The following is a 975175-nucleotide window of genomic DNA, read 5'->3' as shown; positions in this document are numbered from 1 at the left end:
TGCGCGGTGTAGGCCATCGAATCGGTGCCTGCTCTCAAGGAGATGAAAGTGTGTGATTGTTGGCTGGCTCCTTACCTACTGTACGTGTGTAACTTAATGACATGACGCGTCAGAGGTGAATTATGTTGTATTTTGTGTCTATTACTGCTGCGAGGAAAGGCGCATGTTCGGAGTGTCAGTTACTGTTACTTGGCAAGCGGGTAAAAATAGCTCCAGCCGGGCTCAGCCGAGGGGTTCGTGCTGCTGTCTGCTTGCTCGCTTTCCATAAGCCCCTGGGTGAATTAAGGTATGTGTGCCGTCAAGCTTTCATAGCCGGACGTATCAAAGTAATATTCCGTAGCCTTTGCGGTTTGTTGTTGCTGGCAGGGGACGGGGGCGGTGGGCTTCCTAGCAGGGAGGGCCGTGTCAAGTGCCACGCGAGGGCTCTCCGAAGTCTGTCTTCATGGCACTGCTCCGCCTTTGACGGTTGCACGGCGTCCTGCTGCGGCGTGACTAAAGATTAGATTAGTCGAGGATATATGCAAACAGGTGTTTCATTCTGGTTATGGTAACTGCTCTGACAGAAGTTAAATGGACGTCAAAGTGTTGCTGTGTGGAGGTTCTGGTGTGTTTTAAGAAGCTCCTGTTTGGTATAAACCATTGAGTTGGAATGAATTAATGTAACTACTTTGTATGATGGTCATTATAACGGTGTGTTCCTTATTAAATATCCTGACCAGCAAATGTAGGAAATAATGGAAATGGACCTGGGGTGGGGGCGGGGGGCGGAGCGGGAAAGCCAGTCCTGAAAGGTGGAGGCAGTGACAGCCTGTGGTGTGCCAGGGCACATGGATTATTTTTCTCACAAACTCTGCCCACAAGTCAATTCACAAGGAGTAATGCTAGCGGTAAAGCCGTAAAGGCTTTCATGATTAGCTCTAATGGTCGCAAACAGACCGCATGATCGGATGTCATGGAGGATCGAAGCACCTGGTCTGTATCTATGTGTTTGCAGTAAGTTTCAGTCTATAATAGGATAGATCACATGGTTAATGCACTCCTTGTGGCGATCGCTGTGCTAACTGCTCGCCCTGAATTAGAACCGATATAAATAGCTCAGAGAGTTTATATACCTACCTCGTACACCCTGCAGGACACGTTCAGATCCTAGTAATGTAGCTCAGTGGGTTAATCCATTGTTTGCGGGTGCCAAACAGGCAAGCGGCGGGTTAGAATCCAGGTGAAAACACTCGGCGTAAACAATCATTTCTTCTTCTTGAACGCTGATTCAAAGTATACCTGTTATTGATTGCAAGTCCAACTAATGTTATGGCATGCTTTATATATGATTGTGTTAGGGTAATATCACACATGGCCTGCATGCTCTATGTGCGTACTGGAGCACACATGTACTTCACATACTTAACGTACGCAGAGCCTGCTTTTCAAGTGGCACGCGGACGGTGCACCTGTGTACCGTCTGACGGGCTGCTGAGGATGGAGGAAAGGTGTGGCAGTGCGTGCTTTGAACCCTAACCCCTGCTTCCTGCCAGGTCACTCTGACAAAAGGCATGTTCGCTCTCCAAGATGCGATGCCTTTGCGTGGGAAGCAATGTGTCCTCTGCAGTCTCTGCAGGATGCAGCACATCACGCCATGAACTGAATTCTTACTGGCTGCTTGTTGCTAGGTGCCCTGGCATGGGCACACTGGCAGGGTTCCCCAGGACCGAGGCTGGAACGGGTTTTAGCCAAAGAATAGCTGCTGGATCCTGACTTCAAATGATTCCTACTCTGTGCCATCACACAAATTATCTTTTCATTGTTAACTACAGGCCACAACCAATCCCTTGTCATGGAACAATGGTTGAATCAGCTGACTGCTCCTAACTGTAGACCGCACCTCGTGGACTCAGCATCTTCTCTGGGTATCATTCTTGACAAAAGCCTGAACATGCAGAAGCACATCAGCTCCCTCACCAAAGGAGCGAACTTCCAACTCAGCCTACTTAGGAAACTCAAACCCTTTCTCCCTGCTCATGACCTAAAGGTTGCAGTACAAGCGTTAGTGATCTCAAAGCTGGAATATGAAAGCACAACACTTTGCGGCCTGCCTAGAGGGAGGACGGCTCCTCTTAGGGCTACCCTCAATTCCGCTGCTAGGCTCTTAATTGGCACAAAAAAATACCACCACATCTCTCCGGACTTGCGGGACCTGAATTGGCTTCCATATGAAGCTCGGCTACAGTTAAAAATTGCATGCATGGGCACCAAGTATGGGGAGTTGTGGAAACCCTTTCTGGCGCTTTTGTCCTCCGAATTTCGAGAGGTTACTTGCCCTCGCTATTTGCGCTTTCTGCGCTTATCAGATGAGCAGGGGGAAGAGTAGGGATCAAGACTTGAAGAGACAGTTGGCGGGCTGGGTTGATGGACATGGAAGAGGGGGTGGGTAGGGGCTGGGGAGGGAGGAAGGGGGGTGTTTTTGAGTCTTTCGTTTGATGGTATCCTAGCTGGGACTCTGTGTGGTCTTCTCAGTTAGGGCAGAGGCCCAGTACTCATCCCATATCTCCATGGTAAATGGCCCTGTCACTCATTCTAAGTCCACAGGGTGCTGATAATTCCATCTGTCAGTGTTTCTATGTGTCTTTTGAAATGTCAATAAAAAGATTTAAACCATAAAAATTGCATGCATGGCTCAAAAAGCCATCCACTTCAAGACCCGCTGTACCTCGCGTGGAAACTGGAGCTCTCCTGTGGTTCTAGAGCCTCCAGAAGCACCAGCACCCTTTTGCTAAAACCACAAAAATTCAAGAAAAAAAGACCTATAACCGAGCCTTCTCAGGGATGGCTCAGAGGATCTGGAACTCCCTTCCCCCCGAAGTCAGGGTGAACCCTTCCACTGTCTTCTTCAAAAAAGAAGTCAAAGATTTCTGATGAAGAATTTTCTGCCTTAGCCTGGCTCCTTCATCTGGTTCTGGGTCCATACCTGTTGACTCAGGCCCAGCCACCTGGTTCACGGATATCTCGGACAATTCTAGACTGTGATCTTGTCGCGCTGTCGATTCTGTTGTGTCTGTTTTTCCCTCATGAGAATGATGAACAATTTTAGACTTTGAATTTGTTGCTTTGTTTATTCTGTTTTGTTTGCTTATGCCCTTCATGATGCAAAATCTGTAAAGCGCTCTAAAACCCTCGGTGGTCATGTTTGCGCTATATAAAACTTTCAAAATAAAATAAATAAAATAAGGATGTGGGTCAGTGCTTTACACGGATAGGTCATCTCTGACAGAATATTTCAGTGAGGGGATATCTACATTTATCAGCAGGGCCGTTATACTTTGTAGTTGTAAATTGTATTTATATAGCTTTTACTAGCCCTGATGAGGTGTCGAAGTGCTTTGAGATGAGTAGCACATTACTTGTCAACCCAAACTGGAGTAGTGGTGAGTGAGAATAGGGAAATATGAAATTAATTTGAGCGGTGGACATATGAGTCTGTTATTTCGGTTGAAAAGGATAGTGGCGGGATAGGGAGGGGCTCGCATTTTTATAGCGCTTGGTACCCCTGATGAGGCATCAAAGCACTTTTCAATGAGTAGCACGCTACTCCAGAACCCAAACAGGATTAGAGGTGAATTTATATAGGGAAATATTAAATTAATTTGAGCAGTGGACATGTGAGTCTGTTAGTTGAATTGAAGAGGATAGTGGAGGGATAGGGAAGGAAGAGGTATAGAAAGTGTTTATTTGGAGATCATAGCATGAGAAGGAGGTTTGGGATGAAAAGAGGGGAGAGTCAGAGGGAATGGTTTAGAGAGGCTTATTTGGGAGATCTGAATAGTAAAAGAGGTTTGAGATCATGCAAGGGAGGGGTAGAGGAGGGAAGAATCTGGAAAGGGTTATTTTGGGGATCATAGTAAGGGTAGAGTAGGGGAAAATCTACAAAGGATTATTTTGGGGATCATAGTAGCAAGAGAGCGGAGGTACGGGATATAATGAGAGAAGTATAGGGTGAGAAATAGGGTAGTGCATTGGAGAGAGCAGTAGATTGAGGTTTGGCATGAGTAAGAGATTTGAAGAAGTACGAGTGTTGACAGGTGAAGATTTAAAGTTTCGCTCTATTCTCCCTTATTTGGCGGAAGTAATTCTCTAAAGTTGCACCAGTTGCAGCTTTTCAGGTGTTCTAATGAGTGTGTCATGATTTGCAGGCCTGTCTACAGACACCTTTAGCTGGTTGCAAGATGTCATGTTATCAGCTCTTCAAAAAATCTACAAGAAGTATGGAGAGAGAGTGTTTTGGTTAGCCCCCTTCAGCCATTAGCTTTCATGTATTTTGCATGGTTTGTCATTGTGTCAATATGCTATCCATCAAGGGTATTACACTTATTGGATGATTTTCCAGTGTATTCCTATTAGGGTCGGTGATGGGGCACGATTTAGTAATTTTGTTAGATTAAAGATTCCCCGATATATTTAACTTGTAAATGAAAGCCTATTTGTGTTCTTTCTTGTATTTACTTTGCTGACACATCACCGTTTTAATTATTGATTTACGGCTAAAATGCTTAGAAAATGGTGCAGCTTTCATGCCTTTTTATAATAATGGCAAAGTCCCATTCATTAATCACCAATACGTGTTCATTTGTTTTACTTTGCTGTCATGATAATTAAATGCACTTTTTTTGTTGACAAAGTAAATAGGTAAGTGCAAATAGGCTTTCCCAAAGAAGTAACATACTCTGAAAATATACTGCAAAACAAAAGAGGGGTTACTTTACTTATTGTATGGGGTTTTCACAGCATGCTTCTTTAATAAAAAACTGCAGTATTCCATTATTACCATGCCCATCATTGCCTCTAATGGAAGAGTGGTATGGACACACGTTTTTATTTCCTGTTTGAATTTTTTTATTGTTGTGATAAACTTACAATATAATAATACATTATTAACAATACTTATTACAATTTTATAGTTTTGTTACAACTCTATATTTGACCTACATTATACCTAGGGCGCCCGGTCTTACGGTATTTGACTTTTAACATTTCTACCATTATTTATCCATGTTTATTTTTTACTCACTTTATGTATATTTAGCGATATATATTTTGTACTTAGTGTAAAAAAAGCTACAATGGGTATGTTCCCACTTTTATTCAACCAAAAAATTTATATTTACATTTTAATGACCAGTGGGTTTTAGTCCTTTTCTACAATGCTATCCTCTGAAAACATCAACATTTTAGAACAGTTTAAAAAGCTGGACATATGCAGTTATTTAAACACCATTAGGAAATCTGTTCTCTTTTTAACTCCCCTACCTGCCAATTTGCACAGCTACTGAACTATCCCCACATTGACACTAGTGGTAATCATCTAAAAGACATATTTCCTTATTTAAAAATAAACATAGACAGGAAAATCTAAAGTATTCTGTCTGTATTTATCTGTCAGCAATTAATAAAAACAGAAAACTGTGAGCGTTAATTATACATACCATACCTACCTATCAAATGTACTTACTGTACCAGACCTACATTCCTAACATATCATATCTAACTTACATATCTAGCTACAGTGCCATTCCTATGTACCATATCTGGCATAGCTCCATATCAAATCTGCCTACCATATCTAACTTACCATACCTACCAATGTTGTGCTTACCTACCTTATCTACCACACCTAACCCACAATACGATCATGATCACTGTACCATAACTACCATACTTACCAACTTACATACCTAACCTCCAATATCTAATGACAATATTTTACATAATATAAACGCATCTATCTCACCTACTATTCACAGCACACCTAACATTTTTAATCAAGTACACAATAAAAAACAATAAATAGAAAACAATGATCAAGGAACACTACTTATTATACCATAATAGTGTTACCAATCTATATTTGATCTACATTATACCTATCATACCTACCTTCCATATGTACCTACCATACCATACCCACACACCTAATGTATTCCATCTAACCTACATACTTAGCTACTATACCATTCCTACGTACCATATTTGCCATTACTCCATATCAAACCTACGTTCCTACTGTACCTAACCTACCATACATAACCTACCATACTGTGCTTACCTACCATCCCTACGACACCTAACCCACAATACTAGCATACTTACTATATGATAACTACTGTACTTACTGTCCTGCATACTTAACATACCATATTTGCCTACCATATTTTCCATAACATAAACTTACCTATCACACATATAATACACACCTCACCTACCTAACATTCCTAATTTAGCATGCCATACCCAATTTACTTACTATACCTACTGTTAGACCCGGCACCCTTGGTATGGCTTTCCCCCTAACCTTTTGCCTTCAATCTTCCTGTTTCTCTGACATCGTTTTTGCTGGCTTTAAGACTCGGCATACTTTATTCAATTAATCAATCAGTATACTTATAAAGCGCACTACTCACCCGTAGAGTCTCGAGGCGCTGGGGAGAGGGGATGCTACTGGTCGAAAAGCCATGTTTTGAGGCGTTTCCTGAAAGTTAGGAGGTCCTGGGTCTGGCATAGCTGGAGTGGTAGAGAGTTTCAGGTTTTGGTGGCGAGCAAACAGTGCAAAAGTGCTGATGCTCTCTCCTTAAAACATGGTAGAATTGACACATACCCAATTGGCATCTTTAATATACTTCTAAGTTCCTAGTAACATGACACTACCTTGGCAACGGGCCTGAAAATTAAATGCCACTAGTGGGCCTGCAGGACTGATTGTGCCACTCACTTAAGTAGCAGCATAAACATGTCTCAGTTCTGCCATTGCAGTCTGTGTGTGCAGTTTTAAACTGCTAGCTCAACCCAGCAAAACAAACCTTTTGCCAGGCCCAAACCTTCCTTTTTAATACATATACATCACCATAAGGAAGACCCTGGACATCTCAGAGAGCAGGATGCAATGTATTAAAAAAGTTGGACATGTACATTTTTTGTTTACATGCCCTGCTAGTGAAAATCTCTTAAATTCATTGTTCACTACTGCAAGGCCTACCTCTCCCATCAGATAACATTGGAGTTACCTTATTACATTTAATAATTGATCATTTCTAAATGGGAACAGGTACCAGTTCATGTTTGGGTCCTTGGAATGGTAATGAAAAATCCTCTCTCATGGTGAAGTCGGATTTTAAATTACAATTTTATAAATGCCACTTTTAAAATGTTGACATTTCCCTAACTGAGCCATTTAGTGCCTGCATTTTGTCTCTGTGTCACATGACTGGGTGTTGCTGACAGTTGGGTTTTGTGTATTCATCCTAGACAATCACACACAATAGATAGCTTTGGTGTGCCTGGATGGGCCATCACTGGCAGGACGGGAGGCGGGAGCTGGGTATTGCCCTACTTACACTTGAATAAGCTGTGTCCTGCCTCCACACAAAGGGTTGCAAACCCCTAAAGTTAGTCTGGGGCCAGGGCAGGGAAGGCAGGATGCCTGTTCACTTCAAGGGTAAACCTCTAGAAGCTTATCCCACTTCAAAGGAAGACACAGGTATAAATATTGGACCCCAGACACCAACTTCTGGATGTGTGGAGACTCTGTCAGGAAGAAGTATTACTGTGCTGCTGAAAGGTCTGCAACTCTGCTGGACTGTGCGGGACTGCTGCTCTGAAGGACTGCTGCCCTGCTGTGCTGGTCTGCTGGCTGTTGCCCTCTTATCTGGGTGAGAAGGGCTGAACCTTTATCTGTTGAATCTACGACTACCGAGTGAATCCAAGGGCTAGTTATCTGGCCTCAGGGATTGAAGGCTCCAACAAACTTGTACCCAGCACCTGGACTGTGCCATCTGTGAGTCCTACCCTACCAAGTGGTGCTACCCTAGTCCTGGACCCTTGAAAGTGGGCCTAAAGGTGATCGGCCTGCCTATCTGTGGATCTAACAGAACTGGAATCTCCTATGGTGTGTGGCATAACCCCTAGCAGATCCCACGCAGTACCTCTGCTGAGAGTATTCTCGCAGCGCAAGGACTCTGCATTGACCTCGCAGCCTGCATCGGAACTGCCACTGCATGACACCTCCCAAACGGAGGCCCTGGCATCGCAAGTCTCTCTTCAACAGCAGCTTCGATGATGACACAGGTTCTCGTATCGCAGCTTTGCAGCACCTCAGAACCAACGCGTCGCCTCAACTGCGCAAAGCATCCTCGACATGGGACCTAGCGATGCTCCACAACCAGGAGGTAAGGTACTCATGTTTATCTGGCATAACCGGGTCCCTATAGCTGGCCCGCACTCCATCACAGTAGGTCTAAACTTGTGACTTTGTCCCTGTCTGGCGCGAAAGATTACCATTGTTGGTGCCTTTTGGCGCTATTTTCACTGAAATCTTGAAACCTGCATATATCCGGCTCTACTGATAGGATTTTTTGTTGTTTTGATCTTGATTTATTTATGAAAATGTCCTCTTTTTTTTTTATTGGTGTGGGATTTTTCTTGTGTTGTGGTTTCACTTTAATATTGTTTGAAGTGCTGCATAAATCATTTACACCTTTCCTGTCAGTTAAGCCTGACTACTGTGTGCTAAACTGCCAGAGGGTTGAGCACAGATTAATTTAGGGATGCTTGTGCCTCATCCTGACAAGGATTATGGTTGCTGCTCGAGTAGGTACTCACTCCCCTCAACCAGTAACCCAATTTCGTACATTGGTGATCAGCTTTGAGGATTAGGACTTGTGTTTTTGCAGTCCCATCTAGCAATTTTGTGTTACACTGAAAATCCCAGATAAATAATCTGAGGCCGATGTGAGTTTAAAAATTTTCCTGATTGGGCTTTTTTCTAAATTCACCCTTATCCTATTTGACTGTTTGTTTCTAGGACTTCACATGCAAAGATGGAATTTGAGCTTCTCAATCTGGAGAGCTACACTGTGGCTATGTTCAAGGAATGTTGCAAGGAAAGGGGGCTGCCTAACAAAAGGAGCACCAGGAAGGCTCAATGCCTAGTAATACTTAGAAATAGAGGCACTGTAGCAACTTCAATGGGCAGAAGCTAGAGGCTCAGAGAGACACTAGAGCCAGCATGACCTCAGAGGAGGTCGTCCATTATGCATTCCACCAGGTTATTGCAGATGACAACCATGAGAGTCACTATCTGGTGGCACTAGTTCCCTTTGAGTGGGGGGGGTGGGGTCTCAGGTTCCTTGAAGGTAGATGTCCATGCCTGTGGATTGCCGGCTTGGCAATGACCTAGAATACACCATCTGGAAAGTGGTGGAGCTCAGGTCACACCTGGAGATGTTAGAGTTGCCTGAGTGGGTGTGCCTTGCCACACGGCCCATGACCAACCGAGAAAGCAGTCAGGAGGAACTGGAAGAATTGCCGTGCTTGCCAAAAAGGGGAATGGCAATGGGAACAGGAAACCCACTCCTTAAATTACAATGGCCCGGGAGGAGGCTGAGCCTGAAACTAACCAACTGGCAGAAGGAAGGGAGGAGTTCTGCAAGGCACAAATGGAGTTCCCTACTTTGAATGGCCTACAGAGGTAGACAGAGTCCCAGGTAGCTGGTGACGCCTCTGCTGATCACCTGATCTATTGGGGAAATGGTCTCCTATATAGAGAGCCTAAGGTTACTGAGCCTGGTGTAACCTGTGTATTGGTGGACTGCCAGTGGTACAGGGCCGTCTTACTGGAGATGGCTCATGATGTTTCCCTGACAAGTCATTTAGGGCAGGACACGACCTTTGAAAGGCTAGTCAACCACATGTATTGGCCCCAAATGAGGATGGCCTCAGATGCGTTCTGCAGGTAATGCGCTACCTGCCAGTGGCAAGTCAGGAGGCAAGCGCAAGTCTACAGTGCAACCATTCCCTGTCATTGGTACTCCTTTGAACAGGTGGGCATCAACAGTGTTGTTCCTCTTAACCCCAAGACAACCCTTGGCAACAGGTTCATCCTGGGCTTTGTAGACCATGCCACCCCATATCTGGAGGCTAGACCTCTGAGGACGGTGACTGCACCCGCAGTGGCCAGGGCCCTGATTGGGATATTTACCCCCCCCCCCCGAGAATTAGCATCTGATCATGGTAGCTACTTCATGTCTGCATACATGAAGTCCATGTGGAAAGTAGGAGGGATAACCTATGAGTTCTGCACACCATACCCCACCATTCCGAGACCAATGGGCTCATTGAGAAGTTCACAACAAATCTGTAAATGTCAGATCCCAAAAAACCTAACCAAGGGAATGGGGATTCCGCTGAATGCGAGAAAAAAACAAGACCCCTGTCCAAAGAAAAGAAAATTCTTTTCTTTTCTTGAGTCCCCTCACTCACCCAGGGTTGCCCCTAGGTGACATGCTTCATCATTGGGGCCATCCCAAACAGCTGCTGCTTGGGGCATGCTGTGACTTGCGGAACTACGTAGGAGCACTTTTTTGTGAAGAAATGTGTAGTGCAGTGTTTGTGGAGTGGTGAAAGTGATGTTAAAAATACCTAGCTAGTGAGCTAATGTTTTATTCTCGACTCCTAGTTGGTACAGGGAAAAGATATAACTATTATGTGTATACAGTCCCTAATATTTGGCCATCCCAAGCAGCAGCTGTTTGGGAGGGCCCCAATGATGAAGCATGCCACCTAGGGGCAACCCTGGGTGAGTGAGGGGACTCAAGAAAATAATTTTCTTTTCTTTGGACAGGTTTTTTGTTTTTTTCGCGCATTCAGTGGAATCCCCATTCCCTTGGTTAGGTTTTTTTGGATCTGACATTTACATTTTTTTTGTGAACTACATGTACATTGGAGGGTGAACCTAACCAGTACCTCCATCTCCCCCCTTTTTTGATTGTCATTGAGAAGTTCAACAAGACCCTAAAATGCATCATCATCGGCCTATGGGAGCCCTCGAGGTGGAAGTGGGACTTCCTCTTGCCATGCCTGTTGTTTGCATACAGGGAGGTACTGCAGAAGGGGGTTGGATTCTGTCCCTTTGAACTTCTATACAGGCACTCTGTCAGAGGACCTCTCAGCCAGGTAAAGGAGGTGTGGGAGCAAGAAGGCCCCCCAGGATGTACATGCTGGCACTTCGTACCCTGATAAAGTGATTCTGGAAGAAGGCCAACGAGAATCTAGAAGCCAGCCAGGAGGTTATGAAACAGTAGTATGACCAGAAAGCCACTCTGGTCAAGTTTTAGACAGGCCAAAAAGGGTGGGCGATGGAACCTGTGGAGGGCAGGGCCCTGCAAGACAGCTGGGCTGGGCCCCATGAGGTGGAGGAGCACAGGAGTGAGGTCTCCTACCTGGGAGACCTCAAGACTCCCAGGAACCCTTTAAGGGTTTTCCACATCAATCACCTCAAACCATGCCTCTGGACACGGATGATGGAGTGTAGTAGAAGAACATACCCCTCCCCATTCTTCCAAGGAGTAGGATGGGTCTGCGGAGGAATTCAACCCCTTCCCTTCCTTGACCCTAGAACAACAGAGGGACTGCCGTCAGTTGTTGGAGCAGTTTTCCTCTCTTTTCTCCTTACCCCAGGACTCACTACATGATACACCCATGATATTGATACTGGGGACAGTATGCTTGTGAAAAGTAACATCTACTGACTTTCTAACAAGATGAGAGCCAGCATTGGGGAGGAAGTCTTCAAAATTCTGGAGATAGGGATCGTTGAACTCTCAAACAGTCCTTGGTTCAGCCCAGTGGTGTTGATCCCCAAGGCTGCTGCTCCAGGTACCATCCCAAACTTAAGTTCTGCATGGATTATCGGGGGCTCAATGCCATCACCAAGACTGGCGCACACCCCATCCCCCAAGCTGAAAGCTTGGTTGGGAGCTGCCAAATTCCTCAGCACGTTTGATTTAAAGCTTGAGTACTGGCAGATTGCCTTGACCGCGGTAGCCAAAGAGAGGTCCGCCTTCTCTACCCCAGAAGGACACTTTTAGTTTGGGGTTATGCCCTTTGGGTTGAATAAAGACCTTGCCATCTTCCAGAGGCTGCCCCAACAGGTGCCGGCTGGTTTGGAAAACTTCAGTGCTGTCTATCTAGACAACATAGTGGTCTACAGTTCTATCTGGGCGGGCCACCTGCGCCACCTCAGTGAAGTTCATCGGGCTCTGCAGAGGACTGGCCTGACTATCAAGGCCAGTAAGTGCCAGATGCAACAAGGTTCAGTGGTCTACTTGCAACAGCAAGTGGTAGGTGGCAAGGTGCAGCCCCTCCAGGCTAAGATTGATACAATTCTGTCTTGGAAACTCCCATAGACCCAGAAAGAGGTGAGAGCCTTCCTAGGCTTCACCGATACTACATGAGATTGGTCAAGGGATATGGCACCATTGTTGCCCCTTTGGTAGAATTGACTTCTAAGAAGCAGCCCAGACGTGTGATCTGGACAGAGGCGTGCCAGAACTCTTTTGATACCACAAAAAAGGCCATGTGCACAGCACCCGTTCTCAAGACCCCTAATTTCTCTGGAGAATTAATTGTGCAGACAGATAAATCCAAGCATGGGAAAGGGCCCTGCTCTCAAAGCTAAACAAAGAGGGTCTGGATCAAACTGTTGCCTTCATCAATAGGAGGTTACCTCCCAGAGAACAGAGGTGAAGTGCAATAGAAAGGAAAGCCTTTGCAGTGGTCTGGGCACTGAAGAAGTTGAGAACATATGTTTGGTGCACATTTCCGGACTCAGACCACAGACCACCCAGATGGCTAATGCAGATGAGGGGTGAGAATCCCAAACTGTTGAGGTGGTCGATCTTTTAACAGGCAATGGACTTTACACTGAACAATGGACTTTACACTGGAACACCATCCTTGAACTGACCACACCAATGCTGTCGGCCTCTCCAGGTTTTTCTGCCTTAGTGATGAAAATGCCAAGGGTTTGGGTAATTCTCCCGACTTTCAGCTGGGGAGGACACATGTTAGACCTGGAATCCTTGGCGTGGTTTTCCCCATAACATTTTGCCGTGAATCCTCCTGTTTTCCTTACTTCTTTTTACCTGGCTTTAGGACTCTGCAAACATTATCAATGTTAAAGTGCTTGTGCCCTCTCCTTAAAGCATGGTAGAATTTGCTTATACCCAATTGGCATATTTAATTCAATTGCAGGTCCCTAGTAATGAGCCCTGTAAATTAAATGCTACGAGTGGGACTGCAGCACGGATTATGCCACTCACTTAAGAAGCAGTTTAAACATGTCTCAGGTCTGCCATTGAGTCTCAGTGTGCAGTTTCAAACTTCTAGTTCGACGTGGCAAAACAAGTCCAAACCTTCGTTTTTAATATATATTTCACCTCTAGGGTAGGCCATAGACAGCCCAAAAGGCAGGGTGCAGAGTACTTAAAAGGTTGGACATGCACCATTTAGTTTTAAATGTCCTGGTAGTGAAAAACTCTTAAATTCGTTTTTCACTACTGCAAGCCCTTCCACTCCCATAGGATAACACTGGAGTTACCTTAGCACATTTAATAATTGATAAATACCAAATGGTAGCAGGTAAACAGTTCATATTTGTTGGCTTTGGAATTGTAATGAAAAATCATTTCTTATGGTAAAGTTGAATTTTAAATTACAATTTTGAAAATGTCACTGGTGGAATTTCAACTGGTACAACGTAAGCATAATGAATCAATTAATGCTAATGAGCGAGTGAAACAAGTGAGCCTGACGGAAAAAAGGGGGTTAGTGGAGACTTAAATTGGTGTATTTTGGTGCACTTTTCAACACTACCTCTGTGATAAATGGACTAAAAATACAGTTCTCATAGGCATTCATAAAGAAAAACACATAAAATATACAATAGATTTTCTGGGTTGACAAGGAAGTCTGACTAGCGAAGGGGGCTAGGGCAGTTACTAGGCAAGACTGCTTTGGCTCTACCCTTTCCAATATGAAACACATAACATAGATGCATAGGCGTCCACAAAGAAACACAATTGTAATTTTGTTCCTACCGGAAATGCAGGCTAGCCCCTTTTTTTCTGCATCAGCTATTCAACGTTGATTGCCCATTTGATTGCTGCATGGCATATTAAATAGCTACAAGTATAGGAAATATCTATTCAAAACAAACATTTAATTTTTAGGAAGTCAGCAAAAGCTTTGCCTTTCTGGGCAGGTCAAGTGTGCAAAAAAAAAAGAAAATGAAGTAAATATTGTACTTAAAATAGTTCATATATGGCTCTGAAACTCTTGGGTCCGTCAGTACCTTAGAAAACCACTAAATAATGAAATAAGACTAATATTCAAATGGGGTTTACAGGAATCATGTTTTGTTAATTTTTTCTGCTTGATGCTTCAGGTCAGTGACTCCTGTTTTGCTCCAGGTAGCTTCACATCCAAAGAGTAAGCAAGGGAAACAGAATTTAGCATTTTTAGAAGCGCTACCAGTAAGCTATTCCATCCTATCATACCATGTTCTGGTAAACTTACGTGTGTAACCCTTTCGCCTATCTTTTGCAGACTGCTCAATTTTTATTTCAGGTTTATCAGCTCCTAACGTTTTCACTTGCAGTTTACCTGCATGTGTCAAGCCCAAAAATGGGTTTATGAGTAAACTATCAAATGTATTCATTGTGTCCAGCAATAGATCAGACTAGAAATAGAAAACCTAGCCTATTTTTTAAATATTCCCGCGTTTGAAAACACAAAAACTATATTATACAAAATACTAAATAAACACTAATATGAATTATCATGCACACACAAGTAACAGCAAATCTTTTAATAATTATAATATGGTGTAAGCTTTGAGACTAGGTGCCCTTGCATGCACAACACCAGTGGCTATTGAAAAGCTTTAGCATGTCAATTCAGTTATCTGCCTAAAACTTAAAGGGTGTATTCAAATTATGGGGTCCTTGACTTACTATTGTAAGGCTAAAATAACTATATGTTAGGAGTCAACCTAAAATGAAGTACTTCTAAATTTGGACTTGCCTTTAGATGGCAAATAATACAAAACGTATTGAAAATGTTCTTAAAAAGCATAAGACTCTCATTGAGCAATACCCTTTAAAAGAGTTCTAGGCAGACTGTAGTGTAGTTTCTATTTCCCTTATAGGCTCTGCGCATTAGATGGCTCCTATTGAGTACATTAAACTTAATTACTTGTGTGTGCCAGCTAACTCAGAGGTCACTAGAAACTTCTCGAATGAACAAGAAGGGATTCGTTTCTGACAACCGCATAAACATGACAACTTTGTTTCCCTTAGAATCGGAACACGTATCAGAATCGAGGAAACAATAGATAACAGTTTCACTTAGTCAATCGTGCATGCTTAGTTTCTTCAAGTTACACAGAAATAGATAGACGGACGTTTCAATAAAAGGGTTTATTGAACAGTCTTCTTTCTCGTGTAAGAGATGTGAACTGTTACAATCATTAGACAGTAAGCAAGATATAATACGCACAGCGTAAGCAGTAAGAATAAATAATACTGCACTAGCATTGTCTTTTAGTTATGACATATATTCATATATGCACCTAGTGTCAAAAGATAAAAATGAAATAAATACAAATTAAATTACTTGCCTTGCTGCGCTGTGGAATCCCTCTGTGCTGTGGATACTCTGGTGGGGGACACTGCCAAGTTGTTACGAAGATATTCATATATACATACATAAATAACACAGGCTAAAAAGTGAATACTCGTCTGATGCTTCTAAATAGTTCTACCCCACTGTACCTAACCTAAGTGTAGTACAAGGTAAGAGTAGGTGCTGTTTTCTATAGTATGATATATACTAAGTTTGTATGCCAAGAGTCCCTCTAGGTTCTTGTCAACTCCATACCTTAGAATGAGAGAGGTGGGAATCTCTTTCCGGGTCTCAAACTCTAACACCCCGCGAAAGGAGTCAGAACACTGGAAGCTGGATTCTCTGCGAGCAGGGATGACAGCGTCTGGTCAGTGCGGCCGTCAGGCTGATATATGGTCTCTTCCGAACTTGCCGTGGCGAACCGTGCAGTCAAGTCGTGCCGAGCCGTGCCGCCGTTCATTGACGTAAAGTCGGGCAGAGGAAGACGTCATGGATGAACACCTAAGGAATAGCAGTTCTTACATAATAGATGAGTTCTTGGAGAAATCAATAATCCTAGCTAGGGAAAGTCCAGATGGCTTAAGGGTCTGGTTTCAAAGAACTCGTTGTGACGTGGGATGGACGGATGTAGGTGACCATGCCTGTATTTGGATAGCATAGCAAATGCCTAAATAAGGACTGGGATTCTATGCCTAAATAAGGGCACTGCAAATTGTGCCTATGTAAGGACATGATTCAGGGAAACCTATGTACGGGTATCTAAATTGAAACACAACAAGACCTCTGATATATCCAGTATCCATCTGCAGCATGCACAGCAAAATAAATGTATATTTTTCCAATTAAGAGTGTAACATTGCAGTTAGACCATTTCAAAATTCTACAACTTTTTGAACTGAGCTATTTTACACACAAGACAGACAATAATTACAGCCTATAGACAGTGCTAGTCCTATCAGTGATCCTATTACTAAATGGTCAGTAGTCTCACTGTCAAAACACATTAGATAGATTTTATATATCCAACTCACTGTACATAAGCTGTGTGCAGTAAACATATTGTGGAGAAAAAAGTTGACTGAAAAACATTGGTGTCAAAAATATTGTCGACTGAAAAATAGAATGAAAATAACTAGTGGCTTAGAACATGGTAAAATGTCATGCCTTATAAAGGAAACATAAGTGCTGGGAGAAGGGTAAGGGGCATCCTCCTAAAGTAAACAGGAGCATTTAAAAAGAGGTGGTGGAAGGGGCAGGAGACTAGCAATGCTTTTTCATAATTCAGATAAAGTTAGCGTTAATGGATAGTTAGGGGATTTTAGGGTAGCAATAAGGAGTAGTAGAGGGCTATTATGAATCAGGGTAGCATGAAAGAGTAGTAAAAACTTTTAAGCATCAAGAAAAGATAGAATTTATGGGCAGTTTGGGGTTTTAAGGCTTTGGGGATGGGGAGCATTAAAGGATAGTAAGGGATTATTAGACTACTGTGAGATAAATGAAAGAGTGCATACAATAATAAAAGATTTAAAAATCAACATTTTTTGAATTTTCATAGTTGATAATGAAAAACACAAAATTATTCCCCTGTAATTTGAACTCGTCACAACCTCATACTCTCTGCACTTTTCTGCTAGGATAAATCAACAGGCCTCTACACCTAAAGACCACGCAGTTGGCACCCATAAACAGCTGACTGTGGACCTTTGAGGTAAATAGAGATGCATGTCCTACCTTGTGGCCTGAGGTCAAGGACCAGGAGGCTGAGTTTCGATCAAGGTCTGTCGCAGCAGGGCCGGAACCACCATGTGTCCTCTTTTGATATCTCTCAGTACTGATCTTGAATGTGATTATATTACGACCATTCTTAACTACAATTTCTCATGTGCTAAAATAATTAAAACAAGAAATATTAACAGCAATTACATTGCAGTTGTATAATATTTCTAGCAAATGTGCTTCCTGTACAATACTGTTTTACACAAAACACATAAACACAAACATTTAGAATAATAAATTCCGGTGGTTTTTTATCGCCCCATTCACAAGCTGGTGTTAACAGCACCAGTTTACCCGCGATAGCAGCCGCAAAAAACATCGCCACAGAGGCCCCCCACAACTATCGCTAATGAGATGCAGAGTGAGCGTTCCCGTGCCAAAAGCCGCGACAACATCACACCTCAACATTCTCAACAACCAGACAGAACTGCGATAAAAACACAAAACAGGCGATAAGGCGCGTTAGCATCAGGAAATCTACACCTGCTCTGACCTGGTGTAAACTCGGACGGCAGCCTGCACAACAAAAGGGAGCACAGCCCAGGGCCACATCGGAAGGGCAACAGATGCCATGGAGCCACCCATCATGCGGACCGGACACCCAAGAGGGCCACAACACCCACCGACACCATCCCAGCACCACAACCCACACCCGGAACACCCTCCCGGACCACCACAGATGCAGCGCGGACAAAGACAGCGGACCCCCAGGAAGTGTACCAGCCGCACAGACCCAACCTCTGACAATGTCACCGTCCACCACAGGCTGAAAGGGACAACCATCCCACGCATCCCATCCATCATCGCCCAACAGGCCTACGGCACCAACACAGCGGACAACCAACATCCCACCCCACACCAAGCTGCTGGCTTGGCTGCACCTGTTGGCCCCTGGCACCCCCCCCAATCAACACCCACCAGAGTCGGAGGAGTCTCACTGCCAGCCACATTCAAGTCCCTCACACCTGTCCTGGACATCACCATCACCCTGGTACCCCAGTCCCCCTACATCCAACACAATGTGCAGGTCACGCTGGAGACCAAGCAAGGACCATTCGCCACAGCAGGATGCACGCACGTGTTGGAGGCAATCCACAGCACACATGTCCCACCTGTGCCATCTGGTGACACAGCACACAATCACCGCAACAGAAAGCACACGTCCCACCCGAATGTGCAGGCAATAACAGAACACCGTGGAACCTCCAACAATGTCGCCTTCAAATACACAGCCATTGTGCATGATTCCTTCATCCTCCGACCATCCTTCATCAACCAGCGTACCCAGGATGTCAACAAGGGAAATGCACAGCCCCTTGGCAAGTTCCAAATGAACACCCCATTCACCTCAACTCCACAACCATGCAAATCACAACTCTAGCAATGCACACGTCACAAAATTACAACCAACATGCAGAACAACATGCCCACCCACCAGACACGACAGGACAACTCACAATGGTTACCTGGCCAAGCCGTGATCATGAGCCATCAATGGCATGGCACCTCAGCCACACAACAGCCGAATGTGGGTAGAGGTGGCAAACAGGCATGTGTGAAGGATGCAGCAGTACCATGGTTGGGAAAGTACACAATGCCAAGCATGGCGGAGATGTGCCGGACAGACCGCAGTATGCAGCACACACCCATATCCATGGTGACATACACCTCTGGTGAATGGAGTGTAGTGGACAGTGGACGCAACCATGTCAACACAGCCAGTGGGGGACCTCGCGGAAATCTTGGCTGTTACGCTCCCCCCTAAGCGTGAGCGGAGTGGGATGGCCTGGCGTACACCATGCCAGCGTAGGGGTGTGAATAAGAAACATGTAGGCAGGGGTGTGGTCCTCTTCCGGAAAGCCCAACGTCTCTGCAAGGGGCGGCACCTCTCACCCCGCCACGAGGCCGATGCCGTCCTCTTGAGCGGAGTTGCCTGGGACTCTGTGCGCCTGCCGGACCCCAGCATACTGGACCACGAACCCGTCAGGCCCGCCCCTGTGCAGCCAAGCCTCACTGATCACCTTCCGACACAGGCGTGTGTTAAGGAGGACCCACCACATTCCGGCGCAAGCTCCAGGCCCGAGTCCCGTGACATTGGCAGCCTCCTCAGACCATCACGGCCTCCACGACACAGACCCGCTTTACTCCTTTTTCGTTGACGTACTCTACTGCCGCCTCAGGCCTACTCCTCTGCCCAGTAGGTCCCATATGTGAAACTGTGTCCTGAGTCATGATTGCCAGTGACCCCAAATCCGGGCCAGCGGCAACACCACCAGGCCCCACCCGATCAGTGAGGCATAGTTCCATATGGGCTTTTTGCGACACGTGGTGCCACTAACCCTGTTCAACGCAAGCCGGCGACACGTGGTGCCACTAACCCTGTTCAACGCCATCCGGCGAAACATGGTGCCACTAACCCTGTTCAACACCAGCCGGTGAAACGTGGATGAGGGACCAGGACTACCCTGTGGACCAGTAGGTCCCACATCCCGCACCGGAGTGCATATCACAAATGACCACACCAGTGGTTGCACGGAGAGGAGTAAGAGGAAGATGCGACTCAGTCCGGACGAAACCCGGGTCACATACACAGAGGTGTCTGAACACGTGGTGCCACTGAACCTGAACTACGCAGGCTGGTGGGGCCATTCAACCTATGCCGGCGACACTCAGTGAATGGGCCTTGCTGACTGCTGCCTCAGGCCTACACCACGGTCAGGTAAGTCACACATTTGGAACTGAGTCTTGATTACACCATGGCAGTGAACACCATTTAAGGCATAGGAAAAGTCACTATACCCCCTTCGATGTGGTGCCAAACAAGTCTGTGCATGGCATCACAACCACACGTGTCTATGGGCCTACGCAGACTACTGCCCTCGGCCTATTCTGCGCACGAGGGGGTCACAAATATGGAACTGAACATCGGTTATTCAAAAGGCAGAATACATGTCAACGCACGCACGGAGAGGCGTACGAGGATGACGCGTTGCAGTCTGGAGGGAACAGGATCATCATCACAGAGGTGATCGAACACTACCGACAACTGCCCTTGTGTCAATCAATCAATCAATCAATCAATCAGAACATTTGTAAAGCGCACTACTCACCCGTGAGGGTCTCAAGGTGCTGGGGGGAGGAGTGCTGCTACTGCTCGAATAGCCAGGTCTTGAGAAGCCTCGTGAAGGTTAGTAGGTCCTGGGTCTGCTGTAGGAGGCAGGGGAGGGTGTTCCAGGTCTTGGCAGCGAGGTGGGAGAACAATCTGTTGCCTGCAGTCGTTCTTCGGATGCGGGGGACGGTGGCGAGGGTGAGGTCGCCGGAGCGGAGCTGGCGGTTCGGGTGTAGAACGTGAGTCATCTGTTGAGGTATGCCGGTCCGGTGTTGTGGAGTGCTTTGTGTGTGTGGGTGAGGAGCTTGAAGGTGATCCTCTTGTTGACAGGAAGCCAGTGCAGGGCTCTCAGGCGTGGTGTGATGTGGCTGCAGCGAGGGATGTCAAGGATCAAGCGTGCAGAGGCGTTCTGTATGCGTTGGAGTTGTCTCAGGAGTTTGGCCGATGTTCCTGCGTAGAGGGCATTTCTGTAGTCTAGCCTGCTGCTGACGAGGGCCTGGGTAACCGTTCTTCTTGTTTCGATGGTGATCCACCTGTAGATCTTGCGGAGCATGCGAAGGGTGTTGAAGCAGTAGGATGAGACGGCGTTGACTTGCTTGGTCATGGCATGTGTTTTCTGTTTCTGTTGCACTGGTATCCAATGTTCAAGTTGTTGCCAGCACCAAGCAGCGGACTGGCTTACACTCACCCCATACACATCCAGCACAGGTGTCACTGTACATGTGGCCCTGCCAATAAAGGGGCCGGGCGCACGTGCCCGTAACTAGTTCGATATGATATCTATGTGTGTCCCTGTGGTCTTGTTGTATGCATGAGGGCCCTGGGCCCTAGGACATTACAGTGTGCTGAGTACATTGGATGCTGACATGTCACAGCAGGCAGTGGGTTGGAGCTTGGACATGTAGCTTTGTCCTCACCCACTCAATTCATAAGGAGACTGGCCAGGGCCGTCGTACACCACGCCGACGTGGGTGTGTGACTGCTATTTGCACGCCCCTGGGCGTGGTTGTATACTGTGGATATGCATCTGCATGTGTCTCTATGGCAGTGTGGGTCTCCTTTGTGGGGTGTGGCTGGTCCCTGAGGGTGATAGACACCAACGTATGTGTCCTAGCTTTCCTCCCATGAGTTCGGCACCCACCCCCACCTGTTGGGCCACCTCCTTTTGGTGTGATGACACATGGCATTGGGGTGCCATGTGTGGGTGAGTGAAGTGTCATGGGCCAGCTGTGCTTTCGTGTGCTTCCTGCTGTGTGGTCTGTTGCAAGGGCTGTGTTCTCCTCTGAGTAGCTTGTCTGCCCTGGTCCTGGTGGTGGTTTGCATGGGATATCCATGGGCAGTTGTAGGGCGTCGGTGTCGAAGGTGTGGTGGTCCTATCCGGCATCACAGATGTGTTGTCTTCTGTGATCTGCTGGAGGAGTTGTGTGCCCCCCTGCAATGTGAAGGGTAGATGCATGTTGACATTGTGTTGACATGTATGTTGGCGCATTGTTCTGGTTTAAATGCAGACTGTTTGGCAATGTACATTGTGACTATTTGTGAGGTGCTGGGTTCTTCTGCGGGACAGTGTGGATTTGGACTACATGACGGATGAGAGGTCGTACGCGTACATTTCCATTTCACATTGTCCTGCTCTGTCAGATGTGGTAGGCATGTTTCTGTGCATGTGCGGAGCCAGTTGTGTCCTTTGTTCTGCAGTGTCGGCTCTGCGCATTGTACCACGTTGTCGTCGATGTGGGTGTGCTGTTCTTGCTATGTGTGTGTGCTGCAGTGTGCCATGGGAATGTGGGACATGATCCTGGGTAATTGTGGGTGTGCAGTGTGCTACGCCTCGTTGTGCATGTGTGTCATTGTGCCCATCTCCCCCCGGCCACCCTGTCCCTGTCCATTACTTTCCCTGTTGATGTTGTCAGGTCCTCTGGAGCTGTGTCCATACTCCCTACTCCTTGCACCGTCTCCACACTGATGACTGTGGCCTGGGTTTCCTCCAGCTCCTCCTGTGGTGCTGGACTGCCACCTCCTGCTGCCGTTGCTGCCTTCCTGTTGGCAGGGTGTTTGTACCTGTTTTAGGTTGTCACGTCCTGCCGGCGCGTCATGGCCTCCTCCGTTGGCCTCCTCGACACTCCGGCTGCATTCAAGGTAGTCTGCTTGTGGCTCAGTTGCTGGTAGTGTTCTGTCACCTCAGTGACGCTGGTTTTGTTTTCCTGCAGTCTGCACCCCGTCTTCCTCTCCCTTTTCTCCTTGGCCTTCCCCGTGCCCGTTGTTCCTTGCTGGTGATCTGTGGGGGTTGTGGGGTTCATGTTGTCCTCTGCGCTGAGCAGGGTGCCCCATGTTGCTCCATTCTTATGCTTGTTTCTGGTGTGTTGTTTCTGTGGTTTTTATAGTGCATTTTCCCGCAAGACGCGTGGAATGTGCAGGCCTGTGGCTGGTTTTCGCTACTTTTTGTGCCGCGATTGGCCTTATCGCATGATTTTACGCGTTTCGCATTTTTGCGACGTGGTTTTGATTTTGACGCTGTCATTTGATGCGTTATCTGGTGTCTATCGCATGGTACCACCTTGTTGTGAATTCCACGTTGACACAGGGTTATTTTCCCATGATGGGCTGCGATATTGAAACTTGCGTTACGCTACTCTTGCGGTAGTTATTACACATTCTTGTGAATATACCCCTAAGTGGTCAGCAGCGGCAATGGTTTGGGAAGTTGGGTTGATTACTTATTTTGCAATTCTGACCAAAACTTAAAGCATGCATAACAAATTATGAACTGAGTGCGTAAAAACATTTAAGCTGCATGTCCGATATAGTTTATTTGAAAAATGCAGTGAGTAGTAATTGAGAAAGGAAGCAAACAGGAAAAACTATTCTATTACAAATCAAGGATAAGACAGAGATAAAGCAGATGCAAGCCCCTTCTGTGGTACTACAAACGACGTGATGGATCTGAACTAATCTAATCTAATTACATTTGTGCAACAAGTACAGCAAGGTGTGGTTTGGGTGCATGAAAGCATAGGTTTGCCAAAAAAACATGCAAAATCTGCAGTTTTGTAAAAATCCTGCAATATTTACAAAAGTCCCTGCAAAAAAGGACGTTTAAAGAAATAAATATTGACCATTCATTTACTGGCTTTGCCCGGCTGCTTGGCTAATAAAAGTCGGGTGAGTTTGAGGCCACCGGGTAGTAGAGATGTTAACTTCCCCTGCAACATGCCTTGTAGAACTACTTTGCAATACACATGGCCTCCTCCTGTGTAAACAGCACTGAAGTGACTCGCAGAGACAGGGGTTTGCAGGAACGTGCATAATCTAGTCTCTTTGTGCCTGATTTGATGTACCCCGCTCTTGCAGCAGCCTCCCTCTCATGGACCCTGCTACACTCTTGGACCCCTGCTGCCTCAGTGCACCTGACTACCTTCCCTCCATGTCCTTGGTTCTCCCATGCCCTCTCCGCGTCCTTCCATTTGTCTCTTGTGTCACCCTATCCCTTGTCTCCTCTTTACTCGGCGACACTCACCACTGACACTTCTGCCATTTGCACCACTGGTAAAGTTGGGAAAAGAAGGTTGCCTAGTGCCAGAGAGCAGTTTTCAAACTGACATCTGTTCACTGAGGCGCCAGGAGCTATATAATACATTGTGCCCTGGGGGCGCAACAGGTGTGTGCACCCGCTTTGTGTGCCCCTGGGGCATCTTTGAGGCCGACTCTGCTTAACATCTATATGACTCCTCTAGCCCTGATTGATCAATCCTGTGGCTTTGATGTAGTTTCATATGCGGGGATTCCCAGCAGATCATTTCGCTGGGGAAGGACATTCATAAGGCAAAACATCACTTTCAAGATGTCTGAGGGAAATTGTGGCCTGGATGACTACCAACTGTCTCCAGTTGAACAGTGAAAAAAGTTGAAATCCTACTGTTGAGAAAAGCTCAGATCCTTGGGACTTCTGACTGATGGCCTGTGGAGCTGGGGCAGCTCCTAAGCCTTGGCACACTATAAACAATCTGGGCGTAAAACTGGACCAAGAACTTTCCATGAAGACTCACATTGTTGCTACCTGTGGCTCTTGTTTTGCGATGATGAGGCTTCTAAGGAAGGTTTTCCCTTGGCTACATTCTTCTGCCAGAAAAACACTGGTTCGGACCTTGGTTATAAGCCACTTGGATTACAGCAATGCACTGTTTATGGCAGGCTAATGACACCCTACTGTCTAAACTCCAGGTGGTGCAAATATGGCTGCCTGCCTGGTTTGTAACCTCCCGCCAGCTCTCCCTCAGCCCCTGTTCTGAGAGATCTTCACTGGCTTCCTGTCCGAAAGCATATCTTGTTTAAGATCTATTGTCTCACCCACAATTCCTTGATGGATAATGCCCCTTGCTATCTAGAGGGTAAACTGCACTGCTACCGGCCTTCCTATATTTTAAGATCTAGAGATCAGAGGTTCCTAACTGTTCCCCGAGTTTGCACTGTGAGATACAGCGGGTGGAGCATTCACCTTCACCGCCTCTGCTGCCTGGAACCAACTGCCTCTCCATCTTCGATGCTGTGCTGATTTCACCAAGTTCAGAAAAATGTTGAAAACATGGCTGTTCAAGTCTCTGGTTCTGTGCTGGCTGAGCGCCGAGCTGTACCTCTGGGTGTGATTTTGTTGTGCTTTATCAAGTTTCATTAACATTAACATGGTATTACAGATGTGGCTGAAGACGCTTGTGCTTTCCCTTCTGCAATACTGAGAGCATTGGAGCACATGTAGCGCCAGTGCTATCATGAGAGGGCTTTCCCTCATTTGCCCGGGGGCGTTGCCCTATGCAAATTAAGGAATCACTTTGTCTCTGCACTGGAGCTGTATTAATGGACATGGGTGCAGAGGCATACATGCCCTTGGGAGGTGCACTAAAAGTGTGCCAAAAGAAGGTAGCAACACTTTCAGTGCACCTCCTAAGGCAGCCTTCTACAAGGGAGAAAGGGGTTCCTATAAACCCCCCAGTGATCCCCTGCAGGCAGTTGCGCTCACTCACTGCACCCACCTGTAAGGGGATCTCTCTCTCCTCTTCAAAGTGCAGGAGGCATGCCGCCTGCACTATGAAACATGAAGTGGCTTTAAACAGCCGCTCTGTATTTCGCTTGTATGCACTTGCCCAGATGGAAGCGCAAGTTCATAGCTGCCCTGGGGGCAGCGCATTCTTTTGAATACAATGCACTTTCCCAGTTTGCCCCCAGGCATATTTTTTGAAAGGTGTGCCATGGCCCAAACAGGGAAGTGCTCCGTATACATATTACAGCCCCTGAGGTTTTCCCGTTCCGACTCATGGTGGTGCTGGACACTTTGTCAGGTCACAGATTGCAGGTGAGAAGTATATTTGTGACGAGCCAATTTTCCTACCTACTGCAAATAGCCCACAAATTTTGAGCTTGTGCGCCACATATTTTGCTTTTATTTGCTGCAGCGTTTGCCCACCCAGGCAGCATAATCCTGGTGGACTGAATGCCAGTCAAACACTATGCATTCTCACAAGTCAGATGAAATGTACGACCATCCAAAGTAAAAGTGTACACCACAGTCTGTGTTGGGAAATGTGTATGGTGGCAGCACACTGGTCCATATTACATAACGGTACTGCTGCTCGAGGAGCAAGCAACTCTGTGAGTGTATGTTTTCCAACCACCCTAGTACAGATATGCTGCATATGTTAAATACATGTTACCTGAACATGTATACTGTACATGAATTTGAATGTTTTTCCTGACTAAAGACTTCACAGAGGTGCCTTCCCAAACCAAAGAATGAAAAAAACAGCTGACCACCGTAGGTGACGTCAGCCATCTACTGCCCAAATAAATAACTAAGCAGATGTCACAATGAGGGACCGGCCAGGCTCCTAAGGGTTGTCCTTTGGGTTGATCTAAAACTCAGCTGACACTTTCACAGAACGATGGCTGAAGTGGGAAGACTCATTTCACCCCTCTAGAAATGATGCCTGTGGGTTGGTCCAGAATGTGAATGACATTCCCGAATGAAACAATGGTTGAAGGGGGCTTAACCAAAGTTCCTCTGTGTATTATTCGCAAAATCTCTGGAAAAGAGGAGAGATAAAGCTTTCCCCAGCCCACATGTAAAACAAGCATCTGCAATGCAATAGGTCTCGCATTTACGCAAGTTTGAGCTATTGGTATTTTTAAATGACAACGCCTTTTATTTATGTTTTGGTTTTTTAAAAACATAATAAAAAGGCATTGTCATTTACAATGCCAATAGCTTAAACTCTCGCAAATGTGAGACCTTTTGCATCCAAATGCTCGAAGGCATCACTGAGTTACCCCCTTCTGTCTTCCATTGCCCCGAAGAGCTCCCCGTTTGCTATGAGTTAAATAAACAAGCTGGTGGTCACAGCTGCGCATGAGAGACCCTCCTGCCTCCTGCAGTAAGAGAAACTCATAAAGAAAATAGTGATTACAGACTAAAGAAGACGTACCTTGTAACACCCGAAGTTAAAGGGTCAGTCCTCATGGGAGGTTACAATTAAAGACAAGGCGGTACTAAGGAGGGAGTAACAAGCCTAATAATGAATCAGAAGCCTGCATTTACGAAGGACAATGACACAAGCCAATGACAAATATGGGCGGAGTGTGGGCGGGGCTTCAAGTACATACTCCAATACGGCATGGCTCGCAGAGTAGCGCATGCGCTGCCCAGGCTCGACCTAAAAACTACAAATGTACTAAATAAACAGTGTAAAGAAACTGATATAGACAGCACTGTTTGTTTGTTTTAATTTCATCTTATTTGACTGTAATAAATTATAAACTGGGCAATGCTTTAAAAAACCCAACAACCACAGTCGAAAGCTCTATTTTAATGACAAGCTACTGTTAAGGTCTTACCTACTAAATAGTGAATGCGCTGTATGTTGCAAGACCTGTTGTTAGCTTACAGTAGACTTAGAGCCTGCAGTTGCTTACCATTGTTTGACTTCATTGTCACTCTCATTTCCTTGCTTATTTGTTAGCTCATGTTGCCTTACTTCCTGTTCGTGCCTTTGTCCCTCTCCTGAAGCATTGGATGCATTACTAGTGTCCTTCCACTGCTCACTTTTCAGGTGCTACGTTTTTCTTTTATTTAAGTACTCCATTAGAGTTTATGTGTTTTTCAGCTATCTCCCTCGTGTACTTCCCCCCTCCGCCACACATGCATTGCTTTTTCTCTGTCCATCTGCTTCTCCCGCCTCCTCTCCGTGATGCATTCATCAACATCTGCTAGTCATCCATGTTTCTTTTTCATACTTGCACCTCTCCCCAGACTCAGATCATTACACAAGAAGAAAAAATAGCACTTGCGTCATTTTGTAGTCGTATGCATCCGTGGTGCGTGTGCCTACAAATGGCGCAGCTGACCGCATTATAGGCTATGTTTTATTTATTTATTTGAAGAGTTTTATATAGCGCTGGCTAGACCCGGAGGTATCAGAGCGCTTTACATGAGGAGCAGTGAGTTACAAGTGCAAATTACATCCGTTACAAGAGTATGTATTCTATGTTTTAGCCATGCTCCACATCATTGAGATGCTGTACAACATAGCTAAAACATTGGCAAAGCCAATAGGTTAATATGTCTCAAAATAAAGACCTATTGGTCTTGCCAATACTAGTTTTAAATTGTAGGACAGTGGATGCTCGCGTTAAGGCTTTTTTCCGGGAGGGTCAAACTAAACTATAGATTATGTCATGAAGGTTATAGGCACTGTGTTAAAGATTATTACAGGAAAACAAAGGAATTATGGCCTGCATGCTAATTTAAAAGTTGCATATTTATTATTTTTATGTTGTTGTTTTTGTGATATATGATGTTTGGCTTATTCTTTTAGTTTAATGAGTTGTTTTTGTTTTTTAAAGTAAAGTACAATAAATTCTTCTAACTATCTAAAAATATTGAGTGGTAGGATATATAACAGATCATTGGATGCAATTAAATCGTCATTAGGTTATGGACCACAATTTGCATCAATACCTACTCTGGAATTAGATTGTTTGGCATTTTCTACATTGCTACTGTTCTTCATTTAGCACATCTGCACAGAGAGAAATTGTATCTTGTGTGTTACATAATCAGTCAATACTAATTATTTTTGACCTTTTCCAGACATCGTTTGATATTTGTGCACTTGGAGAATGTAATAACATAATTTTGATACAGATGCTTGTTAAAAGGGCTATTTTTGTTTTTAACAACTTGCTTAAAATTCCACGTAAATGGTAGAATAAAAAAAGCAGTCGTTGTTAATGATTTGTTGATCTGTGTTTCAGTTTCAGGTGCTATGACAAGATGACAGACTCCACTGAACGTTTGAGGTTAGCGCCTCGTTTCATCCACAATCTGCATTCCCAGTCAGTGAGAAAGAACGAGGATGTCAGCCTCTGCTGCAGAATATCAGGTATGTCACTGAGATGTCTCTGAACAGAGAGATCAGAGTGTGTTGAAGTTTGAATTTTTCAGTGCTTGTTAATTGCAAAGTATGCAGCCAGGCGACTGCTGCATTGAGCCTGGGGGAGTTGGGGGCATGAGATACAGCTGATGAGGAATCAGTGGAGACACAAAACTTGTGGGACCTCCCTGCAAAGTACATGGAGGGGCTCCCCACCAGACTCAGTCAGGAGCTCCCTGTGCTGAGGGGGGCCCCTGGGGCTCGGGGACCCCTCGCACCGCAGGGGCTCTGGGGTCTAATGCTACACCACTATTGGGTATCCTTTCACAGCGTGGCACTCATTTCTCACTCTGAGGTCGATTGTTGAATATGCAGTCTTTACAAATTATAGTCAGGCAGTGGGTGTTTGCTTGCTATTCATTGGCTCCCGCAAGCCGCAAAGGTGGATCAGTGTAAGCCTCCTGAGGCAAGTAAGCTAAGTTGGACTGGGAACCAAAAGCAGCCCTGGCAAAGATGCACAAACCAGTCCCTCTGTCTCCTTGTGTAGTCTTTCTCTTTCAATCGCTCCGTTTTCTCTCTTCTTTTCTATCTCTCTCCTTCTCTGATTGTTTTCTCTATATTTTTCCCCTCCATCCATCTCTTTCTGTCTCCCTTGAAGCCTCCCCATGCCTTCTGCAATTAAGCTCAGGAAGCATCCATCACTTTTATATATACTTCAGGGTGATGCCCTCAGAAGTGAGTCCCATATTAATTGTGCCACTGCACCTAGCTGCATCTGCATAACGAGATCGAATCAGGGTGAAGCCGGTCTTGGGTTGCTTATGTTCCAGTTTAGGGATGGCCTGGCCTGGTAGTTTAGGCTGGACTGTTCCTATTGGAGCAGGGTCAAGGCAGATTTGCATATTGCTGGTGATAAGGCCGGATTCTTGCCTACCTGGTTATCTCCAAGAATCCTCACCGGTCGCCAGGATCTTTTTATTTGCCAGATAGCGTGGAGGGGATGAACACAATTATCAAAATATATTTGCCAAAATTAGACTTCATTTGGAAAGTTCCACTGACTCCGGATCTAAAATTTGTAAGATTTTATTACAACCAAAAACAACTGAACGTACAAACACCTCAAAACAAGGTGCAAAAGGTAAATGGGCACTAATACAAAAGCCAGCCTACGTAAGATTCTCATTCGACTCAAAACAAAAAGAATTACAGATTCCAAAATCATCAAAAAGGGTGTTCTGGGGTCTAATGCTACACCACTATTGGGTATCCTTTCACAGCGTGGCACTCATTTCTCACTCTGAGGTCGATTGTTCAATATGCAGTCTGTACAAATTATAGTCAGGCAGTGGGCGTTTGCTTGCTATTCATTGGCTCCCACAAGCCGCAACGGTGGATCAGTGTAAGCCTCCTGAGGCAAGTAAGCTAAGTTGGACTGGGAACCAAAAGCAGCCCTGGCAAAGATGCACAAACCAGCCCCGCTCCCTCTGTCTCCTTGTGTAGTCTCTTTCTTTCAATTGCTCCGTTTTCACTCTTCTTTTCTATCTCTCTCCTTCTCTGATTGTTTTCTCTGTACTTTCCCCTCCATCCCTCTCTTTCTGTCTCTCTTGAAGCCTTCCCATGCCTTCTACAATTAAGCTCAGGAAGCATCCATCACTTTTATATATACTTCAGGGTGATGCCCTCAGAAGTGAGTCCCATATTCATTGTGCCACTGCACCTAGCTGCATCCGACTAACGAGATCGAATCAGAGTGAAGCCGGTCTTGGGCTGCTTATGTTCCAGTTTAGGGGTGGCCTGGCCTGGCAGTTCAGGCTGGACTGTTCCTATTGGAGCAGGGTCAAGGCAGATTTGCATATTGCTGGGTCCAAATTGAGGTGGCGTGGCATGCAAAATAACGATGGACTAGGATGCGGCCCCACGTAATTACCAGTGGCTTAGACTAATTGAAGCATTCCAGTCATAACTTTTTTGTTTACTTCAAAGGAAAAGTGACAGAGGCACCTGGAGCTGCCCTGAGCTTTCAAAACTGGCCTCCAAGGGACCCAGTGCAACAGGGAAATGCCTAGTGGCATGTAAGACCTGTTCGGCCCACATGCATGTCAAGCCTACCCCTCCCTTCTCCTGCATGGGTCACAGTCAGAGCACATTCCTGCGCTACCTTAACAGTGCTATTGTAAAGGCTAGAGTTGAACACCTTAGTTCAGTTCCTGGGGCTGAAATAATGAGAAAAGAAGATTGTAGTTTTACGAAGGTAAACACATTTTTCCTCTGCTAGAATAAACTGAAATATTGCATCATGGTTTAGTGTGATCTGTCTCTCAGGTATTGCCCAGATTATGATCTGGCCAATAACTGTGTAGTAATCAGGATACCAGACATTTTTTCCACCCTGCACCATTTCAAAACACTCTCTGGTATTACAGGAAGATGCTGTGTTTATCCTGAAAGCTAGCCCTGTAATGCTGCACATATCATAGTAATTCTCAAATATGTTCCCAGTACTTTTTTGCCACAATAATGACAGTAATCGTGGTCCAGATTTACTAAAATAATCATGAAACGCAGCGGAGAAAGTGAAGTTTCTGGACTGCATTTTGTGAACGGGAGACAGCAGCACTACGTCATATCTACTAGGATGTGGCACTGTTTTGCTCTCTCCCTGCACTGTTGCACTTTTGGCTGCCATGTGCAATGGTGCAAGGGTGTCTACTTTGTGGTAAGCATAGTCTTTGTAGAGGAAGTGCTCCCTTCCAGTATAAACAAGCATTTGCAATGCAATAGGGCTCGCATTTGCAAGAGTTTGCGTTCTTGGCTTTGTAAATGACAATGCCTTTTCTTTATGTATTTTGAAAACCTGCCAGGGGTGCGTAAACGCGCATTTTTACTTATAGTCCTTGCTTATGAGAAGCAAGGCTGGCAGTAAAAGAGGCGCAGTTACTGCCAGCCTTGCTTGTCATAAGCAACTACTATAAGTACAAAGTGCGTGTTTATGCACTGCTTGCACGTTGTCAAAACACACAAACAAAAGTCTTTTTTTTTTTAAATTCTTTTTATTGAATAGAGCAGAGCATAAACATAACATCCATATATAATATACAATTTATGTTGACATAAAATTACAAAAAAAATATATATATATTAAATAGCCTTTTCCCCCACCTTCCCTTCTATGTTCCTTCTTTCCTTCCTTCATCTTACTAAATATTATAATAATCAATGATTTCAACCATATTTAAGAAGGGACATAATGTGCAAAACAACTACAATAAAGTGCTATCGCAAAAGATATAATATCTATAATAGTGTGCAGCAATTGCAAAAAAGAATGTGCTAGTGCTTCTCAAGTATAGTCACTTGAGAAAAGTGCTGGTGCGTCTATTTGCAAAAACTGCTACAATTTTCAACGAGATATGATTCAATTTCCTATACTTTACCATAAAATGCCACAGTAATACATATAGTATCTTTTAATAATGTGCAAAAATCGCAAAAAAACTCAACAAAAGTGTTGATATTTCGCAAATATGATCCCAGAAAAAGTGCTAGTGCTCTTAATTGTAGAAGCTACTACAATTTCAACAACACCACCAAAGAATTGTTCAATTCCCTTTTGCTTTTTCCAAATCTCTAAAATACTTCCAATTTTTTTCAAATTTCTTAATGGCCTCCGCCCGGCTTGCATATGCTTTTTCAAAATTACAAGTTCTTCTCATTTTCCTCCACCACTTCAAATATGAGGGAGCATCAGTAGACTTCCAATTCTGTAGGATTAAGGAGCGGGCAACCGTACAAGAGATAAATACAAAGGTCTCTTCGGCCTTCCTCAATATTGTTCTATTTTTAGAGATGCCGAACAAAGACGATTCGGCCTCGGGCTGAATATTCTTGCCCATTGCCCTTCCTAGGTCCGCAAAAATTGCTTTCCAGAATGATTCTAGTTTCGGGCAAGAAAAGAAAATATGATGCCAACCACCATGACCATTAGCAAGACATCTAAAACAGTTATTTTCAACTTCCGGGAATCTTTTCCCCAGGGCCTCCGGAGTTAAATAGGCCAACCAGCGTGATAAAAAAGCCATCCTTTTGAAGTTACCCGCACGTAATGATTTATTACCTAGATGACAAATTGTTTCCCAGTCTTTGCATGAAAAGCTGCATTGTGTCACGTGGTCTATTTTTCTTAGGTGGCTTTCAACCAGTGGCATTTGTTTATGTCGGTGTAGCAACCTATACCAATTCCCTATGCCCTTCGTTTTGACCCCATAAAGGGCTACCGCTAGTTCAGACGGAGAATTAAAAAGGCCATGAATATTCCTTATGAAATATACGATTTGTATATATTCAAAAAATGTAGGTCTGTTCGGTCTATTTGCCCTGATCATCACCTCTTGCCACGAGATCATTCTATTCAGAATAAAAAAGTGTCGTAATTCTTTTAGCCCATATTTTTCCCACTTAATTAGATGGTTTTTATTCAATTGGAGACCGAGATCAAAGCATTCCCTCAAGCTCAGATATTGCATGCCGGAGGAGTCTGTTTTTTTTTAAAAAACTGAAGTCTAAAAGAATATTCCCTTAAAGTCTTATATCGGGTTTTTTTGGGATATTTGGAAGTTTTTAAAAACACTTGTAGTTGGGAGCCATTTTCCTGTAACATTTTATCTAAAAAAAAGCTATCTCGCTTATATGTCGAACCCATCAGACCCGCCACTATGTCTAAAAAGGCGGCCTCATAATATATTTTCACATCTGGTAGGGCTAAACCTCCCTGTGCAGTACATAATTGCACTATTGGAAGTTTAACCCTAGACAGTTTTCTCCCCCAAACAAAACTTCTAAACATCGTCTCCATTTCTTTAAAAAAGGAGAGATTAATTTTTATAGGAATATTGCTAAACAGAAATATGAGCAACGGTAGTATCAACATTTTAATTAAAGATACCCTGCCCACTATTGAAAGGGGTAATAAGAGCCATTGATCAAAAAGTTTCTTAATTTTATCTTTCATTCTGGTATAATTTAGTTCATACAACTGGTGGTATTGAGAGTTGATGTAAATTTGTAGATACCTAATCGGATCTTTGGTGGCTGCTTGTGTCCTCAAACCAGATGGAAGACAATTTAAATCGATATTCAATGCCAGTATTTCTGTTTTATTAGAATTTATTTTGTAGCCACCGATTTGCTCAAATTCTCTAAATTCTCTCAACACACTCTCTATATTTTCTTTATTAGGCATCAAATATAAAATAATGTCATCTGCAAACAATTTTAGTTTGGACATTCGGGGGACAGGGGATCGAATAGCAGCATTGTTTCTTATCTTAATTACTAAAGGTTCAATAAAAAAGGTAAAAAGCAACGGCGAAAGAGGACATCCCTGCCTAGTCCCTCTATTTATTTTTATTGAACCAGCTGTTTTCGTGTTAATAAAAACCTGGGCCGAGGCCCCTTGATAAATGTTGCGTAACATATCAACAATCTGGGCAGGGAATCCAAATTTTCCTAAAGTAAAAAACAGGGTATTCCAATTAACTAAGTCAAAAGCTTTTTCGGCATCTACCATAACAATACATGCCGGAGTTAAGTTTATATTAAAATAATCTAAAGCTTGTATTAAAAACTCGGTGTTTGCTGCCATAGATCTTCCGGCTATGAATCCAGTCTGGTCAGTATGAATCACCTCTTGAGCCGCGAATGTAAAACGTTTGGCCCATATTTTCATTAAAATCTTGTAGTCTGAGTTTAAAAGACTTATGGGCCGGGAGGAATTAATATCTTCGGGATTTTTATCTTTCTTTACGAATGACACAATTATCGCCTCTTTAAAAGCTTCCGGTATAAAACCTCCCTCTTGAATGTGATTAAATAGTTGTTTCAAAGGTGTCAGCAATTCATTTAAAAATAATTTATAAAATTCGATGGGAAATCCATCTTGCCCGCATGCTTTCCCCCCATCTGTTTCTTTTACAGAAGTTGATGTTTCTACTGTTTCTATCTCTAATTCTAATTGGGAGGTCCGACTCTCTGAAAGTTTTGGCATAACCACATTAGAGAAATAGTGAAGAATCATATCGTCCCTTGTTGAGTATTCTGTTGAATAGATGCAGTGATAATGTTCAACAAAAATCTGTGAGATCCTTTCCCTATCGACTTCATTTCGGCCAGACTGAGGGTCTTATATCTTTAAAATAAAAGCTGACCCCTGTTTTTTCCTTGTTATATTTGCCAGCAATTTGCCTATTAACTGATTTTCTTCGTAAACCTTTTGCTGGTACATTTTGGAGCTACAAATTTCTTCTAAGACGAAAAAGTCCCGCAAGGCAGTTTTTGCCTGTTCAAATTCATTGGGACATTGCCGGTCCTGAAGAACATATTCTTTTTCGACTGCAGCATGAAGTTGAGTTATTTTCAGCGATCTTGCTCTTGCCTGGGCCGCCGTATAGGCGATAATGTGGCCACGGGCTGCCGCTTTAAACCCACCCCATACCGAAAACACATCAGCGGTGTTTTCATTTATCTTAAAAAATTCTGAGATCCATTCCCTAAAATCCTTTACCCAGTCCTGATTTTGGAGAAGAGTGCGGTCAAGCTGCCACCTCGGCCGCTCCCCTTTCCCGCCATCTAATGCAATCTTAAGTTCAATTCTGGCGTGATCAGAAAAAGGATTACACCCACAATCAATTTTTAGAATTCGGAAAGATCTTGATATAAGATAGAAATCAATTCGAGATGCCGTTGAAAAACGATATGAATAAACTTAGGTTCTTCGGGATTTCTAAGTCGCCAAGGATCTACCAGTTGGTATTCTTTTTTGAGGGCCTCCACAATTTTTTGAGTATTTGGTTTTAGTTGTTTTTTATTTTTATTCGATGTGTCTTTCTTCAGATCTTGTATAAAATTAAAATCCCCTCCTACTATAATCTGTCCTGGTACTCCCCTCAAAAGCTCGCTAATTTTAACCAGGCTTTCAATCTCGTCCGTAACCGGACCATAATAATTGACCAAGTTTATAATTTTCCCCTGCAACTTAGCCATTACCCATATCCATCTCCCCTGTGCGTCTCTCTGCACTTGTAGGATTTCCCAAGGTATTTTTCTGGAAAGATAAATTGCGACTCCCCTCTGAGCCAAACCAGCTGATGCAAAAAATGTGTGGGAGAAGAATCTAGGTCAAAATAGTTTGGGAGAATTTGATTTCAGGTGTGTCTCTTGAAAATATACCATTTGGGGTCAGATGATATTAACCATTTTATGAGAGCGCCATACTTTTGCTTATTTAACATACCATTGGCATTGACAGATAGGATTTTGCAATTGCTAAAATTCATCAAAATTTCTAATTACAGATAACCTTAAGTTTCTAATAATGTAATTTCTATATCGTTTACTCTTGCTCCTTTTCTGTTTTGCCCCGATTTTCCCTACCCCCCTCCCTCCCTTCCTCCCCTTTAAATGTGGAAACACCCTCCCCAACCACGCCAGCCACATTTCCCCCCTCCCTTCTATGTTCATGGGTGTCATGGTACTACACCTTGAGTGACCCTGCTGCCCCTGTGACCCCCCATAAGCCCCAAGACCAGAGAGGAAACAAAACAAAAAAAAGAGAGAGAAACAAAATTCAAAAATCAAAATTAGAAGATACCATTGTGCTTTTCTTTTCTCCCTCTTTCCTCACCTTCCCCTCCCCATTTCTACCCCTTCCCTACTTCTCTCTTTTCCTTCTTAAAGGGAGGTTTCTCTTCAAATTATTAACCCTGTGAAATCTCTTTTAATAATGCCTGAGCCTCCTCCAGATCTGAGAACATAAAGAACTTGCCCTTTACTAGCACTCTTAATTTTGACTGCTGTGCTATAGAGGCTTGGGCACCATGGGATTTAAATAGCTGGAGAAGTTTTACAAATTCTTTCCTTCTTCGTGCAGCAGAGGCAGTCATGTCTGCAAATATACGACACTTAGAAGTTGCGTTAACAGAAAACTGTCCCTGCTGGATAGCTTTCTTCAATATACTCTAATTTTTCTCCCTGATTCGGAAATCAGCAAAATTCAGCAGGATTGTCCGCGGTATTGTAGAGTTCGAGAAGGGATGTGCAGGGACCCGATGGGCCCTGGTGATTGTGAGATCCCCTTCGAATTCTGGAAGCACTGCCCTTTTGATGAATGAGTTTACCCATTGTAGCGTCTGCGAATCTTCAATGCCTTCCGGAACCCCCACTATTCTTAGATTTGACCTCCGTGAGTGTCCCTCGATGTCTTCAAGTCTATTTTCCAGATATTTCCTTTTTTTTGTCGCTTCCTTCACCTCACACATAACCATGTTGACTTGGTCCTCCAGCACTAAAATCCTAGCTTCTGCCTCCTGAAGTTTAACAGGGAATCCAGACATTACCTCCTCGATTCTCCCCAAGCGTGCATGTAAGGCCGCGATTTCCATTTTCTGAGTCCTTTTTATTTCGCGAACTTCATCCAATATTAAATTCAACATGTCCCTAACGTCCAATTGATGTGTGCTTGCTGTATCAATAATCAGATCAGAATGGCTCTGCATTTCGACTGTAGCAATAGTTATTTCTCCATTTGAAGCTTCTCCCTGAGTAGGCTGACGCTTAAGCGAGATTTCATTCTGTAATTCTAGCTCTGAGGAATTTGCAGATGCCAGTGAAGTGTTAGGCTCTTGGCTTTGATGGCTAGCCTGGCTTTGATCTTGATCCTTATCTGCTTCTGGGGTGACTTGATGGATAATGTCCTTGTCAAGTTGAATTCTTTCTGCATTTAGGGAGACTGGAGCTGCCGAGGAGGGCGCTGGTTCGACTGGCCAAGTTTTATCTAAAATTGACTCTAGCAAGGGCGATGGAGGGATAACCTTTTTGAGGAATAATGGGAACTGTTTAGTCCCGTTAGAGTTGCTCCTTGGGCCGTCTAAAACCACATCGTCTGGATCAGTCCCTATCCCCTCGGTTTTGAAAAATACAGTAGAGGATTGTTCTTCTTCTGAGCTCTCCAAAGTGCTGTCAAGCCCTTGAGGGTTGGTAATGTTTTCTCTGATTCCTTTTGTGGCTAAGCGTGAAATTTCTTTTGACTGGGCTCGGCGAGTTTTAGTCTTTAACCGTGCCGTGTCAAATTTCGCAGCCGTGCCTCCTTGTTTTAACGGTTTTCCCATATTTTAAACTCCCCTCCTTTTGTCTTACTATCAATTTTCCTCTACTCTTCTCTTTCCTCTGTTCTTCTTCACCTTTCTTCTTTCCCTACTATTCCTGCTTTTAACTTCGAAAAGAAAGAGAAAAAAAAAAAAGGAAAGAAAAAAAATTATCCGTTTTTCTTCCAGAAGGTGTCTTTTCACAGAGCTAGTGTTGAAAGTCTCTCCCCCCTGTGCTCCTTCGTATCTTTAAACGGGGGACATCATCGCGTTAGCAATTCAAGTTTTGACAGGCACTGAGGGTAAAGACGGGAGCTGAGGTACAAAAGTTTCTCTGTATCCTTCCCCTTATACAGTGAACCAGTAAGCGGGAGCGGCGCCTTTCAACTCGATTCACCAGCTTACCGGCACGCCAAGCTCCTCCACGTCAGGCCGTTTCTTCTCTCTCCAGTCTCCTTTCCTTCCCTGGAGCCCAGTCTATACAGCCGTATTGCCGGATTCTTCGCCTTCTAGCAACCCTCAAAAAGGATCAAGGCTATAAATCAGCAAATGTTCATTTTGCACGACCAGAGTTAAACATGCCGATAACACGCGCAGGAGGAATCCACCGGGTCCTTCACGCGCTCGAAAGTCCCGAACGGCAGAACGCCAGCCTCTCCATTACCATGGGCGGGTCAGCGGAGCAGCGATCACCTGTGGCTACACGGAGGCGTGGCCCTCCGTAGCCATCCTCCAACTCTCCAGCACAGAATCATCAACACAAACAAAAGTCATTGTCATTTAAGATGCCATATCGTTTTTTTTGGCCTTAACGTAGCTTGGCAAAACATCTGACCATTTAAAAATCACAACAAATGGCTTTATTAAAGAATACAGGGGGAGGACCAGGTGTTTAGCCTGATATTGTCCAAGGCTCTGGGCTCGATTGCGGTGCCTAGCTGTCACGTGACCCCTTGAGCCTGTCTCTGCGGGGTTTTTAACAAATAAACATTTCGCATTTTAAGACTTGTAAGCCTATGCCGCTTAGTGTAAAGAAAAATTGCCAGTCTTAGTATAGAAAAAGCGGTTGTCTTAATTTAAAAATGTAAATAAATAAATAATGTGCAGCTGAAAGAGTCATTTGACAAGGAGAGCCGAGAGGCGTGATGCATCTGTCCTGCTTTACCATCTGTTGCCAATGCATTACATTTGCATAATGAACAGAGCATTCCTTACTTTGTGCAGGGAGACCTAAAACTACCTTTCTCTCAAGTACACACAAAACCCGTTCAGAAATCTCTAGAGGAGTTTAAGTGATTTGCCCAGTGTTAGATCTGGGGGTCTCTAGTTGGCAGGGTAGGTACCACTGTCCAAGTAGGGACCCTTACTTCTAGTCAGGGAAAGGGGGATACACTGTTAAGATAACCCCTGCTCACCCTCTAGGTAGCTTGGCCTGAGCAGTCTAGGCTATCAAAGGCAATGTGTAAAGTATTTGTACCAACACTCACAGTAACACAGTGAAAACACCACAGATTTACTCCACACCAGTTTTAGAAAAATAAGGTATCTTTACTAAAAACTTCACAAGACCAAATACTACAGACAAACCAACATATAATTCAAAAGGTTACTTTAAAGATAGTTCAGAGTTTACAGAAAGTACTCCAGGATGTAAAAGTCAGTGTCCTGAACAATGCGACTCTCAACGCACAAAATGCGACACTTTCGTGCCCAACAGTACCTGTAGTTGCGATAAGGTTCCCAAAAGCTATAACAAGGAAGCTTGCAAAGGCGATGCGATACTCCTGAGATCCTGGGGAGGCTTTGCAGCAGCCCTGCTTCACGCAGCAGAGGTGGATGCGCCGGCTCCGATCTGTAAGGGGAGGATGCGATGACTTTGGCCTTTGTTGCGTAGGTTTCTTAGGGGAAAGCTTCACGCACAGGTTCGATGCGACACTCTTCGATGTGGTGCGATGCGTGGCGCAGCGTTGCCTTCCGGCGCCGCAACTCTCGATGCGCCACGGAACGGGACTCTGCGTCGACGCACGCAGCGACTGGAGACTTTCACGCACCGGCAGTGGTGCGGCTCGCAAACTGGTTCTGCGACGACCCTCGCAATGTCAGGAATCTTCACGCTTCGGGACGATGCTCGACGCACTCGGCGATGCGGGGACCCTGCGTGTTGCGATGGTGCCGCGATGAAATTTTCCACGCACTCTCGTTCTTGCGACACGCAATCGGATGATGCGTTGGGTACCAGTTGTTTCTTTTTCACGCTTCTGCTTCCCAGCTCCCAGACACAGCAAAACGACCTCCTGAGGCCCCAAGACTGGGCAAACACTCCAAGGCAGGTCAGAACTCTCTCAGCAGAGTTCCAGGGGAGCTGGTGGTGAAGTCCTTTTGTTCCTGGGACTTCTTAACAGGGAGCCAGCTCTTCTCAGGCCCTTGGAGATCAGAATCAAAAGAAGGGGACACAGCAAAGTCCTTCCCCTCTCCTTGGCAGCAAAGCAAAACAGCAAGCAGGCAGTCTTCTCCTCTTCAGTCCTTTTCAGCTTTCTCCTTGGCAGAGGTTTCTTCTTAGTTCCAAAGTGATCTAAAGTTTAGGTGTCTGGGGTCCTCTTCTTATACCCCTCCAAGCCTTTGTCTCTCTTTGTTCCAGTGGAGGGATTCCCCTGCTCAAACCGGTTCCTGGGTGTGCTCTGCTCTGGAGCACCTGGTTCCTTTCAGAGTGAGGGGCAGGGTCGTTAGACGCTCAGCAGAGTCCTCAGCCTGGCCAGCAGGGGGTGGAGCCAGCTTTGTGTTGGCAGGGGCAGCCCTATTCAAACCCAGGGACTACTCCTCCCACCCATCTAAGGCAGATCTCCCTATTCACCCTGCTGCTGACTCATCCAGGCTCCTGGAGCCACCTAGCCCATCACATGACACCCTTCAGCCAACCAGCACACAGGCACACAGGAAGGTTAAACAGGAGAATAGCTACTTTCTAAAAAGTGCTATTCTCACACAGTGAATTTAAAAACCATCTTGCTAAAAAGATGTATAATTAAATTCTGAACACAGAGATACCAAACTTGGATTTTCTATCTTGCCCTTATGGGAAGATAGGCATGTAAACAGCCTTCCCCATTCTATCCTATGGGCAAGATAGCCTCTCAGCAGTGAAAAACGAAAATGGCTGTCAGTCACTACCAGGGCATGTTACACCCCTCAGTACATGCCCTACCCTTCAGATACACTGCACCCAGCCCAGGGGGATACCTAGGGCCACCATTGGGATGCCTGACATGTACAGAAAGGGAAGGATAAGGCCTGGTCAGTGGGTGCACTGGCCAGGTCGACATGGCAGTCCTGGACTGCACATAGGCACTGCAAGCAGGCCTAAGACATCATTTCAGCGCTACTCCTGTGGGTGGCACAATCAGTGCTGCAGCCCACTAGTAGCATTTGAATCACCAGCCCTGGCACACTCAGTGCACTTTACTAGGGGCTAACAGGTGAAACAAATATACCAATCATGGATAACCAATCAATATAACAATTTATACAGAGAGCATATGCACTTTAGCACTGATCAGCAGTGGTAAAGGGCCCAGAGTCCTATTGCCAACAACCACAGGTCAGAAAAAATAAAGGAGGAAGAAGCAAAAAGTTTGGGGATAACCCTGCAAAAAGGGCCGTTTCCAACACAACCCCCTTCCAGCCTAAAGCCAGGGTAGACCAAGCGATACCTCGATGGGATTCCCTGCTTAGGGCGATAGAACACGGAAACTGGCCCAAACAGCAGAGCACTATTCCTGTTCTACGCCTTCCTGAACCCGGTTGGATCTCTCCATTCATACTCTCAGGGTCCACCAAGCCAACCCATGTGGAACCCTTCTCTTCACCTGTGGACACCACCTGTGCAGCACCTAGCCTTAACTTGCTCACAGGTGTGTCCCAACAGACAGACAGCAAGCCGCAGTGACCAGTGACAGTGGTCAGGGATGAGACGCAGGCCTTATGCCTCTCAGGGCTCTCAAACCCCTGTTGCGTCAGAGGGTGGGGGGCGGTAGCCCCAGGTGCTTGGCACCCTTTGTCCACTCCCTTCCCTGTCAGGTCGGGTCTGACAACCTGGCACTGACCGACCAGCCCCGGGCCTGTATCCGGTGGCTGGACAGGAGGCTGGGGTAGGCTTTTCCATACCCAGTCCTCCTCTTCCTTGGGGCTCTGTATCCTCCCACCTGGAGCGGTACCCCCTCCTAGAACAGTCAGGGCACCTGTGGCAGGTGTCCTGCACCATTCACCCACCAGTTCAGGGGTTCTATCCTGCAACTGGGATCCCAGGTCAGGGGGGACACCCCGGACCTGGCCCTCCAACCTAGGGTCTACACCCTTCAGGTGAACCGGGGTCAGAGGCGAGGACTCCCTCCCTCTGCACCCCCTTCCAGAATTCTGCACCCTCCTACTCAGAGTGGTACACCTCAAAGACAAACTGGTAGAGACACTGCTTACAGATGTCCCTCCCTCCAGTTCAGGACCTCTCTCCAGCAACTGGTCTCCTAACCTAGGGTCTAAACCCTCAGGTTGCACCGGGGTCAGAGGCGAGGACTCTCTCCCTCTGCACCCCCTTCCAGAGAGCTGCACCCTCCCCACTGGAGTGGTACCCCTGGAAGCCAAACCGGTCAGGACACAGCTTACAGATGTCCTTCCCCCCAGGTCAGGCAGATCCTGAACCTGGCCTCCCAACCCAGGGACTAAACCCTGCGGTTGCACACCTGCCTGGCATGCCAGGACTTCTGGGGACTCACACAGTATCTCCCCGAGGGTGACACATGACTCATGTGTCTCGTGACAGTCTGCCTGGCGCACATCTCCCGGCCCCTGTCCACCTGACAGTGCGTGAAGATCCCCAGGACAGAAGTGGTGTCACCATGGTCACTCCTAGGGGACTCAGCCCTTCTGGCTGGCCCCTGACCCACTGGTTCTCCCACTGGGGAACACATCCCCCTCTCACCCCTCAGTCTGGACTTCTGCACCCTCCCAACTGGAGCGGTACCGCCAGACACCAGAACCACTGGAGCTCTGTTTACAGAGGCTCCAGGTTCTCCTGACACTAGGAGATCCTCCTCAAATGGCCTACTAGCACTGTCTAGGCCCCCAACCTGGTGTTCCATTAAGGAACCCACCAGGTCCTGAGACTGGGTTTCAGGCACCTTGGGACCCACAGTCCCACACTCACCCCTTCTCCACTGAGACAGGACGTGAGCCCCTACACCCTTCCCACTACACTGGGACCTAACTGGGCTACACTGAACCTCTTCCACCACACATGTCTGGAAGATATCCGGGCCACTCCTTTTGGGATCACTCCCCAATGCCTCTCCAGACCTTTTGACATCCAACCAAAGGTCTGCCTCCAACGCAAGCTCTCTGGAACCAGAGAACTCACACTCCACCGGGTGTTGGCATAGCTCTGGAAAACATGGACTTAAAATATGCTCTCACACAAATGAATCACACAGCCCCCCACAGTTGTTAACCAAGCTACCGTTTGCCTCACCCTCCAGTGCCTCACACAAGTACCCCACACCACTCTCCTGAGATTGGCAAGACAGTATCTGACTGTCTCTGTCACACCACTCACACTCTTCTGGGCGGTCTCCACACTCACACACCAAGGTTTCTACCATGGGGGAACCCCTCTCCCCGTACCTCTCATCTAGGGTCAGTAGAGTGTCCCTCCCACCACTAGGAATATGGTCCCCTGTGTCAGTTCCCCAATCTACTTCAGGGACACTGCACTCCACTGGAACTACATCATAAACCTGAACCCCCTGGTGTATGTCAACCCCCTCCCTCAAGTTAGGTGCCACATCTCTGGGTGTTTGTACCTTTCCCTCAGCACTGGATATTACAATCTTGCTGCCACCATCTGAGCTGGACTCCACCTCCAACTCAGCAAAGCTCACTTCTTGAGCTAACCATTCTTCTTCAGCTGAGACACTCATGGCCTCAAGCCTCTCGAGCTCCAAATCAAGCTCCCTCATTCTTAATTCATGTGCCAAGGTCAATTTCAATTCTTCCAAGGCATACATCTTCTTGCTCTCCTCCGCCGCCTTTTCCATTTTCATTTTTTCCATTTCATGGTCTCTCACCCTTTGATTCTCCTCCAACTCCTCTGGAGTGAGCCCCCTATTGGAATGGGAGCTGCCAGCCCTTGAGACTGCTCTGCCCACGGGCAGATCTTGGGGAACAAAACCATCCTCTTCATCTGCATCGTCTTCCTCTTGGGCCTCCCAACAGGCCTGCAAGAATCTTTGTAGCACATCCTTTCTAGATCCGCTTTTCACAGGGCAACCAAGGTCTTTGCAGAATTGCTTGAGCTCCTCAACTTCGTACGAATACAGATCCTCAATGGAAAACTCCAATTCTGCCCTCTCACTTGTTGCCACCTGAGACATGATGCTCTTGAAGAGTTACTCAAAAATAGAAAAATACAGTATGTGGTTGTCTATTGGTCTGCACTTAAACTAGTGATGTACACCAATTACTGTGGGTCAAGTACAAATACAAGTTCAATCCTCACCGCTGACCACCAATGTTAGATCTGGGGGTCTCTAGTTGGCAGGGTAGGTACCACTGTCCAAGTAGGGACCCTTGCTTCTAGTCAGGGAAAGGGGGATACACTGTTAAGATAACCCCTGCTCACCCTCTAGGTAGCTTGGCCTGAGCAGTCTAGGCTATCAAAGGCAATGTGTAAAGTATTTGTACCAACACTCACAGTAACACAGTGAAAACACCACAGATATACTCCACACCAGTTTTAGAAAAATAAGGTATCTTTACTAAAAACTTCACAAGACCAAATACTACAGACAAACCAACATATAATTCAAAAGGTTACTTTAAAGATAGTTCAGAGTTTGCAGAAAGTACTCCAGGATGTAAAAGTCAGTGTCCTGCACAATGCGACTCTCAACGCACAAAATGCGACACTTTCGTGCCCAACAGTACCTGTAGTTGCGATAAGGTTCCCAAAAGCTATAACAAGGAAGCTTGCAAAGGCGATGTGATACTCCTGAGATCCTGGGGAGGCTTTGCAGCAGCCCTGCTTCACGCAGCAGAGGTGGATGCGCCGGCTCCGATCTGTAAGGGGAGGATGCGATGACTTTGGCCTTCGTTGTGTAGGTTTCTTTTTCTTTTTTTTTTTAAACCTTTATTTACACATCGAATAGTCACAGTCATGGGCCTACAACCGCTTGGGCCGGCCGCTAACGTAAAGAAAAGGGAGAAAAACAGTAGTACAACATCACAGGAGCCGGAGCGAGCCGCACGCATAACGGCTGCAGCCGCCCACAACTGAACACAGCACTACAGAAAGGTTTCTTATTAACTCTTTGAGAAATAAAAACAACAAAAAGAAACTTATACCAGGCAAAAGAACTCCCTTAACAGAGATGCTCTCTCATGAGCGGGGGACAACAGCGACAACGCAGCCAATTACACAGTTATTCACGTGAAAAAGGGGCAGGGGGGGCAGGGAGAGGATCGGCCATCAATCCTGCAAAGCGACCAGGAACATCAAAGTCAAGAGGACATCGTTACGTCTGGTGCGACCACCAAGGGGGGGGCGCAGATATCCCCCCGATAGGAATTCCAGAGACCCACATCTTACTCCATGCCCTAGGTTTGCCTCTGGCCACGTAAACCGTCTTTTCTCGGAACATGCACCAATCCATGTTTTCTTTCCATTTCGTAACTGTGGGGGGCCTACCAGACCCCCAGAGCTGCGCAATGTCCCTTTTAGCGATCATGTTGCCCAAAGTCACCCAGCGTTCTCGAGCCACATCGCAGTCAGTCGGTTCCCACACATTCAACACACATCGCCGAGCCTCAGGGAGCAGCGCCACACCCGTAACCTCCTCCATCACTGCATGCACACCAGTCCAGAAACGTAGCACCTTTGGGCACTCCCACAGAATATGAAGAAAAGTACCAAGCAAGCCACAACCACGCCGACATAAACCATCACTTGCGTAACCCATGTGAAGCAAGCGGGGACCGGTGACATAGACCCTATGCAGTATCTTCAACTGCACAAATCGAAGGCGCGCCGGTATAGCAACCTCCCTCGGTGAGGCCACGGCCGCGACCCAGTCCTCATCATCCAACTCTAGGCCATCAGCGACCCAGACCTCTCGCAAGTGTGTAAGAAGGCCACCAGGGGCTCCAACGCGAGAGCAAAAAGAAGCGGGGACAGGGGACAACCCTGCCGCGTGCCCCTACCAAGCAAAAAGGGGGCCGAAACTCTACCATTCACCACCACCTGCGCCAGTGGTTCCACGTATAACAACTTCACCCATCCAATGAACCCAGGTCCAAAACCAAACCTAGCCAGCGCCGCCCAGAGATACGACCATTCCACCGTATCAAACGCCATCGTGGCGTCAAGGGACGCCAAAATGGCAGGCTCCCGAATTGAGTCAACTCTCACGAGGACTCCATGGAGGCGCCGCAGGTTCAGCGCAGTGTTGCGGTGCGGAATAAAACTAGACTGGTCCGGATGTACCAGGTCACCGATGACTTTAATCAGACGATTAGCGAGCACTTTAGCAAGAATCTTAGGTTCAGCGTTTAGGAGTGAGATGGGCCTATAAGACGCACAGCAATCACGCGGCTTGCCCTCTTTATGGAGCACCACAATGGTCGCTAGACGTTGATCATGCGGAAGGGCGCCGGCCTCTCGGGATATAAGAAACATCTCACGGAGATGAGGAGCCAACCTATCTGGACGAAGCTTGTAAAGCTCGATCGGAAGGCCGTTAGGGCCGAGAGCCTTTCCTGAACGGACCGAGCGAATCGCCGATGCTATCTCATCGTTTGTCAGAGCCGCATCCAGCAGTTCTTTATCATCGACCGAAAGGCACGGCAATGCAATATCTCGCAGCAATTGACGAGAGTCGTCTTCTGACCTCTCCGAGACCGGAGAGTAGACGTCCCGCAAATGGTCCGCAAAGCAGCTCACAATCTCCCCCGGGTCCGTAACACTCACACCATCAGCACGCACAATCACCGGGACCACACGACTCGCTCGCTCTCTCCTCTCCAGCTATGCAATCAACTTTCCAGCCTTGTCACCAACATCATACAAGCGCCCCTGTTGTTCCCTACTAGCGAGCTTGGCCGCATCCGTAACCAATGCCCTGTAATCCGATTGTTTCAGGCAAAGGGCATGGAGTTTGTCCCGTGTGACCCCCCGCCCGAGATCTTCTTCCAAGTCAGTTATGGCAGACTCCAGACGTACCACCTCCTCAGTTTTACACCTCTTAGCATGGGAAATCAAGGATAGGGCCTGCCCACGGATGACCACCTTGAAAGCCTCCCACAACGTTACGGCCGATGAGACTGAACCCTGATTTTCCTCAAAATAACGGTCAAGATACTTAACCAAAAGGGCACGAGTTGTGGGGTCATGTAAATACCAGGGATTAATCGGGGCCACCCTCCCCTCTGCCCCCATGGCCACATCTAAGTTTAGCAGGACCGGGGAATGATCAGAGATGCCACGAGCCAGATGTCTGACCTCCCCGATCATTTGGGCTTGGGCGGCCGGCATCAGCACATAGTCCAATCTAGATAAGGAGCCGTGGACGCCAGAGTGAAATGTAAATTGGGCAAGCCCCGGATGTATTGATCTCCAACAGTCCACAAGCCCCATAGTGTCGATAAAGCCACCCAGCCAGGAGTGCGCCCCGGGGAGGTCTCTGGGAGGGTGCCGATCCTCTCTACCCGATACCACAGAATTAAAGTCACCACCCACCAGCAAGAGGCCCTCCGGGAGCCCAAGCAGCAACCCTCCCAAGTCCGCAAAGGTAGTGGTTTGCAACCCCGGGGGGACATAAACTGAAACCAAACACAAAGTCCGTCCTTCCCACCGGCCCACCAACACCACGTAGCGCCCCAGGTCGTCGTGCATCACCTCATCAATTTCCAGCGGGAGAGAGGATCGAACCAAAATGCCCACCCCTCTGGAGCCGGTAGTGAAACCAGAGTGGGCCACCAAACGGTAGCCCCTTCTATTCATAGCATGGCATGAGTGTCCCACCAAGTGCGTCTCCCGCAACAGAACCACATCAGGAGAGAGACGTTTCAGATATTGTAGCACCACTCCTCGCTTCAATCGGTCCCCCAAACCATTGACATTCCATGTTAAAATGCGCAATCCCCTACCACCCATTTCCACAGTAACGGACACCCCACCCACGTTGAGAGCAAAAAACAGCCCACTGATTGCCTGGTACAAAACAAACACCACACAAAAACAACTCCCCTACCACCACCCCCCCAACTCCCGCTATACACCCCCCCACCCTGCACCCCTGCACAAGACCATTAAGCCACCCCAACTCGCAGTGGGCCTGTCGCCCCAACATGAACCTACTCTACGGAAAGAAAGAAAAAGATCCCCCGAGGAGGAAGAATCTCACCAGATACCCCGCGGCCACCCAATGATGAAGGAAGGGTAATACAGTCCCAGAAAAGAAAGACCAGTACATCAAACCCAAGTCGGAGGTGAACACAAAATTGTCAAGGAACCACAAGTCATTCGTTCACCCTTGGTCCGCTGATCCACCACCCTCGTCCTCAGCTCGGTCCTCCCCGCCGTGCCGACGGTGCAAAGTGTCAAGCCAGTCCTCAACCGCCTCGGGCCGGTCGAAAAAATTAGTCCGTTCCTCCCGTTCAATACGCAGCTTGGCCGGGAAAAGCATAGAGTACTTCAAGCCCATGTCCCTCAGCCGCCGCTTGACAGTCATAAAGCCCATTCGCTGTTTTTGCACCGATTGTGTAAAGTCAGGATAGAAACTGATGTCCGCATTGTCATATTTCGTCGGGCCATGCACACGGGAGGCCTGCAGGATTGCGTCCCGGTCCCTGAAGTTGAATATCCTGGCAATGAGAGGTGGCGGAGGGGCCCCAGGTCTTGGCCGGCCCCCCAGAACTCTGTGTGCCCGCTCCACCGTAAAGAATTTGCTGAGGCCTTTCGGCGCTAGTTTGGTCAGGATCAGATCTTCCACAAAGAGATCGACCGGCCCATCCTCCGACCTCTCCGGCACACCGATGATGCGTACGTTATTCCGCCGGGCCCTGCTTTCAAAATCCTCCAGTCTTTTGGCAGAGAGGTCGCTGAGGGCCCGCAAACTACGGATCTCCGTCTGCAGTTCAGAGACCTTCGTCTTGAGGCCGTGAGATTGAGTGATTTGACCTTCTCACTGGTTTTCGACAGATCTGCCTTAATTAAGTTGACATCGATCAATACGGTGTCCAGCTTATGGGCCAACGAGTCAAATTGCTGGCCGACCGAAGCCTTCATGGCGTCGATGGCGCCCATGACATCCTGTAGTGTCAATTCCGTCGAGGGTGACGGGCCCTCCTTGGCCGCATCTGAAAGCCCACTCGAACCGGGAGATCCCTTCTGCTGGGCATAGCGGTCCATGTTGTTCGCTTGCACGTAGCTACCCCTCCGGGGAGCTCTAGACTTGTGCTTGTCACCGTCCAGCCGGGTCGTCATCACTCAGCAGGGAGAGCAGATCCAGTATACCTGTTAGGCACAGCAATCACTCTGGGGAGTCTACCTGACTGATGGACAGCCCCCTTTGTCAGTGCCACTCGACCGCTACAGATCGGTCCCTACGCAGAGCGACTGCGAGCGCCCGCCACCACACTCGTAGAGGAGAGTCAAAAACGAAAGTGAAACCAGGGGGGGACGGGTCCGCCCAAGCCCCTAGAGCCGTTGTTGTTCGATTGGAGCTCGGGGACAGTGCCAACCCGAGTCCGGGGTGGCGCCACGGAGCAGGCCTCTTTCTGGAGTACAGGATAAGTCAGGTTCCCAAAGTCCGATTTAAGTTCCGAAAACGGGAATCACCTCCGCTTCGGTTCACCAGTAATATTCCTTCAGAATAACAGGATTATAGCCAGGATAGACGTGGGAGGCCACGAGGGTCCCGGGAGCCCTGTGCCTACGCGTCCATCTTAGTTGCGTGCTAGGCTCCTCCCCCGCGTAGGTTTCTTAGGGGGAAGCTTCACGCACAGGTTCGATGCGACACTCTTCGATGTGGTGCGATGCGTGGCGCAGCGTTGCCTTCCGGCGCCGCAACTCTCAATGCGCCACGGAACGGGACTCTGCGTCGACGCACGCAGCGACTGGAGACTTTCACGCACCGGCAGTGGTGCGGCTCGCAAACTGGTTCTGCGACGACCCTCGCAATGTCAGGAATCTTCACGCTTCGGGACGATGCTCGACGCACTTGGCGATGCGGGGACCCTGCGTGTTGCGATGGTGCCGCAATGAAATTTTCCACGCACTCTCGTTCTTGCGACACGCAATCGGATGATGCGTTGGGTACCAGTTGTTTCTTTTTCACGCTTCTGCTTCCCAGCTCCCAGACACAGCAAAACGACCTCCTGAGGCCCCAAGACTGGGCAAACACTCCAAGGCAGGTCAGAACTCTCTCAGCAGAGTTCCAGGGCAGCTGGTGGTGAAGTCCTTTTGTTCCTGGGACTTCTTAACAGGGAGCCAGCTCTTCTCAGGCCCTTGGAGATCAGAATCAAAAGAAGGGGACACAGCAAAGTCCTTCCCCTCTCCTTGGCAGCAAAGCAAAACAGCAAGCAGGCAGTCTTCTCCTCTTCAGTCCTTTTCAGCTTTCTCCTTGGCAGAGGTTTCTTCTTAGTTCCAAAGTGATCTAAAGTTTAGGTGTCTGGGGTCCTCTTCTTATACCCCTCCAAGCCTTTGTCTCTCTTTGTTCCAGTGGGGGGATTCCCCTGCTCAAACCGGTTCATGGGTGTGCTCTGCTCTGGAGCACCTGGTTCCTTTCAGAGTGAGGGGCAGGGTCATTAGACGCTCAGCAGGAGGTGGAGCCTTCTTTGTGCCAGCAGAGGCAGAGTCCTCAGCCTGGCCAGCAGGGGGTGGAGCCAGCTTTGTGTTGGCAGGGGCAGTCCTATTCAAACCCAGGGACTACTCCTCCCACCCATCTAAGGCAGATCTCCCTATTCACCCTGCTGCTGACTCATCCAGGCTCCTGGAGCCACCTAGCCCATCACATGACACCCTTCAGCCAACCAGCACACAGGCACTCAGGAAGGTTAAACAGGAGAATAGCTACTTTCTAAAAAGTGCTATTCTCACACAGTGAATTTAAAAAACATCTTGCTAAAAAGATGTATAATTAAATTCTGAACACAGAGATACCAAACTTGGATTTTCTATCTTGCCCTTATGGGAAGATAGGCATGTAAACAGCCTTCCCCATTCTATCCTATGGGCAAGATAGCCTCTCAGCAGTGAAAAACGAAAATGGCTGTCAGTCACTACCAGGGCATGTTACACACCTCAGTACATGCCCTACCTTTCAGATACACTGCACCCAGCCCAGGGGGGTACCTAGGGCCACCATAGGGATGCCTGACATGTACAGAAAGGGAAGGATAAGGCCTGGTCAGTGGGTGCACTGGCCAGGTCGACATGGCAGTCCTGGACTGCACATAGGCACTGCAAGCAGGCCTAAGACATCATTTTAGCGCTACTCCTGTGGGTGGCACAATCAGTGCTGCAGCCCACTAGTAGCATTTGAATCACCAGCCCTGGCACACTCAGTGCACTTTACTAGGGGCTAACAGGTGAAACAAATATACCAATCATGGATAACCAATCAATATAACAATTTATACAGAGAGCATATGCACTTTAGCACTGATCAGCAGTGGTAAAGGGCCCAGAGTCCTATTGCCAACAACCACAGGTCAGAAAAAATAAAGGAGGAAGAAGCAAAAAGTTTGGGGATAACCCTGCAAAAAGGGCCGTTTCCAACACCCAGAATCACAGGATGTTGAGCCCACGCCGAGATTCGAAAGAGGTGATTTATAGTAAGGTCTATGTATATATACTAAAGAGCGCAAATATAGGCATTCCATTTTTTGTATCTACTGAAACTAGTTCTGAGGATATTATGTTCCCAAGCGCTACAAATGTTGGCATGTATGTAAGCCCAAAGGGGGAGTAAAGTGGGTGGGCCAAGGTCACAGAACAATTTGATAATGTGGGTGCGCCATGATTGTCACTCGGGTATTCAGGTTTCTTAAGAAAACATTCAGCAGCTCCTGCCAGGCCTCATTATTTAAACAGCGAATTGACACTGCTACAATTTCATTGCAAATGAGAACAGCACATTTACAAGCCAAGTTTGTTATTTACATAGCGATATATAAGCAGCATGTGACACATTTTTAAGCACTCCTAGTGCTGGTATAAGGCACTGAGGTACACTGAGATGATGTAATTTGTCCAGGATCACATGGTGTGTGGTCATGTGACAAAGCCTGAGCTAGCACTTAAGCCTGGTGAATTCACATTCCCACATTAGACGCTAGAGCATGCCATGTAATTGTAGTCAAAGCATTTTATTTTTGAGGCGGAACTAACCACCTTTTCATGTTCTCGTTCCTAAATTCTGTTAAATATATACACTTGGATAGTAAAAAGAAATATCTTGGTGTGACAGAGGGGGTGCCCCGGACGATTCAAAGACATGGAGGCTCAAAGTCACAGTGCGCTGGAGAAAGTTCTAAAGATCGTCAGACTGCATTACTCTGACGGCAAACAACCCCCATGCTTGTCACCAACGAACATTTCATCAGGATAAAAGGTGGCTTAATCAGAGGAATCCGCAATTTGTAGGTGGGGTAATGATGCAGTGGCATACTTTTCTCTCACATATATCAAGCAAAATGGCTCAGCGAACTTAGTGTTATTATCTAATCAACAAGTGCAATCTTCAAGTCACGAGCTCTGACTCGGCAGGATCAACTCGGAATTTCACCCGGGAGTCCGACAATTTTAGTGCTTTTGCGTTGTCACCCACTTTAATGCCTGCTCTTTTAGACTGTCTCAGTGTCAGTCTATTTATCGTTCTCCGAAGAATGAAAGTAGTATTTAAACGCTCGAGAGCCAGATACTTAAAGACCTCTGCTGCAGGGCCTCCACCCACTGAGCTAGATTATTAAAGGGTGGCTTCTGAGAGCATCCATGTCTCTGGTGCGGAGTTACTTCCGCGAGTAGAGCCTCCCTGAGGCTCTGAAATGATGCAGTCTTAAGAGAAATATTAGAAAAGCCAGGTCACTCGAGCCTGGTTTCCCAGCTCCAAGGTCGCCGCTCTGGCTAGCTAGTCTTTGCGAGGTTTTAGCAAATAACATTTTGCGGTGTCAGCCGTGTAAGCCTATACAACAGTAGGTAATTGGTTTACTTATCAACTGTTGCTGTGTCATAGCAGTGGGTTATTAAATTAAGAATCTAAAATAAACGATAGAGGCTCTCTATGAGAGCCATACTTAACAAAGAAATAATAGCTCTTTGCATGCAAAATAAAATAAAATTACTCTGGGGATCGGCAAATAGGGGCAGGGTGGAAATAGGGGTTTCAGAAACGGATTGGAGCCGAGTGGTGAATCAGTGGCGTGGTACAGTCTGATAGCATATTGCATTATAGGGCTAGGGCACCTGCGGCTGAGATTTATTTACATCAGGAAGTCTCGGGGGTAAGCCCACTCAGCAGACTGATATGTACTTACTACAGAAAATTGTAGGTAATCTGCTCGCCACACGCTTGAAACACTTTAAAACAGCTTATAAGGTGAATGTGCCTGCTGTAGAGCAGTGCGATGACCAGTGGGTCAGAATCGTAGTAGGACTTTTGTTTTTCAGTGGTTTAATGTCATTTCATGGTTGTGCTAATTAAAGGTGCTAAAACTGGCAAGATCTGCCTTCTTTTTTGATCACATAATGTTGGCAAATACCACATAACATGAGGTAAGCAGATCTTATTCCACAGAGACCTGATGTATTTGACGTAGACGCCACTAAAACATCTCACACACCTTCCGCGCACTTTCCTCCCTCGCCCCCACCTCCTTTGTTAAAGGCCACTTACCTGTAGGTGTTCACGTTCCTCATTATCAGCATTCCTACCAGTAAATGGGTTTATACTACTGCTTTTTGTATGACCTTCTCTCTGCTGGCTCTCCTCTCACACTCTTAAATTATGAACAACAACAGTCAATCATGTTCACAGCATGCAGCGCTTAAATGCGCGAGAGGAGGTCAGTGCAAGGCTGTGGTAAACATCAGCATGCCTGTGCTTTTTTCCGTCCTCTGGTCAAAAGCCCATCACAAGTCCCATTGAGCAGTCCCCACCTAAGGCTAACTGCAGAGCAAGAGCCGCCTGCTCCCATCACAGACACCCCCCTTCCCCACCACCACCACACACACCTCCGGCTTCTTCACCGCCGTGCCTCATAAAGTTTACATTTCGCACCTATAGTCTCTCCCTCTACGTGTACATTGCTGCATTCCTCTACACGCCCTGACAAAGACAGTGACCGCAGGGGTTGGAGGAGCAGAATGGTGGGGCTTGTTGTGGTGCGGTCTGGGGAGTGCAAACCAGGTGTTCGTGCGCAGTTTGCAGGATATAGAGAGTAGGGACCATGTTTTGAGGGCTGAAGTACTTGTAGAAAACATAACATTTTCTTGGAGAAAGAAATGGTAGCGGTGATGTAGTGGAGGTGAGGCGGTGGTAGGGTGAAGGTACTGGCGGGCAATAGTGTAACCAGGATGCATGCGCAAGCCCAATGGTCTGGCTTAAAAAAAAAAATTGCATCGCAGAAAGGACACAGTGAACTCGGATTGCAGAATCGCCCTCTGACACAGGCTGCAAAGTTCAGGATGAGCAAGTATTTCGCTCGGGTCAGACGAAGGCACCGCTATTCATAGGCTGGGACTGGCCAGCTGCGTGACCGCAAGCTGCACACCATGCATTATGGGTGAGTGTTTGGCAGTATTGAAAGTTAACATATTGCAGTAAAGCTTGCCTAATCACGCAGTGTCTAATTTTTAACCTAGGATCAATGCTTTGTGCATAGATAACTTTGTTATAATTTAATTATCTTATAATGTTTATTACAGTGACTTTTAAAGTCCTACATGTCAAGTTACATGCAGTTTGCCGGTGCCATCCGCATTCAAATTTCAATACCCGCCAAAATGCAGATTCTCCGAGCCAGTGATGAAAGAAAGTCCTAATTTTGTCAATGATAAATGAGGCAAATATTATGCAATCTCCAAATTGCTGATTCTATTAGACAATTGGTTGTGGAAAGTCCTGGTTTAATTGAAGGACGAGTGGTGCGTGCGGCGCACCATAGCGAGCGATCTGGTTTCAATTATCGTGCCCGTGTCTGGGCACGATAATTGAAAACAGATGTCGGTGTGCGGGTAACAGACACCAATAGACCATGGGCAGAGCAATGCAACCGTCTTTGGCCTATTGGTGCTGTCTTTCTAAAAAATACGACCGCAAACGCCAATACCGTGGCTCAAAAGGAATAGCACACAAACGAGCGTGTGCGATTCCAGGGTCCGTTTTGGAACCCTCCACAAAAGGGCTCTCGCCTGTGCGAGCACTGCTATGCAGTGCAACGCAGGGCGCGAGCCCTAAAAAACCTATGCCTAAATGTGTTTCCTACTTTGTATGTGTGGTGTAGTATGCAGCACACATGCAAAGAGGGAGAAATGAGACAAAATGAAAGTATTTCTTGTTACGCCTGCCTCTAGGAGGCAATTCTTTGACGATAGGGATTTGCGTCCACTCCAATGCATGGTTGAATGGGAACATCCATGGACCGCCACCTTGACAAAAAGTAATGCAAAGCAGTGCACTGCACCACTATGCGTTAGTTTTGGTTACAATGGATTGCAAATATCACCACTACACTCTGCATCGGGTTTCTATTAAGAAAGTAGTGCAAACCCGACACAGAGTGTTTGTAAATCTGTGCCAGTGTGTACAGCAGTTATTCAGCACTTTCTGCCTTATTTATTTCCGTAGTTCGTAATCTGTGTCCATGTTAAAAAATGTCAGAGAACATTAATATTTTTATTCCCTGCCACAATTGTTTTCTGACTTTACTGAATTCTTGAATTGTTTCTCTTGCTCAGTCATTTTGAAGTGCCATCATGTTTTGCCTGTACTGTCTTATGGGCCAGATAAGCCAGATAATAAACAAGCATTCAGAGTTCAAAAATATAATTTGTAAAGTACTAAAGTAACAATGTGCGTTGCAAATAGATTTGCGTTTCATTGCTAATCACAAGAGGTGTATCTCTCAGGGGCAGCAGCAGTGGGACCCAGAGCATAAGGGACCCGCTAACACCTTCACTATGGCTTTATGTTAATACCCAACTGGAGGTCATGGGTTCCATTTTCCTTCCTTACATTAAAACAGTTGCATCATTGCAATTTCACTATGTATAAATGACTTACAACTGCCCTAGAAGTCGCAAATCCTTGAAAGGATTGCACTGTATTAGTACAACATCAACCAGCATTACCGATTCTTTACAAACATAGGGGCAGATTTATGTTAACTGGCGCATCCCTGCATATCAGCAGGGATGCGCCAATTATTATGCGCCACAGCTGCGCCACCATGGATGCGCCACATTTATAATGCGGCGCACCATGGGGCAAAAACGGCACAGATGCGTGACGCATCTGTGCCGTAAAAGTGGCACATTGCTGGAGTTGCGTCGCAAGCGCGACGCAGCTCCAGCAATGTTCTGGGGGGCCCTATCTGTACAATGCTGCGTCAATCCTTACGCCTGCTTCAAGCAGGCGCAGGGTTTTGACGCAGCATGGGCCTCAAAGTGACTGAGTGAAATCTTGTAGATTTCACTCAGCCACTTTTAGGAGGCGTTCCTGCGCCGGAACGCCCCCACCTGCCCTGGAACGCCTACATGTGGCGCAGGGCTTTACAACGTGACGCATCTCCCAGATGCGTCACGTTGTAAATACCCCGCACCATGGCGCAGGATTTGCGCCGCTGCTGCGTCACAAAAGTGACGCAATGGCGGCGCAAAAGTGGCGCAAGTGCAACATAAATCTGCCCCATAGTGTGTGAAATCCAACATTTGCCATTGCAAACACTGCCATATATAATACTTCAAAGAGCTTAGATCCTCTGTGCTCCCACTCTGGTCTAAGATCCTCCACAAATCTCTCATACAGGGCCTGATTCCTGACTGCCTCAAAATAGGACAAGTCACCCCGGTAAACATCGTTTACATCGCGGTGTTTACACCGCAATACCTTTACAACGTGGGCATTACAACGCAAGTCATTACAATGACTTGCGCTGGATGGCGCTCTAACCTAAGGAATAGTAGGATTTACTATTCCAACACCTTCCCTACTGTACGTAGACTGGAGTTGGAATAGTAAATCATACTATTCCTAAGTCCAGCGCCCTCCAGCGCAAGTTGTTGTAACGACTTGCATTGTAATGCCTGCGTTGTAAAGGCATCGCAGTGTAAACACCGCAATGTAACGTCATATATTCGTCATCCCAATACCAAAGAAGCCTAATGCAGCATTATCTGATCCTAACAACTTCCGGTAAATCTCTAATAGCATGACCTTAACCAGCCAAGCTGCTTGAGAAATGCGTTCACAAACAACTCTGTAGTCACATAGAACAGTTTCAACTCCTGGACCAATTCCAATCGGGTTGCAGATCCGGACACAGTACCGAAACTGCCCAAATACACATCGTCGATGATGCTTTGATATTACTTGACTTGAACAGACTCAGCCTTCTCATACTACTTGATCTCTCATCAGTATTCAGCACAGTCAAACATGATAACCTACTTCATCTCCTAGAATAAAGGATGGGCTATCTGCACCCAGTTTTAACTGGGTTTGCCTCATTCCTTCACAACAGAAAGCAAAGAATCAAAATCAAACACTCTCTACCTAACAGGGCGCCAGTACCAATCGGAGTGCCCCGCGCTTTTCAACCTACTCCTGAAACTCCTCACCGAAATTCTGAACTGCTCAAACATCAAATACCACATGAATGCCGATGACACTAAATTATACCTAAAAATCTCATCACTTGATGACATCAAAACTCTTCACTCTGCTCTGCTGAAAACCCAACATTGGCTAAGTCATACTCACCTTATGCTAAACACACTCAAGACGGATTTCCTCCTGATTGCTCCCCAAAATCATTCGGCCCCCATTCAAAACTGCCCCAAACTACTAGCGGGACTCAACTGCACTCTTCAAGTCATGGACTCTGCTAATTCATTAGACATAACTCTAGACAAACACCTGAATATGCAAAACCACATCAATGAAACAACCAGAGGAGACAATCACCAACTCAACACATTAAGGAAACTCAAACCTTTCTTACCGATGGATGACATGCAGTTAGCAGTCCAATCCCTAGTTGTCTCCCGCCTAGACTATGGAATTGCAACCCTGGTGGGACTACCTAAAGCCCAACTGGTCCCACTGAAAGCTATGTTGAACTCAGCGGCCAGACTCATCACAGGATCATGAAAACAAGATCACATAACACCAGATTTAACCCAACTTAATTGGCTCACTATTGAAGCACGGATCCAGTTCAAGATAGCCTGCCTGATGCACAAAGCGATCCATTACAATACTCCAATTTACTTGGCAAAAAAACTCAAACTATCTGGTCTGAACCGCACACATAGAAGCTCAAACACTCTTTTACTGAAACCGCATAAATTCAAGAAGAAGAAAACGTACAACCGCGCCTTCTCTGGCCTCGCTCCAAGAATATGGAGCACTCTTCCCCCGGAAATCAAAACTAACCCCTCTATCGCCTCATTTAAAAAAGAACTAAAAGGGCTGTTCTTGAAAAGCTGCCTGCAACTAAAGACTTGAAATCACCAAACTAATTTTTAGCTCATGCCTTACAGATTGAATCTACATCTTAACCATGTTTTACTTTGTCTCCATACATCTGTGTTATATTCATGTTGATCAACCTATCTCTGCTTAACTTCTTTTATGGTTTGCTTGCATGTACAGCGCTCTGATACCCTGTTCGGGTCATGTTAGCGCTCTATAAAACTTTTCAAATAAATAAACAAAATACAGGTGAGTATGACTTAGCCAATGTTGGGTTTTCAGCAGAGCAGAGTGAAGAGTTTTCATGTCATCAGGTGATGAGATTTTTAGGTATAATTGAGTGTCATCGGCATTCATGTGGTATTGGATGTTTGAGCAGTTCAGAATTTCGGTGAGGAGTTTCAGGAGTAGGTTGAAAAGCGTGGGTGGGAGTGCGGATCCTTGGGGCACTCTGATGCTCAAGAAGCCCACAGCCCTGCTCAAGAAGCCCACAGCTGACCCCACCGCCCTCAAGAACTATCGGCCCATCTCGCTCCTCCCCTTCGCAGCCAAAGTTGCAGAGAAAATAGTCAACAGTAACTGACACGATTCATTGAAGAGAACGCCGTCCTCGACCCATCCCAATCCGGATTCCGAAGCAACCACAGCACAGAGACCGCTCTACTCACCGCCACTGACGATATCCGCACCCTCCTGGACCAAGGCCACTCGGTAGCTCTCATCCTACTCGACCTATCAGCGGACTTCGACACCTCTCCCACCACACACTAGTCGCCAGACTACACAACACAGGCATACAAGGAACAGCCCTGGACTGGATCCGATCATTCCTCACCGGAAAAAGCCAAAGGATCAGACTCCCACCTTTCCTCTCTGACCCCACGAAAATCACCTGCGGAGTGCCACAGGGTTCATCCCTGAGCCCCACCCTCTTCAACATCTACATGGCCCCCCTCGCAGCCATCGTCCGACAACACGGCCTCAACATTGTTTCCTACGCTGACGACACCCAGCTCATCCTCACCCTCACCAAAGACCCACCACTGCCCAAACCCAACTTCCAGAAAGGAATGCAAGACATCGCAATCTGGATGACCAACAGCTGCCTGAAGCTCAATGTTGAAAATACAGAAGTCCTCGTCCTCGGTACCACCCCTTCTGCATGGGACAGCACCTGGTGGCCGACCGCCCTCGGAAGCCCACCTACCCACTCAAACCAAGCCAAGAACTGTCGCATTGTACATGACTCATCACTCACCATGAACCAACAGGTCAACGCCATCACCTCCAGCTCCTTCAACACCCTTTGCATCCTCCGCAAGACCTTCAAGTGGATACCCCCTGAGTCAAGGAAGACAGTCATCCACGCACTCATCAGCAGCAGACTGGACTATGGAAATGCACACTACGCCAGTGAAGTACTGGGTATTTTAGACCCAGCGGTGCAGGGGCACACACCCTATGACTTCTGGGTTACACCCTGTTCCGGACCTACAGAAACACAGAGTCTTCTGGGTGAAGTCAAAGAATCGTTTATTGGCTGCAGACCAATGACAGGTATCCTAGAAGTACAACAGCGTGTATGTTCTCAGGAGACTGCTGAAAATCATAGAAACGGACTTCATCTTAAATACACTTTTCCCTGCCTCAAGCATACATTCCTAGGTTTTATGATACGGCAATATACAAGTGTACATTACAAAGAAAAGGCAGAGTCATGATGACCATCCCACATTCCAGTTCGGTCAGCCCACAATGATTTACACAGTAAGGTTCAGATCCCACGTTTGAAGTAAATAGACCCCCCAATAAACAAGAGCATCTCCTGTTTTGGGAAACAAGTCATAAAGCAGGAACAAGCAGGTGTGGAAGAGATTAGCCGGAGGTTCGTGTAGAATGAAAGGGTTTATGATGGGTCAAGCCCTGATGCTAATCACAGGTGGACGGAGGAAGGGGAGCTCGTGAGACCGGTTTGACCCGGGGCAGCAGAGCCAGCTGCCCAGGTCACAGAGAAGTCAGAGGGAAAGCCCATGTACTGTGAGGCCCGTATTTACTCCATTATAGCCTATGTGAGGGCAATGACAAGATGGCCACTGCTTCCAAAATGGAACCCGCGTAGTGGAGCAGAATAACGTGTACACAGTGCATTCATAGCTAGAACGATATATAAAGCACTCGTACATGCCGCATTTACCATTTGCGGTTCGCTAATACCAAGATAGACAGGGGTAGGGCCCTGTCCCCTACGCGGTCCCGAATATTAAAGTACGACAGACCCTCCTTTTGCCCTTACATAGGCAATTACTATATTCATCTTAATCCGAGTCTAGGTCAATGTCCGCAAAGTCATGGAGATGTTGCTGTAGCATCATCCTATTACTTAGCTCGTCCCTCGATACAGGTTTCCTTACACATAAGGTAGCACAGAGGCCACATATCGCAGGAGCACACTGTATGCACAGACAGAACAGGAAAAGAATGGCTAAGATTATTCCAATGACCATCAGGACTTTCCAACCCCAGGCAGATATCAATTCCCAGAACCACCCCACCAGTGACCAATCTCCCTTATCCACGTGTATGGCTTCAGATATTTTATGGAGTTTGGAGATGGCTTGATACACTGTTGGAGCATTATCTGGTATGAAAATGCAGCAACTGGATTGGATGACCTTGCATACCCCACCGCGGTCTGCAAGAATAACGTCTAGAACCATGCGGTTCTGTAAAGTCATAAGGCGATCCGCTTGGAGCTCAGGTGTCAGATTACTAAGGGCACCAGCCGTTACATTGACAGTGGATTCAACCACACGTGTCAGCTGTCTCAGGTTCCTACTATTGACCATAGGTCCCCAAAACGGCAGGAAACCCAAGAAGAAGTCTCCTGCTTCCTGACTGGCAGTATCCTCCTTACTAATCACACCTCTCACAACTCTGGTCTTGTGATAGTCAGAGGCGGCAGTAAATGTCGGCGGTAGCAAGTTCGCAATATAACATGTGCCCGAGAAATCAGGGGGCAGCCATGTATATGCTCGGTCATGACAGATGAAATATGTGCCCTTAGCAGCTAGAAACGCAGGGGAAAACTGTGACGGGAAGGTGTACGTTTCGGTACAGTCACTTCTTCCCAGTTGAACTCTAGGATTCTGACCATTACCCTGTAAGCAGAACCGACCCATGTGGGGTACGACCCAGATTGGAGATGAGATTTTTCGCTGTCTTTCACCCAGACTAATACTATACCCCGTCGCGTTCCATCCTACATAAGGTCTCAGCTCTTCTTTGGGAATGGATGAGTATGCATCAATATCTCTACTCATATCGGCAACTCCTTTCATCAAAGCCTTATTATTGGTGATAGGTCTGATGGAACGCGGTTGGCGAGGGGAGTATGTATCTAGAGCATAGAGAAACATGGTTTGGAATGCCCATGACGATCCATTGTAACTGTACGGCAGCACCAGGTAGGGAATACCCTTGTTAATGGTATGTGGCATTAACCCACACACCCAGCAATTGGTCGTGTTCATTACTAGTTGGTGCTGGTGCAAAAGCTGGATAAACGAGTTATTTACAAACTCTGATCGTCTGGTCTGTTCGTGCTCAGGCAAAGGGTGAAAAGAGTGAGAGGAGGCAGTAGAAAGGAATATAGGCTGTTGAGTGGGTTCAATGGGCTTTTGAGCGGAGAAAAACACAAATCCTACAATAAACATTATGATACTACACAGTGTAAAAAGGCACAAAAAGACAAAACATTTACTTTTTACAATTCTACACATCCTTGCGTTAAAGTTCATTTCCTCAATCGGTCTCTCCATCTTAAAAAACTCCATCCTCTACTCGGGCCGCTCGCGGCGGATGAGTTTCTTCTGCTAAAGAGTACGCCTGTCAGTCCAGGGAAACGCCCTAGACCAACCAGAACCGTCAACCTAGCGTCTTCGGCCTGTACCCCAAAGTCTTGGCACCGCGACCCTGCGGCAGAACCCGGATGGTGGTTCGAAAAACAAAAATCAAGAAAGTCCTTCAGATGGGAGAGCAAAAATGTCAAAAGGGAAATAATGAGGAAATCTTTATTTGTCCATGGGCCTGGGTCTCAAATTATAGCGGAGACGGCCAGGTGCTGTTTGGTCTTGAAACAAAAGTTCAGGCTCAGTGGTGTCCAATCGACTTGATGGTGGCACAGCTTCCTGCAGAATAGTGTCACTCTCTTGGTCTGAAACTGTGCCTTTTAAGCGTGCGTCACTGAATGGTGCAAAACGAGGTACAATGTTTGTCTCTGAGTCGGCAATACCCTCCTTGACCCACTGGTCATATGGCAGAGGCAAGGGGACTACTTTGCAGTGGGTACCATGAATCCAGTGCTTCTTCCCTTTCACTCGCACTGCTGATCTTGTCGAAAGAAGAACAAGATGAGGGCCGATCCAGCGAGGCTCGTCGTTGCTCTTGCGCTGGAAATTCCGGACCAGGACCCACGAGCCAGGGTTGATAGGGTGTCCAGGAGGTTCAGAGGCTTGGGGAAGAGTATCATGTACCTGTTGGTGCAAAACACGCAGTTTAACCGTCAAATCATACAGGTAATCGAGCAGTACTGGATGCTCTATTTCACTAAATTTCGCCGGTCTTGGCACGCCCCATACATTAGCCGGGCGGCCAAAGACGACCTCATAGGGACTAAGTCCCACTCGTGAGTGTATGGTCATTCTGGTGGACAGGAGTGCTAGAGGTAGAGCGTCAGGCCATTTAAGACCGGTGCTCGCCTGGATTTTAGCCAGCTTGAGCTTTAAGGCTCCATTGTAGCGTTCTACTAATCCAGCTGATTGGGGGTGATTTGCAGCGTGGACCTTCTGCTTTATCCCTAGCCCTTCACATACATTCTTCATCACTTTACCCACAAACTCACTTCCGTTATCACACCACACCATTCTTGGCATCCCAAACCTAGGGAAAAACTCTTTCACAAGGGCTTTGGCTGTGGATAGGGCAGTGTTATCTTTCAGAGGATAAGCCTCAATCCATTTTGAGAAAGCACAAACAACCACCAGTACATATTTCAGGTTGTTGCATCTTTCCATGTGAATAAAGTCCAGCTGCAAAACTTCAAATGGACATGATGGGGGTGCAAAGTGACCAGCCGGAGTTGGGGTTCCCCTACCAGGGTTGTACTTCAAGCATACTATGCAATTCTTGACCACATTCTCTGCACACTTGGGAATCCCAGCATTCTGCCATACTGGAGCCAACAACTTGCATATACCTTTCGTACTGATATGTGCCATTCCATGTGCCATAGTAACCACTGGAAGCACATATGCATCAGGCAACAACCATCGCCTATGTTCTGTCAGATCAATCCAACAACCATTCTCATCCAACTTACCCATACTTTCTCTCCACTTGCTTAACTCTTCTTCTGTGGCTTCAGCTTGAAGCGACTTCACACTCTCTATTGTGTTCTCACACATTTCAACATCATTAACCCATCTTGCGGGACCTGCAACATACATTCTAGTCTTCACATTCTGTGCTGTTTCTCTCGCGGTCTCATCAGCAAACGCATTCCCACGTCCAACATCATCTGTGACTTTCCTGTGCGCACTGCATTTCATGATCGCAACTTGCAACGGTAGGGTCAGTGACTCAAGGAGATCATTTACCAACTTGCCATTCTGAATTTTAGCTCCATGTGACGTCAGGAACCCACGCTCTTTCCACAAACGCCCAAAATTATGAGCCACGCCAAAGGCGTACTGGCTATCTGTGTATATGTTCACTCTCATTCCTTCAGACAACACACATGCTCTCGTGAGGGCGATTAATTCTGCTGCTTGGGCCGAATTATGTGGCACTCGTGCAGTTTCCACGACCGTGTGCAAAGTCGTGATAGCATATGCAGCAGTCGTGTCACCATTAGGGAGCTTGAAGCATGACCCATCCACCCATAAAGTGCCATCACACTCAGTCAGGGGAGTATCTTTCAGGTCTACTCTCCCTTTCGTCTCTTCTTCTGTCCTGAACAGACAGTCATGTTGCTCAATCTCATCTGAGTCTGCTGGAATAGGCAACAATGTGGCTGGATTCAGCGTATTGCATCTCTTTATGTGTATGTGATTAGCTAACAGTGTAAGTTCGTAGCCCGATAATCGTGCACTAGTCAAGTGTTGTGTCTTGGTCCTATTTAATAATGTGTCTACAGCGTGTGGAACCATGACAATCAATGTGTTGTCCATTACCAAACCAGCCGATTGTCGGATAGACATCGCTGCAGCAGCTGTCGCTCTCAGACAGCTTGGCAATGCCCTCGCTACAGGGTCCAAGGTAGATGAAAAATATGCGCATGGGCGCGGTCTGTCGCCAAAAGGCTGTGTTAACACTGACAACGCACATCCATCTTTCTCGTGAACATACAATGTAAAAGGCTTACTGTAGTCGGGGGTACCCAACACAGGTGCTGAACATAATGCATTACGCAATTCCACAAAACTTTTCTGGCACTCTTCAGACCATGGGATAGGAGTCGGTGTGTCTTTGCATGTTAAGGCTAACAAAGGTTTTGCCAATAAGGAAAAACTAGGGATCCAATGCCTACAGTATGAAGTGATGCCCAAGAAAGCACGTACTTCTCTCTGTGTTTTTGGCACACTCAACTGTGCAATAGCTTGAATTCTTTCTGGGGTCAGTTTCCTTCCCTCCTTCGATAAGAGATGACCTAAGTAGGTCACTTCTTGTCGACAATATTGCAGCTTAGAGAGAGACACTTTGTGATGGAAAACGGATAAATGGCGCAACAGTGACAATGTGGCTTCTTTACAGATCTTCTCAGTATCCGCAGCGATCAGTAAATCGTCCACGTACTGAATCAGGATAGCGCCACTAGGTAAAACAAGTGCATCAAGCTGCGCTTTCAGAGCCTGACTGTATATGGATGGACTCTCACAGTAGCCCTGGGGAGCGCGTTTGAAGCGGAAGCTTCGGCCTCCCAGACTAAACCCAAAAATATCTCTACTCTCTTCTGCAATTGGGATACTAAAGAATGCATTCTTTAAATCGATCACCGAAAACCATGCAGCAGAGGCTGGAATCATCGTTAACAAAGCAGTTATATCGGGGACAACCGGAAACTGTGGCACAACAATCTTATTAACCTCTCTAAGATCAATCACAAACCTGTAAACAGGTGGCTGTGAAGGATCCGTTCGTTTTAAGACAGGTAAGATCGGACTATTGCAAACGTTGCCTCTTGTCTCTTCAATCACACCCTTATGAATCAAGTCGCTGACAATGTCTAACAATGCTTTCTGCCCTTCATTAGAGATCTTGTACTGGGGAATACGTGGCAGTCTGACATTAGCCTTTAAAGTCACCACATATGGCGGTATCTCCAAGAGGCCCACATCATTGGGACCAGTAGCCCAAAGGGCATCCGGAAGGGATGACAATTCAGGTGGCATCGTGTTTTTAGACAAATACATTGGGGAAATCAATTTCTTGCCTAATGTAAGTTGTACTCCTGAAGGAGAACAATACAGTGTAGCGTGTAATCTTTTCAACAAATCTAATCCCAGCAAATTCTCACCACAACCTGTTGTCAGGATCAGGGGTGCTTTCAGCTCACAGGATCCAACAGAAAGTGACATGGGACTGGAAATCGGGTTCCTAACTGGGGCGCCAGAAAAACCTACTGAAACATTTATATCGCCAGACAAAGGTGCGCCAGGGAGTTTTGAATTCATGATTGAACTCTTTGCAGCACCAGTGTCTAGCAGAAAAGGCTCCGTTACATTTGCTGTAGTCACCTCAACATACGGTCCACTCTGATCCACTGGCACTGAAACAACTCCCTCTCTCTGTCTATGGCTGTCCTAGTAATCATTACTTTCTGCATCACCGTCCTCTGTATAATAATCATTATTATAATACTGTGCCGTATTACTAATCGCGTTAGCTTGCTGATCAAAGCTATTGATGGTACTTTGAGGCGGCAGAGGACGCGCGTTCTGGGGAACACTTCCACGCCCTCTGCCTCTAGGAGCTTGCTGACCACCCCTACCTCTTGCGCCATACATATTACCGTTCCGCTGCATTAATTTAGGGCAACTATATTTAAAATGACCTTCCTCTTTACAATATGAACATTGGTTGGGACCTACAGGGACACGTGATTGATAATACCCATTCATTTGCTGGTTGTTCTGAAACTGTTGGGGTTGGTGATAGACACCTTGTGGTTGTCTATAATTATTCTGACCTCCACGTGGCGGATAGGCCTGCTGTAAAAGGACCTTTGTCTTCAGTTCCTTCGTTTTCTTCTCTGTTCTATCTTTCTCGTCTTTATCTCTGTTTTCATAATACTGTGCAGTAGCCAGTATTTGCGCTGAAGAAGAAACAGCCCAGGAACTCTCTGAATCTTTTAACTTTTTACACAGGTCAGGAAGTAAATTCTGCACAAACTTATCCACAAACAGCCGTTGTCCACCCTCAGTACTCATATCTTGCCCACTGTGGTCAATAAACGTTTCTTCAAACCTAGTAAAGAAGTCTGACACTGTCTCATCTTTCTTCTGCTTGCATGCAGATAACTTGTCCCAATTTACGCGCATCGCAGGCATTATTGTCTTCATATACGTGATGATTCTACCAGGCAGTTCAGCTACTAAAGGTTCTGGTTTCGCACCACCCGTTTGTCTAGCATCAGCAGCAACAATGTTGGCCCATGTATCCCCTAGTTCTGCATTGTGATCTACATTACGAATTGATCCCCATAGAGGCTGTGGAACAACATTACCAAACAACATGTCTATGTCGGCCAGATTCATAATGCATGACCCTGCCGTCTGTGACAACTCCTTATAATAACCTGCTGGGTTCTTACGGGGATCAGGTAAGGACTGCTTAAGCGCTAACACTTCAGAGCGCTTCCATGGAACATGCACCCAAACACGCTGGAAATGCGCTGCCACAGCGGGGTTACCACCGACAGCTGCAACCGCTTCCTTCCATACCGGGGGAACTTCTCTCATGGGGTATTGTCGCGCTTTTGCCTTTTTCCCCACAAGGACCTCTTGTTCAAACAATGACTGTTGGCAATCGTCATTCCTAAGTGACAATACAACCGCAACTGCTTTATCTACTTCGCGGTCCACAATTATACCAGTTCCAAAATCGAACCTCACTCTACACAATTCCTGCGGGTTCGGATTTTTACCACTATCCTCCAATTCTTCACAGAGAATTTCGCACATTTTCTCAAACACATATCTCTGTTTAGGGGCATCCCATTGATGGAAAGTGTTGACAACTGATTCCACATCATAAAGTGAAGGAAAAACGATCCATCTACGCGCCATGTGATCTATTACCTTTTTCTCATCGGGGTTAGGCAATTGGCTGCGCAACTGCTTACGCTGTACACCAGGAGTTGCACCAGATGACCCAAAGAGAGGAGACATTAATGTAGTAACCACATTAGCTAAGCGCTGTCGCGCTGAAGGAGAAGCTGAGGCGAGAACAGGGGGAAAAACAGAGGGAAGAAAAGAGGATGTAGAGACAGGTACTGGAGTGGTGGAAGGAAGAGTGTTAGGGGAGGCAGTTACTGGATTAGGCAAAGTCGCAGGAAGTGCGGGGGCAGTTGGAAGCACAACTGGCGGCGCTTGAGAGGGCTGCGCTACAGGAATAGGAACTGGCTGCAAAGCAACTGGCGGTTGCGGCAAGGCTTGCAGTATATGCACTGGAGGCGGCATATTTACAAGCTGGGGAGGCGCCGTGGCAGTTTGAGCATACGGGGGTGGCGAACTCAACAAATGTGACATCAAGGGATCTTTCTCCTTTTCTTCTGACTCATCCTGCTTAGAATGTGGCAAAGCTGGGTAACATTTGTCAATCCCTAACTTACGCTGCCTGTGCAATTGCTCATTCATTTGCTCCTCTTCATTGTCTTTAAATTGTACAGCTGCTTGCATTACTGACATACCTCTCTCTCTTTTATTCTTTTTCGCTAACTTAATTTCCTTTTGTTTGGCTTCCTTTCGCCATAAGCGGAAAGAGTCAAACATCGCCGGCCGGGCTTTCTTCTTAAACAATTTAATTTCCAGATTATCTAAAATATCGGTATCAAAACTACCATTTTGGGGCCATTTTAAAACACCATCTTTCCTGGTGTAGTGGATCCACACTTCGTTATATGCAATGGGGCCTACGCCATGTTTTACATAGAGCTCATAAGTTGGAGTTCCAACCGGAGGAACCGGACATGATTCCTCTAGCTGGAAATCTTTTCCACAACCCAAACAGAATAATCTACCAAATAGTCCAGAACCAGGCATCTTCGCTCACTAGTCTAGATCCAAACGTCAAAGGATTATCGATTACGATATTCTCGTGAATACACGAGTCCTCTGGTTTTGGCGTTTGCAAACTCCAAAGTACCAATTCAAATGATCCCGAAGGATACCAAAACAAATGGGAGACGCTCCACTTATACTTAACTGAATATTGCTGATCGATGGCGTCACCAGAAGACTCTCTCGATTGTTTCGCTCTCTCAGATTCGTCAAGGGTCCAAAACAGGTCGATTAATCAGGGCAGCAGTCCTTCGTAGCCGTCGGGACGCGGAGAACCTCGCAGAAAAGACTTTCGGACCACGTCGACATGCAGGGGTCGATGAAGTGGCGGCCTTCCTCCGGAATTTCCACACGAAGCTCCTCACGAACCTCTGGCTTGGACTGGTACCGCTGAAATCGTCCCGAGTTGGGCGCCAAACTGAAGTACTGGGTATTTTAGACCCAGCGGTGCAGGGGCACACACCCTATGACTTCTGGGTTACACCCTGTTCCGGACCTACAGAAACACAGAGTCTTCTGGGTGAAGTCAAAGAATCGTTTATTGGCTGCAGACCAATGACAGGTATCCTAGAAGTACAACAGCGTGTATGTTCTCAGGAGACTGCTGAAAATCATAGAAACGGACTTCATCTTAAATACACTTTTCCCTGCCTCAAGCATACATTCCTAGGTTTTATGATACGGCAATATACAAGTGTACATTACAAAGAAAAGGCAGAGTCATGATGACCATCCCACATTCCAGTTCGGTCAGCCCACAATGATTTACACAGTAAGGTTCAGATCCCACGTTTGAAGTAAATAGACCCCCCAATAAACAAGAGCATCTCCTGTTTTGGGAAACAAGTCATAAAGCAGGAACAAGCAGGTGTGGAAGAGATTAGCCGGAGGTTCGTGTAGAATTAAAGGGTTTATGATGGGTCAAGCCCTGATGCTAATCACAGGTGGACGGAGGAAGGGGAGCTCGTGAGACCGGTTTGACCCGGGGCAGCAGAGCCAGCTGCCCAGGTCACAGAGAAGTCAGAGGGAAAGCCCATGTACTGTGAGGCCCGTATTTACTCCATTATAGCCTATGTGAGGGCAATGACAAGATGGCCACTGCTTCCAAAATGGAACCCGCGTAGTGGAGCAGAATAACGTGTACACAGTGCATTCATAGCTAGAACGATATATAAAGCACTCGTACATGCCGCATTTACCATTTGCGGTTCGCTAATACCAAGATAGACAGGGGTAGGGCCCTGTCCCCTACGCGGTCCCGAATATTAAAGTACGACACCAGCATCAACAAGTCCCTACTCCGCAAACTCCAGACAATACAGAACATGCCGCCAGACTTGTCCTCGGCATCCCCCGACACTAACACATCAGCCACCACCTAAGAAGTCTCCACTGGCTGCCTGTGGAGAAAAGAGTCACTTTCAAAATCCTCACTCACGCCTACAAATGCCTACACAACAATAGACCCAAATACCCCAACGACAGAATCAACTTCCACTTACCCAAAAGAAACCTCCGATCTTCCAACCTCGCACTGGCCGAAACCCCGCGCACCCACAGAGCTAGAGCAGGCAGAAGATCCTTCTGTCACATTGCAGCCAAGACCTGGAACGAGCTACCGGCAGACATCAGACGTGCCCCCTCCCTGAACACCTTCAGGAAGACCCCTTACAATTCCCTGATTGATTGATTGATTCAGAAATTAGTGTAAGCAATCTTATTGCAGAAATCATATTAAGATAGCTATATTCTCGCTCAAATAAACGCCATCAATGATGTGTCTTTCATGAGAATACAATTAATATATTACCGCCTTAGTAAGTTACAAACAATACATACTTATGTAGTTTCTAAAAAAGTACCACGTCACTCCAAGTGCATCAGCGCACTAGACAAAACCTAGAGAATATACTGTAGCAGTATGCCATTTTAAATAGCAAGCAGATAGGATCTTGTAACATAAAAATAGTAGCCCAGTCAATAGACAATATTTTTTCTGCCTAAATGCATTGAATTGTGTAGCGGAATTATACTGTGTCAATTCAGGAGTTAAAAGTGAAGCATGAGTCTATATTTATATGAGGCAGTTGTACTTTCATGGGCATTCCAGAAGAGGCCACAATAATTCAGTTTACCCAGTGGAAGGGATGCAGTGTTATGTGTTCTCTCCCTGAAAATGTGGGCTGTAGGCCCTCCTCTTTCCTGGGCATCATCTTGATGCCCGAGGACAACTATCACATAGGTTTCATAGGGACCCTTCCCGAGAAACATAAACTGGCATAATTATTAATAATTTGAATAGACATGTCTATTTAAACATTGAAAAACATTAATTTATGCAATATAAAACATCACAAGCATTAAATATTAAATTATAAAATCACTAACAACACCTCCAACTTCATGAGCATTGACATATTTTCATGAGCATTGACTTATATCAAACTATATATTTCAGAATGCAGTTTAAACAGCTATTCGCAAGCACTGTTTACTGCCTGTACTCCTTATTGTTTAAGTTCCGGTTTTAATCGGGCATTTTCAGTAGATCATCTTGTTGACCTAAATACTTTTCCATTGTTATTTGCCAATCCTGTGCAGCACAGCATTAAAAAGAAATTCTTGGTATTTGTAAATTTGTGTAGATTCGTCAAGATGGGCACGTTTAAAGGGGTGTTTTTAAAGGGACCATTTGCGAATAAATATGGCATCAATTGATGAATCCATCTGAAATTTGGCGGACATTTGTCATGTTTAGTCTTCTGTGGACCTGCCAACTTTTGTGAACAAAGCAAACACAATGAGATGATGGACGGAGCGCTGAAACTTTTGAGACACTCACCCCCAGTCACAGATCTGGGTTGAATCCATTATCTTTCTTTAGCTTACTTCACCACCCCAGTTCAGACCCAGTAATATGCAAATCAGTCTTGAACCTGTGCCTCATGGGAACAGTCCAGCCCAAACTGCCAAGACAAGTCTTCCCTGGACCGGAAACAAGCATCCTGGGACCAATTACGGGGTAACACCCCTAATCAGTCAGGCTAGCTTGAATCCAGTGGCAAAGTGAGCAAGGGACCCATGTCTGGGCATAGGCTGCCAACTTAGGGTGAACAAAGCAAACACAAAGAGATGATGCACGGAGCGCTGAAATATTCAGACACTCATAACCAGTCACAGATCTGGGTTGAATCCATCATCTTTCTTTAGCTCACTTCACCAGCCCAGGTCAGACCCAGCCATATGCAAATCAATCTTGAACCTGTGCCTCATGGGAACAGTCCAGCACAAACTGCCAAGCCCGGTCTTCCCTGGACCGGAAACAAGCATCCTGCGACCGGTTTCGGGGTAACACCCCTCATCAGCCAGGTTAGCTTCAATTCAGTGGCAAAGTGAGCACGGGACCCACTTCTGGACATTTCCTGCAAACTTAGGGCGAACAAAGCAAACACAATGAGCTGATAGACGGAACACTGAAAACCTTTCAGACACTCACCCCCAGTCACACATCTGGGTTGAATCCATTATCTATCTTTAGCTCAATTCGCCACCTCAGTTCAGACCCAGTCATATGCAAATCAGTCTTGAACCTGTGCCTCATGAGAACAGTCCAGCCCGAACTGCCAAGCCAGGTCTCCCCTGGATCAGAAACAAGCATCCTGGGACTGGTTTTGTGGTAACACCCCTCATCAACCAGGCTAGCTTGAATCCAGTGGCAAAGTGAGCAAGGTACCCACTTCTGGGCATACCCTGCCAACTTAGGGTGAACAAAGCAACCACAATGAGATGATGGACCGAGCGCTGAAATGTTTCAGACACTCACCCCTAGGCCTGGGCTAAAATTTCGTTCCGTTCGCGGAAATTGCGATAATTTGACATTTTCGCGTTCCGCGGAAAGCGCGAAAATGTCAAAATTTCCGCATTCCGCAGCTTGGCGATAATTTGTTTCTTGCTCGCGCTGTAAAATAATACATTCTCGCGCACGCGCGATCGCCTTACCTGAATCCCTGCGTTCGCCGACAAGTTTTCTTGATCCGGTCGCGTTCTCCATGAGATGTTGGATTGTTATTAGCCATTTGCGCTGTCTCGCGACAGTTCGCGCCCGCAGTGACGTCATGAGTCGCGCGATCACGTCTTTCTTCTCACGATCATGCACCGCGAGACAACTGAAAACAAGATGGCCGCGCCCGCGAGCAACTACATGGATAAGTTGGCGAGCCGCAACCATGCAGAAAATCTCGCGAACATGCGGGAAAAAAACTTCCGCATCTTCGCGATATTTCCGCGTGTTTGCGATAATTTTTAACATTTTTGCGATAATTTGCAAAAGTGGATTTCGCAAATTCCGCCCACCCCTACTCACCCCCAGTCACAGATCCTGGTAGAATCCTTCATCCTTCTTTAGCTCACTTCGCCACCCCAGTTCAGACCCAGTCATATGCGAATCAGTCTTGAACGTGTGCCTCATTGGAACATTCCAGCCGGAACTGCCAAGCAAGGTCTTCCCTGGCCCTGAAACAAGCATCCTGGGACCAGTTTGGGGGTAACACCCCTCATCAGCCAGGCTAGCTTAAATCCAGTGGCAAAGTGAGCAAGGGACCCACGTCTGGGCATACCCTACCAACTTAGGGCCTCTTGTGTTTGCTTTGTTTGCTATAAGTTGGCAGCGTATGCCCAGACGTGCGTCCCTCCCCAATCGAGTTCAAGATTTAATCAGGATGCCTTAAAACTGCGGTGCCCTGCCCTGGAGGATGTTTGCCGGTGAAAACGAGAACACACTGTATCTCAATTGGGTTGCTGCAACATGCGGGAGTCAGCACGTCTGCCTACGCTCCTCCAGAGAGATGAACCTGACACTTCGGAAGAAAGATACTTTTATCTCTTACGACCCTCTCCGTGCCTGAATCACTGGTTCTGTGATATGGTGACTAAAAATACCTGAGGCATGTGCCTCATGTATGTGTGTGTGTGTATATATCTATATATATATCCAAAAACCTCCTCCCGAAAGAAAGAGCAGAGGCAACATCGGGGAACAGAGGAAGCTTCTTTATTCAAATTGCTTAGCGAATGCATTTCAGCTTTATCCGGCCTTCGTCAGCGCCATGATGTATCAGGAGGCTTTTTGCGCTGTGCATTTAAATATATCTTGCCGCACTGCTATTGGTGCATGGTCCGCTCCACCCCTCTAATGATGTGCTCACCTATCACAGTTCCCAGATTGCTTAAGGACTGCGATTCCCAGGATACATCTGTCGGCTCCCAGGTAAGTGGTGCATGGATTTGTGCTCGGAATAGTCTGAGTACTTAGCGGAAGGCAGGATATTCCACATAGCGTTCAAAGTCTCCTGCTAATTAAAATTCAAGATGCCATCTCGGGTCCCCATTGACCACTTCAGCCCTCTTGTTCAGAATTCCAATAGGCGGGGCAGATATGACAATGCATCCCGCCCAGGCCGAGGTTCATAACCTCGCTGTACCGCCGTATATTTACCCAAACTTGAAGGCGGGCCTGGATCCTTCAATACCTTGAAGAGAAAACGATGCCGAAGCAGGAGCCAGTGACATCCAGGCCTGCTTAGGAGACGGGGGCCTCTGTACCGCGTCTCTGGTTGACGCGTTACACATCTCCAAAAACCTCCTCCCGAAAGAAAGAGCAGAGGCCACATAGGGGAACAGAGGAAGTTTCTTCATTCAAATTGCTTAGTGAATACATTTCAGCCTTATCCGGCCTTCGTCAGCGCCATGATGTATCAGGAGGCTTTTTGCGCTGTTCATTTAAATATATCTTGCCGCACTGCGATTGGTGCATGGCCCGCTCCACCCCTCTAATGATGTGCTCACCTATCACAGTTCCCAGATTGCTTAAGGACTGCGATTCTTAGGATGCATCTGTCGGCTCCCAGGTAAGTGGCGCATGGAGATGTGCTCCGAATAGTCTGAGTACTAATGTGTGTATATATATATATATCTATATAAACAATGCCTTTTCAGGCATAGAGTGACGCATTCATTATGCAAAAAAAGAAGCAGAAAACTCTGGGTAGTTCTCAAGTTTAGGTGGAAAGCGGCTCCTGCATAGAACACTCTCAACCCTAGCGACACTCTAGATCTGCTCACCTCAAATGTCTACTTTCCTATCAAAGTCTGTAAGCATAGCATTAGTACAGTGCCATCCACGCCGAGATAGAAAAGGACAAATTATTTTGCCATTTCTACAGCAAAGTCTTTAAGCATAGGACTAGCACAGTGCTGTCCATGCTGAGCTGTAAAATGAGAAAAGCCATTTACCACTTCAGGCACAGTATTACAGCTTTGAATTGGTAAAATATCAACCAAGCCAACCTGAAATGAATAAAAACAACCCCTGACACAGTATTTCGCTCTAATTAGAGCTCTTCAGAGAGGTATAGCTTTGTCCAGACACAAGGGAGCACCCAGTATAAGTAAAAACAATACCTTTTCAGGCATAGAGGGACGCATAAATTATACAAACAAAAAGAAGCAGAGAACTCTAGGTAGTTCTCAAGTTAAGGTGGAAAGTGGCTCCTGTATAGACCACTCTCAACACCAGCGACACTCTAGATCTGCTCACCTCAAATGTCTACTTTCCTATCAAAGTCTTTAAGCATAGATTGCATGTGATTGATTCTTTGCATGACTGACTAGGCGTGTGAGTAACTCTATGGATGAGTGGATATGATAGTGCTGTATTGATGAGTGACTGTGTGTATGAGTGACTGTATGGGTGAATGAGTGGATGTGAGTGTAGACCTATGAATCAGTGTGTGCGTATGTAGTAACTGGTGTTGGTGTGTCTATGGTTTTGAAAATGGTAGTCTGTATTTTAGAGTGGGAGTATCAAAGGTTATATTAGGCACGAAACGCACGCTTCCAGTTGATACACTTTTACATCCTCCACAGGGCCTACTTCACACCAGGTAAACTTGGGAAATATTTCAGAGTGGACGATGCGGCGTGCCCTAGATGCGGCGCTATAGGAGCATAGCTAGGGCACATGCTTTGGGACTGCCCTCACCTGCGAGAATACTGGAGGGAAGTGGGCGAGACACTGGCTGAAGCGACGGACAGAGACTTGCAGTATGATAAGGCGGTCTGTGTCCTACACTGGTTCCCCCACACGCCCAAAAACAAGACCACAAGTAAATTCATAGACATGGGCCTCCTCCTGGCAAAAAGGGAGGTGACGAGACTCTGGAAGTCGAAGGTGGGTCCCACACATAGGAGGTGGCTTAAGGAACTGCAGAAATGGGCGGCGAGTGAAAGTACGCTCAGATATCAACTGGCGAGTCGTAGAGCTGATGATAGGGCGCTAGAGACGGCCACGGAGTGGGAAATGTTAGTGCAGGCCCTGCGCAACAGCGCGGTTGAGGAGGAAGTGGAGCCCTCTGATCCTGATGATGGTCCCCAGACAGTTCCACCCACACAGACACAGTAGATAGGCATTTATTTCTGATACGTACCCAAGACCACATGTCACGGCCGAGACCAGTTGTAGGCGAGGGCACTGGCGGGTGGGGTGGGAGGGAGACAGGGGGATAGGGGCTGGGAAGGGGAAATGGTTAGGTGGGGGAGGAGGGGGGGTGAAAAGTTAAAAGCGGAACATAGGCATCCCATACTGAGATGAACAACTGTACGGGGGGCACAGGGTTACGTATCAGGACCTACATGTTATCGCTGCCCGGCCTCTGGGATGTGGGCTTTCAAGCTGTGTATGGGAGCCTTAGGGCCAGAAAAGAACGCAGCACTGGCATTTGCGGTGCAGGATCCTTATGTATGTGAGCTGACTATCCTATTGTTCTGCAATAAAAACGGTTTTAAAAAAAAAGATTAAAGGTTATATTAGGGTATGAGGAACTGCATCAGATTATCACGTGGATGATGTCATCAGTGGTGTTATCAGTGATGTCATTTGAGATGTCATCAGTGATGTCACTGACCATGGCATGAATGATGTAATATGTGACGTCATCAGCAGTGCATTGTGCGGGCGCGAGTTATAGTTAGCTCAACTGCCGAATTTCTCTGGTTTTGTACGAATGAAATGTCCAACTAACTATAACGTCCCTGAAACCTGTTGTTTTTTCAGTGAATTTCTAAGGTTTTTTAAATGCTAATTTCTAACTATAAAGTCCCTGAAACCTATGTTTTTTTCATTGAATTTCTAAGGTTTTTTAAATGCTAATTCCTAACCAAAACATCCCTGAAACATATGTTTTTTCCAGTGAATTTCAAAGGTTTTTTAAATTCTAATTTCTAACTATGCCTACAGAGGTAGGACATGTGCAGAAAGAGGAAGAAAGGCGCAGAAAGAAGCAAGAGAAATGCAGAAAGAGGCAACAGAAGTCCAGAAAGATGAAGAAAGGTGCAGAGATATGCAGAAAGAACCAACAGAGGAGCAGAAAGAGGCCTTGTTGCAAAGTCATCCTGTGCCCCCAACATTTTGCTGATTGGTGCTAGTGATAACTGACTCTGACTAACCAGGCCCGGAGCCAGTGCTATGCTGAAAGACACTTAGAATACAGTGAAAACACCTACATACACTAGGGTACACTATGGGTTGGGTACCCTTGTGATTGGCATGACCTCCCCTCTAAGGCCCTAGTACATAATAGGGCAGGGGTATTAAAACTATCTCTAAGTCAGAGGTGCAAAAAGAGGCAAGAGAAGTGCAGAAAGAAGCAACAGAGGTGCAGAAAGACGCAAGAGAGGTGCAGAAACAAGCAAGAGAAGTACAGAAAGAGGCAAGAGAATTTCTGAAAGAAGCAACAGAGGTGTAGAAAGAAGCAAGAGAATTACCTTAAGGGGCAAGCGAGGTGCTGAAAGAAGCAAGTGAAGTGCAGAAAGATGCAACAGAGGTACAGAAAGAAGCAAGAGGTACAGAAAGAAGCAAGAGAAGTGCAGAAAGAGGCAAGAGAAGTGCAGAAAGAAGCAACAGAGGTGTAGAAAGAAGCAAGGGAAATTCAGAAAGAGGCAAGTGAGGTGCAGAAAGAAGCTAGAGCAGTGCAGAAAGAGCCAACAGAGGTGCAAAAAGAGGCAAGAGGGGGTGCAGAAAAAGGTAAGAGGGGTGCACCAATAGGCAAGAGAGGTACAGAAAGAGGAAGGTGGGGTGCAGAAATAAGGAAGGGAAGTGCAGAAAGAAGCAACAGAGGTGCTGAAAGAGTTGTAAGGGTGCAGAAAGAGCAAGAGAAGTGCAGAAAGAAGCAACAGAGGTACAGAAAGAGGCAAGAGAGGTACAGAAACAGGCAGGAAAGGTGCAGAAAGAGCGAACAGGGGTGCAGAAAAAGGCAAGAGAGATGCAGAAAGAGAAAAGAGGGGTGCAGAAAGAGGGGTGCAGAAAGATGCAAGAGAGTTGCAGAGACAATCAAGAGAAGTGCAGAAAGAGGAAAGAGAATTACTGAAAGAAGCAACAGAGGTGTAGAAAATGGCAAGAGAACTGCAGAAAGAGGCAAGAGAGATGCAGACAGAGAAAAGAAGGGTGCAGAAAGAAGCAAAAGTGGTACAGAAAGATGCAAGAGAGGTGCAGAAACAAACAAGAGAAGTGCTGAAAGAGGCAAGAGAATTGCTGAAAGAAGCAAAAGAGGTGCAGAAAGAGGCAAGATGAGTGCAGAACGAGACAACAGGAATGCAGAAAGAAGAAGGAGAGGTGCAGAAAGAGGTAAAAGAAGTGCAGAAAGAAGCAAGAGAAGTGCAGAAAGAAGCAACAGAGATACAGAAAGAGGCAAGAGAGGTGCAGAAAGAGGGTGCAAAAAGAGGCAAGATGGGTGTAGAAATAATCAAGAGAGGTACAGAAAGAAGCAAGAGAAGTGCAGAAAGAATCAACAGGGGTACAGAAAAAGGCTAGAGGGGTGCAGAAAGAGGTAAGGGGTTGCACCAAGAGGCAAAAGAGGTAAAGAAAGATACAGGGGGTGCAGAAATAAGGAAGGGAAGTGCCGAGAGAAGCAACAGAGGTGCTGAAAGAGTCGTGCAGAAAGAGCAAGAGAAGTACAGTAAGAAGCAACAGAGGTACAGAAAGAGGCAAGAGAGGTACAGATAGAGAAAAGAGGGGTGCAGAAAGAGGGGTGCAGAAAGACGCAAGAGAGGTGCAGAAAAAAGCAAGAGAAGTGCAGAAAGAGGATAGAGAATTGCTGAAAGAAGCAACAGAGGTGTAGAAAGAAGCAAGAAAAGTGCAGAAGGAGGCAAGTGAGATGCAGAAAGAGGCAATAGAGTTGCAGAAAATGGCAAGAGAACTGCAGAAAGAGGCAAGAGAGATGCAGAAAGAGAAAAGAGGGGTGCAGAAAGAAGCGAGAGGGGTGCAGAAAGACACAAGAGAAGTGCAGAAACAAGTAAGAGAAGTGCAGAAAGAGGCAAGAGAATTGCTGAAAGAAGCAACAGCGGTGTAGAAAGAAGCAAGAGAGGTGCAGAAAGAAGCAAGAGAGGTGCAGAAAGAGGGAACACGAGTGCACAAAGAAACAATAGAGGTACAGAAAGAAGCAAGAGAGGTGCAGAAAGGAGCAAAAGAAGTGCAGAAATAAGTAACAGAGGTACAGAATGAGGCAAGATGGGTGCAGAAAGAATCAACAGGGGTACAGAAAGAGGCTAGAGGGATGCAGAAAGAGGCAACACAGGTGCAGAAAGAAGCAGCAGAGGTGCAGAAGGAGGCAAACAGCTGCAGAAAGAGGCAAGAGAGTTGCAGAAGTAAGCAACAGGGTGCTGAAAGAGGCAAGATAGATGCATACATTTGCAACAGAGGTGCAGAAAGAAGCAAGAGTGGTGCAGAATGAACCAACAGAGGTCTAGAAAGAAGCAAGAGTGGTACTGAAAGAGGCAAGAGAAGTGCAGAAAGTGGCAAGTGAGGTACTGAAAGAGGCAAAAGAAGTGCATAAAGAGGCAAGAGAACAGCAGAAAAAGGCAAGCGAGGTGCAGGAAGAAGTAGGAGAGGTGCACAAAGAGGCAAGAGGGGTACAGAAAGAGGCAAGAGGGGTGTAGAAAGAAGCAACAGAAGTGCTGAAATCGGCAAGTGGGGTAAAGAAAGAGGCTCAAGAAGTGCAGAAAGAGGCAAGAGAAGTGCAGAAAGAGACAAGAAAGGTGCAGAATGAAGAGTGAGGTGCAGAAATAGGCAAGTGAGGTGCAGATCGAGGCAAGAGAGGTACAGAAAGAGGCAAGGGAAGTGCAGAAACAGGCAAGAGAAATACACAAAGAGGCAAGAGAGGGGCAGAAAGAGGCAAGAGAGTTCTAGAAAGAAGCAAGAGGAGTGCAGAAAGAGGCAAGTGAGGTGCAGAAAGAAGCAAAAGAGGTGCAGAAAGAGGCAAGAGAACTGCAGAAAAAGGAAAGAGAGGTACAGAAAGAGGAAGGAGAGGTGCACAAAAACACAAGAGGGGTACAGGAAGAGGCAAGAGGGGTGCAGAAAGAAGCAACAGCAGTGCAGAAAGAAGCAACAGAGGTGCTGAAAGAGGCAAGAGGGGTGCAGAAAGAGGCAAGAGAAGTGCAGAAAAAAGCAACAGAGGTGCAGAAAGGCAAGAGAAGTTCAGAACCAGGCAGGAAAGGTGCAGAAAGAGGCAAGTGAGGTGCAGAAAGAGGCAAGAGGGGTACAGAAAGAGGCAAGGGAAGTGCAGAAACAGGCAAGAGATATGCACAAAGAGGCAAGAGAGGAGCAGAAAGAGGCAAGAGAAGTGTAGAAAGGAGCAATAGAAGTGCAGACAGAGGCAAGTGAGGTACAGCAAGAGGCAAGAGAGGTGCAGAAAGAAGCAAGAGGGGTGCAAAAAGAGACAAGAGATCTGCAGAAATAAGCAAAAGAGGTGCAGAAAGAGGCAAGAGGGGTGCAAAAAGAGACAAGAGATCTGCAGAAATAAGCAAAAGAGGTGCAGAAAGAGGCAAGAGAACTGGAGAAAAATAGCAAGAGAGGTGCAGAAAGAGGAAGGAGAGGCGCACAAAGACACAATAGGGGTATGGAAAGAGGCAAGAGGGGTGCAGAAAGAAGCAAGAACAGTGCAGAAAGAACCAACAGAGGTGCAGAAAGAGGCTACAGGGGTGCAGAAAGAGGCAAGACAAGTGCAGAAAGAAGCAACAGAGGTGCAGAAGGAGGCAAAACAACTGCTGAAAGACGGAAGGGGGTGCTGAAAGAGGCAAGAGGGATGCATATGTTTGAAACAAGTACAGAAAGAAGCAAGAGTAGTGCAGAATGAACCAACAGAAGTGCAGAAAGAGGCAAAGAGTGGTACTGAAAGAGGCAAGAGAAGTGCAGAAATTGACAAGTGATGTGCAGAAAGAGGCAAGAGAGGTATAGAAAGAGGCAAGAAAAGTGTAGAAAGAGGCAAGAGAAGTGCAGAAAGAGCCACTTGAGGTGCAGAAAGAGGCAAGAGAGGTGCAGAAAGAGGCAAGAGAGGTACAGGAAGAGGCAAGGGAAGTACAGAACAGGTAAGTGAAATGCACAAAGAGACAAGAGAGGAGCAGAAAGAGGCAAGAGAGGTGCAGAAAGAGGCATGAGAGGTGCAGAAAGAGGCAAGAGAGATACAGAAAGAGGCAAGGGAAGTGCAGAAACAGGTCAGTGAAATGCACAAAGAGGCAAGAGAGGAGCAGAAAGAGGCAAGAGAGGTGCTGAAAGAGGCATGAGAGGTACAGAAAGATGCAAGAGAGGTGCAGGAAGGGGCAAGAGATCTGCAGAAAAAAGCAACAGAGGTGCAGAAAGAGGTACGTGAAGTGCAGAAAGAAGACAGTGAGGTGCAGAACCACTGGATGTCATCAGTGATGTCATCAGTGATGTCATTGACCATGTAATCAGTGATGTAAACCACTGCCACAGTTGTATATCTGAGAAATCTTTAAATTTCTCATGAACTACTGAACGCATTTACACCATTTAACAAAATGAGTGCTTTCTCGACCAAGAGCAATCTTTTTGCCAAATTTGGTGTAATTCCGTTCAGCAGTTCGGGCAGGTGTGAATACATCAAATAAAAATCTCCACTAAATCATTTTGGAGTCTGTGCCCGGTTGACTGGAATTTCGGTTTCGGGATTGGTGTTGATATATATATAACTATATTTATATACACCCTAATGGCTCTAGATAGGGGGATATGGTGGCCAACAAAACACGAGGCGCGTTCCTCATGTGTATTTATGTGTAAATCCCAATGATTCTAGATAGGGGGATAGAATTGCAATCAATCCTTCTAGGCCCGTATTTGAAAGGGGAATCTGGGTGGGCATAAGGGTGCGCTCCTGTATTCTTATTATACCATGTTGACGTATTACATTGTATTGTCACTCACCTACTTTTCTAAGCCTGCGCTTGACAGATCACGTTGAAACTTTGCAGAAATCTGCTGAGGTTTTTGAACTTTTTTTGGGCAACGTTCCATGATGATTCCTCAAATGGCACCAAGGATTTTAGCGGAAAAAAAGAATTTCTCCTCCCCGTGGGAAATGCTGACTATACTACACTGTGTATACATATATATATATAGAGAGAGAGCACTCCAAAGCAAATTCAATTAAATTAATTTAATCAACAACATACCAGGCTGTCCCCCCAAAAATTATTTTTTAAATGCAGCTCATGTTGTGCTTGTAAATTTGGTGTCAATATATCCAGCTATAAGTCATCATTTAGTGATAAGCCAATTGATATAAAGGGCCATTGTACGTGCAGGATATATTTTGCTGTGTATTTTCTTGAGTGTTCGTGTGGCCTACGATATGTGGGCAGCACAAAGCTACAAGTGCTTACTAGAATTTTACAGCATCTCAGGGCTATTGTGAACTCTGATCCTACATATCCAGTTGCATGCCATTTAAAACTTGTACACAAAAACAACTTGAGCAACTTAAAATACTTTATGGGAGGTGCAGTACCAGTGTTGAGTACAGGGCAATACTGTTTAGGCAGCTCGAGTCCAAGTTCATACTTGAACTGAATTCCAAAATACCGAATGGACCAGTGAGGACCTGCACAATTTCCATTGAGAGCATTGCTGTTGATAGTATTAGGGCAATCCGAAGAGTCAATTACATTATTGCTGGGAAGGTCAATCTCAGCACGAGTCATTTTATATATAATGTTGCACTATAAATTCTGCTGCTGCTCGAATAGAAAGAGGATTTTACGTTACTGGTTTCAGGTTGCCATCGGTGTTTATATATTTATATGTTTGCATGCACAAGTCCCTTTGTGACATGAAAGCAGTTTTTGCCGTCCAGCATTGGTCATTTTATGATGCATTATCACTTTACTATACTAGTGCGGCAGAAGAAAACATGTAAAACAACGGGAACTGGATCATGGTTTATGCTGCTAGTTGGCCTCCATATTGGAGCCCTTTAACACAGTTCGGCACTTTTAGGCACATTGCACTTTATGTATTTATTGTGGGGCAACATTACTGTGGACAATTTACAGTGAATTATGTGTACATCCCATAGAGTTTTATTTGCGCGTACTATTATCAAATAGAAGAACTATCTATCAACCAGGATAATTTTTCAATCAGATCAACAATTTATATATGTTATATTTTTCACCCAGTGATGCAGTTATTTATATGCCCCTCTTTACATAAGAAAGTAATAACAGATACCATGATTTTTAAACTCATTGAGGACATAAATGTAAAATTATTTTATCAGTATGTCAAATATATTTGAATGATCGTTAGTATAATTGGTGTAGGAATGCAAAGGGCACTATATTGATGAATGGGGAGTTGGTTTCTATTGCGTTGAGAATCGTATATCCTTTAAAAAATATGTGCAAAAGGATGATATCTATGGTTAATGGATTGAACTCATGGATATTTTGTAGTATGTCAAATCCCTCTTGTTTGATATCTGGGGAGTAAGCATTAGGAAAGATGTGTTATGTACTTAAAAATGCTCAGAAGTGAGTCTGTCTTCTAATGGAGGAGATAAATCATTATAATCATAGTGTGTTGCCAATGTTTATTGTAAGGAAATCATGTGTTTCTGGGGTTAAATAATCGTGATGAATCGCAGCGTGTTTATGTGATCAAGGCCATTTTAAAGCGGCCGAAATGTGTCATGGTCAATGCACTTGCACTAAAAATTTTAAAATACAAAAAAACAACATTTGCACTCTAATGGAGCCCATGCCTGCTTCCAGTGTGAAGTTTACGGAGAAGGATTGACGTTTCTGAAAACCTGAGATATGCGCTCTCCAGTTTATCGAACAGATTAACGACAACCATCTAAACCTCCACTTTACTGGTAGCATTAGCATATCTTCAGTATATTTTCTTGATGTGGAGGTCTTTGTGATGAATGACAACATTGCAACCAGACTATATCGTAAACCCACTGCTGGTAACACAGTGCTACATGCTAAAAGTCATCACCCACGCCATTTGATACAAAGCATCCCGTATGGGGAGATGTTACGTGTCAAACGCATATGTAGCAATGAGGAAGACTGTCACATAGCACAGCAATCAAGTAGACAGAGATTTCTGGAAAGAGGGTATGCTCCTGACATCATAGACAGGACCATCAATAAAGCCAAGTCACTTTCCAGAACACAGGCCCTTGCAGTTAAAACTAGTCAGCAGGATGTAGGCCAAGACCATCCACAGCAGCCATCTAGAGTGATTCTGACCTACAATAGGCAGCACCAGGCCCTAAGGAAAATACTAAATCGAAATTGGAGCCTGGTGCATAGTGATCCAATTTTAGGTAACTATTTTCCTAATAAACCTAATCTGACGTTTAGAAAAGCGAGGTCCATGAGCAATAGCCTTGTTAAGAACAGTCCAGAACTCAGATCCCCTACCAACTGGCTCACCTCACGCAAAGGATTTATCAAATGCCCAACTTGCAAAGCATGTAAATTTGCACGTAATAAGACATGCTATACCAGCCCATTTAAATAAAACCCTATACCTATCAGTAAAAGACTGACTTGCAAAACAGATTATGCGGTATATATGCTGGAGTGTCTCTGTGGCTTACGCTACATAGGCAGCACTAAACTGCCAGTGCACAAGAGGATACTCCAGCACATAAGGGCAATCACCAATAAGGATCAAGCCTACCCAGTGGCTAGGCACTTTGAGGAGAGCCATGATTGCAACCCAGTACACCAATGCTTAAATTACTTGCCAGTCATATCCCTGAAACCTACAAAGGACTTTTAATAAGCTTAACAGTGATGGCACGCCAAACCTACTAGAGGGAAATAATGAAACCCGCAATCAGGAAATACATATCCCAGGATGCATCTCCTAAGATGTGTATCCAGGAACGCCCACTGAGGGTTGAAACTTCAATAAAAAGCATGAAGAAAAGATGGCGAGCGTATAGTGTGTCATTGAGCAGCCCATACGGTCGCCAGTAGGTAGATATAGTTAGGACCTATTTTCCATAGGAAATCCGCAACATTCTATTTGGAATAACTTTGGCGCCGATTGACTAATCTTCGTGAAATTTTCCAAACTTTTGGTCAGCTCTGGTTCACTCCTATCCTGCAAGTTTCACGGTGATTCGTCAAGCGGGGGCCGAGAAAAAAGGGGGGTCCCAAAACGCGTTTTCCCCATGCACTTTCCCATAGGACCTTTAGCCGCAGCTGCAGCCCGAACTGCTGAACGGAATTACACCAAATTTGGCAGAGGTAGTCCTTAGTTCAGACTCATGCCTTTTGCTTAAATAGTGTAAATCCGTTCAGTAGTTCCAGAGAAAAAGACATTTAAAAGTACATATATATCTATGGCGTCGGAGGATCCGCGCACTCTATGCGCACCCAGCGAGCACCCTGCCGTGCATGAGGCACAATAAACCCCCCCAAAAAGTTGCAAAACGCGAAAAGGGGGCAGGGTAGAAACACCCTGACCCCCTAGGCCTGCTCAGGGGGTCCCACAAGGACTTAAACATGCCACGGGACGCGTTTGCACAGTGGTGAAGGTAGGGGGCGGGGCCTGAGGTGATGTGTGTGCAAACACGTCCTGTGGCGCTTTTTAAGTTGGGGAATTAATTCCTCTACAATCCAGAGTTCCCCTAGGGGCCAACTAGCCCACCAGGTACCTCCAGTAAGCGCCACGGAGCTGCGTTGCAGGGTGTTGTAAAAAGGGGCGTGGCCTCTGAACACCTCTCTGTAACGCAGCTCCCTGGCACATACTGGAGGTACCTGGTGGGCTAGTTGGCCCCCAGGGACCCTCAAGATTGAGGAGGAATTAATTCCCCAACTTAAAACGCGCCACAGGGCGTGTTTGCACATGTCACCTCAGGCCCCGCCCCCTTCCTTTACCATTGTAAAAATATTCCTCTAAAATCAGCCGAACTACGAATTCCGATTTACTCACCTGTTATCAGGAGAGAACCCAGGGCTGCATCTTTTAGACCAGCACTGACCCTGAAAAGTAATTCAAAGCGTACTTACCAGTAACTTGTATTTCCTTCATAGGAATCCATTGTGTGGTTTTCAGCAGAAAAGTTTCTAAGTGTCCATTTTTTGAAACATACAAATATTCCTCTAAAATCAGTCGAACTACGAATTCCGATTTACTCACCTGTTATCAGGAGAGAACCCAGTGCTGCATCTTTTATCCCAGCACTGACCCTGAAAAGTAATTCTAAGTGTACTTACCAGTAACTTGTATTTCCTTCCATAGGAATCCATTGTGTGGTTTTCACCAGAAAAGTTTCTGTATCTATTTTAACAAACTGAAAATATTCCTAAAAAATCGTCTGTATGACTTAAACACATTCTTTCAACTGTTTACAGGAGATTCACCAGTGCTGGATCCAGGATCCACTACTGAGTAAGAAAAAGTAACAATAACACTACTTACCTGCTAAGTGAATTTTCTGCCATAGGATAACATTGGTGATTCTATGTGAAAAAATGTCAGTGTCAACTTTTAAAATACAATAATATTCCTTAAAAATCACTACTGTAACCAAAACGTTTTTACTCAACTGTTTACAGGAGATGTCCAAGGACTGAATCTAGGATCCAGTCCTGTGGTTAGAAAAGTAATCCATAAAGTAATTAATTGCATTTAACTAGAAATTCACATTGAGCTCAATGTTGCATTGTGTTTGAAATTGGGTTGCCCATTGCAACAACTGTAACTACTGTACTTAAAAGTCTATTGCCTATTTGCACTACTGATGACGTCACATATTACATCACTCATGACATGGTCAGTGACATCACTCATGACATCACTGATGACATCTCAAATGACATCACTGATGACATCACTGATGACATCATCCAGTGAATGTGTGTTTTTCTGAAAATTAAATATGTTTTATATATGTATATCTCAAGGTCGATGGAAGAATAAATGGGTATATAAGTGTCTAAATGGATGATTTCTTTTTGAAAAAATTGATTGTGTAACTGACTAAGTGTATCATAGTGAATACATGGCTTAGTGAGTAATGTTTAAATATGTAAATATCTGTATGAGTCTCTCACTTTGTGTATAAGTGGCTGCATGGGTTGGTGAGTAGCTACATGGGTGTCTATATAGGTTATTAGTTGGTTTTTTGAGTATCAGTCTTGAGTGTCTGCATGGTTCGGTGGGGGGTATTACGTAGTACATTGGTGCATGAATGAGTGACTCACTGTTTTTATGTGCTGAAGACAGCATGTGTGCAGGACTGTATGGGTGGATGAGTGTGTGTATGGGTGTGTTAGTGAGTGAATGACTGTCTTAATAGTGTCTTTATGAGTAACTACATATGTTTTAAACTAGTATATGTGACTATTGGTGTATATAAGTGAGTATATGTGAGAGTGAGAGATTGAAAGAGTTCCTGTATGAATAAGTATGTGTTTCTATAAGTGATTGTTTAAAAGACTAAGTATGTGTAAGTTTCCGTAGAAGTAAGTGTGGTGGTGTGTGTATAACTGTATATGCAAGTAAATGTATGTTTGATTCTTTATTAGCATGAGTGACTATGTGTGTGAGTAACTCTATGGATGAGTGTCATTGTGTAACAGGATGTATAGGTGTGTGAGTACATATGATGAGTGAGTACATGTATGAGTGATTGTATAGGACTGTTGGTGAATGAGTGTATGTGTATGTGGATCTTAGAATTACTGAAGAGGTTGTTGTAACTGGTATTGGTATGTCCATTGTTTTGAAAATTTTAGTCTCTATTTTTGAATGTGTGTATCAAAGGTTATATTAGGGTGAGAGGAGGTCTGCCGCTCTATCACAAGGATGATGTCATCAGTGATGTCATCAGTGATGTCATTTGAGATGTCATCAGTGATGTCATGAGTGATGTCACTGACCATGTCATGAGTGATGTAATATGTGACGTCATCAGCAGTGCATTGCGGGCGCGCGAGTTATAGTTAGCTGAACTAACTATAACGGGGGAATTTCAATGGTTTTGTACAAGTGAAAAGTCCAGCTAACTATAACACCCCTGAAACCTATGGTTTTTTCAGTGAATTTCTGAGGTTTTTTAAATGCTAATTCCTAACTATAACGTGCCTGAAACCTATGGTTTTTTCTGTGAATTTCAAAGGTTTTTTAAATGCTAATTTCTAACTCTGCCTACAGAGATAGGACATGTGAAGAAAGAAGAAAAAATGCACAGAAAGAAAAAAAAAAGTGCAGAAAGAAGCAACAGAAGTCCTCAAAGACGAAGAAAAGTGCAGGAAGAAGGATAACATGCAGAAAGAACAAAAAGAAGAGCAGAAAGAAGCCTTGTTGCAAAATCATCCTGTACCCTCAACTTTTTCAGACGGATACTGGTGGTAACTGAGTCTGACTAACCAGTCCTAGAGCCAGTGCTATGTTAAAAGACACTTAGAATACAGTGAAAACACCTACATACACTAGGGAACATTATGCGTTGGGGTCCCCCTGTGATTAGCATGACCTCCTCTGTAAGCCCCTAGTATATAATAGGGCAGGGGGATTAAAACTACCTCTTAAAACAGGCCACAGGGCGTTTTTGCACACGTTAACACAGGCCCCGTCCCCTCCCTTCACCACTGTGTAAACACGCCCTGTGTCCATTTTTAGTTGGGAGATTAAGTTCATTTGAATCCTGAGGGTCCCTAGGGTCCAACTAGCCCACTAGGTACCTCCAGTAAGTGCCACAGAGCTGCGTTGCAGAGAGGTGTAAAAAGTGGCACGGCCTGGACCACCTCTCTGCAATGCAGCTCAGTGGCGCTTACTGGAAGCACTTGGTGGGCTAGTTAGCCCCCAGGGGCCCTCAGTATTGAAGGGAAATTATATCCCCAATTTAAAACGTGCCATAGTGCGTGTTTGCACACGTCACCTCAGGCCCCGTCCCCTCCCTTCACCACTGTGTAAACGCACCCTGTGGCTGTTCTAAGTTGAGAGATTAAGTCCCCTTGAATCCTAAGGGTCCCTAGGGTCAAACTAGACCACTAGGTACCTCCAGAAAGCGCCACAGAGCTGCGTTGCAGAGAGGTGTAAAAAGGGGATTGGCCTCAGAACACCTGTCTGCAGCGCAGCTCCCTGGCCCATACTGGAGATGCCTGTTGGGCTAGTTGGCCCTCAGGGACCCTCAGTATTGAAGAGGAATTAATTCCCCAACTTACAATTTGCCAGGGGGCGCGTTTGCAGAGTGCTGCAAGGAGGGGGCGTGGCCTCCGGCACAATGCCAGTCTTTTATTTATTTAATTTTTTTAAGAAGGGGGGCTTTGTGGTTTCCCTTCTTATTCTAATTTATTGGCCCTGATGACCCCATCCCCCAGGGCCTGTCTCCTAATTATATTTTTTTGACCCCAATCCCCAGGGCCAGCCACTGTTTTTTATTATTTTTAAAAAATATATATTTATAGACACACCTAGGACATGCTGGACAAACCGTATGTACCTATCACCATGACGATTTGCGTGATATTCATTAAAAGGCGACTATGCATACAATGAATCCACGTGGAATGTATTTACACCACTAGTGAAGCTCTGACATGTCTGATGCCCTACCATACCTAATCCCGGTAGACACCCTTGTCGTTTATTTATACAAACATGGGTAGCTATTGACGGGCACATTTAATACACATGCACACCAAGCCATTCAAAGGGGATTCGACAAAAATTTGACCAAAACTATGCAAGAAACCCCCCTCACGGTTAATAAAACACACATCCACTGCCGGATGTGTAATACTTTTTATTTTACTCTCTGGAAAGGGGACGAACATCACTTGAGAGTCAAAGCGCGCTCCTGGCAGAGCCCAATGCTGTGTTACACCCACCATTGCCTGCTGAGTGCCACACACCTCTGTGTTGTATTCCACTAGCTAGTGCATATGCTATGACACTCTCTAGCCCATGTGCACTGTAACACCACCCCGTGAATATGTCATGCCACAATTGTCTTCGCACGGGTTATATTGCCCCATCTAACGTGCCTTCCTCGATGCCTATGTTATAACGCACAGTGCTATGCCATACATATTACAATCTGGGATCCATATCTTTGTCACAGTGCATATGCAACGTTACACTCCCCAGCACATATTTTATATTACAACTTTAGAGACTAGTTAGGTTACACAACACTGCCCTGTGCATATTACACTCCAAGGCGCATATCGCATAGCACGCGCTAGTGCCTGTGCTATCTCGCGCTCTCCAATGAATCTGTAATTGCGCAAAATGTATTGCATATTATATTTCACGCCCGATTCATCTTATATCACACTTTTTGGTGCATAGTTTATACCATACACTATATCTAGTTTTCATTTTCAATCATGCTCTCAGGACTATGTTCTATATAACACTGTGTTCACCTACCCTTTTCACGGGCATTACATTTTGCGATAGGGGGTGGAGGGTCAGGGGGTGTTTCTGCCAAGTGAGCCCGGAGTCACAGTCACAAACGTCCTCTTCTTCCTGAATAAAAGTGAGATTATGCTGCATACTTGTTCATATTTTAAGTAGTTCGCACAGACACACGTTTTAAAAACAATAAAGTTCCTAATACCCGCCTTCTCTGAACAGTTAGCTTGCTGCCCCATCCCCCTCCTCCCTATCCTCTGTTGTGTGAATCCATGGACTAGCCTCCTCCCTCCTGCCATGCATGGTCTGATGTGCTGCCACTGCCCTCAATTTAGTATGATGTACCAGTCCACTCCTCTTGCCCTCCATTGCCCAATTCTATGCCCCATCATTGACCTCCTGCTTAAACTCTGTGCTTAGCTTGCTGCCCCTATTCTCCTTCCCCCTGCCCTCCGATGTCTTTGTGCATGCCCCTGCTCCATCCTTTTTGCCCACCATGTTCCATGGACCTGCCACTCCTATCTACTCTGAGTGTTCTGTTGAGCTGCCACTCCCCTCCCACCTGCCTAGCATTGTCAGATGACTGTAACCTGTCCCTGCCACCTCCACCCTGCCTGTCCACATGCCATGCCCCTATCCTCTTCCTCCTGTCCTACATGGTCCATTGTACTGCCACACCCTTCTGCCCTCCCTGGTCTGTTGTGCTGCAACTGCTCCTCCTGCCTGCCCCGTGCGGTCTGTTGTGAGGCCCCTTCCCCTGAACTTTCTTGTCTGTGCACAGGTCCTGACCCTCCCTTCTATCCTCCATCGTCCTTTGTGCATGCCCCTGCACCCTCCGTCTTGCCCATCATAGCCATTGTGCTGCCACTAACCCTCCCACTTGCCATGCATGGTCTTCTGTGCTGCCATGGCCCCTCCCACCTTCCCTGTGTGGTCAGTTAGCTGCCCCTGACATCCTCCCACCTTCCCTCTATGGTCTGTGTGTATGCCATCACAGACTCAGTGTTGCTCTTCATGGTGTGTCTTGCTTCTAGTGCCCATCCTGCCTGACCTCCATGGCTATCTTGCTGCTCCTGCCCTGCCCCCTTGCCCCCAGCCCTCTGTTTACATGTGCAGACCCCTACTCCCTCCCTCCTGGCTTGTTTGTTCCATTGTAATGCCCCTGATCTGTCCCCCCTGCCCTTTATGGTCTGTTATGCTGCAGCTTTCTCTCCTGTCTGTCCATTATGGTCAGCTAGCTACCATTGCATCTTGCCCCTCTGTTCTCTGTTGTCCATGTGCATGGTCCTGTCCCCTCCCTCCTGCTTTCTATGGATTGTTGTGCTGCACTCCCGTCCCGCATGCCCTGTGTGGTGTATTGTGCTGCTGCAAACCCTGATGCCTGCCCTGCAGGGTCAGTTTGGTGCACCTCTCCATGTCCCTCCTGTCCTCTGTTATCCAAGTCCATGTCCCTACCCCATTTCCTTACATGATCCAATGTACCATACTTGCGAACATTTTGAACTTGGTAAGAGGGAGATTTTGAAAAAAAACTGGGGTATTGATTTTCCCCTTTGAGTTACATTGAAAAAGAGGAGATTGTAGACAGGAGACAGATCAAATAGAGCCCATGTGTGCTTAAAAACATTGGACGTTTCCTGGCTGAATCGGGTCTGTTGGCATGTATGGTTGTACTACCATTGCCTCTTCCTTCTGCCCACAATGGTCTATTACATTGCCACAGCCTCTCTTGCAAGTCCTGTATTGTTGGTTTGTTGCCCCTGCCCCCCTTTCCACTGCCCTCCATAGTCTGTTGTGCTGCCACGGCCCTTCCTGCCTGCTCAGTGTGGTTAAATTGTTGCCTTTGCACCCTCCTACCTGCCTTCAATTTTCAGAGTCCGTGCCCCTGGCCTCTGCCTCTCAACAGTATGCTAATGAACCACTAGATTGCTAACAGTCTATATTTATTACAAAAGTGTGGAACGCCTGACGTCATCTTGATGTAATCAAAACTGTAATACCTAGAGCATTTCCTTTAGAAATTACATATTAGAGAGGGTCTTATTGGCATCAAAATTATGGTTAGTGCTCTAAAAGACTAAAATAAGGACATATTTTCTGAGTTTTTAAATAGCGACAAAGCACTTTTAAATTATTTGTTATCTTTATGTTTTTTTATCCAGTTGACCACTTGATTAAATGTTGCACTTAGGGGAGAGGATGTGGTGTTACTTCCAGAACTGCAGACTTTGCAACTGGGGAACCAGGTTGGAGTTTCTGCTTCAGCTCGACATTCTGTGATTCTGGTCAAATCACTTAGTCTCCCCATGTCTACAACCAAAATGAATTTGTTCTTGTGTGATGTAACCAATGATCATGTAAAGCACTCCAATACCTGACAAGTCTGCACTATATAACACTGCAAAAACACAAAATAATAAGTGTTTTGCACACTTCTGTCATTGGGCTATATTTGGGCTACATCTGGGTGATTTTGGGCTACATTTGGGCTCTTTTGTCTCCGGTGCCCCTCTTGGGAGATTTATTTGTTATGAAGTTTCCTAATTTCCTCATGTACTGCAGTCTCCTCAGTAGGAAATGCTTTCAGTTTTTTACTTTGATTCCATCATGAAGGTATTCAGATATGTCACACATTTGCCATGAATTCTGAATGTTAGCACTCTAGTTGCTCATTAGATCACTGTAGTAAAACTACTGTTCACCATGGAAGTCTGCTCCTGGTATTAACCCCTTCAGCGCGGCGCGGATTTCCGCGCCACGCTGAAGGTTCCGTGCGCGGGCGGGGCCATGACGGAACGGTTCCGTCATGCGCACAGCGCAACCGACGTGCATGACGGAACCGTTCCGTCATGCGCGTCGAAGGGGTTAAAAGTGCATGTTTCAGTCTGCATGTCAGAATTTTTTAATGAAATAGAAGAGGATATGAGAAGTCACTCAAAATGTGCCCTCATTTTCTTTCTTCAGCACTAATCATAATTTCTATGGCAAAATGAACCCCCTCATTGTGTTCCTTTTTAAATTAAATGTTTTAAGTGTTACCAGTTTATTCCAATCAAGATGGCTTCAGGTGTGCCATACTTTTGTCATAATGAAGACAGTAAGCGCTCTAGTTGTTTTTAAGAACACTCTGGGACATTCTGTCATTGGGCTATACTTGGGCTACATCTGGGTGATATTTGGGCTACATTTGGGCTCTTTTGTCTCTGGTGGCCATCTTGGGAGACTTATTTGTTATGAAGTTTCCTAATTTCCTCATTTACTACAGTCTCCTCAGTAGGAAATACTTTCAGTTTTTTACTTTGATTCCATCAAGAAGGCATTCAGATGTGTCACACATTTGCCATAAATTCAGAATGTTAGCACTCTTTTTGCTCATTAGATCACTGTAGTAAAGCTACTGCTCACCAGGGAAAACTGCTGCTGGTATTGAAAGTGCATGTTTCAGTCTGCATGTCAGAATTTTTTAATGAAATAGAAGAGGATTTGAGAAGTCACTCAAAATGTGCCCTAATTTTTCTTTCAGCAGCACTAATCATACTTTTTATGGAAAAAAAAACCCTCATTTTGTTCCTTTTTAAATTAAATGTTTTAAGAGTTACCACTTTAATCCAAGCAAGATGGCTTCAGGTGTGCCATATGTTTATCATAAGTAGGACTGTTAGCGCTCTAGTTGTTCTTTGGAACACTCTGGGAAGCTGCAGCAGAACACAAAGGAATCAACTGACAGTCTCTGCCCTTGTTGGATGTACATGTTTTACTGAGAATGTCAGACTTCATTCTCACATGACTGAGAAAGATAATGTGAATTTACAGAAAATAAGCTCCCAGTTTAGCTTATAGATCACCTTCCAAACCTCTGTGGGAAAAGCATGAGAAAATATTTTTCTCTCAATCATGATATCCAGCAGAAGGCTTTTTCACATGGTGAAATCACCTTAGAACATACCACAATTCCTAAAATGAGTATGGTACCATCAACAAATGATTTATAATGTAACTAAAGTCTTAAAACCTTCTATTAACTGCAATGCTTTTTAATGAGGTGCTATCATGTATATTGGTCCCAAGATGGCTGCCAACACTTCTTGGATGAAGTGCTGACAGCCAATCAGATCTCAGGATGAGATGTGTGGTCAGGCTCCGCCCACATATATATATGATTTTACTTTTGATTTTCTCAGGAACTACTGAACAGATTGACACCAGACCTGCAAAAGGCACTTCCCTGACCTGAGGACTACCTCTCTGCCAAATTTCAAGTAATTCTGTTCAGCCGTTCGGGCTGTACCTTGGACTAAAGGTCCCTAAGGAAATTTGCATGGGGAAAACGCGTTTTGGGACCCCCCTTTTTTCTCAGCCCCCGCTTGACGAATCTCCCCGAGACTTTCAGGGTAGGAGCGGAGCGGAGCGCCCCACCTATTTTGAAACTTTCGCGAGGATTCGTCAACCGGCGCCAAAGTTATTGCAAATAGAATGTTGCGGATTTCCTATGGAAACACGGTCCTAACTATAACTATCTACTGGCGACCGCCAGTAGATAATATATATATATATATATCTTTACTTATTGCTCCTTCTGGAATCCAAGGACACAAGAGAAGTGGCGTGTATGCCGGCAGAGCGCACCGGCTGACATCACTATAACAAAGTTCTAGTAGGCTCTCTCTCAGTGTGTACTACACGCAAACAAGATTTGTTGCTTGAAACTGTTTAATTACACGACGCGTTTCGGCTGAGAACAGCTTTGATCACATGTAATGACACCACCACCACTTGTGTGCATTTAAAATAGCAAGGTGACAGAGAAAAAGGATTCATGGGGAACATAACATTTCACCCATATTGGAATGTGTTCTTAGTCTGACAAAGTAGATGCAAAATACATACTGCTGTTAAAAAGCAAATTCCTGCAATCAGGTAAAGTAAAATGCATTGATACATGTAACCAAGACAAAATACAGGTTCAAAGGTCATGGATGAACGTTCATTCTTAATGCAACTGAGCAAGTTCACGGTAACGTGCAGATGCCCAGACCAATGACCACCAAAAACGGGTAGATAAGCAGGTAGTTAAGCAAGACAATATGAGTAATGGCAATAGTGCCTAGTCAAGTCTCTCTATGAATTCCCACTGGGTGCCCAAAGGTCTGTCCACAGAGTTTGCGGACAAAATAGTCTACCTGTAATACAAATAATAAACATAAGATCTGGAACATTGTCTGTATGCGTTCTAGGGGGAGAAAAATAGAAAGTGATGGCAAGTGCCCAGCCGTGTCACGGCTAGGACTGTGGTAATGTATACAAGGATCACCATATTATGAAATCAAAACCACCATGCAAACATGAACTTATCTGAGAAGATATCCCAGGGATGACATCAAAGAAAAGGGTAGGGAACCCGTGCGTGATATGAGAGTGGGTCCCTTCCTTTCCTCCTGCAAAAGAAACACAAGAAAAAGAGAATGTAACTAAAATGCATAAAAACAATGTGATACAAACTTATGATTGCAATCAATCATTAAGTAAAACTTTACAAGTTTCAAATGCTGAGGATGGAAAAACATCAATGGATAGAGGATGGATAGGAGACTAGACCCACTGCCTATGAATCCCTTAAGTGGATTGCTAGTTCCTCATCCTGGTTTAAACCCCCAGGAATTTTGGTTTGGAAATCAATTATATATTTTGACTCCTTCCTTCTGAGGTTGAGAAATCTGTCACCACCCCTCAGATCACTAGTGATGTGTTCGATGGCAAAATAGATGAGTTGTGATGCGTCAGAGAAATATTTCTCTTGAAAATGACAGGCTACTGGATAACGGGGGTCCTAGTTGCTAATCGCCCACATGTGTTCCAGTACTCTCTTTTTTTTGCCATCAGTGTGGTACTACCTATGTACCACAACTTGCAAGGGCATTCAATGATGTAAATAACAAAAGTGGTGCTGGACGTAAGAAACTGGGAAATGGGTTTACTTATTTTCCCTCTGGACACTTCTTTGCGCATAAAACTGACCATGCACGCCTTGTAGTGACCACAGGGGAAAAATCCCTGTAATTTAAGTGTGTTCCTGGCTGGTGATTCTGTGATGTCACTGTGGACTTGCATGTCCCTTATGCTGCTTCTCTTCTGTATGTGATGTTTGGTCTACTCTTGATGTTCCTGCCTGTGATGTTGTCGCTTTCTTATGTGTTCCAGTTCTTAGCCAGTATCCTCTTGACGTCGCTGGCATTCCCATTGTACGTCAAGATGATCCTGGTATTGTCTTCTGTCAAGTCCGCCTCTGTGTTGTGATTGTCTGAGAGTGTCTCTTGTGTACTGGTGTTGTTGGCTCTGTTGCTGGCTTTGTTGAGTACCTATTGTAGGTATCCTCTCTCCCTGAATCTCTCAATCATGATCTTGTGTTCACATTGGTATGCTTATTCCATATTATAGTTGTGTTTCGCCCTAAGTAGCTCTCCAAAGGGGATGCTCCATTTAAGGGTATCAGGGTGGCTACTGAGTGCATGTAACAGACTATTGCCTGCCGTCGCTTTGCGGAAGAGTTCTGTGTGTATTTTGTTTGGTTTGATTTCTATCCTGACGTCAAGGTATTCAACTGTGGTTCTGCTGATGTTGCTGGTCAGTTTAGTACAATCTGTGCTATTAGCACACTCTTTGCAGCGCTTACAACATTTAAAACCATTGCCACCACTCCTATGTCCCCTGAAATCTGTAGTACATACTGCATTGTAGCTTAGTTCATCCTTTAATGATCTACTTCTTCTGAATGTATTCTGCGGTGTTTCATGGACATATTTTTGCAGAATGGGATCTATTCTAAGAATGTTCCAATTGCGATTAAACATTTTTCTGATCTTGTATGCATTGATAGAAAAAGTTGTTTAAAGTTTAAAGATAGCGCTCATGAAAGAGGGTGAAAAGAGTATGCATGTAATACTGTCCTTCCTCACTGTTGTTGACACTGTATGTAAATTTGGCAGTATGGAGGCTCACACCATTCCGTGAGAAAGCTGCAAGGCGGAACACAATGGTGAGGTGCGCTCTTAACTAATAAATCGACGAAAGCATCCCTGGGTGTCCTGAGGAACTTCGATTTTTGATCGCGATCGAAGCGACCCGCCATTTTGTGCTCCGCCGCCATTTTGTGTTGCCATCACTCAGGCAGCACGGCGAACAAAGTCTATTCTGCTTTTTCTGTAGCCTGGTGTCGAAATACGCCTCCTGCCTCTATTTGCAAAGCTGGTGTTAGACCTAGCCGAGTACACTAAACCCTGTCTGGCATTTCTAATCCCCGTCTCAACTATCTGTTGGTTCACACTATTCTTTCCTGACTTTATCTTATCGTCTGGCCTTCACTGTCTTCTGCTAGCATTCTCTCGTTTCACAACTGTCCTCCAACACACACAAACGTATCTAGCCACCTGCAAGTTAGTTACAAACCTGTTAATAAATTAGCTTGAGGGAGGGGTGACAAACATAGTTGGAGGAGAGGTCTCTTCGAGTCATCTGACACTTTTGTTTTCCAACTTCTCCTATTGGTTCTATCCTGTTTTCTAACTTTCCTTATTGGCTCTTTTTCTGTGTGTTCTGGGAGTGCTTTTGGATAATGTATACGAACCCTATACAGTATAAAACCCTGTGCGCCACAGAGTGAAGTGGCAGTCTCCTGAGAACCTACTTTGTGTACTTCTAGGATAACTGTACTAGCTGCAGCTAAATAAATCTGATCTTCTAATGCCGACAGAGTGTCCCGTGTCTCTGTGTAGCTAAGCAGGAGAACTCCGGAGACTTTGGGCGTACCCTGCGCCGCCAGGTCCAAAAGGTTCTGGCTCTTCAGTTTTGGACATTCTTTTCGAGACTGGAGAGAAGTGTGTGAGATATACATATATATATTCACTGAAAAAACCATAGGTTTCACACAAGTTATAGTTAGCGGACATTTTACTGATAAAAAACCATTGAAATTCCCCCGTTCTAGTTAGTGCAGGCAACTATAACTCACGCGACCGCAATCCTCTGCTGATGCTAATACTGTATTTAGACACTTATTTACCCATGTCTTCTTCCATAAATTTTTAGCTATACATATATTACAAAGATTTTTTTTTCATAAAGACACATATGTCATCAGCAGAGGATTGCGGTCGCGTGAGTTATAGTTGCCTGCACTAACTATAACGGGGGAATTTCAATGGTTTTTTATCAGTAAAATGTCCGCTAACTATAACTTGTGTGAAACCTATGGTTTTTTCAGTGAATTTGCAAGGTTTTTTAAATGCTAATTCCTAGCTATAACGTGTGTGAAACCTATGGTTTTTTCAGTGAATTTGTACGGTTTTTTAAATGCTAAGTTACTTTACGCAGTTCGTGGCGTGCGCGCCCACTTTACGCAGTTCGTTCCGTGCGCGCGCACCGCACGCCCACTTTACGCAGTTAGTGCCGTGCACGCACGGTGGGCACGCGGTGCGCTACGCGCACCGCGTGCCCACGTTACGCTAAATGGGCCATGTACGCATGATGCGCTTCGCGCACCGTCCGCACACGGAGGCCGTATTAGGCACATCGTTGTTAATGGTTATCTACAGATTGTCTTTAGGGTTCTTTGGGGACACCATAACAATGACTGGGTGGTTGTGAGCTGTCTATCAAGCCGCTTTTACTGTTTTCGGACTTTGTTTTTCCTCCACTCCCCTCAGAGTGCGAGAGAGAAAATGGCGGCCGACACTTCCTGGTTTCGACCGATTCGAATGTTTACTAAGATCTAACAGCCAATCAGAATCGCGCTCGCGCACGTCACCGTACGCGTACGGTAAGCTTACCGTAAGCGCACGGTAAGCGCACCGTAAGCTGGCTCAGATATATATATTGATTTAAATGCTATTTTCTCAGGAACTACTGAACAGATTTACACCAGACCTACAAAAGGCACTTCCTTGACCTGAGGACTACCTCTCTGCCAAATTTCAAGTAACTCTGTTCAGCCGTTCGGGCTGTAGCTGTGTCTAAAGGTCCTATGGAAAAATGCATGGGAAAAACGCGTTTTGGGACCCCCCTTTTTTCTCAGCCCCCGCTTGACGAATCCCCCCGAGACTTTCAGGGTAGGAGCGGAGCGGAGCGCCCCACCTATTTTGAAAATTTCGCGAGGATTCGTCGACCGGCGCCAAAGTTATTCCAAATAGAATGTTGCGGATTTCCTATGGAAACGTGGTCCTAACTATAACTATCTACTGGCGACCGCCAGTAGATAATATATATATATATATATATATATATATATATATATATATATATATATATATATATATATATATATATATATATATATATATATATATATATATATATATCCTACTGGCGGTCGCCAGTAGGTAGTTATAGTTAGGATCAAGTTTCCATAGGAAGAGCATTTTTTGTTTTGCTTATAACTTTGGCGTCGTTTGATGAATCTTTATGACATTTTCCAAACAAATTCTTTGTTCATATCAGCTCCTATGTGGTAAGTTTGGGGGTGATTCGTCAAGGGGGGGGCGAGAAAAAAGGGGGGTCCCAAAACATGTTTTCTCCATGTTAATTTCCATAGGAAACTTTAGACAAGGCTACAGGTCGAACGGGTGAACGGAATTACCCCAAATTTGGCAGGGAGAAGGGTCTTGGTCTAGAAAGCACGCTTTTGTTTATTTGGTGTAAATCCATTTAGTAGTTTTTGAGAAATATCGAAATTTCTAGATATCGATATTTGGGAATTCTGCCATCTGATTGGCTGAGGCGTTACGAGCACAAGTTAGCTGCTTATTGGCTACGAGCGCTGCAAGCGGTTGCAACTAGGAAGTGTTGGCCACCATTTTGTTCTAGAAAGTGTGTTGATAGAATACGTTGCACTTGTGACTTCTATGTGTTGTTGAATATTACAAAAAACTGTTTATATGGAAAATTAAAAAGAAACCAAGAGAGAGAAGTTTTGAAACCTAAAAGAATCAAGGAACTATTCTAATTTGTTCTTTACATGTATTTATGTGTGGAGCAACAAAATTATAGACAGAACAGCACCAGGAAGAGGAAGAAGGAGGGAGTGGGGGACGGGGGGAGATGGGCAGAATGGCAGACATGCACAATCAAGTATAGCACAAGTATAGACAAACAATGGCCAAAATGAAATACACCAACAAGGAGCACAAGTCACACAACTCACCAACATCACTCCAGTGAACAAGCATAGAAGTGAAAACCACGCTGCATTCATAGAGAATGTGTACAAAGGCGGGTCGTTGGTTTTGTGGGATGTCTGCGACCGTGGTCATCATGGATGAGATGCCCAGTACGTGGCACATGGGCGAATTTACTGTCTGTTACGTTGCAAACAGCTGCTCCTCCCTCCCACGAGCTGCCACACTTTTGTACGGTGCTGTGTTGTATCTCGTGCACTCGTACGGCACACCGTTGTAATGCCTATTTGTGCTTGTGCTGCTGCATTCCAACTACACCATCACAGTGCTGTTTGGAGGTGATGCATGCCACTTTACAACATCGACTGCTGTGGCCCTTGTGGCAGGCCACACCAGAACACAGAGACACACTTCACGCACTTCCTGTACACGGAGATGTCCGAGACACCCCGTTCCTGTTGTCGGATAGGCACACCCCTGCGCTGACCTGTGTACTCCAGACCAGAAGACGCCGGTTGTGCATGCAGGAGGATGCGTGCGTACCTACATGTCCAGGCTCACTGCCAACGCTGAGGTGATAGCACACTGTGATGTTGCAGGGCTGGTGCCTATCATGCTAACACAATGACCAGAGGGACACACTTGCTCAGATGCGGGTTTGGGGGGCCTTGGCGGTCCCGTAGTTGTTCCGAAGAGTCTTGTGGCCCTCATGGGTATCCCTGTATCATGCTCATATATTCTATGGCACCTGTGGGTGTTCTGGTGTGGCTCTTGGCTATGTTCTCTTTCATGGTGCAGGTAGTCGTCCTGCTTAACACCATCAGAAAGCAGGTGTAAAATCCCTGTTGCTAACGTGGCTTATCGCCAGAATTTGTTTCGCATTGCGTTGGTGTGACAGTTGTGATGTGATTTTTTGCGTGTGCAGGACAATATACGAACTGGGCAGTGTATCTCCTCAAGATCCAGCACCTAAGGCCCGAATCCCAATCAATATAAATACAATGAGGTTTCGTAAATGATTTTGTGTGTACACCGTGAGTGCAGCCACTACGTCAGTGCAATTCAATATAGGATTTTAGTATTTAGAATAAATCGCAAAGGTGCACCTCGTGTCTTTTTGCACTGGAACGGCTAGTCTGCATTTCATTATCAGCACTTTAATGGAAGTAAAGTTGAGATAAATCTAACACACTATTCAGAAGTTGGTGGAAACTGCAGACATCACCAGTATTCCCACGATAAGTCCTACAAAATTTAAGACCATGGTGGACTTCATCAAATAACAGTAATAAGAACAAGAAAGAGTTTCACAGCAGTTAAGAAAACAACCAGAAACGTTATTAATTTTTTTTTTACTTTATTTTTTTTATTAACTTATATCAACGATAAAGTAATAAACAAAATGTATAAAAAAAATACAAAATAACATGGTGGAACACTACTGTGGGGACCATGAATGTGGACGACAGAGCCTGGAAAATAAAGCACAAAATAAGGACGTGTGTGATGCGCATATCAAAGGAGAGAGACATAGAGAAAAAGAGAAAGAAAAAAAAAGCCAGAGGGAAGGAAAGAAAGGGAGAAGGAAGAGAGAGTTAGAGAGATAGAAGGAAAAGAAGGAAGAGAAAGAGAGAGAGAGAGAGAGAGAGAGGGAGAGAGAGGGGGAGAGAGGGTGAGAGAGAGAGGGTGAGAGAGAGAGAGAGAGAGGGAGAGAGAGAGATAGAGAGAGAGAGAGAGAGAGAGAGAGAGAGAGAGGGAGACACTGCTGCCCCTGCGTATCCATGAGCAAATAATTACCTGGTGCCACCTGAGTGTGCAGCAGTGGGCACTCCACGTCCCCGTCAAAACTCCATGCATCCCAGATATATCGCTGAGTCCTGAATGGCGGAGACCACATCAGGTGCTTGGTGGATCGCACAGATGTCGCTGAGTCCTGAGTCATGAATGGCAGAGACCACATCATCTTCTCCACGGCCCGGCAGATCTCACACATGTCGCTGAGTCATCAATGGCGGAGACCACATCAGCTTTTGGGGCCGCTAAGCCTGTGGAAGTTAAGTTCGTGCCACGTGGTGGTAGGCCCCTTATGGCCATGTCAGCTTCGGGTGGCACTAAACCTGTGCATCTGAAGTCCGCGCCAAGGGGGTGGTTGGCCCCTGAGGGATATACAGATTAGGGTACGAGTAACCTTCTGCTGAAGTTTTGAAAGACTCTTTATGGTTGAGACACGTGGAGCGTCCGACATCTAGTCAGCACCGTCAATAAAGGATGTGACGTTGTCGATCTATTATATTTGTGTGGTCACATGGCCTGTGACGCATGTGCCAGACGGGTGTGGTGTGTGTGCAAACCTGCCCTGAGGGAGTGGGTGGGAGATGTGGAGAACTAGACCACTGACCTGCACACCAACAGCGAGTACACCTGCGACAGGTAGCTATGTGGGGCCATAGTCAGATCGAAATCTGAGTGGCGTGGTGTGCTGTGGCGTGGCATACGACGGAACAGGGCAGGGATAGCTACAATGGCGTGGACGGCTCGTAGTACTGCGTCTGTGGGTGGAGTGGATGGGCCGCAGTTGTCCCTCTGCGAGCCTGGGTGGGAACTGTTCATAATTCACACTACATAAGTATTGAAAAATCATCTTGTGATTCAGTCCATCAGCTGGCATTTGTCCGAGGTATTTGTGAAAACATATCGGAGTTCTTTCTGTGATAGATACCCCTTTGATGCTGCCTCTCCCCACATCAGCAGGTAACGCACCCTCTTCCCACATTACCATCATACCCCCAACAACCTTCTCGGGCCCGGAAGTGTCCCTGTGCGGTTGGACAAAAAAGAGTCTTAGACATGTATAGATTTAAATATAAAAAAGAATATTTAAAGAAAAGAACAACAAATACGACTGAAGGGAGTCTAGTGCTGTGGTCGCTGGCACGAAGTTGGGGTGACTGCCATTCAGGATTCAGGACCCAGTTACACATGTGGGATCGGCTTGTGTTGGAAAGTGTTAGTTGGCACGACGTGTCTAAAATTCAAACTGCGAGGTCTGCTGCCCGCAGTGTAGACTGCTGAGTGTTCGGTTGTACTTGAAAATGAATTTGGTAATTGTACTAAAGGTATAACTGATATAAAAAATGTTCAAGAAGAAAGGATACTAAAAGGATATTATGTAGATTTGAGGCCTAGTTACTTGCCTAGTGACTCTGTAGTTAATGAATGAAGAAATAATTTGCATTGGAAGCCCTAGTGAGTGCAGTGTAGGCGTGTGATGAAAAGATGAAATAAGTATAGAATACACTGACGAAGTGTTTTATTTTCTGAGTACAATCTTTTTGTTAGAAATTAGCATTTAAAAATGGAATTGCGAGCTGTACTGCCTGCAGTGTAGACTGCTATTCCATTTTAGTTTTCATTTGAAGATTCATTTGGTCATTGTAGTAAAGCTGTAACTGATATAAAAAGAAGTTCTTGAAGCAAGGATAATAAAAGGATAATATGTAGGGTGTAGGACTGTGATACTTACTTGCCTTCTGGAGTCTGTAGTTGCATATGGAAATACCCCTCACTGATGAAAGGGAGTGTGGTGGTACGGAGTTGGGGTGACTGCTATTCAGGACTCAGGACACAGTTACACATGTGGGATCGGCTTGTGTTGAACAGAGTTATTGGCACCACGTGTTGTCGCCGTTGCATATGGAAATATGTCTAACTGATCAAAGAGAGTATGCTGCTGTGGTTACTGCTACAGACTTGGGGTCACTGCCATTCAGGATACAGTTACACATGTGGGATCGGCTTGTGTTAAAGAGGGTTAGTGGGACTACGTGTCGCTGGCCTTCCATATCGAAATATGCCTCAGTGATCGAAGGGAGTGTGGTGCTCTGTTCGCTGCCAGGGACTTGGGGTGACTGCCGTTCAGGACTCAGGACACAGTCACACATGTGGGATCGACTTGTGTTGAACAGGGTTAGTGGTAGTACATCTACATTCCTAGTTTGAATTTTATAATGAGTACGTCGGCAGTAAATATGAACATAGTTGGGATTTTCATTAGAAACTACTTTAAACTTTGTTATTTCTTTTCCATTTGTTGATCAACACCTAGACATATCCAACTGTTATTTTCTGTTCAGTTCTCTTGGCTAGCAAAGAAACGTAAGTCTATATCATCACAAATTTGTTTTAGAAAATTTATATTGAAACTCGATTTCGTGCCGCAGGAAAACCTAGACTTATCCAGATGGTTCCTGTTGACTTTAAATATAAACTTGCAGATGTCTATAGATCCGAACTTTGGTAGGATCCAATTTCTCGATGTGAAAGCATCTTGAAACTGAAGCTGTACATTTTTTCCTAAGTGTCTTCTCCTGTGAAATTTCTTCCCACATTTCTTTCAATTCTGTCTTCTCAGAGTTGGTAATATATGAAGTTGAAATAGTGAGAAACAGCAATTGAGTTATGTGCATCATATTGTATGTTCATATTTGCATTTCACATCTTCAAAATCTCTGTATTGTAATCATTATTGTACTTCGATGCTTCTGTTCTTTTTAAATTATAAGTATTTTTGGGTGATTTTCGAGTGATGGTATGTTTCATTGCTGACATAAAACTGTTCACTCTTCCTTTGGAAATTACTGGACGTGGAAAGGGAAATCGACAGTTTGTGTAAAATGTATCTTTTGCGTTATGTTTTCGTCAGCAATACTTTCCACATTGATGACTTCGATATGCAAATATGCCACACTAATCGAAGGGAGTCTGGTGCTGTGGTCGCTGGCAAGTTGGGGTCACTGCCATTCGGGACTAAGGACACAGTTCCACATGTGGGATCGGCTTGTGTTGAAGACGGTTAGTGGTGCCATTTGTCACCGGTTGCCCACAGTGTAGGGCCGAGGTAGCGGTGGGGTAGGGTCCACAGCCACGTGCATACGTTGGTGACCCAAACAAACCTTGCGTAGTACCGGTTCAGTGGTACCACGTGTAGCCGGTCTTCCATGTGAAAATACCCCTCGGTGATCGAAGGGAGTCTGGTGCTGTGGTCACTGCTATTGAGGACTCAGGACACAGTTACACATGTGGGATCGGCTTGTGTTGCAGACGGTTAGTGGTACCATTTGTCGCCGGTCGCCCACAGTGTAGGGCAGAGGTAGCGGTGAGCTTGGGTCCACAGCCACGTGCATACGTTGGTGGCCCCGCCGGCCTGCGTAGTGTACGTTCAGTGGCATCACGTGTCGCCGGCCTTCCATATGGAAATACCCCTCACTGAGCAAAGGGATACTGGTGCTGTGGTCGCTGCCATTCAGGACTCAGGACACAGTTACACATGTGAGATCGGCTTGTGTTGTACAGGGTTAGTTGGCACCACGTGTCGCCGGTCTTCCACAGTGTAGGCCGGAGGCAGCGGTCAGCAAAGGCCCACCGGCAGGTGACGTTGACTTGAGCTGCACAGATTGGGAACATTTGGTCTTCTTAACCCATTATAGTCTCTTACACAATTTGCGTCGCTACTAATGTTGAATTGTGAAGCGTGTAACTCCAGTGTAGGGCGGAGGCAGCAGTCAGGATGGGTGCACAGGCACGTGGCGTTGAGTTGAGCTGCACAGTTAGTGGCACCTGGAGTACTCAGCGTGTGCGCGCCCTGCGATTAGACGTGGTCCCGGTGGGCCGCACTGGGAGCAGTGTGTTTTGTCTAAAGAATTCTGTGTTGATAAGGCCACGTGACGATGACTTATGGTGCAGTGAGTTAGTAGCACCTGAAGCACACAGCGTGTGCGCACCCTGTGATGATACGTGGTCTGGGTGGGCCGCACTGGGAGCAACGTGTCTTGCGAACTGGACTGCGATATCTGCAATCACCCCTACATCTGAATTGTGAGCCGTGCTGTCCGTAGTGTAGATCAAAGGTAGTAGTCGGTACAGACATAAGTCTGTGGTGCTGTGCTGCTGGGTTCGCAGGGGCCCTGTGTCGAGGAGGCTCGCGGTTATGGCAGCTGCCACGTGGCAGGGTGAGGGCTGCCGTTCTGACAGACTCATTGGTCTTCCCACAAGTGAACCACGCCTAGGGCCTGGTCTATTTATTCATACTCCTACGCTGGAGTGGTGTACATTGGAGCAGTCCACTCCCCTTCTGCTTCCAGGGGGGGACAACACAGCTATATGACCGAGATCTTCCCCACTGCGTGAGGTAACATGGTTGCGTCCACTGTGCACTACAGTACAAGTATCAATAGAATATCTCCACATGGAGAGGTTTGTGCTTTGCATAGTGAGGTTTGTGCAGCACATGAGCGTTACACTGCTCATCTCCCAACATTCAGCTATTGTGTGGCTGAGGGGCATGGAGTTTTGGGAAGGTCCGTTGTTCTGTTTTGTGCTGTCTCGGTGGTAGTAGGGGGGGTGGTCCGGGGGTAGGTTCTGGTGGTGGTGTGGCTGGGTGTTGTAGCGTTGTTGGGTGTTGGAGCTGCATGATGAGTAGCTGTATCACGTGTTGGTCTTTAGATGTGGCTGTGAGTTGGGTCAAAATAATGGAGTAGATACTCGACCTCCTTACACCAGTTAAAGGTTGATGTTAATTTGTTACTGCTAACTCTGCTTATCGCCTGCTTTTTAGATCGCATTGCAGATTAGGCTGTTGAAAATATGGGGAAGTGGTTTTTTCGTGTTTTTTTTGCACTGGAACGCCTACTATGCATTTTATTAGCGTTAGATGTGGCTCTTGTTTGTGGCGATTTTGTTGGTGTAAGGTATTGATGGAAGAGTGGTGAGATTTGCAGTTTTCACCAAGTTGAGAATGGGATGATAATTAAAAAACACAGAAAAAAAGATAGGTTTAATGAACGTTATAAATAGAAATTAGCATTTAAAAACCCTTTGAAATTCACTGAAAAAACCATAGGTTTCAGGCACGTTATAGTTAGAAATTAGCATTCAAAAAACCTTTGAAATTCACTGAAAAAGCCATAGGTTTCAAGGACGTTATAGTTAGGAATTAGCATTTAAAAAACCTTAGAAATTCACTGAAAAAACCATAGGTTTCAGGGACGTTATAGTTAGTTGGACATTTGACTCATATAAAACCAGAGAAATTCGCCTGTTATAGTTAGTTGAGCTAACTATAACTCACGCCCCCGCAATGCACTGCTGATGACGCCACATATTACATCACTTATGACATGGTCGGTAGTGGTAGTCGTGTTTGCAGTTAACGGTGCACGTGCGAGGGAGCATGTCCCGTAATGTTTCCTACGCATTGTCAGACAACATCTTCAGTTTTTGAGTACTCGTTGGTATTTAATGGGAAACTGTGAAAGTGATAAAAAATTATAAAAAAGACTAAGCGCATGTGGGCATTTTCCCTAATGTAGCCTGTATGCTGACAGACATAGTGCCCATAGGGTGAGTACTAAAAGTTACCTTATGGGAAAGTTTATAAGAAACCAGCATGAGAAACAGATTTTAGATTATTGGTTGAGTGGAATTTGGTTCAAGGTGATTAACAAGAGTGCCGAGGATACCTTAGTAAACAAAGTTGTGGAGGTTGTGAATAAAGGGAATTCTAAGGGATATTATCATTGAGATCGTTTTTGTGTGTGGATAAACAGTAAATCCAGCCTTGTTCTTTTTCCAGTAAAAGGCTTTCTGGAGTGGTCTGGTTGTGGTCTATCTGCTCGATGTCATGCTTCATGTCATTGGGAGTGTGTCCAGATTTTAAGAAATGATCAGTCATTTTAGTCATGTTGTGTTTGCAACATATTTTGCTCCGATGTGTTCACATATTCTTATTTTCACTTTTCTGCTGGACATTCCGATGTATCTTAGACCACAGGGACATGTGATCATATGTACGACGTGTGGTGAATTGCAGTTTGTATGCTTTTTCAGAGACCAGGTTTTTCCCGGTTCCAGTGCGAGTGTTTTAGTAGTAGTTGTGAGGTGGCACAAGTACACCAAGACCGTGTGAGGGACAAGCGACATCAGTTCTGCAAAGGTTTCTTTCATTAGGATTTCCAGCCCTACCCTAGTCAAAGTGCCTAGGTCATTGCCACCATAGTGGAGCTTGGGACTCCACAATGGATTTAACCGAAGCCAGCAACTGATGAAACTTTAACCCTCTATGGTTAAACCAATTTTTCTGCACATTTGACAAACCCAAGTCCCTGTTAATAGCTCTCTTTTTTGCAGCTTCTTTAGCCCAATGGATATAAGTGTGGCCCACAATCCATACTCTAAGGATTTTGAAGTGAAGGAGCAATAGCAGTCAGGAGAAAGCTGGAGCTGAATGAGGTAGTTTTCTAAAGGGAAAGCAGTTAAAATGGAGGTGTTTAAAAAACATATATATATATATATATGTATATATATATATATATATATATATCCAAAACGACCACTCCAATGCTGGGTAATCAAGAGGCCACAGCGGGGTACACTGGGGAGATCATTTATTCACAGCTGGTTCTGGGCATAATGCATTTCGGCGTCACTCGCCTTCTTCAGATGCCGGTAACTCAGGGTGAACCCACCTCCCCTGTTAAAATATTCTCTGGCTCTTCCATTGGCTGGAGTGAAGCCTGTCCCACATTGTTGCACATGCTGTAGTCCCTCATAAAGACTCAGTGTCCCAGCATGCAATTCTTTGGTAAGTACCATTAGCGGGACGGAATGGAGCTCGAAGTGAGCGCTGTTTGTACCCAGTGAAGGGGAGGTTAATGCTGCGGGTGCGTCCTGTATTGAAGTGTTAATGGGCTGCCCTGGGTCCCCAACGTCCAAGCCCCAGTTCCAATGACATACCGGGCCGTGAATCGCGTGTAATCATCCCGATTCTCCGTGAAGTCACAGACTGCCAGCTGCCACTGGTTTGGCATGGTCATAAGGCGGGCCTGTGGTATCCAATCCCTTGGAAGTAAATTGCCACGTTTGCCAGCAATCCCTCAGGCCTCTTGTTGGACGGGTCCTCTTCAACGCGGTGCTGGCAACACGCGTATAATATCTCCAAAATGACCACTCCAATGCTGGGTAATCAAGAGGACACAGCGGGGTACACTGGGGAGACCATTTATTCACAGCTGGTTCTGGGCATAATGCATTTCGGCGTCACTCGCTTTCTTCAGATGCCGGTAGCTCAGGGCGAACCCACCTCCCCTGTTTAAATATTCTCTGGCTCTCCCATTGGCTGGAGTGAATATATATTCACTGAAAAAAACATAGGTTTCAGGCCCGTTATAGTTAGGAATTAGCATTTAAAAACCTTAGAAATTCACTGAAAAAACCATAGGTTTCAAGGACGTTATAGTTAGTTGGACATTTCACTCATACAAAACCAGAGAAATTCGGGTGTTATAGTTAGTAGAGCTAACTATAACTCGCGCCCCCGCAATGCACTGCTGATGAAGTCCATATTACATCACTCATGACATGATATATATATAAATATATATATATGAAAAACAGAGGTGCCTTGCATTAAGGACGCTACTCCACGGCAGAAGATTCACTGAATCTTTAATGGAAAACCGGCATTTCATTCCGATAATAACACATCCCTTACGCGTTTCGGGGCCACTGCCCCTTAATCATAGTGAAAGGTTGCCAGTCACGAGTGTTCAAAACTCCCCATTTTCTCCTTTTAAGCACTTGACTTGATTGCCCTCTGGTGGGTCTCACTGTGTCACGATGTCTCTGCATGCTGGGAGTTGTAGTTTCCATTCTCTCCCCATCAGTGGGGGTCGTGCACTGACAATAATTTAATGCCTTAATTGTTGCTTTTTAATTTATAGACCTCCAGTGGGCTTTCAGAATGAAAGTCCGGTTTTAAATACTGATTCTACCGTGCTGCTTCGGCTCAGAACAATTCCCAAACCTGCAGACCCATGTCCTTTTCAGGCGGTGCAGTCCTCCACGGCAGGCCAGCCATGCTGAGACAGGAAAAACAGAGGTGCCTTGCATTAAGGACGCTACTCCACGGCAGAAGATTCACTGAATCTTTAATGGAAAACCGGCATTTCATTCCGATAATAACACATCCCTTACGCGTTTCGGGGCCACTGCCCCTTAATCATAGTGAAAGGTTGCCAGTCACGAGTGTTCAAAACTCCCCATTTTCTCCTTTTAAGCACTTGACTTGATTGCCCTCCGGTGGGTCTCACTGTGTCACGATGTCGCTGCATGCTGGGAGTTGTAGTTTCCATTCTCTCCCCATCAGTGGGGGTCGTGCACTGACAATAATTTAATGCCTTAATTGTTGCTTTTTAATTTATAGCCCTCCAGTGGGCTTTCAGAATGAAAGTCCGGTTTTAAATACTAATTCTCCCGTGCTGCTTCGGCTCAGAACAATTCCCAAACCTGCAGACCTATGTCCTTTTCAGGCAGTGCAGTCCTCCACGGCAGGCCAGCCGTGCTGAGAAAGGAAAAACAGAGGTGCCTTGCATTAAGGACGCTGCTCCACGGCAGAAGATTCACTCTATCCCACTCTATCACTGCTTTGAGGGATATAACTGTATAATGTATATATATATGTGTGTGTGTATATATATACACACACACATATATATGTTATAGGTAATATATATAGTTATTAAATAATTACTGTAATATTTTCAAAATTGCTTATAAACTCAGTTTTAGCAATAAAATAAATGAAACGTTGAATCTTTTCTTTAAAAAAGTGTTAATTCTTTCTATTTTGATTTTAAAATTATTTCTATGAATTAAAATAATATATTTAAATTAATTATTGAATACACATTTAATGTAATGAGTTAATGTGCTGTAAAAGTCATTTATTGTATATTTGCAACTTATTTCCCCCAAAGCTTTACCATACGGAGAGCTCCGCCACAGTGCCAGAGATCTCCTTCTACATGTGCAAAGTTACTAGTAGCAACTTTACGCCCAGAAATCCTGTTGTTAGGGAGCCCCCCCCCCCCCCAATTTGAGGGATGTAAACATGTAAGTCTACGCATATTAAGTAAACTATACACATTATGATGAATTTCAAAAAGGTGTAGAGTTCCACCTAGGTGTAGCAATAAATATACAAGTACGTCAATATACAATTGTATATTTGCTTTTGTGAATAGGCCTGTTTGTGTTCATTTATCATTAAACACCTTTGTTTAAAGCGAATACACATGACAAAATGGCGAAACTATACATGCATATCCACTGAATGAAAAATGCTATTCATTGCCATTGCTGAGGTAGGCAAGGCACTAAAGAATACAAAAAAGTGATGAATATAGTTCTTGAATTAATCCCAACCACTGGTATTTACTCGAGGACGCATCCCAGTCCATTGTTATTTCGCACACCATGTCACTTCAGTTGAAACCCAGCAATATGTGAATCGGTCTTCACCCTGTTGCAATGGGAACAGTCCAGCCCGAGCTGCCAGGGCAGGACTTCCCTGAACAGGAACACGATTAACTGAGGACTCGATCTTTCCCAACTTCCTCAGCATTTATAAGCCCATTTCCCTTCTGCCTCTACTGTCCATAGTCTTAGACAAATCAGTAAATAAACAACTTTCCCACTTTTTAGAAAGTAATGGTGTATTTGAGACCAAACAGTCCGTCTGGCTCATTGTCCCAACCCTGCTTTACTCCCTGCCACTGACAATTTTTTTTTTTTTGTGTTTAAGAATTTTATTGAGTTTTCAAGAGAAATAAACACAAAAATACCAGAAGAATACAATCAAACACAAAATGAACATCTTATTCACAAATTATAAAAAAAATCAATTAATATCAAAATACCATAAATGATCGAATAGTAAATGAAAAAAGAAAAGAATAAGAACTAAAGAAAAAGGAAAAAAGGATAGAAATCAAGGAAATAAAAATACAAAATTAAGGCATAGGAGCATGTGCGGAAAGATAGGATGTGAAAGGCAACCAGAGAAGATCAGATTTAATTTTTGGAGAAAGAACAGAAGAAGAAACATTGGCAATCCGATGTTCATCGCAAATAAAATTCCACCACATTAATGTAGATATTCTCGAATTGTCTTTCCAAGAAGATAGAATGACTTTGCACGCCAATGCAATAAAAAGATCAAACAGTAAAGAAATAGAAGTGGAGTTATCCAAATCAGGTGATGAAGAACCTAAAAAAACATTATGAAATGATAAAATCAAATTACAATTAAAAATACGCATGCAAGTTGACCAAATAGACTCCCAAAAGTCAAAACATTCGGACAATCATAAAGTAGATGTCTCAAAGTGCCAGTATGCTTAGAGCAGGACCAACATAGTGGAGATGTGGAAGGGGAGAACTTGGATATGCAAACAGGGGTAATAACAGCTCTATTGTAGATAAAATACAAAGATTGAGTTATACGTGCAGCAGCAGAAATTTTAAATAACTTAGACCATAATTTATCCCAGACAGAGATAGAAAATGAAAGGGATAAATCTATTTCCCAAGCAAGTTCAGTAGGAGATTTAGGTCTCTCGGATATATGCAACAACAATAGTTTATAAACAAGAGCGGCTTTAGGTTTATACACAGGAAATAGACTGTACAAAGGTGTCGGGGGAGTAAGGGATGGTAGGGTAGCAGGAAGGTCAAAAAGACCTAACTGAGACTGTAACGCAGCTGAAATTAAAAGGTATTCATTTAAAGAAGTTACAGGTAAATGAAAATGCGTTTGCAAATCAAGGAAGGGAGTGACAGAGCGTTGGAGAATTAATTGATGTACAAAAATAATACCCTTCTCCTTCCAATGTTTGTAATAGAATGACTTGGCCTTATATTTGAGAAATTTATTATACCAAATAGTAAAGGATAAAAAGCATTGAAACAGAGTTAGATCCTTAGTGAATGTATTATACAGTAGAGTTTGGGAATATTTTAAAATAGGGTTATTAGAGATGAAGGTACAATTAGACATATAAATCACATTCTGAAAAGAAAAATCCTTTAAAAAGGAACGTTCAAAAACAATCCATCTATGTATAGGAGTGTCAGTAAAATCAAAAGATAAAGCAAAGGATTGTTTAATTAGAAAGGCTGAGTGGTATGCTTTAAAATCGGGAAAACGTACTCCACCTTCAGACTTAGGCCGTTTAAGTTTTGTAAGAGCAATACGTGGGTGCTTTTTGTTCCATAAAAATTTCACACAAATGGAATTAACCTGTGAAAAATAGGTAATGGGAATGCGAATAGGCAACATAGACAATGTATAGAGGACATGGGGTACAATCATCATTTTGATAGAATCTAACCTACCCCACCAGGAAAGATAAAGTGGGGTCCAAGTGAGAAGCAGAGATTGAAGTTTAGTAATTAATGCATCAAACGTATAACGAATTGTGGTGGGGAGAGAAGCAGAGAACCAAATACCGAGGTATTTAATTTTTGTGGGGCACCATGCAAAATTAGTATCATTCAACATATATTGATAGCATAACGAGTTCAGGGGAAAAACTTCTGTCTTAGAGAGGTTTAACTTATAACCAGAAATGCTGGAGTATAACCGAACCTCATCCAAGAAAGGGGTAAGGGAAGTAAGAGGATTAGACATATATACCAAAATATCATCGGCATATGCTGATAATTTAGTTTCTAAAGAATTGTGGGTAAAGCCAGATATATGAGCGTTAACACGAATACGCTCAAGGAAGGGTTCAAGGCAAAGTAAAAATAGCAAAGGGGAAAGAGGACAACCCTGACGTGTACCTCGAGACAGAGAATTTTTTTTTGAAAAGTGATTATTTACATAAATACTGGCCCGAGGACAGGAATATAATAATTTAATATAGGAAATAAAAGTCGGACCAAAACCAAACCATTGGAGGGTTCTAAACATATATTGCCAATTAATACGGTCAAAAGCCTATTCGGCATCTAGAGATAGTGCTGCAAGAGGAGATTTTAATTTTTTTGCAGGAGAGATAATATTTGCAAACATTCGAGCATTATCTGCCACTAACCTACCCTTAACAAATCTGACCTGATCAGTCTTAACCAGTAATGGAAGAAGACCCACAAGACGAATAGCAAGAATCTTCGCAAATATCTTACAGTCATAGTTAATTAATGAAATAGAACGATAATTTTTACTCAGGGAATGATCTTTGTCAAGTTTAGGAATACGAATTATTAAAGCATCCATAAAAGAACCAGAGGCCTTAGCATCATCAATAAAGGAATTAAACAGTGTCAAAAGTTTAGGGACAAAAATAGATGCAAAGGTAGAATAAAATTCAACCGAAAAGCCATCTGGCCCAGGAGCTTTCGATTTTTTTAAAGATTTGATGGCAGTGGTAATTTCTTGGGCAGTGATCGCACCTTCCAATGAATCAAATTCATTGGGAAAGGATGGAGGAGAGGGAAGACCTGAAAAAAAAAATATCTAAATTTTGAGTAGAAGGATTTGTGTCATCAGAGTAAAGGGTTTCATAATAATCATGAAAGATAGTAGCAACGTCGTCATCTGAGGACGCAAAGCGTTTAGTGGATTCATTTAAGATAGGACCAATATTTTTACGTTCAGATTTGATTTTTAAGTAGTTGGCTAACATCTTACCAGCTTTATTTTGGCCACCATGGTATTTAGATTTAATTTTAAGGAGAATATTACAGGCTTCAACTGTCGCAAGTTTGTTAAGTTCAGATTTGGCCTTAATTAACTTATGAAGTGTCGAAGATGATTTGGATGTGAAGTAGTTATGTTCCAGCAATTTAAGCTGTTGTAATAAAGCTGAATATTTGTTCCGAGCAATTTTATTTTTCCTAGAAACATAAGAAATAGTAAACGCCCGAAAGGAGGCCTTAAAAGCATCCCAATTATTGGAAATGGAGGTTTCTGAGGGATCGTTGAACATGAAAAACTCTTTAATAAAGGAAGTAGCTTCTGAAATAAAAGCAGAATCTGATAGTAAAACATTATTAAGCTTCCAGCGGCTAAATTTTGAGGAGCTTAACGAAAGATCCAAAACAGCAAAAACTGGTGCATGATCAGAAATAAAAATTGACCCAATTTCCGAGGATTGAATAGATGGGAGTAGGGATTTACTGACTAGGATATAATCAATCCGGGAACGTGTATGGTGAACATTGGAAATAAAAGTAAACTCAAGAGAATCAGGGTTACAAGTCTTCCAAACATCAAATAATGGACGGGAGGCAATGGCCGATTGAAAGGCTTTGTGGGACTTGTCAGGATGAAATTTAGATTGTCTATCAGAAAAGGGGTCAATCCATTGGTTAAAATCACCAGCAATAACAATATTAGGACAGTCAAAGGAGGAAAGTAGAACCTTGATGTCATGCCAAAATTTGGGGTCTGGTTTGACTGGACCATAAATATTCAATAAGACCAAATCCTTACCCTGCACAACAACTCTGGCCATTACCCATCGTCCATCAGCATCATTTTGTGTAGATACAATTTGTACAGACAAAGACCTGTGAAACAATATAGCAACACCCCCTTTTTTACTAGAAGCAGGAGAGTACACAACTTGACCCACCCATTGTCTTTTTAACTTGAGTGATTCTGCTTCAGTACAATGCGTTTCTTGAATGAAAGATATTTGAGAATTTAATCTTGATAAATGAGAAAGTACCTTCTGTCTTTTAACGGGATTTCCAAGACCACGAACATTCCACGAGACAAAATTACACATAATGAAGGAATGGATGGGTAAAATACGTAAGGAGGTGACACACTTCAGGACAATAGCTAAAAAAAGAGAAACACAACAAATGAGCAAAGTAGAAAAAGTATACAATAAAACAACACACCGATCCAAAGAACACATGCAACCAATAGCACATTATCAAATGAATGAAAAAACATAAAAGAGAAAAAAACATCAAAGCGAAGAAAGAAAGAGAAAATAGAAAAAAGAGTAAAAGAAGATAGATCAAGGAAAAATATCCAGATCTAAGAGAAAACAGCAATAGCAGATGCATGGGGCGTAACAGCACCAACAAGAGACGGAACAACAGAGAAAAAGGTAGAAATAGAAAACTGAGATACAGCCATGTTAACAGAGATAGCAAAGAACGGCGAGGACATTAAGAAAGAGAGGAAGAACCAGTTGCAGACAAAGAAGATAAGTTTTGAAGAAACGATTTCAGCTTAAGAGGGTCATCAAAGGAACGAGTGGAGCCTTCATGAGTGATTTTACACAAACAAGGATGGAGGATGCCATAGCGAATATTCAACTGTCTCAATTGAGGACGAAGAGCCAGAAATTCCTTCCTTCTTGCATTAGTGGCAGTAGATAAGTCTTGAGATATAAAGATGTTGTGACCCGACCAAGTAGGATGACGTTTTGTTTTGGCTGCCGAAAGGACTCGCATCAAATCAGTAAATTCCAAAAACAACATGATGATACCTCTAGGTTTAGAAGCATTAGGTTGAAAACGTCCAAGTCTATGAGCACGTTGAATATTTAAGGCAGGGTCGGGAGAAAGGCCCAAAAGCTCTGTCAGGAATTTCTTCAGGAAGAGAAGCAAATCAGGACCCTCAAGATTTTCCGGCAGACCATAAAGGCGCAGGTTGTTACGTCTATTGCGATTTTCAAGGTCCTCAGTATGGAGCTTAAGACGCTGGATTTCCTGCTCCAAACTTGGGATTCTATTAGAAACATCCTGAACATCACTGATACGCTGTTCCATATCGAATACCTTAGCTTCCATAGTAATCCATCTATCCTCAATTAATTGGAGCTTTTCATTAGTCGTGGCCATGAAAGATTTAAGACCCCTCACTTCATCTAAGATAGTGTCCAAAACAGGATTTTGAGAGGATAATATTGGTGAGGGAGGGTCGTTCTTGGCACTCTTGGGTTTGGTACCAGATGATAATGCACTGGACGTAATTGAGGCTTCATTAGCCATCTTGAAATGGTAGGACGGCCGAGAAGTAATTCTCAATAAGGATTTCCGCCTACCCATATGCCTGATGACAACACGGCACTCCTCAACAAGACTTCAGATAGGGATAAATAAAAATTAGCATGTGCAGTGAAGAGCGTCACCGACCGTCAGCACTCTGATGATAAATGATAGACACTTGTGAGGAGTGTGGTAAATATTTAAATTACCTGTACTATTTTTTTATGCGGTAAAGTCTAGTAAGAATAACTCAGTCAAAATAAGAGGCAGGATCCGTGGTATTAGAGGTTCTGAAAAGGGCTTTATTCCTTACAAAGGAATTATAGTTCGAACTAGGCAATCTTATTCCATCACCCCGAAGGTTCAGGAAGGGATAGGCAATATATTATTGACAAGTAACAATATATATAGGGAAAGCATTGCATTAAGACAGATGCAGGAGGCGTAACAGCTGATAATACAGATAAGAATACACATACGTAATGAAAATAGGCGTAAATACAGGCGTATACTAGAAACGTCATTTAAAATGATGTCACAAGTGGGTGGATCCATAAGAGAATCCTGCAGTGTCAGCAGAAATATTTGGCAGAGATGCGCGCACAGCCGCATGACGTGTGATTGACGTGCAACTAGAGGGTGAAGGGGAATTGACATTTAGCTCTACATGTGGAGACAGAAGTCTGGGGGGTCAGGTCAACCTAATCCCAAATAATATCTAATATCTTTGTTTAAGGAACTGTTTTATCCAAAAGGAAAGGTCTCTCGGACGGAATCTATTCTATACTGACTGTTAGTGCATGTACAAGCGTCTATGTGTCTACACGAGATGCGAGGAGGCAGGAATCTTCCATGGTAACAGGGGCTATGAATTACTTGTATAAAGACAGCAAGGCCGAGCCCTTTGCTCGGTAGCTGGAAGGATGTTTACCTAAACTACTAGACAGGAATGCATTGGGTGAGGAGCGGAGCAGATAACTTGAAGGCTGAATACAGTTTTTGGCAGGCAACAGGCCGCGTCAGGCACCGTTAGCCGCGCAGAGAGTAAGACAAAGTTCATGGACACGGATGCAGGTCCAGGCTGGAGCATTTCAGAGGCAGAAGCAGGAAAAGGCTTGATGACAGAATTCAGGGCCTACTCGCCCGAACTGTAAAACGTGAAAAGTGAACCATATAAAGTCGGTGGCCAATCATACTTAGGAATGGACTATTTGACCCATTCATGGCGGATCTGAAAGAGGACATGTTGGCGTTGGACGCACATGTATTTGCGTCTTCATAGCTGGAACTAGAGGGAACATACATGTACTTGTAGCATGTACATGGAGCCGTTGGGGTCTAAGATAGGGGACATAACTGGTCATAAAATTCATATTTCCTCATTCCCTCCTTGTCCCCTACGGACCCTTATGAAATATCCATTTTCATCAATCCATCAATCTGTTCATATAGCATCATTTGTTCTTCTTTCTTCTTCCGGGATCTTGAATGAAAATTTGAAGGCGGGATACACGATGTGGCACACAGACCACAAATCGCTGGCCCACATTGTAGACACAAGCAACAACTGAATAGTATGAGAAAGCCAATACCTAGGAAGGATAGGATCCTCCATCCCCAGGCTGACAACACGCTCCAGAACCAACCGGACCAAGTCCAGGTGCCTGGATTCTGGTGTATTTGGCTTACGATTTTATGAAGTCGAGTTATGGCTTTATATACTGACGGCGCGTTTTCTGGTATGAAAACACAGCAACTTGATCCGATGACCCTACAAGCTCCGCCCCTATCGGCCAGAATGACGTCAAGGACAAGACGATTTTGAAGAACAACAATCCGCATCGCAGACTGCTCCTCAGTTAAGTTGCCTAAGGCGGAAGTAGTTTCATTCACTACTGCTTCAAGGGTTCTAGTTAATCTACGTATCAGCTTACTATTAGTGACTGTACCTATGTAGGGAAAGAAACCTTTATTGAAATCTGTGTATTGCTCCCATGCTGTTTCAGTGTAGTCGACAATCGGGAGATCTCTCTGCTGTCTATTGTGTACTAAATGGGTATTCCTATGGTAATCAGGCGGGGCTAGGAAAACAGGTGGCAGAAGGAATGCAATGTAACAGGTACCATCCCAATCTAGGGGTAGGCGTATGTATGCGGTGTGACCACAGATGAAGTAGGAGTGATGAGAAGCTCTAAATGTAGACTTGCCTTTATCACTGAATTCTATTACAGTGGTACATTTACTATGGCCCATGGGTATTGAACCATTCTTTCTTACACATAATTCGCCTCTAACTGGAAATACTGACATAGCGGGCAAGATTGGTGTAGCTTCGGATTCAACATTCAGGATCATGAGATTAAGTGTAAAGTTACCTAATCCATATACTTCATTTTCTAGATCAGTTCCTGTTCTTTTGGGAAATCCCTCCTTGTTAGGGTAGCAGACCTTAAGTAAAACTAGGTTCAGGTTTCCCCAAACCCAGTTGTCTTGATAAACTACTGAATTTGAATCTAGGGAATTAATCAAACTAAACCATGCTCCACAGGAGCCATTGTGTGTGAACGGATACGGAAAGAGGGGCAGAACTCCCTTGTATTTCTGATAGGGAGGGAGTCGGCCACATATCCAACAATTTGTAGCATTGCTGGTCTGATGAGAATGATGTAACATACTAATGAATGTGTTGTTGCGCAGCGCAAATCTATAGGACAACTCATGTGGGGGTAATTCGCTAAAAGAATGTTCGGCAGTAGCATTGAAAGCACGCTTGGAGATAGGGTAATACATGTGTAAAAATATACTGACACTAATAATCAGAAGACTTAGAAAAAACATAATCAATAATGTCACTATGCAGTGACTACGAAGTGATTTACAGTACGCCTGTTTCTTGAGCTGTTCCTGTCTATTTCTCTCTCTATTTCGGTCTAGAGGATACATGTCAGAGACAAATTCAACCGATTCACCTTGGAGAGGACTTAAACAATCAAATTGTCTGACTTGCTAGACCTTAGTTTCAGTTTATAGTTTTGTTTTTCGGTGTTATCAACCAGGGGGAGTTTTGAGTCAGTCTGTGAGGGAATGCAGGGCTGATAATTCAAGTCGGATGATAGTCCATGAAACTTTTTGATATGGCTCGAGTGCAACCACCCTTTACGTCCCTCGATCTTCACAGCTGTCCTTGTGGTCAATAAGACGAGTTTAGGCGACTGCCAGCGAGGCTCCAGCGGGTTCCTTCTGTCGAAATTCCTTACAAATACGATATCTCCCGGAACCACGTCATGGGGCTTCACCTCAGTGTTATCGGGAAAAGATGCAGCTACCTGTGAACGACAAGATTGTAGTGCAGACATCAAGGAAGCCAGGTAATCTGTCAGCATATTACAATCAACATCAGTTATTTTACGAGGTATAGGCGTCCCCCACATATTTGGTGGTCTACCGAAGATCACCTCATACGGGGATAGCCCTGTTCGAGAGTGTGCTACTGTCATGATTCGGGGGACGACGGCGCTGCTCCGAGGATAAGGACTCCAAATCCCAGCAGCCCCCGCGGCCACCCGCCGGAAGAAACGTCATCGCACCCCGGTCAAGTATAAGAGGCGCGGCAACCTGGTAGGCGGGGCCAATGATTCTCGTTCGAACTAGCGAATCCTAACGGCTACGACCAAATCCCCCGCATTGTCCCGCAAATCCCTGTCCTCCATCCAGCCGGTGACCCGACGTGGAAATCTTGACAATTGATCTCTCGACGACCCTGAGGAGGTAAGCAGGCTGCGGTTTTCCCGGCGCGCCTCTGCAGATCCTGAGGCACTCTCTGCTCCTCCAGACTTCCCGGCGCTCCTCCGCCCCTGGATTTCCCGGGCGTGAGTGGCAGCGCCACCTACTTCTGCGGACCTCCCGGCGCTCCTCCACCCCAGGACCTCGGGGCGCGAGTGGCAGCGCCACCCGCTCCCACTGACCTCCAGGCGCTCCTCCGCCTCCCGGATTCCCAGGCGTGAGTGGCAGCGCCCCCGACACTTTCGGCGCTAACCTAACAGCAGCGGCTCCTGCGCTCCTCCGCCCCCGGAGTTCCTGGGCGTGAGTGGCAGCGCCTGAGTCCGCTGGTTGTCCTTCCTTGCGCCTCCCCGTGAAGGAACGAGGAGCGCGAGCGAGACCTTTACTCTCCCTTAGTCCCATCCGTGAAGTAACGGAGAGGGACTCACAGAGAGCTGCCAAAGGGAAGGCAGAAACCCCAGGTAGGGGGAAGAACGAGTTGGGGGTGTGGGGGAGGTAGAGAGGAGCCTGTGGCTTAACCCGTCTTCTTGTTTCTTCCAGGTCTCTCCCCTGCTGTCCCTTCCCGACCTTCCCTCGCCCACCTGTCTCCTCGTCCGAGGGTGTTTTCACGTGCACCGGACAGGGGTCGGATGGGCGGGGGGCCCACACATAGCATCAACGTGATCCTGAGGAGAAGAAGCACTGGGACCACGACAGAATCATTGGCCCACGAATATTTCTCCTCCTGATCTCGTTGACGCAAAAACATGGCATCACTTGACAATGTAATGGCCTTGTTGACCCAGATCCAGCTAGAACTAACGGCATCCAGAGCGGACTCAGTCGCCTTGCACGGCCGTTTGGATCGCCTGCAACGCAATCCCTTCGACGCAGGGATGCCCTCTCCTGTGACCACTCCGCAGGTAGTAGTGGAGATGCCCGCTCACGTCCCCTTGGCCCCTCCGGAGAGGTTCCACGGGGATATCCAGAAGGTACAGGTTTTCCTCACCCAAATACAACTCCATTTTCACTGCAAACCTAAACTGTTTGCCACGAACCAGGCCCGAGTAGCATTTCTAATCTCTTACTTAACCGGGGAAGCAGCACAATGGGCGGTCCCCTTAGTAAGGCGAGACGATGCCCTTCTCTACGATTGGGACTCCTTTCGGCAGGAATTTGAGCGAACTTTCGACCGTAGAGCGGACACCTTTTCAGCCGACCATGATCTTCTCGACCTACGGCAGATCCCCTCCGATTTCCTAGGGTACATCAACAGCTTTCGCCGTTTGGTGGCAGAAACCGATTGGCCAGAGACGAAGCAGACAGCGATCTTTTATAGAGGGCTCACGGAGGAGCTGAAGGACGTGATCGCCCAGATCGACCCCCAGCCACTCACCTGCTCGGCCATGATAGAATTGGCGTCCAGGCTCGAATATCGCCTCCGGGTACGAAAAGGCGATCATAAACGAAAGGACAAGCCATCCTCACCATACGAGCCACCCCGCTTGTCGGACGCTACAGCATCCGGGCCCGTCCCCATGGAGGTAGGGACGGTGAGAGCTTCTCTGACCCTTTCGGAGCGGGACCACCGACGAAAGCAGGGCCTCTGCCTATACTGCGGGAAGAAGGGCCATTTCCTGCGCGAATGCCCGGTGCGCCCGAAGACCGGTAGGCCCCGAACGGGTCAAACAACGGCCAGTCTCGTTGAGGGACCGGCGGAAAACCCCCGTGCTTGAAGGAAAGAGGAGGGACGCCTTCAAGCTGTCAGTTCATCCCTTCGCTGGAAGCCGACGTCACCCAGGAACCCGACCATGTGTTTATCGCCGCTCAAGTGACGGTTGACAACTGCTCGCTGGAGGTTAGAGCCATGATCGACTCCGGGGCCACAGGATGTTTCATGGATATCGAGGAAGCAGAGAGGCTGCGAATCCCCCTCCGTTCCAAAGACGTCCCCGAAACAGTGTATGCTGTCGACGGCAAGGAGTTGGAATCCGGTCCCATTCGACAGGTCACTCCGCCCCTGTGGGTTACAATAGGGAAAGAACACGGAGAGTGGCTCACCCTGAATATAATACAAGCCCCTCGATGCAGGATCATCCTAGGGTTGCCTTGGTTACGGCTGCATGAACCACATATACATTGGGCGACGAACACGGTTACGTTCGTTTCTCCGTTCTGTCAAACCCGTTGCCGTCTCATGAAGGAACCTCTGGGGAAGGGCGACGGAACCACGCACCATGTGGCCACGGCAGCGGAGAAGGAGGTGGTCCTCCCCGACTGCTATGCACCCTTTATCGGGGTCTTCGATAAGCAGCAAGCCGAAGAATTACCACCCCATCGGGAATTCGATTGCCGCATTGACCTGGTCCCAGGAGCCAGCGTTCCGTGCAGCCGGGTGTATGCTCTTACCGGTCCAGAAACCTGTCATCTCAAAGAGTACATAGACAAGTACTTGAGGCTGGGATTTATACGCCCCTCCAGCTCCCCGGCGGCGTCCCCCCTGTTTTTTATTCCGAAGGCCAACGGGGAGTTACGTTGCTGCATCGACTACCGTTCCCTCAATGCCATAACCATCAGGAATCAGTATCCCCTACCACTCATTCCCGTCCTCTTGGAACAAGTCCGGGGAGCACGGATTTACACAAAGCTGGACCTTCGAGGGGCGTACCATCTGGTTCGGGTACGCGCGGGGGATGAGTGGAAAACAGCGTTCAAGACCCGATTCGGCCTATTCGAGTACTTAGTGATGCCGTTCGGCCTCTGCAACGCCCCGGCCGCTTTCCAATACTTCCTCAACGAAGTATTGAGGGACTATCTGGACAAATACGTCGTGGTCTATATCGACGATATTTTGATCTTTTCGTCGGATCCCAAGGACCACGAAGAGCATGTACGATCCGTGCTAGGAGCCCTGGAACGACACCGACTATTCTGCAAACTCACAAAATGTGAGTTCCACGTAACCACCGTGGAGTTCCTTGGCGTCCTGCTCACCCCCGAAGGGCAGATCATGACCGACCAGAAGGTCAAAGCCGTGGCCGAGTGGCCGCAACCGACCTCAGTGAAAGACGTGCAGAGCTTCCTCGGCTTCGCGAACTTTTACCGGAGGTTTATCCAACATTTTTCCCAAACGGTAACCCCGTTAACCAAGCTGACCCGTAAGGGAACGCCCTTCCTGTGGTCACCAGAAGCCCAGACGGCATTCGAGCAGCTCAAGACAGCGTTTACCTCCGCGCCCGTCCTTCGCCATGCCCAACCGGAGCTACCGTTCCTGGTGGAAGCCGACGCGTCAGACGAAGCAGTGGGAGCTGTTCTTTCCCAGCGCCAGCAGGATACAGGGCTGCTCCATCCAGTGGCCTTCATGTCCCGGAAACTGAGCCCGGCCGAGCTCAACTACACCATCGCGGAGAAAGAACTGCTCGCCATACGCGAAGCCTTCTTGGAGTGGCGGCATTGGTTGATGGGGGCTCGTCATCAGGTGACCGTCTACACGGACCATCGCAATCTGCAATTCTTACGGTCAGCCCGCCACCTGTCGCCAAGGCAAAAGAGATGGACGCTCTTTTTTGCTTAGTACCATTTCGTGGTGACTTATCGTCCCGGGGCATTGAACAGAAAAGCCGACGCTTTCTCACGCCAAAATCCTCCATGTCTCCCTACGGTGTCTCCCGAGCAATCCATTCTCGCTCCGGATCAGGTCATAGGTAGTCTGAAGACCGAATCCTTTCTGCAGGGGGTAAAGAAAGGTATCCAAACCTTCACCTGGTAATCGTGGTTACGAAGCCACAAGGAATGGCGTCTTTTCCAGGGTATCCCCTTGTGGGGGTCCCGGGTATTAGTCCCCACATTACGACTCCGAAAGCTCGTCTTCTCATGGTGCCATGAAGTACCCAGCGCGGGGCACATGGGAGGGACAAAAACCCTGGAGAGGGTGTTGAGACAGTTTTGGTGGCCTACTGTCCGACCTGATGTGTTGCTATGGGTGAAGAGATGTGCGGTTTGTGCCCAGATGAAACCCGACCATCAGCGACAACAAGGACTGCTGATGCCGCTTCCTACCCCGATGAATCCCTGGGAACGGATTTCCATAGACTTCGTGGTGGGGCTGCCGAAGGACCAGGGATGTACCGCCATTATTGTTGTCATTGACTATCTCACAAAGATGGGCCACTTCATCGCCTGTAAACAAGTCCCCTCGGCAGGGGTATTGGCGTCCCTCCTGTTGAGACACGTGGTGCGACTTCATGGACTCCCGGTGGGGATCGTCTCGGATAGGGGATCGCAGTTTACTGCCCGGTTCTGGAGGGTGTGGTGTGAGCAGCTCGGCATCCATTCCTCCCTGTCCACGAGCTTCCACCCCCAGACGGATGGGCAGACAGAGCGACTCAACCAAACCCTGAAACAATACCTGCGTTGCTACGCCGCTAAAGCGGCGGACTCTTGGGTTGATTTGCTCTGGGTGGCCGAGGTGGCGTACAATAATGCACAACATTCCTCAACACACCACACTCCCTTCTTTCTTGCTTCCGGGTTCCACCCCCGATTTGTTCCCTTCATTCTCCCCAGGGAGGCGGTGTCCCTTCCTGATTTGCAGGCAAGACTCAGCACCATACACACTGCTCTCAAACAGGCCAGGGCCAGCTTGAGGATAGCGAAGACTCGCTATAAAGCCCAAGCCGACAAACGGCGGAGACCCGCACCGGTGTATCGCAAGGGAGAGAAGGTATGGTTGTCCACAAAAAACATTCGCTTCCGCTATCCCAGTGTTTTTCACCCAAAGTACATTGGACCATACCCGGTGGTGCGACATGTGAACCCGGTGGCGGTGCTACTGCGGTTGCCCCCGCATCTGCGCATCCATCCTGTGTTCCACGTGTCGTTGCTGAAACCCTCTCTGTGCCCGGTGAAGAAGCCCCCTGCGCCTGTCTGGGTACACCACGAGCAGGAGTACGTCGTTCGCCGTGTTCTGGATTCCAAACTGGTGAGGGGCAAGCTCTGGTATCTTCTGGCCTGGAAGGGATACGGCCCCGAGGAGAACTCATGGGAACCGGCGACGGCGGTACACGCGGCCCGACTGGTGGCGGCCTTCCACCGCCGTTCGCCCTCCAAGCCCGGAGGCTCCGGCGGTCCGGTGGCCGGGGTGAAGAGGGGTGTGCTGTCATGATTCGGGGGCCGACGGCGCTGCTCCGAGGATAAGGACTCCAAATCCCAGCAGCCCCCGCGGCCACCCGCCGGAAGAAACGTCATCGCACCCCGGTCAAGTATAAGAGGCGCGGCAACCTGGTAGGCGGGGCCAATGATTCTCGTTCGAACTAGCGAATCCTAACGGCTACGACCAAATCCCCCGCATTGTCCCGCAAATCCCTGTCCTCCATCCAGCCGGTGACCCGACGTGGATATCTCGACAATTGATCTCTCGACGACCCTGAGGAGGTAAGCAGGCTGCGGTTTTGCCGGCGCGCCTCTGCAGATCCTGAGGCACTCTCTGCTCCTCCAGACTTCCCGGCGCTCCTCCGCCCCTGGATTTCCCGGGCGTGAGTGGCAGCGCCACCTACTTCTGCGGACCTCCCGGCGCTCCTCCGCCCCAGGACCTCGGGGCGCGAGTGGCAGCGCCACCCGCTCCCACTGACCTCCAGGCGCTCCTCCGCCTCCCGGATTCCCAGGCGTGAGTGGCAGCGCCCCCGACACTTTCGACGCTAACCTAACAGCAGCGGCTCCTGCGCTCCTCCGCCCCCGGAGTTCCTGGGCGTGAGTGGCAGCGCCTGAGTCCGCTGGTTGTCCTTCCTTGCGCCTCCCCGTGAAGGAACGAGGAGCGCGAGCGAGACCTTTACTCTCCCTTAGTCCCATCCGTGAAGTAACGGAGAGGGACTCACAGAGAGCTGCCAAAGGGAAGGCAGAAACCCCAGGTAGGGGGAAGAATGAGTTGGGGTGTGGGGGAGGTAGAGAGGAGCCTGTGGCTTAACCCGTCTTCTTGTTTCTTCCAGGTCTCTCCCCTGCTGTCCCTTCCCGACCTTCCCTCTCCCACCTGTCTCCTCGTCCGAGGGTGTTTTCACGTGCACCGGACAGGGGTCGGATGGGCGGGGGGCCCACACATAGCATCAACGTGATCCTGAGGAGAAGAAGCACTGGGACCACGACAGCTACCATTCTCATGTAAAAGAGCGCAACCGGTAAAGCTACTATCCAGTCGACACCTTTTTCTCTACATACTTTGGACAGTCTAATTTTCAGAGTTTGATTATGTCGCTCCACGAGACCTGCTGCCTCGGGATGTCGGACACAGTGGAATTTCCATTGGTAGCCTAATAGGAGTGAAACGTGTTTCATTAGCTCGGATGAGAATGGCTGGCCATTTATCTGAGTACACGACACGGGGCAAACCATATCGTGGGAAGAATTCTCGAACTAACTGTTTGGCGGTAGTCGGGGCAGTGTAATCTGAGACGGGATACGCCTCTGTCCACCGGGAAAGAGCGCATACAACTACGAGGACATATTTGAATCCTCGACATCGTTCCATCCGGATATAATCCATCTGGAGGACTTCAAAAGGGTGGTCGGGGGGTTGAAATCCACCCTGTTCTACAGGTACGCCTTTTCCTGGATTGAACTGACAACAAATCATGCAGGTACGTACTTTCTGTTTAGCTGCTGCTCGCAAGTGTTTATTGAACCAAATGTGTTGAATACTGTCTAGCATAGCTTTCTCTCCTAGGTGTGCTGGACTATGTATTGTGTTAATGATGACTTGAACCATTGAGTCGGGGAGAAACCATATAGATTTTCCCTTTGTCATCCATCCTTGATCCGTTTGGATCCCTCCTAATTCAGTCCATTTCTTTATTTCTTCTGGTGTAGCATGTGTCTGTATGTCAATTACATCAAGGGCGGGATCCTTAACTGTCATGCAGTGTGTTGGTGTCGGAACTATTGTCTTTGTCGTGTCAGTTGGACGAGTCTGATTCTGAGCAGTCTGTTTAGCTGTTCTGTCAGCTAGGTCGTTACCCTGAGAAATAATGTCAGTTACTTTTGTATGGGCTTTACACTTCATAATCGATATTGCAGTCGGCAGATGTATTGCATCTAACAGAGCTTGAATAAGGGGACCGTGCTGGATGTGGGCACCGTGAGAAGTTAAATAACCTCTCTCTCGCCAAAGCACGCCGAAGTCATGGACGACTCCGAATGCATAACGTGAATCTGTGTATATGTTGACTTTCTTATTTTTGGCTTGAATACAGGCTTGTGTCAGAGCGATGAGCTCTGCTGCTTGAGCTGACAAGGTATCGATACAATTTGTTTCAATAATTTCAGTGTCTGTTGTGACTGCATAAGCGGCCACTAACTCTCCTGTACTTGTTCTCATACATGAACCATCTACATACAGTGTCAGGTCTGGATCTGATAATGGAATATCTGTCAAGTCTTGTCTGGGTTTCGTCGTAATAGTAATAACTTCAATATAATCATGTGCCAATGGGTCTGTTCCACTTAATGGCAAAAGTGTGGCAGGATTTAATGTACTACAACGTCGGATTTCTATGTGTGGCTGGAACAATGTTAATTCATAACCCGTCAGTCTTGCTATAGTCAAGTGTTGTGTTTGGGTCCGGTTCAAGAGAACCTCTACTGCGTGTGGTACTTGTACTGTCAATTGATGTCCTAACACTATGGCATCGCTTTGTCTGATTGCTAAAGCTGTTGCTGCGACTGATTTCAGGCACGCAGGAAGAGCCTGAGCTACGGGATCTAATGTACTGGAAAAATAAGCACATGGCTTATGTGATCCTGCTTGTTCCTGCGTGAGTACTGACAAAGCAGTACCTTCTCGTTCTGTAACAAAAAGTGTAAAACGTTTGCTGTAACATGGTGTTGCTAAAACAGGTGCTTGGCATAAAGCTTTCTTTAAGCTTTCAAAAGCTTGTGTATGTTCCTGAGTCCAAGGGAGGACAGTCAATGTCGCTGCCTCCTGTGTTGTCAACTGAATGAGTGGTTTCGCTAGAAATGCATATTGAGGGATCCACTGCCTACAGTACGAAGTGAGGCCTATGAATGCCCGTACCTCCTTTTGTGTCTTGGGTGGTGGCATGTTGACAATTAACTGGATACGGTCGGGTGTAAGCTGTCTTCCCCCCTCCTGTGGAGCATGGTTTAGTTTGATTAATTCCCTAGATTCAAATTCAGTAGTTTATCAAGAAAACTAGGTTCAGGTTTCCCCAAACCCAGTTGTCTTGATAAACTACTGAATTTGAATCTAGGGAATTAATCAAACTAAACCATGCTCCACAGGAGCCATTGTGTGTGAACGGATACGGAAAGAGGGGCAGAACTCCCTTGTATTTCTGATAGGGAGGGAGTCGGCCACATATCCAACAATTTGTAGCATTGCTGGTCTGATGAGAATGATGTAACATACTAATGAATGTGTTGTTGCGCAGCGCAAATCTATAGGACAACTCATGTGGGGGTAATTCGCTAAAAGAATGTTCGGCAGTAGCATTGAAAGCACGCTTGGAGATAGGGTAATACATGTGTAAAAATATACTGACACTAATAATCAGAAGACTTAGAAAAAACATAATCAATAATGTCACTATGCAGTGACTACGAAGTGATTTACAGTACGCCTGTTTCTTGAGCTGTTCCTGTCTACTTCTCTCTCTATTTCGGTCTAGAGGATACATGTCAGAGACAAATTCAACCGATTCACCTTGGAGAGGACTTAAACAATCAAATTGTCTGACTTGCTAGACCTTAGTTTCAGTTTATAGTTTTGTTTTTCGGTGTTATCAACCAGGGGGAGTTTTGAGTCAGTCTGTGAGGGAATGCAGGGCTGATAATTCAAGTCGGATGATAGTCCATGAAACTTTTTGATATGGCTCGAGTGCAACCACCCTTTACGTCCCTCGATCTTCACAGCTGTCCTTGTGGTCAATAAGACGAGTTTAGGTGACTGCCAGCGAGGCTCCAGCGGGTTCCTTCTGTCGAAATTCCTTACAAATACGATATCTCCCGGAACCACGTCATGGGGCTTCACCTCAGTGTTATCGGGAAAAGCTGCAGCTACCTGTGAACGACAAGATTGTAGTGCAGACATCAAGGAAGCCAGGTAATCTGTCAGCATATTACAATCAACATCAGTTATTTTACGAGGTATAGGCGTCCCCCACATATTTGGTGGTCTACCGAAGATCACCTCATACGGGGATAGCCCTGTTCGAGAGTGTGCTACCATTCTCATGTAAAAGAGCGCAACCGGTAAAGCTACTATCCAGTCGACACCTTTTTCTCTACATACTTTGGACAGTCTAATTTTCAGAGTTTGATTATGTCGCTCCACGAGACCTGCTGCCTCGGGATGTCGGACACAGTGGAATTTCCATTGGTAGCCTAATAGGAGTGAAACGTGTTTCATTAGCTCGGATGAGAATGGCTGGCCATTTATCTGAGTACACGACACGGGGCAAACCATATCGTGGGAAGAATTCTCGAACTAACTGTTTGGCGGTAGTCGGGGCAGTGTAATCTGAGACGGGATACGCCTCTGTCCACCGGGAAAGAGCGCATACAACTACGAGGACATATTTGAATCCTCGACATCGTTCCATCCGGATATAATCCATCTGGAGGACTTCAAAAGGGTGGTCGGGTGGTTGAAATCCACCCTGTTCTACAGGTACGCCTTTTCCTGGATTGAACTGACAACAAATCATGCAGGTACGTACTTTCTGTTTAGCTGCTGCTCGCAAGTGTTTATTGAACCAAATGTGTTGAATACTGTCTAGCATAGCTTTCTCTCCTAGGTGTGCTGGACTATGTATTGTGTTAATGATGACTTGAACCATTGAGTCGGGGAGAAACCATATAGATTTTCCCTTTGTCATCCATCCTTGATCCGTTTGGATCCCTCCTAATTCAGTCCATTTCTTTATTTCTTCTGGTGTAGCATGTGTCTGTATGTCAATTACATCAAGGGCGGGATCCTTAACTGTCATGCAGTGTGTTGGTGTCGGAACTATTGTCTTTGTCGTGTCAGTTGGACGAGTCTGATTCTGAGCAGTCTGTTTAGCTGTTCTGTCAGCTAGGTCGTTACCCTGAGAAATAATGTCAGTTACTTTTGTATGGGCTTTACACTTCATAATCGATATTGCAGTCGGCAGATGTATTGCATCTAACAGAGCTTGAATAAGGGGACCGTGCTGGATGTGGGCACCGTGAGAAGTTAAATAACCTCTCTCTCGCCAAAGCACGCCGAAGTCATGGACGACTCCGAATGCATAACGTGAATCTGTGTATATGTTGACTTTCTTATTTTTGGCTTGAATACAGGCTTGTGTCAGAGCGATGAGCTCTGCTGCTTGAGCTGACAAGGTATCGATACAATTTGTTTCAATAATTTCAGTGTCTGTTGTGACTGCATAAGCGGCCACTAACTCTCCTGTACTTGTTCTCATACATGAACCATCTACATACAGTGTCAGGTCTGGATCTGATAATGGAATATCTGTCAAGTCTTGTCTGGGTTTCGTCGTAATAGTAATAACTTCAATATAATCATGTGCCAATGGGTCTGTTCCACTTAATGGCAAAAGTGTGGCAGGATTTAATGTACTACAACGTCGGATTTCTATGTGTGGCTGGAACAATGTTAATTCATAACCCGTCAGTCTTGCTATAGTCAAGTGTTGTGTTTGGGTCCGGTTCAAGAGAACCTCTACTGCGTGTGGTACTTGTACTGTCAATTGATGTCCTAACACTATGGCATCGCTTTGTCTGATTGCTAAAGCTGTTGCTGCGACTGATTTCAGGCACGCAGGAAGAGCCTGAGCTACGGGATCTAATGTACTGGAAAAATAAGCACATGGCTTATGTGATCCTGCTTGTTCCTGCGTGAGTACTGACAAAGCAGTACCTTCTCGTTCTGTAACAAAAAGTGTAAAACGTTTGCTGTAACATGGTGTTGCTAAAACAGGTGCTTGGCATAAAGCTTTCTTTAAGCTTTCAAAAGCTTGTGTATGTTCCTGAGTCCAAGGGAGGACAGTCGATGTCGCTGCCTCCTGTGTTGTCAACTGAATGAGTGGTTTCGCTAGAAATGCATATTGAGGGATCCACTGCCTACAGTACGAAGTGAGGCCTATGAATGCCCGTACCTCCTTTTGTGTCTTGGGTGGTGGCATGTTGACAATTAACTGGATACGGTCGGGTGTAAGCTGTCTTCCCCCCTTGGACAGCAAGTGCCCAAGGTACACAACTTGCTGGACACAGAATTGCAGCTTTGAAGGGGACACCTTGTGCCCCTTGTCGGCTAGGAAATGTAAAACCATCAGTGATGCTTTCTCACATTCAGGTTCGCTTCGGGCGGTGATCAGCAGATCATCGACGTATTGAAGCAGGGCAGTGTTAGCTGGCATGTGGATACTGTCAAGTTCTCTTTTCAGTGCTTGGCTATAGATGCTGGGGCTTTCTGTGAATCCTTGAGGTGCGCGTGCGAATTTAAAACTTCGTCCATTCAAACTGAATCCGAACAAATATTGGCTTTCCGGATCGATTGGGACGCTAAAGAAAGCGTTCTTGAGATCAATTACAGTAAAGAACGTTGCTTCTGAATCTATGGCTGTTAGCAATGAAGAGATATCTGGGACCACGGGGTATTGTGGTACAATGCATTTGTTTAATTCTCGCAGATCAATAACTAATCGATATACTGGTGGTGCTTTTGGATCAGTTCGTTTAAGAATCGGAATTATCGGGGAATTACATACATTGGAGTCGGTTTCCACGACCACTCCTTGTGCAATGAGCTCGTCAATGATTTGCAGTAAAGCCACAACAGCATCTGGGGGTAATTTGTATTGTCGTATTCGTGGTAGTACCACTCCAGTTTTTATTGTGACTCGATATGGTGTAATGTGCATACAACCTACATCAGTGGGGCCTTGCGCCCATAAATGTGCAGGTAGATTCTGTAACCGGTGATCCATGTCTCTAGACACGTAGTGACCTTTAAAATCACGCAAAAATAGTCGTACTCCTTCCGGAGAACAACATATTACAGCTCCTAGAGCCTTCAATGTTTTTATACCTAACAAGTTTTCTGGACATGATTTCGTAAGTAATAGATCTGTAGTCCGTGTTAATGGACCGACTGTAAATGCAAGTGGTTGCGATACTTCGTTAACAGTAGGCTTTCCTGAAAAACCAAGGGAGATATTTTGTGAGCCTGAGAGGGGTACCCCTGAGACTTCGCTGTGACGGATAGTGGTTCTGCTTGCCCCTGTATCGAGTAGAAACTTTCTATCTTTCCCTAATAACTGACTCTGTACATAAGGACCCTCTTGATCTACTGGAACCTCAATAAGGGGTAAGCCAACTTCCCTCTCTAGGCTATTTCATGTGTAGCGCTGATACTCTGGATAGTCATTTTGTGCATACTGGTACATCTGTTGTGTCGTGTTTTGTGTTGCAGCAATAGGCTGTGGCTGTTGTTGTAATTGTTGTTGTGGTTGTGGTGCGGTCTGTTGTACAGCTGGCATAGGCTGTATATTCTGAGGTACTTGTTGTTGGATCTGATCCTGTCTAGGCGGACGTGGTCTCTCTTTCGTTATACCCGTACAGATATTATGTTTCAGAACTGCGCAGTCGTGTATATAATGACCTGGCTGTTTACAATAGTTGCATGTCCCTCTAACAGGACCCGCTGAATCATTGGACTGTGTCATACCCTTTTTATGACCGTCAGCTGGAACTGACTGGGCAACAAGCATTTTCATTTTCGTGTCTTTCATACGTCTTTGTTCATGTTCTTGTTCTTCTCTAATTCTATTGTGATGATATTGTAACATTTGTAACATCTGTGACGGTGTGTTACCTTGCCAAGTACTCTCGAATTTCAATACTCTACTCTTAACTTGGGGCAGGGAATTCTCAACTAATTTTGTCACAAACAGATGTGGGTATGACTCACTACTAGCTTTTATGCCACTATTAATACCAAAACATTTTTCAAATCGGGAATAGAAATCACTAGTGTCTTCATCTTGTTTTTGTTTACAGGCTGAGATTGCACCCCAGTCTTCCTTTTTCGTAGTTAATAAACGTGGTAGTACCTGCACTAGTAATCCTGGTAATGCTGTAGTCCTTTCCCCAAGCCCTGAACCTGCAGCTCGGGCCTTTTCTTCGTTTTCTAATGCTGTCCAATCTATCTTTTGGTCTCCCACCTCCCATTCCTTTTCTTTGAGTTTCTCGTAAATACCGGCAGGCAATAAAACTTTCAATATTTTCATAATGTCGGGATAAGTATACTCTCCCATGAGTAACATGTCTTTTATCTCACGGTGGAAACCTGCTGGGTCTTTGTCATGGCTAGGTACTACTTTCTTCATTTCTAATAATTCAATTTTAGTTATGGGCGCGTACACAAACACGCGTTTAAAATTATTGTCTTCACCTCTTATAGGGTGTACTTCGCGTAAGGGATTCTGTCTGTCTATGTGATACATTTTTCTTTCCAACTTGGGGGGAACTGAAACATGTTCTGGGCATACGAAGACAATGTACTGGTGTCGATATTCTAGAATTTCCTTAATTAAATCAGTACCTGAACCTCTCCATTTATTAGAGATTTAGCCCTCTCCATTTATTCGTGAGTAATTCTATCAGTATATCAGGTAGGGGACCAGGATCGGAGTGTTGGCTTCTATATAATATAACGAGGTGTTGTATCATGTATATACCAGCTAAACGCTGTTCGTCTGGGGTGAGATTCAAAAACGTGTGTGCTAACGCATCATCACTGTATTTTTCAGAACTGTCAGCCCATTGTACTGCTGACCTGGCTAATTCTTGTTCATCCATAGAATCGAGCATATGATACCCCCTTCGGTCTCGGAGTAGTTTATCAGCAGTCTGGAATAAGTGTTCAGGGGACTTCGTGTTTAACATAGGGGTTTGGAAATGTCTGTTACATTCTGGACGTATTGGACGTATCGGGTCATTAAAGTATCTGGTATTGTTACAAGGTCTTCCCCTACCTACATAGGCTATCGTTTCTAATTGTCCTGTGGGCATTTCTGATTCTTCCTCCTCCTCTCCCTCTGATTCAGTTTTGTCTGCCTCCAATCTGGCTTTATGTATTCGTTCTACTTCTTTGCGGATCTTTCGGCACATAGCTACTATACATGTCTGTTTATCATGTTTTCCCTCTGATATATTCTGACCCCATCGGGTAAGTACTTGCATTTCATCCTGATCTACCTCGGACCTATCTCTGTTTCTGATCAAGCAGTTTATGAAGAAACGTAACAGTTGTCTCTGTATATCCGCTTTCTGGTATTCCATGGCTTCGTCAATACTTTCAGGGCCTTGCCCGGTTTGGACAAAGCGATATATATTGTCTAGATGATTAATCATTCCTGGTAGTGTCGTTAAATACATTGACGCTCGTCGTATACGTAGTGATGATAGCAGCATTCTGTCATTTTTACCGGGCACTGGATCATATCTACAATCTACAAGATGTTCTTTAAACACGTCGGACGTTGCTATTTGGGGTGTACGTTGGTTTGCTAAATCTCTAAGAGACGATTTACTTCGTGATGGTGGCGTGGCGAAAATTGCTGTCGCACCTTCTGCCGCACCTTCTGAGGTGCTAGGCACGAAAGGATTTGTGGGATGTAAGGTAGAAACTGTGGATGCAGGAAAAACGGTGGAAACAGATGGACCTACTGGATTGTGCGGAGGAGTTTGTTGTTGCGGAGCTGGGGGCTGATGATCTCGGTGTTGAGCACCATCGACAGGTGGCGGGTGTGGTGGAACATTAGCATATTCGGGAGCTACATCGTCTAAATAGGAAGAAAGGAAAATATCTTTTGCGGTCTTGGGATGTGCTTTAATCGGGAGTAATGGGGGTGGCAAATCTTTCGGCTTTTCCGGGGTGGCCTTAGGTAAACCTTCGGCTAAAAGAGGATACATACCATTCATAAGAGCATTTCGTTGTCTGTCTACTTGTTCGGTTTTTACTCGGATACCTTCCTCAACTAATACGTTTTCTCGGGCTCTATTTGAGTTCTCCCTACTTTTCTCTTCCAGTCTGAGCGCTTTCTCTGTGCGCCTATGCGATTCTTTACGCCATAACTCAATGGCATCTTTCTGTGACTGTCTGGCTTTCTTTTTCCATAATTCTTCTTCTACTCTCATGATGCAATCTGCATCCCATGTCCCAGCTGCGGGCCACCTCTGACTTTCTGCTAGATCCTTGGTGTAGTCCACCCATAGGTCAAGATATAATACGGCATCTAGGCCATGTTTATGATACATAAAGTACCCTGGGGTGTCCCTAGGTGGAATGGGAACAGCTTCTTCGAGCACTCCTTTTCTAGTTTTGATCTGTCTTAATTTTGAAAAGAACGGCATTTTTAAAACCTTGCTACTTGATTCTTACTTGAACTGGACTTGAACACAATTAATACAATAAACACAATAATGAACACTCATTCATACCACAATTTTTAGACACTGTAAAACATTTAACATTTAACATTTAACTTTTAACGAACAATGATAATTAGAAGAAAACCAGTTACTGACATAATACTAATACTAGATAATATTGAATATATACATGAACATACTGGATATACTGCTAAACAGTACAGATACACTGCTAAAACAGTGCAGACCGGATCTGTGTACCCAAACCCGTCAGGACCGGCACAAATTAATGTGCACGTCTAACTGCCTCCCCAGCAACGGTACTCACCGGGTAGCACGGAACGGAAGGCCTCGGAACTGAACTGTACTGGACCGGACTGGACTCGACGCGACTCGGAACTTCGGAACCTGGTGGGCCTCTGTATACCTCGGATCTTGCTCTCTCAGCTAGGCTCTGGTCGGGATACTTCGCACTTCTCACCGCCTCGTCTGGGTGTTGATCGCAGCCTCAGTCACCCCCGCTTGGTCGGAGGGAGATACAGGAAATCCTGCGGGTACGCGTTGTTGTCCGTCCGGCTGTGGAAGGAGACCGGGCCTGCAACGCACCTCCGGCGCGTGAGATGAGAAAGTGTCCCTGTTCGGGCGCCAATTTATGTGGTAAATATTTAAATTACCTGTACTATTTTTTTATGCGGTAAAGTCTAGTAAGAATAACTCAGTCAAAATAAGAGGCAGGATCCGTGGTATTAGAGGTTCTGAAAAGGGCTTTATTCCTTACAAAGGAATTATAGTTCGAACTAGGCAATCTTATTCCATCACCCCGAAGGTTAAGGAAGGGATAGGCAATACATTATTGACAAGTAACAATATATATAGGGAAAGCATTGCATTAAGACAGATGCAGGAGGCGTAACAGCTGATAATACAGATAAGAATACACATACGTAATGAAAATAGGCGTAAATACAGGCGTATACTAGAAACGTCATTTAAAATGATGTCACAAGTGGGTGGATTCATAAGAGAATCCTGCAGTGTCAGCAGAAATATTTGGCAGAGATGCGCGTGCAGCCGCATGACGTGTGATTGACGTGCAACTAGAGGGTGAAGGGGAATTGACATTTAGCTCTACATGTGGAGACAGAAGTCTGGGGGGTCAGGTCAACCTAATCCCAAATAATATCTAATATCTTTGTTTAAGGAACTGTTTTATCCAAAAGGAAAGGTCTCTCGGACGGAATCTATTCTATACTGACTGTTAGTGCATGTACAAGCGTCTATGTGTCTACACGAGATGCGAGGGGGCAGGAATCTTCCATGGTAACAGGGGCTATGAATTACTTGTATAAAGACAGCAAGGCCGAGCCCTTTGCTCGGTAGCTGGAAGGATGTTTACCTAAACTACTAGACAGGAATGCATTGGGTGAGGAGCGGAGCAGATAACTTGAAGGCTGAATACAGTTTTTGGCAGGCAACAGGCCGCGTCAGGCACCGTTAGCCGCGCAGAGAGTAAGACAAAGTTCATGGACACGGATGCAGGTCCAGGCTGGAGCATTTCAGAGGCAGAAGCAGGAAAAGGCTTGATGACAGAATTCAGGGCCTACTCGCCCGAACTGTAAAACGTGAAAAGTGAACCATATAAAGTCGGTGGCCAATCATACTTAGGAATGGACTATTTGACCCATTCATGGCGGATCTGAAAGAGGACATGTTGGCGTTGGACGCACATGTATTTGCGTCTTCATAGCTGGAACTAGAGGGAACATACATGTACTTGTAGCATGTACATGGAGCCGTTGGGGTCTAAGATAGGGGACATAACTGGTCATAAAATTCATATTTCCTCAGGAGAACAAGGTCACATATTAGGAATAATATCAAATCACCAAGAGGCTAGGAAGTGCGACATAAATAGATCAAAAAAAGTTAAAACATGCACATGTTAAATATAAAAAAAAAGAGAACCAGAGAGTTAAAAAAGAAGGCAACAAACAACATCTCTGAAGTTACTCCGTAGTTAAGTTAAAGAGTACATGCTGCAACATTAGCATGAAGTGAGGAGAAGAAAAACATATTTATCCGCTTTTGCGAGGCATGGTTGGATGCAGCACTTATCCTTGCAGGAAAAGATTGTCCAAAGTAGTATTTAGCAATAAAAATAATAAAAAAGAAACGTTGCCACGCGTTTATAACTGGAAACGCCGGATTACCTCAGTAGCATGGATCAATTCATGAGCGGCCGGCACAAAATGGCGGCCGCCGCCCGAATTCCGATGAGGAAATCACACCACTACTGTCACCAGGTCCAGGATTGCAGGAACCGGGGTCGGAACGACTTCATTCGCCGCACCAACCCTTTATCACCCGGAATCCATCCTCAACGAGCCTCGCACGGACGAACAGCAGGCTGCAGCGTCAGGATTATCTCCGCGTACGAGCAGAGTTCAAACACAAGCCGCCATCTTCTCTCGGCGCGAGACCACGCCCCCCGTCACTGACAATTTTAAGATGCTCTTGGTCAAAGGCAACTCTGCAGCACTTGTTCTACAGGACCTGTCTCCCGTTTTTGGAATGGTCCTCCATGCCAATTTGAACTCAAGCCTTTTCAAAATAAGCATCTGCAGGGATGCCTTAAAATGTCTGCACATTGTTTAATATCTATACTACTCCTCTGATAGTTATTGTATATTCATTTAGTATGGACATTATGTCTTGTGGTACCGAAATGGCAGCTGGGAGTAAAGCTATTTGTTTTACTTTTCAATACCATGAGACTCCTGTGGGACCAACCGTCCAGATATACCGTATTTTTAAACCCTTCAAGCCTAATCCAAGCACCTCCTTAAATGCAAATTTCATAAAAATGGATCAATGCATTTACACCAAATCACAAAAGGTACACTTTCTGATTACATTTTTAATTTCTTGCCAAATTTAGAGGAATTCCGTTCAGCAATTTTTCTGCACCGGAGTAAGAAGTTTCCTATGAAAACTAATATGTGATATCAATGTTTTGGGAAGTGTCTCCACTTGGGTTTTTTCTTGGCCTCCTCTTGAAGGATTGGCACAAAACATTAAATGAAAGAGCCAAAGTAAAGATCTTTGTTTTGGAAAGTTTTGTGGAGAATAGTTGAACTGCGCCAAAGTTTTTAAGCAAACCAAAAATGCCTTTCTAATGGAAACTCTGACCTAACTATTAGTACTCCAGCGACCTCCCATGATAATCTCAAATTAATTTCTTATCTTCTGGTTAAGAGTTGAAGTAATTCCCTAGTATTACTAAGTTTAAGACAGTAGTCAGTATAAATGAACCAGTAAAGTTAACGGGCAAACAGTTTCCAAACCTTTCACCATATCTTTTCAGAAATTGCATCCAACCGCCACTGGATGGTAGCATAAGCATTGCAGAGTTCACAGTGGGACTAGTTCTATTATAAATCTCATCCAGTTATATTATGTTTTGATTTAATAGTAAAGAGCTGTAAAGGATCCATGGAAAGTCTGGGAATTCCATGATTATTTGCATGCAAGTACCTGCTAGGGGTTGGATGGATCTATCTTGACTGCTGCAATAAACACTGTTATGAACTTTAATTGGATGGCCTTTTCTCCAAAATTGTTGTTAAGGATGGATCCAGGTCTGCAGACCCAATGCGACTCCCAACCCCTGAAAGTTACCTTAGACACAAACTTGTGTGTTTCGGTAATTGTCGCTGTGACCATAAGTGTCTTCTGCGACGGGTAGGTACTGTGGAAGCGTGTGTGTCCTTGGATTTGTTTTTCACTGTACAGTGGATTCGCTGAAAGTAATGAGGATGAATGTGAAACTAATTGATTAACAGCAGTTATGGTAGTCGCATAGTGGGTGTGTTCACAGGCTTATCCAGAATACAACTTTTGCAGTGGAAGCCCCTCGGTTTATTCCGGTGGGCATTCAATATATATATATATATCTATATATTATCTACTGGCGGTCGCCAGCAGATAGTTATAGTTAGGACCGTGTTTCCATAGGAAATCCGCAACATTCTATTTGGAATAACTTTGGCACCGGTTGACGAATCCTCGCGAAATTTTCAAAATAGGTGGGGCGCTCCGCTCCGCTCCTACCCTGAAAGTCTCGGGGGGATTCGTCAAGCGGGGGCTGAGAAAAAAGGGGGGTCCCAAAACGCGTTTTCCCCATGCAATTTTCCATAGGGACCTTTAGTCCAAGGTACAGCCCGAACGGCTGAATAGAATTACTTGAAATTTGGCAGAGAGGTAGTCCTCATCTCAGGGATGTGCCTTTTGCAGGTCTGGTGTCAATCTGTTCAGTAGTTCCTGAGAAAATCAAAAGTAAAATCATATATATATGTGGGCGGAGCCTAACCACACATCTCATCCTGAGATCTGATTGGCTGTCAGCACTTCATCCAAGAAGTGTTGGCAGCCATCTTGGGACCAATATACACGATAGCACCTCATTAAAAAGCATTGCAGTTAATAGAAGGTTTTAAGACTTTAGTTACATTATAAATCATTTGTTGATGGTACCATACTCATTTTAGGAATTGTGGTATGTTCTAAGGTGATTTCACCATGTGAAAAAGCCTTCTGCTGGGATATCATGATTGAGAGAAAAATATTTTCCACAGAGGTTTGGAAGATGATCTATAAGCTAAACTGAGAGCTTATTTTCTGTAAATTCACATTATCTTTCTCAGTCATGTGAGAATGAAGTCTGACATTCTCAGTAAAACATGTACATCCAACAAGGGCAGAGACTGTCAGTTGATTCCTTTGTGTTCTACTGCAGCTTCCCAGAGTATTCCAAAGAACAACTAGAGCGCTAACAGTACTACTTATGATAAACGTATGGCACACCTGAAGCCATCTTGCTTGGATTAAAGTGGTAACTCTTAAAACATTTAATTTTAAAAGGAACAAAATGAGGGGGTTCATTTTTCCATAAAAAGTATGATTAGTGCTGCAGAAAGAAAAATTAGGGCACATTTTGAGTGACTTCTCAAATCCTCTTCTATTTCATTAAAAAATTCTGACATGCAGACTGAAACATGCACTTTCAATACCAGCAGCAGTTTTCCCTGGTGAGCAGTAGCTTTACTACAGTGATCTAATGAGCAAAAAGAGTGCTAACATTCTGAATTTATGGCAAATGTGTGACATATCTGAATACCTTCATGATGGAATCAAAGTGTGCAAAACACTTATTATTTTGTGTTTTTGCAGTGTTATATAGTGCAGACTTGTCAGGTATTGGAGTGCTTTACATGAGCATTGGTTACATCACACAAGAACAAATTCATTTTGGTTGTAGACATGGGGAGACTAAGTGATTTGACCAGAATCACAGAATGTCGAGCTGAAGCAGAAACTCCAACCTGGTTCCCCAGTTGCAAAGTCTGCAGTTCTGGAAGTAACACCACATCCTCTCCCCTAAGTGCAACATTTAATCAAGTGGTCAACTGGATAAAAAAACATAAAGATAACAAATAATTTATAAGTGCTTTGTCGCTATTTGAAAACTCAGAAAATATGTCCTTATTTTAGTCTTTTAGAGCACTAACCATAATTTAGATGCCAATAAGACCCTCTCATATATGTAATTTCCAAAGGAAATGCTCTAGGTATTACAGTTTTGATTACATCAAGATGACGTCAGGCGTTCCACACTTTTGTAATAAATATAGAATGTTAGCAATCTAGTTGTTCATTAGGATAATGTTGAGAGGCAGGGGCCAGGGGCACAGACTCTGAAAATTGAAGGCAGGTAGGAGGGTGCAAATGCAATAATTTAACCACACTGAGCAGGGGAAAATCAATACCCCAGTTTTTTTTCAAAATCTCCCTCTTACCATGTTCAAAATGTTCGCAAGTATGGTACATTGGATCATGGAAGGAAATGGGGCAGGGACATGGACTTGGATAACAGAGGACAGGAGGGTCATGGAGAGGTGCACCAAACTGACCCTGCAGGGCAGGCATCAGGGTTTGCAGCAGCACAATACACCACACAGGGCATGTGGGACGGGAGTGCAGCACAACAATTCATAGAAAGCAAGAGGGAGGGGACAGGACCATGCACATGGACAACAGAGAACAGAGGGGCAAGAGGCAATGGTAGCTAGCTGACCATAATGGACAGACAGGAGAGAAAGCTGCAGCATAACAGACCATAAAGGGCAGGAGGGACAGATCAGGGGCATTACAATGGAACAGACAAGCCAGGAGGGAGGGAGTAGGGGTCTGCACATGTAAACAGAGGGCTGCGGGCAAGGGGGCAGGGCAGGAGCAGCAAGATAGCCATGGAGGTCAGGCAGGATGGGCACTAGAAGCAAGACACACCATGAAGAGCAACCGTGAGACTGTGATGGCATACACACAGACCATGGAGGGAAGGTGGGAGGGGGTCAGGGGCAGCTACCTGACCACACAGGGAAGGTGGGAGGGGCCATGGCAGCACAGAAGACCATGCATGGAGAGTGGGAGGGTTAGTGGCAGCACAATGGCTATTATGGGCAAGAAGGAGGGTGCAGGGGCATGCACAAAGGACGAAGGAGGATAGAAGGGAAGGTCAGGACCTGTGCACAGACAAGAAAGTTCAGGGGAAGGGGCCTCACAACAGACCGCACGGGGCAGGCAGGAGGAGCAGTTGCAGCACAACAGACCAGGGTGGGCAGAAGGGTGTGGCAGTACAATGGACCATGTAGGACAGGAGGAGGAGGATAGGGGCATGGCATGTGGACAGGCAGGGTGGAGGTGGCAGGGACAGGTTACAGTCATCTGACAATGCTAGGCAGGTGGGAGGGGAGTGGCAGCTCAACAGAACACTCAGAGTAGATAGGAGTGGCAGGTCCATGGAACATGGTGGGCAAAAAGGATGGAGCAGGGGCATGCACAAAGACATCGGAGGGCAGGGGGAAGGAGAATAGGGGCAGCAAGCTAAGCACAGAGTTTAAGCAGGAGGTCAATGATGGGGCATAGAATTGAGCAATGGAGGGCAGGAGGAGTGGACTGGTACATCATACTAAATTGAGGGCAGTGGCAGCACATCAGACCATGCATGGCAGGAGGGAGGAGGCTAGTCCATGGATTCACACAACAGAGGATAGGGAGGAGGGGGATGGGGCAGCAAGCTAACTGTTCAGAGAAGGTGGGTATTAGGAACTTTATTGTTTTTAAAACGTGTGTCTGTGCGAACTACTTAAAATATGAACAAGTATGCAGCATAATCTCACTTTTATTCAGGAAGAAGAGGACGTTTGTGACTGTGACTCCGGGCTCACTTGGCAGAAACACCCTCTGACCCTCCACCCCCTATCGCAAAATGTAATGCCTGTGAAAAGGGTAGGTGAACACAGTGTTACATAGAACATAGTCCTGAGAGCACGATTGAAAATGAAAACTAGATATAGTGTATTGTATAAACTATGCACCAAAAAGTGTGATATAAGATGAACCGGGCGTGAAATATAATATGCAATACATTGTGCGCAATGACAGATTCATTGGAGAGCGCGAGATAGCACAGGCACTAGCGCGTGCTATGCGATATGCGCCTTGGAGTGTAATATGCACAGGGCAGTGTTGTGTAACCTAGCTAGTCTCTAAAGTTGTAATATAAAATATGTGCTGGGGAGTGTAACGTTGCATATGCACTGTGACAAAGATATGGATCCCAGATTGTAATATGTATGGCATAGCACTGTGCGTTATAACATAGGCATCGAGGAAGGCACGTTAGATGGGGCAATATAACCCGTGCGAAGACAAGTGTGGCATGACATATTCACGGGGTGGTGTTACAGTGCACATGGGCTAGAGAGTGTCATAGCATATGCACTAGCTAGTGGAATACAACACAGAGGTGTGTGGCACTCAGCAGGCAATGGTGGGTGTAACACAGCATTGGGCTCTGCCAGGAGCACGCTGTGACTCTCAAGTGATGTTCGTCCCCTTTCCAGAGAGTAAAATAAAAAGTATTACACATCCAGCAGTGGATGTGTGTTTTATTAACCGTGAGGGGGGTTTCTTGCATAGTTTTGGTCGAGTTTTTGTCGAATCCCCTTTAAATGGCTTGGTGTGCATGTGTTTTAAATGTGCCCGTCAATAGCTACCCATGTTTGTATAAATAAACGACAAGGGTGTCTACCGGGACTAGGTACGGTAGGGCATCAGACATGTCAGAGCTTCACTAGTGGTGTAAATACATTCCACGTGGATTCATTGTATGCATAGTCGCCTTTTAATGAATATCACGCAAATCGTCATGGTGATAGGTACGTACGGTTTGTCCAGCATGTCCTAGGTGTGTCTATAAATATATATTTTTTTAAAATAATAAAAAACAGTGGCCGGCCCTGGGGATTGGGGTCAAAAAAATATAATTAGGAGACAGGCCCTGGGGGATGGGATCATCAGGGCCAATAAATTAGAATAAGAAGGGGAACCACACAGCCCCCCTTCTTAAAAAATTAAAATAAATAAAAGACTGGCATCGTGCCGGAGGCCACGCCCCCTCCTTGCAGCACTCTGCAAACGCACCCCCTGGCGAGTTGTAAGTTGGGGAATTAATTCCTCTTCAATACTGAGGGTCCCTGAGGGCCAACTAGCCCAACAGGCATCTCCAGTATGCGCCAGGGAGCTGCGCTGCAGACAGGTGTTCTGAGGCCAAGCCCCTTTTTACACCTCTCTGCAACGCAGCTCTGTGGTGCTTACTGGAGGTACCTAGTGGTCTAGTTTGACCCTAGGGACCCTTAGGATTCAAGGGGACTTAATCTCTCAACTTAGAACAGCCACAGGGTGCGTTTACACAGTGGTGAAGGGAGGGGACGGGGCCTGAGGTGACGTGTGCAAACACGCACTATGGCACGTTTTAAATTGGGGATATAATTTCCCTTCAATACTGAGGGCCCCTGGGGGCTAACTAGCCCACCAAGTGCTTCCAGTAAGCGCCACTGAGCTGCATTGCAGAGAGGTGGTCCAGGCCGTGCCACTTTTTACACCTCTCTGCAACGCAGCTCTGTGGCACTTACTGGAGGTACCTAGTGGGCTAGTTGGACCCTAGGGACCCTCAGGATTCAAATGAACTTAATCTCCCAACTGAAAATGGACACAGGGCGTGTTTACACAGTGGTGAAGGGAGGGGACGGGGCCTGAGTTAACGTGTGCAAAAACGCCCTGTGGCCTGTTTTAAGAGGTAGTTTTAATCCCCCTGCCCTATTATATACTAGGGGCTTACAGAGGAGGTCATGCTAATCACAGGGGGACCCCAACGCTTAGTGTTCCCTAGTGTGTGTAAGTGTTTTCACTGTATTCTAAGTGTCTTTTAACATAGCACTGGCTCTAGGATTGGTTAGTCAGACTCAGTTACCACCAGTATCCGTCTGAAAAAGTTGAGGGTACAGGATGATTTTGCAACAAGGCTTTTTTCTGCTCTTCTTTTTGTTCTTTCTGCACGTTATCCTTCTTCCTGCACTTTTCTTCATCTTTGAGGACTTCTGTTGCTTCTTTCTGCACTTCTTTTTTTCTTTCTGTGCATTTTTTCTTCTTTCTTCACATGTCCTATCTCTGTAGGCATAGTTAGAAATTAGCATTTAAAAAACCTTTGAAATTCACAGAAAAAAACACAGGTTTCAGGCACGTTATAGTTAGGAATTAGCATTTAAAAAACCTCAGAAATTCACTGAAAAAACCATAGGTTTCAGGGGTGTTATAGTTAGCTGGACTTTTCACTTGTACAAAACCATTGAAATTCCCCCGTTATAGTTAGTTCAGCTAACTATAACTCGCGCGCCCGCAATGCACTGCTGATGACGTCACATATTACATCACTCATGACATGGTCAGTGACATCACTCATGACATCACTGATGACATCTCAAATGACATCACTGATGACATCATCCTTGTGTTAGAGTGGCAGACCTCCTCTCACCCTAATATAACCTTTGATACACACATTCAAAAATAGAGACTAACATTTTCAAAACAATGGACATACCAATACCAGTTACAACAACCTCTTCAGTAATTCTAAGATCCACATGCACATCCACTCATTCACCAACAGTCCTATACAGTCACTCATACATGTACTCACTCATCATATGTACTCATACACCTATACATCCTGTTACACAATGCCACTCATCCATAGAGTTACTCACACACATAGTCACTGATGCTAATAAAGAATCAAACATACATTTACTTGCATATACAGTTATACACACACCACCAAACTTACTTCTACGGAAACTTACACATACTTAGTCTTTTAAACAATCACTTATAGAAACACATACTTATTCATACAGGAACTCTTTCAATCTCTCACTCTCACATATACTCACTTATATACACCAATAGTCATATATACTAGTTTAAAACATATGTAGTTACTCATAAAGACACTATTGAGACAGTCATTCACTCACTAACACACCCATACACACACTCATCCACCCATACAGTCCTGCACACATGCTGTCTTCAACACATACAAACAGTGAGTCACTCATTCATGCACCTATGCACTACATAATACCCCCCACCGAACCATGCAGACACTCAGACTGATACTCAAAAAACCAACTAATAACCTATATAGACAACCATGTAGCTACTCACCAACCCATGCAGCCACTTATACACAAAGTGAGAGACTGATACAGATATTTACATATTTAAACATTACTCACTAAGCCATGTATTCACTATGATACACTTAATCAGTCAGTTACACAATCAATTTTTCAAAAACAAATCATCCATTTAGACACTTATATACCCATTTATTCTTCCATCGACCTTGAGATATACATATATAAAACACAGAAAAACACACATTCACTGGATGATGTCATCAGTGATGTCATCAGTGATGTCATTTGAGATGTCATCAGTGATGTCATGAGTGATGTCACTGACCATGTCATGAGTGATGTAATATGTGACGTCATCAGCAGTGCATTGCGGGCGCGCGAGTTATAGTTAGCTGAACTAACTATAACGGGGGAATTTCAATGGTTTTGTACAAGTGAAAAGTCCAGCTAACTATAACACCCCTGAAACCTATGGTTTTTTCAGTGAATTTCTAAGGCTTTTTAAATGCTAATTCCTAACTATAACGTGCCTGAAACCTGTGTTTTTTTCTGTGAATATATATATATATATATATATATATCCAACGAAAAGTTAGCCCTTGTGACAGTGGCCTCCCAGAGTGATAACTCCTTTACATGAGGGGCTGCAGCGGTTAGGTGAATCACTCTCAAACACTTGAGTGGCAGAACTACAGCAACGGACTGTGTGCTTTTTAACTTTCACTAAACCCACTGGGGCTTTACTTTTTTGCACTGGCTGAAGGACGACGGCACCACCCACTGGGTATTTACTTAAGATGGAACTGCAAATACCATAATGCTGTGAGGCAGAATTTGAATAAAGATACGCCCATTCGGGCAGAACTTTTGATTATTTGGAGCAGGTGTCCATACTTACCGGGTGTAGTTCTCCATGTCAGCGGAGGCTCGTGAGAAAGGGCGCAAGCTTGAAACATGTTGAGCCATATTCCTGTGTTTGAGAGTGATTCACCTAACCGCTGCAGCCCCTCATGTAAAGGAGTTATCACTCTGGGAAGCCCCTGTCACAAGGGCTAACTTTTCGTTGGATATATATATATTCACTTAAAAAACCATAGGTTTCACACATGTTATAGTTAGGTGGATATTTCACTCGTAAAAAAACAATGAAATTCCCCCGTTATAGTTAGTTCAGATAACTATAACTCGCACGCCCGCAATCCTGCTCATGACGTCACATATTACATCACTCATGACATGGTCAGTGGCATCACTCATGACATCACTGATGACATCATCCTTGCAATAGAGTGGCGGTCGCGCGAGTTATAGTTATCTGAACTAACTATAACGGGGGAATTTCATTGGTTTTTTACGAGTGAAATATCCACCTAACTATAACATGTGTGAAACCTATGGTTTTTTAAGTGAATTTGCAAGGTTTTTTAAATGCTAATTCCTAACTATAACGTGTGTGAAACCTATGTTTTTTTCAGTGAATTTGTACGGTTTTTTAAATGCTAAGTTATGTATGTATTAATATTTGTTTTATATATATATATATATTTTTAAGGTTTTTTACCGTGCGCGCCCGGTGCGTGCACCCCCGCGATTTTTTTTAAAACAAAATTAAAGTGGTTTTTTCTGCCTTCGGGGTCCTTCAGGGACCCCCTGACAAAGGCTAGGGGGTCAGGAACTCTCTACCCTGCCCCTTTTCACGTTCGCCACCTTCCTTTTTCACTCTCGCACTGAAAACAAACAAAATGGTGGCCGACACTTCCTGATTTCGAACGATTCGAACGTTGACTGACATGTAACCACCAATCAGAATTACGCTCGCGCACGTTAGGGTGCGCGCATGGTGCACGCACGGTGTGCGGCTATAGATATTTATGTGCTTTAACTGCAATTTTCTCAGGAACTATTGAACAGATTGACTTCATAAATGCAAAAGGCACATCCCTGACCTGAGGACTACCTCTCTGCCAAATTTCAAGTAATTCTGTTCAGCCGTTTGGGCTGTACCTTCGACTAAAGGTCCTATGGGAAAATGCATGGGGAAAACGCATTTTTGGACCCCCCTTTTTTCTCGGCCCCCGCTTAACGAATCCCCCCGAGACTTTCAGGGTAGGAGCTGAGCGGAGCGCCCCATTAGTTTTGAAAATTTCGCGAAGATTCGTCAACCGGCGCCAAAGTTATTCAAAATAGAATTTTGAGATTTCCTATGGAAACACGGTCCTAACTATAACTATCTACTGGCGGTGCGCGCACGGTGAAAAACCTGAAAAAAAAATATTAATAAATACATAACTTAGCATTTAAAAAATCGTACAAATTCACTTCAAAAACCGTAGGTTTCACACACGTTATAGTTAGGACTTAGCATTTAAAAAACCTTGCAAATTCACTTAAAAAACCATAGGTTTCACACATGTTATAGTTAGCTGGACATTTCCCTCGTAAAAAACCAATGAAATTCCCCCGTTATAGTTAGTGCAGGCAACTATAACTCACGCGACCGCAATCCTCTGCTGATGACGTCAGATATTACATCACTGATGACATATGTGTCTTTCTGAAAAATAAATATTTGTAATATATGTATAGCTAAAGATTAATGGAAGAAGACATGGGTAAATAGGTGTCTAAATACAGTGATGTAATATCTGACGTCATCAGCAGAGGATTGCGGTCGCGTGAGTTATAGTTGCCTGCACCAACTATAATGGGGGAATTTCATTGGTTTTTTACGAGGGAAATGTCCAGCTAACTATAACATGTGTGAAACCTATGGTTTTTTAAGTGAATATATATATATATATATATATATATATATATATATATATATATATATATATATATATATATATATATATATATATATATATATATATATATATATATAGATAGATATATGTATATATATATATCACCCAAAATTTGCTCAGCAAATCGAAGTCACACTCCCAAGCAGGTAAGGAACATCCTTTATTTAATGAAAGACAGCCAGCTTCGCATCCCGTATGGTAGTCCTTTGCCGATGCATTTTGGAGAATTCTCTCTCCTTCTTCTCGGGCCAATGCAAGCACTTGAAAACATTAACTGCTGAAACTGCAGACCCTGTGTGCTATTTAAATGTCACTAATTGGCCTCCGGTGTGCCTTCGATCTTCATATTAGTCCCATTGCACGCTGGTTAATGTAGTTCCCAATTTTTATGCATACTTTTTGCCCTCCAGTGGGCTTGGGTGCTCGCATTTAATCCAGGACAAATTACAGCCCTCTATTGAGTCCCCGAATGGGACTCTGCCTGTCTGATTTGAATTACCTGCCACGCCGTCACCAAGGCGAAATTTCATCAAGATCAGTTGACTGGGGGTGAGTGCTTGCAATGTTCAACACTCCGTCCATCATCCCCTTTGGTTTTGCTATGAGGAAGATTTAGCCAGCCTGCACCTGTGTGAGTGCACCTGATTGTGTCCTTGAGCCCACCAAGCATTTACTCTGCTGAAGACTCTGCCTTGGAAGAATACAAGAAGTGATCATATAAACATAAAAATAGGACTAAGAAATCAGCTCTGAGAAGGGCAGAAACGCAAACACAGAAATATGACTGAACTTGAAGTGAAATGTTGCATTCCAGTTTATGGTGACTACTTTATTTATTTGAATTAATTAATTTTCAGGAGTATTTATAAATTTATGTTCAGTCTGTTGTTGCACCACCTACGTTTTTTCAGAGTTCAGGTCTTCTAATTAGGGCTAGGGAAGACTGGAAGGAGTTGTTCGAAACTTATCTGGAAGGGGATGTGTTTGTTGCCAAATGCTAGTTCTAGTATTGAAAATGCTACCAATTCCAGTGAGTCAGAATGGTAATGAAGAGGATGTGTCAGATTCGGATAAAGTGCCAGGAGATGAGTATTTGGGTGCCATGAGGGCTCTGGCAGAAACATGTTGGCAAGAAAGGGATTGTTGTAGTAGAAAGACACAGATTTCTTTTTCACATGCGCAGTTGCCAGGGGAAAGTATTAATCAATTATGTCTCTGTTTCAGAACCTTAGCTGTGACTGCAAGTTTAAAGATTTTCATGAAGAAATAATTTGGGACCAACTAATTATTAGAACAAGCAATACCAGAATTCAGGAAAAATTATTAGAGTTGAATGATCTTTCTCTTGACAAAACCTATATAGCACGTCGTATGGAAAACACTTTGAGATATGTGAAGGAGCTTAGTGAAAGACAACGAAGGGAAAATTGGAAGTCAGATAATGTACATGTGATGTATAAGATACAAAAAAAAGTCTAGCTGCATAGCATCTACCAAAGCTCAGTTTGCATGGGAAAGGTATGCATGCACAGATGTGGAAGTACAAAACATATAGCTGAATCCAATGCTTGTCCCACCATTAATTCTAAATGTTTCAAATGCAAACATTTTTCAAGGGTATGCAAGTCTGAAGGGTGGAGTAGACAATATGTCAATGCTGTGAAAGATGTGTCTAGTGAGTACAATGATAACGAGACCCTCACCGAAGGAGGACATGTGGAAGTATATATTGTGAATGAAAAAGTTAAAGTTGATCCAAAAGAGACATATCGCCCTCAAAAGTGTATCGTAAGGATTAAAGTGAATGAAATTTTAATGTGGGCTGATATTTGTTCTCCATACACCATAATACATAGAAGTATTTGGGGAAACCTGAAAAGGTGCAGATCATTAACCACAGACATAGAACCAGAAGATTATTGTGTGTAGAAGCTGCCCATGGTGGGATATTTTAATGGTATGCATAAATACAAGGACAGATTGGCTTGTGGTAAAGTGTACATGGTGAAAAAGGGAAAGACATTGCTGGGGTGGAGAGAGCAGAAAACATTGGGAATAATTTCAAATCCAAACCATCCAGATCACGTTCTGCTAATGAAATGATAAGGAAAAGTTGAGCAACAAATATCCTAGACTGTTTGCCGAACAGTTAAGGTGTTTGAAAACATCTGAGCATCGAATCATTCTGAAAAAGTGTTGTCGTTCCAAAGTACACGGTTGAAAAATGTCCCTCCGGCCCTGCATGATTAATTAAAAGAGGAACTTGATCGGTTGTGTAGTTCTGGTATAATTGAGTTATTGAATTGTCAAAATCTGAACAAGTGTATCTGGGTTGACCGTCACCCCCTTCCATGTATCAACGAGATGCTTGAGAACATAAGAAATGCCAGGCAGTTTTCACCCTGGATTTGTCAAGCACATACCATCAAGTGACGGTACATCCTGAATCAAAACATCTAATGCCCTTTATTATGCCTGAAGGAGCTTTCCAGTTCATGCGTATGCCCTGTGGATTACAGTCAGCAGTTTTCCAAAGGGTGATGCAAAGCATTTTGAAGGATCTTACCAATGTATCGCTCTTCCAGGGTGGTATATTGGTGTGAGGCTCAGACATGGAACAGCATGATCATGTTCTGAATGGAGTATTGAAAAAATTGGAAGGTGCAGGGTTGACGGTCAGTATTGAGAAGGGCAAATTTGCTGTAACTGAGGTGGAGAATCTGGACCATTCTCTGTCAAAAGACAGGATTAATCTAAAATTACGTTGGTGGAAGCCATCGATAAGCACCTTCGCCTATTAATAAAGAACACCACAGATAACTTTTCTAGCTGAGTACTATTCCAAATTTGTGGAGAATTTCTCAGACAAAGTGCAAGTGTTGCGCCACTTGTTTAAAAAGTGTGAGTAGTATGAATAGTCAGGTGAATGTCAATTTGACGTTTGAAACTATAAGGCTGCCTATTGTCAGTGCTGTAGTTTTAAAACTATTCAATCCTTTGGACAAACCCATAATAGTGGTGGATGCCATGGCATATGGCTTTGGCACAGTGTTTATGCAAAGAAAGCAAAATAACCAGGAGATGGTGGTCGTGTTTGTGTCACTGACATTGAAAGGAACTGAAGGTACATACTCCAAAATCAAGAAAGAAGCATTGGCATGTTGGTGGGGAGTACAACATTTTAAGACTTATGTGTGGGGTACGGAGTTTGAGTTGAGCACCGATCCTAAGCCCTTTATTGAGTTTGTTTTCACCAAAGGTGCGAGAAGGGTAACTCCAAGAATTGCGAAGTGGTTATATTGATTACCAGAGTATAGTTTCGACATTAGGTACATCCCAGAATCCAAGAACGTAAATGTGGACAGTTGCTCTCGATTACCTATATTTGATGATGGGTATGTTGAGGTGGATGATGACTAGGTAGTAGCAGACGTAGAACAGTTTTGCAGAGGCATCATTACAGAAGAAGAGAAGAGACAGGCTCTGGCAGAAGTCGAGGCAGTCCAACAATTTATGTTTTGTTTGTCTAAATCTGGGCTTCGATTAGATTTTGGAAGATTGGAATTATATGATTACAAAACGGTGTGGTCGGAGTTATCTGTGGTGGAAGGAATAATAAGGAGGTATTGAAGGTTGGTAGTGCCCACTAACGTATGCCCCAGATTGTTGGAGTTGTTGCACAAGGGACATAGAGAGATGTAGGCCATGAGAAGAAGAGCTCATGTAGATTTTTTGTGGTCAGGTATGGACAGAGAGGTTGAGGGGTATGTGCGCACCTGCATAACTTGTACATGCAGTGATAAATCCCATACTGTCAATGACACACCTATCAAATACCCAGAGATTTCCAAGAGAGCATGGTAAAAGGTGGGAATTAATATAAGTGGCCCATTCAATTATAAAGGCTTGGATGGGAAGTATGTTGTGGTGCTAGTGGACTACTATTCCAAGTGGCCAAAGGTAGCGGTCATGAAGGAAATAAGGGCATCTAACTTAGCCAGTTTTTGTGAGGAGATTTTTAGCCCTGAATGGATTGTGTCTAACAACAGGCCACAATTTGTGGTGGTTGAATTCCAGTAGTTATGGGAAAATTAGGGAATAAAACATCAGAAAACTGAGGGTGAATAATCTTGTGAAATGTTTCAACCAGGTTTTGAAGGAGTATGTGCAGCTGGCTTTCAAGAGTGATCTTGGTTGTAAAAGAGAAGTCAAAAACATGCTGTGGAACTATAGAATTGCACACCATTCTACCACAGCTGAAACACCATTCTTTTTATTTGAAGGTAGAGTAGCTTGTACAAAGGTGATACTAGCGTGGATGAATAGAGTAAGTCATCCAAAATGTAATGAGGAGAAACTGAAGAAAAAGGTGTCCGTTTATCAAAAGATGTATGTGATGAAGCATAATGACAAACTAGGAACAAAACAATGCGTGTTTAAAACTGGTGATTTAGTGAGAGTGCATTTGAGTTCAAACACAAGGAAGAGTTCTTCCAAGTGGTCAAGACCCAAAAGAATAAGAGAGGTACTGGGTAACACTGTGTGGTTAGATGATGGAAGGAAGTTGAACACAAAGAAGGTAACACTGTGCAATGATTTGGAACGTCTCATTTGGTTGGAAGAAAATGAAAATCCAAGTGTGGCAGCACATGAAGCAAAGGAAAGTGATACATAGGTTCCTTTGGGGTGTACTGAGGCCCATACTACAAGAGAACCATTCTGGGTCAAAGATTCTGAAAGTGCATTGTCTTCTTGTGAGGTGCAGATGTTGGTGCCCACACAACATCTTGCATTGTACATGCTATAATAGTTGGTGTACACAATTTTATGAAAATTGCATATAGTTGCATTTGAATTTGCATATTGATACAGCTACTTTTTGTATTTATTAATTCATTAATTATTGTTTTGCTTGAGGAGGCAGACATGCTGTATTCTGATTCAGTAGTTAGGAGCTGACAAGGTTCCATGGATTGTCTGGCAATTCCAGGGCCATTTGGATGTAAGTGCCTTCCAGGGATTGGATGGATCTATCTTAACTGCTGCAATAAACATTGTTATCATCTTTAGTTGGATGGTCTTCTTTAACAAATGTTCTTTCCTGTAATAGCCACCAATGGGCACAGAGAGTACCCACTCAACACAGTTGTCACCCTGCAGAACCCAGCAATCTGGATGTCTGCCAGCGCTGATCAGAAGACCATTTGTTTCTCTGTTGATTCCACAAAGGCAATAACTAGAGTTGTTGTTTGGGGGATCATTACAACTGAGACCACTTGAACACAGCGATAGATGTGAAATCTTGCAGGACATTGGGGGCAAACAAAAATGGTGAAATGGTTCAGATAAAGGAAGCAATTTCATAATTTTGTCATTACATAATGCAATGTAAAAATCTAAAGTGTTTTATTTAAGTCACTTCACCAACTAAAGGTTGTATGCTAAAAGATACAATTAGAATAATGTGCCACTAACTACTTTCCAGATGAAATTAGTACATTGATCAGAAAAAGTAGCAGCAGATCAGGCAAAAATTTTTACACGCAGACAAAGGGACGTTTTTCTAATTGCTTCAAGTAGTTCGCTGTAGTATCCCCTGTCTTTGCTGAGTGGTCTGGTGCATGCAATGGTGTCTGTATAGAATGTTCCCTTTTGCTTTATTCCACTGGTGTCTGTTTGAAGCGCCAGAGAGGACCAGAAGGCTGAGCTACAAACATGAATAGCTCTTGGTAGGGTTTACTATTGCCTAAGTACATGAACCTCAAATGTAGCCTATAGCTACAAATAAAGTCACTCTATGTTTTGCCTCAATGAATGATGAAGCCATCTTTCTGCCAGTGCAGCAGTGGCAACAAGGAGAGCTAAGAGAAGTGGTTTAACCAGGAACAAAAGAAACCAAAATTGAAGGAAAAAAGAACAAAGTGACTAGAAAAACAAGTAGAAATCCTTCCCGTGCCTTACACTCTGACAGGCTCAAAGAAGAAGAAAGTTGAGTTCAACCTGATGAGAATAAGGACTAGAGCCTTCAAGGTTGTTGTCAGTGGTGTCACATAAGCTCCTGCAACCCCTGCGGCGTGGGGGCCCCTGAGCTCCAGGGGATCCCCTCAGCAAAAGTGGTTGGCGGTGGGCAGGGTAGAGGGGGCCCCCTCCATGTACTTTGCAGGGGGGCACCTTCAAGTTTTGTTACGCCACTAGTTGTTGTGTGAGTCTGTAGAGGGAAAAACTGCAGAGAACTGGTGTAGGGCAGCGCTGCAAGTCATTTTGCTTCGCTGCCCTACGCTATATCAAAAGGTATTCACAAAATATGGTGCATTCCTGTCCTTTCTGCCTGTGCTGGAGCACTATTTGCAGCCGAGTGCCATTGTAGGCACTCTTGCACCATGGTGCAAGTGTGTCTGTGTTGTTGGCAGGATTGTTTGTGGGCACCTTCCTGCACAAAAACAATCATGAGAGGCATTTTTCTCATTTCATGTGTGCTGCAGAATTTCTTTTTGTTACACCTACTCTAGGAAGGCACAAGGTTTTGGCACTGCCCTAGGTTTCCGAGATATTGTAAATTGGGAGCAGGGTCAAAGTCCATGGGTGTTGCGAAGGAACACCCACAGCAACACCAATGGAATGCCTCGTTGAAGCAGAGTAAGGCAAGGCAGTGACTTGCGCTGCTTTGCCTTACTCCATATATACAAGGCCATAAAAAACCACTCTGTAGATATGGCTAAGCCCTGGGCGCCACTGGAACGTCACAAAAATTGATGTTCCCGCAGTGCACGGGGTTTGTAAATAAGCCCCTGAGTATGGTTATGCAAAGGATGTCATGCAAGTAAATCCAAAACAAAATCTACAGAGGAACTGTCTATGCAAGGTGGGGAGAGGATGTGGTCCGTCGGCTAAACTGCCGACTTTGGTGCTGGAAACCAGGGTTCGAGCCTCGAGGTCGCGTCCACATCCTGTGATTCTGGTCAAATCACTTAATCTCCCCGTGCCTGCATGTGTAATGTAAATACGGTGCTCGTGTAAAGAGCTCCAATACCTTCGGGTCGAGTTCGCGCTATATGAATATGCACAAAAAAAAAAAATAAGCTGTTTAAAGAAGGATGTTTTTGTTGTTTATATGCCCGGTGTGCAGAGAGATGATGCATCAGTTCTAAGTGGAATCAGCTTTGAAAACTGTAAAATCGATTTGAAATAAAAAACAGAGATGTGCTAGATTACCAGCACTCTTGAAGTGTGCTGGGAAAGGAGAAAAACAGGGCATGGAAAATAAGTGCTGGAGTGATAAGTTTTGGTGCACAGCGGATGCATTCCTTTCCCATGCTCAGGGTGAGGATTCAACTAATGACTGAGCACTGCTTCATCTGTTTGAATGACATTCCTTCATGCTCAGGAAGAGCATGTCACAGAGTCGTGCCCTTCTCTGGGACCAGAGGTGCATCATACAGCATGTGAAGGGGAGGTGTTGAGGTATTTTAGGTAGATGGGAGCTGTGATACAGTCACTGTATAATCAATTAGAAGTTGCTGGTCCCTGATATAAGCACCATGAAGGTGCAGTATTGGAGTTAAGTGCTGCTGCTTTGCTTGGCATCACTGCGGTGAGAGTAGGTATGGCAGGGAGCACAGTTGATGTGTTCTCTAACTTTGTGATGTGCTCTGATGTGAGAGATACATTTTGTTCTTCTTTAACTTAATTTCAAACCTCACATTATTATGGATTGGGTTATGGCACATAATTATTTTCTGACTTGCAGGACGTGTGTTACGCCTTGTAAATGAACGGCTTGCCCGCTCATGAAGCTGCCCGTGGAGCAGCAGGTTTCTGCAGGTCTAGCTAGCATTCTTCTGCGTGTTTGGTCGAGGGCATGAGCTGTCTTTATTTTCAATGAGGGCTGCAGTGAACACTCTGGAAAGGCTCGAGGCATGGAGCACAACAGGAATCCTGTGAGACCAGCTTCTTGTGCAGTTTAGTGTCGAACCCTTATCTTGTTGAAGGATACCGAAATGAAGATAGGACTCGACACATACCTGTGTTTACTACACCTGTGTGTGAGGCACTTGTCTGGTATGCGCATGATGAAAAATGCAGCATGTTTGGTCTAACTGAAGAAATCAGGCACTCTGAAAGAAGTCTGTGCAAGGAGAGATGAGGAACTGAATAAGTCTCTTGAGATTTTTAAGTTTAGTGGTGTGGTTGTCAGGTAACATCACAGTTATTTACAGTATAATTAATATGTGTTTTGGGAAGAATGCTATGTACAAAGTTGTAGAGGGAAAATTTATACAAAAAGTGGTTTGCAGCAATGTTACACTCTCCAAAGTGGCGAGTGTCACCAGAAGCTGAATATTTATAGGGTTCCTGGATTGTGCATTAAAAAAATGCATTCAAGGTGATGTCGTTGCATGGGGTCCACCTACGTTCTATGATATTTGGGATGTTTTCATGACTTAGAGTGGGTGTCTGCTTTCTGCGCACATGACTATGTATTGGGGCATACCGTGGGTTTGTGCTTGGCGCAGTCTTATTTTTGTTTATATTCCTTGATGTTCCGTAATGTGTTGGGATCATTAATAATGTTCACATTGTTGTGTTGTCTCCTGGACGTGTCTTGTGTATGTTTGAATGATGTAAATTTGAATGGTTTTAGTGTTCACTTTGGGGTACAGAGATGTGAGAGTTAATATGAACTGTGAGAGTTGTGGGTGTGAACATGAAATTAGCTCTTTCTCAGCAAGTGTGTGTCCTGAAGATTGTCATGTTAGGATGTGCTTCCATGTGAATTTTTGTAAAAGTGTGTTATGCCTTCTATCTATATGTTGAGGGGTGCGAATGTGTGTGCAGACACGATAGAGACAGGGTGCCCCATTGAAGGAACCTGCAGGGTCTATGGCCTGGGCTGACACAGTTTTCTGTATACGTAGCTATTTGTACTTTGTTTATGAGTGTATGGTGTGTTTGTTAGCGTGCAAATATGATGTAGCACAAGACCACATGTTTGAGTTGACTGCGAGGATCTCAGGTGTTGGCACATTGCTATGGTTGTGATTCTCAATTTTTATTTTGTGGTTATGTTTTGACAGGCGGCTTGTGGAGCCTATTGTCATTGAATGCTTGCGAGGTCCCTTTGCAGAGACTGCTTTATTGCCTTGTAGTCTGGGTAGTTGTGATTGAGAGTGTGAAGGTTTGTTGTTGGGTAACTAGTATTTGATGATTATCTAAGTGATATATAAGTATTGGTGTCAAACCCAAAGCTTATTCCCACAAACACTGTGCTACTCTTTTGCAGCACTTCCAAAAATACTGGGCCTGATTCACAAAAGTAATCTGAGACAAAATCCTAACTTTATGACTTTCTGTATTCACAAAGGGCATTTAGGAGTAGTAAAGTCAGGAATGTGCCTAGAGTGTATTCCCTTCATCACCGCATTCACTGTAGGCAAAGATATTCCAGCAACACAGACAGGGAGCTCTAAATGGTGCTGGTGCGGAGGTTACAGGGCAGGTTGTAGAGCCGACCGCCAAACTCTAGATCAGCTCTTCTGTCCTTCTTGCTCATTAATATCCGCTCTGTCATAAAATATTTAACTGACATCCCAAATGTCATGACCGACACTAAATTCTGTGCACTATCAATTCAATCATCATTCTTTCATTCATGCATCTACTGACATAAACCTTATGTCTATTAAAAACATCAGACATACCATCAAACTGATCAACAATCACACTGTCCACTATGCAACATACCCATTATTGATACCTTTTCCCCTGTCTACTAACTATTGTCACACTAGACTCTTGATTGGCATAGCCCTCGCCTCTCTAAAAACTGGTGACATTCTTCAAATTCTTAAAATCTTCACGAGACGCGAAACAAACTGTTCAATTACCTTCCATTGCTTGTCTTTCCACAGCAGATCCACATGAATCACCATTCTTATACATTCATTCCAATCCAGCTTCTACTCCAGATACCACACTAATGCAGCCTCTTTTGGGAACATACATCACATCAACCACAAAGGAGATCCAATCTCCTTGTCCTGCTAGACATGTCTAAAGCTTGTGACACTGTTCATCAGTAGGCCATCCACAGTGCTTTCTCCTTCTGCATGGACTTCTCCAAAGACAATGCTCAAGTGGTGTAGATCCTCATGGCCTTCTCGTTCCCCATAACACATGGGGTTCCATGTGGTTCCATCCTTAAGTACAACCAATTCAGTATATACCTGCAACCAGGTGCACTGCTGACCACTCAAACATCAGTACGTCAGTGGTGTTCATCTTTACCTCAGGCGGTCATAAGCATTTGATATTTACTGGCTCAGCTCTTGCCTTTCCCACATTCAATCTTGGATGTCCGTTGTGGACCTCATTTAAAATCCTCTGAAAACATAATTTTTAAAGAGACTCTCAGCCAAATCAAGCAGGCTTCACCTTGAAAAATAAACCCCTCACTCATTTACTGTACAAAACCTCTTGGATTCTACATTTATGACCCATGTAAACACAAATGTCCACACAAAGTGACTCACCATCAGATAAATAAACACTTCTTTCACCAAGACAACTCCCTTACTACTCTAAACATCATATGCTCTTACCATATCAACAGTGAGAATACTCTAATGAATGCATTTCCAGATTTCACAGTCACCTACATGAAGGCTACTGTTCATTGTGCAGAGCACCTTACCACAGCCCACAGGAAATATTATCATGTTAATCCTGCCTTCTCTGATTTCTTTCTCATAGTGGCCCAAGTCAAATTCAAACTTACCGAATTGTCATCAAAACCCTAAAAGCTTTTAATTCATGTTATTCTGCCAATCTGCATATTCTCTAAAGAAACGTCCTCTAGCCTAAGTACTAACAGGTCGGAAGCTAAACAGCAAACAAAGAAATGTCTTGGAAGCGGATTATTTCTTGCTATCCTGGAAATCTCTAGAAAACTTTTCTCGTCACTTTTGAATGGTGCCATCCCTCCTCTGTTTGCAGAAGAATCAAATCCTCATGTTTCAAGGATTGCTACCACAGTAAATTTCAACTGTCCCAGGAAATCAATTCTCTCACTTTATGATACTTCTTGAACAAATTGATTGTCATTAGCCCTGGAACTGTGTTGAGCTTGTACCCTTCTACTCTTATGTTAAGCTCAGTTACTAAACTTTACTATCCCATCGTTTTCCACCTTCTCGCTATATGTCTCCTAGACCATCATTCAATGACCCATGCTCTGTATTCCATTAATTATGTACAGAGCTCTCTCACACCATCTCCAGGCTTCACATATGCAACTTAGAAAAGATTAATTAAATTAGCTTTGGCACTGAGACATTTCAAATGTTTGACACTGGCATTGTTCGTGCCCTCTAGGCTGCTGTCGCACCGGCCAAGCACAGGGAGAATATGTCATGTTATGTTATTCTGTATCTGTAGAGGAGGTTGTAGTCTGCAATATCCCAAAATACTGTGGCAAAATATCGAGGAGGTAAGTTATGTTATGTTATGTTACTGATTTTTGTACCGCGCACAGCTGCCCCAGCCAAGGGGCGTCCTGGTGCCAGGAAAGGTGAACACAACAACACAGGATGCAGCAGGGTTAATTGATTTTATTAAAAAGAAACGTTTTAATGACACCTCTGAACCTGGTTAAATCTTCCACAGCACGGATGTCGTAGGGAAGAGCGTTCCAGAGCTTGGCAGCTACTACTCGAAAGGAGCGGCCACCCGTCCTGTTCAACCGAAAACGGGGAACAACAGCTAAGTTCTGGCCCAAGGATCTCAGAGAGCGAGAAGGGATGTACGGAGTAAGAAGATTCGTGAGAATAGGTGGAGCCAAGCCTTTCAGAATTTTAAAGGCCAGGCAAAGCACCTTAAACTCAATACGCCGCGCAACAGGCAGCCAGTGGAGAGTATGCAGTACTCCGGACACAGAGCAACGTTTGGGCAACCCAAATATTGCTCTTGCGGCGGCATTCTGCACTCGTTGTAGCCGCAAAAGTTCAGCCTTGTTCGTGCCTGCAAGCAGAGCACTGGCATAGTCTATCCTAGATAATACCGAGGCCTGGACCACCAGCTGTCTAGTGCTGGCATCAAAGAATTTGAGCACCGGCCTAATGCTCCTGATAATGCCGAAACAAGAGGCAGCCACCTTCTTAGTATGGCAGGTGAAACTAAGTGAAGGGTCCAGCCAAAACCCGAGGTTCTTTAACTCCATTGCAGGAGAAGGGATCATACCTAACTCGGGGGGCCACCAGCTATCATTCCAACATCCAGGAAGCTTACCAAACACCATCACCTCTGTCTTCTTAGTGTTCAATTGGAGACAGTTCTGATTCATCCAATTGGCCACCGAGCGCAACCCCTCACAGAAGTTGAGGGCATCCATAGCTGAGTCCCCACTTAGTGTGACCGCCAGCTGCGTGTCATCCGCATAGGAAACCATTGTCAAGCCCCAGCTTTTGACTACAGCAGCCAGCGGCCTCACGTAGAGATTAAAAAGAGTGGGGCTCAGAGATGAGCCCTGAGGAACCCCCGACGTGAGCGGGTGAGAGGTGGACTTACCGGGTGGTATCGCAACCTGGAAGGAACTGTTGGAAAGAAAGGAGCGGAACCAGCCTAATGCCAACCCCCTAACCCCAGCTTCCTCTAACCGCCGCATCAAGATGTCATGGGACACCGTATCAAAGGCGGCACTCAGGTCGAACAAAAGGAGTGCCGCTGTTTGTCCGGTGTCCAGCACGGAGCGCAGGTGTTCAGCCATATATAGCAGGGCAGTCTCCGTGCTGTGGGCTTTACGGAAACCATTTTGCGTGGGGTCCAAGATGTTAGCTTTATCAAGGTGGTCCGCCAGGATCCCATTCACGTGGGTTTCGATGACTTTAGCAGCCCACGGCAGCAAGGAGATGGGGCGGTAGTTCTCAGGTTTAGAGGGGTCGAGGGTAGGCTTTTTCAGGATGGGAGTGACTACCGCCTGCTTCCACTTGGTAGGTACGGTCCCTGAACCCAGAGACATATTAATAAGGGAAAGCAAGGGAGCACGACATGTATCCTGCATGTTTTTAAATAGGGCCGGTTTGAGGGGGTCTGCCGGGGAGCCAGATTTAATTTTTTGGCTCAAGAGATCAAAACCCTCCTCCGATAGGGGGGCTAGACAATCCAGGATCCTATCCTTGAACTCAGGACAATCAACTGGATTCGAGCAGTGCACGGCAGTAGGGAAGGTGTGGTAAATAGCTTGCACCTTCTGAACAAAGAACAAGGCCAAGCGCTCGCAATGGGAGTCTGTGCAAATTTCAGCCGCAGGGGTCCTCTTAGTTATGAGGTCCTTTAGGACCTTGAAGATTAATTTGGAGGGGTTCGGGCTGTTCCGAAACTCCTGCGCATAGAAAGCGGCACGTGTACGACACACCGCTCTGTGATATGCCTTGGATATAGTGAGGTAGCAGATCTTAAGCGCGGGATCATAGGCTTTCCTCCATCGCCTTTCCGCTTGCCTACACTCTCTCTTGAGAGACGCCAGTGTCTCATCATACCACGGGCTATGAGCCTTGGTCCGGCACTTGGAACGTACACAGGGAATAAGAGAGTCCAAGGCCGTGCCAATCCAAGTGCAGAATGCATCATACCCACCGTCCACGTCAGAGAAGAGGGGTAGGGGTGTTTTTCCTAATAGAAGGTAGAAATCTTCAAGTTTTAATTTACACCACTGGCGGGACAGAGATGTTTTATTCAGTGCCACGAAAAGAGGATCTGCCACAGGGAGAACTGCTTTCACCAGCATATGATCTGTCCAAGACAGCTGAACAGGGTGGCATAAAGTAATCTCCTCTAAGGAGGTAAAAAACGGGTCCAGTATGTGACCACCGGAATGGGAGGGGGACATCACTCTCTGTGTGAGCTGCAAAGCTTCCAGATCTGCTAGACAGCTCCTAATGAAAGATTGGGAAGGACAGTCAAAATGCAAATTGAGGTCACCGACCACATTAAAATTAGCACAGCCGAGAGCTTCTGTACTAATGACGTCCGGGAGAGCAGCCCTAAATGCCGCATCGCAACCCGGAGGCCGATATATTAAAAGACCTGAGAAGCTAAAGCAATGAGACAGAGAGATTCTGAAACGAGCACATTCACAACCTGGAAGTTTTAATTCTTTCCATTCACAAGGAAAGCGCCGCTTCACCGCCATTGCAATTCCACCACCTCTCGAACCGCGATTGAGAGTTACCACGGTATAGTCAGGGGGGAAGGCAAGGTTTAAAATCGCAGTGTCATCGTCTTGTAGCCATGTCTCAGTCATAAAAAGCACATCAGGGGAGTCATTGGTGACCATGTCAAAGATCTCCGCCTGATGTTTGACCAGAGATCTGCCATTTAGGCTATATATGCTGACAGCATTCCCCTCCGACGCGCTGATCTGCCGAGATGAAATATGGTTGGAGCGAATGCGAGATGGGGGCGGCAGGTGCCAGCAGCAACAAGTGCACCGATAAGGGCCCCTTAGTGGTGCTACAGGCGGGAGTGGACAGACGAAGCAATAGTCACGTACGGCCAGTAAATCAGCTCTACCGTACCTGAAAGACGGAGAGGCCATAGTGAAGATGTAAGAGTCTGCCGCACCCCGCACTTCCTTAGCGCTGACGGGCGCAGACGGGCAGGACTCTGGCTTGACTCAGGCGCGAGTCAGGCACTACCGCTGCGCGTCACCGCTGCGCGCCAAAGCGAGCTTTAAATAGGCAAAGAGGCGGAACAGCGGCGCTGGAGCGCTAACCCCCGAACCCAGGATGTGCCAATAGCCCTCAGCAAGATGGCGACGGCGCGTCACGTGACCCCGTGAGCCCGGACCCGCAAAGTGCGGTGCTAAAAACAATTATGGTGCGAGTAAGGGCCAGGGGGGGGCGCAGCTTTCCTAAGAGCAGGGACACCAAACCAAAATCAAATAAAATACAAAACCAGGGATGTTTTTAAAAGTTCCTTAAGCAGGCCACGACAATGCGCGCAGCGCGAAGCCCTCACGCAACGTGATGGTCACCTTTACAAGGCTGACCCACCTGCCCACTCACCTTAAATAGGCAAAGAGGCGGAACAGCGGCGCTGGAGCGCTAACCCCCGAACCCAGGATGTGCCAATAGCCCTCAGCAAGATGGCGACGGCGCGTCACGTGACCCCGTGAGCCCGGACCCGCAAAGTGCGGTGCTAAAAACAATTATGGTGCGAGTAAGGGCCAGGGGGGGGCGCAGCTTTCCTAAAAGCAGGGACACCAAACCAAAATCAAATAAAATACAAAACCAGGGATGTTTTTAAAAGTTCCTTAAGCAGGCCACGACAATGCGCGCAGCGCGAAGCCCTCACGCAACGTGGTGGTCACCTTTACAAGTGTGCTGATGAGGTATAGATTTGCCATTCTTAACTCCACATTGGCATAACATAAAGATATACATCATAAAGGTATGTAGTTGAGGAGTTTGGTATAGAAAATCTCTACATACTTACCTGTCATCATTTTGATCCCCGATATTCTGGTCATGATATTGTGAGTGCTTGATATTCCTTCTGAGATGTTCTGAACCTTCACCAACAAGCACAGACCTGCCACACACCAGATGGTAATTGGGGGACTGAGTAGAAATGAAAATGGACCGCAAGAGTTTAGATTAGGGGTCCTATTGATTTTGGAGGGTGGGTCTAGGTTTTGTTGTGAAGTAGCTGTGTGGGTCAGTGGTGGGGGTGGATATTGAACGTTAGCAGATTCATGCAGTTGTGGTGCTGTATTTCAGGCACTCAGATAACTTGCATTGACTAGATTTTGCCTTGTGCATGCCCTGCTTCCATGCTGTTGCCATCAATAGTGGTGTAGTCAGGACTCAAGTCAAGGAAAGATGCAGGTAGATGCCGTCTACCCACCATTTTCAGAGGGTAGACTCTGTCTACCCTGCTGCAAAGCTGGCCACTTTCAGTGGATTGCCACGTTCCTTTCCTACTTCTCCCAGAATCCACAGAAATATGCTGAACTAGTCCTGGTTTCATTTTCTGACATCAGTGCACTTTCAGCAGCGCCTGCGCGTTGTCTGCTTTTGTTCCAAGCAGCAAAGCACAGGCAGGGTAGGGGCTTATCAGCTTCCAGCTTCTCCCATAATAAAAGCCGGAGTTAAGGGGCCATTTGGCCTCTTTTTGTTGGAGTATTCTGGCTGGCAGCCATCGAGAGCCTTACACCTAGATGCAATGGAGGGGAAACAAAGCCTCACATCTTATCACTTAACAGGTACTTAAGAGAGAAATGCTTTTGACTTTGTTCAGTACCTGTATATAAGAGATATGCATACACTGTAAGAATGTCAGATGTGTTGATTACCCCAGTATTTACACAAATAACAATTTAAATACCACTATTTTGTTTTATTTCATTTATTGCCCTTTAGCACTACTTATCCCCATGCAGGGTTCAGAGCACTTTACATCACACATACAGACTATACATTGACAATAAATTATATGTGTGTACATCAATATAAAGGATGTGTTACATTAGACAGTGAGGGTTCCAAAGTATAGGAGCCACATGTCCTTCATACCTCATTATGGTATTTTAGAAGGATTACAAGTTATGAACTGCAAGTATCAAAAGGATCTCTGTCTTAAAAGCAATAACCCATTTACCTATTTACATAAAATAAAAAACTGTCATCTGCGTGTTACATAATGTGCTTTGCAGGAAACATATTAACTCTCTATGCTACTTTGATTCAAAACTAGGACTAGGCAAAACACAGATTTCTCTAGCAAATACGTTGTCCACCATAGTTATTTTACCATTATTATTCCCTGAGATTTAGCTGGCACACAAAGATCTCTGTAGTAGGTGTCCTAACTCCATAAGATATTTTAAAATACAGGTATTGCAATCAGTTAAGCAGAACAGATTTACTGCCAAATTTCTCCTTGTTGCCAGTTTCTTTCTGGGAAGGTTTAAAAAAATAAATGTTTAAATTGAGGCCCAGATTTGTTAAATATTGTAATGCACTCAAACGTACTCATGCTAGAACTGCTAAACATATGTGAGGGCTTAAGATCTGATGTCACTTCTTGTGAGCTCATGGGTTGTGATGCCACTTCTTATGGTGCCACATTTGAGATCACAAGCTGGGATGTCACTTCCTGTGATGTCGCAAGTGATGATGCTACTTCCTGTGATGTCACATGAGGTTATGTCACACCCATTCTGCCTAACTTGGTGAGAACCCCCACTTCTATTTTTAGTACTTGAGCCCTGGATGTAGTGGTGCTCCATGGCGAGGCAGATCCCCTCTTCTACAGTCAATCCAAAAAGCACTTGCATCAGCCAAATCAGACTCGCCTCTGGATATCTGTCCCCCCCAAGGATCTTTGCTGCTCTCTCCAAGCAGCTAGTCCTGGTAATTTACTCCTTATTCAGTCTTTTAGCTAATAGTAATACCGGGAAAACGCCTTCGCCCTGGAAAGCAGCACAGGTCACACCGATACAGAAGAAGGCCAATCGGGCTTCCACCAATCTTTCCAACTATCAGTCTATCTCGCTGCTTCCCTTGCTGAGCTAGCTGTTTGAGGAACAAGTAAACCAACATCTCATGGAATATCTAGAGGTCAATAAGCTCTTGGATCCATCACAATACGGATTCCGACCTCTTCATAGCACTGAGACTATCTTCTTAGCTGTCACGGATCACATCAGATGATCTCTAAGTGCGAATCTTGTGTTGCTGGACTTGTCAGTAGCATGTGATACTGTGTCTCATTCTAGGCTGCTGCGAAGGTTGCAGGAGATTGATATACACAGGACATCATTACAATGGTTCGGGTATTTCTTAACCAATAAAACCCAAACTATTACTTTGGGCACTTATAAATATTGTGCAATGTTGCTGGAAAAGGAGGTGTCCTAGGGCTCTTGTCTTAGCCCTATACCTTTTAATATATATGTTGCCCCCCTCGCAAAACTGGCAAGCCTTTGGTTTTGAAATACTGTCCTATGCTGACTAGACGCAGTTATTAATCTCCTTTGAAGAAGACCTGGACAAAGCAAAAGACAGCTCTCAGATGGGAGGAAAGCTATTGCAGCCTGGATGTCGGAGAATTGCCTGGCAAAACAAAGATTATGTTGTTCGGTAAGGCCTAGCAGATTTGGGCCCGTGATTGGTGGCCCACAGACCTAGGCATGGCTCTGGCTCCTAAACAGGTAGTTAAGGATTTGGGAATCCGCCTAGATCAATCTCTTTCTATGAAAGAAAAAGTTTAGTCTATTGCAGCCACCTGCTTTCATATGATGCGCCTTTTGAGGAGAGTCTTTCCTGTTTTTCACACTCTCTGTGAGGAAAACTGTGGTACAGGCTCTTGTCATTAGCCGCATGGATTATGGCAATGCCCTATTGGCTTCAGCGAATGAAACATTGCAGGTTATTCAGAACACAGCGGCCCATCTCATCTGTAACCAGCTGCTGGGGCTGCCCTCTTCTCTTCTAAGCTCACTTCATTTGCTGCCAGTTCGAAAAAGATTTATTTTCAAAATGTGTTGCCTCACCCAGAAATCTTTGAGGGGGAATGGTCCTAGCTATCTATCTGCTAAACTGACACATTATTGTCCAGCCAGACCTTTACGATCTTGTCACAAGGCTTTATTTACTATTCCCTGAGTCAGAAAGTCTCGAATTGGGGGCACTTCTTTTTCATACCTTGCCCCTTCCTACTGGAATGAGTTACCATTGCATGTTTGCCTGCACTCTGACCATGCCAAATTTAGAAAATTATTGAAACCAGCATTGTTTTACTCTTTAACTTTACAAGTCCGTTACCTGTGACCTGTTTTGTGCTGAGATACCCACAGGTGTGGCTCCTCCCTGTGGGCGGAGGGGTGTCACCCCACTGCTTTCTCACAGTGCGAGAAGCAGAAACATAAAAAGAAAGCAGAAGGGTTTGGTTGGGGGAGGGTGGGTGGGTGGCCGATCCTGCTCTAGGGCAGGGGAGGAGTGGCACTCTCCCTTTTCTCCATGTAGGCTGCACGCATGCAGCCTACATGGAGAAATGGCCTCCCCATAGACACCTGTTTGGTCGGCGTCCCAACCAATCACAATGCTACATTACTACGAATGTAGTATAATATAACTTAGTTTGATTATGTGTTGCAGCTTAATTACATTTCACTTGTAGGTGTTGTTACTGATTTGTATAAGTATTATGAGCTCATAAACTTTGCATTTTTTGTGTGAGTTATGGGTTGGCACTTCTAACTATAACTTACTAATTGTAGTATTATTGTTTTTAATTCATAACCATAATTGCATTTTAATTGTGGTTTTTAGGTGAATTTAAAAGGTTTTTTAAGCATAATTGTTATAGCCAAGGTTAACCGTAGCATCAATTTAACTTTTGTTTTTTTCAGTGTTTTTTTATGACATACTAATCGAAGAGTTCTCTCCACCCAATCCCAGCTGCGCACAAATGTTTGCTCTCCTAGCAGCAAACCACTGCAGTGCACAGCCAACATTGGACAAAGGGCCTAGCCTCCAGCCAGACATTTGGTGATGACATGTGAGGTGACCATCAATATCCAGTCCCTGGCATGGTGGCACAGGAGTCCACCAGTCTAGTAGTTGCTGGACTACCCATTGCTGGTATTAGCTGGTCTGGGTGCATCTATATTGTGAATTCCCCTCTCAAAGTGATGGTCCGTATCTTGAAAGCCACTGGTCAGGGCCAAGATTTAATGGTAGTAGGGGGCACCTTCTACAGCCACTGATTATGCTAAGACAAAAATTGAGTTTACTTTTCTTGTTTAAAGTTTAGCTTAGTGAGTGGCTTGGCTAAAGCTGGGTGACTTACTGATCCACTAAACCGTTGGCTCCTGCACCCCATTTCGTTTGTGGAGCCTGTGTTGGTTCTGTTGGTACAAAATCAAAGGTGGTGTCCCATTAATCACAGAGCCACTGCCATCAGTGCATAGGGAGGTCCACCCTATTTATGGCCAGTGGCGGCCACTGCAAAATAAAAGTGGGGTTGCGGGGGACGGGCGAGGGGGAGGGACAGGGAATTTAGGGGAAACTAATAATTTTGAAAACTTGCCAGTTGCTGCTGCTGTCTCTAATGTCCGCCTGGGTGCTTCTCTCCCACAAGTCTCTGTGGAAGCAAAAGCTCCCCATCCAATCCAGATGCTGCTCTCATGCTATGAGAGCAGCACCAGTATTGGTCTGAGCGGCCTGGCCTGCTTCTCAGACAGGACCTGTGAGCCTGAGGCTTTTCTCCAACCCAGCTGTGCAACACAGCTGGGTGGGAGAAATAGAAGTGCCAGCCTAAGACTTCATCTATGAATTCCTTGCCTCCTATGATCCGCTCTCTAGAGAACTGCTTTTGTAAGGAAGTTCAGCATCTAGATGCCGTTGGATAGCGGTTTGCACTGTATGCAATAAAATCAATCAATAAATCACTCAAACAATCAAAAGTAGCTAGATTGCCATGCATCTACATACAAAGGCTTAAGATACAAATATGTAATTTTAATCTGTGCAATTTCCTCTTCATCAGGCAATCCAAAACCAGAAGTACTTTGGTATAAAAATGGACAACAACTTTCAGGAATGAAGCAAATTTCACGGTATGAAATGAAAGAAAATAATGAAATTCACACACTCCATTTCTTCAGGTAAATTTATTGACACACTTTATTTAATCCAATGTGTATTGGAAGTTAATGAACAAACAACTAGATTTTCATTTTTTCAAATTTGGTTTGATAATTTTTGCAAGAAAAGGATTTTGATCAGGAAATTCCAATTTCTACTGATGTTGATGGGATAAATACTTCAGTTATTAATATTTTATGAGTTAACTACAAGCATATTCCTCACCCCAATGAATTCAGCCCTCTACCCATGCTCCATATTTTTGCCATACATTTGTTCTGTTTTCCATGTAAATAATATTCTTTCCTCCATCAGCATGACGTCTGCGACTGGATAATAGCCTAGTTGTGCATGCTGTGGGTCGAAAACTTCACCTATCTGAAGTTGGACAAATTTGGCCAGCATGTAGCATTGCCCAACTTTGGTAATGTGAAGTGTCTGAATTCATGGGTGAATGTGAGAGAAACTTTGTTCACCCTTAGTTACAGTTCACCATAGTTTTCTGTTTCAGGAAGGTGTTCAATTCTGCCTTATAAGTCTTAAGTGTGTTTCCCATATGTTGCAAACAAGATAAGAGGAGAACCTTCCTCCTACATTAAACCTCAACAAGGAACTTAAAAGAGGTTATTTAAGACCAGTTCCATAGTTCATTGAGGGGCTAATCATTAACTTTGGCTTGTAAAAAGGAAGACTGGAATAATTTTTAGTGCAGTGTGTGATACATAGACCCTTGATTACTATCCTTTGAGGAACCACGAGGATCATCCAGATGATGGATAATGTACTTATAAATGTGGGTCTACCGCCACATTTTGAACAACCTGAAGACTGTGTATAAGACCTCGACAGAGGTGAATTCCCAGAATCTGATTTGGATGAGGTCATGACATTTACCATTATTAGTTTTTGCATACAGGAATATAGTATGGGAGGATTTTCTTAATGACTGCAAATAGCGGACTATGAACTGCCTAGCATTAATTTAGACGGCTAGGGTTGGATTTCCTTTATGTTCAATGATTTGGATGCTGGCAGCATATTTGTAGAATTTATGCCATAAGATCCATTCAGTTAAGCTAAAAGTTTCACATATATGTTAAAGAGAACTATGGTTAAAGGGATACGAAGATATTATTTACTCACTATGAAAGAAAAAAGAGGTCACACTTGTTCTAACCCAGGATACAATTGCTTTCAAGAAAACTAGTAATTCTTTTCATAACATGCTTTTCTGGGATCTTTGTTTTGGTAGACAACAGACACAAATGCTGTTAACTTGATGGTCCAATTGGAGCTTCACCAACAAGGGTCTGACAACTTTTTTAAGGGCATTGGATTGGACGAAGATGATTGCCATTTCTTGGTTTATGATGGTCAACTGGTCCTGGACACCAACTCTATTACTTTTTTACATGTACACATAAGAGATAGCATAGAAGGTACTTATTTTACAGAGAATACAGTAGTACCACCCTCAGAAGTAGAGGGAAATTGAGAAAGACTGTCTCAATGAGTTGAGTTCAGAGAACATAAACATTACGAGGGTTAAAACCAGTCTCCTCATAAACGTTGTCCTGAACATTCTTAAGTTAGTTAAAAGAAAAAGTGACAGATGGTTGTAGAGAGTTCAGTAAAGTGTCATTCTACTTTTCAGTGCCTTGTGTGGCAGACTCCTTCATAATAGAGAATTCAGCTTTTTCAGTGAGAGAGGCACTGTCTGTGTGTGCATGGTAATACTGAATTTGTAGTTCTTTGTGGCTATTTCAATGAGATCTAAATGTTTATGGTATGTATTTATACAACACTGAACACAAATATGGTTCTTCTGTTATTTAACTTGTATGTCCATTCTTTACATTTATCAGTAAGGAAGTCTAAAGTTAGGCAATGGGAAACAGATACATTAGCATATTATTATTATTCAAAGAAATAAAAATAGCCAGACTATGGGGAAGCACACTACAGAAATCACGAGGTGCGGTTTTCAAGTAATTTATTAAGATAAAAGTACAGCGACCGACTGAGCAGAAGCACAGATCTAACTGCCTGTGGGTTTCATCAATAACATTCCTTCTTCACATTCTGATTTCATTCCTGGAATCTAAACCCTACACATCTCTCCTCTTCACAATTATCAACAAAACAAAACAAGACAAAAACAAAATTCTAAAACAGGAAGAAATTATTAGTAAAACGTACAATGCATATTTCAAATCGGTTGTGGAAAAACAAGGAAGGTTACATATAGTCATTCAGCTTTATGAGTGGTTTTCTCTCAGAGGGTGCCCTCAAGGTTCTCGTACCATAAGACATTTGTTCGGGATTAACCTGAACACCATCCCCTCTCTCCCAATCACCACCACCCACTGGGGAGACAACCTCTTTTTATCTTTATAATACCACTTGCAATCCTCTAACATGACCACTCGATCCTTGACCAGGATAACTTTCTTTGGTTGAGAAAATTTCGACTGGCCCTTAGTCATGATGCCTGGTAGTCGAACTCTGACCACATGACCTGTTTTAGTAAGTGAGGTATATGCTCTCTCTGGTTTTGTGCAACAAGCATACTTCTTTTGTTCAGCTTCAACATTACTTATGGATAATTCCTTAGCACCTTAGAACTACCCATTCATGGACAAACAAACTTAGTAGCAGGCTCATGACTTTTGAAAAGGGAAAATGGAGACTCCCCTGTGACTGCATAGGGAGTCATGACCACAGTAAATTCTCAATGTCTTTGCCCCAATCCAGTCAGCTAGCAATGGATAATTGAATGTTGTCCTTAATAACTCAACAACACCTTTCTACTAGGCCATTGTTGCGAGGGTGGGACAAAGATGTTTTGGTATGCTTAACACCCCAAGGAGACAAGAACTCCTCAAACTTGCGAGATGTAAATTGAACCCCATTATCCGTTATTATCTCCTCAGTATCCCCTTCTCTCATGTATGCGGATTGCATGAATTTAATGACATCTGAGGTGTTAGATGACCTCACGACTTCCACTTCTGGCCACAACGAAAAGTAATCGATAAGCACAATCCGGGGAACAACCTTTACAACGCAACTTTTACAACGCACTACCATTACAACGATACTGTTACAACGCAAATGCATTGACAACGCATGCCATTACAACGCAAGTCTTTACATCGACTTGCACTAGATGGCGTGCTAACATTAAAAATAGTGTAGTTTACTATCCAAACACCTTCCCTACTGTTACGTGGACTGGAGTTAGAATAGTAAATTACACTTTTTTAATGTTAGCACGCCATCTAGTGCAAGTCGATGTAAAGACTTGCGTTGTAAAGACTTGCGTTGTCACTGCATTTGCGTTGTAAAAATTTTGTTGTAACAGCATGCGTTGTAAAAGCATGCGTTGTAACATCATACATCCGCACAATCCATATTTGGAACTTTCCTTGACCACATTGATGGGTCCTATGATGTCCATCCCCAATTTGGTCCAAGCCTTGTCTGGCACAGGCGCAACTTCCACTGGACTGGGTACAGTAACTTGGGATTGTCACCAGAGGCACATGCTAAACACTCCCTCACAAAATGCTCGACCTCATTATCCAGACCTTGCCACCAAAACATATCTTGGATCCTTCTTTTCATAGCTCTCATTCCCACATGTCCCTCGTCTGCCAGATCCAACACCTTCAGAAAAAACATGTTTAAAGGCATCAATATTCATAAAGGACTTGTCCTTGGGCCAATCCTTGCCAATCAAACTCCTGACATCCTGTAAGATTTTGTCGCCATCAGGAGCAGACCTCCACTCACACTTTTAAATACAACCATTTGTGAGACTGCAAATCACACTTACCATATAAAATCTCCTCCATCTTCCTCCGCCACATGTTCACAGTCTCACAAGGGTAAACGGGATAAACAATCCGCCAAATGTTCCGCACAACCTTAATATATTCCCCCCTATACTGGAATTCCTGTAGCCTAAATTGCTATTTAGCAATATGTGGCATCAAATTACAAGCTCTTTTGGTCATAAAGAGATTTACTAAAGGATTATGGTCCACACTAATGGTGAACTTCACACCCCACACATAGATCATAAAGTGGTTAACTCCCTACCAACAGCCCAAAGCTTCTCACTCTATGATGGAATAGGACTTTCAGTGCTCTTCAGGACACGAGATGCAAAAGAAACAATTTTGTCCTTTCCTCTACAAGTCTGCAATAAAACAGCCTCCAGCCCATGCTGGCTGACATCCGTGACAATAATGGAGGGGTCACATCTGTCATATGGTTTCAAAGGAATGGCATTGGCCACCTCCATCTTGATTACCACAAACTCTTGATTCACTTCCTTGCTCCACAAAACATTCTCACTCTTTTTGAGCAAACTCCTAAGATTGTAAGTTCTTTCTGGGCACTTGGGAATAAATCTGGAATAAAATTCCAACATGCCAAAAAATGACCGTACTTGATCTTTGTTAAAGGGCGTAGGGAACTCTGCAATTGCCCTCACCAAACTCTCTTTCGGTTCCACGCCATCTGCTGAGATTTTGTAGCCCAAATAGGTAACACAATCTAATGCAAACTTACACTTGTCATCTCTTAATTTCATGCCTTTCTCCATCAGCACGGACAACACCATTTTGGTCAGATCGATGCACACCCTAAACGACTCATGGGCTTTCCTCGCCAGTACAATTGGGGACAACCATTCAGAACTCCGGAAGGATTCAATTATGCCTTGATGGCACAGATTTTCCAATTCCTTCTTGAGCTCTTCCTTCAGGGTCATGGGAACACTCTTGCTTTATGTGTGGCCCCAGACTTCAATATGTTCTGATGGGAAAAACCTTTTAATTTATCCAATTTTTCTTGGTAAATTCCTGGAAATGCACTCACCCAAGGACATGCATCCACGGCACCTATCATGACACAATCCTTTTTCAATAACACCTGCTCAGGGTTATTGGGATCCTAAATTATCCCCAGTTTTCTCTGTTCCAACCATCCCAACAGGCATGAACCATCCTTGGTCACATACACAGTGGCCTCTGACTTGTTCCCTTTAAAGTCCAGAATGGTATCAAATTCCCCGGCTAATCTATGAATTTTCCTCCATATGCAACTGGACGTACACGTAACTTTCTTAAATCTAGATTTTTTAATTTTTCCCTCTCCTGCAAACCAATTAGAGTGAAAAAGGATCCAGAATCCGCCATTATGTTGATGGGAACCTCCGACACATTAATGAGACAATGTGAACTTTTAATCCTATCAGTTTCTACTTACAACACGTTATTCTCCATGCCCCCCTCATTCTCCATGCACTCTTCCTCTGCTTCATGTAAGCAGAAAACTACATTGACATCATCAGGCTCAGATTTGTTTTCATTACTGGAAGTAGATTCTATGTCAGGACTGGAGGCGAGGATTATGCCTTCTTTCTTCACTTTATTTATACAGCAGCATTGAAAGAACTAAACAAAGACTACGTTTCCCATGAACCATAGGGAAAAAAGTAGTCATTCACATTGTGTTAAACAACCAATCAAAGAAAAAGGACAGCGTCCAATCAGGGCCTCTCCAGCTCCATATAGTCCTTTGTTAGTGTCCTGATCTCCTCTTTCTTTGCTGCTGCGCAGCCAGTTAAGTCTCCTCAGAGTCTTATGCTGTTTGGGGGGGCTTTGTTATGCTAATTTTGTGCCATTTGTGCTGTTTTTCCTTGTATCCCGCTACATTTATAGCGCATTGCTTATTTACATTTAGCTGCCGCTCATCGCTAGCACCGCGATTCCACTGTAAAAATGTTTGCTGCTTTTCGCCCGCTTTCGCGCGCTGTGCTAATTCTTGCTCAATTACTGCTTAATATGTACCGCTGACTGTGTTGGTGATTCGCTCCGCGGGAACAAGAGTTTTCTCTCGCTCCTACGTGGTAGTTGCTGGTGCTCTCCGGTCCTCCCGCCGCCTGGGGGCGCGAGAGGCTGTGGCAGACGCGACGCGTCTCTGGTTTTTCAACGTCTTTTCCAGAGACGCGCGCGCGTTCTGCTCACTCAGGGGCACTGGGGCTGCGAAATACGCCGTTTACGGTCTGTATGAGACCCGCGAGCCTGTCACTTTGCTCGCGTGCTTTTCAAAATAATTGACGCTCGTTTCCCTGCTGCAACATACATTAGTAAAGGGATTCGGGTGTGGTATAGCACGCTAGCGCTGACGCCTCCCTGGGAGGTCTGTACCGGCCATTAGGCGTTCATTTGGGGACATTTCCAGCCCAGTACAACTGCAATAATTTAAATTGGATTTCAGCCAGCTTTTGTCCCCTCAGGGCCAGTCACCCTGCTAAAAATTGTGGTTTCTGCCACCAGTGAATATTACAAGCTGACATCCAGCTTCTGTTAATTGTTTGCGGTTGCAGCGCAAAGGGTTACACTTGCCATTGCTCACCCGTAATGGATTTTTACGAGGATTATCACGAAGAGGAGGAAGATCCCCTGGCGGACATGCCATGGGGTGATGCATTCTATGAGGCGGTTGACACCTCTATTTATAGGGCAGTGGAGCAAGCCATTTCTCCTTTAGAGGATAGGCTTACGCAGAAAATAGAACAGGCGTTCTTGCGTCTGGAGCGTAGATCTGCTCTGAATTCTAGTGCCAAGGATAACCCGGGCACACCTCCTCCTAAACGCCCCTGTGCCCCGGGGGTAGATGTGGACGCTTTTGAGCGCCTCAAGCAGGCTTTTATTGATAGCCAACCTATTAGAGGTTCAGGTGACCCCCTGTCTCTTACCCCTGCTTTCTCCCCAGGGTTACCAGGTCCTTCAGGGCATCCTGAATCCAGCCCGTCCAGGTCTTGGCTCCCGCCCCAGCCCTCGCAAATCCTGCAGATCCCTTCAGTGCCCTCTGACTTGCAACCGCCTCCAACGCCTTCAGACATGTTGGACCCTAACGATATTGTACAACCACGCTCTTCGGACCGGGTCCCAGCCGAGAAAGTCGCGACGTATGTCGCGGAACATATCAGACGCCTGCTTGAGAAAGAAGCTCGCAATTGTCTTCGAGCTGAATGTCCCCGCTCTTCCCTAGAGGGAAAAGTCACCCTTACCCCGGAAATTGACCCTAGAATGTCCACGTTTTTGCAGAAATTTATTAGAGATCCCAAAAAGGGCATTGACAGGTCTTGGAGGGCGTGCCAAGATAAGCTCTTGGACGTCCTTGGGCCCGCCACAAAAATTCTGGACATGGCGGAGGAAGCCAAAGCTTCGGGATCCATGATTTCACCCGAGACTCTATCCGGCTGGGCTCAGCGGGTAGTGATATTTCTAGGCAACGCTAACTGCGCTCTCTCCACTGAGCGGCGGAGGTCCCTCCTTATTAAGATTGATCCGAAACTCGGAGACTTGGCGGATTCGGAGGCGGGGGCCATTGCCCAAGGGTGACTCTTTGGAGAACCCTTCATTAAAGAGCTGGGCAAATTTGTGAATATTTTTACTTCATTAGACAGGGAACAATCCACTATTAAAAAAGTGTTTCCTCGTGTTTTTCGAGGGGCCGGTCGAGGCAGGGGCCGCTCGACCGGTCGGCAAAATCATCAAGCCAACCAGAGAGGCTCCGGTCAGTACCAAGACCAGTCGAAGTTTGGAAATTTCTACCCCACAAGAGGACGCCATGGCAAAGGCAGAGGATACAGGGGAGGGACGTCTAACACAAACTCTGGTGAGTGTTCTCCCTTTGTCCCCACAAAACATAGGGGGGCGTCTGGTAGGTTGTTACGGGGCATGGTTATCTATCACCCGCGACGCCTGGGTTCTTCAGACAGTGAGGGGGTTCCACATAGAGTATTTCGGAAACCCAGTTCAACAAGTTCCTCCGCGACACATTCAGTTTTCGGTTCACGATGCAAACTTGGTGGACGAGGAGGTGGCTTCCCTTCTTTGCAAAGGCGCCATCTCGCTTACTACGCTCCACCCGCGAGGGTTCCTCAGCAATATCTTTTTGGTCGACAAGTCCGACGGAGGCAAGCGCCCGGTCATAAATCTCAGCGATTTGGTTGGTTTACCGCCATTTCAAAATGGAGGGTATTCACCTCCTTCGAGATGTTCTCCGTCCTCATGACTGGATGGTTCGTTTGGATCTGAAGGACGCTTATCTGGTGATCCCAATTTTTCAACCACACCGCCGTTTTCTTCAGTTCGCTTGGCGTCATCGGATCTACGAGTTCACTTCTCTCCCTTTCAGGCTCTCTTCCGCGCCCTGGTGCTTCACCAAGGTGCTCAAACCGGCGGTGGAGTTCCTGAGGGCTCGTGGGGTCAGGTTGATCATTTATCTAGATGACCTCCTCTTGATGGCTTCCTGTCCCTGTCTTTTGACGGATCATCTCCAGATGACAGTGACTCTGCTTCAGGATCTCGGATTTGTGATCAATGGGAAAAAGTCCCTCCTTCAGCCGGCACAGTCCGTTACCTTTTTGGGGTTCGTCATCGACACCATTGCCTTCACTCTAAGTCTGCCGACCAGAAAACTTGCAAAGATTCGCCACAAGTTGCGTCAGCTTCTGGCTCAACAGCGCGTGTCTCTTCGCCAGCTGGCCCGTGTAGTGGGGCTTCTGTCAGATTCTATCCAGGCGATTTTTCCGGGTCCACTCCACTACAGGGCCCTTCAACGCCTCAAGGCGTATTTTCTTCGGAAAGGGTATTCGTATTCCCACAAGATCCGCTTATCCGACGAAGCTCGGAGCGAGATCCAATGGTGGCTAACGCACATGGAGGCATGGAACGGAAGAACGATCTTCGGTTCCGTTCCAGATTTGGTTATCGAATCGGACGCCAGCAGGCGTGGTTGGGGCGCTCGTTGCGGAGATCTTTCCACAGGGGGCTTGTGGTCTCCCGACGAACAGAAATTACATATAAATTGTCTCGAGCTTCTGGCCGGCTCGTTTGCCGTGAAATGTTGGACGAGAGACTCAGTACAGTCATGTGTACTTTTAAAAATGGACAACGTGTCGGCTGTCCGTTATATCAACCATCTTGGGGGCACCAATTCGAAAGCTCTCTCGGGCCTAGCGGCGAGCTTCTGGCAGTATTGCCTGGACAGTCAGGTGTCGGTCACAGCGGAGTATCTGCCTGGCCGGGACAATGTGTAGGCGGATTTCCAATCACGCCACTTCCGAGACTCCAGCCTTTGGAAGTTGGATCATTCGGTCTTTGCCTCCCTCATTACTAGATTTACATACGTTGGCAAAATATCTGTTTTTCCTACACTTTTGTGCACTTAATATCAACATCAGGACACAATGAGCAATTCCCCAAATAATTTCTGTTCCCACATCTGTAACACTGCATAACTTTTCTTTTTCCCTCAAACTTCTTCAGTCAGTTTATGTTTTACAGCATCCACTCCTTGCACAGCATGTACATGTGGGCTCACAGACATCTGCTCCATGTAAATCGTGGTTTCTTCAGTACTGTTTGGAATTTCAACTGCTCTCTCTAAAGTTAACTTTTCTGTAGTTAACACCGTTTTCTGTTTCTTTTTGTTGTTGGTTTTCTCAACAACCTGTTTTTTTTTTTTTTTTTAAATATCTTTATTGAGCATCAGACAAAAGCAATCACATTTACATCCTGTATCCATGTGCCATTTGTGCATTTTACTGAAAAAAGGTCTACAATCTGGTATCCAAGTTACAAAGATCCACCTCCCCAGCAATGCGCCACAACATTTCCAACATTGTCAATTATTGTAAGCAAACGAGACAAGTAACCAGCACCCCGTGTGGTTTGTCCTGCACCTACAGAGAGCAGATCAGTATAATACTCAATTCAGCCCTACCCCACAACCATCCCCCTCCCCCCAACCCCAAACTAACTAAAAACATTGGTGCTGTTGCACGGGTGAACCGCCCCCACCGATGTAGTAGCGGCAGGTGTCCACCCAGCTCTGATGCCCCCAACAGGGGGGGGGTCTGTACCGAGGGGGAGGAGGAAGGGGAAGGGAGGGAGGGGAGGGGGAGGGAAGGGGGAGAGGCAGGGGCGGGGGAACAACCTGATTTATAATCATTTCTTCCTCAAACTCCCCATAACCACAAAAAGCTGCCAATATTCTTAAAGACCCCACATAGCACTCAAAAAAATTTGTGCTTTTCCATAATTAGGTTTTGCCTTTTCTTGTAACGCATGTCCAAGGTCTTAATGGCTATAGTGGCTTTAGTATACTTATCGAAAACGTTGCCCTCCCCATCACATTAGCAGTGGGTAGAAGTTCAAAAGTTTCCTTCCCTCAGGGCCCAATGAATGCCTTAAAACTTCAAATTTGTCTCTCTGTGTAAAAACCTCTCCCTCTATGGCTTCTAAATAGCCTCAAACCCCTCCTTTTACTGTTCCCATTCAATTTGAGGAGAACCTTGGGTTGTCAAAAAGGCTGGGGAGGAACAATATTCTGCTTCATTGTGTCACACACCTTCAAATGCTACACAAATATTAGAAAACTGAGCTCATATACAAGAAAAGCACACACCTAGATAATAATCAGGCTATTATACACAACGTAAAACACAAAAATCAGGATTTAATGCCCAAAGTTTCAGAACTTATGAATTGTGTAGTTCCTATAAAACCTATACAGGATCTGCATGTTCGGACAGTATGCACTGCAGGATTGGTGTCAGACTGACTCTGAACACCGCCACCGGGCATGTTAGCCTTTTGTACCAACTAGCTCGCAGTGCCAAGAGAATCTCCTCTTACCAAGGAGAGAATTGTTCTTGGCGACCATCGAACATGACAACCCTGATCCCTCAGGACCGTGGAAACAATATACTACTTTTCGCTCAGTCACTCATGCTCACTTAGTCTGTCTCAGAGAGATAAATAGAATAAACAGGCTGGGCGTTTTCAATACGTATTTATTGAACAGATGTTATTCTGGAGTAGAATAGATGAGCTGCAACAACCGTTAGACAGTATAAGATATAAATGATTAGCAGTACTATAAAGGTAAATGGATGGTATAGCTCTACCATCTTACAATAGTCATGAATACATATGCGTATATAAAACACATGATAAAAAAATGCGTACTCCTACGATGCTTCCCTAACTAGATGTTCCTAAATGTTCCTAGCATATGTATAGGTGTTAAGCCAAGAATCCCTCTAGGATTTAGTCAACCCCATTACTTGAAGTGAGAGACTGTGGGTCCCCGTCCTGGTCTTGAGTTGGACACCCCATGAGGGATGTTAGACCACTGCGAGCTGGAGTATCTGCTTATAGGAACCTCAGCGTCTCTGGTCAGTGTGTCGGTCTTCTCTGTTCTATCTTAGCAAGATGTGTGTGCGCCACATGTGCACACATTCTAATTTTGGGGGTGCATCAGGTTGGCCTTTTGGCCCCCTGGCACCCTTGAAATTGCATTCGCAATTTGTGATTTCCTTTTTGGGTATCGCAAATTGCAAATGGTTTCTCGTTCATTCCTATGGGCCTCTAGGCCCATAGGAATGAATGGTAAAGCATTCCCTAATAGCAAATCACAATTTGCGATTCGCTATTAGGAAATGTGTAGGAATCGCTATTTTTTTTACCAAAACCTACATGCATAGGCAATTGCGATTACTTAATTGCGATTCCTTAATAATGGCTATTAAGGAATCGCAAAGAAAACTATTCCTGTCATAAGGATTAACCATTTTCTGCATCATTTCCATTACCTCTTCTTTTCTATATTAACAATAGTGGAGTGCCATCACAGCTTCCAAATGGAAGGCCAGGATGAGTCCCCTGTCAATCAAATTCTGATATTTGCTTGTAAATCATCCAAGGTTTCTGAACTGCCCCTTAAGTTAGAGAGGTGACACTCTCACTTGAATTATATCAGGGCTTTTAATTCACGCTCCTGAGGTCAGACATGTCTGCCACTGCAACTGAGCAGAAGTCCCTAAACAAAGCAAGCTTCTTGTGCTGCTATTATTTCATAGCTAAACTACTTCTCTTTTCAAAATGACACAACTCTGTTTGTTTTTAGCCTCCTGTGCTTCTGTACAACCTGCAACCCTGAAGATGCTCAACCTGCGTTAGTGCAAATGTCCTAACTACCACATCTGTCCTGCCAGCGAATATCACTCACTGCAGGAGTAGTACCGAGATTTTTTGAAGACTTCAAAGATTAAAAAATCTGATCTGAACTTCACATTCGTGATTAATTTTCATGCCTTCTGGGGAGTTCTAAGGCCTTAGAGAAAGAGGATTCAGTGGTTTCTTTGGGGCTAAGAATTTACTGGTGAGGCACACAAATGAAGTGGCTTTGATTACTACGCCAGCCCATGGAGATTGTAATTTTGAAAATTTGGCAATAAGCCTGTTTAAGGCACTATCAGATCTTAAATAGTCCAACAAGGCTATTATTGGATGTTGTGATACCAAAAGTTTAAGCCCTTCTGTCCATTAATTGCTCTTGCCATTAGGAATCCCAACTTAAAATGATGCATTGCTCCCAGTACAGCAGATTACCAAATGGATTTTCCTCCCATCAACTCGTCTTTTCATTGAATTAACAAACTGCTGATCTCTTCAGGTACGCTACATAAATAACTTCAGGTACGCTACATAAATAAGGCTAAGCAAAGTATTGTGTAAATACCATGCTTGACTAGTGATTTTTTTTCTGTTGCAATTGGTCTGGCTAGTTTTTTCTGGGAATACTAATAATATGCTGATGTATCTGTCTCTCATTGCCTAACTTTAGACCTCCTTACTGATAAATGTACTAATGGGGGTTTAATCCACAGAGCCGCCTTTGGCATTCGGTGGGTCTAGTTGTAAGAGCGTGCACTAGGAGGTGTGTGAACGGGCACGTGCAGGTATATTGCATTTCTGTCTCGTGCGTGCTCTGATGCACGCTAATCCATTGTGACGTCTGGAAATTGATGGTCTAGTTTTCAGCTATGGCGTCGGCCATGGCCCAGCCTGTGAAGGGCTTTTCTCTGAACTGAATTCAACTCGGCTTGGCGGCTGTGATTCAGCATTGGACTCTCTTTAGACAGGAGCATATGGGAACTCCTTCTGTCTGGTATTTGGCACTTTGTGCAGACCTTGCTAGGTGATTCGCACACCATTTGATGGAAAGCAATAAGTTGTGTGGGTGCCTACACGGTGGTTCGCTCACCTTATAATAATATAAAAAACTATTAATAAAAATAACTATTTGGTGATACTACTGTAAATGTGAATTGGAGCAATAAACAGTGATTTGCACACTCCTGTTATATTCCATATAGGTACCATAATATAGGCCCCGTTATCTTCATTACCCTTCACCTATATTCTTCCCTACATTACACTTTTCACGGTTTACAGGGACTGACCTTTTACCTAGATACGACACTGCATTCAGAACACGGGTTTTCCCTAGTTCAAAATCTCATACATTATGCATGAGGATTCTTGGAAGCACAGCAGGACGACCATCTTCTGTATAATATCTATGTATAAAGTTCATGCCCGACATTATCCTTAGGCTGACACAGTAATACGGCGAGGTAGGACCGGTGGTGAGACCTAAGGGTATGTGCCATGTGTGTGCGCCACATGGCACTTAGAAAAATGCAATTTTGTGCATTTTTCTAAGGAATTGCAAATTACCATCAACTTCAAGTTGATGGTAATTTGCGATTCCTTAATGCAAAGTCGCATTCTGAGAATGCTTCTTGCATTGCATTTAGGGAATCGCAATTTGCGCTTTCCTAACTGCATTCGCAAAATAGGTAATCGCAAATTTAGCGATTACCTATTTTGTGAATGGCTTTGGGCTTGATGCATCCCAAAAGGCTAATTACTGGTCGCAAAATCGGCCAGTTTGTGACTGTAATTAGCTTGATGCATGTGCCCCTAATTGATATCACAGGTTGAGATAATGCCCCCTATTCTTGAACACTTAGAGCTTCAAGTGATGTGTGTACGTGACTGAGATAACCCTCCAACGCAAGTCAGGTGATGTCTATCTATTCATGTTGAGTTGTCATCCGTCTCCGATTCTGCCAGCTAGGGCATCTCAGAACCCTTTGACATGAATAACCACAGGGTGGATATTCACAAAATTACTCACAATTTTTAACCTTCATTAAAAAAACAAGTGCCCAACATAGCTTCATTTAAGTAACTCTCATATTGGAGTCCTTTTCCAGTCTCAGTCCTTTCCACACACTGTCATTTCCTAATTATAATACTTGATTTGTATAACGCGGCTAATCACTCGCGAGGGTCTCTTGGCGCTGTCCACAGGTATGGGGAGATTAAGTGATATGCTCAGAATCACAGGATGTTGAGCCGACGCCGAGACTCGAACCAGCTGAATGAAACGGTAACCTCTCCCTCTTTTATATCTATTTGCCTCCATCCATCCTGGCCTGCAAAGGTTTGTTGGCTTTTCGTGGTCCTTTGTGACATGCACAGAATAACCCCTGCAGCTTGAGGCGGCTTGGCTGCTGTAGAAACATTCTTATCAGGCAGAATCTCATGGGCTGCAATGAAGGCAGCCCCCTCTGCACGGTAATTGGATCATGCTTAGAAAAGAGAGTATATTAATTTAGCATATGAGTGTATAATGTGTTTATGTGGCAGTGAACTGTGCACCAGGCGTGAAGGACTGATTCTTCAGCTGTTCATTTTCGAGGAAATACATTTCCTTTAGTATATTTTATTCCTCGGGGAAATAGAATTTCATTGCCAGCTGTTTTCTGAGTAGGCTTTCTTTGGGATTTATGAAAGAGTTGCTTTGCTCTCTCTCAACACAGTTATAATTATTCACATTTTCTTCACATCTTCTGATCTGGTTCCTAGTTGTGCAGATCAAAATGCATAGCGAACATAAGCCAAAATTAACTGTTTTGGTGCAAAATGCGGGCTTTGCAGTTGTGTTTTTTTATCAATAAAAGTTTTGATTTCTGCTTCCTTCTCCTGACTTCAAAATTATTGTAATAAAGCATAATTCTGATCAGATACTGTTGGGGTGACTGTTGTACAGTTGTGATCAGTTTGGTGGGGTGATCACTGCACTACGTCCTGATTTGGCTGGAGGGTGGAGTACTGGGGAAGGGGATTGACTGCATTTTGTTCTGTGCCCTAATAAAGTCTGTTTAAAAAAATAAAAAAAATAAAGCATAATTCTGATTTCCTGAAATGTGCCCTAGTCACGATCATACACTTAAGTGGGTGTGATGCCAGGCTCTGCTTTATGCACCATGAAACCCAATTACAAAGGCTGGGCCTAGCATCAATTTGGCATGAAGTAGTCTTTTGAACAAACATATAACATAGACATATTGAAAGATGGACATATTTATAAAGCACCTTTCTGAAAATCATGACCATCCTGAATGACATGGTCACAGTCACTACATTGGTACCCAGATGTATTCATTTTTCATGAAACGCAGCACAGCAACCAAATTTGCTGCGCTGCATTGTGACATCTGTGCTGGTGCACAAACAGGCTGCGTTGCACAATACACAGACTCGCAACATGATGCTCAGTTCAGGGTGCACTGTCTAGCTTAGGATCTGTATTGGATGGATACCCTTCCAGTGCAAATTTATATGCCTAGACAAACTCAGAAGGATCCCACACATTAGGTGTGTGTGCACTGCAGACCCCATTCATGCAATGTGTTGGCTTATTGAAGAAGTGAACACATCTCCCTGTGTGTATGGCTGCTTTCACTAGGTGTTAGGTTTTTAAAACAAAGCACAGTCGGGCCATCAGGACTGGATTGGCCTTTAATTCCATCAGGCATTTCCCCAGTTGGCGGGATCCTTTGGAGACATGTTTTGAGAGCAAGGGCCACTACTTTTGCCTCTGTCTCTTTGCCTAGCTCCCCGAGATTAATCACAGCAGGTTTGTGGTGATTTCAAGAGTGAGAAAGAGAGCTAAGCATGGAGATGGTAGAGAGAAAGCAACCAGAGTGGGAGACTAGGGAAAGGAAAGAGAGTGGATGAATCGAAATAGATAGATTGCTAAGGCAGACAATAGTGGGCCTGCTCTGAGTATTTTTGCCATGACTGCTTTTGGTTACCCAGACTGGCCTTGCGGGCCATCTTAGTAAATTGGATTTTGCATCAAGTCATAGTGATGATTTGCCTCTGTAACGCCAGTTTGATAGAAAGCGGAGCAAATTGCTGAATACCATTTGAGAATTCCTACACTTTGTGCCTATGCAAAGCCTTAGTAAACCTGGGCCTAGGAGATCATGAACATTTAGAACAAAACACATTTTACTTCTTTGGATTTGACCTGGGTCTGACTGTCAACTGTCTGATATCACCCTGGCCTACCTAGTGCTGTCTCCCTTTTTTCTCTTACAAACCACAGGGAGTACCAAAAGGTACTACAACTATTTTACAGCTCATGTAATAAATTGTATTATTGTTTGGGATGGGTGACTACCTGCCTCAAAGAGGAATCACAGCCCTTGTCAGGGTGATCTCTAAAAGTCACTAAATTAACCTGAGTTGAACCACCTGGCAGCAATAACAATGAGCTGACATTCTTAACTTTGGGCAATATATAAAGTATTTATGCAGTCCCAAAAAAGTAATACAGTCTATATGCAAACTTATACAATTTAATAAAGAAATTGATACCAAAATGACACAAATCCTATAAAGGGAACTGGAGATATGATTTAGATTTTAATTAGAAATAGTGCAAAAAAGCACAAAGCACTAATGAAAGTCAATGGTTGTGGTAGTGTGGGACCTTAGCACAATTTGAGGTTCACCATGCTGGAGAAGAGGTCAAATATACCAATCAGGTTTGTCCTGGTCAAAGGTTTTACCTTCTGGCTTAGTTCTTTAAGTCCAAATCCACCACAGGAGTACATTTCAAAAGCCCCTCAGGACCTTAGGGCAGATACTCAGAGACCCACTGTGTTTCAGACAAAGCCCAGCAAAAGGGCCTAGTACATGTCCAGTTGCCACTGGTCAGCTGGGTACTTTCAGAAAACGCTAGTTTCTAGTTTGTTGTATCCCTGTAACGTAAACAGGAGGTTAGCCTTATGGCCCTTCATTCCACTGGGTACAATAGGGAGCAGGTCCAGTCCTTCAGGGCTCCTTTCATATCACACACAGCAGGTCCAGGCTTCCTCTGATCTTCCACAGGTCCGGAAAGTGTTCTTGAGTGTGTGCCTGGATGTGTCACATTTATCCCTGGCACTAGTTAGTAGGTGGGAATAACTTCTAGGCATGCCCTAATAAGGTAAAAAAATTCCTAGGGCCAACCCTACTCACTTTGGCCAATATTAAGATAGTAAAACCCTTCAGACACACCCAACTCAGGCTCTGAGTGCTAGGATGTGCCTAGCAAGTGTACCATATTAATCCTAGTGTCCCCCACCATCTAACACTAAACTACAGTTTAAGGCAACCACTGTACCCACAACAAACCCAGAGACAGATGTCTGGCAGGACAAAAGCAGAGTCCTTCAGCAAAGCAGACAGTGGATCCACAAGAATTGTCTTGGCATCCTGTTCTCTCCTCTTTCAAGTGTGTTATGTTTTACTTAACTTTTTGTGTGGAACAATTATATTTAATGCTCATGTTAAACTGTAGGGGGAGGGCAGGTGCATCCTTCAAATGAAGGTGTTACCTAATTAATCTACAAAAATCCACATGCCATGTTTTGAGGTTTTTCAGTTCTGAAAAGGTTGTTGAATGGGCACTGGGCCAGACATATCAGACTTTGAGTTAACCTCATCAGACACAGCCCACCTTCTCCACCTCAGGCTCAAACAGAGCTCTGGGAACTCATAAGAAGATAATTAACTAAGAGAACGTTTTTACCAACATCTTTGCATTGGGCATTAGTTGCCAGAAGCTCCTTTGTTCCAGTCTCATCATTTCAAACCAGATGCCCGGAGCTTCCACATAGGAATTCCGAGGTCCTGGACCTCATCTGGGAAACTGCTTTGAGAATAAGTCAGATGGAATTTGGGCTCAGGAAAGGATGATGTGAGCCTGCAGCGTTTTCCAGCTTCAGTCCCAATAGAAAGTGCCATTACTGCCATTCCTACTATCCATCTTTAGAAGAAGTGACATCATTGCATTTCCCATCATCCATCTCTACAGGAAGCAATGTCACTGGTTTCCTCCTGCCCCTTCCCCTACTTCACTCAATTCTTTAGGGCATCCCACTGCACAGGCATCCCCAGCTAAATAGCTCAAGTTTCAAGTAGAGCAAGTTTGTGTCAGGTTGATAAAGGTTATTGGTCAATAATCCCTGCTCTACTTCAGCCACAGCAAACACATATAAGGCAAGACTTCATTGTGTGCCTCGCCCAACAACCCGCACCATCTATCCCATAGCCACACCCCTTAATACCCACCAAATAAATATTCATCCAATACTCACAACACATTGATCCAAACTCATACACATCCCACTAACAATGCTAAACCCTAAAATGACTGAAAACACATTCCACCTCATGCTCCTTAACGTACGATTTGCAGTTCTTTAGGCATGAGACATCACAGGCCTCATGAACTATCACAATGTGCTGTTCGTCAGCGACTGACAACTGTGCTACTGAGCAATGAAGGAAGAGGAAATTCCACTGAGGGCTTATGTTGTGGGCAGATAGACACTGATTGGTTGCTGATTTTGTTTTTTTATTTGCTTGGACTCTTGGGACGTATAGTCTCATCTTATGACTGTTTATTGATGAAGGCAAATTTAAAAGCGCGCACAGATTCTACTGGGAGTGTCCCGGTGCTAGAAAATGTCATAGTAAATAGCCAGATTTTAAGTTTTTTTTTTTAAAGCAAGTTCCTAACTTTCATGCCTCGGATGCCGAGGGACAGTGTCGTGCCGGGCACGAAAACTCAACAACAGTGTTTTGAATAGAATTCTCTTCCTTACCGGAAGCCAGTGCAAGGAAGAAACATGCTTTGAATTCCTTGTTCTCCACGACAAATTCAAAAAGAGTTGTGCTGCGGCATTTTGCATTATCTGTGAATGGTGCAGTCTGGGAGTCCAAAATATAATTTGTTAGAATAGTCCAAGCAAGAGGTTATCAGAGCCTGGATAACTGTTTTCTGGGCCAGAAAAGACAGTGAACAAAATAATTTTTTCAAAACCCGCAGGATAGCAAAACACATTCCAGTCACTGCGCTATTCTGAGGTTGGAAAGTTAAAAGGGTTGTTGAGCTTGACTCCCACGTTCTTAGCTGTCTTCATAAAAGATGCAGGTGGGGCAGATTTATTTGGCCAACATGCTGACCAGTTGGTAGGGGTCGTAGTACCAAAAAAGAGTGGTTTAGTTTTATCGGTGTTGCACATCAATTGTTTCTAATGCAACCAGTCAAACACAGCAGTTAGGCACAACTTGATGGAGTCGAAGACAAGATCTTCCCCCTCCTTGAAAGAAAAGAGAATTTGAATATCATCTGCATATGATACGATCTTGGCACTGAAAGGCTTTAACCACAGAAGAGAGAGCAGTAAGATAGACATTAAATAAAGTTGGGTTAAGGGCGGAGCCCTGATGGACCACAACTGAAATTTACCTATTGCTGGAAGCAGACGGGGAAAGCTAAAACTCCTGTTCTCTATTGTCTAAGAAGGAGGTCAGCCACCTGAGGGCCAGACTCTTTACTTCAATCTTCAGAAGGCGATCCAACCGCAAAGAGTGGTGTCAAAGGCAGCCAACAGATCTAACACAATCCTTACAGCCTTGCCCCTGGCATCTAGGGTGCCTTTGATTTGTACCGCCACCTCAAGTAGGGCCGTCTCAGTACTCAGACTCCACCTGAGACCAGAGTGACTAGAATGAAGTAGACAGTTAATATCCAGATAACAGGAGAGTTGCCTGTTGACTAATTTCTCCGAGATCTTAGAGACTGCAGGCAGCAGGGAAATGGGTCTGTAATTACTCAGCAGATTGGGGTCGACTGAAGGCTTCTTCAACAACGGAAGAATCTTTGCCTGTTTCCAAACTGTGAGAACCATTGCAGAAGCCAGTGACTCATTAAGCAGCCATTTAACCCACAGATTTATACCCTCGCCTGCCATGATTAACATACTGGTGGGGCAGGGATCAGAAGGTAAACCTGATTTGAGACTTTGGATGGCTATTAGTCACTCCTCCTGCGAGATGGAATTAAAAAATAGAGAGAACACCCCACCTCTTTAGTCGCTTCCCCAGGAAGAGAGAGGCTGCTAAGTCCCTGAGCAGAGCCTGCAATTTTCTCTTGAAAAAAATGAGCTAACTTATTGCACCATTCCAGCCGCGGTCGGTAGTGAGAGTAGCTGCAGTACAAGCAACGAAATTCGTTTTATTAATTTATATGTTTACTTACCTGTAAACCTCCGTAATCCATAGTTTACTACCCCGCACCCTGCCCCTCCCCACGTCACCGCCCTGCAGCTACTCCCACTACCGACCGCGGCTGCACCATTCTAGAGATGGTGGAGCATCTCTAGAGCAGGCCACAGTGGACATAAAGTTGTTCACTATCTTGAATTCTTCACGTGTCTTATTGCCTGCCCCTTTGCATTTGCTTTCAAAATATGCCCTTTTAACGGTCTTAAGATAGGCATGATATTTCCTCAATGCCATACAACATGAGTCTTTCTCTTTTAAATTATACTCAATATGCCATACTCTTTCGGCCTTTTTACAGCACTTCTTTTCTTCAGTGGGTGCTTCAGTGAACCAGGTATCTGAAGGCATACTATTTTCAGATTTTATGGGCTTCATAGGAGCCAGAGAATTGACTGAGTCACAGATCCGGCTATCCATCCTGCTAGTGTCTGTCTCAATGTTGTCTGTGAACTTTGGCGTGGTCATATTAAGGGAGGCTAGGATCTCAGTTTGCTGCACTTTGTTGCAGTGCAAACAGACCTTAAACGTAGTGCGTTCATCGAGGTGTAGCAGATGCTTGTGCAAGGGTCTCACACATTTTTGGACATAGTGGCTGGTGCTGGCCGCTAACGTGACACAGATGGACTTGCCTTCGAAGCGCCACCGGTACCCCACTGTGTGCGTCCGGTCCAGCTTTAAAGTGCCAGTGCTCCTCCCCTTTGAAAAACTGTAGTGTGCACTAAACCAAAATGGTGCCTCCAGCTATGCCACACAGTAAGGGGAAAAATGTCCACCCCTCGGGAATGGGCAGGCAAGCAAAAAGAAATAGTAAGGCTCCCTCCCTTCGCAAAGTAAAACAGAGCAAAATTAGCAGCAAGTTATTGAAATAAAAGCATCTAAAACATTAATAAACACACTATAAATTCAGCTAGCATGAGATGGCGCGCTCGCGCCACGGTCCCAGCTTCACAGTGCCGGTACTCCGCCCCTTTTGATAGCTGAAGTGCGCACTAAACCAAAATGGCGCCTCCAGCTATTCCAAAGAGTAAGGGGAAAAAGATCTTCCCTCGGGGAATGGGCAAACGACCAAAACAGAACAATAAGGCTCCCTCCCGCCACAAAGTAGAGCAGAGAAAAGTTAGCAGCAAGTTATTGAAATAAAAGCATCTAAAATATTAAAAAACACACTATACATTCAGCTTGCCTATTTTATTATTTTATTTGATTACTGTGATGAAAGTTAAGAAAGGTGGATGCAAAATCTTCATCGTCGTTTACAGCATATCATGTTACTCCCAGTAATTTCTATTTATAGATTGTCAATATCTTAATCCTCAGGAAATTCTGTTAATATATTGTCCTAGGGTATTTTTCTCAAAAGGCCTTTCATACTACAAAAAGCTATGCTTGAATTCAGAAGGTTAATGAGCAATATAGATGCCTTTACATTTTTACACAGAAGTCAAATGTCAGGCTCTGTCTTCTGTCAAACTGCAACCTATTCTTTTAACATGGAGATTGGTGTTTACTTTTTTTTCTGATTGCAAAGTCAGAGGATTTTGAAAAGAGAAATATGTGACAATATTGCTGGGGTTCAGAGGATGTGAAAGGAAAGTCTGTAGGATATAAATTATTTTCTAAACACACAATAAATACCTGTAAATTAATTGCACAAATATTTCAAAATATATCAGCAGTTAGGAAAGCATAAATGAAGCACTTTCTTTTGCAAATCTGAAGTGTGATAAAACAAAGTTTTTAATAGGATCAAAACAATCAAGATACTTTACATGGTGATGCGCAAATGATTTTCACTGAAACCCAATTTCCAAATATTATCATGTGTGCGCTGTGTAGTTTAATCAGTAAAACTGTATGTCTGTGGAAATGTAGGGGCCATTTAAATGGAAATAATGCTTTCTGTAAATAGCAGCGTGCTATGAAACCATGATATAGTAATGTTTTTGAGACAGTGTGCTCCAAAATGCACCACCAGCTACACACCCTTCCTGCTGGATGGGCGTAGCTCATTTCCTACCCTTGTTCTTTGCGTGATGCTTGGATTTTTCACAATCCCTATAACTGCAGTGATGTAACTTTGATGGAGCAGCCCTACACTTTAAATTGTTCCAGCACCACTGACTTTAAGGTACTGAAATATCACAGAACTAGGTTCAAGGAGCTGAGCAACATCCTAGGGAGAACATTTCTATTTCAACAGGAGCTTGGAGACATGCCACAGCAGGAACCAGGAAGTAATGGAGAGAGTGGATAGGAATATGCAATTGAAACAGTGCATGGTACAATCAGAAAGGATTGATTTCTACTGTTTACAGTTAAAGCAATAAAGAGATGAAGGATTCGCCCAAAGCTGCCGAAGACTAAGTTAGGACTGAAGCCAATATGTTCCAGAGGGAGCAGTTCAAAGACTAGATCCCTCTCCTCCTTCTGTTCTGCCAGAGAAATATTTGTAAAACTCTTGCTAATTGCCACCTTACAGGAGAGCATCACACTTAGCACCTTATGGCCTTTGCTGACAAAATGTTATTCTTGCCACCAGAGTTTTAACTCCTTTCAGCTCATTAGTGCTCAGTGTTCAGGATAGAAATGTTGAAGCAGCTGGGATTCTGTGAATCAAATCCAATTACTGCGCCATGCTTTTAGACTTTTCATGATTAGACCACGAAGTGGAACATAATGAGGCCTGAGAGGATTCCTTTTTTCTCACTGATACAATTTTAATATGCCATTTAGTTAGCAGAAGAGTCCTGCATGTGCTTTCTCTGACAACCACAAGCCCACAGAGGTCGTTCACTGCCTACAGCTGAAGAAAAACATGAAATGTTGGCTGTGCTATGCTTCTATAGTGGGCGAGGAGCTTTTACATGCTGTCGTCCTCAATTTTTTTAGTTTATCTTGTGCACAACCAACTGAAATTATGAGGCAGAGGAGGACCAAATTATATGGGAGGGTGGTCTACAGTGGCAGCTGGCACGGGTCGGGAGTGGCAGGGCGGGGGGTAGGTGGTAAAGTAAAAAGAAAAAGAAAACGTACTATCTCGCCGTGTCTCTCCTCATTGTCCCTCGTTGTGGTCTCTCCTTTCCGGCTGGAACAGGAAGCACCTAGCCTACCCTAAGCCAATCACAACACTACAATGCAGCGTTGTGATTGGTCTGAGCGCTGTGGTTTGTCGCTCAGCCAGGAAATGGGAGCCTGGGCATGTTCTCCACCTAAGCTGCAATGCAGCCTGGGTGGAGAACATGTAAAGTGTGAGACGGCCAGCCAAACATTCATGTGCACTTTACAGAGTGCCCACCACTCCTTCCCCAGCTCTGAGAGCAGAGCAGCCCCGCCCGCCCCACCCCGCCAAGCTGCCACAGCAGGAAAAAATTAAAAGACAATATTATCATTTTATTTTTCCTTTATTTCCACTGCTGAAAGCAGTGAGGCAAAGCTCCTCCGCCTTAGCGGAAGAGTAGCCTTTGGTGGGCTAATTATGTGGCAAGAAAGGACAAATGCTGTGACATACCACAGCACATTCTGTGACAGTCTTCTTTAGCTGTTTTGTCATTATAGTACACATTAATTCTGCCAACTTGCTGAGAATCCCACCAATAAAAACAGGAATAGCATAAATGCTTATGGATGGCTTCTTCTAATAGAAATGGGTGCATAAGTCCAACAATGGGCCTACTAAGCGTTTCAACACGGCACAAAAATCCATGCTTTGCATCGAATGCAAATGCATTCCTTACGGGTCAATCAATCATATTTTTGTGGTCCAGAAATTTGCTCTTATTTGCCCCAACCATGGAATTAAGATCTGCCATTATGACTGGCACCTATCTCTTCGTTCAACCTGATACAAACATGCATTGAAAAAGTGCTACAGTAGCTTCTTACATCAGTGGTGTCCAAAGTCCAAATTACTTAGACCTAAATTTACTGAGTTGTCAAGCAATTGAGCGTGTCATATAAAAGGGAGGTAGTAGGACAACTGCATAATTGCTAAGATACGCTGAAGCACTTAAGACTGCCTTGTGATAGCGCACACACATTTGTACCATGTGCAAAGGTGTATATGTGTTATCGAGCATAGGACTTGTACTGGAAGATTGCCCTTCTACTATTAAATACTATGCTTTGAATAGTTTAACATTTTTCCACTATAAATGTGTTCTCTGCTGTGCAGCAAACATACAAAGTTGGAAAGGTTTTGGAAAAAAAACTTTTCTCAAACTTTACACCTGCCTCGAGGAGGCAAATATTTTTGGTGCAAATCCCTGTCTACCTTTCTTAGTTGATCCATGGGTGGTTGCAGTGGAACAACCATGTACCGCACATGGCAGCCCCCTTGATGCATAGTACTGCAAAGTAGCAAATAGTCCTACTTTGTGTTACTTTAGGCTACTCTATTGCAATTCAGGATTTGCATCGGAAAGTAAATCCCTGTTTAACACTTTTTTTGCCAAGAAGGAGTCACGTGTGTGCCTCAAACTTAGTGCAAAGTGTTTGTGAATTTCCCCCATAATGGGTACTCTGGAGACTGAGACAGATAGAGAGCCTGTTGCAGATCAAAATCACCCCTTTAAAGGAATAAAAGAAGTAGGTGGTGTCAGGCTGCATCAATCAGTTGTTCAGAGATGGGAGAATGGCACAGTGACGCTAGGTGAGTTGTTTGCAATGGCTGCTGTTAGAACCAGCAGCCATTGCTATGGTAACTGTAGGGACTGAAGTATGAATATCCCCAGATTTTTGCCCCATCATTTTTGACTGGCTGTAGATCTGTGTGCACTTTAGCCCTGCTAATCAGTAGTAAAGTGTCTGTCATGCCCGTTTTGACATGGTTGCTTTGATATACTCCTAATTAGCATTGTGAACTTGCTTAAAAGTCCCTTGTAAAATGGTCCAATGTGTACCCAGGGCCTGTGACGTAAAAGCCACTAGTGCACCAACTGTGCCATCCACAACCTTGGCAATGTAAACATAGCTGGTTGTAGCAGTGTAAAACCTGCAATTCGACCTATCAAAATAAACGCTTGTCTCGAGACAAAATCCTCCTTTTAAATATTACTAAGTCAACTATATGCAGACTGTTTAGGCCATAAGACAAGGTGAAAGGTATTTAAACGTAGGATATGTTGAAAGTTAATTACAGCGACTAACATGTAAAAGGTATTTTTACTGTATCACAACTGGCTGTTCCATAGATAAACTCTGGGATGTGCTATTAAATTCAATAATGCTATCTTTGGCTATGAAACATCATTCAAGGATTTGTTGTAATATTTATTAAAAGCCCAATTCAATGGAGAAGCCAGAATTAAAAAAAATATTCAGGAAAGGACACTTTTAGAAAGTTACAAATCCTGAAAGAGGTATGAAAACTTCCCCCAGAGCAGAGACAAAGGTCTGGGTGTGGAGAGGGCTTTGTTCCTCTGGCAGGGCGACCTTTTGAGATGTACCCAGGAACATAATTTACTTCAAAGGGGCCTCTCCTGTCACAGGCAGATGTCAGATTACATCTGAAGAAGCCCCTTCTTTTGTTCCCCTACTCAAGCAGGCACCACTGCAATGGAGTAGAGCTTCCACCAGACCACAATTTGGGCTGCTCATTTCCATGGTCACATCTCTAGGTTAGGCACACAGGATCTGCACAAGTGGAGAAGAGTATCACCATCTTGGAATAGGCAGAGAAGGGAACTGTGGGGTTGTTTGCAGTAGGACACACAGGTATTTCTGCAAAAGATGATAGGAAAAGCCCTGGAAACTTCTACCCCGTTGGTTTAGGGGGAGCCAGGAGTCATCCCACCCACCAGCTGGTGCCAGGCATAAATTTGGCAACCCAAGTACCATCCTCCTTGGGACACTACTGGACCTGAGTAAGATCAGAAGAGGGCTGACCTGCAGTCTGAGGCCTCAAAGTAGCCCCGAAGACTGGACCTACTCCCTGGTGTCCCCAGGACAGAGTGGACTTCTTGGGTCATAAGGACCTGTTGAAGCTACAGGGACACTTCAAGCTACAAGAGGCCATTTCTGCAACTGCCCAGCTGACCAGTCCCAACTGAACCTACCTTGGAACCCCGCTGTTGGCCTCTGCCGTAGTGAACAAGCACTGACACTGCAAGTGCTATTCCTGAAGTTTTGGAACCCACGGCTGGGCCTGGGTGGACCATCCCTGACCCCCAGAGACTTGGAGACTGTTTTGGCTCCAAAGTCATTTGTAGAACTGGTTTATACTTGTCAAATTGATCTGACCATGGCTCTGCTGGAGCTGGGCAGAAGATTCAAGGGGTTGCCCCTCCTCTGAGCTTTTTCATGACGCCAAATATTCATCATCGGGACATTGCAGAGACCGTATCTAGCCTTGTGGAGACCACTTTGGCTACAAGCTGCTGCCTTGCCCCACTGGAGGAATCCAAGCTCCAAAAAAGTGATTAAGTGTTAACAAAGAAACCTTCATTGGGTGAAGTTGCCAACAGTATCTGGCCGGTGAAGGACCATTCCTGGGTGTGAAATTGGAATATCTCCCGCTCAGCGCTTTCCCACCCAAAGCCAAAGGCTTCACCTAAATCTTGTTCATAGGCTTTACGGACTCGTGGTCTGGTCACTGAAGATTTTTGGTTCAATTTTTTTAATTAAGTCCAAAGGCCAAACCTCCAGGTGGGTCCAACCCATTTGCTATATCCAACCCACGATCGATTGCGGTCGGCCTCAAATCATGCTACAATCCCAGTCTATTGTGACTAGTTGACCATGGTAGGTGCTTAACTCTATATGGAATTATTTTTATTTAAAATTTTAAAATGTATATCTCCATTTCCCCTCATTGGATTTCTATTGTTTTGGTGTCATTTTATTTATTGAAATTCTCTCTATTCTACATTGATTTGGGATTTTCATTGTGGTTTAACTTCATTACTGCTTTATACTGCATTAATCTTTTGCACTTTGCGTCTAAGTTAAGTCAATCTGCTCTGTGCCGTAGCTACCAGGGTTGAGTTCAGGTTAATTTAGTGACTTTAGTGATTCACCCTCACAAGAATTGTGTTTATTGCTTAAGCTGGGTAGTCACACCCTTAACTTATAACTCAATTTCTTACAGTACCCATAAGAGGAGGCATAAAAGTAAAGATGGACTTCAATAAGATAGCAAGAACAAAGGCACTGTAGGCTAAGGTATGCTAAGCTAGAGTGCCAATAGAGAGATGGAAATTAGTCATTGCAGTTAGAAATCGATACGTTATTAGTTTGGGGTTTTATGAAGAGGGTAACATCCCCAGATACAACCAAGTACTTGCACACTCTATTCAGACTTGCCCCCAGAATAACTGAGTATGAATAAATGTTGAAATACTGAGTTACAGTTCAGAGACAATGGAGTCCATTCACAAACTTCATTTTGTAATACGTTAGTAGTACTACAATAGTCACTAACCTACATACAGAGGTCTTCACCCCCACCTCTCCTATCATTCAAATGCAGAGATCTCCACCTGACAGTGAAAATCTTTGCATACATAATTATACATTTTAGTATATTCAGGAGCCCTCTTGCATCTTCGCATACATAAGTTTACTTTTTAGTAGTAAATGGGAGAGGGACGGGGAATGGTTGGAAAAAGGGGAATATTTACAGATAAATGGGAGGGGTTAACAGATGAGTAAGAAGCGGTTAAAGGAGGGCTCGGGAGAGATTTAGAGAGGGGTTTACAGAGGGACCCGAAGGGACCCACCCACAAAAGGGAGGGCCCACCCTTAAAAGAGTAAGACCATTGATATTCACAAACTACATTTCTATAGTTACTAAGGCCAAAAAAGACTCAAAACAGTTATAAATGTACTCCAGCTAAAAGCTGGAGTATGTCCAGCACCACACATGGCCAAACACTTGTACTGCAAAACCCTCACATAGAAAATAATGGAGACAGGGACTTAAAATAAAACCTATAGGAACTAACATTACATTTAATTATCCTATTTTAACTTTTTTCTTTAAATACAAATACATTTAATTGAATGTCACCATATTATACTTAAATAAAACCTAAACATTGGCTTATTTTAAAAAATTACTTTTTTTTAATGTAAACATTATTGTAACTAATTGAAAAATACAATACAATTATTTTAAATGAATTCCATACATAACTTTAAATTTTGTTTTACTACATAATTAATAAATATAAATTGTTTTCTTTTAGATGGGATTTTATTAATTTAAATTTTAAGAAAAATCATTGTAATTTTATTAAATAAATTACAAGTAAATCACTATTTAATAATAGGTTAATAATGCTGCATCGTTTTGTATTTCGTTTTACTTTCAAAATACATATTTTTACTTAACCTTCTTGAAAATGTAACATTAAAATATTTGTAATAATTTATTTTTTAGTTTAGGAAACTTTTAAACATTTCCCTGTACCCTTACCATAGGGAGATCTTCACCCAGGTTACCAGTAATAACTCTCATAAATTAGGCTCCATTCTCTGAATTCAGGGGATGCGGACATGTACATCTACACTTTTGAGTAACTTTACTTTAGTAAAACTGTAAGAGTAAATCTACATATGTAGATTTAATTATATGCGAGTTTACCTTTTTAAATAGTTGCAAATATTGGTATTTCTAATATCCATATTATTCTTGCTACAGAGTCAGATCAATAGTGTACTGGTCCAAAGCTTCCATGGTGAGTCATTGCACTCCTCTAAACAGACTATTAAAAGTGTCATTGATGGGTGCCCTATCAATCAATCAATCATTTGCATTTATAAAGCGTGCTACTCACCCATAAAGGGTCTCAAGGCGCTGGGGAGGGGGGGGGGGGGGGGGTCAGTGCTCGAAGAGCCAAGTCTTGAGCTGCCTTCTGAAGGAGAGGTGTTCAGGTATGGCGCGAAGGTGGCTGGGCAGAAAGTTCCAGGTCTTCGCTGCCAGGAAAGAGAAGGATCTTCCTCCGGCGGTGGCTTTGCGGATGCGGGGTACGGCTGCCAGGGCCTGTCCGGCGGATCGTAGAGTGCGCGGAGGAGTGTAGAAGGAGACGCGGTTGTTGATGAGTTTGGGTCCGAGGTTGTGAAGGGCTTTGTGTGCGTGGGTGAGGAGTCGGAAGGTGATCCTCTTGTTGACGGGGAGCCAATGGAGTTTTTTCAGGTGTCCTGAGATGTGGTGGTGGCGAGGGATGTCCAGGATGAGTCTTGCGGCAGCGTTCTGGATCCGTTGGAGTTTCCTCAGCAGCTTGGTGGTGATGCCCGCGTACAAGGTGTTCCTGTAGTCCAAGCGACTGGTGACGAGGGCGTGGGTGACGGTCTTTCTGGTGTCGGTGGGGATCCAGCGGAAGATCTTGCGGAGCATGCGGAGGGTGTTGAAGCATGCTGAGGTCACCGAGTTCACCTGTCTGGTGTGAGGGATGAGTCCAGGATGAAGCCGAGGTTGCGTGCGTGGTCGGTGGGTTGGGGAGTGCTGCCTAGGGCGGGGGGCCACCAGGAGTCGTCCCATGCGGTGGGGGTGGGGCCGAGGATGAGGACCTCCGTCTTGTCGGCGTTCAGTTTCAGGCGGCTGTCTGTCATCCAGTTCGCCACTTCCTTCATTCCTTCATGAAGTCTGGTCCTAGCTGAGGTGGGGTTGTTTGTGAGTGATAAGATGAGCTGGGTGTCGTCGGCGTATGATATAAGGTCCAGTCCGTGTTTGCGTGCGATGTTCGCCAGGGGGGTCATGTAGATGTTGAAGAGAGTGGGGCTGAGGGAGGATCCTTGAGGTACGCCGCAGATGATCTCCGTGGCTGTGGATCTGAAGGGGGGCAGGCGGATTCTCTGAGTCCTTCCGGAGAGGAAGGAGATGATCCATTCGAGGGCCTTGCCTCTGATGCCGGCGTTGCTGAGGCGTCGTATCAGGGTGCGGTGGCAGACCGTGTCGAAGGCTGCGGAGAGGTCCAGGAGTATGAGGGCCACGGTCTCACCCTTGTCGGTCAGGGCTCTGATGTCGTCCGTGGCTGCGATGAGGGTGGTTTCGGCCAATTTAGACTATTGTAATGTTATTTATATCGGGCTCCCAAAAAACCTGACTGCTGCAATGGTTCAAAACCCATGAGGCCCCCTCCCATGTGCCTCAATCCAAAGACGCGAAAGCATTTAAAACCTGTCTTGAAAGTGTTTCATTGGCTCTCGGAAGATGCAAGGAACATATCACATTTTCTTTGCACCTTCTCAGGCAGTGGTGCTGGAACAAGGGGGGGATGCTCCTGTTAGTGTTAAAGATGTATAACTAATCCCTGAAGTCATAGTGATAAAACCAAGTGTTACACAGACACATAGAACAAGTGTAGCAAATGAGACACATGCGTTCAGCAGGAGAGTCGAAAGGATGTAGTATGTAGCTAGTGTTGCAATAAGGAGCACACTGTCACAAAAATATTACTAAAGCATCGTGTGGTAGCGCACTTACATTTACAGAAAACACATTTTCCATTGAAATGCTCACAAACTTTGCACAGATATATTGTTTACCGATAACACTATACAGCGCACAAATGATAATGTGTGCAACTCCGGTTTCAGTGAATATTTAACATTTGCGCATCACCAAGTAAAGTGTCTTGATTTGTTTTGATTCTGTTAAAATAATTGTTTCCATCACAGTGCAGAATTACAAAAGTGCTTCATTTCTGTTTTCATCACTGCTGCTTTGTTTTGAAATACTCGTACAGTTCAACTATTGTTGTGCAACCTACAGCCTTTCCTTTCATACTCAGCAAGATTGTCACATAGTTCACACCTCAATCTCCTTGTTGAAAGAATAACCAGAAGTTTGTCAGAAGACAGAGCCTGACACTTGACCTATATAAAAAGAGCATTGTTATTGCTCATTCACCTTCTGAACTCCAGCATGGTTATGGCACCTGTGTTCATAGGGCATAGTAGTCCAAACATAGAGGGCCATGTCCAAATGCCCCCAAAATACTTGGGCTCTGAACAATCAAAAAAATAACATGGTATCCTGTGGGGATCAATTGAAATATTTACTTTTTGCCACAGTGAAATATTTAATTTAACACAGGGACATCAGGATCAATCAAATCCAATCTTTTTTCAATATTTTATGTGATTAGCCACGTAGAATTTTCCACTTCACACAAAAAATACCTGGAGCACCTTTAAAATTATCTCAAATTCATCACCATTACTCCAAAACATTAAAACAAAACCCAAATACTGTACAACATGTCTTCTTTCTTCCTTGTATTACAACAAAGCATGGTTGCACCAAATACTTCATGTGCAATCCACATGGAGGTAGTCCTTAAGAAGCATCATGTTGATGGGCAATCATGCCCTTTTCATGTTTGTAAGTCCGAATAATTATTTCTATAATTTATATAGCTAGCTCCTCCGGTAAATATGGTCGACGTGTTTCTGAGACCCGCTATTTGTAGGCGTCTTCAGGACTTAGGAAGACCAAAGTACCTCTGTTTTTATTCCTTTTATTTCCTTTTGTACTGTTATTGTGCCTTTCTGCCTTGTATACTCTGCCCGTTCTGCTCTCCCGTTTCCTGACGCTGCGTCCCCTGCAGCCCCACCCCCGCTCGCCCATTCGTCCCGCTCCCGCCTCCCAGCTGCCTCCCTCCCACCTCCCCTTCTTATGTCGGCCGCTGCGTGGCCGTGCGCAGCAGGCGAGCCGAAGGCGCACCTAAGGCAAGTCTGTCTGTGCCCGTCCATGCCTGGACCGCGCCCAGCGCCAGATCCCCCGGCCCCCGCGAACGCCACGATGCCCAATGCCACTACAACGCCAGCACCCACCATGCACTCAACGCCGGGACCTACTCGACTCCTCCTCCCCGGACGTCGCCTTCCTGACGGAGATCTGGATGAACCCCTCCTCAGCACCCGACATCGCCACAGCCATTCCTGATGGCTACAAGATCACCCATAGGGACCGCACCAACGGAGCAGGAGGAGGAATCGCCATCATCCACAGAAACACCCTCAGAATCTCTACCAGCACCGACGACACCCTCAGTGCCGCTGAACACCTGCACTTTCAGATCCACATCGACTCCAACACCACCCTCAGAGGAACCCTCATCTACAGACCCCCTGGCCACAGTTCAGTGAGTCCATCACCGACTTTGTCAGCACGCACGCCCTTGCGTCCACGGACTACATCCTCCTCGGAGACCTGAACTTCCACCTCGAGAACACCAACGACAACAACTCCACCACCCTGCTCGACAACCTCGCCAACCTCGGACTCAAACAGCTCGTCACGACTCCCACCCACTCCGCCGGACACACGCTCGACCCCATCTTCTCCGCCAGCAACCACGGCACATTCAGCCACACCACCAAACTCCACTGGACCGACCACCGCTGCATACTTCACCTTCGAGAAGCCCACCGCGCACCACCACACACAACGGGCCCCTGTCGCAGCTGGAGCAAAGTCACCGAACACCACCCTCGCCCGAAACCCACCAACTGACACCACCTACACTGCCGCCCGCAACCTCAGGCAATGGATCGACGACTGCGCCAACACTCTCGCCCCGATCAAGAAACCCTCTAACAGACGCACCGACAGAAAGGCCACCTGGTTCACCGCCGACCTCCAGGCATGGAAGCAGGCCTGCCGCAGGCTCGAGAAGAAGTAGCACCGCGAACAGACACCGGACAGCAATACAGCCGACAAGAGCGCCATCGCAGACACCACCAACTCAACCGAACCGCCAAAAAGACCTCCTTCAAAGAACGAATCCACAACAACGCACACAACAGCAAAGAGCTCTTCAACATCGTGAAGGAACTCTCCAACCCCAGCTCCTACTCCAACGACATCCTGCCATCGCAAGACTTCTTCGACTCCCTAGCCACCTTCTCCCACCGCAAGAGCGCAGACATCCACGACAGCTTCAACAACCAGGCCCCCCCGACAGATACCGACACCTCAGACTCACCACCCCCCAGCCACACCGACCCCCTGCTTTCCTGGACGCACGACGATGACACCATCAAAACCATGAACACCATCCACTCCGGCTCACCATCAGATCCCTGCCCGCACCACATCTTCAAAAAAGAAAGTTCCACCATCGCACCCCATCTCCGCAAGATCATCAACAACTCCTTCGAGACCGCCACCTTCTTGGAGAGCTGGAAGCACGCCGAGATCAACACCTTACTCAAGAAACCCAAGGCGGTCTCCAAGGACCTCAAGACCTTCCAGCCCATCTCCCTACTCCTGTTCCCGGTGAAAGTCATCAAGAAGATTGTCAACATGCAACTGACCTCCTTCCTCGAAGAGAACAGCATCCTGGACACGTCCCAATCCAGATTCCGCAGCAGCCACAGCACCGAAACAGCCCTCATCGCCGCCACCGACAACATCAGGGCCCTCCTGGACCGCCTTCGACACCGTCTGCCACCACACCCTACGCACACGCCTCCACAACGCAGGGATCCGCAACAAAGCCCTGGACTGGACCACCTCCTTCCTCACCGGCAGAACCCAGAGTGTCCGCTTCCCTCCATTCTGATCCAAAGACACCAAGATCATCTGCGGTGTACCCCAAGGATCATCCCTCAGTCCGACACTCTTTAACGTCTACATGGCACCGCTCGCCAACATCGTCCGATTGCACGACCTCAACATCATCTCATACACTTATGACACCCAGTTGATCCTCTCCCTTACCAAGGCCCCCACCACCGCCAAAACCAACCTCCACGAAGGCATGAAGGCCATCGCCGAATGGATGAAGAACAGCCGCCTGAAACTGAACTCGGACAAGACAGAGGTTCTTTTCATCGGATCCACCCCCTCCGCCTGGGACTACTCATGGTGGCTGCCGCACTGGGAGTTGCACCGATGCCCACTGACCACGCATGCAACTTGGGGGTCATACTGGACTCATCGCTGTCAATGACCCGGGAAGTCAACGCCGCCTCCTCCTCCTGCTTCAACACCCTCTGCATGCTCCGCAAGATCTACAGATGGATCACCATCGGTACCAGAAGGACGGTCACCGAGGCCCTCGTCAGCAGCAGGCTGGACTACGGCAACGCCCTCTACGCGGGAACCTCAGCCAAACACCAGAAACGACTACTAAGCATACAGAACGCCTCTGCACGCCTCATCCTCGACATCCCCCGCCACAGCCACATCACAGCCCACCTGAAAGACTGGCACCGGCTCCCCGTCAACAAGAGGATCACCTTCAAGCTCCTCACCCAAGCTCACAAAGCACTCCACAACACCGGACCAGCGTACCTCAACGAACGACTCACCTTCTACACCACGAACCGCCAGCTTCGCTCCACTGACCTCACCCTCGCCACCGTACCCCGCGTCCGACGAGCGACCGCCGCCGGCAGATCATTCTCCCACCTTGCTGCCAAGACTTGGGACACCCTCCCCTTCCGCCTATAACAGACCCAGGACCTGCTGACCTTCAGGAGACTTCTCAAGACCTGGCTGTTCGAGCAGGAGCAGCACCACCGCCCCCTCCCCCCAGCACCTTGAGACCCTCACGGGTGAGTAGTGCGCTCTACAAATGGATTGATTGATTGATTGATTACAAGGAAAAAAGAAGAATGTTGTACAGTATTTAGCTTTTGATTTAACGTTTTGGTGTAATGGTGTTATGGTGATGGATTCGAGATCATTTTGAAGGTGCTCCAGGTATTATGTGAAGTGGCAAATACTACATGAACAATCATATAAATATTCTTTAATAAAATATTAGATTTGATTGATGCTGATGTCCCAGTGTTAAATTAAATATTTTACTGTGGCAAAAAGTACATTTTGCAATTGATCCTCATGGGATACCATGTTATTGTTTTGATCATGGGGTATAGTAGGGCAATGTCTTGGCAGAACCGAAACTAGCCCCATTAACTTAAAACACAACTGTATGCTCACTAAATACACATCATATAACACAAAAAGTCTTGAAAAGGATGAAATGTGGGAGAATTACCATAGGAGTCCAGACCCCCAGGATGTGTAGTTCTCTGAATTTCAGAGCAGAACTAAACGAAGGGGCATATGTACAAAGAAATGTTGGAGCTGTGTATGCCCATGCTACTGGAGTCAGAGCTATGCTCTCCATGCTGGAGACAAGCTATCCTGGCTGATGAGGGGTGAAACCCTGAAACTGGTCCTAGGATGCTTGTTTCCAGTCCAGGGAGGATCTGGCCTGGCAGTTCGGGCTGGACTGTTCCCATTGGGCGCAGGGTCAAGACTGATTTGCCTATGGCTGGGTTCAAACTGGAAAGGCATGGTAAGCAAATAAACTATGGATTTAGGCCCAGATCTCTGTACTGGGGTGAATGTATTACATTATTCTGCATTCTGTCCATCAATTGTTTTTTGCATTTGCCACCCCGAGTGGGACGGGTATGCCCAGACGTGGATCCTGTGCTCTCCATGCTACTGGAGTCAAGCTACCCTGTCTGATGAGGAGTGAAACCCTGAAACCGGTCCTAGGATTCTTATTTCCAATCCAGGGAGGACCTGGCTTGGCACTTCGGGCTGGACTGTTCCCATTGGGCACAGGGTCAAGACTGATTTGCATATGGCTGGGTTCAAACTGGAACGGCATGGTGAGCAAAAAAACGATGGATTTAAGCCCAGATCTCTGTACTGGGGTCAATGTATGATATTGTTCTGCATTCTGTCCATCAATTCTTTTTGCAGAATGAAGTGCACATGGAAAGAGCAAAAAGCAAGGAGGAATAAAAGTATTTCTCCTTGTTGCGCCATTCTAGCGCCTGAGTTTTTGGAGCTGCCTCAGATTTACAGATCCTTGTAAATCTGGGGCAGCGTCAAAAAGCAATGGGTGTGCAGTGGAGCACCCATAGCAACACCCATTGCGCGCTCCTTTCACGCTAAGTGATGCGTGTAAAGGGGCCTTATTTACAAGGCGCCGTTAAGCTACAAAAAGAAGCTTTGTAAATATGGAATAGGCCATAGCGCCACCAAAATGTCTCAGTCTAAAAGTGACGTTCTGGTGGTGCTATCCCCTTGTAAATATACCCCTTAATTCGCTTCAGGAAGAACCTGCAAACTGAAATTTTCTGGCTCACTGACACTTTAAATTCTATGCAAATAGGAGGAGGGGGTGGGGAATCAAAGAAAATCAGATTGGGGCCCATTCTTTGCCGAAAGGGCTCTCATTTTCCCATCCATTCAGCGACTAGGGCCTCTGAAGAGACAGAAAGGTACACGCAGCACTTCCAAAAAACTACGTTGTGTGCGGTATTCTGGATGTGCCATAAAGACTGTATAAAGAAGGAGGCCTGGTTAGAATTTGAACTTGTAAATGTGCGTGAGCAGTGTAGTGAGTTAAAACTTGCCGGAATAATTTGCGTTTGAATTCATTTTTTGGGGATGGGGTTCTAAAGATGAAGGTAAATCAAGCAAGTTATGAACTGAGATGACTTTCACTGCACAGCTGCTTCATCACAAGGAAAGAATTCCGAGATATGGTGAAAATATCATTTATACACCAATTTGCCTAATTTGTTTGCACATGTAATCAAGCAGTGTTTTCAGAATGCCTGCCAAGTCACTGAAGTAATTCCAAATGAATGTTTTATTTTCAATCAGTTTGCAGAGCATTCATGAGTGAAGAAGGAGGTGTCCAATGCATAAAATATTTGCACGGAAATGTCCGCACCTCCCACATATCTATTACGTTAGAAAATGGTTATTTACAATTACACACGCATATCGTTTGTTCTCTTTTGTGCAAAATGTGTGTTTAATAGATTCAGAAATAGAAATTTGGTCGACTTTTAACAGGTCACAATACTTTCCGTTTTTGGACAAAACAGTACAGTCATTTTGTCCAATGTTTAATAAACTAATCGTGAATAAAATCCCAGAATGTGTTTATTTTTTGTGGATTTTCTCACTCACATGTACTCGTTTTATAGACCTCACTGGTATGAAACTTTGACTATTTCAACCTATGTCATACCCGTCGCGAGGAACTCATGCTCAAAGGCTTAACTCACTGTGATTAAGAGGAACACCTCAAAATATAACAGCGGCTATGCCAGAAAGCGGGACCGTCAAGCCCTCCCCTGCAGTGACAGGCAGACAGGCTGCCTGGTCTGATGTCATCACATTCCACATCCTTCCGGGCACAAGGGTTCACTCAGAATCCTCAACGTGGTATGGAATCTGATGACGTCACACGAGGCAACCGTCTGCCAGCCACTGAATACAAATTGTAGAACCCCAAAATGACTATCGCAGACTGGTGACACTTCATTTTAGTGAGTTTTGTATGAGAAAAACCCTTTCCTTCAGAAACATTAAAAAACGAATTAAAAAAATCACCAGGAAAAAAGTACAAGAGGTTAAACAAAAGTGAGAACAATGTCAGAAAGCATGTTATTTGTTTGGGAAAGGAGGACACTAACCAACCTAATAAACACAGCATAGTTAGAAAATCTCAACACAAGTCTCAGTGAAACACTGCTCAGCCCCTAGTACCGGTAGCAGAAGCAGCACGCCGTTCCTCCGAGAAATGTGTATTAAGTTCCAGCAGTATCAACAATTTTAAAGTCAAGAAAACAACACAATAAAATTCTTCAATCAATTTAGAAATCAAGGGGAAGTTTTAATGAGCAAAATAACCCCAAAATGATTAAAATTGAAAGATGTGACTTTTTAAAGTTGGAGGCATGGTTAGAGTTTGAACATCGTTATGTCCAAGAGCAAGTAAAGCACCATTTAAAAATACCAGTTCTCTGATGACGGGGACCAAGGCGTGATTTCAGGTCGGCCAAAAAGGGCCGTATCTTGGCTACACCAAGAGGGAAGGCAGGTCATAGTTTTTACTTTCAGACTTACAGCTTAAGTCCTTAGTGATTCTTGGTGGAAACTAGCAGAGAAAATGAATAATGGTAGTGCCACACTCAATAGTGCAGGACATTAGTCACTGTGGCCCCGGGGTCCTGTGGCTGATGAACTGCTAGCTCCGCAGTTTCCATTTCTAGAGCCAGCGGAGGCTCTGCTAACAATAACCCAGCAGGTTCCAGGGGGACCAAGGGTTCGGCAGGGCGAGAGGATGATGGTGTTACATTGTTGATTCCTCTCCACCAAACTGTAAATGGAGCCTAAAGTCCTTTTTTTTGGAGGACAAAGTCTTCCGATGAGGCAGAGTCCAAGGCAAAGCAGCAAGTGTCACTTGAAGTCAGATACGTTGTCTTTGAGCTCATACTGAAGCTGCTGGTTTTGTGGCAAAAGCTCTAACTATTACAAAACGAGTTCTATATCCAGCTAGGTTGATCTTGCGCTGGGATAGATTTGCCATCTTGATGTGGTCTGAGGTGTTATATACTGACTTATCCACTTTTTTGGTTCTCAAAATGCACCAGTGGGGCAAGACTGGAAACTGGGGCCAGGAAGGGATCCATGAGGGCCCATACTTTCCTTGTGAGGTCCTGCTAAAAAGGCTCAGAGCTGGATAAACCTGGTTTTCTTGCAATTATTGGGTACCACCTCCCTGGGCAAACCTCATTCCCTAGTCCCAGTCCTCTGGAGGCGGAAAACAAGAATACGTTCCACTTTTCTCCAGCTATCGGACCTTTCTGGCCAGTCTTGAAGCCCCCTGGTCCTGTTTCCAGGCACCAATTCGCTTTCCAGCCAGGGCTCCTGCATGGCCAGTACTCTGTGGTCAACCGGACCCTCTTGAATTCAGAATTGTTGTTTTCTGTGTCCCTGGAGCAGGCAAACAGGAGGTAAAATGGCTAATCCCAGCTAAGTAGTCAGCTCTTGACAACACCTCTGACTTCCTCGGCCCAGAGACCAAGCCAGTGTCTGCAGAGAGCAGGGTTGTTAATTCCAGACAGGAATGTATAATGAGACTGTGTAGATGAGATAAGTGGCAAAATGGGTTGCAAGACAGTTTTGACTCAGGTACCACAAAGTACATTTTTACAAAGTAAATTTTCCACTATACGTATCAAAAATCTGATTTCAAAATTAACTTAGATGTGGAAAACTGAGTGGAATATAACTTTGATTTATTTTACTAGCATTTTTCTACGACATCGTTGAATTGCTTTTCACCTATAGGAAGCTGTTAAGAAAGAACTGGAAAGGCTGTTAAAGCATGCTATCATTCAACGCTCTATTGGTCCAATACCATGGGCGTCACCCATAGTGGTAGTACTAGACAGTAGAGGTGCTGTGCGCATCAGTGTCAATATGCACCAAACTAATGAGGCAATAGCGAGCGAAGGACATCCAGGTCTGCACATTGCAAACATGATTACACAGCTGAATGGTGCCAAAGTCTTTTCTCGCCTTGATCTGAACAAGGGATATCATCAACTCGAACTAGAGGAAAGTTGCAGGTACATTACCGCACTTTTGACCCATATTGGGTTTGTTCAGATATAAAAGACTACGTTTTTGGAGTGTCGTTAGCTGCAGAACTCTTTCAGGACATCATTCACCACATAATACAACCTGTCACACATGCTTTTAACTATAGTGAAGATGTACTGGTATTCAGGGCCAATAGAAAGGAACATGGCAAAGCCCTTACACAAGTATGCCGTTTGCACACAGGGGGAGCAGGTCCTCCTGCCAGCTTCCCCTGCGATGGTCCTCCTGTCCAGCTTTCCCACAGTCCACTTCCCTCTGCTGCCTTCAGTTTTGTGCCTCTCCTGCTCACTCCTGTCCTCTATTTTTCCTTTTTCTGTTAGTTTCTGACCTTTATTTTGCCCCTTTCTACTTGTTTCTGTCCTTTATTCTGCCTCTTTTTGCACATTTCTGACCTGTATTTTGTCTCTTTCAGTTAGTTTCTGACCTTTATTCTGCCTCTTTCTGCTCGTTTTTTACCTTTATTTTGCCTCTTTCTGCTTGTTTCTGACCTTTATTCTGCATCTTTCTGCTAGTTTCTGACCTTTATTTAGCTTCTTTCTGCTTGTTTCTGACCTTTTCTGACCTTGCATCTACAGCGCCCAGATACCTCTAGCAGTGAAACTGCTGCACTATACAAATGCTGATTAATAGATTGTTTTGCTTGCTGATGCCGCTTTCACTTTGAACGCAAAAAAGTGTGAGTTTCACAAAACAAACTCAAATTCAATGGGCATATTTTCTCTGAAAATTGGAGGACACCAGCTCTAGCTAAAGTACAAGTCTTATCATCCACTAATTCACCCCAAGATGTGACCATGCTGCGATCCTTCCTTGGCATGGCCAGTTACTGTTCCAGGTACATTTGTAATTTTGCCACAGCCAGTGCCCCTTTGAGAGATTTAAACCAAAGGGGATGATGGACAGAGTGTTGAACATTGCAAGCACTCACCCCCAGTCATGGATGGATTTAGGCCCAGATCTCTGTACTGGGGTGAATGCATGACATTGTTCTGCCTTCTTAAGCAAACACAAAGCTAGCGGTGGCCCTCTAGGACAGCACCGGATTTGAAAATTACCCAATGTTAATTATGGTGAATTAATCTGATCACCGCAAGTGTGCAAACTTGGTGGACACCCGCTAGCACAATGTCGTTCCAAAAGCTGGAAAATACATGTACGAACACCAAACCAAAATGCACCACTTTTGAACTTTAGATTCAAATCGAATTCAAATTCATAAACAGTTTTTATGTTTTTACAAAAGTTTCACTTTTATTCTTCGATAAATTTCACACTTTAAAAGACAAAGTTATCCAAAACAGCCGGAACAGCCGACGCGTTTCGTCCACCAAAGGACTTCTTCAGGGCTGTAATAGATACATACAAAAAACGTTTTTAAAAGCTTAATTTTAACAAAAGGACAGGACACAAGTAGACATTGCAACAAAACACATATTATGCTTATAGTTTCAGCTAAACATTTATCAGACAAATCTATCAATGTTTACTTAAAAGGGTTGTACACACCAACACTAACGCAATCATAACATATTAGGTGTTGAACCATTGCATTCGGTTAGTTGTAATAGTACAAAATGACACAGTAAAAGACATTGTGGATAAGTACATAAAAACAATATACATATGGTCATCTATATGAGTCTTATTGTCAATAGACATTTTTTGTATGGGAGCACTCCTCTCGAGATGTTTCAACACCAGCATGGTTAAGAGGACTCCCAACCCAGGAAGGGATGACAAAGGGACGGAGCAACAAAAACCCAAAGGTGATCGGGAAAGTCTGAAGGTGGGGAAGGACGGGGAAAAGCAAATGGGGAGGGATTGCCAAAAAACAAAAGACAAAAAGGGGTCATTTATCAATATCACGTTAAATTGTCTCAAAGCCCAGAAGGGCAATAAATGAAATTTAAGTTGTATACACACCAAAAAGAATTGTTCAGTGCGACGTGCAAGGTATTTTCATAAAATATTCTTGATCTTGTAAAAGTCCTCACAATTGCCAACCTTCACAATATTGAAATTCAAGGTTAATATATCTAAGGAGACAAACATAAAATATATGTGTCCACAGTTATGTCAAAGACCTGATAGAAAAATAGAGGGTCAGCGTATAAACACGTAAGTCAAACGAACAGTACTCACTTTATATCAGAAATGTCAATGTCGCAAATGTTAAAGCCAATTAATGTATAGTAGAAATCACGTCCAATTACGAACGGTCAGTGAAGGCCAGTCAGATTCGAATATCATCCAATAAGTTGGGCATATGTAGAAAGGTAAAGGTACCTATAATGGAAAGGTGGACAACATATATGTATCCCAAAGTGACCTTGGTTGCGAGTTTACAAGAAAAAAACTGAGAAATCTTTTAAATAGATAAAGGTGTGTATAAACCAAACAATTTATTGTGATAAAGGAAATTTATGCTCATAAATGAGACGGGGGCACAGAGAAAGACAAAGAAAATTAAAAAAGCGATCCCTATTAATGGGATAACCCTATGATATGATCTGTGGGTCAATACAAGAAACAGTGCGGTCCTAGTGCAAAGAGCCGCCATCTTGGATTAGTCCACAGCGTCTTCTAAGAAAAAAATATATATCCCATATAATGCTTATATCTAGCTACACCTTAACGTCTCTAATATGAAGAGTTTAATACCAATTTGATGGAGGCCCCATGTGTAAGCTAACGGCACAACCTACACGTTCAAGCATGATATAATACTACTAACGAATGCAAACCGAGAGGTTGGGATTGTGTCACTACCTATATCCATATGAGACATAAGAAAAAATGAGAAAAACAGTGAAAAAACAGTGAAAAAACCGGGGCGAGTGACTACACGACTATAAAGTTATTAATCTTCTCATTAGAAACATAAAGGTCGACCTGGGCTGACAAGGTGTTAGTTATAAAGGAAAAAAGAAAAAATAAATAAAAAAACGTCTCCTAGCTCATCAAGTATCCAGGAAACAATAATACAGACTTTAAGACCACCCTCTATCCAGTAAGTAAAGAAAACAAGTGTCCACTGGCAGTCCAGCGCTTACCAGGATACGTATCTCCAGGGAGGGTCAGAAATCCACCCATCCCATCAGGCAGCCGTAGGACCTCCAATGGGATAAGCCCATATATATAGTCCATCTAATTTAACAAAAGAGATTGCACCTGGTTCGGGCAAGTCCCGCCCGAAATAGCGCGACGATGAAAATAGTCACAAGATACCGTAAAACATGGGCGCCATCTTTACATGAACCGACCGTCACTAGTTTGTGGTTTATATGTGATGGAACTGTTATGAGGATCTAAAATCAACACGAGTCCCCCCTCCGCGGTAGACATTCCTGTAAAGACGACGAATGAAACATATACGCGAGCCCCCAGCGTTTATGCCAAACATGTGTTAGGAGCCCCGTCACTTAACCGGCATTACGCGGTGTAATGGCTATATTAGACAAAAAGATGGAGCCAGTAAAACAAAAGTTTAGACGCGGATGCCAAGGGAAAGAAAGGGATGGTTAGGGGTAATTGTTTAACCCACCACAGTAAAGGCGATCTGTCAAACCGAAGGGGTGTGTTCCTAATATGAAAGCCGCCATATTGGAATAGTCATCAAGTATTGAAGTGATCATAAATTACTTAAGTTAAACCGTGATTCAATACAAAAAAGGCCCTTGTTGAATGAACAGCATAACGCGGTCTTGGAAATGTGTATCACAGAACGGAAGAACAGGAAAACGAGCGTAAAGACGGAGATAATAATAGGGATAGAATGGGTAGACCCTTGTGTTGGAACCGCCTGATATGACGGCCGCCATATTGGAATGGTCAACCGAGCCATCAGTGTGTATATGTCACCCGTACTTTGTAACCCCTCCTAGGCCCCTCAATAAGGCCATATCCAATTAGAAAGGTATCTTTTCAAACAAATCCTGGTATATCCCTTAGAGAAACGTATTTGTAGGTATATTCTTAGGATTACAGAATTAAACCCAAATTGTCAATATGAGAAATGCGTAGTGTCTAGTAATAAGACACATAAGACACATATGTAAAGACACCAAAATATGACAACGTCAACAAGGATCATGATATGTTTAAACACATCCATGAGGATGGAATGCAACCTCTTAACAAGGAGTGAAAAGGCCCTCCATAGGGGGAAAATGAATGAATTCGTGTTGGAAAAAGCGATCTCGATGGGAACATCCAGATAATCTAGGGCTAAACGTAAGAGCGAAAAAAGGAAGGAAAAAAGGAAACCGCATGGGAGTCAGAATTTATGCGCCCAAAAAGTGGGAAAGGGAGAAAACATTATTATAATAGGAGGGTGCAAATCGGATTGCAAATAACCACCAAAACAGCCAAATTGTAACCACAATCTGGAACAGAGAATGTGGCATGTGAATCAGGTTGCAAATAACCAAAAAAGAGCCAAAATATAACACCAATCTGGATCAGAGAAAGTGACATATGAAGAGGGGTGCTCCTTAACACTGTAAAACAGATCCAGGTATTCCACAAAACATACACCATACCACTGCAAGAAAGTATGCGGATACATCCCTCTTACATTGATCATATAAGGGAAATGTCCCCATTATGGTGATACCCAAGCGTGTGTTCCATAGTGTTTTGTAATGCTAGGTTAGGAGTGTCTCCAGAGTGCATGTAAAAGGTCTGAGGGCATTTAGAGAAAATAGTGCATCTCTGATTCAGTATTATGGCCCATCTCGACACAGCGGAGTTTACAAATCCAGCCGGCCTCATTCCTTCTTAGGGCAAGTTCCCTGTTTCCTCCTCGGGGTGACACAGGTATATGATCTATGCCAAAGAACCAAAGTTCATTGGACTTATGTAGTTGTTCTTGGAAGTGGAGTGTGAGCGGGTATCTGGAGTCACCGTTGTTTATTGCCCTTTGGTGTTCCTGTATTCGGATCCTGAGTTCCCTTTTGGTGCTGCCCACATATATTTTGTTACAGGGACATCCTAAGATGTATGTAACAAATGTGGTTCTACACGTTATGATGTGTCTGATCTCGTATGTCCTTTCTGTGTTAAATTGGAAAGTACGCATTCTGTTTTTTCCTATTTTACAGACACAACATTTAGTGCATGTGTAGAAACCCCCTTGGCCCTCTCTCATCCAATTCGAGTTGTTCGACGATCTAATCAAGCTGGGGCAAAGCATATTTCTTAGGCTTTGACCACGTCTGTAAGTGATTCTGGGGTTTCGTGTGATTGAGTCCCTGAGGCCTGGGACATCCTCCAGAAGTCTCCAATGTTTGCGGAGGATATTATAGACCCTACTGCTGTCTCTGTTATACCCTGTTACCAGAGCCACGGGCAAATGTTCCCCCCTCTTTGTGCGTGGAGTTGTCTCTTCTAGTGTCCTCTCGCGTTTGATGTTCAGTGCCCTCTTCTCTGTTCTGTTCATAAGATTTACAGGATAACCCCTAGCCAGGAATCTTTTCTTGGTTTCTGTAATGTGGTGTATGAACGAGTCTTGGGTGCTACAGATCCTTCTCATTCTTACCATCTCCCCGAAAGGGATATTGTTTACCACATGTCGGGGGTGGGCGCTTTCAAAGTGTAAAACACTATTACAGGCGGTATTTTTTCGATGGACTGTGCTGTGGATCACATTATTCTTCACAAAGAATTGGATATCTAAGAAATCTATTTTCTCCCTATTCCAATTTAAAGTGAATTTCACATTGTATGGGTTATCATTAAGATAGGTGTAGTATTCCAGAAGGTCTGGGACAGGTCCATTCCAGATGATGATAACATCGTCGATGTACCTGCCCCAGAACAACACATGTTCAGTCCATGTGGCCGAGTGTCTACCCCAGGCATGCACCCGCTCATACCAGCCCATAAAAAGGCCGGCATAAGCGGGCGCAAACCTGGACCCCATGGCTGTGCCCTGTACCTGCTGATACCACCTGTTGTCATGGAGAAAATAATTTTTGGACAGAATTATATCTGTCATCTCCATGAGCATGTCATTGTGAGCCAGGTGGTCAGCCGTCCTCTGACCCAAATAAAATTCCAAGGCCCTGACACCAAACTCTTTCTTTATGCAGGTATAGAGGCTGGTTACGTCCAATGTGACAAAGATCATGGAGTCCTGCCACTCCAATCCCTCAAATTTGGACAGAATGTCTTTGCTGTCCTTGATGTAAGCCGGAAGTCTCTGTACCAAGGGTTGCAGAAAGCCATCCACATATTGCGACAGCCTCTCAGTGGGGGAGTTGATCCCAGCGATTATAGGTCGCCCTGGTGGAAAAGGGCCACCTTTGTGAACCTTCGGTAGGACATAGATACATGGAAATGTAGGCTCCATGACTGTCAAATATCTATGTTCCTTTTCGTCCAGAAGCCCTATCTCCCGCCATTCAAAAAGTCTGTTGTTGATGTGACTACACAGTTGTTTGATGGGGTTAACCGTTAATCTCCTGTAGCATGTGGTATCCGAAAGTTGTCTCTCTATCTCACTCATATAATCAGTTTTTTCCATGACGACCACATTGCCCCCTTTGTCAGCCTCTCGAATGACTAATGTGGGATTTGCTTTTAGTTCTTTGAGAGCCTGTTTCTCGGCCAGAGATAGATTAAATGTTGTAGTATTATTTTTGGTGTGTGTAGCCTTAATGGTATGTAAGTCGTGGCATACCCTACCATGAAAGATATCAATATTGGGATGTGTCCCCATTGGTATGAACTTAGATTTCTCTTTAAGGTTGCTGTTTACACTTAGATCTTCCGTTAAGTCTAGTTCAATACGTAAATCCTCCGTATCTATTTCTGTCTCAAGTTCAATCGAGAGCATGGCTTTGAGGGCATTAAATTCTGACACCGTTTGTTCAACATGAGGTTGTTCGGAATTAGTTTCCACACGTGGAGGCAGAGTGTTTGCAAAATGGTCTTTTAATTTCAGGTGACGTACAAATTTATTTACAGCCCTGAAGAAGTCCTTTGGTGGACGAAACGCGTCGGCTGTTCCGGCTGTTTTGGATAACTTTGTCTTTTAAAGTGTGAAATTTATCGAAGAATAAAAGTGAAACTTTTGTAAAAACATAAAAACTGTTTATGAATTTGAATTCGATTTGAATCTAAAGTTCAAAAGTGGTGCATTTTGGTTTGGTGTTCGTACATGTATTTTCCAGCTTTTGGAACGACATTGTGCTAGCGGGTGTCCACCAAGGTTGCACACTTGCGGTGATCAGATTAATTCACCATAATTAACATTGGGTAATTTTCAAATCCGGTGCTGTCCTAGAGGGCCACCGCTAGCTTTGTGTTTGCTTATGTATACTTTGTCACCCCTGTTAGCACGGATTTAGCTCTTATACTCTCTAGTGGGACACTTTGTTGCGTATAATCAGCCTCTCTATATTAGCATATATATGGCTCAGTTTAAGGACAGAAGACATTTGTTGGCACAGGACTTATTCGGCAATAGCCCTGGGACCGGGGGTACCACAACTGCAACTCCGAGCCCTGAGGGCTTAAGGATCAAATTTCAAAAGCTTGAAAGATTAAAAAAGGCAGAAATGGCAAGGTGGTGGGATGGCACCACTTTAGCTAAATATATGGAAAATGACAAAATTCCAAGGGGTTTGAGAATCTTAATTTTCCCCACCTTTGAGAATTTAGAAGAGGATGACCTCAGGGACTGGGAAAAAAATCTTCACGATGCATCATTCGTGATGATGAAAATTCTTATAAAAAATGCGGAGGGAAAGGGAAAAAAACTACAACAGGAGATTACTGAACTAGAGACTGAGATAGCCTCCATGGATCCCAAGGAAACGATTGAAAAAAATTATGAAATCTTGAACAAAATCCTGGATGATTATCTCATTTACCTTAAAGACAAGAAAGTGAGGAAAATACGCAGGGATGATAGAGACTATAGGGATGGAAGGGTATACACATTTGCCCGGAAATATGACAATATCAAGGTGACAGGGGAGGGAAAGAGACAACGTGAGGATACCATGGGATCATCATCGTTCACAGGCAGTGTGTCATCAATCTCATCTTCTGTTAGCTCCATAACCCCAGAGACGCCAACCCCCAAACCAGCAGAGAATATCCAGACTTCGTCTTTTTTATTAGAAATGGAGAAAGTCAGGGTAGGGGGAAGGGCCATGGGAAAAGACATAAGACAAGAAGGGGTGGTAGGAGATGGCAGGAACAGCGCCTCAAACAAACCCGCAAACGAAATTCCAGAGAGGACAACCAGAACAAGGAAGGGAGGAATCAGGAAATAGGGGAATTCGGGATAAATAGGACTGACGAATTGAAAATTGTTAATCTCTCAAAAAAAGATCTCACTGATAATGAAATGTCGGTTCTCGGGAAGGGACTTGGGTTTTGCCCGACACAAACGGGGAATGATGTTGACATTTTTGTTGATGTGTATAAATTTGTACGTCACCTGAAATTAAAAGACCATTTTGCAAACACTCTGCCTCCACGTGTGGAAACTAATTCCGAACAACCTCATGTTGAACAAACGGTGTCAGAATTTAATGCCCTCAAAGCCATGCTCTCGATTGAACTTGAGACAGAAATAGATACGGAGGATTTACGTATTGAACTAGACTTAACGGAAGATCTAAGTGTAAACAGCAACCTTAAAGAGAAATCTAAGTTCATACCAATGGGGACACATCCCAATATTGATATCTTTCATGGTAGGGTATGCCACGACTTACATAACATGAAGGCTACACACACCAAAAATAATACTACAACATTTAATCTATCTCTGGCCGAGAAACAGGCTCTCAAAGAACTAAAAGCAAATCCCACATTAGTCATTCGAGAGGCTGACAAAGGGGGCAATGTGGTCGTCATGGAAAAAACTGATTATATGAGTGAGATAGAGAGACAACTTTCGGATACCACATGCTACAGGAGATTAACGGTTAACCCCATCAAACAACTGTGTAGTCACATCAACAACAGACTTTTTGAATGGCGGGAGATAGGGCTTCTGGACGAAAAGGAACATAGATATTTGACAGTCATGGAGCCTACATTTCCATGTATCTATGTCCTACCGAAGGTTCACAAAGGTGGCCCTTTTCCACCAGGGCGACCTATAATCGCTGGGATCAACTCCCCCACTGAGAGGCTGTCGCAATATGTGGATGGCTTTCTGCAACCCTTGGTACAGAGACTTCCGGCTTACATCAAGGACAGCAAAGACATTCTGTCCAAATTTGAGGGATTGGAGTGGCAGGACTCCATGATCTTTGTCACATTGGACGTAACCAGCCTCTATACCTGCATAAAGAAAGAGTTTGGTGTCAGGGCCTTGGAATTTTATTTGGGTCAGAGGACGGCTGACCACCTGGCTCACAATGACATGCTCATGGAGATGACAGATATAATTCTGTCCAAAAATTATTTTCTCCATGACAACAGGTGGTATCAGCAGGTACAGGGCACAGCCATGGGGTCCAGGTTTGCGCCCGCTTATGCCGGCCTTTTTATGGGCTGGTATGAGCGGGTGCATGCCTGGGGTAGACACTCGGCCACATGGACTGAACATGTGTTGTTCTGGGGCAGGTACATCGACGATGTTATCATCATCTGGAATGGACCTGTCCCAGACCTTCTGGAATACTACACCTATCTTAATGATAACCCATACAATGTGAAATTCACTTTAAATTGGAATAGGGAGAAAATAGATTTCTTAGATATCCAATTCTTTGTGAAGAATAATGTGATCCACAGCACAGTCCATCGAAAAAATACCGCCTGTAATAGTGTTTTACACTTTGAAAGCGCCCACCCCCGACATGTGGTAAACAATATCCCTTTCGGGGAGATGGTAAGAATGAGAAGGATCTGTAGCACCCAAGACTCGTTCATACACCACATTACAGAAACCAAGAAAAGATTCCTGGCTAGGGGTTATCCTGTAAATCTTATGAACAGAACAGAGAAGAGGGCACTGAACATCAAACGCGAGAGGACACTAGAAGAGACAACTCCACGCACAAAGAGGGGGGAACATTTGCCCGTGGCTCTGGTAACAGGGTATAACAGAGACAGCAGTAGGGTCTATAATATCCTCCGCAAACATTGGAGACTTCTGGAGGATGTCCCAGGCCTCAGGGACTCAATCACACGAAACCCCAGAATCACTTACAGACGTGGTCAAAGCCTAAGAAATATGCTTTGCCCCAGCTTGATTAGATCGTCGAACAACTCGAATTGGATGAGAGAGGGCCAAGGGGGTTTCTACACATGCACTAAATGTTGTGTCTGTAAAATAGGAAAAAACAGAATGCGTACTTTCCAATTTAACACAGAAAGGACATACGAGATCAGACACATCATAACGTGTAGAACCACATTTGTTACATACATCTTAGGATGTCCCTGTAACAAAATATATGTGGGCAGCACCAAAAGGGAACTCAGGATCCGAATACAGGAACACCAAAGGGCAATAAACAACGGTGACTCCAGATACCCGCTCACACTCCACTTCCAAGAACAACTACATAAGTCCAATGAACTTTGGTTCTTTGGCATAGATCATATACCTGTGTCACCCCGAGGAGGAAACAGGGAACTTGCCCTAAGAAGGAATGAGGCCGGCTGGATTTGTAAACTCCGCTGTGTCGAGATGGGCCATAATACTGAATCAGAGATGCACTATTTTCTCTAAATGCCCTCAGACCTTTTACATGCACTCTGGAGACACTCCTAACCTAGCATTACAAAACACTATGGAACACACGCTTGGGTATCACCATAATGGGGACATTTCCCTTATATGATCAATGTAAGAGGGATGTATCCGCATACTTTCTTGCAGTGGTATGGTGTATGTTTTGTGGAATACCTGGATCTGTTTTACAGTGTTAAGGAGCACCCCTCTTCATATGTCACTTTCTCTGATCCAGATTGGGGTTATATTTTGGCTCTTTTTTGGTTATTTGCAACCTGATTCACATGCCACATTCTCTGTTCCAGATTGTGGTTACAATTTGGCTGTTTTGGTGGTTATTTGCAATCCGATTTGCACCCTCCTATTATAATAATGTTTTCTCCCTTTCCCACTTTTTGGGCGCATAAATTCTGACTCCCATGCGGTTTCCTTTTTTCCTTCCTTTTTTCGCTCTTACGTTTAGCCCTAGATTATCTGGATGTTCCCATCGAGATCGCTTTTTCCAACACGAATTCATTCATTTTCCCCCTATGGAGGGCCTTTTCACTCCTTGTTAAGAGGTTGCATTCCATCCTCATGGATGTGTTTAAACATATCATGATCCTTGTTGACGTTGTCATATTTTGGTGTCTTTACATATGTGTCTTATGTGTCTTATTACTAGACACTACGCATTTCTCATATTGACAATTTGGGTTTAATTCTGTAATCCTAAGAATATACCTACAAATACGTTTCTCTAAGGGATATACCAGGATTTGTTTGAAAAGATACCTTTCTAATTGGATATGGCCTTATTGAGGGGCCTAGGAGGGGTTACAAAGTACGGGTGACATATACACACTGATGGCTCGGTTGACCATTCCAATATGGCGGCCGTCATATCAGGCGGTTCCAACACAAGGGTCTACCCATTCTATCCCTATTATTATCTCCGTCTTTACGCTCGTTTTCCTGTTCTTCCGTTCTGTGATACACATTTCCAAGACCGCGTTATGCTGTTCATTCAACAAGGGCCTTTTTTGTATTGAATCACGGTTTAACTTAAGTAATTTATGATCACTTCAATACTTGATGACTATTCCAATATGGCGGCTTTCATATTAGGAACACACCCCTTCGGTTTGACAGATCGCCTTTACTGTGGTGGGTTAAACAATTACCCCTAACCATCCCTTTCTTTCCCTTGGCATCCGCGTCTAAACTTTTGTTTTACTGGCTCCATCTTTTTGTCTAATATAGCCATTACACCGCGTAATGCCGGTTAAGTGACGGGGCTCCTAACACATGTTTGGCATAAACGCTGGGGGCTCGCGTATATGTTTCATTCGTCGTCTTTACAGGAATGTCTACCGCGGAGGGGGGACTCGTGTTGATTTTAGATCCTCATAACAGTTCCATCACATATAAACCACAAACTAGTGACGGTCGGTTCATGTAAAGATGGCGCCCATGTTTTACGGTATCTTGTGACTATTTTCATCGTCGCGCTATTTCGGGCGGGACTTGCCCGAACCAGGTGCAATCTCTTTTGTTAAATTAGATGGACTATATATATGGGCTTATCCCATTGGAGGTCCTACGGCTGCCTGATGGGATGGGTGGATTTCTGACCCTCCCTGGAGATACGTATCCTGGTAAGCGCTGGACTGCCAGTGGACACTTGTTTTCTTTACTTACTGGATAGAGGGTGGTCTTAAAGTCTGTATTATTGTTTCCTGGATACTTGATGAGCTAGGAGACGTTTTTTTATTTATTTTTTCTTTTTTCCTTTATAACTAACACCTTGTCAGCCCAGGTCGACCTTTATGTTTCTAATGAGAAGATTAATAACTTTATAGTCGTGTAGTCACTCGCCCCGGTTTTTTCACTGTTTTTTCACTGTTTTTCTCATTTTTTCTTATGTCTCATATGGATATAGGTAGTGACACAATCCCAACCTCTCGGTTTGCATTCGTTAGTAGTATTATATCATGCTTGAACGTGTAGGTTGTGCCGTTAGCTTACACATGGGGCCTCCATCAAATTGGTATTAAACTCTTCATATTAGAGACGTTAAGGTGTAGCTAGATATAAGCATTATATGGGATATATATTTTTTTCTTAGAAGACGCTGTGGACTAATCCAAGATGGCGGCTCTTTGCACTAGGACCGCACTGTTTCTTGTATTGACCCACAGATCATATCATAGGGTTATCCCATTAATAGGGATCGCTTTTTTAATTTTCTTTGTCTTTCTCTGTGCCCCCGTCTCATTTATGAGCATAAATTTCCTTTATCACAATAAATTGTTTGGTTTATACACACCTTTATCTATTTAAAAGATTTCTCAGTTTTTTTCTTGTAAACTCACAACCAAGGTCACTTTGGGATACATATATGTTGTCCACCTTTCCATTATAGGTACCTTTACCTTTCTACATATGCCCAACTTATTGGATGATATTCGAATCTGACTGGCCTTCACTGACCGTTCGTAATTGGACGTGATTTCTACTATACATTAATTGGCTTTAACATTTGCGACATTGACATTTCTGATATAAAGTGAGTACTGTTCGTTTGACTTACGTGTTTATACGCTGACCCTCTATTTTTCTATCAGGTCTTTGACATAACTGTGGACACATATATTTTATGTTTGTCTCCTTAGATATATTAACCTTGAATTTCAATATTGTGAAGGTTGGCAATTGTGAGGACTTTTACAAGATCAAGAATATTTTATGAAAATACCTTGCACGTCGCACTGAACAATTCTTTTTGGTGTGTATACAACTTAAATTTCATTTATTGCCCTTCTGGGCTTTGAGACAATTTAACGTGATATTGATAAATGACCCCTTTTTGTCTTTTGTTTTTTGGCAATCCCTCCCCATTTGCTTTTCCCCGTCCTTCCCCACCTTCAGACTTTCCCGATCACCTTTGGGTTTTTGTTGCTCCGTCCCTTTGTCATCCCTTCCTGGGTTGGGAGTCCTCTTAACCATGCTGGTGTTGAAACATCTCGAGAGGAGTGCTCCCATACAAAAAATGTCTATTGACAATAAGACTCATATAGATGACCATATGTATATTGTTTTTATGTACTTATCCACAATGTCTTTTACTGTGTCATTTTGTACTATTACAACTAACCGAATGCAATGGTTCAACACCTAATATGTTATGATTGCGTTAGTGTTGGTGTGTACAACCCTTTTAAGTAAACATTGATAGATTTGTCTGATAAATGTTTAGCTGAAACTATAAGCATAATATGTGTTTTGTTGCAATGTCTACTTGTGTCCTGTCCTTTTGTTAAAATTAAGCTTTTAAAAACGTTTTTTGTATGTATCTATTACAGCCCTGAAGAAGTCCTTTGGTGGACGAAACGCGTCGGCTGTTCCGGCTGTTTTGGATAACTTTGTCTTTTAAAGTGTGAAATTTATCGAAGAATAAAAGTGAAACTTTTGTAAAAACATAAAAACTGTTTATGAATTTGAATTCGATTTGAATCTAAAGTTCAAAAGTGGTGCATTTTGGTTTGGTGTTCGTACATGTATTTTCCAGCTTTTGGAACGACATTGTTCTGCCTTCTGTCCATCAACTGTTGTTTTTGCATTTGTCACCCCGAGTGTAACGGGTATGCCCAGACGTGGGTCCCGTGCTCTCGATGCCACTGGAATCAAGCTATCCTGGCTGAAGAGGGGTGAAACCCCGAAACCGGTCCTAGGATGCTTGTTTCCAGTCCAGGGAGGACCTGGCTTGGCAGTTCGGGCTGGACTGTTCCCATGAGGCACAGGGTCAATACTGATTTGCATATGGCTGGGTTCAAACTGGAATGGTATGGTGAGCAAAAAAACGATGGATTTAGGCCCAGATCTCTGTACTGGGGTGAATACATGACATTGTTCTGCATTCTGTCCATCAACTGTTGTTTTTGCCTTTGAGAGATTTGACAAGAAATTACTGTGTTCGAGTGGTCACCTAAATGTGATCAAAGATTTAAGAAAATCAAACATGCAATTAAGAATGCTACTGAAATGGCCTATTTTGATCCAAAACGTCATACTGAGATCGTACTAAATGCCAGCCCAGTGAGGTTAGGTGCAATCCTTGCCCAGCACAATGGACACGACAACGGTCAGAGACACATTGTGGTTTAAGCAAGCAGGAATCTATCGCAGACCAAGCATGCTTATTCACAACCTGAGAAAGAAAGTCTAGCTGTAGTGTGGGTTTGTGAACACTTTCATGTGTTTCTATACGGAAAGCAATTCACCCTTGTCACTGACCACCAGTCGTTGCTCACCATTTTTGGGAATCCGAAAGCTAAGATGCCCACTCATATCACGAGGTAGGGGCTGCAGTTGCAAGAGTATGATTACGCTTTTGTGCATAGGCCAGGAAAAGATCAAAATCCCGCTGACTACTTTTCACGAGTGCCATTACAGTGTCACAGTGCAACGTCTAAAATGTCTAGGCCCCTATGTTAACTTCATAGTCAAGTCACGCATACCTGCAGCTCTTTCGATGGAACACATTCTTGCTGCTACAAATGCAGATCAAGAGCTGCATGTTCTCAAGGACATTACTGCCCAGCAATCCTGAAACAAACACACTCAAACTCTTATAGAGATGACCTTGAATACCAAAAATAAAAGAATGTGGGCAAGGAATTCTCTGTCACCCAAGAAGGCATTATATTAAGAGGTTCTAGAATCATCATGCCAGAGAGTCTGTGACAACAAGTCATCAAACTAGCCCACAAGGGTCATTGTGTTATTGCTGCCACCAAGAAAGCTCTTTGAGACAGTGTGGTTTCCCCGCCTTTTGAAAGAGTTGAAAGACAAGTAAAGGCCTGTCATTTGTGCAACTGTTTATCTCCCAAAACAAAGCAGCATCCATTAGTTATGTCTGACCTCCCAAAGCAGGTGTGGGAGAGAATTACAGTTGATTTCTGTGGACCCCTTAACAATGGACATCATCTCATAGTAGCTGGTGATGAGTGCTCACGATTTTCACTTGTAGAAGACCTGACATTAACCACACATGGCAAAGCATTTGGGACATGAATGAAATTTTTGTAAGATGAGGTGTCGCCTCCATTCTCAAGTCTGTCAGTGACCCACTGTTCAACAGCTGAGGGTTTAAAGAATTTCTCACTAACATGAATGTTAAATATCAGACACCCTGAAGAGAGTAGTTCAGTGCGCTGTGCTTGAAGGAAGTGATCTGTATGTTCTACCCTTGATGCTTACAGATCAACTCCTCATTCCACTACAGGTGAAAGCCCTGCCACCTTGATGTTTGGGAGAGTATTGGGAACCAAATTGCTGAAATGGACCACTCGTAGGTTGACAGATGTGGACGAGATCTGTACGACAGATTATTTGCACGAGTCCAGAATGAAAACCTATGCTGATAAATACAGATGTGCTCGGGACACAAAGTCAAAGTCAAAAAGAGTTTATTGTTTCAGTTAATTAAAACCATAACAATACAATTACTAAAACAGAATGCTGCGATTAAAAAGAATTATTATTATTTTTTTCCCTTTTCTTTTTTTTTTGTTTCCTAAAAATCGTGAAAGCCTTTCGTTTCTACTAAAATTACGTATGAAGAATATCATTATTAAAAAATGGAAACATTTTTAACATGCCTAGTTTACAGTTTGGTAAGTCTGGAGCATTGATTAATTCCTGGGCCGCTGTGTAGGATTGAAGAGTGTTCCTCCCAGTGTTCTGGTATTATTCTGCATTGTGTTCGGGAGTACGATCTGCTTCTGAGCAGACCGTCTTATTTGCTTTTTGCAAGCAGGGCACAGGGTTCCTTTTTAATGCTTGTGCATGAGCTGAGAGGAACTTTATTAGTTGGCAATTCAATGGAGTGTCTGTTGGATCCAAGGCCGCCATAATTGCCGATCTACATGTTCTTATGCTCATGCTCGGGACACAGTTTCCAAGGAAGGAGACTGGTCAAGCAAAAATGGAAGCACAGGTCTGATGCTCCGTTTGATGCTGAATCCCTGAGGGGTGTGACGAGCTAAGGACACATGGTGACCGCTCAATTTCCTGGAAAGACTCGTCACACTTCAAGCACCTGCCTCAATATTCATTGGTTTAAGATGTCAGAAAGGAGATCTGCCCACCTGAGAGTCCGGAGAGCACACCTCCTACACCTACCTCTGCGTCCCCAGTACCCGAGGTAGGCCCTGCTCCTCTGCCTCATGAAGCTCACACGACTAGGTCTGAAAGACTGGTTCAAGCACCTTGATGACTCTTTGAGGAACTTAAATGTACATATGAAATATCTGTACTTTTTATTTAACAAAGGGAGAGATGTAGTGTCTTGTAAGTGTGAATAGCGAGGTCCTTCTGGTCTCTGATGGAGTCCATAGGATAATGAGGTAATTGTTGGGGTGTGTCTTGGTGTGGTTAATAAAGTTCATGACACAGTGCGTACCATTAACAGTTGCACTCTGAAGAATAAAGATGGGCACTAAAGAAGTCAGTGTGTGGCATGCTCCTTTGCATTCTACCGGGCTGGGGAGGATACTACAGTTCTCAAAGGTGAAAGCAGATTGTTTGAGCCATTAAAGTTCCTTTAAATTCCTAAAAATTATTTAAGAGTACATGATGGTAAGTGTTGGCATGTAAGTAGGTAATGTAACAGGTGTCAGTGTTTTTTTTTTCAAGAGTTTTATATAGCGCGAACTAGACCCGAGACAACGCGTATCAGAGCTCTTTACATGAGCACCAGTTTCGTTACAGAAGGACACATTCATTTTTGATAGGCATAGGGAGGTCAAGTGATTTGCCCAGAATCACAGGATGTTGAGCGTCGTTGCCGAGACTCAAACCCGGTTCCTAAGCTTCGAGGGCGACCACTCTAGCCGTAAGGCTATATCCTATTCCAAGGTGGACAAAATGTTGAGATTGGTATAATGTACAAGCATAGTAATTGTCTGGACAGTAACTATGATATTAATCCAGAGTTTTCTAATATCGGAAAATTACAGAATTTGGAGGTGCATCAATCGAATTCTTCTGCAGGGAATCTGGATTTTCCACAATAGTCTGGAGATTCTATTGGCTCTCAAGAAAAGTTATTTAAAAAAATATTCCGGTTGACTTACAAAGGAATGTTGATTCTGGTTCTGCATATCGAGAGATCAAAGAAACTGATGGGGCTACCAACCATCCAATGAGAATAACGAGACATCCTAAAACGTTGGATGACTTTGAATGTGACTACAATTGTTTATTAGCAAATGTGACTTAAGATTGACATCTTAAGTCACATTCAATTTATTACAATATGTCATAGTGGTCATGAAGTTTATAAGCTGATTTTATGTTGTAGTAGTATTGTTAGTGCTATATTATATCAATTTTTTGTAAAAGTAGGGGGGTGTAGCTTATGGATGGAGTGTCTCAGTGAAGTGGAATGTTGGCGCGGGAGAAGAAGGTAGATTGTTGAATGTGGCAGTGTGACAGTTGGACAGCAGCGGGGGAATGAGAAGGGAAGCGATGAGGAGGCTGCGCCGGTTACGCTCGTTTTAATAACGATTTGGGATTTATCTACTGTGTACTCATTTACTACAGGGCCATACATAACATAAAATTATAAATGGGAAAGCAGTGAATTGCGGGAATGTTTTACACCTTGGGATTTCGTGTGACGTAATATACAACTCAAGCTTAGCTCTTGGTGTCTATTTGATGTTACTCAGAACCCCTGTGAAAAACATCCCCATCATTTGCTATTCCACATTTAGGATTCTATCCTTAGCAGTTTTGCAAGAGCTGTAGAGTTTCCAGTGAATTTTTAGTAAAATAGTTGTCTTTCGGGTATCTTTATGTTCTCCAAACATGTAGTATCATAGTCAAGTCAACCAAGTTTTATTAAATTTCTTTTTATATAACCATAAAAGCACACAATATCACACATCATTATAATCAAAAAACAAAATTTTAAAATATCATGTATCAAGTCTATTCAAGTAATTTAAGCTGTCTTCCTGGATGCATAATCATTGTTAAAGCAGAATAAAAAATGCACATTAAAATAGTTTTTCTACATTTGAGTACACTTTTTAAGAACATTGATAAAATCCAAATGAAATATTCATTTTCAAAAAATTGTAGGGCTATAAACGCAGGCCGGCATTGCCTAAGGCCAAGTGACTTTAAAATTGGTAGAATCCATCTCTTTCTTTGAACAGAATAAAATATACTGAAGCACGACATGGAGTGTTGATTGTTGGGAAACATCATCACAAGGGCACCTGTTCATTACTCTTGACCAATCGTTCATTGTAGGAAAGCTCATCAATCTATGTATAGTCCCTAATTTGAATCTGGTCAATAAGAATCTATCATATTTGCCGGGCGTAACTTTGAGATAAGGCTGGATGCCATAGGTGGTTAAAATGATTTGATTTGCCAATACTGTTGGCTTTACAATTTCTGTAGATAATCTAACCGAATCCAATAAGGTCAAACACCTCTCCTTAAGATCTTTTCTACTGACAACATTTATTGAGCTAGGTGTCTTACAAAAATCGGGGTGGCCAAGGTCATTCATAAAGTTTTTAATATACTTTAGCCACGGCGGTATAGTTGATATCCGTTCAAGCTTGAGACTATCATTTAAAATTTCCCGATTTAACGTGGTTTTTGATGATGTCCAGAGCCTGTGTCATAATAGAACAGGTTCTATTTTTATAAGGTCTGATATGTATGACAAGCCTAATTCGGAATGGCATACATAGGAAGACGTACTAGTCGGGACTGCTAGTAAACATTTTAAAAACGCATTCTCAACTAGTTGTAATGGCTATAAATCAACGTGGCCCCAGACACCTGAGCCGTACATAGCTGTAGAGATACACTTAGCCTGGTAGATATGTAGTAGATCTACCAGCGGACGTCTGCCCAATTTTCTAGCAAAACTAGATAAGGCGGCAGTGGCTTTCATGAACATTCATTTCCTTGCTTGGACCGCTTGACTCCATGTCCCCTTTTGATCAAAGAGGATGCCCAAATAAGAAAATCTTTTTGTGAAATCGACTTTTTTTTTATCAATATACATATCTCTACATTTTGTACTTCCAGCGCCACATCTCATGATAAAAGTCTTTGACGTATTTACTCTGATACACAAATCTACATAAATAAGGAGAAACTAGTCACTACACTTTGAAGTCCCACTTAAGTACGTGACCTTAATACGGCATCATGCGCATACAGTAGGGCGGGTATGGGCTGCCTATCAATTTGTGGGAAGTCCTGACACTGGTTCATCAGCGCTTGACCTAGTCCATTAATATGAAGTGTAAATAAAAACGGGGCCTACACACAACCTTGCCTTACCCCTCTCTGTATTTTAAACAAGGGTGTATGCTCCCCACCAGCCCCATACCGCACCCTTGCCTTTGCCTCACGATATAGTTGCCTTAAAAAATATATTATTGGAGGTTCCACACCTAAATCCTTCTAGATCCTCCATAACTTGTCATGCATTACACAGTCAAAAGCTGCTCTTGGGTCTACAAATGCTAAGTACAACCTACCCTGCTTAGCCAATGTATACTTCCCTACAATGATATTCAGATTCAAACCCTGCTCGACAGTAGCTAGACCCTCTCGGAAGCCAAACTGTCAGAGATTATTCTATTATCTTCGGCCCATTTCTGTAATCTGTTAAGTATAACTCGCACTACTACTTTAACAAGGGAGTCTAATAATGATATGGGTCGATAGCAACGAGGATCCTGGCGATCGCCTTTTACAAAAATTGGAACCAAGATTGACTCAGACCAACACTCTATAAAATGTGAAGAACAGCATGCTGTTATTACATGAGTTAAAAGTGGGCTCCATAGCAGCAGATTAGATTTGTAAAGATCTACGGGGACCCCATCGGGGCCAGAAGCCTTCCCACCCATACTTGCCATAATAGCACAATTAACTTTTTCCAGTGTAAACTGGAGGTTAATGAGACATTTGGGAAATAGCAATAAGGTATTATGTGGCGTTTGACTTCCCATAGATTTATCTTGTACGGTACATTTATACATAGTAGAATAGTGCTCCACCCATTGTACTTCTACTATTGCTCACTATTGACCCCTATTTCTCACCACACAACGGGATTACAACCACAGATATCATTTTCCACACGAAACGAAGAGCCCAATGGAGGAAAGCATTCCTAGATGCACTATTGATCTCTTCCACGAGTAAAACCGCGCATGGTCTAGTTATTTGTATTTCCCCCTCCCAGCTCCTCCAAGCGACTGCAACCATCACCATCTACAATAACGGAACTATCCTCATTCAAGCCACTGACCGTAGTTTAAATCTCTTGGACAACATTTTCCCCATCATTAAAAAACTAGTGTCTAAACCCAAAGCTGCTACCCAATCTATTCCCATCTCCAGTACACAAGATGTAACATCTCCCACCCCGTCGGACAACATTGGCCCTCTACCACCCCATCCACTACTGGCATCTGTCTCATACGATACTTCCACCCAGACTACCCCTCCCACCAACACACCTCACATCACTTCACCAAACCCACACATGCTACCTCCCAGCATGTCTGAGACAGCATACGATTCCCCCAATTGTCTGGACAGTAACTATGATATTAATCCAGAGTTTTCTAATATCGGAAAATTACAGAATTTGGAGGTGTATCAATCGAATTCTTCTGCAGGGAATCTGGATTTTCCACAATAGTCTGGAGATTCTATTGGCTCTCAAGAAAAGTTATTTAAAAAAATATTCCGGTTGACTTACAAAGGAATGTTGATTCTGGGTCTGCATATCGAGAGATCAAAGAAACTGATGGGGCTACCAATCATCCAACGAGAATAACGAGACATCCTAAAACGTTGGATGACTTTGAATGTGACTACAATTGTTTATTAGCAAATGTGACTTAAGATTGACATCTTAAGTCACATTCAATTTATTACAATATGTCATAGTGGTCATGAAGTTTATAAGCTGATTTTATGTTGTAGTAGTATTGTTAGTGCTATATTATATCAATTTTTTGTAAAAGTAGGGGGGTGTAGCTTATGGATGGAGTGTCTCAGTGAAGTGGAATGTTGGCGCGGGAGAAGAAGGTAGATTGTTGAATGTGGCAATGTGACAGTTGGACAGCAGCGGGGGAATGAGAAGGGAAGCGATGAGGAGGCTGCGCCGGTTACGCTCGTTTTAATAACGATTTGGGATTTATCTACTGTGTACTCATTTACTACAGGGCCATACATAACATAAAATTATAAATGGGAAAGCAGTGAATTGCGGGAATGTTTTACACCTTGGGATTTCGAGTGACGTAATATACAACTCAAGCTTAGCTCTTGGTGTCTATTTGATGTTACTCAGAACCCCTGTGAAAAACATCCCCATCATTTGCTATTCCACATTTAGGATTCTATCCTTAGCAGTTTTGCAAGAGCTGTAGAGTTTCCAGTGAATTTTTCGTAAAATAGTTGTCTTTCGGGTATCTTTATGTTCTCCAAACATGTAGTATCATAGTCAAGTCAACCAAGTTTTATTAAATTTCTTTTTAGATAACCATAAAAGCACACAATATCACACATCATTATAATCAAAAAACAAAATTTTAAAACATCATGTATCAAGTCTATTCAAGTAATTTAAGCTGTCTTCCTGGATGCATAATCATTGTTAAAGCAGAATAAAAAATGCACATTAAAATAGTTTTTCTACATTTAAGTACACTTTTTAAGAACATTGATAAAATCCAAATGAAATATTCATTTTCAAAAAATTGTAGGGCTATAAATGCAGGCCGGCATTGCCTAAGGCCAAGTGACTTTAAAATTGGTAGAATCCATCTCTTTCTTTGAACAGAATAAAATATACTGAAGCACGACATGGAGTGTTGATTGTTGGGAAACATCATCACAAGGGCACCTGTTCATTACTCTTGACCAATCGTTCATTGTAGGAAAGCTCATCAATCTATGTATAGTCCCTAATTTGAATCTGGTCAATAAGAATCTATCATATTTGCCGGGCGTAACTTTGAGATAAGGCTGGATGCCATAGGTGGTTAAAATGATTTGATTTGCCAATACTGTTGGCTTTACAATTTCTGTAGATAATCTAACCGAATCCAATAAGGTCAAACACCTCTCCTTAAGATCTTTTCTACTGACAACATTTATTGAGCTAGGTGTCTTACAAAAATCGGGGTGGCCAAGGTCATTCATAAAGTTTTTAATATACTTTAGCCACGGCAGTATAGTTGATATCCGTTCAAGCTTGAGACTATCATTTAAAATTTCCCGATTTAACGTGGTTTTTGATGATGTCCAGATCCTGTGTCATAATAGAACAGGTTCTATTTTTATAAGGTCTGATATGTATGACAAGCCTAATTCGGAATGGCATACATAGGAAGACGTACTAGTCGGGACTGCTAGTAAACATTTTAAAAACGCATTCTCAACTAGTTGTAATGGCTATAAATCAACGTGGCCCCAGACACCTGAGCCGTACATAGCTGTAGAGATACACTTAGCCTGGTAGATATGTAGTAGATCTACCAGCGGACGTCTGCCCAATTTTCTAGCAAAACTAGATAAGGCGGCAGTGGCTTTCATGAACATTCATTTCCTTGCTTGGACCGCTTGACTCCATGTCCCCTTTTGATCAAAGAGGATGCCCAAATAAGAAAATCTTTTTGTGAAATCGACTTTTTTTTTATCAATATACATATCTCTACATTTTGTACTTCCAGCGCCACATCTCATGATAAAAGTCTTTGACGTATTTACTCTGATACACAAATCTACATAAATAAGGAGAAACTAGTCACTACACTTTGAAGTCCCACTTAAGTACGTGACCTTAATACGGCATCATGCGCATACAGTAGGGCGGGTATGGGCTGCCTATCAATTTGTGGGAAGTCCTGACACTGGTTCATCAGCGCTTGACCTAGTCCATTAATATGAAGTGTAAATAAAAACGGGGCCTACACACAACCTTGCCTTACCCCTCTCTGTATTTTAAACAAGGGTGTATGCTCCCCACCAGCCCCATACCGCACCCTTGCCTTTGCCTCACGATATAGTTGCCTTAAAGAATATATTATTGGAGGTTCCACACCTAAATCCTTCTAGATCCTCCATAACTTGTCATGCATTACACAGTCAAAAGCTGCTCTTGGGTCTACAAATGCTAAGTACAACCTACCCTGCTTAGCCAATGTATACTTCCCTACAATGATATTCAGATTCAAACCCTGCTCGACAGTAGCTAGACCCTCTCGGAAGCCAAACTGTCAGAGATTATTCTATTATCTTCGGCCCATTTCTGTAATCTGTTAAGTATAACTCGCACTACTACTTTAACAAGGGAGTCTAATAATGATATGGGTCGATAGCAACGAGGATCCTGGCGATCGCCTTTTACAAAAATTGGAACCAAGATTGACTCAGACCAACACTCTATAAAATGTGAAGAACAGCATGCTGTTATTACATGAGTTAAAAGTGGGCTCCATAGCAGCAGATTAGATTTGTAAAGATCTACGGGGACCCCATCGGGGCCAGAAGCCTTCCCACCCATACTTGCCATAATAGCACAATTAACTTTTTCCAGTGTAAACTGGAGGTTAATGAGACATTTGGGAAATAGCAATAAGGTATTATGTGGCGTTTGACTTCCCATAGATTTATCTTGTACGGTACATTTATACATAGTAGAATAGTGCTCCACCCATTGTACTTCTACTATTGCTCACTATTGACCCCTATTTCTCACCACACAACGGGATTACAACCACAGATATCATTTTCCACACGAAACGAAGAGCCCAATGGAGGAAAGCATTCCTAGATGCACTATTGATCTCTTCCACGAGTAAAACCGCGCATGGTCTAGTTATTTGTATTTCCCCCTCCCAGCTCCTCCAAGCGACTGCAACCATCACCATCTACAATAACGGAACTATCCTCATTCAAGCCACTGACCGTAGTTTAAATCTCTTGGACAACATTTTCCCCATCATTAAAAAACTAGTGTCTAAACCCAAAGCTGCTACCCAATCTATTCCCATCTCCAGTACACAAGATGTAACATCTCCCACCCCGTCGGACAACATTGGCCCTCTACCACCCCATCCACTACTGGCATCTGTCTCATACGATACTTCCACCCAGACTACCCCTCCCACCAACACACCTCACATCACTTCACCAAACCCACACATGCTACCTCCCAGCATGTCTGAGACAGCATACGATTCCCCCAATTGTCTGGACAGTAACTATGATATTAATCCAGAGTTTTCTAATATCGGAAAATTACAGAATTTGGAGGTGCATCAATCGAATTCTTCTGCAGGGAATCTGGATTTTCCACAATAGTCTGGAGATTCTATTGGCTCTCAAGAAAAGTTATTTAAAAAAATATTCCGGTTGACTTACAAAGGAATGTTGATTCTGGTTCTGCATATCGAGAGATCAAAGAAACTGATGGGGCTACCAATCATCCAACGAGAATAACGAGACATCCTAAAACGTTGGATGACTTTGAATGTGACTACAATTGTTTATTAGCAAATGTGACTTAAGATTGACATCTTAAGTCACATTCAATTTATTACAATATGTCATAGTGGTCATGAAGTTTATAAGCTGATTTTATGTTGTAGTAGTATTGTTAGTGCTATATTATATCAATTTTTTGTAAAAGTAGGGGGGTGTAGCTTATGGATGGAGTGTCTCAGTGAAGTGGAATGTTGGCGCGGGAGAAGAAGGTAGATTGTTGAATGTGGCAGTGTGACAGTTGGACAGCAGCGGGGGAATGAGAAGGGAAGCGATGAGGAGGCTGCGCCGGTTACGCTCGTTTTAATAACGATTTGGGATTTATCTACTGTGTACTCATTTACTACAGGGCCATACATAACATAAAATTATAAATGGGAAAGCAGTGAATTGCGGGAATGTTTTACACCTTGGGATTTCGAGTGACGTAATATACAACTCAAGCTTAGCTCTTGGTGTCTATTTGATGTTACTCAGAACCCCTGTGAAAAACATCCCCATCATTTGCTATTCCACATTTAGGATTCTATCCTTAGCAGTTTTGCAAGAGCTGTAGAGTTTCCAGTGAATTTTTCGTAAAATAGTTGTCTTTCGGGTATCTTTATGTTCTCCAAACATGTAGTATCATAGTCAAGTCAACCAAGTTTTATTAAATTTCTTTTTAGATAACCATAAAAGCACACAATATCACACATCATTATAATCAAAAAACAAAATTTTAAAACATCATGTATCAAGTCTATTCAAGTAATTTAAGCTGTCTTCCTGGATGCATAATCATTGTTAAAGCAGAATAAAAAATGCACATTAAAATAGTTTTTCTACATTTAAGTACACTTTTTAAGAACATTGATAAAATCCAAATGAAATATTCATTTTCAAAAAATTGTAGGGCTATAAATGCAGGCCGGCATTGCCTAAGGCCAAGTGACTTTAAAATTGGTAGAATCCATCTCTTTCTTTGAACAGAATAAAATATACTGAAGCACGACATGGAGTGTTGATTGTTGGGAAACATCATCACAAGGGCACCTGTTCATTACTCTTGACCAATCGTTCATTGTAGGAAAGCTCATCAATCTATGTATAGTCCCTAATTTGAATCTGGTCAATAAGAATCTATCATATTTGCCGGGCGTAACTTTGAGATAAGGCTGGATGCCATAGGTGGTTAAAATGATTTGATTTGCCAATACTGTTGGCTTTACAATTTCTGTAGATAATCTAACCGAATCCAATAAGGTCAAACACCTCTCCTTAAGATCTTTTCTACTGACAACATTTATTGAGCTAGGTGTCTTACAAAAATCGGGGTGGCCAAGGTCATTCATAAAGTTTTTAATATACTTTAGCCACGGCAGTATAGTTGATATCCGTTCAAGCTTGAGACTATCATTTAAAATGTCCCGATTTAACGTGGTTTTTGATGATGTCCAGAGCCTGTGTCATAATAGAACAGGTTCTATTTTTATAAGGTCTGATATGTATGACAAGCCTAATTCGGAATGGCATACATAGGAAGACGTACTAGTCGGGACTGCTAGTAAACATTTTAAAAACGCATTCTCAACTAGTTGTAATGGCTATAAATCAACGTGGCCCCAGACACCTGAGCCGTACATAGCTGTAGAGATACACTTAGCCTGGTAGATATGTAGTAGATCTACCAGCGGACGTCTGCCCAATTTTCTAGCAAAACTAGATAAGGCGGCAGTGGCTTTCATGAACATTCATTTCCTTGCTTGGACCGCTTGACTCCATGTCCCCTTTTGATCAAAGAGGATGCCCAAATAAGAAAATCTTTTTGTGAAATCGACTTTTTTTTTATCAATATACATATCTCTACATTTTGTACTTCCAGCGCCACATCTCATGATAAAAGTCTTTGACGTATTTACTCTGATACACAAATCTACATAAATAAGGAGAAACTAGTCACTACACTTTGAAGTCCCACTTAAGTACGTGACCTTAATACACCATCATGCGCATACAGTAGGGCGGGTATGGGCTGCCTATCAATTTGTGGGAAGTCCTGACACTGGTTCATCAGCGCTTGACCTAGTCCATTAATATGAAGTGTAAATAAAAACGGGGCCTACACACAACCTTGCCTTACCCCTCTCTGTATTTTAAACAAGGGTGTATGCTCCCCACCAGCCCCATACCGCACCCTTGCCTCACGATATAGTTGCCTTAAAAAATATATTATTGGAGGTTCCACACCTAAATCCTTCTAGATCCTCCATAACTTGCATTACACAGTCAAAAGCTGCTCTTGGGTCTACAAATGCTAAGTACAACCTACCCTGCTTAGCCAATGTATACTTCCCTACAATGATATTCAGATTCAAACCCTGCTCGACAGTAGCTAGACCCTCTCGGAAGCCAAACTGTCAGAGATTATTCTATTATCTTCGGCCCATTTCTGTAATCTGTTAAGTATAACTCGCACTACTACTTTAACAAGGGAGTCTAATAATGATATGGGTCGATAGCAACGAGGATCCTGGCGATCGCCTTTTACAAAAATTGGAACCAAGATTGACTCAGACCAACACTCTATAAAATGTGAAGAACAGCATGCTGTTATTACATGAGTTAAAAGTGGGCTCCATAGCAGCAGATTAGATTTGTAAAGATCTACGGGGACCCCATCGGGGCCAGAAGCCTTCCCACCCATACTTGCCATAATAGCACAATTAACTTTTTCCAGTGTAAACTGGAGGTTAATGAGACATTTGGGAAATAGCAATAAGGTATTATGTGGCGTTTGACTTCCCATAGATTTATCTTGTACGGTACATTTATACATAGTAGAATAGTGCTCCACCCATTGTACTTCTACTATTGCTCACTATTGACCCCTATTTCCCACCACACAACGGGATTACAACCACAGATATCATTTTCCACACGAAACGAAGAGCCCAATGGAGGAAAGCATTCCTAGATGCACTATTGATCTCTTCCACGAGTAAAACCGCGCATGGTCTAGTTATTTGTATTTCCCCCTCCCAGCTCCTCCAAGCGACTGCAACCATCACCATCTACAATAACGGAACTATCCTCATTCAAGCCACTGACCGTAGTTTAAATCTCTTGGACAACATTCCAATCTATTCCCATCTCCAGTACACAAGATGTAACATCTCCCACCCCGTCGGACAACATTGGCCCTCTACCACCCCATCCACTACTGGCATCTGTCTCATACGATACTTCCACCCAGACTACCCCTCCCACCAACACACCTCACATCACTTCACCAAACCCACACATGCTACCTCCCAGCATGTCTGAGACAGCATACGATTCCCCCAATTGTCTGGACAGTAACTATGATATTAATCCAGAGTTTTCTAATATCGGAAAATTACAGAATTTGGAGGTGCATCAATCGAATTCTTCTGCAGGGAATCTGGATTTTCCACAATAGTCTGGAGATTCTATTGGCTCTCAAGAAAAGTTATTAAAAAAAATATTCCGGTTGACTTACAAAGGAATGTTGATTCTGGTTCTGCATATCGAGAGATCAAAGAAACTGATGGGGCTACCAACCATCCAACGAGAATAACGAGACATCCTAAAACGTTGGATGACTTTGAATGTGACTACAATTGTTTATTAGCAAATGTGACTTAAGATTGACATCTTAAGTCACATTCAATTTATTACAATATGTCATAGTGGTCATGAAGTTTATAAGCTGATTTTATGTTGTAGTAGTATTGTTAGTGCTATATTATATCAATTTTTTGTAAAAGTAGGGGGGTGTAGCTTATGGATGGAGTGTCTCAGTGAAGTGGAATGTTGGCGCGGGAGAAGAAGGTAGATTGTTGAATGTGGCAGTGTGACAGTTGGACAGCAGCCGGGGAATGAGAAGGGAAGCGATGAGGAGGCTGCGCCGGTTACGCTCGTTTTAATAACGATTTGGGATTTATCTACTGTGTACTCATTTACTACAGGAACATACATAACATAAAATTATAAATGGGAAAGCAGTGAATTGCGGGAATGTTTTACACCTTGGGATTTCGAGTGACGTAATATACAACTCAAGCTTAGCTCTTGGTGTCTATTTGATGTTACTCAGAACCCCTGTGAAAAACATCCCCATCATTTGCTATTCCACATTTAGGATTCTATCCTTAGCAGTTTTGCAAGAGCTGTAGAGTTTCCAGTGAATTTTTCGTAAAATAGTTGTCTTTCGGGTATCTTTATGTTCTCCAAACATGTAGTATCATAGTCAAGTCAACCAAGTTTTATTAAATTTCTTTTTAGATAACCATAAAAGCACACAATATCACACATCATTATAATCAAAAAAAAAATTTTAAAACATCATGTATCAAGTCTATTCAAGTAATTTAAGCTGTCTTCCTGGATGCATAATCATTGTTAAAGCAGAATAAAAAATGCACATTAAAATAGTTTTTCTACATTTAAGTACACTTTTTAAGAACATTGATAAAATCCAAATGAAATATTCATTTTCAAAAAATTGTAGGGCTATAAATGCAGGCCGGCATTGCCTAAGGCCAAGTGACTTTAAAATTGGTAGAATCCATCTCTTTCTTTGAACAGAATAAAATATACTGAAGCACGACATGGAGTGTTGATTGTTGGGAAACATCATCACAAGGGCACCTGTTCATTACTCTTGACCAATCGTTCATTGTAGGAAAGCTCATCAATCTATGTATAGTCCCTAATTTGAATCTGGTCAATAAGAATCTATCATATTTGCCGGGCGTAACTTTGAGATAAGGCTGGATGCCATAGGTGGTTAAAATGATTTGATTTGCCAATACTGTTGGCTTTACAATTTCTGTAGATAATCTAACCGAATCCAATAAGGTCAAACACCTCTCCTTAAGATCTTTTCTACTGACAACATTTATTGAGCTAGGTGTCTTACAAAAATCGGGGTGGCCAAGGTCATTCATAAAGTTTTTAATATACTTTAGCCACGGCAGTATAGTTGATATCCGTTCAAGCTTGAGACTATCATTTAAAATGTCCCGATTTAACGTGGTTTTTGATGATGTCCAGAGCCTGTGTCATAATAGAACAGGTTCTATTTTTATAAGGTCTGATATGTATGACAAGCCTAATTCGGAATGGCATACATAGGAAGACGTACTAGTCGGGACTGCTAGTAAACATTTTAAAAACGCATTCTCAACTAGTTGTAATGGCTATAAATCAACGTGGCCCCAGACACCTGAGCCGTACATAGCTGTAGAGATACACTTAGCCTGGTAGATATGTAGTAGATCTACCAGCGGACGTCTGCCCAATTTTCTAGCAAAACTAGATAAGGCGGCAGTGGCTTTCATGAACATTCATTTCCTTGCTTGGACCGCTTGACTCCATGTCCCCTTTTGATCAAAGAGGATGCCCAAATAAGAAAATCTTTTTGTGAAATCGACTTTTTTTTTATCAATATACATATCTCTACATTTTGTACTTCCAGCGCCACATCTCATGATAAAAGTCTTTGACGTATTTACTCTGATACACAAATCTACATAAATAAGGAGAAACTAGTCACTACACTTTGAAGTCCCACTTAAGTACGTGACCTTAATACGGCATCATGCGCATACAGTATGGGCTGCCTATCAATTTGTGGGAAGTCCTGACACTGGTTCATCAGCGCTTGACCTAGTCCATTAATATGAAGTGTAAATAAAAACGGGGCCTACACACAACCTTGCCTTACCCCTCTCTGTATTTTAAACAAGGGTGTATGCTCCCCACCAGCCCCATACCGCACCCTTGCCTTTGCCTCACGATATAGTTGCCTTAAAAAATATATTATTGGAGGTTCCACACCTAAATCCTTCTAGATCCTCCATAACTTGTCATGCATTACACAGTCAAAAGCTGCTCTTGGGTCTACAAATGCTAAGTACAACCTACCCTGCTTAGCCAATGTATACTTCCCTACAATGATATTCAGATTCAAACCCTGCTCGACAGTAGCTAGACCCTCTCGGAAGCCAAACTGTCAGAGATTATTCTATTATCTTCGGCCCATTTCTGTAATCTGTTAAGTATAACTCGCACTACTACTTTAACAAGGGAGTCTAATAATGATATGGGTCGATAGCAACGAGGATCCTGGCGATCGCCTTTTAAAAAAATTGGAACCAAGATTGACTCAGACCAACACTCTATAAAATGTGAAGAACAGCATGCTGTTATTACATGAGTTAAAAGCGGGCTCCATAGCAGCAGATTAGATTTGTAAAGATCTACGGGGACCCCATCGGGGCCAGGAGCCTTCCCACTCATACTTGCCATAATAGCACAATTAACTTTTTCCAGTGTAAACTGGAGGTTAATGAGACATTTGGGAAATAGCAATAAGGTATTATGTGGCATTTGACTTCCCATAGATTTATCTTGTACGGTACATTTATACATAGTAGAATAGTGCTCCACCCATTGTACTTCTACTATTGCTCACTATTGACCCCTATTTCTCACCACACAACGGGATTACAACCACAGATATCATTTTCCACATGAAACGAAGAGCCCAATGGAGGAAAGCATTCCTAGATGCACTATCAATCTCTTCCACGAGAAAAACCGCGCATGGTCTAGTTATTTGTATTTCCCCCTCCCAGCTCTTCCAAGCGACTGCAGCCATCACCATCTACAATAACGGAACTATCCTCATTCAAGCCACTGACCGTAGTTTAAATCTCTTGGACAACATCTTCCCCATCATTAAAAAACTAGTGTCTAAACCCAAAGCTGCTACCCAATCTATTCCCATCTCCAGTACACAAGATGTAACATCTCCCACCCCGTCGGACAACATTGCCCCTCTACCACCCCATCCACTACTGGCATCTGTCTCATACGATACTTCCACCCAGACTACCCCTCCCACCAACACACCTCACATCACTTCACCAAACCCACACATGCTACCTCCCAGCACGTCTGAGACAGCATACGATTCCCCAATAGATACTGAACCCCCTGAGGGTAAGATCATAGCTCCCCTCCCCCCTAACATCATCCCCCCCATAACCATCTCCCCCATTTCCTCATCCTTGCCTCATAATGTTGCGTATTACACGGACTCCCCCATCACGGCCACCCCCAGGTCAGTTGTTTGCACACTATAGGACCCCCCATTACCACTCTGAAAACTCGCTGCCTTCAGAACACACCCCGCTCCTAATTAACCCTCCCACACCCATACTCCAGACAGCCACCCCCACAACTCTGCCATCTACACCCACAACCCATCCATCCACACTTGCAACATTGCCTCCAACACTACTCATACCTGCACCTGATCACACACCCAACCGGACCACTTCGCAACCATCCACATGCATAACATAACCATCTACATCCACAACTCCTCCATCTACACTCACAACATTGCTGCCAACACTACTCAGACCTGCACCTGATCACACACCCAACCGGACCATTTCGTAGCCATTCACATGCATAACACAGCCACCAACCTCACTCATAACCGCACCAGACCCAAGACTAGATGAGATTATGACCGCACTTCACCAAATCAAAAAGGAACTCCAATCTTTTAAGGAGGTGATGTCGAGACAATCATGGCACACTACTCCCTCAAAAACATCTACATCTAGCGAGCGCCCGAATCATCCAACTCTCACCTCGAAACCTACTCTACACAGTTGGAAAACAGTTCCCTCCCGTAATATCACCCGCCCAATGCGAAGCATCAATCCTTTTTCAGAGAGCGATCTTCTCTCTCTACTACACTCTTACGAACCCACTCTTATGAACCCCTTAGCTCCCACTTAGATGTCCATACCTACTATCCCCCTCAACCCATACAGGTCCTCCACACACAATAGAGGAATCATCGATAACAACCTAAGAAGAGTCCCTCTCATTCAGGATCCCACTTCTTCCCTCATCACACCCCGTCTTAAATGCACACTCCTAAATTGTAGATCTGCCTCTAGACACGCAGTGGATATAGCTGAACTCATCATCTCACAGGAGCTGGACCTGATAATATTAACCGAAACCTGGCTAACGGAATCCTCCACTCCACTCATCGACATTCAAGTGCCCCCTAACTACGACATCATTAGATTGGATAAAATCGATAAGATGGGGGAGGTTTCGCCTGTATACATCGTAGCAACATCACTGTTAACAGAACCATAACCCCTGTACTCCCCTCTTGTGTATACATATGTCTCGACATTAGCAGCAACGGCAAACCAGTATGCTCACTACACATCATCTATCATCAACCTGGGGACAACCTCATCTTCACCGAACACCTCATGGATATGGTATCAACGAACACAGGGCGGCAAAATACCCAAATATTCCTGGGCAACTTCAATCTCCATTGGAACGACCACAATGACGCAGTGGTCAATAGTCTCAAACACTTCCTCGATGATGTAGCCCTCACCCAAATTTGCAACAGCCGTAGACATAAAAAAGGCTCAATCCTGGATTTAATAATCTCCAAAAATTACGTCATTCAGTTGGAGTCGATCCAACCCTGTGACAGGTCAGACCATTATATTATCACCTTCTTTATCAACGAAACATTGAAACTTAACTTGGTTCAATCCACAAAACCAAAGATTTGGAAAAGAGACTTGAAAAATCTCAACCCCAACACACTACCCTCCTCCAGCTACAACCTTCTTCTGCCCCCTGCAGGATCTTCCGACGTCCATGATCTCACCAATCACTACCTCAATTCTATGACCTCAATAATTAACGAGGTAGCACCCCTTCAACTAAAGAGAGCTTCCACTAAAGACTCCAAGCCCTGGTACAACGGTCTACTTAACGAGGATAGACGGTCTCTCAGAACTCATGAACGCATCTGGAGATCAGTCCCATCTTTAAATCACCTCAAGATACTAAGGAAAAAGAGAAATGCTTATTATAGAAAGATCAAGCGCACTAAAGCTGACTTTTTCAGCCACCAACTAGAAATCATCCCCAAAAACTTTTTGAGCTAATCAAAACCCAATCTAAGGATGCTCCTCAATGGCTACAAGACATAGCCCGCCTGCAACCCAACTGCGAAGAATTTTCTGTCTTCTTTAATCAGAAGACTGACAACATCAAGAAGGATCTCCTAAATGACCTATTACTACTCTCCGGTTCTCTTACGAACACCTCCCCTCCACTCCCAACCGCGTCATACCAAATCCCCTCAAAGCTTGACTTAAAAAACGACGCAGCTTGGTCATCCTTTGCTACTTACACTGAAGAAGCTTTAGGCTATATTCTTATGTTATGTTATTGTTATTGGGGTTGCTTATGTAGCGCACGGCTACTCCAGGGAGTGTCCTGGCGCTTTCTGACCTCAAACTGAGAAAGAAGATGGAAGAAAACACAAACATAACAAGTTACTGCTTGTAAAGCCAAGTTTTCAGGGCCTTTCTAAAGGCAAGCAGATTAGAAGTACGGCGCAGATCCACAGGCAAGGAGTTCCATAGTTTTGGGGCAAGATGTGTAAAGGAACGACCACCTATCCTGACCCTTCTAATGGGAGGAACCGTTGCCAGGCCAAGACATTCAGATCGGAGAGATCTGGTGGGTTTATAGAAAAGAAGCCGTTTCTGAATGTACGAGGCCCCAACCAAATGGAGTGCCTTGTGGGCTAAAGTGAGAGCCTTGAAAGTAATCCGCTTCTTAACTGGGAGCCAATGAAGGGAAGAAAGCAGCTCTGAAGCCCGAGCTTGTCGAGGTAGGCCAAAGATCGCCCTTGCTGCGGAGTTTTGAACTACCTGAAGTTGGTGCAGGAGGTAGTCCGGTAAACCCAGGTAGAGGACATTTGAGTAATCAATCCTGGAGCAAATCAAAGCCTGTACCGTCAGCTTCCTGTGGACTAAAGGGAGCAGAGGAAGACATTTTCACAGCATTTTTAACAGACCAAAACAGGTGCTGGAGAGACCTGTGATCTGTGTTTTCAGCGAAAGGGTGTTGTCGATTTTGATCCCCAAGTTTTTTGCAACCACAGAGGAAGAGGAAGGGGGTGACATACACACCGGCCACCATTCCTGCCACGGTGGATCTGCTTGACAGCCGAAGAAAAGCACCTCAGATTTATCAGGGTTGCATTTGAGGCTGCTTCGCTGAAACCAGTCGAAAACAGCCCCCAGGCAACCACGGATGCTCTCCCCGTTAAACTCCATGCCCTTCTTGCAGGTGAAGAGAAGCTGGGTGTCGTCAGCGTATGATATGATCTGGGCACCCATGGACTCCGCAAGTACCGCCAGTGGAGTCATGAAGATGTTAAAAAGGGTCGGGCTCAGCACCGACCCTTGTGGGACTCCAACATCCATAGGCGGCACCTCTGCGGAGTACGGCGGGGCCCAGACCACTTGTCGACGACCCGCTAGGTAAGATCTCAACCAGCTCAACACCGTTCCACGGAGACCAATCTCGTGAAGTCTTCTCAAGAGGGCCTGATGCGGGACGGTGTCGAAGGCCGCCAACAGATCCAACATCACCAGCATAGCTCTTCCCCCTGCGTCGAGAACTTCCTTAATGGCTTCGTTTACTTCCAAAAGAGCGGTCTCGGTGCTCAAATTGGAGCGGAAGCCAGATTGGGTAGAGTGGAGTAACCCCTGATCTTCCAAGAAGGAAGAAAGCACAGAGTGGACGTGCTTCTCGACGATCTTAGCCAGACTGGGCAGGAGAGATATGGGCCTATAGTTCGCGTGTATCTCTGGATCAAGGCCTGGTTTTTTTAGAAGGGGAACAACCATTGCCTTCTTCCATGCTGGCGGAACCATGCCACTGGACAGGGATGAATTCAAGACAGGGTAGATCAGGGAATTAAGAATCTTGGCATTCCTAGCTAGAAAACTCGCCGGACAGAGGTCAAGCGGAGAGCCAGATTTAATTCTGAGTAGGAGATCCAAAGAAGTAGATTCTGATAAAGGTGGGAACTCCGATAGAGTGGGGCACGTATCAGATGGAAAAGGCAACAGATTTGAATCAATCATAGGTACATTGGGGACAGCTGGAGGAAAGGATTCTTGGATGAGTTTTATTTTCATATTAAAAAAGATGGCCAGCGGCCCACTCGCTGGGCTCCCTCCCGCCGGACCAGCGTCTGGCTACAATCGTGGTGATCCACAAGGAAGGGAGACCCCGGGACCGGGTTACATCCTATCGGCCCATCTCGCTCTTGAATGCGGAGCCCAAAATCCTCGCCAAGGTGCTAGCCAACCGGCTGGTCGGCGTGGTGGGCGATCTGGTCCACCAAGACCAGTCCGGCTTTATTCCCCATCGCAACACGGCCCTCAATCTGCGGCGCTTGCACGGGGTGCTCGCGCGTGTCCCGTTTGTGCGGGAGCCGGCCGTATTGGCGTCCTTAGAGTGGCCATACATTTGGGCGATGCTGGCGAAGTTTGGATTTGGCCCGGGGTTCATCAGCTGGGTCAAATTGTTGTATTCGGGCCCTTTGGCGCAGGTGGTGGTGAATGGAAGAGTATCGGTCCCATTCGAGCTGGGACGGGGCACGCGACAGGGCTGCCCCTTGTCGCCGCTCCTGTTCGCGCTGGCCTTGGAACCCCTGGCGGAGTGGCTGCGGTGGCACCCTTCCATCCGTGGTCTCCGTTGGACCCCCGAGTATGAGGACCGCGTGTCCCTATACGCTGACGATATCCTTTTGTACCTAGCCTCCCCGCGTAAATCACTGATTGTCCTGGTTGATGTTTTGCGCTCATTCGGCCGCAACTCAGGCCTTGTCATCAACTGGGCTAAATCATGTGTGTATGTGCTTTCCGGGGAGGCTCCCGTCCTCCCGCGGGGCTGTCCGATCCAGATTGCCTCTCAGGGGTTTCGGTACCTGGGTGTTTATATTACTCTGGACCCGGAGGCCCGCTACGAGCGGAATTTGCTTCCCCCCCTCCAGCGCTTGAAGGAGGACGTCGCGCGTTGGCGGCGCCTGCCGCTTTCGCCGCTCGGCCGGGCGGCATTGTTTAAGATGATGTTGTTGCCACGCTTCCTGTACGCTCTCCAGAACACTATGGATTTAGTCCCAGCGCGCTACTTCCGTGAGGTGGAGAGTCTACAGCGCCGCCTGTTCTGGGACGGGAGGCCGCGTATTGCCCTGGCGAAGTTGACGCTCCCATGGTACGACGGGGGGATTGCCCTCCCGGATATTAAACGGTATTACTGGGCCTCCCAGCTAGCTGCAATTAACCATGGCCTTTACGGGCCCGCCTTAAACCCGGCATTTGAAATGGACAAGATGCTCCTGCCTGGTGGCGACTATAATCGAGCGCTCTACTCGGGCGCGCCCGGCCCCCGCCTAACGGGACCTACGCGTGTCATGGTGCGAGTATGGCACGCGGCTAACGCAGCTATGGGGTGGAAGGACCGTTTGACCCGGGCATCACCGTTGTACGCGTCTGAGAGATTGGGCTCCCTGTGGACCTCGAAGGGCTTCGAGAGGTGGGACACGATAGGCATCAGTAAAGTGGGGGATCTCTGGACGAGGGGGGGATTTAAAACATTCGAGACGCTGCAGACGGAGTTTCAGCTGCAGGGCAGTGAATACTTTCGGTACTTGCAGGTCCGTCACGCACTGGGCTCCGTCTTCCCAGACGTCGCCTCCATCCCGGAGTCCTCCCCCCTGGAGGATAGGGTGCTGGACGGCCACGTTCCGGACAGCACGATCTCCCTTATTTACAAAAAATTGATTAATGACCGATCGGACTTGCTGACTGGCCTCCGCGAGGCTTGGGTTGCCGATGGGCTGGAGTTGGACGACGAGGACTGGATTTCCGCGGTGGCCTCTCCGAAGGAGGTGGCCATACCGGCTCGCCTTCGCTTCGTCCAGCTTAAGATACTCCACCGGGTTTACATGACGGGGCCAAGGCTTCTGCGTATGGGCTATGCTGAGGATGGGTTGTGTAAGCGTGGGTGTGGTGCTTTGGCTACTTTTTTGCATATTTTGTGGGAATGCCCGAAGGTGGAGCGATTCTGGCGTGGTGTGCATGAGGTCCTGCGAGTGGTTACGCAGGTCGCGCTGCTGCCTGAAGCGAGGAGATGCCTGCTGAATGTGTGGGAACCAACTGACTACTCGGTTCCGCAGACGCGATGGGTGACTCTGGGATATATGATTGCTAAGCATGACATTGCTCAACTGTGGGGATCCCAGAGGCCCCCGGCGGTGTCGGCCTGGAAAGAACACATGGATTGGTGCATGTTCCGAGAAAAGGTGGTGTATGTGGCGAGGGGTAAGCCTGGGGCATGGGTGAAAGTATGGGGCCCCTGGAACGCCTACCGCGGGGGTATCTGCGCGCCACCACTGCTGCCTGCTGCCTCACCAACCCCGTCCCCTTAGTTGACTCCTTTCCTCAGCCCCGGGCACAGAGTTCCCCCAGTCCTCGATCTGTTCCCCTTCCCCTCTTTAGACTCCTGTGGATGGCTGGGGTCCCCCATTCGGGGAGCACGTGCTGTTACTTTCGATTGCGGGTTGCCTTGCGGGTGTGATTTTTCGTGTTGTTTGTATAAAATGAAACCGTATTGTGGGGTCAGAGTGATGTGGCCCACGACGTTAATACCTCCTGATTCTGCTTCTCTGCAAGGCCAAGTGTTTTTTGAACGTATGTCATATGCTCCTGTCATTCTAGCGGCCGGCCGGAAGGTTGTAGGCCCATACTTGTATATTCTTGAGATTGCAATAAACGGTTTCAAAAAAAAAAAAAAAAAAAAGATGGCCAGCTCCTTTACCCAAGGTTCAGAGAACTTATGCTGGACTGAACTCGATTTAGGAGAAACAAACTCTTTGACAATGGAAAAAATTTCTTTACACGAGTTTGACGCAGCTTCAATTCTGTTGGCGAAATAATTCTTTTTGGCCTCTAGGATAGCCGCATGATAAGATTTGATAGATGCTTTGTAAGCGGACTTAGCTTCCTGATCGTACTGTTTCCGCCAGAGTCTTTCGGCTAACTTACAGTTTCGCCTAGCAAGAGTCAGTGATTTAGAGAACCAAGGAGCCGAGCTACGCTTAATGGATGAGCGAGGCGTAGAAAGAGGAGCAAGATCATCAAGCCTATCCGTAAGCCATTTCTGAAAAGTTTCAAGGTCTCTTTCGAGATGGCCGGATAGGATACAAGGATGTTCTTGATACGCTTGAACAAGGCTCTCCTGAGTAATTTTATGAAAGGGTCTACTGGGGTGCCTCAGTTGGTCAGAGTTAGTACAAGAGATTTTGCTTCTACCTTGAATTAGAAAGCTGAGCAGGGAGTGGTCAGACCACAAAACAGGAGTGGGACGGGACATAATGAGGGGAATGGTGGAGAACACTTGGTCAAGAGTGTGACCCTTATCATGAGTTGCACTAAAGATGTAGGGAGTTAGACCAAGGGGAGCAGTGATGTCCGTGATTTTAATAGCTTCACTGTCCGACTCGACATCCATGTGAATGTTAAAATCCCCAAGCATTATGCAGTGTTCCACCTTCAGGCATAGAGTGGAAATAGCTGATTGAAGCTCATCGAAGAAGGAACCACGCAGACCAGGAGGTCTATAAACTAGGAACCCTGAAAATGATTGGTGTGGGGAAAGTGTAATAGAGAAGGCGAGGGATTCGCAGCCAGAGATCGGTAAGGAAGGAATGATTGCACAAGCAAAGGATCTTTGAACTGCAAGAGCCACACCCCCACCTTTACCCAGTGACCTATCCTGTCTATAGACTATATAGTCGGGAGGAATGGCTGCCGCAATATCAGGGTTAGAAGACTCATTGAGCCAGGTTTCTGTAAGCATTAGACAAAGTGGTTTCTCAACGGTCAATAGCTCAAAAATGTCCAGAGCGTGTCTATGCAAAGAACGGGTATTTAACAGTAAACACTTAAAATTATTTACAGGGAGTAAGTGGGGTCCCTCAGAAACCCGGTAGATGTTAGGGTACCATCCACAACCAGGACAGCGACATTTACCTTTGTAACGGCCTGGAAAGACAGGCCGACAGGACGTAATATTCAAGTTATAGGATAATAAATCCGTTGCGGAGTAGGTAAGCCTATGGCCAGAGTCTGCCGCCGCGCCGGTCGCTGCAGTGACGCGGACGGGCGCAGACGGGCAGGACTCTGGCACGACTCCGGCACAGATCCGGCGCGTCCGCTGCTCGCGTCCGCTGCGCGGAGACATCCCTGCCCGTTTTTATGACGCTGCCAATCGCGTCACGAACCACAACCCGACCCAAGATGGCCGCCAAAACCGGTGCTCTGCTCTCGGTGTCAACACTCGGCCGAGAGCAGGACCGGAGCAAGAGGGGAAGGGGTGAAAGGGATCTGAAGCGCTACTGAGCGCAGGGGGACACAGCACATCAAATACTGCTCAGATGTAGCCACAGTGAAAAATACACAATTCGATTTTTAAAAACAGCTAAAATAGCTAAAATAAAGTGGAAAGGCAAGAGACCTCCCGGCTTCCGCCTCAGGAGGGGGAAAAGTGCGTTTGCAGTCAGAATTACCAGCACTTAATGCTCTGAAGCCTGCCAATCACATCACCGATCCTCTCCCGGCAAACGCTGTTAAAGACTTAACCCCATGGCTTCTGCCTCTCTGGACCAAAATCATTAACAGTTCACTCCAACAAGGCTGCATCCCGGACTCCCTCAAAGTCGGACAGGTATCACCCATCCTAAAGAAACCCTCAGCTGACCCTACAGACCTAAACAACTATCGTCCTATCTCCAATATTCCGACCTTGGCCAAATTACTTGAAAAATGTGTACACCACCAATTGACTAAATATATTGATTACTTTGACCTTCTTAACAAACACCAATCAGGCTTCAGAGCAGGTCACAGCACTGAATCAGCCATGACACACATTATTGACGATGCGTTACAAATCCTTGATCAGAACAAATCATGCCCACTCATCCTGCTAGACCTATCGTCAGCCTTCGATACGGTCAAACACGAGAATCTGATAGATCTTCTGAAACTTAGAATGGGTGTATCTGGATCAGTGCTAAACTGGTTTACCTCTTTTCTCCATAACCGAACGCAAAAATTCAAGGTCAAGAACAATTTTTCCAAACCCGTACCAGTTACATAGGGGGTCCCGCAAAGGTCCGCACTATCTCCGACATTGTTTAACCTGTTCCTGGAACCTCTCACCGAAATGCTACATGCGTCTAACGTGCAACATCATATGTACGCCGACGACACCCAACTTTATCTTAAGATTCACACCCTTGAAGACATTAAATTGCTTAACACAACGCTCAGGAACACCCAGACTTGGCTGGCAGAAAACCATCTCAAATTGAACGCTCTAAAAACCGAATTCCTCCTTATAGCCCCACCCGCCAAAGTCTCCATTATGCAAGACTTGATCAAACATCTTACTGCACTCAACGTTCAACCAAACATTGTGGACTCAGTGAAATCCTTGGGAATAACTCTTGACAGCAACCTCACTATGCAGAAACACATTAGCAACGCAACAAAGGGAGCAAACTTCCAGATAAACACACTGAGGAAGCTGAAACCCTTCCTGCCAGCCAATGACTTCAAGCTGGCAGTACAAGCTCTAGTTATCCCTCGTGTGGAGTACGGTAGTGTCTCTCTTTGTGACCTTTCAAAAACTACAACAGCACCACTAAGAGCCTCAATAAATGCTGCAGCGAGACTCATCACTGGGGCGAAAAGAAGTTCCCAAATTTCCCCAGACCTAAAAGCCTTGAATTGGCTACCGCTTGAAGCCAGAATTCACCTAAAAATAGCCTGCATGACGCATAAGGCTATACATCACAATGCACCCAGCTACCTCGCACAGAAGTTGACGATCTCTGGTGGGACAAGATCTTCAAGAAGTGCGGAAAACCTGCTACTGAAACCTCAAAGATTCAACAAGAAAAAAACATATAAACGATCCTTCTCTGGGATGGCGCCCAGGATATGGAATACACTTCCCCCTGAAACCAGACTGAATGCTTCTACCGCATCTTTCAAAAAGGAAGTAAAAGCGATTTTCATGGCAAAATTCACCTCATCATAGACTAAAGAAATTCGGAGATCAATCGTACCGTTACTTGTAATCCTTACTATGACTAGGGTCCAAATAGACATTCTAGTCACTTTATTTGACCTGGACCTGATTCAACGGATATGTTTTGTTGTGTACCCTACTGCTTCCCTTTGCACGAGTTGTTATGTATACGTGACTTAGCTGCATTTTTCTGTTTGTATAATTAGCCTGATTTAATGTAAAGCGCTCTAATATCCGCAAGGATCTTGTTCGCGCTCTATAAAACCTTCAAAATAAATAAATAAATAAATTGCTATCTCAATAGAGGACACGTCCCGAGTAACCTGGAAAGGGGCTTTAACTGCCTTCCAGAATGCCGAACAATCTCTTGCTAATGAGGCTACATGCAAAGCTGACCATGCTTCTTCCCTCAGCGTTTCTTTGCGCTCTTTGAGTGCGTGTTTATATGCTCCCCTGGCCATTCCGATATCATGGATATTTCTAGGTGATTTATGTATCTCATATTTCAATCTAGAATATGCCTAGGTGCATTTGTTATCAAACCACCCTTGATTTCTACTACGTATGTTGTTATTCTGCACAAATAGGGCCTCTTTTATAGCTTGTTTCATCAAGGCAAGCTATGGAGGCAGATTCACATTTGGTCACTACTTTCTTTGTGATTTCCAGTGGGTCCACCATCTACCTGCGCAGGGTATAGCCATTTACTTTACTTAAGGCTGTATTCTGTGCGGCATGGGGATATTTGTCCTTTGTGTTTAACTGTTTATTTAATAATATAAACAAAACACTTCTGTATGAAAGGTTTTATAGCTGTTAATGTGCACAGTAACCTCTGCCCAGGTTTCTTGGAAACACATTATATAACATTTCTATATGAAATCTTTTCATAGCGGGTTAGCAAGCTTTAAGAGCATACCTGCAATATTCCAGAATAATAAATGACAATGATCTGAATTGTTACTGCCTATGGTGTTTGCAACGTTGGCTTTGTCAGAGGACGCTGAAGGAGTAGTGAGTGTTACAGGGTTTAAACACTTAACTTGGCTGGCTATAGTACCCTCAGTGGGGTGCAGAGTGTCAGCTACTAGATAGATAGGAGGTGGAGATCGTTTTGACAAGACTATGTCTGGAATTGACCCGGGATTATATCTGGATGTTTGTGACTCTATAGTTGTGATCTGACTACGTTCCATAATTCGTGAAATATGTGGGTCTAATTTTCCTTTTAGTCAGTATACCCCCTCTAGAGTTTGAAGACTCTCAATTTCAAATCGATTACTAACTGGGACATTATATTTGTAGTGTGCAATCTGCAAATGGTTCCTGCTAACAGGCCTTGTATATTGATCCTTCGGCGGTTGATAAACGTAGTTTAAGGGTCCTAAATTAATGTCCTTAGTCGTAATGAAATGATTCCCTGCTCCCCTTAGAATACTTTGCACTAAATGTGGGGTTTTAAAAGTTAGAACCACACAATCACCTGGAAGGGTTTTGTGAGCTTTACCAATCCGGCTAATTCTTCTAGCCATTTTAAAATTAGCGAAAAGTGCTTCGGTTAGCCCTGTTTTTGTGTCCAGCTAGAATAGGGATTTATTCATCAAGGCATCCCCGGCTTCAAGTACTTGTGCAGGAAGTTTTGGGACATTTGCCAAAATTATCGTATATGGAGTGACGTCTGGTGGTTAAGTCCAGACAAACCAACTCAGGCTGTTGCCTGATTTGGATTTGGGGCATGGTAGAATGAGTGTTACTTGATTGAGTAGGTAATGGTAAAGGTAGAGGAGGCCGGGATTTTATTCCCTTTACCAGGTTTGCTCTATCAGTATCTACAAAGGAGGGGTCGAGTGCAGTCCTCCTGGGTCCGGTTTAAGGTTTTGGACCCATCTTTGCTGACGATCCTCCGGGTTAATCCCTGCAAAATTCACATCTACTGAGGAAGCTTGTTCTGTGGTTTGGTTGGAAGGTATCTCCTTACCCATACTTGCTGAGTTACTGGCATTGTCCCTTACTGTGTTATTGTTGTTAAGATGCATGGTATTTCCTAAGTGTTTACTTAGGGTCTCCTCAATTGAGGTGACTCTGTCAATTAATTTAACTAGGGCAACTCTCATGTACTTATCTGTCTCATCCATCTTTGCGGTTAGCTTTCTCATATCGTCCTTCGGGTTGTAAGTCCGAGTGCTTACAAGTGATCTCCCTCAAGTGCCTACCTCAGATGTAGCTTGTGTTTTACCCCACTTAGGTAGCTTTGTGTGTGTCTTTATATGTGGTGCTCTTGTTTCTCTGTTGGTGGCCTCATTTACTTTAACAGCTATACCTGGATTTCTGGGGCGTTTCGATGGGGGTTAGGTATCACTTTCCTGGTCACTAACTAGTATATGGTCAGATACATTTTGGACACAGCCATTTGAAGACTGTTGGATTTCTATTGACTCTGGTGTACAAGCGTGACCATCCTTGCCTGTTTTGGGGCCATTGCTCACAGTTACCTCTGCTCCCAAAGTTTCAGAATTCAAGGTCTCTTCCACTGACATTATTTGTTTTTCAATTGCCCCCATTGCCCTTGTTAGATAATTCATAAGTGTCAGACGTGGACCAGCTGAAATTTAAGATGATGACGTAGTTTTCTTACTTTCTGCATTTCTTTTCCCCCATTGTTCGCACTGTGTAAGGCACCCAAAGTTATTTGGTATGAAGAGGTCAGTAAATTTCAAGTAATTGTCTCAAGGCAGCCCAACCGCTTAAATCCAAATAGAAAATCAAACACAAGAGTCTGAGGGGAGCGTTTGTGACAAATGTTCTTGTGCTAAGTTACTTATAATGTGATCTAACCGTGACTGTAGGGCGGATTGCCGAGGAATGCCGGAAACCCAAAGGAGGGGGCCCAGCTCGGCCTTTGTCAGTCTATGAGGGGCCTGTCTTGGCCCGGTCTTGGCCCGGGCGTGCCCGCACACGTCCCGTGCTGCGGAACACCCGGCCGCTGTTTTAAGGTTCTCCTGTGCTGTCAGGCAACGTCAGGCCCCAGGGATCCTCAATAAAGTGCTGATCCGAGTTCTGGCTGTTAAGGTCTCTTTTTAAATAGCTTCTTTTTTATTTATTTAAAGTTTTGTATAGCGCGAACATGACCCAAGCGGGTATCAGAGCGCTTTACATATGAGCTATGGAAGACAAAGGCAGATACCTGCAGGAGAAAAATAAAGCAATATACATCGGGAACACCATTTAAAAAGGTAAATCAGTATACATCAGGAACAACAATGACATAATGGTGGGCGGCAATGGGCCGTAACAAATGTTGGGTAATAGCTAAGACTGCTAAATAAGATCGTAGGCAAGAAGAGAAAAGCTTCTAGTTCAGCGCCGTGTTTATTAGTAGGGCTTTAACTTCCCTTTTGAAGGTAAATATTGAGGGAATCAGTCTTGTTTCCACGGGTAGGGAGTTCCAGATTCTTGGGGCAATGCCTGACAATGTACAGTTGTAGGTTTTCAGTTTTTTAAATTTCTTCGGCTTAAGGATCAATGTGCTGGTGCTCCTTGAGGGCCGGGATCCACCAGAGAGTTCGAGTTTATTTGTCAGGTAGAGTGGGGTATAGAAGTGTAGTTCTCTATGGATCATACAAGCAATTTTTAGCTGGATCCCAGCCTCAAATGGAAGCCAGTTGAGGGATTTCAGGTCCAGAGAGATGTGATTGGCTTTCTTGGAAGCAGTGATGAGTCTAGTCGCAGCATTTAGAGATGCTCTGATGGGGGCTAAACTAAGTTTCAGCAGTCCGCATAGAGTAGCACAGCCGTATTCAAGTCTGGAGATGACTAGTGCTTGTATCGCCGATTTGAAGTCCTCTTGGGGAAGGAAGGGTTGGAGTTTTCTTAGTATGCTCAGCTGGAAGTTCGCTCCTTTGGTAGATGCTCTGATGTGACCTTGCATGTTTAGGTCCTTATCTAGCACAACTCCCAGTGATTTCGTGTGATCAATGATGTGTGGTGTGCAGTTGAGAGCGGTGAGGTTACTTAGATATTCCACAACAGTGGGGGTTTGCCTAGAAATGAGGAGGAATTCTGTTTTGAGGGCGTTTAGTTTGAGGTAGTTGGAGGTTAGCCAATTTAGGGTTTTGAGCAGGGTTCCATTGAGTGACTTGGTATCTTCGGGGGAGGATATTTTCATGTAGAGTTGGGTGTCATCCGCATATATGTGATATTGGATGTTGGATGCTTTGAGAATTACAGTCAGTGGTTCAATAAAGAGGTTAAAGAGCATGGGGGAGAGTGAAGACCCTTGGGGGACACCCAGAGTGCAGGGACTGGCGTTGAAAAGTGACTGATTGGATTTGACTCTTTGCGTTCTGTTACTGAGAAACAAGGAAAAACATTTAAGGACCGTGCCAGAGAGCCCCTTAACTGCATTCCAAGAGTTTAAGTAGATTGTCATGTTTGACAGTGTCAAATGCAGATGAGAGATCGAGTAGTATTAGCAGGCAGGCTTCATTCTGGTCCAGTAAAGTGAAAGCATCGTCCACTATATGAGTGATGGCTGTTTCAGTGCTGTGGCCAGTGCGGAAGCCCGATTGGAATTGGTCGAGAAGTTGGAATTGCTCAATGTGTTTGTGCAATTGTTCTTGTACACATTTCCCAAGGAGTTTAGCAAGGGTAGGGATGTTTGTGATTGGTCGGTAGTTATTCAGGTCTTCAGGGTCCGCTGTGGATTTTTGAGAATAGGGAGGACTAGTCCAGCCTTCAGGCAGTCCTGGATCCCACCGTGGAGAAGAGAGGCGTTGATGATCTTAGACCAGAGTGGGACTAGTGATCCTATCATTTCTTTAAAGAAGATAGGGGGAATGGGATCATTTAAGTGATTTGAAGGTTTAAGGGTCGAGAGTACGTTGAGGATGGCAGTGTTATTGAGGGGTGTGAATTGACTCCAAGAGGCATTGTTTTTTGGGGGAGAAACAGGGAGGCGTGGGTAATGAGGGGTCAGAAGAGGGTGAGAGTTTGGTTATAGCAGATTTTAGATCAGATTCTATCTTCCTAGCCTTTTCAAGGAAGACGTACGCAACCGCATCGCAGTTTGGCTGAGGGCAGGAGATGTGCTGAGGTTGGATAGAAGTGTTATTGGATTGTAACTTAATCAGCTCAAATAGCCGTTTTTGGCGATTTTTGGCTTTGTCAAGTTGGGATCTGAAAAAGGTTGCTTTCGCCGTTATAATGAGTTAATTCTATCTACTTCTTTTTAGTCTAAGAGTTTTTAGATGACCAGTGGATGGGGTGGATCTCCAGGCGCGTTCTGCTAATCTCAGGCTGCGTCTGTCAGCATTTAGGGTGTCATTGAACCATGGTTTGGAGTCTTTAATGGGTATTCTTTTAGTTGAATGGGGGCAGTTGTGTTCAGGGCAGACAACGTGGCATTGTTATAGTGTTCAGTGAGGTCGTCAACGTCGGCCATGTATACAGGCGGCGGGAGGGAGATATTGCAGCAAGCAAGATATGAGCTCATTTACGTTTGTATTATGGCGTTATCTTTTCCATTGTTTTTGTTATAGTGGCTGTGATCTTTTGGTGTTCCAACTTTCAAGGATACAGAAGTTGATATAGTGATGGTCTGACCAGTCACAGGGGAGAATGGATTTGAGATGAACGGAGTTGGGGTTGGAGATGATTAGATCTAGGGTCGATCCTAAGTTGTGCGTGGAGCTGTCACTGAATTGGGTCAGGGAGAGGTCAGTTAGGACGTTTTTGAGAGTGTTAACCGCTTGATCATGCGGGTCATTCCAATGGAGATTGAAGTGACCAAGGAAGATCTGGGGGCAGTGTCGGCCAAGGTTGGAGGAGAAGGTTTCCATAGTTTGTTCAATTAGAGGGAGGTTGTCTCCTGGGGGGTGGTAGAAGATGTGCAGGCTGCAGAGGGGTCTATGTGTGCTAGAGATGTCTACACATAAATATTCACAGGATGAGAGATTAACTGAAGGGGACTGTTTTGCTGAGAGAGAATTGTAGTATATATAGGCTATGCCACCTCCCGTTTTCTTAAATCGATCGAGTCTGATAATGTTGTGGCTGGGAGGGACTAGAATGTCCAGTATGGGGTCTGAGGCGTCGGTGAGCCAGGTTTCGGTGAGGAAAAGGAGTTCAAGATCTTGAACCAGGATGAGATCTGCAAGGTCCGTGGCATGTTTCACTGCTGATCTACAGTTGAGTAACATGCATTTCAGGTGTGATTTGTGGTAAGTAAGCGAGGGCTGGGTAGTGGGGATCTGCATGAGGTTATTGATGTTTAAGGCATTGGCGTTGAGTCTGGATGCTCTATGAGGGTTAGATGTGATGCTTTGGATAGCCTCCGTGTTGCCTTGCATGGGATTGGTCGAAACTGGGGCATTTAAAGGGGTGGTTAGCGAAGTTATAGAAGGGGCTAAGATGGACGTATGAGGGGTGTTGTATGCTCGAAGGAGGGAGAGCATATCTAGTTCTTATAATTGGTTATTGGATCTAGAGGGTCTGGATGTGGCATTGGGGTAGGGAGTGGTAATCCAGTTCTGGTCTGGGGGATTCAGTCCAGGGTCACTCGGTAACATAGTGGAAGGTGGTGGAAGATTATGGTAGTATTGGATCATATGCAGGGTCTCCTGCAAGATCATGTTGGAAGAGAGAAGGGCCAGCTCATCTGTGGTGTTAATGAGATTTTGAATGGTAGTTTTGAGAATTATAAGTTCCTGGTTGATTTCCTTGAGCTTAGCAGCAGGATCTGAGTGTGTATTGTGGTTCTTGTGGCGGGTAGGATGGGGGTTGTTCACTGGGGAGGGGGGAAGGTGAGTTCAAGGCAAGGGGACGAGGGGGAGGAGGGACATCAGCTGAGGGAGAGTTCCAACTCTGGTGTACGGGAGAGCAAGGTGAGTGGGCGCTGGAAGGGAGGTTAGGGGAAACTGATTTCCTGGTGGAAAATGGGCGAGCCACCTGTGGAGAGAGGGAGTTATGTAGGATAGAGCTAGTGGGAGAGGGAGTGTGGGGGTGTAGGAGAGGAGATCTGAGCTAGGGCTAACAATCGCTCCAGCTTTGCGGGCATGTGGTTGGTAGTTCAGGGCACGGCGTGTGAGCCTGAGGCGCCAAGGTTTGGTGGAGCTAGGGCCTTGTGAGTATTGAACGAGGTGAGTGGGGCAATCATCAGGTGTTTGTGGCACATTCGAGAGGGAACAAGGTGGTCCTGAGTCGGGGTTAGGGAAGGACGTTCCTAGAGTGTATAGGGGTGTCGCTTTGGTCCAGCGTTTTTTTAATGAAGTCGAATCTGTCATCAAAGATGCCCCGGTTGCGATCGGTGACCTGATTTGGTATAGTACCGTTGTTGTAGATGGATATAGTAGCATTTGCTCTAAATGTGGGTGATGTCACAGCCAGGAGTCTAAGACCGTGAGGAAACTTTTTTGCAGAGGCGATTTTGAGTAAAGAGTGGAACGCCCTTCTTCACTGAGCTCTTCTTTTAGTATAAAAGATAAGGTCACTAATGATAGCACCTTTTTTTAACAGAAATAGGGATCAAAGATAAGGGTTTCTGGGTTAGCTTTGAGTAGTCTATGTTTCAGAGATTTAATCGCGTTTTTGGAGAGGTTGGTTGGATACTTAATTATGTAGCTATTCTTACCTAACTTCACTAGTCTGGAGTCCATTTTGTACTGAGCGAGGGAGGGCAAGATCGAGAGAGAAAAGATGAGAGGTCGGCATGTACAGGTTTTCAAAGTGAAATCCTCACTGGGGATGCGTCTCATAAGACAAGGCGGGATTCATAGATGGCCTTGATTTCATGCTAATGGTAATAATAGTAGCAGTAAGAACCTCCATAAGGGTGCATTTAATTAATGTTGTGGGATTTGAAGAAAGCCGCAACTAACCCCTTTATAGTCAGCTTGCGGCAAACCTGAGGTCTATCAGTTCAAACCGTGGGAGTAGGGGTGAGCCAATGTCATTTATGTCAAGTGGAGCATAAACACAAAATAATAAAAATGCTTTGAGTGTGGGGGCGAGGGTTAGGGTAGTGCAATTGCCTTGTATGGATCGTGGGTGCCAAGAGGAGTGAGGCGTTGAGGGCAGGGTACTGTGGTAAATATTTCTCCTTTACCGGGACTGAATTTGATACAGGAACATAGTAAAATAGCTCAATAAAATGAGAGGCAGAATCCGTGGTATTAGAGGTTCGGAATGGGCTTTATTCCATTAATTCGATTATAATCGGTTGCTCCCAATGTTCCGTCACCACGAAGGTTCAGGAAGTGAAGCACATACTTTATTGACAAGAAGTAACTTTTATAGTACATACATTATAATGAAGTGAATACAGTAGGCGTAACAATTGATAAGGACATTGACGTTTGGTCTGCGTAACCGAAAATGGGTGTAATAATGAGTAAAAAGGAACATGATTGGTTATGATGTAATACATAGGTGGATCTATAAGATAATACTTGGCATAGATGCGCGCGCAGCAGTATGACGTGTAATTGACGTGTAACTAGGGGGTGACGGGGACTTGACATTTAGCTCTATATGTGGAGACGAGAAGTCTGGGGGGTCAAGTCAACCTAATCCCAAATCATATCTAACATCCTATGTTTAAAGAACTATGTTATCCACAAAAGAAGGACTCTCGGACAGAATCTATTCTATACTGACTGTGCGTGCGTGTACAAGCGTCTAAGTGTCTACACTGAATGCGAGGGGGTAGGAATATTCCATGGTAACAGGGCTATGAATTACTTGCATGAGGACAGAGAAGTTGGGCCCTTTTGCTTGGTAACTGGAAGAATGTTTACTTAAACTACTAGGCAGGAATGCATCGGCTGAGGGGGAGGCAGATAATTCGAAGGTGAAATACAGTTCTTGGCAGAGAATGGGCTGATGTCAGGCTTCGTGAGCTGCGCAGAGAATGAGACAAAGTTCATGGTCACAGATGCAGGCTCGGACTGGAGCTTTCAGAGGCAGAAGGCAAGAGGAGTTTTGATGACAGAATCAGGGCCTACTTGCCTGGACTGTAAAGTGGCATAAGTGAACCATATAAAGCCGGTGGCCTTTCATATTTAGGAATGGAATATCCGGCCTATTCATGGCGGATCTGTCAAAGGACATGTTGACGGTGGACGCACATGTATTTGCGTCTTCATAACTGGAACTGGAGGGAACATACATGTACTTGTGACATGCACATGGAACCGTTGGGGTCCAAGATAGGGGACATAACTGACCAGAAAAATCCATATTTCCACATTCCCTCCTTGTCCCCTACTTGCCCTTCAAGAGATATCAATCTTCATCAATCCATTGATCTGTTCATATAGCATCATTTGTTCTTCTTTCTTCTTCCGGGATCTTGAATGAAAATCTTGATGTGGAATGCACGATGTGGCACACAGACCACAAATTGCTGGTCCACATTGTAGACATAGACAGCAACTGAATAGTATGAGAAGGCCAATACCTAGGAAGGATAAAACTCTCCATCCCCAGGCTGATACCGCATTCCAAAACCAACTGGACCAAGTCCAAGTGCCTGGGTTCTGGTGTATCTGGCTTACAATCTTATGAAGGCGAGTGATGGCTTTATATACAGATGGCGAATTTTCTGGTATGAATACGCAGCAGCTTGATCCGATGACCCTACAAGCTCCGCCCCTATCAGCCAGGATGACGTCAAGGACAAGACGATTTTGAAGCACAACAATCCGCATAGCAGACTGCTCTTCCGTTAAATTGCCTAAGGCGGAAATAGTCTCATTCACTACTGCTTCAAGGGTTCTAGTTAATCTACGTATCAGCTTACTATTAGTAACAGTACCTATATAGGGAAAGATGCCTTTATTAAAATCTACATACTTGTCCCATGCCGTCTCAGTGTAATCGACAATGGGGAGATCTCTCCGTTCTCTGTTGTGTACTAAATGAATATTTCTGTAATAATCAGGAGGAGCTAGGAAAACAGGTGGCAAAAGGAATGCAATGTAGCAGGTACCATCCCAATCTAGAGGTAGACGCATATATGCAGTCTGACCACATATAAAGTAGGAGTGGCGAGAAGCTCTTAATGAAGATTTTCCTTGATCACTGAATTCTACTATAGTAGTGCATTTACTATGGCCCATATGTATGGAACCAACCTTTCTTACACACAATTCACCCTTCGCTGGGAATACTGACATGGTGGGTAAGACTAGTTCAACCTCGGATACGACATTTAGAATCATGAGATTAGGTGTAAAATTTCCTAATCCATATACTTCATTTTCTAGATCAGTTCCTGTTCTTTTGGGGCGACCCTCCTTGTCAGGGTAGCAGACTTTGAGTAAAACTAGGTTCAGGTTTCCCCATATCCAATGATCTTGGTAAATTGCTGTGTCTGAGTCTATGGAATTAATTAAACTAAACCATGCTCCACAGGAGCCATTATGTGTAAATGGATGTGGAAAGAAAGGCAGGACTCCTTCATAATTCTGATAGGGAGGGAGTCGGCCACACACCCAACAATTGGTGGCATTACTAGTCTGATGGGAATGATGTAACATACTAATGAAAGTGTTATTGCGCAGCGCAAGTCTATAAGACAATTCATGCGGAGGTAAATCACTAAAAGAATGTTCAGCAGCAACATTATAAACATGTCTAGAAATAGGGTAATATATGTGCAACAACATACTTGTAATAATTATTAAAAGACTCAATAAAAACAACATTAATAATGTCACTATGCAGTGGCTACGCAGTGATTTACAATACGCCTGTCGTTTCAACATTTTTCGGGTATTTTCTCTACTCAGGTCCAAGGGATACATGTCAGAGACAATTCAACCGCTTCACCTTGGAGAGGACTTAAACAATCAAATTGCTCGACTTGGTGGGCCTAAGCTTTAGTTTGTAATTTTCAGATTTGTTCGGTTCAACAAAAGGGAGTTTTGTATCAGTCTGTGAGGGAGTGCAGGGCACAATGTCTATATCCGAGGATAGTCCATGAAATTTCTTGATGTGGCTTGAATGAATCCAGCCCTTGCGGCCCTCGATCTTCACGGCTGTTCTTGTGGTCAACAGGACCAACTTGGGTGCTTTCCACCTGGGCTCCAGCTGAGTCTTTCGGTCGAAATTCCTCACAAAGACAAGATTACCCGGAACAACGTCATGGGGTTTCACCTCAGTGTTGTCGGGAAAGGCTGCAGCTACCTGTGAACGAGAAGATTGTAGTGCAGACATCAAGGAAGCCAAGTAATCTGTCAGCATATTACAGTCAATATCAGTTATTTTGCGTGGTATAGGCGTCCCCCACATATTCGGTGGTCTACCGAAGATCACCTCATACGGGGATAGCCCTGTTCGAGAGTGTGCTACCATTCTCATGTAAAAGAGTGCAACTGGTAACGCTACTACCCAGTCGACACCTTTCTCTCTGCATATTTTGGACATTCTAATTTTCAGTATCTGGTTATGTCTTTCTACGAGACCTGCTGCCTCGGGATGTCGGACACAGTGGAATTTCCACTGATATCCTAACAGAAGTGAAACGTGTTTTATTAATTCGGATGAGAACGGCTGGCCGTTATCTGAGTAAACAGCACGTGGTAAACCGTATCGTGGGAAGAATTCTCGAACCAACTGTTTGGCAGTAGTCGGGGCAGTGTAATCTGAAACCGGGTATGCCTCCGTCCAACGGGACAGAGCGCAAACAACTACGAGAACATATTTGAATCCTCGACATCGTTCCATCTGGATATAATCCATCTGGAGTACTTCAAAAGGATGGTTAGGGGTATGAAATCCACCCTGTTCTACGGGAACGCTTTTTCCTGGGTTGAACTGACAACAGATCATACAGGTACGGACCTTTTGTTTTGCTGCTGCTCGTAAATGTTTATTGAACCAAATGTGTTGAATGCTGTCTAGCATAGCTTTTTCTCCTAAATGTGCTGGACTATGTATAGTGTTAATTATGACTTGGACCATTGAATCAGGAAGGAACCATACAGACCTTTCCTTCATCATCCATCCTTGGTCCGTTTGGATCCCTCCTAATTCAGTCCATTTCTTTATTTCGTCTGGTGTAGCATGTGTCTGTATGTCAATTACGTCAAGAGTAGGATCTTTAACTGTCATACAATGTGTCGGTGTCGGGACTATTGTCTTTGTCATATCGGGGGTTTGAGTTTGAGCAGTCAGTTTAGCTGTTCTGTCGGCTAGATCATTGCCTTGGGAAATGATATCAGTAACCTTTGTATGGGCCTTACATTTCATAATTGATATTTCAGTGGGTAGATGTATTGCATCTAATAATGCATGAATGAGGGGTCCGTGCTGAATGTGGGCACCGTGGGAAGTTAAATAACCTCTCTCTCGCCACAGCACGCCGAAGTCATGTACAACTCCGAATGCATAACGTGAATCAGTGTATATGTTGACTTTTTTATTCATGGCTTGAATACAGGCTTGTGTCAGAGCGATAAGTTCTGCGGCTTGAGCTGACAAAGTATTTATACGATTAGTTTCAATGACCTCAGTATCTGTTGTGACTGCGTAGGCGGCTACTAACTCTCCTGTACTTGTTCTCATGCATGAACCATCTACATACAAGGTCAGGTCTGGATCTGACAATGGAACATCGGTCAAGTCTTGTCTGGGTTTTGTCGTTACAGTAATAACTTCAATACAGTCGTGGGCTAGTGGGTCTGTTCCGACTACTGGTAAAAGTGTGGCAGGATTCAATGTGTTACAGCGTCTGATTTCTATATGTGGCTGAAACAATGTAAGCTCGTATCCTGTAAGTCGCGCTATAGTCAAGTGTTGTGTTTGCGTTCTATTTACAAGAACCTCTACTGCGTGTGGTACTTGAACTGTCAATGGATGTCCTAACACTATGGCATCGCTTTGTCTGATTGCTAAAGCTGTTGCTGCTACTGATTTTAGGCATGCAGGCAAAGCCTGAGCTACGGGATCTAATGTACTAGAAAAATAAGCACATGGTTTGTGTGCTCCTGCTTGTTCCTGTGTGAGTACTGACAAGGCAGTACCTTCGCGTTCTGTAACAAAGAGTGTAAACTGTTTTCTGTAACATGGCGTTGCTAAAACGGGTGCTTGACATAAAGCTTTCTTTAAGCTTTCAAAAGCTTGTGTGTGTTCCTGAGTCCAAGGGAGAACAGTCGGTGTGGCTGCCTCCTGTGTTGTCAATTGAATGAGTGGTTTTGCTAGAAATGCATACTGAGGGATCCACTGTCTACAATATGAAGTGAGGCCTATGAAAGCCCGCACCTCCTTTTGTGTCTTGGGTATTGACATGTTAGCTATCAACTGAATGCGGTCGGGTGTAAGCTGCCTTCCCTCCTTGTCCAGCGAGTGTCCAAGATAAACAACTCGCTGGACACAGAATTGCAGCTTAGAAGGGGACACCTTGTGCCCCTTTTCGGCTAGAAATTGTAAAACTGTCAGTGATGCTTTTTCACATTCAGGTTCGCTTCGGGCGGTGATCAGCAGATCATCGACATATTGAAGCAGAGCAGTGTTAACTGGCATGTGTATACTGTCAAGTTCTCGTTTCAGTGCTTGGCTATAGATGCTGGGGCTTTCTGTAAATCCTTGAGGTGCGCGGGTGAATTTAAAGCTACGCCCATTTAAACTAAATCCGAACAAATATTGGCTTTCCGGATCTATTGGGACGCTGAAAAAGGCATTTTTGAGATCAATTACAGTAAAGAATGTTGCTTCGGAATCAATAGCTGTCAATAATGACGAGATATCTGGGACCACAGGAAATTGTGGCACAATGCATTTGTTTAACTCGCGCAGATCAATAACCAATCGATATACTGGCGGCGCTGTAGGATCTGTTCGTTTAAGAATCGGAATTATCGGTGAATTACATACATTGGAGTCTGTTTCTACAACTACTCCTTGGGCAATAAGCTCGTCAATGATTTGTAGTAAAGCCGTTACAGCATCTGGTGGTAGCTTGTATTGTCGCATTCGTGGTAGCACCACTCCTGCCTTTAGGGTGACTCGATATGGTGTAATATTCATGCAACCAACATCAGTAGGGCCTTGTGCCCATAGATGTGTAGGTAAAGTCTGCAGTCGGGGATCAATGTCTCTAGATACATAGTGACCTTTAAAATCACGTAAAAACAACCTTACTCCTTCCGGAGAACAACATATTATGGCTCCTAGGGCTTTCAACGTTTTTATTCCTAACAAGTTTTCTGGACATGATTTAGTAAGCAATAAATCTGTAGTTCGGGTCAGAGGTCCTATCGTAAGTGGAAGAGGCTGTGACACTTCATTAACAATAGGTTTTCCTGAAAAACCAAGGGAAATATTCTGTGAGCCTGAGAGGGGTGCCCCTGGGACTTCACTTCGTTTTATAGTTGTTCGACTTGCCCCTGTATCGAGTAAAAATTTTCTATCTTGACCTAATAATTCACTATGTACATAAGGTCCTTCTTGATCTACAGGAATCTCGATAAGGGGTAAGTCAACTTCCCTCTCTAGGCTAGTTCATGCGTAACGTTGATACTCCGGATATTCATACTGTGCAGTCTGATACATTTGTCGTGTTGTTGTCTGTGTGGCAGCAGCAGGCAACGGTGGTGCAGCTGGCACAAACTGTATTGGCTGTTGTGCAGCTGGCATGGCCTGGGCATGCTGCGTAGCTCCTTGTTCATTCTGATCTTGTCTTAGTGGCCGTGATCTTTCTTGTGTTTTACCTATGGCGATATTATGTTTTAAAACTGGACAGTCGTGTACGTAATGACCTGGCTTTTTACAATAATTGCATGTCCCTTTTACAGGTCCTGCTGAATCGGAATGTGTCATACCCTTTTTATGTCCTTCAGCTGGAACTGTCTGGGAAACTAGCATTTTCATTTTCGTGTCTCTCATGCGTCTGTGTTCATGTTCTTGTTCCTCTTTAATTCTATTGTGGTGGTACTGTAACATTTGTAACATTTGTGTTGGAGTGTTACCTTGCCAGGTACTCTCGAATTTTAATACTCTATTCTTTACTGGGGGCAGGGCATTTTCCACTAATTTTGTTACAAACAGATGCGGGTATGATTCGCTACTTGCTCTTATGCCACTATTTATACCAAAACATTTCTCGAATCGGGCATAGTAATCGCTAGTGTCTTCATCTTGCTTCTGTTTACAGGCTGAAATTGTACCCCAATCTTCCTTTTTCGTAGTTAATAAACGTGGCAGTACCTGTACTAGTAGACCTGGTAGTGCTTTAGTTTTGTCCCCAAGCCCCGAACCTGGACCTCGGGCCCTTTCTTCTGCTTCTAATGCTGACCATTCTATCTTTTGATCACCTACCTCCCACTCTTTTTCCTTGAGTTTCTCATAAATGCCAGCAGGCATCAACACCTTTAATATTGTCATGATGTCGGGGTAGGTATACTCTCCCATGAGTAACATGTCTTTAATTTCTCGGTGAAAACCCGCTGGGTCCTTGTCATGACTGGGTACTACTTTCTTCATTTCTAACAATTCTATTTTCGATATAGGCGTATATACAAATACACGTTTAAACTGATTGTCCTCGCCTTTTATTGGGTGTACTTCTCGTAAGGGATTCTGTCTATCCAGGTGATACGTGGTTCTTTCCTTGACAGGCAATGAGACATGCTCTGAGCATACAAAAAGAATATACTGCTTTCTAGATACTAGAATTTCTTTAATTAATTTGGTACCTGGACCTCTCCATTTATTCATAAGCAATTCAGTCAATATGTCAGGTAAGGGACCAGGGTCCGAATGCTGACTCTGATATAGTATAATGAGTTGTTGAATCATATAAATCCCAGCTAACCTTTGTTCATCTGGGGTAAGATTAAAAAATGTGCGTACTACTGTATCATCACTATATTTTCCGGGACTGTCCACCCAATGGACAGCTGCCCTGGCTAAATCTTGTTCATCCATAGAATCGAGGAAATGATAACCCCTTCGTTCTCGGAGTAGTTTGTCGGCGGTTTGGAACGAATGCTCGTTAGACCTTATATTAATTATAGGTATTTGAAAATTCCTGTTATTATCTGGACATATCGGATGTATTGAGTCAGTATGATATCTAGTCTGATTCCTATTACAAGATCTTCCTCTACCTACATAGGCTATGGTGTCCGACTGTCCTGTGGGCAGTCCTGACCCTTCTTCCTCGTTTTGTTCGAACTCGTCTACCTCTAATCGCTCCTCGTGTAGGCGTTCTATTTCTTTACGGATCTTTCGGCACATGGCTATTATACAATTTTGCTTATCGTGTCTCCCTTCTGATATATTCTGGCTCCATTTTGTAAGAATTTTCATTGCTTCCGGATCTACCCCCGGTCGGTCTTGATTTCTGATCACACAGTTTATGAGGAAACGCAACAGTTCCCCCTGTATCTCTACTTTTTGGTAGTCCATAGCTCTGTTAATACATTCTGGATCTCGCCCTGTTTGAACAAAATGATATATTTTATCTAGATGCGCAGTCATTCCTGGTAGCTTCGCTAAATACCCTGCGGCTCGTCTGATACGTAATGATGCCAGGATCATTTCGTCCTCTTTACCGAGCACCGGGTCATATCTACAATCTATAAGAAGTTCCTTAAGCGTACGATCACTTACGAATTTGGGTGTACGTGAATGCGCTGACTCTTGGAAAATAAGTTTATTTATTCTAGGTGGCGTAGAAAAAATATTGGTAGCACCTCCCGTGGCCCCGTCTGGGGCGTCGGGTGTGAAAGGATTCGTCGAACGTGACACAGCAACTATAGGCGTGGACTCAGCTATAGAAGTACCTGTAGGAACAGATGCAGAAACAGATGTGCTTGCCGGAACTTGTGACTCGATTTGTTGCTGTAGGGATACGGGTGCTGGATCTTGGCGTTGGACCTCCCTGGTATGCGGTCTACGTGGGGCGGAATTAGCATACTCGGGAGCTGCGTCATCTAAATATGAGGAAAGAAAAACATCCTCTGCGGTTCTAGGATGCCCCTTAGGATGTACCTTGATTGGGAATAATGGGGGTGGCAAGTCTTTCGGTATCTCTGGAGTAGCCTTAGGTAATCCTTCGGCCAGAAGGGGATACATACCATTCATAAGGGCATTTCTTTGTCTGTCTACTTGTTCTGATTTCACTCGGATACCTTCCTCAATTAATGGATTTTCTTGAATTTTGTTTGAACTCTCTTTACTCTTCTCTTCCTGTCTACGTGCTTTTTCTGTTCGTCTATGTGATTCTTTACGCCACAATTCAACGGCGTCTTTCTGTGACTGTCTGACTTTCCTTTTCCATAACTCTTCCTCGACTTTCATGATGCACTCTGCATCCCAGGTCCCCGCTGTGGGCCACCTCTGACTTTCTGGTAATCCCTTGGTATAGTCTACCCATAAATCAAGAAATAATATAGCGTCTAAGCCATGTTTGTGATACATAAAGTGCCCTGGAGTGTCCCTAGGAGGAATAGGGACGGCTTCTTCGAGAACCCCTTTTCTGGTAGTGATCTGTCTTAATTTCGAAAAGAGCGGCATCTTGAGAACTGACCTTATACTTGATTTTGACCTGATACTTGAATTTGAACAGACTTAATACAATAAACACGATAATGAACAGTCATTCATACCACGATATACAGAACATACTTAAACACTTTAAACATTAAACATTAAACCTTTAACTGAAACAACAATGATGATCGTCTGCATAACTAATCACCAAGCTTAATTCTCGACAATAACTAGACAATAACTAGACACTTCGGAATACTTCGGAATACTTGATATACTGCTAAACAGTACAGATACACTGCTAAAACAGTGCAGACCGGATTTGTGTACCCAAACCCGTCTTGACCGGCACAACCTATGTGCACGTCAGAAATGCCTCCCCAGCAATGGTACTCACCGGGTAGCTTCGGAAACGGAAGGCCTCAGTAACTTGAACTTGAACCGGACTGGACTCGACTCGACTCGACTCGTCGGACACTGGGCTTGACTTCGGACTGGTGGGTCTCTGTATACCTCGGATCTTGCTCTCTCAGCTAGGCTCTGGTCAGGATACTTCGCACTTCTCACCGCCTCGTCTGGGTGTTGATCGCAGTCTCAGTCGCCCCCGCTTGACCGGAGGGAGATACAGGAAATCCTGCTGGTACGCGTTATTGTCCGTCCAGCTGTGGCAGGAGACCGGGCCTGCAACGCACCGCCGGCGCGTGAGATGAGAAAGTGTCCCTGTTCGGGCGCCATCATGTGGTAAATATTTCTCCTTTACCGGGACTGAATTTGATACAGGAACATAGTAAAATAGCTCAATAAAATGAGAGGCAGAATCCGTGGTATTAGAGGTTCGGAATGGGCTTTATTCCATTAATTCGATTATAATCGGTTGCTCCCAATGTTCCGTCACCACGAAGGTTCAGGAAGTGAAGCACATACTTTATTGACAAGAAGTAACTTTTATAGTACATACATTATAATGAAGTGAATACAGTAGGCGTAACAATTGATAAGGACATTGACGTTTGGTCTGCGTAACCGAAAATGGGTGTAATAATGAGTAAAAAGGAACATGATTGGTTATGATGTAATACATAGGTGGATCTATAAGATAATACTTGGCATAGATGCGCGCGCAGCAGTATGACGTGTAATTGACGTGTAACTAGGGGGTGACGGGGACTTGACATTTAGCTCTATATGTGGAGACGAGAAGTCTGGGGGGTCAAGTCAACCTAATCCCAAATCATATCTAACATCCTATGTTTAAAGAACTATGTTATCCACAAAAGAAGGACTCTCGGACAGAATCTATTCTATACTGACTGTGCGTGCGTGTACAAGCGTCTAAGTGTCTACACTGAATGCGAGGGGGTAGGAATATTCCATGGTAACAGGGCTATGAATTACTTGCATGAGGACAGAGAAGTTGGGCCCTTTTGCTTGGTAACTGGAAGAATGTTTACTTAAACTACTAGGCAGGAATGCATCGGCTGAGGGGGAGGCAGATAATTCGAAGGTGAAATACAGTTCTTGGCAGAGAATGGGCTGATGTCAGGCTTCGTGAGCTGCGCAGAGAATGAGACAAAGTTCATGGTCACAGATGCAGGCTCGGACTGGAGCTTTCAGAGGCAGAAGGCAAGAGGAGTTTTGATGACAGAATCAGGGCCTACTTGCCTGGACTGTAAAGTGGCATAAGTGAACCATATAAAGCCGGTGGCCTTTCATATTTAGGAATGGAATATCCGGCCTATTCATGGCGGATCTGTCAAAGGACATGTTGACGGTGGACGCACATGTATTTGCGTCTTCATAACTGGAACTGGAGGGAACATACATGTACTTGTGACATGCACATGGAACCGTTGGGGTCCAAGATAGGGGACATAACTGACCAGAAAAATCCATATTTCCACAGTACGGGGGCAAGGAGGGAGAGTATAGTGGGGGCCTCTAATGTAGTCCGCAGCAGTTGGGCTGGGGATAGGGCTGGGGACAGGGAGCAGCATTTTTAGAAAATTCAGGGTTATGTGATATAGGAGTCATGAAATCAGCCTTGTTATTACAATGATCCGGTACCGGGGTCGTTAAGTCGGCCCTGTTATTACAATGAGGGGCAGGGGACAGGGGGCAGGAGGGAGAGATATAGTGGGGGCCTCTAATGTTGTCTGAAACGGTTGGGCAGGGGACAGGAGTTCAGGGGGCAGCCATTAAAGGTGAGTCAGGGAGCAACCTTTTTAGAAGATTCAGGGTTATGTGGTATAGGAGTCATGAAATAGGACCTGTTATTATAATGATGAGCAGGGGGCGGCCATTTTAGAGTGTTCAGGATTGTGAGGAAGCGGGTAAAAAGATCGGCCCTGTTATTACAGTGATGAGCAGGGCATCGCCATTTTAGAGAGAGGTCTGGAATATGAGATATCAGAGTGAAACTGGGTCGACAGATCGGACCTGTTAAAACGGTGTAGAGGATCAGGGATTGGGCACTTACCCCTTGCTCTGCATGGAGTGTCAATGTGATATTATTAATCGCCGTCAGTACAGCAAGCCTGAGGAGCGTGAGACCAGGCAACTTGCTGCGTTGGGGGAACACGCTCTGTAGACTCACTCACTCAGCAGACGGAGGCGGGAGAGGTCGCGGGCAAAATAGCTGTGGAGCCGATGCCATAGCACTACACTGGCCTAGTCTGCGGCAGCCGGCTCATGACCAGGGGCTGGGGAGATCAAAGATCACTAATCTCAGCAGAACAGAAGCAAAGTGGAGAACTTTACGTTGCGGTAGGACCGGCCGCCAGTTAACACCACCTGAGTAGAAAACATAAGTGTCTTAATCCAGTCAAGTTGTTCTTGCGGTGTCCGGCTGGGGGGAGTAGAGTGGCTAAGAGCCAAGGTAAGAGCGACGGCAGAGACCAAAGTTGGTATTCGCGGTGAAAACAGGATGCCAGGAAGCAGGCCTCCCCACTCGAAAGGAGATCGTCGGCAGCGGCTGTCTCCGGGGTTGCAGAGACAAGCAGGGAGGCAGTGAGCGCGAGAGTACCCCCGCTCACCAGCGGGCTTAGCTCGAGCAGTTGCAGCAGTCAATGCCGGATGTGGGGCTACCTTGCCATAGTCGCACCAGGACAATCCCCGGGTGTGCGGGCCCAGAAGACTGTAGAGGTCAGGAGAACAGCCATGATGGTGACATACCGTGGCTTAGTGATGCGTGTTGGGAGGGCAGAACACCATCAGACATCCAGTCCCTCAGATCCGGGCAGACCAGCAATAGACATCGGGTCCCCCAGATCCACTTTGGGTCCAGGCGGGCAGCGAACCTCACCCACGGGGAGTAAAGTCCGAATCGTCTGGAGGCCACCACCAGCGTAGCAAAGGGATAAGCCCAGGAGGGCAAAACTGGCAGAGTCAAACGGTTCGATGGTGAGAGCCTAGCAAGAAAGGTAGCATTCTAAGAGGGCGAATCAGCTCTGTGTCAGCTGGGGCCATCACACCCCATGGTTCTGTCTCAGCTGGTGTTGCCTCGACCCGTGGCCTGGTGATGTGCGGAGGGAGGGCATCGGAATCGGGTGCAGTTCGTCGTGGCTTAGTGAGGAGTGGCGGGAAGGCAGATCGGCATCAGATGTCCAGTCCCCCGATCCACTGCGAGGGCCAAGACGGCAGCGAGCTACAGCCTCGGAGCCAGAAGAGTCAAGAGGGCAGCGGGCCTCAGTCTTGGAGAGTCAGGGCTGATTCATCGGAGGCCCTCACCATCAAAGCACAGGAATATGCCCAGGAGGGCAGGCCGGCAGAGCCAAATGACTCGATGGCGAGAGTTGTGCACGAACGGCAGCATCCGTGTAGTGTGAGTCAGCTCCGTGCAGGCTGGGGCATTCTCTCCGCTGGATTTGTCTCAATCTGTGGCCTAGGGATGTGTGGAGGGAGGGCACATCAGCATCGGGTGCAGATCGGTGGCGCGGGTGGTGTAATCAGGGCACGTCCGTCGCGGGAGATCAATTCTGACGAGACCAGAGAAGGGACGAGTGTCGTCGATCCCAGTGAGCACGATCATGACGATAGCGTCGGGGCTCTACCAATCCAGGGAGAACAGTTCAGCAGCAGGTAAGCGGCATCAAAAGCTTTTAGATTTTTTGAATGTAGAATGCAGTAAATAATTGACATTTGATGTCGGATGGCTGGTTATAGCGGGGATATCTTCCGATAAGGTAATCCCCAACCGGGAGCTCTGGGGAAGAGCTCCTACTCTGCGGCCATCTTGGTTTTTCGTATGTTTTGTTTATATATAGAGCACTTCATACCTCACCTCTGCCATTCCTATGTGAAGTAAATAACAAGTGTTATCACTGGAATCCAAAAAAACAACCTTGGAAGGATTAAATTCTCCCAAGATCACCTTAGTTCAAGTCAAGTCAAAAGAGCTTTATTCAATTTTCGTGTTCAAATCATAAAAGCACACAAAGAATATATTACATCATTTTAAAATAAAAATTCCATACATAAAAGGTTAAAAAGATAAAAGACCAATTAAAATCACAAATCAAGTACAATGTGATCATAGAGTGCAAATAACCCAATATATGTAAATTCATCCTAGCGAAACAGAATCATTCAAAGCGTTCAAAGAATTTCTAAAACGAAGCACAGACCAAAGATAACTTGAAGAAGTGCAACAGATAGGTAACGTGGGTAGAGATTGCAAGAACAGATAGTTAGGACAACATTGTGTAAAAGTATATTCTCATAACATTGGCAATATCAAACGCTTCCTCATGTTCCTATAGAACAAAAAAACAAGTTATGCAAGGTACTTTGATTTAATTAAAGCTTCAGACCAGTCATTTATAGTAGAAAAAGTCATCAGACAATTAAATATATTCAATCTGAAGCTAGTTAATATGAACCTGTGGTGAGGATTATGTACAAAGTTGAGGTATGGTTGAATATTGTAGGTAACCAACATCATCTGATTCTTAACAACACTGGGTTTTGTAAACTCAGAAGATAATCTAAGATCCTCAAACAAACATGTACAGGCCTTCTTTAGCTCGTTCCTACTGATACATTCTAAAGTGTCAGGACGGTCAAAATAGTTAGCATGCCCCAAATCAATACAACGGTGCTTAATATATTTCAACCATGGATTTTTTGCAAATACGGACAGTTTAAGGCAGTCTCTGATAACCTTATGGTTTAATAGAGTGGCATCGCAAGTCCAAATCTTAAGCCATAGAAGCTGTATTCTATCTGTATCTGATATAAATGGGGCCCAAAGTTAAGAACGACAAACAAACATGAAGCTCCTTTTAGGGACAGAGAGGAGATTCCAAAATAAGGCATTCTCCCCCAGTTGAAGGTTTTGAGTGTTGCTATGACCCCAAACTGCTGCCCCAGACAGATCTGTCAACTAACATTTTGCTTTATGGATTGTTAACATTTCACTCAAAGAGTAGCTTTTTAGTATTAATGGCATGTTTCCAAGAACCATACTTCTCGAACTTAAATACCTAAGTAGGAGAATGAGAAGGTAGAATTAATTTTAGTGCCACATATTTATTTTTATTTTATTTTATGTAGTTTGTAGAGCACGCAGCTACCCCCGAAGGGGTGTCCCGGCGCTAAAATCCAGAGTTACCAAGGGAAAGGGGGAGTGAAGCAGGAGGAGCAGTGGAGAGACTAAAGTCCGGAGAAGAGCCAGGTTTTAAGTTTGGCTCGGAAGATGGATTCAGAGGGACAGAATCTCAGCTCAATTGGAAGGGAGTTCCACAATTTGGCAGCAATGACACTGAACCCTCTGCCACCAGTTCTAGATAATCTAAAACGGGGCGAGATCAGGAGGCGGAGGTCATTAGATCTCAGGGATCTGGTCGAGCGGGATATCGAAACCCGTTTTTTCAGATAAGTAGGTCCGCAGTCGTTGACAGCTCGATAGGTGAGGGTGAGGACCTTGAACTGAATGCGGCTAGCCACTGGAAGCCAGTGGAGTTCCCTCCGATAAGCAGAAACAGATTGACGGTACGGGATATTACCGATCAGTCTGGCTGCAGCATTCTGGACAATCTGCAGCCGGCCTATCAGGTACTGGGGGGCACCAGCATAGAGGCTATTGGCATAGTCCAAGTGGGACGTGATGAGGGCTTGGGTGACTGTACGGCGGGAATCCAGGGGGAGATAGGGAAGGATTTTTCTGATCATGCGCAGTTTCATGAAGAAGGCGGAGGTGACTTTATTAACCTGGGTTTTGCATGACAGGGAGTCGTCAAATTGGAAACCCAGATTCCGAGCCGAGTGAACGGGGGACGGGGCGGGATCAAGCGCCGTGGGCCACCACCAGGAGGAGGGGATGGAGGTTCTCTGATTAAAAAACAGAACCTCCATTTTGTCTGCACTCAATCTGAGGTGATTCGCGGTCATCCAGACACTGATGTTGTTAAGGCATTGGCGAAAATTGACGAATGCGGAGTCCGAGTGGTCCCTGAAGGAGAACACCAACTGTGTGTCGTCAGCGTAAGAGACCACCCTGACTCCGTAGGACTCCACAACGTCGGCCAAGGGGGCAAGATAGACGTTGAAGAACAGGGGGCTGAGGGCGGAGCCTTGCGGCACCCCACATGACAGAGGTTTTTTCTCAGACTTAAAGGGACGCAGCAGTACCCTTTGACTTCTAGATGAGAGGAAGGACTCGATCCAGCTGAAGGCAGTGCCACCAATGCCTATCTGCTTAAGTCGGTCAAGGAGGATGGGGTGAGAGACCGTATCGAATGCTGCGGACAAGTCGAGGAGAACCAGCATGGCCTCCTCGCCCCTGTCCACGCATTCTCGAATTGTTTCGGAAACTTCCAGCAGGGCCGTCTCAGTGCTGAATCCGGCTCTGAATCCGGATTGTGATCCATGAAGCAGAGAATGGTTTTCTAGGTATTCCGTGAGTTGCAGCTGTACGGCTTTTTCCAGGACTTTGGCGGGTTTAGGAAGAAGGGAAATGGGACGATAATTAGCAAAAACAGTGGGATCAGCGTCTGATTTTTTTAGAATAGGGATCACCAAGGCCTCCTTCCAGGTGGTAGGGAAGAAGCCATGGTGAAGGGAGGCATTCCAGATGGAGAGGAAGGGGCAGGCGAGTGAAGGCGCCAGTTCTCCCATGATTTTTGCGGGGACAGGATCAGAGGGGGCACCGGATTTGCAGTGACTAAGTAGTCTGATAGCCTCGTCCTGGTTAAGTTTGTTAAATGAAAGAAAGGACGGTGACTCTGGGGGACTAGTGGGAAAAGGCAAGGTGACAGGCCCTGTGGGGAAGGAGACACAGAGTTTGTTAATCTTTTCGAGAAAGTAGTCTGAGAGTCCCTCGCAAAGAGCCTGACTCGCGGTGTTCTGAGGAGCCCTGGCCGGAGGGTTAATAAAATCTTTAACAATGCTAAAGAGCGTTTTAGATGAGTTTTTTTTAGCTTTATTAATTTGAGAGGCAAAGTGGTCTTTCATCGCGCTTTTTTTTTGTTTAAGGAATTTTTTTAGGGCAGTTCTATATAGAAGTTTGGCTTCGAGGTCGTAGTTTAATCTCCACTTGCGTTCGAGAGCCTTGCATCTGCTTTTCTCCTCCCGGAGGGAGGTGGAAAACCAGGGAGCAGAGGGTCGCGACCTAGTGGAGGTGATGATTTTCTGGGGGGCGATAGAATCAATTGCTTCAACAAGGGTAGTATTCAGCCTAGAGACATTTTCATCAATGTCCGAGGAGAGGTACTCCGACTGAAAATGGAATAACGGGTCCAAGGTGGCACATGTAACCTTGTGCCACTTTCTTCCCAACTCCTTCCTTGGGGCCATAGGGGCAGATTTTCGTCCCAGGGTAAGAGAGAAGGGAATGAGGTAATGATCAGTCCAAGTAAGAGGGAGGGGCGGGAGGACAGTGATAAGTGGAAAATTGTCGAATAAGAGGTCCAGAGTGTGGCCAGCCACATGAGTGGGACCTGCAACTAATTGTTCGAGATTGAGGCTATCCATAGTTTCCAACAGGTTGGTTGCCTTCACACAGAGCGGATTGTCTATGTGGAGGTTAAAATCGCCCAGGACAATGAAGTATTGGTGTTTAAGAGATAAGTCAGCCAGTTGGTGGACGAGGGCAGTGAGGGAGGGGGAGGTGGCGGGGGGGGGATTATAGACTAGTGTGCCAGCCAGGATAACTGCCGCAGAGTCGGAAATGGAGAAGTACATGGCTTCAATTGTACCAATGTTGGTGAGTTTGGTAAGAGTCAGCTGGAAAAGGGATTTAAAAATGACGGCTAGACCGCCTCCAGACTTACCACCAGCCCGGTTCAAGCATTTTATATCATATCCTGGGGGAATAGCCAGATAGATATCCGGAGAGGAGGAGTCTGTGATCCAAGACTCGGTGAGAAAGAGAATATCCCATTCATCAGAAGAGATGGACATCCAGATGTCATTGGCATGCCGGGGAAGAGAACGGCAATTAATCAAACCTGCTTTCAGGGTGCGCTGATTAGAGGAGGATAGCTGTAGCGGGGGACATAGAGAGAGACAAGGTTGGCAGGGCGGAAGAGTGAAACTGCATTGCGAGCAATGGTAATGAGCGGTCTCCAGGTGGTTTGGGATGCAGCGAGAGCTGGTCAAGCAAGGGCGCGTATTAAGTAGGTGAAGTTGGGTATGGGTCCAGCAGGTGCGGGCGGGGCTAGTGGAGAAGGCAGGGGGACTGGCCCTGGGCCCGGTCCAGGCCCGGACGGGCCCAGACGGGCTTGCCTTTGGCGCGCCTTCGGCGCGCTGACGGCGCGCCCGCTGCGCCCGTCCGCTGCGCTTCCTAGCAAGACACATCTTTTTATGTCAGTGTGAGAGGAATCATGGGGGTGTGGCCAGCTGAGGTGGGCGTGTCTGCCGTGGCGCCTCGCCCTCAGTAATGGCGAAGGTAGCGTTCGTTGCAGCGCTAGGAGCGCTGTTTCAGTGCACAGGGAAGTGGTATTAAAAGTACAAGGTATCACACAACAATATTTTTTAAAAAGAACAGATTCACTCCCGGCTTCCGCCTCAGGAGACTCCCGGATTAGAGTGACGCGCTTTCCAGCTGCGCGCACTTTATAGTGTCAAGAGGGGGCGTGGCCAGCTGAGGTGGGCGTGTCCGCCGTGGCGCCTCGCCCTCAGTAATGGCGAAGGTAGCGTTCGTTGCAGCGCTAGGAGCGCTGTTTCAGTGCACAGGGAAGTGGTATTAAAAGTACAAGGTATCACACAACAATATTTTTTAAAAAGAACAGATTCACTCCCGGCTTCCGCCTCAGGAGACTCCCGGATTAAAGTGACGCGCTTTCCAGCTGCGCGCACTTTATAGTGTCAAGAGGGGGCGTGGCCAGCTGAGGTGGGCGTGTCCGCCGTGGCGCCTCGCCCTCAGTAATGGCGAAGGTAGCGTTCGTTGCAGCGCTAGGAGCGCTGTTTCAGTGCACAGGGAAGTGGTATTAAAAGTACAAGGTATCACACAACAATATTTTTTAAAAAGAACAGATTCACTCCCGGCTTCCGCCTCAGGAGACTCCCGGATTAGAGTGACGCGCTTTCCAGCTGCGCGCACTTTATAGTGTCAAGAGGGGGCGTGGCCAGCTGAGGTGGGCGTGTCCGCCGTGGCGCCTCGCCCTCAGTAATGGCGAAGGTAGCGTTCGTTGCAGCGCTAGGAGCGCTGTTTCAGTGCACAGGGAAGTGGTATTAAAAGTACAAGGTATCACACAACAATATTTTTTAAAAAGAACAGATTCACTCCCGGCTTCCGCCTCAGGAGACTCCCGGATTAGAGTGACGCGCTTTCCAGCTGCGCGCACTTTATAGTGTCAAGAGGGGGCGTGGCCAGCTGAGGTGGGCGTGTCCGCCGTGGCGCCTCGCCCTCAGTAATGGCGAAGGTAGCGTTCGTTGCAGCGCTAGGAGCGCTGTTTCAGTGCACAGGGAAGTGGTATTAAAAGTACAAGGTATCACACAACAATATTTTTTAAAAAGAACAGATTCACTCCCGGCTTCCGCCTCAGGAGACTCCCGGATTAAAGTGACGCGCTTTCCAGCTGCGCGCACTTTATAGTGTCAAGAGGGGGCGTGGCCAGCTGAGGTGGGCGTGTCCGCCGTGGCGCCTCGCCCTCAGTAATGGCGAAGGTAGCGTTCGTTGCAGCGCTAGGAGCGCTGTTTCAGTGCACAGGGAAGTGGTATTAAAAGTACAAGGTATCACACAACAATATTTTTTAAAAAGAACAGATTCACTCCCGGCTTCCGCCTCAGGAGACTCCCGGATTAGAGTGACGCGCTTTCCAGCTGCGCGCACTTTATAGTGTCAAGAGGGGGCGTGGCCAGCTGAGGTGGGCGTGTCCGCCGTGGCGCCTCGCCCTCAGTAATGGCGAAGGTAGCGTTCGTTGCAGCGCTAGGAGCGCTGTTTCAGTGCACAGGGAAGTGGTATTAAAAGTACAAGGTATCACACAACAATATTTTTTAAAAAGAACAGATTCACTCCCGGCTTCCGCCTCAGGAGACTCCCGGATTAGAGTGACGCGCTTTCCAGCTGCGCGCACTTTATAGTGTCAAGAGGGGGCGTGGCCAGCTGAGGTGGGCGTGTCCGCCGTGGCGCCTCGCCCTCAGTAATGGCGAAGGTAGCGTTCGTTGCAGCGCTAGGAGCGCTGTTTCAGTGCACAGGGAAGTGGTATTAAAAGTACAAGGTATCACACAACAATATTTTTTAAAAAGAACAGATTCACTCCCGGCTTCCGCCTCAGGAGACTCCCGGATTAAAGTGACGCGCTTTCCAGCTGCGCGCACTTTATAGTGTCAAGAGGGGGCGTGGCCAGCTGAGGTGGGCGTGTCCGCCGTGGCGCCTCGCCCTCAGTAATGGCGAAGGTAGCGTTCGTTGCAGCGCTAGGAGCGCTGTTTCAGTGCACAGGGAAGTGGTATTAAAAGTACAAGGTATCACACAACAATATTTTTTAAAAAGAACAGATTCACTCCCGGCTTCCGCCTCAGGAGACTCCCGGATTAGAGTGACGCGCTTTCCAGCTGCGCGCACTTTATAGTGTCAAGAGGGGGCGTGGCCAGCTGAGGTGGGCGTGTCCGCCGTGGCGCCTCGCCCTCAGTAATGGCGAAGGTAGCGTTCGTTGCAGCGCTAGGAGCGCTGTTTCAGTGCACAGGGAAGTGGTATTAAAAGTACAAGGTATCACACAACAATATTTTTTAAAAAGAACAGATTCACTCCCGGCTTCCGCCTCAGGAGACTCCCGGATTAAAGTGACGCGCTTTCCAGCTGCGCGCACTTTATAGTGTCAAGAGGGGGCGTGGCCAGCTGAGGTGGGCGTGTCCGCCGTGGCGCCTCGCCCTCAGTAATGGCGAAGGTAGCGTTCGTTGCAGCGCTAGGAGCGCTGTTTCAGTGCACAGGGAAGTGGTATTAAAAGTACAAGGTATCACACAACAATATTTTTTAAAAAGAACAGATTCACTCCCGGCTTCCGCCTCAGGAGACTCCCGGATTAGAGTGACGCGCTTTCCAGCTGCGCGCACTTTATAGTGTCAAGAGGGGGCGTGGCCAGCTGAGGTGGGCGTGTCCGCCGTGGCGCCTCGCCCTCAGTAATGGCGAAGGTAGCGTTCGTTGCAGCGCTAGGAGCGCTGTTTCAGTGCACAGGGAAGTGGTATTAAAAGTACAAGGTATCACACAACAATATTTTTTAAAAAGAACAGATTCACTCCCGGCTTCCGCCTCAGGAGACTCCCGGATTAGAGTGACGCGCTTTCCAGCTGCGCGCACTTTATAGTGTCAAGAGGGGGCGTGGCCAGCTGAGGTGGGCGTGTCCGCCGTGGCGCCTCGCCCTCAGTAATGGCGAAGGTAGCGTTCGTTGCAGCGCTAGGAGCGCTGTTTCAGTGCACAGGGAAGTGGTATTAAAAGTACAAGGTATCACACAACAATATTTTTTAAAAAGAACAGATTCACTCCCGGCTTCCGCCTCAGGAGACTCCCGGATTAAAGTGACGCGCTTTCCAGCTGCGCGCACTTTATAGTGTCAAGAGGGGGCGTGGCCAGCTGAGGTGGGCGTGTCCGCCGTGGCGCCTCGTTCTCAGTAATGGCGAAGGTAGCGTTCGTTGCAGCGCTAGGAGCGCTGTTTCAGTGCACAGGGAAGTGGTATTAAAAGTACAAGGTATCACACAACAATATTTTTTAAAAAGAACAGATTCACTCCCGGCTTCCGCCTCAGGAGACTCCCGGATTAGAGTGACGCGCTTTCCAGCTGCGCGCACTTTATAGTGTCAAGAGGGGGCGTGGCCAGCTGAGGTGGGCGTGTCCGCCGTGGCGCCTCGCCCTCAGTAATGGCGAAGGTAGCGTTCGTTGCAGCGCTAGGAGCGCTGTTTCGGTGCACAGGGAAGTGGTATTAAAAGTACAAGGTATCACACAACAATATTTTTTAAAAAGAACAGATTCACTCCCGGCTTCCGCCTCAGGAGACTCCCGGATTAAAGTGACGCGCTTTCCAGCTGCGCGCACTTTATAGTGTCAAGAGGGGGCGTGGCCAGCTGAGGTGGGCGTGTCCGCCGTGGCGCCTCGCCCTCAGTAATGGCGAAGGTAGCGTTCGTTGCAGCGCTAGGAGCGCTGTTTCAGTGCACAGGGAAGTGGTATTAAAAGTACAAGGTATCACACAACAATATTTTTTAAAAAGAACAGATTCACTCCCGGCTTCCGCCTCAGGAGACTCCCGGATTAGAGTGACGCGCTTTCCAGCTGCGCGCACTTTATAGTGTCAAGAGGGGGCGTGGCCAGCTGAGGTGGGCGTGTCCGCCGTGGCGCCTCGCCCTCAGTAATATCAAGAGATTGCGACACTTCAACGTTCTTACCCCGCACATCAATACAAATGTTTTGTCCAAGTTTACTAAAAGACCTAAATCCTTCATATAATTGACAAAACATGTGAGTAGTCATTGCAGGCCCTGGGGAGTGTGGCCCATGGGCACAGCATCGTCAACATAGAGGAGGGCTGGAATCGGTCGGTGACCAATTTACGGGAGTTCCCTACAATGGTCTGCCAAATCATTGCCCAAGCTGTTGATATATAAGGTAAACAGAAAGGGGGGGAGGACCCTGTCTAACTCCCCTCTCTATGCAAAATGAATGAGTACATTCTCCCTTCAGACCATACCCTCTCCCTACTATCCACGTTGAACTCCCTTAAGAATTGTATTATAGGAGGGTCCACACCAAGCTCTATTATAATAGACCACAACTTGTCATTTATGATGCAGTCAAATGCACTGGATAAATCAACAAAATCTAAAAACATGTGACCCTTCTTAATCAAGGTATACTTTCCTACTAAAAGGTTAAGATTGAATCCATGTTCAATTGTCCCCAAACCACAGCGGAAACCATAATGAAGATCTGAAAGAATATATTTTTACATGAGCCCACTCTTGTAATCTATTCAATATAATACAGCCAACAACTTTCACCAGAAATTCAAGCAGTGAAATGGGTCGATAACTAGCTGGATTAGACCGGTGTTCAAAAAGCCATCACTTATACACGTCCCCAGCACCATTGTGAATATAGGGCCCCGAAATGAAATGTTTGCCTTAAAATGGTAGTCTGCCAGGGCCTGGTGCTTTTCCGCCCTCATTAGGCATATAAGCCCTATTAACCTCATCTAGTGACAATGTAAGGCTGTCAAGTCTACATGGGGTTTCCTCAGGGGTGACAACAAAATCAACAGAGGCTGATGCTGCCAACGCCATGATGGGATATGAATATATCTTGGTGAGTGAGCCACCCAGTCGGTTTCCATAATAGCGACCTCTAATCTTGGGCCTCTCTCATCTCTTAAATATGGACTTTTTTATAACACGCCAAAAAGCTCTGTGCTATCTTTATTTAAACTAGCTTCAATAAGATACTCCCAGGCTTCATCCCTTAAATCTTTTTTCTACCCTTTTTTAGTTTGTTTATATTCAAGTATACTCATCTGCACTTCCTGTGTCACCTTGGTAATTTATGGAGAGCAGACATCAATCACTTATGAGCCTTTGAACATTTGGAGTCGAACCAACCTTGTCTAGTACGACTAGACTGGCGTCTAGTATCAGTTAAGCATTCCTTGATCCCCTTAGTAATGGCAAGGAAGGCATTTGCAATATCACTAGGGTTAGATGCAGCATCCAGACAGATCTCAAAAGCCACTCTCTGATGGATAATTAGCTTTTTTAGGAAATTATCTGAATTAAGCTAGGACCAGCATAGTGAACGGCCATTATGGGTTGCTATATCTGCTACACATTCTTTATCACTTCCTGCCTGTCTCTTCAAACCGCTAAAATTAAGATTTATACTGAGTGGAAAATGGTCGCTCATAGAAGTGGTATAGGTGATAAAATTAGATAGTAGTGTAGAAAGTCTGTGAGATGATATAGTATAATCACTGACTATCTTGTCACCCCTTCCATTAAATTTACAATTAAACTGAATGGGGGGAGGGGAGCTCACAATTTGTTGGTGAAAGCAAAATTATATTTAAACAACAATTATTTAAGTTAATCACCATAGCCATAATTAATAAAGTGAAATTGATCCTTATCATAAATGTCCGGAAGACCACAAATCTTTTTTGATGGCAGAGGCCAAAAGTTTATGTCAAAATCTCCATCCCAGAGTGTAGTGTATTATCACTCTTACAGATGGGCTCAAGATCTAAATCCCTCTGACCAATAACAACCAGTATGTTATGAAAATTAACCAGCACAAGGTGATAATGAGACAATATATCAATAAGAATAATTTGAAAATGCAAAGTAGTCGCCACAGATGTTATATTAGGAAAATGTATATAGGTACATAGACCACCCCTTAGCTCTACCAGCTTTGGAAGGCACCACTGATATGTGAAAGGTTTTAGTAACCATTAATGTGAACATGCTGGAAAGTCGATGTCTCCTGGAAACATAGAACCTGAAAATTTGTTACCAAATCCAACCATTCTAGAATGCCAACCATTGGCACAAACACCTGCTACGTTCCAAAATAAGGCCTTATAATTTGTTTGAGTTGGAACACCCCGGAGCCTTGAATCTATAATGGGAGAAATTGGCAAATGATTTAGGTATAAGGGGGAATGGAATTTTGGCATGCGATTACAGTGATTTAAACATGACAAAGACCCACCATTCTCTTTGGCTTGGTCATTATCAGGTAAGGGATCCACAGGTGGATTAGTGATAAATCAATCAATACCATCTAGTGTCTCTAACATGGTAAAATGATTATGAGTTGGAATAGCAGGACGGAATTCAGAAATGTGGACAGATAGTGGTCTAGTAGACTTGGACAGTTGTTATTGATGTTTGATATAAATAGCCCACCGATAGAACAGCTATTTGATGTATAGACACAGGTAGGAAGCTTGTTCTACTCAGGATAGTATGAACTAAATTAGGTGATTTAAAAGACAGAACTACACAGTCGCCATGTAAGATTTTAGACCTCCCTCCCGACACCTTTTACTCGTCTCACCATTTTAATCTCATCAAAAAGGGCCAATAAATAAGCCTGTTTTATTACTCACCCAGTTCAAAGACTTATTTCTCAGGGATTCCCAAGATTCGGTCACCTCTGTGGGTAGAATAGGTATGTTAGCCAAAATTATGACATAAGGTGTTGCTTCTAGGGGCCGATCAAGGAAATCGAGTTTCCTGCCCAGGTTACCTACTATAGCCGACTCATTGCGAAGTTGCATGCTAGAGGGAAGCAGAGGAATCGTATTGTAGGTCTCAGTTAAAATGTTTGGGCCATAAGCAGAGTTCTTTGGTCATAGTTGGTCACTCCTGGTGTAAGGGGGGGACGATAAGAACACCAGTAGTGTGAAAAGGGGCACTAGAAGGGGACGGAAAAATTGAATTTGTGCTAGCCATTGCTTGAGAATCAGTGGATACAACAATAGTAAATACATTGGCACAAACATTATTCACATTACCAGTAACATAGGGGGCAACTGAGGGTGCTGATAGTACTACAGCAGAAGTGCTAATGTCCTTCAGCTGTTTCAAATTAGCAAGACTTGTTTCTATTCTATCTAGGCGATCTAACAAACACTTAAGTTGCACCTTCGGAATCGTCTTAAATCAAATGCATATTTCATCAGAATGGATCGGGTCTGTTCACGTTTAGAATTACAAACAAGGGCCCCCATTACCTCTTTCCTCCTCATAGTGCCAACTATTTTCTTTTTAACAGGGATTGCGTTAGATAAAGTATCATTACAGTCTGTGAAGGCATTGTCAGGTTTCTCCAGGCGGCAGGTGCACAGGCAGTACCTCTAACAGGAAGGTCAAGGGGCCCCTGTACTCTGTCAAGCTGTGTACAAGCAGGAAGTTAATCTCCATCCAGGGAGAGTCTCCTTTCTGTTGAGGCAATTTCCTTGGAAATCACCACTATTGCTCGTGCTAGAAAGGAGTCAAGGGTGTTAACCATAGCTCCCAAGGCGGAACTGCTTGTCATTTTTCTCTTACCCATGACAGACAGGCTAGTCAGTCCAATCACTCATGGGGTACGCAGATTCAAGTGACGGAAGAGGGGTGGCCCAGCCTCTTCCCGTCAATGATGGGCGAAGACAGGCCTACCCCTTGCTGGGCTCTCGGCAGTATCCCTCAGGCTCCTAGGAGATGGAGTCCCCCTGGAGTGATGGCAGGAGTAGCAGGTTAATAGGCATCACCCAAGTTGTCAGTGATGAGCACTGAACTCTGAAAACCTGGTAGCCTGCTGCCAAACGCTTTATTGTTTTTTCATGCCCTCTCCACCTGCACATATGTTTGCAAGTACACTGTGTCCATCACATAGCTACGAAACATGCTGCACCTTCTCATATGCAAAAGAAACAATTGATGGACGGAATGCTGGACAATGCCAACATTCACCCCCAGTCACAAGGATCAGGGTTAAATCCATCATTCTTTTGCTCACCACCCCAGTTTGGACCCAGCCATATGCAAATCAGTCTTGACCCTGTTCCTTGTGGGAACAGTCCAGCCCGAAATGCCAAGCCAGGTCCTCCGTGGACCGGAAAAAAAACAATCATGGGACGGGTTTCAGGTCATAACCCTTCACCAGCCAGGCTAGCTTGAATACAGTGGTGTAGTCAGCGCGGGACCCACGTCTGGGCCTATCCTATCTACTTAGAGAGACCTATGCAAAAGAAACAATTGATGGACGGAATGCTGGGCAATGCAAACATTCACCCCCAGTCACAAGGATCTGGGTTAAATCCATCATTCTTTTGCTCACCACACCACCCCGATTTGGACCCAGCCATATGCAAATCAGTTTTGACCCTGTTCCTTGTGGGAACAGTCCAGCCCGAACTGCCAAGCCAGGTCCTCCCTGGACCGGAAACAGGCATCCTGGGACCGGTTTCAGGGCATCACCCTTCACCAGCCAGGCTAGGTTGAATCCAGTGGTGTAGTGAGAAAGGGACCCACGTCTGGGCATATCATTCCCACTTAGGGCGACATATGCAAAAGAAACAAATGATGGACGGAATGCTGGACAATGCAACCATTTACCCCCAGTCACAAGGATCTGGGTTAAATCCATAATTATTTTGCTCACCACACCACCCTAGTTTGGACCCAACCATATGCAAATCAGCCTTGACCCTGTTCCTTGTGGGAACAGTCCAGCCCGAACTGCCAAGCCAGGTCCTCTCTGGACTGGAAACAGGCATCCTGGGACCGGTTACAGGGCATCACCCTTCACCAGCCAGGCTAGCTTGAATCCAGTGGTGCAGTGAGCACGGGACCCACGTCTGGGCATACCCATCCCACTTAGGGGGACATATGCAAAAGAAACATTTGATGGACAGAATACTGGAAAATTCATACATTCACCCCCAGTCACAAGGATCTGGGTTAAATCCATCATTCTTTTGCTCACCACACCACCCCAGTACTGGGGTGAATGTATGAAATTGTTCTTCATTCTGTCCATCAATTGTTCTTTTTGCATCTTTTTGCATCTTTTTGCACCTTCTCATATAGCATGATAGATTTGATGCTGTAATTAAAATAATTAAGAGGGTCGACGCGTAGGATCGGGACTACCTATTAGTCCAAGACAAATAAACTCACACAAGACGGAATTCGAAGTTAAACCTTACAGCTGTATTCAAAATTGAAATCAATACAGAAAGCAAAATGTAATTAGTAAATTAAGATTTAGCTCAAACAAAATAGTCAAAGTCATAATCTGTGAGAGTACTAACATAAGGTCAGTATCCAAAGCAAATAAATAGCCAGAACTATGTGTAGGTCATCATTCTTGTAAGCCAATGAACATTCTAATACATAAGATACATTCAATAGAAAACATCTAGAAACACCTACTTTACTGCATATTAATGAACAATGTGGGCAGAGGAAATAAAGGAAATTATATAACATTTATAGAATACAGAAATACAATGGACAGTTCAGCGAATAATGGCCTCTAGGAAAGGCTTAAGCAAAGACCTTGAAAGTTACAAAGAACATCCCGGACATGGCATCCTCCAGAGAAACACAAATTCTTACCATTTATTATTACATGGACCATGGCTTAAGCTTCTATTTCACTGATTTTCTGAAATGGAAAAGCACAGAAAACTCATGCACGTGGAGAAGGCTAGTTCACATTAAATTAAATAAAAGTGCACATTTCTTTCTCCAAATTCCAAATAGGAAAAGATGTCAGTGTAAGCTGGCTTTGGCCTAGTCATGCTAGCCTAAACTTGACTGAATTAGGTATTATTTTAAAAGTATTAAAAACGCTCCTACAATCATGAAAAGCAAGTCTGTACAGAGGAACACTGCATCATCCCTCCACAATCCATCAATGACCTATCACTATTGCTAATCATATCACAAATCATACATCACAGCCACATCATCCGCAATCCACATAAATGTTTCAGGAGAGGGCCAGACCATTTGTTACCCTTGTTTAAAGCATGACTCCATTAAACCCCCCTGCAACTGAAACCAACTATTTGTGTTTCCTGAATCCAGACCCATGAAAATGGATGACCCTGAAATTTGTCAAGTATGGCTTGAATTGTAAGTCAGGTGCATGAACTTTAGATTCAAAATCCGGTGGGGAGTTAGCGGTAAGGTGGGTATAGAGGAAACAAAGCTTATACTTCTAGTGGTTGAATTGCACAACGTCAAACTAGAAAACCTTGGATAAATCCTGTCTTCCCAACTTTATTGAATTGTGTGATCCTAGGCATTTGTTTCATTTCACTTTACCTCCGTTTACTTTATTTATTTATTTTATTGCATATTTATATAGCGCGAACTCGACCCGAAGGCATTGGAGCGCTTTACACGAGCACTGTATTTACATTAAACATTCAGGCACAGTGAGATTAAGTGATTTGCCCTGAATCACAGGATGTGGACGCGACCCCGAGGCTTGAACCCTGGTCTCAAGCATCAAAGTCGGCAGTCTAGCCGACGACCACATCCCCTCCCTATTATCACAAATAAGAGGACACTGATTTAATCTGATGTACTACGGTAAAAAGATTCTGCACGTTAATTAAATGCACTTTTTGAATTTCGTAAAGACTATCATATTTTTAGACTTTTGCTGCAAGATGTCTTTAAAATGAAGATGTTCCTAAAGTTAAGCAGTGAAGGACTCCTTATTTACTACCTTTCTTTAACACAAATAAACATTTAAATAAATACTTGCCTGTTTATATAACATCTTTTCATTGTTAGTGCTGAGATGAGCAAAAAGCAGCCCAGAGCTGCTGTTGACCAGAGGGCCACATGTAAAGATCAGGAGGGCTGCATGATCAGTGGTCTATTTGATGTCACTCAGAAATGAAAGTGAGTTTTCACAGTTACCCATCTATAATCCTGATGTTCTCTTCTGTAATTTGGAAATGGGGGCTGGGAGCCCACATTTCCCAAGTTGTTTGTGGCAACCAAGTCGTGCGGCACAAACCCACTGGGCCGGAGTTTACCATGCATTTGAAAATATTATGCTGTCTTTCATAACTTTCCCATAGGGCCATAACTTTCAACAATCCCTGACCCCCATTTGCCTATACATAAATGTGAACAACTGCAAGCACACACCCAAAATCACGTTTAAAATCTTACCAACTCTCTGCCAGTAGCAGCTTCTAAAAGTCTATGTCAGACCCAACATATGAAACGGGCTCATATACTTACATGTACATGTATTTCAGTAGTTGTTGAATCCACAAAAGCAAGCGGATACAGTAGCTCTGAACAAAGCTCAGAAGTGGACACTGATCTAGAAGAGAGCAATACAGCTGGTGCGAAGAGCAACAGATGCAGGGAAACACCTTCAGTCATCGAAGAGCTGCGTTTTTAGGTCTCGCCTAGGCAGCGCTTGCGCTGTCTCGTTGAGACATGCAGTATACACTATAGTGTATATAAGCTCCACCCACTCTCCACCCATCATTTTCATTGGCTGGTATCCTAGATGGTGCCTTCAGATTGGTTGTAGGCTTGTTAGTCCCTCCTTATGATGGAAATTTCTTCATTTGTGTCCTTCCACGGCTATTGGCCCCTTTACTGCACAGACTACTTTCTTCCAATGCCTTCTCACACCCCCATACTATTGCATTGCCAATGCTTGTTTTATGTGTCTATGCCAATGCTTGGTTTATTTCTCTGCCAATGCTTGTTTTATTTGTCTCTGCCAATGCTTATTTTATGTGTCTCTGCCAATGCTTGTTTTATTTGTCTCTGCCAATGCTTGTTTTATGTGTCTTTTATGTGTCTCTGCCAGTGCTTGTTTTATTTGTCTCTCCCCACAAAGCTTGTTTTATCTGAGATCTCTGTTTAATTATTTAGGATTAATACAGCCCACGCCGCCTCGGACCTTCTTTTAATGATTTATCATTATACAGCCCAAGCCGAGGATCGAACTCTGCTCTCCAACTCCAACGTCGGCAGCTTTATATGTTACGCCACCGCTCGTTGCTTCAAACCAAGCCCCCTTAAAGGGGTTTATCTTTGTGTCCATTGCGTGCACTATAGTGCCCCTGGGGCAAAAGCAGGGACCTACTAGAGTGCTTCTCTATCAGAATGCACTTTGCGGTCCCCCCGGGGCACAAGCAGGCATCCACTTCAGCATGCCTAAGCAAGCGTTTACAATGCAATAGGTCTCGGATTTACGCGAGTTTAAGCTATTGGCATTGTAAACGGCAATGTCTTTTATTCATGTTTTAAAATCCAAAACAAAAATAAAAGGCATTGTTATTTACAATAACAATAGCTAAAACTCACGTATGAGAAGAATGTTCCTGCGAGGACTCGGAGACGTGATGCGACGCGGGACCGGCGGGGGAGATGCCAAATCCTAGTAAGTTTTTTTAAATTTAATTAAACGCCCCCCCCCCCTCTCCCTGCGCGTACCCCTCTCCCCCATCATGCCAGCCGCGACCGGGCGGCAATCACTGCATACTGTTTCCGACTTGTGCTGCCTTCAGTTCACGCATTAACTCCGAGGAATTCCAACTTTAAATTATGCACTGTATAATAGTGCAGGCGCATAAAAACAAGTGGCCATTCTCCTCAAGTCCATCTCTTTGTATTTGTTGCAGGCACGGTGCACCATTCCCTTAGTACACCAGCAATCATTTCTGGATTTGAGCCGAACCTGTTGAAGGCAGACACGGCGATAAACACGGCACTGCTACTCCTTTCTCAATGAGACCTGAGCCACAAGGTGCATGACGTGACCAGATGCCACTGTCGCTTTTGATGGGTGGCTCATTACAGCCTTTTCTCTGGATCCCAGAGTAGCTGATCACTGCTGGACTGTGCCGTGGGTGCTCACGTTGTCATTAATGACCAATGGCTATAGATCGCTCCCATAAAGAAAACACAAAGTTTTCCTTTAAACCCTAACTTTCCCATTGTAACTTGGACAATTGATGAAGTCTTTCTGTAGGAGGTGGCATTGTTTGACTTAGGGCATGATTTAGGGCATTGGTTTGGCTCCAGATTTATTTTCGAATATCACACTCAGTGTCCCAAACAACTGTGACTATGATTTGTTCTCACTAACAGTCGAAGCCAATATCCGATCTGTAATGTTTATTTTGAAAGACACATCCACAATCAGAAAACCCGGGGAGGGGTAACATTGGAAGCCGAGATTCAACCTCTGCATGATTCTAGAGGTGGTTGTGAGGTCGTGTTGCTATTTTATAATGATTTAATATTCCATTTGCAAGCTGCCATATTGATGAACCCCCTAGTCAAAAGGCATGCCCATGTTACAGTAATGTGATTAAAGTTCTCTGGTCTCTGACGTGCACAGCCTCGCTGCCATGCATGGAACTGCAACGCGAGGTTTCTCACTGAAGCTAGATAAGCATTTGAGATTTCCACTGTTTAAAAAGTCCCTTTTCGTTTTTCTCATGGGAAAGCAAAGCACCTGTTGGTACATTTATCTAAAATATCAGTGTCTGCTGCGTGAATTCAATCCAGCTCTCAATGTGTAGAAATACAAATATTAGGCACGTTTGTGGAGGAGCGAGCATTAGATGCTCAGTTGCTTGTGAAGGCAAAGTTCTGTCTCTGAGCGGCTGTACCCTTATATATTTTTTTCAGAAACATGATTTAGACTCCAAGTCCGTTCGGAGGGATATTTTTCATTCACTAGAGCAAGTAAATGGTAAGTTGTTATTCACTAATGGGGCTCAATGCAAATCAGAGAAAAGTTGTACAAATGTCTCACACCCACCGGGTTCTGATCGAGTGTTTAAAGGCTGGGCTTTCAAATAATGCAATGATGCTTTCAGTTCGCAAGTTTCTCTGCTGTCGGAATTATATTTATGTGCAGGTGTTAACCTGGTAATGATACTGAACATGGCAGGGTCCGTGGAATTATGCGGCAGGACAGGGCCAAATTATGCGGCAAATAGGACAAATAATGTAGCATAATGTGGTACGACACCTCATCTGGCTTAGTAAGCGCTATATAAATTCAATTACAATTACATTTTGTAATAGAATTACTTTATTATTTTGTCATTTTTAGGTCGAGCATTCAAGACCTCTTGTATATACTTTAATATATACTTATATGTGTATGTACTTTGTGGGCTCTGGAGAACAGCCCTAGGACTTGTCTGCTCTGCTTAGGGTCTTTTTTTTCTGTTCAACTGCCTCTGTTTAACTGTCTTGATAGAAAACAATCAGTAGAGGTCAGTAAAATACCAGAATTGCTTTCTGCTGCGGGACTTTCTTTTTAAAAAAATTCTGGCAACTGCCTTTATTTAACTTTCTTGATAGAAAACGACCAACAGAGGTCAGTAAAATACCAGAATCACTTTAGCATCCTCTAGATTCCAGTCTATAGAAATTGTCTTCCACGAGCACCCGCAGACAATATTTTTTTCAAATCTTGTATTTTCAATGATATGTAAAAGAAACAATTGATGGACGGAATGCTGGACAATGAACATTCACCCCCAGTCACAAGCATCTGGGTTTAATCCATCATTCTTTTGCTCTCCACCCCAGTTTGGACCCAGCCATATGCAAATCAGTCTTGACCCTGTTCCACGTGGATCCCGTACTCTCCATGCCACTGGAGTCAAGATATCCTGGCTGATGAGGGTTGAAACCCCGAAACCGGTCCTAGGATGCTTATTTATAGTCCAGGGAGAACATGGCCTGGCAGTTTGGGCTGGACTGTTCCCATTGGGCGTAGGGTCAAGACTGAGTTGCATATGGCTGGGTTCAAATCGGAATGGCATGAGGATCAAAAAAACGATGGATTAAGGCCCAGATCTCTGTACTGGGCTGAATGTATGACATTGTTCTGCATCCTGTCCTTCAATTGTTCTTTTTGCTTTTCAGTGATAAGACCACCGAAGGCCCTGATTTTATATTAAAAATAGAGCTTTGAACTATACCATTTCCCACTGAAAGGCAATATTTCTCTCCATGTGTTCCCATACCTGGCGTGTTGTGCAGTTTGGTGCTTACTTTCCCTCCATGTTAAAGAACAGTAGATGTTTCAGCACCCAGGCTAATGTGCTGCATGGCTAAATACATATAAGGTCCCAAAGGCGAGACCGATTGCATTGCAAATGCTTGTTTACTTTTAGACAGAACTTTGAATCTGCGACCTCGGCCACAGCGCCAAGAGAAAGTGGGAAGAGGAAGAGGAAAAAAAACGAAAAAGCAGACGCTGGAGAGACAAGCACAAAAGACACAACAAAACCGACACGGAGGAAGTAGCAAGTGAACAATACACTGATGACACAGTTATAAACCGAACGGATATGGATCTGAACAAAGAAGAAGAAAGGGTTTTATCATTGGGACTGTCTTTCTGCTCTACGACTAATTTTGATTATGCACAAACCCGGATTGACTTTTTTCACTTCATCAGGAAACTAAAATTGCAAAAATATTTCAAGGGCAAATCTAGTTTCACACAGGGTATGAGTGACAACATCCCAGTCACAGAACTTTTGACTGTTGAAGACATGTCATTCTTGCAGGACTTGGATGAGATGCAAGGAGGATCAGAGCAGAAGAACAGACCAGTAGAGGAACTAGCAGCGGAAAGGGGACTAGACATATATGGCAGCATCCGTACCCCTTTTAGACCCAAATCAATCTTTTTACCTGTCATGCCCAGAGACTCTTTGGACATATTTGCAGAGAATGTGATAAGAGATTTAAAGCAACTCGCTATTGAATCTAGTAGCAAGTTTTTACACGCAGAACACAATTTCAGAATGCAATACACGCGGGTCATTAACAAAGTGAAAGAAAGACAGGACATTGTTGTAAGGTGGTCCGACAAAGGAGGCAACGTAGTACTCTGGCCTCTCACCATGTATACCAAAGATGTGCACAGGGAACTTCAGGACAGAGCTTCTTACTGCAGGGTGGGCCCTATGAGCCTTCAAGGTATAAAAGAAAAATTCCATACAGAGCTGTATAGGTGGAGAGGTTTAGGGTTAATCTCCAAGGGAGAGTTAGATTTTTTGAACACTGATTACCCTGTAACACTCATACTGTACCTAATCCCCAAGGTGCACAAGAACGCAAGTAATCCACCTGGTCGACCTATAATTTCGGCAATAGGGGGACTGTGATGAAAATACATCGAGATACATAGATCATTTTCTACAGGAACATGTATGCAAATTACCTTCATACACAAAAGACACCAGTGATTTTTTGCGCAAAATATACAATGTGTCCTGTGACGAAGAGTACATACTTATGCACCTTGATGTCACAGCTCTTCATACGAACATTAAACACACCGATGCGCTCAGGGCACTGAAATATTACTTGGGTTCTAGACCTATACACTTGCACCAACACACTCTTATGGCTGAATGGTGTCTAGATAATAACCTTTTCATGTATGACCAGCATACCTACAAGCAAATACAGAGAGCAGCAATGGATACCTGCTTCGCCCCCAGCTATGCTAATTTGCATATGGGCTGGTGGGGGGAGCAGGTACTCAAGACCAACCATCTCAAGGAATGGACAGAGAATGTGGTCCTCTGGACCGGATACATAGATGATTCATTCATCCTATGGTAGGGATCGCCTGAGTCAGTTCACAGATTTGCACAACAGATAAACAATAATGATCTGAATCTTACATTTACCTGTGACCTAAGTACCAAAGAAGTACACTTCTTGGATCTGGTGGTATATGTAGAGAACAACACATTACATACCAAAATGTATAGAAAGCCTACTTCTGGTAATTCCATCTTACACGCCACCAGTTTTCATCCCACCAAACTTAAAAATAGCATGCCCTATGCAGAATGTTTGCGTATGAAGCGCAACTGCAGCAGTGAGGAGGCACTGGGTGAAGCTAAAAAAGATCTCTTCAAGAGACTGAGAGTACGAGGCTACAGTCAGGATGTGTTGATGTCAGCAGACGCAAAAACAAAACCTAGAAAGAGAGAGGAGATGCTGTTTGGCATGAGTAAGAATTAGAAGAAATCGGACCATTCTGGCCCAGTATGTCTTATCACAGATTACTCAGCATACCATGTATGACTACGCAGTATTCCCTAAAAGAACTGGAATATTGTGAGAAGCGATCTCATCATAGGCCTAGAGATACCACATGTCCCACGTATATCATTCAGAAGGGCTAAATCCATGCGTAGGGAGTTGGTGCATAACTCACCTCAGGCCAGGAGTGGCATTGATTGGCTTAGAGCTAACAGAGGATTTCAGAAATGCTCTAAATTTAAGGCGTGCCGCTATGGCCGCAATATGAAAACCATACAGACACCACTCAGAGTAACACCATTTGAGATCAGAGGTACATACAGCTGCAAAAGTGAGTCTGCGGTGTATGTGCTGGAATGTACCTGCAAGAAGAGATATGTGGGAAGTACAATACACAATGTTCACATCAGGATATTGCAACACCTCAGGGCAATAGCAAACAGTGCCTAAAGCTATCCAGTAGCTAGACATATCAATCAATGTCACCAAGGTAATGCTAAGGACTTAGTATACTTTGTCATTGACACTGTCCCCAAAAGCCTAAGGGGAGAAAACAGACAGCTCCTATTGAGGTTGGAATCAAGGTACATACTTATGTTGAACACCAAAATTCCACATGGGTTGAACTCCGATGAAGAGTTATCAGTACATCTCTAGCTGCAGATCCCCTCTCTCTCCCGCAGACTGGGTGTTAGATGTAGTTGAGTATACACTGTTTCACACTCGTTTTGCTTATTTTTGTATTGTATTTCAAGATATGTTTTTTAGGAATGCATTGTCACTGTGTTTTGACAGCAATACGTGATAGTTATATGAATAGATTTGAATACAGTGGCACTTCAAATCAACCACATATTAATGGGTGTTATAATTTCTATTTAGGGGCAACAAGGCCCACTTGGGCCAGATCCTTGTCAAAGGTTACTGTGATAGGATGATGAATGTACTTTACATCTGACACCGTTGTTCATTATAAGCAGAACCCATATTGTCCTATATATAATTTAGAAATGTTGTCCCTCCACTATGGACTAATAACACTATAACAGCCAATTACTTTTGTTGTTGATTTAGTATTTGGATATATTGTATCCTTAATGTATTAGTGATTCATACTGGCCATTTGGTAGTATGTTTTCACTTTCATCTATTTGTCACGTAGGTCATACCGCATTATAATAATTTGTATGATTCTATGACTGAATTATAGTCTTTATATTTAATTTACTTCATTTTAGAATTTATGTATACAACAGTGATTATTTATGTCTGTGATGTTCTCCTGGTTGCCGTGACAACCACTGTGAGTGATTAAGCATAAAATGACTTACTTGAATGGCGTCTGATTGTGTGAGCAAGGCGGTACGTCTGCCGAAACGCGTCAGGGCCTCCTTGCGCAATAAACTTTTGTGTTTGACTATCCACTGTGTCGGCGCCTTCTTCGTCGTCTTGGAGCGGGATTGAGATATATATATATGACCTAGTTTCCATAGGAAAAGCGTTTTTTGATTTGCCAATATCTTTAGCGCCTTTTGACGATCTTCGCTAAATTTTCAAAACTAATGGTTCACACAGGTCAGCTCCTGTCTTGAAAGTTTGGGGGCGATTCGTCAAGCGGGGGCCGAGAAAAAAGAGGTGTCCCAAAACGCGTTTTCTCCATGTTAATTTCCATAGGAATTTTGAAACAGGCTACAGCTCGAACTGCTGAACGGAATTACACCAAATTTGGCAAAAAGGTAGGTCTTGGTTTAGAAAGCGTGCTTTTTTAAAAATTATGTAAATCCGTTCAGTAGTTGCTGAAAAATTCAAAAAATAAAAATATCGATATCTGAGCACCGAGGAGAAGTCGCAAACCCTCCCGGGCACGAGCTTCACTCTGATTGGCTGTCAACACTCCAAACCAGGAAGTGTTGGCAGCCATCTTGTGACTCGCGTCACAAGAAAAAGGGTGAAAAAAGGATTAAAAACAAGAAAAGGGGGCAGGGTAGAAACACCCTGACCCCCTAGGCCTGCTCAGGGGTCCCACACGGACATCTATAAGCCCCCTGGGTAGTCCAGGTCCCGGGGGCAATGTCCAGTTAATTATCGGGGACCCGCATGGGCCCCTGCAGCCCCGGGGACCGCTAATTATATGCCGGGGGCACGCGGCCACCTCCCTGGGGCTTGTTTAATAAGATGTGGGAGAGGGGCCTCACAGGCCCCCCCAAGCCTCGGGGACCGCCACCTCCCCTGGGGATTTATTTCATTATGTGCAGAGGCAAGCGCTCCCCCCCCCCGCTGCCCCAGGGACCGCCACCCTCCCAGGGCTAGAAATAAATTAAAGTGTGGGACTTACTGGCGGTACCTGGTGGGCTAGTTGGCCCCCAGATACCCTCAGGAATGAAGGGGGCTTAATACCACAACTTAGAATGCACCAGGAGGTGCTTTTGCAGAGTGGTGGGCAAAGGGGGTATGGCCTGCTATAAGAATGTAGCAATCCTGCTGTGTGGGACTTACTGGAGGTAATAGAAGGGGTAGTTGGCCCCAAGGTTGTCCTTGGGGGCCAACTACCCCTCCTGTTACCTCCAGTAAGTCCCACACAGTGGGATTGCTAAAACGTCTTTGGAGGCCACGCCCCCTTTCTCCACCACTCTGCAAATGCGTCTCGTAGCAGACTACGGGATGAAGTCCACTTTACTCCTGAGGGACTTTGGGGGCCAAGAAGCCCTCCTGGTACCTCCTGTAAGTCCTACGCAGCGGAATTCCTGAGCGCTGGTCAGAGACCCAGTACCCTTTCTCCACCACTCTGCAAACATGTCTACTAGTTAAAGAAGTGTTGCAATGCAATAGGTTTCTCATTTGCTAGAGTTAGATCTATTGGTGCTGTAAATGTAAAAGTTTTTTACTAATGTTTTTTGAAGTGGAGTGGATGTACATTGTGTGTAGTGGAATTATGTGGTAAATTGTGCAGTGAAATTATGTGGATAGAAAGTATGTGGTATTTAGTGTGTATGAATTCTGTAGAGTGGGATTATGTGTCATGGAGAGTAATTATGTGGTATGGTAGTTTTGGTTGTGGAGTGGTAGCCTCAGGTTTAGTCTTTCTAGTTTCCATAGAAGCTCAACTATGAACTCAGTGAGACAAAAAAAGAAGGAATCACTGAGGAGCACTTGGGGACCTAGTCAGAGGTATGAGCAAGGCCACTGGAATTATGCAACTGTTTGGCTGCACCGACTTTTGCGCAATTATACATTTTCCGCATTAGCCACATAATCCATCATCTGCTCCCTAATCTGCAGATTTGAACAAAAAAAAGGATTGTTACAGCGTAGTGGAAGGCCCTTTGCAAACCCAGAACTTATTGTTAAATGTGGGTGTTAAATTGGTACTATTGGTGTGCAAGCCACTCTTGCTTCCTTCTGCGCCTCTCTCGCCTCTTTCTGCATTTCTGTTGCTTCTTTCTGCACATTTCTTTCTTTTTCTGCCCTTCTCTTGCCTATTTCTACAAATCTCTTCTACTTTCTGCACCTCTCTTGACTCTTTCTGCACCTCTTTCTGCACCTCTGTTGCCTCTTTCTGCACCTCACTTTCTTCTTTCTGTACCCCTCTTGCCTCTTTCTGCACCCTTCTTCCCTCTTTCTGCACCCTTCTTGTCACATTCAACACCTCTGTTGCTTCTTTCTGAACTTCTCTTCCTTCTTTCTGCATCCATCTTGCCTCTTTCTGTATCCCTCTTGCCTCTTTGTGTACCTCTCCTACCTCTTTCTGCACCCCTCTTGCCTCTTTCTGCACCTCTGCACCTCTGGCGGTTCTTTCTGCATTGCCCTTGCTTCTTTCTGCACCTCTTTTGCAAATTTCTGTATCCCTCTTGCCTCTTTCTGCACCCTGTTCCCTCTTTCTGCACCTTTCCCTACCTGTTTCTGCACTTCTGTTGCCTCTTTCTGCACCTCTGTTGCTTCTTTCTGCACTTCTCTTGCCTCTTTCAGCACCTATGTTGCTTCTTTCTGCACTTCTCTTGCTTCTTTCTGCACCCCTCTTGCCTCTTTCTATACCCCTCTTGCCTCTTTGTGCACGTCTCCATACCCTTTCTGCACCTCTCTTGCCTTTTTCTGCAGTTGTCTTGCCTCTTTCCGCACCTCATTTGCTTCTTTCTGCATTTCTCTTGCCTCCTTCTGTGCTCCTCTTGCCTCTTTCTGCACCTCTGTTGGTTCTTTCTGCAGTGCTCTTGCTTCTTTCTGCACCTCTTTTGCAGATTTCTTTATCCCTCTTGTCTCTTTCTGCACCTCTATTGCTTCTTTCACCAATTCTTTTGCCTCTTTCAGCAATTCTCTTGCCTCTTTCTGCACTTCTCTTGCTTGTTGCTGCACCTCTCTTGCTTCTTTCTGCACCTCAAGTGCCTCTTTCTGCACTTCTCTTGCCTCTTTCTACACTTATATTGCCTCTTTCTATACCTCTCTTGCCTCTTTTTGCTTCCCACTTGCCACTTTCTGAACCTCACTCTCTTCTTCCTACACCTTTCTTGCCTCTTTCTGCACCTCTCTTGCCTCTTTCTGCACCTCTATTGCCTCTTTCTGCAACTCTGTTGCTTCTTTCTGCACTCCTCCTGCCTCTTTCTGCACCCTTCTTGTCTTTCAGCACCCCTGTTGCTTCTTTCTGCACTTCTCTTCCTTCTTTCTGCACCCCTCTTGCCTCTTTGAGCACCTTTCCTATCTCTTTGCACCCCTCTTGCCTCTTTCTGCAACTCCATTGGTTCTGTTTGCACTGTTCTTGCTTCTTTCTGTACCTCTTTTGCAAATTTCTGTATCCCTCTTGCCTCTTTCTGCACCCCTATTACCCCTTTATGCACCTTTCCTGCCTGTTTATGAACCTCTCTTGCCTCTTTCAGCACCTCTGTTGCTTCTTTTTGCACTTCTCTTGCTTACTCCTGCACCCCTCTTGCCGCTTTCTGTACCTCTACTTTCTCTTTCTGCACCTCTCTTGCCTTTTACTGCAGTTATCTTGCCTCTTTCTATACCTCTTTTGCTTCTTTCTGCGCTTCTCTGGCCTCTTTCTGTACCCCTCTTGCTTCTTTCTGCACCTGTTTGTTCTTTCTGCACTGCTCTTGCTTCTTTCTGCACCTCTTTTGTAAATTTCTGTATCCCTTTTGCCTCTTTCTGCACCCCTGTTCCCCCTTTCTGTGCCTTTCCTGCCTGTTTCCGCACCTCTCTTGCCTCCTTCTGCACTTTTCCTGCTTTTTTCCACACCTCTGTTGCTTCTTTCAGCAATTCTCTTGCCTCTTTCAGCACTTTTCTTCCTCCTTTCTGCATCCCTCCTGCCTCTTTCTGTACCTGTACCTCTCTTGCCTCTTTGTGCTTCTCTCCTACCTCTTTCTCCTACCTCACTGACCATGTCAAGAATGATGTAATATGTGACGTCATCAGCAGTGCATTGCGGGGGCGCGAGTTATAGTTAGCTCAACTAATTATAACGGAAGAATTTCTCTGGTTTTGTACGAGAGAAATATCCAACTAACTATAAAGTCCCTGAAACCTGTGGTTTTTTCAGTGAATATATATATATATATATAACATATATATATATATATATATATATATATATATATATATATATATACATACATATATGCCTTAGTGTGGTCTTTATAGACAATTTATATAGAGCACCCACAGTGGTGTAATACAAAAGGATGGGCCCCATGCAGACTGTGAAGAGGAGCCCTTGAATCTCCCATATATCACAGATATTCATTAGTCTTGGGCTGAATGGGGCTTCGGGGGCCACTGAAGAGTTGGGGGCTGCCCTGCACGGAAAGGGTCTGCGTAACACCACTGAGCACCAATGCTGTAGCACCAGCTCTTACCTGTGAAAGTTGTGTGAGTCCCCTGATAATGGAATGCTTTCTCAGTTTTATATTTCCTTTAAAATGCTTTGACCTAGATAGATGTGCATTCTCAAAGACATTTCTGTGCATAGGTGTGACTTACTCTTGAGTAGAAATGTGGTTAAATGCAGTCACAACCTAAATCAAGGTGTGTCTGAAATGCCTCGTTACCTCTTTAAAAAGTGTCACATGGAAAGTCACTTGAAATGGTGGTACAGGACTCAGCGATGTTTCAAAGGCATGGGCAGAGTGGGCAATTGTTTGTAACCCCTATCTTTTAAAGGGCCCCTTTGGGAAGTAAACATTCTCTCACCTCTTCTCTTCCTTCTCTCTGCCTACCTTTGTCTCTCTCTTTACTCAGTGTCATGTTAAGGATTTTTGTTGCAACTCTTTTTGTGTAATCCTATTTGTAAACATTTAACGCACAATTCAATATTCTTTGGCATCATGTGGGCTTGAATTAGCAGACAAAGGGTAAAAGAATTAAAATTATTCGAAACAGGTGACCAAAGATGTCTTGCTTGTGGGCCCAAAAATCTTTACAATGCCATTGGTGCAGGTGGTTATACCAATGTTCTTTGGTGCCAACCCTTTCATCCCTTGCTCTGAGCACTAGTCTGACAGGTAACTGGTGATACCGAAACCCTGTGAATGATGGAGGCTGGCTAGAGGAGAGGTTGAAACAGGGATTGCTGTCACGACGAACGATAGTTTCAGAAGGGAGAGGATTGTAAAAGGAATGGGAGGGGAGAACAAGCATTTGCAATGCAATCGGTCTCGTCTTTGGGACCTTATATGTATTTAGCTATGCAGCACATTAGCCTGGGTGCTGAAACATCTACTGTTCTTTAACATGGAGGGAAAGTGAGCACCAAACTGCGTGCCACGTCATGTATGGGAGCACATGGAGAGACATATTGCCTTTCAGCTGGAAATGGTATAGTCCAAAGCTCTGTTCTTAATATAAAATCAGGGCCTTCGGTGGTCATATCACTGAAAATACAAGATTTGAAAAAAATATTATTGTCTACGGGTGCTGGTGGAAGACAATTTCTATGGACTGGAATCTAGAGAATGCTAAAGTGATTCTGGTATTTTACTGACCTCTGCTGGTCGTTTTCTATCAAGAAAGTTAAACAGAGGCAGTTGCCAGAAACATTTTAAAAACAAAGTCCGTCAGCAATTTTGATATTTTACTGACCTCTGCTGGTCGTTTTCTATCAAGACAGTTAAATAGAGGAAGTTAAACAGAAAAAAAGTTCCTAAGCGGAAGCAGACAAGTCCTAGGGCTGATCTCCAGAGTCCACAAAGTACATACACATATAAGTATATACTAAAGTATATAAGTATATACTACAGTATATAAAAGAGGTCTTGAATGCTTGACCTAAAAAAGAAGTGAAAGAAATGTAAGAGAAAATCAGAGAATGGTAGAAGAGCGTGAGTAAGATAGATGGAGTGAGAGGTAGACAAAACAGAAGATCACCGAAGACAGTCAAATGGGTTATGAATGAATAAAACTATGACCCGGATAATAATATGGGGAAAAGGGAAAACAGAAGAGAAAGTGGTAGAGTATGAGGTAAACAGTAGGAATTAAAAAGAAAATCACAGTTGGCACACTAGCTGCCACTTAGGCGGAGAGCGAGCACTGGCGGCACTGTGATAAGCTAGCAATGATGGTTAACAGAAGGACCTTATACTAGTGGACAAAGGGAATAGTTGGCACTGGTAGACAGCGGTGATAGCTTGCACTGAAATCAATGTGAAGAACGAAAGTCAATGTGGTTGACGACGACCTGGTCGTATCGCTCCCACCAGGTTCAACACTCGGTCTGCCTGACTCTTTCATGTACTCTCTCGAGACCATCACACTACAGGAAGCAATTTACTTGTATTCCACCTGAAGAAAGCTCACTGTCCGAGCTGTGAACTCTGATCGCCTGGGAAAATTGTTGTAATTGGTAACAGTACAACACTGGACATCTCTGTATTCTCACACTTGCGACTATTTATTGGTTATATTTTATGAACCTGAGAGCAAGCTAGCTCAGCACTCACATATTGTCATGTACAATTTAAGAAGTATACAGTAGTTCACAGAAATCAATAGTTGAGCACTAGCATGGCGTCTTCCAAATAAGTCAGATAAGTCATCAGATTGCTGAAGACATATTCTTGTTTTATTCTTTTATTCTTTTGTTCAAGATTCTTAAAAACACAACACAGAATTCATAGCCCACGCTTCGCGTTTCGTTCCAATGGGACTTCTTCAAGGCTCATATGTGTAAAATGATCCACATAAGCGTTATCACACCAAATTTGATGGTAAAAATAGAAATACTTTTATGAAGAAGATCTTAATATTGGGGGAAAATGTCCACACGACTACTATGGGTCATGGGCATTGAAGTATAAAGAAATAAGATGAGTAAGATATAAATCCGCAGCGCGAACCGAAGTCTTGACTCAAGGGTGAACCTGTTACTTTGTACAGGTCTTTGATACCTATGGGTCATATTCGCACTTTATAAAACTTTTAAAATAAATGTGAGACTCCTGTACTGGCGTCTACTGTGTGAATCTTAATATGGTACCCAGTGTGTGAATCTTGTAGCGCTTAGCAGTATAACAAGCTAGCACTGTGATGCATTTTTTAAAGCAATGTCACAGATTTGGCATGTAGCAAACTGAAACTGGTTGCCAATATTAGAAGATGATACAAGTGGACATGAGGAGGAAATCAAACTTAGTTTAATTTATTTATTATGTTTTCTAAAGCGTGAACATGACCATCAGGGTATCAGTGAGCTGTACAACGAGACAGCTGAAGAGGGTTGCAGTGTATTAAAACACCTGTCACATAGGATACTCAGTACAAAATTCTCAGAACAAGGTAAAAAAAACTATAGGATATAAATATAAAATAAAGAACGCGGTACGTAGAGTTCAGCGCACAAGGTATAGAACATTAGGATACAGTATAAATTAGGGTGAATGACAGTTTCAAAATAGTTCTGTTCAGACACATGTTTTTCTAGTAGTACTGCTTTAACTTCCTTCTTGAAAAGCCTGAGTAATGTAATTCCTCTTGTTGAGGGTATTTGTGGAGCCGATCCAGCAAAAGTGTGTTTTTGAATCTGGCTGGTTCCAGTATTAAGGATTTATCACTTCTCAAATCCCTGCCGCTTCCTGATAGCTTAATCCTATTCGTCATGTACTGAGGACTACAGTTGTGAAGAGCTTTGTGTGTTATGCAAGCCACCTTCAGTTGGATCCTAGCTACAACTGGGAGCCAGTTGGGGGTTCTGAGTGATGGAGAGATGTGTTCATATCAATGTGTACCTGTTAACAGTCTTGCTGCTGCATTTATTTTCACTTTCATTGGGGCTAGGCTGGCTTTCAGTAGACTTACGAGAGTAGCATTCCCATAGTCTTGTCTTGAGAGCACTAGCGATTGGACTGCCATTTTGAGGTCCCCTAGCGGAATGAAGAGATTTAGTTTTCTTAGCAGGTGCAGATGTAGGTTAGCTCTTTTAGTTGTGGGCTCGCATGTTTAAATTAGAGTCTACTGTGATGCCTAATGATTGTATGGAGTTGCAGATGGTTGGGGTGCAGTTTAATGATTTGATGCTAAGAGAACAAAGTTGTGGTTGAGGAGATTTAAGGGGTGGGGAGAAGACAAATAATTCATTTTTTGTCAGGTTGAGTTTAGATGGTTGTGTGCCAGCCATTCCTGTATTTTCTTCAGGGTGTCATTCAGTCTCGGCAAATCCTCATAAGAGGAGAGTTTGATGTAAAGCTAATTACCATCAGCATATATGTGGTATGAGATTTCTGATTGTTTAACATTTTCAGTGAGTGGTTCCATGTATAAATTGAAGAGTGTTGGTGAAATTGTAGATCCTTGCGGAACGCCCCAGCCAATGTCTGCTACATCAGATGGTGGTGCCAATTTTGACTCTCTGTTGTCGGTTCTGCAAAAAAGAGGTCAACCAGTTAAGGACAGCTCCTGAAAGTCCCATTCTGAATTCAGGGTTTTCTCCGAGGCATTTGTGGCTGACTGTGTTGAACGGTGCTGATAAATCTAGAAGTATTGGAGACAGGATTTGTTTTGGTGTAGAGGTGTTTGTATATCATAAATCCAAATGGTCGCACACTGCTGACCTACCTGCGTGTTACCCCAAAGAACTGTGTTTGTATATCATCTAGGATGTTAAAAATGGTGACCTGGGTATTGTGCCCAGGGCTAAAACATGATTGATGTTTGTTCAATAGGTAAAAGGTTTTGATATGTTTGCATAGCTGATTGTGGATGCATTTTTCTGCCAATTTAGCAAGGAAAGGAAGACTGGATACTGGTCAGAAGTTGTTCAAATCATCCTGGTCAGTGCCCAGATTATTTAGTAGAGGAGATACTTGGCCCATCTTCAGGCATTAAGGAAGGGATCCTTGTTAGAGGGATGCATTTAGGATTTTTGTCCATAAGGGGGTGATGGATTGGTGTAAGACTTTCCGTAGGTGGGTGGAAATGGGATCATTGAAATGTGTGGTATGTTTCATTGACAGAATTGTTCTCTGGATTTCCTCCTCCAATAGAGATCTGAAACTGTTTCAAAAGGCTCAGTTTTTACCTATAACAGCTGGGGAGTGTTTGACAGAATTCTTGCTGTGTGAGTGGGGCTGATGGATTCTCTAGGTTGTTGTGAGACTTGTTGCCAGAAGCGTAATCTGGTGGACAGTGTTAAGAGAGCACTGCTGAGCAATGTGAGGAGTTTGTACTGGTGATGATAGATGATGATCTTCAGCCGGCACGGTGGTAGTCTAGCATGAGCAAGCCTCCAGAGAGGCAGGCATTGGTTGGAAGTAGGAGTAGCTGCCGCTGATGGCAGGCAGTGAAAGAGGCAAGCACTAGATGGCAATGTCAAAAGTAGAGACTAATAGGTCGTGTGATGAGCTAGCATGTGTGATTAGAATAAGGAGTGAATACTAATAGACAAAATGAAGGCTTGCTACTGATATGAACAGTGACCAATCTTCCCTAGAGAACAGTGTGGGAACAGGGCAGTGTGAGGAAATCACTGATGGGCAGTTTGGCGAGCTGACAGTAGTGTGCAGTGTGAGGTCCTGCCACTGATAAGCACTATGAACAGTGGACACCACTGAGCAATAAGTAACAGGTAACAGATGGGCAATGTGAAAAGATGGCTCTGACTATTTTTCATACATTTTCATATTAGCTTGTGGATATACTGTATTCCTGTACTAAAAATACAAATACAAAATGTTATTTAAAAAAGCTGGCTCTGATGAGGAGCATGGGAAGCTGTCATGGGTGGGCTATTTGTGGGGCTCACATTAGTAGGTAGTGTGATCAGCTATCACATGTTGGCATTGTGGCGGGGCTGACATTTGTTTGCAAATCAAGTAAGTGACAAAGCCGAAAAGTTAACACTGCTAGAGTGTGGGAGTCTGCACTCTTGAGCAGTGTGCATGGAATATAGTGGTAGGGAGTGTGAAAGGTAGGTGGAATGTGATGAGCTAGCAATTGTAGTGTGAATAGCGGTCACTTCTGGGCAGAGTATTAAGAAGTAGGCGCTGCTGGCAAGTGGCATGGATAGACTTGGGTAGGAAGAGGGTAGGGGATCAGTAGTACAAAGAATAAAGAGCTTGCACATGTGGGCTATGTGAACAGCTCGTGGGAAGTGCAAGTGACTAGAAGTGATGAGCACTGCAAGTAAAAGCATTTGTGGGCGTGTGAGGCACAGGTACATCAAGGCAACGAAAGATGGTTTGAGTGAGCAATAGGAATAGGTGCTAGTAATGAGCAGTTTAAAGGGCTAGCATTGGCCATGCTGTCATGTAGCACTGGTCCTGGCACATGTAAGGAACTACTACTGATAGTAACTGTGAGGAGCTGGTACTGGCAGGAGTGGCAGACACTGCTAAGCAGTGGGACATTATAAGGAGCAGACAAGGGTTGACACGGATGGGTGTGTGATAAACAGGCAAATGTGGATGGTGAGAGAAGCTGAGACTGGTTTCTTGTTCAAAGATCAGGTACTGGAGGGCAGCATGAGAAGCTGGCAATGATGGGCTTTATGTAATGCTTGTATTCATGGGCAATTAGGTGACCAGCACTGATGGGCAAAGTGAGAGGAGGGCACTACTAGTGCGTCAAAGGAGTTTGCACTGGGGGGCAGCGTGATGGACTAGCACTGATGGAGGCGTGAGGAGCAGCCACTGTTTCTATGAAGCTTACTCTAGTAGAAACTTCAAAAGCATTCAGGGTGGGTGAAAGCCTGAACTGGTGGCCACATGGGTGGGCTACAGCAGTGGGTAGTCTGACAGCCTGGCTTTGGTTGCCATTCTTGTGAGCTGCTGCTGGGGGAGCAGAGAGAAAACAGACATTAATCAGCAGTGGGATGAGTTGGCAATGGGGGAAGGTCTGAGTATCTGGCAACATTGAGCAGTGTGGGCAGCAGGTACGGTGGGCAGTGTGAGGAGACAGAACAGGAGGGACGTTTAAGGCAATGTTACTGATGGACAGAATAAAGAGCTGGCACGGGTGGCAGTTTCAGGAACTGAAAATGATTGGCAGAGTAAAATGCTAGCACTAGTCTTATGTATAAAAAGCTAACATTTGTGAGTAGGTTGTGGCTCAGTCACTGGGGCACCATGTGAGAAACTACCATAACCTAATACGGGCACCTATAAGAAGTGAGTTTTAAAAGTCAACGTTGGAGGGAAGTGCAAAGTGCTGGCGCTGACGGGAATCTTGGAGAGCTATCATTTATGAGAAGTGCACAAATGGCCACTTGAAAACAGTGTGAGGAGCTGCACTGGTGGGCAGAAGAAAGATTGGATAATAGTGGAAATTGTTAGATGGAGTAAATGGTGAGAAGAACTGAGATAAGTGAACAGTATGAGATCTTTTGACTGGCTGCAAGTGAGGGGAATGAACCTGCATTCGTGAGCAGTATGAGAAGCTTACAGTAGTGTGTGAAGTTAGCACGTGTAAGCTGTGTGAGTATCTTCTATCGATTGACAATTCAAAAAGGAGGCACTGGTCAACATGAGGAAAAGACACTGGGCACGAAGAGTGGATCCTACAGAGCAACGTGGGAAGGTGGCGTTGCTGTACAGTAAGAGTGCAAAAACATACGGTCCTAGGATGCTTGTTTCCAGTCCAGGGAGGACCTGGCTTGGCAGTTCGGGCTGGACTGTTCCCATGAGGCACAGGGTCAAGACTGATTTGCATATGGCTAGGTTCAAACTGGAACGGCATGGTGAGCAAAAAAACGATGGATTTAGGCCCAGATCTCTGTACTGGGGTGAATGTAAGACATTGTTCTGCATTCTGTCCCTCAACTGTTGTTTTTGCATTTGTCACCGCGAGTGGGAATGGTATGCCCAGACATGGGTCCCGTGCTCTCCATGCCACTGGAATCAAGCTATCCTGGCTGAAGAGGGGTGATGCTTGTTTCCAGTCCAGGGAGGACCTGGCTTGGCAGTTCATGCTGGACTGTTCCCATGAGGCACAGGGTCAGACTGATTTGCATATGGCTAGGTTCAAACTGGAATGGCATGGTGAGCAAAAAACGATGGGTAGTGTAAGGGGCGGACAGTTTGAATACCTGTTTAAGAAAGGGCTTACTTTTTATCACTGTTCCCCACTTGTATAGTTTTGCTGGCCTCAGAACAAAGAAAAATGGTACAGCATATAAGCTAATACGTGCATTAAATGCACCATCATTGCAAATTTTATTTGCCTATAAGGCCATAGTAGATGGCGCAAAGAACTGCAATATGTGCATGAAAATTAAATGTCATTTGTGGACTGTGGTATGTATTTAAACCACCTAAATACCGGACAATAGATATGGCTTCAAAGAGCTCTTCATGTTTTGGCTGAACTGTGGTTTAAAAGCATTACAGTGACACTTAGTAGGAAAAAGAGCCTTTGCAATGTAGGTAAACTTATTTTTACACATTAATTAAGCCACTCCTAAAATGTGTCTTGTAAGCCCACAGGCATCGGTGCTTAATATGAGAAAGATAGAATGCTACATATTGGGAATAGTATACCTTTACCGGAAATAATTTCCCAAAGCGATGTTTTGACTATTATGTTATCTTGGACTGTGTGTTTTTAGCGCACGACCACTGAAGTTTCTTGTTTCTCAAGCAATCGACCTGAAAAATAAAGATTTTGATGATTGTTGGACTTGGCCCTTCTGGCAGGTTCACCCCTGAACTTTTTTTTCTTTTTACTGATGACTTGGTGTGGTAATTGTTTGGTCTCTGCGCACTTTCCCTGTGTCCCAGGGTAAAGTGCGTGCGTGCTCTGAGTGCATGTGGTGAGATAGGCCTGCCCTCCCATAGGAATGCATGAGGAATGTATGTGTCCCTAGTAGTTCCTGATGCGTGGGGTGTGCAGGCCCGAGTTTGGTATGTGCGGACTCGTGGGAGTGAATGCTGCGCGATGATGTGTGCGGCGTGCATGTACCTAGTGTGGAAGTGCCACTTCTAGAAGTGGGCACTTCGGTGTGCAGTGTGTCTGTCGCGTGATTGGCTGGTCGTGTCATGTGACGGGCTAGGGATTCCCCAGAGTCAGGATGAGTCACCCAGTGGTGAATGGGGAGATCAGCAGCTAGATGGGTGGGAGGAGTACACCTGGGTCCTGAATAGGACAGGGTTTTCCACACACAATGCTGGCCCCGCCCCCTGTGGTGCGACTGACGACCCTAGCCCTGCCAATGAATAGAGTGAGGGGCTGAGCACATCAAGGGTGCTCCCCAACCAGCTGCGACTGGTTTTCCCCCTCATCCTGAACCCAGAACAAAGGGGTTTGTTGTATAAAAATGGGGCTGTGTCCCCACAGAAACTGTTCTCTGCCAGGATCTTACCTGAGGGGGGCTGCTGCTGCTGCTGGACCAGAGGACCGCCACTTGGACTACCTCCCTGCCTGGAGGCCCAGTGCGCTGGCTCTGGGTCCAGCCTTGCCCCCCACCCCTGCCCTGCTGCATGCAGGGAAGAACATTGCTGGACTTTGGTACTTTCCTGCTCCCCAAAGCACCTGGGAGCGCTTTAATTTGCCAAAGCGCTGGGAGCGCTTTATTTGTCCCTCAAGCGCCTGGAAGCGCTTGTAATTGCCTTTTAGCGCTCAGAGCGCTTTATTTCTCAAAGCCGGTGCCCACCCGGCGTTTGCCCCGTCTGAACAGATTCTGAAGTCCCCTGGCAGGTGCCCACCCTGCCAGGGACATTGCCGTGGTCATTGGCGGGTGCCCACCCCGCTTGTTTGTCTTAATTTCACGGCGGGTGCCCACCCCGCCGTATATTTCATATCGCGAGGGAGCCTACCCCTCTTATTGCCGAGAGAAGTCACCGCCGCGGCCGGGCTCGAAGGAAGTCAGGCAGGCCGGGGGCGGGACTCCGGGACAACAGGAAGTGGGAGGGCGGGAGCCTACCCCGCCTCCCTCCGAAGACTCGCGACTGTTTGGTTGGGCCCCGGAGCAGGCAGGAGCCTACCCTGCGCCCCGGTGCCCTCGCCGGAGAAGAGAAGCGGACGTGTGGCAGCTTCCCCTGCAGGGCTCCCGTGAGTGGTGAGAGCCCTGCAAGGTCCAGCGGAGCAGCGCGCCAAGGAGAGAAGCGGAGAGCCTCCCGCCGTCACCGGAGACACCAGCGCAGCCTCCGATTCAGCCGGTGAGTGGAGAGGAAGGAAAGGGGGCCCGCCTTTGGTACCTAAGCCCCGAGGGGCCCGCGCTCCCGTAGCTGGTGCCTGCTTTGGGGCACATTGACGGCTCTCGCAGCTGCCCCACTTGTCAGAGGGCAGCTGCGCCCCGTGAGCAAAATTTGGATTCCCCTTCCTGAGTCCGCAAACGGGACTCCAACCCGGGGGCAGTATTCTTCTCAAGCCCCGTGAGGCTCCAACAGACGGGGGCATTTCCTGGTGATTAGAGCGGCCCCGGAAGGCAGCGGGCCGCTCCAACGTGAACGGGGCACATTATTGTTCAGAGCCAGCGAGGCTCAAGGGGCATATTATTAAGAGCCTGCGAGGCTCAAGGGGCACAATATTGATTCAGAGCCCAGACAGGCTCCAACGACTGCCATAAGTGTCCTAAGGGCCCCGAGGTGCCCAGGCCCCAGTCCCTACAGCTGCCCAGCACTTCGTGGGCAGCTGCAACGTTTAGGTTGTGCCTTGTGCGCCTGGCTTGCGCAGCCTGCATAGTCGCTCCCTGATATCGCTGTATATTGGGTATTTCTGCATCCTGAGAGGCCAGTTGGCCTGCGGACAGTTATCTTGTGTTGTGCCCTCCCCTAGGGCACTTGGTGATTTTCATACATGTACTTTTTGCGCCTGCGCAATGCCTTCATGATATTTTCTGTCCTGAATTGTGTTTACACCTCTGAATGTTATGCATCATGTGTTTATGTGCTTAGACCCCTACAGGTAGAGTGATACTTAGGTGGTTGTTTTCTCCTTAGTACAGGTGGTACTAGTGAGGTCCTAGTTCCCTGCGTGATATATTCCTAAAGGTGGTTAGGGTTGCGTAGGTGGTACTTTCTGGTTACCAGTAGTTACTGGTTGTGTGCTATATGTTCTATTTTTAGTGCTACAGTGATTGTAAGCGCTATGGTCTAAAGTTTTACTCCTATGTTCTAAAGTATTATTCCTACGTTCTAAGTGCTATTTCTACAAAGGGTTAATTCCTGACAGTGGTCCATGTGGCCCTGTCCCCTGTATATATAATCCCTTGTAAATTCTGCCCGTGCCTGTTGGCACATTGTAAAGTGTGTGTTTTTATCTAATGTGTTGTGTATAATACAAAGGTTATTTTTATATAATACCTTGTGTGGAGTTTCCTTTGTGGTGGGCCTTGGGTGTTGTTGCTAGGTGCGCGCGCAAACGCTTTACACATCGCCTCAGGGATAAGCCTGTCTGCTCGTGCCAAGCTACCAAGGGGGTGAGCAGGGGTTATCTTTGGCGTGTAACTTCCTTGCCCTGACTAGAGAGGTGGTTTCTGTCTGGCTTTGGCGCAAGCCCTAGCCAACCAGAAATCGCCATTTCTAACATTGGTGATCAGCGGTGGGATTTGGACTTGCGTTTGCGCTGTACCACAGCGGCAACTGGCCGCACTACAAAACTCTGCATTTAGATAAATCACATGGTATAGGGATTATTGTTTTAAAATTGTTTTTAATTGTCATTTCTTTGGAAATGTGTTTTTGTGCACTGTGAGTTAGGTGTCCCTAGCTCGGGAGGGTAGATCATCCCCCTTAGTGCATTGTGTTTCTGGATTCACCAGAGGGTGGGATCCAGTGGTGGCAGCGTAATAGTGTCCTGTACATTTGTCCCCCGCCCTGCGCCCAGAGTTGGTACCTGTGTCATGTGGTGGTCAGGTTGAGGAATCAGGGGTGGTAGAAACTGCCTTACCGGTCCGAGGGGAGGGTTGTGTGTGGATGAATGGTGTGTGGCACTAGGCAAGTGAGTGTGAGTTCTCTGGGTTAGAGAGCTTGCTGAATCTTTTTGTGAATTGTGTACTCCTGTTAAGCTCAGACCCCTAGGTTCCCTGTGTGATCTTTTCTCTAGAACGTCTGCCAGAATGGAGCCTGCTTTTGATCTCAGTGATCTAGTTTATTACAGTATGCAGGAGTTGGAAAGGTTCTGTAGAGAAAGAAACATAGGGGTGAGAGAGTCAGACACTGTGTACGAATTGAGGAACTACATGATTGGATGGCAAGCAGATGAATGGAAACGTGAGCGCAGTGAGGAAGAAAGGGCCCGGGCCTCACACCTGGAGGGTGGTGGGTCTGTGGGGAGCCCTGAAGACTCAGAAGAAGATGACAGTACCTGGACGCCAGTAGAGAGTGAGGACCCCGGAGGTAGGGAGTCCCTTGCTGGGTCCAGCGTAGAAGATAGCGCCTCACCCCTTTCCCTGTCCCCTGAGCGCAGTGGTAGTTTTCTGGATTCCCCAGTGAGGGTGGAGCCCAGGGGGGGCAGCAATATAAAGTGCAGTATAGAGAGTCCCAGTCCCAGTTCCCCGAGTGTGGTACCTTGTTCCCGAGAGGAGGAATGTAGGTTGAAGTTCAGGGGCAGTAAAAAGCTGTCTCACCAGTCTTGGGAGGAGGCTGTGGAGGAATGTCATGATGCCCTGGTGGACTGGTTGGCAGGATTTGGATGGAGTACTAAATATGATTATCAAGGAGCAGATGCTCAGTAGTTGTTCTCCAGGGTTGCGCCAACACCTGTTGAGGTATAACTCTTTTTGTCCATTTGAACTTGCAGAGGAAGCAGACCTCTGGGAAAGGGCCAGAGGTTCTCTAGTGTCATTAGTGAGTGATTCCAACAATAGTGGGTCAGAGATCCTCCAGCCCAGCGTGGTGGAGGAGGCTCAGTGTAGCCCAGCTAGGTCCCAGGATAGCGAGGAGGGTGTAGGGGCTCGCTGCCTGGCTCAGTGGAGCAGGAGTGAGGGGGTGACCGAGGGTCCCCAGACGCCCGAAACCCTGCCTCAGGACTTGGATGGTTTCATGAGGGAACACCAAGTTGGGGACCTAGGCTGTCCTGTTAGTCCACTTGAGGAAGATCTCTTAGTGAGTGGAGGACCTGGGGCACCTGTAACCAGGGCTCCTGTGGTTCTGGAGTCTGGCGGTACCGCTCCGGTAGGGAGGGTACAGGAGTCCAGCGTGAGTGATTGGGGGATGAGTTCCCCAGTGGAAGAGCCGGTGGGTCAGGGACTTCCCAGTTGGGCTAGGTTCCCGTGTAGTGACCAGGGTGACACCACTTCTGTTCTGGGGGATCTCCGCGCACTGTCAGGTGGACAGGGGACGGGAGATCAGCGCCAGACAGACAGTCGCTCGACATATGTGTCATTTGATAGCCTCAGGGGGATGGAGTGGAGATCCCCAGAAGTCCTGGAGTGCCAGGCAATTATTCCACCAAAGGTTCTAGGCCGGAGGTTGGAAGGCCAGGTTCGGGATCAGCCTGACCTGAAGGGTGGGACGTCTGTAATCAGCGTCCCGACCAGTTCTTCTTCCAGAGGTACCGCCCCAGTTGGTAGGGAGCAGGGTTCTGGAAGGGGGTGCAGAGGGTGGGAGAGCCCACCTCTGCCCCCGGTACAACCTGAGGGGTTAAACCCTGGGTTGGAATGGCGTTCTAGGTGTACCCCTCGCCAGAGGAGGAGGAACCCTAGGAGAAGAGGTAGGGGGAGGAGAGCCTTCCCTGAGACTCCTGGTCCGCCTGAGGGTGTAGACCCTAGGCTGGAGAACCAGTGGCAGTCTAGTCCTGTCTTTCAGAGAGGAAGAGTGGAGAATGGCCGCTGTGTGCCAGGGGTTACTACCCCCCACTCTGTGGTTAGGCAAAGACCAGTGGCACCTGGGTGGCCTAGGGCCTGGTCTTGGCCGCAGACAGCTTGGGAGTACCAGTGGGGTAGCCCAGTTGGTCCAGACAGTGGTGTTAGAAAGAATTCCATGGGTTCACCGTGGCGTAGAACCAGAGGGTGTCCCTGCAGTTGCGGGCCCGCGTCCGTGTTCTATCGCCCCAAGCAGGGAAGTCCATCACGGTGGTGATTGGGCTGCCCTGCGTTTTGGCTGGAAGGGGGTTGTGTTGGACTTGGCCCTTCTGGCAGGTTCACCCCTGAACTTTTTTTTCTTTTTACTGATGACTTGGTGTGGTAATTGTTTGGTCTCTGCGCACTTTCCCTGTGTCCCAGGGTAAAGTGCGTGCGTGCTCTGAGTGCATGTGGTGAGATAGGCCTGCCCTCCCATAGGAATGCATGGGGAATGTATGTGTCCCTAGTAGTTCCTGATGCGTGGGGTGTGCAGGCCCGAGTTTGGTATGTGCGGACTCGTGGGAGTGAATGCTGCGCGATGATGTGTGCGGCGTGCATGTACCTAGTGTGGAAGTGCCACTTCTAGAAGTGGGCACTTCGGTGTGCAGTGTGTCTGTCGCGTGATTGGCTGGTCGTGTCATGTGACGGGCTAGGGATTCCCCAGAGTCAGGATGAGTCACCCAGTGGTGAATGGGGAGATCAGCAGCTAGATGGGTGGGAGGAGTACACCTGGGTCCTGAATAGGACAGGGTTTTCCACACACAATGCTGGCCCCGCCCCCTGTGGTGCGACTGACGACCCTAGCCCTGCCAATGAATAGAGTGAGGGGCTGAGCACATCAAGGGTGCTCCCCAACCAGCTGCGACTGGTTTTCCCCCTCACCCTGAACCCAGAACAAAGGGGTTTGTTGTATAAAAATGGGGCTGTGTCCCCACAGAAACTGTTCTCTGCCAGGATCTTACCTGAGGGGGGCTGCTGCTGCTGCTGGACCAGAGGACCGCCACTTGGACTACCTCCCTGCCTGGAGGCCCAGTGCGCTGGCTCTGGGTCCAGCCTTGCCCCCCACCCCTGCCCTGCTGCATGCAGGGAAGAACATTGCTGAACTTTGGTACTTTCCTGCTCCCCAAAGCACCTGGGAGCGCTTTAATTTGCCAAAGCGCTGGGAGCGCTTTATTTGTCCCTCAAGCGCCTGGAAGCGCATGTAATTGCCTTTTAGCGCTCAGAGCGCTTTATTTCTCAAAGCCGGTGCCCACCCGGCGTTTGCCCCGTCTGAACAGATTCTGAAGTCCCCTGGCAGGTGCCCACCCTGCCAGGGACATTGCCGTGGTCATTGGCGGGTGCCCACCCCGCTTGTTTGTCTTAATTTCACGGCGGGTGCCCACCCCGCCGTATATTTCATATCGCGAGGGAGCCTACCCCTCTTATTGCCGAGAGAAGTCACCGCCGCGGCCGGGCTCGAAGGAAGTCAGGCAGGCCGGGGGCGGGACTCCGGGACAACAGGAAGTGGGAGGGCGGGAGCCTACCCCGCCTCCCTCCGAAGACTCGCGACTGTTCGGTTGGGCCCCGGAGCAGGCAGGAGCCTACCCTGCGCCCCGGTGCCCTCGCCGGAGAAGAGAAGCGGACGTGTGGCAGCTTCCCCTGCAGGGCTCCCGTGAGTGGTGAGAGCCCTGCAAGGTCCAGCGGAGCAGCGCGCCAAGGAGAGAAGCGGAGAGCCTCCCGCCGTCACCGGAGACACCAGCGCAGCCTCCGATTCAGCCGGTGAGTGGAGAGGAAGGAAAGGGGGCCCGCCTTTGGTACCTAAGCCCCGAGGGGTCCGCGCTCCCGTAGCTGGTGCCTGCTTTGGGGCACATTGACGGCTCTCGCAGCTGCCCCACTTGTCAGAGGGCAGCTGCGCCCCGTGAGCAAAATTTGGATTCCCCTTCCTGAGTCCGCAAACGGGACTCCAACCCGGGGGCAGTATTCTTCTCAAGCCCCGTGAGGCTCCAACAGACGGGGGCATTTCCTGGTGATTAGAGCGGCCCCGGAAGGCAGCGGGCCGCTCCAACGTGAACGGGGCACATTATTGTTCAGAGCCAGCGAGGCTCAAGGGGCATATTATTAAGAGCCTGCGAGGCTCAAGGGGCACAATATTGATTCAGAGCCCAGACAGGCTCCAACGACTGCCATAAGTGTCCTAAGGGCCCCGAGGTGCCCAGGCCCCAGTCCCTACAGCTGCCCAGCACTTCGTGGGCAGCTGCAACGTTTAGGTTGTGCCTTGTGCGCCTGGCTTGCGCAGCCTGCATAGTCGCTCCCTGATATCGCTGTATATTGGGTATTTCTGCATCCTGAGAGGCCAGTTGGCCTGCGGACAGTTATCTTGTGTTGTGCCCTCCCCTAGGGCACTTGGTGATTTTCATACATGTACTTTTTGCGCCTGCGCAATGCCTTCATGATATTTTCTGTCCTGAATTGTGTTTACACCTCTGAATGTTATGCATCATGTGTTTATGTGCTTAGACCCCTACAGGTAGAGTGATACTTAGGTGGTTGTTTTCTCCTTAGTACAGGTGGTACTAGTGAGGTCCTAGTTCCCTGCGTGATATATTCCTAAAGGTGGTTAGGGTTGCGTAGGTGGTACTTTCTGGTTACCAGTAGTTACTGGTTGTGTGCTATATGTTCTATTTTTAGTGCTACAGTGATTGTAAGCGCTATGGTCTAAAGTTTTACTCCTATGTTCTAAAGTATTATTCCTACGTTCTAAGTGCTATTTCTACAAAGGGTTAATTCCTGACAGTGGTCCATGTGGCCCTGTCCCCTGTATATATAATCCCTTGTAAATTCTGCCCGTGCCTGTTGGCACATTGTAAAGTGTGTGTTTTTATCTAATGTGTTGTGTATAATACAAAGGTTATTTTTATATAATACCTTGTGTGGAGTTTCCTTTGTGGTGGGCCTTGGGTGTTGTTGCTGGGTGCGCGCGCAAACGCTTTACACATCGCCTCAGGGATAAGCCTGTCTGCTCGTGCCAAGCTACCAAGGGGGTGAGCAGGGGTTATCTTTGGCGTGTAACTTCCTTGCCCTGACTAGAGAGGTGGTTTCTGTCTGGCTTTGGCGCAAGCCCTAGCCAACCAGAAATCGCCATTTCTAACAATGATGATGAACAAGGACGTGAAAAGTAGGAAGAAATTAAGTACTGAAAAGAAATGTTTTCAAGTATAATTGAAGTGTAATAATGAAGGTTGCTTTCTCAGATGGAGGGGTAAGGTATTCCATCGTTTTGCAGTGGCGAACGAAAAGGATTTGTTCCTGAAGGTAATGTCTCTGACTTTTGGTACCTGTAGCAGGAATTTATTCTCAGAGCACAAGGATCTATGTGAAACATAGCAAGAAAATGTACTTGCCAGGAACAAGAATTTATTTGAGAGAAAACTGATTTGTGCACTATGGTTAGAGCTTGAGAGATACTGTGTTTATACACTGGTGGCCAATATAGGGATTTGAGGTCGATGAAAGGCTGTGGCTAAGGTAGCTGTGGCCACGCAGCTGCTGCATTCTGCGCAAGTTGCCCTTGAGCAAAAACTGTGAAAATAAAGCTATATTTCCCATGAATAGGCCCACATATAAATAAAATCATTATTTTATATATCCACCTTAGAAACTGTTGTAGAAATTATTCAAGTTATTTTAACCTAACTCTAAACATTTAATTTTATGAAGAAAGTTAGTGGAAAAGTAACTTTAAGAAAAAATACTTTGTGCTGATTGTGAGGAAACTGGTTTACAACCAATTTCCCTCTCAGTCCTACTCCAGAGGCTCAATAAACATTTCTAGGTGGGTGTTAATGAACCTGCTACCAGAGGACATTGGCTTGGACTATATGCCCAGAAGGCAGGGATTTGTCAACACTGGTCACTTAACAGGGATTTCCATCTGAAAGGAGGGCAGGAACTGCTGGCACAACATAGGACAGCCTTAACTCCTCGTCTTTTGACTTGATGATGCCAAATGGGGATGGAAGGAACTGATTCAATTCATTTGCAGGCCTATCGAAAACTCTCTCTGTTCAACACCGGCAAGAGGGAAAACCAGCTTGGACCCTCGCAGGGGGAAGGGCACCTCATCTAAATAGGTGAGTGAATTGGGGAGGATCTGAACCTCTCCAGGGGAAGGTTGGTTGTAGGGCTCACAGGAAGGTTTGCAGGGAACCAAGAGAGGAATTGTAAAAAAATCAAGGTGGGGATATTGCACGAGATAGTCTTAATTAGTCTGAATTAGGTGTAGGAAATTCTCCAATCACTGCCTAGTGCACAGGATAAGACTGCCACCTCATCCCCACCTCCTCAGAACATTCATAGACCAGAAAACGTTTCTAATGAAAACTTTTCTAATGAAAACTTTTCTAATGATGAAAATGTGCTTTATGACTGGAAATAGAAGACTCCATGACTCCTTTCTCCTTGTGACAGCCAGGTAGTGTAACAGCTCCTCAAAGGACAAATGGCGGGTCCCCTGTTTGCCTGCTCCAGAGACACAAAAAGCAGAAGCACTTCTGACCTGAGCAAGATCCAGCTGAGCACTGGGCCCTGCAGGTTCACTCGCTGGAGGGAGACATGGGAGCAGATTGTCTAATATTTCACACTACACAGCAATTAATGAAGAGAAATAAAGATATTTCTACTCATTCGCCCCTCTATAGAAGGCGCACCATTTTGGTGCAATCCAAGGACAACTGACTTTAGTAAATCTGGGATTGCGTCAAATTCCATGGGTGGATGCACGGGAACCCCCATGCTCCACCTATTGAACGCCTACCACGAAGAAATGTAACACAACACAGCGTTGTATATTTCTTTACAAAGTCACACAAGGCAGCGGAAATCGCCATTGTGTGGCTTTATAAATCCCATTTAAGGACTTGCTTTGCTTGCGCTAACTTGCGTCACCAAGAACAATGCAAGTCCTTAGTAACTAGGCCCCCTGGTATCTAGAAACCTGCCTGGAGGGCTTCGGGTTTGCAGAAGTGCCTACAAGAATTTTGGAGGGCTTCGGGTTTGCAGAAGTGCCTACAAGAATTTTGGAGGGCTTCGGGTTTGCAGCAGTGCCTACAAGAATTTTGGAGGGCTTCGGGTTTGCAGAAGTGCCTACAAGAATTTTGGAGGGCTTCGGGTTTGCAGAAGTGCCTTCAAGAATGTTTCCCAGCAACTGAGAAAAAATGGGATTTATTCATAATTGTTTCCACTTCCGGTGAACTGGGAAAGAGTGCTGAGGTTTACCAACATAATAATGCCACAGAGGGTGATGCATAATTTGCCTCTGACAGAATATTATATCACATAATGTACTTTCCATCCATGTTGCAGAATTTAGCCAGCCCTTAAGCACGAGTTGTTCCTTTATTGCCACATAACCTCAGCTGCACAGTGTATTAAATGACCTTTCCATGCACTTATTATAGTCTTCTGTGTCATCTCTGCAGATGTACCGAAGACGATGCTGCGGTTTATCAGATATCAGCAAGAAACTGCTTGGGAATGATCAGCAGCTCGGCAGTCATTGAAGTTGGATCATTTACTAAATCTGTCATTTACCAAAGGCTTTTCCAGTATGCAACACAAAGGACGGACATGCGCAGTAGGACTGAAGCGAATGTGCAAAGTATCGACAGGCCTAAGAGTGAATATCAACGCTCGGAACCGGAACAGCATTGCAAAACCGGAAGTTACAGAGGGCTCATATTCCCTGCTGGCACCTGTCTTTCATCCTACCCGGAAACAAGCAACTCACCGAACAAGAATGCGTATTTTATGGAAAATAAACCAGAAAGTGAGCTTAGAATAGATAGCAGTATTCATCATAGATCTGTTACCGAACTTTCAAACCATAGCGATCTGAAATATGAGTCCAGAAATGGCTGGATTTTGGATGAGTGCCAAGAGAGGGAAACACATTCCACAAGTTCGATTCCAATATCTAGTGCTCCGGACACCTGCCACAATACGTACATCAGGCTCCCAGGCCAGAAGGACGAGGACTTGACCATATATGAGGAGGGTGACCTCACCGAGCCGGTGACCAGCAGTGTCCTCGCCACACCCAGGAACCATACACAGTGCGCGGGGAAGCCGGGAGGCCCATCCAGGTATTACTGCACTCGTGTGGAGTATTACCCGGGCAGAAACGTCATCACAGCTGACGCGCTGCATCTTCAAGATGACTTGTGTGAGCCGGAATGTTCTGACTTGCGGGAAGGGGGCTGCAATGGGATCTGGCGAGGGGAATTGCAAGAGGGTGATTCTTTGGCTGTGGTGACACGCCACACCCGTGATGACGTAGGACTGAGCTGCCTGAACGGGTGTGCGCCCTCCCTTGGCCTGAACGGGGCGTCGGATTACACAGAGTCTACAGATATCACCATTGGCTTCTGTGACAGTCACTCAAACCGCGGAGAGCTCGAGACAAGTGGAGTCCAGCTCACAGGCCGGGGGTCATCTCTGCAGACCGAGATGGTGCTGAGTGCCGGGCACCTTCAAAATGCCCTCTCTCCAGTGAACAACAGGAGCTGCCAGCTGTCCGGGGCTGCCACCGCCATCCAAAATGATTCTGCTGCCATCGGAGAAGAAGGCAAGGGGGTTCGGACAGCTGGAAAGAAGTTTTGTGTATATATCCCACACGGTTCAGTTGAGGAACTAGCCGAGGCCATGGCATTGAAAGAACTGGAGCATTCCCCCTCGGAGGAGATTTCAAAGCTGATGATGACTGAGAAACCGGCAGCGGAGGGGCCTGCAAATGGAAGTGCAAAGGGCAAACGGGCAAGACGCTCGAGGAAGGAAGACAGCAAGGTCTGTAAAGTGAATTCTGCAGCTGGGCATGTCAGCAGCGTGGCAGCACCAGGCGGGCACCGTGAACATAAACTGCACCACAAGGGCATGCACGATGAAGGCAAAGCTGGGACTGGTGACAATATGAACAGCAGACACTCCCATGCAGAGGATCACCGCTCTTCTGCGGGGCAGCTGGGAACTGAAATCCGCCAAACCGACCCTCTTACCCTTCACATAGAAGAAATGGATATGTCCTGTAACGGTGACCGGAGCGACAGCCTTTCCAATACAGAGTTCATCTCCCGTTCTTCAAACACAGTGAGTAGAAACATTTCTATAACACAATAAAGCGCAACCTTTGTATCTTTGTATTCTAACACCACAGTGCTTGTGTGTAGTTCCTAAAATACCGTTTAGGCAACAGTGAGTGACAGCCCCTGCTGTGCGGGAAATCTGGTTGTGTGCATAGTCCTCAGATAATCAGTATGGCCTCCTAAATATAGCAAAGGGGTGATAATGCCAAGGCCTACTAATGGAGCGCCGAACAGCAGGATGGAGACATCTCTAGAGCATGTTATCTAGCAGATGCCCTTTAGCAAAATAATGCTTGTATTCGGTAAGTTTCTGGAATAGGTGGAACATGTCTTTAAAAAATGCAAGGGTTACATTTTCATTCAAAACGAATTCCAAGTATTTGCGTTAGATTGACCCAAAATGCCACTGATGCGTAGCAGTGAATATGTCCAAGGTATATGCAGATGCAATATCACGGAATAAGTTTCAAAGTATTTCAAAGAAGCTTCTGTACACAGAGTTCAAAACGTTAAATGGTATTGTTCAAATGACTCCGGGGACATATATGGAAATGTTGCACATGTTGCACCGGTACAAAACAAACAGCACATTTGCACAAGAAAATTGACTTTATTCTCTTTCTTGTGTAGACCAGGTGCAACCCCCTACTTCTAAATAAATGAGTTTTTCTTCACTTCATTTCAAACTATCAGCAACAATTGTTCAAATTGACTTACCCTGGTTTGATCTGTTTGCACCAGTGCACTCTGCCATGCCTCCTGTTCTGTAAGGAATTCTCGAAGGCTGCGATTTAAGCACATGAAAATGAACGGAAAATAGTTGACAACTTCCGCTAAATGTATCAAAGACATGCAAACATAGATGGTCTGCGTTTTAATGTTAGAACAACTTCACGGAAGTAAAACGCTTTCAGACATATTTCCAAACCGAATCGAAATCTATCGTCCTTCTTTCTGAGACTGTGTCTTCAGGTTCCGATTTTCTGGGGGTCACTCCCCCCCCCCCCCCCTTAACTTAGTTCAGTTGTCAGTGTAGCCTTTCAGGGCCACTGTGCAAAGGATTACCAGATGTCGTTTGTTGCATGCACCGTTCCCCTTTGTGTCTATTGAGCCGGAAGAGTCGTTCTCTACTCCCAACCTGTGTTCCTGGAGTAAAAATTGCTTTCACTAGCTGTCAGACAAGCTACAGTTTTACCTCAATTGATCTCCAACATTAGACAAGCTGTTAGATTGAAAGTTAAAACAAGTATTGGTAAAGCCAATATGTCTGGCTTGCATTTCAGTTTCAGTCAGACCTAGTCGCTTTTCTAAAGCCGCTTAACATGCTGAATTTGTACTTTAATGACAGCCCAGGAGCAAAGGAACTGCAAAGTACACTGATTGAAATCAGCACTCCAATAGATCAGTGTGGTTGCAGGCCACGCCAAAATCTCATTCCTCTTGTGAGAGGAATGAATGACCCTGTATTCCCCACAGCAATTCATTTGTTTTGGTCTAAAGTGAACTACAGTGAATGTGCTTTTTGTACTTAAATTGTGAAAAATGTAATGTGATACAAAATTGTGTTAATTAAGCGTTCTTTTCAGATTTAAAATATTCTATCATGCATTGCGAATTCCTTGGAGGTGGATGACATACCGAACAGCCAATAGCGCGAGGCGAGGGATGTATAGGCCTTTAGGCTGATCCAAGGTGTCATTGACTTGTTTCTTGTGCAGTCCAACAAAATTGGCGAATTTAAGGTTTTGTATGTATTTTATCTTGTTATTATAGCTCTGGATGACTTGATGTATCGCAGCCTTTTATTTGTGTTGTGTGTTGTGAATGACTCTGTCTGAAAGGAGTGGCTGAAGGTGCTAACTCAAGAAGCTAAAGGTTGCTGGAGCGATCCAGGGCCCCTCCATATACATTGAAAACAATAGGTCTCACAGACAGCTGACATTCTCAAGCCACACCCAAAACTTCAGATTCTAAAATGACTATAATGCATTAGGGTCACTGTTAATACCAGAAGCCTGTGCCCATAAGATGAGATACCTGAACTGCATTAACGCCAAATCAAGTTTCCTATACCTTTATTTATTGGTATGTTTTGGTAGTGGATCAGTTGCACTAGGATACAAGGTAGGGAGATTTCTGTTTAAGAATTTAAAATATGAGATCCCCGTAAAATATGAAAGATGATTGCTGTTCAAAGGCTTGGCCTTTAAGATAGGTGTAACTTCACCATTTGGTTTGCTGTCAGAGGCAGATGACTGACAGCTCTCCATATCCTGGGGTTTACCTCTGCTGCCAGTCCATAGCCCTGCTGTCAAATCTTAAAAGGACATCTTCTGTGTTGTCTGGGTATAGCTTTTTGTAAGTGCTCTGTGATATGAGAGATGACTTCGCTGTCAAATGCTTGGACATGGAAAAGCTTTTTGACCTGAAGGAGAGCTCTGCCAGATGGTGGAGCGTGTAGGATCTCTGCAGTATGTTTGAAAAGTCTGTTGCCATAGGTCACAGCTCTGTCCACTGAAGAGATCCCTTTTATCAAATGTCTAAGCCTGAAATGTTTCTGTCATGGAAGTGATTGATAGATCTCCTGCTGGAGTCTCAGATGTGTATAGGCCAGTGGTAGCTCTCCTTCAGAATCCTGAGTCCTATATCTCGATTGTCAGATGCGCTCGCCTCTAAAATCTGTGTAACTTGAAAGTATCTTTACTGCCAGATGCCTGCTCCTGCAAGATTTAAGCAGCTTAACCTGAAAGGTGAGTGTTCTGTCTGAGAGTCAAGCTTTTAAGGCCTCTGTGCGCCGCGCGATAGGTTTGCTGTTGTCTGATACCTGAGCCTATAGTTTGTGTAACCTGGGGGATAGCTTGGCAGTCAGGTTCCAAAGCCTGTAAGCGTTCTGAAACCAGATGGATAGCTCTGCTCTCATAATCCTTAGCCTGTAAGATTTGTGAGACCTGAGCAGTACTCTTTTCCAACGGTGCCTGAATCTGTAACATAGTTTACTTTCTAAATCCTATAGCTTTTAAATCTCCATAACATGATGTATAGTTCTTCCGGGTGAATCTTTAGGCTGAAAGGTTTCTATGGCAAGAGAGTTATATGCTTTCCAAAGTCAGAGTGCGCTGTGTAACATTTATATTTTTATTTCATTAAGTAATGAATTATGTTTCCAGGACAGAGTCCTGCTGAGGCCACAGCGATTTAAATAGCAGCAGCTTCTGTAGCCCCTCTAATGTGTATTGCTGCTTTCTGCCTGGTGGAAAGTCTTGCTCACCTTTGATGAGGAATGTCCTCTATTAGTAAAGACGGGTGACCAATATGACATCTAGAAAAGCAGAAAATGTATCTCTGAAAAGCCACGGTTCCAGGTATCTTCTCAATCTTAGTAATTTTGACTGGTTTCCCAGATCCAACCTAAGCAAGTTCCATCATTGAGTGCGTAGAGTTCTGATAGTACGTCCACCGTATGTCTTGGGAGTGAATTTAAATTGAACAATAAGATTGGTTCTGCTAGATCTGAGGTTGACTCTGGTGGTCTATACCAGAGGTAACAGGCCCAGCGCCCCCACTCCATGTTTAGAAAATCAAAGAAGTGTGAAAGAAATTCTTTATGCCATAAAGAGCACGTGATTCTTTTTGGGAGCTAGCTTAATGTGGTTAGACCTCTTAAGATTCATACAAAGTCCAGCCACTTGGTTTTGCATCCTCTGTAATTTGAGAATGTCCTTCTTGTCTGCGTCCTTGTATTTCATGTTGCGGTATTCAGGCTGCGATGGATTCGTGGCTCTTGAGACTATAATCCAGTGTCTTGACAGGAGGATGTTTTGACGACACCTGATGGGAGAAGGAGAGGTCTTTGTCAGGTCAAACCCTGAGACTCTTTGGGCTTTTGATATGTCAGTTCCTAGTTCCCTCTGCTGCTTGAACGGGAGATACAAGAGCCACACTCAGTACAACCAGCATTTGTGCCGTCTTCTTACTGAAATATATTAACGCATCAGTGGTAAAAAATGGGGAGCAATATACACAAAAGTTGATTGTGCCCATTGTTTAGTTTTTTGCACCAGGTAGTTACAACCTACAGTGGGGCAGAACTGCAGGTTAAGATTAGTAGAGGAGGTACTTCAGCTTACACCATGCTCCTGAGACACTTTCTGTAATGCGGCCACTGGAAGGCAGGTAAGCCTATTTGCAGAGAGGTACAGTAGTCAAGCCTGGAGTTCACAGCCACCCCCACCACCAGTGCCTTGTGAGTGGTAGACAGTGAAGGCAAACCTTATTCAAGGCATTAAGTAGATAGAAATAGATGCCAACCACAACGCCCTCCGGGGCATTTAAAGTGGTCATTCGGTTATTGATGTCACAATAGATCTTACAATTCCAGCTGACCTCATAATACAAATGTACATTCTAGAATGCCTATTGTTGGTGATTGTTAAGAATGCAGGAGCAAAGAGAACACGTTTGTTATCTAAACTCGATGGCCCATTCAATAGGGGCGTATAGAGTGGATCCAAACAGGAGGGCCAGATCAATGCCAGATAATCCACAAAAGATATGTTGAAATGCAATGAATTTAAATGTCATTCTTTTATATAGTCAAACTTGGTCTCCAACCTTTTCCTCAATAAGAGCTTCTTATGTTCAATAAAAATGATTCCGGGCTACTACTTTTATTATTATTATTAGTGCAGTAATAGTGATCACGCTAAACACGATGAGGGTCAGGCAAAGTTGCCAGCAGTACTGAGGAAATGGCTTTGTCAGCAAGGGTAAGGTATACCAGCCATAGCTGCAGTGCCCCTGACCCCACAGACCTCCCAAGATTATCCCGGAAAAAATCAGCTCTAAATATATTTTGGGAATTCAGCCATTTGTTTAAGGAGTTCTCAAAATGCACACATTTTTGTCTCGAATACATTCTGTTCAATTTTGGGATACAAATATTAATTGAACCAAGCAAAAACATCTACTCTAATAGTCTGGTGTGCACACTGAAGAGCTACTCACTGCTAGCTGGAGAGCTCCCAGGAGCTCGCGAGCTACTCGTTGGAGAAGCCCGAGTCAAAGACTCTCTGGAAAACACGACATAAGAGTAAACCGCCAAAAAGAGAAACTGAACATAATGTAGCGGCGTAAAAATAGAGAGTAAAAAGCAGGTACAACATCCCATGAAGGCTGTCGTTCCTGTGTTCATGTACAGGCCGGGCTCATTTCTGTACAACCGGAGGAAAACTAAATGTCTTTCTGAAATATGAAGTGACCCATGTTTGAAAGCAGAGAATAAAACCACACCGGGCATAGTCGGAAAGGAACAGCACTGCAAGTAATATTGGGACTGATTTAGCATTTGGGAAATGGGTACTGCGTCACAGCCGTGACCATGGAGGGGACAGCCATCCCGTTTGATACAGAATGGGGAGGAGATGTGCCCTAAAGGCCAGAGCTGCCGACCTTGGAGCTGGGGAGCTGGGTTCGAGTCTGAATATGACCTCGTGTAAGTGAATCAGGTGCTCGTGGAAAGCGCTCCAATGTCCTCAGGCACTATACATATATAGTCCGCCAGCTCTAAATCAGACCCATAGTTACCTGTAAGGTTTTACCATAATTCACATTTAGTTTTTGTAGTCTTTCATTTGAGAGTATTTTATTTTTCTCAAAACATAAAATAAAAAAATAAGACAAGGAACTAACTGTCACATTACAACCCTGTGCATCTCTTTCACGCTTGGTGTAATATCCTAAAAGCACGCGCCCTCCGAGCATTAGTGGCATTCCCGGCTGTTATGGATAGCACGCTCGGAAAATGTTCCCTGCCACATTCCGTTGGCACCTGGGCACAGAGGGCATGCCGTGGTCCATCGTTTCCACCCACGGTGGACGGAAATAGCCGCTCTGTCAGGAGAGGCAACCGATGCCTCGGTTATGATGCTTGCAGTGCAGATGTGCCTCCCATCTTGGAAGCTGTCAGGCTGCACTCTCGCTCGCGCCAGCCTTCCTCCCAGGGCGAGGAAAGATTATACGAGGCCAACCGACGTCAGAAGGAGTTTCCTGCTGACACTGATCTTCATCTTAAGGTAGAGCTCTCTGTGTGATCTGGCACGAAAACAAACCTCTGCTAGCACTATTGACTGTCAAACACATGCAATAATCAGATATTATTCGATTTCTAAATGCTGCATAAAGCGTAGACTATTTGTGAAGTATAAAATAAACACCTATGCATCAACCTAAGCATTTACACATTACTTGCTATTTGCACATAAATCAGAAGAGGGGGTGAATAAACAAACATTACATTTCTTATGTACTATAGTTGCAACTGACGTTAGAAATTATTGTTAATGAGCAATGTGTTGCTTTGCCTATGGGAGCCTCTGTCTTTTCCCATCATGCCTTTCTCCTGCCTTCCTCCTTGTTTCAGTCGTGTGTCAAAAAGAGAAAGTCTAACGCCTTTATATCAGTAGTGTGAATTACAGTAGGTTAGTATCGGAGAGTGACAGTCCACGCATGTTTCGCCCCTTGTTGGTGCGCAGGCCTGGGTCTTCTGCATTCCACTTTTGTGACAGAGTGTTGTCTTACATAAGGTAGTATTCCAGTCTTTGTATGTGTGGTGTATATATTGTGTAGTGTATATATTGTGTTAAGATGTCATTGTTTTTACATAATTGTATTTCCCTGGTGTGCCTCGGAATGTGTACTCTGCAGCGTTGTGTAGTTCATCTGTAAAGCTCTATGCCTTGGCTGTTGCTGTCCGGGTGAGGTGCCTGTGGTTGCTGGTGATCCTTACTCCAATACATACTAAACTGTATGGAGTGTTCACCTTTTAAGTTTGTAATTGTGCAGACTTCTGTTGAGCCACTGGAATGTAAAGTATTCATGTCTGGCTTGCGGTCTGGGAGGAGCGGGAGGATTCACCGGTTAGCGCATCCTCTGATGTGTGATTATATAGAACAATATAGTCTAACCTACTGTAATGGGCACTACAAATAATGTAAAGGTGCTAGCATTCCACTTTTTGAATGATTGCTATTTTTGTGGGATAGGGGGCGCTACCCATGGCTATAGGGATGTAATCATACACCAACTAAATGTTGACAGCACTGACTAACCAGGCACTATAGTTAGAATCTGGACTTTTGGGCCCCACACTTTCACAAGTCATCTCATTCTTCTTGCTAAACTCTTTTTTTAGGACTGGTTTAACATCGCATCTATCTGCATGACCTGTTGTTACCAATTCTTTAACCTATACGTAGAGTGGATTTTGGCTGCACCCCATAGAGTATTACTCTCTCACATCATGCTGTTGGCTCTTTGGTTTATCTTTCCACCTAGGAAATGGGCTGCAATACATGAGGTACTATTGAACATCTCAGAAGTACACTGAATCATGAGACATTACATTATTTATCTAATTGATGTATTAGCTACAGACAACATTGTTTTTCTTTTGTTTTCGTTTTCAGGACAGAAAGCGTTTTAAAATTCTTTTACCGAGGACTCAAAATGCAAGCCAGATCTATTAGCTTTGCCAATGCTTGTTGCTAAGCTGACCTCAGGCTGGTTGATTTGCTTTGAGCTTAGGGAGAATGGTGGGCTGTTGCGGGTTTTTTTGCAATTGCCATTGCACTGGATAGTGTAATTTGTAAACTAACCTACTGACTCACTTTTCCATTCGCAAATTTAAATACTGATTACATGTTTGTTTGGCGAAATTGTTGCTTATTTATGAGAAATATTCATAAAACATTTACTGTCTCTGAACCATTTTCGACATTTACCTGAGTAGAAATCATATCAGTTGAGTGTACTTCCTTAGAGTTGATATAATTGTAATTGCATTTATATAGCGCTTACTATCACTGATGAGGCGTCAACGCGTTTTTTTCGGCAAGTAGCACGCTACTCCAGAACCCAAAATGGATTAGTGGTGAATTAGTATAGGAAAATATGTGAATAATTTGAGCAGTGGATATGTTAGTTTGTTATTTGGATTGAAAAGGATAGTGGAGGGATAGAAGAGTGAGGGGTTTGCATTTATATATCGCTTGCTACCCCTGATGAGGTGTTGAAGCAGCAGGTAGCATGCTACTCCAGAACCCAACGGAGCCGTGAGGAGGCGAGATAGATGAGAGGCAGTGTCCTTGGAGTATGTGTGACTATAGGTACCCGTCCCACCCGTTTTAAGGCTCCTGGGGCATTATCTCCTTAGAGAACAAATTACAAAGTAGTATACCTATTTGGGTATTGTATACTGTGCATGGTTATTTGGTATGCTCACCACGTAGTAAGAACTACATGTATATACACTACTTTTCTTAGACACCCCTATTTTTAGGTCTCGCCTAGCGACGCAGCGTATGCGTTGCTCGCTCCTGGCGAGATCCTATTGTTGTCGCTTTGGCTTGCGAAGCGAGGGTGGAAGCTCCACCCACGCTTCTTACTGGTGCGCCCACCAAATCCGTGCTTTCTATTGGGAGGGAAGCATGTTTGGTTCCCTCCCTGTCTTCCTTCGGCGTGCCTGCCCGGACAGGGCATGTGCACGTGCCTGGACAGGACATATGCACGCGCTGCTTTGCTTTCAATCTGCGAAGTTCCCCAGGCGTTTCCTGTAATTACAGCGTTTTAGCAGAACGTGCGCATGGCGCGCTTTCACTTTCTGTACTCTCCGCGTTCCAACTGCTTTTAAGCTGCAAATGCAAATCAAGCATTATTTTTTCATGCACTGGTGTGTCGAAAAGCGGTTATTGGCTTCCGCTAATGTTTCTTTTTAACCGGTGGGGACTTGCGCATGGCGCACTTTCACTTTCTGTACTCCCCGCGTTCCAACTGCTTTTAAGCTGCAAATGCAAATCAAGCATTATTTTTTCATGCACCGGTGTGTCGAAAAGCGGTTATTGGCTTCCGCTAATGTTTCTTTTTAACCGGTGGAGACGACTTTGGAACAGGATCATTGGAAATTCCTTAACGTGTTGGGGGCGGAGGGCGAGTGCCTTCGTAAATAGTCTACTTTACCGACTTCAAAGCGGCAACACAGGGACTGCACAGAACAGCTAGTACTTAGATAAAGCTACGACCCAACTTAAAAAAAAAAATTAATCCACCGTCTAGATAAGGCGCTGGATGCAGAACGCTCTATGCTGCTTGAATGCACCTGTGCCAAGCCACGGTCCACCACAGTGGTGAAGTGAAACCTCTCAGGTTTGCAGTAATACTAGACCATGTGAGTGTGCGTGAAACTCCAGAGTTGAATAAGGATGTTCTTCCCAGAATTGATCAAAGGATGACAGTCACATTTGTGCACAAGCCACCAATGTTGTTTTACGACCTGTGATCAGAAAAGCCAGAACGAGGGCAATTAACGTAACTGTGCCAGTGAACAGAATGTGTTAGCACTTTCCTTAGCATTGACAATGCCAAACGGGCTGCTGCCAACGCAGAACTATTGACTACCAGTTCTACAGAATAATAGAGGCAACTGTACTATTGCACGTTCAATGTGCCTTGCACCTTACCAATAAACTGGTGATTAGCACACATGTTGTTTTTTTCAGTTACCCACTGCTGAAGAAAGGACTCCCCACATCGTGTTTTACAGGTTCCCCTACTGACCCTGTAGTGTGCGTAATGAGGGCCAGCCACTAGGAGGGTGACTTCTGAGTGGCTACAGGTAACCCAGTGGTAAATTTGTGAAAAAATAAGTGCCGGGGCTCTCGTCAGGAGGAAGCTTCCACCAGACCATTTCTCATGTTAGCACCACCTAAAATAGAACAACCATGAAAGTGAGGAAAGGATGTGTCATAATGGTCAGAGCTACCGACTTCGCAGTGGAAGTTTAAGTCTCGGCGTCAGCTCAACATCCTCTTACTGGGTACATCACTTCATCTCCTCATGCATACATGTCCTTAACTGGTGCTCATGAAAAGCGCTGGTGCTCAAATTAAGCAATTATCAAAGTTGCTTCCTCTAAGAATGCATATTATCAGTGCACACCTTGATGCTGTCCTGCCCACCACTGCAACAATCAGAACACCCCATTCACTGTTACCTCTGGCAAACTGCCATTGAAGAGCATTACACACGGAGAATGACACCGTTCTCAATATTTCCCATATTGCAGGGTCGCCAGCTTTATTCCACCTGTTTCAGGTCATAAATTCAGAGCTTGAAATGCTGTGTTTTGTTCAATCCATTTTATTGTCCCCGCATTTTAGGCTTGACTCTCGTTTAAAAAGCTATTTCCTTTATAAAGAATGTGTCTCTGGCTGTACAATCGTATTTACTGATGTTTTTCATAACTGTGGCTTATTGACTGTCGAATGTATCATTCTCAGAATGATGAAATGCTGAGTTGGCTTTTCAAAAATGAACTCATAGATGTTGGCTGCTAGTTCTTACCTGGCTTATCCCTCATAAAAATGTATTTGTAGCGTTATAGTTCAGACCTTTACGAATAAAGGTGCCTTGTGATGACATCATAACACAGAATATGACATGCTATGGCGGGGCTGCAGTGTTCAAATAGGCACCGCGGCTACCCTCACATCGCATGCTTTCCAGGGCTGGCTGCTGCCGGATACATCGCCATATACCGGGTCCAAATCAGTGGTGTTACAAGCCCGCGGCAGTGTGAGGTGAGGGGGGCTGCGGGTCCATGGGGGCCACCCTCCATGTACTTTGTAGGGGGTCCCCCTGAAGTTTCATTACGCCACAGCTCCAAATACCATATCAGCTGAACCCTTTCAGCAAAAATGTGGTACCCACCAGCGCACACTTTAAAACCCCCGTGATCTTCGGAGGCTGCACACTCTACCACCGATGAAAGACTCGCGCGTGATCATAAAACAGACTCACACATTGTGCATTTAGGTGTGTGTATTTGTGTGTGTGTGTTTATAGATAAATAGGCACATGTTTTATTATAGTCTCTTTAGTGTTTCCAAAGTTGGTCTGATCACTAACTTGTGAGTGTATACAGCACTCGCCGGTGCAGCAGACTTTGCCATTCCGTAGAGTAGTAAAATCAGGCGTTGCTACCATTTAAGTTCGGGCCATTCCTTTCGGGCAATAATCATGACCAAGACTCAAAGTGGGGTAAAAGGCCGCTTTATTGGACAGGTAGGCAAAGAAACAGGTCCTAATCAAACATAATCCGAACTAACACCCCCCGCCCCTAAGCAATATCCCCGTACAACTACCACCCCACCTTGCTCGGCCTAATCCTCCTCCCAGAAACCCCTAACTCCATCTCCTGCCTAACTCTTGCCTCCAATTTCTCTCCCTTGCTTTCCTCTGTCCGAAGCTATCCCTAACGCCCCCAAACTTTCCTGCCTGTCTTGATCTCCTCCACTCTGCCACCTGTCCAAGCGACAACCTCCCAGACAAAGCGTTACTCATGGCGCTTTTTTTTTTTTTTTTTTTTTCCCTTTCCCCTTCTCCTTCTTTTTCCTTTTTTCCTTTCTCCCCTTTCTCTCTCCCTTTCCCCTTTCTCTCTTTGGGTGGGGAGGGTGGGACAAAATTCGTCGACCTTCCTGTCATACACTCCAGGCGCCTACACAGAATGCTCTGGAATGTTAGACTCGCGCTACCGAAGCGCCGACCAATCAGCGTTGCCTACCTGCCTCGGCCATACCATGTGCCCGAAGCTGCCCGGGGGTGCACACTCTGCGAGTGGCGCCCCCAGGAGCCCTCATCGGGCAATAATCATGACCAAGACTCAAAGTGGGGTAAAAGGCCGCTTTATTGGACAGGTAGGCAAAGAAACAGGTCCTAATCAAACATAATCCGAACTAACACCCCCCGCCCCTAAGCAATATCCCCGTACAACTACCACCCCACCTTGCTCGGCCTAATCCTCCTCCCAGAAACCCCTAACTCCATCTCCTGCCTAACTCTTGCCTCCAATTTCTCTCCCTTGCTTTCCTCTGTCCGAAGCTATCCCTAACGCCCCCAAACTTTCCTGCCTGTCTTGATCTCCTCCACTCTGCCACCAGGAAAAACCCTTCCACAGGTGTTTTTCCTGTCCCCCCCTCCCGCTCAAAAATCTCACTTGACAACATTTGAAATGGCAAATGTATTCAAAAACGATCCAAAATATACCTGAGCTCCCCAGCCGCTACAACTGGGAAAAACATTTATTACGAGAAAATCAACAAGCACCATGTGCAAGAAACAGAAGAACATATATATATAATTAAAAATACACATAAATATATATATATTCATATATATATATATATGTATATACACATACATACTGTCGCCAAACAGTGGAAAACAATAGCAAAATTTTCTTAACCAGAAAAAACTACCACCATCCACTAAGGCTGGGCGGCGTAAGCACCCAGAAAAACTGCAATAAATACAGCGAATTCATGAAATAATCCTATGGGAGGGAGGGGAAAAAAGGGAGAGGGGGGGAGGGGCGGGGGGGGGGTGAGGTGGAAGGAGAAATGGAGACGATAATTGATTATATTGGAACTAGAAAAAATTTTCCTTCTAAAAACAGTTAAGTATTGCATAAACTGAAAAAACAGATGCTGCCGCTTCAACAGCATAACTCAACACCATGTTTTTGCGTTCAAAATCTTCAAAATCATTTCTCGTATATTCAGAATATAAATCTCATTGCCAATGAAAGATAAGTGTACCCCATCATGCCTGAAAAATTGATAGTCATCTTTGGTTATCTCACTATGCACAAGCCAATGAATATTGTTAAGGATACAGAAACGCTGCATGCCGCGGTTGACTTTTTTCCTCGCCCGTTCCATGGCAGTAAATCTGTCCGCCCCTCTCCAAACCCTGCGAGGCATTAAAGCAGTCAAAACCAGCTGTGCATGAGGCCAAGTGTTCAAAAAGAGTTCCAAGTCAGTTTTCATTTCCATTAAAAGACACAAACCTGACAACTGTACCAAATCGTTTTCCCCCAGGTGCAAAATTATCACATCAGGTTTGCTGTTTGCAGATAACTCGCTCATCAAAGGTAAAAACTGCCCCCATCTCATGCCACTTTTTCCCCACCAGCAGAGCAGCACTTCCTCTGAAGAAAAACCTAAATTTTTTCCAAAGTGCCGTTTTTCGGCTTGTTTAGCTGCCCATTTGATGAAGGAATGACCGACCATCCAGACTCTTGGCTGACGTTTTTCCAAGATGGCAGCCCAACCTAAAATGAAAAAACAATTAATATTCCGCGACATTAACTGTCCTGATCTAACTGTCTAATGTAGCGAAGGCAGCAATCGGATGACCAGCGTCCCAATTTTTTGACATCATTAATAGCAAAACCCCAGCGAACTGCTTCCGATGCTGCCCCAATACGAAAAGAATGGGTACCAAAACTGGTTGGATCTTTGCCCAATCTTGACAAAGCCTTTCGTAAAACAGACAACAATTGAAAAGCAGTTAGCTGTGACCCATTCCGATGCCTAAATACAAACTTTGAACTTGCCCCGCCTACTGACAAAAAATCTAGCCAAGCTTGCACAGGGCATAACAAGCCGCCCACCTCCTGTAGTATTATTTTAGCACCCCTGCCCATTTGGTCTGTTTTAGAGTGTTGAAGAAAAATCTCTATGTCGGATTGCCGCAAGGATATGTTTTCTTTTGGTATGTCGCTGCTCGCTACACTCCCTAACAACTCCGAAACTCTAAAAGCCCCAAAAAAGAGCCAGACCATGCACAATTTGAATAGCCGGAATTCAAAAACAGAAAAACAAACTTCTTGTAATACAGTGACTATTCTATGCAACAATTGCAGGGATATAGGATCTCTCCTGTATGCACCTCTCTTTTTTGTCTTAGCCCATCCCTGAAGAATTCTTCTTCCCATCTCGCCTGCTGACGGTTCGTAGCCCCAGAAAAATTTACCGTAAAATGAAATACCGGCTAGCTTACCGGCTATAGTGGTGGAAGAAATGCCTTTACTGATATTGAGCGTAATGAAATGCACCACATCCTTTCGTCGCTGCTCTACCCCCAACCCATCAAAACTCCTACATGCAGCACCTGAGTCAAGAAACTCCAGCCAAGCTCTCCTGTAAGCCAGCTTTGTACTCTTTGCTAAAGAGAGCTCGATGAGATGGTACACATTCACACCACCAGATTCCATATCTCGTCGGGTATTGGAGTCTTCCGCCTGTCTGCTCCTGGCGCCAAGCCACGGAATCTCTCCCACTGAAATCGAGATAGGGCATCCGCGATGTTATTTGAGATACCGGAAATGTGCCTTACTTTGAAAATAATGTTATGTTTAAGACAGCCTAACATAAACATCTGCAACAATTTCAACAAAGGCTTATCTTTAGGTTTCTGACTGTTGATCAGATCGACCACTGTTTTATTGTCAACGTTGAATAAAACTGTCCTGTTGGCCAATTTCTTTCCCCAAACAGTTAGAGCCACTATTAAAGGAAAAAATTCCAGGAAGGCTATGCTCTTCTTTTGGGCGACCCAACTAGCCGGCCATCGTTCGGCACACCATTTTCCCTCCCAGAAAAGGCCAAAACCATTGGCTCCAGAAGCATCGGAAAAAAGTTGCATTTCCCAGTTAAAATCTTCTTCTAGTGACCAGATTGTTATGCCATTGAACTCTGCCAGAAAAATCGACCAAACCTCAAAATCTGCTCGCATCTGAGCCGTTACTCTAACCCTGTGGTGAGGGAGCTTCAGGCCTGACATGGAGAAACCCAAACGCCTGCAAAAGGATCTGCCTGCACGAATAACCTTGCATGCAAAATTTAGGTGGCCTAATAAGCTTTGGGCTTCCCACAACGTTAGTTTCGCTGCTGAGCATGCGTGGTCCAAAAGTTTAGCTATTTCTTGAATCTTTTTCCGAGGTAATCTGGCCTGCATTTCAGAGGTATCAATTTCAATGCCCAAATATGTAAGGCAACAAGCGGGGCCCTCTGTTTTATCCTCAGCTAAGGGTACCCCCAAATCATGAGCCAGCCTTTCAAACTCGTGTATAGCTTTTTTGCATTGCTGAGAATTGGCTGAGCCTATGAACAAAAAATCATCTAGGTAATGTGTTACCCCGGTGTGTCCTGTGATAAAAGAAAAGCACCACTGCAGAAAGGAGCTAAAAGCTTCAAATAATCTGCATGATATGGCGCAACCCATAGGAAGGGATTTGTCAACAAAGAAACTTCCCTCAAAAAAGATTCCCAGCAAAGAAAAATCAGAAGGGTGAACTGGCAGGAGTCTAAAGGCTGATTTGATGTCGCATTTTGCTAACTGCGAATGCTCCCCTGACCTCCTGATCATCTGAAAAGCTGAGTCTATAGTTGAGAATTGCACCATAGCATCGTCCCTGGATATAAAATCATTTATGGAGCCACCTGAAGGCCACGAGAGATGCTGAATCATCCTGAACTCTCCAGCAGTCTTTTTTGGAACAACGCCCAGAGGTGACACAATGAGATCATCCAGGGGCCATGAATCAAAAGGCCCTGCCATCCTTCCCTCCCGGACTTCCGTCATCAATTTTTCTCTTACCACCTGAGGGAAAGCATTGGCGGATTTTAAATTCAGGGCAAATCGTCGACAGCGTGGGCCTTGATAACCTAACTTGAAGCCCTCCTTAAAGCCCCATGCTAACAGCGCTGCCTCCTGAGAGTTGGGGTAAAAACGTAACCAATTACATAGGTTGTCCACCTTGATTGGTGTAGAAGCCCTTGTTTCCAGACTGGAACGAGAAACCTCTGCCCCTATTTGAAAAACTGTTTCCCCAGTTCGCCTGCTCTCCAAAACACTGCAAGACTGCGTGCCTGCCTCCGCACTTTGAGCACTCGTGCTTGTACTTGCAGGGGTTCCTTGTACAGAACCCTTTGTTAAAATTCCAGCATGCCCCGGAAATGGCTGACTGCTGCTTGTTCCCATTACCCACCCCCCCCAGGGTGGGTCTATTCTGAAACGGCCGATACGCAACGGCTAGACCACTGGCCGTGTGCATGGAAGGAGGGGGCCGCTGAGGATACATCCATTGTATCCAGAGCTCATTATCAACCTCCCCCCATGGTTTATCCGGCATTAACCCTAGTCTGGCCCTAAATTCCTCATCATAATGCAACCACGAGTATCCCCCGAATTCTGAGGCCGCCTTCCTGATTGTATCGAGGTATTTAAAAAGGGACACTGATCTATCCGGGAATTTCTCGCAGTAAACACTGGCAAATATAAGGAAGGCAGAGGTCCAAGAATCTATGTTTGTGGGTACCCTGGGCCTTCTAGACAACTCCCATGCTTCTTCTTTTGAACCCTCCTTCGCCTGAATTTCCCTGTGAAGCAGTTTAAAAACGTCAACAAAATCCCCCCTCCATATCTTTTCTTTAGTGGACTTATTCAAATGTGCTCCCAGGGGCATGGAAAAACCCATATATGGTAAACGTTTGAACCTTGATGCAGATTTGTCATCTGACTCTGATTTTTGCTTATCCTCTGAACTCACCGTACCTTTGGAGTTACTAACCGAAGGCTGCTCTTCGCCGCCACCCTGTGCATTTTTCCCCACATTGATCGCAACATTGTGCTGAAAATCAGTACCCACTCCCTTATCGACCCTTGTACGTTTTGGAGGCAAAAGCGCATGCACCTCACCTGACTGAGTTTGCCCTTGTTCCTCGGTCGTTGATCTGTTCGTTGCTCCCCTACGATGCCTTGGGATGGATCTGCACTGGGTGCCCTCGCTTAATGCGTTCTGCGAAAAATAAAATCTAGACAAATCTTTAGTAGAACCCCCCCCTTTTGCAGTTTCCCAAACCTGTTGATGACCTTCTCGTAGATTTGCCCTTTCCAAAATTTCCCCTTCTTCCACAGAATCGTCATCATCCATAATCTGCTCGGAAACTACCACCCCTTCCCTGCTTGTATTCCCGTCCCTACCACTGCAACCTGGCTGCGCCCCATCACCTATACCCCCATCAAACTCCCTCCAATTCACAGCCTTCTTAAAAATTGCAGCTCTTGAATGGTCCAGCGGTGTGGGAAAATTCGTTGACAAATCTCCCTCCTCCATACTTCTGGCGTTGCAGGACGTGTGAAGCCTGATATTAGCGTTTCTACTGCCCTTTCTTGTGACTGGCAGTGGTTTGCCCACGTTGGACTGCGAGCCGCTTGAACTCGCAGCAAAAGATGAACCCCTGTGACTGAGTTTCAGCAACCTATCTTTGTCCTTAATTTCTTGAGGTATCCAAACCCATTGCCCCAACCGCCCAGACTGTGGAGCGTTCGTGAATTGCGTAAAGTCACTTATACCATGCAATTCTGACTGAGAAGGGGCAGGCATGTCCTTCATAAAACACTCCTCCGGCTCCCCCCCGGTACCAAAAATTGGCCTAGGCAAAGGAGAAAGCGCAACTTGCTCCATATGGGATTTGTGCCCCCCCGGGATGGTGTCGCCTTGACTACTGGCAATAACCGGCAACAAATCCCTGTCCCGTGAGGACACTTCTGCTATTTCATCCTCCTTTCCCCTATTCACTGCAACAACATTAGTGCCACTGCCTTGCTTACAATTGTGCTCCTTTAAAACAGGCCTATTCACATTTTGGCCACTTGGTGGAGCCCTTGCGACATTCTCTTTACCCAGCGAGCCCTTCGCTCTAACTCTGGCTCTTTTTGTAACCATATCTCTCCCCACATGAGCCTGAGAGGACCTTGCCCGAGTGCGTGGGCGGCCCCTCCCCCTCCTTAAAAACATGACTGGGGCAGGAGCAGAGGCTGACCTGTGAGGCGGCTGACGAGGAGGGGGTGAGTTTTGCTTCAAAGCGCTCGAGACGCTTCCCACCACTTCAGGTGAACCCTCGCTGGAAATGCATGCGGCGACAGCGGCGGAAACGCCTTTTGAAGCCTGCCGCCCCCGCTGCTCTAACCCAACCCACGCCTCACTGAGCACACCAGGAATCAACAAATCCTCCCTGCCTGCCTCGTATAGCACCCGCAGCGCCTCCTTCACTGAAGCGGATGACTCCATTACGAAAAACGAACTTATTAATTACCCTCAAAAGCGCCTCACACGACCCACAAAATTCGTCGACCTTCCTGTCATACACTCCAGGCGCCTACACAGAATGCTCTGGAATGTTAGACTCGCGCTACCGAAGCGCCGACCAATCAGCGTTGCCTACCTGCCTCGGCCATACCATGTGCCCGAAGCTGCCCGGGGGTGCACACTCTGCGAGTGGCGCCCCCAGGAGCCCTCATTGTTGACTTGGAAAGAAAGAATGTTTGAGTCAAGCTGAAAGAGTAGCCTTAAGAGTTTAACACATATCTTTGAGATGAAGACACCAGGCCCGCGAACGTATCTTGCAGGGGCTGTAAATACGTGAACAATGCTGAAACTGAAATTCTTTTCCACCCTCAGACCTACACAGCCTACAATGATAAGACACGCCATGTAATCGCACTGATAAAAATAATAACATGAGGAATCTAATAGAGCTAGCAATGATGGTAATAAGAAACACAAGAACAATGATAATGTAGTTTAACAAGCACTGCGTCACATTTTGAATCTCTTCATGGCACAATTGAGGCACCCTCCAGTTTTTCGGCGCTACAAGATTACTGACAGTGGTGAAGTTGACAACGCCGCAGTCGTCATTGCGGTACTGGCAGTGGAGCAGCATATCCTCCATGTTGTGGCCCGTGCACTGGGAGAAGTCCCACATGCTGAAGGATTTGCTGTGGAATGATATAGGGGGAGTCATCCACCGGGACTGGGGCCTGCAAGTAGTCACAGTACCTTTCCTCGTCCTCTATGTTCAGGAGCTGGCCAGCCCACAGCACTTCGATTTTGGTCATGGCCGACTTGACGAACCGGTTGTAGTTGCAGATGGTGGGAAAAGTCATCACGCATGACGCAGCACGCACAGTCCCTACCCCCACAGAACCAAATGTAGCCCAATCAGTGTCCTGCCCACCGGCAACACTGAACTAAGGGTCTCTGCGCCACCTAAGGCAAATTCGGATATGACGGGAATTAATCTTTTCATTTTTTTACTGGCTCTCACAGCCGTGGGAGACTCGGGAGACGAACAACACTGTCTGCAGCAGTGAGTCAGTAAGTGAGGTAATTATATTATTGACTTTGCCACAATGACATATGAAGTGCAGACGCATGGTGTAGACCTGGCCCTGAAAAATAAGTGCCGGTGCTAAGCACCGGAAAGCACCGGCACAAATTAAGCACTGATGGTAACCTCATAATCAGTATGGTATACTATAGTGGCACAAGGAGCGTCATGACAGCCTCAGTGTCCTGCCGTTGCACTTTGAGGCTGAAAACATTGAGGACAATAGGCTAGAGATGCTGCCATTTCCAAAATAATTTCTTCTCGATTTTCTTAGAAATATTTTTGGTTTAAATTTTAGGATCATGCACTGTAATTTTCTTTGGTCACCTAGTATGATTAAATCCCATAACCACTTTGAATGCATTTGCGAACTCTGGTTGGCACCAGTGGCGGTTTCTTCACAAGGGCGGGGGAGCGCTGACCCCCTGCTGGCTGTGAGCCGTGTGTAAAAAAAAATGGTAATGAAATTATTTAATTGTTATTTTATATTTTACTAATGTGCGTGCTGCAGCCACCAGCCGGCCTCGGCTGCAACCGAGCTGAGAGACATGCAGTGCATGTCAGTTTGGATGGCTGTCTTGTGACCGCCAGCCTGTGCCAGTGAACAGAACGTGTTAGCACTTTCCTTATCAATCAACTTTCTGACATGAGTGTTGAAAGTCCATGTGAACGTAGCCCCAAACCCCCTGCAAGTATGTAGAACTGGACATTCCAGGAGGAAACAATGAAAACCCCTGCTGACACCAGCGCAACCATGCCCTTCTCAGGTCATGTATGGCAGTGTGAATGAGTGCTTGAGTAAATAGCCCAAAAATCGTGTAAACACTTCACACGATTTTCAGTATACCGTAAAATACATCAGCAAACACCCCAAGACTCCAAAATGCAGGGTGTTATAGGCAGATAGACCTGGGCAAAAACCTTTTGTTTTCAATCCTCAGTAAGTGGATGTGAAACTGAGGAGAATTCACTGTTTACGCAGCCTCCTGCCCCAAATTTTAAACAAGCATTTGCAATGCAATAGGTCTTGCATTTACGTGACTTTAAGCTATTGCCATTGTAAATGACTATGCCTTTTATTTATGTTTTAAAAACGAAAACAAAAATAAAAGGCATTATCATTTGCAATGTCAATAGCTCAAACTCGAGTAAATGCGAGACCTATTGCATTGCAAATGCTTGTTAGATACCTTATTGACATCGCTCCATATTATATAGTGAGTGTAGAAGGCATCCTTTTGGTCCTTAAGAAGCCAGGGGAGGGATTCGAAACATGTCGACAGACATTGGAGGGACTGCTCATTGAGGCAATATACCTCCAACCTATTCCCCACTTTCAACAATACCAGCTCAAAGGAATATTAAAATGTTCTAGTCCACAGAGCCAGGTATTTTTCAATTCACCCTCTCATTTACTCCTGACCCTTCCACTCACATTCCTACACGACACATAGTCTTGTTTTTTCAGAAATATTTCTCCCGCGTAGTTGTAGGTCATAGCACGCCCTGTCCCGCAGCGGGGGGGGGGGGGGGAAGAGCCCTATGATGAAGCATGACACCAAGGGTCCTTTTGGTGTGTGAGGGGTATTTAAACAAAACTGTGTGCTTTCCACCATTGTAAGAAAAAAACGCGTAGTCTGGGAGGACACGGTTAAACATCAATCTGAGGGTGGATCTTTATGTTTTCTATACTCCAGAACACACACAGGGTTAGTGGGGAATTAGTATAGAGAAATATGAAATAAATTTGAACGGTGGTCATGTTAGTCTGTTATTTTGATTGAAAAGAAATAGTGGAGGGATAGAAGAGGAAAGAGTCTAGAACGTTTTTTTTGTGGAGTTCATAGAAGTAGGATATATGTTTTAGCACATCAGAATTCCAATTTGTAAAATTATGTCTGTAATTGTTTCCAGTCACCTGTTCTTTCTTAGCAATTTTCCCCATTGCCATCTTTCATTGACAAGTGCACCTTGCTGATCCTATGTGCCGTGGCTGTGATGGTGAGCAAGCCCCTTATTTGGAGGAATTTTCTGTGAGAGAACATTTTTAGTAAATAAATAAAGATGATTATGTAGAAATGGTGATGACAACTGATGTACCATATTTTAAAGTGTTGTCACTACTCCCTCAGGAGCTTGGTGGTGCCACCGTCAAATAGTCAAAGCCCATTTTAAAGGAGGTCATTTGAAGGTTGAGAAGTTCAGTGGGAGGCAAATTATGGTTTGTTCAGCTAGGAAGTTTCTTTTTCAACAAAAAATGTTACTGACTTTAATTGATCTACAGTTTAATATTAACATTATGAGTATATTTTCCTTATCAATTAACCATGAATGTGTATACATCACCTTTACTTTTCATCTCTCTCCTCATTGCTATTGTTAGTCATTTTGGCTTTTACTTTATATTATCATAGGAAATACATCACTGCCTACAGATTTAAAAAGAAAACTTAACAAAGAACCCCACAAATTAAAATACTATGACGTTAGTCCATCTATGTACACTCAAAAGAAAATGTTGCTGATTTTTAACCATCTTTGGGTCAGTTAGTTATGATGTAAAGAAATCGGAAAGGAACATTTTGCACTCTGTCTTAGCTAGTGAATATTGGTTAAGATTTCTTTGTGAAGCAGTATTTAAGAATCTATATTAGACAATCAATATTTTTTGTAGATATTAATATTTACTCTCAGGTGTGGAGCAGGGTATATGGGGCGGGAGGGGGAATCAGTGTGAACAATCAGTATGCAAAGAAATCTTGTCCAAGGCGGTCTATCTTTGTTTTTCTTTTTGGCCACTTTAGATATGGTGTCATCCTAACCAAGCATGTCAGGTGCATTACGACATACTTTCCACAGTTCATATTTTAGTGCCAAAGTCTCGATTTTTCACCCAATTTCTTTAACTCTGCCAGCTAATGTGAAACATCAGGATCCCCTACTGATTTCAGTATATAGTTATGTGTTTAACCAATAGCATAGCTCTGTCTTTGCTTAATAACTTGCTTTTTTTTAAATCTGGGCTTCAGACCAAGTAGGCAAGCATGTGTTCCTCAGGTCACTTTGTCCAACTAGCCGTACAAGCAGTCTCATACCACAGGACACTATGACAACTACCAGTGGTAGTGGGGAACATTTTGTTCAGTTTCCTAAGGGTAAAGCATGTTCTATGTTGAAAATGATAGCAGTTTTGAAGAGTACATTTAATTCATACTTTGCATGGATAACATACTGCATCTTTCCATTCCTCACTCCTGATGACTTCAAACCTTGTTACAGCCAAATTGTTTAGATAGTCTTTGGATAATGACACCATTGCCTACTAGTCTATTCCTATTGCCTAGTTTCAGAGGAAAACAAGCAACACTAGAAGCAGTCCTGCTTTGTCTCCTTCAGAATGATGTCAAAGCAAATATTCCCTATAATCCAGAATTCTCAGCCAATCCAATAAAACAGCACAGGACTCGCTCATCTGTAAATAACCTGGTTTGAACTCCATAATCATGTAAAACCCTATTTTCCAAATCTTTCTGTTTATTCTCAACCTCTATCACTTCTCTGAGCAGCACTGACCATGCCGTGTGTAATGATGTACTAAAAATATGACCCCTAGTTACAACTTTACATACTTCCCATAACAATACAGTGTTACCTATTGATCCTGTTATTGTCAGCAAAATCAGTTTGTATTTCATCTTTAATGAGCTCCCTGAATGCTTGGTCCTTCATGGCCGACGAATGTCGGTGCCACATGGGTATAAAAGTTCTTGCTCTGCCATAGCATATTGCCATAAAAGGGGGATTGTGATCACACAGTTTTCTGCGTAAACATTCTGCCTTCGTAGTCATGTTGTGTAAATGTGTTTTTGCAGAAAAAAGTATCCAGTCTACAGTTCCGGTTATGCACTGGTGAATAGAAGGAATATTTCCTATGGCATTTAATGCCCACCAAACATCAGTCAACTTCCAATTGCTTGGTATCTAGCATACAGTAACATTCCATCCCCATGTCATTGGGAATTGAGTCTTCTTATGAGCTATTCCAGGTGATAGGAAATAAAAAAAATGGCCTGGCCAGCAGGTGGGGTGTATATTCCTGCCATCTAGACTATTTTGCCATCTAATCTGCACATCACTAGGACATAACGGCTCTCAAGCCTGTGACAAATTTCAGTTGAAAGGGCACCCTAAGGTGTGTCTAGAGAAGGACCTCTGTAACATAAGTAGTATTCCATGCTGTTTAACTGGCCACTCCATCTCGTCCTAAAGTTAGTCCCATAAATTCTAGAAATGTATGTCTGTTGTAGAAACTCCCCATGAATCCCCCTGCACTTCAAATTGCATGCACTTTAGAACTTTTTACAGTTGTATGCATACCCCTCACATTCAATGTGAGGAAATGCATAATAATTATTGTCTTAGAAACACCATACTGATAACAAGGGCCCCATTCGTAATCTAAACTACAGGGTGGAAGAACCAGCAAACATTCTGTCAAGCATGTTACACTAAAAACATCACAATGTCACACACAGATAAAATATAATACTAATGAATCCATATTCAACTTCTACCAACTAACCCCTCTTAGGAGAGTAGAGCAATATTATCCCGCCCTTTGGGGAAAAAAAAGAGTTAAAAAAACAGCCTCCCACCCCTTGTTCGTAGATAAGAAGTATGGTGATTGGTGACTTCAGTGGTTCCCCTGCCAGCCACACCCAAACATTGAGTGTGCTTTCACTTCTAAGGTGTAGTTGCGCTGATGTTGGACAACCACAATATAAGCTTTAAAGATCAATACTGTGCTATTGCCCTGTCATCAGACCATTGCTTCAAGCCCTTTCTAGAATCAGGTTCTCTTCCTGATAAGTCAGCATACTATCCACAAACAGTATAGGCAGTGGAACAGGCAGAAGCGGTAGGGAAGTACTCAATGCGCTCCTCAGTTGAGAAAACATTTGCTAATCCTTTTGGCATAACCATCATAAATTGCTAATCTTCCAGATAAATTTCCAAGTTGGACCCATCAGCTTTTTCACTCATACCAGTTATGCGGATGGTATTCCTTCTGGAATGGCCCTCAGAGTCACTTATCTGGTATTCCATAAATAAAACCCTTCTGGTCCAATCCAGGTGTTATTTCTTCAGTTCTTGAATAGCAGTTTCTGCTGTTTTAGCCTGGTCCACACCCTTCTTCTGGCCTGCAGGTAGCAGCCTATAATACATGGCCACCATATTTATTTTGTGCTCACTTGCTTCTCAGTTCTCATTTATGCTGGCTAAGTTACTGTCCGCCTAGTCTGAGGCAATATGAGTAAATGTGTTCCTGCTTTCTGACATATTATCTATTTGATCCTCAGGTCTATGACCAGTTGTCTCTGCATATCGCTCTTGGTAAGGCCCCTGTGCCTTTGGTATTTTTGGTCTGACCATGATGTTCTCAGAAATACAAAACTCAGGAGAAGCCACAAACCACAGTCCTACAGCTCTTATGTAAAACTCGCTATCCTTGTTGGGACACCGTATGAGGCACAAGCTTTAGCATAGTACCACTGAGGCATTGCGTTGAAGTGTGCTTTCCATGGATTGATACATAGCTTATTAAAAAAGTCGCAACAGTAGGTGAATGGTTCAGGTTTGTGGGCTTTTATTTAGTCGTTTGATTGTAAAAGGTATAGTATTGTGGATGGCCAAATGTAAAGGAACATCACCAATTCAAACTCTACTCATTCATCTCTTCTAGGCACTATCAGTTGAGAGAGACCTTAGATCTGGAAACACAGGTTAGCAGGCCATCTCAGGAAATCAATTAAGGCGGCACCTGACAATCTCAGTATATGCGTCGCCTGTTTGCCTCAGCGGGGTTCCACGGGGTGGAGTGGAAGGAATGCTCACAAGCAAATGACCTCTGCACTGTTCACCATCCCTCCGAGGTTCCTCATTGCAGGGGTCTGCACAGCAATCGTGTAAGCCAACATTAGTGGGGTTCTCTTACCGCTGTGGTGTAGGTCTTCATCACCATTGATCAATGCATTGTCTCCTGATACCAAGTCTTGTCCCTCTCCTTGGTATTGTTTCAACTTGCTTGGAATCCAAAGACGGGGTTTACTTAGTCAACCTACTCTTTCACCCAGTTGCTGTTGACACCCTACCATGTAAGCGATGCATGCTTGATCAAGCATTTGTGAATGCCATCTTGCACAATAGTTCCACCTCAGTTCTAGAACCCTTCCACGAGTCGAGTTGCATCTTCAGGGGCTGTTCTTTGTGTACGAGTCTTCAAGGCTCTTGAAGGGATTTAGCAAGAATGTGAGCAGAGGCAACATTTGAGTAGAAATGACTTTCATGCGCATGAACACGTTTTGTCACACTCCATGTGTCCACACTCCTTTACTGCCTACTTTCTGTGTTTTTTTAGATTTCGTCTTGTAAACATTACATCACTTGAACAGTGATTTGTTCACAGATTTTCAACGTTTTTAAAAAAAACATATTTGAATGTCTTGAGAACAAAATACATTATAATGTACCCTTAATAACATTTATTTAGTGTTTTATTTCTTTATCTTTATGGTATATGTTTTTACATTCAGATATGTCCTCCCGTTGTGCTGCCAACGCCAGCAATGCATACCTTACGGCCTTGTGCTGCAGGGATTGGGCACAAGACTTGATCTATGTGGCGAGACCGTATGTCAAATCTACCTACACTGCACACAGCTTTTATCCATATACTGCAGAGTCTGACTGTAGTCCTGGTCCTTTTAGCCTCTTGCAAGCTCTGTTTATGGTGCTTGTGGGACATTCTGTCTTCATGGGAACCCCATGAGGCAGCGCGGGTGAAAGCACCACTATCCCCTGGCGACTATGCCCTTCTGCTCACCTTATTACCAGCCCAGACCCCAAAATAATCCCTCCGCCTCCAGTTCTACACAGGGGTTCACAAACGCACTGGCTCAATGGTACCTCCACTGATTCCACGTGCGTCAGCGCTCTAGGGCCGCTGACCCCTGCAGAAAGGGCGCCGCCATCTTGAAAGGCCAAGGAGAACTGTTTCTACTCACAAATGGACTGCAAGCAGCTCCCGGGGCCTGAAGAGAACCCAGCCATAGTCGCGTTGCACACACATGTAGTATACTATCTCTTTCTCTTTTGTTTTGAAAGCTAGTAGACTTATTGTTGGTGATTTAGCCCCGCTCATTGCCTTCACTCACAACCCAAATTAAACATAGTCCAGAGACTGAGCTCTTGAATGCCGGAAGCAGCCGTGTGTGATGAATGTCAGTGTTTAACATAGCCAAAGACCAGTTAACTTTTGTTACTGGCGTAGTAGATAAATTGCATTTGCACCGTGGCAAACTTGGATAAAACGAATTCCATGCTATTTTCTCATAAATTATGAGAACATAAAATACTTCCTCTGATTTTCAAATATGAAATATGCATCTGTGTTAGAAGCAAAATCTGTTTCCTTCATTAAAGTGTATGCATGGATTACATGATTGGTTTTCTGGCTGCCAGGCGTGTTTGGTGCCTCCCTGTCAATCCCCGCACCCCTCCCCACCTTGGTTCACATGCCTGCTTATCCTCCTCAGCGAGGAGGGATTCAATGGCAGACGCTCGTGGCCTCAGTGTTGTGCGCTATTTATGGGCCTGAAATACCCCTTTAAATCTCTGAAGCAGGTGAAGCTGTTGTGTTTATCTATTGTTCTTAGCGTTATCAGATACCTTACCTTGAAAGAAAACATCGGGCGGCCGTTGTAATCCCTTGCGTCCCTGAAATGTGCACTTTAAGGATGTTCCGTTTTTGCATCAATGCAGAAACTGGTCTCAGCAACATGTACTGCATAGTTTTGTAATCCCATCTCGCGTGACTCTTGTTACAAAACAAGACGACACAGAGAACCGTTTAATTTAGGAACAAGAAACTAATAGTTCACTGAGTTGTCGATTTTTTTTATTCTTTGCTGATATAAAAAAACATTACTTTTGTACATCATGTATTTCTTCTGGCTGCTAACTGTAGTTTCATCCTTTAAACCGACAACTGTGAGTACGCGTGATACTGTAATGTAACAGACATATCATTCAGTCTACTTGTCACCATGTCTTTCATGCATCTGGTTTTCCTACTGTGTAATTGTACAGTTGTGTGTCACTAATTACGCAGTAGTAAATCTTACACCGAGTGTGAGGATGAACGCGCGGCTCGCTTTGAAAGTTTGTGAATGCCCACAATCTCTTCTCCCTCCCTGGCTCACTCTGAAAGCGCATGAGATAAACTCCAGTTTTATTAACCGGAGTAAATTGCTTACTAGGGTGGGAAGGGAAACGAAACAGCCCCAAAGTTTAGCGAGGGTCGTTGTGAGACAAAGAGGAAGCAGTTTCTCCATGGGGAAAATTGTCTTCTTCATGGAGAAAAAGAAATAGAAAAAAATGTGCATTTTTAACAAGAGACTGCCTTTCTATAGTGTGCAATTGTACATTTAGCACAATTAAGAATACAATGACATAACTTTTTCAGTAGTACACTTAGAAAGCGGAGACAAGAGCGGCTTTCTTACTGCTGAGTTATGTGAATAGAGACAAAGAGGAAATGTGCATCAGTGACAAATTATACGAATGCGGATGTACCATTCCCTTCTGATCCTGGTCCATTGGGCCGAATTCGCAAAACGTTTTGCGCACATTGATGTCCACTGATCTGCAGGTGAACATTTCCTGATCCCACTTTCCGGAATTGGCAGATACGTCTACCTGCAAATTTCATTTACTCACGCAGATCCTCAGCAAATTTTCCTGCTTTTGGTACATTTCCAAACAATGACTGTTCTTGAGGGGGATCCTAGCAAAGGGCAAATATTGGTGCTCTAAGTTTTGAAGGTGGAAGCAATGCCCCGAATTTCTATAATGAGTTTTTCAGCATTTGGTCTTCCTCGTACTGCGGCCCAAGGGATTAAGCTCCTGCTTTGTTTGCTTTGTCAGATGAGCTTTCAGAAGTTTTTTCTGTTTTGAAACACTTTTTTATTGAACATCTTAAGCATTCCTTAACATTGCTGTGTATTATCACTAGAGCTCTAATAACTGCCATTTAGACGGATACGGTAATGTTCAGATAGCCACATATTCCACAAAGTAAAAATAATAAGGATAGAGTGCAGAGTATCAGCGGTTCAAGAAACAATCAAATTAGGAAGCATATTTTCCCATTGGTTAAGCTCTGATGGTCGAATCCCTAAGTGTCCATTCCTCTTCTCTACTAAAGCAATTTTGCCATTGTCTCAGAATCTTGAAGAACTTGTGAGGAAATTCCCTACCTTCATATTTCACCTTTTTAGACTTCATGCACCATTCCATACCTTGATGTCATTTCGATAAGTCTGCTCATGATGAGTTTTCATATTCTTGTTCAAAGTCAGTTTTATCCAGAATTAAGCACAAAGAGTAGAAGGTCAACTAGTATCTGGGCAGGTCTAGGTTTCAGTATCACTGGTATGTCGGTCTGTGATGTCAACAGAAAAGTAACTCAAAGTAATGCTAAGAGTATGTTTGCCACCGCTTTCCGGAACGCCTATCACCCTCATCATGGCCATTTAGTGTGTATAAAAGTACTGTCCACTGACCCGCATTTCAGACATGCTCAGTCTCGGATCAGTCCCATACCACTAAGCTTGCTCCTGTTATTGTAAACCCTATGTAAGACGTTCAGTTGTCCAGGGCAGATTCTAGATTGAAAGGCTGCTCTCTTTGGTGCATGAGTGCTGCCCCAATGTTTGTCCTCTATGGTGCCCAAACCCTGTTCCCATTTGTGTCTGAGGATTCTCACTCTATCATGCATATAGTTAGTAAGTGTTCTGCTAATCAGGGATAATGCCCATTTTGTTCGTTCCTCCAAAGGCTTTCTTGCCTCTAATGGAGAAGATTCTGGAAAGTTTTGTTCCCGAGTCAATGTTATATCCAGCCACAAGGTGAGAAATTTGTAGATATTGGTAGATTTCTTTAGAGGTCAAGCCCTATTCAGATTTTAACCGGGAAAATGTTGTAATGTCATCCTTCCCTAGTCTGGAGGTACTTGTAAGATCCAAAGACTATAGCCCTGGAGTTGTGTTGTCTCAACTTAATGCCCTCCCAACCTTGGTCATCCTCCCCTATTGCTGTCGATGTGGGCTTTCCCAGTGTGATTACCATAGCTGTCGTTGTAGGAAGGTTTAAGTGGTCCATGTTTGTTTTTACTCCCCCAAGGGCATGCCTGTCCAGCCTTACTGATGGTTCTTGTAGTGCTTCATAGGACCTATCAATAACGACTCCTACTCTTTGGGATGCCCAGCAATAATTTGTAATGCAGTCATGTGAAATAGTCCCTTCATATCCTGTTCGTCAAAGGGCAGACAGTGCTCAAAGGGTAGAGACCTTCCTGTGCCTCAATGAGGAGCTAAGCACACCGTCCAATTTTTGAAAGAATGTCTCTGAGACATAATATGGTGTATTTTGCAGTGGACAACTGAATTTGTGCAATAAGATCATCTTGAACATGGCTGCTCATCCCTTCAGAGAGAGAGAAAGTTACAGCCTGTCCTGCACATCCCCTCGGAAATGATTGAGTATGACATGTAAGTTGCGTTCGAAGAATTGAGAGCAGCTTCTTGTGATTCCCGATTCCAGATACTGAACCGTCTTCACACAAATGGATCAATACCTTCTATAGGAATCCCTGGTCCCAAGGATGAATCTGAAAGAGACCGGATTCACACCATTTAATGGTGATTTCTTTAGCTTCAGTGAATAGGAACGCAAATATTTTATTAACGACAATTAGATTGCTAAAATATGTAAATTCCCTTTCATACAATCCCAACAACAGGAATACAAAGAAAACAAATACCTACAAGAGACAAATAGGTGGTGTTCATTAGAGGATCGACAAGGAAAGCTACACTAGGAGTAGGGAATCCGGTTAGGAGTCAGATGAAGAACTCCGGCCATGAAAGAGGATCTGGAGCACATCCCTTTATCTTCAGGAAGGCACCTCGAACAGCAGCTGTCGGTGGAAGAAGCCAGGACATGGTTGTGGGTGTCTGAACAGCAGCCAAGAAAAAGTTTTTCCCATGGTTATGAAGAAAAGGAGATTACAAGGCTTCAAGGAAAAAAAATCGAATGAAAGTGTGAAGGTGGCTATAAAGAGCAAGATAAATATATACCTTATTGGAAGTGTGGGAGGGATATTATGCTGACCTCATTATCTTGAATAGAGGCCTAGATTTCCTTTTCACTGTAGCGAGGAAAATTCCAATTTTATAGCAAGACAATTAGGTGGTACAGCATGCAAGTTCACAGCTTGGCATAGACACGGTGCGCTGTATGTCCACTTTTCTTCGGCAGAAGGTTCTGAAGAAGGCTACCCATGGCCAATCAACACCTCGAAGAATAGCCTCATGCCTAGAGTCAGGAAAGGAGGAAGTGGTAGTCCCTGCAGCAGCTACATATAGTATATGCTGGAGGTGGAGCTGGGAGCCAGGTGGATGAGTGGGGACGAGTACCTGTTAGAGACCTCATCAGAGGCTGACACAATGCAAAGTGGAGGGGGGTACCTTGTAGGGCTGACAATAGAGCGCAGTACAGTGGTGCTTCATAGAGGAGATGTAATACTTTTTTCCTGTACCAATAACTCCTTTAAATAACACTGTGGTCTTTCTTTTTATGAAATATGTAATTACCTGAATTAGCAATGCCCTTAAAATATTTATGCCCTTTATTTGTTTATTTTTAATATGCCCTTGCCTTACTTACGCTATTGTTTTCTGAATGGCGGTTGACGGAGAGATAGGATATCTATTTCTGAAAGTGGGCAGCCTCTTGACTTTTTTCAGAGTGGAAGTAGAGACCATGATGAGTACTACAGAGTAACTGCTGAGGGCTAGTTACTGTGGAAACCCGCAGCATCTAAGATGGACATCATATCATGTGCCATGTGCAGGGATCGACTTTGTGGAAGGGTGGCAAGAAGTGAAACTGACATTCCTAATTTCTGATAGATTAAAACTTAGTAGCTTTGGGTTGGCCTCTCAGCACACTATCGAAAGGTTTTTTGAGAAAAAGTATGGAAAAGAAATGAAAAGTCTGAAGGCGTGCCTATTTGCGGTTCTATATGGGTTGTCTGTTGGTGGGACCGTCATGCTGGAGGGTGTTGGGTGATCTGCGCACAGGAGCCGATGCAAAGCTTGGCGGATCCAATGTGGTACCTGGGGAGAAAGGTGAGGAATGCGCTGTTAGAGGTATTCATCAGAACGGCAATTATTATGTAGTCAATGTTTTGCTTGTCATGTCTAAGATATGGCACAGATATATTTTGATCCACTTCCCAAATAAAATAGACATGACTAATATTTAGATAAAATCTGCACCATCTCTTATTACATGGGAAGCAAAAATAGTTTAAACAGCTTGCAAACATTATGACCATAGAAAAAAATCTTTACACAGTATCGATCAGAGCAAACTTGTTTTAGACAAGTAGCGGAAAAATTGTGCAGCATGGGCTCCCTCACCCGCGCCAACTTTACACAGTATGAGCCGATGTGGAGTATATTGCACTTTGAACATCAACAAATAACGGCTGGCAGCGCACACGCCGTAAGATGAGTCTGCACCATCCATCAGGACTGCCACAACTTTGATCCAGTGTAGGAAAGAGCCGAAGTCATACCTGAGGGTCAGGCTGTAAGGAGCACTAGGAGTTTGTTCACAACCTAATGTCAATTATGGGCTTAGCAGGAAGTATAGATGGAGTGGTAGGTCTGATATGTGTGAGCTGCTGTTGCTGCCATGTATTCTGGGACAATACTCCCAGGACCAGCACTTCGTATCACAAGGGCAACATTCCTGCTAAAGATTCCTGAGCAGAGTATAGTAGAGCTGTTTTATCATCCATAACGTTCAGTCTCTGCAATATGGGGCGACAATTGTCTGGTGCAGATACCTTCATGGTTGTCATAGAGCACAAATGGATATATAACTTGCATCGTTTCAGATTTGTAAATGTTTTGAACGTCTAATGGAGTAAGCGATAAAAACTCTGTTATCAGCCGCTTTGCTTTGCTAAACACGGCTCATGTTTGCTGGAACCAGTTTAGCACTTTGTTCATTGTTAAGAGGTAAGTGGTTCCGTGATACTGTACAAGAATAGCTCTGCAAAGCGTCCTGTCAGTATCCCTGACTGTTACTGTGTGTGTGGATTTGACCTCTCTAATCATTCATGCGTGACTCCTTGACCTCTTGGGCCAAGGCCAGCACTCTCCCCAGTAGCTCCGCCTGATCAGCCGACCGCAGCACTGTGCTCCCTCCCGGCTGGGTTCGAGCCGGCTGCCGTCCATCCGGCACAGGTTCTCCTAGCGTTTCTGTGGTATTTCTTCCCCTCAAATGTTTTTATTGTGCATTCTGATGTTGTGATTTCGTGATTGTTGCTTGATTCTTTTGCTCCTCTGTTTTTTTACTGCTTGACTGGGGTTCTTCCCCCCACGCCACCTACTCTCACCTTTCCCGCTGCTGCTGCCCCGCCCCCGACCCAGCCCCGCTCCCGCCTCCCTTCTGCTGCTCCTGCCCCCCTCCCCTACATATGCCGACCGCTGTGTGGTCGCGCTTCTGGCTCGACGAAGGCGCTCCTAAGGCAAGCCCGTCTGCGCCAGTCAACGACCCGACCGCGACCAGTGCCGGTGACTATTGTCCACCCAGGCCCCACCGCTACGACTCGACAACCCTCACCGCACTCAACCCCGGAAGACACACCGACTGCGCTAGAGCCTCACCTAACACCACCCACGGGCAGTTCTCTTGCAAAATCTGCCGCATATCCTTCACCATAGACAGAGCTCCTGCAACCGCAGACTGCCCGCCCGATGCACCCACCACCAGAAACCTGACTTGCATCCTCCTCAACGTGCGCTCCCTGCACCGACATGCCATTGAAATCTGGGACCTGATCGACACCCACTCGCCAGACGTCGCCTTCTTCACAGAGACCTGGACCAACGCCACCTCTGGCCCCGACATCGCCACCGCCATCCCCAACGGCTACAAAATCCAGAGAAAGGACCGCCCACACCGACCAGGAGGGGGACTCGGCATCGCTCACAAGACCGCCCTCCGACTCTCCACCTCCAGCTCGAGTGACCACCAGTCCAACGCAGAATCCCTCCACTCTCAGATCCAGACCAACCCCAGGACCACGCTATGCGGCACCCTCATCTACAGACCACCAGGACCCCGCACCCAGCCCGCAACAACCATCGCCGAGCTCGCTGCCCCCCACGCTACACCTCCACGGACTACATTCTACTCGGGGACCTGAACTTCCACCTAGACAAAGGCAACTACCCCGACTCCAGCACTCTCATTGACAACTTCGCCAACCTAGGACTGAAGCAACTCGACAACACCGACCCACAGAGCAGGTCACACCCTCAACCCCATCTTCGCAGGAGGAGCAAAAATCCGCTTCAGCCACACTACCCAGCCCCCCTGGATGGACCACCACTGCGTCCACTTCACCTTCAACACCACCACCGCACAAAAGCCCGCCGCACACCCACCACAAGAAAACTGGAGCAAGGTCACAGATGAACTCTTCAATGCCACCCTCAGTCAAAACCCCCCCGCCGCCACAACCGACACCAACACCGCAGCCAGGAAATTGCACCGCTGGATCTCCTGCTGCGCGGACAAGCTCGCACCACTCCGCCCCCCTGCCAAACAACGCCCGCTGAAGGCCACCTGGTTCTCCACAGAACTCCATGAAGCCAGACGCACCTGCAGACGCCTAGAAAAAACCTGGCGGAACCAGAAGACTACGGAAGCACTGAACAACCACAAAAACGCCCTGAAGGAATACCACCAGCACATAAGAAACACCAAATGGACCTTCATGAAAGACAAAATCCAGACCAACGCTACTGATGCTAGAGAACTGTTCAACGTCATACAACAGTTCGTAAGACCCGCCTGTGAAGCCACGGACATCACACCTGCCCGGGAACTCTGCGACAAGCTCAGCTCCTACTTCCATCGGAAGATCAAGTACCTCTACAACAACTTCAGCAAACAAGCCCCCGACACCACCACCCTACCCATCACCGCCGACAAACCGACCATCACGTCTTGGGACCTCGCCACCATCGAACTCATCACCACGACCATGAAGAAAAATCACTCAGGAGCACCTACGGACCCCTGTCCACTGCACATATTCCACAGGGCCGCAGCCGCCATCGCACCCGAATCTGGTTGCGCCATTAACGCCTCTCTCACATCCGGCATCTGCCCAGACAAATATAAACGGGCAGAGATGAAACCCCTCCTCAAGAAACTAACGGCCGACCCTACGCCGGCACATCTCTCTCCTCCCCTTTGAGGCCAAAGTCACAGAGAGACTCGTAAACACCCAACTGACCGCCTTCGTCGAAGATAACTCCATCCTAGACTCCTCCCAGTCTGGATTCCGCAGCAACCACAGCACCGAGACTGCCCTCCTAGCTGCCACTGACAACATCCGCAAGCTACTGGACCAAGGGCACACGGCGGCCCTCATCCTGCTAGACCTCTCCGCGGCCTTCGACACCGTCTCACATCGCACACTCACAGCCAGACTTCCTGATGCCGGGATACAAGGATCCGCCCTAGACTGGATCAAATCCTTCCTCTCCGGCCGAACCCAGAGGATCAGACTCCCTCCCTTCCACTCCGAACCCACGGATATCAACTGCGGGGTAACCCAGGGATCATCTCTCAGCCCTACGCTCTTCAACATTTACATGGCCCCACTCGCCGCCATCGTCACACAGCATGGGCTCAGCATCGTATCCTATGCCGACGACACACAGCTCATCTTCTCACTCACGAAGAATCCCGAAGACATCCGACTCTGCTTCCAGAAAGGAAAGAAAAATGTGGCAGTGTGGATGAAGGACAGCTGTCTAAAGCTCAACTCAGAGAAGACCGAGCTCCTCATCCTCGGACCCTGCTCCACTGCCTGGGACAACACCTGGTGGCTGTCCGCCCTGGGGAGTCCACCGTCCCCCACCGACCACACCCAGAACCTCTGCATCATCCTCGACTCTTCCCTCTCCATGAACCGCCAGATCAACGCTGTTGCTTCCACCAGCTTCAACTGCCTTTGCATCCTCCGTAAGACCTTCAAATGGATCCCCCCAGACTGCAGAAGGACCGTCACCTACGCACTCATGACCAGCAGACTTAACTACGGCAACGCCCTCTACGCCAGAATCAACAGAACTCTGCTACACAGACTCCAAACCATCCAGAACGCCGCAGCCAGACTTGTCTTAGGAACACCGCGGCAAGAGCACATGACCCAACACCTACGCGACCTCCTCTGGCTCCCCGTCGAGAAGAGAGTCACTTTCAAACTCCTCACCCACGCCTACAAATCCCTCAACAACATCGAACCCAAATACCTCAACGAGAGAGTCTCCTTCCACACACCCAAGAGAAACCTCCCCTCCGCCGACCTCGCCCTGGCAGAAGTCCCCCTCATCCGCAGAAACAAAACCGGAGGTAGAGCCTTCTCCTACATTGCAGCCAAGTCCTGGAACGGGCTCCCGGTGAACATTAGACGCTCCCCGACCCTGCACATGTTCAGGAGGGACCTCAAGACCTGGCTCTTAGACTGATCCTGAGCCGCCTCTCCCCCCCCAAGCGCGTTGAGACCCTCACGGGTGAGTAGCGCGCTATATAAACCCCTGATTGATTGATTGAATCTTCTTCTAGACAGACTGTTCACATATAAACTTTAGATGACACAATTATTTCTTTGCCCTTTTACGCCAAAGGCATTTCGAAATATGATTCCATTTAATCCTAAAGAGTAATAAAATCAGCAAAACTTCTAAAAATGGAATTTGTCTTACTTTGGAGGAGTCATTTAACTTTGACTCATAGTTTGCCGTAGCTATATGTGCACAACACATACTTTATAATAAGCATTGGCAAAGTCATTTTCCTTGATTAGTGAGTTTACTTGTGTGTATGAGTGAATATGAAAATGAGTCAGTGTGCACTCCCTTTCATGCATCTATTTATCTAGGCACACACCAGTTTATTCAGTTACGGTCTTGATCATTCATACATTCAGCCATCCTTTGATTCTTGCATTCACCTATTCATCACACCACACACACACACTATGAATTAATGTGGTGTAGCTTAAAGTGGCAGTGAGAGGGTGAATACAGTACACCGGGCCAGAGTAAGAAGTTGAAGGTGAGCCGAATGCCCTCACCTCCCGAGTAATATAAATGTTAAAAGGTAAGTCCAGTGACACCTACAAAAGTATGACAGTGGGACGGTGGCCAATGCCCCTTGGGGAATGTGAGATGGAGCCAAGGTGAGATTAACACTGCGAGTTTAAGCCACATGCTGCCGGGTGTAATTAAGGAAACAAAACAAGCAGCTGCTGGAAGGGCTGATCCAAATAGATTGTTGACTGAATAGGGACGATCATTACAAAGAGTTTTTAAACAGCGAAGGAAAACATGCTATGGGTCAAGGAAACCATATTGGAAATGCAACTAATAAACAAAACAAAATGTGTACTTGATTTATCATCTAAGTAAGTACAAATACACAAAGTGAAAATCCCCATGTACTTTTTTTTCCAAAAAATCATTCATTTTTCAATTTCTCTAATCGTTTATTCACACAACAAAACAAATTATAGACGAATATTATAGTGCATTTACATTCTTTTATAGGTCAAACTTCAAATATATGATTCGTTTAGCGCTCAGAATGTATTGCTTTCACAAGGTAAAGCTTAGTGGGAGACAAACTACGATGAGCTAGAAAACCAGTCACGATGAAGAATTAAAGACAACAATAGCAATAGAGGGGAAAATGAAGGAAAATGGGTGGCTATAGAAACAGACCTCAAGAGAAGACATTGTAAGAATATGCTTTCACTAACAATACCTAAAGAGTGCAGAATTCTGGAACCGCTACTTAGGGTCTGATCTAGATTTTGGCAGACGGGATACTCGGTCACAACGGTGACGGATATCCCGCCCGTCGAAATATAAATCCCATTGTATCCTATGGGATTTGAATTTCGGTAGGTAGGATATCCGTCACCATTGTGACGGAGTAACCCGTTCCCCAACATCTAAATTAGGCCCTTCGTTTAAAAGATGTAAATAATAACGTATCTTTCAAAACATTTTCAGAACTACAGAAGGCTATGAATCACACCATGAATCTGTCTATTATATTACCAATAAAAATATTTTTAAAAGATAAATTTGTATTAGTAAACCTATTCTTAGTACTTCATGAGTTTGAGGCAGCAACTTATGTATCACCATGCATTAAACACATCACACCTTAATTTTATTAAAAATACATTTTCAAGGCGAATCAGAGTGGACCAAGGGATACAAATGAACACTGGCCAGAGGAAGGATTGGTGTTGACTGTCATGCCCCGGGACTCGAACTCTGATCCACAGACGAACCAGTATTTAAGGAGGCTAGGCGCGTACGATCGCGCTTAGCGTTCTAGCTTAGTTGCCTGATTTGGTCCTAGTGTTGAATGCCTGGCTTCCGGAAAGATTGCTTCCTGTTTCCGGAGTAGCGTGAATCCTTGCGGGTTCTTTTCGAGCGGTTTTGGCGTGTTTGCAAGACGCCAAAGTATTACCGTTGCGAGCTCTCCTGTTCCACCTTGGAGCTCGCTTGTGTGTTGCAATTGTTTGTCGTCCATTCGTACGCCCTTTTCCGTATCCCATTGCTGCCTCTCAGACGCAGCGCGAGCACCTTGGTGGCGGTAGGATAGTTGTATATAGTGTGCTTGTCTTTTCTTTAACGGTGTCCTTCCCCACTCTGTCCATCCATCCTGTTTTTGATATTATTTGAGGGTTCAGCTATCCCTTGCACCGTTCATTCCCACTCAACCATCGAGTTCCTTGTCTTCCCTTTTATTGGGAATTTACTAGTTCACATTCCTCCGACATCTGGAAGATCCACAACGTCCCACAACAGTCACCCCCATATCTCACAACCCTGGTTCATTTCTCCTCCTTAAGAATGGTGGGATAGTTCTCCTCGGAGAATGAAGTTTCACTAATACAAGGGGGCTGCTAGCGTGAACCACGAAGTAAGAGCCGATGCACGACTGAAACACGGTCGTAGCCCACATCCAAAGAAGTTCCATTGTACCTGTCATTTGTAAATACCAGGAAGGGGAGTTGGAGTGGTCTCCATGAGTGAGTGAAGGACCTATAGTAGCTCTGATGTGATTGATGTTACCATTACATAATTTCCTCTGACTTGTTGCTTATGTGATTTAGGAAAACTGGTCATTCTATGCCTGTCCTCTCCTGTGTACCTAGTATTTCCAATATTGGTGATTCCCCGTCCTGCCAAGAGATCCAGACCCCAGTGGTAGGTGGGCGTGCTGATGTTCATGGTTTACTGTTTATGTGCCAGTGGGAAGAGTGATTAGGTTTTCTATTACAGTGTGCATCCAGAAAAGACCCACCTCCTTGGACCCTCCGCAACACTACCTCTGAAGTCATACCCTCCTTCCCTTGTTTTGTCACCCTGTTTTCCCTTGGCGTGTCATCCGGTTCTCTAGGGTTTGATAGAGACGGAAGGCCGCAGGGGAAGACAGAGATATATCTTCAGGTTCCTGACGCTCCTGCAGAAGATTCTGAGCACCCTTACATTGACGGCCATAAAATAAAGCCATGACACACGCAAGAAATTGTTGTCAGTATCTACATATGTTGTTCCACATCTAATGCATTTCATTGAAACCTAATAATTATACTCTTTGGATAACAATGTATGTCCAAGATGTAGAGATATTAATGTGAACCATGCACATATGTTTTCAGCTGCCCAGTAGTTCATGTCATATGGAATAAAATAATCTCACATATTGCGAGACATGGGGCATATAAGTGGAATGGCATCCTTCCCCGGTAATATTGGGTTTGTATAGAACAACCTTATTCCACGCCAATGATACAGGTGGGTCTGTGCACCACAACAGCGATAGTAAGATCAACATGCTAAAAACTGAAAAATGCAGAAGTCCCCAAATTTCAATCTATTGCTAAATTTATGAAAGCTATCAGATAGAGATCACGGATCAGAATAAAGTTTCGGAAACAAGGCCTTTTCACCTGCTCTTCAGTGCTATCGTATGTTATCTATTACGTTGTCATAATGAACACTCCAGCACTGTATGCATCTCAATAAGTATCTTACATATTACTTATTGTTAGGTCATTTAAAGTCAGTAACAACGTCATTTCCCACTAATCAAATGCAGACTCTTTCGACTATCTTTTATGGAGCCCTAATGAGGACTTTTAATGAGTACTAAAACACATAACACTTTAACTACGACAGCAACAAGTCTAAAATTGCTGCTGTCTCACAAGTCATTATTTCTTGGTGTTGGGCTATATTCCCTCCTTTTACTTCATAGGATAAATGTATGTAATTAGATTGATGCCATTTTTTGATTCAGGCAGCAGGAAAGTTGTTACATTGCAAAGAAAGAGGAAGTCATATGATTAAGTCTATTTGAAAAGAGGTGTAGAACTAGATCTACCCAAATGATGTGTCTCTGGAAAATGGGCTACATTAAGTTGAAGATTTCTATAAAAAAGAAAGTGCTTTAGTGGAAAAAGCCTCCTTTCAAAATGGCTTCTGCTTTCATCAAATAGTACTTGCCCGCAGTGCACCATATGCATTGCAATGAATGCACTGCTTTGGGGAATAACGCACCTAACAGCTATTAGAATTGATAGAGACTCATCTGGGTTAATCAAAGATGTTAATGACATAGGGCCCGATTTAGAGTTTGGCGCACCAGGTTACTCCGTAACAAACGTGAATGATCTCCCGTCCACCATTTTACAAGTCCTTTATATCCTATGTCACTGGTAATACTGCAGACAGGATATCCGTCAAGTGTGTGATGGAATAACCCATCTGCCAAACTCCAACTCAGGCCCATAGTCTCAATCCATTGGGAGTAGGGTGTCCTCTCTTAACAACGAATGGTAGTTGTGGTAGTATCTTTGTCTCTTGTTATCTTAAAAGTATTTGAGGTGAATTTGTGCTCCATTTACTAATTCCACTTTCCCCATATTAGATAATACTGAACATATCTCCCAAGAGACCCCTAAGGTTTACTCTCTCCTAGTCTCTTTAAAGGGAATGAAAGCCACAAAGCATAGGCCTCTGTCCTCCAAGAATAGGAAAAAGAGTGATGATTGCCACGTGCCTCCCTCTTACCTAAGTATACTGACTAAGTGCCTTCACCTGGTCTTCCCCCACTCCTGGAAGATACTCTATTACCTTTGAAAGACCCTATAGACTCGGACTTACAGCTCTTCAGGGGTGAGGTTTTAGTCTGTCAGCCAGTTTACTTTACTCGGCTCGTTTGTGGCCATTAAATGTACATAAACAACACATACTTACAATACATAGCAATTTCATAAACAAATCAGCTTTTTAAAAGAAACAATATGTTAAAATACATTACAATTTCATACACAGATTAACAATAAAAAGACATGGTTCAGTGGCCCACTTTCCAGACAGTAAAAATGGCGCAATTGAATTCCTGCATCTTACCGCCGCTATCAAGTAAAGAGCAACACACATCATAGTGGTTTAAAAACTGAATATAAATCGGAGTATCCCTACATTTCTTGAGCCCCAAGGTTCTTAAAATTGGCTTCATGAATAGTTGTACACAGTGGCGGCTACTTGTGGGAGTGCTGCGGGGCGGTGAACTCCGGCATAAGGCCAAACGGAGATCAGTTAATAAATAAAACTAATTTCATTGCGCGCGCTGCATCGCATCGCTGCATTGCAGCTTGGGAATGAAATTCGTTGTATTTATTTATTTATTACTGAACTCCGTTGGGCCTTATGCCAGAGTTTACTACTCCCCACCCTGCCCCTCTCCCGCCCCTCTCCCGCCCCGCCTCACCGCCCGACAGCACTCACGTTTGTAAAATGTTCCCCAAAAACATAAAATGGCGCTCAGTCTTGTCACAAGGACATGCTGAGGTTGAACCCGGTCCCCCCCTCCCACGACTATTCAAACCGGAAAAGCTCATTAACCGCCACACAATACCTGCCCTAAAACGATATAGTAGGGATCTCTCCCAGCGTCAAAAGACAGAGTTTAAATACAGAATAGGCTCCATAGGGGCAAAAACCACAAGATAGTCTTGAGCAGATTTGTTACCTATTTCAGACTGCAGTCTGTGCGATTTACAGTACTCTGGATAATAATAAAGAAGCTTCACTCATAACTTGATTTTTTTAAAGTGCAAGGTGCGTTCAAAAAGCCTGAACGGCTCAACACAGAAAGACTCTCACGGGCATACGCTAACCAGGGAATTGAAATGCTGTAATCCAGTTTAATACAGTCTAAAATAATGTTCCTATTTTGAGCTGTCTCTGTATTGGCCCCGAAAATGACCCAAAGTAAGAGAGCGGGCAGCTTCACCTGGTCAGATAAAAACTGCAGATTGAACTCGGAGTTAATAATACATTGAGAGCTAGAGGGGAAGGTGTAAAGAGATGCCCTCAAAAGTGATTTTCTTCTATTTGCAGAGACTCAGCTTTGCCATGTCCCCAAAGCCCCGCACCATATAGGGTCGCTGAGATGCACTGGGCATTGTAAATATTCTTAAAAGGCATAAAGCAGCGCAGGTACAGGGACTTTTAAGACCTTTGGGATGTCACAAGTTACTTTGATTTACGTAGGGCACGTCTTATTGATGAAAATAATGAAGAGGAGTGGAGTCAAGACACATCGTTGGCGTACCCCTTGTGCTAGGGGGAAAGGGTTGGACATTTCTCCCGTTGGACCGGACCGAACCTTCGCTAGTAGGTTCTCATGAAGCGAATGCGGGATGTTCACTAAACCACCTCAACCAGAAGGTCCAACAACATCAGCCACAGTTTAGCCAGCTGACACAATCAAAAGTAGTTGATAAATCCAGCCAGGTACAGCGGGCAGGGCTTGGCGATGGTGTATTTGGCAATAATCAAATTTTGATTTAAACACTGCGTCACTGTACCCAGCCCCTGGCAGACTCCAAACCGAAAGGGGGACAAAATGTTAAAATGATTTGGCTGAGTTTTCAAACAGTTGGAAATCTTCCGACCTACGATTTTAACAGAGCCATCAATGATAAAGATGGGGGCGATCGCATTTGAGCGACATGTGGTCTCCTTTTTCTAAAATGGACACACTGTTGTTGAGAAAGCCTCGGAGTGTGATATCCTGCTACATTAACAGTTATTAAAAACATTTGTTAACGAGGGACCCCACTCCTAGGGTGCCAATTCCGAACCGGTTAAAAAATAATCCGTATGACTTGAATCCGTATTTTTTTCCGAACAAATCGTACAAGTCACGTCCGACCTGTGAACTGAGGGAACAGAGTTGTCATGTTCAGTACTTGCCAGCACTGTTTGCTCCCTGTCTAAGTTAGAGTGGCTAACGATGGCACTGTGAGCTAGCTGATCCAGGGAACAACACATCCTGTGGGGGTGCATGGAATCAGTCTGACATTATCCTAAGTTTATGCCATCCACAAACGCGCAGTTCCTACTAATTAGTGGAAACTACACAACACTATTGTCCGACAAACCGTGCAAAAATAACGCTAAGTGACACTTCAATAGGGCAGCTAAAGTCACCCCTGGATCCTATAGATGCCAAGCTAAACTTAATCCATCGCTAGTATGTTGGATATTAGAGGCTGCCGATTCTGGAGGTACCAATTTGAGCAACGGAAATCGTCCCACGGCAAGGAGAGCGTTGTGATCCACTCAATTTGTTGCCTGAACTGCACCTTGTGAAAACCATACTGACAAGCTTCTGGTTACAAATAAATAATCTTTGATCGAGCCCCTATCATGCTCTCTGAAAGAAGCCAATGCTGCCCTGTTACTGCTGAATGATTCCACAAGGTAAAAGAGATCATGTTCAGTAATATATCCACCTAATTCCTCCCCTCTACTGTCTGGCTTAGTCCATGGGAGAGCATAAGACTCCAGTCCCTCCTCATAAATGTTGTAGTTGAGCACCACCTTGGCATTAAAGTCCGTGGAGAAAATATAATTGGGCTGTGACTTATACTTGGAGTCAAAAGGCCCTAAATCAGCAAGGAAAGCGAATAAAGTTTTAAAATGGGTGCACGCAAAAGTAGAAAATTAATTCTTATAAATATTGCTTGAATAGAAATAATGAGCACTTAAATCATCCTTGATGCGCAGAGCTATAAAAGCAGAGCTATTAGTTTCTAAGACTGAGACGTCCACTTTCAGATTCAGCTTGAGAGTCGCCTCCCCCCCTTTGCACTGCCTCGTATAGAAGGGATGGCAGGGCAAGACTAACATGCATAACCAGGACAAATAGAATATGTGGTATACCAGGATTCCTGAAAGGCAATTAGATCATATTTTTCAAATAGATGTAGCCAATCAGGATTGGTGATCTTGCCCTGTAGCCCAGCTAGGTTCCAACTCAGCAGGATGAAGGAGCTCTATAAACAGTCTTTCATAGGATCTGTTACGATAGCTCTATTGTCCTGGAATGTAACAGTCCGAAGATGTACAGGTGAGGAAACATGGTTTTCAGCGTGAGATTCATCAGGGAGTCAGTGCAAATTGGAAAGAACATCATAACAATTCGAGAGTGGAAGAGATAACTGGGCTCCCCTGATGTAAGGAGAGTTCAGGATCTCCTGCGAAACAGGTACACCAGTAGGTAATTTGAAGTAGCCACCTTGGGTATTTACAAAATTTACTGCAAACGTACTTCATGATTGTAAAGAAGTGATACTGGGTTTGTAAAAGTAACCAAGTGGAACCACAGATATACTGCCTCCCATCCTGGCCCGGCTCAAAGGACCAAAAATAGGACTTTTGTACTAGCGATGGGGATCTAAAATTGACAATAACACAGTCCCCCTCACCAGTGATTGGTCTGGGCCCAGTCTAACCAACTCTACAGGTCAGCAGTATATTGCTAGCAAGGCCAAAGGAGAATCCTCTGGAATGCACTTACCAGTCAAAAACCTTATTGTTTAGTTAATACCCTCATGCAGAGGAGTGACTCCAATTAGTATAGCACCACATAGACAGGCAGCCAGTGGAAGATTGATGTTGCACAGAGTTTTAAAGGTGCGTGAATCACGTCTGTGATACCTCTCTGCATGCCCTTCCTTTCGCGGATTAGAGAACAAAAACAATACGCTGGTTTGCACTAGATTCATTGGAATGTGGAGCATACTATCCTCAAGCAGAGCTTCTGCCTGCACTAAAGTTGGAAAGTTAATGATGGGCCAGCTTGGGAGCAGCACTTCAGGCATCCCTGAAGTAGGTAGCACCAGAGAGCTGCAAGGTGCCGGCAGAGTAGCAGTTGGTTGGGTTTTACCCCCGATGTAATTCCCTCTTACTGACTGGCCTGGCTGAGCAAAGACTCAATTTGAAGTTCAATTATTTTTATCTGCTCAGCTAAAAGAGAAAGTTCAGGATGAAGGAGCTCTTTAATTTCCCCACAGCATACTTGCATGAACTGATCGGCTCGAGTTTGATCAATTTTAGGGGCCCCTGAACCCCCATGCCAAGACAAAGGTAGAGGGGTAAGACTGAACTGTCCGTGGAGGCTGAGCCCATCATTTGTTGGCTGCCTGGGTCATCAAGTTAGTCACCATCTTGGATGGTACTTTTTGCTTGCTTCGTGTTTCACCCTTTTGGTTAAGGGAGGGTAGTCCAAGGATACCCACTGAGCCAGCAACAGAGGCTGACTTGGTAATGGCTGGAGGTGGAGGTGGACTATGTACCAATGCTGTGTCAACTTAGTTGTCTAGAACTGCCCTATTGGGAAGTGCTGTGGCTATTATGCACTCATTCAGCGAGAGCCTCCTCTTTGTTAGCTCACTTTAAGTGCTTATCACCACCATAGGTCTCTCCAGCATGCGGTCAATAGAGGTATATTCCACTAGTGGGGTGCAAGCTGGAAGGTCCCACAGCGATATTTTCTTCCCCATCGGGTTGGCAAATTAGCCAAAAACCATTGGGAAAAAGGGTACCTACCATCAGCAACACAGTACCTTAATGTCATGACCAAGGGGGGTTGCCCAGCCTCCTTTGGGCTTTGACAGGCGTGGACGGAATCGCTCTTGGCCGGGGGAGTGCCCAGGTATGTCCCACGCTGCGGGGAGAACGGGTCCCTTTTATGGTGCCCGACTGGTGCATTGTAGAGACTGCCCGCTTCCTTGCTTGCAAGGCACTCTGGGCCTGGTAGTCCTAGCCCCCACTGCTGCTCTCCCGATGCGTGCCCCATGCCAAGAGGAGCATGGGTCCCTATACAAAGATACCCGACCGGTGCGTTATAGATGCTCCTTGCCTCCTTGGCCGCAGGGCGCTCTGGGGCTGGTAGTCCTTGCCCCACTGCTGCTCTCCCGAAGCGCATCCCAATATACACATGCTAAGGTTCACTATGGCCATCAGCTTCCTATGTGTCTAGTGCTTTTGCAGCTGTTCAGCATGTATCTCTTTGAAGGCAGCTGACCCAGAAGTCTGGTACAAATAGCTCTCACTGTCCCAGTTCTGGAAAAAGTTTTGTGCATGCAGATTTAATTTAGTGATATGAGCACAAACCTACAGTATTGCCTACGCAGGTTGTAAAATGTCTTCCTGCAGGAGAGAGAGAGACAGTCTCTCTTTTGTCTGTTTTTTAAGCAAGTTCTGAAATTCAGAACCTTAACAAATTTATAAAGTGGTCCATTTAACACCCCTTTACTACATCTTTATGCAAGTGACATCTCTAAGCCGAAGAAACCCCTTTGTCCCTTCAAGCTTTACCCACTTACGACCAGTCCTGCCAGTTAACTTCAATTGGATGCAACCACATCTGCCATTACTATCTGAGGAGGTCCTGCTGGAGTGGGACCTGTGGATCTGAACAAGCTTTCCTCATGAAAAAATCCTCATGAAAAGATCCAAGTTTGATCATCTTTACTGAATTACATAGGTAAAGGGACACCTCCTGGCAGGTGTGCACAGAGGGAGTGAAATAGAAATATGTAGATTGTGGACTCCACTGAGGCAACAGAAGTTGGATTAGTCACACAATATTCCTTCTCTCAAAACTCAGAAAACTAAAACAGGTAGCAGAAGTCTGATTTCATATTTGTACTATTTATATTTGAATATTTCCATGTGTGAATACATTTATTTCATTTGTTGCTATTTGTACATAGAGTAAACATGAGATGTTTAAGAACACTAGTAAAATGCAACATAATAATAGATCCCCTACACCATGTCTCAGATGTTTTTAGCGTATCCCCGACATCAACTTGATGGATTTGAAATAGTTATGATAACAAAATAACTGCACAGTTTTTAAAGCAATCTTTTTATTCCCTGATTTATGTTTGATTATTGCATGGTAGGCACACAGGTGGTCAACAGTCTTAATGTTTGATGAGTTACACATAAGAAAACGGTCATTTGTTGTGAACAATCACACTAAGTTGCTGAACAAGAACAGCATATTACACTCTTTTTAAGAAAAAATGAAACATGTATTTCCTGCATGGACCCTCCATATTATCTCTTCAGTCCATGCAAGCTCCATGAAAAGTCTAGTACGACAAGCACTTTTTGTCCGAGGAGATGGGACTTGAACACTTTGAAATGTTTAGAGCTGAAAAGAGGGTTGCGGGTGGTGATATGGATGCGGTCCTCCCCCCTACTGATGTGATAGTGGGATGGCGGACCAAGGGGTGTGAAGGGGCTTCGCTCTCTCTTGCATTAGTTTATTTGTAAAGAGATACAATATCTCCATATACCTTGCTAAGCATATTATTGCTAATGGTCCTTGCTGCGAGTGAAATATAAATAAATGATTAATTATTTCATATGTGGGTGCTTGCATACATGTGCAGGGGTAATACGGTGCGACACAGCATAGTTGAGTATTTTCTCTCAAGACAACAAATTGAATAGGACTATCCCTAAAGACTGTGAATACCACCTATGGTGTAAAACAGATTACAAGGACCGTTGTGGGTAGCATGCCCTTTTACGGGGCCCACTTGAAGGGCATTAAACCAAGAAAAACAAGCATTGGCGAGCCAATAGGTCTGGCTTTGGCCGTCAGCCTTTTGACTGTGGCAATTCTTGTTTTGTTCTGTCATGGTTTTACAAAATTTATTGATGGGGAAGCTGCTGAGCTCTCATCAACCTAAACAAAAAATCATTGTATAGAGGACAAAATATTTACTCAGTCCCAAAAAAGCACGCATTACCATAGTAGTCCGAGGCACAGGAGGGAACTGCCTTGTGTGTGGATTTGCTCCTTATGAAAGGGCATCATCCTGTAACTCATAGTGAAGTCAGCCAGTTAAGATCGGTTGATCTATTGCCACATGATGCAGACTAGAGCTGTTGGAAGAAAAATGGGAATGGCACAACAGCCGACTAATGGATGAAGTCTGGCTGAAAACTCCTATAACTAATTCAATTATACCCATAGTATTGATAAAAGTCAAATGGTCTTGGCTAACGCCTGATCTCAAACAAAGAACAGTTTCAAATTAACACATGCTGATGTGCTATGAAGTAGAAGTAGTCAGATAAACAAAGGCCACTCCTAAGGGGATGTAGAGCCGCATTAGCAGTAGACAGGAACTGAGAGAGCAGGAACATGGCATGTGCTCGTTCTGCTACCATATCATATCAGGCTCTAAACACAAAGACTGTTACATCTGTACTATGTCTCTTTAAGTGCATGTGCCAGTCAATCTGTATGGCAGCATGCGCTGTGTTATGTTTCACATTACATTCTTTATTCTGAATTGGAATATAGTATGTTGGTTCCAGTGGAAGCTCAGTTGTACTGGAGATTTTCATCTGGAAACAACATACTGCCGTGCTGTGTTTAATAAACACCATTTGAAGTTAATTTGGATTGCAGAGTTTCAATATTGGCGACGAGTTGGGATCATCTCCTGTCAGTTTCAGCACGGGTACGGAGAGGAAAGAAACCCAGAAGTTTGAATTTTTTTTTTTTTTGTTATCGTGTGGACTCTACGTTTTTCAGTGGTAAAAGAAGAAGGAAAAGGATTTGTTCAAATTCCAGTGTTCATGAGCAGAAGGAAGTTTGTTGTTTATACCTTCGCATTGGACATATTTCAATCGCAAGACATTTGAGGAGAACGGGTCAGTTTAAAATAAAATAACTCTTACCGGCATCAAGAATTTAGGAGCGAGCGCCGTATCCTAGCAGCGTCGTTGGAGTGTTACTACGCAAGGTGCGTCATCAAGGAGAGGGAGCGTCTGTACCGTAGCCTAGCAGCGTTGTAAGGAGTGTGGCTACTGGAGGTGCGTCATCTCGTTGTGGACGCAGGATCGTCATTGAATTTTCAGCGTTTGGAAGCGTCGGCTACTGGAGGTGCGTCATCACGTTACGGACGCAGAATCGTCATAGACGACGTGTAGAACGCTGTGAGAGTAATCACCATCTCCGAAGCAAACAACGGGTACGGAGAGTCGGCGCACAGCATTAAAGCGTCATCAGTTCCTAGGCAACTGGGAAGGAACTCCTACACGCTGTTTTCGTTGAGGAATATAATGCGTTTGGAGAACCATTACGCATGTATTAAAGTCTGTCATTGTTGCAGGTACGGAGGGCAAAATTGTGCGCGATTGTTTTGAACAATGGAGTTCAATTTACGTCCTCTGTTATGAAAGATTTTGTGAAGGAGTGTGGCATAAAGCATGTTTTAACGTCTCTTTATGGTCCACATGAGAATGGTCAGGTTGAGAGGTTCAACAGAGTTTTGAAGGAGTACATTGTGGAGTCTGTTAAACTAGGTGGAGACTGGTTAAGTAGAGTGAGGGAGAGGTTATGGCTTTATAGAATCACTCCCCATTCGACAACTGAAGTCAGTCCTTTCAAATTGTTGAAGGGTAGGGAACCAGCCTCTAAAATCTGCCCTTGGTGGTTTCATCAGAAGTGTGTCAAGCTACACATGAGCAGCAAAGGTGTTAATGACATTGCGGTTAGAGTGGGGAACAAGCAGCAGAAAATTTGTTCTTGGTTTGATAAGAAGTGGAAAACTCAGGTTCCTTCTTTTCATGTTGGAGATTGGGTCAGAATATTAAAACCTGGCATTGTCAGTAAGGGTGCTAACAGGTATGGTAAACCTATGCAAATTATGAGAGTTTTTAGGAATTCTGTTGCAACACAAGATGGGAAGATTTGGAATGTTAGGAGAGTGGCTAAGTGTCCTTCCAATTCACAAAGTTTTGCTCAAACAGATTCACCCAATGAAACTGATGTTGAGGTTGGTATGGGAAGTGGGTCTGATAAGGCAAATGATAAGTTGTCTAGTTTTCCCAATGTTAGAACTTCTAACCGTGTGAAATATTTTCCTAAGAAATTATATGATTACGTTTAGTTTCTTTTCTCTGTTTAATTTTTGATGCAGTTTATAGGTGTTACTTTGTATTTTCCTGTTCACTGTATTTTATTTGAATAAGGGAGATGTGTTACATCTGTACTATGTCTCTTTAAGTGCATGTGCCAGTCAATCTGTATGGCAGCATGTGCTGTGTTATGTTTCACATTACATTCTTTATTCTGAATTGTAATGTAGTATGTTGGTTCCAGTGGAAGCTCAGTTGTACTGGAGATTTTCATCTGGAAACAACATACTGCCGTGCTGTGTTTAATAAACACCATTTGAAGTTAATTTGGATTGCAGAGTTTCAATAAAGACAACACCAAAGTAATAATAAAGTAAAAACAAAAACAGTGGCACTGAATGGAACTACCTTGTGTGTGGAGGTGCTCCTCGTGAAATAGCAAAAGTTTGTCACTCTAAGTGAAGTAAGCCATGTCTAAAGTTGGCTGACTCATTGCTCCATGTTGCATGTTGTAGCGGTAGGATGCAAAATGTGCATGACACAACAACAGAGCAATGGATGAAGACAGCTGACTGAAGGTCCATTTAAGTAAGTATATTATACTTATATATTTAGTAAAATCAAAAAGTATTGGCTAACACCAGACCTAAAAATTGCTACAGAATGAGCTGTCAGTAAGTTGAAGCCTATTGTCCAGGAAGGTGGAAAGGAAATTGGGAGATAAAGTATTAATTACAAATCATGTCACAGCCCAGCAATTATATAGGGGATAAATTCCCCCCTGCAGGACGTTATAAGGATATTACAAGTCACAAAGGATTTCCATGACCATATAGAAGAATAAGGTGATGGTCACACAACCGACTTTAGTAAAAATTGCTTAGATACTGGCTGCTTTACTGTTTCATGTTCATTGCAAACATGAAAAAGTAAAGCAGAATTGCTAGTGTGAAATTAAATCCTCCAACGTCAACTAAGATGTTTTGCAAAAAGATATTAGAATCAGTTTAATCTAAGTCAAATTAAAATATGCTGTGACTCAGATTGTGGTAAGGACATCAAAAACAAAGTGATGGATGTAATGGTTGAATTATTCTCAGCTACTAACAATCGTTCGAGCTGCATCTGGGAGGACCTGACCCGGTAGTTCAGACTCGACTGTTCCCATTGGAGGAGGTTCAACACTGATTTGCATATAATTGGGTCCAAACTGAGGTGGGATGGTGTGCAAAATAATGATGTACTGGGACCCAGGCCGACTAGTTATCAGTGGCTGAGAGTAATTTAAGCGTTTCATCCATCACTTTTTGTATACTTCAGTGTGTCACCCAAAGTGTGACAGGTATGGTATGCTCAGACATGGGTCCTGTGCACACTGTGTCACTGGAACCAGGTAATGCCCGGTAGATGAGCCCTAATGAGGGTGAAACTAGTTCTAGGTTGCTTTTATTCCAGTTCGGGAGTGCTGGCCTGGCAGTTGGGGCTGGACAGTTCCCATTGGAGCAGAGTCAAGATTGATTTGCATTTGGCTGGCCCAAACTGAGTTGGCATGGTTTGCAAAATAATGATGTAATTGGATGCGGCCTGAGTAATTTCGAGTGGCTGAGATTAGTTCAAGGATCCCATCCATCACTTTTTGTATACCTCAGTATGTGTTAAAACATATCTTTCCCATTAAGACCTACACCATGGAAAAATAAATATGTTGCATAAATATTACCTTTCTGCTAATCACATTTCATTTTAGAAAAACATAGAAGGAAAGGCCAGTTCCCATTTTACTTGTTGAAACCGCATCTGTGATTATGCTGAGTGACCTGCCTTTCACTGTGGTTGCTGGCTCTGGCAGTATGCATTGTGACATCAGATTTCAACTTTAATGACTTACTATATTTGAGCAGCTATGTAATTTCGTTATTACAATGCGACTAAAGGTGTCACAATTCAACTGCAATATGGAAATTAGAGACAGGCTTTTATACATGGATTGCAGGCTCCCATGTGTAATAGTATAATCAGTAACTTGTGGCGTGGTCACATTCTGTCTTTGACTGACCAAGAAACTTTAAGATCTACCTACTTATTTTGGGATGTGTGGCCTGCCTCTTGCAATCCAATCTATTTCATTTTGAAGGGAACAATTTACCTTTACATCCTGCTGCACCTGCCTCAACAAACCCTATGCTGAAAAAAAAAAAAGATACATCCACCTTTTTGACATTTGCATAATCAGCTAATAAGCGCATTACTAATGATGTTCACCATGTTACAGTTCTGTTTCCCTCAATGCTATTTAAAGAAATAGCAGAACATTAACAAGTACGTGCTCCTTTTCATAGCATATGACACCATCTTTCTACAAAGGAGAAAATGTACTTTCTGTTTTTGACTGGGAAGTCACCCTCTTCAGAAAACAGATGTGATTATGTCTTCATCCACTCTCTTTCTTGGAGGACATAACATATATTAACATCTTTTATTTCAGCATCCGTATAGCATTTGATATATAAAACACTATATAATTCCAATTGTATATGTGTGTGTCTATCTATCTAAGTAATCCCTTTTGCCCTGATCATCCACATTTTTTGACTGATGCTGGTGGTTACTGACTCTGAAAGTGCCCTGGGCTCTGCTATGAAGGTGTGTGGTAATTTATGTAATTCTAATTCACAAAGACAACCTACCTGTAGGTCCCTAGTATATGGTACGGCATGTAGGTTTCCAGACCTCGGTGGACTAATTGAAGTTAGATGTGCACTGCTGTGGTGTCTGGTGTCATTGTAAAGCCAGGCCTGCCTTTCAGGCTAGTTTCAAAATAAAACTATGTCCAAATTCGACTTTGGAATGAAAATTACTTTTCATTACTTATTACTTATAGGTCACCCCTAAGGGCCGCCCTTGGTGGACGAAGGGTAGGGCGCATACTTATAACAAGCATTTTCAATGCAATAGGTCTCGCATTATAAAAGTTTGAGCTGTTGGCATTGCTAATAATAATGCAACACCAATTGCAGCTCAAAGATGTGAGACCTATTGCATTGCAATTGTTTTTTTTGTTGTTTTTTTTTATATAGCACGAACTTGAGTGAAAGGTGTGTATTTATGTTGCATTGCACAACCAAGAGAGAAAAGAACATTTCACCAAAAAGGATTGGTGGGAAAGGGGTCTTAAATTTAAAGGACAGTGAGGCGATTCCAGACAGAGATCCTGCTGCACTTCGGGGAATTACCTTTCTGAAAATCACATGAAGACCAGGTTGCTTTTGGCGTTTGGGGAGCCAAAAACTAGCAGTAGTCAGTCAGTGCAATTTTTTTAATTTTACATTTTATATAGTGTCACTCTACCTGTGAAATGGGGTTAATGCACTTTACAATGAACAAACAACAATTTTCTTTACATTTAATCTTAAGGGAATAAAATAAGGGAAGGGAGAATTAATTAAACGATCGTCAAGTACATTATTTGAGTGCAACATCTTCTTCCAAAAAGGTAGGAATGGATAATGAGATGTGTGTGGTTGTGTGTGTGGTTTTGTGTGTGGTTGTGTGTGTGTGTTGTTGTGTGGTTGTGTGTGTGGTTGTGTGTGTGATTGTGTGTGTGGTTGTGTGTGTGTGCTTGTGATTGTGTGTGTGGTTGTGTTTGAGTGTGGTTGGGTGGTTGTGTGTGTGTTGTGTTCGTGGTTGTGTGTGTGGTTGCGTATGTGTGTTTGTGTGTGTGGTTGTGGTTGTGTGTGTGGTTGTGTGTGGTTGTTGTGTGGGTGTGGTTGTGGGTGTGGTTGTGTGTGTGTGGTTGTGTGTGTGTGGTTGCTTGTGTGGTTGTGTGTGTGTGGTTGTATGTGTGGTTGTGTGTGTGGTTGTGTGTGTGGTTTTGCGTGTGGTTGTGTGTGTGTGTGTGTGACAGTAATACTAAAAGCATATCAAAATAAAGGAACACAAACATCGAGTTTGTGGAAAGAGAAAGCACATTGTAAGTCAAACGGGTGCAGCAAAGCATTAACACAGCATCATGTTCTTTGAGGTTTGATGTTCTTTGAACGGAACATCAAAGGGGCGCCGCGAAAGTGATCGCGGGCGAAGGTGATCGCGGGCGCTTTAAGAGCATGATGAGGTTTGCCATATGGTGCCTCTGCTCCTAAGCGCGCGCCCGCGCACATGCACTGTAGCTCTAGGCTGGCCATGGTATCATTTTTTGAGCCCTCAATAAAAGTCTCGCCAGACCAGCGCATGCACTGGGTCAGGCGAGACCTAAAAAATCCAAACAACATCTGGATTCTTGCAGGGACAACAGTGTTTGTGGATGAAAAAAGCCAGACACTGTTACCCTAATTAAAAAGTGTCTCCTTGTGGCTGGCTCCGTGCTGTGGGATCGACGCATAGTTTCTTCCTCTCACAATGGTTCTGTTAGACAAAGTAGCTGGGTGAAACTGACAGGAAGTGGTGATTAATAGTGAATTAGAGATTTTAGAAAACACCTGTGTGGGTCATAAGGATAGCCTATCGGCGAAGGCAAACATACACTCATCACAGCCTGAATATACAAGTTAGCTGGCATCTAGCAGCACTTCACTACTGCTATCCACATGCAGCAATCATACAATAATCAGCCAATGAGCACCAGTACTGAGCAGATCAAAAGAAAGAATAAAAGTAAATAAACTAATATATGGTTATTGATCATAACCTGTATGTGTGTGATCGCATGAGTGAGTAAGTGCATGAAAGTATATCAGTACTGGCGTCTGTGTCTCATTGATCCACATACAGCAAGCATACAATGATCAGCTAATGAGCACCAGCACTGACCTGAAATTTTTGAGGCATTTGGTTCAGCCTCTGATCTCACTCACAACTCATCCAGCCATACAAAACTCACCCTTTTGACTGTAAACGTCCACCAAACAGGCCTATCCACCTTGAAATACCCATTCCATCTCCCAACGCTCCATCTCGACCAGGGGTGGTACAGCTGTGATTTTGCCACTGCAAGTGTAGTGCCAAAAGAGGGGCCGCTTCAGGAACAGGGAGAGCTGTACCCACCATATGCGAGTGTACTGCTGTACCCCAAAAAAAACTCCCTACGTAGCGTGGTGGCGCTAACGCTTCCCGCTACCTTCCCGCAGTCCTCCTTCTGATCCCGTCTACAGAGCTGCAACACATGCAGCAGTGCCCTTTCCCTTATCCTTTAGTCCCCCTCCCCCAGGTGTGTTGCGCCCTCTTCCCCTGTATCTCGAGCCTCACCTCCAGTCGTGGTGCTGAACAGCGTGCCCCCAGGGGTGCTGCTGTAGTCATGCGGCAGCTGCGTGCCCTCAATCAGCATCACCCGCCGGGTGGGGATGACCCGGCTCTGGCTGCAGCCTGGGGAAGCCATGAAGCAGGCTCTGTTGCACCAGCTCTGCGCGAGGCTGAAGACACAGAGGAAGGACTAGAGAATGTGTTCAAGTCCGCCCACCGCGTGCACCAGGGAAGGCTCTGAAAAAAACAAGCACAAGTGCGTGTACAAACAGGCGCAACACAGACAAAAACAAATGAAAAATCATCAAGGATTCTGCACCAAAAAATAAGCGGCAGGGAAAGCGTTCGCTTTCACTTCCGAGAAAAAAGAAAAAGCACGCGAGTGGTGCGCGCGCGTGCGCCACTGCAAGCCTTGGCCTATTGGTGTCTATTACGCGCACCAAGCACGTAATAGACACCAATAGGCCATGGGCGGAGCAATGCGCCCGCCAGTGGCCTATTGCGTGCAGTCTTTCATTAAAAGACGCACGCAAAGGCCAATGGCTGCCCACAAAAGGAAAAGCACACGCACAAGCGTGTGCGATTCCTAGGGCAGCTTCCAAACCCCGTTTTTCACCTACAAAACTGCTCGCGCCTGCGCGAGCACTGCTGTGCAGTGCAACGCAGGGCGCGAGCCCTAAAAAGCAGGTACAATATGAAAGATATTTTATATGCCCTGGCAAGGAAAAACAACCGAAGCCGTTTTTCACTAATGTAGTGCTGCAAGCCCTATAGGCTAACATGGCAAATGCTTTATTAAATTTATTAAAGTCTATCTTTGCATTGGAGCTAACTAGTGTGAGAAATTAGGTTGTTGGTTGACTAGGGTTTGTGCCCTGGTCAAGCAGCAACAACAATCCTTGCCAGGGTGAGGGACATGCTACCCCTAAATTAACCTGTGCTCAACCCTCTGGTAGCTTGGCACAGAGCAGTAAGGCTTAACTTAGAAACCATGTGTAAAGTATTTGTGCAACACTTCAAACAGTAATAAAGAGAAAATACCACACAAAAAGGATTCCACACCCAGTTAGAAAAACAGAAAGTTCCTTAATAAATAAAACAAGGCCAAAATTACAAAAATCTAATTAGTAAAACTGGAGCTATTCAATTTTAAAGATATTAGCAAAAATAGCGGCAAACTCAACTGTGGCCAGATGAACACAGCCCCTTAAACTCTGGTTGGTTAGCATTGTGAGGATCTGCAACAAAGATATGTCACGTAGCCGAAGCGATGCATCCGAGGCCTGCATCGTCGTCAAGGATCCCGTTGACAGGGCTTGCGATGCGAACTCCGATGTTGAGCATGCAGTGCGCAGTTAGGGCAATTTGTTGATTCCGAGGAGCTGCGCGACTGCGATGCTACGCCTGGTATCGTCATCGAGGCTGCTGTCAACGAGCGATACGAGGGCCAGCGCCGAGGATGCGTCACACAGTGATGTTTCCAAAAGTGATTCGGACTGCACGGCGATGCAGGTCTTTGCGACGGATCCACTCCACGCAGAAGCAGATATATGTTGGTGCTGCTCGAGGTTGTGCCGCGCAGTAGAGAAGATGTGTTGGTTCCACGTGAGCAATAGAGGCTGGCAAAGCACCTTAAGCCCAATTTCAAGGGTCCAGGACTAGGGTGGCACCACTTGGCAGGGTAGACTCATAGATGGCGGAGTCCAATAGCAGATGCAAGGTTGTTGGAAGCCTGTTATGTCGCTGAGGCTTCATATCAGGAGGCCAGCCAACTAGCCCTTGGAGTCACTCTGGGTCAAGAGGTGTAGGTCCTTCTCACCCAGACAAGATGTCAGGAGGCAGCAAATCCGCACAGTAAAGCAGGAGTCAAGCAGAGTTTAGTTCAGCTGAGTGGCAGTCCTTCAGTAGAGAAAAGTCTACCTATTGGATACACCAGGTCACCCCTTCATGGTCTAAAAGAAAAATGTGTTCATGTGTATACACTACAACCAAAGTGGTTTGTGTGATTTATGACTCAAGATGACAGAGGCGTATCCGAGTTTATCTCTCTTCTTCAGTAAAGGGCAATTAAAGTAAGTGACGCGACTGTGCCCAGTTGCTGACAGAGCATGAGTGCCGCTATAGTATTAAAGGAAACATGCCAGTTCCACTTTGTCATTGAGTCCACGTGGAATCATAGTGTCGAGATATTTAATCCAGTATGTCTCACGTTGGGATAAATATTTCTGCATGTTAACCCCTGGTTTGTTTAGTATAGATTCCCAAACTTTGAGTCTAAGCTGCGCAATATTATGATTGCTCTTGTGCCAGTGCATCGTCAAAGATGAATTAAAGTTCTTAACCCTGATTGTGCTTTTGTGCCCTGTGATACACACTTTAAAATTTCTCTCTGTTTTCCCACACAGTGAAGACTACTAGGGCATTTAATGATGTACACAATCCAATGTGAATTGCAGTTAGTTGAATGTCTTATGCAAATCCATTTCCCAGAAAATGGATGAGAAATCATCTTGCCCAAAGTAACTGTTGCAAGAAGGATACCTTTAGCTGCAAGGGCTAAAGGTATCCTTCTTGCAACATGCTTGACAGGCACGGCAATTACCACAGTGGGTACAGTTTTGACATCTCATCATGCCTTTGAATTTTTCGTCCCATGGTCTCTTGGGAGAAGACAGTAATTCCCTCAGGTTTCTTTGTTTGTAAATATGCAAAAAAGGGGTTGAGTCAAAAATCGACCCTTAAAATCAGGTTCTGATTGCAACAACTCCCACATATGTAAAACAATCCGTTTAATCATGAGGGACTGAGTGGAAAATGTTGAGACAAACACTTCTCGTGTTGCTGGTGTTTTCTGTTGCGTCCTCAAAAGTTTAGATCTGTCCATTGTGCGATTCAAGGCGGCGTCCAATACTTCAATCGGATATCCACGTTTAAGGAACTGTTGTTTATAGTAATGAAGAGTCTGTATGTTAGTCTCTTCATCGGACGTAATGCGTTTCACACATATGAACTGAGAGACTGGTTTATTTTGCCAGATTGAAATGGCAGTTTAAAACTGCACACAGGCTGCAGTGGCGGGCCCGAAACATGTTTTAAGTGCTCCTTAAGTAGGTGGCACAATCAGTGCCGCAGGCCCACTAGTAGCATTTAATTTGCTGGCACTAGGCACAGGTAATGCCACTTTACTAAGGGCTTACAAGTAAATTAAATATGCCAGTTGGGTATAAGCCAATCTAACATGTTTAAGGAGAGAGCACAAGCACTCTAGCACTGGTTATCAGTCGTAAAGGGTGCGGAGTTCTAAGGCCAGCAGAAACGAAGTCAGCTAAAAAACGGTGGTCTGAAGGCAAAAAGGTAGAGGAAAACCATGTCAAGGATGCTAGGTCTAACAGCTAGCAATACCATTCAAAGTATCAAATTAATAGTCACATTAAATGCCACAACTTGCCAAAGTTGGATTTATTATAACTGTTACAGGAAAGTAATTTTAGAACTTACCTATCCACTTCCTTGATTCCCAGCCAGACGGGAGCCCCCCTAATTAGATTAGTAGAGGGGCTGGATGGGGAGTGTAGTCAGTAGTTAGCTGCTCCTTTGGTTTGGGTTATACAGGCACACACACACACCAAGGAGAGATTTTCTCCCTTTTGATTTTTGGGAAAATAGTGCATTCTGGGCCAGGGCTTTGCCACACTTCACAGGAAGTGGTCATACTCAGGGAGGTAGCTTTTTCCCTATTGGTTATGGTGCCCCCTTCCTCAAGCCCAGAAATGAGGAATAAATAAGGCAGCTCTGAGGAGCTCACCAGAACACTGCCTGGAACAAAGCAAGAAGAAGGACTGCCCTGCCTTGGGCTGCATCATAGAAGGCTTGCACTCAGAAAGACTGCACCTGCTGCACTCATAAGGCTCCACAAAGAAAGGACTGTGTCTGACTCAAAGAAAAAGTAGTATCCTCCTAATCAGCAACAGGTACAACAGAGCTGGAAGAAGTCACCTGCAAAGCCAAAAAGAGGATCACTCCAGCTGACCATCTGCAACTGGCTTTTTACTGGACTGGGCATGTGCATTGTGGGAAATTGAGTACTAACCCCCAAGATGTAATCCAGAGTCTCTGAGCTCTTGGTTGGTGCTCCTGTTTTCCCCAGAGGAACCAAAAAACTGCGAGAACTCAAAATTTGGAAACTTTGTGCAAACATTTGCAGAAAAGCTTCAGGAGGAGACTGGCCCTTTGTCGAGAGTCAAGCCACTGACATCAGCTCGCCAATCGGATCGACCTTGCTTGTTTGTCCCGCTGAAAAGCTGCAGGCAAAGCCCAGATCGACATTGAGAGGGAACCTGTTGAAAACTGCTTCTAGACCCTCCTCACTATCGATGCTGAGGATTCGATGCCCGTCTTTTCCCTGAGCCACCGAATTGCAGCAGGGTGCCATTGTCGACTTAAACTCTAGATCCAGCAAGCCCAAGGACCAGCTGACAGACCCCTCAACGAGACAAAAGAACCAAGAAAAATTCACAAGGTAAAACTTTTACCGGGACCTAGCCCACAGCCTAGCCAGTCCGTACTCCATCGCAGTCAGCCTTAAAATTTGAGTTTGTCCCAGTATCGGCCCCTAGTGGTCGCAAGTGGTGCTTTAGGCTTTTTGCCGGTATAATGTGCAATTTTTGATTGTAATTATAAAAAAATTATATCTCTGGTTCCCTACATTAGATGTTCGTCATTTTGGTGTCATTGTAAAGATAAACATACTTCCTATCTTTATGAAGTGGTGTTGGATTTTTATTGTGTTGTGTCTCATACTTATTTACTGTTTTGGTGGTATTAAAATCTTTACACATTCAATCTCCTAAATTATGCCTGACTGTTCATTTGCCAAGCTACCAAGGGAGGAACAAAGATTCATTTACTGAGGCTTGGCTGGACCTGTTAGTGATCGTGGTGTTATTTCTAGCTGAGGGTGAATGCCCCCACCTACTAATAACCCACTTTCCTACAGGAGGAATCAGAAAGGCATTCAGATACAGCACATCACTTGAAGATATTCCTGTGGGGGAGGGATCACGAGCATGGGTCAGGGAATATGAGTTTCTTGTAGATTTGTATTCTTTGGAATACTCTCCCATTATCGATCTCCTGCCTTGAGTCACATCTTCCTTTTCGTAAGTCCTTGAAGACCTGACTTTTTGCACTGTAATGCCTTTGGGCATTTATCTGCGATTTATAAGTTGGGCATTCATTCATTCATGTGATGAGGCAAAAATACTGAACGGTTGAGTGACCCTTGGTCAAAGAAATGTAACTTAGTATGTACTGGAGGTGATAAGACTTCTCCAGCTTTCCACTTGCCACTTGCCTTTCTCTACCCCTTTCTATTAGCTTGCAAAGTCTTATAGTATTCCTTTTGCTGAATTGCCATGGTTCATGACTAAAGCTCTCTCACTGCCACCCCATTGCTTGTGATTGACAGCCCTTGATTCACCTGCATTCATCTCCCAAGTCCCCATGCGCGTCCCCAAATAATCCCCTATCACTTCATGCACCTGCTCCCTAACAGTGTCTGCACTCATCACTCACACTTCCTGCATCTGCCTCTGTCTATCTTTGCATTCAATGTCACTGACCTGTCAGTACCAACACCCGTCCTGCAGCCTGTTTTCTCACCCTCTCATTTAAAAGCAAATGATCGAAATCCAGCTATTTCTGAACAATGAGCATTTCTTCCATTACATTGTATTTTAGTCTCAAGTTTTCAAACATTTGACTGGATACTGCAGTGAGAGGCTCTAGAGCAGACTTCTCCAACACATAGCTCAGGAGTAATAAGTATCTCTCCAGCTACCTATAAGTAGCTCTCCTGTATGCATCCCAGTCTTCTAAAATAGAAGCTTTTGCTTGGTTGAATTAATATATGTATTCCAAAATTAAAACCCTGTATTCAAGATTGAAATGTGTGTATTTTCAAGACTCATAAGCTGATGTTTTGAGAAAGATGAGTGAATTTGGGAAAGATGTTTAAAGACCATATTTGAGTGATAAATTTGCAGCATCAGGGTGACTTATGACTCATAATATTACCATGGTACCAAGGGGGTAACAGCTATGACTTTTTTGTATTACACAAGTAGAGGCATTCCATATTGATAACATCATTTTTACATTACTGGTGGTAACCCTGTCTGAGGCACTGAAGTGATCACTGCTGGTAATCTTTCATGAGGTGGCCACTATTATAATATTGTCTGATATGATTACAGTTACGACAGTAATAATGGTAGCTCAGGATGAAATTCATTGTATATAAGTACCTCTTACTTCAGAAATAGTTGAAGACCCTGCTCCAGCGTAACATGAACTTCTACACAAAGAGAGTTAGTCATACCAAGAAATACCTTCTAGCAGAAACTTCTTCGCTGCAGGGAGAGTGATTACCATATTTTATATGTCTCAAACAAATGCTCCGCTTACAAGTTTTCTCTATATTTTGTCCTTAGATGCAAGAAATTGATGTGAATGATGATGGTGACATGACAAACAGGACTTGTGGTTCAATCACAGATAACACGGCTGCATCTGTTATTACTTCTGTGGAATTCAACAACAAAGCACATCCAACCACAGAAAATTGCAAAGGTAAATATGGTTTGAAGTCCACAAACTGGGCTGAGATTGAGCAGATCAAAATCACATTTGGAAAACAACAAACACAATTGTTTGATAATGACAATTTTTTATAATTTTACTGATAATGAAAATAACTCACATGTACTAACCTGCAACAAAGAAGAGTGTTCTGTTAAATGGAACCCTTCTTTGGCACTATTTCTAATACAAATTTGTCTGATCTAGATTCCCATACAGGTTCTGAGACGTCTGGATTTCTACAGGGGGGCTTTGCGATATCTCCAGCATATCATGAGGTAGACCAATGTGTTAATGAAGACAAATGTACTGGTGGACACCGTATTTGTGATAATCCTGAAACCACTCTTATTGCTATGGATTTTGATTATCCACTCTTAAGCTCTTTAGATCGGGATAGTCAAAGTCAGTCAAACCACAATAAAAGCAAAAGGGACAAAATGAAAAATGTAATACACATTGAAGATGTAAGTAGAACAACTCAAGAAACCAATTCACCATTAAATGTCATACAAACAGGCAATGTATCCGTAGTCCATGTGCATGAAGATGAGGCTAAGGGTTCATTAAGTCATTTCACAACAAATTATGTTGGGTATGATTTAACTGAAGATTCTATTCAAGAAATGCATCCTTCCAATATGAATTATGCTCACATGAGTGTTCAGACTTATGATGGTGTCGAGGACCATGACCTACCTCATAATTCCTTTGACAGTTGCAAAGGGGCTTGCCACAGAGAATCACCACCTAGTTCCTTAGATCATCACATAGAATCATCCTCTTGTCCTCCAAAACACATCTTACATATTGGTCAAGAACAAAACACCAATGGATCACCTGAAGATTGTTTGGAAGAGTTCACCGAAACGTCATCTGGTGTGGAAACATGTACTGATCAAAGTAATGAAATGAAATGTGGCCATTACCTCCTTCCTCAGCTCGTAGTGGTAGACACTTCCAGTGACAATTTAATGAGTGACAGCGGAGGACAGTTGTTTAATGAAATTAAAAGTCTTTTGGAAGCTTTCAGTCAACATTTGGAGGAGAACATGCAAAGGCAGAAACATCAGTTAGACCCTTTCATCCGAAACAAATCTGATGCCTTAACTGGCCCTGAGTGCCAAAGTAAAATCAGGAATGATGGCAGCATTACCCCATCTAGGCAGGATCCCACACCTTTTAGAGACACGCAGAACCTTGATGAGATATTGGAACAGGAAAATGATGAAGAGAAATTGAACATTGATGAAATTGCACAAAACAACATGGAGTTCTCAATAAAGACATTGATGGAAGAGTTATTGCTAAATGAAAATATTTTGGATTCTTTTAGTGACCATGATAATAGTACCAAATGCATACAGAATGAGCTGGAGGTAAAGCCCGAAATCAGTATTGATCTTATAGATGGCTCAAAAATACAACGCATACCAAATTTCACGTTTATGCACTCCCAGTGTGCCTGTAGTGAACCAGAAGAGGAACGTGGTTTTGTAGAAGACAAAAACGACCTTCAGGATCGGAATTCAATATCTCTAGTGGAACCTAAAATGGTAACAACTTCTAGCATGTCTCAAACGTTTAGAGAGCAGGGATCAATTACTGAGGAAAATGCCTTTAATGTGGCTAAAGATGATCAAGATGGAAAAGGCAATGTCACGATTGGAAATAACATAGGCATTGCTAAAACATATACACATGATGATATCAGACAAGTTTTGTCACAATCCACTGCACAGCCTGGTGATCAAATTGAGAATTGTTATAGGAATGCCCTGGAACCAGATGAACTCAGAGTAACTAGTGATCAGCAGCCTGAACATTCACAAGCAGGTGTAGATGTGGCTTCTGCCGACTCCAGTGTGGACGTAAAATCAGATACATTGGAAATAAAATTTCACAGGGAGGAGGATCTGAAAAGTGAATCTCGGTTCCATGAAGGCAGTGACAAGGAAACACCACACAGTAGCATAAAAGATATTAGTGAGAGTGAATACAATGAGTGGGAATTTAGTAACTTGCACAGCCATACCATAGGCAGTGTTGAACTTCTTATGCCAAGTCTGACATATTTTAAGGAGGAAAACACTCTTACAATGGACAGTGGTGAACTGTTGTTGCCAATTTGTACTTCTTTTAAGGAGGAACATGCCCTTACCATAGACAGTGGTGAACTTTCTTTGCCAAGTTTGACTTCTTTTAAGGATGAAAATGCACATACCATTGGCAGGGTTGAACCTTCTTTGCCAAGTTTGACTTCTTTTAAGGAGGATAATTCCCATACCATAGACAGTGTTGAACCTTCTTTCCAAAGTATGACTTCTTTTAAGGAGGAAAAGGCAGTATCTAATAAAATTACAAGCTGTGAAATTCCCTCCATATACAGTTCAGAAGATGAGTTCACAGTGCAGGAAGGTAAAATCGTAGAACAAGAAGAATTCTTAAAAGGGATAAACAATTCCATAGCAAATGACATGTCAATGTCCTTGTGTTGCTCTGAAGCGCATCAAAAAATCCGTATAGAGTTGAAAATATGTGATAATACCCAGGATGCTTCATTCACATCACAGGAGGAGACAGAGTATCATCAGAAGCCAGGTGAAGGAAAGAGCCTAAAGGAGTTGCTGGAAGACGTGCAGGCCTCAGGCTGCAGTGATGTTTTAGTTGGTTACTATGGGCAGGACACCTGTGACAAAACCTCCCCAGAGAACAAAACTGAACATAAGGAACAGATCAGTAAAAGTACAAACTGCGTTCACAGGGTGATACTGGAAGCAAAGGAAGTACTTGTTCCTCAAGAACAAATAATGAAGTTGATGAATGATGTGGTCGCTTGCAAAGACAATCAAGAAGGTAAGAGCAATTACAGGCACGATTGCTTTGCTGCACACGTGTAGAATGCTACGTAGAGCTATTGTCACCCCAATCATAAGCATAAACACAACGGCATGCGATATAGTGTCAGTTTATGATGTTCCGCTTCATCCGCTTCTTGTCACTAATGCTGTCAAATTCAGAGGTCATTTTCAAAAAGAGAAACCATCATGGAGTACATTTGCATATCACTATAAAGGAACCCAATCATATTCTAGAACTTCAAGAAATAATAACTGACCAGTAGAGTAATGCACGCTTCGGAGTAACATCACAGCTGTCTTTATTGGTTATCTGAATGGTGGCTTTGTGTCAGTCCACATATACACACTAGACACATGACCAGACAAGACATGCCTCAACTACTGCTGCAGCCATTGACCAATGCCTCCAACCTCCAGTTTGCTGTGGATGCCATACAAAATCCAATGTTTGAACTTCCATGTGACATACTCTAGTGTCAGGAGCAACATCCATGTCAGGAGGGACATCCCACCTCTTATCTGTACTCTGAACTAAACTCTTGTGCGCGTCGCTTTTTCTCATGTGCTCTTTAGTATGTGCTTTTGCAGATAAGTCTGCAGCTTCTCTTGGCTTGGTTGATGTGTTTGGCTTATCTTGTACTGCCAGGTAGGTGCAATGCATGCAAGTCAAAGCATTTGCTGTCACATGTCGTGTAAGTCTTTTCAACTCTTCGTTAATAGCTGATTGTGGAGTACTGTAAAGAAAACAGTTGATAAAAAAACTGATTGTGTTCTTGGCTGTGCTTCTGAATATTTTCCTACCTGTGTAACTTTAATGTCAATTACTGAATACCTTTTAGATTTTTAAAGCACTATCTACCATAAAATGCACTACAAAGTGTGAGTGTATTCATGAATGTTGTTATGTGATGCATATTTATAAAGCGCACTATCTCCAGCAAAAGTATCCTGGCACTGAGCATGTGTGTGTGGTCATTCTACACTTTATGAGTGATGTAGGAGAATGCGGTCCTCCTGATTTGGGTCTGTGTATGCATGGGATGTGTGCAAGTAGGAGTTAGTCCTGTGGAGCGGAGTTGGGGCCTGAGTTGTCTATTGCCTTGAATGTGTGTGTGAGGACTTTGAATTGAGATGGTTTGTGTATTGGGAGCCAGTGTGGTTTCCTGAGGTGTGGTGTGATGTGAGTTCTGTGTGGCAGGCTAAGTATAAGTCTGGCTGCTAAGCTCTGAATGGTTTATATTCTTCTAGTGAGTTGCTTGGTGAGCCCAGCGTAGAGCGTGTTCCAATAGTACAACTTGCTGATGGCTAGAGAGTGAGTGACAGTTGACAGGATGAATCAGCATGGTGGAGTTGATTTTTCTAAAGTCCTTGAAGCCTGTTCATGAACCTCAGAACAAGGTAAATGATGTCCACAGAGTCAGCTCATACAGATAGACTATGGTGATGGTGAGAGGGACCGTAGGTGGGTCATGGAGGGCAGGTAAGCTAGACAAGGTGCGGCGAGTGGTACGAGGGGGAAGAGTCTCCAGGACTAAATCAGTAATGAAGGGGCCCAGAGCACTCCAGTGATGGGTAAGCAGTTAGAGTGAAATTTATTAAAATGTAACTGGTGGGGTAGAGGAGTAGGTCAAAAACATGTTTGGGATGTATCGTGGTCAGTTAGGTTGAGTGGCGACAGATACTTTATTCCTAGTAGAGTGGTTTCGGGGGAATTTGGAAGAGGGCTGCCTGTTGCATTCCTCAGTTAGAGTTTGTTATTTTTGATATTCACCAAGGTCGCATGCTATACCCTTGATAACCTTTGCCCTGCAGGGGGATGAGGGAGGTAGTAGGGGACCCATTACTGGCTTAATGGGGAGCAGCACCATCGCTGTGGGTCACTACACATGATACACTTCAAAACTCTGCCTGGGTTCAGCCTGCGTGTCACGGAATCTGGAACAGGGGTGCAGAGTGGATGAATTGTACAGCTGGAAGATTATGATACACAGCCAACACAGAGTATTCCTTATCAACTATCAGCTGTCAAGTATCCAATCAACTAACTTTCCTGTCATGCAATGTTAATGGCTTTCTAAATAAGCTTAAACGAGGGATGGTAACATGGTACATTGGTAGACAGGCCACATGGTATTTTTGCAGGAAATCCACTTAGTGGGCAGCAATGTCCCTTGTCTCAACAGGGGCATTATGTTACATTGGCCCACTCCAGCTATAACAAGGTGTCTTGTGGGGTGGTGATACCGGCAAGAAATAACGCCCCTTTCTGAGGGGAGAGAACATGGCTTAACCCATTGAGTAGATTAATAGGGTCCTGGGAACCAGAGGAAGGAAATACTTATTTGTTATGAGCATTTATACTCCAGCAGCCAGTCCTGGAAGCAGTGGGACACGTTCTCCTGGAAACGCAAGCTGACAGTCGCATAGTACATGAGGATTTCAATGGGATGATGGATAGCTCACGCAGTAGATCCTTAGGAGCCACAACCCCTCATGGCACAGCACCATACTTGGCACAGTTTACACATGCTATGGGCCTCTTTGATATCTGGAGGTCAAGACACCCCGCAAAGAAAAAATCTTCCCCCTGGCCCATAGGACCTTTTTGCAGTTGGACTACGTGTTCGTCCCGGCCAAGGAATGCCTCAGTGCCTTTATTGCGGAATTCCTGCCTAGGGGGATATTTGACCAGGCCCCCATCAGGGTGACACTGGGGGACAAGTGTGGCGACTCAGAAGCTGGGAACTTCAGGATGGGGAAGAGGTTGACAAGCTCTGCACAGACTTAGTACTCTATTTTGTTGAAAACAGAGTCAGTACCCCCCTCCGTGACACTTTGGGAGGCTTATAAAACAGTCCTTCTGGACAGGCCCAAAATGCAATAGCCTGAAAAATAAACTAGCAAAACAACATATAATTACGATCGAAAAAGAGATTGCTGCCTATGAGAGGCAATATCTCGAAACTGATGGCCCGACAGTGTTGCACTGATTGAGTCCCTGCGTAAAACATAGTATATACTGACCCATGATATAGCAAAAAAGTATTACTTAGCCACTCTTCTAAAACTGTATTTGGTAAGGGATAAAGCTGGCCGCTTTTGGCTTGGCTGGGTCAGATAGAGGAAGGGGTTAGATGGGTGGCGGAGATCCACAGAGAAGATGGGACATGGATGACTAGAGATAGTAGTACAGTGGAGGCTTTTGCAGAATATTACTGAGCACTGTATCAGGAGAAGCACACCACCTCTGAGGCAATACCACAGCCTTCCACAAGGAACTTCTGCTCCCGAGATTGGATAACAACAGTAGAATGGACCTGGACCGGGAGGACTCCTGCACCGATATATCAGTTTCAGTGGGTCTGATGCAATGGGTAAAGACCTAGGTTCCAATGAGATACCAGTGGAGTTCTCTAAACAAACTCTCTCGATCCTGGGGCCATACATCCTGCCCATGTTCAACAAGGAGTGGGGGGGGGAGGTGGAGCTGCTGCCAGACGTACGACAATCAACAAGTGTTGTGATACCTAAGGAAGAAATGCCAAGTATGGCATGCTCTCTGCACAGGCTGATCTCTGTTAAATACAGAGCTCAAGATCCTGGTGATACACTTGGCAAAACTTATATCACTCCAAGTCAATGGGCACCAGATCGGGAAACGCTGCAAAACCTTTGTGTGGGGGCTGATGTAGTCATTACCACAACTGCATTACTAGTAGAAGAGTATCCTTACCTCCAAGTGCAACACCCCATTAAAGCAAAATTGATACATTTGAGGGGCTCTGAAGAATAGCAAGCCCATCAAAAGCAGGATACTGTCGAAGGAAATGACTATCAAAGCAGTATCGTACACATACCACACACTTATCAATAACGGACTGAACAACTTGCAGTTCCTCAGCACTAGATGGGAGATAGACATGGGTCAAATGGATATGCTGACTGACAAAGTGCATTATTGTTCCCACGTGAGGTAGCGATTAAAGCAAGCTTGAGGCGCATCTAACTGAAGATACTTCAGAGTTATTACAATCGTAGTTGATTATTCGAGATGGGGAGGGTGTCTTTCCCCAATTGTCTGAGATGTTACACTGCAGATGCTCTCTTCGGAATACCAGAGACGTGGATCTGCCAAGGAAGCTGTTACTTTTCTGCATGCTGGGGCTTTCTCTAGTGAAGAGAGATAAAGCGAAAAATGGGGAGCCTCCCTGGTCCTGGGCAAAGATATGTGGGTAATAGGTCTGAACCATTGCATGGAGGTCCTTCCTGAAATTTACAGAAGTGTGGGGAGGCTGGATATCCCGTTATTGACTGGGCCAAGAGGGGGGAGTAACCAGGGCTGGCTTCCCCATGTGATGATACAGAATGTGCGAGAGAGAGTACCCAGCGGACACCCTCTCCTTACTGAGAGTGTGACCATTGCCCGAACCTTGTTACAGACTTTGATGTATATTGGACACGTGTTGTTGGCCTGCCAGAACCCTCCGTGGGCACTATATTGTATAACATGTGGCATATGTATATGGTAGTTGTTTAAAAAATAAAGCAATAAACATAGTTTTTGAAAAATCCTTGGCTGAGTCTGCCAAACCTTTAAATCATTCTCCAGTCTGTTTATTTAATGGGCAGCAGAGATGTAGTCCACTCATAGAAGAATACAATAGTTTATTATTTTTATTGCGAATGAACTGACAAGCAGATCCAAGTAGTTTATATGACACTGACCTTTTTCAAGACACCATTTCACCTGTTACCACATCTCCACATCAGGCACCCCATCCGATTTCCAAACCTTCATTTGGGAATGCCACCAACCCAACTCCTGCCTTGCATCTTGAGAAAGGAAAATAAATGCTGTGTTAGGGAGCCCCCTTCGCAGATGTATCACTTTTAGAGGCTGTAGTGCTCGATAATGTAGTGCAGCTGGAAAGATTGCCTGAATGGATACTGGCAAATGGCCCACAATCCTGGACAACCTTCTGAGAGAAAACTTCTGCAGTCTGATTAATGACTGAATCACCTTCTTGATTAACTTTACATTTGTAATGCGGGAGAAGAAATGAATGTTTTTATAGAATTTAGTGTCAACCCTAGAAACTGACTCGCTTGGGAAGGGATTCAGCAGTGACTTGTTTTGATTTATTACAAACCCTACTTGTTGGAGAAGGTTGACCACCCATCTAATCTGTTTGTCCAAACAACATTTGGAATTGGCCATGAGGAGCATCTCATCTGAATAGATGACCTTCCCAACTCCTTGGGATCTCAAGAGAGTTATTACTAGTTTAATTAACTTGGTGAAACACCAAGGGACCTATGACAACCCAAATGGAAGATGAACAGACATTACCTCCCTTTCTAGATAAGCAATTGGAATTATCTATGTGCATGGTGAATTGGGACTGAAAGATATGCATCCCTTAGGTCCATCTTTGCTAATTAATCACTAGTCTGAAGGGAATCTATGATTCAATCCTTTCTATTTTGAAATGTCTATAAAAGACAAAAGCATTAAACATGTTCAAATGCATGACCAGGCCAAAACATTCAACTGCTTTGCGGATCAAAAATAAGTTGCTGTGAAAGCCATGAGAGGTCATTAAAATCTCCTCTATTGCACGTTTGTGGAGTAATTTGTGCCCCTCCTGTGTAATCAGATCTCTCTAGAGATTTGAAAACCATAGGATGAGGTTGAATCAAATGAAATGGAGAAGAGTGAAACTCTATTTTATAACCTTGAAATGTCTGTAGCACACATTAATCTGATGTTATTAACCCCCAATTTTGAAGAAAGTGGGCGAGTCTGACACCGAACTTTCTGAGGAATAAAAGTGTTTAGGAGGATTGAACTCCCAAAATTTGATTAGGAGCATCATCTCCTATCATGAAACCAGCCTCTTTATGGCTCTCCTATTTGTAACTGGATGTAGTCCCTATTTTCTAGGCATAAAAGAGCTCAGCTGAGGTTTGCCAGTGGAATGAGCTCTGCTGCTACCGGCTCTTCCAAACACAAGAGAGGCAAACACCTACAGTGTATCACCTGCAGTGAGAAAATTAACCATGTCCTCATCATCAGTGTTCTCTGGATGAAATATGGGTGAAGAAATTAAATGTGATTCCGGGGAGCCAAGGGTAACATTTCTCTCCCTTACATGTCTCCTCCCCCAAAGGAAACTTGTTTACTCTTTTTAACAGGTGATCCTGATATTCCGGATGGGATAGTGTCCCCTTCTTTAGTTTGAGATGCCTCTAAATTTATTTTCCTGAAGAGGAATCTTTACTACTAGAATCGGGGAATTCTCGCACTTGGGAATTACATGCACCTTCCCTGGGGTATGGGTGAAGGGTAATGACTACATTTATTAAAGGGGGCTACAATGGAATGACTAATGGCGTCCTGCATGGATTGGATTGACACAGTCGTTGTTGACTGTAGCACCTCTCTGACTGTGACCTGCCCTTCAGACAGACCCCTGTCTTTCATGCCTTCCTCGGCCTTCATTTGCCACAGAGAAATCAGACTCATCAGGTCTGAACTCACCGGGGGTTAATAAAGTCTTTATAGACCACTTTTTAGCAGTGCCCTCCCATATGTGCTTGTCATGGTAATTGAGAATGATGGCAAGCAGCCAAAATCGTATATTATATTTAAAGTAATCAAAGTATAATATGTACTCCTTTAAATTCTTTCCCTTTTGTGTTTTTTTGGTATCTATATCAAATTTTAACAAAAATGTTTACTATTGAAAGTATCCTACTTCTCTGTTTTTTATGGGGAATCGAACTAAAAAAATAAATCAGGCCCATAAAGCTTCTTTAAAACGTTAGATCCAGAGGCTACGAGCGCTCTACAATGTTGCACTTTAACCACTGTTGAGGATGCAGCGAACTGGAGTAAAACTTCAGTGTTGCGCACCGGCAAGCTAATGTGAAACCGAAGGTGAAAGGCTGCACGTCGAAGATAAGACTGGCGCAGCCTTCCTGACCGAGGATGTTGATAGAGTTCCCTCTCTGCGGGGAGCGCACAACAGTGTTACGCGCGTTCCTGTGAGAACAACAAGCATTCGGAAAAAGGGGAGGTCTCACATCACCGCTTGAGGCGAAGCACCCAAAGCGAAGCGCTAGAAAGACTGACCTCGCTAATGTGAATGAGAATGGAACCACAGAGCATGCAACAGATCTTTAATACTTTTACAAAATGGTATATATGAAATATTATTGGTATAAAAAGCACTCAGGACTAAGAAAAACAGGTACATATCTCTGCTAGAGCTCAAAGAAGAGGGAGTTTGATACCACAACACACTGTTTAGCGATGCATCTTGGCACTATGACTGATATTTTCATCCATGTTAATTTTTTTTTGATAAATGTATTATTTTTGCTGCTAGATGTTGCAGTCAAGGGAATACGTGGCATATCATCAAGGACCGGCGATAATTATCGCTAAGCGCAGTTAGCGCTAGGATAATTATCACCGGGTAACGTGGAATTTTATCGCTGAGATAGCGTGCTATTAGCAACGCTTATCTCAAAAGCGATAAAATTCCAAGCGCTAGCTGCCAAATGTGAGATTATCGCTGGAAATCCAGCGATAATCTCACAAAGTTTGGCGATAGCTTGGCATACTTAGCCATGATATCCACCTTACATAGGATATCATGGCTAAGTCAGTCTTGAAGCAGGCGTAAGGAAAGTAGCGATAACAGAGGTTATCGCTACTTTGCTTGTCGCTCTGCAGATTAGCGTGCCCATCGATAATTGGAGAAATATTGCTTAGCGACATTTCTCCAGTTATGTTAGGGCAGGAACGCCCACTTTGCATCTCATTAGAGATGCAAAGCTGGGCGTTCAGAATACAGGCGCTAATGCAAGGTTTCATGCGATAGCGTAACCTTGCTGATTAGGCGATAAAATTATCGCCGCTTTTCGTCCGAAAACGGACGCAAATGCGGCGATAATTTTTTATCGCTTCGTTGATAATATACGCCCATACATTTGCAGTACCAGAATTTCGTTGTGGACGTGGCAAGCATTGATGGCATTTCTGGCAAAAGTTTTCTCCCCTAAGTATCTCATTCTAGAAACTGTGCATTCATGGAGAAACTCCACCGCTCAGTCAGAACACTTTAGATATGGGAAACTTCTGCTACTGCCTCAGTGAGGCTCGAAATTCTGTCATATTGGGGCCTATTCCCAAAGCAATGTTGGAGTACATAAAGGAGTACTCCTGTAGTATTCTTTTATGTATTCTTACTTAGTAAGTGGACCATAAAACATCTAAACGGACCATCTGAAATTGGAAAAAAATGAGGTATTCAGGGACTACTCCTTCACAGTTAGTACAAATAGACAGCGTTGTGCTTTGTTTTTTAACATTATTTACTAATAGGGAGTAGAACGTTTCGGGGCCAATTCACAAAGATATGTAAGCGTGTGTAAAAAGTACTCCCATAGAAGTGACTCCTGTACTCATAAATACACTTGTGAATTGCCACAAAATCGACGAAAGACTAAATCAACCTGTGAAACAGTTTCTTCCATAAAAAAAAGGGGGGTTTACCGATTCACTATATTGTATTTACCTTTCCTATGTCCTACTAGCCAGGGGTTTCTTACATTTAACTATGAGGGCCACACCCACGTCAAATTTCCAAGACAACCACTGACTTACGGCCTGATTTAGATTTCTGCAAATGGGTTACTCGTTCACCACGGTGATGTATATCCCTTCTGCCGAAATCTACATCTCATAGGAAATAATGGCATTTAGATTTAGGTGGACGTGATGTCCGTCACGAAATCTAAATCGGGCCACATGTAATGGATTGATGACCTGTAAATTAATCTCATATGGATATCTAAGTATCTGGAGAAGCTCAGGCCCTTGTTGATCAACATTGAAACCACTGCCATAGACCATGAAAGAGGTAATATATGGTACTGATAGTCTCTCATTGCCAACTGGGATTCAAGTAATGCATTTAAACTGAAAATGGGGGACTCTTGAACCCAATGCCAAACCATTCAGCAAGCGACTCTGCTACTGGAAACATTTCATTTTTATTAGGAGTGGATTCATTTTTTCTTTGCACAGTTTCCTATATTCACCCCAGTGTTAGACGTGTACAGTGGAATGGAATGACTTGAATGCAAGTCATGTGTTATTCTTTTTCTCTGCAGCCATCGTGTGCATATTTTAAGACTGTGTGAAGTCCTCCGTAATTTCCAGTTTGATATTTTAAGTTGCACTATACTTATGTTTGACAGTATTTGAAGAGTGGCATGTTTACTTACACTAAACAACAGATTGCAATAATTGGAGGCTATTTAGTTTCTAAAACACACTTGATAACGTGAATTTGCTGTGGTTTTTCTATTACCAATTTAATGAAGCAAAATTGTTATTTTCTGTTCTAAAGCTCCTCAGATATTGAAAAATAAGCAAGCCAAGAAATTACTAGGTCGACCCAAAGCTAAGCAATTATCCTGTCACTTTGCTGAAATTCCCAGCGAGGAAGATTCAGAGTTGGTTGCTCATGCACAAAAAAGGTAAGCTCATTAAATCAGCTTCATTCCGCGTGTTCAAGCTGTTCTGTTTATGTATTGTAAGCTGGCAGTCTCTACACAAGATCACGGAAACGAAGAGTGACCTTAACAGTCATTTCACCCGGAACAGGTTTAACATATATGGGCTTTGATGTCCTCGGAGTTTGTTGCTGATGTATTTCCCTTGCTTTTTTCTACTAGTGTTATATGTAAAGCCTGATTCTTTTCCCCTTGAGGTTTCCCCATAAAGTGCTGCCATTTGATATGCCTTGTTCCATCGAACAAGCGTGGACATGGAATGTGTGGAGTGAATAATTTTAAGGAATATAGGATTTTCTCCTTGCAGGTATGGGGAATGGGCAGCTCAGTCCATTCACTCATTGAGCTTTTATGCACATACTTGGTGCGTTCGGGTCTTCTTCTGCTCTGCAAGGCTGCCACAGAGATCGCAATAACGGCGGTGACTGCCCATCTCTTCCGCCAGTGCGAGACCCTATTTGACGCTTGGCATGGACTTCATCCATGCCAAGAGTCTTTCAGTGACTCAGAAAGCAGTATGCCTCAGTGGGGAAAGAAGATGGAGGAGATGTGGTAGGTCAATAAGTTGGTGAACTTAAATCCTGGAGGATGTGGTTATAGAACTAGCTATGGAGCTTGAACAGAAGATTCTGGGCAAGTCATGTTATCTTATAGAAAGGCTGCCATGCTTGACGGTTCATAACTGTGACAACTGTTTGTCAGGATTGAGGTGTGAAACTTCATCACTCTTTCCATCATGATTGACAATCTTGAATTAACAGCCCACAGCCAAGAGCTATACTTAATTTGCTTTCCCATGCAATACACTAAAAACACAGACACATGCCTGCAAAGGATGAGAGGACCTGTTTTAACTGGTGTGGCCTGGAGCAGCAGGGCTATGGTGCTGTTACAACATTCTAAACACAGGTGGATTTTTTGTACAATAAATTGGGAGAAACACCAGCACACTTTGGAATGTTTGAGGAAGAGTCTTAGATCAGCCATGATTGGCCCTCTGTCCCTCTGTTATTTCGGTGGAGATTCCAACATTTCAGTGATATAATTATCACTCATTAAATCTCAGTGCAGTGCAAAGCAGGGGTAAAGATGTGTGTTATAATAAGAGCGAAGGCTTCACTTAACCCTTCGTAGGGTAAACGAGGAAAGATTCACTGTAGTCCACGCATGATGCTAATCAGAGACTAGCAGAGATTCCAAAGTTCAATAGACATTATAGACTTATATCCCATTACTTTAAAAGAAAGATAGGCTGTTCAAAGTCTGTAAAGATACAGCAGTAGAGAACGTTTGGCCACATATTGAGTTTACATGCCCTTCAGGAAAACAGGTTTCATATGTGGTATAATCCCAATGCCATATTCTGTGAAGTTTTACACCTGTGCAAAATTGGCCAAGTCCATTTGCACCACTGTTGTATAGTAATAAGACAGAGTAAATGCAGTTTGCTGTAATCTTACGTTTCACACCTTGGCTAAAACTGGAGCAATATGACCCGCTGGGTGAAATTATACCTTCCAGCCTTCCTTCCAACCCCTTCTCTGTTCTGTCCTCACCCGTCCCTGTCACCTCAGCCTCCTTCCTGCCACTGCACTAATCCTCTTTTCCTGACCTATTCGGCCCCACCTTCTTCTGCCTCTTTCCTACCTATCCTTCCAACCTATCTTATTTTTAACAGCCCTCTTCTCTTCTCCCTACCCTCCTCTCAATCTGCTTTGCTTTCCCCTCTCACCACCCGCTCTATATCTACCTACATCTTCTCTCCACTTCACTCTTATCATAACCCCCTCTGGTCCACATTCCATCGTATACCCTTTGTCCCCTGCACTAATCCCTACATCTCTTTCCCCTCCCGAGTTAGACGGTTCTCCCCCATATACCTCTCAAAGTCATTTGCTCTATTGTAATGTCAATTAATTTTCTCTATTTGTTTTACTGTAATATGAGATCTGAGCTCTTTGGTTTTGTTCCTCTATAAATTGCGCTGACACCCCCAGGTAAAGTGGCACTACAAACAACCGTAAAATAAATCAATAAATAGAATCACACTTTTTCGTTCTTACATAATTAGAATTGGGAAAATATGTTTTTTCCACTTTTCAAATATAAAAAATTAGGTCGAAATGTTTAACATTAACTAGGTTATTCCATTTCTTGTTAAGTGAGCAGCTTAAATAGCAGAAAAAACATGTTTTTTCTCAGTTATTCTTTTACAATAGATAATCTTACAATGTATTTTCCTAATAAACACTTATGTACACAAATAACATGGTTTATAAGCAATATGTGTCAAATATTTTGAAATGGTTTCACAATCCATGTTCTCTATGGTACACCTTCTTCAAAATATTTTATTGGATAGAGGTTGAAACAAATTTGGTTGTCTCAATCCTCTATTACAAAAATAGCAAAATATACTGTTTGCATAGTATATTCCCAAATCTATGGTGAAAGGTCAGTTAGTATAACCCAGCGAGGTATTATAATTACTCAGAGACTCGGAATAATGGCATTTTTTAAAAATGTAGTAAATTACCCATATCCAAACCTTAGGAAGAGTCACACACCACCACCAGAAGCAGAATGGTGAAACAATTCCGCCTGGCACTCTGTGGAAAACATTATCTAAAAGCAGATGAAAATAGTAAATACACACTCATATTAAAATATATAACTCTTTTGAGGTCTATCAGCGACTCAGAATTAGGTCTAGCTGCAGGCAGCGTTCCATTTGAATTCCCATTACGTTTTACTGATGGGGCAATATCTTGCAGTGAATGCCTTTTAGGATCACCACTCACATTACAAATTACAAATGTTATCTTCTGCTTCCTTTTCATAAAACCCTCCATTGAAGGTGCAGCTTCACTCTGATTGTGCAGTCTGTTCAACAAATTAGGCCCTACTCTCAATTTCAATCTTGTTGTTGTCAAAAATGTGGCTGCATTGGATACTTTTCTTTCCAGGACAGCTGTGGCAAAACACATGATGTCACCAGACTATTAGTAAACACTTCCCAAGCAATAAAAAGTGCTTTTCCAATCCTAGTCTGCATTCCTTTAATTCCTAAGGGTTTTGCCCATTAAATACAAGTTCAAAAGTGGGCTGGGTTTGCGTAATCTGATAAATGGGGGCGTAGCCTTCGGGTAAGCCCTGTTGATGTGAACCCTGATCTGAAAGTCACGGTAATCCCACTAGGCATTGCCCTGGAGGCAACTGTACAAGAGCTGAGATAGGCTACTGATTCCAGTGTTCACACATTATGGGTGGCACCCTACCCCATCATGTATCCACATCACCACTGTGCAGTGATTAGAAAGTGATGTTAGAGAAAGTGACTATCTATGTGCTAATGTAACCTACACGCCAGACTGTCATGTCTCAAGGAAAGGAGTTGGGTCACACCAAGCCCCCACAATGCAGTTCAAAGGAAGTGTCTGTTTATGAAATGATGTAGCCTGCTGACTCTGATGTCCACAATTATTGGGGGGCAACACTCCACTCTACTTTGAACCACACAAAAAATGACATATGCCTCAAATTATGCCAATAATGAGATGAGGCAAAAATGTGGTTCAGTCATGTTCAGTGTGTTGTCTGTCAGGCATCATTTCAGCACAATGTCTCCTGGATCCCCACATGTTCTCCATAAATTCAGTGCATGGCAGAGTAGTTATGGATGTGACAGGATACATTTTGTAACCTTCTAGCAAACTGTTTGCATTCAATCAGAAAATCTAAACAGTAATTAACTATTGATGAGACCAGCACTGTAAAGCATGTTTTAGTTATAAAGTTTCCAAAGACACATTTGTTTTATTACTTTTATCACTGCACAACAAAAAAATATTCGGCAGTCAACTCAACACTACTGCATGAGCAACATTACACATTTTCAATCTGCTTTTTAATGAATGTATAGTGTTGAGACAGCATTATCATCCAGGGGAAATGTTGGGGAGGAAGAAAAGGTAGGTGGGTGCTTTATAACCAGGTATACAGAACCATATCCCAGATCCTTTGGGGAGGGAAGGCCTTGAGTGTATACGTTTTCAGTCTCTCCAAAATGTCTCTGTGGGTTGTACTCTCCAGAGGTAGAAGGACAATCACGTGCTGGGTGGCCTGAATTAAAAGGTCACAATCTTTCGGAATCTTTTGTCCTGCTAGTGACTAAGGGTTAGTGATGTCACTGATTACATAGCATATTCTAAAGCCCGAGGCTGTTTCTTTTTCACTCCCTATTTTACCCAGCAGACACTTTGCATTTTTCTTGTAATGCTGGTGCGTGCTGCTTAATGTCCTAAACAAAGGCAACTGTGGGGTGTGGGGCTTCTAGTGGCGATTTGAGAGCCTTATTTAAAGTTTGGTAGATGGATTATGCAAATGTGACAGATATCCTGTCTGTTGTATTACAAGTTCATTATATCCTATGGTACTTGTAATACGGTGGGTGGTATATCCATCATGTTTGTGATAGAGTATCTCATTCACCGAACTCTAAATCAGACCCGGTGTATAGGCTTAATTTGTTCCTAGTATCTCCGCCCCCTTGACATTAAGCCACAGGTATTCCTGAAAAATGGCAGCGTATAGGTTTCTTTTTTCATTGGGTCTTACATCTTGGTGGCTCACTAATCTAGCATAGCATGGCTATTTTTCCAATATCCAATTCTAGAGGAGTACAGGTCCCACAGATGTTCTTGCTGGTCATGGGGTATTGGGTGCTGTTCTGGTCCCCCTCTATTTCCATTTTACATGTTGGTGATTAAGGGGATAGCTAGGATTCTTTGAATCTCCAACTGAGCCATCAATATATTCTTTATTTATTTACAACTTGTTTTTATAAAATGTCTTATCGACCACAGGGAGTTTCTGAGCACTTTACAAATTAATTCGGTATAAGCAGTTGGAAGCACAATGTGATATGATAATTTCTCAGAGTTTAGCAATATTAGTATATATTAAGTGAAATTGTACAGATTTTTGTACACTGAGATTAAAGCTATATGATAGTGGATAAGCATGTGTGAACACAAATATGACAGTATGAATTGAATTATTTAGTTATATAAAGATGGGAGACCATAAGTGGATAAGTTGAGGAGGAAAGGGTAACATATATAGTCACATTCATCACTTGACAGCAGAGGACTTCAAACCGTGCAGCGCGCGCCCCTTTAGGGTCTGTGGCTGCTTTCCCGGGGGTAGGGTTGTGTCACAAATGGGGCTTTCAAGTACTTGCAAATGAAGTCCGCCTGGAAGCGCGACTTGGTTTACTTGGCGCATTTCCAGGCAGTCTTGATGTACTTGCAGCACTTGAAATGCCTAATGACAGAATGTGGACTGTGATAGGGTCAGAGAATAGGGTGGATGGCCAAAGAAGTGGCTGAAAAGAACAATATATTTTATAACTGATTTATTTTTTTTAACCTTCACGTAACTTCATATAAAATAATGAGCAGATGTTAAATGAACAATGAATACAACGTAAACTAATCGATTTTACTACGAAACCTCAGTTGTCTAAGGCGATCAGTGCAGATGCCTGTGTGTCACCAGAAAGCAGGACCACTAGAATTATGCAACGAGGAGGACCAAATTATGCGTCTTTGTTGACTAAATTATGCTGCACAAAAAGGCAAATTATGCTCCTTGATGTGGTATATTTTATAAAGTACTCAATTATTTTGAAATTGTGCACATGTGAATACTATCCAAGCAAAGATTTCTCCCAATTTTTACCACTTCAACTCCCAAATATACCAATGAGTGGCGTTCACTGCCTGGCAACACCTGTTGCTTCATTTTTGGTAACTTTTGATTCGTTTGAGTTGGGAGCAATTTTTTGTTAATATCTGCAGATTATGCAGGAAATGACGCATTAAACTCTGCAGAATCGCACATTTCCAGTTGCTCGGCCAGAAAATCACCAAATTGAATCCTAGCTGGCCCAAACCAAAACCGGCCCTGGCAAAGAGCTCGTACGGCCCTCTCCCGGGTCTTGGGGGTGCCGCCGTGCTCTTTGCCAGGGCCGGTTTTCGGCCGATTTTGTTACAGGGCCGATTTTTCAACTATGCAAAAACGGCCCTGTAACAAAAACGGCCCCCAGGGGCCCAAAAACGGCCCCCACCCGTGCGGCGCACCGGGGGATTGCCCGGTGCCTGCTACGGCCAGTCCAGCCCTGATAGTCCGAACTGTATTTATAGCGCTACGAAGTCTGAGCCTGTGAAAGAAAGCACTGTGAATATGTAAGTCATTATTTATAGCTATATATTTTAGTAATAAGTAATCAGACTATACCTAGAAACATTGTGATACGTGTCCATTTAAAGGACATACTCAAGAAAGCAGTTGGTAACACCCTCACATTACTTCTCAAGAAGAATTAAGCTTTGCAACCATGGAGTTCCAAGTGACTGCCTCAAGTGACTGCCTCAAGTGACTGCCTTAGTTAAAGCCCATCCTGGCTTCCTAGCAGCTTTTATATTTGGTGATTAATCAGTTGCACACATTACATTTCTTTCATATAGAAAGCACCTTGGTGGGAAGACTTGTTCTTTCTTTAGTTTTCTGTCCTTCTGTTCACAGTAGAGGAGTCCACCCCTTATACTTTCAGTCAGAGGCATGGCAGGGTCAGTTTTAACCTTTAAAATATGACTTTTTTTTAAGGGTGTGTCCGGGTTTGCAGGGAAGAGCTCACCAGGGTTACATTCAGATGCACAGTCCTGCGGGCTCAGGGTAATGGCCCAGAAGGAAGAGGGAAGGTTCCAGATGCAGGTAGAGTGTCAGAAATATGGGGGCTCTTTTTCCCCAAATGAACAGACAGCTTCCCCTGACAGATGCTCCTGGGTAAGGGAGGGGTGAATTATGGGAATCATTATTTTTTTAAGGGCCATCACTAGCATTAGTTCAGAATGGTGCTGTTGCTGTAGGGCAACTGCACCCCAATTGCGACTGTCTTACTACGAGATAGGGGTGTGGAGGCCAAGTTGCAAATATTAGGGCCCAGGTTACGCTTGCAACACGGGGGATGAGATGTCAGCCTTTTGTCCATTATGTATGTTTATTTTTTTTTTACATAAAGCTGCAGAAAGCCTGTTTTGTGCCTCAGTCCTAGGCGTGAAGGCCCGGTGGAGTGGGCAGGCCTGAAGGCCCGGTGCAGTGGGCAGGACAAACAGCCTGCTTCGCAGTGCTGTAGGTATCAGTGGTGCTGCAGATGCAGTGGCACAAGGGCCCAGAGGTTCAAGGGGCGAAGTGAGTCCCAGTATGGCTGTCTCACTGCCCTTCCTTGCTCACATTTGTGCACACTTGCTGTGTCAGTGTTGCTTTGGGCCTCGGAGCAATGACCCAGGGGAAGGTGGGAATCGAAGGAGAGGAGACATCTTAGTTTTAGCGTCAGAAAGATGGCAGGGCGGGGGATGGAGCAAAATGGGAGCCCAGGTTTTCAGCAAAGGGCAGAGGGTACAGCCCCCTTTACACGGCAGTAGCTATCATTAGAGAAACAGGTGCAGCGGCACTTGGGCCCAGGGTTCTGAGGGGCCCACTTTATCTCAGTTATGACTGTCTACCTTTATACAAAAGGTTACGGGGGCTCATTTTATTTGGTAACAATAGGTTTAAGGGCACCTTTGCTCCAAAAAGCATGGCAACGCTTGGGAGCTCGTATTTTTCTGAAAAGAGGAGAGATGTGGTCTAATGGTGAGAGCTGATGACTTTGGAACTGGGGACCCAAGTTCAATTCCAATTGACTCAACATCCTGTGATTCTAGGCAAATCATTTAAGCTCCTTCTGCCTAAAAAACATAATCTGACCTTGTGTAATGTAAGAGATGCTCGTGTAAAGCACGCCAATCACTTGGGCTGAGGTCACGCTGTATGGAAGTCCCAAAAAACAAGGACAGAGTCTATTTCAAGACTTTAGTGAGGATCAGCATTGGTGGAAAAGCGGTGAAAAAGACGGAGGAGGTATCCTTCTACCCAGAGCTGCTGCTATCACTAGTGCAGGAGGAGCACTTGTATTAGGGCCCAGGAGTGCGAGGGAATCAAAGTGCACCAATTAAGGGGAGCAGATTTTTTGGGTCAATTTCTGTTTTTGTTTGATGAATTAGCTCTTTTATAAGTCTCAGATTTATTGGGGATTATGAGCTACAGAAAAAGTATCCCTGAAATGAGCTCATAAACTCTGACCTCTACACTCAGCGCTACCCCTTCATTCTTCCAATCCTTGCCTTAACGTTTTGGGGTGGGGGGGCAACTTTAAAATATTTTGCTTTAGGGTGCCCAGAGCAAAATAGATTAAAGACCTCTGGTTAGAGACACAAATCTGGGGTTTTAAAGTGGTTTAAGATTGAGTGAGAGTAATGAAGCTGCTTTGAAAGTGCAGTCTCATTATTAGCAGGCTTCAGGGTTTTATTCATTAGGAATAGAGAGGAGATAGTGATGAGGAGTCCAGTGTGAGATAGATGACAGAGGCTACCTGGGTGTGCTGGAAAAATACTATATATGTATGAGGAGTTCATAAGATTGAAGGCTCCAGCTCTTGTAGGTGACCATCAATTTTAGGATTAAGTGAAACTTCTGGTTTACATCCTTTTCTATGGAAATTGTACTAATTTGCTGATGTCAAGAATGAGGGGGCAATTCGGATTTCACTGCACTTCAGATCCCGAGGGCTTTGCCTGTGAAGGACCTGAACAACATGCTCCTTTTTTAGGCCTCACCTAAGACAGTGCGCAAGCGCTGCTGCTTGCAAGAAATATTGTTTACTACAAGGGGCTGGCTTGGGGCCTGCTCATTGCATACCCTTTATTGGCTTTACTGTCACTCTTATTTGCCTCCTCCTAATTGGCCAGTGCATGCCAGTTTCACTTTCTCTTCTTTCATACGAAGCATGGACCGAGTGCCCATTGCTTTATTCTGATTAGTGGCCTTCTGTTGCTTGTGCTGTGACTGAGGTACTTTTCCTTTTCACGTCATGTTGCTTCTTCCCTCCCAATCCCCCGTTGCCCTTGTTGCTTCTGCCTTCCCCTCTCCTTGTCCTCCCACCCCCTCTTTTCTCTCCCACCTTCCCATTGTTTGTGTTGCTTGTAACGCTCACACCCTCATTGTCCATGTAGCTTTTAACATGCTTCATATGCTGTACACCATGGCTAAAAGACATTGGTAAACTCAACAGCTCTTACATAGACGAGACCTATTGGCTTTGCCAATGCTTTTATAAAAAAGGGTTTCAAGAATGATTTTGTCTGTTCTTCTGTGATTGTGGAAGCCACTGAGTATTCATAGAATTGTCATCAAACAACTGGAGTATTTACCTTTACGGCTCTATGTAGGCAGGTTGTTCTGAAGGAGCAGCGCGTATCAATAGCAGCCATTGAAGAGAAGAGTGGGAAGTAGGGAGGTTTTTACCAGGACATGAGCTACTCAATGGGAAACAGCTTATAGGGGAACCACACGTGTTTTGGCAGTCTGGTAAGGGGGTCACGGCAATATTCAATATGAAAAATGACTAGATCTTGGACCTCTGCTTTGACCTTTGTTTTAGCATGTAATTTATTTGTTTATTTAATTATTCAGTGGTTTTTCTACACCGCTACTTTGCTGAAAAGCATTAGCATAAAATGACAGATAAAGTGGATTTAAAATGGAACAGTTCATAAGCTGAGATGCTTGTAATTTGGGTGTTAAATAGATAAGACGGGACTTCTCACTGGAGGGGGCCAGTTTGAAAGGCAGCAGATTTTCCTCAGGTGGGTCCTCGCTGTTTTGGTCATCGCTTCCGTATGATCCTTTAGTTGGAAATTCCCCATTTGTTTCGTAGCTTTCAGACGAGCGCTTTAAGAACTGTGCGGCAGATTTACAAGAAAGTGACGCATCTGTGAAGATGCGTCACTTTCCCTGCGCCACTTTGAGAAACCCTTGCGCCACTATGGATGCGCTGTATTTACAATACGGCGCACCATGGCGCTAGGATTGACAGATGCGTCAGAAGTTCTGACGCATCTGTTGACGCAGAAGTCACGCATTACTGGAGTCGTGTCGCAAGCACGATGCAACTGCAGCAATGTAGGGGAATGCCTATCCTCATTGTGCTGCGTCACTCCTTACGCCTGCTTCAAGCAGGCATAAGAATTTGACGCAGTGGCGTCCTAGAAGTGGCGCAGTGAAATCTTGCAGATTTCACTGCGTCACTTCTACGAGGCTTTTTTGCGTTGGAACTCCCACCCTGCATACATTATACCTGACGCAGGTATAATGTGACGCTGGGCTTTACAACGTGAGGCATCTCCCTAGATGCGTCACGTTGTAAATGGGCCGCATTTTTACACTGTTGCTGTGTCACAAAAAGTGAGGCAACTGCGGCGCAAAAATGACGCAAGGGGCTTGTGAATCTGCCCCTGTGACTTTAACAGCTGGTGTTGAAACAATTTTCAGAGTAGGGGTACTGGCCAACAGCATAATCTTTAAGGCAGTCGGGTTGTGAAAAATCAATCTGTTGCTTAACAGTGACCAAATCAACCAAATACATTTAGCGGTAGAATGGAGGACACTGGAGGGTACCACAATCCATTCCACACAGAAGAAAACAATCCATTCCAGACAGAAGAAAACAATCTATTCCAGATAGAAGTTTCGCAGATATCTAGGTCAGCATGGGCTAGCATAGCAGCAGGGATCGAAGAATAGCCACCCTCTAATGCCATAGAAGGTTTGAAAAGATTAAAAGATGCACATAATTATGTGGTGGCATAAGCTCTCACTCCTCACTATCCAGTTCACACACCACACCCAAAAACTAGAAATAATACAGACTTCAGAAACTGTTTAATATTTCATGCGTTTTACCAGTGCTCCAAGTGCATTATTCCCCTAGCTTCAAAAAAGTATTACATGTGCATTAAAAGCATTCTGTGCCCGGATTGTGCAATTTCAGAAATGTTCTTCTCCTGAAACACAGCAGAACTACATTGTCACGCAAAATAGTGGACTTTAAAAATGATATGTCACTGTAAACAAAAACAAATGCCTTTTGTATTATACAAGTACTCCATTTAAAGTTCTGTCCACCTAATAATGTCCCATAATGATGCTCTGCCATGGCATAACACCATTCAACGCACTCAAATTGATGTTTGCCGATTAGAATGTAGAGACACGGGTAAGCGTGGCAAAAATTGTGTTAGAAGCTGGCTCCAACAACTCGGTTTTTGCTGGCTTGTGCTTTTCCATGTAAAGTAAAGTGGATTTGTACAGCGTTGCTTTTCACCTGTGTCAAGTGGCAAATTTGGCGGACAGGAATGAATGAATCTTTATTGTATGATTACTTAAAATCTTATGCAAAAGCGATAGCACATAAAGACAGTAAATATAAAAATCTAATAGATAGCCTAAGCTATGGCATAAAATAATACAATCTAAAATTTAAAATTGTCGTGGCATTAGTCGCCAGGCAAAATTGACAGCCTCCCCAGGTGCGCGGTCAAAGGTGGTTTGTATAGCGAGTGCGGGGTGAGATGACGCTTGCGCAAAGCCAAGACTATGAGGTGCACGGGCATGCAATGTTGTAACGTGCCGGCATGCATAGGGTTAAGGTATACGGGACAGATGTCAAAGTTTAGTGCATCAAATAGATGCCTGAGTCTATGAAAATCTAATGTTACAATCGCCAATTACGTGCCCTGCAAAGTATCGGTCTATTTGTCGTGTGATGGACCTGGTGCAGAGGGCCCCGCCAAGAGATCATGTAGGGTGCTAGATGGCAAAACAGAACCGTGTGCGAGCCCCTAAAGTTGTACGACCTTTACCCGTGCAAGTGTGTGCCTGATATTAAAGTAATCAATATTCATGCTCTATAGGGTGTTGGTCTATTTGGTGAAACAGGGCCTCGCCAGAGATTGTGTGAGGTACTTGATGGAAATTCTGAACAATATGCGGACCCGTAGGGTGATCCGTCCTTTAAGCAAGCCAGTGTGCACCTTAGGAATCAGAAGTGCATGGTGCATGACTAAGATCGTCGTAACCAGTTCGTGTGGGGTGCTCCTCCAATTAGTGTTGCTATGGCTCGTAGTTGGCTGCAGCTTGTAAGTTACGGGCTATTGTCTCCATTGCTTGGGTAGATCTTAAGGTCCTTGCTGCTTCTGCGTGCAACTTGCCGATTTGTGCGAGGGCCGTCGGCTCCGTGATGGTGAAAATAAGCGTTAGGGCCTCTTTGCGTGTTCTTACGCCATTTTGCAGGTCTTAGATATAGTCGCCTTTGTCCCAGCAGCACTGTGTGGGCATTCAGACGCTGAGTGAGAAGAGGCGTCTGGCGAGTCTGGGCCCGAGTACAGGCAGTCTCGATGGTCTACAAGAAGACTAATTGAAAAGCCACGTGCTCAGCTTCTTGTGGAATTCAAGAGGTGAGGAGGAGGAGGCCCTGATGTGTTGGGGGAGGTCATTCCAAGATTTGGCAGTTTGGTAGAATAGTGATCGAACTCCCGTTCTGCTTCTGTAGATGTGGGGTGTGTGTGCAAGGCTGAACAAAGTTTTCTGGTGGGTTGGTGAAAGTGAAGCCGGTGATTGAGCTATGCAGGTCTTGTGTTGTGTAGTGACTTGAATGTAGGTGTGAGAAGTTTGAACTGGACACTACTGATGGCTACCACATTGCTGCATGTCAATGGGACAGCTTGTTTCCACTTCTTTCCTTTTTAGAAATTATTGGTGTCAGTTGGTTAGTGCAGTTGACTCCTTTGAATACATATGCCATGCGAGTTGTGGTAAACTAATAAATGACAATTTCCTGTTTGGTGACATTTACACTTCAGTTGTTTATTTATTTAGAATACATTTAGGAACTTGTAACCATGTAAACAGTTTTGTCTCAGAGGTATTGAGTTTGGCGCCATTATTTGCTGTATGATAGTGGGTAGTCACCTTGCTTGGTTCTATGTTGGAACAATTAAGGCTTTGTTCATAGAAGTAGCAGGTCAAGTCTTTACAACAGCATTTATAAATCTAAGGCTCCCTATTTTGAGCATGGATGAGGGGTATCATTAGAGGGTTGACACTCTGGCATGTTATCTTTTGCCCAGTGTGTCTGGACCTGAGTTTACCAGGTCCCCAAAAAATGATGCATTTTTACCAGGTGTAAATCTGCTTCTGGTAAACCGCCAAGCAGCGGACAGGTGCTGTGGACTCAAGGCACAGGTGAGTCTCCATTTGATTCTCCGCAGCACCATGGATGCAGCAGACAGTGCTACCCCCAACCACGCCACAGCATGGCATGGATCTGGATGCGCTCCAGCTACCAACCCTTCGATGCTGCTTCATAATGCTCCAGTCTGACATTTATCTCCTGGTCAGGGTGGTGGTAATTGTCAGCACAATAGCCCAGGATCATGAAAAACATGCAGATTGTCTCCCTGTATTTTGGTCTGCATAGGTATTCCACATTCTGGGCACTGCAGCTCATATGGGCCACATTTTGGTTCGGGAATACCGTCCCGACTCAGAATCCATAAGGAGGGCCTAAGGATGAAGGGGCACATAGGTCAGTCACTGTCTCATAAAAATCAGTTGTTTCCACATCAGGTCGAGGTGCTTTGTTTTGAGACAGGAACTTGAGGTCACCACAGTCTCTATTACATTAAAATGCAGAGAATGTGCAATTCATGGGTCACCAGGAGAAGGTTTTTCTGCACAGTATCTTGAAGCCCTGATCCTAGTGGCATACATTATTAAACAACAACTGAAGAGGGGTGCCCTTTCGCCCCAATCATCATTGATACTTGGACACCTCCAGGTCAGGACTTCATGGTTTTAGAACCAGATCCTATGGAGAACGACATCGATCTCTGAGCCATTGCTCCTGCCAAATGCTAGACGTTACAGCCTTAGAGTGGTCTTTCCCTGACTTTTTGCCTACCTCTCTCCATTTTTCTGACCTCGCTGTTGCTGGCTTTAGGACTGCTGACCAGTGCTAAAGTGCTTGTGCTCTCTCCCCTTAACATGGTAACATTGGCACATACCCAATTGGCATATTTCATTTGATTACAAGTCCCTAGTAAGGTGCACTACATGTGCCCAGGGTCTATAAATTAAATGCTACTAGTGGGCCTGCAGCACTCATTGTGCCACCAAATTTAGTAGCCCTGTAACAATGGCTCAGGCCTGCCATTAAAGAGCCTGTATGTGCATTTTACACTGCCACTTCAACCTGGCAAGATAAACCACTTACAAAAGGATGTGGGGGCACAGCCACACTGTGCGTCCGGAGTGGGGTATGACTTTGCCCCACATCCTTTGGTGATTATTCATACACATGGTTGGGCAATCCACGATTCTGGGCTTGCACGCCAACAACATGTGAAACAATTAAATCGAAGAAACATAGAAACAATTGGTGTGCACTCTGTCACTCCTTTTTAAGATAAACCACTTGCCAGGCCTTAACCTTCCCTTTTTATCCATATGTCACCCTACGGTAGGCCCTGTATGACCCACAGGGCAGGGTGCAATGTATTTAAAAGGCAGGTCATGTACTTTTAAATTGTACATGTCCGGTGAGTACTCATGCAGCAGTATGCAAAGGTGGTAAAGACTCCCTGTCTTTCCTGCTAACTTTTTAGTAGGTTGAAGGCAAGCTGGATCGTAGTGAATATTCATGTGGCACCTATAGGTACCCAACAATTCATTGCGTTCTTCCTTTTAGAGACCAGAAAAATTTCAGCCTAGAACACCAGCCGTGTTGTGAGGTTGTGAGGTGAGAATGTCAGTAAGTATTTGCGCTCTACAGTGGGTCCATATCTGCAACATCCTGAAAGCATGGGTCTCCCAGCATTATCACACTCTCAGCTGGTGACAGTAACAGACACATGTGGCACCTCCATGTATTAAAGCATCACCCCTTGAAAGAATTATTTCAAGATGCTGATATGCACGAGCCTTTCTTTGCTCCTGTACTCAATATAGCTATTTGTAGGGTGAAGCAAATGAATTTATCTCCCTTCATAGGAAAAACAGGTGAGTCTACCATGCTCATCTGAACTTTGTCCAGCCTGGTTTAATTTGTACTTCAACTAGTAGATTGGGAATATTCTTGTGAGGTAAGTGAGCCTTGGGCAAATACAGTTTTTTGGTTCACTGAAAGAGTCTTGCAGTTAATGTACTGTTTCATTAGCAGTGGTGCATTGTTTTCATTGCCAAGATGTGATATTATCATTTAAACCATGATATTACAGTTAGGGTAATGTTGTCTGGTAGTCCGTCAAAAAGGCCAGTGCCGTCCTGTGGGAATTCATCAAGTGCTTCACTGTGGTAAAAAGCAAATTTAGAGGGGACCAGGACTTACAGGAGAAAGGATAAGTCATTTAAGCAGCTGGAAATAGACAACCCCATACATTTAGTTTGGACTGACCACTATTCCATCAGCTTTGAGATAACTAGGTCAGCTGTGGTGGGCTGGCAAAAGATGGCATAAGAGCAACCTGGTCTTGGAGGAAAATTAACCCTTTGAATTTTCAGTCCACCTTCCACCCTTCTGACATCCACAAATTAGAGGATATTAATGAAGCTTTAGCTATCTTATCATAATTATCTGTCTAAAGCTTTTGATGTAGTAGCTCCCCCCCAAACACAGCAATAACAGATCCACTAAACATCAGGCCCCTTGGTATACTGCAGAGCTGAGAAGTGGAAAAACTGCTTATAAAAGATTGAGAAGGAGGTGGCATAGGACAAAATCCCATCCTGATACAAGGGCATACAAACTAGCCCTTCTAATCTACTAAAGGAAGATTAGGGAAGTGCGTAGATGTCGTATTATCAGCAGGATTGAGCAGTCTGGCAACTATACGAGAAAGCTATTTAAAGTACGGAATTAATTTAAGAAGCCAGCTGCCTGTAAGTTAGCAATACCGGACTCGCAAGAGTTATGCGGCTCGCTGTCTGACTTCTTTGTGGAAACGGTCTCCAGATTATTTAAGGATTTTTCATCATTGGCATTGAGGCCAGTTAAACCTGTTAGCTATGATCTATTGCCATCAAACGCCCCAGCCTTGTTGGGAAAGTTTGATTCTATCTCTCAAGAACAGGTGCAAGATATGCTGGTGAAGATTAAGTCTGGCTTTCCATCTGACCCCTATCCGACTTACATAGTCTCCTCCTTGTCCTCTCTGTTAACTCTCTACATTACAAATGTATTTAATTCATCATTGGGCTCAGCGAAATTGCTACAGGATTGCAAGGCGTCATTTGCCACTCCCATCTTGAAAAAAGCAAATACCCATCCCTATGAGCACGTGAATTATCAGCCCATTTTGCTCCTTCCTCTTCTTGGTAAAGTCTTGGAGGGCCTAGTTAACAAACAACTCTCTAAATATTTAGAGAACAACTGCATACTGGACCCCTCACAATCAGGTTTTAGTACTTCCCACAACATGGAAACTGCCCTTCTGGCAGTTATTGATTCCACCAGAATACTACTGGATGAAGGCATTCTGGCAATAATGGTATTACTTAATTTGTCAGCCGCCTTTGATACGTTCTCCTATTCCATTCTCATTCAGAGACTGTATTAGATAGGCGTACATTGGAAGGCCTTATCTTGACTTAACTTCCTGGCTGACAGAACCCAAGTGATCTCAATCCACCCCATCAAATCTAGTTCCTATTGATAAGGGGGTTCCTCGGGGCTCTTCCATGAGTCCTACACTCTTCAATACTTATGTGGCCCCATTTGCAAAGATTGTTAAGGCATGTCCTTTTGAAATAATATCCGTGCCGATGACTCACAATTGTTATTTTCATTTGGGCAAAATCCTGAGACTTCCAAAGTTAGATTTATTAACCGTATGAGAAAGTTGGCAGCTTGGATGCATTTCAATTGGCTGCAACTAAATGGAGAAAAGACTGAAATCCTCTTGTTTGGGAAAGCGCAAGAATTCTGGTCAGAAGATTGGTGGCCGACAGAATTTGGTCCAGTACCTTGTCCCAAGAGCGTGGTAAAAAACCATGGCTTTTTGGTGGATAATAGTTTATACATTAAAGACCAGGTTACCTCTATTTGTGGTACCTGTTTCAGCACTTTGTATTTTCTTTAAAAAGGGTTTCTTTGGCTTCCCATGAGTTCCAGGAAAACATTGATCCAGGCCATCATTATGAGCCACCAGGACTACTGGAATGCACTTCTGGTGGCCTCCAGTGAGCCTTTCCTCTCTAAACTTCAGGTGGTACAAAATGCTGCGCCTCGGTTAGTATGGAAACTTCCACCCAGCACCCGCTCTAAAACTCCTTTAAAAACAGTAAATTGCTTGCCAACAAGAAAGTGTAATTTGTTTAAGCTCCTATGTCTCACTCACAAATTGCTCCTGGGGATCGGCCCCTCCTACTTCTGAGCCAGACTTTTCTGGTATTGTCTGAGCAGAAATCGGAGGTCTAAGGTTAAACCTCTTTTAAATCCTCTCCGCATCCTTTCCACCAGATATAAATGTCACTCGTTTTCATATCGAGCCCCCTATCATAGGAACCGTCTTCCTCATTACATTCAATCTTGCTCTGATTTTGGGAGGTTCAAACACTGCTGAACACTTGGCTTTTCTCAAGATCTGCTTACTACCTTCCTAGTTCTGCTCTAGCACTGAGATACTGCTTTGGGAGTGGGCCGTCTGTCCAATACAAGTCCCTTTAACATAACCAGTTGTCTCACCCTGGCTATAGATTCGTAGGCAGGAAATAAGCAGGTGGAAGAGGTTCTGGGTTCACCAGGCCCAGTTTGTACGTAGGCAGAGGTGGTTTGATGATATCACTCCCTGATTAGGTAGCCTTTTAGGTCTTATATATTGTCCTGTAGTTTGGTATTGTAGCTGTGAACAGTCAATATAGATATGCAATCTAGTTTTGACTTGCTGGGTATGTAGCTGAAGAAAAATATTTGGCGGCTGACAGGTTTGACCATGAGGCTCATCTCTGAGGTACTCCACGTGTAAGGTGGGTAACATGAAGGATGCCAGTTTAGTCTTGTGGGTGTGGCATGAGATGAACGATGCACACCAATTCAGCCAACTGCTCTTAAATCCTTCATTGAGCTACCAGCTTGAGAAAAGACAGCTACATTTGGAGATAGAACATGAAACCCATGGTGAGTTAGTGAAGCATCTGCTAAGCTTCTCTCCGCTAGTGCCTGCCATATTCTAAATTACTGCTGGGGAAATACATCTGCTAGTAACATTCCATTGGTTAATTTCAGGAGGACAAGACAAATTAGGAAAGGTCCTCCACACCTTAGAACGAGGTAGGAAAGTTGCTTCATCATCATTACAGAATGTCATGTGTCAGAGTGGTCATATCGCAGGCAAATACAGCTTTTGTGTGATAGGTTATGGTCACAGCGATATGAGATATATTATAGACTTACCAAATTTATATTTACACTTTCACTGCCTAAGAACTACCTCTAAGTGGGGCACAGCTGCAGTGATCCTTCTAAGTACCAGTGTTTTAGCCACAATATGTTAGGTCATTGCTAACGTATAGATTGTGCCTTACACTGCTTGTTAGACCTGGTTCATCCCCAGACTTTTTGCCTTTTGCCTCCTATTTTTCTGACCCTGTTTTTGTTGGCTATATGATTCTGTGCACTTTACCACTGCTGATCAGTGCTAAAGTGCAAATGCACTAGATATAAATTGTGAATATGATTGTTATCAATGATTGGCTTATTTGATTTACTGATAAATCCCTAGTAAAGTGAACTGAGTGAGCCAAGGCCTGCAAATCAAATGCTACTAGTGGGTTTGCTGCACTGGTTGTGCCACCCACATGCGTAGCCCTGTAAATGTGTCTCAGACCTACCACTGTAGTGTTGTAAACTGCCATGTGGCCTGGCAGGTGCACCCACTTGCAAGGCCCAAACCTTCACTTTCCTTACATGAAAGCACCCCTAAGGTAGGCCCCATGGGCAGGGTGAAGTGTATGTGAAAGGTAGGACATGTACTGGTGTGTGTGACATATCCTGATTGTGAAATACGGTGTATTTTGTTTTTCACTATTAAAAGGTTATCTGTCCCATAGGCTAACATGGGAGTTGCTTTGTAACATCTTACAAGTATAACTTTCCATAGGGACAAGATTGAGAAATGGAGTTTAGGCTCTCGGAATTTAGAATTCATAAACACACCTTTTGGTAAAGGTGGTTTTTAAATTCTATGTTTGAAAATGCCACTTTTAGAAAGACGGCATTTTCTTGCTTTAACATCCTGTGTGCCTCTGTCTGTTTGTGTATTCAGCATCTGGTGTTGGAGTGACAGGAGCTGAAGATGTGCATTCACTCTAGACAGTCTCAAGGGGGGTTGAGGTGTGTCCTGCCTTGCCTGGGCGACTCATCGCTGGACTGAATAACCTGGTCTGCATTTAGAGTGGTGGGAGGAGTTTTGCTTGCACTCAATATGCTGTGTCTCCATGTCACAATGCTGTCCCCGTCCCCTCTGGTCATGCTGCACTAGGGATGACAGGACTGGTTTGGACTGGGTACAGCGACCCTTACAGCAAAGAGAACAATGACAAAATGGGGTGTGAGTTCTACACCTAATACCCCAAGACTTTAGATTACTTCAAGGAACAAGAGGACCCTGCCAAGACGAAGAGCGGAAGAAAGGTGTGAGGGGCGCTGCCTTTTCTGTGTGAGGAGTGGGTTGGTCTGTAGTTGCTGCATCTGTCTGTGGTGTAGGAAAGGGATTGACTCTGTTGGCCCTGCTGTAGTATCCTGCTTGAGAAGAAATCTCCAAGGGCTTGTGTGTGCTGGCCTCCTATTGTAAGTCTCAGGGAGATAAAAGACTTCAAAGAAGATTCTGGCTATATTAAAAAAGAGCCTGCCTGGAACAGGAGAAAAGACAGGACTGTTGCTTTCCCAATTGGCCAAACCGAGTTCTTCACCTGTGTTTGTGCCAAAGGAAGTGCTTGGGTAGTGCTGTGTTTTCCCCGCTTTTTGGTTTAAAGCATGTGAGAAACGCTTTAATGGTGCATAATGTGTAAGGAGCACTTTATGTGTGCATAGAAAGCAAGGAGTTGCCAAACGCAGGCTGAGTATCTTACCCAGGAAAAAAGGCACCTGTGGTTGCAGCTCAGCGCATGTGGAGCACTTAAGGCTTGGCCACTCAGCAGTACAGGCTTTATGGGAACCGCCCTGCCCTCAGCGCAGGACCAAGCTTAAGAAAAGTCTGGCTTGCGCTCAAAGCCGCAATGTGGCTACCAGTGCAACCCGGCGATGTTGGGAAAGACAACGGAGACGTGCACCATGGAAAACCAGATCAGGACACATTTCTGCCAGCTGGCATGTTCGAGGTTAAGGAAGGTGCATAGGGCCGGAGGATATGGCCCCGCCCACCTGACATGGAGTCCAGTGATGGATTCTGGCCCCGGAGGAGTTTGGCCATCAGCCCGCAATTACAGCCGCTCACTTTTGAGGCACACCCGCATGGCGGCTGGGTGAAGCGGGTGACTGTGCTTATCCATCCACGTTGGGAGGGATGCCAGGAGATCTTACCCCTGCCAGCACTCTGCCGCATTCCCTGGGCTGGCAGCAGGTGCACTGCATTTTCACTGACAGTGGCACTTCACTAAGCATTACATATACAGGGGACCAAGTGAGGTCTCCCGCCCTTCCTGCATTGTGTGTGCCTCTCCCGCCTGGGGTGGGCGCCGAGTGGCCGCATTTCCTGCTGCCTTGCCAGTCCCGAGGGGCCATCAGTAGAACGCACAGGACTGCCTCCTAAAACTACTGTAATTCTGCTAGAAGGAGCTCAGATGCTCCTGTATCATTTCAGGGACTCCCTAAAAGTACTACATGACTTGAAAGAGAGGCTCAGGTGTTCTGTATCCATGTGGTGACTCCTTCTATGATGGTATGGTGATTCATGTTCAGGGGGTTCTCCAAACTGCTGTAATTTGGAGCCCTAATATTTTGAGTATTGCCTTGTTTGTAATAAATGTTTAGGACAACTGCCTAGTTGACAGAAATGATTTATGATATGTACTGGTATGACAATTGCCTAGTAGCAAAGTGGTTTATGTGATTTGTGGTCTAATGTGCTTTACATATGATACCAAGTAATTGCGGTCCGTGTGTTTTATATAAAATACACGGGAAATTTGTCTATAACCTTCTGTGGAGTTTCTTATTGTGGTGTATATTGAGTGTCACTGGTGTGTGTGTTGCGGAAACGCTTTACACATCACCTCTGGGATAAGCCTGATGTTCTGCCAAGCTACCAAGAGGGTGAGCAGGGGTTATCTTGGGTGTGTAACTCCCTTACCCCGACTAGAGTGGTGAGTTCTGCCTGGCTTAAGTGCATACCCTAGCCATCCTGAAACCCCATTTCTAACACAGCTGATGGCTGCTTCGAAGTGAAACATAAAGTTTCAAAGATCACTGTAGGATTTCTTGTCTTCATGTAACTTGATAAGCAATTTCACACAATTTTACACCTAAGCAGTAGGGGTCTACAGAGGGTGGAAGCATATATGTTAAACAGGTACTTTCTAGGCCAAGGATCTTGATATCTTTGAACTGTCCAGCAATAAATTAATCTAGCCATTAATTCAGTCATTATTCCTGTGCTGTTGCCCTTTCAGAAAGCGTGTTTGAGGTTTTGGTTGTCATAAGCACAGACCACTTGGCAAATCTGCCCACCTTTGGTGTGGAAACCCTAACATCCTTGCCAGCTATTGAGGTCAGCCACATCAAATTTGGCAGGAGGTGTGACAGCAAATTTGAAGAAAGTTTATGATCTCCAGCTGGCACATAAGTTGGCAAAGCTGCTGCTGTTATAAATGTTATTGCTACAAGGGTTGTATTTTATATGGAAATTAAGACATGCTCTATTACTGTGGCACTATTATCAGTGTTGCTATTTAAGATACGCTTATCACTATAGATAAATCTTCACTTTAACCCCTTGTGTGCCCCGCCCTTTCCCCGCCCTGTGCCGGGCGTTGAATTAGCGGGCGGGGTTCATGACGAGATAGTCTCGTCATGGGCACAGCGCAACCGCGGCCCATGACGAGACCATCTCGTCATGGGCACTCAAGGGGTTAAAGACATTTTAGTATGTATTCAAAAGTCTACAGTGCATGTTGACAAACTTTTGTTGTTCCTAACTGTCAGTTTAACTTGCATATTCTTTTCTGTATTATTTTTGTGTTCCTTGGTTTCCACTGTGGTTCATAGTAAACCTGTCCTAGAGCTCAATCTATTTAATTTTGTTATTTGCTAAGCATTAGAATTAACTAGCAAGCACCTTTACTGCGGGCTGCACATTTCAGAAGTCTAGTAGAAGACATAGTTTTAGTATCTTAAGGAATACTCTTGTTGATTATGCACCGATCCTCCAAATACCCTTTGTGATAAATAACTTGGTCGGACACATTAAATTACATAAGGCCTCTTTAAGAGTTTGGCAGAGTGGAAGCACCACCATGCATCAGTAAAGCATGGCAGACCCGGGAAAGAAATATAAAATGGCCTCTATGCTCAGGGAGAGCGCCCCCCCCGCTCTCCCACTTGTGTGCCGGGTCACTTGTCTCTTCTGCAGAGAAAACAAACTCACACTTTAGGACTTTGTTTTCTTTTAACATTAAAGTTTCCCAAACAGGCGCCTTAAACTGGGCACCTGCTTGGCAAACGTTTAGTGTTGTAACAGCAGCCCCCTTGGCAGCCTTTTACATAACATAGATCCCCTCTATGTAGGTTGGGATCTCCAAATATGGTGGAGGTCTGGGACCTCAGCCCTCATGGTGGACTGGCAGATTTTCTGTAAGGGTCTACATTTCTCACAAGTATTGCATAAAATGTTACGTATTGCGATCAAGATACAACATTGTTGTAGTGTTAGAGAGCCTTGATAATACGGTATAACAAGCATTTCCAATGCAATAGGTCTCGCATTTACGCGAGTTTGAGCTATTGACATTGCAAATGAACAATGCCTTTTATTTTTGTTTTAGTTTTTAAAACATAAATAAAAGGCATTGTCATTTACAATGCCAATAGCTTAAACTCGGTTAAATGCGAAACCTATTGCATTGCAAATGCGTGTTTCAAATTGCTGGCGGAAGGCATCTTGGAGGGAGTAAAACATGTAGGGGTAGATGGCTTCTGCCTCGTCCCTCACCAACAATTTTTTAAAAGTGCTAGAAGCAGCCAGTGCTGGCAGCGTCATAGTGCTCACAAAAAAAAAATGTTTAGCCATTGAACATGACGAGCACTGTGCATGCATATATATTAACCAATTTGATATTTACTATTCCATGCAGGTTGCTTCATTTACACTATATCGCCCAGGTTGATAACACAACAATCAGTCACTGTATATTTCTTATGAATAACACATCAAGCTCTACATTTCAGTCTGGAATGATTTTTTTTTTATTACCACTATTGTGCCCTCACTGTCGCTAAGGACATTTGAGCCGGAAAAAATCCGATTAGATTAAACACTCGTAAGCATTGCTGGTACTCTGCGTGTCAGAAGTTCTATTGCTGACAGGCTGACTCAGTATTTCATTGTTTCGAGGTTGATAAACAGTAGCATCAAAATTGTTAATAGCAATACTGCTTGCCTTCAGAAACGTGGAGGGCAGCATCATGCCCTATTTATTTTTTAAGACCATTAATTATAGTGTTAGCGGTTAGGAAGAGGATGGTAGGGTGAACGCAAGTTATACATCGCGCCTCAACGTAAAGAGGCGGATACGGAAAATCTATGTAACAAATAGAGATGTTGAAAACCAGCGAGTCCCCACTGACAGGCGCTAAGATCCACCCCCCTTCCAGGCGACTAGGTCACACTTAGAAATTTATTAGTTAGTTGTGTATCCAGCTGAAGCTACACCCGAGCGTGACATCTATTGTGCAGTAATAAAATAAGTCCTGGGATGGTTGAAAGAGAGCTGCTTATCACTTAAGGAGATAGTTTATCTCGGTTTTATCTAAGCAAAGGAGCCGGCATTTTACAGAAAGCTTCCCTTTGTTCCATTTTTCAGCTGCCTGCTTCCTTGTGCTTAATAGTTCGCTTACCATGCAGACCAACGACAACTCTTCAACATTTTGGGGCAACGTTGGTAGCAGTTTAATCAATAGCAAATCATGAAAAGGAACATTTAATTTGTTAGGGGGATATTCTCAAGAACGTGTGATAATCATCACAAAAGTAGCTTAACGCAACTTTGCATATCGCAGTCTATCGTGGGAAAACAACGCCGTGTTAACGTAACGTAGTTTTCGCAACCCGGCGGCACCATGCGATAGTCTCACAATAACACGTCAAATGACCGCGTTAAAATCAATGCGAGACGCCGCAAAAAATACGAAACGCGAATGCGGAAAAAGTTGCAATGAGGCAAATCGCAATACAAAAATCAGCGATAACCAGCGACAGGCCTGCATTTCCCACGCGTCATGCAGGAAAATGCACTATAAAAGCAAAACAAGAAAAAGACACCAAAAACAAAATAAACTGCGGAGCAACATGGATGCACCCGGACCGAGTGCCCAGGTCAGCGCAAACCCCACAGACCACCAGCAAGGAACCTCGGGGTCGAGGAACGCCAAGGAGAAGAGGAAGACGGGGTACAGTCCGCATGACAACCTGATCGTCGTCACGGGGGTGACAGAACACTAACAACTGTCCGTCACCTCCACCGTGTCATTGGCAACACAGACAGAAAAATGGCATTCCATCGTAAATGCAGTCGGAGTGTGGAGGAGGCCAAGATGCGCTGGCATGATGTGAAAAGCCAAACCAAGCAGAGACCCGCTGCCGACAGCAAGGCAGCAACGGCAAATGGAGGTGGTAGTCCTGCGCCACAGGAGGAGCTGGAGCAAATGGTGGCCACAGTCATCAGTGTGGAGACGGTGCAAGTAGTCCGGAGTCTGGACACTGCTCGACATGACTTGACACAACATCAACAGGGTGAGTAACGAACAGGGACTGGGGGGACAGGGGGTCTCAGGCACAATGGCACACATGCACAACGATGTCTAGCACACCGCACACCCACAATGACCCTGGGTCATGTCCCTGATCCCTGTGGCACACTACAGCACACATACAAACATCAAGTAGGCCCCCGTCCACCATGTGCCCAAAGGGGTCCCACCCCACAGATAACCAATTCCACAACACACACATGCACCCGTGTGAAACACAGCAAAGATGCGTATTTGTGAGCCACACTGACAATGCATGTGACACTACATGACCAGCAGCATGGCTGGAGTGCAATCACCATGACATTGTACACACCAAGAGACTGAGGTAGCTGAGTGTGGATCACATCCGTAAAGGAGCATATCACACTCTGACACATCCACGTGCACAAACAACCACTAACGTCAACAATACATCTGCAGACAAACAGTGCACAAAAGTACAGAAACCGTTCAAGAGCACAAATGACCCAAGTCGCTAACATTACAGCACCTTAAAAGCACAAAAGTCAAAGGCACACCGCCTCCAAGGGATAAGGGGCAGCAAAATCACAGCTGCAGGAGCGACTCTCCCACAATGCAGCACACACACATAGCAATGACAGCACATCCACATGGACGACAATGTGGTACACAGTGAAACACTTACACTGCAGAACAGAGGACACAATTGGGTCTGCTTGTGCATAGAAAATGGCCAATCACATCTGACATAGCAGGAAACTGTGAGATGAAAATGTACGTGTACAACCTAACCTACGTCATGTAGTCCAAATGTCCACTGTCCCGCATCAAATAGTCCGCTCCTCCCAAACAGTCACAATATACATTGTCATGCAGACTGTATGTAAACTTGAACAATGCATCAACATACATGCCAACACAATGTCAACAAACATCTTCCCTGCACATTGCAGAGGCACAAACAACACCTCCAGCAGAGCAGACCAGACAGCTCTACAGTGATGCTGAAGAGGACCTCCACACTTTCGACACCGATGCCCTACAACAGTTCATGGACATCTTAGGCAGTCAACCTCCAGGAGCAGGGCAGCCCAGCTGCATTGAGGATACCCCACCCCCTGCACAGACCACACAGCTGGATGCACCCACCACCATAGCTGGCTCCCAGCAGCCCACCGAAGCACACATCGCATTCCAAGGCCAGAAGTCAGACTGCCAGAAGGGGGTGGCTGAACGGGTGCGGTGGGGTTCTACCTCATGGAAGCCAAACTAGATCACATACGTGGGTGTCTAAGTCCCATCAGGGACCACCTACACTCCCCAACAGAGACCCACACTGCGACAGAAACACATGCCTTTGCACATTTTCAGTGCTGAACTACACCCAGAGCCACGGGATACTCATCCACACCCCCACGCTGGAATGGCGTATGCCGGCACAGTTCACTCCTCTTACGTATTGAGTGGGGGACGACAAAGCTGCATGTGCAAGGTCTCACCCGCTGCCTGCGGTGACTTGGCTGCGTCCGCTGTACACTGCACAATGTAATGTTGTAGGGCCCAGGGCCCTAATGCATACATCATGAGCACACAGACACACTCAGATAGTTCATTGAACTGGCTACGGGCACGTGCGCTCGACACCTTCATTGCCAGGGTCACATGTACAGTGATGCCTGTGCTGGATGTGTGTGGGGTGAGTGTAAGCCAGCCCTCATGGAGTCGTTGGTGCTGGCAACAACTTGAACAGTGATCACAATTAAAGCGGTAACGGAAAACACCAGCATAACAGAAACAACTGTGAAGCATCATGGTGGTAGCTGGAGAAAGTACAGTGTTCACCCAATATGCAACCAGAATGGTCCATGAGATGAGCAGGGTATCAAGCTGATGATGGCACCCACGACAGGTGTGAGCAACTCTGATAGTCTGGCAGTAACACACTTCCGACTCTGGCACCTGTTGTTTGGAGTTGGTCCTGGCAGTGGTGGCGTGTGCATCCTGCGGTGATGTGACGCCTAGACAGGTCAGGACTCGATTTCATGTGTGAGCCCAGGTGGACCGCAGTTGAGACCGGAGGCAGCGAACAGCGGAGGGCCACAGACACATGGCCTTGATGACCCCCAGTCCGTCGACCCAGAGGCCATCCAATATGCTATCTGACAGGGTCCATGACTTGAGCTGCACAGAGTTAATGGCCCCGGATGCACTGCAGCCGGCACAGGCACACCGCCACAGGACGGTGACTTGCAGTGCACTGAGGTAGGGCCACGCAAGCTGAGTGGGTCCTCGTCGATGTCGAAGGTGAATGTTGTGGAGGGTTGCGGGGGATAGTAGAAGGTGTCCTCCAGGGCATGATGCAGAGGGCAGAAGCTGGCCGGAAGCGGCAAATGGAGGAGTTGAATGCTACAGCCTCGTTTTTGCCCCAAAGTCAGTATCACCGACATGATGATGAAGACAACCCCCAGTCCATAGACTCAGTCGCCACCAAAGTTCAACCAGAAAGTGTCCATGGATGTCGGGGAACAGACTTAGTGGCACCGGAGCTGAAAGGGGATGCAGTCTGCGATGAGGCCAGTACAATGATATCAAATCTGCCATAAATAAATCAAGACTGAGCTCCCAATGTGTAACCTACTCGACCGCAGTGTAGGCCCAAGGCAGCGGTCAGCAGGGGCCCACAGCCACGTGTCGTTGGCTCGCGATGCACAGAGTATGTGACACCAGAGCAGTTGTTGGCAGTGTTCGATCACCTCCGTAATGATGATCCTCTTTTCCTCCAGACCCAAACGCGTCTTCCTCTTACACCTCTCCTTGCGTGGAATGATATGAACTCTGCCATTGAGAAATCAAGACTCAGTTCCAAATGTGTGACCTACTTGACCGTAGTGTAGGCCGGAGGCAGCAGTATAGTACGTCAATGAGAAAGGAGTACAGCGGGCCTGTGTCGCGGAGACCGTGATGGGGTGAGGAGGCTGCCAAGGTCGCGGGCCTTGGGCTTTGAGCTTGTGCTGGCACGTGGTGGGCCCTCTTTGACACACACCGGTGTCGGCAGGTGAGCAGTGAGGCCTGGCTGCGCAGGGGCGGGCAAGATGGGTTCGGGGACCAGCGGCCCGGGGTGTAGCAGGTGTTCAGGATCGCAGGCAACACCGCTCACGGCGACGGCATCGTCGCAGGGTGGGAGGCGCCGCCCTGGCAGACACTTTGGGCATTCAGGAAGAGAACCACGCCCAAAGCTATGTGCTTTTTATTCACAGCCCACTCTGCACACGCTTACGGGGGGGACGTCACAAGCTACATTTCCGTGATCTTCCCCACTGGCTGGGGTAACATGGATGTGTCCACTACACTCCAATCACCAGCAGTGCATGTAGACATGGATATGTCTGTGGTCTGCATACTGCAGTCTGTTCAGCACATCTCTGCCACACTTGGCATTGAGTACATTCTCATTCATGGGTCACTTGCCTCCTTGGCACATGCCTGGTTCCCACCTCTCCCCACATTCCGCTATTGTGTGGCTGAAGTGCTATGCCGTTGATGGCTCATGTACATGGCTAGCCCAGGTTGCCACAGTAAGTTGTGCTGTCCTGTCTGGTGCGTGGGCATGTTGCTTGGCATGTTGTATGTGATTTTTTTACGTGTGCATTGCCAGAGTTGTGAGTTGCATGATTGTGGAGTTGAGGTGGGTTGTGGTGTGTTCATTTGGTACTTTCCAACGAGCAGTGCATACCCATAGGTGCCTTCCTGAAAGCGCTGGTTGATGATGGACTGTCGGAAGATGTAGGAATCATGCACACTAGCTGGGTAGTTGGCGACGACATTGGTGAAGAGTCCCCATTGGTCCCCTATTGCCTTCACATTGATGGAATGCGTGTGCTTTCTGTTGCGGTAATTGTGTGCAGTGTTGGCAGGGGGCACAAGCAGGACATGTGTGCAGTCGATTGCCCCCAACACATGCGGGAATCCAGCTATGGCGTATAGTCTTTGCTTGGTCTCCAGCTGTTCCTGCACATTGTGGGGGACATATAGGTACTGGGGTACCAAGCTGATGATGGCATCCAGGACAGGTGTGAGGAACTTGGATGAGGCTGGCTGTGAGACTCCTCCAACTCTGGCGGTTGTTGGTTGGGAGGTACCAGAGGCCAACAGGTGCAGCACAGCCAGCAGCTTTGTCTGCGGTGGGATGTTGGTTGTCCGCTGTGTTGGTACCGTCAGCCTGTGGGCAATGATGGTCAGGATGTGGAGGATGGTTGTCCTTTTGAGCCTGTAGTGGGCAATGACATTGTCTGGTGTTAGGTCTGTGAGGATGGTGTGTTTCCTGAAGGTCCACTGTCTTTGTCTGCGCTGCCTCTGTGGTGGTCTGGGAGAGAGGGGAGGTTCAGGTGGGGGAGAGGTTCAGGTGGGGGGTGGCAGTCCTGGGGGTGGTGGGGGTGGGTGTTGTGGCCCTGTTGGGGCTCCGAGCTGCATGATCAGTGGCTCCATGGCATCTGTTGGTCTTCAGGTGTGACTGTGGGCTGGGGTCCCTTTTCTGGTGCAGTTTGTCGTCTGACTTCGCACCAGGTCAGAGCAGGTGTTAATTTCCTGTTGCTAACGCGCCTTATCGCCTGTTTTGTGGCCTTATCGCCGAACTGGCTGGTCGTTGAGAAGGTTGAGGTTTGGTGTTGTCACGGCTTTTTGCTCGGGAATGCCTACTCTGCATCTCATTAGCGATAGTTGCCGGGGTCAACTGTGGCGATGTTTTTGCAGATGCTATCACAGGTAAACTGGTGGTATCGTCTGTTAGCACCAGCTTGTGAATGGGGCGATAAATTTATCGCGACTTTGGCTGCGATAAAGTGCCGATAACTCGGCGATAGATCCTTGAGAATATGCCCCCCAGTTTTTCCTTTTGGGCTGTCTGGTATACAACGTAGCAACGCCTGCACGCGCCTTTCAGTAAACTAAGTTTGGATATTAATCTACTGGGAAAACAGGCTTCCGGTCTTCCGTTAGGCAGAGAAACTATGAAGTGCCATTCCATCTGCGTACCAACATAAATGCCCCCCCCCCCCCAATCTTGCGCAGTTTAAATAGACCTGCACTTTGGAGGCTCATGGGTGGTAGTCCAGACCTCAGAGGCCATAATGCGAGGGGGAAGGCACGGGCTACACTGAGATGTGACCGTTAAAAAAAAAGCACTTTAAAAAACGAATTAAATGATAACACTGAAAATAAACCGCGACTGTCAGGAGGGGAAGAGCAGCACAGGGAGATTAAGTGAACTTTGAGCAGCGCCGGGTACCGAAGCTGAACACACTCACCTAAGAAAACCCTCACTTTGGCGGTTAATAGGAGGTGGTCCATACCTCAAATGCCATATTCTGAGGGGGACGGCACAGGCTACCATTAAAAAAAAAAGAAAAAGCGCTTTATAAAACAAATTAAATGCCAACATTGAAAATAACAAACAGCAACTGGCAAGAGGGGTAGGGATGGCACGGGGTCATTAAGCGAACTTTGAGCAGCACCGTGTACGGAAGTAGAACACACTCACTGAAGACAATTCACACTTTGGAGGTTCTTGGGAGGTGGTCCAGACCCCAGACGCCATAATACAAGGGTGAAGGCACAGGCTACACGTCCTCTGTGACCGTTCAACAACAAAAAAAGCACTTTATAAACATAATTAAATGACAACACTGAAAATAACAAACAGCGACGGGTGAGAGGGAGAGTGGTGGCACTGCATGGGGTCATTAACTGAACTTTGAGCAGCGCTATGTACTGAAGCTGAACGCACTTCAGACACGAGTAGCTGGAAGTAGCAACGGGTTCCAAAGGAGAAGGAAACAAAACAATGGCAATGCAAAATCAGCCCCAAGAGGCTAAACAAGCGGGAGGGGTTTGGTGCACAGAACAGGCGCCCTCGAAACACGTCTGACATTTGATCTCCGACTCCTTTGAAATTGTTCATGAATGCACAAAGTAAACAAAACTCAACATTTGATATTTTGCGACCGAATGAAAAAAAAAAGTGCTTACCGACTAATTGAAGGAGACAGTATAACACCGCACGTAAAAGATCCAGTCATGATGGGGGGGTCCCAAAAGGAGACAGGGCGGTAACAAGGAGGGACTAAGAAGCCTCATTATCAATCGGAAGCCAGCGTTTACCATGGACGATGACGCCAGCCAGTGAAAAATATGGGCGGGGCTTCTACACCACTTCTAAAAAATACCCTAATACAGCATGCCTCGCCTAGCGTTGCAGCGCATACGCTGCAATGCTGGACGAGACCTAAAAACTGATAATCAGTGGTGCTTTTTATGTTATCACAATAGATATGTCCAGTTTAAAACACTGCAAGTGTCCCTAACATTTACAGTGACATTTTAAATGATGAACAAATTTCCAATTTAAATTTTCAAAGACTACGATATCAAATTTTCCCTTTTCAAAATATGTTTAGCCAAGAACTTAGTCCAAATGCTATTTCTTTTTAGAGACAGTTGCCAATTGGCTAGGAAAGCTTTAGTCTTTCTCCTCGCTACAGCCTTGCAAACCAATGGAAATTCCTTTGAACTGTTAAGGGGCACCCAAAATGTTTATATCACTGATACCGTATATATGATTTGATGTATTGCACTTTAGATTATAAACCCTCACAGATAAATGACTATGGAATTGGATTCTATATTACTGGGTGTGGCTTTGAATGTCCCAGAGAAAGGTGGATTATATGAGAAAGTGGTCCTGCTTTCCTCAAGAAAATGCCTGCCTCAAAACTGATACTGGAGACGGCTGCTGCCTAGGAAAGTGAGATAATGCTGGAAGAGGCCACAGATTTAATACAACAATTATAAAATGGGCAAGTTCTATGGCCCAACAGTCTCCTGGAAAGCTTTTCAAGTGGCTTTAATTTCATCAGTGGTGGCTGCTCCGCTAAGGGGGCGGAGCGTCGCCCCACTGTGTTGCAGCAGTGAAGGAAAGGAAAAATAAAATGATAATAACGAGATGTTATTATACTTTTATTTGTTCCTGCTGTGGCAGCATGAGGGTGCGGCTTTCTTTTCATCAGTGGCGGCTCCTCTGCTGAGGTGGAGGAGCATCGCGCCACTGCATTGTAGCAGTGAAAAAAAGGAAAAATAAAATTAAAATAACGTGATGTTATTATACTTTTATTTGTTCCTGCTGCGGCAGCATGAGGGCGTGGCTGCTCTGCTCACAGAGCAGGGGAGGAGTGGTGAGCACACTAAAGTGCGCATGATGCTTTGGCCGGCCGGCGATACAGTCATGCGCACTTAGCATGTTCTCAACCCAGGCTGCATTACATCCTGGGTGAAGAACATGACTAGGCCCCCAGTCCGCGTCTGAGTGCTGAATTTCAGTGCTCAGACCAATCACAACGCTGCATTGCAGCGCTGTGATTGGCTTAGGAGAGCCAATGTGATTGGCTCAGAGGGACCTGGCTGCTTCCTGTGCGACAGAGGAGAGACAACATGGGATAGAGCGGTGAGGAGGTAAGTGTATTTTTCTTTTTTACTCTCCCGTACCCCCTCGCCCCCCACCCCGCCACCCCAGATCCGTGCCGGCCACCACTGCTTTTCATAGGGCCTTAGACAGAGCATGCACTACTCATTGCACTCGACGAGTCTCAATTTAATGGGCTCAATCTAAATAAATTCAAAACTTTATACATATTTTGCTGTGTGAGTAACCAGTAGGTTGTTCCCAATGGTACCAGTAAGTGTCTGTAACGCTGTTACTTCATTGCTTCTTGAATTTTTGTTTATTCACAGAAAGATTTCAAAGAGAGTTCATGAATACTCAAATGTCAAACAAACATTCTGGGCGTGGATCACATGAGTCCCAATGCATTTCGGGTGCCAAGCTCACCACCGTGCCTACTATTACGACGAGTGACAGTTTATGAAAACGAAGCCCAATGTTTTAAGCTGTAATATATGCATACAAATCAAAGTTGTATATTGAACATAAAATGTCTTCAATTATATTCATGTGAAAGGTTTTTCGTTGACTAAAGCAAATTGCAAACTGATGATGATTTCCTATTTTTGTTGTAGCACAGAAAATGATTCCGCTGCACCTTCGTTAATACTCCAGACTGGCAGGAAAGAGCACGAAAGCGACAACTGTGTTTTGAAGAGCAAGTCTGCAAAAGAAGATCCTGACTTCACTGTATCCTCAGAAGGTGAATCAGAATTCCTGTGCATGTATAATGGAGGAGCACTCACAGTATCATTAGACATTGTTGAAATGTAGACACTGGTAACATACAGTTTATGTTTCTTTTCAGTGTTGGAGCAATTCTCAAAGTATCCAGTAATAGAAGGTAAAATATCTTGCAATTCTGTTTCATAAAATGCAGAGTCATCAATAATAATAATGATGAGAATAAGAATAAGATCAAGAATAATAATAATAACAAGAAAATGTGTTATTCGTGTAGTACGTCAATCCACATTTTGATCATTTATAAGCATTATATAGAACAGGTGTCACAGTTGCCCAGTTTGATGGTATTCAGTATACTGATCAGAAGAGGATGGAACGCTAACTTGACCTTGCTAGGATTCAAACTTTTGAGTTGCATTGCATGAATATATGTAGAGACAAATGCAATATGTTAGTAATAACAATTCTTCCAGAAATGTAATGAATATCTTTATTTGTGCTATATTTCTATCAAATATTTAAACTATTCATACATGGTCCATGTAAAAGCATGGGTATTTTCTTCATCATAACAGCCCTCAAACCATTCTGCAGAGCATTACAATTCTTATGGCCTCTATGGTTTTGTGGCAAGGAAGGACCAAATAGTGTGTCAGAGCTATCTAGATTATGTAACAAGAATATGCTAATTATGTGGCACATCCTCTATCAGAATTGTTTTGATCCATTATCACTAGAAACATGCTTTTTTTTAAACCATCTGCAAATCAACTTATGCAGTAAATAATGTGACAACTGCACTAAATTCATGAGTAAATGGTAAACATCAAAGCCTTGTCTTGAAATGACTGTAACGAGAAAAATGTTTTTGCAGCAGTCGATCAGTTTTGTCAGATCCACAGATCAGGATGTGTGGATCCAAAAGGGGAAAAATGGTTCCTCACCAATGAAATCCTTTCTTTTTTTTTTAATTGCTCGGACTTTGGGACTCTCAAACAGAGATAACAAAATTGTTAACCCCTTAAATCCCTTGAATAACCTTTCTTACACGCTTATAGCTCAAAACATATTGAATAGATTTTCGCCGAACCAAAAAAGGAATTCCTTTCCAATAAAGGTCTACTTTTGTGCCAAGCTTAGTGTAAATACATTCAACTGTTTTGACTGCAGATGTGAGCAAAATTTCCTATGGAAGTTAAAATTGGAAATCACTCCTCCCCTCCCCTTTCCCTTTAACTTTATTTCATGGGGTCAGATCTTCACAAAACCTGGCATGCGGAAACTTAGCTGATTGCCAAAATTCATGAAAATCCATTCATGGGGGTCGAAAGTTATAGGCAAATCAAAAAATGCCTTTTCAGTAGAAACACCATCTGAACCATAACTGCATAGGGGATCATGCACACACAAGCCCACACATACACTCTTCATGATTACCCATTGTAGCAAGCCTCATCAGTTTTATCTGTGGCCCCTTTTGTGTGCCCACCATAAAAATACTTCTAAAAATACCACAGCTTATATGGTGGTAAGGACACTTACTTAAAGCCTGAATTTCCCAGGTCTTAGTCTTAGATTACCGCTATCATTATATGCTACATTAGACTGGACTATTGATTCTCTAGGGTTTAGATTACTGCAAACTTTATGTCCTACATTACATAGGACAATTGATTCTCTAAGGGTTTTAGTGAAATACACTATTGATGATGTTGCATCCTAACGTACATCCAGCAGTAGTATAAATATCAAACATTTAATGTAACCATAACTAAAAGAAAGGACCTCTCTGCACTTCAAAGACCCGTCTTTGAAGTCTCCCCCACTTCAAAGGCACAACTGGTTATAAGTACTGGGGCACTAACCCCGCCAAACCAGACACTTCTGGACCTATAACTAACTCTATCAGAAGAACTGCTGGGCTGCATCAAGGACTGACACTCTACTTTACTGCTGTCCTGAAGGCCTGTTTTTCTCTTGTGCTGCCTGCTGCTCTCTGACCCTGCTGAGGAGAGCTGGACTTTGCCTTGCACCAAAGTGATCTCCAAGGATGTGTTGATTTGCCTCCTGTTGTGTGAGACTCATGAATATCAAAGTCTCTACCCCTGCTCTTGGGCCTGGTTCACTGGAAGTGGACCCAGATACTTACTTCATAGGCACGGATGCATCCGCTGGCTGCATGAGCAGAAATCGATGCTTCATCCCTGCGGCAGTAGAAGAATCCGGCACATCGCATCAGAACCACTGCAGCGCCTGCAGAAACCAATGCACGGAACTGCACTTCACCGCTGCAGCAGCTTGGTGAAATTGGAGCATCCCCTTGACTGCGTGGAGAAACCCGGTGAATCTCTTCAGAACCTACATCTCTCAGAGCTTCGTCTACGGACCCAATGCATTGCCATCACTGTGTGGAGAAAATCGACGCATAATCTACTGTGGGATCGACGTATCGTTCGATGGTACCCCACATCTCGCTTTTGCTTCCATGATAAGGTACTTTGTTCACCAGGGCCTGAGTGGGTCCTGTAGTCGGCCTGCACTCATCGCAGTCAGCCTAAACTATTGACTTTGCCCCAGTCCAGCACGACCAGATTACCCCTACTGGAGCTTATCCCTTCTAAGTGCTAGAACTCTTTTTATGCTTTAAAACTTCATTACTCAGCTTATTTTTGTTGTTTTGGTCTTGACTTATTTATAAAATGCGTGTCTATTGTTCTAACCCTGTGTGGAGTTTTTCTGTGGTGTTTTCATTATGTTACTGTGTGTGTGTATGATGCACAGATATTTTACACATTGCCTCTTTAAATAAGCCTGACTGATCTGTGCCAAGCTACAAAAGGATGATCACAGGTTATCTTTTAGTGTGTATCTGACTTATTCTGACTAGAGTGGTGGTCCGTGCTTGAACAGGGTGCATACCTCTGCCAACTAGAGACCCCATTTCTAACAATAACTTACATAAATAAGTTTAGTCTTTTTTTAACGAGTGTTTGCGCCATCTCCCATTTCCGGAAGAAATTGAAAACTTGGCTTTTTAATCAAAACTAATAGTGAGGTCCCTCAGTTATCTTCACACCTCGGACGCATAGCGCCAGGACATTCTCCAGAGTAACAGAGCACCTTATAAATGCCCTTTAGATTATATACATTAAATTATGGCACCGTTATTTATTTTTCAGATATAAGACAGCTATCTAGCAAGCAGGGCAAGTGCAAAAGCTCTGCAAGCACTAAAACAAGAAAAGCAAACATTAGCAAAGCTCTTGGATCTTGCAAGTGAAACCTATTGGCTTTACCATTTTGAGTTAGAAAGCTGACATGATGTGCCAAAACATGACAAATGCAAACAAAGATGGCTGTGCATCCACGACAGCCATCTTTGAATGCAAGTGTAATGTTTTAACAAACCTATTCAAAGACTCCTGCAGTGGATGTTAATGCATCCACGGCGACTATCTCTGAGTCAATTTGTATTAGTTCAATAAACCTATGTAAGGGTGATCACAAAGCATGCACACGCATCCCCCAGGGCCATCTTGAAATGGGTTTGCTCAAATAACACAAACCCATTTCTTCATACCTATTGTGCAGGCATCTGTATTGGCAAGCGGACGTTTCGAAACAGGTATAAGTCCATTTTAAGATGGGCACCCGCTAGTAGCATAGCGCACACAAAAATGTTTTAAACAAAAAAGAAAACTTAAGTGGGCGGGGGCAACAAGCAAGGCAGGGTGGGGGAGAAACGGAAAAGCTGGGATGTGAGAAAGGCGCTAATTTTAAACAAGCATTGGCATAGCCAATAGGTCTCGCCTTTGGGACCTTATAAGTGTTTAGCCATGCAACAGTTGCATAACTAAACACTTATAAGGTCCCAAAAACGAGACCTATTGGCTATGCCAATGCTTGTTTTAACTGCTGCAATCTATTGGAGAACATCAAAGCGGCCGTGAATGTGATTGCGATCGCGATCAAACATCAAAGCCGCGAAAGTGAAAGTAATCGCGGTAAAGCGCGACGCGCACGCCCGCGCACATCGACTGTAGCTCTAGGCTGGCCTGGTAGCACTTTTTGGAGCCCTCACAAAATGTCTCGCCAGAAAAGCGCATGCGCTGGGTCTGGCGAGACCTAAAAATGAGTAAGATAAGTTAGCGCAGGAGAAGCAAACGACCAGCTGGGGCAAGTAGAGGAAGCAGCACAGAGAGCGAGGGGCAGAGCAACGTGAACAAAGAAGCATCACGCAGGGAAGAGAGCAAAAAAACACGTGTGCTTAAAAGAAAACAGCAAAAAAAGTGCCTCTTGAATGCAAGGATCGTCAGCCAAGGAACAAACAAGTCAGCCATCCAGAATACTGAAACTGAAATGCTTCTTGGCATGACACACACATGAATAGGGAGGGAAGTCACTGAACTTAGAAGAGGCAACTGTGATAGACAATAAAGCCATCTGTTCATGAGCTGGGGGCTGACACAAACGTCACTATATGTATATTGGAACTAATAGGTCTACCCTACAGACCTAATAGTTCCAATATAAAGCTGTGTAGCTAAGACTTAAAATTGGCATTGGAAAGTCCGAAGTATAAGTCCATAAAAAATTAAGGGGAAGCAGTTACAAGGAGAAGAGGTATACGCCAGAAAAGTGGGGATGGGGAGGACCCCCGTGTAAAAAAAGAAAAAAACTAGCATTGGCAAAACCAATAGTTCTCTCCTTCAAGCAGAGGTATTGGCTTGCTAATGATTTGTGCCGGTAGGATTCAGCATCTGCAAAAAGAGGCCCAAAATTATTTTTGCTGATGCAAAAATGTGCAGCACCGGCAAATAAAAAAAGGCACATCAGTCATGCGTAAATATGCTTCAGGATGCTAAGTTGGCCCAGTGTGATGAGGTATACACACAACAGGCATGCTCATGCTACGGAATGCTACATCTACCATTGTTTTGTGTTTTTTTACTTGTACTTGCCACATACCAATTATAGAGCATTAAATAAAAAAGGTAAAAGTATGCCAAAGCTCTTATTTAAAAAGTGCAACCTGCAGCTGCTGAGCCCTCCCAATTTTGTTTTATGACCGTGCTGTGAGGACCACGGCAGCTCCGCAGTGGGGGGAGGGGTATTGCGGTGTGAGGTGGGTGAGCAATAGAGGAGCATGAGGAAGGAAACATGCAAATAAATACAATATTTAAAAAGCCATAAGGAAACCAACCGACGAGGTGATGAGGAGGGAGAAATATGGCGTGCATGGAGGGGAGCGGCTATTGGGGGAGAGAGAAAGAAAACACATGCACCTCTATGTCATCCAATCAAAAGGAAGGTAAAGATGCAAATCTACTGCGTAGAGACAAACCCCAGAAGAGAAAGGAAAGCCATTAAATAACAAGCAAGTAAATAATATTGCCAAGAAAGCCGGGCAACGGCCTGCTCCAAAGTCCATTGGAAGTATTGGTTTCGTCTACGTAGGTTGTGCCGACAAAAGCTGTCTGTAGGCGACACCTAATGGAGCTGCGGGAACATTTGCTACGTCAGACCACGTAAACGCTGGCATTTCGATGAATGATTTTCCACTGTATGCTTTGTCAGCTACATTTCGACCAGGCATTGAAACCAATGAACCCTTCCTTTACCCTACCGGATCATGTCATGATGATAAAGCATCATAGGGTAACTATTTTTGGTGCTCCTGGAAAAATATCGGACCCGCACGGTCTGAGCTCCTAGGCCCCTGGAGTCTCCCGTGTGTAAGAAGATCTGAGAAGGGAAAGCCCGAGGTGGAGAATGCTTTCCACATGCCCCGTGGCTGCTTTGATCTCTCTGGCGCGAGGTCTGTGCCTGAGCTAATTATAGGCCGGCCCTTTGCACATTTACGTAGGCATGGACGGACACAGCGCCCTCTGCCCTTCTCCGGCAGCGGCACGCTGGGCCGGCGCTTTGCACGTTTGTAGACACATGGACACAGCGCCCTCTGCCCTTCTCCGGCAGCGGCACGCTGGGCCGGCCCTTTGCACGTTTGTAGGCACATGGACACAGCGCCCTCTGCCCTTCTCCGGCAGCGGCACGCTGGGCCGGCGCTTTGCACGTTTGTGGGCACATGGACACAGCGCCCTCTGCCCTTCTCCGGCAGCGGCACGCTGGGCCGGCCCTTTGCACGTTTGTGGGCACATGGACACAGCGCCCTCTGCCCTTCTCCGGCAGCGGCACGCTGGGCCGGCCCTTTTGCACGTTTGTAGACACATGGACACAGCGCCCTCTGCCCTGCTCCGGCAGCGGCACGCTGGGCCGGCCCTTTGCACGTTTTTAGACACATGGACACAGCGTCCTCTGCCCTGCTCCGGCAGCGGCACGCTGGGCCGCCCCTTTGCACGTTTGTAGACACATGGACACAGCGCCCTCTGCCCTGCTCCGGCAGCGGCACGCTGGGCCGGCCCTTTGCACGTTTGTAGGCATGGACACAGCGCCCTCTGCCCTTCTCCGGCAGCGGCACGCTGGGCCGGCCCTTTGCGCGTTTGTAGACACATGGACACACACAGCGCCCTCTGCCCTGCTCCGGCAGCGGTACGCTGGGCCGGCCCTTTGCGCGTTTGTAGGCACATGGACACAGCGCCCTCTGCCCTTCTCCGGCAGCGGCACGCTGATGCTGTTTTTTGAAGCAGAAATTCTCCTGCACATTGCTGTATAAACCGGGCATTTTGTTGAGTAGTGTGTGTAGCTCTACAAAAAGCCCTGCACTGTTTTCAAATGGCTCATCGGTTACTACCTGTGCTGTATCAACATTGTGACCCATGACATATATAATGCGTTATGTTTCTGTTAATATTATATGGTATATTCAATGTCCCTTTCCTCCTTGTCTGTCATTCGTGATGTGGCCGGAAGCAAAATATTAGCATTACAAACACTTGGGGCCGCAGGAGCTCTGGAGGTACCGCAGGATGATGGCGCCGGAGGAATGTTACTCAAACACATGAATGTTTACAGGCAATAGCAGCTGCATAAAGTGGAGTCAGCTAGCCCTAGGCTGCAGGTGACTCTCATCTTTGAAGCCTTTTGACGTTCCCAGTTCTCAAATGCTTCTCTTGCTTGGAAAGCACAAAGAGAAGGGGCTGGAGGGAAAGTAGTTGAGGTGCACATGAAAAATCATAGAAGGCAAAAACATCAGGTAGGTAAGAAACGCACGAGGTGAAATTAGAAGTAAAGAAGATGTATGCATATACGTAGGAATCTACCTTATAAACGCAGAAGAGGTAGTATTCATATATTAGCAACCTTGAGTGGGGTGGTAGCATCAGTGTTATGTGTAGACCCAGGGAGTGGGGGATAGCACGCCAATGAGTGTGTGTGAGGTGGGGTTGGCCCTTTTTAATGTAACCATGGGGTTGTGATCGTCCCAACAGGTGAAATGTTTGCTGAAGTCTCAGTTGCTTACAGCTACTAGAGCTGTATTCCAGTCAATTATTTGTTTGCCCACTGTTCCACTCCAGATGTGAAATAACCGTATGAAAATCAGTCCTGGTCGATAGGATCAGTCCAGCCCGAGCGGCCATGTCACATCCTCACTAAACGAGATGACAAGCCACTCCAGGCACGTTTCAACCTCGTTGGACCTCATCAGTGAGGTGCAGCTTTAATCCGGAAGCATAGTGAGCGCTGGACCCACATCTGGGCATATCCATCACACTTAGGGCATCAGACTGAAACAACAAAGACGATGGGTGGAATGCTTGCAAAAGTCTCAGCCACGAGCAATCCCTCAGGACTCTTACAGTCCAACACTGTGAATATTCTATCAACAATGAGCAAGCCAAACCGTTCTAAGAGAGACTGTGGGGGCGTGGTGGTGAGGATGGACAGTGGAGTTGACCAGGGTTTATCCAGCATTAAATTACACAAAACATCAAGGAGAGTGCCACTACACCATTCTCAGACCCAGACTTTGTTTTAACATTTTCATTGAGGCCTTGAACAGCTACATTCCATCAGCGGTAACTTCTCTCCACTAAAGTACGGTAGCCGGTAGCTTTGTCATAGGGTCTTTCCTCCACCAGGAGGAAGAGCTTCTTGGTGTTGAGAATCGGTGGGATCTGTGAAAAAGGGCAGTGAAATAAAATTTCTTCCTACCCCACCGTTGTGCTATTTAATAAAACTGGGGCGGGGGTAAGGTTAAAAACAGTGAGATGTGTTGGGGATGAGTTATGCATCCTTCACATCTATCAATATGGCCAATGTGGTCGACATGTTTCAACCTACTTACACTTAGAGAGTTTGTCTGCTTTCTTCAGGACCGTCATATGTCAGATCCCTTATGGTATCAATCAATCAATATTTGTAGGGCGTGCTAATCACTCCTTAGGGCGATCCAGGCGCTGAAGGTACCAGATGGGACAATACCCCCTGTAACTTTGAGTGTAAGTTCAATGACTCACTTAGATTGGGAAACGTATTTCTATTGGATGGGGATTGCTAAAGGCCCATAGGACACGGGGAGGAGTCAGGTGATTTATCAGCGAGGCTTATGTAGCTATTTACCTGGGCTCCGCTCTCTGCATCCTCCCCGAGCATGCAGGTCCTTGATGTTTTCTGTATTGCTATAGAAAGCTGAGTGAACCCAAGTTTCCTGCTTCTCACACCCCCACATTGATCTTTTTTCAGCATTTCATTACCACAGAGGTTATTTTAAGGCAGCTTCGACACATGTCCACACCCTGCATTTAGTTAATTCAAAGAAGTTGCGGGTTTAGGGGTCCTACAGTCTTGAGAAGATGAGATGGATCTGGTTAGGGACAAGAGAGGTATGAATCATGCCACCAACTAAGACATGAAAGGCTGTAACTCGTCCTCTTGTATTTGTGGTTGCCATAGGAGACAATAAAATAAAATAATAATTGTGGACTTTAGACAGTTTTATTGTGTAGGTCCTGGTAAGAGCTCTGATTGAGAAATCACCACACAGTGCACCAAGAAACAGCCCTCTATCCACTAGTTTCATGTGATGAGGCATTCCTGAGTTCCGTATGCTAAACGCTTCTTCGATCCCAGTGGGGGCCAGCTGCGATGCTTGGAGTGATATGCGGGCCTTTTGATGAAGTATGCCACCTAAGACCGCTTAGGGCTCAGCCTCCTTTCAACTCAAGCACTTTTTGAATAAGGAAAGGCACAACCACTCGCAACAGGAATCGCAGAACTTTTGCCATGAAACCCTCTTCTGTAGGATTGGTGATCTTGTTATTATTTAGTTTATGGCATATCAGCGGGTAGATCACAAACATTTAGAAGCCAGTTCCTTCTGACTCCTTCATTGGATTGATACAGTCCACCAAGGCAAAGGCAACCCTCCAGCCATGGAACCATGGAAGAACAGGCCTGAGAAGCGAATCTTTACCACAACACTGAAGGAACCGTAGTCCCATGCTTTGGAGATAAAGGCCGCAGAGGAACCATCATATCAGAGATTACAAACTTCATCAGCCCCAGTGGAGTCCAGGCTACCCGCAAAGCATCAAAACTCATAAATCTTCTGCTCCACAGAAATCATTGTTAGAAAGTGAAAGACTTTATCGATATTAAGGGAAACAAGTGTGTTCAACCAACAAGTCACTACATGGGTGCCACCAATAACTTTTCCATATAGCACTTAACCAGTGCTTAATTTGAGCCGGGGCTGCAGGTGGGGCCCACTGGCACTAGCTGTTGGGAACCAGGACTTATTTTTCTTCTTCAGACTTTGACCCAGAAAAAGAGAGAGAAAGGCAGAAAAGGGGGAAGTAAAGAGGAAGATAAGTCCGACAAACAATGACAAAGGGAGAAAGGAGGGATGAAAAAGTAGCAGCAAGAGTGAGATAAAGGGACAGGGAGTGTTGAGTGATGCATGTAAGAGGCATGAGTTGGAATTATGACTAGATAGCATTCGACAATCCCAATAATCAAGAAGCTCCGGCAGCGAGATGCTGATAAAAACCTTCGGCCCCGGCACTTATTCTTTGCAAATTAAGCACTGGCTTCAAGCCACATATTCTTTATTTCTAGGAGCTGTAAATATTAATAATATTCTGAGAGACTGGTAGCCAATGCAATGCACTCAAAGATGAAGTTGCAGAAGAGCAAGGAGGATGTAGTAAAGCTAAACACACAGCCTGGTTCTGGATTTACTGTAATGGATGCAAAATAAACGCAGGTGAAGCCAATAATAGGGAGTTACAGTGAACCAGGCGACTGGGAATGCGGCCAGAATCATCAATGGTCCTAGGATCAGATACATAAGATATACAGTTTCTAACCAGTTTCATTAAGAAAATGCAGGTGGAGGAGAGTTTACTGACCAGCTGAAGAAAAATCTTAATTGAACTGAAAGATCAAAGTAGCAACAGTAGAGACAGTAGTTGGAGATGTTCCTAGTTGAAAGGCCAGAATCCCATAAGGAGATCTTTGGCAGGTTTGCGCTCAGAGATGACGAGGACTTCCGTCTTGTCAGTGTTTGCTTTAAGAGAATTGGAGCTCATCTACTCTCCCACCATCATGCAGTTGTTCAAATCAGAGATAACATTGCACCGAGGATCATCTAATGATATCAGACTCTACGTATCATCCACATAGCGCATACATTTTAGGCCACAAATGTGTTAAGTGAGGACAGGGGGCAAACATATCAATTGAATGGGGGGACTTTGTGGGTTGAAGTCGGCATGGTTTCGGTAGACAGCACGAGGAGGTGGATTATGCATGAACATGTATCACTGTTGTGAGAGTTCATATGTAACATGGTTTCTTCCTCTTTCATATGTTTTCATCTGAGATAAGGAGTGCCTCCGTACATGGGATAGATGGATTGCTATCCTTCCATTCTTGCCGCCATCCAAGGAGGCGGGAGGGGACGTTTCATTTCACTCCAGTATATGTCTTTGCGGAGATGTCTGTGAGATTCCTAAATGCCAATAAAGTAATGGTTCTGTGGGGGTCCCAGGGTTTCAGTAATGATTCACTGGGGGTCCCCGGAGTCCAGTAATGATTCACTGGGGTCCCCGCAGTCCAGTAATGGTTCTGTGGGGGTCCCAGGGTTTCAGTAATGATTCACTGGGGGTCCCCGGAGTCCAGTAATGATTCAGTGGGGGTCCCCGCAGTCCAGTAATGGTTCTGTGGGGGTCCCAGGGTTTCAGTAATGATTCACTGGGGGTCCCCGGAGTCCAGTAATGATTCACTGGGGTCCCCGCAGTCCAGTAATGGTTCTGTGGGGGTCCCAGGGTTTCAGTAATGATTCACTGGGGGTCCCCGGAGTCCAATAATGATTCAGTAGGGGTCCCCGCAGTCCAGTAATGGTTCTGTGGGGGTCCCAGGGTTTCAGTAATGATTCACTGGGGGTCCCCGGAGTCCAGTAATGATTCAGTGGGGGTCCCCGCAGTCCAGTAATGGTTCTGTGGGCGTCCCAGGGTTTCAGTAATGATTCACTGGGGGTCCCCGGAGTCCAGTAATGATTCACTGGGGGTTCCCGCAGTCCAGTAATGTTTCTGTGGGGGTCCCAGGGTTTCAGTAATGATTCACTGGGGGTCCTCGGAGTCCAGTAATGATTCAGTGGGGGTCCCCGCAGTCCAGTAATGGTTCTGTGTGGGTCCCTGGGTTTCAGTAATGATTCAGTGGGGGTCCCCAGGTTCCATTAATTATTCAGTGGTGTCCCTGGGTTCCAGTAAGTAATAAATGGGGGTCCCCAGAGTCCAGTAAGGATTCAGTGGGGGTCCCTGGGTTCCAATAATGATTCAGTGGGGGTCCCCCGATTCCAGTAATGAGTAAGTGGGGGTCCATAGATGTCCATATATGTCAAAAGGTTATGAACCACTGGTTTATTACATTGTGCCCTAGTTTATTTAGGTCCTAGAGAAAGAACTGTATTCCAATTTGGGGGCAAGGCCGTTGATTCTCTCCAGGGTGAGGACTCCTCTCGTGGGCTCGGAACTGTGACAAGGAGGACGGCATGCACTCCAGGCCCAGGCGAGAGGCCTTGATTTAGTATGGACAGGGGTTAGACAAAGTCTTGGAATTGACAATGTTTCAATGTGTACTGACAATCCATAGGAGGGAAGCGATGATTCATAGATTTCCGATTTGCATGCAGGGTGCGAATGAAGCCTTTATTGTTTGATTTTGCCCTATGCACAGTTTCACCTTGAAACTGCCCAATTACCGGTATCGTCGGAGGGATAGTTAGGCCTAACACATATTTTCATCGAGGTGGAAAGGGCTCTGCAGTAGAATTGTTTCAGCTGAAATAAAGCTTCTCTCGCCGCGATTCTGACTTCCATTTGAGAGTGTGGGGTTTATTGTACAACTAATCAGATTCCCAGAATCCCAGACGAGTTGAATACAGATTGCAATAATGTATTCCTTTCTGCCATTGTGGGTCTCCCGCTGCCCACACAGTTGTGTGCTCTGCAAACAGGCTGCCCTGTGTGACAGGAATACCAAGTCATTGCTTTCTTTTCGGTTTCAGCCACAAAATCAAAGATTCCCATTGGAGCAACTCTGCTTTTTTAATTCTCATCTATCCAGGAATCGATAACATCTCTGCTACTTATTCTTTACTCATATTATTGATCTCTGAGTTACGTCTACTTTTCAGAAACCTGTAGTAAACTTTTAATGGCAGAGTTTTTTCCTGACAGTAGCACAAATCTCTAAACCTCCGGCACTCACAGGTGGCCGACCTCCCCCAACGCAGAGTAGGGGGCTCAGTTTCTCAGATCGGTAGCGCTTGACTGCACCGCCTTTCCTAAGCACTTGAAGCAGTAGGAATTTAGGGCCTTATTAGAGTTCTCCGGAATTCCTGGGTGGGAGGGGTTGGGGGAGTCGCCCTTGACCGCATGTGGATTCCTAGTTCCGAAGACTTTCCTCTGACCGTCTCAGCCAGTGGAAGATGTCAGCTGACTGCATGCGGTTTACCCTGTGCAAAAATGTACCAGGCACAGCCAGTCTGGTGTTCCTGCAGCTATTGAGGGGGCGCTGGATCACTCGGAATGAGTAGGCACCCCCACTGCTCCTGGAATACCGCTCCAGATGCCTTGTACAAAGTGCTTTCATTCAGTGGTCGAAGTGGGGAAAAAAAAGTAGGGGAACTGTGGGCGGAGACTCAGGGGGCGGGACTAACCCAAGGTTTGGATTAGTGGGCGGAGTCGGAGGTGTGGCTAGAAATAGCAAAACATACCAATTTTTGAACGTTTGGCATTTCACTGACCAGTTACAGCTTATAACGTTATTTAATTCAAAGAATCAATAAACATGTTTATTTGAGGTTTAATATATAAGTTGTTTATATTTAATTCATTTACAATGTGGGACATGTTTCCAATCACAGAATATTCCAAATACGCTTATAAGTGGAATCATAAGCCATTTCTCTCCGAGCCATGCAGTTTCTTTCATCTGTACTTCTCCTCCCTTTTTCTAACCATTTCTGAACATAAAATTCAGGTTTAAATTCTATGACAGGTGGCCCCACGATATTTATGAACATTGTAGAAGACAGTTGATTGGTTGATATTCTGTTCCGCAGTGGTGTGAGCACATCATTCATTACACTAAAGCCACATTCACATTCAGCAGTTGAGGTACAAAAGGTGTTTATAATGTGCATTAATGGTTTCAGGCTTTCAGAGATGCAATTTTTATTTTGTTTGTACTCTCTGAAACCAAGGATGTACTGCCTGGTCTCAAATACATGCAACCTGCTACAAAGGTTTTGTAATTCTCCCTCACCGTATAAGATGTCTACTGGATCTGGCCAATAAACTGGTTGTAGGAGTTTCATTCTATGTACTAACTCTTTGTATTCGATTTCATCATTGTTTGTGGTTGTGCATCTAGAAACATTTGATGCATTAGACATTGTCATCCTTTTTCGCAGGTTATTTGCTAAGCTCCTAAAGAACTGTGCCCTATTGATGCTAACACAGCCTTTGTTCTGTTGCAGTCCTACAGAGCAAACTGCATCCGTTCAGCAGCATCTAATGCAGTTGTAGCAAACAAAGGGCCCAGGTGCATCAGCCATTGATTCAAACACTAAAATCTGCATCTGTATTGAACGATCGGCCTCATATATGGTCATATCACGCCACTGCAGCCTTCTGGATAGGTCACCCAATTCTGTGAGAGCATCATATAAAATGCCCATATTTTCAACAAACACCAGGGAGGTTAATAAACGGTTTAAACCAGCATATTTCCTCTGCTCAATGTCTCTCCTCGTTGAGTCTTCGGAAGATTCCATGAAATGTTTAATAAGTCCTTTGTAGTTATTCCAAACAGCTCTCACAGATATTTCACTTGAGGACACCCAACGTACATCTAGCACCTTTCCAATTGCCAGAAGTCTTACTTCTACCTCCAGAGCACATTCCCCAAGCTCTCTCTGATTTTTCGGAGAGGTCTAGTGGGGCCTTCTAAAGTCTATCATGGGTGCTCCCTCAGGAGTAGTCTGATGGACAAGGCATGAAGGCTGAACCAGGTTCCCCAGTTCCAAATTTGGTAGCTCTGGCCATAATGCCACATCCTATCCCCACCGAACACCCTTCTGCCCCACTGAGTGAAACTCGCACTGTCTTCAAAACTGTTTTTTCTATGTAATTTTCCTTTGATGGGAAGAGGAGGTTTCTGAGGTGGTAGTATCAGGCAAGTGACACTACTTGGGCTCCCTCTGTTCGAGCCTTCATGGAGGATCCCTCTTCATTGCTACCTCCACCTGACCCCAGACTCCGCAACGCACTCCCTTACAGGCTTGATTATCCACTACTCCTCTCCAGTGCACCTTATCTCACAGCTGACCTTGGGCCCCAGCCCCATATCAGGCACCATCGGGCTCCACTTTCATTTTTTCCCGTAAAAACATTAGTAAAATCACCTTCAAACTTAAAACATTGAATATAGCAGTAAATATAATTAGCACACACTTTAAAGTATGTTCCACAGTAGCCCTTATGACCCGACTGCTAATTAAATAAACAAAAACAGAAAGGCCATGACAAGGCCGGCTTTAGCGCTGATGCGAAAGTCTTTTTTGGCGCCACACCAATAATCACTGCCATACGCCACAAGTGCTCCTCATCTCCCCATAGCCCCTCCCCCTCATGACCTCCTCCTCGGATTCCCTCACTGCCACCCTCCACCAGTGCCCCTCATTTCGCTGTAGCCCCTCCCCCTCATGACCTTCTCCTCAGAATCCCTCACTACCATCCTCCAGCAGTGCCCCTCATCTCTCCCTAGCTCCCCCCTCCCCCCGATGACCTCTTCCTCGGATTCCCTCACTGCCACCCTCCAACAGTGCCCCTCATCGCTCCATAGCCACTCCCACTACCTCCTCCTCGGATTCCCTCACTGCCACCCTCCAACAGTGCCCCTCATCTTTATGTAGCCCCTCTCTCATATGCATTTCATTTGTTGTGTAGCGCTACTCATATCAGTGTAGTGTGTGTCAGTACTTTACACCACGCACACATTATACAGAGACAACGAATCATACAAGTATGTAAATCAGCCTACAGGGAATGTCACATAAGCCAATGAGGATTACAAGGTGTATGAATCACACGTCATCCATACTGGTGGGCAGTTATTTTCAGAGGGTTTGGTCTGGAGAAGCACAAACTCAGGATTTAAAGAGTACTCCAGTGGTTAGGGGTTGGCTTTACTGATAAAAATGTATATCTGCCCAAAGATACTCATTTTAGCAACATTAGAATAATGAAAGACTGGGGAAGTTCTAACTATATCACAAAACAAAAAACGTGAAGTTCTAACTATATCATTCAGGTTTGCATGCAGCTCTTTGATGACAGTTCATTGGTCACTGTCCTATGTTAGGATTGTAACTTCTGAACTGCAAGTAACACAAGGATCTCTGTGACAAAGGCAGTAACCCACTGAGCTACCCACATAAAATACAGTTCATCTGCACTTAACTTCTAACAGAGAAATGATTGCTCTCCAGCAGGATCATTAATACCCAGCGTTATCTGGGCATTTTTTTATTGTCCTATTGTTGTCCTGCATCGGCCATGATAATGATAAAAACGGATTAAATGAAGCACACACAAAGTACATGTCCTGCTGCGCCCATGCAGAATTTAAAAAGAAAAACAAATAGTGACACATTCTCCTACCTACTCCATTAGTCAATCTTAGTGTCGCAGCCTGAAGTGATAAGCAGCTGCAGGGGTTGGGAAAGGCAGGGCTTTAAGTGGGATAAAAATACTAGCGGGTCTCTCGAGGGGGCGTGGCCAATATAATGAAGGGCGTGACTTAAACATACATAAGCTAAAAATGTGTGCTTCTGTTATTGCATCCAGATATATGATACAAAAAGTAACATCATACCTACAACAAGTCAGAACTATTGGCTTTGTCAATGGTTGTTCGTTGTATAAGAAAAATAAGCAGCAACTGTGGCTTGTTTATAATATTGAAAAAGCTTCCACATAAAGCCCTGGTGACACCACGACAATATTGTTGCTCCTGAGTTCCGAAAGGAGAAGAGAAATCCAGAGAGAAAATGACTCTCTTTAAAGGATTTCCCTTCTCCTATAACACTCGAAAAAACGGACCGCCTGTGCCAGGGCACAAAACAGAGCCCGATAGAGACCCGTCTCGAGGCCTCCTTAAAAAAACTGCCGGTGCTCAGACCCGGTGAGACCCGGCCCACTTAAAGCCCTGGGGAAAGGTGAATCGAAATAAACAAACTTCTTTTCTCCTGCGCTGCATAGAAAAAGAATATCCACGCAGCAGGACAGTAGGCAAAGGTTACCGCGGCCAAAGAAAGGATGTGTCGCCTTTCGCCATGCCCCTGTTGAAGATGAAGGGGTGAAAAAATAAACAAAGCCTCGTTAACATGTAAATGGTCTTTTAAAGACCTGTGAAGTACTCAGGTACGGCTGCGATAATCTCTGAATCTGTCTGTGTGTGCGCGCCCGGGCTTTGAAGCACTTCGAGCCCCATGGCGTTTCGCGCCTGCCTTCAAGCCTGACTAGAACCGGGCCTGAATTAGGGCAGTCCCGGGACGCTTTTTTAAAATAAAGAAGTAGGGGAACGGACTAGCATAATTTTTAAAAGTAGGGGCACGCCGTGCCCTTCCGTTCCCCCCCACTTCTAACACTGCTTTCATTCTGAATCAAATGTTCTTGCTATTTAGGACCCAAATAAACTTCCTCAGAAGAGGGAGGGGCAGTGGCCTAGCATAGGGGTGGGGGAAAAAGGGCGTTTGCCCCAGGTGCAAAATTCTGAGGGTGGCAACATTTTGAAGGAAAAGTGGAAGGATACGTGCGTAACCACCCTCCCACACCCCCCGCGAAACCTCTAATCCTGATATCTATACTGACTGTTTTAGATGTGAAAAATGAATCTTTACATTTACGCCAATTAGTGCTTCCCCAACTGGGGTGTGGACTAGACTAACAACTTCGAACCCACGGACTCCCACCAGGCCAGTTAAACGGGGCGGTGGGCTCGTAATAATTTATCACAACGATCTTAAAGCCTGATTTCAGCCAATCACATCTGGACTGTGAAGCCCTTAGGTTGAATTTCACATTTAACAATATTGCTGACTTCAATGGCATTTCAATCTATTGTTCTCTTGGGTCCAGAGCAAAGTTCATCCAATCACTAACCGAGGTCACGGAATCATGCATAGATCGCTCTATTTTACACCGCTTGGGGACTTTAACTTCCACTTAGAGATTTCAGACAATAAAGCTAATTAACTCAGTGACCCATCGGCAAATCACACCCTGGATGGAGATTTTACTAGTAACCAGGAGCTGAGTTTTGAGAAAACCTTGCCCCTGACTTGGACTGACCACAGAGCTTTGTTTCTCTTGCTCAAAGTTCCTACCAACTACGGGTATAGCCATCCTGTGCCTACCTTGATCAAATTCCGCCCCTGGAAAAAAAATGTATAAATCCTAATTAAATAATATTTGCCTGAAGTCTCAAGCCATTTCAGCTAATAACGTAGACACAGCTGCCAATATTTTTTTTAGGTCTCGCCTACGCAGAGCGCATGCGCTGCATAGAAGGGGACCTCTTGTAATCGATCAGCTTTTCTCCCCAAAAATGTGCACGCATTGCTTTGCTTTCTAGTGCAACGTGTGCACGATTGGCGATTCCCTTGCGGGAGCAAGCGACACCATCTGTTAGTAATTATCACGCTCGCTCCCGCAAGGTAAACGCTGCTGCGTCCCTGCTCTCGGCCGCACTCCCCTTCTCCCCCTCCCACTCGTTTTTTTTTTACCTTGAGCTGCAGCAAGTGATGACAATGGACATCTCTCACAATCGCCATGACTTTTATTGATGCCCCGGTGACGAGCGTGGTTCCCGCATACAATGACGAGGAACACTGATTGTTAACATGTAAAGTGGAGCCCAGGCCCTGGACTGAAGGGGAGGGCCATTGCAGCCACTCATTTCTTGTTCCTACACTGCTCGCGGTGACGTCAGTTGAATCAACAAGTTAAAGGTGCGAGGAAAGTGGTTGCAGAACTTTGGTCGTTGTGGTGTGATTCCAAAAGGAAACGCACGCCTGACTTTTTCAACCCATACTAAATAAAACCAGAAAGGCGTGGAATAAGGCATTTTTCATGCATTCCTGATGTTCTGACACTCTTTGGAGAAGTGGTTCCTTGGCTCAGGGCCGATGCAAGTCGACAAAATGGCCTGACTTTTTTTTTTTTTTTAAGTTAAACAATTTATTTATTTAAGGATTTCTTTCATTTGAATCATGTCATGCTGACCGCAGAGCAACGTGGAAAAACAAAAGAGATGAGCAAGTGTAATTGGAATATACACCTGTACACATTTTACATAGTAAAATTGGAAACATTTTAAGGATCGGTCCCCGCGCACATAACATTTTTCATGGAGTACACAACATTCTCTTAGTTGCGTTGTAGTTGTTTTTAAATAGCGCTGCGTAAACACAGCACAGTGCTCGCAATACAGCTCCGCAGAAGCATTACTTTTTTTCAACGTTAGAAGCTAAAATGTGTATTTCTTTTTACAAATTAAACCCTGAAAAACGTTCTTAGCTCCGCCTAGCCTTAAAATAACGCTTTCTCTCTCATATGCCCCTGCGCCGGCACTATTCATTGCACTACACTTACACTGCATTAACCACTGTACCTGCGCCGCCTCTTAAACTGCTGGCACAGTCTCCAGATCTACTCTGCGACTGGTTCTGGCGGTACATAAGTCCTATCCCTAAATCTAGGCCCTAAGCAGGCAGTCTCTCTGCATCCATGCTTCACTAACTCCGCCTTTTCACTGACGCAGCATTTCATCTACACTGTTGTACTCTTTCTAGCGCTGCACCGACACTGTCTATGGCTTTGTACTGGCACCATAAGATGGGCTGGGTCTCCATCTCTACCCTGGCCTTGGCCCTGGACTGGCACATTGTCCGGCTTTACACTGGCACGAACAGGCGTTCTGCAGTGCTACCTGGGCGCCGCCGCCTCTCTGCCCCCTCTTGTTGGTCGGGTGGGTGAAGGGGCGGAGACTAATGCTCAGCAGCTGGCCCATCCTACAATTAGCGGCTCTTAGGCTGTTGGCGCTGCTGGCTGCAGGCCGCGTCCTACCCTCAGCCCCCCGACCCCGCCTTTGGACGGGGCCCAGTGGCTCTCGATGCTCTCCTAGCACAATCCGATTAAGAGAGCGTCATGGTCTCTTGTTTCACTATCTCGCGAGCCAGCCCCAACATCATTAAGTGGCACAGGGGGAAGCTGGCAGAAGCCAGCGGTCCTGCTTGTGGGCACCGAGGAGAGTGTCTGCCAGGGCCTGCCTGAATCCCAGCGCCAGGCTTCATCGTGCCAAACCGTGTGCTGGGCAGCAAAGCTGCACACCCTACCATCACGTTGTAAAAAGGGTTATTGCAGTCTATTTTTGGTGGGTTAGGAATATTTGTGTGTGTAGAAAACTACTTGTCAAATAGGAAGCTAAATAGTTATGTTTCGCTACGATCTTTGGTCTAGCGCCTTATGCGCTAGGTATGACCTGGGCTTTAAGAGGGCCGGGTCCTGCCGGTGCTCAGCGCCGACAGTTCTAAAAAGCAGATGCTGATACGGGACCCTATCGGGCATCAGGGTGAAAAATAAATCTTAACTCTTCAGCAGCACCACCCTTCCCTGCCTTTGATGTAGCTTCAAAGAGACTCGTTATAGTTATTTCACAGTCTCATCATTTCAGAACTGAAGCATTTTTAATATTATATACAACGAAGCCGTAGTTGTTACTTATTTATCTTATGCAACTAACTGCCATTGACAAAGCCAATAGTGCTGGCTTGCTGTAGGTGTAATATAAGTTGTTGTATTATATATCTGAGTACGATGAGAGAAGCAGCAAAATACCAGTCGGGTGGCGCTCTATGCCAAGCACAGATTTTTAGTTGACGTGTTTTTAAGCCACGCCCTTAATTACATCGACCCCACCCCTTTGAGAGAGCCCCTCCCCAGATTTTTCATCCCACTTAAAGCCCTGGGTATGGCACCATAGCATAGTGGTTAGAACAAGATCATTTGTGTGTCTTATTATTAGCGTGGTGCCATATCCTGAGACTCTTTACAAAACTGGAGAGCATACAGACCTTCATTCGTTGCCGTGGCTGCAGACAGTGTTAGCTGTCTAGGAGACCCTACCTCATCAGTTCTTCAAGAAAGTACAAATAACAAGCATTGGCATAGCCAATAGGTCTCGCCTTTGGGACCTTATAAGTGTTTAGCCATGCAACAGTTGATGTTGCATCAAGGCTATTGTGCCGCATAACTAAATACTTATAAGGTCCCAAAAGCGAGACCTATTGGCTATGCCAATGCTTGTTACTGGATTGATTCCGCAGTTTCTCAGCAAGGCCCCATAAAGATGATCAAAAACCACAGAAGGAAGCTCTCTGCCCCATGGAATTCAGAAGATCTAAGACTACTAAAACGAAAATGCAGACGTCAGTAACGAAAATCAGGGAACAACTACTGCCCTGAGGAGAGGAACACATAAAAACAACTTATCAGCAGGTATAAAGCCCTGATTATTGCAGGAAATCTAGACACTTCACAGATAAAATTAACCCCAACAAAAATTCCTTATTTAAAAAAGTGAACATTTTCAGTCACGGCCGTCATGACTCGTAGGCTTGGGTTGCGTGGGGGGGCATGCGGGTTCGCGGAGGTGGGGGAGTTGGAAGGGTTTCATTTTTATTTTTTTTAACGTACCTTACCTGGTCCCGTGCCGCCTCAGCTCCTGGCCGGGTCCCGCGTTTTCCTGCTGCTTTCCTCAACAGGAAGCGGTCTCCCTCCCCTAAGCCAATCAGAACACTGTGTTGTGATTGGTGGGGACAGCACCCAGCCGGGCGCCTATGGGGAGGCTATTTTCACTATGTAGCTGTTTGAGTGGGGTTTGGGGGGCCTCTAGACAGTTCTTTGTGTCATAAAATATTTACACTGATTTTTGTTACTTCCTGGGCGTTTATCGGACTTCAAACAGAAGCTGATAAATACCACTGCAAAAGGTTAGCATGATGGTGCTATGGGGTTAGGGAATCAATTAGAAAATGAGAGAAAGGAAGGCCTGGGGGCATGCGTAGAACAATGGCGAGGTGGATGGTTGTAAGGATGGATGGATGCATGGATGGATGCATGGATGGATAGAGGGATAGATGCAAGGATGGATGGATGCATGGAGAGATGCATGGATGGATGGATTACTCGCTCAGTGTCATTAGGGATGTGGTCCAAGTGGGGGATTTTGTATTGTATTAGCTACTCCCTTGGGTTTCAGCATCTGTTTTTCTGGGAACAGATATGCCTCATTGACAAATACAAGGATAGGAATTTGATTGGTTAATTTTATTGATTACAGGAATAACAATCTTGCTACTGCCCTCTACAACTGTAGGAGCATCAATTCGTTCTATGATCCCTTTTCTGTCAGATGACCGTCTCTCTTTAGAGAATTATCTCACAGGGGAATTTATAATGTGATATTTGTAATACATTTTCCACAAATTACTTTGTTTGAAGTTTGCCTCTGTAACCAATGATGTTCTCTTTTGTGAAGAGTTCTCAGAAACGACCGCCACGTGCTGCACATCTGTGACAGGCCCTGCTATGTCTGACAGCATTTTAATGACTGTTAATGAGGTTCAGCGACTTTCTGGAAATCGTGTTCACATCTTGTAGAAGGGGGAGTTCTCGTGCGGAGGAGAATGTTACATACCATGTTCTCGCAGCCACAGAACACTCAGACAGAATGATGATGCGGATTCCTAACACTCTTCGCCCACTTAAGTGAACCTTTTAATGCCCCTAAAAGTGGAAATTTACAGAATCGAACCTTAAATGCCCCAAAAAGTGGAAATTCACATAGTCTACCCTGAAATGTACCAACAAGTGGAAATTCACAGAATCGAACCTTAAATGCCCCAAAAAGTGGAAATTCACATAATCTACCCTGAAATGTACCAACAAGTGGAAATTCACAGAATCGAACGTTAGTGAAAATTCACATAATCTACCCTTAAATGCACCAAGAAGTGGCAATTCACAGAATCGAGCCTTAAATGCCCCAAATGTGGAAATTCACTGTAAATCTACCCTTAAATGTCCAAAAAGTGGAACTTCACAGAATCGAACGTTAAATGCGCCAAAAAGTGAAAATTCAGACTCGAACTGTAAAATGCCCCAAAAAGAGGAACTTCACAGAGTTGAAACTTAAATGCCTCAACAAGTGGAAATTCACGGAGACAGATTCTCTAGAATGTTCTGTTTAACGGTGTTTTATGACACGACATGTAGCTGTGAGGGTAAGAGAAGGACAAAAAATATGATTCAGTGGGAGTGTGATGGGAGATAAAAATGAGGTCAGCATTTACAAGGTAACAACTTGGGAGTATTCGTAAACATTTGTGTTCACTTTTCACACACTCATTGTACTTCTAAACGCACACCTACTTTCAGAATAAGTGATGAAAAAGATAGTTTGGAAAATTACCTGTATATTTTTCAACGTATTTAGAGGAATCGTTTTTCACATGGAAAAGGTGTTTTTGCACAAGAAATATAATAAAAACTTGAACGTGCTATTGCCCCTTTACCAGATCCCAGCATCTTTGGATTTTCCCCTCTGCGAGCAGGCTACAGCACCGAGGGGCATATCCACAAGCAGCAGCGATAATTATCGCTGGCCGCTCTTAGCGTGAGGAATTTTATCGCCAGCTATCGCAGATAATTATCGCCATGCTAGCGCTGTATTAACATCGCATCGTGCAATGGCGATAATTATTCCAGTGATAGCGATGTTTTCCATGGAACATCACTGATTTTCCAGCGATGTTCCATGGAAAACGGCAATATCCTTGGTGATAGGGCCTGTGGTCTTAGCCACACAATCCACCCTCCATGTTTGGTATGCCTTAGGAATTTAACAGACGTTAAATTCCTGCGTTAAGGCATACTTAACGTGATTTTAAATATCGCTAACCCTCGTTGTTAATATGAGGAAGCTGGGTTAGCGATATTTACCCAAGGGAGTCTTGTCAGGCATGTCTCCTTTGCATCTCATTAGCGATGCGATGGGAGGCGTGCTGACAAGGGGTGCTAATGCAAGGATACACGCGCTAGCGTGTCCTTGTTGATAATGCGATAATATCGCCGCTTTTCGCCCGAAAACGGGCTCTAAAGCGGAGATAATATTATCGCCGCACCTTTTAATATGCCCCCAAGAGTTGTATGTTTCTGGAGTGCACCTCAGAGTTATTTGCATCCTCAAAATATGGGAAATTTCACTCATCTCAGTGAAACAAATGTATACTCTTTTTAAGGCTGTCTCAAAGTGTTTTTAATGTTCCCAAAGCTGATGATGATTCGTCATTTCCTTGTACTATTAGAATTCACTATTAGAGTTCACTAAATCAGTTGTTTGACTCTTATCGACCTAAGAGGCATAAAGGGTTGAGTCAGCCCTGACAGAATTGGAACATGTGTGCCATAGGCTGCGCACAAGGTAGAGGAATAACAGAAATACCGATTTGTGGACAGTGAAGGCAGACACGAGCAGCCAGATTCATTCATGTCTTATTATTAAAACATCACCATGAACTTTGTATTTTGTATTCATCGTCATCATTACTTTTATGCAACAGAACCTCCTAGTGTCTGCTTCGTTTTTCGACGTGTTTGATAGTGCAGCTGTCTGGACGACCCTGTGTTAGCAATTCTTCCAAATGCATTTAGGGTGGTGTTTGGCTTTGCACAGAGGAGTATAACTCTCTCGCCTCATGCTAACTGCTCATGGCGAATCATACCGCCTCTCTTCGGCAGTTTGCACTGATTTATGACAGTACAGTCGCTGTTTGCTTTGTATTTTTAACTGCAGAAGGCTTTCTTAATTATGTTTGTCAAGACTCAATACACAGGTTAGACCTTTTTGCTTTGCCAATGCTTGTTTACTATAGGGAACGTGACTGTAGGGCTATGTGGGAGAGATGTGACTCTCGTGAGATAGGACTAAGCTCTCTCACTTCCTTAACTCTCAGACCCATAGAGATACTTCGGTTCCAATAATTAAAACCTTGACACACCTTTGACGGCGTTGCCTTAGCAGTGAGACATCGAAAGAGAGCAGGTCTGAGGCACGTGGCTATTGCTGTCAAGCCCTAACCAAGCAAGGTAAAAGATGAAAAATAAAAGCAACTTGCAAAAGGGAGTTATAAAGGAAAAAGAAACACATCGCAAGAAATAAGGGGGCAAAAATAGACCATTTAGTCAGTGGGGAAAGTCAGAGAACTTACAAAATATCAAAGCCCCCATTTGAAGCTTAAGAGAGAAAGGGGCCAGAGTCATGTCTTATTAGGACCAACATCGGCCTGGGAGAAGAGAAGGGTTACAGCTGCTGAAGAATTTGTCGTTTTGACTTTAAAGATTTTTTTTCATGTTCAGTGTGTGGATTCATAATCACCAGGATCTTATATAATACATAAATAATGTAAAGCTGTTGCCAAACTGAATGTAACATTGCCTGGACCTAGGTATAGAAAATGATAAGTGTGTTTCCAGCCCCTTTGGGATGCCTCGCCAACCTGTTTCTTTTGTGTCAGAGTCATGGGAGCCAGAAAAAGGCGAAGTCGGTGCACTCTGACTTGCACTGCCCACCGCGAGCGTTGTGGTCCACTGTGAACTGGCACGAGCGGTATGGGGTAAAGCTGACATGCACCTGACCGGCAATATTCCAGGTCCCAGAGTGCGCCCCATTGGCTGAAAAAATGTTTGCTTGTGTGAGAGGGCTTCTATTGGAGTTCAACACACTGCAACCAAGCTTAGAGGCTTTAGCACATTCTAGACAGACAGAAGCTCTTCATTGGCAAAACTGACAAAAGGCCACTAGATGGCAATACCTAGAAAGATATCAACAAGTGAAATTGCATTGACTTTTTGCAGAATTCCGCAAAAACAATCAAGTGGGGCTTAGTTAAGGGTGACAGGGGTTTCATTAACTAACCTTACAGGGTAAATGAACGTTAGTGCTTAGGACTGCTGGTCAAGAGCTTCCTGAGCTATTAATTGCGACTCTCCATAAAACTCTCCATAAAACTCTCCATAAAAGATCCCTCTTAAATAAAGGGGAAAAAACCCAACACGTATATGAACAATTTGCAATAGAAAAATAGACTATAGCGGCATCAGACGGAACTTGTGCCTCGATGTTGTTTATTTGACATAGATTTTCTCTCCTCAGAATTCCTCTGGGGGGGGGGGGTGTCCATGGTGATCTGTTCCTTAGAAACATTTGCTTTGTGAGTACGAAAGAGAGATCCTAACCGTATCCAGTGATCTGTCTCTGAGGACAAACTTCTTCACTCTTGGACTTTTTGTTTTTTTATGAACAGAATTAAAGACCTTACATATTAGAATACATTGAGTTATAAAATCAACATTGCAGCCCTTGCTCATGGCGCTCCTTGAGATGTGAAGGGCAAGCTTGGCTAGGTTTCCAAGCAGCACAGTGCAGCCGCCGAGTTTTCTGGGGTTGGCTGCGCGAATGGTGCAATCCAGCGCAGAGTGACATCTAGTGAGATGGTCCCACTGCTGCTGTCATTTAATGTGCTGGTGCAGACAGGCTTCTTGGTGAGATGCCCAGCCTGGGATGAAGGTGCACAGGTGAGTGTGCACAGTCTAGCACTGGATTGTACTGGAGGCCAGCCGCGACCCATGCAGGTAAGAGCGGCGAGGCCGAGTTGGGTATGGGGGGGGGGGGGGTTTGACAAGTGACCACGAGGGTTTTTTAAACTTTATTTTCAATTTCACCAAAAATATCAAAACTGCAATAAAAGGCTGGGAGCAGGGCGCATGAGCCGCGGCTCTCCCCACCAAACAGAGTTGTTTTGAACATTGCTGATGGTTTTATACTAAGGAGCTGTGTGGCCTTGTTCACTTAAGTGGCTGTATGAGCAGCCGCATAATTTCACACTCGAGGATAAACTCTTACTTCCCTGAGCACAAGGGGCGCGCACAGAAAAGTCCAGACCCAGTGCAAGGATGGCTCGTGCATTCTATAATGCGTCACTGACGCCATTACCTTAATGCTGTGTTGGTATTTACTTTTTCTTGACTCTTTGACCACCTTAATGCTGTATTGTTCAATATTCTTTGGTCGACTGTTGCGACCCACACAAGCCTACATTTCTTCGTGTAACATGTAAAGCACTCCGATACCTTCGGGTCCAGCTAGCGCTATATAAAACACTCATGTTCATATCATTAAAATGTATACAGACAGGGCAACAGGAAGAATATGACATTCTATTAATCCAGAGGACCCGACCTGGGATCCAAATCCCCCCCCACCAGATATCCTTGTGTCGTTTCTACTCCCCAGTGCAAAAACACCAGTTGATGGGCAGAATGCAGAACAATGTCATACATTCACCCCAGTACAGAGATCTGGGCCTAAATCCATCGTTTTTTTGCTCACCATGCCATTCCAGTTTGAACCCAGCCATATGCAAATCAGTCTTGACCCTGTTACTCATGGGTACAGTCCAGCTCGAACTGCCAAGCCAGGTCCTTCTGGACTGGAAACAAGCATCCTAGGACCGGTTTCGGGGTTTCACCCCTCTTCAGCCAGGATAGCTTGATTCCAGTGGCATGGAGAGCACGGGACCCACGTCTGGGCATAACCTTCCCACTCGGGGTGACAAATGCAAAAACACCAGTTGATGGACAGAATGCAGAACAATGTCATACATTCACCCCAGTACAGAGATCTGGGCCTAAATCCATCGTTTTTTTGCTCACCATGCCATTCCAGTTTGAACCCAGCCATATGCAAATCAGTCTTGACCCTGTGCCTCATGGGTACAGTCCAGCCCGAACTGCTAAGCCAGGTCCTCCCTGGACTAGAAACAAGCATCCTAGGACCGGTTTCGGGGTTTCACCCCTCTTCAGCCAGGATATCTTGATTCCAGTGGCATGGAGAGCACGGGACCCACGTCTGGGCATACCCTTCCCACTCGGGGTGACAAATGCAAGAACAACAGTTGATGGGCAGAATGCAGAACAATGTCATACATTCACCCCAGTACAGAGATCTGGGCCTAAATCCACCGTTTTTTTGCTCACCATGCCATTCCAGTTTGAACCCAGCCATATGCAAATCAGTCTTGACACAGTGCCTCATGGGTACAGTCCAGCCCGAACTGCCAAACCAGGTCCTCCCTGGACTGGAAACAAGCATCCTAGGACCGGTTTCGGGGTTTCACCCCTCTTCAGCCAGGATAGCTTGATTCCAGTGACATGGAGAGCACGGGACCCACGTCTGGGCATAGCCTTCCCACTCGGGGTGACAAATGCAAAAAAAGCTACTCCCCAGTTCAAGAAAACCATCTCTATGTTGAATAATTGGGGGGATCCCAGCGTGTACCTCCCCGGTGTCATTGTGGGTAATCCTGTCTGTCCTGGGGTCTAGGTCTGTGTCCGAGTCATCGTCAGAAGGAGGGACTAGGAGATTGTCTGTCAACGCCTGCCATGTGCTTATTACTTTTTCGAGTTTATCGTCCTTCCTACTTAAGCGTTTGTGCATTTACTTCGCTAGGGCCCACTCTGCCACATCTTTATGCCACATGTCTATTGTTGGGGATCACTGAGATTGCCATGTAATGGCAACTCTACGCCGAGCCAACACCATCACCAACTGGCCAAATTTATAGGTCATAGTCTGATTCTGTGGGAATTTAAACAGTCTCAGCAGGCAGCACTGGGGGGTCAATTCAATGTGCAACTGTGTACCTCGTTTCAGTTCATCAACTACCAGCTGCCAGAAGGAGTATACGGCTCCTCAGAAAATCCGCCCTGCACCGTGGGCATGTATCTGGGCGAGCGGGGTCCATTCTTTGGAGATGTACTGGCGTTAAATATGTTCTCTGCAAGAAGTTAAACCGAGGGGAAATTAAATAAATAATTATTTTCTCCTCCTCCTCCTTCTCCCTCTTTGTCGAAATTCTCCCCTCACCCCCCGCTCCACCAATCTTACCTGCACAGGTCGCGGCTGCTGGAGGCATACCCTTACAGAACATATTCCTATGCCCAGCAAACTCAGAAGGACCCCACGCATTGGATGTCTGCTGTGCACCGCCGCACTCATGCAGCACACATGCACAGTGTGGCTTTTTTGACAAATAAACAGATTTTTTCTTGTTAATATCTCTTTCAAGAAGGTTTTTGAAAACAAGCCCAGTCTGGCTTTCTTAGTAGATTGAGTTTTACGTCAAAACGTAGGGGTGTTTGTGCTGATCGCCCCACCTCTGTGCCCCCCCCATGGACTCACTGGATATGCTTTCCGGAGGCAAAGTGATGAAAAGCAGCTCAAAGGGAGTTTTGTGCTGGTAAAAGGCGCCTTTCCTGCACAAAACACTTTTTGCATAGGATAGTAAATACCCTAGTGAGACTTAGTGTTACTGTGCACCAGCCCAAAGCTTTCTCAAATCTGGTTATCAGATTGCCGAATGCCTTTGAGGCACATTAAGATGAGTGGCAGATGAATACAATGCGAATTGCAGCATTTGTGAATTATTAATGGCCATTACAACCTCCGGCCATTGTCCAATCATTTCCTGCTCGAGCAACCACAGCTTGAAACTCACTTCCTCCAGCCCTGGGCACCGCCTTTTCTTTTATAACCTGCAATAACAAACCTACATTTCTGTTTTTTCAAAGATATTTCTTTATAGGCAAAAGTGATTGTGCCTTTTTGGTACCTGCCTTCCTTTCATAATTCTTGCCTCAAGCAACTCACCATTCACCTTTCCTTGCTTTTGACTCGCCTCTCTTTCTTCGCCCTCTCAACCTTTTGAACAGTACATGAAGTCCCACAACTCTCTGTTGCTTCCAACCACCCACTGCCAATTACCCACTCCTAGGATTACTTTCACATTTTCCTTCCTTCCAAAGTGACTTCTTTCCTTAAAATATTCCTAGCAGATGTTTTCTATTACTTTTATAATTTATCTTTTGTATTATGTGTTATTATTTATGGTGTTGCTGCGTATTTGCAAATTTCATTTGTTGTTTTTTATTGCTTCACTCTCTCTTTTTACTTTGTCATTTTTATGAATACAGTATTTTGATACCTTCGAGCTATATTCATGTTGTGTGAAAATGCAAAATAAATATATTTGAAAATGGCAAACTTTGCAGCTTTGTTGTGAATACTAAATTTTGATGAAAGGGTGGTCTGTTTGAATCTGTGGCCCTCAGCTAGGGTAGCCAGGGACATTAGGTCCAGCCCCTTTGGTAACCGTGACACTTCTCTTGTCAGCTCTCTTCTCATGGGTCATGATGGTTGCGGCACAAAGGAACAAAGTAAATCATGCTCTAAGACACCCATTTATTTTCTGTTGTTTCTACATCTTACTGTTCCTCTAGGCCTTAGCAGAATGCAAGGGCTAGGGGAAGGGTAATAATGCATAATGGCGGGTCAAGGGTCAACCTTGTGATGTCACCAGGGGTTACAGGTGTGATGTAACTTTCCTTGCCTCACGTTATTTGGGACAGTAAATTGGCGCCTATGTTTAAAGTATATTGTGCCATGGGATTCAAGCTGTAACTCACTGATGAGGCCTGAGTAGGCTGAAGCGGCTCTGGGGTGGTTTGTGTTCCCATCTGCAGTAGACCTAGACTGGCAGCTCGGGCTGGACTGTTCCATTAGGAGCAGGACCAAGCCTGGTTTGCATATGGCTTGTCTCTGGGTGAACATCGACGACTCATATATGGCCCCAGCTGCTGAGATTGAGCCATTCATTCCTTCCAACACTTTGTTGTTTGTTGCATGTTTAAAGCTTGACACAGTTCTCTGCAAGTGAACACTTCTCCTTTGAAACACATAATATGTCTATCTGATCTACCTTGAGTAGTGTGACCTGATATATGAGATTGTTAGTCTGCCTTTCATTCCCATTTTACTGTACATAGACTTGGCATCCTAACTGTTCGCCTGTAATATCTCTCATTTCATCAGCTATTTCTAAACTTATTTGGATTGCTTCCTTATTTGCAGGTGGGGAAGAGATTGAATTCAATCAACTCTTTTTCAGAGAAGATTTCATCTGCGATAGGTATTTTGGTGGCAATTTACATGGAAAGATCTCAACAGAAGAGCTGCACTTCGGAGAAGGGGTCCACCGGAAGGCCTTTCGAAGTAAAGTGATCTACGGTCTGGTGCCCGTCTTTAGCCCTGGTCATGTCTGTGTTCTGAAAGTGCACAATGCGGTTGCATATGGGACCAAAACGACGGATGAGCTCCTGCAAAGGAATTACAAACTGGCAACCCAGGTAACTTCCTATGTTGGGAATGTCCCTGTCTGTCTGATGAGTGAATAATATGGGTGTGTTAGTGCATGCAGTATGTGGGTGTGATAATATCATCTGGCATACTTTCAACAAACACTGCAGACAAAGATCGCCTGTCGACGGAATTAAGTACAATAACTATTACCAGAAAGAAAACAGTACATACAGAAGTGGTTTGCTGACTTCCTTACACTAGATGAAAACATGCATTATTAAAAACTCAATACAGATAAAAAGCCCACCAAAAGTAGGAAACTATAGCTGTGTCCTTCCTCTTGTTACTTATAAGACCTTTTTTGGTGTCATATCTGACTCTGCTGTTATCCTAAGGAAGGATTGGTTGCAAGTTGCAGCATGTTAGTAAACTGTGAAGTCCAGGCTGAAGAGCACCAAGAAAAAGATCAGCCTTTGGGGACCACCCAACAGCAATAGATAAGGCACTCCATCCGTATGGAACTTTTAAATACAAACTAAATGGCCTAGTAGCATATGACGGATTTGCCCCAACATCGAGTGATTAACTTTGTACAACTTTATCTAGTTAACATATCAGCTCATTGAATGAACTTAAAGCCCAGCTCTTGTTTAGCTTCATTCATAGGTTTCTAAATTGTTCCAGATATTTAATTTTCCTATTTTTTTTTTGATAAACCTCAGTTCAAGATTTTAATTTTAGCGAGTATCTCGCTATGATTTGTCACTATTCCCTCTACTTTACTCAATCATTGATTTTTCCGTTTTCTTACATTATCAAATATTTGGTTAAACTCATGACCAGTTTTTAACCAGTGTTTTCTATTGCTCTTTCTTTGATTTGTCTAACTTTAGCTTCCCCACCACACATCTATGTTTCCCAAAGTCAAATGTTTTTGTCTACCTTTAACTAATTTCTCAACAATGTTCTGTGTTTTGACACATAATTGTTTTCAAAATAGGCATAAAAAACGGATATTAAAAAACGAGAGGATAGAGTATTTTTTCTGTAGTAATTGTTCTGTTACCATTATATTTAGTTTTTTTTACACGAATAAGTGTATCATGGGTGACATTTCTTGTCATTTTAACAAATCGTGCATGGTTTTTATTTCGTTATATTATTGGTGTTTCTATTACAAAGGTTTGAATGTGGTGGTGTTTGTGAGATTGGAACAGTGTACACATCAGAAGAAGATATGCTTTAGAGGTATTATAAAGACAATCACTGAGCTTCCATGCCAAAGCACGCACACCTAACTAACGAGTGATTTACCAAATGTCAATCTCTGGTTTCTTATGATGGGCATACTGTCCTGGTGCAGTGTGGAGGCAGCATGTGTTGCTCCTGGAAATGCACCTATACTGGCACAAGACACAACCACTCCCAGACAAATCGTTCTGGATCAGACCTTTGGGGCTGACTCACAAATCCATTTAGGAGTTGGAGAGTTAGTACCACAGGAGCATTATTCACATACTCATTTTTGCCTTTTTGAATCAAACCCAAGTGTCGAACTCCCTGTTAGTAGCAGTTCAAAGAGGGGACAGTCTTTTCTATTTGCACTTAGGGTAGGTCAGTCTTACCTGAAAATTCCCATTTTATTCCCACCCCAGATGCTTTGCGGCCACTTCACAGAGGCATGCACGGGTACCTAACTACTAGGTATCACAGAAGTGCTACTTTACTTACCCCAAAATGCCATTATGAATACGCCCCCTGAGATTTCTTGGATGTTTTCACTACAATTATGTGCATACATTTCGCATGTCTCCAGTGCCAAATGCTTGCGACAGCCACTCATATCGCGGCTTCATACCTTTTCATATTTTGGGGTATTTTGTTTGGGGGCTCAAACCACATTATGCTTTATTTATGCTCTAATTGTCTGTAAAATGAGGTAGAATGCTGCTTGTAGTCTCGCCCACAAGATGTCACTGGACTGGGACCAAGGATGATGGGAATGGATGAAGATAATGATTGTGCCGGATAAAACTTAAATTCCAGTTTCCCACACAGTACCATTACTGTTGCTGCTTTGTAAAGTAGATATCAACACTCAGCACATAAGACTGTGTTTTCAGTAATATTTTGATGTATTTTTTGTACGCAGGAATGTTATGTGCAGAATACAGCCAGGGAGTATGCCAAGATGTATGCAGCAGAGGCGGAACATTTAAAAGACTTTGGAAAAGTACCAGAGTAAGTAAACGGAAAGCATTCATGCCACTAATGAGAGCTTGCGCTGGACGTGTGTTAGAAGATGGGTGGAGGAATGGAGGAGAGATGACACTTGAGGGCCTTGTGGAAGTCTAAACTTGGTATGGTTGTTCTGAACCCTTCCAGGAGGGTGGTCCATGTTCCAAGGGAAACACATAGAAAAGGAAGATTTTGGAATTCCAGGACCTGATTTAGAGGAGGGAGCTAACAGGTCATCGGCTATCCACCATTGTTACTCGCACAAAATGCAGAGGGCAAAGGAAGGCGATGATAAAGGAAAGCACGGGTTTGCCCGCTGTGACGCCACTGGAAATGGTGTCAGCTGCCCAATCTATGGTGGCCCGCCTCCTCCATAATTGGCAGCATCATTTAGTTTCAAGGCTTCCATGTCAACCCTATCGGCCATGGCGGTCTAGCACAAAAAACAAAGAAATATTATCAGCATGCGAGGAGAGATCTCCCAGCACACTGGGAATATTTTATGGTTACTGTAAATGTACCCCTACCATTGGGAGTCTTCGTGAGTGCATTCCAGCACCCCTGCTCATGATGGCAGTTCCAGCGGGCCACCATGGTACGATGTAAATGCCAACGTGGGCAGTTCTCTACTTCTGCGGTACAGCAGCTTGGTGGATGCACTGCCAAACTAAGGGCATTATTCTTGATTGAGGAGATCTCCAGTCTTGCCCTTTCCATGCCAGGATTCCTCTATGATGATGAGCTTTTTTAAGCTGATCCTTTCATGGAATGGGAGCCACTGGAGGCTGAGCCATTAACGAGTAACCCAAACTAGGTACTCAAGATGACCAGTGGATAACAATGTTTGTTGTAGCTGTAAACAGTTGTGCCATTACGTCCATCAATATGTGAGAGGACCCCTGCCTGGGTAATGAATCTGAAGTTATGTTCTGGAAAGGATGGGAGAGTGGTAACAGCAGCTTTGGGTGTGGGATGGAAACATGCAGGGTTCAAATACACCAGGGCACCTGCATCTCCATGACAGCTCTGCAGCCAAGGACGTGGCAGTGGAATAGAATAAAGGTTAGCTGCTAATAATAAGAACAAGAGGATATGTGATTTGGCGGATTTGCCCGACTGCTGGAAGGCCTCACAGAAAGGTCATATAACTGGAGCCTCCTGTGTGCTGCCCGCACATGCAATGCATGTTGTCACGTCCACTGCCAAGTTCTGCGCAGGTCGTGCTCGGTCTGACTTCATTATCTTTAAATAGGTTCTAGCTGATGACAGTTCGATGCTTCTCAAACTCTTAATGAACGCAGTCATGTGATGAGGTGTTTTTTTTTTAAAGAACAAAGGTGTTGCTTTATGGCCCCTTAAGGATAATAGGCAAAAAATAAACACCAAGGGTCCAATTCACAAAGTTATTATCGGCTAAAATACCTCATTTACGCGAGCCAGGAATTCACAAAAAGATTTTTGATGGGCGTAAATGGATTTCCTAGAGTAGATTTCTCTGCCAGGAGTGTGTGGAAATTCACAGTAGTAAATCCCTTGCAATAGGTAAGAAGTTATCTTTTTACGTTGTGTTATGCCTTGTAAACACCTACAAACGTCTACATTTGTGGGCAGTCACAAATGTATGTGGAAATGGATGGAAATGTGCTCCGGCCACACATACCTTGGCAGGATGGGAAGAGAACTGGACCACCCCCGGATGTACTCGGGGTGAAGGGAAAAGGAATTTTTTGCAAAGCGATTTTTTTTAGCCATGGACAAAACAAAGGTAAAAATCGTGTTTGCACAAGGGGTCACTTCTGCTTTTGCTTACTTCTATGATAATGGAGATTTCCGCACAGAGGAAACAGGAGCTCGGGGACATGTGACATTACATTCCCAGTAGCCCATCTTGAAACCTGTGCATCGCGCAGCATCCCAGGCAGACTAGTGGGAATGTTCGTGAATTCCCAAATGTAGTAAAGTTGCAATACTTCTATGTGTAAAGATGTACTACTATTTTCGAGAAAAGGGCCCTTTGAGCCCAATTCACTAAAATATTTTTAGCTATAAAGTTATGTTTTTGATGAAAGTACCTCAATCTCACCTGCCAGAAATTCATAAAAGGATTAATGGCAGGGTAAATGGATTTACCAATAATGGGGGTGTCTCCACCGAGAATGTGGACTAATCCATAGTAGTAAATCTCATGGAAGAGGTTGCATGTGGGTATTACAAAGTGTTGTTTGCCATATAAATTTGTGACCATTCCCACCCTGCATATAGTTGGAACGTTACTCCACCCAAGGAAGGCAAGAGTAACTCCACTTTAGGATGGGAAGGTAAACAGGTCGCCCCCTGATTTGCTGAGAGTATAGGGTAAGGACTTTCTCCATGAAGAAAATATTTTCCCTGTGGCGGAAACAACAGATATAGGGGTAACAGAATCTCCTTTGCAATAACACTGTCCTCCTTGTCATCGCCATGGCCCATGAGAATCCTGCCTCCTGGCAGGGAAACGCTACCAACCTTTCGGGGAAGTGAGCAGAGTTTCCTCACCCGCTCACTGATCTGTGTGCTCCCTTGCGAGCGCGCAGAGATGACAGTGCACAAGCACCAGTGCAATTTCTTGGGGATTTTGGTCGTGAGAGATTAGTGGGTGCTCAGCATTGTCTGATAAGGATATCAAATTGTTTTTCACTCTCCCCCAGAGATCTATTTTGCTCAGACATCAGGGAGGGCTGAACCTTCTTCAAGAATGGGTAACATTCCCCAGTACCACTCCACCAATGCCGGCAAGGCTTCTATTCTACCCAACCAGACTGAAGGCTCTGTCTTCTCCCAGACCTGAAATGTCTCCACACATTTGTACACTACCTTCCATTCAAAGTGGAGACACTGCAACATATTATCCCGGCTACCCTACAGGAACATTGGATGGCCAGCATGGGTCACGACGATGACAAGGAGAACTATCCTAAGGGCAATGGAGATCACTGGTAAGTAATGTATTGATTCCCTTTTGCATACATTTACAGTGCACATGGGAAATAGTAGCCTCTGGGAGAAGTCACATTGTATTCCCAGACGTATGGCTGGAATCCTGTGCCTACCACAGCGTTCCAGTCAACAGGAACAGAAGGGAGCAAGGAAAATAACTGGTTAGTTATCCAAGAATTTTTCTGTATTAGCCAAAACGAGATGCATTTAGAGATTTTGTATGTTTCCACCGATTTAAAAAGTAGAACTTGAAATATAGTACAGTAGAAGAGAATTTGAGAGATTGGTAGAGAGTTTGATAGATCGAAAAACAAAATCCTTTTAATTCCATCATTGATTGTTTACAGAATCATTCCTATTTTCCTCATTCATCGCCTTGCAAACCACATCCCGTACGCCACGGTGGAGGAGGAGCTTGTGGGGGACTTTGTGAAGTATTCGATCAGAGACGGAAAGGAAATCAACTTCATGAGGAAGGACTCTGAGGCTGGCCAGAAGTGTTGCACCTTCCAGCACTGGGTGTATCAGAAAACCAACGGCAACCTGCTGGTCACAGACATGCAAGGTTAGAATTGCCATGCTTACCCCATAGAGTTCATTTCGTGATTATAAAGGATTAGTGTGTGAATGAATGAGAGTTTCATAAACAGCCTGACACTAAAAAAAACTCTGGGGCAGATTTACAAGGAACTTACGCATCGACATAGATGCGTCAGTTTTCTTGAGCTAGCGACAAATGTGATGCGCCGCTATGGATGCGCTGTATTTACAATATAGTGCTCCATGGCGCAAGGATTAACAGATGCTTCAGAAATTCAGAGGCATCTGTTGGCCCAAAAGTGACGCATTGCTGGAGTTGCTCATGAAAGTGACTTAACTCCAGCAATGCGCCACAACAGATAGATGAGTCCCATTCAAAAAGCCCTGCTCCATTCCTTACGCCTGGTCTGAGCAGGCGTAGGGATTTTGACGCAGTGAAGGCGTAGTGATGCAGTGAAATGTTGTAAATTTCACTGCGTCACTTTTACATGACTTTTTCTGTGGGAACGCCCACCCTGCATACATTATACCTGACGTAGGGCTTTACAACGTGACGCATCTCCCCAGATGCATCAAGTTGTGGATTGGCCACATTGTTTGCTCTGCCGTTGCATCAAAAAAAGTGACGCAATAACGGCGCAAGGTGCTTGTAAATCTGCCCCTCTGTTTCTGAACAGCCTGTCAAAGGATAGATGCAGTAATCACAGTTTTTAAGATTTCTGATGGGACTGGATTTATTTACTGGTTCTTTGCCTTCACAGAATTTTGTCCCTTCCCATAATATTTAATATTTTTTTATTTTCATTTGTGGCAGTTATACAGTGCCAATTGAGTTTCGTGAAGCAGAGGATTGTTGGCCATAGAATATCCGTGTTTTAGAGCCTTTTCTTGGGGGAGATACAAGGGGCCTTTGCTGCAGAAGACTTTTGAGTAGTGAGGAAGTTGGAGTGCGTAGGCGTCACTAAAGCTTGGGAGGACGCAGAAGAGGGTGAAAGGGGTCAGTGATATTTCAGACTTTGGTGAGATGTGCAGAGGCGTGTACTCCGTTGGAGCTGACGAGCGTCGCCCTACTGGTTAAAATGCCCCTTCTTGCCCCAGAATTGAAAAATAAAAAAGTAATAAAGATGGTTTATTAACATTTTATTTTTCAATATAACCCCTTCCTGATGCTCACGTCAGGATGGAGACAGGGCCGCTTCTTATTGACAGCAGCAGAGAGGAGCCTGGGCGGCCTCGGCACTTCAAAGTGCATGTGTCTTTTTGGCCGGCCGTCTTGCTATGGCCATACAGGACTGGAGATGTGGACACAGGTTGTACATGGGCTAGAGTTAGGGCGGGTGTAGCTTTAAGGCGACTGCATAAACCTGACTTAGGGCACTACCAATAATTGCTGCAGGAGGGACTCAGATTGCAATAGTCTAGGAAAAGGCTATCTGCGTAGTCAAATAGAGTTTCATAGGTAAAATGTACTTTTGCCTGGGGCTCCAAAAATCCATGTAGCTTACTTAGCTTAATTGAAATAAATATATTTGATTAGCCAAGACAACTAATTTTACTGTAGCATTTCAAACACAGGACATACAAAACCTGCTGCTTTATAGTGTTCGGGCAATAAATCAGAGTCCCATTGAGCCGTGATCCTTTGTTGACCTCAATTTGTTTTGGGAACATCCAGCACCTACAGATCAGTGTCTTGTAATAATGTCACATCACATCCTAGGAACTGCCACTTATGTATCCTTAATTGTGTTCTACATACTTATAGTGGAAAGGAGGCCAAAAGTTGATCTGACCTCTGGCTCCTGGCTACTGCATACCTATGGCATGCGTAACTAGATGGCCATTGGTTGATGGTGCTGTTGCGGTGACATACGAGCAAAGCAGGAATGTGTGGGAGGAAGAGAGACAGGGAAGGAAAGCCTTAATAAAGGGACACCTGTCACCGGTTAGTACTGGTTAATGGCCAAGTGGTAGACAGATTTACTCCAGCCATTAGGGGTGGACTTCCATGAACCATTTTAAAGTACAATAAAAACTACAGTGGGTCAGCTAGGCTTCTTTGGAGGGTATTGTCACAGATCAGTCCTACAAAAACAATACGTGCAAAGGCCTGAACGACTGAACATTATGTGTGAGTGGTTGTGTCTTACACCTGAGTTAGCATGGCTAACTCCTGAGCTTTCCAGGTGTGAGAAACACTAACCCACAGAGGAGAACTTTGTGAATCGGTCCCAGAGACAGACAGACAGACTGTGTGTGACGTATTAAAAGCGACGAGGACAAATTGTTGGGTGACCAAGGTCTTGCGCAAGCATTTTTCTCCTTATTTACAGTGGTTATCCATTTTGACATAGATGCAAAGAAAGTGATCCCGTTATAATTTCAATCGGGGCTAAAACTGAAGCTCTTGTATGTGGGCAGGTTTTACCATAAAATAGGGGCATGTGCAAGTTTTAAAGGATGGGAACCCCAGGACTAAAATTAAAAGAAAACCCAGATAACCCACATAGGGAAATTCACGCGGCACGGACCAAATACAAACCGTGAAGGTTTATTTCAGATTCAGAAATCATAACAGAAGGCAAAATAGTCAGTTATTAAATTTAAAATGCTCAAAATGCGAACAAATGTGGATTAGCATAGGCAATGGAAATTGAGCCTTATTCCACCTAATAGCCAGAACCAAACATGACATAGCAAAAAGTATAGAATAACTCGAAGAACACATAGTCAAACCCACTGCTCAGTTTGAAGGCAGGGGAGAATCATAAACATATTCTATGTGTAAGTCAAACAATGGCCTGGCGTGGAGCCTGTCTTCAAGGGTAGAGGAAGAACCGATGGCACGCATTCCAAATACACAGGTTCATATAGCATTTCAGCAGTAGACACCCAGGCCCCAAGATGGGTGTGAAGTGTCACCATGGGTTGGACGTCTAAAGTTACTTTATTAAAAGCCAATCATCATTCAGAAGTTTCGTTAGGTAAAACAAGCTCACTCTAAAAACCCTCCGAATTTTAATAAACAAACAGGACTTTTAACCTACATACAAGTGGAAATGACATTGCATTATTAATTCATCGCTGCTTGAAAATTTGAGCCAACCATAGTTCTGCTAGCATAAATATCAACCTTGAATATGGAAACATAATATGCCTGTACCTCAGGCAGCGAGCTCGGACATGATTACAGCTATAATACACGTTACCACACAACAGGACTGTAAAACTGAGTGATTTTACAAAACGCTAAAAGACTATTTCTTTTAACACCAGCTGCACAGACAGAAAGGAGAACGTGCTTTAAGTGGGCAATGCACAACACATGGAAATAGATTTGAGGACTTGTTATGTCAACATTAAAACTTCATTATGAAAAATGCAATGTATTTACTCTATTTGCGACCCATCCATGTTAACTAAAGACTCTATGCTACTGATTCTAATGTTGTGCTCACGTGCACACATTCACACATACACTGGAGAAAGTCCTCGCTGTTGATTCCTTAATTTCACAAATGCATAAAACAGTGGTACTGCTCTAACACCCACATGGTTCAGTCTTGTAAAAACTGACAAGCTTGAGAGAAGGCAGAGAAAGGTGAAAAAACTAATTAAAAGATTTAATGCAATGGCTGTAGGAACAAAATATGTTGATTTATTTGTTGCTGGCTGGCTGGAGGATGCATGGGTTTGAGGAATGTGAGGTGCTGTTGTCAGGCTGGCACCGGCTGGAATAGGGATGTTCCTAGAAGAAATGTGGGCGACAGAACACTCTTTGTATTCGTGGTACAGACAAGCTAAAAACAGTGGAGCAGAGTGCGCCCACATTGATTAAGAGGGGCTCCCTCCATCACTTATGTGTTGTCTAAATGAGTGGCAGTAAATAGTACTGGCATGTCTTGATGTGAATCCCAAGCTCTCTTTGGTTTAGTGACCCATAGACAGTACCCAACAGGGCTAAGACATATATGGGTTTGCTTGTGCGTCCGTTTAGGATTCAAGCATTTCTGTCCAACACTTTTCACCCATTCAGCTCCTCTGCTTGTAAGTGAGAACATGTGTCAGAAGGACCATTCCACTTGGATGACTTTCTGTCTGAATTGGAAATAGGATGTAAACCTGAACTAGAATGTGTCCTCTCTGCCCAGATGGGATATTATATTAACAAGGGCCATGTGGTTGAAGGTGTTGAAAGTTTATTATAAGTCCATTAGATTCCTCAGGCATAGGTCACTGTTAATCATTATGCATGGGGCACGGTCTATTACCTAAATGATGCCTGGTTTTGTGCATTTAAGCTTGGCTTGAAGTTACGTAAGCAGCTGTGGTTCTCAACGTGGGTTTTTGGCAAATGGAGACAGACTTTGGGCGATCAATCCAAGGAAGTTGAAGTGGGAGAATGGCACATTTTTGCTGAGGTCTTCCGTGTCCTGGTTTGGAATCTTGAAAAGTGAGAAATTCCGACCTTAGTTTGGAAGACTTTTCTGTGGAGGATAAGAGTTGATAATGTTGAGAATGGGAAACCGCACATTACTTGTAGTCCTCTGCAAGTCATGATGGAGGTGGGAGGATGTCGCCCATGTAGCGGGTGACTTTCGATGCATTCAGTTTAAAGTTGGGGCTTGTTAAGATGAGTCACCTTAAGGAGTTCCACATAGGATACATTTGGTGCCCCTCAAGAAGATAACAGTTGTTTCATTTTTGTGACTGGTGTGATGAGCAGTCCCATTTATTGTGACAGTAATTAGTCACGGCCATCTTTTTTAAAAACTGCTGTCTCAAATTGACGTCTTTAGTAATGATGATATGGTTGGAAAAAGTGTGTGCCAGTGTGATTGATTTGCCGGTCATCATAAGTGAAGAGATTGAAGGGATTTGGGAGTGGCATGATATAAAGAAGTCAGGTATTTGTTTGTGAAGGGCCACCCACCATTCATAATACTAGTGGCAGTGGTGTGGTGTGTTTAGTCACTTGTGGGTGAGGATGAGGCCAGATACCCAGAGCAGAGACTCCATATTTTCGATGCGAGTTCATGGCAAGGTTAAGTTTTTCACTTATTTATTTCAAATAAGTGTTTCATTGACTATACAGTGTTTGTGCTCCAGATAGTTTAGGTAAACCCGTGGGCCATTTATGTATAGTTAGTTTAAATGTTTCATAGTTTTTCAGTCATGCACCCAAGAGCCTCAATATAAAGGTCAAATACAGTAAGGGGAGGCAATAGCTACTCATAAATCTCTATATGGCATGGAAGAAGAAAGGTCAGATTTTAGGTCATTGATACTGGCTAACGGTGAGCCTTGCTGGTGGCATGCTGAGATCCAGCTACCATATTGTGATGCAGGTCATTATGCCATTCAAGAGAACTCTTTGGTCAGTTACATCAAAAGCTGTTGAGAGGACGGGTAAGACCATAAGACTTAATACCACGGTACACAACAAGGCTGCTTCTCAGCACACCCCAGATACAAACTCTGGATTTCCCACTTGTTGGGCTGTGAACTGTTAATTTCAATATTTTTGTGACCTTTTTCTTTTATTTTTTAGAAAAGTACATTTTTTGATGCCATTGGCTACTGAAGATAATGGAGTTTCTGGAAGGGATTCATGGCTAGACAGGGTATTCGCCTTAATGCTGCAAACGGAACTTCCCTGATATTGTGAATTGAGGATTATGTTGGATAAGAGTGGATCTAAGATCCTGAAATTAGTTTGTCAGTACTGGAGTGCATCCTTACCTTCCTGTCTCCGCCCGGAGAACGTTGGTTCAGGCTATAGTAATAAGCAGACTGGATTATGGCAACGCCCTGTTGGCCAATGTCAGTGAAACACTGATATCTAATCTTCAGGATGTCCAAATACGGCAGTAAGGCTTGTGCTCAACTGCCCTTCTGGCACCTCTTCAGCGCCTCTGCTGAAAGAACTACACTGGTTGCCTGTGAAGAAACGCGCTCATTTTAAAATCTGCTGTTTCACATACAATGCCTTAAAGGGCAACGGCCCACTCTACCTTCAGAAACGAATAAAAGCATGTGCCCCCTGCCGTAATCTAAGATCTGGCCTTACACGCAGCGGTGGAAAGGCTTTTTCCTATATCGCCCTCGTGTACTGGAACAAGCTACCTCTTCACGTACGTTCGTGCCCAAACTACTGTTAATTTAGGAAACAACTCAAAGCCCACATATTTAATAACATCCTCATCGATTCCCGTCTTTGATCCACAAGCAGCGCCGAGATGCCCCAGGGTGATTTGTGCGCTATATCAAGTCGATTTCATATAACATAACATTCTGCCTGCGAAATGGGTGGTCTCGTGGCAGAAACGGTTTATTGAAGGTCCCCATGCAGTTTTTGAGGTAAATGAGAGCAGATATTCACCATCCACTTTGGGACATAACTCATCTTTATCCTACATCACAACATCATTGTTCACCCCTCAATTATCCACCACACCCCCTGGTCATCCTATGTTAATATGTAATTGTTTCTGGGTTCACATTGTGTGTGGAATGTGAAAATGTTCACATTGTAGAATAGTTTGCAGAATTGTGTTGATAATTTGAAATGGATCATGTATGTGGATTAAAGTGTATAAAAAAACATAGAAATTGTTTTGCACAATTAGTATGAATATGGAAGCTGGCCGCTTATTGTTGAGAGATACCTTCCCTGATATAAATATTCTGTTAGGTATACCTGAAGGAATGTCTCAGTGAGCTGAACTTGCCCCATTGAAAAATGTAGCGTTCAAGCGTCATAAGTTTGAATCCTGGCAAGGCAGACTCCAACTTTCTGTGGAGGGTTAATTAAGAATTCTAAATTAACAGTAATATCTGGTATGTGCAGCATTTAGAAATGGCAGAAGTCGGATATTAATTAGGAGCTATATATAAAGAAAGTGAGTTCTCACCTGGGCAGCTGAAGTATCTTCTTAGGTGCTTCATAAGTTACGACTCACACCTTGTCATACAGCCGAGGTCCAGGTTGCACTCAAAGAATACTCACCACCCTGTTTTCTCTGCCCGACCAATTTTCATTACGAGCAATGCTCAGAATCTGGGGTGGTTCACCATTTTTAGTAGCATAATGGAGGCTTTTCCCGTCACCCAGTTGTGTACAGCACTCCATTGCTTTCCAACTGGGTGTGCACTACATAAGTTCCAATATATACATTCATAAAGGACAAAGGGGATCAGTGTCCTGCCAGAAACCTCACCCATGAGAAGAGTTGCAACCACAGGTGACATGGTATGTTGCCACCCACCTGCAGCAATAGGGCTACATTTGCTGATTTTGGTATCATTCGGACACCGGTGGCTTCCTAGACCTATCCTTAAATTGGTCCTACATCCCAGGTTCCCCTAATTATTTAAGTGGGTTCGTGTAACACACTCCAAGATAAAAAGAAATGACATACTTTACAATCAAGATGGGTGCAAGCAGGGGGATTGGGGAAAGGGACAGTGAAAGTAGGGATGAAGTGAGTGGATAAGTGAGGCGAGTGGAACGTAGTGAGCGGTAGAAGATGGTGCACCGTGAACTCTATTGTCAGGAATTGGGGAGTGCCGGAGTAGAAAAGATGGCTCGAGTGGTATGGCGGGATCATCCCTCAGATCAGTACGGCACCTGGAAGATTACCCAGGGACAGATTGTTGCTGGAAGAGAAGTGTTTGCTATCCTTTGCTGAAGCGACAGAGGGAGGCTGCTGTTGTAGGTTATTTTCTCCCAGAGGAGCCCAGAAAAAAGTTACGTTTAAAAGGTTTGAAACAGTTAATCCAAAGAGGCAGCTCCTTTCTTTGACCTTAGCTACAGACTTCATAATCGTGTGGTTTTAATTGCCAGGATTTAGTTTACATAGTGTGCATGGCCCCAAACAGTACACAAGAACAGCCGTGCAAATGAAACCAGCGGCAATGGTGGCAGTGATACAGAATCTGCTTCATTGAGAACTCCTGCTGCACTGCTGCGACTTCAGTGGTCAGTCTCTGTTGATGATTTTCTTGTAATGAGAATGACGTATTCTCTCAGCTCCACCGCACCACCCCCAGGGAGAAACCATCCTCCAGCTAAACAAGGATTGGTGAAGAAAATCATGATTTGGCTGCCAGCTTTTTGGCTTTGTCAATGCTTGTTTTGTTTTGTCATAGTTTTTGCAAAACTGTTGTGGAAGCTACCGGGTCCTCATCAATCTCAACAAGCATTGGCATTGCCGATAGGTCTCGCCTATGGGACCTTATAAGTGTTTAGCCATGCAACAGTTGCATAACTAAATACTTATAAGGTCCCAAAAGCGAGACCTATTGGCCATGCAAAGCGCCCGTGCAGCCGCGAAAGTGAAAGTGATCGCGATCACTATCAAACATCAAAGCGGTCGTGCGGCCGTGAAAGTGAAAGTAATCGCGGTAAAGCGCGGCGCGCGTGCCCGCGCACATGCACTGTAGCTCCAGGCTGGCCTGGTACCACTTTTTGGAGCCCTCTCAATAAGTCTCGCCAGACCAGCGCATGCGCTGGGTCAGGCGAGACCTAAAAAAAAAAAAATGTGGCTAAAAAATTAATTGGAACTGAAAAAGCACACATTGCCATGTTCAAAGATGAAAGCTGCTTCAAACAGCCTTAAAATTAGCAGTTAACGAACCTTAGCACCTGGGCAACACCTGAGTAGCTGTGCGTGCTACAAAAACCTAATCCTAATAATAAAAGTCCCTGTCGTTGTGTGTGGCTATGCTCCTTGTGAATGGGCAGAATGCCGTCACTCACAGTGAAGTTAGCCAGTGGCGGCAGTGGGCTGACCCAGGCCTCGTGCTGCATGCTGTAGTGGGTGCAAGAGAAAGGTGTATGACGCAACAGACCAATGGATAAAGAGGGCTGGCAGAAGGCCTCTAGAAGTAAGTACATTTATAAATATTTTTAGTAAAATCAAAAGGTTAACGCCAAACTATTAAAAATGTTGAATTTGCAAATACAATAAATGTTATTTGTGCCCAGTGCATTGTCTGATGAGCTAATGAGAGATTGCAGAGGTGTGCACGAAAGGAAGGCCTGTGTTACCAAGCAGCGGCGCGCCCGCATGAGATGTAAAACTCTGCTTTCCTTCCTTTCCTGTAGGTGTAGGAATGAAGCTCACTGACGTTGGCATAGCAACCCTGGCCAAAGGGTAAGTACAAGCTGATTAGGCGAGGCGGCCATCTGTGCTCTCCCACTGCTGAACGCCGAACTGTATGCAAACAGGCTCTGGAATTGACAAATGTGACTTCAAGATGCATTACAATTCATGAGATTTCTAATTATTTCTTCTGCTGAATGGTTGACACATTTATATTTATTCGGATTTATTCTGGCATTTATGTTTCCTCTGGGCGAAAATTTAGCAGAGAGTGGATAAGTGAGCCTAGCTTTATTTTTCAGGTTCTGCATTTATGTCATGTACTGAAGTGATCAGCACTAAAAATCATAAACCGTACTGTAAAGATGAGATGGTTCACGTGTTTCATGGTTCTTTTTTTACCTACTTTTGTATTACTTAATTTCATATAGCGCTGTGTGTAGCTTTTTGGAGCTTTATTAAAGGCCTAAATTCATATCATTCCTCGCTACAGTTTATTAGCACAATATATTTGTATAGTAATCCTCACTCCCGGTCAACAGTGCTTAATTTGAAACAAAAAAAATATATCAGTGCAAGGGCCTAAGATATTTCTCGAGAGGCCATCACTATCCTGCCATTGCTGCGAAATGCCAGTACCAGAAGAACTACCTACTAACCTCCACACTCCTCCAACAGATGTGGTCAATTGGACTATTACAGGTCATTCAATGCTAAAAAGAATGACCTTGCTGTGCTTGTATTAATATGTATCAAATTGCTAAAGCTCGGACTATGGGACCTTTTCAAAAATTGATAGCCAGCGCCACAAAGTGGAGGACTCTCATAAATATAGGCTGGTGTTAAATATGTGGTGGTGCCAAGGACAGCAAACACTGGCATAAATTAAGCACCGTTGGTACAGGCATTCCTGTCAAGTACCACACATCAGGTGTTAGACTAACGCATTTTAGTGCTGGTGTCTGCATCACTAAAATGCATTTGTCACGCATTATAGCGCCTTGGGTACCACCCCAAATTGAGCACGCAGTGCTGCCCAGCTGAGTGGCCTGCTCTGTTCAAACAACACTGTGGCCTCACATTTCCTTTACTTAACTATCACATCGACTACTAATGCGCTGCAGGCTGGGGCTTTCATAATCACCCTCTGACCAGGCAGTTCACAGTTTCAACTCGACTTTCAGTTTTCATGGCACCGGTAAGCATCAAGGTTTATTAGCCAAGAAGGAATGACGTTCGGACCAAATTACAGCCTGTAGAGCGAGGCCCTCTGCTCAGTGAGGAGGAGTCTGAGGCGGGATGTTTGGAAAGTCCTGCCCACCTCAGCTGCCTCCACCAGGCAGATTGCCACTTCCCGGGTAGGGACCCGGCCAGAACGCAGAAATGATCGCCTGCCCACCACATGTGTTGTGGAGGACACAGAAAATTGTGTTCCAGGCAAGCAGTGCACTGTTTTTAAAAAGCGGGCACTCGCTGACCAGCCCGCCGGGCTCAATGCGGGTGGCGACACTAACTCAACTCTGCAATCAAGATGGTTGATGGGACTGTCTTGCAGCAGTGCACAGAGCTCAGAGAGAGCCTTCTCTGGGATGTCTACTACAGCATGACTGGCACTGCCACACCATCAGCAGCGAGCACCAGCAATGGAGAGGGTGTATGCCAGCTGCACTTGTCTCTGCCAATGTTAACTTGCAGCAACCTGCACTCTAAGGCCCCGAAGGGACAGCCTCTGTGAACATGCAAGTCCTTATTTTAAAATTGTATTGTACACAGTATATGACGGGTTGCCACAAAATGTGCCGACATGGTGTTTAATATAACACACCGGCTTTAATATATATATTTTTAGTAATATGAAATCAGATTGCTTTGCATGTGCTTTACTGCAGTTTTTAGAGCTGTTTGTAGCCCAAAAGGGTATAATTTGTGATATTTCTTTCTTTCCATGGATTTCAATTCTTGGTTTTACTTACGAGAAAGTGTCATTCTAAGTGTCGCACATTTGGCCGTTAAATGTCCCTCATAAGTACACTGAAACCATGAAAATGTCACACATAAGAAATCTGAAAAATGCAAGCTATGTGCAGGACATATCGCAAGACTGCGAGCCATCACCCCCTCGCCCCCCAGCCCTTGCCCCCTCAGAAGATCTAACTCTTTACATCTTTTCCATTCTAATGCGCCCTGTTACTCCCAACGTCCTCAACCAGTAGACGCCCATCTCCCGCCACTGCTATTACCTGCTCTCCAACAGCAACCCCCACCCTCTCGTTACTATGTATTCACAATACTCTGCTATGTAGCTAGGCTTGTGGTATGTAAAGCCACAGATATACATACATGTGACATGAAATATTCTGACTTAATCTTGGTTTTCAGTGCACAATAAATGCTAAAATTCCTCGCTTCTTGTGAAAAAGCTTAACTGCAACTAACTGGAAAGGTAGGTGTTTCAATACTTGCCTGGGCGTATAATGTGTCTGTGATCTACAACACAAAAAGAAAATTGATAATGATGTAGCCTTTAGTTACTTAAACGATCATGGCAGGTCAGTAACAGCAATTTTAGTCAAGATCAATGGATGGAGAGAAATAAAATGAAGCCAAGCCTAGGTTGGAGCAGATTATGAGTTAAACGCCCTGGAAGAAGGATTTGCCACATGGGACCAACGTTTTCGGTTGTAAATCTATACTGAATCCCCATTTCTGGGAGGTTTGCTGCATGCATTCACCACCTGCTTTTAGCAGCAACACAGAGGGACAAGGCTCATGAACGGCGGGGGGGGTGGGTCCCAAAAGAGTACACAAGGGAAACTGTTGGAAAACACATACACTACAGTCTAATGCATAAACCAAAATGAACAAGCATTTACAATGCAATGGTCTCGGCATTGGTAAAGTTAGAGCTATTGGCATTGCTCATGACATTATTTTTGTTTATGTTTAAGACATTTAAAAAAACGCCATTGTTATTTACAATGTCAATAGCTTAATCACTCTCAAATGCGAGACCTATTTCATTTGCACCCACACACAGAGCCACCTACACACACACTGATTAAGCTATTGACATTGTAAATAACAATGACGTTTCTCTACATGTTTTAAAATCAAAAACATAAACAAAATCAATGTCATGAGCAATGCCAATAGCTCTAACTTTAACAATCCCGAGACCGTTGCATTGTAAATGCTTGTTCTTTTTAAGGTGGTTACTGCCTAGTGCTGAACAAATGCAGCCTATTACCAAGGAAGTGGAAAAGCTTGCGCCTGAGCAGTAACTAAGGGATTTTGCAACGTCCCAGATTCCACCTATTCTGCAGGGTTGAGGAAAGTAGAATTTTGAACGGGGGTTCATGTCCCACGTCCCAGTCTGGTTATGGCTCGGACCCAAGCCAGTCTGCCACCTTCCATATGCGAGGGCGAGCGTAAAGCACTTGGTAGTTGGTGCCCTGACAGTGCAAGAGTGAATCAGTCTGCCTCGTGTTTCCCTTATGTTCTCACACCTCCATGTCAGCCCAAAACTTTCTTTTAGATACCAGGGACCCTTTTGTTTTTTTGCTGAGTTTTTATATAGCGCGAACTTGACCCGAATCCAATCAGGTATCAGAGCGCCTTACATAGCACCTGTTACGTTACATTAGGACACACAATCATTCTTTGTTAGGCACGGGGAAGATTAAGTGAACGTACACATCTAATTATTACAACTCAAGAAAAAGGACAAAGCAATACATATTATATACAAAATGCATATATATTCTAAGCTACGCTTTATCACGTTCATTTAATTGCCTTGTGATGAAGAGGATGTCCGAAACTAGAGCCTCCCAATACTCATCTATGAGAGTCAATGACACGTAACCCAGTCTGCGGGTGCACCCCTCTTCTCCTGCCATGCACCCCCTGACACGGCCAGCACTCACCCCCGCAGCAGACCCTGCTTCGGCCTTTCCTCCCCGATTCAAGAAGCTTCACATGGCTCCCTGGAAGGCGGGGCTACAGCTGCTTCCCCCGGGCTGCTCGCTCTGCTGCCGGTTGCCGGTGATACCGTTGTGCCTGGCGTCGGCGCTTGCTCGCCCCCACCGCTGGAAGAACCGGGCTAACGGCAACCCAGCACTGCGCATGCGCCCAGACCTTCGCCGCTCAGGACCAGGAGTAGGGGGCGTGGCAAGACTGCCCGACCGGGGTTGGGGGGAGGCGGGGTGAATAACTGTCTGTTTCGAAAGATAAATCAATCAGCGTTTAAAAATCTGCGCTCTGAGGCGGACGTGTTGCTGTTCTCTTGGCGCCGCTTCTATTTTGAGCATCTCCAGTTTATGAAATTTCGTGTTTGATGACGGTAAAGTCGTTGTTCCTTCGCCTTCTATTAATAATTACTTGCACCCCTCCACTGGTATATAAGCGCGCGCCTCACGTTAGGGAGCGGCATTCAGCAGTAGGGTGTCGCCTGGGCTTGGAGGCCACAGAGCATGCTAGAAGAGAGCCAAAACGTTTTCACCGCCAGGCCTGCTTCGAAACTCCGCTGCTCGTTCTGCTTCTCGCAGGCACCACTGATGTAACGTCTTGGGTTGCTGATCACAGGAGATCAGGTGAGGGAGCAACGCCGGGACACCACCGCCTTTCTCCGAGGCACAGCAGAAAATGCCTCGGAGAAACGCCACGTCCTTTTCGGATTTGGGGGCGTGTTTTGCTGTTGTCTCCTCCCTGAGACTTCTCGCAAAAAACACGCCCCCCGATCCGAAAAGGACGGGGCTTCAACGGAGTGACTGGACCTCTTCTCCAGTGGCTGGCCAGCATTTAAGAGGCCAGCCAATGGAGAACAGGAGAGAAGAGGGGCGGGTGCAAGCCCCTCTTCTCAAAGTCACTCCAACTCATTAAATCTCGGAGCGAGACTGCGCAAGCGCAGCCTTTCGCAGCCGAGACCTAAAAACGAGCTCCCGTTTAAGGGACCGGTGGAAGGACGCGCGCACCTGGGCCATGCTCCAGGGAGGGCGCAACACAAGAAGCAGAAGAAAATACTGCATGCACCAACGTATGAAAAGGAAGTAAGAGTGGCAATGAAGCTAATCAGTAATCAGCAATGGCTGGCCCTTAAACCGCCTGTAAAACAAACTGTCACAAGCAACAGTGAGTGCGGTGCCTCAAACAAACTTAAAAAAACGCAAATTAACAGTTCTCAAAAATGTATTTCCCTTTTGGGAAAAGCTCTCCTTCAAACCCCACTACCACCCCAAGAATACTTTTACTCTTCCCTTTGACAGGAGTAAATTTGCAAGCATTTTCCGGATCGGACTATAACAGCAAGGTTTGTGAGGAAATCCTCAAAGTTATGATCTTATAAGTCATCGCCTGCTTTTGCAGATACGTCCCAGCGAAAAAGGGCCACAAACCCACCCCTAATCTCAACTCTGCAATTACAAAAAGCATCATCACACTGGCAGAATTTCCAGCCTTGCAAATGCTTTTTGGGAGGGTTGATATGCCAATTCTAAATGTGGGAATTAGGATTGGAAATGAGTCCTCACATATGGCTTTTGTTACACAGCTAAGGTGAACTCAGGCACGTATAAACATTTAACACACAGGTTCAAACATAGTTTTGCAGTGCAGTGTAAGCGGCCTAAATCTCTCGTGTGTGTTTTTCTTCTTCCAATGCGTTATTACCTCCGTGGAACTCCTATTGTATCACGTTCTAAAATGTGTTTCTCAACGGGGTGCATATTATTGTAAGTAAAATGGTTTAGCTTTATAATTGAATTAAAAAATTACTTGGTTCTAATATTAGACTCCATTGAATAAACGAGACCTAGGGCTTTTAATTACTCAACAGTGAAGGTTGGAATCCGGTGAGTAGGATTTAATGAGGGTCATTGTCAAAGCCATTGATGAAAATTAGCGTCATCAGAACTGTGTCTGTCTGCAAGGAGGTGATGTAAAATCAAATTGTAAAGGGCTCATTGCGCGTGGCGCCTTGAAACAAAAGCGTTGAAACAATAGCACGTTTCCACACCTGCCTGGTATCTCCTTGTCTTCAAAGACCAGTATGGACTGAAGTGCCAAGAGGGTTTTTGTAGCCTTGTGCACTAACACTTTTGTACAGTATTACCTGGGCACGCGGCTAATCAAAGAAAATGGAAACGTGTATTTCGATTAAAAACAAACTCAGCCAATTGTACGCAACAAGAGAAGCCTAAACTGAGATTAAATATGCATATTAGATGTGTACTGGCTCAGGACGTTTCTGTCCTTCAAGCCTATATCTCCCTGTGCATCTTGTTAAGCACCACACTAAATAAGCAAGCATTGGCAAAGCAATAGGTCTGGCATCGGCTGCCAGCCATTTTTCTTTTGCAATGCTTGATAACATTTTGCAATAACCAAGGCATAAAAAAACAATCTAAAAATGTTGGTTAAAAGCAAAAATGGCATTTTGTTTTTGAGGCTAAATCGACACACTGTGAAGCAATATCGTGTTTCATCCTTTTTGCTTGGCTAGCTTACCATTCGTAAAACAATCCCAGACCCTTTAGAGCTAGAAAGAAATGGATTCATACAGTTAGGTATCTGTTTCACAGCTCTCATGCTTCCCATGTGGTTCATTCGCCCTGTCTGGCTCCAGGCTGGGACACTAATGCATTTATAGAGATCAGCTCATTAAGATATCAAACTTCAAGCCTTTCATGGAAACTGCTGATGAAGAGTTAACCTACATCCGCCTCTCCCATCCCCAGGAAGATATTTACAGAAACAAACTATTCTGTGGAGGACTAATTCACATCTTTCTGTTCCTTCAGCTGAGTGCACAATTGCAGTTGGAGCTGAGATTGAAACAATGAAAATAACTCTATTACCTTTCTTTTCTGTTGAGTTGGGTGAGACAAAGAGGGCACCACTTAATACCCGAGAGAAATAGATATTGTGGGGTTTATTCACACAGATACATTATTTAAAATATACTATTTGAAAATTACACCTTTTAGTCATTATTTTATTTAAATATTTAGTAAATGTTATTAACACTTAGGGCCTAATTACAAGCGTCCGACCAACATCGTAGCGGAAATAGGACCACCCGACAAGTCAGCAGTCCCACTGCCATCATTATGATGGGACCGCCTTCACAGCAGTCATAAAGTGTATGTTTTCTATTGCGGCGTGTGCTGTGGGCTGCAGCACAGGCCACAATAGAAAAAATACACTTTCAAAATGTCCATGCACCAGCACCATGCTGTGCCTGCTACATGATTCATTGAGCTTTGGGGGGCACCAAAAGCAGAGGGTAAGGAGGCCCTGCTAAGTGCCCCCAAAGTCATTTTCCACCTGCCTTTTCATGGAAAACAACTTTTAACACTACACTGTTTATGGATATAAACAGCAAAGGGGCGCCAGGACGCCCCTTTGCTGGGGCAGCTGTGCGCGGTACAAATAAAAATAACATAACATAACATAACATATATATATCCATCCTTATCGCCACAATTTTGTATGGGAGTATTTTGTAGTATCTGTGAGTGTTTATGTGTGTTGTTAGACTTATCCAAAGCTGTACTGGAGTACATTTACTACTGTTTTGGGTCTTTTTTGGCTGCAGTAACTTGAGAACTGCAATTTGTGAATAGCAATGGGCTTTGACTTTTGTGGGTGGGTGTTTGTATTTGCATATACCTTTACTTACCCCCCTGAAAGTCCATCCTTACTTCTCCATAATCCCCTCCCATTCAGTAGTAGGTAGTCCCCATTTTCCAGCCACTCCCCCGGTTCCTACCACATTTACTACTAAAATGTATACATATATGCATGAAGATTTCTGCAACCAGGTCAGAGACCTCTCCATAGAAATGATAGCTGAGGCGGAGGCCTCCACACCTAAGTTTCTAAATAGTGAAGGTCAGTTTGTGAATAGGTCGTGTGATTCAATTAGATTCTATTTCATTAATACAATTGTAGGCGGTTACCTTATGGTATCACAACAAATGGCCACACAAAGATGCTAGATTACTGAAGATGACCTACAAAATATCTTTGTTAGGGGAAAGGGGCCATAAAAATAAAATTTGTGATTTTGCTTTGGGAGTGAAAATCCTTGCAGCATCCAGGCCGTGTTGGCAAGCAGAGAAAGATTAGGAAAGAGAATCTATCTCTGTCTCCTTCCGTTATACCATCAAGTGGTGTGAGTCTTTCCAGGTACTGGTGGGCCTCAACCATCCTAGTGGGATCAAAAGGACATTTATTTATGATATTGTTAGATTTATGTGTGATGTAGATCCTTGCCTTTTTATAAAATGTAAAGAGTAGCATGGACCCTTTCTCATGAGTGTATTGGTAAAACAATGCCACAGACAAAACACTTGGAGTTATGGCATTTAATGTGCTGTGACACATGGTCCCACGAGCAATTGTATAATAATAATAATAATCCACATTTGTAAAGCACGAACAATCACCCGTAAGGGTCTCTAGGCGCTGGGGGCCTGAAGATTAAGCAAGCTATTGGCCAGAGTCACATGGTGCTGGGCTAATCTGCCGCCGGCGCCGGGGATTGAACCGTGATCCCCAGATTCCGGAGTCAGTCGCCCTGGCCGCGGCGCCACACCTCTTCCATAGTGGTCCAATATGGTCCCACTTCCAGATATATGACAGCCAGAATAGATGTTATTAACCCGGTAAATGTGATGAGAAACTAGTGCAGAGTAAATAAACTACTAAAGAGAATGCATAATCTTGACATGTAGCATGTTAGTTCTACTCAAAATACTGGACCTATATGTTCCTGGCCGTTTGCAGAAGAACACAGCAATTGTAGTCTGTGCAATAAACCCTAGACTTTGTGCTCCAAAACCGTACAGAAGCAGAATGACTAAGTCAAAATAACCTTGCGTAGGTCATTTATTGCTCACCTGTGAATACAGCTGTGATTCTGATCTGCAGACATTTCCTGATTACTTACCAGTAATCTTCAGTCCTCCAATTACTCTTTTCTTCACCAGTTCTTACTATATGAGGTGCCACTTTCTTACAAGACTGAGCAAAAATCAGACAAAATATCACCCCTTTCCTTTCCTAGCCTTCCCCCTCCTCGAGTTCACATTCAAGGAGGCTATAAATACTTCCTGTCATTCCCCAGCCTGGTGTAATCGAGGTAAAGTTCAGGAGAGGATTACGGTCATTAGTATTGGTATGAAAAAATAGTCTTTATATTCTCAGCTTGTAACACATCCCAGTACTTACTGTATGCGGATTTACCAAAGCAGATATGATGACCTATTCCTAAAAAAAGATAAAACTACTCTTTGCTAAAATACATGTATTATTTTTAATAAAAATGTGCAAAATACACTGGAGAAAAAAAGATCTTTATCTAGGGATGACTGTCACTTGTACTGTAGATCCAAATTCTTTAGATTGTTGACTCCATTTTATAGTGAGGGACAAACATAGAAGAGATGGCCTAGGTGACCGCCCTACAGATATCTAGGATAGAGGCACCAAAAGGCTTTAGCCCTGGATGCAGTCTGATTGGCTGCAGCCTTGAGTTGGCCTGCCCTGGACTGAACCTGGGAGAGTAGGTCCTTGAGGTACATATGCCATGTAAGTAACGGTCCTATTTCATCAACTTAAGGTAGAGCAAGACTTCTTAAACCCCTCCCTAAAAGTACCAAAACATATATAAAGTTCCTAACATTGTCTGTTGGCATGAGACCTAGTGAAATAAATCTTATTAGCTCAGACTACATCAAGCTTCTGCCAGGACTCCTTGAAATGAACCAAGACTCTAGACTGATGGAGGTAAGCGGTTTATTCAAGCTCAGCTCAACCGGTAGGGAGACTTACAGCAACTGCCTCATTGTTACATTCTAGGGTGGAGTCTTTCCACCCCAACGTTCTGGGTACGAAAATACTACACATCTCCTTTCCTAGAACAATTTTACCACTATAACCTTTGACGAGTTCAAAACAACATAAATAGAGATTATATTACCTTAAAAAACATATTACTAAATAGCAGATAAACAATGAAATGACAAGGAAAAAATACTTGTTCTACATTATTAAGTCAAACACAATTCTCATTAAAAAATGATCAAGAAGCAAGAACATTAGCACAGTTCTCAATCTTCAGCCTACTGTGAAACCTAATCTTCGAACCATCGTGAAGAGATGGATTTCGACTATCACCACCAGAAGGGACACATTTCCACCGGAATTTTAACTTCCCTGAACAATACAGGATTGATCTTTTACTATTTTTGTCTGATTCCAAACATTCCCATCACTGAGTAACACAGAGTACTTGTGAACTTTTCTAACTTGTAAAGGCCCTAAACAATTTGATTCACACTAGCCGACTTTACCTCCCTTCAAAACTCTCACCCAAATACCAATATCATAATTAGCATCTAAATTCACACCTTCTAATACCACACTCTTCTTCTCAACATCCTTTGACAACAGTGCTCTAGGCTTACGACCCCTTATTACCTCAAAGTGTCTTTGCCGTGAGCCCATGTGGAGTTGTGCGATATGATCAAATTAAGTCTCTGCCTGCTCTCCGATATCCCACCCCACTACCTATGGCCAACTGCAATCCATCCTTAAGTTTTCTATTCCGCCTTTCCTCTAAGCTGTTCCTTTGGGGTTAATAAACAGCTGCCTAGATAAGTTTAAGGCCAACTTTCCTCAAGAATTCTTTCATACACTCAGACACAAATTGTACACCATTATCGCAGACAATGAGCCCCGGGACACCTTCATTTTCAAACAGTTCATCCAAAAAGTCCATCGCTACTTGCATGGTAACATGTACATTAAACTTCACCACTGTCCATTGTGAGTAATAATACACTACCACAAGAGCATACCTGGGCCATTTACTCAAAGCATACAATGGTCCTGTGATATCAATAGCCCATTTTCTTCCATGGACCATCAGATTTGTCTGACTCCACTGATGGATACTTCACAGTCTTCTGAGACTTATCACTCCATGCACATGCCACATATTCTCTTACATGAATCTCTACTTCACGATCTACACCTGGCCACCAATACTCGTCCCTGATGCTTCTTTTAGTGGCACTAATTCCTTAGTGGCTTTCATGGGACAGCTTTACCACACGCTCATGTATCTCAGTAGGAACCACCAACAAATCACCTTTCATCATCACATCTCCCGATAGCAACAATTCCACATTCACCTGACAGAAACATTCAGCATCAGCTGAAGTGTCACCTCTCAATGGCCAACCATTTTGAAGATATTTCCCAACCACTTGTAAAATCTTATTCCGGACTGCCTTTGCCCAGTCCTCATGAGAAATTCTTCCCTCAGCAATCATGTTTACCACAACCACCACTAACTCTTCGTGATCGTCCTCCTCTCCTACAACCTCCTCTACAGGCAACCTCGACAAGCAATTGGCCAACATATTCTTCTTGTATTCTAGCATTCTCATTACCCATCGTGCTCTCCAGGAGGTAGCCTTTCCTGCACCTTTAGTAGAAAAACCCTCCACCAATCTCTGTTCCCCACACATACCTTCTGAAATAGCTAACACCCCACCAACACGCTGGAGCTTCCCTCTCAGTAGTGGAGCAGTTATTTTCCGCATCCTTCAGGGGCCTTGATGCGTACACTGTGTCCTTTCCATTCCTATTTTGTAACAATACTGTGCCTAGCCATACAGAACTGGCATCAGTATTGAGAATGATCTTATCTTTAGTGTTGAATGGTTTCAGAGCAGGTGCAGATGCAATATCTTTCTTCAACCCCACAAATTCTCTTTCACACACATCACACCAAGCAAAGTGTTAATTCTTGCACATGATCTTCCTCATACATCTGGTCTTGTCAGCAAACAGGAATGAACTCGTGGGATGCTCTAATATCGAAGTGTGGCAGTTCAGGGAAAGAAGCAGAATTGTTGCGCACCCGAGGGTGCAAGAAGCCAGTAAAGCCTTCTTGCTCAGGAATGAGCAGGCCGGACCAAAAGAGCCCTACAGACCGAAGGCCACCACCCCCGGCCGAAAAAAAACACAGTGAAAGATCTGTGCATATGCCTTAAAGGAATAGGTGCCTCTCCTTCAAGAACAGAGACAACATATTTCATTCTTAAGATCACAACTGATTCAGAACTGATGGCTAACGCTGCAGAACTGAGGGCAAATGGCTGCCGTCTCGACAACAACGGACACTGCGACTGGAGCACGTGCCAAGTAAGCATCCCAGTGGAGTTCTGGGCTTCTTATCTGATGTTCGACTGGCATTGTTCATCTCTTCATCCAAAAAAGGTATGATGGGGGGCTGTGTTTTACGGCATATTCCCTGCAAACTCAATAATGTAAAATAAAGTTCAATAAACTCTGACTCCTCCATATCATCGAGTTGTTCTGCCTGACTTTAAAATGGTGCCTACACTCTAGATTATCTGAACGTACTTAATCGGACACAGTCCTCCATTTTGCGGTTTTGACTGTCCCCATGATGCCTGTTGCTGCCGGAGCGACCAGCGCCCTTCACCAATCCCATTGGAGCCAACGACACCTCTCCCTTCTCATTGGACATGGTGATGCACCCCTCTCCACCCCTACCTTTACCCAACCCAGTTTTAATTTCCGGCTTTGGCTGTTGCGTATACCTGGACCCTCTCCGATTTTGTCTGACTTGCTTACTCTTACTTTTTCTTAGCTCTGAAACCTCTGGGTCTAATCAGCGCTAGCTTTTAGCGAAGCCCGAGAACCATTGGCTGTTGCCCGGTGGAGCTGTCCTATTCGGCTACAGAGGAGTCTGGCTCTGGTTCACCCCTCGGCCGTCACCTACCAAGCGAAATATCGGACATTGTTTTTAACGGTTTCCTTCAAGGGGGCAGATTAACGAGCCCCGTGCACCACATTTGCGCCGCGGTTGCGTCACTTCTGTGACGCAGTGGCGGCGTAAACCATGTACCACGTTGCACCCTATTTACAACGTGATGCATCTAGGGAGATGCGTCACGTTGTAAAGCCCTGCACCACATGAAACCTGCGTCAGGTTTCATGTGGGCGTTCCGGCGTGGGGGGGACGTTCCGTCGCAGGAACGCCTCGGAAAAGGGCCTGAGTGAAATATACAAGATTTCACTCAGTCACTTTTCCGATGCCGCTGCGTCAAAACCTTGCTCCTGCTTGAAGCAGGCATAAGGCGTGACGCACCCTTTTGAGGATAGGCCAGGTTGGAACAGTGCTGGAGTTGCGTCGCGCCCACAACACAACTCCAGCACTGCGCCAACCTTATGCGGGCAGATGCGATACGCATCTGTTTATCCTTGCTCCATGGTGCGCCGCATTGTAAATGTGGCGCTTCTGTGGTGGCGCAAAGGCAAATTTGCGTCACGCTTCTTTCCTGGCGCATCCCTGCTGATTTGCAGGGATGCGCCAGGAAACGTAAATCTGCCCCATGGTTTTTGTTTGTCTTTGACTCTGCCTGCTCGGACTGCTTTATCTACCCCAAAGATCTTTCTCCTTTCTGATCTGCCTGATTTTATCTGCATTCCTTTTCCCTGTTTACCTTTCTCCCTCTACCTTCCATTCCCCATAAGATGTGTTGTTCTTGGCTATGCAATGTGCTAGTAACTTTTGTGATGTTGTAATCTCATGTTTTTATCTTATGCCTATACTTGTTAATCGGAAACTGTAACTGATGTAATTTTTGTAATCCTGTAACTCACTGATCCTCATGTAGAGCGCTCTGATATCTCCGGGTCTAGCCAGGGCTATATAAAACTCTGCAAATAAATTAAATAAATAAATAAATAACTTAGAATAGTACTCGGCCAAGCCTTAGAAAGACCTAAGCTGATCTTTGCTACTCGGAGAAGGAGCATCCTCAATTGCCGACACCATTTTCATCTTGGGAGTAATATCCCTTTCATCTATCCAATGTCCCATCTTTGTCGCCATTGAAATGAACCAAGATTCTAGTCTGATGGAAGTAAGCGGTTTATTCAAGCTCGGCTCAACCGGGAGGGAGACTTCCAGAAACTGCCTCATTGTTACATTCCAGGCTGGAGTCTTCCCGTCCCCATGTTTTGGCCATGAGAATGCTACAATCCTCTTCAGGTGAAGCAGGAGAAGAAACGAGGGAAGGTAGGCTAATCACCTTTTGGTGAAAGCCACGACCGAGACACAAAACTAGTTTATCTAGAAAGACTTGCCAATAAGAAGGTCTAATTGACAAAGAATCCGGTCCACCCAGTCTGTTGGCTTAGGTTACAGGCACCTGAAAAACCACCTTCTATGTTAGGTTCTTAAGGTCAGTAGCCTCCTTTGGACTAAAGGGAAGACTTGAGAAGGATCAGATGACTTGAGTGGAGGCCGCTAACAGAAAATCTTCTCAAAAGCCTACTGACCAGTGATTCTATTTTATCAAGGCCCAACAAGGGGATGTGATTGCTGACCATTGGACACACACACAGTGGACAACACTAACCCCTAGACAAAGCCTGTAAGAATTGAAATGGCCACTTTGGATCACAAATGGAGGGAATCAAGGATCTATCAAATCAACAAGAGAAAATTGATGACAAGTGATAAGTTCATCTTCTAAATTTACAATAGGTTTCCTGGGCTGAAGCTGCAGGAGGAGAAAAAAGGCACAAATTCTTTAAACCCCTTCTCACAGCAACCAGACCCATTGACACCTCCTGTGGCATGATAACTGAGGTAGCGGAGGACTGCACAGGAGACATGGCTCATAAGGAAACTGGTGTATTTGAGGAGTCCTAAATCTTTGGCTTATTTGTTTACGATATGATGAGCTGAACAAAAGTCAAAGGAAGGAGAAGATACTTTGCTCACTTGATCTGCTATCTCATTATCCTTTCTTTGAATGTGCAAGGCTGAGAGGGCTTCAAGATGATTGTCTGTTCAATTCATTATATTTATGTTAAGGCAGCTCGAAGGTGACACCGTGTCCCTACTTGTTGAGATACAAATTGGTGGTCATTAGTTGGTGACCATGTTGTCTGACTTCATCAGTACAACTTGATCCTTTAAAAGAGAAGTAAACAAATAAAGGGCATGAAAAACTGCCATAATTTCCCTCCAATTTGACAAATGAAATCTCTCCTCCGAAGGCCACTTTCCCTGAACTGTATGGGTACCTAGAGTGGCTTCCCGACCCATCTTGTTTACATCCATGGTAAAAATAATTAGAGGAGGGATGCCCCTTTTGAGGTTTGAAACAAGAAACCACAATTGAAAGTCCTCTTGAGTTCTGTTGGTTATTGGCACTCACCAATCCAGGTCCTGGGAAGGTACAGACCATAGTAGGAGATTATGTTGTTGGTCCCAGATGTAGGCAAGCCTGTGGCACCATGAACGCACATGGGGCCTCATGTAGGTAGCCGAATACCGGTCGGTAACGGCCGATTTTCGGTAATTATACCGTTACCGACCGGTATTTTGGCTTTTGAGATGTAGGGGGCTCATTTCTGCATTCGGTAATTTACCGAATCGGTAAAATTACCGAATCGGTAATTTTACCGATTCGGTAAATTCCGAATACAGAAATGAGATGTAGGGGGAGTGTGTGTGTGTGTTTTGGAGTCGGTATTTACCACCAACTATTAGTTGGTGGTAAATAATGAATGGATGTGTTTAAGCGTTTTAAAGCGCTTAGAAGTGTGCAATGTGGCAGACATACATGCCCTTAGGGCATGTATGTGTGCCACATGTGCACACATGGCCGTCTCAGGGGTGCAACAGGGTGTCAATGTGACACCCTGCCACCCTTGCATGTGTTCCCCCCATTACCGAATCGGTATTTACCGATTCGGTAATGAGGCATACCTTCCCATCAATGGGAAGGTATGCCTCATTACCGAATCGGTAAATACCGATTCGGTAATTACCGACTCACTCCGATTCGGTAACATTTACCGAATTTTTACCTACATACACTTTACCGATTCTAAAATACCGATTCGGTATGATTCGGTATTTTAGAATCGGTAAAGTGTATGCCACCTACATGAGGCCCATGATGTCTAATAACAAGAAACAAAGCACAAAATAAAAAGCAATTTGTATTGTCCTGGAAGAAATACTCAACTCTCTGAACAAGACTCAACATGTGTCCCTGGATCCAAAGCAACTCCTTTGCTAGACTGAATCCAGGTCGAATGGGCTGAACAAAAGTTATTGCACTGTGATTACTCTTAATGTGGGGAGATAGCCATAACCTAGATAGTTGGGAATGTAGACTCCAGTGAACTCCAACTCTTGTGTCTGATCAATATTTGACGAGCTGTGTTTGTATCCTCATGAAGCTTGATTATTGATGAGACATGTATCAACCAATTCTACTGGTAGGGATTGACTACCAATGATGACCTTCCACAAAGAATCTGAGATTTCTGTGATGTGACGGAACAATTTGGATATGGAGCTAGGCATCCTAAAGATCTAAAGCTGTTTCCTGTAGACAATAAAAGAATGATATGCTTTAGTGCCTCTATCTTGAAATGCATCTTCTTTAGTAAGAGGTTCAACGTCTGCAGATTTATGATGAGTCTCAGGTCGCCTGAATCCTCTGTTCTGTACAAGGAACACATTGGAATAGATTCCATGTCATGATTTAGGAGGGGACCAGAGTAATTGCCTTCTATATTGCAATTCTCTGAATCAATGCCTTCTGCTTTGTGGGATTCTGGGGACACAATGTGGGAACCATGCTTGAATATGGTTGGATCAACTTGAATTTTGGAGAATATTCCTGACGAACCACCTCTAGAGATGACATATCTGTGATGGATTCTTCCCAAAAGGAAGAAGGATTAAATCTACCTCGTCCTGCAGCAACTTGCACTCCTTGCGGCAACACCTCTTAGATGAATGGAGGGGTGGATCTGTAGCTTTGGTGTGGGACCCGAACATCTGGGTGTGCTTCAAATAAAAAACACAATGAAGTATCTCTTCTAGTTGATTTCTAAAGAGATGATTTTCAGTAAAAAGGCATGTGCAACAGATCTGCATTTTAAACCCTCTCCACTTTCCAGCCTCTTAAATAGATCTGTCAATGGGCATCGGAATTAGAAACAGCAGCATAAATGAAAGTCTTCAACATACCACAGATAAGACCATATGAAAAAGTGCATCCACATGCCTCATAATAGGTCAGCACAGCCAGTGCCCTCCTGGATAGCTGTAGTCACAGACTGAAAAGTGTAACCAAAAATTGCGATGCGTAGATAGCATAAAATACAGCTCTTTTGATCTGATTTAAGCCATAAATACTCTTCTTCCAGTTCCACTTTGCGACCCACCACATCAGACGTAGAAACATCTTCAGAAATAACAGAAGACTGTCCTGTCAAACTGGATAACATTGGTTCATGCTTCGAGCCTGAGGTTAATTCTAACTCGCTCCTTTCCACAGTGTGAGTCAATATGTTTAGTCATCTGCCATATAAGAATGCTTCTATTCCCTTTCTAAAAGTTCCATTCCCTTTCTAAAAGTTCCCTAGTTGATAGGAAGACTGGGATGAGGATGAAACTGAAGCTGTGAAAACATGCCCCAGCTGGAACCTGGTGCTCTTCCACTCTAGGAATCAGAAGATTATCTGTCAAGTACTTGAAAACCATAGAAAGTTCAGCTCTCAGAATCAGCTTTGCCCTGGGCAAAGGATCTGGAGTCTGATTCTCATCATCCTATACTGGTAAAGACCACAAAGAAGATGTAATTAGTTATATGGTTAGTGTTAGTATTAGGAGTACTATGAGGTTACTAATTAATTTAGACATTGTAAACAAGAGGCTTTGGATTCACATTTGTATCAATTAATGAAAATATAAAATTGAATTGAAAGTTCTCACCTTCCTATAATCAGTATAACATCCAAATACAGTAATAAGCAACAGAAAGGTGACCAGCCAACCTTTGAGAAGGAACTTCAACTCGCGGTACCATTTGTTGCCACATTTTTATTAACTTTTGATCAATTTGAGCTAGAAACGCATTTTGTGGTTAAAATCTGCAGATTATGTAACAGATGATGTATTAGGGGGAAAATGTGGTCATTGACTATGCAATTAGTGCCTATGCTATGAGTGTGGCAAAAAGCACACTGTTGAGTCAAGTACACTCAGAGATAGAGTTGTGCGTCATGAATAATTGATTAAATGTATGCAGCCATTTCAAATAACGTTGACTGCTTAATTAAGCATTGGCTCTTAATACAGCACTAATCAAGTGACTGATGTTTAAACGAGCTGCGGAGTAAAAAGGGTGCGGGTGAAAAGGGACAGACAGAAGGAGTAGAGTGAAGAGAATAGGGTAGAGAAATATACTGGATCCACTATATCAAAATCCACATACTTCTCCTGCTCTCCAGAAATTGCTGAAGGGAGCCATCTGCCAGGAGATGGAAGAGGATCGCAACAGGTTTATCCATGCCAGCCAGTTGTGCATGACAAGGATCACGTAGCAGTGTAGCCGATGTATCTATTAGATATTCCTACCAGCAAGAGCTTTAGATAATGGTACATCCGGCACGTGGAGTAGTGCAGCTCATGCATGAGGAAGCAACTCTGCGATTATTAATGCAGGATAAACTGCTGCAGATCAGGGCATACAAATTCTCCCTACTTCCACGGATAGAGTAATTTCACAGATACACGCACATGCACTCATCATACGCTTGGGCCCATTTCACTAACGCACGCTCGATTACTCTATTAGCACTGGTCATGAGAGAAACTCCTGAAACACCCTGTATCTACAGTAAGGTCAATGCGACCGAATTGATTCTGTCCTGAGTCATGATATAACAACAATAATCACATTAGAGTATTCAATAAACGACAAGAAATAACCACCAACACTGTATTTGAAATAATGGTACTTTATCTAAAATTAGTCCAAAAGAAAGTCAATCAAAGCAAATCATTATTCTCATAATTACCTATTCTAGCTAAATGTCATAAATGGGTCAGGACAGGTCTCTCAGTAGAAGTCTCCCGAGTCGCCGTCCTCACAGCATCGATCCTCACCAACGCAGGTTTGGGAAGAAGTGGCCTTAGACCCTCTCTAGTCTAACAATATTTATAGCAGAACTTACAAAATAAAGCAACATAAGATGTTCTGAATATCCGCTGAGCCGCTGAGCAGAGCGAGCAGGAAAGGATGTAGCATCGCTACATTTGGAAAAAACCTCCGCTCAGAAAAATCACAAAAAATAAAAAGACGGAATAAGGAAACTCGAGTTTGCAAATGTTACTTTTGTAAATGCTCTTCCTCGGAACCATAGCGAAGCCACCACTGTAATCACAAAGTTCATTGTGGCTCTCTTTTCCTCCAAGGGTATTTGGACGATTGCCTGGAGTCACTGTCATCACGGAAACTTTCAAACTCCAGCAGAAGCCATAGTCAGGTGACTTTCAACAAGGCCTCTCGTCACATCATATTCACTCGAGCACAGGCTGTAAACGGCAGCCATCTTTTCTTAGGCCAAAACGAACCATCTTAATTGAAAGAAACACAAACAACGTTACTACATCATCGCAATGATTAAACAGTGTTAATTCCCACTAATACCCTTATGTGTATGTAATTAACTAGCCATCTGCAACATATTTAAGCATTAGTACACGTTATTTTTTAAAAGCATCAACACAAAACAAATAGCACACATATATTAAATAACCGCACATTATTATTAAGCAACATATATGCATTCCCACGTGTAATTTCTCTCATTGGTATGTTGATTAATTAAAAACTTCTCACAAAACAAATAATTATCGATTATAGATTAGTAATTTAAGTCTCGACATATAGACAAAACTGGAGCTTAAAACCCAATAAATTTTCAACAGAAAACTCTGCTCCAGCAATCCCCCCTTTGGTGATATCATCACCAAATTAAACAACCCAAAAAAAAATAATATTTAGTCCCATTTTAGGAGAAATTGAAAATGTCTTTTTTCTCTTTTCACAACACTACACACCAGACTCCCTCTCATCATCCCTCTTTGTTTCTAAGTAAACACTCTCCCTCACTTCTTCTAATTCTATTTCTTGTGGATCTCTTTTTGACCTTTTATGTTTCTTTTCAATATTTCTTTTGATTAAATTCTTTCTCCCTCCCCTGTTTTTACAACACAAACACCCCAATCTTAGTAACAATAGAGCAACAATCACACATGTCAAAGGAAACAATATCTTACCTATAATAGTACTACCTATTTTTGCAATAAAACTCTTAACAGTAACTATCTTATTAGCTATTTTGGTCCAGATACTTTCAGCTTCCAGTGGTACTAATTCTTCATGCAAATCAGTAATATTTTTGATATAGACCTTCAGGTCTTTGCTTTCATCAGGAATGTAAGTACAACAATGTTGAACTTTCAGCATTCCACAGACCCCACCCTCTTTGGCCAATAGAATATCAAGGGCAAGTCGATTTTGCATAGACATGGCACGTACGGCAATCATCTCCGTATTCACCAAAAGAAACCCTCCAGCGGTATTTGTCGATAAACGATCCACCACTGTCGACAGTTTCCGAATTCCATACGCATTTAAAGAAATTCCCACTGCAGGAATTAAAGCTCCAAAGATATCACCAACTATTTCTGACCAAGTTTCTCTCTCAAAACATGTTAGTAAATGAATATGTTCTACATCTTCTATTCTATCTATATGAAAAATCTTCGGGAAAACCAGGCCCACATAACATGTGCCATACCAATGGTCAGGCAACCTGTAATAAGCCTTGTTCCCGCAAACATAATACACTCCTGGGAAAACTGGATCTTCTCCTCCCTTGAAACCCCATCCTGTTGCAATGAAGTATGTATCATGACACTCACTAGTCCCAACAAAATATGTATCATATTGAGATTTCTTTCTTGTAATGCATAGCTTACCCTTCTGTGGTGCATCTAAAGCTAGAGTTGGACTAGCCCCATTTCTCAATTCTTTCCCCATCTCAATGTCCCAAATTGTCTCTCTCACTTTATATTTCCCTGCCTTTTCATGCATGCTCATTCTCCTTTCCTCTACCATGTTTAGGAAAGCTTTTTCCTCCTCTTTCAAACTGCAAGTTAAATTGTTCTTAAAAATGTAATCTAAGGTTAATTCTTCTTTCTCAATAAAAATCTCACCAAAAATGTTAGCCTCTTTAGCTGGATTCAGCCTTTTATTCATAGGCAATTGCCCAAAAATGTTATCTTTGTTAGACATCTCATAATCTATTTTCCCTAGTAAATAAAAAACACTACTCAACACACTACATGAAATTCCATACGTAGCTGGTAAATGGTGATAAGTAACACCCTCTGAAACGGATGCAGGTAACTGCATACATACGTAGCAATCCCTTACTTCCATTGTCTTCACGTATTCATACAACAATTTTGAAAAAACATTACTAGAAAAATCATTAATTGACCTATCTTTATGTATGTAAGTATTACTAATTCTAGTTGGAACCACTTTCTGTGAATTCTTCTCTACATTAGTCACATTCTCAGTGTGTATCTCAAATGTACCTATTGTAACTCTAAAAGTAACTAATAAAGCTAGTACACCCCATAATAGCATTAATAATCCAGTACAGCAGCAGCACATTCTACACCATCTTTTCAAGAAGGCACATCTACTTTGATTATTTTCTATGTTAGCCATTTTACTACTTTGACCGTGTCTTTTGACTTAGCCTCTACTACTCCACTACTGGAATTTCTAAAATTCTAGATTACTTCAGACAATAAAATTTCAGACTTTCTTCTTTTCACTTTCCTCCAAATGATTTCTTCAGTTTATTCAATTTGGATACTCATCACTCTTTACTTCATCTTCTTCAACATCAAATTGTATTAGATCTCCAACAACATCCTCAGTATCCGACTTTTCTCCAATGTCAGTCAAGATTACTTTCAGGATTTCACCTGTATCTTCCTCAACCACTTCACGTATGGTCTCCTCTGGATTTCCCTGACTTTCTGCCTCTTCACCTTCAGACAGTGCCACGTACGTCCATTCCGGCGACCTATACTTCTGGTTAGGTTTTCTTATCCTTTTGATCTCCTCTGGTTCTTTCGACTCTTTTCGCTTTTCACCTTTTGCTGGATTCTGACTCGACACCTCATTCACTTGTTCAGCTTTCGATGTATTTGCTCGTGTCAGTCTGTATCTCAGCCTCTTTACTCTGTTATTAGGCCAAAGATCTCCTCTTACAACCTTTTTTTGGTCTTGTTTCTTTATTATTTCTTTCTCCAATCCAAGTTCTCTTTCTCAGAACTCGACCCTCTGATTTCTCATTCTCACTCTCATCCGATTCTGTTTCAATTGCCTCTTGTTCTTCAGCAGTTTTCTTTCGCTCCACAGTCTTTATTACCACTGTTTGAGACTTCCCTATTTCTGTCCCTCCTCGGGTCTCCAACACGCAATCTTCTTGCTGTCTACTTGTCCCTTCACCTAGCTTATCAGGAATGTTCCCTACACCTCCTCGGGGGTCTTCCGCAATCTGTCCCTCTCTAACTTCTTCTGACCCTGCTTCTTCAGATGTAATCTCAAGTGGAATCTCAACTTCCTCATCTGATTCAGAAGTAGTTTCTGTAAGACTGCTCTTTTCTCTTCTTTCTTCTCCACTGCTTGTTGGAACTTCAGGCTCTCTTACAGAATCTGGTCTCCCTTCTGAGACTCTCAATGTTTCTATTGAAGCTTCTCCTGGAAAGAAAGAATCACCTGACTCTCTTTCTCCTTCAGCTAGGGGTGGGCGGAATTTGCGGAAGCGACTTTCGCAAATTATCGCGAAAATTTTAAAAATCTCCGCAAACAAGCGGAAATATCGCGAAGATGCGGAAGTTTTTTTCCGGCATGTTCGCGAGATTTTCTGCATGGTTGCGGGTCGCCAACTTACCCATGTGGTTGCTTGCGGGCGCGGCCATCTTGTTTTCAGTTGTCTCGCGGTGCATGATCGCGAGAAAAAAGACGTGATCGCGCGACGCATGACGTCACTGCGGACGCGAACTGTCGCGAGACAGCGCAAATGGCTAAAACAATACAACATCTCATGGAGAACGCGACCGGATCGGGAAAACTTGTCGGCGAACGCGGGGATTCAGGTAAGGCGATCGCGCGCGCGCGAGAATGTATTATTTTACAGCGCGAGCAAGAACCAAATTATTGCAAAGCTGCGGAATGCGGAAATTTTGACATTTCCGCGCTCTCCGCGGAACGCGGAAATGCCAAATTATCGCAAATTCCGCGAACGGAACGGAAATTTTGCCCAGGCCTACCTTCAGCTCTTTCAAAATTCCGATTCCTTCTCACTGGTTCAGCTTCTTCTTCATCACTGGAATCTGACTCTTCAAAATACTCCTTACCAGTCCCATCTTTTGGATTTGGAACTCTCAGAGTATGACTTGCATGTACCCAGTTTTTCACACCAGCACACTTTACTGCAGTCGTTGTAGTCAGAATAACTTGTCTTGGCCTTCCCCACCTTGGAACCAAGCAATTTCTTCTTCTGTGCACTTTAATCCTCACCCAGTCCCCTGGACTCAGATCATGGGCTTGCTTCTTCTCAAGTGTGGTAGCGTCTCCTCCAACCTGGTGAAACACAGAATGAACTGCGTCAGCCAGGCCTTTACAGTAATCCAAAATCATGTCATCAGTTATTGTCATCAACTTATTGACAGGCACAAATGCATGACGCATTGCACGTCCCATCAAGATCTCATGTGGACTCAAACCAGTAGTTCTATCTGGAGTAGATCTAATAGTCATTAGCACTAGAGGCAAGACATCAGGCCATTTCATTCCAGTGGCTAAACACATCTTACCAATACGGTTTTTGATTGTGCCGTTCATCTGCTCCACAACACCAGAAGCCTCTGGTCTGTAAGCACAATGTAGCTTCTGCTGTATGCTCAATGCTTCACAAATTAAACTCATGAGTTCATTATAGAAGTGTCCACCTCTATCAGACTCAATCGTTACTGGAAACCCGTACCTAGGAATCAACTCTCTTAACAGTAACTTAGCCACTGTTATTCCATCATTTCTCCTAGTCGGATACGCCTCCACCCATCTCGAGAACAAACAGACTACCACTAGAACATACCTTAATCTGTTCACTTGTGGCATTTCAATGAAATCAATCTGCATTCTCGTAAAAGGACCACCTTCTCTGCCTATCGTTCCCAGACTCACCACTGTCTTTTTCCCAGTGTTAAATTGCTGGCAAATCAAACATCTTTGACAGATGCTCTCTGCAATCATCCTGAACTTTGCATTATACCAAGTTTGTTTAAAAGACCTGATCATCGCATCCCTTCCCAAATGTCCCTGGCCATGATACATCCTTGCCATTGTCGACAGCATAGAGTTAGGCATGACTGGTCTACCATCTCTATAGATCCAGACATGATCTGTCTCTCTTGGGGCACAACCTGCCTTGATCCAGTCTTTCTTTTCTTCATTTCCTGCCTCATCCTGCAACTGTTTCACTTCATCCCACGTTTCTAGGACATTAGTAAACATCACAGAACAAAAAGACATTTCCCTTTCTCGTTCCCTATTAATCGAGTGATTATTCTTAGCACAATATTGTGCAATATCGTTTGCGAAACGATTTCCAAGAGTTACAAAATCATCTCCTTGTCCATGAGCAGCACATTTTCCAACTGCTAATTCTTTAGGCAGCTGTATCACCTTAAGCAATTTCCCAATCACTTCAGCATTCTTTATTGGAGTCCCACTCGATGTCAAGAAACCTCTCTGTAGCCAAAGCTGGCCACAATCATGCACAACTCCAAATCCATACTGACTATCAGTCATCACAGTCACTCTCAGATTCTTCCCAATTTTGCAAGCTTTCGTCAATGCCACCAATTCAGCCACTTGTGCAGACTTCACTCCTTTCAATGGTGAAGCTTCCATAACTTCTGAAACCTTGCACACTGCATATGCTGCACTCAGCACACCCTCATCATTCCTCAGACATGATCCATCCACAAACAGCACATGATCACTCTCAGGCAATGGAAGATCTCTTATGTCTGGTCTCGGTTTTGTACAGTAATCAAGCACATCCAAACAATTGTGATCATCTTCTTTCTTTACACCCACATTTTCAGTATCAGGCAATAATGTTGCTGGATTCACATTCACACATCTCTCAAGAGTCACATTTGATGCTCCCAGAATGACTTTCTCATATTTATTCAGCCGACTATGTGACATGTACTGAGTTCTGCTTCTTGTCAAAAGAATTGCCACATTATGAGGTACGAATACCCTTACAGGATATCCCATTATTATACCCTCACTCTGTTCCAGACTTCTACATGTTGCGGCTACTGATTTCAGACAACCTGGTAAACCTACAGCCACAGGGTCAAGTGTCGATGAGAAGTACGCAATAGGCCTTCTCAGTTGTCCATACTTCTGGATTAACACTGAAAGTGCACATCCATTTCTCTCACTGCAGTACAACTCAAACTCTTTTTCATAGTCTGGCATTCCCAAAGCAGGGGCTTCACACATTCTGCTCTTCAACTCCTCAAATGCTGCCATCTGTTCTCCATCTAGTTCCAATGGGTCTTTCATCTCACTCTTTGTCAGCTTAATCAGTGGCTTTGCTATCAGGGAGAAATTACTAATCCACTGACGACAATAACCCACCATCCCCAGAAACATCCTCACTTCTCTCTGGGTCCTTGGGGCTCTCATTCCCCTGATAATTTTGATCCTGTCATCAGTCACCTTTCTCAGACCCTTTTCAATATTGTGTCCAAGATAATGCACCTCTTTCTTGCAAAATTGCAATTTGGCTGGAGATACCTTTAACCCTCCATCTGCCAGATGATTCAGTAAAGCTATGGTATCTACTTCACAAGCTTCACGTGTCTTTGATGCCACAAGTAGGTCATCAATATACTGCACCAGTACTGAGCTTTCAGGCATGATCAAACTCTCCAATGACTTTTTCAATAACTGATTGAATATCGAAGGACTCTCCGTGTACCCCTGTGGGATTCGACACCATGCTAAAATACGCTGGCCAAACCTAAATGCAAAAATCGGCTGGCTGTCATGATGCAATGGAATTGAAAAGAAAGAATGACACAAATCAATCACTGTATACCACTCAGCATCATGTGGAATCTGATATAAAATCACTGACGGATTTGGCACAATGGGACAACATGCCACCACAATTTTGTTAACTTTTCTCAAATCCTGTACAATCCTGAACTTCCCATTAGGTTTCTTTAGCCCCATTATCGGTGAATTATACGGGCTACTCAGTAGTTCTCTCAAAACTCCCTGCTGAATCATTTTCTCAATTATAGGAGTTATTCCTTCAATTATTTCTGGTGTCATTTTGTACTGAGGGATGTTAGGATAAGTAATTCCCTCCTTCACTGAAATTTTCACAGGATCTACATTATTCATCAATCCCACATCTTCTCCAGTAAAATCCCAAACTGTCGTTTTCACCGTGTCTCTCAGCTCTTGAGGCAAATCCTCCGGATTAAACACAGCATATGTACCAACCATCTCACTCTCTCTATTATCTAGAGTCATTCGGTACAAAACATCCTCATCTTGTGTTTCAAAAGCTATTCCATCCGGAGTACAAAAAATTGTACAATTCATCTTGCATAACAGATCCCTACCTAACAAATTCACTGGACTAGTGTCACAGACCACAAATCTGTGCATGTCTGAAAATTTCCCTATTCTTACCCTTACTGGTTCAGTAAGACGTGTCTTGATTTGTGTATTGGCTACACCAACTACTTGGATTGCTTCATCCGAGAGAGGAAGATTTCTAATATCTGCTGACCTGACAGTTGATCTCGTCGCACCTGTGTCTACTAAAAAAGTAACACATTCTTCATTTATTTTCCCATCTACAAATGGTCCTGCCTGGTCTATTTCTAGAGTTGCACCAAGTATGCACTCTTCCTCCTCTCTTCGGCACCGTCAATAATCACCCTCGGACTCACTCCCTTCATTCTTTAACCAATACTGTTGTACCGGGTTTGAACGTCTTTGTTTGTTTACCTGCTCATCATTGTAGAATCCCTAATCCTGATTGTACTTTTGGGACCCTCTATTCTGCGGCAAGAGCGGTTTTGGCTCTTGGCTCTGCTGTCTCACAACCTTCTGTTGTTGCTGCTGTTGATTATTCCCCTCGTTCTGCACCTGTTGATTTAAGGGTTTACTCTCGTTATTCACTAATGGTGGATTGGTACACTCGGATCTCCAATGTCCCAGTTGGCCACAGTTGTGACAAGGGAACTTTTCTTCGCCTCCTCTAAATTCCCCTTTCCTTTCCCCACATATCTGGGCCTATTCCCTGGATTATTTGCCTGTTCCACCAACTGTGCTTCTTGTCTCTCCGCAACCTTCACTTGTGCCCACATTGCCTTTTCCTTCAGTTTTCTCTGTTTTGCTTCAATTTCATCACTGAAGTACTTTGCATGTCTCAGGATTTCATCTATTTTCTTACTCTGCCAGTCCACTGTATGCTCACGAATTCTCTCACTAATCTCAGGTCTCAGGCCATATACAAATCTGTATACAAAATGACTCAAATCCTTGTCACCCAGGTGTTCATCCCCACTGAATTGTTTAAAAGCCAGTATCAGCCTCTCATAAAAAGCATGAACTGATTCTTTTGCTTCCTGGTGTGTTCGATCTATCTTAACCCAGTCTGTCTCTTTTGGAGGTACTTTATTTTTCAGGAATACAATCACCTGATCGTATTTTCTCATTACCTCTGGATCTGGTGCTCCTGTTTTCTGATCTCTTGGATATTCCTCAGTAGGCCAACTTACAACTATTTTACACTCAGCCCATAAGTCTGCTGGAACAATTATATCAAACAGACTATTCAGATCAATCCACAGCACTTTCGACAATTTCACAAACCTGTCTACCTGCCTATACCACTCGACGGGCTTTTCTCTCAATCGAGGGAAATCATTCGTAAATGATAAAATATCCTGTCTGGTCCATGGAACATGTACATATCCTCCTCCAGGTATTTCTCTCATAGGATAAGCATCCACTGTTTTCTCTTTTTCTCTCATAGGAAATGCTGAATAAGTCCTATCCAATGATTCTTCCCTTTTCTTGTACCACCTATCCTTCCATTTTTCCACATCACCCCATTTCCGCAACAGGGAAATCATTTCTTTAATCTGTCCTGTTCTACCAGCACCATTCAGATTCTCAATATCTTTATCCGTAAAATCCATCCTGTAAGACTTCTGTAATGCTTTCACCTTGTCAATGTCAACTCCTTGTCCACTCGCTATTGCCCTTAACCTGTCATGTGTACTTTTAGCTCTCCAGGTAATACTCTTGCACATGAATAATAATTCTCCATCATGATGGTTTTTGAGTATGTCTGTAGGAATTGTCCCTGCAATTAGCTCCTCTAATTCTATGCGCAACCTGGCCACATCAATTGCCTGTGAATCTTTATCCCTTTTTTGAAGAACTTTCATCCAATCATTCAAATCTTCAGCTGTTATTTCAGTAGATTTTTTCACTGCAACCACTTTCTCTGGCATCCTTTGTGGTTCTAAAATTGGCATCCCTGAACAACTAGTATCACTAGTATCCAATCTCGAATTAGACTGTACCTCTAATCCTCCACTACATGTGTCACGTCTGGATTGTCTCAAATCACTACTTTCTGTCCTTTTTCCTGACTCTCCTGAGGGACCAGCCAAACTTGTTAACTTATTCCCAACATATGGAACCACCAAACCATTTTCACCCGTCCTCTGCTTATCAAAAATAGGCATAACCGGACCTATGGTTACAGGCACCGTAACAGCTTCTAAATTCTTCGTCAGCTCTCTAATCTTTTCAGTCAATTCAGATGTAGTTCTGGCTAATTCTCTCGTATTCTCGTCACCACATCTATTCTCTCTCTCTTTTTCTCTGAAAGAGCTACCAATTTTTAAATCAGGTGTCACAACTTCTGTCTCAATGATACGCAAAGTATCTCTTATTGGAGTAGCAACTGGTGTGCTCTCTTCTGGTTCTGGTCTATATGGAGGTGGTCTCTTGTAAATCATGTCATCCAAGACCTCATCCTCATAATCATTAACTCTATATCTTCTCACTTCTGCCTCAGGAACCCCTCTTGTTTCCTTTCTTTCTTCCTTTTCATCAACTGTTCTCATAGGATATAATCCCTCTGACATACTATCATCTCGCCATCTCCTCATTCGATCATGATGAGTTTCACGATCATATTTCCTCCCAAACATGTACCTATAGTTGCCTCCAGACCTCTGTTTTTCTCGCTCATGTACCTCATCTTCCCATTCCACCAACGCCTCAAACTGTGTCGGCCTAGATCTCGGGTCAAGACACAACATCTTCTCCCGTAAATTTCTCAACACGGCCATATTAAATGAACCATGTTCTGGGAATGCTAAGACACCATCTTCCTTAGTATACCTAGCCCAGTTCTCCAACCATATACAGGTATGATACCCATATCTCGCAACCATGAAGGATGCAGGCGTTTTCGTTGGAGGTAACAATTCACCTTCTCTTGTTTTAATGTCTTTATCCTTGTCAAACCATCTTTTAATTTTACCGAACAAGGATTTCTTTTTTTTCTCCTCTTGGTAATACATTTTAGCGTTTACCAAAACTTTCTAATCCCTTCCGTAATACAACTGTACAGTACGATATTTCATCCAATAACAGCGCGACTCACACCAACGCACCAATCCTGGAGCGCCTACGTCACCCTGTATTCCTTCCAATCCTTGCACGGCTCACACCAACGCACCAATCCCAGCGCGAGCACTGTTCTGATCCTCTACCCAATCAGAGCGCGATCTGTATGACGTCAGCAGTCGCTGCAGTCGCTCCTGCTCCTGTCTCCTGTCACTCGTCTACCCCTCCTTTACAAAACCTCTCAGTAGACTTCGTGTCAAATTCTACAAAATCTATTAGTTACAACATATAAACATCTCCATTGTCTGCTTCGCTAACCACAGAATAGTAAAGAAAAATCTATTTCACAAAAATCCCGTCTTTCCCTGAAACAGCACTCACTTCTGCTCCACTACGGAATTAATACTCTCGTTGACACAGTAGCACATCCCTCTACCCTGCCCTTCTAACATGCATTCATTAACTGTTTCCTCTTGGACTGCTCCAAAGAGTTTTACAATCAACTAAATGCTCATACATTCACGCACTTTCATTCAAGAAAATATAGTACATACACACAGAATCCTGCTTTTCCCGAGAACAGCAAACAGTCTGCCCTACTACAGAATTGTAACACACGTTAACCAAGCAGTGTTTACCTCTGCTCAGTCCTTCAAACAAGCTCAGAGAATATCTATTACTTCCCCAGCGATAAGCTTTAACGGCAAACCTTACGGATCCCTGGGACTTAAGACCAGAGTTTCACAGATAACCTTCGCTACCTTCCACACTCCTTTTATACCAGAAATATATCCCTAATAGTAACACATGACGATGTCACTGATTCCGAACCCAGACAATGTGACGCGCAACTTCAATTGTCACACGTTTTTTTTTCCTGCATACGTACAGGTAATTCCAACAATCCCGTTTTTCCCGAGAGCAGCATATACTTTCTCTGCCCTACTACGGAACTGCCACCAGCTCCCAAGTTCCAGAAGCACTACATAAAACTCAATACGACGACTCCAACATATAGTATTAGTACATATACCAACTTCAATCAATAATCAATGAATCAAAAAGCCAATGTATAAGCAATCTAATCAGATCAAGACAATAATCAAAACCATTACTCTGCTACCAGGAAATTGCTGCAGATCAGGGCATACAAATTCTCCCTACTTCCACGGATAGAGTAATTTCACAGATACACGCACATGCACTCATCATACGCTTGGGCCCATTTCACTAACACACGCTCGATTACTCTATTAGCACTGGTCATGAGAGAAACTCCTGAAACACCCTGTATCTACAGTAAGGTCAATGCGACCGAATTGATTCTGTCCTGAGTCATGATATAACAACAATAATCACATTAGAGTATTCAATAAACGACAAGAAATAACCACCAACACTGTATTTGAAATAATGGTACTTTATCTAAAATTAGTCCAAAAGAAAGTCAATCAAAGCACATCATTATTCTCATAATTACCTATTCTAGCTAAATGTCATAAATGGGTCAGGACAGGTCTCTCAGTAGAAGTCTCCCGAGTCGCCGTCCTCACAGCATCGATCCTCACCAACGCAAGTTTGGGAAGAAGTGGCCTTAGACCCTCTCTAGTCTAACAATATTTATAGCAGAACTTACAAAATAAAGCAACATAAGATGTTCTGAATATCCGCTGAGCCGCTGAGCAGAGCGAGCAGGAAAGGATGTAGCATCGCTACATTTGGAAAAAACCTCCGCTCAGAAAAATCACAAAAAATAAAAAGACGGAAGAAGGAAACTCGAGTTTGCAAATGTTACTTTTGTAAATGCTCTTCCTCGGAACCATAGCGAAGCCACCACTGTAATCACAAAGTTCATTGTGGCTCTCTTTTCCTCCAAGGTTATTTGGACGATTGCCTGGAGTCACTGTCATCACGGAAACTTTCAAACTCCAGCAGAAGCCATAGTCAGGTGACTTTCAACAAGGCCTCTCGTCACATCATATTCACTCGAGCACAGGCTGTAAACGGCAGCCATCTTTTCTTAGGCCAAAACGAACCATCTTAATTGAAAGAAACACAAACAACGTTACTACATCATCGCAATGATAAAACAGTGTTAATTCCCACTAATACCCTTATGTGTATGTAATTAACTAGCCATCTGCAACATATTTAAGCATTAGTACACGTTATTTTTTAAAAGCATCAACACAAAACAAATAGCACACATATATTAAATAACCGCACATTATTATTAAGCAACATATATGCATTCCCACGTGTAATTTCTCTCATTAGTATGTTGATTAATTAAAAACTTCTCACAAAACAAATAATTATCGATTATAGATTAGTAATTTAAGTCTCGACATATAGACAAAACTGGAGCTTAAAACCCAATAAATTTTCAACAGAAAACTCTGCTCCAGCAAAACCACTCCTCTGTCACTTTCAATATAACCCAGCATAGGCTGAAAATTACACCTACTTATGGTCTTTTCTAAGACCCTGCTCCTGTGAAGCCACTTGTTAGCGCGGGTGTTGCAGTCAAACGTCTGTTTGACTATTCTGCACCTGATAATCACTGAGGGGCATATTATCAAGCACGGCGTTAAAATTATCGCAGCTTTAGCGGCGGCAATAATGAGCTTGATAATATGCCGCAGAGAATTCCAATAGAAGCCCATGTTGACACCAGAACATGGGCTTCTTTGGGAATTTTGTAGAGAACAATGAGAGAGCTAGGGAGGCGTAGGGTGCGTCCGTATCCCCTGTATATATATCAGTTTTATCAAAGTTGGACGAACCCAAAGATGTTGGTACGATCACTGTCAGACAGTGCTTGGGAACCCACTAGGTAAGTTAAAAGACCCCTCACACACCAACCTAGTTGGTGTCATGCTTCATCATTGGGGTCCCAACCGGGTGGCCGAATGCCCCCCGGTTGTGCTACGACGCCTGACTACAGCGGAGCTGGTGTGGTGCAAGGGTGTGATGTAGTGAAGGTTTAAAAATATCTCTGAGAATCCTTGCCGTGGGAAATTTTATTGTTGGCGGCTCAGGATATGTTAAAAATAAAACTATGTGGTGCAACTACGAAAGTAATTAGTTTCTAATAGTTGTATGTGTTGTAGGTCTACATGTTTCAGCCCTCATCGAGATATCAGGGGCTTTCGTCAGGACCAGTGAGTGCAGTGAGTGGCAAAGTGAAGGGTGCCACGTGATGGGTGAAAAAATTAAAAAGGTTAATTACCTACACACTCGCTAAGGTGTGTGGACCAGGTGTCTGCAAGTTTGTTTCTATGGTAATTCTCAAGGGCATATTATCAAGCCCATTATCGCTGCTTTAATTTTAATGCCTTTTCTTGATAATATGCCCCTGAGTGCATTAAAGTTCAACAACAGGAGTAACATTTTGGCAGGTCAAACCTGCAGACATTTATTGTGTGATAAAGACCCCAAAAGGTCTGGAACATGCAGTGAGCACCAAAATATCAGTTGTGCTCCAAATAGCAGGGGTAAACCTGGAATAAGCAATCATTGTCACACTTGTTACATTTTTGTCCCCAGATGATCGAATTTTAACTGGTGCTAGAATTTATCATGTTCCATACGGGGCCACTCGCAAATGAGGGCATAAGTGGTAGTTGGTCTGGAGGGAATGCCACAATCGGTCTGCCACCTGTGCAGAATTTACAGCATCTCATGATCTTAAAGATGATTAGGTCTTTCATAATGAAACAATGTACCTTTATTATTGAAGGTATGGAAACCGATTATAACAAGTATTGGCAAAACTAACAGATCTGGCTTTAATGTGCTAAGTCATGCAACACAGGCATGCACACATCACACAGACTATTTGTGGTACATTTGTATCTAACTTGTCCTTTTCTGTCCCTCCTAGGTCTGTTGCCTGTTGTTTGATTCCCTTGACTAGAAAAAACATGCAGATTCAGGCATTTTTGGGGATCAGAAAGGTGTTGATTGATAAAGACTATGGCAATATTGATAGAATAGGTTGTTCCAAGTTGGGATTTTACAGCCTGTAGAATGTTAATAAAAACATCTGCCAAAGTTTGAAAGACATAACCTAAGTGACTTATGTCTCTCTGCAAATATAAGTGCAGTGGCACATCTCAATGCTGGCCTCTCTCTCTCAGTTCAAAGCCATCTCCTAGAAAACTTACAGCCAGGGGAGTGTAAATGTGCCCCTGGGATCCCTACTAGCCACAGAGAGGGGCAACAGTCTAGCCTAGTTATCTGTAATCTAAACCCAGGTTTTTTTTTACAGGTCAATACAATTGACACATTTGTTTCCTGTGTATTCCCCACAATTAGATAATCACTATTCCTAATGGATGAAACTCTTTGCGATTCATAGTAGGTCTCAAATGGACTTACCTCATGAATATTAATAAGGTAAGTCGCAGTTTGTGAGCCATTGTGATTCGCTCCCATCACAGGAATGGTGGCCTGCTGGGGTCGACAGACCACCATGTCTGTGATTGATTTTAAAAAAGCTATTCTTTTTAGTGCAGCCGTTTTTCTTAAAAGAAAATGGGACGCGTTTAAAAAGAAAAAAAATTAACTTTGAAGTTTTATGTTTTGAGAGTAGTGAGTGGTCCCACAGACCGCTGCCTGCTCCTAAAAAAATATTTTTCAAACGATTCTCAAAGGAAAAGGGGAGTTGGCAATAAATTGCTAATTTGCAAGCGCATTTTGATCGCAAAACATTTGTACATAACTATAACACAGTAATTAAGTATCTGAAAGGAACGCCCTCAACACATCCCCTCCAAATACCGATTTGCAAAACCCAAATTCAGATTTGATACCAAGTTACTAAATCGCAATTTGGGCTTTGTACATCAGAAAAAAAAAATGATGGTCGTAAACAGCCTAATTCTACAAATTGGGCCCGTTTGCGAATGCAAAACTGCTTCTTACATTTAGCCCCCGATTCTTTATTTGTGCAATCATAGCTGCAGTACAACCATACAATTTTTTTTCCAAATGTCCTTATGTAAAACCATTAACCTCTTCAAGTCAGAATTTCACAAAAAATTGTGAAGTTGAAAGAATTGCAGAATCGATTTGTCAGGACCTCCTGAGAAGTATTCAGCACACTAGAGAGTTGATAAAAAAGTGCATGTTGGTATCTTAATTTTCTTGCACTGAAGAAAATTGTTTTGCCTCTAACATCCCCATTACTTAGTAATCAGTGCATTATTCCAGTTGGAAAATGTGTGAAACCTTGTTGATCCCCAAAAAAAAAAAAACACATATGAAGCCATCTAAATTAAAGTTCGTCTTATTTCTTTTTTTCCAGGTATAAAGGTTTCAAAGGCAACTGCTCCATTTCCTTCATCGAGCAATTCAAAGCTCTCCACCTTTGTAATAAATATTGTGAAATGATGGGGCTACAGTCTTTGCAGAAACAGAAGAAACCTGCTGCAGTGAAGACGAAAGCACCGCCTAATCCCCCAGCTACTTCAAGAAAAACAGGGGCTGGCGCCAAGACGAAAAGCAAAAGATAGCATCATGCCCACTCCCGACAAGCTTCTGTAGATAGCAATTGTTCTGTAAATATATTTTTCTACCAAAATGTGACTAAATAATTATACTTTGATAATGCAATTCTGTTATGAGATATTCTGCTCTTTGGACTAAAGTCTATGGACTCTGCAAAGATGGCTGCAGTGTTTGGCTGTTGTACCACCCTCCCCTCCCCCGACGCCCCCCACTATGTGAGGAACTGGAGCAGGAGTCTATCTCTCTGCCTCCGCCTCTCTTTACGTGGAGAGGCTCTGGACGATGGACAAAAGACGCTGCAGAGGCTGTATTTCCAAAATACTAGGGTCACTGGAAGTGATATCATGCACCCTTTTGACCCCGACGAGATCACAGGGTTGGTTGCTCTCTTGTCCCAGCCATAACCCTCACCAACATCCTGTTTGATGATGGGAGGTGACAGGAAGGGCAGGGAGTGAACGCCACAGAAAGTAAGCATGACCGCTGCGTCCATGAGCCCTGAAACCAGGAGCAGGGCCAGTGGCACCACACTGCATGCAATCACTGAACCTCCCGCTCCCTAATTAATGTCCAAGGCTATCATCAGGTTCAGATCACCTCCAATTTTTGGGGTGAGTTTCTCTATCCCTAGGAACAACAAAGTTTTGAAAAATGTACCTGGGAGAGGAGGTGGAGTCAGACAATCTTATGAAAAAGTCCCACAAAATCATCACTTTAAGATACCTCTCTTCAGGAAAACGAAAAAATCCAATCCAGTGGTCCTCATTACTGCCTCCTTTTGCCTATACATATTGATATTGACATGCCTTTCATAGTTTTGTACACAGCACTATGGCAGGGTTATGAAAGGACTTTTGCTACTGTAAAATTCTTCCATGACAAATTTACATTAATTTATCCAGCCAATGGCCTCTGTATCAAAGGTTTGCACTAGCATTTGGCATATCTAATGCTGCTAAATTTGTATTTAATTGCTATGTCTTTATTTATTAACAGTTTGGAGAACTGTCATGCTTACTAATGCGCACCATCTGCTATGGCCTCCTCGTTATTTCACACCAAGTTGTTTTCAAAGGGCAACAGCGCATTAGTCTTTGGCCTTATTTTGTATTTACTTTCTTGCACTAACATAGCAGAGTATGGCAATTTATGAAGGACTCTCGATTAAATTATTGTTATATTTATAAGGATAAAGTATGTGTCAGATACAGAACAGTATTAAACGTTTGTAAGGCCAGTGCCTTGCTTTAACATAGCAGTTGTTTATAAAGATCTGGGTGATTTCATGGGACTAATCAATAGTTTATTTATTTCAATATTTTATTTATTTCTTTTTTATGTAGCATTACCTAGATCATTGCTAGGATTTCAGAGTATTGTACATAATTTGAGAAGGCACAGGAAGCCCATCCAGTGAGAAGTCACACTGTGCGAACGACTTTGATACAACGGACAGTAAACGAAATAGTCTACTTGGGGCGTGGAGGTCATTTGTGCTAGCCATGTTCTGATACTAGACTATGGCTGGTACAAGCCTCTTTACGCTTTATGGCCTCATGGAGGGAGTTGTCCTGATGTATCTTAGTTGACAGTAAGGGCCAGATTGTAAGAGTACTGCTGGAGAAAGAGCGCTTCATCGTATGGCTAACGTCTACTTGAGGTTTTTGAGTCATAAAGGTGATCTTCCACTTGAGGCATAGTTAAATTTTATTATATGCCACGCTAGCTTATTTCATTTCGAAAACTGGTATTCTCGAAAGATATTCAATCTGTTAAGAAGCACGTTTTATTTTCATGTTAATTTATAATATGCATATTCAAGAGGTCTGATGTGGGTCATTCCGACATCAAAAAATGTGGTCTGCAGCGATGGTGTCCTCTGTACCTATCACTGAGTATCATTCTAAAGGAGGTGCCTTCTTTGCTTTTAGTCTCACATTGGAGATATGGCTGTGCACTCTCAGTCTAATCTGTTTCAGAGTGGGACCATGCTGCTGAACTTTGACTGTTGGAGCATTGGTGCATCGGCCAGCCGGATCACCAGTTGCTCTCTGTCTTATTCCATTTGCAGTAGCATGCTTCCCATTAGGAATTTGGGTCGTTTATGTTCTGCGCTGGTCATCTACAGGAGCTTTTCCTACCAAGGAGTCATAAACAGCTTTCTCGCTCGTTCTGTTTGTTGTTACTGCCTCTACCATGCTGATTGATGATGGTAAAGGGATAGTAAAATTTCCTGCATGTTCCTAATTTGACAGCTCAGCTTTTCTGGTGATCTTTTGTTGTTTTCAACCTTACCTATTGCATATTTGTAAAACCTTCTTTGCACAGGTATTCCATAGGTATGAAATCAATGTGCTAGTTAAGCTGTTTCGCAAGGACTCTAAATTAGACCGTTGGATTTAGGAAAATTAAAGACTTATTTCCAACCAACATGGAGTGTCTAGTAACAAAGACGTTACACTCATTACTTTAAGGCAATACATTCCTGGTGAGTCAGGTTTCTGTTCCCAAAGCAAAAAGAAAGCATCACTTCATGTTATCAGTGTAATGGATCAGTAGTAGCTGAATGTTTCCATATGGTTAGATCAGTCAGTGGGATGTGACATGGTAAACCATAACATAGTTAGCGGTTGCAGGTTCAGCATTGTAAGTGGGCAGAATTCCTTACCATGGTGTTTGTCATTATCTGCAGGTTGCTGCAATGCTATGTGCTGGTTGGTAGACTAAGGTGGAAATTGACAATGCACACTGTGAGTCATATTTAAAGCCTGAGAAGCAGAATTTACTTGATATGTGCTAACTGTAGATAGACCAAGAACTGAGATTATTGACTATAAGTTTTCCAAGCCCATGCTTCATTTAATTGTTTTAGCCTTAGTTACTGGGCTCTGGACTTTCCATGTTAAAATTGGGAAATCTTGGCACCCAGGCCTTGGAAAACAAAAATTATTTATGGAACCTACTGTGATAAAAATAAGCAAACAACCTCAACTATTTCACCAGAACAGAGCCTCATTGACCATGCAGAAACTGAAGACCATGGTATATAGTCAGCCCTCAACTGGCTGTGCATGACTGTATATTCAGAGGTGAAAAGGCTTCGCAACCTCTGTGGTCCATCAAGCCCGATGAAAGAGTTGTGTTCTGGGTATATTGTGATGCTCCATCTCTATTTAGTTTCTGTATTTTCTTTGTTGTGTCTTACAAAGATCATTTGTCTTCATTTCTTTCCTTCCTTCATCTAGGACCCTTTCTTGTGGCACCCTTTGTTAAGAGAGGTCTACATGAATCAATGACTTGCCTGCTAGAGGAAGACCTTAAAGACAAGCCACTCCCATTTAGCTGTCTTGATCTACTGACATTGTGGGTTTATCATGCTTAAGCTACTATAACCACTCTCTGCGAAGTAGCTGCATGTGCCATAGTAGAAGACATACTAATCAAAGTGAGAATTAAAGTTTCATTTGAATCCAATCCTTCACTGTTTGGGACAGGACTAGTCAAGATATTAGAAATCAAATGGTCTAAGATTGATGAATGAATGACCCATCTGCCATTTCTACTTTTTAATTGGTATAATTGCTTACTGCACACAGAAAAAACCCACATAGCATGTGATATAAAGCCTGTTATGTTATGCATATGATCGTTTATTGTGGAAGTTAGTAGACAGTTATTTGCAGTTAACCGCATCCTAACATGTAATCTATTTGACTTTATGTTTTTAAAGAATCTACTGACTAAATACATGTAACCAGTGTATATTTTCAATTGTTTCAAATTTTACCCAAGGAATACCTCCTTGAAGTTTGTCAGATAAATAAACTACAATGCTGTGATAGTAACAATGTGATTGTTTGCTGCAAATGTTTACAATATGCTAAAAGTTGTTTATAACTGATATTTGTATGGAAATGTTATATATCACTTTATCTGAAATATAATTGAAAGTGTAATATATTTTTTGCAAGTTTTTGGAAAAAATATCTGATTTGTGATGAGAACATTTAAATACCACCAACTGTGTTTAAATTGCATGCAAAACCTGGAATTATAATGACTAGTCGCAATGCTTTGTTATCTTCTAAAACAGGATTTTATATTTGCTTATGTTATAACTGGTTTATCTAATAATTCATCAAGTGCAGCCCCAACGCTGCTACTTCCTTGCAAAGTTACCTATTGCGAGTCATCATCCCACCTGTTCTCTGATTTTATGGGAATTCTCCAGGCTGATGAAGGAAATCAACTAACTTTTCATTCAGCGCCCTCAAGACGGTTCCTATCAGAAAAATGTTCAACATCTGAAAAATTGTATTAGAAAATATAGTGCAGCTATTCACAATGTATGTAGAAAAAACAGCTGTAACAGCATGGACTGTGTCAAATTCTTATACACTATTAAAATATTTCACAAATTACAGACCTAATTGGCACTTGTAAAGTACTTCTTTCTATGGCATTATAATTGAAATTGCTTGAATACAGCAGATAATTCTAGGTTTTGTATTATAAATTGCCTACATTGTTTGAGTTACAAATTAAGTCATGCTAGTGTGTTATTATAATATTTAATTTTAGGGGTAGTTCGGCCAGTCATTGACTTCTCCTTGGAAAACCAGCCTCTATGGAAGTAAGTAAAATAAAACCATAATGTTGTTTTTCTTTAAAATAAATTGTAAAGTGTTAGCAGGGCTTAATGCAAAAAAGAAAAGCAAACAGAAGCAGAGACATAAGGAGATGGGGCTATTTCAAGGCATTTTATAGAGGTGCAAGAAGTTCAGGACAAAAGAGAGTTACAAATGGAGAAATGATTTAAAGATATTGAAAAGTGAAAATGAAACAACTTATATCAGTAATTCATTAATTAGATGTCCTTGTAATGAATAAATACTGAATAAACATTACTGCGGTTACCTACAGAAATACCTAAACTCATACCCATTCATTGTCGCTTGTAAACTGCACTCCTACTTTCAAAGAGCAATGCATTGTTTTGTAAATAAAAGTGCCTCTTTGTTAACTGGTGTGTTTCTGTGTATGGTTGAATAGCTGGGCGAGTGGACGTATGTAAACAACAGCCAGTGGTTAGATGGATGGGAGAATGCATGAGTGGATTAATGACTGAGTGAATGAGTGCATGGATAATTGAGTACATGGACGGATGCAGACAGCAGTAGCCTCAGGCAGAAGTAACAATGTTATACAACTGCCAACAATTACTGATATTACTTGAAGGCACACATTACCTCATCATGGCAAGAGTGGCTACAATATGTGAAAAATTGCACTCACTATGCCTGTTCAAGTTTTACAAAGGAGGCAAGAAATAAATCTATTATGCAAATTCAGATTTTTACTATCACTAACTAATCCCAAGAGTGTGTTCACTTTTGCACCATCACTTATAAATCCTGACTGCATGTTTATAGTTACCCCGTTATTTATTAATCCTCATGGTTCATGCACCATTTGTTAATAATCCCTGTGTGTTCTCCGGTTTGTCTGTCATCCACTAATCATTAGTATATGGTATGACTGCACCTTTGATTCATAATTTTTTTAATTTATCACCCAGTTCATCTTTAAGCTGGCTTAAAGAAGGTCATGTGACACTCTTCAGCACTATGTATTCATCCTACAGCAACAACCATTTCTTAAAGTTTGGACATTTTTGGTCACTATTCAATCTGATGTTTGGCCACAGCGTGCCATTTTGGATCCTCTTGTTTTTGGTATTAGGAGTATTATTAGGATTCTGTGCATTGTGACACTGCTATTCATTGCCACAGTAAGTGTACTCTGGCCCTAAACTGGTCTTGGCAAAATTGGTTTTACGCAATTTGTCTGAAATACCATGGTAGATGCTGTAGAAAATGCACGAATGGCATGGGAGTTAAATATCATGTGTGGGTGCCGGTGTGTATTTACACCATCTGTATGACAAAATATATGATGGCCTGTGGCACCACTGTTCTCTGACTGGATTGCAGTAACAAATGTCAAGGAAAAGTACCTTTGCCATGTAGTAAAAACTATCTGTATGTATCAATAAGTCACCCTTAAATTGAGCCCACAAGGCAGAGTAGCTTTTATATATATATATATATATATATCTCCAAAAACACCACGTCTCCCAAGATAACGTGAAGCGCACTCCGAGCTCGTTTTCCAAAACTTAATCTTTATTCATCACTCTCCGTGGAAAGCTGACACACGCGTTCCGGCACCCTGGCCTTCGTCAGTGTCAGTTAATGCATTAGAAAAGCCACATATAAATAATAACTGTCTTCATTGGACAAGAAGGAAAGTGAGCAAAACCAACAAAGGACTAATCATATAGATTACAGCAAATCGATCGTTATGTGCCGGCCATTTTAGCCTAGTCAATTAAAAAGAGAAATTAAAGGCAAAATTAACAGGGTAATTCATCAAACCATGGCAGCTATGTGGGTGCATAAAACAGCCTTCAACCCCCTAGACATATGAAGCATGCAAAGCGGATATGCACGAATTGCAAATAGCCTAAAAGGAGGGGAAAAATCAATTCATTCACTTGCATATATTGCCATAATCAATCGCAAAAAATTCATTATCAATATTGCTCCATCATCCGGCATAAAAGAATTTAAGAAAACCCCGTCTAGGGTCAACATTGTTTCGTACATTCCCATAGAATCATGCTGACAATAGATTTTACCTATATAGGTTAAATAAAGCCCTCAAATGGGCTATTGTCCAGTAGTAATTAGACATTAGGTGAGAGTGCATCATTGCAGAATCCTATGTACGACACCATATGAGCGGGTAATGCATAGATGAATGTTAAATACAATAAATGCGTATGCACCCCACATACTGCTCAAATTGCCAATTTACTGTTACTTTTCTAGATCCAATTGCATACAAAATGTCACCTGGGATTAGACTTTGATTTAACCAATGAAGGACCACAGTTCTTCCTCCATATTAAGACCCCCAGGAGTGCGTGTCTGGAGTTCAACAATAAAGCGTGCCTCCAATTGACGCAACTCTTTAACCCTGTGTTCTGCTTGGGTTGTCGGATCAGATCGAACCCGCTCAACAGAGCCTCTCTAACCCAGCCAGAACGTTACCCCCTCCCTAGGGCCTATTCACAATAAGTAACCACATATATATATACCACCTAAGGACAGGGAATTCCTACTATATATACCAAGACCTCTTATAATACAAGTGGCGGCCTCGCGATCCCAGACGGACCCAGGACTTCCTACCCAGACGGCAGCCTTAGCCTCGCGGTCCCAGACGGACCCAGGGCTTCCTACCCAGACGGCAGCCTTAGCCTCGCGGTCCCAAACGGACCCAGGACTTCCTGCCCAGACGGCAGCCTTAGCCTCGCGGTCCCAAACGGACCCAGGACTTCCTGCCCAGACGGCAGCCTTAGCCTCGCGGTCCCAAACGGACCCAGGACTTCCTGCCCAGACGGCAGCCTTAGCCTCGCGGTCCCAAACGGACCCAGGACTTCCTACCCAGACGGCAGCCTTAGCCTCGCGGTCCCAAACGGACCCAGGACTTCCTACCCAGACGGCAGCCTTAGCCTCGCGGTCCTAGATGGACCCAGGACTTCCTACCCAGGCGGCAGCCTCAGCCTCGCGGTCCTAGATGGACCCAGGACTTCCTACCCAGACGGCAGCCTCAGCCTCGCGGTCCTAGATGGACCCAGGACTTCCTACCCAGACGGCAGCCTTAGCCTCGCGGTCCTAAATGGACCCAGGACTTCCTACCCAGACGGCAGCCTTAGCACGAGTTCATCCTATGATCACCATGACATACAACAAGGGAATCAGTGTTACTATTTATCAGATCACACAAGAACCGCCAGTTTGAGCACAACCTGTTCTCTGGTTCGAGGGGCTCCTCTCTCCCTTATTCAGTTACCACTTACCTGATCAGGGTTAACATCTGTTCATGTCAAGTCACAGCTGACTAGAAGAATAGGCTACCCTCTTATACAAGAACACGCAGCACATGTTGATTCACTACAAACTGACTTTATTATATATCATATACGCAAGCACATAACATTACTGTGTAGCACATAACCTGTAAAGAAAAGTGAAAGATTAGGTTGTACACTCTAATAAGAAAGGGGTCGACATCACCTTAGTCGTGTGTAGCCTGCACTCAATGGTCATCTAGGTTCCCTTCTCGTCTGTGCCTCGGCTCGCCTGGAGATCACACCTCCGTAGCTCCCTTCTCCGAGTCACTGGGACCTCTTCCTCATCGGCTACTCTCTCCTCTCTGGCAATTCTGCTAGAAGAGTATCTGTCTCTTGGTCTTTCTCCGCCCTCAAGTTTGTCATCTGTCTTCCCTGGAATAAGTAGTAGCTTTTCTGCTAACGGCTAGGTGCCGCCTATAGATTGAAAGAATAAGTGCCAGTATCTGCCTCAGACTTTCACTAATATAGAGGTGCATTTTCTCATGGAAAATTCCAGCCCGTAACCTGCCGCCCACCAAATTCTTGTACCTCCCCGTGCCAAGGACACTTTCCCAGCCGGCCGGCCTGATGTAGCGTCTTCGGCATGAAGAAAAATACAATCCTTCGATAAGGGCCGGTCTGAACCGGTTCTCTCCAAGCGAATAACACCTCATAACTAAAACATCCCCTTTAACCTAGAAGCATCTCAAACTGCTGGAGCAGAAAGAAAGATGGAGTCTCCCCCGTTTGAGGCCTACCAGGCCTGAATTCAGCACGGCTCCATGAAATACCCTCACTACAGGGCAGGCTATCCCTAAGATTAACGAATCTATCCCCTAGGATATGTGTGCAAGCCCTGATCTATGGGGAAGAACACAGGATCATGTCGAAGTGCCTAGAAAATAGACTTCATTCACTACTCTAACCCTTAGGCTTGAATGGTAGAGAGACTGAAGTCACCCTAATCACCCATCAACACAATAGGGCCGGGAAAATCGAGCAGTACATTTCACCCTTGACTTCAGTCTATTATACATTCATTAAACAGAACTAACATCTGTGGAGGAATAATATGAAACAAAGCTAACTGATCTATGTCTAGTACCAAATGTGCAAAATTGAAGTAATGAAGGAATACACTGAATAAAGCAACAAATAGAAATCAAAACAGCGATGGTAATTAGAATACCTCCTAATATTCGACGTAACAGATACAGGTCAGGTAACCAATTAAAGAGCCAGTCAAACCAGCCCTGGTCAATGTGTTTTCTAACTTCCTCCGTCAAATCATGTAACCTGTCAATGTGGGCGCGAATAGATTGTGTATGATCAGACAAGTTAAAACAACAAAGACCCTCAAAATCAGAGCAGTCATGTCCATGCTTAAGCAAAAGATAATCAATGGCCGCTCTATTTTGCAAGATGGCTCTACGTTCACCCTGGGCGTCTAACAGCATGTCAGATAGGACTGTAGAGGTATGATTAATGGATTTCACCATCCAGCAGGCCATTTTCCCAATAGATTTGGCATTATAAACTGCCAAAGCAGGAACACCAATAATTGAAATAGCTAGGCTAAGGTATTCAGACTTGGAATATAAATGTAAAGATGAGTCACAATCCTCCTGTAACATCACAGTATCTCGAATCACACGAGAGTTGGCATTCGGATGTGACGAGAACATTAGTAAACTTAGTCTCGTAATGGCACAAGGGCCTCCGGAAATGTTTGCAGGGACATATGGCCAGGAAGTATTACCACATGAGAAAAGCCATCCGGCAGGTAGTAACATCGTGCGATAATGACTGGGGGTAACTACCAAACTATTGCAAGTCATATTGTTCTGAAATGAAACACATGTGGTCGGTGTCCTTTGAAAGCACAAAGTCCGTTCATGAGCTGTAAATGAAGTGGCACCTTTCAGTTTGAGGCGTAGACATTCAGAGATCGCACTAGGATTACACGTAAGGAAGAAACATAAGTCACCTTGTGTGATATTATAAGTAACTATTTGGGACTGGATGGGGGGTTGCTCGTCCGGCATTTCAGTACATAAGGGGCAATACACATGGGTAGCAAAATCACCCAGGAGAACATTGGGGCGAGCCTTTGAAACATTGAAAATGTGAATTAGAGTTTCCAGTGAGGCAGGGACAGCAACCAGGCAGGTCGCCAAGATGTCATGTACAGATCTCATCGGTGTCAAACAGAAGTGAGGGGCATCAGTCACCCTCTTAGCTAGTGATGTCCAAAAGTTCGATGATGAATCCCACGCAGCGAAGGAACGTAACACTCGGGTTCTCAGTTCATCCCGGGTTGACGGGATCCCTTCTCTCTTGTCGAACCATCCCAAAAGGAGTCCAGCGCCGACACATCCTGCAGCAACAGTCCAAAGAATGATCTGAAAGAGAATCAAATACAGGCATTAATCATTCTCGTAAGTAACATTTGTCAGCCGGGACCGCTTCCCAGCTATCTTTCCCTGGTCTCATAACCAAAATGGTATTGTCCTGACCGGTGGCAATGACCTCTGCTTGTTCAGGGGGATTCTTAGGCGACTGCACCCAAACCCTAGCCCCAGGGTTATCCGTAGAGCCAAAACCTTTCTGGCCTCGTACAGTTAGCAAAGTTGGGGCAGCGCCTTTCATTAATGAACCACTGAAAACAGGCATAATGAGTAATTGAGCCACTCGGTCAGTGCGGTGTATCAGTAAGTCAACCTCACTGCTATTCAGCAGGAGCACCTTAATCTCTCCCTGATAATCACTGTCAATTATTCCTCCAAGCACCTGAATGCCTTTTACTGCCAGCCCCGATCTAGGGGCGATCAATCCGAAATTCCCAGGTGGTATATGAACACCAACACCGGTAGCAATGATGACCCGATCCTTACTTTTTATAACGGTGTCATCCATGGCATGCAAGTCTAAACCTGCCGACCCTGGGGTCGCTCTACATGGAGCCAAAGCTCCGGGAGTAACTTCCCAGTACATCACAGTCTCTCTGATTTCATTAGGCTGAGCCTTAACATTCGGGGGAAACAAACGCATAAGTGGAGATTCAGCATTTAGAAAAGGACGATTATTCAAAATCAATATTGCTTGGGGCAAAAAGTCTCGCCAATTTTTATACTTGTCATCTGTTAATTTACGCAGTTGATCCTTTAGCAGGCCATTCAACCTTTCCACAAGACCCGAGGCCTGTGGATAATAGGGTATATGGAATATCCATTCAATATTGTTTTCCACACAGAATTCCTGTACCAATCTTCCACGAAAATGGGATGCATTATCAGATTGAATTTGGAATGGCACACCATAATACATGATAATCAATTCCAATGTTTTAATGGTATTCAATTGGGTAGCTTGCTTACAGGGAAGGGCTACCAACAAGCCACTGTATGTATCAACAATAGTGCAAACATATTGACAATTCCTGCTCATGGGAAGTGGACCAATGTAATCAATTTGCCAAATTTGAGCGGGCAGTTTCCCGCGATGTAAATGACCTTTAACAATTTGGGGCACTTTGCGCTGTCTGATATGCTGACAAATGGGACAATGTAAAAAAACATTCTTGATCAAATCTAAGGGAATATAAATTCCTCGATCAGCAGCCCACCTGCTAGTGGCTTTCTCTCCAAAATGTCCTGCCTTCTGGTGGGCCCATTTCGCCAATCCCGCCATATCAGAATCTTGCCTGTCCACCACTGCCTCAGCAATTTTAGATTTCTCATCTGCAATGTTATGAAAAAATTTGTCAAGAGAATCTATAGGGGTGTGAGCATCCACATGGAAGATTGTAACAGTACTCTGTGGGAGCATCTCCCAAATCTCTTGCCATAACTCTTTTCCCCACAACTGTTTTGAATGCAATTCCCAATTATGGGAATGCCAAGTCGGTAACCAAACTGCCAGTCCATTGGCAGTAGACCAAGAGTCGGTGAAAATATGACATGTGCCGGGTAATTCTTGTTTCAGGACTTGATAAACAGCATACAATTCAGCGAATTGGCTGCTCTTACCTTCACCAGTTGTGCTTAGCAGTTTCCGTGTGATCGGATTATAGGACACCGCTTTCTAGTGCCGTTTCGGCCCTATGAACCTTGCTGAACCATCCGTAAACCAGACATGGTTCCTGTCCTCCGGGGACAAATCATCAAAGGGTCTACCCCACTTGACAGGAGACTCCTGTACTAAAGGTACGGAACATACACTCTCAGTCTCAGTCGATGGCGCTCGCGCCACCTGCTCATGTAAAGATGCAACTCCTTTCTGTCCCACACGTGCCCTGTCTTGTATATACCATTTCCATTTAATCACACTCGCCTCTTGAGCGTGTCCAATGCGGTGAGTTTTTGGCGAACTCACAACCCACTGCATAATAGGAATCTCAGGTCGCAAAACTATATCATGTCCCAAAGTCAATTGCTCGGTATCCACCAGAGCCCAATAACATGCAAGTAACTGTTTCTCAAAGGGTGTATAATGCTCACTAGCATCAGGTAACTTTTTGGTCCAGAAACCCAACGGCACTCTACTCCTGCCTTGCTTCTGCCACAAACTCCAATTCGCATAAAGGCCCTGTACAGACACATTTAAATCTACCTCCCCATCACGTACGGGCCATAAATCTAAAGCATGTTGAATTGCCTCTTTTGCTAGGTCGAACGCATTTTGCTGTGGTGTATCCCAATCAAACGCATTCTTTTTACGGGTGACACGGTACAAGGGGGCCAATATTTGACTCAAATGAGGAATATGCTGACGCCAAAAACCAAATAAACCAATGAAGCTTTGGGCTTCTTTCCTATTCCTTGGAACTGCAAAATCAAGAATTTTCTGTTTAACCTGAGGGATCACTTCACGGTGCCCTTCATGCCAATTAATACCCAAAAATTTAACAGCCTGGGACGGGCCTTGTAGTTTATCCGGATTGATTTCCCAACCTTTCTCACGCAGGCACCCAATGACTCTGTCCAATTGGGTCTGAACTTCCTCTTGTGTTTCGCCTTGGATCAAAACATCATCAATATAATGACACATCTGAACCTGTGGATGAACCGGTACCTCAGCCAAATGCTCTGCCACCTGCCGGTGACATATAGTAGGGCTATGCACATAGCCCTGAGGAAGACTCCTAAACGTCATTTGACGCCCATTCCACGTAAAACTGAACTGTTCCTGACACTCAGGGGCAATCGGAATCGAAAAGAAAGCATTAGCAATATCAATTGACGCATACCATGTACCCGGATGTTTTTGGATTCTTTCAATTAGGGTAATAACATCCGGTACTGCAACGGTCAAAGAGGGTATGTGTTTGTTCAATTCTCGATAATCAACAGTCATACGCCAAGAATTATCACTTTTACGTACAGGCCAAACAGGATTATTCCAAGCAGAAGTAACTGGGGCTATAACACCTGCATCCACCAACTCCTGAATAGTGGTACTAATCTCCTCATGACCACCCGGAATACGATACTGCTTCTGACAAACCACTTTTGTAGCCTGAGGAACTTTTATGGGGGGCATTCGTAAACGACCAACCCGTATAGGCCTGGACGATATATAATGCGTAGTTCCAAATTGGTAACATCCATCATCTAAATGCAAAGTCATTCCTTTCAAAATATCTATTCCAATTATGAATTCCAAGAGAGGCACCACTAGTACAGAGTATTCTTTTCTAGGAATTCTACCTATTCTCATTTCAAGTAATGTTTGAATTGCGGGAGTTTCCTTTCCACCTAATCCGGTAATTGTAAAAGGCTGACCTTTAAACTTCTTTGATTTACCATGAATAAGAGTGGCCTCCGCTCCTGTATCTACCAATGCTCGGGCCCTTTGGATATTACGATGTCTCCAATAAATTTCAATATCTACATAGGGTCTATTATCTCTGTGAGCCCATCTGTGTACTGGAGCTTGACCTATTTCCTAGTCATGTTTACTGCATTCCGTGTACCAGGATAAATCAGGATAAAGACTCTCACGCTTCTTAGGTATCGGTACCTCCTGTTCAAATCCATTCCCAGTACGAAATGGATTCGTGTCTTCTGCAGTACAGTGCTGGTTTCGATCGGCCAGATTATGACGATCCTCTCTCCTCCTCAACTCAGGGGATTGATCCCTATCATCTCTACGTCTGCTGTAAATATAATCAGTTTTTCCCCTCTCTCTTTCTTCTTCTCTCTCTCTCGACGGGGGGACATATCACGTACATAACGTCGGTCATCACGACGAACAGAGCGCCCACGGCGGTCGTCATCACCGCTACCGTCAGAACCACCACGATCACACTCAGTCATCCGAACACGCCGGGCACCCTCCTTCCGATCCAAGCCACGTTTGCGAAACAACTCCCACAAACGAGCAGTTGTCTCACCGTCAATGTCCTCCCTCCGCACACCATCGGCCAAAAGACCAGAAAAGATATCACGTCTAGTAAGTTTATTGTCACCAGGAGTAAGAGTGTCAGGCCGGGACTGACGTTCAGGTTTAAACCACTCGCCTAACTCACCGAGTTGGCGTACCGATTCCAGTACTGTAGATAACACGTTACCAGTTTGATTAATCAATAAAGTCATCATGACCTGCTTATAAGCAACAGGGGAAGAACGAATAATACGATTCCGCACAGAAGATGTCAACGAACCATCAAGCAACCTGTCAGCAGTACCTAGAAAAATCGCCGTTTTCATCACCTCTTCTTTGAGACGTTGTGCAGCGTCGCGCAAAGTATACCACTGTTTGTCATTCACAGGCCAATCAGACTCAGTAGGGTACTTTATATTACAACCCTCAGTCGCCAATTGAAGTAAAGAAATTTGACCACCACCATTATAGTTACGAAAATGATCCTGTACAGTAGAATCCGAGCTCAAGGAACAAAACTTCAAACAATCACCATTATCCAACATAATGCCAGCAGCGCCCAGTTCGTAAAGGCGCACCATCCATGTGAGCAATGTCTCACCAGCGCGCTGCCGAAATCGCTGCAAAATATCACTAATTTCCTGTTGAGTAAAGTCCTCTAAAGAGTCTAAAGAAATACCCTGCGGAGCAGCAGGAGACTGCTGCAATTTCCGACGAAAAACTGGATGCACCGAAACCGCGGGGTGAGCATCACAAGGAGCTTGACCAGTACACGTAGAGGAACAACCAGTGGAAGAAGCATCAACCCCACTCGAAGGACGAGCGCAATCACGGGGTGCACCATCAGGGGTGCGAGAAGCAGGCGTACAATCATGGCGGGAGCGGGAGGACTCGCACTTAACAGATTCCTCACCCGAGGAACAAGAATCACTCGAATTCCAGATATTACCATCCCATTCATCAGGATTCCAATCCAGTCCGGCTTTCGCCACGACCAGACGCACCTTTCGCGTCGAAACCCGGCCGCGCCGATTTTTGTATTTATAACGGGCAATTCGCACAGCCGCCCTCTCGGCAATAGTCTGGTAAGTCTCAAGTTTGTCAGCAAGCAACTTATTTTGACACCGCAACAAAGTATGAGAATTCTGAATCTCAACAAAGTGCGCTTCAACATCCTTAAGAGAGATCTGTAGCTTCAACAACCTCTCATGCAGAATCCTGTACGCAGACAGAACAATCCAACCTCTGCGCCCCAAAACGGGAATCTCCTCACCCTTCGATACGGGTGCCTTCTGTAAACAAGTAATCACATTAGCCGGCTCCGCCAGCTCCAAAGAAGAATTCCAATTCTCACTCAAACCAGTAGAATCAGCCCACTCACGGGCTAAGGCTTCATAAGGCGTTGAATCCCATCCGGGAATATCAACGGGCAACTTAAAAGTAGATTTAGATTTTCTAGAAAACATCGTGAAAAAGAAAGAAGAAAAGAAAGAAAAAGAAAAGAAAGAAGAAGAAAAGCTAGACACACAAGTATATCACAAATAATATACAAACAAAACCACGCACACGCCGAAAGCAAACACGAGACAACACGACGCACACAGGTTTCGAAAACGGTTCGTGACGCCAAATGTTCTGCTTGGGTTGTCGGATCAGATAGAACCCGCTCAACAGAGCCTCTCTAACCCAGCCAGAACGTTACCCCCTCCCTAGGGCCTATTCACAATAAGTAACCACATATATATATACCACCTAAGGACAGGGAATTCCTACTATATATACCAAGACCTCTTATAATACAAGTGGCGGCCTCGCGATCCCAGACGGACCCAGGACTTCCTACCCAGACGGCAGCCTTAGCCTCGCGGTCCCAGACGGACCCAGGGCTTCCTACCCAGACGGCAGCCTTAGCCTCGCGGTCCCAAACGGACCCAGGACTTCCTGCCCAGACGGCAGCCTTAGCCTCGCGGTCCCAAACGGACCCAGGACTTCCTGCCCAGACGGCAGCCTTAGCCTCGCGGTCCCAAACGGACCCAGGACTTCCTGCCCAGACGGCAGCCTTAGCCTCGCGGTCCCAAACGGACCCAGGACTTCCTACCCAGACGGCAGCCTTAGCCTCGCGGTCCCAAACGGACCCAGGACTTCCTACCCAGACGGCAGCCTTAGCCTCGCGGTCCTAGATGGACCCAGGACTTCCTACCCAGACGGCAGCCTCAGCCTCGCGGTCCTAGATGGACCCAGGACTTCCTACCCAGACGGCAGCCTCAGCCTCGCGGTCCTAGATGGACCCAGGACTTCCTACCCAGACGGCAGCCTTAGCCTCGCGGTCCTAAATGGACCCAGGACTTCCTACCCAGACGGCAGCCTTAGCACGAGTTCATCCTATGATCACCATGACATACAACAAGGGAATCAGTGTTACTATTTATCAGATCACACAAGAACCGCCAGTTTGAGCACAACCTGTTCTCTGGTTCGAGGGGCTCCTCTCTCCCTCATTCAGTTACCACTTACCTGATCAGGGTTAACATCTGTTCATGTCAAGTCACAGCTGACTAGAAGAATAGGCTACCCTCTTATACAAGAACACGCAGCACATGTTGATTCACTACAAACTGACTTTATTATATATCATATACGCAAGCACATAACATTACTGTGTAGCACATAACCTGTAAAGAAAAGTGAAAGATTAGGTTGTACACTCTAATAAGAAAGGGGTCGACATCACCTTAGTCGTGTGTAGCCTGCACTCAATGGTCATCTAGGTTCCCTTCTCGTCTGTGCCTCGGCTCGACTGGAGATCACACCTCCGTAGCTCCCTTCTCCGAGTCACTGGGACCTCTTCCTCATCGGCTACTCTCTCCTCTCTGGCAATTCTGCTAGAAGAGTATCTGTCTCTTGGTCTTTCTCCGCCCTCAAGTTTGTCATCTGTCTTCCCTGGAATAAGTAGTAGCTTTTCTGCTAACGGCTAGGTGCCGCCTATAGATTGAAAGAATAAGTGCCAGTATCTGCCTCAGACTTTCACTAATATAGAGGTGCATTTTCTCATGGAAAATTCCAGCCCGTAACCTGCCGCCCACCAAATTCTTGTACCTCCCCGTGCCAAGGACACTTTCCCAGCCGGCCGGCCTGATGTAGCGTCTTCGGCATGAAGAAAAATACAATCCTTCGATAAGGGCCGGTCTGAACCGGTTCTCTCCAAGCGAATAACACCTCATAACTAAAACATCCCCTTTAACCTAGAAGCATCTCAAACTGCTGGAGCAGAAAGAAAGATGGAGTCTCCCCCGTTTGAGGCCTACCAGGCCTGAATTCAGCACGGCTCCATGAAATACCCTCACTACAGGGCAGGCTATCCCTAAGATTAACGAATCTATCCCCTAGGATATGTGTGCAAGCCCTGATCTATGGGGAAGAACACAGGATCATGTCGAAGTGCCTAGAAAATAGACTTCATTCACTACTCTAACCCTTAGGCTTGAATGGTAGAGAGACTGAAGTCACCCTAATCACCCATCAACACAATAGGGCCGGGAAAATCGAGCAGTACACCCTGTCTCCGCCTCTTTCAGTAACGGGGACATGGTCTAGGCAGAAATAGCTTAGCTTATCGCTACGAGATTCATGTTTTTCGGCAAAATGCCTTGCTACCGGGTAGTTAGTATCCCGGTTTGTGATTGCCCGTGTGTGCTCCAACACTCGTTTCTTTGCTGGATGAATGGTACTTCCAACGTATTGGAGACCACACGGGCATGTCAGACAGTAGACAACAAAGTTTGTGTTGCAGTTCATGAACCTATTGATAGTGCACATTCCCCTTCTACCGGGGACCATATACTCTTTAACCTTTTTGCTGTTCTTGCATGCCTTACATGAAAGGCACGGGTAGAAGCCAGACACAGTTTTTTTGGGGTACTGTCGGAAAAGTGACTGCGCACTAATAAATCTTTCAATGATTTACTTTTGCGATAAGTTACCTCAGGTTGCTCGGAGATAGTTTTACCAATAACATTATCCGTCTGTAGTATTTTCCAATTCTTTTCCACTAGTCCTCTAATGGTTCTGGCTTGTGTGGAAAAACCTAAAATGAGTCGGGGACTTTCCATTTTTTCTGCTGCCAAAATCTTTTTAGATTCCTTTGAGCCCAATAGAGACTGTCTCTCAATTGCCTGTACTTTTAGGGCAGTATCATTGAGGAGATCACTGGTGTATCCTCTTGATCTAAACCTGCTCAACGACTCACTAGCTGCCTGGGTATAATCCTCGGGGAGCGTGCAATTTCTTTTCAGCCGCAACAACTCCCCGTATGGAATGCTCCGAATTAATGACTGAGGATGCTGACTTTTGTAATGCAAAACTGTATTCCCTGCAGTGGGCTTACGATAAAGCTTAGTGCAAATTTTGCCATCTGCCACAAAAACTGAAAGGTCTAAAAATGGTACCTCAGTCTTGCTCATGTAGCTTGTGAATCGTAGATTGAGGGTATTATCATTCAAGATGTCTATATACTCTTTTGCCTCTTCGGGCGTGCCTTTCCAAACGATGAATAGGTCATGGATGTAACGTGCCCATAGGGCAATTTTCTCGACCCATACCTCGTTGTTGTCATATATATATATGAATTAGCAAAGTGTCCTTGCGGGGGGAGCGCTTCAAGCTGGTGCCGGCCGTGAGGTAGGACGACCTCACAATTATTTCACGAAGCAAAAGAACAGAGCCGCACTCTTTCTGGATATGAATTTAGTAAATTTTAATGACCTTCTCTGTTACCAACGCGTTTCGAACTCCACTGGTTCCTGATCACGGTATTTACAAGAGTCCATCATTTGTTTTTACATTTTTTTGCTTCGTGATATATATATATATATATATATATATATATATATATATATAAACTCCACTTTGGTTTCGGTAAGCCCACCACCTCCAGAACGAAGGGCGCGTCGACGTTACGGACCTCCGAGACTCGGTCCAAAAATGCTACAAATTTCCAAGACAGGAGAGTTGACGCCGTGTCGTTCAGTCAATTTATTTATTCTCAGCTGTTGATGTCAGACGCGTTTCGCCTGCCCAGCAGGTTTGCTCACTTAAAATACCATAGGTTTCAGGCACGTTATAGTTAGGAATTAGCATTTAAAAAACCTTAGAAATTCACTGAAAAAACCATAGGTTTCAGGGGCGTTATAGTTAGCTGGGCATTTCCCTCGTACAAAACCCTAGAAATTCCCCTGTTATAGTTAATTCAGCTAACTATAACTCGCGCCCCTGCAATGTACTGCTGATGACGTCACATATTACATCACTCATGACATGGTCAGTGACATCACTGATGACATCTCAAATGACATCACTGATGACATCACTGATGACGTCATACAGTGAGTATGTGTTTCTGTAAAGTTTTAATATGTTTACTATATATAGGGAAAGGCCTGTTGAAGAATGAGTGGGTTTACAAGTGTGTGAATGGATGATTTTGTAGGTGTATAACTGACTCTATAAGTGAGTCATTAAATGTATCTTACAACAGACTAGTGACTAAACTGTGTGAATGTCTGTATGTGTCTGTGTGTTGCTGTATAAGTGGCTGCATGGTTTTGTGAATAGCTATATGAGTGTCTATATGGGTTATTGATTGGTTGTCTGAGTATCTGTATGGGTGCCTGAGTGTTTGTGTGCGTAGGCTGTGTGTGACTCTGTGCATAGATGTGTGAGTGGGTGATTCTATGGTGCATGGTTTTAAGAGTGCAACTGTGATGGACTGTATGGTTGGGTGAGTGTATGTATAAGTGTGTTAGTGATTGAATGTATATCTCAGTTGTACATGTGTCAGTAACTACATATGTGAAAGGCAGTATATATGTGTGTAAGAGTATATAAGTGGGTATATGTGAGAGTGTGTGATTGTGAGAGTGGCTGTATGGATGAGTGTGTGCTTGTATCAATGATAGTATAAGAGCGTAAGAATGTGGTACTATTTTTATGAGTAAGTGAACTTGAGTGTGTATAACTGCATAGGTGAGTAACTGGGAGTGTAATTAATTATTTGCATGACTGACTAGGTGTGAGAGTACCTCTATGGATGATTGGTGGTGTGTGAGTGTCTATGTAGGTGTATAAATGCATATGATAGTCTTGTACGGAGTGACTGTAAGTATGAGTGACTGTACAGGTGAATGAGTGGAGGTGTATGTAGACCTAAGAGTTAATAAGTGGGTATGTAGTTATTGGGATTGGAGTATCTATGGTTTTGAGAATGGGCGTCTGAAATTTTGAGTCGGTGTATCAACGGTTAAATTAGGGTGTGAGAAGATGCAGTTATTTATCACATGGATGACGTCATCAGTGATGTCATCAGTGATGTCATTTGAGATGTCATCAGTGATGTCATCAGCGATGTCACTGACCATGTCATGAGTGATGTAATATGTGACGTCATCAGCAGTGCATTGCGGGGGCGCGAGTTATAGTTAGCTGAACTAACTATAACAGGGGAATTTCTAGGGTTTTGTACGAGGGAAATGTCCAGCTTACTATAACGCCCCTGAAACCTATGGTTTTTTTCAGTGAATTTCTAAGGTTTTTTAAATGCTAATTCCTAACTATAACGTGCCTGAAACCTATGGTTTATTCAGTGAATTTCAAAGGTTTTTTAAATGCCAATTCCTAACTATAACGTGCATGAAACCTATGGTTTTTTCAGTGAATTTCAAAGGTTTTTTAAATGCTAATTCCTATCTATAACTTATCTCTAAAGATATCATGAAAAGCATTCTTTTTTAAAAGTAGGGTGCACATTAGTTTTGTGGAAAAGCATCTTTGTGATTGGTTAAGAAAAAGCAGTTTCAACGTGGAGTACATATCATAGGATAAAATTTGCTCAGCTCAACCACACCTGCTACTTGCATTTGGAAGGCACTGTTCGAACTTAAAACAATCGTCAACTTTTAACCTGCAGGTGTCGTTAAATGTTCAAGAAAATGTTACAAAAAAATATCGTTAAGTTTTAAAAAATTGATGAACGTTTAACCTAAACATGTTGTAGAATGTTCTAGAAAGTGTGTTGATAGAATACGTTGCACTTCTGACTTCTATGTGTTGTTGAATATTAAAAAAACAGTTCATATGGAAAATTAAAAAGAAACCAATAGAGAAGTTTTGAAACCTAAAAGAATCAAGGAACTATTCTAATTTATTGTTTACATGTATTTATGTGTGCAGAAACAAAATTATAGGCACAACAGCACTAGGAAGAGGAAGAAGCAGGGAGTGGAGGGAGAGGGGGAGAAGGGCAGAATGGCACACATGCAAAATTAAGTACAACACACATATAGACTAACAATGGCCAAAATGAAACACACCAACAAGGAGCACAAGTCACACAACCGGCCAACAACACACCACTGAACGAGCATAGAAGTGAAAACCACGCTGCATTCATACAGGATGTGTACAAAGGCCAGTCGTTGGTGTTGTGGGATGTCTGCGACCGTGGTCATCATGGATGAGATGCCCAGCATGTGGCACATGGTCGAGTTCACTGTGTGTTATGTTGCCAAACGGCTGCTCCTCCCTCCCACGAGCCCCCACACTTTTGTACGGTGTGCTGTTGTATCTTGTGCACTCGTACGGCACACCATTGTAATGCCTATTTGCGCATGAACTGCTACATTCCAACTACAACATCACAGTGCCGTTTGGAGGTGGTGCATGCCACTTTACAACATCGACTGCTGCGGCTCTTGTAGCAGGCCACACCAGAACACAGAGACACACTTACCGCACTTCCTGTACACGGACATGTCTGAGACACCCCGTTCCCCTTGCCGGATAGGCACACCCCTGCACTGACCTGTGAACCCCAGACCAGCACACGCCAGTTGTGCATGCAGGAGGATGCGTGCGTAGCTACACATCCAGGCTCACTGCCTACGCTGAGGTGACAGCACACTGTGATGTTGCAGGGCTCGTGCCTATCATGCTAAGACAATGACCACAGGGACACACTTACTAAGATGTGGGTTTGGGGGGCATTGGCGGTCCTGGAGTTGTTGAGATGAGTCTTCTGGCCCTCATGGGTATCCCTGTATCATGCTCATTGACTCTATGGCACCTGTGGGTGTTCTGGTGTGGCTCTTGGCTGTGTTCCCTTTCATGGTGCAGGTAGTTGTCCTGCTTAACACCAGCAGAAAGCAGGTGTAAAATCCCTGGTGCTAACGTGTCTTATAGCTGGAATTTGTTTCGCATTGCAATTGGTGTGAAAGTTGTGATGTGATTTTTTTCGTGTGCAGAACAATATACGAACTGAGCAGTGTATCTCGTCAAGATCCAGCACCTGACGCACTATTCCCAATCAATATAAGTACAATGAGATTTCTTAATAGATTTTGTGTGTACACTGTAAGTGCAGCCAATACCTCAGTGCAATTCAATACAGGATTTTAGTATTTAGAATAAATCGGAAAGGTGCACCTCGTGTCTTTTTGCACGGGAACGGCTACTCTCCATTTCATTATCAACACTTTAACGGAAGTAAAGTTGAGATAAATCTAACACACTATTCAGAAGTTGATGCAAACTGCAGATATCACCAGTATACCAGCGATAAGTGCCCCAAAATTTAACACCATAGTGGACTCCATCAAATAACAGTAATAAGAACAAGAAAGAGTCACACAGCAGTTAAGAGAACAACCAAAAACGTTATTAATTTTTTTTTCAAACTTTATTTTTTATAATAATAAATATATAAACGATAAACTATTTTCAAACTTTATTTTTTTATTAACATATATATGAACAATAAACTAATAAACAAAATGTAACAACAATAATACAAAACAACAAGGCGGAACACTCCTGTGGGGACCATGGATGTCGACGACAGACCTGGAAAATCAGAAAGATTGTTAAAAAAAACCCAACATGGTATTCTCAACAAAATACCACAAGAAACAAATCACAGATATATAAAATGCATACAGCTAACAAAATTTTATAAGTTTAACTTACAAAAACTGTAAATGTTGCCGCTTTAAAATATTTACTGAATCTGAGGAATTTTTTTTGCAGAAAGCACCACGCCCACAACGTTTTTCTTCAGTGGTGAGGAAATTTTTTACTTTTCCCAAGGAGCAAATAAAGACCAATGCCACCTTCGTCACTCGCAAGATTTGCCAAAGAGTTCTGTTACGAGTGGATCCTAACAAAAAATACTTGTGCGGCACAGCAAGTATGATGAAACACCTAAGGACCCTTTATCCAAACAATCTTGCACGAGAAGAGTGCAAACAGATGAGAAACACTCCTGTTCTGTATCTGTAAAAAAGAATCACAAATAAATGTATATTAATAACTTTCAAATTTATACTATTCCATGACTGTACAAACACATTTTATATAAAAACTGACTAAGAAACTATAGCCCTGAACCACAAGTGTGACGATCGTTAAAACACTACATGCATAGTGCACACTACTTTGAAGCAGTTCATGCCCTAAAGCCTACCTCACTAAAAGACTACATGCTAACTGACTAAATGATTACAGTACTATAAGGAGACACACTGGGTGAGTGACAGGGTGTTTGCTAGAAGAGTATGAATACTAACTAGGGAATAGAAGGTGTGAAACACAACTGTGTAGGTGATTAGAGGACTGCATCCATACTGCATAGCCATTTAAAGCAGTCCATGTGCTAAGGCCTGGCTCACTGCTTGACTACTTGGGTACTGACTGAATGATTAGAGTACAGCAAGGAGAGTGCCTAGGTGAATTTATAAGTGCTAGGCTTTTCGCACAGGGAATGGATTAGTACTTGGTACTGAATGGGTCACTAGAGGAGTGCAAAGGCAGTGACAAGTGCTGGACTGTATTGATACTGACTAGGAAATTGAAAGTGTGAAAGACAAGTGTCTAGGTGGTTAGAAGACTGCATGCATAGTGCATAGGGGGTTGAAGCAGTCCATGTGCTAAGGCCTGGCTCAGTGTATGAATACTTAGGCACTGACTGAATGATTAGAGTACTGCAAAGATAGTATCTTGGTGAATATATAAGTGTTTGGGTTTTAGCACAGTGAATGGATTAGTACATGGTGCTGAATGGGTCACTAGAGGACTGCAAAGAGTGACAGGGTATTTCCTGGAAGTGTATGGATACTGACTAGGGAATTGAAGGTGTGCAAGACAATTGTGTAGGTGGTTAGAGGACTGCATGCATAGTGGATAAGGGTTTGAAGCAGTCCATATACTAAGGCCTGGGTCACTGGATGAGTACTTGGGTACTGACTGAATGATTAGAGTACTGCATGGAGAGTGCCTGGGTGAATTTATTAGGGTTTGGCGCAGTGAATGGATTAGTACATGATGCTGAATGGGTCACTAGAGGAGTGCAACGGCAGTGACAGGGTGTTTGCTGGAAGTGAACAGATACTGACTGGGGAATTGAAGGTGTGAAAGACAAGTGTGTAGGTGGTTAGAGGACTGCATGCATAGTGGATAGGGGTTTGAAGAAGTCCATGTGCTAAGACCTGGCTCAGTGCATGAATACTTAGGCAGTGACTGAATCATTAGAGTACTGGAAAGAGAATGTCTTGATGAATTTATAAGTGTTTGGGTTTTGGCACAGTGAATGGATTAGTACATGCTGTTGAATGGGTCTCTAGTGGACTGCAAAGGAAGTGACAGGATGTTTCCTGGAAGTGTATGGATACTGACTAGGGAATTGAAGGTGTAAAAGGCAAGTGTATAGTATGTTAGAACACTACATGCATACTGCATAGACATTTGAAGCAATCTATTTGGTACTTAGAAACTGACTAAATAATCAGACTACTTCTAGGACAGTGCTTAGGTAAAACTTTAAAATTTTCAGTTCTGCCACAGTGAATCGAATAGTACATGGTACTGCACCTGAGTGTCAAACCCTGACTCATTTTATCAACGCATAAACAAAGACTAGCTTCTAATGCTACAAAAACTTGAGAGGTTTTAAATTAGTTATCTGTCAGCAAATACACGATGTTACCAAATGCTTCTCTCACAGTGGTTCCCAAATGCACACACACTCACAGTGTGATTCTAGACAACAACCACTATACCTAGGAGTTTACCAAAAATCATTCACTACTGTGGAAGTGGTAAGCGAACTGCACACAATCTTCATATTTCAGGACTGCACTTTTGTGTCAAAGCCTGACTCATTTAATCAAAGCATAAGCAAAGACTGGCTTCTAATGCTACTAAAACTTGACAACATGACCGGTTTTAAAAGAGTTATCTGTCAGCAAATACAAGATATTACTAAATGCTTCTCTCACAGTGGTTCCCAAATGCACACAGGCTCTCTGTGTGATTCTAGACACTATCCCTTGCACTATACCAAAACACATTTCTTCATTTACAAGGAGTACTACATTTTACTGCAGAAACATAACTCATTTCACAAATTCATAAACAATGACTGGTTTCTAATTCTACCAAAATATAAAAACAGCACAGTTATCTGTCTACAAACACTTGAAAAACACAAATGCTTATCACAGAATGGTTTCTACACGCACACACATTGTAGAGAAAAAAGTACTCCCTACACTTTAGCAGGAGAAATACATTAGTCTGATTAAAATCAAAATAGTCTACATACATCCCCTCACAATTAAATAACTCCTCTTTCAAGTTCTTTTGTAGATTAAGAAGTATATCAATCACTCGCCATATTTTCTTTTACAGAATCTCTGCACTGTGCACCTCTCAGCAAAAACAAAGAATGGAAAAGTTTCCCTTTCATTTTCCACACATATACATGTAAACATCAAATCACAATCCTTCACACATAAACTCAAAAGCAAACACACATTTCTATTGGTTAAACATTTCAACCCTTTCCAACTGAAATACATTTCAACCCTTCCCCCAATCTGCCTTCTGCCTGTTACCATAGAAACAGGTCATGGAACACTGCACTGAGCTCACTGGTCACAAGTTCAGCACACAATGTTACTAAACAAGACAGGAAGTGTGCTTGACTTTTCAACATATCAGCTTATCATATATAATGTACCTTACAATCTATTTTTTTAACCAATAAGAATCATACCTTTAAAAAACAGAAATATACACCCTACCTTTCAGTGTAGAAAGTAGTCATACAACCAATGATTTCCTGTCTTTTTTCAAAAAACATTGCCGTGGATCTGCGCACCCAACGCGTGAGAATCCGTGCACCCAACGCTTTAGGATGCACGCACCGTGCGCGTATTTCGCTGTTTAAAAAAAAAAAAGGGGGGGCTCAGGGGGTCCTTCTGGGACCCCCTAAGCACCTCTAGAGGGTCAGAGTATTTCCACTCTGCCCCCTTTATCTGTTTTACACACTTATTCCCCTTGCTTCTTCAGCCTCGCTTCTACCGAGGCAGAAAATGGCCGCCAACAGTTCCTGGTTTTGAATGTAGAGAGACACTCGACAGCCAATTAGCATTCAGCGTGCGATCGGGAGGGTGCGCGCTCGGTTCGGGGAGGGTGCGCTTACGGTGCGGGTAGGGTCCGCGGATCCTCCCCGGCCATAGATATCACTAACTTTTTTACCCTAATTTTCTCAGGAACTACTGAACAGATTCACACCATTTATGCAAAAGGCACAAGTCTGAACTGAGGACTACCTCTTTGCCAAATTTGGTGTCATTCCGTTCAGCCGTTCGGGCTGTAGCTGCGACAACAGATCCTATGGGAAATTGCATGGGGAAAACATGTTTTGGGACCCCCCTTTTTTCTCGGCCCCCGCTTGATGAATCACCACAAAACTTTCAGGGTAGGAGCGGAGCGGAGCTGGCCAAACCTTTGGAAAAGTTCGCGAGGATTCATCAACCGGCGCCAGACTTATTGGGAATAGAATGTTGCGGATTTCCTATGGAAAATAGGTCCTAACTATAACTATCTACTGGCGACCGCCAGCAGATAATATATATATATATATATATATATTCACTGAAAAAACCATAGGTTTCAGGGGCGTTATAGTTAGCTGGACTTTTCACTCGTACAAAACCATTGAAATTCCCCCGTTATAGTTAGGTCAGCTAACTATAACTCGCGCGCCCGCAATGCACTGCTGATGACGTCACATATTACATCACTCATGACATGGTCAGTGACATCACTCATGACATCACTCATGACATCTCAAATGACATCACTGATGACATCATCCAGTGAATGTGTGTTTTTCTGAAAATTAAATATGTTTTAGATATGTATATCTCAAGGTCGATGGAAGAATAAATGGGTATATAAGTGTCTAAATGGATGATTTGTTTTTGAAAAATTGATTGTATAACTGACTGATTAAGTGTATCTTAGTGAATACATGGCTTAGTGAGTAATGTTTAAATATGTAAATATATGTATCAGTCTCTCACTTTGTGTATAAGTGGCTGCATGGGTTGGTGAGTAGCTACATGAGTGTCTATATAGGTTATTAGTTGTTTTTTTGAGTATCAGTATGAGTGTCTGAGTGTCTGTTTGGTTCGGTGGGGTGTATTACGTAGTGCATAGGTGCATGAAAGAGTGACTCACTGTTTGTATGTGTTGAAGACAGCATGTGTGCAGGACTGTATGGGTGGATGAGTGTGTGCATGGGTGTGTTAGTGAGTGAATTACTGTCTCAATAGTGTCTTTATGAGTAACTATATATGTTTTAAACTAGTATATGTGACTATTGTTGTATATAAGTGAGTAAATGTGAGAGTGAGAGATTGGAAGAGTTCCTGTATGAATAAGTATGTGTTTCTATAAGTGATTGTTTAAAAGACTAAGTATGTGTAAGTTTCTGTAGAAGTAAGTGTGGTGGTCTGTGTATAACTGTATATGCAAGTAAATGGATGTTTGATTCTTTATTAGCATGAGTGACTATGTGTGTGAGTAACTATTGTTGAGTGGCGTTGTGTAACAGGATGTATAGGTGTATGAGTACATATGATGACAGGGAACATATGATGATGAGTGACTGAATAGGACTGTTGGTGAATGAGTGGATGTGGATGTGGATCTTAGAATTACTGAATAGGTTGTTGCAACTGGTATTGGTATGTCCATTGTTTTGAAAATTTTAGTTTCTATTTTTGAATGTGTGTATCAAAGGTTATATTAGGGTGAGAGGAGGTCTTCCACTCTATCACAAGGATGATGTCATCAGTGATGTCATCAGTGATGTCATTTGAGATGTCATCAGTGATGTCATGAGTGATGTCAATGACCATGTCATGAGTGATGTAATATGTGACGTCATCAGCAGTGCACTGCAGGTGCGCGAGTTATAGTTAGCTGAACTAACTATAACGGGGGAATTTCAATGGTTTTGTACAAGTGAAAAGTCCAGCTAACTATAACGCCCCTGAAACCTATGGTTTTTTCAGTGAATTTCTAAGGTTTTTTCAAATGCTAATTCCTAACTATAACGTGCCTGAACCCTATAGTTTTTTCAGTGAATTTCAAAGGTTTTTTAAATGCTAATTTCTAACTATGCCTACAGAGATAGGACATGTGAAGAAAGAAGAAAAAATGCACAGAAAGAAAAAAAAGAAATGCAGAAAGAAGCAACAGAAGTCCTCAAAGACGAAGAAAAGTGCAGGAAGAAGGATAACGTGCAGAAAGAACAAACAGAAGAGCAGAAAGAAGCAAAATCATCTTGTACCCTCAACTTTTTCAGACGGATACTGGTGGTAACTGAGTCTGACTAACCAGTCCTAGAGCCAGTACTATGTTAAAAGCCACTTAAAATACAGTGAAAACACCTACATACACTAGGGAACACTATGCGTTGGGGTCCCCCTGTGATTAGCATGACCTCCTCTGTAAGCCCCTAATATATAATAGTTATATAAGGGGAAACAGCGGTTCCTGTGGACTCATAAAAAATGATTCAAGCAATATAATTTGCACAATCGCAATAAAAAGAGGGTAGAATAATGTCAGAGGGCAAGGAACCACCAACACATTTGTACAATTATGACTTGTTTTATAAACACAACAGACTTATTATATACATTGTTTAAATTTACAATAGAACAGATATTTGTGCACTGTGTCCCAAAGTGAAAAATGGAACCTAATCGTAAGTGACAGGGTGTATATTTATATACAAGGTTTCCATAAATCTTAAAAGGCGACCATTCTTGTATAATTTCTTTGTAAACACCAACTGTGTATAATAATACGCGCTGGGCAATGGTTCGCTCTTTCAGCTTGTCGATGGCGTTTCGACCCTCTATCAGTACGGGGTCTCCTCAGGACTAGTGATGCAGGGACATCTATAATGAAATAATAAGAGCATAAGGCCCATGTACCGGCACAAATGTGAGAAATAAAAAAGGGGGGACATGGAGTGTGAATTACCTGGATTGCTTAGTGCGCAGCCTTGTGAACTAGTGATGTGCCACAACTGAGAAGTGAAAGGGTATTACTCACAAGAGGAACCGTCCGGGTACTGCCGGGGGGAAATGGGAGAGAAGGAGAGTATGGCTAAGGTAAAGCGGTGAGACAGGGCAGGATATGTGATGCACTTTGATTCAAAAGGTGCTCTTACCTCAGTGTGAGGAAAGACTGGCAGTCAGGGGTATGGTTTGGCCGACCGTCTCTTTACATCAACTCGCTATAGCCATAGCGGTATGGTTAATCCCTGGTAAGTTCTGAAAACAGTGACAATGCAGTGTGTAGGTCTATGGATTTAATAAAAGGGGAGGTTGGTTTCTAGAGAAGGCGGTGAGCGTAAGGTATTGCGCTCTTCAGTTATAGTTATTCTTACCTGGATGATATTCTGTGCGCGAAGAATCACAGCATCTGTATTCCCAAGCTGCGTGAGTCAGCTTCAAGGACGGTACAATGACAGTGATCTCTTTGGAAGACTGCTCCTTTATGCAGTGTTTCCCGCCTTTTTGCATTGAGAACCGGCAGGCCTTGCTACGGATAGTGGAAAACACCATTCAATCCGGTGCTCGGTATCCTTGAAGGATAGAAAGTAAAGAAAGACCTCTGTGTTCTTGTGGCACAAGTGTAAATGCTGCGCTGCTGTTAAATGCAAGTGATATTGTGAGGCACGTAATACTGTGAGGCATTAACTAAATTCTTATGCAAAGGAAACAGATACAGGAATTTTGATCATGATCAAGGACAGCATCATAATTATTAGTCATCGTTTACAAAAATCATATTTTTGAGAGAACTTCATATTACATTACATATGATTTGGTATAAGTAAAACCATTTGTTAGGAATAGTGTGAGAGATAAAATTAAACAGTGAACATTAAAATACTTCATATTTAATACCAAAATGGCATTTTTGCTTTAGTCTCGGATTAGTACACAAATAATCAATATTAAGTTCTAGTATATAATAGGGCAGGGGGATTAAAATTACCTCTTAAAATGCGCCACAGGGCGTGTTTGCACACGTCATCTCAGGCCCCGTCCCCTCCGTTCTCCACTGTGTAAACACGCCCTGTGGCCGTTTTAAGTTGGGAGATTAAGTTCATTTGAATCCTGAGGGTCCCTAGGGTCCAACTAGACCACTAGGTACCTCCAGTAAGCGCCACAGAGCTGCGTTGCAGAGAGGTGTAAAAAGTGTCACGGCCTGGACCACCTCTCTGCAATGCAGCTCAGTAGCAGTTACTGGAAGCACCTGGTGGGCTAGTTAGCCCCCAGGGGCCCTCAGGATTGAAGGGGAATTATATCCCCAACTTAAAACGTGCCATAGGGCGTGTTTGCACTCGTCACCTCAGGCCCCGTCCCCTCCCTTCCCCACTGTGTAAACACACCCTGTGGCCGTTTTAAGTTGGGAGATTAAGTCCCCTTGAATCCTGAAGGTCCCTAGGGGCAAAATAGCCCACTAGGTACGTCCAGTAAGCGCCATAGCAGAGAGGTGTAAAAAGGGGCACGGCCTGCACCACCTCTCTGCAACGCAGCACAGTGGTGTTTACTGGAAGCACCTGGTGGGCTAGTTGGCCCCCCAGGGTCCCTCAGGATTGAATGGGAATTATTTCCCCAACTTAAAACGCGCCACAGGGCGTGTTTGCACACGTCACCTCAGGCCCCGTCCCCTCCCTTCACGACTGTGTAAACGCGCCCTGTGGCCGTTCTAAATTGAGAGATTAAGTCCCCTTCAATCCTAAGGGTCCCTAGGGTCGCACTAGCCCACTAGGTACCTCCAGTAAGCGCCACAGAGCTGCGTTGCAGAGAGGTGTAAAAAGGGTTCTGGCCTCAGAACACCTGTCTGCAACGCAGCTCCCTGGCGCATACTGGAGATACCTGTTGGGCTAGTTGGCCCTCAGGGACCCTCAGTATTGGAGGGGAATTAATTCCCCAACTTACAACTCGCCAGGGAGCGCGTTTGCAGAGTGCTGCAAGGAGGGGGCATGGCCTCCGGCGCGATGCCAGTCTTTTATTTATTTTTTTAAGAAGGGGGGCTGTGTGGCCCCCCTTCTTTTTCTAATTTATTTGTCCTGGGGATCCCATCCCCCAGGGCCTGCCTCCTAATTTTTTGTTGTTGTTGTTAATCGGCCCCAGGGACCCCAACCCATGGCCTTTTTAAAAAAAACATCTTTAGGCGGGGGGCTGCGTTGCCCCCCTCCTCAGGCCACTTATGGCCCCGGGGACCCCATCCCCCGGGGCCGGCCATTGTTTTTTTTTGTTTTTTTTAATATATATATTTATAGAAACACCTAGGACATGCTGGACAAACCGTACGTACCTATCACCATGACGATTTGCGTGATATTCATTAAAAGGCAACTATGCATACAATGAATCCACGTGGAATGTATTTACACCGCTAGTGAAGGTCTGACGTGTCTGACGCTCTATCGTGCCTAATGCCGGCGCCCCCACCGGTGGGTACTCTCCAAGTAGACACCGTTGTTGTTTATTTATACAAACATGGGTAGCTATTGACAGGCACATTTAATACACACGCACACCAAGCCATTCAAAGGGGATTTGACAAAAATTCGACCAAAACTATGCAAGAAACTATAATAAAACACACATCCACCGCCGGATGTGTAATACTTTTTATTTTACTCTCTGGAAAGGAGATGAACCTCACTTGAGAGTCACAGAGCGCTCCTGGCTGAGCCCAATACTGTGTTACACCCACCAGTGCCCGCCGAGTGCCACACACCTCTGTGTTGCTAGTGCGTATGCTATGACACTCTCTAGCCCATGTGCACTGTAACACCACCCCATGAATATGTCATGCCACACTTGCCTTCGCACAAGTTATATTGCCCTATCTAACGTGCTTTCCTCGACGCCTATGTTATAATGCACAGCGCTATACCATACATATTACAATCTGGGATCCATATCTTTGTCACAGTGCATATGCAACGTTACACTCCACAGCTCATATTTTATATTACAACTTTAGAGACGAATTAGGCTACACAACACTGCCCTGTGCATATTACACTCCAAGGCGCATATCGCATAACACGCGCTAGTGCCTGTGCTATCTCGCGCTCTCCAATTAATCTGTCATTGCTCACAATGTATTGCATATTATATTTCACGCCCGGTTCATTTTATATCACACTTTTTGGTGCATAGTTTATACCATACACTAAATCTAGTTTTCATTTTCAATCGTGCTCTCAGGACTATGTTCTATATAATACTGCGTTCACCTACCCTTTTCACGGGCATTACATTTTGCGATGGGGGGGTGGAGGGTCAGGGGGTGTTTCTGCCCAGTGAGCCCGGAGTCACAGTCACAAATGTCCTCTTCTTCCTGAATAAAAGTGAGATTATGCTGAATACTTGTTCATATTTTAAGTAGTTCGCACAGACACATTTTAAAAACAATAAAGTTCCTAATACCCACCTTCTCTGAACAGTTAGCTTGCTGCCCCATCCCCCTCCTCCCTATCCTCTGTTGTCTGAATCCATGGACTAGCCTCCTCCCTCCTGCCATGCATGGTCTGATGTGCTGCCACTGCCCTCCATTTAGCATGATGTACCAGTCCACTCCTCCTGCCCTCCATTGCCAAATTCTATGCCCCATTATTGACCTCCTGCTTAGCATCTGTGCTTAGCTTGCTGCCCCTATTCTCCTTCCCCCTGCCCTCCGATGTCTTTGTGCATGCCCCTGCTCCATCCTTTTTGCCCACCATGTTCCATGGACCTGCCACTCCTATCTACTCTGAGTGTTCTGTTGAGCTGCCACTCTCCTCCCACCTGCCTAGCATTGTCAGATGACTGTAACTGTCCCTGCCACCTCCACCTTGCCTGTCCACATGCCATGCCCCTATCCCCTTCCTCCTGTCCTCCATGGTCCATTTTACTGCCACACCCTTCTGCCCTCCCTGGTCTGTTGTGCTGCAACTGCTCCTCCTGCCTGCCCCACGCGGTCTGTTGTGAGGTCCCTTCCCCTGAACTCTCTTGTCTGTGCCCAGGTGCTGGAGCAGGTAGTACAAAATTTTGTATACCTCCCCCATTCTGCATGTTTATATTAATCCGAATAATCAATTAATTGTAATATTATTAATATGTTTGAAGTGATAACTCACCAACTATATTAACAAAAGAATTACACGTGGGAATTGCACTTTGCATGGCTATATTAATTGTGAATTAACTTGTGTACGCATATTAATAGTAGAAAATTAGAATATTACATGTTATATGTTGCTTTGGTGATGTATTTGTGATTTGTGCTTTATTCAGTGAGTATAAACCGCTCTGAGTGTTGCTTTTGCTAGATAAATACACACACATATGGGTATTAGCAAGGGGATAACATTTTATTAGTCATTTCTATCTTTTAATTACGTTTTTGTGTTTCTTTTGCTTAAGTTGACCATTTCGGCCTAAACAAGATGGCTGAACGAGATGTTAAACGTGACTGCCCTGACAACACGAGGTTCTGGGTGAAATGCGCAGGCGTCACCGCCAGCAACAGTGGCCTGGACCTGACCCCGGGAGAACATGTACCTTCCAAGGACGCTCCGGGAACCCATCCAAGACAAAGGACAATGCTTGATTTAAAAACCGGAACCAGCAAGTGCGATGACCTCATATTGCGGACTATGTGAGAACTTCACCTCACAACCCCAAATTGACCAATCCGGACTCTCTAAACCCGATCTTGATACATTTTGATATTATTTTCTTATAAAAGTAGGTAGGGAATTAGGATAAAAAACGCTCTTCTTTGACGAACTCGATTTCCTGATGTTATGCTGACGGAGAGGACGGTGACACTGCTGGACAGCTGTTATCCTGAATCTTTGAAAGACTGAATTGCGGCCTAACTTTGCAGAATAAATTGTTCTTTGACTGATTGACTTAGAGGACGACTTTAGCCAGAATAGGTCAATATGATGCTCTGAAATGCTGATGATGATTTCTAATTTTCTTGCAATATAATTTAGATAAAAAATATTTGATTAATTGACAAATGTGTTGTGTCGATTATTTAAATATGAGAAATGTGGTAAAGAAGTAATGTATAGATAGACGAGCATTATTCATTAAAATCAAATATAACAACTAAATGATCCATCTCCTTATGAGAGGGATATCTTAGGAGTGTGAGGACAATGTGTTTAAGGGTAAGGTAAAGGTATTACTCTCATGTCAGCGTTTGGAAGCGTATTTCCCTCAGAAAACAGATCAACGGAGTGTAAGTATATTGGTGTTATGGGCCCCACCAATGAATGTATTTGAGTGAATTGGATGCCGTGGTAGTTGGTCTGTACCGAAAGGGAGAATTTGACGTTCCACGCTGCATCACAGGTCCTGACCCTCCCTTCTATCCTCCATTGTTCTTTGTGCATGCCCCTGCACCCTCCTTCTTGCCCATCATAGCCATTGTGCTGCCACTAACCCTCCCGCTTGCCATGTATGGTCTTCTGTGCTGCCACGGCCCCGTCCACCTTCCCTGTGTGGTCAGCTAGCTGCTCCATGGTCTGTGTGTATGCCATCATAGTCTCACTGTTGCTCTCCATGGTGTGTCTTGCTTCTAGTGACCATCCTGCCTGACCTCCATGGTCATCTTGCTGCTCCTGCCCTGCCCCCTTGCCCCCAGCCCTCTGTTTCCATGTGCAGACCCCTATTCCCTCCCTCCTGGCTTGTCTGTTCCATTGTAATGCCCCTGATCCGTCCCTCCTGCCCTTTATGGTCTGTTATGCTGCAGCTTTCTCTTCCGTCTGTGTCCATTATGGTCAGCTAGCTACCATTGCCTCTTTCCCCTCTGTTCTCTGTTGGTCATGTGCATGGTCCTGTCCCCTCCCTATTGCTTTCTAGTGATTGTTGTGCTGCACTCCCATCCCGCATGCCCTGTGTGGTGTATTGTGCGGCTGCAAACCCTGATGCCTGCCCTGCAGGGTCAGTTTGGTGCACCTCTCCATGTCCCTCCTGTCCTCTGTTATCATGTCCATGTCCCTACCCCAATTCCTCCTGCCTTCCATGATCCAATGTACCATACTTGCGAACATTTTGAACTTGGTAAGAGGGAGATTTTGAAAAAAAACTGGGGTATTGATTTTCCCCTTTGAGTTATATTGAAAAAGAGGAGATTGTAGACAGGAGACAGATCAAATAAAGCCCATTTGAGCTTAAAAATATTAGACGTTTCCTGGCTGAATTGGATCGGTGGTCATACACCAGAGATACAACGGATTTTCTCAAAAAACTTGATCTCATTCAACCTAACATTCAACCATCCTGGTTACTGTGCACCATAGATGTTGTGGCATTATATACTTCCATTCCACACTCTACAGGCATGGAGGCAGTTGAATGGGCCATCCTGCAACGTGAAGACATTGATACAGAAAAAGTGTTTATATTACAACTCCTACACTTTTGCCTTCACCATAGCTACTTCAAATGGAACGAAAAATTCTACGCCCAGCTCTCGGGTACCTCTATGGGTTTTCCGGGGGCTCCGTCGTATGCCAACATCTTTATGGCAATGTTTGAACAGGAACACATCATGGATATCCCTCAGTGGTGGTCAAACATTTACACATACTTAGGCCTATGCATCAACAATGCCATTTGCGATTCCTTATTAGCGAAAAATAAGGAATCGCTAATAAGGAATAGCAAAAGGCTATGCATGTAGGAATCGCTATTCAAATAGCGATTCCTTAATATTCCTTATTACCGATTTGGTAATACCGAATCGGTAATAAGGAATACCCACCCATTCATTCCTATGGGCTTGGAGGCCCATAGGAATGAATGTAAAGCCAGTCTGTATTAGCGATTCGGTATTACCGAATCGCTAATAGCGGGAGCACTTTTAAGGGTGCCAGGGTGTCAAAAGGACACCCTGTTGCACCCCTGAAAATGATATGTGCACATATGTTGCACACACACATGCTCTAAGGGCATGTGTGTGCGCAACATGAAACTTTGAAAAATGCACAAAAGTGCATTTTTCAAAGTTTTTGCAAATTACCATGCAGTTCATCTTCATGGTAATTTGCTCCCCCTATTAGCGAAATCGCTTATTTTTTAACTTTGATGCATTGCATTTAAGGAATCTCACTTTGGGATTCCTTAAATGCAATCGCTATTTAAGGAATCGGTATTTAAGGAATCCCTATTTAAAGATTCGCTATTTAAGGATTCCTTAAATAGCGATTTCTGCTTTAGGGTTGATGCATTGGGATTGGGTATTTTTAACTTAATACCGGGAGCTATTACCGAATCGGTATTTTACCGACTGGATTTTGGGTTGATGCATGAGGCTGACTGTCGTTACATCGATGACATTTTTCTGGTTTGGATCAATTCACAACAACTTCTTGAACAAATGTTAATTACTCTGAACTCACACAATCCTAGGATCCAATTCACACACAAAATTGATATACAGTCTATACAATACCTCGATGTCACCATCAACAAAAATCCAGATGGACATGGGTTGATTACAACAGTCTACACCAAACCCACGGATCGCAATAATGCATTACAATACTCAAGTTTCCACCCCAGCAATCTGATCAATAACCTACCTTACTCCCAATTTATTAGAATCAAACGGATTTGTTCAGAAACACAGGACTGCACAATAAAAATTAATGAATACAAGGAGAAATATCAGGAGCGAGGTTACCCCTCCACTATTCTCGATTCATGTGCGCAAAGAGCTATGAAAAAATCACGTGGAGAACTACTTACATCCAGCAAGAAACCAAACAAAACAAACATTGTGTTCATCTCCAAATATTCTACCAGCTCCATTGCCATTAAAAAGATCATCAACACACGATGGGAATTGCTAGCAAATGAAACTGATTTTAACAATATTTTTCGGGAATTTCCTTTGCATGCCTACACCAGGGGTCAAAACCTCCGGGAATTAATAGCTCCCACGAAAAAACCAAACATCAAAATCACCACCAAAGGAACTTTGAAATGTCAAAATTGTTCACATTGCAATAACAGCATTCCAGGCAACATTTTAACTCACCCAACTACGGGCAAAGATGTTTTTCTCAGACACACCAGTGATTGCAACACCACGAATGTTATATATGGGATCAAATGCCCATGCGGCAAACTGTACATCGGTAAAACCGAACGTAAAATCAATATACGCCTAACAGAGCACAAGAGCCGGATTAGGACTAAGAATAAAAATTCACCTCTGGCGACCCATTGGCAGGAAGCAAGTCATTCAATATCCCAACTCAGATTTCAAATCATCGAACATGTTGTGCCACAACATGGAGTCAATACGCACCTTAAACTTCTGCAGAGGTAGGTATATTGGATCAAATTTCTGGATACCATGATACCAAGAGGTCTCAATGACAGGCTCGACATGTCATGTTTTATCTAATTTTAAGTATCGCTTCTCTGCACGTAAGCCCTATGTGGCTTCCCTAAGTACTGATGACATACTTCGCACATCAACCCCACAAGATGATACATTGGGTTACACACACACACTTCATCAGACTTCTTTTTTTCATTACACCAGTAGTCTAGTAATTATTTTTCTTTGTTCACCATTCTATCCACGTTCACTCTTTATTATTCTCCGGAGCTCATCCTTACACCTAGATGCTTATTTTTTATCGTTCCAAGATGCCGCTCTTTTGGACTCTTTTTGCATAGTTTTCTCTTCGAGTCCCTCCTCTTGGTCTATCTCGTCCCTCTTCAATCTGTTTCTCTCCCTTAGATTCTTTTATTCAGAATATATTCACTACGCTTTTGTTTACATCACCTACATCGTCCGTTTTCTTTACATTTTATCAACATAGTGTTTAAAAACCTTTTTCTTTGTACTTGTTCTGCTTCTTATCATCTTAAAGACTTTGAATTTATTAAGCTTTACGCACCTACAGACCCTCCAGCACGTTTGCTTTTTACCGTTCCAAGATGGCGCCTATTTCTAGCTCGCTATATGCACTCGTCTAACTTCGAGTCCTTCGTTCTTGTCCAGTATTTCCGGTTTCCTTCCGGCCTTTGCACTAGAAATAGTTGCCACTATTTTTGACTCTCACTCGCTTCTACTGTGTGGAGCTCGGTGGTTTCTCTCATCCTCGGTCTTCTATACGGTAAGGGTTCCTTCACGATTCCTCGTTGCAGCTGAATATTATTGCTTATTCCTACCGATACACACTCTTACTCTTTGCTCTGCTTATGTTTCCTCAGCATTTCACGCGCCTCCTCTTTGAGGTAAGCTTCTTCTTCTCTTCACCTTTTATCCCATGATTTCATGCTAGCTATATATTTCGAGTTTTTGTTTAATACACTTGCTCAATGCAGTCCGGTATTCTATCTTTTCAGAGACACGAGTTTCCATTATTCCAGGTAAGCTTGAGTCTCTAAGTCGCTCACCGCCCTTATTCACGTACATCATCCTGTCTTAGCAGTTGTTCACATCAGTACATTGTCTTTTTCAGAGAGTATCAAACTGAACATTCAAACAGGTAACTTACAGAGTTTTGTTTGCACACCATCAGAACAGATGAGATTGAGCCACAATACAATTATTCATTAGAAAAGGGTTTATCTTGTATTTTTCAGATTGTCCCCTGACGAAGGAACCGGCTGGTTCCGAAATGCATTGGGCATTGACACTTCTGTTTCTATGAATCTGTTTATGTACAACTACATGTTTGTATCATGTGATTGTCAGTATATCACACATTATTTTTGTATGAGATTTTTTCGTCATGTAAATATTAACTGAATTGTTTATTGTAACAGTTTGTTTACACATTTCTGTTGCCTTGCACAAAACGTGATATATTTCAGATAATGTGATGGTTGTATCTTTGAAAATTAAAAGTACAACATGATTTCAAAAAATGATATAGTGTCAGACTAGACACTTTGTGAATAGTGCACAGTTATACACAGGCTCTCACCCTGTCAGTATCTGAATTGGATCTGTTGACATGTATGGTTGTACTACCACTGCCTCTTCCTTCTGCCCACAATGGTCTATTATATTGCCACAGCCTCTCTTGCCAGCCCTGTATTGTTGGTTTGTTGCCCCTGCCCCCTTTCCACTGCCCTCCATAGTCTGTTGTGCTGCCACGGCCCTTCCTGCCTGCCCAGTGTGGTCAAATTGTTGCCTCTGCACTCTCCTACCTGCCTTCAATTTTCAGAGTCCGTGCCCCTGGCCTCTGCCTCTCAACAGTATCCTAATGAAAAACTATATTGCTAACATTCTATATTTATTACAAAAGTGTGGAACGCCTGACATCATCTTGATGTAATCAAAACTGTAATACCTAGAGCATTTCCTTTAGAAATTACATATATGAGAGGGTCTTATTTGCATCAAAATTATGGTTAGTGCTCTAAAAAAATAAAACGAGGACATATTTTCTGAGTTTTCAAATAGCGACAAAGCACTTTTAAATTATTTATTATCTTTATGTTTTTTTATCCAGTTGACCACTTGATTAAATGTTGCACTTAGGGGAGAGGATGTGGTGTTACTTCCAGAGCTGCTGACTTTGCAACTGGGGAACTAGGTTGGAGTTTCTGCTTCAGCTCGACATTCTGTGATTCTGGTCAAATTACTCCCCATGTCTACAGCCAAAATGAATTTGTTCTTGTGTGATGTAACCAATGCTCATGTAAAGCACTCCAATACCTGACAAGTCTGTACTATATAAAACTGCAAAAACACAAAAAATAAGTGTTTTGCACACTTCTGTCATTGGGCTATACTTGGGCTACATCTGGGTGATATTTGGGCTACATTTGGGCTATTTTGTCTTTGGTGGCCATCTTGGGAGATTTATTTGTTATGAAGGTTCCTAATTTCCTCATTTACTGCAGTCTCCTCAGTAGGAAATGCTTTCAGTTTTTTACTTTGATTCCATCAAGGAGGTATTCGGATTTGTCACACATTTGCCATAAATTCTGAATGTTAGCACTCTAGTTGCTCATTAGATCACTGTAGTAAAGCTACTGCTCACCAAGGAAGTCTGCTGCTGGTACTAAAAGTGCATGTTTCAGTCTGCATGTCAGAATTTTTTAATGAAATAGAAGAGGATTTGAGAAGTCACTCAAAATGTGCCCTAATTTTTCTTTCTTCAGCACTAATCATAATTTCTATGGCAAAATGAACCCCCTCATTGTGTTCCTTTTTAAATTAAATGTTTTAAGTGTTACCAGTTCATTCCAATCAAGATGGCTTCAGGTGTGCCATACTTTTGTCATAAGTAAGACAGTAAGCGCTCTAGTTGTTCTTAAGAACACTCTGGGACATTCTGTCATTGGGCTATACTTGGGCTACATCTGGGTGATATGTGGGCTACATTTGGGCTCTTTTGTCTCTGATGGCATCTTGGGAGACTTATTTGTTATGAAGTTTCCTAATTTCCTCATTTACTACAGTCTCCTCAGTAGGAAATACTTTCAGTTTTTTACTTTGGTTCCATCAAGAAGGCATTCAGTTGTGCCACACATTTGCCATAAATTCTGAATGGTAGCACTCTAGTCCCTCATTAGATCACTGTAGTAAAGCTACTGCTCACCAGGGAAGTCTGCTGCTGGTATTCAAAGTGCATGTTTCAGTCTGCATGTCAATTTTTTTTTAATGAAATAGAAGAGGATTTGAGAAGTCAAAATGTGCCCTCATCTTTCTTTCTGCAGCACTAATCATAATTTCTATGGCAAAATGAACCCCCTCATTTTGTTCCTTTGCAAATTAAATGTTTTAAGTGTTACCACTTTATTCCAATCAAGATGGCTTCAGGTGTGCCATACTTTTGTCATAAGTAAGACTGTTAGCGCTCTAGTTGTTCTTTCAAACACTCTGGGACATTCTGTCATTGGGCTATACTTGGGCTACATCTGGGTGATATTTGTGCTACATTTGGGCTCTCTTGTCTCTGGTGGCCATCTTGGGAGACTTATTTGTTATGAAGTTTCCTAATTTCCTCATTTACTACAGTCTCCTCAGTAGGAATACTTTCAGTTGTTTACTTTGATTCCATCAAGAAGGCATTCAGATGTGTCACACATTTGCCATAAATTCAGAATGTTAGCACTCTAGTTGCTCTTAGATCACTGTAGTAAAGCTACTGCTCACCAGGGAAGTCTGCTGCTGGTATTGAAAGTGCATGTTTCAGTCTGCATGTCAGAATTTTTTTTATGGAATAGAAGAGGATTTGAGAAGTCACTCAAAATGTGCCCTAATTGTTCTTTCTGCAGCACTAATCATACTTTCTATGGCAAAATGAACCCCCTCATGTTGTTCCTTTTTAAATTAAATATTTTAAGAGTTACCACTTTATTCCAATCAAGATGGCTTCAGGTGTGCCATACGGTTATCAGAAGTAGGACTGTTAGCGCTCTAGTTGTTCTTTGGAACACTCTGGGAAGCTGCAGTAGAACACAAAGGAATCAACTGACAGTCTCTGCCCTTGTGGGATGTACATGTTTTACTGAGAATGTCAGACTTCATTCTCACATGACTGAGAGAGATAATGTCAATTTACAGAAAATATGCTCTCAGTTTAGCTTATAGATCACCTTCCAAACCTCTGTGGGAAAAGAATGAGAAAATAGTTTTCTCTCAAACATGATTCATGATATCCCAGCAGAAGGCATTTTCACATGGTAAAATCACCTTAGAACATACCACAATTCCTAAAATGAGTATGGTACCATCGACAAATGATTTATAATGTAACTAAAGTCTTAAAACTTTCTATTAACTGCAATGCTTTTTAATGAGGTGCTATCATGTATATTGGTCCCAAGATGGCTGCCAACACTTCTTGGATGAAGTGCTGACAGCCAATCAGATCTCACGATGAGATGTGTGGTTAGGCTCCGCCCAGATATATATGTGATTTTACTTTTGATTTTCTCAGGAACTACTGAACGGATTTACACCATTTGAGCAAAAGGCACGACTCTGAACCAAGGTCTACCTTTCTGCCACATTTGGTGTAATTCCGTTCAGCAGTTCGGGCTGTAGCTGCAGCTAAAGGTCCTATGGGAAATTGCATGGGGAAAACACGTTTTGGTACCCCCCTTTTTTCTCAGCCCCCGCTACACGAATCATCCCGAGACTTTCAAGATAGGAGCGGACCGGAGCTGGCCAAAAGTTTTGAAAATTTTGCAAAGATTCATCAACGGGCGCCAAAGTTATTCCAAATAGAATGTTGTGGATTTCCTATGGAAAGTAGGTCCTAACTATAACTACCTACTGGCGACTCTTCATGATAACAGTTCGGATCCAGCCGACGAGCCTGGTGCCCTCGCTGTTCCCTCTCATTTTCTCAATGAATTCACTAATTGTGACTCTAAGCTAGTCTTTAGGGCCTTGCAAAAGATAAAATCCGGTTCTCTCAGTGATTTGATCTCTCCTAAGCTATTTTTAACTATCGCCCCTGCACTGGTAGACATTACAGACCTTTTTTAATAAATCACTTTCAGAAGCAGTTTTTCCTTCGAGCTGGAAGATTGCCCGTGTGAAGCCCATTCTGAAAAAGCCTACGGCTGATCCTAAACTCCTCTCTAACTACCATCCAATTTCTCTACTCCCCTATTTTGGGAAAGTATTGGAATCCCTTGTTAATCAGCAGCTTGTTGTCCATCTGGAGAGTCACAATCTACTGGACCCCTCACAGTCTGGTTTCAGAGCTGCACATAGCACTGAGACGGCATTGGTCGAGGTTACAGATAACATCAGACTGGCTCTGGACAGGCACCAATCAGTTATTCTCGTCCTCCTCTACCTGTCTGCTGACGCGAAATCCTATCAAGGCTGACTGCAGAGGGCGCTCCGAAAGGCCGAGCGAACGGCGACGAGTGGTGGCGGCGAGAAAGCTGAGCTGAGCCGGGCAGGTCGGACCGGAGACGGAGACGAGGAGCTGGTTGAGACAAGGCAGGGGGAGAAGGTGGAAATACCTCGACCGTCCCCCTCTCTCTCTCGCAGCCTGCCCACAGCCGGGACTTGCCTGGGGCCCGAGGGTTGCTGCATCTGTCGCTGTGCCCGGTTTGTCGGTTTTCGGCTCGGGGGAGCCCAGTACAGCAGGAGCCGTTAGCCTCTCAACGACCATCGCATTGCTTCGCAGGGTGAGTCCGCCGTAATTCTTGCCTTGCCGGTGGCTGTGGCCCCGCTCATGCCCCTGCTCTTGCTCCTGTCCTGTCCTGCCCCGCTCTTGCCTATCGATCCTCCGCCCCCCTGCCCCTCCGCCGAGTTGCTGGCTGGCTGGGTGTGGCACCTGGGGTTTGCCCTCGAGTCCGCCCTGGGCGTCTCGGGCGTCTGGCTTCCACTGTGCTTTGCCGGGAGCGGCACACTAGAGAGCAGAGAGCGGCAGCAGGCAAAAACAGCAGCCACAGCATTTTGCAATTTGCAATTAGTAACGGGAAAAGAAAGGAAAGGAAAGGAAAAAAACAACAGACATTAACAAAACAAAACCTAACTTAACAGCTAACAATCATCAACCAACGGCCAAGGCCAAGGCCCAACCAGCCAACCAAGGTGGTAAATCGGAGCATAACTCGTGCAAAACTACTTCCACCTTCTTCACAGTCTCAGCTTCAGTTTTACTCTTAGCTTCATTTTTAGCAAAAAAAACAACAAAAAAAAAAAAAGAAAAAAATCTCTACATTTTATAACTAAAGTACCTTTGACCCAACAAAACCCCTGTAGGCAAGGAAGCTACAGAAGTCAATAGCAATAAATTAACATACAAAAAAAAAAAAAAAAAAACTAGACAAAGGAAACCTTGGCAAGACACAAAGTCTTACAAAGTCTCCGCCAACCCACCAACAATCCACATCAAAGGAGAAACAAAGGAAAAACAGGAATCCTGAGCTAGCTGGTGGCATACAGAAGCCAAAAAAAAAAAATATCCAAAAGATTCTCAGGAATTTGCGCCAAATTAAGCACAAATTAAGCACGCCATGAGGTCAGGAAAAATTAGGAAAACAATCGAAAATGACAACGTACCTGCCAAACGACGCATGGCCAACAAGCGGAAACTTAACACAGACACAAACAACGTGCTGCTAGACCAAGAAGACGCCGTGCTACTAGATTTAATGTCGGAAATTACAGAAAGAACAGCATTTAACAACAGCAAAACGGAGAGAAAGAGCGCTCAACCCAAACTTTACTCCTTTTTCTCATTTCTGAAAGAGCCTGGCTCCTATTTAAGCTCCTCAAACAGCAACCTGAGGGGGCTGCCCTCGCCAATGGTACCACAAGGGGGCATGCAATTCAACCACCGAGAAGGCACCAACGAGAAGTACGGCTCAAAAACGTGGGCTTCTCACATACGCGAGGACAGTAGCGTACAATTTCAAAACACAAATGACCACCACAATAGTGGGGATAATAGTGGGGTCAATACTATAACCACAATCACAGACGCTACCACCAAAGGGGGTCCTCCTCTGGAGCCAAACATCGTAATCCAGGTGACCGCACAGCCCCAAGCTCCAGTTACAGGGAACGTGAACAGCTGTGATGAGCAAAACTTAGTAAGAAAAATAGATTCACTAGGATCCACCGAGGTGAAAATTCCTACCGAGCCACATCTAGACCCCCCCAATAAGACCGAGACAAAAAAAATGCAGAACTCAACAGAGGGCGCAGTAGCGTTACCACGAGGTCTGCACAGGCTACGCTTCGGGATCAGTACCACAACACGGTGATCCAGTCAGACAGAGACAATACCGTCTTGGGGTGGAACACACAGACAGAATCAGAGCCGGAAGGAGAAGAAACTGAAGCAACAGAGGAAACGGAAAAAATCTTAAACCCTGGGGTGCGGCGGGTAAGCAAGTTAGAGAAAACACAGGAAAAGGAGCCAACAGAAGCAATCGATCCTTCGGAAAAAAACAGAAGTACTGACACAAGCCAGGCCTTTACCCAATCAGCATCCCCATACATAATAGAGCACGCTCAGCTAACAACAGAAGAATGGGAGAGGCTGGTAGCATCATACTCATCAACAGCCACACAGCTTGACGCCAGCTCTCCAGAGAGAAAGGAAGATCCCGAGAAGATCCAACCAACTGATGACTCCGAGAAGACGCCGTTAACTGATGACCTCCCAAAAAGTGCTGATGCACTATGGTCATCCTTGCTAAACACGCTCCAACTATCCATTAAGGCTATGCAGTACCACTCAGAGAAAATGGACATTCAACTATCCCTCCTGAACTTTTTGGCCATTTACGTAGCCAAAATTGATAACAAGCTGGCAGACATGAACAGCATGATTAAGAGGGTGCAAGCAGAAACAAAAATAGAGCAGCCGAGCTGCGCATGCTATTCAATAGTAGACAAACTCACTACCTTCCCTCAACTCCTGGGAGACATTCTAGCAGACCTAAAAAAAAAAACGGAAAATACAACTTATGGCCACCCAGGAACTGGGATAGAGGGTCAAACTCAACAACTTATACTACCCAGAGAACACCTAGTTACCACAAACACACAGAACCCATCAATAACTCCAAATAGCCAAAAAGGTCAAAATGAGCCAAACAGCCCAACGACACCTACGCGGAGACCCTAGAGAAATCCATAAGGCAGCTTCCTACCAATCAAAGGAGAGAAGTCCTGCCACAAACAAATACACAACTTGAACACACGCAAGGGCATGAACCTGATACAGCGACAATTGCCCTCAATGATGCCACAGGAAAGGCAAGTAAGGAAAAATCTAAGGCAGCAAACAAAAGACTACGAAAACAAAAAAGGAAAGGAAGAAATAAGACGGCCAACATACAAACTTTTTTCCATAGGGCAATCACCACTCCAGAAGCTGCAGCACCAGAATCACCTGAAGAAGAAGTAGCAGTAGACACAGCAAATCCGTCCATGATCGCAACAACCCCACCGGTCAGGAAGATGGAAGAGCCACAATTCATAAACCCCACCCCTATAACCTCAAGGGAGGGATTAACGGCTGATAGAAGTAAAGGCCCGCCCCCAAAAGAAGATTCCAGAGTCAATGTCAACACGTCAATCTGGGAAGGGCAGAGGGAGGACCTAAAACCAGTCATTACAAACGAATTCCCACATAGGGATAATGGTTCAGAAGACGTCATCCAACGGGAGCCCATCCAGGTGGATACTGATAGTAGCATAATACTGTTCATTCCAGATTACAACTCAAGAGGGAGAGGGGACACCCTCAACCGAGGCAACATTTTACTCCTACTATCTACCATCAGCAGTCTGACTGACATCAGCACGAAAGATCTAGTGGCAGTGGAATTTATCCACAGCTACCACTTGTCAAATTTGGAGGTTACAAAAACAACATAGTCAAGGAATGAAACTGTGAAGAGAATAATGGAATTTGAGTCAACTTTTCTATCTTGGGGGATACGCTTAAAAAGAATGGAAAAAACAGGTTACCCGGAACCATTATGCCAGGCACACAAAGAGAGACAAACCCATGAGCCAATAAGCAGGTCACCACCAGGAAAAACTGAAAGCGTCCTAAAGGGGGCTAGAAGCCACTCAGCGTCCAGGACAAACAGGCAAGAGCAATGCCCAATTGATCATACCGACTGGAACTGGATAGCGAGGACAATAAACACAAGGTCTGAAAAGTCTTGACAAAACACTCAACAAAACCCAGCCATTCAGCAACATCTAAGAACATGCTCCTGGAACATCAATGGCTTAGGAAACAAAACAGACGACCTTCAGCTATTCTCCTACCTTCAAACATTTGACATAATAGCCCTACAGGAGACCTGGCTAGAACAACCACATCACATTCAAGGCTTTAACACATATCACCTCCCAGCGACCAGAACTACTAAATACGGCCATCCAAAGGGCGGTCTTACAATATACACTGCAATAAAGACCTTTAACGAATCCAAGTACATAAGCGCGAAACAGATAGGCAACAACTGCACCCTCACAATAGAACTAGAAGTGAGGGGAAAAGACACAAAACAAAACCTAAGGCTGACAAATGTATACCTACATCCCCGGGAAAAAAAATCAGGTATGACCCGCCTGGTAGAAGAGATCTCAAAAACTCTGACTGAGACAGCGAATACAAGCCTCATAGTTACAGGGGATTTCAATATGTTTCTGGGAGGGCCTCAAACAAGGGACGCATCGCTAGAAGAACTGTTCCTCGCATGGGAAATCCCACAACAAGCAACAAGCAAATGGGGAAACCAAAACTGGTTGTCAAGCCTAAGCACTAAGGATCTAGAACACCTTAATCTGGCAGCACTAAATGGCCGCTTTGTAAATGATTGCCCCCTGTCAGCTACTTTTTACAATTCAACAGTCAGCTCTTCCATAGATTTCACATTTGTATCCTTGCATCTCTTTGCAAAAATCACGGACTTCCGAATTGGCACAATGTCAGCTAGCGACCACCAGCCTCAAGAATTCGGCCTTAACCTTCAGGGTGTGGCGCAAGTCAGTCCAGCGATAAACATGGATTGCTCACTGCAGGTGGCACAAAAAAGAATCAAATGCAACACGTCAAACCTGGAAGGCCTTACAATTGACGCAAAAAAACGGTGGGACCGGACCCTATAATTCAACTGGAGTTGCATAACTTAAAACTTAAAACAGGAAAAAAAGAGAATAATCTGGCAGGGCAAAAGGGAAGAAGAGGACGAAATGTGGGCAAGACTTCTATACGACGCTAAAGGAACCAACACAAGCGGAAGATTCTGGAAAACAGTCAACTCACTCCAGAGCTCCAGGACCCCGACCATTGACTCTTATGTATCCGAAGAAGCCTGGGCCAATCATCTCCAGGCACATTTCAACACAGCGCCACAGCCCATATCTACCAGACGACCGGTCAACGCCAAAAAAAGTCCATCACGGACGTTACAACTGGGCATAAATGCCTTTGTCCCTACGGAAAAACAAATAATAAACAGGATCGCGAAGGGGAAAGCAGAGGGGGCGCCAGGCCCCAATGGGATTCCCCCAATATTGTATAAACAAAATCCGGACTACTGGGCTGCAGCCCTAGCACCACTTTTTAAGCAGATAACAGATACTGCAACAATCCCAGCGTCATGGAAAGGCTCTATAATAGCACCAATACATAAGAAGGGCAACGTAAAGGATCCAAAAAACTACAGATTAATAGCCCTAATCGACAACGAAGCCAAATATTACGCTGGTCTCCTATTAGAGGAGCTTCTGGACTGGACAGAAGAAAATGCAGTAATTCCTATCACCCAGACAGGATTCCGTAAACAAATGGGCACATCAACAAACATGCTAGCTCTCTCGCTCCTCATTGATGCCACAAAGGCAGCCAACCTCCCCCTGTATGTATGCTTCATTGATTTCACCTCAGCATTCGACACCGTCAATAGAAACTTACTATGGTCAAAATTGGAAAAAAGGAACATTCCATCAGGCCTCCTCACACAGCTGATTCTACTTCACACCGACACATGGGTCCAAGTCAAGCTAGGGCCAGGAGACTTCCTTTCAAGAAAAATAACGACCTCGAAAGGCTTAAAACAAGGCTGTGTCCTAGCTCCAACACTTTTCAACATTTTTATGTCTGATCTGGCACAGCTGCTGGACGAAACCAACTCTCATGCCCCTAGCCTTGGCAGCCTTACTATCTCCACCCTAATGTATGCCGATGACATTGTACTAATAAGCAGAACACCGATAGGGCTACAACATCTGATAAGCACCACGTTTAAGTACTCGACAGACAATAACCTCACCATCAACCTTTCCAAATCCAAAACAATGAGGATAAACGCAAAAAGACGATCAGTAGGATTTCACTGGCACATGGGAGGCTCCAAACTGGAGACAGTAGAGGAGTACAGGTACCTGGGGGTGATCTATGACAGAAAGGGCTCATTCAACCAGCAAAAGGAAGCAATAAAACGGAGGGGCACCAGCGTAGGGATTGCATTAAGGAACCTCAAAACAAAAGCAGTCGGCCGAAGCTTCACAACTCTGCTTCAAGTGCTACAGGCTAAATTAACACCGGCCCTGACCTACGGAAGCGAATGCCTCCGAGGAAGGGATGCCCAGCAACTGAACAGCACAATAGCGAAGGCCATGAGAATAATCTTCAGTCTGCCCAACCACACCTCCCAGGCACAAATTAGGCTGGAATTTGGCCTGAGAAATCAAACTCTAGAGTGAATGGGTGCCTACGCCAAAAGTTGGCATAAGATACAGAGAGGGGAATCCACAAGCCTAAATCATCATCTATGGAAAGAGATGGAAAGTAAGACCAAGAGCGCGGCTGCGCCATACCTTAACCACTCCCTAAATTCCTTGAGTCTTCAAGAAGCCTGGACGAGCAGCGGATCTCATAACACCTTCAAACAATCAGTCAACAAATCAGTTAGATCCACGTCGTTAATCGAGGACAAAGCAAGCCTAGCAACCCGGTCCCATGGCTGGATAGTTATCCAAAGCTACACAACCAGCCTCTGTCAAAGCTACCTAGGAGCCGGGTTTACTAGGCGCACAAAGGAAAAGTTCCTACGCCTACGGCTGGGCCAACATCCTGTACAAAACCATCTCCCCCCATGGTTAAGACCCAAAGAAACCATCAACTGCCGAATTTGTGGGAACACAAAGGAAGACATCCTGCATTTATTATGTACCTGCAAAGGTCTGGACGCAGAGCGCAGATCCCTTTTAAAAAAGCACTTTAACAGGCTTGGCATAAGAACTTGCCGGCAAGCAGTAAAGGCCTGCTTGGACGGAACGAACATTCAATTAGCAAGTCACGTTGTCAAATTTTTGGACAAAGCAGAAAAAAACAAGAATGACAATGGGCGAAGACAGGCCGACACCAACAAACGAAGTAAAACCTAAATCTGATAAGGAATCCTTTCACCTGATATGGACAATGGCCTGATATCAGAATGGTAAAAACAGGACACAATAACACTGTAGGGGTCTGTAATGACCCAACAGACTCAGTAACAAAAACCACGGCTTAGCCAACACCCAGGCGTAAAATAATCAGACAGTCTTTTTCTTTTCTGTAACCATTATAATTATTCTCTTTCTTGTTATTATTTGAAGCTAATTCTGCTGTATATATATATCTGTTATTTTTTCTTTTAACATCAATTGTATTTAAATTACGGTTTTTATATGTTAACAATTGCAATGGTTTTAATTAACTGCGCAATAAAGACTTCTTCCTATCTGTCTGCTGCATCTGACATCATCTCTCACAGTATTCTAGAACATTGGCTGTGGGAGATTGGTGTCAGTGGCAAGGCCCTGAAATGGTTCAGAAGCTATGTTTCGGACCGTACAACATTGTCCAAATGGGACTCAGTATCTCCTCCGCAAGATCTGTTACGATGGGAGTACCACAAGGTTCCATCTTGAGTCCTACTCTTTTTAATCTGTACATGACTCCACTGGCCCCAGTGATTAGGGCTTATGGATTTGATGTCATATCGTATGCCGATGACACTCAGATCATAGTCACACTGGGTCCTGATCTGAATGAAACCATGGTACGCTTTAAAAACTGCATGTCCCATGTCAATAGGTGGATGAAAAGTAACCATCTTCAATTGAACGGTACTAAATCTGAGATTATGCTTTTTGGGAAAGCGTCTGAATACTGGTCACCTGACTGGTGGCCATCCGATCTTGGCACCTGTCCTGTCCCCAAAGAGGTGGTTCGCAATCTGGGCTTTCACATGGACAATCAATTGTCCATGAAAGCCCAGGTAAATCATATTGTCAGCTCATGCTTTGGAATAATGCGCACTTTGCGGAAAGTTTTTAAATGGATCCCCTTGGAAGCAAGAAAACCTCTGATTCAGGGTCTTATTACCAAGCAAATGGATTATGGTAATGCACTTTTGCAGTCCATTAATGAAACGTCATTAAATAAATTGCAGATTCTACAAAACACTGCGGCTAAATTGATCCTGAACCTGCCGCATCGAACATCTTCCGCTCCATGCCTCAGAGCTCTACACTGGCTTCCAGTGTGAAAAGCGTATTCTTTTTAAGGTCCTCTGCCTTACGCATAAACATCTTTATGGGAAAAACCCACAATATTGATCTAAAAAACTTTGCTGGTACATGCCTTAGAGGGCACTCAGGTCTAGTACCATGTCACTGCTTACCCCTTTCAGAATAAATACTACTAGACAAGGTGGTAGATCTTTTTCGTACTTAGCCCCGGCCTCCTGGAATAAAATGCCTGTATACCTACGATCCATCCCCGTTCACAGCTGTTTTCGGAATAAGGTGAAGACATGGCTGTTTGATCAGTAACTCTCTTCTTCATTCTTGCCCAGAGCCGCTGCAAGCGCCATGAGACTCTCTGGAGTGATATGTTTTGCGCTATAAAAATGGCTCTGACTTGACTAGGTAATATATATATATATATATAAAGATATATATATATATATATATATATATATATTCGAAAACTCCACAATACTGAATCCAGTAAAGGAATACTCGCACTCCAAGGCTCGTTGTTTTGAAAAACGTTTAATGGCAACGCGTTTCGAGCAAACGCTCTTCTTCACTAGCCACAATGGTAAATCACTCGTCCACCATTTCTAGTGTGTTTACAAACATAAAGAAAGGACCCACTGTTCCTCAAAGTCCAAACATAATAATAGAAAGAGGACTTTCATATAACTTTAAATGAGAAAAAGAAACATATATAATTCTCAATGCTTTCCAACACAAGTGCAGTATTTTCACATTTATAACAAGAGAGTATTGGATTGTAAATATAATTGCCAAATATATATATAAATAAGAGTGGACCGCTATGTACTCTCACATTGACTGGAGGCGTAAAAACTGTTTCCACTGTGTAAATTCAACTACATTTTACATTAGACAGACCTAGGTGTTGATTAAAATATTTACATTCTATCTTTGCTTGGGAAAATGCTAGAAAAGTCATTCAAAATTATTTTCCCCTTAATGTTAAAAATATGATTTATTGGTGAACTCAAATTTTTGATAACTTTAGTTGAAAAGTAATCTTATAAGAATGTGTTTTCAGCTGCTTGCACTAGAGCTGCCTTAAACCAGCTCTGCCAGTCCTCACACCATCAGAGCTGGAAAATTCATCCTTAGATGAGATAGTCCATAACCTTGGCTCTGACGGCAATAGCCTAACTCTGAGCCCAGGAAGAACAGTGTGGTGTTAATTGCTGGCCACTTAGCAGGGATTAGCCATGTGGGGAATCGAGGAGATGCAGGACCGTATTAGATTAAAGGGCAGCCTTAATACCTCTTCTTTTGACTTGATAAATCCCAAATGGGGCTGATAAGATCTTCTCCCATTCCTGAGCCCTCCTAAGCCCCTTGGTCCAGTCCAAGCAGGAGGGAGAAACAGTTCAGGTGAAAAGAAAGCTCATCTACATAGGAGAATGACTAGGAAGCTGCCAGGAGTTGGGCTAATTTAAAAGTAAGGTGCAGAGGACATTCTCTGCAAAAGGAGGTGGGCACAGGGCAGGAACATAGCCAGGATTGAGTAGGGGAAATTATTCAGATATTAGCTAGCGCACATGATAAGACTGGCACCTCACCAACACCTCTTCAGAACATTCATGGCCTGGAAAGAATCAACCTGAGGAAGAAAAGCTTTCTGGAAAAAAGAAGACTCCTGCTGGAAGAGGAATGAAGGCCTCAAGGACTCATTCTTGCTGGCATCATGGTACTGAAACTGCTCTCAATGGAGTAGGCTTATTTTGAAAAGTTGCTTCACTGTGTTGCTCTAGGGAGAGAAAGCAGCACAGATCCATATTTACTAAATATGTCCTACTTCTACTTTTTTCCTCTACGCTGGCACACAAACAAGCTGCCTAGTGCCATGCAAACTCCTTTGTACCATAATGCAAAGCTGTGTGCATGATTCCTAGCATAGGTTTTCTACTGAACGACTGTCATTACAGTACAAAATCCTCTGCTTAGATCAACTTTAAAGTTTTTTCTTTTGGATGTGCAATGTACAGTGCAGCGCACAACTAATGTGTGAAATGTTAGGAAAAATAAATTCATTCTACTTATCACTTGTCTCAATCAGGCATCATTTTGTAATGCAAAACCAAGTCTGACTATCTTCGTAGTTCAAGCTGTGCATCAAAATTCATGGGTAGATGTATTGGAATACCCACATACAAGGGATGGAATGCCTCCTTGAAGAAAAAGCTTACAAAGCAGTGAAGAGCAACACACATTGCTGAAAAGCAAATAATGTATCAAGATGTTGCCTGCTTTGCATGACAGCGGCACAGCTGTGATAAATCGGCCTTCAGGACTCAGGTGCTTTGCTTCTTGTCTGCCTGCTCCGTGGACACATAGAGCAGGCGGATGCCTGACTCCAAGAGGGCCCAGCTATCCATAGAGGACTGGACATGCAGGAGCCTGGGCTGAGGCGCTAGAAGCCTGTCCTCAGGACATGAAGGTTGAACGACTTCCCAGAAAGGACTTTCCCATCAAATGGAGTGAAGCTGGTCTTAGTCATTTTTCTACCTTTGGATTCTGCACAGTGTGCTGAGGCTTGCTCAGGGAGCTGTAAACAGGTAACTAGGATTTTGGAGCCCTTCCTGGCTACAACTTCCAACTTTGCCCCACTGGAGGATTCTGAGGATTGAAAAAGTGATGAATTCTGAAGTTGGCACCTTCGAGTGGATTGAGACAACACATTTGTCCAACTTGCAAAGCCACTTTGGAGGCTACAAAATCCATCCAGCTTTGTCCTCCCATTAGAACCTTTTGGCACCAAACCAGTGGCTTCAGTAGTAGCTGGATGATGACATATAATTCCAGAGAACCTTGCTGGCTACCGCTTTGGACTGTCCACCACAAAGCATTTTGCCATTCATTTTAGAGACTAATTCAGAAGGTAAAAAACTTAACCACGATGACCCATTTGGCATATCTGCTCTCTGTTACATTGTGGTCAGCCTGAAATTGCACTGAGGGCTGGTTTTCCAATGATGCGGAACATTTTCTAGGTGCCTTTTACCTTAAATCTTTACATTTTGGTTCCTTTTTCCTCTTTGTCTTTTACTCTATTTTCATAAATTTGTTTGGGATTGCTGTAACTTAACACATTCTAAAGTAGATTGCCTGGTGCTTGTGCCAGTAGTGTTTCTCTAAAACCTGTGATTTGGACTAAACAGATTGGGGGATATTCTCAAGAACGTGTGATATTCATCGCAAAATTAGCTTAACGCAACTCTTCACATCACAGTCTATCGCGGGAAATTAACACCTTGGTAATGTGGTATTCACAAGCTGGCGGTACCATGCGATAGGCGCACGATAACGCGTCAAATGTCCGCAATAAAGTCAACCTGACGCCGCAAAAATGCGAAACACAAACGCAAAAAAAGTTGCGATGAGGCCAAGCCCGATACAAAAATCAGCGAAAACCAACGACAGGCTTGCAATTCCCACACGTCATACGGGAAAGTGCACTATAAAAGCAGAGAAGAAAAAAAGAAACTGCATAGCACCATGGATGCACCCGGACCAAGTGCAAAGGCAAACGCGAACTCCACAAGCCCCACAAACCACCAGCAAGGAACCTCGTGGTTGGGGAATGCCAAGGAGAAGAGGAAAACGGGGTGCAGTCCGCAGGAAAACCAGATCAGCGTCACGGAGATGACAGAACACTACCATCCACTGAACGTCAATATGACAAACGTGAATGCAGTCGGAGTGTCGAGGAGGTCTATGGAGGAGGACAAGAGGCGCTGGCATGATGTGAAAAGCCAAACCAAGCACAAACCTGCTGTCAACAGGAAGGCAGCAACGGCGACTGGAGGTGGGAGTCGTGTGTTACAGGAGGAGCAGGAGCAAATGGAGGTCACAGTCATCAGGGTGGTGATGGCGCAAGGAGTTGGGAGTCCGGGCACAGCTCGATAGGACCTGACACAACATCAATGGGCTGAGTAACGACCAGGGCCTGGTGGGACAGGGGGAGATGGGCACAATGTCACACATGCACAAAGATGTGTAGCACACTGCACACCCACAATGACCCTGGATCATGTCCCTGATCCCAGTGGCCACACTGCAGCACACACACATAGCAATAACAGCACATCCGACGACAATGTGGCACAAAGTGCAACAACGACACTACAGAACAGAGGACACAACTGGGTCCGCTCATGCGCAGAAACAGGCCAATCACATCTAACATAGCAGGAAACTGTGAGACGGAAATGCACGTGTACAACCACACATCAGTCATGTAGTCCAAATGTCAACTGTCCTGCATCAAATATACAGCACCTCCCAAACAGTCACAATGTCATACAGTCTGCATGTAAACTAGAACAATGTGCCAACATACATTTCAACACAATGTCTACATGCATCTCCCCTTCACATTGCAGATGGACAAACAACACCCCCAGCAGATCAGACCAGACCACTCATCAGTGATGCTGGAGAGGACCACCACACCTTCGACACCGACGCCCTACAACAGCCCATGGACATCTTAGGCAACCCACCCCCAGGAGCAGGGCAGCCAAGCCACACAGAGGAGACCCCAGCCCCTGCACAGACCACACAGCAGGAAGCAACCGTCACCACGGCTGGCTCCCAACACTTCACCTAGGCACACATCACATTCCAATGCCAGGTGTCAGAATGCCAAAAGGAGGTGCGGGTGGGGTCAGAGCTCATGGAAGCCGAAGTAGATCACATACATGGGTGTTCAAGTCCCATCAGGGACCACCTACACCCCACAAAGGAGACCCACACTATGACAGATACACATGCATGTGCACACTTCCTGCAATGAAAAACGCTCAGAGCCCCGGAATCATCATTCACACCCCCACGCTGGACCTCCGTACGACGGCCCGGTCCACTCCTCTTACGCATTGAGTGGCTGATGACAAAAATACATGTCCAAGGTCTTCCTCGCTGCCAGTAGTGACATAGTTGCATCCGCTGTACACAGCACAATGTGATGTTGGAGGCCCCGGGGCCCTCATGCATACATCATGACCACACAGACACACACAGATAGTTTGTGGAACTGGCTTCGGGCATGTGCGCCCAGCCGCTTTATTGGCAGGGTCACACGTACAGTGACGCCTGTGCTGGATGGGTGTGGGATGAGTGTAAGCCAGCCCGCACGGAGTGGTTGGTGCTGGCAACAACTTGAACATTGAACACCATTAAAACGGAAACAGAAAATACCAGCATTACAGAGACAACTGCAGAGCATCATGGTGGTAGCCAGAGCAGGTACTGAGTTCACCCAATATGCCAACAGAAGTGTCCGTGAGTTGCAGTGCACTGAGGTTGGGGCACTAGAGATGAGCGTGCTCATGTGAAAAAAATGTCGAGGATTGTGTCCCTTCGAGTTATTCCTGATGCAGCTGCTGTGCTGTGTGTTACACATGCATCATCTTCCTCATCATCTTCCCAGGTCTCCCACACTGCCTGAGGTGACATTGCTGCGTGAGCTCACCACAGCACACAACTCATTCAGAAATAATTCATGAGTAGTGGTGCACTGAGTTAGTGGCACCTGGAGTGCTGAGCAGGGTATCAGGCAGATGATGGTATCCACGACAGGTGTGGGCAACTTCGTTAGTCTGCCAGTACGGCTGTTTCGGCTCTGGCAGTTAGCGTTTGGAGGTGGTTCTGGTGGTGGTGGCGTGTACCTCCTGCGCTGATGCAACGTCTGGGCCAGTCAGAACTCGATTTGATGTGTGAGCCCTGGTGGACCGCATTTGAGTCTGGAGGCAGCTGACAGCGCGGGGCCACAGACACATGGTGTTGAGGACCCCAAGGCCATCGTCTCAGAGGCCATCCAATATCTCACCGGACAGGGTCCCTGACTTGAGCTGCACAGAGTTAGTGGCCCTGGTTGCACTGCGGCCGGCACAGGCACACCGCCACGAGACAGTGACTTGCGGTGCAGTGAGATGGGCCACACAAGCTGAGTGGGTCCTCATCGTTGTCCGAGGTGGATGTGGCGGAGAGTTGCAGGTGACAGTGGAAGGTGTCCTCCAGGGCATGATGCAGAGGGTAGAAGCCATCCAGATGCGGCAAACTGAGGAGTGGAATGCTGCAGCCTCGTTTTTGCCAAAAAATCTGTATCACCAACATGATGATGAAGACAACCCCAAGCCCATAGATTCAGTCGCCACCAAAGTTCAACCAGAAAGTGTCCATGGCTGTCGGGGAACAGACTTAGTGGCACCGGAGCTGTAGGGGTATGCAGTCTGCGATGAGGCCAGTACAATGATATAAAAACTGCCATAAATAAATCAAGACTCAGTTCCCAATGTGTGACCTCCTCGACGGCAGTGTAGGCCCGAGGCAGAGGTCAGCAGGGGCCCCACAGCCATGTGTCGTTGGCTCGCAATGCACAGAGTTAGTGACACCAGAGCAGTTGTTGGCAGTGTTCGATCACCTCCGTAACGAGGATCCTTTTGTCTTCCGGACTGCACCACGTCTTCCTCTTACTCCCCTCCATGTGTTCAATGATATGAACTCTGCCATACACAAATCAAGACTCAGATCCAACTGTGTGACCTACTCGACCGCAGTGTAGGCCAAAGGCAGTAGTCAGAAAGGGACCACAGACAGGTGTTGTGCAGGATTCTATGCACAGAGTTGGTGGCACCACATCGATGGGAGTATAGTAACATAAACGCAGCCATAAGGTGTGTACACTGCCATTGCGTAATCAAGACTCAGTTCCAAATGTGTGGCCGACCTGGCAGCTGTGTAGGCCGGTGGAGTATTTAAATAAGAAAGGAGTACTGCGGGCCTGTGTCGCGGAGGCCGTGATGGTCTGAGGAGGCTGCTAAGTTTGCTGGCCTCGGGCTTGGGGCTTGCGTCGGCACGTGGTGGGCCCTCCTTGACACACGCCGGTGTCGGCAGGTGAGCAGTGAGGCCTGGCTGCGTGGAGGTGGGCATGACGGGTCGGGGACCAGCAGCCTGGGGTGCAGCAGGCGCACATGATCGCAGGCAACACCGCTCACGGCGACGGCCTAGTGGCAGGCTGGGAGGCGCCGCCCCGGCAGAGACGTTGGGCATTCTGGAAGAGAACCACGCCCAGAGCTACATGCTTTTTATTCAAACTCCTACGCTGGCCTGGCGTATGCTGGGCCAGCCAACTCCGCAAATGCTTACAGGGGGAAACGTCACAAGCTACATTTCCGCGATCTTCCCCACTGGCTGGGGTGACATGGTTGCGTCCACTTTCCACTACACTACATACACCAGCGATGTATGTGGATATGGATATGTCTGTGATCTGCATACTGCAGTCTGTCCAGCACATCTCCGCCACACTTGGCATTCTGTACCTTCTCATTCATGGGCCACTTGCCTCCGTCGCACATGCCTGGTTCCCACCTCTCCCCGCATTCCGCTATTGTGTGGCTGAGGTGCCATACCGTTGATACTCATGTACATGGCTAGCCCAGGTTGCTGCAGTAAGTTATGCTGTTGTGTCTGGTGGGTGGGCATGTTGTTTGGCATGTTGAATGTGAGTCTGTGACGTGTGCATTCCCAGAGTTGGGATTTGTATGATTGTGGAGTTGGGGGTGTGTGGTGTGTTTATTTGGTACTTGTCAACGCGCAGTGCATTTCCATGGGTGCCATCCTGTTAGCGCTGGTTGATGATGGACTGTGGGTAGGGGTAGGAATCATGCACACTGCCTGGGTAGTTGGCGACGACGTTGGTGGCGATTCCCAGGTGGTCCACTGTTGCATGCACATTGATGGAATGCGTGTGCTTTCTGTTGAGGTAATTGTGTGCAGTGTCACCAGGGGCCACAAGTAGGACATGTGTGCAGTCAATTGCCACCTGACATGTGCGGGAAGCCAGCTATGGCACAGTAGACACCTTGCTTGGTCTCCAGCTGTTCATGCACAGTGTGAGGGGAGTATGGGTACTGGGGTACCAAGCTGATGATGGCATCCAAGACAGTTGTGATGAACTTGGATTGTGCTGGCTGTGAGACTCCTCCGACTCTGGCAGTTGTTGGTTGGAAGGTACCAGAGGCCAACATGTGCAGCACAGCCAGAAGGTTTGTCTGCGGAGGGATGTTGGTTGTCCACTGTGTTGGTACCGTCAGCCTGTGGGTAATGGTGGTCAGGATGAGTAGGATGGTTGTCTTTTTGAGCCTGTAGTGGGCAGTGACATTCTGTGGTGTTGGGTCTATGAGGTTGGTGCGTTTTCTGGAGGCCCGCTGTCTTGGTCTGCACTGCCTCTGTGCTGATCCGGGGGGGGGGGGGGCATGGGTACAGGGGGATGGCGGTCCTGGGTGTGGTTGCGGTGGGTGTTGTGGCCCTGTTGGGGCTCCGTGCTGCATGATCAGTGGCTCCATGGCATCTGTTGGTCTTCAGGTGTGGCTCTGGGCTGGGCTCCCTTTTCTGGTGCCGGTTGTCATCCGACTTTGCACTAGGTCAGAGCAGATGTTAATTTCCTGCTGCTAACGCGCCTTATCACATGTTTTGTGTTCTTATCGCAGATCTGTCTGGTCGTTGAGAATGTTGAGGTGTGGTGTTGTCGCGGCTTTTTGCTCAGGAATGCCTACTCTGCATCTCATTAGCGATAGTTGCCCGGGTCATCCGTGGCAATGTTTTTTGAGGATGCTATCGCCGGAAAACTGGGGATATCGGCTGTTAGCACCAGCTTATGAATGGGGCGCTAAATTTATTGCGACTTTGGCTGCAATAAGATGCCGATAACTCATCGATAACTCCTTGAGAATATGCCCCATTGTGTTTAAGTGTGTATGGTCACCCTTCCGAATTAATAAACCAATTTCCGACAGTTGTGCATATTCAGAATATGTTATCCATCTTAAAATAATGAAATGAAAGAAATGAAATGAAAAGGAGACTTGTAGAGCGCAAAACATTCACCCAAAGGTATCATGGCGCTAGTATAAAATAGGACATCACTTTTAAATGGCCATTGGACTCTCAATGCAGTCACCCTTTTGAAGCAATAATTTCCTAAGCCGTTCTGGCTACCACATTCAGAATATAGTGGCCAATTTGAAACAACAATTCTCCATTTCAAGGTGGCCACTGCAAGCAGAACATGGCGGCTAGCTTGAAATTGCAATGTCTCATTTTAGCTGTCTGTAGCCAAAAATAAAATGCCTGTATTTGTTATTTCGGCAAATAGATGTGACAAAGGCCACTTGTTTGTAGCATCATTGATGTCATTGATTTTTTTGTTTGACCTTTTTATTAAATTTTTGCAAATGTGATACATTTGACAGGCAAATACATTGATAATAGAACAAGTAGACAATCTCTGAAACAAATTATTCAAGATATTATAGCGGCATTTGAACGTATAGCAGTTACTCTGTCTGAATCCATGCGGCAAAATACCTTACAACTCATATAGCAAGTAAATCAAGCTGGACCGTATATGTTACATTTTCCTTATTGGACCACATTACAATTGCATTATACATGTATATATTAAATCCATACATACATCTCAAATGGCTCCTTCCTGCCATGCCACTTTATCTGGGTTTTCGATCAAACGACCATACGTGCAAAAATTGAACTTTAAAACAACTATTTGAGGAACAGGGGGGGGGAAGAGTGGGGAGCCGTGGGGGGGGGGGGGGGGCGGCCAGTGTATGTTACAATACTGTCTATTGCACAATTTTAAATATGCTTGTTTTATCACCATAATAGTATTACATGTTGTTCTATGGTGTATGATACATGCTACACGTTCCAAACCACGTCTTTTTATGAACGTATTACAACTCATTTATTGACTAGTGTTAGTTAGCACTAGGAATGTCATGGGGGTCACCCAGAGTTACTATCGCTTGAAGCGCACTCAATATTGTGTTCCAGGCCACTGAAAAGGGGTATTTATGCAGCCCTAATGTGTCTTCTCTTACTAATGAGACTGCTTCAGCCTTGGCCCAATTCAGCATAGATTGGGACCATGCCTTTACTGATGAGGGGTCTCCTGCCTTCCAACGACGAGTGATCAGTCTTTTAGCCACCACCAAACCCAGGTCTACAAATCTAGAGGAGGCTTTATGTTTCTTACTTCTTGGGAAAATCCCGGTAATGCATGCTTTCCATGTATTTGGTAATGCTCTATCTGTGCTTGTAGACAGAGATCAGATCACACCGTGCCAGTAATTTTGCAGTTTGGGGCATGACCATAACATATGTAGAAGATCGGCATCTACCAGTTTGCAACGGGGGTAGCATGCACCTGCTCTATTAAAATATCTGCTTATTTTTATCAGGCGATATGTACGCTCCAAGGACTATATAAAATTGGATCAACCGAAATCGAGAATTCCTGGGGATCTGTCTGGGGCTCTCCAATCCTTGGGTGTGCTTGGTCATGCCATATCCGTCTCCCATTTTTTACACAATAGCGCTAAATCCACCATAGTGTGTTCTCAAATTGATTCTGCAAACCATATTACGAGATGTCGCCCCATGCCCATCACGTGTACATACTGCATTAGGAGATGTGTTGGGTTTTCCTCTGAAATGTTTCCCCAGTGTCACCCTAAAGTTGCCATCCCCAAGGCATGGTTCAAGAATTGTCCAGGAGGGACACCCTCTTCTTCAGACAGGGAGAGAAAAGGCCTAATCACACCCTCCATATATAGGTCGGCCACTGTATGTATATCTACACCATGCCAGTAAGTGAGGTCAGTCGCTCTAACTAGTCCCCTCCCTTAGGGCATACCTAAGAATGGAATAGCAGGCACATATGGTATAACATGCCTAGTGAGGTGTAAAGCCCTACTGAAGCATTTCTGAGCTATCTGTACCAGAAGGAGAAGCGATGTGTGTGGTCCAGTGCATGGCTGAAAGATAAAAAAAAATTCTATCCAATGTGTACGGCGGCCCATGTTCTGCTGTGTCTGCAAGGTGTAGGTCTGCCACCCAAAGGATTTGGGACGCCAAATAGTAATGTTCCATGTTGGGTGGACCCAGCCCTCCTTGAGACTGAGGCAAGTATAATTTTACTAACGCCACCCTATATCGCGAGTTACTCCAGATAAGGTCTCTCATTAATCCCTTCAGTGATCGGATGAAGGATGCAGGTAAATATATCAGGAGGTTAGCAAAATCATTTTTATAAGCTCCACCCTGCCTGCAACTGATAGGTTAAGCACTTTCCAAAAATCAATTTGGGATTTTAAAGCTGTTACCGCTCTAGATAGATTGCCATCTAGAAGATCCTGATCATTGTGTTATATTCGTATACCCAAATATCGGAACACAACCGGTTGCCAGCTCACCAATGCCCCGTCCACCACAGTATGAGGGGTGTCTATCCCGGGAATAAAGGGGAATAAACAGGATTTACCCCAGTTAACGCCTAGTTCTAACAGTGAAGCAAATAGTTTAAGCGTGTCCGGAATGATAAGCGGTATTGCCGGCAGATCTCTAACATAAAGCAATATGTAATCCGCGTGTAGCGAAATAGCGTGCATCTCCTCCTCAACGCGTATCCCCCCAGTGCGCTGCTGATTGACGCAACGCTATTGCTAGGGGCTCTATAGCTAAGGAAAAGATCAATGGAGAAAGTAGACACCCCGCCGGGTACCCCTCCCCATTGGTATGGGTCTAGAAAATAAGGTTCCCAAACGAACACGGACAGCAGGTGTTCCATTCAATAGTTGAATTAAACTCAGGAAATATGGCCTAAATCCAAATCGTCGCAACACCTCAAACATATAAGGCCATTCAATCGTATCAAAGGCTTTTTCTAGGTCCAACAGTAAGTAGCCTGCTGTTGGTCAATCCGTTGCAACACTTCGCATCACCCAAAGAAGCCTGCATATATTGAGAGATGTGCTTCGGGCTGGCACACAGCTGTTCTGGTCCTGATGGACCAAATACAGAGTGACGGGTGCCAATCTGCCTGCCAGAACACCTGCTAGTACTTTATGATCCCCATTCAGCAGCACTAGAGACCGATAAGTGCTTGTGTGCAGGGAATACCTACCCGGTTTAGGAAGCGTGAGCAGGTGGCTTCAGTCAGAGATGCTGGGAGGGGGATACCTTCTAGTGCTTCCGTATATACCTTAAGTAGTTGCGGGCTTAAAAGATCAGCATAAGTTTTATAGAATTCATGGGGGAAACCATCAGGACCAGGTACCTTGCCAGACAGCAATGCATGCATTGTGCCCCTCACCTCTTCCAGTGTTAGCGGGGCATCCAGTTCTGTTCGCTGCTCGGGTGTAACAATAGGAAAGGAGAGGCTATCCAGAGAAGCGTGGATCTCCGTCTCAGGGATGTTCAAGGCAGGTCTGTATAGTTGCATAAAATGTGTAGTCAATTCGCTGTGTATTTCATGTTGAGTATATTTAAGGACTCCCAAGGACCGAAGAGCTGTGATGGGTCCCACCGATTGTTCCTGTCTGACCAACCAGGCTAAAAGGGGCCCTGAGTGATCTGCTTTAGCATGCGCTGATGCTGAATATGCCGCGAAGTTTAGACATCGCTGATGCTCTAAGAGTTCTGTGTGCTTCCTGCGTGCCTCTAACAAGGGGGCAGAATCTGGAGGGTTTTCAAGTGCTTGAGATTCTATTGCCAGCAGCTCTCATTCCACTGAGAGTAGGTCCGACTCCATCTGTCTCTGCAAGCCGCAGCCCTGCCCAGTCCCAAACACTTCCCGTGGAGTGTAACTTTCATGGGCGCCCACTCCACCATAGTGGACGCAACAAACCCGGAGTTCTGTGGGAAATACTCGCTTACAGCTTCCCCCACCAAGTCTTGAAAAACGGGGTCCTCTAGCATCGTCGGCAGTAACTGCCATGTAGGGATATTAGGTATCCCATTTTCCCACGCCAATGTGACATAGTGTGGGTTGTGATCAGAGTGTGTGCGTCCCTGATAATCTTAGCCTGTTACGTAGGAAAGTATGGAGGGAGAGCTGAAAGATCTATCCAATTGGACATGTAAATCATGGGGCACTGAATAGAATGAATATACTCTCTCACCGGGATTATGATGCCTCCAAACATCATTCAACCCATGCGCCCATCCATTCAACACTGCGGAGTTGGCTGTAGCAGTCGTGCCCCTGTGGGGGAAGATAGGATCTATCCAGACTCATATCCATGACACTATTAAAGTCTCCTCTAATCAACCATGGTATATCACACCATTTCATCAACAATGAGAACAGCAGTCTAAGAAATTGGCCTTGGTCTATATTGGGAGCGTACACATTCCGAAACAGGATATAGTGCCCATCCAGCTTGCCCTTCAGGAACACATATCTGCCCTCATCTCAGCAATAACCTCGTCCGCTGCAAAAGGCGTGCCTGGACGAACTCAGACCAAGGCCCCTCGTGCAAATAAAGAATAGTAAGTAGCATATACTTTACCCCTCCATTTACGTTGCAATCTAGCTGTTTCCACCCCATTTAAATGTATTCTCCTGTAAGAGCGCGATGCGCACAATGTGCCTCTTAAGATAAGCTTAGACCGCATACCTGCGGGATGGTGTACGGAGACCCCGCACATTCCAGGTAATTATTGTGTGGTCTGTCACGGCACTACATTATGTAAAAATTAGAATCCGCTACGACCCATAAATGGAACTGTGTGTAGGAGTCGGTTATGTGCTGAATCATCGCCTATGCCCCCCAGGAGGGCTCCCGCAACCAGGAGGAACTTTGGTAAGCCAACAAGGCACAGGGGAAACATTATAGGAGTAGGCCCCTTAAACAGGGGGTGTTACCCAAACCCGACAAACAGCAAAGTAAACACGTGCCCAACTGGTTCCCCATATAAGGGAGAGCGTGAGGGGATGTGAAACCGTGTAGGGCATGCCACTCTGAATCCCCATGTGTCTCATAATTGAGTGTATAAAGATGTGTGTATCAGAGAATAACCCGGAGGTTCTGTGTGCAAACCTATGTGCAGTGTCCATTAGGCAGGCATCACAATACAATAGAACGTGTCAAGATCTATAATACCGGAGCAGTCCTTTAGACAGTTTGTGGTGCAGGTGCTATCACCAGGCTGCTTCAAACATTACCATCCAAAGTCTGCGGCGTGACATCAGGCATTCGCAGCAACACAGTGTCTGACGAGTACCCATTCTCCTGTGGAGTGAAGCGAGGTTTCATCTTTGTCGTCCAGCTCCATAGCTTCAGCCAACTGCTCTGCAATTCTAACCGCTGCCTGTTGCTACTGGTGAATGTGGTCCAGGCCAGGTGCCGCAGAGAGGCTGAGGAGTTGCTTCCTGGGCCGTCACTGGCGATTTCTTTATCCGCTTGCCTCTCCATTTCAGGTGCCTGATGTGCCTGTAGGTTGTGGGCCTGAGTACTAGCCAGTCCCAAGCATCATGTGGTGTGTCAAAAAACTTTGTTTTCTCATCAAAGACCACACGAAGTCTTGCAGGAAAGAGCAGTGAATAGTTGATGTTCAATTGTCTAAGCTTCTGTTTGACTTGCAGGATGGACGCCCGTTGACGCTGAACCTTTATTGCGTAGTCAGGAAAGAACAGGACCTTGATGTTTTCGTACTTGACCTCAGCCAATTTCCTGGTTTCCCGTAAGATCATGTCTCTGTCTCAAAAATGCAACAACTTGAAGATGAGTGGTCGTGCTCCAGTGCCTGGTGCCGGTTTCCGGCTCGGTACACTGTACGCTCGTTCATTAGTGAAGAACGGGGAGAATGTGATTGATGGTAATATAGTCTTGGGCCACTGTTCCATGAAAGCTACTGCATCCTGACCTTCCGCTCCCTCTGGCAGTCCAATCAGGCATATATTATTTCTCCTGGAGTGGCCCTATGCGTCTTCCACTCGCTCCTCAAGATATAGTATTCTGGACTCATGTGCATTTTGCTGCTTCTCCTGGAAGTCAGTGGCAGGCTTCAGTTCCGCCACATCTTGCTCTATAAAGTGACACGATCCCTTAGTTTCCGGTGGTCGGCCTGTAGCAGTGGGAGGTCCAGTACATCTTTATCTAGTTTGGCTTCCATTGATTCTCTGGATCGCTCTCTGGCATTCAGGATAGCATGTAAACGATCATCTGGGGGATCCAGCTGTACTGATGATTGCGTTTGGTCAACATCAACCGGGCTGTAGCCTGCAAGGGAGGCTCTCGATCCAGAGCCTTTAGTGCGGCCCATCAGTCCGTCTAAACACTGCAACTCACTCCAATTATCTCGGTATATTATGCAAGATATACCGGAACACTATCACCAAGCTACACGGCTCACTGCATTAAATCTGTGGGCAGGAGCACAGTCCTAAACAGCTTCCGGTACAGGTCCATCTATGTATGTGCGGCGTTATAGGCTTTTTATGACCAGCTTCCAAACTCCTAAGTCCTAGTGCCACGTTTAGATTAGCGACCTTCAATCCGCCCTTCCTTTAGCCCCCCCTAAGTCTTCTGTCTTTGCTCAACAAGAACGAGGAATCAGCTCAGTCATCCACCTTCAGCATGGCAGTCCCATCTTGATCCTCCTGCATGCGGTCAACCCTCATACACAGGCCTTGTCTTGCACTGATCTATTCGAAATAGTGTGTTCCAACCACTCTCACAACAGTAATAAGCCGCAGGTCTCACCCTCTGCCAGCACTCCACGGTCTTATCCGTCACTGGCTGTGGCCCCTCCGTACCAGACTCCAATGTAGGAAGCTGCTGAAAACAACAAGAGAGTGAGGGAAGAACAAAAGTAAGGGCCACTCTTAGTCCCCCAAGGTAAATATAATAAAATCAACAAAAGAGTGTGCCTAGAGTTTGTTGATAGAGCACAACTGTAGAATCCAACTAGGTTTCTTAATAAAGCCCTCACTCACCAACCTGGTTGGTGACATGCTTCATCATCGGGCCCCACCGGGAGAGGCCGATTACCACCCCGGTGTGCTTCAACACCAGAATTACTGCGGCGCTGGTAGTGTGTGTGTAGTGAGTAGTGAAAGTGATTGTTAAAAATGTCTTGTTTGTGTAAAAAAATAAACTTTATTAAAAGCCAAACAGACATATATAAAAACAGACTGTAGGACGTAAGAACTGAATAGATTGTTCAGCCAAGTCCCTTATGATGTGGTCAACATGTTTCTGCCTATGTGTTATGTTTAAACAGGCATTCGTCAGGACCAAAAAAGGGGCGTGAGAACCTCAGCGGTATGGGCGCGCTAAGGCCCACCCTAACCAGAGGTTGTAAGTGTGAAAAATATAACCTTTATATAATTATGGTGTCTCCCGCATTGGAGAGGAACCGAGTTTATTCTGGGTAAGAGAAAAATACACAGACAAACAAGAAAAGAGACAAACAGGTAATGATTAGACATAGTCATATGGGTTTGTCATCGTCGGACATACAGATACTTGTGCTCTGCGTGGTGCACTTAATTGGTAACGCTGCCCATCTGTGCTGCTGTGAGGACAGAAAGTGCATATAACACGACAAATGCGATCTCTAAACGCAAACAAATAAAAGATATGGAGAGCCCAGGACGGTCATTAGCATTAACCAAGAACCTATGTGGTAGAACACTATGTGCGGTAGACTTAAGACACAGGGTTGTTGGGCACTGAATAAACAAAAGAAAATAAATAAAAGTCTCACATGGGGTGTAGTCAAAATCTACACCATGGGTCTCGGGAGGAGGGGTGGAAGCTACAATGGCACACCCTAGGGATAGGAGATAAAGAAAGGGGAAAAAAAAGGGGGGGGATTAATTAAAAGTAGCAGAGAAATTCCCCAGTACTTATCTGAATTGCCTGGTCGTAGGATTCACGCCCGCTCAGCAAGGCACCCGCTTGGCACCTATGTGATCCCTCGAAAACCGGACCCCGATGGTTAGTGAAGGGGGGGAGCCGGTGTGTTTATAAGGAAACTCGCGCTCGAGAGGCGAGGCAAAAGGGGGGCGTGTCATCACGAGGTACATGATGACGTGTTGGTTAACTGGCAATCAGTGAGCTGGAATCGCGCTATGTGGCCAATCACGCAGTCGCTCTGTGTGGCCAATCACAAATGGAATACTGGAAGAGTACTCGCTGTCATGGAGACAGGAGACGCGGAACAAATCACCGCGTCAGAGAATTCCCCATGCCAGTGGGAGTTGCTGTGTGCCCATCATATTAATGGGTGCGCATAGAGCCGGTAAAAATGCCGCTCAGAGCGAGTTAGTTATACACGCTCCACTAAATGTAATTCTGGCACCGAAGCACACCGGGGTGGCATTCGGCCTCTCCGGGTGGGGCCCGATGATGAAGCATGTCATAAGTTTCCTTTCGTTTCCTTATAAAAACACCAGCTCCCCCCCTTCACTCACCATCGGGGTCCGGTTTTCGAGGGATCATATAGGTGCCAAGCGGGTGCCTAGCTGAGCGGGCGTGAGCCCTACGACCAGGCAATTCATATAAGTACTGGGGAATTTCTCTGCTTCTTTTAATTAATTCCCCCCCCTTTTTTTCCCCTTTCTTTATCTCCTATCCCTAGGGTGTGCCATTGTAGCTTCCACCCCCCTCCCAAGACCCATGGTGTAGATTTTTACTACACCCCATGTGAGACTTTTATTTATTTTCTTTCGTTTATTCAGTGCCCAACAACACTGTGTCTTAAGTCTACCGCGCATAGTGTTCTACCACATAGGTTCTTGGTTAATGCTAATGACCGTCCTGGGCTCTCCATATCTTTTATTTGTTTGCGTTTAGAGAATGCATTTGTCATGTTATATGCACTTTCTGTCCTCACAGCAGCACGGATGGCCAGCGTTACCAATTAAGTGCACCACGCAGAGCACAAGTATCTGTATGTCCGACGATGACAAACCCATATGACTATGTCTAATCATTACCTGTTTGTCTCTTTTCTTGTTTGTCTGTGTATTTTTCTCTTACCCAGAATAAACTCGGTTCCTCTCCAATTCGGGAGACACCATAATTATATGAATTTTATATTTTTCACACTTACAACCTCTGAGGTTCTCACGCCCCTTTTTTGGTCCCGACGAATGCCTGTTTAAACATAACACATAGGCAGAAACATGTTGACCACATCATAAGGGACTTGGCTGAACAATCTATTCAGCTCTTACGTCCTACACTCTGTTTTTATATATGTCTGTTTGGCTTTTAATAAAGTTTATTATTTGACACAAACAAGACATTTTTAACAATCACTTTCGCTACTCACCACACACACACTACCAGCTCCGCAGTAATTCTGGCGTCGAAGCACACCGGGGTGGCATTTGGCCTCTCCCGGTGGGGCCCGATGTTGAAGCATGTCACCAACCAGGTTGGTGAGTGAGGGCTTTATTAAGAAACCTAGTTGGATTCCAAAGTTGTGCTCTATCAACAAACTCTAGGCACACTCCAATGTAGGAAGACCTACCCTCAGGGGCTTATTGTCCTTGCACCTCCACTTCCACCTGTATATTTTCAAGTGTACCTTCGCAGCCAGTGGACTACACCGTCTCAAGGGTACTACGGCTGCAGGAAACTGCCGCTAAAGCGGCGACAATGGGCTTGATAATATGCCCTTGTGAATTCCCATAGAAGCCCAGGTTCTGGTGTGAACCTGGGCTTCTATGGAAATTCTCTAGGGCATATTATCAAGCCCATTATCACCACTTTAGCGGCAGTTTCCTGCTGCTGAAGCGGCGATAATGTTATCGCCGTTCCTTGATAATATGGCCCCAAGAGGCTCCAGGTCATACAAGACTCAGCAGCTACACTCACACTCAAACTCACACTCTGCACCTTCTCCGGCCGTATATTACCTCCTTAGTTCATCCCGACCAGGCCGGGTTTATGCCCCAACGAGCGACCCGTCATAATATTCGCCGGGCGCATGTTGCTGTTGCGACAGTCCGGGGGAGCGGGCGGCGCTTTTGCTGGCAGATATGGACAGGGCATTTGATTCTCTAAGCTGGGTGTACCTATTCGCACTTCTTCGCAGGTTGAACATAGGGCCTCGTTTCTTGTCCTATCTAACCCTACTATATACAGATCTAACCGCATCTGTGCGCGTGGCGGGCTCTGTCTCTTCTACATTTTCCATTAGACGGGGCACCAGACAGGGCTGTCCACTGTCTCCCTATTTGTTCGCATTAGCGATGGAGCCCCTTGCTGCCTGGTTGCAAATCGACCCTCAAGTGACTGGTCTTGAATGGGCACACGGACTGTCGGATCGTATTGCCCTGTATGCCCACGATGTGCTGTTCTTCCTCACTAATCTGGAAAGGACGGGGCCACGGCTGCTACGCATCATGCAGATTTTTGGGGAGAGCTCCGGCCTGTACATGAACCCTCGGAAGTCTACCCTCTGGATCCTGGGTGGAGAGGGGGATCTCGGATCTTGGGCATCCGGGGTGCAGTTGGTGTATGGGGGGATGGAATACTTGAGTGTTCCTATCAGATTCACCTACCTTATCCTGGGATAGAAATTTGGCGCCTGTATGGGACTATGTACGGGAAGATATTAGAACCTGGTCCCACATGCCCCTATCTATATATGGCCATTACAAAAATGGGGTAACCCAATGGTGATCAAGGACCTGGGTAGATTATGATACAAAAAACAATGGTCCTAGACCTTCATTTATAAATCAACTAATGATTATATGAGCTAATGGCTCATATGACTTAATCCATTATTTACAACATAAGAGTGCAACAGACCATAATCTGGGTCACCGTATATTTTATTTTCAAGTCAAATGGTGAAAAACAGACAATATTATATGCGTTTGTCGATTTTTAAGAAAAAGGGGGTTGCTCCAGAAGGAACGTGCATAGAATTAGAGGTGCTCAAGTGTGAAGTGATAAGGAAGAGGGTATTCAAAGGGATGGTATAGAAGAGTTTAGTATGTCAAAAAACACAGGACTGGTTCTAAATCACCGTCCTTAGGAAGCCTGGCCACAAAACAGTTACAAATATATTGCAATTTCAATTCACGTAGAATTCCATTCTAAGGTGGCACGTGGGGGGTAAGATTCAAGATCCAGGCTTGGTTAAATGGGCGTCGACGTTTCAACCCGTCTTATGGCCATGAGGGCGATTAGATCCTCGGCCTTGCGGATCTTCATCAGGAGAGGGTGGAGCAACCAAAAGGGGGGAGGTATGGGGCCTAGTCACATACCTAAAAAGTGAGAAACCAGAGGTAAGGTCGTTGCACTAGAGGTTAAAAACTGGTAGTATCGCTAAAATTATGAATAATTACCGTTAAATCTGGTCTACTGGTCAGTAGTAGTGAGCCAGTAGTAGGTCGGCCATTTTCAAGATGTTTTTGCTCCCACGCTTGCTGTACCAATTGCAAAACCATCCATATCCGATTTCTCACAGGTGGTTCCGTCAGGTTAATGCAGCCCTGGGTCAGTTTCTCTGGGTCGGTGGGGTGGCGAGGGCGGACCTGCTTTAAGCTCACGTACTGTGGGGGGTTGGCAACCTCTGATATTCTATCGTACTACATGGCCTCGCATCTGCTAGTCCTTAACGAATGGTGGTATGGGGATAGGACTGATACGGCGTACGCTGTTGAACGGAGGTGCATGGGGGACCACACCCTACACACAATTCTCTACTCTGCACAGTTGAGACGCTACCTGCCGTCTGCCATGAGTATGTTTTCCAAATCTGGAGGCAGGCGCTACAGAGGATGGGTTGGTGGAATAAGTTGACTCGGGAGACCCCTCTTTGGCACAATGGGCGCCTGCTGCAGTTGGCTGCCCTGCCTGGATTTCGCGATTGGGACAATATCGGGATCTCTACCCTGGGTGATGTTATGCGGTGGCCTGTCTTGAAATCCTTCCAAGATATACAAAAAGACTCCCGTATGCCCAAAACCCAATTTTTTTAATATTTACAGTTCCGGCATGCCATTTCCCCTAGTTTGGAGTGATTGGAGATGCTGGCAGAGTTCAGACCAGTGGAGGCAAAGGTGTTTATCGGGGATCTCCGGGATCACAAGATCTCCAAAATCTACCAGTCCCTAGTTACACATAGCTCCCCTTCGTTGCAGCATCTTAGAGAGACATGGGAGGGAGATGTAGGCCCGATGGAGGAGAAAGACTGGACAGAGGCCCTGGCCTCCCCGCGAGGGGCAGCTATTGATATGAGCTTACGGCTTATCCAATTCAAATACCTCCATTGTGTAGATCATACCAGGGTTAGGCTGTCGAGGGCAGGTTTGCTGGCTTCTGCGGTGTGAGAAAGCAAAATACACATAATTGATGGATGGAATGCAGAACAAATCAAAACATTCACCCCCAGCAACCTAGGACCGGTTTCGGGGTTTCACCCCTATTCAGCCAGGATAGCTTGATTTCCGTGGCACAGTGAGCCCAGGACCCACGTCTAGGCATACCTAGCACACTTCGGGCGAGAAAGCAAAATACACATAATTGATGGACGGAATGCAGAACAAATCAAAACATTCACCCCCAGTCAAGAGATCTGGGTTAAATCCATCATTCTTTTGCTCACCGTGCCAATCCAGTTTAGACCTGGCCATATGCAAATCAGTCTTGACCTTGTGCCTCATGGAAACAGTCCAGCCCGAACTGCCAAGCAGGTCCTCCCTGGACCGGAAACAAGCATCCTAGGACCAGTTTTGGGGTTTCACCCCTCTTCAGCCAGGATAGCTTGATCCCAGTGGCACATTGAGCCCAGGACCCACGTCTGGGCATACCTAGCGCACTTCGGGCGAGAAAGCAAAATACACATAATTGATGGACGGAATGCAGAACAAATCAAAACATTCACCCCCAGTCAAGAGATCTGGGTTAAATCCACCATTCTTTTGCTCACCATGCCACCCCAGTTTAGACCTGGCCATATGCAAATCAGTCTTGACCCTGTGCCTCATGGGAACAGTCCAGCCCGAACTGCCAAGCCAGGTCCTCCCTGGACCGGAAACAAGCATCCTAGGACCGGTTTCGGGGTTTCACCCCTCTTCAGCCAGGCTAGCTTGATTCCAGTGGCACAGTGAGGCCAGGACCCACATCTGTGCATACCTAGCGCACTTCGGGCGAGAAAGCAAAATACACATAATTGATGGACGGAATGCAGAACAAATCAAAACATTCACCCCCAGTCAAGAGATCTGGGTTAAATCCATCATTCTTTTGCTCACCGTGCCACCCCAGTTTAGACCTGGCCATATGCAAATCAGTCTTGACCCTGTGCCTCATGGGAACAGTCCAGCCAGAACTTTGGTGTGAGCATGAGGAGGGTACCCTGCTACATACTGTCTGGCACTGTTCCGCTTTGGCGCGATTCTGGAGGGGGGTAATGGCCTGCCTCTCTGAAGTTTTGGGTTGGGACCTTCCCTGTTCACCGAAATTGGTTCTCCTGCACGTTATGGACGGAATCGGGGGCAATATTTACAAACACCATCTCATCCTTCTGGGATTTACCCTAGCTAAAAGGGATATTGCCAGGGTCTGGAAGGCGACGGTGGTGCCCTCTGTCTCTACATGGAAGAACGGCCTTAACTTCTGTATGGGCTTGGAGACTCCTATCTTTGTGGCCAGGGGGTGCCCATGTAAGCACTTTAAAATTTGGAAGCACTTGGCGGACTACCGTGGCCTCAAGTTGGAGCCTGCTCCGCTGGCCCGGCATCTTGACCCGGTTTAACTTTTCCCTTCTCTTCTTTTGTTTTCTTTTATTAGTGTGAGGCAGAAAAGTTGCTTCCTTGGTGATGACACATTCTACCTGTATAAATAAAGCTTTTGCTTTGTTTTGTTGCTCAGGAGTGGATGGCAGTGCAATGGGGGAGTTGGAGGGTTTATAGCCACTTTGTTAATGTTTCATTTGTATTGCTTTTCATTTTTCCAGTATACACATGAAAATAGTCAGTCAAAATGGTGTTTGTTGATGCTGCAGAAGTCTCGGGGGTACAGAGCTCTGCTTTGTATGTGTTATTTGACAAATACAATTTGTTAATTTTTTTTTTAAAACTCACACTCTGCACTCACATGTCCACACATTCCCACCCCGCACCCGCATTTCCACACATCTCAAAAACCGCCATTGGCTCCCAGATCACAAGCGCGCACTCTTCAGTCTCCTCACAAATATATTCGAAGCCTTGCATAATCTAGACACCACTTACCTGAACAACCCCATCAGGATCCACACCCTGACCAGAATCCTCCACTCGGCTGGCCTCCTACTTGCCCAGATCCGCTACACCTGAAGAGCCACAGCCAGCTGGAGCACTTTCTCTTACCTGTCTCCTAAAGCCTGGAACAACCTCCTCCTGTACATCAGAGTCACCAGCTCAGTCCTTGAATTCGCGTAGGAAACTGAAAACCTGCCTTTTCCAATATGCCCCAGCTGGGGCTTCCTCTCCTATGTAAGGCACTAGGACACATTCCCTGGTGATATGGGTGCCATACAAATAGAAATAACATAAAATAACATCTACAGTCACTAGTAAAGTGCTTTATAGGCATATTCCAGTGAATATAACATTAAAGGGTGCTAGAATTAATGTGTAGAGTTCTTCCATTTCTATTCATAAACAGCCTTTTATGCCATAACACATAAATACTGTGGCCACCCCTTCTTAGTGCTTGCAATGTTCAACACTCCGTCCATCATTTCCTTTGGTTTTTTGCTTTGTTCGCCTTAAGTTGGCAGGGTATGCTCAGATGTGAGTCCCTTGCTCACTTTGCCACTGGATTCAAGCAAGCCTGGCTGAAGACGGCTGAAATGCCAGAAACCGGTCCTAGGAAACTTGCTTCTGGTCCAGGGAAGACATGGCTTGGCAGTTCGGGCTGGACTGTACCATGAGGCACAGGGTCAGACTGATTTGCATATGGCCATGTCTGAACTGGGGTGGCAGAGTGGGCTAAAGAACAGTGATGGATTAAACCCAGATCAGTTGATTGGGGGTGAGTGCTTGCAATGTTCAACACTCCGTCCATCATTTCCTTTGGTTTTTACCCCTTCTTAGACAGCATAGTCATTTGCTAATGTGCTTTGCCAGTTGCTAGTGTAGAACAAGGGGCATCAAGGGCTTCTGCTGATGCCTAACTGCAAGTTTAAATAGTGTTATCATCAGGCATGCCTGCAGCAGACTCCATCAAGGATAAATGCCAGAATGCTCATTACTGTTTTTCATGCCTCTCCTCTGTATTCCATCAGTCACATTTTAATCAATGCCAAGGTAATTGGAAACCCCACATGCTGCCGAGTGGTCCAGCTTTGCAGGCTCTGTCCTGAGTTTGCCTCATCCGCCTTCTCCTCTTTAACAGAATAGACCTCAAGCTATGTTTTTACATATAACTATTCTTTACTAATCATGTTATTAAATCCTGGCTATTGCTATGTAGCACATTAATGGCAATTTCAACCACAGTATTGGTTGACAAAGAAAGTAGGTGGATATGTTTCTCACCTCAATTTGAAATACTATACTAACTAAATTAAAGTAATACACCAAGTTCTACATTTACTAAGGGCTACTACAGGTTGCCTGAATGCTCACACAGGACTGCAGTTTTCCGTGGCACATCATAGGCCCTTTTGGTGGTCAGAAAATTGCTGCAATGCTTTGCATCTCTTTGAGGCACGCAAGCACCTGGTGTGTACATTGTCAGGACTTTCATTATTATAATGCATATAAATCTTTCTGCAGTGGGTGGACTGATGTGACCTCTACACTCAAGAATTCAAGAGAAGCAGGAGATCCAGCATTTTCTGGGTTGACTTGCTTACCATTTGTCCTCCGATGGACCTTTTTATCCGTCTGAGTGGTGATGGAAGTTAGCATTAGCAATCAATCATAATTTCAATTAACAGTGCAACCTATTTTGCTACACAATGAGGACCAGGAATCAGTATTCAAGTTAATAGGTTTGTTACAAGTTAATAATTGTTGGAAATGGCCATTTTTGCAGGGTTATCCCAAACCTTTTGCTTCATCCTCCTTTGTTTTTCCTGCCCTGTGGTTGTTGGCTGTAGGACTCTGGGCACTTTACCACTGCTGATCAGTGCTAAAGTGCATATGCTCTCTGTGTAAATTGTAATTGTGATTGGTTATCCATGATTGGCATATTTGTTTTACCTGTAGGTCCCTACTAAAGTGCACTGAGTGTGCCAGGGCTGGTGATTCAAATGCTACTAGTGGGCCCGCAGCACTGGCTGTGCCACCCACAGGAGTAGCCCTAAGATGGTGTCTCAGGCCTGCCACTGCAGTGCCTGTGCACAGTTTGGTAACTGCCATGTTGACCTGGCCAGTGTACACACTTGCCAGGCCTGACCCTTCCCTTTTTCTTACACGTAGGGCACGCCATATGGTAGGCCCAATGTACCCCCCTGGGCAGGGTGCAGTGTATGTGGAAGGTAGGACATGTACAAATGTGGGTAACATGTCCTGATAGTGAAATACTGGCAAGTTCGTTTTTCACTATTGAAAGGCTATCTTGCCCATAGGACAGAATGGGGAATGCTGTGTAACATGTTTACCTGCATATCTTCCCATAGGAGCAAGATAGAAATTTGGAATCTGGTATCCCTGAACTCAGAATTTAATAACACATATTTTAGGATGGATGGTTTTGAAATTCAGTGTTTGAAAATAGCACTTTTAGAAAGTGGCAATTTTCTTGTTCAACCTTTCTGTGTGCCTCTGCCTGTTTGTGGATTGACTGTCGGTTTGAGAGTGACAGGGGCTGGGGTGGCTCCAGGAGTGTGGGAGAGTCAGCACTAGGCTGAATAGACCTATCTGCATTTGGAGTGGTGGGAGGAGTAGCACCTGGGCCGGAATAGGGCTGTGCCTGCCTTCCACAATACTGGCTCCACCCCCTGCGGTGTGTCTGATGGCCCTGGACCACACTCATAAAGGAAGAAGATGTGCACTGGCAGAGTGCCCCCAGAACTGGTTTGAACTGGGTCCAGGACCCCTCACACATGGAGAACAAAGACTTTTGGGGTATAAATACTAGAGCTGAAACCCCTGAAAGTTAGACTACTTTGTCATCAAGAGGAATCCCTGCCAAAGAAGATCAGATTAAGAGACTGAGGAGAAGTACTGCCCTTGCTGTGTGTCTGGGGTTGGCCTGCAGTTTGCTGTTTCTACTAAGGAGAGATCTAAAGGACTTTGCTGTGTGCTGTGTCCCCTGCTTGAAGAAGGACTTTGCTGTGTCCCTCTGAAGAAAAGTCTCCAAGGGCCTAAGAAGAGTTGGCCTCATGTTTCTGAAGTCCCAGGTACAAAAGGAGTTCAACCCCAACTCCCTGAACTTCCTTGCTGGGAGTTCCAGTCTGCCAGGAGGGCCTGTAACTGTGTGTGAGGCCTTTTTGCTGTTGGGAGCTGGAAGCGCGACGCAATGAGAGAGAAGCGTGACGCCGCCACAGCAGCCGCTGTCGCATCATCGACGAAGCGTGTTGCCGCTGTTGCATCACCGTAGAAGCGTGCTGCCGCACAGAGGGTGCCGTTGCATCACTGGAAAAGCAGGGCTGTTGCATAGCTGAGGAAGCGTTCCGCCGCTGATCGCCACCGCAACACCGGAGAAGCGTGTCGCCGTCACAGAGGGTGTCGTCGCATCACCGGAGAAGCGTGTCGCAGGGCCTGTCGCGGCTCAGAAAATCACCGAGTTCGCCACACGGCCGTCAGGCGTGCAAGCATCGCCTCCACGTTGTCGCATCGCAGCAAAGATGCGTTTTGTCGCATTGCACCAGATCGTCGCAACGTATCAAGGCACCATCTTGTCGCATTGGAACCGGAGCGCAGGAAGAACCGACGCATCGTCTTCTCTGCGCACCTTTTGGTTGTTTTGCGTGACGCATCCCTGGTACTTTGAGTGTCGCATTTGATCATCTACAAGTTTATTTTTGCAACAACCTTTTTAAAGACATTATACTAAGTTTCTGTATGTTGGATTTTTGTCGTTTTGGTCTTGTTTAGCTTAGACAAAGATATTTTCTTTTTCTAAACTGGTGTGGTGTCCATTTGTGGTGTTTTCACTGTGTTACTGTGAGTGTTGGTACAAATACTTTACACATTGCCTTTGGGATAAGCCTGTCTGCTCGTGCCAAGCTACCAAGGGGGCGAGCAGAGGTTATCTAAAGTGTGTATCCCCCTTACCCTGACTAGAAGCAAGGGTCCCTATTTGGTCAAAGGTACCTACCTCTGCCAACTAGAGACCCCCAGATCTAACATTGGTGGCAGCGGTGGGATTTGAACTTGTATTTGTACTTGACCCACAGTGATTGGTGTACATCACTAGATTAGTGCAGACCACTATGCGGCCACATACTGTGCTTTCTTTTTGGTTCTATTTTTGATCTGATCCTTAAGTCATCCACGCATCATATCCCAGAAGGGTAACCCAGCAAGTGAGATGGCAGAATTGCAGTGTGATATTGAAATGTTGCATTCCTACAAAGTAGATCAGCTCAAACAATTTTGCAAGGATTTGGGATGTCCCATGAAGAGCAGCTCCAGGAAGGATGAGCTGCAGAAGGCCTTAAGGGCCTGGTGGGAAGCCAAAGAGGCTGGTGTGACAGATGATGCCAAGGTGGATGAGGATGCACAAAGGAATGCGTTTACATCACAGGATTTGCCTGTGTCAAGAGCAGCCTCCAGCGCTGGCAGTGTCCATTCCGCGGGAAGTCTTTCCCCAGAGGCGCGGGAGGAGAACCAATGCTAAAGTGCCTATGCTCTCTGTGTAAATTGTAATTTTGATTGGTTATCCATGATTGGCATATTTGTTTTACCAGTAGGTCCCTAGTAAAGTGTACTGAGTGTGCCAGGACTGGTGATTCAAATGCTACAAGTGGGCCTGCAGCACTGGTTGTGCCACCTACAGGAGTAGCCCCAAGATGGTGTCTCAGGCCTGCCACTGCAGTCCCTGTGCGCAGTTTGGTAACTGCCATGTTGACCTGGCCAGTGTACACAGTTGCCAGGCCTGACTCTTACCCTATGGTAGGCCCAAGGTACCCCGCTGGGCAGGGTGCAGTGTATGTGAAAGGTAGGACATGTACTAGTGTGGGTAACATGTCCTTGTGAGAAGTTGGCCTGGTATATGCTGTCCACTAGTTAAAGTGGGCACCTTGCACCAGTCCAAACGACCCTTATTGATACTTAGGTGAGAGACAACCTTTATTGAAAGCTATCCTAGTGGTAGCTATGGAGAGAAGCCTTCAGGCTAAGTCTTGAAGGAATGTAAAGCAGCTTGGTTTACCAGATTATAACCTCCAGAATGACCAAATGAAAGGAGAACCACACAAGGTATATATAAAATATATGTATTTATTACTAAACACTCTCTACTAACCTCTTTATGAGATTAGAGAACAAGGTACACAATATTAAATCACTAGAACGACAGTAAATAGCACAATACACAGTGGGCTCCATGGGGAGACCAAACCATATACTAAGAAAGTGGTATAACAACCACGACTTGACTAGACACGGTGTCTAGAGAACGTAGAATCGCTGGGAGCCCAAGGAACCACCCAAGGTAGTGACACAGGGGACCCACGGAGGACGCGTGCAGTGTGAGATCACAACCGCGAGCTACGTACAACTCTATGGGAATGTCGCGGTTGGAATTTTAAAGTTTAAGGACACTTAGGAGATGACTTCAAGCAAACCCTTTGGAACATAGAAGGTTCTAAGGCCAGCACCCTTGAGAGTACCGAGGTACTCGTGTTACCTATCCCAGGAGAGCCGGGTGCATAGGGGTCAAGTGGTGTCAGAAACGCTCGTTAATTTCAATGGCGTGATGCGAAGAAGTGCTGCTGCCGGGAAGGTGAGAAGTGTCCGGTGTGATCCAAGCCTGGATCATAGCTGAGAAGAACCTGAAATCAGAGGGAACAGAGTCTCTGGGACACTTCACAGTGACCAGGGGCACGAGAGAGAATGCCCACCGATGTCAGGTGTTTCAGGTGAGAAGAGGTGAAGCTTGTCTCTGCAGCCACGGGGACCAGGAGACGTCGACGATGACCAAAGTCCACAGGCGAGCTGTCCCACAAAGGATGTCGAGTGCTGGGGGGTCAGTGTCTGGATTGAACACCAACAAGCCTTGGCCACTGCAACCAACGCAATCAGAGAAAAGATGCTTCGGTGAGGACCAGGAAGGTCCTGGGGACTCCTCAAATGATGGAGAGTCAGGGCACATCTGGAGCAACCAGGAAAGCCCACTTAAAGTTACAGCGCCCTTCTCAGGGACCCACAGGTTGACGGACCAGGGATCGCGAAGGGACCTCGAGCTGAATCACAAAATACCAGCCCACGGAAAACTCGTGGAGTGTAGGCCGGAAATCTTCATGAAATACTGCTCGGGGTCTGGACTATAAGTAGCTCAAAGCATGGTCTCAGGAATCGCCAAAAATCATATGCTGCTGCAAATGTACACAGTGCCCAGGGGTTCGGGTTGCACGGTCCCCACCAGGGATGCGGGTCTCAGAATTGCTGAGAGCACAGATCAACCTCAGAGACCACGGGAACCCACCTCCTGTGTTGCAGAAATCTTCGGTGTCCTTCAGGAGCTGCATAGATGTAAACCGGTCAGATGTGTTTTAGGTGCCTACCTTGCAGGGGAGTAACTCCTTTACTCAAGGGAGATTCTTCAGTCATCCAGCGTAGTGTAGATAGTCAAAGTAATTGGTTTCTGTAGCAGAGTTTCGTCCAGGTAAATCTAAAGTCCTGTAGTCAGGGGTTCCTACTTTATACCCAAGGAAGGGGTGGGACATACTCTGGGGACCCACCTATGAGAGGGTCAGGACAGAGGGGTGGCTACACCCATGTCCTTTGTCCAGTTTTGCTTTAGAGCAGGAGCAAATAGCTCCTGCAACCGGTTTGAGCTTGACTATGCACAGGGACACCAAATGTGCCCCCAGTGTAGACATCAAAGCACTCTCAGAGAGCACCCCACCAGCCCCAATACACTAAAGCCTGTCTGGGAGGTGGTCACACCTCCCTGTGACAAAAAACCTATTGTCCAGCCTCCCCTGCCGGAGTTTCGTCCAGCAGCAGGAGGGCAGACTTGTGTTTGTGGCTGGCAGCATCAATCTTGTGATGCCAGGTTCTGTTACGCTGGTACCGGGTGTACCGCTGTTGTCATATTTCTCCCTCTAGGAGGGTGGAATCATACCTCCCACACCAGTTACTGATGTGGAAGTATGATTCCAAGGTGTTTGACACCAAACACGACATGTTTCCATGCAGCCATTTTAAAGTTAGCATTTACCGCTGTAGTGTAGTTTCTATATCCCTGATAGGCTCTGCGCATTGGAATAATATACACTATAGTTTTGACATAGGACTGAGGTCAGTATGTCTCTATTGAGTACATTAAACTTAATTACTTGTGTGTGCCAGCTAACTCAGAGGTCACTAGAAAACTTCTCGAATAAACAAGAAGGGATTAGTTTCTGACAACCGCATAAACATGACAACTTTGTTTCCCTTAGAATCGGAACAATCTCAGAATTGTGGAAACAATAGTTAATTGTTTCACTCAGTCAATCGTGCATGCTTCATTTCTACAGAGTTACACAGAAATAGATAGACGGGCGTTTCAATTAAAAGGGTTTATTCAACAGTCTTATTTCTCGTGCAAGAGATATGAACTGCTACAATCGTAAGACAGAATGCGAAGTATAATATGACCAGCGTTAGCAGCAAGATAAAATAATACTGCAATAGCATGGTTTGTAGCTATGACAGATATTCATAAAAATGCATACATAAATAACAGAGGCTAAAATGTTAATACTCATCTGATGCTTCTAGCTAGTTCTACACCAGTGTACCGAACCTAAGTGTAGTACGAGGTAAGAAGTAGGTGCTGTTTCTCTATAGTCTAGTTTTAGCTATAGTTGCCAAGATTTGCCAAAAGTCCCTCTAGGTTCTAGTCCGCTCCATACCTTAGAATAAGTGAGGTTGGAATCTCTTTCCTAGTCTCAATCTCTAACACCCCGCAAGGGGAGTCAGAAACACTGGAGCTGGATTCTCTGCGAGGAGGATGACAACGTCTGGTCAGTGCATCAGGCGGGGACTTGACTTCCTTCCGAACTTGCCGTGGCGAGCCGCGTCGTGCAAGTAGGCAGCTGAACCGTGGTTTGCCATGGTAAGTGAAGGTACATTTATACCTTGAAGGTTTTCAGGAATGCCAGTATTGACTTAAAAGTCGGGCAGAAGAACGTCATGAATGAACCCCTAAGGAATAGATGTTCATACATAATACATGAGTTCTTGGAGAAATCAATATCCAAGCAAGGGGAAGTCCTAAAGGCTTAAGACTCTGATTTTCCAAGAACTCGTTGTGACGTAGATGAACAGATGTAGGTGGCCATGCCTGTATTTGGTTAGCATGGATAATGCCTAAATAAGGGTAGGATTTCTATGCCTAAATATGGGCAATGCGAATTGTGCCTATATAAGGACATAAATCGGGAACCCTATATACGGTATCTAAATCGACACACAACACCGCAAGGTTATAATGCACTTAATAGTATATGGTTGGCTGCATCACAAACAACCCCGGAATAGAGGTTCCGAAGGCTGCAGAGGGGCTCTGCTCATGCAGGTGCACCCTCTCAAATAAAACCCAGCCAGCACCCTGCCTTCAGGATTGATAAGGCCTGCCATAGGGGTGACTGATAGGTTTATGTGTGCAGTGATAAGGATAGATATAGTGAACCTATATCTAAGTAAGGGGTGCATGCATCACCTTACACAGGCTGCTGTAGCAGACCTGTGGTGTCGTTTTGAATGGTCTCCCAGGGGTGGCATAATACATGCTGCAACCCCTGAGAGGCCTCTGGGGTACTTATGCCCTGGGTACATAGTATACCATATACTAGGGACTGATAAGGGTACCCCAGTACCCAATCTGGAGTGTACCTAAAGTACATGCAATCAATTTAGAGGAGACAGCAGCTAGGCTGGGGTCCTACATAGCAGGATCTCAGGCAGTCTAACTCGAAAACAGTGAAACATCAGCAAAAAGTGGGGGTAACTATAAGAAGCAGATCCTACTCTCCTACAGTCCTGATAGTGAAATACGGCCAATTTCAAGTTTCAAGTTTCAAAAGCTTTATTCGACAGCATGTCATAAAAGCAAGTACATCCTAACGATTCCATAAATACTAAGCTAAAATGTAATAAAAATACATTAAATCATTATGCTGGCGAGTAACATCAGATAAAAACAACATCAATGAATAAAAAATCTTAAAAAGATCAAATGTTGAATAAAAGTTAATTAGACATTTCTTGGTGACAAAACATTCATTGATCAGCTTCAGGGGGTTTCAAGGCACGAAGACGTAATATCCATGCCCACCCCAGAAATTTAGCAACAGCAATAGCCAGACAAGGGGTGCAATCAGATTCTAAAATTCTTAGAGCTTCCTTATAGCTACGTGTTCCCAAATTTAGACATACTGGCTTTATCCACCTAAGGCGGGGGGCAGTGTATAGCGGACACACAAACAACAAGTGACCAGCATCCTCAATCAAATCTAGACAATGATGACATTTATCATCCTGGGAGGGTGACCATTTATGGGTAAAAGCTTTTACAGGGAGAGACCCAATTCTGAACTGGAAGTACAGTTTCCTGTCCATGGGCCTCTCTATAATGTCCCAGAATGCCTCACAAGATGGTAAAAATTTGGTATCAAAAAAACGGCCAGTCAAGTTAGAGCCTTGGCCAGCACGAGAGGCAGATGTCAGGGTCATATCCCAGTACATTTTCTTGAGTATTGTCTTTGATGGAATACTTGAACCATTTATATCATTCCATAGATGCCCTAGCTCCAGTTTTATAAGCAAGTTCTTAATTTCTTTGAGCCAAGAGATGGAATGGAAACAGTCAGCCCTAATAATGTCCTTCAGGGCAATAGCATAGTGTGCAAGTTCTGGCGTTGTCATGATCCGCCGCCAATACAAAAGTGGACGTAGTTGCGCCAGGTCTTCAATTTTTTTCCTCCCTAGATCATATTTTAGTGGGATCATTGGGGTACTTTGGGGAACACCTGTTAGGCTACGTAGGAACTTATTTTCAGCCAGCCTTAAGCAATTTAAGTTGGCAAAGCCCCATAGCTCCGAGCCATACAGTGATGCACTAATGACTTTCATATTGTAGATTTCCAGGGCAGGCCTAATTGGCTTGGTCAATGAAGATTTGTGCTTAGAAATAATTGCACCTGCTAGCTGGTGGAACTTTAAGACAGTCATGTCAATGTGATTTGACCATTTCAAATTGTTCTGGAGGGATATTCCTAAATATGTAAAAGCCTCAACCTGTTCCAGTGGAATACCATTAAATTTTATTACTCCTCTGAAATTTGGTCGCTGATTTAGACACATAAATTTAGTTTTGGAGGTATTTATCTCGAGGCCCCGTTCATGACAGAAGTCAGCAAATATGTTTAGCGCTTTCTGTAATCCGCTTGGAGTTCGCGAAACCAACAGCGTGTCGTCCGCGAACATGAGAACAGGCACTCTGGATCCTGCCAATATAGGGGCGTCCGTGGGGGAACAGCCAAGGTGATCAACTATCCCATTAATGTACAAGGAAAACAACGTGGGTGCCAAGACACATCCCTGCCGAACACCGCGTTCAACAGGAAATGGGTCCGTCACCTCCCCCTGGCTTCCCCATCTAATTTGTGCATAATTGTTCTGATGTAAGCGGACGAGTAAGGTTAGTAATTCCGGGGCCATACCTGCTTGGGCGAGAACCCTCCAAAGTTTAGAGCGAGGCACCAGGTCGAAGGCTGATCTCAGGTCTATAAAGACCGCATAGAGGGTCCCTTTGGACAACTTCACGTTCCTCCAGTAAAGAGCTAAAAAGTAAAAAACTTGGTCAATAGAGCTGGTGCAAGGTCTAAACCCGGCTTGATATGGTGACAGAATATTATTGTCTTCAACCCAAGATTGTAGCTTGTTTTGCACCAATCGACCTATTAGTTTTTGTGCTGAATCTATGAGACTAATAGGTCTGTAATTGCTTGGGAGTGATTTGTCACCTTTTTTATAGACCGGGATTATTTCTGCCCCTTTCCATGAAGAAGGAATGGGTGCACCCATGGCCACTGAATTGGCTAGCCATTGAAAATATTGGCACCAAGATGATCTATCGGTTAAAAACACATCCGCAGGTATCCCATCCATTCCCGGTGCACGGCCCACTGTTATACTATCCAAAGCTAGGTTGACTTCTTTGATTGAAAACACCTGTGTTTGGAAATAGATAGTAGGGGGAAGTGGTTGCTCTTCTACGGCTGGGGCAGAAGCATACTGTGGTTTAAAAAAGTCTACCCATTGGTTTTTTGCCACATAGTTTTGAGGGGAAGGTGCAGACCCACCTCTGCCCCACTTTAATGTAGCCCAGAATCGTTTTTGGTCTTTGGCCAAGCATGCGTGTTTCAGATCCTGCCACTGTTTCTCGTCCCAGTCCTTCTTAGCTACTAACTGGACTTGTCTATATAGCTTCCTGGCTGACCTCACATCTTCCGCAACTCTTGATCTCAGAGCAACACTCAAGTTCTTACGGGCTATTTTACAGGATTTATTGAACCATCCCTCCTCTGGTGGGCATCCCTTGATGGATTTTCCACTACTGGGGGGCTTCATGAAGAACCCTTGGAGTTTAGTAAAAAAGATGTTATGGGCCTCGAGCATAGTTAGATGAAAATTGGAGTTGGTTGATTTGGGACCTAAATTAGCCACCTCACAAATGGTCGCTTTCTTGAGGTCATCCAAGTTTTCCAATTTCTCTATAAATCTATCCCATTTAACATGTCGCATGTTATTCGATGCGACAATGTCCAGGGTTATTTCCCCCCCCCCGGTTTTGGATTCTCTAGGGGTATTTGATAAATATAATTCTAGACACAGAGGATTATGGTCACTTTCGTCCCGTGGGATTATGGACATGTCATTCAGACTGTTCCAAGCTCTGACATCCACCAGAAAATAATCAATCCGACTAGCAGACCTTCCGTTGTCAAATGTGCTTGCACCCTGACGATCTGATTTAGTGCGCCCATTAGCAGCTCTAAGCCCTCTTTCTAGACAAAGAGCTTTAAGTTGAATGGCTGCAGCGGACCAGCTCTTGACTGGGGGGAGATCCAACTGGGGAATACCCCACCTATTGTCCTCTTCGACAGCAAGAAATTGGTCCTCCGGGCCAAGAGGCTCAAAGGTTGTATTGAAGTCTCCTCCTACGATTTTTATCATTTCAGGGGGGAGCACTGCAAGCTGGTGGTCCAAGACATTTATCACATCAGACGAAGTACCCCCAACCATCCCTGGAGCATAAGTATTGAAAATAGCCATACTCTTGTTGCTGGGCCAATTGAGGATTAAAGACAAAATATCTATGGATGGGAGATTGGGTTGTGTGATTTTACAACATAGTGACTGACGTACCCATATTATTAAACCACCCAATGGTCGGCCTTTTGCTTTTTTGGTGGCAGGTATATAAAAATTGAGAAATCCAGGACGAAAGACTGGGGCCAGAGACCAAGATTCTTGGAGTAAGATAATGTCAAATTGGTCAACAAAACTGCTCCATACACCAGAATGCAGCTTATTATTTATACCTGCAAGATTCCAGGATAGAATAGTCAAACCTGTGTCAGTTGCAGGAGGGTAGGAAAGGTATTTAGTCAATAATCCTTGGGTCTCACCAGTTTCCCTGCCCTGGCAGTCACTAGTAGAACTTAAGATATCTGGTGCGACATTTACCAATGAATCAAGTGCTAGGGGGTCAGGAAAGTTATTGGTCAATAGACCCTGTGTCTCACCAGTTGTCCTACCCCGACAGTCAATAATAGAATTTGAAATGGCTGATACAACATTTACCAGTGGATCGAGTGCTAAGCTCACCCCTCCAAGATTATTAGGGAATTTGGACCCCAATGGTTCAGTGACATCAGTCTGGATTTCTTGATAATTCCCTATTGCCTCAGTATCTCTGGGGCTAGCAAAAGCTGTAGGGACGGCCATAGTTTCGGGCAATGCTAAATTCATATTCACCAGATTAGTTCCATCTTTAAGTCAATCGCATGCGTTTAAGTCAGATAACACCTCAAACCTATTTTCTAGACTAATGTTCCAATTGCTAGTGGAAGCACTCCTACCCCCTTTGCTTAGAGACGGTGTCCACCCTGGTCTTGATAATCCTTTATGTGTATCTCGATTTCTCTTATGATAAAAGTATTTGAGAGTTAACAGGATGATAACACCTTGTCTTCGCTGCGGAGGGTTTATATTGGCCAAGACATTTGGGAGGACTTCGGGATTAGAAAAATTTAAGACCACACAATCACCTTTGAATTTTTTGGGATGGTGCCCTAGCCATTGGACCCTTCTAGCCATAATAATTTCCCCGGCTAGTTTCTGCTCACCCCAAGGAGACATCTTCATGTTATTCACCAGCCAATACAAAGATTTACTGATCAAAGAAGATGTAGTTTCTGTTTTATCAGCTGTCAAAGCAGGGACATTGGCAAGAACCAATGTAAGAGGTTCTGCCTCGGAAATACATTGAAATTGGTCACTTGAGCTTTAGGGGTATCTATGCTTGCCTTCGGGAGATTTTTATTAATTCCAGGTTGCTGGATTGGGATGTTCACTTTCTCATTTTCTACGATTCTTTGTCCTCCATTCGGGGGCACCCCATTTATAATACGTACATTTGGGGATATTGGTATAATTCTAGTGACTTCATCCACAGGTCTATTTATTATAGCGTTCAACCTAGCTACCTCTGCCATGAGATGATCAATTTTAGCTACCAATGGGGTTATGATACCTCCTATTTTAGTATCAATCATGTCTATTATCTTCTCAGAGAGCTCAATCTCGGGGGTTTTGTTAGAAACTGACCCTGATGCATCTTCTTTATTAGCGCTTTTGTTCACAATGGTAGCCCTTTTCCTCCCTAAATGGGACCCATTACTTTTAAACTGGGATTTTCTACATGCTCTAACTAACCTGCTTCTCAAGGGAAGGGCGGGAGACTGCGGGTCAGCCCCTACATCAGCCTCATCTATATCTAATGCGGTTTTTAATGGCGAGTTAGGAGCTAAAGATGCGCCAGAATCAGGTATGTCACTATCCACAATCATTAAGTCTGAGGACATGCTACTTGTAGCCTGTAAAGGAGAATCCAACGGTAACCCAGACAAGGGAATCAGCGGTGGAGAACTAGGAGAACATGTTAACCCCAATGATGTCCTCCTGTCGTTGTTGATTTTACTGACAATCTGGACCAAATAGTTGTCCATAGTGTTTGTCATTGCAGAATTCCTTGTTTTAGACATTATATCCATGTGCGAAAACTAGCTGCAAGTGGATCTGGAGATGGTGACCTTAGGCAACAAATGTGTTCAGCAGTAACAGTACCTGTGGTGTAGCAGTCCCAGAGGAGGTGGCTTGTAGGCACGGACGGCAGTGATGTGGCCCATCCCGGCCTCACTCGACCTCGGACGGCCTCAGACGGTCCCGCCCTTGTCCCGGGCTTCTCCCGGCGCCGACCCGCGCGCGATCCCGCGTCGCGGGGGCTCCCGGTTAATTTATGCGCCTACGAGCGCGATGCTGATGACGTAGGCGGGTGTCTCCCGCTAGGGTTGCTGGGAACTGTAGTCTGCACACTGCGGCCGCGAAGATTTAGACTGCGGCAGCGGCAGGGGAACACCAGAGCACGCTGGCGAGGGCGTTCTTGGAAACTGCTGCTAGATGACCAGGGCACAGGTAGGATTAAGTGTCCGCTACAGGCAAGAGCACGCCCGCTCTGCCGGGGCTCCCGGTTAATTTATGCGCCTACGAGCGCGATGCTGATGACGTAGGCGGGTGTCTCCTGCTAGGGTTGCTGGGAACTGTAGTCTGCACACTGCGGCCGCGAAGATTTAGACTGCGGCAGCGGCAGGGGAACACCGGAGCACGCTGGCGAGGGCGTTCTTGGAAACTGCTGCTAGATGACCAGGGCACAGGTAGGATTAAGTGTCCGCTACAGGCAAGAGCACGCCCGCTCTGCCGGGGCTCCCGGTTAATTTATGCGCCTACGAGCGCGATGCTGATGACGTAGGCGGGTGTCTCCCGCTAGGGTTGCTGGGAACTGTAGTCTGCACACTGCGGCCGCGAAGATTTAGACTGCGGCAGCGGCAGGGGAACACCGGAGCACGCTGGCGAGGGCGTTCTTGGAAACTGCTGCTAGATGACCAGGGCACAGGTAGGATTAAGTGTCCGCTACAGGCAAGAGCACGCCCCGAAGGTTCCGAAGGCTGCAGAGGGGCTCTGCTCATGCAGGTGCACCCTCTCAAATAAAACCCAGCCAGCACCCTGCCTTCAGGATTGATAAGGCCTGCCATAGGGGTGACTGATAGGTTTATGTGTGCAGTGATAAGGATAGATATAGTGAACCTATATCTAAGTAAGGGGTGCATGCATCACCTTACACAGGCTGCTGTAGCAGACCTGTGGTGTCGTTTTGAATGGTCTCCCAGGGGTGGCATAATACATGCTGCAGCCCCTGAGAGGCCTCTGGGGTACCTATGCCCTGGGTACATAGTATACCATATACTAGGGACTGATAAGGGTACCCCAGTACCCAATCTGGAGTGTACCTAAAGTACATGCAATCAATTTAGAGGAGACAGCAGCTAGGCTGGGGTCCTACATAGCAGGATCTCAGGCAGTCTAACTCGAAAACAGTGAAACATCAGCAAAAAGTGGGGGTAACTATAAGAAGCAGATCCTACTCTCCTACAGTCCTGATAGTGAAATACGGCCAATTTCGTTTTTCACTATTGGAAGGCTATCGTGCCCATAGGACAGAATGGGGAATGCGGTGTAACATGTTTACCTGCATATCTTCCCGTAGGAGCAAGATAGAAATTTGGAATCTGGTATCCCTGAAATCAGAATTTAATAACACATCTTTTAGGATGGATGGTTTTTAAATTCAGTATTTGAAAATAGCACTTTTAGAAAGTGGCTATTTTCTTGTTCAACCTTTCTGTTTGCCTCTGCCTGTTTGTGGATTGAATGTCTGGTTTGAGAGTGACAGGGGCTGGGGTGGCTCCAGGAGTGTGGGTGAGTCAGCACTAGGCTGAATAGACCTATCTGCATTTGGAGTGGTGAGAGGAGTAGCACCTGGGAAGGAATAGGGCTGTGCCTGCCTTCCACAATGATGGCTCCACCCCCTGCGGTGTGTCTGATGGCCCTGGCCCACACTCACAAAGGAAGAAGATGTGCACTGGCAGAGTGCCCCCAGAACTGGTTTGAACTGGGTCCAGGACCCCTCACACATGGAGAACAAAGACTTTTGGGGTATAAATACTAGAGCTGAAACCCCTGAAAGTTAGACTACTTTGTCATCAAGAGGAATCCCTGCCAAAGAAGATCAGATGAAGAGACTGAGAAGAAGTACTACCCTTGCTGTGTGTCTGGGGTTGGCCTGCAGTTTGCTGTTCCTACTAAGGAGAGTTCTAAAGGACTTTGCTGTGTGCTGTGTCCCCTACTTGAAGAAGGACTTTGCTGTGTGCTGTGTCCCTCTGAAGAAAAGTCTCCAAGGGCCTGAGAACAGCTGGCCTCCTGTTTCTGAAATCCCAGGCACAAAAGGACTTCAACCCCAACTCCCTGAACTTCCTTGCTGGGAGTTTCAGTCTGCCAGGAGGGCCTGTAACTGTGTGTGAGGCCTTTTTGCTGTTGGGAGCTCGAAGCGCGATGCAACGAGAGAGAAGCTTGACGCCATCGCAGCAGCCGCTGTCGCATCATCGAGGAAGCGTGTCGCCGCTGCAGCTGTTCGTTGTCGCATCACCATAGAAGCGTGCCGCCAGAGGGTGCCGTCGCATCACCGGAGAAGCGTGTCGCAGGGCTGTCACATCGCTGAGGAAGCGCACCACCGCTGATCGCCGCCGCAACACCGGAGGAGCGCGTCGCCGTCACAGAGGGTGTCGTCGCATCACCAGAGAAGCGTGTCGCAGAACCTGTCACGGCTCAGAAAATCACCAAGTTCGCCGCACGGCCATCGAGCGTGCACGCATCACCTCCACGTTGTCGCATTGCAACAAAGACGCGTTTTGTCGCATTGTGCCAGATCATCGCAACGTATCAAGGCGCCATCTTGTCGCATCGGAACCAGAGCGCAGGAAGAACCAACGCATCGCCTTCTCTACGCCCCTTTTGGTTGTTTTGCGTGACGCATCCCAGGTACTTTGAGACTGATTGTCGCATTTGATCATCTACACGTTTATTTTTACAACAACCTTTTTAAAGACATTCTACTGAGTTTCTGTATGTTGGATTTTTGTCGTTTTGGTCTTGTTTAGCTTAGTTAAAGATATTTTATTTTTCTAAACTGGTGTGGTGTTCATTTGTGGTGTTTTCACTGTGTTACTGTGAGTTTTGGTACAAATACTTTACATATTGTCTTTGGGATAAGCCTGTCTGCTCGTTCCAACCTACCAACGGGGTGAGCTGGGGTTATCTAAAGTGTGTATCCCCCTTACCCTGACTAGAAGCAAGGGTTCCTATTTGGTCAAAGGTACCTACCTCTACCAAATAGAGACCCCCAGTTTTAACAATAATCAAATTCAAATAAACAATTCTCAGTATCATGCTAGAAAGATACAGAATGACAACAGGGATCCCAAGACACTGGAAGAAATTAAGGCAAATTAGTATCACACAACAAGCAGTTTGTTGACTGCGATGCAGAACAATAGCATTAAGATCTGATGCTCAGGGAACAATCTAAGACTCTCTCTATTAAACATTAGAAAGCTAATATTCAAAGTTTAGAGGATGGTTTGGTAAAAAAGGTGATTCTAGCAACTCCGGGGAACTCCATTAAGGAGGTCAGGTCAGGACAAAAAGGAATCAAATAGGAAAATGTTAGCATCTCAGAATCTCGGTCAAGAGTCTTCTGTGGGTCAAGAATAAGTGTCAGCCTAAGCCACACTTAAGCAAAAATCAGGAAAAGAATTGGGGCATAAGACCTCTCAAAGTCCATCAAGCTAGCAATGTCTAAATGAAGGAGGGAATCAAGGTAAGGTGTCTGCAAGAATCTGCAAAGGGTCGGTGGGAAATCTGAAAAACATGTGTGAAGGAATCTGAAAGGACCTGGGTGACAGTCCAAGGGGAACGGTATATTACATGCAAAGACCATTAGTCGACAGCCCCTCGATCCCACCATCAGGGGTCCATTTAAATCAACGAATCACCATGTTACAGACTGCAACATTTCCACTTTATCCCACACTGGACATGGGAACGACATATTTCCCTCAAACACACATAGGTTGCAACGTTGGCCAATAGTTCAGTCAGTTAGCTCTCAGTTTCTCTGTGTACCATTTTCAGGCCCCTGTTTCCCCTATCGTTAGTACAGTAATGTATCTGTTCTAAACTAACAATGCATGTAAATACACACAAGAAACATCGAGCTAGCAGAAAAATGATATCAGCTTTATACAGCATGGCGAAATACATGCCTACTCATGTTAAGCTTAGCATTAACTTCAATGTTGCATATTTAATACGTATGTGCACATTTAAACACAAATGAATGTATTTCTAATACATTAGATTCATACTACATGTAATATTCAATAAATCATCATAATACTGGTAAGTGTAACTGAAAACTATATTTAAATCAAGTATATGGAATCTCAATGCACACATTCCAAACATAAATCAACTATCGTTCCTAGTAGGATTACAGTCTACATATATAAGAAAATGTTTAATTGAAGTGTCAATACGTTACATGTCATTCACGGATGTATGATAGAGGCACACATGGCTAAACCACGAGTGCCTCTACCACACAGTCTAAACCACAAATGCATCTTAACCAAGTATTCCTTTACCACGCATGCCTTTACCACGTAATTTTGTGGTAAAAGCATGGATGATAAAGGGGTATATGTGGCTAAGGTCATGACCCCCCTCCACCCGCCTTAAGATACAAACTCCTTACCTGCCCCCGCTGAGGTCTAAATACCATGACCCCCTCCAAAATCCCACTCTTTCCCTAACCCTTAAAAAACACTACCCTGACACCCTCCCACTTCCCTTCTCTATTCCTAAAACTCCCCCAAGCCCTTCCACTGCCCATAGGCTTTAAACCCAAACCCTATTTTAAAAAAACTACCTCGACTCCACAGTCCTTAAAACTAGTTTGTCCTCCACATAGCCTTAAAATCTACCCTGACTACCCAGTCCCCTCCCCCGAGGCCTACAACCCTATACTTTAACAAACACTACCCTGACCAACCCCCACTTTATCCCTAAAATGACCCCATCCCCTTCTACTGCCCTGAGGCTAATACCCTAACCTCGAATTGAAAAAACGACCCTCCCCCAGCCCTGAAAAGTACCCTGACCTTTCCTGGCCCTGAAAATTACCCCGGTTCCCCTGCCCAGAAAACACCCTGATCCCCCAGCCAAGAAAACTACACCTGACCCCCCTGCCCAGAAAACATCCTGACCCCACAGCCCAGAAAGCTACACCTGACCCGTCAGCCCAGAAAACTACCCTGACCCCCATTCAGAAAACTACCAGCGACCCCCCAGCACAGAAAACTACCCCGATCACCCCAGCACAGAAAACAAATCCTGACTGCCCCAGCCCAGAAAACTACCCCTGCCACCCACCCAGAAAACTAACCCCAACCCCCGCCCAGAAACTACCCAGCCCAGCCCCACTTACCTCTCAACACGGCTCTCTTCCTAGTGAGGTCTTCCTGCTTCTGTCTCTGCTGCAGCCAGCAGCTAGACTGCACACTGCTTTAACCACGCATATACATGGTTAAGGCATATGCGTGGTTACTCTTGCGATGTCGGAACACACATGGCTGAGGCCGCGGTGTTCCGACTGTTTCCTGTTATTCACATGAAGTAGCACACACATTTAGAAAGTCACATCTCTCTGGTGAATAAATTTTGTACTAAATGAAAATGATACTTTATTAATCACTCCAATTAAGAAAAAACACTTATGTAGGTAAATTTCTCTAATCCTACAGTGAAGGCACTCTTTAATAAATGTCAAGTGAAACACTTACATTACTTTGCTAAACCATGCATGAATCATGTGCTAAGTGCCCTTTCATACGGTGTGTTTCTCAAGTGTCTGTGACATTTGTGACATGTAAAGATTAGGCAATCTTTGCAGTGCACCAATGGTCATGGTAGCATAGCACAAGTGTTGTTAAAATCAATTAGAACATTGGAATGCTGGATCCTGCATTATAGACAATGTACTGGGTATTGGGTACAATGCTATTATAAATTGAAGAATGTAATAAATGTATAAGAATCATTAGCAATACCAATACGCCTGACCTGTGACCATGGCTGGACTGGCTGTACCGCGCACCAGGAGTTTACCTGAGCGGCTGGAAGAGTGGGGGCTCGGGTTTTGTTACTGGGGGCCGTTTTTGTAGCAGTGCAGCAGTTTTGAAAGCACCCGCTGCAGAGTTCCTTGTATATGAAGTAGTTTACAATAAAGTGTCAAGATAACTCTGGTCATTAATTAACCTGCTGGAGAGAGATCGGAGTTTTGTCACGTGGCAGTTTTTACTCATCTAATGTAGCGCTGAGGGTTATTATGCCTGCTATAAAAGACGTGCACCATGCGGATCACAGAACAGTATTTTATGTGCTTAGCTTAGTGGGTTACTGTGCAGTTCACAAGTTACACTCATAATCCAGCACAATGAGCAGTGAAATGTCATCAAAGAGCTACATGCAACTACATGGTAGAAGTTAAAAAGTCTTTTATTATCCTAACGTTGCTAATAAGGGTTTGTGTGGGTAGAAATAAATTCCTATTTGTAAAGCCATCCCTAACCACAATGTTACATTCTGAATCCTGGGTTTGTGCTTCTCTACACCAGACACTCTTAAAAAAATGCCTACCAGTATGGATGACATATGACTCCTACACCTTGTAGTTCCCTTTGCCTTTGAATTCGTGTTTGACGTAAAGTGCTGCGACACCCTACAATGGTATGAGAGGCGCTAAAAATCTTTTACTATGCTTTAAAAGCTAATACAATTGAATATATAATGAAAATGTGTTTTAGAATGTACATTCATGCCCAAATTTTCTTGGGGGGGTAACCCCCCCAACCCCTTCTTGTAGTGGTTAGGCTCACTCGCTGCACTCACTATGGACCGTACGAGGGCTGGTCTGACAAAATTTGCCAGGGCTGCTGTGGGTTCCCAGTCCGACCCTGCTTGTAACTGAAAGTGCCTGTTTAATCACTGGAAAGCTTGGGCACCTAATCAGTCTTCATACATGTACTGTCAGTCATTCTTGCACTCATGCATTAATTCATCCACGCACTGACTCATTCCTGTATTCATTCACTTACCAGTTCCCAATAAAACTCACAAATTCAACAAACATAAAAAATACATTGAAAGAATAAAAGTGGAAAAAAGAAAATATGCCATCTAAACATGGCAGGTGCAGGCTTGCCAAAACAAGTAAATTTAAGCATAGCAGCCAGCAGCTGTCCTGCCTTGGAATTCTTTTACTGTGTATCATAATTTTAAAGTTTCAACATGGCTGATATGTTTGATAAGCAATGTGTTGGTCATCTTGGAATGGTAAAACAATGATTAATACCATACCAAGATGGCTGCTTAGTTTGGAAGCTGGAGAAGAACATTTTGAATTTCTAAAAAAGAAACACAGATGCCAGCAATATATATTCTTGCACAAAGATCAGAACAATCCCCTGGTAGGCCAATAGTTTGAGCATGTGGGTCCCTTGATTGAACCTTTCTCGCAGTTCACAGATGTTTTTCTAAAACCAGGCATATTCTCAAGAACGTGTGATAACCATCGCAAATTTAGCTTAACGCAACTTTGCATATCGCAGTCCATCGCAAGAAAATAACACCGTCTTAACGTCCAATTCCCAACCCGGCGACACCATGCGATAGCAGCAGGACCGCGGAAAAACAACGCGACAAAAAAAAATGTGAACCACGAACGCCCAAAAAGTTGCGCTGCCACAAAGTGTGATACCAAAATCAGCGAAAACCAGTGACAGGCCTGCAATTCCCACGCATCAAAACCTATTGAAACTGCGTAGCACCATGGATGCACCCGGACCGAGTGCAGAGGACAAGTTGAACTCCACAAGCCCCACGGAGGACCAGCCAGGAACCCAGTGTTCGGGGAAAGGCAAGGAGAAGAGGAAGACGGGGTTCAGTGCCCAGGAAGACTGGATCATCGTCACAAAGGTAATAGAACACCATCAACAACTGTTTGTCACCTCCACTGCGGCACTGGCAACCCAAACGGAAATATGGCAGTCCATCGTCACCAAAGTCAATGCAGTCGGAGTGTCGAGCAGGTCAATGGAGGAGGTCAAGAGGCGCTGGCATGAATTGCACAGCCAAACCAAGGAGAAACTCGCCACCAACAGGAAGGCAGCAAGGGCGACTGGAGGTGGTCCTCCTGCGCCACAGGAGGACCTGGATGTGCTGGAGCAAATGGTGGCCACAGTCATCAGTTTGGAGACGGTGGCAGGAGTTGGGGGCATGGACACAGCTCAAAATAACCTGACCCAACAGCAACACGGTGAGTAACCACCAGGGACTGGGGGACTGGGGGAGATGGACACAATGGCACACATGCACAATTATGTGTAGCACACTGAACACCCACAATGATTGTGGAACATGTCCCTGACACCCTTGCCACACTGCAGCACACATAGGTACACCAAGTAGGCCCACCTCCACTATGTGCACATATGGGCCCCCTCAAAATCACCAACGACACAACTGAGCCATGCACATGTGATGAATACTGAAAAGCAGTGGCTGTGTGAGCCACACTGACTATGCAAGTGACACTGCATGCCCGATAGCATGGCATCAGCCAAAATACATGACATGGTGCACGAATCGACATGGAGGTGGCCCAGTGTGGATCACATCCATAAAGGAGCAGGTCACACTCTGACATATCCATGTGCACCTACAACCCATGCCGTCCAATACACGCAGCAGACAAACAATGCACAAGGCCACAAAATCTGTCCAAGAGCACATATGACCCAAGTCACAAACATTTCAGCCCCCGAAAAGCACACAATTCAAAGGCACACCGCCTCAAAGGGATAAGGGTACAGAAGATCAGAGCTGTAGGGGCAACTCCCCCACAATGCAGCACACACACACAGCAATCACAGAACATCAGCAATGACGGCAATGTGGTACAGAGTGCAATACCTACACCACAGGACAGAGGACATAACAGGTTCCGCTTGTGCATAGTAACTGGCCACTCACATCTGGCATTGACTGACACTGTGTGATGATAAGGTAGGGTACTGCCACACATCCTTCATGTAGTGGAAAATCCCACTGTCTACCATCAAATAGCCAGCTCCACCAAAACAGTCACAATGTGCATTGTCATGCAGTCTGTATGTAAACATCTGCAAAGCGTCAACACACAGGGGAAACTCTGTTACCCTGCATCTCTCCTTAACTTTGCAGAGGGACAATCAACACTTACTGCAGAGCAGACCACAAACCCCTATCAGTAATGATGAAGAGGACAACCTGCACATATGTCAAGACACCCTCCAACGGATAATGGACAGCCTCCGCAGCCCACCCCCAGGAGCAGGGCAGGCCAACTGCCTCGAGGTGACCCCACCACCTGCACAGACCACACAGCAGGAAACACTCACCACCACAGCTGTCTCCCAGGACCCTCACAAACAATACATGGAATTTCAATGCCGTGTGTTGGGTTGCCAGGTGGAGTTGGCAGATGCGGGTGGGTTTCGAGCTCGTGGCAGCCAAACTCGAGGCCATACGTGGGTGTCTGAGTCCCATCAGGGACCACTTACAGTCCCTTACGGACACCCCCTGTCCGCACCATTCTCATCGACAATCCTTGGCTGACGTCGCTGGGGCCATTACTCAGATACAGGAACTTTCAGTCAGACAGGCACCAGCGATGACAGCACAGAGTTGGCACAGATGCGGAGGACAATGGAGACCATGGAGCAGATGCAGGCTGGAAGTAGGGCTGCCACGGCTGACCACACCAGTGAGATGTAGCTGGGAACTTCCATGCCCTGCAGTTCATCATCTTGCCATTGCTGCCACAGAGCCAGTCCCAGATAACTGCAGCAGGAACTTCGACACGCACATCTCCGACCCCTGATGTGTCAGTGGCACACAGTGATGCAGCCCCATCACCTTTGGACACTGATGTGTCAGTGGCACCCAGTGATGCAGCCATTACACCGCCACACACACCGGACACACAAGAAGTATCAGAGGAGTAAGATGTGGATGGAAATTACTGTGTGAGGAAGGAGGTAGTAGCATCCATCCTGTTCCTGCGTGGTTCAGCCCTATGCATCATGCCCTGGGACAATACCTCCCACTGTCCCCCGGAATACTCTGCGACATCCACCCGGACCCCGACATGGACTGCCACATCTTCACTGCTTGACAATTAGCAATCCTGCTGCAGACTGCACTCTCCCTCTTCCCAATCCCCAAAGGACTCTGGTTGGCCCACCACTGGGCCTCCATGTTATGTGGGCTTGGATGGCCATGTGCAGCTCCAGCTCCGTCATTCACCAGAATGTGAATAAAACATTCGAAATCACACAGATGTGTCATGAATATGTTCACTCATGTATGGAAGTATGGCTGGATGTAGGGACAATGATTGCACAAGAAGGTACACCCTGGTGAATAACATCAATGCGCATGTTTATCCCTGTGACACATGGCCAATTGGATGACTGTGAAGGTGACTACTAGCTGTGTCCTCATTGCAGATTAACAGCAATCCCACAATCCCCCAACGTAGGCACACATCCATGTATTGAATAGGGCTGTGTGTAGGAATGACCAAATCGGTAGCAGGCCAGGAGTGATGTCCTACATCACATGTGACAACAGAACTTCAAGTCGCATACCTACTCACACACATCTGTGTGGACACATTCTGTTCTGATTTATGACATTGCTCCACATGGTCAGAGGTTGGACACCATACTCACATTGCTGAAGACATGTAAGTGCACTAATCTGCCAGCAAGTATCCCAAAACAATGTCTGGCTCACAGAGGTGGAGCTGTCAAAAGGGACCCACCCCCGGGGGGGCGGAGCTAGCCGGCGGCTATGGCGGACGCGTAAACGCGGAGCTCCCGCTCTAAGCCCCTAAATATCCGTCCATAGGATCCTGAGCAGCGGCACTGACCGGAGAACTGGCTGGGGGGTTCCCCCCGACACTGGGCTGAGTCGCCCCGGAGGCCCGGCGGCAGCAAGCGAGACTCGGAGAGCTGACGCCGACGGACGTTGAACGGGGGAGCGGACTGGGCCGTGATCCCCGGGCTGTCCTGTGGCTCTCCCCAACGTGCGTCACGCGACGTGCGGCCGACTGGCAGGGGGAGGACCCGACCGTCCTTGTCCGGCAGCTGAGACCTCGGGAGTCGGCGGAGAGGCGGAGACGGACGCGCCGGACGCACAAGCGGAGGGCTGTGGACCTACATGGGGTACGGGGAGGCGGATGCGGTGTCCCCCCCCCCTAGATGGATTGCTACCTGGGCTCCCGGACCCCCTGACAGAAGCGGCTGCCCACGCCGTGTGAGACCCTAGTCGCCCCTGGGGTTCGGGCCCGGAGGCCCCCCCGTGACACCTTTGACTCGGACGGCGGGGGTGACGGGCGTGCTGGTGTGGATTGCCCCCCCCCCCTCTGGCTGACCTGGGGAGCAGCGTTGGCCGTGGGGCCACCCTCGAGACGGGAAGCGTCAGGGACGCGCACTGGTGCTGCGCCCGGGTGGGCACTTGCGGACTTGGCGCCCCCCACCCCCACCCCCTTGCGCCATCGGAGCTGACCCAGGCCTGCGGAGAACTTGGAGGGATCGCCGTTCGTTCTCCCTAGCTTAAGATCTGTGACTTACTGCGGCGGCGCCCTCCTCTGCTTCCCTCTGCCTGGTGGGAGCCCGACGTCTGGGCCGTGGACGGTCCGGTGAGTGACGGCGAAGACCTGGAGGAATAGACTGCGTGTCTGGTGCTGTGACCTGGCTGCGGGTGCTGGAGGGACCACTGGGGCTGTCGTGCAGAGCAGAACGGCCTGCCGCCGCGGCCCTCCGGAGTATAGCCAACGTGAGTAGCAATCACCAGCAGTGGCCCCTGGGGCGCCCTCCCTGTCCCGGATAGCGACGGAACACGTGGAGGAGAGTGGTCTCACTGGCTCGAGCGGGGAGCACCCCACTCACACTCGGGCCTGAGGCGGCGCCCGGACACTGGGAGTGGCGCAGGCAGATATATGACTCTGTGATCTGGCTGGGGCTGTAGCTGGGGAGCGACCAGAGTGCGGAACTGCGACACGGGGTGGTCGGCGCCCCGGACATCTGCGAGTCGTGGTGGGGGTGCCCCGCAGTGCGGCCCCCCCAGGATCGGGACTTTGCCCCGGAGAGACGGGCGCGCGGCGGCCGCTGACCCTCAGCGTCGCCATGGGCAAAAGCGATAAATCCCAGCCCAAACTGTCTTTTGACCCCCGCAAGCCGAAGGGGCCCGACGAAGCACCACCGGCGCGGCCTCCAGATGGAGCGGCTGCGGAGAGCTCTATGTGCGCCGACATCAAGGCAATGCTGGCGGCAATGGAAAAAGGGCTGCAGGGCAGTCTGACCGCGATAGACACCAAGCTCGATGCGCTCACATACCGCATGGACCGCATGTCGGAATGAGTGGATAAGAATGCTGAGCGGCTGGATTTGTCCGAACAGAGAATAACGCAGGTGGAGGAGGCGCAGACGACGTGGGATTCGGACCGCAGGCAATTCAGTAAGCTGTTACAGGTCATTCAGGACAAGTCCGAAGACTTGGAGGCCCGTTCGAGGAGGTCAAACGTCCGCATCACCGGCGTGGCGGAATCGACGCACACCGGGCGAATGGAACTTTTTGTGGAAAAATTGCTGCGGGCTTTGCTGGGAGAGGACGTGTTCTCCCCGATGTTTGTTGTCGAGAGAGCCCACCATTCGTTGGGCCCTCGCCCCAAGCCTGGTGCGCCTGCAAGACCCATAATAGCAAAACTACTGAATTATAGAGATAGAGACACAGCCCTGCGAGTGGCGAGGGAAAAGGGGAAACTGCAATACGAAGGGATGGACATCTCCATCTATCCCGACTTCACGGCGAAGGTTGAAGAGGAGCGCAGGCAGTTCGCACCCTACAAAAAGCAACTCCGTGACTTGGGCCTAGACTATGCCATGTTATACCCGGCGAGGCTCCGCATCAACAGGCAGGGGCACTCGCACTTCTTCACGGACCCGAGGGAGCTGCAGCGATCTCTGAAGGAGTGGTCGAAGGAGCAACGGCGAGGGCTGCAGGATGGCGCGGCTGCCCGGGCGGACACATCTGGCCTGGAGGAGCAGGACTAGATCGCTGGCGATGGCCGCTTGATACGCTCTGTCTCCTCGCGGAGGGCCGTTGCCCTGTCGTGGAGGTAGCTGCTTCCCTGGCGGTATCGCAGCGGCTGGAACATTGCTGTTGTGCAGGAGACGACGACCACCCCGGAGGACTCTGAGGCTGTGGCTGGGTGAGAACTTTCTGATGTATTTGGGGAGAGGCCCGGGTGCTGCGTCCCTGGACTTGGAGGGGAGGCGGGGGCAGGTCCCTTTTCATGGTTTGGGCAAGGGCAGGATAGCCCTGCGGACTTAATATCTGCGGGACTCTGGATGGTGTGGCGCCTGGACCTCATTGCACGGGCCGGTCTACGAGACAGATGGGTCATGGCCTAGATGGCAACCTGGGGGCGTTGGGAGGGTGCCTTGCAAGTTTAGATGGGAGGGGTGGCTCGCTGCTGCTGGGAGTGTTGGGGTCCCCCCCCTTGCACTAATGGTGGGGAGGCGATAATGACTCGAGCTGCACTGACACTGGGGGCTTGGAAGTGGGGGCACGGCCATATGGTGGACAGTTGAGAGTTTTAGGGTAGCTGTTCATCGGAAGCCCCTGCCCCAGTGCTGATAGCTTTCGTGGGCCCTCTGAGGGCTGGTTCGGGGATGGTTTTGTATGTTTGTTGCGGGGTAGGGAGGGGGTGGGATTGGGGATCTGTCTGGCCAGGTTGGGGGTGGTCGGCTGTGGGTGGTGGGCTGGGAAGTTAGGGGGAAGTTCTGCCGTTGGGGCCTGTGATCCGCACTGTCTGTTGAGTGGCAAGCTTTTAGACTTACTGTTGTATGGCTGTTTCAGACTTTCTGGAATCGAGTGGTGGGAGGGGACTCCCACTTGGCCTGTGCGCAGCGGTGGTTGCTGTATGTTTCTGCCCGGATGACTGGAATAGGTGAACGGAAGGGGGACACCGGAGAGGGGGCCATTAGAGCACTGACGTGGAATGTCCGGGGGCTGAACGATCATCGCAAACTCAGGAAAGTTTTAAATTATCTCCACCGGCACCACATTGATCTGCCACTGCTTCAGGAGACTCACCTTCCTCTTACAAGTAGACTGTTAGCGGCGAAGGGGCTAGTGGGCACCAGCGCGGCGGCAGGCTTTACATCACATTCCAGAGGGGTGGTTACTTGGGTGAACCCACGATCGAACTTGCGGTTGACGTCGCTGATCTCCGACCCGGACGGGCGTTACTTAATAGCGAGGTGCACTGGTAAGGGCCATGACTTGATCGTAGTCAATGTGTACGGCCCCAATTACGACTCCCCTGAGTTCTATGACACACTGGCGGCACAATGTAGGCTGCACGTACACACTGGCATGGTATGGGGTGGTGACTTTAACTTCACATTCAATCCAGAGCTAGACCGCTCCTCGGGGCCAGCTCGCCGCCCGGCGGCCGCCGCCCAACATATGAAGGCAGAATTAATCAGGCTGGACATGCTAGACATCTGGCGACATCGCCACCCTGGTAAAGGGGGATTCACGCATTATTCGGCATTCCACGACGTACATACAAGAATAGACTATTGGTTGGTGTCGCGGACACTGCTCGCGTGCGTCAAGGACTGCGAGGTGCTGCCGCGCACACTGTCGGACCACTCCCCTCTTCTGCTCGTACTGGCTACCCCGCACAGACGAGTGCCGCCGTTCACGTGGCGGCTGCCGCCTTACTCACTGCTGGATGACGTGTTCCGGGGGGAACTGGCGGACGAAATAGACTCGTACTTTGAGGTGAACGCAGGCTCGGTCCAGAGCTTCCAAACGGTGTGGGATTCGTTCAAGGCTTATATTCGCGGAGTTGCAATGACTAAGCATTCGGGCGTGCTTAAATCCATCCGGCGGCGACTAGGGGCCCTGGAGATGCAGATTGCGCAGCTGGAGGAGCATCAGGGGGCTTCGGCGGACCCCGAGGTGGCTGCGAGGCTGCAGAACCTGGTCACTGAGTTCAACAGTGAGGCGGACCGTGAGGTGCAACATATGGGGAAGTACGCCACGGCTCGCACTTATGGGGAGGGCGAGCGACCGGGATCCTTACTTGCGGGGATACTCCGTAGCTCTAGGCGACCCCTGGTAATAGACGAACTCGTCACAGCCTCGGGCGATGTGATCACAGATGAGGCGGGGATTACAGAAGAATTCAGGGCCTATTATGCGGGACTGTATAAATCTCAGTCCTCTAACATGGAAGAGGAGATAGACGACTACCTCAGTTACATCAAAATGCCGTTTTTGTCCAACTCGCGGCGGGAATTCCTGGCGCTGCCCATACAAAAGGATGAGATCCTGGAGGCTCTGGGAGGAATGAGAGCTGGCACAGCCCCGGGAGCGGACAGGCTGACGGTGGCCTTTTATAAGGCCTTCCAGGACCAGCTCCTCCCGCACCTCATGGCTCTTTTCGACGACATATGTCTTGAAGGCTGCATGCCTGACACGATGCGGGAGGCCCTGCTTGTCACAATTCTAAAGCCTGGGAAGCCTTCCAACTTGTGCGGCTCCTATAGGCCTCTCTCCCTGATTAATGTCGATGCTAAGATATATGCAAAGGTGCTGGCCACGTGTTTGGCGCTTCTGGTGCCGGAGCTCGTGGCGCCGGAGCAGGCAGGATTTGTTCCATCCAGGAATCTTACGTACAATATCCGCACGGTCCTTGGAGTCATGCAGCATGTGCGCCCAGAGAGTAAGGCCATAGCGCTTTTCCTAGATATGGAGAAAGCGTTTGACTCTGTGGAATGGCCGTTTATGGTGCGGGTGCTGAGGAAGCTTGGGCTGGGAGAACCTTTTCTGCAGATGCTTGGCGCTTTGTATTTCGGGCCCACTGCCTGGCTGCGCCTCGGCGACCGAGTCACGGAGCCGTTTGCAATCACTAGGGGGACCAGGCAGGGCTGCCCTCTCTCCCCGCTCCCCTACGCGCTAGTGGCGGAACCTTTAGCGTACGCAATAAGAGAATACCACAGATTTGAGGGAATCAACTTTCCCTCCTATAAGATCGGTATTTCTACCTACGCGGACGATACGCTGCTGTACGTCCGAGACCCGGAGGAGAATCTCGCTTCCGTCTTGCGGGAGGTGGTCCGGTTTGGGGCGCTGTCGGGCCTCAGGGTCATCTGGAACAAATCGCTAGTGTTCCCGTTGACTCCGGCTACATTGCAATTCCCTATGGAATACCCTTTGCAGTGGACAACGGACTCAATCCGCTACCTGGGAATTCGGCTGCATAGGGACCCGGAGGTCTTGCTGAGGGAAAACTATGGGGTAGCTTATTCAAAACTTGTAGACGAGGTGGAAGAGTGGAACAAGCTCCCTTTGTCGCTGATGGGCAGGATCGCCATCATGAAAATGATCGTCCTACCGCGATTTCTGTTCCTCTTTAACAACATCCCTATAGTGCTCCCCAGGTCTTTCTTTGCGCAGCTGACACAGACCCTTACCCGACTGGCCTGGGGTGGTAAACAACCTAGAGTCCAATGGAAAGTGCTTACACTGTCATACGAGATGGGGGGGCTTGGTGCTCCGGATCTGGAGAGCTACTACAGAGTGGCGCAGGCGTCCCATTTGCATACGTGGATACACGCCGAACCTGACGTACCGCATGTGTTGCTGGAGCGCTTGTTTGCGGATCCGCTCCCACTCCCAGCGACGGTCTTTCTACCCATGGATCGTAGGGTGGGTCTATTGGACTCGCTCGGAACTACTAACCATGCGTGGCACACGATTATAAGAAGGCAAGACCGTGACCTTTTATACTCTCTGTTGATGCCGGTGGAGTGGGCGGAGGGAAGCGGGGGTGAAACGGGCACTGGGTGAGTTGGGAATCGTCAGGATGGCGGACCTGTTTCAGGATGGAGGGGCCAAGACGCTGGAGAGTGTGGCCTCGACTCAGCCGGGGATCACGTTACTCCAGCGCTTTCAATTTCACAGGGTACGGGGCGCGTTGCTGTCTCTTTTGGGGCCTTCTGGTGAGGAACCCCCCGAAATCCCGGAGCTTTCCTATGTCATTAAAACTGCGGCGCCGTCCAAAATGGTCTCGACCCTCAAAAAACTAGGTGACCAGCAAAGGGAGCACCAGTGTTCTGCAGCGCGGCGAGCCTGGCAGACGGATCTTGAAATGGACATTTCGGATGAGATGTGGAAGTACTGCTGCTCTAGCACCAAAAAGATTTCCTTGAATGGTCGACATCGATTAATACACTTCAAGTTTTTGCAGCGGGTCTACTACACCCCGGAAAGGATGCATAGGTACGGGTTGCGCCCCACGGCGGATTGCGAGCGTTGCCATGTCCCCGTGGCTGACTTCCTACACATGGCCTGGCTTTGCCCAGGAGTTGCCCGGTTTTGGACGGCGGTGTTCCGGGAGTTGAGCCAGATCTTAGAAAAAGAGATCCCCCCAGATCCGGCCCTGGCATTGTTGGGCTACTCCAGGCCTCTTCCGCGGGCGCTGAGGCGCCTGACGGACATAGCGTTATTGATCGCGCGACGCGTTGTGGCGGCCTACTGGATGAGAGGGCCGCTTCCTACTAAGAAACGATGGGTTAGCGATATGCTGTATTGCAGTACGCAGGCGGAAACGTACAGCGAACTGTTACCCCCTAGGAGTCGCCCCAAGAACTTCTGGGCGCTGTATAAAACATACGTGACTGCCGGAGACCCTGAGGAGGTTGGTCAGGAGGAGACACAGCGCGAAGCCCCGGGGGCGTGCAGTGGGGAGGTGGGCGGAGTGCAACAAGAATAGGACTCTATTGCGGTGTGCATGTCAGTGAACTGTCGGTGACGGTGGCCGGGTTGCGGGAGGGGGGCTGGGGTGTCCTCTGTCTGCAGCGTGTGCTTCTCAGCAGTGTGCTTGCGGGACGGAAACGAGAACGGCAGGATTGGAATGGCCTGGAAGCCAGGAGCGCAGTGTCTGGTTGGAGTTCAGTGCCTGGGTTTGCGACAGCGTGTGCATGTAGAAACAATAAAGGAGGAGACAGTGGCATGGTGGCGGACGGGGGGGGGGGTTGGGTGTTGAGATATGGTGCACGAAACCTCAGAGGTCTGATCACACTAGCGGCAGGTTGGCCATGCGGGGAAGTTAGGCTACTGTGCAGGCTGGGGGCGAATACGTGTTTCACGCATCGGTAGTGATCCGATCTGGTCTGCTTGATGTAGAATTGCAACACCGCCGGTCCTCAGGGATGTCGGCTAAATGGCTGTGTGAGAGATACTGGACCGGTTCAGTAGAGCTCGTTGGAGCAACCCATTGTATTAGGAGCCTATGGCAGCCTGACACGGCTATTTACCATGTCTCAATAAAGGTTTTCCCAAAAAAAAAAAAAAAGGGACCCACCCACATTTTGCATGCGTCCAGACCCTCCCTGTGTAGGGACGATGCTCATTGTGGCACACGAGTGGTCAATCTAATCAACACTCATCACAGTTAGACACCAGTGAAGTTGCGTAGACTTTATTGGCATGTGCGTGTCAGTACGGACAAGGCAAGGGCTACAATAGGCAGGGACATGCTTAAGACACTTGCACGCAGCATGGGAAACTTTTGAGGTGCAGGAAATGGGGAGGCAGAGATGAACACCAATCATTACGGATGGCAACGGTCTCAGCCCACCTTGCCTGGCTGGACGAGTCATGTGTTGTTTGGCGTCTGCCCATTGCCCCGTGTGAGGGGGCATGACTTGCAGCCCAAGGGGTCTGCATAGTGCTCTGCCACCGGACTGTGCCGACTGTCTGCTCAGCTGACAGTGATCAGATGAAAGGATCCAACTAGGTCACATGTTGTGCTACATTGCCATGTGTGTGCTCTCCCCCCAGCAGTGTGTCTGAATTGGTAAGGTTGCCAAACAACGCTGTGCTGCTCCGACCATGGAGCAGCATCACCTTGCACAGGTGTGTGTACACACGTGTAGTTCCACGCACATGCATTCAGATCCAGGCGAAGGCAGACATGTCTTCTGTTGTGGTGGGATATGTGAGCATTCCCCACGATGCAACACGTTTTTGGGACCTTTGCTGTGCGTGACAATCTGATGTGGCTGCAGGAGCGTAGTTACTCGTCCATGAATGCCAGCACAGCCTCATGCGCAATGTTTTCCAATAGTACGTTGTTGTCGGGTTCAAGGAACACCAGTGTGAGCCAAACCATTAACTGGTCCGGGCAGATGTGCTCAGTCCACGCCGTTTTTCCAGTCCGCAACACTGCCCAATAGGGGAGCGCCTCGATGTGGTCACTGCACACGAGGAGTTGTGCAATCTCCCATGAGCAACTGCCAGCACATACGCCAAAGATCAGTTCATCCCATGCACGGCTATCCATGTGACACTCCTGTTCGTGGGCCAACAGGGGGCGCACTGTCAGGTCATAATCCAATTCCTCCATGGGCCACTCGAATGTGCATGATCGACAGTGGAACCAGGGCTGGATGCAGGTGACGTAGGCGAGACGGAAACTCAGACGGTAACTGATTCACAACACTGCCATTGGCGGGGATCCCAATAGATGCAGCATTCGTGAACGGTACAGTTCCACGTGAGAGGGGTTGTGCATGTGCCCGGAAATGCCTGCCATTGCGTTTGTTGGGCTCGTAGCACCGGCACTCCTCAGACCGGCGCAGGTTCGGTGGACGATATGCAACAGCTCTGGGCAATGAGTCGTATGTGTGTGCGACGTTTGGACGTATGGGTAGTTTTGACTTATGTGTCAAGGGCGTCTCTTGCAGGTGTAGGTCATGCAGGGACAAGTGTCTGTGGGGTGTGGGTACATTGGTGTTTCATTAGCACAGTTCGTGGTGTGGGAGTCGTCGGTGGCTGGTATGGTATCTCACGCAGGGTGTGCCAGCTGCATTCAGGACCAAGGTCGGGGGTTGAGTTGGCCTTCAGCCTTGTGTGTTGAGACAGAGGGGCTTTCATTCCTGATATCAGTCTGACTACTGCTTGCATTTCTTGAATGTGATGTGGACTTTGCTCTAACTTTGATGCCAGGCCTGTGATTAGGGGTGCACAAATTCCGAGCTGTGGCATGTTTGCATGAGCCAAGGGCCCGATTGGCCTTGCGCTCCTTGTTCAGTCTCTCTCTTTCTCTCTCTCTCTCTTTCTCTCTCTCCCTGCCATTTGTCGAGTGCCCGACACACCTTCTTATCTTGGATATTGTCTTGCAGGCTGTGAGTCACAGATTGTCCAGGGATGCCCCACCATGACTCTTCAGAATAGTTGTTTGGTGACAAATTAGGATGTGACATTTTGTTTAGTCTTTCAATGGTGAATGTATGAATCAGGATTTCAGTACTCACATGTATGTTGATTGTTGCAATTGTGTGACATCAGGCGGGTGCTTTTGTTCATGTTTTCGTGCCGTTGATGTGCAGTGTCTTGGTCCGGGGGAGGTGGGGGTTGCCCGGGGTGTGGCCCGAGGGGGGGTGGTCCTGGGGGTGGTGCCGGTGGGTGTTGTGGCCCTCTTGGGTGTCCGGCACGCATGTTCAGTGGCTCCATGGTATCTGTTTTTCTTCAGGTGTGGCTCTGGGCTGGGCTACCTTTTGTGGTGCAGATTGTAGTCCGACTTGGCACCAGGTGAGAGCAGGTGTTAGTTTCCTGGTGCTAACGCGCCTTATTGCATGTTTTTTGATCTTATCGCCGATGTGGCTGGTCGTTGAGAATGTTCTGGAGTGGTGTTGTTGCAGCTTTTTGCTCGGGAACGCCTACTCTGCATCTCATTAGCGATAGTTGCCGCGATCATCTGTGGCGATGTTTTTTGCGGATGCTTTCGCAGGAAAACTGGTGGTATCGGCTGTTGACACCAGCTTGTGACTGGGGAGATAAATTTATCGCAACTTTGGCTGAGATAAATTGCCATTAACTCGGCGATAGCTCCTTGAGAATATGGCCCCAAATGTATATACCACTTAGGCGTACATAAGGGACTCCATGGACCTGAGTAACAAAATAGTGAGGAGATGTTTTCATCTAGAAAAGAGATTCTAACTACCTTTGGCCATGAACCCCTTTAATTGACCATCGCTCAAGACGAGGCAATAGCAGTTATCAGAGAGTTCATGGAATCTAGGACACAGCTGCACAAGATACTCACAGAGTTTTTGGTAGAACTTGCAAAGATCTATCTAATGAATATTTGCTTTCATATTTAAGAATGATTTGTTTGGCAATCAATGGGAGTGGCGATGGGGTGCTGCTTCACCCCTGAAATAGCCAACCTGTACATGTCTTTCCTCGTACAGAAATAGATTTGCAGCGATAGCAACACATTCAAACACTGCATAAAAACTGGTATTATTACATTGAACATATATTCATGATCTGCGAAGGCGCTCTGGAACTCTTGACTAAGTGTCATGAATGCTTGAATCATCACACAGAAGATCTAAGATTCATGAAGACTCATAACCAACACAAAATAAATGTTTGTACTTAAAGATAACTGTCAGTTAGTCTGTATACTAAACCAACGGAAAACAACACATTACTCCATTTCTCTAGTGGACACTCAAGATCGTTGAATGAAATCTTACCATACGGTGAGTTTCTTCAGATTAGGAAGAACTGTACAAACAAAGAAGAATATTTTCAAAATGGGGACAATCTATGCAATAAACTCAACAATAGAGGATATCCACTCCTCCACCACACCAGCTGCATCGGTCTCTACAGTAGCACCTTGTAATTCTCCTACTGCATCAGTATCTGCACCAACAGCCGGTGCATCTGTCACCTCCACAAGTACCTGCTCTTGATACTGCAGTGCCACATCATCTTTTCAGGTATAATCACGATATTATAGACCAATATGGCAGTACAGCAACATACTGTCTCCTCTGCCATACTTTCATTGTTGTGTGAGAAAGAAATATCACCATTTATCGTGAGCTCGTTTGGGCTCACCAGTCTCCTCCTGAACAGCCCTAATGTTATTCTTTTTCCATTGTGTTTTCCTGTTAAGACATTTTTTGGTGGTTGGTCATGTTGCCCTTTTGAATAAAATGAACAATTCAGGTAAATGTAAAAAAACAAACAAGAAAAAATAAATTTTCAGAACTAACAAATTGTCTCAAAAGATAAAGAGCTTCACTCAATATGAACCATATTTTTTCTGGTATCAGAAATAATAAATGGTATTTCATATAGAAATAAACGGTAAGTATAAAGTAAGTTAAACATGTGCCTGATGGTGGCTTCTTAGTACATGGTAAGTACTACTGTGACATCTGATTGTATTTAATAAACATAACACAAACTCAATCCATCGCTGTTTTTTTTAATATGTTTTCAGACAAAACTACCATTTCTGTTACACTACTTTGTCACCATGCTAAGAAAAAAGGTGTTAAAATGATTTAGGTTTGAAAGGAATTGAACTAACATGGATTGGAGAAAGAGGTTTGAAATGGAATCAGTTACTCCCTCTACTTTCCTCTGTTAGTAATTGTGACCATTCCTACTTTATAGTTATCCACTGTGGTGGCAATATGTAGGACACTTAACTGGAGTTAGATTGGAAATTAAGATGGAGACATTTTCCATCTAAGGGGCTGATTTCGATGCGGTCGCAACACCGTCCCATTCGAATTCCTTTATGACCAGCCAATTATGATGTGGTCGGTCAGAAAGGAATCCAAACAGGCTTTCCAAATGGCTTCCAATGGGCTCAGAGAGCCCGTCTGCCATTTGGAAAGGGGCCCGTAATCTTTCTGCCCGAGGGATTACGATGGCAGATTCCTACAGCCTTTCTGTGCCGCCCTTTCCGACACAGAAAGGCTGTGGGAATCAACTTTGGGGGCCCTCATCAAGACCCACATGGGAGCAAGGCATCCAGATGGCAGCCTAGGGGTCACCTATGGTGCTTCCCTGTTGATGCCTGCACCCGGTGGCAGGCACCATGAGGTGCCTGCCACGGGGTACAGGGATGAACTGCACCTCAGCTCTTTACAATGAAAGCATGCATTCCGTTCAGAATGCGTGCTCCTATAGTAAAGAATAGGATTGCGACCGAACAGTGTTCAGTCGCATCCTACTTGCTGGTTTGGGACCGACGACAGCAGGTCGGTCGGTCCCACTTCCTGATCGATGTTGGACGAACTCAGGCCTGTCCGACATCGGAATCAGCTCCTTAATGTCTATGTTTCCAAACACACTTATTGTGTTCTCAAATATTTGTCAAAGACAAAGGTGGAAGTGGTCTTCTGTAAATGCTGCTAAATTTGAAAAGATTCGAAGACATATGAACCAGGCAGTATCAGCATTCCTTCGTAATCTTAAAATGTCTTACATTTTTCATTTAAATCTAAAATATGGCAATGCAGCACCGCATTGTTGTGATGGTGTAAATTTTTCAATCTATCAGATTTTCATTTCAAACCTAAAAACTGGCTTGACAAACATATTTAAATATGTTTAGTAAAAAAACAAAGGCTCTAAAACACCTGTGTCTTTCAACACTGTTTAATAACAATCTCCCCTCAAAAGCCTATTGGCTTTATCATATGCTTCACATAATAAATAAGTCAGAGTAGTGCCTTTATTGTAACTTTCCATAATAAACAGATCACACCTACAACTTCTGAAATAACTTTTCCCTAATGAACCATTCAGAGCACAAACTTAATCATTGGCTATTCGCCATGGCCAACTCAGGCTTACTGTATTGAGCATAAGCTTTCCTATATGGCAATCATTATGCATACGGTGTTAAAATTACAAATATTTCCACAAGTAGAGTTGTCAAAATCATATATGACTTCTCCTGAGATGGTAAAGCAAATCTACTACACTGGAAGTATATCAGAGGGGATAAGATCATCGAAATCCTCTGTCGGCATTTTTCATAATAAATAGATCAGACCTCTGGCATCTGACATAACTTATCCCAATGAACAAATCGAGGCCCATATTTACTATGATTTTGTGTCAGTGTTGCGTCACTTTTGTGGCACTTCCCTGACTTAAAATCCTTTTTGGTATTTACTAAGCCATTCAAAGTCGATTTGTCTAGCTTTGAATAGTTTAGTAAATGCAAAGTAATACAAGACAGCACGTAGGGTCATTTTGCGTTACTTTGCGTCTAGTAGGTGTTACTTGGGCGGAGAATTGGAGCTCCCGTGCATCCACCCTGTATTTTGATGCAAACCCAGATTTACATAGACTTGTAAGCTGGGTTTGTGCCAAAATGGTGCACCTACATGACAGAGGTGACACAAGGAGAAATATAGTTATTTTACTTTTTACTCCCTGTTTCCATGAGCAGCAATCATTCAAAGAGGAATCTTTTTTTTTGCAGGAATGTCTTCCTTTCTGTGTAAAAACAATCCTGCCCATAACGCAGGGACTCTTGCACCATAATGCAAGGGTTCCTGTGTTGGGGCCAGCACAGAGAGAGAGCTGAACAGCGCCACATCTTAGCAGATACGGCGCTGTTCAGCAGATATGGCACTGTTCTCTCTTCTGTTCACGCAACGCAGCACAGGAACTTTGCTTGCTGCCCTGTGTTGCATGAACTTTTAATGAATATGCCTCCAAGTCTATAAACTTTATATTTGGCTACTCCCCATAACAAACTCAGGCCTACTGCATTGCACATATGCTAGCAACTGCCAACTTAAGTATATACAAAATGAAAGTAGGCAAAGCAATACACAACCCTTCCTAAAAATGGATTATATTCTACCTCCAAGGGTTTATCAGAGGTAGAGGGTCTGGCCATACCCTTGCCTACTACGGTAATCTGTGTGATTACATGTAGCCAAATACCTGTTTACAGCCTTTAATACAATGTAATAACAATCCACCCTCAAATCCCTATTGTCATTAACACATACTTTTCACAATGAATATGTCAGGCCCACTGCTTTCCTTATTTCTTATAACTTTTAAAATAAATCGGGCCCATAGTTTTGATTAGTTGTTTGTCACCAAAACTAAGTTCTGCTGTAATAAGCAAAAGCTTTCCCACAAAGTTAAAGGTGCAATACAAGAACTCTTTTTCAGTGGAAGCTCAACCAAATGCTGTATTCAAGGCAATCAACATGTGGGCAGGGCAAACCCCTTCTATTAGTAGTGCTTCAGAACGCTCTTTCCAGTTGATACCATAAGGTCTAGCCACAGCTTCGCTGTCAAACCAGATCTAAAAAATGCATTAAATCTTCACATCACAGCCTAGAATTCTTTTTAATTATCTTTAGAGTTTTATATAGTGCAAACTAGACCCGAGACAATGGGTATCAGTCTGCTTTACATGAGCACCAGTTTTTTTTTTTTTTTTTTGAAAAGATTTTATTGTGCATAAAAGGGTTACAAACACGGGCCTACAACCACCAGGGCCGGCCGCTAGTAGTCAAAGTGTTCCAGCATATCAGAAAACAATGGCTAGCCCACAGGGGCTCCGCACTATCACAGTAAATCAGACTGCACATAAAGGAAATCAGAATACACACTTTTAGTATAAATAACAACAAAAAAGAAAAATCCAACAAACAAGGCGAAACGACTTATGAAGGGCGGCGAACACCAGCCGGGGGAGTCAACACCCAACCACCCGAGGGCGGTCAAGAAAAGAAGACCTGAGAGGGAGGGGGGGGCAACGAGAGAACCAAATCTGTACTCCGAAGTACGAGATGCACAAGGAACCCTCAAGGATCAGGGGGACGAGGCGACCCCGGACGTATCTACCAAAGGGGGAGCACAGATAGACCCACGATACGCGTTCCACTGCCCCCAGATTTTACCCCAAGCCCCCGGTTTACCACGGGCCACATACACCGTTTTTTCCCTGAACATGCACCAGTCCATGTTTTCCTTCCAGACGGACACGGTGGGAGGCCGCTGGGAACCCCAAAGCTGCGCAATATCTCTCTTTGCAATCATGTTCCCCAAGGCCGCCCATCGAGCCTGAGCCGCATTGCAGTCATTGGGCTCCCATACATTCAGCACACAACGACGCACCTCCGGCAGCAGAGCGACCCCGGTGACTCGTCTCATAATATCATGCACCCGGCGCCAGTATTCCGCCACCTCGCGGCATTCCCATAGGATATGGAGAAAAGTAGCACTGAGCCCGCAGCCACGCTTACAGAGTCCGTCGTCTGAGAACCCCATCGAGACCAGGCGGGGGCCCGTCACATATACACGATGGAGAATCTTAAGCTGGACCAGGCGGAGACGGGCCGGGATGGCCACCTCCTTAGGGGATGACAGTGCAGTCTGCCAGTCCCCATCGTCCAGCTCCACCCCATCTCCCGTCCATGCCTCCCGAAGACGCACCAAGAGGTCAGCCCGATTGTTTATCAGTTTTTTGTAAATCAGGGAAATAGTACTGTCGGGGACGTGACCGTCGAGTATGCGGTCCTCGAGAGGCGAAGAAGAAGGGACCGTGGTCCCCTCCCCAAAGACCGAAAGCAGGGCGTGCCGAACCTGTGCATAACGGAAGAACTCTCTGTCACTAAGCTCATACTCGCGCTGAAGCGCCGCGAAGGATTTAACCGCACCTTTAACCCACAGGTCCCCCACTCTGCTGATGCCGATTGTATCCCAGCGCTCGAAGCCTTTCGTTGTCCAGAGGTTTCCCAAGCTGTCTGAGTCGAATAGAGGAGTGGCGCACGTTAAACGCTCACTCCAGCCCATCGCCACGTTAGCCGCCCTCCATACACGGACCGCAATCCTGGTAGGGCCCGTAAGGGCCCTACCAGCAGACCGCGAGTAAAGCGCTCTGTTATAGTTACCGCCGGGGAGCAGGAATTTATCCATCTCATATGCCGGGTTCGAACCAGGAGCGTACGTAGCATGGTTAATGGCAGACAGCTGGGAGGCCCAATAGTACCGTCTAATATCAGGAAGCGCGATGCCCCCGTCATACCAGGAAAGAGTCAGCTTGGCCAACGCGATACGCGATCGCCCGTCCCAAACCAGTCTCCTCTGCAAACTCTCCACCTCCCTAAAGTAGGCCGCAGGAATGACATCGAAGAAGTTCTGGAGTGCATAAAGGAATCTGGGAAGGGACATCATTTTAAAAAGCGCCGCGCGACCAAGCGGAGACAAGGGCAGCTTACACCACCGAGCCGTATCTGCCCTCAAACGCCGAAGTGGAGACAGGAGATTCTGCTCATAGCGGACCGCCGGATCCAACGAAACGTACACCCCCAGGTATTTAAAGCCGGACTGAGATATTTGGAGCGGAAGCCGAGGCGGCAAGAGAGGAGAACCACCAGAGATAGGATACACACAAGATTTGGACCAGTTGATTATCAGACCCGAGTTTTTCCCGAAGGAAGTAAGGACATCAAAGAGAACATTGAGCGACTTCCGCGGTGAGGTGAGATACAAGAGAATATCATCCGCGTACAACGAAACCCGATCCTCGAAGCCCGGGGCCCACCGGAGCCCTCTAATCGAGGGCTCCCAACGGAGCCAGGCAGCGAGCGGCTCCAGGGCGAGAGCAAAGAGCAGCGGGGACAACGGGCACCCCTGCCTAGTTCCCCTCCCGAGAGCGAAAGGCCGAGAGACCCGCCCATTGACAACCACCTGAGCCATTGGTCCAGCATAAAGGAGCTTCACCCAGCCAAGGAACCCCTCCCCAAACCCAAACTTCGCCAGGATGGCCCAAAGAAATGGCCATTCAATGGTATCAAAGGCCATCGTGGCGTCTAGGGAAACCAATATGGCCGGTTCAGCCAAGTACTCAGCCCTAGCAAGGACACCGTGCAGACGCCGTAAGTTAAGAGCGGTATTACGATGTGGGATGAAGCCACATTGATCCGGATGTATCAAATCACATATAACGCTCAGCAAGCGATTAGCGAGGACCTTAGCAAGGATTTTGGGTTCGGCATTCAGCAGGGAAATAGGCCTATAGGAGGCACAGCGGTCACGTGGCTTACCCTCCTTGGGAATCACTACTATAGTAGCCAGACGCTGGTCGTCAGGAAGGGAACCCCTCTCGAGCGATTCCTGAAACATATGACGGAGGAAAGGCGCGATTTTATCCGGGCGCAACTTATATAGTTCAATCGGCAGGCCGTTGGGGCCCATAGCCTTGCCCGAGCGGAGGGAGCGAATCGCAGTAGCAATCTCTTCGACAGACAAAGGGGCATCCATCAGCTCGCGGTCATCGACGGACAAGCCGGGCAGGGCAACATCCCGAAGTAGAAGACGAGAGTCGTCCTCATCTCTCTCGGACACCGGGGAGTACACTGCACGGAGGTGGTCGGCAAAACACTCAACAATCTCACCAGGCTCAGTCACACACACTCCATCCGACACCCGAAGCTCCGGGACCACACGATTCACTCTCTCCTTCTTATCCAACCAGGCAATCAGCCTACCCGCCTTGTCTCCGGCGTCATACAACCTGCCCTGCTGCTCCCTATATATAGTCTTGGCAGCATCAGTGACGAGAGACTTATATTCAAACTGCTTCAGGCTGAGGGCATGCAGCCCATCCGGGGCGACACCCGCCTCCAAGGCTGCCTCCAGCCCCGATATTTCAGTCTCCAGCGTCACAACCGCCTCTCTCTTGACCCTCTTGGCCTCCACTATCTGGGACAGGGCATGCCCGCGGAGCACTGCTTTGAAAGCTTCCCACAGAGACACCGAGGACAATACCGACCCCGCATTCTCAGAAAAATATTGATCAATCGACTTAATCAGGCTATCACGGATCTTGGGGTCTCGCAGGTACCAAGGGTTAATAGGAGCGATCCGCCCAGCGGACCGCGACCCGGTGTCAAAAAGCAACCACAGTGGGGAATGATCAGAAATACCCCTGGCCAGGTGTTTGACCTCTCGAATCCAAGTAGCCTGGGCCACGGGCATAAGGAAATAATCCAGTCTGGAGAGACTCCCATGGGCCCCAGAGTGAAAGGTGTACTGACACTGTGCCGGATGCATTAACCTCCAACAGTCCACCAGACCGAAGGTCTCCAGGAGCCCGCCCAGCCACGCCTGGGCAGCAGGGAGGGCCCTGGGCGGATGACGGTCCAGGTCACCCGAGACAACCGAATTAAAGTCCCCACCCATAAGCAGAAGACTGTCAGGAAGCCCAAGCAACATACGACCCAAGTCTGAGAAGGTGGAGTTCTGGAGGCCCGGGGGAACATAGACTGAGATCAAGGAAAGGGACTGCCCCTCCCACCTCCCAGTCAGAGCCACATAGCGCCCTCTATCGTCCGGGACCACCCTGGTGATCTCCAACGGAAGTGAAGCTCGCAAGAGAATGCCCACCCCTCTCGAACCGGTGGTGAAACCAGAGTTGGCCACAAGTCGATATCCCCCCCTGTTCATAGCCCGACAAACGTTGCCAACCAGATGCGTCTCCTGTAAGAACACCACATCAGGAGTCAAACGACGCAGATATTGCAACACAACACCCCGCTTGATACGGTCCCCCAATCCATTGACGTTCCAAGACATCAGTCTCAACCCGTCCCCCCCCCATCCCATCCAGTAGATCAAGGGCCCCCTAGCAAAGAGCTCAACACCCAAGGATGAACCATAGCCAATACTTCGCCTTGAAAACAAAAAACACAAATGCAAACAACCCCACCCACCCACCAACCCCCCCCCAACTCCAACACCCCCCACCCTGCACCCCTGCGGTTCAAACCACCCCAACTTGCAGTGTGCCTGTCGCCCTACAAACCCCATTCTACGAAAAGACCCCGGAGGAGGTAGGGGACCCGTCCCCGCCCGCTCCCCACACACAACATAGTGAAACAAAATGTACAAAAGAAGTAGAACCCAGCCGAACAGCACAACCTGGCAGAGTCCGGGACCATAAGTCACTCCAAAGGAGACCCACCACCCTCGGTACCGGCGGAGGGCCCAGTCCGGTCACCCCGGTCTGGCAGCGAATCCAGCCAGTCACTCACAGTCACAGGAGAGTCAAAAAAGGTAGTCCGATCTTCATGTTCCACTCGGAGCCTTGCAGGATAAAGCATAGAGTACTTGAGACCGAGGTCCCGGAGACGCCGCTTCACCCCCTGGAAGCCAGTCCGCTGTTTCTGGACAAGTTGGGTGAAGTCCGGGAAAAAGTTAATGGACGAGTTCTCATGTCGGACCGGGCCATGAACCCGTGAGGCCTGCAGAATCGCGTCTCGGTCTCTGTAGTGGAAAAGTCTCGCAACGATAGGCCTCGGGGGGGCACCCGGTCGCGGCCGGCCACCTGGGACTCGATGGGCCCGCTCCACAGCGAAAAACTTACTCAGGCCAGCGGGAGCAAGATGTTCGAGGATGAGCTCCTCGACCAGAAGATCAACCGGGCGGTTATCGGAGGTCTCCGGAACGCCTATGACGCGGATGTTATTGCGGCGGGCCCGTCCCTCGAAGTCTTCCAGCCGCCGGGCCATCAGATCATTGGCAGACTTGAGATCGCCGAGAGTGGCCTTCAGGTCCGACACGTCCGTCCCAAGGGAGGACGTCCGCACATCCAGCGATTGAACCCTCTCGTTGGTCTTAGAGAGATCCGCCCGGATTAGGGTAATGTCAATGGCCACCGTGTCGATTTTACGGGCCAAGGCCTCGTACTGTGTAGCGATGGTCTCTCTGATGCCCGTAATGGCGCCCATGATGTCCTGCAGGGACAGATCCGGAGAAACGGACGGGCCACCACTGGTGTCATCCGGGGGGACATTGGCTGTCCCGGGGGATCCTTTACCCTGAGTGTAGCGGTCCATGTTGTTCGTCTGGACCGGTCCCCCACGTAGGGATGTCTTGGTCTTATGCCTCTCGGGGTCTCCCCTGCCTCCCATGAGAACCTCGATCGCCGAAGGGGACCACCGAGGAAGCGTCGAGGTGGCACAGACCAGGCAGACGTGTGTTGCACCACAGGCCGCAATATGGCGGAGCGAAGGGACCACCGTCAATGAGCACACTGGCAGCAGACGAAGCCACTGGCATCAAGCGAAGGCAAAATGGAAGCCCAGTCGCACCAGGCAAGTCCACAGTCCAGCCCCTCAAAGACCAAAAGTGAAACCGAAAGTGATGTGACGGCCACTGGCACCGCTCCGCTGCCGTTGTTGTTCAACTACGCCCCGGCTCCACATATCACCCTCGCATCGGGCACTGCCGTAGGGTGGGCCTCAAAAGTTCAAACCACCATAACTCCGGATTGCCAGGTCCGATTTGATTTCCGAAAGGAGTTTAGTGTTCAGCCAGCATTCGTCTCCCAGATTCCATCAACCGGGTCAGGATAGATTCAGGATAAATTCCGAGGAGCAGCGAGGGTCCGGGGAGCCCTGTGCTCACGCGACCATCTTGGATGCGCGCTAGATGAGCACCAGTTTTGTTACAGATGGACACATTCATTTTTGTGAGGCAAGGCAATGCCAATCGCTGCGTTGCCTTACTCTGTGTTAGGGAGGCATTAAATGGGCATTACGGTGGGTGTTCCCACACAACACCCATGGATTTTGACGCTTCCCCATATTAACAAAACCAAGTAAATCTGGGGATGCGCCAAAACCTTACGCTTCCCCAGGAGAGGCGCAACAAGGAGAAATAACTTTATTTCTCCTCGTTTTTCCCTCTTTCCATGTGTGCTGCATTATGCAGCACACACGGAAAGAGAAAAAATCCTCCCAGGATTGATTTTGTACAGGAAGGTGCCACTTCAATCCTGCCAACAATACAGGCACTCGGGGAGGAGCCAAGATGGCGACCGGAGCAGTCGCTTGAGCGCCCGGCTCCGTCGGCCCTTGGCCTCGGACTATCATCCTGATTCCTATCCTTGCCGATTTTCGAGGTGCAACGCGTGCGACGACGCGCTGACTGCGCCGCCGCTTTCCCGAAGTCTTAGCCCGCCCGGATGCCGGAGTTTTTGGTGCCTTTGTTCCCCGCCCTGGACCCTTGCTCTACTGTGGCCTCGGCCGGCCCCCTGGAATCGTTGCAGTCACCGGACCCGCTGGTGCAAATCTGAGCCCGAGGTCCCGATCCCGCCTCACGCCACGCACGGTCGCCAGAAGAGCCGGGAGAGAGACGCCCGGACACCTCCTGTACCCTGCATCTGATGGGCTGGAGCCAGAGGGTAAGCCCCGGTGTGGCGGGTCTCCTACCCCGCTCTGTGGACCACGCTGTAGAAGGCTGCAGACCCCCTTCTTCTATGGTCTAGTCGGCTGCAAAGAGAGCCTGAGGGAGGGGAAGAGACTGCTGGCTTTCACCTGTTGCGGCGCGGACCTGTTGGGAATTGCCTCCTTGTCACGATCCCCCCCCTGGCCACGGTACCGTTCAACGGTAAAACATGGCGCTGATTGCCTGCTCGCTGCTGGGGGGTGATGCTCCGGTCTCGCCCGCTGCCCGCTTCGCCCTCCCTCTACCAGACTCCAGCTCCCCAGTGCCGTCCCGGATTGCTGCCGTTGGGGGGACGCAGCTTCCGCTGACATACGGCTCCGTTCTGGCTGCCCTATGGGACTTTCGTCTGCAATTGTGTGTCGGCTTGCAAACGCTGAGTGAGCGGTTCGACTCTACACTGTCTGCTGCGGGCCGTGAGCGCCCCGTTTGTGATCAACAAGACGTGAGTCTGCCAGTGCTGTGGTCCTCCTGCGGGGAAGCAACGACTGGGTATAACGGTGCTACACTGGTGTCTGCATTTGGCTTTCCCGGCGCTCAGGATCAATCGCTCTCCTGCTCAATGGCAGATACTTTGTTTCCCCGGTCATTGCTGCCTGCTTTGTTGTTGCCTGCCTCACCGTGCCCGCAGGAGTTTCCAGCTGAACTACACCTGGCGACCTCGAGGAACTGTTCACGGTGGCCTACGACTCCTTTTATGTGGAACTCATGTACTTTACAAGCCAGGTCTGGATTTTATATGGTGTGCAAGGGGACCTCAATAGATGATCGGCGGCCATTTTGTGACTCTACTTCTCCATCTTCTCCCAAGTGGCCATATTGTCTTTGTCTGTTCGGGATGCGGGGCATTCACGAGGGGGCGGGTCTAATCGTACGCCCGCGATCGGGCCAGGGCTAGATTACTTTCTATCATCATGGCTTCACGGCCGGGCTGGACTGGGACTGGAATTGTCTACTTATGTTGTGCGCACTCGTCGCGATCTGTCTGCCTTCATTTCCGTGGTGTTACATGCTATCTTCCCACGACCGCCTTTGGGTGTAGTGGGGTTTCAGTGTGTGGAGGCTTGGTTGGCCGGTGGTGTCGGGCGCTCCTGAGGATACGTGGGCTCCTCCCCGCCTCCTTTCTTCTTTCTTCTCTTAGTTTCTTTACTCTATTCCTACTTTCTCTCTCGTCTATATTTCGGGTTCATTGGGCGACAGGCACTATGCTGGGGGGGGGGGTAGGCCATAGCCTCCGCATTGGTGTAGGGTGGGGGGGTAATTTACTGTTTCTTTTTTAGTTCTATGGGCCTCTTTCTTTCATGTCTCTGCGCTATACTTGTTTCGATTCGGGGTCCGGGTGTGGGGTGGATTGAGTGGGGGCGGCTTTTAGGGGGTGCGTATTTACTACTGTGATGATCCTGTTATCTAATTGCATCGCCTTACTGTATGAGATTTTCTATGGCTGTTTTAATGATGCTGCTGCTCTCCAGTGTATGAAGCCGACTTGCGGACTCGAATCTCCTTGTTTCTATCCTTTACTGACTTTTTTCCCGATAAAAATTTTTTTGAAAACCTTAAAAAATTAACCTTCACTTCTCCTTCCCCCGGTGTCAAGGATCCCTCCAGTGTATGAATCCTGAATCGTTGCTAATCTTGACCTTGACGCACAGGGGATGTATTGTTTGTCTCTGTGCTCAACCGTATTGTGGCCGGCCTGATGGTTGTAGGCTCGTATTTGTTCTTTTACTATGCACAAATAAAGGTTTTTAAAAAAAAAAAAAAAAAAAAAAAACAATACAGGCACTCTTGCACTATGGTGCGAGAGTGCCTGCATTGACGCCAGACTGCCAAAACGGCGCCAGTGCTAGGGGAAAGGACAGGAATGCACAGCTTTAGATAAATACCGAGCATTCCTACCCTTTCACTTTGATGTAGGGCAGCACAGTAAAGTGACTAGCTGTGCTGCCCTATGACAAATACCCTTAAATGAGGTCCTAAGGGCCTGATTTAGAGTTCGGTAGGCAGGTTAGCCGTCACAACTGTGACAGATATCCCAAACCAAACCCCCCAACCCACACCCCGTATTACAAGTGCAATTTAGTCAATGGCACTTCTATATAGTGGACAGGAGATCCGTCACATTTGTGACTGACTAACCCATCCACCGAACTTTAAACCAAGTCCATAGCCACATTGGGGAAGTCTGGAGGGGATAGACAACCCCATAAAAATGCTTTCCCTCCACCCCCGATAGCAACTGCCAGAATGCCAGAGATTGCTTTAAGAATGAAAGCATGCTCTGCAATGGTGAGGTCGTCCCACTCGTAGCAGACCTAATAAGAGAGGATGTGGTCCGTCGGCTACGCTGCCGCCTCTGGTGCAGGAAACCAGGGTTCGAGCCTCGAGATCGCGTCCACATACTGTGATTCTGGGCAAATCACTTAATCTCCCCGTGCCTGAATGTGTAATATAAATACGGTGCTATGTAAAGCGCTCCAATACCTTCGGGTCGAGTTCGCCCTATATAAATATGCAAAAAAATAAAAATAAAGAAAATCAGGAGACGCGGTTCCACTTTTACACGCGTCTTTTGCTGAGGATTATCTTTACTAGGTCTGATGCAATACTGATATGATTTTGCTCGAGGCTGGAAGAATGAGACTTCTCCCAGTCCCTGTCTGCCACGCCCCAAGCCAAAATGGAACAACCTTATTTTCCATCAGCAGCACCTTTCGAAATTACAAGACATACTGCCCATGAATCAAGTTGGAGGTCAGGTTCCGATTCCGTTTCAAGTTTGACGCAGCAAATCAAACCATACCCATTGTCTGTGTTCCAAAGCCGGCTTAATTTCATGAATTAACACCCACATGCTGCCCAGAGTCCCTGATGCTGCTGGTGGAGCAGCGAAATGTATGCTCCATCCTTACACGTCACAAATACGCAATATATACCTGCACTTAGCACATGTACTCTGTGTGTCCTAACAATATTAATGTAAAGTGTTGCACTTTGCATTACTATTGAAGTGCATTCACTGTAGAATTGGAGACTTATATATACACTGTGCGCCTTAACTGTAATAAACTATATATATTTCTTAGGAATCTGATAAAAAACATCTTCACATTATTAAAATGTATTTACTCTAGAAACAAGAAGGATTTATGTAATGTGTGCATTAATGGGTATAAATTTACTTTTATAATGTAGTTCTTAGTCACATTTATATACATGTACTCGTTATTGCATCTGTATGCAACATGTAACATGAATCTAACGTACTGACATTTTTTATTCATATATGGTTGATTGTGCACACATATTAAATGTGCACCATTGATTTAATATGTGAACTTGTCATAACTATGCTCTTTCCATGTTGTGCTAACGTGTCTTTTCCTTGCAGGGACATTACATTGGTTGGTTAGTTTGGGAATAGGTATAACATTGTACTAGCGATAGAAAGAGCCTGAGAAGAAGACCTTGACAAGGCACATGGACAGCCAGAGCATCAACTGTGGGTTTCCATTTATTAATGTTGTAAGGAATCGAAGGTAATCAAGGACAATATCGTTCCTAGGTTTGGCCTGCGATATTTGGTGAATGTTTCCGTTCACATCGTGAGAATGGAAAGGACAATGAAGCTCCTGATGATGCGAACAGAGGGATGTTGCTTTGGAGACTTTTGCAGTAATAACTGGTGTTCACACTGTCTGAAGATATTCCACTTTCCTTTGGACTTTGAGAGGTGTAGACCTCTATGCTTATCCCCTTGGACTGTCGCTGAGTGCGGCTTAGGCTTCCACTCATTTGCCTGTCCCAAGAATTCTCTTGACTGAGCTACTGAAATGCTGATACCTTTCCCTACTTCCCCGTATTTTCCTGTTTTCCTCCTTTTCCCTGATTTTTTAGATCCTTTTGGATTTTAAACCATCCTCTGTAGTTTGGACTTCATTTAGCCAATAGAAGCCCGGAGCTCCCTCATTCCAATGTTGTCATTCACAGTCCGTGAGGCCGTTGTTTTATTTGTTAGAACATTCTGCCTTATAGTGGCGGAAAGTTCTAATAACCTTTTAGCCCTCTGTAGCTGGGCTATATCAGCATTAAAGCCCTGCTTCCTTTGGCTCGGGCCTTTAACTCTGGAGTGGGCCTTGTATGGCCAGTATAGGCTGCTACAGCAGGCTATTGGGCTATATTACACTCCTTCAAGTGTGGCAATTCAGACTATTCCTGCTCCCCAAAGTTATAAGAATGGCTTGGGGCAGGTATTAATCATTTTTAAGGCATATTGAATTGGCAACAACTGTAGTGCTCCTCACTAAATTAAATAAACAGCGCCACGATGTGGCAGACCATCATAAGCAATGGTTTTGATAACTAAATGCCAGTGGTGAGCACCAGAAACCACTGGTTTAAATTAAGCACTGGCTTCAAGTTTGACAGAACTTATGAGAAGCACACCATTTTACCTGCTTGATAAACAGCTGCTGTAGAAAGATACATGACTATTCCTTCTGCTTGTGTAACACAAGGACAACACTAAGGCTTAGTAAATCTGGGCCTAGTTGTGCACCTAATTGAACCCCCCTCCCCAACAGTTTGTCAAGAATATCGCTTTCACACGTGTCTTGCAGCACATACAGTGGCTAAGACTTCTTTACAATTGATAAGTCTAGTTCACTCTCAATAGTAAGACATGCAATAGTTGAATCAGCAGTGTTTAAAAATAATTCTCTCTCTCCCCAACAAATCCTGGCCATCAAAGTACTGGACTCCTTTATGGGTGCCAATGCAGAGAAATTAACTTTCTATTACATTTAATTGAACTTTGATTTAGTGCTCTAAAATGTACTATCTGACCTTCTTCCTAAAATGATATTTCACATCTTTCTTTTGAAGTTAAACTTCCCAATACAGTTTATTAACCCTGATCCACTTTTTATATCATCAATTCACTGGTCCACCTGTACCACGACCCTCATGACACTTCCATCCCTTTGGTGCTTTGAAGTTTCTAAGCAAACAATACCATCATGTAAGACGCTAAGGTTAGTATCCTGACACCGTGAGGCCTACTCTGAAACTAGGGAATAGACACAGTGGCACCAAAAATTACACAGTAGCACTTACTGATGGCCCCCAACACTGTCATTAATACACACTAGCATTAGCGACATGAGCACCAACAATGACAAGGGGACATTGATGTGGCCACAGTGACAAAGATGCACTTAAACTAGGACATTTACAAGGGGACACTTGCACAGGGGCACTGGCAAATGGGCTCTGGAACTAGGATAATGACCAGGTAAATCAACACAGACACTAGGACACTGGCAGAGGATGTACCAAACCAGGACCATCAATACAACTTGGGAGCATGATACTGGAATGCTGACGTGGGAAAAAGCACTAACCTAGGGTCAGTTATGCTGCGACACCGACACAGAGATGGCAGGTAACAGGGATACTGATACTGAGATAGAAAGATTTTGGGCAATAATTAACTAACTTGAAAAGGGGGGCAGCAGGGTATTTTGTTTAAATGTTTCCGAGACGGGTTGGGTAACTTTTATCACAAATCTGTATGGTACGGTGAGTCAAGAGGCAAATCAACAAGATAGGTGCCTTGGTTATGCAGAAAATAGTACATCAACAATTAATATGGAGGGTGGCATGTGCAAGGGGGTGATTACCCCTGTAATAATTAATGACTCAAGTCTGGATGTGGATACTATTCTAGAATGTGTAAGTTGTAATCAACTAGTAACTCTGCTGCGTGGGCTTTACACAAATGGCGCACCTAGTCCTAATGGGCTGCCTAATGATTTGTTTTGTGCCAATGTTGAGATGTGGGCTCATATTCTGCACAAATAGTGTAATTAATTATTGACATTGGAAACTGTGCGGGAATCATGGCAGTGCAGTATATTGCAGCCAATTTATAAAAGTGGTTCAGTTGACAATCCCACTAACTGTTGTTTAATCTCGTTACCGGATGTTGATGCTAAGGTTTTTGCCTCAAGTCTATTAAGAGAATTGGAACAATGGGCTGTGTAGGAAACATCATTCCGTTTAATGAAACTGACTTTCGGAAGGGCCAATCAACCACTACCAACCTGTTGGCACTAACTTTACTGGCAGAGAGGGCGGTCTTAAAAAAACAAAATGTATTTATAGTGTATATTGATCTAAAGGCAGCTTTTGATCTAGTGCCTCGGAATCTGATATGGTAAACAAATTGCTTGGCTGGGGAATCCCAGGGACTGTTGAGGGCCAATATTCTTCTGTATACGGATACCTGTGTCCAAGTCAGGCTGGGTGATGGTAGTTCATTAACAAGGTAAATTAGTACATATAACGGCCTAAAGCAGGGGTATGTTTTTGCTCCTTGCCTTTTTAACCTATTTTAATCAGATCTTGCTCAGCATTTAGACTCTGTAAATGCTCACCTGCCAAGGTTGGGGGGGGGGGGGGGGAGTGCAAATTAGCTACCTCCAATATGTAATGTAATGTAATGTAATGTAAGGTACACTTATATAGCGCTTCTATCACTCCAAGGAGTATCTTGGCGCTCACCCAACCCAGATGGAAGGGTTGGAGGGAAAGGAGACAATTTACACTACACATTACACCAGCGCTCTACAGGCAGCATCGGTCAGAGAAAACACCCATGTTTTCAATGCTTTCCTAAACTGGGTTTCATGAGACAATGATCGTAAAAAGGGCGGAAGCTTGTTCCAAGCCTTGGAGCCCAGTACAAAAAGGGATTTGCCCCCTTTTGTTGCTAACTTAAATCTGGGGATTATAAGCAAATTTTGGCCAACAGACCTTAGGCAATGTGTCGGATAATATCGTCTAAAATCATTACATAGATATTTTGGTCCTTGCTGTTGAAATGCCCTAAAGGTGATTAGCAGAATCTTAAAAAGAATCCTTTTACCAATTGGTAGCCAATGGAGCGTATTGAGTGCTGCTGAAGCTGATGACTTGCGAGGCCAACGTAATACTAAGCGGGCCGCTGCATGTTGGACCATCTGTAATCTATGGAGTACGGACTTATTAGCTCCAGCATATAAGCCATTGCAATAGTCCAACCTAGAAGTTATTAGGGCAACTGCAACCGTTTTCCTAGCTGGCAATGGATGGAGATCAAAGAACTTCCTTAAGGCTTTTATTATATGAAAGCACATGCCAGCTACGGCAACCGCTTGATGTTTAAAGGATAGTTGGTTGTCAAACTTAATGCCCAAGTTTCGAGCAGATGTAATGGTGTTGGGAGGGGCTTCTGCGTCATCAGGCCAACAGATTTTTGGGGAAAACAGATTTTGATTTCCAAACGACAAGATTTCCGTCTTTCCGGCATTACATTTTAGATGATTATTGGTCATCCATTTAAATGTTGCTGTTAGGCACTCCTTAAGATTTTCCTCGGCGCCAGGCCGTTCACTATCCAGCACCAGGATAAGCTGAGTGTCGTCAGCATATGATATTGTACTGATCTGGAATGATGCGATCAGTTTTACCAAGGGGACCATATACAGATTAAAAAGTATAGGGCTTAAACTCGATCCCTGGGGGACACCAGAGCTGACGACTTTAGCTTCAGATTGGTATTGACCTAGCACTGTGACTTGGCGTCTATTACTAAGGAAGTTTCTGAGCCATGCCAAAGCCTCCCCGCCTACTCCTGCGGCAGCCAGCCGGTCCACTAAGATGTTCTGTGAAACCGTATCGAAGGCTGCCGACAGGTCAAGTAGGATTAAAACAGCCTTCTTTCCCTGGTCGATGGCCATTCGTAGGGTCTCTGCTGTAAACAGTAGGGCAGACTCGGTAGAATGTTTTGACCGGAACCCTGACTGGTTAGGATGTAAGATGTAGTTCTCTTCCAAAAAGCTTGTAAGTTGATTATTAACGAACTTCTCTGTCAGTTTGAACATCACCGGAAGCAGGGAAATAGGGCGCAAGTTGGAGAGGGTGGTTGGGTCAGCTAGTGCCTTTTTCTGGAGAGGCCTAACGGCTGCAAGCTTCCAATCATTAGGGATGTCTGCCGTAGCTAGTGACGAATTAATGATGCTATTGATGATAGGGTTAATCGCCACTACTAAGGTCTGTAAAACCAAAGGGGGGCATGGATCAAAAGGGGATCCAGATTTACTGGCGAGAATGGCTTTGGAGGTATCTTCAAGGGAAACAGGGGCAAATCCTTCCAGACAAGTTAAGAACTTCTCCCCCTCTGTCCTGTCAACAACTCCCGACATAAAGGGCACTGGAGGAAAAGTCTTCACAATATCAAGGATCTTATTTTCAAAATAGTCGGATATTGCATTACAGAGATTTTGAGACGGAGGAATCTCCTGCAAAAGAGCTGACGGGTTCATAAAATCCTTTACTATCTTAAAAATTTCTTTTTGCCCTTGACCTGCCATGGAGATGGCCTGTAGATAGTAAGCTTTTTTAGCTGACTTTATTCCTGCGTGATATTTCCTTCTAGCCCCTTTATAGACATCACGGGCAGTAGCCTCATAATTCCTACGCCACCTCCGTTCCAGTACTCTCACTTCTCCCAACTCTATTTTCAAAGCCGGTGAGAACCAGGGGGCACTCTTTTTGTTCTTAATGAGGTTAGGATTCTTATTACCAGTTGGTCCTAACAAGTCTCCCGCCATGACTATCCAGTCACAGAGGATTCGGTTATCCGCGGAGGTATTGCCTGTTAACACCGGTATATTGGTTTTTAGTATATCTATGACATCGGGTCTGCTAGATAGATTCTTCCAATTAGGTTTGTGGTTTTCATCGGGACTTTTTTAATTTTTTGTAGTAATGGCCATAATTTTATAATTTAATGAAATATGGAATGGGATAAAAAAATGATCAGACCAGATCTGAGGACAGGGGGGTTTAATTATAAGATAAGCCTAGTGGAATTTGAACAAATACAATCCAATAAGTGTCCTGCTAAATGTGTGTGTTCATGATTCAAAAGAGTGAGTCCAAGAACGTTGATGATATCCATAAAGCAACCAACCCCTGGTTCTTTAGGGGAGTCTAGATGCAGGTTTAGATCACCCAAAACTGTAAAGTTGGAGAATCTGAGTGCTAGGTCGCTCAGTACATCTCCAATTGTTTCCAGAAACTCCGTTGGGGATCCCGGGGGGCGATAGATAAGGGCGCCCGAAAAAGTAAATGAGTCATGAATACCCAAAGAAAAGGCTAACGCCTCTGCTCCTTTAATATCAGTTAATTCATGAGTGGAGCATTTTAGGGAATTGCGGTAAATAATAGCCAGGCCCCCTCCCCGTTGAGCAATTCTGTCCAAGCGCTGGATTGAAAAACTCTGCGGGAGGGCTATGGCTAAATCGGGATTGGACCAAGGTTTTAGCCATGTTTCTGTGACCAAAAGCCAGTCGAGATTGGTTTCCATGATAAGATCATGTATATTCTGAGAGTTCTTACAAAGCGAGCGGGCATTAATTAATCCACCCCGTAATACAGGAGAATCGGAGGGTGCCTTAATAATAGGCTCTGGAGTTAAAATGGAATTACCCTGACTACAACATACAATATCAAGCTGGTGATCAGGGTTTAAGGCCTCATGACAATGTGAATATGGAACAGTGGGGGACGGCGAGAATACACTCGACATACCTGTATTGGTTTGTCGCGGGCGTTGGCTCACACAGAGTCTCCCGCCTCCACGCTTCCTTAGCGCTGACGGGCGCAGACGGGCAAGACTCTGGCCCGACTCAGGCACTAGTCAGGCGCTACCGCTGCGCGTCACCGCTGCGCGAACACATGGTAGGTTTAAGTAGAGTCTCCACTCACCATCCGCCTGAGCACTAGAGCGCTCAGCACTATGGCGCCACGAGACCTCCCCAGCTACCCCCAAGATGGCGGCGAAACACGAAGATCTACAAATTCGGCCCGCTAAAGCAGCGGTGGGGGCACAATTATGGTGCGAGAATGTGGGCAGTGATTCAAGTTTTATATTCTGATGATACTATTCTTCTGAGCCACACGCCTATTGGTCTCCAACGACTTATAAATGCTTTTGATGACTATATAAAAACAAATTAACGTAAAAAGACTAAAATCATGAAAATTGGACTTACTAAACAGAAGTTTAATATATGGAGTGCCAAAGCAGGATCAATTGAAGTTGTTAAAACATACAGATATTTAGGGGTGGTGATAACAGAGTCTCTTTCAAATTTCATTTTAAAGACCTAAGGGCAAAAACAGTGGTTAAAAAAAAAATTTGAATTGTCAATCTTATGATTATATCCTTAAAGTCATGAAAGCCAAGTTATAGCCAAGCCTTTTACACGGCTCACCCATTACCAGGGGTTAAGATGCAAAGCTTCTAGATTTATTGGTGGTCAAGGCTTTTAAATCAACTTTTGGGATCCCCAGATCAGTAAGGCAAGCAGGAATAAGACTAGAGTTTGGTCTCCAAATGCAGAGCTTTGTGTCAGCCGGAGCTTTTTTGAAATGTATGTTGTCTATGTTTTCTGCTGCCCCGATCTCCCTAGGGAATTATTGCTGGATTGAAATAAATAAGTCTGCCTATACTGTTAAATGAAGATCTCATATTACAACATGCCAAAGGGATATTGGTCAGCAAATAGCACTTCACGAATTGACAATGCCCAATTATATGTTGATTTAAAAAAAAATATTTTTTTTATGTTGAATCCCTTAAATTGGATAAAACCACGTTAGAAGGAAAAAAATCATGCATGGTATGTTATTAATTCATATCAGTCGTTACGTATTCAGCCCTATCTGAGGGCATATTTCTCTGCAAAAATAAAAAATAGCTTTCTAAATCTACGAATGGGAATAAATCGGACAAAAGAGTGTTAGCAGCCCTGGATTGAGCAGTGGACGGATACTAACTGCAGATTATGTGGATGGCCACAAGAATCATAAGTTCATATAGTATGTGTGGGTCCTAAACTGAGTATCATTCGGTGTATTTTTTTAAACCCCCAATTTTTGAAGATTGGGGTTAGATCAGCTTGCCAGGCACTTGTTAGGTACTCATCTGGTGAGTCGATTCCGCTGTTATGCCAGCTAATGAAATTTTTACATGCAGCTGAAAAACGTTTGGTATCGCCAGTTCGAGATGTATTAAATTTGTATCGCTTGAACCTATGAGATCCTCTGCACAGTCAGTCACCTAGTAGAACAAACTGAACTTATTGAAACTATTTTGGGACAGATATACTTGATGCACTTTATTATTGTCCTTGAAGTATGAAATTACTAATTGTGGCAAGTTGGCACTTTAGCACACAATAGGTGCAATATCTTGTTATAGTAATTGTTGATGTTTATTTTATTAAATAATTTTGTTTAATCAAGAGAATGAATATTTATTGCATAATTTGTATCACTTGAACATAAGCGATCCTCTGCACAGTTTGCAACCTAGTAGAACAAAGTGTATATGCTATTAGGGTAGTAATTAAGCAATGCAATTACTGAGATGACCCTGGGACAGACTTAATTGATGCACTTTATTACTGTTCTTGAGCTATGGAATTACTAATTATGGCACGTTGGCACTTTAATTCACTATATGTGCCATATCTTGCTATAGTATTGATGTTTTAAAAAAAAGAAATCTGTAATTAGTATTTATTGCATGATCCGGCCCATGTTTGATTTTATGATATATTTATGAATGCATTGGTGCAATTGTTAGAAACATTTGCAGCACAGAGTTTTCTGTTTTTCTATATATGTGATTGTGAAGATGTTTTGATTGCAATGATTTTTATTAATCATGCAATAGAGAATGTACTTCCTTACACTAAGATAATGACACTGAGACATAATATTAAACCTGTGGCATGAGATGCTGACACAGGCACACTGACTGGAGGGTAGGGACACATCATTAGTGTACCTATAGATGCTGACAGAGGATACTGATGCAAGGACACTGACATGGAGACGTTGCCACTGGAACCTGGGACACTATCACTGGGACCCTGACTCAGGGGCACTGTCACTAGCATGGGGATGTTGACGATTGTGGCAGTTGTTCATTGACATGAGTCACAATAATTGACACAGGGATGCATTAGTACATTAACTCACCAGCACCACAGGGCATTTCCACTGTGACCCAGCACTGGGACACAGGCACTGGGACAGCATGGGGATATTGACCTGGGGAAGAAACACTGGCACAAACATTGAAGCTGGCCATGATCATGGGTCAGTGACACTGGGAGATTACCACAGGGACTTTAGGATATTAACACTTATATACTTATATTTAAACACAACACCAGGTGATACAAGTACAGTAATACAAGGTCACATACCAGGGGTGGGGGGGTCATTAAATTTAGGTATTGACCTGTGGTTGCTGAGATGGACCACTGACACTGGTATACTGACACATTGGCACTAAATTATAGGCAGATACATAGAGTCACAGGCATTGAAATTGGCACACTGACATGGACATGGACATTAGGCACTACAACACTGTCAAAGGTTACCGCCACAGAAAAACTGCTTGTGTACAGAGAAAGACACTGGGACAAGTGGCCACTGATACAGAGACACTGAAATAAACATGGTATACAGAAAATGACACAGAAAAGCTAACCATGGAACATTGACACAGGGACATTGGTGACTTGGCACGGACAAAGGGACATAGGTAGAGCGGGAAATAGGGACACTGACATTAATACTGGAACACTAACAGTGGGAACGAAACAGACGGCCACTGACATATTAGCTAACACTGACATGAGATACTGACCAAGTAACACTGATAAGGCCACAACCTCTAATGCTGAAGCACTTGCACAAGGGTGCCAGCATTGGTATACTGACACGGGGATGCTACTCTACACTTACGGTTGGAAGTTCAATGCAACAAGGGCATGATCTAGTACGGAGGTAATGACACTTGGTCATAGGAATTAGGGCACTAACACAGACATAGGAAAACTGCCACATGGACACAAACACTTTGGCACCAACACAAGCGCACTGCTAGGGATATGGAGACACATGGACAAAGGGATAATAATACTGACAATGGAACACTAGCACATCAATACGGCTGTCCATCACTGCCACTGGGGCATAGCCACAGATATTGTGAGACACTGACACTGGGATAGTTAAACTTACACAGGACCACTGACATTGGAATTGTGGCATTGATGGGGATATTTCCACTGGGACACTGACACAGATATACTGAGATAGTCAAAGGGACACATTTGGAAGTGGGGATAACGACACAGATATATGAATATTGACATTTGGACACTGATAAAGAGATTGTGAAAGACAAAATAACATGAAAATGAGAAGATTGATACTGGTGCTACAGTGGCAAAGGCACTGACACAGGCACTAAAGATTACACGTCAGTGACACAGAGGCATGAATGCATGGATACAAATTAGGGAGACAGAAAGGAGACCCAAATACTCAAACAATAGGCATAAGAAAAAGGAAGTCAATGGTCCCAAATAAAGAACATCCTTTGACAGCACTCATCACCAAGAAGGCATAATATTGGCAAATGCTGATCATCAGCAATACTTCCTAACTATAATTTTTGAGATAATAAGGCAGCTTATCAGCTATGTCCCCTTAGACTTACCTAAAATACCCCAAGCTATGCCTTTTCCATTTTGGGTTGACAGAATATATAACTTTGGTTTCCAGAAATAGTGAAGGCACAGGCTATCTACTGTCACTCAGCAGTGGGGCTTCAAAAAGGCCAGACCTGCTGCATGTGGAGGTTGTCGAATACTAAGGTTGTTTAATCTTGATTCCATATCATCCTTCTTTCTTCCCCCATCCTACACCTTCTTCCTCTTTTTCTTACTCTTCCAGGATCTTTTTCATCTAAGAGTTCTGTATTTGTCATCATTTCCCTATATTTCTATTCCTTCTTCTTTTTTCAAATTCTGATGATTACAAATAAGTCTGGGTCCCCAAAGGTATGTGCCAGTGCCCGCAACTTGAAACCAACGACACAAATTAAGTACTGCGTCTAAGTCTTTGGAACAATGGATGGGCAGCTTCCTGGGAGTTCCCTCTGCTTTAAATAATAGAAGTGGTCCTATCACCACACTCACTCACTGAATTGCAGCCATGCTCCCCAACATCTTATCCCTACCTTGTTCCCTAATTGCTTGTGTTCCTTGATCACTGTGCTTTAAAAGTTACGATTTCCTATTTATTATCACTAAAAGTTGTAAATGTAGAGTAATACTAACACTTAAACAAGTAACTGCAAAATATGCTGCATTCTTAAAAAGCTCGCCACAATGTGCCTTTAATTAACAAATAGGATGAGGGAACCAAACCCATGTCCAACCCCGAAAACCAAGACCCTCCTGTAGTTATTTTTTGGAACCATTCTCCATGTTAATTCCCATAGGAAACTTTAGACATGGCTACAGCCCGAACTGCTGAACGGAATTACACCAAATTTGGCAAAAATGTAGCCCTTGGTTAAGAAAGAGACCTGTTTTTTTTTTAAATGGTGTAAATCCATTCAGTAGGTCCTGAGAAATTCAAAAAATAGAGGTCGGAAAATCAATTTCCCATAGGAAACTTTAGACACGGTTACAGCCCGAACTGCTGAACGGAATTTCACCAAATTTGGCAAAAAGTAGCCCTTGGTTCAGAAAGAGACCTTTTTTTTTAAATGGTGTACATCCGTTCAGTAGTTGCTGAGAAAATCAAAAAATAAAAGTTTTGATATCTATGGCCGCGATGGATTCGTGAACCCTCCCGACCATGAGCTTCATTCTAATTGGCTATCAACACTCTAAAACAGGAAGTGTTGGCAGTGTTGGCAGCCATCTTGTGCCTCGGTAACCGAGGCACAAGAAAACAGAAAAACAAACCCAAAAAACAAGAAAAGGGGTCAGGGTAAAAACACCCTGACCCCCTAGGCCTGCTCAGGGGGTCCCACAAGGACCCCCGGGGCAAAAAAGGCATTTAAAAAAAAAAGAAATCTGCGATATTCGCGCACCCAGCACGAATTTCAGCCCAAACGTTTTAAAAAACGAAGCGCGGGCTCCCGCGCTTTGTTATCATTTAGCCCCCGGTGTGCCAAGTCCCGGGGACATGTAAAATTGAAATTGCGGGGGCCCAGGCTGGCCCCTGCAGCCCCGGGGACGCCACCCCCGGGGTTTTCATTAAATATTGGCAGGGACTCATGGCTCCCCTGCCGCCCCGGGGACCACCACCCCCTGGGACTTTGTTTTTTTATGTGTGGGGGGCCTCCAAGGCCCCCCCAAACCCAAGGTACCACAACCCCCGGGATTTAATTAATTATTTTGCGGGGGCACTCGGCCCCCCCCCCTCAGCCACGGGGACCGCTATCCCCCGGGGCTTTTTAAAAAAAAGACATACACCAGTGTGGGGAGCTCGAGCCCCCCACACGCCCCAGGGACCGCCACCTCCCAGAGGCACTAACTATGTAAATTCGGGGGTCCGTTACGGACCCCCGAGCCCCGGGGACCACCACCTCCCTGGGGCTGTGCATTAGGTGGGTGGGGGGCCCTTGATGGCCCTGGGGACCGCCACCTCCCAGGGCCGGCTCCTGCAGTGTCCCGGGGTGCCCACCCCCGGGACACTGCTGTTTGCAATGACAGGGCGGGAGCCGCGCGGCTCCCACCCTGTCATTGCAAACTGCTTTGCTTCATTGAAGCGAGAGCAGGGAAACCTGCTCTCACTTCAATGAAGCAAAGCAGAATTGCTTTTCCACAAGGGGAGTTGCATGCTAGCAGCTCCCCATGTGGAAAAGCAATGCCAGCTCCCGAAGGATGTGGGGAGCCGGCAGGGACCGTGGGGGCATGGGCTCCCCCCACGGTCCCCAACGGAGAGGGCCAGCCCCGGGGGATGGGGTCCCCGGGCCTAGAAGTGGCGTGGCCCCCCTCCCCTACAATTTTTTTTTTAAAAGGCAGGCCGGCCCCAGAGGATGAGGTCTCCGGGACCATAATTGGCCTGAGGAGGGGGGCCACGCAGCCATCCTCTGAAAAATAAATAATAAACCAATGGCCAGGCCCCGGGGGATGGGGTCCCCGGGGCCAGATGTGGCCCGGGAGGGGGGCCACGCGGCCCCCCTCCCCCCAAAAAAATAAAGGCTGGCCACGTGGGATGGGATCCCCGGGGCCAATAGAGGCCTCAGGAGGGGGACCACGCAGCCCCCTTCATAAAAAAAAAATTATGTGGCCATGCCCTGGGGGATGGGGTCCCAGAGGCAAGAATTGGCCATGGGAGCGGGGCCCACAAGGCCCCCTTCCAGTTCAATATTGTTTTTTTAAATGGGGTTAAGCCCCTTTTTACACCTTTCTGCAACGCAGCTCTGTGGTGCTTACTGGAGGTAGCTGATGGGCGAGTTGGACCCCAGGGACCCTCAGGATTCAAAGGGACTTAATCCCCCCAAATTAAAAACGTGCCACGGGGCGCTTTTGCCCAGTGGTGAAGAGAGGGGGCGGGGCCTGAGGTGACATGTGTGCAAACACGCCCTGTGGCGCCTTGTAAGTTGGGGAATTAATTCCAGGGGGTGCGTTTGCAGAGTGGTGGAGAAAGGGGGCATGGCCTTTGTCTACCTCTCACCAATCCCACTGCGTGGGGCTTACTGGAGGTAAAAGGTAGGCTAGTTGGCCCTAAAGGACCCCCAGCAGTGAAGGGAACTTCAATCCCTATCCAAGAGCGTGCTAGGGAGTGCGTTTGTAGAGTAGTGGGCAAAGTGGACATGGCCTGGTACTTACCAATGCTGCTGTGTGGGACTGACTGGAAGCAATAGTTTGGGAAGTTGGCCCCCAAGGATGTCCTCGGGGGCCAACTACCCCTCTTGTTACCTCCAGTAAGTCCCACACAGTAGGATTGCTAAAATGTCTTCGGAGGCCATGGCCCCCTTTCTCTACCACTCTGCAAACGTGCCTCGTGGCAGACTATGGGATGGGGGATGAAGTCCAATTTAGTCCTGAGGGAGTTTGGGGGCCAAGAATCCCTCCTGGTACCTCCTGTAAGTCCTACGCAGCGGAATTCCTATGCGTTGTTTGGACTCCCAGCACCCTTTCTCCACCACTCTGCAAACGCGACTACTAGTTAAAGTAGTATATTTCTGCACCTCTGACTTAGAGGTAGTTTTAATCCCCCTGCCCTATTATGTACTAGGGCCTTACAGAGGAGGTCATACTAATCACAGCGGTACCCGAACGCATATTGTTCCCTTGTGTATGTAGGTGTTTTCACTGTATTCTAAGTGTCTTTTAGCATAGCACTGGCTCTAGGCCTGGTTAGTCAGGGTCAGTTACCACCAGTACCCGTCTGAAAAAGTTGTGGGCACAGGATGATTTTGCAACAAGGCCTCTTTCTGCTCCTCTGTTGGTTCTTTCTGCACATGTCTTGCTTCTTCCTGCACTTTTCTTTGTGGACTTCTATTGCTTCTTTCTGCATTTCTTTTGCTTCTTTCTGTGCGTTTCTTCTTCTTTCTTCACATGTCCTACCTCTGTAGGCATAGTTAGAAACTAGCATTTAAAAAACCTTGGAAATTCACTTAAAGGAACCATAGGTTTCAGGCACATTATAGTTAGAAATTAGCATTTAAAAAACCTCAGAAATTCACTGAAAAAACCATAGGTTTCAGGGGTGTTATAGTTAGCTGGACTTTTCACTTGTACAAAACCATTGAAATTCCCCCGTTATAGTTAGTTCAGCTAACTTTAACTCGCACCCCCGCAATCACATATTACATCACTCATGACATGGTCAGTGACATCACTGATGACATCTCAAATGACATCACTGATGACATCATCCATGTGATAATTTCATGCATCTTCTCACACCCTAATATAACTTTTGATACACCCACTATAAATTACAGACTGCCATTCTCAAAACCATAGACACTCCATCACCAATAACTACATACCCACTCACTGATTCTTAGGTCTACATACACATCACTCACTCACCCATACAGCTCCTCATACTTATGGTCACTCAGTTCAGGACTATCATATGCACTCATACACCTATATAGACACTCACACACCGCCACTCATCCATAGAGGTACTCACACACCTAGTCAGCCATGCAAATAATTAATCACACTGCCATTTACTCACCTATACAGTTATACTCACACCAGCTCAATTACTCATACAAATACTAGCACATTCTTACGCTCTTATACAATCAATGATACAAGCACACACTTAGCCATACAGCCACTCTCACAATCACACACTCTCACTTATAGCCATTTATGTACTCCAACACACATATATACAGCTTTTCACATATGTAGTTACTCACACATGCACCACTGAGATATACATTCACTCACTAACACACCCATACACACACTCACCCACCCATACAGTCCATCACAGATACACTCTTGAAACCATGCACCCAGTGAATCACCCACTCACACATCTATGCACAGTCACACACACCCCACCCACACAAACACTCAGACACCCATACAGATACTCAGACAACAAATCAATAACCCATAAAGAGACTCATGTAGCTATTCGCAAACCTATGCAGCCGCTTACACACCAATAGACAGACAGATACAGACATTCACACAGTTTACTCACTAACCCATGCATTCAGTAAGATACGTTTAATCACTCACTTATAGAGTCAGTCATGCACCTACTAAATCAACCATTCAGACACTTATACACCCACTCATTCTTCAATACACCTTTCCCTATATATATTAAACATATTTAAACTTTACAGAAACACACACAGTCACTGGATGATGTCATTAGTGATGTCATCAGTGATGTAATTTGAGATGTCATCAGTGATGTCACTGACCAGGTCATGAGTGATGTAATATGTGACGTCATCAGCAGTGCATTGCGGGGGCGCGAGTTATAGTTAGGGGAACTAACTATAATGGGGGAATTTCACTGGTTTTGTATGAGTGAAATGTCCAACTAACTATAACGCCCCTGAAACCTATAGTTTTTTCAGTGAATGTCTAAGGTTTTTCAAATGCTAATTTCTAACTATAATGTGCCTGAAACCTTTGGTTTTTTCAGTGAATATATATACACACATATATATATATATTCACTGAAAAAACCATAGGTTTCACACACGTTATAGTTAGGAATTAGCATTTAAAAAACCTTAGAAATTCAGTGAAAAAACCATAGGTTTCACACATGTTATAGTTAGCTGGACATTTTACTCGTAAAAAACCAATGAAATTGCCCCGTTATAGTTAGTTCAGCTAACTATAACTCACGCGCCCGCAATGCACTGCTGATGACGTCACATATTACATCACTCATGACATGGTCAGTGACATCACTCATGACATCACTGATGACATCTCAAATGACATCACTGATGACCTCACTGATGACATCATCCAGTGAATGTGTGTTTTTCTGAAAATTAAATATGTTTTATATATGTATATCTCAAGGTCGATGGAAGAATAAATGGGTATATAAGTGTCTAAATGGATGATTTGTTTTTAAAAAATTGATTGTGTAACTGACTGATTAAGTGTATCTCTCACTTTGTGTATAAGTGGCTGCATGGGTTGGTGAGTAGCTACATGGGTGTCTATATAGGTTAGTAGTTGTTTTTTTGAGTATCAGTCTGAGTGTCTGTATGGTTCGGTGGGGGGTATTACGTAGTGCATAGGTGCATGAATGAGTGACTCACTGTTTGTATGTGTTGAAGACAGCATGTGTGCAGGACTGTATGGGTGGATGAGTGTGTGTATGGGTGTGTTAGTGAGTGAATGACTGTCCCAATAGTGTCTTCAGGAGTAACTACATATGTTTTAAACTAGTATATGTGACTATTGGTGTATATATGTGAGTATATGTGAGAGGGAGAGATTGAAAGAGTTCCTGTATGAATAAGTATGTGTTTCTATAAGTGATTGTTTAAAAGACTAAGTATGTGTAAGTTTCCGTAGAAGTAAGTGTGGTGGTGTGTGTATAACTGTATATGCAGGTGAATGTATGTTTGATTCTTTATTAGCATGAGTGACTATGTGTGTGAATAACTCTATGGATGAGTGGCATTATGTAACAGGATGTATAGGTGTATGAGTACATATGATGAGTGAGTACATGTATGAGTGACTGTATAGGACTGTTGGTGAATGAGTGGATGTGTATGTGGATCTTAGAATTACTGAAGAGGTTGTTGTAACTGGTATTGGTATGTCCATTGTTTTGAAAATTTTAGTCTCTATTTTTGAATGTGTGTATCAAAGCTTATATTAAGGTGAGAGGAGGTCTGCCACTCTATCACAAGGATGATGTCATCAGTGATGTCATCAGTGATGTCATTTGAGATGTCATCAGTGATGTCATGAGTGATGTCACTGACCATGTCATGAGTGATGTAATATGTGACGTCATCAGCAGTGCATTGCGGGCGCGTGAGTTATAGTTAGCTGAACTAACTATAACGGGGCAATTTCATTGGTTTTTTACGAGTAAAATGTCCAGCTAACTATAACATGTGTGAAACCTATGGTTTTTTCACTGAATTTCTAAGGTTTTTTAAATGCTAATTCCTAACTATAACGTGTGTGAAACCTATGGTTTTTTCAGTGAATTTCTAAGGTTTTTTAAATGCTAATTCCTAACTATAACGTGTGTGAAACCCATGGTTTTTTCAGTGAATTTGCAAGGTTTTTTAAATGCTAATTCCTAACTATAACGTGTGTGTAACCCATGGTTTTTTCAGTGAATTTGCAAGGTTTTTTAAATGCTAATTTTTTTTTTATTCTTCATTTTTTTCAAACATATTTTTAATGTAATTTTCTTTCATTTTATAAAGACTATGCTTAAATTTTTAAAATCCTTAAATATTTTTTTTTAATATATTTTTTAAAATAAACATGTAAAATTTATTACCAGATTTTTTTTTTTTTTTTTTTTTTTTTTTTTTATAGTACGCGTACCGTAAGCTCACGGTAAGCGTACGGTTTACGCAACGTCCGTAATCTATCTACGCTGCTTGCGTATAGTTACGCACTTTGCGTAGCCGCGCGTACTGCGCGTGGGACGCGTGCGCGCTTACGCCACACGCGCACGTTACGCGGAAGTGCCGGGGAGTGACTGTTATGCGCATGCGCGCAAGCGCGTGTCTTTTTTACGCGCACGCGTACTTTTTGCCGTAAGCGTACCGTAAGCGTACGGTAGGTCATGTGATCTTGAAACACAACTTTTGATTGGTTGAAACTACTTTCAGTTCTAGAACTCTCCTACACCACACCCATTCCCCTCATTTCTGCTTGTGATCCCTTGGGAGAAGGAGCTGGTTTGTCTTTGGGATACGATGGCAGAACAGCAGAGCTCTTCTGAGAGTGAGGCTAGCACCAGCAGCACTGTCTTGAGGCAGAGATCGAGGAAACAAAAGCCTTCTTATGTTTGGGATTATTTTACTTTTCCAGAAGGCCAGCAAAAGGTGAATGCACCCTTAGTTACTTGCAAGCTGTGTAAGCGTGTACTTTCTAGAGGTAATCCTAACAGGAAGTATTCCTTTGGGAATCACACCATGAAGAGACACCTCCAGGATGTACACAGAAGGACACATGGTCATCTTTTTGGAGGTAACTCTTCAGAAAGACGAGCCAGTACATCCACAGCAGCTCAGCCTGGACCATCATCTGCAGGGCTGACTCCTTCTTCTGCAGGTCAGGTGAGCCCTTCATCTGTGGGGGGAGAATCTCCTTTTGCTGGCCCTCTGGAAATGAACCTTCGATTTCGGAAGGTTGATATTCATTGCACATTTTGTAAAGGTCTAATTTGTCATAGGGAGACCAGTGTTTCCCTAGTGAACAACAAAATAGATCAGCACATTTGTAGCTTTGAATGATTTTCCCATGCTTCCTTTCCTCTGTCCCTGCATGAACACAACGGTTCTTTTAAGAGCCAACCTTATCTTTCATCTTTTTTTTACATATGTTTTTTAAAACCTTTTTTTTTTTTTTTTTACCGTACGCGTACGGTGCGCGTACCTTTTTTTTATTTTTTAAAAAAAACACTAAAAATCAATTATCACATTACAAGGTCCTTGAGAGACTACAATTATTATTATTGACTTACCATACTCACTCAAAAAAATATTTATTCATTTGTTTTTTTAAAAAATAGTTTTAAAAATGGTTGTAGTTTTCGAAAATTTTCTATATCGATCTGAAAAAAAAGAAAAAAGTATTAATATTTTTTTAACAATTTATAATACAGTATACATATTTACATTTTTTTCAAAAAAATATTTTTGCCTTATTTTTGCTGTTTTCAGAATATATTGCATTTCACTATAAATTGTGAAAGCAATTGCATTCATCATTTTACAGCGGGCAAAAAAAAATAACAATCTCAAAGATTGTATTAAAAAAGCCCAGAATCTCTTCTCACTTAAACTTATCATTACAGAAATGCATATTATTCTAAAAAAATATCATCTAAAAACAATACTTATTTCTTTAAAATACCGTCTGATATGTTTGTTTCAGAAGTATAATCACAATATTATATCTCAAATAACTCCAAAATACATCTGATTTCATTTCCTTTAGGCCAAATAGTATTTTTTTTTTTTTTTTTTGGAATAAATTTCCAAGGGAAATCCATTAAAATTCTAAAGTTTAATCTGTCCAGATCTCACCGATTCTCTGTAACATTTTGGTTCACGAAAATTTTTTGAATAATTTATTTAGTCCACAATAGAATTGCTTACTTTTCCACATGGCCAAATAGTAATTTTTTAAATCATTTTTGAAAAAATTTCCAATGGCAGTCCAATAGCATTCCAAAATTTAAAATGTGCAGAAGTTACCGATTATCTATAAATTATTGGTTTTTCAAAATTGCATTAAAAATTAAAAAAGTCCACATTACAATTGGTTATCTTTCCTTTAGGCCAAATGATAATTTTAAAAATATTTTTTCTACAAAATTGCAATGGTAATCCAGTAAAATGGTAAAATTATTTTGTCCAGATCTTGCCAAGTCTCTCTAAAATTTAGGTTTCAGGAAGATTAGATAGGAATTTGCTAAATCAAAAGGCAAACGTTGTTTGAAAATCAATTGGGAATCATTACACAGTGTCCAGCCTTTTTCACATTTTAGATAAACTGTGTAATGTCCAGAAGTAACAGTAGGTCCATCATGGAAAATTATTGCAACAGTTACAAAAGTTTTTCCTGAAATTGATAATTGCTGTCCTGTAAACTTCTTTATTAAAGTATCCAATTTTGAACCATCAGCTCTACATCGTTGCATCATTAAAATTACATACTCTCCGTATTCCCTTAAAATTAATGTTGAAAACATGTCAGAATTACACTCACCACATTTCATGCTATGATTAGCATCTTTAACTAATTTTGCAAAAGTGACTGTTTTACTCTCTGGCAATGTCAAATAAATAAACCTTTCATTATCAACAATAGAGCCACATATATTATAACAATTATCACAACTATGTTCCCATTTATAAGAGAGACCAAAAAAAATGTCAATGGGAACTCCTTCTTCTTCCACTACCTGAAGAAAATACATCAAAAATTCGTGTGCATCTTGCTGTTCATTTTGAGAAAACTGTGTTCGTCCTGAACATACATCTAAAAGTTTTCTAATATCAGTAGCACTTTCTATTTGAGTTTTATCTTTACTCAGCTTTTGAAAAAGGAGACTCAGCTCTGAACAGAATCTTTTTCCCTGATTTACTATTATCTGCTCTTGCAAACTTTCCAGATAAAATGCAACATTCAGCACTACATTAGCGTAGCAGTTGACACCAGAGCTATTTTCAAAATGACATCCTACAACCTGTTCTTCATTGTCCTTTTTCTTTTTGCTTGCAATTACATCACTCCTCTTTTTTTTCCTCTTCTCTATATCTTCATTACAGATATTCTCATTTCTCCTTTTACGAGAAACTACACGTTTCTCCAACACAGGATACTGACCTAAATGAGGAGCATAGCTTCTTCTTAATCTATTATACTCCTTTACACAGTTTGTATCAGCACTAACTTTTGAGTCATCAAAGTCTATCATGAATAAACCTGATAATGTTTTGACTCGTGACAAAGCTACATATGCCATACCTTCTTTGAACACAGTTGAACCAATGTTCACAAATGCACAATCTACAGTCAATCCTTGAGACTTGTGGATAGTTACAGCATATGCTAGAGAAAACGGAAACTGCTTCCTACGTACATATAAGTCTTTCACAAGCATAAAACGAACTGTACAACGACAAATATCTTTAACTTCATCTATCTGATCAAATTTTATCTGTAAACATTCAATTCCTTCTTTTTTCTGATAATTAATAAAACCCACAACTCTTCCCATCGCTCCATTCACTAAGCCTTTCTCAACATCCAAATTTCTCCTTAAAAATACTCTACAGTTCATGCAAACATATAGATTTTTTTCTAATCCTGCTGTTTTGGAGATGTTCTTCTCTAGTGAGTCCAATTTATTTTTCAGTTTGCCTGTTACTGTGACAGTAATTCTTCCATCCTCAATTTTGTCCACTGCTTCCAATTTCCTGATCTCTTCCTTTTCCAATTTCAAAAGCTCCTCATTAAATATTGAGCATTCACGTAGAGTTGGCATTAAGCAGATGACACTTTTGTTTTCTGCAATATTCTTGTATATTTTCTCTGCAACTATTTCTTCCTTTGGAAATAAATTATGTAGCAGCCGACTCTGTAATGCTTTTTTCCCAACTTCTGTGAGTAGTCCAATTCTGATATCTTTCAGAATACTTCCATTTTCTTCATCGTTTGCTTGCCTCATATTAGTTGTAAGTTCCTTGTACTCAAAGAAGGACCAAATATTTGTATTTCCAATGCTTCCCAATGACTTCTTCGTGTCTTCATGTGTCACAGTATTAAACACTGGTTGTCCTTTAACTGGAGTAAGTTGCAAAAGATCCCCAAAAACTATGACGTGTTTTCCACCAAATAACACGTCATAGTCTGTCTTCAAAATTTGCTGCATTCTTAAATGCACAAAGGCAAGCATTAAGTTTGATACCATGCTCACCTCATCAATAATGAGAACTTGCATCTTCTTCAATACTCTTGAAACTTCCAAGGATGCTTCTCCAGTTAGCTTGTTGAATTGTATTTTGTTCTCATGCTCCACTGGTAACATTAGCAAACGATGTAAGGTGATTCCTTTTATGTTATATGCTGCTAACCCAGTTGGAGCAGTAACCACACAAGACAAAGTAGAATCCGTTTTTTGCTTTAGGTAGCTTCTGATGACTTTAATTAGGAAACTTTTTCCAGTGCCAGCTTGTCCGCTTACATACATCCTGATTGGATGAAATGATGTGCATGAGCACTCTTTTTTTATATGTAGAAATCCGTGATCAATTTTGTTTTTGATCTCTTCATAAATGTGTTGCTGCTCTTGATTCAGTTGTCTTTCCAAATTTTGTAAGTCTATAAATTCTTCTTGAGCTTGATTCATAGCCGTTTCCACTTCATTCATGGCTATTGATGCTTCATTTTCAACGATTGGTTGTCCTAGGGGATCTTGACTGTATGTTCCTGAACTTTGGCTGTCCTGAGAACTGTCTCTAGCTATTTCTGCTGCAATTGTAGTTTCCTGTTCAATTTCTTCATTTAACATTTGCAGATAAGTTGAGAATGTACTGCATTGTATGCTGTCTTTGCAAGCATTAAAAGAATCTTCATAGCTCTGGAATTCTCCCAGTAGTTCATCCTCTGTACGCCATGGTTTAAACAACTGTAAAAGAGCCAAGTAGTAAAATTCTTTCTTGTCGGTTGTGTCGCAACTCAGCTTCCGGTGATTTATCAAACTTCCTTTGGTTTGCTTCACCAAACATCCTTCTTCACCAACAACTTTATATTTTCCACTGTTGATGTCTTCTGCAGCTTTCCGTGAATAAATGTAGTTCTGCAGCACTTCATAGAGACACATGTTCTCCAGATGATGACTTCTCTTGGGATAATATGTGTCCAACATGTTTGTTTTCAATATATCTGTACTTTCTGGGTCATTCTCGGCCAAATATTCAATTTCTCCAACAGATTTCAGTACCCGATTTCTCATTGCTGCAAGGCCTAAACTTGCCCAAATTATTCTTCTTGACTTCGAGTAGAGACTTGCAGAAGATAACCTATCTGAACATTCGTAGGATCCAATTTCTCGATGCGATAACATCTTCAAACTGAAACTGTACAGCTTCTTACTGACAGTCTTCTCGTGAGAAATCTCTTCCCACATTTCCTTCAATTCTGTTTTTTCTGATTTCGTAATGTAAGACGTTACATATCGTGCAACAGCAATGGAATTGTCAGCTACATACTGTATATCCATGTTAGCGTTCCACATGGATAAAATGACTGGGTTGTAGTCATTTATATTTTTTGATTCTTCTTTTCTTTTAAGGTTGTAGGTATTCTTAGGTGATTTTCTTGTGATAGTATGTCTCACAGCTGACATAAAACTGTTGACTCTTCCATTTGAAAGAACAGGTCTAGGAAATCCAAATCGACATTTAGTGTAGTATTTTTCTTTGCTCTTGTATTTCCGTCGACAGTATTTTCCACACCGATGACTTTGGAAACGTAGAACTTGCTCCTTTAACTTGTTCTCTTCTTTGCTTTTTGGTATACCACATGTTGCATATTCTTCAATGTAAGATAACACTGCTTCATCAGTATCTGTTCCAAACTTTGGGGCATCCTTGATCCACAGCAGCATATGAATATGAGGAGCACCTCTTGCCTGGTACTCTTTTCTCCAAAAGAAATCCACTACTTCTCCAAGGGGTGGATTTTTTTTATTGCAGATGAAGGACATCATAGCCTCAAATCTATGATTGAAATATCTGCAAACATTAACCGGATCCAATGAGCACAGTTCTCCTGCTGTCTTGTATTCGATGTTTTTAATGTTTGAATTGGCCTCTCGTAGAAAATCCAGTAAATCATCCCAAGCGTACTCGGCACAGCTTAGGGTAAGGAACCATGTTGGTGTTCCTAAATTGCGTAACATGCATTTTAGTTCACCATGGCGTCGGTACCAATATTCATTTGTCCCACGCTGACAAGCCATCAGATTGATCAGTTGTGTTTCCAAATGATCATCTCGGTGCTGCACTTTCTCCATAAAATCCTTAGCAGACACATTTTGTAAATGTACTCCACTTTTTAAAATGTGATTTACTGCATAAGACAGTGCAGACAAGTCGCTTTCAAATAAAAGATGGAACAAATAAGGAATACTTTGTCGAAATCTGGGATCTTCAGCATATAGTCTTGTAGTCCGATACTCTGAAGCTGGAATCTGTTCTGGACGTTCATCGTATCGTCCTCCTTTTCCTTTAGGAAACAGCTGGGGAAAACATCGAGCTTCCAAGCTCTCCTCCCATACACTCACGGGATTTCCTTTTGCTTTCTTCATCTGAAAGAGATCAATATTGTCTCCCATAACTTCTTTCGAATGGAGAGGATGTATGCTAAAATGTTCATAAATTTCTTCTTCCTTTGACTTGTCCACTTTTTCAATTTGTCCAGTTGGTGTTTCTGTGTGTTCTTGAAAATCTTCTTCTTCTTCTTCTTCTTCTATATAAATTGATTCATACCATTTGTTATTTTTTTTCAAATACAAATTTGCTCTTTGTACTTTCCGCACATCTACCAGCTCCTGCCAAATCTTCTTATTCTTTGTAGGTACACCATTAACCAGAATAATTAATGGTTCAGTTTCCAAAGTATCCGCATCAATAGTTTCCATATTTTTTTTCAAATCCAAGGGCAAATACACCACTCTACCTTTTAAACCTCTCAGTAAATCTGAAGGAGGTAATTTACCAGTTTTGGGCTCCATACGTACTATGGTCTGGAACGGATGAACACATTGAATGAGTATAGACTCATATGTATTTAATTCAGAAAGTTCAGCAGGAATAGCATCCAATTCTAAATTATTATGTACAGCTCTGGTCGGCATTCTATTTTCCTCTAACTTGTTGTAACAGTATTTACAAATACGCTGATCTTCACCCAATTCAAAACAATTTTCAAGAAATATATATGTGGCAAAATCCATCCACTTATAATTATCTTCATTTTCACTCTTTCTGTAGAGATCAACATTCCTAGTTTGTTTTCTATAATGAGTTCTGCGGCAACAAATACAAGTAACATTTGGTCTTTCATTAGAGACTATTGCAAATTTTGTTATGTGATCATTAAATGTGTTACTTACAGAGGGTTCTACATTCTCTTCCACTTCTGCCTCATTTACTGTGTCCTTCTCTGCACTGTTTTGTTCAGGACCAAAGTAACAAAACTGAATTTCATCAACAACCTTCTCTACATCTGATACCGTTCCTCGGAACAGAGCCCTATTCAATTCATTTAACTTTATTGCTGGACTTTTGGCAAAATACAACCGTCTCACAAACTTTCTCATTTCAGTATGATGAACAGCCAGCATCCTAAAATGATGGAAAACACTATTGCACACTTTTCTAGATAGACAAGCAAGAGAATGACCCTGCAAACCAGTATTCTCTCTCACTCTGCATGGATCCAGACTTTGAAGCACCTTAATCTTTTGTTTTACACTTTTTTTACTATATTCTCTTAGAAACTCTCGAAATCTGTCAATAGATTCCTGACGCACAGTGCAAATACTACTACAATTCCAAGTGTACACTGGGGCTTTAGGACGTCTCCCCATTGCCTCATCTGCCATCACTTGTACCTCATCTCTTGGAACCATTATCTCCTTCTCCATTATGCAACCATTTTTTACTTCGTATGAACGACCTCTGGTGTCAACTGCATGCAGCAAACTATTACTTTGAAAATAGCTCTCTTCATTAAAAAAAGGTTCACTACTTGAACTATGCATCCACTTTCCTAAAAACACTTTACAAAAGTTTGTTCTGTTCACTACTCTTTTGCTTTTGCTTTGTGATTTCAGTACATTAACCATTTTATCTAATGTACGCATCCTATTCAAAATTAATATGAATAGTTTCCTTTTTAATTCTAATGCTTTTGCTGCAATGGCTTCAATTTCTTTTTTTCTCTTGTAATATTTTGCCTTTTGCTTATATTTCTTTACATCCTTTATCAAATTGGACATAACTCTTCTCTGAAACATTTTTCTACGTATCTCTTTAAACGCTGTTTTTCTGTTTATGTTAAACTTTTCAATTGCAGAAGGTATATTTGCATTAACTAAATTCTCAATTTTTTGCTGTTCTCTATGTTTTGTTACATTTTTCCGAGGACAGACATTTTGTACATTTTTCTTTGTTTTGAATATTTTGTTAAGAAATTGTTTTTTCTGCTTACCAGAAGATTTTTTCTTTTTCCCAACATGAGCATCTTCTACTAACTTTGGTCCTCCAGTTGTCTTCAAATATAGTTTTTTTTTAGCGTTTTTTGAGCTCGAGATTTTGTAGGCATCTTAAATTTTGTTCACTGTTCTTCAGCAATACCTGAAAAAAACTAAAAAAAAAATCCTTTATTGTATTTAAATATATTACTACATTTGTTTTCACAATAGTCATAAAACAAAATTTCTTTGCCAATTTGAATGCACACAAACTGCTCTTTTTTTTGGGCAAGTGAAAATCTCTTTTACAAACTGTCACATTATGAAACCACTTTTCAGATTTTTTAAAAAGCCCATGTCCACAGTGCTACACTCCAGCAAGGGCAACCAGCCTTAGTGAAGCTCAATGTATTTGCATTACAGACTGAAACCTGAAAACCCCACTCGCTTGTAAATACTTTGCATGACTATACACGGCAAGCACATGGGTGTGTGCTAAGACTCTGCTTCTTCCCCCAAAAATTCGCTCCCCCTTTCCATCTAATGCAACTGTGAAATCACCAGAGCAAGACGCAATAAATCTCTGCCTATAATTCCTCTATGCACACAGAGTCATGTTTTCACATTAGTCCCAAAACGAAATTTCTTTGCCATTTTGAAAGCACACTTACTGCTCTTTTTTTTTCGGGACGAGTGAAAATCACTTTTACAGACTGACACATTATGAAACCACTATTTTTGATTTATTTAATTGCACGTGTACAAACTGTTTTTTTTTCAGACCACCACCATGTGCATTCTCTGTGACTGCCTACACTCCACCAAGGGCAACCAGCCTTAGTGATGCTGAATGTATTTGCATTACAGACTTAAACCTGAAAACCCCACTGGCTTCTAAATACTGTGCATGACTATACATGGCAAGCACATGGGTGTGTGCTAAGCCTCTGCTTCTTCCCCAAAAAATTCGCTCCCCCTTTCCATCTAATGCAACTGTGAAATCACCAGAGCAAGACGCAATAAATCTCTGCCTATAATTCCTCTATGCACACAGAGTCATGTTTTCACATTAGTCCTAAAACGAAATTTCTTTGCCAATTTGAAAGCACACTTACTGCTCTTTTTTTTTAGGGCCAAGTGAAAATCTCTTTTTACAATTTGAAATCACTTTTACAGACTGACACATTATGAAACCACTATTTTTGATTTATTTAATTGCACGTGTCCAAGCTGTTTTTTTTCAGACCAACACCATGTGTATTCTCTGTGTCTGCCTACACTCCAGCAAGGGCAACCAGTCTTAGTGATGCTGAATGTATTTGCATTACAGACTTAAACCTGAAAACCCCACTGGCTTCTAAATACTGTGCATGACTATACATGGCAAGCACATGGGTGTGTGCTAAGCCTCTGCTTCTTCCCCAAAAAATTCGCTCCCCCTTTCCATCTAATGCAACTGTGAAATCACCAGAGCAAGACGCAATAAATCTCTGCCTATAATTCCTCTATGCACACAGAGTCATGTTTTCACATTAGTCCCAAAACGAAATTTCTTTGCCATTTTGAAAGCACACTTACTGCTCTTTTTTTTTCGGGCCGAGTGAAAATCACTTTTACAGACTGACACATTATGAAACCTTTTTTAAAAATTTATGTAATTGCACATGTCCAAGCTGTTTTTTTTTCAGACCACCACCATGTGTATTCTCTGTGTCTGCCTACACTCCAGCAAGGGCAACCAGCCTTAGTGATGCTGAATGTATTTGCATTACAGACTTAAACCTGAAAACCCCACTGGCTTCTAAATACTGTGCATGACTATACACGGCAAGCACATGGGTGTGTGCTAAGCCTCTGCTTCTTCCCCCAAAAATTCGCTCCCCCTTTCCATCTAATGCAACTGTGAAATCACCAGAGCAAGACGCAATAAATCTCTGCCTATAATTCCTCTATGCACACAGAGTCATGTTTTCACATTAGTCCTAAAACGAAATTTCTTTGCCAATTTGAAAGCACACTTACTGCTCTTTTTTTTTCGGGCCAAGTGAAAATCTCTTTTTACAATTTGAAATCACTTTTACAGACTGACACATTATGAAACCACTTTTTTTTCTTTTATTTAAATGCACATGTCCAAGCTGTTTTTTCAGACCACCACCATGTGCATTCTCTGTGACTGCCTACACTCCACCAAGGGCAACCAGCCTTAGTGATGCTGAATGTATTTGCATTACAGACTTAAACCTGAAAACCCCACTGGCTTCTAAATACTGTGCATGACTATACACGGCAAGCACATGGGTGTGTGCTAAGCCTCTGCTTCTTCCCCCAAAAATTCGCTCCCCCTTTCCATCTAATGCAACTGTGAAATCACCAGAGCAAGACGCAATAAATCTCTGCCTATAATTCCTCTATGCACACAGAGTCATGTTTTCACATTAGTCCTAAAACGAAATTTCTTTGCCAATTTGAAAGCACACTTACTGCTCTTTTTTTTTAGGGCCAAGTGAAAATCTCTTTTTACAATTTGAAATCACTTTTACAGACTGACACATTATGAAACCACTATTTTTGATTTATTTAATTGCACGTGTACAAACTGTTTTTTTTTCAGACCACCACCATGTGCATTCTCTGTGACTGCCTACACTCCACCAAGGGCAACCAGCCTTAGTGATGCTGAATGTATTTGCATTACAGACTTAAACCTGAAAACCCCACTGGCTTCTAAATACTGTGCATGACTATACATGGCAAGCACATGGGTGTGTGCTAAGCCTCTGCTTCTTCCCCCAAAAATTCGCTCCCCCTTTCCATCTAATGCAACTGTGAAATCACCAGAGCAAGACGCAATAAATCTCTGCCTATAATTCCTCTATGCACACAGAGTCATGTTTTCACATTAGTCCTAAAACGAAATTTCTTTGCCAATTTGAAAGCACACTTACTGCTCTTTTTTTTTAGGGCCAAGTGAAAATCTCTTTTTACAATTTGAAATCACTTTTACAGACTGACACATTATGAAACCACTATTTTTGATTTATTTAATTGCACGTGTACAAACTGTTTTTTTTTCAGACCACCACCATGTGCATTCTCTGTGACTGCCTACACTCCACCAAGGGCAACCAGCCTTAGTGATGCTGAATGTATTTGCATTACAGACTTAAACCTGAAAACCCCACTGGCTTCTAAATACTGTGCATGACTATACATGGCAAGCACATGGGTGTGTGCTAAGCCTCTGCTTCTTCCCCAAAAACTTCGCTCCCCCTTTCCATCTAATGCAACTGTGAAATCACCAGAGCAAGACGCAATAAATCTCTGCCTATAATTCCTCTATGCACACAGAGTCATGTTTTCACATTAGTCCTAAAACGAAATTTCTTTGCCAATTTGAAAGCACACTTACTGCTCTTTTTTTTTAGGGCCAAGTGAAAATCTCTTTTTACAATTTGAAATCACTTTTACAGACTGACACATTATGAAACCACTATTTTTGATTTATTTAATTGCACGTGTCCAAGCTGTTTTTTTTTCAGACCAACACCATGTGTATTCTCTGTGTCTGCCTACACTCCAGCAAGGGCAACCAGCCTTAGTGATGCTGAATGTATTTGCATTACAGACTTAAACCTGAAAACCCCAGTGGCTTCTAAATACTGTGCATGACTATACATGGCAAGCACATGGGTGTGTGCTAAGCCTCTGCTTCTTCCCCAAAAAATTCGCTCCCCCTTTCCATCTAATGCAACTGTGAAATCACCAGAGCAAGACGCAATAAATCTCTGCCTATAATTCTTCTATGCACACAGAGTCATGTTTTCACATTAGTCCCAAAACGAAATTTCTTTGCCAATTTGAAAGCACACTTACTGCTCTTTTTTTTTCGGGCCAAGTGAAAATCTCTTTTTACAATTTGAAATCACTTTTACAGACTGACACATTATGAAACCACTATTTTTGATTTATTTAATTGCACGTGTCCAAGCTGTTTTTTTTTCAGACCACCACCATGTGCATTCTCTGTGACTGCCTACACTCCACCAAGGGCAACCAGCCTTAGTGATGCTGAATGTATTTGCATTACAGACTTAAACCTGAAAACCCCACTGGCTTCTAAATACTGTGCATGACTATACATGGCAAGCACATGGGTGTGTGCTAAGCCTCTGCTTCTTCCCCAAAAAATTCGCTCCCCCTTTCCATCTAATGCAACTGTGAAATCACCAGAGCAAGACGCAATAAATCTCTGCCTATAATTCTTCTATGCACACAGAGTCATGTTTTCACATTAGTCCCAAAACGAAATTTCTTTGCCAATTTGAAAGCACACTTACTGCTCTTTTTTTTTTCGGGGCAAGTGTAAATCACTTTTACACACTGTCACATTATGAAACCACCATGTGTAACTACAACAAAAACAATTCCCATTTCTATTATTCATTTCTTAAGTTACCACATACATCCCCTCTCAAACTCTAAACTCACCTTTAAAATTAGTTAGTTGTGAAAGAAATGTGACACTCAAACAGCAGATTATCAGAGCCAGGATCTCTGTTGTGTTCACCTCTCTCCTCTCAGCAGAACCAGATAATGGCAAACTTTCCCTCTATTTTTCCACACATATACATGTAAGTTTCAAATCTCAGTGCTTCCCCCTTTTTTTCAAATGTAATCACACATTTCTATTGGTTGAAAACCAACCCTTTTCCAAAAGTACCCTGCCCCCAACTTGACTTCTGCCTAGTACCCTTCCCCCAACTTGACTTCTGCCTGCTACCATAGCAACAGCTCATGGAACACTGCTGTGTGCAGTTAGGTCAGAAGTTCGACACACAATGTTTCAATTCCACAGAGCAAGAGTGCTTGACTTTTCAAACCTTACAGCAAATCCATAGTACTGTTCTTTGGTTACACATTTTTTTGTACCAATACAAAACATGCTTCTATTAATTTTCACATACAGCCTAGTTTTTATTCTAGAATGGTATGAAACAGCCAATCAGTTATTTTTGTTTTAAAAAAATATGTATGCCTCCATTTCCAAACTGTCTTTCTTTTCATATTGCCATTCTACTGAAAGACACCTCCTGAGTGCATCCAGTTCTCCTTTGAAGATGTTCACAGTGTGGATTGTAGGGCACAGCTATGTCTTCTGGAGTGAAAAGTTTGCAGAGAAAACAGATATGGTGAGAGACCTTGCTTTGCCAAATGTAGACATTAAATGGATTGGTCAGAGAGGGTTAAAGTGGCACCAATTGATGCCATTGGTGAAATCCTTCATTCAAATCCAACACCCTGACCTCATAATAGTGCACTGTGGTGGCAATGACCTAGGCACTTTGACTGGGGTAGGTCTGGAAATGCTTATGAAGGACACCTTTGCACAACTGTTTACACTTTTCCCTAAAACTGCCTTTGTGTTTTCCAACATATGCCAAAGGCAAAAATGGAACTGGTCCAATCATTTCTGTCCACAGATTGACAAAGCAAGAAAGCACGTCAACAAATCTGTTTCTGCTTTCCTCCGTGACTATGGTATGGGTGCCATTTACCACAACAACTTGCGTTATGACATGCAAGACATTTATAGAGGAGATGGTGTGCACTTCAATGATGAAGGGAACAGAGTCTTCCTCTTGAACCTTAGACTCTGCATCGGTACTTACTTGTAGGTACCACTAAAAAAATGACTTCATAAACACAACAGCTCTTTTTAGAGCTCCCTAATTTCTAAACTCTTAAATCTGCTTTTCATTTATCTATTTTTATTTTTTTACCGTACGCTTACCGTAAGCTTACCGTACGCGTACCCCGTGATTTTTTTTAAAATCAATAAATGTTTTTTTTGTACTTTTCTGTCCTTCTTTGACCCCCTTACAAATGTTAGGGGGTCTGTAACTCTCCTCATTGCCCCCTTTCCTTGTTTTCACTCTTTTTTTTCAGAGTGAAATACACAAAATGGCGGCCGCCGCTTCCTGGTTTCGGCCGATTCGAATGTTTACTAAGATCTAACAGCCAATCAGAATCGCGCTCGCGCACGCCGCCGTACGCTTACCGTAAGCGTACGGTAAGCGTACCGTAAGCGGGCTCAGATATATATATTGATTTAAAGGCTATTTTCTCAGAATCTACTGAACAGATTTACACCAAACCTACAAAAGGCACTTCCTTGACCTAGGGACTACCTCTCTGCCAAATTTTGAGTAATTCTGTTCAGCCGTTCGGGCTGTAGCTCGTTCTAAAGGTCCTATGGAAAAATGCATGGGAAAAACGCGTTTTGGGACCCCCCTTTTATCTCAGCCCCCGCTTGACGGATCCCCCCGAGACTTTCAGGGTAGGAGCGGAGCGTAGCGCCCCACCTATTTTGAGAAATTCGCGAGGATTCGTCGACCGGCGCCAAAGTTATTCAAAATAGAATGTTGAGGTTTTCCTATGGAAACGTGGTCCTAACTATAACTACCTACTGGCGACCGCCAGTAGGTAATATATATATATATATATATATATATATATATTACCTACTGGCGGTCGCCAGTAGGTAGTTATAGTTAGGACCCCTTTTCCATAGGAAAACCTCAACATTCTATTTTGAATAACTTTGGCGCCGGTCGACGAATCCTCGCGAATTTCTCAAAATAGGTGGGGCGCTACGCTCCGCTCCTACCCTGAAAGTCTCGGGGGGATTCGTCAAGCGGGGGCTGAGATAAAAGGGGGGTCCCAAAACGCGTTTTTCCCATGCATTTTTCCATAGGACCTTTAGAACGAGCTACAGCCCGAACGGCTGAACAGAATTACTAGAAATTTGGCAGAGAGGTAGTCCCTAGGTCAAGGAAGTGCCTTTTGTAGGTTTGGTGTAAATCTGTTCAGTAGATTCTGAGAAAATAGCCTTTAAATCAATATATATATCTGAGCCCGCTTACGGTACGCTTACCGTACGCTTACCGTAAGCGTACGGTGGCGTGCGCGAGCGCTATTCTGATTGGCTCTTAGATCTTAGTAAACATTCGAATCGGCCGAAACCAGGAAGCGGCGGCCGCCATTTTGTCTCTCGCACTGAGTGTTGTTTATCAAACAAGATGGCCAAAAACATGTTACGGGGCTGTTTTGACAACTCCCTCCCACATAGTCATGTTGAGGGAGTCCCCAAACATCCCCCAAGAGCAAAAACGGTTTTATTTTTTTTTCGGCAATTTCGCCGAGTACGCTTACCGTACGCTTACCGTAAGCGTACGGTAAAAAAAAAAAAAAAAAAAAAAAACACTATCCACACTTACCCCACCCCCTGTGCTTTTGGTGGCCGTAGGCCACCAAATGTACAGGGCTTATTAATAGGTGAAAAAAACTAAATTTTGGCAACATGAAATTATAAAATCGAAATAAAAAAAACACTATCCACATTGACCCCACCCCCTGTGCTTTTGGTGGCCGAAGGCCACCAAATGTACAGGGCTTATTAAAGTTGATAAAAACCGTGCACGGAACGAACTGCGTTAAGTGGGCGCGCACGCCTCGAATGGCGTAAAGTAACTTAGCATTTAAAAAACCGTACAAATTCACTGAAAAAACCATAGGTTTCACACACGTTATAGTTAGGAATTAGCATTTAAAAAACCTTGCAAATTCACTGAAAAAACCATAGGTTTCACACATGTTATAGTTAGCGGAAATTTTACTGATAAAAAACCAGTGAAATTGCCCCGTTATAGTTAGTGCTGGCAACTATAACTCACGCGACCGCAATCTTCTGCTGATGATATATGTGTCTTTATGAAAAAAAAATATTTGTAATATATGTATAGCTAAAAATGTATGGAAGAAGACATGGGCAAATAAGTGTCTAAATACAGTATTAGCATCAGCAGAGGATTGCGGTCGCGTGAGTTATAGTTGCCAGCACTAACTATAACGGGGCAATTTCACTGGTTTTTTATCAGTAAAATTTCCGCTAACTATAACATGTGTGAAACCTATGGTTTTTTCAGTGAATATATATATATATATATATATATATATATATATATATATATATATATATATATATATATATATATATATATATATATATTGAAAATTTCGTGAGGATTCGTCAAACGATGCCAAAGTTATTGGGAAAACAAAAAAGTTAGGTCCTAACTATAACTACCTAAGGCGACCGCCAATAGGATATATATAGGTAGTTATAGTTAGGACCTATTTTCCATAGGAAATCCGCAACATTCTATTTGGAATAACATTGGCGCTGATTGACGAATGTTCGTGAAATTTTCCAAACTTTTGGCCAGCTCCTGTCCGCTCCTATCCTGAGAATTTCACGGTGATTCGTAAAGCGGGGGCCGAGAAAAAAGGGGGGTCCCAAAACACGTTATCCCCATGCATTTTCCCGTAGGACCTGTTGACGCAGCTACAGCCCGAACTGTTGAACGGAATTACACCAAATTTGGCAAAGAGGTAGTCCTCAGGTCAGACTCGTGCCTTTTGCTTAAATGGTGTAAATCCGTTCAGTAGTTCCTGATAAAATTCGAGTTAAAAAGATAGATATATCTGGGCGGAGCCTAACCACACATCTCATCGTGAGATCTGATTGGCTGTCAGTACTTCATCCAAGAAGTGTTGGCAGCCATCTTGGGACCAATATACATGATAGCACCTCATTAAAAAGCATTGCAGTTAATAGAAGGTTTTAAGACTTTACTTACATTATAAATCATTTGTTGATGGTACCATACTCATTTTAGGAATTGTGGTGTGTTCTAAGGTGATTTTACCATGTGAAAAAGCCTTCTGCTGTGATATCATGAATCATGTTTGAGAGAAAACTATTTTCTCATGCTTTTCCCACTGAGATTTGGAAGGTGATCTATAAGCTAAACTGAGAGCATATTTTCTGTAAATTCACATTATCTTTCTCAGTCATGTGAGAATGAAGTCTGACATTCTCAGTAAAACATGTACATCCAACAAGGGCAGAGACTGTCAGTTGATTCCTTTGTGTTCTACTGCAGCTTCCCGGAGTGTTCTAAAGAACAACTAGAGCGCTAACAGTCCTACTTATGACAAACGTATGGCACACCTGCAGCCATCTTGATTGGAATAAAGTGGTAACATTTAAAACATTTAATTTACAAAGGAACAAAATGAGGGGGTTCATTTTGCCATAGAAATTATGATTAGTGCTGCAGAAAGAAAAATTAGGGCACATTTTGACTTCTCAAATCCTCTTCTATTTCATAAAACAATTCTGACATGCAGACTGAAACATGCACTTTGAATACCAGCAGCAGACTTCCCTGGTGAGCAGTAGCTTTACTACAGTGATCTAATGAGCAACTAGAGTGCTAACATTCAGAATTTATGGCAAATGTGTGACACATCTGAATGCCTTCTTGATGGAACCAAAGTAAAAAACTGAAAGTACTTCCCACTGAGGAGACTGCAGTAAATGAGGAAATTAGGAAACTTCATAACAAATAAATCTCCCAAGATGGCCACCAGAGACAAAAGAGCCCAAATGTAGCCCAAATATCACCCAGATGTAGCCCAAGTATAGCCCAATGACAGAATGTCCCAGAGTGTTCTAACGAACAACTAAAGCGCTAACAGCCTTACTTATGACAAAAGTATGGCACACCTGAAGCCATCTTGATTGGAATAAACTGGTAACACTTAAAACATTTCATTTAAAAAGGAACACAATGAGGGGATTCATTTTGCCATAGAAATTATGATTAGTGCTGAAGAAAGAAAAATTAGGGCACATTTTGAGTGACTTCTCAAATCCTCTTCTATTTCATTAAAAAATTCTGATATGCAGACTGAAACATGTACTTTTAATACCAGCAGCAGACTTCCGTGGTGAGCAATAGCTTTACTACAGTGATCTAATGAGCAACTAGAGTGCTAACATTCAGATATTATGGCAAATGTGTGACATATCTGAATACCTTCTTGATGGAATCAAAGTAAAAGACTGAAAGCATTTCCTACTGAGGAGACTGCAGTAAATGAGGAAATTAGGAAACTTCATAACAAATAAATCTCCCAAGATGGCCACCAGAGACAAAAGTGCCCAAATGCAGCACACATATCACCCAGATGTAGCCCACATGTAGCCCAATGACAGAAGTGTGCAAAGCACTTATTTTTTGTGTATTTGCAGTTTTATATAGTGCAGACTTGTCAGGTATTGGAGTGCTTTACATGAGTATTGGTTACATCACACAAGATCAAATTCATTTTGTTTGTAGACATGGGGAGATTAAGTGATTTGACCAGAATCACAGAATGTTGAGCTGAAGCAGAAACTCCAACCTGGTTCCCCAGTTGCAAAGTCTGCAGCTCTGGAAGCAACACCACATCCTCTCCCGTAGGTGCAACAGTGGTCAACTGGATAAAAAAATCAAAGATTACAAATAATTTAAAAGTTCTTTGTCGCTATTTGAAAACTCAGAAAATATGTCCTCATTTTAGTTTTTTAGAGCACTAACCATAATTTTGATGCAAATAAGACCCTCTCATATATGTAATTTCTAAAGGAAATGCTCTAGGTATTACAGTTTTGATGACATCAAGATGACGTCAGGCGTTCCACACTTTTGTCATAAATATAGAATGTTAGCAATCTAGTTGTTCATTGGGATACTGTTGAGAGGCAGAGGCCAGGGGCATGGACTCTGAAAATTGAAGGCAATAGGAGAGTGCAGAGGCAACAATTTGACCACACTGGGCAGGCAGGAAGGGCAGTGGCAGCACAACAGACTATGGAGGGCAGTGGAAAGGGGGGCAGGGGCAACAAACCAACAATACAGGACTGGCAAGAGAGGCTGTGGCAATATAATAGACCATTGTGGGCAGAAGGAGGAGGCAGTGGTAGTACAACCATACATGTCAACAGACCCGTTTCAGCTAGGAAACGTCCAATGTTTTTAAGTTCAAATGGGCTTTATTTGATCTGTCTACAATCTCCTCTTTTTCAATGTAACTCAAAGGGGAAAATCAATACCCCAGTTTTTTTCCAAAATCTCCCTCTTACCAAGTTCAAAATGTTTGCAAGTATGGTACATTGGATCATGGTAGGCAGGAGGAATTGGGGTAGGGACATGGACTCGGATAACAGAGGACAGTAGGGACATGGAGAGGTGCACCAAACTGACCCTACAGGGCAGGCATCAGTGTTTGCAGCAGCACAATACACCACATAGGGCATGCGGGACGGGAGTCCAGCACAACAATCCATAGAAAGCAATAGGGACGGGACAGGACCATGCACATGCACATGGACAACAGAGAACAGAGGGGAAAGAGGCAATGGTAGCTAGCTGACTATAATGGACAGACAGGACAGAAAGCTGCAGCATAAAAGACCATAAAGGGCAGGAGGGACGGATCAGGGGCATTACAATGGAACAGACAAGCCGGGAGGGAGGGAATAGGGGTCTGCACATGGAAACAGAGGGCTGGGGGCAAGGGGGCAGGGCAGGAGCAGCAAGATGACCATGGAGGTCAGGCAGGATGAGCACTAGAAACAAGACACACCATGAAGAGCAACAATGAGACTATGATGGCATACACACAGACCATGGAGGGAAGGTGGGAGGGGTTCAGGGGCAGCTAGCTAACCACACAGGGAAGGTGGGAGGGGCCATGGCAGCACAGAAGACCATGCATGGCAAGCGGGAGGGTTAGTGGCAGCACAATGGCTATGATGGGCAAGAAGGAGGGTGCAGGGGCATGCACAAAGGACCATGGAGGATAGAAGGGAGGGTCAGGACCTGGGCACAGACAAGAGAGTTCAGGGGAAGGGGCCTCACAACAGACCGCGCAGGGCAGGCAGGAGGAGCAGTTGCAGCACAACAGACCAGGGAGGGCAGAAGGGTGTGGCAGTAAAATGGACCATGGAGGATAGGAGGAAGGGGATAGGGGATAGGGGCATGGCATGTGGACAGGCAGGGTGGAGGTGGCAGGGACAGGTTGCAGTCATCTGACAATGCTAGGCAGGTGGGAGGGGAGTGGCAGCTCAACAGAACACTCAGAGTAGATAGGAGTGGCAGGTCGATGGAACATGGTGGGCAAAAAGGATGGAGCAGGGGCATGCACAAAGACATCGGAGGGCAGGGGGAAGGAGAATAGGGGCAGCAAGCTAAGCACAGAGGCTAAGCAGGAGGTCAATGACGGGCCATAGAATTTGGAAATGGAGGGCAGGAGGAGTGGACTGGTACATCATGCTAAATGGAGGGCAGTGGCAGCACATCAGACCATGTATGGCAGGAGGGAGGAGGCTAGTCCATGTATTCAGACAACAGAGGATAGGGAGGAGGTGGATGGGGCAACAAGCTAACTGTTCAGAGAAGGTGGGCATTAGGAACTTTATTGTTTTTAAAATGTGTGTCTGTGCGAACTACTTAAAATAGTATGCAGCATAATCTCACTTTTATTCAGGAAGAAGAGGACGTTTGTGACTATGACTCCGGGCTCACTTGGCAGAAACACCCCCTGACCCTCCACCCCCATCGCAAAATGTAATGCCCGTGAAAAGGGTAGGTGGACGCAGTTTTATATAGGACATAGTCCTGAGAGCACGATTGAAAATGAAAACTAAATATAGTATATGGTATAAACTATGCACCAAAAAGTGTGATATAAGATGAACCGGGGCGTGAAATATAATATGCAATACATTGTGCGCAATGACAGATTCATTGGAGAGCACGAGATAGCACGAGATAGCACAGGCACTAGTGCGTGCTCTGCGATATGCGCCTTGGAGTGTAATATGCACAGGCCAGTGTTGTGTAACCTAACTAGTCTCTAAAGTTGTAATATAAAATATGTGCTGGGGAGTGTAACATTGCATATGCACTGTGACAAAGATATGGATCCCAGATTGTAATATGTATGGCATAGCGCTGTGTGTTATAACATAGGCATCGAGGAAGGCACGTTAGATGGGGTAATATAACCCGTGCGAAGGCAAGTATGGCATGACATATTCACGGGGTGGTGTTACAGTGCACATGGGCTAGAGAGTGTCATAGCATACGCACTAGCTGGTGGAATACAACACAGAGGTGTGTGGCACTCGGCGGGCACTGGTGGGTGTAACACTGCATTGGGCTCAGCCAGGAGTATGCTGTGACTCTCAAGTGAGGTTTGTCTCCTTTCCAGAGAGTAAAATAAAAAGTATTACACATCTGGCAGTGGATGTGTGTTTTATTAACCGTGAGGGGGATTTCTTGCATAGTTTGGTCGAATTTTTGTCGAATCCCCTTTGAATGGCTTGGTGTGCATGTGTATTAAATGTGCCCGTCAATAGCTACCCATGTTTGTATAAATAAACGACAAGGGTGTCTACTTGGAGAGTACCCACCGGCGGGGGCGCCAGTATTAGGTACGGTAGGGCGTCAGACGCGTCAGAGCTTCACTAGCGGTGGAAATACATTCCACGTGGATTCATTGTATGCATAGTCGCCTTTTAATGAATATCACGCAAATTGTCATGGTGATAGGTACATACGGTTTGTCCAGCATGTCCTAGGTGTTTCTATAAATATATATTTATGGGGTCCACGGGGCCATAAGTGGCCTGAGGAGGGGGGCAACGTAGCACCCCTCCTAAAGATTTTTTTTTTAAAAAGGCCATGACCCGGGGGTTGGGGTCCCCGGGGCCGATTAAGGCCTTGGGAGGACCAAATTAATTTTTTTCAACACAAAAAAATTAGGGTGTAGGCCCTGGTGGATGGGGTCCCCAGGGCCAATAAATTAGAAAAAGAAGGGGGGCCACACAGCCCTCCTTCTTAAAAAAATTAAATAAATAAAAGACCGGCATCGCGCCGGAGGCCACGCCCCCTCCTTGCAGCACTCTGCAAACACGCCCCCTGGCCAGTTGTAAGTTGGGGAATTAATTCCCCTTCAATACTGAGGGTCCCTGAGGGCCAACTAGCCCAACAGGTATCTCCAGTATGCGCCAGGGAGCTGCGTTGCAGACAGGTGTTCTGAGGCCACGCCCCTTTTTACACATCTATGCAACGCAGCTCTGTGGCGCTTACTGGAGGTAGCTAGTGGGCTAGTTTGACCCTAGGGACCCTTAGGATTCAAGGGGACTTAATCTCTCAACTTAGAACAGCCACAGGGTGCGTTTACACAGTGGTGAAAGGAGGAGACGGGGCCTGAGGTGACGTGTGCAAACACGCCCTATGGCGCGTTTTAAGTTGGGGAAATAATTCCCCTTCAATCCTGAGGGCCCCTGGGGGCTAACTAGCCCACCAGGTGCTTCCAGTAAGCGCCACTGAGCTGCGTTGCAGAGAGGTGGTCCAGGCCGTGCCACTTTTTACACCTCTCTGCAACGCAGCTCTGTGGCGCTTACTGGAGGTACCTAGTGGGCTAGTTGGACCCTAGGGACCCTCAGGATTCAAATGAACTTAATCTCCCAACTAAAAATGGCCACAGGGCGTGTTTACACAGTGGTGAAGGGAGGGGACGGGGCCTGAGTTAACGTGTGCAAACAAGCCCTGTGGTGTGTTTTAAGTTGGGGAAATGATTCCCCTTCAATCCTGAGGGACCCTGGGGGCCAACTAGACCACCAGGTGCTTCCAGTAAGCGCCACTGCGCTGCGCTGCAGAGAGGTGGTCTAGGCTGTGCCCCTTTTTACATCTCTCTGCAACGCAGCTCTGTGGCACTTACTGGAGGTACCTAGTGGTCTAGTTGGACCCTAGGGACCGTCAGGATTCAAGGGGACTTAATCTCCCAACTTAAAATGGCCACAGGGCGCGTTTACACAGTGGGGAAGGGAGGGGACGGGGCCTGAGATGACGTGTGCAAACACACCCTGTGGCGCGTTTTAAGAGGTAGTTTTAATCCCCTGCCCTATTATGTACAAGGGGCTTACAGAGGAGGTCATGCTAATCACAGGGGGACCCCAACGCATAGTGTTCCCTAGTGTATGTAGGTGTTTTCACTGTAGTCTGAGTGTCTTTTAACATAGCACTGGCTCTAGGACTGGTTAGTCAGACTCAGTTGCCACCAGTATCCGTCTGAAAAAGTTGAGGGTACAGGATGCTTTTGCAACAAGACTTCTTTCTGCTCTTCTGTTTGTTCTTTCTGCACGTTATCCTTCTTCCTGCACTTTTCTTCGTCTTTGAGGACTTCTGTTGCTTCTTTCTGCATTTCTCTTTTTTACTTTCTGTGCGTTTTTTCTTCTTTCTTCACATGTCCTATCTCTGTAGGCATAGTTAGAAATTAGCATTTAAAATACCTTTGAAATTCACAGAAAAAACCATAGGTTTCAGGCACGTTATAGTTAGGAATTAGCTTTTAAAAAACCTTAGAAATTCACTGAAAAAACCATAGGTTTCAGGGGTGTTATAGTTACCTGGACTTTTCACTCGTAAAAAACCATTGAAATTCCCCCGTTATAGTTAGTTCAGCTAACTATAACTCGCGCGCCCGCAATGCACTGCTGATGACGTCACGTATTACATCACTCATGACATGGTCAGTGACATCACTGATGACATCACTGATGACATCTCAAATGACATCACTGATGACATCATCCTTGTGATAGAGTGGCAGACCTCCTCTCCCCCTAATATAACCTTTGATACACACATTCAAAAATAGAAACTAAAATTTTCAAAACAATGGACATACCAATACCAGTTACAACGACCTATTCAGTAATTCTAAGATCCACATACACATCCACTCATTCACCAACAGTCCTATACAGTCACTCATACATGTACTCACTCATCATATGTACTCATACACCTATACATCCTGTTACACAATGCCACTCATCCATAGAGTTACTCACACACAGTCACTCATGCTAATAAAGAATCAAACATCCATTTACTTGCATATGCAGTTATACACACACCACCACACTTACTTCTACAGAAACTTACACATACCTAGTCTTTTAAACAATCACTTATAGAAACACATACTTATTCATACAGGAACTCTTTCAATCCCCCCACCCAACCATACAGACTTTCATACTGATACTCAAAAAAACAACTAATAACCTATATAGACACTCATGTAGCTACTCACCAACCCATGCAGCCACTTATACACAAAGTGAGAGACTGATACAGATATTTACATATTTAAACATTACTCGCTAAGCCATGTATTCACTAAGATACACTTAATCAGTCAGTTATACAATCAATTTTTCAAAAACAAATCATCCATTTAAACACTTATATACCCATTTATTCTTCCATCGACCTTGAGATATACATATATAAAACATATGTAAATTTTCACAAAAACACACATTAACTGGATGATGTCATGATGTCATCAGTGATGTCCTTTGAGATGTCATCTGTGCTGTCATGAGTGATGTCACTGACCATGTCATGAGTGATGTAATATGTGACGTCAGCAGTGCATTGCGGGCGTGCAAATTATAGTTAGCTGAACTAACTATAACGGGGAAATTTCAATGGTTTTGTACGAGTGAAAAGTCCAGCTAACTATAACACCCCTGAAACCTATGGTTTTTTCAGTGAATATATATATATATATACACATACATACATCTACATATAAATATCAAGGACACAGTTCGTGTCCGAAACGCATCTGAGACAGCACCTTTCCTTCTAATAAAGCACCGTTTATTGGCAACAGCATATTCTGTGTCCGTGGTCCTATCTGTGTTCGCCCGCACGAGGATATTGCTAGCAGATATATATATATATATATATATATATATATATATATCAATAGCCTACTGGAGTCACCAGTAGGTAGTTGTAGTTATAGCCAGGTGTACTTTTCCTAAGATGGAGTTTTTTGGTTTGCTAATGACTTTGGCCCCATTCTTCGAATCTCCACAAAACTTTCCGAAAAACGTTCATCCACCTCAGCTCTGTAATTAGTCGAGAGGCCCATTTTTCCCGTCAGCCTTCACACTCTTATGGGAGCAAGAGGATCCCACTCGTTCTGCGAGAGCGATCGCTCTGATTCGCTGACTGTTGGAATGTCAGAAATGAAATGGCAACCATTACTGTTTACTGTAAAGAATCTTAGGGGAGCAGATAACCTGGCAATGCAATACTCCCCGTGGAAGGCGACATCCAGAGGCCTATGGGAAGCTCTGAACAAGGTACTAGTCCCTTATAAGCCACCATAAGAAACAGCTCAGATCAAGAGTCATGTCAAGAACTAGAACAAAATGATGACCTGCCCAGGAGAGTATATACAGTTGTGCTTCTGTCCTATCCTCCTCCTCGACTTATTCCGATCTGTCCTTTACATTCCCACTTTAAGACCTTTCTTTTCTTCATAAGAATATAGCCAGCAATGGGGGACCCGACCAAAGGTACTTTTATACTAACTCCTATACCTTGTAGCCCAAAGGGATAGACAAATGTTTGTATGTATATAAAAAAACCTATAAAAATAAAATGTAAAAAATAAAAAATAAAAAAATAAAAAGAATTGGAGGTTTTGTGGCAATTAAGTAAAAAAGCTATATCAGGGGGCAATAGAAAGGTATGCTGTCCCCCTAGATTTAGAGAGGAGGTGTCTAATGGATAACTAATGTGAAGATAATAAATGTACATTGTTTTTAACTACTTTCAATGATCTTGCTGTACTCTCGCAGGATCGTGAATGGTAAAAAGGAGTAGATGAGTTTAGAAGGTGACATGATATATGTCAGGGGTGTTGTAATCTGAGGATGGCCCACTCCCTACTATATTTTTGGGGTATCCAAATGAGGTACATTTGAAAACAAATCCATCTAAATGGAACTGGTTTTCATTGTTAGTTGTTAATATGAAAATCTGGCATGGATCTGACCCTCCTAGATACCTATTGGTAGCCCTTGATGTATACAGGGTTCTAGACTTCAAATAACCTGACTATTGAATAGTCTATACACTATTTGTAAAGCAAAATATTCTTCAAAGTGTTGTCACTCGCTCCATGGTGTCTAAATACAAAAAACAGCAAGCATGGTGATCATAAAAATACATTTATAAGGCCCATGCACAAAATAATTCAAGTGCCCCCCTGAGGGGCCTTTAAATACTTGATATGGCAACAGCCTAGACTTTTTTTGCTAAGAAGTAAGTGAGCACAGTGAAGAGTGAAGCGAAGTGTGTGTTTAGCCAATAGTCAGCATATGACTGGCTTGCTTGCTTGCTTGTTAAATGATAAATTGAATAGCTTGGGGACAGGTGTTCTAAATATTTGTGTCTCGGCTGATCAGCCCAGGAACGTTCTATCTCTTGCCTATATCTGTGTGGTGTTTGCTGCCCGAGACTATCTTATAATATTTGTGTACACCTACTTGATTTCGCATGTTGGGTCTCTTACACTATCATTGTGTTATTTTCCTTGAACAGGCTTAACGTGCTTTTCAATACTACGAGGTCAATTGCAGACACATCCTGATTGCTTCAAATAGCTACTTTGTTGCGCTTTCCCTTGTGAGCTATTAATGTTGTGTGTCCTAATTAAATTCAATATGCAGAACAGGAATAATTTCTCCTATTCTCTTCAATTAACAATTAGCTTCACCATTTTCATTCTGATGAAGGCTCCTTGAAGTACAAGGCAAATATGTGTCAACATACTGTCAAATGAGAAAGCAATTGTAATACTGATTGCACTTTCCTGTGTATTCTAGCAGTAAGTGTTTGTAAAATTGTGCTTAGTGATGCAAAACAAAACAACACAAAGCTATCTTGTTGCTACCGAGCCACTGAAGAGGTTTGTAACAATTAAACAAAGCTGCTGGTCGCACACCAGGTCCCATGTACATATATAGATCTGTTTTTTTGTTTGTTTAATTGCTCTTTGTATTGAATTACACAACCCTGCATAGGGTATACACAGACATAGTGTGGTATGAATCTGACATTGTCATATACTAATGTGATGTGATAATAATTACCCTCGCAGGGGGTGTAACCGCCACGTCTTTATCTATAATCACATCAGCTGCCCGTGTACGCAGATATATCTCTAATGGAGCCCAGACATCTTTTGGTCGTGATTGGGCTGGCATGAGTTCCCAGTACTGTGTAAGCTGTTCCTGGCAGCAGGTGGCGTCCCTAAGCCAATCTGTTACAAGTGGCTGTGCACTAATGCTCCACCTCATTGCAACTCTACGCTTGGCGAATAGAAGGAGAAGCGCCATCAGTCTGCGCCTGTCCGGTGGCACCTCCTGTACAAATCCAAGCAGCGCCACCCTGGGTGAGCTTTCCAGAGGGCAGCCCAGGACACCATCAAGTGAATTGAAGACCACTTCCCAGCACGCAAATACACTAGGGAACATCCAAGCTGTGGTTTCCGGGGGGTGGGGGGGTCGCACTCCACAACTAAGCACCCCAGATGGTAAGGCCTCGTGTGTGAATGAATGACACACAACGTACACTACTTTGTGGTATGGGCCAAGACCCCGAGCGGTCATGCGCCCCTTTATTTATACCTTCGGGTGAGCTCGCCCTCCGGGTGCATGCTGTAGAATTAAATTTATAGTGCGGGCCGGGTGGCTCTGTCACTACATCCCTCCTTTCCTTTATATACAGAGATGCAGGGTGTTCAATGATCTCACTTGGGGCAGCAGCATACAAAGTCTCGGAGTCTCTGGCTGGGGGCAGGATTAGGCCGGAGACCATACGCTGTTAGTGACTCCTGTTAGTGACTCCTGCCCGGGCAGTGCTGTCTGGGGATGACAAATGTCTCTGGGTGATATCTTCAAGCATAGGTGGCCTTACCCCTCGATTCATTTGGGAGGGGTCGGCGTTCCCTCCAGGAGGGTTGGGTGGCGACATGACTTCGGCTTCTGATCGGATCCCAGAGGCAACCATTGTTCTCTTCTCGGGGGGATTGTGTTCACCTTTTTGAACCATGAGATATTCCGTGCAATTGTGCTGTATCCACGTCGAGCAGACACCATGGTCCCATGCACCTCCGTGACTTCCCACATATCAGGTTTGTAAAGACGTGCGATATTTACAGCCAAGATGTCGAACCTTTACAATCACATGATCTCCCACACTGATGTCGGTCACCTGCGCCTTCCGCGCTTGGCTGGCTTTCACGTTGGTGGCCGTTCTCCTGGCTTGCGCGGCCTCTAGGTCCAACTCTCTTGGACTTCAGGCGGGACCTGCTGGAATCCTATTCCACGGGGCTCTTCTGAACAGCAGATGCGATGGGGCACATCTTGTCGTGCAGTGGGGTGTCTGGCAATAGACATTCAAGAAGAATTGCTGCAGACACTCTTCCGTTTCTTCACCTCTCTCCACACCGATCCTCAGTGCTCGGTTCAGTGTCTACATAAAGCGTTCCACATCCCCATTCGCCTGCGGCCACTGTGGCGTGATCTTGTGATGCTGGATGGCCTGGGACGCCAGATACTCTTGGAAGTCTCTCCCCCGGACGGGTGGCCCATTGTTCAATTTTAGCTCTTCTTGGAGGCCCATCATTGCGGAAACCCTGTCCAGGTGGTCTTGATCTGTGGGAAGGCCGTAGACGACACTACGTTCCAGGATGGGGAATTTTGAGTGAGAGTCTATGAGGACGAGGGTGCTGCGCCCATAGGGGAACGACCCAAAATCATTGCTTACCTGTGACCACGGGTACAAACAAGGTTCTTCCGTAATGTTATGTTCTGTTATGTTATAACCATTTATAAAGCGCGCGGCTACTCCAAGGTGTGTCCTGGCGCTGATAGAGGGGGGACAGATGCAGACGGGTACTAATTGTTAAAAAGGTGCATTTTAAGTTTCTTCTTAAACAATTCTAGACTGTCTATCAGCCGCAAGTAGGGAGGGAGACTGTTCCAGTCAAGGGGACCAAGATATGCAAAAGATCTCCCACCCATACAGAGACATGTATTTAAGGGACCCTTGCCATGTGAGCCAAGGAAGAGCGAAGAGTACGGGCAGGGATATAAGAACAAATTCTCTCTTTGAGATATAATGGCCCCTTCCTGTTTAAGGACTTGTGCATGAGGACCATGGCTTTAAACGTCACCCTTTGTTTCATCAGTAGCCAATGGAGGGCCTTTAAGTGGGGGGTCATGTGGGATCTGGGAAGGAGAGTAAGCAGAAGTCTTGCTGCCACATTCTGTACCACTTGAAGTCTGTTAAAAAAGATGGGGGCATATTATCAAGCACGGCGTTGAAATTATCGCCGCTTTAGAGGCAGAAAACTGCCGCTACAGCAGCGATAATGGGCTTGATAGTATGCCGCAGAGAATTCCAATAGAAGCCCATGTTGACACCAAAACATGGGCTTCTCAAGGGCATATTATCAAGCCCATTATCGCCACTTTAGCGGCAGTTTTCTACCACTAAAGTGGCGATAATTTTAACGCCGCGTCTTGATAATATTCCCCATAGTCGGTGAGACCCAGGTACAGAGCATTCCCGTAGTCTAGTCTAGATGTGATTAGGGCCTGCACCACCTTTCTACCAGCCGCCTCAGAGAGGAGCGGTAAGAATTGTTTCAGCATGCGAAGCAGGTTGAAGCATGATCCTGTCAAGGCTTGGATCTGCGGGGGAGAAAGAAGGTGAGCTGTCAATTTAGATTCCTAGGTTCTGGACGCAGCTTTTTTCGGGGGTCCCGGATGCGACCAGTTGCTTGGCCAACAGTCTGCCACAAAGTTGTGAGTGGCAGCTCCGAAGGTCACAATCTCCGTTTTATCCGGGTTGCATCTTAGGTGATGCAGCTCCAGCCATTGAAAGACATTGGTAAGACAGTTGGAAGTCTCCTTCTCATTTAAGTCCATGTCTCTATCACATGAAAACAGCAGCTGTATGTCATCTGCATACGAGATGACCTTAGCGCCTATAGACTCCGCCAATGTTGCAAGGGGTATCAAATAAATGTTAAACAGCGTAGGGCTGAGAGCCCCAGTTATGACAGGGTGGCGTACAGGGTCACCACTGGTGATGGCACACGAGTGGCAGGCACGGATGGTATCATCGACTATTGCATCCATTTCGGGAAACCATACTTTATTGCAGAGACAGGCTTTCATCTTGGCTATCCCCTGGTGACCCACATGTGCGAGGTCAACCACTCTCCACTGCAGGCTCTGGGGAATCACTACTCCATGCGGTCCTTCAATTAGCTCGCTGCGAGCCCCCCACAAGTGTTGGCGGGACATCCTCTCGTCATCTGTCAAGGCGTTAGCTCCATCCAAGAAGTGTTGTCAGTTCCAGTCAGCCAGCTTTCTTTCACCTTGCTCAGGCCCTTGTCATCAGTGGTCGCATTTCCCAGCTCTTCCAGCGTGAGAGCTTTGGGGCACGCTTCTTGGGATATCAGCCATACAAATTTCTCTGTGTTCTCCTCATCAGTGGAAGGACTGGTCGGCCCGGTTGCGACTGGGTGCCGTGACAGGAAGTCTGCGGGGTTTATTCCTGGGCGGAATACCACTTCGAAATGATATGCTTGCAATTGTAATGCCCACCTCTCAATCCTGGGAGGGGCTAGCCGGCAAAGAGAGGGATCAGCAGCTTGTGGTCTGTCACCACGCAAAACTCATGGCTGTAGAAGTATAGATGGAAGTGGTTACATGCCCATTTGATGGCGAGGGCCTCTCTGTCTATCTGGGCATACAGTGTCTCCGTCTCGGTTAGCGCTCTGCTGGGATAGGCTACTGGTGCCAACTCTCTTTCAGCTGTCTCCTGGAGGAGGACGGCCGCTAACCCTACTGGGCTAGTATTAACTACCACCTCCGTGCACCAGCTCGGTTGGAAGTATGCCATTACCGTCTTGTCCATAAGGGCTCCTTTTATGACTTGAAACGACTCTTCTACCTTGGTAGGCCACTCCCAGGGCACTCCGGTCTTCGTGAGACCTCTTAGGGGTTCTGATAGGGACGCCAGGTTTGGGATGAATTGACCACAATATGCGGCCATGCCCAGGAAGCTGCGAGCCTCTGTGGGTGACGTTGGCATTGGGGAAGAGCAGATGGCGATTGCTTTCTTTGGGTCGACTTGTAACACTTTGCGGGAGAAAATGTACCCAAAAAATTCCACTGATTCTTGGTAGAACGAGCATTTGGCTCGGTGGAGGGTCAACCCACTGTCTGCGAGCCATTGAAGCGTGTTCCTCAGGTGCATGTAGTGGTCTATGAGAGTCTTGGAGAACACAAGGATGTTGTCACTCAGGTTGATGACTCCGTGCAGCCCTGAGAGTGTTTCCCGATTGGCATTTTTGAACACCTCAGTGGCTGACGACACCCCGAAGCTCAGTCTCCTGTATAGCCGTAGCCCCACATGCGTGGAGAAGGTTGTTATGTATCTGCTCTCTGGGGCAAGTTCAAGCTGGTGATATCCGGTGTTCAGATGAAGTTCTGAAAACCACTTGGCTCCACTGAGGTCCGCCACTATATCGTCCATTGTGGGCGTGAGATGTCGTTTCGGCTTCATGGTCTGATTAAATAAGGCTCATGTCGACAAACAGCCTGATCGCTCCTGGTTATTTTGGCTTGGGGGCAACGACCAGGGGCGACACCCACGACATGGGGCCTGTTACCTTCTTGATTACCCCATGGTGTTCTAGCTTTCGCAGTTCCTCCTCGACCTGTGAGCGTAGGTGGAAGGGTACCCTCCGATGTCTTAGTGCAGTAGGTTTGACAGTGGAGTCGATGTGCAATTTAAACTGTTTTCCTTTTAGGTAACCAAGTCCTTCCAACAGCATGGGGAACTCTTTGAGGATGTTGTGGACGTGCAGGTCGTGCACTGGGTTGGCACAGAAAAACAACTCTAAGTCTTCTGCGGTATGGCAGCTGAGGAGTGTGCCTCTTTTTCCTTCCGTGACGTGGAACCTTGTGGGCATACGATGTCCCTTGCTGGCAACCTCTATCGCGATGACTACTCTCAGGGGGAGTGGTTCGGTCCCTCCGTATGTGTAAATCTTCACTTTGGAGGGTGACAACGGGGATCGTGGTGACAGGCATTCATATTGTTCGCTGTCCATGATATTTACTGAGACTCCTCTATCTATGAGGGCCTTGACCGTGGATTCAGCCACCATGATGGAGTACATGGGTGGGAGTCTGCGGCGTGGGCCAACCCGGCTCATGAATGACACAACAAATATGTCGTCTATGCCCAATTTATACCCTGATGGAGTGGTGTCTGTCTGTTCTAGTGGGTCATCCAGTGATAATTGTCTGACAGCCGCAGACATGCCTCTCTGCCCTGAGGCATTGGCCCTTGATCTTTGCTTCGAGACTCCGCCAGGACTGGGGCGCCGCTTCAGGACCATACGCAGCTCTTTGCTGCAAACGCAGGCCGGGGCACGGCTCTGCAATTGGGACACCGGCAACTTCAGGAGCGGCAGAGGCGTGAGTGGGACCAGCCTCGTCACCGGTGTGATGTCTGGGGGGGGTCGCACTACACAACTATGCTCCCCAGACGGTAAGGCGTTGTGTGTGAATGAATGACACACAACGTACACTACTTTGTGGTACGGGTCAAGACCCCGAGCAGTCATGCGCCCCTTTATTTATACCTTCAGGCGAGCCCGCCCTCCGGGTGCATGCCGTAGAATACAATGTATAGTGCAGGCCGGGTGGCTCCGCACTACACAAGCTACATGTAAGAGGTCAGTGTCTGGGGAGTGGCATCTATTACAACAAGAGTCTGCACTCAGTCCCATCCTAACCATTCTTACTGGAGTGTGATATAATCTGTGTATAAATTTAAAATGAGTAAGTCGAAGGCAATATGGGACAGTGTCGGGGCTGCGAGCAACAGTACTGCCATTGTGTATCAGTCAGTGGTGGTGTAATATCTATGTCCCAAGACACCTGCATCCCTACATAGAGTTTTGAGACAAGTCTGCAGTTTGTGGGTAAAGTGAGAAGGTTTCTAGCACCTGAAATGTCTGTGGAGCGTTAGGGAACATTGTGTGTAATGTGTGAATAGCGGCGCACAATAGGTAATACGTAAATGTATCTAGAAACGTAACTGCGTCTGCACGCATGACTTCTTGTGACACTATGAATACATCATTGGGGTAAATTTCGCTCATAATCGTAAGTCCAAACATGCGCAATATGGTGCACATCCCGGGGTCACCAGTAATAAGCAACTGAGGGTGGCCAGGGAGAAGCACCAATGGTTCATAAAGATGACTGACATGAGCCCTGCACTGCGACACATCCCACGCCCAGACTGTGCAAGCAAAGGTGTCAGCTTGCCACGCAGATGAATCAGGAACTGGAAGTGTGCCATCGGTAGAAGGCAGAGAGCCACGAGATCGCGTTCAGGGACTGTGTGCGCCATGAATTCTGTTGGGAACAGCCAGTAATGTGCAAAGTGAGTTTGAGTGCTGAAGTGATAAAGATCGAAATCAGGGGCGCCAGGCTCACAGTGTTCAAAGTCAGAATCTCCCAGGCAATGCGCGGTTATAATTTTTGTTATGGCGAGGTTCCCTGTTAAAGATAGTGGAAGGTGTGTTCATCCTACGATTCTATCATCTAACCAGTTTAATAAACGGCCATAGTTATTCATCCACAGTTCATCAAGACTCTTACAAAGCCACACCCCCAAATATTTGACAACCCCCTCCGCCCATGCGAGTGGGAGTTCTGAGTCAATTTGGGGCATAGCATTTGGCAAGGCAAAAACAATGGACTTGGTCCAGTTAATATCGATTCCTAATATGCCCCTGAATCTGGCAAATTCCTTATTAAGCGGGTCTAGGTTAGTGTAAGGATCTTTGACATATAGGGTGACGTCGTCTGCGTCTAGCGATACTAATATTCTGTGGCAGTAAAACGTCAATCTCCGCTGTGCATAGTGTTGTCGTAGGCGAGTCACGAGCGGTTTAATCGCAATAAGGATGGAGAAGAGAGGGCAACCCGTCAGGTTCCACGGGTGACCGTGAATGAATCAGAGAAATATCATTGATGCGCACTCGAGCCGTGGGCTGTGAGTATAGCAATCCTATGGAGTTAAGAAAGGAGGAGCTCAGCCCAATGCGATTCAGTAGAGGGAGTCAAATGCCTTAGTGGTGTTTAAGAATAAAGCTACATTTGCAGAGAGATGTCAATAATATGAAGTATTGCAAAGAACATTCGGAAATAGTGAGAGGTGGACCTGCCGACACGAATCCCCCCTGGTCTGACTGCACTATCATTGGTAGCACGGGAAGGAGCCTCGAGGGAAGCAGTTTGGCATGTATTTTATTGTCTAAATTAATTATTGTAAATAGTGGTCTGTATGAATCATAGCAACAGGGATCCTTGACAGGCTTTAGTATGATGATGATAAGGGCTTCACGCATGGAGGGAGGAGGCACTCCTGATGAAAGAGACTCCGCATATACCTCCAGTAAATGCGGGATGAGTATGGTAGCAAATTCTTTATCGAAAGCAGCCTGGAGGCCATCAAGGCCAGGTGCCTTGTTTGCAGGCATGGAATGGATCACCCCGATAATTTCTTTGATTGTAAAGGGCTCATTTAAGTACGGTCTATGGCCTTCTTCTAGCCATAAGATTTGGATCGAATCAAAGTAATCTGGGAAATCCTCCAGGGCGGTCTCTTGTCTGGTACGATATAGCGCAGAAAAAAAGGTTGTCATAAATTCCTGGACAGCTGCTGTGGATGTGCCAGTGGCGTCATGCCGTAATGTATTCCCTCACCCAAGGTTTCTGCGGCACTTGGGCCAGAAACCTTCTGGGCCTATCCCCCTCTCCAAAGTGTCACACTCTTGTTTCCCGCCCCAAGTAGTACAGCTCGATCTGGAGGGCCACTTGAAAAATCCGCCAATCTACTTCATATATCAGAAAGAAGCTGTGGGTCCTGCCTATTATAGAAGTGTAACTCAAGATCACAGACGTCTCACTCAAGGCGTCCCAGGTCCCCCCCGAAAAGTGCGAAGCACCCCTAATAACCACCTTGAAGGCCTTCAAGAGGGTGGCCCTAGTAATGTCCTCCCTGTCATTATGTTCAAAATATTCTATAATTGCTGTTTTGATGTCCTCGCGAAATACTTAGTCGCGTAGTGCTCCAGGTGGGAGTCTCCAAGTGAAGGCCCGGGAGGGAACGTATGGTAGCTGCAGGTCCAGTAGCACAGGGGCATGGTACAACAGCGTACAATGGAGGTGCGATGCCCGTGCAGTCCATGATGCCACATTCCGCGAGAACAACCAATAGTCTAGTCGTGACCACGTTGCATGCACATTGTTTATACAGGTCCCTTCTTTCAGGTGGACATATATCAAGCAAGTTGTGATCTTGCATAAGGAGGTGTATTTTGGCAGCAGCCCATGGGTGTGCTCACCTGGTTTCGCTAGCCCTGTCCATTTCAGCTTCAAGTATAATATTAAAGTCGCCCCACCACAGTATCTAACCAGGTCCCAATGCCTCTGCTTGCCGCCATACCTCAGCAAAGAATTGAGGGTCATCTACATTAGGCCTATAGACTGCCAGTATCCTGACCGTGCGCCCCTGTATGTCACCCAACAGCAACAAATATCTGCCCTGTACATCCAGTTTGACCCTGCGCATCCTCCATGCCAGCCCCTTTCTTATCACAATCGCCACCCTGGCTATAATTTGAATATACAGCCACGTAGTGCTCAAAGAGCCATCTTGAGTCTAGTGGAGGCACTTTCTGCAAGGTGGAGCTGCTGCGCCAGATATCTATGGAGTGTCTGCGCAAGTATGCAAACACCTGACGTGCCTTCTGGCGGTTGATGAGCCATGTATATTCTACGTTAATAATTTAATACTGTGCATTTGATAGCAGTGGACTAGTGTAATGCCAATGCTCAATCACCCTCATCTTGTATGTACTGTGCCCTAGTGTGTTCCAAAAGATCAGTACCAACGCTAAAAAAAATGAAAACCCCACCTTACCAACACCCACATCAACCCCCCAACTTGGTTGTTCACTATCCCTTCCCTCACCAACCAAACCTTGAGAACTACCCTGAAAAGGAACCACCTGGGGGGCAGAAAGAAACCGGGCGAACACCCTTTGCTGTGAATGGCAGGGTGGCTGAGTCAAGGATAACATCGAGCAAATTTCAGAAACTGTCATCCTGTATAGGCTCAATGCATTGTAAAAACAATTGTTGAAGGCGACCATGTCATGCATTCCAACAGTAAGACGCAGGAGAGGTGTCGCAAACAGAGACATTAGCCTAGCAAGTAAATCTGACTAAGTGGGAAAAGTTTTACCAGAAAAAGACAGAGAGAGATCAAGTCAGTCATTATCGCTCAGCGGATGCTCTACCACTGCTGCTGAGGAGCCCTGATAAGATCCTCTGTCCTTGCTGATGTGTTTGGAAAATTTCAAGGCTGCATTGGCGTCTGTAAAGAACTGCTGTTTACCCTCCTAGGTCACCCACAGGTGGGCAGGATACACCAAGGCATATGGGATCTCCGCTTTCTGCAGCATTCATTTAGAATGGAGGAATTCCCAGCATGCCGCCTGAGCCGCAATGGTGAAATCAGGGTAGAAGGATGAGTGATTGCCTTGATATTGAAATGCACCCCGTTCTCTTGCCAGGCGCACAACCATATCCCAGACCCCGTAGTTCAGTATTCGTGCAACTATTGGCCTGGCTGGTGCTCCAGGTAGGGGCCCTGAGACACAGTGATCGGTGTGCGTGCTCCACTATAAGAACAGCAGATAGTCTGCCTCAATGAAATCTTCCATTCTTGTAATATTGGTGGATTCCGGGATTCCAGTGATCCTGAGTTGTTTGCGGCAGAAGCGTACCTCAAGATCTTCATTTTTGGCCCAGATTATCTCCAGGACCCTGCCCATTTTGAGAACTTGCTCCCTTGCCTTCGCATGTGAATCATCGGCATCTGACACTCGTTGCTCCAGCTTATCAAGGCTGTTGTCATGCTTGTCCACTCACTGCTTAAACTGGTCTAGGCAGTTTGTGAGCATGTTCAGTTTTGCATTCATGTTTTTGAGGCTAGATCGTACCTCAACAAGAATTTATTTAATGTCAATATCCTGCTTTAGCCCTGTGTCAGAGGGCTCAGGGGAAGCCCAAGAGCTCGATCTCCCTGTCTGGTGCTACGCCAGCTCTCAAACTGCAGCTTCATTTGTTTGCCATAGTTTTTTTCCATAATGTTAAATAAGGGGCAGGGCACACAGTTGGTGGTAGTGAGTATTCTGGAATCCGGAAAGGCCAAAGATATTGACCTGCAGAAACTGTGCGTCACAGCTGCACTGGGTCTTAATTCAGGGCACTAGTCTTCTAACGGGATTTTCAGGCAGTCTCCAAACTGTTGGGCAGAGTTCATGAAGCCCAGATTTGTCAAGCCCTTACAGTACCTCAAGTTTAGTGCCACTCCCCTGACATCACCAAGACAGGATAAGCATCTCACCCTGTCCAGTTGCTTTATCAGCTATTATTGCCAGGAGGGGGGGGGGGGTATGTCCACAAGTAATGCTCTGTCTCTCAATGTGGTGCCCCCCACTGTAAATACAATCAAGGGGGGTGCTTTTCTTCCACCGCCCCTCAGTGCCTGGACCACCTTCCGGCCGTAGGAGTCTTAATGGCGGGCCGAAAGGGCTGAGTGACAAGGAGAGGGGCCCAGACTCAACAGGGGTCCGACTGGGTGATGCCAAGGGGGGAGCGGGGGCACCCGGATCCCTAGGCCCAGTTCCACTTTCCAGCACCCCCAGGGGAAACTACCACCCAGTCAGGTGGGCCGAGAGGTAGGCCCCCATGCAGCACACCCTCTCCTTATGGCATCCGGTTCAGTGGCGGCCATCTCATCGTGGTTTCCGGAAGCGAGGGGGAGGGTGGGTAAGAGGGGTAGGGGAGCTAGATCTGTAGGCCCCATCCCACTCTCCAGCACCTCCAGGGAAACTACCGCCCAGTTAGGTGGGCCGAGAGGATGGCCCCTATGCAGCACACCCTCTCCTTATGGCATCCGGTTCAGCCAGGTCCTCTCTCCAAATGCGCAGTGAGTAGCAGCTCTCCAGGGCCCCCGCGGGGAAGCGGAAAGTCCATTCGAGGCCGTCCAGTGGTGGCCATCTCATCGTGGCTTCCGGAAAAATCTAGCCTGCGGCATTAGCATGATTACAGGCTGTCCACTACCCTCTGGTGCAGCCCACAACTCTCTACCTCTAACAGCAATAAGTCCACAGTGGGATAAAATCCCGCTCCTATTTTAAGTGAGCTTGTGCATTGACCAGCTGGTGAGATAAAGAGCAGGTATGTGCCGGATTCCAGTCACTTTATTGACTCGGCCGTCAGAGCTCTCCTAGTAAGTGGCCATTTTGCAGCCCAGCCAAGCTCTGCCTCGAACGTATATAGATCTTTGTCAATCAAGTGACATTATTTATCACAGAATAGCACAAAATCAAACAGAAGTATCTAATCCTTTATTTCTCATCTCTTTGTTTGTCAAAGATGCTCTTTCAAAATATGTGTGGAGGTCTTTGATGTTATATGATATAGTCCCAACCAACAACTTACCATGCACCTACTGAATATAATTTATGTACTCAACATGTGTCAGTGTCACCTGAACCAACATTCAAGGATGATGTTGTTAAAATGATATGATTAAAATCAAATAATTGGTAACTCTTAGTCCTACTCTAAATCCCCATTTGAACATCCTACCTACCTGCAATGCACAGATTTGGGTCTTTCCTGTCACTATCAGCTGCTTTAATAAAGTTCCCTTTCTTGTTGATAGTGGGTCCACGGCCGGGGCCATTGTTGGGGGGCATAGCTTCGCTGTGAACAATGGTGGACACACTCTGCTAAGCTCCGCCATAGACCCTGCTGAGATCTGTCCTCATCTGTGCAAGACAGCCTTTATTCAGGGCACCCTCCCTGCTGGGGGAGCAAACGGGGTCCATATGTCCCCGATCGGTTGCTCAGGACTCCGAGATGCTCACCGAAGCACATTGGGAGCGGGTGCCCTGCCTGGGCTGGCACAATGGATGCTGTGGGAGAGGGCCACTGGGGTGACTGGCAGCCAAAGCTCCCATGATCCCACTGGCCCCTGGCAGGGAGACTAAGGGGCATATTAACAAGGGCAATCGCTGGCCCCACATAGCGGTAGAAATATTATCGCCGGCTATCACTGAAAATTATCGCCATGATAACGCTATATTAACAATACATAGCGCTATGGCGAGAATATTTCAGCGATAGCGGTGTTTACCATGGAACATCGCTGGTTTTCCAGCGATGTTCCATGGAAAACAGCGATAACATTGCTGATACGACCTTGTGGTCGTATCAGCATAATCCACCTACCATTATTAGTATGCCTTAGTCTGGAATTTAACAGATGTTAAATTCCAGCGTTAAGGCCGAGGTAGCGCGATTTTTGTTATCGCTGCACCTCCGCTGCAATATCGCGAAGCTCCCTTCGCGATATTTTCATGTGTTGTTTTCACAGCCACGGCTTCTTTGCATCTCATTAGCAATGCGAGGCTGTTAAAAAACGGGCTCTACATCAAAGAGACGCGCGCTAGCGTGTCCTTGATGATATTGCGATATAATTATCTCCGCTTATCGCCCAAAAACGGACGCTAAAGCGGCGATAAAAATATCGCCAGCCCTTGCTAATATGCCCCTAATGAGCGCAGTGAGTCTCCTTGGAAGAGTTTAGGTCTGCTCCTGCTTGCCCGGCGGCTGCGTCATGACTGTGAGGATCGGCAAACACAGGCCTCCATCACTGTGAGCGTCTCCGAGGGCTTTGGCGGACAGGGAGCTGTCTCATCTCTTGGGGCCCACTCTTAATTCTTCAGCGGCCGGGTCGGGCTGCGGCGTGGGGTAACTGTGCCGCAGATTGGCCTGTGCGGCCTTGGATTGCTTCAGCAGCCGAGGTGGCCACCTGTCCCTCAGGGCCTGCCCTTGCATTTTTGGAGGCCGACTTGGCCCACGGTGAATAAGGGGGCCGTGCCACAGAGGGTCCTGCAGGGCCTGGTGGCCAGCACTTGGGATCAGCAGCCGCGCCCCCCCACACCAGAGACGGGGTGGGTGAGAGCTGCCCCTAGGAAGTGGAGGACTCCAGACGATTTTGTCTGCTGGGAGGTGCAAGGCCTGCTCACGGCCAGGAGGCACCTGGGTCACCAGACTCTGCGGCCTTCTCTTGTTGTCGAGGGATTGACGCTTTGACTCAGGTTGTGGGCTCATGAACACCTGGCAGGGGAAGGGAATACGCCTGTTGTAGGGAGGTGCCTGGCTCATCTTCTGTCCCTTGTTCCCCTTGTGTCCACTGATAGGGTTTACCTTCTAGGTGGCCTGGAGCTGCTCCCCTTGGCTGTGGACGGGTGGCAGCCCTGCTCCCACGCCCTCTATCAAGCCTTCTTTTGCACAGCTCTACAACACTGATTGGGAGGGCTGAGAGGAGGGTCTTGGAAAGGTGCATATTGGGGAATTGCCCCAACGGACCTGGTGACACACTGTGACCTCATGGTAGAGTCCAGATAGGGAAGGATAAGCATGCCCCTCCTCCCCTCTCCTCATGGCAAAATGTATACATTTACTAAGCCAACACCTGCCCCGGGTGCAACTTTTTCAAGTCTGCCGCAGTCCAAAGCCTTTGTTGACCACACTGAGTCCATTTTGTGGGCCATCCAGAACTCCTGGACGCCGCAAAAAGGCAAGATCGGTGAACTCAGCATTGACTTATCGCTGCTTCGACAGGATATCGGGAACACAATGGAAAGGGTCACGGAGACAAAAGGTAGAATATCGGAAGCTGCGGACTCGCTCCGCGCATGTCAGTCAGAAACCGCTGCTCTTCAAAAGACGTTCCTCTGCCGGAGGCATGCACCGAGGATGTGGAGGGGAAATCTAGCCATAATAACCTCCTCATTGCATAGATAGTGGAGGATTCACAGGGCCCTAACCCTACCTGCTTTATAATGGACAGCTTGAAAACCTGGGCACCAGCAGAGTTGGTATCTGGGTGCTACATAGTTGAGCGAGCGCAGAGGTTCCTTGCTCCCAAGCCCCACCACTGGGGCACCACCCACCCGATTATTGCCCGTATATTGAACTTCTCTGACAAAGATACTGTGTAGTGAGCTTCTTTCCGACTGGAGAATGTGATGTATGGGTCAGCAACGGTACTGGTCTTTCAGAACTATACCCTCAGGGTCCAGCAACAACGCCGCTCCTTCACGGCGGTCAAACAAAAACAGAAGGCGATGAAACTTAAATACATGTTACTGTTCCCAGCTCACCTTAAAGTCCTTTTTGAGGACAAAACCCACTTTTCTGATGACCCTGAGAGGGCGCGGGAGTGGCTTGAGGCTCGACTGGATTTGGGTGGTCGGGATGCCCTCGCATGCTAGGACCGCCCCAGCGGCAGCCAGGGGTTCTTGGGCACTTGGCAACGCCTGCGATGGAGAAGCAGGTGCAGGATTTGATCAGAGGAGATCACCGTAAACCGTCATGCAGGTGGCTGCCCTTCCTCAGTAGTTATGGTGCCATAATTCCTAGGTCACTTTCGGTTCTGCAGGGGGGAGGGGGGGAACTCCTGCAGTACCCATCTGTCAGCCCATATGTCTTTCTTCTGGTATAGGTGGGAGGCAGAGCTCGGCTGGGATCATTCCACCTCAAGGCCCTCTTTTTGATTTGGGATTGTATTTGTTTGGTTGTTTCTAACAATTCGTTTTATTTGGGTGGGTGGGTTATTTTTTGGGTTCATCCATGTATAGGAATAAGGTTGGGGATGACAATCCCTATTGGCAGATACTCCTAGTTCATCCCACGACAGATGCTTCTGGTTGGTGAAGTATTGGGTGGGGTTTGGAAGAGGGTTGATTCCTAGCTTGGTTCCTTCACTTTACCTTGTTAGATGGGAAGTTTGTGAACAAAGAGACACGCACACAGACTTAGAGTTTGGCCCTCGATGGCACACACGCGCACTCATGTCCCGCCATGTGTACCGCTGACTCCAGAGTTGACTGACGACGCTAGTACAGAATACCAAGACCTGAGACACATTCTCATCTGGAATGTAAATGGGCTTCTGGACAGAGTCGAGAGGAGCTGTCCTTAAGGAGGCGATACGTCTAGCAGCGGATGTCCTCCTTCTCCAGGAGACTCACCCACTGGGTCAAATGGGCTTCTCTCAGGTATTTCATGCAGGCTTCCCCAGGGGGCCATGAGTGGTGGCGATCTTGCTCTTCATCCATCTGCTACTGAAGGTCATGCAGATCTGGCGTGACCAAGGTGGCAGGTACATAGCGAAAATGACCTTGTCTATGGTCAATCTATATGCGTTGTCAGTGTTTATGCCACCACCCCAAAGATTTTTTGACCACTCTGACTGGAATAGTGGCACAGTTCCCACCTGAGTGCTGGGTACTGGGGAAGATTCCAATGGGCTGGTTGAATAAAGGGTGGACATGACGAGCAGGGGCAACATACGTGGCTCCTGCCCTCTGGCGCGGTTTCTGGGGGCACTGGACCTATCAGACTACTGGAGAGCTTTGCACCCTCGAGAAAGATGTTACACTATCTATTTAGGTGTCCATAAAACGTTCTCCCATCTGGACTACTCACTCCTACCTTACGCTACTGATTTTTTTAAAACCCTGGCAATGCTAGCGCCACATGGTAGTTCAATCAGCCGCATAACCGAAATCAACATGTATGCATGCCACTAGGTGCAAGGCAATGTAGGGCCAGGCCGGGCGACAGCCTTATCACTCACATGTAGTATAATAAAAATGGAAGCACAGTTTCACCAGGGACATACTTCGCGCAATATAATCCTGCTGAATCCAATATCAGTTTTTCAGAGCATATCTGAGCTGAGCAGACCGGTTTATAAAGGTTTCCTCAAAGATGAAAGCTTGTGTTTTCTCTCCAATGGACACTTGGACAGGCAACATATTGGCCTGTGTGAATTTGTAACTCTTAAGCCGGTACTCACCCATTCTGACCAAGTTAGTTTTGGCAAACTGTGGAGTGTATGGGTGGACTGAAAAAACCACAAAACACAGATGGCACGTTTGTGAGACCATTATGACCCAGGAAAAATGAGGCGGCCTGATGTGGAAAGCGGGAGACCCAAAAAATGATAATATGCTTGCGAGCAATGTCAGCCTGTAAGACACGGTCTGCACTGCAGGTTAAAAATTGAATACCGGGTGGCTGACGTCACAAATTCAACATTGACTGGCACGGCCCCGCCCCCAACCCACCAATTCCAAAGTGTGTACTTAACTGATCAAGACTATATGTCACTTTGTCCCACTTCGGAGGGAGACTCCAGGCAAAAGAGGGTCACCGTTCACTCTCTCTCTGCCACTGAGGGGCATATGTATGAAAGGAAAAATTAGTCGTAAACGCTGCGAATCGCTAAAAACAGCGTTTGCGACTGATTTTTCGCTATTCCACATGTATGACACACTTCCACATAGAAAATTAAGAAATCGCTAACTTTGCGAATAATTTGGCTGCGAAACAGCAAAACTATATATATTGCGAATACCTAATTTGCGATTTCTTAGCCTAGCGAAACTCGCAAACAAGAAATCGCAAACTAATAAATCGCTATCGCATGTATGAAAAAGTCGCAAATTGCGATTTCACAGAATTCGCAATTTAAGAAATTGCTATCAACACCAATTGCTTGCAGGTGGTAAACTGGTGCAAGGTACATAAACCACCCCACAATGCAACAGTCCCACCCACAATGGCAGCAATGTACGTGATAGCCAGGAGGCTGCGTATTCGGGCCCTTGCTCAGAGGAGATTGAGACAGGAACGTATATTCAGGCTGCGCATCACCCTGTTCCAGAACACTGAAGAGGACATCTATGACAAGTACAGACTGCACCCACAGACCATAATGGACCTGATTGAGGAGCTGAAACCCTACTTGGAGCACCCTACACGCAGGACACAAACAATTCCCACACATGTGCAGGTCCTGTGCTCCCTGCACCTCCTGGCGTCAGGGAGTTTTCAACGGGTCATAGCGGAGGTTGGTGGGGTGTCACAGAGTGCACTTTCGCGCTTCTTCCATGCCTTCCTAGATGCAATGCTACAGAGGCTCCCACATCACATCTACTTCCCCACCACCCAACAGGCATTACAGCAAACAATACTGGACTTCTACCAGATTGCAGGTTTCCCCCACGTCATTGGCTGCATTGACGGGACCCATGTGGCCATCACACCCCCAGCAGAAACTGAATATGTCTACAGGAATCGGAAATGCTACCATTCCCTCAACATACAGATTGTGTGCAATGCTAAGTATCTCATCACAGACATCGTAGCCAAATACCCCGGCAGTACACATGACTCTTTCATCTTCCGACACAGTGGAATACACAGACGTCTGAGTGCTGGAGACTTTGGGGAGGGGTACCTGCTTGGTAAATACATTGCACACATCAATACATCCACTACATCACTTGAGGGGGGGGGGGGGACATTGACTTACCTATTGTGTTTGTCCATGCAGGTGACAGTGCCTATGCAGTGCGCGACTTCATCCTGACCCCATACCTGGATCCTGCAAATGCAAGTGAGAGGAGCTACAACAGGGCACACAGATCTACACGCTGCGTCATTGAGCGAACCTTTGGAATCCTGAAGAGCCGCTTCAGGTGCCTGCATAAAAGTGGAGGCGCACTGCAATACAGCCCTGAGACCTGCTGTAAAATCGTGGCAAGCTGTGCAATGCTACACAACATGGCAATGAGGAAAGGCACCACAATTGATGTGACCGATACAGACACATCGGATGACGAGCGCCCTGCTCTCCCTGCCAGACCAGCAGCAGGAGTTGGGGCAGCTGCTGGACGCCAGAGACGGACAGAGATCACACAAAACTACTTCTAGGTGAGTAATGATGAAATGAGACAACAAAGCTTGATGATGTGTCAAGTGTTTAATCACACTTCACATGCAAGAAATAGTAGCTGTCCCCAGCACATGTTGTGCACACAGTGCAGATAAGGCACAAGTAATTGTGCAAACAGCATTTTCGGGTTAATGCACCCGTGTTGCAGTGAGTGTCCCCGCAGATGATCACCTCCTTCGGTGCCGTCCAGGCTGAGTGCCCCCCATGGTGTCCCCTTGGCCTGCACCCTGTCTGGCACTGCGGCGTCTTTCCCCTGGCAAGGTGGGAGTGATGCTGCTGCAACTTGAGGTGTCCTCACTCTCAGCAGAGGCCATTAGTGCGTTGCCACCAGCATTGGCTGTCTGCAGCTGCTCCACAGCAGTGGTTACCTGCGCAAGCCCTCGGGCAATGTCCTCGCAGCAATGTGCCATGTCGACCTGCATTGTTACGCTTCTGCGTGTGAGGGCGCTGGTGGTGGTGCAGAGGCGGTTCACTGCATTAGTGTAGTTGTCGAGGCGTGCATTGGCACGTCGGCCAGCCCTGTCATTGGCAGCTTGGGTGTACCTCAAAGTGGCACAGAGCTCATGGATTGCCGCTGCCATGTTCCTCTGGTCCTTATGTATGCGGCATAGCTGGCGATTAATTGACCGCAGTGCCTTACTTTGCAGGCGCTGTTCCTGCAGCATGCCCTCTTCCAAGCCGGAGAACACGGACCCTTCTGCTTCTGTCGCAGTGCTGCTCGTGGGCCTTCCTCTGGATGTCTCATGTGCTCTTCGCCTTGGTGTTTGTGTGTCATGAGAGGGCATTTGTGTCACACCCTGACTCCCCTCTCTCCTGTCAGTGTCATCCCCTGTTGCAGGGAATTCGTCCTCAAATGGAGCCAGTGGGGGCACATGTGCGCGCTTCCTGCGCTGAATTGGCTGCTGCTCTGTGTCATCGCTGGAGTTCGCAGGGTCTGCAGGCTCCTCTCCCTCTGCGCTGTCTTCTTGTGGCATGCCATGTGCTGTGGATGTAAAGGGGACTACATGAGTTTGTGTTACTGTCTGCATGTGGCAATCAATAAAGTTACTATTTTTTTTTGGCTAACCTCTGACACAGTTTCATTCACTTATCCCCAACGCACATGTTGCATTTGATTTTGTTAGTGTCATGGACACACAGTGAGACACAGTACTACGAGTCCCATGATGCATTGCTGGGTGTGCTGTAAGACCTGGCCTGGATTGACATTTTGGGTGTTTACTATGCGCATTTGGGGAAGTGTGCATGGGATGGGGATCAGTGCAGATTGATTTTGCATGCATCTTACCTTGGCTGCTGGTTGCAGGGTCGGAGCTGTCTATTGCAGCCACACCACCAACGCTCTCAGGCAGGAGAGTAGACTCCAGGAGCTCCTCATGGGGGGTTGGCTGCTCTGCTGTGGATGGTCCTCCTCCAGTCTGATTGGCGTCCTTCAGTCTGGCTGCCACCCTCTCCTTGGACCTCTGGCGCATGTCGTACCACCGCTTGCGCAGCTCTTTGATGGTACGTGTGGTGACTCCCACAGCATTCACCTTACTCTGTATTGCTAGCCAGATCTTCCTCTTCCTGGCCTCTGGGACACGCAGTGTCTTCTTTCCGAAGAGGAGCTCATGGCTGCAGACCATCTCCTCAATGAGGACCTCCTGCTCCTTTTCAGAAAACTTATGTTTTCGCTTCCTTTTCTCAGCATCCTTGCCCTGCTGTTTTTGGGTGGGATCCATTGTTGTTTGCACTCTCCAGGGATGCCTCCTCACACTCCACAAGCAGCCTCTGGGTGTGGCTCCGGTGAGCAGGTGCAGAAAATCACTCCAGTTTCCTGTTTGTGATGTCATCATGCTGCACCTGGCTTGCAGATTCCCGTTTTTGCGATGTCTTAATTTGCGAATTTCGCTATTAAGAAATCGCAAAGCGGGTGTCTGAGAATTATTTGCGATTTTTAAGGATTCGCTAATGATTTGAGATTTATTTTTTACATCCCGTTTAGCGAATCTGAATTTGCGAATCGCAAAATATCACATATTAGGATTCGCTAAATGGGAGTTTGATACATATGCCCCGTAGTGAGGTCTGGGAGGCTCATGATCACTGAGTGCTGCGCTGCAGCAGCGACTCAAGGAGGCCACGAGTCGATGTCAGGGTGGCAGGTGTGGTTTGGCGGTCTCATGCTCGCTCCAACCTCTAGCTCACTATGGCTCTGGGTGAAATGCCGTGCAAAGCACACACAGAGGGGAGAGAGCGAGGCTGCCTGAGCAGCAAGGGCAGAAATCGCCAATCACTGCATGGCTTAACAACAAAGCCATACAGTGATTGGTGATGATGCTCCATGGACAGGACCTCCCACCAGAGGCCTAGTTACCACCTCTCTTGAGCCAATCCATGCACTGCTCCCATGCTTTCCTTTTGCCAGCACAGCATGAGAGCAGTGTTAGGACTGGCTCGGGCATGCAACTTCACTACTCATTAGGAAACCGAGGGGCTGCGGCTGTGTTTCCCCGCAGCTCACTAATTGCTCAGGTGGAGAGGTATCTAGTACGCATGTCGGGCTGGCCAGAGAAAGACAGCCGTCCAACCCGACATGTGTACTTTGGGCCGAAGTGCTGCGCATGGTGTCAATAATATAAATAGGCGGCATCTGTCAATAGTATTAAGCCCCACACACGCCTATATCATCGTGAACTACCTTCCTGATCTGAGGCAACCCGGCCTGCAATTGAAAGCTGACTGCCACGGGCAGATAAAATAAAAAACAGGAATCAAATGTTATAACATTTTTATATACTAATTAATGATTAATAGGGTGATCCTGGAGCCAGAAATATTAGCGGGGCAAATCCATAACGTCCTAAAAAATGCGCCACCCCTGGTATTTACATAGAATTTACTATATGAGGGAGAAACTGTTGAAAGTGTGTTGCGTAACTTTGAGGGGTGATTGGCTACACAGTGTTTGGACATTTGAAAGGCTAGAGCCCTTTTGGGAGGGCGTCCTGTCATGTCTCGGAAGCGTTCTTGGTTGGAGAATCCCAAAGGATCCAGAGCGAATATACTACTGCATGTGACGGAGGATGTAGACTGTGATAGATACCAAGCCACCTTGTTGTGGCTGGGTGTGGTGGCGGCAAACAGAGGTATAGCAAAAGCATGAAACTGCAGGACCCGTCTGCAATGGAGTGCTGAAGACAGGTTTATAGATAGATCCATGAGTCTAGACATCTCTGTGTGTGAAGCAAGGGGCTGTCCACATAAACATTCCAAAATATGGTATGGTTGGTGCCAATACTGGGACATTGACTTGGAGCCGGCTGGGATACACAAAGATATCAGGTCCTATGGGGAGTAGCCACTTGCATGGGGAGCTGCAGAGGGGGTGACAGTTGATATGAAATGAGGATAATTGAGACTTGGGTAACTGCTCATATGTATGACATTCGACATGTCAACGTACTCATAGTTCTACTATACAAGATGTATGAAGGTGATGCTTGTTGGGTCTGTGTTCAAAATCAATAAAATGAGCGCTAATTATATGGGACATTTACACCTACTCTCAGAGTCCTGGGCTGGGAATAAAACCCAATTAAAAAGTCACAGATCTAGGTTCTACCTAGACTAATTAGTTTTAGATCCAACGTCCGACAATTAGACAAAATTATTTGCTTTTCAGTTTCTGAAAAATTAGTGAATTATCTCATGGTAGATAAAAGCATTGTCTAGTGTGGGTCCGGAGGAATTGTTTATAGTGCTCCGAGCAAAATATTTTAACTTCAATGTTTTGCTTGCATACGATGACAGTTGGCAAAACATATGGACCTTATGATGCCAACTGCTTTTAAATCTGCAAGATACTCTCTTATACAATCATCATTTATGCGGTACATTCCATCTGCCTAGATTTCCGATGAAAGGGACAATATTATCAATGTAAATGTTGTTCTCTGCCTTGTTGCCTTCCCTTTCCCTATCCCGTATGTTGACAGAATTTGACCTTGTAGACATTAAGTGATTTGTTTGCCAAAGAGCTTCTTTGGTCCTGGAACTCAACCACCTAATCGATGCCTCACAATCAGGAATCCGCGCCAATCACCTCACTGAGACTACGCTGATCGCCGCCACAGACAACATCAGAGCTCTCCTCGACCACGGAGAAACTACGGCCCTGATCCTCCTCGACATCTCGGCTGCATATGAAACCATCCCCCACCACACCCTCATCGAGAGACTCAACAATGCCAGCATACAGCAAAACACCCTCAAGTAGATCACTTCTTTCCACTAAGGACACACACAGAGCATCCAACTGCCTCCCATTAGCTGTGCACCCAAAGACGTCACATGTGGCGTACTCCAAGGATCATCCCTCAGCCCCACCCTGTTCAACATCTATATGACCCCCCTCGCCGCCGTCGTCCAATCCCAAAACCTCAACATAATCTCATACGCCAATGGCACTCAACTCATCCTCTCACTCACCAAGGATCCCACGACTGCCAAAGCTAACTTGCGCAGCGCCATGACTGACGTAACCAAATGGATGAAACACAGCTGCCTCAAACTCAACTCAGACAAAACGGAAGTACTGATCTTTGGAAAAAAAAACCCTCTGCATGAGACAACAGCTGGTTTTCAGCAGAACTCGGACCAACCCCCACATGGACAGACCACGCATGCAACCTCGGCATCATCCTTGACAGCCAACCGACCATGATGCGACACGCCGCCAAGCCGATGCATGTGCATCCTCCTACTTCCACACTCTCCTTATGCTCCACAGAATCTTCAGACGGATCCTGATCAACACCAGGAAGTCCGTCGCGCAGGCCCTCGCCACCAGTCGCGGCAACTACGGCAGCGCCCTCTGTGCTGGAATCTCCACCCAACTCCTCAAAAGACTCCAGACCATAAAGAACACCGCAGACAGACTCATCCTGGACCTTCCCGAATGGAGCTGCATTACCCCACACCTCAGATACCCCCACTGGCTCCCCATCGAGAAAAGATGCGAGTTCAAGATTGTTACGCAAGTCTACAAAGCTGTACACAACCAAGGATCCTCATTCTCCATCAACCATCGACTGAACTTCCACCTACCCACAAGACACCTACGCTCGACGTCACGAGCCCTCACATACACACACAGCATCCACCGCAGCGAGGGCCTCTCCTTTGTCTACATCACTGCCAGGACCTGGAACGACCTACCCCCGCTCCCCCAGCCCAGCTCCAAAGAGCACCCTCCCTGACGGACTTCAGAAGGAAGTTCAAGACCTGGCCTTCGACAGAGACACTGCACCCTCAGCACCCAGATACCCCTTGAGGGGACAGTGCTGCACTCTACAAATGCTATTGATTAATTGATTGGTCTTATCTGGAAAAGACCATTTGACAAAGACCTCCTTGGCATGAAAACTAGTTGGTGCAGATGGGCTAGCCTTTTCTGTTCATAGAGTGCTAGGATTATTATTTTTTTTTTTTAGGTCTCGCCTGGCATTAGCAGTGCGCATGCGCTGCTCTTGCCATGCAAGGGCTTCTTGGAATGAATACGGATCCCAGAGCAATCAGAGGCGGACTTGAAACCCCGCCCATCTTTTTCATTCGCTGGCGTCATCCTCCATGCAAAACGCTGGCTCATGATTGAAAAGGAGGCTTCTTAGTCCCTCCTTGTTGCTGCCCTGTCCTGATTTTGGCCCTGCCCCTGGGACTGGATACTTTACTTGCGGCGGTACACTCTCTCCTTGATTAGTAATGTCGGCACTATTTTTTTTTCCAGTCGTGTTTGTCAAGGGCAGCCGTGTGTTTATTTTTGCATTGTGAAGTTGAAGTTGAAGGAATTTGTAAAGCGCTCTACCACCAAACGGTTTCCTGGCGCTGGTACAAAGCCACTTCATGAAGGCATAGGAAGGCACAAGGAGGGAACTAAGATGGATAGGCCAACGAAAAAAGATGAGTTTTAAGAGCTTTGCGAAAGTGGGGGTAGGTGGGGATAGATCTAATAGTTAGAGGAAGTGAGTTCCAAAATGAGGGGGCAAGAGTGGTGAATCCAGAGCCGCCAAATTTATTTCTCCGATAGCGAGGAGTGCTAAGGAGGAATTGGGTAGACGAACGGAGGGTTCTACTGGGAGTGTAGATAGTGATCTTTGATCTAATAAAAGCTGGAGCTGTGCCGGCCAGAGACATAAATATCAGGCAGCCCATCTTGAAAAGGGATCGCTCCAAGATGGGGAGCCAGTGGAGAGTCTTCAAAAGAGGGGTCGTGTAATGACATTTTGGAAGCCTATAAATAAGGCGGGCTGCCTGGTTCTGAATAAGCTGCAGACAACGACGCTCGTATGCAGGGATTCAGACGTACAGGTCGTTGCCGTAATCCAGGCGAGATAAAACCAAAGCCAAGATAATAAGTTTAAGGGCTTCTAATGAAAAGTAACGGGAGATTTTGCGGATTATTCTGAGGGATAAAAAGCAAGAGGAGACAACCGAGCTAATCTGAGGACGCATCGAGAGGTCATGACTGATTTTGATGCCCAGGGTTTTTACTGACATAGAGGGACAGGGGGGGATCCAAAAGTGGAGGGCCAAAAGGCGGAAGTCCAGGGATTAGAGGGGCCGCCAGTGAGAACCAACTCAGTCTTCTCTGGATTTAATTTAAGTTGATTGTGCTTTCACTTAAAGTGAAAGTGCGATGCAAATATAAACAAGCGGTTGCCTTTGCGCAACGGCTTGTTTTTTTACATTTAATTATGGCGGCCGCGCGTCTACCTTTACTTTGTACCGGAGCTTAAGTGCCGAGGAGTGCTGGTGTCATGGCGTCCTCACAAGCGCAGTCAGTCTGTGTCCGGCTGCAGTCTGTTAATAATAGGGCCTGACACAACGGCGGGGGCTTAGCCCTCATTGATTGGAATGGGATTCATGTAGGTGAGTAGATTTGTTAACACCACAGGCTTAGTCGGCTAGACCCTGTCGCACAACAGCCTCCGTGGTGCAGCCCAGGCGACACCCGGCCCGGAGCAGCGTCACCTGCTCCTCTCTGCTCCCTACCTCAGTCGCTCCTCACGTGCACAGGTACTCTACCGTCCCGGTCTGTGCCGCCCCTTGAACGCTCCTGTTAGCTCCCAGTGCTGGGCAACCTCTGCTGTTAACCTCCGGGAATGCTCCCCTGCGGTTCCCATCTCTCCCACTAGCTGCTCAGATCGCGGCCTCCCCTTTACCCTGACGCCACAAGCTTCCGTACTCCGGCTCATTTTAAGTGTTCCTCCTTATCCATGCAACCCATTATGCAGGCGCTCCCCTTGTCAAATTCGGTTTGTAGATAAGCAATGTAATGCCTTGTTCTGGAACTTTAGGCTTGTCTCTAACCTCACCCTGGAGCACGAGAGGGCGGAGGAAGACCCAGGAGTGCTGCGATAAACGGACATTAACATTATCCGTCCTTAGAATTCTTCAGCTTTGTTGTCGCCTCTCCCTCAGCCTGTCTGTATGGAAACTGTTGTAGGTGGTGATAGCATTCAGCATAACAAAGTCCATTATTTACCACAATACAGATGCGGTTAATTAAATCACTCCTCCCTCCTCTCTCCCCACAACCCCCTCTCCATGTGTGTTTTATTTTATTTTTAAAAAAAATGTCAGGAAGGGAATCCTATCACTCTTCCATGTTTCTCTGCTGCTGTCTCGCTCCCAGCATTACATTGCAGCTGCCTGAGAACCCAGCTCGGGAAGAGGAAGGAGGCATGGGAATGGCTTCTCCCAGTGCTGTCTACAGACATTAAACACTGATAGACTACAAGGTACTTCTAGCACACTGTTCTCTTTCTCTTACACCGTGCTGCAGCGATTGCACTCTAAAGTGCTTTAAATAATTTTACAAATCTGCGTGAGCTACACTCCAGGCTGGCCGATTGTTGCTCCACCCACTTCCCCTCTCATCTCTCCCACACTCCCATTATACACACTCAACTCCCAATCCCACCGTCCCCTCTCACCCCTCCCTCACCTCCTCTCTCCCCTCTATACTTCCTACTCATACATACTACCTTCCTTTACCTCCTTACACTGCATTAGTTCGCCTCTCACCTCTCCCCAGATTGTGAAGGGTGTGACTGTCTGATTGTGTAGTCGCACACGTTAAATTTGGGTGATGCTGTCTACGACGTACATTGTGTGGCCTTGGGTTGTGCACACATTGTGAATGGTGCTGCCAGTGCTCTGGTCGCATGGTGCTGCAGGCACACGTTGTGGAGTGAGTTGACTGCCTCAGATTGCAGGAGTGCTCAAGTTGTGTGGTGCTGGCAGTGCACACATTTTTGCGTGGCGCTGACACTGTCGCCAGTAAGGCCGCACTGGAAGCCTTGCAGGACAGCTGTCAGTTACAAATTGTCTGATACATGTGTTGCAGGCGCACAGCAGCAGTGCGGCCGCCTTCAAAAACAAGCATTAAAAATGCAATAGGTCTCGCCTTTCATTAAGTTAAAGCCATTTGCTTTGCTATACAATACCATTAGCAATGCAAATGTCTTTAACTTAATCAAAGGCGAGACCTATTGCATTTTCAATGCTTGTTTAAATATATTTATTCAACATTAGTCAATTGCAGTTTAGAGTGTCACTTCCACAAGTGCATTTGCGATACATTGTATACTTTACATGTCGATTATTACATTACATTATTTACTCAGGACCCCAACTTGAACAACCATTTGATGACGGATAGCATTGCTGTTCCGCCTGGTATCATTCTAGTCATTCGCCTTCTTCCAACCCCTCCCCTATCCCTTACAGCCCCCTGAATTCCATCCAGGTCAGCATTATTCTTGATGTGTGGGATGGGCGTGCATACATTAGTTTGGGGTTTGTTCCTTAAGGAAATAAGAAACCTGTTGACCAGGTTGCTTCAGGACATCATATTCATATGGTGACCCTATGTCTTCATCGCCTGCTAATCTCCACAAATATGGCACATCTTCCATTTTGCGACTTCTGGCCTTTACTTCCCTATTCTTATAGTAATAAATCGGAGGCACATTCACCATATTCATTGAGTGCAGCACTGGGACCTGCACCTTTACTTCATACACTGCAAGTTGATTTGCATCTTAGTTGCATATTTGTAGCAGAATTATGGCACGCTAAAACTGAGCCTACCAATGTAGGTATCCAGCATGAGAGGTGTGTGTCCCTTACCCACAAATACAAGACACTAAAAAAACGGGGTGCAATCTCCTCTCCGCATCTGCAATCTCTATCACATCTGTCAATGTCTGTTTCAGAGTTCGCGCCTTCGGACAGGTGATTTATAGACTCTCAAGTGGACTGAAGAAAACCCGCCTCTTCTGCAGCGAAGGAAATGCTGCTCAGAGTCATGAGCCTGACTGAACCCTCAGTACAAGGGCCCATCGGATTCCGAACGGGGAGCGATTACAGCAGTTACCGCCCCTCATACTATGGGTGACTGTGACACATATATCTGAAGATTTACAGACCTTGCACTAGGACTCTTTAAACGGCACAAACAAATATGGATAGACAGTATGGCGCCTGACACCGGGCGTTGGATACGAGACCTTTTGAAATGGGCCACCGCAGAGACGGATGTAATCACAGTGCATCGAGGGCGGGGCGATGGGCACCCGGGGCGTGAACACGTGGTATGCCTGTGTAAGGAAACTGGAGGCTGAGAAGGAGGAGAGGCCGCCACGAGCGAGGAACCAGGTGACATCACGGGCGGCCCCTGAGCGCGCGAGCCTCGAGGGCCCAGCAGCATGGTTCTGTGGCACAGGACATATGAGGGCCCAGCAGCATGGTTCTGTGCCACAGGACATATGAGGGCCCAGCAGCATGGTTCTGTGCCACAGGACATATGCTTTTAAGAAACTTGCTTCACCGATTTGTTCGTTGTTATTTACTTAGATGTTTATAAAGAAATTAAAACAAAAATAAGTATGTAACAGCCCTCCATCAAAGTTATGAGATCCAGAGTACTAAACCGGACATGATTAGAGACATCAGCTGCTGAAAGGAGCCGAAATCTCCGAGTGAAAGTCCAGGACAAAGGAAGAATTAGCAGGAAAGTTAGACTCAGAATTACCAATTGATATATACATATAAAGGGTAGATCAAGACTGTAATACTGTGTGTAAAACCGGTGACTGACGCAAAAAAAATTGCTTTGGGTATTGGATGTGTTTTTGCACCCGATTATTCCCTGTGCACAACAAACAGAGACTAACAGGTACACACATCATCTGGAACTGATTTGTACACGTTATTACCTCTAGTGCGCTAGGGGGACATATTGTGTTTGTACTAATTGTATTGTTACTAGCGCTCAGGTCTACATGATTCTGATAAAGTGGTTCCATATTCTTGGACGTTCCTTCAACGGCTAAAAATGCAATAAGGGTATGACAGCCAGTGTAAACATTTCTGTGAAGCTAGATAGGATTAAACAGATTGACTTAATTATGAATAAAAGCATATTTACCGCCAAACTTTGTAACTACTTTCCATTTTTTTATATGATGAAGTTCTATTATTTTATCTAAGAACTGTCTGAAACATAACAGCAAGAAATTAAATTACAGGCAGAGGTTGTCCTTGCTGATATATGTTTTTAATCAGTAGGTAAAAGAAACGTATTTAACGATTCTTAGTTTGAGAGTTTTTTATTCACTTCTCATCCAGAAATCAATTCTCTAAGTAGTTGGCAACAGTTTGTGAACTGGCTCAAATCCAGTACTTTGTATGAGTTTTAGATCTTCAGGCAGTTCAGCTGGCTTTCTTTAATTTTTTGGAGTTTTACATAGCGCAAACTCAACCCAAAGATATCAGAGCGCTTTACAAGAGCACCAGTTGCGTTACAGACGTACACATTCATTTTGGTAGGCACGGGGAGATTACGTGATTTGCCTAGAATCATAGGATGTTGAGTGCTCCTGCTGAAACTCGAAACCTAACATCTAACATTAGGCCTTTACCTCAGCATGTTCTTGGTTCCTATTTATTGAACAGAATAGCATAGAATAGACTAGAATAGAATAGAATAACTGCTTTATGGCTTTAATTTATTTTGAACAACCTAATTTTAGTCTAATATGACTGTTGGACCTGGCCCTCACTGCAGGGTCACCTCCAAACTTTGTGCCTTCACTTCTCACATTTTTGCTGAATTCGTTGCTGTTGGCCTTAGGACTCTGTGCACTTTCCCAACATGCTAAGAATGGCCTGGCACTGGAGCCGGTATGTGGTTTTAAACTGCCATGTTAACTTTGCATTTATGCCCCCTTGTTAAGCCTTAAACTTCCCTTTTATTACATAGAATTCACCCTCAAGGTAGGCCCTAAGTGGCCATAGGGCAAGGTGCTGTGTAATTAAACGGTTAGACATGTACTTTTAAGTTTTACATGTCCTAATAGTGAAAAACGGCCAAATTAATTTCTCACTACTGTGATGCCTACCCCTCTCATAGGACATTGGGGATTCCTTATTACATTTAATACATTGTAATTTCCAAATGGGAGCTGGTAGATATATCATGTTTAATACCTATACAATTGTAATTACATACCATCTTTATTGGTAGCGTTGGATTTTTCATTACAATTGTGAAAATCCCACTTTTAGAGAGTTCAAAACACCCAGAAATTGCCAGTGCTGACTTGCCTTTTGCACACTTTTAGTTGCCTTAATGACGACTATATTCAATATCAGTGGTCACCATTTATTTTTTCAATCATTACTTATAGCATTTTTGGGGGGAAATCATCATACACAAAAGAACAGTATAAACATATCTGATTATTTACAATACATTACTCCCACCCAACATCACTGTTCAACCAAGAAATTGGACAAAAATAATAACAATGTGCAAACAATACAGAAAACAAATATATCAGTTCTGAATTTTGAAAGCCTAAATGGGAGGTTGTCATTTACACAAAAACCAACAAGTAGGGGGCGTGTCCAACCACCGGAGCGCATGGTCACACTGTAGCGTGGCTCCGGTCCTGATTCTCCTAAACCCCCGAATATCCGCACTCATATCCGATTTTGCAGACACATCTCCGCTGGAATCAACTGCGTGAGGGTCGGGGATCGCAATCCGGCATTACAGCGGAATCGAACAGACGCTGGGGCGCCTCTGCAACTTGTGGCCTGCTCGGCGCCGTGCATCTCCGGTCTTGCGTAACCACGCGGCTGGGAGCGGCGCCCACTTGGAAAGTGAAAGGAGCGCTCCAGCCAGGATATGAACACATAGATCCCCACAATACGGCGAATCGTGGGACGATACTGACAGCGGTAGACACACCACGAAAACGGCAAGTGACAGCCGGTGTGTATGCTTGGGTGTGCGCTGCTGGAGTGTGAGCTGACCGCAGGGCGATTTCAGGTGTGAAGAGCGCCTGGTGAATCCGGCTGAGACAGCAGCATATCATCCACCCAGCATACCACAGAGACATCCTTGCGGACCCCTGGCCCAGAGGTAGTACTCCTGTGTGACGGATACAGGCAAATAAGAGGGGCACACAATAAGCACACACATCCAGAGAACCATGGCTGCATAGACCAATTTTAGTGCGTATTTATGCCATCTCCGTTTACTCTACATATCCTAGCTGGACAGAGAATCATCCTCATCTAGTTACATAATTGGCGGCAAGTGACCGAACGGCCCTGCGTGAGTACATCTTGTGCAGTGCAATCACGGTGGGGAAATCAGGAAGGACCGCTTCGGGTCTGATTGTGGCGCATTTATTGTCAGACGGGAGATAGGACTGCTATCTTTGGTGGGGGAGTGGTGATCTGGTGGGGAAAACCAACAGGCCGACGGGGGAATGACGCCGGGTAGGCGGTGGTGACGCCCAGAGACACTAGCTCCCCCCTACGTGGTTCCACCCGAACTCGTCAGGGAAGCCGCCATGTCTGGAGCCAAAGCAACTGTGGCTCACACCAGCCAGCATTGGATAAGATATCATGGCTCAAGAGTCAAGAGAGGCCCGAGGCGCAAGCGGACACACCACCTGGAACCCGCGATGTCCCTCCAGCGCAAGCGGATCCTACTCTACAGGACATTCTCAATGCTGGTACAGCGGTATGCACGTCACTAGAGTCCCGTACTGATTCCGTCTCTATCGAAGTTGGTCTCCTCCAGGAGGATTTCTGCAAAATGAGTGACTGGGTGATTGAAATAGCAGAGGTGACGCAGAGCTTGACCTCCACCTCCAAGGGCTTAGAGAAGCAGGTCCAGGAACTACAGGCTACCCAGGGTGCTTGCGCACCAACTGGATGAATATGAAGGAAGGGCCAGGAGGAATAACGTTCGAATTATTGGGATTCCCTAGAAGGCAGAGGGCCAGGCCGTAGACCTATCTGTGGAGGAACTCATTACATAGCGATTACAGCCCAAGATTCTCTCCAAATACTTTTCATTTGAACACGCACATCAGATGCCAGGTGGCAAACCTAAGCCTGGACAACCCCCAGGCCTACTTTGGCCCGAGTGTTCAACTTTCGCAATAGAGACATAATCCTGCAAACCGCACAATGTGCTTCTTTGCTCAAGATTGATAACAGCACTATCATGTTTTTCCCGGATTTCACCCTGAAGGTCCAACCACAGAGCAGAAGCTTCCTGGAAGTCAAAAAGGCCTTAAGAGATAGAGAGCTGCAATATGCGATGTTGCTCCCTGCGAGACTCAGGGTGGAGGCTGAGGGCAAGGCATGGTTCTTCACGGAGGCGGAAGCGGTCTGGGAGTGGTTGGACAGTTGGAGACAGGTTGGAGGCACACATCACTTCGACAGACGTCGAAGGAGAACAGGGAAAGACCGCAAAGTGAGCACGTCGGAATGAGAGGGAGGCGATACCACGGATACAGAGCGTACAGAGACTGGCCGAACTGGTCCTGCATAATGCAGGGGAAACAGGAACACACTGAAGTAGAAAGAGGAACATACATCGCCAACTGTGTGTCCTTTGAGGTTCCTTGCGGAACTCTCTGGTATCTGATCCAGCCGAGAGATATCTAAAGACCATTACCAAGGAGTCGGAGAGGCGACACCATGGACTGGAGTTGGCTGAGTATATGAATAGAATGTTATAACTGGAGACAGATTGCAATACATATGTTTGTTGGGAAAGGGGGGATCTAGCACTGTTGGCTCACATCTCCTCCGGAATAGGGATGGATGGGCGAAGGGCACTCTGCAATGTTGGGGTGGCGGGTTGTTCAACGTCTGTCTTGCAGGGAGGCAGGGTGGGGGGGTGGTTGGGAAAAGTTAGGGGAAGTTTCTTATTATTCACATGCGTCACAATGCTGATCACTTCATCAATGAACACAGTTGTTGCTCATAGTTACTCCCCCACAGCTGTTCCTGTTCATGACACAGCAGTGATTACCAGAGAACCATGCTTATGAGGTATACCACACACCTCCCTCCTCTGAAAACCAAGAAAAACAAAAACAACATAAAGAGAATAGTACATGTAGAATAAGATTAATACCTATAGAATAACACCCACAAATAAGATCAGACAAAGTCTTTCAAATGCTTTGGTATATTAACCAATCTGCCTGACTTTCTTGCAACAACGCCCTCTGACTCAGGTAGGTTTTTTGCATCACCACCAGCCCCTTTGTGTACAACAATCCTGTTCATATTCCAGATACGGTGATCTTGCGTGTGTACAGCATTGTTGAAGGTCTTGACAACAAGAACGAGTTTGGGATATTTCATAGCACCAGCCAAACCTGGGCGTTTGACCATGACCATATCCCAAACCTGCACATTGAGCTTTTTCTCAGAATGTTTATCATCAAAGTATTTCTTCCTCTGCTCAATCTTCTTCACTTCTCTCAGGTGCCAATTGTCATCATCACAACAAGCTTTGCCAATTGCACAATCAAATTCATTGACCCTGGGAGGTTCCACAAACGTGTTTGGTAACCTACCTCAAAAGAGGTGAAAAGGCGTTTTTCCCGTAGTGCAATGAGGGGTGAACCTATATATCTCAATCTGCTTAAACAATTCTTCCTTCCAGTTAAAAGAATTTGATTTAGCCAAAGAGATTGTTTCCTTAAGGACCCTGTTTAGCCTTTCCACCATCCCATTTGTCTCTGGATGATACAGAGAATACCTCTTATGGTTAAGAGATCTATCAGAAAGAAACTTGCTCATCTCTTTAGAAACTAACTGCACACCATTGTCAGTGAGGATCGTGCGAGGAAACCCCTCACGACCAAAAAGAATATTTAAAAACTTGATAACATCTTTGCTCTCAATGGAATTTGAAATACAGACCTCTGGCCACCTGGAGAACATGTCAATAACCACAAAGACAAATCACTGGAAGCCTTCACCATGAATTGGTCACAAAATATCTAACGCAATCTCACACCAGGGACCTTCAGACAATTTCCTAATCTCCGTGAGTTGAATCAGAGACTGTTTGTTCTTATCACAGAGTGCACACAACGAACATTCTCTGACCAGTCTCTCAATCATCTTATCCATGCCAGGCCACCACTAGGAGCAACTAAGTCTTTCTTTGCATTTAGACATTCCCAAGTGAGACACATGAGCAAGTTCAATAAGTTCTTCCCTCAGTTTTGCTGGAGGAATCAATTTGGTTCCTCTAAAAAGCAAATCCTTAATGACACTTAACTCATCCTTAACCTTCCAAAAGGATTCACACCCAGACGTACTAGCTTTCTTTGCATTCCAACCACACTCTAACAAACGCATCACTTCCTGGAGAACGGCAGTCAAGGATAGCGCATTAAGCCACATATCCTCTGAAATGCTTTTGCAATCAACTAGACATACAAAATTGGTTTCATCATCAGGACACTCCCCATCAATAGGCACCTCATGCTCTATGTTATGTTATAAAGAGCTTGTAGCGCGCACAAATACTCTAGAGTGTCCTGGCGCGGGAGTGAACTGGGGGTGGAGCAAACAAGAGCCATTTAGAGGAGCTGACTGAACAGATGTGTCTTTAAACGTTTTTTAAAAAGATGGAAGTCTTGAATGTGCTGTAGATCCGAGGGGAGAGCATTCCAGGCAACTGCTGTTTTTACAGAAAGAGACTGGCCCCCAAACGTGATCAACGAAATCGCGGAATAGTCATCCGACGTAGAAAGGCAGACCGCAGGGATCGATTGGGCACATACAGAGCAAAACGCCTCCTGGGATACACAGGGCCTTGGCCATGGAGGGCCCTGTGCGAAAGGGTAAGGGCCTTAAATTGTACCAGCTGGGCTACAGGCAGCCAGTGCAGATCCCGTAAATGCTGCCGAACACTAGATCTCCTAGAGATGTTGAACAGGAGTCTGGCTACGGCATTCTGTATAGTTTACAGTTTTTTCAGCAAATACCCAGGAATGCCAATGAACAAAGCATTGGCATAGTCTACAGAGACCAACCTGGAGAGGGTATCAGCCACTGTGTTCCTCACCCTAAGAAGATACTCCAGATGGAAATCAAACTCTTGGAGTGTGATGACCCACTTGGTGATTCTACTGGAAACCAGATCCAGACACTTCTTTGCAAAGATTTCAATAAGTGGCTTACGGTCAGTTCGTACCACAAACTTCGATCCCCACAATAACTTTTTGAGTTTCTTGACAGCCCAATGCACAGCCAAGGCCTTCCTCTCAATCACAGAGTATCGTGATTCAGCATCTTTTAAACCACGGGAGATAAACATAATGGTATTAATGCCATTTTCACCTTTCTGTTGTTAAACAGCACCGAGGTCCTTCAAGCTTGCATCAGTGTGGATAAAAGACAGCTTTTTAGGATCAAAACTCTTTAGTTTCGGTGCGGCACTCAGACATTTTTTGAGATTGACAAATTCCTTCTCACACACCTCATCCCAAGTAAAAACAATTCCTTTTCTCAAGCGGCTCCTCATGTTGACACTCATGTCAGCATCACTTCCTGGCATCTTCTTTCAAGCAGAAAGTAGCAGAAAGGCAGTTGTAGATTGAAGATCCTTTATTAACAGAAGATCCCAGCCATCCATCAGCAGGGCTGATTTCAACTGACAAGTACATTCAAGTAATCACATTCCGTCACCATAGAAACCCACAGCATGTGACATCATAGTGACTCCTCCACAGCTGTGCCTGTTCAGGACACAGCAGTGATTACCAGAGAACCATGCTTATGAGGAATACCACACAACCCCATTCGATTTGCCTGGTATACGCAGGCCACAGTCTACAAATATATTTCCACCACACAGGCATGCGGAGTGTCTCCGACTCCTCCGCACCCTAGAGGCAGTGGGACTGGTCGAAACTCCATACAGGTATAATGGCGGCCACTGATGCGGCCTGCGTCATGAGACGCGAGGCAACACTAACCATACTCACTTGGAATGTCAATGAGGCTAGGGGATAAAATCAAGAGGGGGGAAGTGCTACAATATATTAAACGCCAGGCGGTAGACATGGTTCTGCTACAGGAAACCCACCTCGTCGGGAATACCTGCATAACGCTTGATAGATGGGGGATACAAATTGGTGGTTCATGCAGGATTTACCACCGGGTCATGAGGGGTTGGGATATTGTTGAAGAAAAATCTCCCATTTGTTGTGACTAAGATGCATACAGATATCTACGGATGCTTTGCTGGGGTGTCAGGGACCTGGGAAGGTAGAACTCTGAATGTTCTCTCAGTATACATACCTCCCGCTTTACACAAGGGAGCATTGCCAAAATTGAGTAAGATGATTTTAGCATTACCTGAAGGTGAAGTGATGTTAGGTGGTGACTTTAATATGATGCTCTGTGACCAAGCTGACAGGTACTCCCCTAGGGGCGTTGCACAAGCACAAAACACACTGGCTGACTTCACGACAGTGCTGGGCCTGACAGATATCTGGCGGGTGGCTCACCCACAGGTACGGCAATATACATACTACTCAGCTGCTCATTAAAGCCAATCTCATATTGATCATATACTAACTCTAGCTGACACAGCACATCACTTCACTGAGGTTCAACACTTGGCGAGGGGAATCTCTGACCATGCTCCCGTGAAAGCACGAGATGCTGTACATGTGCCCCCCACCCATAGGACACTTACCATTAATCTACGGTGCCTTCTGATCCCCCATATCAAAGACACATATATCAAAGACATAGACTATTATTTTGCCGAAAATGTTGGAACAGTTCAGTCGGAGCAGACTTTGTGGGAAGCCTATAAAGCAGTAATTAAGGGCCGAGCACTGTCACTCACGGTAGGCCACAGGAAAGAGAGGGACCAGCAACTTATCGAATTGCGGCAGGATATCCTGGCTAGGGAACACGCTTTAGGAGGCAGCCGAGATGAGGCTGAGAACCACATTTTGGAACTTAAACGTAAAGAGTATAGGGATTTAGCCAACGAAACTGCCAGGCTCAAATACCAAGCTATACTGTTAAAAATATACGAGCAGGGAGACAGAGCCAGTAAGCTCCTAGCATGGCTGGCTAGGAAAGAAAGGGAGGGCCGCTGGATCAAAGAAATATATGACCAGAATGGGACCTGTCTGCGTGATCCGCAACATATAGCAGACGGGTTTGCAGAACATTATACGCAACTCTACTCACCGGGGGCAGCATTTGCTATAAAGAACGTACGGGAAAAAATAATCAATATACAACTCCTCATTCTAACCCCAGATGACCAGCAACTGCTGGACGGCGACATCACGGTCGAAGAGGTTACAGCCGCCATACTCAACATGCATTTTTTTTTGCAGATTTATATAGCGCAAACTCGACCCAAAGGTATTGGAGCGCTTTACCTGAGCACTGGTAACGTTTCACAAGAACACATTCTTTTTTTTTTTTTGGGTAGGCACGGGGAAATTAAGTGATTTGCCCAGATTCATAGGATGTGGACGCAACCCCGAGGCTCGAACCTTGGTTGCCCAGCTAAAAAGTTGGCAATCTAGCTGTCAGACCACATCCTCTCCCCTAAACATTCAGGGAAGGCCGGAAGTCCCAAAGTTATCCCTGTGGAACTCCTTAAAATACCAGCGTCTAAGGTGGCACTGCACCTCCTTAAAATGTACCATGAGAGCAAGTCGATCAGCATGCTCCCTAGAGATCTGGCATACATCATCGTGATACACAAGGCAGGGAAACTGACTGGAGACTTAGCGTCATATAGACTGATATCTTTACTGAATGTTGAAGCCAAAAGCCTTGCAAAAGTGTTAGCCAACTGATTGCTTCCGGTCATCACAAAGTTGGTCCACCCAGACCAATCCGCTATGAATTTACGTCGCATTAATGGCATACTAGCCAGGAAGAACACCGTTAGAGAGGGAGCGGCCATACTTTCCTTGGACGCACGGATGGTCTTTGATACGATGGAATAGCGTATATGTTCGCAGTCTTTGAACGCATGGGCCTGGGTGGGGAATATCTAGAGAGGGTCAAACTCCTATATGCTGAACCACTGGCTCAGGTAGTGGTGAATGGCCATGTGTCAACTACATTCACCTTGCGCTGCGGCTGCCCCTTATCTCCTCTTATATTCGCTCTTGTCCTGGAACCTCTCGCATGCTGGATACGCAGAGACCCATTGATATGGGGGTTGAAGTGAGCAAACGAGTGAGAGGACCGAATATCGCTATATGTGGATCACATCCTGCTCTACATCGCCGCCCCCGGTGCCTCAATAAGCAGAGTCCTCCAAATCTGTACTAACCACGGCAAATACTCTGGATACACCATAAATTGGTCCAAGTCGGTAATATATTTACAGCATGGGCCTGCACCGGCCTTCCCGGCCACCTGTGATGCCAGCATGGTAGAGGATGGGTTTAAATACCTAGGTGTGATTCTGACAGCGGACCCCTCACTTTCCTATGAGCGGAACCTTTTGGGCCCCTTGACTCGACTACAATGCGATGTGGGCCATTGGCGCACACTCCCGGTGTCGCTGCTGGGACACCGGGCTCTCTACAAAATTATGGCTCTCCCTCTGCTTTTATACGCATTGCACAATACCCAATATGGCATTCCCGATGCGTACTTTACATCGATCGCAGGGGAAATCAGGAATCTGCTATGGGACGGGAAGCCTCCACGCATGTCTGGACCGAAATTGGCTTGTGGGTGGTATGATGGGGGTATCGCCCTACCGGACATCCAACGTTATTACTGGGCTGCCCACCTGTCAATTATAAACAAATGGGTATATGGCTCACAACAGGACCCAGCATGTCGGATGGACAGATGGCTGATGGGCCATGGTGGGTACAGAGAGGCACTATACACAAAATTAGGCCCCCAACGGCTCACTGGGCCCACTGCTCTAACCGTTGCCATATGGCATACAACCGCTACAAGGCTTGGCTGGGGGAATAAATTGACGCTAATGACACCCTTATGGCATGCTGCCATATGGGGTAATTTAAGTAGATCTAAAGGGTTCGAAAAATGGGACACCATTGGAATATCACAAGTCAGCGAATTAATAAAGAAAGGTAAAATATTGAACTTTTTAGAACTACAAATAGAGTTTAAATTATCCATTGGTGAAACCTTCGGATACTTACAAATACGCCATGCCATACTAGCAGCAACTAAAGAAGTAGATGGGATCCCGGAGGCCACTCCCCTGGAAGACAGACTATTGGTAGATCCCATGCAGAGTAAAGCAATTTCCCTCACGTACCGGAAAATAATTAATAATTTACCTGACCCGAAGCTCCCCCTATAAACACGATGGCAAGCCGACGTATGAGACCTAGAGGACGAAGACTGGCGTGATGTACTTTCCTCCCCACGTGAGGTAGCCATACAATTGAAAGTTCTACACCGCACGCACATTGCATGCACGACATTGGTTAAGATGGGCCGCAGTAGTTCAGCGAACTGTAGAAGGGGGTGTGGGGAGACGGCTGCTTTGTACCACATACTCTGCGAATGTCCCTTGATACAGAGTTATTGGGAGGCAGTTAACCGAGTAGTGAGTGAGGTGAGTGGAATTGACTATAGCCTTGAAAAAGGGTGTGGGAGCACACTGACTTCACATCGCAGCGTCATTACCTCTGAGCATCGTGGTAGATGTAGTTCATTGTTTTTGGCACAGGACAAAGTTCGAAAAGTTTCTTGGCTCAATACCATAATTTTCAAAGCGTATCCCTAGACACGTGTTTCTGGATTTCTCCGTCATCAGTAGGGAAAAAATAGTAGGTTGCTGGACATGCTGCCGCTTAATTTTCTCAGGCACAATTCCACTCTGGGCATGCAGGCGCTCCCAAGCTCGTCAGCTCAAGCGGCTCGAGGGAGCCTTTTAAATTATGAAAAAGGGTGTGGGAGCACACTGACTTCACATCGCAGCGTCATTACCTCTGAGCATCGTGGTAGATGTAGTTCATTGTTTTTGGCACAGGACAAAGTTCGAAAAGTTTCTTGGCTCAATACCATAATTTTCAAAGCGTATCCCTAGACACGTGTTTCTGGATTTCTCCGTCATCAGTAGGGAAAAAATAGTAGGTTGCTGGACATGCTGCCGCTTAATTTTCTCAGGCACAATTCCACTCTGGGCATGCAGGCGCTCCCAAGCTCGTCAGCTCAAGCGGCTCGGGGGAGCCTTTTAAATTATGAAAAAGGGTGTGGGAGCACACTGACTTCACATCGCAGCGTCATTACCTCTGAGCATCGTGGTAGATGTAGTTCATTATTTTTGGCACAGGACAAAGTTCGAAAAGTTTCTTGGCTCAATACCATAATTTTCAAAGCGTATCCCTAGACACGTGTTTCTGGATTTCTCCGTCATCAGTAGGGAAAAAATAGTAGGTTGCTGGACATGCTGCCGCTTAATTTTCTCAGGCACAATTCCACTCTGGGCATGCAGGCGCTCCCAAGCTCGTCAGCTCAAGCGGCTCGAGGGAGCCTTTTAAATTATGAAAAAGGGCGTGGGAGCACACTGACTTCACATCGCAGCGTCATTACCTCTGAGCATCGTGGTAGATGTAGTTCATTGTTTTTGGCACAGGACAAAGTTCGAAAAGTTTCTTGGCTCAATACCATAATTTTCAAAGCGTATCCCTAGACACGTGTTTCTGGATTTCTCCGTCATCAGTAGGGAAAAAATAGTAGGTTGCTGGACATGCTGCCGCTTAATTTTCTCAGGCACAATTCCACTCTGGGCATGCAGGCGCTCCCAAGCTCGTCAGCTCAAGCGGCTCGAGGGAGCCTTTTAAATTATGAAAAAGGGTGTGGGAGCACACTGACTTCACATCGCAGCGTCATTACCTCTGAGCATCGTGGTAGATGTAGTTCATTGTTTTTGGCACAGGACAAAGTTCGAAAAGTTTCTTGGCTCAATACCATAATTTTCAAAGCGTATCCCTAGACACGTGTTTCTGGATTTCTCCGTCATCAGTAGGGAAAAAATAGTAGGTTGCTGGACATGCTGCCGCTTAATTTTCTCAGGCACAATTCCACTCTGGGCATGCAGGCGCTCCCAAGCTCGTCAGCTCAAGCGGCTCGAGGGAGCCTTTTAAATTATGAAAAAGGGTGTGGGAGCACACTGACTTCACATCGCAGCGTCATTACCTCTGAGCATCGTGGTAGATGTAGTTCATTGTTTTTGGCACAGGACAAAGTTCGAAAAGTTTCTTGGCTCAATACCATAATTTTCAAAGCGTATCCCTAGACACGTGTTTCTGGATTTCTCCGTCATCAGTAGGGAAAAAATAGTAGGTTGCTGGACATGCTGCCGCTTAATTTTCTCAGGCACAATTCCACTCTGGGCATGCAGGCGCTCCCAAGCTCGTCAGCTCAAGCGGCTCGAGGGAGCCTTTTAAATTATGAAAAAGGGTGTGGGAGCACACTGACTTCACATCGCAGTGTCATTACCTCTGAGCATCGTGGTAGATGTAGTTCATTGTTTTTGGCACAGGACAAAGTTCGAAAAGTTTCTTGGCTCAATACCATAATTTTCAAAGCGTATCCCTAGACACGTGTTTCTGGATTTCTCCGTCATCAGTAGGGAAAAAATAGTAGGTTGCTGGACATGCTGCCGCTTAATTTTCTCAGGCACAATTCCACTCTGGGCATGCAGGCGCTCCCAAGCTCGTCAGCTCAAGCGGCTCGAGGGAGCCTTTTAAATTATGAAAAAGGGTGTGGGAGCACACTGACTTCACATCGCAGCGTCATTACCTCTGAGCATCGTGGTAGATGTAGTTCATTGTTTTTGGCACAGGACAAAGTTCGAAAAGTTTCTTGGCTCAATACCATAATTTTCAAAGCGTATCCCTAGACACGTGTTTCTGGATTTCTCCGTCATCAGTAGGGAAAAAATAGTAGGTTGCTGGACATGCTGCCGCTTAATTTTCTCAGGCACAATTCCACTCTGGGCATGCAGGCGCTCCCAAGCTCGTCAGCTCAAGCGGCTCGAGGGAGCCTTTTAAATTATGAAAAAGGGTGTGGGAGCACACTGACTTCACATCGCAGCGTCATTACCTCTGAGCATCGTGGTAGATGTAGTTCATTGTTTTTGGCACAGGACAAAGTTCGAAAAGTTTCTTGGCTCAATACCATAATTTTCAAAGCGTATCCCGAGACACGTGTTTCTGGATTTCTCCGTCATCAGTAGGGAAAAAATAGTAGGTTGCTGGACATGCTGCCGCTTAATTTTCTCAGGCACAATTCCACTCTGGGCATGCAGGCGCTCCCAAGCTCGTCAGCTCAAGCGGCTCGAGGGAGCCTTTTAAATTATGAAAAAGGGTGTGGGAGCACACTGACTTCACATCGCAGCGTCATTACCTCTGAGCATCGTGGTAGATGTAGTTCATTGTTTTTGGCACAGGACAAAGTTCGAAAAGTTTCTTGGCTCAATACCATAATTTTCAAAGCGTATCCCTAGACACGTGTTTCTGGATTTCTCCGTCATTAGTAGGGAAAAAATAGTAGGTTGCTGGACATGCTGCCGCTTAATTTTCTCAGGCACAATTCCACTCTGGGCATGCAGGCGCTCCCAAGCTCGTCAGCTCAAGCGGCTCGAGGGAGCCTTTTAAATTATGAAAAAGGGTGTGGGAGCACACTGACTTCACATCGCAGCGTCATTACCTCTGAGCATCGTGGTAGATGTAGTTCATTGTTTTTGGCACAGGACAAAGTTCGAAAAGTTTCTTGGCTCAATACCATAATTTTCAAAGCGTATCCCTAGACACGTGTTTCTGGATTTCTCCGTCATCAGTAGGGAAAAAATAGTAGGTTGCTGGACATGCTGCCGCTTAATTTTCTCAGGCACAATTCCACTCTGGGCATGCAGGCGCTCCCAAGCTCGTCAGCTCAAGCGGCTCGAGGGAGCCTTTTAAATTATGAAAAAGGGTGTGGGAGCACACTGACTTCACATCGCAGCGTCATTACCTCTGAGCATCGTGGTAGATGTAGTTCATTGTTTTTGGCACAGGACAAAGTTCGAAAAGTTTCTTGGCTCAATACCATAATTTTCAAAGCGTATCCCTAGACACGTGTTTCTGGATTTCTCCGTCATCAGTAGGGAAAAAATAGTAGGTTGCTGGACATGCTGCCGCTTAATTTTCTCAGGCACAATTCCACTCTGGGCATGCAGGCGCTCCCAAGCTCGTCAGCTCAAGCGGCTCGAGGGAGCCTTTTAAATTATGAAAAAGGGTGTGGGAGCACACTGACTTCACATCGCAGCGTCATTACCTCTGAGCATCGTGGTAGATGTAGTTCATTGTTTTTGGCACAGGACAAAGTTCGAAAAGTTTCTTGGCTCAATACCATAATTTTCAAAGCGTATCCCTAGACACGTGTTTCTGGATTTCTCCGTCATTAGTAGGGAAAAAATAGTAGGTTGCTGGACATGCTGCCGCTTAATTTTCTCAGGCACAATTCCACTCTGGGCATGCAGGCGCTCCCAAGCTCGTCAGCTCAAGCGGCTCGAGGGAGCCTTTTAAATTATGAAAAAGGGTGTGGGAGCACACTGACTTCACATCGCAGCGTCATTACCTCTGAGCATCGTGGTAGATGTAGTTCATTGTTTTTGGCACAGGACAAAGTTCGAAAAGTTTCTTGGCTCAATACCATAATTTTCAAAGCGTATCCCTAGACACGTGTTTCTGGATTTCTCCGTCATCAGTAGGGAAAAAATAGTAGGTTGCTGGACATGCTGCCGCTTAATTTTCTCAGGCACAATTCCACTCTGGGCATGCAGGCGCTCCCAAGCTCGTCAGCTCAAGCGGCTCGAGGGAGCCTTTTAAATTATGAAAAAGGGTGTGGGAGCACACTGACTTCACATCGCAGCGTCATTACCTCTGAGCATCGTGGTAGATGTAGTTCATTGTTTTTGGCACAGGACAAAGTTCGAAAAGTTTCTTGGCTCAATACCATAATTTTCAAAGCGTATCCCTAGACACGTGTTTCTGGATTTCTCCGTCATCAGTAGGGAAAAAATAGTAGGTTGCTGGACATGCTGCCGCTTAATTTTCTCATGCACAATTCCACTCTGGGCATGCAGGCGCTCCCAAGCTCGTCAGCTCAAGCGGCTCGAGGGAGCCTTTTAAATTATGAAAAAGGGTGTGGGAGCACACTGACTTCACATCGCAGCGTCATTACCTCTGAGCATCGTGGTAGATGTAGTTCATTGTTTTTGGCACAGGACAAAGTTCGAAAAGTTTCTTGGCTCAATACCATAATTTTCAAAGCGTATCCCTAGACACGTGTTTCTGGATTTCTCCGTCATCAGTAGGGAAAAAATAGTAGGTTGCTGGACATGCTGCCGCTTAATTTTCTCAGGCACAATTCCACTCTGGGCATGCAGGCGCTCCCAAGCTCGTCAGCTCAAGCGGCTCGAGGGAGCCTTTTAAATTATGAAAAAGGGTGTGGGAGCACACTGACTTCACATCGCAGCGTCATTACCTCTGAGCATCGTGGTAGATGTAGTTCATTGTTTTTGGCACAGGACAAAGTTCGAAAAGTTTCTTGGCTCAATACCATAATTTTCAAAGCGTATCCCTAGACACGTGTTTCTGGATTTCTCCGTCATCAGTAGGGAAAAAATAGTAGGTTGCTGGACATGCTGCCGCTTAATTTTCTCAGGCACAATTCCACTCTGGGCATGCAGGCGCTCCCAAGCTCGTCAGCTCAAGCGGCTCGAGGGAGCCTTTTAAATTATGAAAAAGGGTGTGGGAGCACACTGACTTCACATCGCAGCGTCATTACCTCTGAGCATCGTGGTAGATGTAGTTCATTGTTTTTGGCACAGGACAAAGTTCGAAAAGTTTCTTGGCTCAATACCATAATTTTCAAAGCGTATCCCTAGACACGTGTTTCTGGATTTCTCCGTCATCAGTAGGGAAAAAATAGTAGGTTGCTGGACATGCTGCCGCTTAATTTTCTCAGGCACAATTCCACTCTGGGCATGCAGGCGCTCCCAAGCTCGTCAGCTCAAGCGGCTCGAGGGAGCCTTTTAAATTATGAAAAAGGGTGTGGGAGCACACTGACTTCACATCGCAGCGTCATTACCTCTGAGCATCGTGGTAGATGTAGTTCATTGTTTTTGGCACAGGACAAAGTTCGAAAAGTTTCTTGGCTCAATACCATAATTTTCAAAGCGTATCCCTAGACACGTGTTTCTGGATTTCTCCGTCATCAGTAGGGAAAAAATAGTAGGTTGCTGGACATGCTGCCGCTTAATTTTCTCAGGCACAATTCCACTCTGGGCATGCAGGCGCTCCCAAGCCTGTGCGAAGAAGAAAGAACTACCCTGACCAAGATGCCCTGAGGTAATGACGCGGAGACGTGAAGCAGTGTGCTCCCACCACCCTCTCACACTTTAAAAGGCTCCCTCGAGCCGCCTTGAGCTGACGAGCTCGGGAGCGCCTGCATGCCATGAGCGGAATTATGCCTGATAAAATTAGCGGCAGCACGTCAAAGCAACCTCTGAACTTTTCCCTACTGATGACGGAGAAATCCAGAAACACGTGTCTAGGGATATGCTGAATGCAATATGGAATTAAGCCAAGTGAAATTTTGAACTTTGTCCTGTGCGAAGAAGAAAGAACTACCCTGACCAAGATGCCCTGAGGTAATGACGCAGAGACGTGAAGCAGTGTGCTCCCACCACCCTCTCACACTTTAAAAGGCTCCCTCGAGCCGCCTTGAGCTGACGAGCTCGGGAGCGCCTGCATGCCATGAGCGGAATTATGCCTGATAAAATTAGCGGCAGCACGTCAAAGCAACCTCTGAACTTTTCCCTACTGATGACGGAGAAATCCCGAAACACGTGTCTAGGGATATGCTGAATGCAATATGGAATTAAGCCAAGTGAAATTTTGAACTTTGTCCTGTGCGAAGAAGAAAGAACTACCCTGACCAAGATGCCCTGAGGTAATGACGCGGAGACGTGAAGCAGCGTGCTCCCACCACCCTCTCACACTTTAAAAGGCTCCCTCGAGCCGCCTTGAGCTGACGAGCTCGGGAGCGCCTGCATGCCATGAGCGGAATTATGCCTGATAAAATTAGCGGCAGCACGTCAAAGCAACCTCTGAACTTTTCCCTACTGATGACGGAGAAATCCAGAAACACGTGTCTAGGGATATGCTGAATGCAATATGGAATTAAGCCAAGTGAAATTTTGAACTTTGTCCTGTGCGAAGAAGAAAGAACTACCCTGACCAAGATGCCCTGAGGTAATGACGCGGAGACGTGAAGCAGCGTGCTCCCACCACCCTCTCACACTTTAAAAGGCTCCCTCGAGCCGCCTTGAGCTGACGAGCTCGGGAGCGCCTGCATGCCATGAGCGGAATTATGCCTGATAAAATTAGCGGCAGCACGTCAAAGCAACCTCTGAACTTTTCCCTACTGATGACGGAGAAATCCAGAAACACGTGTCTAGGGATATGCTGAATGCAATATGGAATTAAGCCAAGTGAAATTTTGAACTTTGTCCTGTGCGAAGAAGAAAGAACTACCCTGACCAAGATGCCCTGAGGTAATGACGCGGAGACGTGAAGCAGCGTGCTCCCACCACCCTCTCACACTTTAAAAGGCTCCCTCGAGCCGCCTTGAGCTGACGAGCTCGGGAGCGCCTGCATGCCATGAGCGGAATTATGCCTGATAAAATTAGCGGCAGCACGTCAAAGCAACCTCTGAACTTTTCCCTACTGATGACGGAGAAATCCAGAAACACGTGTCTAGGGATATGCTGAATGCAATATGGAATTAAGCCAAGTGAAATTTTGAACTTTGTCCTGTGCGAAGAAGAAAGAACTACCCTGACCAAGATGCCCTGAGGTAATGACGCGGAGACGTGAAGCAGCGTGCTCCCACCACCCTCTCACACTTTAAAAGGCTCCCTCGAGCCGCCTTGAGCTGACGAACTCGGGAGCGCCTGCATGCCATGAGCGGAATTATGCCTGATAAAATTAGCGGCAGCACGTCAAAGCAACCTCTGAACTTTTCCCTACTGATGACGGAGAAATCCAGAAACACGTGTCTAGGGATATGCTGAATGCAATATGGAATTAAGCCAAGTGAAATTTTGAACTTTGTCCTGTGCGAAGAAGAAAGAACTACCCTGACCAAGATGCCCTGAGGTAATGACGCGGAGACGTGAAGCAGCGTGCTCCCACCACCCTCTCACAATTGACTATAGCCTTATAGCCCGCCGTAGAGGGCTATACCGGCTATTAAAGGCCCGCTGCAGCGTTAAAGGCCCGAGCCGAAGGCGAGGGACTTTAACAAAAGCAGCGGGACTTTAATAGCGGTATAGCCCTGCTACGAAGGGCTATAAGGCTATTAGAACATTCTGCCACTAGAGGGCAGAATGTTCTAACAAATTAAACAAAGGCTTGTCGAAGCTCGAGGAGATTTAAATCCCCTCGAGCTTCGAGAGGCTTTTGTAAAACATTGGAATGTTGCTCTGCGGGCCTTTACCGGCCCGTAGAAGCACGGAGCACTCCATTGTCTACAATGGAGTGCTCCACATTCCAATGTTCTAATTAACATTATCCCCCAAGACATGTCTCCTCAACATCTGGCACACAACTGATTTTAACCACATGGATCAACTGTGGGTGGCCAACGGGTTTACACTCACGAAATGTAACCTTGCCCGTAAATGGGGAGTTCCAGACCTACCAACGGTTGTAGAATGGAAACACGATGTTGATTGGTGTATGCTGGCAGAGCAAGCAGTCTACACAAACAGAGGTTGCCCTAAAAAGTGGGATAAGATATGGAGGAAATGGAATGTATATCGTGGTAATATTTGCACCTCCCCAGCTGAGCAAAGAAATGGACCAGACATACGCATGACACAATCCTGGATGAGGGTGGGGAGGGGGGCATTTGAAGGGATGTTCAGTATTGTATTATAAACTCCTGTCTTTGATCTGAAGTGATGCATAAGATTGTGTGTATGTTTTCACAACATTCAATAAAAAGAGTTAATAAAAAAAAATAACAAGTATTTATACACTCCTTATTCAAAGGGCAAAACAACCTAATAATGATGCACTGATAGAACCAGAGATACTGTTTGTTTCGTTTCAAATACCTTCCACCCAGATTTCCAGTGCCAATATTTTGCACAGTTGTCAACGCATTTAGAACCCTTAACTTTATTTTTGGGTCTTCTCAGGACTCAGAACTGTTTACCACTAGGAAAAAAGAAAAAATAACAAGCAATTTATATCTCTACACCTCAACATTTTTAAAGGGTTTCAAAACGTTGATCTACACTTATAACTACTGATGAATTGACCTCATATCTACTTGATGTTTACATGATGATACTGTAACAAAAACACTCCTTGCTCATCAAATGGAATGGCCTGTAAAAAAACACATGGGCTTTATTACCATTGAAGTCCATTATACTGAAACGCCTCCACCGGTCTCATATTCAACCCACTGTTACTCACTCGAGGCAACGGAAGTCAATACTGCTTGGGCACTCAGTGGTGAGCCGTGGAATGCCACATATACAAATGAACAACAGTAGATGCCCTCCGCCTCAGCGGGGAATCTTGTTTCGATGTATTTACGCGCTTTCAGCTACTATCGACATAAATTGCTCTCCGTCGAGAAGGTGACTACTACTGTCAGAAAAATAAACCCAAACGTACTCTTTCCATCACGCTCAATGCTTTTGCACAGAACTGGCTTTACCTTTCCCACCTCTAATCTTCGGTCTCTCTCATTCAAACTACCGGAACTAATATGCTTTATTTTATGGTAGCATCGCAGCCGATTGGTTGCTTGCTCCAAATAATTCAAGGTGTATATCTAACCAGGTGTTACTGGATTAAGGCATTATGGGATATGTAATCCGTTTGCTCCACCTTCACAGCCGATTGGTTGCTTGATCCAAATGACTCAACATGTATTTCTAACCAAGTGTCACTGGATTTAGGTATAATGGAATATGTAATTACTTTGGTCCACCTTAGTAAAATCAAATTGGATGTAAATTGAATCTTTGTAGGAAGCTGAAATGTAACAGAAACGATTATCTACTTATGGCACCATTTTCATGTATAATGATGGCAGGTTCTGAATTTTAGTCATCTCGTATCCATTGGTAACAGCATTAAAATACAAAATTATGTATGCCTCTTTTGGAGGGAGGCGCTGGAAAAGTAACATAAGGAGTCTACAGTGAAAGAGGACTTCGTTGGAATTAAAAATGTTCACTTCTTTTCTGAAGAAGGATGTGGGTAGGTTGCATCTGATCTCAGTAGGAAGGGAGTCCCAGAGATTTGGGGCCATTCCAGCAGTGGTGGCTGGCACAGATTCGGGGGTGTGAAGGAGGAGGGGGGGTCGGTGGAGCGGTAAAGAAAAAAAACGTGCCTCCTCGGCGCTCTCTTCACTATCGTCTCCGGAACAGGAACAGAGCAGACCGGTAGCACCCAAGCTCCCCTGCGCCAAGCACAAAGCTGCAAACACAGCGTTGTGATTGGTTTGAGAGCCTTGGTTCTAGCTCAGATGGGGACTAGGGGCGTGGGCATGTTCCTCACCCAAGCTGTAATGCAGCCTGGGTGGAGAACATGCAAAGTGCACAGGGCTGTTTGCCTGGCACTAGACGGTCGGCCAAATATTCATGAGCACTTAGGGAGTGCAAACCACTCCTCCCCTCCCCATCTCTGTCAGCAGAGCAGCCATGTCCCACCCGCAAAGCTGCAGCAACAAGGAAAAAAATGAAAATAACTTAGAATTATTATCATTTTATTTTTCCTTTATTTCCTTTAATTATACTGCTTAAAAGTAGTGGAACAACGCTCCACCGCCTTAGCGGCAGAGTCGCCACTGTATTCCAGAGAAGAATCGGTTTTGTGGCTTGGGGGGTAAGGTTTAAGGGGTTAAGTATTTCTAGAGGCTCTGTTTCCACCTGAAAGGGTCAATTTCTGGGCTAGGTAGGAGGGGTGTTGTGGGGCAGCACTTATGAGTCATGCAAGTAATTTTGAAATGCATCCTGGCTTAGAAAGGTAGTCAATTCAGATCTTGAAGGTCAGGGGTGATGTGATCACTCTTTTTAGAACCTGTGATGAGCCTAGCTGCTGCACTAAGTGTAGCCTTAAGAGAAGAAAGTGAAGTTTTCGGGAGGCCCACCAGGGTAACACTACCATGTCGGTTTCATCTGGGAGACCAAGTAGCCTTATTTTTTGTGGTATATCCAGTATGAGGAAAGCTGTCCAGGAACTGCACCAGGAGGAGACTGGGCTGGGCCAGGCTGAGCAAATTCTGAGAGGTGAGTTGTAATTCTAATTCAATCTTCCTTGTCTTATCGATAAAATGCGTGGGGAATTCATCACTATTAGGCAGTGTCTCCTTGTCAACCGAGTGATGTTTAGAATGGCAAGTTGCTTGTTGTTTGATGATTCAAAAAGTTTTTTGGGTCAGTTTTTGGCGTTATCTAGTTGCGATCTAAATTATTTTTGCTTTTGGCCTTCTGATGTGTTTGTTGTAGGGGCTTCTTAGTGCCCTCAATTGCTTGAGATGAGAGCCAGAGGAAGAGATTCTCCAACAACTTTCCTCCTTTGAACTGCCATGGAACTAGGGCTTGGACTGTCTGCTAGGTATTCTTTTAAGCTGCTTAGGAGCAATCATGTCCAACATGTCTGTCATGGATTGGGTGTAATGATCGGTAAGCTCATTCACATTCATCGTGTTTGTGGGAGGAGTTAGGATGTTGTTGCTAATAGCAGTTAGCTGAGTAGGATTAACATTTCTTGGGTCTCTAGACCATTGTCTGGGTTTAAGTAGTCAACCCTTTCTAGATAACACCTTTTCCAGGATAAGGAAGGAGATTAAGTAGCGATCAGACCAGTCGCAGGGTGTTATAGATTCAAGTTGATGCAAGTTATCCTTGGTAATGATTAGGACGAGGGTGGAGCTTCTATTGTGTGTTGGGCCATTGCGTGATTGGGTAAGGTTGACGTCCATAAGGAAGGCCTTGAAGATGTTAAGAAAGGGGTCATTAAAAAAATTCAAATTAAAGTTTAAATTTCTAAGGAAGATGTGATTGGTGGAGTTGGCGCTGAGTTAGAGGAGATGGTCGTCTTCATTTGTTCAATAAAAGGTGGGTTATTATCCAGAGGGCGGTAAATATGTGCAGTTTACAGACAAGTTTATTATTCCTCCATATTGCTATACCTAGGTGTGCACACAAACTCATTGTAACCATTTGTGATTGTTTAAGGGTGAGCTTGGAGTGGGAAATGCATGCTATGGTACCCCCAGCTCTTCCAGATCTGTCATTCAAATGAAGTCGTAGTTGGGTGGTGCTAGTATTTTTAAAAGGGGAGGGTATGAATCATTGAGCCATATTTCAGTTAAGATAAGGAGGTCTAGGTCTTGAGCAAGAATGAGATCAGCAATGCCAGCTGCATTCTTTATAGCCGATCTGCAATTAAGGAGTAAAGATCTGAGATGAGATTTGGTAATTAATGTCTCATGGTGTGTCGTGTGGAGTTGAAGCAGATTGTGCTTGTTCATGGATCTGTTATTGAGACTAGGTTCTCTATGCGGGTTGGAGCGAATAGCCTGGATGATGCTTGCTAGGGTGTCGAATCCTTGAGTGTATCGTGATATGATAGCAGAAGGGAGTATGTGTCAGCATCAGATAGGTGTTCTGTAACCCTCTGGGGTCTAGAGGTAGAATTGGAGTGGGGTTGAGATTTCACGAATTTGTTGAATTCTCATTGATCGTTGAAACATGATGAGAGAAGTTAGGTCATACCATAGAGTTTGGAGTGAATTGGTTAGAGTGAGCAGTTCTATTATCCTGAGTGGTCAAGTTAAGATGTAAGTGCTTCTTGTGCTTCGAGGTGATGTAAATAAGGTTCTGGGGATTGGCTTTAATTAACAGTAGGTCTTAACTAAGGTCCGTAAATGTGCCTTCAAGGCTAGAGGGTTCACCATAATGAGTGGGAATGTAGTGTGGCTTAAGGGTGGAGGGGGAGTGTTGCTTACTGGGGTGTCGGGGAAAATCTGCAACCCAACGAGATCACAGGTGATGGGGGAAGGCAAGGCTGGCAGTGGAGGACTAGGAGAGGGACTGCTGGGAGAGATGCTAGAATGATGGTTAGGAAGAGGACTAATAGATGTGACATCAATGTACAACCTCTGCTGTCGAAAGGTCCATTCTAGCGAGTCAGAGGTCAGACTGGTCAATAAGGTCATTGCACGTATAGTCTTTGAGTTGAGGCTGTTGACCAAACTCATTTCTTGGCATTCTATGAGCTAAGGGCCTGCACCGCTTCAATAAGTGCAGAATGGGAGAAGGGCAAGACTCGTCCTTAGGAGAAAGTGAACTGGGTTAATCAGTGACTATTTCTGTCTTGCAGATACCAGGGGGACGGGACATGAGATAGCATAGGAGAAAAAAAAAGAGGAGGGACGGCCTGTATTTCAGTCCCTGAGTGGAGGGAGGGACCTTGACTTTGGGAGAAGATGGGGGCATAGTCGGACATTTTGTTTTTGATCTTCATGAAAATGTTGTCAAAACTCTCTAGATTGAAATCAGAAGATTGGATGAGAACATTACCATTATTGTATATGGTGATGGCTGCCTCAGCATTTAAATTTGGTGAAGATGTTATGAAGCCCTTGTGGTGTTTTCCTTGATGTGTTACTCTGGAGAGTTCAACAATAGCTCTCCTCCATTGTGCTTTTCTATTGGGGAAGAAGATTAAATCCATAACGACCGCTACTTTATTAGCACAATAATAGGCGCAAGATATGAGTGTTTCCGAGTTCTGTTTAAGAAGATTATGTTTGAAACACTTGGCCGCACTCTTTGATAGTATGGGGGTAGATAATCTTACATGCAATACGACCCACCAGTGCCATCAAACTATCCTTAGGTTTAGCTTATTAGGTTCCATATTAGCATCGATTTCCTGAGATGCAGTAAGTAGAAACTTCTGCTGATAGTCCACTGACTGGCCTCAGAAAATAGAAAGGAGTAGTAGCGCACGCTAGAGTGCTGATAACACGGGTGACTCGTTAAGGAATCACACACTCAAGAACACTAGGAAGTAATGTATATATTTTAAAGATCTATTTTAACATCAAAATCCTATCTTAGCTCACACTAAGTAAAAACACAATAAACTTAAACCGAATGGAAGCTGCAATGATTGCCTAAAACGAGAACAACAAAAAACACTGCAACATATTATCCGTATAACCTTATAACAATCGCTCCCTCACTTTTTAATTTACTAAACTAATCTTAGTGCCAAAAGGAAAACCTAATTTGAGTTTCGAGATAGCTCACACTTGCAGACCTGTTTGACCTATAAGGCTTTATGTTCAATATAATACCAGAGCTTTCTATTCTCGTCTTGTGGCAGCTGGCCTAAAAGGGGAGCAGCAAGTGAAAGATAAATGTCTTCCCATTAACTCTAAGTCAAAGTGGGTGATGCAGTTCTGCACAGTCAGTCTTGTTTCTGTCATCTGAAAGAAAGATCCTTCACTTCACTTCATAAAACTTTATTTCGGCAAGCAATTGCCATAAAAGCATCAGATGAAAACATATAGTACAATACATTCAATAGTTACAAAAGGAATGAATAAATGATTTAAAAATATTTAAATGCAACTGTTCAAGGATCACGTTAATAAGAATAAAAAGGCCCTACCACATCCCCCTATACATCATGCTGGAGCAGCAATGTATTGGCTCAAGCTGAACCGGCATTATCATTTTACTATTGCAATCCTCTAAGGATGGTTATGCAAGCAATCCTTAGCACACGTACTCATATTATACAGTAAAATTATGACGTGTTTTCACAGTACAATTCAATCCACTTTACAGAAGAAATGATTTAGTCTCTTTCTTCTAGATGGTTCTTTATTCATTGGTAGTCTTCTCTGTGGTACATAACAGCCAGCCAACACGTGTTTCGTCGCAACTAGGGAATGTAGTCCCGCGACTTTTTCAAGGCTGTGTTTGCAAAAGAAATTAAAGAACTGTATTGTTTCTAACTTAAAAAAACATGTTGTACTTAATGATACTGTCATAGCAACACGGTAGTGGAAATCCAGACCCAACGTAAAATGGGTGAAAATTGCAATCCAATTGATATAAACAAAGTGTATGAACAACGACCATATCACCATGAATTGTGAATTCATAAGAAGATCAAACATTCTATGATTCTAATCACGATGGAGAGAGCTGGAATAACGTGCTTAAGTGAGGAAACACGCCGAATATTACGCGGATCCTAATTGTGAACGGCACACCCACGTGAAGATTGTCGTGGTGAAATAATGCGGGTGTGACTCGATATATTTAAATTCTAAGGAATGTGACTTCATGTGTGCTCAAGTGAGGAAAAGGTTTTTGTGCCGTATATTGGTGACAAAAGAGTGAGGATAATATGAAACGACATCCGATCATATCTACCTATTCTTGGCTTGATAAATGTATCTGGAAAGAATGAATATATCTATATTAAGAATGATATATTCACAATGAATCTTAAGAACAGGAAGGATTATAAATAAGAGCAGTAGTTATTTAAGTAAAATGACCTACTTAGTAGGTGGTGATAATTCCAAACCACCTATTGGTTTCTGCAGTAATGGCGTCACTTTTCCTTTGAATATATGTTCCTTGGCCAGATTCAGTTACTTCTCAGTACTGAAAAAATAAGTTAAACTAATTATCCTTAGTCATATTCTCCAATCAATTTATGTTACATATGGTACGCGGTAATATACTAGTGGAGCATGACGCTAATGCCCAGATAAAAACTCCGTATTATTCCTTGGGATGGAGTAGTCAAGTACTACTGTAACCGGGGAATGTAACTATGTCTATATTAAAAACCCAACTGTTAAGTCTCGTGTGAGAGTGACTCTAAAAATCACGAATTCAAATATGCTTAACCCCATCCAAATAGGCTGGTACCAAAACGAATGGATCGCTGAATTTATAAGAATTAACATTACCATCATTGTATGGACTATCCACAAGTTAAAAGTCAAGGATCTTTGAAACATAATATGCTCGTCATCCCTTTGTTGTTAACATTAAGCGAATTGTAACCTCGTCGGGTATAACCACACAAAATATCTATTCGGTAAAGTTATATTCGGAAACTACTCTGTCCGTTTCTCAAGTAGAAGAAATACTACACTAAGTCTCGCATCGTGCTCGGCAGGGCTTACCTTATTCGACTGAAAATAGAACCGCCGTGACGCCCGTCTCTGGTTTCCCGGTTAAAGTGTATGCATGCGAGTGGTTTCTCTTTCATTTTTATTTCCGCTTTGGAAACGTGAAGTGTAGTCACGTGAGTGGTTTGATCCCGTGCAAATTCACATGCCGTGAATAGTAGAAGGACTAAAATCAAATGGCCAATACGGCGGCCATTTTAAAACCTGTTCGACCTATCGTAATATTAACGGTCTACGTTTATATGTAAGCCAGGGAAAAATGCTCCAGCTTTGTGTTTGGTGAAAGTCAAATATTAGTACATATCGTATTGTTCTCTCCATCTATTAGATTCAGTACAAAGCCTTTCAACGTAGTAACGTGAAATAAGCAAGACAATGGGAACTTAGATACATGATATACAAACAATAAATATCATATATATATACAATTTATAAAAATCATATAATACACAACTGTAAATTAACAAGAAGGTTGCTAATTGGAAAAACGATCATATCTCCTGCCTTAATGACATAAAACCTGTTCGGATCTGTCATCTGTATTCGTCAAGATTAGATTCTCTTTTATAGCAGTCACATATATTGTGGTATGCTTGGTAAGAGTGATTCTATAGACCTCTGTACATTTAGATCAAGGCAAGCAGGAACCAGTGAGTTAATCTGTATGGTGTGGTCACTCGAATCCAGATACTGGGGGTCTTAACTACCTAGAAAGTAGTGTAATTTGTGATCAATATTAAGACCCTGTTCCACACTATGCATTTTTAAAATCCATTGTGCCTCTTTTTGTCTTAGTGTGAGTTCTCTGTTCCCTCCCCTGGGACTTCTTGGGACATGTTCTATTCCGTAGAATTTAAATGTACGGTTCAGTGTTTGGGCAGGACAGGTTGACATGTGTACTGCTAGTGGGTATCTCATGTCTCCCTGTTTGATTGCTCTGGTGTGTTCTCCTATGCGATCCCGCAATGGTCTGATTGTGCTACCGATGTAGTATTTTCCACATTTACATTCTATAATGTACACCACAAATTTTGTTAGGCAGTTGATGTTAGAGTTTATTTTGTATTTCCTGTCTCCTGGTCCCGTGAATTCTGTCTTGCGGTCATCCGCCCATTTGCAAGAGCTGCAGTGACCACATATGTAAAAGCCCCATGAATATTGGCTGAACCAATTGGTTGTGGTAGTTGGTTTTGGGTAGCTTGGACTCAGTAAGTTCCTCAGTGAGACCCCCCTCCTGTATGTTACGTTAGGTTTGTCCGTTATAAACTCCTTAAGAGTATTGTCTGCCTTGAGTAAGTGCCAGTGCCTGTTAAGGCTTTTTCTCAGGATTACCGCCCAATTGTTATAACCGGTAATCAATCTGATTTTTTGATCATATTCTTTCTGTTTGGGTTTGTCCCTTAGGGTTTCGATTTGGGTGATTTTTTCTATTCTCTCTTCAGCTCTCGTCAGTAGAGACTTGCTGTAACCCCTCCTTTTGAATCTGGTCAGTATTCCTTTTTTCTGAGTCTGAAATTCATCATCCCTGCTGCAATTACGTCTGGTTCTAATCAGCTCTCCATAAGGAATCGAGCGTATTTGGTGAAAGGGATGTGCACTACTTGCATGCAAAAGGGAATTGCATGCTGTTGCCTTGCGGTACAGTCTACTTTCAATTTTGTTGTTGTGTATGTAGAGTTCTACATCAAGAAATGAAATGTTCGTTTTGCTGTGTTCCATGGTGAATTTTATATTGCATTCATTGTTGTTGAGAAATTCAAAAAAACTTAGGAGTTTCGAGTTTGTCCCTGTCCAAATCATAATACAATCATCTATGTAACGACCCCAAAATAGAATTGAGTCGTTCCATTTTGCCCCCAATGTGCTCCAGATTCTCATCTCCTCGTACCAACCCATAAAAAGGTTGGCATACGAGGGAGAAAATCTGGAGCCCATTGCTACTCCCTGTGTTTGTCTATACCACTGTTCCTTAAAAAGGAACACATTGTTGTCCAGTATTAGCTCTATCATTTCGATTAGCATCTCTGTGTGGTTCCAAGAGCTAGCAGCCCTTCTGTTTAACATCCTCTTAACTACCCTTATGCCAATGTCCCTTTTGATACTGGTGTAAAGAGCGGTTACATCCAGTGTGACCATAGTCATGTTTTCTTCCCAGTTTAAATCAGCCAAAGTGCTCAAAATGTGTTTCGTGTCCCTTATATATGAAGCTAAGTTGGTTACTAAAGGCTTCAAAAATATGTCTACATATTCCGATATCCTTTCTGTAGGACCACCTATGCCTGATATTATAGGTCTTCCAGGTGGAAAAGGAAGGTTTTTGTGTACTTTTGGTACGGTGTAAATGCAGGGATATCTCGGTCGGTCAACCTTTAGATAAGTGAACTCATTGTCATCAAGTAGTCCCTGTTCTTGCCATCTTTTTAGCTGAATATTGATGTATTTAGTTAGTGTCCAAATTGGATTGCCTGTTATGGTCTCATAGCATTCTTGGTCATTCAGTTGGGTTTGTATCTCTTGTTCATAGTCTGTGCTACGCATGACCACCATATTACCTCCTTTGTCTGCCTCCCTGATTGTTATATCTCTGTTGCTGCTAAGTGTTCTAAGTGCTAATCTTTCTTTTTGTGTAAGATTGTCTTTCTTCATACGGGAAGCAGTGTTCTTAATATCGTGTTTGTCTAGTTCAGCAGTGACCAATTTGTAAAAAAGATCTATGTTGTTGCCTGCTGTAAGTGTAGGTGTCCATTTTGATTTTTCTTTTAAATTGCTAGTGATGCTGTAATCCGGGTTGATATTTAGGTCTCTCATAATCATATCAGTTGATACCACCTCATCTTCACAATCAGTCAAAGACAATAACAGTCTGGTATCTAGTAAGTCTTGTATTGTCTGTTCATTAGGTAATAATAAACCAAGATTTTGCTGTATGTCTTTATTTACCAGTTTGTTTAGTTTGAAATGCTTCTTCAGTTTGATACGTCTCATGAATTTGAACAAATCAATTTTAGTTGCACATATGTCCCCAATACTACTAGGGCAGAAGCTCATCCCTTTGGATAACACTGACAACATATCATTAGTAAGTTCAACATCAGTCAAATTCATAACAGATAAGTCATTCACTTTCTCAAATTCCATGATCTGGTCCTCACCCCGGGACGTTCCGTTTCTCTTGCCCCCTCGTTTTCCCCTCCTGGTTTTTCTACCTGAATTGGCCTGCGATTCTCTCTGTTGCCTTTTTTTATTCGTCTGACCTCTAATAAAAAACTACTTTCGTTGGAGACATTACTCGTACCTTCTGCTCGTTCCGGGTCACTATCACTAGTCTGATCTGTATCTAACGAGGTAGTGCTAGAATGAACTGATTTACCCTCCCCAGTTTTGGTAGGTATCGTTTTGGGAATCAGGTGATCATACTTTTTAGCAAAAGTAAAAATTCTACCGCTAGTGTAGTCTCGTTCATCCCTTCTGATTTTTCTCATCTTTCGCTGCTTAATATCTGCCACATGTCGTTCTATGATCTCATTTAGAATTATGTAGTTTTTGGTCATTACCTCTGGTAAGTTAAGGTCTTTGATTTCAGTTTCTAATGCTTCAATGTCTTTCTGCAATTTCGCAACCTTCCTATCACAGTTCTCTATTAAGATTTCCATCAGTCTGTTTGAATTATTATTAAGTTATTTCTCCCAATCTGCCAATAAGTCGGCTTCCAAATCTTCATAAGTTGGTATTATTTGGGATCTCAAACCCCTAGGTACCCTTTTCACTTTTATATATTGTCTCAGGGTCGCTGCGTCCCACCACATGGACATTTCATTAAGTCTCAGTTTTTCAAGTCTAGCGAATTTTTCCTTCATACCCTCTTTTTTAGAGGATTGACCACTAGATAGTGGTGTGGTATTTGCTCCCTGATTTGTTGGGTTGTTGAACAGATCATCTGCCTCTTTGTCTCTTTTCCCCTTATCATTTGCAAAAGTAGTCATAATGCTTTCCCGGCTGCCACCTAGATGTATAAGCTGAAATGCTGTCACTGGGGTTTTGGGTTTAGGTAAAGGCGCCACAGGGAAACTTCACATATGTTATCAGGTTCTGAATTAATAGATTGACGGTGCTATAAGGTGGGAAGTACCGCCTGACTTCCCAGAATTAAGAGCCTCTGCTCAATACAGTTATGCAAGCAATCCTTAGCACACGTACTCGTATTATACAGTAAAATTATGACGTGTTTTCACAGTACAATTCAATCCACTTTACAGAAGAAATGATTTAGTCTCTTTCTTCTAGATGGTTCTTTATTCATTGGTAGTCTTCTCTGTGGTACATAACAGCCAGCCAACACGTGTTTCGTCGCAACTAGGGAATGTAGTCCCGCGACTTTTTCAAGGCTGTGTTTGCAAAAGAAATTAAAGAACTGTATTGTTTCTAACTTAAAAAAACATGTTGTACTTAGTGATACTGTCATAGCAACACGGTAGTGGAAATCCAGACCCAACGTAAAATGGGTGAAAATTGCAATCCAATTGATATAAACAAAGTGTATGAACAACGACCATATCACCATGAATTGTGAATTCATAAGAAGATCAAACATTCTATGATTCTAATCACGATGGAGAGAGCTGGAATAACGTGCTTAAGTGAGGAAACACGCCGAATATTACGCGGATCCTAATTGTGAACGGCACACCCACGTGAAGATTGTCGTGGTGAAATAATGCGGGTGTGACTCGATATATTTAAATTCTAAGGAATGTGACTTCATGTGTGCTCAAGTGAGGAAAAGGTTTTTGTGCCGTATATTTGTGACAAAAGAGTGAGGATAATATGAAACGACATCCGATCATATCTACCTATTCTTGGCTTGATAAATGTATCTGGAAAGAATGAATATATCTATATTAAGAATGATATATTCGAGGAGGAGCCAAGATGGCGACCGGGACGGCAGCGTAGACTCCCGGCTCCGTGAACCTCCGCACCCCGCACGGATATCCTGCCTGAGATCCTCAACTTGTGCTACGTGGTCGTGTTTCTGAAGGAGAGGGGCTCCCGACTGTGTGACTCCGAGGTTTCTAGCCGTGCTATCGCCGGAGAAAACTGCATCTGAACGTTGCGGCCTGTGCGGCCCTAGAGCCGGGACATCGAGTGGGCGCCGTGGCCGGGTGGCAGTGCGACAACAGCGGCCGGTGGTGACTGGGTGGAGTCGGCCCCCCGAAGCGGTGTTAAACTCGGCCTACCTTTCGGCGTGGTCACTTCTACTGCCCAGTGTAGCTGACCGAGTGCATGACCGGGGGTGCAAATCTTAGATCCTCCGGTGACTGCCCCTGCCTTGCTGGTGAGCTGCCCGGCCGCCGTCCGTATCCTGCCCCGATCATTGCGGGCCGCCCCCGGATTTCTACGAGAGCTGGTCCGTGGTGGGGACGACTGTTGCCCGTGACCACGGATAGTTTTTTGCCTGCCCCCGGAACCCGATCACCCGCGACGTGGACATCGCGACGCTTGTCCCGGGGTCCCGGCCCCGGTGAGGGTCGGGCATACTTGGCGGCCATCTTGGGTCGATGAAGCCTACCATCCTGACCGCTGGGCCGCAGCGGGCCTGTGAGCGTACGATTCTTGGGAGTGTGGCGGCGAGATCACAGAGAGCTGAGCTGGGGTACGGCGACCTCCTCGAGGCTCTTGGTGCTCTTCACTCCTCCTTGGTTCATGGTTGCGTGATCTTGGGGAGTAAGCTCGATGGTGAGGCGTCGGAGTTGGGGCAGTGGCGGCCCGCCTGTCCGCACGAACACAGAGTCTACCCACACTGCGCGCAGGAAGACGCTGTGGCGGCCCCCCCTGAGGTTAGTACACGACTGGACGCCCCGGCCAGGATGCTACAGTGTGTTCGACCTTCTGAGGGCCTGATCTGTCCCGGAGGCGTTGGACCTGGGTGGGATGTGGTGGCCTCGTCCCGTGCATGCCCTCCTGCGACCCAGAGACAACTCCAGCAACTAATGTCTGTTTTGGCTGCTTCTGCCTTCCTGAGCCTTGCGTGCAGTGCAGACCCTAGGGCAGCACTGGGAAGCCTGTTTCCTCACGCGGCGGACTGTGTTGATGCTCAGAGACTTCCACCCCACCTGTGTGCGTCGCTTCTCTGTCATTGTTGGACATTTCTCTGCCTAGGAACATTGGGTATGGTGCTGGGTCGAGGGGTTGGCATGGGCAGCATTCCACAGAGTGGTCAGGGATGAGGCTGGCCCCTCGGGGGTGGTCGCCTAGTGGACGGGCGGGCTTGGGGTGGTGTGCTCTCCTGACATGGCTACTGGCACAATAGGTGCATAATGCTCCCCATTGTGGTTTGAGAAGATTGTTTTTGTGCTGTTCCTTGTTCACTTTAGGGGAACCTTACCGTGCGGGAGGGAGAAGCCGGGGGTCTGTTATGAAGGCCCTCCTCCAGTTTATAAATGCTTTCTCAACCCCCCCGTCTGGTGGGGGTCCTTTCCTACTTCTTTTTCCCTATTCTCCTACATTTCGGGTCTGGTTCCAGGGCGACAGGCACACTGCTGGGGGGGGGGGCCGTACTCATCTGCAGAGGTGCAGGGTGGGGGGCTTGGGGGAGGGGACTCTGTATTCCTTCATCTTTTTCCATGGCCTCCTTTTTCTACTCTGATTCTTTTTGTCTTTCTTTTTCTGGGATCAGCGTGATACACCTCCTTTTGCTATGCCTTGTTGCCGTTCCATGTGTTCACAACTTCCGGGGTGTTCTTGGGGAGTTCTGGCGGGGGACTGCAGGCGCAGCTGTAGACTATGTTTTTCTCCATCCTGATGTTCTTGTATTTGCGCCATTGACCGAATAGATTGCTGTAAATCGCCAACGTTCATTACTCTGCATATCCGTGATCGTTGTTTTAAAATTGCTTGTCACCTGATCCTTCTGCCTTGTTTCATCATAAAATGAAAACCTTTTTCTCCTGGTGCCCTACTTACGCTGTCCACAGTATAAGCAGTACGATTTTGCTCCCCGAAGTGCTGCCTGTGTTTATACTTGTCGTTCTTGCTCTGATTGCTTAGCGGCCGGCCCTGGGGGGTTGTAGGCCCATACTTGTTCTTCTTGAACTGTCAATAAAGGTTTTCAAAAAAAAAAAAAAAAAAAAAAAGAATGATATATTCACAATGAATCTTAAGAACAGGAAGGATTATAAATAAGAGCAGTAGTTATTTAAGTAAAATGACCTACTTAGTAGGTGGTGATAATTCCAAACCACCTATGGTTTCTGCAGTAATGGCGTCACTTTTCCTTTGAATATATGTTCCTTGGCCAGATTCAGTTACTTCTCAGTACTGAAAAAATAAGTTAAACTAATTATCCTTAGTCATATTCTCCAATCAATTTATGTTACATATGGTACGCGGTAATATACTAGTGGAGCATGACGCTAATGCCCAGATAAAAACTCCGTATTATTCCTTGGGATGGAGTAGTCAAGTACTACTGTAACCGGGGAATGTAACTATGTCTATATTAAAAACCCAACTGTCAAGTCTCGTGTGAGAGTGACTCTAAAAATCACGAATTCAAATATGCTTAACCCCATCCAAATAGGCTGGTACCAAAACGAATGGATCGCTGAATTTATAAGAATTAACGTTACCATCATTGTATGGACTATCCACAAGTTAAAAGTCAAGGATCTTTGAAACATAATATGCTCGTCATCCCTTTGTTGTTAACATTAAGCGAATTGTAACCTCGTCGGGTATAACCACACAAAATATCTATTCGGTAAAGTTATATTCAGAAACTACTCTGTCCGTTTCTCAAGTAGAAGAAATACTACACTAAGTCTCGCATCGTGCTCGGCAGGGCTTACCTTATTCGACTGAAAATAGAACCGCCGTGACGCCCGTCTCTGGTTTCCCGGTTAAAGTGTATGCATGCGAGTGGTTTCTCTTTCATTTTTATTTCCGCTTTGGAAACGTGAAGTGTAGTCACGTGAGTGGTTTGATCCCGTGCAAATTCACATGCCGTGAATAGTAGAAGGACTAAAATCAAATGGCCAATACGGCGGCCATTTTAAAACCTGTTCGACCTATCGTAATATTAACGGTCTACGTTTATATGTAAGCCAGGGAAAAATGCTCCAGCTTTGTGTTTGGTGAAAGTCAAATACTAGTACATATCGTATTGTTCTCTCCATCTATTAGATTCAGTACAAAGCCTTTCAACGTAGTAACGTGAAATAAGCAAGACAATGGGAACTTAGATACATGATATACAAACAATAAATATCATATATATATACAATTTATAAAAATCATATAATACACAACTGTGAATTAACAAGAAGGTTGCTAATTGGAAAAACGATCATATCTCCTGCCTTAATGACATAAAACCTGTTCGGATCTGTCATCTGTATTCGTCAAGATTAGATTCTCTTTTATAGCAGTCACATATATTGTGGTATGCTTGGTAAGAGTGATTCTATAGACCTCTGTACATTTAGATCAAGGCAAGCAGGAACCAGTGAGTTAATCTGTATGGTGTGGTCACTCGAATCCAGATACTGGGGGTCTTAACTACCTAGAAAGTAGTGTAATTCGTGATCAATATTAAGACCCTGTTCCACACTATGCATTTTTAAAATCCATTGTGCCTCTTTTTGTCTTAGTGTGAGTTCTCTGTTCCCTCCCCTGGGACTTCTTGGGACATGTTCTATTCCGTAGAATTTAAATGTACGGTTCAGTGTTTGGGCAGGACAGGTTGACATGTGTACTGCTAGTGGGTATCTCATATCTCCCTGTTTGATTGCTCTGGTGTGTTCTCCTATGCGATCCCGCAATGGTCTGATTGTGCTACCGATGTAGTATTTTCCACATTTACATTCTATAATGTACACCACAAATTTTGTTAGGCAGTTGATGTTAGAGTTTATTTTGTATTTCCTGTCTCCTGGTCCCGTGAATTCTGTCTTGCGGTCATCCGCCCATTTGCAAGAGCTGCAGTGACCACATATGTAAAAGCCCCATGAATATTGGATGAACCAATTGGTTGTGGTAGTTGGTTTTGGGTAGCTTGGACTCAGTAAGTTCCTCAGTGAGACCCCCCTCCTGTATGTTACGTTAGGTTTGTCCGTTATAAACTCCTTAAGAGTATTGTCTGCCTTGAGTAAGTGCCAGTGCCTGTTAAGGCTTTTTCTCAGGATTACCGCCCAATTGTTATAACCGGTAATCAATCTGATTTTTTGATCATATTCTTTCTGTTTGGGTTTGTCCCTTAGGGTTTCGATTTGGGTGATTTTTTCTATTCTCTCTTCAGCTCTCGTCAGTAGAGACTTGCTGTAACCCCTCCTTTTGAATCTGGTCAGTATTCCTTTTTTCTGAGTCTGAAATTCATCATCCCTGCTGCAATTACGTCTGGTTCTAATCAGCTCTCCATAAGGAATCGAGCGTATTTGGTGAAAGGGATGTGCACTACTTGCATGCAAAAGGGAATTGCATGCTGTTGCCTTGCGGTACAGTCTACTTTCAATTTTGTTGTTGTGTATGTAGAGTTCTACATCAAGAAATGAAATGTTCGTTTTGCTGTGTTCCATGGTGAATTTTATATTGCATTCATTGTTGTTGAGAAATTCAAAAAAACTTAGGAGTTTCGAGTTTGTCCCTGTCCAAATCATAATACAATCATCTATGTAACGACCCCAAAATAGAATTGAGTCGTTCCATTTTGCCCCCAATGTGCTCCAGATTCTCGTCTCCTCGTACCAACCCATAAAAAGGTTGACATACGAGGGAGAAAATCTGGAGCCCATTGCTACTCCCTGTGTTTGTCTATACCACTGTTCCTTAAAAAGGAACACATTGTTGTCCAGTATTAGCTCTATCATTTCGATTAGCATCTCTGTGTGGTTCCAAGAGCTAGCAGCCCTTCTGTTTAACATCCTCTTAACTGCCCTTATGCCAATGTCCCTTTTGATACTGGTGTAAAGAGCGGTTACATCCAGTGTGACCATAGTCATGTTTTCTTCCCAGTTTAAATCAGCCAAAGTGCTCAAAATGTGTTTCGTGTCCCTTATATATGAAGCTAAGTTGGTTACTAAAGGCTTCAAAAATATGTCTACATATTCCGATATCCTTTCTGTAGGACCACCTATGCCTGATATTATAGGTCTTCCAGGTGGAAAAGGAAGGTTTTTGTGTACTTTTGGTACGGTGTAAATGCAGGGATATCTCGGTCGGTCAACCTTTAGATAAGTGAACTCATTGTCATCAAGTAGTCCCTGTTCTTGCCATCTTTTTAGCTGAATATTGATGTATTTAGTTAGTGTCCAAATTGGATTGCCTGTTATGGTCTCATAGCATTCTTGGTCATTCAGTTGGGTTTGTATCTCTTGTTCATAGTCTGTGCTACGCATGACCACCATATTACCTCCTTTGTCTGCCTCCCTGATTGTTATATCTCTGTTGCTGCTAAGTGTTCTAAGTGCTAATCTTTCTTTTTGTGTAAGATTGTCTTTCTTCATACGGGAAGCAGTGTTCTTAATATCGTGTTTGTCTAGTTCAGCAGTGACCAATTTGTAAAAAAAGATCTATGTTGTTGCCTGCTGTAAGTGTAGGTGTCCATTTTGATTTTTCTTTTAAATTGCTAGTGATGCTGTAATCCGGGTTGATATTTAGGTCTCTCATAATCATATCAGTTGATACCACCTCATCTTCACAATCAGTCAAAGACAATAACAGTCTGGTATCTAGTAAGTCTTGTATTGTCTGTTCATTAGGTAATAATAAACCAAGATTTTGCTGTATGTCTTTATTTACCAGTTTGTTTAGTTTGAAATGCTTCTTCAGTTTGATACGTCTCATGAATTTGAACAAATCAATTTTAGTTGCACATATGTCCCCAATACTACTAGGGCAGAAGCTCATCCCTTTGGATAACACTGACAACATATCATTAGTAAGTTCAACATCAGTCAAATTCATAACAGATAAGTCATTCACTTTCTCAAATTCCATGATCTGGTCCTCACCCCGGGACGTTCCGTTTCTCTTGCCCCCTCGTTTTCCCCTCCTGGTTTTTCTACCTGAATTGGCCTGCGATTCTCTCTGTTGCCTTTTTTTATTCGTCTGACCTCTAATAAAAAACTACTTTCGTTGGAGACATTACTCGTACCTTCTGCTCTTTCCGGGTCACTATCACTAGTCTGATCTGTATCTAACGAGGTAGTGCTAGAATGAACTGATTTACCCTCCCCAGTTTTGGTAGGTATCGTTTTGGGAATCAGGTGATCATACTTTTTAGCAAAAGTAAAAATTCTACCGCTAGTGTAGTCTCGTTCATCCCTTCTGATTTTTCTCATCTTTCGCTGCTTAATATCTGCCACATGTCGTTCTATGATCTCATTTAGAATTATGTAGTTTTTGGTCATTACCTCTGGTAAGTTAAGGTCTTTGATTTCAGTTTCTAATGCTTCAATGTCTTTCTGCAATTTCGCAACCTTCCTATCACAGTTCTCTATTAAGATTTCCATCAGTCTGTTTGAATTATTATTAAGTTCTTTCTCCCAATCTGCCAATAAGTCGGCTTCCAAATCTTCATAAGTTGGTATTATTTGGGATCTCAAACCCCTAGGTACCCTTTTCACTTTTATATATTGTCTCAGGGTCGCTGCGTCCCACCACATGGACATTTCATTAAGTCTCAGTTTTTCAAGTCTAACGAATTTTTCCTTCATACCCTCTTTTTTAGAGGATTGACCACTAGATAGTGGTGTGGTATTTGCTCCCTGATTTGTTGGGTTGTTGAACAGATCGTCTGCCTCTTTGTCTCTTTTCCCCTTATCATTTGCAAAAGTAGTCATAATGCTTTCCCGGCTGCCACCTAGATGTATAAGCTGAAATGCTGTCACTGGGGTTTTGGGTTTAGGTAAAGGCGCCACAGGGAAACTTCACATATGTTATCAGGTTCTGAATTAATAGATTGACGGTGCTATAAGGTGGGAAGTACCGCCTGACTTCCCAGAATTAAGAGCCTCTGCTCAATACAGTTATGCAAGCAATCCTTAGCACACGTACTCGTATTATACAGTAAAATTATGACGTGTTTTCACAGTACAATTCAATCCACTTTACAGAAGAAATGATTTAGTCTCTTTCTTCTAGATGGTTCTTTATTCATTGGTAGTCTTCTCTGTGGTACATAACAGCCAGCCAACACGTGTTTCGTCGCAACTAGGGAATGTAGTCCCGCGACTTTTTCAAGGCTGTGTTTGCAAAAGAAATTAAAGAACTGTATTGTTTCTAACTTAAAAAAACATGTTGTACTTAATGATACTGTCATAGCAACACGGTAGTGGAAATCCAGACCCAACGTAAAATGGGTGAAAATTGCAATCCAATTGATATAAACAAAGTGTATGAACAACGACCATATCACCATGAATTGTGAATTCATAAGAAGATCAAACATTCTATGATTCTAATCACGATGGAGAGAGCTGGAATAACGTGCTTAAGTGAGGAAACACGCCGAATATTACGCGGATCCTAATTGTGAACGGCACACCCACGTGAAGATTGTCGTGGTGAAATAATGCGGGTGTGACTCGATATATCTAAATTCTAAGGAATGTGACTTCATGTGTGCTCAAGTGAGGAAAAGGTTTTTGTGCCGTATATTTGTGACAAAAGAGTGAGGATAATATGAAACGACATCCGATCATATCTACCTATTCTTGGCTTGATAAATGTATCTGGAAAGAATGAATATATCTATATTAAGAATGATATATTCACAATGAATCTTAAGAACAGGAAGGATTATAAATAAGAGCAGTAGTTATTTAAGTAAAATGACCTACTTAGTAGGTGGTGATAATTCCAAACCACCTATGGTTTCTGCAGTAATGGCGTCACTTTTCCTTTGAATATATGTTCCTTGGCCAGATTCAGTTACTTCTCAGTACTGAAAAAATAAGTTAAACTAATTATCCTTAGTCATATTCTCCAATCAATTTATGTTACATATGGTACGCGGTAATATACTAGTGGAGCATGACGCTAATGCCCAGATAAAAACTCCGTATTATTCCTTGGGATGGAGTAGTCAAGTACTACTGTAACCGGGGAATGTAACTATGTCTATATTAAAAACCCAACTGTCAAGTCTCGTGTGAGAGTGACTCTAAAAATCACGAATTCAAATATGCTTAACCCCATCCAAATAGGCTGGTACCAAAACGAATGGATCGCTGAATTTATAAGAATTAACGTTACCATCATTGTATGGACTATCCACAAGTTAAAAGTCAAGGATCTTTGAAACATAATATGCTCGTCATCCCTTTGTTGTTAACATTAAGCGAATTGTAACCTCGTCGGGTATAACCACACAAAATATCTATTCGGTAAAGTTATATTCGGAAACTACTCTGTCCGTTTCTCAAGTAGAAGAAATACTACACTAAGTCTCGCATCGTGCTCGGCAGGGCTTACCTTATTCGACTGAAAATAGAACCGCCGTGACGCCCGTCTCTGGTTTCCCGGTTAAAGTGTATGCATGCGAGTGGTTTCTCTTTCATTTTTATTTCCGCCTTGGAAACGTGAAGTGTAGTCACGTGAGTGGTTTGATCCCGTGCAAATTCACATGCCGTGAATAGTAGAAGGACTAAAATCAAATGGCCAATACGGCGGCCATTTTAAAACCTGTTCGACCTATCGTAATATTAACGGTCTACGTTTATATGTAAGCCAGGGAAAAATGCTCCAGCTTTGTGTTTGGTGAAAGTCAAATACTAGTACATATCGTATTGTTCTCTCCATCTATTAGATTCAGTACAAAGCCTTTCAACGTAGTAACGTGAAATAAGCAAGACAATGGGAACTTAGATACATGATATACAAACAATAAATATCATATATATATACAATTTATAAAAATCATATAATACACAACTGTGAATTAACAAGAAGGTTGCTAATTGGAAAAACGATCATATCTCCTGCCTTAATGACATAAAACCTGTTCGGATCTGTCATCTGTATTCGTCAAGATTAGATTCTCTTTTATAGCAGTCACATATATTGTGGTATGCTTGGTAAGAGTGATTCTATAGACCTCTGTACATTTAGATCAAGGCAAGCAGGAACCAGTGAGTTAATCTGTATGGTGTGGTCACTCGAATCCAGATACTGGGGGTCTTAACTACCTAGAAAGTAGTGTAATTTGTGATCAATATTAAGACCCTGTTCCACACTATGCATTTTTAAAATCCATTGTGCCTCTTTTTGTCTTAGTGTGAGTTCTCTGTTCCCTCCCCTGGGACTTCTTGGGACATGTTCTATTCCGTAGAATTTAAATGTACGGTTCAGTGTTTGGGCAGGACAGGTTGACATGTGTACTGCTAGTGGGTATCTCATGTCTCCCTGTTTGATTGCTCTGGTGTGTTCTCCTATGCGATCCCGCAATGGTCTGATTGTGCTACCGATGTAGTATTTTCCACATTTACATTCTATAATGTACACCACAAATTTTGTTAGGCAGTTGATGTTAGAGTTTATTTTGTATTTCCTGTCTCCTGGTCCCGTGAATTCTGTCTTGCGGTCATCCGCCCATTTGCAAGAGCTGCAGTGACCACATATGTAAAAGCCCCATGAATATTGGCTGAACCAATTGGTTGTGGTAGTTGGTTTTGGGTAGCTTGGACTCAGTAAGTTCCTCAGTGAGACCCCCCTCCTGTATGTTACGTTAGGTTTGTCCGTTATAAACTCCTTAAGAGTATTGTCTGCCTTGAGTAAGTGCCAGTGCCTGTTAAGGCTTTTTCTCAGGATTACCGCCCAATTGTTATAACCGGTAATCAATCTGATTTTTTGATCATATTCTTTCTGTTTGGGTTTGTCCCTTAGGGTTTCGATTTGGGTGATTTTTTCTATTCTCTCTTCAGCTCTCGTCAGTAGAGACTTGCTGTAACCCCTCCTTTTGAATCTGGTCAGTATTCCTTTTTTCTGAGTCTGAAATTCATCATCCCTGCTGCAATTACGTCTGGTTCTAATCAGCTCTCCATAAGGAATCGAGCGTATTTGGTGAAAGGGATGTGCACTACTTGCATGCAAAAGGGAATTGCATGCTGTTGCCTTGCGGTACAGTCTACTTTCAATTTTGTTGTTGTGTATGTAGAGTTCTACATCAAGAAATGAAATGTTCGTTTTGCTGTGTTCCATGGTGAATTTTATATTGCATTCATTGTTGTTGAGAAATTCAAAAAAACTTAGGAGTTTCGAGTTTGTCCCTGTCCAAATCATAATACAATCATCTATGTAACGACCCCAAAATAGAATTGAGTCGTTCCATTTTGCCCCCAATGTGCTCCAGATTCTCATCTCCTCGTACCAACCCATAAAAAGGTTGGCATACGAGGGAGAAAATCTGGAGCCCATTGCTACTCCCTGTGTTTGTCTATACCACTGTTCCTTAAAAAGGAACACATTGTTGTCCAGTATTAGCTCTATCATTTCGATTAGCATCTCTGTGTGGTTCCAAGAGCTAGCAGCCCTTCTGTTTAACATCCTCTTAACTACCCTTATGCCAATGTCCCTTTTGATACTGGTGTAAAGAGCGGTTACATCCAGTGTGACCATAGTCATGTTTTCTTCCCAGTTTAAATCAGCCAAAGTGCTCAAAATGTGTTTCGTGTCCCTTATATATGAAGCTAAGTTGGTTACTAAAGGCTTCAAAAATATGTCTACATATTCCGATATCCTTTCTGTAGGACCACCTATGCCTGATATTATAGGTCTTCCAGGTGGAAAAGGAAGGTTTTTGTGTACTTTTGGTACGGTGTAAATGCAGGGATATCTCGGTCGGTCAACCTTTAGATAAGTGAACTCATTGTCATCAAGTAGTCCCTGTTCTTGCCATCTTTTTAGCTGAATATTGATGTATTTAGTTAGTGTCCAAATTGGATTGCCTGTTATGGTCTCATAGCATTCTTGGTCATTCAGTTGGGTTTGTATCTCTTGTTCATAGTCTGTGCTACGCATGACCACCATATTACCTCCTTTGTCTGCCTCCCTGATTGTTATATCTCTGTTGCTGCTAAGTGTTCTAAGTGCTAATCTTTCTTTTTGTGTAAGATTGTCTTTCTTCATACGGGAAGCAGTGTTCTTAATATCGTGTTTGTCTAGTTCAGCAGTGACCAATTTGTAAAAAAGATCTATGTTGTTGCCTGCTGTAAGTGTAGGTGTCCATTTTGATTTTTCTTTTAAATTGCTAGTGATGCTGTAATCCGGGTTGATATTTAGGTCTCTCATAATCATATCAGTTGATACCACCTCATCTTCACAATCAGTCAAAGACAATAACAGTCTGGTATCTAGTAAGTCTTGTATTGTCTGTTCATTAGGTAATAATAAACCAAGATTTTGCTGTATGTCTTTATTTACCAGTTTGTTTAGTTTGAAATGCTTCTTCAGTTTGATACGTCTCATGAATTTGAACAAATCAATTTTAGTTGCACATATGTCCCCAATACTACTAGGGCAGAAGCTCATCCCTTTGGATAACACTGACAACATATCATTAGTAAGTTCAACATCAGTCAAATTCATAACAGATAAGTCATTCACTTTCTCAAATTCCATGATCTGGTCCTCACCCCGGGACGTTCCGTTTCTCTTGCCCCCTCGTTTTCCCCTCCTGGTTTTTCTACCTGAATTGGCCTGCGATTCTCTCTGTTGCCTTTTTTTATTCGTCTGACCTCTAATAAAAAACTACTTTCGTTGGAGACATTACTCGTACCTTCTGCTCTTTCCGGGTCACTGTCACTATCACTAGTCTGATCTGTATCTAACGAGGTAGTGCTAGAATGAACTGATTTACCCTCCCCAGTTTTGGTAGGTATCGTTTTGGGAATCAGGTGATCATACTTTTTAGCAAAAGTAAAAATTCTACCGCTAGTGTAGTCTCGTTCATCCCTTCTGATTTTTCTCATCTTTCGCTGCTTAATATCTGCCACATGTCGTTCTATGATCTCATTTAGAATTATGTAGTTTTTGGTCATTACCTCTGGTAAGTTAAGGTCTTTGATTTCAGTTTCTAATGCTTCAATGTCTTTCTGCAATTTCGCAACCTTCCTATCACAGTTCTCTATTAAGATTTCCATCAGTCTGTTTGAATTATTATTAAGTTCTTTCTCCCAATCTGCCAATAAGTCGGCTTCCAAATCTTCATAAGTTGGTATTATTTGGGATCTCAAACCCCTAGGTACCCTTTTCACTTTTATATATTGTCTCAGGGTCGCTGCGTCCCACCACATGGACATTTCATTAAGTCTCAGTTTTTCAAGTCTAGCGAATTTTTCCTTCATACCCTCTTTTTTAGAGGATTGACCACTAGATAGTGGTGTGGTATTTGCTCCCTGATTTGTTGGGTTGTTGAACAGATCATCTGCCTCTTTGTCTCTTTTCCCCTTATCATTTGCAAAAGTAGTCATAATGCTTTCCCGGCTGCCACCTAGATGTATAAGCTGAAATGCTGTCACTGGGGTTTTGGGTTTAGGTAAAGGCGCCACAGGGAAACTTCACATATGTTATCAGGTTCTGAATTAATAGATTGACGGTGCTATAAGGTGGGAAGTACCGCCTGACTTCCCAGAATTAAGAGCCTCTGCTCAATACAGTTATGCAAGCAATCCTTAGCACACGTACTCGTATTATACAGTAAAATTATGACGTGTTTTCACAGTACAATTCAATCCACTTTACAGAAGAAATGATTTAGTCTCTTTCTTCTAGATGGTTCTTTATTCATTGGTAGTCTTCTCTGTGGTACATAACAGCCAGCCAACACGTGTTTCGTCGCAACTAGGGAATGTAGTCCCGCGACTTTTTCAAGGCTGTGTTTGCAAAAGAAATTAAAGAACTGTATTTCTTTCTAACTTAAAAAAACATGTTGTACTTAGTGATACTGTCATAGCAACACGGTAGTGGAAATCCAGACCCAACGTAAAATGGGTGAAAATTGCAATCCAATTGATATAAACAAAGTGTATGAACAACGACCATATCACCATGAATTGTGAATTCATAAGAAGATCAAACATTCTATGATTCTAATCACGATGGAGAGAGCTGGAATAACGTGCTTAAGTGAGGAAACACGCCGAATATTACGCGGATCCTAATTGTGAACGGCACACCCACGTGAAGATTGTCGTGGTGAAATAATGCGGGTGTGACTCGATATATTTAAATTCTAAGGAATGTGACTTCATGTGTGCTCAAGTGAGGAAAAGGTTTTTGTGCCGTATATTTGTGACAAAAGAGTGAGGATAATATGAAACGACATCCGATCATATCTACCTATTCTTGGCTTGATAAATGTATCTGGAAAGAATGAATATATCTATATTAAGAATGATATATTCGAGGAGGAGCCAAGATGGCGACCGGGACGGCAGCGTAGACTCCCGGCTCCGTGAACCTCCGCACCCCGCACGGATATCCTGCCTGAGATCCTCAACTTGTGCTACGTGGTCGTGTTTCTGAAGGATAGGGGCTCCCGACTGTGTGACTCCGAGGTTTCTAGCCGTGCTATCGCCGGAGAAAACTGCATCTGAACGTTGCGGCCTGTGCGGCCCTACAGCCGGGACATCGAGTTGGCGCCGTGGCCGGGTGGCAGTGCGACAACAGCGGCCGGTGGTGACTGGGTGGAGTCGGCCCCCCGAAGCGGTGTTAAACTCGGCCTACCTTTCGGCGTGGTCACTTCTACTGCCCAGTGTAGCTGACCGAGTGCATGACCGGGGGTGCAAATCTTAGATCCTCCGGTGACTGCCCCTGCCTTGCTGGTGAGCTGCCCGGCCGCCGTCCGTATCCTGCCCCGATCATTGCGGGCCGCCCCCGGATTTCTACGAGAGCTGGTCCGTGGTGGGGACGACTGTTGCCCGTGACCACGGATAGTTTTTTGCCTGCCCCCGGAACCCGATCACCCGCGACGTGGACATCGCGACGCTTGTCCCGGGGTCCCGGCCCCGGTGAGGGTCGGGCATACTTGGCGGCCATCTTGGGTCGATGAAGCCTACCATCCTGACCGCTGGGCCGCAGCGGGCCTGTGAGCGTACGATTCTTGGGAGTGTGGTGGCGAGATCACAGAGAGCTGAGCTGGGGTACGGCGACCTCCTCGAGGCTCTTGGTGCTCTTCACTCCTCCTTGGTTCATGGTTGCGTGATCTTGGGGAGTAAGCTCGATGGTGAGGCGTCGGAGTTGGGGCAGTGGCGGCCCGCCTGTCCGCACGAACACAGAGTCTACCCACACTGCGCGCAGGAAGACGCTGTGGCGGCCCCCCCTGAGGTTAGTACACGACTGGACGCCCCGGCCAGGATGCTACAGTGTGTTCGACCTTCTGAGGGCCTGATCTGTCCCGGAGGCGTTGGACCTGGGTGGGATGTGGTGGCCTCGTCCCGTGCATGCCCTCCTGCGACCCAGAGACAACTCCAGCAACTAATGTCTGTTTTGGCTGCTTCTGCCTTCCTGAGCCTTGCGTGCAGTGCAGACCCTAGGGCAGCACTGGGAAGCCTGTTTCCTCACGCGGCGGACTGTGTTGATGCTCAGAGACTTCCACCCCACCTGTGTGCGTCGCTTCTCTGTCATTGTTGGACATTTCTCTGCCTAGGAACATTGGGTATGGTGCTGGGTCGAGGGGTTGGCATGGGCAGCATTCCACAGAGTGGTCTGGGATGAGGCTGGCCCCTCGGGGGTGGTCGCCTAGTGGACGGGCGGGCTTGGGGTGGTGTGCTCTCCTGACATGGCTACTGGCACAATAGGTGCATAATGCTCCCCATTGTGGTTTGAGAAGATTGTTTTTGTGCTGTTCCTTGTTCACTTTAGGGGAACCTTACCGTGCGGGAGGGAGAAGCCGGGGGTCTGTTATGAAGGCCCTCCTCCAGTTTATAAATGCTTTCTCAACCCCCCCGTCTGGTGGGGGTCCTTTCCTACTTCTTTTTCCCTATTCTCCTACATTTCGGGTCTGGTTCCAGGGCGACAGGCACACTGCTGGGGGGGGGGGCCGTACTCATCTGCAGAGGTGCAGGGTGGGGGGTTGGGGGAGGGGACTCTGTATTCCTTCATCTTTTTCCATGGCCTCCTTTTTCTTCTCTGATTCTTTTTGTCTTTCTTTTTCTGGGATCAGCGTGATACACCTCCTTTTGCTATGCCTTGTTGCCGTTCCATGTGTTCACAACTTCCGGGGTGTTCTTGGGGAGTTCTGGCGGGGGACTGCGGGCGCAGCTGTAGACTATGTTTTTCTCCATCCTGATGTTCTTGTATTTGCGCCATTGACCGAATAGATTGCTGTAAATCGCCAACGTTCATTACTCTGCATATCCGTGATCGTTGTTTTAAAATTGCTTGTCACCTGATCCTTCTGCCTTGTTTCATCATAAAATGAAAACCTTTTTCTCCTGGTGCCCTACTTACGCTGTCCACAGTATAAGCAGTACGATTTTGCTCCCCGAAGTGCTGCCTGTGTTTATACTTGTCGTTCTTGCTCTGATTGCTTAGCGGCCGGCCCTGGGGGGTTGTAGGCCCATACTTGTTCTTCTTGAACTGTCAATAAAGGTTTTCAAAAAAAAAAAAAAAAAAAAAAAAAAGAATGATATATTCACAATGAATCTTAAGAACAGGAAGGATTATAAATAAGCGCAGTAGTTATTTAAGTAAAATGACCTACTTAGTAGGTGGTGATAATTCCAAACCACCTATGGTTTCTGCAGTAATGGCGTCACTTTTCCTTTGAATATATGTTCCTTGGCCAGATTCAGTTACTTCTCAGTACTGAAAAAATAAGTTAAACTAATTATCCTTAGTCATATTCTCCAATCAATTTATGTTACATATGGTACGCGGTAATATACTAGTGGAGCATGATGCTAATGCCCAGATAAAAACTCCGTATTATTCCTTGGGATGGAGTAGTCAAGTACTACTGTAACCGGGGAATGTAACTATGTCTATATTAAAAACCCAACTGTCAAGTCTCGTGTGAGAGTGACTCTAAAAATCACGAATTCAAATATGCTTAACCCCATCCAAATAGGCTGGTACCAAAACGAATGGATCGCTGAATTTATAAGAATTAACGTTACCATCATTGTATGGACTATCCACAAGTTAAAAGTCAAGGATCTTTGAAACATAATATGCTCGTCATCCCTTTGTTGTTAACATTAAGCGAATTGTAACCTCGTCGGGTATAACCACACAAAATATCTATTCGGTAAAGTTATATTCGGAAACTACTCTGTCCGTTTCTCAAGTAGAAGAAATACTACACTAAGTCTCGCATCGTGCTCGGCAGGGCTTACCTTATTCGACTGAAAATAGAACCGCCGTGACGCCCGTCTCTGGTTTCCCGGTTAAAGTGTATGCATGCGAGTGGTTTCTCTTTCATTTTTATTTCCGCTTTGGAAACGTGAAGTGTAGTCACGTGAGTGGTTTGATCCCGTGCAAATTCACATGCCGTGAATAGTAGAAGGACTAAAATCAAATGGCCAATACGGCGGCCATTTTAAAACCTGTTCGACCTATCGTAATATTAACGGTCTACGTTTATATGTAAGCCAGGGAAAAATGCTCCAGCTTTGTGTTTGGTGAAAGTCAAATACTAGTACATATCGTATTGTTCTCTCCATCTATTAGATTCAGTACAAAGCCTTTCAACGTAGTAACGTGAAATAAGCAAGACAATGGGAACTTAGATACATGATATACAAACAATAAATATCATATATATATACAATTTATAAAAATCATATAATACACAACTGTGAATTAACAAGAAGGTTGCTAATTGGAAAAACGATCATATCTCCTGCCTTAATGACATAAAACCTGTTCGGATCTGTCATCTGTATTCGTCAAGATTAGATTCTCTTTTATAGCAGTCACATATATTGAGGTATGCTTGGTAAGAGTGATTCTATAGACCTCTGTACATTTAGATCAAGGCAAGCAGGAACCAGTGAGTTAATCTGTATGGTGTGGTCACTCGAATCCAGATACTGGGGGTCTTAACTACCTAGAAAGTAGTGTAATTCGTGATCAATATTAAGACCCTGTTCCACACTATGCATTTTTAAAATCCATTGTGCCTCTTTTTGTCTTAGTGTGAGTTCTCTGTTCCCTCCCCTGGGACTTCTTGGGACATGTTCTATTCCGTAGAATTTAAATGTACGGTTCAGTGTTTGGGCAGGACAGGTTGACATGTGTACTGCTAGTGGGTATCTCATATCTCCCTGTTTGATTGCTCTGGTGTGTTCTCCTATGCGATCCCGCAATGGTCTGATTGTGCTACCGATGTAGTATTTTCCACATTTACATTCTATAATGTACACCACAAATTTTGTTAGGCAGTTGATGTTAGAGTTTATTTTGTATTTCCTGTCTCCTGGTCCCGTGAATTCTGTCTTGCGGTCATCCGCCCATTTGCAAGAGCTGCAGTGACCACATATGTAAAAGCCCCATGAATATTGGATGAACCAATTGGTTGTGGTAGTTGGTTTTGGGTAGCTTGGACTCAGTAAGTTCCTCAGTGAGACCCCCCTCCTGTATGTTACGTTAGGTTTGTCCGTTATAAACTCCTTAAGAGTATTGTCTGCCTTGAGTAAGTGCCAGTGCCTGTTAAGGCTTTTTCTCAGGATTACCGCCCAATTGTTATAACCGGTAATCAATCTGATTTTTTGATCATATTCTTTCTGTTTGGGTTTGTCCCTTAGGGTTTCGATTTGGGTGATTTTTTCTATTCTCTCTTCAGCTCTCGTCAGTAGAGACTTGCTGTAACCCCTCCTTTTGAATCTGGTCAGTATTCCTTTTTTCTGAGTCTGAAATTCATCATCCCTGCTGCAATTACGTCTGGTTCTAATCAGCTCTCCATAAGGAATCGAGCGTATTTGGTGAAAGGGATGTGCACTACTTGCATGCAAAAGGGAATTGCATGCTGTTGCCTTGCGGTACAGTCTACTTTCAATTTTGTTGTTGTGTATGTAGAGTTCTACATCAAGAAATGAAATGTTCGTTTTGCTGTGTTCCATGGTGAATTTTATATTGCATTCATTGTTGTTGAGAAATTCAAAAAAACTTAGGAGTTTCGAGTTTGTCCCTGTCCAAATCATAATACAATCATCTATGTAACGACCCCAAAATAGAATTGAGTCGTTCCATTTTGCCCCCAATGTGCTCCAGATTCTCGTCTCCTCGTACCAACCCATAAAAAGGTTGACATACGAGGGAGAAAATCTGGAGCCCATTGCTACTCCCTGTGTTTGTCTATACCACTGTTCCTTAAAAAGGAACACATTGTTGTCCAGTATTAGCTCTATCATTTCGATTAGCATCTCTGTGTGGTTCCAAGAGCTAGCAGCCCTTCTGTTTAACATCCTCTTAACTGCCCTTATGCCAATGTCCCTTTTGATACTGGTGTAAAGAGCGGTTACATCCAGTGTGACCATAGTCATGTTTTCTTCCCAGTTTAAATCAGCCAAAGTGCTCAAAATGTGTTTCGTGTCCCTTATATATGAAGCTAAGTTGGTTACTAAAGGCTTCAAAAATATGTCTACATATTCCGATATCCTTTCTGTAGGACCACCTATGCCTGATATTATAGGTCTTCCAGGTGGAAAAGGAAGGTTTTTGTGTACTTTTGGTACGGTGTAAATGCAGGGATATCTCGGTCGGTCAACCTTTAGATAAGTGAACTCATTGTCATCAAGTAGTCCCTGTTCTTGCCATCTTTTTAGCTGAATATTGATGTATTTAGTTAGTGTCCAAATTGGATTGCCTGTTATGGTCTCATAGCATTCTTGGTCATTCAGTTGGGTTTGTATCTCTTGTTCATAGTCTGTGCTACGCATGACCACCATATTACCTCCTTTGTCTGCCTCCCTGATTGTTATATCTCTGTTGCTGCTAAGTGTTCTAAGTGCTAATCTTTCTTTTTGTGTAAGATTGTCTTTCTTCATACGGGAAGCAGTGTTCTTAATATCGTGTTTGTCTAGTTCAGCAGTGACCAATTTGTAAAAAAGATCTATGTTGTTGCCTGCTGTAAGTGTAGGTGTCCATTTTGATTTTTCATTTAAATTGCTAGTGATGCTGTAATCCGGGTTGATATTTAGGTCTCTCATAATCATATCAGTTGATACCACCTCATCTTCACAATCAGTCAAAGACAATAACAGTCTGGTATCTAGTAAGTCTTGTATTGTCTGTTCATTAGGTAATAATAAACCAAGATTTTGCTGTATGTCTTTATTTACCAGTTTGTTTAGTTTGAAATGCTTCTTCAGTTTGATACGTCTCATGAATTTGAACAAATCAATTTTAGTTGCACATATGTCCCCAATACTACTAGGGCAGAAGCTCATCCCTTTGGATAACACTGACAACATATCATTAGTAAGTTCAACATCAGTCAAATTCATAACAGATAAGTCATTCACTTTCTCAAATTCCATGATCTGGTCCTCACCCCGGGACGTTCCGTTTCTCTTGCCCCCTCGTTTTCCCCTCCTGGTTTTTCTACCTGAATTGGCCTGCGATTCTCTCTGTTGCCTTTTTTTATTCGTCTGACCTCTAATAAAAAACTACTTTCGTTGGAGACATTACTCGTACCTTCTGCTCTTTCCGGGTCACTATCACTAGTCTGATCTGTATCTAACGAGGTAGTGCTAGAATGAACTGATTTACCCTCCCCAGTTTTGGTAGGTATCGTTTTGGGAATCAGGTGATCATACTTTTTAGCAAAAGTAAAAATTCTACCGCCAGTGTAGTCTCGTTCATCCCTTCTGATTTTTCTCATCTTTCGCTGCTTAATATCTGCCACATGTCGTTCTATGATCTCATTTAGAATTATGTAGTTTTTGGTCATTACCTCTGGTAAGTTAAGGTCTTTGATTTCAGTTTCTAATGCTTCAATGTCTTTCTGCAATTTCGCAACCTTCCTATCACAGTTCTCTATTAAGATTTCCATCAGTCTGTTTGAATTATTATTAAGTTCTTTCTCCCAATCTGCCAATAAGTCGGCTTCCAAATCTTCATAAGTTGGTATTATTTGGGATCTCAACCCCCTAGGTACCCTTTTCACTTTTATATATTGTCTCAGGGTCGCTGCGTCCCACCACATGGACATTTCATTAAGTCTCAGTTTTTCAAGTCTAACGAATTTTTCCTTCATACCCTCTTTTTTAGAGGATTGACCACTAGATAGTGGTGTGGTATTTGCTCCCTGATTTGTTGGGTTGTTGAACAGATCGTCTGCCTCTTTGTCTCTTTTCCCCTTATCATTTGCAAGAGTAATCATAATGCTTTCCCGGCTGCCACCTAGATGTATAAGCTGAAATGCTGTCACTGGGGTTTTGGGTTTAGGTAAAGGCGCCACAGGGAAACTTCACATATGTTATCAGGTTCTGAATTAATAGATTGACGGTGCTATAAGGTGGGAAGTACCGCCTGACTTCCCAGAATTAAGAGCCTCTGCTCAATACAGTTATGCAAGCAATCCTTAGCACACGTACTCGTATTATACAGTAAAATTATGACGTGTTTTCACAGTACAATTCAATCCACTTTACAGAAGAAATGATTTAGTCTCTTTCTTCTAGATGGTTCTTTATTCATTGGTAGTCTTCTCTGTGGTACATAACAGCCAGCCAACACGTGTTTCGTCGCAACTAGGGAATGTAGTCCCGCGACTTTTTCAAGGCTGTGTTTGCAAAAGAAATTAAAGAACTGTATTGTTTCTAACTTAAAAAAACATGTTGTACTTAATGATACTGTCATAGCAACACGGTAGTGGAAATCCAGACCCAACGTAAAATGGGTGAAAATTGCAATCCAATTGATATAAACAAAGTGTATGAACAACGACCATATCACCATGAATTGTGAATTCATAAGAAGATCAAACATTCTATGATTCTAATCACGATGGAGAGAGCTGGAATAACGTGCTTAAGTGAGGAAACACGCCGAATATTACGCGGATCCTAATTGTGAACGGCACACCCACGTGAAGATTGTCGTGGTGAAATAATGCGGGTGTGACTCGATATATCTAAATTCTAAGGAATGTGACTTCATGTGTGCTCAAGTGAGGAAAAGGTTTTTGTGCCGTATATTTGTGACAAAAGAGTGAGGATAATATGAAACGACATCCGATCATATCTACCTATTCTTGGCTTGATAAATGTATCTGGAAAGAATGAATATATCTATATTAAGAATGATATATTCACAATGAATCTTAAGAACAGGAAGGATTATAAATAAGAGCAGTAGTTATTTAAGTAAAATGACCTACTTAGTAGGTGGTGATAATTCCAAACCACCTATGGTTTCTGCAGTAATGGCGTCACTTTTCCTTTGAATATATGTTCCTTGGCCAGATTCAGTTACTTCTCAGTACTGAAAAAATAAGTTAAACTAATTATCCTTAGTCATATTCTCCAATCAATTTATGTTACATATGGTACGCGGTAATATACTAGTGGAGCATGACGCTAATGCCCAGATAAAAACTCCGTATTATTCCTTGGGATGGAGTAGTCAAGTACTACTGTAACCGGGGAATGTAACTATGTCTATATTAAAAACCCAACTGTCAAGTCTCGTGTGAGAGTGACTCTAAAAATCACGAATTCAAATATGCTTAACCCCATCCAAATAGGCTGGTACCAAAACGAATGGATCGCTGAATTTATAAGAATTAACGTTACCATCATTGTATGGACTATCCACAAGTTAAAAGTCAAGGATCTTTGAAACATAATATGCTCGTCATCCCTTTGTTGTTAACATTAAGCGAATTGTAACCTCGTCGGGTATAACCACACAAAATATCTATTCGGTAAAGTTATATTCGGAAACTACTCTGTCCGTTTCTCAAGTAGAAGAAATACTACACTAAGTCTCGCATCGTGCTCGGCAGGGCTTACCTTATTCGACTGAAAATAGAACCGCCGTGACGCCCGTCTCTGGTTTCCCGGTTAAAGTGTATGCATGCGAGTGGTTTCTCTTTCATTTTTATTTCCGCCTTGGAAACGTGAAGTGTAGTCACGTGAGTGGTTTGATCCCGTGCAAATTCACATGCCGTGAATAGTAGAAGGACTAAAATCAAATGGCCAATACGGCGGCCATTTTAAAACCTGTTCGACCTATCGTAATATTAACGGTCTACGTTTATATGTAAGCCAGGGAAAAATGCTCCAGCTTTGTGTTTGGTGAAAGTCAAATACTAGTACATATCGTATTGTTCTCTCCATCTATTAGATTCAGTACAAAGCCTTTCAACGTAGTAACGTGAAATAAGCAAGACAATGGGAACTTAGATACATGATATACAAACAATAAATATCATATATATATACAATTTATAAAAATCATATAATACACAACTGTGAATTAACAAGAAGGTTGCTAATTGGAAAAACGATCATATCTCCTGCCTTAATGACATAAAACCTGTTCGGATCTGTCATCTGTATTCGTCAAGATTAGATTCTCTTTTATAGCAGTCACATATATTGTGGTATGCTTGGTAAGAGTGATTCTATAGACCTCTGTACATTTAGATCAAGGCAAGCAGGAACCAGTGAGTTAATCTGTATGGTGTGGTCACTCGAATCCAGATACTGGGGGTCTTAACTACCTAGAAAGAAGTGTAATTCGTGATCAATATTAAGACCCTGTTCCACACTATGCATTTTTAAAATCCATTGTGCCTCTTTTTGTCTTAGTGTGAGTTCTCTGTTCCCTCCCCTGGGACTTCTTGGGACATGTTCTATTCCGTAGAATTTAAATGTACGGTTCAGTGTTTGGGCAGGACAGGTTGACATGTGTACTGCTAGTGGGTATCTCATGTCTCCCTGTTTGATTGCTCTGGTGTGTTCTCCTATGCGATCCCGCAATGGTCTGATTGTGCTACCGATGTAGTATTTTCCACATTTACATTCTATAATGTACACCACAAATTTTGTTAGGCAGTTGATGTTAGAGTTTATTTTGTATTTCCTGTCTCCTGGTCCCGTGAATTCTGTCTTGCGGTCATCCGCCCATTTGCAAGAGCTGCAGTGACCACATATGTAAAAGCCCCATGAATATTGGATGAACCAATTGGTTGTGGTAGTTGGTTTTGGGTAGCTTGGACTCAGTAAGTTCCTCAGTGAGACCCCCCTCCTGTATGTTACGTTAGGTTTGTCCGTTATAAACTCCTTAAGAGTATTGTCTGCCTTGAGTAAGTGCCAGTGCCTGTTAAGGCTTTTTCTCAGGATTACCGCCCAATTGTTATAACCGGTAATCAATCTGATTTTTTGATCATATTCTTTCTGTTTGGGTTTGTCCCTTAGGGTTTCGATTTGGGTGATTTTTTCTATTCTCTCTTCAGCTCTCGTCAGTAGAGACTTGCTGTAACCCCTCCTTTTGAATCTGGTCAGTATTCCTTTTTTCTGAGTCTGAAATTCATCATCCCTGCTGCAATTACGTCTGGTTCTAATCAGCTCTCCATAAGGAATCGAGCGTATTTGGTGAAAGGGATGTGCACTACTTGCATGCAAAAGGGAATTGCATGCTGTTGCCTTGCGGTACAGTCTACTTTCAATTTTGTTGTTGTGTATGTAGAGTTCTACATCAAGAAATGAAATGTTCGTTTTGCTGTGTTCCATGGTGAATTTTATATTGCATTCATTGTTGTTGAGAAATTCAAAAAAACTTAGGAGTTTCGAGTTTGTCCCTGTCCAAATCATAATACAATCATCTATGTAACGACCCCAAAATAGAATTGAGTCGTTCCATTTTGCCCCCAATGTGCTCCAGATTCTCATCTCCTCGTACCAACCCATAAAAAGGTTGGCATACGAGGGAGAAAATCTGGAGCCCATTGCTACTCCCTGTGTTTGTCTATACCACTGTTCCTTAAAAAGGAACACATTGTTGTCCAGTATTAGCTCTATCATTTCGATTAGCATCTCTGTGTGGTTCCAAGAGCTAGCAGCCCTTCTGTTTAACATCCTCTTAACTGCCCTTATGCCAATGTCCCTTTTGATACTGGTGTAAAGAGCGGTTACATCCAGTGTGACCATAGTCATGTTTTCTTCCCAGTTTAAATCAGCCAAAGTGCTCAAAATGTGTTTCGTGTCCCTTATATATGAAGCTAAGTTGGTTACTAAAGGCTTCAAAAATATGTCTACATATTCCGATATCCTTTCTGTAGGACCACCTATGCCTGATATTATAGGTCTTCCAGGTGGAAAAGGAAGGTTTTTGTGTACTTTTGGTACGGTGTAAATGCAGGGATATCTCGGTCGGTCAACCTTTAGATAAGTGAACTCATTGTCATCAAGTAGTCCCTGTTCTTGCCATCTTTTTAGCTGAATATTGATGTATTTAGTTAGTGTCCAAATTGGATTGCCTGTTATGGTCTCATAGCATTCTTGGTCATTCAGTTGGGTTTGTATCTCTTGTTCATAGTCTGTGCTACGCATGACCACCATATTACCTCCTTTGTCTGCCTCCCTGATTGTTATATCTCTGTTGCTGCTAAGTGTTCTAAGTGCTAATCTTTCTTTTTGTGTAAGATTGTCTTTCTTCATACGGGAAGCAGTGTTCTTAATATCGTGTTTGTCTAGTTCAGCAGTGACCAATTTGTAAAAAAGATCTATGTTGTTGCCTGCTGTAAGTGTAGGTGTCCATTTTGATTTTTCTTTTAAATTGCTAGTGATGCTGTAATCCGGGTTGATATTTAGGTCTCTCATAATCATATCAGTTGATACCACCTCATCTTCACAATCAGTCAAAGACAATAACAGTCTGGTATCTAGTAAGTCTTGTATTGTCTGTTCATTAGGTAATAATAAACCAAGATTTTGCTGTATGTCTTTATTTACCAGTTTGTTTAGTTCGAAATGCTTCTTCAGTTTGATACGTCTCATGAATTTGAACAAATCAATTTTAGTTGCACATATGTCCCCAATACTACTAGGGCAGAAGCTCATCCCTTTGGATAACACTGACAACATATCATTAGTAAGTTCAACATCAGTCAAATTCATAACAGATAAGTCATTCACTTTCTCACATTCCATGATCTGGTCCTCACCCCGGGACGTTCCGTTTCTCTTGCCCCCTCGTTTTCCCCTCCTGGTTTTTCTACCTGAATTGGCCTGCGATTCTCTCTGTTGCCTTTTTTTATTCGTCTGACCTCTAATAAAAAAATACTTTCATTGGAGACATTACTCGTAGCTTCTGCTCTTTCCGGGTCACTATCACTAGTCTGATCTGTATCTAACGAGGTAGTGCTAGAATGAACTGATTTACCCTCCCCAGTTTTGGTAGGTATCGTTTTGGGAATCAGGTGATCATACTTTTTAGCAAAAGTAAAAATTCTACCGCTAGTGTAGTCTCGTTCATCCCTTCTGATTTTTCTCATCTTTCGCTGCTTAATATCTGCCACATGTCGTTCTATGATCTCATTTAGAATTATGTAGTTTTTGGTCATTACCTCTGGTAAGTTAAGGTCTTTGATTTCAGTTTCTAATGCTTCAATGTCTTTCTGCAATTTCGCAACCTTCCTATCACAGTTCTCTATTAAGATTTCCATCAGTCTGTTTGAATTATTATTAAGTTCTTTCTCCCAATCTGCCAATAAGTCGGCTTCCAAATCTTCATAAGTTGGTATTATTTGGGATCTCAAACCCCTAGGTACCCTTTTCACTTTTATATATTGTCTCAGGGTCGCTGCGTCCCACCACCTGGACATTTCATTAAGTCTCAGTTTTTCAAGTCTAACGAATTTTTCCTTCATACCCTCTTTTTTAGAGGATTGACCACTAGATAGTGGTGTGGTATTTGCTCCCTGATTTGTTGGGTTGTTGAACAGATCGTCTGCCTCTTTGTCTCTTTTCCCCTTATCATTTGCAAAAGTAGTCATAATGCTTTCCCGGCTGCCACCTAAATGTATAAGCTGAAATCCTCTAAGGATGGTCCTGCGAGTACACCACCTGTTAAAAAGGATGCGGGAAATGGAATAGACAATGGGTATTTGCATATTTGTTTTCAATATCCTATATACTTCACTACAACGTCTGGACCCCAGATTTCTGCAAAGCTGGGTTAACCAGCGTGTTCTGGACTTTCCATAACCTCTGCAGAAAAATAATACGTGTATTTCAGTTTCTTCTGGATGATTGCAAGCGGGCAGCCCCTACTTAAGGACCCCTCCCATTTTCGAGTAAAGGCACGCAGCAGAAGAACTCCGTGCCTGAACTGGACAAAGAGCTTTTTGGCTAGAAGGGGCTGGATATTGTCCAGCACCTGTTCAAAGCTTTAGCTAGTTTTTATAATCAGGATTGCCGCCGTCAAACAGCCAGCGGCAGCTCTGTGTTCAAGTTCATTGAGCTTATGCTCTCTGAAGCTCTCTATCAGGGTCTTTCTTGCTGTCGTTTGGGACGTATTTTCTGCATTCTTCCAAAGATCACCCCTACCCAGGCCCTCACAGATGTTCCTAATGTTTGACAGCCAGGGTATCCTCCCAGATCCTTGCAAACCCATGACTTCAGTTAATTCTTCCCTGTAACTCTGGGGTACTCCAGAGACGGCGCCAATAGAGGAGAGGCCTAAGGGCCCCCTCATCCGCCATGGGCCTGACCCCAAGATCCAAATGGAGTGGTGTTAAAGAGGTGCTATTGGGGAGGAATAAAAGCTGTCTTATGAAGGAATTTTCTGTTCGGGTAAGCGGGCTCAGTGCACGATGTCCCCAGTGTTCTGCTCCATAGAGGGCAGCAGACTTGGCCTGAAGCTTATAGATTTCCAATGCTGGGCTAAGGAATTTTTTGGTAGTTGTCCTATAAAATTTTAGGATGCCCCCTGTTTTTTGAGTAAGTTTTAACCCTGCTTTATTTATTTGGGCTCCCCAGTCTATTTGCTCTGTCAACGTCAGACCAAGGTACTCAAATATTTTTACTCTTTCCAGAGGTCTGCCGCCTAAGCAGGGGTTTGGGCGGGTGGATTTGCCTGCATTAAAGGCCATATACTTTGTTTTTTGCAGGTTAAATTCCAGGCCCCGATTTTTGCAGAAATCGCTAAAGTTGTCCAAGGTCCTTTGTATTCCCATTGGGGATTTTGAGAGGAGGAGTGTATCATCTGCAAACATCATAGTCGGGATCCTGCGCTGGACCACTATGGGGGCGTCTATGTTCTTTCCACGAATCAGAAAATCTATAAGCCCATTAATGTAGAGTGAAAACAGTGTGCGTGCCAGGACACAACCCTGGCGAACCCCTCTCTCCACGTACAAAGGGGCAGAGAGTTTGCTGTTCTTTCCATATCTAATACGTGCGTAGTTCCCCTCGTAGACCAGCACTTAGCTAGGCCAGGGAGTACCATTAATTTACTCCCCTTAGGATATTTTTACCCCCCTCCCCATCAGTACCCCCAAGAACCTAGAGGAGCCCATTATCAGAAGTGGGAAACGAACCTGAGCACCCGACTCCCTACGCCCATGCAGGCGCACTCAACCTCGCAATTTTACAATATTCCAGTGAATAATAGGTTTAGCCCCCTCGAGGCAGTAGATTGACAACCACCATTGCCAGACTGCATATTAGATAGAGCGCAATCCACCACGTGTACCACGCTGACAAGTGAAATAGCGCAAGGGGGAGACTCTCTTCCAGCTTTTAACACCACAACACTATCCACAGAGGTTGGAACAAGTGGCAGACCAATAGATGATCTATCGATTCAGGATTGTAAGGGACAACAAAACAAAATAAAGACAAAATTCACGTAGACTCGCATCTAAGCAAACCAGTAACTAGAAACGGGCCCGCCCTTGGCCCGGGCACGCCGGTGTGCGTCCCGCGCTGCGGGAGCCCTGGCCCCTTTTTAAAGCGCTTCCTGGCGCCTCAAGCTCGGTAAGCGGCTTGCGCGCCGTTAGGAATTCTGGGGGATGAAGTCCCTGTGACAACAATGGGCCAGTGTATATGCGTCCTTCACAGCAGCAGTCCGGTTACGGTGGCAGTCCCGTGCCCCCAACAGCAGCGGCAACAACAGGCAAGTAGGGCAAGTTTCAGCAAGATTGTGACTAGTTGGTGCACACCTGAAATTTTAGCAGCCGAATGCCACCAGTAGTCGCAGCCGTCTCCGCTTCAGCCTCAACAGATTTAACTCACTGTGCACTCAAGGCTCCTCGAAGCCCCTCCGCCGGTGCCCTCCGTTCCCAGGGCAACCCGCTGTCAACTGGCTGAGCCAAACTCATTCAGGTCACCTTTGCCTCAACCTCTGCGACCCTCGCTCAGCTATCCCCAAGCAGAAAGCTGTGCAGCAAATCTGCACCGGATCACAAGCTCTCTGGAAGCGGTGGAGGTCAGTGGGCGGGAGCCCACATGCCGGGAGAGTCCTGGTGCAGTGCTCGTGGTGCTCACAATGGGCGCTTTGTTGTTTTAAATGCCGAAAACCTGTGGGCAAAGTAAACGGGGCAGTTCACCAAGGGGAGGTCCTGCTTGCCCTGCCCTGCTTTCCCACGACAACATGCAAGTAACCGGCTCCTCCGCTGCTGTTGCACCGTACACTGTGCAGATCACAGTAATCACTGACTTGGCTCCGCAGCTACAGGATCCCACTACCGGTATCGATGCCGGAATCTGGCGGAATCCGTGGAACCGACGGGAGGTCCCCTGACGGCTGCGGGAGGTCGAGAATCAACTCGGGGCTGGAGTCACGGGAACCTTTCTCTAGACGAGCCGCTCTCTGTTCACGCTCGCCGCCCAGCACTCTCCAGCAGCAGCGACCCCTGTGTGAGATCGATGGAAGCCCCCTTCCGCCCCGGCGTCTTCACCTGCGTCTGCCCGGCACCCGGAGCTGCAGGCGGGGCACGACAGTGCTGACGGAGCGGCGGGACCGGTTTGTGCGAGTCTGTGAGCACAAACAGATCTGACCTGAGCTGGTGACCGCACCCACCTCACCTGGGGGAGGGAACCCTGCCCGACCTGATCCTCTCTAACCCCTCATGCCCTGTGCTTAGCCTATATTAGTTATTGTTGACTCTTTTATTATAAACAGTTAGCCCAACATGGCCTGATGCCCTCTTACCTATTTTCATTCTGCAAGACTGTGCTTTCTTGAACAATAATAATAAACAAGACACATGCTTATCAGATTTCCATGAAACTTTGTTCATAATAAAAAAAACAATTATTTAGATGAGAACACTTAGCTCATATTAAGAGCTGAGAATATATTGGAGCACACTTGATTATCATGTTGCATAGAAAAGTGACAAAATGAATGTAAATTCCAAATCAACCACACATGTTAACATGCTAAAATAGGGACACAAAGAAGAGAAAAAACATAATATTCATAACAGGAGAATGCCAAGCCCAATGTTTGTAAAGTAACATATGATAAAAATTATGGTAACAGATGTCATACAAAAGTAGTTGAGTAGGCTTAAGGAAGACGGCGTCCTTGAAGAAGTAGAAGGGACAAAATGGTTAGCCCCTCTCGTGGTGGTACACAAGCCTAGTGGTGATGTTAGACTATGCATCGACTTAAGTGAATTACAAAAAATCAATGGTTATAGACAGATACCCACTTATGACTATCACAGAAATTAATATACCACTAAAGAAGGTCAAGAAATGTTCCATGCTCGATTTATTAACTGCTCACCAGCAGATTAGGTTAGAAGAAGATATAAAGACTCTTACAACTTTCATCACACCATTTGGTACATTCAGATACTTAAGGATGCTGTCAAGACATTTTCTATGCTTGATTTATCATCTTCTTATATCTTCTTACCATCAGACAAAGTTAGACGAAGATATAAAAACTCTTACAACATTCATCCCACCATTTGGTACATTCAGATACTTAAGGATCCTGGTTGGTTTGATTTCAGCAACCTCTGTGTTTCAAACAACTATTGACAAGATTTTGAGAGTTTTTTTGGTGTCAAAGTTTTTCTATCTGACATTTTGATGTATGGTTCTATGGACAAAGTACATGCAGAAAGATTGAGATTCATAGATAGGCTTTGGGCAAACTACAAGGTTACAGCCTCACTTCCAAAAAAGAAAATGCAAGTTTGCCAATGATGACATTATGTATTTGGGTAACAATGTCACTAATTATGGAATAAAGCCAAAACATGAATTAATGAGTACCATAGAGAAGCTAGCCAAATCTATCAATAAGGCAAAACTAGTGACTTTTTAGGCATGTCTGAATATTATAACAAATTCATCAATAATGTTTCAGATTTTAAATACTAGCATGAAAAAGCTGTTAAAAATGGAGTATTGTTTATTTGGAGTCTTGAATGCAATAAGAAATGTAATGACAAAGAGAAGACTGTTGGAAGTGAGCCCAGTCTCACCTCTACCATAATAACAGATGCTAATTCCAGGAGATTGAGAGTAGTTCTTATTCCAGATGGCAGTGAAAGTGAAAAAGCTATCATGTTAATTTCACATTGTGTGAAAGGGTGATAAACTGGAAAATTAAGAAATTTCTTTGGAGCAGTAATGTTATAGTAAAGGTAGATCATAACACTTTAAAAGAAATATCTACAAAGAAGAGCATAGAATATTTTTCTAGAAGGATTGGCAAATGGGAAGTAGCATTTCAAGAATTTAGTTGTTATGTTGTTTATATTCCTGGGGCAATGATCAGAGTAGCAGATTGTCTCATGAGGTTAGGGTTGTTAACTAGTAACATGGATGGGGAGGATAAAGAAGGAGATGAAGAGGAGTTTTATAAAGTATGTATGGTGGCACAGACTTTGGTTAAGGAAGAGGAACTGAAAAATGTGGTTTCTGAAGATGAATTTCAGGAAATAATACAAAAAATTGAGGAATGTTGGGAAAAAAAGCATAATCTTAGCAGAGAGGGCAAGAAATTCTGGGAAACCAGTGATAAACTGAAGTGGGTGGATTAATTTTGAGGCACATGTATATTCTGCCTAGTTTGTTGAGGCTGACTTTCATACATTTAGCCCATCCGGGTCATTTGGGAATTCACAGTTATTGGTGGCCTGGTATGCAAACAGAATGGCGTATCAGAAAATTTGCTGAATCTTTGAATAGTAGCAAAATACACAAGCCCAGAGAATAACTCATGATTTTGAGCGAACTCCCCAGTCGAACATGGGAACATTTGGCATAAGATACTGTGAGGCCAATATATAGAAGGGTCAGTCAACATTACCATATTTCACTAATTGATGTGTTTTCCAGGTGGCCAAAGATGTATTTGACTAGTAGTGTGGAACCTAGTGATATCATTAAATTTCTATGTGAGGTATTCAGCGGAGGAGACCTCATAGACATTTTATTAATCGATAATAGGGTACCACTAGTTTCTGAAGAAATGGAAGAGTTCCTTAGCTCGAAAAAGTTTAGACACAAAAAGTGCCTGAAGCAAATGGAATGACTAGGAGATTTTATCACATTGTTGAAGGAGACCATACAACTTGCAATCTCTAATAGGAACACATTCTACAACTGAACTGCTTCCTTTTCTGTTGCTTTGGGGCAGAGAGCTCAATTCTGAATTAAACCCAGCATGGTTAAATACTATATGTGGTCATAGTAATGATGAAAATATTAATTGTAAGGAGGTAAATGAGAACAGATTTAGTTAAAGGAAATTCTGTTTGATAAGACGAGCTCAACCAAATGTACACAAGTAAATTAAGCAAAATAGTAACAAATAAATGCCCTGCACATGATTGGGATTGGGTACAATATTCCAGACCAATGAAAGTAGAAGATGTTAGGATATGGAACAAAAACAGGGTAGTTGTATTTAAAAAAAATGGTGAAGAGGCTTTGCGGATGGGCATGGAAATGTTGTGGAACACAATGTTTGAGTAAGAGATAGAGGGTTGTGAAGAAACCAGTGTATCTGTCAAACTGTTTTGTCAATGTCACTAGAGTGTTTACAAAAGATCTATGCATAAACAATACTTTCGATGTTATACAAAGAGGAATATTGCTTTATTTTTATGTTTGTAATGCTGAGATTTTAATGACATTGTTAGTTTTATATGCTTTATTTAGGGAATGCATCTCTTCTGTTGTGGTGTATTAGGAATAGACGTATGTAGTATCTCGAGATTGGAATTTAAGTATGTAAAATAGTTCTGGAACATCCGTGGTCAGAGTATTTAGGAGCTAGACACAATGGAACAGTCAGAACAGAAGGGCTCTGGTGAGTGTGCTGAATTGGAATAAACATAATATTTTTACCTACATAATACTACAGCTGCTGGAGATCTTCATTACTACAGTTTTGTTACCCCCAAATTATTGGGGTTACATCCTGTAGACTTTCTACGCCCCTCAAGGAAACTATACCCTTTTATAGAGAAAAAGAAACCTCGATAGTGTATCTCACTCTTCTTCTACTGAGTTATGCCTTGGTAGGCACGAGTGTTTGGAGTCAGACAAACCTGTCGGAGAATCCCACTGTTGTAGGTGGCATTCAGAGTCAAGTTTAGTACCCTGAAATCAGTATGCAAACGCAATGGTTGGTATTTTTATTGATATGAATATTTGTCATACATTATTTGTCTACAAATCATGTGTATTAGAATGATGGTGAACCTAAGTACCTTATCTCATGCCAGGAGTTTGGAGGGATAAATGCTATGGCAGCCACCTAGACCCCATGCACCAGTTAACAGGTTGTATTGTCCGGTGTCCTCTGTGGTTGGTAAGGTGACAGGTGACGTCACCAACATAAATCTGAGTTAAGGAACCTGGCATGAGCACCTTCTTCTCCCATGACTCATTCACCTGCCGGCACAGTAGGAAGAGGGAGTCTCAATTGTGAGGTAAGATACCTGCCGGCCTCTAGTGAAGTGTTTTAGCAGGTGAAGAATACTTGTTTACGAAAGATTAAAGAAAACAAGGTGACCGCAGCAAGGTAACAAAAATATGAAGTCTTCTTAGTTGTAATTAAATGATCCAAGATCCTGTAGGTCCTCTCTCCACCAGTCCCCAACTCCAACTGAGTTAGCTGGAGTTGCCAACCATGGAGAAGGAACCAGAACCCAGAACACAGGCAGCACAAGAACTCTCTGATGCTTGTAGGTTACATGGAGGCTTTATTCAGCAGGTTGGCACAGGAACACTCATGTGTAGCACACCCCACCAGGAGTAGATGTTACCAGTAGCTCAGCCAACGCCCGACAGCCAGGGACAGTCACCATGGAAGCCCCTCACATATAACATTGCATGATGTTGATGGAAAGAAGAAAGGCAGATTGCCATACCGTCCGAGCATGTTCTTATTGGCAAATTGATTCTAGACAAGTTCGCCAGGATTGCAGTCAAACACTACCCAAAGGTTGTGGGGCAGAGCGTTCTGAGGAAAACAGAGTGAAATGCCTATTACCATGGAATCCTTGGGAACACCACTGTTTTGCCCCGCAAACGCCATTGTTCTGTCACAGAGGGAAGGGCTAAGTTTTATATAGAGGGTGTGGCAAGGGAAATAATGTCAATCCTCAGGGAGAGGCAGAAACCAGGGCGGACCAAACATTGATTTGGCCAATCATCATACAAGGAACAGCGAGAGGTTGAAAGGGGAAGGGTCACCTACCTATAGAAGCATTGATTTTCCCCGGTCAAAGCAGGCACAAGCTGGCTATCAGGACCTCTTCTGACCCACTACATTCTCCTTTCCAGGATGAAACAGGAGTGAACAAGGGAAACCAGGAAATATTGTGAAAACACAGAAGCAAATGTTGTAAGCTGGTTGTGGGAATTTCCCTAAGAAGGTCTGTAAAGAAAGGAATAGAGCAATGACTCCTGTCATAGCAAGTGTGAAGAAACTAACTTGGGTCTGAGGGCTTATCAGTCCAGGGAAAACGAGACTGAAAGACTGAGATCTGGCTGGAGTCATATGGGGATATTATGATTAATGTAGAAATAAAGACGATTTCACTTGACACGGTCTTGTTTGTCTCTATGATTAATGCATCACAATGTTCTGTTTTCAATATGTAGCAATACGCAAAAGCTTACTGCTACTTTTCGCCCTTATAACTACAAGATGGTACACACATGGTCGTCTTTGCTTGTAGCAAGCTTGTTTAACAGTGTGTGCAACAGGGGATGGACATTTTTCTTCCATTCTCTTTTAGCGTGACATTTATTAAAACCATGGGGTTTAAAGAAAAAAAAACTGCCATCAACCATACATGTATTAGTTCCTTTATAGGCCCTGCACATGCACTACCGACTCTAGGGGCATATGTACAACAGAATGGAAAAGCGTGGGGTTAAGCAAACATTACTAACGCCACGCTTCTCCATTCTGAAAATGCAGGGATGCGTTGTACCAAAGTGCAAGGGTGTCTGCGTTGGGGGAAATGATTGTTTATGTGCAGGAAGGTCTCCCTTCCTGCATATAAACAATCTTTCATGGTGTTTTGAAACTTCTATTTGTGCTGCTTAATGCAGCACACATAGAAGTTGCAAAACATCATTTTTGTTTTGATTGTTTATGTGAAGGGAGGGTCCCCTTCCTGCACATAAACAATCAATGGCAATTTGCTGTTTCTGCTTAACGCAGCCTTGTAAATAAGGCGAAGCGCCTATCGCCAACACAACGTCACTAAAAGTGACATTGTGGTGTGCGATAGGGGCTTGTAAATATGCCACCTAGCATTTTAATTTTACAGTGACAATGTTAGCACACAATAAGGCCTATATTGGATTTAACATTAAAATAAATATAGAAGGCATGCTACATATGTCAATCATTGGTATGATAAGATATAGTATTTATCCTTGGCAGAAATTTAAGTACATTTGTTACACATTGTTAGATCTGGGGGTCTCTAGTTGGCAGGGTAGGTACCACTGTCCAAGTAGGGACCCTTGCTTCTAGTCAGGGAAAGGGGGATACACTGTTAAGATAACCCCTGCTCACCCTCTAGGTAGCTTGGCCTGAGCAGTCTAGGCTATCAAAGGCAATGTGTAAAGTATTTGTACCAACACTCACAGTAACACAGTGAAAACACCACAGATTTACTCCACACCAGTTTTAGAAAAATAAGGTATCTTTACTAAAAACTTCACAAGACCAAATACTACAGACAAACCAACATATAATTCAAAAAGGTTACTTTAAAGATAGTTCAAGAGTTTGCAGAAAGTACTCCAGGATGTAAAAGTCAGTGTCCTGCACAATGCGACTCTCAATGCACAAAATGCGACACTTTCGTGCCCAACGGTACCTGTAGTTGCGATAAGGTTCCCAAAAGCTATAACAAGGAAGCTTGCAAAGGCGATGCGATACTCCTGAGATCCTGGGGAGGCTTTGCAGCAGCCCTGCTTCACGCAGCAGAGGTGGATGCGCCGGCTCCGATCTGTAAGGGGAGGATGCGATGACTTTGGCCTTCGTTGCGTAGGTTTCGTAGGGGGAAGCTTCACGCACAGGTTCGATGCGACACTCTTCGATGTGGTGCGATGCGTGGCGCAGCGTTGCCTTGCGGAGCCGCAACTCTCGATGCGCCACGGAACGGGACTCTGCGTCGACGCACCCGATGACTGGAGACTTTTCACGCACTGGCAGTGGTGCGGCACCCGCAAACTGGTTCTGCGACGACCCTCGCAATGTCAGGAATCTTCACGCTTCGGGACGATACTCGACGCACTCGGCGATGCGGGGACCCTGCGTGTTGCGATGGTGCCGCGATGAAATTTTCCACGCACTCTTGTTCTTGCGACACGCAATCGGATGATGCGTTGGGTACCAGTTACTCTTTTCACGCTTCTGCTTCCCAGCTCCCAAAACACAGCAAAACGACCTCCTGAGGCCCCAAGACTGGGCAAGCACTCCAAGGCAGGTCAGAACTCCTTCAGCAGAGTTCCAGGGGAGCTGGTGGTGAAGTCCTTTTGTTCCTGGGACTTCTTAACAGGGAGCCAGCTCTTCTCAGGCCCTTGGAGATCAGAATCAAAAGAAGGGGACACAGCAAAGTCCTTCCCCTCTCCTTGGCAGCAAAGCAAAACAGCAAGCAGGCAGTCTTCTCCTCTTCAGTCCTTTTTCAGCTTTCTCCTTGGCAGAGGTTTCTTCTTAGTTCCAAAGTGATCTAAAGTTTAGGTGTCTGGGGTCCTCTTCTTATACCCCTCCAAGTCTTTGTCTCTCTTTGTTCCAGTGGAGGGATTCCCCTGCTCAAACCGGTTCCTGGGTGTGCTCTGCCCTGGAGCACCTGGTTCCTTTCAGAGTGAGGGGCAGGGTCGTTAGACGCTCAGCAGGAGGTGGAGCCTTCTTTGTTCCAGCAGAGGCAGAGTCCTCAGCCTGGCCAGCAGGGGGTGGAGCCAGCTTTGTGCTGGCAGGGGCAGCCCTATTCAAACCCAGGGACTACTCCTCCCACCCATCTAAAGCAGATCTCCCTATTCACCCTGCTGCTGACTCATCCAGGCTCCTGGAGCCACCTGGCCCATCACATGACACCAGTCAGCCAATCAGCACACAGGCACACAGGAAGGTTAAACAGGAGAATAGCTACTTTCTAAAAAGGGCTATTCTCACACAGTGAATTTAAAAACCATCTTGCTAAAAAGATGTATAATTAAATTCTGAACACAGAGATACCAAACTTGGATTTTCTATCTTGCCCTTATGGGAAGATAGGCATGTAAACAGCCTTCCCCATTCTATCCTATGGGCAAGATAGCCTCTCAGCAGTGAAAAACGAAAATGGCTGTAATTCACTACCAGGGCATGTTACACACCTCTGTTCATGCCCTACCTTTCAGATACACTGCACCCAGCCCAGGGGGGTACCTAGGGCCACCATAGGGATGCCTGACATGTACAGAAAGGGAAGGATAAGGCCTGGTCAGTGGGTGCACTGGCCAGGTCGACATGGCAGTCCTGGACTGCACATAGGCACTGCAAGCAGGCCTAAGACATCATTTTAGCGCTACTCCTGTGGGTGGCACAATCAGTGCTGCAGCCCACTAGTAGCATTTGAATCACCAGCCCTGGCACAGCCAGTGCACTTTACTAGGGGCTAACAGGTGAAACAAATATACCAATCATGGATGACCAATCAATATAACGATTTATACAGAGAGCATATGCACTTTAGCACTGATCAGCAGTGGTAAAGTGCTCAGAGTCCTATTGCCAACAACCACAGGTCAGAGAAAATAAAGGAGGAAGAAGCCAAAAGTTTGGGGATAACCCTGCAAAAAGGGCCGTTTCCAACACAACCCCCTTCCAGCCTAAAGCCAGGGTAGACCAAGCGATACCTCGATGGGATTCCCTGCTTAGGGCGATAGAACACGGAAACTGGCCCAAACAGCAGGGCACTATTCCTGTTCTACGCCTTCCTGAACCTGGTTGGATCTCTCCATCCATACTCTCTTCACCTGTGGACACCACCTGTGCAGCACCTAGCCTTAACTTGCTCACAGGTGTGTCCAAACAGACAGACAGCAAGCCGCAGTGACCACTGACAGTGGTCAGGGATGAGACCCAGGCCTTATTCCTCTCAGGGCCCTCAAACCCCTGTGGCATCAGAAGGTAGGGGGCAGTAGCCCCAGGTGCTGGGCACCCTTTGTCCACTTCCTTTCCTGTCAGGTCGGGTCTGACAACCTGGCACTGACCCACCAGCCCCGGGCCTGTATCCGGTGGCTGGACAGGAGGCTGGGGTGGACTGTTCCACACCCGGTCCTCCTCTTCCTTGGGGCTCTGTACCCTCCCACCTGGAGCGGTACCCCCTTCTAGAATAGTCAGGGCACCTGTGGCAGGTGTCCTGCACAATTCACCCACCAGTTCAGGGGTTCTATCCTGCAACTGGGATCCCAGGTCAGGGGGGACACCCCGGACCTGGCCCTCCAACCTAGGGTCTACACCCTCCAGGTGAACCGGGGTCAGAGGCGAGGACTCCCTCCCTCTGCACCCCCTTCCAGAATACTGCACCCTCCTACTCGGAGTGGTACACCTGGAAGCCAAACCGGTCAGGACACAGTTTACAGATGTCCTTCCCCCCAGGTCAGGCAGATCCTGAACCTGGCCTCCCAACCCAGGGTCTAAACCCTGCGGTTGCACACCTGCCTGGCATGCCAGGACTTCTGGGGACTCACACAGTATCTCCCCGAGGGTGACACATGACTCATGTGTCTCGTGACAGTCTGCCTGGCGCAGATCTCCCGGCCCCTGTCCACCTGACAGTGCGCAAAGATCCCCCAGGACAGAAGTGATGTCACCATGGTCACTCCTAGGGGACTCAGCCCTTCTGGCTGGTCCCTGACCCACTGGTTCTCCCACTGGGGAACACATCCCCCTCTCACCCCTCAGTCTGGACTTCTGCACCCTCCCAACTGGAGCGGTACCGCCAGACACCAGAACCACTGGAGCTCTGTTTACAGAGGCTCCAGGTTCTCCTGACACTAGGAGATCCTCCTCAAATGGCCTACTAGCACTGTCTAGGCCCCCAACCTGGTGTTCCCTTAAGGAACCCTCCAGACCCTGAGACTGGGTTTCGGGCACCTTGGGACCCACAGTCCCACACTCACCCCTTCTCCACTGAGACAGGACGTGAGCCCCTACACCCCTCCCACTACACTGGGACCTAACTGGGCTACACTGAACCTCTTCCACCTCATAGGTCTGGAAGATATCCGGGCCACTCCTTTTGGGATCACTCCCCAATGCCTCTCCAGACCTTTTGACATCCAACCAAAGGTCGGCCTCCAACGCAAGCTCTCTGGAACCAGAGAACTCACACTCCACCGGGTGTTGGCATAGCTCTGGAAAACAGGGACTTCAAATATGCTCTCCAACAAATGAATCACACAGCCCCCCACAGTTGTTAACCAAGCTACCGTTTGCCTCACCATCCAGTGCCTCACCCAAGTACCCCACACCACTCTCCTGAGATTGGCAAGACAGTATCTGACTGTCCCTGTCACACAACTCACACTCTTCTGGGCGGTCTTCACACTCACACACCAAGGTTTCTACCATTGGGGAACCCCTCTCCCTGTACCTCTCATCTAGGGTCAGTAGAGTGTCCCTCCCACCACTAGGAATATGGTCCCCTGTGCCAGTTCCCCAATCCACTTCAGGGACACTGCCCTCCACTGGAACTACATCATAAACCTGAACCCCCTGGTGTATATCAACCCCCTCCCTCAAGTTAGGCGCCACATCTCTGGGTGTTTGTACCTCTCCCTCAGCACTGGATATTACAATCTTGCTGCCACCATCTGAGCTGGACTCCACCTCCAACTCAGCAAAGCTCACTTCTTGAGCTAACCATTCTTCTTCAGCTGAGACACTCATGGCCTCAAGCCTCTCGAGCTCCAAATCAAGCTCCCTCATTCTTAATTCATATGCCAAGGTCAATTTCAATTCTTCCAAGGCATACATCTTCTTGCTCTCCTCCGCCGCCATTTCCATTTTCATTTTTTCCATTTCATGGTCTCTCACCCTTTGATTCTCCTCCAACTCCTCTGGAGTGAGCCCCCTACTGGAATGGGAGCTGCCAGCCCTTGAGACTGCTCTGCCCACGGGCAGATCTTGGGGAACAAAACCATTCTCTTCATCTGCATCGTCTTCCTCTTGGGCCTCCCAACAGGCCTTCAAGAATCTTTGTAGCACATCCTTTCTAGATCCGCTTTTCACAGGGCAACCAAGGTCTTTGCAGAATTGCTTGAGCTCCTCAACTTTGTACGAATACAAATCCTCAATGGAAAACTCCAATTCTGCCCTCTCACTTGTTGCCACCTGAGACATGATGCTCTTGACGAGTTACTCAAAAATAGAATAAAAAATATAGTATGTGGTTGTCTATTGGTCTGCACTTAAACTAGTGATGTACACCAATTACTGTGGGTCAAGTACAAATACAAGTTCAATCCTCACCGCTGACCACCAATGTTAGATCTGGGGGTCTCTAGTTGGCAGGGTAGGTACCACTGTCCAAGTAGGGACCCTTGCTTCTAGTCAGGGTAAGGGGGATACACTGTTAACATAACCCCTGCTCACCCTCTAGGTAGCTTGGCCTGAGCAGTCTAGGCTATCAAAGGCAATGTGTAAAGTATTTGTACCAACACTCACAGTAACACAGTGAAAACACCACAGATTTACTCCACACCAGTTTTAGAAAAATAAGGTATCTTTACTAAAAACTTCACAAGACCAAATACTACAGACAAACCAACATATAATTCAAAAAGGTTACTTTAAAGATAGTTCAAGAGTTTGCAGAAAGTACTCCAGGATGTAAAAGTCAGTGTCCTGCACAATGCGACTCTCAATGCACAAAATGCGACACTTTCGTGCCCAACGGTACCTGTAGTTGCGATAAGGTTCCCAAAAGCTATAACAAGGAAGCTTGCAAAGGCGATGCGATACTCCTGAGATCCTGGGGAGGCTTTGCAGCAGCCCTGCTTCACGCAGCAGAGGTGGATGCGCCGGCTCCGATCTGTAAGGGGAGGATGCGATGACTTTGGCCTTCGTTGCGTAGGTTTCGTAGGGGAAGCTTCACGCACAGGTTCGATGCGACACTCTTCGATGTGGTGCGATGCGTGGCGCAGCGTTGCCTTCCGGCGCCGCAACTCTCGATGCGCCACGGAACGGGACTCTGCGTCGACGCACCCGATGACTGGAGACTTTTCACGCACTGGCAGTGGTGCGGCCCGCAAACTGGTTCTGCGACGACCCTCGCAATGTCAGGAATCTTCACGCTTCGGGACGATGCTCGACGCACTCGGCGATGCGGGGACCCTGCGTGTTGCGATGGTGCCGCGATGAAATTTTCCACGCACTCTTGTTCTTGCGACACGCAATCGGATGATGCGTTGGGTACCAGTTACTCTTTTCACGCTTCTGCTTCCCAGCTCCCAAAACACAGCAAAACGACCTCCTGAGGCCCCAAGACTGGGCAAGCACTCCAAGGCAGGTCAGAACTCCTTCAGCAGAGTTCCAGGGGAGCTGGTGGTGAAGTCCTTTTGTTCCTGGGACTTCTTAACAGGGAGCCAGCTCTTCTCAGGCCCTTGGAGATCAGAATCAAAAGAAGGGGACACAGCAAAGTCCTTCCCCTCTCCTTGGCAGCAAAGCAAAACAGCAAGCAGGCAGTCTTCTCCTCTTCAGTCCTTTTTCAGCTTTCTCCTTGGCAGAGGTTTCTTCTTAGTTCCAAAGTGATCTAAAGTTTAGGTGTCTGGGGTCCTCTTCTTATACCCCTCCAAGTCTTTGTCTCTCTTTGTTCCAGTGGAGGGATTCCCCTGCTCAAACCGGTTCCTGGGTGTGCTCTGCCCTGGAGCACCTGGTTCCTTTCAGAGTGAGGGGCAGGGTCGTTAGACGCTCAGCAGGAGGTGGAGCCTTCTTTGTTCCAGCAGAGGCAGAGTCCTCAGCCTGGCCAGCAGGGGGTGGAGCCAGCTTTGTGCTAGCAGGGGCAGCCCTATTCAAACCCAGGGACTACTCCTCCCACCCATCTAAAGCAGATCTCCCTATTCACCCTGCTGCTGACTCATCCAGGCTCCTGGAGCCACCTGGCCCATCACATGACACCAGTCAGCCAACCAGCACACAGGCACACAGGAAGGTTAAACAGGAGAATAGCTACTTTCTAAAAAGGGCTATTCTCACACAGTGAATTTAAAAACCATCTTGCTAAAAAGATGTATAATTAAATTCTGAACACAGAGATACCAAACTTGGATTTTCTATCTTGCCCTTATGGGAAGATAGGCATGTAAACAGCCTTCCCTATTCTATCCTATGGGCAAGATAGCCTCTCAGCAGTGAAAAACGAAAATGGCTGTAATTCACTACCAGGGCATGTTACACACCTCAGTACATGACCTACCTTTCAGATACACTGCACCCAGCCCAGGGGGGTACCTAGGGCCACCATAGGGATGCCTGACATGTACAGAAAGGGAAGGATAAGGCCTGGTCAGTGGGTGCACTGGCCAGGTCGACATGGCAGTCCTGGACTGCACATAGGCACTGCAAGCAGGCCTAAGACATCATTTTAGCGCTACTCCTGTGGGTGGCACAATCAGTGCTGCAGCCCACTAGTAGCATTTGAATCACCAGCCCTGGCACACCCAGTGCAGTTTACTAGGGGCTAACAGGTGAAACAAATATACCAATCATGGATGACCAATCAATATAACGATTTATACAGAGAGCATTTGCACTTTAGCACTGATCAGCAGTGGTAAAGTGCTCAGAGTCCTATTGCCAACAACCACAGGTCAGAGAAAATAAAGGAGGAAGAAGCAAAAAGTTTGGGGATAACCCTGCAAAAAGGGCTGTTTCCATCACACATAAACTAGTTGCAGCAGTGGCCTGTGCAGGTAAGAGGGGTGGGACGGTGGGGCCGGGTTGGGGAGGATTCAACAGACGACCATGAGGGGAACTTAAATAAATAGTTAATTTCCCTTGTCGTCGTTTGTCGTACTCCCCCACCAATCCGGCCCCACCGCTCTACCGCTTTTACCTGCACGGGCCGCGGCTGACTAGTTGGTAGAATTCAGAATGTATAGTGCCCCTTCAAACTGCTATGTCGAAAATATAACACTGAGGTCCTCATTTTTGAGAAAATGTTGGAGCGTGGAGCTGAGCCAAATTTGGTAACGCTGTGCTCCACCATTTTCAAAACACAGGGATGCGCCGTATTCACAAGAATAAAGCACACCCCTGTGTTTTCCCTAGCGCTGCCACTAAATTTTGCTTCTTAGCACCAACGCAGGCAGCCTTGCACAGTAGTGCAAGGGTGCCTGCGTTGCAAGGAATGATTGTTTATGCACAGGAAGGTGTCCCATCCTGCACATAAACAATCACTAATGGCGATTTGTTACTTCTATATGTGCTGCGCAGCACATATAGAAGTTACATATCGTCATTATTTAATGAACACTTTCCTGTACATAAACAATCATTAATGGCATTTTGATCTTTCTATGTCTGCTGCAGCCTGCAGCACACATAGTAAAAGCAAAAACGATGAGAAATAAAAGTATTCTTCCTCATTTACCCATTCTAGCACCTGGTCTTGTATGGTGTTATTTTTTGGCGCTGCCTCAGATGTACACCTCCTTATAAATCTGGGGCAGCATCAAAAGCAATGGGTGTTGCGGTGGAATGCCCACAGCAACACCAAATGCACACCCCTTTCACGCTAAGTATTGCGTGTAAAGGGGCCGTATTTACAAGGAAATATGGAGAAGGGCATATAGCCACCAGAAAGTCATTAAAAGTGACATTTTTGGTGGCGATATCTCCTTGTAAATATGCCCCTTTGAGTGTAATGGGAACGCCGATAGTGTAATTTCTCAATTAGAATAACCAATTTAGCAAGAACCAGTAATTCTGGGATAGAACATTTCTGTAGTTTTCATTCTTCCCCACTGGTAAATTCGTTATTATCTCTATTATTTCCACAGGTAATACCCACATTCCAGGCCATAACTTCTACATGTCTGTCCGGGCAAAATATGCCCATGGAAATACTGGTACAGTAGTATGCTGTATAGTAGTATTACATTAGTAGTAATGGGGTGACCCTGTGTCCCTCAGAACCTGGGTATGTGCTATATAGAAGGAGTGGTTCTGTCGGGAAAGGGGCAATTTCTTTTGTACAATGTATTAAATACAGTATGACTGTTTACTTTAGTAATAACCAATACTACAGACAAGTGATACACAGGTTCAACAATATTCAGAACACACCACAAAGACCAGCGATTTATAGTCAACAACTGAAAATTGTTTTGTATGAATACATATTATTACAAAAGGATGTCAATAAAACAATACAATACACAACAATAAGGTGATTAAAGCGCAAAAAAGGTGACGTGATGATAGGTGAAAAAAGTGCTCTACATATACTACATGAAATGGATAACATAAAAAGGGGTTATGTTAAACTGTCCATTATTTCAAGCATGAATACACGTCCGTATGATTTTTATGATTAAGTCAGGGAAGCTGCATGGACTAGTCTTGTTGCAACGTCGACATTTCGACCCTAGGTCAGAGCGCAACTTATTCTGCGTCACAAGCGGGTCTTCATCAGGTCAAGGAGTGTGGATAGACAAATGTAGACAGCCACCGGGATGTACAGGCCGTGAGGTCCTGTTGGGTGAGTGGGAAAATCCAGATGTGGATAGTAGACCTACACCAGGTGTTTGTGGTCTGAGAACCGAATATAATCTCATAAAGGCTCCACCAGCCGGTTGGAGACGAATTGGAAAATAATTATATTAACGCCGCTCTCGAGCGATCGTTACAAGGAAGGAGGACGTGACCTATGCCGTCTGCTAATGTTCTTACTTCTTTATCATGTATCATGTATTAGGCCTGGGCAAAAGTTTTGTTACACTAGCATAATTATCATTATCTTGTGGCGCAACATTTCCGAAATTTTACTATCAAGCCACATCACGTAAATACACGCTGTCAACAGTAAAAAAATTGGACATGAGGATTCATTTTGCACTAAAATACAGTGCTTATGTAGCGCAAAAGGAATTTTTAATTGTAGGGGTGCATTATAATCACAAGTGTAGTATACATCCGTATATAATGTGATTTTGTGTTAAACTAAGTGTTAGAATCTTGTAACGTGGTAACATGAATGTGATGTGTTTAGGCCACTATATAGAATACTTGAAGAATTAATGTAAAATAATTAAAAGTAATCAGCAGAACCACTAACAGAATCACTCGTGTTGCACAACTGACAACCATTTATTGCTGTATGGGTTTATTAATACTACAGACAAACCAACATATAATTCAAAAAGGTTACTTTAAAGATAGTTCAAGAGTTTGCAGAAAGTACTCCAGGATGTAAAAGTCAGTGTCCTGCACAATGCGACTCTCAATGCACAAAATGCGACACTTTCGTGCCCAACGGTACCTGTAGTTGCGATAAGGTTCCCAAAAGCTATAACAAGGAAGCTTGCAAAGGCGATGCGATACTCCTGAGATCCTGGGGAGGCTTTGCAGCAGCCCTGCTTCACGCAGCAGAGGTGGATGCGCCGGCTCCGATCTGTAAGGGGAGGATGCGATGACTTTGGCCTTCGTTGCGTAGGTTTCGTAGGGGAAGCTTCACGCACAGGTTCGATGCGACACTCTTCGATGTGGTGCGATGCGTGGCGCAGCGTTGCCTTCCGGCGCCGCAACTCTCGATGCGCCACGGAACGGGACTCTGCGTCGACGCACCCGATGACTGGAGACTTTTCACGCACTGGCAGTGGTGCGGCCCGCAAACTGGTTCTGCGACGACCCTCGCAATGTCAGGAATCTTCACGCTTCGGGACGATGCTCGACGCACTCGGCGATGCGGGGACCCTGCGTGTTGCGATGGTGCCGTTTTATATGTAGGTAGGAATAGTCATTGAATGTGCCTTATTTTCTATGTAAATTCGTAAAACTCATGTTCCATTTTTCTTATTTTCGCTGAATTCTATAAGCCTGTAATGCATTTTCCCTGGAAGCTCTCATATTAGAATTAATATTCGAATTTCATGTGCACACTGGATTCTGTTCTTTCGCACGCTTATGTTGCAGGTGGAAGAATCATCCTTGTTAGTTACAATACTGTCTTTGTTTTAGGCGAGGAGAGAAGGGGATACATTGAGAGCTGCTACTGATATTGGAGAACTGTTGTACTTTCTCATCGGAGAGAGCCTGGGAATTAAGGTAATCTCACCAACCTCGGAAGCATCACTGCTCAATGGAAAAAGGCATATGAAGAGGTGGCCTGACCAGATGGCGTGACTTGTGAAGGACTCTGGGTAGTTACCTGTGCTATTGGTGTATCGTAACTAGGGAACGAGCCCCGGGACTTCTTCCTTGCCTCGAGAGCGAGCATCTTAGAACGAGCTGTGTCTGAAGCAGCTTCATGCTGCTTGACCCAACTGATGTGGGGAGACTTCTTAGGAAGACTTCACACACTGACACCTTAACTTATCCTGTCCCGCAAAAGGCATATTTAGGGATGTCACGTTAGTGCTAGTGTATGGACAGACTAATGCTTTATTCCTACGAACCTTCGATGCAAGGGAACTTGGATGTTTGTTCGCTAATCTTTTGTATCCTGAGTCACGAACTAACTATTCTGTGCATGTTGCACCGCCTTAATTTTATCTGCAGATTTGCTTTGTACTAGTCCCGATGTCCTTCAACACCCTCATTTTGAGGTGTTTGTATGTTCAGTTATTTTTGGCTTTTTTAATAAGCCAAATAATCTTATTTGGTAGCCTGTGATTCGTAAGAGTCATAGTGAATTGAATTGAAATGATTGACCCGCTAATGATTTCTCTCCCCCCGCCCCCACGCTTTCATGCTGAGAAAAAGTACTATTACTCGAGGTTCTAGGGCGGATCTGGAACACGGAAACACGGCTCCTTCTGTGCCAAATGGCAGCTTTCTATTGAGCATAATTATGCATCATTTTTCAGAAATTTCCCTTAATTACACAAAAGGAAATTTTGAGCGCACACCCCAATTAGTACCACATTATTTGGATTACCACTAAATCTGGCTAAAACTCCCATTTTGCCCAGATGGCGGTGATGGCCAAAGTGTATGGTGCTTCCAGTTACATGGTAGAACTAGTGTTTGTGTTTTTTTGTGGTGGCTATAATGATAATAATAAAAATAATAATAGCTAGCATTTTGTATTACTGATATTAATATACGGCGATATTTCTAATGCTCTTTATTTTTGACACTTACAAACAAACACGCAGTCTTCAGCCTTCCTCTGTGGGCTTTGCGTGTAATGGGGGTGTTTGATATGCAAATCACTGCGTGATCGCAGTGCAGCAGTGCTGTTTTCATCTCCCTGGGTGAGAAAAACATGCCCTGATTGGAGACACATCTGCAAACAGAGCGGCAGTGCCGGCCCGATCTGGAGGAGACGTTCGGCAAATACAAAATACAGAGCTCGCGCCGCGCTCCGTCTTGTTAATTTAGTCTCTTTGGGGAGAGTTTTCGCTGAGGCCCCCACTGCCTGCCTACGCGTAGCCAATAGGATGAGCCGCGAGCTGGCAGCGCTGTTAGTTCTTGGGGGAAACATAACAGAGAGCTGGCACCGGCGTGGGCGCGCGAAAGGTTGCACAGCTCTTCAAATATTCTCTGCAAATAGAGAGGGTGTACCTTTGAGTCACGGATTCAGAAGACACACTGATCGCACATTTTATATAACCGGATGCTTAGGACTTTCCTTTACCAACTCTTATGAATTTCCCCGAGTGTGCCCTTGTAAGCGCAGGCACAAAATTGATATTGGCATACATAGTGTAATTACATATGCCATTTAAAAAGACCATTTTTACCTTCGCCTTTTTACAGCTATTCGAAATGTTTTCACAACATTCTGGTAATTAAACATTCTGCAAAAACTTGCCGAATTAGATTAACTAACAGCTGTAATTCAAAAAGCCACAATGCCAGGCTGGCCCAGAAGGGAACTGAGGCGTGTGCCAGAGGTAGGGGATGGGACCAGCTGTGAATGCTCAACAACTGTGGCAGGTTTTGAAGGTACACGTTACACGCAGAGCTGGCCCCACAAACGTGGCCTATACCAGCAGTTATACACACTTCAGACGGCTCCATGTTCCAGCTGCTGGCCTCTCGTTCTCTCTTCATACTCCCCTTTTTAGCCGTTCCACTCTGCTTTCACTCTTGCTCTTTCCACCTTTTGCCTCTCTTTATCTCTCTGTACCTCTTTTTTCCCATTCACTCATGTTTTCATTACGCTCACTCTCGCTGTTTCCAGCTTGTGCCTTCCGTTGCCTCTCTGTGCTTCATTTCTTCCATTCACTCGTGTTTCATTGCTCTCACTCTCGCCCGTCTCAGCTTTCACCACACTCTGTCACTTTGGGCCTTTGTTTGCCTTTTCTCTCGTGTCTTTTTTCTCTCAACGTTTTGAGTCCTTTCACTCCTTTTCGCGTCTTTTGCCTTTTTTTGCTTCTCCTCTCACCTCTTTTTCTGCTACCACTGCTGTTTATCCATTCCCGCTTTGCATCTCCCCGCTCCTTACCTGCTCTCCTGCATGTATTCCCACCTCTTCTTCCCGCCTCCCAAGACACGCATACCACCCATGCGCCCTGCCCACCTCCCATGATCTACTTAATGGCGGCCACAGTGCGGCAGGACAGCGAGTGCGCCAGTGTGCCCTTCTGTGCCTATCTGCACCTGGACCACGTCCAGTGCCATGGGTACATCCACTCCCTGGACCTACACCTCTGCTGCTCTCTGCACCCTCAAGACTGTGCGCCGCAATGATCATTACTGCCTCACTCCATGGCAGGACCTTTGGCCTGCACCGCTTGCCACTTCACCTGCCGTACCATGCACACTCCTTCTCCCGCAAACCACTCTGACCATTCCTTTCACTACACCAGCATCCTAACAGCAGACTCCCCAACACGCGGTCCCTTGCCAAACACTCTATTGAGATCTGTTACATCATTGACTTGCTCGTATTGTACACCCACTTCCTCACAGAGATCAACCGGTCATCAGCCCCCGGCATCCCGGGAGGATACACGATCACCCACCACGACAATGTCAACAAACGAGGAGGAGGAGTTGCCATCATACACTGAGACTCCATCCAATGCACCACCTCCGTGGACTACACCACCATAGCCATAGAACACATGAACTTCAAACTCCAGATCAATGAAAGAACAACCATCAAGGAAACCCTCATGTACCTCCCACTGGGACCATGAACCAACCTCGCAATTCTCATCGTAGACTTTCTCGCCACTCTGCCATCGACTCAATTTCCACTTCAATTTCCACCAAGACAACCTCACAGACCCCAAAGCCGCAGACCTCCTGGACTGCCAAGACAACACTGGACTTATCAACGACCCCAGGCACGCCACTGGACATGCACTAGACCCATTTTCACCTCTAGCGGCAGAATTACATACAGTCGCATCACCTAGCTCGCCTGGATGGACCACTCCACAGTACATTTCAGCATCATCACTTCACAGCCCCTTCACCAGGAATGCCCAGCAAACCCAGCTGTGACTGAAGCAAAGTGATGATCAAAACGAAATTCAGCCTGTGCCATCAGCCCCTGGGCTCGTGTGCGACATCGCGAAGATCAGCAAAGAAAATAACCTAGAGCCCTTGGACACCAATTTGATCTTAAATACACTTAGAACTGAAATTGGAACATTGAAAACCTTGGTAGAAGGTCTCACCACTCTAGTCAAAACGCTACTAAGGGCAGCCCCGCCTAGCACACAGTATGATACCCCTGTACAAAGTCACAACCCACACCCTACACAAAACGATACATCGTCACAAAAATTAGTACCTCCTAATAAAGGACACATCTCTAATGGCCTCATCTTACACCATCCGGCCACCTTTTCTACTCCCACCCACATGCAAGTGAGAAACGACTCTTCAGCTGTGAGTAAGAGTAGTTTTGACATCTCTATACAAGTTAAGCTTATGAGGCTAGCAGCCTCACAGTATCCTGTAAACAGCCATAGGGCAGAGCAACCAGGGCAAGCCCAACCTTCCATGTATGGAAGCCGAGATAAGCCGCACCCACCGGTCCTACCAGCTATAACTAGCCTGTCGCAACCCAAAATAATTCTCATGACTAATGTCCCGAAACTTAATATCAAGCACATCCACGAGAGTGAGGATTTTTTGATAAATAAAGTGACACACTAGATTCGACATGTCAGGGGCTGTCGATCAGTGATCAGAGATGACATTCTCAGAGAGATGTTCCTCCCCAACACGCCAACTGGACAACATCGAGATCACCCAACGGGGGATAGAGATGGCAGAGAACCTCCTTGCTCTGGAATTTAGTTCCTGCGTCCCTGATGGGTATTCCATCCAATTTAGGCATCTCTCGACACTTGAACATGTTAGGACACAAGCCACACAGCCCTTACCATCTTCGGCATGCACCTCCTCTTTAGAGGCTAACGACTGACCGGCTTCCCACTATTCTTATTTACCTGGTACAGCACATAGGTTTAATCATACAGATAGTTCCCTTGATACTTCCATTTCTCCCTTTCCTCCAAATAGTATCGGAGATAGTCTCCAATGCTGGACTACCCCACGCAGACCTCCTACTTCTATTTGTGAAGAGCATACACCTGACAAGTCCGTGCACTTAGCCTCACAAACGCTATCCTATCTGTCAATCAAAACTCGCACCCCTACACAAAGCACTGCCCCCTGTCCTATGGTCCCGCAGCAACTGAAGATAGTGTCTTGGAATGTGGTGGGCCTTAGCAGTAAAATCTCTCTGCCCCATTGGAACCAACTAGTGGAAGGCTTTGATGTATGCACTTTTCAGGAGACATGGAGTTTGACCCCTATACATAAAGTAGGTTATGCTTCCACACACCCGCAATCTCGATGGGAAGAGGGCGTCCATCGGGGGGTTTGACTGTTTGGATAAGGATCGCCTCGATTGCCGAATCATCAGATAATATATGGTTAAGTATCAGGGGACCCTGGGGTGGACCCACAGTCGAACTCTTTAACATCTATGCGAGAGGGACAAAGGGAGGCAGACCCTCAGCCACTTTGGCAGTATTAGAAGAATGTCTAGCTAACTGCTCACCTCACGCAAGAGTGAAAGTCACAGGAGACTTTAACTGAACCTTTGAACCCCTGGTCCTGGAAGACCTATCGGGACTAGAAGATCAAGATAGTAGATGGACAATTCCTCAACTTGATCTTCCCTTAGTTAAACAAGAAAATTGTGATGAAAGTTGGGAAAAAAACCTGCCTGCGGTGTGTTCTGCGCCGATTAGATTGGAGGCATTTGCAACCATCAGCAGGGAACAGGTGTTACCTCTCTTGAAAAGCTTGAAGTCTGGGTCACCATCCGATATAGCTCCTCCGCATGTGTTGGCGGAGTTAGCCTCAGAGCTTGTAAATCCATTAACGGAGGTCTGTAATCTGTCACTAGCAACCTCCACTTTTCCGGCTATTTGGAAAAAGGCTTTTATTAAGCCTTTACCCAAGAAACCAGCGTTAGATTGTGCAGATTTGCAGAACTACAGACCCATCTCACTCCTCCCAGGATGCTCTAAAATCATGGAGACGCTGATAAACCGCCAACTGTCATTCTATCTGGAGCAGCATGGACTGTTAGATCCCTCGCAGTCGGGCTGGTGGAGGTAACAGATACCATCAGGCGCCTAGTGGATGGGGGGACCCCGACTGTGCTGGTCCTGCTTGAGCTGTCGGCTGCCTTTGACACCATCTCGCACAGAATTCTTTTGAAGAGGCTGCGGGAGATAGGCGTCATTGGAGGGGCATGGGAGTGGTTACGGAGCTTTCTGTCTGATAGATCACAGTGTGTTCAGATGGATGTCTTTGACTCTCAGACTACAGCCGTAGAGAAGGGGGTGCCGCAGGGTTCTATTCTGAGCTCTACATTGTTTAACATCTATGTGTCCTCGCTGGTTACCATTATAGAATCCTGTGGTTTCCAACCCATCTCCTATGCGGACGACACTCAGGTGTTAATCCCCATAGAGAAGGACCATCTGCTGACCAGAGAGAGATTCAGGAGCTGCATGATTAAAATCGCTAGTTGGATGAAAAACAACTTTCTCCAACTTAACTCCAACAAGACAGAGATCCTACTATTCGGCAAGGCAGAAGAACTCTGATCGGATGAATGGTGGCCTGAACCTTTAGGCTCTTCCCCCGTCCCAAAAAAATGGGTAAAAAATGTGGGTGTGATTATTGATAACAATTTGTCCATGGAACAACAGGTCAAAACTTTAACAGGGAAGTGTTTTGGCCTGATGCGCACATTGAAGAAGATTTTCCCCTGGGTTCCTCTCTCTGCGAGGAGGGTTCTGATCCAGTCGCTGCTTGTCAGCAGACTGGATTATGGGAACGCGCTTCTAGTAGGAGTGAGGGAGGATTTATTTTCGAGGCTACAAGTCGTGCAAAATATGGCGGCCCGCTTTGCGCTGAATAAACCCCCTCTCTCGTCATCTGCCCCGCTTTTGAGAGATTTACACTGGCTGCCGATCAGAAAAAGGGCTCTTTTCAAACTTCTTTGCCTAGCCTTCAAGGCACGGATAGGTCAGGGTCCAGCATACCTTACGAGGAAGTTGGTCTGGTACGCTCCGGTCCGCTACCTCAGATCCAGCGGCCAAAGGCTGCTTCAAGTGCCCAGAATCAGGAAAGTGAAGATGGGTGGGCGCGCTTTTTCTTTCCTGGCACCAAAACATTGGAATCTACTGCCCTTACATTTGCGCTCTTGTTCAGATCTTTCCATCTTCAAGAAGTATTTGAAGACCTGGCTATTTAACTGAGCTGATGGGTCTGTCGAAGCCTGCCGAGAGATCCCCCTGGGGATGATTCGTGCGCATTACAAATATAAATAATAATAATAATAATAATTGGCATAGCCAATAGGTCTCGCCTGTGGGGCCTTATAAGTGTTTAGACAGAGCTATTGACTTTGCCAATGTCTTCAAGCTGTGCTGTAGAGAAGTGTGGCTGCTGTGCAACATGCTGAAAAGTTAAAATAAAATAGTGTCAGAAGCATTTGTGGCACTGAGTGATGCTGTGTTGGCGCTGAGTGATGCTGTACCGGGTGACAGACATACCGACTGTCAGACTGACACCTTTGTACGTTCAGGGTGGCACCCCAGCTGTCTCATACTTCTAGACACATACTGACTCTAACATTCTGCAAGACTGACATACTTCATCTCGCATGCTATCAGACTGATATATTCACTCTCCCATGCTGTCAGACTGATATTGTGGTTCCTCTATACTGTATGACGGCTATACTGACTCTCCCGTGCTGTCAGACTGAGATTATGACTCCACCATACTGTGAAAATAACAAGCTATCTCCTCTATACTGTGTAACTGATAAATTGCCTCTCCCATACTGTCAGACTGACTCACACATTGATAGGCTGACATTGTGCCTGTTCCATTCTGTCAGCCTATTTGGAAAAAGTGTTCCAGGGACCCACGCGAACCCTGGTACCTTCACAGCTAACCCATTGGCACTAAACAGGCTGATGGGGGTCACATGAGCATCTGCAGGTTTCTCAAAGATGCTCCGGTGAGTTAAGCGCGCGCTGCTGGCATCTGTGGGACCTGCAGGTCAGTTACTAGCAAGATCAGTGAAACTGTAGGTCTATGAATTGAGTACCTTTAATACAGGTAGCAGTAACTGCTGTTCTGTACAGCGGTTAGGTAATTGCTGTTCTGTACAGCGCTTAGAAATGGCAAAATGGAGTATTAAGCACTATTTAAAAAAAAAAGAATCTTTTAACAATTCAAAATGTCCACGTCCTTGCCCATCTTGCCTCACATAGGTTATCTTCTTCTGCCCCGCCTTGTGATTCAGATTGTCGGCCGCTAGAGCATGGCACCCTCAACGGGAACAACCGTATGATTCCGTATGATTCGCTCCCAAGCAGTGATCATCTTCAAACATCATCCTTTCATCTGGAGCAGCCCCACCCCATCACTGCCCTCACAGTACAGCTCAGTGTAAGAGCAAGTGTAATGGGTTGGCACCGACAGTGTAACTCTGCAATCGTCTTGTAATGTCTGCCGGGTCATTCTTCATCCTACTGCTTAAGTCTGTTTATAGGCCTCCTTAAGACCCAACTAACTGTATGAAAGTAGTCCTGCACTCTCATTTTCGGAAATAGGAAAGATTAATATATCAATCCATTTTTCCACTAAATTGGCTAGGCTTAGAGCCGGGACATTGGACCACTGGAATTATGCGGCCAGGGAAGACCAAATTATACAGCAGTGTTGACTAAATTGTTGAGCCTGAAAGTACAAAATAATGTGGCACATTTTGTGATAGGATTACTTCATTATCTTGATACTTTCATAGATGTCTGTGCAAAATATTCACTTAATTAGTACCGGTTTAAAGTCCAAATCAAGCAATGATCAACTGAAAGGTGACCAGTCAAGCTGTGTGAATGGCCTTGCGCGGCAGATCCGTTTGAGCTAGAATCATTTTTGTTAAAATCTGCAAATTATGCAGCTGGTGATGGATTATGTGTCAAATGCATACTTATGCAAACAATAATAATTCCAGTGACCCTGCCATAGATTCTTAAGGAACACAGAATGCCGTCTTTCGCTGTAAGACAAAGCACGGGCATACCCGAAAATACCTGGCACATAAACCGACCGAAGCTCGAAGCAGCAAAGACTTGAGGGAAAAGCCCTCTCCGCATCAATATTTCCTCAAGTAAAAGGACAACTCTGTTGCTCAATGTAGTATCTTCACAAATGCCCTAAAAATCTGAAACTCCCACGAACTGATATACACAAAGCTTCCTCTTTCTCAGTATTTAAGGCCAGCATAGAAGAACCCAATTTGTTGACTGAATGCTCCTGGAAGCTGCTTCTGTTGCACCCTGCTCGCAAAGCTGGTAGAATGCAGGTCTGCAGCCTCTGAAGGTTTACCACTGCCTGCTATTACTACATGGTGTATTTTTGTTTAACCGTGTGCATCCAGTATGGGCGGTGCACTCAATAAATACACTGATAGAAGTAGGGCAAGGTGTTGTAATATGTGCATGCGTGAGGCAACACGGGCATTACTGTGGAGTGCTGTGATTGACGGGGAGACGTCAGAACTTGTGCAGGCTGCTGTGATAGGAGGAAAGGTGGTGTAAGATCTCGTGCAACGTGTGCAGGCTGAGGTAAGAGCATGTGCTGTGAGTGGTGGAGTCCGATGTTGGATGCAGTATAGGTTATGATGGTTGGAGGGCTGGTGTTCGAGGTAGCACAGTGGACTGTGATTGGTAAACGGGTTATGCTACATGTACCACAGGGTGCTTTGATTGGTGGAGGGGTGAATTGGAGGCAGTGCTGCATGCATTGGTAGGTCAGTGATGTATGGGTTAGTGCAGGAAGTTGTAAAGGGTGATGCACGAAGCAGCAGGGGGTGCTGAAGTAATATAGATGTGGATGCTGCAGCTCTTACAGTGATAGGTGTACTGTGGTGACGTCAGAGGCAGTGCAGCAGTGATGGAAGTGAGTGATGAAGCTATACAGTGCCCTGCGACGGCTGGGGTAGGGGTAATACCAGTGGTAGTGCATTTTGTGGCAGGCTGATGGGTTGCTGTGATTGGTGGTGGGGTTGATATCTGAGACAGTGCAGGGTTCCTGTGACCGGTCGATGGGTTATGTAAGAGGCAGTCCGGTTGCTGTGAGTGGTGGAGGGGTTGATTTCTGAGGCACCCCGGGTGCTGTGATAGGCTGTGGGTCCATGTTAGAGGTCGGGCAGGGTGTTGCGGTGGTCGGTGATTGACATGTGGTGCAAAGCCCTTGGTTTGGAGGCAGTGGTGGAAGTAGAGCATTGCACTGTGATTTCCAGATGGGATAATGTTAGAGGTGGTGCCAAGGGCTGAGGTGATAGGATTGTAGTTCCATGTTTACAGCCAGACTCTTCAGCTCCCTCCCCATCCTTCCTGATAATCTCTCCTCCAAGTCCTGCCCCACAAACCTCAGCACTAAAAATGAGAGTGGGGAGAGTGAGGCAAAGGCAGGGGGCACCTGTGAAGATTCCCTTATTATACTAAGGGCTGGGTAGTTCTGAGAGCATGTGGGCTTGCAGGGGCACCCCATGTCCAGCAGTAAGCCACCCCATGTCTCACTGTGGATATCTGTGTCAGTGCTGCTTCTCCGCAGAGGACTATCTCATCCCTTCCAGGGCCAATATACTGTTGTATGACAGAACCACACATGGTCTTAACGGAATAATTACACACCTTGTAAATCCGATAAGCATGACCTCATGTGAGAAACTAAGAGTGTTGAGGAGCTTTTATAATGCTATTGCTCCCACTACTGGACATTTGGGACATTACAGCCTACGTAAAGATGACAGAATTCCTTGCCCTTGATTAGATGGAAACAAGCGGTGCGATTCACTTGCGGGAGCGATAATTGCTACCATATGGTGGCGCTCGCTCCCGCAAGTGAATAGCCACACCTGCACGCGTTGCCATTGAAGGCAATGGAACGCTTGCACGTCTTTGGCTGAAAAGCCAAAGCGATCGCAAAAGGTCTTTTTGCCTTTTCAGCGCATGCGCGCTGCGTAGGCGAGACCTAAAAATGGACACAACAGGTACTCCAACTTAACGCCATCAGTAAGCAGTATGGACTAAGGGCTGTCAATGGTAGGGTACTATCGGACAAGCAGGGCGCTATTACCTGCAACAGAGTTAGCTGCCCTTCGTGGATCGACTACATCCTCCTTGATGTAAAACTATGGGGGAGCATGATCCATATGATAGTGGGTTCGACCATAGAGAGGGATCACAACCCCTTGTGCCTAACCTTGAAGCCCTTATGGGAGGCACCTTATTACCAGTTGAAAAACCAACCCCAGACAGTTACAAGGGATATAGTTTCATCTAATTGTAAAAAGTTTCTAAAATGGAAGAAGGTAGTTCTGAGTGACGCAAAGATTTTAGGGATTAAACACGAGCTGAACATAGGCACGGCCAAATTGCAAGCTGCGGCCCTAAGTGCAACCCGAACAGCGGACGTGTCCAATGCCCACATGCATACTGTCACCCAAATCAATACCTATTTCCAAGTCTCAAACCAGACCAAAAAACCCAGTCCTACCACCAAGGATCCATACTCTTGGTACAACAAAGAATACAGGGGTAAAAGGTCGCTCCTAGCTAAAGCCATTAAAGGGAAATACCTGACTCGCATAAAATTGGCCAGAAACTCCTACAAAGCAGCTCAGCGGGAGGCAAAGATAAAATGGGATGAATCACGCTGGGAACAACTAAAAGACGCATGCTCTTCCAAAGATACCAGCTTGTTTTGGAATTTGGTTACTTGGGGAAGCAAGGCGGATACACTTCCACCCCCAAATTACATCACTAGTCAGATCTGGTACGACCACTTTAAAGGACTCTATTCACCACCAGAGGCTAGCAATAAAGGGGAGCTAGAAGTTCATAATGTGCCTAGAGCAGAAGAGGAGCATTTCACCCTACAGGAGGCAGAAGCTGCAATAAATAAAATTGTTCCGTCCAAAGCAGCGGGTCCCGATGGCCTACCGGGGGACCTATTTTTGGCCGTTCCCCATCACTGGGCCCGTTACATCGCACTATTAGCCATTGAAGTAGCCAAGGGAAAGCCAGTCCCAGCATCATGGAAGGCGGCCGAAGTTGTTCCCATCTATAAGAAGGTTGACAGAGCTGAACCGTCCAACTACAGACCAATTAGTCTGATTGATGCTATGCAGAAGGTCTTTGGCCGGATGTTTCTGCATAGGATCCAGTCATGGTCTAAGGAGGAAGCAATTTTATCCCAGTATCAGGTCGGATTTAGAACAAAGACCGGGACAATGGACCAAGTGTTCAGACTCCTCCTTATTTATTGGAAGGTAGTGGTGTTGAGCAAGGGCTGTCTCTATCTTGCCTTTATTGATTTGAAGACTGCCTTCGACCTGGTCCCCAAATCTAGACTCTGGACAACACTTGGTGAAATGGGTATCCCCCCTTTCAACTTAAACATCTTAATTCGGCTCCATGAGGGGACTACTGCCCAGGTTAGGTGTGGGGAGCAGTGACAACTAACAGAACGCATCCCTGTCAGTAGAGGAGTCCGACAGGGATGCGTCATGGCTCCAACTCTGTTCTCCCTTTATGTGAACGGGGTAGTCGACTTCCTCTTAGAGGAGCCTGCAGACTCGCCCACCTTGGGGGGCAACAAGATACCAACCCTGTTGTTTGCAGACGACACCCTGTTGATATCAAAGACCCCAGCGGGATTACAACATGTTGTCAATAGATTCCAAATCTTCTGCAATAACCGGGGATTGGTGATAAATAGATCAAAAAACAAAAATGTTGGCCTTCAATTGCCACAGGTCATTTAGGAATGGCTCTTTGCTGGGAGGGGTACACCTCAAAAAGGTGGACACCTTCGATTACTTAGGTGTAAGACTTACTGACAAAATGTCTTAAAGACCACATTTAGCAAAGATGTTGATGGCCCACAAGCATGTGGCCGGAGTAAAAGGGAAAGAGCATTGCCTGTCACATATTAAGCCCATAGCCCCGCCCTCAAAATATATGATACCAAAGCAGTTAGCTCTGCCCTTTATGGTGCAGAGCTTTGGGGCTTTGACAAACTTGATGAGCTTAGTAGATCGGAGCATAAATTCCTAAGAGACCTTGTTATGGCACCTAAATACGTCCCCCCTTACTCCCCTACTGTTGGATATGGGTAGGCGGTCAATAGCTGACGTAGCTAGGTTACGCCCTGTACTTTTCTGGGCCCGCATTAGTCAGACTCCCGAACTTCTCCCCTATGCTGATGCCCTTACCGAGATAACCCGCCTAGACACCGGCCGCAAAATAGGATGGATAGCCGGCATCAAAAAAACTTTGATAGACATAGGCCTTAGAACCTGCTGGGTCAGCCAGTAACCCCCAACGAGAGAAGAACGTAAACGCCAATATTGGAGTTGGGTGGACCAATGGGAGAATTCCAAATCTAATGTGGGCAGATTAACCGCAGAATTTCTTTCTCACAAACAAACAAGACATTTGGAGCCTTTCCTTGATACAATTCAGGTACCAAGAGATAGAATGCTGTACACACATTTTAGGTTTGGAACTCTTCCTGTTCGCGAGGTGACAGCAAAGTGGGCTACCAGTAATGGGAAAAATTGTCCATGCTGTTTGGCCCCCGTAGAAAGTATTGCCATCTATTGTTTGCCTGCACGGCATATAAAACACCACCGGCCAAATGGCTGAATCCTCTTTGCCAGCAATTGGGCACAAGGGATTACCACACAGCATTACGTATCCTCAGGTCTGACCCTAGGTCGCTCTTTGCATGTTGCTTAGCAAAGTTTTTGGGACAAGCATGGCTCAAAAGATGCAAGATTGGTATAATTTTAATTGAAACTGGGACAGCGACAAAGTCACGATCTATCATTTTAAACTCTTTTGCACATGCATTTTAATTATTAAACCTCTGCTGCTAGGTAAGGTATGTTTATAAGATTGGTATAATTTTTATTGAAACTGGGACAGCCACAAAGTCACGATCTAACATTTTGCACTCTTTTGCACATGCATTTTAATTGTTTTTGCTGCTAGGAAAGGTATGTTTTAATAATATTTTAGGAAATTGGCTCCTCATCTCTTCTGAAGATGAATTAACTGTTTTTATTCTTTTTAAGTGTAGAAATATATTTGACAAATTGATTGATAATATTATTCTGTCTTTTTAATACTTTGAAAACGATATATCCTCTATTGAACTCAGGGCTCAAGTGACTATTTTGTATTATCAATTGTTTATGCAAATTGGTAATGTTCTATGTTTGTACTTCCTGTTTAAAGGAAAAATGTATGTTGTTTTTTTAACCACTGCTTTTATGACATTTCTGTCGAATAAAGCTTATACCTATATATATAATAGTTGTGGACATATTTTTAAAATTGCTTGGATCATCGATGGTTCAAAATCTAATATTATTTTTTTGGGAAACAGTTTTCTGTTTGTTTTTAAATATTGTAAGGAATTCTATATAGGTAGTATTTTGTATGGCGGGGAGTATGGCATATATGAAAGGGATGTTAGGTTCTTTATATTCGCTATGGATAGTAAAAAGTTGATAAAATGGTTTAGGACAGACTTTAAATGTCCCATCCATCATCCATGTTTCACATTGTTTTAACTTTTGAATGCTGGTGTTGGCGGCAAAGATGATAATTCTTTTTTTCATGACTATTGTTGTCATAAAAAAAAATGTTTTCATTTTTGTGTGTTACTGTGTGTTCTTATAGAATTTTTATTTCTGAGAAAGTTTTGGGGGTGGTGGAAGGTAATTGTCCTGTTACATGTTCAGGAACACGGGTTAGCACATTTTTAAATATTTCTGTGCTTGTTTGCTGTGAGCTGGTGCTTGCTTCTTTGATGTTTTCTAAAAATCTCTAACCTCAATTTCTGTGGCGTTGGGGGGCGGTTGTATTCTCTACCATTAATAGTTGTTTCTATTGTCGTTGCTCTCCCAATGCAAGAATTTTCTCCTATGTATAAGTATAGCCCATGTAGCATAGAAGTAGTTTTCTTTTTTGTGAGGAAATTAACTTTGCCCCTGCTGACATTTTCTTCGTATGTCTGTGAATGTACTTATTTATATATATATGTTAACTATAGTGAAAAGTAAACATTTAGATATACTTATTACATTTTAAAATATACTAACATATATCTTGTTTTTCTTTTCTTGTTGGATGATTTTTCAAAGTTTGTAGGTTATTCACTGGTTTCTTTTTTTCTATTGCTTTAATAAAAATGTTAGTTGTATTCAAGGGTTGCATTTAGTTTGATAGTTTTGTTCAGTAAATCTCTATTTTTATTTAGTTTTTTATGTTTAAAAAAATACATACTATTTCTAGTTGATGTAATTTATTTCTTTGATGCTGTTTTTGTATTGTAGCCTGTAGAAGGAAGTAAAATAAAAGTATTTTTTAGTTATATTTTGCTTTTTCAATATTTTTCTAGGTCTAATCAGTTAACTCTATAAATTAGTTAAGATATATACTTACTTTGTTTTATATATTTCGTTGATGTTGATTTTGTAGTTCTTTTGGAAGGGAATCCTTGTTTTGAATTTTCGAGGTAAAGTTTTGGCCAAGTTTACTTTATGAAATATAAAGAAAAATAAATTATATTTTAGGTTAGTATCTGTATATGATTAATTTTTTTAAGCAAATTGTATTTATTTATTTAAAATGTTTTTAATGAAAGCTTTTCTGTTTAATTGTATTTGTAGATCTTTTTCGTTCTGTTGTTTGTCTTGAAAAGTTTGGTCCTTCTGCAGTGTTTGTCCGTTTAATGGTAAAGTTTGTATTAATTAATTAATTGCTTTTATAGTGTTTGTTTAATTAATTAGAGTGTTCTATTGGTTTTTGTTGTAGTTTAAATTCATTTGTTGAGATAGCTTTGTTTGAATTTTTGGCAGTTATAATTTAATTTGCTTAATTTTAATTGCGTTTATTTCAAGTGTATTTTTATTTTGTTTAGTAGTATAATTAAAATGTATGCTTTAATAAATGTTATATGTTATTTCAAATATGTTGAATATATGTCTGTTTATGTTTGATAGTTGTGGTTTTTTGTTGTTGTAGTGTTTGTGTATTTATTTGATTTTGTAGTGTCTGTTTTAATTTTTGAAATATGTTTTTTAAAGTATTGAAAAGAATAAATTTTTTGTTTAAATGTTATATTTTTGTATAGTTAGCATGTATTTTATCGATGTTTGTGTTTTCGATGTTATGTATATCGATATTTTTGTTGCATTATATGTTATTTTAATTTTTGGGATATTGTGTTTTGTGTATTGGGAGTCGATATTTTTGTATTCGATATTATTGGCTCTATAATTGTGTAGGTCAATATTATAGAAGTCTATGTTGTGTCAGTTGTTCTCGAAGCCGAAGTGTGCCAACCGTGTGAACCATGTACTCACAGCTTAGTAGCACAAGCAGTGCTGTCTCCATTCTGAATCAAACTGGGACATCCTTTGCAGAGCAGAAAAATTAAAATCAGGATTCCCGCCGAAAATAGCAGGACAAGGGGGAGCCCTACAAAAACACTTCCCAGCACGGAGTGTGTAAATGATTGAATAACTCCAAAGATTGTCTGAAAGGTGCTAACCAGTCCAGAGTTAATACATTTAAAAAAGTGCACTATTCATTTAGCATTAGAAATTTTAAAGATACAATGGACTAGCTCCCCAAAATGCAGCTGGAAGTTAGTGTGGAGTAGTGTCTGTTTCTCAGATGAGGACCTTGCAACCTGGAGATTAAACGTCTCTCTGTTAAGGAAAAATCCTGTAGAAAAAGCATGGCTTTCAGTCGGATAAGGGAATCAAAGCATAGGTTGGAAACATTTATCGAAGGCCACAGGGCTGACTCCCTAATTTTGCGAGCAGGTAGAAACAAGACTTGTGTACAACAAGTGACTAAGGAATTAACTGTCACCAGATAAGTGATGCCCGGTTCCATTCCACAGCAACCTTGATCATTCAGCATCAAGTAGCTCCCATTCAAGAACAGTTTGAAAACTGGGCGTATCACTGGAAAGAGGTGTGGCGCCGCGGCCAGGGCGAATGACGCTGAAATCTGGGGCTCGCAGTTCGATCCCGGGCACCGGCGGCAGGTCAGCCCAGCACCATGTGACTCTGGGCAATAGCTTGCTTGATCTTCCCGACGGCCCACAGCGCCGGGATGCCTTCGGGTAGCTGTTCGCGCTTTACTAATACTGGATTTACATTTACTTTTTACGACAGCTGGGGAACCCTTCAGATAACAGGACAAGTTTGCAACAGAAGAATTGTATGCCCAGTGAAGAGAAATGTCCTTGCAAACTAACTAACTAACTGCTTAAGGCTTCCTCCCAGTCAGAACCACTAAGAAAAACGTCTGTGTCCCCTTTCCTGCATTTAAACTAGAACGGTAATTTCCAATACTCATGCACATAACCTCGCCCTAGCGCTTCGTATCTGCCTACCTGTTGGTTTTGGGGAAAATATTGGAATTGGAAAGTCATGACCGGTAGGGTGATATAACCATGGATAAGCCAGTCTCTGGCTGGTGTCTCTGCCACGGTAAAAGGTAATTGGCCTAATTTTTCAATGTGCAACATGGTGTATTTCGCATCTCTGCGTGCAATAGCTATCTGTGTTTCCGTCAGATCATATTCAGAAAACAGGCTGGTAGTGTTGATGTTACGCCACAGCACGTGATCAGAACATAGTATTTGTAATGTCCAGCTCAGTATTATGATTGATCGTAATTGTGACTGTCCATATTGTAAAATAGACATATCCTGCTGAATAATGTCAATTGCCAAAGACACAATGTTGCCCAGTGAATAAATTCTGGATGATAATGTGGTCATACCGTTGTCAGCCAAAGCCTTTTCCATATTAACCCTGTCGATCTTGCGCAATCTCTCTGCAGTTTCCTGTTGAGAAATCTTCCATAGTTTTTTTTAAAATTCTTTTTATTTGCAGTTTTCAAAAACAAACTTAAAACAACATCACTCACTTTTGTGGATATATGACAAGCGATGACGATACATCTCCATACCAAACAGATCATCACATTTTGGGTACCATCACACGAACTCAGTGCTACATTAGCAGTTGCGTGGCACTCATCAGCCGAACGTCCCACCCTGCCCGCATGCGTCACCTCCAACCGATGCATCACCCAACATGTCCCCCTGAGAAATGCAGTCCCCTCCATCTCCCGTCCGCCTTAGGGAATAGTATCGAGCTACAGCGCCTGCAGTGTAGCGTGCTCCAACCATTGTGTGAAAGGCCCCCAAATGTCCTTAGGTCGTGAACGCAGCGGCATAAGCTCCCAGTACAGGGCAAGTTGTGTCTGGCAGTAGACTGCGCTTGTGACCCACGCTCGAATGCTAGGTGACGTAACAACTCCCCAGTGCATCGCAACTTGTCTTCTGGCTAGTAACAATAGCATCGCTGGTAGCTTACGGTGTTTGGGCTTAACCATGTGCAGAATGCCAAGCAGCGCAGCCTGTGGAGTGCACGGAATCTGTAGGCCAGTGATTTCGCATATAATCTCTACCACCCGTGCCCAGAATGACGACAATGTGGGACAGTTCCATGCCATATGCAGAAAGGTGGCGCCATGAGTGTAGCAGCGCCAACAATCATCCGTGTCTCTTAAACCCATTCGGTGCAATCGGCTAGGGGTACGGTACGTCATGTGTATATATTTGAAGTGGATCAGGCGCAGCCTGTAGTTGGGGGACAAAATCTCAAGATTCTTACAGCACAAGTCCCAATGTTGATCCGAAATATCCGTACCCAGCGCCGCCGCCCACATGCCCAGCGCCGCCGGAAGAACCACGGGGTGGCAATTCTGCATTTGCACATACAAGCGGGATATAAGTTTGCGCCCGGACTCCACAGATAGTACATTTTCCAAGGCAAGTAGGGCCGGCGGCGGTGCCGGGAACGCTGGAGACAACCTCCGGCACGAGTGACGGAGCTGATAGTAAAGAAGCGTGTCCAGTATCGTCGGAGCCTCTGCATTACACATCTGCTCCGGCGTGAGGAAGGTGTCCTCCGGAAACAGATCACCCCCAGTGCGGAGGCCCAGCTCTTCAGCTCGCTCCCCGGTCTGCATATTGCGCAGCGGCGGCCACATCGGATTCCCGGGCAGGGGCACAGAGTGGGCATAAAGAAGGTCTAGTCCGGCCCTCCGCCGCAGCCCATCCCATGCCCACCTGAGTGCGTGCACCGGGTCTATGTCCGTGCATCTCCGAGTGTGTGGCACGTAAAGTGCCACATTTAGCGGCAGCGGGGCTACTCTATCCGTCTCTATCGCCACATGTGGTTGAAACGGTGTGGGATGCGCCCAGTAATGCAGGAATTGTGCCTGTGCACAGTAGGCATATAAGGAGAAGTCCGGCGCGGCCAGGCCTCCCTGTCGCTGTGGGAGAGTAAGGGTCTCCCACGCCACCCTCAGTTGTTTACCCCCCCAGGCCAGCTCCACCATCTTCGAGCGTAACCGCCGCAAAAAATGTGCAGTCAGGGGTAGTGGGATATTCCCAAACAGGAACAGGAGTTTGGGCAGGATCACCATTTTGGCCACAGCAATTCTGCCAGCCAGCGAAAGGGGCAAGTGCTTCCAGCGGTCGACCCTCTCCTCCACCCAGCTCATCACCCGCCCATAATTCTCCGTCCATATTTGCTGTTTGTCCGTGCTTATCCAAATTCCCAAATATCGCACTGGGCCAGTGGCCCATTTCAGCGGACAATCCGGGGTAAAGCGGGGAGTCCCGGACGTCAGGGGCAGAATTACCGACTTTTCCCAATTTATATTCACCCCCGATAGTCGACCATAATGCATCAGTTCTCCCGTCAGAGGGGAGAGGTTCGTCTGAGGATCAGTGACATATAACGTAATATCATCAGCATACAGTGATATCGTCAATGCCCTCGACGAGAAACCAATGCCCCTAGCCGCATGATGCTGCCTGATGCGAGCAGCCAAAGGCTCTGTGGCGATAGCAAAGAGCAGGGGTGACAGGGGACATCCCTGCCTAGTACCCCTCCGGATTGCAAAGGGCGCCGAGACGAGCCCGTTAACTCTCACCCTAGCAGTGATGCCGGTATAAAGCAGTCTAATGTAGCCAATGAAGGCTTCACTCACACCCATGCGTTGCAGCAGCGGAAACAAGAACCCCCATTCCAGGGAGTCGAACGCTTTGGTGGCGTCCAGCAGCACCGCCGCAGCCTTAACATGTGGGGCCAAATAGTGTAGTACTCCAAAGAGGGTACGGAGGTTGTGAGAGGTCGATCTGCCCGGCACAAATCCCGACTGATCCGGACGGATCATGAGGGGCAACACCGGCTGTAGCCGAGTGGCCAGCATTTTCGCAAATATCTTTGCGTCAGTGTTAATTAATGACAGTGGCCTGTAGGAGTCGCATTGTTGGACATCCTTGTCCGGTTTCAGGAGGGTGATGATGACCGCCTCCCTAAGCGACCCTGGGAGCATACCCGACTCGACTGCCTCCGCATACATTGCCAACAGCCGGGGGACCAGGAGATCAGCGTACTCCTTGTAGAACTGCGCCGGCAGTCCGTCCGGACCCGGCGCCTTTCCGGCCGCCAATGAGCCTATGGCTTCCTGCACATCCTCCGCCTCAAAAGGCCGATCGAAGTAGCCTCTTTGGTGTGCATTGAACCATATAAGCTGTACAGTATCAAAATATTCAGCAAGCTCCGCCGGCGCGTGAGCCTCCCGCGACCTGTAGAGGTCTCTGTAAAAGGTCCGAAACGTATCCAGGATTTCCGGGGGAGTATATACGTTATCACCTCCCCGCGTCATCACTGAGGATATGAAGGGAGAGGGTCTTTGTGCGCGCAGGAGCAGGGCGAGTGTTCTACCCGGACGGTCCCCTTCCCCATATCTACGGGCCACAGCATACTTAGTCAGGAACTTAAGTTCCCTGTCAGCCTCCGCCTGATATTCAGTTAGCGTTGTGCGAGTTTCGGCCAAGGTGGCAGCCGAGGGGTCCGAACAGTACTGTACCTCTAAAGAATGCAGGCGATCCTCAAATTTACCTAGCGAACCCCTGATAGTCTTTAGGACCTTGGCCTGCCCCGCAATGCAGTGGCCTCTTATCACCACTTTAAATGCGTCCCACAGAGTGCCCAATGAAGCCACAGATCCCTCATTCAGCTCAAAGTAATCAAGTATTTGCTGATGAATCTCTTCCCGAAACACCTGATCTGACAGGGCATGTGGTGGTAGCCGCCACGTGAAGGGCGTGATGTATGGTTTGGGGACATTCAGAGTTAGTTCGACAGGAGAGTGATCGGAGAGGGTACGCGCCCTGTGAGTGACTGCAGAGACCCATACATGCACCTGCGGGGTCAAGAGCCAGTAGTCCAAGCGGGACCAGGCTCCCCTGTGCGGGGTGAAGCAAGTGCCTTCCCTAACCGCAGGATGCAGTATGCGCCAGAGTCCAATAGAGTGTAATCTGCCATTAGGCCACGGATGAGGCCAGCAGCTAGTGGATGATGCGTGCGAGCCGCCCCTTCCCTATCCAGCTCCAGTGAAAGTACGGCATTGAAATCTCCACCCCACAAGCAAGCCCCCCCACCCAGGGATTGCGCCAGGTGCCAGACATTCCGGAAAAAGCCAGGGTCATCCGAGTTGGGGCCATATACATTAACCAACGTGATCGGCATATTAAAGAGCTGCCCAAGTAGTAAGATGTAACGCCCTTCCGAATCAGCTTGCACCCTGAACGTCTGCCAGGGAAGGCCTTTACGGATAAGAATAGCCACTCCACGGGAGTAGTTGGAGCAACCCGATGTGTGTACCTCGCCCCACCGTGCATTTCTAAGCTTGTCCCCGGCGGCGCGAGTCAAGTGGGTTTCCTGAAGGAAACATATATCGATTTGGTGTCGTGTCAGATGTGCCTGGGTCAAGCGTATTTTTCGGTGATCGTTAAGACCACGGATATTCCATGTAAGGCAGCGCAACGCGGTCAGGGCGGCTTGCGTGTGCCTGTCTCATGTAGGTGTGTGGTCACCGATGGACCCAGTAGAAGGGCCCACCCGTGCGCACCCCGCCCTCCATTTCTATGAATCAGCAACCATATTAAGTCTGCTCGTGTCTGGACCGCATCGTTATGTAGTGGTGTAGCCAGAAAGTGTAGTGAAGTAAAACCAACCAACAATAACCCCGACCCACCCCCACCCACTCCAACCCCCCAATCAGGTTGAGATACCATCCCCTCCCACCACCCCCCCCAACTGGAACTGTCTTGCAATAGTATCTCGGGAATCATCCCACAGGGGCGTGGGGTTACCGGCTCACTCCCCAGTCTATAATCGACCGGGTGGCCGGACATTTCCGCCTAACACTTAAAACAGTAACTCAAGGTACAGCCTGGAAGGCCCTGCATGTCTCTCAACACAGTTCTCCGCAGGGTACCAGTAACGTTAATCATACATGATCAAACCTGTCTCTCAGCTCAGGGACGGACCCATCCCCCTCTGCAGGTCCCAGGGACACTCATTTTTGGGGCACAGGGCGCGCGCCCTACAGTAACGTTGTATAGCGACCCAGCATGGGCCCGCGTGTTGTTGTGTCGTGTTATTCAATGTCACTGAGCTGTCCCATCGGCGTATTCTCTTGGTCATCTCGCCGCTCACGCTGCGAACGTTCCGCCTGTCTCGCAAATTTGATCGCGTCCGCCACCGCAGTAAATACCATTGGCTTCCCTTTATGGTGGATCCGCAGCTTGGCCGGGTACAGCATCGCATACTTAGTCCCCACCTTCTGGAAGATTTTCTTGGCCGGTATGAATTCGCGCCGAGCGGCCTGCACAGCCTGCGTAAAATCCGGAAACAAGGAGATGACCATATTTTGAAAAGTTAGTTCCCCCTTTTCACGTGCCAACCTCAGGATGGTATCTCTGTCCCGGTAGTTGAGAACCCGGGACAGGATTGGCCGCGGCGGCGCTCCCGGCACGGGTCGCGGCCCCAACGTGCGATGTGCGCGTTCAACCAAGAACATGGCCGACAGGCCCTCCCCAAACAGTTCACGGAACATTCCTTCCACAAATTGTTCCATATTTCCAATGTTGGTGGATTCCGCAACCCCAATAATTCTTACATTATTTCGGCGGGAGCGAGCTTCCAAATCTTCGTTTCGCCCACGTATCACCTCCAGGACCCTGTCCATTCGGAGTAACTTCTCCTGGGTGTCTCCGTGGCTCTCTTCGCATTCAGCAATTCTCGCTTCCACCGCCGTGATACGCTCCTCATGTTTGTCGACCCTGTGCGACATGCCATCCAGCCGCTGGGCCATGGAGTCGAGTTTTCCGTCAATGTCCTTGAGGCAGCCCTTAAGGTCACGGAACATGCTTTTGACCTCATCGTCCGGTGTTGGGTCCAACTGTGTTTCAGGGACCACCGTCTGCGACTCCGGCGCCGCATCGGCGCCGCGGAAGGTCTGCTTCTCGAAGGGGAGCTTCCGCTGTTTGGCGTCCGATTTCCCCATGGTTCCCCCGAGGGCCCGCCACCTACCGACAATGGCGGTGAGGGGTGTCAGGCAACAAGCAGGCCACCCAAGCGCAAGGAACGCGTAGGTGGAGTGGTCACCCTCACAATCAGCCCCGCTCGTCGCCTCCTCCACGCGAGGAACACCGCCGAGTAGGGAAGATCAGGCCAGCTCTCGTCACATTCAGGGCGCGGGTCTGCGGCAGTCGGGCAACAATGGCGGCCTCACCTTCTTCTCGCCGCGGCCCGAGAGGCAACCCGGCCGACCTCCCGCGCAGCATGCATCGTCATCGCTGTATCTCCCCGGCCCGCAGGCACACGAAGTTTAGAGCAGGTCGTCGGGAGGCTCCGGCAGCCGGATATCACCCTCTGCGCCACCGCTTCCTTCTCCCGTCGCCTCACTCCAGCAGGCCCATCGGCACAGGCATCAGATCAGGGCGCAGCCGCGCCGGATAGGCCCAGGCAGCCAGCCCGCCAGCTCAGCCTCCTCCCGGCACCAGGTCCCCAGCAGGGGCCGGCCTCAGCACGTCAGGAGGTCACCGCAGCCACTCGGGCGCCAGTCGCAGGGCTCACCACGTCTCAGCAGGGTCCGCGAGAGCCTCTTCGTATCCGCCAGATATCGGCCCTCGACCAGGGTCTCTCGTAGGAGAAGACTCCGCCCAGCACGGTGCCCCACAGCCGCTCGACCAGCCCGGCCGTGTAGCTCCGGATCTTCGAGGCCGATTTCAACCGCAGCGGCACCGCTCGGATCCCCTTCGCCAGGGCACTTCCCGTCGTGTTTTTTAATGGTCAGAAATCAAGGCAGAGGTCGGATTGTCTGACGGATTAGGTGTCCGGCCGGCAGAGCCCCGTTACACGGCGGCCATCTTGCAGCTCGGATCGGCCACGCCCCAGAAATCTTCCATAGTTTGTTGTATATTCTATACAAGAAGCGCTTTTGACTTGGGTTTCTGGGACCCAGTAAAAAATCCCTGCAATCCAAGTCACCAGAAAGAAGGGACAAGTGTTGTTTCACCTTGGAAAGTGTTGAGGACTTTAGCCAATCTAGGCATAAATTCCCAACACTATATGATGTCACCACCCATACGTGTTCTGTTTGTACATAGCATAGGTCAGGCCTGTTGCGCTTAAACCCTCCTGAAATACCCAGGAATCTAGACTTACATTTATTTATGTCTAGGGGCCAAACAAACCACCCCTGTTGATTGGGGGCTGATGTATTGTATGATCCTTTGCGGAGCATGGCATCTAACTTATCCTTCGTGCATTGTTGCCAATGTTTTGAACGTGCAAATGTGGGAATGTGAGTTATGTTCAAATCTTTTGCATTAGCTAAACCAAGACAGGAAGTCTGTTGCATTGCTTTATTTAGAAAAATAATTTGATGTGGAATGAGGCATGCTCTGAATAATGCCTCTTGTCCCGGAACCTGCCAATGTTCCCCAGACAGTTTTTGTGTAAATCGTGTCTGTCCAAAAGTTGAAACCCTGTATAGACAGCTGAAAAATAAAGGAAGCAGATTAAATGAGCTTGGTGTCCATGAGCATATTATTCTTTTCTGGTGTATGTGAGAGCCTACAGTAATAAGAGGCTGGGTCGGATGTGTCAAAACCAGAAAAATATAACAAATCTTTGTGCAAATGTCTTTGAACTACCTTTTGTGATGTTGGGCAGTGTTCCCATTGGGTGTAATTATAGACTGTACATGTGATACTAGCTTTGTGTAAAAAATGGTGACTATAATGTTGATAACAAAACATGTCGCCAAAATTAGATGTACTTTCATACAATTCATCATTACAAAATGCTGCTGATTGCTCTAGATCTGAAAGCAAAATATGCACAGTTTCAATGTCCCAATCATCAGAGAATGTACTAGAGGTGATATAATATAAAGAAATTTTAAACAAATTTGGAATTTGCAAAGGTTCAGTAGGACCATACACATCACACGATACCCTGTCCCAAACTATTCCATCAGGAACTGGAACTGCTGTAATGTTAACCAGGGACAGGTCCCTCAGTTCATGGTGTAAAGATGCATGTGGTTTTAGTACCAAGTTTACATGTTGGACTGTAGACTGTTCTGGGAGATAATGTCAATTCAGAAGTAAAAAAAGACAGTCACCAAACCAATCCAGAGTACCAGGAAAAGTAATCCAATTGTAACTGATAGATGTATTCAGGGAGCAACAAGGTATGTCTTTTTCAGCCAAAGATAGAGAGGATAAACTCGTAGCTTAAAAGGGAGTGGTGGTGTTGGCAATTCAGGTTCACTTGGATCCGATGAAAAGTGCACGAAGTAGCCAGACGCCATCTGATCTATTTTTGGCAGCTTAGCAGGTTTTGTAGAACCAGGATATGGCTTGATCTATGCTGTATTCACATAGATGTTGTCAATTTGTCGAATTGATTGTACAGTACTAGTTGTTTCAAAAGGGAGAAGTATAATTTAATTGTTGTTTGCTGCTTCTCTTTGGAAAGTGGAGTCTTCGTTTGACATTAAAGTTTTCATCTGAACAACTTGTACGTTAGCGAGAGGAGATCGGTGGCTACCCAGGCGCCCATGCGGCCTACTGCTGAGAATCGGCCACATGGTGTGGTTTGATCAGATCGATGGAGACAAACCTTTTGTCTCGCCGACCGGCAAGAGGCAAAAGAAGTACAGTTCTGGAACTTTCAACCGCCAGGACAAGTACAGGTACTCTGTAAGATGGCCGAAATTATTTCTTGTCCACTATTTCTTCTCTGACCAGGTCCCCAATCTTTGGGACCCAGGCAGGACTTGCCGATACTGCTTTCACTTCCCCAGTGGCAGTGTGTTTCACTTAGATGTTGCTTTGGAAAGCTTGGTATTCCTGTAGGTCCTGTACAACATCCAAATGATCACTGATGTCAAATGGAGTTTCAGCCACCACTGTGCTAACACTATCGAGGTCTGGTACACACATTCTCATCCCAAACACGACCCCTCAGGGATTTTCTTTGCATGTTATTAAGTGCCCTCTGGACCCCGTATAGGTGATTGATCCAACTGTCACCCGAGCCTAGTACCCTAGTTGTAAGAATTGCTTTAAATTCCATTTTTTCTTCTCAACAACTGAATTTCCCTGTGGATGGTAGGGGGAGGAGTACCGCAAGGCTACACCCACACTTCCCATGGCTTCTTTGGATGCCCGAGAGCTAAACGCCGGCCCCTGGTCAGAATGTAGTGTGCTTATTGCATATGTCCTGATAAAGGCTTGCAAATCCTTTATAACAGTTGAGCACTGGGGACAAACCCATAGGAATCTACAGCATGAATCTACTGCCACCAAGATGTACTTGTAAGCCCCGTCAGAGTGTAAGGGGCCGCAGATTCCAAATAGACACATGCAAGAGGTTTGTCTGAGAATAATAAAGGTGTTTGCGGTGGTCGTGCTATGGTGGAGCCTTTTATCTGCTGGTAGAGTGAGACCTGGCCACAGTAGTGCTGCTTTAGTAGTGAAACTGTAGCAGTAATCCCTGCATGAGCTGAACCCAGACCCTCATGGGAAGCTAGTATCAATCCCAATCTGCGATCAGTGTTTGGCTTTACTCTATCCCTCACTCCTCATCTGTGCATCTACTTGAGTGAAAGCCTTTCGGCGGTTTTGAGCTGTTGCACGTTGCATTGACAGCTATCATAGTTGTTCCATCTATCCTCATACTAGAACGAGTGATTGCAGCAATGGCAGCAGTACGACCTGTTGCCTTGGCAGCTTCGTCCACAATGGCATTCCCTTCAACGTGAATGCCAACAAGCTGATGACTCAATGTTGAATAACATGAGCTTGTGGCAGGCCTTCTTTCAGCTTTGCCACTTGTTCCCAAAGCATCTTGCGCTTGATTGTCCAACCCTTGGAATCTCGAAACCCATTTTGGCCCGAATAGTGAAGGTATTCATTGCAAGACTGGACACAGTCAAATGACTCACACACGATAAGTGTGGGGAATTCGTGATCTGTATTTTACAGTGCCAGTATCAGGGCTTTTAGTCAGCTGCACTGTACAATCCACTAGGAACTGTGTGAGTGTTTTTCCAGGAAGAAACTTTCCGTCTTGTAAGCACCATTTTACTATTGTGCATGCCGCAGAATATTGCTGTTTCGATTCTACGCCAGGTTAAGCAGATCCATAGTATAAATGATATATTCATATCAATCCAGAGGCATAGTTTCATTCAGCAGAGGATATTCTTGTACGTACTACAGGAATGCTTGTGTTTGCAATGTAGCATCAAATCTGTAGTCTACATCTGTTGCAGTGAGAGAGTTAGCCCATTTAATCCATCTTGGCTGTAGAGCCTTAGCATTCAGAATGCTTGCTTTAGAAATGACCTCTCGGGTCGGTATTGGGGTAGCAACAAGTATGGGTTTTCCCTGAGCCAGCAATCTCTCTCTCATTACAGCACTCTATACCACTGTGAGAATATTTCTCAGTGGGTGCAAAACGCATTTCAGCGTTCATGTGCAAATGTGATTTGTATGCTTTAGATACCGTATCACCTTAATTGAAAGCGATATATATAGGTGTACCCAAGTGGTCCAGCGACTACGCAGATCACCAGGTTAGTTGTGTTGACGTGTGTGTAAATGCCTGGAAGCTGGCATGTCATCTTGTACGGAACTTAAATATTAGTATATTCCTGTGTCTAGTGTTCCACTGAAAAGTCAGGTCATAGAATGGTTTCATACTTTCTCCATAATCCAAAATGTATGTTCGGACAAAATTCAAAAATCCTAAAATGGATTGTAGACTTTTCAGAGTAGTTGGAGGTTGGAGCAATGCACATTTTTCTAAAAAATGTGTTGTCAGGCTTTTGCCCTCACTAGATAACTTCTATCCCAGAAACAGGACGCTGAGGTGGGCTATTTTTGATTTTGTTTAAATTACATTTGTAGCCCAGGTAAGCAAACACCAATATTATGTTGTTCACTCTAGCCAAATGATCCATTAATTCATAATCCATCAGATAAATATCATCTACATAGGACAATGCCTCTTCATCGATACTTTGAAGTAACTATGTTTCTCTGGCTAAAAACAGCCCAGGGCTATTCTTATACACTTGTGGCAAACAACAAAATTGCCACTGAAACCATAGCGCAGAGAATGTGGTCAAATATCTTCTTCCATGCGCCATATTCTGGCAGAAAAAAACATTTGAGATGCCTAGTATTGTTTTGTATTTCTTCCACACAATGTTATGCATCAGTGAGGCACTATGTGCATTCTGTACTGCAAATGTGCGTGTGGATGCATTTAAATGTCTGTAATCGAAGACTAGACAATATGAATTGTCAGGTTTCATTACGGGAAACAAATGATAATTCATAGATGAACTGCAATTCTCTATTACATCCTGGTACTCAAGTTGATCTGAGATCTCCCTGACTTGTTTCTTTGCTTCATGTTTCATCGGGGAGTGTCTCTGGGGTTGAGGGATTGTTTTTAACAAGATATTTTGATGAGGAGACTTATCATCGCACCCAACATGATTGCCCACTCCTGTCGTGTACGTTTTTAACTGATTCTGATACGAGGTCAGAGAAAGCAGGTAAAATTACTTCTTCCCCCATTGGCCAATCTATTATGAACTCATGTGGCCAATCTTTTTCAGCCAAAAAATGTCGTAACCATATGTCAGGCCCTCTCAAAAGAGACTCTACACCCGTCTTTTTAAGTCCCCTTCTATTTGGAGCGTTATTTTATGTAAACAATGTGAGACATTTACTCTTGTATCAGGTGTTTCCACCGTGATATACTCACTCAGTGCTACTACTTCCAGAAAATCCATCAGGCTCTGGCGAGCTATTGTGACTTCTACTGCGCTGTCCAGCATCGTCACTGCCCATTTCCCGTTCAGAAGCAGTGTCCTCAGCAACCTGGGCATTTCTGATTAAAATCCCTGCTACCTTTTTATTTTTGAATTGATGTTTTATGGATTTTTGTTTATCTTCTTGTTTGATGATGTAGTCCGAAGGGCGATGTGCCTCCCTTTTTGACTTGACTCGCCATGCTGATCTTTGCTCTGACCATCCGCCTCTCTCTGAGAGTTTCTCAGATTGATCCTGAACAAACAAGAGGAACGTGTATCAGTATCCTGATATCTGTCAGGCTTTCTAATATTATCACGGTTCCTGAGATTGTATCTCTTTTCGGTGTGTTCATGTTGAAGAGACCAACTCCATGATTGTTGTTTGTTTTGTTTATTTTTTTGTTTATTATCCCATTTCTTGTTAGAAGATTCAGGTGCTTGCTTAGAGTTATCCTTTTCGGAATTACCCTTAACCACTAGCTTCCCAGGTCTGGCAAATTGTTCCCTCTGGAGTTTAAGAAAACTATTACAAATTTAATCTGTTATCTTGCACATTTTTTCTGAGTATTGTTTTTAATAAATTGTTTTCTAAAATTTGAATCTGTTTTATACAGGACATCATGTTGAGGAGGGACTTAAGGGGCCAAATGAATTGGCACATATAGCAAAGGGATATGTGATTTGACATTTGAAATTGTAAACATCAAAAAACCTACAAGATCTAGGTGCGTCTCTTCAAAAAAAATTAAAAAGCATGTTTGTCGAACTGTATTGATTTTTAATGGGTTCAGTTTTTAATTTGAAAGATAACAGATTAAATTTGTAATCATTTTCTTAATACAATAAGAGATAATTCAACATTACTGTCAAGGTAATTTATTTTATTTTTATTTTGTGTATATTCTTCCTTTTCTTTTATAATTTTCTTGTTGAGCACCTATGTCAGTTTGAGTGTGTAGATCTAGGGACGCCTTAGAAACTCCAGAGGGAACAATTTGCTATTATTTGGTTTGAACCCAGTTCCCTTTGTTTTAAGGGTCAATCTCTTGATATTTTTACTTCCCAGGTCTGGCTCCCAGATTATCTCTTCCCAGAGAAGCATATGTTTCTTCTATAATCTTAGGTAACACCTGCTACTGTTGTAAAGGAGTTAATTCCCTCAGGCGTTGGCATATAGCGACCGCGGCCTTTTATGTTACCCCTGCCCTGTACTCATTCTGTATTTGTTTTAATACATCTGGCATTATCACTATTGAAGGAGTACCATGAGTTCTGGTGTGCCAGAGAAGACGGACGTAAAGTTGCACAATCTTCTATCGGGGGAGCCATCCCCATTGGCAAGCAACATGTTAGAATTCGGTGTTTTTCCTGTGGGCCTGTATCGTTTCAAGCTGTGCTGTTTTTTGTGCTATCCAGAACGGTACTTGCTCCCGATTGGTGGGAATTTTTCCCATGATGGCATTCAGCGTTTAGGGCTGATGCCTGTAGTAGCCAATTGAGGTTGTGCAGCCTGAGCAGCTCTCACAGGTTCAACTATAAGTGTTCACATTATGAATTGTGTAAGATTTCCGTAAATCTTTACTAAGTCTTCGTATAGTGGGCACATTTCTGCTGCTGGTATTGTGTGAATGTCTGGATGTGGTGTATACAAAGCTTAGATTGGCCAGGTCACTCCTTCCTTACCTAGCGGAGCAAGTCTCATGTTTTCTACGGTGTGGGGGAGGGAGCCGTTAAAGCAACTTATATGCTCTTGGTTAGTTAATAGGACTTCTATGCCCACGTCTGGACAGTATTCATCTGGTGTCTCATCTTCAATGAAAGTGTGAAACTATGTTGTGAATGCATCGGCAGCTCGGAATCTAACCCAAGAACAGTATACCTCAGTCTTGAATGCTTCATGTGCCTCGACCACAAAGGTAATATCTCCACCAGTTGCCGGGAGGCCATGTGGTAATCATTTCATAGTAACTGCCTTTCTGAAATATTTAGAGTAGCTACTTGTACTTCAACATCGTCAGCTCATTCGGTCATTGTTAGAAAATAAAAAGAGATTTTTCTATAAAATGAATTTATCAAGATTAAGTTTGTAGAATGTGGGAACATTATTTAATTCTCCAAGCTTAATAAAACCTACAGCCAATACATATGATGTACCTACTCAACTGAGGCAGATTCCCTTTGCCACTATGGATGTCTCCGGTTTAACGTGAGTAGTGGCCTCTGAGAAAGCGCGACTGATCCACTTAGATTTTAGCATTAAAGAAGTGCCTAACCAATGTTAGGGTGCCATGTTGTGTAGTTCCTACTAATCAGTAGGACCTGCGCATTGTTTGGACAACATTAACTAAGGGGTTGTTGTCAAGACTGGGTCTGGACACCCCAGCAGGATTTGTTGGCCTATAGACAAGCTAGCTCGCAGTGCCAACATAAGCCTCCTAATCTTACCGGGGAGCGAATGGACTCTGGCAACTACTGAACATGACAACCCTGATCGTTTAGGGGTCATGGAAAGAGTACAGAATCTTTCACTCAGTCACTCGTGCTTGCTTTCGCTCATAGAAGTATACAGAATACACAGTGGGACATTTTCAATATATTTATTGAACTAACGTTATTCTTGTATAAAATACATGTGCTGCAATGATTAGTAGACAGAAGCAGATAAACGTGATTACAAGTACTGAAAGAGTGAAAAATAGATACATTTCTACCATGGTGCTGAAGCAATTAATATATGCATGCATATATGCAATACGGTAATCTAACATACTCCTACGATGCAGACCCTACTCGGAGTGTACCTAGACTGTGTATGGGTGTAGAGCCAAGATCCTTCCCATGGGAAGATCCAACCCCATTACCTGATAGAAAGCGTGAAGGGCCCTGTCTTGGGCTCGAGTTGGACACCCCTCACGGAATGTCAGACCGGTGCATTGTAATTTCTCAGTATGCAAAGACCTTCAGAGTCAGCATAAGTGCCTCCTCTACCAATCTATTGGTATGCCTGTTACTTATAATAAAAAGCAGCCTTCATGATGTGCTCGTTAGATTAGTGATGTAATAGATATGTACATAGCCTCATGGATGAAGATAGGATGACTTTTGTACCTAGTGCATAGAGAAGCCTGAAGTTCAAGGAATCGTGAGAATGTTGTGCGCAGCTGGATGAGTAAACAAAGTAGTTTCAGAGAAACTAATCCAACATTGTTGTGCATGTAAATGTGTACAAAAGTTCAGAGCTGAAATGTTATTTTCTAGGACAATGTAAGAAATAAGCTGCTTCGCTACATGGGCATAACTCAGGAATATAACAGTTGAACAACCAAAGGCAGCAACTCATTCAATGGTTTCTACCTGGTGGGAATCTTAAGCTGTCTTTTTAATTTCAGAGATTTTCCACCTTACAAGGGCAGAAAAACCAAAATAAATGTTCGAAGTTAAAATTCAGCAGACGTAGACGAAGACCGCCACCAACCACCAGCTCACCATATGTGAACAGCTCAGCACGCCAAACACTACCGCCTAAATCAACTCCATTCACTCAGAAGTACCCTCTGATCCATGACCCCATCGACTCTTCAACCTCAGAAGCGATGAGATCAGCCACCAGCTCACCACCATCCTCAATGCCTCCATCACCGCAGCCACCTTTCCCGATGTCTGGAAACACTGGAAGGTCAGACCCCTCCTCAAGAAACCCTCCGCAGACATCGGTGAGCACCAGAATTACCACCCCACCTCGCTGCTCCCATTTCTCGTCAAGGTCCTGGAGATATTCATCAACCTCCAACTCACCAAGCACATGTAGAGAAACAACCTACTTAAACTCTCCCAATCAGGAATCAGAGCCAACCACAGCACTGAGAGGGCCCTGATAATGCGGCAGACAACATCCCTACCCTACTGAACAGAGGAGATTCGGCCGCCATGATCCTCCTCAATCTCTCCGCAGCCTTCGACACCATCTTCCAACACACTCCCATCAAACATCTACCACAGATTGGAATCAAAGAGGATGTTCTTAGATGGATGACTTCCTTCCGCACGGAGCCTACCCAATGAATCCGCTTCCCTCCCTTCAGTTCACAACCCAAGCACACCTTCTGCAGTGTCCTTCAAGGTTCAACCCTCAGTCTAACCCTCTTCAACATCTACATGGTGCTGCTAGCAGACACCATCAGGACCCATGACATCAACATCATCTCCTACACCGATGACACCCAGCTCATCCTCTCTCTCAGCCAAACCGACAACCACGAAATCCAACTACCACAACAGTATGAAGAACGTCTCAATCCAGATGAAGTACAACTTCCTTAAGCTCAACACAGATACGACCACAGTGCTGATTTTTGGCAGCCACACCACCCTTTGGAATGACTCCTGGTGGCCATCAAAATTCAGACCCACACCCGAAATACCATGCCTACAACCTTGGCATCATTTTAGACAGCAAACACTACATGAAACAACAAGTCAACGCTGTCTCCTCAGCCTGCTTCCACACTCTCCACATGCTCCACAGAATCTTCAAATGGCTCACCATCAGCTCCGGGGAAACAGAGATGCAGGCCCTCATCATCATCATCTAGACTATGGCAATGCACTTTATACAGGTACCACCAGCAAACTCATGAGAAGAATTTCCGATGATACAGAAACGCAGAAGCCAGACTGACCCTCAACCTGCCCAAAAGGACCCACATCACCCATCACCTGAGACCGTCACTGGCTCCCAATCCATAAAAGTTGCCTTTTCACGCCTACAAAACCCTTCATGGACTAGGGCCTGCATACATGAACCACAGCTTGAACTTACACCAACCTTTTAGGAAACTCCGCTCTATCTACCTTGGCCTCGCACGGACACCGCACATTCACCGCTGCTGCACTGAGGATGCTCCTCCTTCTAACTCTCGGCCAATTCCTGGAACACCCTCCCCTTACACCTCCTATAACCTTTACTGTCAGACTTCAGGAAGAAGCTCTTCAACTGAAAACCGCAGCTAAGCAGCTGAATTCCCTCACGGGTGAAAAGTCATGCTCCACAAATACAGCATGATTGATTGATTGATTAGCTCATCCCTCTCTATGCAGATAGATAGTTATGTCCAGAAGAAGTATTCAGACAGATGTTGCTGTATACAGCACACAGGGAAAATGTAAATAAAGATCCTATGACTGGCCTGTACATATACCACTGTATGTTGATTTGTTAACTTTAATTTGGTATAAGGAAAAAAGCACAGTGCCCCTTGTATGTAGGCATGCTAGGTTGCTGACTGATCATTGCAATGGAGACAGATGGCACATCACAACACATTTACACATAAAAGTGTGGTACATTTTGTAGTGAAGTCAAATATATATTAGAACTGTGGCATGTAGTCATGGCCACATGTGGAATTTAGAATATGTAAATGTTCTAGGAATAATATAGCGCCGGGTCATTATACAGTTGGTGACTGTTGTGGTGCAGGCAAAATGATTGCTCCATGTATGTACATATTTTGTAATTAAAAAGAAGGAATTTAAAACTTTGGCCCATATTGTCACTTCCAGGGACATATCCGGCCTATTCACAAGCTGCATTTTGTAGTATGTAAAGTAGTACTACTAATGTACTACAAAATTATATTCTATAACTTACAGATGGAGGCCTCTGCCTCAGTCTCTCATCATTTTTTGGGTAGAGATATCATTCACTGTGTTGGAAATCAACACGTAAGTATATGTTTCAGTAGCAAATGTTAAAGGAACAAAGGTGGGTGGCTGAAAAATTGGGAATGCTTACAACTAAATGGATTTATGGAAATTTAAGGAGTGTGTCAGGGACTGCCGTTTTAAATGGGAGAGTGTTGCGGAACCTATGAGTGCCATGTTTGGTACTTGACTTAATCCATGGCGGGCCTGGAGTACATTTAAGCCGTGCTTGTACTTGGAAGTGATTGCAGCATAGTCACTTGAATTCCACTTTGGTAGGGGCAGCCATTGTAACGCATACATCAAAACAAAAATTGGATAAGTTGGAGAGACTTCTTTGAATGGGAATTAACATGTGGTGGGAGGCGACATCTTTGGAATGTCATTTCGAAGTGTGGATGATTTCTAGAGTTCTGTGCATTCAAACTATTCCAAGTTATGAGCATCTTCAGTAGTCCAAGGTCAAGAAATGGGTGGCAGGCAGTAATCCCATTAGATGAAGACCCTTGTTAAGTAAACAAAGATCATCAGGGCTGCCTTACTAGAACAGGTTAAGACTACAGCAGTGTGATTTTGGGTCCACCTTCACATATCACAAATACGCAATATATGTGCCCACTTTGCACTACATATTTTGTGTGTCCTAAAGTTATATATGTAAAGTGTTGCTGTACTGATGTGCATTCACTGTAGAACTAAACATTCATATACACTGTGTGCCTTAACCTTACTAAAATGAAATGTAGTTATTAGAGATTGGATAAAATCATCCACACACTATCAAAATGTTATTTACTTCAGAAACGAGAAAGATTTATGTAAACGTGTGAGCTGTTTACATATTTGAATTTATGTTATCAGTCACATTTATACTCATGTATTCAAAGTTACATTACATTTAAGTAAACTGCAACATGAGTCTAGTTCTGAAATTGCGTACTGACATTTTTCATTTATTTGTAGTTATATGTTCGCACATGACCTGTATTAATGTGTACCATTGAATAATATGTTAAAGTTTGACACGAGTAGGTCTGTATTTCTTTCTGCATAAAATACTGCTTTTCTATTTTTGCTTGCGTATGTTTTTTTGGCAGATACGTTCACAGGGTTTGTTAGGTTGAGAATAAAATGTAACACTGCTAGTGATAGAGAGCCTGAGAAGGGGACCCTGACAAAGAACATGGAGAGCCAGAGTATTAATTGACCGTCCCTATTCAGGAAAGTATTGAGAAATTGCAGGTACCCAAGGCTGATAGTTCACAGAAATGGTCTGGAAGAATCCGCTAATGTTGCAGCTCACAACGTGAGAATGGAAAGGAATAAAGACCCCTGATGGTGTGATCAAGGGGTGGTACCCAGACAATTAGTGTGGTATTAACTGGTGTTCTCACAGGTTGATGTTGGCCAGTTTTCCTTTGGACTTTGAGAGGTTCAGACCTTAATGATTTCCCTTTTTATTCCTTGCTGATTGTCGCTTAGGCTAACGCTTATTTCCCTATCTCTAGAAGTCTCTTGACCAAGCTACTGCAATGTTGCCACCTTCCCACAGTTTTTCTATTTTTCTGCATTTCCAACTTTTTGAGATCCCATTAGATCTAATCAGACTTGATGGTTTAGACTCTAAATTAAATGACTTTAGACATTACTCATATTTAAAAAAGAGGCTCAGAGACTCTTCTCTGAGCACCAGATTCTACTGTTAATTTTCTGTATTGCTGTGACTGAACTCTTGTTTGCATCATGCTGATGTGCCTGACCCTTTTTAGGAGGTGTGGCTATCCTGTTGTTATCCTGTATCTCTATCAAGTCGTAAACACTTCACTTTGGATATGTCTCACTTAATCTCACATGCAATTCATACTCTACTCACACGCCCATTCCTTTTACCATATGTTTCCATGAGGGCCTCAAGATAAGACCACGTGACTGTACAATACTTTTCTTTATTTATAAAAGACACAATATCATAAGTTATCTGCTAGATAAAAAACACCACTATAATAGTTTTTTTTAATCTAGTGGATAATTTTTTTTTTTTATGTGAATGAGATCCCTAACTGCTGATGTTTTTAAACATGTTATACTCTTTGTACAAGAAGTATTTTTATCAAAATGATGATATTTGAGGTGAGGCCCCTTCTGCGTTGCAGCAATACAACATGCCCTCCCCAAAGGGTGAGTCTTGGCCCTGAGGGAGAAAGCGGGATCAATGAAGCTATTGTGGGGTCCTAAAACGCTGCTTACAGCCCACATTGAGCCTCATTGGAACTTCTCAACAATATCTGAGGCCTACTTGCATCGCTTCGTCACCACCAGGGAAGGAAATCAAGCCCCATGAGTCTGTGGCAAACACATAGCGCAGTAGCTTCTTGGACAGCGGCAGATGCATGGACTGGGAAAGTGAGACTATGAGGGAAAACTGATCATAAATAGTCCCACCTCCCCTTCGGGGCCCTAGGCAGCAACCATAGGATGACGCATTGGGAGACTCCTCAGAGGCAGCCTCGGACCCTGCCAGAGATGGGGTGGAGATGAAGGCCCTGCTGCGGGTAATGCCTTGTAGTCTCGGGAGGCAAAGGCAAGGGTGCCCTTTCCCATAAATTGCATTTGCCTTGACCCTGGCGCCAGGGCTTTAAGTGGGGGTCTCTCAAAGGGGCGTGGTCAGTGTAATTAAGGGCATTGCCTAAAGACACATAAGCTAAAAATCTGTGTTTAGCACAGTGTGCTGCCCGACTTGTATTTTGCTGTTCCTGTCATTGTGTCCAGATATATGATACAACAAGTCACATCATACCTACAAGTCAGGACTATTGGCTTTGTCAATGGTTGCTAGTTGCATAAGATAAATAAGCAGCAACTATGGCTTGTATATAATATTGAAAAAGCTTCCGCTTAAAATCCTGGTGACATCAGGACAATGATGTTGCCCCTGACTTTCAAAAAGAGAAGGGAAATCCAGAGAGAAAATGACTCTCTTTAAAGGATTTCCCTTCCTCTACAACGCTCACCTGGCATGACGTCATGCCGGCACCTCCACTAGTGAGAAGTGAGCAGTGTGAGCACGTGCACGTCGGTGTGCCTGCTGTCACTGCAGTCCAGAAAAAAAAATGGACCGCCTGTGCCAGGACACAAAACAGAGCCCGATGGAGACCCGTTTCAAGGCCCCCTTAAAATAAATGCTGGTGCTCAGACCCGGTGAGACCCAGCCCACTTAAAGCCCTGCCTGGCACCCTTGGTGGCTAAATTGCATCAACACTATGCTGATCATGTGCTGCACAACACGTTGCACCTGATTCTGATATCACTTTACATGGATGACATGACCCTATGCTTGCAGGACCCTAGCCCCTGCCATAACGAAACTCTGAGAGTACACCCGATTTGGGCGGCCAGAGCCGGCTTTAGGGCAGTGCGACCGGTGCGGCCACACTGGGCGCTGACCTGTGAAGGGGGCGCTGACCTTAGGGGGTGCGCGGTGTTTAGCCAAAAACGTATTATTGGAGAGACGAGGGCCACTTTTGGCTGGCGTTAGTGAGAGAATCTGAGGATGTGATCATGGGGTGTGGGGGCGCCAACAATGATTGCCGCACAGGGCACCACAAGCGCTTAAGCTGGCCCGGTGTGCTGCTATCAGTGATGACAATTAATTAGGGTAATTCCTTAATCATTCCCCTGATGAAGGGGATACAGCGATTCGCCCCAGACTCCCCCTTAGAGTGGTGCATTGATTCAGTGATGTTCCCAGGGTGTGGGTCCGCTGAGACATGGACACGGTGATTAGAGTCAACTATGGCCGAACAGTGAGCAAGATCCCGGACATGGCGTCCCAGTGCATCACTCTGCGTCTGACACTGGCGGGCAGAATAGTGCTGATGCCCAAGCTGCTCTACCCGTTTATTAATATTCCCTGTCACTCACAAAATGCCTTGTCCGCCCCGTCCAATAAGCTGCCCCGAATAGGGTGGGATACACCTACACTTCCTTTTCACTGAGGGAGTCTTAGAGGGTGTCCTGAATTGTACTACCTTTGTGCCCAGGCATTTTCCACACTTCTGCTCTGGTCCGAGGACGTTCACCCCCCCCACGCTGCGGCTGAGGCGGATGCGGATGCGATGGCCCTTACATTGCTCGGAGCACTCGTAGGGTGTTCACCCCCAAGATATTTGCCAAACATCTCCAGGAGGAACTTCATTCTATGGGCATGGGCCGAGCCTGAGGCGCTGCATTTCACCTCCCTCAGGGCCGGCTTTAGGGCAGTGCGACTGGTGCGGCCGCACTGGGTGCTGACCTGTGGAGGGGGGCGCTGTGACCTCAGTGGCGTGCTGTGTTTAGCAATATCTTATGATAGGAGAGGTGGGGGCACTTTTGCAGGTGGTAGTGAGAGAATTGGAGGAGGCGGTCATGGTACGTGGGGGCACCAAAAGTGATTGTCGCACAGAGCGCCACTAGCGCTGAAGCCGGCCCTGACCTCCCTTCTTCTCCACAATCATCCTTGAAACCCGGCCATTCATGAACCGAAGGCAACATCTCAGCTGTGCTGCAGGTGGATGGTAAAATGAGGTGATCTATGCGTCAATAAGACGTTTCTGAGCTTGGATGAGTTCACTGCTGCTGCGCAGCGCCCCCTGGATATTTTTCAATATTACTGACTAAAGAGTACGCTGGGGAACTACATAGCCAGTGACCTAAGGGGCACTGGATGCACTCCGTGCAGCCCCTTCCATGACACAATTAATTTCCAAGTTTTACAAGGCCACGCTTAAAGATGCGCAGATGCCAGGCACTCCACGTGTATTAAATGGGAGGAGGAGATGAGTCTTGAGATTCCAGTCAAAATGTGGACTTTCTGCTGTGCCCAGACCGGCGTGATATCCCGAGCAGCAGGTTTCGTACTATACACTACACAATTTTGCAACAGGCCTATCCCAATCCTCCATGGCCCCTACACGACTATGGTCTCTGGGAGGATGCTAACTGTGCTAGGTGTGGCCAGCCGGATGCTCATTGTTTGCCCCTGGCATGGTCTTGCCCTGCTATCTATGATTACTCAGGGGAGGTTCTGACTGCACTCTCTACTAAGGTAACCTGTAAAGTGCCTAGGGATCCTGACGGTCGCCATGCTGGGATGGGTGTGGGACATCCGGGTATCCTACTGCCGCTAAACCGCCCTGGCGCTTCTGTAGGCACGTAGATTGGTAGCTTGCTGCTGGAGATGTATGACGAGATGACGCAATCATTTAGATCGCGGTACATTACATCGCAGTTTTTACAACGCAAGTTGTTACAACCACTTGCGCTGGAGGGTGCTGGACTTAGGAATAGTATGATTTACTATTCCAACTCCAGCCTATGTAACAGAAGGGAAGGTGTTGGAATAGTAAATCACAGTATTCCTTGGTCTAGAGCGCCATCCAGCGCAGGCCGTTGTACGTTGTAACGACTTGCGTTGTAATGACCACGAAGTAAATGTATTGCGTTGTTTTGACCGCGTTGTAAAGGTCGTTTTCCTGCTGCTGGAGCAGAGGACGAGCTCCAAAATATAAACGCTGGATCAACTCACTAATATATTGCAATGAACAATTCGACCTATGCACTACAATGCTTTCCTCTTCGTCCAGGTCCAAGGATATTTGTTACTCTGTAAAAACTAAACTTTCCTGTTGACTGCACCCGAATGTCATACTGTGATCCAGAGGTAGGATTCGGTGATGAACTGAGGGTGTTGGACTGTTAGGGTCCCGGCGGTGGGTCGGGACTGGATGTATGTGGCTGACTGGTTGGATCTGGCTGGCTGCCCAGGACGGCGAAGTAACGATGGGCCACGGTAGGATCTCATCTCATTTTCTTGATGTAGGATGATGTCAGCTATTAGCGATTGATGATCATGTCCAGTGGCCCATACTGTAGGCCTTGCTTTGAATGCTGTTGTTTTTTTTTCTTGGCCTTTTATCTCTCAATAATCTTAAATAAATCAAAAAATTATAGGGTAATTCACTTCCTGACTCTAGGTTGCTATCTGTTCTTTGTCCAAAGGATGACACACTTCTAATGACTTTGTGGATAGAAACATCAACAGTTTAGGTTATCTTAGTCACGCATGAACTCACAACATATCCATGAACTTTTATAGAGTCTGTGAGGATAAAAAAAATTAACAAATGTGACCAGTTTATATAATTGTCTGTGCACCTCTCGCTCTTTATCACTTGCACTACATTTCCACTTCGAAAACCGACATACAACACCTATGTACAACATTTATTGTTGGTTTTCCTTTGCCCATAATACAGGTTTTGCAAATGTACTCTGAGCTGTTAATTTATTTTGATAAGAGAGTTTTTGTCTGCACTCATATGGTCCCCAAACAAAATTACTTACTTGAATGAATCTGAGGGAACACTGTGCGTTTTTACAAGTCTGGAAGCAGCAGGTTCAGGAACAGGCTTTCATCCTTCTGCAATTGATAAATTAGGTACCGTTTAACAGGGGAGGGCGCTGAGAAACTGCAAAAGTATGAAAGGAATCCCCATATAATAATCAAGTTCTGAGCATTACTGGGGCAGGCCTTTTATTGTGAATATGAAACCCACATATCAGTCCTAAAATTACTATTAGGCAAGTGTTCAAAACATATAAACTGGATGCTCCCCAATTATACTGTACCAATTTAAATAGGCAATACAGCCCTTCCTTTCCATGCGCTGTCATTTTGCATTAAGGGTACACTGGATCCTACAGACCCATCCATACACGAAGAGGAAATACGGTATTACCTCCTTTAATTTCTGACCTTCATTGTGTGACACCTATTGCCATCCAAACATACAAGGTTTATGGGATTTGCTTGAAAAGGACTGAATCTGCTCTTCATTTTGTGAAGCAGTATTTTTAAATTACACGTCTAATGTGAAATACAAAATGTAGCTGAAAGTGTAGCAAAAGCTACCCCATTAATTCCCCCCAATTCCTAACCACATATCTCGATCTGCCTGGGAGGTAATCTGTATGTTACTGTTCTTTCCAAGAAACAGAAGGAATTCAGCCCATGGAAGCCCTGTCCTTCAAGAGCTCGTTAAATGCATGAGAAGGCAGTGTTGCTGGAACGATTTTTAGGATGGTGGAGGGGGACAGTGGTTTCAGGTTTACAAAACTACAGAGAGTTTCAAAACCCCTAGCGTTACTAAATATCCAAGTCTAGCAAGTTATCAAAAACATTCAAGATATATATGTGGCTATGCGAGTCTCTGAAAGTGGGGATGAGATGGTCCACTCAATCCTGTTTATCTAAAAGTGGAGTCCATAGATACATTTGAGTGCCAGGTTTTGACAATACGTTAAAGTACCCCTAATGATATAGCTGACAATCCCAATTGAACTTACTTCAATGAGAAACCTGAGGGAAAATGGAGCAAGGGAAAAGAGTCGGAAGGCACTAGTTCGGAATAACACTACACTGTGATCTTGAAGAAACCCAGAGAGAAACAAACTATTCAACTCTGTTTTAGAAGTTGGAAAATGTCTTTATTGCACAACAGTGGACTATAGATTACTCTCATCTCACTGGAAGAATACAGTGACTAGCCTCGGTTCTACCAGGATATAGGTCCAGAGCGGCTTATACTGAGGAGCGTAGCAACATACAACCAAGGTGGAACAATGTGGAACAGAGCCAAACGTCCTTACATAACAGACACAGGTAAGCCTGAATACAGATTTAACATGTGAGGGAGGAGGAAGAAGTATAAAATATAGGAGCAAGGAAAGATGGGCGTATGCGTCTGAGAAGGTGTAAAAGGAAAGTGTAGGGACCCAATAACAGGCGATGAACTGACTGTAGGCAAAAAGAGCCAAAACAACTGGTAGATGTTGCTAGGCATCTTGCCATAGTCCCCGTGGGTCTGATGAAGCAGTTCTACCACTCTTGCCATAGGCATCCCCTCTCTAACCCAGACGTGAAGATAGTGAGACTAATTGCCACCTTCCCATACCCCATATCTTCCACGTGTGCCGTCTTCTGATTTTAAATGAAGGACCACTAATTAGGTGTACATGCACTTCATGCTCTTCCTTCCTAATCCTGACATTGAGCTCCTATTGATAAATGTGTGAACATAATTTGGTATGATAGTTAATTACTGACTTACTTATGCCTACTACCCCTCCTGTGGTATAGACCATCAACGAGGACTCTGTCTTGGGCTTTTCTTTCAATCTGACTCCAGGTGCAGCTCACCTCCTTGCACTCAACCTTGAGGTCTCAGCACCAGGTGTTTCTTGGCCTTCCTCTTGTCCTTACCCTTGATTGTTCTAGGTCAGGCTTGTCTGGTGCTGTTTGGCATGGGCATGTGGAGGGTGTGACCTATCCAGCATCAGTCTATTTTCATGAGTTCTTCATGGGCAGGGAACTGGGAAGTCTGCTGCTATTGGTTGTTGTTGCTGATGGTGTTTGGCAAGCGGATTTGAAGGATTTTCCTCAGACAGGTGTGGATAAAGATCTGGAGTTATTTGGCGGTGGTTTCTTTTGTTCTCTAAGTTTCTTCACCATATAGAATGGCCAATTTCATGTTGGCATTAAAAGCCTGATCTTGGTTTGCTTCATTAGGGCCTCGGAGCTTCAGATCTTCTTTTGCTGAATAAGGCCAGCCCTTGTTTTGCCAATTCTTCCATTGACTTTGATGTCTATGCCGCCCTGCTTGTTTATGACACTGCCCAGGTAAGTTAAGGTCTCAACCTCCTCCAGAGAATTGCCTGCAAGAGTGACTGCAACTGTGCTGGCTGTGTTAGCTTTCAGGATCTTGGTTTTTCCCCTGTTGATGTTGAGGCCAAGGTGTGCTGATGATGCAGCCATATTATCAGTCTTCTCTTGCATCTGCTGATGGGTATGGGAGAATAGGGCCAAGTAGTCTGCAAAGTCCAGGTCGTCGAGTTGCATCCAAGCAGTCCACTAGATCCCTGCTGTGGAGTTCTTCATAGTCCAGTCTATGGAGAGCAGGAAGAGAAAAGGTGAGAGCAAACAACCCTGGTGGACTCCAATTCTCACTTGGAAGGCTTCCATGAGTTGTCCTCTCTTGACTATCTTACAGATCATTCCCTTGTAAGAGTTCCTGATGATTCTCATGAGGTTATCTGGTACACTGTAATGACGGAGGAGTTTCCGAAGGGTGTCTCTATCCACTCTAACAAATGCCTTCTCATAGTCAATGGAATTGACGTGGGAGGGAGTTCCATTCGATATACTTCTCAATGATCATGAGCAGTGTTGAAATGTGGTCTGGGCAGGGTCTACCTTTGTGGAAGCCAGCTTGCTGGTCTTGCAACTGAGCTTTGAATTGTTCCTTCATTCTGTTCAGGATGACTCTGTTGAACACTTTGCCTGACGTTGATAGAAGAGTTCTCTCTCTCTAGTTTGCGCAGTTACTCAGGTCACCTTTCTTGGGGACCTTGATGAGATAGCCTTTCTTCCAGTCTGAGGGCACATTTTCCTCTTCCCACATCCTTCCAAACATTAGGTAGTGTATATCAAGTGATGTTTCAATGTCTCCCTTCATTGCCTCGACACAGGAATGTTGTCAGATCCTGTTATCTTCACATTTCTCGGATGTTTGATGGCTTGCCATATTTCTTCCTTGTTTGGTCTGCTGCAGTCGATTGGCAAGTCCATGTCGGCTGGCTATATGTCTGGTGGAGTCTGTGTCACAGGCAGGGTCAGCAGTTCTTCAAAGTGTGGCATCCATCTTCGTTGTCGACCTTCTTTACTCAGGGTTATCTTCCTTGCTGTATGTTTAACTGGTCTTTCTGGCTTGCTGTATCTGCTGGAGAGTTACTCATTATGTCATAGAGTTCTTTCAAGTTTCCATAACTTGCTGCTTCTTAGGTTTCTGTGGCAAGACTATCAATAAATCTTCGCTTATCTGCTCTTAAGCTTCTTTTTGCTTCCTAGTTGGTTTTGGTGTACTAGCTTTGAGCTTTCTCTTTTTCTGCTTTTGTTCAGCTGGTGTTGGTCAAAGCTTTCTTTTCCTTTCTCTCTTGGATTTTGCAGAGTCTCAGTGGACATCCATTATTTATGCTGGTGTTTCTTGGGGCCCAGTTGATCTCACTTTTTCTTTGATCTATTCCCAATGGCTTTCTACTGGCTCTCTGTCACTCTTTACCTCTTGCAGGACTTGAAACTTGCTCCTGAGGGCGACTGAGTATTCACTTCATTGCTGTGAATTTTTGAGGAGGGTGTTATTATCTCGCTGGTGTTGGGTTGTAGGGTCCATCCATGCTTTCTTCAGCTTTGGCTACAGCCTGGCCACGGCAAGGTGATGGTCTGATGCTATGTTTTTTCCTCTCATCACTCATGCCAGGACTATGGAAGAGGCAAATTACAGGTAACCAGGCAGGCGGCTCACCTTGACGCAAGTGTGACAATAGGCACCGCCTCCCCACCGGGGTCAATGCTATGGATAATCTTCGCAACACAAAATAATAATTCTTTAAATAAGATGCAGAGAAGAATAGTAAGTTGCGCATCCACTGCACTTATGCTCACCTTAGCGTGTGTGACACAGAAGCTCTAGGCAAATTAAGCCAATAAAACTGGAATAGATTGGCTGAAAAATGTAGACCATTTTACTTTGTTCACTTTCACTCTTCTAGGGGATGTGCAAGATAATTTCTCCTCACCCACGTCCAATACGTCTTTTTAATCCTATCCCAGGAACTGAGCAATAAATCAATCTGGTATCCTGAAGGTAGTTTTAAACGTTCACGTTATTCACTTCTTCACATCATAATTAACCCGCTCTGCTGTAATCAGGCATCGAAACACACCCAGGTGGCATTCGGCCCCATGGGTGGGAACCCTATGATGAGGCATGCCACCAACTATGTTGGTGGGTGAGGGTTCTTTTATAAACCTAATGGGTTTTCAGTAAAGGAGATGCCTTGGATAACCATTATCGTTAGTCAACCTCAGAACATGACAACCCTGACTTCCCAAGGAAATTGTGGTAACAGAGCTAGAACCCTTTTGTTTACTTACTTATGAATACCCAAAGAGACACACGAGAAATAAACAGTAAAGTGTTTCAATATTTATTGAAGCATTGTGATTCTTGAGTAAAATATTTGTGCTGCAATAATCAATAGAAGGAAACAGAATATTGTGATTAGCATTACTGGAATGGTGAAAAAGATAAACGGTTCAATGATTGTTCTTATTACAGAGCATACAGGTTTGCATACAAGTACTGTAATATACTGTACTCCTGCTTAGCGCATCCGAACCTATAGTGTCTAGGGTGAGTGTGTCTGCCAAATACCTGTAGGATGATCTAACTCCCTGTTAAATGTGGGTAAATGTTATCAGGCAGCCTGTCTTGGTGGAGAGCCGGGCAGCATCCCTCGCATGAGGTAAACAGGAATCAGCTGGGCAGGAATTCCTGCATGTGGGTGACCTCTCACTGCCAGCAAAATGCTTCTCTGTCTAAACAAAGGGCTCATGTTGTATACATAATAACATTATCCATATTACCATGCCAAAGCCCTAGTCAGGCCGCTATTGGTATTCTACTGTTATGGCTCTGTCGCCAAGTGACCCAAGAAAACAACATTTTGCGTGATGAACTTAGCCCTGGTACAAAATGTTCAAGGTGCTTGATAGTGTTCCTACAAAGTAGCAGTGTAAGCAAACTGAGTTCGAAGAATATTATCCTGTATGTGCACACAAATGAATGTGTATCAAATGTCATCATGTTTTAGAGAGAGAAGGCAACTGAAGAACGTGAGTATGTAAAATTGCGTTTTCTATGTGGGCCTAAAGTAACCACTTGGCATTCTATCAATATGGTGAGGTCTCTCTCAAGGCATTTCTTCTGAATGGACTGGAGTCTATTATAAAACTGTTCTTTTTCCTCTTCTTCTCTGTTATTTATAGGTGCATAGCACTGGACAACATTCATGTTAATTCTCTTTTTCTTTGTGCAGAAAGTTGCTGTGAAGATTCTGGGACCGTAGGCCTCCTATCCAATCAGAACTCTATTGGCTGCTGATGATAGCATCAGTGATACTCCCTGTGTGTATGGGGCATTCTCTTCCTCTTGTTAAGAATTATACTGAGTGTAGGAAATGACTATAGCTTGTGTGGTTTACCCCCAGATTTTTGTCCCGTCTCTTTTGCTGACTGTAGAACACTTTACCCCTGCTGACCAGTAATAAAGTGCCCGTGATGCACCTCTAAGTACGATTGAATTGGTATAACTATAAGTGGCATAATCTTCTTACCAAGAAGTCCCCAGGATATGGTTTATAGTGTACCCAGGACCTGTAAGATAAATGCCACAAGTGGACTGCAGCACCTATTATGCCATCCACTACAGAGGCAGTGCAAACATGGCTTCAGGCTTACCATTGTAGCTTGGCTGCAATTCGACTTGTCAAACTAAACCCTTTCATCTAAACCTTTCTTTTAAATATTAATAAGTCACCCCTTGTAGCCAATGAAGCACGGTGCCTGGTATTTTAAAGTGTCCTTAAACAACTAGAAATAAAAAGCTATTTTCACTGTAGCAAGGCTTGCTGTTCCATCAACAAACACTAGGACTCTTTGTAATATTGATTGAAACCCCAATTCACAAATGAAGTCAGAGTACTAATAAATATTAAGGAAACCTACGTCCGGCTCGAACCTGGTTGCAGTATCCGACCCACCCTCCATCGTACTTGGCCCCAAATCGCAAGTAAATCCCGGTCTACTGTGTCCAGTTGATTGCAGTTGGAGCTTAACACTTTTTGGCACTATTTTTATTTAAAACTTAAAAAATTCATTTAATCAATTCCCTTCCTCTATTTTTCTAAATTGATTTGGTATTGTTCATGTTTTGGGTTCTGAGTTTTCCACTGTACTGCACAAATACTTTACACATTGCTTCTAAGTTATAGCCGGAACTCTGTCTTCCATAGCTGCTAGGGGTCTGAGCTCAAGTTAATTCAGGGACTTTAGTGGTTCACTCTGAGAAGGATTGCTTAAGGAGGGTCATCACCCTACTTTAACTATTACCCCAATTTCTTACAGTGAGCATAGCCTCCTTCTAGATAAAATCTTGTCGCTGATACAATATCAACAAAAAAAATGACAGTGTACTGAAATAAATGTCTGTGCCAGAAATAGTCCCAAAAATACTGTAAACTCAGTAGAACTAATGCTCATAATAGCGTTCAGCACTGAGATAAACCACCTCAGGATATTGCGCCAGGTAACAGTGATCCTCTGAATATTGGACCAAAGTAAAGCACACAGATTACTGAGCCACAGAAAAGGCCTTCCTATTCTTCTGCAGTAGAATAAAGACCTCATAACAGTTTTTTGAAGAAATATAGATTTAGGTCAGAAACTTCATCATATATCATGTAAGTAGTTATTCTAACTCTTAAGACTTATATATTCTTTGATTATGTACTAAAAAGTATATATTTAAAGAATCTTCCTTATACATGTAAGCTCAGATAAAATGGATTTTGGTGCTGTTGCTCTTTTTGCTGTCATTCAAAGATTTGCTCCTGATCACAGAGAGACTTGTTCTGACAATTACCTAAAGTCATTATACATCTGCTATTATTGATAGCTACAACCAGCTAGAGCTGCGGTGATGACATAACCCAGGCCGAAGTTACCTAGAACAATAGATAATACCCAAAGTTACTCTGTAATCGTATTAGACTCGATCAGAACCTTGCTCTTCTTAACAACTGGAGCAAAAGGTCTGCTATTGATCAAATGATCTGAGTTCTGCTCCTGATAATAAAAGCTTTCAGAGACTGGAAGCTGAAGAAAAGCAGGTGGAGGTATGGCTAATTGCATAATGCTACTGAAAGAGTAGCAGCCAAGAAAAGCAAGTGAGCAAAAGCAAAATATACTCTCTACTAAACCTCGGTGCAATGTGTAGATGCCACAAATATGTGAAACAATCACTTGCAAGCAAATATCCTGGCAGGATGGCAGAAGACAACACCAACATCAAATGGTATTTGGAATTTGAAAAGTATTGGGGTCGGGGCATTATTCATCACAGTGGTGATCCCTGCTGAGAAAAGTGTTTTAGACAATACGTTCAAACACTTGTAAGTCTCACCATGACGCCTTTTCAAGACTTAACTTTTTTTAAATATTTTTTTTTAAAAGCACACAAAGCATTTATTTGAAAAGTAACCACAATTTTACATCTAAATAAGATACATGTAATATTAGTCAATATTACGACAGTGGTAATTATCATTAATAGATGATTCAATAGAAAATAGATATAAATAAACTCCATCTTAGTTACAATTGATGTTGCTTGCCAACACCCACTGCAAACATGCATCAAACATCATAGTGACTCTCGGATATCACATCAATTGTTGTTAAAACACAATTGTTGTAAGGAGATCTTGTAATCAGTACAATACTCATCTGTGATCAACATGTACCAGGTGATGTATGTATCTCTCTCACCGATCATAAGTCCCCAGGCACCCCAAAAAAACAAGTCTCATTATTACACAGTCTACATTCTCTGCTTACACTAAAGGCCCGATTTGGCGCAGCGGTGGTGGTCTTGCAACTGCCACATTATGACCATGTGAACATGTCAGCCTGGGACCATCGACTTTGCCAGGGACCGCCATTCCCTGGTGGTTGCGTGGCGGTCAAAAGGCATCCATATGCTTGGTGGGACCGCTATGGCCCCGCCAAGCATATTACGACTTTTTATCCAGGGCCCCCTTGTGCCTCACGGCTTGTGGATGCACACAGGGGGCACAACATGTGCCCCCCTGTGTGCATGCACAGAAGTTCCAGCACGGAATTGACTTTCGAGGCATTAACGTGGGAACAGTAAAGGAAATGCCCACCATTAGCTAAAAAAGTATTTAGAGGGCACGCTGTCCTCACGCGCCTTTGACGCAGCCTTGCTGGCGGAGTGCTGGCACAACTGTGCCAAAGTCGTAATCGGGCCCTGAGTATTCTCAGCCAAATCCCTACCACACATCAAATAGGAAGTATTCTTATGCAAAAGAACAAATAGTTTTTACAATCATTTAGGGATAGTGTCTTACCAAGATCTACAATACCAGTATAGAAGCCTCCATTTTTCTTAGACATCAATATGCCCCTATTTGCTAACTACAAGGCCCTTTTTATTGCTGTACTATCAGCTTTCTAATAGCCCGGTCTTAAAAGGCTCTCGTTATAAAACAGCAACTTTAAACACATCCATATAATATCAGCCCTATATTTATGCTTCCTCAATTCCTCCAGATTCCTAATCGAATATGCACCTCTAACATACGCCAACAGTGAATCATTCAGCGCATCCTTTATTTCATACCAGTGGGAAAAACATGATCCCCAGATATTGGAGGTTAAGGGTACCACCAGAAAGGGGGGAAGTCATGAGAGTTGGTGCCTAACAGTTGACTGTACATGTATGTTCCTGGGTAGCATCTTGGCAGGTTCAGTTAATCTCACCTGCACCCAATTTTCAGTGTAAAGATCTCAGAAAATATTAACAAGTCCGCCTGGTGAATCCAACTGATCATCTTATTCCACTGGTGTGATCGCTCAATGGTGTCAAAAGCTGTAGAGAAGTCTACGAGTGCACCATGCAGCAGAAGGGCACCAGGATTAATTTCAGGTCTCACTGTGGCAACCAATGCCACTGCATTGCGTCAGAGACTGTCACTGTCCCACTGCTTTCATCAGTTAAAGTTCTGATGTATGTACTGTGCAAAGACTATTGATGAGAGACTGCAAGCGAATGTCTCTGCAAGGAACAAATTACTTTTCTGTTAAGTTGGGCAGACTGCCTCACAAGTATCGGGCTATTGCGCAAAGGATAGGAAGAATTCTGGTAGAGCGGACACTTACTCCCCTGTACCCAGGGCCGGACTGCCTGCAGCAGGCATCGGGCGTTTCCCCAAGAGGCTGGAAGGGAGGGGCCGATGTTGTTACTGGGGGACAGTTTTGCAGCGGTCCTGCTATATCGGTCCCCAGTAACAAAAACAGCAGGCGGGCTGGTCTGTCGAAATTGCCAGGGCTGCTTTGGATTCCCAGTTCTTGATTATGGTGTGGCACCATAGCCAGGCACCAGCGAAGAGTCCATTTTATGTTTTTAACTATGCCACAATATACCAAGGAGATGATGTGAAAGTCAAGCAAAAGAGTCCCTCTTCTGTTTCCTGTCTCAGTGTCAGTCACTTATATGACCGCACTCTGCACTCCCTGGCAGGCGAATAAGCTTGACCAAAACGTAAAGCTCTGAAATTTCCTTGCCACAAAGTGATTGTCAGAGTTGTGCAACAAACTGTCTCTCATTACCTTAATCTGTTACACCATCGTCACCAATAGATTCAACACAAGGAATTTTAAGTTAAGCCCTTTTTGAGACCTACATTGGGAAGAGCGAGGAAACATACACCTACTGCTCAGCTCTTACTCATTTGCCCCCATCACAAACATATACAATGAGGAGCAGATTTACCACCATCTGATGCAGCGCAATGCAGCAAGACAAGATAATTAGATGTGGCTCATTCCTGGTCTCTCCTCTCCCTGCACTGGCGCACATGTGGCTGCCAAGTGTCAACGCAGGCACCCTTGCACAATGATGCAAGGGTACCTGCATTACAGCCAGGATTGCTTTTGTGCGGGAAGGGACACCGTCCTGCACAAAAGCAATCCTCTGAGGCGTTTTTCTATTTCTATGTGTGAGGCAGGATGTAGCACATATAAAAAGAGGAAAAAGTGAGGAGAAATAAACATATTTCTCCTCGTTATGCCTTCCCTTGGAAGGCGTCCCATCTTGACACATTGTCAGGTTTTCTGGTGTTAGTAAATCTAGGAATGTGGCAAAAAACAAGGGTGGATGCGTGGGAACACCCATGCTCCACAAAACGACCCCCATCACAGGGCAGAGTAACGCAAGGTAGCCACTTGCCCTGCCTTGCGGTACTCCAGCTTTACCATGCCACAATGAGCCATGCAAGGTGGCTCAGCGTGACACAGTAAATCTGACTTAAGGGCTTGCGTTGCCCTTGTGTGCCCCTACATCTGAGACCTCTCAGAACAGAATCCCCTAAACAGGTAAAACCTTTCACAAAGAACAATTTGCAGGGCACAACAAACATAACGCAAATGCTAGTGCCTAGAAATCATGAGTGAAACGTGCTAGCTGACAGATGCAAATACATTAACCAAACTGCAGATTGGAACGTCAATCATGTAAAGAGAGTGAGTTGTTCCTTTATACATGTGCATGAGGCATACAGGTGGAGTGTGCCTTGAATATTCCTGCTTGTGAGTGGGAGCTAGACTCAATCTAAAGAGTCCACTGGATGGTTAAACACACATGTGGAAGACATTAAAAACCTCATAACCTCTCTTTATAGACTAATGGCCTCATTACGATGTCGATCGGAAAGCATTCTGACCGACCGTCTCAGAATGGTTTCTGACCGAATCGGATTCGGGGAGTTTGACCGACTGATTACGATGGTTCCAAACACCGTTCGGTTGGACTCTCATTGACTTCAATAGGAGCCTGTGCTCCGACTGACAACACATACTCCAATTGAATAAAGGGGTGGTTGTGGAAAACCTTGCACCCTGTGGCAGGCAGCACATGGTGCCTGCCACACTGTGCATGGCTGTAAAGAGGGGACCCATGAGTACCTCCACTAGCCTCAACTGAAGGCCTCAGGGTGAAGGGGGGCCCGCCACAGGCCCCCAAAGTCAGATTCCGACAGCCATTCTATGTCGGACAAACCAAGTCGGAAAGGCTGTCTAAATCCGCTATAGTAATGAGTCGGTCAGAAACGCGGGTCCGTAGAGCTGTACGAGTTGGCTCCGACCAGCTTGATTTCTCCAGATGCCGGTCAGAACCGAGTCGGAATTACCTAACAGTTACCCAACATCATAATTGGTCAGTCGCAAATGTTTCCCAGTCGGTTGGAAACAAGGCTTCCGACACGGATTTGGACAAACCGAATTCCGTTCGGAACCTTTCCAACCGACATTGTAATCGGCCCCTAAGATGGAAGGTTATTCAAATGCAGTGGAAACTCAGCAACTTCACTACAGAAAAACACAGTTCACCAGGTCTAGTAACTAAAATCGAGCCTCGTTGGCCTCTGAAATCACTTTTGAGATATGAGGTCATATAGTGAGTCATCTTGGTGTGCTGCTGTCTTTTAGTGGGCACTTTTTAAAGGACTGTTTTTGGTACTAAATACTTAGCTTTCCGTTTCAACTACTAAATAATGCTTAGAAATGTTGTGTCCCGAATATACATGATGTTTGTCTTTGCATATTTTTTGTTTTATTTTCAACTCCTTTTTGCAAATGGCTAGGACTGATTAGCATTTCAAATAATATTTGCTCTTGATCATTTGTGATCAAATTGTAAGTGCTATTAGATAATAAATGCACCTTTTTTTATTGAATTGGTTTGGACACTACATTTGTTATTCTTTGACTGTGCTGTTTATTTTGCTGTATCCCTGTATCCTGTTGAAAGGAAGCAATCATAAACACTTTACTAAATAAATAAATATTCACAAAGTCATTACAGTACAATATACAAGATAATAAAGAAGAAACATATATTAATCATCTAACACTGATCTATGTTGGATGGCCAGCCTTATGAAATGTCCACAGTATATATAGCACATTATTGGAGACGACAACATCTGCAGAGATAAAAAGGCCTGCACAGGAATTAAGTATTTCATGTTTCATAAGCGCTAAAAAAGAACATAAAGTACATTTGATTTTGAAGTGAAATATCACCACAAAGGCCTGGTCATCCCTCACACTCCATCCCTGGGAAAACGATAATGAGTGATGAGCGACGCTCACTCTGAATCAGTCAATACGGAAAGGGCAAGCCAGTCATAGAGTTTGCAATAGCAAAAGCCATTTTTGAAGTTTACAAAACCTCTTTGGCAAGTAGGAAAAGACATTTCGATTCCCAAGAGGGGTTGTGACCCTTTCTGAATTACAAATAAAAGGAGCCTTGAACGAGGTATTCCTCTCTTTGTGAGTCACACAGGTATGTACCAATGGGGTGTGACTACGTATGCGGTCGAAAACCATTGATCTGTTATCGATGCCCGAGCTGTGATCATTCTTTTTTAAAAAGCAGCCTGAGTTCCTTAACAACAAATGTTTTCTTGGAATGAATGAGAGCGCGTAGGGAAAGGTCTGCTGTCCCTCACAGGCCTCCATACCTGTGTGCACAGCACAGGCGTTGTGAGAGGGTCACAGAATGCCTCATGCTTCATTAATATTCATTAGACAGGAGGTTTGCGGACTCCTCACGAAGCCTGATTTCGCGATGCAACTGGTTGGTGCATCAGTCGCTTTGCAGAATGAAGTTCAGGATGCAAACTTGTCCGAGTGCATTTTGCGCCCGCTGGTTTGCGACCGTGCCTTTTTATATCGGGCCCTTGATCAGTAATTAGAAAGCTTTTGCTTGGTTGAATTAATATAAATATTACAAAATTGAGATTATACAAGCCTAATAGTATTAGTAGCTCTCAATGCGTTTGATTGAACATAAGTAGCTCTCAGTACAGTAAAAGTGGACTATAGAAACTAAATGCATTTCCTGATGTTGATTTCCATATCTTTTCGGCTGAGCCATCGGTTTCTTGTTGCTCCTTCCACTGTATGTTCCAGCATCCCTAACTATTCAATAATTCGGGTGCACGCAGAGGCGGGGTTTGCACCTCCGCCCCCTCAGTGAGCCAGGGTGTGGCTGCCTGGCAGTAACCCTTGAGTTCCAGCTCTGATGCATACTTTTGGACTGAAGCTGCAAGCACAGTGACACAGCTATGCTCACACTGCGCGCTTTTAATCATCATTACTGTGTACAGAGAAGCAATTAACACCCTCTTCTCTCCCCATATGCCTCTAGAGTTACATTGTCTTCTATGAAAATCCACTCACACTTTATTAAGACCACTTCAGCAAATGTCTGAAATATACTTAAATTTGGAAAATGTTGTACAGTGGTTGAAACAGAGCAAACCTAATCGCAGTTGAGGGACAATTCCCTTCAATAATGTGTCTTCCTATGCACCTCCTATAGGGGCCTTCGTATGCACCTCCATGAGCTGGTAGAAATTCCAAATGATCATGTGGTTTCTACAGGATCTATTTGCTGGCTTTTGGGATTTAATCACTGATGGAAAAGCTTTGTAGATAATTATAGTTTATTGCAATTGCATCTCAGAGCTGGTTACAAGGGGCTTATGTTGTTTATTGCTTCCAGTTGCGAATTTGATTCAGCCAGTATCATTTCCATTGTTTCCTCTGCCAAACAGATGTAGTAAATTACACACAACTGTGTATTCCTGCTAATCAAACAGTGTTGTGGGGCACTGATTGAGCGTAATGCATCGTTTTCTAGTACTCTCGGAAATAGCATGCATTTTACTGTTATCAACGCGTGTACAGGCCGAGGGACACATTCAGGGTTATGAGTGGAATTTTTATAAAGCATGCGTTCAAGGACAAGGGAGGCGAAAGAATTTGCGCATGCGCAAAATAATGAAACCAAGTCGTGCTGAGAGTTTATATCAGGCTCAAGGAATTTTTATTTGGGTGGGCCAAGGGTCCTTTCAGGTAGGTCACTGCAGCAGTCACGGCCGGCATGACTGGGGAGTTGGGGGGGTGTCACACTGGGGTTTAATTTAATATTATTAATTAATCTGCATGGAGAAGGACAGAGTGTGCATGACTGGTTTGAGCGGCCCCAGAGGGCCGACCAAACAGTCTTTACGCACTCAGGAGTGGGCACACCACTCTTCCCCTGCTCGCAGAGCAGCCCCGCCCACCTGCAACCAAACATAAAATGGTAATAACTGAAAGTTATCATCTTTTTATGTTTCTGCTTCTCGCACAGCGAGAATCCCCTGCCCTGCTCGCAGAGCAGCCCCGCCCACCTGCAACCAAACATAGAATGGTAATAACTGAAAGTTATCATCTTTTTATGTTTCGAGAAGCAGTGGGGCGACGCTCCTCCGCCCTAGTGTAGGAGCCGCCCCGGCACTGCGGGCCCAAATTGTCGCTTCTGGAGGTAGCCTATAAGCCCTAGATTACATCATATCTATTTGCAAACAGTCACCACGATACAACGGATTGCTTCTGAGTGTATACAGAGCATGTGGAGTGTTATTTGAAAGTAAGAGCAATGTCTGGACCTAACTGCAAACCCTCGAATTCCAGCAAGCCAGGCTTCAATACAGGTACTTGAATACCAAGCACAATATAATAGTTCAAGATTAAGGAAGTCCCTATTGCCACACGAAACCCTTGACATCATTGTAGTAGAAAGGCTGGCTATTTACTTGTTGCAATTTGTCCAACACTTATTTATCTGCACAAATTTAACTTTATACATTTTACTTTCTTGTCATTCTTTTGCAATGTATTTTCAAAGATACAAATTCTTGAAAAACAGTAACGCATTTGAAAAAAGAGAAAGGAGTATTCTTGAGAACTGCCAGCTGTTTTCCCACCGACCATTTCAAAACTAGCAGTCCAGTCATAGAGGTAACCTTCTATTATTCTTTGGAAACTCCCTTATAAATTCATCCATACATAGGTTTCCGTGAGCTCCTTTCTCGTGTGCTAAAATGGTCAAATTATGAAAGATAAAGCATTAATATGTAATGCAATACAGGAGTATGAGACACCCATCTAGTTGCTGAATTGCACAATGTGAAACTAGAAATCCTGGGATAAATCCTGGCTTCCATGCTTGACCAAATTGTGTGATCCGAGCCAAACCTTTATTTCCCTGAGCCTCCTTTATTCATCATCACATAAGAGGGCACTTTCAAATACATGTGTTCTAGATGTGCACTGTACAAAACACATTTTCTGTGAGAACAAGCCCGAGCACTCATACATCATTTGATGTATGAGTGCTCGTGCTTGTTCTCACTTGTAAGGTAGATCCCTAGTGGTCACATATCGGGGGTGGGGGTGATTACCCCCTCCCTTGAGCACCATAGCAACTATTTACGAATTAGGATAATACCGGTAAGAGTGAGCACCAACACCATACGGGGTCCTATCACCCAACACAGAGGTTATTTAACCCGTTCGATGCGTCGGACGGCCCCCGGCCGTCCAACATCACAGTGGGCGTGTGCGGAGGACGGCCGGTGGGCCGTCCGAAACACACCCACTCATTATTTCACCCGCATCGCGGCAGAATTCACGCCGCGGTCAATGGATTAAAAAAACATTTTCTGTTTGATTTAGTCTACTATAATAGTGCTTCATTTGCACTAAGAATCTAAGCCACAAGTAAGGCGCACAATCAATCAATCAATCAATCAATCAATCAGGGGGTTTATAAAGCGAGCTACTCACCCGTGAGGGTCTCAAGGCACATAACAACAGACTTGCCTTTTAACTTACTAAGGGCCAGATGTACAACCATTTTGTGCAGTCGCAAGCGGGCAATTGGCCCGTTTGCGACTGCAAAAAGGGTGCTGGTGTGTACAAACGCTATTGAGCAAGACTGTATTAGGAAGGGGCGTTCCAAGGGTGTTCCTCCATAATAGCGAGCCGCATTTGTATGTATCATGGTTTTGCAACCGCAATTGCAGTTGGAAAACACTCGCAGTTTGCCACCTACTTCAAGTAGGCGGTAGCCCACTCGGAAAGAAGAAGGAGTCGCCAGGGGATCCCTTCCTCTTTGTGAATGGATGCAAAAATATTTTTTAAGAGCAGACAGTGGTCCCAGGGACCACTGCCTGCTCTTAAGAAATTAAACAAACGTTGAATTTTTCTTTTTTAAATGTATCCCATGTAAGGTCCTTTTGATGGGAAGAGGTGGTTTCTGAGGTGGGAGTATGAGGCAAGTAACACAACTCAGCCACCCTCATTGCCAGTCTTCAGAGAGAATCTCTTTTCAATACTACCTGCAGAGACCCCGGACTCTGCAGCACACTCCCTTCCTGGCCTGATTATCCATTTTCTACCATCCATCTCCTGTGCACCCTAGCTTACAGCTGACCTTGGGCCTCAGCCCCATATCAACTACTATCCGACTCCATTTTAATTATTTTCAGTAAAAAACATTAGGACAATTACCCTCAAACTTAAATAGTTGAATATAACAGTAAAAAAACTGAGCACTCACTTTAAAATATATTCCACAGTGGTCCTAATGACCCGACTGCTAATTGAATAAACAAAAACAGAAAGGCCATGACAGGGCCGGCTTTAGCGCTGGTGCAAAAGTCTTTATTGGTGCCCCACCACTGACCTCTTTCTCCGTAGATACCTTTACTACCACCCTCTAACAATGCCCTTAATTTTTCCATAGCCCCTCCCCCTTATACCCTCCTCTTCGGATGTCCTCACTGCCACGCTCCACCAGTGCCTCTCATCTCTCCATAGCACCTCCAACTCATGACCTACTCCTCAGAATCCCTCACTACCACCCTCCACCAGTGCCCCTCATCTCTCCGTAGCCTCTCCCCCCTCATGACCTCCTCCTCAGACTCCCTCACTACCACCTTCCACTAGTGCCCCTCATATCTCCGTAGCCCCTCTCTCATATACACTTCATTGGTTGTATAGCGCTACTCATAGTGTAGGGTGTTACAGTACGTTACATCGCGCCCATATCGCGCCCACATTATGCAGAGACAATAAATCATACAAGTATGTAATTCAGCCTATAGGGAATGTCACATAAGCCAATGAAGATTACCAGGAGCAGGAATCACATGTCATCCATACTGGTGGCCAGTATGTTTTAAGAGAGTTGGTCTGGAGAAGCACAAACACAGGATTTAAAGCATACCCCAGTGGTGGTGGTGGGGGGTTTGGTGATTAAAATGTATATCTGCCCTAACAAACTATTAATAGCAACATTAGAAAAATGAAAGACTGAGGAACAATTAACTACACAAAAACAGAAGTTCTAATTATACCTTTCAGGTTTGTATGCGGCTCTTTGATGACAGTTCATAGGTCACTGTCCTGTTAGGAATGTAACTTCTGAACTGCAAGTAACAAAAGGATCTCTGTAAGCAAGGCAGTAACCCACTGAGCTGTCGACATAAACCACAGTTTATCTGCATTACAAAACTGCCTACAGACAAAGGATTGCTCTCCAGCAGGATAATTAATCACCAGAGTTATCTGGACATTTTTACTGTTGTCTTGCATTCGTGTCAAAGAAAGGATTTGTCCCCTTCACCATGCCCCTATTCTACCTGCACGAGTGGGCGAGGGCACAGCCCACCTTTCTAAAACGAGGAGAGGCATGAGAAAGAGCCCAGGCCCAATCACGCAACTCCTAGAAGAAGAAAGATAACATTCAGATTAACTTTTTAAATTTCAGTGGCCATTTTCTGTTGGCCTTCTTAATGTCACCTCCAGTGGCAGCTAGTGACATTTGAAAGTATTGAGGCGTAAAGTTATAGATGACTTAAGTAGCAAGCGAGCACTGCATTTTCTTTTACTCTTATTATTTTGAAGACTGTGTAGCCCCATACAAAGGGTCCCATCACACCCATTTCAACAGAATCACAATTACAACAGGAGTATGTGACCACTTTGTGATCTCTGCCGAGAGACGAGGATGGATGGCCATGTATTCTGTTTTTGAGTGACTGCAGGCACTATGAGAAACGTGCAGTGCTCTCATTCTCCGCTCCAGAGCTCTCAATTGTGGCATAACACATATCGCTGCTGGTGGGACTCGATCCAAAAGGCAGGTGCCTGGAATCTTAAGTGATCTGATTTATAAGGCGCTGTCTGCCACATTTCACGTTTAATGTTGCCATATTATTGGAGTGCTTTGCCTGAGCACCAGTTACATTACACAAGGAGAACACATTCAGTTTTGGTTTCCACACGCAGATCACAGACTATTCCACTTTTCACTGAGTGATTGGCTGTAATTAAATAAAGCAAGTCTATTTAAACGTCATTAAGAACTGAGCATTTGCTACAGCAGAGTGGGCACAAACCACGGTTCTTAATTAAAAGAAAATCCTCGTGAAGATCTCAAGCATCTTCTGAAAATACGCCACTTCCCAATTTGAGGAAATTTTCCTCACCAAATGTGGGTAAATAACTGCCTCCCAGTTTGCTTGGATGAGCGCTGAATGTGCCCGATAACATCAATTTGGCAATAATTGTAAAATAGTAGAATACCTCACTTCAGCTAAGCCTGACATAAATCATTGGGAGACCGGGCATTGCACATGCACGACTTCCTGTCACTGGAGAGTTTCGGAGTTTTAAGTGGAGGATAGGAATGGATCCTGCCCATCCCCCCCAGGCGCAACAAGAGCCAAATGTCTTGGGCTACCAAAATTTCCGGGTGGGGCTGATTCTTCCAGCAATATGAGTGGAGATGCAGGGGCTCTAGGAAGGGGTGAAAAAACAACAAAGCCTCGTTAGCACGTAAATGGTCTTTTAAAGACTGGTGAAGCACTCGGGTGCTGCTGTGTGTGTGCCCGGGAAGCTGTCTCAGCTGTGCTGACACACACAACGAGGGGGGCGTGGGGCGAGGGCCAAGGTTCATGCTTGGGTGGGTGGGCCTGGCCCACCTGCTAGAACCGGGCCTGGTTTATATTGACACTGTATGAAAGGGAGTAAATGCATTGTCATGTCTCTATAGGAAGAGGTCTGTGTAGGGGCTTCTAACTCGTAGGGTTTCTCTACACAACACTTGGGCACCTTCCTTTGGAGCTGAATGACATAAATATCGTACTGAAGAATGACATGAATATCCTGTCAAAAATGCCGTGACTACAATCATGTAACAGAATATCGAAGACAAGAATATCTTTTTTTTGCATGTATACAGAAATATATATATATGTATACCACCTCTTCCCACAAATCAGCAAGGAACACAAATTAACAAAAAGAAGGAAACACTTTTGGATTTATTTTTCAATTTGGCAAACAAGAAAGACAAATCAAACAGCTAATAACAAAACATTGTCCCTTGGTTTTAAGTGACCCTATGATCGGCCATTTGCTACCAAGAAAACCAGCGATCACTTACAGCAGGGCAATGTCTATGAAAGACATTTTAGTTCAAAATGACCCTGCAGGTCCCAACAAAAGCTCATGGCTAACGCAAAGAAAGGGCTTTTATAAATGCAAAGTATGTAAGGCGTGCCAACACGGCAGCAATCATACTACATACAAAACCCCTTTCAGCAACAAAGAACATCTTATTACGAAGTTCCTCAACTGTAAATCTGATCATGTCGTCTATGAGCTGGAGTGCCCGTGTGGGTTGCACTACGAAGGTAGCACAATCCTACAGGGACACAAGAGGGTACTCCAGCACATTAGAGCGATAAAGAATAAAGATCAGGTATATCTGGTAGCCAGACACTTCAGTGAGGCACACAATGCAGACCCCAAAGGCCTGAGGTACTTTCTGATAGATTCGGTCCCACCTAATAAAAGAGGGGGGGGACAGGGAAAGAGTGCTCTGGCGTCTAGAGGCCAACTATATTGTTAACCTCGACACAAAGCATCCAAGGGGTCTAAATGACACTGAGGAACTTTACACTTGTTTATAAATGTCCCATGATCAACCAAATAACATCCTACAATAACTGCATACTTAGGCGTACTGGGAACCAGTATTTATGAACTGCAACATACTTCAGACATTAGTCAACACATGTTGCTCGCTGCTAAAGAACACAATTAATACACAAGTTTTTAACACATAGGGTGGGATAGTAGTTTTTTACACATGGTTTTAGAAATTTTAGCATTAATTTATATGTTTGCACTAGCACTTGCACTTTAATCTAACAAGTTTTCATGGAACTGAATATGTCAAATGAACTGGTCAGGTGAGAATTGTACTGTTTTTGCGAAATTTGCACATAATTGATAAGGTTTACTAAAGACTATTAATTCTGGGTTTTAGAAATTAGGTATTTATACCGAAATACATTAGATCAATGATTTTATGTAATTTATGTACTCAGTCATTTAAAAATTTGTTTTAAGTAATTTAAAGGTAAAGTGACAAAGAAATAACTAAATTCGTTGTGACGCAAATACCTTTATTAAATGATACAAATTAAGTATGGAATTTTACCTGTATTAATGCATCCTAACTGGGTTGCTTGACAAAATCTTTGTAATACTCACTGAAGTTGTTTTCTGTTTCCATGATTTTAAACTTATGCACTGTCACTTTAACACTGATTGAGCATTAGGTAAAAAAAGAGAAAAAAAGCATATAAAAAAACTACCCACCTGACAGAGCGTGTCATGTGATCAAGGCCCTTGACGTGCTGAAATACGTCATGCGTGTAGAGATCTTTGGGAACTAAAGAAAGAACTTTGCTGCACTACTTTGTGGTCCGTGCTCCGTTGTTTGACCAATTCAAAAGTGCTGACGGAGTGATTGCTATATATATATATATATATATATATATATATATATATATATATATATATATATATATATTACCTACTGGCGGTCGCCAGTAGGTAGTTATAGTTAGGACCCTGTTTCCATAGGAAAACCGCAACATTCTATTTTGAATAACTTTGGCGCCGGTCGACGAATCCTCGCGAAAGTTTCAAAATAGGTGGGGCGCTACGCTCCGCTCCTACTCTGAAAGTCTCGGGGGGATTCGTTAAGCGGGGGCTGAGATAAAAGGGGGGTCCCAAAACGCGTTTTTCCCATGCATTTTTCCATAGGACCTTTAGACACAGCTACAGCCCGAACGGCTGAACAGAGTTCCTTGAAATTTGGCAGAGAGGTAGTCTACAGGCCAAGGAAGTGCCTTTTGTAGGTTTGGTGTAAATCTGTTCAGTAGATTCTGAGAAAATAGCCTTTAAATCAATATATATATATCTGAGCCAGCTTACGGTGCGCTTACGGTGCGCTTACCGTACGCGTACGGTGACGTGCGCGAGCGCGATTCTGATTGGCTGTTAGATCTTAGTAAACATTCGAATCGGTCGAAACCAGGAAGCGGCGGCCGCCATTTTCTCTCTCGGACTCTGAGGGGGGGTTGAAAAACAAAGAGAATAAACATGTAAAGGGACTGTTTAGACAGCTCCCAACCACCTCGGCTTGCTCAATGTGTCCCCACAGAACCCCCAAGGCCAAAAATTCATTTTTATTTTTTTACGAAAATTCGCCGATTACGCTTACCGTACGCGTACGGTAAAAAAATTAATAAAAAAAACAATTATCCACACTCTCCCCACCCCGTGTGCAAATGGTGCCTGAAGGGCACCATTTGAGCATGGCATATTACATATTAATTTAAACTGAATATAAATGTTTATCTTTCACAACGAAGCGCATAATATGTCCACCACGTGCGCACGGTGCGCGAAGCGCATCGAGCGTACATGGCCCATCCACGGCACTAACTGCGTAAAGTGGGTGCGCGGTGCGCACCGTGCGCGCACGGAACGAACTGCGTTAAGTGGGCGCGCACGCCACAAATGGCGTAAAGTAACTTAGCATTTAAAAAACCGTACAAATTCACTGAAAAAACCATAGGTTTCACACACGTTATAGTTAGGAATTAGCATTAAAAAAACCTTGCAAATTCACTGAAAAAACCATAGGTTTCACACATGTTATAGTTAGCTGGACATTTTACTGATAAAAAACCAATGAAATTCCCGCGTTATAGTTAGTGCAGGCAACTATAACTCACGCGACCGCAATCCTCTGCTGATGACATATGTGTCTTTATGAAAAAAAAATATTTGTAATATATGTATAGCTAAAATTTAATGGAAGAAGACATAGGCAAATAAGTGTCTAAATACAGTATTAGCATCAGCAGAGGATTGCGGTCGCGTGAGTTATAGTTGCCTGCACTAACTATAACGCGGGAATTTCATTGGTTTTTTATCAGTAAAATGTCCAGCTAACTATAACATGTGTGAAACCTATGGTTTTTTCAGTGAATATATATATACATAAATATAAATGTTTTTAAGAATATCATTATTTTTAATATTGTTTACTTTAACATAGTTGTAATAAATATTGTTTTTTGATTAATTATTGTGTTTTAATTAATGTCAACTTGAAGTGTTAGTATTAGTACAATTATAATTTATTGTTTAAAAAAGAGCTGGTAATTTAAATTGTTAAATTATTTTTTAACATTGCATTTAATTAGCGGGTTGTTGGGATTTTAGGGGAATACGAAGGGAAATTAATAACATTTTAATTAATTTAAATGTAATGTTGATTATTCTTTTATAGTAAATGAAATGATTGGTTGAATAATAATTCTGTAAATTGTTCTTTATTTAATTGTTATTTTATGTATCTAATTTTAATATAATACATTCAATATATAATTTAATTTTGATATTTTCATTAGGTTTTTTAGGGGAATAGGGCAGGAAGCTAAATACAATTATTAATCAATGTTTTATGTTAATAAATGTATTATAAAATAAACATTTAATTGATTATTATTTATGGAAATTGGTTAATTGTTGTAGTTTATGTTTTTAACTTTAAATTCTTCATTTTACTATATTTTAATTTTCATATTTTTGTTGTGTTATTTTAGTACCGGGTTGTTGGATTTGTTGGGGAAAATGGTAGGAAATTATTGAAGTTATAATATTTTTCTAATAAATTATTCATAACCTTTAATTGAGTAATAGATAAACAATTTGGTATGTTTTTTACTGGTCCACTTATGTCAAGTATTTATTTTATTTGAATTATCTATTAATTTCTCGGTAAGGGTTTACAATAATAATATTAGTAAAATGTATTATTTTTTCTAAATTGTATTTGCTGTGTCTAAGTAATATTTTAAATCAATATTGTTGTATTTATTATTTTTGTGTCATTTTTTGTTTATGGGTAGAGAAGTGAATTATATTTGTATTACTTTTTTTTTTGTTTAAATTTAATTTTACGCTGTTCTGTTTTTCATTGGATTATCTAATATTTATATTTTATATAACAGATGATTTAATCACTTTTGTTTTTAAATGTTTTGTAAAAATGACTAGGAGTTGGAATGTTGGATGTAATTGCTCCAAACTCCAACACTTTCCCAACTGATGCTTAGTATGGAGTGGGAATAGAAAATGTAACCCCTCCGAAATACAACACTTTCTCTACTGTTACTTAGAGTGAAGTGGGAATAGTGAATCTAACCCGTACAAAGTCCAACACTTTTCCTACTGTTGCTCAGATGGAAGTGGAATTAGTAAATCTAACCCATCCGCAGTACAAAGATTTCCCTACTGTTGCTTAGCCTGGAGTGAGGATAGTAAATCTATCCCACAAAGGTTTTGTTCGATTCTGGAGCAAAAATCAAGATCATTTCTACAAAAAAAATTGGAGATAAATTGAAAGGCAAAATCTCTTTGGTGAAACATGATATCAATCCTTATGCGTTTGGGGGTGAACCCATAAGATTATGGAGTTACTTTACTGGTTTGATAGAATATAAGGGACGGTACACCCCGGGGAAGATCTATGTTTCGGAAAAGGGAGACAGCATTATAAGCTGGATCACCAAGGTGACCTAGGTGTCATGCTGGACCCACGTGGTAGTCCCTCCATTTTGTTGAAGGAGAGAGTGTGTGAGGTTCCTGATGTTGCCCCGTGTGGTTATGTTGTGGAGGGTGAGATAAGAAAGGAGTTTCCCAATGTATTCAGAGAGGAACGAGGATGTTTGAGAGGCCTGACCTCTGGCTTGCAGCCGGTATGTTGTAAAGTGAGGAATGTCCCCATAGCCCTTAATTGATGAGATGTAAGCGGAAATAGAACAAGCATTTGCAATTGAATAGGTCTCGCATTTACACAAGTTTGAGTTATTGACATTGCAGGTAACAAGGCCATTTATTTTTGTTTTTGTTTTTAAAACATAAATAAAAGGCATTGTCATTTACAATTCCAATAGCTTAAACTCGCGTAAATGCGAGACCTATTGCATTGCAAATGCTTGATTTAAAGCGAGGGGCTGGTTCTAGGGAATGAAACAGCTGTGCGGTTTTAACGGGTATGTTCTTTGACCTGCCATCCACTCTGTGAAGTGATGGGGATGAGGGCCTGGGTGAGTGAGGAGCATCAGAGGGGTCTGAAAGGAGGGAGAGGTGTGGAAAGCAGGAGAGAGAAAAGCAAGGCAGGAGACCACAGTGGTGAGAGCCGTGGAGAGGGGGGATACATCGACACACGAGATGGAGAGGAGAGATAAGGGAGGCGCAGTTATGTGGAAATAGAAACACGAAGAACAGACATCAAGCCAATGAAAACGACGCAGAGCGATTTTGGAACGTGAGGGAAATGCAATTAGAGGTGATAGAAAGGCAGGGATGAGCCAGAGCGGGCTGCAATGGGAGGGAAGCAATGAGGGAAGAGGCAGTCGGGAACACATGAAGCAGGGAGTGAGTTTGCAGGGGGGAGGGTGGGCTTATGAGGCAGAGGTGAGGGGGGAAATAACATGGCTGTGATTCTTCCTGAGGGAGGTGGACGGCTGAGCAGTGATGGGGCAGAAGTGTGAGGTAGAATGAGCCAGAGGTGAGAGGGAGATTGAGGCAGAGTCGAGATCGGGGAAGATTGAGGCTGAGATGAGAGGAAGAAAAATGAGGCAGAGGTGAGAGGGAGAATGAGATAGAGGTATGAGGTACTTATGCGATATGTGATTGAGGTAGAAGGAAGTGAATCTACATAAAACAGAAGCGAGGCAGCAGCATACACTTTGGTGAATGTGAAGGGTGGTGCGGTGGTGAGAGGTAGGAAGGGATGAGGCAAAGGTACGATGGGGTGAGGTTAAGATAAAGTGGCAAAGGCAGAGGGACAGAGGGTCGGGTGAGGCAGAAATGAATGGGGACAATGTAAAGACAACGCCTTCTTCCCCGGGTCGTATCTGTGAATAGTGCGGAAGGTGCAGTGGCGCCAGGTGCAAGGATGTGAGGGGCCCACTCGACCCCGATTGCTAACATTGTTAACTATTTTTACCACCAAAACAGAGAAGTGTGGGAGGGGGGACAGATTCCTGAGCTTCAATTATTGTCCCTAGGGACTTTGCTACGCCACTTGGCTCGGGTAATGGCGTAACACAAAATGATGTCCAACTCCCCTGCACAATGTGACGCGGGGCTCCTCAGTCTCCTGTATGTTCTGTGGCCTTCTGCTAATAAGGGGTCCAGAATTATTCGAGAAACAATAGCCCCTGCATCCTTGGGGGGGGGCGGGGGTGAGCTCCAGCAACCCCCCTCTTTTACCTCCCCCCGGCACTGTGTACGAGCAAACCTTAGAGCACCTGACAGGGTCCGGGCGTGGGGGCCCCCGTTGTATGCACTTTGCAAAAGGGGGGGGGGCTCAAGTTATATTACCCCACTGCCTGAAGGGGTAGGGCCCCATGACTCGGGTGGTTACGCTCGCCAGTCTTGTCGCCCTCAGGCTTTTGTGCAGTCAGGGGCCCACACCCGCCAAACCCCCCAACGCCACTTGTTGGCCACAGCCCTGTCATTCCACGGACTGCAGGAGGTTGTGGAATCTCTAAGAAATGTATCGTTTACTAAGTGTGTGTTTTGTAAACACCACCACACACTCAGACAGGGGCCACTGAGCAAAGCAGCTGTTACGGACATTGTGCCCCTTGCCCCCACCGGACTAAGCTGCTAAACATGACCTTCAGTTTCCCCTCCCACTTTCCTCCCCCAAGGAACCCCCAACTGCCTGACACCGGGTCATTCACATGGCTGGTGGACATGCCGGCGCCTTGAGCGGAGCAGTTCAGTCAGTGCTGACTGAACTGCTCCGCTGCAAAGAGGGAAAGACGGCCGGGGCTCTGTATTTTTAACAGTAACACGCTATGATGTAAAATATGCATTCTAGCTGGATGCGCCTCTGTTTTTACATGGCGTATTAGTGAAGTGCAGACCAAGCGTTGACAAGAAGCGCGTGCTTGGTATAGGGCGAAGATAGACCGACTCTCCCTTAAGCAAGGTAGTCCACTCCAGGGTCTCAAGAAGACTTTGGGGGGCGAGGTAGCTCTTAGTTCTGAAGTTCCTACTGCACACTTCTAGTGAGCAAGACAAAAGGTTTTCATGACGTGAATTGCTTCAGCCCCTCGACAACTCGTGGGTAATGTGCCTATTGTGTATCTCTACATGTAAGCGAATCCCACATAAGCCATTCAACTAAGCATTAGCTAAGGAATGCATAGGGCCTCCTGTTAACCTGTTTATGGAATGTTACATGTTTCCCTTCTCCCCTCCCCCGCAAGGGATGGCTGGCCCACGACATAGCTTCCGTTATTGTGTCAGTAGTGTGCACAGTAAGTGCTATACTAGTCCTTTGTAGCTGTCATTCCCCCAACAGCGAACATGGGCCCTAGAATGACAGCCCGTCCAGCTGGGATTGGAAAGTTAACACTGCAATTTGTAAAGCCGAGGAGGTTCGAGAGGGCGTCAAACACAGGCTAAGACCTTGGGGGGCGAGGTAGCTCATAGTTCTGAAGTTCCTACTGCACAATTCTAGTGAGCAAGACAAAAGGTTTTCATGACGTGAATTGCTTAAGCCCCTCCCCTTTTGTAATATAATTCACTCTCCTTTATTTTACATCATTAGGTGGCGAGATAACTCGGTGGGTAATGTGCCTACTGTGTATCTCTATGTGTAAGCGAATCCCACATAAGACAATTCGCTAAGCATTAGTTAAGGAATGCATAGGGCCTCCTGTTAACCTGTTTATGGAATGTTACATGTTTCACTTCTCCCCTCCCCCCACAAGGGATGACTGGCCCACGACATAGCTTCCATTATTGTGTCAGTAGTGTGGACAGTAAGTGCTATACTAGTCCTTTGTAGCTGTCATTCCCCCAATAGCGAACGTGGGCCCTAGAATGACAGCCCATCCGGCTGGGATTGGAAAGTTAACACTGCAATTTGCAAAGCCGAGGGGGTTCGAGAGGGCTTCAAACACAGGCTGAGAAAAAATAATCACTGAAAAGGCAATTAAGAACTTTAATATGAAGCGGGATGGCATGAAAGGAGGTAAAACAAATGTGTACATTTAATCAGACAGGATTGAGAGGAACACAAAGGGAAAGGCTAATTAAACCCAGCAGGTAGCACTAACCTTCAGCCTTCATAAATAAATAAGGCTCGGGACAATGTCTAACTGCGAGGACAGATAAAGAAAAACGATTATTCCAAGAGGAAAAGGAGAGATATGCAGCTCTGAGGCCAGCTCTGTGGCTGATCACCGTGTCCCCTGCGGCTATAGAGGTGATCCGGGAGAGGCAGAGCTTGGGCGGCCGATAACGAAAGGCAGTATCCCTAACCCGAAAGTGGGGTTGGGAGGAGTGTAGATTTTAGTGTTGAGAGGGAGGGCACCACATGGGGAGAAATGTTAACGTTTAATGTTATGAGAATAAAAATGGAGGAAGTTGAGCTGCGCATGCGGGTCAAAAGAAAGTACAAAAAACCGTTTGATTAAAGTATTCACTCTATCTGAGGTCCGTGGCCGGGAGCCCCCAGTCCTTGCTGTTTTTAAATAGTACAAGTTTTCCCGCTGATACAAAGCGCAGAGCCCACCACGACCCCATGCTCCATGATGTTTTAAATAGAGCATGTTTCCTACCTTGGAAGCGGGTGCAGCGCTGAAACAAAGCGCGTTCCGAGATTAAAATTTGAAGCGCAATGCTCCCGCTGCCGCAAGCCCATGCTCTGTGATGTTTTAAATAGAGCATGTTTTCCTACCTTGGAAGTGGGTGCAGCATTGAAACAAAGCACGTTCCCAGACTAAAATTTGAAGCGCAATGCTCCGTTAAAAAAAAGCACATCGTGCCTGCAGTGAGAGTAGCTCAGTAATACAAGAAAAAAGTGCTTAGCGGCTAATTAAGAGACACTGTCTCCCCGCCGGAAGTAAAAGATCCAATCCCGGTGGGCGGAGCCAAAAGTGGACAGGGTGGTAACCAGGAGGGACTAAAAAGCCTCCTGGACAATCATAACATCCGGTTTTGCATAATTGGTCATACAAAATGACGTGCACCAATGTAAAACACGGGCGGAGCAGAAAGCGAGCTTCTGAAATCATATTGATTCCAAGAAGCCCTCGCATGGCGAGGTCAGCGCATGCGCGCTGCTAACGCCAGGCGAGACCTAAAAAATTGAAAAGGGGGGTATTATTGAAGAGGTTGAGAGCACAGAGTGGCTCGCACCGGTGGTTGCAGCGCAAAAGATTAATGGCAGTATACGCATATGCGTGGGCTTGAGGAATTTGAATAAGTGTGTCATTGTGGACAATATTTCAGAGTTGCTGTTGTTGATTGGTCGGGGCAGAATATTTAGTAAGATTAGCATCACATCTGCATATTATGCAGTGGAATTTAAAGAGTCCTCAAGGGACTACACACCATTCATCACTCCCTTTGGCACGTTTAGATATGGTCAGATGCGTTTCGGTCTAATTTCTGCAGCCTCAGCTTTCCAGCGTGCCATGGAAAGGTATTAAAAGGCATTGAGAGAGCATGTGCTTACCAAGACGACATTTTTGTCTATGGGAAAAATGGTGAGGAGCATGGAGTGTGTCTCCGTAATGTCTTGGAGAAACTTGATAATTAAAGCTGAAACATGTCAATTTGCTACCACCATGATCAATTACCTTGGTCATACCAACACAGGGGATGGCATCATGCCCAAGGATGAGTTGGTTGGCACCATTTCCAGAATGAAGTATCCTTCTCCACAGGAGGAGCTGATGAAGTTCTTGGGAATGATTGAATATCACAACAAGTTTGTGGAAAATTTGCTGAGCTGAGCACGCACATGAGGTTGCTGTTGAGGAAGGGTGTTAAGTTTGTGTTGGAGGAAGCGTGTGACAGTTTGTTGTGTTGAAAGAAAAATTCAGATTGGCTCTCAGGCTGAAAAATTTTGATCCACGTAACGTATCTGTTGTTACAACAGATAGTAGTGCTAAGGGTCTAGGTGCAGTACTGCAGAAGAAGGGGCGCGAAAGTATGAACACCATCATTTTTCTATCACGTGGTTTGAGTGATGCAGAGTCACATTATTCAGTCATCTATCGGGAGGCCCATGCCTCCCGATGGGTGGTAAGGAAATTGAGGAGGTTTCTGTGGGGTGTCAAGTTTGAAGTAAGGATGGACCACAAACCTTTGGTTGAGACTTTCTTGAGAAAAGGGATTGATTTGGTGTCAGGGACAATAACCAAGTGGGTGATCGCAGTGCAGGAGTATGAGTTTGTGATGAGATACATACCAGGGGTTGAGAATGGTATTGCTGACACATTGTCAAGGCTAGTCTCCAAGGGTACAATAGAGGGGGGTGTGATGGAACCAGGTGCATCTACAAATTTACACAAATATTTTACATTTAGCTAAATTGTAATGTGGTGCATTAAGCAATGGGAAAAACACCCACTTTCCCAATGAACAAACACTACTCTCAATTACAGAATGCGAAGAGGACCCAGTTACAATCAGTAGGGTTCTAGAGGACTTCGATATTAGACCGGATCTTTCAATGACGAGTGGGTTAAAAACCAAATCTCGGTGGTCCCCAACCTAGTGAGTGGTAATAATATTGAGATCTTTCATACTTTGGTTACCAGGGATTTAGATCAAGCTATACATAGTCTAAGACAACCCTCTGGTAATTCCAATGACAACCTGACCTTCTGTGAACGTAAGGCATTGAAAGTACTGATGGATAATTCTGACCTGATTATTAGAAAAGCAGACAAAGGGGGAAACATGGTTGTCATGAATAAGACTGATTATGACCAAGAAATGTACTCTCAGTTGGATAATCCACAATGCTATGAGAGAATAGCACATAATCCTATGTTCTCTCTGATTTCAAAGATTAATGGTCTTTTGAAGAAATGGCATGAAGAATGCCTTTTGGATGATGACGAATTCTTATACTTAACTGTTAATCGCCCACGGTACCCCTGTTTATACACATTACCTAAAATACATAAAGCCCTCCCATTTCCACCTAAGAGGCCTATTGTTTCAGGAATAGGGGGACCTACGCAGCGATTGTCACAGTTTATGGACCTTTTTCCTACAACCAATAGTTTGTAATTTACCATCTTACATCAAGGATACACAACATATTTTGAATATTTTGGGTGACATCACCTGGGACACAGGTATGATACTAGTTACGTTGGATGTGATATCGTTATATACCAGTATAAAGAATGATTTAGGATTATAAGCGATAAATCATTTTTTATCCAAGAAACCTGCGAATCAATGGGAATATACCCAAATGATCCTAGCAATGATAGAACTGATATTGTGTAATAATTTTTTCCTGTTTAGTGATGAATGGTTCAACCAAATCCAAGGAGTAGCTATGGGCTCCAGATTTTTGCCGTCCTCCGCGAACATCTTTATGGGCTGGTTGGAGGAAGTGTTAATCTGGGGCCCTAAGGGCAGTCAATGGAATGAGCATATTTTATTTTGGGGACGTTTTATAGATGACTGCCTGATGATCTGGACGGGTACAGAGGACTCAGTTGAGGAGTTTATTATGTATTTGAACAATAATGATATGAATATTAGATTTACTACATGTTCCAGTAAGACCAAAGTGATGTTTTTGGATGTTGAATTATATGTTCAAGATAATTTGATTCACAGTAATATGTATCGAAAACCAGCTTCATGTAATACGATACTACATGCCAGCAGTGCTCACCCCCGTCATCAAATTAGAGCAATCCCTTATGGGGAGATGATTAGGGCAAGAAGAAATTGTAGTGAGGATACCCAATTCAAGCAGTGTATAGAGGATATAGAAATGAGGTTCATGCAAAGGGGTTACTCACAACATGAGGTTACTATAGCGAAAGAAAGGGCCCTTAAAATTAAGCGCTCTACTACCTTGCAACCAAAGACAAAAAATGCACAGATTACACCGCCTATACGAATGGTAACTGATTTTACTCCATTGAATATGTCCCTTCGGAAAAGTTTAAATAGGCATTGGCATATTTTACAAGCTGACAATACTCTTAAGGGATATTTGACTGATAAACCTCATATTACTTACTGTAGGGGCAAAACGTTGGGTACATTATTGAGCCCTAGCTACCCACAGACCAGACAAAGAGAATCTTGGTTAACAACATTAACAAAATGTTTCTTTAAGTGTGGCCGCTGTGGCATGTGTAGATATGCAAGAGATAAAACTAAGTGCTTCACAGATAGTAATGGCAAAATCTACAATGTAATGATGAACATCAGCTGCTATACAAAATATGTTGTATACATCATTGTTTGTAAAAGTAGTAAAATATATGTAGGTAGCACAATTAGGGCTTTGAAGGATCGTGTAAGTGAACACATGAGGGCAGTGAAAAATAATGACACTAGATATCCTATTGCGGAGCATGTATACAATTGTATGGCACAAGGCCCAATAAAAGGTTTTGAGTTCTTTGGTATCGAACATATTCGATTGGACTCACGTGGAGGTAACAGGGAATTACAGTTGCGAAGGCATGAGGCAAGGTGGATCATGCGCTTGCGGGCCGTGGAAGATGGTCTTAATTATGACCATGAACTTCAGTATTTTTTAGGGAATTAAGGTGTAGAGGTATATCGAATCCTCTGGCTGTCATGACTAAGTATATACCGACAAGTTTATGATGAATCATAACACAAATATGAGTTATTCACATAGGGGATTAACAGTCAGGGTAGGAGTGTGAAGCACATTGGGTAGATTTAGTCTGTTAATTACTAGATAAATATCATTATAAATGGTGCTGATTAGCCTGGAAATGGGTTCAATTTTGTGATTATGGATGGCCTCTCCGTCTATATGTAATTGAGAAAGGGCGATTATTTATAAGGAAAACATAATTTAAAAAGCCCGATATGGTGATTGCTTCTTAGCTAATTTAGCTTAGAACTTGCCTTTTTATGTATATTGTTACCCTAACTCGCCGCAATTTTATCCTCTCAAGATGGCGCTGTATGAAATAGAGCGTTGGTTCTCATTATAGTTGCATATATGGCGGCTGTTATACTGGCTATTGCTTATTGGAAGTACGGATACTCACATTCTTATAATGTGTTCGGATAATCTCGGATACATATTCTATACGTATGACATGTCGTCCCTCTAAGATGGCGGTGAATGAAATATAACGTATATTATTACAACAACTGTATGTATCACAGTTGATATACTGGCTACTAAATATTGTAAACACGGAGCTTTACATTTCTATATTTTGTATAAGTGATTGTTGTTACATACTATTGGTACGTGGTAATCTGTATATACTATTATTAGCAAGTCGTTCCCATTTTAAGATGGCGCCCATTCAGAACACCAGCCGGGGGCAGGCGTCGTCGATTTCTAAGACGGTATATATTACGAGCGTGGGCAATTTCATACCGCCGCTGCTTCGCCTATAATCAGGTGCTGTTATTATCGATAGGTATGTACTATTTTTTTAGTCCAAATACAGTTATACTAAAGGGCGTATACTCGATCTGTTGGACTGAGGTATTGTTATTACACTTTATTTGTAGGTCCCCGTACTTCAGGGACACATGAGCTTTATATTTGACTCTATACGGTACAAATAATTGGAACTATATGGACTTCTTGCGGCGCAATATACTGGTTACGATAATAACAGACGAGGTAAGAATGATGATTATACATTGTGTAGTATGAGAATGGTAAAAAAAGTCAATCGGTTGTTTTATTGGATGGGTTACATTGTGCGCATATATCTATTTTTGCAGGAAATATATAAATGTGAAGTTGCATTTGAGTCGGCACTAACATATGAATACAATGGTGCAATAACAACAGATGAGGAGACTTCTTCTATTTAAACGTGAAGTTGCATCTGAGTGGGAATCTATATATGAATACCGGAAGGTATGATGATTTGGTCTTAAAATGAGAGCCGATTTAGCGTATTGAGATACCTTGCCCCGTGTGCTTCATAGCTTATCCTGCTGTTATCTATCTCGTTGATTTCAGGTTTCTGATCAAAAATTGAAATTTAAGGTACCTACCAATTATTATTATATGTTGGCACACACTGTACACTATGGTGGCATGATGCTGTCTTAAACAATTTAGACTTACAGTCACTACACAATTGTGGTGTGATATGTATACGTCAATATCAGGGATATCCTGTCTTTTTACATTTTGGAAATCTTTCTAATAGGAACCACAAGTCGGTGGAAGAGGTGTATGCATTTACTTGCAGCACTGAAAATGTTTCTTTTGTTCTTTTGTTCTTTCGATAATGAGCATGTTATGTAGTCCTCAGGCATGAGGTTTTCTTTGGTCTCCCCTTATATTGTTACTTTGACCCTCTTTTTTTACTTTATCTGCATTACAATTGTGGTTGTCTGTTACTTCCAGCCCTGAGGAAGTCGCACGGTTGATTACCATAGCGACGAAACACGTTGGGAATGGAAGACAAAGAAATAAAGGAAGACTAAAAACAGCAGGAGCCCCGTTGAATTTTGTGTTCAATTTAATAATTTTTACTGTTTTGGATATTGAGTGTGTGCATCAGCATAACTTGTGAATTAGTCTCCAAGGGTCATGATGTGCGAGCTGATTCTGAGTCTGGTGGGGATGAGACTGAATTTGTTTGTGTAGTTGAGAGCGCGATCATTCCTGAGGAGCAGTGACGTGCTGTCAGAAATTATGTTGCAGGTGAGAAATGGTTGGCACTCTAAAAGCAAGCCTCGGAAGAGGGCACAGCTTAATTGGGTGTGAAGGACTAATTGAGCATGTGTGGAGATCTCTTATGTTGTGGTACACAACTCATACCCTCAACCAATCTTTGCGCAAAATGTATTCGTCTGGCACACAAATCTCATCTTGGTATGTCTAAAACCAAGCAAAGGCTCCACTCGGCCTGCTGGTGGCCCGGAATGGATTTACAGATTGAGAGGTTGGTGCGCCAATGTTTGCCTTGCTCGATGAGTGAGAAATCTAAGAAGGTGAGAGGTCAACCTATGGTCGCCAGACCTTCTCCCTCAGGGCCTTGGAGAGAAATAGCTCTTGACATTCTTTGTCCGATCCATGGTGAGGGTCAACAAGTCTATGTAATTGTGGTCATAGACATGTTTTCTAGGTGGCCTGAGAAGGGGGTGGAGTATTGGAGTGGAAACCAAGCATGTGGTTGCCTTTCTGAGTGAATTGATGTCCAGTGAGGAGTATCATGAGCCGCTCTTGATGGGTAATGGGGTTCAGTTGGTTCCATAAGAGATGGGAGAATTCTGAAGTCAAGATGGGTAAGGCATAAAAGGTGCACTCTGTACCACCCTGAAACTAACGGCATGGTGGAAAGATTTAATAGGTTGCTCAAGGAGACAATATCTGGCAAAACCTAATGGTCTGAATTGGAAGGAAGAGTTGATTAATAAAGTTGAGGTATACACAAAGACGCCCCACAGCATGACGGCGAAGTCTTCATTTGAGCTTTTATGGGGTAGGTCTCCCATCACTGCTGTTGAACTAGCTTGGGTGAAAAACTTGAGAGAAGGTATTCATGATGGTGCACCTGCAGACGCTTGGCATAAGAGGGAGGCCAAGAAGGTGCAGGAAAGAAAAGTGAATTTTGATTGCAGGAAAGCGGTCAAAGAAACTGTTGTTGCGGTGGGGGACATGGTGATGATCAAACAACCTGGGTGGTGTGGTGGGGGGTCTAAGTTCTCGAGACCCATCCATGTCATCAAGGTGTTTGACAATGCTGTAAAGACATAAGATCATCGTATTTAGAATCTTGGGAGGATTGTGGTGTACAAGGTTCCAACATTGTTGTGTGAGGATGTTAGTCGTGAAGGTTTAGCATGTAAGGAGAATCTTCTTCATTCCAATACTAAGAGTATCCCCAGAAGGTCCTCTAGGGAAGTGAAGAGACCTTCACATCTGAATGACTTTGTGTAAACAACTGTTACACCCTCAGGGTTCATGTTGATTAGTCTGGTTTTAAACCTGTGTTTTTTGTATCTGGAAAGCATCTTTTCTTTCAGATCACTTTGTAAATATGATGTTTACTTTTGTTTAAGCTTTTAAGCTGTGCGTGTAAGAGGGAGGTGTGTGGTATCTGGTTCTCTTCCTTGGTATAGTTCTGCTGACATTGTGGAATATTGTTATTGAAACCCCTCCTTGTCAGTAAGGGGTTGGAATGTTATGGGAGAAAACTGGCAGTTGATAGAGGACGCTGCTGGGCTGTGGATGGGATCTTCTTCGGAGAATAAGCTACATGCTGCACCTCAAGAGTCCAGCTTGTTTCTTGTTTCGGCCCACTGCGCTTCCTCAGGCCCTCGTGTCTCATGGCCCACATGGCCCTCTGCAGAGGTCCACCAGAAGCTGGTGTTTCATGCGGATCCTGGAAACCAATCAAGGAACCTCCTGGCTGGGAACAAGCACCACAGATCATTCCTGGCCCCTCTGCATCTGCTTGTAGGCGGTCCTGGGTCTCCACAGTCTCAGCAAAGCGGTGGCCGTCGCCAGTCAAACCGGAAGCCTCGAGGTGCAGGATTGTGGCGGGATGTCTCTGCTGCCCAGGTGCGCCTCAGTTATCTAGCCAGTGCCGCCTCAGCTAGCTCTCGACAGAATTGCCGCGGGCTATCGACTGCATGTTGGTGCCGCCCTCTCTGGACGAAAGTCATCCAGCACCAGGGGAGTACCAGCAGTCCACCCCGACCCTCGGGAGTAGATTTAAGGCACTGGACAGGGGATCAAGGGGTTAATATGGGATGCCGGACATTGGAGTGCAGGAGAAACGCTACTGCTCTGCGGCCATCTTTGCCACTCCCTACTCCGTTCTAGTTTGTGTTCTTTATAAACCATAACTTAGCGGCGTATTATCAAGCACGGCGTTAAATTTATCGCCGCTTTAGCGGCAGAAAACTGCCGCTAAAGCGGCGATAATGGGCTTGATAATATGCCGCAGAGAATTCCAATAGAAGCCCATGTTGACACCAGAACATGGGCTTCTATGGGAATTCTCAAGGGCATATTATCAAGCCCATTATCGTCGCTTTAGCGGCAGTTTGCTGCCGCTAAAGCGCCGATAATTTTAACGCCGTTTCTTGATAATATGCCCCATGGTTCCTCTGTTATAAAAGGTTAGGTTCGAAAAGTATTGACCTGCCTTAATGTTTTTACAGATGTTATCATATCATCTGACATGTTATGTGGTTTGTAGATGTTTTAAAGTTTCTACTAAATTATGCAATTGTTTACTGTTTCAAATCCATAATGATAGTTTATTTTTTAGAATTGGTGTGCATTTATGATACTCATTGTTTATTTACTGTGTTTTTATTGTATCCTTTTATGAGTTTCCCATTAACTGACTGAAGGACATGACTGGTTGATTGTTTGATTGATTGATAAAAGTCGTTATAGTTATAATTGCCTTTGGGGTACATGTGAGAGTTAGTTCAGCATATAGGACAACTGCCAGGGCCAGCATTATCATATTTCTTCGTTTCTATAAATGAAGGAGGGCGGGCCTTCTGTTTTGTTAGTTTGGTGCCCCTTGAAGGAGAGGCCGGTCACTCAACCAGCCAGGGAGGCTTTGGTGTCCTCAGTCCCACGCTGCGGTGCTGTATCTCAGTGTAACATAAAATCAGACCCCTCATGCACGAGGTTTGCAGATCTGCCCCCAAGGACTACAGACAGAGAAGCACCTCCAAGCCTGAGACTTCCCTCAGATTCTTTCTTCTCCTCTGAGGATTGCAGGGGTGGGGGGCTAGGGAGGCAGACAGAATGGAAAGCTTTTATTTCCTGCTTTTTATTTCCAGTGCTCTGGTGCACTCTCTTTTTCGTGTGCCCGTTTTGCAATCGAGAGTCTGCTTACCCAGCTATCCGTGCGACCTGCTATCAGCGGGAGATCCTGCTAAGTATGGCTGAAAGGGGTCATTCCGTGCATCAGTTCAGTCCAGGAGCCCTCTCCAATTTTGCCTGTGACACCGGCATTATGAGCAATACGGCCTCAGGACCAGACTGCAATAAGAGGATGCTGCTGTGACCCTTCCCCGTGATGAAATGTCATGTGGAGCCTTGGAGATCTGAACGTAGGACAGTGTGCAGCCTTGTACAGCACAAAACAGGTCTGTGGGACATGGATTCCTCTACAATAATCCTAGAGATGTGTAGGAATATCTGACAAAAAAGTGTACATACATAAAACAGTAAAGATGATCTAAAGTCCAAACACACTCGGCATCTGAGAGCTCCCCATGGGCCCCCCCACTCTTCTGTTTGCTTCTGGTCAGGATACTTTAGCTGTGATCTACCAGGCCATTCCTGCATAATCCCCCCCTTAGGCGAACCTGGGGTTCCTTCTCTCATGCAAGAATTCTGAAAGGCTTAGGGTTGTATTCTACGAAAGATGTGAGGAACAGGAACATAAAATGCACCTGGGAGGTCTGGCATGTTTGCACTTAGATAGAGAGCATTAAAATGAGAAACATCAATCCACCTGGGAAAACCTATTCTGAGCGAAATAAACAAAGGCACGCGGGCGAATAGATGTGCTCCCTTCAGAGTGCTCGTTGCCTGAAATAGGGGTCCCCTAGGACTCACAGGGTGCATACCTTTGTGATTTCTTGTTTCCTTATCATACAGATGGACCTTTACGCCTCAAGTCATGTTCACCTTAAACTCCTCTGTTAAACCAGGAGTACATTCATGTGGCTGTGGGTGGTGAGGAATGTGTTGTCACCCTGTCCCTGTTTGCTAGATAGAAGTGGCTGCTTACTTTGCACATCTCCATTAGTGGGCTTTTACTGCCCCCCTTGATGCATGGTGTTGTTAGTACCCAACACCAGGTTAAAGCACACAGTGTAGCCATCACATGCAGTAAAACAGCAGTGCAGCTTAGGAACTCAAAACAGTCTTTTATGGGGGCAGTGTACACAAATGCATGGATTCGGATGGACTCACAGGGCAGTTTGCAGCTTTCAGTTTATGCCAAATATGCTGCAAACAGCCTTTAGTACAAGCTCATAACTACTGTGGGCATCCACGAAATGTAATTCTGTTCTAAGACATGTATCCATATGAATATTTGTGTCAGCGGATCTACCCCCAAGGATGAAGAGATCGCATTGCAAGGTGGGTAGGCCCTCGAAGCCTGTGCATACCCAGATGTTAGTGGGTGTTCACAAATTATTTTCGGACCTATTCTAACCACAAATGTACTCCTCCCAAGGCTGGGACTACATCCACCACCCTTTACAAGATGAGAATGGGCAGGGACAGCTCCAAAATTGGTTGAGGTATAGGCATCACGTGCATAGGCATCAAGGGAAAATGGAATGAAAACCACAAAACGTATTTCAGCAGCATGCCTGAGAAAACTGCAGCAGTGGAACTCCTGTAAACCATTCTGACTTTCTAGAAAATGTATAAATCTACTTCATAAATTAAAGAAAACCCATAGGAGTGGATTTATAATTTGATTTGATTTATGATTTTTCTGCACATCAAATTTTGAGTTGACAACTAATGCACAACCAGAGATTGCGGCACTACTTACCTCACAAAGTCATGTACTGCTGAGTGATTTCAGAAAGTCTCAGAGTAACTCTTGTAAGAGCAACTGGGCCTTAAGGAATGCCCAAGAAAATGTAGGGTGGACCGGGACCGTTTACAAAACCTCTTAGGGGTAAAAGCGTGCACACTTCAACAAGAATGCTTGGAATCAGCGGTGCTACAGGAGTGCTCGTCTGTTTCAAATCTTGACCATCAGAGTAATATAGTAATGTTATATTAACAGAGATTTCTATAGTGTTATATAATCATTATAACGCCCCTTAGCACTGTGGTAAAGTTCTTTCATGCCCTGGTCTTGATGATTTTGTCATAGGCTGAGACTATTTTTGACTTAAGTTGACGTGAGTTGGATCATTAGTTCTTTGGGTGCAGATAACATTCTGAGTATATATTTAGTTGCTTATCAGACCGTGGCAGCTCCTACGCTATGTCTATGGCTACGGCAGATGAGCGTCGCCCCCTCTGCCAGCCTCAAAACGTGAAAAATAAAAGGATAATAAACCAGGTTTATTATCGTTTGTTTAGGTTATGAGGGCTGGGCGAGCCCTGGGGGCAGGGCCATTGTGATGGCAGTGACAGAGGGAGCGGTTGCACTGTGATCCATGCGCATGTGAGTTTGGCCGGCCGTCTCAGGCTGGCCAAACCGACATGCACACTAAGCTGTCTCTAACCCAGCTGCATTGCTGGGTTGGAGACAGCAAAGCACAGTCTCCCGGTCTCTCTAGGAGTGCAAATTCACAGCACTCAGGCCAATCCTAATGCAGCTTTCAAGCATGAGAGCAGCATTAGGATTGGCCGCAGGGGAGGGGCATGGCTAGCAGCCTGCAAAGATGGCCGCAATATGATCACGCTACGCTGTCCCCAGCGTTCCACCCCATAAAATCCGTCACTATCCGTTGCTCGTGAGAGCACCAGTGAGAGGGGGACGGCTGAGGATGTAATGGCCACCCCGACGATTGATAAAGATCCCCCCACGATGAGCGCACCACCAAAGTGGAAGTGCAGGGAAAGACCGGACCGGGCGGGCAAGATGGCGGCACCTACGAAGTCAAACGTGATGGAAGCCCGGAGCATCACCGGAGATCTAAGGAGGCGGTAACAGTGCTATCGGGAGGGCCAGTGTAAGAGAACTCTAGGCGCCCATCCCCACAGCCCACACTGCTGAGCGGAGTCAGCAGCAGCTGCTGGTGCCGGCGGTGGGTGCTTGCACCCGAATGCAGACATAGCAGAGCACGCAGCAGCAGAGCTGGAGGCAGTGGGCGGCAAAAGTGACAATTCGCCGGTCCGCTTCACCCCCTGAGATCTTAGCGTGTAGAAGGGGTGAGCGGGAACAACGAGAGAAAGGGAGCATGCGGCGGAGTTGGAGGCACTGCCCCCCATAGCGCTGCAGGTGGTCGGGTGACTGGAGCTCATTGGTGGCCCGGGTGCTGTTAGGGAGATCCCGTAAACAACGGAGTGGCTGTACTCAGCTAGGACCCCAGACAGTGCGCCAAGAAAGAAGAAGACCGTAGGGGCCTCCACAAGCAGGATCAAGGGGCCTGGCTGCCCGGGTGCCGGCAGACGTACTTGGCGACCTAGGACTCGGTTCCTGGGCGGTTGGAAGGCTGCAGGGCGCAGGAGGTCATTAGCGAGAGAGCCTGGGGATCCAGGCTTAAGTGATAGGTGCAGGCAGCCACGGCGAAGGTACAACGAGCGTGACCCCTCCAGCTGATATCGGCTGGGGACGGTGAACGAAGTACTCAGCCATTAAGAGCACGCACAGCAGTGGGGCACACTTGCTGCCTTATATAGCACTAGCCAGAAGGTGAGGTAATTGAGGACAAACACACCCAGCGGCGCTGGAGATATCGGTTTCCTCTAGTACAGTCCTCTAACAAGGAGTCTGGGCTTGCCTGTGGGAACGCCGCCAAGTAGACAGACAACAGCTATGGGTTGGACCAAAGGTGCGGGACCAGGCCAGGCCAACCACATCGACAAATACTCAGTGGCGATGGGCCGCGTTGAAGAGGCGACGGATGGGGCACCGCCGGCCGAGTTGGATGTCCAGACCCCTGACCCCTCCTTAAAAGACATTATGATGGCTATTAGAGACTTGAGAGGAACCCTGGAATCAAAATTAGACTCTGTAACAGAAAAAGTCACCCTACTCAGGGCGGACCTCCAGAAAATGTCGGAAAAAATGTCCACGGCGGAGGCGGACATAGGTGGCCTACAGTCCAAAACAAAACGTCTGGAGGAGCAGGTGTCGGTGTTGACAAGGAACCAAACTGAAATCCTGGCGAGACTTGAGGATCAGGATGGCAGAGCCCAAAGGAACAACATTCAGGTGGTAGGCGTGCCGGAGGGAATAGAGAGACCTTCGACGGACCTCTTTCTGGAAGATTTGATCCTGAACAAACTGAAGCCTAGATACCTGTCCGCCTTCTATTTGGTTGAGAGATCACACCAGGTGCTGGGAGCATGGCCTTGTCAGGGGGCACCCCCGCACGATTATAGCATGTATACTCAACTTTAGAGACAGAGATACCATTCTACAGGCAGCACGCCAGCAGGACGACATGCAACATGAAAATGCCACTATTCGATTCTTCCCGGACTTCTCGCTCCAGGTTCAGCGCCAGAGACGCACCTTCGACGCGGTAAAAAGGGCCCTCCATGAGCAAAACATGAAATATATGATGTTTCCGGCAAAACTGAAAATGATTGACGACAGGAAATCCTATGTCTTCAATTCGCAAGCCAAGTCAAAGGACTGGCTGGAAGGCTGGTGCACTGTTGGGCAGAAAGGGAGCAGAATTCAAACACCGATCATGAAAGAGCAAAATCCAGAAAGGCGTGATGCAGACCACGCGCCCGACAGTCCCACTCAGAGACAAAGAACAGATAAGTGAACAGGAGGGGGGCCTCCAAATGGCGGGGATGTCTCCCTCCCCTTGTATGGTCTCGGGGGGGGGGACGGGTGGTGGCTCAGGGGTGAAAGAGTGGAAAAGACTGGCCTAAATTGACACTGGCATTGAACAGACACGTATAACGATGGGATACTTGCTGCCCCTTACGTGGCTTCTGTCCGGGAGCCGATAGACAAGATGACTCTCATGGAAATGTCTTGGTGTTGTGCATTTTTCAACAGCAGAGTTAGGTATCTTATTGCTAGAGGCTGGCTCACCACCCCTCACCAGTGGTTATTATGGCACAGTTAGGGCAACAGGCGCTCTGCATGTTGGGGAGGTGGACGGTTTGCTACTCACCTAGCAGGGCTGCAGGGAGGGAGGAGTTGTGTAAGATGTTCAATTTTATAATGTACGTTTGTGTTGTTGCTCAAGACCGTCACAGCCGTATTGCCATGCATGTCGCCACAGGATCATCCCAGGAGGGGAGTAGTTCTGTAATGTTTATTTATCTAGACACATGGTCTGATGACGCCGGCTGCTGAGTGGCAGTGGCGGGTAGGTGGTAGGTACAATAGCTCTTTGCTCGTTCCATATACCCCCCAGGCTTCACTCTATCACTCTCCCTAAGAATTGCGTGATCCTAATAGGATTTCCCCCGGTACCTCTTTGGTGGGAGGCGATGCAAACGCAGTAATAGACTGGTCCAGCACACGGGGAGCCAGAAGGAGGAGCGGGACCTGTCGAATGTTTTGATAGCCATGGCCATGGTGGACCTTTGGAGGACACACAACCCTCTGACACAGGAGTACACATAATATTCAGCATGGCACGGTTCCTCATCTAGAATTGACTATCTTTTCACCCAAAATGGCAAAGTAGGAGAATTTGCATCCCCAGTACACATGGCAGGGGCATCTCAGACCACTACCCTGTGGTGGTTACCATTCGGGGTCAAGCCGTCAGTAGACTACCATTCCCAAGGACTGACCCCTGGCAGCGACGGGATCCCATACTCAGGAATAAAATCCGGGAAGGATCGTATCTCTACTTTAAAAAGAATGTAGGGTCGATGGAATCACACCTGATTATCTGGGAGGCGTACAAGGCCGTATTGAGGGGGAAGGCACAGGCACTGATTGGAGCCAAAAGGAAAGAGGAAGCCCTACACATCAGATCACTAGAACAGGAAATACTTCAGATGGAGGGTGAGGTGGTGGACGGTGCCAACACTGACCAGCGGAATATATTAGCACTGCGCCAGCGGGAACTGCAAGCTTTGGCTGAAGGCAAAGCAAGAGCATACGCGTTGGCAACGCAGCACCGGCTCTACGATGTGGTCGATAAGGCCTCAAAGCTCTTGGCCTGGTTGGAGAAACAAGACAGGGAACGATCATGGGTGGTCGGGTTAGAGACAAAAAAGGGACACTTCAGACATCCATCGTTGAAATAGTGGAGATTTTCGCTGCCTACTATGAAGGAATATATGCATCCATGAGTATAAGATCTGAAAGTGACTGTTAGGAACTATTGAGAGTCTTCTCGATGCCACATTAACTGAGGATGCGTGTGAGGCCTTAGACGCTGACCTAACTAAAGAAGAGTTGGCAGAAGCCCTGGGATCCCTCAAATCAGGGAAGGCAGTGTGCTTGAATGGGCTTTCAATTGAGTTGTATAAATGCAAGTCCTCCATAGCAACAACACCACTATTAAAGATGCTATTGGAAGTTCGAGAGAAAGATACTGCATCACTCCTACTATCCCCGCACACTTCTACAAAAATGGGGTAGAGCACAAACAGCACTTTGCACTAGGGGATGCCGTCGGGAGGGTTCCTTCTTCCACATTAAATGGGAGTGCCCGGAGGTCACCCGGTTCTGGCAGAGGGTCACGACAGTAATGTCCAGGGTGTCAGGAGTGGAGGTTCTAATGGACGCTAGAAGGCTCCTCCTGATGATTAAGAGCGAAACAGACAGTCCCAGATATGTCAGTCTCTGGTTAGCCCTAGCGGCAGGAATCACAAAGAGAAACATTACTCGGAGATGGGGGGGCTCCCCAACCACAGTCTTTGCAGGAATGGGAAAGACAACTAGACTGATGTCAGCGAGCCGAGGAGACAGTATATAAAAGCAGGGGATGTGTCAAGAAGTGTGAGACGATATGGGCACCCTGGCGCAAATATAGAATGTCTATGGGGGGTGCCGAACAGATGCAGTAGCTTCATCCAACAGGAAAACTAAGTTGGGGCTCCCATATATACCCACACCCAAGTCCGGAGGGCAGGGGGGGGTGCCGATCCAGCTAATTTTGAAGTAAGTTTGAACTGTGTACTGCATTTACCAGATTGCAAAGGGGCGAACTGTGCTGGGACTGTGAGGCAGTGTGCTCCCAACCCCCTTTCTGTTTAAAAGGCTCCCTTGAGCCAGCAAGCTGACGAGCTTTGGAGATGCACCGGTGTGCCTGAGAGTGGTATTGTGACCTGAGAGGAACTTGGAAGCTTTTCCAGCAACCCCAGATGATTTTTCTTTGCTCTCTAATACTGCTGTTCTCTACTGATGACGGGCTCAACCCAGAAACACATGTCTAGAGATATACAGCAACGTCTGCACCAACTTTGGTGAAAAATTCCAGCTAATTAAGGTTGAACTGTGTACTGCATTTACCAGATTGCAAATGGGCGAACTGTGCTGGGACTGTGAGGCTGTGTGCTCCCAACCCCCTTTCTGATTCAGTTTCTCTTTGGTTTCCCGAGAAGTGGAAGGCGCCATACCTCTCCTAAGAGACAGTAATGGGATGACACATGTTAAAGAGGTACATTCATATGTGTTTCTTGAATTGTATGGTCTTCTGAGCGAGGTTAATAAAAAGAGTTTAAAAAAAAAAAGGATTGGCCGCAGGGGAGTCTGGAAGCCTCTGCTGAAGCCAGGACATGGCGAATAGCAGCGGGCGGCAGATATGTTTTTTCTCTATTTATTTTTTTTTAAATCCTTGTCTGTTTCCGTTCCTGCCTCCAACCTCCCCATCGTCCATTGTCATAGTACACCCCCCCACCCGCCCCGCCACTTCACCCACACAGCAGCCGTTACTGTTATCAGAGTTCATCTTCGGGAAAAAGCAGTCAACCAACAAGTTTTTTAGAATGGAAGCTCACTAATATGGCTCTTTCTGATGTAAACTGTGTGAGGGAAGCAGTTCTATTGCTTTCAAGGGAGAAACTAGTAGGGTAGCCATAATGGTAGTACATGAGTTAGCGTTATTTACTCTGCACAGTCTTTAGTGCAGCATTTGCGTTTTGCCAAGATAGGAGTGGCATGTCTCATGGTTTACGTATTTCTTTGTGTACTTGACTGACTGGGAGATATCTGAGTGAGTGTTCAGGAGTTAGGCGGTGCTGATGCATTTATGGTGCCATTGATGGAATGTTAGTGCTGAGGTAAAGAGAGTATGAAAAATGTGGAAGTAGGAGGAAGAAAGTGGAGCAGCGGCGAGCCAAAAGACAAAGATGCAGAAAGCCCCAGAGGGAACTTACCTTTTGCTAATTATCTGGATCCTCTCTCAGGATTATCCTGAGAGACCCATGTTCTTAAAACCCCAGGGGTGATCTCTCCCCAGCCTCCCTTGCTCTCTAGGATTTCTAAGGATGAAAGGTGGAATCAGGGATTAATAGTATGTAATTGTAACCTGCTAGGAGTTCAAGCATTCAGCATCACTGATTCATTGGCTAATCCCCTTGCCTTGTCTGAAGTATAAACAGAAGAGTGTTCAGAAAATAGTGGTCAGGGAGTTACATGGAGCATATCTTTTTTTTCCAAATCTATTTATTGACAGTTTCAGTAAAAAGCTATAATAAAAAATAGAACACTGTTAAAATACCAGGACATCATGGACATGGACATTTTAAAACCTCCCGCCGCCCCCCTCAATGCAATCCGCAACACTTTTCAGTGGTTCTGTTGGGCTGTTTGCTCACCTAAAAGACGAAGACTGGAACACTGCATATATTACCTCTATATTCATTACACAGTCCCCAAATTGTAACCCACTTTTTTGGGGGCAACCTCAACCTTCATAGTCCACCCTTGCAGCCAACATGCACCAGTCCATATTGCATTTCCAATCTTTCAGCTGTATCACCTGTTCTGCTCCCCACATTTTAGCAATATTTATTTGGGCTACAGCAAACCTCAGCGTTACCTAAAGTATATCTGATATTGTCAGGTTTGCGATTGGAGAAAGCAAATGAACCCAAAGTTAATCCCAGGCCTCCACTGAACCCTCACTCAGACCAAAGATGAGACTTTTTCGTTGAAGGTAGGGCCAATGGGGAAGATAGAGGAGAGAGAGGTATTGCGGTGCTGGGTTGACTCAGTTCAGGTCTAGCCAATGGACATGGCACACTTCAGCGACTGAGATGATGGTTGGCCGGGTGACATGCAGTAACAAAAACACTCAGGGTAACAACACCTCTGTATAATAGACGTTGATGAAAGATTGCTAAATAGATCAGGGTAACTGAAGGAAGACTTGCCAAAAGCTCCTAGGTCACTTCTGTTGCTAGCAACTAATAATACTTGGATACTTCCTCAAAAGCTGAATAGACAAACTGGGAGCTAAACTACGTCTTTTTCGGTGAGCTGTGGAGTGTTGAATAGGACACAGAAAACTACATATGCTGGATGGGATGTAAGGCAGGGGAAAAAACCCAAGAAAAGTACAGGGACTCAAATATGGATGCAGACTAGTACAAAGCAGAGGAGCATATTTACAAGAAAATGGCGCAGCGCAGTCCTGCAAGCCATCTTGCTTCACCGAGATGCATTATTTGGAAAATGCAAGGATGTGTCGTATCTACAACAATGTGACGCTTCCCTGTGCTTTCCTCTGCGCTGGCGCACAATAGGCTGCCTAGCGCCAATGCAGGCCAATGCAAGCTCCCTTGCACCACCATGCACAAAAAGAATCATTGATGGGGTTTTTCTCCTTCTATGTGTGCTGCAAAATGCAGGACACATAGGAAGAGCAAACAATGAGTAGAAATGAAGGTAGTTCTCCGCGATACGCCACTTTAACACCTCCCCTGGGGAGGTGTTAGAATCTAACACATTCCCAGGGTTATGACACCTTGTAAATCTGGAAATGCGTCAGAATCCATGGGTGTGCCATGGGAACACCCACAGTAACACCCATGGAACGCCCCTTTCACACAGAGTAATGCGTGAAAGGTAGCCATATTTAAAAAGTCATATAAAGCCACGCAGGTTGGCTTTGTGTGGCCTTGTAACTATGGGCCAGCATGCTGCGCCACCTGCAATGGAAAACAAAGTGGCACTCCGGTGGTGCAAGGTGCTTATAAATATGCCCTAAACAATCTTAGAAATAACATTTCCAGCTGCATTGCTTACCATCTTTAAACAACGTGCATTGCCTCTGTCTCTTGTGGTCCATGCCTTACCCGGCTGTGATGCTAAAGTATGACCCAGCCACCACCTGCCCTATTGATGAGAACCTGGAATATGATCTATTTCAGTGGTTCCTAACCTGTGGTCCGAGTACCCCTGGGAGTCCACGAGACCTATTTAGGGGCTCCGCAACAGTTTTACAAAATTAAATAATATTAAAATTAGTACATTAAAACTAAGAATGTATATTCAAATAAAAAAGCAAAATTGCATTTTTTCTATATTCGATTGTGAATTTAAAAAAATTGAGCATTTGTTTAGTGTATACTTGTTTCTATATTTTGGTGTGTTTTTTTGAGGTTCAAGTCATTGAAATTGTTCAGGCAGTGTTCCCCGGCTTCATATGATGATGCAGTGGGGGCTCCCGGATTCCTAAAATGATTAAGTGGGGGTCCACAGAAGTCAAAGGGTTAAGAACCACTTTTCTAGTTTATCTGTTTATACTCCTTCTGACGCTTCTGACTACAAAGTAACCTCATTTGGGATGCAATATTTGTGACTGACAACTCATACAGTTACAAATTTACCACACTCACAGGGAAGATATAAAGTCAAGTAGGGTGCAGGGCCGGACTGGGAACCACAACCGGCCCTGGCAAAGTGCTCGGCCGGCCCCCTCCCAGGGGGGGGTGGGAGGGTGTGCCAGTATCAGGCAAGGTAGTTTGGTTACAACTGACGATAAGAGGCGCTTAAAATGGTCTATGGTCTCTGAGAATGTCCTCTATAAGAATATCACTGCAGGCTGTGCCGAGGACATCAAAGTTTGTATGAATGGGGGAGGTGAACCCAAGTTGGTTCTAGAAGCGTACGAAAACATTACGGAAAGGGTATCAGCATTTCTATCGGTCCCATATAAACCCCGACTTAACTTAGGTCCTAGATGGTTCAGTCATGACTGTACTCTAGCTGCCCGTAATTTGAGGGTAGCCCTGGCAGCAACCCCGAGGAACAGGGAGGCCGTAAAACTCTGTAGAAAGGAATATACGGCTACTATTGCTGCCCGTAAAGAGTTTTTGAGGAAAGAGGCCTGGGAGGAATTGCTTGATCCCGCTACTTTGAATAACAGCACTAAATTTTGGGGTCTGGTAAAGAAACCTTTTTTGACTGGGGACTCGGGAGATGGACTGGTTTGTTGTATAACAAAGGAGGAATGGGAGAGTCATTTTAAAAGTTTATATTATTCAGAGGCAGATGCAACTATGGTTGCTGTCCCCTCTGATAGGGAAAGTACTGCCATCATTTTTGATATAAATGAGGTTCTGGTTGCTATAAAGGGTCTTACTGCTAACAAAGCCCCTGGCCCTGATGGAATACCACCTGATCTTTATAAATCTGACCCGGACTTTTGGGCTCCCATTCTGACTGCTGTTTTTAATGCAGCAGCCACATTGGGTTGCCCGGAGACCTGGGGTCTCTCAACAATAGTTCCGGTCTTTAAGAAAGGAGACAGGGGTAGTGCTTTGTGTTATCGCCCAATCTCGTTAATTGATTCAATGGTGAAGATAATGGGGAGAGTTATACTCCAACGCCTAACAAGCTGGACGAACGAAAACAATATTTTGTCGACCTCTCACTATGGTTTTTGTGAAGGGCGTTCAACTATAACCCAATGTCTTAATTTGTTTCTTATACTGAATAAATATACTGTTGTGTATAAAGGAACAATTCACCTTGCCTTCATGGACCTGTCCTCTGCCTTCGACTGTGTCAACAGGGGGAGGCTGTGGCAGACCATGAAGGATAAGGGTATTGATAAGGGGATTGTGGAGTTCCTTGCGGACCTGCACAACGACACAAGAGCTAACGTGAGGTTTTCATCGACCGGGGAAACTACAGGAAGTTTTAGTATCAATAAAGGAGTACGTCAGGGGTGTATTTTGGCCCCTTTTCTTTTTAACTTTTATATAAATGACCTTGAGGCTGTCTTACAAGAGGTAAAATCAGACTGCCCTAGAGTTGGTCTGAGGGGTATCCCTCTACTTTTATATGCTGACGATGCGGTCTTAATTTCCAGAACAGAAGTTGGTCTCCAGGCACTATTGAATGTTTTTAATAATTTCATGTGTGATAGGGACCTTAAGGTCAACAACTCAAAATCCTATATTATGCATGTTGGCCGACAACCGAAGAAGAAGTTCAATTTTAAACTGAATGATGTCTCGATCCCTACCACTCAAACATTCACCTATTTAGGTATCTTATTTGATACCAAACTTAATTGGGCTCCTCACTTGGCCAAGAAAAAGGGGGAAATGACTAGAGTCAATGCCTCCATCTTCAATACTGCGTCTAAACTGGGGAATAAACCAAATGTGGCTATGATGAAATTATACAACTCTAAATCCATAGCCACTGCTGTATACGGTAGTGAGATATGGGGCTACATAAATGGCGAACAATTACAAATAGTTGAAAATAAATTTCTAAAACGCCTGTTATGTGTCCCATGTAGTACCCCGAACTTAATTGCACATGAAGAACTTGGCTGCCAGTATTTATCCGACATTGTCAGTTTAAAACCTCTGTTATGCTGGGTAAAACTATGGTTAAGTGATGAAATCCCTTTAACACATTTGATAGTGGAAGACCTTATATCACTTGATCATGCCATGTGTGTACCTTGGCTTAAATACCTGAAGTCCCAATTTTTGAAACTTGGTTGCCTGAACTTGTTTGATAAACCGAGGGATATAGTCAAGGGTGATGTAGCAGCAATTAAAAAAGTTTTCACTATGAAATGTATTGCCCTAAGAGACGAAGTTGAGCTCTTAAAACCTAATGTTAGAAAGTATATTATGCTGAGTACTTGCAATTCTATGGAAAAGTATCTAACATGCCCCTTCACCTCATATGAGAAATTTTTGCTGACCCGATTCAGGTTTAACATTTTCCATCTTCTCTTATTTAGACCCACGGCAGATATTTTTAAGAAACCTGTAGCTCCCTGTGGCTGCGACGGGAAGTCTCCACAGGATATGCTACATTTTATGTTTTTATGTACATTTTATGAATATCCCCGTAGGAGATACCTTGTTACCCTTTTAAAGAAATTAAATTTTAAACAAATTAGACCTGCCTTTATGTACTTACAGCTGTTGCACCCGGATAGTGTCCTCCAGGTGTTAGAATTTTTAAAATTGATACTAAGATTTAGAAAATGCTTAGATGAGTAAATGTAATTTCCTCTGAACTATTAGTGGCCCATTGCACTAATGCACTTTTTTTCCTGTACTGTTTTGCCTTTGCACTCTTTTATGGAATTTATGTATTGTAAGTCTGTGTGATCGATTTTGTCATTATTGTGATGTTTTAATATGAACTGTTTATTGATGTGTACTTTTATGGATTGAAAAATATCCGAAATAAAGTCATTATCTATCTATCTATCTACTTGTTTCTATATTTTGGTGTGTTTTTTTGAGGTTAAAGTCATTGAAATTGTTCAGGCAGTGTTCCCCGGCTTCATATGATGATGCAGTGGGGGCTCCCGGATTCCTAAAATGATTAAGTGGGGGTCCACAGAAGTCAAAGGGTTAAGAACCACTTTTCTAGTTTATCTGTTTATACTCCTTCTGACGCTTCTGACTACAACGTAACCTCATTTGGGATGCAATATTTGTGACTGACAACTCATACAGTTACAAATTTACCACACTCACAGGGAAGATATAAAGTCAAGTAGGGTGCAGGGCCGGACTGGGAACCACAACCGGCCCTGGCAAAGTGCTCGGCCGGCCCCCTCCCAGGGGGGGGTGGGAGGGGGTGCCGCCGAGCTCTTTGCCAGGGCCGGTTTTCTGACGATTTTGTTACAGGGCCGATTTTGCAGCTATGCTGCAAAAACGGCCCTGTAACAAAAACGGCCCCCAGGGGCCCAAAACCGGCCCCCACCCGTGCGGCGCACCGGGGGATTGCCCGGTGCCCGCTACGGCCAGTCCGGCCCTGGTAGGGTGTGTCTATCACTTATACTCAAAATGAGTTAGACCTCAATCAGACCAGTGGGTACATTTTATGGGGATCCACATAGATGGAGAGACATGTAATTAATGGTTACGCCAATCAGAGGTCTTTGGTCTGTACAGTTAAATAATTGGTTAAGTGCTTAACCAATTATTTACACAGTGCTTATTGTCCTTGTACTGTGCATCTTACGTTCAGTAATAATATCTGTACTCATCTGACAAGGACTGACCAACCACCGAAATAAAAATTGAATCAGGCAGTATATATCAGTATATTTGAAAATACAACATTTTAATGTTGTGACACCAGGGAATCTGTACATACAATTTTAGTACTATGAAGAGTCTGTCAATTTACTTTTTGTTTAAAGGTGCAGTTACCAGTTTTGAGGTTAGAGCTGAGTGCCTTAACGAAACAGTATTTTTTTCTTCTTTTGCCTTGGCTGTCTCACATCGCTCTTTTCTTGTCTTTGTCCTTAAGTTATTCTCTCTCAACACTCGGTAAAACAAAACCACGACTGAAACCCTTATCGAGATGACTGTACCGGAAGAGAAAAAGAGTGAAAGCTAAATGGTTCTCTACCATGAGAAAAGACAGTAGAAAGACTTTCTAAGCAGTTCTTAATTTGAGCCAGTGGTCGCAGATGGGGCACACCGGCCCTAATTTCTGGGAACTGAGACTTAATTTTCCTTATCACACTTTGACCCAGAGGAAGAGAGTGAAAAATACTCAAGGGTGGGACAGAAAGACATAAAAAATGTGTCAAAGGGAGAAAGCAGGTACCTACAAGAAATGGAATAGTGCGGGCCTTAGGGTTCTGAGCAAAATGTTGGGTCCAGGCACTTCTTTTTACACAAATTAGGCACTGTGGGGCAGATTTATGTTTCCTGGCGCATTCCTGCAAATCAGCAGGGATGCGCCAGGAAAGATGCGTCATGCAAGTTTACCCTTGCGCCACCACAGATGCGCCGCATTTACAATGCAGCGCATCGTGGCGCAAGGATAAACAGATGCGTGACGCATCTGATGGCGTAAGGGCGGCGCATAGCTGGAGTCGTGTCGCAAGCACGACGCAACTCCAGCAATGTTTAGGGGCTGCCCATACCTAACATGCTGCGTCATGCCTTACGCCTGCTTCAAGCAGGTGCAAGGTTTTGACGCAGCAGCGTCGGAAAAGTGACTTTGTAGATTTCACTGCGTCAATTTTCCGAGGCTTTTTCCGATGGAACGCCCACCCTGCATACATTAAACCTGACGCAGGTTTAATGTAGCGCAGGGCTTTACAACGTGACGCATCTCCCTAGATGCGTCACGTTGTAAATAAGGCGCAACATGGCGCATGGTTTACGCCGCCGCTGCGTCACAAAAGTGACGCAATGGCGGCGTAAAAGTGGCGCAAGTCTAACATAAATCTGCCCCTGTGTTTGTGGCTAATCTGCAAAAATAGTTTCAGACAGCAAATCACACAAAAAGAATATTTTCGAAGCCAACGAACGCCTCATTCTTCAATCAGTTTATATATATATTCTATGATTGCCATCTGAAAATATTTAATTGAAACTGCTCTGTACTTATTTTATTGTCATTGGCCTCTCCTTTTAGTATACCTTTCTGTTCCTGAATATATAATTTTACTGTATTTTGCAGTGTCTTATTTGCATTGTTCTATATTGTTAAATAAAGCACTCAACAAAAAACTCAAACACATATATAAAGGATGCCTGGAGACGTATACCAGGACCCTCACAGTCAAGTCTTTTTGCCCTGGGGCCGGCCCCCCAGTCCCTGAAGGGCCCAGCGCTGCCAGCAAAGGCGCATGGTTATGATGTAGCTCAGCAGTTTCACCGCGAGAGGGTGCCAGACCCTCGCCTTTCCTTTAGTACACGGTTTAGCAGTGTTTTCTTTACCCCGCCTGCCTTTTCCTAATCCGAGCCTACTAGGGGCCTGTAGAAAAGTACCGGAAGCTCGACATCCTCACTGGGGCCAGAGGAGCTGCCTCGTTCAGCCTTCTCGTCGCCAGAGAGGGTCGTTGAATGCAGAGTCAGCAGGACCCGCTCCAGCCCTCAACACCACTGCTGAAACGGAAGCATGGTGGGGGGAAGGGCATTTGGAACGAAGGCTCCTGCGCTAAAGGCTTTATGTTTTCACGTTTCCCTTGACAATGCATTCTTTTGGAATGTATCACATTACTGTGCATCCCTCGCCCACCTCTACAAACCATGATCTCTTTACAACGTTAGTAGACTGTCAATGCCACGACCTTCACTGATGACGCAGTATTGATTGATGCAGAGAGCTCTCACCATGAACCCTAATCCTGACTGAAGTACAGCAGTGCAGCTACCCTGATTGACATGAGGTGTTGTTTTGCATCTGCGAGCACCAACATTCGAAGATTGAACCAAGAGCTTTTGCAAAGCATCTCCAGCTTGACCTGCAGCGTGGGTTTGTTCCCGAGCACTGTCCGAGAGTGCCCCAGTTCTCACAGTGATGTCAGAACCGTGATGTGCAGTGAACGACGGCCCTGCACAAGTCTCTGTTAATGCACCTCTGGCCTTCTATTGTTCACTGGTAAATCTGATACATTCAACAGTGCACTAACCTCCCCCTTCCATAATCTGCAGAATACACCTGTATTGGCACATCCGCCTCTCTTAAAAACAAGCATTGGCTAAGCCAATGGGTCTCGCCTCTATAGCATATTGGCTTTTCCAGTGGATTTTAGCCTTGATGCTGTAATGCGAGGACAACATTTTAAAACAAGCATTTGCAATGCATTAGGTCTCGCGTTTATGCGAGTTTAAGCTATTGGTATTGTAAATGACAATGTGTTTTAGTTATGTTTCAAAAACCAAAATAAGGCCTAAAGCGTTATCATTGGTACATGCCACCCATTTATATGAATAACCCACCACTAATAATAACCAGGTTCTGCAAATAGATCCGGTTGTTCAAATGCTCCCCATGAGCATTCTGTTCAAACTGATAAAGCAGAAAAATGTCCTTCCTATAGGGTCTTGTAATAAAAAGCAAGGTCCGGGGCAGAGATAAAGGTTCAAATCTCCAAAAGCGCTACTGCGACTTTAGCAATTATACACATACCACTAATTTTTAAGGAGAAGTAAACAAAACAAATATAGCTAAAAAAGGCTGGTGTGGACTGAAAATAACACGCACAAATTAAAAACGCCGCACAAAAAAAATAGGTAATGCAATCCTGCCTCACTCGTTACTAAGGCTAAAATAAATAGCCAGCGTGCACAAAAGTCTCCAACTAAGGAAAAATGACCTTCCTGTAGGGTCTTATAATAAAAAGCAAGGTCTGGGGCAGGGATAAAGGTTCAAATCTCCTCCTTTCTTTTAATCTGTTGACAAATATATTTATTTTGTACTAACACCAGAATTCTGCTTTTTAAAGTGGACAAAAAGCAGAATGCTGGTGCTAGTACAAAATAAATATTCATGTTTTGATAACGAAGAAAGCCTTTGGGGTCAAATGTGTGCATGTTCATATGACAGCACTTTGTCTCTGTCCGTGAAATACAACATGAGAAATAACGTTTGCACATAATGACAGAGGGCAACACACAGCCTGTTTGGTCGGAGATTTATGGATTGAGCTATTCCTTTGTTCAGCTCATGACTAATCCCATAACCTAGAGAGAGAAATAGGGACACTGGTGGGGGCAAAAATGTCTGCGGGGTCAACATTTATAAAAACATGCTGATATGAATGAAAAGTAAAATGCAAATACATGTCCATCCTAAACACAAAATAACAAATGCCGAGACACAACCCCAAAAAAAAATGATGAAGAAAAAATGTTTTCTCGTGACCACAGCGCATGCCGATCATAAACTAAATAAAACAATGCCAAAACAAAGACACTTGCTGATCAGAAAAAAAGTACTACATGGAAAACAAGGATAGCGCTACCTGAGCGGGTGTCGTGGCACTGCATCCACGAGAGCGTGCAAACCTCGGAGCTGGCCTGGCAGCGCCGTCCTGGCTGGGTGACCTGCGGGAAGGGCATGCCCCTGCTTTTGGCGCGGAGAGGCGGCCTGTGAGCATCACTACCACCTGAGGCAAGACCTCGCTGCAGCTCGGCACAGTAGTATCCAAGCAGGGCTGTTCCCAGTACGACCAGCCTCAAGGGCGGGCAGGGGCAGAGAGGCTCAGCTGGAGCTGAGTGCCCACAGCTGCGTCTTCATTAGAGCCTGGTGTGCAGCGCTGCCGACTGTAGAGCTCAGCAATGAACAATCTCGCGGCTCCTCAGAGGCGCACGAGTGTTCCATTTCGGGCGACGGGGTAGTTCTGCAACGTGATGCAAAAATAAACACGCGGCTGCATGCATTATAATGGCGGCATGTCAGCGTGTCCCGGGGATGCACGTTTTTACATGAAGTAAAGAAAAATTCAAAGCGCAAAGCAAAAGTAAACACACGGCTTCCTTTGTGAAAGCCGTGTGAGGGGCGGGCTGCCGGACTCTTCGCTTAGTGCTTTGATCAGACAAAAGCGAACGAAAGCTGCTGGTGAGCCCGGTGAGAATGTAAACAGGGAATGCGTTCTCGCTTCAAACGTTCAGAAGAAGAGGAGGAGAGTCTCCAGTTACAGATGCAGGGAGTGATCTTCAAAATAAATAAACAAACGCAGCATGAGAAACAGATGGCACACTGCAATCAATTAAAACAAGTGGGAGCGGAGCGGACGGAAACTGTACTTAGGCGCCGCTGCTTCAGGACTACACGGAAGTAACTATACGATCAACAGCCAACAGAAAGCACGAAAACAACAGCAATGGCTCAAGTAAACCAATCACAAGCAAAAAACCAAATTAGAGGAAGTTTCAGCTGGGGGCGTGGCTAAGGCGCCGAACAAGATGGCCACCTAGGAAGTTTGCTCCGCCGCTTTGGCACACCTTTCGGACTCGCTGATATGTTTTCCCTGCAGCTCTGCGCTGGAAAATACCCGCATCACGTACCGGAATAACTGCAGCCGCAGGTGAGACCCTCTTTGAATCTACGCGCGTCGCGCTTAATGACTTTTCCATCGCCGCATCTTTTCCTTCATGACGGCCGCCATTTTAGATGCGCGCGTTTCAACTTCAGGAATTCAGCGCTTCCACAAGCATGTCATCTACGCGCTGACTACTCTGTTATTGCCTGGACTCTTTGCTGTTTTTTCAGCATCTACTACATAATTAAGGAGGAAATCTTTTAGGTTTTATGCTTCATGCCTATTTGTATTTACAAAGCTATATCTGTTTCCTCAGGACGACCGCCATTTCAGTTGCAAGTCTCCTCAGAATCTTGTATGTAGACATGCTTGCTGCTTATGCTTGAATGTTGACAGGCTTGCTGCTTATACTTTTGCCCCTTTCATAATTCCATGGATTTCAATATCACTATCGCTGTCTGCTCACCTCTCCATTGTTGGGTATACTTCGACCATCTGCAACGCAGCACTTAATACATTTTGTCATTTATATGCCTTATACTGGATATTCGTCGCTGTTTGTGAGGGGTGCGTTCCTTTATTTCTTTTTCATTGACTTCTTCATACAGACAAACTGTTTTCTATCAAATAATCTAACTTGACTTCTTAGGAACATTTTTGCACTACCAGCCATCATCATAAAGGTGCATCAATCACCCTACGAACTGAAGGAAGATTAGCTATCTATGGGCAAACTGCGCAACCCGAAGTTTGTCTTTGTGCCTTCAAAAGTGCCTCTGCGGCAGCATCTTTCTTCTCCTCAGCATCAGCCTCCTCTTCTAATACATGCCAAATGGCGGGGGTTGCCTCTAATCGCTCCTCCCCGAGGCAGCCCACTGCAAACAAATCCTCTCCACCTACCACATCAACTAATCGCCTGAAACACGATCCTCCATCTCCAGACAAAACACCATCTCCTATGTCTATGGAACTACTTTTAGAGGAGATACGCGCCTTGTGCCCGTTCGTAGAAGAAACCAATAGCAAAATGCAATTTCTTGAGGAGAAATGGTCGACTATGGATAACAGAGTGGCGTCTGTGGAACAGCAAGTTTCAGAGATACAAGTTAACTCCCAACGCATCTCCTCTTTGGAAAAGTCGGTTCTCGCTCTTCAACAACATACTGAGGACTTGGAAAACAGAAACAGAAGGAATAACCTACGCATATACGGATTACTGGAATCTTTGGAAGGTGATGATCCTGTAACATTCTTCGCCTCCTTCCTTCCAAAACTTCTGGATATGCCAACTACCACTTCTCTCAGCATCCAAAGAGCTCACAGGCTTGGTCCTCGCTCATCTGCTCAGCTAAACCACGAGGTGTCATCATTCTCTTCTTGAAATTTATGGATCTTCTTTCAGTCCTCTCTGCAGCCAGATATAAACGTCAAGTGTCCTGGTTAGGTCAGAAGGTGTTTCTTGCTCAAGATGTCTCCAATGCTACTGCATCTAGAAGAAAAGAATTTCTGAACCTTCGCGCTCCTTTGCGAACTCTTGGTGCTAGATATGGTCTATTTCATCCATGTATCTTCAAAGTCACGTACCAAAACCAAACATGGACCTTTCAAGACCCTGCAGAACTTAAAAACTTTATTCATATTCAAACTAACAGTGGCATGGATACATCCACTTCTCCTAATGGTTGATCGTTTAACTTTCTTGTTCCTTACAGGATTTCTGTTATTGTTCTGCACCTATTTTTATCTGATATATTGCACACTTGGCACTCTGAGTATATCATTACAGTCTCATATTGGCTGCAGATATTGAATATGACCACATAACTAAAAAAGAAACGTGTTAAGGGATATGAATTGGGTCGGTCTCTAAAACTGCAGTGACCCTTGAGACTATCTTTTATATCATAATATGGACCATCCTTGATGAGAGTTTTTGTATACATCTTCGTCGTCTATTTTTATCCTTTTTGGACTTATTCGATACCTGACAAATCAATATCGTCTTACTTCCCTATTACCTAGAGGAAGTTGGTGTGTATTTTCGATATAGAATAACCCCACTATAGATGGGAACTATTTATAGACTACAGACCTGGCTATCTGCTGGCTCCTTTTCCTGATAAGATTGATTCTCTCTGAAATATTGAGCGCCCTGAAGAAGTCTGCTTCAAGGACGAAACGCGTCGGTTGTGCTGTTGTGAACAGTGATACTTATGACCTTGTTTTTAAAAAAGTATTGATTTTGGAATAAAAAGGAATCTTGGAAGAACATTCTTGTGGGAATTAGACTTTACAATTGTTCTTCTTTAACTTTGATATGTGGTGCACCTTTGCTTATGTTTAAAATTTGTTAGGTCTCCAGTGGGACATGCATTGTGACAGTGGGTGCGATTCAGTGTGCACACAGACCCCAGTAAGTAAAGAGGGGTTAGAATAACAGAGGGATAGCAGGTCAGGTGCTGTCGAATAGAGGGTTCCACTGTCAGGCGCGTCCTTTTTTATTTGCCTTCTGATGTTCTTTAAACAGTTTTAGTATGGTTCTTTCAATGTTTACTTCCTCTTTTTATGTCTGCTTTTCTTAGACATCACAGGTTCTCAAGACTTTTTATTTCTTCGTGTTGCTTGTTGGCTTGTTGTATATACCTCTTTGTATTTTCCTGCTGTTAACCGTCTCTTTTGTTTATTCATATAGATTGGTTGGTGTATACCCCCTCAACCCATGCGACTCTCCTCCTACATCCCTTTGTCCTGATGCGATCCGGACTCCCAATTTCGGGAGGCTCGTCTTGTTGAGTGTCGCCATTGCCCCATTGTCCTTTTTTATGTCCCCCTCAGGTATGTTACTCTCAGTCATCCTTTTTGGATATGTACTGTCTCTTCTTGTACTTCTTTTTTCTTCTTCTTACCCTCTCTTCCTTTCCTTTCCATTTTACCTACTGTTCAAATTCCTTTCTCCTCTGTTTCTGCCTATTCCCTCCTTTTCTATATATGCAGTTTTAACTTTTTCCTCTTCGTGCTCCTTCAGCCCCTTCTCTAAGCTTCCCCTTTTTTCTCACCCTCTCTTTCTTTTATTTACTGGCATTTTCTTTTCCCTTTTTATCACTTCAGCTTTTGTTTCTATCAAATTGTTGCTGTTTTTAATTTCAAAGTTATCTCCTGGAATGTAAAAGGTTTTATTAACCCTATTAAATGACAGAGAATCCTTTCCCACCTAGCTTCATATAACCCTGACATAGTTCTTTTACAAGAGACCCATCTTACAGATGCCGAATCACTTAAGTTAAAAAGAAGCTGGGTGGGTACGGTTTTATTCTCACCTTCTACCAATAAAAATAAATGGTGCTGCCATTTTATGTCACAAGTAATTAAAAAGTAAAGTTATCTCACAAAAAAATGACACTGAAGGTAGATGGATATTAACTAAGTTATTAATTAATTCTGTACCTTTAACTGTTTTTAATGTCTATGGTCCTACACAACTTGATTCTTCTTTTTAGCCTTCAATTACGAAAAAATATATTCAATATCCAGATGACCTATTTATTTTAGGTGGTGATTGTAACCAGATTGTAGATCCGTTTCTTGATCGCAAGTCCACTGTCCGTTTCATACTTCATAAGCCTCACAAACAATTCCTTGACACTATTTCTCAATCACACCTCATTGATTCTTGGAGACTCTCTCATCCTGATACTCTGGACTATTCCTTTTTCTCTCCTCCTCATGCATCTCTTTCTCGTCTTGATTAGATCTCTCTCTCAATCTTTATCTCAAAATTTACTATCTTCTTCTATTGAGCCCATAGTCATCTCATGCTCCTATTGTAACAAACCTTGATTTACTCCCCCCGCATCTGAAGTCTTCCCGTTGGCGCTTTAATAACTCTCTTCTTACTGATCCTCTTTTCTCTTCTTCTTCTCGTTCCTTTGCTAACAAATTCTTCTTCCTTAATTGTGATCCCAGTACTCCCCCCATCTTCTTTGGGACTCCTTTAAAGCAACTGCAAGAGGGTTCATTATTGATTTTGTCTCTAAGAAAAAGAAACACTTTCTTCAGAAACGGAAAACTATATTGGCTCATATTAAACTTTTGGAGCATGAATTTTACACTTCCTCTACTAATTCCATTTCACCGGACCTCATACGAGCTAAACTCGAATTCAATAAATCTACTACTGATAACGCATTGTCAATACTCCTTCGCAGTAGCGCTCGTTATTATGGTGGTCGCAATAAACAGGGAAGCTGTTGGCTAATTACCTCAATTCGCGTAAAGAACGTACCTTTATAGACTCTATCTACTCTTCTAATAATACTCTTCTACATAAAGATCAGGAAATACTTGATCAATTTCAGCTTTTTATCAAAATCTTTATACGCCAGAATCTCCCCCCACTTCTTCTCTCATTCAGACCTATCTTGAGAAACTTCCCAACCCCTCTACTTCTTACCTTAATTTTCCCGCTCTTGAAGCCGACCTTTCACTTGTCGAACTCTCCAAAGCTTTGAACACCCTCACTAAAGGGAAATCACCCGGTCCAGATGGTTTTCCAGTTGAATTTTCTTTACCCTTTTCTGATCTCTTACTTCCCAAACTATTAATGCTTTTCCAGTCATTCTATTTATCTGGTAAGGCAGTAGGCACTTTTCAAGAGGCTACTATTTGCCTCATTCCTAAAGAAGGCCGTGATCCCCAATTTTGTAAAAATTATCGACTTCTTTAGTCAATGTAGACTATAAACTATTTGCTAAATTGCTTGCTTTACGCTTAGAACCCCTTATGCCCCATCTTATTGGCAAAGAGCAGTGTGGCTTTGTTAAAGGTAGACTTACCTCCGATAACTCTCGTCTTTTCCTTAATGTTTTTTAAGAAGTTTCATTCCTTTCTACCCCTCTAGCTGCTATCTCTGTTGATGCAGAGAAAGCTTTTGACAGAGTTGATTGGTCTTTTTTGTTTGCTTCACTTCGTTGGCATAGTTTTGGTCCTAATTTCATATCCCTTATCTCCCTGCTGTATTCTACTTCTAAAGCTTCGGTCCTAGTTAATGGACATGTTTCCTCTTACTTTTCTCTTCAATGAGGCGTTCATCAAGGTTGTCCCTTAACCCCCACTTCTTTTTGTTCTAGCCCTTGAACCCTTTTTGACCTCTATTCGTAACAATGATTCCATTTCCGGTTTTCCTTATGGTGACAACCAGTTGAAACTCTCTGTGTATGCAAATGATATTCTTCTATTCATTTCCGCTCCAGAAACATCTATTCTCCCTTTATTATTTGAATTTAACTCTTTTTCACAGGTCTCTGGATACAAAATGAACTCAGATAAGACTGAAATTCTTCCTTTCACAAAATTCTGTCTCCCCCATTTCTTCTCCTCTACTGGGTTTGCTTGGAATAGTTCACAAATTAAATTTCTAGGTATATGGTTCTCTAACTCCATTGCCTCCTCAATCACATTAAATATGTCCGCAGTCCTATCTCAAATTGAAAAATCATTCTCCACTTGGAACCCTCTTTTTCTTTCTTGGTGGGGGGGGGTTGGACTCGATCAAGATGATGATAGCCCCTATTCTAATATATATCTTCTCCATGCTTTCTGTTCACATTCCCGCAATTCACTTCAAACGTATTGATTCGTGCCTTTCAAGGTTTCTTTGGAATAACAAAAAATCCAGAATAGCTTTAACATCTCTTTGAAAACCCAAATCTAATGGTGGAGTCAATTTCCAAGATTTTCGTCTCTATCATAAATCCTTCTCATTACGTCAGGTTTCCAGATGGCTCACATCACAACCTTCTCCCTTCACTCCCCTTTGGCTCTTCATCGAACAAACATTATTGTTACCCTTCTCCTTCAATTAAGTTATACGTTTCTCCGCCAAAGCTCTCCACACATCCCTTCCCTTATTCAGATATACTTCTTCCCTCTTAAATTCCTTGGTCCACCCTACTACTATTACCTGTGAATCTTTCTTAGATACCCCCATCTGGCATAACTCGCTTAAACAACAGACCCATTTTTTGGAATACCTGGAGGTTAAAGGGTGTCATGTGGGTTAATCAGCTCTTTGATGGAGTGTCACCTTGCTCCTTTCCTCAATTTCAACTCTTATTCCATTGCCCTCAATCCTTTTTGCATAAATTCACCACTCTTATGGAAATTGTTCTTGACATTTATTACTCCCTTCCTTCCTCATCTTTATCTGTTACCCAAAATTCTCTTCTCAAAATAATTCTTACCCTTCCTAAAGCCTCTCTCATTTATAAATTCTTTTCATCTCCTAATCCAGATTGTGTTAAGTCTAAACTGGAACTCTCTTGGGAAGCGGATTTGGGTTGTGATTGGTCTGTTGCTCTTTGGGATAAACTTTGGTCCAGATCTTTAAAAATTTCTCGTTCTGCTTCTCTTACTCAATCTTTATACTTCCTATATCACAGACTTTATCTTACTCCGCTTTCTTTGTCACGTTTCTCTGTTTCTCCAGATTCTAATTGCTGGATATGCGGCTCTCCTAATGCTGATCTTCTTCATCTCTTCTTTCTCTGTCCTACAGTTTCTCAATTCTGGGAAAATATTTGACTATATATCTCTCGTCTTTTTACTATTTCCGTTCCTTACTCTATTCCTCTTCTCTTTATGGGTAGCCTTTCTGACTCTTTAGACCTTCCTCCACATTCCCATGGCCTATTTGACCTCATGCTTGCTCTTGCATTTCAACACATCTCTTCTAATTGGAAATCTCTCATAAATATCTCCATACAATGTTGGAGGAACTCTCTCTGTCACTTTCATAGACTTGATGTTGCCTTTGCTTCTTCCTGCAACCCAGCTCATAACAGGGATCTCTTCTGGTTACCTCTTACCGCATACTTGGACCGAATGGCTCTAAAGAAACTTCCGCATGTCAATTCGGAAAGCTTTAAACCTCCTTGAAGGATATCGACTCTGTCCTTCTCTTCTCCCTTTTCATGGTTCTTATGTTATATAATCTTCTATCCTGAACATTGTGTATTGCTTTTTTTTACAGTATTTTGCTTGTATATCATATTCCTTACCTCTTTATATTGCAGTGTTATTCCTCCCTCTCCTCCCCTTTATTTCTTCTTTTGTCTTCCCTCCCTTCTTTTCCCTTTCCCCTCATCTATAAAATTTCACAAATTGCTTTTACCTTTCACTATCTGATATCAGCCTAGGTATTGTTTTAATATCTTATTTGAATTTACTTCCTTTGTCTGCTGGTATCTCCATGTATTAACAATTTGATCAATAAAGCTTTTCAAACAGAGGAAGTTTCAGCCAAAATATAGATTACTTTATGTCTCGCTGAGACAGCGCATGCAGCGCATGCGCTGCCAAGGCGTGACCTAAAAAGTGCTTTTGACCTGGCCCGTCCAGTCATTTGGTAGGCATGCGCATCATGAATGCATGTGCCTACAAAATGATGAGGTCGCCTTTTTATTCTGTTTAGCTACTGATCCCTGCTGGAACGGTAACTAAAAGGAAAATAAAACTAGCAAAATGGGTTCTTTTTTTTTAAACGAGCATTTGGGGGGTCGGAGCTGAAGCAACACGGAAGGCATGGAGTAACGCGGAAGCAACACGAAGGGGCAGAGAAACGCCAAAGCATCTATGAGAAAGGGCAGGGGTATGCCGGGAGGGACGGTTAAGCAACATGATTTGGGAGAAAGGAATACCATACCTGCAACCTCACACAGTGCCACCGTGTGACACTCAATATCGGCTCCTGTCACACGGTCACCCAGTGAGGAGCAGATATCATGTGGTGGCAGGGAAAACAAGCTGAAAACCACAGTAGAGAAGTGGTTTTCTAGCTCGTTCTCCGAGGCTTTGAACTGCCCGCGCCCATTAAGAGGTGTGAAAACACCCCAGGACATCGGCACCAGCCTCAGGGAGCTTTTTTTTGGGAGGCGGGGGGGAGTGTGGTGAGGGTGCTTGAGGCAAGCTGGGGCTCAAAAGTGACTCTTGGGAACTTCTTGGCATACGGCTATGCCCCCTTCAAGACCCCTTCCCCTCCTCTCACTGTGGGATTTTTGTTCAAGTTGGCAGTAATGGAACAAAGAGGGTGCGGGTGGGGAAAGGAACACTGAGCTGAGAGGGATAGGTGTGGGTGGGAGGTAGCAACATGGAGAGGGTGGGGAGACAGTAGGGAGAAGCTCACTGACTAGTGAAACAGGGAGGGGGCAGGAGAAGCCCTCGGACTTGTAAAGGACTGTACAGGTACCTACTGCTAAACAGGTAAATATACAGGTTGGCAAGTAGCAAAAGCTTCTATGAGTATGAGAAGTAGTACTTGGGCCATTTCACAAAGACATATAAGTGTATGTTAAAAGAGTACAACAGCAGTACTACTTTAGGTACTCCAAAATGCCTGTGTGAATAGGCCCTGCTGTCCAGCTGTATTAGAAGAATACACTGCAGACTCAAAGTGGTATATCAATACTTGCAGACGTTGTATGCTATACAAGCACACAGGGGAATTTGTGGGTGCCTTTGCACTTGAGGAAACATAAGAGCAGTGTTTAATTTGCAAACACAATAAGTGCCAGGGCTCTCTGCAGGAGGTTATTGCAGCTTGCATCACACATTACCCTTGCTATGCAACCAATCCGGGCCGTCTCTAGGATTTTCAGGGCCCTGGACGAAAGAGAATGGGCGAGGCCCCTCTGATTTACATAAGTGACACCTTCTGGGCTCTGGAAGCTTCTTTGTGGAGACTCTACCTGTGCCACAGCTCCTATTTTCAGCGACCCACAGGCACCTCTTTTACAGCTCTTATCAGGCTGAAGGTGACAATTACTTGCGGGATGAGAGTTCAAACTGTGAGGGTGCTAAAGTGCTGAACAATGGCCATCCCGCAGTATCTCCGAATGGGCAGCCGGGCAGGAGGCCGAATTACAGGACAAACCTGTAAAGTGTGTTTCCTTGCAACTTGGACAAGAGGAAGTGTCCCCCGCCCCTAGTTTTTTCCACACCATCCCGGAGAGGCCCACGGAGAGGGCCTCCTCCCATGGGCCCAATTGTAAAGAGGCACCTTTCTTTCAATTGGATCAGCAGGGGTAAATGTGAACCGGTGGGGTGTTGCAGTTGTGCGGACCCCATGCTAGTAGGCTGTGAGGGAGTCCCTGGGCAGCCACCCACACTGCTGATGCCTAGCACCGGCCCTGCTACCAATGATAGTAACAACACAACTACTAACCATCACACTCCTACAAGTGTGACAATTCGGACTATGCCAGGCCCCAAAAGCAATAAGAATAGCTTGGAAGGCAGGTATTGGTCCTTTTTAATGTTTATTCAATTCATAATTAACTATTGATGTGGTCATCTCTAAATTAGACAGACAGCGCCACCTTGTAGCAGACTGTCACAAAGGCTGGTGTTGACAATTAACTGCTGGTGCTGTGCGACGGAAATCACCGGCTCAAATTAAGCAGTGCACAAGAGCAGTGCTTAATTTGTGCCTGCGTCTGCAGGCTTTGGACACCGTACTCATTCTTGTATGCTAAGGCTTATTTTATTAGGTTGAGCCTGGGCAGCGCATGCGCTGCTCTGCGCAGCATGCTGTATTGAGGTATGGAACAGAAGCACCACACATTTCCCGCCCATCTTTTCAATTGGCTCCTGTTAGCGTCGTTTCTAAATGGTTACTTTTGGTTCGTGAATAGGCTTAGTAGTCCATTCTTATTGCCTCCCTGTCTCCTTTTGTGACCTCCCATAAGGACTGGCTCTTTTACTTGTGTTGTTACTCCGTGTGTTTCATTTAGGTCTGTAAGCACTATTTTTGTCAAATTACTTTTTCCTATTGCAGCAGTGCGTGCTTTCCTGCAGGGAACCGCTTATCAGCTCTCTGCTCCTCTTGACCAGGGCGCCGTGCTTAATGTTTCAGCACGGCGCTCACTTTTATGTCAACAACAACATGGGCAATACAAACTATGGTGGCCGCAGCTTTATTTTTACAGCAGGCACCCGCTCGCATAACTCGTTGCTTTTTTAAATTTACATAAAATCATGGCAGCTGCGCATCTTCTTGTGCGCAGCTTGCCCAAATAGTTTTTTTAAACAATCAATCATGGCAGCCGCAAGACTTGTTACGTGCTGGTCGCCCAAGAATATACCTTGATGTTAATAAACCATTCAATGCCAATTTCATTGATATTTTGAAAAGCAAGGACTGCTTGTATTACATCACCATATGGGGAAACAGATAAGGGAAACACGCTTTCCGCAGCTTTCAGAAATTGCCTGTTCCTTTCATGTTTTATACACTGCATGTTTTAACTTGTTTTTTTTTTACTTTTGTCTCAGCACTCCGAACGTAACAGAGCACTGACTTGAACCAGGTTCCTCTGCATCAAAGTCGCCCTCAACAACCATTATGTCAGATCCTCTTTATAGTCCTGTTGTCCCACCTACCGCGATAATCTCAGGATCACAGACATAAAAAAAAAAATCAGTTATTCAACAGCAGAATATGTTGCTAAAGAAGGCCTAGGATTTAGTAATATGGTAACCTCAGTTTGTGTTGGTTTGTTGTAAACACAATTATTCTAACATAGCAACATCAATTTCCAATTTTCAATATTTTGAAGTTATTTGAGTTATTTATCATTAAAACCAGGGCGATGATTGCCTTTTTACCTTCCAATATCTTTCAGTTAGAAATCAGTACTGTTTTAGGATGCTAATATACCTCCACAAAATGCCACATAATTCTAATTAGCATAATTTCACTCAACGCCACAAACTTCGACACTACACAATTCAACTCTAAACATTTCCATTCCTCACCACATAATTTGACGGCAAACCATGTAATTCAACTGAACAATACAATTACACAACACACCACATACATCCAATCCACACCACAGAACTCCACATCATGCCACAAAATTCAACAGCACACCACATAATTAAACTCTACAACATACAACTCCACAACACAAATTGCCATTCTGCATGAGTAAATTCTGACACACAATCCCACTCCACATAATTCCAATACACTCAATACGACATAATTGCTATCCATATATTTCCACTGCACACCATGCCACATAACTCCACTACACAAATCTACTCCACACCACACAATCCCACAACTATTAAGTCCAAACCAACCCACATAATTCTACTCTGCACCATACACATCCACTCCAATCCAAAACACATGGGTAAAAGACATAGTCATTTACAAACCCAATACCTCTAACTCTAACAAATGCGAGACCTATTGCATTGCAAATGGTTGTTGTTTATGTTATCATTAGACTTTGACCTACAGCATAGGTGAGAAAGAGTAACAAAAAGTACTTTGAAAAAAGGAGGAAACAGCTAAGAAACAGAAACTGCAAGAGTGAGATAAAAAGCCATGAAGGGCAAGGAGATGGGAGAAATTGGCATGAGGTAGAATCAAACAGAGCCAGCTTTGATAGCCAGCAGTTGACTCCTAACAATAGCTTTTTACCCTGTATAATTATTTCACAAATAATGTACTGCCTAAATGAATGGAATATTCAGAATGCTGGTAGTGATATGTCACGGAACAAATGTATTGGCATGTTGTTTGCGGTTAATGACTTTGTGGCAACTTATTTTGAGATTTTAGGCCGCAGGGTTAAAATCATGTTTACTGGTATTCCAGATGTTGTGGAATAAAGTGTATTAAGAGTTAAATATTAGGCTATGAGGAGAAAAAAATTCCAGCTGTTTGAAGGAGCCAGTTCTACGGAATAAGATACACTGAGCAAAGACACCCAGAATGCACCTGCAGAACATCCAGAAAGATTTCTGGCTCATTCTTGATGATCTAAGGAGCTCAGCGTGCAAAGCATCACTATCACTCCCACCGACAAATGTATGTGACACTTAAATATTTTTTCCCAAACCATCCCTACCTATTCCCCAGTTTGTCCTGGATTCATTTCTGCCGGCGCGGCCACTCATCAGTGCGGTGCAATAAAACCTCCACCTCTACCATGACTCATTTTGCTCCGAATTTAGTTTAGATTAGTTTCATTGTTTATTACGAGTAAGATATATTACTGTGTGATTAACTAAAATCATTACAGTTCACAAATTTTAATCATTACAGTTCACAAATGTTATGAAAAGTAAAAGAACAGTGTAAAATGATGCATGTCCGATTTGCATTTTCAGAATGTGGTAAACTGAAAAGCTTCTCGGTGCTTAAATGGCCACATTTGCTTGTTCTGAGTTAAAAGATTAAAAAGATTCTCCAGTGTGTCCTGTATTGATTGATGAACCTGCAGCTCAGATACACGTGTGTCACGCTGAGAGAGGCTGGTAATGCTTGGCAGGAGGTCCGGATCTTCAAGGATAAAAAGCTTGGCGTCGTGCTGAGTCAGCCGGACGTGCAAAGTACATGCAGGACTGGTTCATCATAGAGGCTGCACAACAGGCGGCTTCTGTCTTCGTGGATGCATCCAAGGCGGTTCTGAAGAAGCCGCCGGGTCAGTTTTAGCGCGAAAGGCTGATTTAAGTGTTGCACTTTGAGATACTATATGAATTCATTACAGTCCGAGCATGCACGCGCTCGGCAAACACATTTGTGTCTGATTCAGTTGAGAGAAGAAATGACATTTTATTTACTAGCCCAGAGAAATGTAGGGCACTCAGCCATGAATTCTTGTGCTCCGGTGTGCAGTGGTTTATGTCTTTCCAGATGAGATAACGATGGGGCTATTTACAAGGAAATGTGTGCAGAGCAGCGTGGCGCTGCACGCAATTTTGTAGCGCCATGCTGAGTCATTTAAAAAACACAGGGATGCACTGTATTTACACGATTAGGGTGCAACCCTGTGTTTTCCCTTGTGCTGGCGCTAAAAAACTGCCTAGCGCCAACACCCTTGCGCCGTGGTACAAGGGTGTCTTTGTTGCAGGGATTATTGTTTATGTGCAGATAAACAATCTTTAAAGGCAACTTGCTCTTTCTATGTGTGCTGAATGCAGCACACATACAAAGTGCAAAAATGAGGAGACATAAAAGTATTTCTCCTCGTTGCACCAATCTCTCGCCTGCTTTTCAGTGGCGTTAGTTTTTGGCGCTGCCTCAGATTTACACATCCGTGTAAATCTGGGGCAGCATCGGAAAGCAATGGGTGCTCGGTGGAACGCCCCCAGCAACACCCATTGCACGTTCCTTTCAAGCAGATAATTACGTGAAAGGAGACGATATTTACAAAGTGGCGTTAAGCCACACAAAGTGGCTTAATGGCGGTTTGTAAACATGAAGCAGGGCATTGCGCCACCGCAACATCAGAAAAAGTGGTGTAATCCCGTTGTAAATATGCCCCTTAGTGTATTGTCGCCGCTTTATCTCATTTTGTGCATCAGTGTGATGTAAGAAGACTGCTGGACCATCTCAGCACTGTTAATGTTGTACTTGAGTCTTATTTGCAATTATGCCAAGTTTAGGGGGGGCAAAGTACTCGTCTGTAAATTTTGCAAGTCAGAGAGTTTGATTTAATGAGTGTTATATAGCACTGGCTAGACCCGTGGGTATCAGAGCGCTTTACATTAGGTTACACAATGTTACAGAAAATGATAACAAGTACACATTACATCAAAAATAAGCATCACATTGAGAGAGGAAAGAAAGGTGAGACAAATAGAGCGGAGGGGTGGGAAGGGGGAAGCGTGAAGGGGGAGGATGAGGGAAAAGACGGCAGGCGAGACGAAAGGAAGTCTGCCCAAAGACCGACTGGGTAGGTGACGTCCGAGGAGGGAATCCACAGCCCGTCTCCCCTATAGCTAAACAAGGTAGCTCCATCGGGCATCAGTCAAATAGCTAGAGCTGATGTTGGGAGAGCAATGAGTCCATATGTTAAACATAGTTGTATCTTTTTTTTATGACCAGGAGGAAGGAAGCACAAGATGGACATTGAAGTTTGAGCGATAATAATTTAAAAGCCTGGGCGTATGTATTGGCAATTAGACCTAATTCATTTATATGTGGATTCAAATTTGGCTCGGTCCTCGAAGACTATGCTCCAATACATGTAATGCAGATTTATATAGCGCGAACACGACCTGAAGGTATTGGAGCGCTTGACATGAGCAACGGTTACGTTACACAAGGACACATTTGGGCACGGGGAGATTAAGTGATTTGCCCAGAATCACAGGATGCGGACACGACCCCAAGGCTCGAACCCTGGTTTCCAGCACCAAAGTCGGAAATCTAGCCGACGGATCACATCCTCTCTTCTTGTATGGTTTTGATTCTTTTCTTATGAAGCGATAAGACTTCCGTTTCTTGGTTTCCCTCCCAAAGATCATTGCCTTGGTTTTGTCGATATTAATTTCTAACTTGTTAGTGGAACAATAAAAGCTGAGCTAGTCTAGTGATCTTTGCAGCCTCAGCGGGTTATGTTTAATAGGACTGTATCTGTGTATTGCAGGATTGGCAGGACTTGGTTTCCCAGTTTCGGGAGATCTAATTATAACTGATTGATGGAATCGTAAAGGTCTGAAATGTAAAGATTATATAGGACCAGAGCCAAGACACAACCCTGTTTCAGACAATAGCGGGTCATGATTTTTCTGAAGCATGCTCTTTTGGTGGCCATCTTGATCTGTACTCACACAGTGGTAGGTTAAGTATATATGGCTTACAACAGAGGAGGCAGTATTCTTTACTGTTGTAACTTTTGCCATATTAGGTTCCACTGTACCTTGTCAAAGGATGCTTTGAAGTCGATCAACAGAGAGTTTAGAGAAGGCCCATTTCCTATAGTCATTGCCACAAGCATGGTTAGGGGCAGGATATTTAGCTCTGTACCTTAGCCTTGGCGGAATCCATCTGCACAATGAGAATAAGATCTTGTTCCTTGGACCAAAGTTTAAGGTCTTAAAACAACTGGAAATGAATAAATATATCTTTGGAATTTATACTTGTCAAAGTCTCTTTCAAGCAGCCACTGGGCAAGCAGGAGCTACTGGGCCCAACTGTGGTGGTTGAGGCCTTTTACTCCTGATATCCCCAAGTCCGGACTTCTATAGGCTCCGAGTATCTGGGTCAAGTAGCCCTGCAGCACCTGACTATCAGTGGTATAGTATTTTGCAGTACTAAGCAGGGTGGTTATTATCTACACCCAGAACTGTTGGTTGTATTTCAAAAAAGGGCTACCGGTAGGCCACTTGAGCCTGGGACGCTGTCCTGTCTCTCCCTTTTTATTGTCAGGATTGTACTGCGGGTGAGCGGCCCTTGGAGTGTCTGTTGTCATTATGTATCAATGTAAGATGCATGTCTATTAGAAAAGGTAGCAGTATGTCAGGCTCCCCTAAACATTCTTTAAGAGCCGGTACCACCCTTCTTCAGAAATATATTGGTTCTGCAGTGTTACAGGGTTATTGCATAGGGAATATATCAGATCCCAAAATGACCTGGATGGAGTTGGTTGTATTGCTTGCAGAAACTAATTTGTTCCAAAGATGTGGCCCTATCTTTTTCTTCACAGCCCATACCGCTTTGTTATACTGAGCCTGCTACATTTTAATCAGAGATAGCAGTTGTGTGTGTGTCATGTGGGTCTTTTTGCTGTTTTCTTAACAATGAGGTGACTAGCTTTCTCTTCTCTTTTAGGGTCTTGTTAAAGCAAGATGATCTATTAGATAAGCCTTCCGCTGGGAGACGTTTGTGTATGCAGAGGGGCCGCCACAGGTAGACAAGAGCACTTCTTCCTATGCATCCCATTATGTGGGCAATATGATGTTAGATTTGATCTGTTCTTATTTTTCTCCATGCAAACTGCTTTAGCATGTCTTCAGATTTATCATTTAGAGCAGGGTTCTCCAAAGTCGATCCTGGAGGGCCGGATCCATGCCAGATTTTTAAGATAACAACATTTATCTAAATGGGGATATGTTATAAAATCTCTCCAGGACCGATTTTGTAGAACCCTGTTATGGAGTATGTATCTTTCCTTTCTACCTCAGCCTTTTAAAATTGTCTAATCTGACAGTTCCCAAAGTTATAGGTTGGAGGTTCTGGCATGTAACTTTGCCCAGGGATGGCAGTGACTTGGGGCATGTGGCGCCAACCTGTGTGGATGCTTCTTACTGAGGAGAAAAATTGGATGTTTACCAATCCATTATAGAAGCCCTTTTTGATAAACAGTGAGATTGAGTGGCCTGCTGGGTTGTAGCAATTTGCCATTTAGAGTTTGGAAATCCAATGATTTAAGGGTTTCTATCAGGCTTTTCCCCTGTTTATTAATTCTTGATGGTGAGAAGATTGATTCAGGTTTTTCCTATAGCTTGTCCTGCAGCGGCAGTCCATGCAGGTAAGTGCAGTAGGGTGGTGGGGTAGGGGCGTGATGGGGAAAGTCGACAGACGACAGAATAGGGAAAATTAAATAAACCAATAATTCTTATTCCAACATCTGTCGACATCCCCCGCGCCCCGCCCCACCCCACCGCACTTACCTGCATTGACCGCTGCTGTTGTCCTGCTTGGTGACATTGTCCTCATGTTGATGACCGGACATTATGTGTGCATTAAATTCTCCAGTAACTTTGCCAGAGTACACAGTATAATTGTTTCGTGGTGTGGTAATTATTGTTTTTATTTCGTATATAGTTTTTTTTCTACATGGTATCAATGGGTGCATCGATTATTAGTGATGGTATGTGTTTGCAGTCCGATATCCAGTTCTCTATGCATACGGCCTGAATTGAGTTACTGTTGTCTGCAAGGTCGGTGATTTGTACCAGATTTAGGAAAATGTGTAGGCCGCCCTTAGCCCTTCAAACCCTTAGCTTGAACGTGTTCCTTTTCTCTTCTTGTCTGATTGTGGATAGCGTGAAAACCTAGGAGGTTTATTACAAAGGTAAACTATCAGGCTCCACAATGATATTGAACCCTTCCAAATATTGACCATGATCTGTTGTCCTGCTTGGGCTCTTGCCTGCTAAAAAAGATTGTGGTGGCCTCAGGAGTACTGTCATGGCCACATTGCTGCGTTATTTCATATTGGGGCCTGATCATAATTAGTGTAAAATATGGGTGTGTATTTATTATACCCAGTAGATAACATTCTTCCTTGTGAGCCATTACAGTGTGTAATTAATATCTCCTATTGTAAGTTTGTGCTCTGAGAATAAGGCCTGATATGCATCATTTATCACACTAAATTCTGCATGTTGTACCTCTTTTTCTAGGTATTTTCACTAACAATATATTTGACCAGGTTTCTCAAGGTGTAATGTCCATGGATAAAACTGTAAGGGTGTGTTAATTATCTCACAACTCATACTTTGTGCACAGAAATTCGAATTTACAGTATGAACTGTAATCAGGTTCACAAAGTATTTCTAACCTGTTGTATCCAGCTTACATTTTTGTAAGAAGCTGTAATTGACCTACTGCAAACATTTATTCATGTTAATGACATCAGATCCTGTCCAGGGAGATATCAAGTCTTCATATCTTACAGAGTCAGTGACAGTTTTCACCCTCATTAACATCACACAGAGGTGATAGAAATGGTGCGGGAGCTCTGATTTTGTTAGAACTGTTGCTGGCTTTTGCATGCCATTTTGTATAACCTTGTAACTTGTGATGCTGTGATTCAAGATTCAGAGTCGGCATGTTAGCCTGGATTATTTACATAAACACGTTCACTCTCTTAACGTTACCATTCCACTGTTACAATCTTCTCTTTCGACTAGCTCATGTAGTTCAGCATGAAGTGCATCATGTTTACTTACATGTTCCTACCACCTGAAACAGTAGGTGGAGTCAGCAAAAACATCATATATGACTATAAAGTTACTACTAGTAGTGACTTTATGGCGGTGTTTTACATTTTGAACACTTGGCGGCGACCCCCGTGTTAGGGACAGAGATCTCCATGTGATCACCTTGTGGTAAAGTACAAGGAAAAGTTTTAAGTTTATTGACGTTTTGAAAAAAACTATTAAAAAATGTTTATGTTAATGTTAATTGATTATACATGTAGGCATGGATATATATAGATATATATACTTTAATAGTAGTACAAATTAAAAAAGGCTGCAGTACTATTCACTTTGAATAAAATAATTAAAATACCTTAAATTAAATTGACTATGTTAAAGATTTATTTAAAAAAAAAATCCACTTAAAGTAATATTTGTATATGTATTATGTAGTAAAAACTACGAAAACATCTATGTAAAGAATTTGTTTTAATAAAAAAATATCTTCACATATATTTTTCAATTAGAAAGTTCATTAAATATTTTATCATTAAAAGAAATGTGTATATTTAAAAAAATAAAATGTATTATTTTCACATTATTTCTTATAGGGTTCTATTTTAAGTCTCTACATCCATTATTTTCTATGGGAGGGTGTTGCAGTACCAGTGGTTGGCCATGTGTGGTGTTGGACTTTTTCCAGGTCTGAGCTGGAGTACATTACCCTGTCCCTCTCATTTTAAATACTAAAATGCATACCAATGTGTGCAGGGATCTCCGTTGTTGGGGAGAGATCTCAGCACATGAAAGATGGGAGAGGCTGAGACGTTGACCTTCCACATGTACGTTTGTGAATAGCATTTTGCAGTACATTATTAGTACTATTGTTGTACTACTAACGTACTACAACATGCAATTTGTAAATATGCACCATATTCTTTAACGCCCACATGGTACCCTTCATCAGACTAATCTAATCCTTCAGTGTAAAGCTTTACAATTACTCCCATGTTACTCAGGTTATATTTGAATAATTCTGGCAAGAGTTTTCTATTGATAGTTGATTATGCCATATAAATCTGAAAATATACCCTATGAAAACCTAAATTACACTAGGCAGGGCTCCAGTCTCTCATTGACTTGCTGATATCTAGTTACCAACTTTAGGAGCGTCCTCCCCAGGCTTTCACACGCCCATCCAACATTGATGGATCAGTGACTCTTCATATATTTAGGGGCATATGTGCAAGGGGATTGTGCCACCGGAACATCACTTTTACTAATGTTCTGGTGGCGCAATGCCCTGCTCCATATTAACAAAGCGACGTTAAGCCACTTTTTGTGTTTATATTTATAAACATGGTATCCTTTCATGCAGGTATCTGCGTGACAGGGGCATGCAATGGGTGTTGCTGTGGGTGTTCCATCGCAACACCCATTGCTTTTTGATGCTGCCCCAAATTTACAAGGATCTGTCAATCAAAAGCAGACATTATATTGGCGCAACGAGCAGAAATACTTTCATTTCTCCTCGTTTTTGCTTTCTCTATGAGTGTTGTATTCTGCAGCACATATAGAAAGAGCAAAACCCCATTAATGAATGTTCTTGTGCATGAAGGTGTCCCGTCATGCACAAAAACAATCATTAAACAATGGTGATTTGCTACTTCCATGTATGCGAGAGAATGCAGCACATAGTAGTAAATCACCATTATTGATTGTTTATGTGCACATAAACAATCATCCCAGCAGAGCAGGCTCCCTTGCACTATGGCGTCTGTGTTGGTGCTAGGTAGCTATTTTAGCGCCAGCACTAGGGAAAACACGGAGGTGCGCCACATTTTTGTAAATACGGCGCATCGCTGCGTTTTGGAAATGTCACAGGACGGCGCTGCAAAATTTGCCGGAGCACCCGAGCTGTGCCATTTCCTTGTACATATGCCCCTTAATGTGATGAAGCTGCACGACGCGCCCACTCTCCATGTGATGTTGAAATGCTGAGGCCATGTGCCACCCGCTATTTGATCCCACTGCTGGATCCAATTGCAGTTGAGGTTTATAGTGCACTCTTTGTTTGTGAAAGTTTACATTCTAATCATAACTTGAACATAACTATACTAACTTCTTTGTATTTAGTGGCCCTGACTCATTTGCACTCATTATTTTAATTCATCAATTCGCATTTAGTCAGAAATCTGTAATTTTTTTCCATCCTCTACAATCTTTCCTCTGGTTTCTTTGATTTTGGTGGTAGGGACAATGAATGTTCTCCTTCCTCACAACACTCGCAGAACATTTTACAGCAGTCTGAAGACCACCGTAGGGAGTCCCCGCTGCCTCCAGGAACAGTTGAGCAACCCCTGGTCTCCTCGCCTAAATGCACTAGCATCTAAGACAGAGTTCTTTGGCTAAGTTTCATTTCAGTGTTTCACTTAATATGCTTTAATACTCCAATCAATATCTGCCTTGAGGGTTGAGTGCATCTAATACTTCGCCGAAAGCATCCTCCATCATCACAAAGTAAAACAGCAAATGATGGCAATCAATACCTATTCCAAGTAGACCTACATACACGTATCCTGTACAAAGGGTTCTATTTTATATTCATTACTAATTCAGGTCTAAAAATGGCCTATCGCCCTAGTCTTGATGATGGCTGTTCTTGAGGCTTTAAAACCCTTTGGCAGGCCCATGCCAACACACTCAGTGGTGGGGAAGTGTCAATACACGCAATAACACTTCAGCAGTAAACAACTAACCGCCCATCACATAAATAGGACAAAGATTCATTAATTGTGTTTATTATTCTGATCTCCTCTTACATCACCAGTTCCTACCATATGTTTTTTATAAGGGAATATATAAATATTTATATGGTTTTGACCTTCTCTTTTAATCGCATGATATTTCTTAACTGATTATGGACACGTAACTTTTCACTGCTTGTATGATCTAGTACCAGTGGGATGGGTCATGTTTCATCCCATATCGTGATCTATCACCAGTGTCATAGCTGTATACCAATGTTATCGACAGACCATTTTCCTATCACTCTTTCGCGCTAGCACACTTTTGCCACATGCATGCCACTTCCACTCCAGGATTCTCCAGCCTTCATTGTTCCTCAAGAAAGTCAACAGTTCTTAGCAATTTGCTCAGAGAGACATAGAAGATGTTTTCACCAAATTTAACACAGACCTGGAAAAAGTTAAAGGTGCCATAGTCTAACTTAAGCAAGTGTTCTCCCAACACCAAAAAACGTATGTATTTCACCCAGAACGTACTATAAGAAAACTTCAAGATCATACAATATTTAAACAATTAATTTTGACATTGAGACCAGAGAAGCCTATTTATAATATTGTTGAGCTTATCATAAACAATATGATTAAATAGCGCAAGAATATATTTAATGGAGTGAATTGTTCCTCGCACACAGTCTAAAGAACTGTTAAAGGTCATTTAGAAAATTGCACCCTCCTAAGCATCTTTTGAAAACCCACCACTCCATCCAGAATGCTGCGCGAAGACATTACCAATGTTCTTAACGTGAAAGCTCACAAAATCCACTCAGTTATTAACAAAGAGAGCTTAGCTACACACGATAACCAATATTCCAAACTTCCAAAGTTGATCTTTGCTAAACCTGTTCTTAAAGAATTTGTCTCTCTCATGGAGACAGAATTTTGGAATTTCCTCTTGGATCTTTTATGATTTGGCTCAGTTATGTTCCGTCTGAAATCCATAGATTCATAAACTGTTCACTATCTATGTGCTTGATATGGAGATGGTGCAAGAGCTGAAGATGCAGTAGGCACGTCTCTACCGAAAAGCAAAGCTCTATATAAAATGTATTAGTGCAAAATATCCAAGATTAGGTCTTTGAGTGAGGTCTTTTGTACATTTTCATATTCTCAATTCCTTTCAGACACAGGTTTAATTTGGGATACGTCTAGAAAGTGTGGTTTTCTTCGCTCCTGAAGATCTGAAAATCAAAAAGGATGACAGTGCACTGATTTGATCAGATCTCTCTGCTGCCCAAACATCCACTTTTGTAGCAATGTCCCTCAATTCCTGAGGTCAGTTCCCTGCCCTTAAATTAACAATATAATTTCAGGTATATCAGAGTTAGTGTCTCATGCATCTATCCAATCGTCATTAAAAATGATCCAATGAGGTGGGCCACAAGGCTTGGCGGCTCCCCCTCCTGTTTAATTATTTCCTGCAACTTCTTACTATGCTTGCATATTATGCAAAGTTTTTATGTAGGTCACCAGCACCCAGATACTCGTAAGCCAAAACTAGCATGGATGACTACATAGCTTCTATCAAGTACCAGTCTATCAGTCTTGCCAAGTGGTGGATGTCTGAAACTTTCCTCCTGCAGAATCCCAGCAAGTCCAATAGTCTGGTTCCTTGGGACCCCTCCAAGGGATCGTACTCTAAGCCTGACCCTGTGATCATGTGAATTTTAAGATGCTTACTGACACTGATCTATTACTTGATGCCCATATTAAATCAGTCACAAGCAACCAGTGGAAATTGCTTAAACACACCTGCTTTAGCTTTCTCTCTCCCCACCATGGGTAAGAAAAAATATGTTTTGCTTCTTGTCAGGACTATGGAAACACTGTATATGATATGTTGTGTTATGTAGATTTGTATGGAGCAACTAACCACCCATAAAGGTAACCAGATGCTGGAGCAGGCATGTAGGCATAAGATGAAGGGTGTGGGATGTCAAACTCCACAGTATTATTCAAAGAGTCAGCTTTTCAGCTTCTTGCAGAGTTTAAGAATTGAGGAGAAGACCTGATGGATTGACGAAGGTTGTTTCTGATCTAGGGTGCCATGTAGGAGTATGCTTGACCTGCCTTTATGCTTTTGTGGATGAGGGGGTGTCTGTGAGTGAGTGTGTGGCTAAGCATAGGTGTCTGGAGGGTTGGTGAAAGTGTAGGAAGATGTTCAGAAATGTTGGTCTGATTTTTGTTTCCTGAGGGGGGTGTTAATGTCCCTGGAAATGGAGCACTTGATGCTGTCTTGTGGATGATTGCAAGTCCTCCTCCTGGCTTGTGAAGGCGATTCCGTCCTGCCATCTTGTAGTCTGTTCGGATAAGCACATCTATGTTGGGTTATTACGAGGTGTTGAGCTAGGTTTCTGTAAGGAAGAGGAGGTCTGGTACACTGTTGCTGAGGAGATCCCAGAATTTGTGGGCGATTTGCGGAGAGAGCGAGTGTTGAGAAGCATGAATGCGAGTGGTTGTTGTGGTGCTGGTTTGGTGTGTTGTGTGATGCTAGCCCCACTGGGAGGTGAAGTTGTTAGAGCGTGGGGGACATGTGTGGGTGTGTTGCTGCAGGTGAAGCAGTAGGCGAAGGATCCTACCATGGTGTGTGATGGCAGTATGGCAGCAGAAAATGGAGCAGTGACCTGGGTCGAGCGAGCAGAGTATTGCTGCAGTGTGGCGGGGAGGGGGGCCTGATCGGACCAGAGTTTGTCGTGCTGAGCGAGGTCCAGGCATGAACGGGCACAGACGGGATTGCCTTTGGCACACCCGCTGCACAATCGTACCATACCTGCCATTAAGTAGATCCAGGGATGGGGAGGGGAAGTGAAGGGGGGCAGTGGGTGGGTCTAGCTGGCACAGGAAGAAGTGGTCAGAAGTAGACATGGCAGGACAGCAGATAAGGAGCATGGGAAGACTCGGGGAGGTGGTGCAAGGGGCATGAGGCAATCACAAGGGATGAAAGAGCATGAAAGAAGAAGACGGGCATGGCAGTGCAAGCAGCAAAAAAGGTTGAAAAGTGGAGGTGAGGATAAGAAAGTAAAGAGGCATAAAGAAGCTAAGAAAGTGAGAAAGAAAAGTATGAAAGTGGCACAAAGAGGCTAGAAGCGGAGTAGATAAGGCGCAACATGGAGACATGGGAGATTAAGAAGAGGGCAGAGACACAGGAGAGAAAAAAGACAGAGGAGGAGAGACAGCAGCAGAGGAGAGGTGGGGAGCCTCAGGCGAGGAGCCAGGTCCGAAAGGGCCTTCACTGTTCAGAGGATTGTTCCAGGTAAGTATAAGGCTGAGCCTAAGTACCTGCTCATTGGGGTCGCACTGTAGCCATTATTAAGTAGGTCCAGAGAGGGGGGAGGAGTGTAGAGGACGATGGACAGGGTCGCTGGAAGAAGAGGTGGAAAGGAGACACAGCTGGAGAGCAGGTAGGGAGCGGCCTCCTGATACTTTGTTAGTTAGAATAGTTTTTCTTTAAGTCGATTCATATCAGTTTTTCATGAAGTTGTATAAGATCATCAATATTCCATAGATGAAAGCTTTACTCTGCTTGCTCCGTATGCTCAACATCCTCGTCGTCAACTGTAATGAAGATAGTTAACACCATAAAGTTGTATAGTAAAGCCTTTATTCGGGAGCAGGCATGAACATCTCCTCATCGCAGTAGATCCCCTCCGACTGGCCTGCCACTACTATTCTAGAATCCCTCTATGTAGTATGCTTCCAGTTACTATGTCACTGGAAGCATCACAGCTGGGATGTCACAGGTATAGGAGGGGGTTGTGGGGTGTGTTAGGCAGCCACGAAGGGGAGAAAGGACACAAAAACAAAAAACAGATGTGATGGTGAGAACGGCAAACAAGGCTGAAAAGAGCGGGTGAGGAGGAGAGAGGAAAGTAGCACAAAGAGGCTAAGAATGGAGGAGGAAAAAGTGCCAAAAAGTGTGATACAGAGTTATGAAAGTGACACAAAGAGGCTAAAAATTCATGAGAAAAGGAACAAAAAAGTGTGTGAGAGAGAAGAGTATGAAAGTGGCACGAAGAGGCTACTAATGGGGGTGAAAAATAACAAAAAGTGAAACAGAGAAATATGGAATTGTCACAAAGAAGATGAAAAAGGAGGAGATAAGGCAGACAAGGGAGAGGTGAGACATTGAGGTAGTAAGAGGCTGAGGAGAGAAAGAAGATAGAGGAGGAAAGCGAGCAGAAGCAGCGAGGAGGGGAGCCTCAGACGAGGAGCCGGGTCCAAAGGGGCCTTGACTGGTTGAAGGATGGGTTTAGATAAGTATGGCGCTGGGCCCATGCACCTAAAAATCCCATTTGACACACGCAGCATATAAAGAAGTCAGAGCTGTGCTTATTTTGCAGGCTGTGCACGTTTTGCATGTTTGTCTAAGTCTGAGTTAGCATAGGCTGTCTAATCACTTTCATTTGAGTCTGGGCATTTTCATTTAGGCCTACCACACCACTGGTCCTTCTTTTATAACCACAAAACCACTTTGATATGTGCCCTGATGCACATCTGTTGAATATATATCGGGCTATCCACAAAGGTAAGTTATACTTGTGAGACATCTATACATGTAGTTTTACATGTAACATGTATACACTTTTGAGCATCTTTATTAAGTTTGGCTATTCCCAAAACCCAGGTGTAAAGATACTCAAAAGGTATAGACTTATACATCTCCACCCCATGAAAAAGGGGGTGGAACCAAATTTAAAAGTGTAACTTAACACAACAAAAAACAGCAAAAGTCTAGCACCCCACATGACAAACCCCTGGTACTGCATGACCCCCTCCCCCCCAGATAATGATAAAAACAGACATATAAACCCAATAGGAAATGTAATCCCCATAGGAAATAATTTTAACATAAATTACATTATTTCAAATTATTAAAAATATAAATACATAAAATGTAATTAAAAAAATATTATATAAAATTTTTATTTAATTATAAAATCTGTTAATACCTGTTTGTATTTGAAAGTTAATCAGAATATAATTACATTTAATTAATTATATACATCATGTTTTATAATCATAAATGCACAATAAAAAATGTCCCCAAGTTAAAATTCATTTTTGAAATTTAAACTTGAGAAACATATTTCTGGTTTATTTGAATATATATTTACATTATAGGTGTATTTAGAATTTAGTTAATAGTGCTGTGCCATTTTGTCTTTACTTCTACATTTTAAATCATTTCAAAAAATGTCAGGCATTAATGAATTATTGAGTGATATACGAAATTAATTAAACATAAATTAATTAAATTTTCATACAACTGTTACATTATTTTAAAAAGCAAAAAGGGTTAGTAAAATAATTCATAATTAAATATAACTAGTACTATCTTTATGTTTAACTATTTTAAATAAATGTAATTTAATTTATCATTATTTCCTTTGGGAGTTTTATTTTAAGTCCCTAACTCTATTAATTTCTAGAGAAGGGTGTTGCGGTACCTGCGGTTGGCCATTCGTGGTGCTTGACTTACGTCAGCTCTGAGCTGAAGTTATTTACCACTGTTTTGGGTCCCTTTTTAGCTGTAGTATTTTTTTAAGAGCACTTTGTGAATAAGCAACTGGCTTTTGTGGGCGAGTACGCGTTCCTCCCTAAACCTCTCCCTAACCCTCCCTTAACCACTCCTTACTCCTCCCTATTCCCATTCCCGTTAGCAGTAAGAATTTCCCATTTTCCAGCCTCTCCCCAGGCCCCTTTCGCATTTAGTAAAAAGAAGACTTACATTTGTGGTCCGCAGTCGGGCCGAGATGTCCGTACAGAAAAAGATAGACAAGGTGGAGGCGTATACTCCTCACATAGGCTTGTGAATAGCATTTTGTAGTTTGTCTGTAGTACAATTCACGTACTATAAAACATACTTCACCATGCAGTTTGTGATTAAGCCACATAGTTTCAGAGTTCAATGGTATGAAATCAGGTGATTGCTCCTTCAGTGTAGAGGTGACCGAAATCTGGTGCATTCTTCTGTACAGTTTTGGAAACTAACCAATCCTCCTTACATTCAGATCAAGCAGTTACACGTGCAATGTGTACTTTTACAAAGGGCTCTAGTGTGGGAGGCACACTCTTCTCATGTCTGTTTTATGCTTGAGGTCTCTAAAAATGAATTAACATGGATCTGCAGCCAACAATAGGAGAAAAGTATTCACATTTAGTGAATATGTTTACTAATAATAATTTTATAACAAATGTATAGACCTGAATAAAGGTGAGAGTATCACTTGCAACAAAACACAACATAAATCGTAAAGTTCAAATGACTTAATCACAAAAGAATTGCTAAGATACACATAAAGGAGATTTTGTAGAAAGCAAAACATTAGAGTAGAGCCCTAAAACATGGTTTTTCACACAGGAATCTATGATCATGTAGGCAGCCAGGGCAGTTGTGTAACAAAACTTGAGGAAGCCCCCTGCTCAGTAGATGGAGAGGGTCCCCACACTCCAGTCCTAGTCATGAGCTCTCAGGCCAGAGCCTGCTGCCCGTGCACAGTGCCAGTGGGGGGTCCCTGGAGCACCACAGGAGCTGCAGGGGCTATTGTTATGCCGCTGAGCAAAGGCTGAGCCAAAAGATTGGCAAAGAGTAAATATCACTTTGCAGAGGGCACAGCCCAGATGCTGGCGCGTGTCCTCCTGCTTCACTCGTCACCAGCGTAGCTGGGGTGCAAGAGCTGCTGACTCCCATCCATCTTCTCCGTTTGATTTGCTGCAGCGGTTCTTGTTCTGGAAGGCGGTCATGAGACTAGATGCATGGGGAGTGGTAGAAAGTAATTATTAGATGGCCTAGTGACCCTCAGCTAGCAATAGTGGCAGGCATTCTTCTTCACTTCTCCCACTTGACCCGCCATTACTCCAATGTCTCTCTTGAAGGGTGGGTGAGTAAGGGTGGAGACAAAAAAGCCTCCGGGGAGTGTGGATGTGCTGGAAGAAAATGTATTGAGGCAAAAAGGAACTGACTGGGGTGGCTGTTAAGATGCTGGGTTTCCACCTGGTCCAGGTTCTCTACATATTTGTAAGAGAGCTGGCCTGTGTTACATTTTAGAGTCCCCTTGCCTCATTTTGCAGCAGGGCCCATCACTTTCCGTTCAGCCACTAGAAATTCAGGGGGCACATTTACTAACATTTCACGCAACACAGCTCAGCAACTGAAGTTGCTGGACTGCATTGCGTGAAATGGCGAGACAAGAATAGCACCATATTTTCAAAGACATGGTACAGTTCTGCACTATCCTAGCACTGGCCTACTTCTGGCTACCTAGCACTAACACAGGTTCCCTTGCGTCATGACACAAGGGTGCCTGCGTTGTGGTCTGGTTAGTTTTTGTGCAGGAAGGAATCCTTCCTGCACAAAAGCCATCCTTTGAGACTGTTTCCTCTTTACATGTGTGCTGCTTAGTGCAGCACACATGTAAAGATGAAGTAACAAGGAAACTATTTCTCGTTACGCCAGCCTCAGGTAGGCACACCATTTTAGTGTAAACCCATGTTTACAAGCCTTTGAAAATATGGGTTTGTGTAAAAATACATGGATGGGTGCATGGGTGTAACCATTGAATGCCTACCTGATGCAAGTTAACACCAGGCAGTGCTATGTGCTATTACCTTTTGTTATTTTTTTACACAGCCACGCAAAGCTATGCAAAGTGAACACCCAAGCACCACCCATCGAAGGCCTACCGGCAGCAAATTAACACAAGGCGGTGCTATTACCTTTTTTTTTTACACAGCCACGCAAAGCTATGCAAAGGTGACACAACCCAGATGCAATATGTTAGTAATTCTAGACCTTGATGTTCTGTTATTTTTACCAGCTGTGCAAGGCATAGGAGAAGGTTCTGGTATACTCTTCACTCCATCTAGTTGAAAGAGAGGTGCACAGTCTGGGTAAAAAGTCTGAGTGGGACCTGGAGAAATTTGTGCTGGGGTGAGTGAGGAACTGAGAGACAACTCTGTACTGGGCCAGGCAAGGATACTGAGGGCAGGTACATGGAAGGCAATCACATATTGCATGGGATGCAGTAAGTGATCCTATGTGTATGAGGTGTATATTTCAAAGAAATAATTTATCTGTTATGATGTACGATATGGACAGTAATATCGCTTTGGAAGCAAAGAAATGTTGGCTTATATTTTGAGCATTTGTCAAAATCTCCTGCCTTACTCCTGGACTGGGCCTAGAGTAAGGCAGGAGATGTCCTGGTGGGCGGCTGCAATAAAGGGCGGAGGTTTCTCCTGAAGATGTTCTGTGTTCCTGCTTACCGTAGCAGACTCTGAAATAATAATGCAGCACCGAGTTTCATATGCAAAATATGCCTGTTGAAGGAATGTCACCCACGCATTCCAATATCCATCATCCCTGAAGATGGTCAGACTCAATCACACTGCTGGGTCTGTGCAAGATATGACTGTTGCATCAACAGTTCCACTTAAATCCTGCATGCATCTGAGTCACAAAACACTTTTTGAGATCAAATCTATCATATATAAAGCCTGGTCTTAATCCTAAAAATTAATTCATAACTTAAATCTACGTCTTAAATAAGATGCAACTACTCGCATAAAAAAAGCTTTTATGAATCTGGTGCAATGTAATAATGGATGTTGACACACCTACATGCATATTCACTGTGTCTTTAAGTTCGCAAAACACTTAGGCCCTTATTACGATGGCTGTCAGTAGTACCGCCGACCGCCATTGTATCGGCAGGTGACGGTCTGACAATGAGTCAGCGGGTCCACCTGCCCCATTATGATCAGACTGCCATGCAGGTGGTCGGAAAGTGCCTTTTTGTACTACAGCTTGTGCTGCGGCTTCCGCAAAGGTCCGCAGCACAAGCAGCAGTTAAAAAAGTCATTTTGTGCACATCCATGCATCCTGTGTCAGGCACTATGTGGTGTCTGGCACAGGGTGCATGGATGTGTGGGGCGGCACTAAATGTCCACCTAGGCCCCTTAGTAGTGGCCCACAGGGGGCCTCTACTAAGGGGGCCCTGCTTTGGGCCCCCAAAGTCCATTTCTGTCTGCCTTTTTCACAGAAGTGGGACCGCCATGAAAAGGCAGTCGGAAAGGGACATCCTAACCCCTATGGAGGTGTCTGCGCAGTCACCGCCTCCATTGTAGGGACAGGAGTCCCACCGTCGCCCAGACGGGATCTTGAATCGTGTCGGAGGCAGTGGTCCTACCACCGACATCTGCGGTTCGACCAGCTTCAACGTAATGCAGCAGTTGGTCTGATGCCCTGGATAGCGGACAGACCGCCACCAACGGTCGGCGGTGGTCCCGGCTGCCATCATAATGAGGGCCTTAATCGCATTCTGCAAATGAGTTTCCAGAAAAGCAAATAATCCTTATTAAAATATTTGAATGTATTTTTCTATTGCACACACACCAAATGGAGAATCTTCAGTTTTACCTCTGGTCATGTTGCAATGTTATTAATTATATACTGTTCCTTGTTAGGCCACTAGGACTACTTGTCATGGTTGTGTAGTCAGTAGGAATGTTTTATGTGCTTCCTCGATGCTGATTAGGTATGAAGGCTGTTCCAGAGTTAGCACCCTGCACTGTGATAGCCCACCCATTAGCAATAGTAAGGAATATACTCACATATTTGCAAACCGTCCAATGCCATCAAACAACCCAATCCAATGCAACGCGTGGAAGCTGCCAACCCGGTAGTGGTATGCCTACACTTCTGTTTCATAAAACAAATCCACTGAATTGTTTAGTGCTTTTAATTAAACCATCAGCCTGTGATCTTATTTTCCTCCTGATAGGCATAATAATGCTGTACAAATCATCTGGGTAGGACAGTGTGTGCGCACAGCCCATTTACCTCTTCTCCTGGGGTGAGGCGGATGCTTCACCGCCGCCTTTGATCTGTGGGGGTGCTTGCGTGTAGGTTTTGCTTATGAGGTTCCCCGGAGCTTGCAAGAGGTAGAGATCTCTTTTTTTAAATTGATGATTTTGAACTGAAGCACTGTATGATGGATTTTCAGATGCTGCCTGCTTCTTTTTATGGTGTAACTGAATTAGCTGCAGCAGGCAGCCGAGCGAGCATACTGCATGAATAAGTCAGCTTTTCTCATAGCAAATTGAAACTGATTACACAAGAAGGTATTGCCTGATGGCATGACCTAAAGCCTTCATTTAAAGATGGCTGAATGCAGATGATATGATAATATTGATGCGGAAATACACCAAATTAGACACAAATACTTTCAATAGAATATGGGTAGACAGATAGGCGATGGAAGTAGGGGTGCGGGGGAGAGTGCAGCACCCCCAAAAAAACAATGCTGGAATTCAGAAGTTGAATGAGCAATAAAGTTGCCTTTAAGTTTTGTGTTTATCTTTTCACATTTACAGGGCATTCAAAGACAAATGCCAGGTTATATCTTCTGACAAATTGCTGTTTTTAAAAAAAATGTTATTTACTTTTATCTTTCTGAATGTAAAGTGAGAAGATTTTGTAAAAGTCACCTAGGTGAAAATCTTGCTGGGGCTTAGGAAATGAAAGGAAAGGTTACAGGATGCCATTTTATTTTATATTTAACACAACAATATTTAAATGCCTCTATATGAAATAGATACATTTTTTTAAATATACCAGCAATTAGAAAAAAAACAAAAGATGCGCTTTTGTTTTTAATTCTAAAGTGTGATCAAAACAAATAAGACACTTTACTTTGTGATGCGCAAATGAGAAATATTCGCGGAAACACGATATCCACAAATGATCATATAGAGGCAACTTCAACAGAAAATGTGCTGTAAATGATGGTGCGCTGCCACGCCATGCTTTAGTAATATATTTATGATATATTTGTGATAGTGTTCTCTAAAATGCACCATTGGCCGCACTCCACACTCTTACCACTCTCCGGCTGAATGGGCGTGACACATTTGTGTTTTTGTGCGACACTTGGATTTTTCACAATCCCCATGACTTCAATCACACATAACATGAATTGCAGCACCCCCACTGTGAAAATTGTCCCAGCACCTCTGGGTGCACAGCACAAATGAAAGTGATGTAAAGATACCACCTAAAAAGACAGAATTCTTGCTCCAGGACTCAAACAGAAATAGGAAGCAAAATGTGTCTTAGTTGTTTCTAACATAGGTTTAGGGGAGCCAGATCCGTACCAGATTTTTAGCATAACCCACTATGTAAATGGCTTGCATTTAGATCTAATGCATGGATATCTTAGCAGGATATCCTGGAAGCCTCACCTAGCGATGACCCTCTTGTAGCTACGGAAGCTTTAGCATAAACATTTCATTTAGACCCAAAAGTCGATCCAATGTGATAGTACTTGGCTGAGCAGTCAGAAGGCATTGCCTGCCAGCATCTGGATGTGTGGACGCCTGAAGATCCAGAGGGTGGTGATGTCCAGACCGGCCCGCTTCCCCGTTCCAGCGGACGAAATATTATGCTGCATGCATAATGCCGCGTGCTCTTCCAGCTGTAACAGATGGGATGTCTAGCATTAGCTATTTAGTGTGAGGATGGCGTTTGATACATTAAATACAAACACCATTGTCACACTCCACAGCTCTGGCAGCAAAGAGGATAATGGCATGTTGCAGAGAATAACGTGTATTATTCCAAATCCAGTATTGACTCTGTGTGGCGGACATCACATTTACAGCCGTAACCTGTAATGAACAAAGGCAAAACAGAAAGATATCAGTTCTCCAGTGCCTGGAAAGCAATGCCTTACAGAAGCACAAGTTTCAGCTAATTTCCTGTCACTATCCAATGTTGTCATGTGCTTGCTGTTTAAACTATTGTGCTGTTATTTCGTATTTGTATTGTGGCACAATGGTGTTTGCTCTTTGGCTGATGTCTGCATGGCCATAAGCATTTATGGGACTTGCCTTTTGGGACACGCAATTATTTGGCTGTACCCAAAATCAATTTGCTTGATGGGAGAGATTAAAAACGATGGAATGGAATTCTGGCTAGAGTAATTACCAGTGGTTAGAATTGATTAAAGTATGTCAATGCATGATGTTTTTGCTAGCAAGTCGCCCTATGTGGCATGGGTACATCCAGACTTGGGTATATAGCTTGCTGTTCTCAGCTTATTATGAGCTCCATAATAAGGAAACATAATGGAGCTTGCTGGTGGTCTAATTCAGTGGTTATATGGTCTATCATTTCAAGCTTTTCTGCAGGTGCTAATATTGGTTTACACATATTTGATCCCTGTCTCTACTGCCAGAACCTTATATCCCAAAGCTTCCCAGCTCGCTGTGCTACTAGGGCTCACACTGCACAGAATAATAGTGAAACCTGCCTGAGTTTGCTTATTTTTCTGTTCATAGTGAATGAAATGTGAAGCTGGTGGATAAGCACTTCAGGTTGATCTGTCATTTTATAAACAGCAGCCAAGGCTGATTCGCATATGGTTGGTACTTGGTTATGATGACACAGAAGAACTGGAAAGAGTTCTGTCCAAGGTATTTCGATGTAGAAATGATTCAAGCTTTTAATTCATTGATGCTTTGCTTTCTATTTGAATAACACCAAATGGTGCTAGTGTTCCCTTACCTGGTTCCCTTTCCACATCCCTGATGAGGCTGAATAAAGCTGGAACAAGTCTCGGTTTGGTTGTTATCTCATACAGAGTGCTGGAGCCGCCCGTGCAGGTAAGAGCAGTGGGGCGGGGTGGTGGGGGAGTCGACAGACGATGACGAGGGAAAATCAAATTTTAAAAAAGGTGATGCGGCGGGCGCAAGGGAAGTGATTTTCTTTTTTTTAAATTAAATTTTCCCTCGATGTCGTCTGTCGACTCCACCCCCACCCCGCCACACCGCTCTTACCTGCACAGGCCGCTCCTTATAGAGTGGATCTCAACACTAGGGTCGGACTGGGTTTTCTGTTTTGGGTGGTGCAGGACTGATTTGCTTATTGTTGTCCTTGCTCTACAATGGCACAAACTCTGGTCTCAAGTTCCTGAGTTTCCTGAGTCAAAGGGGATACACTTTAATCAATTATGCAAAAATTTACCTGCACCTGGTTTTGTTCCGTTAAAAAGGGGGTGGAGCCTAACACTTAGAGTTGGAACTGAACCTTCATTGTAGGCCAACACTGGTTTGCAAATGGTTGACTATTCTCTATGTAGTTGAGTATCTCTGAGCTAGCAACTAAAGCAATTCTACTCAAACATAACAGTGCAGACCCATATGCTTGGGAACCAACATACTTACCGTCACAACATCACCGTCCACCAAGGCACACCATAATATATCCTATGACAGTAAGGCACATCCAGACATAACTCTAAACATATACACAAAGTTTCCCACACATGCAATTAATTGACTTTTATTAAGAAACCCAAACACAATGGGTACCATCAGCTGTCTACCACATGTATGCAGTCTTCACGCAATGGGCACACATGTCGACCTAGAAATATCCAAGCAACTTCTTACAGCCTTCCAGTTAGATCCTGTAGAAGCTCACTAAGCTGACACCGTAACATAAATGAGCCACAGTCCCGCCAAATCTATGAGCGCACTACTCCAGAAAAGTGGATCAGAACCATGTCTGCAATAAAAACCACAGACTCATCAGCAAAGTAATTCCTGGATAGCCAAAAAAGGTTTAATGTCGAATTATGCTATAACAATAACGATTCTGTGGATCGGAAGGTAGCAAGTCATATGGTTTAATGGTTGATGACATGCTAAGCATTATTGCTTGTATTTGACCCAAAAGATGGCGGATCCCGGCATTAAACCTGGGCTCTGCGCCGGGGAAGAGGCTGTCCATGATTATACAAACTCCTCTTGTGAACACTGGGAAAACAACTAGGTGCACGAAGATCCTATAATCCTATTCCTTATTTGCATTTTGGTCTCAGATGGAAAGTCCAAGGTTTGGAGTTATGCAATTGACGTTAATATGAGGACTAAAAAACGTTTTTTATAAAAAAATAAATACTTCCCTCTGTAAGTGGGATGGGCAGCATGGAACAAATCCGTGCTTGATAAACCCCAAAGTAACTTGGTGCCAATATAAGTAGGTTGTAAAGCAAGTGGTCGACAGTAGTTCGCCAATGTAGCGCAATGTACACTTGTGGCAGTTACCAACAGAATGATGCAAATATCGCGGAAACTCAAAACACACTGCCACCTTCCACTGAACTCCATGAAAATCATCATTAGGACTCCTACTACCAACATAGAAGTAGAGATATCAAAAGAGAACCAGGTAGGTGAAAAAAACTATCGTGCATTGTGAGTGTCCCACAGCTTATAAGACTGACACCATGTTTTGTGTGTAGGTACGTTTCACTCATATTCAATTTCTTGTGATTCAGTGAACTTTACTCCAGACCAAACTAAGAGTTTTATGAAAAGCTAGGCCTACTCCTTTACTAGTAATACTAATGTTATTCTCCATGAGTAATATACTATCTTTGGTTCCACCTAAAGTCAGTTTAGCAGTCTGTTTTTCAAATACCTGTTGTGTACAGTACCACAGCTTTATGTCAGCCCACTGCATATCACTGGCTGGCTTTCCTGTCAATCTTACTTCCTCTCTTTTTTATTCGATGGCTTTCCGTCCTTTTTTTGTGTTTGTCCCTCCTCTGGAGCATAGTTGTTTTACAGTGTTTCTAATAGGATGTGTAGAATGATGTTTCTTCTTTACTTCGTGGGAGTGCATACATTTCTTCCTCTCTCTCTGAATGCCTGTTTTCTTTATTATTTTTGTGAACTCTTTCTGCTAGGCATGTTGCTTTCCTCCCCACTAACTCCATTTCTCTCCTACTACTCTCTTCTCCACTGATTTCCACTCATCCCCACCAGTTCCTCCTCTGCTATGCTAACCCTCCCCGCTCTTCCATAGCATTATATTCCCCACAGGTTTCTCTGTTGCTCTGCCATCTCTCCCTACTAATTGCTGCTTTTCATCTTCTACCCAGAGATCCTCACCATTGCTCCCCATGACTGTTGCTTTCTCCCACTTCCTCTCCTGTTCTCACAGCCCTTCTTGCTATTCCACCACTTTTCATTCCTCCAACAGATCATCCATTGCTTTTCATCCTCTCCATCATTTCTTGATCTGCCACCCATTTCCAACCTTCTACTGCTTTTTGTCACCCATTTCCCACATCCTCTCTGTTGTTACCCCACCCTTTTCCTTTCCACTTCTTATTTTCTTCAGAAACAAAAGCATTATTTTTTTTTTTAGGGAAGGGTGCGGCGGCTGCACGCTGCTACCAGGCCGCTCAATCCTTTATGTTTGTGTAACTGTGATTCCTGTTTTGTAATTTAATTTACCATTCAAAAATATTTGTCTGCCATCTTGAAATGGTAAATTAAACTTTTTAAAAAGCCGGTGTATTATAACATGAACACACGTAGCATAGTATTACAACACATGCATACTCACTGACGACCATCTTGGAATTTTGTTTTTCAGAAAACTTGGTTCAAAATAGTCACCCATGCATGTGCTCGCATCATGACGCACTGGTGGCCTTTTGGAGTTTTTTCTTTCATAAAGACAAAACATTTCTGGATCCATCGCTGTCCATTTTGAGTTTTTATATTTATTTTTAACTATTTTTCCCAGGCCAATAGACTTACCCCAGCCTTATAATGTGAGACCTGTTGGCTTTACCAATGTTTGCTGCTCAGAGCTAATCGTTTTATCATCCAATTATGCAAGATGATGAAGCTAGAACTGAGCGTCTAGGTCAGATTAGTGTATACAGAGCAAAACACTCTTGTGGGATAATCAAGGCAGCATTGTGCTTGTGATTGTGTTGTAGGGAACATCATGCTACCTGTATTGGTAAGTAAAATACTGCAACCATATCTTGTCAGATTTGTGTTTTTACTAAGAATTCATAAGTTTTTGAAAATTTCTGTGTAGTCTTTCCTTCTCGATGTCAAATTAATCACATTATCAACCTTATAAATAGCAAGTCAATTTTTTTTATATAAATTCATTCATACATCTATTTATCCTTCCACCCCCCCCCCTTATTATTGTGTACAAGTAGGCACTCACATCATCCATTAATCCTCAAGGGTAAACACTCAGTTATCCATTGCTTTTTTATATTCTGTTTATTATGATATATTTTCTGTTTTTTATGTTTGGTCTGTGTGTTGTCTGTACACATGTATGCCTCTATGTCTTCAAGGCACATGTCTATCTTTGGTCCATGTGTATGTGTTACATTTTCTGCTTTTGTATTCCACATTTCGGACTTTTATATGCCTCAGTTGTGCTGTAGGCTGTCTGGGACTGTTTTTCCACACTGATCTGAACTTTCTGAATGGGAGGAGTCACAGTAGTCAGGCATCTTTCTTTAAGGTTTGTGTTTAGAGAGATCTATTCTTAGCAATGCTTAGTGATGGCTTGTGTTTGCTTATTATGGAGCCAATGTGTGAGCTCAGTGTGCATGAGTGGGTACAGTCCTCGCAAATCACATGTTGTGCCTGAAGATGGAAGCCAAGTTGTTGTGCTGTCTCTCATTCGATGATCGTTAAGGGATGCCCACTGTGTGGTAGCTTTCAATGAGTGGTCTGGTTAGAGGGTATTCTGGTGCCAACTAAGTGACTGCGGCTTTGGTGTATGCATGAGGGGACAGGTATAGTTTCCAACTTTAGTTTTAGATCTGTGAGCTTGAGGAATGTGTTGCATCACTGAGAATTATCTTGCCAAGTAAATGGCGTTGGCATGGTCACCAATCACAGACCGGTTTCTCTCCAAGATGGTTAATAGTCCCAGACAAACATCATTCAAATATATCTCACAACCCCAGGCTCACAACTTTCAATAATGTATAATAATGAAGTACAAGAATCCCGCATATCTGTTAAACATTCACAGATCATCCTCTCCCTGAATTATCCAAAAACCACAAACTGGTAAATCATATGTAAAAACGAGGAAATGCACCACTTGGGCGTTGCAACTAACAGGCTGCGGGTTCAATAGTAGCAGAGGCTACCCCTGCCTGTATCTACTTTTTCTCTATATGAAGGGGTGACTATATATGTTTGATTTTTGGGTGCATCTGTGCATATGGGTCAATGGGTTCTTTTTCATGGTTATCTGTGTATGTGTGCATGGGTGTCTGTATGTGTTCCTGTGTAATGCTTTAGTTAAGTGTCAAATGTATTGACTTTACCAATGCTTGTTTTGGTTAGGTATTTGGATGTCTTGGTAATGCATCATATGTCCATGTCATCAAGTATATGCATGTTTCCATTCTAGGCTCTTCCTGTGAAGTGTCTGAAAGCATGAGACCAGCTTCTCAAGCAGGGTCAAGTAGACGTTGACCGATCTTTTTGGGGAGAGGTAGCAAAGGACACATACCTCCCAAAGTCCTTTCCATATCATTTAGAAAATTAAGCCTCTTGGATGTGGATGTGGACAAAGGTTACTTGCTTTGATCTCCTCTCTTCACTCGGCGTCACGGGAGCTTGGTGAATCAGTTCACGATCAAGACATCCAGTATGAAATATGCCACTGAAATCAAAAGTTGAGAATTAGTTATTGAAGATGATTAGCTGTCACACAAATTTGGTAAAACAAGAACTTCTCTGGTTAAAATGTGCTATTTCCACAAATATCAGATGGCTCCTCGTCTGCCTAATTACAATGCAGTCATAACGCATTCGGTCATTTTGAAAGTAGTTGGTTTACACCCATGATTTTCCTAAATGTACTATTTATAAGGGGGCTCACAAAAATTCTGAGGTCTTTTCACCCATATCTATGAAAATCATTTATTGTTATGCATAGGCCTAACCCTAAACTGACAGATTTTCCACTGGTAGAAACAACTGCTGATTTGTGGTTGTTAACGGGCAAATTCATCTTAACCTCTTTTCTCCTCTTCTTTTCCTTGTTGTACCTACATCCTTCGAGAATGTGAAAGTACTAGGTAAATTGACAGTTGCACAATTAATACATCATTTTTTTGATACTAAGAGTGGAAATACAAATCAGGAAGAATTCGGCCTGGTATACCTCCCCACCTAGAGATACAAATACCAGATGCATTGATACCTCCTGGGAAAAGGCAGAAATACCCCCTATTCTGAGGTTTTGAGGAATAACATGCAGGAATCTGTTTTCAGCAACAATGTCTGCTTGCTTTCCACCTTTATTTCTGCGAGAAATTCCAGCTGCTTCCAACAGCCGAAATCTCTGGATAAAAAATTATAAATTGTAATCCATATGTCAAGAAAACATTATTGTCCTACTTTCGTTGCTACTACTTTCAATGAAGTGAAGTACCATAGCAAATTAAAATTGCCCTTAGATTTTCTTCACACATACAAACAAAAACAGGACTAAAAAAAGTCAAGAGAGTGTTCAATATATTCCTGCTTTTGTTTCTAATTGAAACAAAGATCAGATAGCATCATTGTTGTTGTACATGTGTTTCTACGGGTTAGAAACAAACACTGTAATATATTAAAGACGTCCTTGCCACTCACTTAAAATAGTGAAGTAAACACCCATTCACGCAGCAGGGATTGGTAGGTGCAGGGTGCTTAAATTAATTTAAAAAAATACTTCCCTCCACAGCAGTAAGGAAAAGCTGCCGGGAGCTGAAAGTAAAAAAAATTCTAGGGCCAAATGGCAATGAAGAGCAGCCACCAGGTAATAAAAGTCCTTCTGGCAATGGGGAAAAGCTAGCAAGAACTGAAAAAAACATACATAATAAAAAAAAAAGTAGGTGGCCATATTTGGGACGATATTGAAAAAAATGACAATAAAACCAAGTTTGAATTGGGTAAAGAAAAAAATTGCATGGCCTAAACATTGAATGTATGAAGGTTGAGTGTAGTCTTTAGATGTAAAATATCCCCAAAAACATAGCAATCAAAGGTACAAGGATATATTATATATCTAACCTTTCAAGCGCACTTAGTGAGAAGTACTGTTCTGGGGGCGGAGCCTAAGGCTACTCTATGCATATTTTAAAATGTTGGTAACAATATGTTTTGCAGATAGCTTTACTGTGAAACCAGCCAGGGAGACAAATTAGGAAGATAATAAAAAAGAGAAAGGAAGAATAAAAAACAAAAATATTAGGGAAAGCGTGAGCTCTCCTCTGGCTATATAAACAGACGCAGACAAATCTATTTTGCACATTAGTCAGGTTGATTCAGTCAAGGTTTGCAAGGCAATTACAAATTTCTATTTTGTCAGTTGAGTCGTCAGGACCGGTTTGTCAGGATGGAATACAGCATATTCATTTTTCATCCACATCTCGCGGCGCTCTAACAAATGTAAGTCTAACTTAAATTCACTGTAATTCTCACAGCAGGTGGAAACTCCATCTACCAGCTAGAAATTATTTTTATGGTATTTTTTGGGTTATGGATACGTACGGATCTGCCATGGAAAAATTCAAGGTGATTAAAGTTGCTTCTTAGAGATAGCTATTGTTTCCTGATAGTGCCTAGTACATTTTTGCATTTTTAATTACCCTGCCAATATGTCTCTTCTCGTGACGGCTTCTTTACCAAGTCCAGTTTTCCTGCTTATTTTGCATATAGGGTGGTGTTACAGATTGCACTAGTGCTGATGCGATTTCACTATAACATTTCCAAGTTAAATATCCTGCAATGTAAAAGTGCAATTTTCACCAGCATTTGCACACCTTACAAGTGCAGAAACGACATTTACACCAATCAAATGACAAGCACAAAAAAATCTATTACTAAGGGTTAGTGAAAAATAGGACTGGCATTGTATTTTGTGCCCCTTTTTGAGATACAAAAGAAATGTGAACTTTTTGAACTTCAAACATATTTCTTATGCTTTCATTTTCTGACTTTTACTTACATATGTTACTGCATATGTAGCTGGGTTGTATTCAGTGAAAACCTCTGATCAAGTGTATTATTTGTGTCCTGAATCTATATACTGCGATAGCGCTAACTGTTTGGGGGGGAATCAATCAGGCACTTTAATTCACATTTGAATAACATTTTCAGTCTAGGAACTTCTTACTGGACTGCACAGAAGTAATATTTATAGTATTGAATTTGTGCGTTCAATACTATTGCCTCTTTGGGGCTTTCCGAGGATATATTCACCTAGTATAATTTAGAGGACTATCACCTTGTTAACTTAGCTGAATAAGGGCCTGATTTACATTCCGGCAGACAGGATATCCGTCAGAAATGCAACAGATATTTTGTCCAGCATGTTACAAGTGAATTATAGTCTATGGCACTAGTAATACGGAGGAAGGGATATCCGTCAGAAACTGCATTTTATAGCTTTATATTCTATGGCACTTGTAATACGGAGGAAGGGATATCCGTCACGTCTGCATCGAAGTAGCCCGACCCCCGAAATCCAAATCAGGCATTAAAAGCCCAGAAATCAGGCATTTCCTTGAAATCAGTGCAGAAACAGCAATTCCCTTGCTAATTGCCCATTCCACAGGGTGATAACATGGAAAGGTGTGGTAAAACCCCAACAAAGAATTACCTCATCAGGTGGTAGCGCAATTCATGGGTGCAGTGTTAGCACATTAGGAGTTCCACAACTCTCAGGATGAGGGCCTGAGTGATGAAAAACAGATCTTTTTCATATATCAATTAAAAAACCGAGGTAACTACATCTCAAGCACCTCTCGACGCTCTGCTCAGCATCTGTGCATGTTGATAATAATTATTGGTTTTCTTCACTTTATGAAGTTTTTCTAAAACCTTCCCAAATTTTACAAACTTTACTAATTTGGTAAAGTTAATAAAAGTAGGTGAAAAAGGCAGGATCATGAGGTTTTTGGTGGGGAAAAAACCCAGCATACGCTCCTTTCTTACCACCGAGCAAAATTAGACAACATGAACAACTTTTGCAAAGTTCATGAATTGTAATGTTCTGCACTGTGCCTAGTTACACTGCCTGTTATGTAACATGTTCTTCTAGTGTGAGCTTGACAGGTTATTTGCTGTGGGATCACCGGATTAAATTCCTTTAATAAAAAGGTCAGAAGGCACACAGGTAAGCATGCCTATAAGGCTAGAGTTAACAACCTTTAGTGTTAGAGACGGAAAATGGTACAGGATGGAAAAATTACCTGAATGAAGGAAGCTCTTTGGGTTCTCAAACATCTTCAAATACCTTAGTAAGACTGGTGGTAAGATGTCGCCAAACGTCAGGAGATAAGGTAGGAGTTGGTTATAACAAACCAACTTTGAAATCTAAGCTCAATCTGATATGGTAATGTGTAACGGTTATTGCCAGAAGCGCCAACATTTTGATAAACCGTGGATCACTCTAATACCTTCCTTGATGAAGATGGTGTCTACCGCATCATCTTAGCCTCAAATGAGACACCTGCACCAAGTTTAATAGATGAATACAGAACAGTATCCAAACATGTTGTGGCTCTAGAATGATATTAATTTATGCCATGGCACCAACGCAAAACAAAAACCAACTTGCAGATACTAAACCCGCTTTTATTTATTAAATAATTTTTATAACGTAAATTTCTAAACTGGAAGGCTGAGCACTAAAAATGCTTTTTTGCATGGGAGGCTTTTTCACGAGGCTTAGCCTAGCACTCGGATTTTCAAACCTGTGGATGGGGGCCAATGGCATTCAGCAAACCAATATGAAGGAGCCAGATAAGTCATCAGCCATAAACAACACAGTCATCAAATGGAGGACAAGATGACTCCAAATTACCTGACATCGAACTCCAAAGTAAAATGGAGTCAGGTCAACAAAAGGTCAGCAGAAAGTTTGATTCAAGTTTTGATTTCGGAATTTGTGATTTCCTGAATGACAGGCACACCAACGAACATATAAACGTGTAGCAATGGGAAGGCTAGCAGGTGCCAAGCGACACAATTGGAAATCTAAATACCATGAGATAAAACAGACCAACATATATAGAATGGGTGATCATTAGAAGTTGCTATAAGGTCCAAGTCTCCACTCATCACACTTGGAGGGTTTTTACTGTCTGAGTTTACAACAGTACCTCTTGTATGTCATATTGATCAATGCAACCGTGCACATCTTTGGCTTGTTACCCTGATCAAAGCATGACATTAATGGGTCACAGAATGCAGCGCTGAGAAGTAATTTGAGGATTCCTTGTGCGCTATAAAAATCCCAAACACCTCCACCTACCATTACTCTCGTACCAGCATCCCTGGATCCTTAACTGACCCTCGCAGAACGATTAAAAGTGCTGAATCATCTCTGCACGTTGCTTTAAGTAAGCCGCTTTCTTAAACTTATGATGTTGCATTTCTAAGAATTAAAAAATGCCGACGCCATTATGTTACTTTTCACAGTTCTGTTTAGGCCCATGCAGGTAAATAACCTTTAGGCCTGCAATACTCACAGTTTCGGACACACGCTGCGTTCTCTGTGGCCTCGCATTACAGTTTCAGAACAGTGGCCCGGAGGGTCCATATCCTGGTCGAGGGTGTGACGTGGCTTTGAACGGTGCTCGGCATCTCTCGCCTCGCTCCAGTCACGGTGACGCAGCCGCGCCACCACACGTCGACGGCAGAACCTTCTGTCGTCGGTTGACCTCCTTCCTCTCCCTTTATGGGCTTCGGAGCTTTTAAGTAAACAGTCCTTTCTCGTGCTGATACGTCACGGTGAATATTGATTCCTGATCTCTGGCGCCCCGTCTACTGAGCTGCAGCCCCCGCTAGTCAAACAATGCTAAGCCAAAAAATGTTTAATTCTTATCTTTCTGTAGCTCTTTGCATGTGTGTGGAGAGGTCTGTTGCAGAATCCACTTTTCGGAATCTGTTTGAAGTTTACTTATTACTGTATGTTCAGCAATACTGTGTTTTTTGAAGGACACATAGGTTTGAGCTGGTAATAGTTCCTATGTAAGTAGAGAGAAAACTGATGTTAAACGAAGGTTGAAACGTGTCTACAAACCGCACCCCATCCCAACCATCACATGACCCCATAAACAATGCACATGTTCCCAACACACACGCACTTTCTCCTCTTCAACCTGTAGGGATGAAAGTCCAGGCCATTTTTCTTTGTCCCTTGATGTTCCCCTGGATTTTCAATTTTTTTCTCGAGTGTGTTGGGACATCTTAGGCCCACGGATACCTCAAACTGCAAATCTTGTGCTTCTCAAGAACACTGTGGTTCTTCTCTGTGGCAATGGGGATGATCTTTATATGTCTCCACACAAACTTGTAATCTCAAGGAGCCAGCCCCTTTCACCCCATGCAAAAGCCCTGGCTGGTGGCAGCTGATTCTGCTTTTTGTTTTTACCGTACATGGCGACACATAGGAACGTTCCCTACTGAGACCCCTGTGGAAATTATGCCCAGAGACTTAGGACTGTCGGTGGCCCCCAACATGTTGATTTATATTTATTTTTTATGAATGTTATGTTTGTAAACATTATGCACAGTCATCACAGGCATAAACCCTTTGTGAATTTTAGAACAGATGTGTATAGTAAAGACTCCGCAAGTACTACTGGTGTACCTATCATTAGGTTACCAGGAACTGACACTGAACTCCACATGGGAATTAATGTCCTTTGGCATCATCCGCATAAAAATAGAGGGGCATATATACAACAGAATGGCGAAGCGGAGTGTTAAGCAAACATTGCTAACGCCACACGTCTCCATTCTGAAAACATAGGGATGCGCTGTATTTACAAGAATGCGGTGCACCCCTGTGTTTCCCCTAGCGCTGGCGCTGAATTCAGCAGTGTAGCTCCAACGTAGGCACCCTTGCACTGATTGTTTATGTGCAGGAAGGTGTTCCTTCCTGCACATAAACAATCAATAATGGTGATTTGCCACTTCTATGTGTGCTGCTTTGTGCAGCACACATAGAAGTTGCAAATCGTCATTCTTTCAAAGATTGTTTATGTGCAATAGGGGACAACGTCCTGCACATAAACAATCATTCATGGTGTTTTGCTGTTTCCAGGTGTGGTGCACAATGCAGCACACATAGAAACAGCAAAAACGAGGAGAAATAAAGCATTTCTCCCCGTTTCGCCATGTTAAGACCAGGTTTTCCCTGGTCTTAATTTTTGCCACCCTTGTAAATTGGGGGCAGCGTCAAAATCAAGGGGTGTTGCATTGGACCCACCCCTTTCACGCAAAGTATAGCGTGAAAGGGGGCCTTATTTACAAGGTGGCCTTAAGCCCTGTTAAGTAGCTTAACGCTGCCTTGTAAATAAGGCGAAGCCCTTATCTCCACAAGAAAGTCACTAAAAGTGACGTTCCTGTGGCATTAGGGGCTTCTAAATATGCCCCAGAGTTTGCAAGAATAGCGTAAGAAACAAGTTTGCAAGATGGATGATGAGTGATATCCACCAAGGACAACTCTATCCTCAACTCTTTCTACCCCTCTGCTGCTGCATGGATTCAGGGAAGGGAGCTATATCAGATGCATTCACTGTGATTGACAGTGAAGGGATGTCCAACTGCTTGGGTTTGTGGATATAAACTAGAGCTCAGTGGTGGCTGGTTTTTGAAGGCGGTAGGGGGGCGGGTTGCAGGGCCCAGGAGGAGGGGTGAATGAAATAAAAAAAATACACACTTACCTGTCTGCCGCCCGCCGTCGCCGCCGATTCCGCTCGGTCCTCTTACCCTCTTCCAGGGCAGGAAGCAGAATGCACCCAGCTCCCAGCCTCTCGATAGCCAATCACAACGCTGCAATGCAGCGTTCTGATTGGTCTGAGCAACGTGGATCGGCGCTCAGCCAGAGAATGGGAGACTGGGCATGTTCTCCATGCAGGCTGTAATTCAGCCTGTATGGAGGACATGCAAAGTGCGCATGAATGTTTGGCCGGTCCCAGAAGGCCATACAAACATTCATGCGCACTTTAGAGAGTGCAAACCACTTCTCCCCTCCCCTGCTCTGTCAGCAGAGCAACCCCACCCAGTCCTGCCAGCAAAGTTGCCGTAACAAGGAAAAAATAAAATGATAATAATTTAGAGGTATGATCATTTTATTTTTCCTTTAGTGACACTGCATAAAAGCAGTGAGGCGACGCTCCTCCGCCTTAGCGGAGGAGCCACCACTGCTAGAGCTGCCCTGGAGTATATTGATATTATTTTGTGGTGAGATTCTTGTTTCTTTGTGTTGTATCGAAAGTGTTGAACTGCAGACTCCCCACTCCCTCGTGGCTAGTACAAAGCGAGAATGCTCTGTTGAAGCTGTGCCACTGATCTTGCATGTGTGGAAGTTCAAAGTGAGCCCATGGAGACCAGATATGCTAGGGAGAGCCTGATGGCCGCTTGCTGACTCACCATGCGACTTGAGGGAGGCCACTGAATAAACAATCTTGAACACAAATGAGGTTCACAAACATCCTTGGACCCTCATGATTTCCCCAACCAAAGATGGAGGCAGGCTACTGAGAGACTGATTACTCCAAAGGAAAGTTGACGGGGGGGTCTGCCCAACAAGCACACCCTTTGCTGCATTAACCTATATTATTTTTTTGAAGCTCCCTAACCTTGCCAAGCCCAGTAATCAAACACTTAGACTGCTTGTCAGCTTGATTCATATAGAGACCTTTTTATTCCACTGTGAGCCTTGCTGCCATGAGATAAATAATGATAAGCAAGTAGCATACAATGCTGCACTATTACATTAATATTAAAATTGGTTCTTCCCACACCTCTTTGGGAACACATTGACGATGCCAAAGAAGCTCTTGTGGTGTTTCCTTTTAGCCTTTGCTTTTGCCCATGATTTTGTCCTTCAATATGCTCTCTGTTGATAAGTAGACTGTATTGATACTGTCTCTAGCTGCGCCCCTTTAAGCCGGTGACAAATGCATTAAGCGCACTTCTGACTTGGAGTTGCAATAAAGCATCTTCATTGGGACCACAGTGGAGGTTGCCTGCTGATCCTGGTGACATCACCTATCACAAAAAGGCTCAGTTCATTAGGTAGGACTTTAACCTATGTGCTATGTGTCTTTTGAAGTCTATGCAGATGTAGAGGGTGTAGACTAGTGCATTATTATGGTCAACATTGTCAAAGAGCGCTCATAGGTTTAGAAAACAAGGACTCAGAGAGCCATTGTTTATCATGTGGAGTGAATTGTCGACCACTTAGACATTGACTGTCTCAGGGTTTCAATGTGGCTTGAATCCACATTCATTTTTTTTTTTTTTGCTTCTACATGTACTACTTTTTAAAAATCTTTATTTACCAGTTTCTCGAGCAAAGCAGTAAATGTGTTAAGTAAACATTGCTTTTGTGCATAACACAATATAAAGACGAGGATTAATAAAAACCATACAGAAAAAAATATAAAGGGTACATCTCCACTGTCAGCCAAACTTGACATCTGTTGCAAACTGTGATAACATATCAGCCATTCACCTCCGACCCCCCTACCTTCTTCCCTCATGGCTATCTAGTATTTTGCGGTAGTGTCTACAAGGCAGTGTCAGGTTGTGTGGGCGTCACTAAGTTACTGAGTTGGTCTATCTCCTTGTGTGTCCTTTCTATATGCATTTCTGAATTGTGTATTTCTTTTGTCATTCAACCCACTCCCGTTGGAACAATCCCGTGTTCCTGTGGTGAGGTGTTTAAGGGTTGTGATGTGGCTGTATAGTTTTTTAATGGGCCCCAGATATCTTTTGGGCGGGAGGCCCTGGGTAAAGTGCTGCAAAACAGTTTGCTGTTGGTGTTGCATTATGTAAGACTGTTTAACCAAGCTTGTAACGTAGGAGCTACTTTTTCCCCCACCTGAGCGCGATCTCTCTCTTAGCCAACAACAGCCCCAGGGCGATGAATTTTCAGCACCCCATCGGAAAGTTGACCACATACCCCATTATGCGACTTCAGGTGTGGGTGTGATATCCATGTCTACCATGTTTCCCAGTACTCGAAATATTTCTGCCCAGTATGGTTTTATTTTGCCAGTTCCAAGTGAGATGTGCAAAGTCTGCATGCAGAGCCCAGCATTTCAAACAGAAGTGGTGCCTGGAGTGGTCTATCTTATGGAGTTTCTCTGGAGTGACATATAGCCTACGTAGGAATTTGAAGTGTATTAGCTTGTGACAACTATTCAAGGAAATTTCCTTTGTCTGTACACAGCACGCCGCCCATTGATCGTCTAAGATTGGATGACCCAAGTCAGCCTCCCACTTCCCCCGAACTTTGGTGTCATCAATTGGGATAGTGTCCACGCATGCCCTGCATAGCTTGGACGTGAGATGTTCTCTCCCTTTGCTCTCAATCACTGTAGAGAGTGGTACGAATGGGTCTGGCTCAAGTGGGAAGTTTGGAAGTAACAGCCGCATCGCTGAGCGTAACCGGTTTAGAATAAACTTGTCCATGAACGTTGCCTCCCTGAATTTCTCATCCTCTGTAATAGTGAAGAACTGCCCACCGATGAACAAGTCTACGGCTTTATTGATGTCATATTTAAGAATTGTTTTTTGAACCAGCAGTACGCCTGTGATTGGGATCCAATTCTTGTTAATAATCGGAAGCCCAGGTGAGTATAGTAGGGGAGCCCTCATATGTCTAACCAGTTTATGCCAGGCCTAGCTGGTGGTTGAGACCGTTTGTATATCATTGGGGTCTCGGGTAAGGCCCAGAGGGAGCACTGTGTTCAAAGAACCTGGGAGGACTAGGTCAGCCTCCGGACGCTGATACAGGATTCTGTCGTCTGGGTGGAACCAGGAGTGTGCGTAATTGCACTGGGCTTCCAGATAGTATAGCTGTAGGTTGGGAGCCCTGAATCCGCCTCTACTATATGGAAGTGTCATAACTTCCCAAGGTGCCCTGGGTCTCTTACCACCCCCAGTAAGCCTTATAAGGTGAGTGCGCAGTGTCAAGAAGAAGCTGTTAGGAAGCGGTATTGGTATGTTATTTAACAGGTAAAGGAATTTCAGTAGGACCACCATTTTAATTAACGCAACTCGGCCGGCAATCGAAAGGGGGAGTCGCAGCCATTTTTCAACCTGCTCCTCAAGTTTATGCACCGCTTGGCCGTAATTCAGTCAGATTATTTGGGCAGTATCCAGATGTATGTGTATCCAGATATTTGGTTGAGTCATCGCACCACTCCAGGGGAAACTCGCAGTTCAAGTGAGTAGTGCCAGCAGTAAGAGAAAAGATGACTGATTTGTGTCAATTGATACCCAGCCCAGAGAAAGCGCCCACACCTAATAGTTTCCATGATCAAGAGTTCATGGTTCACCTGTGGCTCCCGAACGTACAAGATGACATCGTCAGCGTATAGGGAGACTAACAAAGGGCCCGTGTGAAACTGGAGGCCTCTCTGTAGGTGTCGCTCCTGAAAGTGTCGGACCAGGGGTCCATTGCCAAAATAAACACTAGCGGTGATAACGGGCAGCCCTGCCTCGCACCTCTTGAGAGGGAGAAGGAGCGAGACACGGTGCCATTGAGACGGAGTCTGGCCGTAGAGCCCTGATACAAGAGAGCAGTGAGGCTGATAAATCCCTTGGGCATACCCATCATGCACATTACAGATAAAAAAAAAAGGCCATTCCAGTGAATCAAAGACCTTCTCAGTGAATAGAAGGATTGCCACTGCCGGGGTCTCTGGGTTAATTCTGTGCAAAACCGCAAATAGCGTTCTTAGATTTAGAGAGGTAGACCGATGGGGCAGCAATGAAAGTTGCAACGCTGTCTTCTTTGAATCCACATTCTTCAGCATATTTCAACTTCTTTTTCCCAAGTTCTAATGTACATCATAGATCCAGAGCCCTATTGCGTCCTTTGCTCATGATTAAAAGCAAAGAGACACACCATAATTCGACCTGTTTTTCACCTCCACTTCCAATTCTTTGGACTTCCGTAGTCCACATATGATTTTATCTTTTTACCTGACATCACTCTTTCCCCCCTCAACCTCCTTTAGGGAACAGCTTCCCGGGTTATATAAAAAGGTCTATTATTTCTCAACTCTATAGTTAGCTGCATGTTCCTGAGCATCATATGCTAGGCATTGAAACCCATCGTTAAAATACCTATCCTCGAATCTCACTCTCTTTCACATTATTCATTTATATGGATCCCTTTTTACCAGAAACATGCCTGGTCACCATGACCCAAGAGCACCCCACTCTTCTAAACGTTCTTTATAAATTGAACTCTTCCCAGTAATTGCTGAATGAATTTCACCAGAGTAACTGACTTTTGAAGTTTTGCATTTTTGGTGAACCACAATTTACTCTTTTTAAAAACTTGTATGAATCATTAATTGGATCACATGAGTTTTACCAAAATGGGACTATTGTTTCATAACTGTCCTGTCATGATGCATGTAAAATTGATTCTTTTTCATTATTACACTAATATTTATAATAAGCCATCACAAGTTTAGCCATTGGCTAATCAAAGGCATTCCTGTCTAATTATCCCTCAGGGTAGGCAGTTGAGTGACAAGAAATGAGCAGCCTAGGCAATTGATAAATCAATGCCGAGAGCTTAACTGAGCCTTTAGAGGAAGACGGTGTGCATTTTGTGCAGTAAGATCGTCTGTTGTAGGACGTGGCACTCAGTATGCGGCTGGATGTTCTTGTGACCGAGACTCCTACAGTGTGTCTGTAGTTGCGGTCATCCAATGAGGTGGTCTACGACCCTTTAAGGTGTGTTAGGTGGGATGGGTGACTGCAGGATAGTGGAGTTCTGCATTGGAAGAAAGATGTCAACCTTGGGCTTCTTCCTCACATGCTTAGTTGATGCTATGCGTTAGAAGAGAAAGGAGTATTCACGCCTTATGAACTGCCCATTCCAAGCTCTTGGTCCAGAGATTTCCGCCTGAGGTGCTGAATCCAAGATGAAGTTGAATCTTTTCCTATGATGAATTGCAGTTCCTGCTAAAATCCCATACAAAGTAGGCATTTGTTTTCTTCTTTTTTTTTAAGTTCTTCACTCACTTTCTATTACTTTTGCCCCTGAATTTTTCTATTTGAAGCCTAAATTCTCTTTGGATCGTCTACCAGATATTTTTGTTTGACTATTTCATCTTCCCTGATGGCAGGGAGGGTTTGTTGTCTTGCTTAGCTACTACTGCATCTGTATTTATTGAATCTCCATATTCAATAAATAGCTATAAAATATCCTGAAGGGGTTTTTGCCCTTTTCAGTTTTTTCCTCCTAACTGGACCCCTCGTAAGAAGACACTTTATAGCTTTCACATGTACTATTACATGCAGGGTTGCACTCTGGCAACTGTGAATAGTTACCCTTTCACTGGGCACTCAAGAGAGAAGCTTGGCAGACCTTCGCAGCATCTAAGGATTTACAGCAATGCAGGATAATTGCACACATCCTAATAGACATCAGTCTGTTTTTATTATTCATGTCTACATAGGTGGTGAATTAGTTTTTAGATTGGTGCGCTGAAATGAATGCCTACCCTGACACTTGTCAAAAGTCAGAAGGCAATCCAGATTTTGGTGCATATTAGAACATGAAATGCCCTCACTGCATCACCGCTAAAAGAACTGAGCATAGGAGCAAAGTTAGACTCACAGTCACTATCAATCCACACATATCAGGACATAGATAATCAGCGGTCTGAATGCCAAGAAATAATTTAAAAAAAATCATAGCACTAAAAGCAATAGCATAAACCTGGGAATCAACAAATCAGATAGCTTAATGTCAGATACTCCCTATTGTTTGTCACAGCCTTCAGATTGCAGAGTGGGCTTCTGAAGGTACCTGGTTTCTAAGCTAACGAGGCAAGATCTAGGTTGGATACAAGGTGCCCCCATGCAGATATCCTAAAATCTTCCGCAGTTTAATGGCTGAGACAAAGGAGAAGAAAGCTACTGAAAAATCCATGGTTATCCTTCTTGATGAAAACTCACACCTCAAATGAAAAATCCAACTATGGCTTATTGCGTGAGATCCCAACTTCAAACCCCTAAATAATGAAAACATATACTCGCAATTTGAATCTAGCAGTGGAAGCCGTGGTCATTTCCTGACTTGACTACAGTGCATCTCTCCTCACTGATCTTCCGAAAAACAAGCTTGTTCATTAAGAACTGCTCTTCACGCTTCAGTCAGTCTTTTGAATAACACAAAAAATGCAATTTATCACCACTGCTCATGCTTAGCTTGCATGACTCCTGATTGAGGCACATTCCTCCTTCATTGCCAGCTTACAAAGCGTTAAATGTGAATGCAACTAGACAACTTATTCTATCTGTTTTGGGAGCCTCTTAGAACCTCCACTTCCTCTGCTATTTTCAAAAAGAAGGCTACCCTCTGGTTATCTTTTTCTAGCAAAGCTCCCAGAAGCTTGAATGATATCCCTCTTCATATGGAGGATGCCCCCTCTGGTCTCATCTTCAAGTCTCTGCAAAAGAACTTGATCCTTGAGAAACACCTCCAACTAGCTGTATAACCTCCAACTTTTTTCTCCTTGGTTAATGCTCTAACACTGCATGCCTCCACTTTTTGCCACAACCATGCTACATTATATCATTTATCTCCATTTCATTGCCCCTTCTTATGTACGCTCTGATTGGACAATAGAATAAGATTTACCTTATGCTTAACTGTAACTGTCGCCAAACACAGCACAGGTAACAGTCATTGTGAGATAGGCCAAGGGGCAAGGCATCAGCTGCAGAGCCCAGACTGCAACATTTGTGCCACAGTTTCCAATCCTGGCAAGAAATGTTGTGAGCCAGTTATTTCCGAAAACTTGCACACATTCTCCAACTGCTACGAACTCCAGAATCTGAACTGCATGAAGCTCAGCCACAGTGGCGGCTCCTCGAGGGAGTGCTGCGGGACGGTGGGTGAGGCGGGGGAGGGGCAGGGTGAGGGGGTAGTAAACTCCGGCATATGGCCGAACGGAGTTAAGTAAATTAATAAATAAATAAAACGAATTACATTGCACGCGCTGCTTCGCCATTTGGCATTGCAGCGAGCACAATGTAATTTGTTTTATTTATTTACTTAACTCCGTTCGGCCGTATGCCGGAGTTTACTACCCCCAGCCTGCCCCTCCCCCACACTGCCCCACAGCCCTCCCTCGAGGAGCCGCCACTGCTCAGCCAACACATAATAACATGACAATTTGAGAAGCTTGTTGCTCTGAAAAACAACTTCGCCTGACCCTATATACATAAACAAGACGTGGAAGGTGAAAGAGCACTGTGACTCACACCACAATAACTTGGTAACATTGATGAAGATTTATTTTTCCATTTGCTGCATGTACCTTTGTTGGTTGATGTGAAGCACTGGAAAGAAGACATCAGCAGTACAATTCCAACTTGTAAAACCAAGGTGACTCCACAATAAGGACCAGGAATCGCCAAATATGGTTAAAGGGCTTTTATTTTGAATTTTCAATCAATCCAGTATATAAGCAAACCAAGAATAAGTTCAATTGGTGCAGCAATACAGAAGATAAGCTGAAATATCTCAGAATTTTTAGCAGTAACAAAATGAGATACAGAATTGCAATAGCCACAGCAATAAAGAAATAGATTGAAGCAAACAGGTCTACCATAAAGAAACTCCCCTTCTCTCTTCTAAATATGTCAGTTATAGGAACATCTACGAAGGGTCTCTATTTAGGGAGCATATCTCCATCCTGGATCATGATGAGCAGAAGGCCTCTTTCAACCATTAATTCTCCACGTTCACTACCAAGTTCTTCTCTCCAGACCTCACAGTCAGCAGTCTAATACAAACAATAAGCCTTTCTCTAACTAACGAGAATCATGAAAATGCACCAGCAAAAGAAGGAAAGAACATGCTGGCAAGACTAAATGTATTTCAATTGAGGCCTGTAGTCAAGCTATGTTAAGTTAGCAATTAAAATGAATTTAAATACATGATTATACATATGCAAATATAGCTTGAAGTACAAGTGTAAAATGTGAATAAAGAGTTCATGATTACACATTTCAACTGATCATTAATACGTTATACACATGGATACGTCTCTAGTCTCTACATTGATTTCAATTCATTTAAATGCTTCACATACGTTAATGAAGTTAAAGCACACAGTGAGTATAATGTAAAACATGAGTACATAATTGTACAATTGTGGAGGGTGGATTCTAAATTGCGCTGCTCCATAGCTAATATTTTGCATACGCAAATCTGAAAAAGTATTTTGTTGCCGTTATTCTTCAGCTATTATACATTTCCAACTTAATGGAAGTAGACTGTAACTATCACATTAGGTATTTAAATGGTTGTTGCAGTGATGTGACTGCAAATGACATGTGGCTGAAGAATAGGCCAATTAGAAATGCAAAATGCAAAGCATGGAGCTCTGCACCTGGAATCGCGTCTCATCCCCTGCACTTCCCATCTCTGAATTAGCTTCTAATCTCTACATAAAGAGGGCAAAATGAAAGGGACAATGTCACACCTTCCCTGCAGATATAAGATTGAGCTCTGTGCCCATGCATATGCTGTTGTTGCTAGTTCTCGGATATTCATTTTGCCAATGGCATGCATCATTTTACATTTTGAAAAGGTGACCCAGAGGTCTAGTGTTTTTTAAATTATTGATCTGTCATCAGATGCAGAGTTAGCAAACTCTGTCACACATTTTTAAAGCCTCGATGAATTTCCTTAGTCCGTTTTTCCTTAAGAATATCTACTTTTACTTAGTCAAGTCATTGATTTTTTGCTCTGTGCACGTGTGTCAGTATCTACATATGAGATTCTGTATGCAGGCCAGGACTGCACATTTGTAGGTCAAAGCCTACCAGACAGTGCAGCTGCCTGGTTTGCAAAGACTTCTTGGAGACATTAGGAACGCTTCCCTGGGAATGCATACCACCCATTGCTTGCCATTGGCTTCGTGTTTTGTAACTCACACTTGCTTGCTTTCTATTTTCTGGCTTCATTTGTTTTAGGCTGTCCAGTATGTATTTATCTCTTCCATGGAGCACATCTAGTTTACTGTATTTCTTCCACAAGTACTCACTTTCTGTAAACATGCCTTTACATTTTGTTTTTATCAGTTGTAGTGCATTCAAATACAGAGTTCAAATGTCAGACTCTGTCCTCCAGGGAAACATGGTGTTTACTTTTCTTTCTCTGACTTCAATGTGAGAGGATTTATGTGACAATAGTTCTGGGTACAGAGGGTGTTCTGGAAGAAAGCTGTACGATGCAATTTTTTTCTAGCACACAAGATTTAAATGTCTCTAAATGAACTGAGAAAATATTTCAGCATATATCAGATTTAGGAAAGCTCTAATGAAGCACTTTTTGGGGAAATTCTGAAGTGTGGTGGAAACATATATATTTAATCCGATCAAAATTAATCAATACACTTGGTTTTGCCATTTCTACTCATTATTGTTTGTGCACTTTATAGTTTTATCAGTTAAACTGTATGTCTGCATACATGTAAGTGTAATTTCAACTGAAAATGTGTTGTCTGTAAGGGCAGTGCGCTACCATACCCCCTACTCAATGACACTCTACTCCCCTCTATGCTACACCTTTCTGCTCTGCGCCACTCCACGCCACTCTATGACACTCCATTCCTTGACACACTACACCACTCCTAGGCAATCTATGCCCTCTAATCTACTCCACTACTCACCACTCTACTCCACGACACTCTATGCCACTCTACCACACTCTACTCCACTTATGGCCCTCGACTCCACTCTACTCCACAACACTCTAAATCACTCCACTCTATGCCCCCTTTACACTACTTCACTCCACTGCATGCCACCTTTCTCGATGCCGCAAACTTTTAGCGAAGCTGAACAGCTGCCACGCTGGTGTAGGTCTTCCATAAGCAAGTCATATTGGCTTTGAAGATGCTGGTTTTCAAAAGACATTACTCTGGTGGGTTGGAAGCCACTTACTCCAGCTTACCTTGATAAATACTGCAAACACAAGGCGGGAGCGGAACTTCAGGAAAGAGAGATGGCAAAGAACGAGTACAGAGAAATAGAAGGAGAGAGCGATGAGAAGAGGAAGGGAGCAGGACTGGTCTGAACATTTTTTCCAGGGCTGATTTTGCTTCCCAGTCTGTGTGTGTGTGTTTGCACTTGGGCGTTCCTGTGTCAGGCGCTCTGTGCAACTCTCCCTGAGTGAATGTGTACGACAGCATGTTTAAGGCTTTCTACTTGCGGGATACCAGGTCTTCTTGAAACTTTGAGTATGAGTTTTTGTACCTGTGTGAGACTCTCTGTATGAACTTCATGGATGGCCTATATGAGATGATGTCTTCCTTTTTCTGAGCGATGCTTTTTTTGTGATATTACCTGATTATGTGACATGTCTGTTTGAGACTCTCTGCCCGTGTGGCGCAGTACTTGTGTGAGACTGTCAGAGTATGTGTAAAGATCTGTGTGTGGGGAGAGAAGGGCTTCTTTTTAAAGGAATCATGTGAATAAGAAATAGAATAATCTTGCAGAGGATAGTATCACTGTGGTATTCATACTGTTCCCTTCCTTGTTGAGGAGCAATCACAATGCATTTGTGCTTTTGTTCAAAATACAAAATCTCCTATTCTATGGTAGATACTCTATCACAGATATTTGTAAAATTGGGAGTTGCTGAACTAAATAAATCAAGGTCCATTGGGTGTATTGCCAGTAATAGAAAGTTGGCCTGTCCTTTGTGTTTATTATTTAATATATTTGGAAATGTTTGCAGTAGTTATGTGCATTAGTTCTGCCATATTGGTTGTTAACATGGGCACATGTGCACACAGGACACTGTTGGTATCATTTGGTTTCAGCAGACATTAGTGCTACTCTTAGCTGACAGAGAATATATTTATATTTGAGTGTGGCATTTTCTAGACAGAAAAGAAATGCGCCCATACAGTAAAAGAAGCACAGACCATCTTCACTTCTTCTTCCATTTCAGTTTTCATTGTTTCCAGAACATGTCTAAAGGGAATACACAATGTGTTCTGCCAGAGAAGGTTCCTTGAGGTTGTACAAGACCAGCTGTGTACAGGCAGTGGCCCCCACAATGCATTCTGGGAGGATAGCAAGGATGATCTTCCTTAAAGCCCCAGCAGAGGATGGAAACTCTTCTCCAAACTTGTTAGTTGGATTTGCAAAGTTTTGCAATGTGTTGAAACTGATTGACAGTAGGCTGCTGCCCAACAACAAGAACATGAAGTACTCTTCCAGCTAATGGAACACTATCTTTAAAAAAAATACCTTGTTGCTGGAACAGCCAGCATGAGCGCCTCCTATTTTCTCTTCGTCTGGAGACAAGCTTGAAGGACCTGCAGAAGTACTGATGTTGCTTCTACCGACCCTGCATGTCAAAAACATCCACACTCTAAAAAGAGACATCTAGCTCTGAATTTTAACAAGCAAGATGGAAATGTGCATGCTATCACATTCTGACAAAATCTCAGGGCTAGATGAATATTATCCAATATATGGATGGCTTTGCTCACACCTCTGATCACCTCTTCTGCAGGCTGTACGTCATTCTTAATAATGGTATAGAAAGGTATAGGGAAATGGTGGGAGTTGGAGATCCTTCATCAGACCCAGCTCACCTTGGTCCTGGTGAATCATTTGACAGATAAAAGAGGTGCAGGAGGAAGAGTAGGTAGACCTCTCATTTGACAAGTATGATGCATTAGCCACCATCTTAAGGGTACCCCGTTGCTCCTATTCTGAAGTGTAACTGATACAACTCTATCAAGTTACATTCAGAAATAAATTGTTCACTTGAATTACCATCCTCCTCCTAAAGGTATTACATTTAAACCAGAGGATGATAATGGGCCTGTAGCTGTTCAAGTTGAGGAAATAATCTGACAGTCTTTTCCATATGGTTAACCTATCCTACCCTCAGGCTCTAAGGGAATTTTCCTATATCTAGAAAGACACTGCTGAGCTGGCATTAGTCGAGGCATCTGAAATTAGCCTTCACTCAAGGCAGGTATGAGTTGCTCAAGGCAACCCATATTTGAAGAGGTTTGAGAGAGGGAAAAAATATTCTCAATTCATTTGGGATTTGACTTTGGGAAGAATAGCCAAACTGGGTGTGTTAGAGGCAGCAATGGAAAATCTCATATCATGGATTTTCTCCAGAAAAATGCAGCAAATTCTCTTGAGTGAGGACATGACCGAGGAGTAACATGTTTTAGTAGTTTGTCAAGGTCATAATGCAGCCCTAAAGACAGGTGTGTATAAGGAAGGATGAATTAGGGCAGAGGGGAAAGAAACTAAAAGCTGGTCTTACCACTTTTCTTCAATGAAATTTTCAGGAATTAATTTTGGTCTTATAAATGGGCAGAATCTGCATCAAAATTGTTCAGACTTACAACTCAAAGACCTGTCATGTTACTATTGCTGGGGGATTGTTGCCATGTTCTTTTAGAAGCAGGTAAGGATTTTCTGTCCTTGTTTACAGCTGCTGAGAACAATCTGTCCAATAGCATAAAATCCCCTCCTTTCAACGTGAGGGGAGATCATTTATCATTGATGTCTGTCATTATGTTGGGGTAAAAGGAAGTGAGAATATTAATGTTTTCCACCTGTTCTGTTGGGCAAGGTATGATGATATTAAGTGTTGGTCAGTTCCATGTTTGTGGGTGGTGGGACATATTTTTCTGGGTTTCTGTTTACTGGGCTTTTAACATTAGTGAGGTGATCCTGGCAGGCAACAATGGGGAATGAAGGAGAGCAGTGGCAACAACGGGAGAGTGGATGTGGGAACATGGCGGCAATAGACGCGGAGCTGCAGTCACATTTAAAGAAAGCAGGTAAACAATACCAGCAGGTGGGCCTATTATCACATTATTCACAACAGACAATATCCACAGACATATGACAGTTGACTACACACACACAATCAATATATGAGTACAATAGACGCAAGAATGCTGAAAAGAAAAGGGGGGAATGCTTGTTCCATTATGATATGAAAAGGGTAGCAAGGGCAAACCCAGAGAGAACTTTTTCAAAGCATCTCAAGTCATATGTCATGTGGGTCTAAAGGTTTTCAGCCATACCATGGAAGAAAGAGTGGAAGTTTGACACTAAGGCAGGACACCCAGAGAAATATCTGGGACTATGTAGTGGGGGCTCACTAAACACACTTGCAAAGATATACATGAGTTTGCAAAGTGATGGAGAAACATTCAATACTGCTCTGTCAATTCTAATCAGACCTTCAGATTTGAGAGTGCCTGACTTAGAGATGATGGTATCAAGAGTGTAGTCTTGTCTTGTATCAGCTTCTAAAAGTGCTTAGTGAGGCTCTTGTCACTTAGGAACAATGTAATTGTAGTTACTTGAGCATCAGAGGATGTTGATATTGAGGTGTCCAAGCAAAATGTTCTCTGTGGATTCCATCAGTTGAGTGGCTACATGGTCAATGCATTGTTTACCAAGCAGTTAATTTCTCACGGTTGTGGCTGTATGTGGCACTAATTCATTGAGAATTTTATATTTGTTAAAGCATCTCCTGCCATATTTAATAAGGATATTGCAAGTAACTGAGGAGTTCCGTAACCTTATAAAGGAATGAGGCCCAAGGCCAAATTCCTTTATACTGTCATAGAACTCCGACATGACTTGCAGTATCCCTATAATGTACGGTGAGGGTACTTACTCCTTATAATATATGACCACACCATTGACATTCTCAGAAAATGGTCAAAACCTTGGTGTGTTGATCATTCATATGGAAGAGATGGGATGTTTGTAAATATAGAGACAAAATAGAATAGTGCAAACTTAAACACACCTAAAAGCTGTTAGATATTTGTTGCAAAAAGATATTAGTTTGATATAAGTCAGATTTAAATAAAATGCTCTTGTTCAGAATGTGTAGAAATATGCAGAGAGATTCTATCTTTCCTATAAATACTTAAAGCATGGTGTATAAAAATAGCTCCTTTCTGCTTATCACTGTTCATTTAGAAAATAAAAGCAGAAGGAAAAGCCAATATTTGTTTTTGAAACTCCAGCTTCAATTATGTGTGGAACCTGACCTGCCTTTCCGGTGGCCTGCTTGCTCTAGCAGGAGGCATTGTAACGTCAGAATTCAACTGTAATAACTCAGCAGCTATGTAATTTCTTTTTAATAAAGCGATACCAAAGGGGATGACAGACGTAGCGTTTGAGCAAATCAAATACTCACCCCCAGTCAACTGATCTGAGTTTAATCCATCATCTTTCTTTAGCTCACTCCACCACCCCAGTTCAGACATGAACATATGCAAATCAGTCTGACCCTGTGCCTCATGGGAACAGTCCAGCCCAAACTGCCAAGCCATGTCTTCCGTGGACCGGAAACAAGCATCCTGGAACCGGTTTCGGGTTCATAACCCTCCTCAGCCAGGGTATCTTGAATCCAGTGGCAAAGTGAGCAAGGGACCCACGTCTGGGCATACCCTGCCAACTTAGGGCGAACAAAGCGATACCAAAGGGGATGATCGACGGAGCGTTTGAGCAAATCAAACACTCACCCCCAGTCAACTGATCTGGGTTTAATCCATCATCTTTCTTTAGCTCACTCCACCACCCCAGTCCAGACATGAACATATGCAAATCAGTCTGACCATGTGCCTCATGGGAGCAGTCCAGCCCGAACTGCCAAGCCATGTCTTCCGTGGACCGGAAACAAGCATCCTGGGACCAGTTTCGGGTTCATAACCCTCATCAGCCAGGGTATCTTGAATCCAGTGGCAAAGTGAGCAAGGGACCCACGTCTGGGCATACCCTGCCAACTTAGGGCGAACAAAGCAATACCAAAGGGGATGATGGACGGAGCATTTGAGCAAATCAAACACTCACCCCCAGTCAACTGATCTGGGTTTAATCGATCATCTTTCTTTAGCTCACTCCACCACCCCAGTTCAGACATGAACATATGCAAATCAGTCTGACCCTGTGCCTCATGGGAACAGTCCAGCCCGAACTGCCAAGCCATGTCTTCCGTGGACCGGAAACAAGCATCCTAGGACTGGTTTCGGGTTCATAACCCTCTTCAGCCAGGGTATCTTGAATCCAGTGGCAAAGTGAGCAAGGGACCCACGTCTGGGCATACACTGCCAACTTAGGGCGAACAAAGCGATACTAAAGGGGATGATGGCCTGAGCGTTTGAGCAAATCAAACACCCCCAGCCAACTGATCTGGGTTTAATTCATCATCTTTCTTTAGCTCACTCCACTACCCTAGTTCAGACATGAACATATGCAAATCAGTCTGACCCTGTGCCTCATGCGAACAGTCCAGCCCGAACTGCCAAGCCATGTCTTCCGTGGACCGGAAACAAGCATCCTGGGACCGGATTAGGGTTCATAACCCTCATCAGCCAGGGTATCTTGAATCCAGTGGCAAAGTGAGCAAGTGACCCACGTCTGGGCATACCCTGCCAATTTAGGGCGAACAAAGCAATACCAAAGGGGATGATGGACGGAGCGTTTGAGCAAATCAAACACTCACCCCCAGTCAACTGATCTAGGTTTAATCGATCATCTTTTTTTAGCTCACTCCACCACCCCAGTTCAGACATGAACATATGCAAATCAGTCTGACCCTGTGCCTCATGGGAACAGTCCAGCCCGAACTGCCAAGCCATGTCTTCCGTGGACCGGAAACAAGCATCCTGGGACCGGTTTCGGGTTCATAACCCTCATCAGCCAGGGTGTCTTGAATCCAGTGGCAAAGTGAGCAAGGGACCCACGTCTGGGCATACCCTGCCAACTTAGGGCGAACAAAGCGATACCAAAGGGGATGATGGACGGAGCGTTTGAGCAAATCAAACACTCACCCCCAGTCAACTGATCTGGGTTTAATCCATCATCTTTCTTTAGCTCACTCCACCACCCAAGTTCAGACATGAACATATGCAAATCAGTCTGACCCTGTGCCTCATGGGAACAGTCCAGCCAAAGCTGCCAAGCCATGTCTTTCGTGGACCGGAAACAAGCATCCTGGGACCGGTTTCAGGTTCATAACCCTCATCAGCCCGGGTATCTTGAATCCAGTAACAAAGTGAGCAAGGGACCCACGTCTGGGCATACCTTGCAAACTTAGGGCGAACAAAGCGATACCAAAGGGGATGATGGACGGAGCGTTTGAGCAAATCAAACACTCACCCCCAGTCAACTAATCTGGGTTTAATCCATCATCTTTCTTTAGCTCACTCCACCACCCCAGTTCAGACATGAACATATGCAAATCAGTCTGACCCTGTGCCTCATGGGAACAGTCCAGCCCGAACTGCCAAGCCATGTCTTCCGTGGACCGGAAACAAGCATTCTGGGACCAGTTTCAGGTTCATAACCCTCTTCAGCCTGGTATCTTGAATCCAGTGGCAAAGTGAGCAAGGGACCCACGTCTGGGCATACCTTGCCAACTTAGGGCAAACAAAGCGATACCAAAGGCGATGATGGACGGAGCGTTTGAGCAAATCAAACACTCACACCCAGTCAATTGATCTGGGTTTAATCCATCATCTTTCTTTAGCTCACTCCACCACCCCAGTTCAGACATGAACATATGCAAATCAGTCTGACCCTGTGCCTCATGGGAACAGTCCAGCCCGAACTGCCAAGCCATGTCTTCCATGGACCGGAAACAAGCATCCTGGGACCGGTTTCGGGTTAATAACCCTCATCAGCCAGGGTATCTTGAATCCAGTGGCAAAGTGAGCAAGGGACCCACGTCTGGGCATACCCTGCCAGCTTAGGGCGAACAAAGCGATACCAAAGGGGATGATGGACGGAGCGTTTGAGCAAATCAAACACTCACCCCCAGTCAACTGATCTGGGTATAATCCATCATCTTTCTTTAGCTCACTCCACCACCCCAGTTCAGACATGAACATATGCAATTCAGTCTGACCCTGTGCCTCATGGGAACAGTCCAGCCCGAACTGCCAAGCTATGTCTTCCGTGGACCGGAAACAAGCATCCTGGGACCGGTTTCGGGTTCATAACCCTCATCAGCCAGGGTATCTTGAATCCAGTTCAGACATGAACATATGCAAATCAGTCTGACCCTGTTGCAGGGATACTGCTTATGCACAGAACTATGCACAGGAATCCAGGACCTCAGTGAATTGTGGTGTACCAAAAACTCACCTCAGAACCCAGAACCCCTTATCCGACCAGCATCAGTGTCCCATTCATTATCCGAGTTTTATCTCGGCAGTCCCAATGTATAGACAACCCAGAACAAGGGACTTAGGGTATTCTCAGGAATGGTGGGAATCAGAAATACCTGTTCGTAATTATTCTCATGTCAGTCCACAACAGAATAAACAGAGACACAGTAAAGTTTAAAGAGTTTATTTTATAAACCTCGTGTCCTAAGATGCAGTACTTTGGCTAACATAAGCAGACAAATGATTAAGATCAAAACCATCAGCATAGTTACAATACCATAGAAAATGAAAGGAGTAATCATAATAAAATGACAGTGGATGACAGCCACCTTCCTTTCGCTAGTAAACTAATATTATTATTATTAGACTAATAAAAGGTCTCTAGGCTTGAATGGGGAACCCCATACCGTAAAGATCAGGTTAGGGGAATCACATCAAGGGATCAGCTTAGACTCTGCTCCTGGGAAAGCTCTTCTTCCGAATGTCTCTAAAACATGTAGTCTGCAATATTAAAAGCACTCGACTTTCAGGTATTTGCAGCTGCGTGCGTGTTATGGCTAAATAGTGGGCCGATCAACCTGAACCCAACAACATGCACCGTCTAGCGACCCAGACTGTTTCTTTACACAATGTGCAGACCAAAGTCGCTGCTCACTGTTAGCGATGTGAACAACAGACCGTTCTCATGTGAAGCAAAGTTGAGCAAGCATTTCTCAATTAATAACATGTGACTACAGTGTCGTGTGCAAAAGCAGCAAAAGCGGCAAGATGGCTTTCTAACATCTAACGCGGTTGTGCTAACTTAGCATTGTACGTATATAGATAGCAATCTTCACTACACCCCCCTTGATCGGACCACTAACCAGTAGGGGCGCACTTGCAAGAACGCAGAGTTCAAGTTTGATAGAACGGAACCAAGGGCATAAATTGTAAGTCCATATAAGGTAAGTGAAAAGTTCGAAGAGAAAAAAATAAAAAGGAGAGAAAAAAAAAACATTTAAAGGGGAAAAAAATATCATCGATGGATGTACAACGAAATGAAGGAGGAAAAAAGTCAATCCATCAAGGTATAAGCACAATAAGTTGCAACAGCTTCCAAGAGGAAATCATTGGAACGTTCTGCAAAATTATCTGCCATCCAGTTCAGCAAGGGGAAGGAACACACATGTTCCTCGACAACCGGAGCCTCTAGCACCATTCGAGGACAACTAGTGTGTTCTTCAAGATAACTTCTCGCTAAGAATTCAGCTGCAGCCGTTTCGATGTCCCAATTCCCTAGGACTCCATGTGCTGCTCCACAGGCCATAATCCTGACGCCAGAACAGTCCAACTCATGAGCCACTAAGGGGCTCATTAGCCGATCATAATCCGGGGCAGGAGACATTGAGTTCCACAGGCACAAATCCAGAGCCCATTGGAATGGACAATCTAGGCAATGAAAGACAGGCTGCACACAAGTAAAGTAGGGAAACCGGAAGGACAATCCATAGGCTATGCTTAAAGTCGCCAGTGGTAAAGTGCCATAGTATTCAAGCATCCGGTTACGAAGATGGAGCAGCCGGGACATGCTGTTGTGTGACGCAAGTTGTGCATCCATAGCGTAGTACGCAGATCAACAAAAGCACCCCTGCTACGAGGGCGAGAATCAAAGGGAGACCTCCGAAGATGCTGGGAAAAATAGAATGAAAAAATGCCGGGATCACACCAAAAATAGTTTGAAATGAGGTCACGAGGCCGGAGCCCACAATTTTAAAAAAATGTGCCAGGCCACTTGTTGACGAGGCATTAAAGATAGTCTGAATCAGGGCCCCAAAATGAAGTGGTAGATCAGTATTCCAAAGCGCTTGCACCTCTGTGCGCGTGTTTGCTACGTGAAGGACAAATGTTTCCCGGGATGAAGTCAACGCGACTTCTTTTTGAGACAATAGAGCCCTTATTCTGCTCATCTTGTTGAACTCTGCTTTCAAGGTTGGAATGGAAGGCCAGATGGATACATCGAGCCGTCCATGCGGGGTGGGAAAAGGACGTTATTACAGCAGACTACTCTCTGTGATACAGTCACTATGTAGGGAATTCCCACTAACATCCCACAGCAATCTTCATAATTTAATAGCAAATAACTACCGTTAGCAAGCAGCGTAAAAGACGGTGTTATAACCGGCACTGGGACCCCTTTCAGGATGTAAGCTAAATTAGGAGCGTGCACATTACATGCACCATGCAATCGAATGTGCCTACACACCACAGAGTGATCTGGAGTGGAAGTGCACTCTTCACCTTTTAAGTAAACCTCTTTTCCGTCCCTCACGCATCTGTACGTGAATGGGAGGGACCAAACTTCATGCAGGAAGGCAGTACCTAGTTGTCCATATCTACCAATGGCATAATGTTTCATGAACGAACTGAACTTAAACAGGGGAAATGGTAATGTGATCAACCCGTGGATAAGCCACACAGCGGAGTTTAATTCGGCAACAGAGAAAAGTAAAGATTCAAACTTTTCAATGTGCAGCAATGAATATGTTGCATCTTTCATGGACATGAACTGTTGTTTCGCAGTTAAATTAAAAGGAAGGAACAGAGATGAAGTATTCATGTAATCCCAAGGGACTTTCCCAGCCTTTAACGTTTGCAACGTCCATGCAAACTGCATAATGGAACGCAACTGATTCTGACCATGATACAAAACAGACAAATCATCCTGCACAATGTCTACCACAGATGAAACAATATTATCTAAGGTATAAATTCTGGAAGACAGGGTGTTAATGCTATTATCAATTACAGCCAATACCTTTTCCATATTGGCTTGATCAATAGCTCGTAATCTGGATGCAGCTTCAATCTGTGATAGCTTCCAAACTTCGTTATAAATAGCATATACCCATCTTTTGGACCTGCCAACCGCAGGACCCTTAACAAAATCATTCAAATCTATTTTGTCGTTCAAGTGTGATAAATGAAGGTTAACAGATGCTAAGGTGGAATGTTGCAGCCATGATTGGCATAACTTCCCTACTGAGTAGGTGGTTACAGTGTGAGAAGATTCAAAACGGGGGTCCACACGAACTTGTGTATACCCCGGCGCTAAATCCAGAAACCGATGTTGACAGGAATCTGAGCCCGTCTGCCATACCAACCACCCTTCCGGATTCAATTCAGAAATATTGAAGGATGTGTTGGAAATGTATGACTGCAACGTAGCAAGGGACAGATCCGTATGATTATCCCAATTAGGATAAGCACCCAGACCCGGAGTGGAGGGAGAATTTAATTTTTTAGAAGTAGCCAATCCAAAACAGGTGGTCTGAAAAATTGACGAATTCAAAAATAACATGTGGTTCGGGATGAGGCAGGCACGAGGCAAGGCTTCTGTTCCCTGTACCTGCCACGGTTTAGAACCCCAAACCGATTTAAGATCGATAGTAGCTTTCCACAGATCATAGCCTCCGATTGCCAACTCGTCCATAAAGGACTTGGAATACAACAATTTGGTGTGTGACAGTCTAACTTTAGAAGCAGACTCAGCCGCAACCTTAAAATAAAAGGAGGCCGGATTCAACACACTGAGATCAGAAAAATATGTGAATTTTTCCACTAACATGGTTGAGCTGCCCTGCCTAGGGGCTGGACAGTGTTTTCATTGTGTATAATTAACAACATTTCTAAACGTATTTGCTTTGTGTAGGAAATGCGTGCCATAATGTTGATAGCAGAATTGCGCACCATAATTAGCCGTGTCTAAACACAAATCTTCAGCATCAAATGCAGCATAATATTTCAAATCAGAAAATTGTGCTTCTATTGCTTTTACATCCCAATCATCCGAGTGGATGTTCTGCTTAACTACATCACCCATAGAAACACGAAACACATTTGGCACATTGATCACTTCAGTGGGGCCATGAATTTGAAATTTTACATCATCCCAAGCAATCCCATCCAGTAGAGGCCAGGCAGAAATGTTCACAAAAGTCTGGTCCCTTTTCATAATATGTGATGAGGAATGGGGGGCCAAAGTTCCATCAATTAGTCTAATTGTAGATCTTTCTTTCAGGTAGTGTCCATTTATAAGTCTAAAAAACACTACCCCAAAACCAATGGACATAAACAAAAAAATACATATGAGCACCAGCCAAATGTAAGTCCAAGGGGGAATTAAAAAATGTCTTTTGAACCAGGCAACAAAAATCTAAACATTTGATGGGGCAATGGAAGTCATTGAATTAGTGTCAAAGGAGTAGCGCATTTCTGAATTAATAACATGTGACTACAGTGTCGTGTGCAAAAGCAGCAAAAGCGGCAAGATGGCTTTCTAACATCTAAAGCGGTTGTGCTAACTTAGCATTATACGTATATAGATAGCAATCTTCACTACAACCCTGTGCCTCATGGGAACAGTCCAGCCCGAACTGCCAAGCCATGTCTTCCGTGGACCGGAAACAAACCTCCTGGGACCGGTTTCGGGTTCATAACCCCCATCAGCCAGGGTATCTTGAATCCAGTGGCAAAGTGAGCAAAGGACCCACATCTGGGCATACCCTGCCAACTTAGGGCGAACAAAGCGATACCAAAGGGGATGATGGACGGAGCATTTGAGCAAATCAAACACTCACCCCCAGTCAACTGATCTGGGTTTAATCCATCATCTTTCTTTAGGTCACTCCACCACCCCAGTTCAGACATGAACATATGCACCCGAGTGGGACAGGTATGCTCAGACGTGAGTCCCGTGCTCTCCATGCCACTAGAATCAAGCTATCCTGGCTGAAGAGGGGTGAAACTCCGAAACCGGTCCTAGGATGCTTGTTTCCAGTCCAGGGAGGACCTGGCTTGGCAGTTCGTGCTGGACTGTTCTCATGAGGCACAGGGTCTAGACTGATTTGCATATGGCTGGGTTCAAACTGGAATGGCATGGTGAGCAAAAAAACGATGGATTTAGGCACAGATCTCTGTACTGGGGTGAACGTATGACATTGTTCTGCATTCTGTCCATCAACTGTTGTTTTTGCATTTGTCACCCCGAGTGGGACGGGTATGCTCAGACGTGAGTCCCGTGCTCTCCATGCCACTGGAATCAAGCTATCCTGGCTGAAGAGGGGTGAAACCCCGAAACCGGTCCTAGGATGCTTGTTTCCAGTCCTGGGAGGACCTGGCTTGGCAGTTTGTGCTGGACTGTTCCCATGAGGCACATGGTCAAGACTGATTTGCATATGGCTGGGTTCAAACTGGAATGGCATGGTGAGCAAAAAAACGATGGATTTAGGGCCAGATCGCTGCACTGGGGTGAATGTATGACATTGTTCTGCATTCTGTCCATCAACTTTTGTTTTTGCATTTGTCACCCCGAGTGGGACGGGTATGCTTAGACGTGAGTCCCGTGCTCTCCATGCCACTGGAATCAAGCTATCCTGGCTGAAGAGGGGTGAAACCCCGAAACCGGTCCTAGGGTGCTTGTTTCCAGTCCAGGGAGGACCTGGCTTGGCAGTTCGGGCTGGATTGTTCCCATGAGGCACAGGGTCAAGACTGATTTGCATATGGCTGGGTTCAAACTGGGATGGCATGGTGAGCAAAAAAACGATGGATTTAGGCCCAGATCTCTGTAATGGGGTGAATGTATTATATTGTTCTGCATTCTGTCTATCAACTGTTGTTTTTGCATTTGTCACCCCGAGTGGGACGGGTATGCTTAGACGTGAGTCCCGTGCTCTCCATGCCATTGGAATCAAGCTATCCTGGCTGAAGAGGGGTGAAACCCCGAAACCGGTCCTAGGATGCTTGTTTCCAGTCCAGGGAGGACCTGGCTTGGCAGTTCGGGCTGGACTGTTCCCATGAGGCACAGGGTCAAGACTGATTCGCATAGGGCTGGGTTCAAACTGGAACGGCATGGTGAGCAAAAAAACGATGGATTTAGGCCCAGATCTCTGTACTTGGGTGAATGTATGACATTGTTCTGCATTCTGTCCATCAACTGTTGTTTTTGCATTTGTCACCCCAAGTGGGACGGGTATGCTCAGACGTGAGTCCCGTGCTCTCCATGCCACTGGAATCACGCTATCCTAGCTGAAGAGGGGTGAAACCCCGAAACCGGTCCTAGGATGCTTGCTATAAGGGACGGTGCACAGTACATACCATAGGGTACAGGGCCAGAGGCCGGGTGCAGTTGACATTACAAAAGTTAGGCTAGTGATCCCCACCCAGCTCTGTAGCAACAGTACGGATCAAGCAGACGGGGTCGCATGAATACCTGTGGCTAAAGTAACTGGACTAGCACAGCCGCATCTCCAGAAGGGCCACATGGGGTAGAGAATGCAGAATATTAACAGTCACTAAACAGTAGGATACTAAGCTTGTAAAGGTCCCCAAAGAACACCATTCGGTACCTTAGTAAGGATAGTGCAGTCTGCGGCTAACACTGTAAGCCCTAATATAATGTAGCCCCTCGTTAAGGTTTGCACAGGTGCGGCCCAGACCTGTGTTCGTCGTACCAAGGGTCACCAGGGTATACAGGTATTAAATAGTGCCCGCAAATAATGGTGGGGGAATGCCCCCAGATCAACTGTCCTGCAAAAAAAAAGGGCAGAGCTCCAACAGTCAAAGACGTAGAGGAGGAAGAATGAGAAAGGAAAAGAGAGTGAAAAATAGGAGGGGAGAGAGAATGATGCGGCGTCTCCTTGGTGCAGGGAAGCTCCCTGGAAGGGTGGGCAAACACCCTGGGCCTAGGACCATGTCCAGTCATATCACAGGAGGGGTTCGGGTCTCTTCCCCCAATTACCCCATCTCGTCCTCATAGGGTTCTCCCCTTGGGAGTAAGGGGTCGGCGAAGAGTTGGAGTGCTCTAAAGCGAGGGGGAACATATCGGGCATGTTCCAGTTTAGAGAGGTGTGCTCAAATTTAGCATCAGTGTGGGTAAGTCTATGAGAGAGGAGCTCCATCGCCATGACATGCCATAGTCGAGTGAGCCACACTGAGGACGGGGGGGGGGGAGGGGTAAAGGCCTTCTTACAGTGAAGCGCTATAACCTGTTTTGCAGCAGTAAGCATGTGGAAGATCAAACGCCAGTCCTAGTGTGTCATGGGCTTGAGGGATCTCAGACGGAGCCCTAAAATTAATACCGCGGGGGCGGAGCGTCAACGTTCGGACGGCACCTGGCCGTCATGAGCACACGCCCACCGTGACTCATGACGGCCGGGAGCCATCATGAGCACTCAAGGAGTTAAGCACTAGGGGTGTATTAGGAGAGCGGAAGGAGGTAAGGCCTCGGGTCACCGCTATTCCAGATCTCCAAAACAGTCCTTGTCGGGGTGGCAATGTAAGCGCTATGATGTCTGGCACCTCTCGGCAGCCAGGCTAAATCCAACAGCGGGAGACAGGCCGCAGCCCTGTCCATGTGGAACCACTGCTTTTCGCTTTCGCGAACTGCCCATTCCAGATGAAGACAGTAACCTCCCACTGAAGGCTCAGGATGTCCCTTTGGGGAATGGGTGTTGGGAGCGCCTGATAAAGGTAGAGCACCTTAGGAACGATTGACATCTTAACCGCATTGAGGCGGCCCATCCAGGAAATGGGGAGCGATTTCCAACGGCGGAGTTCATCACGTATGGAGTTTCTACAAGCCGGCCAATTTGCTTGCGTCCACGAGTCTAGAGTAGCCATAACATTGATACCTAGATAGTGGATGGAGAGTGGGGCCCATTGGAAGGGGATCGCATCCCCCAAGTCCTCCAGCTGCCGGGGGTAAGGGTAAGGTTAAGCACCTGTGACTTGGCAAGATTAATTTTGAGTCCCGAGATCAACTTAAAGTGGGAGAGCACATCAAGTAGCCCGGGGAGAGAGCTCATAAGGGTCCGTAAGTGTCAAGAGAAGATCATCGGTGAAGAGGGCGATCTTATGTTCAACCCCCCTCCCGAGCCGAAGGCCCCGAATTTCCGCCGATTGGCAGATGGCTATTGCCAGGGGCTCCACAGCAAGAGCAAAAAGTAGAGGTGATAATGGACACCCCTGGCCCGTGCCCCGGTGAATGGAGAGGGGTGGGGTGAGGAGACCGTTGACTTGAATCCGTGCCGTTGGTGCCCCATAAGGGGCCATAATTCGCACAATCACGACCGGGCCCAGACCTATTCGCTGCAGAACTGCCCGGAGAAAAGACCAGTCGACCCAGTCGAAAGCCTTCTCGGCATCAGGAGAGAGAAGGAAAGCCGGTATATTACAGCGTCAGACTTTTTCCACTAAGTGGGCCACACGACGAAGATTGTCTGCTTCTTGGTGCTCCTGGATGGAGCCCACCTGGTCGGGCTCGATTAGGCCAGGGAGATAGGGGGCTAGACGTTGGGCCAGGATTTTGGTATATAATTTAACGTCTACATTAAACAATGAAATAGGGCGGTATGATGCGCATGAAGTTTGATCTCTCCCCGGCTTGGGGATAAGCGTTATCTCGGCTCCGGCGACATTGTGTCTGCAGAGGAATTAAAAAGACGCAACAACGGGGCCTGAAGCTCTGGAAGAAAGAGACGGTAAAAGGGTACTGTAAGGCCATCAGGGCCTGGACATTTCCCAATAGGAAAGCTTTTTAACGCTTTTTGGAGCTCCTCAGCCGTGATGGGTTCTTCCAGTTGTTGCGTGAAAAAGGGGTCATGTGGCGTCCAACAGCAGGAGGCCAGGAAAGGGTCTATCTGGTCCACACAGGTATCTCCCCGGCCATAGAGAGTAGAAATGAACGCACCAAATTCCTGCTGTTTGGCTTGTTCCGAGGTAGCCCACTCACCCCCCGGCAGGCCGATCTTGGAAATATGGCCACGGGACACCTGGAGACGAAGACGGCGCGCTAGCATGGAACCCACTTTGTTACCTCCACCGTAGAATTTGTGTTTTAAGGCTAAGAGGGAGTGTTCCGCCTTGTTGACTCAGAGAGCTTTAAGTTGGCCCGGAGCGAGGCGAGCTGCTTCCTTGTCTGAGTAGAAGGTGCCTTATAGCTTTGTCGCTCCCGCGATTTGAAGTCACGAGCAAGTTTATTTTCCACCAAGCTGGACTCCTACTTGCGGGCGATGGAGATGGAAGTAATAGTGCCTCAGATTGTGGCCTCGAAGGCGTCCCATAGGACATGCCCGTGAGTGCCCGAGAGGTAATTATTGGCAAAATATGTTTGTATTGCCTGACGTATTTCGGCCACTTCTACCTGGTCCCGAAGGACATGAGGAGGAAGGCGCCACCTAGGAACCGAACAGGGGTGCCTGCCCACGCCCGCCAGAGTAATTTCTAAATGGGCGTGGTCAGAAATGGATATAGCCGAGATCGTTGCGATTCCAAAGAACGAATGACAGATGGGACAAAAAAAAAAAAATCAATGCGGGAGTAAGAGCGGTGGACATGGGAATAAAAAGTATAATCCTGCGCCTCCGGCTCCCTGTAGCGCCACGTGTCCATGAGGCCCAACGCTTCAAAGTCTTGTTTAAGCACTGCAGACATGGCCCATGTTCCCTGGAAAGATGAGGAAGTACGGTCCAGGCTGGGGTCCCATACTAAATTAAAGTCACCCGCAAGGATGATAGGATCAGGCTCCCGGGAGAGTGAGGTCCGAAGCAAGTCCCGAAGGTATGCGTCTTGTGCGTGATCGTGAGAGGCTTACCCTGCATAAGAAGTGTAAGTTTTAGGAAACGTCCCTCCTTATTGCGAAGAGTTCGAGTAACCTGTATGGGAGTGCCTGCTTTAAAAATAATAGCTACCCCTGCTGTTTTAGTCTGTGCGGAGGCCCAGAACTGTGTGGGGAATCTGGGGAATCTGGGGTGGGACATGCGCGTGGTGTCAGCGTGTAAGAGAAGAGTTTCTTGGAGGAAAATAATGTCTGGGTCCTGCAGTAGAAGGTAGCGCCATATTTGCCTCCTTTTATTAGGAGCATTAAGGCCTTTTACAGAAAGGGAAAGACATTTAAGATGTGCCATGTACCATGACAGGTGAGGTAAAGCGCTGGCAGGTATGCAAGTCATCACACGTCTCTCTCCCTGAGCCCAATTCCCACAGAGCAAGCAGTGGTTGTGGTGAGATTGGGGGGGGAGGGTGGTAAATTGCACCCCAGTGGGAGACAGGGAAGGCCCCCTCCCATGTCCCCAAAAGTCCCGGCCAAGGAGATAGAGTGACCCAACGTGTGTGTATTCGCTCCCCAAGAGTCCAGATAAGAAAGAAACAGAAAAAGGAAAGAGTGAGAGAGTAAGGGGTAGGAAAAAGACAACATGTCTAACAGTGGAGAGGCCAACTGGGCCACGAAGACTATTCCAGTCCAGGAGCGGCCCAGTGGAGTGAACCAGGGTGGCTCTGAGGAAGTTACTCCCCATAGGGACTAAGGAAACGGCGGGGTGGGCCATTAGGTTTGAGAGAGCAGCCGCTGTCCACCCCCCATTGGCCGGCCCGCTGAACTAACATCGGAGAGGCACTGGGTCCTCCCCAGGAGTGGACTCAAAATCTCTTAGCGTAGCACGGGATCATGTCTGTGCATCACAACAGAGGGCAAAAGAGCAGAAGTCTGCATGCCACAGAAAGAGTCCCAACAGTTACGGCCGCTCAAGAGGAAGGCAGCCGGCTGTGGATCATGTCGCTGGGGTCGGTCCGTGGAGAGCCCCCAGGCGACAAGACATCGGAGATGGCCAGAGTGCCAGGGCATCCCCAGCAAAGTCAAACATTCACGTATGACGCAGGAGGCTGGGTCGGCAGGAGGAAGAGGCAGTTCCCTCTGACTTCAAAGAAAGCACATCCCATCAGGGACCACCATCCCAGCGCCTGAGTCAGAGGGGGAGGGAGGCCCCGACTTTGAGCTTCCTCCCTCCGAGAATTGCGAGGCCTCTATTGATTTCAGATGGTGGATAATGTCTTGTTTGGCTTGGAGTGCCATCGCGCTGGCTTTAGGGGCTATAGTGCAAGGAGTCTGTACCGTTGACCACTCTGGACTCAGAGGAGTCCGGGACTCAGAGTTAGAAGAGGTAGGGGTGGAGGGCCGAGGTTCAGGCGAGATGCGGAGCAGTTGGGAGGCCTCCCTAAGGGATCTCAGAGACCTGCGCTTTCCCTTCCATTGGAAGATCAGAGCAAAGAGATGGCCCCATTGGTATTTAATGTTGGACTCCTTCAGTTTGTCGGTCACAGGTTTGAAGTCCCTGCGGCGGCTCAGGGTGAGCAGGGAAAGGTCTTGAAAAATTTGGATGCAGTGACCCTCATACTTCAACTCTTCAACAGTCCGAGATGCCCGGAGGATCGCCTCTTTCTCTGTGAAGAAGTGGACCCGGGTCATTATGTCAGGAACCAGGTTGGCTTTCCCACGTAGGGGTGCAACTCGGTGCGCCTGGTCCAGCGTTGGAGGAGAGGCATCGTCATTTCCGCTAACCACCTGGAGGAGGTCTGCAACATAGGTCTTGATGTCCTGACCCTCCGCTCCGCGTGGAACTTCCCGTATGCTGAGGTTATTCAGGCGACTTCTATTTTCTAAGTCCTCCTGCTTAATTTGGAGTTCGACATGTTGTTCCTCAAGTGCCGTCACGTGGCCCCAGAGCTCCTCCTGGTCCTCCGTTCGTGAGTCGAGGGTGCGTTCAAGGTCATCCACTCTTGTGCCAATTTCAGTAACATCACGCCGAATGTCCGTAAGGTAGGTTTTGACCTCCAGTTTGAGAGAGCTGATTTCGGATTTTATCTCCTGGAGGAAATTGGACATGAAGGCATGGGTGATGGGGCTGGTTTCAGCGGTCTCTAGCTTGGCGGCCATCGTGGAATCCTCCTGTGTAGTCGCCGGAGTTGTTTTGGCCCACATCTGCCACTGACGTGTCCTTGGGTGCTGGCTGAACCGCGGCTTTCCCCGATATGTTTCGGGGCATGACGTGGGCAGAGGGGGCGCCCAACCCACAGGAGACCTTGCTAGCGTCCAGCACAGGGACTCCACCACCACCGACGAGGTACTCTGCTGTCAGGGGGCCCTCGGAAGGGAGATCAAGAGGGAGCGGCCCAGAAAGTTGGGGGTCGCACCCCCACCGCATGATCCAAAGTGATTCTCAAAGGGTGGCCCGCGGTCAGGCCTGAGCCCCTTGATACTCCGGGCTCAGGCGGGTGTGCAGACCAGGAAGCTGCGTGCGTGAAGACCCAAGCCCTTCAATACTCCGGGCTCAGGCAGGGGTGCTTGGAGGGCCCTAGTAGCAGCAAAACTCTGGTTGTGTAAGATGGCTGACCGTGTCTTCTCCCAGGCGGTCTGGCAAAGCCCTTAGGAGGGAGCAGATAAGGAGGGAGCCGTGGTGTCAAGGCAGGCGATGGCTTGCTTGGTGATGCTCAGCGGGGCTGCGAGGGGTCAGTCAGTACAGGGGCCCGGGCCCTTCGTCACACCAGGTCCAGGTAGAAGCCCTGAGAGCAATCAAAACCCCCCAACTGCAGCAGGGTTTCGTGTGGGCAGACACTTCATCTGCCCCCCGACCAGTACACTCAATCCAGGGGGGAGAAGGAGAGAGGCAGTTACAAGCACCCAGCCATGAAAATGCCCAGGGCCCAGTAGAGCGCTGTTAGTCTGCAAGGTGAAGTTCCTGGAGCTGGGCCTCCCGGTTGCTGCATGGGTCAGGCCACAGGGGCGCACTTTTGCCAGTGCAGTTGCCGGGAAGCATGCATATTAGAATATTATTTACTGGTGGCCATCAGACAGTTTTCAAATCATGGGGCCATTTCTTCCATTGGTGCCCTACTATGTGAGAATCAGGCATGTTAAACTGCGGGGGTTGTGGGACACACTCTTCTAACAGGTCTAACATGATGACAATTTGAAGGAAATGTGTCCTGATGAGCATTGCCTAATGGAATTTCCCTTTGTTGTGCTGCATCTCTGACCTTCATTTGAAGGTACCACTTCTTCTGCAGCGCCCCTGCCCTCTGCCGTGTTACTTTTGTACCGTTTCTTTACATGTCACATTGGTTATAACTCAACACTTATATCTGCATTGTGCTTGGATGGGTGAGGCACAAGCTGTCTTCTGCTGTAGCTCTGTGGAATATCTTCAAGCACCATCACACCCCATCTCATCTGTGAAAATACCCATTAGGGCGTGTGTTGAGCACCTTCACAATCATAGACGTGGCAATGTAGATTGATGCGTCATGTGGTGCAAAAGGTTATCACCAATGATTTCCCTTAAAATACCAGAATGTGATGCTCTAACAAGAAAAGCACAATGCTCGACTCTATCAAATGATGATGCAGCACTTGGCAGTGTCGGCAATGACAGCAGGGACTAGTTCACCTATGGCAATGTTGGAGTACTGCAGGAGCACTTGAAAATGTGATGATAGCTACCAGAGAGTGAACATAGAAGGGACACTATGAAAGTAGCAATTGGCTGGACCTCATACCAGGCAAAAATAAAGGTATCTTGTAAGCCTCCAGCATGGCGGCCAATTCAGTACCCCAGTTGCAGCCATATCACAGTAGCAGGACAACCTTTGAGCAATTAGAAATTAGAGCACCAAGTAGCCTCAATAAATGCTGAGCAGTCACACATGACTACTCACACACCTGAACATCACTTTTTGTGACGTTCTGGTGTCAATAAGCCCTTCGCCTTATTTACAAGGCGGCCTTAAGCCACTTAGCGTGGCTTAAGGCCGCCTTGTGACAAAGGCCTAGTTTCACACAGCACTTAGCATGAAAGGGGCGGGCAGGGGTGTTGCCGTAGGCGTTTCGCCGCAACACACATTGCTTGTTGACACTGCCCCCTATTTACAAGGGTGGCCTAAATAGGAGGCAGCACATATAGAAACAGCAAATCGCCACTAGTGATTGTTTATGTGCAGGAAGGTGTCCCTTCTAGCACATAAACAATCATTAAAAAATGGCAAGTTGCAACTTCTATGTGTACTGCATAAAGCAGCACATATAGAACTTACAAATCGCAATTACTGATTGTTTATGTGCAGGAAGGGACACCCTTGCATTATGGTGCAAGGGTGCCTGCATTGGCGCTAAGCAGCTAAATTTAGCTCCAGCACTAGGGTAAACTCAGTGGTGCACCGCATTCTTGTAAATATGGCAGATCCCTGCATTTTCAGAATGGCGGAGTGCAGCATTAGCAATTTATGCTTAACACCGCACTCCACCATTCTCTTGTAAATATGCCCCAGACTATGTGGAAGCAAGCTGCACAATGGTGGATCAGGCCAACTGATTGGAGCTGCTCAACCCAGAAGCCAGGGCACAGTCATACTTGGTGCAAGTTCTTAGCTTCTCTACACTGCAGATAACCAGCAAAGTACGATTAGTTATCTGGCTGGTTCGGGAAGAGCTATTCTCCATCCACGTCTGCTTATACAGCCCCAGCAGGAAAATTAGTTTTTTCCCATTTCTTCCTGTGCCTTGTCTAGTTTTGTTGAAGCCGCCATCAATCTGACATGCCTTCTGCTACTTGTCGTCACATGTGTGGGGCAAGGGCGGCTTCTCCATTAGGGCTCTGGGGCTGTGCCCCCCTGAAATTATTTCCTTCACATTCTTGTACAAATATTAAATAGATTGATACATCTAGAGATACAATTGTATCTCTAAATAAATCGGTGTATTTAACTCTGGGCTGTTTCAGGCTGCCTGCCCTGTCTCACTCTGAAACAGGAGACGGAAGCCAGGCAGTAAATCAACTTTCTGAATTGTGATGCACTACGCAGGGCTTACTGTTCTAAAGCTCTTCATACTGAATCATTGCCATTGTAGTCTATGACAGTATCCAGTGTAGGCCAGTGGTGCTATCAGCATCATGGTTTGGGACGCTGGAGTCTCCGTCCCTGCGTGAGAACAGCAAGCCGTCATTCACAGGCATTGATCCCACCCTTTCCAATTCGTCACACATGTAGGAGTGGATGCAAGCATGTGTGGTTTGGTACCTTGTTCTCGGTAATGGTGCGAGAATGCTAATCTGGTGTTATGTATATTGTGCTGAGATTCCTCATCACGCTAACCTCCCCCACTGTGACACCCCAGCCCCTTGCAGCAGGTCGCTGGCCCAGTTAGAAGCGGAGCTGCTGCATTTGTCCAAAAGACGAGCAGGCCAGGGTTCTTGTTCCTTTAGAAGTTGATCCAAAAAGAGTTATGTGCTTACAGTGGACAATTCTCTGATGTATGGCATTAAAACTGGCCCTGTCTTCGTGCACGTAAGTGGAGTGATTTACGAACAATGAATGTTAAAAATGTTAAGGCAATGCATTTCAGCAATTTAGTTCTCCTCTTTTTTTCAAGTTTTACTTAATCTTGCCTTTCTCAAGAATTGGCTATTTAATCATGTTGTTTTTATTTCTGTATTTTTTTCCATGCATACTTACAGCTGTGCCGGTGTTTATGAGGGGTTTTGATTGAGAGCTCTGATGCTGAAGCCAAAGCAAAGTGCCTGTCAGTGGGCTGGCCATCTGCAGAGCACACAGAACAATGGTCATGTATTCCAGTTGTAATGGCAATTTTGTGAAAATGTGTGTGAAGGATTGTACAGATGGCAAAATATTTACTGGGCAAAATTAAATAAATTGCTTAAATGTGAGTGAGTGCAGTGTATGTTTGGAAATGGTGAAGGGAGGGAGATGCAAGGAAGTGTATTTGGAGAAGAGTGAAAAAAGGGTGCTGAGGAGGAAAGATAGGTGATTGAAGATGTGCAGATGGATGAGATGTGGAGTGAAAAAGGGCATATATATCTAACATAAAGTGCACATAACTGAAGACTAAAACTCCTTCCACAGCCTCAATACTAGTGAAATTTCAGAATGTAAAATTTTTGAAGGTTAATTAGTTCTAACAAATCATTGTTGTTACTTATTTATGTTAAACTGCTAACAACCATTGACAAAGCCAACCGTACTGACAGGTTTTAGGTGTTGGTCAGTTATTGTGTTATATATCTAGATGCAATTACATCTCAGAGAGAAAACAAAATACCGGTCAAGAAGAACACTATAGGAATCACATTAATTTATTTTACGTGTTCCCTTTTAGAGAGTCCCCACATTTTTCATCCCACTTAAAAACCTGTCTTCACATATTTCTATGGGACTGATTGTAATCAGCAGCTGTGGGTCCTTCCCGAAGCCTGGTTAGAGCATTGTTTTTCAAAGTTGATGCAGCATGCAGTGCAAGACACTAGGCAAGCACACACTTTAAAAGGCTGAAGATGTCACGTTGTACAATTTGCACATTACAGTAACTGTTGAACACATTAATGCAGGCAGATGAGGGGCACTTTTTATGTGTTTAATATTTCAAACCTATATGTTCCCACTGCTTTAAAAGCCTTGATTTATCATTAAATTAATTTAATTCAAAATGCACCATTTGTCAATCTCTTTTCAATTTTTTTTCTCTGGAGAAGTATCCAGCCCGGACCCCACATTTGTCCATTAAGCTTGCCCCCATTGCTCACTACATAAAAGTCATACCAAACTTTTACACCTCACCACTTTCAAATGTCACCAGCTGCCACTGATGTGGGGTATAATATCCTTTTAGGAAAAAAATTAAAACCTATGTGTTTCCTAAAACCTAGTATCTGACAGATCTACTACTCCCGCTGGCAGCTGCACGATGAATTCTTGCTACCTAGCGCCGTGATATCCTTCGGGATGATTGTTAGCGCTCTATAAATAAATAAATAAATCCTTACCCAAGTATATGAACCACCTTCCATAGGTTAGATCATGCCCATATCTGGGGCAAATATATCCTTAGTTTAGATGGTGCCGCGGAACTGGGATCCAGGAATGTAAGTGGCCCTCTGGACCACAATTTACACTTTTTACTGCATAAAGATACATTTTCATTAGCTTTATTACAGTTCTTGGCACTCAGAATGTACTATTGCCTGCACCTATCCCTAACTTCACCCCAAAGCCTAGTATAGTTTGCTAGTCCACTCAGCACAACTCCAATTCTCAAAATGGGCATTGTGGTTTGCCAAAATTTGTATAATACATGAAATATATAAGCCACCTAAAACGTTCTGGTACCGCTTTCTGCAGTGTTGCTACCCTTAGCAGCTGCAGAAGTGCAACAATATTTTGCATTGCTGTAAACATCCAATGCAAGGTCTAGAGGTTGTTAAGTGAGATATGTTTTCAGGATGAATTGAATTGTTTTTCATAAACATTTGGGTAAAACGTATTAATTCATACTTCTACGTATACTTCATTCAATTTAATGCCAGTGCTCTGAAACCATGTGCTTATTTGAAAAATTTTGCTTAGAGGAAACAGAAACCAACGTACATATTTGTCAAGGATAATTGATTTATAAGATAAACACATTTTATTTGGTTCATTGTTGTGTATCGTCTTTCGGGCACTGTTGCATTTGTTTTCTTATGAGCATGTTTGATAATGACATGATACTGGTTTCAATGATTGTTTATTTGTGCTTAATTGTTCATTAACTGACTATGCCCCATGCGCAATGTCCATTATTTATATTTATTTATTTATTTAATTCCTCTGGCTATAATTATGATGCTATATTACTATCTATGTCCAGGGACCATGGAACTGTGTGTGCTACTTAAAAATAGTCTCCAGTGAGACATCCGCTTGGAAATTCCACTATGCCCCAAATGAGTCGCTCAGAAAAATTTCCAAATTCCCAGCTTAATTTAATAAATATATAGTACACTGTGCATTGGCTCGCTGAATACGTCTCCAAATATACCTTAGCAAAATGGATTAAATTCTATAGGCAATTAACACTACATTACATTCGCAAAGTTTTTTTTTTTTTTATAACTCATTTTCTTGGTACCAACAAACATTTTAACCATTGCATACAGGTGATTCTTACTTGTTTCAGTGTTACATTTCCGGGATCATACACAAATATCACAACAATTAGGTGTTACAGCTTGTGAGAGGGTCTTCTTACATACCAAGTTAGGGCGTTTGTGATTTGTCAATGGAAGGGGTCAAGGGGGGCTCACAGATATTACCGCGGTATAAATTCAATTTTGTCCATATTGCTATGCATTTCCGTGGGCAACCCCGGGCCACATACACTGTTTTTTCCTGCAGCATATTCCAGTCCATATCTTTTTTCCATGCATTAATCGTTGGTGGTGTTGCTGCCCCCCATAGGCGTGCTTGCAAAGTCTTATAACAGGAAAAAGTGTTTCTTAACCCCTTCGCTGCCAGGCCTTTTCCCCCTCCTGTGCCACGCCCTTTTTTGGCTATTTGGGGTAGTGCGCGCTGAGGCCCCTGTAACGTTTTGACCACATAAGGTATCCACGCCAAATTTGCGTCCTTTTCTTCCAACATCATGGAGATTCTGAGGGTACTCAGGGTTTGTGGATTCCCCTGGAGGGGTCACAGAAATGAGCCAAAATACAGCAAAATTTAGGTTTTCTTTGGGAAAATGGGAAAAACGGGCTGCAAATGAAAGCATCTGGGTTTTTCCCTGCAAGTGTTATCAAAAAAGGGTTTGTGGGGCTGAAATCACAATTTTCCCAGCTTTTAGGGGATACCAGACTTTTGTCAGAAACCCAACATTTTTTACACAGTTTTGGCATTTTTCTGGGACATAGCCTATTTTTGCTATTTTTTGTGCTTTCGACCTCCTTCCAGTTAATGGTAGAAATGGGTACAGAAGCAATAATGGATCCTGGAAAGCTATACATTTTGGAGAAGTAGACAAAATTCTGAATTCAGCAAGGGGTCATTTGTGTAGATCCATCAAGGTTTCTTTATAGAAACTAACAGTTAAATATAGGATAAATTGAAAATTTGTTGAAAAAAAGTGCCTTTTGTGTCAACGTTTTCACCTGTAACTTCTTCTAATTTTGACAGCTTTTTGAAAGCAATATACCGTTACATCCGCTGGACATTTCTGGTTGTGGGGATATATAGGACTTGTAGGTTCACCAAGAACCCGACGAACCCAGAGCCCAAAACTGAGCAGCAACTTGCAATGGTTTTTTATTGTGTATCGGGTATATAGTAACTATTCTGTAAAAATGTGTACATGGAAAAATCGGTATGAAAGACACCTATGTATTTCTGAAATGGGAACAAAATATAGAGTTTAGAAACAGTAGATATTTGCACATTTCCGAAATTGGGAATACTCATATTAGCATGAGAATTATCAGTCATTTTTTAGAATTACTTCTTTTTTACACAATGTCTTTCATTTGGAAGGCAGAAATGCATCGAAAGTCAATAGGTAATAACAGTTCCTTTACAAATCTGAATTACCCTAAGTCTCCCGATAAAAATGGTACCTCACCTGTAGGGGTAGGCATAGTGCCCACGACAGGAAATGGCTCAAAATCCAACGTGAACACACCACATTTTCACAATGCAAAATTACCCTTTTTTAGCAAAGTGCCTAGCTGTACTTTTTGAACCATAGCTCTGCCGGCACCTAGGGAAACCTAGCAAACCTATACATTTTTGAAAACTAGACAACCAGGGGAATCCAGGATGGGGTGACTTGACTGCCTCCCACCAGGTTCTGTTACCCATAATCCCTTGCAAACCTAAACAATTGCCAAAAAAACGCATTTTCCCCACATTTCTCTGGTGGAAAGTTCTGGAATCTGCGTGGATCCACACATTTCCACCCACCCCGCGTTCCCCAATGTCTTCCGAGAAAAATGGTACCTCACTTATGTGGGTCAGCCTAGTGCCCGCGACAGGAAACGGCGCAAAACATAACGTGGACACACCTCAATTTTGTAGCGAAAAATTACCCTTTTTAGGCAAAGTGCCTAGCTGTAGTTTTTGAACCATAGCTCTGCCGGCACCTAAGGAAACCTAGCAAACCTATACATTTTTGAAAACTAGACACCCAGGGGGATCCAGGATGGGGTGACTTGACTGCCTCCCACCAGGTTCTGTTACCCAGAACCCCTTACAAACCTAAAAATTGCCAAAAAAAACACATTTTCCCCACATTTCTCTGGTGGAAAGTTCTGGAATCTGCGTGGATCCACAAATTTCCACCCACCCCGCATTCCCCAAAGTCTTCCGAGAAAAATGGTACCTCACTTGTGTGGGTCGGCCTAGTGCCCGCGACAGGAAACGGCGCAAAACGTAACGTGGACACACCTCAATTTCACAGCGAAAAATGACCCTTTTTTGGCAAAGTGCCTACTGTAGTTTTTTAACCATAGCTCTGCTGGAACCTAGGGAAACCTAGCCTAGCAAACCTATACATTTTTTAAAACTAGACACCCAGGGGAATCCAGGATGGGGTGACTTGACTGCCTCCCACCAGGTTCTGTTACCCAGATTTCCTTGTAAACCTAAAAAATTGCCAAAACAAACACATTTTCCCCACATTTCTGTGGTGGAAAGTTCTGGAATCTGTGTGGATCCACAAATTTCCACCCACCCCGCGTTCCCCAAAGTCTTCCGATAAAAATGGTACCTCACTTGTGTGGGTCGGCCTAGTGCCCGCGACAGGAAACGGCGCAAAACGCATCGTGGACACACCTCAATTTCGCAGTGAAAAATGAACATTTTTTGGCAAAGTGCCTAGCTGTAGTTTTTTAACCTTGGCTCTGCCGGCACCTAGGGAAACCTACCAAACCCACACATTTCTGAAAACTAAATACCCGGGGGATTCCAGGGAGGTATGGCTTGCGTGGATCCCCCAATGTTTCCTTACCCAGAATGCCCTGCAAACCTCAAATTTAGCTGAAAAAATCACCTTTTTCACACATTTTTGTGTGGGAAAGTTGTGGCATCACCGGGCTGACACAAATTTCCTACCACCCAGCGTTCCCCCGGGTCTCCCGATAAAAACGGTGCCTCACTCGTGTGGGAGGCCCAAGTACCCATGACAGGCAAGGGCCCAAAACGTATTGAGGCGACATGAAAATTGCCTACCTCAAAACGACCTGGTTTTGCAAGGGGGGTCACCTATGTTTTTGGCTCGGGGCTCGGCGGCCACCTAGGGGAACCTACCAAACCCACACATTTCTGAAAACTAGACACCCGGGGGATTCCAGGGAGGTATGGCTTGCGTGGATCCCCCAACGTTTCCTTACCCAGAATGCCCTGCAAACCTCAAATTTAGCTAAAAAAATCACCTTTTTCCCACATTTTTGTGTGGGAAAGTTGTGGCATCACTGGGCTGACACAAATTTCCTACCACCCAGCGTTCCCCCGGGTCTCTCGATAAAAACGGTGCCTCACTCGCAAAATGATCTGGTTTTGCAAAGGGGGGTCACCTGGGTTTTTGGCCCGGTGCTCAGCGGCCACCTAGGGGAACCTACCAAACCCACACCTTTCTGAAAACTAGCACCCGGGGGATTCCAGGGAGGTATGGCTTGCATGGATCCCCCAATGTTTCCTTACCCAGAATGCCCTGCAAACCTCAAATTTAGCTAAAAAAATCACCTTTTTCACACATTTTTGTGGGGGAAAGTTGTGGCATCACCGGGCTGACACAAATTTCCTGCCACCCAGCGTTCCCCCGGGTCTCCCAATAAAAACTGTGCCTCACTCGTGTGGGAGGCCCAAGTATCCGTGACAGGCAAGAGCCCAAAACGTATTGAGGCGACATGAAGATTGCCTACCTCAAAACGACCTGGTTTTGCAAGGGGGGTCACCTGGGTTTTTGGGCCGGTGCTCGGCGGCCACCTAGGGGAACCTACCAAACCCACACATTTCTGAAAACTAGACACCTGGGGGATTCCAGGGAGGTATGGCTTGCGTGGATCCCCCAACGTTTCCTTACCCAGAATGCCCTGCAAACCTCAAATTTAGCTTAAAAAATCACCTTTTTCACACATTTTTGTGTGGGAAAGTTGGGGCATCACCGGGCTGACACAAATTTCCTACCACCCAGCGTTCCTCCGGGTCTCCCGATAAAAACGGTGCCTCACTCTTGTGGGAGGCCCAAGTACTCGCGACAGGCAAGGGTCCAAAAACGTAGTGAGCCTCAACAGGCAAGGGTCCTAAACATAGTACGCCTGACTACGTTTTGGGCCCGGGTACTTGGGCCTCCCACACGAGTGAGGCACCGTTTTTATCGGGAGACCCGGGGGAACGCTGGGTGGTAGGAAATTTGTGTCAGCCCGGTGATGCCACAACTTTCCCACACAAAAATGTGTGAAAAAGGTGATTTTTTTCAGCTAAATTTGAGGTTTGCAGGGCATTCTGGGTAAGGAAACGTTGGGGGGATCCACGCAAGCCATACCTCCCTGGAATCCCCCGGGTGTCTAGTTTTCAGAAATGTGTGGGTTTGGTAGGTTCCCCTAGGTGGCCGCCGAGCACCGGGCCAAAAACCCAGGTGACCCCCCTTGCAAAACCAGGTCGTTTTGATGTAGGCAATTTTCATGTCGCCTCAATACGTGTTGGGCCCTTGCCTGTCGCGTGTACTTGGGCCTCCCACACGAGTGAGGCACCGTTTTTATCGGGAGACCCGGGGGAACAGTGGGTGGTAGGAAATTTGTGTCAGACCGGTGATGCCACAACTTTCCCATACAAAAATGTGTGAAAAAGGTGAATTGTTCAGCTAAATTTGAGGTTTGCAGGGCATTCTGGGTAAGGAAACGTTGGGGGATCCACGCAAGCGATACCTCCCTGGAATCCCCCGGGTGTCTAGTTTTCAGAAATGTGTGGGTTTGGTAGGTTTCCTTAGGTGGCCGCCAAGCCCGGGGCCAAAAACTCTTAGGACCCCCTTTGCAAAACCAGGTTGTTTTGTGATAGGTAATTTTGATGTCTCCTAAATAGGTTTTGGGCCCTTGCCTGACGCGGGCACTAGGCCTACCCACGCAAGTGAGGTACCATTTTTCTCTGAAGACTTTGGGGAACGCAGGGTGGGTAGAATTTTGTGGACCCACGCAGATTTCAGAACTTTCCACCACAGAAATGTGAGGAAAATGTGTTATTTTGGACACATTTTTAGGTTTGCAATGGATTCTGGGTAACAGAACCTGGTGAGAGCCAGTGAAGTCACCCCATCCAGGGTTCCCCTCGGTGTCTAGTTTTAAACAATGTACAGGTTTGCTAGGTTTGCCTACGTGCCAACTGCGCTAGGGCCCAAAATCCACAGGTATGCACATTGCTAAAAACAATTCGGAGCCCAGTGGGCTTTCTGCCGCCCTGGGGGGGAATCGGGGAAGGGGGTTTCATCCTGATATGCCCCTAAAGGGGCAGAAAGACTGTGGCTAGTTTTTTGTGGGGGTGGGGGCATTGGTATGACCATTTTGGGCAGCCCCCACCCCCACGCATAAAAAAAGCCTGCGTACTCGCTGGCGCCTAGTGGGCTTTCTGCCCCCCCAGGGGGCAGATCAGGGGCCACTGCCACTATCTGCCCTCCCGGGGGGGGCAGATAGTGGCAGTGCGACGTGCGCGCCGATCGTCATTACAGTGAAAGGGGGATTCCCCAGGGTATGCCTCATGACGAGCTGGTATCGTCATGGGCACAGCGCGACTGTGCTCCATGACGAGTCCAGCTCGTCATGGGCATACAAGGGATTACACTCGTCATTCGACAAGGGTGTTACTTGGCATTTTTGTCTGCGCTGGCGCAATACAAACATTTCTAGTAATTACTGGATAAAGCAGCAGCAATGCCTAGAGGTGTCCCGGTAAAATTGCACACACTCAGTTAACTATTGGAAAAGTCTCTAGCAGATCTTCACTGCCAGAGGAAACCTGCAGCTATTACCCATTATTTCTGCACACTTTCAGAATATTGCAGGAATGGCTGCCGGTAATGTGAACAATGCACTTGTCATTTCAGCGAAATTCTACAGACATGTTCTACTTTGGGGCCTGGGACAGGAGAAAGATAATATTCGAAAGCACAACTTAGAGAAATCACAACTAGCACCCCCACTTAATTTGCAGACAAGCTCACCATCTCTGGTGGTTCTCGACACATCTGCAGCCAGGACACCATCAGACTGCAGGCAAAGAAGTGTAAAAAAGAACTACCAAGACAGCAGGCCTTTTAATTTTGAAGTCTATGGTTTTGCTAACAACTTCTTCTGGGCCTTCTGAAAGCTTCCCTGGAAATGCATTTTTCTAATTGCTGACCATTGGCCTTGTGGTTTGTAACTCACATTGGTTGGCTTTATTTGTTTTAGGCTGTCCAGCTGGAGTTCCTCCGTCTGGTGAAGCAATGCTTCTTTACTGTATCCTTCTGAAGCAATGCTTCTTTACTGCATCCTTCTGATTCCTCGTTTTCTCTAAACAGGCCTTTAAATCTTGTGCTTAAATTTGTCACATTTGCTGTGCATTCAAAGGCAGAGGTCAAATGGCAGGCTTAGGAATAGCTTTTGTTTTAGCACACAACAAAAAAGAACTATGCTGAATATATCAGTATTACGAAAGTTCAAATTAAGTTTATTTTATTGTAATTCTCAAGTGTGGTGGAAACAAATATTTGAATACAATCAAAGCACATCAATACACTAGGTGATGACATTTTCACACATTTCCGTTTGTGTGCAGTAAAACTGTATGTCTGTGCAAATGTAATGATCATTTTAATTGAAAATGTGTCCGCTGTGATAGCAGTGGGCTACCACACCATGTAAAACACCACACTACACCACTCTGCAATACTCTAATCCACTCATGAACACCACTCTATGCCCCTCCACTCTATGCCATGCCACTGCATTCTATGCCATGCCACTCCATTCTATGATACTCTACTCCACTCAACGACTTGCCACTCTATTGTAGGACACTCCATGTCACTCCACCCCACAACACACCACTCTACGACATGCCACTCCACGGCGCTCCACTATCAGACACTCAATGACCCACCACTCCACTCTATCCTATTCTACACCACTCCACTATATGCTATGCCACTCTACACTCCTCCACTCTACACCCCTCCATTCCACTCTACCCCACTCAATTCAATCTACCCCTCCCCACTCCAATCTACCCTACTCCAATTTAACCCATTCCCCTCCAATCTACCCCAATCTACTCCAATAGACTCCACTCCAATCTACTCCACTCCAGTCTACCCTTGTCTATCCCACTCCACTCCATCCACCCCATTCTACCCCACTCCACTCCAGTCTACACCACTCCACTCCAATAAACCCCACTTCACCTAGGCTACCACAGGATACCCCATTCCACTCCAATCCACCCCCTTCCACTCCAATCTATCCCAATCCACCCTACTCCAATCTACCTCAATCCCCCCTTCAACCCCAATCCACTCCAATCTACCCCATTTGACTCCACCCCACTCCAGTCTACCCCACTCCAATCTATCCCAGTCTACTCATCTCAACACCAATCAAGCACATTCCGCCTCAATCTACCCCAATCCACTATAGCCTATACTCCAATCTACCACACTCTAGTCAACTACAATCTACCCCACTCGAATCTGCCACTATCTACCCCACTCCATTCTAATCTAACCAACTCCAGTCCAATATACTCGCTGCTACTATAAGGCACTCTACGACATACTACGACACTCCACTGTAAGCCACTCCATTCTACGCTAATCCATTCTACTCTATGTTCTCCACTCTACACTTCTCCATTCAATGCCATTTCACTCTACCCTAATCAACCTCACTCCACTCAATCTAACCCACTCCACTCCTACTTACCCCATTTTAATCTACCCCACTTCACTTCACTACAATCTACCCCAATCTACCGCACTGCACTCGGGTCTACCACAATCTATCCTACTTCACTTCAATCTACCACTCCAATCTACCCCACTTCATTCAATCTACCCCACTCCACTCCAATATACCCCCCTCCACTCTACCCCCAATTTACCCCACTCCAATCTATAACTCACAATCTGGTGGCAGCAGCACCAGCAATCAGCCATACATATTTCATGGTAATTACAAATAGTAAAAGGATTTTGTAAGATTCTTTAAGAGTGCACAAAAACCGGGGTCCTACCCCACCATCTACCCAAACAAGACAAAACCATTTGGCTATATCAAAGTTATTGAAATATAGTCCAGTACTCTATATTGGAGTATATCAGTAAAGTCCAAACTCAAAATGATACTAACATAAGAGCATTTAAACAAGCTTAGAAGTCCTTTTGCAATTACACAATGAGTCAATGTGTAATATAAAAAGATAGCCTTTATTTCATAAACATCTTCACATTCATCAAAACATAATCTATCTTTTTGCTGTAGCCAACGCGTTTCATTCATAAGAACTTCTGAAGGGCCACAAAAAAATCATAACAAACATACATTATATAAGTACGTGAATATTTACAAATTATTAAAAAAACGAATCATACAAGCTTATGACCAAACTATCACTTACATAGTGCAGATCATAACAGAGCTTAAACAGACAATATGTCAAATACAGATATCTTCTACCAAGATAATTTTTTGTTGGCATTTAGATTCTCATAACCTGCAGTACATATGGGTTATACAACTATTGAATATCCAAAAGAACCCTTCTTAAATGGAGTTCACCTTTTCACGTTGGAATAATCGTTAGTAAAGTTAAAAAACAAGGAAAACCTTATAGAGTTTATACATATGGTTTATACAACTACTCCATATCAAAAAAATCCTTCTTAAATGTATTTCACCATTTCACATTTGAATAACCGTTAGGAAAGTGCAAAAAGAAAGAAAACAGTATAGAGTATGCAACAGGGAAATGATATTCAATAGCAATATCTTGTTTTTCAACAGTAACTTCTATACTTATGAGGATGTAATGTTTTACAACACATATGGTGCTTAATATATCCAGCGTAGTTCGAGATTAACTGGTAACACGTGTCACCACCAGTCATCAATTTCTGGGTTAACCATTATGTATACTACTAAAAAAATATAATGTAAAGCCGCTCAAAGAAAGTGTATGTCCCACTCCAATCTACACCACTCTACTCCAATGTACCCCAATCTACTCCACTCTACTTCAATATATTCAATCTACCCCACTCCACTCTACCCTAACCTACCTGACTCCAATCAAATCTACCCCACTCCACCCCCAATCTACCCAACTCCACTCCAATCTACCCCACTCCACCGACTCCAATATACCCTACTCCAATCTGCCCCAATGTAATCTACTCCACTCAAATCTATCCCAATCTGCACCACTCCAATCTAACAATTCCACCTCACTCTAGTCTACCACAATCTACCCCACTCCACTCTACCCCACTCCAATTTACCATAATCTACCCGCTGCAATTCACCACATCTACTCCACTCTACTGCAGTCTACTCCACTCCACTCAGTCTGACTCACTAAATTCCTCTCTCCCGCAATCTACCCCACTCCACCGCTGTCTACACTACTCTAATCTGCCCCACTCCCATCTACCCCACTCCACTCTAATCTACCCGACTCCACCCCAATCCACCCACTCCAACCTACACCACTCCACTCAACCCTACCTCACTCCAATTTACCTCTCTACTTCAGTCCAATCCAACCCAATCTACCCTACTCCACACTACCCCACTCCATTACAATCTACTCGACTCCACTCCTCTCCAATCTACACCACTCTAATCTACCCCACTCTATCCCAATCCAATGTACCCCACCCATTCCAATCTATCCTACTTCACTCAAATCTGCGCCATTTACCCTACTCCACTCCATTCAACCACAATCCACTTCACTCTGATCCAACCAACCCCAATCTACCCCTCCTTAATCTACCCCACCCAACTCCAATCTGCACCACTCCTCTCCAATCTACCCCACTCTACTGCAGTCTTCTCCACCCCACTCTACCCCACGTCACTCCAACCTACCCGCTCCACTTAATCTAACCCACTCTATCCTCTCCACTGCAATTTAGACCACTTCAATATACCCCAATTCACCCCAATATACCTCTCTCCACTCCAATCTACCCCACTCCACTTCAATCTGCTGCACTCCACTCTACCCCAATCTACCCAACTCCCCTCCAATCTACCCCACTCCACCCCAGTCTACCATACTCCACTCCAATCTACCCCACTCCAATCTACCCAGCTTCACTCTACCGCACTCAAATCTTCCCCACTCCTGTGTACCACAATCTACCCTACTCCACTCCACTTCAATCTCCACTCTATCTCACTCCACTCTACCCCTGTTCAATCTACCCTACTCCCCTCCACTCCAATCTTCCCAACTCTAATCTACCACACTCTATCCTACTCCACTCCACCACAATCTACTTCACTCCACTCCACCTCAATCTACCCCAATCCAATCCCCCAATCTACCCCAATCCACCCCACTCCGTTCTAATTTACCCCATTCCATCCCACTCGATTGAACCCCAATTCACCCCACTCCACTTTGCCCCAATCTACCCCACGCCAAATTACGGCAATCTACCCCACTCCACTCCAATCTACCCCACTCCAATCTACCACAATTTATCCCACTCCACTCTAATGTACCTCATTCCACTTAAATCTTCACTCCACTCTGTCTAACTCCACTCTACTCAAATATAGCCCACTCCAGTCCACTCCGGTCCAATCTACCCAACTGCACTCCAATCTCCACTCTATCCCACTCTACTCCAATCTCCACTGCACTCTACCCCTCTTCACTCCACTCCAATCTACCCCAGCCCCACCCTACTCCAATCTGCCCCTGTCCAATCTGCCACAATCTTCACCATACCACTTCAATCTACCCCATTCCTCATGGCTGTACCCCAATCTACCCCACTTCAATCTGCCCCACTCCACTTTATCTCTATCTTCCCAAGTCTACCCTAATCTACCCGACTCTACTCCACTCCAGTCTACCCCATCGCACTCCAATCGAACCTACTCCACTCCAATCTACTCTGCTCCACTATATCCTACTCTACTCTACCCCAATCTACCTCCATGCCAATGTACCCCCTCCACTCCAATCTACCCCACTCCACTCCAATCTACCCACCCACCCCAATCTTCCTCAATCATCTCTACCCCACTCCAGCCTGCCTTAATCGATTCCACTCCGATCCAAACTACCCTAATCTACTCCACTACAATCTACTCCAATCGATCCCACTTCAATCGTCACCAATCCAATCTACCCCACAACACTCCAAACTGCTCCAACCTAACCCAATCTACTCCACTACAATGTACCCCATTACAATCTACCCCATCCAATTTATCCCATTACACTCCAATCTGCTCCACTCCACTTTACCCCACTACACTACACCCTAATCTACCCCACTCCACTAAATTCTGCTCCACTCTACCCCACTCCACTCCAATCTATCCCACTCCACTCCACTCTACCCCACTCCACTCCAATCTACCCCACTCCACTCCAATGTACTCCACTCTGTTACTATTGACCCCAATCCACGCCACTCCAATCTACCCAACTCCACTCTGCCCCAATCTATCCCACTGCAATCGACCCCACTCCACTCTATCACAATCTACCCCACTCCACTCCAATCTATCCCACTCCACTTCAATATCGACTCCACTCTATCTCACTCCACTATACCCCACTCCACTCTATATTCCAATCTTCCCCACTCCACTCCACTCCAATCTACCCCTCTCTAATCTACCACAATCTACCACTTTCCAATCTACCACAATATACCTCACTCTACTTCAAACCTACCCCATTCCACTCTACGCCAATCTACCCCACTCCAATCTATCCCACTCCACTCCACTCAAATCTACACCAGTCTACCCCACTCCATTCCAAT

The 975175-nt window shown here is 44.7% G+C and overlaps 1 protein-coding gene and 1 long non-coding RNA gene across 2 annotated transcripts; one reads left to right on the top strand and one right to left on the bottom strand.

The window, feature by feature from the left end:
• The first annotated feature begins 221 nt into the window (after nt 1-221).
• On the top strand, nt 222-515161 carry ALPK2 (alpha kinase 2). The gene is made up of 14 exons (XM_085630379.1): nt 222-286; nt 28691-28818; nt 170933-171050; nt 321221-322883; nt 384164-384302; nt 384519-387167; nt 396595-396724; nt 429753-429880; nt 429986-430021; nt 460426-460700; nt 462806-462894; nt 466215-466432; nt 475517-475565; nt 510534-515161. Exons 2-14 carry the CDS (start codon nt 28710-28712, stop codon nt 510739-510741), a joined length of 5811 nt encoding a protein of 1936 aa, XP_085486505.1. The 5' UTR covers nt 222-286; nt 28691-28709; the 3' UTR covers nt 510742-515161.
• A 404354-nt stretch (nt 515162-919515) lies between these two features.
• Nucleotides 919516-926010, bottom strand: LOC146864004 (uncharacterized). Its single transcript, XR_014969988.1, has 2 exons — nt 925807-926010; nt 919516-920945 (listed from the first exon to the last, which is right to left on the bottom strand). It is a non-coding gene; the product is annotated as an uncharacterized LOC146864004 (long non-coding RNA).
• Between the last annotated feature and the right edge of the window lie 49165 nt (nt 926011-975175).

Source organism: Triturus cristatus, chromosome 2_1 (assembly GCF_964204655.1).
Source record: "Triturus cristatus chromosome 2_1, aTriCri1.1, whole genome shotgun sequence".
NCBI lineage: Eukaryota > Metazoa > Chordata > Amphibia > Caudata > Salamandridae > Triturus > Triturus cristatus.
The sequence above is the reverse complement of the archived record's forward strand: the minus strand, read 5'-3'. Positions and strand labels throughout refer to the sequence as shown.

Excerpts from the sequence above, each read along its gene's own strand:
- ALPK2 (XM_085630379.1), top strand. The coding sequence starts at position 28,710 with ATGACAGACTCCACTGAACGTTTGAGGTTAGCGCCTCGTTTCATCCAC. Across the intron at positions 460,701-462,805 it reads ATTACAAACTGGCAACCCAG|GAATGTTATGTGCAGAATAC; the intron begins GTAACTTCCTAT and ends TTTTGTACGCAG. Across the intron at positions 462,895-466,214 it reads GACTTTGGAAAAGTACCAGA|AATCATTCCTATTTTCCTCA; the intron begins GTAAGTAAACGG and ends GATTGTTTACAG.